Below are 1,068,061 nucleotides of genomic sequence, written 5' to 3'. Positions count from 1 at the left end.
AGGGGCCAAGCCTGCTCAGCCTGGCAGACATGGTCACCTTCCAGGGGGGCTGGTGAGTGCAGCCTGGGGGCAGGGCGTGGAGGAGTGGGTCTGTGGGGGACACTGGGGGATTGGGGAGATCTGTGTGGGTGGGGGTGTTGGGCAGCGGGTGTCTGTGGGTAGGGGCGCTGGGCAGTGGAGGGGTATGTGGGTTGGGGGCACAGGGCGGGGGATGATGGTGTGCAGGGCACTGTGCAGTTGTGGTGGAGGGTCTGTGTGTAGGGTCTCTGGCAGGGATGCGCTGGGCATAGCAGGTCTGAGGGGTGCTGGGCATAAGTGTCTGTGGGGGGTCTCAGCAGGGATGCACTGTGCAGTTGTGTTGGGGGCTTGTGAGGAGGGTCCCTGGGTGGGAAGGGTGCTGGGCATAGGGGTTGTGGGTGCACTGGATGGTGTGGTGCAGCACGGTCTACCCATGAGGGGAAAGGGCATGCTGGCAGTGCAGGGCCAGATGGGCCAGTGTGCGTCTGGCAGCTGCCGGTTTGTAAACAGTGTCCTTGCACTGGGCTGGGCAGAGCGGGGCCACTATGCCATGCCCCATTGCCTCCGGCTGCCCCCGGCTCTGGGGACTAACCCCCCACCTGCGCCATGCCCCATAGCCCTCCTGGGGTCCCACAAATATGTTTCGTGCTGGGTCCACAAAAGGTTAATCTGGCCCTGCCTGCCAGATGGGACAGTGTGAGAAGAAGTGTTCAGGGAGGAATGCATGGGAGGGTTCACTCTGCTGTTCCTTAAAAAAGAATAAGTGACAAGACCACACTCCAGGCCAATAGATTTAGAAGTTGTGATGCATTGGTGGGTGTGGTAGCAGGGCCCCCTCCTAGCACTCTCTTGAGATCCTGATTGCTCTGTTGTTGCACAGGTGCCCAAAAATCAACACACTTACCTCTTAGTGCACTCACATAACCCAGGCACTGACCCTTCATATAGCTGTCTATTTTATTTTCATATTGACATATCTGGATTTCTTTTGCTGTGTTGGAAAACTCAAGAATAAAACCAGAGACATCTGGTTAAAATGTCCCTTGTATAACCAACACCCAAAATGGGGACACAACTTGCATCAAACTCTTGACAAATAACACCTACTGTAGTTAATGTACAAGGGTATATTTGACTTTAAAATTACTGCATGCTGTAGAAAATACAATCAAAATCTTAATTTTAAAGATATATTTTGTATCACACTCATGCTTCTACTACTGACAGTTATAGGCTTGCTACGGAAAAGACTTGCTAGGGCATGCAGCCCATCCCCCTACCAATGCAGGATCATACCCTACACAATATATTTGCTAATGCTTGGTCTGGTCTGTTTTAAATGTCCCAAGCGATGGATCTTCCAGCACTTCCCTTGAGAGATTTTTCCAGAGACTAACACATTTCATGGATATTCCAAAGGCTAATAGATCTTGCTATACTGCCTCAATTTCCTTTCTTAATTTCATCCTATTACTCCCAATTGCACCCATTTATATCACTAAATAGTTCCTTTCCCTCTTTGTTTTTGCACCTTTCAAATGTTTGTGGGTTTATCTTATTTTAAGGCCTAATTTAAATCTTATTGAAGTCAGTGGAAAGACTCCCATTGACCTTAATGGGTTTTGGATCAGACCTTAAATTGTTATTATGCCACCTTAGGTTTCAATTAGCCAACCTCTACAAATTTAACTATTTTATCTTTGCTTTCCTCTATTCTGCATCGGTTTCTTTCAGTATTATTGATTTTCAGGTTTTCTTCTCCCATCAATTGGGCCCAAGCTCAAACAGGTGGTTAATACATCTCTAACCTGATATAATGTGACCTGATATAACACGAATTCGGATATAATGCGGTAAAGCAGTGGTCTGGGGTGTGTGTGCGCACTCCGGTGGATCAAAGCAAGTTTGATATAACGCGGTTTCACCTATAACGCGGTAAGATTTTTTGGCTCCTGAGGACAGCGTTATATCGAGGTAGAGGTGTACTTGACAGCTTTCTAGGATAGGGGTTAGAGGTCTTGGTCAATAAAAAGACTGCAATGTGTATGGAAATGAAGTCAGAGAAATGGTGAGAGTTGAGTTTATCTGAACTCAAAGAACTGTTGATTAGTGGTTCCTAGCCTGATGAGGTTATAGAATTGCCTTGATTTTGATGGAACAACTTGCTGTCCTCCTTGGGCACTTCTTTTCTGAGGAGCAATTGGTGACTTGCTAAACACAGCAGGGAGATTGGAACAGCAGCAGTACCACAATACTGTCCATCATCATCACGTGTAGGCACTCATGGATTTACCAGTAGACCATATAAATCCATCACCATCTCCATGGTCATGTTCTGAGCAGCTTTTGAGATGTGATCCTGTGATTTCTGCAATCTTTTCCCTCCTTTGGTGTCGAACAGGATCTTGTAGCCACCCCACATATGGAACATGAATGACATTAAAGCCCGAGGATCAGCCCATTCCTTGTGTTGCTGTCTTAATTCGGAAGTATAGTTTTTCCAACACACTTACTTGTACATGTTTGTAGCGATGCGAGGACTCACCCTGTAGCACCTCCTGCTGGTTGTCCAGGGAATTAGCTTGTCCAGCCTTTGGAGTGCCCTCTACAGGCCGATGTCCCACTTGTTGCTGGCCCCCGTGTCCCTCCCGGACCCCGGTGCCCCTTTAGCTTGGGTGCTGCCTCCTGGCAGTACCCCCACTCTCTGGGCTCCCCTCCAGGGGAATCCCCACCCCCTATCCCCACCTTGCCTCAGTGTTCACTGCCAGTCCTCATCTAGCCCCCACAAACTGGGGAAGACTGCAGTCTGTATCACTCCTCAACAGCAAGCGGGGTTTGAACCTGCTGCCTCCGCCTACCCCCGGGCTGCACCCCTGCAATCCCAGTACCTATTCGGCCTTAGACAAGGCCTGCAGCCTGGGGGGTTTCCAGTCAAGAGCTCCCCGGCTCCCTTACCCTATTCCCCAGCACTGCTCTACTCCAGTACCTTTCAGTTCCCAGGCAGCCAGGTCCTCCCCTCTCTACCGCTAGAGTGGGACTGCCTGAGCTCCTGGATTGCAATCCTTTTATAGGGCCAGCTGCGGCCTGATTGGGGCATGGCCCCAGCTGTGGCTGTTTCCCCAATCAGCCGAGGCTTGCTGCTTTGCTCTGCCACAGCCCTCTCCCAGGGCTGTTTTAAGCCCTTCAGGGTAGGAGTGGGTGACCACCCTGCTACAATGTTCCTCTTAGGTTAAATTTGATTTTGAGCCTATTAGCCTTGACAGTGTCCCCTTAATGTTGGGCACAATGGAAAGGTGTATGCAATGCACAGTGCAGGAAACTATTAAAAAAGTAATAACATCTCTTGCTTCAGGGCATAAACTGATCACCAAAAGGGTTGGGAAAGAAATGTTACTCTCACGGGTAGCATTGACTAATTGTTTAGATGCATTACTGGGTTTTTCACCTACCTTCCATGTACAGTAGAGACAGAACCCCAGACTTGATGAGCCAATGGTCTGATCCAATATAACAACTTTTACGATCTTAGACATGTAATCTATCAGCTTTTATAATTAAGAGTTAAAGAGTAGAATTATTGTTGAGTACTTAGAAGATAAGGCAGATGGGAAGTAATTTCCAAAGGAACAGTAGTCAGTTGTAAATATACAGTGAACCACTGGGGAAACTTGAGACACTACATAGGAACAATTCACCTGTGTCTTGGATAAACTCAGTCTTTATAGCAAAAGGATTATGAGAATACTGTAAGAGTTCATTCCAGAGTTGCAGGAATGGAAGTTTGACTTGAAACTGAACATGATAAAATACTGAAGGGTCATTCTATTATGGCCTGAGTGATTGCCATTTAGAATAGGAATTAAGAAGCTAAAGTCTGGTTTGACAGTGGACTAATTTTTTTAATTAAACAGCAGAGTTTTGTTATAATCCAGCAAAGATGGGGGTGCTGTTTTAGTGGAGCAAGCTTCTGCTGAGAGAAATTGTTTGGGGTTGAATTAATTCACAGAGACAATTGCAGTTATGAGATATGGTAATAATGTTTCTGTGAAACTAGGAGCATTGCTCAAATCATAGAATCAAGGAAAGTTGATTTGCAGCATCTTAACAATACAGGTAAAGCACTCTCTTCCTGAGGGTCCCTGCATGTGACCTTGACATTGTGGGTCAAGTCCTGCAGACCTGGGGTATATTTCCCTGCATAAGGAGTGAATAAGGATTACAGTATTTGTCTGTATATTTGTATAAGAAAGTGTTTTTGAAGGGTTCACTTCAATTCCCATTGACCGTAAGGTCACTTGCTTACAGAAGGAAATTCTTTGGGGGGAAAGAATCCAGCACCAACATTTAAAAACAAACAAACAAACAAACAAACAAACAACTGAATAGGGAACTGTAGCAAACCAGCACCAGATCCTACATTCCTTAAAGCATCAAAACTCCTGCTGTCTGCATGATTTGGCTCCAAACACCAAGCACGACGTAGCCAGCATGAGTCTTTAAGAGTGATATTTGAAAAGTGATATTAAAATGTTGGCTAAAGTTCATTATGAAATTTGTAGTATGCAATTATTATGATGACAAGTGTATGTAGCTTGTCATCTCTGTCAGGTGGAGACTGTCTTAGTAATACCATACTCATTCAAAAAGTAGTATGTGTGTGAAGCATCTAGCACAATGGGGTGTCAATCCTTGATAACTTGAAAATAACTACCTCAAAAGCATATAATACATTTTTAAAGAATGGGAAGAAAAATCTCTTCAAGGACATAAGGAAATATTTGAGAACTGAGTTCCTTCTTTCAATTACTAGGACTCTTGAATAGTCAACCTGGTTACAGGGCACTGTCTGTTATTCACTTTGCAAATATTCACCATGTTTTAAAACTTCTATTGCTGCAGTTTGCCACAAGCGTGTGAAGGAGACATTTCCTGTCTGATGTGACAGCTTGTTATTTCCTTTTACATTTTAGCTGACTCGCTCATGACTTCATGTCAAATTGCTCATGCTACACCGTGACATGTTGTCCAATCACATGAGCTCAGACGTCTTCCTGAGGGCAGCATAAGATCACCTGTTTTGGGGAAGAATATATATGAAAATCCTGTTGAAAAGTAGGATTTGATTTGAACTTGTTCTGGCAGATATTTGGCTTCAATAAGAAAAAAAATAATCTGAAGCTTTCATCTGTGCATTATGGAATATGATAATATTGAAGCTAGATGTAAATGTGTTCAGAACAATCATAAATGAGGCAGCTTTTACAATATTTATTTGAAAATGAATGGTATGGCATGTTTTAAATAGATTAGATATGTAAAAAATATATCACACTATATCACCAATGTATCATATAATCTGGTGTGATTTGTATTATTCTTTCTAGTACTTTTATTTCTTCATCACTTTTGTTTTCACAAAAAGATTCATCTGTACACAATTAGATATTGTTTATGATTTTTATTAATTTTTACCAGTTCACACCAATAAAAATATACTTTTTCTTACATAGCACCACAAATATTCATGATGCATTATTGTATGGATTCGTGACACCAGGAATGATCATTTGGGGCTAAATTCTGGAAAAGAGGGACTGTGATTAAGGCATTGGCTTGGGTCTTAGAAGACTTGGGGTGGGGTCAATTTCTGGTTCTGCCATAGACTTCCGGTGTGGTGTTGGGCAAGTCACTTAACTCCTGATTCAGCAAGGTACTTAAGTAGATGAGTAACATTTAAGCTAATGGGACTGCTTGTAGTGAGGCTGAGTGGCCTCCCTCCATACGGGAGAGCGAGGGTTTACTACACTCCCCTTGGTGGGTGGAGCCTAGCCTGCTCTGATCCCTCACCAGAAGTGCTGGGGTGGGGCTGGAAGTATAAGAGGAAGGCCCTGCAGCCCAGTTGGGGTGGAATCCCTGGAAGAGAAGGATGCTCCTGCCGTGCCCAATGGGGAACCTACCCGTAGCTGTGCGATAGCCACAGAAGTGGGAGACCCCAATGAGGGGTGGCCTGGACTGCTGGCCGTGGTGTACCCCGAGGAGCCTGACAAGCCCTGGAAGCTAGAGGTATCAAACTCCGGGGAGGCATGAAGTGCCCAGGGGCAGCCACGGAGCAGCTGGCTGCGGAGCCAGGGGTGGCTCAGTAGGTGTGTTGCAGCTGGATCCCCGCTGACGCGGGGGCAGCCAATCCTACATCTGCCAGGGCTCTGGGCTGGGATGCTGGGGAGTAGGGTGGGCCCGCGTCCTCCTGCCACCCCACCCTGGTGTGTCAGACTCCCTACACTGTGCAGGGGAGCTCCCACCCTGAAGAAGGAGTCTCCCTTACCAGGTCCCTTATAGACTGTTGTTTGCTGGCTGCCCGAGCCCCGCCTTAAGACTGTTTGCTTGCTGGCTGCCTGCGCCTTGAAGCCCGAACCAGCTACATAGACTGTGATTGTCTTGCTGGCAGCCGGAGCCCCACCCCAGCTGAAGCCAGCCCCCTGTAGCCGGTGTTTAATTGCTGGCAGCATGAGCCTCCCCAAGCCTAAATGGCTAAAGCCTGGCCATGACTGTCTGGTGCCCAGCCCTATTGTGGGGCTGGGAACTAGAGGACCTGGGGGGCCTTGCTCCACCTTGGGTGGAGACAATGGCCCTAGACTGTTCTGCAGCTTCATGCCTTGGCCAGACAAGCCCAAAGGCAACCTGAGTGAGTGGCATCTTTCCGAGCGGGAGAGCTAGGGTTTACTACACTGCTCATGTGCTTACACTTATGCATATGCTTACATACCCTCCTGAGTCAGGGTTTTATTCATGCAGTGCCTCAGTTTTCCCTTTCTTTCACCCTTTGAGCATACCTTTCTGTGTGTTTGAACAGCTCCTAGCACAATGGAGCCTTGGTCTCAGATGATCACTGTAAAGTGCTACTGTAATACTAATAAAAACAAATCCTCCTGACCTTACTCAGATTAATGGCAATCGGACCACTTCCCCACAAGTGACCTTTGTAATGCTTATGGTAGTGTTCTAGGAAACATGGCCTGGAAACATGGTAATGAGAAAGACATAGGTTTGTTCCTGAGTGTGGTTTCTTGTTCCCTGGCTTCAACATGAAAGGATGTCCATTTTTTCAAATGCCTCATGCCTTCACTACAAATGAGAGAAAGTAAAATAAAGAGATTCAGAGCAGTATTAGACACTGCAGAAACAATTCACAGAGATGTCCATTGCTTTAAACAACTGTATAAGTAGAGTAATTTGCCACAAGGCCTCTAATGACTTCCTTTAAAAGTAAAATCAGTTACAGTAGTGATGTCTTTTGTTTGTTTTTGCTGCCTCCTTATCTGAACCACTAAAGTGTCCACCGAGCGGGAGGAGAGTATTTTAGTGCATTTTGTATTATTGATGTATGTGCACTATAGAGCACCACAGGGCTTGCAAAATCAAAGCATCATCAGCTAATGAGTGAATGTGCCGCCTTTTGCACATGTACTATAGAGCACATGTACATGTTAAGTCGTAATAGTATTAATGCAAAAGAAGAAGAAAAATCAGGAGTTACAGAGCAATTTCAGGCTCGATTAAAATTAGAATTGAATTCTAAATGTTAAGATGTGTTTGAAATCTGAGCCCAAACACAGATCTGAATTCTATTAATGGTCTCTATCTTTCTTATCATCCAGCCTGAAACTCCATATCAGAACACCCTCCTAATATTGGAGAGATCAGCACCTGTAGCCTGAACCCATCTTGATTAAAAGCACCCATCAGTAGAAACTCTTTGCACATCTATCTGTCTAATCTAATCTATCTAATCGATAAATATTGGTTGTTCCTTTGGAACTAATAGTGGATGGAACCTAACAAAATTCCCTTTATTTTCTCTATGGTTAGGAGAAAGGCACCCATCCTTCCTATTCAGCAGGTAATTTGTCTTTGTCTAGTGACACTTCACCTCTGCCTTTTTCTCCTTCCTTGGTCCCCTTTTTAAAACAGTTCTGTAACTGGCTGGGGTATTTGACTGAACCACACCACTCTGCTATCTGGTGTGGATTCTGCTGGGAAAGGTTAAATGGGCTCTTCTGACTCACTGAGGCAGGTCATTCATTGTTCCAACTGGATGTGGATATGGGAGGTATGAATGGTTCTCTAGGATGGGGAAAGAATATTTGGGGGACTGGAGGGGCAGTCAAGACTGGGGAGAAGATCTGAGGTGATAAAGCCAAGCACCAGAAAAAGGGGTCGAGTATAGACTTTACATATTGTGTTTGTAAAGCAGTGTGGGACATGTGTCTGCTTGTAGATTCTTCATAGAAATATAACCAGCTTTATTGCCTTTAATATATTCTTGCCTTTAAAGAAAACAAAAGTACAATAAGTCCTGATTCTGCAAGACCTATGTGCACTAAATGTTAATTCAATTCGGTAAAGTTGTGTGTCAAGGACTTGCAGGATTGTGACCATACATAAAAAACCAAAAAACCAAAAACATAACAGTACAAAAGAGAGAGACACCAGGCAGAAGCCCTTGCTTCAAAGCTTACAGAATATTTTTACTTTGCAAACAGAAAATTCTTGCCACTCTTTTTGTGGGTTGTTAATATATTAAGCAACCTTGAAAGATCAGACTCTTCAGACTTCAGTACAAAAACATTTCTAACTGGAATATTTCATTCATCAAGAGTACTATAGTTTAACCTTGTGACAATGTATTTGTTGTTATAAGTGTCTGAACTGCACAGTAGATAAAAGGAAGGGATGCAATTAAGACTTAGAAACACAGAGGAGTTGAAAAAAAATTAGACAAGTTTTCTGGCATTCTCCTGACACTGTAGCAATGTATACAGTACATTTTTGCTACTATTACGACTGACCAAGGTAACATCATTCTGTGTGTCCTTACAGACCTGTATATAATCATATGCATACCAAGGACGTCATCAACCATGCCATTTTATCTAGGAATTTTAATCCATTAACATTAGGAGTTCTTTCTGCTAGTGGATCATCTGTACTCATCCATACCAGGGATGGAGACTAATATTTCAATCTTGTTTGGTGGATCAGACCCTTAACTCCCTTTATTTTTCTCTATAGTTCTTCTCCCATCCCCTGCCTCAACACAGGAGTCAGGTACAATCTCAGTCTTTGTGCGTCCTTGAATACAAGGAATGCTCCCAGGTAGTACCATTTTCAGCATGAGCTTCTCTATAGGGGACAGGGCCATAACCCAGGTCCCCTTCACGCCACCTAGCTCCACGAAGGAATGGATCCAGCACCCTGTGAAAGGGTGTCAGAGCAGTTGCACTCCCCTGGGCTCCTGGGGCCAAAATGCCTCTAGGAGGTCCTACTGGAGTGGGACAGCTCAGCACTGACCCTACTGCAGACTGCAGTTTTAAGACAGAACCAAGCCCTCAGCCTGTTGTGCCATAAATGCAGCCCTAAATGAAGCACTATTTCTTTCAAATACGAAGATAAATTCTACTTGGCCAGCCACAGCTCTTTTTCCTTCCCATGTTATGCTGGTGCTGCTAATCCTAATCATTGTGAATCTTTCAAAATGCAGTCTTGGTTGATACAGATCCCTTAATTAATTAAACTCTGACAAACTTTAATTCTCTCCTTCACACGCTGGCAGCATTGATATAGAGAAGTCATCCTGCTGTCCTTGAAAGCATCATGAACAACATATAAATGAGAACCTTCTCATCTCTGAAAAGCCTGTAGTTAGGTGACTCAATGTGGATTTGTGTGCCTGGTTGTTTGAAAATTTTGGTTATTGCTTCTAGAAAATAAAAAGGGAGGGGGGAATGCCTTACTCCAAGAGTCTAGCTTCTGCCTGGCATATGGCCACTTTTATTTTAAGTTTCATTTATAGAGTGGAGTTCTACACAGGATATCGAATCAGATAACTTACTGTAGGAAAGGTTCAGGCAATTCTGACTGAAGCACTGAGTATTGACAAAAAGGGCTTTATTATGTCATGTGGCAGACCTTCAAGGTTTATGGGGCGGGAGCTTTATGGACCAGTCTTCCCCCATTCCTGGAAAAAACAAAAACGGTGGGTCAGAATATGCGGTCATTGAGTGAGGGGGAGGTAATCTCCAGGAATCAATCTGGTGGATGCAAAGTACTGTTGATTCTGGTTTTAGGGCCCAAGGCTGGAGCTTCATGAGCAGGATGGGCTGCTTCTTTCGCCTCAATATTGAGGGAAAACTCCTGGCTCAGGTTGGTTCATAGCCATTCTTTTTTAGACCCAGGAGAGCAGCGCTGCTGGGAATCATCATCTCTCTCTGCAACCATTTGTGCAGTCCTGGGTTCCGGCAAAGCCTACTGGAAAATAGGGGAAGATATATATTTATACGTTACCCTTTTCCCTCTCCACCCCAGCCTGCTTGTTCATCTCATCCACTGTTTATATTTTGTCTGTCCCTCTTTGGGGCAGGGAATGTCATTCATTGTATAGTAGCCAGCACAATGTTGCCCTGGCTTACTGTGGCCTTTAGACGCTACAGTAATACAAATGTTAAATAGTAATAAAAATGTAAGAACGACACCCTCCCCAAAGACCAGGGAGAGGCCTGATAAAAAGCAGATATTGATTGATTTCTCCTGGATGTCATAGGCAGATAAGCATACTGGCTTAGCAGCATGGCAACAGTTAAATCTCTCACAGAGAGCTGTCCTACTGCCAGTGTTACCCAGATGATACAGCTCAGCACAGTAGCAGGCTTAAAAATGACAACTGTAATTTTAAACTTTGTCAGAAGGCAATTCTGAATTTGTCCCTGGTGGGAAGCATCTTCGGAGTTTTCAAAATTTTGGCCTGCCCATTTCTTCTGGCAGCCTGAGAAATAGCCCTGTTGCCGGCACAGAGTGCCCGAGGACAGCAACAGCGGGTTCGTTGCCCGGTGTGCTTCGCGTCAATAAACACACCAGGTGGAGAAGCAAACAAAGTTTATCTGAGATCTCAAAGCGGTGCAAGGAGACTGGCAAGTCTCAAATCAAGCACACTAACAGAAACCGTTTTTCTTCTTTTATACATTTTGCAGTTAAGCCTCACCCCCCCTTCCCCCTCTAGCCCTTCCTTTCTCCCCTCCATTTCTCCCTCTACGCCTCCCGTCCCTGGTAATAGTTACTAAGCAAATAACGATTACATTTAAGCAATTAAGTCATTCTTGGCAGCTATAAGCCTAGCTTGTTAGTAACTTCTTTAAACCGTTATCTTGTCTTTTTTCCCTTCAGCCAGAAACATGCAGGCCTCATTATTACCGCTTGATACCGGTGTGAGCAGGGGGTTGCACACAGATAACTGGTTGCTTACATATTCCAATTGCACCTGGCTTTTGAGGTTGATTAGAGTTTAAACATGGAAGGATGGAGTTTGGTTCACTTAGGCCTAGTGAAGGAAGGCTTCATTGACACTTGTGGTCGTCTACCCTCCCGAGTTACCTAGGGTGATGGGGATGCCTAGTGACGTCAACAGCCCCAATGAAGACATTTTTCCTTGCCTTCTGTGGCTCATCAGAGGACATGCAGTGTATATATACGAGATAATAGAGGCAGCTTTTTCTTGCAACTTTCTATTCAGGTTTCTTTTATTTCCCACATATCTTGGATAGGTGCAACCCCTCCCAGGAAATACAAAATAGGTTCCAAATGTGGGAAGAACCTGACTTTAATGTCTGTCTCTGCTGTAGCAGAGTTCTTCATAACATCAGATACTCTGTGCCTAGTACCACTGTCATCGGAACACTACAGCAATGGGTATTAATAAATTAAAAAAATATCTAAGAGCTAAGATGGATAGACAGACCAATGCTTATTTGATACTATGCTATATCTATATCTACATACTGTGCTAGGTCACTTCTGTTGAGTGCCTTGTAGAAAATAGCCTATTAGGGACATCTTTAATCTGAAAGAGTGAACTCCAGAACAGGCAGCGCAGCTGGTGATAAATTCTAAGGTCAAGTGGGAACGTGGAGTGTCTTTAAATATTGTTGTCTGTTATGTTCATAGATCTGGGAGGGGTATCTGTGTTATCAGTGGATGAAACACATGCACCATCATCACTCACAAGAGGAAGAGTGGCAGCTGCATATGTCGTTGGGAGGCCACATCTCAAATTATTTATTATTGTATTGTAATAGAGCTTTGAGATCCCAGTCAGAGATTAGGACCCATTCAGAGACTACAAACCCAGGATGGACCATGATCATCTACAGGGCTGGTGCTACCATTAAGGCAAACTAGGCGGTTGCCTAGGGCGCCAAGATTTGGGGGTGCCCCCAATTTTTTTTACAGCGTTCCAGGGCTGGGCTGCAGGCAGCGCGCTGACACGTCCGGCTCAGACTCCCTCTCCCAGTGCAGCGGCCACTCCACTTCTCCCGCCTCCCAGGTTTGCGGCGCCAATCAGCTGTTTGGCGCCGCAAGCCTGGGAGGGGAGGAGAATTAGAGCGGGGGTGGCATGCTCGGGGAGGAGGCGGAGCAGAGGTGAGCTGGAGTGGGGAGCTGCCGCACGGCTCCCTGGGCTTCAGGGGTGTGGAGCTGCCACGGGGGTGTGTGTGTGTGCCTCAGGGCGGGGGTGGGGGGGAGCTGCCGCAGGGCTCCCCACCCCAGCTCACCTCTGCTACGCCCCCTCCCCAAGCACGCTGTCGCTGCTCCACTTCTCACGCCTCCCAGGCTTGTGGCACCAATCAGCTGTTTGGTGGGGGAGCCGGGGTGGGGGAGCTGCCACGGGGGGGGGGCCTCAGCATGGGGGGGGCAGGGAGCTGCCGCAGGGCTGGGGGGCAGGCGCAAGGTGGAAGTTTCACCTAGGGCGCGAAACTTCCTTGCACCGGCCCTGATCATCTAGTCTGACCTCCTGTATAACACAGGCTATAGAACTTTCCCAAAATAATTCCTAGGGCAGAGCTTTTAGAAAAACATCCAATCTTGATTTAAAAATTGCCAGTAAAAGAGAATCCACCATGATGCATGGTAAGTTGTTCCAGTGGTTAATTACTCTCACTGTTAAAGATTTACACCTTGTTTCTAGTTTGAATTTGTCTCGCTTCAACTTCCAGCTTTTGGATCATGTTATGCCTTTCGCTGCTAGATTGAAGAGCCCATTATTATGTACTTATTATTCATGTAGGCCCTTATAGTCTGCAGTCAAGTCATCCCTTAACCTTCTCTTTGTTAAGCTAAATAGATTGAGTTCTGAGAGTCCATCACTATAAGGCACGTTTTCTAATCCGAGAAGCATTCTCATGGCTGTTTGGTGTTGGTGCTCAAGTGGCTCAAAGTTAGATTTCCAGGTCAGGTCTGGAGTGAGGGTCAGACTCCAAGTCAGAGCCAAAGTCAATGCCAGGAGTTCAGGAGTAGCAAGCAGAATCAGTCATGGTAGCTGACTGGGGATCTACATAATTGCCTGAAAGCTGCCTGGTATGCCTCTTAGGCTTATATGAGGTCAAGGGGCCAACTGGGAACCTACAGAGTAGCTGCCAATTGCATCTTTTGAGTGGAACATCCCATAGTGTATGTCTGCTGTGTTTTGCAGGGAGCAGCCCACTTATAGATGATGCTAAGTGGTGGTGTGGTGATGTCTGTGGCCTGGTGGTTCTTTTGACCCAGGTTCAAGTTCTGCTGACCCTTACCGTGGCTCTTCTCCAAACCCTCTCCAATTTTTCAACATCCTTCTTGAACTGTGGACACAGAACTGGTCCCACTATTCCAGCAATGGTCACACCAATGCCAAATATAGTGGCAAAGTAACCACTCTCTTTCTACTTGAGATTCCCTTGTTTATGCATCCAAGGATTGCATTAACCCTTTTGTCACACCGGGAGCTCATGTTCAGCTGATTATCCACCATACTCAAACCTTCTTGAGAGTCCCTGCTTCCCAGGACAGAGTCCCCCATCCTGTAAGTATGGTGAACATTCTAGTTCCTAGATGTATACATTTACATTTAGCCTTATTAAACCACATATTGGTTGCTTGCAGTCATCTTACCAAGCAATCCAGAGTGCTCTGAATCAGTGACCTGTCCTCTTCATTATTTACCACTTCCCCAATCTTTGTGTTATCTGTAAACTTCTTAGTAGTAATTTTATGTTCTCCTCTAGGTCACTGATAAAAATGTTAAATAGTTGATGGCCAAGACCTGATCTCTGCAGGACCCCGCTAGAAACACACCCACTCAGTGATGACTTACTTCTCATTTACAATTACATTTTGAGACCTATCAGGTAGCCAGCTTTTACTACATTTAATATAATATATATGGAGATATACCTATCTCATAGAACTGGAAGGGACCCTGAAAGGTTATTGAGTCCAGCCCCCTGCCTTCACTAGCAGGACCAAGTACTGATTTTTGCCCTAGATCCTTAGGTGGCCCCCTCAAGGATTGAGCTTATAACCCCTGGGTTTAGCAGGCCAAGCTCAAACCACTGAGCTATCCCTCCCCCTTAATTTAATGTGTGCTGTGTTAATTTTATATCATTCTAGTTTTTTAATCAAAATGTTGTGTGGTACCAAGTCAAATGCCTTACAGAAGTCTAAGTTTATTACACCAACACTATTATCTTTATTAACTAAACTCAAAAATGTCATCAAAAGAGACATCAGGTTAGTTTGACAGGATCTATTTTGATTAGCATTTATTGTATTACCCTCCTTTAATTCTTTGAGTCCCTGCCAACTGCTCTTGGTGCAGTTTCTCTAGGTATTGCAGCTTTTGCCTAACTGGTCCCCTTCAATTCACCTACATTTAGACCAGTCCATAAATTCTTAACCTAAATTGAGTTTCAACCCTTAATCTCCAGGCTTGCAGTCTTCTTTTGTCTCCTTGTCAGTTTCTTAAGAGAGAAGCCTAGCACAGGACTGTTGCACTTCTGCTACCCCCAGGGCCATCTGCCTCCCTTTTCCTCTCTGCTTTCCCTCCTTTATAGCTGGGCTTATTTTCTTTAATGTTCACAGCTGTGGGTGCATGCCTACATGATTGGCAGTTCTAGCAGTTGTGCAGGCATGTGATCAGCCTGTTTGCCTGTGAGCAAGGAAGTCTCTCCTCTCCCTTCTATCTAAGTTCAGTATAGGGTCTGCAAACACATTACAGTCGCGTATCAGCTGCTCCATTATCATGGCTGGGATTGATGTCAGACTGACAGGCCTATGATTACCCAGGTCATCCCATTTACCCTTTTTAAATATTGGCACAACTTTAACTTTCTTCCGGTCTTCTGGAATTTGCCCAGTGTTCCTAGACTGTTGAAAATCAACATTAATGGTCCAGTGAGTTCCTCAGCCAGCTCTTTTAAAACTCTTTGATGCAAGTTATCTGGGCCTCCCCCATTTAAAAATGTACTAGGCACTGTACAAAAAAAATGGGGCCTTCCTCAACAGCTTGCAATCTAAATATAAGATGAGAGACAACAAATGAATATAACAGAGACAAAGGGAGCACAAGGTAACAGTGAGAGCCTCAAGTTTATAGATTTAGACTTTTAAAGACAAAATTGTTCAGCTTAGAACATTTTACAGTTCCAGAACCTTAAAAGTCCACTTGTCCTGATGGTGGAATGTGTCTTTGCTTTACAGGAATTCAATGTGATTCAATGGAATATATCCTGAAGGACAAGTTGTCTCATGCAAGATGGGAGAAGTTTTAAAATGCAGGCATCCATAGAACTTTTGTTGGTTTTTTTAGGTCTGATTTATTAAATGATAAAACTTCATGTCTATCTGCTTCATTTATCTGAAATTTAGCATGTTTACGAGGGTCCTTGTGTCCTGATCTCTTACTAAGTTGCATGGATGTTCTCTTAAGAATTGCCACTGAGGTCTGGCAGCCAAAGAGATCAATTCTTATAGTTCATTTTGTGGCTTTTTGGATGTTGAAAGGACAGGGGAAAATAGACGTGAAAGCTCTGTTTGTTTTTTATTCCTTTCAGCTGCTGTTGTAAATACCTGGATATCTAGTCTACAGAGCTTCAACATGGATTCAGAAATCTCTCCTTTTCAGCAGACATACAAGGTGGATGGAAAGACTGAGAATGCAAATAATAAATGTAGTGCATCACCTAATCTTGTCACGTAATCATTCATCACAGGAGAAATACAAAGAACTTAAGTCTGTTGCTCTGTTTGGCCCTGGATTTTTCACATCCTAGACAAGACAAAAACATAATCTCTCAACTCATCGTTTCCTTCTAGAATGGACTTTAATAGATTTCAAATCATGCTCAAGTTGCTATGATTAAAACAAATAAAGCACAGAAACAATGCTATCTCCTTCACCAGGCACCATCTGCGCAAGCAGTTCAGGTGGGAGACCGAAGTGAGGCTTGCATTGCTATAGATTAATGGGATATACTTGAATAGGTAAAAAGATTAAGAACGGAAATACTCTCCCTCCTTTGTGAAAGAAAATATACAGTGCACAGTACAATGTGGCATTAATGTTCCTGCCATTGAATGGCTCTGAGTGCATGGATTACCTAGATAGGAAAACAAAATCCTCCATGTATTGGTGCACTTAGTGTCTCTCGTGGGCCTTTATAAAACTAGAAAATATTAATCAGAATCCTGGAAATATACAGACATAAGGAAATCCCTAAAGACTTATTTATGTTGTTGCGGTGGATGGTACTATCCTCAGTAAATGGAGGGTGAGGAGGGAAAGAGACTGAGTGAAATACTGGATGGCTATTCAGTATGCCTGTCTGCAGGGCCGGCTCCAGGCACCAGCCGACCAAGCAGGTGCTTGGGGCGGTACCTGGAGGGGGGCGGCGCTCTGGCCGGCTGGGGAGAGCGGGGCCCCGGCCGGGCTCACTGCCCCCCCTCCAGCGCTTCGGCCACTGGGGAGAGTGGAGCCGTGGCGGGCTCACCACCCTCCCCCCGGCGCTCCGGTCGCCAGGGAGAGCGGGGCCCCGGCCGGGCTCACCGCCCTCCCCTGCCGCGCTCCCCGACGGGGTTTGGGGGCAGCGGGAGGCTTTTTTGCCTGGGGTGGCAAAAAAGCCAGAGCCGGCCCTGCCTGTCTGTTCCTTATCTATGCCAAGAAGACAACTGTTAGGAATTACTGTGCATGGCTGAATTGGTAACTGTCAGTAAGATGTGGCTATTCAGGCATGTGACCGGTGTAGGAAGCAGTGTTTAACACTGATCACTTAAGTATCAGCTAGCCTGTTTGTTGGTGTTGGTTATGCATGGAGCTTGGGAAAACAAAGACAAAGTTAGTTTTTCAGCACAGAGCTGAAGGATAATTAACACACATGTTCAAGATTCACTGTCTAAACCCCAAAATATTTACTGCATTAGAACTATGCACATTTGTATAGAAGACCTCTGAGTAATCCTGATCCCACCTAAATTCAAACTGGTTAGCAGATCACTTACATTGGTACCATGCTGTGTTCTGATGCAGGATCCTAACAACTAACACTTGGCTCCCTTGCCATTATACCATTTCCAGGCTGTAGCATTATTAGGCTATACTGGAATGGTCTAGACCAGTAGTTTTCAATATTTTTTCATTTGTGGACCCCTATAAAACTTCAGATGGAGTTGGAAATCTTAGACATAGTCTGTGGACCCCCAGAGGTCTGCAGACCACAGGTTAAAAACCACTGGTTTAGACCAGTGGTCCAGGTATCTTGGTAATCTGCCTCTGGGAGTGACCAATGCTAGGTACTTTAGAAGAAGACCTGAAAACCCTTTAATGAATCTCATTATGCTATACTAAATATATCATGGAGGGAAATGTCTTCCTGTCCTCACTTGGTGTTCATAATGTCATGCCCTGATGCATGAGGACTAATAATCCTAGTAACTTTATCCTAGCACAACTGAAGATACTAATCTTGTATTAACAGTGTTTAATCTTACTATGCTTCAGTTCAGACATGGGATGACCCATGGTATCCAGCATATGAACCTGTGTTTTCCTCCAAACTCTCTAAAACATGCTTTGCTTTCAGCTATTCTGAGCCCTTGGGACTTTTGCACACATTCTAGATTATGTCTCAGTTCCTTACTAAAACAGTCTAATTTACAGTGATCAGGATAGAATGTTTTGTATTGCCTGCAGATATATATTAGCACACTTCACAAGCTTTAGCTTTAGATGTCTAAACAATTATAATAGTTTTCACTGGTACAAAGGGCAAATCCTGACCTACCACAGTATAAAAATATTGAACACATTACCAAGCAGTTATACCATAAATGTCCATGCTAATTTGTAAATATAGAGCCCTGCCTTGAGGCATATATGATTTCACAATGCTGACAAGACAAATTACAGGATTAGGGACCGGTAAGGAAGGGAATACAAAGACCATAAAGGAAGAGCTTAATTTAGGAAAGAGCCTTGACAAAAGTGAGTTTGAAGGAGTATCTTAAATGGATATTAAGGAGGAGAAAGAGATCCTATGGCAGAAAAGTGTGAGATTGTTCTAACTGTGGGGTAAAAGAGTGACATGAAAGAAAGCACAAAAGCAAGTGTAAGAGAAAGACTGGGGATTAAATGAGCTGTAAGAAGAGAGGACTGAGGGGAGCACAGTGTGTGAGAAGGGGAGCGCAAGGAAATGAGAACAGAGCTGTAGATAAAGAAAATATTTCATAGGGCCTTGAATGGGAGGGCAGAGGGCATGACATAAAAAAACAGTGAAGGGATTATAGAAAGTAGTTGAAGTGGTTTGAAGGGAAGCAAAAACGGAGGTAGTATTTTCTGTAGTAGTATTTTCCATAGACTGTATTAGAAAGAAATGAGGGATCCTGAGAAAAGGATATTAGGTAAACTTTTCAAACACTCCTAAGTACTTTAATCACGTAGGCACGTTTGAAAAGTATGCCCTGTATGCATATGTTGATTGAAATAGTTTACTAAATGTATTTAGTTTATAAGCATATTGCACAATCAAGTTGGCAATTTCTCCTGTAGGCACCTTCCAAAATCCAAGCCTAAATTCTTAGTATGCTCATACTTATTGCAGCATACTGTGCAGAAATGCATTTTTATGTCAAATGACATATGAAATCAGTCTTCACATTGTTTGTTTGTACTGTGCACTACAAACTTTTTTTTCCAATTGCATCATGAAACACAGTTTAATATTTTTGTGTGGCACAGGACAGGTCATGTTTTTTCCCCTCAGTCTTAGCAGCAGACGTAGGCACATGTCTCCAAGCAGCCTGGTTCATAATACCAGTGGCTCAAACAATGCTGTGAATTGTTTGACTTAACAAAGAATCTCTGGCCTGTGTGTGTGCTGGCAGCTATATCTGATTGGCTAGGTGAAAGGTAGTGAATGGATAGGCTCAGATGTTCTCTGATTATTTCTCATCTGGAAACAGACCTTGCTTATGCCTGCATACGTCTGCAGAAGTTGTTTTCGGCTGTATAAGAGAATCAGGCGCTTTGAACCCAATCTTTATAAAAATGAATTCCAATTAAAACAAAAACAAAAACAAAATACCCTGAAAACTTTCCAGGTTTTGTGCTGTAACTATAGTGAAGCCATCTGTTGCTTTCAGAAATGCACTTAATGTTAGTATATGCTGAGCTATTACCAGTTCCTACTGGGATAGGAGGGAAGTTTAATTTTTTTTTTTATTTTTGGCATTTGAAGAGGGTTATAATACCTGTCTTTTGGCTTTAAGCATATGTGATGAGTCACTGCTGGTGGTCATTTTAGTTGCATCTAGAAAAGGACATAGGCATGAGACAGATTAAAAGAAAAGCAATATTACGTAGTAGCTACTCTGGTCTCTAAGTCTCCAGTCAATGGATATTTCTTGCCTATTATACTCAGTAAATGTCACTTTACAAATACTCTGTCCTTTGAAAGCACAGTAGTTTATTTTGAGTTAATGGGTTGGTGGAAGTGTAAGTCGAAATTGTGCAACATGATTAGAGAAGACATTCTTCAGAGAAGCATCAATTATTCACAGCATACTCACGCCTGGGAAATGAAGAAAATGGAGCAATTCGATAGGAAGCTAGTGTACATTGTCAACAGGAACAAGGAGGGGAAGGAAAAAACACACAACCTATATCTGTAAAAATGCATGTGCTTGAGCCTACTGTGCTAGAATGACTATAGCACTACACAGAAATCATTTGCAACATACACTTGACAGAGAAGGCTTTGAGAACATTTATAAATATATGGAGATATCCTATCTCCTAGAACTGGAAGGGACCTTGAAAGGTCATGAAGTCCAGCCCCCTGACTTCACGAGCAGGACCAAGTACTGATTTTGCCCCAGATGGCCCCCTCAAAGATTGAACTCACAACACTGGGTTTAGCAGGCCAATGCTCAAACCACTGAGCTATCCCTCCCTGAATTAATTATAAATTCTATGGGCTAGATGTCAGACAATATTGCTAAGAGACCTGAAACAATTTATATAATTCTGTAGACTAAAAAGCAGCAATGAGAACGTTGATAATATTACAGTACAATAACTTACGGTGCAGTGGGGGAAAGAAAAATTCTTCCATTCAAAACCCATAGGATATATCACTGTAAAGATGCATGACATGCATTTTCAGAACACTGAACAGAAAAGGAATCAAAGAAAGAGTTTTCTGCCTCCTTCAGTAACTTGCTACCAGTCTTTTTAGATCTTTGAACTAGGGCTGTTGATTAATCACAGTTAACTCACGCAATTAACTCAAAAATATTAATTGTGATTTAAAAAAGTAATCGTGATTAATCGCAGTTTTAATCACACTGTTAAACAATAGAATACCAATTGAAATGTATTAAATATTTTGGATGTTTTTCTATATTTTCATATATATTGTCTTCTGTGTTGTAATTGAAATCAAAGTGTATATTATTTTTATTACAAATATTTGCACTGTAAAAATGAAAAATAGTATTTTTCAATTCACCTCATACAAGTACTGTAGTGCAATCTCTTTCGTTAAAGTGCACCTTACAAATGTAGATTTTTTGTGTTTGTTACATAACTGCACTCAGAACCAAAACAATGTAAAACATCAGAGCCTACAAGTCCACTCAGTCCTACTTCTTGTTCAGCCCGTTGCTAAGACAAACAAGTTTGTTTACATTTACAGGAGATAATGCTGTCCTCTTCATATTTACAATGTCACCAGAAAGTGAGAACAGGTATTTGCATGGCACTTTTGTAGCTGGCATTGCAAGATATTTACGTGCCAGATATGCTAAACATTCATATGCCCCTTCATGCTTTGACCACCATTCCAGAGGACATGCTTCCATGCTGATGACGCTTGTTAAAAAAATAATGTGTTAATTAAATTTGTGACTGAACTCCCTGGGGGAGAATTATATGTCCCCATCCCTGTTTTACTTGCATTCTGCCATGCATTTCATGTTATAGCAGTCTTTAATGATGACCCACACATGTTCATTTTAAGAACACTTTCACTGCAGATTTGATAAAACGCAAAGAAGGTACCAATGTGAGATTTCTAAAGATAGCTACAGCACTTGACCCAAGGTTTAAGAGTCTGAAGTGCCTTCCAAAATCTGATTGGGATGAGGTGTGGAGCATGGTTTCAGAAGTCTTAAAAGAGAAACTACAGAACCCGAACCGCCAAAAAAGAAAAATCAACCTTCTGCGGGTGGCATCTGACTCAGATAATGAAAATGAACATGCGTTGGTCTGCACTGCTTTGGATTGTTATTGGGTAGAAACCATCATCAGCATGGACGCACGTCCCCTGGATGGTGGTTGAAGCATGAAGGGACATATGACTCTTTAGCACATTTGGCATGTAAATGTCTTGCAACGCCAGCTACAAGAGTGCCATGCCAACACCTGTTCTCACTTTCAGGTGACATTGTAAACAAAAAGCAGGCAGCATTAGCTCCTGCAAATGTAACCAAACTTGTTTGTCTGAGCGATTGGCTGAATAAGAAATAGGACAGAATGGACTTGTAGGTTCTAAAATTTTACATTGTTTTATTTTTAATGCGTGTTTTTTTGTACATTATTCTACATTTGTAAGTTCAACTTTCATGATAAAGAGATTGCACTACAGTACTTGTATTAGGTGAATTAAAAATACTATTTCTTTTGTTTTTTTACAGTGCAAATACTTGTAATCAAATATAAATATAAAGTGAGCACTGTACATGTTGTATTCTGTGTTGTTATTGAAATCAATATATTCAAAAATGTAGACAACATCCAAAAATATTTAAATAAATGGTATTCTATTATTGTTTAACAGTGCAATTAATCGCACAATTAATCGCGATTATTTTTTTTTAATTGCTTGACAGCCTTACTTTGAACAGATTTATGCACTCTTCAAAGACAGTCAGTGGCAGTACAGTATGTCAGAGCAACACTGTAAGTTAGCAAGCCTATACAACTAATTACTAGAAAGCTACAGTCCAAAACACTTTATCAATCAGTTTTTCAACTCTTGCATACAAGGACTGATCCTGAAAATGGGTGAGCGTCCTCACCGTCTATCGAAGTCAATGCAACTTGAGAGTGCTTAGCACCTGCCATGGTTTTATATTGCTATCCAATCATGACAGTATCTGAATGCCTTGTGTGAAAATTAGATAGCAATCCTGAAGTCCTAGTGGACTTCATGGAGTCACGGGAACGTCTCCTTTTTCAGGGTCAAAACTCTGCTTGGGTTAGGGTTTGTGTTTTTGATTGTATGTTTTTGTTTATTTACTTTTGTTTGAGGTTAATTTGTTTCAAGGTTTTGCTTGTTTCTTCTTGGCTGGGATTTGTCGTGTAGAACAGTTGTCAGAATTGGGGCTAAGAGGTAGCAGGGTGTCACTGTTGTGAGTATCATTCTTCTGATGGAAAGGCATTTTTGTTGTTGTTGAAAACGAAGGTTTTGCCATGTTTCTAAAGATGGCAAGATTTTACATTCACCTGATCTGCTTTAAAAGTTTGTTCCATAGTTGGCACCCCTTAACTGAGAATGCTTTATCTCCAGTTCTCATTTGCTTTTTCTTGACTTTGTGATATGCATTGTCCCAGAGAAGCACAGGTGTCTTAGCGGTTCATGTAATAAAATCTGGTCTTTAATGTAGCCAGGGCTTGACCCCTTGATTATGTTGAAGATTATAGTTAGGCTAAGATTTGAAAAACTGGGGTGTTTATTGAAATGTAGTAGGCCTTTTCTTATGTCTTTCTTCTTTCTCTTCTCCACCTGCACTGCCATCCTTCCTCTTTCCCACTCAGCCAGGTTCCACTCTGTTACTCTTCCTCTGTCTACCCATTCTTCTGCTATCACCAGTGCCAATCTGAGGGGGGGCCAGGCAGGCCATTTGGCCTGGGCCTCAAGCTCAAAGGAGGCCTCAAATGTAGACACTTGTTAATTTTTTGGCATTTGATAAGTTTTGCAACTTGGTTTTGTGCGTATCCGTATCGGACTAAAATATGATACACTCTCTCAGCTTAGAGTTGCAAATTTAAGCAAATAAGAGATATGATTTGGTAAAAGAAAAATTTTTTGTTACTTTGTTTTCATGTATCATCATTTTTTATTTTTATTATGGCTGGGGCCTCAAAAGCTGGAAGTGGCCTGGGCCTCTCTGGACCTCTGAGAGGATCTGGCTATCACCAACTTCTTTTCTCTGACCCACCTCCTTTCCCCTAGCCACAGAAAGTTTATTTGATGGAGAACACTGAACAAGAGCCCTTCATTCCAGTGGCCACTCCTTGTTAAAGATTACAAAAGTACCAATCTGGTCCTGGAAATTATGAGCCAAACACTGTGGCTGTGGTCTTGAATAGGACCCATACCCTTCTCGGTGATGAAAAAGCAATCAAGGAAGTACTGCGCCCATTGTTTGAGTGTAATAAAGACTCCCAAAGGGAGGGCAAGGGCCAGTTTCCTTCAAACAAGAAGCCGATAATCTCTTGTTTGATAAAAATAATTTCCTAAACTAGCCAACTCCCTCCCTTTTGTCTGCAACTGTACTTTTCTACAGCAGGAAAACAAACAATTGCGTTTGCTGAAGCCAATTAAGTTGTCAGCAGTGTCAGGTTAGCACAGGACTGCAGGAGACAGGTTGATTAGCTGCAGCAGGAGACATGGAGGAGCTAAGGATGTTTGAGGGAAGATGGCATATTGCTACACCAGGCCTGGAGCCTTTGGGCCAGATTTTGTCCTCATGAACGTTTCCAGCTCCCATTAACTTCAGTAGAAGCAATGCATGTGTCTGACAGACTTTGGACTGAAGAATGTAGGTACAATGATGAGGCCAACTACTAATGAAGAGCTTACATTTCACCATTGTGTTGCCTTGCTTTGTGTTTGTGGCTATGCAATTCACTGTACTAATGGTGTGTGTAGATGACCCCGAATAGCTGACAATCACGGTCTTCTGGAGAGACTAGAATATTGACTATTAGAATGGTACATCTTAATAATTTCAAATTTATAATAATTTGTTTTCTGTGGCACCTGCCATTCAGTGATGTCAATGTGCCTTTAAAGCATTAGTGAATTAAGCCAAGGACAGTAAGTGTATAAGACTTTCATATAAGAAAAGATTGAAAAGCATAGGATGGTTCAATTTAGAAAGGAAACGAGAATGATAAATAACGAATGGTATAGAGATGGTAAATCAAGAGCTCATATATCCTGTCTCACAATACAGGAACAAAGGGATAACCAATGAATTTGAAAGGCAATAAATTTGAAACCAACAAAAAGAAAAAAATATTTAACCATTGCATAATTAACCAGTGGAAATCAGAGCCACAAATATTAACAAGGTCCATTATTTCCAAGAAGGAATTAGGTATGTGTCATGGCGCAAGTTCACCCAGTCATCCTTTGGGATGGGGGGGGGCGGAAAGAGGGTATAGCCCTACAGTTGAGACCAAATGACCACCCTTAGCCTCAGGGTAGTATGGCCTAATGGCCAGAGTCAATAAAGCAGCTCTCCCTCGCAGGGCCGCGCTGCCTAATGGCAGGAATCAATATGGAAGCCCTCCCTGGCAGGGCCACGTGGCCTAGTGGCTGGAGTCAATACAGTGGCCCACCCTCGCAGGAAGTGGATTTGCCACTAGGTCAGTGGGGATCTGTCCAAAACATGATGCCTTTATCTTGGTTCCACAACCGGACCAATGTCTAGCTCCCCTGTCTTATTTCCTACCCTGATTTCCAGCGTCGATGTCCACAAGTCTTTTGGGCCTCTAGGGTCGTCGGCCTGCGAAGCTCCTGACAGCTTCATCCCCTTTTGTGCTTCCACGGGTGGCTGGGTATCCACCTGGGTCTCAGCGTGTTTGGGCTCCATGCACTGCGGCTCCAGCAGCTCCTGGGTGGGAGCCTGCAATGTGTGTCCTTTCTCCTCAGCGCTCAGCCCTGACTGAGCCGGGCTGCTCCCTTTTATACTGAGGCTCCAGTTTAAGCATGCCCAGCAGTGGCAAGGGGGCATGGCTTCATCTGTCCTCAATATGGGGTTAACCATTTCTTCTCCACTGTGGGGCAAGTAAACCTTGTTACAGTATGTCACACTGTCTAGAATGGCTGACAACCATGAGTGCCTACCTCAGGGCAGAAAGTCAAACAAGGCAGACACCCCAAACTGGTGATGTGTCCTATAATTAGATTTCATCAATTCAGTAATAAATGTCAACTCCTGGATCACTATAACAGTCTTACCCTGGAGTCACAAATAGTCCCTTTAGACCTTCCAATCTATCTTGCCACTGAGACAAACTGGACTTAATGATAAATGGTCACTTACATCAAAAATCACACCACATTCAGGTTGCTTCCAGTCGCAAGAGACCAGTCACTTACCCCAATCAATTGGTACCCTAGATCTTACACCAAAGACAATGCTTTTAGCCAATCCTGTAATAAACTATCTAAAGGTTTATTAACTAGGAAAAAGATCCAGTGGCTGGAAGTTGAAGCTAGACAAATTCAGACTGGAAATAAGGTGTAAATTTATAACAATGAGAGTAATTAACGAATGGAACAATTTATTAAGGGTTGTGGTGGGTTCTCCATCACAGGCAATTTTAAAATCAAGGTAGGATGTTTTTCTAAAAGATCTGCTCTAGGAATTTTTTCAGGGAAATTCTATGGCCTGTTTATATAGAGGATCAGACTAGATGATCACAATGGTCCCTTCTGGCCTTGGAATCTATGGAAAAAGTGTTTATCTATAATGATACTCCTGGGGGAATTCTGCGCCACTGCACAAGTGCAGAATTCATGTGCCGCACAGAATTTTCCCCCCCATTCTCATCCAGCACTAACTTCCAAAGAAACAGGCAAGCCTTCTTAAATGCCTGCTGGCTCTTGATTGGTCAGTAAGTCCTCCTGGCCCATTTTAGGCCAGCGGTGAACTGTTTTGTTGGTAACCTGGTCTAAATGGGTTTTCCTTAACTAGGGGTGTCAGGGCCCTGAATCCTCCATCAAGTGGCAGAGATAGACCCCATCACAGTGATACATACCATCCTTCCATACTAAACCACTAGGATCTGAGCTACAGCTTCCTTTACATATCTTCTCCCTGGAACCAGCACTGGGGTCAGTGACAATTGCAGCGGGGACTGTTCCCTCAGAACACTTCTGTGGCTGCAAATTGTGCTGGTCATGGTCCCTCTTCCTGGCCTTGAAAGGCCCCTAGCACTGACTGAACACCCTTGGGAGTGTCTGAAGAGATGGTGCAGTGTGTGCACTTGGGGGAAGGACAGTGCCTCCTAGCTCACAAAACTGGGATTTTTGCAACAAGGTACCATTTATTTCCTCTCTCCCATTTTTTTTTATGCTACTTCCTTACAGCACATGAGGATTCTGTGGAGGTGTCACATTCAACTACTAACCAGGCCCAACCCTGCTTAGCTTTTGTGCTCTTGAAATCACAGCTCAAGGAGAAAGGCTTGAATTAACTTAAATTTCATTTCATGGGGTTTACTCTGAGAGTAGGGTGAGGACAGGCATCAGAATCTGTCCTTATGTAACTAACCCGTGTGACATCAATGGGAGTGAGTAAGGCGAGTAGGATTTGCCCCACATGATCAGCTTCACATGCCAATTTGGCTTATTTATCCTGGATGCACTGGTAGGATTGTTTGCTGAGAGAGCATGTGTGAGGGAGAGTCCACAATAATCATGAGGTTTTCTCTATTTTTATTGCCTCTCTATGCCTTTGGGATTCTTTTACTATTTTCCATTCTGCTCCTGCTGCAGTTGCTGAATGCTAGGCTATTACTGCAGCTAGAGGCATTTATGCTGAGGAAAAAGACTGACTATTCATTGTGAGTTTCCTAAGAGACTATGGGGGAAGCCACTCACCAGTCCTGAGTCTATGGATTAAGGTAAATAATGTAGCATCATATTTTTAGCAAATGTCATTACAAACCAATATCAATAGAGGAGGAGAACATACATTCCCTGGCTGGGAAATTAAAAGTTACTGAACAGGATATTTCTTTGGTTATCCCTTTATACCTAAATCAGTACCAAACAACTAACACTCTTTTTTGCTAGACATTTACCCATCAGCTATGTCAGTCCCTCTACCTGTCTGATCAAAATACATTATGAGTAGGGCTCTACCAAATTCAGGGTCCATTTTCATAAATTTCACAGTGATAGTTTTTTAAAAATCTTTAATTTTACGGTTTTACATATTTAAATCTTAAATTTCACAGTGTTGTAACAAACCAAGACTATGTATTTAAAAACAGCAAAATATAAACATGTAAAGCCCTCAAGACTCAGCATTTCTCAAACTGGGGTCTTGACCCAAAAAGAGGTTGCAAAGCTATTGTAGGGGGGCTGTGGTATTGCCACCCTTACTTTTGCGCTGGTGCTGGTGGGGGCACTGCCTTTAGAGCTGGGTGCCTAGCCAGCAGCCACTGCTCTCCAGCCTTCCAGCTCTGAAGGATATGGTAAAATTAGACAAAAGACCAGATTTCATGGTCTGTGAAGCACTTTTCACCGCCATGAATTTGGTAGGGTCCTAATTATGACATAGGGCTACACCCAAAGCTGGGCATCTGAACACTTGCAAGTTCTGGGTGTGGTCAGACCAAGAGCTGCAAAGTTTAGAGTAGACCACATCTACACAGACAATTCTACTCCCACTGGTATCAATGGCTAGTTTATTGGCTTCAATACTGTGTATCAAGTCAAGTCTGTTGACTTTAATCAGAGCAGGATTGAACCCACAGTGCTGTGCTGTGCTACTTAGTAACTGTGCTATGTTTTTATGGAGTATTATCTATTGCATTTTTAAAGATCTGAGAGGATTGATCTTTTGAGCAACAAGACTGGGAATTAAAATAATCTATTCAGTATTCCCCCCTTTTCCTCCTCCTCCCTACCACTCAAGATTCAAATCCATAATGGAGTTCAAATATCAGTACTCTTTGCCCTCAGATCTCCCTGCTTTAGAAATTAGAACAACATGAACCCATAAAAGCCAGGAACAAAGTACCCGAGTCTGGAAAAACAAAGCTATAAATTAATGATCAGTTATAGTGATAAAGCTTAAGGGAAATAAAAATGAAAGTGATTTTTTCTGCACATTTTAAAATAGTATACAAAGCACATCAAAGTTCTTAGGTGTAATTAAAACTATTGTTTTAGAGCTTAATGTTTTAGTCTTTCTTCTCCTCCCCCCACTGAAGACAATGGGACTTGGCAAAACTTTGGCTCTTTTGCTTTGTACTTTTTGTGTGTCTAAACTGAAACTGCTAGGGAGGCTTGATTATTTCATGATCATTTTTACACAGCAGAATTTTTCTCATCTTCCTGAGGACTCAATCCTGTCATCCATTGGCTCCACTAAAAAGGCTGAGTAAGAACTACCTTTTTAAAATATTTTTAATACAGTAATACATTGCACTCTTGAGTTTAATGTAATTTAACAATAATTTCTTTTAACTTTATGAACAAAACAGCAGCAACTGGCTTTTGCTTATAGCAACCCCCTTCAAAATTGCTACTGGGAGGAGTATTTCTTAAAAGCTTATCTGTGTTGTGCATTTAGAACAAGAAAATGATCACCAGTAACTTGGGTCTTTTACTCAGAACTAATCTCTTCATGCCACAGCACTAAAAGCTTTTTCCTAACATTTCCCAAGAATCCTTATATAATAGCAATAAGATTTTAAAGAGATAGTACTTCTTTTAAGAGGAGACCAATTGCATGAATTTTGCATCAAAAATCAGTATTGGGTGTGTTGAGGGATATGTTGATTCCTCCCACACTGAAGATATGCTAGAGCATGTCATGTTATTTTTGAGTTGAAAGATACTCAGAGGCCTTTGTCCATGTGTGCAAAAGAAAATTCATAATTATTATTTAAAAATTACAATAAATAATATTGTTCTGCATTCACACTCTAGATCAGCTAAGTCTATGCATGAGATCAGTCCCACTGACTTCAACATGCTTAAAATTACCCGCACACTTAAATAACTTGCTGAACTGGAATCTATTGGTTTTATAGCATTTATTATCTTATGCACTAATACTGTTGATTAATTGGGTGAAACCTTGTTATGGGTTGAGTTAAAACCTCCTTAAACACTGATGTGTGAACACATCCTTCATTTAAGAGAGTTTTAGAAACATTTAAAAGGCCACATGCAAACCAAGGCCTAACAGAATCTGCCAAGAAACTAGCACCATGTGTACAGGGGATGCCAGTGAGTATTGTGACCAGGTGTGTGTGCGGGAAGCTGCACACATAGTAACTACAAACAGTCAAGAACAGAGAGATGTGAGAGAGGATGAGGCAAAAAGCAAGGAAGCCAAGTAGTAGCTGGTGAGCACAGTATGATCCTGTAAAAAGCTAAAGACAAAGTTTTTGGATCTGTTGGCTAAAGAGACTTGGAAGAAACTGCTCCTTTTGTTCCTGCTTCCTCCTATGCTCAGAGAAGCGGGGCTTCGTACATTCCTTGTAAATAAACAAAACTGCATCAGAGAAATACCTGACCATCATCAATTTCTGCTCCAGTCTGGAACATCCCCAGAGCCCCAAACTTTCACTGGCTGCTCAGGTCAAAAAGGGACAGTGATACTATATATAACATATAGTTTAGTTCTTCAGTATTGTCACTTATCTGTTCCTTCTAGCTCGATTTGGAGAGGAAACTACTGCACTACTACTTAAATCTCTCTAATCTTTTGGCACTAAAACGATTATATATCTGACATGGCATGGATTTCTTCCCTCTGACTTTTATATAAAGACCTTAGTGCACTTTTCAACGAGTAGAAGATAGAATGCCTATATTTAGGCAACGTGTCTAATCTATAATGTTAAACTCATAACAGTAACCCTGTGAAAGTGGCATTGTGTGGTTTCATGTTTATCCTTCAGTAATTTCATATTTGGTTTGCTCAGTATACAAGTTGTCATGGATCCACAGGATCAGTTCCTCCAGCTTTGGAACCCTTTTAGTGTGCCAGACCTCCAACGGGTCTGATTCTTCCTGCACCAGCTAGGCCATCTGGCCTCACCGCCTCCTTAAACTGAACCTCTGGGCTCCAGCACTCCTGTTTCACACCATGAGCTCTGTTCACTGAGTCCAACTGACACAGACTCCTAATAGAGACCTGTATACGCCTCAGGGATTAATGCACCTCATCAAGCATTTGCAGTGACATTCAAAAAGCATTGCCCAAACACTAGAGTTTATTAGTCAACTGGAACACGGCATAGGAAGTCCTTAGGTTAGCATAGCGATAGGAAGGTTAAAGCATAGAACATTCTGGTAAGTCCAGAGCCCAGCCAAGCTGTGGTAAACCCCATTGTTCAAGCTCTGTCTATATTTCAGTCTGATCTTCGTCAGATCCCAGGTGAGAGCCCTGAATCCTTCCAGCAGCCAACTCTTATCCCCCCACCTCACGCCTTCCCAGTCCTCTGTTCTTGAGCTGGGAAATATTGCTCAGCTTCCCTTCTGAGAGGTGGGGAAATCCATCTCCCTCTGAGTGGTTGGTTGCTAGGTGTCAGTGTCCTGTTGATTGGATTTGCCATTATCTTCTTGGATTCTCCACTGATATGGGATTGACCTCAGCCAGTCTTTTTCCAATGACCCATGCAGGTTCAGACAGCTAGATGACATTCATGTTTCTTAGCCTGCCCTGAGAGCAAACAATCCTTCCCCTACCCCACTGTGTAACTATGCAAAACATAGGAAACTGAGGCACACATAGGGTCATAAAAATATTACAGAAAATTCCCACTTTGTCCCACAAGTAAAAAGATTTTTCTTATACTAAAAGTCCTGCAAACTCACCCTAGGATCTGATGTGTCAAGCTGGCTTTTTTATGACTCATACATCATAAATATTCTGCAACTGGTACTTGGTTAACAATTCCACTAACAATATGTGAACCAGAAGAGAACCTCTCTCTCTATTCCAGAGCTGTATTGGATGGGATGGGGTGTTCACCCCACACTTGCAGTGAAAGGGTTAATTAACCAGACAGGCCACAGCTGAGAGGAATCAGGTGGTGAAACAATTTCCTGATTGAGGGAGGGAGCCCAGCTGGGAGTAAGGAGCTGGGCTGGACTTACAAAGACTGGAAATTGGAAGCAGAAAGGGGCTGCAGGGAAAGTCTATAGTCACTCCCTGAGAGAAGGAGTGTCTGGAAACTACAGGGACAGGTAACCCCCAGTTACTCCCTAGGAGGGGGGAGGATACCAAACCCAGAGAGGGGGAAATGCTATATAGCAGGGGTTCTTAAACTTCATTGCACCGTGACCTACTTCTGACAACAAAAATTAATACATGACCCCAAGAGGGGGGGACCGAAGCCTGAGCCCGCCCAAGCCCTGCTGCCCTGAGGGGCTAAAGCCAAAGCCTGAGCCCTGCTGCCCCGGGGGGAGGGGAATAAAGCCAAAGCCTAAGGGCTTCAGCACCAGGCGGGGGGCTTGTAACCTGAGCCCTGATACCCAGGGCTGAAGCTTGGGATTTGGCTTTGGCCCTGAGCCCCAGCCAGGCTAACACCAGCTCTTGTGACCCATTTTGGGGTCCCGACCCACAGTTTGAGAACCACTCCTAAAATGGTAAGGAAAGGGCTCAGGGAAAGGCAGTAAGGGTCCAGAAAGGAACAACCTTGACTGCTGACTAGACGGTCCCTGAGCTGGAATCTGGAGTAGAGGGTGGGCCCAGGTTCCTCTGTTAGCTACTGAGGGAGGCGGTGAGTGGGAAGACTGCCAGGATTACTGGGGAAACCCTTTGGTACCTTGGAAGGGTAAAATGTGTGTCGTGACCTGGCTAGAGGACTGAGTCATGAAGAGGCAGCAGCCCTACTCATGGAGCAAGAGAGGGGCTGCAGACCCAGACAGAGAGGTGAGGAGATGGCGTGCAATTATGGGAAGGAATGTTGACCTCACGAGCTATTCCCTAGAGTGACCAGGAGAAGGCACCATTCTAGTGATGAGTGGAGCACCCCATCATAGGCCCTGAAGGGTGGATAGAAGTGAAAGAAATACAAAGATAGGGCCTTTTCCTAGGGTTACCATACGTCTGGATTTTCCCGGACATGTCCGGCTTTTTGGTCCTCAAATCCCCGTCCGGGGGGAATTGCCAAAAAGCCGAACATGTCCGGGAAAATGCTTTGCCAGCATCCCTGTCCCCTGCTTACCTTAGAGCGGCTCCGGCGGCTGCTGCTGCTCCCCCCAGACACCTCAGCTCTGTGTAGCTGAAGAGCCGAGCTGCCCGAGCGCTACCGGCTTCACGGGGGTGCAGGGTCTGGAGGTCTGGGGGCTGCCCGGCAAACCGGGAAGCCGGTAGCACTCGGGCAGCTGTTTCGCGTGGCTGGGAGGGAGGAGGAGGGGGAATGTGGGGCGCTCAGGGGAGGGGGCAGAGTTGGGGCGGGGACTTTGGGGAAGGGAGTGGAATGGGGGCGGGGTTGGGGAGGGGGCGGAGTTGGGGCGGGGAAGGAGCGGGGCCGGGGCCCCGTGGAGTGTCCTCTTTTTAAAATATTTTAATATGGTAACCCTACCTTTTCCTGAAAGCTAGATGTTCACAGGCTTTCTGTGGGAGTTCTGCACATAGTAGGGCTGAATGATTTGGTCCTTTATTTGTCACTAAAGAAGCAGATGTATCCTGGAATAAGCACAGATCTGCTGATTAAGAATACACCTTCTTAACTTTTAGTTAGTCAAAACTTATAGCTGCTCTATGGGTCTGATCCAAAGCCCAGCGAAGTCAGTGGGAGTTTTCCCATTGACTTCAATAGGTTTTGGATCAGGCCTTCTAGTATTCATATTTTTAAGTAAAATAAAACGTTTAGGGCCAGATAGTGGCTTTTAGGCACAGACCCATGTTGGGAGCACTGCAGGAGCATCCAGGGCCGGCTCCAGGCACCAGCTGAGCAAGCTGGTGCTTGGGGCGGCAGATTGTTGGACGCGGCCACTTTTTTTTGTTTTTTTTTTGTTCTTTGTTCCGCTCCGGACGCCCTGTTGGGGACGGCGGTGCAGAGAACCAGGGCGGTTCTCTTCCTTCCCTCCCCGCCGACCGGAGTGGAGCCCTCGCGGCAGGCGGCAAGAGGCGGCGCAGCGGGAGGAGCCGTGTGGCAGCGCCTCTGCTGTAGCCCTGGCCACCCTCTTCTCTCTCTCTCCCGCCCCCTCCTCCTCCCCACCCCCCCAGCCGGTCCCCCTGCAGCCGCGCTCCGGCTGCGCCGCAGGTTTTTTTTTTTTTTTTTCCTTTGATGTTCTGGCCGCCCCGTTTTTTTTTTTTTTTTTTTTGCTTGGGGCGGCCAAAAAGCCAGAGCCGGCCCTGCGAGCATCCCACCCCAGCTGGAGATCCAGCAATCATCATAACTAACTTGAGCACGATGCTTCCAAAAAGGTCGGGGAATACGTCCTCTGCATTCACCCTTTCAGAGGCTGAAGTGGGATGGGACTGGTGTAGGGAACATAATCTTTTCCCCTCTGGAGAGCACAATGCTGCTGCAGGTGCTAGCCTGGCATAGTCCCTGTGCTTAGGGGAATATAAGGTCAGAAGCTGTGCACAGCCCTTTCTGGGCCCTTTCCTTCTCTCTTGTGCATCTGTATATCAGCAGGCACAATCTGATCTGTCTTTTGTAGGTCCTCTATACAATATTTAAGTTGTTCTCCAATGATAGGCACAAGACCATCCTTCCTAAAACCGTGGCCTCAGACTCAGCAGAAATATTCCCAGTGACACTCTGTGAGATCTTGGGTAAATCACTTAGGCCTAATTTTTTTAAAGGTGTTTAAGCATTGCTGCACTCAGTCTTGCAATGCTCAAAGAATTTAGGATCCTATCAACAGGATTTAGGCTCCTAAGTGCCCAAATCCCATTTGAAAATGAAATTTAGGCTGTAAATCAGTTAAGCATTGTGACACTGAGCACAGCAGTGCCTAAATACCTTAAAAATCTGGGCCTTCATCTCTGTGCCTCAGTTGCCCATCCCTGAAATAGGGCTTAATACATTTCTGTACCTCATATGCATATTATGAAAATATATTCATTTAAGGTTTGTGATCTGCTCCGATACCATAGTAATGAATGCCACAGAGAAGTCTATACATGAGAAACTGTTTTATGCAGGATGCCCTTTTTAATGGGAAATTGGAACCCATGGAAACTTAAGGTTTTTGCAGTTATTTCTTATTGTGGGTCTAATCCCAAAGCCCTTACAGCAAAACTCACATCAGCTTCTAACGGGCTCAAGCATTGTCAGTGCTATTCGAATTTGCCATGCCTATAAGGGTGCACCATATCATTTTAAGCCCATGGTTTTCAGAGGGAAAGTGCAAAGAAGGAGGCATTCATGCTTGGTGCTGACTGCAAGCCTGTGGGAGCTTAACGACACTTTGAAGTGATTGTTCAAGGAAAGATTAGAAAAAAAGGAATGTAAAAAATGCCTGGAGAGATTGATGTTTTCCCATAATTGGAATAAATAGAGCCAGTGTGGTTTGTGTGACCTTGGTGAGACCTGTCAGAAGTGCTAATAAAGGATTTCAGTGAGAAGGAAAATGTAGCTGGAATCACAAGACTACTTGTTAAATCCAGTATGAATCAATAGATAAATCATAACTGATTGATCTAAATTGTTCCAATGGACACTATTAAATAGTTGGGCTCCTAATCTTTCCTACCTTAAAATTCTTCTAGTCTAGAGTAAGGTGAACGACACCTAGAAATTGAGGATCCGCTTTTCTTGCCATGCCAGTAAAATGCCGGTGGGTAAAATCCTAGCCTTGTTGAAGTCAATGGAAATTTTGCTGTTTATTTCAATGGGGCTAGGATTTCACACATTGACTCTAATGCATTAACTCTGATTTACACCATGGTGAGAGCAACATCAGGCCCTGAGGGTCCTGAAGGATGGTTGGTATCAGTCACAAGAGTGAAATGCCTGCAAGCTGCATGGAAACTTTTAAAGAAAAAACACCATTAATAGAGACTCAAATTAAATGTTTACCTCCAAATTTAAAAAAATAGTAAGAGGATGGGGGAAAAAAATGCCACCATGGCTAAACAGAGTATAAGAGGTGGTTAGAGGCAAAAAGGCATCCTTTAAAAATTGGAAGTCAAATCCCACTGAGGAAAATAGAAAGGACTATAAACTCTGGCAAGTCAAGTATAATTAAGCAGGCCAAAAAAGAATTTGAAGAACAGCTAGCCAAAGACTCAAAAAGTAATAGCAATTTTTTTTAAGTACATCAGAAGCAGGAAACCTGCTAAACAACCAGTGGGGGGTGGGGGGCGCACCGGACGATCGAAATGGTAAAGGAGCACTCAAGGAAGATAAGGCCATTGTGGAGAAACTAAATGAATTCTTTGCATCAGTCTTCACGGCTGAAGATATGAGGGAGATTCCCAAACCTGAGCCATTCTTTTTAGGTGACAAATCTGAGGAACTGTCCCAGATTGAGGTGTCGATAGGAGGCTTTGTAACAAATTAATAAATTAAACAGTAATAAGTCACCAGGACCATGGTATTCATCCGAGAGTCCTGAAAGAACTCAAACATGAAATTACAGAACTATTAACTGTGGTATGTAACCTATCACTTAAATCCGGTTCTGTACTAGGTGACTGGAGGATAGCTAATATGACACCAATTTTTTAAAAACAGCTCCAGAGGTGATCCTGGCAATTACAGGCCAGTAAGCCTAACTTCAGTACCAGGCAAAGTGGTTAAAACTATAGTAAAGAACAGAATTATTGAACACACAGATAAATATGATTAGTTGGGGAATGTAGTGAGGCGGCCTGGCTCTCAGCTGCCCCTGAGAGGGACGAGCCCCTCTGGATGACAAAGTGGGCGGAGCCACTGGAGCCTGTGCCTGCCCCCCAAAGGTCAGAGCGCAGGACCGGAAGTATAAAAGCCGCATCCCAGGGCTCAGAAGCTGCCTGGCCGCTGGAGATGCCAGATGCTGGGGGCCTAGCTCCCGCTGGGGAGACTCCTGCAGCCTGTGACCGACCTGAGGACTGGCCATACCAGTCAAGGCCTGATGACGACCAGACCCCGGAGATGCTGTCAACCCTACCGGAGAGAAGCGACCCAGAGGAGCTGCCAAGCCTACCGCTTGCCGAGTACCCTGAGGACCCCATGGTCCTTGATTCCCTGGAGGACACCGACCAGATGCAGGTACTGCTAGAGGGGGAGGTAGGAAGTAGCCAGGGGGCAGCCGACCCTAGTCTGGCTCCAGCACACCCAAAGCTGATGTCAGTGTGTTGCGGCCAGGATCCCCACTGACACAGCAGCAGGCTGCCTGCCTCTGTTAGGGCCCCTGGCTGGGACGCAGTGGAGTGGATGGGCCTGCGTCCCCCCCCTGCCACCCCACTTACGAGTGGCAGTCTCCCCATCGCCCCAGATGCTCAGAACAAAGAGACTGGGTTTTTGTTCCTGAACTATTTGCTCAGCCCCTGCCTGAGGGCCTGAGCTCCCATTTGTTTGCTGTCCCACCCTGACCTAGGGCCTGGGCTTATTACTGAACTATTTGGCTCAGCCCCTGCGTGAGGGCCTGAGCTCCAGACTGTGTGTTGCCCTGCCCTGACCCAGGGCCTGGACCTGATCCTGAACTATTTGCTCAGCCCCTGCCTGGGGACCTGAGCCCTTGACTGTTTCCCGCCTCACCCAACTAATTCCCTGACTCAGTGGACCTCAGTAGTGAGGCGGCCTGTCTCCCAGCCACCCAGGAAGGGGTGACCCCTACCGAACCCTTCTACAGGGAAGAATCAACGTAGTTTTTATGAAGGGAAATCATGCCTCGCCAATCTATTAGAATGGTGAGGCGGTCAACAAACATGTGGACAAGGATGATCTAGTGAATATATTGTACTTGGATTTACAGAAGGCCTTTGAAAAGGTCCTTCACCAAAGGCTCTTAAAGCAAAGTAAGCAATCATGGGATAACAGGGAAGGTCCTCTCATGGATGATTAACTGGTTAAAAACCAGGAAACAGAGGGTAGGAATAAATGGTCAGTTTTCACAATGGAGAGGGGTAAACAGCAGTGTCCCCCAGGGATCTATAGTAGGACCAGTGTTTTGAATATATTCATAAATGATCTGGAAAAAGAAAGAAACTGACATTTGCAGATGATACAAAACTACATAAGATTGCAGTCTGCTTTGGACTTGGCTAAGAGCTACAAAGGGATCTCACAAAACTAGGTGACTGGGCAAGAAAATGGCAGATGAAATTCATTGTTGATAAATGCAAATCAATGCACATTAGAAAATGTAATCCCAACTATACAAACAAAATGATGGGGTCTAAATTAGCTGTTCTCTCTCAAGAAAGATTGTGGAGTCATTGTGGATATTTCTCTGAAAACATCTGCTTAATGTGCAGTGGCACTCAAAAAAGCTAACAGAATATTAGGAATCACTAGGAAAGGGGTAGATAATAAGACAGAAAATATACTACTACTACTATATAAATCCAAGGTATGCCCAGACCTTGAATACTCTGTGCAGTTTGGGACAGTATGTCCCACATCTGCTCTATGATGTGCACTCTGTAAGCCCAAGGGGTTGGCATGTCTTTTAAATAAACCCAATATAGGTGCCTTCCCTTTAACTATCACAAAGTTGATCAATTTTATTTGATCTTTTACCTCTCTTCCACCAGTATAATTAAACCACCCCAGTGAGCGGTGGTAGCTATGTTGGCAGAAGACACTCTCTCCACATCACCGCTTTTGTCGGTGAAAATTATATTGGTCAGGGGTGTGTGTTTTCACACTCCTGACTGACAAAAGTTTTGCTGACAAAAGTGCTAGTATAGACAAAGCCTTAGTTGCTATTAAAGGCATCAACTGCCTCAAATCCTGCAATGTTTGAGGCATGGTCTACACTAGACAATTAAATTGGTTTAACTACATTATTCAGGGTTGTGAAGAATCCATACTCCTGAATGGCATAGTTAAGCTGACCTATCCCCCAGTGTAGACAGCGCTAGTTCTTCCATTGACCTAGCTACCACCTCTCATGGAGGTGGATTATCTACATGGGTGGGAGAATCCCTCCCATCGCCATTGGTAGTGTCTACACTGACGCAGTACAGGTGTGGTGCTGTAACATTTTAAGTGTAGACACACCCCATGATTGCTATTTTCTGCTGGTCTTCTTTCTCCCCAAAGCCAGCTGCTTGCTTAGATAAATTTAAACTGTGTTTGAATTTCTTCCAGGAGTCTGTGGCATTACTTGAGAATTTCAGCTTCTTGGTAGCTTTCAGATGCTTCATCTCCAAGATGACTCGTTTACTGCTTCACCACAGTCCTCTTTTCTGTCCTCATTTCTACCTCACTCTGGTACCGTGTGTGGTCTTGTGGATTCATAGGAAGGAGGCATCGTCTGGACTCTTAGAAGTTAGGCTTCATTTGAACTAAAAGTTACATAAGATAAAGGAGAGCCATGTTCTCCTAGCTGTGTATCTGGTAAAGCCGACTTTAGACTGCTTCCAGACAATTCTTCCTAGCATATACTTTGCTCTTAAAGTAAACCCGGTTATGTTAGGTGTATGTACTGTGCCTTTATTTAGGTCCCCATAAGCTCAAAAATAAAGTCTCTTCCTTCTCACTGCTCAGCTTCTGGCTGTTACTCAAACTCCTCACCACCCTTGCCCCTGAGTTAGGAGTCCTCAGCTCTCCCTCCCAGAGCTGGGGCTCAGTTTAGTCTTTACTTGTATTCCCTGCAACCACTTTCTCCAGCCACCTGCAGTTCCGCAGGCTTCTGTCATTTCTTGGAGTTCCACTCTCTTAGGGGAGTTCTTCTCTCCTAGAACATACCTTCCAGGCTCCTTGTTCTAATGAGCTTCCTGGCTTTAGCCTCTCCTCCTGCCCCTCCCCATGTGAGCGCTGGTAACCCTTTATCAGGCTCTTTAGCTAATTACCTGCCACCAGCCACCTAGGAATTTAATTACTTCCAGGTGGGTCTGAGTTGGCTCATTCTTCCTTACAGATAGGCTGGATCCTCACTGCCCTTAAAGGGCCAGTCACTGTGATAGCATGAAAATTGGCATCTGGAGAGAGAAGTAGGGTTCTTTCTTGCTTCTGTGTGATGTATAAAGAAGGCCTTATGGATTTTTTTTCTCATATGGTTTTTCCTCATCTTTGTTTTTACCTTTGATTTATCCAGAATATCTAGCTTTGGGTTCTTTACTTGTGCTGGCGGTCTTAAAAATTAAAGTGGGAGCTTTTTGGGCCCTCAATTTAAGAGGCAGGTGTGTGTATAAACTCTTACGAAGGAAGCTTTTATCCCAAGTGTGTAGTGGGAGTGTGAGCTGCATAGGTGTTTAAAACAACAGCCCTGGAGTTTTAGACAGTGACTAAAAATCCAGTTTCCAGCACATGCTGGAAAGACTCTCATTGACTTGAATGGATAAAAGAACAGGCCCTCAGTACCTCACATTTCTGTCGCTTATGATGCCTTAGTCACACCTGTCTGCCAAGGAATCTTCCAGCAAAAACATAGAAGCTAAGGCCTTTTATTTCTAATGTGCAAATGAATAAATTGAAAAAACAGGAAAAAAAATGATTTGCTTAAAACAAAACACCAAGTCTTATTTTCTTTTGCCAATAACCTTCAAGTTCAGTACAAAGTGTGTGTCAGGGCAATTAAAAAAATAATCAGATGTTTGCTAGATGGGCAATGGAAATATTGAGGGAGAGGGGAACTGTATTTTTCAGCTTCTCAGAAGAGGTTAATCATAAATGTTAAACCGGTAAAAATACTTCCCTCTTCTAACCATGATAAAACATTCTCTCACATCCTGATATCTCAGGCATCCTCTATATAAACTGTTTGAAGGTATTTTTCACTCACAGCAAAACAAAAACATTTTTGTCCCATGAGATGAAAATTATTTTTCATTTAATAACTCCATTATATGCATATTATGATAATTGCAGTACATTTACAGATGAAACCACATGCCCTTGCTAAGAGGCAGGTTAATCATTTAAAAACTCCCAGTTTCAACAAAGGCTTTTATGGTGTTTATAATCAGATGAAATACACCTAGGAAGAAAAGGGCTCTCTGCTGTTGGCAATAAATCTGTGATCAATATCTCTGTCGGTCACTGGCAGCAATATTACAGCAGCTCTTGTACATTTTAGCCTTGATGTCTGGCATGCACACTTTTAAAACACTGGCTAGTTTGCTATTTGTAGTCAACATGAAGGAGAATTGCTAATCAAACTATCTAAGAGATGGTTTTTTTTTTTTTTTTTTTTAGTTTATCCCACTGTATAAGACTTGAAATTTCTCAATGCTTAGTACACTGAAAGTATTATAGCTTATAGTTTGGAGCTCCTGAATGGTTGTCTCCATATTTGTTGGCAAATAAATGCTCTTTTCTCTTTTTTTATCACACATTTTACAGTGACATCTAGTGATTAGTTGGGTTAATCACAAACATGTATTGGAAATATATTCCCTTCTGCTCAAACCTCAATTTCTGTCACTCATTTGGACTTAAATTACCTCTGTCACACACAGAACAGATGAGTTGTTTTTAGTTATTGTTATAAATTCTATACCTCACATATATAGACTCAGGAAACAAGAAACCAAAGTCAACACTTTCAAAATTGGGTCCATATCTAGAGTAGGGTTGCCAGGCGTCCATTTTTTGACTGGAATGGCCAGTTGAAAAGGGACCCTGGTGGCTCCCCATTAAAAGTCCAGTCAGTGGTGCAGCGGGCACCCAGGGCTGAGGCAGGCTTCCTGCCTACCTTAGCTCCATGCAGCTCTCAGAAATGATCGCCAGGTCCCTGCAGCCCCTAGACGCATGGGCAGTCTGGAAGGCTCTGTACGCTGCCCTGCCCCGAGGACTGGCTCCGCAACTCCCATTTGCCAGGAGCCGCGACCAATGGGAGCTGCAGGGACAGCGCCTGTGGGCGCAAGGGCAGTGCACAGAGCCTCCCTGGCTGCCCATGCATCTAGGGGCTGCAGGGACATGGCAGCTGCTACCCGGGAGCCACGGTAAGCACTGCCGGGACCCTGAACCCTCTCCTGCAGCCCTGCCCGAGCCCCGAGTCCCCTCCTGCACCCAAACTCCCTCCCAGAGCCCCCCCCAAAAGCCCAACACTAGAACAGAGGGCAGTCGGTCACCAGAGCTACCAGTCAGTAGCCAATAGGGAGGGGTCAGAGGCTGCATTCCTCACAGCAGTATGCCCATGGGGCCAGGTGAGGAGGAATGGGATATGGAGGGAGACAGACAAAACTGGGCACATGGGGCTGCTGGGGGTCACATAGACTGGGGGACAGATTGGGGTGGGGGCTGAATGGGAGTGGGGATGCAGAGGGGCAGGAGGGTGCAAGGCCACATGGGGGTTGGGGTGGCTGAGAGGGGGTCCAGGGCCAGATGGGGATGGAGGAAGGGGTGCAGGGATCCATGGGGACAGGGGGGGAAGGGGTGCAGGGCCTATGGGGATGGAGGAGAAGGGGGATACAGTAACACATGGGGATAGGCATAGGTGCAGACTCTGTGGGTGCTCCGGTGCTGAGAACCCACCGGCAGCCCCCATGTCATCTCCCTCCCCCCCCCGGCACCTCCTGCCCACTGGTCGGCCCCACTGATCAGCACCTCCCCCTCCCTCCCTCCCTGCGCCTACCGCGAACAGCTGTTTTGCAGCATGCAGGAGGAAGGGGGGAGAAGCAAGGATGCAGCGCACTCAGGGAAGGGGACAGGGATGGAGTGTAACTGGGTGGGAAGAGGTAGTGAGGGGCCTTGGGAGAAGGCATGGAGTGGGGGCAGAGCGGGGGGTCAAGCACTCCCTGACACTTTGGAAAGTTGTTGTCTGTGGGGACAGGGGCAGATGTGCCTGACTGAATGGGAGAGGCTAGAGGTCAGCCAGGGTCTGCATGGAGGAGTCTTCCCAACTGCCTAACAATTCCTTTCCCCTTCAAAAAACCTGTTGTATACTTCTCTCACAACCCTCCAGGTTTGCTCCTGACATTTATTTTGAAATAAATTACCAAAATAATTGAAACTGGTGTGACTATATTGTGTGATTTTGACAAATAAAATAGGAAGAATTTTGTAGAATTTTAAAATATTGTGCTCAGAATTTTTAATTTTTTTGGAGCAGAATTCCCCCAGGACTACATTTGGCAGCAGGTTACAGATAATGTTAACCCTCTAATAAGGAAACTAATTACAGGAAGGGAAAATTGGGAGGGAAAAATACTTCTAATGTTTTAACCAAATAGTTTTAGATAAATTGTCTCAACTAGTATGATTCATCAACTTTTCTTTTATTTAAATATGCCAATGGGGGGAAAAGTCATTTATTTTGCTATTTTTAGTTTTGTATTTTTCGTAACTGAGTGGTTGGTTAATTGGTTAGCTGGCTAGCTAACTGAGTGATTTCAGCTGGAATCCATGCAATCCATGCATCCATGGAATCCTCTTCTGCTGAAAATTTCTACAATCAAGTGGAGGGAAGATGTTGCTTTTGACTCAGCAGACTGTATAGATTTGGTGATCAGAGACTAACTGAGACTCAGGTGAACTCAATCTAAGCTTTTGGAAACTGAGTGTTTTCTCACTGTATTTCTGTGGGGACTGACCTGTTTAGATTTAATTTGTTTTCTTTATTTGTTTATGTAGAACTGTGAAGATAATGTATGTGGATTACAAAGTAGCTAGGTTATGTTTCAAAACATGAAGTTGTTGTGACTTGTTTCTTTATCATAACATTTTATAAAGTTGGTACTTAAGAATTAACTTCATTCCTTTTGTTCTTTTAGACTTGAATGTAGGGAGACTGACCCTGTACAATCCTTATTGACAATCCTTGGTGATTGAATTCTGGGTTTCCCTTTCCAGGTGCTTTTCTATGGGAGTTGGGCTTTTTTAGGCACTGGAGAAGGGCAATGAAGTAAACTCTAGCCCATCCAAAGGTTATACGCAGAACCCTGTAAATGGTAAATCTGCCAACCAGCTACCTTTTTTGGTCTTATTTAAGATATACTGTATATTCATTTATTTATTAGAATATGTTTTAAAAATGACTATCCAGTCCTATCTGTTGTACCATTGAGGGGCTCATCCATTTGTACAATAGGCAGCATGTTCAATCGTGTCTCTGTGGACCGAGATATATGTGAAATTCTGTAGAAACATAAAGCAAATGTAGAAAAAATAGCAGGAAATATTCTAGACAACTATTCAAGCTTCATCAAAATGCTTCATCAAATTTGCTTCACTGAAAACCTTCAGGCCTAATGCAAATTAGTGTAATGCACTGCAGGTTTTGCCAAATGATGGCATTTGAAAATCACTAAGGCCTTGGCTACACTTGCAAGTTACAGCGCTGTAAAGCCTCCCCCAGCGCTGTAACTCACTCCCCGTCCACACTGGCAGGGCACTTACAGCGCTGTATCTCCCTGGGTACACCGCTGCAGGTACTCCACATCTCCGAGAGGAATGGCTACGACTCACAGGTGTGAGTATAAACGCTTGCAGCGCTGTACTAATCACCTTGTCAACTGGCCAATCCTCTCCATATTTGTGACCTCCTGTAGGAATGCGGAAGTGCTGGTTTCAAAGCTCGTACCACAGAGAAAAGCGAACAGATTGCAGCTTGCTTTGAGTGAGTGAGTGAATGAATGAATGAGAGGGGGCTGGGAGTTTGGAACTTGCAAAATAGAGAGCTGACATGCTCCAAAAAGCACTCTTTCTCCCCACACACTCCCTGTCACAATCCACCCCCCTCCCCCCCCATTTTGAAAAGCACGTTGCAGCCACAGGAATGCTGGGATAGCTGCCCATAATACACCGCTCCCAACACAGTTGCAAATGTTACAAGTGTGGCCACACCACTGCGCTGGCAGCTGTCAGTGTGGACAGACTGCAGCGCTTTTCCCTACTCAGATGCACAAAGACCGTTTTACCTCACAGCACTGTACAGCTGCAAGTATAGCCAAGGCCTAAAAATGGAGGCAACTGATCAGAGACTTTTTGCAATACTGTATCAGCTTATGAATCTTCTGCCCATTGGTTATAGAACTAGTGACTTTAAAGACTAGCTGTGGGATATTTACTAAAGAACATGAAAAGAAAAATGCTATCTATCAGAATAGAATGGAATGCACTCCTAGTAGGGGGTTAATGTCTATTTCTTTATGTAGGTGAAGGTGTAGCTTATTTTTGCAATATGCAGAATTTGAAAGGCATAAAATAGTTCTGGTCTAAAAGAGCCTAAAAATAATTCACAGTTAAATTTCATATTTTATTTTTCATTTTTTAATAATATTTCTCCACACTACAGCACTTTTCCCTGGCAATTTTGGTTGTAATTTAGCAAACACTATTTTCTTTCTTTTTCCTTGACTTTTCAATGACATTGATTCTTTAACTTTATATATAGCTCGAGGAGACTGTAATGAAACCATGTGTTGTAGAAAACCAACACAGTTACTAGATAAATCACATCTGTACCTGCAGAGGCGCATACCTAAAAGAGAAAACACAAAGTAAAAGGGTAGATTATTAGCACTTAGGCCCCCATTTCTGCAGAGACATGCTTAAATCAATGGGACTATTCAAAATTTAAGCATGTGTGTTAGTCTGGTTGGGGCTTTAGTAGAACGACGGGTGCTCTAGAAGTACAGTAGAGACATCAGACTGATGATCTTCCCTTGAATCTTTCTGATGTATTATAAATCACATCTCTCAAATTCCATGTAGGAGGGTGGAAATTTTTGCTGATCCAAATGGTCAGTTGGAACAATCTCCTTTTTATATACTCTGTTATGCTAACCTACCGGTTACACTGTGCAAAGCTGGATTTTTTGTGAGTATGAAATCCTGCTCAATTTCGCTTGCACTGTTTGTTTGAAATGTAGAGGTTTTTTTGTTTTTGATTTATAAAATTTAATGAGAATAGTAGTTTGGCTACAGAATCATGTAAAATGTCTGTCACAGTGAAAACAATTAGTCCAGCTTCATACTTCTCTTACATTAACAAAGTTAGAGCTGATTCTAATTAATTTCTATCCCAAAAGAATGGGTTGCCATAAAATAAAAGTAGTTTTGGCTCAAGCTATTCTTAGAGCTGCTAGAAAAAAATCTGATGAAACAGTCTTCCCACAGGAAATACTATTTTGTTGAAATTGAAATGTTTCACAGGAGTGTGTCGATGTCAATAAAATATTCTATGGGGAAATTTTGACATGATTAGAAATTGAAATAGAGTATTTCATTTTGAGTTTCTTGTTTTGTTCCAACTTTGATTAAGATATTTATATTACGCACTGATATTTAATATTCTATGTTTTGACATTATAGAAGCAAAACATTTCCATGATGTCAAAACTGAACATTTTCAAAAAGGTTGTTTTGACATGTCTGAATTAAAATTTTTCAAAATTTCTGTTCTGTGTACATTTTTTGAAATTACTTTATCTCCTGGTAGAGCATGAGAATAAATTTCAAAACATCAGAATTTCTCATGGCTTGGAAATTCCATTTTTCTGCCCAAATCTAGCTTGTGGTGCCAAAATCCATCAGATTCAGAGCCAAGATAAAGCCCTATCCAGATGCCTAAGTGGAGTAGCCTACTATATATGTACAATGATCCTTTTAACAGAGGTTTAATCAGAGCCCACAGTACCTTTTTATAGCAAAACTTTTTTGTTACATTTCTGGTTACTTAATTACATTTGTGTCAGACCAAGTCCTGTTAATGAATCAGGATTCTTTGTATGATCTTAATTAGAATCTAATGTACTGTGTCAAGTTTCAAAAAATATCTAATAGCAATCTGAAAAAAACAAAATAATGTATTTCTACCATAATACTTTAGCTACTTTCCACTGTGACATACCTGCTGTTGCTGCCCTCTCCTGGCTGACTTAGTGGAACTCCATCTTTAGCTTATTGGGTACAGAACTGCATTTTTTAGACACTAGTATTGACTCTACTCATTATGTATGTGATTAGCAGACAGCTGTGGTGTCTGTGAGTGTATGACTATGTAACATTATATTACTGTTTCATAAAATATATTTGCTGATAGCAGTGTACTGGATTGGACATATGGCCAGTTATAGTATGGCATTTGCAATGTTTCTGCAGATCTTTATTGTATCATGAAAAAATGTAGGATTCAAGGCTGCATGCAAAAGAAATGGCTGACTTTACAAGATCCCTATTGTTAGGGCAGGAAGAATCCTCAGGGATCCATATTAAAAATAAGAATCTACTGATGAAATTTCAGGCAGGACTTTAATGTGCGTCCCTGTCTAGACAGTGCAGCACATCTAGGAGCAGGACAGAGGTTCAGCCAGAACTTTAAGTGTGGTAATGTTTTGTCTTTCAATTAACTTTTTTTTTTTATATTGGCGTTTTTATTTTTGTTGTTTTAGAGTAGGTGTTTTCTAGTGACTGGGAAGTAGGACTCCTGGGTTCTGTATCAGGTCTCTAGTTAATTTATTGTTTGACCTTCAAAATCATTTAACCACTCTGTATATGAGTATTCCCATCTGTACATTAGGCATTATATGTACAGTATCTTGTAGAGGTATTGAGATACTTAGTGATCCATCAATGAAAAGTTCTGTACAAATGCGAAGTATTATCTTTTTGAAGTGTCTTCCACTGAGTTCTGAATTGAAGTGTATGGGGAAAGCCCTGTTTTTAGAGTCAGTCTAATGGAGACCTTTTTCATAAAGTTATGAATTCTTTAGTGAGAGGTTTCTAATGGAGGGAGAGAGAAGGCCTGGAGGACTCATAACTGTAGCAATACTACCAAGTGCCTCTTCATCGCCAAAACGGAAGAGATTCTTATTCCTCCTCCTCTCTGCTTTTAGAAGCTAACAGCAGTGTTTCACAGGGGGGGTTGTAGGAAGGAGTTTGGGTGTGTGTGTGTGTGTGTGTTGTCTGTCTCTTGAAGCATTGTCATTTCTTTTGAAGGATAGGCCGGTCCTCTGAGATGCCACCAAACATTATATCCCCCATGTGCTTGGATGCCTGGTTCTTGCTCACATGCTCAGGATCTAACTGATCACCATTTGTGGGGTTGGGAGTAGGGTGACCAGATGTTCCGATTTTTATAGGGACAGTCCCGATTTTTTGGGTCTTTTTCTTATATAGGCTCCTATTACCCCCCACCCCTGGCCTGATTTTACACATTTGCTGTCTGGTCACCCTAGTTGGGAGGGAATTTCCCCCCAGGCCAGATTAGCAGTGACATTTTGTTGTGTCTTCCTCTGCAGTGTGTGGTGCAGGTCACTTGTCAGGATTATCTGGGTATATCTCACTTAATATTTCCTTGCCATTGCAGGGGCCTCTGGCATTGGTGCACCTCAGTTCTACCTATTGTCTCCCTATGACACACAGTCTAGTCTCTTGTGGTTGCTGGGTTTAGTGTGCAGGTGCTGGGTGGCGTTAGCAGCCTGTGATATAAAGGAGATCAGACTAGCTAATCTTGTGGTCCTTTCTAGCCTTAAATACACTGATTCTATGAATGTACCACCCTTCTGGTAATTGAAAGTACTGCCTGCTTGAACCAGACTTCAGATGATCCACCAATAGCTCTGTAATTGGGTAGTCTGCCCCTTAAGGTTAGGAGGGCCTAGGGGTCAATCCCCCTGCCATATGGTGTGACCCTTTAAGATTTTGAAAGGTCTGATATATACAAGAAGCTAGGAAATATTGGTGAGAGGAAGTGGTTCCAGGAACACTGGGAGGAAATCCCATCATTGATTCTTTATGGGCCCTGGGACCAGAAGCCTTGCAGAATGGGTGGGGCAAGGATCCCTTCTCACCCAACCAATTGTGGTGAGCTTTGGGAAGGGGATCAGCATGTATGCTGCCTTCTCCTTCAGAGCAAAAAACCACTAGTAGGAAAAGGACTAACTGCTGCACCCTCCTAGCTGGAGGGTGAAAGAACTAATTGCGGGAAAGGCACTGTTGGATGGTAAATTGGCTGAGGCTCTGCTTTGGGCTTAAATCACAACTCCAGCTCCAAGGAGGACAGCTGGAGACTCCTGTTGTAAGGAGAGACAAAGGCGAGGAGGGAAGCAGAGAGAGAGGTGAGAGAAGATGGGGTGTGTCTGGAGCTCCAGACAGAAGGGCTGCAGTAAGCAGGTCCTCAAAGAGGGAAGCAGCCAAGAACCTGCCCAAAGCCTGGGAAAGACAGAGTGGCTGCATGGGGACACCCCAGGACAGGAGCCAGGAGGTAGGGTGACCAGATGTTCCAATTTTATAGGGACAGTCCTGATATTCAGGGCTTTTTCTTATATAGGTGCCAATTATCCCAGTCCCAATTTTTCATACTTGCTATTTGGTCACCCTACCAGGAGGAGCACTGGCCGAGGAGGAATCACCCGAGAAACTGGAGCTGGGCCCAGTATCACTGCTGCCCATAGCTGCACAGGGCTGTGAGTACTAGGGCTTGTGACTTTGTATTGGGAATAAGGAGGGAGGCTGCAGCTATTTAAGTGGGGAGGTTGTCGCTGTGTGTGGCTTTGCAGAGAGCGTCAGAAGAGGGAACCGGAGGGGTTTGCTGGGGAAAGTTTACTGGCGCCGAAGATGACCCAGTAGCGCACAAGAATCACCATTGGACTGGAACTGTGCCCAGGACTCCTGAACTGTGTGTGCAGAGACACTGCTCAGTGTCTGACCTTTTAGACTGGTACCACTAGGCCTGTGGTGAGGCCTTCTGTTGAATGTAACCCTGTTTTACTGCTCCCCGTATCTTCCCCCATGTTGTTTTTCTCCATTCATCCCTCTGTGAATAAATATTTCCCTTTCCTATATTCATAGTATTCTTCCTGTGTGTTCATTCACTCTAGGGGGCTTGGAACAGGTGCCCCTGGGGTGGAAGAGACTTTCCCTGCTGTGTTCCTGTGCATGCCTTCTCTTGGCCAGAGCTGCCTGCAGAGCAAACTCCATCTTGTAACTTTAGCACCCTCATGGACATTTTGAACTAATATAGTCTGGGTAGTTGAATGAAAGAACCGGAGTGGGTGCTGTGAGCAATGTAACTGCAGGGCCACAAGGGGGTGTGCTCAATGACAACACCCCATTACGATCTCCAATAACTAATGCATTAGGTAATGCTGAAACAGGAGGACTCTCGAGGACACAAGTATTCTGCCCCAAATCTGGCTACTTGGTAACAATAGCTTTCATCATGATAATCAGCATGTCACATCCAGTATGCAAAGTTAGTGTTGGAGTAGTGTCCTGTGTTGTGACAGATGCCTTCTTCTAAAGAATTGCTATAATCCTAACATGAGTGGAACCTCATACCAATGGGAAATCCAGCCAGAGAGAGTTGTTCCAGCATTCCATCACTTACAGTTTAGTAGTGTTGCTCCGAAGTGACTGGAGGTGATGTATGTATATAGATAATTGGGTAGGCTAATGTCAAACAGGAATTGTATGAAGCATGCTTGAATGAGGCTAGTGCTAACACATGCCACACGGAGAGAAGGCACTGGTTATAAGAAGGCCAAACGGTCTCTTTAGTTTATTTTCTAGCTTTATGACAACAATGATCAGATGACAACGCATGGCTGCGTTCTATTTGTGAAATGCACTCTTCCCTATTACGTTGCTAAACCACATTATAGTAACACCGTTCACAAGTAGGCCAAGACAATAGTTTTAGTCTGAAACATATTATACTTGCCACAGTGAGAAACAATCAGGACAGCAATGTGCTGACTTCCGCACTGACAATTATACAAGCTAGAAAGGTATATGAGCTGCTTACTGTATTCAGTACAGGGTCATAATCTTAGAATAGGATATAGTGACATGAACAATACTAGAGGTATTTAAAGATTAAAAATACAAATTAATGGCTTTATTGACGGTAAAATCTCTTAGAAAATAGCAGGAGGATATGTAGGGAAGTGTGACGGGTTGGATCACAGAAACCCCCGTGGGAGCTGCCACCTGATGTGCCAAGACTACTTCTATTCCTGTTTTCCCTGCCAGCTCAGGCCTCCAGCACCCTATTTTGCTGAGCCAGACACTCCCATCTGCTCCAACACAGACCCAGGGTCTGAATTACTTGCCCCAAAGCTGCAAGTTTACCTGAAAACAGCTCACAGAAGTGTGCTTGTCTTTAGCACTTAGATGCCCAACTCCCAATGGGGTCTAAACCCAAATAAATCCGTTTTACTCTGTATAAAGCTTATACAAGGTAAACTCATAAATAGTTCACCCTCTATAACACAGATAGAGAGATATGCAGAGTTGTTTGCTCCCCCAGGTATTAATACACACTCTGAGTTAATTACTAAGTAAAAAGTGATTTTATTAAATACAGAAAGTAGGATTTAAGTGGTTTCAAGTAGTAACAGACAGAACAAAGTAAGTCACCAAGCAAAATAAAATGTGCAAATCTATGTCTAATCAAACTAAATACAGATAAGATCCCCACCAGTTCCAGAATGTTCCCTTTTACAGGCTAATCTCCTTTTAGCCTGGGTCCAGCAATCACTCACATGCCCTGTAGTTACTATCCTTTGTTCCAGTTTCCTTCAAGTATCCTGGGGGGGGGGGTGGAGAGGTTCCTTCTTTAGCCAGCTGAAGACCAAATGGAGGGGTGTCCCACGGGTTTAAATAGACTTTCTCTTGTGGGTGGAGACCCCCCTCCTCACTCCTATGCAAAGACCAGCTTCAAGATGGAGTTCTGGAGTCACCTGGGCAAGTCACATGTCCATGCATGACTCAGTCTTTACAGGCAGAAGCCATTGTCCACATGGTATCTTGTATGTCTCCAGGAAGACTTCTTATGTGGATCGGAGCATTCCAGGATGCATTGTTCCCCAAATGCTTCCTGATCGGGTACTTATCCTTGCAAATTCCTTCCTAAAGAAGCTGACCCAAATGCCTCACAAAGCTTACTTAGAAATCAAGCAAGTATACATAACTTTGAACACATGAATGGTGCCTGCATACAACTAGGATGAACATAACCAGTAGATCAGAACCCTTACATAGATATGTTACATGGCATATGTAGCAAAACCCTATTCCAGTTATATCATACATACATTTATAAGCACACTCTCCCCATAAAGCCTTATGGGGTACACTGTCACAGGAAGTATGCTTATTTATCTCTTCAAATTTATAAATTATGACTAGAGATGCCCAGCCTGGGCCTTGGATGCCATTCTCATCAATGAAAAATCACAACTTCTATGGTACATCTATGGATCCCATTGCAATAGTAGCAGAGTATCACACAATCTTTAATACCCCTCTGAAGCAGGATTGTCTCTATGTGAAGGAACTCTGCATGTTGCAGAATAGCTCACAGTGAAAACTGCATGTAGATGTAATTGCAGCTAATCTCATACGCACTGTACTCTTCAGCCTTTGTTATTGGGGAAAAGGAGAGATGGGCATATCTGTAGATACCACAGGAAAGATCAGCAGCTAGATATTGTAACCTCTGTAGAGTGGAGGGAAGTCAATTTATTTTCCAATTCTGTGCTACATAATTCCTCTATCTGACTTAAAGTATTTGCACAAACCCTGAATTCCTATCCTTGCAAAAGACTACAGCTGGATTTTCTATAGGAACCCTCTAAATACTAAAAATGGAAATGATAATAAGATTCACTTTCTTCTTCTCCTTAAGAATCTAGTACCAGTGTTTAACCTAAGACAGTTACGTCTACACACAGTGAATAATTTCAAATTCCTTTTTATGAATAACACCCAAAAATACCCCACTCTTACAGCACAGCAGTTACAATGGACCCTAACTAGACTAACATCACTAACTAGAAATGTATTTCCCTTTAAAATGAAGAATATAACACAGGGCCTAGACCCATATATATATATATATATAAAATCTCTTACCAAACAGATACAGGGATTGGGGCTTCTGACACTGGGAGATCTGTTTTCACATAGGCTCCCTCTGCATATTACATTGACAATTAAATAAAATACTTAGTTGTACAACATACCCCATTGTTTCAGCATCCACACTCTTGAGCACCTACCCAACTTCAAATAAAATTTAAAAAAATAAAACATCTACATGGAGATATAGTTATCTCATAGAGCTCAATGGGACCCTGCAAGGTTATCAAGTCTATCCCCCTGTCTTCACTAGCAGGACCAAGTACTGATTTTGCCCTAGATCCCTAAGTGGGCCCTTCAAGGATTGAACTCATAACTCTGGGTGTAAGAGGCCAATGCTCAAACTACTGAGCTATCCCTCCATCCACTTGATAGTGATGGTAGCTGTTTGGCTCACACAATATCTTTGGGTCAATGGTGTAATACACCCCCCCGAAGGCATTTGACCTCCAGTCTGTGATTCTTTGTTTTATGGTGTTTTCCCAGTTTCAATCCCAATGATTTCTTTGTCTTCTCCCTTCAGGGTTGGGCTGGATCTGACTAGTGCTAAACATGGCTGTTAGTTTTGTACCCCGACAGATCTCACTACTGGTTGGCCAGGAGCTTGCAGCTTCTAACTAAGGGGCAGGGACGGGGGAGTCTTCCCATGCAGGAATGTCTTCCCTTAATGAAGCCTTTCTCACAGCTTCAAAACAGCTACTGAGCATGGCTAACAACTTCCCACACACTACAGAGAGTGCAGGATTAGTAACTACTTTGCAGTCCCTCAAGGTTCTATACTGCCAGCTTGTCTGGAAATGTTTCCATATCAACCCCCAGAGCAAGTAGAAACAGCAGCTGTAATTATAGCAAAATGTGTTTGTGGCTAAACTAGAGTGACCATGTTTTCCAAAGGGAAAATGGGACACCACATGGGGCTAGCCCGAGCTCTCCCACAACCCCCATGGGGCTGGAGCCGGCATCATTGCTTGCCTGAGGCCTGCCTGTCCCCCATGTGAGACTCAGCTGCGGTCACTGCTTGTTCAAGCCCTACCACCTTCCCCACCCTGCGCAGGGATGGCATTGCAGCTCACCCCCTAGATGTTCCTTTGCACCCCACTTTTTTTTTTACAAAAGTGGCATTTCTCCCGTTTGCTCTTGCGAACTGATCAAGTCGGGACAGCCAGGATAGGGCTTAAAAAAGGGACTGTCCTGGCCAAAATGGGACATATGGTCACCCTAGGCTAAACACCACAAAATAAGAAAAAGTAAATGGGGTTACACAGGAATGGGTAATGTTCCTATTTCATCAAAGTAAATGGAAAGTATAAAGTTTGCATGTGTACAATCTGGGTGTGCTCTCTTAAATTGCTGTAGGATGATACCAGTTAGGGGCATAAAAGTAGTAATCTCTCCCACTATATTCACTGGAAGTAGGGATTTCATCATCAGTCATCCTCACTTTGCATCAGCCGTAATTGCTAAGAGCTACGTGGCTACTACTAGAGCTGGTAGAAAAATTTCTGATGGAACATTGTTCTGCTGGAGAATCCTGATTTGATTAAATCAAAATATTTCAATGAGGTTTGAAGCACGATAATGTCTAATGTAATTATAAAAGTGGAAATTATAAAGTTGTAACAATGTTTTGACCTCGTTGAAACAAAATGTATCAATAAGGCCAAAATGAAATTTTATCCTGATTCAGATGACACTGAATTTGGAAGTCTCAGAATTTCCTATGGGATGGAAATTCCACTTTTCAACCTGCTCTATCTATTGCTGTTATCTGTGTGATGAAACAATTGGTCAGCTGGGATTGCTACCACAGAAAATCTTGGCTTCATCCTCTCCTCCACAGCTATATCTCTGATCTCTGTAGAGATCAATCCCTGTAAAGCTGCTGTGGTACCAGAATGCTGAGACATTTTTGTGACATCTCTAATTTTGAAAAATGTAGGTTGTCATGTTTGTTTGGCAACAAAATACTCAATTTTCACCTTTTTAACACCAAATGGAATATTTAGTGACTTGCTAAATTCAGGTCAAGTTCTTCATGTAAATGTCCCAGGGTAGGCTGACATTGTTCCAGTTAAGTAACTAAAAATACTGTATCGATCCTGTCATTCCCTCCATCCCCTAACCAAGAGATTTCAACTTTGACACTAGTTTAGATCCAGCTCCTTTTCATACCACACTTCACAAATTATTTCAGAAGGAAACTTCAGCTTCACTATTACTTTTAAGACGTGACCATGGAATCCAATCTTTCTGAGTTAATGTCTTTGCTGATATTGTCATTCTCTGAGATGTATCAGTCTATTTAATTATCTGTCTACTCCTATGTCAATGTCTAGCTAGCTGTCTGGGTGTCAGGACACAGCAGAAGAGCACAATCAGTCACCTGTCAGTTCTGCTGGCTGATGCCATAACAAGCATTTTGTATATATCAGGCTACATTGTGCCTGCTCCTTTTGTGGGAGGGCTTGTAAATGTGTGTGATGTCAAAGGCAAGGCACAGTCAGTCCCTTTGCTTAGGAGAGCACAGGGACTACTCCCTCCTACTGACCTCAGAGGCACAATCTATTTGAAAGGGAGCAGGAAAGTGGGACAGCTCTGGTTCCCGTACATCCAACTAGCACTTTGGCTGGGTGTGGAGAACAGAGCATGTAGGATAGTGCCTACTGGTCTGGGAGTTGTGCTGCCCCAACAGCAGGGACATGTAGCAAGTGCACAGCCTAGCAATCTACTCTAAAAATATTCATGAATTTGCTGGTGAATATTACAAACCAAGAACCCTTGTTAGAGCCAGACATGGTAAAAGCAGGTACAGTGCAAACACCCTCACAGCAGTTTCTCAGCATGTAGGCTCTAGGTGTTTTCCAGTGAGTTTCCTAATTGTTTTATAGTGAGAGCTGACGTCTCTAATGCATTGAAGTAGCTCCCCACACAACTCCACAAAGCCACTATGTTATCCTTCTTAAAACATACCTCTGTCATCAAATGTCTACAAAGCACTTGACCATGTCTAGGCAGCTGGTATACTGTAACTACTCTTTGTTACACTGATGGTAATTAGGGTTGTCTGGAAACAAGAATTCCAGTTTGCAAAATAACTTGATGTTTTGGAATTTGTTTTTGTGCTGCATCAGAATGAAACTGAGACCTTTCAGTGGTTTTTTTTGTTTGTTTGTTTGTAGGAAAGAAAATAAGGCACCCCTCCCCCACCCAAAAAAGCCCATTGACTGCTAGTTAGGGCACTCAGCACGGATGTGGGAGACCCAGATTCATGTCCCTGCCTGCCTGTTTTTCCCCCTCTCTCTCTTCCCGGTGAATATTTAATTACTTATACAAAGCCAAACAGTTCAAACTGACTCAGGTAGAGCAGGGACTTAAACCTGGGTCACCTACATCCCAGGCGAATGCCATGGCATTATGACATCAGTCTTTTTCCTGCATCTGTTTGTACCCACCTGATGTCTCTCATCATATACTTACTGTATGAATATTCTGAGGCATTTTTCATTGTGTTGAGAGCCTTGTCCCATGGGGACCCAATCCCTGACAGGGCCCCTAGATATGGCTGCTGTACAAATAATAACTGAGGTCAAATTAATCCCTAGTGTAACTCTATCAATGACAAGGGATATATTTTGCCCCAGATGACTGCTTTGGGTGTTGTGGCCTGTATTTCCCTAGTCTTGGGAAACCTCAGCACAGATTAACCAAGGCTGTTGGAGAGGTTTGAACTTCTTTCCACCAGTTTTTTAGCAGGCTGGAAAGAGGTCAAAGGGTAAGTGGCTCCCTATCTTTCAAGCATAGCTTTGGGCTAGATGGAACCAAGGCTCTTCTTGGCTTGGACTTTAGCCCAACAAACATGGATGGCCCTGGTCTGGCCTGAACTGAGTTATGTGAGGTACCACCAAATGAATTTCTGGGTTTATTTTTTTCATCCCAACATGTTCCTTTCTCCATCTTGTCTGGTTTTCTTTTCTTCCAGCTTCATGGAAATGTTCTTTCTTGGCAAGAGAAATCCACTTTCTAAAATGACTGGCTGTTCCACCCCCCCCCCCCCTGTCATTAAATAGGTGCTAGGATAATATTGCTGTCAATAACCCAGTGCCCAAAGAAATACAACATGTAATAAATCCATTGCACGCTACATTGCATGGAGACATCTCTTAAACCACACCCCAGTGGCTTTTGGATATGGAACTCATGTTTTGCTCCAAGTATACATATGTTTCTGTTGCTCTCACTAAATGAGAATCCCAACTAGCTGTCATAGCAAGGCTCTCATCCTCTTTGCATGTCACCCACTTAAGCAGGCATGATCGCACACAACTAGGCAAGTCTCAGGCCACCCAGCAGAGAGTGCTGATACTAATACTCAGTAGCCAGATGTTGCAACAGGTGCAGTCAGCCCCATTGATCTGCTGGCAATTGTTCCAAACAGGAAGGGCCACCATTCTTTGATATCAGTACCAGAAGCAGCACCTCCCAAAGATGGCAGCAGCAGCAGTTAATTGACATCTTCAGCTGTAGGGTGTAGACTGATGAAAAACCGTTAATTTGTTATTTATGTAATACTGACAGTTTTCTCAAACAAAGAGTAAGTAAAAGACTACAGCCCTGGCCCCAAGGAGTTTTACATCTATTATTATTATTTATTTATTTATTAACTAGTTAAATAGGTCCATAGATGTACATGGTTCTTGCGTCGTTACAAACATGAAAAGACAAAAGGCGATACTCTGGCCCCATTGAAGTCAATGGCAAAACTCCTACTGAATTCCATGGGCCCAGAATTTCATCCAAGATCTCTACCCCAAGGAGTTTACAATGTAAGGATTGGAGTGTGATTGGCCCTTACGCAGGTCATCAGGGGACAGGGCATAAAGCCAAGTTCCTCCCTCTTTGCAAACCCCATGCAAGGGCTAGTCACATCACACATACGCTTTATGTGCACTATAGACAATGCATGTTGCCTCCTAAGGGGGCAGAGAGGATGGCCTTGCACTCTCCATACTAGCTCCAATTCTAATGGATGTTACAGCCTGTACAGTCCCGTGGTCCTGTGCCCCAGGAAGCTTCCTAACCACTCCTGGCATGGCGCAGTTCTATAACTCTCTCCTCAGAGCTGTGCCTTAAAGGCACAGTCTAGTACTAAATTAGACCAATTGTAGAGATGCAGGAACCACAGAATGGCAAAAATAGGAGGAGAGACAGGGGATACCCTGAGATACCCAGGGTTGTGAAACACCTCACCACTACCTGCCCTTACTGAGAAGCAGTGTTGTCTGTGATGTTACTGAAAGGTTGGCTGGAAAGACCAAATATCTTACTGGAAGGCAATTGCTTCAGCCTCCAAACGGGCTTTCCTCACGTTGAAGGTGCTCAGAACGGCTGAGACAGTCACTGATGAGGTAATACATGCGCTAGAGGCATTCATACGCTAATTTTACCACTTGAAGATTAACATTATGACACTTGCACAACTGTGTTTGTGGATCTTTTCCAAGAAGCAGACAAATGGAGAAAAATTGCCACCAATGAGGGGTGCATTTATCCCTGCTATCAAGGGGGCAAATGATCAAGCAATGGAACAGTTTCAGGATGACTGAGCACATCCAAAACTACCCTCTCCTGTCAGGCATGATGGGTCTTGGAGAATGGACTGATCAAACCAGTTATGTGTGAAATACTAGGCACTCCCTAATCAATCCTTCAGCTAATCAAATACTTGTGTGCAAAGTGAAGATGGTCACAACCCTGCAAATGTTTTGCCAGCATTCTGCCTTGTACGGAGATGTGCGAGTGCGACTTGAACAAGGATCAGTGTGACAATGTGTCTAGCAGTGGTGCCCTAGACTGAGATGACACTGATGAGGACTTTGATGGATACATGTTTTCAGGCCTACGTGTCAAGGCTAACTTTCCCAGGATTTCAAAGACCAATGACTTTTTTAAATGTAAGCAATGCATTCATGTGTTAAAGTATAATTCAAAAAAATTGTTTTTTTAAAAACTTTCTCTACATATATCTACATAATTGTTCTGGGTTTGCTATGCTCGATACCTTTGTAGTTGTGGGAGAAGGGGCGTTTGAGTGATACCCAACTTGACCCATTTTGGATGACGTATTATCAACATTTCTACCAACCGGAGGGCCTGGAGCTGGGTGCTTGGGGATGGGGAGACAGTCAGCAAGTCGCCCATTGCATGCTGTAGAGGGTGACACCACGGAAATTACGATTCTGTAATCAGATGACACCTCCCTTACCTTTCTATCACTAACTTGTCCACGGAATGAGATTTTACTACATTGGGCTCCCAGACTAGCAACTCAGATCCTTGAAACCAACAGCCTCTGGTCACGCAAGTACTTCCAGGTGTCTGCAGACCTTGCTGTCTCTCTGCAGGCTAGTGATATGCACACATTAACCTCTGGATCCTCGGGTGCTCCCTGAGTATCTAGCTCTTAATTACTGGGCACACACAGAAATGACCAGGTAAGCTGCTCCCAAAGGAACAGTGCACACACCAGCTTGATTGATTTAACCTAGGATCAGCTCCAACATAACATCACAGCACTGAGATATATTTATAGGTTTATTATCCAAGGTTAAGATTTAAGAGATTGCAACTAAGAATAATGATGGAAATAGAAATGGTTACATATAAAACAAGAAATATAACACACTTCTCAGAATCTAAACTTAACTTTAACAGGTTAAAACCCTTTGTCTAAAGCAGCTTATCTCAGCTAAAGCAATCTCCTAGCATTTCCAATCAACATGGCTGGGATCCTCCTTTCATTAATACAAAGAGCGCTGTCCTTTTTGCTTCTTCAGTGCAGGATAAAACGGTGCACTTTTTGCTTTATTATACCCCCAAAGTTCATTGTTTTGTCCTCAGAGTCAGGATTACCCCCGGGTGATTTATAATCTGGTGTTTTCTTTCCTGCTGACTTCCCAACCATCTGTTGACTCAGTGTTTAATTTGTGCTGGGGCTTGCCAGGGCTGAACCCTGGCACCTCTGGGCTTAGCAGTTCATAGCCCTGGCACTTCTGGGCTTGCCGCATCAGTTATGAAAGTATTGTATGAGCCCCCACACCTCTTTCATTACAAATTAAGCACTGTGTTGAATCATAAGCAAATAGGGAGAGATAGGTGAATCAACGTCTTCTGTCTGCCCCATGAGATGTTTGTCAGCTCTTTCTGAGACACAGATTTTAAAACGTATTTTCAGTACGTATATACAACTTCTTAAATATCATCCATACATACAGCTTGCAATGATTATGAGAATCAGTATGACATAACCTTTTATTAGCTACGTCACTTGACCCTCTTTGGATCGCCATATGTGATGCACATGAGAGAGAGGCCCTCTTTGGATAAATACTATGAAAGCAATGCGTTGGGTGTTGTGAATTTGTCCGGCATGTCAGGAGTTACTGATACAGAACAGTGAATCATTTGCCAATTGCCATTGAGAGGTTCTTAGGGTCACAGACATCCTTTGACTTTATTTCTCTTTATCACTAAATGCTTGTCATTGAATTATTGCCTTGTGCTGAATTTGCCATCCTCCCCCTACCTGTAAATATAGGTCTGTTGATCATGGACAAGCATGGGAGTGTCATTAGAAGTACTCAGACAGTGGGAATCCAGCCAGAAGAAGCAAGTTTTGAGAATGGATATAAAGAGGGAGAGGAAGAATGCATAACTATAAAAGGAAAGGTACTACAGGGGCAGGGAGCTGCATAGAATCATGAATTGGGGAAAGAAGACAAATGGAAAATGTAGGTGAATGATGCACAGGCATAAACAAAATAGTTCAGGCACATATAGTACAAAACCTTCTGCTGTATGAGTTTGAGGAATCTGTGGTGGTAGATATGGAAAGACTTTTTTGGTGGAAGAAACCTAGGAAAATAGAGAAAACAATTCTGAAGAGCGATCTGAATAAGGAGATGGAATTTGTTTGGCTCATAAGAAGGAAACAGTATTTCCAGTTGTAAAGGGCAATGTGGAAGGTGGCATCAAAATGAGAGTAGAAGCGGGGAAAACAAGAAAGAAAAAGAGTGCTCCTTCTATTTAGAGAGGATAGAAATATACATGACCAACTGGTAGGTTCTAGCTACCCCACCTCTTATTCTGACATAACTGGTTTCTGTCGACATGGCTTGGCTTAAATCTAATTGTTCCTCTTATTTTGTGTTTAGAAATTACCTTTTAGTAGTTTACTCTGACGTACCTATTGGAAATTGAACTATTCCATTTTTTGTGCTGCATTCACAGTGAGAGTTACATACTCTGGCATGAAAGCTGGCAGAAAGCAGAAGTGAAACAGCATTCAGCTGCTGCCAAGACACAAATGTGTAATACAGACCCAAAAGGAAGATCACAAAATTTTAATGCAGGAAACTTAAAATGCTGTGGGACGTAGCCTCTTGCTGTAACTCAGTCTTTCTGGCACCTCCATTTCTTGACTTTATTTTTGATGTAAATAATCTTCAACAGTAAAAAGGAGGGGAGGGCAACAAATCCAGCATAGGTAACTTTGGGCTTAAAAAGAAAGGCACGACCAGCTTAACTAGCTATATGTATTTGTCTGGACTTTAAAAACACATAGAGAGCCAGAGCAAACACAGACTTTTACAATGGGGCTCTCTCTACCACCCTCACTTTTCCCTTTCACTCCTTTGGCTAAAGCCGTAGAAGCTCAGGAAAAGACAGCAGTTTAGACCTCTTAGCTGGGAATCTCAGTGAAGGCATATCTGTAGTCTTTTGCCCATCAGGTGCAATGATACAGTGCCAGCTTCCCAGTTGGTTGGATATTTACCCTAGAGCAGAAGTGCCAAGAAGTAATGGGTTTAGACAGGATACTTGTATAACATGGTAGGTGCCATTTCTTCTACAGTGAGTCCTGACTTTGTTCCAACATTCCCATGTTGTAGCGACCTGCAGCCATGCACTTGATGATTTCTAAATGTATTCATCAGGAACAACTGAAGGTAGAGCTTGTCAAACATGTTCAGTCAAAACCTTTTTTAGTGGAAAATGGCCTTTTCAAAATAAAAATTTCAATGGAAATTTTTTGTTTAATGTGAAATGCTCTTGTTTTTTAGGGGGGAAAAAGAAACACTAGTTTTTTTTAAAAACTAAAATTCTTCAAAATTTCTTGCAAAAGAAACAGGTGGCATTTTTTGACTAGCTTTCCATTAAGTATTTTGGTTAAGGAGGTTGTTTAACAAAACAAGTTGTCCTGCAGCAGATGCCTTAGAAAATCATGGTTAACCAGAGACTACAGGGTACAGGAAACCACAGGGCTGATTCTGGCTCCAGATGACAAACCATACCACAGAGTGAATGAAGCAGATCTTAAAATACAAGTTGAACATTTGGGGACTGAATGGCTTAGGGGACTGGCAGTTAGATGTGCAACCTTTCACTTCTGGATAACTGGGCTATTTCTGGCAGAAAGAAGTCATAAGTCCATTAAAGTGCTACAGTATTTGGTACCAATATAAAATGGGTTTTGTGGTTTCAGTCCAGTTCCTACTGGACAGATGACCACAGATGACCACATTACAAAATCACTTTCGTAAATGGCACCATCATCAGCAGTCTCAAAAAGTGAGAACAAAAAATGGTATGATCTGGATTGAGAAATGCCTCTCACCGTTAATTCTTTAATAGCCTATACACCAATGCTAGGAGACTGGGTAAAAACGAAGGGGAACTGGAATTGTTCACTTATGAGAATAAATTCAATCTAGTTGGTATTCCTGGAGCCTGGTGGGATAATTTGCACAACTGGAATGTTAAAATCAACCTATTTAGGAAGGATTGAATGGACAAAAAGGGAGGGGGAGTGGCCGTCTATGTCAAAAATGGCATAATGTGTTTGAGTCACTGAGAACTTGGAAAAAATTATCTTGAATGTTTACGGATCAATGTTCTAACAGATATAGCACAAGATGGGGCATTAGTTGGTATCTGCTACAGACCACCAAATCCCGCTAGGGTACGGGATGACTGGTTCCTTACGCCTCTATCGATAAAGTGTAAGAGAAAAAGCTGTGTGATCATGGGGGACTTCAATTTGAGTGATATATGCCGGAGATCTCATACTGCCAGTATTAAAACATCCTTGGAATTTCTAAATGTTATAGATGACAATTTCCTAACTCAAAATGTGTATTAAGTGACCAGGGAGGAAGTCTATGTTAGAACTAGTCCTCTCAAAAGAGAGGAACTGATCACAGACCTAAAAGTTAATGGTAGCTTAGGTACAAGTGATCATGACTTTGGCCTGGTCCCCACTAAGCCCCCACTTCGGACTAAGGTACGCAAATTCAGCTACGTTAATAACGTAGCTGAATTCGAAGTACCTTAGTCCGAACTTACCGCGGGTCCAGACGCAGCAGGGAGGCTCCCCCGTCGATGCCGCGTACTCCTCTCGGCGAGCTGGAGTACCGGCGTCGACGGCGAGCACTTCCGGGATCGATCCCAGAACATCGATTGCCTGCCGCCGGACCCTCCGGTAAGTGAAGACGTACCCTCTATCACATTTATAATGTGCAAATGAAACAAAGTCCAAACCAGTAATATGTATACTTGGTGCCTTAAAAGGAACAATTTCACAAACCTGAAAACAGTTATGAGCCAAATCAGTTGGGAGGAAGAGTTTAATGAGAAAACTGTGAATGATAATTGGGAATTGTTTAGAACACTTTACTAGATTCCCAAAAAGCCACAAATCAAGAAGACCATATGGGTTAAAAAAACTTACCTTATTTAGAGGAAAGAGGAAAGAAAGAGGAAGCTGATGATGATGAACATAAATTAGATGTTAGGAACTGTAGAAAATTGTTAAGGGATGCAAGGAGAAATCTTTGGACAGCAGAATTAAGGAAAATAAGGAGTTTTTTTTAAGTATATAGGAAAAAAATATCCTGACAAAGGTATTGGTTCATTACTAGATGGAAATGGTAGAATTATTAATAATTAAGAAAAGGCAGAAGGTTTCAATAAATATTTCTGATCTGTATTTGGGGGGAAAAACAGATAATATAGTCTCATTTGATGGTTGATGATAACATTCTTTCCATTCCACTAGTATCTGTGTAGGATGTTAAATAGCAGTTACTGACGTCAGATGTTTTAAAATCAGCAGGTCCAAATATTTTGCATCCATGAGTTTTAAAAGAGCTGGCTGAAGAGCTGACTGCAACATTAATGTTGATTTTCAATAAGTCTTGGAGCACTGGGGAAGTTCCAGAAGACTGGAAGAAAGCTAATGTGTCAATATTTAAAAAAGGATAAATGGGGTAATCTAGGTAATTGTAGACCTGTCAGTCTGATGCTGATCCCAGGCAAGATAATGGAGCCACTGATATGGGACTTGATTAATAAAGAATTAAAGGATGGTAATATAATTAATACCAACCAACATAAGTTTATGGGAAATAGTTTGACAGGATCTAACTTGATATCTTTTTTGATGATATTGCAAGTGGTTTAATAAAGATAATAGTATTGATCTAATATACTTAGATGTCTGTAAGGCATTTGACATAGTACAACATGACATTTTGATTAAGAAACGAGAAAGATCTAAATGAACCTGGCACACATTAAATGGATTAAAAGCTGGTTAACGGATTGGTCTCAAAAATTGTAAATGGGGAGTCATCATTGAACAGGTGTGTTTCTAGTGGAATCTTGCAGGGATCGGTTCTTGGTCCTATGCTATTTTACACTTTATCAATGATCTGGAAGAAAACATAAAATCATCACTGATAAAGTTTGCAGATGACCTGAAATTGGGGAGTGGTAAATAATGAAGAGTGATATGTTACTGATATACAGAGTGATCTGGATTGCTTGGTAAGCTAGGTTTAAGAAAACAATTGGCATTTTAATACTACATCTAGGAACAGGATTGGGGACTATATTTGAGGAGGCAGTGACTCTGACAAAGATTTGAGAGTTATGGTGCATAGGCACCGACTTCTGCTCATGCTGGTGGGTGCTCGATCCCCTTCTGCCCCCGGCCCCGCCCTGACTCCACCCCTGTCCTGCCTCCTCCAGCCCCTGCCCCACCCCCATTCCAACCCCTTCCCCAAAGTCCCCATCCCAACTCCGCCCCGTCCCTGGCCCTATTCCGACTCCTTCCCCAAATCCCTGTCCCAGCCCCGTCACTTCCCTGCCTCCTCCCCTGAGCGCGCCATGTTCTCGCTCCTCCCCCCTTCCTCCCAGAGCTTGCTACGCTGCCAAACAGCGGCAAGCGCTGGGAGATAGGCAGAGGAGTGGGGACGTGGCGTGCTCAGGGGAGGAGGTGAGGGGAAGGAAAGGGAGCTTGGCTGCCGGTGGGTGCAGAGCATCCAGTAATTTTTCCCCATGGGTGCTCCAGCCCCAGAGCACCCACGTAGTCGGCGCCTTTGTTATGGTGGATAATCAAATGAACATGAGCTCCCAGTGAGAGACTGTGCCCAAAAGGACTAATGCAAATAATCCATGGATGCATAAATAAGGGAGTCTCAAGGAGGAGGAGAGAGCTTATGGTACCTCTGTATTGGGCACTGGTGCAACCACTGCTGGAATACTGTGCCCTGGTTGGATGTCCACAGTTTAAAAAGGAGGTTGATACATTAGAGAGGGTTCAGAGAAAAAGCCACGAGAATGATTAAGGGATTAGAAAACCTGCCTTATAGTGATAGACTCAAGTTGCTCAGTCTGTTTATCTTAAAAAAGGGAAGGTTTAGGAGTGATTTGATTACAGCCTAAAAGTAACTACAGGGGGAATAAATATTTAATATTGGGCTTTTCAATCTAGCAGAAAAAGGTGTAACACCATTAAATGGCTGGAAGTTGAAGCTAGACAAATTCAGACTGCAAATAAGTTATTAATTTTTAACTGTGAGAGTAATTAACCATTGGAAGAACTTACCAAGGGTCATGATGGAGTCTCTATTTCAGACAATTTTTAAATCAAGATGAGATGTTTTTGTAAAAGCTCTGCTCTAGGAATTTTTTTAGGGAAGTTCTGTGGCCTGTGCTATACAGGAGGTTAGACTATATGTTCACAATGGTCCCTTCTGGCCTTGGAATCTATGAACCTGTAAAGGAGGTTGAGCCTGCAAGATACAGAGCACTCTTGGCCCTGATCCAGCAAAGTACTCAAGCAGGTGTTTAACTTCAGGCGTCTGAGTAGTCCCACTGATTTCAATGAGGCTACTCGTGCGTAGAGCTGAGCAAAATTTGCAATATTTGTCCCATAGGAAATTCCAACATTTTAACATTTGTTTTTGCCCTGAAAGGGGATGAAAAGTTGATATTACAAAATACCATTGAATGGAAATTCTAAAAAAAAAAAAATAAAAAAAAATCCCATTTGGAAATGTCAAAACATTTTGTTTCAACTCTTTCAAAGACTGAGACATTCTTGAAACAAACAATTCGTTCCAAGTCATTTCTACATGAAATTGCATTTTTCTATCGTCATTGCCATATGGACGCTGAAATTAGGGAGCCTGATGCCCCCAGTTTCCACTATGGGCCAGGTTTATTGGCTAGACTTCATCTCCCATAATGCACCCAGAGTCATGTAATTTCCATGATACACCACACAACTCAGTCAGAAGGTAATCAGCACATTGCCTTATGAGTCATGTAGTACTTCAGGGAGCCTGGCTCATAGGAGAGAATTGGGGTCAGAACTACAACTCCCATAAGACAATGTCATAGGAAAGTGCAATTTAATGTTTTGTTGTTCTGATTCAAAACTAAATATTTCAGGTCAGTTCAAAAATCAAAATAGTCCAATTGGGTCAGACCGACCCAAAATGAAATTTGGGGAAATCAGTTTTTTTTGGCAAAATAAAAAGTTTTCAAAGAAAGTTTTGAATTTTGTGGAAATTGGATTTTCCATTGGATAATCACACCAATAGAAAATTCGTGATCAGCTGAACTCAGAATCTGTTTAAGTGTTTTGCTGAAATGGGGCCCAGATTTATTCGTCACCTTTCATTTGAACAAAATTTACTCAAAAATTAACACTTCTAGATTACCTAAAATAGATATATTTAAAATTATTTTGCCCATTTTTCGGTGCTTAGGGAAGCACCCGGATTGTGTTATGTGCGGTATAGTCAAAGGGAACAGTAGAAACAGAACACAGAGCCCCTGATCATCATTCTGCTCTCACTTACTAGTTTAATTCCCTCTACTTTGTCAGCGCTACTCCTGATTTACCCAGGGTTAATGAGAGCACAGTCTAACCCTCTGAGAGCAAGTTAGTCAGATGGTAGTTAGTAACTCACTTGGCCAATTTATTCCTATGTGAAGCAATTATGGTGAACATGTAAAAGCCTCTTAGCAAACTCCTGGCATTTTTCATTCAGGATCAGAAAAGAGAGTGAAAGTAAAAGTAAAATTAGTTAGCTACATGGTATGTACCATACATACAAGAAAAGAAAATTTAAAACAGAGAGCTCCATACTATATACAGGTGAAGTGTGAGGGAAATGGTGCGATGAATGTAGAAATTGCTATTGCTGCCTTGAAACGAAAAAAGGGGTAGAATTCTATTCTTGCCAGTTTGCATATATGAAAAGAAGGATTTGTTAGTGGAAAATAGCTAATAGTTACTGTCCATTGTGTAATTCAACAGATACAAAGAACCATAAGATTTAATCAAAGACTGAGCTAAATTCATCCCTAATGTAACTCCACTGGAATGACTTGGGATACATTAAGCCCCGTCTTCTCTTGCTTCCAAGCTCTTCAGATGTGGTGGTGATGCCAGACTGCCTCTGACAGCCTACAATTTGATAGCACTTTCTTTTCAGTAAAGTATCTGATATCACCAAGATGCACCACACAACTGTGGTGTGGCTTTGCACTAGTTGGGTTGGGGGTTTCCCAGCCTTGCACTTAGAGTTACATAGGAGCAGTCCACAAACAATGAACAAACAATCAAGACTAGACTTAATGGCAGCTGCATGTATAAAAATCCTGTGTGAATCTTGCTTGCTCAAACTGTGGCAGTCTAATTACTCTATATCACAATAGACCCTGTGTCAAGTATCAGGGGGTAGTCGTGTTAGTCTGTAACCACAAAAACAATAAGGAATCCGGTGGCACCTTAAAGACTAACAGATTTATTTTGTGGGAAAGCTTATGCCCAAATAAATCTGTTAGTCTTTAAGGTGCCACCGGACTCCTGTTATTTTAATAGACCCTGTATTTACTAAGGAGCCTCATTAACATGCGGGTATTTCTAACATTATATTATAAATTATTTAGTTAGCGTTCCAATGTATTCTCTTCTCCCTGCACATGTGTATCTTCTATTGATGGAAGTAAAACATACTTATCAAGAGGGGAACAGGCCCTCCTGAACAGCTGAATATTTAGTGTTTAAAGAAATATCAAAATTGTGTCATGATCATTATTTTCCAGCAGATGGCAGTACATGGCCTCTGAACAGCAGCAGGAAGCGGTAAACAGATTCACTGTAAGACACAGAACAACATAAATGCGATGGAGATGATACCAGTCTTATTAAAACACAGATTCTAAAGTATTTATCATATACTTCCCCTTTTAAAATACATGAATATCTATCTCTACATTTTTTAAATGATATTTTTATTTCTGCTTTAAATGCAAGTGGAGTATAATAAGATATGTGGGTGTTGGGAACAAAGAAAATAGGTTGTTCAGTGTGGTAGCCTTATGTTTTACATTATAAGTTTAAGTTATATAAATTTTCTATACAGGTACTATTCCATAGTAATCCAAACAGGTTCTTGCTGCTTGAAAAGGAGAGGAAGGAGCTGGATCAACTGGTACTGAATAATTGCAATGGAATAAAGTACATTTAATAACCTACCAATGCAGCTGTAATGAGTTAAACCTATGGAATGACTTCACAATTACTTTAGGGCTCCTCTGTTCAAGTCGTAAAAGAGAAGCCACATAGTGATCTTTAAAATCTGCCTAGTATCCTTCCTAATGCTATTTCAAATACTGGAAGCTCTTACTTAAAAGGTTACAAGGCGGCTGTTTAATCCCCCCCCCCATCATATTTAATGAAATGCAGGTCCCTTCTCTCAATACTAAAATAACATTGAGGTTTGTTGTGACCCGAAGCAAGAAAAGGTAGACTGGCAAATGCTCGGCTTGTGCCAATAACTCACTTGGTTGTAAAACTCAAGGTACAACTGTGCAAAGGAGGGTCATGACATCATCTTTGCTATGAGATTCTTGGCTATTGTCAGCCTCTGTCCAAAGCTTAATGGTAGTATATTTATATGTAGTTTATATATGTAATTTCCACATTAAAGAGGAAATCCATTCATGGAAAATTAGAAACTGCTCACTATTTATCCCTGGGAGCAAACCTGCTTTCCCACAGCTGTTCCAGTCCATATGCAAATTTATACTTAACCTTTTTTAAAATTACATAGCTAGCTAGCAACACATTCAGTCAAATTGATAGGTGCTTCTCCAGTTCCTCTGGAGCCATGCTGAGTATACTTGTGTTTTCAAGTTAGAATGCAATTGAGAAATGGCCTTGTAAGAGCTGTTCTAGCCTACAGGGTGAGCATGTATTTGCAAATGTTGTTAAAATATGCAATTTTTTAACCAAATGGCCATAGTGACTTTCAAAAATAAGTAATACAAATAATCAAAACGTTACTCTGCAGCTAGCATCCTAGAAGTTTTCCCAGCATTCACAGCAAATAGTCAATTAGTGGACATGAGAGATAACCAATATACAGTGCATATACACTTATGTATGGTATCAACTTTCATTCAAGGATGTCAAAGCACTTTAAAAACATACATTAATTAAGAATCACACTCCTATGAAGTTCTATCCATTTTACAGAGGGTAAGGAGAGAGAAATGCTAGTGAAAGAGCTGGTAATAGAATACAGGAATCCCAACTCTGCTTTAGACACGAGGATCTAGACACTAATCCTGTCCCTGTTGACATAAATGGTAGTTACTTCAACTTCATTACATTTTTCTAAAAAGGTGGAAAAAAAAAAACCAAAAAAACCCCAGCCTCAACAGAAACATTTTATTTTACCCGAAATGAACTTTTTTTCAATTTTTTCGGTTTGCCAAAAATTTGTTTTAAAAATTGTTTTGGGTTGACCTGAAACGATTAAAAAAATATTTTAAAGTTCATCCACGTAACCAAAAAATTAGTTATTGAGACAGCTCTACTTGAGACTATAGAATGCCCTGGTCTGGAGATAGATGTATGAATCAAGCACTGTGTTAATGCCCTGCAGTCCAATTCTGCTCCTTTCATGTTGTGCACAATTGTCTTACTTAATGAGTGACTTTCTGGATGGGGAAACTTTCAAGAGTAATAATAAGATCTGGTTCTGATCTAGTGATTTTTCTTCCATAAATCTCTAAGTGCTTTAATAAAGGAAGATCAATGTCACCCCCACTTTACAGATGAGGGTGGGGACAGAGCACAGAGAGGGAAGTGAGTTGCCCAAGGTCACGAGCCGAGATTGGAATAGAACCCAAATCTCAAGTCCTATTCCAGTTGTTTAGCCACTAGATTTCAGGCATAAGCCCATTTACCTCACTCATATTTTTCAGGATTTTTATCAAGTTTACTAATTACTGGAGATATTTGTATTTAAACAGGAATTTCATGCTTCATTGGATCCTGCAACTGATCTTTTCCAAAAGAGATTTTTGACAATAAACAAGAATTAACGGAGTCACAACTTAAATTTTTTCTTTGGTTTCAATTTTAAATCTCTAATAACTTTAAGAGGCCCTGGGGAGAAGGCTGATTGTAACAGGGTTGTAGGAGTCATGCCCCATGTTACAGCATTAGTTTAAATTTAATCTGCATAATACATGATAGTCATGTTGGTCTCTTGACTTGTATGTTGAATAGGGATATTATGCAGATGGGCAAGTTCTTCCTATGTTCCCCATAATCTCTCTTCCTCTTGTTTCTATTTTTTCCCTTTGCATTGACCTCATGAAGATTCCCATGTGCAAGCTTCTGTCTAATGGCAGAATTCATTCCAGTTACAATGTAAGTGAGAGGGCCAGTTCAAGAGGTTCCCTTGCTTAAGGCACTTATCTTAACTCTTAACTCTGTCTTGTGGTATTGGGAGCCCAGGCAGGCACACGTAGCTTCTGCAGGGGTAAGTACTTTATTAGGGCTCAATTGTAAGGGCAAACACCTCCTTACCTCTCTTTATTATTTATTTGTATTACCATAGCTCCTCTGAGCTCTGGCCATGGACCAGGACCCCATTGTGCTAGGCACTGTACAAACACAGACCGAAAAGATGGTCCCTGCCCCAAAGAGCTTACAATTTATAATCCTTTGTGAATCGTCCACATCAGTCTATGTGAGGGACACCACTGGACAGGGCTGTCTCCAGCATTTCTGCCGCCCCAAGCAAAAAAAAAAACAAAAAAGCCGCGATTGGCGGCAGTTCAGCGGCAGGTCCTCCGCTCCTAGAGGGAGTGAGGGGGGACCTGCTGCCCCTGAATTGCCGCAGGTGCTGCCCCTCTCGCTTGGCCGCCCCAAGCACCTGCTTGTTAAGCTGGTGCCTGGAGCCGGCCCTGCCACTGGATTGCTACTCCTCTTCCTGTGCAGATGAGTGGGGAGTGGGTGGAGTCTTGGCTGTGTCATGACAGAGGGGCAACCAAGTCAAGCCTGGGTGATAGGCACTGTTACCTGGAGCTTGCCACTTCCCCTGCTTTTACCATAACCACCAAACTATCAGAAGGCTCTCCACAACCTTCCAGAAAGTCTGACATTCCCCTCTCCACCCCGGGTTGAGAACTTCTGTTCTAGATGTGGGAGGGGACACACTGAAGTTTTGCCTCTGGTGATAATTTTCTTGTATATCACGTGCTCTGTCTAGTTCAAGGAAGGTGGGGGTCTCCACAATTTCTATATTGCACAGGGCACCAGAATTCTTTAATCTGGGACTGTGCAACACTGATGCCAAGTAGAGGTTTAGGGCACCCAACATTTCACAAGATTGGCTCTATAATCATCCAGAGACAGATTTGTTCTGGTACATTCATCTGAGGAATAAGATAAATTCTAGCTGCCCATCTCTGATAAGGAGGATCAGTGGAAAATTGTATACAGAATTGCTGTGGTCATGTCATAATGTTGAAATTTGTGGGAAATTGCAGGGGACTCTTTGTAGGCTATTTCATTTTACAAATTTGCAATTTACTGTAATGGTCACTAATTACTAAATCTGTCACTGTTGCTTTACAGTGATATTAAATTGTATTCTCAGGCAAATAAGGGCTAGGCGAAGTAGCAGCTAGGGGTCTCTGTGTAGCTATAGCTGGCAGCAAAATAGAAGGCCTAGATGTATATCAGGTTCTGCATTTTACTCTGAAAGTTTGTAGGCACTCTACTTTGCAAAGGTATTTGCTGCTAATCCAGGCTTTGTGATTCCACAGCACCTCCTGCTCTCCTGCTGCTATTCTCCCATTGACTCCTTTCCTTTTGTGTTTCCCACTCACACATCTCCTAGAAAATGCACAGCAATGATCGGAATATGATACCTTTTACTTTTTTCCTTGGGGGTTAAAATGCTGCTGCATAGATTGCTTGGCAAAATGGGTCAGGTTCCTGATATATACTTGTCTCCTATTTTGCTGTCTGCTACAGCTACTCAGAGACCCTAGATCCGTTTTACTTGAGAATACTATTTAATACTCCATGAGGACTCAAAATTTGGCTCAGTATTAATGGTTTGCAGTACTCCAGCCCCTTCTGGTGCTTTCAGATCATTCCAGCACCCTGAGAGATAGGTAAACATTGTTAATCCCATTTCACAGGTGGGGAACTGAAGCCTTGTGATGAGGTGTCCACCCCACACAGGACTGACAGGGGTTAAGATGGCCAGGTAGGCCAACTCCACAGGCTGTACCTGGAGGAGGAGCCCTGGTAGCAGGGAGCTAATTGAAATCAGGCTCAGCTGGGCAGAAAGCGGGTGGGGGAGTGCCTATAAAACCAGGCAACAGAAAGGGCTGCTGCTGGGAAAGGCTGCAGTCACTCCCTGGGAAGAGGGAGGAGTGTTTGAAGGCTGCAGAGACAAGTTGCCTAAAGTTACTCCCTGAAAGAAAGAAAGAAAGGAAGGAAGGAGGGAGGGAGGAGCCTTGCAAACTTAGAGGAGTGAGGAAGGCCAGGAGGTATGGAAGCAGCTCAGGGAAAAGCAGCAAAGTGCAGGGAATGCCTCTTGGCTGTTGTGTAAAGGGCCCCTGCAGCAGTGACACAGTGAAGCAGAAGATGGCCTGAGGCTGCTGGAGAACAGGAATATTGATGCACTCCCTCCCCCTTCCTCTTCCCCCCCCCCCCCCAAAGGGGAAACCACAATGGAGACCTGGCTGGAGGGCTGAGTCATGAAAAGGACAGCTGAGGCTCCTGAGAGTGAGAAAAGATGGCTTTCTTATTCCATGGAGCAGCGCTGTAGTCCAGGAGTAGCTATTTGTGGAGTAAAGTACAACTCCTTGTGTATAGTGGTCGAACAGTCTGGCCTTATGTAACTTGAACATGTTCACACAGTATTTCTGTGGCAGAGCCACAAACAGAACCCAGTTCTCTGAAGCCCCAGTTCTGAGCTTTAAACAACAGACAATGGTTTCTTTCCTCTAATAGACTCTACATCAGGGGTGGGCAAACTTTTTGGCCCTAGGGCCACATCAGGTACAGAAATTGTATGGAAGGCTGGGGGAGGCTATGCCTCCCCAAACAGTGAGGCGTGGCCTGGTCCCTGGTCCCTACCCCTGACTGCCCCTGGGACTCCCGCATCCTATCCAAACACCTCTGCTCTCTGCCCTTGACCATCCCCCCCAGGACGCCTGTCCTCTATCCAATCCCCCTTGATCACCCCTGGGACCCTGTCTCTATCCAACCCCCCCTCCTCCTCACCCCCTGACTGCCCCCCTATCCAACCCTCCCTGCTCTCCCTGCCCCATGTTACCTGTGGGGTGGGGGAAAGAAGGACTCAGCCCTTTCCCTGTGCATTTCCCCTGCTCGTTTGGCTGCTCTCCCTGGCAGTCGGGCAGGGCTGCTGGGGACAGGAGCCAAGCATGGTGTGTGTGTGTGGGGAGCTGGCTTGCTCTGCCCCCGTCCCCCGGCAGCAGGGCCCAGGCCCCTTGACCACTCCCTGCCCCCTGACAGCGCCGCCCTGGAGCACCAGGTCCAGCGGTGCTATAGCCGTGCCGCCCGGCCGGAGCTGCAGCCACGCTGCCCAGGCGCTGGGGGAACTGTGACTGCAAGGGAGAGGAGCAGAAGGGGAGGGGCCAGGGCTAGCCTCCGCCCCGCTCACCATGCTGGGGAGTTGGGCTGGCTCCTCTGCAAGCTTGTCTTGACCTTGCTCCCTGGCAGGAGCTCGGGGGCCAGAGGGAAGGGTCCTGCGGGCTGGATGTGGCCATGGGCTGTAGTTTGTCCCTCTCTGCTCTACATAATAATTAGTTACATTTTCCTAATTTTAATTTTAAATAAATAAATTGCACAAGAAACTGACATTAATCAACTGTCAGAAGACAGAGGAATTATGCCCAGAGTGGGTAATGGGGCTATAGAAGTCTGATGGACTGGTTCAGTTCCCTATGGCCAGAAATTTTCAGCTCAAGGAAGTGGACAAAGTTATACAAGTAGAAACATGACACATCTCCAAAATGCAAGTCCTCTGATTTTATTCATTTACAGGGGTAGCTGACTCACAAGGGAGTGAATGATGTGGGGGTTTCTTTATTATTAGATCTGAAGATCACCAAAGGATCTCTTTGAAGAATTTGCTTTAGTTTAGGTTATTGATAAGCAGCAGGTGACTTGTGGATGATGATGTGATAATATATAATTCTTTAGGGTACTTTTTGCCCACTAAGAGTGTGGGGTGGTAGTTTATAAATCTGCTTAGTTGATTAAAGCACAATTTTACCCACTTGGGCGATGGCTACACGAGAGAGCTCACAGCGGCGCAGCTGCACTGATGCAGCTGTGAGCTCTCTAGTGTAGTGGCTCTAAGCAGACAGGAGAGAGCCGTCCCGTCAAATTAATTAATCCACCCCCAATAAGCGGTGGCAGCTATGCCACTTCTCCTGCCAATGTAGCGCTGTCCACTCCATGCTTAGGTCTGTGTAACTTATGTCGCTCAAGAGGGTGACTTATTCACACCCCCGGGCAATGTAAGTTATACTGATATAAGTGGTAGTGTAGACATAACCACTGACTTATCATCAATAAGGCCAGAAGGGACCACCATGACCATCTAGTCTGACTTCCTGCACATTACAGGCCACAGAACCACACCCACCCACTCACATAATACTTTAATACTCTAGTTTAGAAATTAACTTTCTCAGGCTGTATCAAAACTCGTGATAATATGAAGAAGCAGCCCACTTGCATGCTGTGTACTCATAGTCTACTGTATATGAACTACATGACACAGCAGAAATGGCAGTCTATCATTCTAAAATTAACTACTTTGGGCTTTGTCTACAAAGACAAAAATATGTTTTCAGAGTTATGTATGGTAGAACTGATGATCTGTACAGAAGTTATATGTAAAATGATCATTTTGTTAAGGAATTTTAGCCTCTGGTTGCCAGAAGCTGGGAATGGGCAACAGGGGATGGACAACTTGATGATTACCTGTTCTGTTCATTCCCTCTGAAGCACCTGGCATAGGCCACTGTCAGAAGACAGGATACTGGGCTAGATGGTCTGACCCAATAGGGCCATTCTTATGAATTGTCATCTTGGCATCCATTATGCACCGGGGAAAACTATGTAACGGTCAATGAAAACATGCCCGTTGTAACAGGACAATCTAGATAAGGGTCAAAGCCTTTAAGGAGTTGAGCAACTCCTACAAAGTTTCAAGTACTCCTCACTCAGTCAGTGGAGTCAATGGGATTTTAAGACACACCACGAGGAATTTAACATGCTTAATCAAATCTATTTTTAATGCATCCATTGCTCTGCAGGTTCATGTTGTATAGGGAAACAGAGCAGTGATGTGATGTTATTACTGACATTTTACATGCAAAGATACAGTTTCCATAGCAATGTAGGCTTTGAGCATCATGACGTGTTCACTCCCTTATGGCTCTTGATAGGAAATGAAATAAGTCAGAGAAGTGGGCAAATGTTGCTCTTCCACATACAGAAAATCATAGAACATATAATATTAACCCTTAATATTGGTAAGCAGCCTACCAGAGTGGGAGGATCCAGAGGTCTAGAACTTAAGTCTACTGGTCCTTGAGTGAGTGCCATATCCACCCTGCTCTTTAACCAATCTAGTAGAACAGCGATTGACAGGCTGTGAGCTTTGTGGGCCTGAGCACTGCAGGTTGTGCTGCTCACAGAGGGCCTGATGTCAGTGCTTCCAGATCCCTGATTGGTCCAGGTGCACTACTTAAACCTGGAAGGAACACCTGGGAGTTGTCTGTGTAATGAAGTCGCTGCTATGATGGATCTTGCTTCTTTTCCTTGCTCTGATCCCTGACTTCTGAGTTCAGCTCTGACCCTGAGCTTTTGGCCTCTGGCTCTGGCTCCACACGTAGGCCTCGCTCTGGCCTCCCCTACTAGGCCCGACTACCCATGCCCAGGCTGTGACACAGTTCGCTGTGGAGCTCCCAATAACATTTTTTGTAGTTCTAATTAGACAGTAGGCCTTACCACCTTTCCCACCAAAGTCAACAGAAGTTTTGTTTTTGCCTTTGGTGGGATTGAGCCCAGTATCTGATATTTTATGAGAGATTCAGCGTGGGACACAGATTTTAAGTCTAGACAGGACCTCTCTGATTATCAAGTCTGCCCTCCTGCATAACATAGGCCAAAGGTGTACAAGTACATTTGTGGTACTATCTCTGATCAGTAGCCAAACAGGGATATCAGAGTTTATCTACACCAGTGGGACCTGTGTATGTGGCTCAAGGACATTGTGCATCTCTGAATGCTCTTATTAACTGAGGTCCAAAAGCTTCTCCCCCTCTCCCCTGCACCTGTGTTGTGTTGCCAGGGAGAAGCAGGAGAATGGCAACCTGGGTGCCAATATCCACCCTCCCCCTTCCTTCTCCTTTAGTACTCAGGGCCCCACCCAGAAGCCAACTGGTGTAAATCTGTCTTCCCCATCCTTTGTCCATTGGAGGAGTGGGGCTCTCCCTGTGTTAGCAGCTGTGATTGTGATCCTTCCCTGACACACAAGTTGACTTCACAGAGAAGACACAGGAGACATTTTCCTTTCTCATGTGGTCCCAGGACACAGTATGCTGGGACATTTCTTCTAGCCCAGACCATCAAAATCACAACTGCAGCTTCCACATTCACCCAGAAATAATAGCAAGGCACATCAAAGTAAATATGATTTTATTACTCTGTAATTATCAATATAGCGGCTGTAGCACGTGTTTAGAACACATAGGGCCAGATTAAATTCACTGACTGCGGGGTGGTATTACATCAGGGATGAATTTGGCTCACGGTATCATTCCTTTTTGATACACCAGGTAAAACTCTATCAACTCCATGTTCATCTCAATATAATTACAAAAGTGAACAATACAGCGTGCACTGAATTCTCCTTGCTCGGGATTCACATTGGGTACAAAGAATATTTCACCGTATCCAAGGAGCACAGAATGCCATGGCTGCTCGTAACATAGCAAAATGAAGCAGCCTAGGTGCCCTGTTTAAAAAAAAAAAAAAAAAAAGGCTCATTGATCATAACAAAAATCACCCATCACATTCTTAAGGTTAAATTGGAGAATATATTGTGAATGTTGAATATATAGCAGTTTACATGTGCGTAGGATCCAGCACTAATCCTTCTAGAATAAATACCCAATGAATTCTGAGGGTTTAGAAGCAAGAGATTAGAAAAGTCACATGCAGAGAGTGACAGGGAAACAGACCATCTATACAGTGTCTGAGAGGAAGTAGCATTTATTAATAAAAAGAGACATGCATACAGCGCTAACTGCTAGCAAGTGAGGCACTCCCATGGAGTGGGTGAAAGTTTCCCATGGAATTAATTAAATTATGTTTAATCCCATTTATTATTAAACTAAATGGCAGAGTAGTGGGAAACCTGCATCATCTCCATAGGGGCCCTTCACTTTTTAGTGTCCGGCACTATATCATGGGGTGTGAGTTAGGCAGAAAGAATCCGCACAAATACTATCCTGTGTTTTATGGCACAATTGCACCACTGTACATTCCTTGTAAGAAAGCACACTATTGCCTATTGTTGCTTGATTAGTTCTGCTCAAGAGAGGAAAGGAGAGAAGGCAGACAAAGGACTTTTAGATGAGATGGACAGACAATACTACCAATAATTCCATCAGTATTGGAGGGCCACTTTCAAAGATTTCTCATCTCAGAGATGGAGGGTAATAACCTACAAGCTTTCCTTTTCTAGACTTACACAAAGGTAGGAACTAAGCACTGGTACAGATTTGGCTCCCTCTGTGGCACGCTTTAGATCTTCTCAGAGTGTGTTAAATGATGTGATAAAGACTACATTAGGGGCTTGTAATAGGGTGTCTACCCCACACAAGTCCTGAAGGGGTGAATTAGGCTGCACTTGGAGGAAAACCAGGGCATGCCAAGGCCTAATTTGGTGATGAAGTCCAGCTGGGAGAGGAGCTGTGTTGGGCTTTTCAAGCCAGGAAGCTGGCAGCAGAGAGGAGCTTCAGGGAAGTAGGCTTGTCCCTGTGAGTTGGGTTTGAGGCTGTTGGATTCAGTAGTCTTCAGTTATCCCCTGTGAGGAGGGAGTTTGAGCTAATATATGCAGGGATGGAATGGGGAGCTGTAGGAAGGAATCCAGAGAAAGAGCAATGGGGTCTGAGCAAAAGCCACAATTACCAAGTACCGGGTCCCTAAACTAGAAGCTTGAGTAGTGGGTGGGCCCAGGTTCCCCTACTGGCCGCTGGGGATGTGGCACCATCAGGGCAGTGCCAGAGAAGACTGCCTGAGACCAGTCATGTGGAAGGTCTTTGGTACCCTGGCAGGGGGATACATGGTGAATGACCTGGCTGGAGGGCTGAGTCACAAAGAGAAGGCTGCAGCTTGTGGAGAAAGAGAGAGAAGTGGAAAAATGGCTTGTAACTGTGGGAAGGGGTGTTGGGCTATTTCCCCAGAGTGACTAGGAGGAGGCACTATCTTAGCGGTGAGTGGCACAGGACTAATGTCAGCTCTGGGTGACAATTATGTAAATTCAAAGTAATTCTTTTTGACTTGAATGAAGTTATTAAGGTTTATAATGATGTGACTGAGAGTGGAAACTGGACCTAGATCCTTTCACTAGTGATAAAAGTACAGAATATAAATATTGCACTATGTAAAGATAAGGAGACATCATGCTTATATTTATTCTTACTATTTCCCTCCATCCACAATCCACAAGGGACAAAAATAAGAAGTGTCTATATTCTGAAATAAGGTTTCATAAGAAATCAGGGGTCCTAACAAGGTCTAGTGAATAGAACCAATATACAGGGCCTGAGTATGCAGGCTGTCGGTAAAGTTCACACCACCACCATAAACAACTTAGTACAGCAATCTTTGAATTAGTTTTGCAGGTGTTTCAACATAGGCAGTTGCCAGAATATTCCCTTCTGTTCCCCCCTTCTCTTTAATGTGTAGGCCAGCTGTTTGGGACAGCGACCAACTTTCACTGGGGTGAGGGTATGGTGTAAAGTGCCCAGCAGAATGGAGCTTTTAGGTGGTATTGTAATGCAAATAGCAATAACAGGCCATCGGAGATAGTGAAATGCCTGGGCTGCACTGCCATGTACATGTAGGGGACACTCAGCTCTACCATTCCTTTTGCAATGTCTTTGCTTTCTCGGTTCTTGGTAAATTGTCTGGCAACATTTAGGTGATGCTCGCAGTGGTGCTGGAACACTTTTTAGAGTGGGATGCTGTGCCTCCTCCCTTGCCCCTGTCTGTGCCCCCTAGAGCTGGAGCTGGTGGCTGGGGACTTCTGTAAAACCCTATCGATGCTGGTGGGTCAGAAATTAGTATCTGAATGAAGAGGTGGCTGTGATATCTGTTCTCTCTCTTGAGGAAGTGTTTTACCCTCTGTTAGTGAGGTTTACAAGCTAGGGCAGAGGTCCCCAATCTGTCGGGGGGGGGGGGTGCCACCCTAGGAGGATGCGGAGAAATGTTCGCGGGGGACATTGCTGGGCCCTGGGCCAGCTCCTGGCGTGGGGTGTGGAGGGAGAGCCACCCAGCTCCGCTCCTAGCCCCGATCCCGGCTACTGGCCCCAGCCAAGGCTCTGTTACACCCTGAGCTATGGCCCCGGCCTCAGCCCCCTTTCCGCATCCTCCCCTCCCAGAGCCATGGCCCCACTCCTGGCTCTGGCTCTGTGAGGGGAGGGCATGGACAGAGGTAAGGGGTTTGTGAGGTATAAAGTTGGGGGACCATTGATCTAGGGGGATCTTTATGTCCTTGATTCTTCCTGGCTTCCCAGGTAGCAGGAGTAGTTAGGAGTGCTGTTTTTTGTCTGTTAGGAAGTTGCAAACTTTTCTCTTTAATGTATATCATGCCACAGTTATCCTTGATTTTTTTTACCTCAAAATTGGAGGTAATCCTGAAAACTTTTGCATGGTACATTCTGTGCTCTGTGTATTGCACTAGCTTTCTTTCTGTTTCCAAGTACAATTTTAAGCACAAATTTGTAAAGCCTATGGCATTAGGATTCTGACTACCTTAGATGATGTCTCTCTCCTCTTACTTACCATCTCAACAGAACATCTGTGACTTCTCTGCTAACAGACCTTTGATTTGAACTCAGGAAGGAGGGGAGGTAGGTCCAGGCACAGGGAGCAGGATGTTCTCAATGAAGTAATCCTAACTCCCTGCTGGCCTGATCAACCAAAACCCATGTTTGTTGACCTTTGTTTTCAAGAGGTCAACAAATATGAGGGCAAGGGATATGGTATACTTAGATTTTTCAGAAAGCCTTTAACAAGGTCCCTCACTAAGGCTGTTAAGCAAAGTAAGCAGTCATGGGATAACAAAGGTCAGCTTGACTCGTGGATCAGTAACTGGTTAAAAGATAAGAAATAAATGGCAGGAATAAATGGTCCGTTCTCAAAATGGAGAGAGGTAAATAGTGGTGGCTTCAGGGGTCTGTTCAATATATTCTTGCGTGGCCTTAACAAAGGGGCAAACAGTGAGGAAGCAAAATTTTGCAGATGATACAAAATTACTCAAGATAGTTAAGTCCAAAGTAGACTTGGAATGGATGACAGAGAATGGATCTCTCAACAACTGCCTTTTCTGTTCATTCCCTCTGAAGCAGCTGGCATTGGCCACTGCCAGAAGACAGGATACTGGGTTAGATGGACCATTCGTTTGACCCGGTATGGCCATTTTTATGTTCTTAAGGCTTATCTGTTTGTTCATTATTTTTACTGTAGTCAGGAGAGGGAAGAGATTGTGGTCATCCATGTTTGCACTGGAAAATGTTCATGCTTTTGTTCACTCAAATGGTGAGGAAGTTTATGCTTGTCTTCTTACATGGACAGTACAAGAACAAATTGCCTGTATTTCCATAGCTGCTGCTGCATTGCCATGGAAACAGATATGGTGTGTTGCATCAGTTAAGTGACTTAATGGATAAATGGCACCTCTAGTCCATTTAAACAACACTCTTGGCATATCTGTAAGTCTATTCATACTCCTTTACAGTTGGTACTCAGTTGCTATTTTCCAATGTAAATATCACACTATGCTTTTTGTTCGTTTTGAGGCTGGTCTCTGGGCATAGAATGGTAAATCAGACTTTACTGTAATGCTACACTTCAACTGTAATTCTTTTACTAGCAATAACTATTTCTTATTCACAGAACAATTAGTGCTGTACAAGGCACAAAAAGAAGACAGTCTTTGCCCTGAAGAACTTAAAATCTAAATGCTCAGTCTTCACTGTGTAGTTCTTAATTTGTCAGAGTTGAATAAATATATATTAGGATAAGAATAATCAAAACTCCCAGTGCATTGAGCCAGTTTTGCATTATATTGTTTTGTTCTTTTAAAATCTGTTCACCTTTAAAGAGCGAGAAATAGGGCATTCTTGATATCTTTTGGCAATGGCGTCTGTATAGAAGGAACTAGATTCGGTAGCTGAAGCACTGACCTTCTAGTGGAGCATGTTAAGGTTCCATCAGACTTGTAGGCTGCTGCCAAATGTCAGGTGGGGGCTAGTTTGCCAAAAGGTATGGCAGAGATCTAATTTGGAGCATGATTCTGAAAGTCTATAGGTCAAAATGAGCATCTTGGTCATCAAGTCATATGCTCTCAGAATCCTTGAAGCATCATGTTCTCTCTCTCTCTTACCTCTGATCTTGTCTTACCTTCCTTTTCCTACTGCTCTTCTCCTGTCTAGTTCCTATCTTTTCTACCTTTTAGCTTCTTTCTAGCATCCCCTTCTTCCCCCCATTCCTTTTTTTTTGGTCTGGATTCTGCCCGTTGGACCATTCATTTTCCTGCAATGTGCAGAATTTCTGCTACCAAGCCAATTTCTTGCACTGCCATTGCAGTGTGGTGGGGCCAGGAGCTGTTCTTTCAGTAGTAGTAGAAAAAATAACTGGTTAGTCTTGTAAGTCAATATTAGGTAATAAAACAGAATGCAAAATGCTATCCTTACTGTCTGCATTGGTAAGATTGCTAGGTACTCTTTTTAAATGATCACACAAAGTCTGAGTAACTTAAAGAGGAAATATATAGCAATTCCTTGCAGGTTTTTTCCATGTAACCATACTAGTTACTTCTCAAACAGTGCTCTGAATAGGTCTCCACAGTGTAAGTTAGATGTGCTTTTATTTTATGAATTGGACTTATGATTCATAATATCTATAATATTCAGGCACTACCTAATTTAAATTTATGTACTTAAAGTGAAAAAGGTCCTTGAAAGTGTTTAGTTTATGCATATATTTTAGTCTCATTTACCTCTACCTCTAGGCTAGGTAGACTATTACTGTTATCTGAAATGTTACCATGGCAACAGTTTTATACTGTCCTTCCTCTTCCTCATTATTTCTCCTAGACAGCATCTGTCTTTTTAAAATCTTGGCATTGCTGAAATAGGAGTAAAACCTTAATTATTAAAACTGATGGCTTTATCCTGTAAAGTGGAGTAGTTCTGAAGTCAAGGGAGCTTATGCTGGTTCGCAGCAGGAGATGATCTAGCCCTGAATTTTCATCTTTTTTCCTCCCCCAAAATTAAATATAAAACTGCTTCAGGTTCAAAACTGCATTTGTGATGCACAGGTTTCCCAAGCAATGGACTCTTTTCAGCCACGACAGATGCATCTTTTTCACCTTATTATTGTCCCCGGATAATGTTATTGGTTTGTGCAAACGAAGAACTGACGGGAGGTATTAATGATTTAATTTACCAAGAGTCTTTTTTTCCTTTGACAATTTCATCCAAAGTTCTAGCTCGTGCGGTAATGAAGTGCCTGCATGTATACACCCTCTCCATCATAGCACTGAAGTATGAAGGTCACTCACTGAATTGAAAATATATCAGAAACATGGGTATATAATTTGAAGACATCAAAGCAATAACAGATGACAAAACTCATTGAAGGGGAAGCGTCCTGCTGCATTATTACAGCTCAGATTTCAATGAGGAAATAGGCTGGAGCTAAAATGAAAGACTCAAGAAAGATTGCCTTCATATGATCTTTTATCTTGCAGGTGAACTTTCATCGATGTCTGAGAGCTGTACAGTGACACATCAGGAAAAGGTAGGGATTATGTGTCAGCAAAGTGAACTGCTAACTTTTAAGACTATTTGACAGAAAGGAGCTGTAGTCAAGGTAACAGAACAGAAAATGACTGCTATCAGTTCAATATTCGATCCTCTCAGAAGGAGCAATATCCTTCTCTTGTATTGACTGATCAGGCAACAGTCGTGGTAGATAGTCCAACCATGGTATTCTAAAAGCTATTTGTTTTATATTGATCCAGTACTGCTGAATTGCTATATCAACATAATTTTCAAATAATTCTCCACACACTAAAAGCATGACTTGAGGATATATATATTATGTCATCACTCTTCTTGACTGAATTTAATCCAGTTTCATGCTTACAGAGGTCTGATCAACCAAAGTGATGTGGTCCAGTCCAATGCTCCAAACACTGGGAGTCAGGAGACTTGAATTCTAATATTAGCTTTGCTACTAACTTAGTGTGCAAGTTGCTTAACCACTCGGTCTACTTTCATCATCTGTAAAATGGGGATAATACCAACTTCCCTATTAAAAAATCCACCCTTTTAAAAGCACTTTCCAAGTGCTAGACACATTTTATTAAAGTTTTAAACCCTGTAGGATAGATTCATCCTTCTTGTTGGGAAGGGCCTAGGCCCCTTGCTGATGAAAACTGTTATCCTGCAAATGGAATGCATTGAGTTGGTGACCTATAAAAGCATGCTTAAGACTTGGAACTCCCCAGAGTACATAACCCACCATGTTTGAAGGGGGGAAAATATTTTTTAATTATGCAAATGGCACCCATCTTGCTTCTGTACTTTATAAATGCATAGAATAGCTACAAAATGAATAATTGCATCCTATGGGAAACTGAATAGGATGCTTGATGTGACTAGCATATTTGCCCCATTTCATGGCTGACTGGGAAGGCCCCTGGCATTTGAAGGACCACAGCTCCCTAATTTCTTATTTGTGTATGAGAAAGGACTTTGGGCCTCCTTTTCTTTTCATTTTCAAATATTTATGAGTATCAATTTTTTTTTTAAGCAAACACATCTCACACTGCCTCATGTGTGGGCCAAATCCTGTGGCCCTTCCTCAGGTAAGTCAATGGGGATCAAATGACAGCCACATTTGGCCCATGTTCTTCAAGGTTCTCTCATAAAGCTTCCTAGGCATGTGTGTTTCAAGAAACTAAATAGGGTCCAATTCTGCCTTCAGTTATGTATTTATTAGTTTTATTTTCTTTACTAACACTAATAATTTCTGCAAAAAGTATGGGCTGCATTGTACATCTGAGGGTCCAGTTGGGACTGAAATCTACAGTTTATTTAGCCTTATAGCAACAGCTGACACATAATGTTTACAAAAAATATTTCACTACCACACCACGTCTATAGTGGGTTTGCAAAAAAGTTAGCGTTTACCATTATTCTCTTCCCCACACATCTGTTAGATTTGTGCCAGAATTTAATGGAAATATTATAAATACTGTTTCGGTGGTGCCAATTTTAAGACAATGCTTTGATTATTTTTTTAAAGAGAATTAATCATGAGCAGTGCAATTAAAGTTAGCCAAAATAATTAAAATATAGACAACAGTATGGGACTATATCCACTCATGCACAATATTAAATGACAAGAATATGTAAGAAATCAGCAAATTCAAGGATTAAGAAAATAATACTTTAAAAATTCAGCAAATCAGTCATTAAGGAAGGTTTCTTTCATCTTTTTCTGACTATGCCTATTCATTTAAGCCCCTATCATATAATACAAACTTCTTTGTATGTTTCAGTGTGCCTCAATTAAGGTTTTACTGGCCCATCATAAAGCTTATCACAGACTAAGTTTTCTTTTATTCTTCTTTCTGTGATGTATGCCAGGTTCTGTACCAGCTGTCAGTCGGTGCATTACACTTAGTGCCTGAATAGACACTTGTTCACAATGAATTTGTTCCCAAATTTCCCAGAGTTTTCAGAACGTTTACAACCTCTGCTATCTTTTAAAATCCCAACGTAGAGCTTTTCAGTCAGAACCCGATATTGCCACTGTGCACTGAAACGTCATCTGACGATGGACAGCCAAAGAAAGGGGAAGTACGTCTGACTATGGTGCTTAGAGCATGGTATTTCTGATACCTATCATTTAATAAGTATACTAGTCCAGTTTTTTTATACCATTAACAGCTTGAATGCACAGACAATTGTTATCATCCCTCCCACAGCACAGCTCAAGTTTTTACTTTTAAAATACACACGTTATTAAAAACTGGATGGATAGGGCCTGATTCACCATTGCCAGCCATATGTATAACAAAAGTGTGACACACAGGCATACCAGTTAAGTGTGGCTGAACTCTCTATTTCTTGACCCCAGTGACCTGAATGTGTCAGTTACAAAAGGTCACGTGACGCTAGTCAGCATCAGATGTGTGAGACTGACCCAAAATAAAGGACACACAAGTAGTCTAGCAGGAAACTTAAAATGATGCAGGATTTTTTCCTTTAGAGTAAATAACTGTCTGTTACCCGAGTTGCATAATTCTTTATTTCAGATGCAAATAATTCTCAACAATAAAGGAGAAGGAACACAAATTTTTGAGGCTCATAGATTCCTTTGCAACTTGACTGTGTGATGCCCCTGAACAAGGGGGACAGTTGAGAGATGTGCATGGAGAGTTTGCAGGATCAAGCACCTTAATTTTTGGAAATGTCTGCTACATCTGCACATGGAGCTAGTGGTGAGACTAGCAGCTCATGTAGACCTACCCATGCTAGCGCTCATTGAGCTAGTGTGGAAAAATAGTGTCGCCATGATAGCATGGGCAGCAGCAGTGATGGCACAGGCTAGACACCCTGAATATGTACCCAACTGGTCCAAAAGACTCTTCTCAGGGAGGCTTAACTGTATCATCACTCATCATTGCCCTTTCTACTGTGGCTACTCTACTATATTTAGTACACTAGCTTGATAAGAGCTAGCACTTGAGCTGGGAATCACACGCCTGTCTCCAAGCATAGAAGTAGCCTAAGATTAGAGGGGAGGCTTTCAAAAGCCCAAAGGACAGTGAGATGCCTAAATCCCATTCCTGCATTTGGAAATCTCTGCCTGAAAGATTTTTTTTTTAACCCCAATAACAGGGTTTAGGTTAAAATATTGTGTTGTACTCAAGAACCATTCAGCATTCTGGGAGAAATGATTTGTGAAGGCAGAATTCAAACCTCTTCTGTACTGTCCAAGAATTAGAAAATGAGGAGTAAAATGATTCAGTTCCTTAGGTGGAAGAATGGGTCTGTATTAATTCTTCTGATGAAGCGACTATAATTTTCTCAACCTTTTCTCCCAAAATATGATCTTGCTACATGAACAAACAATGTCTCTGAACCCAATTTGTGTGTGGGTGCTAGTGGATACTACCAGCCAATTGACATGGGCTTAATTTAATACCTATGCAGTTGAAATAAATTAAGCAATTTTAAAATACTTCTCTTCATTATTTCTCTTTTGTCTGCTGTAAGTCTAGTCAGACAGAATACTTGGTTCTGGAATACATTTCATCTTGGTTACAAAAGAAGGAATTTCAATTTGAAAAATGTTTTTCTTGTAATTGAGGTGACAAATTGGGCTTAAGAAGGTTAAGCAGTGAGACAGGAAAGAAAGGACACTTCACTGTGAATTGTTCACACTCTCTGAAGCCTTCATGGTATCAGTGTCTTGCCTGGATTGAATATTTTGTGTCTTGTGTCTGATACACTCCAGGTGAAAATCACCTTAATTTTAAATACTGTAGATCAACAAAAAATTATAGATAACTAAAACTTGCTTGGCAGTAGGTCACCATCTCAACGGGAGATTCATGATGGCTCTTTTGAAGTCAAATGGGAGTTTTTGCCACTGACTTCAGTGGGCAAGGATTTCACCCTAGTGTTTTACAACTTTTTACTAGTCTTGTCAGTTAAACAAATTCAGATGTGGGCTAAGAAGGTGCACACTATATGTATACAATTGTGTATGTACACAAATAATCTACCTGTTTTATAGATTGTTCTTGGGGTGCCCAGGGACCACAATTCTACCTTGCCCTGTATGGGAGCATAAAAGATAAGGCTCCTTGTGCCATGCCCTTCTTGTGCACCTGCATGAGGATCTGTCTGAACGTGCTTACCAAGTGCCAGAGGAAACAACTGATACTCATGTGACAATGACAAGAAATATGAAATAATCATTACAAAATTTCTCCAAGTCACCCTATAAGGCTGTGATCCCTGCTCTCACTAACATTCCACACTCAGATAAAGGGAAGGAAAGTCCACCAAAATTCGTAGAATGGGTTTCATATCTCATGATCGCATTGAACAAATATTCTTAACATAAGTGTCCCATTTAAAAAGGAAAGCAGCCAATGGTAACATTCTCACCCTCTTCCAAAACAAAACCATTTCCCCACTAAACCGCATCTCCAAGTTTCAAATTCTTCATTCTCTTCTGGCTCTCTAGCAGAGGAATTTTAGACAATTTATCATTCTTATGTTATTTCCCTCATGAAAAATCAAAGGATTGATCAGGGCCATAAGACATCCATGCCTTATTATGAAAAACAACTTGACATTTACATGGGGACAGGAGTTTGAAATCACCCTGAGAGAGAATTCTACTCAGCTATAGGCACCTCCTAAACCCTGTTCTGAGTTGTGTGGGGAGATTATAGCAGGGCATGCTGGGAACCCTCCACGGTTCATGTGAAACAATGAGGGGATGTCCCCATAAAGACCAAGGAAAAGGTGGTAATTTTGATGGGTGGCTGGGCTGAAGGTGATCCAGGAAAAGAACCAAAGGATTTAGGATTATGTGTATCCATATTCCAGCACTTTGAGCAAGTGACGTGGAGGGCCAATGGCTGGTATTCTCAGTCATAAACTGGAATAGTAGCTGCTGATGAGTTGCATGGCCACAGATTGGGTTGCATTCTACTCTCCTGACTCCTACATCCTTCCAATTACTAGGGCTATATATTGATGCAGTGAATCCCAGCCTTAATAAAGTTAAGCCACAGGACTAAGGAGAGAGCTTTACCCTTCTTTTTCTTAACCTCTTACACTTTTGTTTTAAATCATGAGTCGTATTAAAATATCTTGCATAAAGTTGCAATGCAGTTCCATTCAGTCGCTGGTAACTAGAGTTGGTTTAAATTTTTCAAATGGAAAAAAATGTTTTCACTGAAAACACTTTTCAAAAACAAATGTTTTGGTGAAAAATTGCTGACATTTTCATTTTGCACTTGTTTATTTTTCAAAAGCACCAAAATATTATTGAAAATGTTATAGAAATATTTCATTTATTTAAAATGTTCTTGATTTTGATAGTTTTTTTTTGTCTTTTCAATAAAATATTGGGGGGGCGGGGAATCTGCCTTAACTATGGTTTTGAAAAAACTTGCATTTCATTCTGAAAACTTCAAAATGAAAGCAGCTTTGAAATTTCAAGATTTTTCATAAAAATGTTTCTCTTTTTTTACCAGCTTTCATACTAACAAATTGGATTTTATTAGACTTGACCATATCCTAATATAACTCAGTGGTAAACGGGGATGGATTTATCTTATACATTTACAGACTTGAGTTACAAATCCAAATGCAGTTCTAAAACTGTTTACATCTCTATAATATCAACAATAGATCATCCTAGCAGTTTGGAACATGTAATGGACGATGAAGAATTTGTGGTGCTGGTATGAGACGAATATCCTTGAGTGGACAATTTCTGTCTAAATTTTTTTGAATCCTAATGCATGAAAAGGAGTAAAGTTTGCATCTGACTGTTTGAGGCATGCTTTATTTTTATATTTAATATAAATTAGCAGAGGATTTTAGATGCAGGCTCTGAAGATTAATGTGAATAGGTTTTTAATGTATTGTGCTATATTTTAAAAACTTTGGGATGTGAAAGTAGATGTATCTTAAATGGTTTAGAGAACATCTTGTGCAGTTAGAAAGGCTGTGTGATGAGTGTGCATAAATCTTATATTTCCTTTTGCCAATAATTTTTATATATTGGCTGATTCACACTGTAAAACAGATGCCAAGACATTAGAAACATAAATCATGAAAATGGAATAGCTGCATATGTGATAAGTAGTTACAAAATTTATATTTAACTGTGGAAGTATATAAGTGAATAACAAAGTGCAGACATTCAGAAGGTGATAGAATGAGTTAATCCACTAGTCTTGTGCATCTAGAGACTTCTATTTAATAAAATAGGTTTAATTAATAACTTAAGTGAAAGACAGTTTGATCACATTTCTGTTAGTGGATAGTTTACACATCAGAGATAATGCTGTCTGTACGAACAATAATCATTGGATTCAATCTCAATAGAACCTTGCAGCTACACTAGCTTGTTTGATATGGGTAAGAACTAAACTAAGGCAGAGCTGTATAGGGAAGTTCGCATAACACTTGTCTGGACTACAGATAAAATCTAGCCACTTTTAACAGGACCTAACCTTGAGTTTCCTTCTTATTGCACACCAATGAGCAGAAACAGGACCACCCTTATGAAGAAGGAAAATATGCAGCAAAGGGTCTGGCTGGATTATGTGTTGGGTGAGAAGAAGGGAAAAGGGAGAGGGAATATTATGATCATGAAGGAGGGAGAAGGTATGAGGAATATCATGTAGGAGGAGCTTGCATCAAATCTTGATTTCAGCTAAGGTGCCAGTACACCATGCCCATGGTTCTGGGGGGTTCTCTCTCACACACATTGTATCTATCAGCAACAAACTGATCTTTGACTAGTTGGGCAAAGAACCTGAGTGCTAATGAGACTCTGGATTACTCTTGCCTTCATTACCATAAAGTCACAGATATGACTATAGAATGCTAATCATACTTCACAAACTGTACACATAGCACTTTGCATCTGATGCCTGTCACATAAAGGATTGGGTTAATTACTGACCCTATTGTTGGAGTTGACTGTGATTATGTAGCTTTAAGATGGAATTTCCTCCTTTTAAGCAAACATTCCTGTCATGGTGACCTTTATCTGCTTTGTTTAATATTGTATATTGATGAACCAAAGACCAGAAACCATCTCTCATTTTAAAAATGTTTTGCAAACATTTATAGGATCACATTTTGGCTTGAGCTTATTATTTCAAGAATGGTTTGAATTAGCCAAGACCACTTGTTGCATATATCAGCTGTGACTCAATGGGGGTGGGGTGGGGGAACTGTTTTAATTCACCTGTTGTAAAGTTTAATGAGTGAATAATCACAAAATTGTAAGTAACAAAATAAATCAGAACATTTGCCACCATTAGAAATAAATGTGTTACTACCATATAATATAAATGTTAGTAAAACAAGTAAGAACTAGACAATTTCAAACTGGAAAGAAGGTGCAGACTTTTAACAGAGAGGGTAATTAACCACTGGAACAGTTTACCAAGGGATGTGGGGTATTCTCTATCACATGAAGTCTTTAAATCAAGATTGGATGTCCTGCTAAAAGATGTACTTGACCACAAGCAATTGGGCTTGATGTGGGAGTTACTGAGTGAAATTAAATGGTCTTTGTTATGCAGGACACCAAACTAGATGATAATAACGGTCCCTTGTGACCTTTCTATCTATGGGTAAAGTCCTAGCTCCACTGATGTTAATGGAAATTTTGCCAATGACTTCAATGGATCTAGGATTTCACATTAGATCACACTCCCTCTCAGTAAACTCAGTGTTTTGGCTGATTTTTCTTTTTGGGGCTTAATCTAATGAATCTATGAATAAGACCCAAGAATTCAGTCTATTTAACTTGTTCATGTAAGTAGTTCCATTAAAGTCAATAACAGGATGGATTCTGATCTCACTTACAGCAGTGTAATTCCAGAGTAACTCCCTTACTTCAATGTAGCTACTCTGGATTTAAATTGATATAACTGAGATCACAGTCTGGTCCAATTGAGCTACTTGTAGGAGTAAGGCAAAAAGTATTTGGGCCTAACATTTGTGAGAAAAATTGATGATATGATAAGCCACATTTTATAAATAACTAGAAGCTAATAGGGCCTCCAGCCACTCTGCCTTTCTTTGTTTTTGGAGACCTAGAGAAAGAACATGTTAGTATTGAATAGGGGGTTGTGATATTTATTCCTTGTTCCTGCTACTCTTTCCTAGCTGGTATGTTGGCATTTTCTTTTTGGGTGGAAAGGGAACCCTCCTTATCAGGTTGCAGATGTCCTGGCTCAGTCTCTCTCTCTATTCATACCTCAGTTTTCTTTCCCTCAAGGACATCAACTCTGAGTGTGGCTCCTATAAACACATTTAAAACGCTCTGAGTTGCTAGTAAAATTTCAAAGTATGCAGCAGAAGAAAAACAGAACTATTAAACCCTGACTCTCCCACGTACACTCCCTGTACAGTGCACAGGAATCTGACTGAAAGAACTGTTATTAAAAGAATGATTGCATGTGTTGTGCAAAGTTAAAAATACATACATCATAGAAGGTGTATGCATAACACCTGTTATGGTCTCATCTGACCATTTATTAGCTTCAGACATTAGCTGGTAAGTATTGGAGATGGGTAATTGTATCCATAAGTGCATATTGCAAAACTTTCACAAATCATGTAAGTTCTACAGTGTATTTGAGAATCTTGGCCTCTCCTAGGTGAACATTTTTTTTTTCAAGTAGTTTGTTGTGATGAATAGCAAGGACCTTTATACTCCCCTTCTCCCAGAGGTTCCTACTGATACATTTCCTGTTCTCTGAGACCATTGGGGCAAACACAGAGATGATGTGTCAGTGCCCTGAGTTATGTGCTGTTAGGCAGGTGTAGCAAGGCATAAAGGAGTATTGTATAAGTTAGTGTAGTTTGCATGCTGAGGGGCTGCAAGAAGATATATATTAAGCCAACTTAGTCTCCCTTAAACTCACCTCTGCATATGTCTTATTGAGTCTCAGTGAAATGCCAAAAAACTAATATTGACAGATATGGCAAATTATTAAATTTAATAGTGCACAATATACTCCTATATCCACCCCACTTGGCATATGTAATACATTAAAGCTCAGTGCCATTTATCAGAGGGTGTCTCTCAGGATGTGCTCTGATACTAGTAATGGGAGCTATACAATATCTAGGTGTATTCATCATGCTCAATGAGTTCTCTCTGTGGGTTTCCCAAACTACCTGACAGCAGCTGGGCTATGGGCCTTGGCATATTTAGGCTTGCCTGATTAGAGAGGTACTTTAAATCTAAAGGAGAATGGATACATATTCAAAAGTGCCTAGGTGCCTGACTATCATTTAAAATTATGTCTCATCTGCCATTGGTTTCAATTGGAGTTAGGCACTGAAATATCTTTAAAAATCAGTTGAAGGCCCATTAAAATTCCCACTGAAGCACCTTAGTGATTTTTGGCTCCTAAATCACTTCCATGCTTTTGAAAATTTTAATCAATTTCTGTTTCTTTAAATAAAGTAGGTTTCCAGCCCTTTTCTTGTGCAAATGGCCTTGCACATGTAAATTTATGCAAATGGATCTCTGGAATTGAAAGGAACAAGCTATCACCAAACCTTTTGGCTTTCCTTTTGTGTAGTGGTGGTGCCATGGTAGACAGAAACTGTCTATACGTGGAAGGAGGAGGATAACAAAAATGGTTTTTCTAGACCTGCCCAAAACAGTTGAGCTGTGACAGACAGGTCCCTTCTGTGGACTGAATGGGGACTTGCTTTCATTCATTGTCTGATCCAAGATGTTTAAAAAGGAGCATGTGTTTGGTAATAACAGCAGAGCTAGTTAGTCTAAAAACTCCTGCTGTATCTGGTTTCAGGAATATGTTTTTATAAGGGGATAATTTACCCTCAATCTTTCTCCTATTGCCATATATATAATGTACATTTACATGACATCTTTCAGTCCAAAAGGATATAAAAGCTGAACAAACTATGCATAATTGCCATCACTGAAATGCAGCCATCTCCCATGGAGCAAAAGATGGTATGCCAAGGATACTGCTATTATGAAAAGGGATACGAGATCTTTAACAGCCACACATCTCTGACAGGACTTGAATGTTTAAGATCTGTGTCCGGAAGCCCCAATAGATTATACTTGCATCAAGGCTGTACCAATTCTATAACGGGCAAATTGTACCTTTTGGAGTGCTACCAGCTCTCTTGTCACATCTTACTCTTTCCAGAATTTCATTGCATTGAGAGAGAGCAGGGCATAACCAGAAAACTAATTGCAACTCAAATGACACTGGACGTGAAAGTGCATTTGTGAGAGAGAAGAAATATTTCCTCCATGATGAGATCTCAAAGGGTAGTGTGGGAAAGGTTTACCATTCTATTTTGTAAATAATCATTATAGGAGCTCCTTTCCAACTGTACTTCACAATTAACTCTGTGGAACTTGTCCAATAGAACACTTTTATTTGATATAAACGGTTTCAAATATCTTTGATACTAAATGAATCAAACAGCACTGAATATTACTTGTGAGCAACTAGAGGCATGTTTGCTGTGTGTGTGTGTGTGTGTGTGTGTGTGTTCTCTTTGGCTGACCTTGCTGATAGGGGCCTATTCGTCAGCTGGGGAGCCATTCAGAGGGGCAAGAGACAAAAATTATAGACCAGTGAGCCTAACCTTTATAGTAGGCAAGGTTCTAGACATTAATAATGGATGAGATCACAAAACATCTGGAGAAATATGAGCTTACAAAAACTAGCCATCTTGGATTTATAAAGGGTAATTCTAGTATGACAAAGCTGACAGTTTTTTTTTTAAGGAGATAATGCAGAGAGGAATGAGGCAGTGAATAAATCTAATGCTCTCCAAAAGGCATTTGACCTAGTATTGTAAAGGAAACTTATGCATAAGGTTAACAAACACAACAGTAGAAACAACTTCACAGTCCTGTTCAAAGAGAACTAGACAGGTACTTGAACTAGTGGTTTATTTAATGTGCACAGTCATTAGTTAGCTGCTGTAGCTGCTTTGGACCTACTGGGCTCCTAAGCCACCTTTGAATCAATAATATTCCTCTGTCCTACAGTAATTTCCTAGGATGCCAATATAGAAGAAAATAAATATTGAGATAGCATGAGAACAACAAGCCCTTGATTTCTCAGTTGAATGGAGGAAAAATTGTCCTGATAGGGAACTTTCTGTGGTGGTGGTTTCATTTTTTTTTATTTAGGCCAGTTTCCCCATGTATGGCATTATCTTAAGATTGAGTAACTCTCTGGGCCCCAAACTACAAACAAACAAAACCTTTTGTACATGGCCACATCACAGAGGAAAATAAAATTCTGAGACACAAAAGCACCAGTCTTCAGAGGAGAGCATTTCTCCTCCCTGACAATGAAATGCAAGACCCTGTTGGTTGCCAGTGCCATCCTGGCAATATCAAACCTGTCCTCTTCTCTCTATCCTGGCTTCCCATCAAATTTCAAAGTCTCAGTTCTTATCTTCAAAGCTCTCCATGGCCTGGGCCCAGGATATCTAAAAGATTGTCTGACGCTCTGGGATGAAGACTATGATTGACAACTTTGCTCCTCTGGCACAGTGGCACTCTCTACAGTAAGAGTAAAACTTGTCTGTGAAGGAAATGGAACTTTCTCCAGGGGGCTGGTCTGAGAGTCTGGAATGAACTAAGGACTATCACAAATCTCACCACGTTCTGCTCCAAGTGCCAGGCATGTTTTTTTGACCTGGACATCGACACATAGAAAGTGAACCTGCGCCATACTCTTCCCCACAGTAGTTCCTCAGCTCCTATCCCGCAGGACTGTACCCAGATCTCTGCTCCAGGCATTATGACCTGGCATGTGGGGTCACAGTGCCACTCAGGTATAGCCCAGCTGCCCCTCTGTCATGACAGAACTGCCGGGCCAAATTTAAGTTAATGGGTCACCGCACCACGTGGTTTGGGGGACCCTCTCAAAAGGGGATCTGGGGCAAACTGCCTCCATCTGCCCCAGGCAGCCTTGAATTTAGAACTAGATTTACTAGGCCCAGAAGGACCTGAATAGGGTCCGCCAGCTGTGTAGTTTCCTGATCCTTGAGAGTGGATTGGCCCCCAGATAGAGCAGCCTCATGCCATAGGAATTCTCAGCGATTCAGTAAAGCTCTTAAGTGTGTTTTCATTCCCTTCTACATAGCTTTTCTGAACCAGGGCCTTAGGAGAGTTTAATGGGCCTTTAGACTGAGGTTCTGGCCCACTGTATTCACTTGAAATTACTGGAAGAGATTGGACTCTCTTCTTACTGGAGATATGTAGACATGCACCTTCATTATCTAAAATCTGAAGGGTACTTCTCAATGGGATTGTGCCTGAAAACAGTTGCAGATTTTTTCCTAATTATGCAGTAGTGTGTGTCCAACGAAAACAGAACCACTTCTAGAAGAGAAAGTAAATTAAAAAAAATCATTTTAGTTAAAAAACAGCCGATTGCAGTGGGCCTTGCAGAGCCTTCTGCACCAAAAGGAAGTCCATGGTGATGCTGTACAGAGGGATAGGGGAGCTCCTGGATACTGTTGAAAATCTGCTTTCTCCCTCCTCACAAAAGTCTGCATATAGCAATGATGGACAAACAATCTTTGTATATCCCTTACCTACCTCAGAAGGGTGTTTTGAGCCTGAATTTATTTGCTCATGTTATTAAGAGTCAATGTTTGCAAAGCGTTTTGATATTCTTGGGTGAACAGTGCAATAGAAGGTCAAAATACTGATAATTTTTGTTTAATATGGAATTTTTAGAATTAACTATGTACACAGGCAACGTAATATCACCATGTGTCACCCCCTATTCTTCAGGCAATGATGCAACTTCAGGAAGATTTATTCTGGTGTTCTTGTACTTTTTCTGGCACGAACAATTACAGTAGATACAAGACAATATTACATAACACATGTACATAATTTCAACATATGAGAGCACTTAAGGGCCCGATCCTGCAAACACTTACTACAAAGCATAGTGTGACTTCTGTGAATACTAATCCCAATTGATAGGAAGTGTTTGCAGGATCAGGCCCTCAGTACTGTTGGACACAACCGAAAAGGGTTGGATTGTGCTCCATTGAAGTCAATGGCAAAACTCTCACTGAGGCTGTTGGGACAGGATCAGGCCATAACTAAGCACTGACTTTAATTTTAAGACTAATTGGCAGCAGTTAGAAAATGGGACCAAATATAAACACCACGTCCCTGAACAGTGGAGGAGTTTGGATCTGGATCCAAAGCTTCATGGCGTAAGCCCATCTCTGATTAACTTGTTGCTTATCTTGTTTGCTTTGGCTGAATCCATTTTTCACTAAATATGGCAGTGGGTGTAATTCCTTGTCATTATTAAACTTTTTCCTCAGAGAGGCAAAAGCTTGAGCATTCTAAATTGTCCTCTTATTTATACTACAGGAAACCAACATAGTTATGCAAACCCATAGCCAAAATAATCATGTGCTGATGTATAGAGATCTAAACTACCTCATGGACAAACAACTCCAATCTGGAATTCTTCCCAAAAGTGGGATTCTTAATGCTCCAGCAACTGAGGATAGACAAAAATCATGTCATAAGATATACACGTGAACTGCTGGTAAACCCTTTGGACATGTGATATCATGTAAAATATGTAAGACATTAACATAAATGCTCTTTTAAAATATTATGCCTTTGTCACAGCTATAGAGTAGATATTATCAATTCTCATTTTAATTTACATTTAAAATGTTTTATAGTTTGATAAATAAAATACAGCCAAAATGTTTTCTTAACCTTGTTCTCCCTTGCATTTTAAAACATTTTTCTGAGTATTTTAGAATGATCATACTCAAGAAAGATGCCATGAATGTTGTATACACCAAAATCCATTGTGCATAAATTCTGCACAGATTGACATATTAATAGCCTAGGATGGGAATCAAGATCCAAATACTTAACTGAAATCATGTCAATTGATAATTTGATGTGAAACAACATAGCTCATTGAAGGAGGATCTGGGCCCTGAATTCATATGTTAGGGTGTGTGATATGGACACTCTTTTGTGGTTCACTGCTCTGTGCCAGCAACTCTTGTCGGGCCTGATATTCTCCTAACACACGGTTGTCATGATATATACTCAAAAGGTGGCATGTAATACATCACTGGAAAACTAATAGCTCACCGATCATTAATATTATTGCATGATGTATGTATAGGACAAGTACATAGAGCTATGGATATGTGCTAGAATTATGTTGTTAAAATGTATTTGACAAGCAATGCATAAGCCCAGTCTGCCTTAGACAGGTTTTCCCCCAGAAAGGATGGAAGGGAGCGATCTTCCTTTCTCCAATGATCTTAAGCAAAGTGTGAACAAAAACAATGGAAGCTCCATTTACATATGAATGAGCAGGGGGATGGGAAGTCCACAAGAAGGAAAGAACAGCATGAGGTCATCCTGAGACTGGGGACAAAACAGTGAGTTTGGGAAGATATAAGGGTAGAGAAGAAGCCATCTTACCATCTATCACTGGACAGACACAAGGGGCCAGAGATTTTGCAAGCTGAGAAAGATGGGCCCTTTAGGCAAAGTGGTTGAAGTCTTTGAGAAGTGAATATAAGTGAAAAATCTGCTTAGGCAAAGATCTTTTACCTAGGAAGACAAGGGAAACCAGCATTTAATTTCAGAAAGGGGAACTATGCAAAAATGAGGAGGTTAAACAGAAATTAAAGGCCCCATAATAGAAGCCCAACTTAAAAGTATACCCCAAATTAAAAAACACAGTAAAAAAACTGAAAAAGAGTGACCGTGGCTTAACAACCATGTAAAAGAAGCAGTGAGAGATAAAAACAATCTTTTAAAAAGTGGAAGTCAAATCTTAGTGAGGTGTAAATAGAAAGGAGCATAAACACTGCCAAATTAAGTGTAACAATGTAATAAGAAAAGCCAAAGAGGAGTTGGAAGAACAGCTAGCCAAAAACTCAAAAGGTAATAACAAAATGTTTAAGTATATCAGAAGCAGGAAGCTTGCTAAACAACCAGTGATGCCCCTGGAGAATCAAGATACAAAAGGAGCACTTAAAGACGATAAAGTCATTGCAGAGAAACTAAATGAATTCTTTGCTTCAGTCTTCACGGCTGAGGATGTTAGGGAGATTCCCAAACCTGAGCCGTCCTTTGTAGGTGACAAATCTGAGGAATTGTCACAGATTGAAGTGTCACTAGAGGAGGTTTTGGAATTAATTGATAAACTTAACAGTAACAAGTCACCGGGACGAGATGGCATTCATCCAAGAGTTCTGAAAGAACTCAAATGTCAAGTTGCGGAACTATTAACTATGGTTTGTAACCTGTCCTTTAAATCAGTTACATTTGCTATCTCCCAATGACTGGAAGATAGCAAATGTAACACCAATATTTAAAAAGGGCTCTAGAGGTGGTCCCGGCAATTACAGACCGGTAAGTCTAATGTCAGTACCAGGTAAATTAGTTGAAATGATAGTAAAGAATAAAATTGTCAGACACATAGAAGAAAATAAATTGTTGGGCAAAAGTCAACATGGTTTCTGTAGAGGGAAATCATGTCTTACTAATCTATTAGAGTTCTTTGAAGGGGTCAACAAACATGTTGACAAGGGGGATCCAGTGGACATAGTGTACTTAGATTTCCAGAAAGCCTTTGACAAGGTCCCTCACCAAAGGCTCTTAGGTAAATTAAGTTGTCAGGGGATAAGAGGGAAGATCCTTTCATGGACTGAGAACTGGTTAAAAGACAGGGAACAAAGGGTAGGAATAAATGGTAAATTTTCAGAATGGAGAGGGATAACCAGTGGTGTTCCACAAGGGTCAGTCCTAGGACCAATCCTATTCAACTTATTCATAAATCATCCGGAGAAAGGGGTAAACAGTGAGGTGGCAAAGTTTGCAGATGATACTAAACTGCTCAAGTTAGTTAAGATCAAAGCAGACTGTGATGAACTTCAAAAAGATCTCACAAAACTAAGTGATTGGGCAACAAAATGGCAAATGAAATTTAATGTGGATAAATGTAAAGTAATGCACATTGGAAAAAATAACCCCAACTATACATATCATATGATGGGGGGCTAATTTAGCTACAACTAATCAGGAAAGAGATCTTGGAGTCATCATGGATAGTTCTCTGAAGACGTCTACGCAGTGTGCAGTGGCAGTTAAAAAAGCAAACAGGATGTTAGGAATCATTAAAAAAGGGATAGAGAATAAGATGGAGAATATCTTATTGCCCTTATATAAATCCATGGTATGCCCACATCTTGAATACTGCGTACAGATGTGGTCTCCTCATCTCAAAAAAGATATACTGGCATTAGAAAAGGGTCAGAGAAGGGCAACTAAAATGATTAGGGATTTGGAATGGGTCCCATATGAGGAGAGATTAAAGAGGCTAGGACTTTTCAGCTTGGAAAAGAGGAGACTAAGGGGGGGGGGATATGATAGAGGTATATAAAATCATGAGTGGTGTGGAGAAAGTGAATAAGGACAAGTTATTTACTTGTTCCCATAATATAAGAACTAGGGACCACCAAATGAAATTAATGGGCTGCAGATTTAAAACAAATAAAAGGAAGTTCTTCTTCACACAGTGCACAGTCAACCTGTGGAACTCCTTGCCTGAAGAGGTTGTGAAGGCTAGAGCTATAACAGGGTTTAAAAGAGAACTAGATAAATTCATGGAGGTTAAGTCCATTAATGGCTATTAGCCGCGATGGGTAAGGAATGGTGTCCCTAGCCTCTGTTTGTCAGAAGGTGGTGATGGATGGCAGGAGAGAGATCACTTGATCATTACCTGTTAGGTTCACTCCCTCTGGGACACCTGGCATTGCTCACTGTTGGTAGACAGGATACTAGGCTGGATGGACCTTTGGTCTGACCCAGTATGGCCGTTCTTATGTCCTGACTACGAGAAAGTTGGCCATGGCTGGAAAGAAAAAGATTGGTAAGAAATCCATCTTAAACCAAGGCTGTAGCTTGTTGAGTTAAGTCTTAGCCACTAGAAAGTGTATTTTACTTTTATTTGGTTGTCGCCATTTGGTCTTTATCCCTTGTACTTGAACTCACCTAAAACTGATTTATTTTGGTTAAAAATGTATTACTTTCAATCTAAAACAACTCAGTGCTGAGTCTGAATTGAAGTGATTAACTCCAGTTAAAGCAACTCGCTGTTGTCTCTTTAAAGGAGCAATGGACTTTATTGCACCTTTGAATGTTCCAGGAGAGGACTGGATATTTCAGGGCAGACAGTTTTGGGGAAATTCAGGACTGGGAGTTTGTTGGGGTTACTTGGCTAGTAGTAACCAAGGCTGGTGGAGATCAGAGTGTGACTATGGTATAACAAGCAGGCTGCTGGTATCAGAGTTGTTGAAACAGGGCTGCTCAACACATAAAACACTCAGCATATGCTTGAATGCTATCTGGGAGCATTTTAAGGTACCCAGTGTTACCGGATAAGCAGTGACGCAAGCGCTCACTAGTCTGAATTGCATCCCAAAATATAACAGGGTGACACTGAGCCTAATTACAAATTCAACTCAGTATGGGCATCTGGGATCAGATACTCGGCTGTATACTGTGGAGCTATTACAATTTATACCAGCTGAGGATCTTCCCCCTAAGTTTAAAAATATACCCTGCATAATGAACACCACTATTGGCACCTACATTGCAAACACATCCTACTTATGGCAAACAGTCCCAAGTTAGGAAGAGGTGTTGTGACAGTACACAAAGACACGCTTATTAGCACCAGAATATGGATTGGTCTTTTCAGAGTAGTGTTTCTTGTGCTCTACAGCCTAATCATTCTAGTCAGCTAAAAGAGAAGGGCTGGGTGGTAGAACACTGTTAAGGGAAGCAATACATTCTCCATCTCTTGATGTCTTCAAATCAAGACCAAATGCCTTTCTGGACGATATGTTTTAGTCAAACACAAGTTACTGAGCTCAGTGCAGCGGTAAGTGGGTGAAAGCCTGTTGTTAGTTGAACCGTCTTTTAAAATTTTGTTACTGGTACCTACGCCAATGTATGGCAACTTCTTTGTATAGTTTGTATGTTATATGTGAAATAAAATAGTTATTTTTTCACAGCAGGGGAAGTGGGAATGCTTGTATTACTGCACTGCTGAGGTAACCTTTGACTTTGCATGTCTTATGAAAAGATACTAGGGAGATGGGACTAACATCTGTCTTATGTCACCTTTCTTGGAATCAATAGTTTCCAGCTAGTTTGAATTCATCCACTTTGTCAGCAAAACTTTCACATATGGAGGAAGTCAAAGTTGCACTTTTGATATCTCTGGTTCATATGGGAGGATTGTCGACTGTTCACTTTTGGAGATCATCACCCTTATTAAGAACAGGCCTAGAAACAGTTATAAAAGTAGCACAGCATAATGGTGTGATTTGTAACCATGGATAAGTCATCAAATATATGCTTGCCAGATAACAAGTATTACACAGTACATTGTATATGCTTGGCAAAAGAGCCAGCTGGCGTTGTATCTGCTAAGCAATCTGGAAAATGTAGGATAGCTTGTGGGTAACAACGCTGACATTCGAAAGGTTTGCAAACCTCCTACTCAGTTTTAACCATTTATTATTTATAGTTGATAATAGCTTTCTGGAAAATACTTTGCTTATGAGCTGGTCCACTAATTATGATACATCAGCTCTGCATGAGACAGTACAATGTGGCATGCTGTGTCATGCAATCTGTCACTGCGCTGTATGAATAGTCTGCTTTTTGTCCTTCGTACAACAAATAGGATCGGGTCTCCAGTGTATAGGTGCTGCTGAGCGAGATTGGCCTTCTTAGAGACAGATGCCATTAAAGAATGATATACAGCATGTGCTATGGCTTGTTGGGATTACAACTGCGGTAACATTCAAAAGCTATGTATAGTGATCTCATTAGTCTCTAGATTGCCTCGTCCACAGTCTGTTGGAAATCTTTACAAGGGCAAGCTCAAAAGGAAAAGTAACATGGCATGGTTTGATATTACTCCAGTCTTGAAAAACAAGCAGAAGATCTGCTGTCTGGGGAAGCTACCAATTTAAAAGAATAGGGAATGTCTCAAAGTGCAGGTGTACTAAATAGCTTATCCTCACACTGTACACTTGGTATAATCTTCTCAAGGTCCTGCGCGTCCAGATAGGGACTGAAGACATCTGGACTCCTCTGGATTTTTTCAACTTGAGATGTTTATCTCCTTGCTTCATAATCAGCCCCCAACAGATGTTCATCTTCTGTCAGGAATCCAAATGGGACATCTGCAGAGTTCTTAGGACTTTCAGTTCAGGATGTAGCTGTGAAGGAAAACATATGACATTCAGTTGTATTCTTTTCAGCTTTATATCCCCTTTTTCGGTTGAGGTTTGCAAATATTATTAGCACAGTGACATTCTGAGTGAACCAGGGGAATTTTCTAATGAGGATCAGTTTTGGGGAAACCTACTTTTAATCACTGCATCCAAGTGACCACTACATTGAGCTCCCTAAGAAAGCAAATTTCTCTGGTCCAGACACCTGCATGGAAGCAACATCCTCATTTTCACCAGGACAGAATGAGTTGTGTTTGACAGTTTTTGAATCCTTAGTAGAGTTTGAAGCCTGGAGTTTTAATTGTCCGGGCCTAGTATGCATTACAAAGTTAGGGCAATGCAATGTGAGTGTAGACACTGCATTACTTATGTCAACCCTAATTCTCCTTCAGCAGCTGTCCCACAATGCCCCATATTCATCACTCTGGTCATCATTGTGAACTACACTGCCCAGGTCACTGAGACTGGAAGCCCCTCTCCCCTTTAAAGCCCTCTGAATTTTTGAAATTCCTTCTTCCTTTGCCAAGCTTGGTATTGAGTGCAACTGCCCAGCAGACCATGCCAGATGTGCTCCTGCTAGGAGTAGACAAGAGATACTGGATCTCCTGGGACCGTATCTCCACAACAGCTTTAGAAACATTGACATCTATGAGCAGATTGCTCAGGAGATGCAGGAAAAGGGCCCCGACAGGGACCAGCATGACCAGTGAGGAGGAGGAGTATGGGGGACTGGCAATCGCGGGATCCAGCAGTGCAATGAGCCAGGACCTATTTTTGACTCTACCGCAGTTCAGCCAGTTGAGCATGGATGAGCCTGATGCAGGGAAAAAACCTCGGGTGAGGGTGTGGATAGATTTTCAGTTACAGGGATGGCACCCCCAAAGTAGCAGGACATATCTTTTGACTTTTCATTACTTTACTCACACTAGAAAAGGTAATGTTACAACCAGAAGAGAGAGTGTTTCTATCTGCTTTTCATTCCCCTCTAGAGCTAGGCAGGGAGGTAGGGGGCCTGTGGAGCACTTTGTTTATGTACACAGGGATGTCTTATTTCTTCTTCCGCAGTAGGTCACTTTCCCATGCCACTCAGCGATAACTTTAGCAGGCACCATTGCAGTATACAAGCTAGCAGCATATGGGCCCAGCTGTGCTTTCTGCCTCTGTTACCGTCAGGAGTGAGACCAGCTGAAATCACCACCACCTGTGGAAAATGGTGCCAGTATTCAGTCCCATTGCTCTATACTACTAGAATCATGCAACCAAGCAATTCCCTCCTCATTTCCCCTGTGGGTCATACTCCCCTTGGCTAGTGCTGTGAAGGCCATGCTAAAGCAACCCCAAGCAGAATGAGGATGTAGTGCTTAAAACTTTAGGGGAGCAAGGGAAGTGAGTTCAGCATCTTGCTTTGCTTTCTGTAGTGAATGCGCTGACAGTGTTACCACTGTGTATTTTATCTTCAGATGCTGCCTTTGTAGACTCAGGGTCTCCTCTTCCACATCTGTGGAATGCCTGAGCCAGATAAGGAGGAGAAAGAAGAGGGCTTGGAATGGCATGTTCAATGAGATCCTGCAAGCCAGTGCTGCATTAAACTGTGAGCACAGGGCCTGGAGGGTGAACATTGCAGACAGCCTGGAGAAGGAAAGAGTGGAGAAGAGAAAAGTCCCAGCAGGCACAGGAAAGGAAGATGCATCAGGACATAATGGGGCTTCTCAGGCAGCGTAAACAGATGCTGCAGGTTCTGGTGGACCTACAAGTTCAACAATCCCAGGCTCCCTGCCCTCTGCAGCCACTGAGAACTCAATATGGGGACCTGCCTATACTTCCCCCCGCAACATTCCACAGGGCATCAGGAGTCCTTGCACTATCCCTGCCACTCCACCCCAGGGAACATTAAAGACAATCACAGATTCATATACACCAACTGTGGCTTTCACAGGTCAGCGTGTGTGTATCAGAAATGGACACAAATGTTCTTTCGCATAAGTTCTACTGTTTTAATCAATTAAGTTTTTAATGTATTTGTTTTTAAATGGCAAGGATTTTTTTTGTACACTGATTTTGTTACAGAACAAAATTCTATTAGGTGGAACGTAATTCATCTTTATTAGTTCACAACATATGCTGCTGAGTACTCAGCAGTTCTGAAAGCAACCAATTACTGCACAATGTCATATAACTCATAGGATCGTTCACTAACAAAATTAGCAGATGCATTGACAATGTTATATTCCTACATGTACCGCAACCACCACATGATTCCTACCAGGCCACTAAAAAGCAAGGCCAGGTAGAGCAACAACACATACAATACTCTGGCTCACTGTTAAAATGGTCTTTCAAAGCCACCCTTAGCCATATAGCTCTACAATGAGCTCTTCTACTAGCCCTTGTATCTGGCTAGTCAAATTCAGCAGACAGCCTCTGCACCTCCACCCCCGTGGAAACTTTTCCCCAGTTGTTTCACAGATATTATACATGACACAGCAGGCAGCTATAACCATTGGGATATTTTTCTCACTGAGGTCTAATCTTGAGTAAACAAAGCAAGCAACCCTTCCGATCACCAAACACACATTCAACTGTCATTCTGCACCTATGAGCTGGTAGTTGAATCATTCGTTCGTGCTGTTGAGGTGGCTGATGTACAGCTTCATGAGCCAAGGGAGCAAGGGATATCCTGGAGGACCCAGCCAACTAGTGGCATTTCAACATTCCCAATGGTAATCGGCAGTCTGGAAATAAAGTCCCTCCTTGTAGCTCTCGGAACAGTCCTGTGTTCTTAAAGATGTGAGTGTCATGCCCTTCCTTGCCTAGCCCATGTTGATGACAGTGAAGTGTCCCCGGTAATCCACCAGTGCTTGCATAACCATAGAAGAGTAGCCCTTTCTGTTCATGTATGCAGTGGTAAGGGGGTCTGGTGCCAAAATAGGGATATGCATGCTGTCTGTCACTCCACTGCTGTTCGGGAACTCCATTGCTGCAAATCGATCCACTGTGTCCTGCACATTGCTCAGAGTCACAATCCTGCATAGCAGGAGGCGATTAATGTCCCTGCATACTTACATGACAGTGGCCTCCATGGTGGATTTCCTGACTCCAGATTGCTACCAGTGGGAAAGAGAATCAATCTGGTGTTGCAAGTTTCCACAGTACGATCGCCACTTGCTTCCCCAATGTCAATGCAGCTCTCATTTGGGCGTCCCTGTGCCGGAGACCTAGGGTGAGCTGAGCGCACAGATCCAGGAACATGGCCTTGCACATCTGAAAGTTCTGCAGCCACTGCTAATCATCCCAAACCAGCATTATGACGTGATCCCACCAGTCAGGGCTTGTTTCTCAGGCCCAGAAATAGAACTCCATCATCTGAAGCTGCTCTGTGAATGCCACTAACATCCTTGCATTAATTCTCATTATTTCCCACAGCAATCTGTCCTCCAAGGGATCATTATGCTTCCCACTCATTAGGTGTTTCTTGTGGCTCTGCAAATACTCCAGGATCATGTGCCCTGTGCTTGCAATTCTCATAACAATAGTGCAGAGTTGTGCAGACTCCATGCTTCTGTGAAGATGGCAGACAGCGAGAAGGACTGTGTTGTTTGTGGGGAAAAAAGGCATGAAGATTATGGGATACAGATAACATTATGGATGGGGAGAGTTGCGAACTGGCAAGCTGACCCCATGCTCCCAGTCACCCCTGTGTGCCTTGTTTTGGCCCCATCATACATTGCCAAAACTTCCCAAAAGACAGTGCACCTGATGGCGGTGAGTTGCACAATGGGATACCTATTATTGGTGCACCACACGCTGGATCGATACAAGCACTCTCGGAGCGTATGCACATTGCTGACACAAGGAGCCAAGTATGTGTGCACACAAGCAATATACTAACTGCGGCGGCTATATGATGACAGAACTTGAGTTAACATAAGTCTGTAGTGTAGACATGGCCTAACACGACAATAAGCTGTTACTGCTTACATGCAGCTGGGTAGCACTCAAATTATACAAAGCAAAATTGTCCCCGCTTTTGAAAAACAAAAGCAGCAATAAACTCACTTCTGATTGCTGCAGAATAAGTTACGAGCAAACATTTGGGCACAAATGAAAACTGGTGTAGGAAAGTAAGAATAGATACACATTGTCCACTGATAACTACAGACAATAATCAGTAGAACCAAACACCACTATGTAGGAAATCTATCCTGTTTATCTCAACTATCCTGCTATGTCTTTTCCTGACATGAGATGGTGACTTTCCCACCTGCTCTATGACTCTGTCTGCAAACCCTGTGAAGGGCTGAAAACTCACCCCCTTCCAGGGCCGGCTCCAGGCACCAGCCCACCAAGCATCTGCTTGGGGCGGCACCTGGAGGGGTGGGCACGGCGGGGCGCTCCGGCCCGAGAGCTGGGCCGCAACTGGGCTCGCCGCCCTCCCCGCGGCGTTCCCGCCACCGGGGAGAGTGGAGCCACAGCGGGCTCGCCGCCCTCCCCCCGGCGCTCTGGACGGTCGAGGAGAGCGGGGCCCCAGCCAGGCTCGCCGCCCTCCCCCCGGCGCTCCGGCTGGTCAGGGAGAGCAGGGCCCCGGCCCTCCCCCCGGCGCTCTGGCCGCCGGGGGCTCTCCGCCCTCCCCCCCGGCGCTCTGGCCGCCGGGGAAAGCAGAGAGCCCCGGCTGGGCTCGCCGCCCTGCTCCCGCACTCTCACCGCCGGGGAGAGCGGAGAGCCCCAGCCGGGCTCTCCGCCCTGCTCCCGGTGCTCTGGCCGCCGGGGAGAGCGGAGAGCCCCGGCCGGGCTCGCCGCCCTCCCCCCGGCGCTCCGGCCGGTCGGGGATTGCGGGCCCGCGGCTGGGCTCGGCGCCCTCCCCTGCCGCGCTGGGGTGGGAGGAGGCGGTGGGTGGCTTTTTTACCTAGGGCGGCAAAAAAGCCAGAGCCGGCCCTGCCCCCTTCCTTGGGGTTTGAATTTATTAATGAACAAATAAGACAACATATGGTTCTCCTTCAGTTTGGCTGCTCCCCAGGTTTCTAGTTCAACCCTCCATGCAAGGTCTTCTCTACTTCTGACATAAGATCTGTCTATCAGGGCAGCATAGCTGGGAAGCCTGCTTCTCCTTTTTCACTTTCTCCAGCACGAGGGCCTTCTCTCCAAGCCTCTTATTGCTTGTGAATGCACATTTAGCCCATCACCAGGGCAGATCATTAATACCTTCAACCCTTGTTTCAGGGCACTGTCCCTATTCCTTAACTCAGGGGTTCTCCAACTGGGGGTCACGAGGTTATTATGTAGGAGGTTGCGAGCTGTCAGCCTCCATCTACAAACCCCACTTTGCCTCCAGCATTTATAATAGTGTTAAATATAAAAAAAGTTTTTTTAATTTAGAAGCGGGGTCACACTCAGAGGCTTGCTGTGTGAAAGGGGTCACCAATACAAAAGTTTGAGAACCACTGCTAAATTAAAACTTCTCAGTAGACTGAACGTAAGCACTCAGTACAGGAAAAGGGCATGGCTATGCCCCCAAAAGTGTTAGTGCCACCCACATGAGTGCAGCACTAATGTGGATATAGTAATTAGAGTTCATTTGCAGTGTGGCCGCTCTCACTCAAGCTAGGCTAACCCAGAGAAGTAACTAGAATGTAGATAACTCAGGTTAATTCTGCAGTGAAGACATAGCCTTACACAATGCAGCCTGCCAGTTTCCCTGGCTTACCTCCTCTGGCCTGCGCATAACCACAGCCTTGCCCTTCCCATTCCTGAAGGCTAGAATAACTGCATATTCTAGCCTCCAGCAATTGTTAGTAATTTATATTACCTCGGTATTTCTTTATTAGGACAGAGAATACCATAAATTCCATTGTAATAAGGAAATAGGCAAAAATTGTAAAAATTGCCATGGTGACTACATGCTAGTTTTTAATCAGTCTGAAAAACATTTTGGCTGGGGAAGAACTAGATAGATATCTGATCCTGCTTCCATTGAAAGTCAATGGAAAGACTCCCATTGAAGGAGAATGAAAGTGGAATGGGGCACTGAAAGACTTAAAGGTGAGCAAGATCTACCATTAATTACTATAACTTTCAGTATATTCAGTGTAAATATTTAAAAACAAACAAAAAATGTATGAAATGTAGACTGATTTTTGTTTCCTCTTTTAAAATTATTTGTATGGGCTTGGTATTCATGAGAAGTGCCATTTATGGTAAGCGATTGTGGTACCTTCCCCCCAGCTCCCATGATTATAAATAAGCTATATACTGAGATTTAAACAACTACAATATTTCTATAACCAAATGAATATGATACACACTGTAATGGTTTCATCTTTCAGGTCTCTTAAATCACCACTGCATCTTTTTATGAGGCCTAGGGGAAAGTCAAAGGTTGTGTTCTTTGCTTTCTTTTGTAAATATGTTACAGTCCATTTCATCCAGAGTCTGGCTCTTTTCACAGCTGGTTGTAGAGTCAGATCTATAGCCTTTATTATGGTTTAAATCACTTAACATCATACTTTGTTTTGTTTTCTGAAACGTGAAGAACTCTGGCCTGTAATATATATACACAAGTACTGTTTGTTGACTGGACACGTAAATCACTGTTGTTTTTCCTTTTTGTAACTCACATATGTAAAGGGAAAATGTTTAAAAGTTTTTAATAATGGTTAAATGAAATAATTCCATGATTATTTATTTTGTATCAACATATATTTCTTAGTTGCATAGGCTCTCTTTTTACTAGATGGATACTGGATGCAGTATTATGAGAAGTCAAGTATGACAAGCTATGCTGGTTTCAGAGGAATAAATGTCAGAGACCACTTTTCCTGTCCTATGGTATTCATACTATTATTAGATTATTCATGCTATGTCGTGTCCCTCAGTGGACTCTAAGAGACCTGGACAATCACTTTGTAATTAGACCACCTTGTAGAGACCCACAAAATGACAGCCAAGAGTGACCTTGACAACATCTTCTGTATTGGTGCTAATTTTATTATTTAAGCTGGTTGGGAATTTTATGTCAACATATTTTTAATGGAAAATGTGTTTCCATGGGAAAACTTTAAGTTTTGCAAAAAGTTTTTGCTTTTCTGTTGGGAAAATCAAAATGAAATATTTTGTTTTAGGTCAGATCAACTTGAATTGAAACATTTTGGTTTGCTGAACTGCATTAAATGTGTTTTTGTTTCAGGTCCTGCTGACACTAATCAGTGTCTGCCTGAGCTGCCCCAGTGTCTCAGGGGAATTCTAGTTCAGATGCCTCCAGGGGTGTATGCAGAAATTTAATGTTGACCCTTTTGGGGCGGGGGAGGGGGAAGCATGTTCTGTGTCCGCCCTGGCCCTAGGAGGAGCTCGCTCTTCCCTCCTCCCCGTCCCCCAGTAGGAATTCTCTCTTCCCTCATTCTCACCCCAACCCTGGCTTCAGCAGGAGCTCACTCCCTTCCCTGTGGCCCCAGGGCTGGGAGGAGCTTGCGTTCCTCCTGCCTCCACTGCTGGAGGAGTTCTATGCCCTGATGATTATTGGGGGTGCCCCTACTTGCATGCCCTTCTCCCTGCCCCTGGATGCCTCATTCCCCCATTCTTCCCAATGTCTAGACTCCCTGCTTAGAAGATTTAGTCTATGTATTGCAGTCTCTTTGGTTGCTGATCCACTGTGGTGCATGATGGGAGTTCTATAATTACAGTGCTGTCAAGCTGTCCTACACCAACCTCAGGGCACACTGTTAAGAAGCAGAGCACAGACTTCACATTGGTTGTGGGTTCTATACTTAGAGTGTCTGAGAAGTTGATGGTTGGTGAAATCTAACAGCCTTAACATGGAGTCACAGACAGTCCTCATTGGTACTGCGATCTATCTTGACACCCAGATAAGATAAGATGTCACACCAAAGACATTGCTACTAGCCTATCCTATAATAAATCTATCTAAAGATTTATTAATGAGGAAATGGAAATAAGAGTATTATTTACAAGCTTAAGGCAGGTAAACACATACACACACACACACGTTCCAATCTTAAGTTTCAAAAAGTAATACATTTTTATAATAGGCAAGATCTATGTCCTTTAGGCCTAACCCAAGCCAAGCACTATGAAGCTTTTGCTTATGCTTAGTAATCCTTGCGCCTCAGAGTTCAAGCAGCATACAAGATACAGTTCCATCTTGTTAGGGGTTTTTATTCCTTCCCTCCTCTAGCTTTCAGTTGCAAATTCAGCTGTGTGGAGGAATTCACTTGTCTCCTCTTCATAACCAGTGCAGGGGTGGGAGGGCAGAGTAATCTACAGTCTTGTGTCCCCTGATATTCCACAATATTTTGTCTGGTGTTGAGAGCCTTCTTTGTCAGGCATGAGATAACACCTGTTGGAAATTAGTATTTCAAACTTGCTAATGCTTCCCTGTGTAGTGATTTACAGAGCAAACACTTAAATATTACTTTATAATATGGGATACAGATATTTTAAATGAGATAAATGCATGCAGCAACTTTCAAGCATTTCATAAACGCTAAACACATTCTTATAATTCTAATACCTATTTTAAGAATACCAACACATAGGTGAGCCCGACTGGTTCCTGCTATGTATTTGTCAGTGTTCAGTTGAGATCTAGGGGTCTCTGCATAAGTTGTCACTTGATTTGCTGGCCTCACAAGTGCATCGTAGGAAAACGGTGGATGTGAGGCAACCAAACTACAACTGTCATGAGGCAATATGGTGGCTCAAGCAGAAGAAGAGATTAATATTGAACTGAGCTGAAACTAAGTATTTTGATTTGGTATGACAAACAAATGAAACATTTCTATTTGGAATGTCAAAAACACATCATTTAAATAACAATAGCTGAAAATAAATATTTAGACATTTCTGAACTAAATGTTTGGACATTTTCATTTGATGAAAAATGCTGATATTCTGACTTTGTCCCAATTCAGGATGCAAATAAATGTCTAAATATTGGAATTTCCCATAAGATGGAAATTCTAATTTTTGATCATTTCTATTCACAATGCAATATCATGACATTCTGCTATGCTTATTTTGTCTCAGTGGTGCTATTTAATAATTATCTCTTCTCCCTTTCCTTTCTTCCTCCTTCCTCTAAGCTATCACTGTGTCTGTCTCTCTTACCTTCTCCACTTTCAGGCACTTGAAGGGGTGGAAAAAGTTTCCAATAGCACCATTCCATTTATTTGGATTTCCTTTACATGTGTCAAGCTGGCATGGAAGCATTCTTAGTAATTTTCAGTCCCACTACACCTGCAGCAAGGTATTTGAGTCTTGGACTAGATTCTGATCTCATTCACACCAGAGTAACTCCATTGTTCACTAGTGAAAGTTCTTTTTTTCCTTACTTTTTTTGTTAGGTCAGGTTCCCCAAACTTTGATACGCGTCTCCAAAAACAAGTGACAACAAAATCCTTGCTGTGAAGAGGATAGTCTAATTTTGACACAAGACAACCAGAAGGTAGAGGGGAAGAGGAAAGGAGGTACAAGGGTGGCATAATGAACTCACCTAGTAAGTCACAGACATTTTGAACTTTCTGTTTTCTTTTAAGCCAGCTTTCTTCCTCTTTGCTTTTCACAGACTTCATGGCAAAAGTGAGTTTTCAGGAAGGGATTTGAATGAGGTGAGGAAGGTGTCTTGACAAATGTGTCTGGGGAAAATGTTCCAACCCTAGGAGGATCATAGAAAGGGCATGGAGACACCTGTAGGAGGAAACTTACATAGTATCAAGGCTGCATCATTTACAGAGTGGAGAAGATGAGAGGAAATATGAAAGGAAAATAGTTTAGTGAAGTAGACATTGAAATAGTATGATGTATTGGCTTGAAGGCAAAGATAAGATTAAATTCGATCCACAGCACAATGGGGAGCCAGTGAAGTGACTCAGAGAAGATCGGACTGTTGCAGCAATAACACTTATTCTGGAGGGACTGGAGGAGAGTTAGGTAGTATAAAGAAGAGGATATTGCACTAGTCAAGAAAGATGATACAGGGGATTCATACAAGGAAGTCCTATGGCCTGTGTTATGCAAGAGGTCAGAGCAGGGCCGGCTCCAGGCACCAGCCTAGCAAGCAGGTGCCTGGGGCGGCCAATAAAGAGGGGGGCGGCATGTCCAGCCCTTTCAGCGGCAATTTGGCGGTGGGGCCATCACTCCCTCTGGGAGCAAAGGACCTGCCGCTGAATTGCCACCGTAGAATGAAGTGGCGGTAGAGCTGCCGCCGCCATCGCATTTTTTTTTTTTTTTTTGCGCGCTGCTTGGGGCGGCAAAAATGCTAGAGCCAGCCCTGGGTCAGAGTAGACAATCACAAGGGTCTTTCTGGGCTTAAAAATCTATCACCCCATGATGAAGGATTTAGTCATTGGGACACAGATTTTATAAGTGTTTTGTAGGTAGAAGTGACCACCCTTGGTCATAGGTTGCATGTGGGAGTAGAAGAAGAGGGAGGAGTCAAAGACTACCCCCAGGTTATAGGCCGAGGTGACATGGATGAAGAGGTCTTAGCCGACTATAACAGAGACTGGAGATTAAGAAGAAGGTTTGGGAGGTAAGATTTTTAGTTCAGCTTTGGCCATGTGGAGTCTGAGGTGACAACTTGCTATTTAACAAGGGGGAGGGATAGCTTAGTGGTTCGAGCATTGGCCTGTAAAAGCCAGGATTGTGAGTTCAATCCTTGAGGGGGGCCACTTAGGGGTCTGGGGCAAAAATCAGTACTTGGTCCTGCTAGTGAAGGCAGGGGGCTGGACTCAATGACCTTTCAAGGTCCCTTCCAGTTCTAGGAGATAGGTATATCTCCATATATTAAAAACACGAGACAGGGAAAATGGAATGTCCCAAAAATAAGGTTGCCCCTATAAAGTGAAGTTTCTGCCCTTTTATGAAACATGGCAACCACCACCACCCACACCAAAAAACATCCTGGCTTTACTTGTGTGATTTCACACAAGTTTTGGAAATGAGCCCAACTCGAGATTCTGTGGGTTTTGCAAAGCAGGGCCCTATTTTATCCAAACACCAAAACTGCTGATGTTTAGAAGGGAGGAGAGAAGATAAAAGCTTGCGGTTTTGGCCCCCCCTCAGTGGTTTTCAGTGCCTGAGCCTAAATATGCAGCATGTGCCCTTCCCCTCTAATGGTGCAAGTTCATTCTTGATTTCTTACTTCTTTCATTTTCTTGCCTGTGGGGTAGGTGGATCTGCTACATTGAGGAAAGATGAGTAAACTTGACCTGAAACTTAACAGATGGTAAACATACTGGTTGCAATTGCATACTTAGACATCAGATTTAATTATTAAACCACATCTCTCAACAAAGCTGCAGTGACCTAGACAAACTTCATGGCCTGCCTTGGGAAGTGAGTGGAAATGGACCAGAATATGGAGACAAGTATCAGGGGGTAGCTGTGTTAGTCTGTATCTACAAAAACAACAAGGAGTCTGGTGGCACCTATATGGAGACAGTCACTTCATCATGAAGCCATTTTTAAAGAGCTTATGTTCCTTCCCAACCCATCTATCACTGGCTAGTTTCTTCTGAGACCACAGCTTACTCCATTTTGTTGGTGGGTGTCACATTCACCTCTGATAGCACCTCCTCCTGGTCACTTTGGGGATAAGCTCTAGCCAGCTAGGCTCTCCTCTGGCAGTTTCTCTCCCATTGTCCTCTTGGCCTGCAGACCCCTTTCGCTCTAGGAACTGCAGCCTCCTCTTTGTGGCTCAGCCCTCTGACGAGGTCACTGCATTGTTCCCCCTTCTGGGGATGGAGAAGGGGACCAAGGTCCCTGTGGAACAAAAAGTCCCAGGCAATCCACTATCCTTTACCTGGTCTATGCCATGTCCTCAGTGACTGGTAGGGGAACCTAGGTCCACTCCTTACTCCAGGTTCCAGCTCAGGTGCCCTCCAATCAGCAGCCAAGGCCTGCAGTGTCTTACCTTGCTGCTTTCCCCTGAGCCTTTTCTACATTCCTGACTCCCACACTTCTATGGGTCCACTAGCCTTCCAATTCCCTCAGGGAATAACTGTGGACTAACCTGTATAGTCCCATAAACAACTCCTTTCTTCCAGATAGCAACTGAAGCCTACAGCCCCTTCTGTGGCCAGCTACCTGGCTTTATCCGGGCTCCTCCTGTTCCTGTCCAGCTGAGCTTCATTTAATCAACCACTGGTTCCTCCTCCAGGTGCAGCCTGGGGAGTTAATTGGTTCACCTGCCACCTTAATGCTTTGAAGCCTTGTGTGGGAGTGATACCCCGTCACAGTGGAACACTGCTCAGATGAGAAAGGTCATTGAAGTGCAGAGTCCAGGAAACCAAGATACTGAAGCTAATAGTGATAGAATGGGTAAGTTGGAGTCAATACAGTTTCTGATTTTTGGGAATAGCCTGCATTTTACTAGTATGTTAATAGTATATCTGAATGGAGAGCCAGTAGACTGAAGTTTTGCCACTATCACCATATTTATTGTATGAATCTTGCTTTTTTAAAGCTCACATTTCTGATTTCTAAATCCTGAACAGATTTTCTGCATTTTGTTCTTCTATAAAATCATAATTTAATGAGTTTCATGACATGAATAAACACTTTGGGTGAAATTCACCTCCTTTTCTTCCATTCTGCACAGTCTGAATAAACAGATATCATGTAGGAAACTACATGGTGGATGGAATCCATCTCCGCCCCCACCCCATCCCCCAACATGTGAGAAGCATGAAGGTAGTCCATAGATCCTCCCTGTCCAATATTCCAGCTCCTGCACTAGAGTTGCAAGATCCGTGCTCTGTACTTGGTGGTTTGTAGCCCCTAGATCTCCATAAGCATGGACCCAGTGGCAAGATCCCACTTCCAAACCCTCTCTGTCTTATATAGAGCTGATGTGGAGCATGGCTTCTCTATGCACAAGGGTTGCTGAATCCTTCTGCATTCACACTGTGCAGCTGCTCAGAGCTCTGCTATACTGAGGGCCCTCTGTAGCCCCTTCTCAACTGCAGGAGAAACCTCCTTTGCCTTCTACAGTCTGATTTACTGACATTACGAAGGTGGATTCCCTCTACATTTTAGTATAGTTTACCCTGTGGAGTTCAGAGGGTTGTATCAGGACTTCCTCTCAGTGCCCATGTGGAGATTTTTAACTGGGGAAAAGTCTTTCTTATTATTTCATTGACAAGTCACAGTATGGCATTAAAATCACAATAGGAAACCAAATATTTCAAACCTGCTAGGAGTCTTCGGACTGGTAGCCAAGAGCTTTGTTTTTAATCATTCTCTATGTGACGAAATGTGATAGGTTTTTGTTGTTTTGTCTTTTGCTATTCTTTGCAAAAATAGCATCAGAGCATTAACCCAATGTTTGGAAGTTCAGAAATTAAGCACCCAATTTTTAGGAAATTAAGCATCCAACTTTCAGCAACATCTTCAATACCATCCACTCTACATGCAGGTGTACATGGTCTACAGGTTAAAAGAAAAGCGGCAGCAGCAAAAGAACAATGATGCCCCCCATGTGCTTCTGTGGCATTAGATGAGTCAATCCATCAAGAAAATCAGTCTAACACCAGGGAGACCGAGAGGGATCACGTTGTAGTTTTCCTGTATCAGCAGTAGTGTCTCTATTGTTGCTTTTTAAAAGTTACCTTCAAGTGAGGCTTAGGGCATGATTGAAATGCTAGTTATTGCAATTGCTGTGGAACAATCAGTCGTCATGAGTGATTCAAGGAAAGCCTGATTCTGGGCTCTTTTGACATTTTCCTTTGACTGATAGTGATTGTTAAGACTACTCAGTGTTTTAAGAGCTAACAGGATGATTGTTTGCTATTTCTTTATGAGAACCATGTACTGAATGGTAGAGAGAGAATTTTCATTGTGATTATAATTGCTCAGTGTGGAAATATTTGTTCTTAACCAACTAATTCCCAGGCATTCCTTTATCTTACTTAGATTGTGGTTGATCCCTTTCCAAATATAAATTCTTATGGATTGTTTTTCAAGGGCATCATTGGGTGTGTTGAGCATTCAAGCATCCATGCAAAGTTACTGCACACGTATCGCCATAATTGTGATGAATCATCATTCCTGTTGTTAAAGTTTTACAGCAAGACTTTAGGCCAAACAAGAGTGGGAGAGGTTTATTTAGAGATCAGAAAAACAACACCCTGGATGTGTTACACGGGTAGGTTCTTTGCCTCAAATATGCAGTTCATTTCATTTTAATAAGACTTAGTAGGACATTTCAAATGCTAAATGATAGTGATGGTACAGCAGTCTATCAAAATATATAGGGTGATATTCACTGCGAGTTTGTGCCAGCATAAGGCTCCTGCACTAGAAAGTCTGCTGAAGCAATAGTTTGCAGCAGTACACAGCACTCTCAAACTCTGTTGCAATGGGGGAAGTGATTTAAATAACCAGCCCTGTCCACAAAACGGTTGGTACTGACTGGGAAGGGGTCCTGGCCAGGGTAAGTGGAGGACGCACTTGTTCAGAGCATCCCCACACCATTCTCTGCTAGTGGGACTCCTTTGGAAACCCACGCTATAAATTAAAGCCCTACCCCTCCCTGCAGAAACCCAGCTGCTCTTTCTCATTGTGCATCCCGGAGCTAGCCCTAGGTAACTGGCCTATAACTGTTAATTCATGAGTTTGCTTAAAATTGTTTAGTCCTCAAGAGATGTTTTAAATAATCCACTGGGATGTTTAGAATTTAGATGAAACCCATATATGAGATTTTATCTGTGGGCTGGTCCCTTGAGCGTCACAAGAAGACGTTGCCTTCTGATCCATTAGCAAACATCAATGCAAAAATTCACCCGAGCTCGCAAGCTCCTATTACCATTGTGGAAATACAGAATTCTGGGGCTGTGTTTTATGCTCTGTTGTATCAGTTAAGGGGCCAAAAAAACACAGAAAGGTGCTAAGAAATAAAAAATTCCTCTGAACCTGTGGATTACCAGACTTTGATCATGCCACTTGAGTCTGTAATGCTGAAACACAAACCATTCTACCTCTCCCCCAAACCCAAACTTTTTCAAACTTTCCTTCTTACTTGTAACGTTTTTCTCCCCGACCCTCTCCCTTGTTCAGTTCTAAGGTGACCAAAATTCCCTTATTCTGGGTGGCTTGCCCTACTTTCCCCAAACCCTAATCCATACACGTGTTCATTATCACTCGCTTGGGTAACTGTAACTACCTCTTTTCTGCTGCATCCTAGCTATGCTCTCAGCTTGTACAAAATTCAGCCACATAATTACTCACTTGATGCAGGATAATTGACCATATCACTGTCTTCTGTACTGAAAGAGCTTTACAGGCTTCTGGTAAAAGAGCGGATCAATTGGAAGATCCTGCAGCTTATGTCTGGCTGTGCCCTGCTTTATCTTCATGACCTTAGAGCAACTCTAACTTGCTTTGCCATTAACACTGTAATCCTTTGTCCATTTCATATCACCACATACATTACAAACAAAGACAATACTGTTGAAACATTACTTAAGTTCAAGAAAATGTAGCATATTTCGTGTCCTTAGTACAGGTTTTCATAATGACATTTAATATAGTAATGAAGTTGTGTCATCCATCACTGGCATCTCAAAGCTCATTATTAATATTAATTAAACTTCACTACTATGTACTGTAACCCTGTAAGGTAGGTGGCTTGATATCCATTTTACAGACTGTGAAACTAATGCATAAGTGAGAGTAAGCGATTTTCCCTACTCCTGGAGAACCATTAGAACTAGCCATGATCTGATTCTTGGAAATTTAACCCTTAAAAATAGAGCTTTCCAGGACAAGCAGCTCATTCTTCACCTCTGGTGGCCTGAACCGGTCCTTGTGTCTCTGCCTGGGGTAGCAGAGATCTTTGCTGTGGTAAAACTGGGACAGGGAGTGTTGTGGCCAACAGGGGGACCTTTCTAACTGCAGCAGCTGTTCAGCTCCTCATGGTAAGTTTGAGATTCTGAATAGCATAGGTTGTACATTTTCTCTAGACTGTTTGATTAGGTGTCTATTATTGACTTATTACCAGTGCTGAAAACACTAGTTGGTAGCTCCTCTCCCTGAATTCTTTATTTTTAGTTGACATATGAAAAAAATTAAGTACAGGGTTGTTTCCCCCCACCCACCCTGTAAATTTGCTTATCAGTGTACGAAACAGAGTCCGACACAGTCTCTGACTCAAAGAGCCCACGTTCTAAATCATACAGATATTAGGCAGTGGGTATTATTATACCCCTTTTACAAGTAAGCAGACTGTGACTGAGAGAAGTTGGCCAAGGTCACATGATCCTGCTGGTGGTGTTGTGCAGATGGACCGCTGTGCCTACGCAAAACCGCATTACAGTCAACATAGATCTGCATGGGCTTACGGATCTATCCATGCTAATCTAATTGTAGGATTAGGGCTGATGTTTCTGGAGAAAAACGTGATTCTTGACTCCCAGTTCTCGGATCTAACCAACAGGCCAAAATTTGCTCTTGGTTACACCAGAGTAAATCCTGACTAACTCAGCTTAAATGAATGCAGATAGCTGGATTGATAATGGTGTAAATGCAGAATTTGACCCCAAATGTGCTAATTGAAATGTACCCTTTCTAGTTACAGTAATAATAGACATTAATCTTTCGAAAGACCTTACTAAAAGTATTTCCCTTTCTCTCTTCTGCTGTACAGTGATATTAATTTTTGTAATCTTGAAGTAAAGACAATTTTAGACTCCTTTGTACTCAGGTTTAAGTGTACAGTAAGTTATATTTTACCTGTCTGTCTCTGTGGAAGAAAAGCTTTAATTTACATCTCAATTTAATTATGTCCCATGCACACTGTACCTCAAAATGCACGATGAGATGATAACATTTCTTACTTATCATGCTTACCTGCTTTATGGGAGGAGTTAGAGGCTAGATCCGGTAATGTCTGCATAGCATTTTGAGTACCATTATTAAAAAAATATGTGAAACAAAATTTTTAATAAATACCTTGTAATAATAATTGCTGAGCAATTATAGTTAAAAGAAGGACACAAGCAGAATTGAAGCCCCATCCTGCAAATTGAACCCCCGTGTCCATATAAAATTCCACTGACACGAGTGGGGCTCTGTGGCGGGATCTGGCCACATGTATCGTTATACCATTGTTAGCAAAAATCAATCTTTAATCTGCATTGTCTCATGGGTAATGTTGTTATATGTCACAGCACAGTGAAGATCTAATAGATTACTGAAAACTAAGTGTGTGAGAGCTGTCATGAGTTTCACTAAACTAATGGAGATTTCACGGTTATACATTATAATTGGTAATGCTGTCCTTGCAGTGACTTCCCAGGAGGGCTTTCTTACAGGCTGTGACTGCCCAATAGATTGAATGGAATCTGAGTAAACAAAATTCTCAGCTTTACCACAGGCCCCAAGGCTCTGGCTCCATTGGTATCCTTGCTTTGTTTGCTTGGTCCAATCCTTGTTACCCATGCATGCACAGCCGAAACCTTAGCAGCTACAGTAGGATAGGAAAACAAAGCTATAGAATCTACAGAGCTCACACTGAGTTCCCTTAACAGATTATTTATTTACTTCCACGCTCTCCTGGGTGAGCAAGACTGTATGAGTGGTATGAAATATTTTAAAATTGTTACATAAAGATACCACGCCTTAGCTATATGTTCTGGAAAAGACTAGCACAACATCACCTTTTTATCTCTTTTTTTTTTTTTTCCAGAATGCATGCTTTAAAGTTGTTATCGCATGACACACAAATCATGTTCTGTCTAGTTATATGTCATCTCATCAGGCTGGCCATAAGTATGTAGAACTGAAAATGACATATTTGTCATGGTGCATCCAAGTGCTCATTTGAAGCTGAAAACATGACCTCAGGGTAGCAAGTTCTGAGTCACACGAGAGGTGATGTTTATCCTGTGCAGGTAGATGATTTTAGACTATTTTGATTCCCCCTGTGATTTCTTGTTTTTATGTTGTCTGGATGGGTTCCCTAGTGGATTTCATTTTCCTGTAATCTTCAGTGCCCTCTGCATGCTTACTAATCCTTCATCTTCTGCCCTGAAAACTTGATCTCTCATTTATGTAAATTCCTACACTCCTCATTTGTTAGCTAAGCAAAGCAAAACAATTGGTAAGCTATTTTCTTCCATCTTGGTGGACACTGTTAGCCTGATGCAGTTATTCCAGCAGAGCGTGACTGAAGTGAGACTCCCTGTGCAAATTATACACCCACCAGAGTGGAAAAGCATGAATGGTATGCATCAGGGTCTTCAGTGTAAAAATCCAGGGGTAGTACTAGTGCCTTCATGGATGTGTGGAGCCTGATTGGTACTTCTAAGAAGGTACTTCTAAGGACCATTCCTCGGGCTTGGCCAGGAGTTACTATGCAGCTGTGGAAGGATAATGTTGCTGATAATAGGGACATATGGCATGTTTCCTGGCCATTTCACTTCTCAGGCAGATTAATATTGACCCTGACAAAAATAATTGGCATAGGAGAGAGTACTTGGGGTTGCAGCCAATCTGAATACAGATCCATATTTAAAACTGCTTTTCCCCTTTTTGATCTGATTTGAGGAAAAGGAAAAGCAATGCCAGTGCAAATTTATGGATAGGATATCTGATGAGAGAAATTGCAAACTGATGTTAATAAGTCCGAGGGCATTATACTCCAGTGAACTTGCAAATTGATGTTAATGCAGATTAATGTGCTCTCATGCCTGAGGTAAATCTGCTCAGGGCATGAATTTGGTCTTAAACTCAGACTATGTTCATTCATTTTTTGAAAAGGTTTCTCCTCCATAAAGATGTTCGTGTTGTGCGGCCTACTCATAAAGAATCATATGTCACTGCAAATATCAGAAGAACAGGAAGGTATGTGATAGATAATGGTACAACAGGTCAAAGAACGTCTATCAGCTTTGGTATTTCAGTAATGTGCCCTATGTGGCAGCCCTGTATTCAGAGACATTGCTCCAGGAAAGTAGGTCCAGGAAAGTGACACTTAAGGGGGTGATATTTGAACTCTCAATGGAATTGACCTACATGGAGACATATTTCTTAGAATGCTGTTTTTTGTCAGAGGGTTTGGTGCTTCTAGAAGGGAGCAACATGAGATACTAGATAAAATGGGGTATTTGGGAAATACTTCTCAAGTCCAGCTCCAGTGTCTAAGGAAGGCTAGTGTCTTCCTTGGCAATCCCACCATTGTTCAGTGTAACTGTAAATTATGAATCATTATATTAGATTCAGACATCTTGTTTCTGCATATTATTGCCTACAAGCCCCGGTGCTTCCCACCAATGAGTGTTTATTAAATGATAGCTCTCATGCTTGGCAACCTTGCTTAGGGCTAGATTGCTGTGTGTAGCCACAGCCCTGAGTGGGGAAGGGGGTGCAGAGTAGTAGGTAGGGCCCTACCAAATTCACGGACCCTGAAATCTGGCAGATTTCATGGGGGATACTAGGGTTTCTCAAATTGGGGGCCCTGACCCAAAAGGGAGTTGCGGTGGTATTGCCACCCTTACTTCTGCACTGCCTTCAGAGCTGCTGGCCGGAGAGCAGCAGCTGTTGGCCGGGTGCCCCGCTCTGAAGGCAGCGCCCTGTCAGCAGCTGCACAGAAGTAAGGGTGGTAATACCATGCCATGCCACCCTTACTTTTGTACTGCTGTCTTCGGAGCTGGGCGGCCGGAGAGTGGCGATTGCTCACTGAGGGCCCAGCTCTGCAGGCAGCAGCGCAGAAGTAAGGGTGGCAATACCATACCATGCCATCCTTACTTCTACACTGCTGCTGGCGGTGGCTCTGCCTTCAGAGCTGGGCTGAAGGCAGCCCTGCCACCACCAGCAGCGCAGAAGTAAGGGTAGCAGTACCACAACCCCACCCCCCTACAATAATCTTGCGACCCCACCCCCACAACTCCTTTTTGTGTCAGGTCCCCTACAATTACACCACCATGAAATTTCAGATTAAAATAACTGAAATCATGAAATTTACTATTTTAAAAATCCTATGACTGTGAAATTGACTAAAATGGATCGTGAATTTGGTAGGGCCTGATCTATAAGGAATCTGGAGGAGGGATTGCACCTCCATAAAGCACAACCCTACCCCAAACTCCCCAGTATGCAGGGATAATGTATGTGCTATACCATCCCTTAGGATGCTTCCCCGGTGCGCTCAGCCAGCTCCTAGGCCCACTATGGAAGGGGGACCTTGGCTCTGCTGCATCCTACTTTCCTCTACCTACCTCTGGAGGGTTCTTGCTTTGGGGGAAGTAGGCCCTATATTCCCCTGAGCACTCCTCTCTCGTCTGTGGGAGGATAAGGAAGGGAAATCTCCTTGTGTCCTCCCTGCCCCTGAACACCTGAACTGTGGTCAGGGACCTTCTGGCTATTGAATGACCTGCGTTTATAGTACCTAGCATGCTGTTGGCACTGGGACTAGCTGAAATCTTTTAACAACACTTTTTTGGGGTGGGGGTGAAACATCTGTTTTGATGATTATTTTGTTGGGAAGTTTGAGAGAGACCAACTCATCCACCCCAGACTAGTAGAGTGAGGACTTGAACCCAACTTTCCCATCTGCCATATGAGTGCTTTAGCTACTGGGCTATTGTCTATCTGTGTGTCTGTCTGTCTCCTGCCAACAGCAGGAAGGCAGTGAAGAATTCCCATTAGGGACGGGGGAAGTATTCTTTGCTTGTTGATGTTGTTGCTTCCGAAAGATTGATTATCTTTTCTTTGATAATGCCAATATTTCTTTCTCTCTGTTTTTGAAGTAATGCTTTTCCTTCTCACTGTGCTCAGGGTTATTAACTGGCGTAATAGGAAGTGTTTCAAATGCTTACATTTTGTCAGTGCAAAGGTTCTTCTTGTGTAACAGCTACCAGAAAATCAGTTAGCATAGAGCTTTTTGAGGCTTATTGTGGCTGTGACTTGAATCTCCCATAAGGCTTGTGAATAAGCCAGACCCTTCTGTGAAAGTTTGGTCTTATAGTTCCTTTGGAAATTTTAGCCAGTGCCTTAAATTTAATTCATTTTAAAGGCAGATATTGAATGTAAAGAAAGGCTGATTGTCCTCAGTGTCCTGTAACAAATCAGAGGTTACGTAGGACTTCAGGCTATCATTCATGACACTGCACACCGTGATCTCAGCAGCAGCAGGAATTAGAACTCTGGTCTTCCTTCTGCTAAAGCACAGGTCTTGACCACTTGAGATAAAGGCAGGGCTGAACTGGGGTGCTGTGCAACCTGCCTTTAGCTAGCTTCACAGCCCCCCCCAAGCCTCCTCACCCAGCCACCCAGTTCATATATTGCTGATGAGATTAGTTTTCCCCCAGTAGAAGGTTACAGTGCAACAGTTCCACCAGGGAGTTTTCCCATTTTACAAAAATAATCCCACAAACAAAACTACAAAGCTTGGTGTGAATAATGATATTCACAAAGCATCTAGGGTACTTGTGATAGTCTAGGAATATCCTCTCACAAAAAGCTATGCTGCTCTCTCTTACCTCTACCACTCATGAGATGACCCATTAAAGGCCTTGGGAGTTTTGTCATGCATTTCTGTAGGAGACTGGATGACATTGAAGGCCTCTGGAATTTTGTCATGCATTTCAATAGGATGTGGTGTAGGGACAGCGCCCAAGACAAATATTGCTTTAAGTCGTCTTTTCTGATACCTGTGTTTTCAGGATGTTGAATGATCTTGCCTAGCCCTTGCCAGCCATAAGTGAGACAAGTCTCAGCACTGCTCTAAGTGATGTTCTGGTAGCAACAGTGGCTTAGTGTGATGGATAGAGTAATGTGCTGGTTTAACACCGAGAGACCCCGGTTGTCGTTGGGCAGGATTGAACCTGGGGTCTCTGGAATTTAGTGCATGAGCCTCTACTGCATGAGCTAAAAACCAAGTGGCTGTTAGTGAAGGCTGTAGAGGTGTATGGGTTACATATTTCTCCTAGCTGAGGAAGCGCATCCGGAGCTTCAGAGACTTCCCAGTTAAAATCCTCAATGAGCCCCCACTTGTAACGCCAACCGACCCCAGTTGTCTGTGGGCAGGATGGAACCTGGGACCGCTGGAACTAAGTGCATGAGCTGACTGGCTCTTAGTTAAGGGTGTAGAGCAGATTCATTAATCTCTCTCTAAGTGGTCTCAGTGCCACTAGTTGGGACAGAACACCACACCCAGGAGGTCTGTGGGTTATACTGCGACTTAGGAAGGTCTGGTTCCAAGTCCCAGCTTGGTCACAGACACCCTCTTTAACCTCAAGCAAGTCACTTAATCTACCTTGTGGCTCAGCTGCCTTTTGGTTTTATGAAAACAAAGCAAACAAAAAACTATTTCCCTCTTCACAGACAGGCTGTGAGGGTAAAATACGTCAGTGATAGTGATGCACTCAGATATTATGAAGATGAGCGCTGTATAAGCACCTAGATAGGGGTTGTCAACCAGCCCAGGATAGATGGGCTGCAGCTTACTTGGCTAAGCCTCCCTAACGTAAACCTCTTTTTGTGTGGACTAGGAGGGGGCGAGGGTAGAGCTGTGTTGGCAGCTCTTTGTTATTCAGGGAAGGTCCTTTGTCAGGAGTAATCCTCAGGGGCAGTTTCTATCCCTTTTGGATCCATCTACGCCACTGGAGGACATAAGAGGCTGAGGTGCAACAAAAAATTGGCCACAATATTTGTACGATCATTAAGGGCTCAGTTCTACATGCCCTCTGAATATGGTACTTTCGTTGAATTCCATAAAAGTTCAGGGCATTGAGGGCTGGCAGGCCAAAGCCCTCTGTCCTTACAGATTTAGAGTATATAGGTGCACATTTCCAAAATGTTGCATGGAGTCAAATTATGAAACCATGTAACTCATGGTTAGTATAATTAGTCCTTCTCCTATAAATGATAGTGCTCTTGAAATGCTGTTTTTTCTCTGCAGGTGGCAAGTACACCTCTACCACGATATAACGTGACCCGATATAACACGAATTTGGATATAACACGGTAAAGCAGTGCTCCGGGGGGGGGGGGGGGGGGGGGGAGGGCTGCACACTCCAGTGGATCAAAGAAAGTTTAATATAACGCGGTTTCACCTATAACGTGGTAAGATTTTTTTGGCTCCCGAGGACAGCGTTATATCGGGGTAGAGGTGTATTGTCATCATTCCTCTGAGAACTGTTCACCTTTTAAACAGCCTTCATTGTACTCCTGCTCGAGAATAATCCCCTTTTCTTTTGCTCCTTCATCCTTACTGATACATCAATGATAAGCCAACTCTTTAGCAGTTACAATTTCATAGGAGCTTTCCTAGATTGCAGAACACTGGGTTTCTCAGATGCCATGCGTTCAGTCAGACACAGCTTGGAAGCGTCTCAGTGCTTTTAAACCTGATTTGTTAATGTTTCTACATTAATTCTAAATATTGTATTTTACAGTGTGAATTCTTGTAGGTTTTTAATGTCTTCCCATTTTTCCATGCTGCTGTGAGCCCTTAAATCTCTATATTACAGAATTAGAAAATACACGATGCACAATTAGATATGGGATGAACTTACTAATTTAAATAAAACTGTGAAGTCCACTTATTATGTGCACACTTACCTCTTAGGTAACAAAACAAAAGAAAAGGAGAAAAATGAGCAAATGTTAACACTAATGTAGACTGAAACTTTTGTTTTTTACTATAGACTTGTATTCTATAGTATCTCACACACTAGGTACTGGAGTATTTCATACCAAAATTCAAATTGATAAGTCTTGTTTGACCATAAATATGCACAAAATTGCACAAGTGACTCACAAAAGATCTTAAAAATGAGGGGACAGTCAGTTTCTAAACATCTAATCATAGCACCTCTTGAAATCTCCAAAAATCGAATTGTCTTTGAAAAGAAGAAGTGTAAAGCCCTTTTAAGTACATTTGTTTCCAGACCAGGATTTCATTTTATTTTTTTGTTGCTTCCAGATTAATTAAGACCTTTAACAGAAAATTATTAATTACATCATCACATCTATATAATAGAGTTCACTGTAGTTATGTAGGAGTCACTGGTATTCAAACGACATCTTTTGATGAAGTAATCGGACTGCTTCTGGGGCCTGTTTCAGCTGCTATGGGCGTGCTTCAAATGCAAATTACTGCCAAATGGATTCTTTCTAAATTCCAGCCAATTAAAATACATTTAAAGTGCAGCTGGTGGAAAGCAAAAGACCTACAATTGTGCAAGAAACTTTAGGGCAATGAGATAAAATCCCCAAGTTTGGCTAACTAGATTATTAAATAATGCATTTTTGTAGAAGTGGAGAAACCAAACAAAGAGCTCTCCTAAGCTCCAGTCAAAAGCAAAGATGACACTTTTAGCACTACCTTAAAAGAGACAAAGCAGGGAGTGTGTTTGTTAGGGTGTCAGTTTTCTAGTCCTGGCTCTTTAAACCATGTAAGTTTGGCAGCTTGCCCTATGTGGTGCTGCATACAAATATTGACAGAACACAGTGGTATTTGTTAAACCCGTTCTTGAGAAGCGAGTGATTAAAACTCTGAAGGAAGATCTGAGAACCTCAGACATTTTTTGTCCTCAATAACGTTATAACATTTACAGAATGAAAGAGAAAATACTGAGTTTGGTAAAATGAAAACATTGACCTTCCATTTCTGCTTTGCCTTGTAGGTAAGGACAGATTTTTGTTTGTTTTAAATCTTATGATAAAAAAGAGCTTACATTTAGCAGACTGAAAAGTGCTGTTAGCACTTTTGATTTAATCCTGTGATTTGGGAGGAAGCTGTGTGACAGTATATGTAAATAGACAGAAGATGTTACCCAGTAACTATGTACCATCAGCGTTAATGTTACGTACTGTACCTTTTTCTCAGTACTGTTCCAGTGTCCGATAGGTGCTTACAGATATCTTTAATATTCATTCATAATTTAATGTCTGGTATTTTCCTGACAAGTTCCCAGCTGTATTCTGTCTAGTTGTATCAATAGGGGGATTTCAGAATTTGCTGCATGTACCGTACTTTTGAAAAGTTATTCTCTCCGCTATCTAATTGATCGTTGTCATTCTAGTATTCAAATGCAAACCAAGGACTTCTAAAAATGTGTCGCCTGCTCTTTCTTTCAACTTGAATTAGTTGTTTTATCTGAGAATATCGTCTTCGTCTTTTCTGGTATTTTAAAAGAAACCGCTGAAGTTGCATTAATAAAAAGTGTATATTACACTATTTAAAATGTGTAAATCATTATAAATCATATCTGATTTCATTTATTACATTCTGGTGTCCTGTAAATATGAATGTCTGCAGGGACTTGAAGACAGTATTGGTTTATACCAGGGGTTCTCAAACTGGGAGTTGGGACCCTTCAGGGGGTTGTGAGATTATTACATGGGGGGTCGCGAGCTGTCAACCTCCACCCCAAACCCCGCTTTGCCTCCAGCATTTATAATGGTGTTACATATATAAACAAGTGTTTTTAATTTATACAGGGGAGGGGTCAAACTCAGAGGCTTGCTATATGAAAGGGGTCACCAGTACAATAGTTTGAGATCCACTGGTTTATACTCATCATTTCATCTCGGCACTTTAAATCATCTGAAATTCCAGATTGATGATTGCTATTTCAACACATTATGGTCCGTACTCTTTGGCTTCACTTTTGCTAACTGTGAGCAAAGAATCTTGCACATTTCATGGTATGGGATCACATTTCAGCAATAGGGATTCATTAAATGTGCCTTGGTAATCGTTAATGTGCAGGTAGCACTGAGCATATGGCAAGCTGAGACTTTAAGAAAAGCTTCGTGTTCCTACTGACAAAATAAATGCTGGTTAGTCTATGGAATAATAGTTTAAATGTATTTTGCAACAAACTTCAATGTAGGAGTTCAGCTATCGTATGACAATAAGTCTGGTGAAGTAAAAAATTAGTAAATTCAAGAAATACATATTAAAATTCCCTACATTAAGGGCCTTGATTTTGCAAGCTTTACTCATTAAACTAATCCCATTGAAGTGGATGGAACTATTTATTTGGCCAGGTACAACACATCATTAATAACTACTACAGAATTGGGGTTCAAAGAATGTATGTAAATAATATTTATTATGGGCTATGGTGAGATACAGAAATATATACATATAAAAAAAACCCACACGCCCCAAATCCTGCAAAGACTAGTGCACCCATTTAACTTTAGACAAGTCTTTGCAGGATTGAGTGAAAGTCTTTTTGAAGATAAAATGCAATTGAAAAGCCTTGAGAAAGATGGAAGGATAGGTGGGGAAATGGGTCAGCAACTCATTGAAAAAGCAACAACAACCTGCCTCTGGTAGCACCAACATACCCAGATCTCTAATCCCACAGCAAAAGCTACTTTCATGTTGCCATCTTCTATATTTACCCACCTTCCTAGAATCCACTGAGATGCTAAATATGATTATGATTATTGTTAAAGGACAAATTGAAAAAGCTACTTTTTTAGGGGGGTTATGAAGGATAGTAGGAAAAGGTGCCGAGAAGCTAGTACATGGATGTCTGAAAAATGGGTTAATTCCTCTGACACTTGGATTGTCATTATTCTCTTTACCAGGAGTCTCAGAAAAGACTTGTTTCAAACTGAGACTTTGTCCCAAATGAAGAGGCTTGATCCAGTTAGTGCAAACCAAGAACTGAATTTAGCCCTTTCTATACAAATGTTCTTCTTGTCCTGGACTTTTCTGTAAACTTCCCTTACACACATGGAGTGATTGGTGTCTCTGGCTTTGATTCTGTATATACTATATCTGTTCCTTCAAGGGGGAAAAAAGAAAGAGTTGGTTAGACAGTGTTGAGACAAACAGGCAAGAGAGATCTATTGCTACTTCTACATTCCCTGCTCTATCTTCATATCATATTAGCCATTGGCCATGGTATTAGTATCAGAGATCAGAGCCCCATTGTACTATGTACTGTACAAATACAAAGTGCGAGCCAGTCCCTGCCCTGAAGAGCTTACAGTCTAAACTCATTTTGAACTCAGAGTTATAAGTTTGAGGGGGATGCAGTTGTATCTTTGTGCATAACTAAGGAGCTGAATCCCTGCTTTACATGAAAAACACAGCTCATCCTTAACTATGGAGTCATGACTGGCACCATCTTAAGACACAGAGCAGGAGGAGAAGCAGAGGTTGGTAGATGCTAGTATTGATCCTGCACCTCAAACTTGGTCTGACTCCAATAGGAGTTTGGAAAGTGGAATCAGGTCTTATGTTTATAATAGCAAGCAAATGTGATCTTACTCTTTTCTGGAGCTTATGCTCCCTTCCTTGTGCAGTATTATATCGATTACTCTGCTGCTGCTGCAGCCACTACTTCTTCATGTCTTTGACAGACCAAACATGAAAGCCCTCATGTGTGAACATATCCTCCTTTCCTTTATCAAAAGACTAGAGCTATGAAAAAATGGTCACTCTGCAGCAGGACAGATGCACTGCTTTTCATAATAATGAAAAGGAAAATATTATTCAGAATCAAGAGTTATTATTTTATTTGATCATCTGTTTAGTATTTCAGTGCTGACAATGTTTTTGGTACTGTACAGCACACAGATAAACAGACCCTGCACCAAAGACCTTATGTAAAACAATGCACTATGGGTGTCATATCCCCTTCTAATGGCTGGTCCATGTTAGAGGATAAGGGTGAAAGCATGACCCATCTGAAGTCAATGGCAAAACACCCATTAACTTTGGTGAGGGAGGATTTCACCTTAACTGCTAGCAGTTAATAGAGTTGCTTCTTTTGCTCTAGTGATCAAGGCATATGCTTTTAGTGTTGAATGTCCCAAGTTCAAAACCCTTCAGATGACTCATGCAGAAGGGCCATACACTTATAGGCTCAAAGCCAGAAACAAATAAACTGAGATGAAATGGGAGACCCAGAAGATGGTATTAACTTAGAATAAATTTGGGGAGTTTTTTAATGGACTTTTGTTTACTTTCTTTAGTTGCTTAGGATTCTGTTATTTACCAGGAAAGAGGATGGTGTTCAGAGCAGAAAAGCTATTAGAGTAAAATTTCTCACCATAATTTGCCAGGTTTTACTATATTTTTTTCTAAATCAAAGGTGTGAAAATCTGTGATGTTTGGCGAAAGATGGCAAAATTCTACTTTGTAACAAAGGCTTACTCCATGAGAATTCGATACTTCTGGAAACTCAGAATTGAAACAAAAAGTGCAACTGCTGAATTGTACATTCTAGAGTGATAGATCGCTAGAAAAACTTTTGGATGTGAATTTCACTTACAGCATGGCTAAGATATATCATCTCATAAAGACAGATTATGTGCATAGATCGCCTTAGTTATGCACCAGTACTAACATACAATAGACACATTGATGTATCCAACATGTTTCTTGTAAGCTGAGCATTTTAGATTTGAGTACCTCTTGGTTTCATGGAGAAGAGACCCCTGACAATCCTGCTTTCTAATGAATTTTTGGTAGCTGCTTCAGATCCTCCCATATTTTTCAAATTGTTCTGTTAGGACACTGTGGCTAATAGCAGCGTTGTAGATGTTACTGAATCACTGAAACTTAGGAACTCACTCAGTGTTTCCTCTAAAAGTCAGGGAGTTGAGGTGGGTCAGCAGATTGGATGACTACCTATCCTATGATATTTCTTCTAAGAATGACCTCACTGTGGTGGACAGTGCTGATTGGCCAAACCATAACTTCACTCAATCATGGGCCTTCTAAGCTTACTTCAGCCTTATGTATAATAATTAAAAACAGACAGTTCTTAAACACTACCCAATAGAACAAAGAGATGAACCAAGAACTCCAAAGCTTAACATGGAGGTTGTGGTAGAAGTTATAAAGGCAAGGCACTCTCCATTTCAAATTCAGGGAACCAATGAGCGGATGGCTTGCTATGGAAATACAAAAATTTGAAATGCAGTTCTACTCCAAAAAATGGCTAGATGATATGTTGCCTCCTTTGTCTAGGCCCATTCCCCGTGTGGTACTGAGTCAGAAATTCAGACTCTAGTAACACGTATATTCTCACTAAGGAACCAACATAACTATGTGAGATAAAATTATGTTCCTGTTCACACATAATCAATTACATTTCCCTGCATGCCAAAATGTGCCCTCATTTACTCCTGTGCAATCCTATTGAGGACAGGGGTAGCAGAACCTAGGTGTGAATGGCAGCATAATTTGACCTATAGAACCTTTACTAATGGTAGATCTGAGGAACAAGGAAAGAACCCGGCTTGCTTTTCATATCCAGGATGTTTTTTCCAGAAGTTCGGAAAAATATATTTTTACTTTTAAATGGAGAAAATTGTGTATGGAATCACAGTGAGATACAAAGGGCTTGTCTACACAAGAAAATATTGTGGTTTAAACAATACAGGTGTACTGGAATTTCAGTATTTTCCGGTAGCAGTAACGGACACTGATATATGAGAGGGCCTATCAATGAAAGGAATGTGAAAGACTTTGGCAATCAGTGCACATTACTGCGTTTTGCTAAACGATACTCATGCTTTAATGGAATTACTGTTTTTATTATGTGTGCCCTGCCCACACTACCATCGTTATTTTCCTACCCAAAGCCAAAAAGCTTTTCCTTTCTCTGTGGTGGGAACCACAAAATAGGGATACAGAATCATTTTAAAATTACTACTTCTGCGGTAACCCACATTAATGTTGTGTTTGTCACTTTATCCCAAGTGAATCCACACTAGATCTTGCAACTGTGAGCTTTGCTTCCCTCAGGCTTTAGCCCCGGGCCCCAGCAGGCACCGCCCCACAGGGCAGGTTGTGTGTGTCTTGTCAGTAAGTTTGGCCACCCCTGATCTAAGTCATGGCTGTAGCTGCATTGCCCCAGAAGGAACCCCAGCAAAGAACCGTTACCCCCTGCCCCATGTTCTCAATGGGGAAGTAATCTGGTACTGGCCCTTACCAGATTATTTTCTCTCCATCCTCTCACCCATGCTGGCCCAGCTATGCTAGCCAGTTTGTTAAGGGGGAAGAGGCAAAGATCCACCTGTTTGTTGCTCATTACATTCCCACCTCCATGGGAGGGGATACGAGCTATGCCACCCCTGCTCATTTCCCCCCACATATCCGTAGCTGAGGTATCGGAACACAATACAGGGAAATGTGTGTAGGTGGAGCCTTACCACTCTTGTACGGCTGCGTAAGGCCAGGTCACAAGTTGACCCATTGCAAATAGCAATACTTGGTTGTTGGAACAAGGAACAAAATGTGTTGTCAACATTGTGTGCTCTTCCAATAACAATGCTCTTAACCCGTGTGACCACTTTATATGATAGCAAAGTGTAAGGAGCAGCAGCTGTTAGCCTTGGGCTGCATCTGCACTTGGAGCTGAGGGTGTGATTCCCAGCTTGATGAGGTGTGCTTGAGCTAGCATGCTAAAATAGTAGTGTAGCCACAGTAGCATAGGTAACGGCAAGCGGCGGCATAGGCTAATTGCTCTGAGAACATACCCACAGGGCCTGGGCAGGTGGTTAGGCCACGACACTGCTTGCCACTGCCTGTGCTACTGTGGCTATGCTACTATTTTATTAGCCTTTCAGCTCAAAGAGAGCTAATGTTATGTCTACTCAAGCTGGGAATCACATCGCTAGCTCCAAGAATAGATGTAGCCTTGGTTTATACAGACTAGCTTTTAAGAGTTACTCACATGTTACTGCTATGGTGAAATGCGCCAGCACTGTTTAGTCTCTTCTGTATTCTGCTAATTTTATCATTTGTATATAGAAAACAATGTACAATGGCTTTTAAATAAAGGCTAGGTTCTAGTTTTTGAATGTGTATCTACATCACAGGTATTTTTAAGTCCAGTGCATGGGATTTCATATGTTTAAAAAAAGCTTGTAGCAATATTGTTTTGTGTTGTAATCATACCTAATCTCACAAGCTAAATTGTGAGGGGGGAGGGATAGCTCAGTGGTTTGAGCATTGGCCTGCTAAGCCCAGCATTGTGAGTTCAATCCTTGAGGGGGCCACTTAAGGAACCTGGGGCAAAATCAGAACTTGGTCCTGCTAGTGAAGGCAGGGGGCTGGACTAAATGACCTTTCAGGATCCCTTCCAGTTCTATGAGATAGGTATATCTCCATATAATAAATTGGGGTTGGCATGGTCTGTAATGGGAGGTTCCTAGGATGCTAAGAGTAATAGTGTTTGATTCAGGGTGAGACACGCTTCCCTCCAACTCAGTGTGGTATATGGGGTCATGTGTATATATAGCTGTATATAAAGCATGTGTTTTAAAGTGCTTTGTGATCTTCTGGCAAGAAATGTGCAGTGCAGACATAAGGTATCACAATTAATAGTAACAATTGAGTGGATATTTTATTGGCTGTAGCTCTGAACCATAGAACTATAAGAGAGCAGAAAGCAGCAAATCACCCTGCACCCTACTTGGCCGCTCAGGAAAGCATGAACAAGAGCCATATGTGAGTAATTTTGAAACTAAGTGTCTGTAAATGAGTTCTTTGTTTATTAAAAGGAGACAGAGAGGAAAAATCTGTAGGCTAGATCTGACATGTCATGGCTTTGTGTAACACAAGGACTCATGTAGTAGAAAAGGATCTTGGTAGAAGTACCCACCATTACAGGTCTCCACTAGAAGTTCTCCAAGAACACACCAAACTGAGGGGCTATACTTTCCTTGCAGCCTCATTCTTCAACATACCATTTCCGTCCACCTATGGGAAATGGTGAACGAGAGGCAACCCTTTCCTCTACCTCCTGAGAGTTTTACCTAGTTGTACCTTGATTGAAGGAACAGTTTCTTTATTGGTAAAACTGGGGCCTACTGTGAGTGATGCTGGCCCTACCCTTCAGCAGTAGAACAGTCTGTTTAACATGACATTCCACTAGCGATTGTACAAAACAGCTTCCTTATGCACTAAATTAAAAAAAATCACAGAACAAATGTGACCCTCCCACAATATTTGCCATTTTTATACTTTTAATTTAGAGCTCACCTTACTCACTTTGTGTAGTGCTTTTTTCTTCAAATAGACTCACGAGGGCAGATCCTCGGGGTGTGTAAATTGTCATCACTCTATTAAAAATCAATTATTGAACTTCAGTGGAACTATGACAATTTTCATAATCTGAGGATCTACCCCACTGGTTTTAATGGGACTATCTGAGAAATAAGGTACTACTCAGTTAATATTAGTGTCTGACTCAAGCCACAGAGATTGTTGTTCCTTTTGGCGGGGGGCCCATTCAGTAGGCCCTGTACAGACACATAGGACCACATTCTGATATTCTCCCTCAACTAGTACCTCACTCCTTAAATAGTCCTGTTCATTCCAATAGCACCACTACACCTGGTGGAAGGGAATTGGAATCTGATTCTTAGTTATAGATAGTTCCTGTCCCAGAGAACTTACAGTTGAAATAGACAAAATGGGCAAAGGGTGCTCAGAAAAGGAGCATTTTTGCAATGGACAGATGGTGAACAGAAATGCAGACAAGTGATTTGCCCAAGGTGTCACAGGGAAGCAGTGGCAGAACCAGATACCAAACTCAGATCTTCTGAGCTCTAGTCCAGTGTCTTAATAACCACAGAACACAATCCTTCCTCTGGTTGTGAAGGCTCTTAACTAATCTTTTCCATCAAGGTGACAGATGTTGTCCTGGATCTTTTTAAAAACATGAGTGTGATCTTGTCTTTTGACACTTGAGCAGATTTTTTTTCTTTTAGATAAGATTCATGGAAATTGCTCTGTAAAGACCTTTGCTTTCCAAAATAAGAATTTCAAGAAGGCAATGCTAGTTGCATGCTGCGTATAGTTGTATGCCTCTGTTTAAACCAGTTAAGCTAAAAGTGGTGGACCATGAAACCCTAAATAACCAGGGCCGTTAATGTGTTCTGTCAAGCACTTGTTTAAAGAAAAAAAATGTTCATTCAGGCTGGCATTTGCCACAGTGCAAACAGCCTAAATAACTTATTTTGCACCATGAAATTCCTATTTACGCCCCTGGTAAGTGATTAAGTAATGCAAAAGGCCCCCTTTATTGGGGTTAATTTCACCGTTGAGAAGAGATTTATGCTTTCAATTTTGGAGGAAAACTATCAGAACTTTCAGGACCGGGCGTGTTATTCCCATTGACTTCAGTGAGGCCAGGATTTCACCACAGATGCAAAACTAACGCCAATCTGAGTGGATACTTACTGAAGAAACAAAATACCCCATAGCACTTGGCTGAAGATCACTCTGTCAACAAAATGAGTTTTGAGAAACAAACTCTGTGAGATCTATTGCTGAGAACGCATGGTTGTTGTACTACTGTACTACTATCATCTAATATCTTTTTGCAAAGCAAAGGTGCTAAGATATTATGGTGATGAGGCCAGAGAATTACCTGCATAGATCAATAGACAGTGCCATTTTGGTATCCTTTATTATGAAGAAAAGTGTATGAAGCCCAAACTCTTCTGTAAATATAGAGTTGTATAAACACAGGCCCTACAGTTGTACTGCTACCAGTATAGAAAAATTGACAGAAAAAATATTAATATTATTACAACTGAATATTTGGATAAGGTTTAAAAGTAAGGGCTACATCCTCAGTTGTGTAACTTGCCATCACGCCATCAGCAGTGCTGATTTTTCATAACATTCTTTATTATAAAAAGGAAACCTATATTGTAAAGAAATGAACCACTCTTCCGGATTAGATGTGTAATATTATGTGACTTTTTTAAGCAAGTCTTTTCATTGAAAAATACTGGAGGAATCTTCTGTGATAATATTTCTGACTGATTTTAAAATCAAATTTCTTTTAGCTTGGTTGTCCTGTCAGAGAATTATGTATGGCGTATATTAGAACTGCTTGATCTGTAAAATATAATGCTTTTGAAGCAATTTGTTTGGTACAAAGAGGTCTTGCAGGATTGGGTCCTTACCCATACAAGTAGTCCCAGTGAAGTGAATGGATCTACCCACATGAGCAAGAGTTTTTAGGAGTGGGCCCAAATCATCACTTTTCTGATCCATGTCACTATATGGTATCTTACTGACAATGTGACGTCAGTTTGTATTAGCTCACCAGCTTCATAATGTGGTTTTGTTCCTGTTCCCCCTGAAGTTAATGGCAAAACTTCCTGGAAGGCCACTTTTGATTCACTTAGATTAATTAAGAAAATGCTATATTGACAAACCACGATACACAAAATCCAGATTGTGGCATGACGTTTTAGCTGCATAAATTCCATTGGTATTAGTAAGAGTCGAATATAAATTCTTGTTACGGAGTGAAGAGTATTTTTCTAAATATTTGGCATAGCTTCAGTGTCCCACTGAGCAGGTATATTCCCCAGAACTTCTACCAGTGCAGTCCAAAGTTCCAAGTTTAATAACTTGGAAGATGAGAACCAAAGGAGTCTCCTACAGGATCAAATATAGAATATTCCATCTTTGTCCAAGCATATTGGCTTTTTGGATCAGGGATTCTATACACTTTGTATTCTGCAAACCACTTCATTAGACAGATTCTCATAGATGATTCTCATCCTCCAATGCCCCAATACTTGTTATTTAAAAAAGACAGTTCTGTTGGCCACCAAGAAGGGCTCTTTGGACCGTTGTTGGACTACAGTCTGGGAACTGCTGAGACAGAATATTACATATTTTGACTTGTCTCCACAAGCTGTTTTATGTGTTGTTTAGGTGCAGCCTTCAAATCCTTTCAAATGCTAACAACAACGCTTAGTTCGATAGTTTGCGTGCCCTACTTTAGAGAGACAACAGTTCAATAATTATTCAGAAAAAATATTTGAGATTTTTGAGACACTCTTTCATATATATTTTTAAATATAGCTACCAGTCATACAACTTGCCAGATGATAAACAATGGGAAAGTTTGTCTCCATAACCAAACTAACCAGAGTGGAAAAAGATGGAATTCTTTCAATAAAATAAATTCTGTTCTTCTTAGATGTCATGAAAATTGATGTCACTTCTAATTCTTCTGCAAAAATCACTACATTTTGCCGCCGGTCAATGCAGTCCTTTTCTCCCTGACCAATCTATAAAAAGACATTGTGTACAAACTTCTATTTTCTGTGCCAGAAATGCATTCCTGGAATATAATGGAGCCTTTTTGTTTTGTTTTTTGTTTAGAAATGTAGATAATACTTTCTCCATGAACTTTGATAACATTTATTTACTACTATAAACGATTAAACTGAGTTCTTTTGGCAATCCAAAGTGGAATCCCCCAGCAGTAAACTTCTCATTATTTATTTTGTAAATATTATGCTGAAAATAGTCTTGCATGACAGCTTTACATGAATAGCATAAAGCTTCATATCTATGAATTCTAAGGGCTCTGTCTATAAAGTGAGGGAGACTTTTAATGGACTGAACAAGAAGAACCTTTTCTAGGTTCAGATGGCGACCCAACCTTTACAGGTGTGTATTATTCAGACTGACTTGATTGCAGTGGTTTGGACCATAAGCTCTTCTTTGCCGATGAGATCAGCTTTACTGCTGTGGTGTCCAGTGAGTGTTTGCTTCTGTGGAGCTTACACCCAAGATTCTGGAAATCCCCAAGCAAAAAGCCATAACTCACTGAGATGACTGTGAATGAACAGTGGTGCACACTGTGAGTGTTAAGCTTACCTGATAAAATTAAAAGATTAGAAATGTTGGCATGTGAATGACCGCTCTGAGTCAGATGGACTCTACTCTTGCACAGCCATTCAACTTTCCAGCTAAACACATTCATTTTTGGTTTGTGTGTCTGCTCTCCTAATTGCCATTGATAGACCTATTTGCAGTCAGCTGTGCCAGTCCTTGTTTGTTAACCCAATGACTGGCTTGGTGAGTAATGCTCTACTCTCTTGTCTTCAACCATACCTACATGCAATCAGAGGCACCACAGGCAGATTGATCACAATGCAATGCATCTACTAAGCTGGCCATCTCTCTCTCTCTCTCTCTCTCTCAAAAAAAAGTGCACGGATGTGTCTTTGCTCAGCTGGATATTTTTTCTTTCCTTTTTTTGATTTATTTTGTTCCGCTGATGTCTTGCCTTTACTCCACGGCTGCGGATTGTACTCTTCTTGTTATTGACAGCATGTAATAAATGCTGAAGGTGATCAATGCAGTTCAAGCGGCATGGTTCATTTTTAATTATCTTCTCTACCATATAATGTAGACGTATGGCATTGTGTTAAAATCAATGTGGGGGGTGGAGGAGGAAGAGAAAGAAGACAATGTTCAGTTGCTCTGAAAAATCAAACCACTTCTGTTTAGTTGTCTAAGTATGGATTTAGTAGCTTAACTTTTTTTATTTTTTTGCGGCAGTGCGGTGCACATACAACTCCCATTGAAGCCAATGGCAGGGTGGGAGTGTTCAGCACCTCTGAATCTGGCCACTCAGCTCAACTTTAGGTATCCAGCTTTGGAAATCTTGGCCTTTGATATTGGAGAAGGACAGCAGAAATAGTCTATGTAGGTACAGTATGGTTGATAGTAATGTGTATCTAGAAATGGAAATGACCGCATCTGAGGTGGAAGAAAAACATAAAGGGCTTAATGCGCTCAAATCAGGGGGATCAGATCACTTCCACCCCAGAATACTGAAAGACCTGGCCCCTGAGACTTCTAGTCTGGTAGCAAGGATTTTTAATAAATCTATCTATTTGGGGGTAGTATGATATGAATGGAGAATAGCTAATGCCGTACCTATATTTAAGAAAGGGGAAAATTATAGACCCATTAGTCTGATCTCACTAGTATGCAAGGTTTTAGAACAGATTGTGAAGGAAAGAACAATTACATTCAGAGAGGTAAATAGTAAAGGGGGATGCAATGCAATATTGGTTTGCAAAAATTATATCACGCCAGACTAACCTGATTTCCTTCTTTGAGAACAGATTTTTTTAGACAAGAGAAGTGCAGTAGATCTAATATTCTTGGATTTGACATAGTGCCAAATGGGAAATTATTAGGGAAGATGGGGATCAATACAAGCATCGTAAGGTGGATAAGGAATTGGCTAAAGGGGAGAAGGCAACAGGTTGTGCTGATAGGTGAATTATCAGAATGGAGGGAGCTTATTAGTGAAGTTTCTTAGGAATCAGTCCTAGGCCCAGTCATAGTCAATATTTTCATGAATGACCTTGGCACAAAAAGTAGGAGTGTGCTAATGAAATTTGCTGATGATACTAGGTTGGGAGGCATTGTCAATATAGAGGAAGATCAGTACATTATACAGGAAGATCTGGATAACCTTGAAGACTGGAGTGACAGAAACTGGGATGAAACATCAATAGTACAAAGTGGAAAGTTATGCTGTTAGGGTCTAGTAATAAGAATGCCTACTACATGCTGGGGGCTCATCAGTTGCAAGTGACAGAAGAGGAGAGAGTCCTGGGTGTGTGGGTCAATCACAGATGACTATGAACCACCAATGTGGTGTGACTGTGAAGAAGGCAAATGTGAACCTAAGATGTTTTAGGTGAGGTATTTCTAGTAGGGATAGAGCTGTATTAATGCTATTGTACAAGGCACTGGTAAAACCTTATTTGGAGTATTTTGTACAATTCTGGTCACCCATGTTCAGGAAAGATGAATTTAAACTGGAACAGGTGCAGAGAAGAGCTATTAGGATGATGAGGGGAAAGGAGGGCCTATCTTATGGGATGACGCTAGAAGAGCTTGGCTTGCTTAGTCTAGCAAAAAGGCGGCGGAGAGAGGATATGATTGCTCTCTATAAATATATCCACGGGTTAAATGCCTGGGACAGTGAAGAGCTATTTAACCTAAAGGACAGTGTTGGCACAAGAACAAATGGATATAAACTGGCCATGAACAAATTTGGGCTGGAAATTAGAAGAAGGTTTCTAACAACTGGAAGTGTGACGTTCTGGAACAGCCTCACAGTAGGAATCATGGGGGACAAATAACTTAATTGGTTTTAAGAGAGCTGGACAAATGTTATGAGTGCAAGTGTACGATAGGATTGTTTGTGATGCTAGGCAGCAGGCCTCAACAGCCCTGGGGCTTACTTCAGGTTTATGTCCTATGTTTCTAAAGTGCATGCTTCAAGGTTTCAGCTGGCCACTGGCAGGGGTGAGGGTGGGATTTCCTGCCTCTGAAGTATCAGGAGATGGCCATGGCTGGAGATGGTACATTCTGAGGGTTGACCAGTGCTCTTTGGCGGCACAGACGATTCTCTCTCTCTCTCTCTCTCAGGTGCTTGGCTGGCTGGTTCTTGCTCACATGCTCAGGGTCTAATTGATCGCTAGGGGTCAGGAAGGAATTTTCTCCCAGGTAAGATTGGCAGTGACCTGGGTGGGTGGGTGGGACTTGCCTTCCTGTGCAGCCTGTGGGTGTGAGTCATTTGCCAGGATCATCTGGGTATATCTCACTTAATTATTTCACAGCCATTGAGGGAGCCTCAAGCACTGATGCATCTCGGCCGCTTCTATTCTCTGTCTGTGGCACATAAGAGTCTAATCTCCGGTGGGCTGTAATACTTTGTTTTCATTTTGGTTGTTGGGTTTAGTGTGTGGGCGCTGGGAGGGGTTGTTTGCCTGTGCTATACAGGAGGTCAGACTAAGTTCAAGTCTACACTTAAAATACTGAATCAGCGCTACTGCAGCACTTTAATGAAGACACTCTATGCCGACAGGAGAGCGCTCTCCCGTTGGTGTAGTAAATCCAGCTCCTCGAGAGGTGGTAGCTATGTTGGCAGTAGAAGCGCTGTCTACACAGGGGGTTAGGTCGGTATAACTAAGATGCTCAGGGGTCTGTATTTTTTTGCACCTCTGAGAGATGTAGTTAAACTGTTAGAGGTCTGTAGTGTAGACCAGACATAAATGATCCAGTGGTTCCTTTTGACCTTACCGTTTATGACATTAAGTGATCAGCAAGCACCGAGAGCACAGAGAGTTGCACATATTAAGGTGATGATTTTTAAAAGGTATTGTATACTTGCCAAGGACATCCAGTGTAAGAGCAGGGGAAGAAGTTAAGAGTAAGGAAAAAAATGTAAAAGCCTCTTTTACTGATAAGAACCATGTGAGGCTTCAAGTATGATTAAAATATTGATTCAAGGATCTCAAGACTTGTAACTTCATTGCCATCCTACAATTGCTTTGTAATTAAAGTTCAAATAGACAAGAGTAAACCAGATTTCTGAGTTAGTTTAATTCTTATTTTTCCAAATGCCTCATACAATCTTTAGCTAGAAGTACCATGAGTATTATCACCTATCTCTTATGCTTACAGCACTTTTGGCTGGAAACATGACTGATTTTGATATTACCAGAGGATGAAAGCATTATTTCAAGTGTTCTGAATGAGATTCTTGGTTTATCATCAAATGCAATTTATAGCTGCCTTCGCTTTTGCTTTATGTGCTAGTTCCGAAGCTCTGTAATATGGTCCCCCAAATAACTTGCCTTTTCTCTTTTAGGCTCAAAGCTTGATTTAATTGAATTGAAGTTTTCCATTTACTTCAACAGGACATGTAGTCCTTAGAGTCTGATCCAAAGCCCATTGAAATCAATGGGAGTCTTTCCACTGACATCAGTAAGGCCCTTCAAGCAAAATTCTCTCCCTCTGCCTTGAAAGTACATTACATTAGGTTGGGATTTTCAAATGTGCCTAAGGGAATAAAATGTTCAGATCCCAATGAATTCCCATTTCAGTACATAACCCCTTTAGAATCTAGTGGAAGCAAAACAGAGGGTAGGTAATTCCAGTAAATGTCAGAATGTCAGATCGAGCCCTTGCTAGAAGTAGAAGATGTTCAATAATACTCCTATGGACATCTAATTCTTCTCACTTTACCACTCTCAGACTATTAGGAAATCAACAAGAAAGGTTATTGTCCACAGAGGAAATCACAACTGTACCAGCTAGGAGCCCACTCTAATATCCTGAGTGGAAAACATCACATACTGTAACTTCTCATGACATTGAGGGGGAGAAGAATGACCTACAATACTTCTCGCAACATGGGAACAGGCATGAGTTTGCCCTGCTAAAGTCAATGCAGCTTATTAGCGCCTAGTGGTGGAAGAGCTTAGAAAAACAGCAAAGTCCATTGTTTTCATTCGGTGGTATTGTATGTAATGAGAGATGTGACTTTTCAGATTAAAAGAGGCAACTGTCTTCAGAGAAAAGAGTGCCAGAATAAAAATGGCTAAGAAATTACTCAGCATATTTGAGGATTTAGATTCAGTTAGGGCACTGATCACAATCCGACTGAAAGCAATGGAAGGATCCCCATTGATTTCATTCGGCTTTGTATCGGCTCCTTACTACCCGAGTTAAAAATACGTAGGCCCAAATCTTCAAAGGTATTTAGAAACCTAACTCCCATTGAAATCTTTGGGGATCCTAGGCCATAGCTCATTTCTTCCTCTAATCAATTTGTATTTAAGGACATGAGAAAACGTTAACCCCTCGTTCACCATAGTTCCTTGCCTTTCAGAGGGAGGTGTACGATTTTAACCATTGAAACTGAACTTTGGGGATTGTTTTGGTGCACATCCCATTCTGATGTTCTTATTGCATCCAATGAACCATGGGGCTAGCTGTATAGCTGTCAACTTACCTGTGCTCTTTTTATCTCTGAGATTTATCTTGTCAATCCAGGATCTCTCTCTACTGATTTATAATAGTCTTGCAGCATTGAGAGCCCTGGAGAAGTGCTATTCTACACTTAAATACACACAGCTATATGTGTTGTACATTACTTTGTACTGCACGGCTAAAATGATGCTATGAATCTTTCTTTTTTTTATTACAGGTTATATTAGGGTGACCAGACATCCTGATAAAATTGGGACTATCTCGATTTTTAGGCGTTTGTCCCGTGTCCCGACCGATGTTTGGTCGGGACACAATTTGTCCCGATATTTCACACTCCTGTTTTTTGTTTGTTTGTTTTGTTTTGTTCCGCCAGTGGGACTCCGCTTTTTTTTTTTCTTTGCTCTGCCGGCGGGGGACCCCTCCCCATGTGTCCCGATATTTTCTTCATCCCGTCTGGTCACCCTAGGTTATATAAAATACATGTATATATATTTATTTTTAGGGAGATTGGTCACTAGGGCTTGGGGGAAAAAAATCTGCCACCTCCTGAGGATCCAAGCTACTAGCCAGGGCAATACCTTCGGCCTATTGTTCCTCACAAAGGCTGGACCCTGTTTCCTCTGAGGCCATGGCTCCTGCATTTCAAAGAATGATAGTTGCGTGCTGTATATAATTGACAATACATTACAATCTGTTTCTTGTAAGGTAATTTACTACTAGGGCCAGTAAACTAGCAGAAAAAATAGTCATTTCATGTAATTGATGAATTCCACCAGTAGTAATTTAATAATATATGTGCTGAATAATAGCTGTAGAATTGGGTGACTATAAAAATAACTGTTACTATGCTATGTTCTCTTGACTGGTTCAGGGGTGTGAGTAACAACTTCAGGGAAGACTGTTAAGAAACAGGGCAAACACCCTAACTTGGTTGTGAATTCTATAGTTAGATTTCACCTCCCAAGTATCAAGTCTGAACTCCTCAGGCACTAAAACAGCCATAACATGGAGTCACAGAGAATCCCCTTGGGTACTGTGGTCTACTTTGCAACCCAGACAAGTTTGGCTTTGTGATAGATCATCTGTTACACCAAAAATCACAATTACTTCCAGTCCCAAAAGACCAGTCACTTAGCCATTGTACCTTAGATCCTACACCAAAGACAACGCTTCTAGCCAATCCTGTAGTAAGTGAACTAAAGATTTATTAACTAAGAAAAAGGAATAAAAATTATTTAGAAGAGTAAAGCAGGTAAACATACACACACAAATGAGTCACAGTCTTAGGTCCCAAAAGGTAATAGAAGTTTCTATAATAAGCAAGCTCTATATGTCCTTTAGGGTTAACCCAGGCCAAGCAAGGGGATCTTCTGCTTATGCTTAATAATCCTTGCCCCTCAGAGTCCAAGCAGCATAAAGATGCTGTTTCTTCCTGTCAGGGAATTTTATTTCCTTCCTCCAGAGTTCAAACTGATGAGACAAGTCTCCATGAATGTCTCCTCTTCATGGGTGTGTGGGCGCAATCAACAAAATCTTTTGTCCTCTGATGTTCCACAATGGTTTGTCTGATGTCTCTGGGCCTTCTTTTGCTGGGCAGGAGAGAACGCCTCCTGTGGTAAACTAGTATTTAACACTTGCTTAATACTTCTCTCCTGACTGGGTGGCGGAGGGTTACAGTTTCAAAGCAAGCACTTTTATAGTGCAAAAACTTAAATATTACCTTTATAACATGGGACACAGATATAGTAAAATTACTGCATGTAGCAACTTAAAAGCATTTAATAAAATCTAAACACATTTTCATAAACCTAATATCTATTTTAACAATACCAACACACAGGTGAGCCAGACTGGTTTCCAGCTATGTATTTGTCAGTGTTCAGTTGAAGCATACAGGCCTTGGTATGAGCCGCCCCCTGGTCCACTAGCATCTGACTAGCTATAGAACTGGTTGCCTATTCAATAAGTGTTAATACACAACAATCTCTAATGAATACTGGAGACATGGGATTCAGTTTGCTGAGTATCATCTAACCAAAAGGTTTGTCAGGCTGTTCTCGATAGGAGCTGCTGAGAGATGAGATTTTTTTGAAAAATCTGGCCCTTCATGTCCCATCTAGTTTCTTGTGTGTCCTAAGTGCAAGGTAACATGAATGTTCTTTGGTCCCTTTATAACTGGATGTCACAGCAGCTGGGAAAGTTAAATGGCAGCTTAATTTTCATATCTAGAGGCTTCTCATTAGCACAGCTTCCCATAACATCAGTTTAATCTGTATATTGTTCTATTGCATTATGGAAAATCATAGAAATACATATCTGCTAAAGCTAGGTATACACATTTTTGTAATCAGTCCCTGACAGCATCTGTCAAAACAATGCAGGAAAATTCTTGGGCTTGGTTTGTTATTAGAGAATGGGTCTGTTTGTTTATTCAATAGAAGGAATAAAACACATTGAGAAGACGCCAACAGAGAGACATTGACTCAGTTATAAAGACTTCCAACTTGCAGTTACAGGATATTTCAGTTCCAGCATTTCACATCAATAATAAACAATCTTTATGGGAATCATGAAATGAGAAAATGAATTAAGGGCTAGGATCTATATATTTTTTAATTTGGTGCTTGCTGTAGTTACATTAGGTTCGATTTGGAGATTGTAAAGAAGCATGTTCCGTATCACAAGAGCCTGAATTTCAAATAAATGTTTCCCAGATACGTGAGGCATTATCAATAATTCATCATCCTAATTCTTCTGAGATGATCTGTTGATGCAAACCATTGGAGCACATGGTACTAATATGAGCATTTATGTGATTTACAGAGCTACAAAATAGCAAATAACTAGACATTTTTTCAAGTGACAGCCTGGATAGGCTCTTGAACATCAGAAATGGTGTGTGTGACTGCCACAGTGCAGTATAAATCATGCTTGTCTTTTCTAAGTGGCCTCTAGTGGTCTCAGGGTATAAGTAAATGCACTTAGACTGGCATCTTCATAGTCCATTTCCAATACCTGATTGACAGGTTATATTTTATATTATTATGCTTTTTTTTTTTTTTTTAGATCTTTAATAACTCCTTAGTCCCCTGGATGTTTGGTGCTCACAGCAGGACATCTTGGAAAGGGGTGTTTATGTGGGCTCTATAATGTGTGTCTTGACACTCACTGTGTATTGGGCCTGTTTTTTCTTAGAAAGGTGTGCCTCTGGCAGCATGCAGCCAGTTGTGTTACAGAAGGGGATAATGTAAAATCTTTCTCAACCCTCTGTTGGATAGTAAACCTAGAATAAACATACCAAATCCCACAGCTGCAGCTGTGATTTGCCCTCATGTTTTGCAAATTCAGGTGACAGCCATTCTTTGTTAAACATAGGTTTATTTTAACTCCTTGTCCAGTATCTATGACAGCGCTTCTGTATGTATGACATATGCACGCATGCTCACCCACACATCCATACAACATGTACCCATTTTAAAGGTATTTTTGAAGATTTATTTACCTCCAAAATTGATGTGATTTGTAGATTTTTAGACATCCTATCAGTTATGCACCTTCATGCGTAGTCGGAGAGTCAAGCTTGGTTCAGTGCCATTAGAAGCTGGGAGTGCTGACAGCTCATCCTTAACCCTGGTGAGCTGGGTGTGTTTCATGTAATTATCTAGCAGCCCCTCTGTTAAAGGAGCAATCTTGCTGTCTGCTAGAAGTCCCTTCCAACCTTCCTCTGTTGGAGGGATGTTTGCCGTGATGTATCGCTTTGCAGGGGATGAAAGAAAGAAGAAAAATAAGGGGTTAATCATCAGAATTTGGTTGATCTGGGAGAAGCATAGATGGGATTAAATAGTGTTTCCTGGATGTATCTGCAGTCCTTTCTGTAAATCAATGAATGCACTCAGGGACCTTTTGAGTGATTTAAGAACACTGGAGTGTTGTAAAGGAAGGCTGGGTGGATTTGTGACCGTAGATGTAAGAAGTGTCCAAGGTTATAAGCCAGAATGTGCAAAATACATGCCTCGTGTAACTTTCTTGACTTCAGTGGAGTTAAACCAGGGATGAATTTGATTCAGTGTATAAAATATAAGTGCATACAATTATTTTGGAGGCAAAAAGAAGATAATTATATTTTTCTTTTAGCTTACAGTGTGGAAGAGGAATTAAAACTTGATAGTTCCTATTCAGAAACGTATCACTGTCCCTTCTAAGAGAATGATGTAGACTGGAACTTCATTTTGCATCATTTTATGGGCAACAGTTGGCATCCCCTAGCTGAAACTCAGTCAGCTCCGTGAGTGAGGATTTGAATAAGCACTGCCATAGTTCATTGTTGTTGTGGTTTTGTCCTGAGACAAAATGGGGTTTGTGTGCATTCTGCAATGGGCCATGACTAAAATGTTTGTCTGCTTTTCCGCGGAGGCTGAGAGGCTTGCTGGCTGAGACACAGCTGCGTGCAATGGATCAGCCTCAAGCCGGGAAGAACTGGTCCCTGTGGTTTTTGGTCTTGGTTTTAGATACTTGATGTAGGAACTCTCTCTTGCAAACTTTCAGCACAATGGATCCCACTTCTGGCCTTATCCAAAGTCTACTGAAGTCATTAGAAAGATTCTCATTGATGTTAATGATCTTTAGATTAGGCCCTGAATCTGGACTTGGAATATATGGACAAATGCTAGTTTCTGAATAATTATAATGTCACACATTGATAAACAAGTCTCTGTGTACTTCTCTGAAGCTTGATTTCAGTTCTGTAGCAAGGCGCTTGCATTTTGTGGTATTCCAATGCAGCAGTTTGGCTATTCTGTGGCAACTTCAGATTATTGAAAAGCTTAATTTTTTAAAATTTATTTAGATATTCTTAATGGCATTTATTTTTATGATAAAGTAAGAAAGCTGTTTCATGTACTAGGTAATAATAATAATAAAAAAAGAACTCCAGGCTTGTAAATTTAAACTGGCTCTTTATTAAGAGAACAATTTACAGAGATGCTGCAACTGCAGCCAGCATTCTAGCCACGTGAACACAGATCGACTTCCTGATGCCTCCTCCAAACTCTTCCCTCCTGCAACCTGTGCTGCTCTCTCCCATTTCCATGATTTCTGCAAAACGCATCCTATAAATTGATATTAAATTGCATTTATTTTATGTTGTCACTACATCTTAAATGTTTAAAATGTCTCAGAATTTTGTATTGAAAATACATACATTCATTTTCAGAGTTTCTGGCCAGCAGTAGTAATAGGAATGTTGGCATTCCAAAATATAATTATTAAATTTCAGAGTTAACATCCCATTGAGAAGAATCCCACAGAGCTTTCTCTCAGAGCTATTTTCTTCAGTTTTGTGCAGATTCAAGAAGAAAACATTTCATTGGCTTACACTCTCTGTTCATGTTAGGCAAATTTTCTTCTCAAGCATAACAGCTAGAAATGTATTTTTTGTTTTTTGTTTTTTAATGTAAGCTTAAATTGTGGAGCACAGCTCTGTGGCAAGGGGTGGACATTCAATGGTTGTGCAATTCCAGAGTATAGCAGCCTAGTTTATGAAGTGACCATCAAATTAATGTGCATGTGAATATGTGAATGGCCCATTAGGCTTCTCTGTGGCTTATGCTATCATTTCATTAGGGTAGAAAATCCATATTAGACTCACATTTATTCCCTGATAGCCTCTCTGACCTTCTCTGATTCCTTAAACCTGCTTTGCTCTGCCCACACAAAGACTTCCCAGCCAATTCCCTACAAGACAGATTCTTAAATTTTTGCTCACATAGAACAGATACAGAGTGACTTGAACAAATTGGGCTGATGGCCTATTTGCGCTATTGCTGATGGAAAGTGAGTGACCTTCACACCTGTGGCTGGGTTCATTTGTATAAGCATCCCCATAATGCCTGGGTTTTCCTAAAGGAGAAGAAACCTTTGAGGAACACGAGAATGTCACTGGAAATACACTCATGTATGTGCATGATGCATGACTTTTATTTTTTGTAATTTTAAAACTGTACTGACTGGAATAGCTAATAACTAGTCATATTCAGTTCAATTTTGAGCATTTCTTAAAACCAAACCAAGAATGTAGGTGCCTGCTTCAGTGGAACAGGCAACTTGTCCCAGGTCTTTGGAGTGGTAATTTTAAAAAGTTGCCTGCCTTTCATAAGGTCTGATCCTACTCTTCTGACTTTAGTGAGAGTTTAGTCTGAGTCAGGACTGTAGGGAAGGGCCTGTGGGCATAAGGTTGCTGTCACTGCAGAGGAAATATTGGAGGAATGAGAATATTTTCACTAAGTGTAGATTAGAGAGGCCTTTTTGGCAGGAAGAAAGAGCAGTTTGCCTATAACACCTAGTCAGGGGTGCCATTTGAGGGGGGGGCAGGGAGTCAGGAACCCCCCTCCCCACCCCTCACCCCCCCGATTTTTGTACAGGAGGAGTGCAAGCTCCCAGGTGGAGCTCTTAACTACAGCACAGCATTAGTATGAAATGTAAGTTCTACAGAGAAGAGGTGCCCCTGGGGTGGGGAATCAGTATTTTGTTTACAAACAGAGGCAGGGTGATTAAGATAAAGGGCTGGTGATTAAATTAAGTATCTGGAAGTCTAACCTGTAAAACAGGAATCCCTGAGGGGTAGGGTTGGGGGGGGGGGGGGAGTTATTTTAGAGAGAACACTGGGGACTCAAAAAATACAGCCAAGCCCTCTGAACCAAGGTTACATTCAGAAAAGGGGAAGGTTTGTGGGTGTAAGTGAAAAGAAGGGGCCAAAACCAAGAGCAGGGCTAGCAGTGGTACAGAGAAGTTCCCGCTCTACCTGTGGTACTTATGTGGCCCCATCACCGTAGTATCTGGGCACCTCACAAGGTCTAAACTGTTTCTCCTCACAGCCCCTCGGTGAGGTAGAGCAGTGCTGTTATCCCCATTGTACAGATGGGGCACTGAGGCACACACAGACTAAAGGCCAGATTTTCAAAGGTATTTAGGCATCTAGTGGGATTTTCAAAAGTGCCTAGAAAGTTAGATGATTTGTAAATCCCATTAGCCTAGCTGCATCTTTGGGCGCCTAAAAGATTTTGAAATTCTGTCCGTAAGGGAGGGGGAAGAGTGGAACCCAGGTCTCTCATGGCTAGCTCCCTATCCAGCAGACCAGCTTCTCTCCCTGCTGCATGCTGGGGGAAAAAAAAGAGGAATCTGATAGATGGGAGCAAAACCAAAGTGGCCAGTTCTCTGAGACTCCAGCAAACAGTCCCAGGAAGTTGGAATGGATGGCCATGGTTGACTGTATGAAAAGCAGCACAAAGGTCAGGAAGGATGGAGAATGAGAGTCAGATGAGAGGAGAGCACTTAACTCCCCACGGGTGGCAGGTTCTGCCCCATGCTGGGTTTTAGAGCAATAGCTGCTGTGCAATTTTACATTTTAACTGAAAACCATTTGTCATGGTTGTCATCTTTGTTCTGAGTTCGAGAAAAGGAAGGAATGAGAAAGTGTCGTATGAGTATCAGATGTGGTTATACCTCAAATTCTTAGGGTTTCAGCTGTATCCAGGCCAGTTCCAGAACAAAGAACAGAAATTGCATCCACAGAGTCCATAAAGTCGATGATTATTTGTATTATTCACTTGGCATCATCTGTGTGCTCAGCACTGTTCAGAATATGGCAGAAAATGTAGTCCCTGGGCCAATGTGTATAAAATGTGCAGCCCTGGATAAGATGTCTCAGATATCTAAGTATGAAGTGTATAGTTATTGACCACATATGTTATCACATGTTCACTGTGATGTTAATATCTATCATTGATGGCGAAAGAAGTTTTACTTGATTAAAGACTAGAAGATTTGACCCTCCAACTCTCTTTCAAGAGGAGGAACTGCCCAGAGCTCCTGTGCCTGTTTATTTTCCTTTCCTGTCTGCAGTGGCCCTGAAATACCTCAGAAGTCTCCATTTTTTTCTCAACTTTAAAATGTGGAATTTTCTTGATGTTTGGTTTTAAATATTCTCCTGTGAGAACTGCAGCTTGATCGCTGTAGTGCTGTGTTTAAGAGCCTTCTGGCCAGTAACTAGCCTTTAAACAGAAGTGAAAGCAGTGTTGCCAACTATCAAGATTTTGTCATGTGTCTCATGAAGATAATTGTTTTCCTTAAAGCCCCAGCTCCTGGAGTCAAGGGGATATGAGATGATTTCAGCCTTCATTCTTAAAGAAAAATTAAGTTTCTAGCCCTCGTGGCTACGGAGAAAGCTTCAAAATGTGACTCTAGTATACCCTACAGCAGGGATTGGCAACCTTTGGCACGCAGCCTGCCCGGGTAAGCACCCTGGCGGGCCGGGCCGGTTTGTTTACCTGCCGCGTCTGCAGGTTCGGCCGATCGCGGCTCCCACTGGCCTCGATTCACCGTTCCAGGCCAATGGGGGCTGCGGGAAGCGGCAGCCAGCACATACCTCAGCCCAAGCCGCTTCCCGCAGCCCCCATTGGCCTGGAACGGTGAATCGAGGCCAGTGGGAGCCGCGATCGGCCGAACCTGCAGACGCGGCAGGTAAACAAACCGACCCGGCCCGCCAGGGTGCTTACCCTGGTGGGCCGCGGGCCAAAGGTTGCCGATCCCTGCCCTAAAGGCTCAAAAAGCAGAATGCAAATAAAAAGATCACCAAATCAATTATTTTTACATAATCTCATGAGTTTAAAGGCAATCTCATGGTTTTTGGTGAGCTTGGTTCATGGTTTTTGAATATTTGGGATTGGCAATACTGTGAAAGTGACTTAAAAGTGTCACTTTCATTCCTGTTTAAGTTCAGTTTCTAGTCTATTATTTATAGGGAAGTAACACCCCTATAGCCCCAGGCAGGTGCAGTATAAACTTACAGGGCCTTGCCCTAGTAGGATGTTTCCAAAGTTAAATGATCTAGTCAGGACCACCGAGAGCAGGTTCGGGCCCCGGTGAAAAATGTTTTTCGGGCCCCCCAGCAAGGGCAGACCAGCTAAACAGGGCCGATGGGGGTGGGGTGGGGGGGAGAAGCCCCTTCCGGACCGCCGGGCCCCGGTAATTTGTACCGGCTTCCCCCCCCCCCCCCACTCGTCGGCCCTGGATCTAGTCCACGATCGGTGAACTGCAAAAATGTGATAGAAAGTAATCTAGATTTTTCTACAAGTATTTTAATTGTTGTATTCAAGAGTTAGTAACAAAGTAAGAACAGAACATATATTAAAATCTTAAATCTAACCCAGTATCTAACCAGTATCCCTTAAGTGACTTGACACAAGATGTGAGAACATGTTAGTATTAGAGCTGAGTGGATCTAACATTTATTTAATTCTCTTTTCTAATATAGGAATTAGATACAATGCTCCTATCAGGTAATTTCTGAGTTATCTGCAAAAAACCCTGGAGTTTTCAGGTGCCTAAGTATCCCCTGGAATCACGGTTAAAGTTGCCTCCCCCCCAACCAAAATCTGAAATGGTGCCCCTGCTAGGTGTACTTGCATGCAATTGCATTTAATTTTGATTTTCTAGTATTTACAGCCTTTGGTGTCTATTCTGCCCTTGCTACGTTTGTACAACTCCCATTAATGCAAGTTCTTTATGTCTGTGCTAAGGGAAGTGCAGACCCTAATGCAAACAGTTGCTAGTGAATACATTCTTGGAGTTATCTGTCATTCAAAAAAAAAAAAATTCAACTTCCCACCCTCTCTTTTATTTAATTACTTTTGTCAGAAATTGCATTATCTTTAAAAAAAAAAGTTATAATATTTAACTGTAAACTAACATCTGGCACGATGTGGACCACTTCTGCTTTCTGTGTAGATAATCCACGTCAAATTACAGTCAAAATTACTGTTTATCTTGCCAGCTACTGTGAACCATTGAATCTTTTTAAAGAAAGCAAATAAGGAGTTTGCTTGCTTACAGTTCACCAGTGTTGTCTTTACCATACTTTAATAGCTACTGACTCAGCTTATTCCTGTTTGGAAAATATTTCTATTCTGTTATCTGTGTTTGGACAGATCCTTATAAGAACGACTACAAGTGAAATTTGGGGCCTGATTCTGAACTCAGTTACACCAGGGTAGAATCAAATATTTAATCATGATGTTAAATGTTGTAGATTGGTCTCCAAGTCTTTACAGCTATAAGCAGAGTATTCAGGTCCTGGTCCCTAATTACCATTGTTCCATGCACAAATCTCATATCTTTTATTTCTTTAAAGATTTAAAAAAACAAGTGTTAAAGAAACCTGTATAACCTTCCCCATATTGCCAGTGTCAATAAATCCTTAATTGAATACATCTGTAGCCTTAATATGAATATATTTTCAAGTAAATTAAAATATATTTTTTAAGCCTGCAGAGATCTGATTTTTCTCTTGTGGTTCGTAGGTGCTCCCATAATAAAATCAAGGATTGGGTCCCATTGTGCCGGCACTGTACAGAAAAATCACAGAGGATGGTCCCTGCTCCAGAGAGTGCAACAGTCAGGTTGCAATAGAGGGACTAAACAGATAAACGTGGTGGGGCTCTTTTGGAGGAAGTCTCAGGTCACCACCTGCCCACTCAAAATCACTTGGATTTAAAATATCAAATATTCTCTACAAACAATTCATGAACAAGTCACAGCCCAAGAATGATCACAGACACCTAAAGTACTTAATGGAGTGGACCTGCTTTCGCTGTTTGAGATGTTATCTTTCTTCCATATTCACATGAGTAGCCGTATTGAATTAATGGGATCTCTGAGGTTGAGCTTGACTGCTTCATAAAAAAATAAATAAATGTTACTCTAAAATAAAAGCCATCTTCAAAAAATGAGGCTGCTAAAGCCACAGACACCTAGTGCAGGAACGTTATTCTGGTTTGAAAAACATGGGGGTCTTGGTGTTGTCACTGAATGTGTAAGGTGAGACAAGTTATAGGAATACATGAGATTTTAATACACTACACAAAACAGAGAACCTTATTCAATACACCAGAATGGCTCATTAATGTATTTTTGGATAGATTATGTTACATTCAGTATACAGTTATATTCAGATTAGGTTGTAAATGAGCAAATCAGCACCATGTTTCTGGATCCAGTCCTGATATTCTGAAACCCTTTCAGTGGCAGAAAATCTCTGCTATTAATTGGATGTCTTTGCAGAAGAAACAAGAGCTCTTGAGTTATTTAGATACCCTAAGGCAGTAAAACAGTAAATTGCATTTGTTTTATTACACATGCCAAAGTCAGGGACACTGGAGAAATAAACTACTTTCAAATTGTTGGGAGGGTTGGAAGAGGTGGTAGAGACTTAATACCTTGCACGTCTAGAGACATGGATTCATATAGTACTACTCTAAGCAACAAACAAAATGTGTTTGGCCTCATTCAGATCCCCAGAGGGCATTCATACACCTATGGCCCCATATAAATATAACATGAATTAATAATTCACATCATACACAATACAAAACATTTCAGCATGATGGAAATTCTCTTCTCTGAAGAATCCTAGTGCTAGCAAAGCAGAAAAGGTGAGGTGCAGAGGTAAGGGACATTTGCAGAGGCATGTTGGAAAGATTGCAGCATGCTTGGGTTATTTTAGTCAACCAGGGATTAAGCCCAGTTAGTTCCAGAGCTAAAAGCATCAGCTCTACAGCTTGAATTAAAGAACCAGGCTCACTCTGAATCTGGGACCTGTAATAGATTCACATTCTCTGTGGATCAGGATGTTTTTTAAAAACACTGACCAGTGGGTTATACTTGGTTCTAGCCAATGATATCCAATCCCTACTTTCATGAGCATCTACATATAATACAAAGGGGAGAATGTGTGTGTGTGTGTGTGTGTGTGTGTGTGTGTGTTTAACGAGTGCGAAGAAGAAAAAAAATCCCATTGGTTGAACTAAGGTGGAAGTAGCACAGTGAGCAGTCATGTGACTTTTTAAGATCAAAGGAAGGTGGGGTGGGTGGCATTGCTCAGTATGTACTTAAAGGTTTTTGGTACACCTCTACCCCGATATAACACTGTCCTCGGGAGCCAAAAAATCTTACCACGTTGTAGGTGAAACCGCGTTATATCGAACTTGCTTTGATCCAGCAGAGTGCGCAGCCCCCCCCCCCCCCCCCCCGGAGCACTGCTTTACCGCATTATATCCAAATTTGTGTTATATTGGGTCACGTTATATCGGGGTAAAGGTGTATTTAGCAGATGTAACAACAGTCAGTTAACTAGCCTGAGATTTAAATCTTCAGTTGTTCGAAAAACATATTATCATTGAATGTTTCAAACACATTCAGTGATCATAGAATCAAAGAACTGGAAGGGACCTCGAGAGGTCATCTAGTCCAGTACCCTGCACTCATGGCAGGACTAATTATCTAGACCATCCCTGACAGGTATTTGTCTAACCTGCTCTTAAAAGTCTCCAATGATGAAGATTCCATAACCTCCCTAGGCAATTTATTCCAGTGCTTAACCACCCTGACAGTTAGGAAGTTTTTCCTAATGTCCAACCTAATCCTCTCTTGCTGCAATTTAAGCCCATCGCTTCTTGTCCTATCCTCAGAGGTTAAGAAAAAACAATTTTTCTTCCTCCTCCTTGTAACAACCTTTTACATACTTGAAAACTGTTATCATGTCCCCTCTCAGTCTTCTCTTTTCCAGACTAAACAAACCCAGTTTTTTCAATCTTCCCTCATAGGTCATGTTTTCTAGACCTTTAATAATTTTTGTTCCTCTTCTCTGGACTCTCTCCAATTTGTCCACATCCTTCCTGAAATGTGGCACTCCGAACTGGACACAATACTCCAGTTGAGGCCTAATCAGTGCGGAGTAGAACAGAAGAATTACTTCTTGTGTCTTGCTTACAACACTCCTGCTAATACATCCCAGAATGATGTTTGCTTTTTTTGCAACAGCGTAAAGCATTACACTGTTGACTCATATTTAGCTTGTGGTCCACTATGACTCCCAGATCGCTTTCTGCAGTATTCCTTCCTAGGCTGTCATTTCCCATTTTATATGTGTACAACTGATAGATTCATAGATTCTAGGGCTGGAAGGGACCTCGAGAGGTCATCGAGTCCAGTTCCCTGCCCTCAAGGCAGGACCAAATACTGTCTAGACCATCCCTGATATACATTTATTCTAACCTGCTCTTACTGATTGTTCCTTCCTAAATGAAGTACTTTGCATTTGTCCTTATTTAATTTCATCCTATTTACTTCAGACCATTTTTCCAGTTTGTCCAGATCATTTTGAATTTTAAACCTATCCTCCAAAGCACTTGCAACCCCTCCCAGCTTGGTATCATTTGCAAACTGTATAAGTATATTCTGTATGCCATTATCTGATGACAGAACCGGACCCAGAACTGATCCCTGTGGTACCCCACTCATTATGCCCTTCCTGAACCACTGATAACTACTTTCTGGGAATGGTTTTCCAATCAGTTTTGCACCCACCTTATAGTAGCTCTATCTAGGTTGCATTTCCCTAGTTTATTTATGAGAAGGTCATGTGAGACAGTATCAAAAGCTTTACTAAAGTCAAGATATACCACGTCTACTGCTTCCCCTCTATCCACAAAGCTTGTTACCCTGTCAAAGAAAGCTATCAGGTTGGTTTGATATGATTTGTTTTTGAAAAATCCATGTGGCTGTTACTTATCACCCACCTTATTATCTTCTAGATGTTAGCAAATTGATTGTTTAATTATTTGCTCCATTATCTTTCCGGATACAGAAGTTAAGCTGTCTGGTCTGTAATTCCCTGGGTTGTCCTTATTTTCGTTTTTATAGATGGGCACTCTATTTGCCCTTTTCCAGTCTTCTGGGTTCTCTCCCATCTTCCATGACTTCTTATAATTGGAGATGCTGGGTAATATAACTTCTTTTTATTCATAATGTGTGTTAAGGATTTTGTTTAGCTTGAATTGAGTGAGTTATATTAGGCTTTCACCCATATGATTTTGCAAGCTTTTTCTGGTTTTCCCTTACAATATGAAGATTAAGTATTCTCTTCCTTCCTCTCTCTCCAAGCAATGCCTTGCACTCTGAGTAATCAATTAAACCCATGTTAAGTGGGTGTAAAATGTTACCATTCTGATTTGGTAGCGGTTTATATCCATTTTACACACATGTAAGTGCAGGGCAGTGCAGAATCAGGTCCACAGGATATTATTCTGGTCTCTGTTACACTGATGTACATCTAATATAATGTCTTTGATGTCAGTTACCGGTAAGTTATATTATATTTGCACTAGAATAACCAAGCAAAATTTGGACTGTGGACTCAAAGAGTAGGTCTTCACTACCGGCTGGATCGACGGGCAGCGATCGATCCCCGAGCGCTCTCCCGTCGACTTCTGTACTCCAGCTCGGCGAGAAGCGCAGGCAGAGCAACGGGGGAGCGGCAGCAGTCGACTCACCGTAGTGAAGACATCGCGGTAAGTAGATCTAAGTACGTCGACTTCAGCTACGTTATTCATGTAGCTGAAATTGCGTAACTTAGATCGATTTCCCCCCCCCCCTCCCCCTCCAGTGTAGACCAAAGTGTTCTCTGAAAGACATGCACACAACTGCCATTGGCTGCAGTGGAAGAATTTCAGGGGAGGACTTTGGTGGAAAATATGTGCATACATGAGAGCAAACATTTGGCCAGTAATTTAATTTTAATCTAATAAATTATTGTGGAGCCAGCTACATCTAAATATATTTTTCTCTTTTGCTTTTTGTTTAATGCCTATTCATGGATTAAAGAAACAAAACAAAACAAAAAAACAAGAAGATTCTGGCAGCAGAATTGTTCAGTGGTGTTTTTTAATGTACGGCTTTATGTAAGCGAGGTGGCAAATTGTCCTCTCAAGCAGATTTACTCATTTTACCTGTGGGGAAGAGACAGCTGAACAGCCAGGAGGGAAATCTGCCAATTCAGAAAAAGTATTGTAATAAATCTACACTGAGACTGCGTTGTTTGTTTTGAATGTTAGTTTGTGTGTGATGGTTCTGATCTAACTGAAGTCTTTATCATACTGTTTGAAATTGTACCTCAGGGCTGAGATTATCACAGAATCTTGCAAAGGCATTTGATGTTTATTCCATGTTGCTCAGTGCATTTATATCGCTGCACAAGGAGTTTCTCTCTCTTTATAGTGTTCAGTAAAATCTTCAAGAAATATAGCAGAGAACAGTGTGATAAGCCAGAACAGACCATCTCTTCACTGGGTACACCTGCCTTTTTCTGCCTAGATGAGAGGAGGGGAGATTCTTTGAACCTTTTGAAGTAGGATGACTAGGGAAGTTTTCTCTTCACAAAAATAATAATTTCAGAGCTGTTTCAACATTGTTTCAAAGGTACAGGTCAATTTTCCCTCTTCGATGAGGAGTCTCTAACCAGCTGCTCTGAGGAGTTTATATATAAATCAGATACAAAATAATTAGTCCATATGGTTGAAATTCTGTTGTGTGTGCAGAGGCACTGACTCTGTGGGTGCTCCGGGGCTGGAGCACCCATGGGGAAAAAATGGTGGATGCTCAGCACCCACTGGCAGCCCTACTGATCAGCTCCTCCCCTTTCCTCCCACCCACTGTGACCAGCTGTTCAGCGGCATGCAGGATATGCTGGGGGGCGGGTAAGGTGGAGAGTGAGAGCAGGGCATGCTATGGGGAGGTGGCAGAATGGGGGCGGGAAGAGGCAGGGTGGGGGTGGGGCCTTGGGGAAATGGGTGGAGTGGGAGCAGGGCCTGGGGTAGAATAGGGGTCAAGCCCCCCCTCTCTCCCCCCCCCGAGAAGTGGAATGTCGGCGTATATGGTTGTGTGCACAATTTATCACTGCATTCCCATGACACTGTGACACTTTCCAAGAGGACAGCAGGGTGGGTACCTGGAGACTCGCTCTGAAGTGCCTAGTTTTTTTAAGCATTTGAGAAAATGGTGTTCCCCGGTTGTTGAGACTGGAAGTAGGAATGGATTTTAATCTACCACTAACTCCTTCTCTGGCCTTGGGCTGGTAACTTAACCTCTATGCATCTTAGATTTGTAGCATGGAGCAAAGTCGTCCCTATATTTTAGGGCTTTTATGAGAATAACATATTCATGTCTGTGAAGTACCTTGAGAGGCTTTCAGGGGTGTTACAGGGTGCTTTATAAGTGGGCATGAAGTAAAATGGGAAGCTTTGACTGCCACAAGAATACATTACGGAAGAGTGGTTCTGGATATTCCTAAAATGATGAATATTATTATTGATCACTTAAATAGTGTCAGTAGCGTGGTAGATGCTTCACAGGTATTGGCTCTTCACTAATCTTGGTGAAGATAGGAGAAAGCTGGGAGATACGAGGAGGAACATGAGTGACTTTAACCTCTATGAATGGCTCTAGGGCTGTTCAATGTGCTCTATTTGTAGAGCCTTGGGAAAGGATGGGTCTGATTTTTGATTGCTGATGTAATCATTTACTTTTGCTGGTGTATAGTGATCTGAATCAGACCCGGTGCTTCTTGACTGCTGCAGGAATGAGCAGCTGTAGTGACAATTTCCAGTGGATGCAGTGGTTCTTCTCTGGGACTACTGCAGTCAGCAACCACAGTGCTGCAAAATGTCATAGCTGCTGCTGGATCTTGATTGACTCTGTGTATGTGTGTGTGTGTGTGCGCGGGTGCACATTAATGAGACTGCCTGTGTAGTGCGACTGATCAAACAGTTACCTGATCGTACAAACACCGAAGCACGGTGAACAGGTACCATGGCAGGTTGTCCTTGGTCAGGATCATGGTGGAGTGATTGTGTTAGGCACTCCACATTGTGGCTGGAACAAGAGTGGGCAGAACAGGGAGCACTGAACAAATGGGCCTGGAGGTGTGAAAGTCACTGGCTCCTTTCCTAGGGAAGGTGCCACATGGTGAAACAGGCGGGCTATGAGGTTTGTGAAGGAGCCAAATAGAGTATGAGCCCAGCAAGAGGGAAATTAAATGTGTATAGTTGGCAACAACGGTTTTCCCCTCCTGGACAGAGAGAGAGACACTTCCTCCCCTTATGATGGATGAGAAAAGAGGGAGGGAGGAAGAGGGTAGAAACCTTTCTTCCTCCCAGCAGGGAAGGGAAGAATAGATGAAGAGAGGGGCTCACATATGGATGGAGATGGGAGGTTAGTAACACTGATGGCTTTATCTTTTCTTTAGTCTTTTATGAGAGGCTCATTCTTCCACTGTGCTACACCAGTGTATGTATGTGGATGGTTTTGGGAAGGAATCAGTGCTTTTAAATATTATGTAAATACATACATAAAATAAACCAATCTAAGCAAAATTAATTCTTATTAGCATAATCCACTTTCCTCTGAAGAAATATTTTTTAATGAGTTGATATGGAATTATGTCCCTGAAACACATTATAAGGCTGCATTTTCCACCCTGATGCTTATCTCCATCTGGTGTGTGCACGTGGGAAGACACTGTGCATAAAGCTTTCTGAATAAAATAAATTCCTTGTTTTCTGTGAGTGGCTCTAATCACTGCCTCTTGTAATAATGAAGGAGCAGTGAGGTTTACAACGGACGGATGCTGAAAGATGTTATAGCAAATGTTCCCAGTTTGGGTGGATGGTCCTTCCCACCACTACAGGTGATTGTCGGGGTCTGTGAGCTTTGCCTATGTAAGGGTGTCAGGATTGGGCTGAGCATGTTAAACAATGAGTTTGATGCGTAGGGATGTGGGGTGGGAGGACCATGTGTAAAAATCTGCTCTCAGGCACATAGAGAAATGCAATTGATTAACTCCATTCCAATGTCCAGTTCATTGAGTAAAAAGGTAAATGGGCTCTCTGTGACATTGCACTCCATATGATTTTATGAAAATATGCTAATGAGTGTGAATATAATGTAACTGGAATATATTTCATGCAAAAGGTCTCTTGTAAGGTATCATTACAAAGTTTATAATCTACTGAGTGTGGACATCCTGTTTATATAAATGTATCATTCTTGTATCTGAAACTAAAAATATGAAATATAACTCTGAGGTCCTATTGTAAATATGCAAAGTGCGGGCCATTAATGGTGGTTTGGAATCTTGATGGCTCCCATTAACCAGGACAATTGACTGTAGATGGCTCTGTTTACTTGAAAGCCTTCCTGTGAGTTGGGCCGGGAAGAATGAGTCTCACAGTACATGTGACCATGTCACCCGGTAATGAAATCCATCTTAAACCTGGGGCTTTTCCATTTAGAAGGAGAGGTGGAGACCCAGAGAGACAAAAGATTCCTGCCTTGTGCCAAAGCTATATAAGGGGTGGAACAGAACAAAGGAGGCTGCAGTCATGAGAAATCCCCTAGCTACCACCTGAGATGGAACAAGGACTGTACCAGGGGAAATGATTGGGCCCAGACTAGGAAGGAGTCCAGTCTGTGAAAGAAGCTTATTGGAACATCTCTGAGGGTGAGAGTTTATCTGTAATCAATTTCTTAATGTATTAGGCTTAGACATGCATGTTTTGCTTTATTTTGCGTGGTAACTTACTTCGTTCTGTCTGTTATTACTTGGAACACTTAAATCCTACTTTTTATATTTAATAAAATTACTTTTTCTTATAAATTAACCCAGAGTAAGTAAGTAATTCCTGGGGGAGCAAACAGCTGTGCATATCTCTCTATCAGTGTTATAGAGGGCGGACAATTTATGAGTTTACCCAGTATAAACTTTATACAGAGTAAAACTGATTTATTTGGGGTTTGGACCCCATTGGGAACTGGGTGTCTGGGTGCTAGAGAACTTTGTAAGCTGTTTTCAGTTAAGTCTGCAGCTTTTGGAGGACATGGTTCAGACCTGGGTCTGGTTTGCAGCAGGGTTGTGTTTCTGGCTCAACAAGATAGGGTTCTGAAGTCCGAAGCTGGCAGGGAAAATGGGCTCAGAGGTAGTCTCAGCCCATCAGGTGACAGTCCCAAGGGGATCTCTGTGACCCAACTCGTCACACTCTCATCCAGGAATACAAGGTAGTCCAGACAACAAGACCATTTAATCACCTGAAAGACCAGAGAGCCATCACAGCTGCTGTGGAACTTGTCACAACCAGGTTGCCAAGAAGCCAGATGCCTGCATCTAGAGGAATGTGTGTTTCGCACAGTAACACCTATGCTTTTGGACAGAGAGTGATATGTCCAGAACGGAGGAGTGTGAGCTCAAATCAGTCAATGTTCTCATTAAGGCCTCAATCGTGCTGTCACTTAGACACATGCTGAGCTGTAGGCATCTCAGCACTCCCAATGGAATCAGACTGTGGGGGTTGAGACATTCTAAGTCTCATCGCTTACTAGAGACCGCTTACAACAGCCCCACTGGGACTGCTCCTATGTGTAACGGATGTCAAGCTTTGCCTAACTCATTTCAGGCCTGGAGCCAGGGCCCTGAACCTTCAAAGACTTACACATGTGCTTAACTTTGAGCATGTGCCTAAACCTTTGCAGGATTTGGGCCTTGGGGTGTTCTTTCTTTGGGCCTGACCCAAAGCCCAATAAAGTCATTGCCATTGACTTCAATGAACTGTGGATCAGGCCCTTAGTGTTTGAATAATTGTAATAGTTCCAGGGACAAAAGGGGGCGGGAGGAGGAGAGACGGAAAAGAAGAGTGGTTTAAACCTTTAAATTACCCCGAACCAGTTTTGTATGTTACCTGCATTTAATTAAACATTAAAATGGGGGGGAAAAATCTTGATTGCTGTTGGGTGTGGAGGGGGGAATTTAAAGTTCCATTCACTGCGACTGTCACGAACTGTGACACAAATAGAACTCTCAAGCCTGGCTTAAAACGTGTGTATTCTTGTTGTGAGTTTACGAGGCAGCTTCACAAAATGTTTTCTTGTGAAAGCAAATGTTCTTTAAGGGTAATGGTCATGATATTCTGAACCCAGATGATCCCTGGCACAATAGAAAGGCTCTCAGCACCAGGGCCGGCTCCAGGCACCAGCTGAGCAAGCAGGTGCTTGGGGCAGCCAAGGGGAAGGGGCGGCATGTCGGGCTCTTTGGTGGCAATTTGGCGGAGGGTCCCTCGGTCCCTCTTGGAAGGAAGGACCTGCTGCCAAATTGCCGCTGCCAAAGAAAGCGGCACGGTGGAGCTGCCGCGGATCGCAATCACGGCTCCCGCCCCCCCTTCCCCCCCCGCTGCTTGGGGCAGCAAAAACCCTGGAGCCGGCCCTGCTCAGCACAATACTTTTGTAGGAGTGGTGAGGGAGCCTCACAGAAGCATTAGAAATTGGTTGCATATCACTGTTGTAGCTGGCAGAACTGATAGGTTCATTTTAGGTTCCCTAACAGCTAAAAATGTTGGAGGAAATCTTTCATATTAGTCCTTTATGTTTCATGTCAGTATCTGCTATCAAGGCTTCATCTTTGTAATTAAGGATAAGATTTTGGATGGTGCAGGAATTGAGTTGGAGGAGATATTCTTGCACAAATGCACCTTTGCATGATGCACTATATGCTGAATCACCTCCTAAGGTACTAGAAAGGTTAATAAAGATCTGGGGAATGCACAGGTCATCCCATAAAGCTATCAATCAAGTATTGGAAAGACTTTGGAGATGCCATTCTAAGTGCATGTACTTATCCCCCGAGTTCACTTTGAGACCACTTACCACAGACAAGCTAGATTTATACTGCACTATTACTCCATTAGATTGTGGAATAGCCAATCAGAGGGCAGTTTACTGTTATTAAATATTGTTAGCGGCTTTCTCTGCAGTCTGAGGAGAAATCTATTGTTTGTTACAGCAAGAAAGCCTTGCCTTGCTAAAGACTTCTCTTACCTCTTCACTTTCCTTGGCATGCAGGGGAGGTAGAGTGAACTTTGAGAAATCACCTAGCAGGGAAAACAACAAAACTGCCCTGGTGATCAAAAGCTTCCAAGGCTGATCAAACGGTTTCAAGTGAAGATCGGGTGTTGACAATGAGAATCTAAGAAGATGCGTATCCTACTCCCACACACCCTTTTCACATATTTTCACTCAGCTCCCTTGTTTGTCCTGTCTGCTTGCTACACCCCAGCTAGTAGGCTCTGAAAATGTTTACTAAGTGAATGTGCTAGGACCCAAGGTATGTTTAGGCGTTTGTATTGTCATGCTGTTCAGGACTTATTTATGTTGGCTAAAGTGAGTGTTCAAAAGGTTTTAAAAGTGTAGGACCAAATTCTGGTCTCAAATGCCACCGTGTAAATCTGGGGAAAGTTCTTTGATTTCCAGGAGGCACTCCAGGTTTCCACCGGTGTATGAGAGAGCTGAATTTGACATATTCAGGAGAATCCGTTTGTCAATTAAGAAAGAAGCACCACCTGTTCAGTGGTCTGGGTGAATGTACATTTTGTATAGAAATACAGCCAGTTAGGAATAATGTCCAGCAGAGTAGCCCTCTAAAATGTAACTGCTGCTACTGCATCCACCGATCGGCTTGTCCTGCCTCACCCCCAGGAATAGCCTGGGAGAACAAATAAGGGCTTGTCTTCACTACCACACTAAATCAGCACCGCTGCATCGATGCAATGGAGCTGATTTAGCGGGTCTGGTGAAGATGTGCTATGTTGATGGGAGAGTGTCTCCCACCAACATAGCGCGGTGTAGACACTGCTTTTAGTTGATGTAAGTTACGTCACTCAGGGATTGTTTTTTTCACACCCCTGAGTGATGTAACTTACTTGGACTTAGGTGGTAGTGTAGACAATCCCTAAGATTCACAGTGTGTCCTAAAGGTCAACAAATTCAGACTTTAATGAACCAAAGCAGGATACATGTGCTACAGTTGAGGATACCTCACTGAAAATGCTCTCCTTCCAGCCTTCTCACTGGTGGCTTGACCACCAGGGAATCTCAGCTGCTAGGGTGCTGCACTGGCAGAAAAGATGGACACCTAACTAATCAGGATCCGCCCCATTTGGGGTGATGTGTTGGTAGGAAATGGGTGTATGTATGGAATCTAGTACTGAGGTGTTGGGTATTTGGGCCTTTTATATGTATATGTGATTACATGAACCTTTCATAATGCCTCCAGAGCCTTTTGTGGTGCTAAAATAACTTGATCTGGTCTTCTCATGGTATTCCAGTCCCTGAATGGTGGAAATACAATGTGAAGACCAGATTTTGTTTTATTTTGGCTTCATTAAGGGCTTCCTGAATTTAAAACTAACACATTCAGTGAGATATAAGGGCTTATTAGAACACAGTTGGGTTCTAACAGAAGCTGAGTATACTGTGATAGGGAAACGTAATTGATGAAAAGTGCCTAATACCTGTGTGAATTGAGTAATTTTGTTGTCTCACCAGTTCTTTATACATAAATCCCTCATTTCCACTGCCTCCATACAAAGCAAGCTATAATAAATTTGCTGCTTAGATGTGTGGATAGAGTCTGCCTACAGTGTATTGGTTCCAGTAGGGACCACTATGTTTTATGACCTTAAGTATTTCATCTTCTGGTAGCCAATGTTTAGTCAGTGATTGAATTTTAATCTGTGAATCTTGCTCTCTAACAAATCCTGTCACCTTTGCACCAAAACAAGCTTAGGTGGCTGTGTCTTGTGGTGTCATAGAACAGAAATTAAATTGATAAATGCTCTGACAGTGCAAAATGATGTATAATGGTCACTCCCCTAGAAAGAGGTCTAGCCTGTCTCCCTTGACATGGAAAATCTCTTCCTAGTCTATTTAGAAAGGATAGTCTGGTAGCTGAGCACAGGAATAAAGAAATCTATATTCAGGTCTCACCTGCAGATTTTTATCTTGGGCAAGTCACATAGGATCCAGTTGTAAAAGAAGTTGAGGTGGAGGGTGTGACAAAGTGGGACTGTTCTTAATGTTTCCTCTGAATACTGTGTGGGTGCCTCAGTTTCCCCTATGCATTTCTTAAGTCTTTAGGTGGTGGGGAAAGGCCAGTGTACATAAATCACTGACACTCTGTCTCCCTGACAACAAATGGCCAGGGCCCCTTCCCCCCCCCTGCAAGGAAATAGCTAACGGTGAGCAAAGAGATCAGGTGACCTCCTGGCCCAGGAAAGAGACAAAGCCAAGAGAAGGAGGGGCTGGAGGGGGTTTCAGAGTTGGAGCTACCTGGGGACTAAGAGTGAGGGCAGACGTGGGTGTCTGGCTCTCTGAACCCCAGAATAGACCCGGCCGAGGGGTCTCGTTCGCCACTGTACCTATAAGCTCTGTTTTAGACGTGTTCCTGTCATCTAATAAACCTCTGTTTTACTGGCTGGCTGAGAGTCATGTCTGACTGCAAAGTGGGGGTGCGTGCAGGACCTCTGGCTTCCCCAGGACCCCGCCTGGGCGGACTCGCTGTGGGAAGCGCACGGAGAGGCATATGCTGAATGCTCCCAGGAGAGACCCAGGAGGTGAAGCCGTGTGAGCTTCTTGCCCTGAAGACAATCTGCTCCAAGGGAGAGGAGGCTCCCCAAAGTCCTGACTGGCTTTGTGGGGAGCAGTTCCAGAGCATCGCCTGGGGACTCCGTGACAGAGGGTCTAAAAGATTTGGGGTCCTGTTCTACCAGGGCCAACCTATTCCTGTGCAACAGGGGGGATCTGACCAATAGATCCTCTGCACTGCTCTAGTTGGGGAAGTGATCTGGTCATGTGTGCCAGTATCCAACTTAGAAATGCCCTAAAGTTTCCTAGTGATTTGTAAGTACCCATACTGTAAAATGTACCAGAACTAGGATGAGCAACACAAATATTTATTGGGAACAGAATCTTGTTCTGTAAGTGCTGTCTTTGTGTGTGTGTGTGTTTGTGTGTGGTTTTTTGTTCATGAGACAATAATTGTCTCGTGAAAATATAAATTTTGATCATTTCATTTAGATGAATAAGCATTTGAAAACTAGTAGTCTTAATTTATGAAATGCCAATTCACTCTTTTTTCTGTGGGTTCCCCTTCGTGTCAGGTTACAAACTGATTTTGTTTTCAAATGTGTAGGAATTTAACCTGTGTTTTGCAATTTTATTAATGCATATAAATCTTTGCAATGGAAGCGCCAAGTAACTCTGAGAAAATCACATTGTAAATTAGCATCAGATTTACACTAAATTTAACCACTCCGGATTACGGATGGGTTTGTTCCTGTTAGAACAATCTAAGGCTTGATTAACAGACCAGTGCAGCTGTACAGAGTCCTATTAACATTTGCTTAAGTGGAATTCTCTGCTATACCACTTGCCTGCAGGGCTGGGGTGTAAAGTAGTCTTAGGAGTTGAAATCCACATTCTTTACTTATGTTGTGTTGTAACACTTCTCACTGAAGCATATTCATCTTCAAAGTGCTTTGCAAATGTTATGAGTCAGATTGTGGGCTTCGCACTGGTGAGCATTTGCAAATTGTCCCATTGGTTTCAGTGGGACTACTCGTGTAACTCCCTGCCCATTATTTCAAATTAGGACCCACCTTCCTTCCATTAAAGTCAATGGGAATTTTGCTCCCTGACTTTAACGGAAGCAGGCTTGCAACGACACCATTGTGAGGTAGGCAGTAAGTAATACTATAGTAGTAGAACTACTAGTGCCTTATATGGGTTAGGAGCTATACAGACACACATGGAGAAATTCTAGGGAGACTTTACATCAATCACCTCCATTTTCAGGAGGAGACCACCCTGTCTTCTTGTTCCAGATCTTCTGTCCTAGGTAAAACAGTGCATTAGAAAAGACAACAGAGCTTACCTGGTGTAGTCCTTACTGCTGTGAGCAGCCCCTTTGACTTCTACTCAAGATAGCAAGATACACTGCTGTTGTGCAATCACTAAACCCAGGGGTAAATATTGGCAAAAGAGAGCCCTTTCATCATTAAGGCAGGCTAGGGGCCAGATCTTTAGCTGGTGTAAATTGGCATAGCTTGTCTTAGCCAGTGTATATTGATATAGCTATACTGACTGCCACCAGCTGAGAATCTGACCCAAGTTTTAGTCTCTGAAGAGATGCAGGAGTGTAGGATGATGGCTTAGAAAGTGGCTGAGAAATTTGCAAACAAAAATACAACTTTATTTTGGCTCTAAACTGTTCTTCAATCTTTCAGTCTGTGGTTGAATCTGCATTTTTGTTTTCTAAAGATGAATCAAGGTATATTTCCCAATATTGAAGTTCCTCCCTGTTGAAATATAAACAGATTGCAGATATAGTGCAGGCAGTTGCAATTCTTACACAGTGCCCTTCCTGTGTTCCAAGTTCTGACTTGAAAGGATCAACTTCTGAGAAACAGGAGTCAAGATCCAGACTTCATGCCAGTCCTGCTCTAGACTTCTCCTTTAGCAGAAATTCCCAAGACAAGGCATTTGGCCAAATTAGTGGCAGTGCTAGTTTTGTGATGTGTGTTCTACAGATTGGTGGGGACTGAATAGAATCTGTCATAATCATTTCACTTTTAAAACACCATTTTGTTTCAACCACAGTCCCCAAGAGAGAAAGGTCAGTACTTTATGTCCTTACCACCTAGTTTTGACGGACTGTCTGCCTTTGCCATTTATCTCCCTTGCTCTTTATATTTTCACCTTTTAAAAGTGAGGGATTAAATAGGATTTTATTAAGTCTTTAAAAATGTCGATGAAATTAAATATGAAACGATCTTGTAAGTCATGGTGTGATAAAAATAAGTGCTAAATAAAGCAAAACATCAGAGCTGACTCTGAAAGTTATTTTTCTACAATGAGAACTTAGCTGAATATTCAATTTCAGCACATACTGACATCGACTCTAGGTTTCCTTTTATATATGTTCCTGTATGTAATTCTATATGCACACACATACTAGAAGTATTCAGGAATAAATCCTGATAAAGCTACTGCTGTCATTTAAATCTCCCTCTTTCCATTTTATAAGTTGATTAGGCTGTACTTAATTTTCTGTTTTTCATGCACACACTGACTATTGGTCATCAGAAATCATAATTTGGGTAACTAGAAATATTTACTTATGTAGAACTGAGGCTCCTACTAAGATGCAAATTGTGCTGCAGGGAAGATAGTTGTGCTTTTTCCCCCCTCCCCTTCTCTTTTCTTTTTTGACAGTCAGTTAATAAAGACTCAACAATAAGCAGCTGCCAGTGATGTCATTTGGGACTTTGTCCACAGAGCTTGTATTTACAAGTACCGAGCAACTACATAACAGCAGAAAAGCCAACTACCAACAAACTTCATGTCTGCAGTTACTGTAGGACTTTGTGGATGGTCTAGAAAGCTAACCCTGTTCTTCTGACCACAGAGTTTTAAAGCTTGGTAAATAACTACTGGATACATTCAAGAGAATTTCTGGACTGCAAAGACTTCTTATGGTTCTGATTTCTCTAGGACTGTGGCATGTTTTAATTGAACAACTGCAAGTAAGGCTTTTGCTGTTTTATCATATTTGCAAAGCTTCTTTTCTTTTAAAAACATTGCATTATGTTTCAGTATTACTACTTGTGGTTTAGGTTTAATTATAATGGCAGCAAGTATGCAGTTACTAGCAATAATTACAGTCAGACATCTGAATCTGTTTCAAGTGTGGCTAATAGTCCCATATAGCAAGGGTAATAGAAAAATCACAACTTTGATTCTAAATTTTATGTTTGCATGTGATGGTTATGCTAACCTGACTTTTTTTCAATGTAACTGTAAAATTACACTCTGATTATAAAACAAAGAAGAATCATAAATATTTTTCATCAGTTGACTGACGAAGTTTTTATGGTGGTTCCTAAGTTAGTGTCATTTTAGGACAATCAAAATTCATTCAAATAGTTAACATAGTTTCCTTATGAAGTTGTACTTCCTACTCATCTATACTTAGATTTAGGGAAAAATTAATATGGTTTTACTTTTAATCTCTGTACTGGCTCTGGAAGCATAGAAAGTTTAAAAGTTTGTAAATCATCCATTGTAACCATTTAGGTAAAATGAGATGTATTCTACTACAACAGGAACAGTAGCATTTTTATTTTACTTATTTTTGGAAGCTGTAAACAGTGAATGATAAGTAACAATGTTGAACCACTACTGAAAGGGGCTGCCCTAATAAGTGCTATTAATAGTACTTTGTATTTCTTTAGTGCCTTCCATCCAAGGATCATAATGTGCTTTGCAATCACTACTGAACTCAGCTTCGTGAGTTGCAATTGTAGTATCCCCATTTTACGGAGGAGGGACTGATGCACAGAGGTGACCTACCAAAGACTGCACAGGCACTCTGTTGAAAGGCTTAGAACAAATTCTGGATCTTCCAGTTCCCTGTCCCATGCCTTAACCAGAAGACCACCCTATTGAGTGTAATTTCAGATATACCGTCTATTCCCCCAAAAAGCCACCTAATCACAATACTGGCCATAGAAAGCTCTAGACATCTTTTTTTTATTACTACTTTCCTCTACTTACTGATATATCTGTTGGGAAAACAAAGCACTCTTCCTGAGGTAGGAGGTGGAAGGAAGCTCCCGTTGTCAAACATCTGAGGGTGAGTCAGCATATACTACATCTGACCCCAGTTGAAATTCAGTATAAATAGGCAAGATCCCTTCTTCATTCTAAGTACTACCAAATGTCTCCTTTTGCTCCCTCCTTGCCACTCATTTTGGCCTCATTACTAAGGCCCCACAATCTGTAAGGGTCTGTCTAGATGGATCCATGCTCAGGATAGGTGTCCTAGGGCTAGATTTAAAAGAGGCTGTAGGCATTGCAACACTAAGCATGGCAGCACCTAATTTTTGTGGTGCTTTGCCCCCTACTGGAATGTATAGCCCTAAGTTAGACATCCAGGCTCCCTATACAATGCATAGGGACAGTTAGACAGCTAAGAATGGGATCCACAAAAGCCAGCACACTTAGAGGGAAGCTGCCTAAACTAGCCACTAGGAAATATGGAGGAGAGGGGTGTAGGTTACACCGCAACCCTCAAAAAGAGTTAGGCATCTACATCTGATTTGGAGGGAGGCACCTATCTGCACTCATTCACTGCCATGGAACCTCTCCTGCAGAGAAGCACCTAAGCACTTCCTCATGTTTATTATAAACAAACAAACAAACAAACAAACCCCATGAAGAATCAAGTGGTAACTTCCCCTACCCTTATAACAGTTAGCCCAGTGGTTACAGCACTCACTGAGGGTGTGGGAGAACCCGTTTAAATTCCTTCCTCTGCCTGATGTGGAGAAGAGATTTGAATTTGGGTGCCCCCCTCACTGAAGAGTGCCCTAACTGCTCAGTTTGGGAGTATTTTGGGACAGGTCTCTCACTGTCCCCTGTTGGAGCTGTGTATAAACAATTAAATATGCATTGGAACCAGGGGGGTTGGAACCTGGCTTTCCCCCCTCCCATGTGAGTGCCCAAGCCACTGAGTCATTCTCACTTACTCTGGTCGAATGCACATGTAAGTATTTATGCACAGTGGAACTGCTTCGATAGCAGACACTGAGAGAGCCCTGTCCCAGAATACCTCATAGTCAAGTGGTTAGGGCCCCCCCCCATGGGGAAATAGAGACCTAAATTCAAATCTATTGTCCATTTCAGGCAGAGGAGAGGAATTAAACCCAGGTCTTCCACACCCTGGGTGAGTGCTCTAACCCATTCTTTCTCAATGGGGTCACTGAGATCTCCCAGACACAGTTTAGGAAGTCAGCAAGCTGGCCCCTGGTATCAAAAAGGTTGAGAAATGCTGCTCTCTAACCACTGGGCTAAAAGCTACAAGGGGGTACCAACAGCCCCCTCTTCCTCTGGCTCTTTTGAGTGGGTTTATGCATAAGTGCACATGAAAAGCTCCATTGATTTCTATGGGGCTACTCACCCACATAAAATCACTCATATGTGCAAGTGTTTAGAGGATTGGGGTTTAAATGAGCAGAGACTGAGATTCAGCAGCACTTATGTGAGGCACAAAGTCCAGTCCTACTTCCATTGTAGTCAATTGCAGAACTCTAACTGATTTCAATAGGAGCGGGATCAGACCCTAAACGCCTGGAGAATTTGGGGGCATTTTTCTTTTATTTTCCTTACCTTATGTTGGCAACATAATATACAGTCCTATTTTGTATTTCATTCAACCAAATTAGGGTACACAAGAGAATCCCAGTCCTGTAGATACAACTTTAGTTGGACTTTTGCCTTGGTAAGGACTACAGGGTTGGCCCCTGAAAATGTGCCCAAGGATGCCATATGCATAATCGTCTATCATTTTAGTATGGTGTTAAAGTGGACAATTGCCAGCAACATTTCTATTCTTCAGGCTCTTTTGCAATTTGAAAAGAAATGGAATAAGTGCAGACTTCAGCCAGTCAACCTGACATGTGGGACTAAATTTTGGACCAAAACACTGTACAGTTGTGCAAAGGGAGCAGCAGAATTAGCTAAAGACTTAAGCACCCTCGTTACAGGGACTGGTGCTGCAAGATGCTCAACTCCCACTGATTTCAGTGAGAGTTCAGGGAGTTCTGCACCTTGCTAGATTAGGACCATGGTAAAACAAAAATGCTAATCTGGCTGTGGAAGTGTGGAGCTTCTAAAATGCAGTTTTATTGTAAGCTCTGCTTATATTATTATATACAATAAAATACAGGTACAATAGAAATAGGACATTAGCCATAAATGCCTACAATGCCCTGATCCACATGTGTCTAATGATGTGTGGTATGCAGAAACCTTGATTACTTTAGATATTTCCTGATAGTTGTGTAAATTAATCAAGGTATTTTCAGGGTGAGGAATGGCTTGCTATAATCTGAAAATTACCTAGAAATCTCGCTGCGATTTCTTTGACTTGCATTCAGGTGATTCATGCTAATATGGTTTGTATTGCAGCAGAAGGTGCTAAAAGTTGTCAGTAAAATTGTCTATAGGCTATGGATGATGTGAACTCTGTGAAAAGCAGCTTGGATACTTAAACAGTGGATAAACATTATGTTGCTGAAAGATGGGCTATTAGCATTGAGACGCCGAGAGAACAAATGCTGTTGTTGAACTGCATGTTTGATAGGCTTGCCACGAAATGATACTGTTTGTTTTTCCAGAGCCAGCCTAGGTTTGGATGGTGTGCACATACAATAGGTCTGTGCAGCACCAAATTCATCACACATTATTTTCTTTGATTGCGCTAATTGATTATAATAATTCATCCTTATCTACATTGTTAAATCCAACAGTTCACCATGTCCTTTTGTTTCTTTGTCACTCATACATAATACAAATAGGAAGAGTTAATTACTGCATGCAACAATAGAGGCAAATTTCATTGCTTGCCTTTAATTGCAGCAGCACTGAACTGAGAGGGTGGATATTTGGGAAAGGAGAGAGGCAGAAACAGCTCTACTTAGCTGGTTGTTATTAGTAATTAGCATTCATACTTTGCCCTTCTCACACTTAGGGACAGATTATGATAACCCTACCCATACTATACTCCACAAATAGTCTCACTGAAATCAATGGGGTACTTATGGAGTAAGGTACTTCTCAAAATGAATAAGGGTCTCACAATCTGGCCCTCGATGAATTGTTCTATTCAGTTAGTCTTTATCTTCAGTGTAGAACTGATATCCAGAGTTGCATTTACAGAGTAAAGGAAGTAGTATTCCTGGCAAAGCAACTTTTGGATGGGATAAAATAATGACCCAATTGCTTCTCCTTCAATATTTTCCTTTTGCTCATTTCCAGAGCTCCCAGGTGTATCTTCTTAAGATATGAAATAACTTGGCTATAACATGTGCTTATAATAAATACTCAGTTCCAGGAATTTTACAAAATGGTTCACACTGATAAATTTTGGGGGGTTGTTTTTGCCAGTAGAGGGCCATGTTAAACTGAATAAAATATTTCCTTGCTAGACTGACATTTTCACTGAGTAATGTTGTTTAAAACATATGGACATTTTCAAGGGCAAAATTTGGGGTTTATTTTGGAAGCTACTGAATGATTAGTTTTTTAAAATAAGAATCACTTCACTCTAACAGCACAATGCTGTTATGTATGGGACTAATTAGACTGAAATTCTTCCCTGGTTTTTAAAATAAACATGTGGATAAAATGTATTTGAAACTGTTCTAAGTTTATAGATACAGCTCCAATAAGTCATTAAGTGGCTGTGATATACAGCAATAGCATGTGCTTTCAAGACAATGATACAAATGAGAAAAATATTGTTTTTCAGAGGTACAATCATGCTTGCATTTGATTTGGGGTCCAAAACTTGCAGTCATTATATAGGCAAACCTCCAGGATGCCCCAGTGGGAATATTGCCTGAATAAGTCCGGCAGGAATTGACTCTTGGCAAAATACTTTGTCCTCAATCTTTTATATGCAGCTTGTGTGAACTCTGCACAGCTCATGTTTTGCTGATTGCATTTAGAGGGTCATTTATTGTGCGGTGTTGTTTGTCCTTACAGCAGATGTTAAAGGATACCCCTTTAAAGGCTACTCCTCCATAGCATCTAATTATAACCTACACAAAAGCTTAACAGATGTTATAATTGTCTTTACTCTTTGATTAAATAGTTTCTGCATGATTTGCTTTCTCCTCCCCCTTCCCTCCCCAATTTCTAAGTCTTTCTGGACAATTCACGTGTGTCTTCGGTTTGTTGGCAGTGGTTGGCTTTTTTTGTTTTTGTTTTTACACATTTGTGATTTTTGTTTTTATTGTTAATATTTAACAGGTTTATATGTACTGTTGGGCCAAGAAAAAGTAACACAAAGACTGTGATTAGAAAATGTACGCTTGAATGAATTTTCCTCTTGCACTTAGAATCTACTGCTTCTAATGCACAATAATTGAGGTTATTCAACAGAATATCATATGCCATGAGTGCAAAAGAAATTACCCGTTGAGAAAAACAGTTAAGTTAAAGTCCCATCTGATTTTATCTGTGTGATTTTTGTCCTCTGTCTTGCAAATTTTCCTGGCTTCTTTAGGAGGATTGAATAATTTTGGTTGTATTGTTAGGGCCACATTGGGCCCAATAGACACAGGTCCACACTGATAGTGGTGTAATGTCAGGGGGAGCGCCAGGCATGGCCAGCTCCAGCATTTCTGCCGCCCCAAGCAAAAAAAAAAAAAAAAAAGAAAAGCCGCGATCGCGATCGGTGGTGGCAATTGGGGGGAAAAAAAAGAAAAAGAGCTGCGATCGGCAGCGGCAGTTCAGCAGCAGGTCCTTCACTGCTAGAGGGAGTGACGGACCTGCCGCCCCCGAATTGCCGCAGGTGCCGCCCCTCTCCCTTGGCCGCCCCAAGCACCTGCTTGTTAAGCTGGTGCCTGGAGCCAGCCCTGGCTCCAGGAAGGATTATGTCTTGGAAAGGACACATTTTCACCCAGATCCCTTGCCTGCAGAAAGCACCCTTGATAAACCATGAGATGCTGGGACCTGTCCTTCCTTCATGGCATGCCCAGTCAGCATTATGGACTAATGTGCAGGGGGAAGTGGCCATGATCCCATCTTTTCTCACCCCTTCTGGAGAAATTTGCACTCATGGGGGCACTGAATGAGTTTCTCATCCTGCTTTACTGGATTAAATATGATAGAGCTCTGGAATGACCAAAAGGAATTATCATCTATGGCTCATGATGATCACGAAATAAATTTGCGCTCATGATTCATTTTATGCTCATGTATTTCACAGTGGATATGGACGAGGTGGAATTTATTCACTAGCCAGCAGCTGTAGTGGCATCTGCAGTGGGGGATTGGGTCAGTAGATGCTGTAATTGCAAACCCTCTGGTCTCTCCTCCTGACCCTTCCTTCTTGTTGCTGGCACAGAGGGGGTGCCCAGCCTTTCTTGCTCCCTCACTCTGTGAGGTGTCTCTCTAGCCTCTACCCCTCCTATGTGGTAGACCCATGTATCCAGCCCACATGTGGACTTCTTGGAGGGGTTTTTGGCCAACATACATTTTGAAAACAGGTAATGAGAAAAAAAAGGGTTGCTCCCCACTCACCCCCATTTATGAAACCAATGTACAACCCCAAATAGGGCCTGATGGAGTCCACAAGTAGTATGAAGGAAGCCAAGACAATGGAAATCTGTGTTGTCACCTTGTCTTGAGTACCAGAAATTGAGACTGAAAGGGTGAAATCCAACGAGGTTTTATTTAGACAACCAGCAGGCAGCTCCAGAAGCAGCTGCAATAGTAGTCCCTGACTCCAGCCATGACACACACTCACACACTTACACTCCTTGCTTCCTGTTAAGAAAAAATTAACTCAAAGACCACAACTCCCAGCATGCAATACTGGATCTATCAATACCACATTTCCCCCATCTTAAGAACTAACCCTATCTTACAACAACAGTAATAATACAGTAGCTTGTTACTATATTAATAAACACCAATTAAGTAATTAGCAAATAAATAAACAATAACTAAGAATAAATGGTTAGGTAACTATAATTAAACTTCTAATTATAACTGAGTACTAATCTCCTTTTTCGTTAGTAATTACATAACATAGTCTCTAGTCCATGCAGGTAGCTGTCTGACTCTGATAGCGCGTCTGTCAGGCCCAATGTTCTGTCAGTTACCCTGTACTGTCAGTGGCAAAGTAAAATCATCGGCCCCAGTTAGATGGTCTGAAACATCTTTGCTTTGCTCTTGGTGCAGGTGCAAGATGAATAAACAGCATTTCATACCTGACCATCTGACAGCTTGTAAGTATAAAGTCCTTTCCTCCCCCCACCCCCGCAACAATTTTTAATGGAAGCGTGAACCCGGGTTCTCCTTTTCATAAGATTCCAGGTTTTCATACTCTTACAAATGAACCAAATTCAATTTTCAGTTCCTCAGCCCCACAATGTTTCTGTATATATTTATATTTTTGCTGTTTCTGTTGAACTGTTTATCTCCTATCCAGCTACACAGATATATCAGATGTGGGTCTCTGTAATCGATGCAATAATTCAGTAGATGACCTTTGCGTTGTGGCATGGTGTACAGCCCTATAGACTTGTAAGAAATCTGTAGTGAAGGTCATCCGTGCTTTTCTTGCCAACATGTTGTTGTTTTGCAGACTGTCTTTCAAATATCTGTTGAATTGTTCAGTTTCTCCATTTGCTTGAGGGTAATACATGGATGATCTTCTGTGTCTAATATTCCTCTCTACCAGAAAAGTTTGACATTCCAGTGAGGCAAATTGCATTCTGTGGTCCAGTACTAATTCTTTCAGGTTCCCTTACTTGCTAAAGGGAAGAACTTGACAAGAACTTGATCACTGTAGCAGAGGTAACTTGTAATATAAATGCCACTTCTGGCCATTTACTGAAGGAGTTGATATAGGTGATATAGCGACAGTCATTTGGCGCATTGTCTGATGGCAACCTTTTCCTTCACTGCGTCTGGAAGAGAAACAGATTGTAATGGGGGCACATGCATGACCACCATCTTGTCATGTAATTGGCAAGTAATGCACATTTTTATAGGTGCTTCAGCTTGAGCATCCATTCCCAGCCAGTAATACGTAGGTGCTGTTTCATTTTTACAATCCTTTGATGTGTCATGTGCCAGGTGTATGAATTCTGGCTGCAGTTCATCTGGCACAACCAGCTGGTAAGTACCTTGTATCATGCATCCATCTTGTAGAGAAAGTTTGTTGCATGTTCTAAAGCAAGAGAGAAAAGCTGGGTCAAGGCATTTGGGATTTTGTGACCATTTTGTCATCAGCAGTTCCTGCAATTTTTGTTGAATTGGGCAGGCTAAGCAAGTAGATTTGAATTGTTATGGCGGTGAGAGTCAAGCCAGGCCATCATTCAGATTCTAAAGAACCAGCCCGTACTAATTTTTTAAGCTCTTGTGATACAACATCCCTGGCTGAGAATGGTAGATGTGATACCTGTGCAACAGAAGTTGTACCATTAGGTCGAAGTGTAATTTTGTGAACAAATCCAAATGTACAACAAATGGCTTCCTCTGCACTATCCTTGTTAAGAGCAGAGACTGGAGTTTGTGTTTTAGTGGTGTCAGGTGGGGCAGAAGCAATGCACATTGACTACCCATGCATGTTTAGTGTGGCAAACAAATCTGCCTACAATAGGAGTACCCCCATGGATGATATCGAATTCCACTGGTACAGAGTATGTATCAAAAGAGCACAGGAATGTGGTTTATCAAGTTCCACACTCAGCATAAGCTTGGTTCAGCATGTGGCACACGTCCGATTGCAAATAAATCGATTCAGGTAGTATTGAAACTGTTAAGCTAGTGTCCAACATTAATTCCACCACCTGCAGCTTCCCTCATGCTATAGCAGAAACATGAACAGTACATACTATTTTATATCCGCAATGTGTGTGGATCTGCTTTCATCCACACTCAAAACAGTAACACCAAGCCCAGTGCTGCATGTACCTGTTGATTAGGCTGCTTGCTCCAGCATAGCTTAGCAAACTGGTCTTTTGGCAGTGATTGCACTGAGCTCCATTTGCAGGACATCCTGTGTAGTTCACAGTGTGTTCTGTAGATCCACAGTGGTGAGTTACTTTTCCTTGTGTGTTTTGAAGTTGCTGGGTCTGTGACCTCCCATTTGCATAGTAATTTTTTGACTTCCTTGTTGTAGTCCATGTCTGTAGTGGTTGCATGGCTTGGGTCATACCTGCTGGGCCTGGACTCAACATTTTCTCCTCCACTATAGCTGACTCAATGTGATTAGCAATACTTATGGTTTTCTGTAAGGTCAGGTCCCATTCAAGTAGTAAGCACAACTTATATGAGGCACAACTGTTTTTCTCCCCAAGCTGATTTCAAATCATTTTGTCTGCCGTGTTGCCAAAATCACATTCAATTCCCTTAAAGCAGCAATATACTGATCTGTCAATTTCCCCTAGTTTCTTTTCATGCTGGGAGAATTTGTAGCGTTCAGCTACCATATTTACTTTAGTCACAAAAAATTCTTTAATGCAGCAAGTGTAGTCTAATATTTATCATCCAGAAAGGGAAGGTTGTAAAATATATGCTGCCCTTCTGCTCCAAGGCAGTGAATAAGCAGAGCATGTTTTTTTTGTTTCAGAAAGTTCTGTCAAAGACATAGTTCTCAAACACTCTAATCCAAGCATTAAAAGCAACTGGCTAGTCACTTGGGCTTTGAAAAAACGGTGCAGATAGATTCAGGGGCGGGAGAGTCACTCTTCTCCAAACTAAATAAGCCCAGTTCCCTCAGGCCTCTCCTCATAAGTCATGTGTCCCAGACGCATAATCATTTTCGTTGCCCTCCGCTGGACTCTCTCCAATTTGCCCACATCCTTTCTGTAGTGGGGGGCCCCAAACTGGACTCAATACTCCAGATGTGGCCTCCCCAGTGCCAAATAGAGGGGAATAATCACTTCCCTTGATCTGCTGGCAACATTCCTACTAATGCAGCCCAATATGCCGTTAGCCTTCTTGGCAACAAGGGCACTGTTGATTCATATCCAGCTGCTCATCCACTGTAATCCCCAGGTCCTTTTCTGCAGAACTGCTGCTTAGCCAGTTGATCCCCAGCCTGTAGTGGTGCATGGGATTCTTCCTTCCTAAGTGCAGGACTCTGCACTTGTCCTTGTTGAACCTCATCAGATTTCTTTTGGCCCAATCCTCCAACTTGTCTAGGTCACTCTGGACCCTATCCCTGCCCTCCAGCGTATCTACCTCTCCCCCTAGTTTAGTGTCATCCGTGAACTTGCTGAGGGGGCAATCCATCCCATCATCCAGATCATTCATGAAGATGTTGAACAAAACCGGCTCCAGGACTGATCTCTGGGGCACTCTGCTTGATACCGGCTTCCAGCTAGACATTGAGTCGTTGATCCACTACCCGTTGAGCCTGACAATCTAGACAGCTTTCTATCCACCTTATAGTCCATTCATCCAATCCATACTTCTTTAACTTGCTGGCAAAAATACTGTGGGAAACCATATCAAAAGCTTTGCTAAAGTCAAGGTATATCATGTCTATTGCTTTCCCCATATCCACAGAGCCAGTTATCTCATCATAGAAGGCAATCAGGTTGGTCAGGCATGACTTGCCCTTGTTGAATCCATGTTGACTGTTCCTGAACACTTTCCTCTCCTCCAAGTGCTTCAAAATGGTTTCCTTGAGGACCTACTTCATGATTTTTCCAGGGACTGAGGTGAGGCTTATCAGTCTGTAGTTCCTCAGATTCTTCTTCTTCCCTTTTAAAAGATGGGTACTATATATGCCTTTTTCCAGTCATCTGGGACCTCCCCTGATCGCCACAAGTTTTCAAAGATAATGGCCAATGACTCTACAATCACATCAGCCAACTCCCTCAGCACCCTCTGATGTATTGCATGTGTATGTCCAGCTTTTCTAAATAGTCCTTAACCTGTTCTTTCACCACTGAGGGCTGCTCACCTCCTCCCCATATTGTGCTGCCCAGTGCAGCAGTCTGAGAGCTGAACTTGTCTGTGAAGACCGAGGCAAAAAAAGCATTGAGTACTTCAGCTTTTTTCACATCATCTGTCACTAGGTTACCTCCCCCATTCATGGTCACTACTCCTAGCCCATCTGGACATTTAGACTTTATGATGCCAGTTTTGTACTGTTCCTGCAACTTTACTTCAGTGAGATGCCTCCTATGTTTCTGGAATATCTTACGGTATCTATGGAGTCTAGTTCATAACATTTGCTGCAATGTTGACAATGAACTCTCCTAATATGGCCCACATTAGTGTAGGTTTTATCAAATAGTACTCTAGACATATTTGTATTGGTCTGCAGTATAATACTTTGCCTTGGCAATGTACAACACCATTTGTCTGGGGATCTCAAAGTGCTTTACAAACTGGGGTACGTTGTTTATGGATTTACAAAAAGTACTGTATCCTTCCAGTTCTTACATCTGAAATCTCATTACTTCTGAATACTTTCCATTTATAAACTGGAGGGATAGATGAGTTAAGAAAAAAATTGTAGAGTGCCAACTGTGCTTGTGCAGAGTATTTTAATTATCAGACACCGGTCCACTACCAATTTATAGTGTTTCATATAGGTCACTGAACAGCCAGATGATGGTAATGACTTTCATTCACTATCATCTTGGTGTGAATTTGAAACCATGATCCAGAAATGAAAGGCTAAAATTTCAATTACCAATACTCCGAGCCTTCCAATTCCCCATATTACACTGGTGCTAGAAGTCCTAAATTTCACATCTGTGGAACATTTATAAATTATGACATATTAAAAGATCAGCTTAAATCACTAAGAATTTTAGCATCTGTTAATAATTGCTACTGAAGGAAACTATTAAAGGGTAAACTGGCTAAGAGTGTCTTGAATAAACACATTTCTCCCTTATGTCATCTGTTCCAAGATGTTCCATAACTATGTCTTAAAACTGTACAAGCAAAGGAAAATGCAAAATGAACTGGACAAGGAAAAACAACAATAGAACACCATGGAAAGACTCAGGCTGGCCATTCTCCTTGTCTCTCCACTCAAGAATCCTTACATTTCTCTTCTATTAAACTAATACAAGACTAATTAGTTTCCCCAAAGCTCAAATTCTGTCATGTTTTTATTGGTTGTGTATCTAACATCATGATGTTTATGGGAAACAATTTCCTCAGTTCCATTTACCAGTCTTTAATCAAGTGAATTGTGTTTCTTCTCCATCATCACAAGAAAAAAAAACAGCTTTAACCAGCCAGTACTGAAAATTTAGGGGCTAGAGTCTCACTTTAGGCACAGCCCTCGGCAAGATATAGTGCATAAGCTGCACCGCTCAGGGGTACCCATGGGAAGCATTGTGACTCAGACACACCTTTGGGTCACAATTCCTCCCTGGCTTCTTCCTTGCTCTCTTGGGTGTGTGTGGGGGAGAGGGGAGGAAAAGGAATTTTACAGCTAGTCCGTACTACCTGTAAGTTACTACAGTCTCTCTGTCCCCTACTGGCTCAGCTACTCTGGCCAGTGAATAGTGTGGAGCCAAGGTGCTGCCCCACGCTCCACCCACCTGCTCTGGGAAGGGAGTAAGCAGGCAAGTGACTCTGCTTATTCTCGTATGTTCAGATTCAAGTCTGAATTGCCTACATATGGGACACGGGACGATTCTTGCTCCCTTGCATGGCTATGTTGTCAAAGTTGCAATCTAACCCTTGGTTGTAGCTTTTGTTACTGAGAGATCCTACAACCAACCATTTTAAATAATGATAAGCAAGTGCTCTTTATTCTGCCATATTGTTTGTGTATGAAATTTTCCTTGAGTGGAAAATCTAGAAGAATCTTTACATACACAATGTATTGGGGCAAATTCTGTTCCCAGTTACATCCATGTAACTTCATTTACTTCAGTGGAATGGCATAGGTATAAATTAGGGTTGAGTTTGGCCTTCTGTCTACTTTGTATGAAATCTGGAGGCAGAATCATACCTATAGCTGGGAAAAAAGACAGTGGGGAAGCCAGATGGTGGCTAGATAAGAATAACAATACCTTATTTTGGGGGAGTTCTATGGTCTGTGTTATGCAGGAGGTCAGAATAGATGATCAGAAAAAGTCCATTCTGGCCTTGGAATCTATGATGTAGCAACAGCATTTGCAGAGCATATTTCATCAAAGACACTGACAAAAATGAACTAATCCTTAAACTACCCTATATGAGATGTATTATTATCATCACATTACAGGAGAGGAAACTGAGGCAGGGAAAATTAGTGATTTGTCCTAGGTAACACACTTAGTTTGACAGAGCTGGTTAAGAACTTGGGGTCTTGATCATCTGGTCAGTTACAGGCGAGTGACTTCAACAGATAGTGTGAACAAGTCCAAGGAGTTTTTGACTTTCATGCTGGTACCACACTTTTCCCTTTCCACCTTCCTAAGAAACAGGAGACTGCCATTATGCTTAGTGTAAATATGTGTATGTTGTTGTTTTCCTAATCGTGTGTTGTAGGGTGTAGTTTTTACCCCTGAAAAAGCACCTTGGAAAACAGTCACATCAGATAAGAGTAACTGGCAGCCATTGCTTCCACAAGAAAGAGAGATTGCATTATCTCATGCTAATGTGACCACCACCACAAGGCATACAAATGTCCCTCAAACAACAGTGGGTGAGTGACCTTTGAAATTTAAAATAAATAAAAACTTAACCTCTGTTTCCCTCCATCCCCTCCTTGTACTCTCTCTCCATTACCTTAGTGTTATTGTTAATGGTAGTCTGCCATATCGTCTACATTTCTGTTTTGTGTCATTTGAAATAACTGAGTGCAGAGTCGTTAAAGAGATCAGTAGGATGACATAAAAACAGAAGAGTTATCAACCTCTAACTAGGAGTTTCATGAGCGTTTTAAAATTTACATTTTTATTAAGTTTCTGGCAGATGGCAAGAATGGAAGTTAGTCTGTGACAGCCAGGGCTCTTACAGAGAAGTTGAAGTAAGGCACTGCAGCAGCTGACTGCTGGGGGGAAAGGGAGAGGCTGTTATTTATATTTTTCCAAAGCTAAGCTCTCGCCCTAATATAGATCAGCCACTACAACGCAGTAAAAGAGAATTGTAGAAGAAAGAGATGGAAAAATCCTATTAGGGTCTGTCATCCACCCTGTCAGTGTAACACTGTTCCCTATAGTATATTTTATTGTCCATTATCCTGTCTCATTTTTAATATCACAAGTATTTGACCAATTCCCTTGGAAGATGATACCAGAGTCTATATTGGATTTCACTATACATAGTTTTCTCCAACTACTCACTGTCTTTTTCCCCCCCTTTTTTTTCTGTTTAACCTCATTGTACGAACCCTAATCAATTCCTCATTGTCTTTGATGTTTGTATACATCTCTCAAATACGTGTAGATAGTTATGCTCTCCCATCCCTTCCTCCTCTTGTAATTGTTTAAAACAACAATGTACAGCTTTGTTAACCTTTCTCCACATAAGCCAGTGCCTTAATCATTTTTATTGCTGTACAAAAGCCCAATGAACACAATCAGCAGTATGTTGGTTTCTAAGGGTAACATCCTGGCCCTGTTGAAGTTAATGGGGGTTTTGATGTTGATATTAATTGGGCCAGGATTCCATCCTAAATTCAGAGGAATTATTGCATTATGCAAAACATGATGATTCCCTTCTTCCTCTACTCCAGCTTCTCAAACCTTTTAATTTTGATTAATAGATAAATGTTATAAATACATCGGAGTGCACATTTGCTTTTGAAACTATTGTGTGTTTCAGATTTGTATCAAAACTAAGTGGGTCTGAGTCACTTCATAGGTTCCCTGGGCTAGTGCCCACATGTCTCACCTAAAAGATTGATTGGTAATGTGGCAGGGTGGCTGGCCCTTTAAGGAGAGCTGGGGCTCAGTTTCACAGCCAGCCAACCCTCCTCCCCAGGTGGGGAAAATTAGGGTCATGTTACTCTGAGATAGATAAAGGAGAGGCCTGGCTAGTGAAATTGAGACTTCACCTGGCAGTGGATGGGGGGCTGCTGAAAGAGATGTGGGAGCTCCTGCAGGAAACAGTGGAACTCAGGGGAGAAAAGACTCCAACTAGGTAGAGCTACGAGTGGCCTGCTAAAGCAGCGAATGGCTCTGGGCAGGAGGACGTGGGAGAGTCTTGAAAGACTTTCAAGTGAGTCTGGGCAGGGCTTGATGAAGGATGAATACCTGAATTTTGAACTTGAAGGACTTTATTTTGGAACTGTTTATGATAATAAACCAGCCCAAGTAGGGGCGTTGTTCGCTGCCAGAAAACCTTTGTGAAATTACTGAGAAGCCCTAAAGAGAAGGAAACTGAGGCAGGGATACTGCAAGGTATCTCCAGGCCATGAGGTGGTGCTCTGGAGGCAGTGACCCTGATACCGTTGGGTTTCTGTTTTTGTTTTAATGTTGCAGACTTCAAGTAGTTACAAAGGAAAAATAATTGGTACAAACTATATTGAAGAGGTATGATTTTTTTTTTTAAATAAAAGCTGATACAGGATCAGAAACTTAACAATTCTTATTAATTCAATATATTGCCTGAAGAGTGGCTAAACATATCAATATTTTATAATGAAATAAAACTTCTTTATATTCCAGATGTCTGTTTCTTTTCTTATCTTTTTCATATTCTAGAACTGATATCTAGACTTGTAAGACTACCATATAGAGACCAAATCCCCATCTCAGATCATTCGTGAACTTTTCCATCATAAGATTATCCCATCCTCTCCTGAACCACAAAGATGAACAACTCTGTTTTCTAAACTTCCTGTATTTACTCCTAAGATATTGTCATTTTTTCCTGTTATTTTGTGTGTGTTTATGCAAACACATTTTTTTTTCTGGTGGTGGTGAGTTTGTTGCAAAACTTAGGACGAACTTTAAACACAGACTAAAACAGGCATCTTCCTAAAAAATAGGTCCAAGAGAAAATGTGACTCAAAGAGACACCTGAGATACAAGTCTTCCCCTGCTTAATCTGGGTTGGTAGTGATGCCAGCAGTAAATTATTACCATTCCCAACCTGCATTTGATCAGCTTTATGCTTTGGGCCACTGAGTAAGTGGGTAGAGTTAGCTCCTTACTCCTCCCTGCCCAGTCCTGCCTCAGCTGCTCTGGGGAGGGAGAATGCAGGTGAATGGCCACATTTACTCCTGTGAGGGAGTGCGGTGTTCTTCCTGGCTCCTTTCCCTCGCCTGTCTGTCTGTACATAGTCCAAGACACAATCTACCCCTTAATTTCTTCACTGCAGTTTTCTTGACCATAAGCGAAATTGAAGTTGGACGAATGTGAAAAGAATTTTCCCCTATTTTCATTGATTGTCCCTGTCATTCTATCATCTAAGCATATATTACAAAAATTGATACAAACAACTGTGTTCAACATGTCTCCAAAAGCACACTCCTCAATTTTTAACATTTTTTCATTTTTAATAAGGAGGAACCAGGTTGTGCCACTCTTGTTCTCACTGGGCCAGATTTTCTAGACAACTAAATTCAATTTACACTGCATAAGAAGCACAAAGTACATTTTTAAAGCAGCAGAAGAATGTCCCTGGAGAATTTTTCCTGCTTAGGGGGAATCCCTGCTGGTTTACAGTTGGAGAAGATCGCCTAGCTGCCTCCTATGCTAGCTATCTTCCTACCACCAATGAGTGTCAGAGGTGTGGGTGGTGGAGACAGGTTCTACTATGACTGATCCCTTGGTGGTGTAAGCTTAGCAAAAGCAAGATTAGACCTCTTCTGCTGACTCCCTGTGGCTGCCACTGTTGGCTATGACTGAGCACATCTTGGAAATAATGGAGAATGGGGCAACGGAGTGATAATTTACTCCTCAGGTGGTCCCACTGAAATGAATGAAGGTACTTGTGGAGTAAGGATGGCAGAATCTGGCCTGTAATAAAGTGTCTAGTGCTGTCTAGGGGTTGGAATGAGAACTATTCAACTGTGTTACGAGCCGTAGGGTGTAGCAGCCCACAAGTGGTAGGGGCTTGTCCTTTGAAGCTGGAGAAGCCGAGTTCTTTCTCTGGGGCCACTGGATGAGATTACCAAGACCTTTCTCCCCTTCCCAGCCCTGCTCAATTTATGACTTTAGCTATGGGGTTTCAATAGGGGCTGTGACGGGTTGGATCACAGAAACCCCCTTGGGAGCTGCCACCCGATGTGCAAAGACTACCCCTGCTTCTGTTTTCCCTGCCAGCTCAGGACTCCAGCACCCTGTCTTGCTGAGCCAGACACTCCCGTCTGCTCCAACACAGACCCAGGGTCTGAATCACTTGTCCCAAAGCTGCAAGTTTACCTGAAAACAGCTCACAGTAGAGTGCTTGTCTTTAGCACTCAGATGCCCAACTCCCAGTGGGGTCTAAACCCAGATAAATCCGTTTTACCCTGCATAAAGCTTATGCAGGGCAAACTCATAAATTGTTCGCCCTCTATAACACTGATAGAGAGATATGCACAGTTGTTTGCTCCCTCAGGTATTAATACATACTCCGAGTAAATTACTAAATAAAAAGTGATTTTATTAAATACAGACAGTAAGATTTAAGTGGTTCAAAGTAGTAACAGACAGAACAAAGTAAGTCACCAAGCAAAATAAAATAAAATGCGCAAATCTATGCCTAATCAAACTAAATACAGATAATCTCACCCTCAGAGATGTTTCAGTAAGTTTTTCTCAGACTGGACACTTTCCAGGCCTGGGCACAATTCTTTCCCCTGGTACAGCTCTTGTTGCAGCTCAGGTGGTAGCTAGGGGATTCTTCATGATGGCTTCTCCTCTTCTCTGTTCTCTTCCCCCCCTTTATATATCTTTTGCATAAGGCGGGAACTCTTTGTCTCTCTGGGTTTCCACCCCCCCTCACTGGAAAAGCACCAGGTTAAAGATGGATTCCAGTTCAGGTGACATGATCACATGTCACTGCAAGACTTCATTACTCACTTGCCAGCACACACATATACAGGAAGACTCACAGGTAAATACAGCCATCTGCAGACAATGGGAGTCATCAAGATTCCAAACCATCATTAATGGTCCACACTTTACACAATTACAATAGGCCCTCAGAGTTACATTTTATATTTCTAGTTTTAGATACAAGAGTGGTACATTTATATAAATCAGATGATCACACTCAGTAGATTATAAGCTTTGTAATGATACCTTACAAGAGACCTTTTGCGTGAGGCATATCCCAGTTACTTACATTCACTTATTACCGTATTTTCTCTAAAACTATCTCAGTTACATTATATTGACTTATTATCAAGTTTTTATAAAACCATATAGACTGCATAACGTCACAGGGGCTATTCACTAAACCCTCTGCACTGTGAGCAAATAGGTGGGAAGTGGGCAGGAAGTGGGAGAAGCCCTTGCTCTGCCTCTTCTTACTTGTGGTACACAGTGGAGAACAAGCTTCTCCACAAAAAGGGACAAAGCAGCTAACATCTTCCTCAGAGTCCATGGATTATGACTCAGAATCACAGTTTGTTAGATGTGTGTGTGACGTTGCACTCCATATGATTTTATGAAAATATGCTAATGAGTGTGAATATAGTGTAACTGGAATATGCTTCATGCAAAAGGTCTCTTGTAAGGTATCATTACAAAGCTTGTAATTTACTGAGTGTGGTCATCCTATTTGTATCATTCTTGTATCTGAAACTAGAAATGTGAAATATAACTCTGAGGTCCTATTGTAATTATGCAAAGTATGGGCCATTAATGGCGGTTTGGAATCTTGATGGCTCCCATCAACTAGGACAATTGGTTGCAAATGGTTCTGTTTACTTGCAAGCCCTCCTGTGAGTCAGGCAAAGAAGAATGAAGGCTTGGGGTATCACAGGACATGTGACCATGTCACCTGGTACTGGAATCCATCTTAAGCCTGGTGCTTTTCCATTTAGAAAGAGGGGTGGGGACCCAGAGAGACAAAAGATTCCTGCCTTGTGCCAAAGCTATATAAGGGGGTGGAACAGAACAAAGGAGGTTCCCGTCATGAGAAATCCCCTAGTTACCACCTGAGCTGGAGCTAACAAGAACTGTACCAGGGGAAAGGATTGGGCCCAGACTAGGAAGGAGTCCAGTCTGTGAAAGAAGCTTATTGGAACATATCTGAGGGTGAGATTTTATCTGTAATCAGTTTCTTAATGTATTAGGCTTAGACTTGCATGCTTTGTTTTATTTTGCTTGGTAACTTACTTTGTTTTGTCTGTTATTACTTGGAACCACTTAAATCCTACTTTTTATACTTAATAAAATCACTTTTGCTTATAAATTAACCCAGAGTAAGTAATTAATACCTGGGGGAGAAAATACCTGTGCATATCTCTCTATCAGTGTTATACAGAGGGTTGACCATTTATGGATTTACCCCATATAAGCTTTATACAGAGTAAAATGGATTTATTTGGTGTTTGGAGTTGGGTGTCTGGATGCTGGAGACGGGAGCATTTCTTAAGCTGTTTTCAGTTAATTCTGCAGCTTTGGGGTGCGTGGTTCAGACCCTGGGTCTGTGTTGGAGCAGACTGGCATGTCTGGCTCAACAAGGCAGGTTTCTGGAGGCCCAAATTGGCAGAGAAAATGGGCTCAGAGGTAGTCTCAGCACATCAGGTGACAGTCCCAGGGGGTGTCTGGGACTGAACCCATCACAGAATGCTCCATGGGTGGAACAATTTCCTGAGGCCGTGGGTGGAACAATTTACTGTAAAGTTCCAGTCAAATCTATTGCAAGGGTCTAAATGACAAAGTAGCAGCTGTGCAAAATGCAGGTGACCCTGATATCCTCCGTAGCCATAGAATTGTTAGAGTAATTTAGAAACAAATTGTGCTGTCCTTACTCAGGAAAATTGTCACTGAAGTCAGTGGATTGTTACTTTGTCTAAGCAGGCAATGTGAGGCTTGTCCCTTAAAGTGTTATTAGTTAAAGCTTTTTCAATATATGACTTTTATCTTGAAAATTTTCCTTTAGGCCACATAATGTTTTATAACATCCTAGCACGCTTCATAGAATGAAATCAGATGTTCAAAAACTATGAATAAATTAAGACTGGGTTATAATTTCTTATGTCCATGAGTTAGAATTCACCAGTAAATAATCATTCACTCTCCTGGGCTCTGCTATGGATAAAACCAAATCAAGTTGTGATCTTACAGGTCATGAAGATGGCACTTCATCTAGCAAAACCTTGCTTGGATTCACTAAATTTTTGTCATAAAAAATGTGCATAGCAACATGATTCTTTTTGTGCCTCTAGTAAGAAGTGGGCAAAAAGCGTGCCTTTAAAATGGCCAATTTTTGCCAAATTGGTGTCAAGATAAAATTTGTCAGAAGACTGAATTGCTCAGAGGTTTGGCAATGAGATATTTATGTCTGGGTGATGGTGACCTAAAATTGTTATAGGACCATCAGGAACTAGACTGAGACCAGATTGCAAAGCCAACATGATAACAAACACTACCCATTATTTTTGTTGGCTGCCGCAGCAGAGCTAGGAAAGGTTGAAGATTCATGGAGAATTAATGCCTTTTGGTGATCTCTCTGGAATAGGATTGGCAGAGAGGGGGAAAACACAGGTCTTCTGTCATCAGGATTGTCTATCTGGTATCTTTCACAAACACTAAATTTAGTCTGTAAAATTTTAATTGGTACAGCCCATTGACCAATCACATTTTGCTTACTATGGAGAGTCAAGACCTGTCTCTTATCTTTCACTGGTTTCATCATTGACTTTCATAAATATACTCCTGATTTATGCTGGTGCAAGAGAGATGAGAATCGGGCCGAAAGAGCCAGACTTGGTGGTTATGAAGAACTCTTGATTAGTTTATTGTACACTTCTTCCTTTTGCCAAAACAAGTTTCACCAATTCGTACTCTTTCAGACCTACTCACATCCACTTATCTGTGAATTGCAACACATTACACAGCTCATTTGGATTTGGCCCACTGTCTTCAGCGGCTTCCTAAGAAAGATGTCTCTTTCTGATAAAGCCTTTGAATTAGGCCAAGTAGAGACTTGATCTCTGGGTCTGCCACATGCAGGTCTGTTTCTGTAATCACTAGGCTACTGGATATTCTGGGGTGGGTCTCTCTAATTTTGACCAAAAATTCCATCTTGGACCTGAGACACTTTCCCAACAGAAACCCATGTTTAAACCCAGGCGTTCCTGAGAAAAGTTTCAGGTTTGAGAAATTGGCATGTTCCAGAGAGAAAATACTTCATCAAAAAAATCCTGACAAGCTCTAATACTGTCTTCAAATCCCTTTTGATTTCTGTGGAGGAGCTAAGGATGCTTATGCAACATCATCTTGCAGGCTCAGTCTTCTGAGGATCAGAAAACGGCAACATATCCCTCTTACTACCCTCATCAGTCATTGTCTCAACAACCCATTCATGCTTTGCTATTTTTTATCTATCATCTTTGTCCAAATAATTTAGTTTCACAGTTTAAATGCCTCATATATTCCATAAAAGCAAACAACAAAGTGTAATCCTTTGACCTTTTCAGTATTCTTTGGTGTAATTTACTGACTGTTCACTTTCTCCCTACAGCATGGCCCTTATAACCATGATAAAAATGGACAGACAATGCAAATATGAAATGCTGGAAAGGTTACAACCTTTGGATTGGTTATAAGTCTATTGACTGATCAAAGTATTTTTACAAGGAAAGATTTGAACAAGAACAGAAAATGGCATTAGATGAATCGCAGTTATTATGGAATAGGGAAATGATATAAACATAACCCATTCTCCTTAACACTTTAACACTGTAATCTTGTGGCTTCTCATTTTATGTCATTGCAACCCATCCTTTTCTCCTTAAATGCATCCAGTTATCCATTTAATTAACCTGATAAGATATTGAGATACAAATCTTTTGAACTTTTCTCACATATTTAATCTTTAATGCCATATTCCATATTTTATGGTTTATTGAAATTCCTTGTATTATTTTGAGCACATTAGTAGGTTTGCTTGCTTTTATCTCCCAACAATTACTTGCTTGGCTCCTAGAAGGTGGGTTTCTAGATGTTTTGTTTGACAAGCAGGGGAAGAATGCCTTGTGTGAAGAAAGCTTAAAGGTAGATGGCAAAATTGTTAAGCGGACAGGGTGAAAGTTCAGTAGCTGTGCAGATTTGTTTCATTCTGTCTCTGGGATACATTGCGTAGGAGTCTGTCTCCCTGGACTAAATTCTTCAATGCTGCTGGGATATTTTCTCCAAGGCAGGCACTACATAGGGCTGTTCTAGACTCTAAATTGGTCACCTCACAAGCCTGAGGACTTGCTGGGACAGATTAGGAATGTAGATGGGGATGCTCCAGACTGCAGAGCAACTCATAGGCACCCCTTGGGGCCGCTCCACACCCATTACTCCTATATGCCCCGGGAGCAGCAGTAGGGGGTTGGAAGCCAGGTCAGAATCTGGCAGAACAAGTTATGCTGATGGAAGGCTGGTGTAAGGGAGATCGGACTCAGGATCCTTTTTTGTAGGTAGTTCCTGACTAACTTTTTCGAAATTGGTTTTTTTGTTTTGATGTAACTTTCCAGAGCCAGTCAGAAAAAAATTAGCTGTAGGGGCAGCATGCATGGAGTAGTGCTGTGGTTTGCTTCCTTTTAATTCCCATAGCATTCTACTTAGCTAAGTGTTTTAGTGTCTGGCACTAGAATTTCTCTAATTTAATTAACTCACTAATATTAGCATGTGACACAGGCTAAGATTCTCCTCTTTCTCTCTGCAAAAATGCAGCTTGCTTATCTAAATAGCATTCCTAATCCAATGGGTATGAGTGCACAACGTGTACTCTAGTGCTAGCAAACTACTGACCAGTCTGATCAAATACCTGGGTGTATTGAGCTTTAGCTGGCTGATCTGTGCTCATGGAGTTGCTGTGGAGCATACTGTAGGTGAAACAGAAAATGTTTAATTTCATGATGCATAAACACAGATGCCAATGCAGTTTCTGTTTCCCTAATCACTAGTATTGAAGACAGCCGTCTGATATGTCCACTCAGAAGAGAATTCCAGAATGATTTTTCCTTGTCAACATTTAAATCCTCAACATCAGCCTGCTTAATACCATGGGAGGGAGGGAGGATGGTGTGTTAATGAAACCATTTTAATGACCTGCTTTTAATCATAATGGGAAAAAATGTTCATGCTTTGCAGAGGTGAGGTTTTGTGGTGATCCCAGTCTACAGTGTTTGGAAGGACAGAAAACAGTCACAGAATCAATGTAAGCTTTTTGACTGATGCTGACTTAGAAATATAACAGCACTGTTTGGTGTATAATGAATATTCTTCATTATATTGAATATTTGTAATAATAAGCTCTACAATTTCAAATGCTTTCTTTTTTTCCTCATGTCTATTTTGCAAAGGCTCATACAATTCTTCATACTTAAGTTTGAAATGCTTCTGTGTTCATTTTTCTTAGAGAAACCACATGCAAACCCAACCCATAAACCTCAGTGTTACCAGCACGGTCCACATAAGCAATCCTACTGTACAATAGCATACTAGTGCTTATGATAATTTGGAGGATAAAATTTCAGTTAGAAAACCGATTCTAGGGGGATTGAATAACTCAAGGGATTCACAATGAGATAGAGATACTTTCAGCTCTAGGTCACCTGTTTAATTCTAGTCAACGTCTGCACTGACTGAAAGTTTTTACTATCTGATGGCTGTTTGGTGTTCTATACTAGTGACAGCACTGGTTCCCCCCCCCCATTATCAGAGATATTACCAATTCCATCTGTGTTCTCCATTTCAGGTATAAAGGACAGCTCTCCAACTGGCTGATTTTTTTCTAGATGGAAGAAACTTTTAAAATGTGACTAATGTATAATTTTTGGCGATTTTATTCTAGTCTCTAGTAGGGTCATGATCACAAAAAACATCCTCATAATTAGCACTCTTGTTGACAATCTCAGTAGAGAAGGCCAAAGACTGAATGGGCTATGGAGACTGAACTATCTACTGCCCCAGGGATGTTTGCCCTGTCGGTACTGAGATATATGGAGGGGTGGGAATGTTTGAATTGTACCTGTTCTGAGGATAAACAGGAAGACTTCAGTCTCTACACTTGTCAGTCTTACCCCACTCTTGCCCTGAAGGGCTTAAAACAGCCCTGGGGGAAGGTTGCTAAGCTGGGCTGATTGGGAAGCAGCCACAGCTGGGCCACACCCCAATCAGGCCTCAGCTTGGCCCTATATAAAAAGCCTGTGAGCCAGCAGCCAAGAGTCTCTCTCTGCCTTCAGAGGGAGAAGGGCCTGGCTGCAGCAAGCTTGAGACAGAGTACCTGAGTGGAGCAGGGCTGGGGAAAGGCTGGGGAGCTCCAGCCTGGAAAGCCCCAGGCTGTGGCCTAGTAGAAGGCCAAGGGGTACTGGGGTTGCAGAGGGCAGCTCAGGGCTAGGCCAAGGCAGCAGGTCCAAACCCTCCTTGCCTGTGATGGGTGGCCTATACTGCAGTCTACCTCAGGGAGCGGGGGCTAGTTGGTGACTGGCAGTGGCCTTATTCTGAGGCGAGGTAAGGATAGTGGGTGGGGCTTCCCCAGGGAGGGGAGACCCTAGTAGTGAGGGGTGTACTGCCAGGGGGCAGCACCCCAGATACAAGGGCACTGGGGTCCGGGTGGGACACGGGACCAGAGGACAGGTGGATCACCAGCCTGCAGGGGGTGCTCCAGGATGCTGGAAGAGCTAATTCCCAGAAGTCACCAGCAGGAGGTGTCGCAGGAGTGAGTCCGCTCCTCTACACGGACACTTATCACAATTGCTATGTTTATATACATTTTTTTTAAAAAGACAACTATCAGTTTCATGTTTCCGAAAGATATGATTATGGGCCAAATCCTTGGTTAGCATAAATTGGCTCTATTGAAATCTGACCCTGTGCTCTTAAACTGTATGAAGACATCTTGGATGTTAATCTTCATATGATGATGATACACTTTTCCAGCAGCCATGATATATACATCAAAGTATAACATTCCCTCTGAAGGAGACAGTATGAACCAGGAAATGTCATATGTAGATTACAGATGTTAATAACAATACCTTGGTTCTCCTGGTTGCAGATTATTAGGTCCATCTCCCAGTGTACTGAACAATTCTTACACTAATTTTATAATGGAATTTTCAAGGTGTGTAATACTGAAGATTGTTGTTACCCTGAAAGTTCCTAAATCCAAAGGTATGGCTTCATTGCTGAGTTAACCCATGTTGCACCATACCCATCTCTAGCCACACACACAACCCTCTCACCCAAGTTAAGTGCTACTTTCAGCCAAAGCTAACTGGCCTGCTTTGGACTTCCAGCTAAAATACAGGTTCCGTAGTTACTCAGGCTGGTAACCTACTGACTTTGCAGTGAGGATAGGGGCTAAACCACTCAAGTGCTAATAGTCCTACAGTGCTTTCCCACAATTCCCCTGTTGTGCCCAGAAAAACAAACACAAACTCCCACAATTCATTGGTAAGGCTATGGTTTTGTCACGGAGGTCGCAGAAGTCACTGTATCCATGACTTCCAAAGACCTCTGTGACCCCAGCCCTGGTGGCTGGGATCTGCAGGGTCCGGCTGCCTCCTGCAGTGGCTTGGAGCTGTAATGTAACCTCTCCACCTGAGTCAGTGGGTCCCCAAGCTCTCAGCTGTCATGAGAAGTGGAGGTCCCTGCAGCTCCCAGCCACTGCAGGCAGGGGGGGTACCCCCCTTCCTTCCCACCACCATGGGAGGGCAGGGGGACCCCAGCAACTCCCCGCAGCCACTGCGGGGCAAGGGGATCCCTGCAGTGCTTCCTACTGCTGGGGATGGGGCAGGGGGACCCTGCAGCTCCCCACCAGCCATGGCTGGCGGGGGACCCTGGAGCTCTGAACCCCCATGGGTGGTGGGGGCCCCAGAGCTCCCAGCCACCCCACAGCTGCCCAGTCCCTTCCCATTTTATCATGGATATTTTTAGTAAAAGTCATGGACAGGTCACGGGCTTCCATGAAATTTTCTTTATTGCCCGTGACCTGTCTGTGATTTTTACTAAAAATATCCCTGACAAAATCTTAGCCTTATTCATTGGTAAGGAATCATAGAGCAGCTCAGCTTACTGCAGCACAAAGAATCCTGGGCCATTCCCCAAAAGTCCTAGTGTGTCCGATGGGTGACTGCCGCACCCATGAGGACACGTGTAGTTGGGTATGGTTTTGCAATGTGGCTGCAGGCCTAGGCTAATCTGGGTGCTGATCACCTGAGTTAATTCTGAAATGAAGAAATCCCCTCAGGAGCATCAGGCAGCTGATGATAAACTGAAAAGAGAAGGCTGGTAAATTGTTTTATCCTGATATGTAGGTGCAGTATTCCTTGTGATTTGGGCAAACCGTTAGTGAGTGTACAACACTTCAGGTCTATTCCTGCTAGACAGCCATTCTCCCAGAAGGCTCTCAGGAGGTGCATTTCTTCCCGTTTGAATTACTGTAGGTCTCTTAGCTGGCCTATAGGTTGATCACTAGGAGATAGAGCCTTATCTGGTAGGCTTCTTTCTTTAGGACGGGAAATATGTTGCACAGAAATACCTGTTCCAAGATAAGAGCTTGTTTTTCAGCATTTTAGCCAATGATTTTATCTTTAGTTTGAAGAGAGTCTGGTTTTGAGGCCCAAACTGGCCTTTGGCTTGTCTGAATTAGGATATTTTTGTTAAGATGCATGGGCAAGATTTTCAAAAATGACTAGTACTTGTAGGTGCCTTGTTTAAGGGTGCCCAGCTGGAGGCAAGATAAAGGGAAGTGATATTCAGAATGTGGGTACTTGCTTTCTGGAAATCAGGCTTCTTTCAGGTGTCATGAGTTGGACACCCAAAAGCTGAGGCACCCACAATCACTAGTCACTTTTGAAAACTTTAGCCCATGTGTCATGGGCTATTATTTCCTAGTTGGAAAAGGGTAGGGCTAGACCTAGATTTGTAACTCTTGATAAATCTAGACTATAAACTCTACACATAAATGTGAAGATAAGGCTCCAGAAAAGTATCCAGTGTTGGTACTGTACAAATAATTGATAGCTAGTCCTACATCCACTATTTGTGTGACAGATTTGGGAATGGTTTCTGCTAAGTATCTGCAGACAGGATAATCAAGACACTTACTCAAATCAAATGCTTGTCCTTCCTCTGGGATGGTTGCCTCCAAAGTATGACTACCTCTAGCTCACTCCAAGGTGAGCCTATTGGTCAACAGAAATGTACCTTAGGGAAGGTTATGCTTGGCTGGTATGATGATGAATGGATAGAGATACTGTGCAAAGATGACAAGTTAACCCTTTCTTTCTCATGTCTGGTGTTTTATAAAGAGGAAAACAGCATTGTATTGAGTTGCCATTGTGTCTTTAATAATATCCATTGTGGTATTTCATGTGAACCATGGTAATACATCTGGAAACAATGGTAACTACTTAGTAACTCACCATTGTGCTCCCTCGTTATCTCAAGTGAATAACACATTTAACATTTTAATTGGTAGCAATGCAAGCAAGCAGAGGTTTACTGTAACCAGCACTGCACAAAATGGAAAAAGAAAGTGATTGGAGTAGTAATTGAGATTTCTTCACTGATTAATTGCCATACACATTTAAATATTCTCTCACTGAGCTCATTTATGGTGATTAATCTCTGTACAGACTAATTTACAGGTATTATATAAAAACTGGCTGAATTTTGATCTCACACCAGTACAAAACCAGTATAAGTGAGGTCAGACAAGTCTGAAGTTGGGTAGAATGGGAAACCTGACACTGGATATATTGCTATAAAGACTGATTCTGATTCCCCTTTGTCACCTCAAATAGCTCCTTACAATAGTATTCCCACTGAAGTCATAGGGCTACTTGTAGTTCAAGGTACTATTCAAAATAAGTAAAAGGAGTTAGAAACTGGTTCTTAAACATGTAGGGTCAGATTCTGCTCTATTTTAGTCTGGGTTTCCACTAAATACAATGGATTTGGCACTGAGTGAAACTAGGAGGATTGCAGGCTCGCTGAAACTATTTTTTTTTCAATTATTATTCTCTTTCTACAACTGGTCTTGACTAAAGATTTTGGATCAAATCCTCCAGCCTTTGTTCAGGGAAAACTCCCTCTGGCCTTGCTGGAAGTTAACCCAGAGTAAGAGCTGTAGACATTGCCCTTTGACATTTACAGATGCACTCAATGTTGGTTGCAGTAGAAGTTTCTTATACTTGGCTCTACGTTCATGTGCATATCTATTTGCCTCTATTTGGGTCAGATTTCGATCACAGTTACATTGTTATAAATCCAGAATATCCTCATTAACATCAAAGACGTTATTTCAGATTTACACAAGTGCAGCTGAGAGAAAAATCTGACCTACATTCCCAAAGCACACTAGACAAACCATTGAATGCACAATATACCTCTCTGAGAAGTTTTAATCTTTTAAGATACTTTCTGTTATCCTGGACACTATTTTTGTTACGTGATGCAAGTTATGTCTTAGACTTAATAAAAAGTGTCGCCAGCAATGACACCACTAATTTCCTCCACTGCAGAAGTACCAGAATTTCACAGGATGAAATTCTATGGCCTGTATTATGCAGGAGGTCGGACTCACTAGATGATCATAGTGGTACTATTTGGCCTTAAAAATCAATGAAAGATGCTCAGGGCTTTCAACTCCCAGAACCTTGTAGGATTGGGCTCAATATTGTGCCTCATAAATATAACATAGGGAGTTATGCCAGTAAACACGATTTACTGGGGAGTGTGAGAAACGTGAACTGTTTGTTTTTTCAGACAGCTTACTAGCTCTGCAAACCCATTTCCCTGCTCTGTTAGTAGAAGACTATACAAACCCAGGGGGCCCTGATAAAGCCAATCAAGGACAATATCAACAGCCGGGTGTTCAGTTTTGTTGTTGTGGGGTTTTTTATTTTTATTTTTTAAATATCACCCCAATATGTTCAGTTCACATTTCTCTCTGGACAGATCAACTTTTTTGGCACAGATAACTTGTTTTTGGAACACAGCCAACTAGATTCGCAAAGTCATTAACTGCTGGATTATTAGAAAGTTAATGAAGAAAGACAGAAACTGTTAACTCGAATATTGAAATGTGCATTTAATTTTTTCAGTGACACTGGAAACAGCCTGGCACTTCTAGTAGATTGAAAGGAAAACAAACCACCAAAGCCATGGAGAGAAAAAAAACGACGACAGAAACGGGAATTTGGGAAAAGACTTTCTCTGGACAGCAGTCTTGTGGTAAGGACTAAAATATTCATTTACTGTTGTATGTTTTGGCATTAAAAGTATTGCTCTTTAATTTCTATGTCCCCATAATGTTGTACCTTGTTTTAAATCAGATGTTCAAGACATCACAATGGCAAATCCTCTTGTGATTATAACTCCAGATCTACAGGACTAAAAGACTTTTGCAGAAACCTAATAGGAGCCTATTATCATATGGAAACATGTCACTGGGTTTGAGTGAATTACACTAGGGATCAATCTGGCCAGGTACACAAGGATGGCATTTAAAAAATTACCAGTGTTATATAAGATAAAGAGATATGGTTACCTCAGGCCCTGCAGCACTCTGCTGTATTTCCTTATACTTCATATAGGAAATACTTTGACTGAAGTAAATACTGACCTTCTCTGACTGCAAATTCTTGTTTAGTTACACTAACTGTGGTGCCTGTAGGTATGTTACAAGTTCATGTAATATCATCTGAAGGAAGCATCAGCTGGCACATGCTCTGGATGAATTATTATTGATATACCAAGGACCTGATCCTGATTTTAATGAGAGCATGATCTTGGCCCCCAAATCTGCCTTCAAAAAGTAATGTTTTAGCTGCTGAGTGGAATAAACAAAAAATTCTTGAACAGACATATCATGAATGCCCAGATTGGAAAATACTTGGAATATGTGTTTACAACTAGCATGCTGAAACTGAATAAACGGAGAGGTCTCACGCTGCCCACATTTGTCTCTGTGACTTTTGCAGTGGCTACTCCTTATTCTGAGAAGGGAACTTTTTTCTTGGAGGTGATCTCAGATCTGCTGCCTTCTCAGAGTAATGAGACTCCTGAGAATGATGCTTGGGGAAGTGGCTGACGTGCTTAGTGAATCTTCTCCATTGTATAAATGCAGGAGAGGATGGGTCTTGCTTGACTGTTAATGTCAGCTGGCCAGGGAAACAAATGTAAAAAGGGGACATGACTGTGGGAGCAGCTACCACTTTCCTGGGCTCTGAAATGGAGCTGTCAGGGAGATGAGATGATTCTGTAAATCACCCCTTGTGCCTTATAAAATAAATCAGGGAGTGAACACTCCTTCCCCTAGCCTTAACAGAATGCCAGTGGCTCCAATGAAAGGTGATTGTAGGGAGTTACGTATGATGTGAGGTGTGGAGCTCATCTTCCCATTGTGAGCAGCTCCAAAACGCCCTGATGATGAGTGCGCTTCTGCAGTGGATCATCTTTTCCTTCAGGTAGGTTCTGCAAAATCCAGCCTGCTGCAAAGCCTGCATCCTCCCAGGACTTGCACAGTCCAGAAATGTACAGGTATTTTCAGCTAGATCAAGCCCAAAGTTACAACGTTATTAAAACTACTTCAGTTACCTTACAGCTCGTGTACTCAGAAGTGGATGCACAGTTTCATCATCTAATAGACTCTCATATATGATCAAAACAAAAATAAGCATTTATTGTACATGGACTGTGTTCCTATACAGGATCAAGTTCTGCTATTATTTCTAGGCATGTAACTCCATGGAGGCAGATTCTAGTCTAATTTCTCTAATTAAAGTTCATTGCTGTGTTCCAAAGATTTTAGCCACAGAAGAACAGAAACGGTATACTGAGAGTTTAGGGCAATGCCAGCAGTTTTGAACATTGCTGCATGGACTGCTAGAAAAGGCGTTGAACAGTATGGAAAATAAGTGCTGTTTTTTTTTTACTATTGTTTCACTTATCCAAAGAATTCTCCATAGAATAGTTTTGGAGCTTACTGATGTTTTATCAACCAATTAAAATGTAAATTTTGTTTTACTCAGGAGACAGTTGTGGTCTGATGCATAGGCTCCTGGTTTCCTGCCTCCAATCTATGCACTATCTCCCCAGTAAACCAAAATGTTGCGAGTCTTCTGCAAAGTCTTGCATCTTCGACTGCCTGTTAGTATATCATACTGGCTGTCCTGTGACTAGACCAAATTCAACCAGGCAAAACTAAACACTTTATCTTTCTCTCCCTTCCAAAACACCTCTCCTCTCCATCACTGTCAATAACAAAAAATTTCTTTCTGTCATCTGGGTATCATACTCCACTCTTCTCATTACTTCCCCTACGTCCATTCTGTTGTCAAATTCCATCAGAACACTACATTTCCAAAATCTATCCACTCATCTTCATTCTACCTTCTGAAGTTCCTACATCTCCTCTGTTTCTTCTCTTCACATAAACCCTCCTGCCTAACCACTCCCTTGAAGTCTTCTTGCACTCTCATATTCCAGTATTCTCCAGGCTGGACATTATGCTTGGAATGGTCAACCCTGATTTGATGCTAAAAACATGGTCTCTACTTTCTGTGGGATAGCAATAATCCACCTAGAAAATAATCTCATTCATATGCATTCAAAAGCAACATGTTCAATTTTTGACCTTGGGCCACAAAACACCTGTATAAACAGGAGATAATGTTAACACACATAATAGTGTGTTATGTCATCAATCTGTTCTGCTTACTATGCTTACTATGCTTTACTATGCCATCTCCTTGTGAAAACGAACACTTCTTCCATGAAGTTATGCTGTAGCGCTCTCTTTCAGTAGGTATTAAAATTTACTAAACCTAAGTATTGCTTAGTGATTTTTAATAGCAATGGATTATCTCTGTCTGTATCTTCCTCTTGGAGTCAGAATGTGTTGGCTCAGAGGAAGAGAGAGAGAGAGTGAGAAAAAGAGAAAGAAAGCAATTTCTAAAACTAGAGATGGGTTCAAGCCATTCTGGGTATAAATTTGGGCTTTCCAAAACTGAATCTGATCTTTACCAAAGTTTGGTGTGTTTGGATTTAGCCCATTACAGAGAGCGGTGCAAACTCCAAACCTGGAACAATGTTTCAGCTTCCATCTGGGGTTTTGACTCAGGCCAATTTTTGTCTAAATTTGGAACCTTCAAACAATGAAGCAGTGAGAAATGACACATCCACATAACACTCTTCCTCACAGCACAGTACAAAATCGTTTCTTCTTGGATCCCCTAAATGAAGGGGAAAATCAAATGTATTTAAGCTCTGCTAGAGCTGGGCAAAATTTTTCAGACAAATAGTTGAGTTGACAAAAAAAGCAGTTTCAGGTCAACCTGAAACCATGTATGGATTTGACACCAATAGTTTTGGCCAGTCACAAAATGGCTGGAGGAGGAGGAGGAGGTGGGGATAGTGGTACTGCCTGCCTTCCGCCCCTATGCCATAACCACAGCTGGAAAACCTTGGGGAAAGAGCTTGAAAATGAGGCCAGATAAGCTTTTCTCAAAGGAAAAATTTAGACACAAATATAAGGATGATTCATACTGTGAAGCATCATGAGATTTTCTACTAATTAAAAAGTTTGAATGGATATTTCTCTGAATACTTTACCAAAAGCTAATATATTTTAATCCTTTTATTTCTGGGGAGACTAAGAATCCTCTTGCCCTTAGTAACCGCAAAATATCCACTGAGGGCCCTGTTCAACTCTTGTTAGATCAAGGGAAGTCTTACCATTGACCTCAAGGGAACTGGATCCATTTGAGGTTAAATGGTCATATGATTACCGCTATTATTGTAACCACTAGAGGTCTCCACTATTGCCAGCAACTGAGAATTTCAATGCACAGGCAATTAATTAATATTTATAGACAAAGCAGTCAAACCTTTAGAGCAATGACAACGATATTTATAGTTCTATGTTCAAGTGAAAGGAATGACAAAATATTTAACTCAGTGTGACAACCCTTATAGAAAATCCCTATATGGCTTCAGAATAATACCACCCTTTAGTGTTCTGTCTGATGGTTGACCTTCCCTGCCCAACTGAAATAAGGATATAGTTTTTGGATGGGAATTAAGAATAATTTCTATAACTCATATTGGTTTCATCCCTATTAAGCTCTATGGAAGCTTTCTATTAGGAAAATCTGTTTGTGTATGTTACAGACAAGACATGATTATTATTTAAATCAGAGACGTGTGGGGAGCTAGGATTAGAACTCTTGTTTTTCATCTTAAAAAAAACAACAGGCCTCTGTCACTTCAGATAAAGAAAAGCTCCTTTAGATGACCTTATTAATAGGGGTCCTCTGTCCTGTCTGTGGGCCAGCCAATAGATGGAAACAACACAAACTCTCTCAGACATCAGTCCATCCACCTACTTGGAACTAGAGCCCTATATTTTTCATAAATTCATGATGATGGAGGGGCAGATGGGCCAAAGCTAAATAGTATTGAAACCCCGGGTGCCTGGAATGGAGAGCTGGACTCAGTCTCACAGGTCAGAAACCACTGCTGCATGGTGAGTGAGGGGCAGGCTCACTCTGCCAACCCCATCACCCAGAGAGTTTTTTCACACATTGGGGGCAGGATGCAACCCTTGTGGATAAAACAGATAAAATAAAATATGAAATTCACAAAAAATTAGAACAAAAATACATTTACTGGGCTCTTACATCACTGTGAATTGCTTTGTATGATGGGGGCCACAGTCACATCAGGTTTATGCTGTGATTACTGAAGGTACTTCAATTTAGAACTAAAATAAAATGCAAAAGAAATAATCTCAATGGAATAAGGTTATTTGCAATATATTATTCAGCCATTTGGTATTTCTTTCTGTTGTACAGTTTTCCAGGTAGGATGTGATCCCTGGTAAACAAAGGAGACAAAACTGGGACTCAAGCTTTGTAGAAGCCTGTTTATTTGGTCTGCAGTTTGTAGTTTTCCACAGTACACTTTTTTAAAGATTGGTTCAATATAAAATGAAAGTCAAGTAGCTTAGGCCTTAAATTTAAGTTCTGTTAAGTTTTACAAATGTAATATTAGAAATCTAATTAGAGGGATAGCTCAGTGGCCTGCTAAACCTAGGGTTGTAAGTTCAATTCTTGAGGGAACCATTTAGGGATTTGGGGCAAAAATCTGTCTGGGGATTGGTTCTTCTTTGAGCAGGGGGTTGGACTAGATGACCTCCTGAGGTCCCTTCCAATTCTAAGTTTCTGCTCCTTCTGGCATTTGCAACAAGACATTGTATTGGTGAATGACAACATGCAAGGAGAAAAAAATAAAAGGAAAACTTGCTGTTCTGTGTATTTTCCAATCTGAGTTAGAATGCAAAATGGAAATAAAGAGCAGATGGTGAAAAATACATTAGATTTTAAATAATTATTTCAGTTTTGAATAAGGGAAATATATTATTAGCATCAGTGTACTTTTAACAGGGTATTTTTAACCTGGCAAGGTCCCTTTTGTCCAATAATAATCACCAACTTATTTTATAGGTGCTGGAACTGAGGGTACTGCCGCAACCCCTGGCTTGAAGTGGTTTCCATCACATACAGGGTTTATAATTTTGGTTCAATGGCTCTCAGCACCTCCACCATACAACTTGTTCCATCACCCCTGACTTATTTGGTTTGTGGTGAAGGATGTTGGGCCTGGGGATGCTATTAAAACAGCTAATGAAAGGATTGATTGTATTTCAAGTTGTACTAAAATAAGTTCTTCCTAAAGTAAGTAAGTAAATAAAACTTTTTCAAGACGCATCTGTGGGATAGAGAGACTATTAGAATGTGTCATTATCACTCTGAGTACATCCAGCTTTGTATTCACGAAGTCTAATACTCTGTGAAAATGATAAAAGGCCCACCAGAAGTCTAGCCTTTGCCTGATCCAAACTGTTCAGTTGTCCCCAGGACACTTTTTGATCAAAAAAAGTCAATGTTACAAGCTGTGCTCTTTATTTATGTGAATAATTCCCAAGCAGACTACGCACTTGGTTGGCATTTGCAGCTGTGATGGCATTTAGCTGAGCAGGAAGTTTGAGAATAGTTTCTTTTCAAGCAAGCCAGCATTTACAAAATAAGTTTTTCACTTAATTTAAAATGAGGCTTTTACTTTTAAGAGCAAACTGCAGTAAATGGTTTCTTTGGTGGCTCATGAACTGTGCTCTGATACTTTCAGCTTAGTCATACACTGCTGTGATTCTCAATTGGATTAACTTCAATAATACCACTACACTGTAATGAAGGTAGCACTATAATGTAATAAATTGCACTTTACAATGGGAGTAATGGCTATATCCACCCTTCCTCAGGTTGTATTACAGTCAAACACTAGGTAGAGACAGGTCTATTCAGTAGTTGGTTAGGCGACCTACTGGGAAGGAATGTTGTGTTTTCTAACGATTAGAGCAAAGGATTCAGATGTTCTGAGTTCAAATCCTGACTCTGTGATCTTGGTCAAATCTCTCTCAAACTTGATTCCTGAATTTTCTCACAGTAAAATGAAGATAATACTTTCCTACCTCACTAAACGTTGTGAGCCTTGAGTTTCTAATGTGTGCTTGTAAAGTGCTTTGAGATCTTTAGATGAAAGGTGTCATATACAAAGTATTATAAAAAACTCACAGAAAGCAGTGTCTGGAAGGGGATTCTTCCTTCTGTGTGAGAATTCAACCAATGTCCCAAGCTGTTAGCATTGTAATGTTCAAAGTGTTATCTTTTACCTGATATGTACAACCAGTTGAAAGCTTGTGAACTTTAAGGATCATGTCACTTTTCATAAGAATTGAGCAGATACAGGGAGATGTAATCCAGTTTGGGTTGCTACATTGTGTCGCTATGAATCCCATACTGCAAGTTCAGTTGAATATAGTATTCTTTCAAATTTCCTGTCCTGATATGTTGGATACTGTTGCATCACAGACCAGTGTATATTTCAGTGGTGGATACAGATTCTATTTTGAGTGTGTGTTTGTGCACACACACAAATGAGAAAATACCTGTGGAAAGGTTCTAAATAGGCACAACCAGAAAGATTCATTTCACAAACAGCTGGGGTTGAAACTCCTTTAGAGTTTTTGACTTTATTTATTCCAACTTGGGACTCAAAATGAAAGTAGCATCTGGTGTTACAAACTGTATTTTATAGCTGGTTAAAAATAGAATTTCCATCCTGTGAGAAATTCTGAGATTTAAAAATTGGAAAACTTTCAACCAACTCTGCTGTAATCTGCCTTATGCTGTAACAGCCCTGGTCAAAATTATACAGCTTACATGGAACATACTTATTGACCAGGACTCATGTGAGCCAGGGGTCTTTGGGGATAGATCATCTGATACCAGACAGGTTACTTTTGTAGGTTTCCTTAAAATGCTTGTCAAGGCTCATCTACCCTGAATAACTGACCCCTTTCGTCTTTAGTTGTCTTTTCTCTCTGACCCTCACAAGCTGGTCATCCAAGCCGCTCCTAGGGGTCCATTTGACCCATATAAGAAATGAATCAAGATAATTGTGAAGCATTCGGATTCCCCAGGGCAACAGCAACTGGCTTTCTGGGCAACTGTCTGTATAAATTCAGGCAATTTTTATGACACCAATGAATGTTTTCCCTGGTGTAGAAATAGAGCAGGATAATTTTGGCCTGAGACAGTTTCCAAGTTGTTTTCCAAAGAGCTTGTTTTCACTATCATAATACCTTACAAGTGAAAATCTTTGGTAGGTCTGAGGGAAAACTACCTCTTACTGTTTCTGAGCATGCAGTATATTTTTCCTAATTTGAAACTCCAGTTTGGCAAAGATAACTGACAATGTGATCACGTTTCAGGGTTAATGGCTTCTCTGACTGAATCCAAAACTAACACATAACTGTTCATTGCACTCCTATGTGTCTTCAGTGACATATATGTATGGTATGTGTATATACCAACAGAAATCCTTCCACTCTGTCCCCCCCGGCAGTGATAATACAATGTAATAGTTTATATTTAAATAATAAGACAGTCCCAATTTTTTGCAAAGGCTTGCATCATGCAAACTGCAGTTCCAGTTGTAATGATTCTCCTCTTATTAGGACAAATCTTGCCAGTTTTACTCATTGTTGATTTAATTCAGTGGGATGACTTGTGTAAGTAAGTTGACCAAGATTTGGCCCTTAGCGAAGTTGTTCTGTGAACAAATTGTTTTGCATTATTAGAAGGCTGAAATGTCCATGTTAATTAAAGCATTCTAATGAATAACAGACCATGATGCCTCTGTGGCTCCATTTAGGTGTTTTGTGGAGTTCCTTGGAGATTTAAACCCTAATTAATTTCTTTTAATTTGTTGGGATGAAATGACAAAAATTTTAATGCAACTGATAGTTGAATAATAAAATTCAGTTTAGAAATGTTGAGACATTTCATTTTGTTGAAGTGAATTGAGTCTTTTTGGTTTGAATTGGTTCCTTTGAGTTGCTGTGATCCCCATGGGAGTTGTAGTTTGAGTACCTCATGCCTCCATTTTCCTCAATGGTCTCTGGTGGGACTACATCTCACATGATCCACCAAGGTGGCTCAACCAAGGAAACTGTGGGACATCCAGGGAAATATCCAGCCAGGGAGCCTGGCCGACAGATGAGAATGGGGGCACCCAGACAATAACTCCCACTGAGACATCATGGCAACTCAGCAGGACAGATTAATGTCAAACTGACCCAAAACAAAACATTTCAATTTGTTTTGACAACCTGAAACATTGCTATATAGGGAAACTTGACCTGAAATGAAATATTTTGTTTAAACTTTCCCAGGGAAATATTGATTATTATTATTATTATTATTATTTTGCAAAACTGAATTTTTCCTATGGAAAACTTTGATTTTTGCAGAAACTGCATTTTCCATAGACCACCTATTCAGATAGCAAACTCTACTAAAGATAGGGGGCTAGAATTTTCCATCTTTACTCATGCTTTGTAGTACCTTACTCCATGAGTAGTCCCAATAACTTCAATGAGACTGATTATGCAGAAAGGTACTTCTCCACATAAGTAAAGGTGGCAGAATCTGACCACTGTGATGGCTTGAATCTGATCTCATTTGCTTGTTTTGCACCAGTTAAACTCCGTTGACTTTAATGGAGTAGTTCCTGATTTACCCCAGTGTAACTTGTATCAGAAACAGATACTACACTTGGACCACAGCTCAAAGAGCCGAGGTGTATGCCCATTCTGTAGGTACTTTGTCACATATGCATTCAGTTACCAGCTAATACCTGTGCTTCCTACTGTTGTTCTACACGCTCAGGGTTGAGTATAATTCTTCCCACATGTTTTGTTCTGTAAGTTGGGTTGCACTGTGATACTGACTCTTTGGCTGAATTTTGAATTATAGTTGGCTCCCATCACTGGCTGAGTAGCATTTTTTTTCATTTATGGTTCCATTTGATGAGACTGTTATTTACTTTCTAACCAACTTGTAATCTTGGTTTCATCTGTGGCTTGACGCTTTCCTTTGAGTGCCACATCAACCACGTTGTCAAGACTTTATTATCAGCATAGGAATTCAGCAAAGCTCAGGCCACTGCTGCCTCAGCAGGCTGCAGAGGTTTTGATTTATGCCCGGATAACAGCACGGTTGAATTATTGCTCTATCTGGTTCACAGACCTCCCAAATTGGCTGTTTCTTCTCCAGCTTGTGTGAAATTCAGCAGCTAGAGGACATACAGCTCAATGTTTCCAGCAATCAACATACAACACATGTACTAGGAATTATGTGCTGAATTCCTTTAAAATATGATATTCATTTTATCGCACTTAAACCTTATAAAGCTCTGAATTTGCTTGCTTCTCCACATCTTCATGAAGTATCCGTTTTTCATGTTCTAGGACTGTCCCACTGCTTGTATGCTTACAACATATATTGTTGAAGAGTGGGTGTCTTTGTTAGGTTGTGATCTGTATTCACCGCTTGCTGTTGAAAGGTAGGGAATCTGACACCATAGGAGTTCCTTGGTCTCCTCTTCCTTCAGTAATAGAAAATTTATATTTATATATAATTTCAAGTTAACTTATATCAAATGATCTGAAAAATTGCTTTATTAAGGACACTATGTAACCAAAAGCTGATGAAGTGATTAATATACTTTACATTAATTGTTTTATGCCTAGGCTTGGCAGAGTTCATTTTTTAAAATAATTTTGATGGATTATATCAATGTTTATTTAAGCACATTTTCCAATTTTTATCAATTTAAATGTTCACAGTTATGGGAAATTATACGGGGACCCGTTTAATGAGAGTGGACTTTGAGATTCGAAATCTTAAAGCTTTGTAACCATTAAAGCACAAATTGTCAACATCACATGTCAACATATACAAAGTAAATATCCTTAAATCAAACTCTAAGTTCTCAGCAGCATTTTTCTTATGTTGCCTAACTGTACATTTTGATTATTATCACTGGAAATGTTTTGATTGACTTGTGTGTGTAGAGTATAATCAGTGTTTAGATTTTTATCTGTAAATATCAGTAATCCTTACAAACCTATTTATATCCCATCTTTAAAACCCACAAGCCAAGATTTTCAAGTGATCGGGGATTCTGAGTGGCTCATTTTTAGGGTGCCCAACTTTGGGCATCCAAGTAGGACCTCATTTCCAAACGTGTTGAAAGTCCTTCTGAAAGCCAAGCCCCTTTAAGGAGTATTAAATTGAGCATTCAAAGATTGAAACATCATCCCTGGTGTCATTCCATTCATTTCAAGGGTGCATTCAAAACTGTGAATTGAACACTGCAGAAAGACAAGCCATACTTACCATGCCATTGTTGCATTTCATATCTATATTTTGATCAAGAAAAACAAATATTAAGGTAGTGCTACTTGTGGTTCCATAGTTAGGGGTTAGCTGAGTTTTCGCATTGACAGCAGAGATTCACCCATTGGATTATGTATGAAGAATACAGTGCATCTTCCCCCAAAACTACAGAACTTACTCTTTGAGAACAAAATGAATTTCTGCAAATTTGCAAGTATATTAGTTAATTAATTTGAGTTAAAATTAATTATAAAATTAGTTTTTTAAGAAATTTAGCACCATCTGTGCAGCTATTTCTTTGTCCTGAATTATCTTAATACTGGAATAATGCAAACTCTTCAAACTTCCCTTATACTTAAACTAACTAAAATATCATGCATTGAGTACTTAAATTTTTTGTGTAGGATTAATGGTATTTTTTGCCATTTTTCTACATAGTGGAAAGTTTCTTCTTCAGCAGAGACTGATTATAGAAGAACATTATTACAGAAGTCTACAAAGGACCTCCCCCTTTTAAAATCTCTGCCATTTCCAATTGTTTTTAATAGGACTGAGACCACAGGTGCCTTTGGTTAAGATGCCCTCTTTCAAAATGGCCACTGCATTCTATTGGGAATAATAGGAATGAAGCAAAGCTGCTTTCAAAGAAGATGGTGGCCCCTGACAGCACAATGTCCTGACCTATAGGGACATGATGAGGGGGAAAAATGGGGGGGGGGGAATCAAATGTGGCTTTTTAACCTGGGGCTACAGATGGTATTATTGCTAACCATAAACATGATTTATAGATGGTGTCATTGCAAGGCAGAGTTAAGGTGGTTTTTGTGCCTAGGAATTTTATACATCTCTTTGTATGACTATTAGTAGCCATGCTGCCATGTCAGTTGTGGTATGAGAGATCTCTAAGCAACATGTAAGTTTTGCAGGAAGTGTTTTGACGATAAGGTAAATGGTCAGCTTCTCTCTAAAGCAATACTGAACCAATGCACCAGCTTCAATGGGATTGGAGCTCTTAACTCACAGAGGTGCTTTTGAAATTCCCACCAGAGCCCTCAATTTCGCTTGCAGAGCTGCAAGTACTAGGCACAATAAAATTTACAAAGCCAGCCCCCATAAATTATCTCAAAGTTCTTCTGCAGTCCTGATGCAGTAGGTATAATCAGTTGAAGTTAATGGCACTACTCACAACTTTAAGCATGTGTTTTAGTGTTATGAAAACAAAATGGGTAGACAGTTGTTGAAGCTAAAGAACTAATAAGAACTAATAAGAAATAGAGACAGGCCAACCCAGAACCATGGATCCAAACATCCCTCAATGTTTTGGCTTGGAGCCCATCATTAATAAGAGGCAATAATGAAGACACAGTGTATTGTCAGCCTGTGAAAATCAGGACTGCACAAGGTCATTGTGATAAATACTGTGGCTGGATTTGTAAAAGGGCTGGGTAATTTTATGACCTCTAATGTTTGTAGCTTTGCAAGCTAAATTAATGATGAGTGTAATCTGATCTCTTGCTTCAGGGGGTAAAATAATCACCTGTAGAGCAAGGACAGGCTTCATACCCACCCCAGATGCATTACACAGTTGGTTGGGCAGGACAGGAAAGTGCCTGCCTTTCTCTGATGAGGTGCTGTCCATTACCAGGAAGAGTATTGCCAGCTGACTAAAAGGACCAGTAGTCTGATCTGGTTTGGCAAATCATACGGTATGTTGGTATGGAATAAATACTGATGCAAGGGTTCGAGAAGAGTTTGAGGATGTCTGGGTTTAGTATTTAAAATAGAATTACTTTGAATTTATAATACTACTTTAATCTATCCCTTAGTTGCTATTTTCAATGTTAAGGATAACAACCATACAGCTCTGTCTTGAGAGGAGATTATTATTATTATTATTATTATTATTATTTTTTGACTGAAGCCTTGATTGATTATTCAAACACCAAAACAGCAGAAGAAACTGAATCTGCATTGAAAATGGAGAGGAAAATATCTTCTAACTCCTGTTTACCTTGTTTTGAGTGTTTAGGGTTGAGATTTCTGCCCCTTTATTCTACTGGAAATGTTGACTGATAAAGCCACCTATCATTGTTTGTCACACTAGTTAAAATAGAAAGTCCAATGTATATAGTAGCACAGTCAGCTCAGCTTTGAACTCTGTCTTATGTTCTTTCATATATAATAATATGTAACATTTCTGGAAAGTAGAAATCCCTAGAGGCAAGATTATTTCTTTTAACGTTTAAACCATTTTAATGTGATTATTGAGCACCCAGAAGCAACTGTAAGAGGGAAATATGCTGTCTGAACCAGTTCTTGTTTATTTAGAGTAGGTTAAATTATATGGTGGATTAAGACAAATCGAAGGAATGGGATCCAGTTAGTCCAGTTGTCTGCTATTTACTGCTCACTTTCTGCCTCACTAAAACTGTATATTACAGTGGCACTTTTCTGTTACCACTTCCTTTAGAATGCCTTAATATTGCAATGTATAGTATATACCTCATGATGGGAAAAATTACCTCAGCTTGCATTTCGGCATAGAGAAGAGACAAGGCCTGACTCTGCTCTCACTTGCACCAGCGTAAATCAGGAATAACTGAAGTCGATGGGATAAATTGAAATTACCATGATGCAAAAGTCAGGTAAGATTAGAATCAGGTCCACAGACTAGAAGCACAAAAACATGGTGCTTAACCTGTCTTTAAACTGCATGTTAACTCCAGTGAAGTTACTCCAGGTTTACACTGATGTAAATCAGAGGAGAGTCTTGGCCTTGTAGCCCCAATAATGCCACTTTCTTCTTGAGGTGAAATCTTGGCAGTGTTGCTCTGTCTGTGGTTATTTTATTCTTATTAGATAAATAAATAGAGGCTTGAGCTGTTAATACTAGCTTTTGAAAACTGGTTACTGTGCTTGTTAAGTACGGTATCTTTTTTTTTTTTTAATGTCTTCAGCTTATATATGCCTCTACTTACCATAGGGATTCAAAGTACACATGCAGGTTATAGTATTTGTTATGGGAAATTATTCCGCTCACGTAGAAAAATCCTAATGGATTTACTGTTGCAGTGTCTTGGAGGAAAAGGGTTTTTTGTCTTGTGCAGTATTCAAACCCCACAGTGCTTGAAGTTCCATAATGAAAATGGATTCCAACCTTCTGTAACTCCTGTCTGTTGGGAGCAGAAGGTGCAGAGATGGAGACAGCACTTACTAAAATGGGTTACAGCTTGAAATCTGGAGAGGCATGTACCATACAGCATGCCACCTTCCCCTTCAGGCTGGAACTGACAGAGCCCTAGTGAGCAGGAAAGGAAGCCGTGGTGCTGCCTCCCTGACTTTCCACTGGATTGTGTGTGTTGTGGAAGAGGGTTCTGCCTCCATATTCCTGTTCCATGCAGAGAGGAGACTCTGGCTCAAATGTTCACAGGACCTAAACAGACATTATGACCTGTTTTTTTGTAAAATATAGATTTCATCCCCTGTTTACATGGAAGAGGAGCTGCTTTATAGTTCTCAGAGGAGTAATGTGTCTTTGCACTTCCCACAATGTTGCTTTTTGAGAGAGAGAGAGAGAGAGAGAGAGAGAGAGAGAGAGAGAGAGAAATAACACTAATGACAGGACCAAATTCAGCAGTGACATAAATGATGGTTCAATTCACTTGATGGGTATAAGTATTAAAGTAGTGTAACTAGCACAGATCTGTTGTTCAGTGGGTATTAAACATGCAGATTGGTTTGCAAAATGTCCATGTCAAAGGCAAGTAATGGGAAAAATCCTGAATGGGATTAACAGCAAGCTGCACTTATTTTGTATACTCAAGAAATGGCAAGGTGGTGCAAGTTACACTACTTAGCCACTTACAGTATTTTTTAAACCCAGTCATGCCTGACATGTAGCTTACATCACCATTGAATTTGGTCCAGAGATTTTCTTGGGAAGTGCACTTACTTACACGAGGCCTACATTTGACTCATTATGTTGAAATAATGTTCGGCATGTGATAGAAACAACAAAGAGCAGGGTCCACCAGACACAAATCTGCTATAATAGACAGAGCATCGTAAGCATATGCTACACATTATACAATGTAAAATGTGCTAAATAAAAAGCTAACCACTGCCCTAAAGAGCTTACAGACATAAGAGCCTGCATATGATACAGTGAATAAACAGAGTGATGGGTGGCCTTTCTAGCTGGAATGCTTTGTGGAACAGGTGGGCCTTCAGAAGTTAGTTTTGTGTCAAGGAGAAGAAGGTGTGTAGGTGGGAGCTACGTGCATGCAATTACTGAGAGAAGAACAAATGCCTCCAGCTTCACCTTGCACCATTGTTGGCAAAGAAAACCACACTGACACTTGATTAAGGTTGGAGATGTGAATGTTAATTTGAATTTCCTAGCTGCAGCTGGCTTATTTCATGGTCTCGGCATTATTTAAATGTGCATTTTTACACTAAATTCACTTTGCATTTTACATCTTTAAGAAATGTCAGGTTGCTACAAGTTCCGAAAAGCATTTCCTTACAAGTCAGGTACTGTTATTGCTCGATATGACTTTGAACTAAGTTTATTAACTTTTCCCACCTGAGACCTTCCCCCTCAATATCTGTGTATTGCCTTTAGCTGCTCCTGTGGAACTTTTTGCCTGCTATAGGCTCCTCATGCTGGGCCTGATTCTGTAGCTGTTTCATGTATACAACTCCCAGTGACTTCACTGGAAGCTGCAGAATCGGTCAAACTGTAAGGCCACATTCTGTGCCATTGAAATCCTACTAGGTTGCCTGGGTGTACCTCTGGGCAGGAGAAGAACCTAATGGTCATACTGGATCAGGTCCATCTAGCCCAGTATCCTCTCTCCCAATAGTGGCCAATGCCAGATGCTTCAAAGGGAATAAATAGAACAGGGCAATCATCAAGTAATCCATCCCCTGTCCCCCAGTCCCAGCATATGGCAGTCAGAGGCTTAGGGACACCCAAAGCATGGGGTGGCATCCCTGACCATATTGGCTAATAGCCATTGGTGGACCTGTCCTCCATAAACTTATCTAGTTCTCTTTTTAATCCATTTATAGATTTGGCCTTCACAGCGTCCCCTGGCAATGAGTTCCACATGTTGACTGTGCATTGTGTGAAGTACTTCCTTTTGTTCGTTTTAAACCCACTGCCTATTAATTTCATTGGGTGACCCCTGATTCTTCTGTTCTGTGAAGGGATAAATAACGGTTCCTTATTCACTTTTTCCACTCCATTCATGATTTTATAGACCTCTATCATATCTCCCTTTAGTCATCTCCTTTCTAAGATGAACAGTCCCAGTCTTTTTAATCTCTCCTCAGATGGAAGCTGTTCCATGGCCTTAATCATTTTGGTTGCCCTTTTCTCTCCCTTTTCCATTTCTGATATATCTTTTTTGGGATGGGGCTACCAAAACTGCACACAGTATTCAAAGTGTGGGCATATCATAGGTTTATATAATGGCATTGTAATATTTACTGTCTTATTACCTATCCCTTTCCTAATGATTTCTAACATTTTGTTAGCCTTTTTGACTGCCACTGCACATTGAGTGGACGTTTTCAGAGAACTATTCACGACTCCAAGATCTTTCTTCAGTGGTAACAGCTAATTTAGACACCATCATTTTGTACGTATAGTTGGGATTACATTTTCCAATGTCTCTTACTTTCCATTTATCAACATTGAATTTCATCTGCATTTTCTTGCCCATTCACCCAGTTTTGTGAGATCTTTTTGTAACTCTTCACAGTCTGCTTTGGCCTTGACTATCCTGAATAATTTTGTTTTATCTGCAAACTTTGCAATCTCACTGTTTTACCCCTTTTTCCAGATCACTTATGAGTATGCTGAACAACATTGGTCCCGGTAAAGATCCCTGTGGGACACTGCTGTTTACCTCTCTGCATTCTCAAAAATGAGCATTTATTCCTACCCCTTTTCTGCTATCTTTTAACCAGTTACTGATCCATGAGAGGACCTTCCCTGTTATCCTATGACTGCATACTTTGCTTAAGAGTCTTTGGTGAGGTACCTTGTCAAAGGCATCCTGAAAGTTCAAGTACACTATATCCACTGGATCACCCTTGTTCACATGTTTCTTGACATCCTGAATGAATTCTAATAGATTGAGGCATGATTTCCCTTTACAAAAGCCATGTTGACTCTTCCCCAACAAATTGTATTAATCTATGTATCTGATCATTTTATTCTTTACTATAGTTTCAACCAGTTTTCCTGGTACTGAATTGGTGTCACATTAGCTATCCTCCAGTCTTCTGGTACAGAGGCTGCTTTATGTGTTAGGATACATACCACAGTTAGTAGTTCTGCTGTTTCATAGGAGTTCCTTCAGAACACTTGGGTGAATACCATCTAGTCCTGATAAATTAAACAGTAATAAGTCATCAATTTGCTCCCAAATCACCTCTATTGATACCTCTAATCTGGGACAGTTCCTCACATCTTGCACCTAAAAAGAATGACTCAGTTGTGGAAATCACTCTCACATCCTGTGCTGTGAAGACCAATGCAAAGAAGTCATTCAGCTTCTCCACAAAGGCTATGTCTTCCTTGAATGCTCCTTTAGCATCTCGATTGTCTATTGGCCCCAGTGATTGTTTGGCAGGCTTCCTGCTTCTGATTGTACTTAAACATTTTTTTGCTATTAGCGTTTGTCTTTTACTAATGATCTTCAAGTCCTTTTTTGCCTGCCTAATTATACTTTTACACTTAACTTACCAGAGTTTATACTCCTGTCTATTTTCCTCAGTAGGATTTGACTTCCAATTTTTAAAGGATCCCTTTTTTGCCTCTAACTGCTTTTTTGTACTTTATTTAGCCGTGGCAGGATTTTTTTGGTCCCCTTACTGTTCTTTTTAATTTGCAGGTATACATTTAATTTGAGCCTCTTTTATGGTGTTTTTAAAATGTTTCCATGCAGCTTACAGGCATTTCACTCCTGTGACTGTTCCTTTCAATTTCCTTTTAACTAGCCTTCTTATTTTTGTGTAGCTCCCCTTTCTGAAGTTAAATGCTACTGTGGTGGGATTCTTTGGTATCTTTCCCCCTTCTCCCCCCCCCGACAAGGATCTTATATTTAATTATATATGGTCTGTATTACCAAGCTGTTCAGCTGTAATCATCTCTTGGGCAAGATCCTGTGCTCCACTTAGGACTAAATCAAGAATTGCGTCTCTCCTTCTGGGTTCTAGGACTAGCTGCTTCAAAAAGCAGATATTAATGATGTCTAGTGTTTTCAGTGCTTCACCACCCTCCTAGTGAAATAGGGGTTTTTTAATATTAGGAAAAAAGTTATTAGGAGGGTGATGAAACACTGGAATGGGTTACCTAGGGAGGTGGTGGAATCTCCCATCCTTAGACAAAGGGCTTGACAAAGCCCTGGCTGAGATGATTTAGTTGGGGTTGGTCCTGCTTTGAGCAGGGGGTTGGACTAGATGACCTTCTGAGGTCTCTTCCAACTCTAATCTTCTATGATTGTATGTCTAGAAACTTTATTTCTGTATCATGTCCTGAGGTGATATGGATCCAGTCAATTTGAGGATAGTTGAAATCCCCCATTATTATTAAGTTGTCTATTTTTATAGTCTCTCTAATTTCCCTGAGCATTTCACAATCACTATCCTGGTCAGGTGGTTGGTAGTATATTCCTACTGCTATCCTTTTATTAATCAAGCATGGAATTTTTGTTCATAGAGAGGCTATGGTACAGTTTGGTCAGTTGTAAATAACAAATAAATACAGCTGATTGTGTAGGGAGTTTAGAATGTTTGTTGTTGTAGCAAGGATGACTGTCCATTGAGGCTCATCCTAGACAGGAGTTTAGAGGTCAAGGAAGGAGGGATCAAGGAGAGGAGTCGAATATTTAATTTTCAATCAGAAGCTTCAACTCTGTTCTAGTTAGCTCTGTTGGGAACCCGTAGCACTGATCCTGCTCCCATGGAGGTCAGTGTGTGTTTTGGGAAGTTATCATTCATCAATAAATAAGTGAATTAAATTACAAGAACAATTCATTCAAGTTTAATTTGGATGCTTCTGGGCCTCTTCTCTGTTCTCCTCCAGAGTCAGGCAAGGAAATTCAGTTTCTAATAGAGAATTAACTTCTCTGCATCCATGTAGAATCTTCTGGCTGTTTAAATTTTCTGTTTTTTCTTCCCTACTTTAGTGGGGGCAAGAGATGGCAGAAAGAGCAGATATTTTCATACTGCATAGTGCATACAGTATTTGGGTAAAGGCCAGCGATTAGCTTTTAGCTCTTTGAATATGCAGAGTCTAAAGGTTAATATCTTGCCACGTACCATACATAATATTTCCCATTAAATTCATTTTCCTCTCTGAATTGGTCTTATCTTTTCACCATAACAGTTCATCAGAATGTTGAATGATAGTGAATATAATAAGTCTCGCAGCTGCTTTCCCCTAAACGAATCTGAACAACTTGACTATGGATGTCAGCAGCTTGACCTTGTTCCCTAATCTGCTGTTTTGAGAGAGCACTTTGAGGGATATGTCTGAACGCAGCATTTCTTTATCCTTCAATATTGTCAAATTTACAATGCAATCCTTGCTTCTGTAAACTTTCAATAACAATATTGACTGTCAAAGGAAAGAGTATTGTTGAGTTCTGTGCAGTTGTTCGGTTACAATGAAATGATGGAGTCAAGAACATTCAAACCTTTCTTTAGCCAGCCTAAAATATGGCAGAAAATAGATAAGATTCAGCGTTTGTTAGTGAACTGAAGCATTCTTCTGGGGAGCCTGACTTCAGTAGGTTGTTTTTATCAAATGCTCACTCCAGATGTAGCATTCCATATAAAGCAATCAAAAACATATTGAATGTTCTGGTTCCCTTACAATTTTCTATGGTGCAGTCTTGTCCATTCTAGCAATTTCTAAGACAAACAAGTAACAAAGCTGTCATTGCCTGAATTCTGGCCTTTCAAAAATGTAATCATATATGATGCAAAAGCTATAGCTCAAACGTCACAAAAGATGAAATAGCAAAAGGAAGAATCACACCAAACCTATGACTCTGTGAGCAGCTGTCTTTGAAATGTATGTTTTTGGCAAAATGTAGTTAAGAAAAATACCATTTATTTTTAAAATCGTTTTTTGCCTCTGAAGATCAAACCAATGCCCAAGTTAAAAAGAAAAATTCTTCACAAATGCACAATGACTCAAACTTCCAGTTAAAACAATTTAATTCTGTATGGAAAATAGAATTTGTGAACTTCAGATTTAAAAGGCTTATAACTAAAGCCTATAACACTTAATTTAAAGGGGCTCTTCTTGTGTTGTCAGTAATGGGACTTGTAGTCTCTATGCACCACAGCCAGAGGGCAAGAGAAGAATAATAATGATAATAATAATTAATAATAATAAACCTTGTATGTCTACATCCATCCAGTAGAGGGCAGTGATGCACATTGATATAAGATTCCATTAAAATTTGCAAATTTCACAAGGAAAAATGTCTTGCCTTGCAATATTTGCCCATTTTCTTGATATTTTATGAAACTTGAGTTCCAAGTTAAGTAGTTTGCCTGATTCTGAAAGGGAAATTATGTGAATGAAGATTTGGCACTTTAAAACATGCACTATTTTGCATTGCGCACTAGAGGAAATAACAGAGATGAAAGAGGTGCAAGCAATAGTACCCAAAGCAACCAATTATGTGAACTCATCAGTGGGGTGGCTAGACAGGAACTTTGGTATGTCTCATCTTCATTTTATCATTCAACATGTCCCTGCCAGCTTTGTGGTCCCATATTGTAAACTGTCAGGGAAAAAATATCGCAAGTTATTTTAAAAAACAAACATGACTAAATGGATCATTGAATCTGATTGAACAGTACCAAATGGACACCACCATCACCAGATGTATTATATCCCTGCTCTTCAGTCTACACCACCTTCCAGGTGCATCCAAAGTAAAGTCATTGCTCAGTGGTATTTATGATATCACATCAGTTCCCTACACTAGGATCAGGGAATAACTGTAGTATCTCATTGTTGTAATTTTTGGGACATGTAGATTTCAGGGTAACAGCTCTGCTGCATAGTCAATGAATGACTGGGCACATGTAACTGTACAATGAAAGGTAGCAATATATCTGTCAGATCAGGAGGTCTGAAAAGTGGAGGTGAGCATGACTAATGACCAGCCATCATGGAGGCCTTTCTTTGGGGTCAGGGATCTGCAACTGTGGGAGGGGAAAACAAACATGGAGCAGCTACTTTCTGTGGCATATTCCTTCAGACATGTATGGATTTCCAGTTGAAAACACCTCCAGATATCAGATGTGCAGTAACTTCCCTTGTATGGTACTTTGAGAAGATGGGTGGTGGTGGAGAGGTTTGATGTAGTCAATGGAAGGTGGTGCTGCAAGAAAGCATAGCTTCTATGGGAGTCTTTATACTGTGAGGGGAAGAGGAACCAAGGGTGCTGTGTGGAGGTATTTGGCTTCCAATAGGATGCTTTGCTAAATGCGGGGGCTCTAAGATCTATGTAGATGTTGGCTCTCCACAGGTTAGGAAACGGAATCCCCTTCCACTCCAATAAAAGCAAATCCTACTAGCCCTTCCCACCAGGAAGTGATTCAGAGGAAATTCCACAAGTGGAAATTAGCAGAATTTTCCTGCCTGATATGGAAGCTTTCTCTCACGTATGGTCTAATGTGGCAGGGCGCTGAGCTTTATTTACGGGAGCAAGAGATGAGTATGATCAGTCATTAGGACTGGTCAGGTTTTGGAATGTATAGTGTGTGTGCTTCTGCATACACACTTGCCTAATGAAAGGAAATGAAACTGTGGCATTTTAAGAGTGAGAGTAATTAACCACTGGAACAGTGTAACATGCCTTGCGGTGGATTCTTCATCATTGGTAATTTTTAAATTAATATTGGATGTTCTAAAAAACATGTAGTTCAATCAGGAATTATTTCAGGAAATTCTATGGCCTGTGTTATTCAGGAGGTCAAACTAAGTAATCACAGTGATCCCTTCAGCTTTGGAATCTATTAATCTTTCTCTGTGACTTCTGCTTCTTGCCTCTTGTAAATTTGATGCCAGTAGTATTATCTTATTTTCTTATTCTGCCATTACACTGTTGAACGATCCTTTATAAAGCAGGGCTAAAAGTAATCACTAGAGCAGGTGCAGTAGGGTTGATAGGATACATGCTTTCCTCCAGCAGTTAGAGAGGGAGATGCCACTGTGAACTTGATTTCAAACATTGCCTCCTTCCATTTTGAATGCTCCTCCTGTTAGCCATTTATGCAGTGCTAAGTTGGTGAATAATAGTGAGATAAGACAGCACACAACACAAGCTGAACCTACATGTTGGCTTTCTCTTTAACTGTGAGCCACAGTGTTTGGGTTTAACTGCTTTCTCACACACAGCCCCGTCTTTTGCTTTTTTTGTGTTTTTGTTCATGGCAAATTTGGTAGAAGCATGGCACAGCAGAAAAGAAACTGGCAGTAACTCTACTCTAGGAACTTTGGCCTAGCCTAACACAAAATTCTGCCCTTGAATTTTTGTTTGCATTTTTAATTAAAATACACAAGGGTTAAAAATAAATGCAACTTCCAGGAATTGTTTTACATCTTTACATTAGAGATGGGACTCTTCCGTACCCAGAATTTCAAATGCTTCAGAATGGTCCTCATCCGTATGCAAGGCTAAATCAAAACCTTGACACTGAACATCATCAAACTGTGGAGGAATGCAGGATCTGAACCCTGCTCCAGATTGTGGATAGCTCCTTGCCTATTTAGAAGGCTGAACCAAACACTTACATCAAAATAATTCTCTCCACTGCAACAACTACTGGGTGAAATACTAAGGCGTTTGTTTTGCAGGTCCAACTAAGTGATGACAGTGGTGGTATTACCACCTATGAAATCCAAACACATCCTATGCTTCCAGGGGAATGAGAATCAGGATCCAAATTAGAATTTTGTGCTTCGGGACTCTCTCTCTGTTAGTTATGCAGTTCACTAATACTTAGTCCTTCCATGAGGCAGGGGATTGGACGAGATGACCTCTCAAGGTCCCTTCCAGTCTTATGATTCTATAATGCTAATGCAATGAAGCCAGTACATCACTATCATGGTCCTTCACCACCTTGTTGGGACCATACGTTTTTCAGCATAAATTTGATTTTTTTCACTTGTAACTCGAGAAATAGGGAAGGGTAGAGGAGTCGGGGATCTAAAGGGATTTTGTTTCGGAAGATCAAGAGCAACATTATCTTAGTGGCTAGGACAGAGGAGTGTGAAGAATTCTACCCTGGATCCAGCTTTTGACTATCACTGGGTTAGTGTACAAATTTGGACAAGCAGCTTCATCTCCGTCTCTCAGAATATGTCTACATTGCAGCTGGAAGGACACTTGTGGGGGTAGACAGACAAATGCTAGCTCTGCTCCCGCCAGCGTGCTAAAAATAGCAGTGGTGGAGAGTGGGGAGGATAGCATGGACAGCAACTTGGGGTAGCCATCTGAGTACAAATCCACCTGGACCCCCAGGAATGTAATTGGGCAGCTAGCCCGAGTGGCTGCCCATGCTATCTGAGCTAGACTACTATTTTGAGTGTCCTGACTCAAGCAGAGCTTGTGTGTGTTGGTCTACCCGTGCTGGGAAGCACACACTCAGCTGCAGCATAGACGTACCCTCAGTTTCACCATTTTCCTAAAACGCTTTGTAATCAGGAGTGAGATAATCAGGGCTTTCTAAAGACAAAGTATTATGTTATCTCACATCTATCTTCTGGGCAGACCTGACTAGCAGTCAGATAATTTGATACCGGGGTAACCTCTCATCAGCTCCATTGGGAGAAGCATGTGAAGAAGAACAGCAAGGTTAGAGACATGGCAATGTCAGAGGTGATTTGCCATCTTCTAATGCTCAATGCTTCCAGCAGCCAATTGCCTTGTGCTTTTCTTCTGTCACTGACATTCTGAGAACAGCAGATGAGAGAGCGCCTCTGCTTTAAATAGGAACATGCTAGATTTAGAATTCTTCTGACCCTTTGGCTCGAGGAAATGACTCAATTTTATAAACTAATTAAAAACCAAGAATTTATCTACGAAAGTATAAATAGCAGCCAGCTAGTGAAATACTTTTTGAGTAAGGAGGCCTTTTCAGAAAATGAAGCTGTGTTAGACTGGTTTTGCAGAAAGATGTCTCTTCCTATTTTCTCTGTGCCGACACATCAGGTTGTGACTTGTCTTGTCTGCTTGCATTAATAGTATTGGCTTATGCTGAATGAGGTAACTTAATGTGACTTGTCTTGCTTCTCTCATGCCATTAGTGTAGGACTGACATAATGGAATGTGTGTCTTTCTGTTCACCACTTGAGCACGACTATGCTGATCCAGTAGCGTTTGGTAGAGCCATGTTATTAACTTTGGTTTTGCTATTTGATGTGTGTCTAGGCCAGTGGCAGATTAATAATTTTACCGCCCCTAGGCCGGGAAATAATTGCTGCCCTGGCCCCGCCTCAACTCCGCCCTTTCCCCGCCACCATTCCAACCCCCTCTCCAAAGTCTCCGCCCCCTCCCTTCCCCTATTGGATCCCTTCCCCAAATCCCCGGCCCTGCCTCTTCCCCCTCCTCCCCCCTCCCTCCCTGTCCCGCGAAACAGCTGTTTCGCGGTGCAAGCGCTGGGAGGGGAGAGAAACAGGACGTGGAGGTGCGCTTGCAGAGGAGGCGGAGGTGAGCTTCCGCCCCTGCAAATTTGCCGGTCTAGGCAATAATACGGCGCTGATCTAGGCCTGGATCTCCCTTACTCTATTGATTTTTATTTTTTTTATTCGCTTTTCCAGTATACAGTCCCGTCAAAGAACTTAGTAGTAGGGACCAGTATGTCATCCTCTAAAGTAGCCAAGAGCATAAATTCCAATGGAAACAATAGCTGGCAATTAGAGCTAGTTGGGAATTTTTTGCTGAAATGTTTTTTGTAGAAACATGCCAATTTGTCAAAACCTAAACTTTTTGCAGCGAGGTTTATCAGGAAGGTTTCTCATGTTAAGGATGGAATTTCTTGTCAAAATGAGAGGGAGAAAGAGAACACATATCATCCCCAGAGTATTCAAAAGCCCAGCAGTTATGGTGCTTTCCTAGGTTTTGGGGACCCAGGTTCAAGTCTCTGCTCTGAGTAAAGCAAAGTAAGGATTTTAAACCCAGGTCTCCCATATCCCAGGTGAGTTCACTAACCATTGGGCTATTGCCTATTCTGGAGTGATGTGTATTCTCTCTGGTTTATATTAAATTTTTTTAAAAGTGTTGGTTTAGTCCTAATGCATTATGGGAAAAGTCATTGAAATCTTGAAAATTTCCTCCCAGCTGTACAGTCAACACCTGCATCCGTTGTAAGATTTTAACTGGTCTCACTGATGTGAGATGGGATGGAAAAGAGTTTTTAACTTGAATGAAGCTGTTGTATGATGACAAAATATGGATATGAATCATCTGATTGCATTCTGAATTGGGAGATTTATACAAATATAGATTATAGCACTGTGTTCTAGTGAGCTCAGAAATGGGAGGCAGGCCTAACCCCAGTCTGACAGTACTTTACTTTCAGTAAAATGGGAATAATGCTACTTACTCCATGTCACGGACTCACAGATCATGCCCACTTGTGGCCCTGTGGGGGGTGCCCCTTCCAGTGAGACAGCCTTTCTCGGGGGTCCACTCTCTCTTGGGGTTGGCCCCTCCACCTCCTGTAGCCGCACCTCTCTGAGCCTTAGCACACCTGTTTCTCGCCATGGGCCCCCTCAGGGAGTCCACTCGCCCTGAAGGGGTTGATACAACCCTGTTCTCTAGACCGGAGTGACTCTCAGCCAGCGTAAAACAGGAGGGTGTATTGAGAGTTGAACACAGTACTGGAAACTCTCAGGGCCTTGGGCTTGACCTCCCTCAGCACAGCAAATCCAAGTCTCCCCTGCATCCAGGTGGCCTCTGCCTGCTCCCCCTCTCCAGCCCAGAGCCCCCCTGCTTCCCAGCTGGGCATCTGATGTCACCGGCCCCAAGCTCCACCTCTGTCCATTGTCTTCTCTCCAGGTAAACAGGGTCGTAAACAGGGTGGCCTGGGCCGCCTCTCCTCTCCGCCCTCCTCTGGCCCCCTCTGGCTGGAACCGTCTGGTTAGGTCACTGGGGTCCTCTCTTCGCAGCCCATTGTCCTCCCACTGGCCAGAACCGGCTGTGACTCCTGTGCTGGGTCTCCGGGTCACCAGTCGCTGGGGTATCCGTCCTCCAGGCCATCGGCTGGGGTCCCAAGTTCCCTCTCCGGTCCTCTGTAACAACAAACTCCGTCTCCCCTCACCTCGTTAAACCAGTAACACCCGGGGACACAGAGTCCCACTCCCTCTGCATGCAACCCACTGGAAAACACGAAAAAAACCAAGAAAACCCCCCATTCCGTCACACTCCGCCAGGATTTGTAAATCATTTTGGAATGAAAATTTGCTTTGCAAAATGATTGTTTTATTATCGTGCTAGGTTTCTTTTAGCATTTTTGAAGTGATAAATTATCTGTGATCTGAAATGAGCTAAAAATGGGTCCAAATCTCCTTGCTGACTACTTTATTTATTTATTTATTTTTTTGGCAACTAGAGCTGGTTGACACAAAAAATGTATAAAAACATTTTTGAGGGGGAAAAAAGAACAAAATGTTCACCAAAAAATTGTTCTCTTTTTCTTTGTTGACAACACTTATTGTAACATTTAAAAACGTACACACTCACACACACACTTTTTAATACTCAAGGACTAAATTATCCCTTCAGTTACACCCACATAATTATAGATGACACACCATTATCTGAGGGCAGAATTTGGCTGCGAGTTAGGTACAGTATGTCTGTGAAACTAATGGCTGTAACATTTTGTAAACACTGTATTTTCCCCCCCTCTGGCAGAACATAGACATTTACATTCTTACATCCTTAAATGAGATGTAACTGAACTGACTATCAAGTTAGGAAAGCTGAAGGCTTAGAAATTTAAAATCGTTATTTAGATTATCCTTCACTCACCAGTCAAAGTGCACGCTGTTGACAAAGCAAAAGGCATTGACAAACCAGAAGCTAAAGGAAGATGTATGTATTTTGGTTCAGCAGCTTGAATATGACATTTATATACAACAATGTGTATTAAAAGGTTTTACTTTAATGCACAAAAGCAAGGAAATTCTGCCACCTAATCCTTAACTCGGGCCTGTGTGACAAGAGATTGTTGCTCACATAGTTTACCTAACAGACAGTTCTATAACACTGGGCAGTGTTGAACAAGGGATGGCACATAGTGCAAACCTACCTATCTGGTTAGATAAATATAAATATATACAACTACAGGTATATTTAAAGATATAGTCATCTATATATTGCATATTGGGAAATTACCATACAGATTCTCCCTAGTGTTACTGAAAATTGTCCAGCATCCCTTATGCAGTACGGTCTAAAACAATGTTTCTCAAACTTTTGTATCGGTGTCCCCTTTCACACAGCAAACCCCCAGTTTGAGAACCCCTCGTCTAAAATGTATAGATAAAAGGAGGTTTCAAAATGATGATAGCAGTTTTAACTGAGAATTCTCTTGCTTTTTATGTCCTCTACATTCTCTTTCAGGATAAGAATGTGCAGAGGGCGACACACTGATACCAAACCCATGTGGGTTTTGATGTGTGGTTCCCTACCTCTCCCTGTGCAAGGAACTGTTGGGAATATGGTGATAGAGTGAAGCATTGCCTTGGGAATGTCAGGGCTCTGTATAAAATCCTGGGTCCAGTCTCACAGATCCTTGGTCAGGAACATAGAGGAAACCCCTTCTGTGTTACTTCTTGCTCAGACCTGATAGTGCAGTTGATGAAGAACGCAGGTAAAGGGAGTTTATCCACTTCTCATTTAGGAAATATGGAGTTTAGTTTAGTTCACCCATTTCTATTTCTACCACTATACCACTGATCTCACCCCTATCCAAACTCGGGCAGCATGCCTATCTCTAGCTGTGCTGCCTTTCGGTTGCAGGGCTTCAGGCCGAGAGTCTGAGATGGCAGCGATAGGAGTCAGAGTGCTGCTTCGGCATTAACTAATCCTGTTTTCTAGGTGAGATTCAGTCCACACGGAGTTCAGAGCCGTTTAGAGCTGCTCTCCCCTGCTCTTCTCTGGATTACATATCTTTTCCCCAGACATTTGTGGAGGGGACAAAATGGAGGACCGTAGTACATACCGCTGCTTTAATGTCCTCCCCACCAGGGTCCAGCAAGGGAGCATAGGATCCCATGTGTTTATCTGTACCCTTAGCATTGCTGTAATATCACTTTTATTTTTATCATTATCTTATTGTAATCTTTGTGCTTCAGTTACAATCATGTCTAAAGTGCTAAGGACCTGGTCCTAAGTCCATTAAAGTCAGTGACTGTGGGCTTTGGATCAAGCCTAAATCCATATACCATATTTGTTATGCATGCTTTATTATATACAGAGCATAGGGCACCACTCAGAGTTCTCTATGGCCATCTGATGATCTTTAATCTAGTGAGGATCCAGCAGCCACTGCATGGAAAGTAAAGGGTGTCAAATGGCACTGAAGAGGCACAAGTGTTTAGACTACTTTCCTCAGGCTGCACAGGTGACATGTGGTGCTCTGTACTGCCAGCTGCCTGAGTGTCTAAAACTGGGTCAGACACTTAGAGGCCATGAGAAGACTTGGGAGGATATTATTATTATAATAATTGATGTTTGCTATCTGAGTTTATAATGACTCCCTCCATGACTATACCTTATATCAGGCTGTTCATCGTCAAAGCTTAAGTGATGCAGAAGGCCTGGCATGTATAACCCATACATGGGTGTTGTGTTCTGTACCATCTAGTGGCACCAAGACCACTTAGAGAGAAATTAATGAGTCTGCTCTACAGCCTTAGATAAGGGTCATATAGTTTTTAACTCATGCAGTAGAGGCTCATGCACTAAGCCACAAGTTCGATCCTGTCCACCACCGACTGGGGTCTGTCAGTGTTACACATGGACATTTTATACTTGGGTAAATCTAGCCCTCAGGCACCCTACACCCCACAGTTGGTGTCATGTCTTCTGAGTGGTTAAGAAAGACTGGACTCCAGGAGTGGGTGATTTGCTTGCTGGGAATGAAATGAGTGGACACACTGTATCTTACCCTATGATGACATAGCCTATGTTCGCTCCTTTCCCATGGGATTTCAGATCCTAAGACACAGACCATTTTGAAAATTTTACTCTAAGTCTACATATGTTTACATTCTGCACACTGTACAGCACAACTCCTACTGACTTCAACAAGACAAAACTCCCCTCCACTAGTCAGGTGGTCAACAGATCAATCAGCCACCTCTGATTTTCTGCCAGTGTTTCTAGGTTTTCCTTGTTAGGGGAAATGGAGCAAACTTTTCTATATCAGATACACATTATTTTTTAAAATGTGCTGTCTTTGGCCTCTCTACTCTTGCCACCATGGTGTAAGTTAACTGCAATAAATGTACCATTTTAATTTCCAACGCAAAATGCAGGTGGATAAAGTCAGTTATTGCGCTAACATTCCATGAGCCTCTGAAATAAGTCTTTTTGATTAGAAAGATGTTCCTAGTTTGCAGACGAGTTAACATACCCTTGGCAAATTTCTCTGATTTGTTTGTTTGCTTCAAACTATAGAGACAAATTCTGAGATCCTTACTCCATTCTCACTCAGTCCTTACTCAGGAAATCTCTCATGGATATCAGAACTCGGCCTCTGTATTATACAGATTTCTCAATGGCATTGATAAGCAAAACCATGAGAGGACAAGGTTTTGTTTTCTAAATGGATTTTTATATCTCAGAGGAAAGGCTTTCCAGTCAAGCTTGATATTTCCTAAATGTATTGAATAAACAAAGCATCTCCTAATTATGTTCTTTTCTTGTACATTGTTACATAACTCACTTCCTGTGAAATTAATTATGAATCTGTTAGTGATTCCTGGAGTACACATATGATTTCATTTTTACAGAAGAATATAAGATTAAATTCATTAATCCTCTGAAAACTGCTAGCATATACAGTGAAACATACATTCTGGTCTGCTATCCAGGAAGCAACTCTTTTTTTTTTTAAGCAACACATTTGTCCCAAAGTTTCCCAGTACTATTTTTTTACAACCATATTTAATGTCTAGACCAAAAAATTTTGTTGATCCCTTGAGTTGTCACATAAGAGAGATTTCACTGGACATTCTCCTAAGCACTGATTTTGGCTACAGGCCTAAAAAGTGACAGTGGTTTATAGGTTATGAGGACAGACAAGTTTCTGCACTCAAGCGTAGTGATATTGGGTATAGTAATTTCTTCATGAGTGTGCTAGTTCAAGGCAGAGTTATGGCTGCAAGTCTCCATGTGGTGTGCAGCATTGGTTTGGTCTGCCACTAAGAGTAGAGGATCTCTCTAAAAAGCCATGTTTCTGCAGATGATGTGCCTCTCAGATAGGACTTTGTCTTTTCCACCCCTTCTTTTATCATGAGATTCAGGATGGGAATCTGGCCCTCTGTAACTATGAAATATAGGTAATTTTCTTTCAAAGGAATTAGTGCAATATCTTTCCTTAACATTCATGAATGCTTCTATTCATTGTGGCAAAGAGCTCTTTTAGGTCTTTATAAATGACCGTTGGTCTAATTGAATGTAACAGTGACTAGGCAAACACAAAGTCTCAGATCGGTGATTTCTGAACCTGGTTGCAAGAAATGAAACTGAAAAATATTCACTGCATATTTCTTATTCAAGAAACCTAGAATTATAGATGTTAGATACCAAAAGGCCTATTTGGATCATCCACTTCATTGGCCTGCCATTGCAGGATTGTTCCCCATGGTGTGTTTCCTAAAGGTCCCCACCAATAGGGTTTGTTTCTGGTGCCCCATTTTCTCAATGTAGGGATTGTAAGTTCAGTATTTCTATAAAGCATCTCTGGATGCTCCCTTAGTTAACATCCCTGTGTTCTGTCTGTTTTATACTGTAATGTCTCCAGTTCTGGTTCTACAAGTGTATGTGTGCTCAGCTGCTACTATACTTTAAAGCAGGTGTCCAGTACAGAACTACCACATGCATTATTTTATTTATAAATATATACAGCATGCCCCAGGAAGAGGGAAGATTTGATGTGCAACTTGAAAAATTAATTTGGAAAATTCATGCTACAACTGGAATTTGAGACTGTAACTTCTCTAAGACCAAGAAACAGCTCTGCTACAACAGGCCATAAGAACATAAGAACAGCCATACCGGGTCAGACCAAAAGTCCATCTAGCCCAGTATCCTGTCTTCCGACGGTGGCCAATGCCAGGTGCCACAGAAAGAATGAACAGAACAGGTAATCATCAAGTGATCCATGCCCTGTCGCCCATTCCCAGCTTCTGCCAAACAGTGGCTAGGAACACCATCCCTGCCCATGCTGGCTAATAGCCATTGATGGACCTATCCTCAATGTATTTATCTTTTTTGAACCCTGTTATAGTCTTGGCCTTCACAACATCTTCTGGCAAGGAGTTCCACAGGTTCACTGTGTGTTGTGTGAAAAAATACTTCCTTTGGTTGTTTGTTTTAAACCTGCTGCCTATTAATTTCATTTGGTGACCCCTAGTTCTTGTGTTATAAGAAGGAGTAAATAACACTTCCTTATTTACTTTCTCCACACCAGCCATGATTTTATAGACTTCTATCAGATCCCCCCTTAGTTATCTCTTTTGCAAGCTGAAAAGTCCCAGTCCTATTAATCTCTCCTCATATGGAAGCCGTTCCATACTCGTAATCATTTGTGTTGCCCTTTTCTGAACCTTTTCCAATTCCAGTATAGATTTTTTGAGATGGGGTGACCACATCTGCACACAGTATTCAAGATGTGGGTGTACCATGGATTTATATAGCGGCAATATGATATTTTCAGTCTTCTTATCTATCCCTTTCTTAATGATGCCCAACATTCTGTTTGCTTTTTTGTCTGCCGCTGCACATTGAGTGGATGTTTTCAGAGAACTATCCACAATGACTCCAAGATCTTTTTCTTGAATGGTAACCGCTAATTTAGACCCTGTCATTTTATATGTATATTGGGACTATGTTTTCCAATGAGTATAACTTTGCATTTAGCAACATTGAATTTCATCTGCCATTTTGTTGCCCAGTCACCTAGTTTTGTGAGATTTTTTTTGTAGCTCTTTGCAGTCTGCTTGGGACTTAACCATCTTGAGTAGACCAGAAGATTTGACATGTTATTCTCCAAAGGATCCTTTGTTAAATCATGATGGCTTGTCTCAGGATTATTCCCCAGACGCTGATAAGCTAAGATCACAAGCTGAGTGCTAAATATGACATTTTCTATGCGAATGTAAACACATGTAAGTTGTTAGCAAGATTTTTTTTTTAATTGAAAAAACATGCACAGTTAAATAAGGAGATCAGCAGCACTGCAGCGAATCACTTTGTTTAACGAGTGTTAGCACTTTGCCCTCGATCAGATATATCAGTTAGAGCTGGATTGCGATGCCCTTACTCATGAAAAGTAGTACTCTACTTCTCAAGTGTTCTCAGTGAAATCAGCAGGAGTAGTTGAGGAGTAATGTACATTCCAACATGATTAAGGGGAACCACAATCTAGCCCTTAGAATCTAGAAATATTGATTTTAATGGGACTTATTGTGGCATAAGGTGCCACTCAAGGTTATCAGAATATGTCTCCAAGTGAGCACGTCTACCAACCATTAACACAAATGCACTTATTTTAAAACTTCAACTTTCAACTGACAAATAGAGATTTTTAGATTCTCCGTAGCCCTTCAAACTTTTTTGAATGCTTCAAAGAATATTAGATCACCTCTGAGAACTCTTAAGACTTCAGTGGGTGTTACAACTGCAGGAACACAATCTTAGAACTGATTGCGGCAAAACCCAGGGAAATACTCTCCTGTCATTTACCACATTTTGAAATCAAAGCCTTTAAAAAGCATTGTGTTTTATAGTTTAATAGATAACAAAACAGATGGATAATATTATCCTTGGACTCACTGCAATTTCCTCCTCCCTTTAGACATTAGAAAAATATTTTGTCTGACTACATCATGCAGTAAAGTGTATAATTCCAAAGCATAGATATTGACAATTAATATAACGGGAACTGAGCACGAATAATTAAAATCTAATTTTAAGTTTACATCAAAAGTGCAAGTCAGAGCACATAGTAACCTTACCCTATTTTGCTCTCAAGTCCCTGATATTTTGTTTTCAGTGCTAGTTTATTCAGTTATCACGTAATTTCTAAGAACCAACTGAGGATGAGAAAATTTCAAGCAAATAGTTATTTTGTGTTTATTTCCTATTTAAAATGTATGTTAACTTGACAGGAAGAAGTTAAGCACTAGAGTAGGACTCGAGATCTGCATTCTATTTCTGACTGCCATATAGTACTGAGCCTTGAGCTGCTCATTTAATGTCTCAGGCAGTGCCTCAGTTCCCCACCTGTAAAATGGGGATAATACTACTTTTTCCCCTTCTTTTTCTCTCTTATCTATTTAGCTTGTAAGATCTTCAAGACAGGGATTGTTCTCAGTAGTTGTGTGTACAAGGCTCAGTACTATAGGGCCTGATCATGGATGGGAACATCTGGCTCTACTGTAATGCAAATACTTAATCATGATACTATGCAAATCAGTTGTTGCACCTAGGACTTCTGGCAAGTTACCAGAGTGGATCTTATCATTGCTGTTTGGACATCATGGTTTACAAGGAGCAAATCATCCATGAACTATACTTGGAAATATATATTCCAGCAAATATTGAGAACCTGCTTGAGTTGAACGATACTCCCTGTAGGTCCCGATCCGGAAAATACGTATGTATATACATAATGTTACTACTGTGTGTAGTCCCATTACATTGTCTTTGCAAGATTAAGGCTTTACTGACTTCAGTGCAGTTGTACAGGTGTAACTGAGAGCAGGATTTGGCCCTGGGTCAAAGAACTTTATGAATCACTTCCTAACCTAAGAGGGGGAAAAAATGACTCTACAGCTTCTTTTTTCCCTCCATTTATCTACCAAATAGGCCTTAAATAATCCAAACCGAGACTTTCAGTCTGGGTTTGACCATCCTTTAACAATTAATTGTTGAAAAAATTATATGCAATTATATATTTGTTATATATATTAAAAATAGGGCTACATCCTACCATCCTTATTCCAACACAGACTCGCACTGATGGCACGTGGGGACTGAGTAAGGACAGCAGGATTTGGCTCTGAATTAATATTTACTTTTACTAAAACTGAGAATAATTTGCAACAATGCTCTATCTGATTAATTTTGCCTCTTTTCTGCTTATGGAATGTCTGCAAGCAAATTGAGCGTTCCTCAAAGGTATTTCTTATTCAGATATACTCAGTTAATTTTTTCACATTATTTTTGTGATGCGGATTGCCAATTTGACGTGGATATTCGACGGGCAGTGTTTATTTGGAAATCTAGTTGTCTTTCCTAATTAACTTTTGGACAGTAATCAAGTGTTCTAAATTGTTCTAATCACATGTACTAAGATTTGCTCCTGCAACTCATTTAATCAGTTTAATCATTTAAATGCTAGCACCCAACCCACTAAAATGTCTAAGCCCTGTTGAAAAATTTACTCCTCAGGATACTATGGCAATTTTAGAAAGAGTAGGGATAGCACCTGGTATCTTCAGCAAAAATTTCCCTTTCCTTCCACTGTTGAGCAGTGGGTCATGTGTTTGTTTCCCTTCACACCAGACATAGGTGCATGAGTCTTCGGATCCAGTGGGAGTTTTGCAGGAATGAGGACTTTTGAATGGGTTTCCAAGCCCCCTCACCCCCAGTTCTGCAAACACTTAGACATGTGAACACTTTACTCACATGGGTATACCTTTTGAAGTCAATAAGACAATTCCTGTGCATAAAGTTAGGCACATGCTTAAGTGTTTGAATGATCTTGGCCAGAGTTTGTAAAATGCTTTGTGACTGTTCTGGGAAAAGGTGCTATACCTGTACGACATGTACTATTTCATTTTATTTTATTTGTGCTTATAAAGTGGAGAGTAGATAAATGAATTAATCATGCTGGATTTCCTGTACTACAGGGTGAAATCTTTAGCAGGCATATTATCAATTTAATACTTTGGAATTTCTTCAGTGAGAAGGATCCTCTGAGCAAATTATTGAACTAGTATCATTGAGTCTCCACCTATACACAACCTATCTATCCATATGGTAGAGTAATAAGGAATGTGTTTTGAGGGGTCAGACAAATTACCCTTGAAGATTAAAATCTTAATTATTAAAAGGCTTGATTAAAGAGGATTATTAAGTCTCCTAGGAGTAGTGTATGTATTATTCACTATGATAATATACCACATGTGACTGTGAACTTCCTGGTCTAGCCAAAAAGCTTAAAGAATGAGTATGTATTTGAAAATTAATTTCTCCAGTAAAGCCAGTTAAAGCATTAATGCGATATTACTGAATCTGAGAAATCAGTGTGATACCAAATTAGTATCTAACATTGACAAATGTTCTTGTAACTTAAGAAATCTGTCAGCAAAATTGGCAACTTCAATTATATTGGCTTGCCTAGCTGGAGTATTTGAGTGCCAAATGATTATAATGGATGAATCTTTGTTAAAGAAAAGCCCCACAGGTTAGTAAGTTGTATTATATAATTGAAGAGAATCTCAATTAACTGATAAAAGGTTTCTTACATTTTATTTTATTACTCAGTTAAAGATCAAAGTGCAGTATCAATTTGCATTCCATCCAGTGAAGAGGGGTTTTTTAGACAATCAGTGAAGTAAGGGGCAAATCTGAAAGCATTTCACTTCTTCAACCACTCATTATAATAAGCAGAATTATGCCCTCATTCACATCCCATATCATCTCATTGATTTCAGTGGGGTTACATAACTGTAAATAAATAAGGAATTTGACTGTAATAAATAGCTTTGTACACCATCATTAGTTTATGGATAGATGAATACCAAAGCATTCAGGTCGACAGGCAAGTGTTTAAATTTCATTGAGTCAATTCCAGTAGCAGATAGGGCCAAATATGAATACAACAGTCGATGGGTCTGGATTCAAAGTATTTTGCAAAATGTATTTGTCTATTTAATCAAAACATATACAAGGCGGTGTTATCTCTGAATGCTAAACATGGTGATTAATTACATTGACATAAAAGAAAACAAGATTACCTGGAATTTGTGATAAGAAAATGCTAACTCTCGTAGTCACAATAATGAATCGCTATGTCTCTCCTTTCCTTCCCTGTTCTCAGATGTATCAATATAATACAAATTATATTGGAGTAAACCAAGAATATTTCTGAACAAATGTATAGACTCCAAAGCATTGCTATTTACACTGCTTCTGAAAGTGGGAATTTGGGGCTGTAAACCCAGATGCATCAAGTCAAAGAATAAGAAGGTGTGATAGCCCTGCTTCATTTGGCTATAGTAAGACTGCTCCTGGAATACTGTATTCAGGTCTGGAAACTTCAATATGAGAAAAAAAGGAATGCACTGGAGGGAGCCCAGAGAAGAGCAAGCCAGTCAAGTAAACACACATGACTTAAGTATCCCAAGAGTTGGTCCTGAAAAACTTGGGTACATAGAATTGCATCTGCAATTTTAGAAGCCCATAAGGCCTCATTGGGCTTGTTTTAGCTAAACAAAAACTTTACTGTGTTTGGATTAATCCTGTGGGGAAAAATCACTCACCATGAGTTGTACAGTGCTAAATGGGCACACAGATGGCCAAATGGCTGGCATGAGGATTAATGACGAATTTATCTTGCATGGATAGGTCAGGGGCCAGGTTGAATTTTAACGTGGTCCCAGGAAAGTGTTATTTTATATCTTAGTTCTTTGTTGTTTTACAGGATGACTGCTAAAGTCCAGGTTGAAATCTGGGTCCCACTGAAGTCCAAGGCAGAACTCCCATTGATTTCACAAGGCGAGGGTTTGGCCTTAGTTCTCCTGCTCTTGCGCACTTTCTCACATGGAGGAAGGAGAGAGGATTTAAATTAGTCTTAAACCCAGTCCTTGTGACATGATGTATTTTGGGTAAAAGAATTCAAACCAAAGAAAACAGCAAGATATGCCAGAAAACAATAGCATTGCAAGCAACATGAGCGTATGGTGGAAGGGGACTGTCTTGGTTTGCATAAAGTCATAGAGAGGCTGATACAAGACAAGAGCCTAAAAGGGGAATTATAGATGGTGGTTTGGGTGCTAGATGTGTAATTAGCATGTTCAAGTTCATACACTGACTATGTTGTGCAGTGGGGCTGGTCTTTGGTGAGAATGTACTTAAAGCTGTTCTGCAGTACATTCATGTGTTCCTTGCAAGATACATTAGTCCATTTCCTAGGGGACAGCCAGTATTTGGTTTATTCATTAGTTGCCCATCAACCAGTGAGGGCTGATGTTTCTTTAGTAAATGGACATTTTAGATTGTATTTGAATATTTAGAGGCAACTGTTTCCAGGTATCATTCAGATCTGTTTGAAAGCAACTTTAAATCAGCATTTATCTCTTTATTGAGAAAATATATCTAGCAAGTTAGGAAAAAACCAGAACCATACTGTAAGATGCAAACACGCTGTAGTGGTGTCTATGTAACATGAAGATGTTTTGCAGTCTATTGAATGCATACATTACAGCCTGACTTTTTGGAAAATAATTGTTCTTAAAGGGAAAATATGTAAATGAAGTGTATTAGAGAGGTGAATAGTTATCTCATGCACATTTTTTTTTATTTACCATAATATACATGCATTTACAATAACAAATAAAGTGGCCTGGAAGATGACTGGAAAAAGAACAATATGATTAGGGGAGTTAAAACCTGATTTGCATCTAAAAAATGTAGTGTATGCTCATTTATGTGCAAATGTAATGGAAAAAGGCTGCAGGTAAAGTGGCTAAAGCCTAAACAAAATAAACACTTAATTTTCTTTTATTGTACTCTGTGACTATTAATAATATTATTGTAGTAAGGCAGGAACATTAAACTAAGCAGGGGAGCAATAAATGTTCCTAGACTGTGCAATGCTGTTGATATTAGTGGCTAATAGCTCCAGAGTTCACATAAAATGCAGATTGAAGTACAAAGAAGATGTTTAGTGGAGTCAGCAGTGGCAGTGAACTGTTTACAGGTGAAACCAATAACCAGAGGGCAAACACAGCAGGCGCAGTTTCTGTAAAAAATATCAAGAAAGGAACTTTGTGAAGCACTTAATCAGAATGTCGCTATCCTCAGGGAAGAGATTTGATAATCCCAGTTTATTTCTCTTCAAAACTAACTTTTGAAATGATTCACTATAATATGCTGTATTTCCATTTACAAATGCCAGGGAATAAGTATACATGTGTATGCCTACATAAAAAATAGGATTTAGGAAAATCATTCAAGGGTTATGACAGTCGACTTAATATAAGCCCATTGGGTATAGGGGATGAGAAATTGAGTTTGGGGTTAATGAACCATAACTAAACTTACATTCTTCTGTAAGTCACCAGTGAGTAACACTTAACAGCCAAAGATAGAATACTGGGTTGGATGTATTTCTCAGAACTGGACCCTTGCTGTTTGCCTCAGGTTTATATGAGACAGAGAAAATATTGATTTACAAGAAAACTAAATAGTGATTTACCCAATTAAAGAGAGAACCTTGGTATCCCACCAAATAAAGTGTGAAAATTGCATTTCTTTTAAACATTTACCCAAAAAAGTAACAAACATTAAAATCTACATTTAAAGGTTGGTGAAAAAGAGTAATGTAATATGTCAGAAAAGACTGAACTGTCTAGCCAGCCATTTTAAATCATGTTGTTTTTTTTAAGAATTATACATTTACTATAATATATGCCACTTAATTGAGAGGACCTCTTTACTGAGAGATTTCCCATGAACAAATTTATAATTGTGCAGCACCTACCACAATGGGAACCCAGTTTGGTTGTCCTCTAGATGTTTGTTATGTGTTGTTAATAATAATTATCATCACCGCTTAGCCTAGTGGTAGTGGATGAACAACATTGCTGAACAGGGACACAGTCAGCAAAAGTTCTTCCTAATAGTGATGCATTTCACCAGTGCCAAGTAGATAACTGGTGCTTGGCTAAGTATAAAATAGGTATGAAATTAAGATCATTTAATGCAGAAATTATCAAACTTGGATTAAAAGACCAAATAACAATACAGGCATGGATGCACAAAAGGGTTAGGTATTGTGATTTTGATAGTCACAGTGCCTAACTTTTAGGTGCCTAGAAAATCACTGCGATTGATTGAGTGAATGAATGGGGAAAGAGACTGGGATTCACAAAAGCCAGCGTGTTAGGCAGTGAGTTGCCTAAACAGTGGGTAATGCCAATGAAAAAGATGTGTACTAAATCCTAACCCTCTCATGGAGATAGGCATCCCCGGGCAGCCTGGATTTAGGAGCCTATCTCTGCTAGCAATTCATAGCCAGAAGCCCTCTTTGGAGTTGGACACCTATGCCATTTTTGCAAGAAGCTGCAGGAAGGGAGGGTGGAGCAGCAACTACTCCCGCATCACTACTTTTAGCTCGGTGGTTAAGGTGCTTGCCTGTGAAGTGGGAGAACCCCCAGTTCAAATCCTCCCCACTGTCGCAGAGGGAGAATGGATTTGAACAGAGATCTGCCACTGCCCAGGTGAGAGACCTGACCATTAGACTATGGGATATTCTGATGTGGGGGCTCCCTCCATCTCTCCTGTTAAAGCTGTTCCAAAGAGAATAAATAATGAAAGTAATTCATGAGGCAGAGGCGGACCTTGAACCGGGGATCTCCCACATCCCAGGTGAGTGCCTTAACCACAAGGTTAAAAGTTATGAAGAAGCACCTCCTCGGCTGTTTTGTGTGAACTTGCCTGAGGGGCCTAATCCAGTAGACAGCCTCTGAGCACACCTACCGAATCGGGCCCTGCATGAAGCCAAAGGAGTGTCTTCCCCAGTCTGTGAATCGCTCTGGGGCTTAGGCAGGAAATAGGCTCCTGGAGCGAGGTAGCATTGTGCATGCCCAGAGGCAGAAACTTAGATGCCTGCAGCCTACAGTGTTCAGCAGGAGTTATGTGAATTGCATTGGAGCCTAAAACTGGGATTTAGGTACCTAAATTAGGTGTCTAAATCTGGAGTTTAGGTGCCTAAGTACTTTTGTGAATGTAGCGCGTAGTGAAGGTTATGTTACTCTTGTATTTTATTCAGTGTGCTATTTCATTTTATGCCTTTTCAGACATTTGAATAAACAATAGAATTTTCACCTAATTTGGCCAATAGACTGTTAATTAGGATACTTCTGCTTTACTAATATCGTTGCTCCACATAGCTACATTTTTAGGGTGGTTTTTTTTGTGTGTGTTTGCCGTAGGAGTGGTATTGTAAGTAACCCCTGTCATTAAAATGCTGTGTCTGTGAGCAGAATCTCACAGTAGGTGTTCACAGATTGGTGCATCTCTCTTGAAACATACATTTCTGCAAGATAAAGAGGAAAAGACTTTAGAGCAAATGGAGCCCTAGACTATTGAAGATAATTAAGAACAGAATGCAGCAACATAAAATGTACAGCTTACATGTGCCTGTGTCCAAGTGTGGGATGAGCTCCTCTGTCTCTTTCTCTGGGCAAAGAGGAAGAACAGGCTCAAACATGACAATTCTTCTGAGAACATATAGATACCGATGGTACTGTTATCCTTTAAAGCACCTTTGCCAGCCTTCATGTATACATCAGGGCAGAGCGGGGAGAGAGGGAGCTGCTAGTACTAAATGTATGATTTAAATCAAAGGTTAATTGATGCCAGAATGTTTAGAAATGGATAGAATCCTGCTAATAAATAATATGGTTAATTTAATCATTCAATTCAATAATTTGGGATTTAATACATTGCTGCAAGTTTGCTAAAGCATTTCAAACTATTTACATTATGTGCTCTAATGCTTAGGCTTGTGCTGAAATGCCATACAATTTACCCCCAGAAGATATTCTCAGCATGCTAATTTGTTAGCAATCTGTGAATTGACTTTTAAACAGTAGTAGTCTCATTTGGAAGTCATAAGGGTTTTTATTGGTCCACAAGGATCAGATATCATGGTAGACTGTTACCAATTGTCTACAATCCTGAACAAGAAAGAGTAAAGTATATAAACTTGACTGGGACAACTTTTTTTTTTTTTCTTTAAGTTTACTGAAGGGTACAGTCCAAGTCAACAGGGGTCAGTGCCATACTTTTCTCTTCTTTGGTAATTTATTAGCCATCCATTAGAGTTGAAAGAATTATTTTAGGCTTGAGCATATGAACAAGAGACTGTAGGGGGATTTTACTGAAGGCAGTGGCAGTTTTCACAGTGCAAAAATATCTGAGGTTTGAATAAAAATACTTGCATTTTTTCATAGGATTCAAGATCTGGCCTATAACTTCTTGAAATTAGGGGGGGAATCTTGGAAATATGGGGTTTTGCTTTTGGTGTGTATAGGTATTCCCACCCTTCACAGACCTAGTGTTTTAATGTGGTTATTATTTATGTGTATAACAGGGCCTAGAAATCTCATAGTGCTAAGCTCGCTACAGTCACATAGTAAGTCCCTACCCCCAAAGAGATTACACCCTAAATAGTCAAAGGATGTATTATTATGTTCAGATTATGGTGAAGTACTGAGAAATTTAAGTGATTTAGACAATGTCATCAATGAAGTCTGGGGCAAAGCAGAAAATTGAACCAAAATCTACTGAGTCCGTTAACCACAAGAACCATTCTTCCACTCTAGCCAGCTGATTTCTTCCCTGTATGCTAGCAGGTTTCAGCAAAGCTGCAGGATGTGACCAAATACTACTGTACTCTTATGAAACTGAGCTCAGATAGTAAGGTCACATAGGATGAAACCTATGGGATTGCTCCAAATACTTTAAATGTTGGTGTCATTTAATCTATTCAGAAACTTCATGGAAGTTGTGATGCTCATGTTAGAATAGCAAGTGTTGCTAGTATGACACATGACATAATGTGTAAAACATTCAATTTGCAAATACCTGGAGGATGAAGGGGTGATCACTAGCAGTCAACATGGATTTACTAAGACAAAATCATGCCAAACCAGCTTGAGTTCCTTCTTTGATACGGTAACTAGTTTGGTGGAAAGGAGAACATAATATACCTGGACTTCAGCAAGGCTTTTGACATAGTCCCACTTGACATTTTCATAAGTAAACTGGAGAAATGTGGGCTTGGTAGAACTACCATTAAGTGGATACATAATTGGTCAAACAACCACAAACACAGAGTAACTATTAATGGAATGATATCAGATTAGATGGAGGTCTCAAGTAGGGTTCCACAGGGATCTGTTTTGGATCAGGTGGTGTTTAACACCTTTATTAATGACCTGGATATAGGAATAGAGAGCATATTGATCAAATTTGCAGATGACACAAAGCTGGGGGGGGGGATTGCAAACACTTTGGAGGATAGAGTTAAAATTAAAAGGAATCTTGACAAATTGGAGAAGTGGGCTATAGACAACAGAATTAAATTCAACCAAGAGAAATGTAAGGTGCTACACTTAAGGAAGAAAATCCAAATGCACGAATACAGAATGGGGGACAACTGGCTTGGCAGCAGCACTGCAAAGAAGGATCTGGGAGTTGTAGTGAATCACGACTTCAACATGAATCAACAATGTGATGCTGTTGCAAACAAAGCATCCTTTCTATACAGTGATGATAGTACTGATCTACTTGGCGCTGGTTCGGCCTCAGCTGGAGTACTATGTCCAGTTTTGGTCACCACTGTATAGAAAGGATGTAGAGAAAGTGATCATCTACACTCCTCTGGATCCTTTCCAAAGGGATGGAATGCAAGCCAGATGAGCAAAGGCTGGTGGAACTGGGTGTTTTTAGTTTGGAAAAGAGGAGATTCAGGGGGGACATGATAATGGTCTTCAAATACTTGAAAGGCTGCCATAAAAAAAAAACTGGAGAAAAGTTGTTCTCTCTTGCCACAGAGGGCAGTACAACAGCATAGTAGATTTGGATTGAATCTCGGGAAAATCTTGCTAACTGGAAGAATAGTAGGACTGAGGAACAGACTGCCTCGGGAAGTCATGGAAGCTCCTTCACTTTTCAAGGAGAGACTGGATAGCCATCTGTCTTGGATGGTTTAGACCCAACAAGTCCTGCCTCTTGGCAGGGAGTTAAGCTAGATGACTCTTGTGGTGCTTTCTAACCCCATGGTTCTATGATTTGATGACACAAAGATATACAAAAACAACAAGGAGTCCGGTGGCACCTTAGAGACTAACAGATTTATTTGGGCATAAGCTTTCATGGGTAAAAAACCTCACTTCAGATGCCTGGAGTGAAAGTTACAGTTGCAGGCATGAAATTGGTGTTCAGTGAGACCATGGACAATGGATTACTCTTAACCTTTTAGGCTTTGATTTCACTGACCCATTTTTTTTTTAATTGGGAAACTAATGCCAATTGCTATCCCACTGTGAAATCCCAAGTGGAGACAAGTCACTTCTAGTGTTAGCCATGATGTAGGTAGGCAAGGTCATCACTATACTCCCCCACTCATGGTAGACCTTGCCTCGTTTATTTCATGGAAAAACTACAGTGCCTTGTTGCCACTGTATTTTTGTCAGCAGAATTGCTAAAACGTGGGGTGGAAAGGATAGCTCAGTGGTTTGAGCATTGGCCTGCTAAACCCAGGGTTGTGAGCTCAATCCTTGAGGGAGCCATTTAGGGATCTGGGAAAAAAATTGGGGATTGGTCCTGCTTTGAGCAGGGGGTTGGACTAGATGACCTCCTGAGGTCCTTTCCAACCCTGATATTCTCTGGTAAAACACATGGTTAAAAACATACTTATTTTTTTGTCAGTGAAGGCATAGACTTAAGAATCCTGTAAATGTAAAGGCTTAATAAAGGAATAACTCATTTAGATGTGTCCATCTGCAATAACATTTAAACACTGGAAAAAGTAATGATACCATAATATTTGACACTCCTCCAACTCCTTTCATCTGAAGCTCTCAAAGTGCTTTAATTAATTTTCACAACACACTGTGGAATTAAGCAAACATTGTTAGGAGATTCATTTTACAGATTGGTAAAGTGAAGAGAGGTTAAGTGTCCTTCAGAGTTGCACGTCAAGTAGGTTGCAGTGCTGAGAATACAACTCAGGTGTTCTGATGTTGAGTTCTTTGCTCTCATTAAACATCTTTGTAATCAAACATATGCATGTGTATTTAGTACCAAAATAAAAATGTTTTCCAAACAAAGGTAAAGACAAAAACCAAATTCTAGCAGAGGTGTAATGTTGAATAAATATTCTAAAAATCTGCATAACACTATATAATGCCCCACTAGCAATTAATAACATATTTTAGGCATGGTCAACGTTGTACAGAAACATTCCCCAATAAGACTCAATGCACAGGTTCAGATCCCAAAATATGATTTATTTGAATAATCTGAACCCTAATTTTTACAACATAGTGTAGTTTGGAACTGGGATTTCCATCCATGCAAATCTATGGATGCTTCAGAGCTTTGGAAAATTATTATTCCCCCCTCTCCCACCTATGCACATTCTAAATGCAATCTTCCTCTTTGTCTAATGGGCACATTCAGAAAATTGCGGTTGTAGACATTTTTCTTTCTAAGCTCTCAGTTTTCTGGTGTGCTGTATTTCACTGCTTTGTTTTTCAAATGTCATATTGTACTGGAAACATGAGAACACTTGAATTGCAGGTTGTATTTATGAAAACAGGAAGCATTTCAAGACGAATAGCTGGCATTTAATAGGTTGCAGGTTTCAGACCTTGATGTCAAGCCAAACTCTTGTTATTTTTGGCGAACACATTTTCCTCTGAAGCTGATGCAGTTTAATATTAATGCTGTGGAGTTAAGTAAGTCACTCCAGCTCAAGAGACTATATTGTCTGATCACCTGCTTTCAAGAGAACTAAATGGGGGTCTTTTCTTTGCAGTTAAGTTTTCTACTTCATTAATGATGATGGGAGTTTTATCCACTCATCAAGAGATGACTTTATCCACCTTGTGCTACATTTTGCTCTCAAATGAATGCTTGGAATTCCTATGGACTTTAATGGAAGCTACATAGCTGAATGTAGAATTTGGTACGCTATGTTTATGGGAAAGTTGCTGATCCAATTAGTTGGGTTCTGACCATAATACTTCGGTGCTTGCTAGAGCTTGTAGTACATTACACTCAGAAAAGCAATCTGTAAAAATGTCAGGTTCCATATTTATTCTGTCACTGATTCCTTTTTTCGTTTGATTCTTCTAATGACTAGCAATGAAAAATCCATCAGACTAGTTAAAAATCAAAAACGTGATCATCTTTCTATTCCTTGCATCACCACCAGGAGTTTGTAATTAGAATTTAGCTGACACATTAGTTAATAATGTGCAGGGCACTGTAGGAAGCAGCTTGCTCTGCCATAGTGTTCTTGGTTCCACAGAATTAACTGTATTTTAAAAAAATAATTGTTGTCGTGAAGAAAGCAGACTTGACCTTAAAATACTGGAGTAGATAAACTGAATAAGAAGGTGGCATCTTTGTAGTATCCTGTTTCTGATTATAACCACACATCTAGTTATAAACTGGTATCTTGGGCAACTTGCTAGTGATTCAGCAGTTGGGATTATTTAAATTATTTTTGTAGTTATTGAATTTCTGGCTAACTTTGATAAGTTACAGAAAACTATTTATATATATATATATATATATTTTTTTTTTCTGTATTACCACTGCACATATTATAATTGAGCAGGTACTCTACTGTATATTTTTCTTTTTTTCTTTTGCTAATGTCCATTTTTGAGTGTTCATTACATGATGGTACATATTAGGAATACTTAGCATCATGTCATTTACTATGATACAGTACCTATTATTTATGAGTTACGGAGCTGTGTTTGAGAATTTGCAGAAATATATTGTGGTGCGTCTAAAAGCGCTTCAGCCTACATAATGTAGATTAGCCGACTAGAGTATATGATGTTCTGCACCAGCTAAAACTTGTCCCGTGGAGAAGGCCAATGCAAAGCCGGCGAACCACTTAAATTCCACTAATACCCAGTTTTGATGGATTAAGTGGAATTTAAGTAATGCACAGGTCTCCAACTGGCTTTCTGCATAGAGGTGAATTTCACCCTCCTGCGATCTCTAATCTGACCATTTTCAGAGCCCAGTTTTCTGCAGAAGCCTTCCCAGAATAACAGGAGCCAGAGAATACAACTGGAGGGGTTGGATGGCAAAGGGAAAAAAGAGAAGAAGCAGGAAGGAAGGGAAGAAATAGCTGCAAGGATAAATGGCTGAACCCATGGATGGCGAGAGACTGCCTACATCGATGGAATTCTGAGCTAGAGCAGGTTGGAAAGAAAATGTACAGTGTAGCATTTCTAGTGATGTGAATATTTTAGAGACTATCACTGCTATGGGGGACAGAATCTAGCCCTTTACTACTAGAGCATAGGATTAACTTTCTCTCAGAGTGAATGAATTCTATTTGTTAGGGCAGGGGGCTGGTTGTCAGGCTTCCGTAGGTTCTTGTCTTGCTCCTCCACTGCCTTATGAACCACATGTCATTTATGACCCTCACTTTACAGGTCTGGGAAAAAGGGGCTAACAGCATTTACTTGCCTCATGGGGAAAGGCTTAATGTTTGTGAAGCACTGACAGAGTCTCTGATAAGAAGCACAGAGTGCTGCACTGTAACTTCCCCATAGTGACACCGGGGCAGCAAACTAAAGAGTTCCTAGTTTGTGTTAATGTAGTCCCCTTCAAACAGGACTACATTAACCAGCACAAGGAATCTTTTAGTTGGCACCCGCGGTATCCACATGGGGGAGTTGCAGCACATCACTTTGGTGCGCGCTGCTCTTCAAACCCCCGTAGTCCAAACTGTGGGACTGCGTGGACAACGCTATGACGAAACGCTCCTTGAAATCAGAGGGCCAGTCTCACTAAAGTTGGTGCAAGGAAGTGTAAATCACATCTCTGTGCACCACTGAGGCACCTTGTGCCCAGTGGATTCAAATGGAGGGAAGGCAGGGGCTAGCTACTGTGTTCTCTCCTGGAGCCTTGGAAGAAGTTTCTAACTCATGCTGGAGCTCCGCAGCAGTTCTGCAGGTAGGAACTACTGCAGGGAGATATTAAATTAATGCACTTCTCAGCCACCCTGACTGCACCCCTTCTGTTCACATTTAGCGGCATGATTGTCCCTTATGAATTCCCACCCACTAGGGAGATGCCAGCCTCTCTCTGGTGCTTCACCTTCCTCCTATGGTGGACTTGATGCCATCGCGGGTTGTTACTGGAAGCATTTAAATCCCTGATAAACAACTAGTAGCTCTGCTTTGCACAGTTCCATTAGAAGATACAAAAAGAATAAATATTATGTCTATTGCTCATTGTACAACAATAATCCGAAGAAATCACATGGGCACAGTTATGTTCCAAGTAATCCTGTTTACTAACTATACACTAACATGCAAGGCTTGGCTTTATAGATTCTGCTGCTCTGTCTGGTTTCTGGCAGCGCAACAATATAGAACACAATGAGCCACACTGGAGGGCTTACACACTATTTAAAGGGATATTCATCTATTCCTATACACTACAGTAAAAAATCCAGGATGTACTCCAGGTTAATATTTTTCTGAGAGAAAACTTGTGGTGCGAGGTGGGAGAGGGAATACCTGGACAGTGTATGATGTGACAATTTTCTTTGTCCCAGTATTTCCTGGGTATCATGGGAAGGCTGTCCCATTTTAGAGTAATATGGACAAGGTCAGGCAACCCCTGCTCTAGCTCATGTCCCTATAGACTCATAGACTTTAAAATCAGAAGGAACCATCATGATCATCTAGTCTGATCTCCTGCATGTCACAGGCCACAGAACTTTGCCTACCTACTACTGTAATAGGCCCATAATCTCTGGCTTTAAGGCTCCTGAACTTCAGGAGTGGACACACACCTAGGGAACAGCAGAGGCAGGTACTGGAAGAGAGGAAGTGGGTCCCAGGGCATAGTCAATGTGTGAGGGAAAACCAAGGCTACTGTCTTTTTAAGAGCCCAAGAATAGGAGTCATGTAGTGTAGAGTGGGTCAAGGCTTCCTTCTCTTCCAGCCAAGCAGAACAACTTCTGGGAAAGAAGGCAGTGTATATTCTGCCTCTTCCCTCATAACAGAGGAGACACCAGCAGGGCTGGATTGCTGTCCTCCCTCCTCCTAGGAAGGAAAAGGTCTATGTAAAAAGGGGCCACCTTGAAGAAACCAATTTTGGGCTGCAGCTAGCCTTAATCAACACAGCCCCACAAAGGATGCTATGGAATTCTGGGTTGAGAAGAGGACACCTGTTTTGAACTGCCACACAGCTCCCTGAAGGAGGGCTTGGAGACTCCTGAACTAAGGAGAAGAAGGGTTGGGTCTGAGGTACCAAAAGACTCTGACAGGGCAGAGAAGCACCATACCAGCAAAGGAGGGGTTAAGGAGAGCCTTTGGGCCCAGTGAGTCCCGGCCCACTATACCTGCAGCCAATGCCAAGCCTGGAGGGGGAATAAAAGGAGATAGCCTGGCTCAGTTCAGGTCTTACTGGCTGGGAAGGAGAATGGGGCTCTGGCTCTCTGCCTGAAGAGAGTGTCCCTTGTAGAGTTGCAGAGACAGGACTGCTAGCTGGAACAGCCAGTGGGGGGAACAATTAAACCCCAAGGAATGAGCAGTGCTATAGTCGGAGACTATTTGGGAACCAAGCCCAAAGGAAAGGACAGGAAAGTCCCACCTCAGAAGACTGGGGATGGACTAATATTGAGTTATGTTTGCTTTTTGTTGTAGAACATTTGGGGAAGAGCCCCTCTAACCCACACAGAAGGAGATAAAACTGATGGGGAAATTAATCAGTAGGTGAGAGTCCTGCCTCAGTGGACCCTGGAAAAAGAGACTCTTTCCCTCCCCCACCTGACACACCTTGGCTAACTCAGGGTGCCAGAAGGTGCGCAAGGAGGTGCTGTTCCAGCCACACCACTACAGACTCATATTTGGGAGAGGACTAAATAAGACCACACAAATGGGGGCAGGGGGGAGACTTATCTTAAGTATTCTGGTCTGAGTATAAATGACAGTAAAGAACTAAGAGGGCAGGGTGCTGGCAGGGCTACCTCAGGCCACGAAGGGCTCTTTGAAATGGCACTTCTGCATACTGGGATATAGCAGAATAGTGGCTGTCATTCAAATGAAGACCCAACATGGGTAAATTCCACCTGCAAACACTAGAACAGAGAACATTGCTACAGAGAAGAGCAACAACTGTAAATAGCGTTATAATTGCCCAAAATGGTAATTCCAGGAGTTTTGAGATATTCAGAAGCAATACATTTATTGTCCTTTGTCAAAATCTTCGAGAGACTTTCAAAACAGATGAAAGACCACAAGAAAGATGTAGACAGGAGGTGACACTTGGATGGGATATGCTGCAGCATCAAAGCCTTTTAGTAGAGGAGTGAGAGATCCTTTATAAGAACAGAGTCCAACATAGAAAAGTATCTTATATAAATCAAGGGCCAATCAAAATGGCATTGGAGAAGGGCACACAATCACATGAGTACTGCAGTTCAGGACAGTATTACAATGCTTCATTCATTAAGGGCTGAATTCTGCATCCTTTCAGTATCCAAAACTCCCACCGCAATCAGTGTGCCAGGAATGTAGGCTCCGGCCCAAAGTGAAGACATGCAAAGAAGGTAACCCACATTTCCAGCAGCTGTTCAAATGAACACTAAATTCAGTGATCCAGGTCTCTCTCACACTAAGTTCTCTCTACACCACCGTTCAGTGTAAAGAGACCAGGCCTTAATGTAAATCAGAATCTGATACAGTGAGCTAAAGTCTGCAGCCAGTTCTATAGAAAGCAGAATTTGGCCTTTTCTGCCTGGATTACAAACAGGAATTTAACAATTTTCAAGTGCAAACCTTGTGAGCTTTTTGTGTCTACTTGGGAAAATTTGAGTCTTGTAATGCTTGTAATCTGTAGACAGCTTTTAGCTGGGCTGAAAAACCCTACCAAATGTTCCTAATCAAGGATAGGGCAGCAGATAATGAAATTCTGGTGTGACGTAGCAAGATGTTTGCCCTTATTCGGCTGAAAGGGCAATCCTCAGCTGCCACTTTCCACGGGTGAGGGCTGATTTTCAAGATTGAAAAACCCACCTTTCCTTTTCCTGAATACTTTCAGAAAATCACCCATCAAAGTGTAACATTTTCCCCCCTCCCAAAATCATGAAACATTTGTTTTGAGCATCCTTAGACTCTGACATCCATAGGGCAAGGACCGTTCCTTCTGGAATGCATGGAAAGCACCTAGTGTATTGTTGATGCAACCACAAACAAATACATTAATTAAAATTTCTTTTACACTGTGTTGAAGGCCTGAGTCAATCTAATAAATCTTTCAGGTTTCTGTGTCATGAGAGCCCAAGCACAGCCATGAGTCGCAAACCATTCAAACTCAATTGGGTAGAGGACCTCACTGCCAGAATGTGTTCAGTGCAGAAGACAGGTTTCTTTCAAACCACTCCTGACCAATATTTAGAGTGAGGGCCAGATCCTCAGCTAGTGTAAGTCAGTGTAGCTCCTTTGATATTGGGAGACATCACAATACAGAGGAGGATTGGAATATTATACAGAATGATTTAGGTGACCTCAAAGACCGATGTGAGAAAAATGGGATGAAATTCAGTAGTACAAAGTGCAAGATCATGGAGATCTGGGTGTATGGGTCAATCACAGGATGACTGAGCCACCGGTGTGATGCAGCTGTGAAAAAGGCAAATGCAATTCTAGGATGTATTAGGCGAGGCATTCCCAGTAGAGAGAGAGAGAAGTATTAATGCCATTGTACAAGACACTGGTAACACTGCATTTGGAATACTGTCTACAATTCTGTCACCTGCGTTAAAGAAAGATATCAATTGAAACAGGTGCAGAGAAGAGCTACTAGGATAATCAGAGGGCCTATCTTATGAGTAGAGACGGAAAGAGCTTGGCTTGTTTAGCCTAGCAAAAAAGGCAGGGAGGGGATATGATTGCTCTGGATAAATACATCAGGGAGGTAAATACCAGAGAGAGTGAAGAGCTATTTAAGCTAAATGGCAGTGTTGGCACAAGAACAAATAGGTATAAAGTGGGCATGTACAAATTCAGACTGGAAATTAGAAGAACATTTCTAAAAATCAGAGGAGTGAGCTTCTGGAACAGCCTCCCCTCAGGAGTTAAGGGGGCAAACAACTTAATTAGTTTTTAAGAAAGAGTTGGACAATTTTTGAGTATGATTGTATGACAGGGTTGCTTGTGGTAGTAGGGGACAGGACTGACTTTTGGTTTATGTCTTATGTTCCTAAAATGAACCTCATGCTTCAAGGTTTCAGCAAGGCACATGCAGGGGTCAGGAAGGGATTCCACCCCCAATCCCTCCCAACCCCTCACCATACAATGTATTCTGGGGGTTGGGATTTTTTTTTATCTCCTTCCTCCGAAGTATCAGGGATGGGCGTGACTGGAGATAGGACATTAGACAGGGTGGGCCATGGCTTCAAGGTGACACTGAGGTTTGTCTCTCTCTGGTGGTTGTCTAGATGGTTCTTGCTCACATGCTCAGGGTCTAAATGATAGCCATATGTGGGGTTGGAAAAGAATTTTCCCCAGGTCAGATTGGCAATGGCTGTGGGGGGTTTTCACCTTTGTCTGCAATGTGTGAGTGCAGGTCATTTGCCAGGATTATTCGGGTATATCACATTTAATCATTTCCTTGCCATTGCATGGTCCTCAGGTATTGGTGCACCTTAGTCCCTCCTATTGTCTGCCCGTGGCACATAAGAATGGTCATAGTGGGTCTGACCAATGGTCCATCTAGCACAGTATCCTGTCTTCCAACGGTGGCCGATGCCAGATACTTCAGAGAGAATAAACAGAACAGGGCAATTGTCAAGTGATACATCTTCTGTCATCCAGTCCCAACTTCCAGCAGCTGGAGGATCAGGGACACCCAGAGCATGGGGTTGTGTCCTTGACAATCTTGGCTAACAGCCATTGATGGACCTATCCTCCATGAACTTATCTAATTCTTTTTTGAACAACTTATACTTTTTGGCCTTCACAACATCTCCTGGCAACAAGTTCCACAGGTTGATTATTCATTGTGTGAAGAAGTACTTCCTTTTGTTTGTTTTAAACCTGCTGCCTATTAAGTTCATTGGGTGCCCCCTGGTTCTTGTGTTATATAAAGGGGTAAATAACACTTTCTTATTCATTGTCTCCACACCATTCATGATTTTATAGACCTCTATCATATCCCCTCTAAATCACCTCTTTTTTTTTTTTAAGTTGAACAGTCCCAGTCTTTTTAATCTCTCCTCTTATGGAAGATGTTCCATACCTGTACTCATTTTTGTTGCCCTCCTGTATACTTTTTCCTGTTCTAATATATCTTTTTTGAGATGCAATGACTAGAACTGCATGCAATGTTCAAGGTGCAGGCAAACCATGGATTTATATAGTGGCATTATTATATATTATGTCTTCTTATCTATTCCTTTCTACTGCTTCCTAATGTTCTGTTAGCTTTTTTGACTGCTACTGCACACTGAACAGTTGTTTTCAGAAAATTATCCACAATGACTCCAAGATCTTTCTTGAGTGAGAACAGCTAATTAGACTGCACCATTTTGTATGTATAGTTGGGATTATGTTTGGATTTATCAACATTGTATTTCATCTGTCATTTTGTTGCCTAGTCATCCAATTTTGTGAGCTCCCTTTATAACCCCTTGCAGTCAGCTTTGGATTTAACTACCTTGAGTAAATTAGTACCATCTGCAAACTTTACTACTTCATTGTTTACCCCCTTTTCAAGATCATTTTTGAATGTTTTGAATAGCACTGGTCCCAGTACAGATCCTTGGGGCGCACCATTATTAACCTCTCTCCTTTGTGAAAACTGACCATTTAGTCTTACTTTTTGTTTCCTATATTTAACCAGTTACTGTTCCATGAGAGGAACTTCCTATCAATGACTGCTTACTGTGCTTAAGAGCTTTTGGTTTGGGACTTTGTCAAAGGCTCTCTAAAAGTCCAAGTTCATACTGTCAACAGGATCATCCTTCTCCACATGTTTGTTGACCTCCTCAATTAATTCTAATAGATTGGTGAGGCATGATTTCCCTTTACAAAACCCGTGTTGACTCTTCTTCAACATACTATGTAGAAGTTCCTCTATGTGTCCGATAATTCTGTTCTTTCCTATAGTTTCAGCCAGTTTGCCTGGTGCTGAAGTTAGGCTTACCAGCCTGTAATTGTTAGGACTGCCTCTGGAGCTTTTTAAAAATCAATGTTACATTAGCTATCCTCCAGGCATCTGTTACAGAGGCTGATTCAAGTGATAGGTTACATATCACAGTTAGTAGTTCCACAATTTCATATCTGAGTTCCTACAGAACTCTTGGAAGAATACCATCTGGTCATGGTGACCTTTTGCTGTTTAATTTATCAATTTGTTCCAAAACCTCTTTTATTGACTACTCAGTTTGGGATAGTTGCTCAGATTTGTCACCAGATTTGTCTTTCATGAGTTCTCTTTTAGCATCTTGATCATCCAGTGGTCCCACCGATTGATTGGCAGGCTTCCTGCTTCTGCTGTACCTAAACACTTTTTTCCTGTTAATTTCTGTGTCTTTTGCTAGTTGCTCTTCAAATTCTTTTTTGGTCTGCCTCAATATACTTTTACACTTGACTTGCCAGAGTTTATGCTCCTTTCTCTTTTCCTCAGTAGGTTTTGACGTTTAATTTTTAAAGGATGTCTTTTTTTGCCTCTAACTGCCTCTTTTTCTCTACTGTTTAGTTAGGTGGCAGTGTTTTGGTCCTCATACTGTTTTTCGGGGGGGGTAGGGGGGGCTGTTGTCAATTAGATAGTCTAGTCTACTATGGGCTGTAATACTTTAGTCTAATTTTGGTTGTTGGGTTTAGTGTGTGGGTGCTGGGTGGTGTTGGAGGCCTGTGATATACAGGTCAAACTAGATGGTCTGGTGAGCCCTTCTGGCCTTAAACTCTATGACTTTGTCAGTTGGAGCTAATTTGATTTTTACCAGCGGAAACTCTGACTTGGAATATTAGTCAGAGGGAGTGAAATAAACTCTGTTTACTTAAGACATACAGTAGCTCCCTTTTTGAGCTGTCTGTTTCTGTGGGGATTGACAATCTCTGGTGCATGCTCCTCTTATTTTCTTTCTGTCTCAGATGACTGTTTTCCAGTTTGGTTCTACAGGACACTCAGTTAACAGATCATGACTCACTACACACAGACTTGCTTTGAGTAAAAAATGCCCCATTGCCCATTTATTTTGGAGCAAGTTTTGGCAATTGAAGCTGCCAAGAGGCAGTTTTCATGTACCTTGGAGCAGCTGCAGTACTGGGAGGAGAATAAATATTTTCTTTTACTCACAAACAAAACACATTCTCCTATTTGAACCCTTGTGCCAATGCCTTGACTATATGGAAGTCTATCAAAATGATCAGCCTTAACCCAATGGCAGCTCTTGAGGCTGTGATTTGTACAACTCAGGTCTCTGAGGTGGCCAAGTCAGTGCATCTTTGTTCATCTTGCTCTTGAAATTTGTTACTAAACTCGTTACCCTTCCACTCCATTTCATAGATGTTGGAGGTCTGAAGCTGTGCTGAGAAACACAGGTGCAAATTCTATTAAGAAACGGTACATTTAAAGAGTACAGACATGCTGCACCGTCCATGCCACTACCATGTTGGCTGGCGTAAAAGCCTTCAACATGTAGCACAACTCCATTAAATATCTGCCTGAAAACAGGGTACCACAACAAACAACAACTAGGCATTGTGTCCTGATTTATATGTTCTCCTTAGTTAGATGGATGCCCAGGGAAATATATAGTATCACCTCAGGTAGACTGACTTTTGAAATTTTCTTCTGTTTAAATTGTGGGATGCATGTGACACTCTCCCCAATTTAAACATATTTTGGGGATGAGACTGTGGTTTCTGATTAAACCAGCATAGGCTGAAACAAATGAATAGCAGCAGATACAAATCTATATAAGGATGATCACGAACATGGTAAAATAGATTTACCTGCATAAGACCACTACATTCCCCAATTTAAATCTACTCAAGGCACCCAGATGCCATGGTATGTAGTAAGTAATTGTCAATATAATAATAATAAAGAACTGATTTTCAGTGTAAGGTGTTTGTCTTCTGTGCCAGGCTCTCTATGCAGAACCAAAGGGCTCATGCGAATACAGACCAACTTTCAACAGTGACCCGAGGAGAAAAATTGCGCCCGAGGCACTGGCTTTAATATATGGAGCTATACCTATCTCATAGAACTGGAAGGGACCCCAAAAGGTCATCGAGTCTAGCCCCCTGCCTTCACTAGCAGGACTAAGTACTGATTTTTTGCCCCAGATCCCTAAGTGTTCCCCTAAGGATTGAACTCACAACCCTGGGTTTAGCAGGCCAACGCTCAAACCACTGAGCTATCCCTCCAGTTGGCATAGCTATAAAACCCTTCTGTGACATAATGGTAATGGGGCACTGAAAGAATAATGACTCTTTCCTTTATCATTGAACAAGGAACTTTATTAGAATAAGGCAAAAATTAATAGCCCCAAAGCTTCTCTGTCTCTCTCGCCCTGGAACCAGCCTTCATCTCCCTCACTTTAGCCCGTCTTCCTTCTACAGATTTACAGAAACAGTATACCTATCCTAATAACTCTTTACCAAGTAGTCACGGGAAAGCTGAGAAACGTCACCCAAGCTGTTGGAATGAATCAAAAGTCAGAAGTTTACCTCATGTGAAAGGGAGTGTGTGTGGAAGTTGGGGAGGGGGTGGTATTAAAAGGCTGAAGAGAAGCAGCACTGAAGTTTGGGAGAGTCAGATGGGTTGCTATGAGGGGGCTGCAAGGCCCACCCAGAGATCTCAGCTTTGCATCTGTCCCTGCTTCTGATACAAGGAATCTAAACTGTTGTATGCCAGTTATGTGGTCTTCAGAAACAAAGAGAAGAGAGACTCCTGTCAGGCCAGACAAAGGCTTGATCATATCCTCCTCAGATATGCCAGGATCCTGAGCTTAGCTAGGAGAGTAGAAACCATGAATGGCTCTGGGTAGCCACCTGCCATGATTTAGCGTAGGCTTCACAACCTCATCCTAGCACAGAGGCTCAGTGTGTCCTAAATTTGCTCTATCTGCTTGCAATTCTGTGCTGTCTGTCTCCTACCCCATTCAAAGAAGCCCTTTACCCACAATGGATTGCCAGCATTTATGCGCTTCAGAGTGACATTTTGTGTAGGTGTTTGGTAGCCCTAACTAGCGCGCAGGCAATAGGCTTTCGTACAGAACTGGCACGATTGAGGCAGAATTCCTTGTGCAGATTTATCCTCATCCCTTCAAGATTAACTTCTAACCTCCAGCTTCAATCCACTCCTGTGGAGAGAGTAGAAGTGTGAAGCCATGGACTGAGGAACCAGTGTTGTAAGGCCACTGAGAAGGGTCTGCAGCCACCAAGCGGGCCAGCCAAGGACAATATCTGGGATAGCTATGCATGCTTGTCCCAAGTTCCAATATATCAGGGGTGTATTCCCCGAAATTTCCTCAAACCCTGTGAAACTAGAAGGATGTGTTCCCTGCCCCTTCTATGTCACCTTGACACCTCTTTCCTAGAGGAGTAAAGCATTGATTTTTCTATAGTCAAAAGTTAGTTTTCCTCCCTTTATGTGGCTCAGTGTTACACAGAATCAGCTAAAGCAGTATTCCCAGCTCCAAATGTTCAAGCATCATGAGTCAGGCCCAGAAAATGAGATTGGTTTAAAAATTGAGATTAAAAGATACATTTGCAGTTTTGTGTTTGCCTTCTGATTTTAGATCTTTTATAGGTCTCGCTTGGGTGACATTCTCAAGTTTTTCTACTCAATCCTGAGATCTAGAAACTTACTTTTTTTTAAAAAAATTGGAAGCTGAGAGTCTCACCTAATCCCAATAACCCAGGAGGTGAGGCTTTAAGGAAAACACCAAATACTGTGAGACGCTCAATGCAACAGTGAGAGTTGGCAGCAATGTGAAGAGAAAGATTTACCATCATAGTGAATATGCTGTAGCACCGTGATTGCAGGAATGGAGTATGCATCAATAGTGGAGACTGTTGTAGGGCTATCAAACCTTTCTTTTTTAATGAATTTTTCCTATCTATCTTGTCTCCTCCGCATCAATCTATTGTGTGGACAGGCTGGCAGGCAGCGTGCTTACCTCAGTTAATTCACTTTCAGACTAAGAATAATACCGTATCTGTACTGTGTGCTTAGCATTCTTTGGAAAATGCCTTGGATTCAAAGCCTGTTAAGTCTTCCAAGTGGGCTTGCACTACATTGTGCTAGCCTGTCAGCTAGAATTGTTTTTATTTTTAGATACAGAATACCCTAACTTGGAGACTCTTCAAAAACTCTATGTAATGTAAGGCTACCGAGTCCTGACTCCAAGTCCCCAGAAGCACATTTCATAGAGTTGTTTACACAGCCTCTTAATTCTCTCCCTCCCAAGGGCAGTCTAATGGGGAATCTGAAGTGTATCATAATGGATATTTTCCCTCAAATCCTTTAACTTTAAATCCTTCCTTCTAATTCTAGTGCTAGTTAATCTCACGGCTTCTTTTTGTGTGTTATCTGCTGTCTGAAGAGACTTGGATTTGATATAATAAGAAATGGGTGTGTGTGACGCAACACATACTTTATACCTGCAGAAGATTTCTATTTGATAATAAATGGATAAATATTGGCAACATCTGAAAAACAAAAGTGGAAGCAGAATGTGATTTTTAGCCCCATTTGATAAGAAACCAAAGAGGGGTAATTTAATCATAATTTCTTTTCATTATGAAGTACCCTAAGCAAGTTTTAAAAAAATACTTTTTATGTGAATGTACTGAATTTTAGAATTTTAGTGTAAGGTTTCAGTTCTACTTGATCTCTTCCGTATGTTTTGCAGTAATATGCATGGATCAGCAGTGAAACAGCCTCTCAGCAGCTAGTTCTGAATTCCTATTGATACTACCTGTTGTTGCTTTTGAGTAAATGGGTCCTCTAACTTTGCAAAAATCAAAGTATTCAAATGGCAAATAGTCATAAGATCAGACACCATCCAAACAAGTTAGCTTGCCTTCCAGCTATTTGAATATTCATCAGAGTTTCATTTCCCATAGCCATTTTGTCGATCATGCAACTCTGATTACAAATTTACCATGCTGAAACCAATTTAAATAAGTTTGCATTTCTTAAATGTACTGGTTGGTTAAAACATCCATTTAGTTTACGATGTTGTGAAATTATTTGGTATAGGCACAGAAGACACGGCTGCATTAGCATTTCTGTCCAAGATTAAGAGTCAGATTCTTCAACTGGTGTAAATCCAGAGTAACTCCACTGGATTCAATAAAACAATAGAGATGAGATGAAAAAATCTAGCCTTATGCCTGTGAATGACATTGACACTGTTTAAAAAAAAAAAATCTGTTAGTCTTTAAAGTGCCACCGGACTCCTCGTTGTTTTTGAGGATACAGGCTGACATGGTTACCCCTCTGATGCTTGATAATTGACACTGTTGGCAACTACAGTAGAAATGTGGTCAAGAATCTGAAAATACGGTGCAATCTAAAGCTATTTTGCATAATAGTGGCATGATGTATTGCAGAGTTTATTGTAAAACCATTTAGCTATGCCAAGCCCTTTAATGCTGCTTTGAGGAGTTTTGCTTTACAGTATCATTCAAACAGCAGCACTCGAATCCCCTGTTATTGCTGGTAAAAAGTAAATATTTGCAGTGAATAGACTGCCTTACAGTGCACACATTTGACAGTACGCACATTTACTTTTTTTTTCTAACCATACTTGTAAGAGTTAGCAAACCATCCACAGCAATGACAGAAAGTGGAGGCTTTTGTAACATTTATGTTTTTAGTGTTCCTTTAAAGGTGTGAAGTCATAGGTATTAATAACCTTTATTTAAGATTAACAAAGGTTTATTTGTTTAGTTGGTTGGTGATTTTGCCTGGAAATTTATGATTTTTTACTGCTTTGCCTGTACAAGCTACACACAACATAGAATTTTGGACTTACTTTCTCTTATCTTAGTTTTGCAATAATACGTTCTTTCCTAGTCTCTGTGACCTCCAATGATTAATATTTGGTCTTTGTGTACTGGATAATAGAGAACAGTTGGGGCGAATGACCTTTAACTATCCCCAAAGTTTGGTTTCAGTTTTATGGGCATAACATTGTTGATCCCACATCCATCAACATTTATAGCCTGCAGCTATACTTCCTTGGGCTGTGATCTCATTTGCTCCCATATACAAAGCAAAATTTGGGTTTGGCCAGTATTTGAATGGGAAGTCTCCAAGGAAATCCTCAATGCTGTAAGAATTGTTGTTTGTAATTCATTAGGTGGCACTTTTCCTTTTGATCAGTACTGAACCAACTCCCCAGAATAGTGCAGGAGGGCCCTGTGCCATTTTATGTGCCATCTCTCAGAGGAGATAAGAATTAGCCCTTTAAGGAAAGTGTGGAATGTGTAGGGGTAAAACAGTACTGAGTTAAGGGTGCCTGAAGCTGTCCTCGGCCATAAAGATCTTCGTGTCGCCTGTCTCCTTCTCCAGCCCCATGGAGGCTCCACTAGTGTGCTGCCTCTGGGGCGCCTGGATCCCGGCTGCCGCCCCGTGCCCAGGGCTGTGTGGGCTTTGCTGCTGCTCCACTAGAGACCCATGTGGGCTGAACACCCACCTGAAGGTGAGGGGGGACACGGCTCCATCGGCGGCCACCTGAGCACCCCGCTGCCTCCACTAACTGATCTCTGCTCGCCTCCCCGGGGAGCGGGGTCCTTGCAAAGCAGGCAGCTGCGATTCCCCTTAGCTGCGGCAGCTGCGCTGCAGCCCCCATGGCTGGACTCGGGTACCTCCCCGTCTCCCCGGGAACCCGGGCGGTTCTCTGCTCCTAATAATATGTTTAATCATAAGTGACGTGGGACAGCAGCGGAGCCCTGCATAAAACGTGGGGGTGCTGCAGCGCCCCCCCACACCCAGGGCCTCTGACAGGCAGGAGCAAAAGGGGCAGCTGCACTGGGGCCCAGACATTTAAAAGGGCCCAGGGCTCCTGGCCGCCACTGCTACCGCAGCAATGGCTGGAGCCCCAGGCCCTTTAAATCACTACCAGAGCCACGGATACTGCAGTCTGGGCAGCACTGAAAGGCTGGCTAGGGGAGGCTAACCCCCAGCCCCGCCCCTTCCACCCAAGGCCCTGCCCCTTCTGGGGGCCCAGAGCCGCCCCCCCCCCACCTTTCCCAGGGGCCCGGCAATTCTGTCGGCAGCCTTGCCCGCACCCCTAGTCCCTGCATCTATGGTCCTGGCTGCTGCCCCGTGGCCAATGCCCAGGTCTGGACCTGCGCCTGGGGTGGACAGGGGTCTGGCTTTCTTTTTCTTGGCTGGGTCCTGAGGGGGGGTCCCTGAAAATGAAGTTGCGCACACGGCCCCACTAACTCTCAATCCGCCACTGCGTAGAGTCAGTGTCGATGTAGTTAGGTCAAGGCAGTGTCAGTGTGGACACTTTTTTGCCTATGTCAACTGTTACTGGCCTTCAGAAGCCATCCCACAATGCCCGACACTGACAGTATAATCGGTACAAGTGCTCCTGATAAGGCTGCACACCGCCCACACAAGGAGCAAAGTATAGACACATACTAGCGATATAAATACTGCGGCAGCTGAATGCTGCCGTAAGTTAAGTCAACTTAATTTTGAAGTGTAGACATGCCCTGAGTACCTTTCCCAGGCCTGAAGAAGAGCTCTGTGTAGCTCGAAAGCATGTGTCTCTCACCAACAGAAGTTGGTCCAATAAAAGATATTCCCTCACCCACCATGTCTTTGGAAAGGAGGAATGATGCACTGTCCTAATTTCTGTGAGGGGATGAATGATAGAGGAGGAATTTCCTCTTTATTCCTAGAGATGCTAAGCACTGTTCTAGTTTCTTAAGCCTGTGAAGTGGACTTAATTACATGTCTGATAGCAAATGTAGTAGGAAAAGGGCCTGAAACATAAGCCCATGTATCAGAGGCCTGGTATGAGGCCTGAGGCCTGGGCTAAAGTCGTTAAAACCTTGCTGATATGAAGCAAAGTCAAGTTGTAAGCAAAAGGCAGGCCCTGCTCACAGAATTTGGCAAGCATAGGGTTGATATTGCAAAAACACATATTCCTAAGAAGTGCTAGGTCGTCTTCATGCAAGCACATTCCAGAAGGGTGGTACCAGCACACCCCACTAAACACATTCCCCGAAGATAACAGGAACATTCTGACCCATCTTAAGGATAAGGTCAGGATGAGAGCATGATGAATAGAGATGTTTTGATCACACCTACTGGTACAATGGGTGGTGCCCTAATGCGTTAGAGGGTGGCACCCTGATACATCAAGGATGATACATAACTGTTTGTATTGCTGTATAAAGATGTATCTCAGAGGGAGTGTCTTTGTCTGGCCTAGGGGATAGTGGAAAGTCCCGCCACTAACTGAGCCGGTCCATTGTCACGAGCAGACATGTGTTAGTGTACCTGTAACCATTGAGCCAGGGCATTAGCTTATTAGTTTATTGCTTCATCGGCAATAAACCTGACCAAGTGCCTTCACTACGAGCCAAGTCTGTGGATTTATTGGGTGGTTCATTCGAGGTCTGTTGTGCCAGCTGTCTGCGCAGAGCTGGGACAGCACACAGTAGAACACACAGAACACGCACGCAGCCAAACATCTGACGACAGCAATGTGTGTTCTTAATATTCTGAACAATGTGCCTAAACAAAGTAAAACATGGATACCTATTAATCAGTGCATTAAACAATACATCATATTAGTATAGCTGGGTCTATTGTAAGAAATTATTTAGTATGTATGTAAGTGAGGCATTTCCTTTTCATGTATACATTTTTTCAGCCTTATATGCTGAAAAGGGAACTTTAATAATTGATTAACATTTTTTATTGTTTCTCATGAAAAAGTAATGCTGTTCAGTTTGTTGCATGATGTAAATAATGTGGGGATGCTAATCTTGCAATTATACTGGATATTGTGTGATGTACAGTATTCATCTTAGTGTGTGCTCATTAAACTTTGAAGGACAACTTTGTGAGTGTAACACAAATTGGCTTTCCCTACTTAGCCCATGGCATTGAAGGGAATTATTAAAAGCAAGTACCAAAAACAATGACATATATTCAGCATCTTTTGACATCCACTTACTACTGCACAGGAACTTAGTGCGATAGATTTGTCATTCAAAATGGCGCAAGGGACGGTTTGTACTTTGTATTCTAACAAATCAAGACTGTGCAACCTGTTTTAGGGATTTGAATCTAAGGATTGTATTTTGTCTTAGGGATTGTATTTTTCAAAGTGCTGAACACTAGCTTAACTTTGATCCCTCTGAGAACAATCAAAGTTTTATCTCTGATTGACTTCAGTGGGAGTAGAGTGAGGCCAATTCTGAGTGTTTTTGAAAATCCCACCCAATGTTTTCTGGCTCACAAATGTACCACTAGCACCATTCATTTTCCTTCCTGCACTGTGACACAAGACCTGATCCAGGCCTTTCTTATTCTTTCAGGCCAAGCTCCCATTGATAACAATAAGAATTTGACCTGTGTAAGGAAGTCAGGATTAGGCCCATTATATCTAACAAATAGCTCAGCAGAGAAAATTGAAGTCAGTGAGATCAACAAGTGCAGCTGAGGGTAAAATTTGGGAGTGTTATGTACCGAAAGACTCTCAGCCATTATGTGCATGTGAAAGAATGGTTATGTCTGTGTAAGAAAAAGGTCAAAATTCTTGTCTCAGATTGACTGGATTGTACTCAATTGTGGTGTTATGTTTTTTCTACATATGTGGAACTCCAGCTGACACAAAAAACAGCCTTTATGGTTCACCTTTCAGTTAAATATATAACATACATTTTTTTAAAAAGGGATTTATAATTGGAGTGCTGAAAACTGTTAACTATACCCCCTTGGCCTGGATGCTGTAATATACTTGTGATCTGTTATTGAGGTTCTCCATATTTCAGGAAGGTTTAGAAACAATGCAGACTTTGGAAACTAACCCCACAAAGCCATACAACTGTTTTTTTTTGTTGTTTTTTTTTTAAGAAGACTGAAATCAGTCTGCACACTTAGTTGAAGAGCTACTTCTCACTATCTGAAACTTTGGTAATCAGTTCCGATCACCATCAGGGGATACATTAATGGGCAGCAGCTGTGGAAAGCTATTCAAGTTAGCTTCCCCAACCAAGCTGTTTGGGTTACGTATTGGGGGAGGAGGGAAAGAGAGAGAGAGAGAGAGAATTACATTAAGGGCACACAGGTTTTTTGGACCAGACCTTGCAGTATGTCATTCTAAAGCTCATGGTATTTTGCATAGGTTAAAATATTAGGCAATGTTCCTGTGAGTGAGAGACTTGTCTTGTATTTTTTTCCCTATGTGTGCAAATTGTGAATCAAATTCTGTACTATAAAAAAACAAAATTTTAAATAACTTACCATGAAGCATTCTCCTGGCTTTGGGGCATCCTTTTTGAAAATTTTCAGAGTAGCAGCCGTGTTAGTCTGTATCCGCAAAAAGAAGAACAGGAGGACTTGTGGCACCTTAGAGACTAACAAATTTATTAGAGCATAAGCTTTCGTGGACTACAGCCCACTTCTTCGGATGCATATAGAATGGAACATATATTGAGGAGATATATATACACACATACAGAGAGCATAAATAGGTGGGAGTTGTCTTACCACCTCTGAGAGGCCAATTAATTAAGAGAAAAAAAAACTTTTGAAGTGATAATCAAGCTAGCCGAGTACAGACAGACAGTTAGATAACAAGTGTGAGAGATTCAATGTTTGTAATGGCTCAACCATTCCCAGTCCTTATTTAAACCGGAGTTGATTGTGTCTAGTTTGCATATCAATTCTAGCTCAGCAGTTTCTCGTTGGAGTCTGTTTTTGAAGTTTTTCTGTTGTAATATAGCCACCCGCAGGTCTGTCACTGAATGAATACTCAAAAACCAGTGGGAGAACACTTTAACCTGTCTGGTCATTCAGTGACAGACCTGCGGGTGGCTATATTACAACAGAAAAACTTCAAAAACAGACTCCAACGAGAAACTGCTGAGCTAGAATTGATATGCAAACTAGACACAATCAACTCCGGTTTAAATAAGGACTGGGAATGGTTGAGCCATTACAAACATTGAATCTCTCACACTTGTTATCTAACTGTCTGTCTGTACTCGGCTAGCTTGATTATCACTTCAAAAGTTTTTTTTTCTCTTAATTAATTGGCCTCTCAGAGGTGGTAAGACAACTCCCACCTATTTATGCTCTCTGTATGTGTGTATATATATCTCCTCAATATATGTTCCATTCTATATGCATCCGAAGAAGTGGGCTGTAGTCCACGAAAGCTTATGCTCTAATAAATTTGTTAGTCTCTAAGGTGCCACAAGTCCTCCTGTTCTTCTTTTTGAAAATGTGCACTCTAGGCTCAGATCTGTTGTTCCTTCTAAGGATTTATTAATGTTTTGTTTATGTTCTTTGTTTAGCATTTGCATTATTGTCTAGCACAAGTCTTGTTTTTGTGTCATTGCTTGCCTATGAACTTCCCCCTGCCCCCATCAATAATAATGGTTACAGTCCTTATCTGTGGATTGTTAGGAATCGGATCTTAGATTATCACCAGTGTTACTTTCAAATTCCATCAGTGAATATATCAACTGAAATTCACTAAAAAAAATGCCTGGTTGACAAAGTGACATGTGGTATCTTGTAATCCTAATGGATAGGTTATATCAACAACACAATATCCTTCATAATTAGACAAAAAAATCCTCTGCCATTTTGTGATTAATAGTAACAGTTCTATATTGTTAGTGATGAGACCACTCATTTACCCCAATCAAAAATGTTATTAAATAGGTCATTAGTGGGAATTCCTGTCTCTTTAACAAAGAATAATAATAAAAAATACTCCTGCCACCTGTTCTCTGTTCCATTTCATTGTATTCATTCCACATGTAGTAAACCTGTATCCAACAATCAGAAATCAAGCCTTGCTTAGGGATCTGGCTTATAGCAACTAAGTGTTCTGGTTTTTGTGACAGTGTCAAAGAAACCTCCCTTGTTTCAGACCTTCAATAGTTTTGAAATATGGGTCAGCTATTTTTACTATGGCATGTCAGTTAACATTTATCAAAGACAAAGATATCTTGTTGTAAAAGACTAATATTTGTCCACTGGTCTCAGCTAGAGAAACATTCTGTGAAGCATGTTACCAAATAGCCATTAAATAGTCAAAAGCTAACATTTATTTCTGCAGAGTGTCAGAACCTCAGAAAGCAGCAAAAATGCAGGTGGAGGGGACTGGATGGCTCAAAGGATTGCAAGTCGGCTGTAAAGCCCTTTATATCTGGAATAACCATTTGTATCCCACCCAGATTTTCATTGACCTGACAACCTTGACAGTGAACTGATGGTAGTGGCCATTTGTTGGCATATACAAGATAAGTTTGGTGATATCAGGTTAGTTCATGATGGATAAAAGAGCCCACACCTGGAAAACCACCATGACAATGTTCACCACAAATCTGAGGTTGGTCCGGTGAGGTCAAAGGTATGGTAAGTTAGCACTGCAACCGGGTTTGTATGGAGAAGGCCCTCTTTCACCAGAACATAAAGTTCAATACAGTCAATAGAAAAATTTGCAGGGACCACATAGAGCCCATATAGAGGTCTCCAGTGTTTTCAGTTGAGCTCCTAAGTGTGTGTATACACACACACACACACACACACACACAAAGAGAGAGAGAGAGAGTTATGTTAAGAGCTAAATACTCCTGGTCTCTTACACATGGGAAGTCCTGATGAAGTGAAAGGCAGGCAGGATTTGGTCCTAAATATTCTAACTTCAAAGTTATCTAAAAATGTATATATAGTCCCTTTTATATGCCCGGACATGAAGCTTGCCCAATGGTCATAAATTCAAAGAAATTAGAAATGGGAAATACTACTAGGTCATTCAGTCTGTCTCCTTGCCTTCAATACTTTGTGGGGTTTAGTTTTAAATGTCCCTAAGCAATGAGGCTTCCATCACTTCCAACATGTGGTCTGACTGATATAACTGACTTTAAGCATCGTCCTCTATGGAAATGCCCAGCAGCCCAGACAGACACTGGGCTGAGAAGGTACTTGCAGAGTTTTCCCCAAAGCATTCTGGATTTCCCCTCCCCATATACATCCCATCCTCCATGGGAACACGCAGTGCTTATTATTAACAGGTCAACTTTTAATGAGGGTTCCCTCCAGGTGGTATCTGAGACGCTATTATACTTCCATAAAAATGTTATCTATTGTTAGGAAATATTTCAGTCTCTCAGATACAGCTGGTTGGTAACAGTTGACTTTTTAATGGTAACGGCTGACCTTTGAAATACTGTATGGGTTTAGCATAATAATTTTTGCTAGCTGAAATCATTTGTCCCTTTAAATCTGTAGTTGAAAACTTTGCACCTTTGAGGGATGCATTGGCAAATTGCCTGGAGCCTGAGGGACACACATACTTTGCATATAAATGTACATAAAATGTATCAAAAGATAAATTCACACAAGCTTAATAGTAGCTTGCACTTGCATCTTCATTGAGGGTCAAATGGAAATTGCTTGTTTGCAATCCCCAGAAATAAAGGCCAGCAGTTGATCAGCTTTGTCATTGCCATGTATTTACAGGGAGAGGGCACCCAAAGGCCATATTCTAAGACTTTTTGATGGCTATGGTTGGCTCTTAAGCTGTGTTTTCTTTAACCTTCTTTAAACCCAAACTATGTAAAGCCTTGTTATAATGTTACTTTAAACATAATCTGTAGAAGAGCATGCTCGTTTTTAAATTTCTAGTTATTGGTGCTATTTTCATCCTTTTGATGGTATCTTTAAATTTATTAAATGCTATAATAAGTAATCATCAAGGGGCATCAGAAAGCCATCTAATTACAGATTCTACTAGCATGTTGCAGTGGACCATAGATGAGCATTGTGGTTAATTTACACTCTCTTTGCTTTTCTCCCCTCTGTAATGGTTCACAAAATATAAGATATATTCTGCACGTGATAGTGTGCACAGGAAGAAATCTCTGTTCCTTTTAGGTCAAACAAATCTTATGAGTGCTGGTAATGTTTTGATAGGATTTTAATATTTGCCTAAGATGCAATACTAGAAGCACACCCACTTAGCAGGAGCTACCAGAGTAAGATTTAGAACAGGTGATATAATCTAACTTGACAAACTAGTTAAATATTGACAAGAAGCGGAAGAGCAGCAGCACTCAGGCTGAAGGAGAAAAGTAAGGTCTGGCATTTGTGATTCAACATATCCAGGATTTTTCAGACCAAAATGAACAGCTGGAGTGGTCCTAATGATTCACCTGGGTATAGTCTTCTGCATAGTTTACCTTTTCTTCAGTTGTTAAAGGTAGGTCTGTTTGCTCAGAAGAAATTATTCTTGTTGGTACAGCACATTAGCAGTGAATTGTGCAGATGCCTCGAAGCTGGTTTAACTTCAGGGAGATATTTTTATTGTTGATTGCGCAGTTACATACAGGCTTATGCTGTTCAAAATTTAATGAATGAAAAATAAGCAAAGTCCTTTAGTGACACAAAAAATTGCATGTTTTATAGCCTGTAAATTGACCTTTTGCAATGATGATTTTGTGTATTCATTTAAAAACATTAATCTTGTTGATAGCATTTACCATAAGACTGCATCTAAAAAGGGCTATTTACTAATGGAGAGACATGTATGTCAAGAGTATTATGAGATTATTATTTCATTTAAAATAATGCACAGAGGTAGTCAAAGGATATAGTGTGTTGCTTTTTTTAAAAAATGGTGTGGTATTCTATTATTGCACCAAATCCTTTTATCAGCTGGCAGGCTAGGTAGAGAAGCTGTCCCAAAAGGATAACTGAAGAGCTACATAAATAAAAACTGACATATTAACTGCTTTTGGTTTTGGTAGTTCCACATTTGGAAATTATGAAACAGAAGAGACACAGGAAACTACCATGTTTGCTTTCCAGAAAAGGTGATTAAATAATGAGCAGCTGGAAAGGTACACACTACCTTTTAAAACTAAATAACAATGGCCAGTCCCCTTCCGTCTTATTCCCACAATAGTACTAAAATGGTGGTCTACAGAAAACATTCAGTCTGCTGGGTTATTCTTCATAAATCGTTTTTTAAAAGAAAAAGGAGAAATAAAAAAGAATAGTACCAAGAAAATAGAGTGAGCAATAAAACCCTCATAGTTATTTTAACAGGAGTATAGCCTGGGAAGCATCCTTTTAAAATACGATGTTCATATAATGCATTGTTGGTTATGTGTTCCTTTACAGAAAGCACTGTGTTGTGTAATTCCAATGTGTCATATGGCCTATACATACTATGCACTTCTCGGAAAATATTCTTTGATGTATGAAGCCTTATTGAAATATGGAAACATGAATGTAAAGCTCATGGACAGTAGCTTGTTGGCTCATTTGCGAAAGCTTTATAGAGAATTGTGAAATGCATATTAAATTTGATGTCTCTGTTTTAAAGCCAGCAGACTCCCTGAGTCCTTTTTGGCTAACAATCCTCCTTTATAGAATGTGATACTCTTAGTTGTTTAGAGGTAACGTTTTTTTTAATCACTTGTAGGGTTACCATATCTATTAAATAAAAAAAGAGGACCCTCCACGGGCCCTGGCCCCGCCCGTTTCCCCACCCCAGCCCCGCCCCGGCCCCGCCCATTTCCCCACCCCCCAGCCCCGCCCCAACTCCGCCCCTTCCCCGCCCTAACTCCGCCCCCTTCTCCCTCCCACTCCCAGCCACGGGGAAAGGGCTGCCCGAGTGCTACCGGCTTCACGGTTTGCCGGGCAGCCCCCAGACCCTGCACCCCCGGCCAGCGCTTCCCTAGCGCAGCTGGAGCCCGGGAGGGGAAGCGCCCAGCCGGGGGCGCAGGGTCTAGAGGCTGCCTGGCAAACCGTGAAGCCGGTAGCGCTCGGGCTTCGGGCAGCCCCTATACCTCTGGACCCTGCGCCCCCGGCCCGGCACTTCGCCTCCTGGGCTCTGGCGGCGCAGGGTCCGGAGGCATGGGGGCTGCCCGAAGCCGGTAGCGCTCGGGCAGCCCGGCTCTTAAAAAGAGCCGAAGAGTCAGGGGAGGAGCAGAGCAGCCACGGCTGGAGGTTCTGCTCCTCCCCTGACTCTTCGGCTCTGTTTAAGAGCCGAGCTGCCCCAGCGCTACTGGCTTCGGGCAGCCCCCTTGCCTCCAGACCCCAGCCGCCGGAGCCCGGGAGGGGAAGTGCCCGGCCGGTGGCTGGGGTCCGGAGGCAAGGGGGCTGGCCGAAGCCGGTAGTGCTGGGGCAGCTCGGCTCTTAAACAGAGCCAAAGAATCAGGGGTGGAGCAGAGCCGCCATTTTCCCGGACATGTTCGGCTTTTTGGCAATTCCCCCCGGACAGGGGTTTGAGTGCCGAGAAGCCGGACATGTCCGGGAAAAAGAGGACGTATGGTAACCCTAATCACTTGGAACATTGTTCATTCTGGCTGAGATCTGGGGACGTTTTATGCAGGGCCAACCCTAAAGTTCTTAGTTCTTGCTCAGGCAATTTTCTCATCAAAATCACTTGTGTTTTTTCAGTAAGGACTGAATAAGACTCAGGATTTTGCCCACAATAATTCCCCTAAGGTGTGCAATGTATGATAGTAAAACCATATATGGTATATACTGCTTTGGTAGTGATTTGCTGTACCTTCATTTGATACAGAAGCAGCTGATAATTACCAAACCTATATTCTTGGGAAAAAATAGGTAATTTATGTGGTGTATGATATGCAAGATTCATTGGCGAATAAATAAACCAACTAGCAGAATTAAAGGGATTATTTACGAAGCTGGCTAAATATTTTTAGTTGATAATGGCATGAAGCTAGCTATGTTCCCAAATTACAGTCTTGCTGTAGGCTAGCTTGATTACCTTACTCTTATGATGAGTTTTAGGTCTTGGAAATGTACATCACTAAGAACACAACATAGTGAGTTTTTTGTTTGTTTTGGGAAGATGTTTGTAAATTCCTTTAAAAGTGTTCTTGGTGTTATGAAACGTGTTCTAATTAAACCAGTATCACTTGGTGAATAATGAAAAATTGACACTAATTATTGTTTGGACCCTTCCTGGAATTTATCCACATGCCGAATTTGGTGGGTATGATTCATCACTGTCACTCCAGTTTCATGCTGATGAAACTCCATTTATATCAGTGGAGTTACACCAGCTTAAAAGAAAGTTACATACAGTTGAATCAGGGCCTCTTGGTCCTGTGGGAATTCTGCACAAGGAAAGGCTGCAAGATTGGACATACAATTTAGGAAAGGAAATATGAGGGCAGGGATCCAGTGCAATAAAAGGAAATTAGGTTAGCTAGCACGCACATCATCGTATATGGTAGGGAAGGGAATTGTATCTGTTACACTGAAAAATCTGTGATGCAATTCACGCTCGCCATACAAAACCCACTGCAAAGAACTACTAAGTATATAAAATCATATTTACAAAGTGGGAATCATCTCAAGGTATCTTATAATGAGAAAAAGCAAAGTTGTAAACTTAGCCCAAGCTACATTAGAGAGAGGATTTTAATTTTACTGGTGAGAAGATCTGTAGTTTTCTGCTGTGCCTAAAGAAAAGATTTCGAGAAGACAGTATGAAAATCTTAGCCAAACCATTGCATATCAAGGGGAGTCTAAAGACAATTTCATGCTAATTGAGTTGTAAAAATTCTGTTCAAAATTAAGACTCAGATTGAATTTGATCCCTCTGGGCCAAATGTCCACTGGGTCCTGTCCACACTTTAGATGAAGTTAATGATAATGGCCCATATGCTCCCACTTTGTGTGATGCTGATGCAGAGGGCAATAAAACTATGGAGATCACACTTAAGAACGTTAATAAGGGCAATGACTTTGTGGAACAACACACAGGCTATATCTGCTCTCCCAGTTTTTCGTTTGGATGTCACTTTCCCTTGTGCAGAAGCTTCCTGTGGGTCAAGCCAGGGAAAGAAATTTTGAAATATCCTCAGGTTCCCACCTCTAAACTTCTGGAGGGAGGGGCGTTCCGCAGAAAATCTGCAGGTGCAGGCTGAAGTGCTCTGAGACTCCCTATTGCTAGGGTCCCAGGGCAGAGTGAGACATTTAATGGTCGTACAGCTGCTAAACTCTTCTACTAGTGCTGAGGAGTGAGGTACTGGTAAAATACTGACCTAGAGAGATAGGGCCTCTAGTGTGTATTCTTGTGCAACTAAGCCCTATCCACATTTTTGAGTCCTTGAGGCCCACTTGCACTGCAGTTTCCCCAGCCCAGCCTATGAGCAGAAGTTGTGATGAATCTGTGGGAGAGATTGTTTCTCTTCCCAGTAGAACCCAACCCAGGGATGTAACATATCCAGCATAACACAGGAGCACCACACAACAGCTGAAATATACTGTGATCAGATGAAAATGCAGGGGGAATTGTACATAGACCTTGGCCTATAATAATGACTTAGGTTGGAATTTGGCCAGGAGACCAGATTTAACCAAATGCTTACATATTTTTATTCATCACAGTGGATGATTTGTGGTGTCAGCTTTACTTCTCATCTAAAGACAGCATCTTCTTATTTAAAGACAGCATGATGCCCCTTAACACCACAGTAGCTCCTTATTTCATGACTAACTCAGAAGGAAAGACTGTATCTACTGATTCACAAATACCACTTTCTATGGCACCTATTTTCCCTGGAGTTCTCCCACACAAATACTGTCCAATCCTATTAGATACAAGACGAAAATAGAACATCAAATCCAAACTCCCTTGGAAAATGCAGGATTAGGATTTGAATCCCTGAATCTAAAACTAGAAAGAGTCAAAAATCTCACAAGAACACTGCTAGCATGACATTGGCCAAAACCAAGCAGAGACATCAAGAGACATGTATCCTTTGGGGCTGAAAACTTGCAGTAGCAGCCTTGTAAGATTTTGGTGCCACCTGTATCTGAAAGCTATCCCTAGTTTGGCTTTGAACCTGAACACTATCCTAAATCTAATCCAGATCCCAAGATTGCCTCCTTCATCCCATCTTCATTCTTAGTCCTCTTTCGCTACTAAATTCTAAGCGGATCACTATCCTTTTGACACCTTTATGGACATATCTGTTTGAAGTGTCGCCCTGCTGTGCAGGGTCATGGTAAGCAGGAGTTTAAAGGAAATTACCATTTGTTGTTCACAAATCATTTGGTGCTAAATTATATAAAACCTCTGTCTATCCAGTGTAACCTTGTATAGGCTACTGTGGAACACAATCGTCCAGCGCTTTTATTGCATTTGGCCCTGAAGTTGTAAAACAAAATAAATTAAACGGAATTGAATCAGTCCTTCTGTTTGCTTCACTCTAGTCACAGAAAATATTTGCTTACATAGGCACATTAAATATTTTGAACAAACAAAGAAATATATTTAATATACATCTCTGAAACTGGTAAGGAAGCATTGTGGTTCAGTGGGAAAAATAACTTTAAATAATCAAATTTAAAATAATTTATTTTCTAGTCACTTGTCACTGAGTATCATATTCCTGTTCCTTTCTGTAGTCCTGAAAACCCTGGAGCTATTCCATCTGATTTATCTAAACCAAATGTTTGTCAGAGAAGTAGAGTTTTTCAAAATTAAAAGATGTTCCTTTTTGAGTCTGGTTTTGTTTAACTTTGGAAACGGAAGCTTGTGTTGAACAGTGTTTTACTTCATGATTAAATGGATGAAAAGTACAGTTTGCAATATAAAGCAGAGCTGGTAACTTTTGGCTTTTGGGGCACGGGTTTGATAAAAGCACACAAAAGCATCCCTGGTGATTATTTTCAAGTTTTTGTCATAAACACCAGGCCAAATTAGAACACTTAAAATGTTATAAAAACTGATTTTGGGGCCAAATCCACAAAGATGACTTGAAAAATGATTGACTGTTAACCATTCAGCAAACCAGGCAAAATAACAGAATTAAATTTTGCCCAAGTGCAAGAAGTTTCACCCATCTCACATCAGTGTGTTACAGAAAAGTAGTGTTGGCAATTTTGGATCAAATTGTGTGTTTCTTAATCCAGTAAAATTCCCATAAAAATCAATGAGAATTTTGCTGAATAAAGAACCACAGAATTTGGCCCTTTTGTCATTAATAGTGTGCTATTCTCATACAGATTAGAACTAGTTTCCTCTCAATGCACACATATTAATGTTCTGCATTCTGTCATTGGAATACAATATTGACCTGTTTTTCAGGGGTACTGACTACCTGGAGCTCCATGTATCTAAATATGAATCTTGATATTCCAGTAACATTGTAGAATTTTCTTTATGTAATCAGAATGTTCATTGGTTATATAACATTTCAAACTAACACTATGAATTTTTGCAAAATTAAAGTGCACAATTAGACCTGAATCAAATCCCAATTTTACTTGCAAATCCTTTAGGCTTATTTGGATTGGAACCAGATTTGGATCTGAAATACACCCCTTGGACCTATCTTAAGGCCAAACTATTATCCCAGATACAATTTTCCCCAAAGGTTGGGGGTTCTAATTCCGATTTGGGGATTTTAATTTTGAAATGAGCACTGATCCTTTTTAAAAATTCAAGCAGTTTATTATGTCCATGTCAGCTAATCTCACTCTTCCATCTTGCACACAGAAATATAACTTTAAAAGTTTTGTTTTTTTAAAGAATATATTAGATAGAAAATGCTGAATGTTTTGACAAGAAAAAATAAGCCCTGGAAAGTGTCTTTGTTCTTTGAGAGCAAGAGGTTAGTAAAGGAAATTTACTGCGCAACAATAAAGAAGAATGGAAGATTTGAACAAATGATTTTGGTGGTGAATAAATCAAATTTATTGTTTGAGGGTTCTGCTCTTTTATGTTCAACAAAAAGGTAAACAATAGATCTGTAAATTATTTGCATGTTTTATTGCAAACAATCAAAGAGCCCCCTGTAGGTAAAATTCTCTTGTTGTAAATAGTAGCCAAAGCCCCTTTGACCTTTCAATGTATCATCCAAGATAGTAATGGTCATTTGGCTATCATAGTTTGCTGTGACTCCATCTGGTCTACCAGCTGGCTGCCAGACATATGGGAGAGAAATACTGAAAATCAGGCACACAATGACAAGGCAGCTAGAGTCATCAGATACACTGCTGTGGTGTCCAGTTGGTTCAAAAGGGCTGAAAGCTGTTTCACTGTTCTTTGCATCAAGTTTGCTTTTGACAATCAGCACATTCATCAATATAGGAATTTACTATCCTTATCTCTTAATACTGCACATCTACTACTTTGCATACAAAAGCATTCAAAAACAGAAATGGTTTACAAGGTGCAGAATTCAAGCACAGAAATCATCATATTTTCATATAATTATAAACTAGATAAACATCTGTTTGGCTAAATATTTATTAGGCAGTGCCAATACTGAAAACTGATGAATTAATTAACAGAAAAGTATGCTTAAGCAAAGCGCTTAAGTAATGTGGGCAACTGCAAGCATGTGGGGTTTTCCATTAACTTCAGCTGGACTGTTCAAATGGTTAAGTGAATTGTTGGATTGAGGCCTAACACCAGTGAGAATCAAGAGTATCTCCGAGGAAGTCTAATGGAATTATACTAGTGTAAGTGAGATCAGAACTGGGCCTAGTGTGTATACATAAGCGCATCTATATTTGAGCTCTGTGTCATCCTTTACTCAAAACTGAAAGCTCTCAAAATTTGCTTTTGTGTTCGTGTAGCATTTCCAAATCACTTTTTGAATTAGTGAAAAATTAGACAAATTTGGGTAAGGCATGATTTTTATTTTCTGGATATCTGTACAAAAGTCACTGTAGTTTTGTTAATCTATTTTTCAGTTTCAGTCTGAGTAGTTGGGTTTTATCACGTGGTATCATGTAACAGAGAGGAATATAGGTATCACATGGTATCATGTAACAGAGGAATAAAGATCTATATACAGGAAAACTGACAATTCAGAGAACAAAATGACCTTTAACCTAAGAATTAAAAGGTACAAAAAGAATAGATTGAATTAAAAATGAAAGTGCTGCATTTCTCTCACTTTCCTTTTGCTTGTTGTTTGTCTGTTGTCTAGAAAAGTGAGAGTCACTTGAGGAAGGGACCTGTCTTCTCACATGTCTGTAAAATGCTTAGCACACTTTTAGGCCTATGAATAATAAGTAATAGTGATTTAGATTTTGTTAGTAGGTCAGATCCGAGGCTGGAAGGGTTCTATTTTTCAGGTCCAGCTTCAGTGTGGTCAAAATGTTATGAGATCAGGATTTTTTGAGAGATTACGGATCAAACTGGTAAAAATCTCGCGGGAACAGCTGCTGATTTTCCTTCATAAGGCCCTGCCTGTGGGTAGAAGCAGTTCAGGAAATATTTTGAGTAACCTAGAAAACACAGAGGACCAAATGTTGTGGGTAACACCAGTGGAAGAATTGCTTGACTAAGGATCACAGAATTTGGACCCAAGTAATTTGCAAGTCAAAGGGGTGTGATGAGAAACAAATCCCCTGTACAGAGGTCCTAGAAATTGCTTTGGAAACACCTGTCACTTGATGCAAGCTGCTGTATCCCAAAATATCCCTGTGGCGGCCTTCTACCTCGTCAACCCCTTAAGTCAAGAGGGTGAGAGGTAACCCCGCCTCTCTATGCCTACGTCCATTTTCTAAATCCCCCCCCAGTAGTCAGCACAATGTGGCCCAATGGCCAGGGTCCATCTATTGCCTCTTCCCGAGTAGGGTAATGCTTCCTAGTGGCCAGAGTCCCAGTCAATGTGCCCCTAGGGCAGTGTGGCCTAATGACCAGAGACCATAAGAACATAAGAACAACCGTACTGGGTCAGACCAAAGGTCCATCTAGCCCAGTTTCCTGTCTACCAACAGTGGCCAATGCCAGGTGCCCCAGGGGGAGTGAACCTAACAGGTAATGATCAAGTGATCTCTCTCCTGCCATCCATCTCCACCCTCTGACAAACAGAGTCTAGGGACACCATTCCTTACCCATCGAGGCTAATAGCCATTAATGGACTTAACCTCCATGAATTTATTCAGTTCTCTTTTAAATGCTGTTATAGTCCTAGCCTTCACAACCTCCTCAGGTAAGGAGTTCCACAAGTTGACTGTGTGCTGTGTGAAGAAGAACTTCCTTTTATTTGTTTCAAACCTGCTGCCTATTAATTTCATTTGGTGACACCTAGTTCTTGTATTAAGGAAAAGTTATCTATTTATTCCCATATCTGCTTTCTCCACATCACTCATAATTTTATATACCTCTATCATATCCCCCCTTAGTCTCCTCTTTTCCAAGCTGAAAAGTCCGAGCCTCTTTAATCTCTCCTCATATGGGACCCTCTCCAAACCCATAATCATTTTAGTTGCCCTTCTCTGAACCTTTTCTAGTGCCAGTATATCTTTTTTGAGATGAGGAGACCACATCTGTACGCAGTATTCAAGATGTGGGCATACCATTGATTTATATAAGGGCAATAATATATTCTCCGTCTTATTCTCTATCCCCTTTTTAATGATTCCTAACATCCTGTTTGCTTTTTTGACCACCTCTGCACACTGCGTGGACATCTTCAGAGAACTATCCACAATGACTCCAAGGTCTTTTCCCTGACTTGTTGTAGCTAAATTAGCCTCCATCATATTGTATGTATAGTTGGGGTTTCCAATATATTTTTTCCAATGTGCATTACTTTACATTTATCCACATTAAATTTCATTTGCCATTTTGTCCACCTAATTCTCCTCCTTTAGTGGGATAGCGCGGCCTAGTGGCCAGTCAATATAGCCACCTTTGGAGGCAAAACAGGGGCCTAGTGGCTGGTACCTGGGGACCATCACAAGGGGGCAGTGGGTGGCCGTGCCTGCGAATGGTCAATGTAAACACTGTCTCGCAGCCCACCAACAGATTACCCTGACGGGCTGTAGGTTGCCCACTACTGCTCTGTCTGTTGAGTTAGTGTGAAGGGATGGAAAGATACAAGCTCCTTTTTGCTTAAAGTGTCACCAGATTCAGTCATCACTGGGCCTTGAGAGAACCCGATGGAATGTGGGAGTCCACAGGTTCTGGGGAGATTGGAATATGACAGTTTATCAGAGAAGTGGAAGTAATGGCTATGGGGGCTAACAAAAGTGGTTGTGCCTCCAATCAAGGGACAACTGTGTGCACAAATTTTGGGGAACAAATACAAAAAGGAGCAGTTCTCACTTCAGAATGACATGTGGAAACGAGCTCCCATTTTCAGCTTTTTTATTCAGATGACTTTACAAATTATGCCCACGCGACGACACTGGCTTTCTGCTACTTCTACTGTATAATAATATAGGGTTCAATTATAGCTTGAAGTCAGCTTCCATTTAGAAGTCACCAAAATGTTCGTGCACTACTTGTCTCGCTGCATGTCTGGTTCTAGTAATTGCACATCATTTCCGTCTCCAAAAAGGAATTGCAAAACCTAGTAAATCTGGTAAGGTCTGCCCACTGTATTGTCTGTCTGAATGATGAATTTATGCAATAGCATTTTAGATGTAATGACCATCTATACTCTTTCAGCTGACTGTAAAGTAAATAGACAATTAATTACATTGCTGTTTATGCTTCATTGTGTGATTTTTATATTGAGAGATTCCTAGTGATAGATGCAGACTTCAGATTAATTAATACTTGTAATTATTTCTTTTTAATCAAGTGTCCTAATTAGAATTTGATTAACTTGAGAAAATCTACTTGGTAATTGAATTAGGATATTTTTGGGAGGGTTGGGGGGAAGGGAGAGTAAACTCTCAGTTCTCCGAACTCTCAAGCCTATAACACATAGTCCAAGGAGAAACAGGTTAAGCACCGTGCCTCCCAATGCTTGTGCTGGGGCAATACTAATTTACACCCTTACTTAGAGCTGTGCCTTTATAACGCAACCGCCATTCAGTGTGTGTTACACAGCCTCTTTTGTACCTTGTCCTCAAAGGATATGGCTCTGCTATAGCTCCTAGTAAGGGATTTAGGTCAAGCAATAGAGAATTGTGCTTTTTAGTTGTGGATCTCTGGTTTGATCCCTGGTGGTACCTGCGATGATGATTGCTATGAAAGTGGTGGCTTCTTTAGGATTAGAATTGTTGTGGGTCTGACATGTGGGGTGAGCGTCCCAGGGGAAGTATGTAACTCACGCTTATGATTCTTTTACAACTTGTAGCTAGGGAATTTAGATCAAATTTGAAAAGTTTTGGAACACCTTGTGGGATATTCAGAAGTGTGCAGGTGCCCAGCGCCTTCTGATTTCAACCTCATCAACTTCAATAGGTGTTAGGCATCTAGCTGCTTTTGGAAAATCCCACTAGGCACCTATCTACAGATGTAGGTGCCTAAATAGCTTTAAAAATTTGGCCCTGCATCCTTTAGCTCAGACTATAGAGGCTTATGCTTTAGCTGGGAAGGTCTGGAATTCAGTTTAAGCCATCTTGTGTCCCCCTATTCCTGGACTGACTATGTGTCAAGCTACACCCATGGCATAGGTTAGGGCAGCCTGAAAGACCAGATTGGCATTTGCCTAAGAGGTCTCCTCCCCATAACCTTAAGGAGCCCGTATAACCAGGGCCGGTGCAACCATTTAGGCAAACTAGGCAGCCGCCTAGGGGGCCTAGTGGTTGTGGGCGCCTAAAAGCTCGCTCAGGCGAGGAGGTGGAGTGGAGGTGAGCTGGGGCGGGGGGGAGCGCGGGGAGGGCCGCCCACAGTAACAGGGGAGGGGTGCACAGGGGAACTGCTCTCCGCCCCAGATAACCTCCACTCTGCCTCCTCTGCTGAGCACACAGCCCCTGCTCTAAGTCTCCTCAAATCGGCGCTGCAAGCCTGGGAGGGGAGGAGAATTAGAGCGGCGCCGGCGTGCTCAGTGGAGGAGGCAGAGCCGAGGTGAGCTGGGGCGGGCTCCCCAGGCGGGGTTAGCTGCCATGGGGGGTCTCCCCGGGTGGGGTTAGCTGCAGGGGGGGGTAGCTGCTGCGGGCAGGGGGGCTGGGTTAGCTGCCGCGGGGGGGCGGGCTTAGCTTGGGGGGGAGGGGCGAAAGGTGGAAGTTTCGCCTAGGGCGTGAAACTTCCTTGCACCAGCCCTGAGTATAACCCATTGTATTGTGATACTAAATTTAACCACTTTCAAGATGTTTCTGCAGTATGGTGTTCAGCAATACAACCCGATCATGCAGCAAGTCTTTGCCACAAGAGGAATCATTTCTACCTTAGTTGCCAACTGAATTGAACAATTTCTTGTAACAACTAGCTAAAGATTTAGATTTAGAGTTCTAGATCTAGTTGCTGCATAAATGGACAAAAATAATTAATGGATTCATTTTGCCAGCAGCCTTGCTTCATTAAGCTACAATGCACTGGCAGATTAATGAGTGGCATCACCTAGAATGCAGTGAATGGAGACATGCATTATGCACTACATTCTTGTCCCAGTTATACAGATGCAGCTCCCACTACAGTCTGTGCCTCTATCCTGTGGTTTCTATGAAGGCAAATTGCCCATTGACTTCAGTGTGAGAGCAGCTTGTGTAAGACAGAGTTGGGTGCCTTATAATAGGAATCGTTGCGGAGTAGAAAGAAAGGAGATTTCAAAAAAGGATAAGGGAGCACAGAACTAAAATGAATATAAAGCATTTATTGAACTATGCATCATAAAATCATGCTTTATAGGACAGATGTGACTGTTGTGAGAAGGAAAAGTGAAGAGATTTTAAGTGGAAATCTTTTGTTTGGCAAAACTGTGCATTTGTAGATGTGTTGTATAATGGTGTCATATTTTTGTATGAAGATTTAATAGGAACAGAAATTCTGGTTAATATCACTGGGACTTTTCCGTTCTTGGCTGGCATTGATTTACACTTTCCATAGGTTTGTTGTTGTTAGTTTCTCAATTATTTTTGTGTGCTTGAATTTTGAGATCAAATGAGACAAATCTTGTATATTTAAGAAGCAGAATGCAGACTGGTTATGGAACATCTTGCTGGCAAAATGAATCCATACATTGATTTTGAACCATTTATATAGTAGCTCCATATCTCAATATCTACAAGTGCTGTGGAGTGTGGAAGATATTGCCTGTTTTAACACAAGGAGTAATGTATTGTTATTAATAATACATGTGTTTTAAAAATTATTAATAGTTTCCTCAGTTCCTCTTTAATTATTTAAAATAGTCACAGAGCTTCAACTTTTCTTCCCCCCCCCCCCCTTTCTCCAAGAATGTAATTTAGGCCTTTACAAGTATATACACTTTCAGAATAAACTCTGAAGTGTGGGTAAATAAATTTGGTGGCAAACCTTATTAAGATTTTGGAGAGGGTTTCCAGCAGGTAGAATCTCTGTTTATCCAGGATTCAGCATGCACAGAAATTATTTTCATGATAGAACTCCAGTAAAGCTATCCACTAAAAGGTTTCTCTTTGAGATTCCATTCATTAGCTCTGAAATTTTTGTCTCTTGTACACTGGCTTCAGGCAGAACAGGGAAAGCACCTCTAATGAAGGACTCTGGATTTTTCATCTTGATCCATTTAAGTCAGAGTTTGATATTTTGTGGATAGCTAACAAATATAGTTTAAAATAGAGCTGCCCTCAATTGTTTGCCCCTCTGGTCAGTAAGTCCCTCAAAGCTTTCCATTGTACTGCTGTTCACCCAGTAGAATTACGCTTCAGTGCAAATTTACATGTGTCCAGTAAATTGTAATGAAGAGAAAGTTAAAACATAAACAAAATGGTAAAAACAGTATAACCAGCACAGCAAGCTAAGAGGAAATGACAACATTAGCAAGGAAGGTGCAAAAAGGAGATCAATGGACCAGTCCAAAATAGCATGTTAAAGGACACATGGTCTCATGCAAAAAGGGTGATGGGGTGAGGGTTGGGTGGGAATTCTCCCTCTAAAGCAATGCTTCCTCCTTCCCCACACATTCTCACTCCGAGTTTCTGGGTGCTGTGCAATTTTGGAAATTTTGTGTCATTGAATAGTTCTTTATGGTGTCAGCCCAGGAGTGGCATTGGTGGACTTGAGAAATAACCGCATGTAGGCCGTAGTGGCCAGAAGGAAGGATCAGCTGAATGGGGGAATGTTTGAAATCCTTCCTGATCTGGTCCAAGAATTGATGTTTCCTAACTGCCTTTGAGCACTTGTGGATTCTTTGGTCAAAAAAAGTTATCTAATACAATTAATAATAGGAGAGAACATGGTCAATATACAAGATTATTTCTATCTCTTTACCTTTATGTGCAATCTTCCAAACATACGTAAATGACTGTAATCTGAGTCAGCCATTGTAGATTATCTCTAGAATAAATAGATTAGATTAAGCTGCTCTGTAACTGAATTGTCATTCTGAGGCTATACTGGTACAGTCTAAGCCAAATGCTATAATGAATAGCTCCAGAAGTCTGACATAACCTACATTAGAGTTTGTGACAATCAGATGCACATTGCATTAGATTTACAAAGTTAGTTAAATTGGGTATTTAGTGAATAGATTTAAACTCCTGTTTATATATTCTGCTCACAGTCATACTACATTACTAACTCAGAAAAGATGTAATATGCCTTATAAACAAAGATATTTTGTTATATTTTAATCACTGAAATTTGCTCTCAGAAAGGCAAGGTCCTAAGTCTTCGGTACAACTTTGTTAAATGTGGTGGATTTGATTAGCAGAGATTCTTGTGAACTTTTCCCTTGTTTCTTAAGTGTTTCACTTTGCTTTTTGGGTTTGGACAAATCCAATAACATTGGAGAGCTCATCCAAGCCCACAAAGTTTTGCCTGGTGTAGGATTGGCTGAAATTATTTGAAGCCACCAAAATTCACATGGGTTCCATCCATAACCATACTGTAACTCAGTCCAGATTTCTTTGGAATCCAACATAGATTTTAATGAAGCTTAGGCTGTGTTCGCAAAAAATGTTTGTGAACTTCAGTGAGCCTGGCCCAAGTTTCAGGTTTATAATGAAGTGGAAAATCTCCTGCATTGAGTCTGGTTTTGAGTTTTTGATTATATAAATTTCAAGCAATCATAATCTACAATGCACTTGCACTGAGATAAGCTACATATTTCTTCAGAGTTAAGGAAGAAAGTAATAAAATGTGGACTGGCTGCCAAAACTCTTAAGAGGTCTATATTCACCAGATGAAGGGCAAAGAGAATGTTGGCTCTCTCTTCCTACTGAAATTGCAAAAAAATAATGGGATCAATCCTAGAATCACCTCACTCTTTCTGACTGTTTCCAAGATCTGTGCCACTAAATACTCCACACACTATGTGCTAGATGCTCACACAGAAAACATATAAACTGTGTACCGGTGTAAGCACATTTTTGGTGGCTGGAGCTCCCTGGGTTTTCAACTGAAGGTCAAATAATTCTAACAAGCAGTCAGTAGCTGGTCCTAGAAATCCTGCTGAAAACCAAGATTTAACATCCTTCAGACACTGTGTGATTGAATGTATTACAAAAGAGCTCCACAGTAATCATCAAATCTCTCTGAACTAAAGAAAATGAAGTTTTTCTAGTTCTTCATCTTCTGATAAAATATGTCTATTCTCAGGGATTCTGAGTATAGTGCTAGGCTGCATTCTTTAGCCCCTTTCTGTTTGTTAAAAGATTCCAGGGTTTGTGTGTGTTGTGCCTAGAGGCCCTGGTAATGGGTGCACTATAAATTATTAAAATAAACTAATAAATATACACAGTTTTCCCTTCAGTGCCAGTGGTTACTTCCTGATTCTAACTACTGAAGCTGACATCTACTGCAATGATTCTTGCACCTTTTTAATATTGTGGACCACTTTTTAATGCCAGTCTTTTCATGGACACCTCACCCAATATCCCAATTCCACACTTTTGCTGCAGCAACTCTAGTGCTTGGCTATGTAAAAATAGATAATATTTGGACAATATAACAAAGACAGGGTACAGCTAAACTCATTGTCATGCAGTAGATTATGATTCCTTTGTTACATTCCCCCCCCCCAATTTTGTATCTGTTAATTTACTCTCCTGAGTATAAGGCTCTACATTTATTAATAGGAAAGCTCCTGCATTGTCTGATGTCCTCAGTGCTCTAATCACTGCCTGTAACATTGCAGTTTTCTTCCCTTCTCCTGTGTGTTTACAAACCCTTCAACTTTGATGTTCTCGGCAAATTTGATCGTAGTTGAACTTATACACCTGACAAAGAAATACTTGTTAGCAGACTTAAGTTTCATGTGGCAATCCAAATAGGCAGAAGTATACAAGGAAGCTCTGGCAGGGTTCTACTTGAAGACTGATGAATGCATAATTGATACTTTCTAGGACAGTATGACTGCTTCTTACTTCTTCACATGCTTCTTCTCTGTAATGGAAGCAAGTCTGTGCATCATCTGGAAGTGCCCCATAACAGCAAAAAACTTCAACTGCAACTGGCTAGAACATTGCACCCCAGATTTCTGGATATGGAGTTGGCCTTAGCGAGCAACACATTCAGGATGCCCAGCCTTGATTATTACTGCTCATTATATCTAGGAATGAAGCCACATGCCTAATAAGCTCCAATTGATAGCTTCGGTCTGTCTGGTAACACAGATCACTGTAAACACATCATCCTTGTGCTCTGACCCCTGCATTGGCTCCCCATTGAATACAGAGTTTAGTTCAAGATCTCTGTTCTTGTAATCAAAGTCCTTGCTACCTGGGAGATCGCCTCTCCTTCTATAATAATCCTGGTCTTCTGCAACAGCTACATTGCAACAAAGCAATGAAACTGCCTATGAATATAGGAGGTTCTTGAGTGCAGGATACAGAATTATTACAGGAGCCAAATTTAGACTCTGGAGCTCACTCCTAAAAGATATAAGGATGACCCCAAAACTCTCTTCTCAGAATGAAAAGCAAAACTCATTTATTTTATTATAGTTTTCTCTTAGTAATTTCTTTACATACATCACCCCCACTCATGCACACACACAAACATAAGCAAATCAGAAAAATATAAACTAATGAGGCTGTTTTTTCTATGGGCTGGGAAGAAAAGAAAGAGAGAGATGTATTGCTTCTATTTTTAAAAACTTGGGAAATGCTCAGTTACTACAATGGAGGGAGGGTCATATAAGTACCTGGAATTACAGCTAGGAAGGTAATTTGAAAACTTCTACTCTAAAGTATTATGGTTTGGCGAGCCCTTCCACCTCCCCCATTGTTCATTTGTCAAAGTGTGTCCATGTAGGTACATGTACATGAATAGGAAGTGTGGATCATTGCTAATGACGCTCAACTGTGCAGTCATTTTCTTTTTCATTTTAACCTACCTTGGTTGCATCACTGAGTCAAAGACAGAAACACTAAGCTTTACAGATGAATGAGAGACTCCCTTAATAGATATAGTTACTGAATATTATTACTTGTTATGACAGACAGAAATAAGGAATGACAGTATTTTATATCCTGGTGGCATTCAGCTTAGAATACTCAATAAACAGACACTCCATGGGGCTGAGCAGCAAAAAAACCCAAACCCCTCACCGTCATTTAGAGCATGTTTAATATAGATATCCTCAATGAGATATTATAGGTTTCAGTATCCTGGATACTTCTGGTCTAGGAATCTATAAAACAGGGAGCAGGTCTGTTATTTCCTGGATGATGGTGCCAGATATTATGAATGAAAAATGGATCAAGGCACTTACTACTGCACATGAACCTCCACTCCATCATGGACCTGGGCTTTGGAGAAGTCTGCCTGCTAGCCCTCATGTTGGGAGGGGCAACGGGAGGGGGGGGAAGAGAAGAGATTGGAGAGGGGAGAGTTAAGTGTTAAATGGAGCAAGAGAGCTTTCCATAGAATGGAGATATCCGGATAAGTGAGAGAGATGCAAGAATCAAAATTTGGGGATGCATATCAAGCACTGCAAACTTCAGAGGTGTTCAGAACTGGGTTGTAAGGAGAGGAGCCATTTGTAGAATTCAGACGTGAGTTCAGATTTTGAACACCCCTCAGGTTTGAGGGGAAGGTGTTTGTGTGACCCAGGTTGTCCCCATTTCTGCACATATACTGAACCTTTTTTGTGCCCACTTTCGTCCATTGAGAGAGATTGAAGTGCAGACACTGGGGGAAGAAGTTGCATCCCAAAGTGATTTCCCTTCTCTACTGTAATCTAAGTAATTCAAAAGTTGCATAGGATGATTCAGACAATGTATTACTTACCAGTGCAATATGAATGCACAGTTGAAATGACAGTAAAGCCCGCAAGTTCATCCTTTCTTGTGCAAAACTCTTGTGAAATAATGCTTAAAGGCTGATCACAGATGAATAACACAATCTAGCTAAAGTGACAAAAGTACTTTTCAGAATAAGATACAATACGCATAGAATGCAATTAGCAACTGTATGATGGATGTACATTATAAATTGCATAATAAAATAAATGCTCATTATTACTCAAGTGCTCTGTGTTATTCACAAGGTACCATAGGTCTTAATAGCATAATTACAGTATCTGAAACTGGAGAATACTAGAACTTTTTTTTTTTCCATTTTGGCATAAGTTGCTTGATTATCGGAATTTCCTGTAAAGCTCATTTATTGAAATAATTAGAAACAAATTGCTCAGATCCACTTTGCCAAACTAATCTCCTTTACAAATTGCCACTCTAATGTCATTCCAGCTCTCTATCCTGAAAAACTTTATCATGAAGAAGAAATGCAATATAAGGTTTTTAAAATTAATACATGATAATCTTCTGATGAATGTTGGACAGCACATAATGAGCTTAACTACCATAGCTTTCAGAGGCAACTGACAGAGAAAATATGTCTGAAATGAAGGTTTTCTTTGCATATTGGCATGATACTGAATGATTGACATTTTCATTCTTTGAATTAACTTCCATAGTATAGGATGTTTGGGCCACTGTAATATCGAATTCACAACTGAACAAAGCAACAATTTAGCCTGTGCTCCGATATTCAGCAAGTCTCTTGTAAGCTGTGTTAGCAGAGACTGACAGAAACAAAATTTGTTACAAAGACCTAAAAAAAATACTTAGTAGAGAAAACATTGCTAGATACTGTGGGCCCAGACATGCAAGGAGTTGAGTGTCTCAGGAAAGTTGCTGACCTCTCTCATGGCCTAGGGATTAACTAGTTGCAGCGCAGCGTCTTTGCAAGCCATGTTACTGTCTCTAGGAATAGGGATGCAGCAAAACACATTGTAATAGTGGGATCATCCCTGGTAATTCCTGTGGATGTCCAGCCATTTCAATTATTGGTGACCACCCTCTTACTTTTTCTTCAGGGGTCAGAGCTCCACTTCTGAAGGTGGAGAGCTACAGGGACTAAAGTGGACAGTCCGTAAGATTGGGTTCTTTTTTAGCAAAGATATGCATAATGATCTAATATGCTTGGTGCAAATCCACACAGGAATATTTTAATTAGAAAAGTTTCTGTTCCACATAGATAGAGTTCACCTATGCTAACTGGTCATTTAAATATGCAGTAAAGACTCTCTGACCTAGACTTGTGGGGTTACACACTTTGCAGTGTCCATAGGCCAAGTTCATTGCACACACCAGAGCTCTTTGCATCCTTCCAGTCCCCCTCAATGAGCTCCCTGTATGCCACTATCCCGTCATTCTCTATTTCAGGGACTCTCTGAAATCCCCCTCCCCCCATCCTCCCTTATGCCCATTCACCCTTCCCCCACATGCCAGGACCTCTGTGTGTCTCCTCATTCACCGTTTCCCACCCGCCCCTCATGCCAGGGGCTCTATGTTTGTCCCATGTCCGCCTCCCCCATACCATCATCCCCCATTTTCTCCCCCATGGCAGGGACTTTCAGTGTCCCCATAATCCCCCCTCCATTACATGCTGGATGCGCTGTGTCCCCCATGCCATCTCTTCCCATGCCAGGGATTTTTATGTCCCCGATTCCCTCCTTTCTCCCCCACACCAGGCTCCCCCATTTCCCCCCCCCACCAGGAGTTGTGTGTTCCCCCAATCTCCCTTTTTCCATACCAGGGTTTCCCACTCTTTCCCCTACCATTCCAGGGGCTCTGTGTGTCCTCCATCCCCAAGCATTTCCCTATTTCTCTCCACCGCGAACAGAGAAATGCCATCAAGTTGAGAGCAGGACCTTGCTTTCTTGACCAATTATTATACTGTCTTAGACCAATGTTACATTTTAAGGCTTTCTCCTGATTGACCTAACAGCTGGTCATGATTTTTCAGCCAAAATGTTATTGGAAGTGTGTTTTCTTTGAAATAAATATGTTTTATTACAGAATTTTCAATTTTTAATGAAAAAATTCAAAATGAAAATGTTTAGTTTGAAATTTTGTTTGGGTTTTCAAAACAAAATAAAATGAAAATTTATATTTTAAATGGAATGAAAATGTTTGTTTGATGGTTGGTTAAAAAAATTGAAAATGTCTCCCCAAATTTTTGAACAAAATTGTTTTAATTGAAAATTTTCATGGAAATAAAACTGTATTTTTCAAGAATCTCTCCCTGGCAGGTTTAACCAAAGAACCTGTCAAATTTATAACTGAAGTGAATGGGAAATGAGCATCCTTAAATTCCATTCCCATCTTCTCATCCACCTAGGAGTGTCAAGGGCAGTAGACATCAGAGAAAAATGAAGCCCTGACCCTCTTTTCCAAGACGTTCTTCTATTTGCTCCCAAAAGTCCACCAACAGATCAAAAAATCATCTCAGCCAGTCTTATCAAGAGTCCGTGTACAAGAGCAACTGTAGAGTTCGGTTTTTTTCCTCCCCTTTCCTATCCATTCATACAAACAACATTCTCAATATTTTCCATTATGTACAGGAGAGCTTACTTTTTGCCATTACTGTCCATCCCTGCTCCTCACACGTACAGGAAAGCAAAGGAATCTAAATACTTTAAGAATGTTTTTAGATACAAGTTTCCAATGAAAATTAATTGAGCATTTCATAGAATCATAGAAATGTAGGGCTGGAAGGGACCTCGAGAAGTCATCAAGTCCAGTTCCCTGCACTGTGGCAGGATCAAGTAAACTTAGACCATTTCAGACACATGCGTGTCCAACTTGTTTTTAAAATTTTCTAGTGATGGTGAGTCCACGACCTCCCTTGGAAGCCTATTCCAGAGATTTACTAGCCTTTATAGTTAGGAAGTTTTTCCTACTATCTAACTTAAATCTCCCTTGCTGCAGATTAAGCCTGTTACTACTTGTCCTACCTTCAGTGGACACGAGAACAATTGATCACTGTCCTCTTTATAACGGCCCTTCACATATTTGAAGACTATAACCTGGTCCCCCCTCAGTCTTCTTTTCTCAAGACTAAACGTGCCCATTTTTTTAACCTTTCCTCAGATATCGGGTTTCTAAACCTTTTATCATTTTTGTTGCTGTCCTCTGAACTCTTTCAAATTTGTCCACATCTTCCCTAAATTGTGGTGCCCTGAATTGGACACAGTACTCCACCTGATGCCTCACCAGGGCCGAGTAGAGAGGGACAATTACCTCCCGTGTCTTACATACACTTCTGTTAAAACACCCCAGAATCATATTAGCCTCATTTGCAGCTGCATCACATGGATGATTCATATTCAGATTGTGGTCCAATATAATCCCCAGATGCTTTTCAGCCGTGCTACCATCTAGACAGTTATTCTCCATTTTGTAGTTGTGCATTTGAATTTTCCTTCCTAAGTAAAGTATTTTGCACTTCTCTTTACTGAATTTCATCTTGTTGAATTCAGACTAATTCTCCAATTTGTCAAGGTCATTTTGAATTTTAAACCTGTCCTCCAAAATGCTTGCAACCCATTCCAGCTTGATGTCGTCTGCAGATTTTATAACCATATTATCTACTCCATAATCCTAGTCATTTAATGAAAATGTTGAATAGTACCAGACCCAGGACTAACCCCTGCAGTACCCCACTAGATACGCCCTCCCAATTTGACAGCCAACAATTAATAGCTACTCTTTCAGCCAACTGAGTATGGTCTTTCAACCAGTTGTGCACCCACCTTATAGTAATTTCATATAGACCACATTTCCCTAGTTTGCTTAAGAACATAAGAACAGCCATACTGGATCAGACCAAAGCTCCATCTAGCCTAGTATCCTGCCTTCCAACAGTGGCCAATGTTAGGTGCCCCAAGGGGAATGAACAGAACAGGCGATCACCAAATCCTACCAAAAAGGAAATAAAGTTTGTTTGACATAATTTGTTCTTGACAAATCCATGCTGGCTATTCCTTATAACCCTATTATCCTCCAGGTGCTTACACATTCATTGTTTAATAATTGCATCAGTGTCTTTCCAGGTATTGAAATTAGGCTGACTGGTCTATAATAACTGGTCAACAAGCATGTGGACCAAGGGGATCCAGTAGATATAGCGTACTTAGATTTTCAGAAAGCCTTTGACAAGGTCCCTCACCAAAGGCTCTTATGCAAAGTAATCTGCCACGGGATAAGAGGGAAGGTCCTCTCATGGATTGGTAACTGGTTAAAAGATAAGAAACAAAGGGTAGGAATAAATGGTCAGTTTTCAGAATGGAGAGAGGTAAATAGTGGTGTCCCCCAGGGGTCTGTTCTGGGACCAGTCCTATTCAACATATTCATAAATGATCTTGGAAAGGGGGTAAAAGGTTAGGTGGCAAAATTTGAAGATGATACAACATTACTAAAGATAGTTAAGGCCCAGGCAGATTGCGAAGAACTACAAAAGGATCTCTCAAAATTGGGTAACTGGGCAACAAAATGACAGATGAAATTCAATGTTGATAAATGCAAATTAATGCACATTGGAAAGCATAATCCCAACTATACATATAAAATAATGGGGTCTAAATTAGCTGTTACCACTCAAGAGATCCTGGAGTCGTGGGTAGTTCTCTGAAAACATCCACTCAATGTGCAGCGGCAGTCAAAAAAGTGAACAGAATGCTGGGAATAATTAAGAAAGGGATAGATAATAGGACAGAAAATATCATGTTGCCTCTATATAAATCCATGGTATGCCCATAGTATCTTGAATACTGTGTGCAGATGTGGTTGCCCCATCTCAAAAAAGATATGTTGGAATTGGAAAAGGTTCAGAAACGGACAACAAAAATTATAAGGGATATGGAATGGCTTCCGTCTGAAGAGAGATTAATAAGAGTGGGACTTTTCAGCTTGGAAAAGAGACAGCTAAGGGGAGATATGATTGAGGTCTATAAAATCATGACTGGTGTAGAGAAAGTAGCTAAGGAAGTGTTGTTTACTACTTCTTATAACACAAGAACTAGGGGTCACCAAATGAAATTAATAGGCAGCAGGTTTAAAACAAATAAAAGGAAGCATTTTTTCACACAATGCACAGTCAACCTGTGGAACTCCTTGCCAGAGGATGTTATGAAGGCCAAGACCATAACAGGATTCAAAAAAGAACTAGATAAATTCATGGAGGATAGGTCCATCAATGGCTATTAGCCAGGATGGGCAGGAATGGTGTCCCTAGCCTCTGTTTGCCAGAAGCTGGGAATGAGCGATAGGGGATGGATCATTTGATGATTACCTGTTCTGTTCATTCCCTCCGGGGCACCTGACATTGGCCACTGTCGGAAGACAGGATACTGGGCTAGATGGTCCTTTGGTCTGACCCAGTAGGGCCATTCTTATGTTCTCATAATTCTTGGGTCCTCCTTGTTAAAGAGAGGTACTATGTTTGCCCTTCTCCAGTCTTCTAGGACCTCCCTCATCCTCCAGGAGTTTTCAAAGATAATTGCTAATGGCTCTGAAATTGCTTCAGCTAATTCCTTTAGAACCCTAACATGAATTTCATCAGGCCCTGCTGACTTGAATACAATTAACTTATCTAACTATTCTTTAATTTTTCTTTCCCTATGATGGCTTGCATTCCTTCCCCCTCGTTGTCAGTGTTAATTGTGTTGACTATCTGGTCATCATTAACCTTTTCAGTGAAGACTGAAGCAAAATCAGCATTAAGCACCTCAATTTCCTTTGTCATCAGTTATTAGCTCCCTTCCCCTTTAAATAAAGGACCTATACTTCATCTTTTTCTTGTTTCTAATATATTAAAATAACTGCTTCTTATTTTCTTTATGTCCCTTGCTAGGTGTAACTCATTTTGTGCCTTAGCCTTTCTGATTTTGCCCCTACAAACTTGTGCTGTTCTTTTGTACTCCTCCTTATCAATTTGACTGTGTTTCCACTCTTTGTAGGATTCCTTTTTTATTTTCAGGTCATTAAAGAACTCTTGATGGAATCACATTAGCATCTTACTATTCTTTGAATCTTTCCTTTGCATTGGAATAGTTTGCAATGATACCTTTAATCTTGTCTCCTTAAGGAACTGCCAGCTCTCATGAACTCCTTTTTCCCTTATGTTTTCTTCCCAAGAGATCTTACCTACCAGTTCTGAGTTTGTTAAAGTCCGCTTTTTTGAAGTCCATTATCCTTAATCTGCAGCTCTCATTCCTTTCTTCCCTTAGAATCATGAAATCTATCAATTCATGATCACTTTCACGCAAATCACCTTTCACCTTTGGATTCCCTACCAATTTCGCCCTGTTGGTCAGAATCAAGTCTAAAATGGCTGTCCCCCAGGTTACTTTCTGGAACAAAAAGTTGTCCCGGATACATTCCAAGACCTTACTGAAGATTTATATTGCTCTACAACTTGGCTAAACAACCCCACCCTTCCAACACTTTCCATTCCATTTTAGCACACTATATTTCCAAATAATATGATTCTACATTGTTTCTAGGTGTTTGGACAATGTGCTCTGGAAAGTCAGATTCTCACACAGTATGTGCAAAGCATTTTCTACCTCATTTTTAATTAATTGTTTCTATAGTATTATTTTTGCTGAAATTGTAAATGTAAGTTTACAAACCCCCCCCCCCCCCCCAATAGATGGCCTACTCTAATCAGCAGATGCTCGTACTATTCTGTTTTTATTTTAATTGTCCTTTATGAGATGGTCTTTATTAGCCAAATGGAAAGGATCTGATACATTGCTGAAGTGGAACATAAGCATTTCCAAGTACTAGTTAGTACTGCCACTTGGAAAAAAAAAATCAGGTCTACAGTTCCATTCGTGTACAGTTTCAAGAGGAGCTGTATCTGTGAATCCTTCAGCCATTAGAATTTAAATGTATGATTGATATCAGCTGTTAACATCACTGCCAACTGTGCTGTAACTCTTAAAGTAAACAGACTTCATTAGCAGCTTTCAAATGTCTTTTTTTTTTTTTTTTTTACTGCTGTCATTTCATGGAGCCTAGTGAATCACAGAATAACAGGCTGCTTTCTTCATTCACCACAGGCACTTTTCCAGTGTAGCTCTTGGATATCTTAGGCAGTTCAAATCCGACTTCCTTATTCAAACCATAAACACTTATAGAATGGTAAATAAAAGATATACATGTCACACACAATAAATTACTTAGGCACAAGTACCCAAAATTACTTTGCTTAAAAAAAAAATCCTTTGTTGAATTTAGCGCTCTTGAAAGTTGCCAGAGGGACTGCTCTGAGGATTGAACTTCCTTGTTCAGAGAAGAGGTAAACACTGAGCTTATGAGCATGATCTAAATACCTAGATGATAGTGCAGGAATCTTCCCAACACTGGGTATCTTCAATCTTGCTTTGGAGGGATCTGGCAAAGATAAGGACTATTGTCTGGTCAGAGCCAGGGCCAGATTTAGGGCCAGGTGGCCCAGGCAACTGCCTGGGGTTCCAGGCTTGGGAAGCACCAGGCTCTGGGGTTTGTTTTTGTTGTTAACAACAAAAGGGAAATTGAATGTTTGTTTCAGGTATTCCGTATGTGGATTCATTTTTCACTAACTCCTAGAATGTTCCAGACCTTCGTAGAATCTCATAGAACCTTCGAGACTTTCTAAAAACTACATTTTTCCTTGAACCACGTAGAATGTTGTCAGCCATGCCTTCATGTGTATATAAGGGGCAGGTGTCGCCAATCAGTCAGTGAGATATAAGAACGAAGTAACAGCCCAGCTGCGATATTGTGAACCTTGTTTTATTGTATAATTATGAAAGTGTACTTGTGTTTTAAGATTTGAAGAATGTAAGTAGCAACTAATAAAGGACATATTTAATGAGATGCCAAAGATCTATTGAACCCCTATCTACACAACAATATAAAAAAAATACTGTTACTTCTTTTGACTCGCAAAGAATAATTTGGCTTTCTGGGGCTTGTCAGATAAATTGTTCACTGAACATAATGGTAATTTCCTCAGCTTTGGTACAGCTCTGTGGGAAATAAGACAATGTCATGCGTGAGCACCTATGTCAGATAGTTCGTAAAGAAGCTATGGACCATTATTGCAGCAAAACAACTTCAAACAAATTGATTGAGCTTATGGCAAGGAAGGTGCCATAACATATTGATATGCCTCGGCAAAGTGAAGTACTACGCCATCATAATGACCTGCACTCCCAACATTAGTCACAGCATGAAAAGATATCATTTACAGTAAGATTTTTTGTTAATGAGGATAGTTCCATCCAAGTAAAAGAACACTTTATCTCTTTCTGGTCTGTGGACGACTCTACTGGAAAAGGCCTAACAGACCTGTTTATGAACATTTTGAATTAAAATAAAATAAAGCTTCAGGGCTGCCATGGCCAAGGCTACATCAACAGTGTGAACGTGAAGGGAAGAAACAGTGGCATCCAGGCAAAGATCCTTGCACTGAATCCAAGAGCTTTCTTCACGCCTTGTGGCTGCCATTCCCTCAACCTCTTTGTCAGATGCAATGTCATCTGCTTTAGATTCAATATCTCTCTTTGCAATATTGCAGTGGTTCCCAAACTTTAACCACCTGTGAACCCCTTTCACTAAAATGTCAAGTCTCGTGAACCCCCTCCTAAAAATGAATATTTCCAGGGATTTTCTCCTTTACCTGAGTATAAACTGTAAAAGCAGTGATCTTGGAAATATGAAATTTGTTTTTATGACATACATATTACACACTATTGATTATTAATTATAATTTATCATTACAGTATTTTTATTACATTATGAAAACGGCAACACTCTTCCAAGATCTCACTTTCGTAGATTGTATTACTTTGAATAAGCCTGTTATTCAATAAGGCTCCTATGTTTCATCAAGGAGTATCAGATGTGAAACAGCATGAAGGTATTTAAGAAGCCAACTCAAAGAGTTCCTCCTATACGAGCAGTCCAGGCAAACAATGCACATTAAAACAAAGCTTAAACTCGTTCTTCATAATAATTTTAAAAACAATACTAACTGCCTATTTAATTTTTAAAATAGCAAAAAATATCCAGCCCCCCTTTCCATTTCTTATAAGGAGTCTTGAAGTTTAAATCTCAGTGTGCTAGATATGCTTGCTTTGATCTGCTTAGCTCTTGGAAGTCCAGGGGCTCTGGGCTGCTGGCCCAGTGCTGCCTGGGGTCCCTAGGGACAGCTTTGTCTGTCATTAGGAAATTTTCCCTCAAAACACCCTGTAAACATTTTGCGAACCCCCGGGGGTTCATGAACCCCAGTTTGGGAACCACTGGAGTATTGCAAACATCCTGTTTTCAGCATCAGCTATCAGATGGAAGATCCTCACGGGCAATGTTACAAATCTGACCATGAAGCCACTAAGTGACACTCGCTGGGAGAGTTGAATTGAGTGCTTGAGGCCAGTGAGGTACCAAGTGACTGAGGTTTACAATGCCCAGATGAAACTGGCACAGCCATGTAAAACCAAGGCTAGAATCTGACAGGAGGCGCAAAGCAGATCACTGACTTCAAATTTCTGGTCTCAGTTGTGGTTTGGCATGATATCGTGTTCCAAGTAAACATGGTAAGCGATGCATTACAAACTCAGTCAATGGACATTGCAACTGCTACTACTTTGATGAGGAACTGCCTTGATTTCATTGTGGCCTACAGAAACCATGGATTTGAAGATGCCATCACTGCTGCCAAAGAAATGGCAGAAAACTTAGTTCAAGAAAACTCATATTCGTTGTACGAAGAGACAGTTTGGTTGTGAGGGCAGAGATGAAGTGATGGGAAGCTTGGAAGAAAAAATTCAAGAGGGAGTTTTTTTGTTTGCTCATTGACACTGCTCGAGTGTCCATCAAAGAAAGGTGTGAACAAATGTACCACAAAAAGATCTGGGTGGAGGGAGTTGTATGACCTGGCGGACAGGCAAACACTCTTGAACAACTGTACAGACCTTCACTGGATGCTGACACATGGGGAATGTTCAAACATCAATGATAAAGACCTCTATGTCAAATTGGACAACATCTGTTACATTTTGCAACACGGAAAGCACTCTCCAATCCAAGTTCTCCAACTCATTCACGGTGCAGAGCTGAAGGACACTTTTCCTAATGTGTGGATAGCTTTGAGGATTGTGCTTACGCTGCTGGTCACAGTCGCAAGTGGTGAGCGCAGCTTTTCGAAGCTCAGGCTCATTAAAACATATCGACAAGATACTGACACTGCTTGCTATTTTATTGCTTGAGAATGCCATTGGCCGCTCTTTGGCTCTCTCTGACGTTGTGCTTCAGTTTGCAAGAGCAAAGTCAAGAAAAGTGACCTTTTGAACCAAAGGACTAGAATTAACATTCTAAGACTGCCACCTACTGTAACACTATTTAATACTGGTCCACCAGTGTTGGTGCAGTTTAATTTCGTGATGTTTTTGTTTCAGTTTTTCTTAAAATTAAGTTTCTATAAACTTAGAGGAAACAATTTTTATTTGCTTATATATGGCATGAATAAATACAGATTTACAGATCCTAGCATGCAGATTTATCGTGTTACATGACAGGGATAAATCATGCATGCATATTGTGCATCAAAGTCCTGAAATGGGCTACAAATGCAATACAAAATAAGGTATTCAAAAATTTAACAAATGTAGGGAGGGCACCAGAGATGGTCTTCACCTGGGGCTCCATGCCCTTAGCTCTGCAAGCTTGATTTGGTGAGGATATACAATAAAATATAACATATGCACACTCTCATCAGAAGTGTAGCTGTTTGCTGTGATCACACCCCTGCAGTATACCTAATCTGCTGGGTGCTCTATTGAATGAAAGTGACATTATAAAAAGAGGCATAGGAATGGTCAGCAAGTTGAGCAACCTGATTGGCATCGACCCTTAAAATGTTGGAGTGAAATCCTGGTCTCATTTGGGCATGTCTACACTGCAGCTAGCCCTGTGCCTCCCAACCTGGGCAGACAGACTCACATTAGTTCCGCTTAAGCTAGTGTGCTAAGGATAGCAGTGTGGACATTGTGGCATAGGCAGCAGCTCGGGCTTAGCCACCCACATCTTCTGGGTCCGTCCTCAGGTGGCCAGCCCCAGCCATTGCCTGTGCCGCAACATCCACACTGCTGTTTTTGTGCGCTAGTTTGAGTCTGTCTACCTGGGCTGGGAGGCATGGTGCCAACTGTGGTGTAGTCATATCCATTGAAATTAATGGAAGTTTTGTCACTGATTTCACTGGGGTCGGGATTTCACCCTGAGATATGTCCTTTGCTTTTGAACAGTAGGGTGGCTCTCAATAGTTCATAATGATCATGGAACTACAAGTGGTGACTACTTGGTACTCTTTGGAATTTGGACAAACATACCTTTTCCACAACCAGTGTATGGAAAGTAATTTAGTTTGTTTTTAATAAATTACTAATAGTATGTTCTGCCGAAAGATTGATTGAATACAGCAGATTTTTCTCATTAGTGTACAATAGATTTAGTCAAGGGGATCTGAACATCTTTGCTTCCAAAAATTTGTACGTTTCAGAGTAGCAGCCGTGTTAGTCTGTATCCACAAAAAGAAGAACAGGAGTACTTGTGGCACCTTAGAGACTAACAAATTTATTAGAGCATAAGCTTTCGTGGACTACAGCCCACTTCTTCGGATGCATATAGAATGGAACATATATTGAGGAGATATATATACACACATACAGAGAGCATAAACAGGTGGGAGTTGTCTTACCAACTCTGAGAGGCCAATTAATTAAGAGAAAAAAAAACTTTTGAAGTGATAATCAAGATAGCCCAGTACAGACAGTTTGATAAGAAGTGTGAGCATACTTACAAGGGGAGATAGAATCAATGTTTGTAATGGCTCAGCCATTTCCAGTCCTTATTCAAACCGGAGTTGATTGTGTCTAGTTTGCATATCAATTCTAGCTCAGCAGTCTCTCGTTGGAGTCTGTTTTTGAAGTTTTTGGCTATATTACAACAGAAAAACTTCAAAAACAGACTCCAACGAGAGACTGCTGAGCTAGAATTGATATGCAAACTAGACACAATCAACTCCGGTTTGAATAAGGACTGGGAATGGATGAGCCATTACAAACATTGATTCTATCTCCCCTTGTAAGTATGCTCACACTTCTTATCAAACTGTCTGTACTGGGCTATCCTGATTATCACTTCAAAAGTTTTTTTTCTCTTAATTAATTGGCCTCTCAGAGTTGGTAAGACAACTCCCACCTGTTTATGCTCTCTGTATGTGTGTATATATATTTCCTCAATATTTATTCCACTCTATATGCATCCGAAGAAGTGGGCTGTAGTCCACGAAAGCTTATGCTCTAATAAATTTGTTAGTCTCTAAGGTGCCACAAGTACTCCTGTTCTTCTTTTTAAAAATTTGTAGCTGTTTCTTAGTCATGTCTTTAATTCCTTGGTCACTTCTTATTGTTAAAATCCAGAAGACTCATGATTTTAACCATAACATGGCTGAAGACTGGCTGTCTCTCATGGCCTCACAATTAGTATTCACTTTTACAGGGATGCAATAGAATTTAATTTACAATCTCATTTGTTCATTTTGGGTCAACAAAGATCTGATTTTATACATTCAGCTATTAATTTATAACAGTTTTCTCTTTGGAATATAGATTATGATGTCCAAATTTGATCCTTTATGTACATACTTGACAAAATATGACAATTTTCCTCATGTATACAAACTTAATAAAATTTTATTGAAATTACTCTCAGATCTTACAGAATGTAATAAAGAATTACATCCCTTTAATAGGGTATTTATGGAATTCTATAGCAAAATAGAATTCATATTAAACTCTATAAGATTAGAAAGAATATCACCGTCCATTACATTCTATAGAATTTTTTATAGTAGTTTCATTCTTTAAATGGGGGGCAGGGAATGGAGAGGGGAAAGGAACATTAAGATCTGTTTAAGACATCAGGGGTTTGGGTTGTTTTTTTTTACCACTAAGTATACATTAGTAAAACTTAAAATTGATTTCATTAACTTCTCTAAATTATGTAGACATTAATAGCATACTTATTATTAATTCCTTCAATTTGTTTATATGAGTATTTGATAGGATACTTATTATATCTTTTTGCTATTCTAGCTATGTATTAATGAGACTCATTAAACATAATAGAATTTGACAATTTATCACACAGATTAAAAGCCCTTTTCACATCACCCCCACTCACCCTTTATGTTTGGAGAACGTCTTTGGCATAAATCAGGGACAGAGTGCAATTTCCCAGGTTTTCTTAGACAGAAAATCACAGAAGCTCTGTGCATGAGTTCCCTTGACTCCCCTATGTACCTCAGTGTTTGGCAACCATTTTTCCCCTTCACTTATTAAAACAAAGAGCTAGTCCAGACTTTTACAAGTGCTTAATTTGTATTGCAAAAAAGTTTTAAAAATTCATAATGTAATACAATAATCCTGTTGAGGGCAATAGTTGGCTTCATCTGACCATATTTCATCAACTATCTCCAGAAGGACCATAGAGGTGCTTTACAAACACTGTACAGCTCCATTTCTCAGTAAAAATGTAATATTAGCAATATAAAGAATAATGCATCCCCAACTGTGCATAATGGGATTGTAAATTCCATCAAGGGTTCTGGCAATATTATAAACCATGAGAGCAAACTCAAGTGGTTTTTGATGTCTCTAAAGCCACACAATCAAATTATACAGCCTTAGGGGCAGATCATCCTTCCCAGTGTGTAGCGGGGGTGGGGTGGGGGCGAGGAGGAAGAGAGTCAAAGCAATGCACATGTCAGCGAACCTGGATGGTAATTGCTTAGTATGGTGGAAATGGAAGCTATGGAAGCATAGTTCAGAGTCTACAGACACTATGATTGGTGCTCTCTCTGTTATTTTTAGTGGAGTGGCTGAATAGAAAGGGATGGAGCTGAGGGTCTGTGTATGGTAACATCTCCCATCAGCTATCAAGGAGTCTCCCATTAATTCAACCAAATGTACTGTTTAAAGGACACAGATCTATATCAAGAATATTTACCAGTAGGTGAACTTATGACTCTGTGTGTTGTGATGACAGATCTCTATCTATATTATTCACCCCAAAGTGCACCTGTCCATCTGTTACACTGTATGATTCTTTTACTTTTAATGGTGGTTTCAGGGATATTTAAGCAAAGCAAGGATCCCTAAAAATATAAATGGTAAAAGTGCTCTGAAGTAGCATAATAAAGGTGATGAGGCATGCTTACATGAGGCATAAAAGAGGTGATGTAAGATACAGAAATGGAGCTGGAATCTTTAAAGATGATCTCATTGTTCTTCTGAATCTGCACTTCTTTCCTGCCCTTTCCCACCAGTAATATCTGGATGCTAAGGATAGCACCTCTGCATTATCTTTGAGAGCAGCCACATGATCCATGAACCACACTACAGATTTTATCTTTCCAGATAAAACTTTGTAGTTGACTTTGGAGCTATCACATAGGCTTCTGAAAACTGAACTTTCTGAGCTATATTAACCTTATGGACACACCTTTCCTCCTAGCTAATTTTTTCATTCCCAGGAATTCTCACACTTTCACCTTATCTCCTCCACTTGACATGACCAGTGGGTTCCCCCCGCACACAAAAATCACTGTTGAATTCTTTAGTCAGATCTTCCATGGTGGAAGTTTGATTCTGTGTTCTCATGGCCGCTTTCTGTGTAAATATGCATGCTCCCTTGGATTGTCCTGAGTCCGAGGAAGGCAGGAAGTTGTTAGGTGGGGTGAAGAAGGAATAAACCCATGACCTTGCTGGGAGCTAAAGCTAGACCTCCAGCTATTGTACAGCCAGAACTGGATAGCCTGAATTGCTTGTGACTGACATGCAGTAATCAATCGCATGCTTTTCCTGCTATAAAAAGATACACAAGTAGCAAAGAAGACAAGTAAGTTGTTTCAAAGCACTGCTGATTAGATATTTTTCAAGTGCTCTTCAATAAAGTGTGTCTAGTTTGATCTATCCCTTCATCATAAATATTTTTTTAAAAAAGTAGATAATGTCAGATCATGGGCATTATTTGAAGACATTTCAGTCAGGGAAAATAATGAATTGTGTAGACACTTGTTATGGTTACAATAAGATACTGGAGTCTAAATTTTGCATAATCATTACCTAGTACAATCATTACCTTGTACAAGTTCACATCCCATCTGTTTAAAATGAAGGGAAGTTCTTGGCCTCTGAGCTGAAGACAATAACATGAACTTTGCTGTTTATAAAATTTATTTTGTTGCTAGCGAGCAGTCTATGCAGGTAGTTTCTTCTAATCCCTGAGGGAGAAAGAAAAAAGATTCTAAGGTCATTAGTGTGCAGAATTATCTCAAACACAATAGATTTTCCTCATGACAAATCACACATAATCTCCATAGCAACCTCACATAATTATGCATAAGATTTCAATGTAGTAACAAAAATATGCATGGCAGGAATTGTAAAGAATAGCTATATAGGGTGAGACAGATGTGGGGGTAGATGGTGTATAGAAAGATTGAAAAGCGGCTGTTCTAAGATTTAAAATGAACAAAAGACAAAAAAGATCGCCTGCTTTGTGTTTTGGAGAGTGGTGTCATTAAGTCAGTACATTATCTGGGAATTGGATACCAAGGGCTGAAATACCTACTAGTAATACAGAGGTTCCTGCTAGTGCCTCAATAGTTAGTGCAATGTCACCAGCCTTTTATTATAAATCCTACTTTATGATGTTCTAAAATTTTTCTACGGGTTGTAACTTGGCATGCAAAATCTAAACACGGCAGCAGTTTTATATTTTCAAATCTTGTTTCGATCTGTTTGGACATCTTTGACTAGTGGGAGTGCAAAAATAATATGTATAATTTTGTTGTCTTTTTTTTAAAGACTTAGAATTCAAAGACTGTTTGTAACTAAAACATGTACATTGTGCAGAGTGGTAGCTCAAAGGTTCTAGTCTTCTTTTTCACTCTCCTCCAAACCCAGCATGCACAAAAAAGTTACATATCTAAATATTAAAAGTAACTACTCTTCATTCACAAAATGTACAGTAATACTTCAAAGCATGCAAGTGGGATTTCATTGCCCAGTGCCGTGTATTAGTATCCAGTCCTCATGTGGGGGGTAGTTAGTGTAGGGTGACCAGATGTCCCGATTTTATAGGGACAGTCCCGATTTTTGGGTCTTTTTTTTATATAGGCTCCTATTACCCCCCAACCCCATCCCGATTTTTCACACTTGCTGTCTGGTCACCCTAAGTTAGTGTGTGTAGGTGGTGTGCATTAGCAATACAAATAAAAACATAGATTACACAGCATATGCTTGCAGATTCCAATACTTGTGACACAATGAGCTCAATATAGGAACCAATCCTTCAAGGTACTAAATGTCTCTTGTGAGGTGCTAAGCACTCTCAACTTTCATTGACTTCTATAGCAGTTGAGAATTTTCAGTAGTTTTGAGGATCAAACTGGCACTCAAAAGGCTAATGCTCCTATAAGAATGCATTGCTATGATTTAAAAATTATCTTTCATCTCAAAGATTTAATCATGATGGGCTGATCCAAAATTCAGTGTCTAATCTGGCAATCTGGTACAGTTCTAAACTGAAGTCAGTGCAAGGTTTGATGATGTAGAAATGTAGAGCTGGAAGGGACCTGTCGAAGTCATTTAATCCCGCTCCTGCACTGAGGCAGGACTGAGAATACAATCATCCCTGATAGGTATTTGTCTAACCTGTCCTTAAAAATTTGAAATGATGGGGTTCCACAATCTTTTAGTAATTTATTCCAGTGTTTAAGTATCCTTATAGTTAGAAAATGTTCCTAATATCTAACCTAAATCTCCCTTCTTGCAGATTAAACCCATTACTTCTTGTCCTACCTTCAGTGGCCATGGAGAACAACTATCAGGGGGTAGCCGTGTTAGTCTGTATCTACAAAAACAACAAGGAGTCTGGTGGCACCTTAAAGACTAACAGATTTATTTGGGCATGAGCTTTCGTGAGTAAAAACCTCACTTGCATCCGAAGAAGTGAGGTTTTTACTCACGAAAGCTCATGCCCAAATAAATCTGTTAGTCTTTAAGGTGCCACCAGACTCCTTGTTGTTTTTATGGAGAACAACTGATCACTGTCCTCTTTATTACAGCCCTTAACATATTGGAAGACCGTTATCAGAACCCCTCTCAGTCTTCTTTTCTCAAAACCAAACATTCCTCCTAGGTAACCTCATAGGTCAGGTTTTCTAAATCTTGTAGCACTTTTGTTGTTGTCTTCTGGTCCAATCTGTCCACATCTTTCCTAAAGTGTGGCACCCAAAACTGGACACAGTTCGGCTGAGGCCTCACCAGTGCTGAGTAAAGTGGGACACTTACCTTCTGTGTCTTACACGATACTCCTATTAATATACTCCAGATTGATGTTAGCCTTTTTTGCAACTGCATTACATGATTAGCTCATATTCAATTTGTGATCCATTATAACTCCCAGATCTTTTTCAGCAATAATACTGCCTAGTCAGTTATTCCTTGTTTTGTATTTGTGAATTCTATTTTTCCTTCCTAAGTGTAGTACTTTGCACCTGCCTTAATTGAATTTCATCTTGTTGATTTCAGACTAATTCGCCAATGGGGCTTCAGTGGCCTCTGGCTCAAACCTTATCAGAATGTTGCATTCACTTCAATTAACATTTTGGCGTTGTTGTTTTTTTAAAGTTAAAAAGACAAAATAAACTAATGCATAAAAACTACTTTCAGCTAATGCTACATACTTGATTTAAACTAAAGAATGCAAGAAAATTCAGAGATAAAGAATCCAGCAAAATTTAAGCCCTTGTGGAAGTGGCTAAAACTGCATAAATTCCAGTTTAGATACAGACATTTACACCATGTTTAAGTGTCCTCTCCATCTATAATTTCATTCATTGTGACCATGTGTTAAGGTGGGGGTGTGGGAGAGATAAGTGTGCTGTTCTCACATTGTGGGCTCTGTTTTTGTGTGTGAGACGTCCCTTGACAAAAAGGGACATTAAGCTGGGTTATCGAAGCACATCCATTTTGGTCCACAGGTGAAAAAAAACTATAAGTTTATCAGCATTCTCAGCTGTTTTGTTTTTCTTTGAGTTACTTGTTCATACACTACGAACACAAAGAATCGATGTGAAACTTCAAGCAAACTTGATGAGAATCACCAGTTTCATCAACAAACTGGCAAGTTACTCCATCCTCCCCATCTCTAAGCCTACCTGGAACCTAAACCTACCTTTTTCCCTCCAGATTCTCTGGTTCCTCCCTTTCTCCAACAGGCCTTAGAACTCTCCCCGTTCTTTACCTCTTACTGTTTCAGGGGGCTTGTAAACCTGAAAACTCCTCTCTCGTCTCTCCCTACATCTGATGGCAGACAGTTGGCCTATTCCTACATCAGCTGCAGTGTGGTCAACAGAAAGGAGGATCACTACACTGCAAACACCACAGCATATTCTTAGGGACTGGCAACCTGCCCAGCACTCCATCCTTTTTGAGTAGGAATGGGGCAGGAAAGAGGATGCCTTAGGAGACTGATTTCAGTAAGACTGCTTGTAGTCCCCTGGAAAATAGCAAAAAGAAGTTTCTGGGACCCTATCTCTTACCTCCTTTCATTAGCTTTACACCAGTGTAATTCCATTGACTTCTTTGGGGTCATTCCTGATTAACATGGGTAAAGTGAGTCAGGTCCATAGTAGTCTTGTTTCCAGATGAGTCAGAAAGAATCCACTTTCTCCTTGTATTTCAGTTACTTTTGCTACCAGTCCCTGCCAAAATCAGAGAGGGGTGAATTGTGTGAAAACAAAACAAACAATTCAACAAACTTTCTAGTCTGTCATAAAAGGGGTTGATAGAGTTCATATTCAGTTCTGAGTGAAGGATTAGGTGGTTTCTTATTTCATTTGAACTGTTTCAAATATCCTTAGTTTATTACCTTGTGGCTATCATCAGAGCCATTATGTCACACGTTAGCCAATGCTTAGGCACAATAAGTAATATTGAGAACAAAGCTTAAGCCTGGATTTTGTACTTCCTTCATAAATTTAAATACAGTGATGACCAATGTGTATTGTACTAAATAATGTGGGATATCCTCTGACATCATATAATGAATTATGTTAACCACAATCCAATTTTCTCCTGAGATATAATGGCTTTTGGTTCTGAGAACTTCTCCTAAAATGCACTAATGGTTTTGAATTATCTTTCACAAAAGTCTCAGCATTATTTTAGTATACTCTTATTTTTTTGTTCAGATAATGATCATCATTCAAAATGTTTACAAATATCAGACATAATTAATACATGGTTGCGAAATCTACATATTTGCATGTATGAAATGTAATAGATTGAACTACATTATTAAAATTCCCTTCCAAATAAAACAAATGTAGTTGAGGAAAATAAAAGAACTGAAGCTATAACTAAGATTTCATAGAACCAAGGAAGCAAGTATTGCATCCTGTTGAACTCTATTAACATTTCATACCACAAGATGTTCTCTCTGCTAATATAGAACATAATAAGATGATTTGTCAGTAGATATATGCTGAACTTCTTATTCAACTCTCAGTATATTTTATTTGCATATAAAGTGCACATTTACACTCCACAATAACTAGCCCTGAAGGAGCAATGTTTAATAGGAGAATATAATTATTCTACTCAGCTTATAAACATTTTCTTTGGGGTAGTGGGCAACCATTTAGAACATGCTTCGTAATCATTCACGTAAATTATCTTAATATTACAAAACTGAGCCAGGAAATATTTAAGTTGCAAAAATGTTGTGATTTTATTTTAATGAAAGATCTATATTTTCCTTGTATGACAAAATGGATGAGGTAATATCTTTTATTGGACCAACTTCTGTTGGTGAGAGAGACAAGCTTTTGAGGTTACACAGAGCTCTTCTTCAGGTCTGGGAAATGTACTCAGAGGCCTTGGCTACACTGGCGCTGTACAGCGCTGCAACTTGCTGCGCTCAGGGGTGTGAAAAAACACCCACTTGAGTGCAGCAAGTACAGCGCTGTAAAGCGCCAGTGTAATCAGTGCCTGCAGCACTGCATGCTCGCTCGCTGCACTACAAGCTACTCCCCTCAGAGAGATGGAGTACTACACTCGCGCTTCACAGCGCTGCGCTGTGAAGTCCTGAGTGTAGGCAAGGCCAGAGTGTCACAGCTAAATACGAGGTGGAACAGATTGTTTAGCGTATGTAGTTAACACATATTTCAAGGGACCACTTAAGGTGAAATGACCAGTTAACACATTTCTAGCCACGGGATGAGGGGAGGAAGAGGGGGAAAAAGCTGGAGGAAGAGGGGTAGTGGGTTATAGATTGTTGTAATAGGCCATAAATCCAGTGTCTTTATTCAGTCCATGATTTTTACTGTTTAGCAAAGTTATGAATATAAACTCCCATGCTCATCTTTTCTGTATCAACCATTTTAGAAGTCATGTTAATAAAGGTCAGTGTGCTCTCTACCTTTTTAGGCCTGACTATGCATCAAGGTTCTGTGTTTTAAGGATACATATATTATGTTCATAGGCGCCGACTCCATGGGTGCTCCGGGGCTGGCGCACCCATGGGGAAAAATAAGTGGGTGCTCTGCACCCCCAAGCAGCCAAGCTCCCCTCATCCCCCACCCCACCTCCTCCCCTGAGTGCGCTGCATCCCCACTCTTCTGCCTACCTCCCAGTGCTTCCCACCCGGCCGCCACCAAACAGCTGTTTGGTGGCATTAGCAGGGTCCGGGAGGGAGGGGAGGAGTGGTAACGTGGCACACTCAGGGGAGGAGGAGGAGGGGAAGAGGCGGGGCTGGGGCGGGGATTTGGAGAAGGGGTTGGAATGGGGGCGGGGCAGGGGTGGAAAGAGGTGGGATGGGGCAGGGCCTCATGGATGGAGTGGAGTGGGGGCAGGGCCAGAGGCAGAAGGGGGGTCAAGCACCCATGGGAAAGTGGGGAAGTCGGCACCTATGATTAGGTTTGTGATAATATTATGTCATATACTGCATTATACAGAAACTGATTATAATAAAGCTAATTAATTATTCTAATGTTTCTAAAGGGCTTTTAGTAGGTCTGACTGAATACAGAGCATGTTTCTAAGGTATTTTCATGATGTTTTATTTTTTTATTACACTGTTTCTTGTAAAGTTTTACTGTCTCAATATTTTTCAGAATTTTAATATGTGACCTCAGGGTGAAGGAGGGAGAAGAAACAATAACGTTAATTGGATTGGGCAATGTGTAATTAAGGATAGAATTTAGCCCTTTGTAATGTCTTAACCTCTTGTGTGGTGTGGGATTTTCCTTTCTTCCTTAGCAGATACATCATAACATGTGGTGCTTGTGGGCTGGATACTGATTGCATTTACACAATCTGGATGAACGCCATTGATTTTTAGATGAATTGCTCCAGATATATACCAGCATAAATGAGATCTGAATCTGATTGATTGTCTCAATATCACATTTTCCACGTTTGCTAAGAGGAAGGGTGATTTATAATGAGCTCTGATTTTAACTTCTGACCCTTTACCTAAACCCCAGCACCCTGGTCTACAGCCAGTAATTTAACTTCTGGTAGGAAAGAGAGGAAGAGTGAAAGCTCTGAGGGTCATCCAGTTCTCTGAAGGTCAGCCAGCTTGCTCTTTGATCCACAAGGCTGCAATGTCTCCAAATGGTGATAGAGCACATCCTGCCTGTTCTGCTTTCACTTTCTACCAATCATAAGAAGAAGAATCCAATGCATGTGTCTTGAACTCAGGTCTCCCACAATGTATGACTACTGCAACAAAATGTATGATCTTTGGAAAGACTACATTAGACTGCCCTGAGTTGACCTTTATTAATTATTTCTTTGTGGTGGTGATGGTGTTATTAAGCACTCAAATTTGTACCAGACACTTCCCAGAAGACATGGTCCCTGGGCTGAAGAGTTTACAACTTGATGACCATGGAAGGCAGGGGACAGGCTAAGTAAAGACAAATATTATAGCAGGGCAATCATATGCAACTCAATTTATGCATACACATATCTTGGGAATTCTGTAATATTTTGAAGTGGAAGATAATAAAGATAGTACTATTGACTCACAAAGGCCCCAGTAGAGCAAAGTACTTAAGCAAAGGCTTAAAGTAGTTTGTTGAATAGGGAGGGATTTAAGCATGTGCTTAATGTTGATATTAATGACAATAATGTCATTTTATCCCTTGTTTAGCTTTAGAATTCTGTTTTCACTTAAAAACTAGGGGGCAAACTACCCCTCACTCAACTCCCATTAAATTCAATGAGTGATATTTATGATGGCACAATCTGGCCATAGGTAATTGTTAGTTTCGTAAATGTTATATTTAAAAAGTACTATATAAATATTTCTATTTTTATTCTTAATTCCACAGTACTTTAAATGAAAGTAGTCAAGGGGAAAATGGCAATTTAAGAAATGTCAGAGCTCCAGCAAGTAGAATGACTTTGAACATGTTTTTGTACTATGATATGACATATTGTATATCGAAAAAGACATAGACAAATAATGATCACAAAGGTAACATTTAAAAAACAATGGGAAATCACCAGTCTGCATTACTATGCTAATCTTTCATAGTAAGACAAACGGAAGAGAGGAAGACAAAAAGAGTATCATACTTTTTAATTAATGTTTATTTCTGTAAGTAACTGAAGAAAATAAATACATATATTTAGCTTATTCTCAATTTTCCATTCAAAAATGAAAATCATGCAGATGTTTCAGCTACAGAAAGCTGTTCATCAGAGTTTCAAACTCAAATATCTCAACTTAGGATCAAAGTGGTTTTAATCTCATGCTGCCTAAATATTCAAACAGTTCCAAGTGCAGGAGTCAAAGGACTTGCTGAAGAAGAAGATCAATTTGTCACACTCTCATTAGCAATGCACTTCGGCTTTGAGGGAAGGAGGGCTCAGTTAAAGCTGGAGAGAGAGAGGAAGGAATGGTTGTGCACCTATGGGGGTGTGTAGAGGGGCTGGTGTCAGAGTACGTGATGGGAGCATGTATTTACCATATACAAATAACCTTTCTTGGTGATTTCTTACGTAATCGTCAGGCTTATAATCAGTGAAAGAGGGGATTTCACAAAGAGAGAGGAGAAGAGTTAGGGGAGCGAAAGATTGGAATGAAACTGCACTTTTAAAATCCATGTGGCTGATGGGTGGATTGGTTGTCTTTGAAAAAGTGTTTTATTTTATCAGACTTAACAGCAGCAGGGAAAGAACTTTTGAGCCTAAACCAAAAAGAAAGGAGCACCTTGATTGTGTATTTACATTGGATATTGGTCTCAAGTTATAAGAGTTTTTTTTTTTTTTTACATATAATTTTGTTCTCCCTGTGAGATTTTTCAGGCTCTTGTGGCTCTAAAGAACTTTGACCTAGGACTGTATGTATACCTCAAAAGATGGTGGAGTGATAAATACTCATCATGCATGGTTGAACAACAGGTATGCAGCCATGATATAGCTCTTGAGTCTACTATTCTGGTATGAAGATTAAAGCTCATTACAGCCTCTTTAGTGCTCTATTCTGGCGGAGCAAAGTTTTACCTGCCTATTCCACAGGTCCTGGACATAGTTGGGACATAGCTGGAATGCAGTGGTGAAAGCTATTAGAAGACCACAGGGTGGAAAGTAACTGAGTTTTCTGTTATCCCCATCCAGGGCCAGCTCCAGGGTTTTTGCTGCCCCAAGCAGCGCAAAAAAAAAAAAAGAAAGAAAGAAAAAGCCGCGATCGGGATCAGCTCTACCGCCGCTGCTTCAGTCTTCGGCAGCAATTCGGCGGCAGGTCCTTTGCTCCGACAGAGACCGAGGGACCTGCCGCCGAATTGCCGCCGAAGAGCCGGACGTGCCGCCCCTCTCCGTTGGCCGCCCCAAGCACCTGCTTGCTGGGCTGGTGCCTGGAGCCGGCCCTGTCCCCATCTCCATCCCAGTGGAAATTCACTAAGTGGAAGTTCCAGCAAAAGTCAAATTTGTGGTACTGATGATGCTGTCTCAGAAGGAGGCTTTATGTCTGCAGTATGACAGGAGCAGCCGTGGCCTATCGGTCACTGAGAAAATCAATGACTTGGCAATTGTGACCAGAAAGCTGCTTCTGTTAAGTTCAAACTTATCGATATCCCAGGCAGATAATAAGAACTGCTCCATTCAAATGGCAGAAAACTCTTTCAAGATAGCAGTAGAGCTGTAATAATGGACTTTGTTTCTGGAACTAACCACATTATTTATGTGATCTTCAGGGAAGAGAAAGATTTGAAGGTAGCAAACGCTGTTCCATGGACTTCTACTTTTTTTTTTTTTTATTCCTTACAAAAGGTCCTACGGTCTCAAGGGTGACCAGACAGCAAGTATGAAAAATTGGGATGGGGGTGGGGGGTAATAGGAGCCTATATAAGTAAAAGACCCAAACATCAGGACTGTCCCTATAAAATTGGGACATCTGGTCACCCTAACGGTCTCTGAAATATATGAAGGCTTCTCAGTCACACAGCCACAACAAGCAACGTATGCCAGTGATTCAACTACCTGTTCACAAACAAGAAAAAGGAATGGAAGAAAATCAAAGGAAGAAAAAATCCAAAGCAACTCCACTCCATGATCAAAAACTGCCTGTGGCATAGGCAGCTCATTTAAATGAACCTTCTGCTCATTGCCGGTCCCAGTTCTCCGTCCCACAGCTGTGTAACCAATGGTAGATACTACAGCCCTAAGGAAGAAGAGACATGCCCACTTGTGGGCTGGTTTGGGTTCCTTATTAAAAAAATTAATACATAATAACATGATTTTATGATTCTGTCTCGGAATGTCCCTATCCTGACTCCTGCCAGATTACAGGATAGGGCATTTTGAGGGTCTTATCCCTGGTGATGATCCACCCCATTACTTTGTGCATATGAGTGACTCATCATGAATAAGTCAGTATGAAGTATTTGGCTAGGTTCCTGAAGCCAGCTGTAATCAGGGTGGGTTCAGATTCCATGCAACCTGTAAAAAATCAGATCCGAATTTTGTCCAATACAGCTGGCTCAGATCTAGGCCCCCACTCCCGTCCCTTGCCAAAAATGCCCTCTCCAGGATCCTCCCAAACTTTCCTTAGTTGTTTTCTTGTGAGGTGAGACTATGGCCTGATCCCGAACCATTCCCTCCTGAAACTAACTGTCCCCATCAGGCAGAACTTGGGCTGCTATCCATGTCCTTTAGCTTCTTGGGGCTCCAGGAAACTAAGGGCCAATGACTCTGAAATCCACATAGGAATTTGGCGAGAGAAAACAGTCTGACCTCTTCCCCCATAAAGCAGCAGGAACTGAGAATAATTCCTTGTAATGTAGTTGCTACATTGCCTGTAGGGATTTGATGCTCCATAAGACTTGTTGAAGTAGCTAGGAAACTTTGCGGGGTTCTTAGCAGTTGTGTTAGGAATTACATGCCATACCTGCTAGTGTGTGGTTGCTAAAGGACCCTAGGGGTTTCCCTAGCTACATTACTAAGGCTTATGAGTCTCTCTCTGTGCCCTACAGTTAGTGTAACCATGCTGATCGGAAAGGTTGTCAGGTTACTCCCCAAAAAGAAAATAAATTAAAATGTTGGGGCACCCGTCATTAAGGGCTGTGCAGAGAAACAAAGCCTGAGGGGGCATCCACCTCTCCTGGATAATCATTAAAAGTTTCCCCTGAGATCTGGCTGATCTGCTTTCCGTGTTTTTACCAAGTGCTTGCCCTTTATCACCTTCCTATGATGCTCCCAAGGCTCACAGTGAAATTTGTTCAACTGTTTGCAATCACACCAACCCGGCCATCCATCTCCATCCAGTCACGCAGAAAAATTCCAAAATGTCAAAAGTCATGGACATTTTTCATTAGCTTCAGAATCCAGAACTCTTATGCTAGCCCTGGTCTTATTTATAACTTACAAGGAGAGCAGTATATTCATTTTTTTTATTACTCGAAAGCTTGTTAGATCAGTTTTAAAACAAAACCTACAAAATGCACAGGAGCCAAAATATCTGTCATTTCTGTAATGTTAGACGACTCTCCCAGTAGTCATAATACAATTGGCATGCTGCACTATTGATGGTACGTGCTAAACATGTCAAGCAGGTTAAAGGTGGCCTGTTAATTCACTTTTATCCAACCTTCTCTCATCAGTGATCTAATACACTCTCTTGAACTATAATAATGATGAATTGTGTGGTTACTTTTAAAAAAAATTGAAACTACTTTTCATTAATCAAGGGCTTTCTCTTTGCAAAGTAGATTTTTGAAATATTTATGGCACAGATGGATACTGCAACTGTTGCTACTGTGCTTGCTACTTCAGCCACGGTGTGGAACGACTCTTGGAGTATTGGAAGTTAATGACCAGATTTTCTATCAACAAAATGCAAAACATAGACCCTTGATTTCTTATTATTAATTATGGCATTACTACTTTTCTATGTAGTTTTGCTTAAAACGTTTGTGCTGAGTCTATATTTAACATAGCACAAGAAACCACCATGATAAAATGAATTTTGTTTTCCTTCAGCTTTTGGTTGATAGGCTTTATAACTCACATTACCACTTTCATATATTTAATGTTTGTTGTCATAAAATGTGTTTAAAATAGAGGGAGATCAGCAGTATATCCAAATTGTTTGAAAGCATTTAAGTCTTCAGGAAAATTTTCCAATAGGCCTCTAAATTTGCACCCATCCTACAATTGGATGCCCATGGGTTGACCCCTGTATCTGTGCAGACCCCACTGACTTTAGTGGGACTTCACACAAGTATCCATCTGCATGGATTCATTTTGAGGATCGGGGTTAAATTTGTGAATATACCCTATTATTGTAACCCTCCACTTCTTCCCTATCTCCTCCATCCTCTACCTTTCTGGCTGTATGAATTGATGTTGTGAGTTCCTCAGGGCAGTGACCAGGGCCAAGAATCTAAAAAGTGACTAGTCATTTTGGATGCCCAATCTGAGACACCTTTATGATTTTCCTAAAGTGCTGAGAACCCATCATCTAAAAATTAGATGTATTTAAGATGTGCTAAGCTGAGCACCCAAAAATTGAGACATCAAAATCCCCAGTCACTTCTGAAAATCATTACCCATGGTTTTGTTTTTTTTCTGCAACTTGCTTAAACAAAAACCTGCATTTTCACAAGCAGATTTACACAATTGCACATACAAATCCCCCATTAATGGATTAAAATATGTTTACTTATTCAAGTGCAAGGACTCTCTGCCAAGAGTTGGGTACATAGGCAAATTTTGCTGGCTTGGTTTAAAAATGTGACATTTGGTCGGTTGCAGATGTTTGCATAGTAAAATGATCTTATGGACACTTGCAGAATACAATAGAAAGAAAATCTACAGAAAATACAAATCTTCCCACAAAACACTTTGTTTTTGTATTTGTGCACAGCACTCGTCAATGGATTTCAAAGCAAACCAGGTTCTAAACAGACTAAAAAGAAACACTCTCTGAAGGATGTCAATATAAGGAAGGATCTTTTGTGTTTATTCCTCCAATTTGCCTTTTAACCTTTAGTAATAACAGATTATCCCTATACTTGTCACAGTAGGTGAAAACCATGGTATGCTGACACTATGGCATCTGCATTTAATTCAAACTTTAGCCAGATTGAGTGGCTCCAAAGGATAAATAAAGTCCTTCAACTGCAGCCATGTGCAGTAATAGATCTTTGAAGAGATTTAGTTACACTTACTAGCATAAGGTTACATTTTTCCTTATTTCACTGAAAGCTTCTTCCAAACCCATAATGAAAACGACAGAAATTATACTCTTGTGACAATGTCATATACAGTCTAGCAACATGTGTTGAATAACACACAACATTAAACAAAGAATTTGAAGTTGAGCATCCCATTTATTTTTTTTAATAGATTTCTATCCTGCTTTTCACAGCCCCCAGGAGCCATTATTATTATTGAACTGGAAATATTTCTTATAATTACTAAACTTAGTAAAGAAGGTCTTAGAGTTTTCAATCATTTTCATGACTGGTAAAATATTGGTTACATAAATAATATAAATAAGCAAAATATTATTTATATCAATTTAGATTTCAGCCTGGCAAATGTTTAGGCACCTGAATAACTTTATTAATGTGAGTTCAATCAAAGTCATATTTAAACAATCAGGTTTTTTGGCATATAGACTTATAAGAGGGCTGCAGTCTGAACCAGCACATGACTATTACCAAGGTGTACTTCTGCTATTGTGCTTCATCAAAATAGGGCATGGTCCTTATGGCTGTGTAACTGAGCAAGCTCAGGGATAGAGCCAGGTGGGAAATTAATTTCAAATTTTTGCCCCATTCTGCAGAGGGACAAAGCTGAGACCTTTCAAACATTTTCATGAAAACTATGTGTGACAGGCCGGCCCACCCACCCACTAGTGTGGTAGTCAGTGCACTTACCTGTGTTATGGGAGAGTGAAGTTGAAGTCCCTGCTCTGAACAGAACTTGAACCTAGATCTAGGTGTCTCATGTTCCAGGGGAATGCCCTAACCCCCAGGCTACTGGCTGTTCTGGGGTAGGGCCCCCTCTCTCTCAGAAATTCCATCCAGGACCCTGAGAAATTGTGTAGCTGAAATTGATGCTTTCCTGTGAAAAGTTTGTTTTGACGAATGAGGATTTTCTGACCAAAAAACACACCCCATTTTGTCAAAAAACTCCTCACCAGGTCTCCTCGGGGAGCTTTCGTGGGCTAGTAACCCTGGAAGGCATTGGTCCCTCTCGCTGTGCTTTTGGCATGAGACATGTTTAGTTCCCTATGGAAAGGACTGTCTGTTATATAGGTTACATATTTCTGTGGACTGCTATATATAAAAGGGCCACTTCCATAGTAGTTCTGTTTGGAATGTTTATTATACAAGTCCAATATATGACATATGCCATTCAGAATATACAGAATTGACAGTTGCCATATAGTCTTGTTCTGCATGGAGTGGAGCAAGTTGCCTCATATAGAAGGCTTGTTCAGCAGGCTGTAACTGTTTTGGACAAATTCCATGTTTTCCACTTCCTGTGAAATGTATTGCAGTCTAGAGATTTCATGTCAGTGACTTTCCCTCTCTCTTCCAATGCCTGATCCAGGAGTGGCAAAAACTATCCCTCAGCACCAGCACGACACAGTTTTATCAGCTGAAAGTTAATCCATCTCTAAATCCATTCCCCACAGATGCAGATTGCCAGCTGGATGCCTGAATCCAGCTGGTAACATTCGCATTGCATTACAGTATTATATGGACTTTAGTGCTTCTTTTCTTGATCAAAGCCTGTACTAGTATGTCTCTGATTAGACTTTCACATTCAGTTGACATGGGTGAATTTATCTGAGCATGCTCAGTTGAGTTAATCTGGCATCATTACTCATGGCCATTGTCTGTATTAGGTGAGTCTAGAAGTCCTGCACAGAGGGGTCACAGAGAAAGCTAACAAACTGAGCTGTGTAGCCTAAGGAAGGGAACGTTTTCTGTTTGTACAGTTATAGATGTAATTTAACCCTGAGTTCTGTTAGCGTAAGCCAGCAAATGCCAGGCTGCAGATCCCTGGCAGCAGTAAGTCTGTATGTAGAGAGGGTGCAGTGGTCAAAGTTGCCCATGCTCCATTCCTATTGGAGGTCTTTGGTTGATGCAACTCCCAAAAGTATATGGAGCCATCCTTATAGGGGGCCAGGTCAGGCTAGTGCAAGATGCACTAATTCAGTGCCTCTGCTGGGCAACCTGCACTAGAGGGTCTTGGAGTCCCTGGCCAGGAGGCGCTCTAGTGGAATCCTGAGAGGAGGGCAGCAGTGATATCTGCTCAGTGGTAACTCCCACCTATGGCCCAGCTGCTCTTCCCTTCCCCCCCCCGCCCCCGACACACACACACACACACAAGGCAGGGAGGGTACAAATTACACACCTCACTGTCCAAAGGAGTGAATCTGAATTTATGGAGCTGAAATTCGGAAAACTGCAATAGGTGATGTACATCCTATGTAAATCCTGATTTTTGCTTCTTGATGGTGTCATTAGGGAGAGGCATGCGCTATACTTAAACATATTAGATTGAGAACCAGAAACTCAGATTCTTGCCCTGGTTCTGACACCGACTTTCTTTGGGACATTGGGCAAATCACTTAACTGTTCTCTGTCTTAGTTTCCTCACCTATAAAATGGGGATAATAATACTTATGAGGATTAATTAGTTGTTGAGACATATTATGCCAGTGATTTTTTATTTTTTTAAAGCAGACGTTGTTTCCAATGGGGGAGTTCTGCTTAGAAATCAATGGCTTGATGGCGGCGTGAGGTTTATAAAGCAATTTAAAAATGTGAAGAGCTGTATAAGTACTTAGCATTATTATTCATAAGTAATCAACTGTTCAATTGACAAGTATAATAGGATTCCTCTTACTTACACTTTTGATTTTAAATTAATAGAGCCAAAATTACATGTCTACAGAATTTCTGCATTTTTCTGGGAGCAAATATATGAGAAAAGCAGCCGCCCAAGGTTAGACTAATGGTATCAGTACAGAAAGGGTTAGTGGCCTGATGCCATTTGTCATCCACTGCTAGGAAAAGAAGCAAAATACAATAATTCCTTTCTATAGTCTCCCAATACACAACTTCTGTGGGTATTATAGTGATATCTGTTCTGATTTGTTATGAGGTATGCCTCTAAGAGATTACAAAGCAGAGGGGACAGTGGTATTTGTAAGAGTTATAGTGAAAATCGTGAACTTTTCAATCCATTTACCAAAGTGCTTAGAATTCTCATTCCAGAGCAGGTAAAGCTATAATGAACATTGGATGAAAAACTTATCTATCCAGAGCATTTTAATGAAAGAAAAAGCAAAACAATAAATAAATAAATAAAATCCATGTATATGCAGTGGATTTTGGCTACTCTTGTTACAAAATGAACGGGGTGGGGGGGAAGGTGGGAGAAGTGCCCAAACTGGTCATGTTTGTATTATCACTGAACCTTTTGGTATGTCTCAACTAAGACCATATGTTCTACTTATTTTCAAAGTCATGGTTTAAGAAAGAAAAAGATTTTCTGGATCAAGCTGCAGAATGGTGCTTTATTTCATAGACTGCAGTCTTGAACTGCTACCAGTGCACATGCCAGAATGGTTGAAATTGGCAGAATGCTAAAAGCCCTTGTCTCTAGCAGATCATGTGAAAAAATGATCTGTGGTATGTAGTCCTCTGTTTCTACTGATCTGTTTCTGGCCTTCTGAGCAGTAATTTTTTAGGAAACTAGATAATGATCACTGAAACAGAAGAGAGGAGATGTATTGAAGAACATGAGGTTGCTCTTCAGCATGGCAATTTTCCAACCTTCTGTCCTAATAGCTCCACAGAAAATAAAATGCATTGCAGCACAGATACTTGTTTTTTCCAGGGAGAATTTCTCTTTATGCAAGGATGTATCTCAGAAAGTTGCTAAATTATTAAAATGTTTAAGAAATATTTTCTAATGATAAGCATCGCTGATTCATTTGAATTAACTCTGATTCTGAGAAAAAAAGAAATTGGCATCATTGTGGAGAGTTTAATGAAAATCTTTGCTTACTGTGTAATGATGGTCAAAAAAATAGAGAAAAAAATTGGGATTAAAGCTCGTTGGGAAAAAATTGTGGAAAATTTAGACTTTTTGTCAAAAAACCATAGAAAACTCAATTATCCATTGAAAAATAGTTTTGATAGACATTTTTCAACCAGTCCTAGTTAGGCGTTATAAAGAATGGGGTAGAAAATAATTCTGAAAATGTTATAATGCTTTCTTACAACACGTTGAATTAATTGCCACAAAATATCACTGAATCCAGGAACTTTATATGATTTAGATATTTATATGGATAGTAAGTACATGTACAATTACATTAGGTAGGATGAAAAAAATTTGAAATCTAAACATAAACTCTCATTCTTTAGGTATAAGCCAAAAGAAAACTTCTCTGTGAGCAAATCATTCTATAGTTATCCAATTTTGGGGTTCTTGTACCTTCCTCTGAAGAGCTGGTTCTGGCTACTGTCAGAGACAGGATATAGGATTAAATAGACCACTGGTTTGATCCAGTATGGCAGTTCCTATATTCCTCTGATGCTGATTTTTAAATAACTTATTTACTGAAGACAATGAAAATATCAATATAATGGATACATTCTACATATAGAATTTTGCAGTCCACCCAACATTGGTACATAGATACCACAGGGAAATACTTTAGAAATGCCACCGAATAGATAGGTTTCAGAGTGGTAGGCATGTTAGTCTGTATCTTCTGATGAAGTGGGTTTTAGCCCATGAAAGCTTATGCCCAAGGTGCCACAGAGACTCCTCGTTTTTCCAAATAGATAGTCCTCTATAAATACACTCCTCGTATTTAACATTATTTTATATATTACAAATGAGCTGCTGGAACTAGGGGTGCTGGTGGTGCTGCCGCACCCCCTGGTTGAAATGGTTTCCATCATATACAGGGTTTACAGTTTGGTTCAATGTCTCTCAGCACCCCTACTATAAAAAGTGTTCCAGCAGCACTGCAAAAGAACAGCATTTATCTATTCTATCTATTCACATTCTTATTGTTGGTATTGTCCCTGGTACTGTTTTGGGAGTGTGTGGATGGGGGACGGGGGTAGGGGGTGTAAGTAGAGAGTGTTTATTTGCAATGTCCTATCGTGTCTCCAGCAGATCATTCTAGGTACATTTGTAGGTTATCATTTGTAATAGATTATACTGTTTTAAACTTTTAAATCTTTTTAGTTGTGTTTGGGACAAGTACCTCTTTTCTGTCAATAGGGGTATTTTAGGTCATTTTATAGAATCATAGAATATTAGGGTTGGAAGAGACCTCAGGAGGTCATCTAGTCCAATCCCCTGCTCAAAGCAGGACCAACACCAACTAAATCATCCCAGACAGGGCTTTGTCAAGCTGGGCCTTAAATACCTCTAAGGATGCAGATTCCACCACCTCCCTAGGTAACCCATTCCAGTGCTTCACCATCCTCCTAGTGAAAGTGTTTCCTAATATTCAACCTAGACCTTCCCCGCTGCAACTTGAGACCATTGCTCCTTGAGACCATTGTTCTGTCATCTTCCTCCACTGAGAACAGCCGAGCTCCATCCTCTTTGGAACCCCCCTTCAGGTAGTTGAAGACTGCTATCAAATCCCCCCTCACACTTCTCTTCTGCAAACTAAATAACTCCAGTTCCCTCAGCCTCTTCTCAGAAGTCATGTGCCCCAGCCCCCTAATCATTTTCGTTGCCCTCTGCTGGACTCTCTCCAATTTGTCAACATCCCTTCTGTAGTGGGGGAACCAAACTGGATGCAATATCCCAGGTGTGGCCTCACCAGTGCCGAATAATGGGGAACAATCACTTCCCTCGATCTGCTGGCAATGCTCCTACTTATACAGCCCAATATGCCATTGGCCTTCTTGGCAACGAGGGCACACTGCTGACTCATATCCAGCCTCTCATCCACTGTAATCCCCAGGTCCTTTTCTGCAGAAAGGGTAGGTATTTTTTCTCCTGATCTACAAAAGGCCTTTCGAAGATGAATGCTGTTTAATATTATAAATGTCCTTTAATGGATAGCCTAGAGGCAGGGCTGGCTCCCCAGGCACCAGCTTAACAAGCAGGTGCTTGGGGCGGCCAAGGGAGAGGGGCGTCACCTGCGGCAATTCTGGGGCAGCAGGTCCCTCACTCCCTCTAGTAGCGAAGGACCTGCCGCTGAACTGCCGCCGCCGATCGCAGCTCTTTTTTTTTTTTTGCTTGGGCCGGTAGAAATGCTGGAGCCGGCCCTGCCTAGAGGTGATCTTTCTCATATTCAGACAATCTAGCTTTTTTTCTTTCCCTGTCCTGTATTCAGGTGTGTCCTCTTGTGTGCATAAATATGTACAATTAATACTTTTATTTACATACTACTCTGCTGTCAAAGTGCATTGTGACATATGTATGTACTGAAATCTGACTTCCTTTATACATATAGCCATATACATTTTCATTTGTGTGCATGCCAATCCACACATTTAAATATGCCTTTGGTTCTTTTATTGCTTCTTGCTGCCTGAGGGATCTTGCCACCACCAGCAAATGTAAACTTTCATGTTGTTTTAAGTCCCACTTTGATTATCAGAATTGTTTCGTTTGACAATAGTAGCTTCTATTGAGAAATAATATCTGACAATATGTAAATAAAATACCGGTTCTTCTCTCAGCCAGGTTTACAGTCATAGAAAAAACACATAAAAGCAAGAAACAAACAAACAAACAAAAAAAAACCAGGGCAGACACAAAAGAGTAAGAGTAAAAAATATAATCTGATTGGTGGAGAAAGAGGAGAAATCTAATTTTTTTTAGAGCACGAAGTCACATATGCAGAAGCTGAGTGCATATCATTCACGTTTACTTTTGATTGATTAGTCATAGTTACTGGAAGGGCGTGCAAGTTTGGCATCTTTCCCTACTCTTAATAGGCACCTAAGGTGACATCCACTGGTATCCCAGCTGGTGTCTCCACCTGTTTAACCTCTTAAAACTGGCACAGAGCATGATGTTTATATATTTAAGTGGTAAAGCGTACAGAAATAGGCCCAAGATTTAGTGAGAACACAATAATTGCTTTCCTTTTAACAGCAGGTGATTCATTTCCCACTGAGGAAAATATAATCCTGCTGCTTTAAGTGATAGTAGGAGCAACAGGGGAAAAATGCATGAGGAAACAGGAAATGTCACAGAGCTAGGTATTGGGAATTCCATTTGCAGATACCATGAAGCTCTGTCAGTATATAACATGACACTGTTAATTGATGGATTTAGTCAAACTGCCAAGAAAGTCATCAGATGATGTTTAATCACTAATTCAAAATTTTCAAAGTACAGAAAGTGGTAACAACTGTTCACTATTCTGTCTTCTCACTTCTGTTGCCCTGGCAGCTCTACCTACAGTTGTCAGTGAAAAGTTGAAAGTATGAATACTCATAACAGCTTCAAGGACTAATCTAAACAGCATAAATGCGTCAGTTACAGTGTTAACATCAATTACATTCTGCAAGGAAAACTAGCATATGTGCTATTCTGTCATTTTAATACAGTTAAATAATGTCTCCTAATTAACGTATGCACATGTGCATACACTGTTAATAGTAATGACAGAAAATTGCAAATGTATATAGAACATTTGTACGACCCTCAACTCTTGCTGTCTAAGGCCTGATCTTGTAATCAGACTCTTGAACTCATATGGGGCTTCAATGACGTTAATGGGGCTTTTCATGGATGCAAGTGATCTGACTGCAGTATTGGGGCCTTGTAAGCTCATCAGAGCAAGGACTGTGCCCTCATACTATATGTGTTTGTACAGTGCCTAGCACAATGGGACCCCAAATCTAATCGGGCTTCTGGAAACTAGTATAACATAAATATTTAATAATAATAATGTATATTGTTTATTGTTACATTCTGGAAACTAGTATAACATAAATATTTAATAATAATAATGTATATTGATGGTACAAACAGGTTAATTCTCGATGAAGTCTGATCTTCTGAGACTATTACATGAGTAAGAATGATGCATCACAACGTTACCGTTCCACTGGAATTACAGTGTTACCTTTTGGAAGATTATGTATTTTATGAACTTTCCAAAAACGTTGCCAGAATGCAAATAATCAGATATTATCACGGCACTAGTTAGTCCTTCTCTAAAGATTACATGTCCGTAAATTCCCCTGGGTTTGTAAGACTGTGAGTGCCAAGAGGATTTCCTTTAGGTGATTATTGGAATATGTACTGAAACACTGGTGCATGTAACCAAGGGCTACTTTTCACATAAAGCCGTTATGAGGTGTCAATACTGGCAACAAATTCTCACAACTCTCAACAAAATAGTACATCTCAGCATTACTCCAACTTCCAAATTAAGTTTAGGATGTACTGTATCAGTTCAGGTCTGAATGCTGATTTTCTTAAACTGTGCTTCCACCATCTAGCACTGATCATAGTTAAGAGACTAATTACATTACTGTGAAAAGCAGAAATCTCAGCCTTGATTAATAACTTGGCACAGATCTGAAAGAAATAGCTTCAGTCAAAAAAGCCGGATAGGGAACAATCTGGAGAATCTAGGCACTCATATGTAAAAGGTACAGAAGTCACAAAATGAGTTTAGATCCATCAATAAATTAACAATCGGCAGAAAACTCATTAGTATCTGAAACCTGTGTAAACTAAGCAGGCTGTGTAACTCTGTGTTAGAGATTCTGGCTCCTCTGAATATAATGTTTCTACTAAGGTGAACATTAAAGATAAACAAGTGCTCTCTGAATGATTTTAATTGGTTTATCTTCTCTATAATATTACACAAATATATCTGTTTTTTGGATACCTGTTTAAGGTGAAGAATGTTGCTTTAGTTAAGGCACCGGACCGAGTTTCAGGAGATCTGGGGTTCTAGTGTTCAAGTCTTCCTGGGTGATCTCGGGCATGTTACTTAGTCACTCTGTGCCTCGGTTTCCCATTTGTACGGATAAAATAATTTGTCTTTCTGAGGTGCTCGGAAACTATGGTGTCACATACGATGTTATCAGTAAGCATTCGTGACGTTTTGTAAAGCTAGAGTGTGCAATCTTCACTGATAGTTTGAGGATTCTATTTGTCTTCTTTTTTATCCTCTTCTTCCTCCATATTTTCTTTGTGGCTAGACAGACACCTGCATATTCAGCATGCCTTTCTGGCCCCAGATGTCTGATGCTGAGCACATGCTAACATGGGGGTGGAATTCAGTCATCCACATAAATGATCATGATTTTCAAATATGTGCTTAGGATGTTTTGTTTTACCATACAAGGTACGAATGTAAATATCAAAGAAAAAGAATTTGCATGTTGCCCTCTTCTATTCCCCTCCAACCCTTGAAATCAAAGAAACAGTGTCTGACACATAAGAAGTAACAATGAGCCAGATTTTTAAAGGTATTTAGGTGCCTAAAGATGCAAATAGGCACCTAAATACTTTTTAAAATCTGGCCCGTGTTCATTTGGTTCCTCCTTGATGTAGGGATGCCTAGCAAGGGAACCTGTGTTAATAGTCTCAGTCCATGCTGACCTCTTTGGGAGACTTACCTGAGTAAGAAGTGCAGGGTCAAGCATAGTAGGAGCAAAAACTGTCAGAGAGCTCATTGTTTCAGAGACTTAGGGCCTGATTCTCATTTAGACTAAGGCCATTTTAGCACTACTTTGGCAGCATAAAGTGGCCTTAATGTGTGCGTCAGTTATTTTTGCACCCTCCTTAAGGTCCCTTTCCACAACTAGAGCTGTGTAAAACGTTCTTAGGATAAGTGAGAGATGGGGCCATGATGTTTTGAAGAAAGTACAGAGAGACAAAGACAAGTGACTGCTCAACTGCAACACTTCTTTATGGCCCAGGCCCTAGAGAATATTGTGGCCTATTTCCTTTCTAAGGCAATATATTTTGACCTCATAGTTGACTGCTGACTTCATTTTAAGGGCCAAATCTTGCTCCCAGTGACGCCAATGGCAAAAATCCCTTTGATTCCAATAAGAGCAGGAGTTGGCACTATGGGTAATGAGCATATTACATCCTGAAACTGATGCATTGTTTTGGTGGGGAGTTATTGAGGTATGCATGACATGCATTTATATAGAAATATGAAATAATTAGAAAGTCTTTATATTGACTAGCTTGGATTTTCTCTTAAGTTTCTGCATGTAATTTATGAAAAAGTGTTATTTTCTTTACTCAGACATATATACAAAGGAAGCAAATTATCTTATTACATTCTGTGGACAATCAAAGGAAGAGTTAAGTGGACCATACCCAGTTCTCTTAAAACATTAATTTCCTGTGTTGTCTTTAATTTCCATGATAATGAAATGTTGAAACTAGCCACTGGGTATTATTGTATGAAAGATAAATTAGATCATTCCAGTTAGATAGAAGTCCTCTCTTAAGGTTGTCATCAGGACATGATTACTGTAAATTTTTCTCTACATGAGAAATGCCAATCTTCTAAAGCATTTCCTGCTTGAAAACAAGCAGTGATTTTTCAGGATCTTTTCATTTAAATACTGTCAAGCTGATGACAATGGAAGTGCTTTTTAAATGAATGATTAAGTACTGTATTTAATGTTTAAAAATGGCTTTTTTTCCCCAACTGGGCTTAATTGTAAGAGTTCAGTGGAACTTGCAGATCGATGTTTAGCACTTTGCAGAATCAAGCCATATAAGATTCCATGGGCATGCCTGGGTGAGTGCAATGGCTTCACTTATATAGTTACCCACAGGTCTGTAACACTTTACATTTCATACTTTCTTGGGCAGTAGGCTTTTGCTTTATAGCAGGAGTAGGCAACCTATGGCACGCGTGCCGAAGGCGGCACGCAAGCTGATTTTCAGTGGCACTCACACTGCCTGGGTCCTGGCCACCGGTCCGGGGGGCTCTGCATTTTAATGTAATTTTAAATGAAGCTTCTTAAACATTTTAAAAACCTTATTTACTTTACATACAACAATAGTTTAGTTATACATTATAGACTGATAGAAAGAGACCTTCTAAAAACATTAAAATGTATTACTGGCACGTGAAACCTTAAATTAGAGTGAATAAATGAAGACTCGGCACACCACTTCTGAAAGGTTGCTGACCCCTGCTTTATAGGGAAGAGGTGAGACTTTGATAAAGGCCTAACCTTGGCTTTTAGTGGGAATTGGATAAAGAACTCCCTTTGGTGGGAGTAGAATCCTATCCATGGTGCGCAGTGTATATTGTGGAGGGAAAGGGCAAAAGGATTCTTCTGTCTCCTCTTATCTCTGCCCTGTTTTCATCTACCTGAGTGCAAGAACTATACACAGTTTGTGGTGTGGGCCATGCCAAAAGGGATCTGAAGAGGGGACCATACACCCTATGGCCTGGCACAGACCACATTCTCCTTGTGTGCCAGGGAACGCCATTATACACAATGGGTCCTGGAGCACCTGATAGGGCACCGAGGTGCTCTTCCAGCCACAATACAGGGCGGAGCCTGTAAGATACAAGCCAGCCCTTTCTATAGAAATATATACAAGTTTTTTGAGGATTTTTTGAGGGTAGGGGGAGGTTTAAATCTTCACCAGTTTCTAGGATGGACTCTCTTTGAAAATTTTTGAAATATTTGGAAAAAAGTATGTTTCACTTTGGAGTTTCTCACTAAAGCTAATTTAAGCCTCAGAAGGTTCATGAAATTTGGATATGCATCTGACCTTCAAACCTTTTGAGGACCATATGGTATATTGGCCATCCATGATCCATGCACGAGATACATGTGTGGATCAAATACATTGCATTGACCTCACATATGCAACTTGTTAGTTACCATGATTTTTGAGCACTCCAAAGCACAAGAGTAGCTTTACAAGTGCTAGCTGCTTCTAATGGACCACAATCCAAAGAATGGTTATGTACAATAAATAGTACGGTAAAAATCATTTTAAAACAATGTTTACTGTAAAATTACAGAAGAAAATTGGCAATTTCAGATACACCAGAAGTCTTTCTTCATGTTGGAGTGATATCATCTGAGTAATTTGGTCAAGAGTAAAAGGACTTCAAGGTAAAGCTGAGTAGTAATACTCTTGCCCACACTCAGCATCTGGCATTATTCTGATGTGGAAAACGAGGCTTTGGGGCACATGGTTAATATATTCTAAAACAGTTTCAGGGTTGTGGTTTTTTAAATGTCCCTTTTTCCCCCTCTCTGTCTCTGAACAGTGAGAACCACGGCTTCTGCAGAAAACTCTGACGGTATTCCCCCACTAGAACAATTCAAGTGGCTAAAACTTCTCAAAGTCTACAATAAACTTCTCAAAGTCTACAATAGAGCCTCCAGTTCAGTAACATGACTCATAACCCATAGCCCTAGATTTTTTAGTTGATCATGATAAAGATCTTTAAAATGTTTGTGCTGTAATTCAGGTAAATATTATACAAGCATTTTTTCCAGTGAGTCAGATCCAGTGATGAGAACAAGTCTAGTGGAAGCCTAAAGGCTAATGCTTGCTCGCTCACTGTTTAAATACATCACATTAAGTCAGAATTAAATCTCCTGCAGACTGAAAGGATCATATTTAAGAAAAATGGACAGTAAGTATTATACTGATGTATTTTAGACATAATGTAGAAGGGATGCTTATTGTAAAGATATATTTTTGGAATGTTCACTTGCAATATGTATTATAAAATGAAAAACTAGCCTGTAAGGATAAGCTGAATTGTCACCATATATCCTGAGTTGCAGTCAGTTCACAAATATTCATCTAAGCCTACATTTGTGAATATTTTGAGCCTTCTTTTCTACAGCTTTGTGAATGGTTTAGTCTTATTAGAATAAATAAATCAATAGAATATTTTGCAATAACTTCTTAAAGAATATTTCTAGGCATGTCGCTTTTAGGGGTATGTTTTCAACTGAGTATGCGGGGATTTAACTACACAATTGTCATTAGTATTACTAAGAGAGGAACAGCTAGAATTTCATGATTTCAGCTGAGAAGGTATCCTCTTACTGTGTACTAGTCCTATACCTTACTGCATCTGTGGATGCAAAAAATGCGGTGCTAAATTAAAGTTTTCAGTTTAAGATTTTTCATAGAGGAAACAAAATTAATTTAACTTGTGTAACATTATTAATTTTTATAACTTGTTCAGTATCCACAATATGTGTAATGAAAACCACCTGTAGAAGTTGCAAGGCTGCACTGGAGATAAGTAATGCATTGGTCCTTTTATGTATAAAATTACATTATGTGTAAGCAGCGAGGGGGAAACTGTGTGATTAATTTAACTATAAACCAGAGAGAAAAATTACTCATTTCCACATTTTCTATGACATGTAAAACCTGATTAAACTGGCTTTTTGCAAGTATGCTAGGGGAGATCTATCAAAATTCATCTTTACCCCATCCTACGAGAGGGGAGGATGTGGAGCTGCAGTGTAGCTCTTCTTCAGCCATTACTTTTGACTATAGGCTGATAATAGTGTCTGTTGCCCCTGTGCACCTCTTCTATGTTCCAAGCCACTGTATCTATTGTCGTTGTAAGCATGGATCCAACTGTCCCTCTCCTGGCTTACCAAAGCAACCCTTCACAATTGCCTATCATGAAGTGGTGCATAGTAACCCCACCAGCACACAGAAATCTGTCCCTGCATGGCTCCCAACACATCTATCCCTTATTCAGGGCTGCTGGAGTGTTGTAGCAACGCAGTGTGTCTTGTGTAAAGCCCATGCAATGGGGTGAATTGTATCCCAGTGACATATCTCAGTACCTGCTGTTTATACCCATTGACTTCAGTGGGACTGAATCGGTGTAACAAAGAGCACAGTTTGACCCAAAGTGTTTAATGGGCACAAATATTTCAGTTTTAATTTCAGACCCATCCGGGACTTTGTTGAATTTTCTTATTATGGCTTGACATTAAAATTTGGCATATTCCTTTTGCTAAATCTGTATCGGTATCTTCAACTAATCTGGTATCTTCAGCTAATGCCACATGATGCTGTCTAGCCTATATAGACTTCAGATGATTAATCCCATGAATAGAGAGGGTTAGATTACACTGGTGCAGTCTATTGTCTCATGCTGGAAATGTAAATCTCTCTTTATAAAGTGGAGTCCAGGGTTAGTTTATTGGCTATACTGCAGCTATTAGAGCTGGTTATCAGCTATGTGATTTGCAAACCTGTTCTGCAACAAGTATTAACGTTTGTTTCCTCACCGAGATTCATAATTTAGTTGCCATCTATAAGAGAGAGCATTACAGGTTGCAGTGTTTTTTTTCCATTTGTGGGAAACAAACAAACAAACAAACAAAAAACAGGGACCAATCCTGTAATCTTTACTGGGTTTTATTCACTTAAAACTATCACTGAAATTAATGGGAATTCTGAATTAATAGGGAGAGTGTGTTTTGGCCCACATTTTAGCACTGATCTTTTCTTTAGGCTCAGTCATATCCCATAGTCACTAGCCTGTGTTGAGTGCATTAGAAATCCAGCACTCCTGGGTGGCATCTGGGAGTAAGGTCTACACTAAAAACTTAGGTCAATTTACAGCCACTGCATTGTTTCATGTCCACACTACCCTCCTTCTGTCAGTGGTGCATATCCTCACTAGGACTGCTGCTTCCACGTACTTTAGAGGGGCAGTGTTGGGGGTCTGAGAGCCCGGGCTGTCAGTTCCATGCAGCTCTCCATCAGGAGCTTGGCTTCCACCCCCGCTTTCACCTCCCCGCTCCCCACCAGGAACCTGGCAGCCCCCCCCCAAGGTTCCTGGCTCCCTGTGGGAGCACAGCAGCTGCCCAGGTTCCCAGTTTCACGCTCCCTGCCGGGAGCATGGCTGCTGCCCAGGCTCTCAACAGGGAGCTCCGTGCCCACAGCCCAGGTGGCTCCCAGCTGGGAGCGGGGAGCCTGGAGGGCATCCCAGCTGGGTATGGGGAGCTGGGATCCTGGAGGGCAGCCCGGCTGGGAGCGGGGAGCTGGAAACCAGGCACAGTAGCCCGACTGGCAGTGGGGAGTCAGGACCCTGAGGGCAGCTTGTCTCTGAGTGGGAAGACTGGGCATCTGCCCGGTTGGGAGTCGGGAGACGGGAGCCTAGGGGACAGCCTGGCTCCAAGCAGGGAGCGGGGAGCCTAGGCAGCATGAAGCAGCCCAGTGGGGAGCCAGGAGTCGGGGGAGAAGGGGCAGCTGACACCAATGACAGCCAATAGCCGATGTAAGTAACCTGCAGTGTCTGTGTAGTCGCCTTAACTATACCGACATAAGCCTTATGCCTCTTGTGGAAGTGCCGTTATTAAGTCGGTGTAGTAGGGCACTTACATGGGCAGGAGCAAGGCTGTAGTGGTACACTAACATAATTAGGTCAATGTAAAGTGCCTTATGTTGACCTAACTCTGTAGGGTAGACCAGGGCTTAATCTTCCTGTGGAAGAAAGAATACCTCTCAGAGCTCCTTGAAGGCAGGGTAAATACACATTACTGCATTCCTTTGTGTCTCCAGCCAGCTTAGGAGCAGAACCAAAGTCATGGTGTGTTTGTGTGTGCATGTGTGTATAAATAAATAAAATAAATTCCAGGAGAAATTTGACTTTTTTTTATTTATTTATTAGGATTTGATTGTTCTATTTTCAATAGACTGTAATGTGTAAAGAAAATGGTTTCTTAGGACACTCCCTTCAGATTTTACTGCTTTTTTACTTTTCGTTTCTGGGTGTGTGTGTGTATTCTGCATATAATATATGTACAGTGGAATATATAATAGGTTACATGAGGGGCGGGGGGGGCGGGGGGGCAAATTTTCTGCTGATGCAAATTGATGTAGCTGTGCTGAAGTCAATATTTATAAAATAAACGGAGTGCTATTATGCATGTGTAAGCCATTCCAGCCGAGCTGGCCACAGTTAAGCAGATGTTACTTCAAAAACCTGCCTTAACAAGTTCAGTTCTCCAATCAAAAGTTTGTGGCTAGAGCAGAGCGTCCTGTCAGACAGGCGAAAGAAAGACAGAGTGACAGCAAGAAACAATGAAAGCAAGATTCCTTTCAGCAGTCTCAGCAAAAGGGAGGCGAGGGGGGAGGATGTCTGGAGTCAAGGAAACCTCACCACTGCACTCATATTGCCCTCTCATTGCTAATCTTCCACTTCTCTGTTTTTATGACAGGCCAAAACATCCAGTAGCTACTGAATATGGCTTTGCAGCTGTTTTTTATCAGTATTGCTTTTTCTAGATAACAGACTAACCTGGTGATTAGAGCTGAGATGCTGAAAGCTGGGAATTCTGGCTGTTTCTTTCATGTTTTGCCACTCTGGCAACCTGGGTATTACACTTAAAATCTTGGTGCCTCAATTATTATGGATAACATAATGGTACTTACCTCCTTCACAGGGCTGTTGTGATGATGCATATGTAGCATTTCTAAAGCATTTTGTAAGCTTCACATTGAAGGCACTATAAAGTATTTTTTAATATATTTCTATAATGTAGCACTCTGACAGGAATTGCCAATGTGTATGTGAGGACAGTCATGGTAGCGAGAGGAAGGAAAGGGGACAAAAATGTCCAGTTTGGGATTTACCTGTTGCTCACATGAATGACAATTTTAAGCTATACGCTGCAGTTATTTTGAGTGAATGCATAGGTTAAGTAGCCCTCTATATGTATGCACCCAGAGTATTCTTCGCAAATGAACACTCCACATCTGTGACAGCCACAGAAACTCTTCCCCAAACCTTCAAATGGATTCTATGAATGCTTTTCCATCCATGTTATAGCCCCCTGTCTCCTTCAATCCATCACTTCCATGAGTCACATGCAAGTACCATATGTATAAACAAGTCAGATGCTTCCAACCAACACCTACTTTCAGTGTGTTCTGGTTGATTTATACTCATAAAAACAGTGAGAAATTACTCAGAAATTGTAATTACCTGAGAAAGTCAGAAGTTGATTATAATTAAAAGCTTCAATTTTTATGTTGCATTTCTCTGATTGTTAACATTTCTGGACATATGGCATCAGTACTGATACTGTGTGATTTTTGTTAATGTAAATTGGATTTGACATAAACAAGATTATAGCTAATTATTTAATTTAAAATGTATATATTGTGTAAGATAAGTTCATAAACATGTTGCACAGTATTTATTTTACAGCTTTATTTACTTGACTGTCTGCTTTTGCTATCTAGTAAACTTCTCTCAGGTTCAGTGACTACCTTTTCACCCATGACATCGTTAAGATACAAAGGTTTCTGCCAGATAGTTTCTCCCCTTCTAAAATTACACTTAGGCATTAACAGTTTAGAAATATCTGAATGTTTACTTAGCTCCTAAAACCTAGATCATTCAACAAAAATAAATGTTGCCAGATTCAGGTGGACTGTACTGAGAAAGGACCAGGTTCTCTCCTATGTCTAACCACTTTACACCATATTCTCGGGCACAAAAGAGCCAACCTAACATGACTGAACCATCTTGCTGTAAGGGAATCCTCTGGTGATGTAGAGACAGCATAATAGTTCCTAAGCCACCACCTATCGCCATTCCTTCGGCTGGCACTAAGAGCATGTCCAGAACTTCCTTCCCCCAGCTATCTGTGGCTGCTGTAATGGCTTCTGGGATCATTGACAGTTGGTGCCGGTTACAAGAGCCTAGAACTACCGCTTTTACTTATATCAGGGATCAGCCCGAGTAAGGGAAAATGCTTAAAGCTGCCTTTGCAAACCTCCTTCCCCACCTATGTTGCATTTTATACTCCTTGGCTACCACAGAGGATCAGGGCAAAAAAACTCCACTTAAACGTAATTCATAACAGGCCACATCCTGATTTACTTATTATTCTGTTCTTATTCAGGGAAATCTCATATTAGTATCAGTGGGAGTTTCATCTGAATAAGGACTGAATACAAAGTGAGAGAGGATGTCCAGATTTGACCTCTAATAATAATGAAAAATGGATATCCACTTCTATAAAGGAGACATAATTATGATGCTATCAATACTATTTATTTTCATATGGTCTAGTTTTGATAATCACATTGACAGCATATATATCTGATACACTGTTCTTCTAAATTGGGCTACTACTACTCAGCAGCTAACTCAATTAGAATTCAAAATTCAAACTTTCTGGTATTATATCGATCATTCTTTCCCATCTCAGGTTAATTCCAGTAAAGGCTTAAAGTACTCTACTATTCTTATTAGCCATACTCTCCCTGATTTATTTCATCCACAAGAAAAGCATGTTCTGTGTCTTGAATGAAATACAGTTGGTATGTCATCTCAGGACAGAACGCATTTACTTCATTTTTTTATTCATGCAGCCAAACAGAATTGCTTGCTCAAGATTTAAGAGGAAGAAATACCACTCCCCCAAGCAACCACCACCCGGGAGATTTGTGGCCCAGAAGGAGTGCTGACTGCTAACTTTTTTAGATGCTTGTGCCAGCAAGAATACGAAGTTCTAGACACATTCATTTAGCTTTGTCATTCCTGTTTTCCTCCCCACCCTTTGTTATCCCTTCCATTTGGAATTGACCCCCCCTTCTCCTTTCATTCATATCCCCTCTATATATCCACTTCTGCAAAACCTTCCACCAATAATCCATCAGATAAACAGATTAGAATAGTTATGTGCATTTTTAAATGGACCACTGGTGTATTGCCCCCCACCACCACCACCACTGTGTCTTGTTTCTAATATTGTGCTGTCTGTCCAACTCAGTCATTTTGGGATTTTATACTGCTACCCATCACGATAGCATAAGAACATAAGAACGGCCGTACCGGGTCAGACCAAAGGTCCATCTAGCCCAGTATCCTGTCTACCGACAGTGGCCAATGCCAGGTGCTCCAGAGGGAGTGGACCCACAAGCAATGATCAAGTGATCTTTCTCCTGCCATCCATCTCCATCCTCTGACAAACAGAGGCTAGGGACACCATTCCTTACCCATCCTGGTTAATAGCCATTAATGGACTTAACCACCATGAATTTATCCAGTTCTCTTTTAAATGCTGTTATAGTCCTAGCCTTCACAACCTCCTCAGGTAAGGAGTTCCACAAGTTGACTGTGCACTGCGTGAAGAAGAACTTTCTTGTATTTGTTTTAAACCTGCTGCCTATTAATTTCATTTGGTGACCCCTAGTTCTTGTATTACGGGAATAAGTAAATAACTTTTCCTTATCCACTTTCTCCACATCACTCATGATTTTATATACCTCTATCATAACCCCCCTTAGTCTCCTCTTTTCCAAGCTGAAGAGTCCTAGCCTCTTTAATCTCTCCTCATATGGGACCCGTTCCAAACTCCTAATCATTTTAGTTGCCCTTTTCTGAACCTTTTCTAGTGCCAGTTTATCCTTTTTTAGATGAGGAGACCACATCTGTACGCAGTATTCGAGATGTGGGCGTATCATCGATTTATATAAGGGCAATAATATATTCTCAGTCTTATTCTCTATCCCCTTTTTAATGATTCCTAACATCCTGTTTGCTTTTTTGACCACCTCTGCACACTGCGCGGACATCTTCAGAGAACTATCCACGATGACTCCAAGATCTTTTTCCTGACTTGTTGTAGCTAAATTAGCCCCCATTGTACTGTAAGTATAGTTGGGGTTATTTTTTCCAATGTGCATTACTTTACATTTATCCACATTAAATTTCATTTGCCATTTTGTTGCCCAATCACTTAGTTTTGTGAGATCTTTTTGAAGTTCATCACACTCTGCTTTGGTCTTAACTATCTTGAGCAGTTTAGTATCATCTGCAAACTTTGCCACCTCACTGTTTACCCCTTTCTCCAGATCACCTCCAGGTATCAGCGCACCTTCCACCTAAATCAATAGCAAGAGCAAAGTCCCAAGTGGACTCCATGGAGTCTGTTTCCTGCTTGGGGTCAAAACTCTGCTCTTTGTTTGTTTTTTGAGGAGGGGGCAGTTGGTAATGGTTTGGGAATAGAAGAGATGTTGCATTGTGAGCATCACTTATGAAGGAAAGACTTTCTCAAAGAGGAAGGTTTTGCAACATTTCCTAAAGACGGACAGACTGAATTCACCTTATCTCCTATGTGAAATGGTTCTACAGTCCTTGACCAAGGATGCTTTGTCCCAAGCTCTCAGGTGCTTCATCGTGAGCTTTGTGATCTGTATTGTTCCAGAGGAGTGCAACTGTCACAATGGTTCATAGATTGAAATTTGGTCTTTGATGTAGTGGGGAGTTGATCCATTAGTTGCTTTGAAATTTAGGATCAAGGCATTATAATGGCATCAAATGCTGACTAGGAGCCAGTGGAGGGATTTGATGCTCACAACAGCTTAAGCCAGTAGTACCAGCCGGAGCCAGTGCATTGTCTTCACATTCAGCTTCAGATACCATGAGCTGCAGCAATCCAGCGTGGAGATGACACATGCAGGGATCAGTGTGGCCACTACCTGGTCCTCCAGATTTAGCAAGGAGTAAAAAACAGAACTTTGAATAGGGCTGTAAGTCTTCAGTGGAAGGCATAAACAATGTCTTGATCAGCTCTTACGGGGAAGTTCTTAGCGGCAATATATTCATTTTATTATTTTATGTCTGTGCAGCACCATGCAAACTTATAGCACTCAATAAATAACAATTAAAATAGTTACGTCTTGAAGTCAAGGGCGATATGCTTATTTAGTGCAGCTGAAGAGCTGGCCCTCTGTTTTTCATCTGGATAACCCATGGCAACAGGATTCCTCTGGGGATGCTGAAATGTTTCTATTTCTGCCTCTTTAGCTTCTCCCTTTCACACTGTAGCACCAGTAGGGAAACTCTAGTCTGTGTCCTACGTAAATGCTTTTTATGTGTTTTTTTTTTCTAATCACACTTTTTGATGATTAGGATGAGGGCAAGAAGGGATTTGTAGGGTAAATCATCAAGTTAAAATTAATTTGGTGAATGTAAGCAGAATAAATTGGTAAATTACGTTACCTTTTTGACTACTTTCTCCTCCTCCATTTTCAGATCATCTTACTCCTACACTAGTGCTGTCCAGCTACCTCCTATGGTTTTTATCTCAAGTCAAGGCCCATCTCAGAGACATAATATCTAGAGGTGAAGCCTGTGAGGGAGAGAAAAAAGCCAAAACTGTCAGTGTCCCTTAACAAAAAAAGCATGTTTATTCTCCAACAACTTTCCTCCAGGTGAGAGAGCTGGATAGAATTTGTCATGATCACTCCTAGATTAGCCAGTGCATAGCCATATGCTGCTCACCTTCCTCATTACTTCTGCACATGAGGACAAAGTGCCTCTAGAAAATGCCCACTCTCCACCAGACCTGGAAGCAAAGAGTCCAGGCTTGAAGCTTCCTGCCTTGCTAGATGCCCAATTTGTTACCCTTAGCTGATGTAGAGTGGCATAAATCCATTGAACTGTTTTACCCCAGCTGAGAATCTGGCCCCTGTCCTGCAACCCTAACTCATGTTGAGTTGTAGTTCCATGAGTAGTTCCACTGAGTTCCCTATGTCTACTCATCAAGATTGGGGGTTGCAGGATCAGTCCCTTTAACTATCTTGTGCTGTTTCAGACTTTATTAAACTCTGCTGTCATATATGTGGTTAGTGACATCTCAATGGGTGCAAAGCCAAAACTAGGCAGCAGCAGAACTGAGACCCAGCTGATTTTTATGAAAATAACTGGCTTCAGAAGAGTTGGTAAATCAGTTTTAATCACTTCAGCTGAGATTTAATATGAAATGTTCACTCAGGCTTAAGTAATTTTGAACAATTAAGAAATCTGCTCAACATATTTGTTAAAGCCATCATTACTGTTTTCACCAGAATGTTCATAATGCACGCAGCATGCGAAGAGGGCTCTTGCCAGTTTCTTGCTCCGTTGAAAGAGTTTTAAAATGTGCAGTTTGGTTTTAATTGCTAATAAAATTAACAATGAAACTACCATGTTGAAATCACGTAGGAAAATAGTAAATTGGTGACAAGAGCCGTTTTAAAAGACCTTCCTTTCATTGGCTTGCACTGTTTAGCGATAGCAGTTATTTAACACTAACGGTGGGCAGTTTGGCACCAGTTGCAGTGCTGAAGGAAGTGACCGAAATACCTAATACGAGGAGCTTTTATATTTTTTCCATGTGATTTATTTTAGTGCACTGCTGAATAATATTGTATAACAGATAGCTCACTTAAATCCCCTATTCTCCTACACTTGGACACATGTAAAATACGCAATTCAGACAGGGCTATGTACTATATATAATCTCCTCAGGGGCTGTTGGAAAAAGCCTATTCCATCAGAAGTTTATGTAGCAGGATGATAATGAAAAATAAATATTTTTTAAACATTATAATATTCTCCAGAGGAGCTCTCCCCAGAACTAAAGCTTAATCCTAGAGCAGCTTTCCAAAGTCCTTCAAAGATGAACTAGTGCCTCCCCACATGGGATCATAGCTTATGTCTTCATCTCTCAGGTCAGCATCACTACCTAATTCTGGTTTCTGCTACTGTAGGTTGCTAGTTTCAACAGAGTCTACTGACTAACTTCATTATTATTATTATTTTTTAAATATTTCCCTAGGAAAATAGGACTTTTAGGACTTGCAATGTTGGAATAGGCAACTAGTGTGTCTAGTGTAGACCATGTCTTTTGATAATGGACAGTCGCCTGACAGTTCAGAGGAAAATGAAGCCACCAGGCTTCTGGACAATTGTTGCTTATGTAACTTTCCCACACCCAGGTGACAGAAGTCTTATACCCTGAAGCATGAAGGTCTGGATCGACTGTGAAGTTATCCTAGTTGGTTTAAAAGGCAATGTTACTGGGTGAAATTCACCATGCTGCAGAGTACCACCACAAGGCCCTCTGCACTACTTATGCTCCAGGTGGAGTTATTGGTGGAGCAGCTGTGTTGGAGGGGCTGCGCTGGAGGGCAGTGATGGGGCCATGCCTGAAACCCTCACGGGGACAATCACAGTTTTGAGTCCTTATGCTCAAGTGGGTGCATAGGGAAATAACTGGCATGAGATTAGCCACAACACGTGGATTAGGAAGCGGTGGAGGGGATGGAGTTATATCCTTGTCCCCTCTTTCACTGGTGAGCAAAGCTGTGGCTTGCCACAGCTGACAGTACACACTGCACTACCTTAAAGAGTGTAGCTGAGCCAGATTGCCTCTGGACGGCAGAGTTCCTGATGGAGTGGAATGGCTCAACTCCAACTGCCACATTGGTCAGAGCCCACTGGCCCTACTCTAGCAAAGCACTTAACCAGGTGCTTAACTTTTAGCACATGAGTATTTCCATTTGTAAGGCAAACTCACAACCAAACCAGGGCTGCTCACTCAGCTGCTGCGGTGACCCTAGGTTCAGGTACTTCCACAACCTCACCAGAGCTGTCGATCTGTTTGAGGCCTGGTCTACACTGGGGGCGGGGATTGATCTAAGTTACGTAACTTCAGCTACATGAATAACATAGCTGAAGTTGAAGTACTTAGACCTACTCACTGCGGTGTCTTCACTGTGGTGAGTCGACTGCTGCCACTCCCCCATCGACTCTGCCCGCGCCTCTCGCAGGAGTTGATGGAAGAGCGCTTGGGGGGGGGGGAGGCGGTCAATTTATCGCGTCTAGACTAGACGCGAAAATCAATCCCCGCTGGATCGATCGCTGCCCACCGATCCGGCGGGTAGTGTAGACATACCCTGAGTAACAGCACTATCTGGCCAGGAACGGTCCTGGTGCCTTGCCACACACCAGACTCCAGAGACTCTCAGCCTGCCCCTACCCTTGTCCCAGCCCCAGTCCCAGTATTGCCCTACTCCAACCTCATCACTGACCCGCTCCAGCCTCATCTCTGCTTCCTGATCCTTCCCAAAACCTTGGACTCTGACTACCCAGCTTTGACCTTTGGCCTGTATCTGGACTCCAGCTTGAATATCGACTTGGCTTGTCTTTGGACTGTGACCACCCAGCTTTAACCTCTGGCCACAGTTCTGATTCTGGTTTGTCTATAGATTCTGACTTTGGTTTTGACCCAAACCTGTCCTTGGTCTTGATTCCAGCACCACCTGGGGCCCAGGCCCAACCCTATGCCTAGTTGTGACTTACACTCCAACCACTAGGTCTGATTTTTGACACCATTAACTTAAAGCTAAGCATGTAATTAGTGATTTGCTGGATCAGGGCCTATAATCTTAATCCTTTTCTCAGTTTTGCAAAGATCATTAATATATTTGAATGTGACTTCTACAAAATTATTAAATGATCCATAGAATATATTTCATTTTGCCAATTTTAATTTCTTACCTCCAGCTTTCACTCCTTGTATGCTGGGACCAGGATGTCTACGTTTGCTCCATTACAATAGATGGAAAAGTGTTCACAGTGTCCTGTGTTCCTGATTTGTTTGTTTGTTTATGTCCTAGCTAGCACATGCCCTAGCTATGTCCTAGCTAACAGCATGGCTATGTTTATGTCCTAGCTAACAGCATGGCTATGCCAGAGCAAATACACATCTAGTGTATCAGAATACTGGATGGTGGATCCGAGTTTGCATTTGAGATACTAATTTCTATTTTTTTTTTAAATGAATGTTTTTGATGGCTTTGCTCTCTAACAACCATTTAACTATCATTTTTACGGGAAAACAGCTGCACAGTGGGAATTTTCATATTTTGTTCTGTGAACAAACATGCTTAGACACATGTATAGGCTTACGCTGCAACATAACAAAATTACAGGCTTCTATAGAACTGTACATTAGTGCCCATATGGGTTTGGTATACTTCCCTTTGATGGGGTTTACAAAAACCACACTGAGACCAAGGGGTTAAGGAACAGCTCTGGGCCCAGACAGCCCCACCCAGCCACACTGCAGGGCTTTAAAAAGGAGAGGAAAGGGAGCTCAGAGGGGGACAGCAAATGGGAGGCAACAGCTGCCCTGAGCTCTGAGGGGATGTACTGCCCAGGAGCTCCCTGCCTGAGGCATGACTTCACAGACCAGTGAACACCTACAAAGGACAGAGAAGTCAAGTGAATGAGCATGCAGGTCAGAGAGTTGGTAGAAGTGGCTTAGCCTCTGAAACTAAAGGAGATGGGTAGGAAGTGATGCAGGGAGGATGCCAGCTTAGCACCCTAATGTGTCCAGTTCAGCTGCCCACCATTGGTCCCTGGACCGGAGCCTGGTGGAGAGGGCAGGCCTGGGGCTCCCCTATCCTCTCCCAGAGGACATTACAATACTAGGGGCTTTCACCTAAAATGAGAGGCCTGCTGGAATAGACCTTGACTGCTCTAGGACCCAGCCCCCGCACTCCCTGTGGTGCTGTGGTGCTGAAGGGCAGGATACAGTTTCCAATGTGGAGATGACCTGCTGATCCCTGCCTGACCACAAGGCATCACTGTGGGTGGTTGTGCACTTTCTACACACACGCTCCTTCTCCCAATTACCAACATAATCTAGACTAGGTAATGGAAAGTTTTATTAGGATTTTCTATTACTTTTACACAATTAGTGAAGGCGTTACCTTAAAATAAAGTGGTTTTGTGCCATCATATGAGACTTTACGCAATGGGTGAAATCCTGGCTCTATCATGTTTCAAATAAGCAAAAATTTCCTTCCAACAAAGTTGTGATATAACACTACTAGATTTTAAAAAGTAGACTCTAATTATGGGTCCTGAGCTTCAGACAGCTAAAAACTGAATTTCAGAAGTATTGAGCAGCTACTGATCCCATTGACTCAGTTTAAAGTTGAGGTGCTTAGCATCTCTGAAATGCAGTTGGGCACCCAAAATTATAGCCCACTTTTGAAAAAATAAATCAGTGCTACAGGCCCTTCTCTACTATCTATTCCACTTTTCTAAAATGATTATCGATAGTATTTGTATCAGTAATATTAATCTAAATGGTTCTTGTCACTACTCAGTAACTGGACGTTCCTTCTCTAGTGTTTATGGGAAGAATATTTTTCGCAGGGTCTGAGCCTTATTGCTTTGCAATGTAGACGCAGCCTCACTTGACTCAGGTCCTGGGAGTCATCTGGAAGTATCACACAATTCCATGGAATAACTTCCGTACTAGTCCTCTCTATCCCAACCATCTGCTATCCACTCTATTGAAAATGGAAGCCACGTCCTCTTTGCAAACGGCAGCAGCTCAGGTCAGCATTAACCCATTCTGTTCTGAGCACCGATCTGCAAGCACACTGTCAGAGACCCTCTTGCAATGTTTCAGAGTAGCAGCCGTGTTAGTCTGTATCCGCAAAAAGAACAGGAGTACTTGTGGCACCTTAGAGACTAACAAATTTATTAGAGCATAAGCTTTCGTGGACTACAGCCCACTTCTTCGGATGCATACAGAGTGGAATAAATATTGAGGAGATATATATACACACATACAGAGAGCATAAACAGGTGGGAGTTGTCTTACCAACTCTGAGACGCCAATTAAGTAAGAGAAAAAAAACTTTTGAAGTGATAATCAAGATAGCCCAGTACAGACAGTTTGATAAGAAGTGTGAGAATACTTAGTATATATATATCTCCTCAATATTTATTCCACTCTGTATGCATCCAAAGAAGTGGGCTGTAGTCCACGAAAGCTTATGCTCTAATAAATTTGTTAGTCTCTAAGGTGCCACAAGTACTCCTGTTCTTTTTGCGGATACAGACTAACACGGCTGCTACTCTGAAACCTGAAATTAGTCTCTAAGGTGCCACAAGTACTCCTGTTCCTCTTGCAATGGAGAGTGAGCTGATCAAGCCTTTTGCAAAGCAAGCTGATTCCTGGTAATGTGCAGGGTGGGCAGTAAAGTTTTCTCACAGTGCACAGGATATAGTCTATGATCCTAGGGCTAGAGTGACCACATTTTGGGAGTGAGGCGCTAGGGACTCTGGAATATGGTTACTTTGACTTGGGTTTATGCAGTGTGGTGTGGATGCCAGAGCCCTAGGTTAGAGTATGAGTTAGAAAATTCTAGGGTTAAAATACAATGTAGACGCTCAAGCCCAGGGTTCCGTAAGGCTGACTCAAATCCCACTAACCCTGGGCTTCTATTACAGTGTAGACATATCCTCAGAGTTCAAACAACCAAAAAGATGGGAAATTTTCCTGTGACTTTGTTTTATTTCCTTCATTCAGCCTCCAAGCCCATATGACTGAGCTTTCTTGCACATAGCACTTTGCAGGTGCAGATTGGTCCATTAACCAATCCTTTGTATTGCGATGTTCCTTGATGGTCCATCTGATTTTGATAGTCCTGCATTGGTCAGTGGGAACTATTCCCATGCCTGATTTCACAAGTTCGGAGCAAACCTTTTCAAAGTTGTAAAGCAAAACATATATTTTCTTATACCATGGAATACAGACATTGCAAGTGAGCTTAATGCATTCAGCCACCTGCAAGCATTTCATAAAGTCTAAACACTAAATACATTCTTATAAAATGACAGGTTTCAGAGTAGTAGCCGTGTTAGTCTGTATCCGCAAAAAGAAGAACTGTAGTCCACGAAAGCTTATGCTCTAATAAATTTGTTAGTCTCTAAGGTGCCACAAGTACTCCTGTTCTTCTTATAAAATGAATACCTATTTGAGCATAGGATGACCAGGTATCCCGATTTTATAGGGACAATTCCAATTTTTGGGTCTTTTTCTTATATAACCTCCTATTACCCCCCACCCCGTCCCGATTTTTCACGCTTGCTATCTGGTCAACCTATTTGAGCAAAACTAACATGGAGGTGAATTGGTCTGCTCGCCAGTTACAAGTTTGTTAGTTCTTAGCTAATGCCTGCAACTGAGCTGGCCTGCCAGGATCACGCCTGATCCAAAACTCACTGAAATCAATGGACATCTTTCCATTGAATTCAATGGGCTTTGGATCAGGCATTCATGAATTAGGCTGTTCATTATCTGAAAAATCAGATACCTCAAGCTTCTCTTGTTCAAGGTCTCTTATTAGAAGGCAGGTACTGTATTAATTTCTCAAAGACTCAGTAAATATTATTGGTCTCTTTCTGGTTGATCAGGTTTTGTTCTTCCCACAATCGTCTTACCTTGTCTATTTGTACTTTTATTACTGAAACCATGTCCTGTTACATAGTTCTCTCTCCGGCAAAATTTCCACTTAAGTTCATATGGGCTTTTTCTTGACTGCAGAATTTGATCTATTATGATCACAATTAAATAGTTGTTGGGCAGGTCATTAGAGAGACAAGGTGGGTGGGATAATACCTTTCATTGGACCAACTTCTGTTTGTGAAAGAGACAAGCCTTCAAGCTACACAGAGCTCTTCTTCAGCTCTGGGAAAAGTACTTCAAGCTGCACTGCTAAATGCAAAGATGGAACAGTTGTTTAGCATAAATAGTTAACACACATATACTAAGGGACTGTTCAAGGCAGAGTGGCCCGTTAACACGTCTGCAGTCATAGGACAACAAAGAAGGGGTTAGTGGGTTACATATTGTAATAAACCATAGATTCAGTGTCTCTGTTCAATCCATGATTTTTAGTGTCTAGCAGAGTTATGAATTTAAGCTTCCAGGCTTATCTTTTGTTTTGAAGGTGTTAGGCACACCATTATTGATTCCTGTGTGCTGACTACTTATGCTAAACAATTTGTTCCACCTTGCATTTCACTGTGATGTTTGGAGTACCTTTCCCAGACCTGAAGAAGAGCTCTTTCTGGCTGGAAAGCTTGTCTCTCTCACCAACAGAAGTTTGTCTAATAAAAGATATTATCTCACCGACTTTGTCTCTCTAATGTCCTGGGTCCGAAATTGCTACAACTACACTGCATAAATATGACATTTGGAAATGATTCCATTTCAAGTGAAACTTTTTTAAAGGCTGACTCCTACTGCTATCCCAGAGCAGTTCAGAGGGGTTAGATCAGGGATGGGCAAACTTTTTGGCCCGAGGGCCGCATCGGGTTTCATAAATTGTATGGAGGGCCGGTTAGGGGAGGGGGTCATGGCCCTGCTCCCACCTCCTATCTGTCCCCCCCAGGACTCCTGCCCCATCCAACCCCCCCGTTCCCTGACGGCCCCCCCAGGACCCCTTCTTCATCCAACCACTCCTTCTCTCTGTCCCCTGACTTCCCCCGGAACCCCTGACCCTGACTGCCCCCCTGCTGCCCCATCCAACCCCCCCTTTCCTGACTGCCCCCCCAGGACCCCTGCCCCCTTTAGCCACCTGTTCCCTCCCGACTGCCCCACCCCCTATCCACACCCCCACCCCCTGACCACCACCCCGAACGCCCCTGCCCTCTATCCAAACCCCGCTGCCCCCTTACTGCACTGCCTGGAGCACCGGTGGCTGGTGACGCTACAGCCACGCCGCCCGGCTGGAGTCGGACCACGCTGCCGCCACTGCCACAATGCAGCTCAGAGCACCGGGTCAGGCCAGGCTCTGCAGCTGCGCTGCCCCAGGAGCTCACAGCCCCGCCGCCCAGAGCATTGCACCGGTGGCGGAGCTAGTGAGCTCAGGCTGTGGGAGAGGGGGGACAGGAGGAGAGGGGCCGGAGGCTAGCCTCCTAGGCCAGGAGCTCGGGGGCAAGGCAGGACGGTCCCGCGGGCCGGATGTGGCCTGTGGGCTGTAGTTTGCCCTCCTTTGGGTTAGATGGATTAGTACTAGATAGGGACCAAATCCAATTGCTGTGACAAGTGCAGGTAGGAAAGTGGGCAAACCTAGGTTTGGAAGTACAGTACTTGAGCTTTTGAAACAGCAAATCATTTTATTGTACCTTTTAGTCACAGCACAGATGAGATGTTTTTGCTAACCACAAAATTAATATTTGAGTTGTGCTTGATCTTCACGCCATACTGACAAATCATCTGCTGCTGGCTTGCAGAGCTCTAAGTAGAAATTGAATCGTTTTTCAGGTTTGCCATGGGAAGAACTTGACATTAAGGCAGAAAATATACAAAATAAATATATATTTTCTTTTTCCCAATTGACTTTGTGCACTTGACCATATTTTTCACAAAAATAGCTACAAAATTAACTTTTCACATTATTGCAGTAGAATTGTGTGTAATAAAACTATTGATTCTCTTGGCTGCAGGGCAAAGTGCACTCAAGTATAAACCAGGAGTGATTCATATTACAGTAAAATAAGATATAAAGGGGTTATTAATACTAATTTCTGCTATATGTGATATAGTAAAAGCTATTTATTACAACAAAGTTTGTTTCAAACAACTTGGTACCACGAGTAATCATCATTATGCAATTGCATATTGTAGCTTTTCTAAGCCATAACATACACATTCTACGCAATGATTTTTCTCCGTTTAGCTTCAGAAAAGCTCACTATCTAATTTACACGATGACTGTACTTCATGTAAAATTTAACTCTGTCTATTAAAACAGACACTGTATGGACCCAGATAAAGCCAATGGGTCAGATTCTCATTTCCGTTGCAGTGATGTAAAACCCGGATTAATGCCACTGAAGTTGATGGAGTTTCTCCAGTTTTATATTATTGTAACAAAGCACAAAATCTGGTTCAAGGGAAGTTTGGTTAAGTAAAGACTGCAGAATCTGTCCTTATATTTGGAATCTACTATTGGGGGTAGAATTTTGGGTTTTGGGAAAGATAAGGAAACTAGTGGAAAACTTCATAATATTCAGTTCCTTACAAACAATGCCAAATTTCAACAAAATATTACTCAGATTTATTTCTATTTGCATGGAACAAGTGTCTACTACTACCTACTTCAGAGAATTTCTATAAGAGGAATGTTTGTTGTTTCATCAACCAATGTAACCTCTGAAGAGCGAATGTAGCTTTTTATTAGAACAACAAAATAATTATCATGGGCAGAAACATATGCTAGAACATTTCATCATATCCTCATTGTAGAAATCCTGCCAATAATACTATCCCAATTGCCGTAACCATCAGGCCCTGTCTATGTTGTAGTGTTGCCGGAGGTGCAATTGAAGAAGCCTCCTTTACTGAGACATAATTGCAGTTAAAAATGTATGGTAGTGTGTGCACAATTTATTTTGGTAATCACATGATTATCTTTTTGTTTGTATATTACTCAGTTTTTCACAAGCAGAAATAGGTGTTTGTGGATAACTATTGCTATATTTACATATCTGTAATTGTATATTGAGTTGTTACTATTGAATAGTTTCTAGCTTAATTTATTTCTTTTGTTCTTATTTAAAACAAAAAATTATTAAGAGTTTAGCTCCATTCCTGAGAACTGTCTATTCTCACCCAACACTAATCCCTATAATGTTACACAATTGCTTAGAACAATTTCAGTCCTGGAAAATAAAAACTATATTTTATACATAAAATATGATGGTTGAGTTCTTGTGACATTTATCGTCACCTTGCGGATAGTGGGATAATGTACTGTCCCCATTGTAATACCACCTTCCATTCCTGAATTATTAAGATAAATGGCTGAACAAAGACCAGCCATTAGGCAACAGGCACACAAAGTAAATAATACTAGACAAGCAACCATAGTACACAAGGATAGGGATGGGGCTTGCCAGTGAGTCCATAAAAAGAAGAACCCTTGTCTCCAGAAATCCAAGTTGGAATTTTCATTAGCTGTTGCCAGAGTATCATATTGTTGATAGTCTGTCAGATTAAAAGTACTATGGCTGTACTGAAGCTACTGCCATAGTAACACAGCATATTATGCTATATGTTATTCTGTGGGATCTTTCTGAAATATTTTATAGAAATATCACTCTAGAGTTACTTTCATCCTGGAAAGTTATTTTTCTATTGCTGAAGTAAGTGTTTCTTTAGAGAAATAAATTGTTTAAAGAACAGACAACAGTATTTCAGCAACAGAAAAATAATTGATCAGTGATTTTTGTTCTGTATCTGAAATTCCACTTGACGAAAAGTACTGTAGCTTTCATGTGGCTGATAATATCATACTGTTATCGCACCTGAAAAAGTTGAACTGAAAAAGGATCCTGGAGCTGAATTGGCTTGATATTCAAATTCAGCTTTTGAGATTGCCAAACTGTAATGCAAGCAACAAAATAAATATTTGGGTCAAATTATGGTTGCCCAGCAGACACAGATTTATGCCAGAAGCCCCAAGACCTGAAGAGAAAACATTATCCACCCCAACTCTGACCAAACACCTACCACCAAGAGACTTGGAGGAGAATTCTGGATATAATGTGCAGGTGCATGCAAATACATACTGTGGCCTATCATGACACCTATGCATCTTCCCCAATAATTTCTGCATATAACAATTGGCTTCATAAAGGGTTCTTCCAGCCTGAATATAAGCCTCCATTAATGTTGCTTTTTTATGTCAATGGAAGTTTTATGTGTTGTAGGAGTCCATTCCTTCACCCTCACAGAATATCTCTGTTAGTTAGTCAACATTTTACAAATGTTATAATATATATATATGAAAAACAAATATTTTGGTCCTTTTCTTTTTAGGAATATATGGACTCAAATAAATACATAGAGCATTTAGTAACTCAGCTAGAAGAGCAACGGTGGAACCTATGGAGGCAAGTACAATTTATATGCATATATTTGTTTTGGAAAGAGATACAATATTCCATAGTTTTTGCTGCTGACTTTAGATAAGATGGACAGGTGTTGAACTTCCAAATCTGCACTTCTGTTAAATACCCACCCACAAACATTAAACTCTCACCTGAGTTTTAACCACAGATGAAATAACTCAACAGTGCACCACACAGTCACTCTAGGAGTGGAATCATATCCAGATTGTTAAATATGTCTGCAGGTATCCCTGTGTGTGGAAATATTCTGTTTTCCAAGCATTTGCTATGCTTATCCCTGCTTAGCATTATTGTCAGTTTCACTGGAGTGGGTTTACCAGGCAGTTTGGTCTCCTTGAATATAGGAGTCTCTTTCAAATGGAATGTGAAAGGAGTAACATAAGTTACCATGAAGTGGTGATAACATGGCAACATAAGATATTTGGAGTTTTAAAACCCAAACTAGCAATGGTTAACGAGCCTGCTGCAATGAAAGCTTGTCTCTCTCACCAATAGAAGTTGGTCCTATAAAAGATATTACCTCACCCACTTGTTTCTTCAATGAAAAAGAGGCAGTCTTGATGCTCTAGTAAGTATTTTCCATATCTCCTGCTTTCACATCGATTACCACTGGATGTCCAGACACAATTTGCATATCTATAAAGTGATGATTTACATATGCTAATATATACCTAGTGGGGATTTCTGCTCCATCTTGATCAACTGAGAAATGTGCATGAGCACTTGAAAATCCCATCGAATTCTGTGTGCTTAGGCAAGTTGGATGCAAGAGAACTTTGAAAATTCCCCTGCATGCGTTTGCCTTAGAAAACGTAATCTACTCATAAGTTATCAGTTTATCTAGTTCTGCTACAATAAAGTAGCTATTCAATTCTAAATACATTTTCCCTGCGTGTGCCTGAAACTTGATTGGATAGCTTTACTTGGATGGTTTTACTGAAGTGTTCCCAATGATGCCAGATACCATGGCCCATCCCCATTATGTAAACCATACTACTGTAAATTTTTTGCAACTCTCTAAAGTTATTGAAATGTCATTCATAAAAGTGACAACTTGCAACATGAATGGTTTTGGTGCTGTATTGTTGTTTCTGAAGAATTGTACTCTGCAGGTTGTCCCAGGGCTGTCCTGGTAAGAAATGCTACAAACATCCCAAAAGTCTTTTTCTCTGATTTTTTTTCTTTTGTCTCAACAAATCCTATTTAACTTTAGATGACTCATTCCCTCTATAAGTGGATAACTTATTTGATCAGATTTTTATTAGTTTGTGAAATTGCACCAGTTTTTTATTTATGTAGATTTGTAGTTGTTACACATGACATGTGATAACTAAGTAGCTATAGGGAAACACTTTGCAGGCTGTATTTGCTGTATATTTTTTGAGCATCCATTATCTCTGTGATAAATGAAAGGGGCAGGGGTAGCTCCCTTTTATGGACACCCAGCTAGCTATAAAATCCCTCTCAGTAGTTGTTCTCTACTTGCTTTACCTGTAAAGGGTTAAAAAGTCTCCCTGCATAGGTAAAAGGAAGGGAGTGGGCACCTGACCAAAAGAGATAATGGGAAGGCTAGAACTTTTTAAAAATTGGGGGGAAAATTCCCCTTTGTTTGTGTTGTTCTCAGGGAGAGAGGGAACAGGGCATAACTATGCTGTAAAAAGCTTGGGCCAGTATGAAAAATCATTAGATCATACCTAGAAGCTACTCATTTGAAACCCCAGATATGTAAGTAGATCAGGAAATGTCTAGGAAGACATGATTAGGTTTATTTCTTTTATCTCTTTATGGCTTATGGATTCCTCTGGGCTAACCCCAAATGCTTTTCATAGAATCATAGAAGATTATGTATGGAAGAGACCTCAGGAGGTCATCTAGTCCAACCCCCTGCTCAAGGCAGGAACAACACCAACTAAATCATCCCAGCCAGGTCTTTGTCAAGGGCCTTAAAAACCTCTAAGGATGGAAATTCCACCACCTCCCTAGGTAACCCATTCCAGTGCTTCACCACCCTCCTTGTGAAATAGTGTTTCCTAATATCCAACCTAGACCTTCCCCACTGCAACTTGAGATAATTGCTCCTTGTTCTGTCATCTGAGAACAGCCTAGCTCCATCCTCTTTGGAACCCCCCATCAGGTAGTTGAAGGCAGCTATCAACCCCCCTCACTCTTCTCTTCTGCAGACTAAACAAGCCCAGTTCCCTCAGCCTCTCCTCATAAGTCATGTGCCCCAGCCCCCTGATCATTTTCGTTGCCCTCCACTGGACTCTTTCCAATTTTTCTACGTCCTTTCTGTAGTTGGGGGCCCAAAACTGGACGCAATACTCCAGATGTGTCACCAGTGCCGAATAGAGGGGAATAATCACTTCTCTCGATCTGCTGGCAATGCTCCTACTAATGCAGCCCAATATGCCATTAACCTTCTTGGCAACAAGGGCACACAGGTGACTCATATCCAGCTTGTCATCCACTGTAATCTCCAGGTCCTTTTCTGCAGAACTGCTGCTTAGCCAGTCGGTCCCCAGCCTGTTGCGGTGCATGGGATTCTTCCTTCCTAAGTGCAGGACTCTGCACTTGTCCTTGTTGAACCTCATCAGATTTCTTTTGGCCCAATCCTCCAATTTGTCTAGGTCACTCTGGACCCTATCCCTACCCTCCAGCATATTTACCTCTCCCCACACCTTAGTGTCATCTGCAAACTTGCTGAGAGTGCAATCCATCCCGTCATCCAGATCATTAATAAAGATGTTGAACCGCTTGATACCGGCTGCCAACTTTTGTTTTGCTTGTAACCTTTAAGCTGGACCTCAAGAAAGTTGTTTTGATGCTTAATCCTTATAAATGGTTCTTTTTAAAATCTAGCAATAGTCTGAGTTTTTGGACATATTTTCTTTCTTTTTGTTTTAATAAAAATTTACCTTTTTTAAGAACAGGATTGGATTTTTGTGTCCTAAGAGGTTTATGCACATGTTTAATTAGTTGGTGGCAACAGCTGATTTCCTTTGTTTTTCTTTCTCAGCTCTTCCCCGGAGGTGGGGGGTGAAAGGGCTTGAGGGTACCCCCACAGGAAAGAATTCCTAAGTGTGCCTTCCTGGGTTCTCAAAGTGGGTTTTGCACTTGGGTGGTGGCAGCATCTACCCATCCAAGGTCAGAGAAAAGCTGTAACCTTGGGAATTTAATACAAACCTGGAGTGGCCACTATTAAGTTTTAGAATCCTTGCGGGCCCCCACCTTCTGCACTCAAAGTGCCAGAATGGGGAATCAGCCTTGACAATCTCACATTTTTATAGGTATAGGGGCCAAATTTATATCTGAAATAACTCTACTGTGAAGCCACTGGAATTATACCAGGGATGAAACTGATGTAATATTTACCATCCATATATTTTTGTGTGCAATATTTGATTATTTTTTCTTTCTGCATATAGAAGGTTCATGAATATGAGAAGTCCTCCATTAAGTTTGCAGACAAGTATAATTTAATTTTCTCAAATAGGTTAAACCAATGCACCTCAGATCTGATCTCGGGAGAGGAATAATTAAGTTCTGATGATTTTTCAGCCTGTATGCTCTAAAAAGGTGGATTTTCACATTGCTTGATATAGCTCTGATGAACATTCCTGTCCTCTGGGATATAAAATTGGATTAAAATAACATTTCTGACATGGGTTTAGCTTCATTGAAAGCTAGACTACAAAAGTTTGTGGACATTCAGTTCCCATTTTCTTTCAAAATTGAATTGTTATACCAGAAGAAACAAGGGTTTTCATGTAAAATTACAATATTCAGTAAAATGCATTTGATTAAGAATGAAGGTTAATAGTAGCATTATAGCTGAATAACAATATTATGAATAAATGGAAATGAATAGTAGAATAAAGAAAATGGAAAAACTCGTTGAAAACCAGAATATATATAAGGACTTTATTGAATTGTGAACTGACATTCAGCTAGTCCTGAAAACTGAATGTTCTTTGCAGTTAAAGTCAGCACTTTCTTTTTATTATTATTTACAGAGTAACATTGAGATAAAAAACTTTAGAATGACAATGAATACTATAAAAAAAATCCTCTCTGGTTTCGATAGACTATCTTGAATGCTTTATTATAGATTTAAAAGAGAGAAATCTGTAATATGTTAACGATCATGGGAATAGCTCATGCTATACAAGAGCAGTACTAGATTGTCTAGAGTCAGACAGATGCCTTAATAAATCAGCATAGACCACTTCTCAGACTTCATTATGCCCTTGATTTGTGGCTGCCACAATTTTAACCTGTTGGGTCATTGGGCATTGAACCTGACATTGAACGATAGCCCCCAGTTTACTCTAGGCTAGCTAATAAAAAAGACAGATACAAATTCTGAACATTTAGCTCCTTCAACATTGCTTACAGCCTGGGCTGATTTATAGCAACCAGTCTGAGACAGAAGAGACTAAAACTGATGTCACGGCACTCATATAGAATGTTTACGGTACCACATGTACAACAGCAAACTAAAAGGCACTTAATTAGATGTGGGAGCAGAAATTTCTTTTTCTTCTCATTTTACAGAGCTTGATATATTTTACTTTCTTCATGTGGCATAGCCATCTGTTGTGGAACATAGAAATTTATTGCTGTAATCATACTCCCAAGAGGACTGGTTATGTTTAGGTCATGTTTCATAGCATGCTACTAAAATAGACCTCCAGATTTTCAGTTTCTAAAGAACTTCAGAGGCATAAGCATTGCTACCTCAGCAGTGTCTGAAAGTACAGCTGTTTTTGCCCCACACCCTTTTCTTACACTAAGAACCTTAGACAGCTTATTGTTGTATGAAGAATTAAGACAGCAATAAAGGTAGAAATTCACTATCTGAAACAAGATACATACACACACTCACACACTAGTAGCTGAAAGCCTGCGCTGTCACACAGGTGTAATTTGTAAAGTCACGTGTGTAAAAAAAAGACAAAAATAGCTTGGAACTTAAAAATTAGACAGTAACAGACCATGAATCCAAGTGATGATTGAACCTGGTGATAATCTAGACAAAGCTATCATCCTAGTAGCTGTTTCCAGCTCTTTACACTGACTCAGACATTCTAGTGTGATACTCAAGGTTATTGTGTGTGCTGATTGTGTTGTTGTGCTGGGAGAGTAGTATTGATTAGTGCAAGTGCTGAATGAGTGGTATATACTGTGGAGAGGAGCTATGTATGTATGGGGTTATAGTGTGTGCTGCTTGCAGTGGTAGCGGGTGAACTTTGGGGCAAGTGGGCCATACCAGGGGAAAAAAATAGAAAAAGCCTGGTCGTCTGAGTAACCTACCTGGGCCCTGGAGTTAGGGGCAGTTGCTCTGGGACATGTGAAAACTGGTCCCTGCACTCTGAGCCTGGACTGAAAGGGTAGGACTAGTAGAGTCCTCTAAAGAGCTGTGCACTGACTGTCCCTTGTAAACCCTGTTGGTGTGCTCTAAAAGGTACCTAGAGTTTGTAAATGCAGTCCTGTTTGAAACGGGACTACATCAACATCAACTGCATAGGTGTAATTCATAAGTCAGAAGGACTGAGAACTTAAAAATTGGATGTAACAGATTGCAGAACCCAGTGACTATTCAATCTGGTGGTACGCTGAACAAAAAGAGCCCTCCACCATGCTTATCGCTGTTTCCATGGCTTCACAGTGACACTACAGACGTCATAGTCTTCAGAGTGACATGCAGAGTGACAACCCTGGAATCTTATTTTTTGAGGTGGGGTTTCTTTTTTTTTTTTAATCTGTATGGCTTTTTGTTTTGTTTTTTGCTTTTCTCTGGCTTATTTGGAAAAAAACAGACAGTAGAGCAAATTCAATGCTGATGTAACTCCATTGAAGCTATTTTAGTGGTTACACAGTAATGAATTTGTCTCAGTAGATCAACATGCATTGGAACATTTGGGATTATTTTAGGGTTTATTCCCTCCTCCCACTCCATCATGGGCCTATAAATAGTATCAAAAGTTTGGACAGAAAAGATTTTTTTCTCTGCACTGGTATTTTCTCACGTAGTCAACCAGTGCTGTTTCATATTTGGCTAAATTTTATTTACTACATATAATTTTAAGGGCAGAATAATATGAAGAAATAATTGGAAAAGTAAGGGTTTGCTCCTGCAGTCTTTGCTCAGTGACCCCAGTGGGGAGCTTTGCCTCAGTAACATCAACGTAACGATTGAAACAGTAGATCTTAATTTTAAATTATTAATATTTGGGCCCCTTATTGTAATTCACTTTTTCCCTAACAGAAAAAAGAATTGGTATTGAAGCATAGTATGCTTTTCCAGGTATAAAAGAGTCTGCTTTTGTTCCTGCTAACGTCCATGAGAATTTTATTACTGACTTGAATGGAACCAGGATTGGACCTTGGTCCCAGAATTTTTGGTCGTGTTGGGATGTTCTAGACTTCAAAGAGTACAATCAGGAAACAAAACAAAACAAAAGCCAAACATATATACTACAGTGATGTAAAACCCTGAGATGGAGAGAGAGACAGCATTTGAACTCCATGGCATTTTTCTAAGTACAAGTTTTAAAAAAGAGGCTTTCTTGAATAACTTTGCTATACTTTCATCTAAAGTATTAGCATATCTCTATGCTCATGGGTTTAATGCTCGTAAACTAAGGAGGTGCCAAGTATTCATCAGGTTGCTTTTGCTGTAATCATAAACTTCCACTGGGAGATCTTAATTGGTAACAAGTAAAATTGCTCTGCAAGAATTCTTAATGGTGAACACAGATTAAAATAACAACCGTGATTTGTTTTAAACTGCTTGACTAGAAAAGGACTAATCTTTTGGGAATATGATGCATGGCAAACAAATGGAAAACCCTGTGTACTGTATGATGTTAAGGCAGGGCAGGCTTTGACAAAAATATCTAACGCTGTACCAATGGAACAAAGGCATACTCCGCACAGATTTCTTTTCCTGTAGGGTCTCTCTATAGCTTGGCTGAGTAGAACTAACATTAAAGCAGACAGAATCTTGGGGACCTTCATCATTTTAATCCCACTTTAACTCTTCCTGTAAGATTTCCAAATGATAGCTATATCTTCCAGCCATTGATGTTGAATGGGATTTCCTTTGGAATCCATCATTGTTGCCCCTTGGTCATCTGGCAGAGATCTTTGCAAAGAAATGCAAAGCTCTCCTCTCCACTGCCTCCATATGAGGAGAGATTAAAAAGACTGGGACTGTTCGTCTTAGTGAAAAGATGACTATGGTGGGATATGATAGAGGTCTAGAAAATCATGAATGATAAGGAGAAAATGAATAAGGAAGTGTTATTTACCTCTTCATGTAACACAAGAATTAGGGGTCACCAGGGCCGGATTAATGCAGGGGCTTTAGGCGCTGCAGCCCAGGGCCTTGGGCTAAGGGGGCTGGAGGATGTGACCTGCTGCTTCTTTTCATCAGGTCAGTGGCAAGTCTCCGCACCACAGGCCAGACACCAGTCTCCGAGCCTCAGTGCCCCGCCATGCCACTCCCCCGGGGCTGGAGCCATGAGTGCCGGCTCGCCAATGTGCTTCTGAGACCCCTAGGCAAGGGGCATTTAGGGAATCTCTGCGCACTGCTCCCGCCCTCAGCGCCTGGCCCCTCTGCCTTGGGGCCGGACGTGCCGGCCACATGGGGAGCAGAACAGCGCAGAGCCGCCCGCGGTAAGCGCCTTTCAGCCGGAGCCTGCACCCGTCCCCTCCTGCACCCCTACCCTAGCCCGTAGCTCCCTCCTGCACCCAGACTCCACACCCCCACCTGCACCCCAACCCCCTGTCCCAGCCCTGAGCCCCTCCTGCACCCAAACTGCCACCCAAAGCCCACACCCTGAACCTCCTGCTGCACCCCAACCCCCTGTCCCATCCCTGTCCCCACCCAGAGCCCCCCCCCGCCCCCCCAGCTGGAGCTGCACCCCAATCCCCTGCCCCAGCCCTGCGCCCACTCCCCCACTCCAAACCCCTAGGGGCCCCACAAAATCTAATAGCCCACTGGAGAGTTAATCTGACCCTGGGGATCACCCAATGAAATTAGTAGGCAGCATCTTTAAGACAAACATAAGTAAGTACTTCTTCACAAAACACACAGTCAACCTGTGAAACTCATTACCAGGGGATGTTGAGAAGGCCAAAAGTATAACTGGGTTCAAAAAGAATTAGATACGTTCATGGAAGATAGGTCCATCAATGGCTATTAGTCAAGATGAACAGGGACACCACACCATGCTTGGTGTGTTCCTAAACCTGTGACTGCCAGAGCTGGGACTGGATGACAGGGGATGGATCATTCGATAAATAGCTCTGTTCTGTTCATTCCCTATGAAGCACCTGGCATTGGCCATTGTTGGAAGACAGGATACTGGGCTAGATGGACTATTGGTCTGTCCCATTATGGCCATTTTTGTTCTTATGTTTTTGTGGCACAGTATTCTACCTACTCATACTTCCAACACCTGCCAGTGGATAAAGACAGAATAAAATGGCATTTTAAGAGGCCAAGCACATATACCTAAGCTGCTTATTTTATCAAATTATTTAATAGCCATGTTCCCTCGAGTCCAGGACAGTGCTAAATCTGAGAACGGGTTACATTTGTAAATCTGAAGAATGTGGTACAAACACTGACACATTCCCGTTTTTAAGGGAAACCCTTACAATCCTGCAGTGATGTGTGAGACTGTAACTGAGGGCAGAATTTGGCTCTTGATGTTCGTTTGCATTATCTGGGTAGCTGCCAATTAAAATAAGTAAATAACATTTTTTTCTATTACATTTTGTGTGGTTTCTGTTATTCATTATAGTAATGAACTAACAGAATTTGCTTGAATGAAACTTACAGAGCAGACAAATCTTGCACTGTTTTTTCCAGCACAGCTGACAATGCCTCAGTCCTAAAATACATCATATGCTTTATTTATTATGTGAACTCATTTCTTCTATGAACCAGCATTTGAAATGTGGGATCGAAAGGGAAAGTCTATTAAGAACATTTCTAATATTTGACCAAATGTATATTTCGCTAGATGAGTGTAAATTTGGATGGTTCAATGAACAGAATCTGTAGCCACTAGGTCATTAAAAAGCACTATTATTGTATTATCTGTGAATTAAACAGGCTTTCTTCCTTTCAATCTCTGGTACAATGCCCTGTGTCACATCACAATTGAAAAAAGGGTCTTTTCCATGATTTTAAACTGGCTAGGTCAGTATTGTGGATATCTGGCAGACAGAAAAAGGAGGCATTTTATTGTTTGCATCTTATTGTATGAACTAAGAGATCACAGAATGCAATGAGATAATCCATTCTTCTACAGAGATATACATTAAAGGGAAAATCTCCCTGAAAAGCAAGACACACAACAGGAGACTGTAAAAATAAATTCAGTGACTGCACTAAATAGGTAATGGGTTAAAGATGACAAATGTACCAAACTACACAGATCCTATATAGTACATAAACATGAACTCTTTAAACAACATTAGTCTGATGGAGAAGACTAGAATGCTTACATATTGGCTAAAGGGGGAAGGGAAAAACAGTTCAGTGCTTGTTTAAGATCACATTTAAACTAATAACATTACAGTGGATACCTTTTGAAAAGTTAGCACCTATTCAAAAGATGTTACTATTCTCTCAGTCTTCCTTCTTGTATATAGAGGAAATATCTCAAACTGATAAAAAATTTCTACCAGTTAGTCATTTATTTAACTGCAACTACGGTATCAGATTAAGAAATTAATATATCTCTTTAAACCAAAAAAAAATTGTCACAGTAAATTACACTTGTTTTGATGGAGTATTTTCTAAATTAATTTGACTTATTTTAACAAAGCGCAGCTTGATATTCTGTAGTATATAAGAAATATGAAGCAATGTGTATGACACAATACACGCAAAGCAAATATTAATTTCTAAAAGACTGTAGATCTTGCCCAGCACTCCTCACTCAGGGAAAGCTGATGGCAGTGTCAATTGGAGTTTTGCCTGAGTAAGGAGTGGAGTATTTAAGTCATTAGGAAAAGAATTTTGAGCTTTCTCTATACAAAATATTTTCCATATAATCAAATTGCTCTGTATGTATACTATACAATCCCAGTTTAAAATTTTAGATTTGACAGAAAGATCTTAAGAACACTATGTAATAGTTCCATATGTTCACAGTTATAAAACTAAAGAAATTAGCCAGTGCTTAATCTAAAAATATTTTAATAAAATTGTGTAATGAATTAGGTTGGGGTTTTTTTTGCACAGATGTACGGCCATCTTAATAACAAGACTGCCTGAACCATGAATTGATTCATTTCTCTGAAATTAAAAAATAGAGGCCTTGAGCAAAATATATTCCTTAGATTTATTTGGTGGAATAAAGATCATAAATGTTCCCTACTAAGTTGAAAGAAGAAAACTCCAGCAGGGAAGAGTGTGGAAGGTCTACTTGACATATGGATGTTTGTTAAATGTAAAATGTATGAACAGCCCAGAGTGAATGCTCCTCATTTATATGCTGAGAAATGAAATGTATAATCTTGGAATGGTTCACTATTTGTTTTACATTTTTATAAAAATCATCTTTTTGTGTATTCAGATGTGCTTCTTTCTTTAGTTGGTATTTAGGGTTAGAAGAATTTGGGAATTCATTTTACCTGATCCCATCTGTTTAAGGCAGATGGTTATTGTCTGGGTCTCCTGAACTATGCACTGTGGTTCAGTTGGAGGGCACTAGGCACAGCATGTATATATATATAACTGTATCACTGCATGGGTGAAATGTAGATCTACAAAGAGGAATGTCCCCTTTGGAAAAATATTGGAGCACATGCTAATCTGAAAATCTGTCTCAGCTTTGGGTTTGGGTACTGAATCAGGTCATTAATGATAATTTACAGCACTTGAACATGCAAATATATGTAGATGCTGCATTACATGTTGAGCTTGTGAAACTTCTGTCAGGTTAGCAAGTTCTTTTAAAAAAAATAAATGATCTCCAAACTTATTTCAAGGCAAGAAGAAATGAAATACAAAATAGCACATAGAAATGTTTACTTCTCGATTCTCACTAATAGCTATATTCTGCCATACTTTTTTTATACTTAATTGTACTTTACTCCTCAAATAGTCCCATTGATCAAGGAGCAAGGAACAGTGAGTGACAGGACCTGACCTTAGATCTTTAATAATTATGTAGTCTGAGTCTCAGATAAAACAAGTATACTTTAAATTTACATACTCTCTCTTTCATATAAAGCATGTGGGATGGGTTCTAGTCTCAGTTACACTGGTGTAAATCTGAATAATTCTATTAAACCCAGTGGAGTTACCCTGGATTTGTAAGTGTAAAAGAATCAGAATCTGGACCTAAATAAACAGCCTATTATATTGTAGTATAGTATAGATATATGTGTGGCAAATAGGGTATGTCTGTGGAAACTTCAGTGACAGGTTTATCTCCAGTGTTTTTTGTTTTTTTACTTGTTGTGCACGGAAAGAATACATAAAAGTGAGAATAGGATTACAGAAAAGCATGTCTATTGTCTATCATGAACTTAGATATGTTGTTTTCTTTGGAATTCTTTGAGGAAATATCCTAAATGAGTCATTTTACTCAAGAAACTTATGAAATAAGTTGGAAAGCCCAGTGCAGCCCAGTTTTCCCTCTGCAAGCTATAAGTATTTAACACTAATTCAGTAGGATCTACAAGGTCACCTTTCTGGTCACCATCAAATTTTGCACCACTTCATGGCATCCTTTTTCGTAGTTGCAGAAGGAGGCCAATGACTTAACAAGCATGGAGATTGAATTATTCTCCCATCTCTAGGAGGAAAAGGAGCCAGAAAACCCTAAAAGCCTATATTGAATCACACTCTCTAGCTATGTGAGAAAGCTAGCACTGCTGCTACCAGGCCATCGGGTAAATAGGACTTTGATCTACCCATCTTTCCCTGCAAACTGGCTTCATTTATAGAAGATAAATTCAATAACCTAGCTTAGCATATCTGTTTGATTTTATATTGCACCAGCATTGATAAAGTTTGATTATCATTTACATTAAAGTAGCACCTAGAGGCCACAGCTGAGATCAGGGGCCCATTGTGCTAGGTCATGTACACACTTACAGTGAGAGACAGTGTATGTCCCCTGACCCCAAAGAGCTCACAAGCTAGATAGGCAAAGGGCAGGAGGAAGGGAGTAGTAGTATGCCTATTTTTCAGATGAGCAACTAAGTCATATAAAGAGAATAGGTGACCAAAATAATACAGGAACTCTGTGGCTAAATCAAGAATTGAACGCAGAACTCCTGAGTTTCAGTCCAATGCTTAACCTCAAGAACTTCCCTTCCATCAATACACAGTCCTGTGCCCTGTCTGCCTCATCTTAGAAGATGTGATTAGTTATCAACTTCACTGATAATATGTAGCATTTTTAAATGTTCTAGGCCTAAGGGTATGTTTATACTGCATTTTACAACTCACAGCAGCGAGTCTCAGAGCCCAGATCTACAGACTAGGGCTCACACTACAGTGCTAAAAAAAAGGGTGTATGTAGACATTGCACCTTGAGCTAGATCGTGGGTTCTGAAGACTACCCTGTCCTCAGGCTTCAGAGCCTGAGCTCCAGCTCAGGCCTGAACAGCTACACTGCTATTTTTAGTGCTGTAGTTCTAGCCTACAAGGATTTCCCAACACCCTCCACCCCCAGTAATCAACCAGTTACATACAGTAGTGCCAATTTAGTCATTGGTTGGAAATTTGAATTGAAATTGAAACATTAATACACACTTTGAAAGCAGATACAGCAGTGGCGGGCAACCTGCGGCCCACCAGGGTAATCTGCTGGTGGGCCACAAAACAGTTTGTTTACATTGACTGTCCACAGGCGTGGCCGCCAACAGCTCCCAGTGTCCACGGTTCGCCATTCCCAGCCAATGGGAGCTGTGGGAAGCGGCGCGGGCTGGCCACCACTTCCTGCAGCTCCCATTGGGCCAGGAATGGCGAACCGCGGACACTGGGAGCTGTGGGCGGCTGTGCCTGCAGACAGTCAATGTAAACAAACTGTCTCATGGCCCACCAGCGGATTACCCTGACGGGCCCTGTCCACCACTGATATTCAGTATATGATAAAATACTTGTACCTGAGAAAGCATAATGGGTTTGAAAAGCGTGAACAAAGACTAGCTTCCTCATACAGCTGTTGTTTATGACAATGTCCGTGCATTTGTTTCAGCTATATTGGCCAACCTAATAATTTCAAATTATGATTTGTAAACAAGGTCTGAATGAGCTCTCCCCTGACAGCTAGTGATGAGCCAGGGGTAGGGCGAAAGGCTTCAGGACCTGACTGTATTTACATGAACACACCTACTTTACCTAGGTATCCAGCAGACAGAGCTGTGTTGTCCAAGTGATCCATTTTGGCTGGTGCTAGGTTACAAATCACTTTAGTATTGAATGCTGGGGTAATCAAATGTTATCCTTATTGCAGAACTGTGCTTAGCCTGCCTGAATGAGGGGGGTCTCCCTCAGTGCTTAATTTGTGCTAGGGCTTGCAAGGGCTGAGCCCTGGCACCTCTAGGCCTGGCAGATCATATCCCTGGGACCTCTGGACTTGTCACATCAGCTATGAAAGTAACAAACTTGACTGAGTTCCGGCACCTCTTTCATTACAAATTAAGCAATGGTTACCCTCAACTGAACTGACCTCTTTTTTGAACCCTGTTATAATTTTGGCCTGCACAACATTCCTGGCAAAATGTTCAACAGGTTGACTGTACGTTGTATGAAGAAGTACTTCATTTTTTTTGTTTTAAACCTGCTGCCTATTAATGTCATTGGGTGACCCCTGGTTCTTGTGTTAAGTGAAGGGGAAAATAACACTTCCTTATTCACTTTCTCCACATCAGTCAAGATTTTATAGGCCTCTATCATATGCCCCCTTAGTCATCTCTTTTCCAAGCTGAAAAGTCCAAGTCTTTTTAATCCCTACCCCTAATCATTTTTGTTGCCCTTCTCTGTACCTTTTCCAATTCCAATATATATATTTTTGAGATGGAGTGACCAGAACTGCACACACTATTCAAGATGTGGGTGTATCATGGATTTATATAGTAAAAGTGGAGGAGCTTGATTTGCCAAACTGATCAGCCAAGCCAATAGTGATAACCTACATGAAAAGGCTGCAAAACGCCATGCCTCTGGACTGCATCAACATGCAGAGTCTTATAAGCCAGTCACTGTCAAAGCCAATTTTAGAAGTACTTAATGAGGCTGTTAAGAATGCTGGAGACACAACTCAATTTATGTGAACCAACATGGCTGTTGCATCATACTTTCTATTTAAGCAAGAGATACCACACAGTACAAACTGGAAGCCAATGTTAAGTGCATTTTCACATATTAATCCTGAAGTTGGATACTGGTTTCAAACATTATTCGCAAATGCTCGCCATCTTTTTGCAAAAAACTCAACTAACTGGCTAGAACCATGCAGTGCAACAGTGAAAGAAGCAGCAGTCGAAAAAGCAAAGAACTCTCTCATCGCATTCAAAAAATGTGCATACATGGCTGATGAATGTACCAATGCAAATAGACATCAAGTGTTAAGTAATTGAGTACATTATTTTGATGTCTGTGGTAGGCCAGTAGATGCATTCTAGATGTTCAGGTTATAGAAGATATATCAGCTGCATCTGTGACATCTTAGAAGAGTTAAATGCTTGTAAATTGAACCCCAAACAGATGGCCACTTGTGCATTTGATGGAGCTGCAAACTTCTCTGGAAGACGTAGTGGAATACAAGCTTTCCTCAGAGAAAAGTGTAACCCTAATCTCTCCTATACACACTGCAGAGACCATCTACTCCAACTAGCACTAATATGAGCTGCAGAATTTTCAAAAGACATTAAAAAAGCCAGCAATTTAATGGCTTTGTTATACTCTTTTTTCCAGCAAGGGTCCAAAAGAACTGAACATCTTGGAAACAAATAGACGATACACTGGGACTGGGACTCATGGCTTTCTCATGAGTGATCCTTGGCTGTTGTCTTTAAATTACTGCAACCATTATTACTAGCTTTAGAAAGTATCTACCGAGATAGGACAGATCTAAGTAGTGCAGCTGGTTGACTACTTTTGCTACTAAGTTCAGAGAAGATTATTGCCATTCTCTCTCTCGTAAGTCTACTATTAAAACCACTTGGGTCATTAAACAATGCCATCCAAAAATCTGCTATAACAGTAGTAGATCTTTGTCCAGCAATAGAAGCTACCCTTGGATCAATCAAAGAGATATCTATTGAAAACGTCTGGAAGAAGCAAAGACTTCATCCCAGAAGTTGGAAAAGAAGGCACTTATATTGAATCCTTAAGTGAAGAGGACAAGAAGTGTTTGTTAAGCCAGCTGAAAAAGAACACAGACTTGATTCTTACAAAGCTACAATAGCGATTTCTGGCTTCTTCTCAACCACTATGTCTTTTAAAACACTTACAGCTGAGTAGAGTGAGGCACTACCAGCAATGGAGCTGCTATGTGATCAGGATAGAATAGAGAATTTTGAACACAGAGTGGAATATCGTATCATGAATGAATGAAGATTTAACTTCAACTTCTTCCTTATCATCACTAGTGGTTCGACCCAATCTTTGTTCTGTGTTTCCTAGGATGAAAGAAATAGGAGTTCATCTGTTGCTACTCCCAGTCACAGAAGCTACAGTTGAGTGTTCTTTTTCTTCATTGAATAGAATTTTGTGTTCTGAATGAAGTCACCTTCTGCCTGATTATGAGCATACCATGAAGGACTGGAAGCAACAGACACACAAAAAGCCACCAAATTTGAATACACTGCATTCGAGAAGTTCATTAACAGAGTTGTGCAAAATTACAACAAGAAACCACAAAGGATGTAGATGTAGTACTTCATAGTAGGCTTGAATAGCCAACTTTAATTTGTGTGATGATTTAAAAACATGAGTTAAATCTAATAAAATGGTCATAAAACATTTTTCAGTTTTTACTGTGGAGCCATACAGCCTACCTTCGCCCACACAGTCTCACCCGTTGGCCCTCACCCACTCTGTAAATTCGAACAGCCCGGTTCCTGGGGGAAACACCGCTAGCCATAACGTAGACTCTGAGATTCTCTGCAACAGGTTTTAAAATTGAACACCTGCGGCTGGCCCGTGTCAGCTGAGTCAGGTTTGTGGTGCTGAGGCTGTGAGGTTGTAAAATTGTGATTTAGATGTTTGGGCTCGGCCTGGAGCCCGGGCTCTGGGACTCTGAGAGGGGGCAGAATCCCAGAGCCCAGACTGAGCCTGAACGTCTACATTGCAATTTGACAGCTCTGTAGCCCAAGCCAGCTGACAAGGGCCAGCTGTGAGTGTTTAATTAATGTGTAGACATACCCTCTGATCTGTTGCTAGCTTCATCCAGGTCATTCATCTGGTCTCTTGTTTAGCTCCACTGCAGGGTGTAATGGGGGATAGTAGAACCTGGCTAAGGATGATTTAAGATCATTATCCTATTCTGGATACAAGTTTCCTTTAATTCTGAAGAATTTGGCTGACTTCCTGCCTCCACATGCAGGGCTGGCTCTGGCTTTTTGGCCGTCCCAAGTAAAAAAAAAAAAAAAAAAAAAAAACGGGGCGGCCAGAATGGCAAAGCAAAAAAAAACCAACAACCTGCAGCGCAGCTGGAGTGCGGGTGCAGGGGGACTGGCTCGGGGGGGGGGAGGGGGGGGGAGGAGGTGGAGGGAGCGGGCGGGAGAGAGAGAGAAGGGGGCGGCCAGGGCTACAGCAGGGGCACTCCCACAAGGCCCCTCCCGCTGCGCCGCCTCCTGCCGCCTGCCGCGAGGGCCCCGCTCCGGTCGGCAGGGAGGGAAGGAAGAGGACTGCCCTGCAGGGTGCTCTGGTTCTCCGCGCTGCCTAGGATTGGGCAGAATGCCGCCTCGAACAATCTGCCGCCCTAAGTACCAGCTTGCTCAGCTGGTGCCTGGAGCCGGCCCTGTCCACATATATATACATTCTTGAAATTGATCCCACTAGGGGCCAGGTTTCAATTATAAAGCAGTATTCATCAGAGTGTTAACAACATGAGCCATTTCTTTTTCTGTTTGATTCACCTTGGACCTGAATTTACAAACCTTTGCTCATGTGAACAGGAGTGCTGGAACAATTTTTATAGTGGGGGTGCTGAGAGCCATTGAACCAAACTGTAAACCCTGTATATCATGGAAACCACAGACTCATGCTAGCTCAGCTCCTGCTAGTGTGCTAAAAATAGCAGTGTGGACAGCAGTACTTGAGTCCAAGCCCACCCAGCCACTTGGGTCCAAGCTCAGGTGGCTAGCCTGAGTCGTTGCCAGTGCCATAATGTTCACATTGCTATTTTTAGCATGTTAGCTCAAGCTGAGTCAGCACAAGTCTATCTACCAGTGCTAGGAATCACACCTCCCAGCTGCAGTGTAGACATAAGCTAATATGTCCCTACTCATGCAATGCAAGATTGTTCTAAGTGCTTCTAAGGTAAATTAAATCTGTGTAGTGAGGTCCCGCATAGACTTGATGGATTCCACTCTGGGTGGCTAGGGAGGGGAGATTGCATGCTAAGGTAGTGCAGATCTCCCAACACGGGTCCTCTGAAGCTATATCTACACTGCAAATGGGGATGTAATTTGCAGCTTGTATGGACATACCCACCATGCCTGCTCACTAAAAATAGCAGCGAGGATGTGGAGGCATGCGGTACATCCCAGGCAATGCAAATATATACCATGCATGCTTGTAAAGTTTGTGCCAAAGCCAGTGTTGTTGAGTCCTCCGTGCTATTTTTAGCAATCTAGCTAGATTAAAGAGAGCATGGGTATGTTTACATGAACTGCAAATTGCTCCCCAGGTTCAGATGTAGTCTGAGAACCAGATCCATTAACGAAGTTTCAAGCACTTTGAAACTGTCCTCCCCTTTCCGCAAAGAATACTTTGTTAAAATATCTGAGCTATTGGCCAAATGCTTCTATTCTAGTAGACATGGGCATGCAGAATTTCCCTTCACTTATGTTCTCTGATTGTGGATCTTGGTAGGATTTGGGCCATTATTGAGACATTTTTTGAAAACACAATTGGAACCCACTTGTAGGGTCTGCTCCAACTCCCAATAAAATCAATAGCAAAACTTCCATTGACTTAAGTAGGAGCAGGATAGTGCCTATTGGCTTGATCCAATGTCCACTGAAGTCAATAGGAAGATTTCAAATCATTGCAATTCTAGTTATAGGCCTTGTCTACACTGGGAAATTGACCTCCATAGTTATAGCAGAATAAAATATTCCACAGTATCTATTCTAGCCTAGCTCCCCCTGTGGACACTTTATAAAAGTGACTTTTATTCCAGAACAGTCTCCACAGTGGGACCTATTCCAAAATAGCTATTATAGAATAACTCATTCTGCAGTAGGTATACTGGTCAATTTCCCTGTGTAGACAAGCCCATAGTGAACCTGTGCATATGAGGTCTGAACCAACAGAGTGCTCTGTTCTCCAAGTTCCCACTGAATGAGTGTTAAGGACTTCCTACATATTTCAGGCTCAGAGTGAAAATAATTTATTTCCCCAATGACTTCACTATATGAGATTTCTAATCTACTCCTATATAATCTATTTTTGGAGTTCTGGGAATTAACTGTTAGTAACCTGTGGGCATAATACCTGAAAGTCCAGTATTACATCACCCAAATTCTGTTTCACTCCTGTGTAAATAGAGTATATAAATCATTGTTAAAAAGGATAAGGAGTGTGTTAAATATAGTAACTGTTTGTTAGTTTTTTCAGATTTTTATTAAAAGTATCATGTTTCAGATCTGCCCCTCCTTTCCATCCCTCTCCCACCCCGCCCCCCATGTAGCCTTTCTTTATGATTAAATGGTCATAGTGATATTATTTACTACAACTGAACTACATCATTCCTGATCTGGCTGCCTATTGGGTTTGTTTTCAAAGTATTTCTACTTTGAAAAGGTATGGCATGAGTTGTGGATGGTAGTTAGTGAATTTAAAAACACCAGGCCTGATTCAAGTCTCACTGACACAATTTCACACTGGGGAAATTTAGGAACATAGTGGTGGGCCCCACTGGAACTGACCCGTGGTCCATCTAAATCCAGTGTCCTGTCTTCAACGGTGACCTGGTGCTTCAGAGGAAGGAACAAAAATCCCAAACTGGACAATTATTGACTATATCCCTACCAACAGCTGGGTCTTTACATGTGAAATTTTTCTTATTCCTTATCCATTAAACTAGAGTTATTTGGTTTTACATTTAGTCTAGAGGGTTCTGAAATATGAGCTTTGCACTTTGGCACTGGTAAAAACCATGCATGTTTTTAAAAATGTGCTCTCTGATCTATTAAACATTTATGTTTGATAAAACCTGATTCAGGGGCAAGAACCAATTCAGGATGTGGTATATACACCTATACATCCTACAGTCACCAACTCATATACACATGAAACTCAGATAAACTATTAGTCTTGCAAATAGAAGAGGCAGACAAGGAAGAACAGCAGCTTAGTGGTCAGGCAAAGTAGTTTAATTTGCAGAAAAATATTTTTGAGTTATTGTTGTAAATTGTTGAAAAATAAAGTAGTCTATTTTTAGTTATGAAATGTTGTGGTCATAGATTAACAGCCCATTCCTCCTCTGTTGACTTCAGTGGATGCAGGATTGGGCTCTAAATAGTTAAACATTTAGCAAAGATTTATTTAGATTGGGTAGTATTGACTAACCACATTTTTATTGTGTATGGCAATACTGTAAGATTATCCAAATACTGGTATGAACTATATAGAAGCTTCATTGGAATTTTGGGAAAGCAGGATTGGGCAAATGTGGGCAGAGCTTGGATAGAAATGCAAACTATGAAAGTTCCATGCTCTATGACACTGTATTTAACAATCCATAATTTGGAGATAAAGTCAATGGACTAGTACAGCAGTTCTCTCACACACATCTAGCACATCTATCACCTCTAAACCTCAAAAGTAAATGGGCTTTGTAATTTTAATCAATGCAGTTATACAGGAATCTTTTGCTGATACTATAGTTTAAATGCAACAGAGGGTCCTGTGGCACCTTTGAGACTAACAGAAGTATTGGGAGCATAAGCTTTCGTGGGTAAGAACCTCACTTCTTCAGATGCAAGTAATGGAAATCTCCAGAGGCAGGTATAAATCAGTGTGGAGATAACGAGGTTAGTTCAATCAGGGAGGGTGAGGTGCTCTGCTAGCAGTTGAGGTGTGAACACCAAGGGAGGAGAAACTGCTTCTGTAGTTGGATAGCCATTCACAGTCTTTGTTTAATCCTGATCTGATGGTGTCAAATTTGCAAATGAACTGGAGCTCAGCAGTTTCTCTTTGGAGTCTGGTCCTGAAGTTTTTTTGCTGTAAGATGGCTACCTTTACATCTGCTATTGTGTGGCCAGGGAGGTTGAAGTGTTCTCCTACAGGTTTTTGTATATTGCCATTCCTGATATCTGACTTGTGTTCATTTATCCTCTTGCGTAGTGACTGTCCAGTTTGGCCAACGTACATCGCAGAGGGGCATTGCTGGCATATGATGGCATATATAACATTGGTGGACGTGCAGGTGAATGAGCCAGCTACAACATGTACCTCTGCGTTGTACATTAAATAAATATTAAAAATGTTTAAAAATAATCATTGATCTTATTTGCTAATAGTATATATAAAAATGTAAAAACTGAATGCTGCCAAGTTGAGTATATGGTCTTCCGCTGTCACTTACATGCTGAGATGAAACATGCTGAGATGTGGCACGCAAGGTTAAACTGAAATGCTTATTTTCAAGCAAGGGACATTGATAACTGTGATAACATTTTATTGCAGTGATGTTATTTCTAGTACACCTCTACCTCGATATAACGCTGTCCTCGGGAGCCAAAAAATCTTACCGCGTTATAGGTGAAACCGCGTTATAGCGAACTTGCTTTGATCCACCGGAATGCGCAGCCCCCCCGGCCATGAGCACTGCTTTACCGCGTTATATCCGAATTCATGTTATCTCGGATCGCATTATATCGGGGTAGAGGTGTATATCAAAAGCTTAAGTACTTCATGTTCAGTCATTAAAACTGATGACTTAATACAGGGAAAGTTGTTCTCTGTGATTCCACTAGCAATTAAGCAACTGCATGACTTCAGTGTGGGTACCTAGGTCTTGACTTCAGTGGGACTACTCGTGCTTACAGTTATGTATATGCTTACATGTTCTGCTAGATAGTGGCTGTCTGGGACATTACAGACTAAATGGTTTAGAGACATACCTATTGTATATGTTTGCTAATCAGAACTTGCTTCCTTATCTTTCTAATGGTCCTTTGCCATTTCCTTTCTGACTTCAAATTTGGGATTGTTTCTGTTCAGTTTATACCTACATTTCTGTCCCCTTCATTTTGGTAGCCCTTTTCCTCACATTAGTGCTTCATTAACTTTTGCTTGCATCATAGCTTTCTTCATCTTAGTATATCCAAAAAAGGATATCCTTCTAATTTATAAGGAAAGCAGGCTTTACCAAAATGCCACCACTGTAAATTCCATTATGATGATATATCAGATACTCACCACTAATCTCACCAAACCAGGGGTGTGGCTAGACCAGTTTCCCTGTCTCATTATGTTTGACTGCCTCTCTAGTTGTTTTCAGATTATATCTTGAACTCCATCAGTTCTCCTTCTTTTGTGACACTTAACACTTTCTCTAATTAAACTGTAGAAAATCTACCCCACTTCCACTGCTTTCCCTACACTCAGTATTTCTCCCTGAAATTTGACCATTGTGCCTTTTGTACCATGATATACCACATCTTCAGATGAGGCCTATACGATCTGTTGTAACCGTCATAGTTCACTTGTACTTGCATTTATTGACTCCAATTTGACAAAATTTTCTCTCATACTTTTGTATGAATTCTTCATATACTAAAATAATTTCAGAATTTATTCATAAAGGTTGGAGTTTTAAACATAGACTGTAGTTGTCTGCATATTACAATAGTCTAAAGTTTTTTTTTTAATCTAAATTTTGTAAGGGAGTAACTCATCCATCCAGCAGTCTGACTGGCACAGATCCCATTTGGCATAATTGTAATCACTTATCACTTTTCTGATAAATAATTCCAGCAGAATGGGCCAAGAACTTTCTATCTTGGTGAGTGTTTGCCAACTTTTTAGGATACTTTGAAAGGTATCTATTTATTCATTATATATTTCTGAATATTTAAGACTACATTTTTTATTCTTTGCACTTGTATAGTCACAAAGTAGTTTAACAAAATAACCAAACTGACAAACCGTTTAGCTCTCTTGTTTAAGAAATACAGACGCACAATAGTTTGTACCATCGATTTCCCCCCCTTTAGCTGAAGATACTGAACTTGTTTTATATTCTTTATTAAGAAAATATTGGCTTTGCAAGTGTATTTTGAGTGTAGTAGTGTAATATACTAAAGTGCTTCTTCAGAGAAATTACATCTTCCCCAACTTTATTAACACTGTAGCCAAAGTCACCTATTAAAGCACTGACCACCCAAACAAAACACATTGATTTTAAAAAGTGCACTGACTTGAAGCTAGCTCTGAGTGTCATAGATGTGTTGATCGTTTTAATGTGTAACTTGCCACTTACAGCACTTTTTGTTTTCCTCGAGGGGAGGGAATGGCACATCGCCCCCTGGTCTGCTTGTTCAGGGCTAACTGATAACCAGATTAAGGTGACTGTGTGTTTAGTTCATTAGCAGCAAGTGTTTGGCCAGAGGGACCTGGGGCCGGGGTGGGCTCCCTTGCCGTACGCTGGGGGATGGGCAGGGCTCTAAGCTTTCCTGGAGCCTGCCTGCCCAAGTGCCTTGCCTTTCAGGCACCCAGTTCACAGCAGACAATAGAAGCCCGCACTCTTCCCTGCCTCCCTCCCCTACCCGGGCTCGCCTAACCCCTGCTGCAGGCGCGGATTTGTCAGAGCCATTCAGTTGAGACTGATTATGATTGCAGCAGATGGGCTGGATTTGACAGCCCCGATCCTAAGCAGTTTCGCAGGGGCCGGGGGAATTAGCAGGCCCCGGCAGCGCCGCGGGATCGCACACAGCGCCCCGGCCGCGCGCGCTGCCCTCCCCGAGGAGCCTCGAGCCCCCCGGCCCGCCCCGGGCACATGCGGCGCGTCCCGCCGCCCCGCCGGGAAGGAGCCGCTGGAGCGCAACCGAGCGGGAGAGGCGCGGGGCTCCCCGGCTGCGGCGGGGGAGAGCGGCTCGGGGCCGCGCGGGCGGGCCATGGAAAGTTTATCAGCTCGGGGGACCCCGGCCGGCTCCTCGCCCCTGTAGGGGGGTAGCGTCCCCTCCCCGCGCCCTGCTTCAGCATGTCCCGCCGCAGGCCAGGTAAGGAGCCGAGTCCTTCCCCCCCCTGCCGCCGTCCTGGCTCCTCACCTGCCCCGGCCCCGGCTCCCTGGCCCCGCACCCTGCTCGCTAGGGGGCTGCCCGTGCTAGCTCCGGGGGCCGCGCGCAGGGACGGGAGCAACAGCGGCGCGCGGCGGAGCAGCCCCGGTCCCCGCGCTGGTGCCGCAGCGGGGCAGGGGAGGGCGGGCAGCCAGCTGCTGCCTCGCGGGCAGGGGAGGGAGGCTCAAGAGGCCTGCGGTGGGCTTGGGTCCGGCTGGGGAGGCGTGTTTGTGCCGTGCAGGGGACACCTGCTCCTCTCTTGTCTCCGCTGCTGCTACTGTTACAGGTCTTGCTTCCGCCTCTGCTGCCCCGCTTCCCCTGTATCTCTTGCGGCCAATTCCCTGCTGCCTCGCCAGCCCCAGGCTCCCTGTCCCTTCTGATGCTGCCGCTGCCTCCTTCCCCTGCTGCTGTCATTGCCCCGGCACTTGGCTCCTTCGCCCGTCTTGGCCCTGCCCCTGCTCCGCTGTCCCATCTGCTTCTGCTCCGGCCCCCGCTCCTCCCAGCTCCCTCTCCTGCCGCCGCTCCTCCCTCGGCTGCTGCTGTTGCTCCTGTGTGAGGGAGGAAAGCTGCACAATTGTGTGCCCTGTTGCTACTGGCAACTACATGTACCGAATTGCTACGCATCCATAAGCAGCTTAATTCTGATTGATGGCCCAGAAATATGATCTTTTTAAGATGACCAGTGAGACTGAGAAACCAAAGCTTTCTATGCACCCCTGTACGTGTGTATCCACAGATATGTGTGTGTGTATTTTAGAATGATTAGAGTTTTTAATCTTTAAAATTAATCCTGGTGCCTTCCCTCGTGTGATCTGGCTGGTTTATCTAGGCTTCCTGTGTGACTGCTGCAGAGCTTTCATTTCTACCCTTCATTATGTATGCTTCTGTTGATTCAGATAAACGAAGCTTTTCATGTAATTTTACTTCTGTGCCTGATCATTGAAACAGACCTATCCTATTGACCCAGAATGATTCTTGAAAGCTCTCCGGAAACCATTTGTTAAAGAAATCAATTCGGTGCAGATAATAGAAATATCTATTTTCCCTTCTTCCACCCTCACCCCCCTTCCCTTGTATGAAAGCTGGTCACTCTCTCACGTCTTCCTAAGCAGAGGAGTACAGTACAGGTAACAAACTAAAAGGGAAGAATGCTCTGTATTTTCTGTGTGTGGCTGTGTGCTTAATGTGAACAAAAACTGTTTTACCTAATGATCCAAAAATTGTCTGGTTGGCTGAGATTGGAATCACTTCCAATACTCTGGGTGAGAAACCTGGACTAATCAAATATTTAGTTAATGTTTATGCTAATTTGTGCTGAGCAGTTCTTTCCTTCCTTGTGAAGTGTTTAAGAATGTTTTACATTAAATCTATAAACGTGTTTCCTTAGGAAAAAATCCTCTGAATTTTGATTATATGAATTGTCTAAGAGGCTGTGCATTTTTAGGGGTGGGGGTGGGAAGTCTAATGAACTTAATATGCTTATTTTTTTGTCTTGAGCAGCAATATGATAAACAATATGATGTTTGCTTTTTATGCTGCATGCTTCTAATCTCTAATGCTTCATTAGAGTAAACATTTCAACCCTGTTGCTTCAGGGGAGCCAAGTTTTCTCTCTCTTTTTATATTATGATTCATTAAGAAGCACCCTAATAAGTGTTTGTTCCTGTTGAAGTGAAGAGTTTAAAAAACAAACACACACAAAACTTGGCCTAAGTAATCATATCATATATTGATGGAAAGAAACAAATTCTGAAGGAAATGAAATATAGCTACACTTAGTTCACATTCAAATACACAAGGACAGGAGAATGTAAAATAAACTGAAAAATAAAGTGTGAAATGATGAATTGCTGTTCATAGTATTCCAAAAAACCTTTCATTTGTATTAGACCCATCATCCAATATATGAGTTGCTCCTGAAGCGAAAGTTTTCCTGAAAACTTAAAGTACATAAAGTAAGAAATTGACCTTGCAGCTTGCTTTAAGAATCATCCACTTGAATCAAACATAGTTTATAATAACTTTCTGAAGGAGACCTCACAGTTGACACATTGTTGCTAACTTCATATTCTATTTTCAGCATGTATTTTAGGTAATCCTTTTGTTCTCATAACTGTATGTAATACTTATGGCCTAATTGTTGAAATGGTTTACAGCCTAGTTATTGTAGATTTGTGCTTTAAAAAATTGATATTCAAGATGAAACTATTGTTTATCATTGGAAAGTTTGCTAAGTTTTTAACAAGCGAGGTAACATTTCATAGGCAAGTGATTTACATCTGAGGGATTGACTGTATACATTTCTGGATTGCAGATAAGCTATGTAAGTAAACAAAAGTGCAGTGGTCTGTTATTCTGCATGACTGTGGAGATATCATGGGACCTTTTCACAAGTTAATATAACAAGGCATCGTGGGAACTGTTTGATCTGCAGGACTTTTGCTTGGCAGTAGTTTACTTAAGGTTATTACACTTTGTTTGGAGACTTGTATTTGCTAGCCATTATTGCATTTTTAGTTCCAGGCTTCCCAGAGTTGCAGGTTAGTAGGTCAATAAAATTTACTTTGAGATGTCAGAGCTGACAAGTTCTGTTTTTAAATGTAGTTGGGAATATATCATCTAATATTCAAAACTTGTAGGATTATTTTCCTAGAAATTTTGATGCAGGTGATAATTATGTAACAATGAAATCAAAACATTTTGTCTGACCTGAGTATCTAGAATGCTGTCCTCCTTCTTTTCCTTGGTTAATTGAGGAAACAAATTACAGAAATTAAATAAATTTCCTACTATTAACTTTTGATGAAAGTGCACAGAATTTCTAATCTAGTCATTGAGATCTGGAGCTAGAATCTCATCTCAGTTCTATCAATGTAAATCTGGAGTAACTCTACTGGAGATTTACTTCTTTTGCCTCCATTGAGGTTTCTCTGAATTGTCTCTGGTGGAACTGAGGTCATCATCTGTCCCAGAGGTAGACATTTCTTTTAAAAAGTGACTATTTTGCATGCACTACAGAGCGTAAGGGCATGAAAACCATCGTCCAGCATACCCAGCACTTTATGAAATGTCCCATGAACGTGGAAGCCTCAAGATTTTAAAGCAGTTCCAGAATTTGTTTGTGGGCTATTGGATTTTCAGAAGTGCCTTAGGAAAGTGATGCACTTTGCTTGCTGTGGGACTGGCTCTGCAGCCCCTACTGAAATACAGTAGTACTCATTCACTTGAGTAGACTCATGAATTCAAAGATCCTGATTCAGCAAAGCACTTAAGTGTGTGCTCAGCTGAAGCATATGAGTAGTCCTATTGAAGTAAGATTAAGTTAAGCACATACTCTCACCTGATCTCAGTGATGTGCTGAAGGGGACATGGCTAAGGAGTAGCAGGAAGCTCCAAGGAGACCCTTGTTAACATATTGATACCAAACTAAAGAAAAACTTTGGGATGATTTCTCTGATGTAGTTCACCCTTGCTCTGGGTATTGTTGAGCCATCCTTACAGGAATGACTTATCTTTTGGCTCAAAAATATTATTGCAGTTTTGTTTCTTTGATGTGTATTGTGGGGATTTTTTTTTTGGCAATACATCATTTTGCACATATTATACAAGTTTATGTATGTTTCCAGAATGAGTGTAAAAATTCTAGTGCACTTATCTATATTAGTTTGCAAAGGACTATATTCACCGCTACCTTGACCTCCACTTTGCAAGGTTACACATCCCTGTTACACATGGTTTATTACAGCCAAAGGCAAAAGGGTTTGTGAGCCTTACTAAAGCATTAGAGTAGCACAGGGGTTGGCAACCTTTCAGAAGTGGTGTGCCGAGTCTTCATTTATTCACTCTAATTTAAGGTTTCGCGTGCCCGTAATACATTTTAACGTTTTTAGAAGGTCTCTTTCTATAAGTCTATAATATATCACTAAACTATTGTTGTATGTAAAGTAAATAAGGTTTTTAAAATATTTAAGAAGCTTCATTTAAAATTAAATTAAAATGCAGAGCCCCCCGGACCGGTGGCCAGGACCCGGGCAGTGTGAGTGCCACTGAAAATCAGCTCGTGTGTCACCTTTGGCATGCGTGCCATAGGTTGCCTACCCCTGGAGTAGCACGTAGCTGCTTGATCCTAATGGAAGATCTCTTCTCAGTGCTCTACAAGCTCAATTTCTATGCCAAAATGGGCCAGGCATTAAGTTCTTTCTGGCCCCAAATTTGCCCATCAGCTTAATCCTGTGCCTGTAAGTAATAATACCCATATTTTTTATCTGTGCTACAGTAGAAGCTACAGTGTGCTATGTTCTGTTCACATGTCTAGGAAGACACACTCCCTTTCCTCATGAGTTTACAGTTTAAGGCTCTGATCCTGGTACCTTTTACACATGCAACTTTACCACTGTCAGTCACTCCATGGACATCAAGGAACTACTCAGTATCATTATGATGATGATTATTTATTTTATTATTTAATTGTATTACTGTAGTGCCTAGGAGCCCTAATCATGGACCAGGACCCCGTTATGCGAGGTGATGTGCAGCAATAAAATTAAGTATGTTTGTACGTGTTTGCAGGATTGGGGCTTGAGAAGAAGAGCTCTAAAGGTGGAGGATAAAATAGTCACTCCCTCTACCTAGCTATCATTCATTTTGGCCATGGTCTTCCGACTCCTAATCCACACAGTTGCATGGATTTAACATGGGCCTGAGAGTCAGGAGATGGGTGTTCTATTTCACCAGGGAGATCTGAAGATCACACCAGTGCTTAAACTCCACAGGCGTTGATTTAAGATACTTGCCCAATATGCTTGATGCCCCCTTCTTTTTCCTGACATGCTACTGCTGCTCAGTAGCCACAGCAGGAAGAGGTGATTGGAAAAGTGGTTTGCAAAGGAAAACATGGCTTTGTGCCTTTCTTATGTATCTATTTTTTCTTATAAATAATGGATTTTAAAGAGAGAGAGAGAGTATGCCTGTTTTAACATTGGAAATCCGGGTCTTATCTCCACGGTTTTACTGGTAGAAGTATGAAGTGAGAGATTGATTGACTGACTGAGAAGGGAAGTGACTTTTAAAATATTCAGACAACTTAAAACCTTTTTGTTAACACATTTAATTCAGATGTTTGAACAAATATTTGGGAGAAGAGCTGTGATGTTGCCAGCAAGTCTCATGATACTTGGTGTTTTTCTGAAAGCTCCAGCTCCTGGAGTCACCTGATTAGATGAGAGTCACTTTAAAAAAAATGAAAATGAAATGTTTCTGTCCTTCATTGTTGCAGTGAAACACTTAAAAACATGAATGCTAGTGTCTCAAAAAACAGAGATGAAGTATTATTATAATTTTTTAATTCTGTATTGTTTTTAAACCAGTCTCATGATCATAGGGGCTGAACTCATGATTTTTGAATACATGGTTTAGCAACATTGAAATTGCTTTTGTGGTTCCAACAAGGTTCCAACACTTCCACTTCTTCTTTTATGGACTGAATGCTCTCAGTTCACATCTGAGAACACAAACAGTTCCTCCAACAAAATCAGACAATGCCAGACTCGAAATCTCAGCGGAAAAAAAGTAGGAGGGGAAAAAATTGTGTTTCTCCCACTTAAAAAATACAAAGTAAAACAAACTTCCAGGACTTCTTTATACATCATAAAGAAGCAAAAAAGGGCATAAACTCTTCTTCTTCCTCTCTGTTCTAGGTCACCTTTTAAATCTGTGTACTACCTGACTATTCCAACCAAATTAAATGCCTGCCATTTGGTTTCCCTACTTGTCTTTGTTCAATCTTATAATATTTTTTCTTGTATTGTTTATAATATTCCTTTTGATAGATTCTCAGATCCTGCTGACCTTTCTTGTTCTAATTGGACAGTGCCTTCATCTCTTAATATGCAAACTTGAATCCCTAAAACCCTTTCAGTGGCAGTGCATTCCAGGATTTTATTGAGTAATGTATATTGTTGTTCTAGGCTATTGAAACACACATGATAAACAAATAAACTATACATTTGCTAAGGTGAAATTCTACCAACTATTACATATGCCACTTCTGTAGTGTCCTTAATTTTTTTTTAAGATGAGCTATGTCACTTAAGGCTTGAATAACAATTCTAGCTTTGTTGTCATCAGCAAATATAGTAAATGTAGGCACAGCTCTGCTCCAGGTCATAATCATCAAACAAATTGAAAAGCAGCATCCACTGATCTTTCCCACTATTTGCTTCTCTGTATTTTCAGCTGCTGCCATATACAATGACCTTTTGCTTATGCACAGTGTATATGCTTATGTGTTAGCCAGCCTCGTAATTAAAGGCCAAATTGTGCTTTGTTAAACAAGTGAGGGACACACTGACTTCAATAGGGTTCCATGCATGTATGTTTTCTTTTCCCCTTGGTACATCTTGATTCACTGAAGGCATCCTGGAATGTGACATTTCAAATACCAGAAGTCTCGTTATAATTCAGGGTGTTTGTGTCATGTAGAGCTGTATGAATTTTTTTTAATTAATAAATTTGTTCATAGAAAAATTCAGTTTGACACCAATTCGCTGAATAGTTTTGGCCATTTTTTTTTTCAAGAATTAGGCACCACTCACAATTCAGTGATGGTGACAGTAATCTTTAAATTCTTTGCCCGGTGGTTTGGGTAATCCCCCATGATGGGGAGACCTGGATTCAATTACCACCTCTGCTGGATGTGAAAAAGAAATTAGAATTTGAGTCTCCCACATTGTAACAGAGATCCCTAGACATGGGACCATGGGATATTCTGGTGTGATTGCAGCGCTGTAAATTGCCAGGGTAGACAAGCCTTAAGGATCTATTAACTAAGGGTACGTCTTCACTACCCGCTGTATCGGCGGGTAGCAATCGATTTATCTGAGATCGATATATCGTGTCTCGTTAAGACACGATATATCGATCCCCGAATGCGCTCACCGTTGACTCCAGAACTCCACCAGAGGGAGCGGCGGTAACGCAGTTGAGGGGGGAGCAGCGGCTGTCGATCCCGCGCCATGTGGACCCCAGGTAATTCGATCCAAGATACTTCGACTTCAGAGTTGCGTATCTTAGATCGATTTCCCCCCCCCCCCCGTGTAGACCAGCCCTCAGAAAAAAAATGAGAGAGTTATTACACAGTTAAAGCAGGCAAGCATATATACACAAAGAATTTAAAGTCTATGGTTTTAAAAGGTGACAGGGTTGTAGTAATCTGTCAGCTCTGAATGTCTTTTAGGGCTAACCCAGGTTGATCCTGGGGATCTCTGCTTCCGTTTCATAGTTCTGGCCCTGTGAGAGTCCACAGAGCAAAAGAGATTAAAAGTTTTCTTTCAGAATCTTCCTGTATTCAAATTGATAGGAGGAGCCCTTTTGCTGGTAGATTCTTCATGGGTGTGAAGAAGCAATTAGCAAAGTCTTTGTATTGTGATGTCCCACAATGGCCCATTTAATTTTGATAGGCCTTCCTGATGGGCAGGGGAGGATATTATAAGTGAGATTATGAAATGCTTGTAAATTGCTTCATGCATTAAAGTCTAAACACATCATTATAAGTCCAGCACCCATCTTAACCATACTAACACACAGGTCAAACTGACTGGTTTCCAGTAATGAATTTGTCACTGCTCGGCTGAGGCCTGAAGTCTCGGCATGAGCTGGCACCTGCTCTTCCAGCATCATACTAACCACCAGGCCATAGTGGCATTTCTCTTTTGTACTTTCTCTCTCTATTAAAGTATTGTATAGAATGCAGGGTTGCCAGTTTTGATTGGGACGTATTCCTGGAGGTTTCATCACATGACGTAATCTTTAATTAAAGATTAATCTTCTGGAGACTCCAGGACAATCCTGGAGGGCTAGCAACCCTGACGGCAGGTCTACACGACAGCCGGGTTTGATGCTCTGAGATCGATCCACCATTGGTTGATTTAGCAGGTCTAGTAAAGACCCATCAAATCAACAGCAGATTGCTCTCCAGTCAACCCCTGTACTCTACCCCTGACAAGAAGAGTAAGGTAAGTCGATGGGAGATTTTCTCCCATTGACCCCCCGCAGTGTAGACCCTGCGGTAAGTTGACCTAAAGTACATGGACTCCAGCTACGTTATTAACATAGCTGGAATTGCATAGCATAGGTCGACTTACCGGGGTAATGTAGACATAGCCTAAGAGAAAGTGGAACAGCTTCAACAGGAGAGACTGAGAAAGCCCAGCCTCTGACTACCTTCTAGCCTGGTGGCAAGAGTGCTGTCCTGCACTCTGGGAGATCCAAGTACTACTCCTAAGGGCATTCTGTGCCAAAAAAATTAAGATTCTGTGCACAATATTTAAAAATTCTGCAAATTTAATTTGTCAAATAAATGTGGAGGTTCCAGCATGGCAGTGGGGAGTACAAGCCACTGGCTGTACAGAGGTGGGAGATCACTGTGCAGCTTTCTCCCCCGCCCCGAGACACACTCAGTGGTGAGGCTGCACCCAACCCTGACACAGTGCAAGGACAAGGCCTGCCTCAGAAACACCCCAGGCCCTACCTCTCCATGCCAGGTGCATCAGGTGTGGGTAGGCAGGCTCAGCAAGATAGGATCCAAGTGCATGTGGGGGATATGTGGGGGTGGGGGATCCAGATTGGGCTGAGAGAGTTCTGTGTAGGGCAATCTGGGTACGGGCAGCTCAGTGGGGGATCCGGGGGCAGGGGGATCTGGATGCACAGGGGCTTGTTGGGTGGTTCTGGGTGCAATGGTAATTGCAGGGGGGTCAAGGAGGTTGAGACTCAGCGGAGGGGTGTGGGGGGATAGAGCTCAGCAGAGAGATCTGGGGGAGTGGGGCTCAGTGGGGTGGGGATCCAGGTGCAGCTGGTTGGGGCTCGGTAGGGTGGGGATCCATTTTTGTGTGGCTTGTTGGGGTAGTCCAGGTGCAGGGGGAGTGGGGATCATGGTGGGGGGGAGTTCTGAGTGTGTCGGGGTGAGGCTCAGCAGAGGGGTCTGGGTATGAGGGGGTCTGGATGCACGGGAGTTGGACAGATTGAGGAACAGCTCCCTGTACAGGGATCCCTCCCCATGTAGCTGAAGACCAATGGGTGCAGGAGGTGGGGAAGAGAGTTTGTAGAGATCCCTACAGTCAGGAGAGAAATCTGGGGGGTGGGTCTGGCACGGTCCCAGATGTCATGCAGGGAAAGAGGAATTCCCATCCTCCCCAGCCCAGTTGCTAGCTGAGTATTCCCCAGTCCCGCCCACTGCCCCACAGTGATTTACCTCTCTGCCAGCTGCCCTGGGCACCTGAAACATACTACTGGGGTGGGGGTGGGGGGGGCGGGTCGCATAATTGCTATTGTGGCTTCTCTTTGCTTCCCCATCAGAAAGTTATTTTTCTGTGGGGAAGCAAAGAAATCTGTGGGGGACATAAATTCTGTGCATGCGCAGTGGTGCATAATTCTCCCAGGAGTAAAGTACAAAACCTTTCTCCACATCAAGCAGAGGAGGGAATTACAGTGGCTGGGTGCCATGACCACTAAGCTAAAAGCTTATAAAATGAGTATCATCACCTCCTCCTTCTCCTTCTTTCTCTCTCCCTATTTTGTGAATCTAGCCCTTCATTTCTTTTGCTTTTATGTTCCTGGAAACAATTGAAATGAAACAGTTCATTCAACCATTCAAAGAACTTTTTGTCAACTTTTTCAATTTACTGAATTTTTTCTGAATTTTCAGATTCAGATTGAACCAATTTTTTTTCCAGAATGGCCAGCAAACTGAAAAAAAAAAGTTATTAGTCCAGTTCTAGTTTCATGCGTAAGTATATAACAATACATACAACTTCATATGTGTAGGACTGGCTCAAAGCCCTGAGGAGTAAGTGACTCTTTCCCATTGACATTTTATCAAAGCCACACCTATCAACTGAGCCAGAGTCAAAACACACTGCCTGACTTTTATGTCACACCATTAGAACTCCACTGCAGCAATTCCTGATTTCTATTGAATGTGAGATCAGAATCATGCCCATTGATGATAATGGGATTTTGCATGCCAGCATACACACAGATGAATGTATATAAAAAGATTGCACACTTAAAAAAATATAAATGGCATGTGTACATGGGCATGTTAGGATTGCCTCTGATCTTGGCTGCTTAAATGCAGCATATGTAGCTCATGAAGCAGAGCTCTTAGTTTCATTTCATGGTGTACGCTTGACTAGCCAGTTCTCTTTCATGTGATATTGGCTTTGCTAGTGTTGCCATGGATAGTCTTTTGTAGAGGGTTACAGAGTGAGATGTAACAATTTAATACCCAGTGGTTATTGATGAGTAAAGTAATAGCTGCCAAAAGAAACTGAATTTTTATCATACCACACACTACTTATATATGTCAAGCTTTACACTTGTCAAAACAAATTCTCATTTTTATTGGTAAACCTCTGAAATTACTATATATTATGTACTTCCTAATATTTAATGAGGAAAAACGAGCTCTTCTTGACTTGCATTATATTCTTGATACATATTGCATACAATGGGTGTCCAGAAACTTTTTTCCAAGGATTATTTATGTGAGTGAAGTCAAATATGTTAAACCAAATGGTCAAACTCTTCATCATTTTCGTATTCAGAATTTTTAAAATTTACTATCTATCATACTGCTATCCATCACTGTAGTATATGAGCTCTCTGCACATAAAATCAATAGCAAGAGTGAGGTCCCACATGGACTTCATTGTGCTCTTCTCCCTTTGTGGGGTAAAAAATCTGCTTGGGGTATTATTCAGTGTGTTTTCTCTTTTTGGTTGATGACTTGTTAGACATTTTTATTTTTATTTTTTGAGGGTGGGAATGTTATTTGGGTAGATGGATGCCATCGTTGTGATTGTCATTATTACCATGGTGGAAAGACTTTTTCTAAGAGAGACGCTTCACAACGTTCCCTAAAGGTGCTCAGACATTGGGTTTGCTTGATCTCTTCTGGAAGGTCATTCCATAACCACATCCCCTTGATGAAGAACCCTTTGTCCCGAGCTCTCATGTCCTTCATCTGGGCTTTGTGATCTGCATTGTCTCAGAGGCAGTGTGGATGTTGCCTTCCGATTCAATGGATGCACTATACTGTGGTGTCAAGGGGGCACCTGTATTGCAACCCTAATCCTGGCCTGGCGAGGGGAGGTTGACACTGCTGCATTCCCAGAATACTGGACATTCTGGTACTTCCGGGAACTGCGTGACCCTGCCTCTGCTGGCATGACCTCACATGCACCGTGAGTGCGAGGTCATGCCGCATGGAGGATACCTTTTTGAACAGTGTGTTGCACTGCTCCCAGCAGCATGACTTGCATGACAGTGGATGCCATTTTGAAGAACATCCCACTCCCACTGATGTGACTTTCAAATTATACTATGAAATATATTAACTGGGAAGAGATATGAGCTTTTGATATATAAGCTATATAATGAAACTGATATGTCAGTTTTAATGTCCTTAAAAGACTTGTCACATCCACAGTTATTCCAGGATAGATATAATGTACATCACCCTTGGAGTCAGATCCTACTGTCCTGCTCATATAAATAGTAGCCGGACTGTTCATGCAAGCCAGGTGAGCTGGATTTGGCCCACTAGTTTTGATCATTAACACATTTTATAGGTCAGTGGGACTAGGAAACCTGTGAAACATTTCTGATTTTAAAAAGAAAATTATTTAAGATCTTAAATCATTCATCAGTTTTAATATGTACTGCAACTAAGAACATGTTTCTGAGAAATTGCATCAAATATTTTGATAGAGAAAGCTACTTGACTCAAAGTTCTAATTTATAAATAAGTAGAGGACATTTATTCAGTATTAGAACCGTTAGTAAATGTAGCTCTAAGCTCTCCCTTTTGTATTGAGAAGGAGGCTTCACAGGGACATTTTAGTTGGGGGAAATGATTTATTATGGGAAGTCCACCTGGAAGTTCATTGAAGGTCACAGATAAGAGTGTGAAAAGGCAGGCTGGTGTGGTTGGACAATGCTACAGGACTTTTATCATGGTCTCAATAGCTGCAATCTGACAGCAGCTGGGAATCAATACAGAGGCACTCCAATCAACAAGTTTCCTAGCAGCTGTCCCTATTCATAGGAAGGGGATGGGTTTAACTTCCAGGCCTGGAACATGCAAAAGTAGTAATTTGTTCATTTGCTTCTGACGCAAAAGAAAACACGTAGCAGGCTAAGGGCCTGATCCTACACCCATTTAAGTTAATGGCAAAATTCCTATAGACTTAATGGAATAAATATGACACACTGTTTAAAATGAGGCCATATTCTCAAGTGTGTGCAAATCAGCATAACTGCATTGATCAAAATGGAGCTGCACCAATTTATGACAGCTGAGAAACTGGCCCATATGCTTTTACTACAGCTTATCTTGAAGTAACAGAAGGATATGATTTGTAGTTTTCTATGAAACCAGCATGTTGGAGTTAAGGACACACACTGTGATCCCAATCCCTGGGCTAGAGTCAGCTTTAGTGGTTCATATGCACCAAACCTAAGTGTAGGGTTGCCAATTTTGGTTGGATGTATTCCTGGAGATGTAATCACATGACATGATCTTTAATTAAAGATTAATTTTAATTCCTGGAGACTCCAGGCCAATCCTGGAGGGTTGGTAACCCTGTGTAAGTGTTGTGTTTCGGGCACACAGCTTACTTGTCAGTTTTGGTTTGCCAAATAGATATATGTTTTTTGGACATAAATCCTCAACTGTGCTTGGGTATCTTAACAGAAATATAATTAATCAGTTATTTACAGTTATTGACATGCAGCCTCATTGGCACACATAATTAACATACCTATAAATCTTTATCAACTCTCAGCCTTCATGCTGTGTTTTTAGTCACGTTAAGAAGTGCTAATGATTGAGGGTCCAATCTTGTAAAGTGCTGAATGCCACTGAGCTCACTGGGTGTTGATTGCACTCAACGCCTAGCATGGGTCATTTAGCAGCTGGTAGGACTGGGAGCTTAATTTATGTAGACTTGATCATGCAAGTCTGTCTTGGATGAGTAGTCCCAGTGAAGCCACTTAGGATGGTTTAGGCCTTGCAATGTTCAGTATCACAGTGCATAGAAAGTCACAAGGATAGGTCTGCAATCAAAGCTAAGTTAGGGGCCTTGGCTCCCTATACGATGAGTGGGGGGAGAGAGAGGTGCCTAAGAACATGATCTACAAAAGCCAGGATATTTGGCAGGGAGCCATGTAAACTAGCCAATGGAAGATGCTCAGGAGAAGGATATGTGTTAAGCTGCCCCTCTCCCAGAGATAGGTGTCTAAATCTGGGGGAATTAGTTATAAGGTTAGAGCACTCACCTGGGATGTGAGAGACCCAGGTTCAATTCCCCCATCTCTGCCAGAGGTGGTGAGAGGATTTGAACAGATGTCTTCTTTAATCACTGAGCTATGGAATATTCTGATATGGGGCTCCCTCAGTCTCTCCTGTTGAAGTTGCTCCTCTTGAGATAAGTGGCTAGTTACAATTATAATAAATCCAAAGAGGATGGAGGTAGGCTGTTCTGAGTGGTGACAGATGACGGAACAAGAAGCAATGGTCTCAAATGGGGAAGGTCTTGGTTGGATATTAGGAACCACTATTTCACTAGGACGGTGGTGAAGCACTGGAATGGGTTACCTAGGGAGGTGGTTGAATCTCCATCCTTGGAGGTTTCAAAAGCCTGGCTTGACAAATCCCGGCTTGACAAAGCCCTGGCTGGGATGATTTAGTTGATGTTGGTCCTGCTTTGATCAGGGGATTGGACTAGATGACCTCCTGAGGTCTCTTCCAACCCTAATATTCTATGATTCTGTAGCTGAATGCAGGGCCGGCTCCAGGCACAAGCCTACCAAGCATGTGCTTGGGATGGCACCTGGAGGGGGGCGGCACTCACCCGGGGAGAGCGGGGCCGCGGCTGGGCTTGCCGCCCTCCCCCCGGCGCTCCGGCTGGTCGGGGAGAGCGAGGCCCCGGCCGGGCTCGACGCCGGGGAGAGCGGAGCCGCAGCGGGCTCACCGCTCTCCCTCCAGCGCTCCGGCCGGCCGGGAAGAGCGGGGCCGCCCTCCCCTGGTGCTCCATCCGTCCGGGGAGAGCGGGGCTGCGGCCGGGCTCGCCTCCCTCCCCCCGGCGCTCCGGCTGGTCAGGGAGAGCGGGGCCGCCTTCCCCTGGCACTCTGGCCATCCGGGGAGAGCAAGGCCCGCGGCTGGGCTCGCCGCCCTCCCCCGGCGCTCCGGCCGTCCGGGGAGAGCAGGGCTGCGGCCGGGCTCGCCGCCTTCCCCCGGCGCTCTGGCCGGTCGGGGAGAGCGGGGCCGCGGCCGGGCTCTCCACTCTCCTCCCGGCCGGGAAGAGCGGGTCCGCTCTCCCCCTGGTGCTCCAGCCGGCTGGGAAAATCGGGGCCGCCCTCCTCCCGGCGCTCTGGCCGGTCGGGGAGAGCGGGGCCCCGGCCGGGCTCGCCGCCCTCCTCCCGGCGTGCCGGCCGGCCGGGGAGAGCAAGGCCCGCGGCTGGGCTTGCCGCCCTCCTCCCGGCACTCTGGCCGGTCGGGGAGAGCGGGGCTCCGGTCGGGCTCGTCACCCTCCCCTGCCACGCTCTCCAGCGGGGGGGCGGTGGGAGGCTTTTTTGCCTGGGGCAGCAAAAAAGCCAGAGCCGGCCCTGGCTGAATGCCTATCTTTCTCCAGTTTGTGATTTTGTTTTGGGGCTCAAGCAGGATATAGGCATTGGGACACATAGAGGGAAGTAGCATAACATATGCTTAGGCAGAAACTTGGGCACCTAAAGGGTTTTGTGGTCGTTTTGTAGATTGCAGTGGAGGCAAAGCAAGGTTTGCAGGATTGGGCCAAAACATTAAAAAACAAACAAACAAGTGTTTAGCAAGTGTTTCACAGAGTGTCTGAGATGGAAAATAGTATTTGAATACCACAATATCAGAAGACAGTACAGTTTAGTGAAATACTAACCTATGTAAAGGAGGAAACGTATGTATACTTGAAGCATTCCACTCCTGCCTACTTCCAGGTTGCTAGGCTTCTTAATGAATGAAATCTTTCACTACTTTCAGAATACCGTTCTACAAGGAAAACATCTTTCTTCAAAAGTTTAAGTGGATCATTAATCGTTTACGATTACTGTCCTACAATAACTGTTTTGTGTGGCAGATTGGGATTCCCATTTGCCTCTATAGATCTCTGGTACGGATTATCTGTGTCTTATTTGACGTCTAGTTTTCCAAAGGTAGGCCATCACCATTTGGAAAAGCTATGGTTCTGTCAGACTAGTAATTGATATTATAGCATTTGTGCAGCAGGTTGGGTTCTGATGGGATTATAGCAGAAAAACTATTCTTAGAGGATCAGTGGAAGTATATTCATTTATAAAACAAATGTGACAAGTAGAGAATTGAGTGAGATTGGATTTTTCATTTTCATTGGTTGAAAGTATCAGCACTCAGGATCAGATGAAAACATTTAGATTATTTAGTGATTAGTAAAATACATTTTCAGTTAAGAATCTAAAGAATCTATATACTGATTATTTTTTAGATTGTATCTGATGGTTTTACAATCTCTTATGTACTCCCTGATATCAGGTTATTATAATAAATAGAAGCATGAAAGCATCTTCATGTATGTTTTATATTGTTTAAATATATAAGATATCTACTATGGCAGATTATAATTCTAATTAAATCATTGAAGATTTAGTTTCAACTAATGTTTAGCAAGGCTGGAATGGTTGAAAATTAAGGCTGCTGCCATTGACTCTGAGTGTAGGTAACATTTTTATTTTATATGTTGTGCTGGGATGAAGGCCAGTTGGCCTCTAAAGATAGTTTCCATAGCTACTGTCCTGCTCAGACAGAAAATGCTGCCACAGCATTTTTCCTTTGTACCTTTACAATTTTTATGGTAGCTGTCAAGACAATTAATTTTCATCCGATTTATTAGTTATTAGGTTGTTGAAAGCAGGCAGCCTGGGTGGGCACAAAACTGAGAAATGCTTTAAATTGATTTTTTTTAATTAAATGTAAAATAGAAAATGTCTCTTTGCTCAAAACATATCAATGTATTTCAAATGTATTAATTTTCCCCCCGTGGCCATCTATACTGAACCAGACTACAATCTGTGCTAAAAAGATAAGTTTCTAAAATTTGAGGTTTCCTTTCACTTTTCCCCAGAGAATAACCAAATCTGACAATGGATTTCAGTATTGGTACATGTTGAATTCTATAGCTTAGGTTTTAAGATTATTTAAAAAAAAAAAAACTTGCTTTCACTAGTTCAAAACTTTCCAAAAACTTCTTTTCGTGCTTCTCAAAGCATGGAACTTGAAACTTGTTTCTAGGAGTAAATAAATAAATAAATGACAATACTGCAGTATATTGTTAACTTAAAAAAGTTTTCAGTACAGCGTGCAGTATGCGACTCTTCATTCAGGGGGAAATGAGCAGGTGTTGCATCAACTACTGAGGCAATAATGTGAAGGTCTTCACACTGTTGAATTTACCCTTGAATACGGCACATAACATGCAGTATGAATCGTATCAGGCGAACAGTAAAACCATAACTAGCCCAAACTCCCAAACTGCTTGATGTCTTGTGAGAGAAAAATAGAGACATACTTGATTGTGTCATAATTTTGGGAGCGACTCAGAATGTGAAAGGAGTGCCGTATAGGAATCTAGTTAGATAAAGTAATAGAACGGCGATATCAAATATGTGGAATTTTTAAATAATTTTATAGCATCCTATGTCTTTCCACATTCTTTTTACAATACAGAGCTACCAATTCCATCCTTCTGGCCTCTACCTGTGTACATGTTTTCACATGTTATAGCTGGGTGTATTAACACAATACTTTTCCAAGTCCATAACTGCAAGAGAACCCTTCTTGATAATTAATATAAAACCTGTTACCGTAAGCTTGAAATTTGAAACTTCTTCAAGCATTGCTTCTGTGAATAACCATCATGGAGTGAAATCCTGCAGCCATATCTCAGGCTAAATTCCCATTTATGACAGGAAAGGTGTTGCCTGAGATAGGACTATGCAATTTTGGCATATGATAAATAGGGAAATGCAGGATTTATTTTGCAGCAGGTGTGGAATTGCTATGTAATAATCTAAAAATACTGAGGTGTAATAATTTTTTGAATGTTCAGTGAGGGGAAGTTACTCTATATCAGGGGTCGGCAACGTTCGGCATGTGGCTCGCCACGGTAAGCACTCTAGCGGGCCGGGCCAGTTTATTTACCTGCTGACGCGGCAGGTTCGGCCCCTGATTGCGGCCCCCACTGGCCACGGTTTGCCGTCCCGGGCCAATGGGGGCGGCGGGAAGCCACGGCCAGCACATCCCTCGGCCCGCGCCGCTTCCCGCCGCCCCCATTGGCCCGGGACGGCGAACCGCGGTGAGTGGGGGCCGCGATCGGCCGAACCTGCTGCATCAGCTTGCTCAGGAAGGATAGACAGGGGAAAAAGGGAGGAGGTGTTGCCTTATATATTAAAAATGTACACACTTGGACTGAGGTAGAGATGGACATAGGAGACGGAAGTGTTGAGAGTCTCTGGGTTAGGCTTAAAGGGGCAAAAAACAAGGGAGATGTCACGCTAGGAGTCTACTACAGGCCACCTAACCAGGTGGAAGAGGTGGATGAGGCTTTTTTCAAGCAACTAACAAAATCATCCAAAGCCCAAGATTTGGTGGTGATGGGGGACTTCAACTATCCGGATATATGTTGGGAAAATAACACAGCGGGGCACAGACTATCCAACAAATTCTTGGACTGCATTGGAGACAACTTTTTATTTCAGAAGGTTGAAAAAGCTACTAGGGGGGAAGCTGTTCTAGACTTGATTTTAACAAATAGGGAGGAACTCGTTGAGAATGTGAAAGTAGAAGGCAGCCTGGGTGAAAGTGATCATGAATCATAGAGTTTGCAATTCTAACGAAGGGTAGAAGGGAGAACAGCAAAATAGAGACAATGGATTTCAGGAAGGCAGATTTTGGGAAGCTCAGAGAGCTGATAGGTAAGGTCCCATGGGAATCAAGACTGAGGGGAAAAACAACTGAGGAGAGTTGGCAGTTTTTCAAAGGGACACTATTAAGGGCCCAAAAGCAAGCTATTCCGCTGGTTAGGAAAGATAGAAAATGTGGCAAAAGACCACCTTGGCTTAACCATGAGATCTTGCACGATCTAAAAAATAAAAAGGAGTCATATAAAAAATGGAAACTAGGACAGATTACAAAGGATGAATATAGGCAAACAACACAGGAATGCAGGGGCAAGATTAGAAAGGCAAAGGCACAAAATGAGCTCAAACTAGCTACGGGAATAAAAGGAAACAAGAAGACTTTTTATCAATACATTAGAAGCAAGAGGAAGACCAAAGACAGGGTAGGCCCACTGCTTAGTGAAGAGGGAGAAACAGTAACAGGAAACTTGGAAATGGCAGAGATGCTTAATGACTTCTTTGTTTCGGTCTTCACCGAGAAGTCTGAAGCAATGCCTAACATAGTGAATGCTAATGGGAAGGGGGTAGGTTTAGTGGATAAAATAAAAAAAGAACAAGTTAAAAATCACTTAGAAAAGTTAGATGCCTGCAAGTCACCCGGGCCTGATGAAATGCATCCTAGAATACTCAAGGAGCTAATAGAGGAGGTATCTGAGCCTCTAGCTATTATCTTTGGAAAGTCATGGGAGACGGGAGAGATTCCAGAAGACTGGAAAAGGGCAAATATAGTGCCCATCTATAAAAAGGGAAATAAAAACAACCCAGGTAACTACAGACCAGTTAGTTTAACTTCTGTGCCAGGGAAGATAATGGAGCAAGTAATTAAGGAAATCATCTGCAAACACTTGGAAGGTGGTAAGGTGATAGGGAACAGCCAGCATGGATTTGTGAAGAACAAATCATGTCAAACCAATCTGATAGCTTTCTTTGATAGAATAACGAGCCTTGTGGATAAGGGTGAAGCAGTGGATGTGGTATACCTAGACTTTAGTAAGGCATTTGATACGGTCTCACATGATATTCTTATCGATAAACTAGGCAAATACAAATTAGATGGGGCTACTATAAGGTGGGTGCATAACTGGCTGGATAACCGTACTCAGAGAGTTGTTATTAATGGTTCCCAATCCTGCTGGAAAGGCGTAACGAGTGGGGTTCCGCAGGGGTCTGTTTTGGGACTGGCTCTGTTCAATATCTTCATCAACGACTTAGATATTGGCATAGAAAGTATGCTTATTAAGTTTGCGGATGATACCAAACTGGGAGGGATTGCAACTACTTTGGAGGACAGGGTCATAATTCAAAATGATCTGGACAAATTGGAGAAATGGTCTGAGTTAAACAGGATGAAGTTTAACAAAGACAAATGCAAAGTGCTCCACTTAGAAGGAAAAATCAATTTCACACATACAGAATGGGAAAAGACTGTCTAGGAAGGAGTACGGCAGAAAGGGATCTAGGGGTTATAGTGGACCACAAGCTAAATATGAGTCAACAGTGTGATGCTGTTGCAAAAAAAGCAAACATGATTCTGGGATGCATTAACAGGTGTGTTGTGAGCAAGACACGAGAAGTCATTCTTCCGCTCTACTCTGCTCTGGTTAGGCCTCAGCTGGAGTATTGTGTCCAGTTCTGGGCGCCGCATTTTAAAAAAGATGTGGAGAAATTGGAAAGGGTCCAAAGAAGACCAACAAGAATGATTAAAGGTCTTGAGAACATGACCTATGAAGGAAGGCTGAAAGAACTGGGTTTGTTTAGTTTGGAGAAGAGAAGACTGAGAGGGGACATGATAGCAGTTTTCAGGTATCTAAAAGGGTGTCATAAGGAGGAGGGAGAGAACTTGTTCACCTTAGCCTCTAAGGATAGAACCAGAAACAATGGGTTTAAACTGCAGCAAGGGAGGTCTAGGTTGGACATTAGGAAAAAGTTCCTAACTGTCAGGGTGGTTAAACACTGGAACAAATTGCCTAGGGAGGTTGTGGAATCTCCGTCTCTGGAGATATTTAAGAGTAGGTTAGATAAATGTCTATCAGGGATGGTCTAGACAGTATTTGGTCCTGCCATGCGGGCAGGGGACTGGACTCGATGACCTCTCGAGGTCCCTTCCAGTCCTATAATCTATGAATCTATGAATCAGCAGGTAAATAAACTGGCCCGGCCCGTCAGGGTGCTTACCCTGGCGAGCCGCGTGCCAAACGTTGCCGACCCCTGCTCTATATTATTAGAATTTCTTGAATGCCTGAATAGCTCTAATGTAATCAGGGGCTGTGGAAAGAGCAAATAGGAAAGCAACACAATAGATCTAGATAAGGTCATTCCCAGGCACACTTGAAAGACAATGGGGCAAGCTGTTAGCTTCAAGGATCTTGCAAGCCTTGTTTTGCCAGAAGTCTGGAAAGCAAAAGAACACTAAATTGTTTGAAAGTGCTTCTCAGGGAGAGAAGGGGATTTGCTTGTCAGAAGCTGTCTAGGGAGACAGAGACTGCAGAGGGAATCTAAAAAAGTTATGCCTTCTCAGATCCAGGGAATGGTAAGCCTTAGGAAAAAGCTAGATGTGCATGTAGTCTATTCTATTGTTTTTAAGGTACGGATTTCTCAGAAATGCTTTTGTTCTGAATAAATAATATTTTGCTTTAAGGAGGCTTTCTGGTAACTGATTTTACCATTGTCATTGCCCTCAGAGGGAACAGAACTTCAGGGTCTGAGATTAAATTAGACATCCTGAGGTAATTGTGACTGTAACCCAGGCCTGGCCTGAGAGTGGGAGAATTGTGTGATTCCACCCAGAGCCAGATGATGGCTAAGGGTATGTCAACACTGGGTCGAGCTGTGGGGCTGTTTCATTGCTGTGTAGACTTCTGGGTTTGGGCTGGAGCTCGGGGCTAGAGGACCTTGTGGGGTGGGAGGGTCCCAGAGCTCGGACATATCATTAAAAGGCCTGAAACCTGGGAGGGCATGCACTTGATGAGACCAGGAAAGGCTAGAGGTGCAGTTTGTCTCATAACTGTGACAGAGTTTCCTTTCCTTTCCTTTCCTTTCCTTTCCTTTCCTTCACCTTCTAGTGAAAATTCTAGTTGCAAATGTTCAGCTGGTTGCAGAACAAAGTCTTAGGCCAAATGTTGGTGATTGATAATGTTAAGTAATTTCCGAAGTCATTGATCTCCAATGATGTAATTAATTTTGTGAAACTTTCCCTTTTAAGATTTTGGGCTAGATATTTGGCTGGTGTAAATCGATTGATTAGATTGATTTCAATGGACTATGTTGACTTATACCAGCTGAACATCTGGCCCTCTATTAAAATGCTAGATGTCTTTGACAGTGTTTTCAAGCATTTCTTTTTTCCCATCTTACTGTTTATTCTTCCTGCATGACATGCCCTGGGATACTTGCGTACAATTGTAATTCTTAGAGATGTATAAAGTAGAAATCACTGCTTATAAACAACTATGGGAGGAGAGGAAGCTGATCAGGAACAGTCAAGATGGATTCACCAAGGGCAAGTCATGCCTGATCAACCTGATTGCCTTCTATGATGAGATAACTGGCTCTGTGGATATGGGGAAAGTAATGGATGTGATATATCTTGAATTTAGCAAAGCTTTTGATAGTGTCTCCCACAGTATTCTTGCCAGCAAGGTAAAGTAGTATGGATTAGATTAATGGACTGTAAAGTGGATAGATCGTAGGGCTCAATGGGTAGTGATCAACGGCTCGATGTCTAGTTGGCAGCCGGTATCAAGCGGAGTGTCCCAGGAGTCGGTCCTGGGGCTGGTTTTGTTCAACATCTTCATTAATTATCTGGACGATGGGATGAATTGCACCCTTAACAAGTTCGCAGACAACACTAAGATGGGGGGGGAAGAGGTAGATACACTGGAGGGTAGGGATAGAGTCCAAAGAAATCTGATGAGATTCAACAAGGACTAGTGCAGAGTCCTGCACTTAGACCGAAGAATCCCATCCACTGCTACAAGCTGGGGACCGACTGGCTAAGTGGCAGTTCTGCAGAAAAGGACCTGGGGATTACAGTGGATGAGAAGCTGGATATGAGTCAACGGTGTGCCCTTGTTGCCAAGAAGGCGAACGACATATTGGACTGCATTAGTAGAAGCATTGCCAGCAGATCAAGGGAAGTGATTATTCCCCTCTATTCGGCACTGTTGAGGCCACATCTGGAGTATTGTGTCCAGTTTTGGGCCCCCCACTACAGAAAGGATGTGGACAAATTGGAGAGAGGCCAGTGGAGGGCAACAAAAATGGTTAGGGGGCTGGGGCACATGACTTATGAGGAGAGGCTGAGGGAACTGGGCTTGTTTAGTCTGCAGAAGAGAAGAGTGAGGAGGGATTTGATAGCAGTCTTCAACTCGAGTCATCCAAAGAGGATCGAGCTAGGCTTTTCTCAGTGGTGGCAGATGACAGAACAAGGAGCAATGGTTGCAGTGGGGGAGGTCTAGGTTGGATATTAGGAAAAACTATTTCACTAGGAGGGTGGTGAAGCACTGGAATGGTGGCATGGCCTACTGAGGTGGTGGAATCTCCATCCTTGGAGGTTTTTAAGGCCCGGCTTGACAGAGCCCTGGCTGGGATGATTTAGTTGGGGTTGGTCCTGCTTTGAGCAGGGGGTTGGACTAGATGACCTCCTGAGGTCTCTTTCAACCCTAATATTCTATGATTCTATGATAAAGAATGAAAAATGCTATATTTCCAGGGTGATATTTTGGGGAACGGAAAAGAGCAAAACAATCTGAAAATGGTCAAAATGGAACTGTAATTTCAAGAACATAATGGAAACTCTGTGTTCTGTGAGTTTCCTTTTTAATTTTCCTGCATCCAAAAATGAATTAGAACACAAGATATGTTAACTAGAAATACAGCTAAAAGTTGTTGAAATGAAATAATTATAAAAGTTAATGTATAGTCCACAGTAATGAGAACTAGTTTATAAAGCCCTAGGTTAACAATATGCTTGTTAGCCAATAGTGCAGAAAAAGAATTTTTGCATTCTGGTCATGCATTCACCTACCATATTCATGAAGGGCATATTTTGTACTTCTGAGTGGATAAAAACATCTCATTTCCACATGAAATTAGATAATAATAGCTTTCATTCTGAACTGTGAAGACTTGTTTTATAGTATGTGCTGTAATGAAAGGGGCAATATGCAATCTGAAAGCATTTTTTTTTATTTTACAATCAAATTTTAGTCTTTAATAGAAGTCTTTTAGGTTTGTTGTTTATTGCAAGGTAATCTATCTTACTCTGTTGGCAAGGGGGATTTAGAAAAACGTGTCAACATCCATATATTTCAGTGTATCAAAATATAGATTGTTTTTGCAGCATAATTAAAGCTATTGAGCACAGATCAACACCCCCTTCCTCCCATCTCCCACGGAAAAAAAAAGAAAGAAAGAAAGAAAAAGAAATCTGCCATCAGGCTTTTCAAAAGGGAAACCAGATGTGAACATCCCTTAGGTATTTTTCTTTCTCAGTTTGGAAGAGTTCCAAGACACTATATAATGACTTCATGACATTTAAAGCCAGAATTAATACATGTTACTAAATTAATACCAAAGTACTGAATAGTTTCTTTTGCATTCCTTTAAAACAGTATGTCACCTACTGATGCAGCTTTTGTTGGTAATGGACTCTGGATGTACAGTACATTACACTTATGTCCAGTTTCCTTTTAGGAAATTGTTATTTATTGGTGGTGTTTGGCTTAAAGATAGTTTGGTTGGTAATTTATTAAAGTTGGTGATTATTAAAGGCCTTATTCAGATCCTTTGAATCTAGGCAGCAGTTCTCAAACTGTGAGTTGGGACCCCAAAGTGGGTCGCGACCCCATTTTAATGGGGTCGCCAGGGTTGGCGTTAGACTTGCTGGGGCCCAGGGTCAAAGCCCGAGCTGAGGGCTTCAGCCCTGGGTGGCTGGGCTCAGGTTACAGGCCCTGCCACCTGGGACTGAAGCCCTTGGGCTTGGGCTTTGGATCCCCCAGCCCAGGGCAGTGGGGCTTGGGCTTTGGCCCCCCCAACCCAGGATGGTGGGGCTCAGGTGAGCTCAGGTTTTGGTCTCCCTTCCTCGGGTCATGTAGTAATTTTTGTTGTCAGAAGGGGATCATGGAAGTTTGAGAATCCCTGCAAGAGTAAACATGAGTATTTTGGATTAAACAGCAAATCTCCGAAACGGCTTGAAGTGTGTGTTTTCTGGCTGCAATTTTTACCTCAGTGAATTTAAAGGCATGGCTGTGTAACAGATCTGGTTCAGTGCTCCCTGCTCAAAGCTTAGCAGATTGCTGTGAGGGGACCCAGCTGCTGGATCTTGTGTGTTTTATGTCTCCATAGCCTGAACAGAGTTAGGCTACATCTACACTACGGGGGGGGGGGGTCGATTTAAGTTACGCAAATTCAGCTACGCAAATAGCGTAGCTGAATTCGACGTATCGCAGCCGACTTACCTCCGCTGGTGGAGTAAGAGCGTCAATTCGGGGATCGATTGTCGCGTCACGACGGGACACGATAAATCAATCCCCGAGAGGTCGATTTCTACCCGCCGATTCAGGCGGGTAGTGTAGACCTAGTGTTAGTCTCAGCCCTAACAGAGCCCAGACGTTGTCCCTGTCTTTAAGTCTGTAAGCACACTGTTGGGTTACAGATCTTCTAGAACCTTGTCTGGAGAGCTTAGACCAGGGGTGGGCAAACTTTTTGGCCCAAGGGCCACATCGGGGTGGGGAAATTGCATGCAGGACCATGAATGTAGGGCTTGGGCAGGGGGTTGGGGTGCGGGAGAGAGTGCGGAGTGTGGGAGGGGGTACAGTGTGCAGGAAGGGGCTCAGGGCAAGGGGTTGGGGCTCAGGAGGGGTGTGGGTGTACAAGGGGGCTCAGGGCAGGGGGTTGGGATGCAGGAGGGTGCGGGGTATGGGGGGGGCTCAGGGCAAGGGGTTGGGGAGCGGGAGGGGTGCGGGGTGCAGGAGGGGTTCGGGGTGCGGGTTCTGGCCTAGTGCTACTTACCTGGAGCGGCTCCGGGGTGGCAGCGGGGCTAAGACAGGCTCCCTGCCTGCCCTGGCCCTGCTCTGCGCCGCTCCCGGAAGCGGCTGGCACTACGTCCCTGCGGCTCCTGGGAGAGGGAAGGCAGAGGGCTCCGTGCGCTGCCCCTCCCCCGAAGCTCCCATTGGCTGCGGTTCCCCATTCTCGGCCAATGGGAGCTGCGGGGGGCGGTGCCTGGAGGTGAGGGCAGCGCACGGAGTCCTCTGCCCCCCCCACCCGCAGGGGCCACAGGGACGTGGTGCTGGCCGCTTCCAGCAGTGGCGCGGGGCCCACGGTGCCATAGGGGTGGCAATCCCGTGGGTCAGATCCAAAGCCCTAACAGACCGGATCTGACCCGTGGGCCATAGTTTGCCCACCCCTACCATGTGGTCTGTCAGCTCAGCCCCTGGAACCAGTGTTCAGTCCTCAAGCTCCCCTGTAGCTTTAGCACACCCTCTCACAAAACTCCACCCAAAAGTGTGAGGCTTTTGTTTTCCTCTTCAAAGGTCCGTGTGGTAGATGTAGCATAATACACAGATACTTTGCATAGAATTCTAACACATTATTGCTCTTTTTTTAACCATATGAGAAATATATAGACCCGTACAAGAACAATAAACCCCTACAAGCATCTACATGTGTAATGTTTCATTTTTAGAAAAGGACAGATCCCCCAACTTTAGTGGCATGGAGAAATAAAGTATGGGAAATCCTTTTAATGAAAAATATCGACAGATCCTTATGTCAGTATCAAGTAGATTTTATAATGTATGGTTGACATTTTTGGAATATGAACAAAATGAATGCACATAAATTACAAGCGGTTGATCAAACACAAATGGTTCATTTAAAGTGACATATAGGTTATTAATAAAATATGTTAATAGTATGAAAAGTTCATGTATGCTAATAATAAGAAAAGAAATTATTTTAAAATGTTAACTTACCAAAACATTGAGTAGATTTTTTTCAAAGGCATAAACAACTAGGCACTTAACTCTCATTGACTTGGGTGCTTACCTGCCAGTTGTACCTTTGAAAATCTTCCCCTAAATCAACAAAACAAAGCTCCCAACTATTTATATGATAATAATTAAACAGTGTCCTTCACAGAGTTATCTGATTCTACAGGTATCAGGGCAGTTAAATGGTGGGAGATAGTTGACTGAAACTGTAAATCTCCATCTCATGAATGTTTTTGCTTGAGTGATTACAGTATGTTCAACTTTCTATTTTAGTAATTCCAATTGAAATTTGTACTCACACGTAAGATAACCAGAGAAGCCAGTGGAGGCACAATACTGCCTTGTTATAACCTTAATGATATGTCGTGTAGTTCTGATTTAAATTGTGTAAAACTTGAGCTATACACTAGTCGAGAGGGCAGACTATGTCTATAGTTTGCCTCCATAGAGTTATAATGTGTAAATCAGCTATTTTTTTTTTTCTGTACCACTGAGGATTTTGTGATTCTGTTCTGGGCCAAATCCTGCTCACTTTACACAACTTATCATGTTGACACATGGGTAAGGCAGTAACATTTGATCCTGTGTTATATCAGTTGATACTGTATTCACTGCTTTCTTTTTATCCCTCAGCTGCTTTGATTTGAATTGTCTATTAATTTAAACCTTCTCATAAGCATATAAAAACAGAACTTTGCTACTGCACTAATATTCTTGATGTGCTCTTTGCTTTCATTTTAGCATTGGTTAAATGTTAGACTGGCTTAGTTAGCGAGTTATATATTCTTTGAAAAAGCTGTAGCTGACATTCTAGTTTATATTGCTCTCTCTTTAATTGGATATGTTTGAAACAAATTGTGTGTAGCACCTTGTGATGTGCCGGTTTTTAGAAGTGGCAGCATATTTTGTATTAAAATAAGTCTGTTTATATGCCAGCCACTGCTTGATTCAATACAAATAATGCTCTTTATGTAGCTAACGTCCTTCAGTTCCTTTGAGACAGGGCCCCCTCTGGACATATGTCCATTTAAAAGCAATCCTTTCCCTCTCCTCTGTCTTAGGTCTGTAGAGACATAGTGGGCTTGAGCTTGATGGTTCTAGTAATCATCTAATTTGTCAAAACATATAATCAGCCAGGGGCCACTGGCTTTGACTTCAGCTAGTCTGCCTTTATAGCTAGAGTGATGGGAGAAACAATTATGTCATTAAAATGTAATTGATTTTAATGCTTTAAGGCTGTATGAATATGAATTTGCCGGCTAGGTGACAGAGGGACACTTCAGAGTGATCCTCAGCAGTCAGTATTTCATTTTTTTCCCTTTCAAATCCCTTCTGTAGTTTTAGACAATGATATTTTGTTTGAGGCATCATGTAGCATGGTCTCAAGCCCATGGAGGAAAATTCTAACTGCTGATGACTTTTCCTAAAGCTCAGTTAAATGTCTCTTTTCAGAACTCTGACTTGTGTTCACTGCCTTTTAAACTTGGCGTCTTATATGATATAATATGTACACTAGTGATTTATAGAAAGTATAGAAATAGCCTCTTTCAATTACTCCCATTGAAGTAATAAATGCAGGATCAGACCCTTTTTGTTTAATAATAAATAACATAGGCATACAGGGCTTGATCATGCTCCCATTCATGTCATTGAAAAAACTCCTATTATTTTGAATGGTGCAGAATCGAGCCCATAGAAAATGACTTTTATTTTGTGATTTAGCGGTTACACAGCTCTCCTCCTTGAAAACTGCGGTCTCTAGGAGCTCCTCTCTGTTAAGCGAGCTTTTCTTTCTGTGAGCACCACCCTGCAACTGAGCCCTGTTGTCCTTTAATCAGGCCTAGGTGCTCATTATTCAATTATGTGCCTAGATGAGCTAGTTAAATTAGCTTGTCACTGGTAGCCTGGGCCCAAACACACCTTAATGGGGCCAGCTATCCCATGACAGCAGTGTTCTGTCTTTCCCATTGATTATTTCTTTGATATGTATTTGAAAAAGAGTTCTGTTTGTCTTAACCCAGTGGTTCCCAAACTGGGGTTCGTGAGCCCCTGGGGGTTCACAAAATGTTACAGGGGGTTCTCGGGGAAAAAAATTCCCTAATGGTGGACGGAGCTGTCCTTAGGGACCCCGGGCAGCACGGGACCAGCAGCACGGGACCAGCAGCCACCAGTGCCCCTGGACTTCTAAGAGCTAAGCAGATCAAAGCAAGCATATCTATCACACTGAGGAGATATAAACTTCAAGACTCCTTATAAGAAATGGAAAGGGAGGTGGATATTTTTTGCTGTTTTTAAAATTAAATAGGCAGCTAGTATTGTTTTTAAAATTATTATGAAGAACAAGTTTAAGCTTTGTTGTAACGTGCGTTGTTTGCCTGGACTGCTCAAGACCTGAATGCTTGTGTAGGAAGAACTCTTTGAGTTGGCTTTTTAAATACCTTCATGCTGTTTCACGTCTGATACTCCTTGATGAAACATAGGAGCCTTGTCTTATAACAGGCTGATTCAAAGTGATACAAGCTACAAAAGTGAGATCTTGGAAGAGTGTTGCCCTTTTCATAATGTAATAAAAATACTGTAATGATAAATAGTAATTAATAATAAATAGTGTATAATAATCATGTCATAAAAACAAATTTTGTATTTCCAAGATCACTGCTTTTATAATGTATACTCAGGTAAAGGAGAAAATCCCTGGAAATATTCATATTTAGGAGGGGGTTTGCAAGACTTGACATTTTAGTGAAAGGGGTTCACAGGTGGTTAAAGTTTGGGAACCACTGTCTTAACCTGTTACGCACCCATCTACTTAGTTCTAAGTCCTGTTCTCTCACTTGTGCATGCGCTCTCTCAGCACTCAGAATTTCCATTGTGTCATCTTAATACCACATAATTAAGTCTTGATATATGTAGGGAAATCCAACTGAAGTCAATGGAGTTATGCTATTACTATTTTACAATGCTCAAAAGTGTGCTCAGTACAGATAGATTACACCTGATCTCTGCCACAGTTTATTTTTTAATTTCACACATGATACAACAAAGGGGCAAAAAAGGAAAGCCTCAGCTGAACAAATTTGGGATTAAAAAGACCGGGGTCATGGCAATAAGATAGGGTTGCCAGGCATCCAGTTTTTGACCGGAATGCCCGGTCGAAAAGGGACCCTGGCAGCTCTGGTCAGCACTGCTGACCAAGCAGTTAAAACTCTGTGTGGCTCCTGAGATGTGACCGGCATGTCCGTCCGGCTTCTAGGCATAGAGGTGGCCGGGGGGCTCTGTGCACTGCCCCCGCCCGCAGGCGCCACCCCAAGCATTGGCTCTACAACTTCCATTGGCCAGGAACTGTGGCCAATGGAGCTGCAGGGGCGGTGCCTGCGGGTGGGGGCAGCGCGCGGAGCCCCCTGGCTACCCCTCCACCTAGGAGCTGGAGGGACATGTTGCCGCTTCCTGGGAGCCACCTAAGGTTGGCGCCACCCAGAGCCCACACCCTGAACCCCTCCCCACGCCCAACCCCCTACCCCAGCTCAGATCCCTTTCCCGCACTCAAATTCCTTCCCAGAGTCTGCACGCCCTCCTGCACTCCAACCCCCTGCCCTAGCTTTGAGCCCACTCCCGCACTCTGAACCCCTCATTTCCGGTCCCATCCCAGAGCCTGCACCCCCCAGACCAGAGCTCGTACTCCTCCCGCACACCAAGCCCCTGCCCCAGCCTGGAGCCCCCTCCCACAGTCCAAATCCCTCTTCCCCACCCCCCCAAGCCAGAACCCCCTCCTGCACTTCAAACCCCTCATCCCTGGCCCCACCGCAGAGCCTGCACCCCCAGCCAGAGCTCTCACTCTCTCCCGCACCCCAACTCCCTGCCCCAGCCCAGTGAAAATGAGGGAGTGAGGGTGGGGGACGGTGAGTGATGGAGGGAGGGAGGATGAAGGGAGTGGGGAATGGAGCCTTAGAGAAGGGGCGGGGCAGGGGCATGGCCTCGGGGAAGGGGTGGGAAAGAGGGCAGGGCAAGGGTGTTCGGTTTTCTGCAATTAGAAAGTTGGCAACCCTACAATAAGATAACACTCCTAAAGCCTAGTCCAAATCCAATTGGAAAGACTCCCATTGACTTCAGTGGGCTTTCAGTTCAGGCCCGTGCTCAGCAATAGTATGCACACAGCATGGTTGAATGTTATTTTCATATTTATAAATTTTATTAAAAGTGCATCTAAAATAAATACATTTCTTAAATAAAAATGTTTTGGATGTCTCATTTCTCGTGGGAGTCACAGTAGAAGTCACAGGCGCCGACCTTCCTTGTTCCGGATGGGTGCTCCTCTCCCACCCTGAGGCTGTGCCCCCACTCCGTCCCTTCTGCCAAGGCCCCATCCTTGCTCCACCTGTTCCCGCTGCTGCTCTGCTCCCTCCCCCCAGCACCTCCTGCTGTCGCCGAACCGCTGATTGGCAGGTGGCTGGTAGGTGCTGAGCACTCACTATTTTTTTTCCATGGGTGTTCCCCTGAGCACCCACAGAATCTGCGCCTATGGTAGAAGTAGTTTGTTCAACAATGGCTAGGTTTGGTCCTTGGGTTTCTTTGCACTGGATATTTCTTAGTTTGCACATTTTCTTTCTTGCCATTGAACAAGTTTTCATCTTCTAGCAACCCCAGCCTTTAATATTAGTGCGTGTGTGTTGCTAGATGTCACTCAGCTATAAGCAGCTAAATATCTCTCAACACTTTTCATTTCTCTTCTATATCCTTTCTTGTCACTGATTGCTAGCATAGTGTATAAGGCATGAACACTTTGTACAAGAAAAAATAGTTTAGAAAATGGACACGGAAGTCAAAAGAGTGAACGAAGAGTGAAACCATCTATTCACTCTGCCCCCTGTCCACCTCTACAAAGAAAAAAAAATGAATATTTTTGAAGGCATTGTAGTGTTCAATTAGAACAGTGGCTCTCAAACTTTTTTACTGGTGACCCCTTTCACATAGCAAGCCTTTGAGTGCGACCCCCCCTTATAAATTAAAAACACCTTTTTATATATTTAACACCTTTATAAATGCTGGAGGCAAAGCGGGATTTGGGGTGGAGGTTGACAGCTCACGACCCCCCATGTAATAACCTCGTGACCCCCTGAGAGGTCCCGACCCCCAGTTTTAGAACCCCTGAATTAGAACAAGACATGAATGACAGCCAGAAGGCAACAAAGCACACAATATCTGAAACTTCAGAAGGAGAAGGGCGTGATGTTTGGCAACAAGACTCGATAAGAAAGAGAAAGTTCTTGATGTTGGACAGTTTATAGGTGAATGAAAACCCATTACACTGTGTGAGATGCTGAAAATAAAGATTGCAAAGAGTATCAAAAACATGTTGTAATGATCCAGGATACTCTCAAGGAAAATAGGAGTTTAAGGAAATGAAAAGGTCAATTGGTAATGAAATGAGCAGCTATTTTCTTTAGACACTAACAACACAGCAGATGTAGTATATAGAGTTGGCAAAAATCTGCAGTAGTATGTCCAGTCCTGAAAACACTAGTTGGCTTCAGGGGTATTAGAAACAGAAAACAAACTGGGAGATGAATATACCTTTTGTAAACTCAAAATGGAAGCAAAATAAGATGCAAAGAGCCCTTGGTCCATGAAGGCAGGATATAACAGTTTGGCTAAGATTGAGCTCTCCCTCCAAAGCACCTAATTTATTCTGCTTTTTAAACCCTACTTTCCTTTCTTTCCCTACCCTCCTAGAAAATTGGGGTCTTCTTTCCAAAGAGGCCTAAAAATTTGGCCACTCCATTCCCTTAGAAATATGGGAGTGGATTTAAGGCCTTGTGTTTCCAAAAAGACCTCCAAATTTTGCTAAGTCTTGACCTCCCATTTTGCCCTCCCCCATATATCCTGGAAATACACAAATGGGTTTATCAACCAACATTTTTGGTAGCTTCAGATGATCTTTAAGCTCAATGACTCTCTGCAAATATTATGAGGAGAACAAAAGTTTTAAAACCTGATGACATATTGGAAACATATGGAATTACACACTGACCAGCATCAAACCTGAATTTTACCTGAGGAGCTAAAGAACTGACTGATCTAAAAAATGGATTATAACTAAGCAAAAGATCAGATATTGATCAGAGGTTACCATAAGAGAGAATGAATGCTACAGGCAGCCTGTCATTGCCTTTCACCGGTAGCTTATATCTGACTGATTTCAACTGTGACAAAGTCATAGCCCACAGATCTCCGAAAATAGTGGTCTGATTCTATTTTGTAGTGGACAATATTACAAATTTTAATTAGCACCCGTGCAGGCAGCCTCAGTAGAGAGTAGGAGGTTTGGCGAGTCTGTATTGTCTTTTGACCTTGGATTGAAACACACTAGTTGGGAAAGTTACACGGCTGCTAACCATGCGGCACATTATATAAATAGAGGACTGGAGATTCCAGTGCTGTCAATCTTGAATCTTTCATGAGCGCTGAAATCTCATTAATAATCCTTTAGGGAAATGCAAAAGAGTTTTTCAAAAGAGTTTTCATAAAACATCTTGTCCATGTGACAAATCTCCAGAGAAAATACATATAAACTATCGTTAGTCAAGGGATTTATTAACTGAACTTTCAACTTCAGCTGTTTTTTGCAAAGAGAAATTCTCGACATTTCTTCACAGCTTGTCTCAAAATTGTCTTCCAGTGACTAGACTGGGAAGAAAAAGAATTCACTATTTCTGGCTAATGGCTGAACTATCCCAGATTTACAGCTTGTACTATCTTGATCAGAATCATCAAAAGGCCTCATGTGTTTTCTGTGATCTTTTGGCTTTCAAACTTTTCTCATCTTTAAATCTAAGGGAAGAAATAGGAATCAGTAGGGGGGGAAAAAGTTAGGATAAACCTGTACACAACACAGATGTGATACTCTAAAGCTTCACAAAAGAAACAGATCATCAGAGATAGGCACATCATTAAAGAAGTTGAATCCATTTTATATGGAGAACTGCTCAGTCAAGCTTAGAAATAAACACACACACCAGATAAAAGAGGTCAGAAGCTGAATTACACTCATTAGATGAAAGAGACTGTTAAGAGCAATCTCTATCAGACCAAGGAGAAACATCTACAATCTCCCATGTAATGATAGTAATACTCAGCCTGCAAATGTGGCCTCTTGTGCTAAGTATAGAGTAAAGTAGAATTGCTGAATGTGACAACATGATGAAATAACACCATATGAAAAATATAAATACTTCCACTGCAAATTACAGTAGCAAACAGTAACTAGAAGGAAAGTTCCTAAGAACTGAGTATAAAAAGTTAATCAGAAAAGAAGAGATTTTGATTTTTTATGGTGATTATCAATCCAGAGTAGCTCTATTCACTTCACTTGAGTTACTTTGGATTTGGACAGGAATAGGTGAGATCAGAACCTTACTCTGTGTGCCTAAAACTGACTTGAGGGCTTTAGCAATGTCACAATCATGTATCAACTCCCTCTGGTGCATAGTTGGGACCTCATCCGTATCCCCATTACACTCAGTGAGTGAGAGTGGCAAAATGGTTGATGTGCTGCAATGAGATGCAATCGCGTATGGTGAGCAGGGCCAGCTCCAGCATTTCTGCCGCCCCAAGCGCAAAAAAAAAAGAAGTCGCGATCGGCGGCGGCAGTTCAGCAGCAGGTCCTTCGCTCCTAGAGGGAGTGAGGGACCTGCCACCCCCGAATTGCCGCAGGTGCCGCCCCTCTCCCTTGGCCGCCCCAAGCACCTGCTTGTTAAGCTGGTGCCTGGAGCTGGCCCTGATGGTGAGGAATGAGGGTTGGAGATAAAAAGTGACAACTTAAAATGTCCCCTCCCTGTAAGGGCCACATTGCCCCTTTAGCAGCTGTTTGTGTCCCTTTCCTCCACTTTTAACCTGCTTTCTGTGTAAAAGCTAAATAGGGACTTTAATAGCCCAAATGATATTTCATAAAAGAGATCAAGTTGTTGGACCATGAACTGCTGCTGAAAGAGCAGATGGGTTTCTGGGGACTGGAAGAGAAAGGTAATGGTCTGGAAAGCAAATTTTATATTGGCACTCAGTGGGGAAGATACAGAACACAGGGAAGGTCATGAGATTGATACATGGGCTCTGGGCCTTTTGTTGGTCAAAAAGTTTAGAGAACCTAGGATTTGTTTTTTTTTTTTTTTAATTAAGGGGCTTATACTGCAAGGTGTTGTGAACTTTCAACTCCTATTGATTTTAATGGATCTTGAGGGTGCTCAGCTCCTTGCAGCATTATGGGTGATGGTCCCAATCTTGTAAAGGTTTATGAATCTGATTAATTTTAAAGTACAGTGAGTAGTTTCACTGAGGGGGGTGTGTGTGTTTGCAGGTTCGGATCTTACGGGCAAGATCCTGCAAATAGATCTGTGCCTATTCAGAGACCATTGAAGTCAATGAGGCCTCTCACAGGTGCAGGGGTGTGGTCAGGTGGATCCATTCATAGGATCTGGTCCTCATTGAGGACCTTAGTGTAATATAAGAAAACTCAAAGTCCTAATGAAGCCAGATGTTGTCGAACATTTTGAGTTAGTATCCAATAAGTGATAAAAGGAAGAGCGAACAACCATTCATTAAGAGAAGGTACTGGATTTACATGGACCTCCTGCCTCATTGTTATCTAAAACTTCCTGTTCTTAATTAGTATTCCAAAATGACTTCTCTTAGTCCTTCAATTCTTTTTTCTTGTCCATTTTAACATTGAGGTTTCCCATGGTGGTGGTGGTGGTGATGATGATGATACAGTCTTTGAACATTGGCAGCTTGCCTCATCATATAAATTCCTCCCAGATGCTTTTTGGATTGCAACTTATTGGCAAATATTATACAATATTAAATCCAAATATTAATGTTAAAGTATCATCAAGAATGATAAATCAATCACCTAAGTCAGGAATTCTGAAAGTTCCTGCTGCAATGCCAAATTGCTCTTCCTGTATATTTTATGGTATACATTGCACAACAGAAGTATTAAGGTTTACATTTAACAAGGGCACAGGAACTGAAAATACAACATATGTGTAATATAGATGTCTTAATATTGCAGTAAAACCCATGGCCTAAATTCCATTCTGATTTATACTCGCTGTGCTTCAGTACTGTGGGGGCTAAGCAGGGTGTACATTAACTAAGAATTTGGCCCAAGATTTCTACTAAAATGTTAACCATATTGAGTCCTCATTAAATGTAGAGCTTACTTAATGTTCGTAACATTTCATCTGTAGTCACGATTTGTCAGAGTTTGGTACTACTGTAGAACACTTGATATTTCCTGACATTTAAGTACTTGAATTCTCACACTTGACGTATTAATGTGAGTACTTGGATGTGATTTCCCATTGAGGAGTGGTGCTTTGTTGTGTTTATTTTTTAAACTAAGCCTCCTTATAGATGCTGCGGTGCCACATAATGTACTTTAGAAATGATTCAGTATTGGTAAAGTTTTTAGATCTACCATAGTGCTCATATGTCACTTCAGTAACACAGCTTTAACTGAGGTGATCTTAATCAATATTCTAAACTACTCCAATGCCCTGATTCAGGAAGGTACTCAAGACATGCTTAACTTTAAGCACGAGTTGTCCATTGAAGTCCATGAGAGTACTCATGTTAAAAGTTAGACACATGTACTTTCATCAATCAGGACCTACAATAAAAAACACTGGAACTTATGTTGTAAATTGCATGTGAGAGAACAGGGACCTAAAAATTGACGTGGCATATTCTGGTTTTGAAGTCAATAGCAAAACACCTTAAGTGACTTAAGTGGGATCAAGATTTGGCACTCAACGCTTTAAAAATACTGATACAGTTTTCTTTAGACTTGATTGTTTATCCTTCCTCGATTACAACTATCAAACCAGCCAAGCTGGAAATGTCTAGGTTTGCTGTTTGTTGTGTAGACACAAACACTTATGTAGAATTTATAGATGGGGTGTGGGTGTGTGTACGCATGCACATGGAGGACCAGGAAGGGGAAGATGAGAATGGGTGTGGTTTATGTTTCTAACACTTTTATAACTCAAAAAACTGCTCATTTGATTTTGCCTTTGCTGAACAATTCCTCTTATCTTTCCCCCATTCTCCATGTATTAATTTTGATCCAAAAATAAGCACCAAAGGCATGTATTTGAGAGAATTACGAGCAACTGAAAATAGCATGGAGGAGAGAACATAAGAATGGCCATATGGATCAGACCAAAGGTCCATCCAGCCCAGTATCCTGTCTACTGACAGTGACCAATGCCAGGTGTCCCAGAGGGAGTGAACCTAACAGGTAATGATCAAGTGATCTCTCTCCTGCCATCCATCTCCACCCTCTGACAAACAGAGACTAGGGACACCATTCCTTACCCATCCTGGCTAATAGCCATTAATGGCCTTAACCTCCATGAAATTATCTAGTTCTCTTTTAAATGCTGTTATAGCCCTAACCTTCCCAACCTCCTCAGGCAAGGAGTTCCACAGGTTGACTGTGTGCTGTGCGAAGAAGAACTTCCTTTTATTTGTTTTAAACCTGCTGCCTATTAATTTCATTTGGTGGCCCCTAGTTCTTATATTATGGGAACAAATAAATAACTTTTCCTTATTCACTTTCTCTACACCAGTCATGATTTTATATACCTCTATCATATCCCCCTTTAGTCTCCTCTTTTCCAAGCCGAAAAGTCCTAGCCTCTTTAATCTCTCCTCATATGGGACCCGTTCCAAACCCCTAATGATTTTAGTTGCCCTTCTCTGAAACTTTTCTAATGCCAGTATATCTTTTTTGAGACGAGGAAACCACATCTGTACGCAGTATTCAAGATGTGGGCATACCATGGATTTATATAAGGGCAATAAGATATTCTCCGTCTTATTCTCTATCCCTTTTTGAATGATTCCTAACATCCTGTTTGCTCTTTTGACTGCTGTTGCACACTCTGTGGACGTCTTCAGAGAACTATCCATGATGACTCCAAGATCTCTTTCCTGATTAGTTGTAGCTAAATTAGCCCCCATCATATTGTATGTATAGTTGGGGTTGTTTTTTTCCAATGTGCATTACTTTACATTTATCCACATTAAATTTCATTTGCCATTCTGCTGCCCAATCACTTAGTTTTGTGAGATCTTTTTGAAGTTCTTCACAGTCTGCTTTGGTCTTAACTATCTTGAGCAGTTTAGTATCATCTGCAAACTTTGCCACCTCATTTTTACCCCTTTCTCCAGAGCATTTATGAATAAGTTGAAATGGATTGGTCCTAGGACTGACCCTTGGGGAATACCACTAGTTACCCCTCTCCATTCTGAAAATTTACCATTCATTCCTACCCTTTGTTCCCTGTCTTTTAACCAGTTCTCAATCCATGAAAGGATTTTCCCTCTTATCCCATGACAGCTTAATTTACTTAATTTGGTGAGGGATCTTGTCAAAGGCTTTCTGGAAATCTAAGTACACTCTGTCCACTGGATCCCCCTTGTCCACATGCTTGTTGACCCCATCAAAGAACTCTAATAGATTAGTAAGACATGATTTCCCTTTACAGAAACCATGTAGACTTTTGCCCAACAATTTATGTTCTTCTATGTGTCTGACAATTTTATTCTTTACTATTGTTTCAACTAATTTGCCCGGTACTGACGTTAGACTTACCGGTTTGTAATTGCCAGGATCGCTTGTAGAGCCCTTTTTAAATATTGGGGTTACATTAGCTATCTTTCAGTCATTGGGCACAGAATCTGATTTAAAGGACAGGTTACAAACCATAGTTAATAGAGGAGGAAAGTAGAATGGAAACTGCATCTCAGTCTTAACTTCAGTATTTACTTATGTTGAATGCTAAAAATACATTTGCATATTGAGCAAAATGAAAGTAGATCATGCTGAGTAAACTTTGATTTTAGACAGACATCCATTCACTCCATAGATGTCAAACCTTATTGTTTGTTACGCTGGTTTTTGGTTTGACTCTTGTCTTAGACTAATATAGTAAGAACACTTTGCATTGTATTAACCAAACTTTTCATGATCATGAACTAAACTTTTTTCTAGTCTTAGAGTTTTCCAGATTTTTCAACTGTAGAAAAAATAATCACTGTAATTATGTGACCTTATACTGCTCCCACTTGATTTAACTTTTCACCCTACCTGATCTGCTAGATCTATTAGTTCTAATAAAAGTGTTAATACCTGTACCAAAACAGTCATTTTGTTAAGATAGCTGGTCAGAGCCTACTTGTTACTATTCCAAATTCTTTTTCCCCCATCATATTTGGTTTAAAGAACCACTGGCAACCGAAGACCATTGCTCTTAAGTGGCCATAATAGAGAAGTTGTCACAGGTTTGTAAATCTTTGCTCAATATAATTCAGAATTATCCTGATGATTCAGCATTATGCCATACAAGATTTTCCTTATGTTACAATTGAAGGCAAGCTTGGTGATGAAGAGTCAGTATCTTCTTTTCTGATAGAGAGACAGCACTAACTGTGAAAAGTTGATGGCACAACGTCACTAACTTTCTTGAAAAAAGCAGCCTCATCAATAATTTTATGTATTCTGGAACATGATGCTCTTACAGCATGCTGCTTGCTAGTCCCTTTTTCTCTACTTAATCAGTGGAATAAAAAGTACAAGTACACTTCATGAGAGCAGCAGGCTGAATATGCCATCCTTTTTGGTATCCTCCTGACTATTGGCTATTGCTGATGAAAATTGTTTAAAGGTCAACAGTTTAAAAAGCACTGACTCTTGACCTAGCTCTCCTAAAAGCATGTGATAAAATCAGTGCTCAAAATTGTAAACTTTGTGATTAACTTTCAGTAGGTTATGATTTGGGATAAAGATGCTGTTTTTCTTAGTGCTGTGGAATCAACCCAAGTTTAAAGCAGTGTTTTTCCTAAATGACAAAAGATGTAAAAGTTGTGTGTAAACTAAAACAACAGCAGGTCATTAAGGTCTGAATCCTGCATTAAGAATTGCTCAGAGGATCTGTACAAACCCTATTGGACTCATAGAGATAATGAATTTGAGTCAAGAGACCGCATCTCAAAATACACTGCTACCAGCTCCCAGATATTTAAATCAGGGGGCTTTTAGATGAATTCCCCCAGCTGGTCTCAGCTACCATGACAGCAACTCAGGTGAATAATTGTCTCTCATAAAAATTATCCTCTCATAATCTGTTCTATAGTCCTTACCATGCCACCCTTTCTCTTTCAATCTTTTTACGGGCTCTTCCTCCTTCTCTGCATTAGAATCAACCTTTTTGTCCTCACCTTTGAGACCCTTCATGATTCTGCCTCACCATACATATCTGTTCCTGAATCTTTTTGGGGGTGTTCCCTGTCTCCTCCACTACACCAATGATGCTTGCCTCAAACACTCATTTGTCATTCACAATGACCTTTGAAGCTTTCTCCCCTTTGCCCCCTCCACCATTCCTTCTGTATCTTGTCTGAACTATTCTGTAGAGCAGTTACCCTGTCCTGTTTCAAATTTTTCCTAAGGACTTTCATATTTGATGTCTGTGGGTAATTGCCAACTGATTGCTAGGTAGAGAGTCAGTGGGGACTGCTGATATCCATCCTTTCTTCAACCCTTTTGTTTGTCTTGTCTGTTTAGATTGTGAACTCTTCAGGGCACTTTTGGTGTGTCTGGGGAGTGCCTAACACAGTAGGGCCCTGATCTCAGTCATACTTACTTCTGTTATGTAAATTCAATTAAATTATAATATAAACAAATATTCACAATTACAAATAAGTAGAAAACTATGCATTATTGGTGCTGTTTTCTATATAGGAATTATTCTGATGGTGTTTTAACAGGGTTAATACACCAAAAATGACTGCAGACAATGTAAATTAAAGTATTCCTTTAAATAAAACTTCTTCTACTGTGTCTTGCCATCATATTTATATTTTCATTTAGTTTTTCCATGCAAGTAAAATTTCTCCATTGCCAGATCCAATTAAAATGGTCATAATTCCAAAATAACGATTCAAGAGTTACATTTGGAACTGCCATTTTGATAGTATCAAATCCAGTATACATAATTTCCTACAGTAAAAAGTAAGTATTTTGCACTGCTAACCTCAGTGATCACACCAGCAGTTAAAACTGAGTTAAATTAATTCACTACAGCCAGATCACCTTGGGCCTGTGCTCTTGTCAGATCACATAAACTAAATGGGGTCAAGCCTGGTTAGTACTTGGATGGGAAACTTCCATGGAAAACTAGGGTGTTGAAGGAAGTGGTGTTTGTAGTTCTGTGCATAGTACGCTTCACCATAAGTCAGAATTGGCACCATGCTGGAGCATTGGTTTAGTGGATTTTAGAGACTATGATTTTCTGGATCATTAGAAGAACAAGGTCCTGGCTACTAATGATTATTTAACATCCCACAGCATTTTTTTGGTAAGTGTTTTGAAAGAGTTAATGTTACATGTGTGCTTTCAAAATTCAGATTTCATATCCTGCCTGCTTAAATGTTTACTGCCTTTTCAATTGGGTACTCTTCACTTCCTGTCTTTCTACTGTGTAATGTTGCTGTCAAGATGTTTTTATTTTCCTGTGGCAAAGGAATCTGCATTTGTATGGATTGATATACCCATATGATAATAAAACAGTGCTTGCTAACATACAATTTGGCTAGTGTGGTATGGTGTAACTATTTGAAATAATTTTTTACAAAGCATGGTTTTCAATCTCCCAAGTCATCTCTTGTATTTTTACAGGAAGACAAGCGCTCAGGGTTACAAATGGTTCACTACATGAAGGAAAATACTAGACTTTTAAATAATGCTTCTTTTGTGCAGAACTGTGCAAGTTCAACACAGTGTGAAAGTTACAAAGCTAAGTGTGAAACATAAACGAAAAAGGTGTCTCTCTTTTTTGTTGTTCTCAGGTTAAGATTGGTATATAGAAAAACTAGTGTCTGGATAACATGAGCACAGACCCGAAGAGGAATTAAATAAAGACGAGGTACAGCTGTATCAGAAAATGATCATTTACAGTATGAAAGGGAAACTCTGGAAGCTGCTTAAGTGTTAAGAATGCAAGAGACACGTTCTGCACACACATGGTGGCTGTACTGGTGTGTGATTAAGACTGGAAAAAAGGGCTTTGTCAGGTTTTTATTTGGGTATTGTGTTCTCTATGGAACCTGGGCAACTGGATTCAGTGAAGCATTACATCAGGTTTTAGGTGCAGTACCCAGAAAAATGTCAAATCTCCTTGACTTTTGATTGATGCCAAAGTACTTTTTTATTACAAAACTTAAAAAAAAATAAAATTATTTCTTAGCACAGAAACTGTGTCCTAATCTAATTGTGCATGCCCAAACCTTCTTTGAAAATTAGGATGAGATTCCATTTGCCAATTTTGATAGAACGTATTCCTGGAGTTTCATTACATGATACAATCTTTAATGAAAGATTAATCTTTAATTCCTGGAGACTCCAGGACAATCCAGGAGGGTTGGCAACCCTAGCCTGAACTGCTACGCTGGAAAGATATAATATCATTTTACCTATGTAGGAGGCTGAACCCAAATTCTTTATCTAAAAGCTCCAAAATTTGAGATTTCAAAATATGGATCAGAATCTTAACATAAAGTTTGGGAAGTTCAGTTTGTGTTAGGGTTTGGCCCATTATAGAGAGAGTTTGGAGCTATGACTGTTTAGATTAGGACATAGGATTATAAAATATATACTTGGATTTTTAAGTGAATAATTTACACAACGAATGTAGCATCTTTTTTGTGTGTCTGGAACGTCTCTGAGTGGCACACTAACCATGACACACACTAACAGTTTTGTTCAAAGTTGTGGTGTTTTTATTAAAAAAAAAATGAATCCAGTTATTTTTGACTCTCTGAATTTTGAAAAGTTAGTGTTTGGTATTGAAAATCTGAGCTCTGTCAGTTAGCTGTGACTGGTAACATGGCATAGTTTCTTTTGGGTCTAACTCATAAGGAAGATGGCTTGAAGGAGAAGTAGTAGTTAGGGAGACATTAGAATTTAGGCAGGATTATTTAGAACATAATAAACTTTTTCCTTTGTGGGCCAAATATGCCTTACTTGTCCAATCCCATCATTACACAGAAAGGTAAGCTATTGTGAGAGATATTAGTGGTGGGAAGAATTTTAAATGTATTTTCCTCTCATTGTATTCACACAAAGCAATTGCACGTGTATGTTTGGTCCTGTCTGCCAAGGGTATGATCAGATCTTTGTCTGGCTCCCCCAGTTACCTCTATGAAAGGTCTCTGGCTAGGCATTTTGGGAACACTGTCCTCTGTTGTATTGACGGCCTGTGACCCAACTTCTACAACATATGCCACTTACAATGCAAATCAAGTTCAAAAGCACAAAATATGTTTTCTAATGGCATTTAATAAACCTCTTATCATCTGATGTTTTTTCTAAAAGTGGCAACAAGTACATCTGAAATGAATTTATTTTAATATTTTGTCCAGTCTTTGCTGAATTTCTTTTTTGTCTGGTTCAGGTCTGCTGTAGTAACTATAGGGATAAAATATACTTGATTTAAAAATTAGTAAAACCGTGTAACTTCACAGCAAAGCTAAGCATATTTCTATTTAAAAATATTAAAAAAAATTAAATTAACTTTGAAGGCTCATTACAATATTCTTATACATTCAAAACATCTGAAAGGCTAAAGCAGCTGAAAACCTATTATAGTTTTCAGCTCAGTCATAGTAAAAATGCTTATCCAACTGACATTGTGTTGATTTAAAAAAAAATCTGGGCTGAGAACTGTTACAGGTTCTATCTTAATCAGACTTGTGAATGATTAACTTCTTCAGACAGTGGCTTTTAATGGATACTCTTACTTGGTCACAGTTAACACAATGGACCTCATTCTCCCTTGCCATGCAGCTTGTATAATAATTTACAATAATTCAAACTGCGTGCAAAATGCTCCCAAGTCAGAATGGTAGCACTTTGCAAAGTGCATACAATCATTTTGCTGGTGTATATGATGTATTACCATGCCCAATGGGTCAAGTTAATCCCTGATGGAATGTCATGAATTACACCATGGACTAATTTGGTCCAGGGGGACTACTGTGCCTCAGTGATGTGTCCTAGTAAGTGAAGGTAACAATCTGCTTAGAGTGAAGTACACAATTTCTTCATTTCTAGGATGGGGGCCTATTTAAAACAGAAACAAAAACTTGAAAAACAAAACAAAACAAAAACTCAAAAACTCCAGATAAACTTTGTTTTAGACACCCATGCAACAAATGGCTGTGCAGTGCCCTTAACCTTTTTTTGTCATACATAACAAGCTATTTTTTGTTTTTGTGTTTTGTTTTAAATTGAAAAAATAGTATTTTGTTCTTCATTGCAGAATTTTTCAAATATTCACATATTTTATCTTGCATCATGCTAAGATACTCTTAGGGTGACCATCCTGGCTTTGTTTCATTAGGAAATCCCTCAAGGAAGCTCTCTTCCTAATATTTCTCCAAGACACTTGCTGGTAATACTCAGAAGATTCATGTACCAGAAAGAGAAATCTTTTTATTAGTGAAAGCATAGATTTTTGGGTTCTCAAGGTCTCCAGGAATTTATAGCTTGTTCTGCATTCAGATATAAGATTGAATGGGGAGAGAAAATAATTTCTTTCTATCCTTCTGATTTGCAGACGGCTGAAGTAGATACAAGGGGGCCCCATATTGTTTCATTGTGTGTATTTTAATGTTGATTTTTCTACCAGACTGTAATTACGGATAAACAGCTCTTATGTGCTTTGCTCATGAAATATCCTTAGGCATTTGTTTTGCAATTAAAAAGTCAAACCCCCTCAAAGCATATGCTAGTTTTTCCACTAAAGCATATTAAAGCAGTGAAGCAATGCAAAAAAGCAACTGACTATTTCCACTGGATGAGCTAAATCCTTAAAACAGGATTAACCAATTTTGTAATTTGCGTATGGTGGGATCCCTCGCGCCAACAACCGGGGTCTGTCAGTGTTACAGTAGCATCCATGCAAAATGCCTTAAAAAAAGGGTTGTGTTTAAAAGCTACATATTTGCATGAAAGGTGCTATTAGTGTATTTGTTCTACCTGTGCATTTTCTATAGATGTTTAGAGCTCTGATATTCAAGCTGGAAAACAAAAACAAATAAAACAAACAAAAACTTGATTAGATTAAATGCAAGATCCAGATTGTTTTGATATACTTTACTTAGGTTTTGCTAATATTAGCTGCATGAAAGTACTCTAAAATATGATTGCTTGATTAGAAATACCATAAGTTATTTGATAGGTAGGTACCATGATGAATGGAAATTGTTCCAATGATTAAATTTGTGAATGGTAAATAGTTTAGGAAAATGGCAAAAATGCCTATGATCATAAATGCTTATGTAAAAGCTGGATTGCAATAGGTTAGAGGTAAAAATGTAACTTCTCTGGTAGGAGTCGTCTTACTGCAGAGTTCTTGAAAATTAGTGCCATGTAAAGAATGGAAATTCTGTTTCACACAGGATTTCAAGATTTAGAAACTTTTTATTCCAATCTAGAATAAAACCTGAAAATTTTGAAATTTTCTGGAAAAAAAAATCCTACAAAATTATTGGGATTGTTTGAAATATTTCATTTCAATTTTGACTTTAAAAATATTAATTATATTATAACACAAAATAAAATGATAAAACAAAAAGTTGTTTTGGGGGAAAAGTCAAAACATTATCTGAAAATGTAGAAACAGAATGTTTTGAAACAGGTTTTTTTTCAGAGTTTCAATTTTAATGGAACTGCACTTTCCAATGAAAAACTGTTCTGCTGAGGTTTTTTCTGATCTGCTCTACTCCAAACCTAGATTTGCCCTGATTCCCCTTTGTGTTTTGCTTCTCTGACTCCACAACAACTTACCCATGAAAAGAGAAGAGTCCCTCAGTCAAGTTGAAGGGCCCATTCATATCTGTACTCTCTTGCTTAGTCCTTTTTATTTTATTTCTTTCTGGGCCAGCTTTTCCTGTCTCATATTCTGTACTTCCCAAAGTGGTGGCATTGGTCTGCTAGATGAGAGTCACAATGAGCTACCTTAGTGGCCCAATTTGGAAGTATACCTCCCATTTTAACTTTTCCTTTGAACAAATCCTATTTATCTAAGTACTTATATCACCCTGCTCACTGTAGTATCTGAGCATCTCACAAGCATTAGTGGATTTTATCCACAATACATGTGACACTGGAAGGTATCATCCCCATTTTACAGGTTGCGAACTGAGGCACATGGTAGACCAAGAGACTTGGTCAGCATTACATAGGAAGTCTGTGACTGATCCAGGAACCAAATGCAGGTCTCTTGACTCCCAGTCCAGCATCCTATCTTTTAGCCCAGGTGGGGGCAAACTTTTTGGCCTGAGGGCCGCATTGGGTTTTGGAAATTGTATGGAGGGCTGGTTAGGGGCAGCTGTGCCTCCCCAAACAGCCAGGCATGGCCCGGCCCTCGCCCCCTATCCACTTCTCACTCCCTGACACGCCCCCACCCCCCCGGACCCTTGCCCCATCCAACCACCCCTTCTCCCTGTCCCCTGACTGCCCCCGGAACCCCTGCCCCTGACTGCTCCCTGCCGCCCCATCCAACACCCCCTCCTTCCTGACTGCCCCCCTGTGACTCCTGCCCCCATTTAACCCCCCGGTTCCTCATCCTCTGACTGCCCTGACCCCATCCACGCTCCTGCCCCCTGACCACCACCCCGAACTTCCCTCTATCCAACCCCCCAGGACGCACCGGTGGCGGCTGCCCGGCTGGAGACAGCCACGCACCGCACAGCACAGAGCACCAGGTCAGGCCCTGGCTCTACAGCTGCGCTGCCCCAGAAGCTCACAGCCACGCCGCCCAGAGCATTGCACCTGCAGCGCAATGAACTGAAGCTGCGGAGGAGGGGGAACAGCAAGGGAGGGGCCGGGGGATAGCCTCCCAGGCCAGGAGCTCAGGGTCCGGGCTGGAGGGTCCTGCGGGCCGGATATGGCCTGCGGGCCGTAGTTTGTTCACCTCTGTTTTAGACCATTCTTCTGTTTCACATTGGTTTAAATGTACTTCTCGGATATGACTTTCAGTATGCATCAGCAGATGCCAGTACAGAAAATATGACCTCATTGTTCCGTGGGCCTACACTAATATAAAGCATTTGCAGCATATTAACCTTTAAGATATAACCCATTTTTGAACAGTACAAAGTAACTTGAGATGGGACATAACACAATATGATATGAAAGTGGCTTCTGTCTACAGACGCGCACACACACACAAACACACGGGGATATAAGAACAGACAATTTGCAACTTTCATATCATAGTAGGGATTTTAAAAGATGTATAGGTCAGGTTATGCTTTGCCATTGCAATATCCGTGCCTGGGCAGATTTAAGCAGAGAACTCAGTTTCAACTTAAGTTTCCTGACTAATTATCCCATCATTGAGAGGGGAGGGGGCTAGTTTTCTGGCCCAAGATATGTGTGTGGTTTGGGGCCATCCAACCCAGTGCCACCAACCCTTGTGGAATCCTGCAGATACTCACACATCTATGGTGGGCCACTCTGAAGCATCTCCTGGACCTGGCAGAATTGTTCCTAAAATAACTTTGCTGACACAATCTTCTCATTTGTGCCTGGGCCAGCCCTTCTCAATGGCACGGAGTAGGCTCTCCAGGGAGCTGATGCTGACTGTCAGCATTATTTTCTGAGGAAAGAATTCCCCAGGGCTAGACAGAGCATTTCTCTCTCCCTTCTCTCTGTGGGAGCCTTGAAAGGACAGAGATTCCACAGGTTTAGGGAAATAGAGCATACTTCCTCTTAGATTTCTCTCATCTCCTTTGTCACCTGCCCTCACCCTCATGCCTTTACCAGTCAATCTTGTCTTCCCTATTAGGGTGGTGATTGATTAGGTGAAATGATGCAGTCTAAGTTTTAGCCTTTGTTCTTTTAGTTGTAAAAATGTTTTTCAGTGTAGCCAGTTGTTGGTGGGTTATGGAGAGTTGAGTATCTGGCTGCTTCCGGCTTCTTCCATGAGTCTTGGTCTATGCACTTGCACCGCTTACTGTTTTAATGAATCCTCCATTGCTTCTTAAATTAGTAGGATATTGGGACTTTACTGTGACTGGCTCATGGGTACTGAATTCTTTCACTCTCCCCCTTTTCTAAATTTATCTTGATTTTATTTGCCCATGCTGAAACTCAACCTCTAAAAAAAGTTTTGTTTCGTAGGACATGTATATTCACATATATATGTATATTTGTGTACACACACATATATCAATTGAGCATTATTAGTTTCATATTTGCCTACTCTTGCCGTTTTTACCCCTTCTTTTTCACCCCTTGACTGGTTTAATTAGTTAAATTTTTAACAAGTAAACTTTTATTTTAGTGATATTTAAAAAGCATATTTTAAACAGTTTGTATTTTGCTGTACAACATAGTGCTTCAGGTGTGCAAAGGTGGGAGAGGTGTTGGAGTTGAATCATTGATAAATGTTTTTTACTTAAGCAAAGGAAGCGAGGCATCTTTCAGCAAGTTAGTTATCCATCATGATGGCTTTAGTTGCAAAAAACTGCTCATGTATTGTAAGCAGATCAAGAAAGGGGGACAGGTGATATCTACTTTGGAATTAATATGGGGATGGGGTGTCTATTGTCCGTGCCATTTATTTAATTGAAGATAAAGTTCTTGGACTGAAGTGTGAACTGAAACTGTGGTCAGGGAATTACATTAACTACTACTCCCTCCTCAGGATTACCACTGTATGTATTTTTAGATCTAGATCAGGGGTCTCAAACTCAGATGATCTCGAGGGCCGCATGAGGACTAGTGCATTGGCCCGAGGACTGCATCACTGACACACCCCCGCTTGCTGCCCCTGGCCCCGCCCCCACTCCACCCCTTCCATGAGGCCCCACCCCTGCCCCCATTTCAACCCCTTCCCTGAAGTCCTCACTCCAACTCTGCCCCCTCCCTGCCTCCAGGGGAGGCAGGAGGGGTGTGCAGTGTGGGGGGGCTCAGGGCAGGGAGTTGAGGTGCAGGAGGTGTGCAGGGTACAGCAGGGAATTGGGGGTATGGGTGCAGGAGGGGTGCAGGGTGCTGCGGGGGCTCAGCGCAGGGAGTGTAGGAGGTGTGCAAGGTGCAGCGGGGGCTCAAGGCAGAGAGTTGGGGTGTGAGAGGGGTGAGGGGTGCAGCAGGGGGTTGGGGTGCAGGGTGTGGCAGGGGGCTCTGGGCAGGTGGTTGGAGTGCAGAAGGAGTGCGGGGTACGGGCTCCAGCCCGGTGCTACTTACCTAGAGCGGATCCAGGGTGGCAGTGCCGCGCACCGCAGCCAGGGCAGGCTCCCTGCTTGCCTGCCCTGTCCCTGTCCCTGCTCTGCTCCGCTCTGCTCTGCTCCGCTCTAGGAAGCAGCCGGAGTCCCTTGGGGGGGGGGGGGGGGGGGGGGGGGAAATGGCACCAGGTGCTGCTCTTGCTGCTCCTCCAGGTACCTCCCCCAAAGCTCCCATTGGCCGCGGTTCCCGGCCAATGAGAGCTGCAAGAGCACGGAGCCCTCTCCTGCCCGGGGCTGCAGGGACATACAGTAGTTCAGCCGCTTCAGGGAGCGGTGTGGGGCTTGTGGCGGCACGGGGTAGGTGGGGGGGAGGGGGCGTGGGGAGCTTGGCGGGCCGCACAAAAGAACCCCACGGGCCGCATGCGGTCCGCGTGTTTGAGACCCCTGGTCTAGATCGTGTTTGCTGAATGGAAGTGAATTAATGAAGTGAATAGAACTCTCTAAGTGAGAGTGTTGTTATGGGGTGTATGATGTGTGTTATTGTTCACTCACCAAAGAATTATAATGCACCATTTGCATGGAATTTTGTATGACAATCTAGGCTTCTTGAAATTCTGTTCCTCATAGGTTTAAGCATTGGGTGCAAGGGGGTCATATTCTTCCCCTCGCCCAAAGTTTTACTATCCTCACCCTCAGGGTGGCTATAAGAATAGTGTGTTCTCTCTACACATTTTTTTGTTTTAATGTGGTTGCATCACTAATATTCCCCAATAATGGACCGAATTGAAAAATGCCCATCTTGCCTTTCTTAAAACAATTTAAAAAGGTTATTTCCTGTCTCTTTATTCCTCTCCCTGCTCACTCTACTTAACTAGCACTGGTGTCTTTTGTTTCCCTTTACACTATTGGAGTTAAGAGCCTTCTCTTTTGTACCTCCTGCATACTATGTCTCTCCACTCCAGGATCTTTTAGGACAACATCCTCAGATGGTGTAAACTGGCATTGCTCCAATTGAAGTCAGTGGCACTACACCAGAGTACACCAACTGACAATCTGCTCCCCAATTTCTCTTCAAATCCACTAAAACCATATATTTTATTCCTTGCGTATAACTCTGAGAGAAATTCTCTGTTGTTTACTGTACACAATAAGAGCTTGATTTATACAGCCCCCCTCTTAATAAAACAAATAGGCTTACATGAAGTCAAACTAAGGATCTGAATGAGGATTTCATATCACTAAGGGTTTCAGGATTGGGGTCTAAAATTGTAAGTAATACTGAATTACAAAATGCTACAGAATGTGTTTATGAATAGGGTAGGTAATGAGTTCTTGGCTTCTTCTGTTGTTAGTTTATTAATAAAGTAAAAATATAGTAACAAATATGTTTTTAAATATTTCTAACCAGAGCTGCCATGGAGTGGAATAAAGTTGATGTGCAAGGTTACAGAAAAATGATGAACAATGTAATTTAGGTGAAGTTTTCCCATAAAGCCAAAATCATTGGCTACATTGCTACTTGTTTCAATGGGACAGTTGATGCATAGGTTGATTTGATTCACTGACATGGTGTCAGGCTGTCATGAAACGCAACAATAAAGCTCAATGCCTTTAAACATTTTTAGGAAATATGGCAGAGAGAGAGCTCTGCCAAGACGGTTACCACGGCAATGTCGAAGAATGCTGCAGTGACATGCGAGCAGAGCATTCTCCCAACTAGTGAAAAATGATCTGCTTTTCATGTGCTTCTCTTTCCATAGGGAGAAGTTGTCTGTGGCTCAGCTGCAGCGGGAAGTTGCGCGAAGTAAGAGTGAAGGGACAATGGTAAGTGTTGGCTAATATCTGTTTTGCAATTCCAGTTGTTCCCTTTCTATTCAGGCCTCAGACACATTTCACCTTCCTGAGGGTGGCCACTGAAATATTAGTCTTGCATTAGGCTTAATGATGTTTTTGCCAGTGATGATTTTGGAAAAAAATCAAAGCTATTCCAGAAACACCCTTGCCTTGGAAATACTTATATTAGGCTGAGAAATAGTCTCCTTTGCCTTGGTGATGGGCTCTGCTGGAAATTCACACTGAGACTTAGGCAAGCACCACTGTGAACCTAAATAGGCAATATCAGATTGAGAGATTAGGTTTGTTTAGTCATCAGTTGCCCCTCCCAAGCTGTGAAAAATGGAAAAATTAAAGTAAGGAAGATTAAAGAAAGAAAAGAAGACCAGTTTGATAACTTTATAAATTTTAAGCTTTTAATTTATTTTTTGCTTTTCATTGGTTGTCTGTTTTCCATGTATTAAGCTTGTGGGATGAAGATTGTGAGTTAAAAACGGGCATGGCTGGTTTTAGTTAACTATAACGTCAATTGATAGCATGCCTTATTGTAACCCACACACCTCCTGGGTGTGGTGTTCTGTCCCATCTAGTGGCACTGAGACCACTTAGAGAGCGAGGGAGATTAACGAGTCTGCTCTACAGCCTTGACAAAGAGCCATGTGGCTTTTAGCTCATGTGGTAGAGGCTCATGCACTAAGTTCCAGAGGTCCCAGGTTCAATCCCACTTGCCGACAACCAGAGTTTGTCGGCGTTACGTTATCATACTAAAACAACATCAATTTTGCCCCAACCATTTATTGACACTGCCTAATTTATTTGAAATCCAGAGAACCTTTCCTATCTGAGAAGGATTCTATTTATCCCTGTCTTCACCTGAAAAGTCTGAGGGACCCACGGGATAAAGCAGACATGTTCAGGATTCCTAAAACAAAACCCATTTCCCTTGGACATGTGCATGAGGCTGCCACTGACTAAAATGGAATCATTTAGTTGGATCTGAAGACAGAAATTGGCCCATAGTTTGTTAAACTAAGTGGAGAGAGTCTGAAATAGAGACCCATATGAGGAGTGCATGTGGGCATGTAAAAACTCCATTAGTCCTGTGATGCAAAGTCTTGAAAACCTTAACATTTCAACAGTTCCCTTTTAAATATCTATATCTATCTATCTAAGCCATATTTAATGACCGGTATAATAAAATGAGAGAGATTTGGAAGGCATAATTGGCAGCATGCAGATAAAGATGAGTTTGATTCTGAAGCTATGGTTTTAATAGAAGCTGAAGCTAGACAAATTCTAACTGGAAACAAGGAGCAAATTTTTAATAGTGTAACTGACACTGCAATTAACCATTGTAAAAAACTTACCAAATTGTTATGGTGGATTCTACATCACTGCCAATTCGTAGATCAAGATTGGGTTAGAGCATATCGTTTAGAAAAAAATATCCAAACAGGAATTAATTCATGGAATTCCAGTGTCCTGTGTTATGCAGACAGTCAGACTAGATGGTCACAATGGTCCCTTCTGGCCTTATAAATTATGACTCTACTGTATGTATTGGAGCAGAGCTCATATACAAGCTGAGGAAACCAAATACTTTCCAGTGTTAAATCATAATCTAGGAGTCTGTAACTCAGACAAAACTCCCACTGACTTCAGAGAGAGTTTTGCCTCATGAAAGATGGCAAAGATCAGGCCTCAGGTTTGCCACTGTGTATTAGTTTTCAGTATAAATAATTTTACATAAGTACAAAGTACTGTTAACTTGATTGAAATGTTTCCTTTAATTTTATAAACTAGTTTTCCTTGTAGGCATAGAACTAATGCAGTATCTTAAATGTTAAGTACTTCTTGTGGGATAATTCTAGGCTCTTTAAATAAGTAATATTAACCTTCTAGACATACATACTTTTTGAGTACATGTGATTCCAGAGCATGCTTATCATACGTCAGGTAGAAAAATCTACGCTATTTGGATTTGCTTCCCTACACAGGGGGATGCTAGTTAATTTCAGCCATAACTTATGACCAGCTGTTGTCTCCTATGTACAGCCCAAGGAATTATAGACAGGAAAGACCTGTTGCACTATCTCGTCCACCCACCATTACAGGAATCGCTGCAGTGGGGATTATTCAGAAAGAGCAATAATTAAAAGTAAACATTAAGCATGTGTTTTAGATCCTATTTAAGCTGTGATATCTTTGCTCTAAATATGAGTTATACACATCTGTATAAATAACACATGTGGTAAGCAATAATGAAATGCATCTTTACGAGGAGAGACTGTTGAGTGCCACTCATGGTGAGGTATCCCATCTTTTTGCGAGAGAAGAGATCAGGAGGAAACAATATATGATACCAAGCTATCAGACTCACATAGGAAATGCATTTTTGTAAGTCCTTGGCTCCCAGAGTTACATTATCTCAGTGTTCAATTTATTCCTGGCAGTAGATATACCAGGAAATGCTGAGGTGAAAGGATTAAAATGAAGATTTTTTTTCCCTTCAAGCTAAATCGTCTCTTCCAAAAAATACATTTTACTGATATAATAAATACATTTTTACACAAGAATTTTATAAAAACTGGTGTGTCACAACTAGAGTTCGGTGAATGTAGGGAATACATTATTTGATACATATGAAATGGAAAAATAGGCTAAACTTATCTGTGAAGAGTTTGATTTGCTTAGATTTATTTATTGTTCACAGTTTTTTTACTGGACCATCTTCACAAATAATTTTTGATTTGTAGAACTGTCAAATTGCACAGAGACTTTATTATTATGTATGTTTATTACAATAATGCCTCAGGGACAACCAAGAAAGGAGGCCCCATTGTGCTAAGCACTGTACAAACAGTATAGTGGATGGTCCCAGCCTAGAAGAGCCTACAATCTAAACAGACAAGACAGACGCAGGTTAGGGTAGGGGAAAGGGTGGAACACAGAAGTAGAGTGAACTACTTGATGGTAGCAAACATTAATTCCATATGTTCGTTTGTTTGAGTTGGGTGGGTTTACGTAAGAGGGGATAAACTAAAAGGAAGGGAAGGGAGCGAGGAGGACTGGGCAAGGAAGAAGTGGGGAAGGTGTCGTGTGAAGCTAAGGTGAAAAGACTAAGGGACGGGGAGCAAGAGAGTTGAAACAAACAGTCAGTCAGCACAGCGCAGAGAATTCCAGGCAGAGCTCTGGAAAGTTGTCCGAATGTCCAGAGATCCTCTAGAAAAGGCCCTAAAAATTTATCTAGAAACTGAAACCATGACTAGATCTCCAGGCTTCATTTACTGCCCTTACTACATAATTCTTAACCATGCACATTTAAAGTCTTGAGTTAAAAAAAAAATTAAGATGTCAAAGGCATTTTCCTTCACAAAAGACTAAAAGCTACATTATACCCTCAAATATGTGCATCTCTCATTGAAGCCAATGAGAAATGTGTAAATATCTGTGATGGCAGAATTTTTATTTTCAAATTTAGGAGCTTTAAAAATAATCCAAGTAAGAGTTTATTCCAGAACACAGAAGTATATGGAAACATCTGAAATAATCAAAGAAGTTGTTTCCTCGGACTCATGTAACTTAAAAATAACCAAATAATATTTTACCGATCTTTCATCAAACACCAAAAATAAGAAAACATCTCTTCGGGTTCAGCACAAGACTAAATTTCTTGAACATTGAGTGCCTGAATCAGGAACTTGCAATGAAAATGCCTTCTCAGCTGTGTGTCACTGCAGCAATGTTCTAATTATAAAACAGTTGTTTTGGAATTGAAAACCTAGAGTGTACTAAAACTATACAAAGTGCACCACAGTCTGACTCACGTTCATATTCAAAGACAAGTAAAACTTCAAACACTTTTGTGTCTGTTTGTATATATGTGCACTATAATATATTTGTTTACTAGTCATTTTTATTAGTTTCCTGCATCTAAGTATTATAATTCTAACCAACTTTTCTTTAGTTCATTGACCAGTAACCCACACAGAATAAATCCTAGTACTCAATCAATTTATGAAAGTTAAAGTGGTACGATATTGTCTTTTATGTCTACATGGGTCTCACTTAGGGTGGGCCTTAGGCTCTGATTTACCATGTTTCCTGCTGTGGATTTAAGTAATGCAAAGTGATTATCATGGCTTCTTCCTTGTATCCATCTATTTCACACCTGCACCCTTTTGTTAGAAACACACCATATTAACTGAATATAAGGTCCCCACTGAATAGGTTTCCACCCTTCTGTAATCCTCCTGCATTAGATTGATTTATGAATGTATCAGATTCTTTGTTAGCATGTAAACCACTAATTAATTTAAAGCCCTCTGTGGAAAAATTAAAGCCCTGGTTAAGACTTTCAACAGGCTCAGATGGTGCTAATAATGGGAAAACAAGTTATATTAATGAGTTTTTAAGTGAGCCACGCTATTATTGCTTTACAATGAATTTTTAGCATAAACTAGTAGACTGTAAGTTTAAAAAAAGGGGAGAAGGGTGAACTACCAGAAAACAATTTGATTGTTATCATAAACTGAGTTGTATTTTATCATTCTTATTACAACTTCCTTGCATTAGTTCTTTGTGTATACACAAGAGTCATGGATGAGAGAACAAGGATAAAATATGAAACAAACTGGATCTTTACCTAAAACTCAAACCAAATCTTTTATTTATTTATTCAGGTTTGAAAAAGTTTGACTAACTCTTTTTGTGAAATCTTTGTCATCTTCATGTGACTCTGAACTTGTCTGTTCCATCTGGAGGCAGAAGTGCTGAAGTACAGAGAGCGGTTATGTCTCCATGGTTTGAACTTCCTCAAATTTCAGGGAGAGGGTGTGGTTGGTTGCGTCCCCCTCGCTCAGATCTGTGTTCAAACTTGGTGTTCATTTGAAAATTCAAAACAAAACAGATAATGCTGTATACTTTTTTTAGGTTCATTCAGGACCAGTAACAGTAGCAGGGAATAAAACTGGAAATTAAAGTAAATTCCAGAAAAGGTCCCTTGTAAATATTTTTTAAAATTCAGCATTTCTTGCTCCCTATCTATAGAGAGAGATTTATCGCTCCAAGACATTCCAGTGTGGACTAAACTGACTCCATCATTATGGAGGCTCTTGTTTTTACTCCTTCTCCTTCCTCTCCTGGCTGCCTGTACCTCTCTCCAGCTGTTATCACTGTTCTGGCACTCTGTCTCCAGCTAGGGAACTGAATATGTAGCCTTCACCAAGGCTGATATTAATGCTGCTCCATTAATCAACTAGCAGGTAATGCTTCTAAAACCTGCATGGTCAGCATTTCCAGATAGCCAGCATGTGACATCTGCAATGTGCCTGGTCCTTACCAAGGAGTGGGAGTCCTGGGTTTGCTCTTGAACTTGGGTCTTACACATGGCAGCATAATGTGCTGCCTGCAGCTTGGAAACACTTTTCTATCAAAGAAGTGATAAATCTGTGCAATAGCCTTGAGCAACTGGAAAGTCTGTTGATGCAGAAGCATTGAGGTCATTCAAAAATAGATGTTGTTTAGCAGTAAATGAAGTGTTAAAATATGAGCTAAAAGAGGCTAAATTATCTTTTTGCAATTGCAACATTTATGTCCTTCCAGTAACTCAGCTTTCTGTGCTTTAATTAAAAAGTAGCACATAATGAGGCAGACTCACTATTTCCGTTGAAGTTCCCTGACTTGAAATTGAGTTATATTCACTTTTTGTTTAAATATTACATTCTTTCAGGTTTCAGCATGTTGTATTTTGTCATGGAATAGCTGCATATTTAAATGTATCCCTTTGAACATTAAACACCCTAAAAACAAGATGAAGCCTGCTCATCCATCCATCTTGCTCTTTTTTCTCTGTTAGATAGTCTATTTACACTACTTCCTACCTCCTCATTAGAGCTACATCACATAGTCCTCATGCATGTAGAAACTCAGTGACTTTAATGATAGTTATTATCACTGATAATGACTGACCAATTTCTTTAGAAGTTTAGCTTAATGCACCTGGACCTCATTAATTTCTATCCTTCAGTGGGCCAAATGTCCTTATTTACAACTTTGCAACCTTATACTCGTTCATGGGGTTTCAAATATGTTTACTGAGATAAGGATTTGGCCCCTTAATTCTTCATGTTAAATATGTTCCTTTTTATTTGCTCCAAATATACAGATGTACAGACAGTTTGTTTTTACTGGTAGTTTCTTAAGAAGAATATTCTTCATAATTTAAAAACAGAATGTTTCTGGCATTTCAGCGCTCATTTAACAACAGCAACAACATAAAATAAAATAGCCACAGTATACTGAGTTTTCCTGACACTAACCTATTGAACGCTTGATAATTGTGTAGTCTCTGAGTTCTTCTGCTCTTCAAAGCCAATTTTAGTTTTTCCTAGTTAATTAATTTCAGAATTTGGTTTACTCATAAAATTTTTCTATAAGAATGTGAGGAACATGCTGATTATAAATTAATTTACTTTCATTCTATTATTGTTTTAAGTGTAATAGGAATTATGTGAGCACATACGGGAAGGAAAATATCCCTGTTGTTTTTTTCAGTTCCTACAGTTACTGATTCTGGCTTTCAACCAGAAGAGGGAGCTATATTCATTTAAAATAACATCCATAACCAAAGCTCAGTTAAACTACAAACCTTCTTCAGCATATTCAAGGTGGAGTATTGGTGACATTGTAGTTCAAAACACCGTGGGACAAATCCTAGTCCCATTTGATTTCAATGGGAGTTTGATTTGGTCTTGTATTGTTAGTAGATCAAAACCCCAATATTTAAAGATCTGTTTTCAGCATTCACAATTGTAAAGCATAATACACTATCCTCATTTTCAGTCTTGGTTAGGGAAACAGAGGTGGTAGGCAATAGGATTATTCAAAATATAGTACTGAAAAAGGAAAAACAAGCTTTGATATAAAAGGTCATGTTGTATAAGGCCTGAATGGAAAACAGTCAATTTGTAAAAGTACAGTGTGTAAAGTAAATTGCCCTTGGGTGGAAACTGGCATTTACACATTAGATAACCCATGCAGGAGCCAATCCAGGCAGTGCAGCAAAAGTGCAGGAAGTCTCACACTATCCATTGGGTATGTTTAATATCCGAGTAGAAGTTGCCTTTAGCATGCAGCAAATCCCATTTTATGGCTAGGAACAGATGTATGCTGCTCTAGGCAATACCTCACTTGCTAATACACACTAATAACAGTGAACTGTGGCCACTTTAATATTTTAAAGGTTAAGCTCTGCAATCCTGAGCACCCTCAGGCAACGGGATGGATTGGCAATGGGCACTTCAGCATTATTGGGTTAATATTTTTACAAAGGATGACCTGAAAATAGCCACTATTTTGAAATCTAAGGAATAAGTAAATGTATAAGCATGTTTTGATAGAATACTAGGTTATTGTGCTGCTAATGGAACTTGATTAATCAGAAGATTTCTTTAAATTCTTTAAAAAAAAAAGTATAAGTTGCATAACCATTTGAATTTGATGCAAAATATAAAGAGAAATCTACTGATAAATAGTGAAATTGCTATGGCATATTTGGAATAAAATTTTTTTTTAGATCTTCTAGGAAGATTCTTATACTTTTAGTATGATAAATTAACCAGTTTGTTCTCTTGATTAATTGCCAGAATATTTCTGTGGCATTTATATTAATACAGAAGCAATGCTTTATTCAAAATAATGTGTTCACCGTTTTAACGCTGAGAACACAGAAAATCAGTTACATTTATATTTTTAGCTAAGGGTTCATTCATTTTATTTATTTTAAAACAAACCTTTTTACGGGTACTGTTAATTTCTTGGTTTTTAGCCTTCACACACCCTTCGAGCTAAATAGACGCTGGTGTAAGTCTGCGTAGCTCTGTTGAATTAAAGTTCTATAAATCTGTGAAGATACCCTGATTTACATCAGCTGAAGATCTGGCCCTTAATGTCCTGGTAGCCTTCTATCTCAGTGAATGCAAGACCTTTTGATTATCACAATAATATATGTACTAACACTTGTCATAGTTTGTGGTTTCTTATCAGTACCACTTCATAGTGAGTTGAATTGGTTACTGATTCATCATGTAACGCATGAACAACACATAGGAGGGGACAATGGGATAAATCCCACTCTACTAACTCAAGCAATAGGTCCCATTGAAGTCAAGTTAGGTGAGCAGGATTTGCTCCAGTATAGGGAACAAGATCTTTCAATGCCTGTCAGCTAAAGGTGAACTGAACTTGTTTTTCTGACTATTTATTTAATATGCGCTTTGCAAACCTAAGAGGTAACCTTTAGTCTTATAAATGTGACGCAAAAGGAGAAGATATTGAACAGTACGGAGGGAGTGGGGTGTGGAAGAACAAAGGTTAGAGCAAGAAGATTATTTAGTCTTGGCATTGGCACGCCTTGTTGGTTCAATTAAATGTACAAATGCAAATCTATATCTTTAAATGAATGAAGCACTGTTGAAAGGTGCCAGATTAACTGAAAGTCTGTGTTTACCCAAGAACAAGTGAAACACAAACAGTGGAAATAAAAGCTTTATCACACTGCCCTGTCCAGGGCTCAGCTCTGAGCTCTCTATACTGTGAGAGGGTAGTTCATGCTCCATGGCCCATTAAATCTTGGCCTCTCCAGTAATTGTGATAGTGCACCCTTTGGTATTCCACTGAATATGTTACAATGAAGATTTCGTCACATAGTTTCCAAGTCTGGAATTGAGACAGAGGCATTCTGGTGTGCCCTGTGGGCTGAGATTGACTATGTCTAGACTGTGGGAATGTCTCTCTGATGTTTGAATTGTATTATTTCCATATCGCTTGGCGTGATGCACTGTGCTTTTGTAATTCTTCTGAACTTTAATAAAAAGTAAAGTACCATCTTACATGATACATACGTCTAATTCCCAGTGCCTTACCCGGCTGTAATCTGCCACCACAGTGACTTCCTCCCTCATTCCAAACCATAGCGACAAGCAATGCTTTGTGTGTACAATATAATGGTATATGTCTTAACATGTTTAGATATCTACCAAAAATGTTTTTTTAAATAGTGGTTTTTTTAGTACTCTTGTTATCAAAAAGTCACAATGGGGTATATTCTCACCACCCCTTTGGGGCGCAGAGGGCTTGGGAACACCACTCGGTGAGAGCACACATCCTGCATGACTGTCCCTTTGCATGCTGTCACGTGAGGTGGGGATGCTGAGCATTTGGCAGGGTTGGGAACAAAGTCTGCAGCCTGAGGACAAGATTCCTCCCACTCCCTTCTTCCCAGTTTGTTGCTTGTTCACACCTCATTCAGGAGTTCTGGGTTCAACTTTCAGCTCTGCCACAGATTTCCTGAGGGATCTTGGCAAGTCATTTAATCTTCATGCCTCAGCTGCCCCCTTTGTAAACTGGGGATAATGATACTCCCTTTCTCCCACCATTTGTATGTCTTGTCTGTTTAGACTATAAGCTTTCTGGGGCAGGGACTGTCTCTTACTAGATTTTCATACAGTGCCTAGAACAACTGAGATAAATCTCATTTGGGTTCATTAAGTGCTACTGTAATTTAGATGGTTGTAGCCCAGTTACAGGTTGGGCGTTGGAAAGTGGATATGACTCAATATACATAGCCTTCATAAGAACAGGTTTGTAATAGCTCTTTATACCCTGAGTTTGAGAGTAGGATTCCAGTGTGATCCTACCTATTTAGAAGCTATTCCTGAAGGTAAGAGAGAAGTTATCCCCCTTTGGGAGCATTCTAAGTTTGGCACCTATTAACCTCAGCCCTGGACCAATGACTGGCCTAGTTTCCCATTTAAGCAACTTTGTTCTTGACTTCACAATGAGAGCGGAACCTGATTGTGTGATTGTCTCCGGAAATGTAGTGTTATGTAAGGTTGCCTTATGCTGTTGATGATAAACCACTGCAAAAAGGAAAATATGTGCAATTTACTGCCAGAGATTCCATAGAGGGGAAAAATACATGTCTTAACTCAAAAGCTGAAGAATCTCTGATACTAAAACTAGATCTTGAATCTTGCAGGTATTTTAAATTAATTTCTTTCACGTACTGGATGTAATATATTAGACTACAAGAAAAAGAAGTGTTCACATTAAGTAATTTGTAGGAACGGGAATAAAGCTCTTGCTGTAGGTCAATTTTTTTGGATAATACCTACCATTTGGGTGCAGTCTGGCTCTTCAAAAGGTACAGAAAAAAATTAGCAAAAGTGAGCCTCCAGAAAAAAACATGACTCTATCATAGTCTCCCGAGATAGGGGAGGAAGTGCAGTCCAGAGGCCAATACAGCAAGAAAGCAGAGTTTTCTTAGCACCAGTGCACATATTAGAAAACTGGAAATGAGCATACTCTTTGGTCCTTGATTTTTCAAAGATTTAAAGAAATGAGCTAAATGCTTCCTTGACACATATCTAATATTTCCCTGTTGACTTGCCTTTGCTAGGATTGATACAGGGAAGAATTTGACAAAATTTCTGTTAAGTTATTGTCTTAAGAAAAATCTATTTAATATTTCAGGTATCTTCTCACTATAGGGATTTGATATCAGACTTGAGATCTGGGTTGATTGATAACACATTCTTGTTATGTATTACAGTAACTGAGTTCAAACCCCCATTATGCTAGCCACTATACAGACACACAGTAAGAGATATTTTCTGCCCCAGAGAGCTTACAATCCAAATAAGGACAGATGCAGTATTGGGCGTATTATTATTCCACTCTTTGTTGGATGGAGGACTGAGGCCCAGAGAAGTGACTTACCCCAGGTTATACAGGAAATCTGTGGCAGAGCCAGTAATTAAACCCAGATCTCCTGAAACCCATTCCTGTGTTTTTAATCACTAGGCTATCCACGTTGAAGATACTACTATGCAAGAATTATGAGGCCGGTAAAGTTAATTGGTAATTCAGTGGTGATCTCATTTATTTTGCAGCAACAGTAATAAACGGTTCAAGCAAGTAGCTGTAGTACCATTTCTAAATGACAAAGCTGTAAAACCTGCTGCAGGTGTGTAAGACAACACCTCTGAAAAGTGATGCAGTTGGGACACTGTACAAAGCAATTTCACACTTAAAAATTTGTGCATGGTTAAAATGCTCTTAACTGACTCTTAAGCTGAAATAAATGTCAAAATAGTTATCTTGCTTTGCATCAAGTCAATGTCTACAGATTTGTGTAAGACTAAGTAATGGGTCAGAATAAATGGTCATTTGATATGATTAAACAAAATGCATAATATATGGCAATCAATAGAGATGGAAATGGCAAAACAAGGACTAAGGGATAGAAGTCTCCTATCTGTGTAGGAATTTTATCACAACAGTGAATCTAGCTCAGCTCCTCCAACAAAGAAAAGGGACTGTTTGAAAAAAAGTTTTTAGTTTAACTCCTGCTGCTATTTCATCTCCCAAGGAAACAGGAGGTGGGCCTGGAGGAGTAGAGAACTGTGGGCTAATGAGATAGCAAAAGAATAACTTAGAACATAATTTGGCCCAGAAATGCTGAAAGTATGGGTGGAACTTCAAGTGTAATTATGTTCTGAAAAGTAATTCTGCAAAATGCCATCATGTGACTGCAGTTATATTGTCTCTTAATTACTGTATCCAATTTGCCCGGATTACAAATAAAAAGATGTTCTTTTCTTCCACATACCAGACCTGCGAACTCAGCCTGCTATCTGAAAGTCAAGCTCTATTCTTTCTGATGCATTCATCTTCAGCAATAGTAAAGATTCTGCAATAGGAACTCTTTTAAAAAAATCCTGTTGAAGATGCAACAAGAAAATAATCTTTCACATTTCCCCATTGTCCATAGCTGTGATGGCTCTGCAGTGCTCATAGGAGTGAAAAAACTGTAAAAAAGTGTTTTTTTTTTCCAGAAAATTAAGTATATAGGAGTGTTGAATCCATAAATAGAGCAGTTGAGTAAATATGGTGCCATTTTTTACAATTACTTTTCTAAGTATAAAAGGACTCTACAAATGAACACAGGAAAAATTTAATAAACTGACATGTTCATGAGCAGTACCATAAAGAACCTGGTAAAAGGCTATGTGGAGAGGTGGCTGGTAACAAGCTATTGTTTGATATATCAGCTGAGTATGATGCATAGAAATGTAAATGCTAAATCTGTGACATTAGACTACCTCAAATCCTTTAGGCTCTTATAACATTGCTAATCATTCTAGGTTTTTTCTTGCGATTGGCACAATAACCTCAGAACCGCTTGATGCTTGCATAGCGTTATAGCTCAGTTATCTGCTTGGTAGTGTCTCTATTGGCAGGATTCGCATGTGTTTATATTAAAAGGAAAAAACTCCAAAAATTGCATTACATTTATTTCTGTGTGGCATCAGGGCAGCAAACATATGCTGCTTTTACTGTAAGAATCTCTATTCATCAATCTCCCTGTCAGAATGACGCAAAGTTCTACAGGTCCACCCTATTAAATCAACTATAATCCTTATAATATTCCTGATGTCATTCCCATTGTGTGCATGCCACACACAATGTCTTGCCAGCTCCTATCTCACCTGTACAGATCCCAAGAATAAAGGATCTGTACCCACAACAACCTCATTTATGTAATCCTCATATAAGGGTTACTTGTGTTTGTACTGAGTGCAAATGGAATGAGGAAATAATCATAGGATTGTCTAGGACATGGAACTATTTTGGTTTATCTAAAGTATCTTGTACCTGCAGCCAGGCATACCTGCAGTATTGTTCTATATATGACCTGTAAGCTGCAGCTGAGACAAGGTAGTGAAGCAATTTGAAGGGAGTGCTCCTTTTGGAGATCTCTTGCATTTTACCCTGCAACGGTTCAGCCCAAATACAGTTATTTGATCTAAGAGATATGCCAACTGATTATGGCAAAATCATTCACTTTATGCCATCATGGTAGGAGAACATGTTTGTTCATAGCATACGTCAGGGAACATGAGGTGAAAATACTGTGTGCATACTTAGAGGGGGATACACTGTCTTGCATGATGCACCTTGAGGAGGCTCATGTGTACTGTTTATTCCAGGTGGTGTCTGTAATAGAGTGGTTTGCCCCTTTAAGGGTCAGAGGACCTGGTGCCAGCCAGCCCTAATGGATTATCAGACCTAGCTGGGAGAGGGATCAGGTGATTCCTATAAAGGGCTGGGAAAGCTCAGTTGGAGGGGGAACAGTGGAAGGAAAACTGGCTCCTGTGACTGGCCCTGAGGGAGGCCAAGGCTTCTGGGTCTCCTCAGCCTATGTTGGTCGGGGGAATAGGTTTGTTTTGTCTTGTCTTATTTGGTGTGTTTTTGAATTAATAAATGGTGGCCTGAGGGAGGGACCTGAAAAAGACTTGGGCATAGTGGTAGTCCTTCCTGGGCTGGAGGGGACAGGCCAGCAGCCTACTCTGTATTTACTATTCATGTTGTGATAGCTCCCAGAGGCTCAGTCAAGCTAAATGTATCTTCTTGTTTGAGTGCTTACTCATGTCCATTCCACGTTAGGTGTGAATATGCTGTATGCACCGTCGCCGGAGATTTTTCCCTCAGTGGTGTCCATTGGGCCATCTCTAGCACCCTCTTGTGCTGCATGCTTATGCGCTGGTATAAGGGGCACTGCCACCCTCCACCCTCTCAGTTCTTTTTTACCGCTTGACAGGCGCTCAAGGCATTATTCAGTGGTTTTCTATTCAGCTTAGTTTTATTCGTCATAGTTAGCAGTAGTGTAAATCGTTAGTCAGTCCCCCTCTCTTAGCGTAGTGGGGCTCCCTTCACCCCTGGGTCTGAGCATGCCCTGGTCCCTGGGCTTCAAATCAAAGCCAGTGAGTGACCCACACTCCAGTTGTCTGAAATGTCTGGGAGAGGCTCACGTGGCACCAGAGTGCGCTAGAGCTAGCCTGATGAATACCACTGAGGAAAAATCTCCAGAGACAGTGCACGTGGTGCACGCACACCTAATGTGGAATGGACATGAGCAGCACATCTCAAAGAACAACTGTTATGGAACAGTTTGTAATTGTTTTTTCTTCTTCTTCCCTTCCCCACTCCACTCTTTTTTCCAAACCATCCTCCTTCTTCTAGTGCCTTGTGAGAATAGGTGCACTGGACAGACATATCTGTCCTAATGGACATTTTGGAAGGTGGTATTATCCCATTGCAGAAGTTAGATGAAATTCCACTTTGGGGTGATAGGCATCAAAGGATCAGAAATCAGAATCAAGCCCTAAATATCTACAAAAAATGTGGTTTCTTCCTTCACATTTCATGCCTGTACTGCAAGCACACTAAGAAATATTGTTTTGCTGTAACGAGTATATGGAAGGTACCAATGTGAAGACAGTCAGCCTACCTAAAATCAATCTGAATAATTTCCACACTTCAGAATTGTGCTGCCATGGCTAGTGCGCTTATTTTTGAATTGTATGATTCAATGCTAGGAGAATAACTCTCAAGACAATGCTGTGAAGTTCTGGAAACCCTCTGCCTCTTAAATTCACATTTTGAAAATATATCTTGCATGAGAGAAGAATACTGGCTGTGATATTGAATCATTGTACAGCAGCTTGAGGAATCTTTTTCCCCCTGTCTTTCCTTCTGATAACATTTTTACGCCAGATGGGCCGCTCTGAGCTTAGTCTTACAGGTTTAGTTTATCCAAGCAGCATGAATGTAAACACCATTGGATTTAGTGCTCATACATTACGTTTTAAATAAAAATATTTTTCAGTCAGAGTTGGATACAGTTTGCATTCTGAGCTGTGGGCTGAGATAATTATATAGTAAGTTCAGGTCAGAATTGTACTAGTGAAGACTGCATGTAAATGCTGTGTAACTGAGGTGATATAAACAGTTGAGTAACCACACTGAGTACTGTTCTCCCTTCCCAGGCAAATATCTTGCTATACTAGAGTAGCAAGGCCTAACACAGTGGGGCCTCAGTTTTGATGAAGGCCTTGAGGCTTTACTATAATATGAAAAGTAAGAGCTATTTATATATAACCTGGAACAAGCAATAATCTGGTCCACTACTTGCAGGAATTCCCCTGATATCAGATGATCTGTAAAATTTGCTGCCAAATGCATATCTAATGAAACTAAATATATCATGCGCATGAAATAAATTAGCATTTTAAAAGTTTTTTCTTTTGCTCTTCACTGCAACTCTTCGCTTGACCATGTTTATTTCCTTTTCTTATATTGACTAAAGTTCTACACAGACTTGCAGCAGATATTTATTCCTCTCATGCTCCGTTAAGGGCAAAGTCAGGGGTGGGCAAACTTTTTGGCCCGAGGGCCACATCTGGGTATAGAAATTGTATGGTGGGCCATGAATGCTCACAAAATTGAGGCTGGGGTATGGGAAAGGGGTGAAGGCTCTGGCTGGGGGGTGCAGGCTCTGGGGTGGGGCTGGTAAGGAGGGGTTTAGGGTGTAGGAGGGTACTCCAGGCTGGGACCGAGGGGTTCAGAGGGCGGCAGGGGGTTGGAGTGTGTGTGGGCGGTAGCTCAGGGGTGCAGGCTCTAGGTGGCACTTACCTCAAGCAGCTATCGGAAGCAGCAGCACATCTGCCCCTCCAGCTCCTACGCGGAGGTGCGGCCAGGCAGCTCTGCTGTGCTCCGCCCTGTCCGCAGGTGCCGCCCCATCCACAGGCTCTGCCACTGCAGCTCCCATTGGCTGCAGTTCCCAGCCAATGGGAACTGTGGGGGAGGCACTTTGGGCGGGGGCGGTGTGCAGAGCAGAGACCCCGACCCTGCTCCCCGGCTGGAGCGCCCGAGCAGGGTAAGCCCCAGACCCCGCTCCCCAGCGGGAGCTCAAGGGCCGGATTATAGTTTGCCCATCCCTGGGCTAAATTCTATTATGTGGTTCTCTGTGCAGAAGTGAGATATGTGAAATCAATTTGAATCCTTCTGTGCCTATCACATGGATCTCATTGTGAAGATACACCAATTAGAGAATTTCAGGGCCAACCCTCCACTCATGCTTGGATAGTGTCCAAACAATATCTAGCTCCATGTCTGGCCTTTATTGCTGTTTGCAAGGAGAGCCCACCCCTCTTGCCCTCCATCCTATATTGGGTGCTGGAAAAAGAGCAGGTGAGGCTACATTACTCCCTGGATCTCATCATCCCTTTGTTCTGTACGCTGCTTCCCTCTTCAGAAGCAGAGTGAAACTAAAAAATCAGATCACTTGAATTGCTGGCATCTACTGCTCTGAGTAGCAATGACACCAGCTTTACTGGGCTTCTCAGGGGCACTGTGTGCAGCAATAGGGGTAGCGGACGTGGCTGGGATCTCTCCATCTCCAGAAGGGAAGACTGAGTTTCTGCTGCTGCAGCTGCTACGTAATAGTGTTCCTGAACAGCACAGTGAAACTCTCAAAAATTGAGTGAGAAAAGGAGGCATCAGCAAAGAAACATCTTAAGTTTGATTCATTCCTTTGCCACCAGCATTGTCTCACTTGCCAAAGAATGTATTGCAACATTCATGGATAGAAGAGTCCTTTTACTTTTCAATCCTTGTTCATGGTGGATTATTCCAGACAACTTATGTTCCAAATGGTTCACCTATCTCAAAAAGTCCAGAGATCATGTAATTCTTCAGCTGACCCCTTTGCCACATCAGATTTGCTATGAACAAGAGGTTAGGTTTGCTGTACTTGGATGCTAACTATGTTGTTGAGCATGGCATAAATGTCTAGACTGAGAGGAATACAGTAGACGTTACAGAGTTTTGTGGATTGCTTCATTACTGTCAGTGAAGGGAAAAGTATGTCTGCCACAATTACTTTTTTTGTGGGCATCAGCGTGGTACCAGAGACGTTCCAGTGTTAGCAGAAACTAGAAGGACTCCCAGGCATGTAGCTGATGACACTAGAAACATGAAGTCCTTTTATGTTATTACCCAGCAAGCGGTAAACGAAACACATCAATGCTCCATCTTGGTCAAACCATCCCTTTTGGGAAATCTTAGTGTTTGAGTTGCAGATCTGGTATAAAACATTCCTTGAGGTGTGGAAGAATTGTGTGTGTCACTCAATAAAATTTGTCAGCCCAAGGAGTGGTTTAGTCACCAACTTATTGGCGCTGTGCTGGTACACCACAGTTTGGCTCTTAAAATAGTGATTTGCTGGGCTGTACTGAGTCATGAGTTGTTGATTAAATGCCAGTATGTCGCAATCCCTTTGTTCTCATTGTAAATTCTCTACAATCAGACAAATGGGAAATAAAAACTTTTTGACACTGAATGGATTTTTGCACATCAATTCAGAATTCATAAACCTGCCATTGAAACAGTTTGTTAGTTAAATGAAAACTCACTTTTTTAAATTGAAAAGGGGTAAGTGATTAGTTTTAAGGAATTGTTGTGCTTGCTTAGCTGTCTTAATGTGAAACAAGTCACCTCCCGATCACGATGTGTGGTGAAGCGATTAGAGTAATCATCAGCAAATAAAAGCTAACATGGTGCAGGGAAAAAGGGTTTACGCATTACTTATTACAGTTACTCATTTCGCTATTGATTTAGCCTTATTCTGAACAATTTTTGAATACTAGATTTTCATACAAATTGGCTCTGCCCTATTATCATTCCTAAGTTTTTATTTGAACTTGAAAAACATTTCATTATGTTTAATTTAAGGAAATGAGATTTCTTTAATTACTGTCTGTAGAAGCTATTAGAAGCTCAATTACATTTTCAAATTCATTTTTGAAAAGCTTTATGGTTTTCAGATAAAAATCCCACGATCTGACTATATGGGACTTTCTTGTTCACTAAGAACTCCCCCCGCCCTCCACTAATGGTGTTCACACATCAAGGAAAGAATGTACTGCTCAGAATGCAAAATTAATTATGCTAGAAACTGAAGATCAATTCAAGACTTAAAACTTGGCTCTGAGCTACACTGAACAGTAAATATTTCCATAAAGAGAAAGGGCTGACAAATATATTTGTTTCTCTCCATTCAGTGTTGAAAATACAATATTTAGACAGATTTTGGAAAGTTCAGTAAGTGAAAATGAGAGGATGGCTACCCAGGGATTCAGATGTTTTGTTTTGTTTACATATTGCCTACCTGTAAATGGTTTATATTTCTGTAGTGGATGATATATTACCACTAGTATGTCTAGAGCAGTGTCTCTAACAAAGATTGTAAAAGAAGTCCACATAATAACTTCCAGTTTATTAGTCTTTGGAAGACCGAGTGGTTTCAGTGGTGACTCCAATTTTATGTGACCTGCGTTGCCTGTTTCACATAATTAAATGGCTATTTGGCAGTAAGAGCTATCCCCTTATTCCCCCCCCCCCTCTGCCACTGACCTGAGTGTTGGCTGTATACCACAGTTGCAGAGAGAGACAGGAAGACAACAGTGTTAACTGCCTAGCTCTTCCCTGAAAGATTATTTTTAATTATTTAAAATAATTTTCACTTTTAAAACAAATGCCACCACAAGCCCAACTGTATATACAGTACTGCATATGTAACAGCCTTCTAAATTTCTAAATACAGATTAATTGTACAATTATAATGAAAAAGGAGCTTCAGAACAGCAGTTATTTTGTTGCAGAGATACAATTAAAATCATACCAGTGCTGTATAAATACAGCTAAATTAAGTCGCTGTCCTGCCACTTGGTGGCAATTTTGAGCTACTGCCTAGTGAGAGCTAGTATGCTATTTTATACAGAAATAGTAACTGTAGCAAGAAAACCCTTTAAATTTACTTGAATTGGTTTGAAATAATGCCATCTTGTAAGTATATAAACCATGCAATGTACGGTCTAATGTCACTAAAATATCAACCAGTAATAATAAAAGTTCTACACTCCTCCCTTACTATTCATTGTAGAAGCAAGCAAAACTTAGAGTTTGTAACGACTAGTCACTGAAGAAATGTATTTGGTGTTTGCTAATAAGCAGAAGATGGGGATATGTTTTAGCTTATCCAAATTTAAAACAAAAAATTGAAACCATTTGTTCTGATTTATTAATCATTTGTAAGTGTGACACTCCTGGGGATACCCAATGTTGTAAAGCTACCATCTGCTCTTAGCATGAGGGAGCCTTATCTGTGCCTGCCAGGGATCAGCTCCCTGATTCTCCCAGTCAAAGGCAATGCAAGCCCTCCCCCCTCAGTCTGTGCAGGGTTCACTGGCCCTCATGCAGGCTAGCAATAGGCACAATCTAACTCCTGAGTGCTCTGATCATCCACCGCTCTGTGGGGTCCAGCCCCTATCTACTGGACACTCACAGAATTGCCAGATCCTCTGTTCCCAAAGGAACAGTACACCACACCTCACTGGGTACACCTCAGAACACAGCTCCGCTTAACACCCAGCACTTACACTTGCTTTCTCTATAAACAAATCTATGTTTAGTTAACAAAGAGCAGAAATTCAAATGATAGCAAACAGAACTATTGGAAATAAAGGCTTACATATACAATAAAATCATAACACATTCTAGAGCCTAAACTTAACTCACAATATGCCCTCTTGTCTAATAAGGTACTGAGTACCCCAAAGTTCTTCTCACAGTATTGTTCAGCTAAGACTGTAGAGACCCTCTTTTCATGAGATCAAGACTGCTGGCAATTTGTCTCCCCAGTTGAAGAAAGGCATGGTGTCTTTCTTCACCCTTAGATACACTAAACCAGTTGTTTGTTTTTCATCTCTAAAAAAGTCTCTCCTCAACCCCCACTTTGTTTACTTCTTCCTGTTAATTTCTGAAGGTCCCGCAATCCCTTCATTAGTATTTAACTCAGTGTGCAAATAGATTTCCATTGTAAGACACACAATACACAATGGGCAGCCAGGGAGATAAATGTCTCCCATATCCTGTCTGGTGGAACCTGACTTAAGGCATGTCTGGGTGACCTGCCTTTAGTGTAAGCAGGGGAATGGTTCCACTTGTGACGGGTTGGATCACAGAAACCCCCTTGGGAGCTGCCACCTAATGTACCAAGACTACTTCTATTCCTGTTTTCCCTGCCAGCTCAGGACTTCAGCACCCTGTCTTGCTGAGCCAGACACTCCTGTCTGCTCCAACACAGACCCAAGGTCTGAATAACTTGCCCCAAAGCTGCAAGTTTACCTGAAAACAGCTTGCAGAAGTGTGCTTGTCTTTAGTACTCAGATGCCCAACTCCCAATGGGGTCTAAACCCAAATAAATCCGTTTTACCCTGTATAAAGCTTATGCAGAGTAAACTCATAAATTGTTTGCCCTCTATAACACTGATAGAGAGATATGCACAGCTGTTTGCTCCCCCAGGTATTAATACATACTCTGAGTTAATTACTAAGTAGAAAGTGATTTTGTTAAATACAGAAAGTAGGATTTAAGTGGTTCCAAGTAGTAACAGACAGAACAAAGTAAGTCACCAAGCAAAATAAAATAAAATGCGCAAATCTATGTCTAATCAAACTAAATACAGATAAGTTCCTCACCAGTTCCAGAATTCTCCCTTTTACAGGCTAATCTCCTTTTAGCCTGGGTCCAGCAATCACTCACACCCCCTGTAGTTACTGTCCTTTATTCCAGTTTCCTTCAAGTATCCTGGGGGGGTGGAGAGGCTCCTTCTTTAGCCAGCTGAAGACCCAATGGAGGGGTCTCCCACAAGTTTAAATAAACTCTCTCTTGTGGGTGGAGACCCCCCTCCTAAGCAAAATCCAGCACCAAGATGGAGTTCTGGAGTCACCTGGGCAAGTCACATGTCCCTGCATGACTTAGTCTTTACCGGCTGAAGCCATTGTCCACATGGTATCTTGTATGTCTCCAGGAAGACTTCTTATGTGGATTGGAGCATTCCAAGATGCATTGTTCCCCAAGTGCTTCCTGATCAGGTACTTGCAAATTCCTTCCTAAAGAAACTGATCAAATGCCTCACAAAGCTTACTTAGAAACCAAGCAAGTATACAGCCCATATTCTTAACCTCAAGTAGAAAATGATATATGTGTTGTGACAATGCGGTTCTGGCGGAACCCAACTGAGAGTGCCAACTCAGGACAAATTGCTCAAATAGGGCAGTTACAGCCCAAGGCTGGGGTTTTTCCACCTCTAAGGCAAACCAAACCAGCCAGACTAAGACTTCTGTCTCACCCCACTGGCTAACCGCAAGTCTCACAAGCAATCTCCTTAGACACTCCAGTTTCCCAGTATTACCACCAGTGCCACACGTTATGGGGACAAATGGTTATAAAAACCAATACCCCAGTAAAAGAAAAAGGTTCTCCTGATCCCAAAGGACCAAGCCCCAGATCCAGGTCAATGTACAAGTCAGACCTTACCCACAAATCACGCTACTGCCAATCCTTTAGAATCTAAAACCTAAAGGTTTATTCATAAAAGGAAAAAGATAGAGATGAGAGTTAGAATTGGTTAAATGGAATCAATTACATACAGTAATGGCAAAGTTCTTGGTTCAGGCTTGCAGCAGCGATGGAATAAACTGCAGGTTCAAATCAAGTCTCTGGAATACATCCCCCGCTGGGATGGGTCATTCAGTCCTTTGTTCAGAGCTTCAGTTTGTAGCAAAGTCCCTCCAGAGGTAAGAAGCAGGATTGAAGACAAGATGGAGCTCAGGCATCAGCCTTATATAGTCTTTTCCAGGTGTAAGATCACCTCTTTGTTCTTACTGTGGAAAATTGCAGCAAAATGGAGTCTGGAGTCACATGGGCCAGTCCCTGCATACTTTGCTGAGGTACAAGGCGTATCTGCCTTCTCTCAATGGGTCCATTGTATAGCTGATGGTCCTTAATGGGCCATCAAGCAGGCTAGGCAGAGCTAATCTCAGCTTGTCTGGGATGTCACCCAGAAGCATAGCATAAGTTTGCCATACAGACAGTATAGAGCCAATATTCATAACTTCGACTACAAAACTGATACATACATATAGACAGCATAATCATAACCAGTAAACCATAACCTTGTCCTAGACACCCCATTTGACCCCCTTTATACAAGATTTGGGTGCCACTACAGGACCTTGGTTGCAACAATGATCTATATGGTCCCAGTTTATGTCAATAACGTCACATGTGTACAGATAGGATGAATAGATAACCTTTATGGAGATTTGTTACATGGCACAGGCAGCACAAAACATATTCCAGTTATGTCATACATACATTTATAAGCACCCCTCCCCCATAAAGCCTTATGGGGTACACTGTCACACCACTATTGTGGAGAATTTTCCTGGCTTCTATACTACCCTGCTGGAATGGGATTGTGAAAGGATCCGAGTCCCTGTCCAAACTCTCTTTACCTGGATGCCTTCCTGACCTCAAGGACTCCTTTTTCTCTCTTCCATGCAGCAGAGTCCTCATAACTCTGATAAGGCTGGGTGCAGGATCTCTGGGGAGATCAGCCCCAACTCTCATTATGAGCCACTCAGGATGGGGGCTAGGGTGTCCCCATTCCATGGTACTCTCTCTCATCACTGGCCACTTCCCTGACCCAGTGATCACTACATTGATTTTAAACTGCATACTATTTATTAAACAGTAACTGTAAACAAATAAGGGAAAAACTGAAAAGATTTAAAGATCATGGAACCCGGCATTGTGGGCACAGGGAACACCATAAACAGTGGTCTCTGGAACTCAGACTATTCCTCTCATGTCCCAGGCCTCCTTCCCAGGAGCTGTATGTGCAGTGGTGATGCCATGGGTAAGATACCTATTCTGGTGGTGGCTACACACCCTCAGACTGAATATGGAGGGTCCCTTCTCGCCCGTATTGGTCCTCTCGTTGGGTTTGCATGTCTCCCTCTGAGTCTAGACTTGTCTGGTGATGTCTCCCTCTGTTGGGCCCCCTTTGACAAGGATCCCCACCTTGTTCTCTCTAGCTGCTTACAGCTCTCAGCACCAGTTTACTTGAGGCCTGGTAGACCTTCCACTATCCCGGTTCTGGTTCTGCAGCTCCCCACTGAAGCTCAGTCCTGGCTCACCGTCAGCATGGCTGCTCTCCACTGCTCAGCTCCCTGGCTCTGGACTGCTGCTCCGGCTTCGCTGCCTCTGGGCTGCTGCACTCTTCCTGGCACAGCTCTGTTGTCCCAGGATCCTCTTAAATGCTTCCTCTTTCTCCTGGAATTGGGAGAGGGCCAACCAAAAAAACCACTGTTTCAGTAAGGGGCCAAGAGCCGCCTTACATTATGAACACAATGTCCAATATATATATGTATACATATCTCCTTACATATTATCCACACATACATTTTGCAAAGATTATGATGATCAGTGTGAAACAGGCTTTCAGCAGAAACTTTACAGGACACTTTTTGTTGAGCTAGAATGTAAATACCAGATCCAGGGGATCCCTGTGACAATTATGCACTCTATGTACTCTGTCAGTTAGCATCAAGAAGTCCTCAGGTCATAATAAGGCAATACTGGAAAATACTTTTTGACCATTCAAATGGTTTAGGACGTTCTAGATTTTCCCGGTGTATATTGAGGAGCCAGAAGATTGTTCTTTAGAAATTTTTCCTTTTGGAATAAAGGGATTAGGGTGAGATAGAAGGCATCAGCCACTGGTAATTTTGTTTATATTCTCACATTCTGCTGTCTATGCTGTAGTTATAGATCCTGCTGTTCTGGAGTTCTAAAGGGAATAGATTTTGGGAGAGATGATCACATTAAGAAATAATGTTAAAAGTTAAGAAAAAAGCTAGAATGAAGGAGGGAACTCTCTCCTTGAGCCTCAGTAGCATACATCTGTATCCGATAAAGGCCTACTTCACTTTGATTTTGTAAAGCAACCACACAAAATTAAAAAGTCTAATTTTTAAAGATATATAGCACTATATAACATGTTACTCCCCCGATTTCCAAGATTCAATTCCTGAATAACTTGGTTGTTACTGTCTCTATCCTACAGCTTCACACTGATATAAATATATCGATAACTTCGTCACTGGAAAAGCTTAAAAAATACTACCAACATTAGTAGTACAGTTTAAAACAGTAATAAAGAACAAAGGTATATTAATCACTATTGTCGGTAAGTTCAAGATTCAACAGTTGCCTAATTTAATAGTCTTGTTACAGGAAAATTACTCAGATGTAAGCAACTTGTGAAAATTGCAATAAACACAAAACCCAATGCATATCTTTTTTTAATTCATTGGGGGTAGTAGTTTTTTATACTGTCAAAATCCACTACCAGGAAAGCTGCAATATGCTGCATAGCTGTTTGTCAGTGCCTGGGTTTATTTTTGTAAAGAAGTATTGATTACAGAATGAGAAACATTTAGTTTAACAGCAATCGATGAGGAACAGACAAAGGACATTCTGAAGTCTGAATCATTTTAAATTTAAACTAAAACACACAACCCAGAGTAATTATGATTAAATAATAAAATGATATATATTTTTGTAAGGTCACAATGTTCCCCCCCATTATTTATGGGAATATACACATAACAGTATGCTTAATACAGACACAATATATACAATTACTATTATTATTCAAGCTGTGTAAATAATTGATTTTTTTTTTTGGTTCATTGGGCTGAAACTAATGAACCCAAAATAAATGTGTTGTTGTCTGGGCAGAAATACAAAACAAAACACTCCTCCCATCCACACACAAAAAAAAAAATAAGGTCAAACATAATATTTCATTCAACCTGAAAATAAACATTTCATTTAGTTTTCGAGCATGTTTAACTGATTTTTTTCTTTTATTACAAGCCAAGGACATTTGGAAACACCATTGCCAAACTAGTGTAGTGGTGGCAGCAGTGGCTGTTGCCTCTTTATTAGCTATTGCTCTGTTGTTGAAGCACTCAACTGGGATATGGGAAACTCATCTTCAAGTTCTCACTCTGCCTGATTTGGGTCTATCACATTGTGGGTGATTGCCCTAGCCACTATTCTGGGGTAAAACTCTCAATCTCTCCTGTGGAAGCTGTTCCACTTTGTGTAAAATACTTGAATAGTCATTGGAGCAGGGACTGAAACCACGGGTGGGGAGGGCTCTCCTTCCAGGTGAATCCCATAACTATTATGCTCTATAGAATGTGTAGGACAGGTGTAGATAAAGATCTCCTGTTCAATCATTCCTGGCTGCCTTCATAACTAATAAATATCTAATCTAATTTTTAATGTACCTCTTGCATTTTCTCTCATATAAACAAACCTCCTTACAACCCCCTTCCCATACATTCTATGGTCTAAATGATCTAAACAAAATCAACATTTGTACATACACAAATTTATTTGCAAATTCCTTGCTATGTATTTGTGTAACTCTACCACTTTTGCATATAAATCATTGAATTTACACATGCAAACGTTCCCCATGCAAATCTAGCACAGTTGACTGCAAGCTGTTTTTGTGCATGTGCATTTTATCATTTGGGTGCACAAGTGATTTCTAATATTCACTCTTCAGTGTGAATCTTCTGGTTGGTAGGCTCTTATGCTCCTAATCACTACATCAGGCAATATTTTTATTATGGCATGGTTATTATGGAGAATTGTTAAATGCATAACTTCAGAAGTTCTTTAACATATGTACACACTGAATATACACTACTATAAACAACTCTTCATTTAGAGTAGCAATGACTTAAAAAAACGTTTTTATATATAGACAAATAGTTTTGAGAGAGAATTATCTTCTTGTCTTAGTTTAAAACCTCTAGAAAACCATTTGCTAGCAATCAGTATTAATTGCAAAGAAATTGTGTCCTTGTTTTCAAAATGCTTAAAAATATGTCTACAATTAATATTAATTTCTTAGCGTTAGTAGCCTTATCAAACAACCTTAACTTGTGTTTTAATACTTTGCAGGCTATTGCTGACATAATTATTCTTGTATTTTAGGAGAATTAATAGTTACCATAGCAAATCCATTGTCTAATTCAGGGGTCGGCAACATTTGGCACGCGGCTCGCCAGGGTAAGCACCCTAGCGGGCCGGGCCAGTTTATTTACCTGCTGACGCGGCAGGTTCGGCTGATCGCGGCCCCCACTCGCTGTGGTTCGCCATCCCGGTCTAATGGGGGCGGCGGGAAGTGGCGCGGGCCAAGGGATGTGCTGGCCGCGGCTTCCTGCCGCCCCCATTGGCCTGGGACGGCGAACCGCGGCCAGTGGGGGCCGACCCCTGGTCTAATTTCTCCTTCAGGTTACACATATTTAGAAAAGAAATAAACACAGGAACACAAAGGACTGAATTCCCATATATACCGAGGCCCTTTTTCCCTACTCTAGCAGTGTAAATTACATTTATGCCCACTTTAAAGCCACTTTGTATTTAAATAGAGATGTCCAACAGAGCCTTAGTGTACATGGGCCAAAAGATTAAGATAATAGATTTAGACAAGTTGTGGTAGTGGTCGAAGCTATGTGATAGGTAAGGAAACCATAGAGAACAATTTATTGTCTTAACTCCCATTGAGCTCAGTGGGATTTGAGAAGTTGAGCACTTTTTGGGGGAGACACCATCACCTCACTGGATTGGTCTTCGGTCATTAATAAAGCTGAGAATGTAATAATCAGCCAATAATTTACAGAACAAATTTAGCCTGTTTTGCTCTTTGTGGGATATCAAAGAGGAGGTCAGAATTTCTGCAAATGTATTCACCATTTGAATGTAGTCAATAAACATTTTTCTCAAATTTTGTATTGATCGTAAATATTCCAGATTGGAATTGTGTTGCTTATATAATTGTGTCGCTTAAGATGTAATTGGTCACATAGGATTGTTTCTGTTCCTGGACTGGAAGAGAACAGAAGCACTTTTGGCAAGAATGTTTACACATGCAAATTTAAAAAAGGATTTTTTTAAATATTCATGCATGTAACTCTTCAGTTTTGTTCACAACATCTAACCAGTAAAACTGGATCACTCAAACAGTCACAGAGAGCGAATACAAACAGTGCCGAGATCATGTGCAAAATAAATTCACTTTAAAATTCTAACTAATGGTTGTTGGGAAATAGTTGTGGTATTTGATCAACCCGTCTCTAAACACATGAAAAAGAGCAAATTCTTTTTGGGTCAAAAACCAGACTGAAAACCATGGCGGAGATTTTGCAAGAAGAAGTGATCAAAGATGAGTCAGAACACTTTCTTCAGAAGCTTGCTGACGACAGGTTTCAGAGGGGTAGCCGTGTTAGTCTGTATCAGCAAAAACAACGAGGAGTCCTTGCGGCACCTTAGTAAATTTGTTAGTCTCTAAGGTGCCACAAGGATTCCTCGTTGTTTTTGCTGATGACAAGGAAGCTGGAGATGGAGTAGCAATTAGCAAGCAAGTAGGTGAAGTGAGAGTTATTTTTAAAAGGGGCCTGATAGCAGCATTCCTGAGTGCAGGGAAGAGGAACCCCTGATGATGGGGAAAATAGTAAGAAGAGAAAGAAAGAAAGCTACAACTAGAGAAAATTGTGGCAAGAGTTTGTGCAGATAACTCCATTGACAAGATAACCATGGTTTCCTGGTGTGTTTTTTTTTAAAATACGACTTTTGTTTCTATTTTCATTTTTCTTAACTTCCCATCAAACCTGTTGCACTCATGTATCCCCCTTCATTACGTTTATACTCACTATGGAACCTTAAACATGGAACTGGCTAATGCTTTTCTGTTCACACCCAATCAATCACTTTGCTCAGTAGTAAACTTTAACAAGAGAGCTACAAACACACAGAATTTAGTAGGTGATTCAGGAATGCTGAATCTATTTCCATCACAAACAAACCTCTTTATCTTGTCCTAGCCTTTCTGTGGGCTGGGTTTGCTTCTTCTGTCTCACCATTTTGTTGTCTTTTTAGTTAGAATGAAAATATCCTTATTTTTGTAGGTGAGATTAGAATTGCTGAGGGACACTTCCAGTGTATAGTGCACATAAGTAATTTATATCCTGAATTTTGCTGACTCCTTAGCTGTGGGAGTTTCACATTCGTACTCTTATTTTTATCTCCAGAGTCCTTTGCGTCTCTAATTTTGGATAAACTAGACACGCGCGTGCACACACACACACACACACACACACACACACACACGCAAAACACCAATAAAATAACACTAAGATTGCAAAGTCAAGCACTCATAATTTAGTAAATGCAGGAATTAAGGTTGGTAGTGCAACCTTAGTTCAGCCCACTTGCATATATGCATTTATAAAGTCTTGTCCAACATCCCATAGGATCTGTGGTAAAGTCAGGAAAAGAACTCAGCTGTTTTGGATCCCAGTCCAGTGCTTTGCATACAAAAGAACATCCTTTCCGTCCTTGTATCCCTCTGCCTCATTCGCTGTCCATCTTGTGCACTGAAGGAAGTATACGAGAGTCCTGTGGCACCTTTAAGACTAACAGATGTATTGCAGCATAAGCTTTCGTGGGTGAATGCCCACTTCGTCGGTTGTATGTCAATACATCTGTTAGTCTTAAAGGTGCCACAGGAGACTCTGTTGCTTTTTACAGATCCAGACTAACACGGCTACCCCTCTGATACTTGAAGGAAGTATGTGTCCTGCACAACTAATAGTATGTAATCATGTAATTAAAAACTATATCATAATGCATACTCACAATGGAGCTGAATTAAGTTTGCTCTAGAAATCTTCAGTATAATAGTTCCTAACTTTGCGCATTTGCATTGCAACCTTATTGTTCTTTTAATGTAATTTTAAAGGTACTTTTATAGGTTTTTTTTTTTTTTTTTTTTTAAGCAAGCTGACAAAACAGAAATTCTATCATGCCGACCCATACTGATCCTCCTGTATTGGTCATCAGCAGGATATGAACCTTTAGTTCCATAATACATACTTCTACTACATGAGTTAAAAGAGTAACCAGTAGCAGTAATAGGCTGTTATCCTGTATGAGTCCCAGGCATTTGTGACATACATGTTGCCAGTGGCTTACAGAACTCTTCGTTGGACAGTAGAGGAATACTTGTAATCAGGAATCTTGGGCACTATTCTTTGCTGTGGAAGGGGGAGTGTGGTTTGGTGATTACTGGAAGTATGGCCACATATATGGATCTGACACAATCATTCTGTAAGGCAGAGTGGCTGAGTAGCCGAAATCTGGGTTATATTCTTTGCTTTGCCTGAAGTGACCTTGTAGAACCTATCAATTATCAGATCTATAAAATGGAGGGAATGATACTTACTCGTCTACTACCTAATTAAGGGGTATGAGGCTTTTCTCAATAATAAGAGCTTTAAAGTACACAGAATTATTGATATTGATCAGGAGGGAGTGGCTCAGACCAACAGGAAAGCTGGATTTCCAGACAGAAAACCTTGCACAAACATGGAAGCCAGAATTGAGTCTATATACAGAGCTTAATATGGGGAATAAAGATGAGAAGATGAAGGTAAAGCTTTTTTACTGTCTCATTGGGGAGGGGGGAGTTGGGAAAAGGATGAGACTTAGCCAACAAAACACTGGAACAGCTGTTGAGTGTTTTGATGAGTACTGTGTCCCCAGATGGAATGAGACAGTAGAGAGATACTGGATTTTTTTTTAACCCACTGCCAAGAAGTAGAAGTAAGACTATACTAACTTTACAGACCTGGGAATTCTGCCATCCACATGCAACTTTGGAGACATTAAAGATTCCTTAATTAAAGACAGGAGCCTTTGTGGGAAATGTGATTTCAGCTTACAAGAGAGATTGTTGAGAGTAAAAGATCTGACTGCAGAGAAAGGACTCCAAATAGCGAAGGCAGCTAAACCATCCAAGCAAAGGATCGAAACAATAACAGCCACTGGTGGAGAACAAGTTTAGAGGCTCAAGCTAAATGAACCCAGGAATCAGGAGAGAGACTGACCGATCATGAATGCAGATGACGTGTATATACTGTTGAAAGCAACACTGATGCAAAGCCAGCAGCCCATATGTGTGCTCAGATAGAAAAGGAGCTGCTGGCTGTTGTCTTTGGAATGGAACAATTCTATCAGTTCACCCTTAGGCACAAGATAGATGTGCTAGAAAGCAGCATGAACCACTCCTGAGTGCACCGAAGTGACACCAATGCATATTACTTGGTCAGTGCTATGAAGTGAGGATAAGGTACTGCCCAGGAAAGTCATGACTGGTGGCAGATACGGTGATCAGGGCATACCTTCCAAAGTACAACAGAGATGGATCTGTGGAGCAGGAGATATTGTAGCATGTTCATAGATTACTGTCATATCTCTGAGGGGAGGGTCCAGGCAATCCAAAAACAGCACCAACCAGGCTGGGATGCTACAGGCAGCAAAACTTTCATACTCAAGAGCTGGGCAGATCTCAAGGAGAAAGTCCCACAGGAGGTTGTCCTGTGCTACCAGATCAGAGATGAGCTGTGTGTGCAAAATGGGGATTTTGTTTAAAAGGAACTGAGCAGTACTCCGACCAGATTTAAGAATTGATATCATTAGATGGGTACACACCTCACACCTACGGATAGAGGTATGCATGATATGAACCAGAGAGTGTACCTGTATATAGCCCCCCTTTCCTCCCTGGGTTACTCAGGAGCAGACAAAACTCATCTGTGTGCCTGGGTGCCTGATGTTGTTCAGAGGACCTTCTAGTAAAGGGTGCTTACATGTAGGACAGGCATAAATGCCCAATTGAGAGCGACATGGAACAGTGCAAGGGGAGAAAAGAGTATAGGGACCAGCCACAGAAGGAGACTCTAGAGCCTCAGGAAATCTGAATCTGACCCTGGGAAAAGGCTGGATTACAGATCTATTCACTCTCAGTAGCAGGAAGTACATGGTTACAGTAAGTTACTACTCCATTTTCTGGGAGAAGGACTGTATGGAGGACACTCAGGCAAGACCTGTGATCTGGAAACTGATGGTAATTTTGTAAGGTACAACATGCCCAACATGTTATACTCAAACAATGGGCCACAGTACTCTGTATCTGAATTTGAACGATTCAGCATCAAATTGGAATTTTAACACAAGATATCTTCCCCTGGGTAACCAAAAAGCAATGGGAAGGCAGAGCCAGTAGTAAAGTTGGCCAAGAGACTGAACAGACTGATTTAACAGACAGAAAGGGGTCCATTGCTGACAACGTTGGACCATCGCAATACACCCTACAATACCTAGGGACTAGGTATTAGCCTAGCACAGGGACTGATGCGTATGGGGCCAGAGAACCAAGACTCTGCTTCCCACGAGGGGTAGTCTGTTGCAGCAGACTGTGGAGACATACAAAGGAATAATGAACAAGACACAGAAGCAGTTAAGAGAATGCCAAACTAAGCTTATAACTTGCACCTACAGTGTAGCCAAGACCCGAGTCCACTGTATAGAGGTGATCAGGTCTGGCTCCAACCTTCAAATAGCCACACAAAGCAATTGCAAAAGCAGCAGTGCAAATAGCAGTGGGTCACAGGTCACATGATGTGGTTATGTACTCAGGACAGCAGGGGAGACCAAACTGAAGACCATTGCAGAGTAGCCGCAGACGGCTGGTACACCCAGACAAACAGGGCAAGGTCAAGACCAGGAAGACTCAGAAACACCCTCAGCTGTTCTGATGTAGAAGTCAGAAGAAACAAGATATATGGACAGCACAGATGGACAACAGGATGCCACTCACCAGAATGAAAACAGCAACAGATGGAAGCAAGTCCCGCATGAACAGTGATAACACAAACAAGAAGTGGGAGACTTGTTAGAGGAATAGCACCCCAGGACTGTGGGTAGTGGCAAAGGCCATGTCTCTGTGGTGAGCTATGTACTAGTCACCTCTGGCCCCACCAAGTCAGCAAATGATGCACAATAAAATTGTTACAAGATGAAGCATGCTGCATGGAACTTGGAGGGAGGAGCATAGATTTCAGGAAGGAAGAATTTGGAGGAGGGACCAGATAGTCAGGAGGTGTGCACATGGCTAGAATTCTAGCTGCACCATTTCTGTAAATAATTTTCTTAATAAAGAACCAGTTTAGTTTTAGAAACATGGAATCCTTTTATGTTACAGTATTACCTTGGATGCAATACACGAAAGGCACATCAACCTGCTGGAGTCAAGTCCCTTAACTTTTCCTGAACCATGTGCTTGCTTGGGTTGAATGTGCTTGTGGGCAGTCCCTGGCTTATTGCAGGCAATTCTTGCTTGGTACAGGCATGACAGTTCAGCTCTTCACCCAGTAATTTCTCCTTTTCTCTGGATCAGCCCCCACTGGGTCTTAAGCGTACAGATTAAGCAGCCAGACATTTCTTTTTCATTTCATTTTCATTTTCACAGCTGCCTTTTGGCTCTAGGAGTTCCTTTCTTAAGCCCCCCATATGGCAAGGAAGATGCATCTATAATTCAGGCTATCATCAAAAGCATTCAGCATTGGCCAAGCGCTGCTCCTATTGGAATCATTGGGCATTTCCCCATTGACTTCAACAAGAACAGTTAGGCAAATACTGAGCACTTTTGAAAATCCCACTCAGTATTTTTAAGCATGAATTACTCCTCCATGCTCTCATGTATTCAGGATTCTTGTAGTGTGAGGTGCTGAGCACCTTCTGCCAGATGTTGAGCACTCTCAACTCCCAATGAAGTCAGATGAGTCTGATACTATTGAGCATCTTGGAGAATCGGGGTCTGTGGCAGAACATTAATTGGATAATTTAATTAAAACAATCATTTATTTTCCAATAATTTATTTCCTGTTTTGAAAATTTCCATCTTTGAGATACTAGGTATGGCTAGCTAGACAGAAGCTCTGTATTCTCTTCACAATTCCCCATATTTTTCCACAAGTATATAGATATTTCATTTAATTCCTTGCCAGCCTTCCTTTGTGGCATCTGCTTATTTATCACTGTCTTTAAGATCCCTTATCCACTTGGTAATGCTCATATTTTTGGTCCCTTGGTTACTGCTATTATAAATTATTATCCAGCAAGATTTATAGCTGTGAGACTTGTATAAATAATCTCCTCTGTTTAATGGCTTAACAGTAAGAACCCTTTGTTATTTTGTAATGAAACCATATGTATAATTTCTTGATACGTTTTTTGTGGGTATGTCACAAAAATTTAGGTCAGTAACAGACCTACATCAAAATCTTTGACAGGCCACAAATTGTACCACATCATGTTTACAGTGATTCTCAAAGTATATAAATGGTGTACGTAATGTAATTTTATGATGCTTTAGCCTTTTCATAGTCAACTGATGCCTGAGCTCTTTCTCTAGTAGAACATTGATCAATTGATGAGTTTCTTATTGACCTATTTGATGCTGTCTCATTTAGATGCTTGTGGAATAATCAAATACAATTAGAATTTAATTTCTGTGTTGTAGGATCTCATGGATAGTGTATGTATTTTTTTATGGTTCCAACAGTGGGTTTTGAAGCTGCTGCTGCTTTTTTTTTTTTTTTTTTTTTTTTTTGGCAAGTCATGTGTAACCTTTTGTTCAAAATAGGCTTTTGAATTCACTAGTTTTTGGAGCTGAAGTTAAGGGGCTAATAAGAATTAGCAGGTCATAAAAAGAACAGGAGTACTTGTGGCACCTTAGAGACTAACAAATTTATTAGAGCATAAGCTTTCATGGGCTACAGTCCACTTCTTCGGATGCATATAGAGTGGAACATATGTTGAGGAGATACATATACACACATACAGAGAGCATGAACAAGTGGGAGTTGTCTTACCAACTCTGAGGCCAATTAAGTAAGAGAAAAAAACTTTTGAAGTGAAAATCAAGATAGCCCAGTACAGTTTGATAAGAAGTGTGAGAATACCTGCAAGGGGAGATAGATTCAATGTTTGTAATGGCTCAGCCATTCCCAGTCCTTATTCAATCCTGAGTTGATTGTGTCTAGTTTGCATATCAATTCCAGCTCAGCAGTCTCTCGTTGGAGTCTGTTTTTGAAGTTTTTCTGTTGTAAGATAGCCACCCACAGATCTGTCATTGAAAGGCCAGACAGGTTAAAGTGTTCTCCCACTGGTTTTTGAGTATTATGATTCCTGATGTCAGATTTGTATCCATTAATTCTTTTGCGTAGAGACTGTCCGGTTTGGCAAATGTACATGGCAGAGGGGCATTGCTGGCACATGATGGCATATATCACATTGGTAGATGTTCACCTGCACATCTACCAATGTGATATATGCCATCATGTGCCAGCACATCTACCAATGTGTGTGTATGTGCATTCAGTGTAGGATATTGGATGTGGAACAGTGGAAAAGTAAAAGTCCTTATTGCTTGAGAAGTTTAACACACAAGTAGAAACTTAGAAATCATATTGTAGAAAATATCCCTTTACTAGAAGGGGAATGGACTAGATAGCTTACTGTGTTAGGTCTTTTTTCCATCTCTAATTTATATTATTCTAATTGTAGCATTGATTTGATTAAATATCAGAATCAAACACACGTGACCTTTTTCTCATGACATTTCATAAGTTTTACTATCTTTATCTTCAAAAGGAAGCTCCTTTATTTTTTAAACGTGGACACATACAACTAATATATAACCTCTGGTGATATATTTTTCAGCGCGAGAAGCTGATACATGAGTTGGAGGAAGAAAGACATTTGAGACTTGAGAGTGAAAAAAGATTACGGGAGGTGACATTGGAGTCGGAGCGTAGCAGAGCTCAAATGCGTGGATTGCAGGAGCAGTTTTCGAGGTACGTTGTGATGGTAAACATTATTCACAATATAGAAAGAACGTTTTGATACAAAAGTGTCTGAAACCCTCTAACAGTGTTCTCAGCATGAAAGGAGGCAAAACCTCTCATATAATTAATTGGGAAAATCCATTATGCTTCTGGGTAAATGATTTATATGGCCTATAGAATTTAAGAGGATTATACCTTGTTGTAGAATTCCATAGGATGGTATAAACAAAATCCGTGGAAATGCAATTACTATCTATTATATTTCCCTGTGTGTGTGTGTGTGTGTGTGTGTGTGTGTGTGTGTATATACTCCCAGTATTTTTCTGGAAGATCACAGGGCTTCACATTTCTCAAGAAATGCATGCTGTGGCCAAATCAAAGTTACATTTTCTTTATTATTCGATATGATGAAAAAACACTGTGCCTTGATCACCAATTGAAAATAATGCTTTTTTAAATAATTTATTAAAGTGTGATAATTTCTTATGATCCATTGTCAAATATATAATATCCTAAAGGGTGCAGGCTATTTCCCTGTTTCACATACTTTAGGCCTGTTTCTGCATTGACTTTAATGGAATACTTTGCTTTGGTAGGCGTCCACCCATATGGATGTCATTACAGGATTGGGTCCTTAAGTTATTTCCATAGTCAAACACTTAATTGAAATGGCTGAGACATGGAATAGAGTGCTGTATGGTTTTTATAATACACAATGAGGTCTTTTACTGCAATTCTGAGTGGCTTCTGTTCACATGGAGAAGAGCAAGCAGAATCAGAACTGAAAATGGAGTTTCACTTTGTATGGTGTCCAATGAGACAGTGTTTGAGTATCAACTATTTCTCTCACAAAGTTCCATTTTGATCATACAATGAAAGTGAGCTATCTTTTTGTACAGCACCTAGCAGAATGGAGTCTTGGTCCAAGACTGGGGCAATACAAATAAATAATACAATTATAGATGGCCAATATTTTGGAAAATATATTTCTGTTTGATGAGAACTTTCCATGAAAAATATTGAAAACACATCACACCTTTTTTGAGGTTCCAGCATGGTGTTCTGTTTAGATGAGTCCCATTGAATAATTCACAATAATTTAAATCCATCTACTGAACGTAGTTGGTTGGGATTTTTTTTTTCCTGTTGCATTTGAATCTTAGTTTCTGGAAAAAGTGCTTAAGCTCCTGATTATAAAACAATAATTTTGTTGAATTTAAAACTTCCTGAAATATTTAAGCTGATGCAGTACTGTTAGCATGTATTGCGTCTTTTTGCCATAAATTTGTAACTGGAGTTGTGACTGAAATTTTCCAGCGTTTCGTGCACAAATCTCTTTACCATTCCTGTAAAAACGTTTGACTAAATCTCCAATAGCTCAACAAAATGACTACCTTTGCTTTTAATGAAAATCCCTGTTTGTATGGCAAATTAATCCATTTCTTTCCTTCCCATTTCTTTTTACAATGTCCTCTTCATCACACTGTAGCTGTTTTAAAACAGATTTAGTTAAATTGGTGCAAACCTTTGTGCGGACACATTTATATTGGTTTAAAAATGGTTAAATTTGCTTTGCACCTATTCATTTTCCAGTGCAAGCTAAACCAATATAAACCTGTATTAAACTGTTTTAAGAGCATTCATCACATAGTTTTGTACCAGTTTAACAAAACCCACCTATTGTTAAACTAGTGTGAATTTGGGTGAAATCCCTTGCCCCATTTGAGTCATCAGCAAAACTCCCACTGATTTCAGTAGGCCAGGATTTTATCACTTGTATGTAGACCAGGTATTTGGAAGACAGCACTACATTGTTTTAAACTCCATTTCCATTTGGAGTGTCACCTTTGTAACCATGAGGCTAAAAACTTCCCTCTTTTTTAGTGAAAGTTTTCATGCTGCAGAGGATTATGGCGCACACATCATATTGATTTATCTCTGGACAAGTGAATTTTTCCAGCCCCATGTTAGTAGGGGGCTGATGCTGGTGAAGACCTGTGCCCCAGGGCAGTAGTGTAGTTGAGGGGAAGCTCAGGTAAATGGAGATTATCTACTTCTCATTTGGAGAATATGAAGTTTAGTTTAGCTTAGTTTACCCATTTCTTTTTTTCCTAACTACACCACTGTTCCAGAGTGATGTGATATGTCAGTTGAAGAATTGAAGGAAAGGAAAAAAATTACACTGGACCAAAAAAAAGTGTGTAGTGAGGAGACAGAAAGTTAAGGGGAAAATGAAAGCACTTTAAACAGTAAATACGTGATATCTGGGAAAGGATTTTCTGCACCCAAATCTTCTGGTTTTCAAAAGAGAACAGAAAATCGGAGAGAAAAGCGGGTAGCACATCATAGCTTTGCAAGTCTGCATATCTCTGTTACTGAGTCAGTGTATATATTCATGCCTATGCACTCCATGCAATACAGTAATTTAAACAGAGATTTGGAGCAGGTGCTCAATCTGTCTTTCTCCCTCTCATAAAAATATTTTCTCCACATCTTTAGAAGAATGAAACATGATACTGTAAACTGACCCTTTTGTAATCAGCGTCAGAAAGCTCTGTTCATATCTTAAATTACGTGAAAACTTTAACGTACCTTATAAGCATTCAATTTTGAGTGCACAGTCCTCTGTGCGAGACTCCAGAAGCAGACTTTCTTTTGTATTGATTAAGTCCCAACATCTACTCAGTCAGCAATATTTCTGGCTGAGATTGCCCCCAAAATCAAAGTCCTCCTTTTTAACATCTGTAAAAATCTAGACCCTTAAAATTACACCGTGGCTACAGTTTTAATGTAAATGTTTGACAGTTACTGTGGAAGAAGGAAAATATTTTTCACAAACCAAACGTTCTACACCTGGATTATATAGTGTACTGTGCAGATAGGAGCAATTTTACTATTAGATGTAGTATGTGTTTAAAATATTCAGAATGCCACAGAAAAACACTTTAACCTTAAATCCAAAATCTTTACATTGGAGTTGTGTACAATGATTCTTGTGTTGTCTTACAAAGCATAACATGGGCATGGTCTGCTGTACTCTCACCTGTTGAAGTCTGTTGCTTGTTCGTAACAACTAAATTCCATGAGACTTTATTGGCATGACTAACCATACAAGTGTTACTAGAGTGCATGAAAGAAACCGAGCCTTCAGGTATCTATCAGAGTTGGGTAAGATCCATCCAGGATAGGGGTAAACATTGTGTTTAGGATTTGATTTCCTGTTTCCATTTTTCAGCAATGGCCATTCCTGATCCACTGGCACAGGGGTGGCCAACCTGTGGCTACGGAGCCACATGCGGCTCTTCAGAGTTAATATTCAGCTCCTTGTATAGGCACCGACTCCGGGGCTGGAACTACAGGGGCCAACTTTCCAATGTGCCAGGGGGTGCTCACTGCTCAACGCTGGCTCTGCCACAGGCCTGGCCCCCACTCCAGCCCTTCCCGCCCCTCCCCTGAGCCTGCCATGCCCTCGCTTCTCCCCCTCTCATGCAGAGCCTCCTGCACGCCACGAAACAGCTGATCGGCAGGGCTGCCGGTGGGCAGGAGGCGCTGGGAGTGGGTGGGGAGCTGATGGGGGGCTGCTGACGTATTACTGTGGCTCTTTGGCAATGTACATTGGTAAATTCTGGCTCCTTCTCAGGCTCAGTTTGGCCACCCCTGCACTGTCAGATTGCTACATAGTGTGATCCAATCTCTGCTGTCTTTCCTTTCTTCCAGGGTTAGATACAGTTTTTCGTTACTCCTTTTTGCTTAAATGATTTTTATGATTGCTTACCATTCGAGGAGATTTCTTTCATGTATTTCCTTGTATTTTGGACATTGGAGTAGAAAGTGCCTCTCAGTCTCTTCTTGGCTGCTCTGGGCTTGGATTGTGCTTTATGTCTGATAGTTTCATCAACTTCTTGTAGCAATATGTGCAGTGACTCCCAAGAAGAACCAAAACAGTAAGTGTGATTTATAGTATCATTCCAGAAGGTACATTAAGTAGTATACAGAATATAAATTGATCGCATTGTCTTCTATACATCATCATATTGTACCAAATGGTGCTTGAGTGCATGCAGTACATAGGAATCCATGCTGGGATTAAATGTTAAAGCAGTAGTAGAAGTAGATCTGTCTTAAATTATTTTGATTACTATTTAAGTCTACAGAAAGCAAGTTTAATAAAATGCATAATTGTATAGTGAATCTGTTAAGAGTAATTGAAGCTGCAAAGGTGAGTTCTACTTTGTTTACATTGCACAAAATTTTTCACCTTAAGATGGCCTTTGTTATAGATGTCTACATCTGTTGCTGAAAAACTGCAGCTGACTTTTAAGAACACATGCTGCTGGAAAAGAAGGAAATTTATCCAGGTTTTGGCTGTAGGAATCTGACAAATTAGATATCTTAGAATTCTCATTGCATTGTTTCAGTATTCCCCTCACACTAATATTGACCATAGGATTATATCTGTCACTTCTAACAGGTGGAACATGACCATTAAAAATCCAATAACACTTTGCATAAGATGACAGTATGTCTCTCTAGTGGGTGCAAACATGTATTCTTTAGCTTGCTCCTGGTGTTTTTGATTTCTCCTGCTGTATTCTATTTGGTGATGTTGGTGATGCCTTGTCAGAAGATCAGACCAGAATTGATAACTAATTCCCTACCACTGGGGATGAAGGGATATTTTGCACTTCTGTTAGAATTTAATCACATCAAACTGACCTAGAGATTGCAACCTGCTTACTCCCCAGAGAAGCTTTATTGCAGTGCACAACAATCCATCTATGGCACAGACTGAATCTTGGGTAGAATGGCTTGGAGATTTATAAGCCTTGGTACACCTGTATAGCCTAAAGTGGTAGGGTCATTTTGTCTAACGTCCATTTAACACCAGTCAGACTATTAATCTTATTTCAAAATCATCTTTGGATGTTAAAATGTAGATACATTCTCCTGCTCATGGAGAAGAGGTTGTAAATTTGCTTCCCCTTCTCCATTTATCATTAATCTGAGGTTAGAATCTCTTGATCAACAGATTACCAAATAGCTAAAAGTGTTCTAAATATACGTCTCTGATGGAGTCATATGAACATAATAACAATAAGGGGAAGGACTTTTCCTCTGAGTTTAAGCCATCAGATTTATGAGTTAGTGCAATCTCCTCTCCTTCTGTATGTTTGAACGGAATCTCCATGGCTTCCTTGCATCTTTAGGAAGGAGCAGTACTATCTATAGTACTATTAGGAAGGAGTACTTGTAAAGGTCTTACCTTTTTAAAAACTAACATGATTAATCTGATCAAGTCAGACAGTCTTTGAACCTTTTCTAGGATCAGGCACTCTTTGGCCTGGTCTACACGGGGGGAAAACGGGGGAATCAATCTAAGTTACGCAACTTCAGCTACGTGAATAACATAGCTGAAGTCGACATACTTAGACCTACTTACGCGGTGTCTTCACTACGGTGAGTCAACTGCTGCTGCTCCCCTGTCGACTGCACCTCTTGCGGTGGTGGAGTACAGGAGTTGACGGGAGAGCGCTCGGAGGTCGATTTAGATGCAATAAATCGACCCCCGCTGGATCGATTGCTGCCCGCCGATCCGGCGTGTAGTGTAGATATACCCTTTGTGTCAGAACCACTTTTAGATTTAAGTTGCAAGCCTGCGAAGATGTTTTCAGTGTACTCAGCAATTCCTTCTCTTGAATTACTTATGCAAAAATAAGATGTTTAGTATAGTTCAAACATGCATGAAGTAAAACGAGCATCATGAAAAATCAGTAGCTATTTCATTAGCAATGGTCAAAGCCTAAAAGGTGTTTTTCACACTGCTGTAAATATCTTTCTAGGATATATAAACAGTCCAGAGATTCTGTAGGACCCTGCATTATAGTTCCATTACCATTTTAGTTCTCTGGCATAACAATTCCAATAGATTTTTCTCTCTTCAACCACTGTGGAGACAAATGGCACTTCCCCTATTTAAGGGACTAGCCAGATAATAAATATGACTCCTGCAAAGCTCAGACAATTTTTCCCCTTTGGAGAGGATGTGGAAGTTCTTGTTTTCAGCGGGTCCTAGCCTTTCTAGGCCTAATGGATCTGCAGGTTAATCCCATGGAACAGCAAGATACTTTGGCTTGGTACCTAGAGACAGTTTGATGAACATTCCTAAGCCTCCAAATCCACAAAAAGGAAACAGAGGCAGGGAGAGTCCACATTGACCAAACTGTCCTTTTGGGGCAGGATTATTCAGAAGGTGAATTAATTACTTGGTGTAAGCCACAGATCTGGTGCAGAATGCAACAGCCTGTTTACGGTACTTAGAAGTGCTGACTGAAGGGTGCACATGGTGCCTGTCTGCTAAAGACTGCAGTGGCTTCTTCTTTGCTTCCAGTTACAATCTGAAATGTTGATTTTGATCTTGAAAACCCTAAATGGTTCGGGTCCTAACTACCTGAGACACATTGGGGCCCAGCTGATGGGCAAAAGCTCATAGCGCCTAATTTGGCTATTTGGGTTGTGGGGTAGAGTGTTTTCAGTGAAAGGTTGCCGAACCCACTTTCCCCATTGGTCTGAGAGGACTCAAGTTTCTGAGCTTCAGGGCACAGTATGAAGCCCATCTGCTTATTGAGGCTTTGGCCTGAATGGGGGTGGGTGTCTGTTTGTTTGCTTAGAGCTGACAGTGGAGAGATGAAGTTTGTTTTAATTTTAGTTTACAGTGGTCAGTTGAACATATTATTGTTCTTATTTATTTACATACACGTGCACATGGACAATGTGATGGGCATATTTAAATAACAGTGGTCCATCTAACCCAGTATCCTGTCTTCCAACAGTGGCCAGTGTCAGATGCTTTAAAGAAAATGAACAGAATAGGACAATTATTGAGTGATCCATCCCCTGTCATCCAGTCCCAGCTTCTAGAAGGCAGAGGTTTAGGGGCACCCAGAGCATGGGGTTGCTTCTCTGTCCATCTTGTCTAATAGCCATTAATGGATCTATCCTCCATGAACTTACATAATTTTTTGTTTCAGTTATACTTTTGATCTTCACAATATCCACTGGTGATGAGTTCCACAGGTTGGCTGTGCATTGTGTGAAGAAGTACTTCCTTATATTTGTTTAAATATTGTTGCTGCTTATTAAATAAATAGATAGATAGATAGATAGATAGATAGATGAAAGTCAGGAGGAGGTCGTGCAAAATGATTGGACACCACCACTAGTGTGACTTATCTAAATAAACAAAGGTAAAACTGAAATGGCAGATAGTATGTTAAAGAAGACCAAACAGGTTCTATTTTGAACAGCTCCCTACTTTACCTCTTGGAGTCTTATCTGGCAGGACAGAAGAATTTTTTCTTAAGCAACTGTGTTCCAGATTCCTAGAGGGAAGTTCCACAAGGTGGAATTTTGATTTGACAGTATCATTTCTCTCAATTCATGTGCTAATCTGGACCAGCCTTCTAGGCTCTAAGCTATATTTTAATAAGGAAAAAATAGAGAAAGATGGTCTCTCTATATCCGGCTTAAATCTATCAGTTTTTCCATTCCAGATGTGAATGTGGTTAGCATAAATTGTTTCTCTTTTGTAGTTTAGAAATAATTTCTTTGGATTAGAGAGTACTCATGCCTAAGTACCTTAAATGTGGTTTTTCTTAAAAAAACAACAAACAAACAAACAAAACAGACTTTCTCACCATGGTCCTTTTTCTGTTATGGTGTAGGGGATTCATCTGCATTGGTGAAAAGAGATATCAAATATTGTCATTATCAAAATATACCTCACTGTTGTCGCTGCTGAAAATGACTATAGAATCAGTGTACACTAAAACAGTGTCAGAAGTTATTCAGTGAAGAGAAGTTATAATTGGCTACATTCATATGACACCGGTAGGTTTATGTAACACTTGTAGAGAACACTGAATTGCCTAGCCCCAGGCATTATTAAGGATGCATATATTTCCTGAACACCTGTAGGCTGTTGAGGCACTAAAGCTGCAGTAATAGTCAAACCTGTCTCAATATCCTGACATACTCGTGAATAATGTGGATTGCTGTTCTCTTGAATCTCTTATTTGCTGTGAATACTTCTTTTAAGGGGTCCAGGAAATGAGTAATTTGTGCTGCCATGGCAAAACCAGACTAATTTATTTATTCTGATGCCCACAGTTTTACTTTGTGTGTCTGTATTGGCTATTTTGTAATTCTATATATGCCTCGACTACATATGTGCATTTCTGGCAGGCTCTATCTATAACATGCCCATCATCTTTGTATCAGAACACTAACCAGCACAGAGTTCTCTCAGGTCTCTTGGCTAACATTACAATTTGATGGTTCTTTTCCTTTGTATAATATCATTCAATAACCTTAGAGTTAGTCTATGCTCATTTTGGCTACCCTTTCTTTGAGCACATACAAAATGCTGCTTAAGTTACTTACAGGTTCTGAGTACATCAAAAATACAGACAAATTCAAACTTAGGTTCCCACACTGCTCTTTGGGTATATGCCCAGAGCATACTCCTGTTTAGGGGGCATGGTGTTGAGAAGTTATCTCTTTCAGAAAGGCTCCACAGTGTTTGGCTTCTGTGAGTCAGGAGACGGTGGGGATGGGAAGGTAGTTCTGACTGGTCTACACTGAATCCTACACACACATAACAGATCTTGGGAGCAAACTGTTTCAATTTACAGTAGACAGTGTGTAGTAACTTATGCTTCTCCTCCATCTATAGTTTGGTGCATTTCCTTCCCCAAATGGGGATCCAGATGATGCCAGGGAAACTCCAGACAGTATGTCTCCTGCAGGAGTTCTGCAGTGCTGGGAGGCAAGCAATAGGGGCTGCTGACCAGAGGTCAGGTGGCATTATGGACACAAGTTCTCCAGGCATAAGTAGTGGAGAGGGTGGAATTCTTCACCACTGCCACAGAACAGTGAAAAGCGACAAAGAGTCCTGTGGCACCTTATAGACTAACAGAAGTATTGGAGCATGAGCTTTTGTGGGTGCATCTGACGAAGTGGGTATTCACCCACAAAAGCTCATGCTCCAATACTTCTGTTAGTCTATAAAGTGCCACAGGACTCTTTGTCACTTTTTACAGGTCCAGACTAACACGGCTACCCCTCTGATACAGAACAGTGAAAAAACTCCATGAGCTGAAATTTGCAGTCCCTCCACAGCTCTGTCTGTGTTATTCCTAGCAAAGGAGACGGGGGGGCCTTGTACTGAATATGACAGTACACAGTACTATGACATGCTACACCAATCAAAATCCAAGGCATTTTGCAATTTATTTTGCACTCTACAATAGGCACATTGTCAGAGCTAATATCCTTTACTTTCCCTAACCACAAATCAACTTTTCTTAACGCTTCTTTGTAAAGTACCTTGAAAATCAGGGACAGAAAAGTGCTAACAGAAGAACTAAGTATTATGGGTCCCTATGAAAAAACACACAACTGCCTTGACACTTTACAATCCTTCATTTTGAGATACTTTTACAGGAAGTATGTCCTTCAGTCATAAGGATACATTTTTGTTACTTATTATTGGTATATAGTTCTCATAGATATTTTAAAAAAAAGTGGTATTTTTAATGTGGAAAATATAAGAATATAATGACAATATTTCTTTCCTGTGGAATTTGTCATAGTTTGGTTTCTTTGGTTTCTCCACTTTACAGATAGAAAAAGTGAGGGTCTGAAGTTGACAGGATCAGAGAAGTCCGGGGGTGGTGGGAGCGAGCAGCAATGCCAGCTGCTCTGTCTGCATCCAGGTCAGTTTTCCCATGTGGGTGCAGGAGGGGGATGCAGACGTTAGGGGCACAGAAGGTGGGTAGGGGCTGGGGTGAAGAGGGCACAGTGCAGGGGTTAGGGGCGCAGGAGGGAGGTGCAGAGTATAGGAGTGAAGGGGGTGCAGGGATTAGTTGAAGAGGGCACAGTGCAGGGGTTAGGGGTGTAGGAGGGGAGTTCAGGGGTTAGGGGCACAGGGGTCGGGGCACAGGAGGGGGAAGGGGTTAGAATGAAGGGGGCACAGTGCAGGGGACAGGGGTGCAGGAAGGAGGTGCAAGGTGTAGGAGTGAAGGGGGTGCAGGGATTAGGTGAAGAGGGCACAGTGCAGGGGTTAGGGGTGTAGGAGGGGAGTGCAGGGGTTAGGGGTGCAGGGGTTGGGGCATAGGAGGGGGCAGGGGTTGGGGTAAAGAGGGCACAGTGCAGGGGTTAGGGGCGCAGGAGGGAGGTGCAGAGTATAGGAGTGAAGGGGTGCAGGGATTAGTTGAAGAGGGCACAGTGCAGGAGTTAGGGATGTAGGAGGGGAGTTCAGGGGTTAGGGGCACAGGGGTCGGGGCACAGGAGGGGGAAGGGGTTAGAATGAAGGGGGCACAGTGCAGGGGACAGGGGTGCAGGAAAGAGGTGCAAGGTGTAGGAGTGAAGGGGGTGCAGGGATTAGGTGAAGAGGGCACAGTGCAGGGGTTAGGGGTGTCGGAGGGGAGTGCAGGGATTAGGGGTGCAGGGGTTGGGGCATAGGAGGGGGCAGGGATTGGGGTAAAGAGGGCACAGTGCAGCGGTTAGGAGCGCAGGAGGGAGGTGCAGGAGGTAGGAGTGAAGGGAGTGCAAGGATTAGGGGCACAGGAGGGGAGTGCAGGGATTAGGGGCAAAGGGGGCACAGTGCAGGGGTTAGGAGTCAAGGGAGGGTGGGGAGCCCATGGATGGCAGGCGCTATGGGGGGCATACCATGCCCATGGAGGCCAGGGGCACCAAAATGCAAGTTCGCCCAGGGTGCCATTTACCCTAAGGCTGGCCCTGTGCCCAAGGACTATGCTGAATTGAAGTCTGGTTACATCACAGGATTGAAGTCATATTAACATGAAAAAAAGAAAAAACATGAAAAACTGAGTGGATAATAGTAATAAATTGATGATACTAATAAGAATGTTGTAGCCATGTGAGTCCCAGAAAGAAGAGCTCTGTGTAGCTTGAAAGCTTGTCTCTCCCTCACTAACAGAAGTTGGTTCAGTAAAAGATATTACTTCGCTCACCTTTTCCCTCGATAGTAATAAGAATAAAACATGGGGATGGGGCAAAGGCAGAAATGCAAAGGCACAAATAGATGTTCTGCTGCAAGAGAAGCAATGTGGCCTAGGGTTAGAGCGCTGGACTGTGACTCAGGAGACCTGGATTCTGTTCCTGGATCTGCCACTGACCTGCTGGGTAACTGGGCAAATCACTTCACTGCCATCTGTCTCCGTTTCCCCATCTATAAAACCTGGGTTCTGACCTCGTTTGTAAAGTGCTTTGAGATCTACTGATGAAAAATGTTATATAAGAGCTGTGTAATGATTACTAGCAAAGGGTGTAAAATGCAATAAAGGAAAATAATCTTTAAGCAGGTAAAAAAGAAGAGAAAGACAATGACAATGTGACAAGGACAATGTAGGTCTGCGACTTATCAGGACAAGGGAACACACAACAGATTAGAAGGCTGAAATGCTTAATGGCTACTTTGCTTCAATCTTCCCTAAAAGGATGATTGTAATAGGATGCTTAATGTAATAATAATTAACAAGGAAAGGATGAGGTCATAAGGCAGAATCTGGAAGGAATAGGTTAACAAATACTGAGAATGAGATTCAGATCACCAAGGCTGAAGTGCTCAGAACGGCTAGCTGAAGTTGTAGCAGAACCACTGGCAATTTTATGTGCAGGCTATATGGAGGATGAGTGAGGTCCCAGAGGAGTGAAAAATGGCAAACATGGTACCTGTTTTTACAAGGCTGAGAAATAAGACCCAGAAGATTTACAGACCAGTAAGTCTAATTTCAGTACATGGTAAATTGTTAAAAATTGATAAAACAGTTGATCTGCAATTACCTAGAGGAAAATAAAATGAATAGTAAGAGGCAATATGGATTTGTCAAAAACAAATCATGCCAAACCAACTTAATCGCTTTGATAGGATAACAAGCTTAATGGATAAAGGAAATGTGATGGGCTTAGGATATCTTGCTTTATTAATGAATTTGATACAGTTCCACTTTACATTCTCATGGGGAAACTGGGGAAATGTGAATATGTTGAAACTACTGCAAAAATAGATACACTGTAGAAACTTGCAGCCATTTCTGTAGAGTACATTTCATAAAGGCAGGTGGAAGGAGGGTGAAGAATAATCCTATCAAATCTGCAGGTGATGCAAATCTGGAAGGGAATGCAAACACTCCGGAGTTTTGGAGGATGTTCTTCAGAAATGGGCTGAAATTAATCATATATGTTGCCATGAAAGCCAGTGTCAAGTGGTTCACATAGGAAATAATATTTTTGCTCTGCTTAGCTCTGGGTAGGTTTCAGACCCTTGAGCATTACAGATTAGAAAAGACACACAAATCCAAACTGTTCCCTCCACTTCTGTGGATCCTCAGTCAGGAGGCATTGAAATGTGGAGTGTGCTGCCGAAGGCCCCTTGCTTTGAGAGCATTGTGAGTGGGCCAGAATCAGGGTTACTTGCTTGCATCCATCATCTCCCCCACTGAGTGAATAGTAACTGTTTGTAACAAGGCAGGGCTTCACCCCAGCTTGCTAAAGACTCACTGCCACACACACAATCTCTTTTCCAGGCAGTGTATCTGTCCACACGTAAGGCAGATCAGCAAAAGCACAGTGCCTCAACTCACTCTGGGCTATAACTCCCAGGAGGTTTTAACCCCTTTATTTCTCAGGGTCCCACTGCCTCCCCTCCCAGGGGACTTTGGCAGTCCTAGCTCTACAGGGCTCCCTGTTCCTGTGTCCACTCTCTCTCCCCCTCTAATGAATGGCCCTCAGCCTGACTCACCCTGGCACCCCCTTACCAAGTCTCTCTCTGTGTAAGCCCAGGTGCCCTCTTTTAAAGCTCAACTGAGATCAGCTGACAAGTCACAGATGGACTAGCCCTGCTCCCTTTTAAAGTGTACTTCTGTGACACTATCATTGTATGTTTTCCCTTGTGCACTGTGAGGAAAAACCCCTTGCATGGGGTGATGTAGGGAAAGTGGCATGATTTGTCCATAGTAGGGTTACCATATTTTAATTTAAAAAAAGGAGGACGCTCCACGGGGCCCCAGACCTGCCCCGCCCCTTCCCCAAAGTCCCCGCCCCAACTCTGCCCCCTCCCCTGAATGCTCCGCCCCCCTGCTCCTTCCCCCCCCCCCTTCCCGCGAATCAAATGTTCGCGGGAAGCCTGAAACAGGGAGGCAGCAGGTAAGCTGGGCCTGCAGCAGGGCGCGGCGCGGCCCAATCCGGCCCCCCAGGCTGAGCGGCTCCCTCCAGTGACCGGCCGGCCCAGGCCAAGAGGCTCTGGCCCCGGCGTCTCCCGCCCGGCTCGGCTCGGGCCCTGGGGCGCCGGCCTTGGTTCTGGCCGAGCAGCTCCGGCCCGCCCTGGCCCCGGCGTCCCCAGTGGCTCCTGGCCAAGCACCGCCGGCCCCAGCGGCTCCGGCCCCTGGCCGAGCACCGCCGGCCCCAGCGGCTCCGGCCCCTGGCCGAGCACCGCCGGTCCCAGCGGCTCCGGCCCCCGGCCGAGCACTGCCAGCCCCAGCGGCTCTGGCCTGGACCCAAGCCCCACAACCCCACCCTCCCTATTTTCCCAGACATGTCCGGCTTTTTGGGATTTCCTCCCAGACGGGGATTTGAGGCCCAAAAAGCCAGACATGTCTGGGGAAATCTGGACGTATGGTAACCCTAGTCCATAGAGTGGGGTTCCAGGGAAGCTCACGAGCAATGTGGAGGTACATTACATCTGCCCAGATGGCCCTGGCCTCCAACAGATCTCAGGTATCAGCATAGATCTTTGGGAAACCCTTCTAGTTTCAGGGCTCTAACCTCTGGCCTACTCTGACTCCTCATAGAGAAAATTCCAGAAGAAACATGAAAGGGTTTTCCTGTATAAGAGATGATTGATTGGAGAGGGCCATAGACTGGGGAGAGTTCAGAGACCAGAAGCAAAAATAATTCAAGTTTTGAAAAATATGATTTAGGACGAAAAGTTAAGAGGATGGGGAACGTTTAGTCTGTATTGAAGATGACTGAGGAAAGCCATACTTACATACAGAAATGTACAGGAAGGGAAGTTATAGATGGGACAGTGATTATCAGGGACAGAGCAAGAGACATTATTATAACCTGGTTGATTAATCTGACACTCAGTAACTGCTAACAGAATAAGTAATGGACATAAACTGCAGCAGGGTGAATTTAGGTTTAGTACAAAGATGAAATGTAAAAGGACTGTTAAACAAATGAGAGAATAATTACAAGGGAGACTGTACAATTACCGTCCACGGAGGTCTTATAATAAATTGACTATGTAACACCTTCAATCTGAGGGTCTCAAAGAGACATGCAGAGACGTGGGGTAAAATTCATCCCAATGCAGGGAGGTAGTTCTAGACTTTTGAACTACTTAGTTATCAGTTGGGCTCTGTTTTGACAACCTAAGTATAACATAAGAATGTCCATTCAGGGTCAGACCAGTGGTCCATCTATCCCAGTATCCTGTCTTCCAACAGTGGTTAGTGCCAGATACTTCAAAGGGAATGAAAAGAACAGGGTAATTATCAAGTGATCCATCCCCTGTCATCCAGTCACAGGCGGTCACAGGCTTAGGGACACCCAGAGCATGGGGTTGCATCCCTGACTATCTTGGCTAATAGTCATTGATGGACCTGTCCTCCATGAACTCATCTAATTTTATACTTTTGGCCATCACAGCATCCCCTGGCAATGAGTTCCACAGACTGTGCATTGTGTGAAGAAGTATTTCCTTTTGTTTGTTTTAAACTTGCTGCCTTTAATTTCATTGGATGACCCCTAGTTCTTGTATTATGAGAAGGGATAAATAACTTTTCCTTATTCATTTTCTCCTCACCATTCATGATTTTGTAGACCTCTATCATATCTCCCTTTAGTTGTCTCTTTTTCCAACTGAACAGTCGCATTCTTTTTAATCTCTCCACGGATGGAAGCTGTTCCATACCCTTAATAATTTTTGTTGCCCTTCTCTGTACCTTTTCCATTTCTAATATATCTTTTTTGAGACTGTGCAAGCAGCACTGCATCCAATATATGTATGTGTATATATATATATATATATATATATACACACACACTGCACACAATTATATATAAGTAGGATTTAAATGGTGCTTAGGCTTTGGGCTGGAGCTGCAGAGGAGTGAATTTTATTCTTACTGAATTAGCCTCAGGACACCTCTCTGAGGAAGTATTATTACCATCATTTTACAGATGGGAGGGGTGGGGAATGAAGCATGAAGAGATTAAAGGGCTTGTCTACATGAATAACTTACATTATTGTTTTGCATCAATATAAGTAAACTGGTGTAAAAGGCTGTGTGAACAATCTTATTTGGTTTGAGTGGGTTATTTTGGTTTAGTTTAATACTGTTCCTATTCAACTGAAACAAAACCCCATGCAGTTAGTGGCTTGTTTATGCCCTGAGGCTTGAAGGAGCTTATGCCTTATTTGACCCACTAGTGGCTCCTTCCAACACAGTTTATTATAAGAATTTTACAGTAAATGTCTTGCAGAAATTAAGACAATTTATTTAAATGTAACATTCTTGTGTTTAGACTGCAATTGTACTATTTTAAAACCAATTTAAGATATACAAGCACATGTTAAATATTCACAGACTTTTAAAAAGACTCTTAAAACTGGAAGTTTAATTTATAAGATTTGATAGCTCTTTTCCAACTATTTTTGCCATCTGTTGTCTCACTAACGGCCTTTGACTCTCACATAAGTCAGGGAATCTTTATATTTAACTGTTACCCTATCATTCTGAAAATTCTTGGCTTCCAGAAAAGATTGTTACTCTTCATGTCATTGCCTATTTTTGAAAAATGTCAAAAACTACTCCCTCATTCAAGCCTTTGTTCAACATCGAAAATAAAATGGTGGAAATAGTCTCCTTTTCCTTTAAATTTCTTTAGGGTCCACAGTGGTGTGGATTTTTTGGAAAGCGTACTCTATTTATCACTTCAAAGCCAGATTCATTCCTCTACCAGAGCTTGTGAATGCGGTACCAGTCTCTTCAGATTTAAATATGTACCTCTGTTATTTTAAAAGATTGTCTTTGTTATATAATAGCCACAAAACAAAAGACCCTCCCCCCCCAAAAAAAAGTGTGTGTGTGCGGGGGAGAAACCTGGAAAGAATACTTAGGAGACGAAGACAATGTGGTGATAAAGGTCTTGAATCTTTACAGTAAAACACATTACGGAGAATCACCTTTTAGACAGCCTTGTCAACTATATCTCTGAATTCAAAAATACAAAGGGATCTGTCTAAATGGAAATGATGTCACAATAAAATGATTAGAGAAACAGAAATAAGATTAGGAGAACAGGAAAGAAGAAGATATGAGAAAACAGAAGTGACTTAAAGATCTGCCCACAGACCACTGAGATAAGTTTAATGCTCCCACTTCCCCCCCCCCCCCCAAAAATGTCCAATTGGTTTAAGATACAATTGTGGTTGTTTCCCAAACCTTTAAGGTGACCAGATAACTTTCTTTTAAGTCTTCCATCCCACTAATAATCCTGCACAGTGGTCACCTTTAAAATTTTGTTCCAATTTGAAAGACTCTATCTTTCCAATGGAATTCCCTCTTATATAGAGGAGGAATATTACTGAAAATGGCAGAAAAAACGAGATACCCCGGACTGTGTATAAACCTTTCAAAGATGGCTATGCTACATGCCAGTCCTTCTAGTTCAGCAGTGCTTTGTTTTCCTACTATTACATATTGAGATACACTACAAACAAATAAAATACAAAATCCAACACTATGTAGTAATCTGTTAATACTGGACTTATAATTGTACAAAAGTTGTGAATGCAATTCCCTTTGCAAGATGCTTTGTGGTTTTGCCTCCCTGTTTACTTTTTGGATTATGCTATTCTTGTGACTTCTTTTGTCAGGAGTGAGTAAATGTTGAAGACCAGCTGTAGCTGACAGCAAAGGCTTCTGTGAAACCCTCCGATGTATAGATTTATTCCACATTTCTATGTAGTGTGAATATGAATATCTGAGTTTAGGATCAGGAATTTTTCTGTTTGTAAAGACACAATTTTTCTGTAAAGTGGTTGTACTAGTGTGCTGAAGTTCATATTATTAATTCCCATATGCTGTATACTTTGTACTACATCTGTAAAGGTATTATTAAAAACACTACTATATATTCAGATTGACTGTAATAGGTATAGATTAAATTAAATCAGAAGCAAATATTATGATTAAAGAGGAGACATTACAAAACTAAACCTGTTTAGTTTGGGACACAAACATGCTTTTCTTTTATGAGCTGTGATCGTAATCTTAAGTGGATATTAACAAGATTGACAGGTCCTAAATTTTGCATACTTTTAAAATACTACTTTAAAAAAGCACTTTTAATTGCAAGGGGATATAAACATGATCCACCGAAGTGCTGAGCCCCTTCTGGTGTGAATGAGTGCCCTCTCCTCCCATTAAAATCAGTGGGATTTGAGGGTCCTCAGCACCTTGCAAGACTGAGCCCATAAAGAGTACAGATACATCTCACAGGGAATAAAAACATGTAATCCTGAGTGCTGGCTGCCACAGGCTGAATGTAGGTGTGCACAGTGCTTTATCTAGCTCTTTGCAGCTTTTCTCCCAGGTCTTTTTCCCCATAGAATTTAACATTAAACAAATGCAAAAGTGAGGGAAAAGGATAGTATGACAATAAACTGCTTATGCATGAACATAGAATTACTGTACTTATTACTGTAGCAATGCTCTCATTTCCTGATAAGGAGCTCTGTTATTCTCTCCAAAAGGAAGAGGAATATGAAGTGTGTGGCTTGTTTATCCATCACCTTTTAAACTCCCAGCTGATAGAGCACTGCCTCCCATTTATCCAACTATTTGCCTGGACTGGTTTCAGGGACCATGTAGGAATGAGATAATACTGTATAAGGTATTGGAGGCATAATTTAGGACTGGGGACACATGCTTTTATCCTGTGAAATTATATCATCCGACAAACATCTATAATAAAATAAAGGCAGCAAATTTAAGAGAAATATGATTTTTCTCCGTTAGGTGTCATTTCTACAACAAACCCAGAGAATGTAATTTCATTCACACTTGCCTGTGTTGCTGATCCTCCTCTCTGTGTAACTAATAAATTTGTTAGTCTCTAAGGTGCCACAAGTACTCCTGTTCTTTCTGTGTACTTCGTTCTTTCAAGAGCAAATTCTCAGAAGTCAGGATTCTCATATCCTGTTTCCACTTGCTCACCTGTTAGAGAAAGCATAGGGGAAAGTATAGTGTGCCAAATGCATACAGCTAGCACTTGGGCCAGACTTGCTGATGTCTTTTATTTATATATATATAAATATATATTTAAAAAAAACATTCTGGGTTGGACCAAGAAATATTCATTTTGGATTCAATGAAACATTTTGTTTTGACAAAACTGAAGCATTCCTTTTTCATTTTGATCACTTTTTAAACATTTTTGAATTTTCAAAAAGAAAATTAAAGGACACTTTGAAACAAAATCGTTGCAAATCAAAATATCAAAATGTTTCATTTGAAAACTGTTGAAATGAAATGTTTCCTTTTTTCAGAAATTTCAGTAATAATCCATTAATTAAAATGAATAAGTGACATGCATGTGAAAAGTTTGTCTGAATCTGCTTTTTTTTTTCCTCTTGAAAAATTTCAGCTGAAAAATTTTGTTTAGCTCTGGCGATGGCAGATGCCTAAATAACAAGTGGACCTTGGGATTTGGCCCAATAGAAGTGACTGATGCAAGGTTCAACAATGAAAGGAGTGTTTTCTAACGAATGGAGGATGAGACTGGAAGTCAGAACTCCTGAGTTATATTCCCACTTGCGTTACTGCCTTGTATGACCCGGGGCAAACCACTTAGGAGCTCATGGGTGTGTAGGGTCACTAGAGAGCCAAGAAGGCCCTCCATGCTCTGTGCTTGCTGCACAAAAGCCAGTCAGAACTGAAAACCCAGGGTCCTCAGGTTAAGAGCTGCTACCGGCTCATGCCCCCTGGAGTGTCGCTGTCCCATAGGGGATTGTGGCAGTGGAACTTTCCCCAGCCCACAGTACCCTCCTTTGGATGTATTTTTCTTTTAAAAATCAGTTAGAAGCTATTATAAAAGTTGGTCTTTAGTCACATTTTTGCCTTGTTTGCTTTCTGATACCAAAGTGCAAATAAAAGAGCTGGTCCCTAAATGTAACAATACATAAGTTGTAAATATAATTTGTTTATCATTTTAGTCTGCATAACCTCTTAAATAGTTACAATAACTAATGGAAATTGAATAATATTTCTGCTTAACCTGAGGTAGTAATATATATTTTTTCAACCTAGTAGCAATTTGTAGACTGCATAGATCGGATTGTTTCACAGAATAATTATTATGGTAATTTTAATTTTATCTAGGAACTTGCAATTATTCCATACTATTGTTTTAATGTAATGGACTATACAGCAGTTCATTTGTTGTCTCTGCTCAAAATTGGACAGTGCAATTTAGAAAATGTAGTTTAACCTTTTTTCTCATAGCAAAATGTTTTGGATTTTTTTTCCTTACAGGAATATTTTAAATATATTTTAATTAAAAGTTGCAATGCATATATATAAAGTTTGGAGGCCATCAGCAGGGAGACTCATTCAAAGTTTTGCTTATAGAGTAATTGTGAAACAGATTAATGCAAAATGATGGAACCTTCCCTACTTACTCAGGCAGCGCTACACTTGGGCCAACTTCTTCTTCTTTCTCATTTATATTGTGGTAGAACCCAGAGGCCTCAGTGAAGTTGAGGTCCCATTATACTAGGGACTGTTCAGACCTATAAAACATGAATCCCTGCTCCAAAGTGAGAAGACAAGACAGAACAGATACAAACAAATGGATGGGGGAGCAGGGAGCATGGGGAAACAAAAATAATGGGATGATGGTGCACAATTTGTAGCCAATCCATAGCAGTAATGACAACGCCCAACGTTCTTATTCAGTTTTTACACAGTCCTAGCTCAGAGAAGTTCCCACTAAAGCCAATGGGAGTTTCTCTCCATAAGGGTGGAGTAAAAAAAAGTAAGGGTCCCATCCTGTTTACAGTTTAAATAAGCTGATGTGAATGGAACTACTTGTATGTGTAAGGACTAATCCTGGTCCAGATCCTGCGAGGTTCTAAGCATCCCCTGAAAAATGGTGAATATTCTCAATGACCAGTTAAGTTAATGAGTATTGAGCATTCTTGGCACCCTTCAGGGATTCCTCTGAGTGAGGTATTGCGGGATCAGGCCCTGAATAAGTACCATAGGCTTTGACCAATGGACTTCAATGAGAATATTAGCCAAATAAAGACTACAACATCTAGCCCTAAGTGGCTAATCATTTAAATGCCCTTGATATTTGTTGCAGTGTCATTAACCATGCTGAAGTTACTTGATCCTAATATGGATGTAATATCTAATTCCATAGAGATTCTGCTGCAATTTAGCAACAGTTACTGTCTACTTATTGTAAAGTTTTGCCAATGTGATTATTTTTGGTCACACTATACACACTATACAGTGTATTCCAGTTTGCAGATGTTGCAAAAAATGTAGATTGATGTGAGTGATTAAAACCATATTACACGGGAAATAATTTCATTTGTACCATTTGTGGTACTCTCTCTCTGTAGTCACAAACAATACAAATGAGGGCATGTTATTCGTTATTATAATGTTGCATTAAATAGCATTAATTAAATATTAAATTGTTTAGTAAAACTTAGGTTATCCATCAAGCATGCAGTATAGTAACTATTGGGTACTGCAAACATATCCTTCAAGATGTCAGGAGTATGTTGCTTTGCCCAAACTCTTGGAGCTTGTCCTGGGAGAATATGATACCAAAGTCTGTGCTGCAAATGGATGTAAAAGAAACTACATTTAACCCACAGAGCGTGTTGGTTATATGAGTTGCCAGATAAATACTTAGTTTGCATGTGCCTCTAAAGAGATTTTCTGTGGTTTATTTTCATTTCATGATAAACAAATACCTGAATTGTAATGGAATCATTTTAAAGATAAGGGATACGAATTGCATCAAATAATGGAATGTGATGTATTTGGCCCTTTGATCTCTGCTTCTGAGTAACCCAGCAAAGTCCTTGATCCATTGCTTGCATCAGCAGTTGGTTTACAGTGTTGAGCAGCAAGTTGCCATATTTGTAACCATTTATTTTTGAGTAGGAAAGGGGGAAGTAAGTGAAGAACCCTTCACTTCAGACATAGGGTATTGAGCCTCATAGCTAGGCATCATGTTGAATATTCTCTAAACCATCAGAAGAACGGTGACTTCATTAGGGTGTGTGGCAGCAAGTCAGTCAGAACTGCTAATCTTGAGAATGGAAAAAAATAAATCTTGCATGGTTAGAGATTGCGTAGAATTGCAGGGCACGGTGCGACATAAAGTACAGGGTGCCAATACAACTTAGAAAGGCAGATAAACAAGCAAAGAAGTTATTGGGTCCCTCTGCACTTGAATGATCTCTCTAGACTCCCACTGAAGGGAAAACCAGCTAAGAGAAGTAGCGGTGTCTCTCCATTCCATCACCAGAACACAACACAGCAATTAGCACAGAGTAGAGTCTAATGGTAGGTAAGTTGGTTGGGTGGAGGCAGAAGATGTTAAGCCTGGTGGATACAAGGCAACAAATATTTCTGCTGCATCTCATTTACCTTCCTGAGAAAGTGTTTTCAATCATCTTCTGTTAATGCAGTTCTTTTTAATTTAGACACCAGTAGAATTCATTTATGTTTGCGTTGTACTTCTTAGTGGTACTGCATGTTACATTTAGCAGCAGAGGTCTTCATCTTGCCATTCTAGCAAAATAAACTATTGAAACATTCTGAAGCATCATCGTCTGGGAAATCCAAGTGAGCTATTTGTGTGTAGCTCAGTCTGCATTCTCTGAGACTGCAGATTAGATCATTAAGGAGTAGCACATTTTGCCCACTTATCAGTGTTTGCATACAGCAGAGTCTATTAATTGAATGAGGATGGTGAACGCTGATATACCATCTCACTCTGTCAGAGGGTTACTTTTCTGTCTCTATCAGAGGGTTTCATCCTTAATCATGAAGACTGAAAAGGTAGAAAAGGCTGGTTTTGTGCATGTGTGTGTGCGTGCGCCTTTTATCTTCAGTTTACTTGTCAGCTAATTTGCAGACTCTTTCAGCAGTCTTTTGGTTTACACCTGTAAAATGTACAAGTGCTAATCACAGCAGTGTGGTAGACAAACTAAGTAACAATAACACCAAGCCCTTGTGCACGATCCTTTCTATGGGACTAGCTAAAAATTAGCATAAAACTGGCAAGCTTTGAGCACTCGCACTCTCTCCGCAGACCAGCCAAAACAGAGTGAGGTAAAGCAACAGATATGGAAGCAGAGTATCGATTCAGACTTAATAATTAAAATCAGAGTTACAATAGATCAAAGTGGAGCTGTGTTAAATAATGGTATGGATTAGAGTTCTCCTGCCTGGCTTGCTTGTCAGTCACATTATTATGTAGTTCAAAAATAAACACTTTCTTCTTAAGACGAGCAAAATTTTTCGTAGTGAATATATTGCACAGGAACTCTTGAGATATACTCATATTCACAGGTAAGAAACTAACAATCAAGTTCCTTTTTTGCTATTAAAGATCTCTAAGCTTTTTTCATAACAGTTAGGGTTTGCCCCTGTATTCTGGCTGGTATATCTCCTTTCTGTTTTGTTATCTGATATGCTGGCAGTTTACTTAGCAGCAGCACTCTACCTTTATACCTGTGGTGGAGTATGTAGGAGGTGCATTCTTTAAGTGCCCAGTATTCTATGAATCACCAGGTCTTTCAATGCAATGTGTTGTAACATGTGTTTTGTGATGTATGCTATTCACGGCAGACTGTTAGAAAATTATCCAGTGAATGAAATCAATTCCAAGAAATTGTTAAGCATTGCAGAGTTAAGGGTGAAAATCTAAGATGGGGTTGCTGTTATGGATTTTCAACCTCATGGGCATGATTCTTCTCTTTTTACTTGGGCAAAACACCTACTGACATCAGTTTGGGTTTTGCCTGAATAAAGACAGTAGAATCAGAAACATAATCTGAATTTCATCCTGTTTTGTGAAATGTAAGAAACTCTTCATGTTATTTTAAATTAGATGAATGACTTGATATAAAGTACACTTCTACCCCGATATAACGCGACCTGATATAACACGAATTCGCATATAACGAGGTAAAGCAGCGCTCCGGGGGAGCGGGGCTGCGCACTCCGGCGGATCAAAGCGAGTTCGATATAACGCGGTTTCACCTATAACGCGGTAAGATTTTTTGGCTCCCGAGGAAAGCATTCTATCGAGGTAGAGGTGTATAAGATCACCTACTGTTCAAAGACTACTTGATAAAGGACCATATATAGTAATGCAATATCCACGTATAAGGGTGCCTCACAATATTTGAAGTGGTTGTAGAAGTCTTAGTTCGCTGTCCTGATGATTTATTTCTAAATAACCTTAAAGTGTTATCTGGGATATGCTAGTGATAAGATTGCTTTTCAATTAGCTCTAGCGAGCTTTTTTCAATTAAGACTTTTTCCTAACAAAATACTATATTAGCCTTAAGGAACTTTTGGAATGAACTGGTCATCTGATAAATAATCTCCTCTAATCCCATCTGTTGCTCCTAAAAATGTTAACAATTGATTTAACAATATTACTCCTGGATGTTTTTTTGCTCATCAAAATTTTATAGACAGTAGAGACTAATGCCAGCATTTGATTCTCTATTGGAAAACAGTGGGCATCAACTAGCAGAATGGCATATGGTACTGTGACACTGCCGTTTCTTACTAGTGCCACCAGATTCAATGATTATATCTTGATCTCAGTTCCTCAGGAAAAAAAAAAAGCTACATTTGCCTAAGGCCAATTTAATACTCAGTGAGTACTGACCATATGGACTACATTATAGTGCTTGGTTTGAATGGCCCCATCACCCATAATATTTCCTAAAAATTACTTGATAGATACTATGTCTACTTAAAATGTGTATATTTGATTGCAACTCTTTTGTTTAAATTTCAGAAATATTTCTTTGAGGTAATGCTAAAGGATACAAAAAAGGAAAATCTTTTTGTTTGATATTTTAACTAGAGAGCATTCTTATTAAAAATTACATGAAATATTCAGCCTTTTGTTCAGCTTTGAATTGCTGCAATTTATGGTACAGTAAAATAATGAGCCATATTTTCTAATTCCAGACCTGCCCACTGTTCATTATGAACATCAAGTTGCACATTTCATGACATATTTAGTGTTTATTTCAATATTTCTCAATCAGTGAGCTTGTAATGGGACAATTATACTGGCAACTAGTATGTAGAACACACACATCGTGATCCCTTGCAGCATTGGCAGAATGAGAAATGTCAATTGAGGTTGTTTTAAGAGGTTTCCTAATCCTGCTGAACTAAGGAAAGAGATTCTTTTTGAACCATTGCCATCTGGAGAACATAAAGATGTGGAACAACCTTTCATCATTAGGTTGGCACGTTACTGGAACAATGTTGGCATTGGCAAAATTCTGAGGAAGAGAAATATTATGCACAGGAATAGAAAAACTCAATACTTTAGTTTTTTTTAATCTATCTGAAGGCGTTTAGAAAAAATAACAATGAAAGATACTGAAAAGTTAACCATTTTTATATCTAAAATATGTAGTTTTTAAATTTGAAATAATTATAATGATCTGACACTAAAATATATATGATAAGAGTGTTTGCAATACACAGATTCATATATATGTGTATTGGGCAAACAGTTTGTAATGCATCCTACTGTCAATGATTTTAGCTCCTTTATTTTGGTCTGCTATTTGTATTTGTTTGACAGCTGTGTTGTGCTCAAAAAATTTGAAATTGTGAATTGCTTGCAAACAGCTCCCCATGTGTATTCATTTTGAGTTTTCTGTATTCATGATTCACTCCTTGAACTGTGTGACCGGTTGCTTAAGTCACATGGCATTCTCTCTGTTCTCTAATTAAATGGAAGCAGGTATTACTATGTTTTTACTCTAGCACTCTAGTATGTACTCAGTGATATTAACTGTGGGAAAGATGCTACTGGGCTGGGTGAGACAAGGTGAGAGAAGGTGCAAAGAAGGACATAGGCTCAGGGAAGACCCAACTCCCACAGCCACCTATAAAAGGCTCCATGTGACTTCCATTTTCATCTGCACTGCCAGGATCGACCTCTCTTCCATGCTTCTGGGTTCTCCTCTCCACCATCACAGTCCAGGTGTGGGTGGATCAACAGTTCTGGAAGCCTTAAAGAAGGAAAAGCAGTATGTTCTACTCCACAGACATAGAATTCTGCAGTGGAGTACTACAGGCTACTCTCCATCCTGCTGCCACTTCCTCTGGGGTAGATACTGCTTCCTCAGCTTGTACAATTACCCACTGCTGACAACAGGATATGGAGCTGGACTCTGCGGTGGGCCTTCAGGTGAGCCCATGGAGCTAAAATGCATCTGTTCTTAGATGCACTTTAGCTTACCTGATGCTCTCATTGGTTGCTGGTGGCAGAGGTCATGTTCCCAGAAACCTCAGTGAAGTGGATCCCCATTGATGAAGAGTTGCCTCAGCACTGTCCCCTGTCTCCCTTTCTTCTCCCTCTTTCTCATCCTTCTTGCACCTCATCCTTCTGCTCTCTTGATCCTTCTCTATCTGTCTTTTCTTGTTCATCCTCTCCTCCACCTTATGCCTACCCTGATCTTCTCTTTCACTCACAAACACCAGAGTGAATTTCTAGGCTGTCCAATATGGCACTTCTGTTTCCAGCTGAAACAAATGTAGTTCTGTAAGAAAAGAGCTTTCAGATATGATCCTGAATTCATTTCCTACTAACACCCACATGAACAAAACTTCATTTGTACAAGTGTTTGTGCAACAAAGTAAATAAACAGTTTTGTTAGTTAAAATAATGCAGGGAGTCAGATGTGGGGTCCTAATTGCTTTGAATCTTCAACCTGCATCTTACTTTTTCATGTTGCAAGAGTTAGTTATCATGGAGTTGAGAGAACTGGATGACAGTTCCGTTTAGTCTTCAGATTAAACAATGTACTGCATCAAAGGTAGAGTTGGATTTAGAAGATGAAGGATTAGGACTGTTTTTAACTAATTCCTTTGAGAATGCAAATTCATCTCATCTTGTTTAAATTCCGTTGTCCAATGTTTTTGTGATCCTATAAATATAGTAGATAAGAGTGTTTTTTTTAATTTTTATCATCTAGCCTTGCCTCCAGATTTATTCCCATTTTCCAGTCAATAGCATAAATTTATCTCTGCCATATTGAGCTTAATTAGATATTTGAAAAGTGCTAGCTACATATTATTGTTGTTATGGTAATGGCTAATGATTCTTATTTCTGCTATAGAAGCATGGGGGAATTTATGTCAAGGTATACATGACATACAAAAATATATATGTTTCTTGCTAGTTCTAGGAGTCTAATCTCTCATTGCTGTACATGCAAACACCTGGTAAAGTGAATGGGGTCAGGCATGCATAACTCTCATTAACCTGAATGTGGGTTACATACAAGTGCCAATGGGAAAAAAAATAGATGCTCTGACTACATTCTTACTATGTAAGAACTTCTGAATTACTAGGATCCAGTTTGGCCTTCTGATTTGCAGAACCATCTTCCAGGTAGGGTGGATGGGAGCAGGAACAGTTGTATTTTTGCAATTGTGTTTTGTGGTGCTACATATTTCACAGCAATATTGGTTTAGTAAATCAATTAGTAAGGGACAATCTTCACTCATTGTTATATTTGCTTTCCACAACCAACTTTCTGTATAACTTTTCATGAGTGATGTACCCAAATACTTGGATGCTAATATCTAAACTGTATTCTTAAATTTATTCACCTAAATTTGGGTTATTGATGATTATGCACTATATGTATCTTATGACTTTAAACACAAACTTTGTAATTGTGAATAATCGAAGTACTATACCAGGGATTCTCAAACTGGGGGTCGGGACCCCTTAGGGGGTTGTGAGATTATTACAGGGGGGGTCGCAAGCTGTCAGCCTCCACTCCAAACCCTGCTTTGCCACCAGCATTTATAATGGTGTTAAATATATAAAAAAGTGTTTTTAATTGCAAGGGGGGTCACACTCAGAGGCTTGCTGTGTGAAAGGGGCCACCAGTACAAAATGAGAACCACTGTACTATACCCAGATGTACAGGTGCTCTTTTCTTAACCCGTGTACTATATAATTTTTTAACATTAGCTTTAATAATTTTTGTCTCTCTGCTCACTTTCCTGTACATCATCATAATTAACATTTCGTAGCCAACACAGTAAGCAGAGAACAGTGTAAATAAGAGTATCCTATTTTGTAAATCATGATTTTAAAACTTCAAATTTAGATTGTGTGGTTCACTCCCAGATTCTTATTTATTTGTCCTTTCAGTTTAATTTGCTGAATGTTACTTTTGACAGATACTAACCTGTTAAACACCTTTGTGGAGGTCTGTTTGGTATATGTATATAGCTCTCATTAATGCTGTTAAGAGTTACTCACAGACACTGAAGAGATCAAAGTCCCCATAGCAAACCACAAAATAGCAGGTAAATCTTGCTGTGTTATAATACAATATACTTATAATACAATACTATAATACAAAATTCCTTGGGTACACATATGTGTATAACTTGCACTGCCACTAGTGGGATTAATGTGTACACATAGCACATAATGTTGATGACAGAGGCATTCAGATGCTGTTGTGATGGGAACCAGTACAAACCCTAAGAAACATACATAGATTAAAAAAATAGGTTGATGTTATCACTGAAATATATTATAATGTGTATATTATTTGTACACTGAACCGTGCTGTACTTTTTGGGAGGGAAGGGGAGAAAGAGAGAGAGATGCCTTTTTGATTTAATTCAAGGAAATTTGTGAACTTTAAAAGAATATAGAGAGAATAACAGACTTCAAAGTGAAAAAGAAGACGAAGAAACAACAACAAAAATTCATTATAGTCATAGGAATAGAGATGAAAATTTTACATAAAGGTAGTGGTGGGGAAGAGAGCAATATTTCTAAATATCAAGGAATTGTTGACTTTACTCTGTATTTCCAAGCTATTTGGTCTAACCATCAATATGTTGCCTCTAGTAAAATAATTAGAAATCCTTTTTTACAGAAAGAAAAATATATATGCCTTAACTGATAAATATTTAATGCATCTTTCTAAAGAATGTGAATCTCAATTGTAGTCAAACATTGTTCTCCCACTACTTCAGTACATGAAAACCCTGGCTACCTGTTGTTTAACAGTCTGTGGATTCCCAAATCAGCTTAACATTAAAATGTTGGTAGAAGAAAAAAAATCCATTCTTCAATAGTGTTTTTTATCCATTGAAATTGTGTAAATTTAACTAATATATTGTTAAAGAATAACACAAATTGTATGTACAGTATAATACATTATTCATTATAAGTTCCTTATAATTGCGCTTTATCAAAGCTGATTATAAAGGTTTTGTGTGTGTGTGTGTATGTGTATATATATATATATATATATATATATATATATATATATATATATATATATATATATATATATATATATATATATATATATATGCATATATATAAGACAGTATCTTTCATCAAACTATATTCCAGAGATGAACATGTGTTTTAAATTTGTAAATTATGCATCTGTTGGATTATTATAAATTCAAAGAATTCTTTCACATTGTGAAATAACTTTACAGGGAGAACAATTAACATTAAAAAAAGAAAAGAAAAATGATGCTTGTCATGTGACTGGCTTTCCTGTTTGGGGTTTTAAGAGTTGAAAGTCTGGCTATTAGGGTGTGGATTAGTAGGAGATTCAGTCATCTTCGTGATGTAGGTCAGACACCAGCAACATGTGGCGAGAAAGAAAGGTCACTCTTCCCAGTAGTATGTGGAAAGTGTAACTGTAAGGACTTGAAAATAGAAGACTGAACAAAATGATTAGATTTGATATCCCATGTACTGTGCAACAGATTTGAAACATATGAGTAATGAAGGCATCATGCAGAAGAGCCTTTGATGGCACGGTGTGGGGCCAAGCTAATGCTTTTTTAAGAAGCAGTCCAGTTCCTGAGTAGCCTTTTGTGAGAAGTCATTTATCCTAGTCAGAAAGAGGAACTATAACTGACAATGTCTCGGAACACACACAAGAGGAGTATCACTCTGAGATCGTATTCAGAAGACCCTGAATTTAATCTGATGCTAAGAAAGGCTGTTTGCAGGTACTAAGTCCTTTTGGAAAAAGTTTTCCTATTGCCTAACTTATGTCTGGAAGAATTAAATATGAACGATAGGTATATAGTCTTCTTCAAATATGTTATACTAATAGTTTATTAGCTTTAGCTTTGTGAGGATCAATTTGAAGATATCTGAAGCAGTAGCACGCAGTCCTTCTAAAGCTATTTAAATTTTGATCTGAGGAATTGTGTTCTTTCTTTCAATGCTTTATGTAAAATCGAATTGTTCCTTATACCACATTAAATACGTGCACTGCAACAATGAACTATGCAAGCCGCAATTGTAAGTGTCCTTATTTACCAGTTGTTGAGAAGTTTTTGTTGTTTGCAGCAGTTTTGTGTGTTCATCAGGTATTTGAGCTAGTTCTCCTGCAGTAAAAGTGTTTAATAGTCTTTCTTAATCTATTTTTACAGTTGTGAAAATGGCATTATCATTTTAGAAATTAATTTCAGTTCTGCAGACTCATTTTCTTTCACTCCATAATTTTTTTTCACTTTTTGCATAACTGTCCTGCACGTGACCACTGAGAAGAACTGTCTATAAATAAAAGGCATTCAGTTTCTCTTGCATCTTTGACTGCCTGTAGCTCTTTTATTTTTTTAAGTGTTGCTTTTCACAGGCAAAATTAGCCAGGCATTAAAGCATTTCTAAAGTTTCAACTTCTTGTACTCGCATGGTTAATGTTTACATTGCACATATTTGTTTCTTGATAGCATTTTTTTTCTTTTGGGGACTAGCAGGTAGAACTATGATAAAAGAAAATGTGAGTTGTATACAGTTAGAAAAAGTAGGCATCTTTTCTTTAATTCCTCCCCTTTACTGTCTGAAGTTGCTCAGTTTCGTAAGTCGTTAAAAGCTATGGAAAAATGGAAGAATAATTCTTTGCTATTAAGCTTTTATATTTAGAAAGTGCCTTGTTGGCAAAGAACAGACATTACAAAGGTTTGTAAAGCACGTGGAAGAGTTTCCCAGAGTATAAGTTTGTATATACTGCACTGTACAGTGTACAGTGTATCCAGAAGGCAGAAAAGAACTGCTGAAAATTTGTCAAATTGTAGATCTTGAAGATTTTTTCTTTATACTAAAGTGTCAGCAGCTTAAAAAATATCAACAACCTCTAATATCCCCTCATGTTAAAGGCCTTGAGTTTCATGAAAAATTGAAACCATAACCAGGGCCAGAGACTCAGAAGATGGCAAGCATTTTGCTCATCTTTTTTTTCTGTGGGGATGGTTGCATGACCAAATCAGTGGCTGAATTTCTGAAGGGTCTAAGAGATCTGAAGTGAGTGATGAAAATGTGTATTAGTTAATTGCACAGCCAGTTGCATTAGTAGTCATGTTATTATTGTGCAAGTAGTTTTAGGAATCTTGAAAGACTTAGTTTTAGTTATACATCATTGTGACTTTTAGATGCAGCTTTACAGCGTGCTCATTTGCAGATAATAAAAATCCTTTGCTAAGTCTTTTGGTGTTTTGAGGCACTTTGTATGGTATATAATTTCTACTATTCCCTAGAGACATTTTAGCAACTAATCTGGACGAATCAAGTCATTCTGGTTGAGTGTAATTAATTTTGAGGCCAATCTAATATTTCTTAGTAGACTGCTTGCTTGGTGTAGATTTGCCTGATCATAGTGGCCCTTGCATAGATGAAAATTCTTTGAGGATTAGATTTACGTTCTTAAGGCTAAATTCTGCTTTGGATGGATGCATCTCTTTTCCCACTGAGTTGACTTCATTGGGAATCACACATGTGCAGACTGGTGCAGAATGTGGCTCCTTGTTGATATCTCCTCTGATGGGAACAAAAAGATTTGAGCTCTGCACCTAGCTGTTGCCTTTGAAGCATGCCGTTACCATGCATTGGTTTTGTTTTATTTTTATTTTTATATAGTTATGACGGTTTTCTTTATGAATAAAAGTTGTTAATAGAACAAATTCAACCATGTGTAATGAAAGTGTGGTTAGGGATACAGTACATTTCATGCCAAGTGTTCTGAAGTACTCTCCAGTGTTCTGTTGTTGTATAATGCTGCCAGCCATCTTGTCTCATATAAATTTAATAGCGATCATTTGATCATAGATGTATTTAGATTGTAAGTTCTTTGGGGCACTGTGTTTGTACTGTGCCTGGCACAATGGGGTCCTGAGCCCTGTCTGGGGCTCTTAGGTGCTACTATGATACAAAAAATAACGATAATAGAGTCTGTTTCTCAAATGGGAGTTCCTCTTCATCAATACTTTTGGGTCCTGATCCTGTAGCTGGACCCCTGCAGCAGATACCTAGTCATGCAGAGGGCCATTGGCTCCAATAGTGCTTCCTCTCTCAGGCATAAACAGCCCCCCATGGGGATGGATACAGTTGCAAGATTGGAGCCTTCATTTGTAAGCACACAGTTCTGACCTGGCTGCTTTCTACATATCTCAGCTTTGCAGGAAAGCCTTGCAGAAAAATCCCATAAGTGTGTAACCCTTCCTTCGTACCGGTGAATTACATTCTGTGAGACTATTTCAGCTACAACAGTGGGTTGTTTTTTTCTGTGTGAAATTAATGCTTCCTGACAGGATTTGCCATGTAGGCTTGTTTTCTTCAGACTGAACCTTCATGTACTAAGCCTTTGTATGCAGGAATTGCAGATCTGAAGGAAAATAACTTATCCTTATTTACAACTCAAAGAATCATAAATAATACAGCCTTTTGATCTCCCCCCATATTCTAAAATACCACATGAATTTCCTGTGCTTGAGTTGTTGAGTTTAAATTTCACAGCTTGCAAGTGTTCTCTGAATCAGAAATTAACATTTCAGTCAAAGGCACTCATTTGTGTGACTGAACCTTCTCTGAATTCTGTAGAATTCCCCAGCACTTATGGAGTTACTAATTTTGAAGTGCAGTTGATGAATTTCATTCTTAAAGGCACAGTTGCCTGAGTATATTCTGGCCTACAAAGATTTTACACTACAACTATAAATGTAGGAGATTGGCTGTTGACTTTACACCTAATTCTAAACAGTTGGTCTTCCAACCCATTGATACAAGGGGAGTTCTGTGCAGGTAATCTCCATTACTGCTAATCAAAGTTACTTGTATAAATACTTTGCTGACTGACTTAAGAATCTGCCTCTAAGTGTGCAAATAGTATATGTAACCAAGTGTTGGAGACATTTCGGGAGGTATGTTAATTGTATGGGAAAACATGCACCAGAAAAGGAAGTCCTCACATCTTTTATCCATGTCAGAGGGCTATTCAGTGTAGCAAAACCTCGCTAATTTGCCCCAATGATCTAGAGACCTGTTGCAATTTGAATTATGCAAATTAAAAAATAAGAAAAAGGCATTATAGACTATCTTTTGTTTATATAACTGACAATTTGGGTTCAGTTATTTATGCTAAGTGATAATGCATAATACTAATAAATGTTTTGTAACATATTTGTAAATGTAATGAAGTCTCAATATTAAGACCTCACACAGCACTCTGCAATTAAATCTTTGCTCAGAACTGCACATACACCATTTCTATATGTGTGCAAATTATGGATTATTAGGATTAGCACAATGTGAATTAGCAAGGTTCTAAGGAATTTGGATTTCATGTACGATTATAATCTCATCCAAAGACAGATAGATGTCTGGACTCATAAATCTCCAGGAAGGGGAAATAATGGAACTTATGAGAACAAAAAAGTACACTCAATAAATGTGCAAAAAAGTCAGATGCGGGAAAATATTTATCTGAAAGACGGTTTAGGAATTGCTATGGAAGTCTTGGTTATATTGCATCAAGGCAGTTAAGCAGGAAACAGAAATAATACTACTTCACATTTATATAGCAACTTTAATATTTGGTGTTTGATTTTCAGAGTGCATTATAAACATTAATTAATTACATTTCACAGCCCCTACCAGGAGACAGGGTAATGATATTACATCTGCTCTAACCATGGGTATATGGAGTCCAGAGACTATGGTTTCCTACAGTCAGAAAGTAAGCCAGAGCTGGGACCCAGGAGTTCTGACTCTAAGCCCCTGACCACGAGATTACACTGTTGGAAAACAAATGCAGACACAAATATGTACATGGATAGGCAGTCAATACAGTATGGTATGTTTATGGATATGCATTAGGGGCTTTCCTGAGAGCTTACAGAATGTTTAGAAGTGCATCCAAAATCATTCCCATTAAATAAAGTCCATACTTCAGAATCCTGTCTGTATACTTAAAAAAAAAAAAAAAAAAAAAAAGCATGAGTATGGATTGTAATAATCCGTGGTGCTGTGACTAAGGGAAGGAAACTGTAGGCGGGGAAAATACACATCCATCCTACTCGGGGCTAGTGAGTAGGTTAGGGTCGGAGAAGGTGGTGCTATATAAACAGCTGGCATTTAATTTGCCATCTGGTGTCCGCCCAGTTGATGTCCCTACACAAAAGCTTTACAATATGCAAGAAAAAATCATTTCTGAAGAATCATTTCTATATTCTTACAATAGTCCAGATTCTGTTAGCCTCACTCAGTTTCTACTCCATTCTTACTCTACCCAGGAAAACCTCCTTTTGACTTGAATGGGGTTGTTTTTTTCCTGAGTAATAGTTTCAGGTTTCTTTGATGTACTTTTATTTCTTTGGCTTATCTTAATTTTAGTGTTTATGACACTGCAGTTAGAGCTGCTTAAATTTATTTTACCCAAACCACCTTTACTTGATTGATCAAATAAATATTTTCCAACACCTCATTGATCTAATGCATCACTGAGGATTTCCAAAGTGTTAGTGTCTAAATAAAAGCTCTTTTCCAGTCAGCCAGATTTGTTCAGTGATGCCTTGCTCCAGTGTTTGTGTTATACAGTCATTTTCAAGCAGGGAATGTAAAACCCTGGGTTGAAGGAAATAAGTGAGAGGAACAAGCTAATGTATTGGCAAAGGCCCCAATCCAGCAAACACTTATGCGCAGATGTTGCTTTACTCCCATTAATAATCTCATTGATCTGCAAGCAGTGGCACCAATACTACAGAAATCAGTAGCAATGATTCTTTAAGGATCGTTTAGTTTTTCCATTAAATCCCACAGTTTTCAAGGATTGCTAATTCAACTGCTTTAAATTACATCTGGCTTCAACTTTGCATGCATATGGTCAACCTACATGTGCCTTTATTTTGAATAATAAATACTTAAAAGGATACTGCTGAAATTATTATCTATAATTTTAAAACTCATTATTTTACTTGCTGTTGTATTACAATAACTCCTGGAAAGCATAAGGCAGAATTCTGCTTCTTTACTAAAAAGCAACAAAGAGTCCTGTGGCACCTTATAGACTAGCAGACGTATTGGAGCATCAGCTTTCATGCGTCTGACGAAGTGGGTATTCACCCACGAAAGCTTATGCTGCAATATAGTGACTCTTTGTTGCTTTTTACAGATCCAGACTAACAGGGCTACCCCTCTGATACTACTTTACTAAATTATCCTCCATTGTGCATGTTCACTACTTTACTAAATTATCCTCCGTTGTGCTTTGTTATAGGCTGCCCATGTGCACAGGGCAACTGATAGCTTTGAAAAAAAACAACACCTTTAGAATCCAGATTCTTGGCTGGTGTCAATCCACTTGAGGATATGGATTAATACATGTATTTTTGGGCCTAACAGATAGGCCCAAAATGTGGCCCTATATTTTTCTTCCTAAAAATCTTGATTGTGTCCATGGTTTTCATTTATAGATCAGTCCCATAGGTAGGGTTTTTTAGTTTCAGACACTTCCTTTCATTCTAACAAAGACAAGCCAGTTTCAAAAGGTTCTGTCTACGCCTAGTATCTCTTTAGCAAATAGTGGTTTAAGCATGGTTCACTGAATAAAAGCAATCAGAACAAATGTCTCTATTATCTACTTTTTTTTTTGCCCTATAAAAGAGGTATCTCCACCAATCCTCTTTGTTCTATACAAGGAATAGGTTGGTTGAGTGAGAAACTTTCTGGAAATTATCCTCAGGAAATATTATGTATATAATTCAGGGCATTCAATCATGTTATATATTTCTCTTGTTAATGTATTTGTTAATAATTTTATATAGGGAAGAATTTCTTCTGGAGAGTGAGTTGAGAGGTGAGGTTTTGTTCCTTGATTGGCCCTGTTTGACCGCTCTAGCTACCTCTGAAACAGCAGTGGAAGGGAGTTGACTGATCATTAAGTGTCAGGAGATATGCCTTTCTTTGGAAGGAAAAACTAACAGCTAAGACAGATTTTATACTCGCGTCTGAAAAGTGTTTGTTTGGATTCTCTAGTAACTACTTGTATTAATATGTTTATTGCCATAATTGACATTAATAACGTGATGTAATTGGACTGCTTTATTCAGCTGCATTCTTTCTAAAGTTTTGCTAGAAGTTTCTCATGCATTTGATATATGGTGACTTTTAATGGCACCATACAAACTTGGTATAAGGTCTGAAGGAGCGTCAGCCTTGATACAATGTCACTGTCAAAGTCTTGTACTGATTTCATTTCAATTAGTATTTCACAAACAGTAAAAGGTGACATTAGCAAGGAACAAAATTTATTTTCTAGTTTATCATAGTTGAGGGAGAATAATGAAATTACCATCTATTACCAGAACAGTTTGATAATATTAATGCCCGTGTCTGGTTGCTACTGTATAAACAAAAGATAAGGGCAGTATGTAAGTGTTCATTGACTTACTTTAAAGAGCATTTGGACCTAGTTTCACCTTTTCTGAGCTATGCCTATCTGATGCACCGTATGGAATATAGTGTGGATAACTGGAAAAAGTGTTGTTCTTAATGTGAATATAATGCCAGTTCATTTTTTTAATGTTATTTTATTGTAGAAATGAGTATCATTATTTCAAATTCCACACAAGTAGATCTGATTGCAAGTTTATATAAAGTGTTGTAAATATCCAAAAACGCAAATAGAAAGTCTTGTTTCCATGCCATTGAATTATGATAATGGGAAAATTCATTCCTGACATACTCCCACTACTGTCCCCATGAGTCAAAAGTTATGTCTGACATAAATATTTCACCTTTCTTTATCTCTCCATATTATACATGGAAACCCCTTGTAACTTAATTTCTGATGGGAAGGCATGCAAATTGCTAAGTTTATGTTATGCAGTTATTCATTCAGTTGTCACTTAGGTACTTAGAGAACATGTCTCATATTGTTTGCTTTTGTAGTTTAAATGGATTATTTAAGAATTAGGAGAAAGGGAATTAAAAGCTTATACTGAGCAATGAAAAAACGTGTTTCCCTAGTAACAAAAACCAAAGCATAAGTGAGGGAACCTGAAACTGGAACTTTACTTTGAAATCTTACCCTGTAGGCAGCTTATACAGCAAAAATGAAATACAGTTCAGCCAAGGAGAGTTTAAATAATAAGGGAAACTGAGATAAGATTTACCAGTCAAATGAGGGTCATGCATGATGCCATGTGATCCTGACAAAATGTACAATTAACCTTTTGTGTTATCAGACCTTTTTCCAATGCCTTTCAGGTTGTAATATTCCTCTATGAAAAGAAATTTAAACAAGCTAGAGCTAAGTGATAATGGGAATAGTAACAGGTGAAGATTGGTGGAGTGAAAAGATGAGTCTTGCTTAACCATTGAACCTGATTGACTGTGAATGTTACAGTCTATTTAGTTCAAGTCATGGTTAACATTTATTTATTTTCCAGTAATGATTGACTTGGAGTAAAATACTGTTTGAACATGCTTAGATACTATGGAACAAAAGTAAAGTTGTTCTGCTCTTGTATTATATTATTAACAATACATTGTTTTCTAAACCTACTAAAAATCTTCAGATTTAACAGTTAGTATGTATACAGACATGGGAATATTTTCTACATCCTATTTTGGCTTATCTGGCTAAGGTGCAGTATTTCATATTTTAATACATAATGTATTGCATTTGGAAAGCTTCAAGTAAATATGATGACTTTCTAGAAAAGTTTATTGCAGTATTATAATACAGGCAGCACAGAGGTAACCTCATATTGCTTTTTTCCCTCCTCTTCTTACAGTATTGCCAGAAACTTGTTTGAATAAATATATATGCCAATGAACATTTCTTTTTTGCCCAATCCTTTCCCACAGAGCTCAGTCATATACTGTACATTTTCTTCAGCTGATATCAGCAGTATCAGTTTTGCTTTCTGGACAGCTATTTTCACAGACACTAAATAAACTTCCTGACATATAGCTTAGGATGAGTGGCAAAAATGGACTTCAGAAATTACTCCTAGACAATGAATCTATTAATAAGAGATTAATATTGAGAATATTGAAAGTGAGCTGGAGTGTTTCCAAGGAGACACTTGCCAAAATGATATCCAGGGGTTGGATTTCACTATTTCTGGCTCATTAAGTTTTTGTATGCTTATGCAGCTAATGATTGGAAGATGACAGTGGTAAGCGGTAGAACCAAAATCCATATCAATAGTTTCACTTTAGTGCTCCATAACATATAGTTTGAGATTTAAATAACAAATGTCTTCTTACAGTACAATTTCATTAAAATTAAAGAAATATGTTTTAAATAATGTTTTAGGAAGTGAGTATGGCCAATAATCAGATGTTCCGAATTATATTTTAATATAAATAACAAAGGGTCTTATTGCAGACTTGCTGTATGAAGGTGGGTTTATTCTACAGTGGGGTGAGTTAAATGTGTGGTTTTAAGGTGAATGAACCCCTTGGCAATAACTGAGTTCACATTAACATATTTAGGTTTGGCTGGGTCAACCACACATTTAAATAAGGATTTTAAACAAAAGTCAATCTGTCTGTCAGTCTTTCTGTCTGTCTTTCTTTCTTCATATGGACTGGAAAGGACTGTATACTGACCTGCCAACTCAGAATTTGGCATGGGTTGGCTTCACATAAGAACTTCAGTATAATATGCTCCTGCTGATGCTCCAGTTGTTAGCACTCCTGTTGCTTTAAATCCCACTGACTCTAATATGCTGATGATTTGGGGTCCATTGCATATTCTTAGGTACTTTTTGCCTCCCCAGATGACAAGATTAGAAAACCGATTTTACTGCTCAAACTAAGTCACCGCAATTGCAGAAAGTTACTAAAACCTGCCATTTATTCTGTGGAAACATGTTTACAACAGGATGTTGGAGTTCACTTCTCTCTTGCAATATTGTAAGAGTGACCTAGTGAAACCTGTTATAAATAGGAATAAAAAGAGGAGAAGGAGAAAGCTGAAGAGGGGAGAAATGGAAAGAGAACAAAAAAAGAAACAATTCAGAAGAGCTTTATAAAATGTTGCAGTAGGATGAAGTCAGACAAGAATGGACATTGCATGTGGTATTTTACCATTTTGTTGAGCTTTTTAAAACTTGTTTTAAATTTAGTTTAAAATTGCTCTGTCCAAACTCAGTGACCTCATATAGGGACCTCAGATTTAGGAGGACTTCTTAGGAAAACTCTAATAGAAAACTACTATGTTATTGATTATTCACATGTTTATACAATACAGTGTGCGCTAGATTATGATCTTTAAATCTGTGCATTCGTGGCCTGTTGGGTGGTGTAGAGTATCCATGATGTACTGGGAGCCTGTAGATAGAATTTTTGTTTAGTGAGTAATATTTCTTTTTGGGATTGACTCATAGAAGTGTAGGACTGGAAGGGACCTTGATACATCATCGAGTCTAGTGCTCTGCACTCAAGGCAGTACTAAGTAATAACTAGATCATACCTGACAGGTGTTTGTCTATCCTCTTCTTAAAAACCTCCAATGATGGAGATTCAACAACCTCCCTAGGCAGTTTGTTCCAGTGTTTAACTACCCTGTCAGTTAGGAAGTTTTTCCTAATGTCCAACCTAAATCTGCCTTGCTGCAATTTGAGCCCACTGCTTCTTGTCCTATCCCCAGAGGTTAAGGAGAACAGTTTTTCACCCTCCTCTTTGTCACAACCTTTTATGTACTTGAAAACTTTTCTCATATCTCCCCTCCTGACCCCCCAGTCTTCTCTTTTTCAGACTAAATAAACCCAATTTTTTCAATCTTTTTTCATAGGTCATGTTGTTTAGATCTTTAATCATTTTTGTTGCTCCCCTCTGGACTTTTTCCAATTTGTCCACATCTTTCCTGAAATATGGTATACAGAACTGGACACAATACTGCAGTTGAGGCCTTATCAGTGCAGAGTTAAGTGGAAAAATTACTTTTCGTGTCTTGGGACTGATCCACACTACAGTTAGGTCAACATAAGGCAGCTTACGTTGACCTAATTATGTCAGTGTCTACACTACAGCCTTTCTCCGGCCAGTGTAAGGGCCCTACTACACTGACGTAATAACTCCACTTCCATGAGAGGTGTAAGGCTTATGTCAGTGTAGTTGTATAGACACTGCCTTACTTACATCACCTCTTGGCTGTCTTGTCAATTTCACAGCACACCGAGAAATTAACAAGAAAGCCGGGCAGCTAGAGCTCAGCTGCACCTTGCTTCCCTGGACAGCTGGGTGCCGGAATGAGAATGGACCCTGCTCCAGGCTTGGAGCTGGGGCGAGAAACCTGGGTGGTTGCACCCTATGGTTCTGAGCTGTGAAATTGATAAGGCTGCCCAGCTCCTGGTGGGGAGGGCCAAGAAGCCCCTTGCAGCTTCTTTTCCTCTCTCCCAGTGCAGAACAGGGAGGCAAGAAGTCCCAGGCGGCTTCCACCCCCTGTTCACGGTGGGGAACAGGGAGGTGAGAAGCCCTGGGTGACCTCCCCCCAGCTTACGGTGGGGTTTGGGAGGTGAGATGCCCCGGGCAGCTTCCCCTCTGCTCCCAGCAGGGAATGGAGAGGTGAGAAGTCCTGGACAGCTTCCCCACCCAGCTCCTGATGGGGAATGAGGAGCAGGGTCGGGGGCAGCCCTCCAGGAGCCTGTGAGGCAGTCGGTGTCCCGGTAGGGAGCTGCCAGCGGAGTTGAGAGACCAGGCTCTCATCTTCCCACACTGCCCCTCATAGGTCGGTGGAAGCGCTCCTGCTGAGGACGTGCACCACTGACCCAAGAAGGGTAGTGTGGAAATGAAGCACCTCAATAATTACTGCAGTGGCTGTAAGTCAACCTAATATAGGTCAGTTTAAGTTTCTAGTGTAGATATACCCTTGCTTACACCGCTCCTGCTGATATATCCCAGTATGATGTTCACTTTTTTTGCAAGTGTTACACTATTGACTTGTATTTAGCTTGTGATCCACTATGACCCCCAGATCCCTTTCTGTAGTGCTCCTTTCTAGGCAGTCATTTACCATTTTGTATGTGTGCAACTGATTGTTCCTTCCTAAGTGGAGTACTTTGCATTTGTCCTTATTGAAGTTCATCCTATTTACGTCAGACCATTTCTCCAGTTTGTGCAGATCATTTTGAATTTTAACCCTATCCTCCAAAGCACTTGCAACCCCTCCCAGCTTGGTATCATCAGGAAACTTTATAAGTATACTCTCTATGCCGTTATTTAAATCATTGTTGAAGATATTGAACAGAATTGGCCTAGGATCAATCCCTGTGGGACCCCACTCAATATGCCTTCAGCTTCACTGTGAACCACAGATAACTACTCTATGGGAACGGTTTTCCAACCAATTATACACCCACCTTATAGTAGCTCCATCTAGGCTATATTTCCCTAGTTTGTTTATGAGACGATCATTTAAAACAGTATTGAAAGCCTTGCTAAAGTCAAGATGTACCATATCTACCGCTTCCCCCCTATCCACAAGGCATGTTACCCTGTCAAAGAAAGCTATTAGGTTGGTTTGACATGATTTGTTCTGGTTTTGGTTTTGACAAATCCATGTTCACTATTACTTATCACCTTATTATCTTCTAGGTGTTTGCAAATTGATTGCTTGATTATTTGCTCCATTATCTTTCTGGGTAATGAAGTTAAGATGACTGATCTGTAACTTCCCAGTTTATCCTTATTCCCCTCTTTGTAGATTGACACTATATTTGTCCTGTTCCTGTCCTCTGGAATCTCTCCCATCTTCCATGATTTTTCAATGATAATCGCAAATGGCTCAGATATCTCCTCGGTCATCTCTTTGAGTACTCTAGGATGTATTTTCTCAGGCCCTGCTGACTTGAAGACATCAAACTTGTCTAAGTAATTTTTAACTGGTTCTTTTCCTATTTTAGCCTCATATCCCACCTCATTTTCACTGGTGTTCACTATGTAAAACATCCAATCACTACTAACCTTTTTGGTGAAAACTGAAACAAAAAGGGCACTTAGCACTTCCACCTTTCCACATTTTCTGTTATTGTCTTCCCCCCTCCCCTCCCATTGAGTAATGGGCCTACCCTGTCCTTGGTCTTCCTCTTGCTTCTTATGTGTTTGTAGAATGTTTTCTTGTTACCCTTCATGTCTCTAGCTGGTTTAATCTCATTTTGTAATTTGACCTAGTTTCCACATTTTTTTAGGACCTTTTTTATTTTCAGTTCATTGAAGATCTCCTGGTAAAGCCAGGGTGGTCTTTTGCCATAATTCCTATCTTTCCTATGCAGTGGCCTTAATAATGTCTGTTTGAAAAACTTGAACTGTCTTGAACTATTTTTCCTCTTAGATTTGATTCCCATGGTATCTTATCTACCAACTCCCTGAGTTTGCTAAAGTCTGCCTTCTTGAAATCCGTTATCTTTATTCTACTTTTTTCCCTCATACTGTTCCTTAGAATCATGAAGTCTGTCATTTCATGATCACTTTCACCTAACCTGCCGTTCACTTTCAAATTCTTAACCAATTCATCCATATTTGCCAAAATCAAATCTACAAAGCCTCTCCCCTGAAATAAAAAAATGTTTCCAATGCATTCCAAGAATTTATTGGGTAATCTGTGTTCTGCTGTATTATTTTCCCAACAGATATCTGAGTGCTTGAAATCCCCCATCACCACCAAGTCCTGTGCTTTGGATGATTTTGTTAGTTGTTTAAAAAAAACCTCATCCACCTCTTCTTCCTGGTTAGGTGATCTATAGTAGACCCCTACCATGATGTCACCCTTGTTTTTACTCCTTTTATCTTTCCCTAGATACTTCCGACAAGTCTGTCTCCTATTTACATCACAACCTCAGTGCAAGTGTCTACATCTTTGATATAAAAGGCAAGACCTCCTCCCTTTTAGTCTGTCCTTCCTGAACAAGCTGTACCCTTCTATACCAATACTCCAGTCGTGTGTATTAGTGGTGGTTATTCACTAGTATTTCTAGTTCTTCCGGTTTATTCCCCATACTTCTTGCATTACTTTACAGACCTCTAAGATACTGATTCGGCTTTCCCCTCTGTGTTCCCTCTTGTCTCCCCTTTGTCTCCTGCTATAATTGCCCATCCTCCCTCTGGATTCCAACCCTTCACCCAGGTCTCCATGTTTTTGACTTATCTGTGGACTTTCGTCTCCTGTCTCCCTTGAGCCTAGTTTGAATCTTGCCTCGCTAGGTTAGCCAGTCTGTATCCAAAGATCCTCTTCCCCTTGCTTGATAAGTGGACTCAATCTTTGCTTAGCAGTCCTTCTTCCCAGAACAGCATCCTGTGGTCAAGGAAGCCAAAGCCCTTCTGGAGACACCATCCATACAGCCTTCCAGGATGCATCTATCTCTGCCTGGACCCCTACCCTTGATGGGAAGGATTGAAGAGAACATATCCTGTGCTCCCAGCTCCTTCACCCTTACTCCCAGAACCCATTCCTCACTTCTGATCTGTTCAGCGTCATAGCTTGCAGTATCATTAGTGCCCACATCGATGAGAAGCATTGGGTAGTAGTCAGAGGGCTGGATGACAATTCCCTCTGTAATGTCTCGGATACGGTCCCCCCCGACAGGCAGCATGCCTCCTGGGATGCCATGTCAGGCTGACAGATGGGTGCTTCCGTCCCCTTCAGAAGGGAGTCATCAACCACCACTACCCTACGTTTCCTCTTGGGAGTGGTGGCTGCGATCCTCCCAGCCTTTGAGGCTCAGCGCTTCTCCTCCTCCACCTTTGGGGGAGATTCCTCATCCCTTGTTGCCAAGGCAGCACAATAGTTCTTCATCACTATCACCGGTGGGTTAGGACCAGAGATGGAGCACTGCCTACCACCCTGTGACAGAGCTATATCCTCCTCTCCTGGTGGTGTGACAGCTGTCCTCTCTAGCTAGATAGCTTCCTCAGCCTTGGGGTTACCATATGAATACTCTAGATGAATTCCTCATGTGCATAGATGCTCCTCAGCCTAGCCATCTCCTCCTTGTAGCTCTCCTACCGGCTTCCTGAGAGATTCTGTTAGCAAATCCCTGGACAGTCTCCCCAGTGTGGCTTTCTGTGAAAGGGAAATGCAGGCCAGAGACTCTGAAAATCCACACCAGGATGCATCCATGGTCAGGCTCTCTGTCTGGACACAGGCGCGGGTGGCGAAGACAGGAGCAGCACTGGCAGTGGCAATACAGCCTTTCCTAACCATATTGATTATATTACATTTCCTTCCCATAAATTCCATCTCAAACTCCGTTGTTTGCTGTCCCCTGTTTGCTAGCTCGCCTTGGTTGTTTAGCCTCTGGCTTTTAAACCTTTCTCTCCTAAATCAGCTCTACCCCCTTGTTAATGAAACAGGGAATGGTGATCTCAAGGCTGATTGAGGATGATCAAAGATGATCAAGGGAACAAAGGCTCAAACAGTCCCCAAATGCACAATCCCAACTGATTCTGTAACTTCAAGTAACCTGAAAGAAAGAGGAAAAAAGACCAAACATCCAAACAAGCTCACTCATCCTATGATTAAAACTCGCACCTTGTTCAACATGGTCAGTACATATTACAGAAGAAACCTTTCTGAAAATTTAGTGGATACTACCCTCTGTGCATTCCTTTTTTGGGTAGATAGATCCCAGAAGCAGTGTGTGGGATCCTTAATGAAATTGTGCTTGGTCTTTGCACGTGGACTCTAAAGAGTGGGGATGTTCTTATATGAAGGCCAGGCACAACTGATTCTTACACGAAGAAAACTATTGAACTGCATTTGCTGGTATATTTGCTTTGGGTTCAGTTAGGTAAGAGTATCACCATTGCCTGATGTGCAATGTGCTAAGATAGATTTATTGTCATTAAAATTAATTTAACAGCATCCTGTTACTTCTTTATTGCATTGCTGTACTTTTGATAGTGGTCCAAAGTACTTATGATCTGTGTTGTTTCAGTAAACCAATGAGTGATCATTCTTTATATTGAGAGGACTGCTTGTTGTAAATTGAAAGTTTGTTCTAATAGAATAAAGAAAGGGCAGCTGTGTTTATGTACCAACAGTCTGAAGTTTTCAGTTATTTGAATCACATCTTCCGTGTACAACTATAAAATGATTTTATCCACCATTACTTACTTGCTTGAATTGAACGTAATCACTGATTAATCAGAACCATTAGAGTGGATGAATGAATATTGTAATGGATGATTGTAAATGTTGACTCATAGGTCCCACTTGAAAACAAACTGGCTGATCCAGCTTAATGAGGTTTTTCTGGAGTGTGTACAAATTTTAAATAATTAAAATTAAATTCAATCAGAGTCTGCTGTAATTATAACTGAAACTACATGGTTATCGTCCTTGCGGGGGGGGGGAGGAGGAGGGAGGAAGTTCAGTTATTTTAAATATTGGTGGGGTTTTTAATCTCAGACTGTACGTCTCTATGAATGGTCTCTTTGCAAGAGTTCATGACATGAGAGGTACCATCCAGAGTGTTGACATTCACTTCTATTACAGTGTTCGCCAATACCTGGTTAACTCCAGCTTAGCTTTACCCTCTCCTTGTACAGATGTTCACAGTAAGGGCCCTAAAGATTGGCTGGTTGGGAGAGAGAAGTAGGATATTTTGGGGAATGTTGGATTTCACACAATGTGATAGGACTGGGATGGATCTATATCTGTGGAATTTTATTGCTTCCTGTTTCCTTGTTTAATAACACAATGCACTCTGCTAAATTTATATAGATGTGTTCATGCAAGTTATCAGTATTTTATATGCAGTCACAAAGAGCTTTGACGATCCAGCATCATTTAAGCTTAAAGCCAGTGGGAAAAGAGAGTTTTTATTTTATTAAATTCAGCAAATCTGTGTTTCTGATGGATGTGAAAGTTGTGTGTGTGACAATCCTTATCTTATTTATTTATTTATGTATAGTCATTTTGGTGGTGCTCATCACCATACGACTTGAATGCATCTATCCATAATGGAACTTATGGGGGTGAAAAAGTCAGCAATATCAGGAAAATGGTGCTAAGAATGCCCTAAAATGTAGTAAATTATTGTTAAAATCAATTGGTCTGAGCATGCTGCTATTGGATAGCCAATGGAATTTTGCTTGAAGGATTGGGTCTGTCATGATGCACTACTCAACACACTAGTAATCAAAATAAATCTCTAGGATAGTGCAGAATAGGCTGACTTGACATAGCTGGGAGAATTTTGTGTTAAGTGAATCTTACAAAGAGACTTTTATTAGGTGTGCTTAAATAGAATGAATTTCTATTATCTAGCCTAAAAGTTACAACAGTACACATTTAAGTCCTCAAATTTATTCTTTAAAGACACACTTCAGAAATGTTCCTTAGATAAGACAAAGAACAGTTACATGTTCCTAATTCCAGGATGATGTACATTTTCTTAACTAAAGAAATAGAAGCAAACAAAATATTTAAAGGAAATTGCCCATCAAAATATATACAATGTTTCCATTTCTGGTGGAACATAAAACATTTCTTCTTTGTCACTTATTCCTTCAGCTAAACATTCTGTTCATTTTCAAATTCAAGGCATTAAGGTTATGAGTAAAATAAATCTGAGTATCCTGCCCATAACAACAGCAACAAAAAACATAGCAGTCAAATATTGGGATTAAGTTTTCAGCTAAACTGAAAACGATAGTACTAAGAAGAGAGCTCCAGAGCAAACTCCATAAAACACAAGTGTATTGATATAAATAATTTTCAGTCAAAATGGCAGTGAAACTCTAAGTAAAATATGGATGGATAAAATGGCTGCTATTTAATGTGTCAGCATCTGCCAATAGTCACCAAACCGCAGTATTTGAACCACAACAGTTTTTCTCCATATTCAAAATAGAGGAGGTATCCGACGTATAACTGAGACTGTGTTTTGATAACTATTGGTGAATGCTGCCTTTACAGTGACAACCCCTGTATTATTTATTTCTTTGTCAGATGATCCTGTCACTAACACTAACAAATATAGTGATGGTCCCTTTTTAGAAAGTTTGGATCCACATTTGAACACCTCCAAAGATTAGATGTATAAAAGACAAGGTTACTTGTCCTATCTAATTTGGGACAAGAGAATAAGTAATCTCTCTACCATTATAGTATGTTCTGGAGTACAAAGAGATGCACATTTAAAAAAACATTAAAATATATTAATGCTCAGCTCTTTCTATTTATGTTGAATATAAGAAACATGTTTAATTTTCAGAATATCACAGCTCTATCATTTTAATATTTAACTACAGTACACAGCAAACAGCATTATTTGATGGTTAAGGAAAATAATGCCTTTCCGTGGCGTTATGCACACCTGCTCTTAGTTAAAATTGTGGTCTTCATCAGATTAATTTTTCAAAGAGATCATATGAAAAAGTGTCTGTTTACAGTAAATGATAAAAACAAAAAACAACTCTCCCTACCCCTTTGTGCCAAACAGTGGCTTTGTGACTATTTTGAGTACTGGAGTGTTACTCTAGTGCTCCAGTAATAGAAGAGAGAAGCATTAGGCCTCTATAAGACATAATGCCTCCAGGGGCCCTTGAGGAAGTCCAGATAGGAGCAAATTGCTAGGCTTTTAACAATATGTAGCTTGGATTCTCCAGCTGATGCTTGCTAGTTAGTGGCAATTTGCAACACTTCCCAAGTTGTGAGTTTATTTTTATATAAGTAAAACACTGCTGACCTTGTTTTTGTTGTTCACATTTCTATAGCTATCATTACATTGCATACACAGCATAAAAAGAGTTCATTGTAAATTTATGCAAAGTGTAGTCCCAAATATGTACGTTTTGTACAATACGCCTTTTCCTTACTGTGTGGTGTACATTTGATTTGTTTAAATGAAGTATTAGTGTTGTAATTCAATTCCATTGCTGTAGTTTATAGAGTATGTGATTCAAATGAAGATCTCAAGAAAATGTGGATATCCAAAAGTTAACAATAAAATTAAGAAAAATAAAAATATCTATAAGATTTCTCCCATACTGTAATAAAAATAATGAATAGCTGGCACACTGTATTCTTCTGCAAGGCTTCAGTTCAAACTGATTAACCTCAGATGATTGAAAAGATTTTCAAATCAGTTTCAGCAAAATTAGTGTTTTATTAGCATTTGATACTGGATTTTCATTGTTGTCATGGCTAATTATGAAACTTCTATATTTTGCCATGTATGTGTAATGTACTAACTATATCAGTGTACCTGATTTTAAGTTAAATTTTAATGCAACTGATTTTAATTTGGATCAGCTTGATTTCTGCATTTCAAATGTTTGATGTGTGTATATATATACGTTAACTGCAAGGGTAACTTGCCATTTAACCTGTCCTTAATCTGTCTTTCCATTAACTTCATTGGCTTTTGGATTAGGCCCCTAGTAATTAATTTATGTTCAAAAGCTTGAAAGTTGATTTCCCTTATAAAGTTTTTGAGATGAGGTAACAAAAACTGAACTCGGTATTCAACTTGAGGTCCTACCATTGATTTCTGTAATGGAATTATAATATTTTCTGTATTTTTCTCTAGTCCTTTCTTAATATAGCCTAATACCTCGTTTGCTTCTTTTATCACCACAGACTTTTGATCAGATGTTTTCAATGAGCTGTTTACAAGGACACCTTTTTTCTGAGAGGCTATGGTTGATAATTATAAATTAATATGTAGATTTGATTTATATGTATGAGCAGTTCACATTGTTCTGTTCTTTTGTGCATTGCAGCACAATATATTGACTTTTATGTGGCAGTGGGTGACCTGTTAGCTTTGTTTGTGAGTTCCTTCTGAAGGTCCTCAAAATCCTCTTTAGACTTGATTAATTGTAACAATGGTGTATCATTTCCAAAGAGGGGGTGTGTGCCTTTTAAGGTAGGGAGTGCTGTGGAATCAAGTTGGAACTCAGGTGAGACTTTTATTCAAGCTGGTTAGTATCAAAGCAAGTGATCCCAGGTCAACTACTGGTACTGTTTGTTTATGAAGCAGTATAGCAATCTAAAGTTGGGGCCAATGACAAAGTTAAGGAACTGCTTTAAACACCATTGCAGTGAAACAGATTTATAACATGCTTTCACCAGCCATTGAAGGCATGGCCAAATTATATTAGAACTGTGTTTTAAAGCCATGAATGAATATTTCATAATAAATGAGAAAATGATGTTTACATTTGATTCCCATGAAAATAAATTATAATGTAGCTGACTGTCTTCTCCCATCAAACAAGTATGTTTTCAATTTGAAACTATGGTACTGCAACCCTGAGCAGCACCAACTTGACACTCCATGGCTTTTCTGCAGCATAGACAGGGTGTAGACAGACCACTGTATGATGACAGGCCATTGGCAGCACAACATAAAAATGGTGTTCTCATTCTCATGGCAAAACTAAGCCCTGGTCTACACTACACAGGTCGATGTAAGGCAGCTAATGTCAGTGTATACTGCAGCCTTGTCCCGCCAATGTAAAGGCATGGGGTTTATGTTGGTGTAGTTAGGATCAGGCAGTGTCTGTGTAACCGGGTGTTACTTACATCTGCTGTTGGCTGTCTTGTCAATTTCAGGGCTCCATGCTGGAGCCGTGAAATTGACACGAAAACTGGGCAGCTACAGCCATCTGGCCGGGCTCCCCACTCCCAGCTGGGCTGTGCCTGGCCAGCTCCCCACTGCCTGCTCAGGAAGCTGAGTAGCCCAGGTGGCTGCCCCCTTCCTGGCGGGGAACAGGGAGGCGAGAAGCCCAGATGGCTAGCAGCTCAGCTCTTGGCGTGGAGATGAGAGCCTGGGCTCTCAGGCCCCCACTTGGGTTGCCAACATTCTAATCGCAGAAAACCGAACGCCCTTGCCCTACCCCCTGCCTCACCCCTGCCCCCGCCCCCCATTCACTCCATTCTCCCTCCCTCTGTCGCTTGCTCCGGGTTGGGGCCGAGGGGTTCAGAGTTCAGGAGGGGGCTCAGGGCTGGGGTAGGGGGTTGGGGTGCGGGAGCCTGCCTTAGCCCCACTGCACTGCCGACTGGACTTTTAACGGCCTGGTCAGCGGTGCTTACCGGAGCTGCCAGAGTCCCTTTTCAACTGGGCTTTCTGGTCAAAAAATAGATACCTGGCAACCCTAACGCACACACTATTCCTCTTTAGTCAGTGGAAACGTTCCTGGTGAGTACACGCACCACTGACAGAAGGAGGGTAGTGTGGACATGTAATTACTGCAGTGACTATAAGTTGATTTAACATAGGTTGACTTAAGTCTGTAGTGTAGACATGCTTCGTATGCAGGCACAGACTAGGATCCTTTGGACAGGCATGTTTTATTTCCAGAGATTTTGGCCTGCCTACAAGAAAAGGCAGCCCCCATCACTCGCAAAGAGAGAAGCTGAATGCAGGTTAAGTTGAACAAGTGGAACTTCATTAAACCTTGTGTACTGCTTTGGCTGAGTTTTTTCTAGTCTAATTTCCCTGTTTCCAGGGTATTCGCTCAATAACAGTCCCTCCAGGGAATATGGGCCCTCTGACTTCACTTCCACTGATCATGATGCACTCTGCAGCCTGGTCCATTTCTAGAAGAGTCTGATGCATGTAAGTGTCTGTGACCTAGAAACTGCATATCTATCTTTCCTGCTATCCTTTTAACACACAAAGGGGATGATATGCACTACAATTGGGAAGTAACTTCATAGAACTCCTTTGTTAGCTCTTTTTTTCCTCTACAGATTTGGTATGTTGTTCCATTTATTTAACTCATCGTGAATACACTGTGTGTACAAACTCCAGATCTGAAAACCTTAGAAATAAACAGGAAGAAAATCCAGTATATTTTCTAATTAATTCTGAAGAGTCAGAAGAAATATAGAAAAATTTCATTCAACCAGTACTTTCATTCTTGTTTGGCATTTAGTAGATGTACTGTGTATTCCCAAAGTGTTAGAATAGCCCAGGGGACAGTTGGCAAGAGTGACAATGAAGATGAAGACAATTCTTGCTGCCACCCACTGTAAAGGGATCTAAATAATTATAAATTCACTATATTTCTTTAAATCACTTTACGAAGCAGCTATGCTTAGCACTTTTTGGAGGAGACATTCCTGCTTCACTTGCAGAAGATGCTAATCATTCCTACAAAAGTTAGAATGTTAACGATTCAGATATACTTTTTTTTAATATTCATCTGCATTGTGTTTTTTTAATGAGAGGATATACTGAGTCTCTGTCAATGATCCATCCTTATGTCATATAACTCTTTCCAAGTGGATTAGTGTTTTAAGAATAAGGAAATGTACAAATGATTTAGTAAGAATTTATGGAATGAAAAGTACATCTGATTTTCTGATTTGTGTTCAAAGTTTTCTTATTATGAATTTTTAATGTCCCTTGAATTGTACCTTTGATCTTATTCTTAAAATAATTCCATAGTGAACAATAATGGTAAACACCTTCTCTTTTGTTTTGTGCAGTAGCATGTCCTCTAAAATAGACCCTGCACTAAATCTCTTCTCTTTCTCTTTTTTCCCCTCATAAATCACTAAAAAAACCCAAAGTTCTTGTGCTATCAGTAATCTCATGACTCTGGAAATTACAATGTCTTGATCTTTTAGTATCTCATCCAGATGGGGGTCATCCAATAAAACTTTCCATACAATTACTGGCTCAATACTTCTGCAGTTTTCTATATGTTACACAGACAGGCCCCATTTTCAGTGGGTTTAAGAATTCCTATCCATTAATATTTTTTTCTGTGTGCCACTAGTTAAAAATTTCAGTCAGGTTTATAAGGCCCATTTATGAACAAAGCCATTTCACAGAATATAGTTCTCAAATTTTGGGCCTCCACTCTTTTTCTAATGCTTTATTTACAATAATACAATTACCCTGTGCTAGTTTGTGCTAATGACTGGGGAGACCCATAGCCTATTACCGCACATTGTGAATTTATAGGTGAGAAAATAGAATGAGAATGCATCACAAAATAATTTTTTTCATTTAAATTATTTATGAGAATGGATTAATTAGTATATTATGAAGCAATCTAAAATATATTGTAAAAATAATGAATTTTTGAGAATATTAGACCTCACTGCTGAAATCTTAGCTGAGAAGAAAGGCCACTATTTTTGTGTGCATATTACTTGGCATGGGAAATTAGTGAATCACATTTTAGTGAAGTTATACATTTGTTGCAGTTTAATGTGGTTATACATTTTATATAATAATTTTCAGTCTAGGGGACACCAAATCAATTTACAGACATCAACTGGTCATTCTATTCATACACAGGGATCATTCCATTCACCAAACAAATGCAGCAACGCCTGAGTAAAATACAGAAGCTGTTTAACAGCTCCTAGCAACATTCAACAAGTTAAATTGGGCAGTGAAAAATATCACAAATTGAAACAGAAAATAGAAAATAATTACCCAGTAACAGATTATATGGAAGCCTTTATAATTGTAATAACATGTAGTGAAAACCTTCTTTTATGTCTTACCAAAAATGGTGCCTCCTAATGTCATGCTGGGTATTGGTTCAGAATAAGCGTAAGGGGAGGGTTTTGGAAGGAACTGACTAAGAAAGAAGGGAATTGACATTGTGAATCTCCAGCACCAATCTCTGCAGTAGGTAAGTGTCCCTACATCTGCCATTCATGTGGTGCAAGACCCACTTCCTTCTCTGGGGTGTGCTGGGGTAACACACTTAAGCATCTCCCTTTAATCAGGGCGAAAGTTAAAAGGACAATCTAGCCATAGTGTATGTGTTTAGTGGAGCCCAGGATCTGGCTCCAGAGATTTAATGACCTTCACCTAGTTACTGGCAGCTAGGCTGTGAACTCCTTACTCTCATTGGTAAGCAGACACTGGCTGGTAAGAAGTCAATCTGGCCCTATATGATTTAAATGATTTTTTTTTTTTTAAATTTCACCTGATTTTTACCACTACAAAGGTAAACTGTGAAACAATATTATTACATACAAAGAAAAAAAGGGTATTTATCATTAGGTGATATAGAAACTGAAAAACTCCCAGATAGATATGCATTAAAGAAAACTAGACAAAAACAAGACTTAGCTGTTTTTCAGACCCCATAATCATTTTTTATGGGAAGTGTAGTCAAATAATGTTATCACTTTAAGAAGATATATGCTTGATCTGTCTTGTATTATGATACATGGATCCACGAACAATACTAAACATCTGTACGGAATTATATCAGAAAACAGGGGAAATGATCATAAAGTTATCTTTATAAATTATGAGGATTCGTATTCATAAAAAGTTGATCATGAAGAGAGAAAAATAGGCAGCTTGAGACAAAAAAGAATCCTTAATGTGTTCAAGTCAGAAACAGACACACACACTCGATTACATATTGCAGAACCAGTTAGTTGTAGTAAATCATGTTAATTACTCTTGCACATTTGTTTTCAGTGCCCAGAAAACTATAACTATTTAAAATAAAGATGAATACAAGTTTATTACATACCAGTTACTGCATATAAAATTTTTTTTTTACTTGTAAAGGATGTTTCTGTAGTAATTTTTTTTATTTGAGGAGAGAGGTGTACGTTTTATACATTGGAAATTATATCCAATACTACACTTTTACATAATTTTCAAGCAAAAATTGTCAATGTGATTCCAATTCTGTTATGTTACATTGAAGAATACATATTGAATACTGAATATAGACACATAAATAATTCACTTTCATACCATTCCTCCAAAAATATTGTAAATAATATCAAGTCATTCTACAAGGATTAGTTAAAAGTAAATAATACCTTGTAATTTGTTGCCTTTCTCAAATTGCATTAGTAGAAATCCTGCTTCCTTTGTGTAGCCATTCTGTACACTATTGATTCAAAAGTAAATATTTTTATAGTTTAAAAAATTTCTTTAAAATCGATTTTCCCCCTTAAAACTATGAAAATCTATAAATTATGGAGTGAACCGTGAGAATATGCATGCTTCATATTTCAGTCATTTTTCACATTTTGCTTGTGTAATCTGTGTTATGGGCTATACTCTGTGACCAATCCGCAGAGGATGCCTCAAAGTGCCTGTGACAATTCTTAGCTTGAGAGTCTGGCTCTTTAGCACAAACTCTAAAGACTCATTCTTTTAGTGCTAGAGGTCATTGATGTTGGCCAAGGTGGTGGCCTTCACACTTGCAGGTGTCTCACATTGGCATGGAACAGTATGGTTCATAATGGCAGAAAAGGAGGAGCAGTAGGCAAATCTACTTGTGTAATGCACGCACACCTTGCTACTGCAGCTGCTTGCGGCTGCATCCAGTTTCTGGAAGCTCATGAGAGACTATAGAGAGTTGTGGATTCCTTCTGAGAGGTTCTCTCTAGTTGACAGGTCACCACTGGTAAACATGGAGGGTTTGCTGTTGCAGTAGTTCTCAAAACTATTGTACGGGTGACCCCTTTCACATAGCAAGCCTCTTAGTGCGACCCCTCTTATAAACTAAAAACACTTGTTTATATATTTATCACCATTATAAATGCTGGAGGCAAAGCAAGGTTTGGGGTGGAGGCTGACAGCTCGCAACCCCCCAAGTAATAACCTCGCGACCCCCTGAGAGGTCCCGACCCTCAGTTTGAGAACCCCTGCTGTACTTACTGAAAGTACGTTTTAATTAGGGATAAAATGTTACATGAAGCACATCCTGTTTACAGAAGCACGTCACAGCTTCTCTCACTTTTCAGCAGGGTTGACATATTCAGGAGCAGCTTCCACAACCCAGTTGCTCTGTCAGATTCCCAGGCAGGTGCAGATTCTTGTCTCCCTGACTCTGGGGTGCAATATAGTGAAGAACATAAAAGCTATGTAACCCCCCTAGGAAATTAGTACTGTAATGTGAAACCTTATCACTGACTTCAGCAGTGTGAAGGCAAAATAACTTCTTAACTGCATAGAAGCTCTTGTGTTCTGATCTGCTGATTTAAAAGCATATATGTGTCCTGTGTTAAGGTTTCGTATTAGAGTGCAGGTGTGATGCAATCAGGGTATGTTTATCTGTTTGAGATGGAACTGAAAGCCTTCTGGATAGAGCTGATCAGAAATTTTCCGACTGAACAGGTTCCCATAGGAAAATGCTGACTTGACAGAATTGAAATGTTCCACAAGAATGTGTCTATTTCATTGAAATTCTGATGGAAGCCAGGTAGGCTCCCATTGAAAACCTGCAAACCTGCCTGTTATCCTGTCACACCCCCTCCTAGGGCTCCCCGGATCCTGGCTCCTTGGCTTCTGTGGTAGGGCTTCTTTGACAGCCTGCGTGGCGGGCTGCTGGGGAGCTGGGGCTATCAGGGATTCAAGGCTCCCGAATCCTTCCCAGCCTGATAACAGTTCCATTGGAAAAATTTCAACCATTTCTATCTGCTACTGTCTTTGGAGGGCTTCAGTATACTCCCTTTCCTCTTCCTCTGCCCCATACCAGTGAATTGGTTCAGTGTGGAAGGAAGACTGGGCTCATGATCCTAGCTCTTGCCTTACCCTAGCTGTGTTTCTAGGAGTGGCACCAGATTCATTCAGGAGCACAAGGACTGGCATGGAATCCTGCCTCTTTCATTCTGGCCGCTGGGGTGATGTCTGGCACTGTGTGATACAGTTGTATATTTTGGCTTATCTCTATCGGTTTTATACTGCCACCCATCATTGCCTTCCACATAAAATCATTAGTGAAGTTGCTAGGTTTACTGTTCTGGATATATTTTTAATGCAAAATATAACAGAGATACCAGGTTTGCAAATAAATCAGGCAGTTAAAGCTGCAGCCAAACCTCACATCAAACTGTAGTTTCTCTTCCTCTGTGTAATAGGGATTCTACAGTACTATGCAAAGACAAGTAGAGGTAGGATTTGAGCTGCATACTCACACTGAGGCAAGCTTTGGTTGACTGGGTAACTAACCTGAGTCATGCGTGTAAAAAGGCTATTAATATTTCAGCTGGATTATCACACTTGTTTGTGCATATAATTGGAAAAATGAATCTTTAGAAGTAGAATATTTTTGTGTTAACTGGTTCCTATGTTGTTTTAATTTACATGATGATTTTTTTTCTTTCTATTGTGGTTGTATATTTAGCTTAGTACCAAGGCATATCAGAAAGGAGCCAAAAAGACACACACGTCTTTTGGTTATTCTTTCTGACCTTTGCCAGAGCACAAAAATATGCTGTTCAGATATTTAGAAAAGCTATAGGAGAAACATTTAACATTTATCCCAAAATGTATAAAATAATAGTTTTGTATTGTTCCTTCAATATTAAACAGTAAATAGTAAAACAGCAATTAAAAACTGTCAGTATTTAGGTCTAAATTCTTAAGCCAACATTTTAAGTCAACACGTGGGGGCAATAGAGTGCTAAATGTTGCACAAAAATGACAGAAGTAGTTGGTGTGATGTTGTGGTTAGAGCAGGTGAATAAGCCAAGACAGCTGGGTTTTGTCTGTGGCTTTATCAGTTCCTGCTCCCATTGAAATAATTGGAGCAGTTGTGGGTTTTCACTGTGTGATCCTGGATAAGTCATTTATCTTTTCCAGCCTCCGTTTACCTATTTTTAAAATGGGTGTGGTAACCTGTCAGATGGCCACTAAACTCAAAACACCCCCAAGATTTCTCAAAATGACTAGTGATTGTGGTTGCCTCCATTTTTGAGAGTCTAATATGAGATACGTTGAAGCAAGCTATGTTCAGAAGGTGGGAGTACGTCACTTTGTGAAAACCAGGTTCTTTTGAAGTGTCTCATCGTAGATGCTCAAAAATTAAGGCACCTAAAATTACTAGTCACTTCTGACCATTTTGGCTAATGTGTGTAAGTTAAAGTGGGTGGAAGGTGCTATATAAATACAAACTCTTGTCACTATGGATTGGCTCCTAGAGCAACAGAAAATAGGGGGTTTGGCTTTCTAACTGCACACTTAAGTTAGAGATTTCATTTGTGCGCATTAAGGATCTTTAGATTTTTTTCAAAAGATACAAATCAGTAAGTGTGTTTTTGTATTCAGGATTGCAGGCACAATGACTTGCTCATTAACATACATACCCCTCCACTTTGTACTCACCTTTTCATTACGTCTAAAGAAGGTACTTAACACAGCTCATTCATCCCGTTGATCAAACAGCAATGGCGTCTTAAACCTAACAAAAAATTAGTAGTAGACAATTGCTTATATTTTAAGTTAACAATAAGCTTTTTTCTCCAAATCCTCTGTAATTCCTCATTAGTTGCGGTTTGTAATACTTGCCCCTGAGGGAGTTAAAAAAAAAAACTAAATTCAGGAGCATTCCACTTGCCCAAAGCTGTACGGATTTATCCTACAAGATTAAACCAACAGATATTTGTTCAAATTAAAAAGATTCAGATTATTGGCAAATAGTTTTAAGAGTCACAATTGAAAATGAACATACAGATATCTCTCCTGCTAATGGATTCATTTCCAATTGGACACCTCTTGATTAGTAAATGATACTCGTGTTTCATCTTACAAGGGTACATAGCCTTAATTGAAAAATGAGTTACCCACAAACCTCCAGCAATCTCAGATTGCACAGTGGTATATTTTAAAATGCAAAAATCTTACATTTCCAAAACAATGACAGTTTATTTTGTTGAGCAGGATTAGAAACTCAGTCTACATGCCAAGGGATTTCTCCAAGCACATGATATGCTAGAGGAATGCAGAGAGGAATGTATAAAAAGGTTTAGGATAGCAAGGATTAAGAAAATGTATGACAGTTACACTGAGTAAACTGATAGGAGGGAAGAAATTGCTTTTGAAATGAGACACTAACAGACAGCTTAACATAGGTACAAGCGTATTATGCTAGTACTTTGTTAATAAAAATACTGCCAACAGCTTCATTTTATGTTGGTCTTGAAATGTTATCATAAGTACAAAAATATGCTTGCTATACGGAAGAAAGCTAATAAAGCAGTGGTGATAATTTAGAGATAATATGAACTTTAAATTTGAATGATAAAATAATGCATTTTCCTGTATTTTTCTTTTGATATTACAATTAGTCACAATATCAGACTTTATTCGCAAGATGGCACAATTCATATGTGTATCCAGAGTGTTTTTAATTGTCTTGAAGTCCACAAACATTCTGGTCAGGTCTAAACTAGGAGTGCTTTGCTGGTCGAGCTATACTTGTATATGGATGCATAACTGGCAAAAGCACAATTTTGCTGGTATAACTACATCCACACTGGGGGCTTTTGGTGGTACTGCTATGTCAGTCACAAATGGCACCTCCTCACACCCCTAACTGACCACAATTCTGCCAAAAGTTTGTAGTCTTTTGTATACTCTTAGAGCATAAGCTTTCGTGAACTACAGCCCACTTCTTCGGATGCATACGAAGAAGTGGTCTGTAGTCCACGAAAGCTTATGTTCTAATAAATTTGTTAGTCTCTAAGGTGCTACAAGTACTCCTGTTCTTTTTGCGGATACAGACTAACACGGCTGCTACTCTGAAACCTGTCATACTGGTCTAGTTACAGATGTAAACACCCCCTAATGTGGACGTAATTATACTGGTATAAAGGTGCTTGTATAACTTACTCCCATATGGGAAGGATAATAAGCTACACTGGTATAGGGCACCTTTATAGCCAGTACACCAGTATAATCACATCCACACTAGGGGTATACCAGTATATCAGTTAAAATTCAACCCCCTAATCAACATAGATGTATCAATACAAAACTGGTGTGCAGACCAGGCCTTAGAACTCCATCTGCCCTGCATGGGTTCACCTGTCCTGCAAGCTAATTCCAGCGTATAACACAGAGTTCCTGTTGAAGACAAAGCATACTGCCTTCCTTTAGACCAGGTAGAATTTTTAATGTTCCAGAACTGTGGGTTACTGCTGTTCAGTGGTTATTCTTACATACAAAGGCATCTGTCATACACAGCTACTCTTTTGGGGAGTTTTTTTCTTGTTGCCATTCAACCTTGCTGGACATTGATATCTAAATTGGGTTCTTCAGAAATCGGGGCTTTGCATTGTAATGAAGAAGTATCTTTTAATGATAGCTTCTTTTCAGCTTTTGTAATATTTAATTAAGGTTTTAAAAGGATCCATTTCTTTGTGTTGATACTTGCTTACAGAACAACAAACTGAGTTCCTCAGGAAAGCTGCTAAATTATTTCTTAGGTTAGGATGCTCCTGTGAGGCTTTGTTTCCACCAGATCTGGGTAAAATACATGCTATCTGTTCACTATGTAACTTACCAAGGCCCTGATTCTGCACACATTTTAAGATGTGGATAGTCCTATTGAAGTCAGTGGGACTACTTTGCACTAAGTTACTCATATGAAAGAGTTTGCATGGTTGGGGCCCAAAGCAGGTAGACATGTAGCTTTTTTAGTCTTTTTAGTTCCCATTTGCCTAGTGTGATGGGTTGGATCACAGAAACCCCCTTGGGAACTGCCAACTGATGTGCCAGGGTTACTTCTGCCCCTGCTTTCCCTGCCAGCTCAAGACTCCAAAAACCCTGTCTTGCTGAGCCAGACATGCCAGTCTGCTCCAACACAGACCCAGGATCTGAACCACGTGCCCCAAAACTGCAGACTTAACTGGAAGCAGCCCACAGAAGTGTTCCTGTCTTTAACACTCAGATACCCAACTCCCAATGGGGTCTAAACCCCAAATAAATCCGTTTTACTCTGTATAAAGCTTATATAGGTATACAGAGCTGTTTGCCCTCCCCCCCAGGTATTAATACATACTCTGAGTTAATTAACAAGTAAAAAGTGATTTTATTAAATACAGAAAGTAGGATTTAAGTGGTTCCAAGTAGTAACAGACAGAACAAAGTGAATTATCAAGTAAAATAAAATAAAATAAAACATGCAAATCTAAGCCAAATACAGTAATACAACTGAGTACAGATAAAATCTCACCCTGAGAGATGTTTCAATAAGTCTCTTTCACAGACTGGATGCCTTCCTAGTCTGGGCACAGTCCTCTCCCCTGGCACAGCCCTTGTTCCAGCTCAGGTGGTAGCTAGGGGATTCCTCATGATGGCTCCTCTTTTGTTCTGTTTGACCCATTTATTTATCTTTTGCATAAGGCGGGAATCCTTTGTCCCTCTCTGGGTTCCCACCCCCCTCCTTCTCAATGGAAAAGCACCAGGTTAAAGATGGATTCCAGTTCAAGTGACATGATCACATCACTGTAAGACTTCATTACCCACTTGCCAGCACACACTTATACAGGGAGACTTACAAGTAAAATAGAGCCATATGCAGATGCTCCAATGTAAGCCAATTTCCTTCCACCCTCCCCTCCTGTCCCCCCCCCCCCCCGAGATTCATGGGCTGGATTCTTAGCTGGTGTAAATTGGCATAGCTACATTGCCTGCAATAGAGGATCTGGCCCCACAAGTTTAGATGTGTTGTTATGCGTGCCATTTCACCCATTTTCTTCATTAGAATACTAATTGAGGGCCACCCTCTAATAATGCTTACTGATGTTATTACTTACAATAGTACCTTAATTCACAAGTAATGGAGTAAAGTTGCTACTCAACATGAATAAGAGTATCAGAATATGATCATCAAATACTTGGACATGTAAACATCAGATAAAATTGTACCTGCTTAGATTTATTTTGAATAATCTTCTAGTGTTCCTGAAAGATGACCGTATTAGAGACTGAATTCTGTTTGTAGGACAGGAAAAACATGGGCAGTGGTGGTTTAAACATTCCAGGACTAGCACACATGTGTTTTTCAGTCCCAAGCATGAGGAAGACCCCATCCTCTAGAGGGAAGAAAATGAAAGCATTGTGATTGGGAAGTGAACGCCCCTGTATTCTTGCCATATCTGAATAAATTTACCTCAGGTACATCTATGGCCTTCATTACCTTAGTATCTGAGTACCTCAAATATTAAATTTATTTATCCACACAATACGCCTGCGAGGTAGGGAACTATGACATTTTACAGATGGGAAACTGAGGCAAAGGGAGGCTAAATAACTTCCCAAGGTCACAGAGCAAGTATGTGGCAGAGTAGAGACTTTAGCAGAGGTCTCCCAAGTCCTAGACTAGTGCCTTAACCACTGGACCATCTTTCCTCTGTGGGAAAAATGCTGCATGGGTTGATTTATGTTCTCCATTTAAAAACACATATGAGTAATTTTATTTTAATCATTATGAAAACTAAATCCAAGAGGTGGATAAGTTTGTGTTAAATATTTTAACTAAACCCTGGTGAGCTTCCCAATACATATTGCAAAACAGAATGATATAGCTTTAAAAATCCTTCTGTCCTTGTTTTACTTCACTCCTGCCATATGAAAAGTTAATGTTCAAATAGTACGTTATTTAGACATTTTGGAGTACAATTTGAAAGCTTCAAATGAGGGTTCATCCACAGGACTCCCATTAAACTCAATGGGAGCTGCATGGCTAAAAACCCACACAGCAGTTTGAAAATGTACCTCGTGCTGTGCTGAAGATAGATGCTTAAAGAGTAAGTGCTTGAAAAGGGGGAGTAAGTGATGGAATGGCTTTCACTCTTCAATCAGGCCAAAAATCCTCCTCCACTCTCACAGCTCATCTAAATGATTTTCCATTGGAGTGGAGTCCCCGGCCTTATGACTCTCCCTTTCCCGCAAAGAAAGTAAAATAAAACATGCTGAAAATAAATAAAATAACCCTTTTCAACCGTAAAGGTGTCTGAATGGTCTCATGTTTTCTCTCTCTTCATGTCTTACTTCCTTGTTTTTCTTCTTTTCCATTTGTTTTCTTTCCTTGCATCTCATTGGTACCATCATACTCTTTCCTTCCAGTTCTTCCATCTCTTTTCCACTTTCCTTCTCTTCTCTCTCCCTTTTCTGTTTTCTTCCCTGGTCCCCAAGTCTTTTTCTTGCCTCCTCTTTTCAGTATTCCCACCTTCCCCTTCTTTCTCTCTCTCTTTCAATCCCCTTCGCATCAGTATACCTCTTCCTTTGTCTTCCCCTTTTATCGCCCACCCAATGTCTGTCTCTTCCCCCACCCTGCTATATCTTGGTCTGCCTTGCTGCTGTGCTTCTGGGTGGGCCTGATCCATGGAGTGAGGTTCTTCAGGGCCTCTCACCTTTCCCTCTCCATGTCTTTCTCTTGCATTTTGGCCACTATTTACCTCTGACAAAGCTTCCTTTCCCCGTCCCCATCTGCTTATTGGCCTCATGCTAATGGCCCTGGTAATCAGTGGGTGGGCGTGGGCTAGAGCTGAGGACTGTGAGAGGGGAAGTGTTCTGCACAGCTTCAGCAACAAAGGAGAGAGCTGGAATAGTTGGTACAGGAGACAGAAATAAAGTGCCAGCATCCTTTCTATAGCAGCTCAATTCAAGCCTTGTGAAGAACACCACATAGTCTGGTTTCCCCTCTTTCTGTGTTTTAACCATTATAAACCCTGTAATATATAGGGCTACTCCCAGAGTAAGGCACTACTCACTGTAAGAACAGTAGCATCTCGCCCACCATTACTAGATATTTTTCATTATTTTTTCAATTATCTCAATCAAATACACTGCACACTTGGAGAGAAGATAATGTTTTCACCCCTCAGCTCATAGAGAGCCAAGAAGCGATGGCTTTTTAATTATAATGGTAAATATTTTAAAAGCACTGAGTCCAATTCTTCCCCAAGGAAATGTCATAGAAGCCAATGGGGTTACCACATGGATGGATTTGGCCCTTGAAGCCTAATGTGGGTTTTCTTTTTTCCATTGTTGCCTGATAAAATAGGATAATGGCTGTGGTACAGCAGCACAATTAGGAAGATATGAGCAACAATGTATAACAAGATTTTTCCTGGTCTGGGTGCTTGGAATGTGCAGCATTAAAACTGTTAATGACAAAATATTGACTACAAAATTCTTTTGTAAAGTCAATTTCACAAATGGTTAAATTCTGCACCTACTTTACATCAACATCCAGACCTGTATGATGTATTTAAGGCTTTTCAGCCATCTTCAGGGCATATTCAGTCATGATGTATAGAAGCTGTATTTTTACTGCCTCATTATCAATGGTTTGGTTGTAGAAGAGCTGTCAATATCATTTTTAGGGAGACTATTGCTGCCTAACATGATACAAATAATTAAGCCCTTGGAGACCATTATTCTAACTACTTATTACTTGCTCAACCATTTTGCTACATTGCTCAAATTTGGTGAAGACTAAGAGCATTAAATTAAAATTAAGCCCTCTCCTTCTTATAAGTCTCTGGAACAACTTGTTTGTTTTTAACTACCTGAAATTTAATACCTGAAATGTAGATTTCTTTGCTACTGTTATGTAGAGAAATTATTAAATACATCATCCATATTAGTAAAACTTTTTAGAATAAGGAAGGTACTTTTTAGAACAGGAGAACTGCTATTTATTTCACTAGTTATTCCTCACCTCTAGTCTCAATTGTATTTTAAGGCAGAGCTCTACATTAAGGGGCATCATCCTGGAGTATGTGTGAGATCAGAAAGTACTGTCCCTCATGGACTTTCCATGCACATAAGAGGACTTAACTTGATGCAGCATACTCCTCTCTCTGTCCCCATCCAGCTTTGCTGTCAGTGGAGATTGGAAGAGCAAATATATTCCCCTCCTCACTGTGGTTTCTTGTTCATGGGGTATTACAAGTCAGCAGTCCTTGTGCTCTGCTGAGTCTGGGCCCTGCTGAAGCAAAGAGAGGGCAAGGAGAGGAAGGCTTCTTACTCACATCACAGCAACCAGGCAAAACCTAACCCTCTCTGTTTAGGTTTAGCTACTTGAAAATCCCCAATCAGATTATGTTAGAGGGGAGAAAACAAAAGCCAAATTCTGGCCCCACATATAAATCCAGACTGTACCTGCCAGGAGTCTGAATTCTATACATGTAATATGTGGATAGGGATTATCGTCAGGCTGTAAGATCATGTGGTTTGCACCTTCGCTACTGTAGAACTCACTTGTACTATTCATTTGTTATTCATGCAGTGTTGCTGACTCATGAGACTTTGTGTGTCTCGTGATATTTGATGTTTTTCTGAAAGTCCCCAGCTCCTGGAGTCATGTGATTACACGAGAATCTGTTTTCATTTAAAAAAAAATTCTTAACCCTCATATTTTCAGAGAAAAGCTGGAAAAGGTGAACCTTAAAGGATTAAAAATCATAAAATACAAATCCCCCAATGTATTATTTTAAAACTTATTTTAAGCCAGACTCATGATATCCTGCAATGTTTTGGGTCCTGAATCATGATTTTTGGACTCCCAAATTTGTCCATGTTACAGAGGGCCTGTAGAGTGCCCTTTTCTTGGGTTTTGTGGGGAGCCAAGATCAGTGGGGGAAACTTCCACCCCACACTCCTATTTGTTGAGACTTTATGACAGGCCATATGTGCAGTGCACTGCAGAGGTTTAGCCTTAAGGATATGCCTACAGTACATGGCTCTGGGGTACCAAGACACCAGCTCTCTGTTGAGAATTACAAAGAACTTGTTTTATGGGACCAAATCCTGAGGTCCTTATTCACTAAATAGCTAGTTTAGCACAATTAGCACCTTACTTTCATGGACATTAAAGTCACAAGTAAAAATTAAAGGAAAAAACAATGCATCAGCTCAGTGAAATGTAACACTTTTAGTTCTGCAGGAGTTTGGGTATTTTATGTAGACTTTAATATAATAAAACTCCCATTAAATATTAATAATACGCATAGCAGCCAGTTAATAAAATAATTCTATATTTTAACTATTACCTTTGTATTGCAAAATAACTATAAAATGTGGAAATATTTTTATTTCTTTTTAGCCCCACACACATCTGTCAGGTACCTTTTTAAACTCTAAGTCCATAGTATGAGTACAAAACCTTCCAAACTAGTAAAAAGACAGAACTAAGATCTTCAATAACATTCTTCATTCCAGATCAAATTGGAATTTGTTTAAAATTATGTGAGCAGGAACATATGCTATTGATATGAAATGTACATCATAGTATCATAATATAGAAACAGCATAGCTGCCAATACATTTGCAGTTATTTCTATATGTATTACTGCATGCAACTTAGTCAGATAACTCATGGAAACAGCATTAGTCTGCTCAGTCACCGTAATGAATCAATGTAAAATAAAAACTGAGAATATGTCTTGTCATGTATTGCTTTGACCAAGGATTTGTGACTGCTAGGTTCTATGCCTTTGGCAAGTCACTTACTTCTTTGAGCCTCAGTTTTCAAATGTAAAACGAGTATACAGTAGAATTATACTAACCTTCCCAACCACGCACCAATTGACATGCACAGAACCCCATCATTCTCTGATCACTTCTTAGCAAAAGCTTTAATACGTGCTTGCTTACATACATATCTCTTGCTGATGTTTACAAAGTATACATCGTATTTCCTAGTATACAATGAATTATTCTAGTTATTGATACGCTGCATTTGAATGAACAGAGTATATTTTGTGCTGCATCATCTTCATCTCTGCTTCTTTGTTTATTCACATACTAATTTGCAAAATTCAGTAATTTGCAGTGGGTCTCACAGTCATTTGTGTGAATTACAAAAGTCTGGTATAATAGTACTCAAAGGGATGTTGTGATGATTAATTGAGGGCGAATCTGTCATCAGATACTCAGGCAACTCCTACCGTCCTCTGTTACATGAGTATAACCATGGGAAAATGTAGTCTTTAATGACTGTAAAGCACTTTGAAATCCCTGGATGCAAGGCACTGTAGAAAAGTACTATTAGTAATAGGATTAATTATTGGCCAGTTCCTGAAGTCTGTCCTACTGAAGCAAAACCATATATATCCAACTTCAAAGGGCTATAAGGGGTTTCTAAAGCCCTTAAAAGTACCTCAAAAATCACAGGACTTTTGGAAGTGTTGATGCCATGATAAGAGGAAGTTATTACTGGAATAGAGATGGTCCCTGATAAAGAATAATTCTTGAGTACATAATCATCAGGACTCAAACAAATGTAGGTGATGTAATGTCTGTTATGAGATGAGAAACCTTTTGATAGACTCAGAAAACTCTGCAGGATACTTGTAGACTGAAAACAAATAATGGTAATTCCTCATGGAATAAAATCCCTTCCTCTTCTTTGCTTGCCTCCACCTGCCATCAGTTCTGTGGATAGCACTCTTGTGTGTCTACTAGAAAACTATATAGTATGGTCTGGTCTACACTACAGGGTTAGGTCGAATTTAGCTGCCTTTGGTCGATTTAAAAATGAATGTGTCCACACAACCAACCCTGTTCCGTCAACCTAAAGGGCTCCTAAAATCGACTTCTGTACTCCTCCCTGGCGAGGGGAGTAATGCTAAAATTGACTTTGCTGGGTTGAATTTGGGGTAGTGCGGACGGAAATCGATGGAGTACTCCATTGTGACCGCTCCGAACAGCACTTTGAACTCCGATGCACTAGCCAGGTACACAGGAAAAGCCCTGGGAACTTTTTAATTTCATTTCTTGTTTGGTCAGCGTGGCGAACTCAGCAGCACAGGTGACTATGGAGTCCCCCCAGAATCGTAGAGCGTAGAATGTTTCTAGGCACCCCCTATCATCTCTGTCCCTGAGGTTATCACAGATTAAAAGGTGAAAAAAAATGCACTTGTGATGACATGTTTTTCAAGCTCATGCAGTCCTCCCGCACTGATAGGGCACAGCTTAATGCATGAAGGCATTCAGTGGCAGAGGCAAGGAAAGAATTAAGTGAGCTGGAAGAGCGGAGGCTAATGGGGGAGCAAACAGACATAATGAAGCATCTGTTGGAGCTGCAGGAAAGCCAACAAGAGCACAGACCCCCACTGCATCCACGGTAAAACTGCCTACCCTCCTCCCCATGTTCCATAGCCTCCTTACCCAGATGCCCAAGAATGCGGGGGTGGGGGAGGGAGGCTCCGGGCACCTACCCACTCCACTGCAGAGGATGGCCCATGCAACAGAAGGCTGTCATTCAAACAGTTTGATTTTTAGTGTGGCTGCAATAAGCAATGTGGCCTTGTCCTTCCCTCCACTCCACCCCACCTGGGCTACCTTGTCCGTTATCTCATTTTTTTTAATAAAGAAAGAATGCATGGTTTCAAAACAATAGTTACTTTATTTCGAAGGGGGGAGGGTGGTTGGCTTACAGGGAATTAAAATCAACAAAGGGGGCGGGTTTGTATCAAGGAGAAACACACGCACCTGTCACACCGAAGCCTGGCCAGTCATGAAACTGGTTTTCAAAGCCTCTCTGATGCGCAGCGTGCCTTGCTGTGCTCTTCTAATCACCCTGGTGTCTGGCATGAAACGATTGTCTGCTGTTATTTTCACAGAGGGAGGGGTGACTGACGACATGTACCCCAAATCACCCGCAACAATGTTTTTGCCCCATCAGGCATTGGGAGCTCAACCCAGAATTCCAATGGGTGGCGGAGACTGCGGGAACTGTGGGATAGCTACCCACAGTGCACAGCTCCGTAGGTCGATGCTAGCCACAATAGTGAGGACGCACTCTGCCGACTTAATGCGCTTAGTGTGGACATACGCAATCGGCTGTATAAAATTGATTTCTAAAAATCGACTTCTATAAAATCGACCTAATTTTGTAGTGTAGACACCCTATGAGCCTGAAAATGTCATGATGCATGCCGTGTGGTGTGAAAACACATGAGAACAGTTTGTTAACATTCAGAGAATTTCCACAAATAGTCATCGATGACAGACCTAGTTTTCACCTTGCACTTCTCTGTATCCACTTCATCCTTTCAAAAGTTGCTGTGTTCCACACAGCACCATCACTACTACTAATAAACACACAGATATTTCTCTGTTCACACATACAGATGTTCTTGGAATGGCTATGAAACTGCATTCAAAATGAGACTAACACTTTTGGTTGGTTTTAATGGCATAACATACCCATGAGTGAATCCAAGCCTGCAGTCTCTCTCTGTGCCAAAATGGTTTTTTAATTTTTTTAAAGTAGTTTTACCAAATTAAAGACTATGTAATATATTGTTGTGTGTGTGTGTATATATAAATATATATATATAGAGAGAGATAAGCGCACACACGCACATAATCTCTATTTAAAGATTCGAAATCTACTTTTACAGCAAGGATGTCTAGTTTGTTTCAGTGTTATTGATGTTTTGAGATCTCTGACCTACTGTGTAATTTTATGTGGTGCATGGGGTAGGAGTACAGATCAAACTTAAGAGCATAAACTAAATCTGATTTGACACAAGCTTTCTTTGCACATGTATTTGTATTTATTTATAAAAAATGAGAACGTGTACATTTTTCTAAAATCCAAAACACATTAATGGGGGGAAAATAGCTTCCTCCAATATACAGGGCATTAGACTGGAGCTCAGTCAGTAGAATTTTGCCATTAACTTCAGTGGGGCCAGAATTTCACCCCTGAGTTCTACTCCCAGCATTACCTGTGATCTTGGGCAAGTTACTTTACATTACTGTGCCTCTGCTTCCTCTCCCATCCTTTGCTGTTTTGTCTACTTCATTGCACTATATATAAAATAGTGCAATGCCTAGCATGATAGGACCCTCATCTCAGTTGGGACATCTAGTTATTACTATAATACAAATAGTAAATGAATGTATCCTCCTATTACTTCTTTGGAGGGGGACGGGAGGTATTGGTTGGGGTGATGCAAAAGAAGTTTTAAGTGCTAGACCAGAGTGGATACTAAGGTCTATTTTATTGTTTGGGGAATGCTGCAGGGCTGAATTATCTGCTCAGAGCCTGATCTGGAATGTTCCGATGCAGCAGTCTCTGACCTGGCATTTCCCAGTTGGCAAGCATTAGTACTGATGAACCGAATGGAAGACAAATTGTATCTGTGCATGCTCTCTCTCTCTGTCTTTATGAGATTTATTTCCTGAAATGTTGAATGGGTTTTGTGTATATGTGGACTTCGTCCCGTATGGTGCTGTAATGCACATATTTTTAGCAGCACAGTGCCCTGAAAAGAAAATGAAACTTACAGGAAAATACAAGGGTAGGGAAGGTTAATGCTTTTATCAGAAAAATGAAAATCTTTGGCGTAAGTGTACTTGGACTGAGTGACTAACATAAACAATTCAAAGACATCCTTAAGCAGAATCTCAACTCAAGCAGCATAAATATCAATAACTTAGAAGACACAGCCACAGGCAGACCTGAATGGAGAGAAACTATCAATAAAGTTTGTGAACACTTTGAGAAAAACATCTGTGAAAAACTGGTTGAAAAAAGGGCCAAGCATCATGCCATGTTTTCAATGGGAGACATTTTTGTGTGACACCTACCGTGACCTTGCTCCTTGCAGATCGGATTGTACAGCCACAAGAGCACACACAAGATGCTGTGATGTCATCATCAGACATGACTGACAACTATATAGTTCATCAATGTCACTGTGGTTCAAAATTTATATGCTATCCCCAGATAAAGTCGGCCATGGGAAGGCCTCACTAGAGAACTAATTCCTGGGGGCAAGAGGCTCTTTCTCAAACTGGATTGCGGGGAGGGCCTGGCCAAACTTTAAAATAGTGTATTAAATTTTACTGGCATATACTTTAATTGTGCAGACTAATGTAGATTATAATATAACAATTAACTTTTATTAATGCTCTCATAAATTAGAAGCACTGAATGCTGATTTAATGAGGAAGCAGATTAAATTATTGTGGTACAGCATGTTTGGTTAAGCAGTTCCTCCTAAAATGGAAGACTGGGATTCAAATAAAAAAGGAATGCTAGCAATAGCAGTCGGTAAACCACAATGGCAGTGCCTGACAAACTTTGCTAAAGCTGAATCTAAGGGCATTTGACTTGCCTTTTTGGCAGATGTCTATTTATTCTTTCTCCTCGTACTCTTCCACTGATACCTGATTAAAGGGAAATCAGGACCTTTGGAAATCTAAAGTAAATTTCATTGTACAGGCTGAATCAGCATTACAGATAATCAAGCTTGTCTTTATACATTTCTTTAATATCAACAAACAAACAAAAAAACTATATTTAACCTCCAGTTAGAACAAATCTGCCTGTCGTCTGGGTGAGTTTGTATTTTGTTCTGCCAGTGTAAATTGGAGTTTTGCTAAGAGTATCTGATCACTATACTCCAAATAGAACAGTGTACAGCCAATCCCTACAAAGTTCTTAGAGAAAATAAGTTTCTGCTTTATACACACACACAGAGAAGCAATCCAGGACAGTCAACCTAATTGTCTGTGCCCAGAAAATAGGCTAAGAGAAGCTATCATGCAACAAATGACTTCTATTATAGTGCTTTTCACAATTCTTTTTCATAGGTGGTTTGATTTTTTGCACCTACATTGTTTTTCATTCATATTATTGTCCTTGATCCTGCTAATACAGAATTCAATGACAAAACTCCCATTAACTTTAGTGAGAGGTGGATCTGTTCCTCGTTTTCTTTTCTGATTTAAGTCTCTTTATTCATTTGCATGGGCTTTTCATAATATTATAAATATATATCAGTAGAAAGAGACCCTGCTATATTAATAACTTTAAAAATTAGGGGTTCACATTTTAGGAATTAAAATATTTGTCGTCTTTTATGGATTATATTCTGAAGCAAAAGGATTTGGCCTCCTGAGTAAAAAGGCTCTGATTAAGGTCAGCCGATGAGCAGAAATGGTTCCAGTCTGCCACTGAAAAACTATGTACCACTGTCTGCACTGGAGATTAGAGCTGGCTTATTCTTATTCACATTTGGTCAACAGATGGTCCAACTGTTCCGTGTGCATTCTGGCAATGCAAAAACATTCACATCAACTAAAAAAATATAATAAAAATAAGGGAAATGTCACTGGGCATCTGACTAGGATGAATGCCTCACAGTGCCTGCTTCTCAGGAAGTAGGATGTTGCTGGCTGACTATAAAAGAGAGAACTAAGCAAGCAGGAATGTTGTCATTAGATTAGTAACTACTGATTCTGATCAGACTGAAAGACTCGAATGACAAGCAGGTGCACAAAGATTATGTAAGGATGGCACTGTTGCCCCTTGTCCGGGTAGCTAACATTTGGGGCCTTACTGGGTTGTTTCCATTAGAGAGTCAGGTATTTCTTTGGTGCAGTCCTCTTTAATTACAAAGAAGGTTCACAAAGTCCTGTTTCTGTGAACTTAGTAGGAACAAACAGAAGCAGGTTGTTTCCTTACTCACAATCTCTAAGCCTGCTTTTCCAGTCAGTCTTGTAATCCAGTGAGCTCTGTCTACTCCCTGCAAGGTCACACTCATGACAGCTTCTCTGGCTCTCTGGTTGTTTCTGCTTCTGATATACTTGGACAAACACATCTGCAACCAATCAAAGCCCTAGCCCCTGCACTAGCAATCAGTCCCTGTGGAACCCCTTTACCCACCTGGCTTGATTTTTGATTAGCCCTGCATGTGGCCTAGTGCCTTGGACAGTGGCTTCCATTATCTAAAGCTATCTTACTCAATAAAGGAGCCCAATTGCTTCTTCCATTCAGCCTGAAATAAGAGTAGCTAGCATGCCCATCAGCTTTAACAAGCTCTGTGATTGCAGATCGATCAAAGGCATGCTTGATGGAAGCCATTAATACCTACCAGCATAATAGCACAAACATTCTTTCTTTTTTAATGTCTGAGCTGAGATTGACTAAACTCTCATGATGTTATAATGGCAGATTGTGGCCAGCCCTACATGGGATGTAAGTGGGGAAAAGGTTACCAAGCAGTGCACTTGTGCCTCTATTGCAGAACGAGCCGTGATCCCAGTCTTCGCACTCCTCCTCCCTCCACACTAGCTAGCATTGCTGTGCTAAGAGGGAGAACATACTGCACCCATTCATAGAACTGTGTCTGAATTAGTCTTCTTCAGGCACTCCTTCTGCAGTGCAGGCCATCCTCGACCCTCAGTGCCAGGAGGAAATCAAGTTGGCTTTTACTTCATTCCAAAACACCTCAAAAGCCTTCAAGGTCAACTAGTTTGCTCCCCACTCCTACACCTGGATCTCTTCACTGGGTTGGTGGTATATTATGAGTGACAGCCCACCTCAACCCCTTTTTGCAGCAGGACCATAAAGGATCCTGCTACCACTACTACTGCTTTAACATTAAACTTTTAATTTGGGGGCCACAGATTGTAGTGGACTGAAGTGAAGAGGGGAAAAAACAGAGCAGTAAGGTATGCCCACTTTCTCAATCCTTCAGAAGGCGAGTCATCAACACACTTGTAAATGTTACTGACACATTTTCACAGAGTTCTAGTTGTGAGGTTTACTTGAATGTAAACCAAACATACATGGAGTGGGAAAATTATAAGAAATTTTATTTCAGTTATCCTGGAACATACCATAGACAGAGACAAGCACCTACAAGATCTCTATCAAGTATTCTTAAAACTACAGTACCCCCCTGCTGAAGTGAAAAAACAGATTGACAGAGCCAGACGAGTACCCAGAAGTCACCTCCTACAAGACAGGCCCAACAAAGAAAATAACAGAACACCACTAGCTGTCACCTTCAGCCCCCAACTAAAACCTCTCCAGCGCATCATCAAAGATCTACAACCTATCCTGAAAGATGATCCCTCACTCTCACAAATCTTGGGAGACAGACCTGTTCTCGCTTACAGACAACCCCCGAACCTGAAGCAAATACTCACCAGCAACCACACATCACTAAACAAAAACACTGACCCAGGAACCTATCCTTGCAACAAAGCCCGATGCCAACTCTGTCCACATATCTATTCAAATGACATCATCATAGAACCTGATCACATCAGCCATACTATCAAGGGCTCGTTCACCTGCACATCTACCAATGTGATATATGCCATCATGTGCCAGCAATGCCCCTCTGCCATGTACATTGGCCAAACCGGACAGTCTCTACGCAAAAGAATTAATGGACACAAATCTGACATCAGGAATCATAACACTCAAAAACCAGTAGGAGGACACTTTAACCTGTCTGGTCATTCAATGACAGACCTGCGGGTGGCAATTTTGCAACAGAAAAGCTTCAAAAACAGACTCCAGGGAGAAACTGCTGACCTGGAATTGATATGCAGACTAGATACAATCAACTTAGGCTTGAATAGGGCCTGGGAATGGCTGAGCCATTACAAACATTGAATCTATCTCCCCTTGTAAGTATTCTCACACTTCTTATCAAACTGTCTGTACTGGGCTATTTTGATTATCACTTCAAAAGTTTTTTTCTCTTACTTAATTGGCCTCTCAGAGTTGGTAAGACAACTCCCACCTTTTCATGCTCTCTGTATGTGTATATATATCTCCTCAATATATGTTCCATTCTATGCATCCGAAGAAGTGGGCTGTAGCCCACGAAAGCTTATGCTCCAATAAATTTGTTAGTCTCTAAGGTGCCACAAGAACTCCTGTACTTTTCTGGAAAATTATGAATGATTTTTTTAGATGGCATTAATTTTATCATTCTGCTGCTGCTACAACACTGACATCAAGAAGATGCCTGCTAGCTGCATATGTTGTCTGATGTTTATTAAACTCCCTTTGTAGCTCACATAAAAAGGAAGCTCTCACTACCCTACACATGTAAAAGGTAAAGAAGCCCTTTAAATGTGTTAATCATAGGCTCCAGTATAGAAGTGAAGAAAGTTCCAAGACCAGGATATCCTATGAATATTAATTTGCTAGTAGACAGTAGAATGATGTATTTTGTCCTTTAAATGACCCTAACACTACATGTCTTATCCACATACAGAGATTTCTGACCTTTAAAATGTTTTTGTATTTTCATTCTCCAGGATGGAGGAGACGGTGAGAAATCTACTGCAGAATCAAGGATCTCCAGATCAGAATGGAGAGGGCACAGTTAATATCATGAAGGTGTATCAGGTATTGGTAGCTTTTCTGTTGTTTACATATTTAAAAAATCTAACAAGTGCTCTATATTTCCGACATCCATGTCCAAGTATTTTTGTTCTATCTTTGAGTTATGAATGCTGCTAATCCATTATTATTAAATAATTCAGCATACCTCGTTCCTCCTTACTTTCTCTATGTATTCTTCCCCCACTGCTTAAGATTTTCCATTTCCATAATTACATTTTTATCTTCTTGCTCCTTCCCAAGAAACTCTTTGCTTTATTATTTTGATTGTTGCATCTACCTTACAGAAGGGAAACACGAACCAAATGTTAAGCCTTATTAAAAACATGAAATTTATGGTAAAATATTCCAAAGCTCCTAAATCACAAGATTTTACCAGAAAACTGTCACAGCAATGTTCTGTCAACCCATATTTTCAGAGGTAGTAGAACCCTGTATAAAGCTGCAAAAATTCATCTGACTTGCGTAGTAGGTGTGCTTTGTCACTTGAAGAGGGGATATAGGGAAGGTGAGCGTCCCTCTGAACAGAGAGTCCTAAGGGGCTAGAACAGAGTTGTTTCTGGAGAGAAAAACTGAGGGAGAACCAAGTTGAGGGAGGAAGCTTATATTGTGGTTTATGATTTATTAGAATTTTACTTTACCCAAGAAGAGCATGAGATTTGAGCTAACTGAGGGTCTTTACATTCTGTTGAGGATGTTGAGATATATTCTGCCCATTTACACTGACATTCTGAAAATTCACTTACTTAAATATTTAATAAAGACAGTCCCAATTATTCTAAAAGTTGCATTTCCTTGGTCAGACAGAGAAGGCCTCAGTGCGTATTCATACCTTTACTAACAATCCTACAAGAAATAAAATATTGAAACATGACCTACTTTGCAGTTCTCCAGATAATGAGGCACTTGTGAAAAACAGTGTATAGTTACTTTCATGTCCCCTCTTACAACCAGAGCATGAGGACAGACTAAAATGCAAAGCCAAATAACAGTCACACTTGATCAGAGGCTTCAGAATCGTAGGCAGTTAAGACTTAATCTAAGGTTATGTATATGTTCAAGTAACTGACATGGAAATCAAGTATCGGGGTAGCCATGTTAGTCTGTATCTACAAAAACAACAAGGAGTCTGGTGGCACCTTAAAGGCTAACAGATTTATTTGGGCATAAGCTTTCGTGGGTAAAAACCTCACTTCTTCAGATGCATAGAGTGAAAGTTACAGATGCAGGCATTATATACTGACACATGGAGAGCAGGGAGTTACTTCGCAAGTGGAGAACCAGTGTTGACAGGGCCAATTCAATCAGGGTGGATGTAGTCCACTCCCAATAATAGATGAGGAGGTGTCAATGCCAGGAGAGGAAAAGCTGCTTCTGTAATGAGCCAGCCACTCCCAGTCCCTATTCAAGCCCAGATTAATGGTGTTACATTTGCAAATGAATTTTAGTTCTGCTGTTTCTCTTTGAATTCTGTTTCTGAAGTTTTTTTGTTCAATGATAGTGACTTTTAAATCTGTAATAGAATGACCAGGGAGATTAACATACAAACTTTTGTATGTTACCAATCCTGATGTCCGATTTGTGTCCATTTATTCTTTTGCGTAGGGACTGTCCAGTTTGGCCAATGTACATGGCAGAGGGGCATTGCTGGCACATGATGGCATATATAACATTAGTAGATGTGCAGGTGAATGAGCCCTTGATGGTGTGGCTGATGTGGTTGGGTCTTCTGATGGTGTCGCTAGAGTAGATATGGGGACAGAGTAAGCAGCGAGGTTTGCTACAGGGATTGGTTCCTGGGTTGGTGTTTCTCTGGTGTGGTGTGTAGTTGCTGCTGAGTATTTGCTTCAGGTTGGGGGGTTGTCTGTAAGCGAGGACTGGCCTGCCTCCCAAGGTCTCTGAGAGTGAGGGATCATTTTCCAGGATAGGTTGTAGATCGTGGATAAAGCGCTGGTGAGGTTTTAGCTGGGGGCTGTATGTGATGGCCAGTGGTGTTCTTGGCCAGTGGTTATTGTCCTTGTTGGGCCTGTCCTGTAGTAGGTGATTTCTGGGTACCCGTCTTGCTCTGTCAATCTGTTTCCTCGCTTCCCCAGGTGGGTATTGTAGTTTTAAGAATGCTTGATAAAGATCTTGTAGGTGTTAGTCTCTGTCTGAGGGGTTGGAGCAAATTCGGTTGTATCTTAGGGCTTGGCTGTAGACAATGGATCGTGTGATGTGTCTTGGATGGAAGCTGGAGGCATGTAGGTACGTATAGCGGTCAGTAGGTTTTCAGTATAGGGTGGTGTTTATGTGAGCATTACTTATTTGCACTGTAGTGTCCAGGAAGTGGATCTCTTGTGTGGACTGGTCCAGGCTGAGGTTGATGGTGGGGTGGAAATTGTTGTTGAAGTCCAGGTGGAATTCATAATAATCAGTTCTGCATCTTGCCTTAGTTTCCTCAGAAGCCTTGGTATCATGGGGATCAGCGGAAAGGCATGCATCATGTTTGAGGCAGAGGAAGGCATCTGTCAGGAAGCTTGGGCTGGAGCCCCACTGGAATAGAATGTCTGGCAGTTGTTGTTCTAGTCAAACAGGTTGAATCTGGGAATCCCCACTTGCACAAGATATTCTGTAGGACTGAGTCTTTGATAGCCCACTCATGATTGTCTGGGAACTGTCTACTGAGCTGATACACACGGCATGATTTAATTCAGAATGCACCAATTTCGGAGCCACAAGGCCTCCTGGCAGAGCAGAGATGATCTTGCTCGCCCTGGTCTGTTGACATAATGCTTGGCTGTGGTGTTGTCTGACTGTGGATCCCTGGAATAGTGGTAGAAATTCCTTGCATGCCAGGTGGATGGCTATGAGCTCTAGAACATTTATGTGGAGACAGACTTCCTGAGAGAACCATAACCCCTGAAATGGACGGTGATGTAGATGAGCCTGCCATCCCTGAGAGGATGTGTCTGTCACTAGTGTCTTGGTAGGTAGAAGTGCAGAGATGGATACGCCATTGCACACCTGCAGAATGCCTTTCCACCAGTTTAATGAGGAGAAGACTACTTGTGGGACTGTGACGATTATGCCCATGTGGTGTCTGGTGGGTAAATACACTGATTTCAACCACTCTTGTGGTGTAGGTGTGGGTGTAGGTGAAGTCTGGCAAAGTGCATCACATAGGTGCATGAGACCATGTGTCTCAAGAGTCTATGAGGTGTATTTTAACTGATTTCCTTGGTTGGGCTTGAAGTTGGTTGAGAAGGTTCAATATAATTTGTAACCCTTCTTGTGGAAGGTAAACATTCACTCGTCTGGAATCTCACACTGTTCCTATGAACTCAGTGCTCTGAGACAGAATCAGTGTGGATTTTTCTCTGTTGATTTTGAGGCTCAGAGTGACAAAGAGTTTTAAGATTATATGAATTGAGATGGTCACCTGTTGGGGTGATCCTCCCTGGATCAGCCAGTAATCAAGTTATGGGTAGACCTGGATTCTCTATGTCATTAGATGAGCTGCCACAAATACCAAGCACTTGGTGTATACCTTCATTGTTGTGGGAAGACCAAATGCTGTTCCCACTAGGAATCTTGTGGGTTGGATTAATAAATGCATGGAATTACGTATCATGCAGGTCAAGAGCTGTGAACCAGTCTTTAGGCACAAATGAGGGAGTTATGAAAGCCAGAGTCACCAGCCTGGACTTGAAATGATAGAGGAATTTTTTGAGATATCAAAGATCCATAATGGGACATCAACACCCTTTCTTCTTTGGGATGAGAACATAATGGGAATAAGCCTCACTTCCCCTGAACTCTAAAGGGACATCCTCTACTGCTGTGAGTTATAAGAGGAAGTGAACCTCTTATTTCAACAGTATCTTATGAGAAGATTCCCTAAAAAGCATGGGCAATGGGGGGAAATGTAGGAAGGAACTGGATAGAAGTGCTTATAATCCTAGGATGGTTCTACTGGGCTCTTGATACTGGAGTCAAACCTACTGCCTAGCAGAAGACCTGGACCCTGGAGAAGCAGAGGAAGAGGTGGAGGGTCGTTGTCTTTGACTTGGGTGAAAGCAGCTGTTGAAATAGATTATAGTGTTGAAAAAAGGCTTTTAAATTTAAAAGTCTAAACCTGCCCCGGAATGAAACAGGATTTTTTTTAATGCAGTATCTTTGGTCTGAGCTGCCTCTGATTCAAAGGTATTCACCCCAGCTAGGGGTCAGGTCATCCAATTGATCAAAAAATAAACGTGTCTCCATCCTTTTTTGTATAGTGTCATATCTATATAAAATTATGGCATGACATCAAATTATTATGTTTCAGTAACAGAACTCCTGAAATGCTTTGGTTTCAAAGGGAAGCTATGATTAGAAATGGATTGCTGGTAGGGCAATGCAGATACTGAGGGCTTTAAAGGCAATGAAGAAAGCACCTGGTTTTGACTTCTTCTTGGAAACACACCCGAGACAATGGTACAGCATTATAACTTTCATATTTTAAAGGAATATGCACATATTTAAACTGGTTTCATTTATAAGGTCAAGATAGCATGAGGTGTCAGAGACTTCTTTTTATTTCATCCTGACTCTTCACATGTTTGGACTGGGGTCAGGAATGCCATAGGGCCTATATCAGATGATAGAGAAAGATAAAGTCCCAGAATTACTCCTGATGCAGTGACGAGCTGCACCAACCTGGCCGGCTGTGCCACAGAGCAGATTCAAAGTGCCACCTCCTTCCTGAGGAGGATGGGGAGAAAAACTTTGCATTCTGCTGGCAGCTCCACAGGAGATCCCTGGTTTCCCTGGCTAGCTCTGCCCACTTTTGGAGCTACCCTGGCTCCACTAAGCATTTATAGTATTTATATAATATTTTAACAAGTTTATAAAACTGTGCTATACATTTCTTGTTTAGCAAAATAGCAGGAAGCGATATATACATCAATTTTTTTTATTTGGCATATTATCATTTTACAGGCTGAACATCCTTATACTGATATTGTCTGTTCTGAAAATAGTTTGTTGCCACTTGCATTACAGATCTATTGTTCAAGACAAGGGAATTTGCAGGATTTTATTTTAAAGGTTGTAATATGAACTAGAACCACTGCCACAAAATTAATCCACATATTTCTTAAAGACCAGTCTCAAGGCTAACAATGGTCATCATTCTGACTTTCATCTACAGTTCTCAACCATATTTCTGAAGAAGCCAAATTAGATTTAGATTTCCCCCCTTTCTTAGTTACTGCTTCTGAGATTAAAACAGCAGCCAAGAGATAAGGGAAGAACAAAGATTTATTAACAAGTGAGACAATATTGTGAGTCAGATATCTACAATACAGCCATAAAAATATAACCACGCTTTCTAAGGCAATTACCAACATCCCAGATTAGAATCAAGGATTTGGATCTGAATTCTCAGCTCATACTTATCACTCTAATTGGACAGGTTCCAATCAGGATACTGAACTTCCAAATCTGAGAATGTTCAAATTTAGGTTAGGCCCTTTATAGAGCTGAGATCCAGAGTTTGTTTCAGGCCCATCTCTAACCAAAATTATGACACACAACATTTCTATATGCAGGAAAAGTAAATAACTTGTAGTTAGTAAAAGTAAGTAACTAAATGCAGGAAATGTAAAAAATTCTATCCTCTTATCACTCATAAACAAATACTTATTGTGTTAGCTAGATTTCTATGTATGAGAGATTTTGATCACAACCACTTTCTCCTAATAGCCATCTACCCCTGTAGCCTACCAAAGCCAACAAAGCATCCTTTAGCTCCTGCATCTCTTGGTTAAGACAAATGGAACGCTTAGATCTAGCTAGTGTAGCAAATCTTTGAAGCCATATCACTGATAGATTCCCTCCACGGAATGGTGTTGACAGTTGAGAATCCCATCCAAAAAATACATTCCATGCTTGCATCTCTGGTTGGTTCTACAGCCAACTAAATATTTCCTGGCACCTGCTAAAGAGAACCTCAGTTACAGTACTATACTTGCTTTGTATCTAAATTCTACAAGAGGCATAGTTGGCTCTGGTCTCTGTACCTGCACTGACATTGTCTCCCATGAAAGCTAATATGCTGGCATTCCAAAATACTAGTTAGTGCCTTTCTTGAGCTATGTTCGTTGTAGCTTCTTTGTGGTAATCCCTAGAAAGGGAAGAACAGGCAGAATAAATTGACTAGCATAGCTCTGTGAAGCTTGAGTAAGGATCTTTAACACATTGGTGTTTCTGAACACAAACAATGAGATTCATGGCAGGGAAACTTTTTACCTTAAAGTTCTTTAATTGATCAAAATAAGCATTTTGACCTCCTTTATCTGGGCAGTGAGAATACAATCTTTATTTGTTTTAAATAGGGCCAAATTCTACCAAAGTAAATCTGGAGTAATTGCATTGACTTCATGGCAGTTTCTTCAAATTTACCCCAAATTTAAATCAGAGCAGAATTTGGCTCATCTTGCTTCAGTTAACTGTAGATATTTTGATACTCACAAATTCCTACAGCCACTTTAAATGCTGTGTTCCTTTTTAGCTTTAAGATAGGTTTCCTTGTGAGAAAAGAAAATTGCTTTAGTTTTGCAATACTGTAATGAACCATTTTATAACAGATTACAAATGTATATCAGAAAATGCAGTGGATATTATGCACATATACATGCATGCAACATCAGTAGGAGCCACAGAATGCAATTTGTCCCTTAGTATAATTTTACTGTGCAAATTCCATAGCCATAGAATGAATTTGAAATTTTCCATTTTATCACACACTACGCACGTCACTGTAACACCAGGTGCCTGTGATCGGCGTTGGCCCACCTACCCGCTAGGGGGCGGTGGGGAGCTATGAGGTCACTGGCCGGCCTGGGTCACGCCTCCGTCAGCGGGGAATTAGCGGCGGGGCGGCCGCCAGCCAGAGTCTGTAGCGCGCCCCTCAGGCAGGGGAGCGCCGGCAAAGGTCAGTAGCGCGCCCCTCAGGCAGGGGAGCGCCGGCAAAGGTCAGTAGCGCGCCCCTCAGGCAGGGGAGCGCCGGCAAAGGTCAGTAGCGCGCCCCTCAGGCAGGGGAGCGCCGGCAAAGGTCTGTAGCGCGCCCCTCAGGCAGGGGAGCGCCGGCAAAGGTCTGTAGCGCGCCCCTCAGGCAGGGGAGCGCCGGCAAAGGTCTGTAGCGCGCCCCTCAGGCAGGGGAGCGCCGGCAAAGGTCAGTAGCGCGCCCCTCAGGCAGGGGAGCGCCGGCAAAGGTCTGTAGCGCGCCCCTCAGGCAGGGGAGCGCCGGCAAAGGTCTGTAGCGCGCCCCTCAGGCAGGAGAGCGCCGGCAAAGGTCAGTAGCGCGCCCCTCAGGCAGGGGAGCGCCGGCAAAGGTCCCGGCGTGGCTCTGCCGGGTAGGGGAGCGCAGGCCCACCCTACACCACTGCGCTCCAGCCCAGGGCCCTGACAGTGGCAGAACGAGGGTCCCACCACTGGGTCAGCGGGGTCGTCCCGCTACGTAGACTCACCACTGTGCAGCTCTGTCCCTGGGCTACTTCCTACCCGATTGCTCGCCCGAATCCCTCTGGTCCCGTGAGTGCGTCGGGGTAGTCCGCTGCTGGCAGCTCCGGCCCCCCCTCAGGCTCAGGCTCCTCCAGCTCCTCTGGGTACTCGGCTGCTGGCAGCTCCCGCTCCCCCTCCGACTCCTCCAGTTCCTCTGGGTACTCTGCAGCGGGCAGTCCTGGCAGCCCCAGTCCGTCCTCCAGGTGAGGTTTCCATGGGTCCAGGGCCTCCCCTGGTGTGGCGGCAGGCTCTGAAGGGAGCAGCCCACAGTCTGTGTCTGCCTCCCTCCCTGGTGCTGCCCCAACTGAGCTAAGGGCCCCGCCCTTTATACTTCCTGTTCCACCCCTCCCCTTCCGGGGGGTGGAGCAAGCTTGGGCTGGCCCCGCCCACTCAGGCTGAGGGAAAGGCCCTTTACCCTCAGGTTCAGAGGGCAGCCACCCTGGCCCCCTACATACCCCACCCCTCAAATCCAGCTCCCGAACCGCGGAGCTGGTGTCCCCCGCCTCCCCCAGACGGGAGAAAAAGTCCGCATTGGCGTTGTCCCGTCCCGCCCGATGGCGGATCGTGAAGGCGTAGGTTTGTAGTGTGAGATACCACCGCTGCAGGCGGGCATTCGCGTCCTTCATCCGGTTGAGCCACTTCAGGGGTGCATGATCTGTGACCAGTGTAAAGGGGGCCCCGAGGAGGTAGTAGCGGAGAGCATCAACCGCCCACTTAACAGCTAGGGCCTCCTTCTCCAGGACGGAGTAGTTCCGCTCCCGGGGAAACAGTTTCCGACTGACGTAAACAATAGGATGCTCCTCCCCGTCCACCTCCTGCGAGAGGACAGCCCCAAGCCCCACGCCGGAGGCATCGGTCTGGACAATGAAGTCACGATCGAAGTCCGGGCTGAAAAGTACGGGCTCACTACACAAGCGGTCTTTGACAGTTTGAAAGGCCCTCTCGCAGTCCTCAGACCAGCACACTCTGCGGGGGCTATCTTTGGTCAGGAGTTCTGTCAGAGGGGCCGTAATGGTCGCAAAGTGGGGTACGAACCGCCGGTAATAGCCGGCTAGGCCCAAGAATTGACGCACCTGCCTCTTCGTGGTTGGCGCCTGATATTCCTGGAGTGCTTGAACCTTTCCGATGAGGGGGCGTACCTGTCCCCGCCCCAGGGTGTACCCCAGATAAGTGGTTTCTTCCCGCCCGATTCGGCATTTCTTGGGATTGGCTGTGAGGCCGGCGGCGCGGAGGTCCCTGAGGACAGCTGCCACTTGGTTGAGATGTTCCTCCCAGTTACTGCCATAGATGACCACATCATCCAGGTAGGCGGCGGCGTACTTGGTGTGAGGTTGCAAAAGCCGGTCCATCAAGCGCTGGAAGGTTGCTGGGGCCCCATGGAGGCCGAAAGGCATCCGAGTAAACTGGTACAGGCCTGAAGGGGTGGCAAACGCGGTCTTCTCCTTGGATCGGGGTTCCAAGGGGATCTGCCAGTACCCCTTGGTGAGATCTAAGGTGGTGATATAGCAGGCTTCTCCCAGCCGGTCAAGGAGCTCATCGACGCGGGGCATTGGATACGCATCAAACTTTGAAATGGCGTTGACTCTCCGAAAGTCAATACAAAACCGCCGGCTCCCATCTGGCTTCGGGACGAGGACGACGGGGCTCCGCCATTCGCTCTGGGAATGCTCTATAACCCCCAGTTCCAACATGGCCTGGACTTCCTCCTCCACAGCCTCTCGCATTCGCCTAGGCAATGGCCGGGTCGTCTCTCGGACCACCACCCCGGGGTCGGTCTGGATTGCATGGTATGCGAGCGTAGTCTGTCCGGGCTTCGTGGTGAAGGTCCTGGGGAATGCCTTCACTAAGCAGAGGGCCTGTTCCCGCTGCTCAGCAGTGAGCGTCTCGGCCAGCTGGGGTTCCCCATTATCAGAGTCTTCGGGGGGTTGTGGCCCAAGGTCTGGTTCAGGTGGGTATGGGGCAATTAGTAGTCCTTCCCGTTCCCGCCAGGGTTTTAAAAGATTTACATGATAAATCTGCTTTCCCTTTCGGTGATCAGGCTGCCGGATTTCGTAATTGACAGGCCCCACTTGGCGAAGGACTTCATACGGACCCTGCCAGCGGGCCAACAGCTTTGATTCCTCCGAGGGGAGCAAGAGGAGAACTCGGTCCCCGGGGGCAAATAATCGGATCTGGGTGTCCCGATTATATTGCTGCTCCTGGCCCCTTTGGGCCGTTTTTAAGTTTTCCCTTGCGAGTTCACCTGCCCGGGCCAGCCGCTCCTGCAGCTGCAGGACGTATTGTAAAAGGCCCTGCGTTGAGGATGGTGTATGTTCCCAGGTTTCTCTCAGGAGGTCCATCACTCCGCGGGGCCGTCGCCCATAGAGGAGCTCAAATGGAGAGAACTTCGTGGAAGCCTGTGGAACTTCCCGGACCGCCAGTAGTAAAGGGGGAAGTAGTTGATCCCACTGACGGAGGTCCTGGGTGGGGAAACGTCGCAACATTCCCTTCAGGGTTCGGTTAAAACGTTCGACTAACCCATCTGTCTGGGGATGGTAAACTGAGGCCTGCAGTTTCTTAATCCCCAGCAGGGCACATACTTGACGGAACAACTTAGAGGTGAAGTTGGTCCCTTGGTCAGTAAGTAACTCTCGAGGGAGGCCTACCCTGGCGAAGATCTTCACGAGCTCTGCCGCGATAGTGCGGGCAGTGATACTCCTTAAGGGGATAGCCTCAGGGAAGCGGGTGGCGTAGTCCATCAAGACAAGGATATACTGGTAGCCTGCCTGACTTTTCGGGAAGGGTCCGACCAGGTCCATCGCTACTCGTTCAAACGGAACGCCCACTGTTGGCAACGGAACCAGGGGGGCCTTCCGGACCCCGGCCGGGGCGGCGCGTTGGCAGTCCGGGCATGACCCACAATAATCCTTCACCTCGCGGTGGATGCCGGGCCAGAAGAACTTAGCCAGGACCCTAGCCGCGGTTTTCTCCGGTCCTAAATGGCCTACGGCTGGGATGTCATGGGCTAGTTTTAGGACCGCCCGTCGATGAATGCGGGGAACCACGAGTTGGGTCCGGACCTCTTGAGTTTGCGGGTCCCGCTCTACGCGGTAGAGACGATCCCGATCAAGTTCAAATCTAGGCCATTGGGTCGCCCGCTGGGCCTCCACGACCTTCCCCTCTACCCGTGCCAGCTGTTCATAGGCAAACCGGAGTGTAGGGTCCTCCCTTTGGTCTCGGCTAAAGTCCCTAATGTCCACCGGGGGGCCCCCTGTTTCCTGGTCATCCTGCCTGGGTGAAAGGGATGGGTCAACGCCGGGGTCGGGGCTCCGGCCGGGGCCTGGGTCCGTCGCAGAGGGGGCTCCCTCAAAAGCCTCTTCTGGAGATAGGGACCGGAGCACCTCGACGAATTCTGGCCAGTCCCGGCCCAGGATGATTGGGTAGGCAAGGGATGGGGCCACAGCCACGTTCATTAACTGAGTTGCCCCGTCTACCGTGAGAGGGACCTGCACCGTGGGGTACGGTTTCACATCTCCATGTATGCACTGTATCCGTACCTCCCCGATGATCTGCTCGGTGTCCGGGAGGAGGGACTGGCGGACAAGAGTCTGTCCACAGCCCGAATCAACTAGACCCACAACAGGTGTCCCGGCGATGCTCATGGGGGCCGTCAGTTTGGCCGTGGATGGTGGGCGGGCCCGGCGCTCCCCGGTGTACACCTGGCCAAAATCGCATTCCATCGCCGTACAGTCTCGTTGCAGGTGGCCGTACTCACCACACTGAAAGCAAGGTCCTACCTCTGTGCGCCCCGGCCGTGCAGGGTCACCCGGGTGGCCGCAGGGTTGGCCGGGGCCCGATGGACGGGCCAGACGTCCGGACGGTGCGGGTTGTGGGGCCTCGGGCCGTCGGGGAAAAGTAGTGCCGCTGCCGTTTGGTCGTCTAGCTCGAGCGGGCACATTGACTTTGGGGGTGGACCCCCTTTCCGGCTTCTGAGCGCCGGGTCCCGAGCTTGGGGGTCGGGTGGTCGGTGCTATCGGGGCCTCAGCCTCTAGAAAGTTCTCCATCAGTGTGACCGCTGCACTTAGAGTTTGAGGTCGGTGCCGCAACACCCATGCCCTCCCTGGAGTGGGAAGGATGTGCACGAATTGCTCGAGGATGATCTGTTCTGTCACCTCAGCCACAGTTCGATGCTCAGGTTGTAGCCATCGGCACGCTGCATCCTTTAATTCCTGTGCCACAGCCCGGGGCCGGGCACCCGGGGGGTAAAGCTTTCCCCGAAACCGTCGCCGAAAAGTTTCCGGGGTGACGTCGAAGGCATCCAGGATAGCCGCTTTTACTCTGGCGTAAACACGGGCTTCATCATCTGGTAGCCTCCGGTAAGCCTTCTGGGCCGGCCCCGTTAGATAGGGGGCAAGCAGGGTGGCCCATTGGTCCGGCGCCCAACCAGCTACTGCAGCAACCCGCTCGAAGGTCACCAGGTAAGCCTCTGGGTCATCCTCAGGCCCCATCTTGGCCAGACGGATTGGTGGAGCAGGCGGGTTGGGGGTGGTCACCCCACCCGGCTGGGCTCCACCGGGGCTCGGCCATAGGGCGGCAAGTTGCTGGAAACATTGGGTCTGTTGTTCGCGGTGCTGGGCCCCCAAGGTTTGGAGCAACTGCTGCTGTTGGGTACCCAGCTGCTGTATGAGTTGTTGCTGCTGCTGCTGCTGAGTCTCGGCCAGTACCTTGATGAGCCTTTCCATCTCCATCTTCTGTTTAGGGGCTATCGCTGCCTCCTTGCTCTAATCCCTTCCGGCAGGGATAGGGGGCGCTACCTGCATTCTCCACCACTTGTGATCGGCGTTGGCCCACCTACCCGCTAGGGGGCGGTGGGGAGCTATGAGGTCACTGGCCGGCCTGGGTCACGCCTCCGTCAGCGGGGAATTAGCGGCGGGGCGGCCGCCAGCCAGAGTCTGTAGCGCGCCCCTCAGGCAGGGGAGCGCCGGCAAAGGTCAGTAGCGCGCCCCTCAGGCAGGGGAGCGCCGGCAAAGGTCAGTAGCGCGCCCCTCAGGCAGGGGAGCGCCGGCAAAGGTCAGTAGCGCGCCCCTCAGGCAGGGGAGCGCCGGCAAAGGTCTGTAGCGCGCCCCTCAGGCAGGGGAGCGCCGGCAAAGGTCTGTAGCGCGCCCCTCAGGCAGGGGAGCGCCGGCAAAGGTCTGTAGCGCGCCCCTCAGGCAGGGGAGCGCCGGCAAAGGTCAGTAGCGCGCCCCTCAGGCAGGGGAGCGCCGGCAAAGGTCTGTAGCGCGCCCCTCAGGCAGGGGAGCGCCGGCAAAGGTCTGTAGCGCGCCCCTCAGGCAGGGGAGCGCCGGCAAAGGTCTGTAGCGCGCCCCTCAGGCAGGAGAGCGCCGGCAAAGGTCAGTAGCGCGCCCCTCAGGCAGGGGAGCGCCGGCAAAGGTCCCGGCGTGGCTCTGCCGGGTAGGGGAGCGCAGGCCCACCCTACACCACTGCGCTCCAGCCCAGGGCCCTGACAGTGGCAGAACGAGGGTCCCACCACTGGGTCAGCGGGGTCGTCCCGCTACGTAGACTCACCACTGTGCAGCTCTGTCCCTGGGCTACTTCCTACCCGATTGCTCGCCCGAATCCCTCTGGTCCCGTGAGTGCGTCGGGGTAGTCCGCTGCTGGCAGCTCCGGCCCCCCCTCAGGCTCAGGCTCCTCCAGCTCCTCTGGGTACTCGGCTGCTGGCAGCTCCCGCTCCCCCTCCGACTCCTCCAGTTCCTCTGGGTACTCTGCAGCGGGCAGTCCTGGCAGCCCCAGTCCGTCCTCCAGGTGAGGTTTCCATGGGTCCAGGGCCTCCCCTGGTGTGGCGGCAGGCTCTGAAGGGAGCAGCCCACAGTCTGTGTCTGCCTCCCTCCCTGGTGCTGCCCCAACTGAGCTAAGGGCCCCGCCCTTTATACTTCCTGTTCCACCCCTCCCCTTCCGGGGGGTGGAGCAAGCTTGGGCTGGCCCCGCCCACTCAGGCTGAGGGAAAGGCCCTTTACCCTCAGGTTCAGAGGGCAGCCACCCTGGCCCCCTACAGTGCCACATGACACTCCCTTAGTGCTCTGCCAGCTTGTCTCAGTCCTGAATTGAAAGGGTCACCAAAGCTGAAAGTGTCATTCCATTCCCTTGTCTATGCAGTCCTTGATATCAATGCAGACAACAAAAGTCCTAGATACAATGGAGGTGTTTGCAATGTAGATATCTGTTTACTATGGACTGGATGAGACCAACGGCAACTCATTTCTTATGGGTCACCGGACAGCTATTCTACTTGTTGGTCATTACAGATTACATTTCAACTGCTGACCTAGTGGCAAAAGACTCTATATTCCATTATCCATCTAATAAGCTATTTGCTCTGCTTTAGCCATTTAATTAGGATTAGTCTTAAGTTTTTCTCCATTTTTTCATTTCACTATGCAGTTTCCCTTTACTTTACGTGCCTTCTAAATCTGAACTTTTTCAAAAGAAATAAATGTTTGCTGATAGATGGAACAGGCAATAAAAGCATCATCAGAAAATTTATTAATGTAACTCTGCAGAACTGTTCAATAAGGATGATAGCCTGCAACATTTAGGAGTATTTTGAGTGAAGAATAATGTGTAGTAGATTTAGATTGATATGCGAGTGGTCGTGGGTTCATATTAGAGACATAAAGAAAACACTTTGTTCTCTTATCCATCATACACATTTAATCTAGGGGATTTTACTGCTCACTCTGTTCACTTTGTAAGTCAAATCCAGAGATGAAAAAGAGGAATTTTATATGTTTTGCCTGACAGCAGTAATGTTAAACTATGAACAATTTGGGATGTTTCTGCTTCTGATTTATGTGAATCCTTTTTTTTTTCGTTCAAATTCGGTCAGCTCGTACTGAACAAAAGATGTTAGCTATACAAGAAAACATTATTATTGCATTTGTTAATGTGCTGTCTAAAGCAATGATTTATTCTACTACACCCCACTGCCACCAGAAAATAAAACAAGTGAATAAATGTATTTCAAATCAAGAAAAAACTATAGGAGTCCTTGTGGCACCTTAGAGACTAACAAATTTATTTGGGCATAAGATTTCATGGGCTAAAACCCACTTCATCAGATGCATGGAGTGGAAAATACAGTAGGCAGGTATAAATACACAGCACATGAAAAGATGGGAGTTGCCTTACCAAGTGGAGGGGTCAGTGCTAACGAGCCAATTCAATTAAGGTGGAAGTGGCCTATTCTCAACAGTTGACAAGAAGGGGTGAATACGAAGGGGAAAATCACTTTTGTAGTGCTAATGAGGCCAATGCAATCAAGGTGGCCCATTTCAAACAGTTGATAAGAAGGTGTGAGTATTAGCAGAGGGAAATTAGTTTTTTAGTGACCCATTCACCCCCAGTCTTTATTCAGGCCTAATTTGATGGTGTCCAGTTTGCAAATTAATTATATCTGTCAATCTGTCAAACTACAATACCCACCTGGTGAAGTGAAGAAACAGATTGACAGAGCCATAAGGGTACCCAGAAGTCACCTACCACAGGACAGGCCCAACAAAGAAAGTAACAGAACGCCACTAGCCGTCACCTACAGCCCCCAACTAAAACCTCTCCAGAGCATCATCAAAGATCAAGGATCTACAACCTATCCTGAAGGACGATCCCTCACTCTCACAGACCTTGGGAGCAGGCCGGTCCTTGCTTAGACAGCCCCCCAATCTGAAGCAAATACTCACCAGCAACTACACACCACAGAACAAAAACACTAACCCAGGAACCAATCCCTGCAACAAACCCCGTTGCCAACTCTGTCCGCATATCTATTCAAGGGACACCATCATAGGACCTAACCACATCAGCCACACCATCAGGGGCTCGTTCACCTGCACATCTACCAATGTGATATATGCCATCATGTGCCAGCAATGCCCCTCTGCCATGTACATTGGCCAAACCAGACAGTCTCTACACAAGAGACTAAACTGACAAAAATCAGACATCAAGAATTATAACATTCAAAAACCAGTAGGTGAACACTTCAGTCTCCCTGGACACTCAATAACGGAGTTAACAGTGTCAATTCTTCAAAAAAAAAAAAAACTTCAAAAACAGACTCCAATGAGAAACTGCAAAACTGGAGTAAGTTCTGCACTTGGTAAAGCAACTCCCATCTTTTCATGTGTTGTGTATTTATACCTGCCTATTGTATTTTCCGCTCCATGTATCTGATGATGTGGGTTTTAGCCCACGAAAGCTTATGCCCAAATAAATTTGTTAGTCTCTAAGGTGCCACAAGGACTTCTCGTTGTTTTTGCTGATAGAGACTAACATGGCTACCACTCTGAAACCTATAGGAGGCATGTGTTGGTTTCAAAGCTGATAGCTAATTTATACTGGACCTCTCGTTTTCTCTTGTTATACTTATTTTGCATTCTAAATTGATTGCTTAGTTACTTTTGCTTAGTACAGTAAGCTGTCCAGACCTGGATCACAGACCTTAATAGCCTGAAAGGATTCCCATTAACAAATAAAGAGAGTCTAAAAAAATTCCACTTAGAGAGCAGAAAAGTTAATGTCACTAGGACCTCATCATCTGCCCCTCTAAAAAGCCATCTCAATGGAGGTACTGCTTTAATTCACCAGACCCTCACTGTCATGAGGGTTGGACTTAGTATATAAATGCCTTGATTCACTTCAGGTCCTGTTGGGTGTAATAGATAACAAAAAATACATGAGGTTGCTATTAAAATTCAAAAGGCAGATTTAAGAGTGACTGAGCTAGAAAGTGTTGTAGCAAGCTAGGATGAAATAATCTCATCTTATGATTAGGACAATAAGGTCCTGGGGAAAAATTGGATGCCACTGAGAATGAGATGAGATTGTTGAATCCTCAAGCTTGTTGTAATTTCTAAGCAAATATCATTGGGAGCATTTGCTGCCTTTTTTCAACTTGTCTAGTCAAATTACTTGAGTGAGTTGTGCACAGCCCTGGATTGTCTGTCTTATGGCAGCATGAAGACTTCCTGTGAAGAAACTCCATGTACATTCACTATCCATATCTGCAGCCTGAACATTCTTCTTCCATGTCACGCACTCATGATGAGGGATAGTGCTGAACACTTGGAGGTCTGCAGACAAAATAGCATTTAATGTACTTTGTATAGGAATGTATCAAGACTGTATAGCGACATTGCAAGAAACAACTTTCAGAATTTATTATTCCATCAGTTATCATGTATATTGTTTTGTAAATTGAAATGTAGAGAGTACTGAGGTCAAGTTTATGCATTTAGAATAGCAGAGAAGGCTCAAGGAGAGTTGAACCTATGGAAGCCTCAGAGGCATCTCCATGCATTTTGATAGCTTCCAGAGAAGAAGTTTGCAGTTTAACTAATTGGGGGCAGATACCCACTAGGAGCTAGTATTAATGTTACTTTACAATATATACACTTTTGCTAACTATGCATTGATAAATATGGGATGGAGGTTTGTTCGTTTGTTTGTTTTTTAATTGGAGCTATGTGTATGAATGATTATAATATAGCAGAGGTACTTTTCTGCCTCACAAATAACATTAAAGTTATCCCATGCCATGTGCTTTTTGTCTGTTTCATTCCTGGGTTAGATGCATTTCTAAAGCAGTATTCCCACATCAGATCTCTGCTTAGTATGAGTTTACATCAGTGATCAATCTATTTTTAACAAAGTCCAGTGACTTAAAAATTAAAGAAACTATAACCAAAAAAGTAGAAGCTGACATTTCATAGTCCAACATCTGAAGCTGATATAAGGACATGGTCTGCATCTGCAGGAGCCTCACTATGTCTGAAAATGGAACTGCTCTGGTTTTCCACATAAGTGCATTTTAAGCACAATCTGGCTGTGATAAACATGGAAGTAAGCTCCAACTTCTGTGAGTGAGAGTGTAATTTTTCTAATGATTCCTTAGTAGTAGCCAGAACAATAAGTACCAGGAATGGAGTATTGTTTTTTCTTTGTTATGTGTTTCTTAATTTTGCCTGTTGGGAGGAGGTGAGACATCTATCTAGTAAGCTGGTTTTCCTCAGCATGTATGCTAGCAAAATTAGTATCTGTAGTACCTGCAGCAGCCAACAATGGTGCAGCAAGTATAGACAGGGCTCTGGCATTTTTGCCACTTAAGCAGATTTACATGATTGAGTGTTTAAAACACCCGAGGCTGTCTGTCCTAGCACTTACAGCATTGCTAGTACTGGGGTAGCTATAAAACAGGTACTTTTTTAGTGCAGTCGGGGCCAAAAGTGGGTCACATCATCATCAACTGCTAATAAAGAAATCAGCCACTCCAGTTACACAAACAGCCTTGACCCCCTTTAAGTCACCTTTTTGTTTCAGACAGGTCTCTGTCACAAGACACTCTGATAGCATGTAGGTTACTGCTAACACCTCTTATTCTGGAATGTACTCTGATGTTAATGGTTCTTCATATGTTTCAGGCGGCTTAATGTTAAGACAGGCAAGTGCTCTATTTATTAATGCCTGACAGCTGATCAATGACACTAATGGATTGTGTTCTGTTAACAGACAAAAAGATTCCCAGTCAATGCAAGTGACTCTTAGGTTGTAAACTGCCAAATTAGGTCATAAGATCCCAAATTGGATTTTAAGCTCCATGGAGTAGGGACCATTTCATGGCATATTTGTAGGGTGACCAGATAGCAAATATGAAAAATCGGGACAAGGTGGGGAGTAATAGGCACCTATATAAGACAAAGCTCCAAATATCGGGGCTGTCCCTATAAAATTGAGACATCTGGTCACCCTATATGTTTGTACACCACCTGGTACAGTGGAGCCCCAGTTCTATTAGGCATTATTGTAATATAAATAACAGCAGAAAAATCAAGCATTTGTTTCCTTGCCAGGCATTCTTTTTCAACCTGAGCATATTTCTTCTCAGGCTTCATAGGAGCTGAAAACTACTGTCACCTGTGGATACTTCAGAGCCTCTTGAGGCTGTTCTTAACTGAATTTGCTACTGTGTGTCTTCTAACCATTCACTCTTTTTGTTTAATGTTTTGAAATGTCTTTGTAATTAAATGAAATATTTTAATAGTAACTTGATTTTTTTCCAAATGTTTTTCATGAAATTGTATAATTCCTAGATGTGGTCAGATTTCTTTTCCAGTGCCATACCAAAAAGGAAGTGTGGCCTTTTGAAAATGTCCCTCATGTTTCCCTCGATAGATATTGTTACTGTACTGTTGTTTTATTTATAATTATGATTGTGAATGCCTCCTTGTTAATGAGAATATTCTCATAGAACTGGGGGGTGGGGATGCTAGAGAGGACAGTGGCTTTTCACCATAATGAAAATAATGGAATTTCAGCAAGATTTCATCCAATGTCAGTTTGTTGTTTTCATCTCAATGTATTGGTGGAGAGGGGAAATTGAATTGCTCCCTCTTAGTTCATCTTTTTGAAATTCAGCTTTCTGACAAATCTCATTGAGGTTGTTGCATTGTGAAGTTTCATAGATCAGTGTCTTCAGTGATTTATATCTTCACATTAATTTGAGAACTCTTACCATTTTGAGGCTGCGCTGGGTCTATCTGCAACTGTTGGCTCTATTGGCAATAGGAATTGAGGTATTAGACCAAAAGATGCATCATCAGTGTACTACTTATGTCTTTTATAGAACATTTTGTATATGTAGAGATAATAGGCCAGATCATTAACTATTTTAAATCTGTATAGCCTCATTGACTTCAATGGAGCTACATAGATTTACACCCGCTTGAAAATCTGATCCAGTGGGCCAATCCTCTCATTGAACTCAATGGCTAAATTCCCATTGACTTCAGTGGGAGCAGGAGACCCAGTTTCTTTATAATGGGATTTGATCTTTGACTATATTCTGTTTAGCATGTATATATTGTTATAGGGTAACATTATTAAGCATCTTTGTTTGAAGTATCATTTTTGAGCAAACAATGCTCAAATATGTATTTCTATTTTAGTTGACAGTGTGAATTTTCGGTAATGCAACCTTGTCTCCCAAGGACATCAAATTTTGTAATTCAAAGAAGAGCGAGAAGTAATTTCTTTGTTCTAAGCATTGTATTAGATAAAGTCATTGATTTCTGCAATTTACTTTGATAGGAATCACATTGTTCCCACCTCTGTGGTGAAGTGTCTGGGGTCATGCTTTCCTACACACTCTCCTTTAACAAGCTTATGAAGTTGGCAGTTAGGATGCCCTTGTATGGGTGTTAAGATGTCCTTCCATTACTAGACTTCATTCATTTGTGTTGTATTTTTGTCTTTAAAAGAGTCATTCATGCTGGCATTGCATCAAAGATGAGTCATTATAACAAACTGTTCTCTGAATTGGTTGATAAAGTTTTACATGGATTTCCTGATTCAGGACAACTTGAAAAGGGAAAATGGTTTGAATGTATTGTTCAAGCCATTAAATCATTACAGAGCATGTGCTATATATTAGAAATAAGAAAGCACCTCTCAAAGTATAGGCTGATACACAATACCTGTAAGTCAGGTATCAGAGGGGTAGCCATGTTAGTCTGAATCTGTAAAAAGCAACAGGGGGTCCTGTGGCACCTTTAAGACTAACAGAAGTATTGGAGCATAAGCTTTCGTGGGTGAATGCCCACTTCATCAGACGCAATGGACATTTCCAGAGGCAGGTATAAATCAATATGGAGATAACGAGGTTAGTTCAATCAGGGAGGGTGAGGTGCTCTGCTAGCAGTTGAGGTGTGAACACCAAGGGAGGAGAAACTGTTTCTGTAGTTGGATAGCCATTCACAGTCTTTGTTTAATCCTGATCTGATGGTGTCAAATTTGCAAATGAACTGGAGCTCAGCAGTTTCTCTTTGGAGTCTGGTCCTGAAGTTTTTTTGCTGTAAGATGGCTACCTTTACATCTGCTATTGTGTGGCCAGGGAGATTGAAGTGTTCTCCTACAGGTTTTTGTGTATTGCCATTCCTGATATCTGACTTGTGTCCATTTATCCTCTTGCGTAGTGACTGTCCAGTTTGGCCAATGTACATAGCAGAGGGGCATTGCTGGCATATGATGGCATATATAACATTGGTGGACGTGCAGGTGAATGAGCCGGTGATGTTGTATACCTTAAGTGTTGTGATAAACTCAGGACAGACAGCTGCGGGGGGGGGGGTGTTGAAAACAGTCCCAGAAGGGTAAAAGGCCCTCCTCCCAATCAGGATCAGCTGAGAGAGAGTTACCTGAGGACAATTAGGATCAGCTGATTCCAACTAAGGGCTGCCTGAGACCTTTTTAAACCTTCCCCTGTTGAGGGGGGGGGGGGGGAGTCAAGCTGCCAGTAGGCGAGGAGCAGCAAGATGGCAAGCCTCACCAGGAGTAGAGGCTGCATTCCCTTCCATAAGGGAGGAAAACAAGCCTAAAAGACTGACTGAGAGAAGGAGTGGACTGCCCCTGTGCAGCCAAGAGGGACTGTTTTACCCCAAGCCCGTCTCGCCAAGGCTAAAAACAGCTGAGGCTGGTGAGACCGAAAAGGTGCCTTGCCACAGTGTGCACATATATGCAGATGTATATCAGAACAATCCTGAAGTGCACATTACATATCCAAGTGATTTAATATATCTATCTAGATTTTTGTAAGGTCACCCATCCCCATGTTACCTTTTCATAGTTGTCCTTCTTTTCTTCCCATTTCCCATTCCTATCCCCATCATTGTTACTTCCACTCTTCGCTTCATATACACAATTAAATCGTAAGCTCTTCAGGGTAGGGACAATGTATATTTTATTGTCTGTGTTCAGGGTGGAATCTACAAAGCAACTTAGGTGTCTAGATAGAAGTTAGGACCTTAACTTCCATTGATTTCAGTGACTGATTTCAGTAGAAGTAGAAGGAGGCTACATTGATTTGTGGAGTCCACCATAAATGTCTTATGAATAGTAACATTGTGTGTGTGTCTGTTTTTCCTTATTCCTTTGCTCCTTTTGCACAATATCTCACATTCAGTATAATTTTCCTTTGGATTTGTTTCTCTCAGTTCATTTTTGCCATCCTCTTGTCTCTAATTGTAGAATGAGATCCATAACTTACTGAGTTAGTACAGTTCAACATTCAAACTCGTGTTTTCTACAGGTCTCTTGTGAAACTCATCAACCTTAATCATTTAACAAAAACAACATTTAAACACAATAACATTTCTGAGTCACCCACTGATACTTCCACTCTCAGTAAAATGTATGGTTTCAGAGTAGCAGCCGTGTTAGTCTGTATCCGCAAAAAGAACAGGAGTACTTGTGGCACGTTAGAGACTAACAAATTTATTAGAGCATGAGCTTTCGTGGACTACGGCCCACTTCTTCGGATGCATATAGAAGTGGGCTGTAGTCCACGAAAGCTTATGCTCTAATAAATTTGTTAGTCTCTAAGGTGCACAAGTACTCCTGTTCTTTTTTTAGTAAAAATGTATGTGTGCCTCATTTTATTCATCTGGTTAGGTGCTAATCCTCAAAATGCTTCTGCATATGCATATGTAACCCACATACCTCCTGGGCATGGTGGGCACTGAGACCACTTAGAAAGAGAGATTAATGAGTCTGCGCTACAGCCTTAGCTAATAGTCATATATATGGCTTTTAGATCATGCAGTAGAGGCTCATGCATTAAGATCCAGAGGTCCCAGGTTTGATCCCACCCGCCAACGACCAGGGTCTGTTGGTGTTACATATACATTTAACACATGTGAACAATCCCAGTAATCTCAATTTGTGTGTAAAGTTATACATGTGGAGAAGTCTTAGGGGGCCTTAGATTTTAAATTTCTTGAGGTGATAGTCCTTGTCCTCTGTTTCTTCTTTACATCATAGAGTACACTATTTACTCTCAACAAGCAATTAGTGCCAATTGTGGTCTTGCCTACATGGCTGCAGAGGGGCCCGATGGGGAGAAAAGTCCCCCCCCCATCCCTGCATACTCCTCCATGGCTTGTCCACATTTCTGCTACATATATTTGGAGAAGCAGGGCCACATTCCTAGTATTCTCTTACATCTGCCTTCCTCCACCATGCAGTTGGGCAGATTAAGTTGATAGGGTCATGGAATCTGCTAGTGGTAAAGATCGATATCCAATTCCTTCTCCCCGGGAACCGAGTGGAAGAGCAGGAGAGGAACTGAAGCACAGTTCCTTCCCTACGTTGCTCCTAGAGCTGCTCAGCTACATGCAAACCCTTTCTCTAGGCTAGAAGTAATCGGCAATCTAGCCCTAAATAATGATGATGCTGTTCAGCGGGGCTTGAAATTAAGCAAAAATGAGTCCGCCTATCGCAAACTATAACCCCAAAACACACATATCAAGTAAAGTTAATTGAATGCAAAATTTCTGGATTATGAGCAAACTTTTTAAAAGTGCCTATGTTACTTCGGAGCCTAAGTCTCATTTATTTTCAAAAGACACACTTGAAAACTTCCTGTTACTTTGGTTATCTCGAGTTATACATTAGTTTATATCCTGTGCTGAAATCAATATCCAAGTGGTAGTCAAGTAATAGATTCTGAGCCCACTAAATGATAGTTCATGAATAAGCGCTAGATGAAGAAGGATACCATATATTAAGTTGGTTGTCCCTAGGTAAACTGTCTTTGTATGTCAGTGGCAGAGCACTTGTATTGGAGCAATTGTATAAAGTTCTTGTTGCAACAACTTTTAAAGAAAATGCAAAAGTTGTTTTTTGTTAATGATAATCTAGGTCTCTAATCTGCAAAAAGACAGACTCTTACACCTGCACAGAGTCCCATTAAATTCACTGGGAATTCAGGTAGGGTATAAAGGTTCACCCAGGCACACCCTTTTGCAGGACTGAGGCCATAATGCGTTCAGCAGAATCTTCATGAGTACTGTGATCACAAACAAGGTACAAGTTCTTTTTTTGCATGTGCAAAGGAAATTCCTATGTTGTTTGCAATGCTGTTGTAGCTGTGTTGGTCCCAGAATATTAGAGTGACAAGGTGGGTGAGCTAATATCTTTTATTGGACCAACTTCTTTTGGTGAAAGATACAAGCTTTTGAGCTACATAGAGCTCTTCTTCAGGTCTTCTGTGAAAAGGTAGCTTTTGAGAAGACCTGAAGACGAGCTCTCTGTAGGTCGCAAGCCTGTCTCTTTCACCAACAGAAGTTGGTCCAATAAAAGATACTACTTCACCCACATTGTCTCTCAAAGGAGATTCCTAGGCATTTACTCTTACATAATTAATTTCATCTACTCTTGTGTGTAATGAAAAAAATTCTTAATCTTTTTAGGAAAAACTGTCAGAAGAGGACAGAAAATGCAAAGAAACTATGGAACACATTCATATTGCAGTAGATGAAGATTCAAGAAGTGAAAGTAGCAGTACTGAAGAAGAGAAAGAAAAGACAAAATTGCTATTAGAACGATTGAAAGCTCTGGAGGTAAGAAATAAAATAACTTTACACATAAAATATACCACTTCTTATAGTGGTACTGAATCAATGTGGTATAAATCCAGTCTTTCTCAGTTCACTTAGACTCATGTAACAGTATTTTTTTATCATGATTCATTTATCAAGGATGAGCAAAAAGTTCCATCTTGGAACTACTGTCTCTAATGTCAAGGATCATATATCCTTAAAAAGTACTTCATAAATAATTTTAATTCAGTTCAAGCTATAGGCTCAATCAAACCCGTTGACACTATCCAATAAGAAAACTTGTGTCATTCTGACTTTGTTTCAAGTGTTAATTTTTTTAATCGTGTGTCGCATACATAATTTAATAACCATCATAAAAATGGCATTCCTTCACTCTGGTGTTTGCTGCTGAAGTTGCAATATTTGGAGTACTTATTGTTGAAAACCTCACAGTCCTTACCAACCCCCCCAAGGAGAATGTACCTGAGTAAGTGCACTGAGTTCAATGTGCATGTACTTAAGCATGATGTAATAACCTCAAGGTTCGGAACCAAGGTCTGGACCAACATAGAATCAAATTCTGAAGTTCTTATTCAGTGCTCAATTCATTGTAGTCTGTTCAGGTTCTTATACAGTGGTTCAGCAGTACAGTATACAAATGCTTTCTAGTGATCTCAGCAGGAGTTTTGCCTGAGATTGAGAAAAACAAGGACTAAAGAATCAGTCACTGGGGCTATAGATTTCTGGTTTAAGCAAACAGGAAAATTCTCCTTCTGCTTCATAATCCACATAACATTCTCACTTGATTTATACTCCAATTCAATTAAAAATCAAGTTCAATATTAGTGTCCTGGAAGATTTTGTAAAACAAAAATAAAACAAAAAGTGGTAGGTGTGTTCAGATCTAAGTACAAAGCACAGGCCTCACCTAAAATTATACAAGGTCTTTATAATTATGTCTGTAAATATATTTTCCCTTTAAAGACCCACACAAATATCACTGAAATGAACATATTAAATGTTAATTCTCACTAATCCTACATAGAACAATTGCTTCATAATATGTATGCATTTTACCTAGGTCTATAGAACTTGAAATAAACAAAAGCACTTATTTAGTCTTAATTGTATCATTGATGTTGAGTGACTTGAGGTTCCTTGTAAATTTCTTTTTCCAAATATGCATAATTTGAGTTCCCTTGGCCTTGTTTTCAGTCAATCTGCATGACTGTGCAGTCCTTTATGTCCTTTCAGCTGATAAGAAATCATTCAATAAAGTCATAACCTTTTATCAATTATGGCAAACTGCCTAGAAGGAAAAAAAACATAACATTAAGGACAGACAGGATCTGTCTCTGGGAGGTCAGTTAATAGGTTTCCTCACTGATGTCAGCTTTGTGCAGTAGCTTGTAAAAAACCATGTATTAGCAAATGCCAATACTTCAAGAATTAATCTACATAAATAGTCTAATGAGCAGTCAAAGAAGAAAAATGAACTGCAGGGCCAACATTAATTGTGCCCAAAGATAATTAAAACAAAGTGTTGTTAATTGTGTGTTGGTTTAATGTTATATATCCTTGCCCTTGTTTTTTCTTGGAGGGTATAAATTTTTATGTCAAAGGCTGAAAGCTCTTTGGTTTATTAATCAAGAGATACATTTTCTCGGTTATTTGCAATTAGCAGTTCTCATCCTTTAGTATTCTGAGAGTAATTAATCTTAGTATTTCATTAATGTATTAAAAAAAAAACAGAAAATGGGTATTTGACATTACATTCACAGTAAAGTAATTAGCAGGTTCCTTCATCTTGAGTATTCAAATTATTACAATTATCAGACATGATTCATAAAATTAACAAGTCTAATAAAGCACATAGTAAAGTTAGTCCATCATCTGTGCAGTGTTATGCATTAAGATTATGCCTATAAACAAAACTCATGAATATTACCTTTCTCAGGACCACATTGTGCTATCACTAATATTTGCATGGAGGTAACTAACAGCAGGATTCGGCCCACCGTATGGTGACTGATGCAGATCTGATCGGAATTTTTTTCCCCTGTGGATAGATTTGGAAAAACTGGAACCGGAAAATTTTCAGCCAAAACCCAAATGTTTTTGGCTGAAAAGTTTGCAATTTTGGCCAAAGTGTATAAGATGAAAATGCAAAATTTTCTGCGGAAAGCAGACTCTTTTAATGAAAAATATTATTTCATTGGAAACTCAATTTTTCACTGAGACAGTTTTGTTGGAAATTTTTTGACCAGCCTTTGATCAATGGAAGACCATTTGGAGGAGCTGATTCCTTTTTAAAAATTATTTGTTGGCCCAGTGCATAATTTTACCAGTAGTATTTTTTGTGGGGGGGGGGAAATGTTACAAGAAAATATTTTCATTATATATTTCTCTCTACAAGCAGTGGATTGCTGGCATTAGCATACATTAATATCAGAAGAAGACATAGCTTATCATGCAATGGACACATGTCACATTCAGTCAGTGATTTAAAAACCACGGTAAACCCGTATATGTAAACACTGCCATGAGTAATAAGCACACTGCTTATATGCTAGAGAGTATTTCCATTCACCAACTATCCAAAACACTTAATTTTTTTCTCTGATATTTCTCTTTCTAAGTCTTAATACTTACTTTGGTTAAATGAATCACATGTATAACATTTCTGTTAATAAAGTGTATAAGTTGGGTTGTGTGGAAGTAACATCTCCTGCTTCCTTTGTGAGCAGGATACATTGTTCTAAACAAAACTGCTTGTTACTTATAGTGGAAAATTAGGACTAAGGCGTCAATTCAGGAAAGCACTTGCTTAAGTGGTTAAGCAACATTGGGTTTGCTCAAGGACTCTCCTGAATAGGGATGCATTCCCAAATATAAGGAACATAAAGGACCTCAACACTCATCTCAAATACAATTGGTACTTTAAAATAGCATTATGGCTTAATACAATAGATAGAGATTATAAGTATATGTACACCAGGCAGTAAAATAAGAGTAGATAATTTTGGACACAGTTTGAGATGGGAATTTGCAAGATGCGCCTAGTCTCATCAAACTAATAAAAGCTAAAATAAAGCATCTGATTATAAATAATTTTGTATCACAGACTTGTAATGTCTTTTCAAGCCTTGTGTATCTTCCTAGCTCTATTAGCTCTGGTCTACACTGTTACGCAACTTCAGCTTCATGAATAACGTAGCTGAAGTTGACGTACTTAAATCTACTCGCCGTGATGTCTTCACTCCCCCTTCAACTCTGCCTGCGCCTCTTGCTCCGGTGGAGTACCAGAGTTGACGGGAGAGTGCTCGGCGATTGATTTATCGCGTCTGATGCGATAAATCGACCCCCACTGGATCGATCGCTGCCCGTTGATCCAACGGGTAATGTAGACAAGCCCTTACTTCCTTTGGAAATCACCCTAATAATAACACCACCTCCTAAAAATCCCATTCAAAATTGTTGGCCCAAAGTGGAAATTTTATTTAAAAAGTTGGCAGAAATATAGCATATGTGTGTGATTTAAAAATATTTTCAATATATCAATATTTTCAGAAATATGCTATTTGTGTCTGTGTATATATATGTATGTATGTAGTGCCGGGAGCTGGGCTTACCTGCTCTTACCATCACTTAGTAGTTAAGTCATTGGGACCTCAATTTCCCCCTCCCAGTCTCTGGTGCTTCCTGTCAGCAACTCCTCCTCCTTCCTTTTGGTTGTGTATCTACTCAGTCCTCCAGCAGGGTCACCAATTTAACTCATCCCCCCTTTCGGGGCAGCAGCATTCAACAAATTGTAGAGGGTCCCACATCCTTCTGACAAGAGAGGATCCTCAGTTTATCTCCTGGCCCCTGCAGATGGCTGGTCCTTCCCATGAGGCTTTCAGCATCTCTATCTTCTCCTTACTTCTGGGAGGGGTGGAAGTGACGGTTATATCCCTGTATGACGAGGGCATTTGAGAAAGGAGCCTGGACCCTTCCACTACACTGAGCTCTTATTCTGGGCCCTATGCGAGGCAAACGAAGTCAGGCACCAGGGTGTGCCTCAAGACTTCCTCCTTGGACCGCTTCCTACTATCCACCCCCTTCCACAGTCTCAAAGTCCAACTTAATATAGCAAAGGGGAGTGGGGGAAAGGGTAACTGAACCTTCAGCCTGGCTAGAGTCATCTGGTAGTCCCTTCCTCCCCAGCAGAGGCTTTTGTGGCAGCTTTGGTCTGGAGAACTCAGGGTAGATCTGACCTGTTCCCCCATCTGAGTTGTCTGGCTCCCTTTAAAGTCCTTCCTCCAGCTGAAGCATGCTCTGCGGGTTTGGGGAAAGGAGGGGGTGCAGAGTTACAGGGGCCCAGAACTGCTCCTGAACGCTTTCCGTTCTAATGTGGGATTTATACTCCTCATCACTGTCTCTCCCCCACCCCCACATGTTCTTGTAACGAATATTTGACACTGACTTATGAATTCAGCACATATTTTAAGAAGAGATCATTTGCATCAAGAAAGTTTTCACCTATTTAGCCAAATATACAATTTCAACACCTAAGAGATTCCCAGGGTACACAGAGTCCTTCCTTTCTCTTCCCAGCCCTTCCTCATCATCCTATTGCTGGAGTGTGCTCTCCCTGCACTAAAGACGGTAATATATTTATAATTAATCTAGGGAAGAATTTGAACTAGTAGCAAAAAAAAGGTTTTGCTATATACTAACATCTTTGAGGAACAACATACTAAAGCAGAGGAGTTACCATCTATCAACACCCTAGCCCCAAAGAAGCACACCAATGGGTTATTCAGCCTTTATTTTTATGCTACCCATATAGGAAAAAATAATCTTATGTTCTAATTACATAACAGGAAGAGAATTCTTTGTATGCTAATAGTATTTGGAATACTGAACATCACCACAATAGCTGGGAGGCAAGTAATGGGTTTCTGCACGAATGGTCTGCTGCCAAAATGGCAAATATGATGAAGCTAGTACAAACTGATGCTGAACTGAATGTTGCAGAGTATCCATTTTAGAGTAAAAACAGTTATACATTTTATTCTCAAGTAATATGTTGCTAAAAGGGAGAAAATGACTTTAAGAGTGCAGTTGTTTTTAGCACTATTTTTCTCATTAACTGTTGAGTACTTTGCCGAATAAACCACCACACTGCATCTTAGCATAGATGGTTTCTCAGTGAACAATACACAGCAATTTAGTAAAGTGTTTTTACTGTCAGCCTACTCAAATTTTTTTTTCCCCAGATGAGGTGTTATGATCCCTTTGACAAAGTTTAGTATTCCCTCATTTGCCCTTTTAATGATGATCTTTTTACATCTTTTATCAGTCATAGCAATTCTTTTTCCAGCCTACTGACTAATAAATACTCTTATGCATGGCGGAATTTGATGTTTATTATTTTCTAATTGTGATGGATAATATGAATTTTAAGCACATTTTTATTTTTAATTATTTTAATTTTCTCAGTTGCATGAAGGGGGCAGGCAATAATTATTTAATGGCAGTAGATGTTAAGATTCAAAAAGTTAAAGTTTTATTTATTTGTAACAAGCCTAATTTACAGAATTTTACCCATAAAGTCTCCACAGGTAGGAGGTTGAAGCTAAAACAAACAAACAAAAATCTCAGGCCTTTTTGTGGGCGGGAGGCTGCATTCCAGGTCGAGTGGAGCAAAACCCCCCGATAAGGCACATGACAAGGACAGGGGAAGCCACCTCACTGCTGAACAGCTCCAGCCCATGGTAAGCAGACACCCCTCATTCTCGGCCAGTGAATGAGTGAGCAGGGCCATGACAGCAGGGCAACAGGGTCCTGTGATACCAGATCCTTGAAGGCGATAGGTGTCGGGGAGGCTGCGCTCACTGATTACTTTCGGTGGACATTTTCCCCCTCGCTTTATGTGTCAGGTGAAATTGACATTTACTGACGACTAATGATTTTAATTGAATCCTTCCAACCCTATAAATACCATACATTTTTAATCAAATGAAACAGATGACAAATAACAAATGGTTCAAAATCCATTATACCCCACTCTGTGTCATTGGAATTCATATCAAATTGTGATCTCTTGGATATCAAAACTCCCTTGTGGCATTAGCATTCTTAGTTAGCTGCTCATGAAATCCGCTTAATTTACTCCAGCAGTTATGATCAAACACCTTATAACTCTTACGAAGCAAAAGTAATTCCACTGGTAAATTCATTGTGTATGTGGACTTCTGAAAAAGATAAAAGATTAATGATGTAAGGAGAGTAGTGCAACTCTTTGGTTGGTTTTCATTTTCTTGTCTGATTTCAGCACAAGAGTAATTGGAGATATATTTTTTTAAAGGCAGTCAGGAAAACCTGCGCAACATAGTATATTTTGAACGTGGATCAACCCCCAGTATAGCTACATATTACACACACTATGTGAAAAAGGTTGAAAAGTCAAACACTCAGAAATTAGGAAATGCCAGAATTAATGTGCCCTTTGCAACCTTAATTTGACTCCCTTGTGTGTATTAAGATACAGTCTCTAATTACATGATCACATACTATTTATTCAACAGAACCCCTGACTTCTTCTCCACTGCCTCACTGATTCTAAGGCCTGGTCTACATTGATGGGGAGAGGGAAGAATCGATCTAAGTTACGCAACTTCAGCTACGTTCACGTAGCTGAAGTCGATGTACTTAGATCGACTTACCGTGGTGTCTTCCGCTGCCGCTCCCCCGTTGACTCTGCCTGTGCATCTCGCCGAGCTGGACTACAGGAGTCGATGGGAGAGTGCTTGTAGATCGATCGCTGCCCACCGATCTGGCCGGTAGTGAAGACATAACCTTAGTTGGAATTCCTTTACTTAGGCAGTCCCAGTCGTGCACCCTGTTACCTTCCCTAACTCCCAGTCCCAGTCTCCTTGCCCAGCCAGTCCCAGTCTCCCCCACTCTAACTCTAACTCCCAGTCCCAGTTTCCTCTCCCCACCACAGCCTCCAGTCCCCTACCCTCCCTGGCTCACTGATTCTACTTGCCCCACTCTCCTCACGTCCAGCTATTGCCCTCTCCACATTCAAATAAAGCAGCTTCCTTCTCCATGCTTCCTGGGCCTTACTGAAAGCACCGGGGAGAGAGGCTTCCTGCTGTCGGTTCTGGGGCCTGGCCCTGGCTCACAGCATCCCTAAATTGCAATTGCAGGGAAAGTCCTGCTTAGCCCCAAGCTGGACTGTGCCCAGTGTAGATGGAATTTTGGGGGAATTTAGCTGCAAAGTACTCTCAAGTCTTTCCTGAGCATGTACAAACTGTGATTTTCCAAGGACTTCTAACTTGGCCAGATTTGGGTGAAATTTTACAGGGATGACAAAAAGCACATTTCAGCCCAAAAAGTTAAAGTTTGGCAAAGTGAAGAGCAACTGAAAACTAGGTCTTGTCATTGGAAGTCTCAGGCAACCTTAATAATAGACAGTGCTAACAACCCCACATAAAATGCTAAAGATCAGCAAAGGATTCTCATTATGTATTACTACTGAATCACTTGAATTACTTGTGAATTTCACTTCTGTGTTCCGTTTAAGTCCTTTGAGGCTTTATTTAGCAAGTATGTCCTCCCTGGCCATGCAGGAATACCAAAAAGCTTGGCCTTCCCATCAAGCAAGAAGTTTCTGTTCTAACTATGCAGCAAGGAAAGGCTTCCCACAGTAGCAGTTCCTGTGCTGTGGGGAAACCTAGGGCTTCTTGCTTCTCACAACCTCCCCTGACCAAAGAGCAAGTCCCCCAAAAAGGAGCAGGGGACAGTCTAGTTCATAGCTCTGTCCCCTCTATACCAGCCTGTGGAGTGGAGTGGGGAGAGGTGGGGTGGGGTGATATGTGAATAGAGCAGTTTTCACTCTTCCTGTGCATACAGGGATCACCTGGGAGGGCGCGTTCCAATCTGTCCTCCTGGAATGGTGCAGCCCTTCACTACGCTACACAGGACTCTGGCCCCAATCTAGCCCTAAAAGCAATAGTCATTTTAATTTAAAAAAAATAAATTAACAAATCAATGATAAATACTGTGTCAGCTTTTGAAGGCTTATTAAAATCTGTCTGATACACAGACATTTATGCATTGTGGAGAATTCAGCATGAAATAATTAGGTCTGACTATATTAAGTGTTCTAGCCTTTTTTTTTTTTTAAGTTCTCTCATTGCAACTCTCTAAAAACCATTTGCTTTTGATTGAGCAGTCAGAAAGAAAGCAACCTTTCTGTCAAATGGTGTTAGCCTGAGGGAATAAACCAAAGGATGCTGAATGAAAGCACTTTCAAAAAGACAATTTTTTTTTAAAACAGTAAACATAGACTTTATGAAAAGGTTTCTGCAAAATACACAAATCTTTCTGTCTGATGGCCTTCTTTCATGCACTAGGCCAGGGGTCTCAAACTCAAATGACCACGAGGGCCACATGAGGACTAGTACATTGGCCCGAGGGCTGCATTTACTGACACCTCCCCCACGCCGCCCTTGGCCCCGCCCCCACTCCACCCCTTCCATGAGGCAGCATCCCTGCCCAGCCTCTTCCTGCCCCCATTCCAACCCCTTCCCTGAAATCCCCACCCCAACTCTGTCCCCTTCCTGCCCCCAGGGGTGTGGCGGGGGCTCAGGGCAGGGAGTTGGGGTGTGGGGTTCAGGAGAGATGCAGGGTATGGCAGGGGGTCAGGGTGAAGGCAGGGGGCTCAGGGCAGGGGGTTTGGCTGCAGGAGGGATTTGGGGGGTGGGCTCCGGCCTGATACGCACCGGGGGCAGGGCAGGTTGCCTGCCTGCCTGCCTGCCCTGCCCCCGCGCCGCTCCGAGAAGCAGATGGAACCTGGGGAAGGAGGGGTGCAGGGGTGTGTGTGGCTGTTGCTTCAGGCACCACCCCCAGCAGCTCCCATTGGCGGTGGTTCCCCATTCGTGGCCATGCGCCCCTCCTTCCCCAGGTTCCATCCGCTTCCCAGAGCGGTGCGGGGGCAGGGTAGGCAGGCAGGTAGCCTGCCCTGCCCCCAGTGCGCGTCAGGCCGCAGCCGCTCTAGGTAAATGCTGGGGGAGGGCGGGGGAGCTCGCGGGTTGCAGAAAATAACCCTATGGGCCGCATGCGACCCCCGGGCCGCGTGTTTGAGACCCCTGCACTAGGCCCTGGGTCCTTTTCCTTGAAGAGGAACGAGGTTGTGGTTAAGGGTTGGACTGAGACTCAGGAAATCTGGGTCCAGTTCCAGCTCAACTACAGACCTTCTGTATCTTGTACAAGTAATTTAATTGCTCGGTGCTTCAATTCCTTATCTGTAAAGAATGGGGATGTGAGAGGGCAATCAAGTACCTTGGGGAGAGGGTGCCTGAGTTTGGCTTGCTGGCTTTCTTTCCTCAGGGGTCATTTTACAGATATGGACCCAGAAACACAAATCAAAGAACCACTGGGACACAAGGGTCACAATTGGGAAAATGGAGACTTACAGTTCAGTGGGTTATCCCATTAAGGTAACAGAAAATGGTGCATATTGGCTAAGAGGAGAACAAAGGTCAGAAAGGAGATGGGGGACTAGTTAGTAAGTACTGTCTTAGACTTGGCTATTCTAGCTATTAATATTGATAGCCCTTTTATGTGTTTTGTTTGTCTGTTGTCCTGGCCCTTCATCTCCAAAATGGGCAAGGAAAGAATAAATAAAATGGGACTTTGAGTTTTATCTAACCATCTGGAGTACTGGTGTGATACTTACAAACTAATTTGCCTGTTGAGGCTCTCTGACAGATGATAATACATCCTGTTTCTGTCTTGTCTACTTAGACTGTAAGTTGTTTAGGGCGGGAGCTGCCTCTTTCTGTGTCTGTAGAGTGCCTAGAATGTTGGAAGCTGGAGCTTCAAGGGGCTACTGTAATACAAATAATACAAATTTTATTAAAGTGAATGTTTAAAATTAAATTTACACAAGTTGAGAGGGAAGGTGCTGTACATCTGGGGTCAGGCTTGGGTTATGGGGGATTGCAAGTATCGGTTACAAGGTTCACGAGGTACATACATATCACATAACCAACATAGATCCAGACTGGGGTGTGGGAGTTTTTAAAGCATCAGTGGATAAGTGGGCTCGGGTACGCCACCCATGGAATGTATTAAGAGTCCAAGTCAGTATTGGTGTAGAGAATAAGTACATGGGTGGGGTGCATCCCTCGGTTCATCAGGGAAGGAAGCGGATTATTTCCCTGGTCGGCGGTCTCAGTTACTCGACCTGGTACTGGCGGTGTCCCATGATGTGTTCCTGGTAGATGTCTCTGGATCTCCTGATGGTGACCTCCTGAGCTGTTTCATGAGCTGGACTTAGCATTGACTGACTCCGCACGCTCTCAGTACCGGCTCATTGTGGGGGTCCCATGTGCCCAGGGCTCCCACGATCAGGGCTTGTAACTCTGGGCTCTCAAGGTGTTGGCCAGCAGGGTGTACTTCAATGCCTTCTGTGCTCGGGGCTCGTGGAAGGCCGGTGACCTGTTTTCAAATGGCACCATGACGTCTACCATGAGGACCTTCTTCTTTTCTGCGTCAGTTACGATGATGTCGGATTGCAGTTGGCTGTCTGTCCCGGGGATGGCGGAGTCGAAAGTGATCTTCCCCAGGGACAGCAGGATGGCTTTCACCAGCCAATTCTGGATGGCGTCATGGCGGTGCCGCCAGGCTCCGTAGTGGTGTTTGCATCCACACAGGACGTGGGACAGGGTCACGTTGGCATATGCACTTCCTACAGTGCTTGTCCCAGTTGCCGTGGCGGACAACTCCATTGAGGGGAACGCAATTGAGTCGGGCCCGGTGGATGAACTGCCAGTCGGTGAACCTGATGAAGTTGCCCCCAGGGAGGAAGTGGTTGCTGGCGTCCCACTTACTGGATATCTCAAACACCTTGCCCTGGTCCGGCTTCCGCTTGAGGTTCTCACGTAGTGGCAGTGGATGGCATCTTTCAGGGTCCTTTCCAGCATCATTTTGGCGGTTGGGTGACGATGGTGTGGTCCGGGGTCTTTATGTGCAGCACCAATATTCCCAGCTCCCAGCGCTCCTCGCAACACTTCCAGCGGCAGCCAATCCTCTTTTCTAGGCATCTCGAGGCATTGCGGACACGGGACCAGAGAGAGGACAGGTCTCCCCCCGCTCTCACAAACTCAGCCTCCAGGGAGCCGCTGAGGTAAGTGGCGACGTCCTGCTCGGAGGGGGCCCTGACAATTCGTTTCCTGACCATGTCCCGCATGGCTTCATCTGCAATGCTCCTCATCGTTGGGTCCAGGCATGTCAGGAGGCGGAAGGCGTGGGTGATCACTGCCATGTCGCCCAGGTCGCCCATCCGAGGTATGTTGGAGCCGCCCTGCCTGTGGGAAATGTAGATGATGTCGATGCTAGCCCTCTGGGGAAGATAGAGCCATTAAATAATAAATACTATTACTTGGCCCTGTCCCTGAATGAAAGTCAGTTCATTCCCAAAGCTACCATTTTGTTTTTTTCTACCTCTAACCCACATTCTTTATTAAAAGTACAACATAACTTCCAGTTAAGACAGATATTGGTAACCAATCAGTGACTCTTACAGGTTGTTACATACCTAGGTAGCAAGCAACCAGCCCTCCTGCCTCAAGCACCTAAATTCTGCAATTTGCATCAGTTCCACAAGCTGAGAAAATTAGTGACCGTAGGCTGCTGTCAGCCTTGCTTTCTTGCACCAAAATAGCAAGCCACTGAGGTAGCATAAAATTGTGATCTTGAAGTTTTCCAATGAAAGGCCTAATTCATGTGTGAAAATCTCATTGCTCGCGGGTGAGTGAAAGTCAATGAAAGTTTCAGTAAACTGAACTATAGTAGACCTAGTTTCTTCTTGAGAAGAGTCTCAAAAAGCCTTCCCCTTGATTCTAATTATACTGTTTTTCCCTCTCACTCTTTGCAATTTATCATGGGAAAATGTGTTTTGTTTTAATAAATTGAGCTTTTGGGAGAAGGTTCACTTAGGATCATAAGCTAAATGTTTCAGTGTATTAAAAGGGTAATTTCCCCCATATCATCACCATTAAACAAATGAGGAAGTATGTCAAATACTTCCCATATTATGCTTTTATTACTCTATGGAGAGAGACTATTTGATAACCAAATAGCTGAGAGAGACAGTGTTTATAAAGACACTTATTTCCTTTGGGTGAACTGAAATTTCAAAGAGAAAGCAACTTCATTTTAATCTTTAATGTTGCAGTTTATAGATTCTGGGCTTCCTTGTTTTTTTTTAAACAGATATTCCCATATGGATTATGATGTGTATTAAATAAATAATTTGTTCGTTATTTAGTTTGTTAGAAGATAGACTTTTTTTCACCTAAGAAAGTATACAGTTTCCAGCATCAAGGAGTCTAAAATCCCTTTGGTAACAAGGAGAAGAAACTTGTTATTTACTGGAAGTGAACTGCTTCATCTGCACTTGTTGCCTACAAGAAAGTTTAATCCCATTACTTAGAATTGCAACATAATCACTGAATTGCCTAAAAATAATCTACAGCAAATAGTCCTTCAGTCACCACATTTAATTTGATTAATCCAAACAGCCTCTCTCCCCAGTTTCCTGGACACTCACATGTGTGTGTAGTCCATCGGTTCGATGACGACGTTTTCATGCTCTCTCTTTTTGTGGATTCTGGAGTGACTCTGAAGTCCAAAGTGTGACATGCATGCTTGTGAGCGGATCCAGCAGACAAAGTCATTGGTGAGCGTCTTGGTAGCTATAGCGGTAGTATGACGCTTTTCTCTTGCAGCTAACCATTGATTATTGCTGTCCTCTTCAAAGGGTTGGAAAACTCTGAGTGTTGTGTGTTGCCAGGCTGATCTATTTAATCCAGCCTTCTCAAGATCATCCGGTTTTATTGCACCAAAGTGTGTGCTGTCCTTGATGCTGTCCTTGTAGCCCTTTCTGGGGTGGCCTTGGTTCCGGTGGCCTTGCGCCAATTCTCCATAGAATTTTTTTCTGGGGAGTCGCTGTTCAAGCATCCCAGTGATGTGTCCAACCCAGCATAGTTGGGCTTTTATCAGCATGGCCTCGATGCTTATGGCATTTGACTTTTGGAGAACCTCCAGGTTGGTAATTTTGTCCTGCCAGCGGATTCCCATAATGGTGCACAGAGACTGCATATGGAAGACCTCTAGCTGCTTGATATGCCATTTGTATGGTGTCCAGGTCTCACAGCCGTAGAGGAGAGATGTGAGCACAAGAGCATTATAAAGTTTTATTTTTGTTGAGAGGATTGTTGTTGTGGGATTTCAGGACTTTGTTACGCAACTTTCCTAATGACTGAGAAGCTTTCAGTATACTGTTTGTGATCTCTTTGTAAAGAGATCCATCATGGGAGATATTGCTGCTGAGATAGGTAAAACTGTCAACTTGCTTTAGTTGGTTTCCACTAATGGATATGCTACGGGGTATGGCACAGAGCGGTGAAGATGATTGGTGCAAACTCACCATTTTGTTGCACTTAGATTGAAGATGGCATGCTCTCTCCAAACTACAATGCTGTTTGCTTGTAATAATAATGATAAACTTTTAATTCCCAGTATTTAAGCAATTTTTCAAATAAAAAATCTACTGTAATTATACCATTATGGCTAATCCATTTAAAAATCTATCCCTCCCCCACCACGCACACACACACACACCACATTAATTAATGGATAAAACTGCTAGATTACATAACCATTACAAAAACTACATGTCAGATATTTTAGTTACTGAAATCTAAATATTAAAAGTATTATTATTTTATTACTAAAAATATGAAAATGTAAATAAAAATGTGAATAGAGGTGTTATATTCACTTGAAAGAACCCGGACTACTGAAAATATCTGTTGGACTGTGATGAGGTATACCAAGGTTTACTGCCCCATACTGGAGGTCCCACCACCTTGGTGCACCTGGCCCAAGGAAGGTTTCCTTTTGAAGAAAAAAGCAGTGAGTTTAGATCTCCAAGAGCTGCATAGAGAGGTCACCCAGGGTCAGCTGCAGGCAGTACCAATGATAATAGGTTCTTTGGTGGCTAGAAAGGCTAGGAGCAGACAAAAAGACAATGAGAGCCCAACAGGTGAGGTAAAAAGGGTTGGATGCTTCCTCCCAGGGGCAGTTCTAGGTGAAGTTAGGACAGGAGAGGAAGGATCTACACCTCTCTTAACCCAAAGCCCAGTCCGGCCATTGGCTAACTCTGCACATTTCTGATTGAGTCAATGAAAGATTGTTTTATGTTGTGGAATGTAAAACTGAGGTCTCCACCTTGAGCTGGGCATCAGTTGACTGCTGTAAAATTATAGGGTTCTTCCTTGTGAGTCCATTGCTTCTGGTGAACCTGTGATATGAAGACATTGGCTACATTCAAAGTTAATAAAGTATACTTCAGTATATAAGGCTAGAAAATGACATGAAGAAGGTATAAGATCTTTTCTATCCAGCACCTTCCCTTTTTGTAGTCTTGCCAGGACTCTTGGCACGCAAAGACAAAGAATGTCTAGTGTGGACACTAGTCTCCCTAAAGGTGATGAAGATAGCCCTGCCCCTCCCCTCTGGATACAGCAGGAACTACTTCGGTTTGCACTCCCCTATCACTGCTGAAACCATTGTGCTTGTCTTTGGGACTGGCTGGTGGTGCACAGTCCACCACACAATCCTTCCCCCCAAATGGAACAGTCTCTTAATATAAATATGCATAAATAGCCATCACCTGGAGGAAGGTGACATGGGGACATACATCTACCTATGGCTTTTTTTTTGCTTCAGATTTTTAAATTAAACAAACCCCTTTCCTGTTACAAGAGCTTTTTAAAATGTATTAAATATTAAAAAGTGGGGGGAATAAGAAATGAGTGATGGATGGCATTGAAAATGTACTTAACAATACAAAGCTATTATAAAACCATATTTAAGGGTAATATATTTTCCAAGCGCTGTTAAAATGAAACTGCACACCACCAAATATGGACACCATTGAAAACACTTCCTTTCTCCCAGAAGAGTCCTTATAATGAGTTTGAACTAAACATACATCTGTGTCCTAAATATTTACAACTTAAAATTGTTTTAGAAAGAACTGACATTTTAATCAGATTAAAGTTATTTTGCTCCCCTGAGGAGCGTAAGGAATTTAATGAAAACCATGCCTATACTTAGTGGCATTTTCATGATCTCCAGATTTCTTGATGTCTGGAAAAAATAACGCTGTATACAGTATCTCAATTTATTTTTCTTATAGTTTTAAATTGAGTGCAATTATTTTCAGTTGGGATGTTGGGAGTTTGGGGGATATAATAGGTTAATAATAGTAATAGGTAAATCCCTTCACCTCTAGGTCACTGCTGAATGCAATCTGTGTGGGATAGCTGAATGTTATCGATTGACTGTTGAACAATCAGTTAAGTGTATCAGTCTGGCTTCTGGTAAAGAAACGTTCATATTCACAAATGGCTTTATCAAGCACAATTAGTACTAAATAGCTCCTTTATTGCTACACTCAGAAAAGAGGTCAAGGATTGAATTGACATGGAACACATACTACTGCCTTAGGTATGCTCTTGAGGGCTGGTAGAAAATTTTTGCTGGAACTGTTTTTGATGAAAAATTGGAGGGGTTTTGACTAAATGAAAATGTTGATAGATAAATTGAATGCCAAATTTTAAAATTTGAAAATATCTAAATTCCAAAATGCTGCCATAGTTTCTTAGGGTAGTTGTAGTTCAGGTGACTCATGTGGCCATGTCACTGCATTCTCTTCCCTCACCAAGCTTGGAGATCATTTTGGCATAAGCCAGAATTTTCCTTGTTCAGCCTACTCATGCAATTAATATAGTTTTTAACAGAAGTTTTTGTTCACTTTCTGGTTTGGTTTCAGATACTTAAATGCTCTTACCACAAACATAACACTGTCCAGGTCAGGTTAAGGTTAATTGATAAGGCAGATAACCTATGGTATTACCTATTTATATTTACTCAAGGTAGATTGACTTGGGGCTTGATTTTTCAGTGCTGTCAATTCAGCTCCTTTCATATGCACTAAATTTTCTTTTAAAAATATTATTTTTACTTTTCTACTAATGTTTTAGCCTATTATAATGTAGACAAGCAATGGAAACTGTATTTAAACTTGAGGCTCTTCGAAACAATGTGTTGAGTTACTGAATTTACAGAAAAACCTGGAGAACAGAGATTTACATTTTCTGTATTGTCTGCAACACAGCTAAATATAATTGTTTACAACTAAATATAAAGGCTTCCATTTTGCAGACCTTCCATAACAACTATTTCATATTCCGCCCCATTCTGTAGTGAATCCTTGCTGGGTTGTAATTAATCTCATATTTTGAAGCTCAAGTACTTTTGCTTAAGTGTTTAAAAGACTTTTATAATTCCACTGTTAATCACTTTAAGTATTGTTGGATCACTCTGTGTAGAGAACCTCACTGCGTATCATCAGTAAGTAATGTAACTTAGCTTCTTAACAATCAAAAATGCAAAAAAAAAAAAAGGAAAATGCAGCATCCTATTCAAATGAGAGAAAATTTTGCCAAACAAAGCTTTCTGTGCTTTCACTTAGTTTACCACTCTCTTATTTGTAATTTTAAAATAGTAAGTCATAATAATTTATTTTTATGTATATATAATTTCTATTGGATAAATTCTGAGATTGATCCTGCAAACCATTGATTAAGTGAGTCTGCAAGAGGCTTCTCATGGAGCAAGGGCTTTTTAACTGAGAGAGGTTTTGTAGGATCAGGCCCTACATTTCTAATTTACATACTAATGCAATGCGTTTTGTGATCCAATGAAGCAAGTCTTCAATAATAAATAGTTCATAGACTTAAAATAATAAGTAGCTGGAATTCATGTCAAATTGATCTAAATAGGAAAATCCCATATGCCATCAGCATTCTTTGTTGACTGCAGAGGAAATCCCATTAATTTACTTCAGCAGTTAGAATTGCAAGGTATTTAATTCTCACATAGCAAAAAAGAATTTCTCTCAATTCATTTTCTTCTATGGGCTTTGGAAGATGATGAAACATGAATGAGGTTAGGAGAGTAACACAACTTTAAAAAATGATAATGATTTTATTTTTGTTAAACTTGCATAACACCACAAATTAGACACCCACATCCCAGACCTGAACCCAGCTGGCCCAGATCCTTAGCTGACTTAGGTCAACTGAGGTTCTTGATCCCGTTTTTTGGGGGGGGTTTTTGGCGCATACACACACACACACATACATACATATATATATATACACACACACACACACCTTTGACATATATGCATAATCAGAACATCATTGTTTCAGTATTCTTGTTTTTTAAAGTCCTTTGTTGGTCCACAGCAGTTAAAACCTAAATATTTATCCTGATTTTTAAAAGTCAGTTTAACCTGTCAGTGTGGTACATGCAGACTTTAAGATTAGTTATAATTTCAATAATTTATGTAAAATTAAAATAGAATGAATAAATCAAGCATGTACTATGCAACAAATATCTGCTTTCAATTGAGCAGTAAAACCAAAAAAAGCTACATCAAATATATGTATATTTTATGTCAGTATATATTTGCCTGATTAAGATTTGCAATGGTATTAAACAGCACGTAGAAGGAAGAGTTTGATTTTACAGAAAGACACAACCATTTTTGCCGTCATTTTCCCCCATTTTTTCTAATGCCTGAGATTTGTTATATTTGTGTTTGTTTTCATGCTTTGATATCTCAGCCGTCCTTGGCACACTATCAAGTGTGGTTACCCTTAATGAATCTGCCCAGATGGTGTCTTAGAGATCCTCAGTCCTTTTTGTCCTGAGATTTCTGAGCATCCTTTCTTCACCTCATTGCACCTGGAGTACTAACCAAATGGCCAGGAAAGTGGCTTTCTCCCAGGACAGCAACCTTTTTGCATTTTAACAGTGAGCAGCTGTCTCCATCCCACAGAGACCAAAAGCAGCCATCTGATCTTTTTGACTTACATGCACAAATTTCCTACATAGGTGGAAGGGTGAATAGTTTGCCTGACATTCTGACCCATTAAAATCTGAAATATGCAGGTTCATAATGCCATCTAGAGGGCATAGTCCTTTCCTTTTCTGCATAAGGACATGAGATAACACTCCCTTTCCATTATATATGGTGATGGTGCTTATACGCCTTTGCAATTCAATATCTCCATATTCCTGTCCTGATTAACACACACTGCATGCAAGGCCCAAACTGGAAAACCATTTCAGAAAAGAAGATGGAAATGCCCTTTTATTGAGAATGACAACTCTCCCTATTTAATTAATATGTAAACTCCTTGTTATCCCCAGTCAAGCCCTCAGCCAGTGCTTCCAAAATAGTCTTTGCTGACTTTAACACTCATACACTTCATCTGAAATTTTAATGTGAGACAAGATTCTTTTCCAGAAAGAGTAACGATAAGAGCTTTTAGTTTTTTTCACTCCAGTTTGCTGCAATCTGCTGAAAAAGAAGGGGTCTTACAAGTTAGTCATTTTGCTATGTAAAATTCTCTGATGAGGTTATTCCAACAGCAGTTGAGGCTCAGCTGAAAAACTGAGTCTGAAATTCTTGAGGAATTTCACCATGATTTCAATAATTTCCATCCCACCATCAACCTCAGCCTAGATCAATCCACACAAGCGGTCCATTTCCTGGACACTACTGTGCTAATAAGCGATGGTCACATAAATACCACCCTATACCAGAAACCTACTGACCGCTACACTTACCTACATGCCTCCAGCTTCCATCCAGGACACACCACACAATCCATTGTCTACATCCAAGCTCTAAGATATAACCGCATTTGCTCCAATCCCTCGGATAGAGACAAGCACCTACAAGATCTCTATCAAGCATTCTTAAAACTACAATACCCACCTGCTGAAGTGAAAAAACAGATTGACAGAGCCAGACGAGTACCCAGAAGTCACCTCCTACAAGACAGGCCCAACAAAGAAAATAACAGAACACCACTAGCTGTCACCTTCAGCCCCCAACTAAAACCCCTCCAGCGCATCATCAGAGATCTACAACTTATCCTGAAAGATGATCCTTTACTCTCACAGATCTTGGGAGACAGACCTGTCCTCGCTTACAGACAACCCCCCAACCTAAAGCAAATACTCACCAGCAACCACACATCACTGAACAAAACCACTAACCCAGGAACCTATCCTTGTAACAAACCCCGATGCCAACTCTGTCCACATATCTATTCAAGTGACATCATCATAGGACCTAATCACATCAGCCATACCATCAGGGGCTCGTTCACCTGCACATCTACCAATGTGATATATGCCATCATGTGCCAGCAATGCCCCTCTGACATGTACATTGGCCAAACCGGAGAGTCTCTACGCAAAAGAATTAATGGACACAAATCTGACATCAGGAATCAAAATACTCAAAAACCAGTGGGAGAACACTTTAACCTGTCTGGTCATTCAGTGACAGACCTGCGGGTGGCTATATTACAACAGAAAAACTTCAAAAACAGACTCCAACGAGAGACTGCTGAGCTATAATTGATATGCAAACTAGACACAATCAACTCCGGTTTGAATAAGGACTGGGAATGGCTGAGCCATTACAAACATTGAATCTATCTCCCCTTGTAAGTATTCTCACACTTCTTATCAAACTGTCTGTACTGGGCTAGCTTGATTATCACTTCAAAAGTTTTTTTTCTCTTAATTAATTGGCCTCTCAGAGTTGGTAAGACAACTCCCACCTGTTTATGCTCTCTGTATGTGTGTATATATATCTCCTCAATATATGTTCCATTCTATATGCATCCGAAGAAGTGGGCTGTAGTCCACGAAAGCTTATGCTCTAATAAATTTGTTAGTCTCTAAGGTGCCACAAGTACTCCTGTTCTTCTTTTTGAGTCTGACAGTTGAGCATCATGTCCAAAAATTAAAGAGCACACCAAATGTAATGCCATCATGCTTCTTAATCAGGCAAAATACATGAGTCCCCCTGTCTTCTCAGTCAAGCCTGCCTCTCTCATTTACAAGTGCTCAATGACAGTCGTCCTCACAGTTTCTCTCCAAGCACCTTTGTACCTCTAGAATCCCCCACTTAATCTAACTCTACTCTCATATCCTTGCAATTGTTGTCTTCTTCATGCCTAGGTTAAACCTCTGAGGACTCTGCCTGCACTTTATACTCTCTCAGTCTTTTCAACAGTCACATCTAATCTTTCATCCTGGCCTTATATTGAACTCATCCCTGAAATTCCACTCCCAAAACACCTCTTGTCACCCTAATACCTCCTTAAGCACTAGAGTCTTGCTCATTTGTGGCACTTCTATTTGAAATGTGCAGTTAGCATTTCTCTTAACAGTCTGTGGCAATCTGGAAATCGGTTGGAAGAGGTTTTCCCTGAAAAAATGGCCTAGTTAAAGTGCAAAAAATTTCTCCCTGCCTTTTCTCTAGAGTAGCATCACTCAACTAGAGGTACATGGTCTCCTGAGGGGCCATGAGCAGGTTTCGGGAGAACCACCAAAATAATCCAGAGAGCAGGGCCAGCGTTCGACTCTCTGGGGCCCAGAGCAGAAAGCTGAAGCCAGAGCCCTGCTGCCTGGGGATGAAGCTAAAGCCTGAGCCCCGCCACCCAGGGCTGAAGCCAAAGACCAAGCAACTTAGTTTTGTGGGGCCCCAGGCAATTGCCCTGCCTGTTACCCTCAAATGACAGCCCTGGCTTTTACTGGATGTACAGAAAAACAGTTGTGGCACAGGTGGGCCATGGAAATTTTATAGCATGTTGGGGGTGTGGGGAGAGGCCTCAGAAAGAAAAAGGTTGAGAACCCCTGCTCTAGAGAAAAAGAAGAACAGGAGTACTTGTGGCACCTTAGAGACTAACAAATTTATTAGAGCATAAGCTTTCGTGGACTACAGCCCACTTCTTTGGATGCATCCGAAGAAGTGGGCTGTAGTCCACGAAAGCTTATGCTCTAATAAATTTGTTAGTCTCTAAGGCGCCACAAGTACTCCTGTTCTTCTTTTTGCGGATACAGACTAACACGGCTGCTACTCTGAAACCTGCTCTAGAGGTTCATCAATGGCTGTTTTCATTCTTATGGAATTTTTCTGTTCTGGAGTTCAAACATGGCTACATTTTTGCTCTCCATTCTGCTACATGCAGTGCTCCCCAGCAATATCCAGACCTCTTTCGACTTTTGTTTACATGTTCAGTAAACCCCTCCTCTCAGCAAAAGTCCATTGCCTATTGCTTAGCACTCTCCCGAAGAGTTTTGTCATTGCGTTTTATTTCACTCCATTTTAATCACTACCATCTCTGATAGGAACAATGGAAGTTATGTTCTTCATTTTCTTAAATAGACAATGCCAATTCTTCCTTAAATCCAACCTACATCATCACAATAGTAATTATTTTGCTAGGTCTCTAAATTTCCATAAAATAAATCCAAGCTCTAGGGACACTACCATGTTCTTTAATCAACCTTGTTTTCATTTTTAAAAAGTAATTGCCTGTTTATTTTAAGACAAACCAATACATTTATCAGACAGACATTCAAATCATGCTGAATATTTTGCCAAAATAATACTTCTGTTTTGAGATAGACTTCCCTGATTTCAATAACTTGACTTAAATACCCACTGACTCTGTAGTGTGATGAGTGGAACTGGAGAAAGAAGGTCAGGTTTCAGAAAGGACATACTTTGCTGTTACACAAGGGTCTTGAGAATTCAGTCCAGGGCCATGTTCCTACCAGACAGACAGTCCAGTGTAACGTAGCCTCCATGCATGATCATTAAATCATGTCTTTCCTACAACATAGCCTCTTTGCTGAATCACTTATTGCTTGTGAAACAGATTCTCTCTTCCTCTCAGTTCCCCTTTGTTTATCAAAACTATTTCTCTTTTCATTTTAGTGATTCTTTCTGTTCCTTGCCCATCTCCTTTGCCCTCCACAGGAGAAATAGGGTATGCATAAAATGATGAAAATTTCTTTTCAACCAATTTGCCCTGCTGGTGACCTCTTGTGAGCAGGGCTATTTCCCAGTTGCAGGCCTATCTGAGTGAGCAGTAATATGATCGATCCCAGGTATATATTACATTGCATAATATTTCACACATTGATTTATTTGTGTTCTCTTGTACACATTTCCCCCCAGGCCAATTGATTAATCATTGATATTGCTCTTGAGTAGCAGTTGGGATTAAGATAACAGCAACATTTCCTCATGGTCAATAGTAATGTTTGTATATTTGACTTCCCTGGGATAAATTCGGACCTGGTATAAGTGGGTGTAATTCCGCTGACTGCAGTGGAGTTGACCATACCACTAGTCTGAATTTTGCCCATTTTTTGTGGTTAGTTATATAAATCAGATAACAGACTGCATTCTGCCCTCCTTCTCATAGGCGTATCTCATGTGAAATCAATGTAAATAGCACTGAGGTATCTCACAGAATTTAGCCTAACATATGTGATTAGAGCTAGGCACATAATTCAAAACACTCCATTTTCTTTATTCTGTTTTTGAATTAGTCACAGACAGTTTGAGAAATCCGTGAACGTTCTCATTCTTTGAAATTAGTCATAAAATCCTTCAGCAATTATTGTTTGCCTAAGCTTTGTTGCTGATTTTTACAATGTGGAATCTCACTATGTTGGTTAGTTACAAGATATCAAGTGTCATCATTTTTGTTCCATAGTTGCATCCCTGACATGTGTACCTAACAATCTCAGCACGAACTGTGGATGTTTCTGTCACATGTGCAATCCAAAATTTATATTGTGACCTTCAACATGGGGCATGCTAAATGAATAAAGATACTTATTGTGGTACTATACTGATTCCAAAAAAATGAGTATGTCAAATAAAAATATACTTTTCACACACACCTGGTTTTCTTTTATGCACTTTTTGTGATAGTGTTGCATATTGTCTGTTTTCCATTAAATGTAAATTCACAACATTTACCCTGTAAAAGCTTTCGAAAATTCTCTTTTTAATAATTTGTCACAGAGGCCTCTGGATTGGCTCTAAGCTATACAGAAGAATGCCATTCTATGTTTTAAACAAGGCTTTCTATCCCATTTGTCCTATCTTTCAGTTTGGGTTTATGGGAAGTTTCCTTGATGTAGGTGATGACTCCATAGGGGCAAGCCCCTGGTAATAAGAACTCTTAGACTACTGGTTGCAGCTGCATCCAGCATCCCCCAGGGATGGTTTAGAATAACCATGGTGTGCTGCCATGATAGACCACTTCTAAGGCCACCACCGCCCAGCAAAATGCATCCATCCCTTCTGAAGGTAGCACAACCTGGGAAAAGGCAGGTTGTAAAAGATACTAAATTCCAGATGCTTTTGTTCTGTTATAGGTGAAGTAAAATTGCACTGAAAAAGCAACTTCATTTTTAATTTAACCTATTGTGTATCATGATGTAAACAGAGTGACTTACAGGATGTTATTTGCTGCGTGTTGTGCCTGTAAGAAGAAAAATAGATGAAATTCAAAGCTTTCAGGGAAAGAAAGATGTTTATGACTGGAGTTTTATTTCATTTGGCAGCAAGTAAACAATACTTTGCTGGTTCACTTATGAGAAGTTAGCTATTGGCTATTAAAAAACTTCATCGCATTATGTGGCATTGTGTCATATCTATTGCACAATGGACCAAATACCTGCCATGCTTGGTTGTGAGTTGTGGTGGTGTTTTTTTAACTTCTCACCTGGAGGGGAGAGGGAAGCAAATGAAATCCTTGAGAAGAAGGTCATTTTGAAATCCCTGGGGACAGTTGACTTATGGATGCACTTCTATGGAATTGAATAAAATGAAATTGCAGCTAACCCTGCCTTTCAGGAACCTCTGTATGGCTAAATATAGAAAAACACATGTTATAAGTTTCTTTTAGGAATTGTGAAACAGTTGACATTAATAGCTTAAATTGTGATGAAAGTCAATAATTTTAAAGTGTGGAATAAAACAAAGTTTATACACTGTGGGGGAAGGATGGTAAATGGCTTTTAGCTTTCATGAAAAAATTAATATATCATTTTGTGATACAGTTAAAGTATAATATTATGGCACCATACTATACTTTAGATGTTTCTGTTATACAACATAGCAAAGCAAAAGAGATGATTCCCTTTTCACATATACACACACACAAAAGGACAATAAACTAAAAAGGAAACTTGCAAATTTAAAAAAAGAGTGTGTGTGGGGAGGGGGGAGGGAAGATGTGTCCTATTTGTTTCTTTAAGATGTTTAAAAAAGACCTGAACATTTGTGGGTGGTGGTGGTGAAAAGTTTCTGCTTATTTTTACCTATACATTCCGGTGTAATGTATCACCTTCCACCATGAAAACTCCATGAATGGCTGGAAAACTCAGAGGATTGTTACATCAGACATACCAAGGATGAGAAATTTGAACAATTAAGAAAAGAAGGAATATTTGGTCAGGCTGTTTGTATGCTAAAGACTTTTTATTTTTTGTTGGTTTTTAAAACACCTATTTATTCCAAACACTGGATAAATGGTTGGGGGGGAAAATTGCTGTTAAAGATTCAACACCCTGCCTCTTCAATTAAGGATGGAGAAAGCATCTATTCCAGTTCTCTGGCCTTCCAGTGACACAGCCAGCAAAACCAGGGAGGGGAAGACTTGACAATAGTCATATTTCTAATCTAAAAGACAGACAGGGAAAAATAAATTTGGGAGGGACAAGGTGAAATATTAAGCTTTATATCATAAACAAAAATATAATGTGTTTTTGTTTGGTTTTGTGCTTTGGGGAGTTGTGGGAGGCAAGGGTCCCTACAAGTCCCCTCTAGACCCCACTGCAGGTCCTTGTACTCTCCCCCCCTCCAGCAGATGCCCAAGAGGTTCTTGGAGCAAACAAAAGAAAAGTCCTCTCCCCCTCTTTCCTTCTCTGTGGGAGAGGGGAGCATGTGGGAAATCAAACAGACGCAAGGCAAAACAATTCAGGCAGTCTTCCTGAGTCAGCCCTTTGGGCTTAATCTACACAAGGTCCACTTTCAGCCCCTCCTCATGAGGCGTGTTGCTCTGAGGCTGGGTTGTGCAGCTTTGGGAGCAGCATGGCTTGTTGCTGTCTCCTTCTCAGCGGGCCTGTCTCACGTCTGAGGCAGGGCAGCCTTCTCCCTGTTCACTGCCCCTTCCTGTGATTAGGTTTTCCCTTTTAAGCTCCCCACTCTCCAGGCAAGACAAACCTTGCAGGTGTACCTTGTTAGTGCTGGACAGGCCCATAGGCGCTCGATACTCTCCTCTATGTCAGTGTGAGGCTGTGCCTCTTTACGTACCTCACCTCTCAATCTGGAGAAGCCATACTGGGGCCATTAGTTGCCATCCCTGATCTCCCATGAAAAGAAATCGGTGTTATGGTCCCTTTCCGCCTAGTGCTGTACACTGAAACTGTAGAGTTGTAGCACAAGGTAACATCTCATTATATGTAGGTTTGTGTCTTTCATGGTGTGAATCCAGCGTAGGGGAGTGTGATCTGTGACCAGAGAGAGGTCAGATAATTCCCAAAGGAAAACATGGCCCACTTAATCGCCAGTGCCTCCTTTTCAATAATTGAGTAAGTCTTTCTCTGGGAAAGAGCTTCCTACTCAGGTATAGGACTGGGTGTTCTTCTCCTTCAACATTTTGCAAGAGTATAGTGCTGAGCTCAATGATAAGGTTTCTATGTGCAGCATGAACTCCCAGGAGAAATCAAGGCTGAAGAGCATGAGTGCCTGGCACAGTCGTGTTTTCAGCTCATTAAAACTGACTTCGCATTTCTCATCCCATTGGATCTTTTTACTGTTGTTGCCTTTTATGAGGTCTGTAAGGGTCGCCACAATTGAGGCAAAACCTCCAGTAATAGCTGACCAGACCGAGAAAACATCTTACTTGCCTACTTGTCTTGGGAATGGAACACACTGTTAGAGCCTGTATCTTGTTGCCCACTAATTTCATCAGATCACCTCCTATGCAGTATCCAAGTAGGCTACATCATTTACGGCTAACTTACATTTTACTGGATTGGCTGTAAATCCTGCATCCTATAAGGCTTTTAGCATCGCCTTTGAGTGCAGTAGGTGGTCTTCCCAGGTAGGACTATAGACAACGATGCCGTCTATGTAGCCCACGGCATACTGATGGTGGGGTCTGAGGATCCTATTCATAAGCCTTTGGAAAGTCATGGCAGCTCCAAGGACTTCAAAAGGCATAGTCTTGAACTGGAAGTGTCCAAAAGTGGTGTAGAAAGATGTTTTCTCATGCAAAGAAGGGGATAAAGGAATCTGCCAGTACCTTTTTGTTAAGTCAGTAGTGCTCAGGTGTTTCACTGGTCTCAGCTGCTCCAGTAGCTCATCTACACTTGGCATTGGGTAAGTGTTGAATTTTGAGATGGCATTAACCTTTCTAAAGTCAATGCAGAACTGAACTGTCCAGTTTGGGAATGAGAATTATGGGGCTTGTCCATTCACTTTTGGATGGGACGATTACCCCCATTTCCACATCACTCGTACTTCCCCTCAGACTATATCCCATATCATCCATGGCAATGGCTTAGCATTCTTCCTGACCAGCTGGTCCAGGTTGGTCTCCAGATGGTGTTGAACCAACTGCATTCTCCCTGGGTGGATGGAGAATACAGTTGCGAAATTCTGTTGCAAAGTTCTGAATACAGTTGCAGAGCTGCTTTCTTTGCACAGGGGAGAGCCCCTTCCCTTGCTGTACTCTTGTCATTCTTGGCTGCTGAGTCCTTGGGGTCCTAATTCAGGTTCCAGAAGACAGGGAGTTATTATCAGGGCCTCCCATGTCTTCCAAGGTTTGAGAAGATTCATGTGATAGATCTTGATTTTCTTCTCCTCCATGGCAGTTTCATCTCACAGTCCATTAGCCCAACCTGCCTAACCACTGCAAAGTCCCAGTCTTATTAATCTCTCCTCATACGGAAGCCGTTCCATTATTTTGTTGCCCTTTTCTGAACCTTTTCCAATTCCAGTATATCTTTTTTGAGATGGGGCGACCACATCTGAATGCAGTATTCAAGATGTGGGCATACCATGGATTTATATAGAGGCAATATGATATTTTCTGTCATCTTATCTATCCCTTTCTTAATGATTCCCAACATTCTGTTCGCCTTTTTGACTGCCGCTGCACATTGAGTGGATGTTTTCAGAGAACTATCCATAATGACACCAAGATCTTTTTCTTGAGTGGTAACAGCTAATTTAGACCCCATCATTTGATATTTATAGTTGGGATTATGTTTTCCAGTGTGCATTACTTTGCATTTATCAACATTGAATTTCATCTGCCATTTAGTTGCCAGTTTTGTGAGATCCTTTTGTAGCTCTTCACAGTATGCCTGGGACTTAACTATCTTGAGTACTTTTGTATCATCTGCAAATTTTGCCACCTCACTGTTTACCCCTTTTTCCAGATCATTTATGGATATGTTGAATAGGACTGGTCCCAGTACAGACCCCTGGGGGATATTTACCTCTCTCCATTCTGAAAATTGACCATTTATTCCTACCCTTTGTTTCCTATCTTTTAACCAGTTACCAGTCCATGAGAGGACCTTCCCTCTTATCCCACGGCAGCTTACTTTGCTTAAGAGCCTTTGGTGAGGGACCTTGTCAAAGGCTTTCTGAAAATCTAAGTGCACTATAGGCCCTGGATTCCCCTTGTCCACATGCTTGTTTAACCCTCTCAAAGAATTCTAGTAGATTAGTGAGGCATGATTTCCCTTTACAAAAAACATGTTGACTCTTCCCCAACAAATTATGTTCATTTATGTGTCTGACAATTTTGTTTTTTACTATAGTTTCAATCAGTTTGCCTGGTACTGGAGTCAGGTTTACCAGCCTGTAATTGCCAGGATCACCTCTGGAGCCCTTTTTAAAAATTGGCATCACATTAGCTATCCTCCAGTCATTTGGTATAGAAGCTGATTTAAATGATAGGTTACAGACTACAGTAGGACGCGGTCACCTGGTGGAAAGTCTGTAATTGCGCCCCTCTATTATAATTTTTTCCTCTATGTGTTGGGCCTTTCTCAAATTTTCTCTGACAAACATCCCCATGCTTCTGAGTTGTTCCCTGAGTTGCAAGACATATTGGGTCATGCTTAAGGCACCATTTATGTCTTGTTCCTCCCACCTTTCACAGAGCAAGTACAAAATTCCTTGTGGTTGATGACTATAAAGCAATTCAAATGGAGAGAACTCCAAGAGTCTTGCAATACCTCTCATAGCAAACAGGAATGATGGGTGTAGCTGGTCCCACTGTTTGGGGCTGTCACTGGCAAAGCATTTCAACATTCCTTTCAGAATCTTATTAAATCACTCTATTAGGCCGTTGGTGTATGGGTGGTCCACCAAGGTTTTTAGGAACATAACCTTCAGAAGGTAGAATAGTTTACTCATCAGCTGGGAGGTGAAGTTAGTTCCTTGATTTGTTAATATTTCCTGGGGGAAATCCCATGCTTGAGAAGAGCTTCAAGAGCTCTGGAGCTATTGCCCTAGCTTTCGTGGAGCAGCTTCCAGGTACCTGGTTGCATAGTCAACTATCCCTAATATGCACTGATGCCCTGAGGTAGTTTTCTCTAGGGGCCCGACCATATCCACACCAATTCTCTTGAAGGCCATCTTGATCAAAGGCAGAAAGACCCAGGGTGCCTTAGGGGCCCCTTTGCTGCTGGCTAGCTGATATTTTGGGCAGGAGGAACACTATTCTCTTACCTTATGATGCACACCTGGCCAGTAGAACCGGGCTAATATTCAAGATAAAGTCTTCGCCCTCCCCCAGGTGCTCATCACTACAAAAGTTTGAGGGAAAGGCTGTTAAACTTGATTCCAACTTGAGGTCCCTCCCACCTTACAACCACTTGCACGCATGCTTAACTTTAAGCACATGAGTAGTTTCTTTCACGTTATGAAAACAAACAAAATTTTCAAAAAAACAAAATTGCTGATTTGGCACAAACATCATTTTCAAAAAGCTCTTAAGTGCCAGATCCCAAGCCCACTGAAGTCATAGGAGCACTTCCAGCTGACCTCAGTGGACTTCACATCAGATTCTAAATCATAATGGGATGGCTAGAGTTCATTAGAAAATGGAATTTCCATCCTGAGGAAATTCAGACATTTCAAAATTTCTTTTAATCCTGATTGGGATGAAAAGGCAAAAATTTGAAATTTAAAATTGGCTGAAAATTCCAAATTACTTAGTTTCTGAAACATCAAAATGACCTTATCAAAACATTGTGTTTAGATGTCAAAATGTTTTATTTTGATAAAGTTGAAACATTAAAATATATTCAATAACATGTATATAAATATTAAATATATATAATAAGAAAATACACATTTAAAAATTGTCAAATTTAAACAAGGAAGTCAGAATGAAATACTCCATTTTGATTAGAACCATTTTGAAATTTTTCCACCAAAATTTTCATCTAAATTTACACGTTCCTATGAATGTTTTGATTTTGACAAAACTGCATTTTCTGACAGAAAAGTGTTCCACAGGAAAATTTTCAACCACAGTGTATGCTATCACTGTACATATTGGTACAAAGCTGCCAAACAGTTATAGTGAATACTTTATTGAATTCCAAAAATATTGGTCTCAGGGATTTTCTCTGAAGATTTTGTTGCTTGAAGCAGAGAAAGAGAGTTAAAGCAAATCATAGAATATCAGGGTTGGAAGGGATCTCAGGAGGTCATCCAGTCCAACCCCCTGCTCAAAGCAGGACCAATCCCCAACTAAATCATCCCAGCCAGGGCTTTGTCAAGCCTGACCTTAAAAACCTCTAAGGAAATGCAACTAGCCAAAGAAATAAACACGCCTGTAAACCAAAATGACAAAAAAATCCATTTCAGTGGTAAGTGAATCCTCTGTGTGTTTATAAGTGAGTGTGTTTATGTATATTGAATATAATATGCAAGTGTGTGCGGGGGCGGGGAGGAAGGGAGAGAGAAAATGTTCTTAAAGATGTGTCATGTTGGCATTAGGGTTGTATTTCTTATTTATGGCCTTTCATTAGTTCATAATAATTACAATTTCAGTACTGCTGAACTGATTAATTTTTATTTCTTTGAGAAAGATGCAAATATTTGTTAATACTAGGTAGGAGAAGCAAAATAAATACACCAAGATGAGGTGCTCTGTTGGATACCAATTGGAGAGAGAGTCATTATGGCATCAGCTCATTTACAGGATTGGACAAGGAGATGAAACACAGCAGAGATTGAGGAGGTGCTTCACAATTTGCAAAGAGTCAGATTGCCAAACCCAAGAGTTTGAATATAAGAAAACAAAGATACACCAGTAATTACGATTGCCTTTTTGGGGTGACATGCACAAATGTTCCCTTGCAGGACCATTCAGACTTCTGCCCTGCATTTGTGTTTTGGCACTACTGCCTCTAGCATCATGTCTGGAATAGAACAAGAAGCATATGCGGTAATACCGTGTGGTGGTGGCGCTGAAGTCAGTGGGAAAACATTCTCTCGGATTTGGCTACATCACTTCCCCTCACTAGCAGTGGCTCCTCTCTTAGGCAATGTCAGAGCTTTGAGATTTTGTTAGATCTGTGAGCCCCAGAGACAACACACATGATTTACAGCACTGTCGGTTTGTCCAATATATTGTCACTGTTCTCCAACAGTATACTGTCTGACCATGTCAAAAATTATGGAATAGTGGCATCCTTTACATCGGTCACATAGAGATGTCTAATTGTTTCCTACATATGTTTGTATGCATGATTATATTGTAAATACATTATACACTGTGTGTGTATTTACAAACAGTATATATCAAAGATGCTGAAATTTTCCGTTCACCAGAATTTGCTAAAAAATGACTCTATCTACTGATGCTGATATATCAGTTTATAGCCTGGGTATTTATTTGCTGAAAGCTACGTCTTGAGTTATCGTGCATTCTGTTTTGCTAGAGCCTGCTCCTAAGCTTCTTTTAAAATGTCAGCTCCAGACATTTCTATGGTATCAGGAGGGAAAACGTTGAAGGTTTTAAAGGCTTGTTGTTCTTAACTACCATATAGTCAACAGAAATAAGAACGAGGAATATTATGATGCTTGAGCCAGTTAAAAATATCAGGCCATAGCTTCTCTTGAAAAATCCTAAGAAAGCTCAGCAAAGATAGTTTGCAAAGCCCCGGAAAAATTGGATTTATATTTTATATTTAAAAAAGCAGCCTCATCTCTAGTAAAATGTGTGAACCTCAGATAGTTGGGGTTTGTTTGGCTTAGCCTTGTGAAGGTCAATTGTTTATCCAACATAAGTAGATTTGAACATTAAAAATCAAGTTATCCCACTCATTCACCAGTTCGCAAAAAGAAATGAATAATGACAAAACAAGGCAGAACTCCGATTTTAACCAGAAAATAAAAAATATATCTAATTTTCCTGGGGCATTTTGAGAAGCCCAGTTGAAGTCTGAGTTCTGCTTGATTTTGTTCTTGTTTGCTAACAGGTGAATGAGTGGGATAACTTGACTTCATCATTTAAGTCAAACATCATTTGTTATTCTCGGTAGCAATCAGAGACTGAGACTCAGCAGAGAGAGTTAGAACTACATGAACCATGAAACTATGCTACCTTTGTTGGCGCCTAGGGGCAGTCCACTATATCTCAGTGGAGGCATATTGGCAGGGCAATGCATGAGGGTAACAACTTCCCCTGTTCTCTTGCTGGATTGTGGATAAATGGGTAACTTCCTTACTCCAGTCTTTCTCCAGCACTAAATCCACACAATTTTTGAAAGCTAAAGTTTAGGTTCATATACAAATAATGTACACATATGCAATTTAGCTAGTTTATTAGTTTGCATATCACATCACATGCAGCTGCATGCTACTTGTCCACTCTACTCTAAGATACGGTAACTGGATGCTGTGGGAAGCGGTTAACTTTCTTTTATTAAGCCAGTTTTATTTCCTGACTTTTAGCACACATCAAAAACAGAGCTGTAACACTGTCGTATTGCTGTCGTTGACAAGGAAAGAGAGGAGAGCCCCAGTTTGCCTTGTAGAGTAGCACTCAACCTATGAGGAAAAAAGTATATGTGAAAACCAACGTTCCCTCTAGTTTTTTTCATCCATGTGCGGAATGAATTTTGTTATGTGCACCAGTATCGAGGTATGTGCAGATGGGCGGCACCAGAAGAAACAAAAAACCTAGCTATAGTAAATATTTTTAAAAGTTACTGTAGGGATAATTACTCCAGCCAGGACAGGTTAGGCATTTTAGAACTCACTAAAAGAATTAAATTTAAGCATAAGCAAGAAATAAAAATTATAAAATGTGTAGACCAGTCAAAAAACTAAAATAATAGCACTTTGAAAGAATAAAATTACAGAGAATATATGAAAACAACAAGGAGTCTGGTGGCACCTTAAAGACTAACAGCTTTCGTGGGTAAAAACCTCACTATATGTGCATTGCAGGAAGTATCAAGAAGAAACAACAACAACAATAAAAGTATGTGTTGGGAGGTGAGTGTGAAAGTGTGTGTGTGTGAGACAGAGATACAGTGTGTGTGTGAGTGTGTGTGTATGTGAGAGAGAGACACTGTGTGTGTGAGAGACAGAGAGAGACACACGTGCTGCCCCTGAAGTATGCTACCTCTTTAAGTAGATTGGCACTCACCAGTTTGAAGCCTGTTTGTTCAGACATAGTAGCAGCCGCCAGTAAGCTCCATCCCACGTCCCATTCCTGAGCTCTGTCGTGTCCATCCTCCCCTGTGGAGATGGGGTACATGGGTGTGGGGAGGTGGACACCCTGATATCAGAGCCCTCTCCCCACACTCTGAACAGCAAGAAGGAGGCTCCTGGGAGCTGCTGGCCAGGGGCTCTAAGGCGGAGGGCAGGAGCGATGCAGCAGTGGGGGGAGGGGCACCTGAAGTGCATGGCACTTGATAGACTGCTGGGCAGCCACGCATCTTAGAGAGAACTTAGAACATAAGAATGGCCATACTGGGTCAGACCAAAGGTCCATCTAGCCCAGTATCTTGTCCTCTGACAGTGCCCAGTGGCAGGTGCCCCAAAGGGAATGAAAGACAGGTTATCATCAAGTGATCCATGCCCTGTCAAACAGAGGCTAGGGACACCATTCCTGCCCATCCTGGATAATAGCCATTGATGGACCTATCTTCCATGAATCTATATAGCTTCCTTTTGAATCCCGTTATAGTATTGGTCTTCACAACACCCTCTGGCAAGGAGTTCCAGAGGTTGATAGTGCGTTGCGTGAAAAAATACTTTCTTATGTTTGTTTTAAACCTGCTACCTATTAATTTCATTTGGTGGCCCTTGTTCTCGTATTATGAGAAGGAGTAAATAACACTTCCTTATTTACTTTCTCTGTACCACTCATGATTTTATAGACCTCTATCATACCCCCCCTTAGTCACCTCTTTTCCAAGCTGAAAAGTCCCAGTCTTATTACTCTCTCCTTATACAGAAGCTGTTCTATACCCCTAACCATTTTGTTGCCCTTTTCTGAACCTTTTTCAGTTCCAGTACATATTTTTTGAGATTCCACATCTGCATGCAGTATTCAAGGTGTGGGCGTACCATGGATTTGTATAGAGGCAATATGATATTTTCTGTCTTCTTATCTATCCCTCTCTTGATGATTCCCAACATTCTGTTCGCTTTTTTGACTGCCGCTGCACATTGAGTGGATGTTTTCAGAGAACTTACGTGAAAACTGTTGGTTGCTTATTCTAGCACCGCTTTATTTTATATCATTGTATTTTGTAAGATTTAAAAACTAGTAATGCTGACTATTAGTGTGGAAGTTCAGAAAATGTAAGGATAATAGAGAGAATCCCACATATACTGAGGTCTAATAAGTTCTTCGATTATAGGCTGAGCTGGTAGCAATACTTACAATTAAGGCTATACCTGCCTCTTCCCATTATAAAATCCTATTTTCAATTGTTTATAATTTCACCAAATTTTAGACACTTTAGCTCAGAAGTTCTAGTACCTCCATGCTTTGGAACAGGGACTTGAAATATGGAAGGAAGGATGCACATTTTGCTGTTTGCGGGCAAACAAATGTGGGCAAAAACAAATTTGGCCAAGTTATGAGCCATTGAAAAGTCATGTATTCACACAGTAAAATCTCTTGTTAGAGTTCAGCAGCTAAATTCTCTGAAGATTCTGTTTGTACTGAGCATGCTCCATTCCCTCACAGCTCCTGTATGTGACTGGACTGTAGATGTGCCTTCTACACATTGTGACTGATCATGCTGTGTCGCAGTGTGACATACCCAAGGTAAAATCTGGACTGATGAACAGCTGTGTCCCCTCACGTCTCTAACCTGAGGTGCCTTTTAAACTGCTTCATGGTGAGAGATACCATTCCTGGTCTGCTCACACACAGCTTCCAGCATGTAGTATTATATTACTGTATTCATAGTTATATTGTATGAGTGCTGTAGCCAGCCACTCTTGAGTTACACTACAGAGCAACACCAAAAACACTCCCAGTCTCAGAGTTTCCCCAGAAATGTATGTCTTGTACTGCCCAGCCCTCTCCTGGACAATACAAGCTCATATAAAGTCTGTCATTTTATTAATAGAGAATGATATGCACATGTCCTGATATCCCAAATGGAGTTTTCTAAACACTTCAATGTCAACATACTGGTTTAGATAAAACAATAGAACAAGTTTAATAACTACAAAGAGATATTAAGTGACTATAAGTAATGAGACATAAAAGTCAGAATTGGTTATAAGGAAAATAGAAGTAAAATGCAAACTAGAGTGAATTCAAAGCAAGGTCTCTTTTATCACGGTTCAGCAGTCCTACTGGCTGAACTTCCTTCAGTCAGGATCCCTCGTCCAGTTGAATGCTGCTTCCTTTGTTCTTCAGGTGTTGTGGATGACATAGGTAGAGAGAAAGGAAGGAATGATTTGGGGCATCTAACCTCCCCTATTACAGTTCTTTCCCTTCTTTGAGAAGCATTTCCAGTTGAGGTTCAGGAGACAAAAAGTCTGTGTGGATGGGAACCCCAAGCTGTTTCTTTTTAAGATGTAGATTTTTTCGCCCATGTCCCTTTTCCTGCCAATGACTAGCCACTTAAGCAGGTGATGGCCCATTTGTCTTGTTGACACTAGATATGTCAGCTAGTCTTTCATCTCTGAGGAACTGGTTTGGCCTCTCCCCAGACTTGGAATATGTCTTAGTAACACCATACAATGGAATCTTATAACTTTACGTTACACAATGTTGCCCCACGTGTTTTATCAGGACAACATTGACCAGCAAGTTATAAGTTTTCAAATGATACCTCACAAGGCATACTTGTACAAAGATTATTATACTAGTTTTTAAGGGGTGAATACAAGGGTACAGACTGTCACACCCAGAGATGTAAGGGCAGAGCAGAACTTTCCCAAGGGCTATTATGACACCAAGCAAATGAAGTGCAGGAGACTGTCTCTGCTGTCATCTCAATGTTCCTGTTGCTGGCACCCAGACAGTGTGGCAGGGAAGGAGGAAGTAGCCTGACTTGAATGCAGAGGGGGATGATAGAGCCGGGGGGCAGGAAGGGGGAAATCAGCCCATGGGAGGGGGAATTGATGTAGGCAGAGAGAGGTTGTGGTATGGTGCTGATGGGGGGCAGAGGCAGGCAGTGGGGAGCCAATAGATATAGAGCTGAGCCCAGACGGGTTGTGGGGGGAAGGGTAAGAGACAGTAAAAGAACGTTAAGTTTGCATAGTCAAGCACTCAAAAGTAAGGAAATACCAGTGTTAATATTGTCTTTGCAACCTCAGTTTGATCTCCTTGTGCATATGTATTATAGTAGTATTTAATTACATGGATGCATACTGTTGTTTCTGCCGGATTCCTGCCTCATTCAAATTGTAGGATGAACAGTGCTTATGTAATGAATCAAGGCTGTGTTGTGAATGAAGATGCTGAATGTAGGACCCCTGCCTCATTTGTTGCAGAAGTTGGAAGCTGTGTGGTGAATGAGGCTGGGACTGAAGGAAGAGAAAGAATTGTATTGGTTGAACGACACTCTGGAGATGCAGTTATAGCAGTATCACTCCTACTATTGAAGCAGTTATATCAATATAAAAGGAAACACGGAACCAGCAAAAGTTATACCAGTATAAACAGTTTTATAGTGGTGTAACTACATCTACAATAGGGCTTTTACTAGAATAGTTTTATCATTACAAATATCACACCCCTAACCAACATAACTATGTCTACAAACTTCTTCCTATGTTCAAACCAGCCATTTCTGGATAGCTATAAATGGTGGAATCTATACAGCTCTGAGCACAAAATGTATGAAATCATAGATTAAAAACATGAAAAAAATTGCTGAGTTCATTTGAAGTACTTGGGCAGCTCTTAATGTACTATACAGGGTATGACAAATGAGTGTCTGTGTAAATCAATAAACCTTTCTATAAAGGGACTACTGGTTTAGTATGAATAACAAGGAAATGCACAGAGTAACCAGTGTTCTAGCATTCTGTCAGTGTTTTTAAAGTTCACTGTCATAACTCTGTTCCCCTTGACCTTTATCAATGATACCTTCAAAAAATTTTGAGTTGCTAACTCGACATCCGACCTTTAAACCCTCATTTCCTTTCCCCTCAGTGCCAAACACATGTCTGCTATCCTGCCCTCCATATCCCTTGTTTCATATCTTGACTCCACAATAATTGGTTCTTGAAAGAAAATCAGTCTTTTGGGGGGAAATTCAGTGGGTTTTTTTCTTCCATCGTATTTATAAAAGTGTTCAAGATTTTCTCCAATCGGTATACTATGTCACACTTTTCTTCTGCAGATCTCAAAGTACGTATCATGAACTAATTCATTATGTTTCATAAGACCCTTGCCGGGGTGGGGATGGGAAATATTGTTATTCCAGCTCTGACATGTCCTGAAAATATTTATAGCTTTGCTGGAGATACAATCTGCCTTTTCCACCCTGAAAAGTGGATCAAATTAAGAAACAAATAAGTCTCTAGTAATGATTGTATCTCGGCGATGGCGTTAATGCCAGAAAACCCCTATTTTATACAAAGTAATCTTAAGTTTTCACTTTCTAATTGATTTTCCATAAATTCAGTCATATGGTTTAGAACAAAGTTGTCTCTAATTAAGGCAGCTGAAAGCTGCTTACCATTATCCAGTTACTGATTTAAAACCTTATATTTCCCACTAACTGTTTGGAGAGTCTCTTCTACAGTAGAAACCTTTTATTCTAATTTGAAGATATGAAGCACATAAGCCTCTATCTTGGCATCAGCAGGATCTTATAGTGCCTTAATAGCATGCAAAGCAGTATGTAATGACTCATCTAATGGCAAGCTTTCTGTTGCAACATGTCTTCAGCTGACTGAATGATACTGTCACAGTACTATATGATGAGGGCTGAGACCCTAGCAGAGAAATGCTTACCCAAAATCTGAGCTGCTGAAACACTAGTGACAGACCATACATATCCCTGGTCCCTGGGACTATTTACCATGCTTAGACTGCTTTGGTTTTTAGGCTGTTTTGTTTAGTTTTTTATGTTCCGTGTGTGTAATGGGACGTAAGAAAACACTGAAGAAAAAAGATGTGCACGGATCCATTAGAATAAAAGTACAACTGTATCTAAAACCAGAATGACTGCAGAAACCAGACAATTGATACTTAAGACAGTGTCGTCATCAGTAATCTTCCAGCTTTCTTCCTTTTGATTTATGGACTCATCTCCTAGGTTATGTCAGGTGTAGAACTTCTATTTCTCTATTATGCCTCTGAGGGTTAGTAAACATGACTTAGTTTTCATTCTATAGAGGTCATCAGCTTGCTATAGCAACTTAGCTTGGTATAGATATAGCTTGGAGTATACTGTCCTCCCACTTCCCACCCCCCACAAAAAATGTGTCATAGAGGCACAATATACAGAGTTTCTCAGTGTACTTCTTTTGCTTAACAGCCACCTTTTCAAATAATTATAAGGAGTGTTGCTTTTTAACTCCACATGAATCCCACAAGCCTTTTCTAATCAGAAGATGTCTGGAATCTGAATTCTTGGGAGTAGAGGAAACAAGGATCATTAGGATTCCCAACAGAGAACACCATGAGGTAAAAAGTCTGGGTGATAAGAGTGCTGAAAGACTTCCACAATTCTTTACCATTCTGTTCTTCCAAAGAGAAAAAGCACATTGGTTTTAAAGAAAGATGTTTTTTTTTAAGACTACAAACTCTATTCCCAAATTTATATATATGTAAATATTATGGAGGCGATTGTGATTTACTGTAAGTGTTCTGTTGCAATATGGGTGTGACGTTGCAGTCTATATGATTTTATAAAAATATGCTAATGGGTGAATATAATGTAACTGGAATATGCTTCATCTATATGATTTTATAAAAATTTGATAATGAGTGAATATAATGTAACTGGAATATGCTTTGTGCAAAAGGTCTCTTGTAAGGTATCATTACAAAGCTTATTGTCTACTGAGTGTGGTCATCCTATTTGTATAAAGGTATCACTCTTGTATCTGAAACTAGAAATATGAAATATAACTCTGAGGGCCTATTGTAATTATGCAAAGTGTGGGCCATTAATGGTAGGTTGGAATCTTAATAGCTCCCATCAACCAGGACAATTGACTGGATGGCTCTGTTTGCAGGCAAGCCTTCCTGTGAGTCAGGCTGGGAGGAATGAAGGCTTGGGGTCTTACAGTGACATGTGATCATGTCACATGAACTGGAATACATCTTTAACCTGGTGCTTTTCCAGTGGGGGGGGGGGGTGGAAACCCAGAGAGACAAAGAGTTCCCGCCTTATGCAAAAGATATATAAAGGGGTGGAACAGAACAAAGGGAGGAGAGGAGTCATCATGAAGAATCCCCTAGCTACCACCTGAGCTGGAACAAGAGCTGTACCAGGGGAAAGAATTGTGCCCAGGACTGGAAGGTGTCCAGTCTGAGGAAAAAACTTACTGAAGCATCTCTGAGGGTGAGATTATCTGTATTCAGTTTGATTAGACATAGATTTGTGCATTTTATTTTATTTTGCTTGGTGACTTATGTTGTTCTGTCTGTTACTACTTGGAACCACTTAAATCCTACTTTCTGTATTTAATAAAATCACCTTTTACTTATTAATTAACTCAGAGTATGTATTAATGCCTGGGGGAGCAAACAACTGTGCATATCTCTCTATCAGTGTTATAGAGGGCGAACAATGTATGAGTTTACCCTGTATAAGCTTAATACATGGTAAAACGGATTTATTTGGGTTTAGACCCCATTGGGAATTAGGCATCTGAGTGTTAGAGACAAGCACACTTCTGTTAGCTGCTTTCAGATAAACCTGCAGCTTTGGGGCAAGTAATTCCAACCCTGAGTCTGTGTTGGAGCAGACAGGCATGTCTGGCTCAGCAAGACAGGGTGCTGGAGTCCTGAGCTGGCAAGGAAGGCAGAGGTAGCAGTAGTCTTAGCACATCGGGTGGCAGCTCTCAAGGGGGTTTCTGTGATCCAACCCATCACAATGGGGTGACATACTGTATAAAGTATAGATCTGTCAACCTTACAGGGATTGGCACCAGGGTCTTAAATGAAGTCTGTGAAATGTCCCCTTCCTTGCTCAGTCCTCATTACAAAAATACCAAATAAATGGGCATGATTTGCTCAGCAATCAAGAAGCAAGCTAGCATAAACTGGATTACATCCTTTCTGTACACATTCAAAGCCACTGGTGTGAAAAAGTTTGTATTATACAGATATTTCCACTGTGGCAGGCAAAGAGGAAAAATGTACTATTTATTATTAATGCTGTCACGCTCAGATTTCCTAATTTTGGCAGTGTATTCATTGAGGAATAGCTTGCTGAAGTCATATATTAGGCAATAAAACACAAGCAGTTTTAGATTCAGCTTCCATTTTATTACTACATCACAGCAGTCAAAATAAGACCAACTGAAAGAAAGTAGGGCTCAGTTTTGATATTTTGTAGTTGTATGTTTACTATAAGACCATATATTGTTAGCAGATCTTTTAGGCATCTGGACATGGGAGCAATCTGTATCATATTTTTTTTTCAAGATTATTATTTTAGGGCTAGATTGTACAATACCTATTCACATTGGTGAGTACTGACTCAAAAATAAAACTATAATTGCAAATTCACACAAACGGATTCAACACTGCTCAATACATTCAAATATATCACATCTATCCTCTCCCTGAAATCAAATGGGCCCAAAACCTTCAGAAGTATTTGTGGGGGAACAACCAAAGGTTCAGTTACAAGTCAAATCTTTTAGGTGGTTTGTATTTTCTCTGTGGTTAGCATCTGCCAACATTTTGAACATTTCCCTGAGGAAGTGGTGTGTCCACAGTAATGTCTGAATTGGATGTTCCCTCAGATGATGCTGATGGTTCAATGCAGCTGTTTTCTGGTATAATGTTATTGCTTCAGGTTGGGGCACCAGTGTTAAAGTGCATTAGCGCACTGTCTGATATGACCAATTGTTTTGCTTCCAGGAAAGCTTTTTGACACTCACATGACTATACACACTTTTGACCAGTCTGCAGCAAACAGTTGAGCAGATGCAATACAGTTGCTAGGTGTGGTGTAAATCGGCTATAGTAGTTAATAAATCCTAGAAATGATCTAAGTTATGACACATTCTTTGGCAGCGGAGCTTCCAGCACTGCTTTAATCTTCTTCTGAGATTTATGTAGGCCTTGTGCATCAGTAACATGCACACAATAAGCTACTGAGTCCTTGAAAAGTTCACATTTTATGCAATTGGCTTGTAACCCATATTCTTTTAGACACTCTAATATCCTCTTCAGGGATTCCAGGTCTTCCTCGTCACTTCTACTGCTCACAGTCATGTCATCCAGATACCACTGTATTCTCGGAATACCTTGCAAAACTTGGTCCATTGCCCATTGCCATTTAGCAGGAGCTGACGCAATACTACACACTAGTATAGTACACACTAGCCTGCTGTACTGGTAGAGAGCTTTTTGTGTGTTGATTGTGAGGTTTGCCTTAGACTTTTCCTGAACTTCCATGTGTAGGTATTTTCAGTACAAGGTTTATGGTGACCTTAAAATATCCACAAGCCCTTATTGCACCACATTTTTTTACAATTGGAATGATAGGAGTTCCCCACGTGCTCCAGGCCACTTTTGAAATTTTCCAGACGTTCCAATTCAGCATTTACCTTTGAGCGAATACTGTAAGGTACAGGCTGGGTTTTGTGAAACTTGGGTTGTGCCTTCTCGGCTAGGATTATTTTAGCCTTCATGTGTTTTAGTGTTCCTGTGCCCTCCTAGATTATTCCCAATGCCTGACATAGTATCCCTTCCAGCTGTTTTAGTGGGGTATACTGAAAGTGACTTTATAGATCTTTCCAGTCCAGAAGAACATATTCATAAATGATCTGGGAAAAGGGGTAAACAGTGAGGTGGCAAAATTTGCAGATGATACAAAACTACTTAAGATAGGTAAGTCCCAGGCAGACTGTGAAGAGCTACAAAAGGATCTCTCAAAACTGGGTGACTGGGCAACAAAATGGCAGATGAAATTTAATGTTGATAAATGCAAAGTAATGCACACTGGAAAACATAATCCTAACGATACATATACAATGATGGGGTCTAAATTAGCTGTTGCCACTCAGGAAAGAGATCTTGGTGTCATTGTGGATAGTTCTCTGAAATCATCCACTCAATGTGCAGCGGCAGTCAAAAAAGCAAACAGAATGTTGGGAATCATCAAGTAAGGGATAGATAAGAAGACAGAAAATATCATATTGCCTCTATATAAATCCATGGTATGCCCACACCTTGAATACTGCATGCAGATGTGGTCGTCCCATCTCAAAAAAGATATATTGGAATTGGAAACGGGCAACAAAAATGATTAGGAGTATAGAATGGTTTCCATATAAGGAGAGATTATTAAGACTGAGACTTTTCAGCTTGGAAAAGAGGCGACTAAGGGGGGATATGATAGAGGTCTATAAAATCATGAGTGGTATAGAGAAAGTAAATAAGGAAGTGTTATTTACTCCCTTTCATAATACAAGAACAAGGGGCCACCAAATGAAATTAATAGGTAGCAGGTTTAAAACAAATATAAGAAAGTATTTTTTCACGCAACGCACTGTCAACCTCTGGAACTCCTTGCCAGAGGGTGTTACGAAGGCCAATATTATTGGGGTTCAAAAGGGAGCTAGATAGATTCATGGAAGATAGGTCCATCAATGGCTATTAACCAGGATGTGCAGGAATGGCATCCCTAGCCTCTGTTTGCTAGAAGCTGGGAATGGGTGACAGTGCATGGATCACTTGATGATAACCTGTCTGTTCATTCCCTTTGGGGCACCTGCCATTGGCCGTGTCAGAGGACAGTTATACTGGGCTTGATGGACCTTTGGTCTGACCCAGTATGGCCGTTCTTATGTTCTTAACCATTCATGGCCCCACAGGGCCCCCCTTCTCAATGATATGGGAGTCTAATAAACGTTGCTTATTGTTATACTCCACATTCACTTGCTTTACTCCAGTTGGTACTATCTTTTCTCCCATATATGTTTTAGTAACATCAGTGTCTCCCTCAGTTAGTTATTTTTAAAGTTTTCATGTATTCCGAACATGAGACTATGGAGCCAGTGTCCAATTCCATTTCGAGCATTTTTCCCACCACCCAGGGTGTCAACCCGATTGCTGACTTGTGATTTTTTCTCACACTATATCCACAACTGGCTACACCACTCAGTCTGTGTCACCACTGCTTCTGTCTACAGAGTGTACATTGATACACATTGATCCTTTTTCTATATCCCAATTTGGTCTCTTCTTTATTTCTTATAGCGTGACGTACTGTTTGGATATGACCTTTTTTATTACAGTTTCTGCACTGTGCATCTTTAAATAAGCAATCACAAGGAGCATGGAACACTTTTCCAAACTGATAACAAGTGTCTGTTTCCTGAGTGGACTGGCACTTTCCTTGGGTTTCAGATAGTTTGTGTGTTCCTACTTCTGTTTTAGGTCCAGTATGCATGTATGATGTCCTCTTGGATATTTGAGATTCCAGCTCCCAAACTCTTACCGCTGCTTTTGTTATTCTGACTTCTGCTTCCACCTTTGCTTCTGCTTTGAATTTACTACTGCACCTTTACCTTTTGCTGCATCATGTTCCACCATTTTGCTGGGACACTTAGAAACTCCCTTGTAACCAAATGTTGAATCTATGGGTGTGCTGTATGGTGCAGATATGATGCAGAGAAATTCATAACATTTGCTGATAGATGTCTCTGGAGTGTATTGCTGACTTTATAAAACTGTTTAGAAATGTAAGTAATCTCCATATGTTGCTCTCTCTTCTCACCCTTTGGCTTTTCTCTATGCTTCTTAAATACTGGCTAATTATGGGTATTTCCCTTTCTCCTCCCAACACATTATTTTTAGGTTAAACTTGAATTTGAAATAAAAGTCGGTGAATTAACTAATTGCAGTTTTGCTCAGGTTTTTATTTTTTTATTTTTATTATAAAGAGATAACTGTTGACTCTCCAGGCAAAATCTTCCCTTAGGATGTGTTTGATTACAACAAAGGGTCCTGTGGCACCTTTGAGACTAACAGAAGTATTGGGAGCATAAGCTTAAGAATTGAGGTTCTTACCCACGAAAGCTTATGCTCCCAATACTTCTGTTAGTCTCAAAGGTGCCACAGGACCCTCTGTTCCTTTTTACAGATTCAGACTAACACGACTACCCCTCTGATACTTGATTACAACAATAAACTTTTTGGTCTGGAATTGCAAACATTAACCATACATGTGACCATTGTCTCTTAACCACAATTATTTTTTGGAACCTCATTTATTAAACTTTTATGGATTGTCAGTGTAGTAAAAGGGAGGTGAGTAATGTAAACTTTTTAATGGTTGTAATTATCCGAATGTATTGATTGTGATGTTATGGTTGCGTGATGTGAAGGGTATGAGTGGGGAGCAGGGACAACATATAGATTCCCAAGGCCAGCTTTAATTTGCACATTTTTATATTTTGTTTTATTTTTCAGTCTTTGAGAGGAATATAGTTAAAACTTGCTCTTATTTTAAACTGATGTATATGTTTCTGTTATATTTTGGGGAATTTCTGCGACACAGGAGCTTCCCAAGGCGAAGGCAAAATTATACAGAAGAATACAGTGATTTAACGCAATTTAAATTTTAATACCAGCTTGTGCTATTTTTTTTCATGTGCATTATGCAAAAATCTCAAGAACAGTGGATAATTAAGGACAGATTAAAGTCGTTAGTATACAGGAAACTTTTGACTTTAAGATTTTATTTAGATGTTATAAAATATAATTCCTTTTCACTCTTGAAATGATAGATTTTGGCATGTGTTTTTTAATGTGGTGGATTAAGAAAATTACTTTTTATGATTAGAGATGTAATTTACCCATCAATTATTGTGTGGCCACTATATCCTCAGTTACTCAATTCCAGTGCCCTGGAATGGCTTATTGTGGCTTTTAGCTTGGGGTAGATTCCGTTTCCACCAAATACTTTCTCCATGCAGGTTGGGTGTCAGTTTCAATGTACAGTACCAGAAAAAAAAATTGACGTGCAAACTATCATTTGCAGTGTTTTACTAAAGACTATCTTTGCATCTGACAAGCAGGGCCGGCTCCAGGGTTTTGGCCGCCCCAAGCAGCCAAAAAAAAAAAAAAGCCGCGATCGCGATCTGTGGCGGCGATTCGGCGGGAGGTCCTTTGCTCCCAGCGGGAGTGAGGGACCGTCCACCGAATTGCCACTGAATACCTGGACATGCCGCCCCTCTCCGGAGCAGCCGCCCCAAGCACCTGCTTGCCAGGCTGATGCCTGGAGCCGGCCCTGCTGACAAGACTAGATTATAGATATACTTAAAATGTCCATACTTGTATTTCTCTAAATTGTAATGTATTTTTTGGATAACTTCATAAAACTAATGACATTTCAGTTTTATTTATAACAGTAACTTAAAGCAAATATGTTTTGTGTATTTTTAAGAGATTATTTTGGATCGTGAGGAGGAATGTGCAGTAAATTCATTGAATAAGTTGTCATGTAGCACAAAATACCCAATGATTCATTTGCATTATATTTTTGCATCTTACTGCAGGCAGAGAATTCAGCATTGGCTCTGGAAAATGAAAATCAAAGAGAACAGTATGAAAAGTGCCTCGATGAGGTAATGTAGATTTAAGAAAGATTTTATGACTGAGTTTCTCTGACTGTAATGAACAACAAACAGGCAGTTTCCCCAAGCCTGCCTTTCCAGTAGGTTCCCAGCCCTAGAAGCTCTGTTCTGCTCTCAGGGCCACCCTCATGACTGTGTCTCTCACTGTCTGCTAACTTTCTCTCCTCTAACACACACAGCTTGCCAAACAATCCTTTAGCACTTTGTTTACAATCAGGGAGCCCTCAGCTCACATGGGTAGTTTAGCATCTGCTCAGGCCTCGCCATGCAGCCCATTGCCTTGGGTGATGGCTTCTGTTGTTTTCAGCTATTTCATTACATAAAGGGACTTAACTGCTCCTTCCATTTAGCCTGAAAGAAGGGTGCTTAGCACGAGGCCCAGCTTAACCAATGTGCACTCTGTGCCCTTGCACAGTGCCCCCATCTTGGGGGGGGGAGGGAGAGGGGAGAAGGGCTGGCGACCACTGCAGGAGGAGGGGAGCAATGGGTAACTGGTCTGTCAGAGCGTTTTATTTTGCCCACTACATTAATTCCTGATCTCACTGCAGTGCTGTGACCTGCTGCTGGCCATAGAAGGCAGGCTGCTGCTGCTGCCACTGCTGCTCTGTTCTCCTGCAGTGGATGGCACTGGCTAGCGGCGCTGGGATTTTTTTACTTGGAAGCAAAGCATGGTCAGGCTATTGCGGCTGCCTAACTCGTGTAAGAGCTGGTGTTACTGGTTGTTGCTCTATGGAAGGATATGTAGCCTCTTTAAAACAAACACAAACAAACAAACAAATAAAATATGGCCCACCAAAAGGTTTTAATGGATTTTGTGGCTGTCTGCTCCCACCATCACATGCTCTGTCTAGTTTGGCTTTAACCAGATCTGTGATTGTCTATAACTCAGATAGACAGCAGCCTTTACACCTTGAATCACAGCAACACATAGCAGCCTGTGCATTTAAAAAAGCAAACCACTACACTACACACACAATTCTCCCCTTGGAGAAAGGACGAGAGAGAGAGAACAAATCACATATGACAGATACTAGCCACATCACTAATCCACTGGTGGAAGGTGCTCAGATATGGTGGTGTAAGAACCTAATTAGGATGGAATATAAGAATTTAATACGTTTAATATGAAATTGTGAAGCTTTGTTTTTTATTATCTTCTTGTCTTGGATATGATGTGGCTACAGAAGTCATTTCAGCACTGGGTTAAGTGAGACATTTACCCATCATTGAGAAAATAAAAGGGGTCCACACACACCTCTACCTTGATATAACGCTGGCCTCGGGAGCCAAAAATTTTTACCGCGTTATAGGTGAAACCGCTTTATATCCAACTTGCTTTGATCCGCCGGAGTGTGCAGCCTTGCCCGCCCGGAGCGCCACTTTACCGCGTTATATCCGAATTCATTTTATATCGGGTTGCGTTATATCGGGGTAGAGGTGTATTTAGACTGTAAGCATTTTGGGGCAGGAGCCCTCTTTTTGGTGTGTATTTGTACAGTGCCTAGCACAAAGGGGTCCTAGACTATGATTGTGGCTCCTACGTGCTACTGCAATACAAATAATATTCATTTTGAAACTGTGCTCCAGATTTTATTTTCTCAGTGCTTAAGTCAGGTGATTCAGGTCTTCCGCTGGCATATCTGTCCCTTCTCACTCTGTGAACGCTGTCCTGGAGGCAGTGTTTCTTGTCTGTAAGTGACAAGGGCTGCTGTTTCCAGTAAGGTACATTTTCTTGTGTCTTGCCTCTAGTCTTTTCTGTGTTCCCTTATTTTTTTCCTATGCCTCTGTTATTTCTAAGCTCCTCTCTTCTTCTTCGCCTCACTTGTTACCCACTCTATTTCTCATCTCTTTCCCCACCTCCAATCCTTTGACCTCTCTCTTCCTAGTGATATTGTAACCTGCTCTATCTCAGCCAAGATAGGCCTGGACCTATGTGAGCAATGATGCACATAAATTCGTTTCAGCAGCCATGACAACCTCACCACAAACCTGGAGACAAACACTGTGAGTTCCAACTATGACAGCCACATGGGCATCTAACACTGAGTGGGCTCACGCAGGAATGGCACTCACAGGAAGGTTCACAAAATAAACAGGGACCTTTCCGTCTACTCTTCTGAGATAATCTCAGTGAATTCAGTAAAGAAACAATAAACAGAATTAATGATCTGACGTAAACACAATTAAGAAATAATCCATTAATGCCCATGGAACCCTGTGGCTCCAATTGCCTTGGATCCCATGGACCCCTCTGGAGCAAGCATACCCTGATACAAAGTTATTCCTAACCAGGGATTTTCAGCAGAGCTGGTCAAAAAATAAAAACATTTTAAAAAATTGTGAAAAATTGTCCATTTTTTGGTTGGAAAACTTCTGTTCTTTATGGCTCTAGGCCCAAAGCAAAGCTCCACTTCTCACAGGCAAGAGCTCCTTCCCTGGTCCTTTTCTTGTTTGGGCCAGATTCTAGGAGCTTCCTCTGCAATCCTTAGGACCAGAGATCAGCTGCCTCATTCTCTTTCCTTCCAGGATGTCTCACATGTTCACTTCTGCCACCAAAATGACCTGGTTGGCTGAGGGGAAGGGGCTCAGTTGTCCCTCAAAACAGCAGGCTCTGATCAGTCCCAGAGTTGCAGTAGATCAGCCCTCTGAAAGAGACAACAAGGAGTCTGGTGGCACCTTAAAGACTAACAGATTTATTTGGGCATAAGCTTTCGTGAGTTAAAACCTCACTTCTTCGGATGCATCCGAAGAAGTGAGGTTTTAACTCACGAAAGCTTATGCCCAAATAAATCTGTTAGTCTTTAAGGTGCCACCAGACTCCTTGTTGTTTTTGTAGATACAGACTAACACGGCTACCCCCTGATACTTGACACCTCTGAAAGAGAGTTTCAGAGTCCATTACAATAATTATTTTTAATTTCCTACCAGCAATCAAATCGATCATGAATCATGATCTTTGGATCCCACAAAAAACGTGGGTGTCCCATCCTTGTCAGACTGCAGAGGAAGCCATACATGGCCACAGCATCAGCCAGAGATGATTCCTATTATGCATGGTCATGTCATGTTCTGATCTCTGTCAGTTAAGGGGAATGCTAGGAATCAAGGGTGTATTTCATCCTCTTCATGTCTTGCACACTCAAGAGCTGGATTCAGGGCAGTTCATAAATCCTGAGGCCCTGTGCTCCTGTGACGTCGCCCTGCCTCTAGTTGGGGTAGTGATGGTTGTAGGGCTGGACTGGTCAAGGTCCTGTGGGCCTCCTTCCCAAACCACTGCTCCCTGTCCAGGTAGGCCAGGGTCTGTCCCAAGCAGAGGGTAAACCTGCCACCCAGTCAGTGGACTCTGTGCTTGGCCATACATGCCACCTCAGCAAAAATTTTGTGGTGGGTGGGGCTCCGACCTGGGCAAGAAGTTCCAGCATCATCCCAGCCTAGCCATGATGGGGTGGCAACAACAAAGCTTCCCCACTATGCACACACAATCCTCTGCAGAAGTGTCAGTGGCCCTGCCCCTCTCCCATGCAAGAGCTAAAGAGGTGAAGGTATCAAAGTTCCCTCTTATTTCCTTTCTTTGAGGAGCAAATAGCTGCTTGAGCTCACGTTTAACACCTATGAGTGCAGCCTCTCTCACTCCCATTTCCTCCTCCTCTCTTTGTCTCCTTCATTCCATCATTCCTTGTACTTCCTTCTTCCTCATTCATGCCATGCCCATCGGTCACTATTCAAGGGAGAATACTGTATCTCTGACTTAAAATTTCACGTTCTCCAATCATTTTCACCAGTAAAACTCAATCAAACTCAAATATTCATAGACAAAAAACACACAAGGGTTATGAACATGACTGAAGCAAAATCCTTTATGAACTCTATTAATATATTCACAGATTTTTAAAATTAATTGCCCATCTCTATTATTTTATCAGAAGTTGACATATGAACATTTCTGGAATAATATTTGGAAGTAAAACACAATGCAAGAAACAGAATTATCTTTCTGTACCTTATGGGTTTGAGGTTACATGCTTAATCCTAGTTTCCTATTCAGGAATTTGACTGTCAGTTTATTGGCAAGAAGTAGTATAATGGTTATTCACGTTATTGTGCCAGCTAAGATTTCTGTCAAGCTTGACTGTACTGATATAGAGGAAAACGTACAAATGACTGCTTCAGTGGTAGATGAAATCTTAAAATGATTTCATCTTAATATTACTATAATACATTTCCAATTAGCACCCCCAACATATAAAGGCTTCTTCAATATGCATTTTACTTAAAAAAAAAAAAAAAAAAAAAAAATCTCTCTCAGAGCATCTGTTTAATTAATTAGAAAATCCTAAATGTTACACAAAGCCATATATATAAGATACAGTTCTGTAAAAAAAAATACACACACATATATATATATATATGCTTGGCATGTATGGCCAAGCACAGAGTCCATATATATATATATATATATATATATATATACACTTCACAGGCAGAAACCAAGATGTGCTAAGAGTAGCCAGGCTAGATTTGAGTGAGAAGTGTTGCAGCCTGGTGCAGGAGGTCCAGCACCACTCAAGTTTGGCACCCCATCTTCCACCCCCATTAATAGTGCGGGGAGTGATTCAGATTCCAGTGCTGCTGCTGGCATCATTGTGCTGGGCCCAAGGTGACCCACCAGGCTGAGAACCTGGAGTTAGGAGCAGAATCAGGGAAAATTCTCCCACCAGTAGCGTCCCTGAACCAGAGCCGGCTCCAGGGTTTTGGCCGCCCCAAGCAGCCAAACAAAACAAAACAAAACAAAAAGCCGCAATCGCGATCTGCGGTGGCAATTCAGAGGGAGGTCCTTCGCTCTGAGCAGGAGTGAGGGACCGTCCACCGAATTGCGGCCGAACAGCTGGACGTGCCGCCCCTCTCCAAAGTGGCCACCCCAAGCACCTGCTTGGTAAGCTGGTGCCTGGAGCCGGCCCTGGCCTGAACTCAGGGAGAGGCAGGACCAGGAATGGCCTTCCAGCTGCATGCGGAGAAGAGCTTCCCTTGCCCCGCAGGGAAGGCAGTGACTCCATAGACCTGGGCCCTCTCTGGCTTCCCCATCCCCTCCCTAATCCCCCAGGCAGCACAAGGAGGGCTGCTACCCCAAAGGCCTGGCCCTCTCTGACCTCCTCCAATCCTTCTCCTCTTCTTAAACTCTTTTGTCTCAATGATAATTTTTTAGAAGGGTGGTGAGGGACCTCACCTTCAGATTTTTCTCTGGGCCCCCAAAATAACATCTATGTGATCCTTGTCCTCTAGCCTGCAAGCAGAACCAGGAAACCGCTTACAATGTAAAGTGTTCAGCTTGCAATTTTAACAGTTTTCAGTACACCACAGACAATGCCTACCTCACAGGAGTGTTGTGTGGCTAAATGTCAGAAAGCCTTTTGACATCCTCAGATGAGTGGCATGGTATAGGTGTAAAGTAGTCTAAGGCTAGGTCTACACTACCCGCCTGAATCGGCAGGTAGAAATCGATCTCTTGGGGATCGAATTATCGCGTCTCGTCGGGACGCGACAATCGATCCCTGAATCGACGCTCTTACTCCACCAGCAAAGGTGGGAGTAAGCGCCGTCGATGGGGAGCCGTGGAGGTCGATTTTGCCGCCATCCTCACAGCGGGGTAAGTTGGCTCCAATAGGTCGAATTCAGCTACGCGTAGCTGAATTTGCATATCTTAAATCACCCCCCCCGTAGTGAAGATCTACCCTTAGTTATCAATTACTTCACTTTCCCACAAACAGGAACATGAATGTTAACTAAACCACTTCAAATTCACACCTTTAAATAATTCAGATTAATTTTCCTGGATGTCCCTGTGTAGACAAACCTTTAGATACCTATCTTCATGCACCCAAGTTAGAAAAATTTGTCCAATGTGCATCAGCAAGTTCTTTTTCCCCCCCTCAATTGGCAGATTATTCCATTTACACTTCTTTGTACAGTCTATAAAGCTGTAAGAATAATTTTATAGGTAATGCTGTTGCAAGTGCTTTGTACACATTGCAAAGAACCCTTTAGTCCTTCTTGGTAAAGTAACCCTATGTCAGGAAGTAAAGGAATAATGTATTAGATGTGATTGTTCAATTTTCAGGTAGAGCAAACAGACGTTAAAAGTACATGCCAGAAGGAACACTGTCAGATGTAGATTATAAAAGCCTGTAGGGCAACACATGGATTTCAAAAATATAACATATTTACTCCTGTGGGTTATTACAGTTCCAGTATTAGTCTGTCTTCTGTTAAATCATGTATTGAGCTATTTTATGTGACCATTGTTTCACAGGCTGCCTTAAATTAGGGACCAGTTTTGGGGGGAAAATAGATACTAGGTAATTTTATGAGAATATGAATCAAATCAAAGTTCTGGGTTTTAGAGAATTGAATTATTTACCGAAATGAATTAGCTCCAGCTCTTTGCTCATGACTCAGTTCACTTGAATAGTCTATTTTATTTATTCTATTTTTTTTAAATTCACTAACAGTAAAGGCAGCAAGGCAGATTTGTACTTCCAAATGACAGCCTCATGTATTGTTTAACTTTTAGAAAGCTAAAATGGACTAGAACTCATAACTAGACTCTGTGCACAGAGAGTTAAGCCTTAAGATTATGTTACTTAGACAGAATGGAATCAGGACAAACACATTGAAAATGTGACAGTTCATGTATAGTTTCAAAAATGACATTTGATTATGGTTATACATTTTTTAATGAAACATTTATCAAAAACATTCAAAAGTATCACCAGCAGAAAATACTTATTTTTCCCCCATGTCAAAAACGTAAATAATGAGAGGACACTTGTATAAAATAAATTTAAAAATTCCCTCCTGCATATACAATTCCACTAATCAATGGTGTGTAATGTGATTCAAGGTAATTACACATTATGGTGTGAATGCTTCCAACCATATTTTGATGACTGTAGGTATTTTAATTTGCTGTGGCACTTTATTGTTGCCTGCCTGTCATGATAGATGTACCATTTACCAATGCTGAATCAAGAAACAATTAAGCTTCATCAAAACATTCAGGATCACGTCCTCAGCAGGTGCAAATCAGTGTAGCGGTATTGAAGTCAGTTCAACTACAGAGACCTGACCCTTACATTATATTCTGTTTGACTGTATTAGACTAGAAGACCAAAATAAAGATTTGTAATGTCAGACTAAAGTTATTAGGGTGTATATGTTTTGTATGAAATGGGGAACGAGGCAAAAGTTGGAACCTAGATTTTATATACGCTCGCAATGTCACTATCTGATTTAGGGAGTGGGTTCAGGAGGTTACTCTGGGGGGGAATAGCTTACAGTGGGATCCCTCAGGAAAGGGTCTCCTCCACCAAAAAAATCAATATAATACACTGCTAAGTTATATTATTTTATTATTTATTTCTTACAGGTAGCCAACCAGGTTGTGCAAGCTCTACTTACTCAAAAGGTAGATCGTTTCTCTGATTTTTGGCATGTTTTTAAGGCTGTAAATGCAAACCATTAAATTAGAAAATGTATGTTTTTATGCAGGATACATTTTTCAAACGCTGTGCACACATTTCAGTAATGCAACCGCAAAATGTGAAATATGACAAGTGTTCTACCAATAACAAAAATGAATATTAATTTCTGGGACTGGGCACCTCGGAGGATTGGTAATGGAATATATAGCCTCACATCCCATTTGATATGTAGGGTAGGCCTGGCTAAAGTCAATAATGCCGGACAGTCCATCCCATCTCCTGGCTTTTTTGTGTCCTATACAAAATGATTTGGTTCTATCTCCCAATCTGATTCCTGTTGGACATCAGAAAAAGACAGTCACACTTGGCACTCTTGTTGGCTCTGAGCAGAATATAAGGGTTGTAAGTGAAATCCTGTGCCTCCCTGAGTGGCAGTGGAAGGCTCCCATATACACAGCGGAGGAATGGATATTCTAAGACTGGGTAGTGAAGAAGATGTACAGGGGATGCTTCAGCCCCATGCTATGGAAACTGTGCTCTTTAGCAGGTCTCTGCCATATGACAGCTGTGTAGAGAGGGATTTGTAGGTAGGCCATGCAGGAATATCCTGGAGTGTAGCCACCATGTTCGCAAACTGTGATGCCCCATGGAGGGAGTATATAGAGGGGGCAATTAATGTTTCCTAAAGCCCTACACTCAGTAATTGTGACTACAAAATGGCTCCATAGATGCCACTGTCAGTTCCATTCCTCACCTCCACGTCTTCAGAACAATATCTTTGTCTCTGTACCCACAGTTCCACCCTGCATAGGTTTGGAAATGATACTGCACACTCAAGCCTAGTGGTGGTCCACGCAGGTCAGATATGAGGCAAGGCAGTGTGGGGAAGATTGCACTTTTGCTGTTCTTGCTATATCTATTCTTACATATAAGCAGAGGACTGATCCTTGAGTACATAAAGCAAAATCACATCTTATAATGGTGACATATTTGCTAGAGTTTCAGTCTCCATATTTTAGTCTGTAATTTGGGAAATGTTGTGATGGTTTTCCAAAAGCAGAGAGAAGCTCTCTGAATTCTTTTACACTGAGAGTCAGATTTTTTTATGACAATGTACTTTCCCAATAATGGACCCACCCAAACTCGTAGGAACCATGGAGTTTGTACAGATATAATAAAAATCGACTTAAATACATTTAATAAAATAATTTGCTGAGTATTGATGGGATTTAACAGCTGCTTACCTACTGCTGAGTAATACCAGCTAATTTAACGTCCATGGAATGGAGAGGGTACTCTTCTAAATACTAATGAATGTTAACTGTTACAGTACTCCTACCTCTGTTCATAATGAGATCATTTATAAGAAAGGAGAGGAAAACAATAGTGTAAGAAATTGGACTCTTCAGGTCAATCACAAAAGGTAGTAGCTATACAAATCCAGGTAATAACTAGTAAACAGATAAATCTACCATAGTGCCGCTAAGCAGTAAGACACATCAAGTCATGCCACAGTGAGATAACACACCTCTGGGGCATAGTGAGGCATGAAGACAAGCTGAGAGCTTTCAAAGATTCAAGAAGAGTAATATTGCACAGTAACATATATTGGGTATGTTTTATTGTGAATTTGAAATTGCTCCGCAAGGGCTAATTTTTGTTTAAATTAAGTACATACTGTAATGTAAGGGATAAAGTACTGTACACCCCGCAGTATATGAGAAGCCTGATTCCACTGAGGGATTCTGATGAGAGAAACGGAGAGAGCAAAGCTTGAGTGATTTATCAATGTCACTGAAACCTTGAGATGGAATTACAGTCTTAAATGTGCACTTTTGGAGTATATCATTTGTTATAATACATATGGAATTCCTCTGATATGGCTGGCTTTTTACCAGGCGCATGCAGAAAATGGGTGAAATTGGGAATTTTCCTGAATTAGCCCCAGGGCAAAATTTCACCTTTTGTATGCAGAAAATTTGTTTGTGTTTTTCTCCCCACTTATAAATAGCAGGTTTTACCTCTGGGGAATCTGAGAAGTCAGATAATCAGCAAATGATTTTGAGACAAACCCACAAAATACATTTTGTGTGTTTGCTAGTGGGTGGGTTGCACAGCCCCATTGATTTCTGTGCAGATCATCAACCATCATTCTTCATGTATCCACGGGTGGCTTAACTCTACGTGGCAGAATTAAACCCGGGTATTTCCCCTGGGCAAAGAGGGATGCAGTATTTTGAAGCCCCACACAGGAGGTGACATCCCCTGCACAGTTTGTAACCTGTCTCTGCTGGGGTTTCCTATGTGGCAACACATGGGAAGGGGCCTCGGAAAAGGTAGGCAGTGGGGAACTGCTGCTAGAGAGCGTTGGTCGGGCTAACACTCTAGAAGCAGGTTCCAGGCAGTAGGCTGGAGTAAACTGCATGGAATATCTCTGCAGCCAGTGTGAGGTTTCCATCCCCTCTCCAGAGATCCCTAGTGCCCAGTTGAAAAAGTGCGGCTGGGTGCTTGGGTCTAAGTTTTCCTTAAGATCTGGATCAACATTGTGACATTGGAGTTATAGTGCACAATGGAATTGCTGATTGATCCATAGATCTGACCTTTGCTTGTCACCCTGCTACACTTGAGTCCTTTCAGGCAAGTGCTGACCCACATTCCATGCTCCAGGATCTGCATGATCATTTAATTTTTCCCTTTCTGATCTTTAAAATCTTGCCACCTGTTATCTGGTGCTACAGGTGACCTTCAGTGCTGTGTATGGTGAATATGTGGACAGGAACTGAGCATTACAACAGAGGAAATGGATTCAAAGGAAAGGCAGTGGGTTTCCAGAATTTGAAGGAAAAGCATCATTTCCCAGCTGAGGGAAGAATAGTTCTGGTATCGAGGAATAGTGCAGTGGGTGTTGTAAGCATAAACACCTTAAAGATTGTGAGACACTCGAGTACTACAGTACTGAGATAGATATTTGTAGTATCACTTTTTTAATACCCATTGGTTCTACCATTAGGAATGTGCATAATGATATACTTCAGGTTTTGTTAATTATGACACAACATGCCTACTGATCATTTTACTATTTTGATTTAATATAACCAGGAATTGCTACTTTACATAAATTTTCTTACGTTAATTTCCTGTTAATACTTTTTTTCACCTTTCTGTGAATGGCATTAGTGTTGGAAGAGTTTAGTGCATCTTGGTTGGTAATGTGCCAAAATTTTACTCTTGCTCTTGAGCAAAAAGTCCAGAGTTAGAGGCATATAAACTTCCAAGGTTTAGCTCTTAAAAGGAAAAGTTTGAGAGGCAACATTGCTATGTTTGCAATGTTGTTTTAAATTGTCAGTTCCCATGAAGCATTTTTCCTCTTCAGTGAACTCAGTATTTAAACTTCATTATAGCAGCTAGTACTCAGTTTTAATTTCTTTGATTATTTGTGAAAGCCATGTAAAGAGGGGCTTTGGTGTTTGTGCTTCCCCAGACGAGAAATACTGTCCCATATAAGTTAATAGATGAGAGTTTTTAGCAGGGGTGTTCACTCAGAGAATTAAAGCTTTAGGATTTCACTACACCTCAAATAGATATCATTGCCTCATCATTTTAGAAGGCACCAAATATATAACTTGGACAGCTTTAGAACCACTTAAAATAAGCACCATCGTGGTAATGTATCCAGGGAAAATAACTTCATAATTCATCCAGTGATACCTCTGTAACTAAAGATATTTCAGCATGTTTCCAGTGGTCTCAGGGCAAGGTTTTCTCATTGTGTGGTGACCTCTTTTGTATTCTCTGTGCTGGCTACAGTACACTCTAGATAAGAACTGGCACTGCTGGAGACAGGTACTTGGTTACTTCTGACTAGAATTTCCCACTCTGAGCTGCTACCTCATCAGGTTCATGCACCTTTGCGGGTCAATACGTTGTTAACGCTATTAATGGACAAGCATATTGGAGGCAAGAGGCCTGTTTCTCCACCATGTGATGAAAAATAAAGGCAGTTAGGCAATGCCAGTGGGTAGCAGCTGTTCTAAATTAAAAAAAAAAATGAGAAGAGTGGCTACACTTTTTCTGAGAATAAATGTGCCTGCAGTTTATTTGTTCACACAAGTGCCACTAGAGTTGCAAGCCTTTCTTATTTTTGAAGTTCATATTGACTATAACACAGAGATGTCATGTCCTTCAAAGAAGACTGCCACCTGTATTGTATAACTTGTGTAGAGATTTTGAGTCAAAGTCTGCCTGAACCCTACTGAAGTCCACTTTGTGGCAGAATCCCATGTTCCCTTAAATGGCCACAAAAGGAAGTCCTATGCCAATATCTGAAATTGGTATTCAAATATACTTTCAGCCAAGCTGTACCATCAGGCCAGTTTACGGCCTTATGTTTGGAAGATGCTTTGTCCAAAATACTATGTAATCAACAAACACTTCAGTCCTACTACTGGAGGGAGATCAGTACAAAAAATGGATTCAATATGTTATATTCAGCATACTTGTATGCTGCTAAATGTACCAATTGCTAGGTATACTCATGTGGTTCAGAATATGTGCCAGGTTTTGTTCCATGTACCAAATACTTTAAGGTTCGAAGTTCCATTGGAATATCAACAGTGTAAAGAAAAGTCACCACATTCTGCTACAGCACAGAAATTGTAGAAGAGTTGAGCAATGAAAGGGTTACAGACACTGATGAAAGCCATTCCTTAACATATAATTTCTTTTGTTTGTTTTTTTCATTTGCTATTGTTTGCAATTGTTATTAAAATGTATTTGCATATTACTTTTTTCATTTTTAATTGGGCAAGCACTGATTCTCCCTGCCCCTTGTAATTGTGGTGGAATATCCACCAAGATGGCTAATGTTTATTTCATGTATTGTGCACCACCAGCGTCAAAGATGCCACTGCAGCTCTGAGAATAAAGCGTTCGTTAGGTTATGTTCCTTCAGCTATCTGGGTAGCAGGCTCTGCTGCAGCAGTAGAGCATAAAACAGTTCTTACATAAACAGTGGGTCTAGTAAAGTGCTTTATTTTGATTAATATTTTGCTAGCAGAATGGGGACTGCAAAGAGAACAAACTTTTAGGATCTGCACTTAGGCCTGAGTCCAGCAAAGCACTTAAGCACATGCTTAATTTCAAGCAATGCTTGAAGTGCTTTGCTGGTGTCTTAGATGCTGAGGTGACAGACACATTCTAAAAATCTTAGAGTATAACAATTCCCATTAGACTATAACAGTTTTAAAGTAGATAAAATTATTGGGCTAAATTACTCAGCTTCTCTTTAAAAAGTTATCATAGGTCCCTTCAGTTACAAAACTGCTTCATCAAAATTAGACAGCTGAAATACTGTATGGTATGGAATCATGCTGGGTATATAAAAAACCCACATACTTGGTTTCATAGTTTATCAGACCTCTGTTCACTCTGTTCTGAACTGTGATTTGGGCTTTGTGGCCACCTAAGGGAGTAAAGTAGGGTGACCAGATGTCCTGATATTTCGGGGTATTTCAGGGTGTGTCCTAAGATCGGTCAGGAAGCAAATTGTCCCAATATCTGCCGGCAGAGACTGACTCAGCGTTTTCCCCCCACTCCAGCGGCAGGGACTGACTCAGCTTTTTTTCTCTCTCTCTACTCCTTCCCCCCCACCCCACCCCATGTGTCCCGATTTTTTCTTTCCCTCATCTGGTCACCCTAGAGTAAAGGGGAGTGAGAATCATTTTTACAACCCTGTGTAAGCCCTTGGAAGTGGGTGTAGGTGGGCTACAAGTGGCGCTCTGTCCGCTTCTACAGGTATCTGGGCAAAAGGTAAAGGTTGATGAACCTGCAACCTTTGGCTAATTGACTTGACCTTTCAGCTCAGGCACAAGGGCTTCATGCTTTAAGAACCAGAGATCCCAAGTACAATCTCAGCTGCAGACAACCCATCCAGGGTCATCAGGTTTCCAGTGGTAGCCTTTATTGTCAATGGAACTGGGTAAACCTGTAAAACTTGGGATGAGCTTCCTCAGCCAAGGCTGTAGCAGGCTCATCAACATCTGTCTATGGCCAAGCCACCTCTAGAGTGGCTAGTCCAGAGCTGGTGGACAGGAAGAGGAATGGAAAGTGAAGAGCCTTGGTGCCCCCCATTTCCCGATGCAAAAGCCAGTACAGCTGAGCCAGCATGGGCGGTGGTATACTTTGCTCTTCGTACTACTCCAGAGCAAACAGAAGCAGGGAGGGGAGTGGATTTTGGAGGACTATCTCCAAGGCATAATGCCTCCTTGGTCTACTCCTATAATGGTGTAGCTTACAAAGCACCCCATGGTATATTAGGGCTTTGCTTAAAGACACAGTCCAGTTCTATGAAAACATAATTATTTTAATGTTTTCTGATTCAGTTTATGACCACATCAATACAATAAAACACATTGCTGCTAAGGTCTAACTGACATTGCACTCCAAAAGTATATGTACTGTAACTAATATGTCTGATTTCATGCATTTAAATATTATCTTTTGATGATCAAATAATCAGGGAAATGGTGTAGTATCTTTTTTTCTGATTTATTTGTGCTATTTTGAAAATTTTACTCATTTGTCTCTTCTGAAGCCTCCTATTCCATAAAGCATTTTCAAGAGTTTCACTGCATTTTCCCTCAATCCTCCTATTTTCTCCTGTGCTGTAGGATCTGAGGGAAGAATGTGTAAAGCTGAAAACAAGAGTTTTTGATTTGGAACAACAGAATCGAATGCTAAGTGTGCTTTTTCAACAAAGGGTCAAACCAGCTTCCGACCTCCTTCTCCAGGTAGGAAGAAACCTTTGCCTCTGGAATCTGCTAAATTTAGATTCAATACATTTAAATAATATTAATCTTCTTAAGATAATGTTAGCACGCAAGAAGTGACAACTGATAGACATAATATATTAGAAGAAAATTGGTTATCTATCATCTGATAGCATTGAAATTGAAAGTGTACACCACCAAACTTTGGCTGCACATTATGTGCAGATGTGGAGAGAGAAGTGTATCTGAGGAATAAGTTACTTTTTGAAGTGCCTCCTCAGGATGATAAATGGGATGACATATGGGTTCATTATTCCTTTTGGGGGGCAAAAATTGTGGTCACATAATTCCATAATATTCCATTTGATAGTAAACAAAGCATAATTTTCTATGAGAAAGAAATCAGTCTGTTTAGCTTTCTCCATGTTTGTTGTAGTGATTCAATATATTACATAGACCCAGAACAATATTTTATTTACCTTTTCTGGGACAAGACAGTCAAGAACTCAGATGTAGAGTAACCTGTCTCCAACTCTTCCTTGTTATCCTGGAAAAATCAGGAAGGCTGCAGATTTTCTTTTGATGTGGCATTTCCCTTAATATGAAATTACATTTATTTTCCCTATTATTCTTTGTTCCCCTTCCCATTAGAAGTGTCTAGCAGCACCTCTGCGTTAGCCAGAAAATCTGACCATGAGCTGGGTTGAAATTAAATGAAGGTAACTTTAGGTTGAGATTGAGAAGCTTCTTAAAGAAGATCCAAATTCTGCCCTTTATGTGTATACAGTTCTCACTGAGATCAAAGAAAGATACATGAGAGTGCAGAATTTGGCCTATGTAAGAGCATGAATGAAACTCTTATGGAAATCACCAGGTGTTCCACACATGTATATGATGGTGAAATTTGGCCCTTAGGTTGTCATATATCTTCTCAAAAGAACTGGTGTCAGTCCTATGACTAAAGTTATTTGAAACTGGACTGTATCAAGTGCTATGGAATATACTGAAGAGAATGAACCTGCCTTGGTAGCAGGAAGGAGTAGATGATCTAGTAAGTCTTTTTATTTCTAGCTTGTATGAATTTGTAACATTTATCATTGTTGCCTCTCCATGGTTTAGCAGGCAGACTCTTCATATCTGCAGAATTTTTCTGACTTCACTTGCTTAGTCTTTATTGGCCAAGTGAGAAGGGGTACCACTGTTATTCCTAAACTCCATGTCTCCCATCTGACAGCAAAATGTACTGCTGATGTTCAACTGAACTAGGTCATCAACATATTTTGAGACCTTGGGAAAAATCAGAGGAAGAGTGTCACTGTATTTCAGACAATGAAGGACTTCTGATAAAGATGATCAGTGTCAAATATTATTTTTTTGCAGAAAAACAAAACAGTAAATTTGTGAATTACCAAAATTTAACTCATCTTCTAAATTAATTTGCCCAATGGAATCTAATTCATCATCTGAGCCTTTAAGATTTTCAAAAAGATATTTCCAAATGATATTACTGTTAGATTAGGCAACTAATAATATGTCTGCCATAGGGGTTGCCACATTAGTGGACACTTTGGATTATACTCTTAAACCCAGATTCAGAAAAGCTTTTAAGCACTTGCTTAAGTTACCCCATTCAGGAATGTACTCAAGTGTGTACTTAAATACATGCCTGAATCACAAAGTTTTCTTGAGTTGGAGCCAAACACCATAATTATTTGAAAGGGCGGTTGCTTAAATGTTCTGATGGTCCCTTCTACATACACAGGCAACCAGGAGACCACAACTCTCTCAAAACCTGTGGAGTTGACACTTTGCAGCTTCCATGTGGAATCTCTGCACATTTAGCTGCACATGGATGTTCTAAGGCGGTGGTTCCCGTTGATAAATTGTATAATCAATTCCTTGACCACATTTTGGTTCATTATGAAATATATTCAATAGACCAAATAGCCAATGTCAGTCAGGTTTATTGCTATAAGCCAATAATAATATAGTACAGGAAATAGTTTTTATACGATACCAGTCTCTGGAAAGCTGTCTTGTGCAGCGTTGTCACATTCACCTTACATGGACAAAGTTACACATTTCAGCTGGTAGTATTTATCGGATGATTTTACAAGTTAACATTTCTTTACATGTCACTAAACTTCAACCCATCAGTTTGTCCCAGTTCATTAACTTATAGACTCATCTTATCTTTGTTTTGGATACTAGCATTCCAGGTACTGGTGTTTGAAGGTACCTTCTAGGTTTGTACCAGGTTAGAACAATCATATCTTGTCATCTTTCTTTGGACTATTCCAGTACTGGCCTGTGGGAATAACTGTATCTCTTGCTAGGGTAAAATACACACATGTCCTTATCCTGACAACTTTGCTATCTGCTTAAGCCAAAGCTTACTTCAACTAATGCACGGTGTTATGGGATATCAGCATAAGTGAATAGGCAGGATTATAGTAAAGATACAGGCCAGTTTAGGCTGTATAACTGCTATAATATTTGTGCTTAATGATATTTCTGCTTAATGCATAGTAATATATATATATATATATGGTGTGAATAATATACATATGACTAATATGATATATGTACAGGCTAGCCAGCATATATTGGTCAACATTCCGAAACATTTTATTGAGGCAACCTACCCAACTGCATTTTGTGTTTTTTTTGTGACCCACCATAATGTACATGCACCCTCCACCCAACCGCAACCCAAATCCTTGCCCAATGCAGAGGGGAGACATTGGAAAGATAGGTAGGGGATGGTGGAGAGTGATCTGCTGCCTATGACCCATTTGGAACCTTCGCATGACCCACTGTTAGGTCGAGAACCACCCTTTGGGACACACTGTCCTAAGGCAGGGTGTGTGATCCATGTGTTTTAGAATGGAGTCCCAAATCCACCTTCATTTACTAAGCACTATTCCTCAGTTGAATTATTCTTATTCTCTAAAGATATAGTTGAGTTTAGAGAAATTATATAATCAATAACTGTCTTCACTTTACACATTGTGTACACATTTATACATTCTGAAAAGCATCTAAATGACTTAGGAACATGAGTCCGATAACTTAGGGATGGGATTTTCAAAGGAGACTAACTCTGAGAGTTTTGAAAATCCCAGCCTAGGCTCACAAGCCCTATTCAAAGTCAGTTGTACTTGTGCTACTCATTTACTTACACATGTGTGAACATATCATCATTTGTTTATTGTTGCTTTATACAATGCAGTACAATGTTATTTTCATACAAATCTCATCCTAAAATTATTTGTACAATTAAATAGTTACAAATTTGAAATAAGTGAGTGCAGGGGAAGAACAAAATTGAGTTAATCTTAGTTGTTTTCTTCTGTAGTTATCATGTATACCATTATCACCAGTGACTTGATTGCATGTTACCAGCAGATTATTCTGCAACCAGACATTAGTAAATTCTTTTACTTAAATTTAAATGTACTTTAAAAACTATATATGAATTTCTTGGCATACCAAATGCGAATTAAAGTATGGATTTCTTCCATTTCAGTGGTGTTGAAATCTTGCATCACTGAGCTTAAATGCTTTTCAAAATAATGAATCACCAGTATCGTAGGTTATTTTAGTGCATTTGACTTTAAACAAAGCCTTCACAATCTGTTTGGTTTTTGCTTATAAACAAGAGGAGAACATAACTCACTATGATCATTTAAGGATGTGATACAAGTGATTTAAATTTGAGTGCAGAACATGTTCCTTATATAATACCAAATGCACTTTGCTGTTTTTCCTCATGTTTCATAGGCAGATCAAAAAGAAAAACTGATTACTCCAGATTTAGTAAATTTCATGCAAGGGAGGTTTAAAAGACAACTTTAAGAAGGCTTCATTGTAAAACAGTTATTAAGTATTACATTTTCATGAATTTTGGATAAATATAAGTATCCATTAAATCCTAGGGACTGATAGTACTGAGCAAGAAATTACTGTGTTTATCTGGGGGATTTGATTATGCAGATTGCTACATTAATTCTTTGACACTAGAAATTTCGGTGCGTCCATTGCTGGCAGTATATGTCACACGGGGGAAATCTCATTCCCATCTTGAAAAGATTAAGGAACCCAAACACTGACATAAAAGACCAGAGTTTCCAGGAGCCGGAGGTAATTCAGTCTCTGCTCCATCACCTCTTTATGTTGGAGGTGAGTTTGTTTTGAGACTCTCTGGAGACACGAAGTCTCTTGTTGCTGGAAGTCATGTATATAGTTGGCATTAGATGTAGGCTAAATAAGCAAGTGCCTAGGGCACGTAATTTTTGCTGTTATCTAACCATCCTTCTCCTTGACCCATTGGGACAGATTTGTGGACGAGATCTCCCCTTTTAAAGATGCCGTCACCTCAATGCCACCGGAAAAGCAGTAACAGCCAAGGCCAGGATCCGTGGCACTAATGGAGCTCCTGACCAGTTGACCCCCACTCCTTTACCTGCGGGAGGGTGGGGGTTGAGGGGAAATAATGTACCTGCCCCTTTGGGAAGTGTATAGAAAGAAAGATCAGGAGCTCAGTTTTAGCTAGCCATGTTACATATAAACTGTCAGTGAGCCACACACCAGGAGGGAATGTTAGAGAGGCTGAGATTTGAGCTTGGATGAAAAGGAGCAATCAAGGAAGACAAGGCCAGTGCAGAGAAACTAAATGAGGTGAGAGGCAGATATGTGAGTGTTTGGTATAAAGATGGTAGCTGAAGACACGTGAATGTATGAGATAGAGTGCAGAGGGTGAAGACCTAGAAGGAAGCCCATGCCTGCTGAATTGATGACACAGGATATCTGTAATATAGGAACAACATTTTAATTCTTGGTGTTACAGTATTTCTCTCTGCCTCATTATTTGTCTTTCTAAATTAATATACATTCTGTTGTGAAAGGAAACATTTTATTTCTAAAATTGCCTAAAAATGAACTTCGTTTCTCCATCCTTCAGCTGCTGCTCCCCAACACACACCTTTGACTTTGTCCGTTCAGATCGTTTATTTTTTTCTCTTGAAACAGAGAAATGAGTTCAGTGCTTTCTCTTCCCATCATTGCCCTCCCCCGCCCTTACAGGTGAAAATGGAATTACAGACACTGGGCTTGATTCTGATCTCATGTTGTACACGTCTTTTACCTCAGAGTAACTCCACTAATTTCATTGGAGTTATTCCTGATATAACCCACGTACAGAGAGAAAAAGCCAGTCTATTGAAAAATTCTTTATAGAAGAGGTAGTGCCAAATTCTGCCCTCAGTTACACTCATACAATTGCACAAATGTAACTGAGGGCAGGATTTGGCCTGCCATATATACCAAAGCCATTCTATAATAGCTTGTATACTACCATGAAAATCAAGTAAAGGTCTAAATAAATAACAATTTTACATTAGAAGGTGCATATATATAAATTTGTTAGCTGAATTCTCTCAGGAATGTTGTTTTATCTCTTCGTAAACAGAGTTACTATCATTGATGTTATTAAAGCACTTTGAGATCCTTGGGTGAAAGGTGTTAAATAAGTGCAAAGTGGTAGTAGTCGTGTTTATTGATTTGATTTATTTCATTAAATAAATAGTGATATTTGCATAGAGTATGGGAAGTATAAAATAATATTACTAATCATAAGACTGAGGGCATCTCTGCTCCCAGACTCTCTTTTAATTGTCATTTTATTACTCTCGCTCCAAATATCACTTTAGCAACTCTAGAAAAAAGCAGGAAGACTTCTGAAACATCCACTTATGCCTTATGTACATCTGTCTGGATTAGTATAATTCATTTTCCATGGATCTCCCGTATTGCTTAATTGTGTACCTAAAACTTGTCCATACTGCTATGGCCAGATTGCTAAATTCTCAGCTTAATGTAGGTAATAACTATTTTTGTATTGACTTCTATAACAATTCAAAGAGTGTGCTCTAAAATATGTATTTGAAGGGAAATACACTTACTTAGATGGAAATAGTTATCAACTTAGCAGAAAGGGGTAAATTGCTCCAACAACATTATTATATATGTGAAGAAAGATAGGACAATTAATTGTTTAAGACCTGACAGAAGTGTATAAAATGAATGGCCCAGAATCTGACCTTACATTCAGATATCTTGAGATATCATGATGTTCTGAATACAGATGGTTAAAAGAGACGTTACGTTGGCTTCTACCAGTTGAATATGCAGAATCTGTAGGTATTTCTAAAAGTAAGCAGTTGAGGAGGAGAAAACAAACCCAAAGATCATCTTATATTGCTAGTAAGGGATGCCAACAGTTAACCATTCATTTAAATAACTGTACCAATATGTGCTGAAAGCTGCATAATTCAGACTGGCTAGCATGCCAACTATCTAGACCCCACCTCATGCATATCTGCACTCTAAAGGCATATTTAGGAACAAGATCCATAACTAAGTTTCAACCATTTCAAGGCTCTGAACTTCCTGCAGTATAACCCCGCAGTTCACCTCTCTCTGCTGTGAAAACCAACTATTTATTCCTTCCCTTTGTTTCCTATCTTTCAACTATTCACTGATCCATGAGAAGAACTTCCCTTTTATCCATGACTGCTTACTTTGCTTAAGAGTCTTTGGTGTGGGACTTAGTCAAAGGCTTTCTAAAAGTCCAAATACACTACGTCCACTGGATTACCCATGTCCACGTGTTTGTTGACCTCCTCAAAGAATTCTAATAGATTGGTAAGGCCTCTTTTCTCATGGCTACTTGGTTTTCTTGGAAGCCTTTGCTAAGGGACCTTGTTAAGGCTTTCTGAAAATCCAAGTACACTTTATCAACTTGATCATCTGGTCCTGGTGACTTATTACGGTTTAGTTTATAATTTTTTTTCCCTAAAACCTCTTCTATTGACACATCAGTTTGGGCGAGTACTTCAGCTTTGTCACCCAAAAAGAATCTCTCTGATGTTGGTATCTCCCCGACATCACCTGCAGTGAAGACTGATGCAAAGAATTCATTTAGCTTCTCTGTATTGGCCATGTCTTTCTTGAGTGCACCTTTAACACGTTTGTAGTCTAGTGGCCCCAATGCCTGTTTGGCAGACTTCCTGCTTCTGATGTACTTAACAAGAATTACTCTTAGTTTTTGAATCTTTGGCAAGTTGCTTCTTAAATTCATTTTTTACTTTCTTTATTGTACTTTTACATTTTACTTGCCAGAGTTTGTGCTCCATCCTATTTTCCTCATTTGGATTTGACTTGCCAATTTTAAAGGATGCCTTTTTGCCACTAGCAGCCTCCATTATTTTGCTGTTTAACCATGGTGGCATTTTGTAGTCCTATTGTCTTTTTTGATTTGGGGTATACATTTAGTCTGAGTCCCTATTATGGTGTTTTTCAGTGCTCTCCATGCTGCTTGCAGCATTTTACCTTTGTGACTGATCTTTTTAATTTCTGTCTACGTAGCATCTTCATTTTTGTACAGTTACCCTTTTTAAAGTTCAATGTTACTGTGGTGGGTTTAGCTGGTATTTTCCCTTCTACAAGGATGCTAAATTTAATTACATTATGGTCACTATTACCAAGTGGTTCAACTATAGTTACCTCTTAGACCAGATCCTGTGCTCTACTTAGGACTAAATTAAGAATTTCTCTTCTCTTGTGGGTTCCAGGACAAACTTCTCCAAGAATAAATCATTCATGGTATCTGTAAATTTTATCTCTGCATCATGCCCTTAGATGACATTTACCCAGTAAATATAAGAATAGTTGAAATCACCCTTTATTATTGTGTTTTCTGGTTCTGTAGCCTCTCTCACTTCCCTTAGTATTTTACCTGTACTTTACCTACTTATTTCCTATCTTCTCTACTATATTGTGTTCCCCACTTTAATAAATTCATCCCCAAGGGATGTCTGTGCCCAAAGCAGGTGGTCCTCCTCACCTGTCAATTTTCCCCTAGTCCCCGTAATCTCTAATCCTCTGTAAACTTTTTTATTTTATGTGCAAGCAGTCTGATGGACTAACTGACCTAACAGACTGCTAACAGTTAACACCTTTCACCCAAGGATCTCAAAGTGCTTTAATAACACCAAAGCAAGAGGATATCATGACTTCATCTGGAAGGTGAGTCCCAACTATAGGATTGTTTCCCTCTGCTCCAGCTTGATGGTCTCCTGCCTTGAGACTTTCAACCTCCTTAGCAGTACAGCCCACTGATCAGATGAACAGCTGACCAATTCAATCCTAAAAGATCACTCAGATAAAAAGGAACAGATTAGAGAGTCAATGACCAATTTCTCCTTTGGCGGTATCCTGGAAATTTGAACCCAGTGAATCTTCTTCACAGGCTTAAAATTAAGTACTTGGTTAAGTGCTTTGCTGGATCAGAGTCATATTCATGTTGATATGGGCATATTCTCAGTATTAGGAAAATCTTCCTGATAATGAGTTGTGTTATACTGTGGAATAGTTTCCCCCGGGAAGAGATGGAAGCCTCGTCACTTGGGACATTGAAAACTAAACTAGATACAGCACTGATAAATGTACAATGGTGAACAATCTTTCATCAGAAGTGTGATGGACTAACTGACCTAACAGATCAATTCCATCTCTAATGTATGTGTTTCTATGATCTCCTTCTTGTCATGCCTGGCTTCTCCTATTTCAGCATCTGGAGTCTTTCTGATCTCTCCCTCCTCCCCTCCCCCAAATAAACAAAGTTCAGTAAGCATATAATCCTGGTGAACATGACAAATGTTTTAAGTGAAACAGCCAGCACTTTTCAAGTCCTTGTAGCACAGATTATTAGCCTTTAGGACTGCCAAATAAAAGCATTAAAAGGCTTTTCCATGTCTATACAATCATAAGGTTTTGTGATATTTTATGGAGCCACTTTTCAGTTCCAACCTCTGAAAGCAAGATTTGTCCACTGCCCAGCTGACAATAAATTGCCAGGGAAAGATTACCAACAGTAAATTGCGTAAATGGTTTTGAGGCAAAATATAAATGGTCTTTAGTGTAATATTTATAAATAATTTTGAAATAGGAATACAATCTATTATAACAGTTGAAAGATATATGTGGGCATAGTCCTGATGAATGAAGATGGATGTTACTCAGGGGAAGTGTGCATCAAGAGAACAGTAGGACTGCACTTACGCCAAGCTCTTAGTGACAAAAATATTTTTTTACTGCTTTTTGATCCTGTTAGTGCAGCAAAACCAATACATACAGCTGAGACTGAGTGAGCTGTAGGTTCCGTTCCATCTTGCGCATCATCATCATCAGAATTGTTTACTAAGTTCCATGGGGGCAAATTGTTGTCAGTGAGGATATACTGAGGACATACCATGTAGACAATGGGGTTGCCTGGGTGTAAGGATTTTATTACTGATGGTGATGTGCACAATGGAGAAAATCCAATTTTGCTTTTGTAGACCAAAGTGCGTATGCAGAGATAATCATTGGAAAAAAAGATATCATTATTCTTGTAAACTGAACACTTTAAATGTAGGAATCAGTGAAAGGTAAGAAACAAGAAAGCCTATGCTTTTTACAGTTTCTTTTCAAAGGAGCCCTCCACTTTAAACTTTTTATAAAAGCATTAAAAAGATACACTTTTCTTTGTTCTCTACTGTTGTATTTTGTTCCTCATAATCACACCTTCCTTAAAGAGAAGCAACCACTTGACTCAGGGGCACCTTGGTTTTTCAACCTGCTGTGTTTACTGAACATAAATGCAAGATGTCAACTTGTCATGTAAATCCCTGGGTAAATGGTCAAAGTATAAGTGAAAGCTGTTTATAGGCAGCCTTTATTCTAGGCTCTGAAGTGTGTGAAAATTCTGTGAGCTCTGTTTGTTTTTGTATTTTTTATGACCAGCTCCAGACCATTTCTTTACTCTTTGGGGATGTGGTACTGAATTCGCTCTTTGTTTGGAGTGGGGTAGGTTTTAATTAAATAGAAAGCAGTAGAATGTACTTATTTACTTTTTTTTAAGTTTACAGAAAGTGCACATGAACAGTGTGGGGAATTTTCTTAATGAATGCAGCCTAGATGGTACACAGATTTATCACCATCAGTTTTATGACAGGGACAGTATCAAAGATTCAATAGATGTTGTAAATATATTGCAGTTGATGCATTTCTGTGTTCAGTGTATATTATCCTGTTTCACTTTTTGTTCTATAACTTGTATATTTAGGCCAAGACTCCTATTTCCCATTAAAACTGAGAAATCTTTCTCATTGGAGTGCAGACTGGAAAATTAGTTTGGCTTGGAAAACAATCATCATTTTAGTGTTATCACAGTGGGCAAAGCACTAGCCATGTGTTACATATAAAAGTGTAATTTCATGTCATCAGATCAACTTTTAAAGCCCCCTCATTGAAATTATGCAGTGGAATAAAATAATAGCCATTGCAGGACTGTCTTAAACACAATGTGCATAAGCAACAGGTGTGCTAGATAATTGTTTTCTCATCATGGTGCATATTTCACACTCCATAACACCCAAATGAAATTCCAACAAAATGCATAAAATTAAATGATTCAAAGATTTAGAGGGTTTCTGTTCTTTATGGTAAAAGAGAAATCTACTGAAATTCTAAAACGGTATGGAAGTATAATCATTATTATTAATGTTGCTAAATATGAAGTATTTATTTTGGTTATCTTAAAATACTTTCAAGTATTAGAGGGGTAGCCGTGTTAGTCTGGATCTGTAAAAAGCGATGAAGAGTCCTGTGGCACCTTATAGACTAACACACGTATTGGAACATAAGCTTTCGTGGGTGAACACCCACTTCTCAGACGCATGTAATGGAAATGTCGAGAGGCAGGTATAAATATGCAGGCAAGAATCAGTCTAGAGATAACGAGGTTAGTTCAATCAGGGAGGATGTATGAACACCAAGGGAGGAGAAACTGCTTTTGTAGTTGGCTAGCCATTCACAGTCTTTGTTTAATCTTGTCAAATGCTAGCCAACTACAAAAGCAATTTCTACTCCCTTGGTGTTCACACCTTAACTGCTAGAAGAGGGCCTCATCCTCCCTGATTGAACTAACCTTGTTATCTCTAGACTGATTCTTACCTGCATATTTATACCCGCCTCTGGAAATTTCCACCACATGCGTCTGACGAAGTGTGTATTCACCCACGAAAGCTTATGCTGCAATACATCTGTTAGTCTATAAGGTGCCACAGGACTCTTTGTCGCTTAAAATACTTTGAAATTTAAACAAAGGCCTAGTGCTCAAAAAATAGTATGTAATATGTGTGTATATGTATATATATGAAATTAATGGCTGACGTAATAAAAATAGAGGATTAATTTACCTGTAGCATCACTGAAATGAATATGTGAAACTTTCCCTGAAAATTTCACTTATTTTATTATCTTTTTTTTCCATTACTACTTTATATAACATGGTGATAGAACTTTGGGTTGTGAAACAAAATCAAACCCATGGCTCTATTACACTGGTCTACAATTTTTGAGAAGTCGTCTGTTTCAGAGATAAAATGTGCTATTTATTATGTATTTTGATGTGCTGAATTCAAATATGACAATTAAAACAACTGATTGGCTACTGTTTCTAAGATATTTAAGTTTTTACATTTTATGTATATGTATATTGTGTAGATAGTAGAGTTTTAATCATAAATTGTAAACCTACGTCTTTTCATGTGTTTATGGTTGCTTTACATGATAATATTTCACCTGTCCTGTTTATGTAACACTTTAAAAATCAGCAAAAGGGTTATATAAATAAAATTTATTATGAAACAAAAGGCAAAAAACTACTATGTACATAGTTTAGTCCTATTCAGCATCTACTCGGTGCTTCTTGGCTTGTCTCTTGTATTCATTAAATGGAGCATCTCTTGTCACTGTCCAGCAATAGTCTGCAAGCATTGATGGGCTCCATTTGCCCTGATAGCGTTTCTCCATTGTTGCAATGTCCTGGTGAAATGGCTCGCCGTGCTCGTCGCTCACTGCTCCGCAGTTAGGTGGAAAAAAATCTAGATGAGAGTGCAAAAAAGGTTGACATGTTGCAACCAAGGCTTTTGTATGCCTTGAGGAGGTTTTCCACCAACAACCTGTAGTTGTCTGCCTTGTTGTTTCCGAGAAAATGTATTGCCACTAACTGGAAGGCTTTCCATGCCGTCTTTTCCTTGCCACGCAGTGCATGGTCAAATGCATCATCTCGAAGAAGTTCACGAATCTGAGGACCAACAAAGACACCTTCCTTTATCTTAGCTTCACTTAACCTTGGAAATTTTCCACGGAGGTACTTGAAAGCTGCTTGTGTTTTGTCAATGGCCTTGACAAAGTTCTTCATCAGACCCAGCTTGATGTGTAAGGGTGGTAACAAAATCTTCCTTGATTCAACAAGTGGTGGATGCTGAACACTTTTCCTCCCAGGCTCCAATGACTGTCGGAGTGGCCAATCTTTCTTGATGTGGTGGGAATCTCTTGCACAACTATACCATTCACAGAGAAAACAGCAGTACTTTGTATATCCAGTCTGCAGACCAAGCAAGAGAGCAACAACCTTCAAATCGCCACAAAGCTGCCACTGATGTTGGTCATAGTTTATGCACCTCAAAAGTTGTTTCATGTTGTCATAGGTTTCCTTCATATGGACTGCATGACCAACTGGAATTGTTGGCAAAACATTGCCATTATGCAGTAAAACAGCTTTAAGACTCGTCTTCGATGAATCAATGAACAGTCTCCACTCATCTGGATCGTGAACGATGTTGAGGGCTGCCATCACACCATGGATGTTGTTGCAGGCTACAAGTTCACCTTCCATGAAGAAGAATGGGACAAGATCCTTTTGACGGTCACGGAACATGGAAACCCTAACATCACCTGCCAGGAGATTCCACTGCTGTAGTCTGGAGCCCAACAGCTCTGCCTTACTCTTGGGTAGTTCCAAATCCCTGACAAGGTCATTCAGTTCACCTTGTGTTATAAGGTGTGGTTCAGAGGAGGAGGATGGGAGAAAATGTGGGTCCTGTGACATTGATGGTTCAGGACCAGAAGTTTCATCCTCTTCCTCTTCCTCGTCTGACTCAAGTGAGAAGGATTCTGGTGCATCAGGAACTGACAGTCCTTCTCCGTGGGGTACTGGGCGTATAGCTGATGGAATGTTTGGATAATGCACAGTCCACTTTTTCTTCTTTGACACACCTTTCCCAACTGGAGGCACCATGCAGAAGTAACAATTGCTGGTATGATCTGTTGGCTATCTCCAAATCATTGGCACTGCAAAAGGCATAGATTTCCTTTTCCTGTTCAACCATTGGCGAAGATTTGTTGCACAAGTGTTGCAGCATATGTGTGGGGCCCACCTCTTGTCCTGATCTCCAATTCTGCAGCCAAAATAAAGGTGATAGGCTTTCTTAACCATAGTGGTTCTACTGCGCTTTTGTGATGCAAAAGTCACTTCACCACAAACATAGCAGAAGTTATCTGCACTGTTCACACAAGTATGAGGCATCTCTGCTCACTTTGGCTAAACAGAAATGTGTCCCTTTGCAAAATCAAACACTGACAAATAAGAAAGCACGACACTGTATGATTTCTAGAGCTGATATAGGGCAATTTGTTCAGCAGAGTGATGTAAGCTTCGTTATGATTGCATCATCCATGACTTCTAGGAATAACATGATGCAATTCATATAATGTATGACGCAATACCAGCTTCAGATTGCATCATTCATTGTTTTGCCTAAAAAGCAAGTACTGTCCAAACCCAGTCATAGATTTATTCATAGATCCAGTCAAAGATGTATTTTAGTCATTTCTAGTTTAAATTGAGATCCCTTCCCTTTATAACTCACTTATCCTCCGCCATTCCCAAGTCAAGGGTCGTATACACTGACCCAATAGCATATCTTGAAAATTAGAGCCAATCAACAATTTTAAGCATCATTTTCGTTCTCAGTGACCCAGAATTAGTAAAGTTTGACTACATTTATTTCAGAAGCATTTTGGCTGTAGAGCAGTGTTATCGAAAAATGTCTATGCCAGTAAAGGTTATTCTTGATTACATTTTAAGATTTTTAAACTTTTATCAAGTCAGAGTGATTTGCTAGGGATTTTAAATTAAACTTCGTGTATTCTTACCAGATGAATCCAACTAAAGTTAAGTTAAGTGATTTTAACACACAAGATTATTCTATAAGATTTTGTGCTCCCATCTATTACAAAACAAATCATTTCCCTGGCATATATTCTGTATTCTTAGTATACTATTATATATATTGCACAGTAGTAAGAAGAGATGGGGTAGTAGTTTAAAGTGAAACGTGATCCATAATGAGTCATGAAACAGCTAGTCAAACAACCCAATCTTTTTGTATTGAATTTTACTAATGTGCTCCTTTCTTTCCCATATGACCTATCCTCTGTAATGATGGTTTGATACTGGTAAAATTCAGATCCTCATCCAAAGGCTGTGACACTATTGACTAAATCTCTATTGACTTTGCTGAGGATGTGAAATACTGTATTGCAAGATAAAATCAGCACATAGATGCTCAATGAAACTGAAGAGTCCATTAGTGCTTTAACTCTTAAATTACCACATGTCTTCTTTCTTGATAAGAGCAGGGTGAAGGGAAAAGTTACCTTTGTTATTAAACATTTTGCAGCATATTGCTAGACTTAACTCACTTTTTTGCATTTTTAGATGGTATTAAAATTAATTTCTGTCTCTAAACATGAGCAAGCCATGTTTCATTAGTCACTCACCTTTGTCAGGTTACTGGGAGGAGTGGTGATTTGTCTGTGTCCTGTGTGGAATACAAGGGCATCTTGAACATTATGAATTAAACTCTCGCTGACTGCATTTGAAGTATGGAAACCAGCATATCAGGATAATGACATCTTGAATTAATAACAGCACTTTAGAAATCTTAGAGAGATGCCCACTCTTTAGTCTTTCTCAACTACAAAGTCATTGATGTGTATTGTTTTTATTCTACACCCATTTTGTAGGGCTTGGATTTTAAACTTTAGTATTCTATTGTTTTAAAAACTGATGTGTATCCTTTTAAAGTTTCCTTTTATTTTCTGTTGACTAAAATTCTTCCTTATATGTCCACCTCCAGTGTACATAAAACTTGTGCATACTGTACATTTGTCTATGGACTTCAGATATTGTACATGTACCTGAGGAAGAATATAACCTTGTTTTTTAAAGGACACCTTAAATGCTATTCTGTAAACCAGTCCTTGGGAGTTACTTGACAGTAACCTGACATATGGCCTTCCTTAAGGGACAGAGAGTTGCCTATACAATGTTACCAGTCGTTCCCAGCCCATCAGGGAATAACTAATAGAATTAACCTTTAATTTTGGTCTTCCATATAATAGCACGTAGGACCGGATTTTCAAAAGAGCTCAGGGCCAGATTTTCAAGTGCTCAGTCAATATGCTGAGCACCTTTGAAATTCTGGACACTTATTTGGTCCCAAAATGGGAGCTGATCTTTTCTGAAAATCTAATCCACATAATATTATTTCATGGACCAAATTTTGGCCCTGCTTTTCTCTACAGAGAAGAGCTAGCTAGAGGTACAAGGCCATAGAATCCTTAGCAAAACCTGGCACTCTCTCCTCCTGTTCAGGTATAGATTCATAAGGCTCCACAACCAGATGCAGGTTTGTGACTCCATTAAACCCTAAGGGGGCGATGGAGGGACACTGCTTCTCTGCTGCCCCAGCTGTCAAAAAGCTGTGGAATTGAATAGGCCACATAGCTGGAGATGGTTATCTTACAACAGCTCCAAAATGGGATCAGTCATCTAGAAGCAGAGTGTGAGGGGGAAAGGGAAAACACCTGACTCCTGTAACACTATCCTCTTTCTGTGCCAAGGTATCAGTTTTGGGAATTAATCCTGGTCCTTCTGTCTACTCCCAAGCCAAGTCCATGGCAGATCTGCAACTTTAGCACTGCATTGACTTCTGCAAGCCCAGCACAAAGAGACAGGGGAGTCAGGAACAGCACAATACTCCTCATTGTAGGTGGTGAGCACTGGTCCAAACCACCATGTAGGCACAGAGGCTCTCTTCCCCTTTCCCTTACACACCTAACCTGGCTGTTCTCAGGAATGAGCAGGTCCATGTCTGTGCAGCTGATTGCCATGCTACTGCAGGATCACAGTTTGACTCAATAATAGTGCTTAACACTTGTCATCTTCAAATCACCGTAAAAAACCATGTAGTTAATCCTCCCAATAGATCTGGTCACACTATTATGATCAATTCATTGTCTGATTTGGTGCCTTTTCCTCTCCAGGAGTTGTCAGGGAACAGGTTTTGATTCGTACTGTTCATAATTCATAATTGTTTTGTAAATAGTTTTTAAGGAACCTATTTTGCCCTGTGGGTTTTTGTGAACTCTTCCTAGTCAATGGTCCCTTGAGTATTTGATATATGGGGGTTTGTGTTCAGTCTGTGTGATTGGCCAGCTATGGTATGCCGTCTGTTCTCTGATTGAATGACCGAGTCATCCATAAACAAGAATCTGGACAAATAACTTGAGGGTGCTGAGTCTCTCAGGGAGGGTGTGGAGTTTTTTAGAGAGAAAAGCATAGCAGAAAATAAACATATCTTGTTTAAATAGTTTTCTTTTTTCTTTACAAAAGATAGATGATTATTTCTGTCTGCTTACATGGACCCAGATTTAAAAATATGTAGAGTCTTTCCTGAGTGAAGATGGGAAAGACAAGTCAGATGTATTGGCTGTTCAGCAGATTTTAGATTCAGTATTTTCTTGTCACAATCATACCGAATAATTGCTGTGGCTGATCTTTGGCTTTCCCTTCTACACCAAGTGACACCCCTGCTTTCTGGTCCCCCATTCCCTCCTCAGAGCAGGAGTGTGGCTGGATAGCCCTTTCTTGGTCAACAGACCCACCCAATCATGCCAAAGAGCTTCCATATGACTCCAGTAAAATACACAACATCTTATGCTATGTACAGTTGTAGTTCCATAGAGTAATTGTTCCATCTCAGTAGCTAGTCACATCACACAATCTCTGTTCCAGAGTCTGAAACATGTTCAGAATCTCCAGGCAAGTTTAAAGAGAGCAGCAGAGCAGGAAATAAGACTTCAGAAAACAAAAAAACAAACCTGCTGTTTAGCTTATGCCCCTTTATGCTTTTCTGCTTACTTCTCCTTTTGCTGGGTTATCACACCCTTGATTGAAAATGATTGGTTTGGCTTTCTCATTCTCTCAGGCCTGGTCTAAACTAGTAACGTGTATCGCTATATCTCTCAGGGGTGTGAAAAATCCACACCCCTGAGGGATGTAGCTATACCAAACTAGCCCTTGGTGTAGACAGTACTAGGTCAATGGAAGAATTCTTCCATCAACCTCACTACCATCTCTCGGGCAGGTACACTGACTGGAGAAGCCCTCCTGTCGGCATAGCTAGCGTCTCCACTGAAGCACTACAGCTGCGCTGCTGCAGCTTTCTAAGTGTAGACATACCCCCAGTCTCTTCCTTCTAATATCCTCATTCCCAAAACCTCAACGCCAGTTTTTAAACATGAGGTTAAGCAAAGACTTCTGGTGTGAATGTGCATATCTGCATCTGAATACACTTGTGCACATGAACAGAAGCTCCATTGTTACGCTGAGAAAAAAACCCAGCTATTTGAATGTTCATGGAAAAGGGAATTTTAAAAAGGCACCTTGCTTGGTTGAATCAAATAGTGAATCAGATTTAGGGAACAAGTTAGAGAATCGATTTTTCCACTATTTTCCCAGTTCTACTCACAGCACTCCTTTGTGATAAGTATCACTATATTTGTTTTCCAGATGGGGAAGCAGAGAGTTAAGTGACATACTCAAGTCCATACAGGAGTCAGAAACGAGTGTAGGCTAAATATCATGAATTCCTGAGTCCCACTTCTTTGCTTAATCCAGTAGTCTTAATCCTGTAATCTATAGAATAAACCTCTCATTAGAACCACTGGAACAGGACAATTAAACCTTAAAGATGCTGAATTTGGGTCTGGTTCAGATAAACAGCCAAAGTTGGGATGCTTATTCAAGGCTTTGGGTTTGCAAAGTTGGGGTCCAATCCTGCAAATGTTTACTGTCCTGTAATTTTGGGAAAGTGCATAAGTGTTTCATGAGGTCATTAGCCTTGGGCTGGAAATTCCACAAGATTAGATTTTCTCACTCTATGTTGGGACTTCGAGGACCTTAACAAAAAGTTGGGGAAAAAAGAGTTAATTGAACACTTCAGAATTTTCATTTGTAGAAACAGACAAAAAAAGATTCACGGAGCCCTTGGAGCAGTAAAGCTGACAATTTATACCAACTGGGTGACTGCCCTTGATTATTTCCAAACCAGTTTGTCCATCCTCCAAAAGATACTTTAAAGAAAAAGTGTTCAATAAAACACCTTCAGTCCACACCTCTAAGGCTTTTTAACAGAACCTTTATACAAGTTCAAAATTTGGAATTGCTTTTCGAGAGCAGAAAACATTACATTTTGATCAGTGTTGGAAAGAGAACTTTTATTAAAAAGTTATGAAACCCTTGAAAGTAGGAATGAGGCCATTTTGTGGAAATCCTGTTACTCCTTTGCCTTCCCCCAGCAACCTGCCCCACCATTTGTGACATTTCTATAAGATACACAAAAACATTTTTCAAAATGCAGAACGTTTTGGGAAAGGAAAAGATGGCTTGTTCAACATTAACGTTGACAAATTCATGTTCTTGTCATGTAAATAAATGAATCTTTTCAGTGTCTAACATGCTGGACTTTGAGAAACTGCAGTGAGGGAAGGTTATAGAAAATGATGCTTATCTCTTCTGATTTTTTTTATAGAATAAATCAATGATTTCAGCTAAAACTATGCAAGAAGGAATCTATTGAGAATACATAATATAACACTTATTTGGGACACCAGCTTGCTGCCTCTGAGATTCCTAGCAAAGCAGTGCTTACCTTCCTCGGTTGCCATGTATTGATCTAAAATATCTTCCCTGAGCCTTGTCTTTCCTTTTCCTCCTACAGGCAAAAGGTTAGAGTTAGATAATAGTATTAATTTTCCAGACATCTGCACATGTTTTAATAGCCTTTGGAAGGCTTGAAATAGTTTCTGTTTGCCCACCACAGGGCTAAAATACCATTAAGGCCTGGATTGAAGTAATACATAACAATCATAGTCTCATAGTTCAACCTGACAATAAAAAAGCTAATTTATTTTATCAGAGATTTAAATTAATGTGAGGAACTCCTCTCTTAACAGGAGCTAGAATGCCATTCCTGCAGAGGCACATGTGCATTTTATATCATTATCCATACACATTTTAAAGATGTAAAACTGCAACAAACCTTGTATATACATTTTGTCCTGTGCCCTGTTTGTGTGTGTGAGAAAGAAAGAGAATTATGTGCTTCTTTTCATTCCAGACATCAGTGTTTTTGTTCCTGACATTATCTCTTCTGAAAATCCCTTCATTCCTAGGCTCGCTTACTGCCCTGACTCAACATACAGAAGAAGAGTGAGCGAGATTCATGCCAGTCTCTGGCCCTTAATAATTAACTTTTTCCCCTGGAAATAAGTTGGAATTTTAGCATGGGAAATAATTTTGTGGGGGTTATGTGAATTTAGTTTAAATTCACTTTTAAAATATACATAATGATTAGGATATTTCTGAATACTTGAGGAAATGGTCTTGAGATTCAAAACAGTTTTCATTTCTAACTCTATGCTGGAGGAAAGCTTTAGCTTATCCCATTATAAAGTGATAAAACAGCATTTGATAGCAGCAGCTTGTGTGATAAAATGATCATGGCAGCAGTGAGAAAGAATCTAATAAGGGAATTGATCTGCAGATTCCAATTCTGTAAGAGCCAACATCGATCAACATAAATGTCAATAACAAGATCGTATTGAGGTCTGCCTAATTCCTTTAGATGATTTTTGGTTCTAGTGACAGAGTCAGGAAGTGAATGGGAAAAGAAGCTTAAAACTATAAGAATCACAAAGACAAAGGCCAACACGACATTATACTATAAATAATATATCACTGGCTATCCTGATATAAGCTACCTATTCACATTATGAAATTAGTTAATCGTATATAATCAAATAACTTCTATTTTATACAGTGCATATTTTATAGATGGAACTTAAACAATAGTGAAGCAGTTCACATTCATATGTTAAAGTACTGCACTTGGGCACCCTGGCAGAATAAAAGGCAGGCCTGCCTTTTTGTGTTAAAGTACAGATATCTTCTGTAAGGCAGGTCATAAAAGATAAATGGTATAGTTCTTCCTTGTCATAAAAGTTAGAAGTATAAAATGGTATTCTGGAGTGATTCTGACCACCCTGAAATGTAAATGAAAAGTCTCTGAAACTGTGACTAATCAAAAAAGATAAGATGTCATAACTTGCAGAATTCTATGTTACAATTTTTCATATACACATAACTTGCTACATCTGTGTGATTTGGCCATCACACAATAAAGTGGGAGGAAAATTTACTTCATTCATTTTAGATCAATGGAAAAGTATTTATGAAAAGTATTTACTGCTTTTTATGTGAAACAAATGAGCACAGAAAGTGAAGATTGATATTTCATAGGAGGGTTGAACACCTCAGAATGCATTTTTCAGGAAAGATGCTGTCATGAAATACTCAAGGAGTCTTCAATGAACTCAATGAAATAATTAATTGCAGTAATCATTTACCTTTTGGCTAGCTGATTACCAGGTTATTGGTGTAAAATGTTGACTCAACAATAATTATAAACCATAGGGAACTTTATACATATTTTTCCCAAGAAAACAAATTAGTTGATTTTATCGTTGCTGCTGTATTTACATACTCCTAACTTAATGCTATTAAAATGAGAACTAATATTTTGGAGTTCTCAAGACTTGAAAACGCTGATATAGTTATAAAATGAAAGCAAGGATCAGAGAGGATTACATTAAATCTTTCAGTGTAGCTTTTATTTAAAGCAGTTTATAAAAATTAATAAAACTAGGGGGATTTGGAAGAGGAATAATTTTAGGCTTATAGTAACACAGGCAACTGAAGAATACAGAGAGATTATGCTATTTATGTTTATGCATCAAATATGTGCTTAATACCTCACAATTTACACTCTAGGACATTTAGGAATTTTTGCTTTCAACTTTCTCAGTACTTTGGAATCTAATTCACTGCTTTTGCCTATCTTTGAAAGGCTTGATTACAACAAAGTGTAACAAGCCTGTAGAATCTGAAGCAAACACAAAACTATTGTTTTATATTTTGTGGTGGATTTGCCTTGTTAACAAGATTTTCTGACGTAGCTGTAACTCCCTAATCTTCCATACAAATGTTTGTAATATCGCATCCTTGTACTTTGTCTTGAATGTTGTCAGTTAAGTCTCAGTAAACTCGCCTGAAGGATTTGCCAGCAAAACTGACAAGCCCCTATTAAGGGTGGGTTTGAATTTAAAGTCTGGCATCTTTTGTGTCTCCAGACTTAGTTTTTAACAACTTCATCTTGACAGGAGGGAGGGGGAAATCAGAAATAAACAAATTAAAACTTGAACAGGGAAATACTTTTGCTAGATTAATAGAAAATCAAAATAAAATCCACTTGACTTGATGAATTCTCTGTAATAGCTAGAAGCTCTTTTTTATACTAAGAAATTATTTGGCTTACTGAACTGTATTTTACAGTTAATCCTTTAATATTTATTTTGTGTATAACTTTCCCCACTGTTAATGCTGAGCAATATTGTAAGCTTGTAATTTTGTTCCTTACATTTCAAACAGCTATTTGTAAGACCAATAAATAACAATCTCCAACTGCTTGCTTATATCACTATGAGGCATTTCATATCCTGGGGTTCACTTACTGTAGGTTAGAAAACAAAACAAACAAAAGAGCAACTATAAGGATGAAGCTACAGGAAAATAATGATGCAACTCTGCAGATACAAACTGTAAGGCAAGCTAATTTTATTAAATCTACCAGTTAGGCTATAGAGAAGAATAAAGTAATAAACCTGAATCACTGATAAGGTGGATGTTGGTATTAAATATCATGGGAGGTAAGACGACAGGCATTCATTGCATTTTCAAGACAACAGATTCCATGTAATAGACCTTTACAAGTATCACCAAATATCGTCATTAGCTGCTTGTCCTGTTAGAACCAATACTCAGAGCAGTAGAAAGAACAAAAGGTTGTACATTATGGAGCTAATTTTCATCAATTTTTTCTTGCATTTTGCATTCCCCTTTATGATCAGTTTTATGGTGCCTTAGAGTCATACAAGATTACAAATATTTGCATGTCCAAAAATGTGGAGTCAGAGTAAAGGTTTATTAATGACTTTTAATGATCTAAAGGTTTATTCAGCCATACAAATACTGTAAGGTCACAAGCAAATATTAGAATTGTTTTAAGATAGCGTAAGCTTCCTACTCTGGTTTTTACTGTACCTTGCTTAAACCTGGGCCTGCTATGCAGGTGTGAGCTGAAGAAGTTATTCACTTGAGCCCCTGGTGGATCTATTCCCTATCATATGTTCTGTCAGCTGCCCCAGGTGAGTAACTTGTCATTCTTTTTCAGCCCCTCGGTTGTTCTGCATCCAAATAATGGGGCCAGGATAGGGTTTAGGTCAGCACATCTCTGGCCATGCACACTCTCCACAAGCACCCCACTTTTTTTTTCCCTGGCAATTGATGGTGCAAGATGGGGAAATGTCAGGGATGGGGATGGACAGGGAGACTTCTGCAGATACAGATTGACTGGTTGGCATCTGGCTCTGTCTTATGTGTCCTCAGGACTGAGGAGCTGTGTGTGTCCAAATGTTTGTTTCAAAGTACTCTATGCCATTTGAAGGGTATCTGTAGACAATATTCACCCACCCAGCCAACATTTAAAAGCAAAGATCTAACTCCAATTATGCAGAATGCAGAAGTGCATGGTTTACTTCCAGTAAACATGGGCTGGAAACTATCCTAAATGTGGACACTTACTCAGAATGCTACAGGCACCTAACAGAGAAGATCAGGAGAAAAGTTAGTTTCCAATCCTCATGTTCATTCTCCAGAAAATGCTTTTTTTTTTTTAACTGAACTTTTTTTCTGCTACTGAGAGTCATGCGGTTATTTCCTCATCCTCCACTGATGGTCTCTTTGCACAGAAATTAGTGAGATATACCTTTGGACCTTTTCTGTGCAACCTACAAGATAGGACCACATTTTATTTCCCAGAAACTGGAACTACTGGTGTGGAAAGTCGCATTACTTCAGTCTCCACTTTGGAGCAAAAGCAGATGAGGTATCTTATGAAATAGACATGTGCCATTAATACTCTTTGGGGAACTTCAACTCTTGTAGAAAGATCTCTGAAAAGTGGTAAAGAGGACAGTGGACACTGGCATTTGGGAAAGGGCCTCTACAAAGCTGGACCCTGCACAGATCCAAATCATTAAGAGGAATGGCATATGTTGGAGGTGAGGGTAGATTGTCAGGATAAATAATAAGGATGTTGTTAGAGAATTGGGAAGATAAGAACTTTGAAAATTTGGACCAAGCAGTGCCCTTGAAATGACATTAGGTAATATCAGTAGTCAGTATGAAAAGAATTGTGAAAAAGCATATGCAAACAGAACAGCATTACTGTGGCACTGCATTTCCTGGTAATTCATAAACAGTGAGAGGAGGTGAATGCAAGTCCTTAACCCACCTGGTTAACTAGGGGGAAATGACCAGCATGGAAGTCAGTATTGCCATTATAAACTATGAAAATAGAAAATAAATAAACATTCTTGTTTATGTACTGAAAAAGTTAGATTAAACAGTATTTTGCAATGGATATTAAGTTCTGTTTATAGTACAGTAATTAAGTAGTAGAAAAGCGGGACTTAATTCTCAATGTTCCATTAGATTTATAACTTCCAAGATCTGAAATAAGTAAGTATGTATAGCTAACAATTATGCATAATAATAAATTCATACATTTTTTAGATCAAAAAGAGTAGTTCTTAGACATTTTCCAACATTTTATAATATTATAATTAAAAACAGTGAGATCTGCAGTAAGAACCATTTCCAATAGCATCACTTTGTAAGAAAACACTTTAAAGCATCTTTGAGGTTTTCAGTGCACTTTCTTTGCTCTTTAGTTAAAGCCCACTTCCAATACATGACCAATTTTGCTGGTCTCTTTGGAAGGCAATCTTCACCATATGCCAGTGTTTGTAAACACTAATTTGTGTAAAACTGAAATCCATTAATGCTTTCTGAGGCTGAAATCCATTTTACATTTTTTATTGTCAGTGTTTCCTTACACATAATTTGCCCCTTCTTTCTGAGTATTAAGCATATGAAGAATACATGCTGAATATTTTGGTTGAGTAGTATTTGATGAGAGTTCTAAATCAAGCTAATCTTGCAAGGAACAGATATGAGATGTCCCCTGTCTCCCTGAAAACCTTTCTGTGCATTCTGTGAAATGCCCAGAAAGACAGCAGGATCCAGTTCCATAATGGAGACATTATCTTTAGGAACTCCTATTAAATAAACTATGTACCAAATCATAGTGTTTATTATGGGTTTTTTGGGGGTGGGGTTGTCACATTATCTGGTATGGGGAAATAGAACTGTTTCACAGTGTTTTCTCTTTTTGGTTCCAAAGATCCCATAGAAATAAAAACTTGCTTTAATAAAAGTTTTTATTTCTATAGGGTCTTTGGAACCAAAAAAGAGAAAAACTTCTGAAAAAATTGATACAGCGTGTGCTGTATTAACGTTCCTTAGTGTTCTGCATAGGAGCTGGTGAGAGGATAACATGTATTTCCCCAGCTCAGGACTGCCCCATTCCCATGCATGTATGCCTCACTCCTCAGCAGTTCAAGGACAATAAGGGTGATGCCATGGGGGGAGGGATAGCTCAGTGGCTAGAGCAGGGGTCGGCAATCTTTCAGAAGTGGCGTGCCGAGTCTTCATTTATTCACTCTAATTTAAGGTTTCGCGTGCTGGTAATACATTTTAACGTTTTTAGAAGGTCTCTTTCTATAAGTCTATATTATATAACTAAACTATTGTATGTAAAGTAAACAAGGTTTTCAAAATGTTTAAGAAGCGTCATTTAAAATTAAATTAAAATGCTGATCTTATGCCACCAGCCTGCTCGGCTCGCTGCCAGCCTGGTGTTCTGTTCACCTAGACTGGCAGTGGGCTGAGCAGGGCCTGCGGCCAGGACCCCAGACCTGGGGGGGGTGGGTTCAGGGGTCAGGGCAGAGGGACTGGGGGAGGATGTTCAGGGCAGAAGGCTGAGTGTGTGTTGGGATGTGGGGGGTACAGGGCGGGGGTGTGGGGGGGTGCAGGGCAGAAGGCTGGGGGTGTGTTGGGGTGGGGGGGGTTCAGGGCGGAGGGCTGTGGGGTGTGGGGGGTTCAGGGCGGAGGGCTGGGGGTGTGGGGGTGCAGGGCAGAAGGGTGGGTGTATGGGGGCGGTTTAAGGGTCAGGGCAGAGGGCTGAGGGTGTGGGGGGTGCAGGGCAGAAGGCTGTGTGTGTGTTGGGGGGGTTCAGGGCTGAGGGGTGTGGGGGGTGCAGGGCAGAAGGCTGGGATGCTCGGCTCGTGGGGGTGCTCCCAGCCCCCTACCCTGAGCGGCTCATGGCAGCCCCTGGAAGGGATATGCCCTGTTCCACCCCCTTCCCCCAGGCTCCATCCCTACCTCTCTCTGCATCCTCTACGGAGCTGTGTGCACACTGCCGCTCTTCCCCCTCCCCCTCGCTAGAGCCATCAGCTGATTGGCGCAGGGAAGGAGAGGAGGAGGGGCAGGAAAGCACCACTCTGGAGGAAAAAGCGGGGGAGGGGGGAAGCTTGGCTGTCGCAGAACCAAGCTTCTGCCTCCTGCCCCCGCAGGGGAGAGCGGTGGGCGGGGGGGGGCTGAGTGGGGCGGGGGCCGGGACCACGGCAGGGAGCTGCGTGCCACTCAAAATCGGCTCGCGTGCCATAGGTTGCCGATCCCTGGGCTAGAGCATTGGCCTGCTAAACCCAGAGTTGTGAGTTCAAGCTTTGAGGGGGGCACTTAAGGATCTGGGGCAAAATCAGTACTTGGTCCTGCTAGTGAAGGCAGGGGGCTGGACTTGATGACCTTTCAGGGTCCCTTCCAGCTCTATGAGATAGGTATATCTCCATATATGTATATATGCACCTGATTGCCTCTCCTGTTTAGGCAAGGGAAGTTCATGCATGGAAGTTCTCCATATTACACAGAGTCCAAGAAGAATAATCTCCTCTTGTACTCTATTTTGTTCTGCTGCACCCAAGGGCATCAACAATATTTTAAAAATCAAATTATTTTCAGCACAGAGGTATCATTACACAGATGCTGTAATGTAAACAAGTGTATCATGTGAGAAGGTCCATGATCAATACAGTATAGTTTACATCATGTCACTGGAGCTTAGGTGAGATGAAGTCATCAGTGGGGGGGGGGGAGGGAGTCACATTTTGTACAATATTTTTTCATTTTGTAAATGTATTGACATTTTTAATACGCAACGTTATACTTCTTCGTTTTTTTTTATACTTTATCACTTAGAGAAAAGAAATGAATGTAGGGGGAAATTATTTTCCTGACATTTTTACTTTATAATTACTGTTTCATTGCTGTGTGGCTATATTTCCTTAATTATCTTAATACAAACTTTGTTCTGCTTCTTTAAACTTTGTTAATGTAGGTCGTTCTGCTGGCTATGTATCTGTTACAGCTGATTTCATAGAATCCTACAAATGTAGGACTGGAGGGGATCTCAAGAGGTCATCTAGTCCAGCTTCCTGCACTGAGGCAGGGCTATGTATACTAGACCATCCCAGACAGGCATTTGTCAAATCTGTTTTTCAAAACCTCCAATAACAGGGATTCCACAACTCCCTTGGATGCCTACTCCGGTGCTTAACTAGCCTGATACTTAGAAAGCTTTTCCTAATATCTAACCTATAACTCCCTTGCTGCAGATTAAGCCCATTACTTCTTGTCCTACCTTCAGTGGATATGGAGAACAATCGATCACCAGCCTATTTATAACAGTTCTTAACATATATGAAGACTGTTACCCTCTCAGTCATCTTTTCTCAAAACTAAACGTACCCAGTTTTTTTAACCTTCCTTCACAGGTCAGGTTTTGTAAACCTTGCATCATTTTTGTTGCTCTCCTCTGACTCTCTCAATTTGTCTACATCTGTCTTAAAGTGTGGCACCCAGAACTGGAAACATACTCCAGCTGAGAAGAGTGAGACAATTATCCACTGTATCTTACATATGACATTCCTGTTAATACACTCCAGTATGATATTAGCCTTTCTCACTACTGAATCACATTGTTGACTCATATTCAATTTGTGATCCATTATAACCCCCAGATTCTTTTGTGATTTGTGTGATGGTGAACGTTTCCAGTATGATAATTACTTAATTTGTCTATTTGATACAGATATGTAGTGGTATTATAGATCTTGAGAACCCACTTTCCTTTCTTTCTTCTCTATTATTTTGCTGATTTACTTTTATTATTTAAAGGCTCATAGAGTTTAAGGCCAGAAGGGTTCATTAGCTCATCTAGTCTGACCTCCTGTATATCATAAGCCATTAAATGCCACCCATTTACCCCTGTATTAAGCCCAATAATTTATAACTTTTAACAATTTACTTTTTAAAATTAATTTTAGGTTGTTATTTGAGCGATTATTTCTTTTTCTTTCTTGATTTTATTTTCTTCTTGCTGAGTGAGCTGGCATTATGTTTCACAAGAATGATATAGCGATGTACTTAGTTTCATGTGATAGTTATTGTCATAACAAATTATATTGTTCACTTCTTTATTTACCGCCATCTGTATTGCTAACTCATGTACAATAAAATATTTATTTTCAAAATACTTTTAGGGACTGACAAACCCTGAAGCAAGTCTTCAGGATGTAAAACTCCTGAAGTCGTATTTCCAGTATGTTTTCTTGGGAAATAAACGTTAGTGTCCATTCCCCTCACACATCCCCAATTTTCCAGACTAATGCATGACTTAAAGTACAGAAACTTGCACTAAAAATCCTCTGCAAGGAGAGACCAGAAAATTGGTCTCTTTGGAGGAAAGACATCCCTTTTCAAAGGGCCCTACCTAACAACACCTTTGCATAGCATCAAAGATTCCTGTGTCTGAACCAATTTGAATTTTCTGGTGGCTCAACTATACAGTTGGGAGACTTTCAGTTAAAGGCTAACTTTGAGTTCATTGTAAACCTGTGAGCTTGGAAAGGTGTAATTAGTCAGTATTTAAATTTTGGGCAAACATCAGCCTGCAATTACAATAACAATATTTTAAATGGTTCACATTCAATAACTGGAGAATAGATATAACTGACACTGTGTTAAAAGACATGTACACTGGGTGTAGTAAAGATTTATAATGAAAAATATACTGAATGCAAAGTGTTTGTGGCATCTATTCAACATTTTCCCATAATCTTACTGAAACAGGATAGCACCAGTTAAAACAACACACTGAATGAAAATGAAATGACTATGTAACTCCTGCAAAATTACTCCCAAATTAATAATTAGTGGTTAAAAGTACTAAATTGCCTGGAATAGAAGTCAGTTTGCAATAGTGGCTGTGAACAACAAAGGCTTAAAGCAGAGATGTCTATTTCTGGATGATTCATTCTCCAGAGGAAGAAATTGTAGAGGTGAGTGCCTGATAAGCAGGCTGAGCACTGCGTGTGGTGCTGAGCTGAAGCCTCAGTCCCAGCTTGCAGAAGCCTGTGTAGAGCTGCTCTGCCACTGCTCCACCTGGATATAGGTAGGATTAGCGGCTGCAAGCTATTGCTTCCCCCTCATACTAATATTTGTGGACCCATGGATAAACAGTTTCTGGGTCCACTGCCTTGCCCCACTGCACCATCTCCACATTCCCATAGGGTGTGTCCTACACAGCGTAACCTAGGGTACCAAGTTTCCTTGGCAGGTTTTCTGCAGCCTCTCCTTCACCCCTTTCCAACACCCACAGCCATGCACGACATGAACTTAGCAGTTCCAATCTCTTGATTCTTCCGTGGTTGCAGCGAGGATGGGCAGGATCTTACCAGAGGGCCTGATCCAAAGCTCATTGAAGTCAATAGGAACCTTTTCATATATTTCAGTGAACTATGGATCAGATCCCAAGTATCTATAATCAAAAACAGGGTCGGCTTCAGGCACCAGCTGAGCAAGCTGGTGCTTGGGACGGCAGATTGTTGGAGGCGGCATTCTGCCCAATCCTAGGGCGGCACGGCCACTTTTTTTTTTGTTCTTGTTCCGCTCCGGCCGCCCTGTAGGGGGTGGCGGGGTGGAGAACCAGAGTGCCCTGCAGGGCAGTCCTCTTCCTTCCCTCCCCGCCGACCGGAGCGGAGCCCTCCCGGCAGGTGGCAGGAGGTGGCGCAGCGGGAGGGGCCGCGTGGCAGCGCCCCTGCTGTAGCCCTGGCCGCCCCCTTCTCTCTCTCTCCCGCCCGCTCCCTCTCCCAACCCCCCCGCCAGTCCCCCTACGCCCGCGCTCCGGCCGCGCCGCAGGGTTGGTTTTTTTTTTTTTTTTTGCTTTGCCGTTCTGGCCTCCCCGTTTATTTATTTGTTTATTTATTTATTTGCTTGGGGCGGCCAAAAAGCCAGAGCCAGCCCTGATCAAAAAGTTTGGTTCGCATGAGCAGCTGGACAGCAGATATTGCTGTTTTTTCTTTTGAAGTCATTGGTCAAGAAACAACATTCAGATAAATCATACATTTGCAATTAAAACAGGTCAGACTTATTCTATACAGAAAGCCTTGGTAATTAGTGTACAGATTAATATGGGGGAAATGGCACCAGGTTAGCAGGCCTTCCAAGCAAAACTGAAATAAAGGACTGCATATGTAATTGAACAGCATGTGAATATTAATGCGCAAAATCCTCTGAGTCCCTTGCTCCCTGATGCAATTATTTTCTATTCATATTAATTGTTCCTAACAGATGACATTAATGACTTTGAGTTAAAATGTGTGCAAGGCAGGGCTTCACAAGATCAATGCCGTTTAGAAATAGGGTCACTTTTATAATCATTCACTCAGGCTGTAGCAACTGCTAAATAAAACAAGGTTAATGTGTTGATTGCTTTATAAATGTTAATTTCATCATTCATTTTTATACTTTTTTAATTCAAACTTGCCAGACTCTATGGATACATATGATTGTGGTCCTATTACTTTGTCATTGTTGCATGTGAAATCATGATAAGTTGTGAAACAGTCTCAGGGAGAAAAAGTTCAGGGTTTTTTGGATGAAAAATCTTGGTGCGTCAGGTCCTGGACTCAGTAAGCAGTAAAACGGAAAACTTTCAAATTAGGACAAATGCTCTTTTACCACAGGGTTTTATTCTCCTTTGAAATTTAACTGCACGGTTTGGAATTTTTAAAATGCTGATCTGTTGCATATTTGTCAAATGTTTATGCTTTGGTCATTCTCTTCTGCCAGAAACTGCATTCACGCATCTTAGATCTCTCGTCTGGGGATTTGCTTTCAGATGTAGAAAGGAACAGAAGTTTGATACAATCACGAACTACTGGTGTTCAGATTCATGTGAGTCTTTGTGCTGTCTTTGAGTGCCTCATTTGGAGCACTCATTTCTGTCTGTGAAGTGCGATGTCATGGGTGAGCCATTGTTGAGACAGATAACAATACTTTCCTTTCTTCTGTTCTCTGAAATTCAATATCATGTCTCAGGTTGATATAGTACACAGAAAGTGTCACTCTGTGCAAAAAAAGCATAAATCTTGACAATGTCCCCAAGATACCTTTTTGGGTATTGATTACATCTCAAAATCTCTGAGAAATGGTCAAGGAGCTTTTTATTAAAGCCCATGCACCATATTATTCATCCTACTTTTATGATATATTATGTATGAACTTTTAAAAATTCATGGTCTCTGCAGTTTTTTTTTTTAAAAGATGGGGTTAGCTTTGTGCTTATTTGGCAAAACTTTAGCCAGTAGGGCTTTCATGTTTCATTGACGGAGAGAAAAGTAGCTTTAAAAACAAAAGTCACATAAAGAGAGAGAAATAAAGCGGATGAGAACAGAAAACTGAGCCTTTCTGTGCCTTTCATCTTAAAGTATAAAAGTGTCATCAGAAATGTAATCTGCTTTATAATAATACATATTTTAGTGGAAAGCCATTGTTTCAAAGGTTCACAAAGATGTTAATGACCCTCTATACAATCTGTAATTTAGCCTTCAGGTTAGATTTTTCTAAGTATGCAGTTTTCTCTCTGCAATTGTTTGATTCATTCAGTTGTCTTTCCTTTCTAACAACAATTACATGTTTAAATTATACTCATACAGAGAGCTTTTGTACTCTAATTTCATTAAAGGTGATGGTTTAGACGTCATGATTAGGGGGAAAAAGTCAGATTATGCAATTCAAATTAATTAACCAATGTGCAAGTTAACTATATGTAATTAATGCATCATAAATATAATCTTTAAAGGTTTTTTAAACAGAATTTTTAAAAAAATTAGACAGCTCATAGAAGGAAAACCCAACCTCCTTTTAAAATTTAGAAAGTTTGGAGAACATTCTATTTAGAGAGAATTCTAGTGATGTACACTATATTTTTCATGTTTTCTTACTTGCTGTAAATATTAACGGTATTTACATGAAAATATTTTTTGCTTAGATGTCCATCTGCTTCTTAGTCTGAAATCATAGGACCTGATGTCCCTCTCCTCCTTAAGGCACAAAGGGGAAAAGAGGATGGGATGGGAAGGCTCCCAAAGCAGCAGAAGGTGGTGGGAGGGGAGTGAGGGTTCTGCAGCATGCTATGTGCTTCCCTTTCCCAGAATCTACAGCAGCCCTTCCATGCAGGCACTAGGCACTTTGGATATGTCTGGCCTGTTATATGGGGTGGAACTCAGAGTGCAGTCACCGAACATTTTATGTTTATCTAGCACCACAGCTGAAATGCCATAATAAGCAGAAATCAATGCTACTGTTGGCCTCCATGCCTTCTACCTGTAGGGGAGCATGCAGGCATAGCAGGGGGAACTAGTGACAGCAGAGGGAGTGAATGATGCCAATGGTGAAGAGAGAGAGATGTATCAACAAAGCCAAAGGACTCTATTGCAGAAATGCAGAAGCCTGTGCTCTGTGTATTACCTGGCACTCTGGAGAGTTTGAAGGCTAGTCCTTCTGCACCCCTTTCACTGCTTAGAACACGTGTCGATAACTCCCTGAGGTGAAACTCGCTGCTGCTACTGCTGACTGATTTTTCCCATCCAGGGGTTTTGTCCATGACAGGGAGCGATGATTTGCCATGTAGTTAGGTTTGTCACAGACAGAGCATTATGATGTCACTTGAAGAATGAGCAGCAGTAGCTGACGAACTCCTCAGCAATAAAAATCGTGTTCTCAGCCAAACGGCCTTTGTAGTAATAAATGGGGGGAAATCACACACACAAAAAGCAACCCAGCATGGAACAGAGTATATGGAGAACGGTCTCTAAATTGAATATTTTCCAAAGATTTCCATGAGGCATTTTATACATCCATTGAATCTATTTGACAGTTTTGCCAGCTGCTCATGTATTATATAACCTTAGATTTGTTTGTATCCTATTGGGATATAAATGTGAAAACACCCATCTAAGCAAAACTACATCAGGCTATAAACAAGAATGGAAATCAATAAATATTGCTTAAGGCTTGGTTGTGAGGTTATTTTATAGTTTTAATGAAATTCTAAGCCAACTTTCAGAAAAAATGGAGTAGTGTTGCTCTTTGGTATTCCTGGTAATTAAAAAAGTTTCTGATTCTATATGGCATTAGAGGATCTCATCATAACAACATAACAGTGCAGGCACTTAATGTTAAAGAAAGTCTAGCATTGTTAGGCACAAGAGTACTAGTTTGAATACAAATTAATCACATCCTAGATACTCCTACAAAGGTTTAATATTTTACCTAACGTGCTATCTGCTCTTCATTACTCTCTTCCTCAAAGCTGGCATTTAGTCACAGTCAGCTGAAATTGCATTTGGAGAGGGGCGATAACTACCCAAGTACTAAAGGCAGCCATAAAGTGTCAATAAATTGCATAAGCAAGAGGCTTCAGCTGTCTGAAAGTGACACAAAGATGGATTGTCTACATCAGAGAGTTTCTTAGACAAAGCTTTGGACTAGATAGGAAACCAGAATTAGACTGTAATGGAGAGATTCCATTCTCGGTGGACATTCTGTTTGGGACACTAAATTAATTTACCTTGTCCAGTTGGTAGAGCCTCATCTGTTACATTGTGGGGCTATAATGCAGTTGTCAAGATGTACTTGTACTCTTATAACTTAGTTTGTGATATCTTACTGGAGCATGCTGCTAATATCTACAGCAGAATTCAAACAGACTCAAAATACTCTTGCAAAAAGACCAGCAGAATACTGAAGCCACAGTAAATAAATAAAAAGAATTGGAGGGATTGAGAACTTTTTCTGTTCTAATAAAGCTAAACGTTAAATTGTTTCTTTTTATTTTACATCTATTCATTATTTTTTACCAGATCCTAAAGGAATACAATGCAAGTATAAATGGCACACTTGCATTTTGCCCTATTAACTAAATCAATCAGGTAGAAGAGAAAATGATCTGTTTTTACCCATAAGATTGTTGCATTTCTTCTTGTATTTTAGGAATGCCAGCAGAATGTGAAATCCAGTATACCTGCCTTGAAATGCCAGAGTCAATTAAATACGACAGGGCCCAGTCGCCTATATCCCCGGAGCAGTTGCAGTAGCAGTGAACTCTCTCTATCAAGTGCTTGCAGTGAATATTCCAGTGGCTCCTCCTACACTTGGAATGATGGAAAGACGTGGAGTAAAAGGGTAAAGCAAATTGATTTGTTTCATTTATTAACCCAATTCATCTGAAACAAGATTCATAGATTCAAGGGCTGGAAGAGACCTCGAGAGATCATCGAGTCCAGTCCCCTGCCCTCATGGCAGGACCAAATACTGTCTAGACCATCCCTGATAGACATTTATCTAACCTACTCTTAAATATCTCCGGAGATGGAGATTCCACAACCTCCCTAGGCAGTTTATTCCAGTGTGTAACCACCCTGACAGTTAGGAACTTTTTCCTAATGTCCAACCTAAACCTCCTTTGCTGCAGTTTAAGCCCATTGCTTCTTGTTCTATCCTTAGAGGCTAAGATGAACAAGTTTTCTCCCTCCTCCTTATGACACCCTTTTAGATACCTGAAAACTGCTATCATGTCCCCTCTCAGTCTTCTCTTTTCCAAGCTAAACAAATCCAATTCTTTCAGCCATCCTTCATAGGTCATGTTCTCTAGACCTTTAATCATTCTTGTTGCTCTTCTCTGGACCCTCTCCAATTTCTCCACATCTTTTTTGAAATGCGGTGCCCAGAACTGGACACAATATTCCAGTTGAGGCCTAACCAGCACAGAGTAGGAATGACTTCTTGTGTCTTGCTCACAACACACCTGTTAATGCATCCCAGAATCACGTTTGCTTTTTTTGCAACAGCATCACACTGTTGACTCATATTTAGCTTGTGGTCCACTGTAACCCCTAGATCCCTTTACACAGTACTCCTTCCTAGACAGTCTCTTCCCATTCTGTATGTTTGGAACTGATTGTTCCTTCCTAAGTGGAGCACTTTCCATTTGTCTTTATTAAACTTCATCCTGTTTACGTCAGACCATTTCTCCAATTTGTCCAAATCATTTTGAATTATGACCCTATCCTCCAAAGCAGTTGCAATCCCTCCCAGTTTGGTATTATCTGCAAACTTAATAAGCGTACTTTCTATGCCAATATCTAAGTCGTTGATGAAGATATTGAACAGAGCCGGTCCCAAAACAGACCCCTGCGGAACCCCACTTGTTATACCTTTCCAGCAGGATTGGGAACCATTAATAACTACTCTCTGAGTACGGTTATCCAGACAGTTATGCACCCACCTTATAGTAGCCCCATCTAAATTGTATTTGCCTAGTTTATCGATAAGAATATCATGCGAGACCGTATCAAATGCCTTACTAAAGTTTAGGTATACCACATCCACAGCTTCTCCCTTATTCACAAGACTCGTTATCCTATCAAAGAAAGCTATCAGATTGGTTTGACATGATTTGTTCTTTACAAATCCATGCTGGCTATTCCCTATCACCTTACCACCTTCCAAGTGTTTGCAGATGATTTCCTTAACCACTTGCTCCATTATCTTCCCTGGCACAGAAGTTAAACTAACTGGTCTGTAGTTTCCTGGGTTGTTTTTATTTCCCTTTTTATAGATGGGCACTATATTTGCCCTTTTCCAGTCTTCTGGAATCTCTCCCGTCTCCCATGATTTTCCAAAGATAATAGCTAGAGGCTCAGATACCTCCTCTATTAGCTCCTTGAGTATTCTAGGATGCATTTCATCAGGCCCTGATGACTTGCAGGCATCTAACTTTTCTAAGTGATTTTTAACTTGTTCTTTTTTTATTTTATCTTCCAAACCTACCCCCTTCCCATTAGCATTCACTATGTTAGGCATTCCTTCAGACTTCTCGGTGAAGACCGAAACAAAGAAGTCATTGAGCATCTCTGCCATTTCCAAGTTTCCTGTTACTGTTTCTCCCTCCTCACTGAGCAGTGGGCCTATCCTGTCCTTGGTCTTCCTCTTGCTTCTAATGGATTGATAAAAAGTCGTCTTGTTTCCCTTTATTCCTGTAGCTAGTTTGAGCTCATTTTGTGCCTTTGCCTTTCTAATCTTGCCTCTTCATTCCTGTGTTGTTTGCCTATATTCATCCTTTATACAGTAATTTGTCCTAGTTTCCATTTTTAATATGACTCCTTTTTATTTTTTAGATCATGCAAGATCTCGTGGTTAAGCCAAGCTGGTCTTTTGCCACATTTTCTATCTTTCCTACCCAGCAGAATGGAGCGGTCGGAAATTTCTGAACTATTTGCCTTTCTTCTTCTTCTTCTCCCCCCATCCCTTTAAATGATTATCAAACTTGTTAGAGTTTGGTGGGGGCAAATGTGAGGATGTGAGAGGAGCTGTCCGAACAAACTTCAGGCCTCCTTAACTCTTTAAGCTATCTGGCACAAGGGCCTACAGCACGGGTGGACAAACTTTTTGGTCCGAGGGCCACATCTGGGTGGGGAAATGTCATTCAGGGCCGGGGCAGGGGGTTGGGGTGTGGGAGGGAGTGCGCAGTGTGGGAGGGGGTGCGGTTTGCAGAAAGGGGCTCAGGGCAAGGGGTTGGGGCAGAGGAGGGGGCCAGAGTGTATGAGGGGGCTCAGGGAAGGGGGTTGGGGTGCAGGAGGGGTGTGGAGTGCAGGAGGGGGCTCAGTGCAGGGGTGCAGGGAGGGGTGCGGAGTGTGGGAGGGGGCTCAGGGCAGGGAGTTGGGGTCCAGGAGGGGTGCAGCAGCGTATTGGGGTGCAGGCAGGGGGCTCAGGGCAGGGATTTGGGGTGCAGGATGCAGGAGGGGTGCGGGCTCCAGCGTGGCAGCGGCGGGGTGGCAGCGGCGCGCACTGGTGCCAAGGCAGGCTCTCTGTCTGCCTGCCTGCCCTGGCCCCGCACCGCGCTGCACCGAGCCGCTCCCATAGTTTGCCCACCCCTGTCCTACAGAGTACAACATGCAAAAACAGTCTATGCATTTACACACGAGGCCAAGTTGTGCTACACTGGCTTCATTTGAGTTCCTGCATTTAATCAAGGGTAGAATTTGGTATATTTAGCAGCTTTAAAAAAAAATGTTGTTATGGTTTAGGAGGCAAGAAACATATGAACTGAAAGTGTTTGCTTCCACAATGCATAGGAAAAAAATAGATCAGAAAGGAGGTCTTGTGATCTAATGGCCTTAAATAGAAGAATTGGAGAGATTTCAGCTTGAATCATATAGGGAAGCTTAGCCCCTTGACCCTAATTGTTGAGTTACCTCAATGCAAAGTGCTAATGCATGATGAATTAGCACACAACACTGGGAGCATCACCATCACCAGTGCCAAAGAGTTAAGCAAGTTGAGCTCATATTGTTTTTAATCATTTTCTATTCTCCCTGTCTCTGCATTAACTGAGCATATTGAATGGTAGGCTTCTCTGAACAGCAACTTCTTGGCAGTTTTGGAATTTCTCCGGGTTTCTTGTCAGAAAGAATGTTTCATTTAGTTTCCTTTTCTAAGCATGCTAACTTCAAAGTAGGCTTTTTGAGAGGGGCTAGACTAGGGAGGTAAAGGGGTGAAGGATTTGGGAAATGGAAACTTTCAGCTCTTAGGTTCAGATATAACTAGGGCCCTACCAAATTCACAGCCATGAAAAACACAGCACGGACACTGAAATCTAGTCTCTCCCCCCATGAAATCTGGTCTTTTGTGTGCTTTTACACTATATTATACAGATTTCATGGGGGGAGACCAGCATTTCTCAAATTGGGGGTCCTGACCCAAAAGAGAGTTGTGCGGGGGTGGGGAGGGTCACAGTATTGCCACCCTTACTTCTGCGCTGCCTTTAGAGCTCTCCCGGAGAGGTGTGGCCGTTGGCCAGGTGCCCAGCCAGCAGCAGTGCAGAAGTAAGTACCATACCATGCCACCCTTACTTCTGTGCTGCTGCCTTCACAGCTGGGTGGCCAGAGAGTGGCAGCTGCCGACCAAAGGCCAGGGGTGAAAGTAACTTAAATGACTTACTGATATGCAGGGAGGCAGGGGTCCTGGGACAGGTGGGGGGGGGGCCTCTGGGCCCCCTGAGAGGCGGGGCCTTGGGTGGAAGGGGCAGGGCTGGGGCCAAAATCCCCCAGCCAGCCCTTCAGCGCTGCCCCGCCCCCACTGCCTGGGACTTCAGCGTTGATTTAAAGGTCCAGGGGCTCCAGCCGCAGGTACGGTGGTGGCAGTGGCAGCCAGGAGCCCCAGGCCCTTTAAATCGCTGCCAGGGCCCCAGGGTAGCAGTGGCATTGGCTGGGAGCCCTGGGGCTCCGGCAGAAACTTAAAAGGCCCCACTCCAGCCACAGAAATTTTCCCAATGTTGTTTTAGAAATGTGGCTTTGACCATATCCTGAAGGGAGCCCAGTCTATGCAGTCAGAAGGGTTGGAAATTTCTGTAATATTTAAGGTAAAGATACATTTGCTATAATTTAGTAAAGTACCACAGTCACACTCTGTCTCACTGTTAGAAAATTGCCTTTTCTTTTCTAGCTATGCCCATGTCTAGCTCTTCTTTTCAAATCACATTTTGCTCAATTTGCATTTTTGTTTGCTGTTCATACTCAAGCGTTTTCTGTTGTATAGTGCTTCCTACCTTTTCAAAAAGGTAAGTTGAAAAAGGCAAAAAGAGAGGCGCTTTCCATGTAGAAAATGATTGGGGACTTTATGGGAGCTCAGGGGTTTCTTTCAGTAATAGACACCAAACTCTCTGGTTAATAAAAATAACATCTCTTCCTCTTTCTGGGTTGCTATACTTATTTTTGGTTGCTAGCATATCAAACCAAACAATAAACATAAGACCTACTACAGACTTCTCCTATCTCAAGTACAAGCATCAGTTATAAGAAAAGACCCATAAATGGTCCATAGTGCAGAAGAATCACCTTTCCTAGCTGTCTTCTGGGCTGCTTGGTTGGTCTCTAAGCTGCCTGAGTCACATCCAGGCAAGAGCAGCTGCTAATACTGTTCTTAACTGCAGGTTACAAACCCCACTTGCCAAACAACCCCACTTCTTCACTAACTAATAATAACAATAGTAACAAACCCCTATCTTAGGTACTTATAGGGCCCCATTACCTCACAGAAGTAGAAGTAGGGTTTGTGAGGTTTCCTCCCAGCGCCCAGCATGTCAGAATGGTCTGGAGTTCATGTAAATGCTATATATGCTGTGTAGTCTTCCCTTATTTTTTTTCCTCATATGTGAAATGGTAGATCGCCTGACCATAAGTCTGCATGCATGAGTGCAGCCCCTTCACTATCCTCTGTTCTCACTTTTTATTCACTCACCTCATTGATTCCCATTTCCTCTTTCCCCTAAATTCAAGCCAACTATCCTCATTCTCTCCCTCTGCTTTCCCAATCTCTCTCTCATTCAGACATTCTCTTTCTCTTTCACACTCAAATTTCTTCTGCTCTCTTTCTGTCTTACCCCTCTCATCCACATTCTCTCTCTTACACACACCAATCACCCTCCCCATTTCACACTACTATGAAATACTGTGTTAAGAGAGAATATTGGCATCAATTCCAAAGATAGCAGTTTGTCTAGATGAGACTTAATACCAAATGCAATTTATAACCAATTAAATAAAAGGTGTTACTTTTTTTCCTTACCAGCATATTCTTATTTTTTAACAGTCATCTATAAGCTGGGATAAAAGAATAAGCATTGGTTCTTCACTCCCGAGCAACCTCTCTAGTCCTACAGACGATCTACCTCCAACTCGTATCAAGGAAAACCACATTTTGGAAGGGCTGAAGAAGTTACAGAAACGAAAAATGTTATTTGAACCATCTTCAGTAATATCAAAATGGGGTTACAAAGATTGCATGGACTCCAATGAAGGAATATATTCCCCTGGAATTAAATGTGGCAGCCATGAAGAACAAACTCATTGTAAGCCAATGGAAATAGGGAGTGTTTGCATCGAGCACAACAAAACTTTCACTTATGATTCAGATTCACATGATGATGCAGATGATGAATCTTCATCTTTAGTGTTGCTGCATGAAGTACCAAGCAAAGGTTGCAGGCTCTATTGTAATAAATTAACCCACAGTATTTCTGACAGTCTATTTGGTTGGGAGCCTAATGGGAAACATTTACCAGAAAAAGGTTCATATTTTAATTCAAGGGAAAGACCTGAAAAACTAACTAGTTTTGTCAATGATTTTCAGTCAGAGGTAAAATCATGCACAAATGTTAAGCTGCCTGTACTACAGCTAGATCAAAGCACTGCTAATCTAGGTTGGAAGGACCTTAATTTACAGTTTTCAGATACTGATGACAATGAAGTCATGGATGAATTACATATAGAAAGCAGTGATGAAAAAAGTCCATCGGAGTTGTTATTAACTCCCTTTACTGACAAGCATACAGAGAGCTCTGACGTGCTTGCAGGGATGGAGAATTCTCAGTTTGTATCTACTGACGGAGAGGAAAAACAAGTATCCACTCAGTCAGATATTGGGCCAAAGACATGTAATTTCATTAAACAACAAAAGGTTATAAAAAAGACTTCTTCTGAAGAATGCACTACTGTAATATTTGATGCTGAGGATGGCGAGCCTATTGAATTCAGTTCACATCAAACTGGAGTAGTCACTGTGACTAGAAATGAAATTTCCATCAAGCGACCACAAAGTGGGCCCAATGCAGAATACACTGAATTTATACCTCAGGGAATAACTAATTCACAGACAGGAACTAATGCTAGAAACTACACTGTTTTAGAAACACCTGAAGATGAAATCGAGAAAAGGACTCTTCAGAATAATGTAGGGAATGAAAATACTATTGTCCCCAGGACATGCAGTGAATCTTTACACTTTGGAAGAGCATTGTTGCAAAATACTCTACAACAAAAGCTAGTGAAGCCAGTGTACAATGTATCATATAAGGCCAATTCCATCTCCACTGTTCATGCAGGTATCAATCAAAAACAAAACTTGACTAAAATACCCAGCAGAAGTAAGTTTTCACCACAGAAAATTAAGATGACAGATAGTGAGGAGTCCGCTGCAGCCTTATCATCTGGCCCAACAACCCTAGAAAAATCACCAGCTTTGCTGCCTATGAAACTGTCAAGATTCAAAAAGGCACAAAGTCCAACTCATAATCTGGATTTGAAAATAGACATAGAGATTCCAAAGCACCCTGCCCATCTTCCTCAAAATTCTAAAATTCCAGGCAGAAGTGATTGGACAAAGAATCCAAAGAGTCAAGTTCCAGAATCGCCATTATTGCCTCGGCACCTTATAGAACCCAGTGACTATGGAGAGCCCCCAACCAGAGATATTCATTGTGATTTAGCAATTGTAGAAACCCGATCCCCATCACCCCCCGCTCCTCCGGGCCGGTCAACTTCACTATTGATTAAACCAAATTATGAACATTCTCCACCTTTATCCATAAAGCCAGGCACAACTGTTCCCAATGAAACAGCAAAAAATATTCTTAAATTGTCACCCTTAAAAAGAACTGCAAACCCTATTGCTTTTCATAATCAATCTAATCGTGAAATGCTAACAAAAAATACACCTCTCGTGGCCAAAATTGAATTAGTTCACCTTGAAGAGAATGGAGAAATGAGCACACAAAACATGCTTCAGCAGTCCCACAGCTCCCCTGGAACCTCTAAAGGGCCTTCCAAAGTTTTCACAAAAAGAGCTTGCCCAAAACCCTCTAATCAGTCAGTATTCTGCAGCAATCAGGAGCTTTCTAACCCAGGATTACGGACCGCTAAGACCTTCTCTCTAGCTTGTGTGTCACTGGAAACGGTTTCCTCACAAAGCACATATTCAGGCAAAAAAGGACTATCCGATGGCAGTGGAGTGCCTCAGCCACAAAAGATGCCAAACAGTCTGCCCACATCTCCACAATGTCAAACAGCAAATAGTAGCGAGCCTCTTCCATCTCATGTTAACCGTTCCTCATTGCCACTATCGTTTCATGGCAGTGACACAACAAATGCTGTCCAAATCTCTCATGAGAAAGAACTGAAAACCCGCCTCCCTGTAGGACTGAAACTACTTGTAAAATCTCCCCAACTCCTCAGGAAGAGTTCTACTGTACCAGGGAAACAAGAAAAAGACAGCATAAATGCAGCTTCCAAAAGCAATGTGAGTTCATGTAAGTACAAGCAGGATGAATCCATGTGTCTAACCACCATGGAAACAATGGGTACAGAATTAAGAGTCACTAAGGCCAATACTGAAATAAAAGATCAATTTTCCATGGGACTTACTATTGATACAGCATCACCTCACTCACCTGAAAACTGCAGCATGATGGTAGACAGAAGAGATGGATTAGAAAACAAATTAGTTAAGAGATCTGTTTCTTCTAGTAACAAAACATACTTAAAACCGGCTCTGGGAATGAATGGAGCAAAAGCCCGTAGTCAAAGTTTCAGCATTCATACAGGGGAAAAGCCAGCTACCCCTGTGACAGACGGGCTAGGAAAAGTACGGACTCAGATTATTACTAACACTTCTGAAAGAGGAAATTCTTTAACAAGGCAGAACTCTACCATGGAAGGATTCCAAATCAAGGCCATTCCTGGGTTAGCAATGGCATCAGAGACCCTTTCAGATACTTCAAAAGTTCCAGAAAAATTCTATTCTAGACAAGGTTCTGATGGAAGCATGAGTAGTTCCAATAGTCAGCATGGTAGCCCAAGCAGACTACCATTCAGAACATCTCCAAAAGTGGACTTGTTTCACAGCATTTCAAAATGTGAGGAAAACAAATCACCTTCTCAGAAAGATACACCAAATATATTTGTCCACAATGAAAAAAGCAGTGAGAATTCTAAACAGCATCCACTAAACACAAAAAGTATCATGCAAGCAGAATTGGAGTTGGAGTCATCACCTACTATTCCAACAGAACAAATTTCATCATTTCAAAACTTGGATGGAATACAATATCCTCGTAAACTTGAAGCAAGCAAGTCACAAAGACAAGAAACCTCTTTAAAGATACCAGAAAACTCTGAGGTTACCAGTGCTTTGAGTTCATCTGTTGTACAACCTACAATAGAAGAAAAAGTCATGTTGTGTATCCAGGAAAATGTGCAGAAGGGTCAAGGGCAAAACAAGTCTCCCACCACCGAGATGAAACAAAAGACTGGGCCCTCTATAGCTAGCTGGTTTGGTTTTCGTAAGAGTAAACTCCCAGCCCTGAATGGTAGAAAAACTGATGTTCCGAAAACAAAGGTAGAAAAGAAAGAAGCAAAAGGTTCAGGTTTTGGAAATAAGCAGGCAAAGTCAGAGAAAAAAAAAGATAAAAAGAAAACTGACCAACACTGTGAAGCAGAAAATGAATTTAATAAGAAAACTGAAAATGGTGACATTTTAGATGATGTTTTGAAAGGCAAAAAGAATACAAAAGCTTCACAAGACATCCCTGGCCAGATTAGGTGTTATCAAAAGAGTGGTTCCTCCACCATCACATATTCAGCAAAAGACAGTTTTATGAAAGAACTTTTAAACAGGTAATTACTTTATGAAACAATTTGGGATGTGCATTTTTTTTCCTCTGCAGCTATATGTGCATCCTCGATGTTAAACAGAATGCAAGAATGTTTCTTCTAGACTAGGAATGCATAGTGTAACCCACACACCTGCTGGGTGTGGTGTTCTCCCCCATGCAGTGGCCCTGAGACCACATAGAGAGAGAGAGATTATTAGTTTGGTCTACAGCCTTTCAGCTCATGCGGTACAAGCTCATGCACTAAGCTTCAGAGGCTGCAGGTTCAATCCCGCCTGCGACGATTGGGGTCTGTCGGTGTTACAATAGCAGCATTTGTTTTGTACATATCAAGATTTTAATCTCTGGGGGAAAATGTTAGCAATAAAATGATAATCTGGTTCATGTTAGTTTGTTAACCAAACCAATGGTCTTTGAAATTAAAGAATGGTAAATTTGATCAAAGATTATAGGAATTCAAACTATACCAGAAACTAGGCATGTAGGCATATGGTTTGAAACAGAGGAAAATTATGTACATGTTTTTTTATTTCTCCCATTCTCAGTGATTGTAACCAGCAAATGTGTATTTGGTAACTAGCCAGAATTAATTACATTTACAGCTACCATAACCTTAAGCCACAAAGACACTCAACAATCATTGTACAGTGATTCCTAGTTTGCCCCACAGCAATTCCAAATATAAAATAAATCATTGTATGTGAAAGACTAAATTGATACACTACCTGAAATTGCAAGTGACAGATTTGATCAAGACTAGTTAGAAACATTTATCACTCAAAGGTCTAGAGACAGAAAGATAAAGAGAGGTTACTTTAAACATTAAAGGGATGGGAAAAGTAGAGCGCTTGAAGAAGGGCAATGTAATTTATCAGAGGAATCACTTTCTACCTGCAGAGTTGATAAGAAAGCAGCTCAGCAGACAGAAAGTGGATCAAATAATGTTTCCTACAGGAGTGTGTCGAAGGGCAGCTCCCAGGGCTCCTCTCTTCCCAGCAACTCTATCAGCGCTCAAGGAAGCCACAAGAAAAACAGCAAAACAAAAGCTGATATGGAAATGCAGCATGAGACACTGGTAAGTTCTTTAGTGCACAAAAACATTATTTCCCTTTTATTAATTTCTGGATGTGCTTTGTTCCTTATTGTCAGTACAGGCAAAAAATACAATAATTGTTTATATATAGTAGAAAGAATTTTGTAACTAGAGAACTATGAATTAATGTCAAATCTGACAGTTTGATTATGGGCCAGATTGTACGACTATTCATGAAGATCATACTGCTTTTACCAGCAACTCAATTTCTGTAAGTATATTTGCAACAATGATGCCATAATCACAGTGGAGCACAATGAAATAAGGGGACCATTTTCTTTTCTTTTTTACTTTCCCCTGAAAATTACACACTTGCGTCAAACATTCTTCTGATATGATCGAAACCATTAAAAATAAAAAGTGTAAAACAATGGGGGGAAAAGGGAAAGTACTGAATCACATTTAGGGATGTTTGTCACTATCAAACACACAAGTGAGAATTGGATACTTGACTTTCCATGGGAATTAAGCCCCTTAGCTACCCTTTGTACCTTTGAAAATATCCCCCTTGAAATGAATTTTGTGCTTCTCTACAGTTTTAACTGGATCTGATACTTTCATTTATCCAGAGAGCAGAAGCGTTACAATTCCTAAGGAAAATTGTTTTAAGCACTGTCAGCTCTTGGGCCCTGATTGTGCAAAGGTTATGCATGTATTTGCTTAGCTTTACACATTGTGAGTAGTGCTTGCTGTGCATCAAATGAATAAAGCTAAGAATGTGTAAATCTTTGCAGAATTGTGACCTAAGATCTTACTCTAAAGATACCCCTAATTGTGAAGTTTTTAATAATTAATCTTAGAACTTAGCTGAGAGTGATTTCTCCTTTAAAGTGGGCTTCTCCCATGATGTTATAAAGTTTCAAATACCGGTGGCATACAGATATTTTAACTCTAACCGCATTTAATTTTGTATCATAAAAACTTTCTTCACTCTTCATAGTTGTGTTAACCATATTATTTTCCCTTTTTGCAAAATAATTTGAATGTTTGTGCCAAATGTGTTCAGTGTACAGCATTAATTTAAGCATATCATTTTTGTTCTGACAAAATGGGTTATTAAAATACAGCACATGCTACCATTTTGTATGAGAACATTTGAAATATGAAGTAATTAAATATTTCTCTGGGTCATATTTGAAGGGTAAAGCAAGTTTCAAAAAGCTTCATAAGGGGAATTGGAAATCCTCTTAGTTTACTATTGATGTTAGAGGGCTTAAGGTTATAGTATCACAGACACACTTTCAAGTCCAGGCAAATGTGTATTTTTATTTTCATGCAAATAATGTCTGTACTAAAAGGATATACAAGGTCATTTTTAAAAACTCTCTCAGAAAGCATTGGCAGAATGAATGCTTTGGAAAACTTTTTGCTCCTGGCTTCTGTGGTATCATCTCTTCTTTGAAAATGTAGATGTCCCCTGCATTATAAAACCACAAATTATAAGCATATCTAAGGCTGCCCTTGTAATGTCACTGAAAGGAAAGAGAGAGAATGAAAGTCTGGAAATGTGCAATATGCAGGAAATTCAATCCAACTGATCTAGAACTTTGATAGCAAAGCGGAGCCCCTTATCAGAGCCACTCAATTTAACTATGCCCCATTTAATATGGTCCTGACAGCTTAGGGTATATCGTCACTGTACAGAAGTACAAAAAGCTCTGAACCATTGCTTCTACAATTTCTTTTTTGCTTTCTTATTATTTTCTAATGCTGCAATAATTTGCTATGCTTTTTGTCTCTCATTTTGTAAAGTCTTTCTAAATGTAACAATAACAGTCATTTAGGACTTTAAGTATATCTTCAAGAAACACACTTCATTTTATCAGTGAAGTACAAAGATTGTCCTTAATATACATAAATAATGGAGAAATGCTAATTATCCTATTTAGCTTCTAAGGACAAATTAGTCATGGTGAAAAGGCATTACCTATTTTATACCATACATCCCTTTGTTAAGCTGGAAATCAAAGTATTGTAACTATATCGTTTTTGAAGATTCAAGTTGCTTCAGTTGTGAATTCCTTATTATGAATTTTGTTGAGTTTAATTCCTAAATGAAATAACTAGTGCCAACATGTTGAGAGGACATTTAGAATAAAGAGAATGAAAAGACATACTTAGTGCTCTTAAATCTAATTTTTGAAAGAAATATGCTGTTAAATAGGATTTATAAATTAAGAGGAATTTCAGCTTGTCCTCCAAACTCATACTAGAGAAACAACTGAAACTCTTTAAATTCAGAGTTCATGCATTTTATTTCTAGCTCTTTTCATTATTCTTTGGTGTCTGCTTTCTTTGAAGAAGATTGCAAAGGATTCTGTTTAGAGAGATATCTATGATTGAAAACACTAGCATGTGATAGCATAGACCATTGTGTATTTTTTATAAAAAGGAAAAATAAATGCTTTTTGAGAAAACAGCATAAATCTTTTAAAAAAACCTTAAACTAAGAGGATTATTCTTCTCTTAACAATGTAAAGTACATTCAGTAATGAGGGTCAACACTGAAACTGACACTTGTACTTCAAATCTCATATCGTATGTACTGCTTTTTAAAAACCTGACAATAACATGAGACTCTTTTAAACATTAACATTCTAGAAAGTGTTTTTTCAAGTGTTTTTTCTTATACTTCATAGAATTAAATCTTTTCTCTTTCCAAGTGCTAATTAAAGGCACGGGGGCCTATTATGCCATCCTTTATGCAGCACTTATCCCTGATTTTTGTGCAACTTATACTAGAGAGCACCATTACTTGGCTCTCATTAACAGCAAGCTTGGGTATACACCTTTGGGAGGGATACACAGCCACCAAATGCGTTATGATTAAGTTAATCAAAAAAGGTTCCTTTTGGACCAAATGCTGCTCACTCACACATGTAGTCCCATAGACACAAAACAGTAACACCCCAAATATTCTCTTCTGACATAGGCCTCAACATGTTCAGACCATTGGCCATTACTTCAGGTGAGATGCAACAGCTTTGAATGGCACTGCCAGCATATTTTGGCTGCAAGACCTCTGTAAGTGGTCTATGGTGGCTCATTCCACAGGAAAAGTGATCATGAAGTGACATACAGTCAGCCTAGGGGTAAATAATACCATACCCTCCCTTCTGCTGGCATAGTATGGAAATGGGGGCATGGTCAGGATAATTCTACGCTAGTCCTGAGCTAAGTTTTCATCAGCTATGAGACTACTGTAACACAATGTGGGGGGAGAAGTGGACAAAGTAGCACCAGAATCAGGGCCATTCAAGTGAGAAATTTGAGCCACCTTTGCATACAGCTCCCTGAATTGCACTCTGGGAATTTTGGAATAACAAAGGACATAGACTTCTATCATGAAGTTTAATAAAATTAGCAGGACACATACAATCTGTCATGACCTATGGGTCTTGAACCCAGCTTGTTGACAAGGACCTACTTGGGACCCATGAAAACCAGCCACAGTGTCAGGCTCTGCCCCTGAGGTCCAATTGTTGGAGCCCCAGGGTGGCTGATTGATCCACTGGCCCTACTTAAGCCAGTAGCAGGAACCGGAAACTGTTGAAACAGCTGTGCTCCACTCCTGTCCCCTCTCTGCTCCTCTGCTCCTTTATTTCCTGCCATCCAAGTTGTGGGTCCAGACCTCCAGTTTGTTTCCTGCCTCTGACCTCCTGGTATTCTGACCCAGCCTGATTCTGGTTCCTGATTTGTGGTGCTGATCTCCAGTTTGTCTTCTGCTTCCCATCTCCTAATATCCTGCCTTAGCTTACTTCTGTGTCATGACTGTGGAATCTGGCTCAGACTACTGGGTCAGGCTGCCTATGTCCTGGCTGTGACACAATCCCTAAATGGCCCACAGGTTACAACTGGAGTATTCCATGTACTATGGCCTGGTCTTGTAGTAGTTGTTCATGCAAAACTGCCATTGCTTTTTGTAAGAGTTCAACCAATGTATAATCTGTAACTAGATACTCTGCCTTGAATAAGGCTGTATCACCTCAGGAGCAGAGCAAGGATCCAGTTATGACTCAGAGTCACAGTTCCTCATCTACTCCTCCCTTGCTCTGAGCCGGAGCCAGATTCCACAGTCATACTCTGCCTATGTCCTGGCTGTGACCATGCACATATTCTTCTCTTATTCCACATGCCCTGAAGAGTTCTGTTCCCCAAGAAAAAAGTTCTTATAAAATCTTTCCACTTAAAAGAATATGTGACTTTTGCAAATTTATAGAGCCAAATCCTTGACTTACTAATGCTAGTTATGAGAAGTAAATGGAACAACCTGTGTGAGTAAGACAAGCAGAATCTGGCCTATGATACATTTTTTTAAAAATTAATTGTTTTGCAAATAATAATAAATCCTAAGATTTTAGATTGGGAAGCATATTTAATACTTCTTTGAATGTATATAAAGTGCAATAGATCCTGGAAGTGGCTTAGGGCAATGGAGGGCAGTTAACAAGTATTAATAAGAGCACCAAGGAGTGAAAGAGTGAATTTTTCTTCAGGGCTTGTTCTCTTTCAGGACAGCCTTAGCAAGTATTTTCCTTTCTGTTTGACTTATACATATTGGCATGGTGTAAGAAAAAACATACGCCCTTGGATCTGAATTATAGCCACACGTGGTGCACATTGAAGAGGTTTTTCTCTGTACATGTAAGAAGCAAGTTGACAAAATGCATTCTAGGAAGAAGCTTAACTATTTGTGCACCCATTTTTGGGAATAGGAGAGAAGAAAAAGTGTGAATTATGCAGTCCTCTCAAGCATCACCTAGAAAATCCATGAGGCTAGAATCACACATTTTAACTACAGTGCAATAGAAAAGATCAGTATAGGGATCTTGGTTCATGATTCATTTTTTTAAATTATGATTGGCTTTCTAGCTAGCCTTTTAACAGGTGGAAAAGAAGACACCAGAGTTAAATGATTGCAAACCGAATGAGGAGATACCATGTCACACATTAAGTTCACCTCATATTTTCCTTAGCATAAAGAATGACACATGATATTCCTGGAGAGAAACAAATACGGGGTCATGAAACCTGAGTGTATGTCTGTATTCTTATTAAAACGGATTGTAGCAGAAGTAATTTCTTCTTGAGGAATTACATCTCCCCAAGTCTTAATTTTTCTTGACAGCCACATATCATGGCTTTTATTAGAGGATTTAGAATCAAAGCTGTTATCTTTAGACCTCTTTCATGGAATGAGACATACTATATATTCCTACTTTTAATACTTGAGCAGCTAAACATTTCTGAAAGGATATTAGGATAATTAAGGTAAATAATCAACTAAAACAATAAAACAAAAGTGCTATGGCTTCACACCATTTTTGGTCTATGCAACCAAAAGCAGACAGGTGAAGGATGTTTTGTTTACTTTGATTTTTGTTGTATTATGTGCAGACTAAATTGGTCACAGAAAGCCAGCAGGAAGATGAAGAGGACACCATCACAAGCACTACATGTCAGAGTCACGTAATAGGTACAAAACTATATTTTATATAGGTATTAATGATGCTTTTTTTCCCTGGTAAAACAATGTTTAATCGCAGTAGCTAACCTAGCTACTAAATTGTCCTTTTTAAAAAAGGACTTTCTTTGCATTCGTTTGCCAGTCCAGAGGTACAGATACTGACACCAATTGTGGAGCAAGGTGCTATTCGATGAGTAAGGGTGTTGCAACCTGGCCCAGAGGTTACAACTGGAGTATTCCATGTACTATGGCCTGGTCTTGTAGTAGTTGTTCATGCAAAACTGCCATTGCTTTTTGTAAGAGTTCAACCAATGTATAATCTGTAACTAGATACTCTGCCTTGAATAAGGCTGTATCACCTCAGGAGCAGAGCATGGATCCAGTTCTGACTCAGTCACATCTACTCCTCTACTCATTTACTCCTCCCTTGCTCTGGTAGAGAAAATTACTTCACCTCTTTCTGTGGAGCAGCTCACTCCCATCTCAGCACCCAGCTATCTCCAGTAGGTAGAAGTAGCAAATCCATGGCTCCCCACTCTGCACTTCGTTGCTTCCTCCCTAGCCATTTGCTCACAGCAGGGATTATCAGATGAGTAGACCCTGCTCTTCTCACCACAGCCAGAGTAGCAGAGTCATACTCTGTGCGGCGGAGTAAGAGCTGTGACAATCTAGCACAGACTGAGTGCCAGATACAGCCCCTGTTTAAGCAAGGGTAACTAAAAGGTTTAAATAAATAAGAAAAGAATTACCTCCACTATGTGTTCTTCAGTGGACTAGTACAATTCCTCCTGCTTGCTATTTGATTAGCATGTGCTACCTTTTAATTAGAAATACACAGTCAACATTTCTTAAACTATTTGTTCCCATAAGCTCTGATGCAATAAGTGACATCCCCTTTCACAAGGCCATATTTTGTCCAAGAGCCATTATGTCCGCTTTATGTGGGACACGAGGATTCTGCAATGGCCATTTCAACTCCCTGTGCTGCCGGAGACCACAGCATAGGGTAGAATCTGACTTAGTCTTTCCAGGGTACTGTTAGGGATTATGCCAGGAAGAAGCACTTTTCAAGTTGGCCTGTCAAGCTGTCTTGCAGTGTCTCAAGAGCATGAGGACCAGCCTCAAGGCAGACTGTGAAGAAGCAGGGCACAAACCCCAATTCGTCTGTGAGTTCTATAGTTAGATTTCACCAACCAAGGATCATGTGCAGACTCCCCAAGCACTACAACAGCCTTAACATGCAGTCACAGACAGTCCCCTGGGGCACTCCAATCAATCTTGTCACCTAGGTAAGCCTGCCTTTGTGATAGATGGCCCCTTACACCAAAAATCACAACAATATTCAAGTTAATCCCAGTCCCAAAGGACCAATCACTTACTGCGGGTTAATTGCACTTGAGATCTCACACCAAAGACAACGCTTGTATCCAATCCTGTAATAAACTATCTAAAAATTGATTAACTAGGAAAAGGAAATAAGAACATTATTTACAAGGTTAAAGCAGGTAAACATATAGACACAAAAATGAGTTCCAGTCTTAACTTTCAAAACGTAATAGAAGCTTCTATAATAAGCAGGCGCTATATGTCCTTTAGGACTAACCCAGGCCAACCACTGGGGAGCTTTTGCTTATGCTTAGTAATCCTTGCCTCTCAGAGGGGGAGTGGGGGAGATAGCTCAGTGGTTTGAGCATTGGCCTGCTAAACCCAGGATTGTGAGTTCAATCCTTGAGGGGGCCACTTAGGGATCTGGGGCAAAATCAGTACTTGGTCCTGCTAGTGAAGGCAGGGGGCTGGACTCAATGACCTTTCAAGGTCCCTTCCAGTTCTAGGAGATGGGATATCTCCATTAAATTTAATTTAAATTTAGAGTCCAAGCAGCATAAAAGATACAGTTTCTCCTTCTTAGGGCTTTTTATTCCTTCCCCTGTTCTGCTTCAAGTTGCAAGTTCAGCTGCTGGGAGGAATTCAGTTGCACATCTCCTCTTCGTGGGGGCGGAGGGGGGAGCAATCAATAAAGTCTTTTGTCCTCTGATGTTCCACAACGATTTGTCTGGTGTTGGTGGACCTTCTTTGGTTGGGCAGGAGATAACACCTCCTATGGCAAACTAGTATTTCACACTTGCCTAATACTTCTCTCCTGTTGGGTGATTTACAGTTACAGACCAAACACTTAAATATTACTTTATAACATGAGACACTGTAAGTGAGATTAATGCATGCAGCAATTGACAAGCATTTCATGAACTCTGAACACTAAACACATTTGTATAACTCTAATACTTGTTGTAACAACACTAACACACAGGTGAGCCAGATTGGTTCCAGTTATGTATTAGTCAGTGTTCAGCTGACACCTAGGGGCCTTGGCATGACCTGGCACCTAGTCCGCCAGTGTTACAACTCCCATTCCCCACAAGGTTTATAGCCTGAGGGGAGACAAAGTCATCAGATCATGCCATGCTGTAACACTAATTCTAAATTATGTCTGTCTTCTCTGCAGTTGTGCTGGGGTGGGCAGAAGGGGCTCTTTAAACTTTCACCTCTGTAATTCATGCCTGCAGGGCCAGCCATAATTTGGCCCTGATTGTAACAGTCACAGTTTGACCCTGTGACTAATACTTAAGAGACGCCCAGGCTCCCGGGTGCAGGTGTAGATTACAACCATTAATGGCTGAGGACCCATTGGTTGTGGTTTCTTTAAAAATGTTTTGTTTTATCATCACTATGGTAAGTGGATTCTAATGATAATTCATGCTGCTAGGTTTTGGAGATTAAATATTGTGACTCTCGACTTGTTTGCAAGGCTATGAGCTTGGTGGTTACTAAACAAAATTCTAATAACTCTTGAGATCAAACTTTAATCAACTACATTTTGCCCATTGGCAGGAACAGATGAAGACAACCTGGGGTCTTAAGCACGCCACAACCTGTCCCCTATGACTTCACCCGTCAGGCCCCAGCTCCCCCTGCTCGGTGGTTCTCATCTCCCCCTCCTCCATGGAGTGATAGCGTCGGGGAGGGAGGGGGGAGCTCCTTTCCACACAAGGCTGGCAGCAGTGGTCCCTCAGCATCCTAGAAGAGGCAGGTGTGGCAGCAGGAGGAACCCCTGTGTTTACTTCAGCCACAGGTTGCCCTAGTTATATTCCCTTTTATCTCTTATATGTATTGGCTGGGCCTGCTGCTCAACCTCCTGCCATATGCACAACTCTCTGCTAAGGTGGTGTTGGTGGAGCTCCCAGAGAAGTGAGTTAACACCTTATTGAGATGCAAGGGGATGTTCATACCTCTATGCTATTTTTTCAGCCTACCTGCAGACTTCAGCAGGTGTCCTTGCATCAGTTACATTAGGGTCACATTTTCAAGCTTTTTCTCACAACTATGTGGGCTAGAAATCTGTTTCTATTTGTTAATGAAAGGTGATCATGCATTCATCAGGTTACTCCAGGGCCTAGGTGTGGGCCTATAGTGCCTCTGCCTTGGCTAGTCCCCAGTCTTGGACATTCATCTGTGGGAATCCTATAAAGTAGGCTTTATCTCTTTCTGCGTGTTTTATTATATTACTATAAGGTGGGTGCACTACAGGTTGAACGATTGTATTCAAAGTATAGTTATGAATGGTTCACTGTCAAACTGGGAGGGCATAGCTACTGGAGTGTGCAGGGGGTCTGTCTTGGGTCCAGTACTATTCAATGACTTGCATAATCAAGTAGAGGGTTGAAATTTCCAGATGACTCCAAGCTGGGTGGGGTTCCATGCACTGTGGAGAACAAAATTAGAATTCAAAATGAGCTTGAAAAATTACAGAATTGGATCCGAAATCAATACAATTAAATTCCAATAAAGACAAGTGTAAACTACTACAATCTGGGAAGGAAAAATCAAATGCACAACTACAAAATGGGGAATAACTGGCTAGACAGTAGGACTGCTGAAAAGGCTCTGGGGGGTTATAGTGAATCACAAATTGATTATGCGTCAACAGTGTGATGCAGTTGTGAAAAAAGGCTATTGTCATTCTTGGTTGTATTAACAGGAGCATCATATGTAAGACGAAGGGAAAGTGTAGGACCCTTACTGAATGGGGGAGGCAATCTAGCGACAGATGATGTGGAAAAAGCTGAAGTACTGAATGCTTTTTTTTGCCTCGGTCTTCACAGACAAAGTCAGCTTCCAGACTGCTGCACTGGGAAACGCAGTTTGGGGAGGAGGTGGGCAGCCCTCAATGGTGAAAGAACAGGTTAAGGACTATTTAGAAAAGCTGGACATGCACAAGTCCATGGGTCCAGATCTAATGCATCCAAGGGTGCTGAGGGAGTTGGCTGATGTGATTGCAGAGCCATTGGGCACTATCTTTGAAAATTTGTGGCGATCAGGGGAGGTCCCGGATGATTGGAAAAAGGCAAATATAGTGCCCATATTTAAAAAAGGGAAGAAAGAGAAACCGGGGAACTACAGACTGGTGAGCCTCACTTCAGTCCCTGGCAAAATCTTGGAGAAGGTCCTCAAGGAATCCAATTTGAAGCACTTGGAGGAGAGGAAGGTCATCAGGAACAGTTAGCATGGATTCACCAAGGGCAAGTCATTCCTGACCAACCTGATTGCCTTCTATGATGTAATAACTGGCACTGTGGATATGGGGAAAGCAGTGGATGTGATCTATCTTGACTTTAGCAAAGCTTTTGATATGGTCACCCACAGTATTCTTGCCAGCAAGTTACAAAAGTATGGATTGGATGAATGGACTATAAGGTGGATATAAAGCTGGCTAGATAGTTGGGCTCAATGGGTAGTGATCAACGGCTCAATGGGTAGTTGGCAGCCAGTATCAAATGGAGTGCCCCAGAGGTCGGTCTTGGGGCCAGTTTTGTCAACATTTTTATTAATGATCTGGATGATGGGATTAATTGCACCCTCAGCAAGTTCGCAGATGACACTAAGGTGCGGGGAGAGGTAGATACGCTGGAAGGTAGGGATAGGGTCCAGAGTGACCTAGACAAATTGGAGGATTGGTCCAAAAAAAATCTAATGAGTCCTGCACTTAGGAAGGAAGGATCCCATGCACCACTACAGGCTGGGGACTGACTGGCTATACAGCAGTTCTGCAGAAAAGGACCTGGGGATTACAGTGGACGAGATGCTGATTATGAGTCAGCAGTGTGCCCTCATTGCCAAGAAGGCCAACGGCATATTGGGCTGTATTAGTAGTAGCATTGCCAGCAGATCGAGGGAAGTGATTATTCCCCTCTATTCAGCACTGGTGAGGCCCCACCTGGAGTATTGCATCCAGTGTTGGTCCCCCCACTACAGAAGGGATGTGAACAAATTGGAGGGAGTCCAGCGGAGAGCAACGAAAATGATTAGGGGGTTGAGGTACATGACTTATGCGGAGAGGCTAAGGGAATGGGGTTATTTAGTCTGCAGAAAAGAAGAGTGAGGGGGGATTTGATAGAAGCCTTCAACTACTTGAAGGGTGTTTCCAAAGAGGACAGAGCTCGGCTGTTCTCAGTGGTGGCAGATGACAGAACAAGAAGCAATGGTCTCAAGTTGCAGTGGAGGAGGTTCGATATTAGGAAAAACTATTTCACTAGGAGGGTGGTGAAGCACTGGCATGGGTTACCTAGGGAGGTTGTCGAATCTCCATCCTTAAAGGTTTTTAAGGCCCAGCTTGACAAAGCCCTGGCTGGGATGAGTTAGTGGGTGTTGGTCCTGCTTTGAGCAGGGCATTGGACTAGATGACCTCCTGAGGTCTCTTCCAACCCTGATATTCTATGATTCTAAGACCTGGAGGTAATTGTCCTGCTCTACTTGGCACTGGTGAGGCTTTAGCTGGAGTACTGTGTCCAGTTCTAGGTGCCAAACTTTAGAAAGCATATGGACAAATTGAGAATCTCAGAGGGAAGCAACAAAAGTGATAAAGGGTTTTAAAAGCCTTGCTTCTGAGGAAAGGTTAAAAAAACTAGTCATGTTTAGTCTTAAGAAAAGACTGACCTACAGTTCTCAAATGGTTCATGGGAGTGCCCACGCTCCAACCCTCCACCTGTAAGTCTGCTGACAACTGCTTACCCTGACCCATGGAGCCTCCAGTGTGAGGCTTTGCCCCTTAAGGTCAAATTGGCAGAGTCCCAGAGCCTGCTGGCTATACATAAGCCACCAGCAGGAACAGGAAACTGTCCAAACAACAGGGATGCACCCTGCTGTGGACTGTGTCCCTTCCTGTGCCTGCCCTCCCCCACCCCAGCTAGATTTCCTGGCATCCCAACCTGGCAAGACTCCAAGTACCTGACTCAGAGTGTTGATCTCGTTTGTCTCCTGCTTCTGACCTCTCAGTATCCCAACCCAGCCAACTCTTGACTCCTGTCTAACGACTGCAGACCCTGGCTCTGACTGCTAAGTCTGGCTGCCCACAACCTGGCTGTGACAGCTTGTTTGGACCATAGTAATCCTGCAGGACTGAGCCTGATGTGAGAAGGATGGACCCAGCAACACTACTGTGGCCACCAGTAGCATCGAACTCACACAAATGAGCCCTCTGCCTCCAGGTGGATAGTCAAGTCCTGCAGGCCCAAGTTGTGCAGCTGACCTTGGACAATCAATGGCTGTAGGAGCAAGTAAGGCAACTCATAGCTGAGAACACCATGCTGTGAAGATGGCCTGCAGTGTCTTGCCCTGAACATGGACCTGGAATACCCTTGCCTGAATGGTTCAATGGGAATCACCAGTGGTTCTGGGGTTTCATGAGCCAAAGCTGCCTTCTGTTTCTGATGTGTCCCCAAACCTATGTGTTCTGGGGTGGTTGCCCCACACCAGGAAGAGGAAGGGTTAAAGCAGGCCAGAGGGAGCCTGAGCAGAACCCTCTAATTAGAGGAGGGCTCACTAAGCGAGCCAATTGGGAGGTGGCTTGTTGCAGTGGCCAATCAAGGCCAGCAGGGGCCATATATAAAGGACTGCTCAGCAGAGCAGAGGGCAGTCTCTCCCTGGCCTGCTAGGGAGAAGGACTGGCTGCTTAGGAGCATCAGGGCTAGAGAAGTGCTGGACCGGCTAGCAGAGCAGAAGGAACTTCTGGCTGACTGCTGCCAGACTGAGGCCCTGGAGGAAGGGCAGACTAGACTGGTGACTGCAGTAGTCCACTGAGGCGAGTGACTGGACCCTTGACCTACATATTCTCAAGACCCATGATTTCCTTAATGCAGTTAGCCACCAGGACCTGCTTGAGGTCATCCACTCTGCCTCTGTCTATGGAATTCCACCCAACAAGCTGGCCATTATCAACTGAGAACCACATGACACCCGGGAGGGAATTGTGTTTATGAGGGACCCCATCTATGTTTCCTCAAGGATCAGCAAGAGTGGCAGTTCTTCAACTGTGCCATAATTCCACCTTCGCAGGACACTTAGGGCAATACAAAATCCAATGATTAATGTCCCATTTCTTCTGTTGGCTCCAAATACGCCCCACAATAAAGACCTTTGTAGGTGTTTGCCCACACCAGCATCCCTCACCAGAAACCCTACAGTCTCCTCCAATGTCTGGACACCCCATCTCAGCCCTGGGAGGCCATTTCTTTGGATTACCAGAATCCATTGGTTTCACAAGCATCCTGACAGTGGTATATCGCATTTCTAAGATGGCTCACTTCATTCCCTGCACAGGTTTACCCTCAGCAGAGGAAACCACCCACCTCTGGATAAACAATATAGTCCATCTTCATGGCCTCCCAGATCATGTCATCTCCAGCTGGGGGGCCACAGTTTACTGCCTGCTTCTGGCATGAGGCCCTGTGTTATTAGGAGTTCACGTGCAGCTGTCCTTTGCCTACCATCCTCAGTCAAACAATACTTAAGATGCTTCATCAGCCATCACTAGGGTCACTGGTCTCCACTGCTACCCTATGCAGAGTTCTTGTGCAATAGTGAAGACCATGCATCTACAGGCCATAGCCCTTTCTTCATCAACCATGGGTACCACCCACAACTACCCACATCCTCACCCAACCCATCTGCCTCAGACCTAATACAATGTATCCATCACATCCAAGAGGACATGAAAGGATACCTCAGAAGACAAAGGAGGACTACAAAAGAAATGCAGAGAAGCATCAACAACAGGGTCCTTCCATAGATGAAAAGGTTTTGCTTTCAATAGACAGACAGACCATGCCAGAAACTAAACTATCATCTCCTTGGCCAGTACTAGGTTTGGCAACTAATCAACCTGATCACTTTCGAGCTGCAGCTCCCTCAGTCTCTTAGAGTCCACCCGGTATTCCATGTCTCACTTCTAAAACCATACATCAAGAACACATTTCCCCATACAGACCATGCAATGCCCCCACTGGGTCACAAGAGAAATCCATTGTTCATGAAGTCAAGTGGGAAAATTATGGTACCTGATTGACAGGAAAGGTTATAGTCAAGAGGAACACACTTGGGAGCCAGCTGAAAACATTCATGCTCCCGCCCTGTTTCGGGCCTTCCATAGGATGGGGTGGGCAAACTTTTTGGCTCGAGGGCCACATCTGGGTATGGAAACTGCAGGCCATGAATGCTCATGAAATTGGGGTTGGAGTGTAGGAGGGGGTGAGGGCTCCGGCTGGAGGTGCGGGCTCTGGGGTGGAGCTGGGGATGAGGGATTTGGGGTGTAGGAGGGTACTCTAGGCTGGGACCGAGAGGTTTCAGAAGGCAGGAGGGGGATCAGGGCTGGGGCAGGGGGTTGGAGCATGGGGGGTGAGGGATCTGGCTGGGGGTGTGGACTCTGGGGTGGGACCAGAAATGAGGAGTTCAGGGTGTGGGAGGGGGCTCCGGGCTGGGGCAGGGGGTTGGGGTGTGTGTGTGAGGGGCTGAGGGCTCTGGCTGGAGGCACAAGCTCTGGTGTGGGGCTGGAGCTGGGGGGGGTTGGGGTGAAGGAGGGTGCTCTGGGCTGGGATCAAGGGATTCTGAGGGCGGGAGGGGGATCAGGGCTGGGGCAGGGGGTGGGAGCGTGAGCGGGGCTTAGGGGTGCAGGCTCTGGGCAGCGCTTACCTCAAGCAGCTCCCAGAAGCAATGGCATGTCCCCCATGGCTCCTACACAGAGGCACGGCCAGGTAGCTCTGCGTGCTGCGCTGTCCACAGGCACCACCCGTGCAGCTCCCATTTGCCGCAGTTCCCAGCCAATGGGAGATGCGGGGGCAGTGCTTAGGCAGGGGCAGTGTACAGAGCCCCCTGACTGCCCCTAAACATAGGAGCCAGAGGAGGAATATGCCGCTGCTTTCGGGAGCTGTGCAGTGCCGCAGCACGTGCATGGGAAGCGGCCCCCGACCTGGAACGCAAGAGCGGTGCAAGCCCCAGATCTCGCTCCCCAGCAGGAGCTCGAGGGCCAGATTAAATTGGCTGGTGGGCTGGCTGTGGCCCGCGGGCCGTAGTTTGCCCATCCCTGCCATAGGAGATACCCTGAGAAACCTGGACCAAACCTCAAGGGAAGTGGGGTATGTTATAACCCATAGGTCTCAAACTTGGGGCAATAAGGCTTATGGGAGTAGTCATGCTCCAACCCTCCACCAGGCAGACTGTTGACAATTGCTTACCTGGGTCCAATGACACCCAGACCCAGTGTGAGGCTTCACCCAGGAGGTCCAACTGGCAGAGTCCCAGAGCAGCAGATTGGCCCGCTGGCCCTACTTAAGCCAGCAGCAAGAACAGGAAGGTGTTTGAACCACTGGCCTCTGTGCTGCTCTGGACTGTGTGTGCCTTGTGCTTCCTGCTGCTGCTCCCCTGGCTTGGTTTCCTGGCATCCCAACTCAGTGTGACTCCTGGCATCTGACTTGTGGTCTTGATCTCCAGTTGTCTCCTGCCTCTGACCTCCTGGTATACTGACCCAGCTGACACTTGACCCTGTCTCATGACTGTGGACTCTGGCTCAGACTACTAGGGTTGGCTGCTCACGAGAGGGCAATGACAAGGGAGACCTATTAAGTCTTCCAATATGCTAATGGACGTTATAAAGAGGATGGTGATCAATTGTTCACTGTGCCCATAGAAGGTAAGAACAAGAAGTAATGGGCTTAATCTGCAGCAGGAGAGATTTAGGTGTAATATAGGTAGAAAGTTTTTCCTGACAAGGGTAGTTAAGTTCTGGACGAGGCTTCCCAGGGAGTTTGTGGAATTCCTGTCATTGGAGGTTTATAAGAACAGATTGAACAAACACCTGTCAGGGATGCCCTATGTTTACTTGGCACAGAGGGCTTAGGGGTGCAGGCTCTGGGCAGCGCTTACCTCAAACACTTGATGACCTCTTGAGATCCCTTCTGGCCCTACATTTCTGTGAGTCTGAGAATTTGTTTTATTTTTTTCCATATAAACTAAAGGTTATGTTTGCACTGCAACTGGGAAGTGCTATTTCCAGTGCGGAGAGACAGATACACACTAGCTCTATTTGAGCAAGTGAGCTAAAACTAGCAGTGCGGCTGCAGCTGCTCAGGCTAACCACCCAAGTCTGTATTGTAGAGGCTGCCACTGTGCCACTACGGCTCCACGGCTATTTTTAACAAGCGAGCTTGAGCAGATCTAGCATGTATCCGTCTACCCAGGCTGGAAATCAAACCTCCCAGTTGCAGCGTAGAGTCACCTTATATGTAAATAAGCTGCTGATGGTATATAGGCGGCTTGGGACTCAGTCTCGGGCACTCCTGAATGGGAAGCCTGGCTCTGTCTCAGTTTCATGGTATAGCCATGAATAAGTCACTTAAATTATCTGGGTAACATCGTCACTCCTGCTCTGGCCCTTCAATGCTGGGTAAAAGCACCAGAGCAGCACAAAGGGGCTCTAAAAAACCCAGATCTGCCCCAGGGGAGGATTTTCCCAGTACAGGCACTGTGATGGTCAACGGTAAGGCAGCCGTCTGAGGACCTCTTCATAGGCTCTGGTATAGGGGGTATGCCAAGAGTGACAGAGGGCTTGTCTGTATGTGATGCTGTGGAGATTCCAGGCAGCACTGCAGTGATTCCAAGCCAGTCCTGCGTTTCATAGAGCACCCCCAGGAATCGGTCGTAAACTAGGCTCCCGACACAGCTGAGGATCCAGGAATGCAAAGGTGGCTTAAAGCCACTTTAGCCACCTCCTCCCCTTGGGCTGGCACAGAAACCACCCTCTGTCTGTTCCCTGTTGTTAAAATGTACAGACCTGTCTTTCAGGGTTTGTTGTGAGGATTCATCAGTTAATGTCATAGAGGTCTTAGAAGATGCAAGGCAGTGCACTCTATAGGTGTCATTGTTACATAAAAGATGGAGTACATAGAAGGGCCCTAAGCAATGGTTTTGTTTTTTAGTGTTAGCAAGCTGGCCCCAATTCAGGAAAGAACGTAAACATGCTACTTTTCATTTACTTCGTAGCCCAACTGAAAGATATGCTCAACCATCCTTCCTGCATAGAGATGCTTACCTGAATCAAGGCTTTGCTGTGTTTTATGCTCCTCTTATGCTAGTCTGTTCCCATGTTGGTATTTTTGCTGCCAGCTCTCAGCATGATTCTCTATGGATACCAGACTCCAGCAGGTCTGCGTTACATACATTCTGTTTCTGACTTTCTCAGCAGTCATTTCAAAACCATAATTTAAAGTTTATTATGGTGAGTTGTTGTGTAGCTACATTGTAATGAACCTGGCATACTGTCATTTTTCTTCTATGCTCTAACTGAAGGAACTAAAATCTTACAAAACGGAACTGAATGAGTTGAAGAAAAAAGACATTCTTTACTATAGTTGTAAATGTAAAATGCTTAAATTGGTATCAGTTCTGCACAATTAGCTAATATGCAAGATAGATAATATTTTACAGCCTTCAAACTTGGCAGTATGTAAGACAACTCTGATTCATCATTTTCTAATAATTAGATCCTCCTGAACCTGTCAAACAAATAACATGTAAACTATCAGTTGCTAATCTTTTATTATTAGGCATTTGATCTAAATAGATTTAAAGATATAGACGCTTTGGGTTAGCCAAAAAAGAGGAGAATGTGGAATGTGTATTAATAATAATTAGAACATTTTCTCTTTATATTGCACCCGCATCCAAGGACCATTCAGTGCTTTACATACATTAATTAAGACTCTTAACCCTTCTTTTGGGCAGATAAGTATTATTATACCTATTTTATTGATAGGGTAATTTGTGAGATAGGTATATGATATAATAAAGCTATGGTCAGTCTGCTAGTGATTAACAGAGCACAGAACAGAATCCAGAACACTTTACCGCTCAATCCCCTTCTCTAACTAGGAGTTCTTGCTCCTTCTCTTAATCTAACTAAAACACAGCATCTCACAAGCCTGCATAGTGTAATTGTTTCTGTGTTTTATTTCCAGTATGCCATTGGTTGGGCTAAATCATTGTGGGACAAAGGCTGTAAAGTAATAGTTACAGCTCTTGGGGAAGCATTATCCTACTACAGCAGTGGCCCTTGTTGTTTATGTTGAGTATTTGATCTGAAGTGCAGAACCATGCAAAAATTAATGAGAAAAAAGTTTTGGGCAAAGGCTCAGGTCAGTTTCTCTAGCTAAATTAATCCAACATTAATTGGCAGACTCTAGAGATGTTGATATGTCAATAATGCAGAGGGTGGGAAGCTAACAAATGGTTGAAAGGGGCTTAAGGAAGTCTCAAGCTAGACAGAGGGTTGGACATCCAAACTATTAAGTAGCATTAAAAATGCATTATAGACTTAGGTTTTTTGTGACAGAATAAAAATATACTCAGGTCAAGGTTTCATTTATAGTTCTGCTGTACTATGGTGCTCAATTCCATTAAAGTTCTCGATAATCATCTCTACCTTATAGGAGGCACTTTCCTATACCATCATTTTTTGCTTTCCAAGAACAACCTTGCAGAAAGGTTCTGCGGTTTAATTTAAAGGTAATCTGATCAAAAAAAGGAAGGTCTGTTTTTCACATGGCTTTTTTTGTAGATTTCCTTATTTTAAAAGAATGTTTGGTTGAATTCAGTGGCATTTTTAATGCTCCTGAAATTATGGGTTATTGGTCTTTTGCAGCAAGGATTGTATTTTTAGGTGTACACCTTTAAGTTTTACACAAAAGAAACAAGACAAGTGATCAAAATTAAATTTCAGTAGGAAACAGGAATGCTCTAGATAGCAAGTTTAATGGATAAATGGATAGCAAGTTGGTCAGATGTAAAATGCTGTTGACTGTTAATAGGGTTGACTTATAAAGTGAAGTGTCAGCATTAAAAGTTTTTGTTGCGGTATCAAAAATCTATGCATAATATCCTTATCCAAAACTGCATCCAAATATTGTCTGATTCAGTACTTACAGTAATTTAATCCCAATAGCTTTATACACTATATAAAATGAGGGGTAGATGAGTTTTTCTACCTACAATATCCATCTATCTAGGGTATTTATAAGTCACCAGTCACCTTGGTATTTAAGTGTTGTATCTCACAGACTTACTTTCTGCTCTAGGACAAAGCTTTGGCTTATTTCTTTGAGCAAATTTCTCTGGTCTCAAGATTTCTCCTGGTAAATGTGCATTCACATCACCTAAACAGAAGGCCACTTTGGTAAAAATGGCAATCACTATAAGCTTCACTGAGGTGCAAGGACAAAGTGGTGTGGGGAGACAGTGCTATAACTCCTAACCAGGGTCATCTTAAAATGCTTAGGTTATCAGACAACCTGTGGAACTCTTTGCCAGAGGATGTTGTGAAGGCCAAGACTATAACAGGGTTCAAAAAAGAACTAGATTCGTTCATGGAGGATAGATCCATCAGTGGCTATTAGCCAGGATGGGCAGGGATGGTGTCCCTAGCCTCTGTTTGCCAGAAGCTGGGACTGGGTGACAGGAGATGGATCACTTGATGATTCTCTCTTCTGTTCATTCCTTCTGACGCACCTGGCATTGGCCACTGTCGGAAGACAGGATACTGGGCTAGATGGACCTTTGGTCTGACCCAGTATAGCCATTATGTTTTTATGTAATAACCAGATGTGGGTGGTAGGAGGGATATATTTTCTCCCTCCCTATTCCTCCCATCATCTTCCTTGCCCCAAATTGTCTGTCAAACGCCACCTTCACTCTCATTAAAAGAACCCCAAACCTGCTCTTAAATCTAGATCAGACCATGGTTTGAGCTTACGTTTTATGCGTCTCCATAGATACTGTTTCTGCTGCTTCTTATCAATGTGCCTTTGCTCCAGATGCTAGGTTTCCTTCTGGAATCTAGGCCTTTAAAAACAGTCTTACTCTCCGATTCAGTCTCTTGACATTCCAACTGCATCGCTGTAAGGCCCCTATTTAGAACTGCTCCTTCCATAGATCCTTCTTATCCAGCTAGAGAAGCATGAGTTCTCAGGTCATTTCTCATCAGCTGCCTGCATCAGTGAACCTAGTTGGTTTCCTGCTCATGTTGCCCTGAAACCAAAAATATACTGAGCAGGTTCCCAAGAATAGCTCCTGCTCAGTCCATTTTCCCAACTGAGCCCTTTAAGTTACTGGAGGCTGCTTTTCCATAGCTTGTAGGTCTTTAAGGCCTTGGCTACACTTACCCGCTAGTTCGGCGGCTGGCAATCGAACTTCTGGGTTCGACTTATCGCGTCTAGTCTGGACGCGCTAAGTCGAACCCGGATGTGCTCGCCGTCGACTGCAGTACTCCAGCTCGGCGAGAGGAGTACCGCGGAGTCGACGGGGGAGCCTGCCTGCCGAGTCTGGACCAAGGTAAGTTCGAACTAAGGTACTTCGACTTCAGCTACGTTATTCACGTAGCTGAAGTTGCGTACCTTAGTTCGAATTAGGGGGGTTAGTGTAGACCAAGCCTTAAGTGCCTTCAGCAGTTCAGCAAATTCCCAGAACCAAGTATGGATCATTTTGGAGGTAGGCTACTGGGAGATACGCTTTTCTTTCTAGTGTTATTCCATCCGCATACCTAATGGTGCTATCCAGGTCTCACTGTCATAATTAGTAAATATGCATGAAATTATCCCACTATCCTCTTTTCCCACCAAGCAAATGATTAATTAACATTACAACACTCACTATTTTTATAAAATGCTACAGCTGGGTAGTTTGTTATGTTGATATTAAGTAAGTTGTAACTGTCTGGTTTCATGTTTTTCCATTCTGAGAATATGAAAATAGACATGATGGAAACAAGCTCGATTAATGTGGTTTATGCATTAAGTCTGACACATGTCATCCTGTAATATACCCATTAAGCCTGACATATTTGAGTAAATACATTTACTTTAGAGAGTCCTGGAAAACTGTGGGCAGATTAGGTGAGGGCAATAATGAATTATCAAGATAAAATGAAATCACAAAACAAATGACAGTGAACAAATTGATCTGTTGTAGGATGTCCATTTAGTAAAGAAAGGTGTTTGAAATTAAAATGTGGTTAGGAATAGGTACAGTCATTCAGAAGTTGTTCAAATTTGGGGAAGTTTCTGGGACCCCTCTGATAAGGTGTGTGTTGGAGTCTAAAGAAATCCTTTCTTGTCATGAAACCTCCATTCCTGAGAAAGTAACTTATCAATGTCAGTCTTAATTTTTTTCGTCAGTCCATCGATAGAAGTTGAGAAGAATCATTTAGCAATCATCTTATCACAGATAATGGTTGGTTGATTCATTTTACACATGATCAGATAAAGGAATGATATTTGCTTTATCTTCCCCTTCAGCACCCAATAAAGCGATAGAATACCTAAAAGTCTCTACAGATGAAAGCGCTAGGTTATTGGCTGTAACAACACTGGTAGCATTGAATCAATTTCCAATCTGTTTCTGATGTGTTTGGAATCTGTACTCTAAAGATGTTATGTTTGATGTGAGAAATGGTAAGGGGTCACATGTTCCATGAGTCACTTATATGTGAACAGTGGTACCTGTAGTCATGTACTTATTTGCACGCCCAGAATGAAACCTGTTTTCAAAAGCCCTAAGGGCACACACAGATTGACAATTAAGCCTTACAAGAACCCAACCATTGTGAGTGCATACACAGATTTTAATATGAGTGCTGGCTGAATTGAAACTTTGTAATGGGGCTACAGCTTATCAGCCACATTTACAGCCTACTCAGCCTCTGTACCTCAGCAGTTTGAATATTAATAAATGTTAAAAATAAACTATTTACCTATTGCAACATCAAAGCCTACCAGGCCTATATAGGTTCTAGATGATGTGGCAGGGTGCCTCATGCTCTCACAGTCATTTGGCATAGTACGAAAGGATAGCCCCTGTGGACTCATGCACAGATTTGCAGACAGGACAGAACTAATTACAGGAAGAAGCCATTCAGACTAGTACCTTCACGTGCTACTATCCTACAAAAGCACCCACTGCTCCTGCCAATTTCTTTGCATTGTAGCTCTGTGTAGCTCATGAGAGGGCACTTTTCAAAATCTCTGCACCACTCAGTCTACAGGCACAGGACTGTTTGGCCATGCAGACAGGTGGGGAGCTGTCATGTTCCATATGCTAATGATAACATATGCAAATTATGTGCCCAGCAGCAGTACAAAATATGCCACGTAAAAGAAATGGGTGTGCAGACAATTGGTAGATTCCAGTGATCTCTCTGTAGTTCTTTTCCTGCCTGTCAGATCCATCCCAGAACAGGTTTAATATTATCTCAGTGCCTGTTGCTCTTCATGCCCTCACCCCATTCTCCCCTCCCCCCCAAAGTGTCTTATATTCTGACCCAGGCAGCATCCCTTGTATTTCCCCTTTCTTCCTGTCTCCAAAATCTCCTTTATCTCTCTCTCTCTGTCATGCATGTGACCAGTTTATGTGGGTTCACTTCCTCTTTTGTATGGGAGTAGCTGACCCCAAAGGACAAAGAAAGGCAGAATGGAGACCTTCTTTACCTGCACCTCTTGGTTTGCACATTGGAGAGCCTCACCTACCATGCATGAACTGATTATGCTGTAAAGTGGTCTTGCTCAGCTCCACATACAAGGATCTCTGCCTATCCTTGACTCCCCTGCCCATGTGAGTGTTCCCATCCTTGGGATCCGCATGTACTTTGCAGAGCCTTTAGAAATCATATGTGCCGATACTATGTGTTGCCTAGTCCATTGACTATTGTTTAGTTATTGAGTGTCTTCTGAAAAATATTTATGAAGTGATAGTATGAAGGAGTCTGCAATAATGGAATGCAATTGTATGTGTATATTTGAAGATGGTAGAGAATCTTTTATTGTGAATAAGGAACTAGCATGCATTTGTATCTCCTAATTTATGTCAATTTACCTTCTTCACAGTCTGGCAAAGACAAATAATTTATTCCTACTTCAAACAGATAATACACATAGCAGTTGATAATTGCCAAGTCTCCTGCAGCAATGCTATGGTATACTGTTTAGTTCTCCTTTCTGTGGAGAATATTAATATCTTGGATCAACATTTCCTTGTTAGTCACAATGATTTGCTGTTCATTTTATTTTTTGTCATTACATTTATCCACCTGGAAGTACTAAATTATGTAATTGGAATTATAGAAAACCTGATGCTTCCTACAGTTATAGACAGGTAATATTCTGATTAGTATTCTGGATACTTAAAATCTACTATTCTTCAGGATTTAAAATACCATTTAAACTGTGGCTCAAAGCCACAGTTCAGAAGTCACTGGAGCTATATTGATATACCCCAGTTTAAGATCTTGCCCAATTTATCCTAGTTTATGTCATGTATACACAGAATACACCTAATTATCCCAATTATTTGGGGTAGTATAAGCCATTATTCTCCGTATAAATATGATTTCCTTATATTTTAGACTTTTATATTTTACAGATTATTGCTTTTGGTTAAAAGAAGAACAGGAGGACTTGTGGCACCTTAGAGACTAACAAATTTATTAGAGCATAAGCTTTCGTGGACTACAGCCCACTTCTTCGGATGCATATAGAATGGAACATATATTGAGGAGATATATATACATACACAGACAGAGAGCATAAACAGGTGGGAGTTGTCTTACCACCTCTGAGAGGCCAATTAATTAAGAGAAAACAAACTTTTGAAGTGATAATCAAGCTAGCTCAGTACAGACAGTTAGATAACAAGTGTGAGAATACTTACAAGGCGAGATAGATTCAATGTTTGTAATGGCTCAGCCATTCCCAGTCTTTATTCAAACCGGAGTTGATTGTGTCTAGTTTGCATATCAATTCTAGCTCAGCAGTTTCTCGTTGGAGTCTGTTTTTGAAGTTTTTCTGTTGTAATATAGCCACCCGCAGGTCTGTCACTGAATGACCAGACAGGTTAAAGTGTTCTCCCACTGGTTTTTGAGTATTTTGATTCCTGATGTCAGATTTGTGTCCATTAATTCTTTTGCGTAGAGACTGTCCGGTTTGGCCAATGTACATGGCAGAGGGGCATTGCTGGCACATGATGGCATATATCACATTGGTAGATGTGCAGGTGAACGAGCCCCTGATGGTATGGCTGATGTGATTAGGTCCTATGATGATGTCACTGGAATAGATATGTGGACAGAGTTGGCATCGGGGTTTGTTACAAGGATAGGTTCCTGGGTTAGTGGTTTTGTTCAGTGATGTGTGGTTGCTGGTGAGTATTTGCTTTAGGTTCGGGGGTTGTCTGTAAGCGAGGACAGGTCTGTCTCCCAAGATCTGTGAGAGTAAAGGATCATCTTTCAGGATAGGTTGTAGATCTCTGATGATGCGCTGGAGAGGTTTTAGTTGGGGGCTGAAGGTGACAGCTAGTGGTGTTCTGTTATTTTCTTTGTTGGGCCTGTCTTGTAGGAGGTGACTTCTGGGTACTCGTCTGGCTCTGTCAATCTGTTTTTTCACTTCAGCAGGTGGGTATTGTAGTTTTAAGAATGCTTGATAGAGATCTTGTAGGTGCTTGTCTCTATCCAAGGGATTGGAGCAAATGCGGTTATATCTTAGGGCTTGGCTGTAGACAATGGATCGTGTGGTGTGTCCTGGATGGAAGCTGGAGGCATGTAGGTAAGTGTAGCGGTCAGTAGGTTTCCGATATAGGGTGGTATTTATGTGACCATCGCTTATTAGCACAGTAGTGTCCAGGAAATGGACCGCTTGTGTGGATTGATCTAGGCTGAGGTTGATGGTGGGATGGAAATTATTGAAATCATGGTGAAATTCCTCAAGGGCTTCTTTTCCATGGGTCCAGATGATGAAGATGTCATCAATGTAGCGCAAGTAGAGTAGGGGCGTTAGGGGACGAGAGCTAAGGAAGCGTTGTTCTAAGTCAGCCATAAAAATGTTGGCATATTGTGGGGCCATGCGGGTACCCATAGCAGTGCCGCTGACTTGAAGGTACTGCTTTTGGTTAGTACATATTTTGGTTACAACCATTTATGGACACATCTTCATCTCTCTGTGTGGAGCTTTGGTCATGCATTTCCCATTAACACTACTTCACATGTCTGTAGTAGAGCTGAGGAAATATTACAAAACATTTTCTATGAATGTTCGGGTTTTTTCCAATTCACTTCACTTGTGCACACACTGATTTTCTCTTCTGTTTTCACAAATGGTGGAATCGGTTTTAGGAGCATGAATTTTCATGAAAAACAAATTTTAATCTTGAATGCGGACATATGCTTTAAGTGCAAAAAATGAATTCCATATTTTTATTTTAATATGTAATTCAAAATTCACATTCTTACCAGTTAGTTACATAACTCATTCAAGCCTGTCCAAAGCCTATGGAAATCAATAGCGGTCTTTTCATTGATTTTAAGCAGCATAGCACAATTTCAACTATTCATAATGTAATCTCCACAAGCATGAAATATTCACTGAATAAATTCATGCGTCACTTTGAATATTGAATATATCTGAGAATTTCACAATCTGAGGGCCATTCATAAACAGAAAAAAAATCAAATTTATTTTATTTTGTCTATCTCCAGCCTCTAGCAGGCAGAGAGGTACAGTATGCTGATCCCAACTGCTCATGCTAATGATGTTTTTGAAACACCACCTAGCATTTATATTACAGACATTTGTTATGGGGAAAACACTTTCTGAAAGAAATCAGTATTCATTGTTCTGGCTTTAGATCATGACCATTTGTCACCAACTGCTGCTTCCTGTTTACACACAGTTAGCTTTCAGATACAGTGATTAGAATATCATCTGCTCTGGAGGAGCTGAACTTGTGTGCTGAAATAAGAAAGATGATAGTTCAACTGAAAGTCACTCAGAAAAGTCTGTTAACAAGTTTTCACTACATTAATTGGGAAATAAAGCCATTTAGTTGCACGTGTGTGTGTATATATAACTAGTTATTACCATTACGATTAAGTAAAATCACCCTCTGGGCATAACTAATACATTATTTAAAGCCTCATTTAATATTTATACAGCTTTTATTTTAGCATTGTTTTGTGCTATTAAAAAAAATCCGTGACGTTTCTAAAATAAATATCGTACATTCTCTTTTGCATTTGCAATATGCAGATCTTCTTGTACACATCTTTTATAAATGACTTCACAGTGCCTGAGACAACATTTACGGACTCAGAGTTCTGCCACTGCTCTTGTCTATTAACTAGCAGAAAAGCGAAGGAGGCACCCCTAATGTGAATGAGACCACACACCAGTTACACGAGGTTCCTGTAAGAGCATGTAATCAGTGGCCCCTAACCTTTTCAGTCAAGTTTCCTGGTTAATCCTAGATTAAGACTGTATAGTCAAAAAGGAGGAGTCTGATCCCTTCCAAAAAAACCCCCATTTCTCACCTGGCCCTGTTCACATCTGGTAAGTGCAGTTCAATTTTGTTAAAAATTCACAATGACTCTTACACATAGAGCTAGAATTTTTACCTTACATCAATTAAAGGTCCCACCATTCCTGTTAAGGCATATCACACTTGTTATCCTAACATCTAATTTTCTTGGATAAAATCTAAATCTTTTCCCAGTAAATAATTATATAAAATTGAGGAACAACTGATGTTTTGGGAAAGATAAGGAACAAGTGAAAGTGTTCATAAATAATTTTGTTCTTACAACTTTTGTTCTTAAAAATAATTGGCATTGCCCAAAAAATCCCTAGGTAAATCACAAATGAGAATACATGGGATGAAATCCTAGCAAAACTTCTGTTGATTTGAATAGGGACAAGGATTTCACCCATGATCCCTGCCCCCAAAAGCTTACAATCTGTCTTGTCATAATGCAAGAACAAGGATAACAAAATGGCAGAGAGAAGATGGACAGGAATAACAGAATATGATAAAAGTCAGCATACAACATGGTAGAGCAGAAGATTATTATTACTACTTACTATCAATATTACAAATAAATGTGTCTGACTCATTCTTGTAGGCAGAAGTGTGTCTCTGGAGAGGTGGGTGAATGAAGAGAGGGTAGTGATCTGGTATTTCCAGTCAGACAGTTCCATGGATAGGGGTGTCATGGAAAAGAGCATGCAGATATTTGTGGGACAATCAGGGTATTGAAGCAGAAAGACAGGAGAAGGGGTGAGACAATAAGAGACATGGTTGGATAAGTGGGGAAGGACAAATAAGGTCCACAACACAGTTTTATAGAAAAAAATTAATTAGAAATGGGCCTGAACTGCAACCCAGATTTGAGCAACCCTGAGTTTGGGCAAAGCTCATATTTACATTAATCAGTTTGAAGATATAGGGCCTGATTCTTCTCTCATGTTCCCCAGTATTAATTAGGAATAACTCCATTGCAATTAATAGGTTTACATCAGTGTAAAACTACTGTAAGTGAGAAGAGAATAATGTTCATATAAATTTTTACTTCTAATTCACCTGAGATTTTTACCTACGGTAGGCTTAACTTCTTCAGGTGTGCATATTGGTTATACTTCTAATCCAGACAGTAAACAACTGATGCATTCATCTTTGACTAATTATATCAAATGGTAGTATAAGCCCAAAAGGAATAATCTGCTTTAAAACTGACATCAATTTGGCAGAAGTATGTACATTTTTTTGTAGTTACGTTAGCACTGCAGATGAAGAGAAGGATGTGCAAATAAAGAGATCTGTTCTGCCATCTGTAGTTTAAATTCTTCTTGCCAATGCCACATGTAGTTTAAAGATGTTTATTAACTGGTAAAGCAGTTTTGCAGAGATCTATTTACACTGGAGATATTATTATGAAAGAAGAAAGAGTGATAATTAATAATCTGGCATGTTTCAAAATACCGAAAAAATTAGCTGTGCTCCATATCTGGCTCAAAAACCACATCATATCATCTGCTGCATATGCCAGTGTAACTTTTAGAGACAGGATGAGTTTCTAATTCAAAGAAAGAGCACTTGTCAGAATATTTTGGGGGGCTTCATTTTAGTGGTTCGAATATGTCGCCTTCATTTTCAGTGCAGTCATTCATCCCGTGCAGACAACCCACACAAGAGTTATGTGTCACTTTAAACACTATTTTGAAGGCTAAGTGGTGAGCAGGATGGTCAAGTATTTTCCGTAAACTGTTTTTCAGTGGAAATTTAGGTTTTTGACCAAATGAATTTGATTGTGAAAAGTGTCTGCTTTCTGTGAAAAATGTCAGGTTTCTTGTCAAAACATTTCAGCCAAAAACCAAAGGATTTCCACCAAACACTTTTGGGTTTTTGGCCAAAAATTAAAAAATGCCTGTACGATTTTTTCCCCACTGGTTCTAATGATATGTGCCCTCTGCTCAAGGGTAAATGTAACCTTTTTTACATAAAGTGAGCCATTAATAGGAAAGAAATTAAGACCCTGTGGGCTATGGTAGTTGTAGTTACACTACCCAGGAAGCCATGTTTAATGAGAGCTACCTATATACAGTTTGAACACAGATGCTCTATCTCCCTAAAAACATTTTGTTATTTTTTAAGTTTAGATAGCCAATGTGATAATCTACAGGACTTGCCATTAAAATTGGTTCTGGTAGCCAATGTTGTATACACCTTTCCTAGTTCTACAGCAGTTATAACTGTGAAAGTATTTCAGTGCTTTGAAGTAGAAGTAATGTTGTTTGTTTACATTAAGGTAACCAGCAAAAATGTTTGTGTTAACCTTGTAATGTTGTCTGATTCAGAGCTGTTGTGATTAGCGACGTTTCTAGAAATCCTGACACCCTTAGCCAAGGGAGGATTGACTTTTGACCATCCTCTGTCAATCGTAGCACAGATCAATACAGGACAATGCTTTGATTAGGGCATGCTGAAATCTAAAACTAGAGAGATATAGAGAGGTATAAATCCTTGTCTGCACACATGTCCAGAAACATATATTTTGTTTATCCAACAAGCACACAGACATACACCTACCCTCAAGCACATAAATAGTCCCATTATTTTGATTGAGACTATTTATGTACTTAATTGCTTTGCTGATCAGGGGCTTATTCATTTTCTTTCAAATGTAAGGGACTCCAAGGATTATTTAATCATCAGTTTATATGCATGCATGTAAATGCATTCCCAAACTTGGTAATACTTAGAATTTACACTGCTTTATATTTTAAAAACCCTACAAATATTTTTAATTAATTGGAATTAGACTCCTATTTAAGGAATAATTGAGATCTGTTCAGATTATTGCCTAATTCCTGAATAAACCAAACACCTGGTAAGAATTTATGAGTGGAATCCAACATTTTCACAGATCAAATGTTTTGGAAAGCTCTCCGAATATCCAGAAGAAGAGAATACATTGCAAATGCCTTTTTTTTTCTGAATAAGAATATTTTTGTAAATTATTGGAGCAGTGCATCTAAGAAGCTGTACTGAAAGGCTATGTCATCACTTCCATTATAAAATCCTATTTTCAGAAATTCAGGCTCTTGCTAAAAATTTCTCCAGGTTGAACCTTGGTTTGTGGAAGCTCAACCCAAGAGTGCTTCTTTGTACCAAAGGTGAAAGTTTTGTAGGCCCTGATTTTGCCTCATGATTCACCTTGAATAGTACTTTATTTTGCAGGCAGCCTCCTTGAAATCAGTACTTGCAGAGTAAGGTACTATTCAGTATGGATAAGGGTGACAAAGCCAAGCCTTGTGAAGAGGCTTCTCCATGTACATGCTTTTTTTTTTTTTTTTTTCATTTAGCAGTCCTTGTTTGAGCTAAACTCCCCTATTTACATCACTGTGGAATTTTAATCTGAGAAAGGACAGAAGCATCAGGCCCTCGGGGTTTCTTGTTGTGCTGTTCACCTTATCTTCTTTTTTTCAAATAACTATTTCCCAAATTGCATATAACATGAAACCGGAAACAAGAGGTGTCTTATGTAAGAATGCTTCTTTTATGTAACGTGACTGTTTTAAAACAACCCAGGAATTTGGCCAGTGATGAGTTCTGTGAATGTGTTGCTGGTATTTTAAAGAAAAAAAATCTAATTGTTTTAATGTATCGTACACCAGGCCTCATTTCTATACCAGGATGAGGCGTCCTAACGAGATGAAATATTTGTCCGTGGTTGCCAACCTACCCTGACTAATCCTTACTTAGGGAGATGCATGGATTCTACCGTCTGATTTTTAAGTAAGCAGTGTAAGGGCATACCATAGGAACACAGGACTTGTCAGACTGGCTCCAACCCGACTTCAGTAACTTGTCTCTGGCAGTGGCCAGCACCAGATGCTTCAGAGGAAGGTGAAAGACTCCATAGAAGGCAGATATGGGATAATTTGCCCCCATGAAGGTCTCATTTTAATAGCTAGCGATTAGTGTAAATCCTGAAGCATGTTTTATATCCCTTCCAAAATTCTTCTATTAACATTACAGTTCTGGATATTCTTGTTTATCCATATAGTCACCCCGTCCCTCTTTAAATCTCGCTAAGTTTTCAGAGACCTATTTCAGACTATAAAATATGCAGTTGCTTTTCGTCTGGAGAGGTCTCAATGCTGTCACCATAGGACACTAAATTCCAAGGTTTGTCAAACTACAGAACCATGGTGTCTACCTTACCAGACTAGGGGAATCCAGATCAGAATGGATGATCATCTTATGTATGAAAATGTGGAAGTTAGGGCACATCTTCACTGTGGCAGCGTTTTAATGTGGCTTGTGTAGTCGCAGCACAAAAAACAACCTCCACAAGGGGAATAGATCCCAGCGCTGGTGCACTGTCTATACTGGCACTTTGCAGCGCTGAAACTTGCAGCACTCGGGGGGATGTTTTTTCACACCCCTGAGTGAGAAAGTTGCAGCGCTGTAAAGTGCCAGTGTGGACAAGCCCTTAGACTGAAATTTCTACACATGCATAACTGTTCAGTCAATTCTTAGATCAGAGAGCATAATGGCCAATGCCTTCTGTAGAAGTAACAGCTTGTGGGAGGAAGCTTCGCTAAACCCAGAGGTATTCCTCAAGCTGTGCCATCCATAGGGAAATATGGAGATAGCATTGTTTGCTGCCTGTCACAAGGATTCAGGAGGTCCCCATGGAGTGAAGAGGTTTGTGATCCCCTGGAAATGTCCCAAAGTCCTGGGCCTATTTCTGCTTTCAGTCTGGAAGAATGCATCCTCCCCACAGGAGTTATAGGGACTTCGTTTTGTAGGCAGAACCAACTCCAGGCAGAGGAAAAATTCTTTCTGTATTTCAGAGACTGATTCTGGACTGTTTGGTCAGTAGTATGGCAGATGGTAAGTCTGTGACCACTATAACAAAGCAATGCCTGTGAAATAGTGCCTCTCTTCCCTGAGGCAAAAAATACAAACAAACAACTCCCCCCCCCCCCCGCCCCCATACTTGCCAGGGAAGACTCCCTAACCATAGCAATTAAGTTCAAATATGACTCCTTTGGGGACATTAACGTTCTGCTGAGTCATTTTATAACCTTGAGTTTGATTATGCAACCTTACGCATACTGATCAGCACTTAGTAATGCAAGTATTCCAACTGAAACCCCAGGGCAGGGCTAAGAGAACCTAAAGGAGTCCTATTCGGGCTTAAGCAGTTTGGCTTGGGAGCCATCCCTGATGAGTGTTCCACATACCTTGATTTGGCAGTTGCCTCATGGAACTTAAAATCCAACACACAGGAATACTTAATACTCATTCACTTAATAATGCAAATCGTTCTTCGGGACAAAACCCACACATCGATGAACAATAGTTTATTTGTATTCATAAAATAAGCTTTAAGGTGTAAAGCAGTAATACACATTGAAAAGTTAACGTACTACACAGAAAGTTGTGATGTCCTTTGTGTTTAGATCTAGGGCCAGATTTTAGCTTGTTGGGTTCACATCTTTTTGGGTGTCACGGTGGGAGCTGCTGAATACTGAGCCCTTTTGAAAACCAAGCTCCTGTGGTGGGTGCTCTACACTAAAAACCTGGCACTGAGCTCTTTCGAAAATCTGTTTTACAACATGGCGTCTTTTCCTTTTACAGAGCTGGTTAGCCAGGTACAGCATTCTACAGAAGATCTTATTTCTGGTTAAAAGTATTTGTTTTTATTAAGTGAGACTTACTTTGTGCTCCTAGGTCGCTCTCTCGTCTAATCAATTGTTTTAGGAACAGCTGGGGACTTCCACTTTTCAAGAATCATTTTTTGGCAATCAGCACAGTCCTTACTAGTCATTTCTCTTGATTATGAGCTCCATCTTTCATGGACGTTAGGTTTCTTAGGATTTGTAAAGATGAGTCATGAGAAAGAGAGATTCTCTGGCACGAGATGTGTTCTTTCTTGAAGCTGTTCCAAAAAGAGTTGATAGTCTTTCACTTCCAATTTGCCTGTATTGAAGGCCACTGCTACTTTCTTGCATGATCAGCATCTGTTATTTGATTTGAGTCCAGTACCAGACATCGGTGTGCTGTAATTAGGAAGGACTGACTGTTGTTTCTAATATAGGATATTTTTAAAACAATGTGATGGAAAAGACGTTACAAGATGTGTGCTTGTTCTTACAAGCACTCCTTTTGCAGAATTCCCAATGAAATTGGAATGCAGGATAAGGCCCTATATTAACACTGCAGACCATAAAAGGCATGCTGTTAAGATATTTAGGGTCCAAAATCTGGTCTTCTCTTTATCCCACCGAGTTTATCCCATGTCTTTGCTGAAGCCCTGGAATTATTTCCATTATTATCTGATCTATACCTCTCCAAACTAAGATTCCCACATCAGTCACCATCCTTCCAGCTAAGTAGAAATTAATGGAAATCTCTTCTTCACTCCTGTTTTTCTTTCAGTTGGTAGGGTGTTGTCAGTAAATGATGTCTGCTTATTATCCAGGGTGTTTCTAACCCCAGCTAGTCCATGTAGCATGTGACCAGGACTGACCCATTGAATGTAACCTACCGTAACGCTGTTACAATCTGATAGGAACCGTCCACAGAATTCTAAGTAGCTATGTTATTGTGGCTTAAAAAAAAAAAAAACTAGAGAGATTAAAACTAAAAAGGAGGAAGAACAGTTCAATAGTTAAGGCACTTGCCTGCCTTGCCACAGGTTTCCTGTTTGATCTTGGGCAAGTCACTAAGGCCTGGTCTGCACTAGGAAACGAGGTCAGTATAACTACGTCGCAGAGGGGTGTGAAAGATCAACACCCCTGAACAATGAAGTTAAAACAACCTAACCCCAGTGTTGACAGTGTTCAGTCGACAGAATAATTCTTCTTTCACTAGCACCTACACCAATGGGAGAACCCCTTCAGTCTGCATAGATAGCATCTTCACTGAAGCACTACAGAGGTGCAGCTGCTCTGCTGCAGCATTTTAAGTGTAGACAAGTCCTAAGTCTCTCTCTCTGCCTCATATCCCCATCTGTAAAGTGAGGATAATGATACTTCCCTTCTTCACAGTGGTGTTATATGGCTAAATGCATTAAAGACTGTGAGGCACTCATATACTACAGTAATTAGGGGCCACATAGATAGATAGATAGATAGATAGATAGATAGATAGATAGATAGATAGATAGATAGATACTACTACTCCTCTGACAAAAAACTGAAAACATAAATAGCCACCTAACAAATTGGGGGGGGGGTAGATAAGTTCTTATGCCAATATCAAGTTAAGATTAAAATATTAAGTGAAAACAGCCATTATTTCAGAAGCAGACAGGCAAAATGCATAAGGGAGAAATATTTTCAAACCTCTAAGAATATTAGAAATGCTGCAGAGGAAAAATAACAGAACATGACTTGACAGAGTACTGTTAACTATGATGGTGTTAAATGGCAAATAGGAATATCATCAAAAGATCAGTACATAGAAGCATAGAAAATAAAGATGGAAAAGATCTATTACAGTCGTGAGCAAACAATGGTCTGTGGGACTGTCCTGCCCGGCCTCTGAGTTCCCAATCTGGAAGCGTAGTCCCCGGCCTCTCCCTCTCAGTCTCCCCTCCCACGCAGCCGCATGGGCCACACTCTGGTCTGCCGCTCCCTCTGGGCAGTGTGGGGAGCACAGCTGGCTCTGGCCGGGTGTCACTGCTGCAAGCTCCTGGTGCTGGTAAGGGCGCGGAGAGCAGGGGGTTGGGTAAGGGAGCGGGAGTCCTGGGGGTCAGTCAGGGAGGAGGGGACAGTTGGATGGGGCAGAGGTTCTGGGGGGGGGGCGGTCAGGGGATGGGGAACAGGGAGGGTTGGGAGTGGGATTCCTGGGGGGCCTGTCAGGGGGCAGGGATGTGGATAGGGGTCGGGAGGGCAGTCAGGGGACAGGGAGCAGGGGGTGTTGGATAAGGGGATGGGATCCCAGGGGGAGCTGTCGGGGGCGGGGGGTGTGGATAGTCATTGGGGCAGTCAGGGGACAGGGAACAGGAGGGTTGGATAGAGGGTGGGGGTCCCGGGAGAGGGCAGTCAGGGGACAAGGAGCCGGGGGGGGGGGGGTTGGATGGGTTGGGGGTTTTGAGGGGTGCAGTCAGTGGGCAGGAAGTGGGAGGGGGCGGATAGGGGGCGGGGGGCAGGCTATTTGGGGAGGCACAACCTTCCCTACCCGGCCCTCAGTACAGTTGTGCAACTCCGATGTGGCCCTCGGGCCAAAAAGTTTGTCCACCCCAGGTCATATTGTCCATGTCCTACCAGGGCACAATTGCTTGCTACCATATACTCTCAAGTCCCGTTTCCAGTCTGGTTTTAAATTGCTCAAGCAATGGGACTTCCACCACTTCTTTTGGGAGTATCTGCAACAGCCTGATAGATCTTCCTGTCAGGATATGTTTCCAGATATTTAACCTAAATTTTGCTTAGTTTCAAGCCATTAGTCCTCCAAGCTTTCAAGCCAAGCTTCCTCCTTGGTATTTACACTCTTAAAATATAGGTAGATTACCATAATGCCCGCTCTGGGTTGTTTGGCCAGGCTAGCTATGTCAGAGGGGAAGTCTATGTGAGTGACTAGAGAGGGAGGGGATAGGATTACGCAGCTGCATCCCATCCACCACGTAGGGGAGCCACAGTTGCATCCCTCTCTTTATTCCGTGGCTGCTATGGTGGAGCCAAACACCACCCAGTTGAGAAAACCAAGGGAGAGGGATTTAGTGAGAGGCTTTGAGTCATGTCCCCCGTCAGGAATTTACCAACTAAAACACTTGTTTCCCTGATCAGCAGTAACTGCTCCTCTGCAATTTGAATAGACAGTGCATAGTGCATGTGTGACTAGATGACATCAGCTGAGCCGAAGTGTAAGAAGGCAGGGATGTGAGCTTTCTTGCCATGTGCTATGGGAGGCCTGTTGGGGAACCCTCAGAGGCTGATATCTACAGGTAATCCTTTAGCTCTTGGTCATCTGCAAGAATTGATGGTATGACTTCTGGCAGTGGCACATTGGCACCCCTTTCCTTCCTAGAGGGGGAATGAATTCCTATTGTACATGTTGCACACAGGAAGGAGAGCACTTCACTCTTAATTCTTTTACTTTTTCCTGTAAGCCTACCTCCAGCCCTTAATCATGTTAATGGTCGTCTCTGAATTCTCTCCAAACTGTTAAAGAAATTCATACCAACTGTTAAGAGCAGTAATTAGTTTCTAGTACATGCCTTTTTAGCCATTGTCATAACAAGAGTTTAAGTCATGCCACTTAGAATGTCTTGCCTTTTATCTTTTTGTTGTGGTTTAATTGTATTTTAATGTGATGTTTTGTTGTGTTTAATTAAAAAGATGTTTCACGTGAAATACTAAAAGTTACAATTACAATTGACACTTGCTAAATGTGAAATGTTTTTCTTTCCTTAAAACCTTCCTTTCAAGATACCCTCTTTTCCCATAGCCCCTTTCACTGTCTTTAAATACTAGTGATTCCTTTAGCTCCACTCCCATCACACAATCTTCCTGTATCTTAGAGTCTTGCTGCCAGATGAGAACATTGGACAGTGGGATAGGAACCTTCCCTCTCCCAGACTCAGGAAACCGGTCAACTGGACGATATGTTTCTAAGCAAGAATCAACTTTAGAAACTGAAGTCTTCATGCCTCCTGAGCAAGCCCTTCCTTCAGCTCCTTCAATAAAAGCCAAAACTCTTGAGCGAGAAGTGCCTTCAACAGCTAAGAGCCCAGAATCTGTGGAAAACATGATTAGTCATTCAACATCTGATCCTACCATGACTGCCAAAGTTGTACGACCTTTTCAAAGTCGCCTTCCAAAACCAGTCTCCTCAGGTAAAATGCCAATTACACTGGAAATTAGATTATTTCTGCCCTAATGTCTGTTTCCATTAACAGAAGCCCTGTAATAGTGACGTTAGATAATGGGAATGCTAAGCCTGTAGCAGAAAAGATTCCTTATGTGAATATATAAGGTTATCAAGTTGGTGACCTGAGTCCAATGGAAATTTGGTTGCTCATAATGCATATCTGTACCTCAAAGAAAATTGTGCAAAATGTTAAATCCCTTCCTCAAGAAACTATATTTGAGAGAAAAGTAGGGCCAGCCCTCAGAAATGCTGAACACTGGTGATTCCCATTGATTTGAATAAGAATTTCATGTGCTCAGCAACTTTCAGGATCAGGCTCTCAATTTGCTGTCAGTGGCCATATTGTGATATTAAATGTTAAAATGACACATTCATAAACACTTGCTTTCAAAACTGAACTTGGAATACAAAGTAATTTGGAATCAGTGCATAAATTCTATACCAATGAATATTTTGCCTCAATTATAAACATAAGTCTCTTGACATGTTCCTGCACTGTACAAATGTATTTATAGACAGTAGTAAAAAACACTTATTTTGATGGTTCAGCAGGATGTGCATTAAATATAACATATAAAACAATAGCTCCCAAAGAATGAAAGACGCCTGCTAAGGCCCCAATCCAGCAAACACACACATGAGTATCTTTATATATACAAACTGAATTGAATATAGTCCCACTGAGTTCAATGGGACTGCCAATGTGTAAAGGTACATGTGTGTATGTGTGTTTGCAGGCTTGTGGCCTAAAAGTACAAGTAGCAGTAAAAAAAATGGATGTTTATTACACCGCAGTATTTATCTTTATCATGGAGTAATTTCTGTATTTAAAATGGGAAATATTGCAAATAACAGAGTAAATTAAACTGCTTTGGGTGGTGTACACATTTTAATTCTTCCTACTTCAGTATTATGTATTCTTTGTATTATGGGAATGCGCAAAAGCCCCTATTAGGATTGGTGGTCTTTGCTGTTAAAAACTGTGTACTTAGACCAAAAAGGGCAGATAGACATCTAATGTTTAGGCTCCTTGCTGCACAGTGGAATCCACAGCCCTGAGTTAGACACCCAGGCTTCCTGTTCAGTGCATGAGGAAAGTTAGGTGCCTAAGAATGGGAATCACTGAGCAGGGAGCTGTTTAAGCTAGTGTTGAGGAGAGAGGTTCGGCCTGAGCTCCATCTCTCAAACGGAGTCAGGCATCTCCCTCCACTTGGGATTCACAGCCATGAAACCTCTTCTGACACCTAAATCAGCTCAGCCCTTTCTCTCAAAAAAAATGGGGGGCAGCTATTCCACCCCTTATATAGCCTATAGCCCAATGGGAGGTGCAGCTTCAAATCCATCCTGCCTGATTTGGAAAAAGGACTTGATCCCGGTCTCCCACTTCCTGTGTGAATATCCTAACCACTGGGCTACAAGGTATTCTGGATGTAGCTTTAAATCTCTCCCGTTGAAGCTGTTCCACTTTGTATGCAATATTTAAATATTCATTGGGCCAGAGAGAATGAAATGTGAGAGAGTGACTCTATAGCCCAATGGTCAGTGCACTCACCTGGGATGTGGAAGAGTCCGCTCCAAGCCCCTACTCCAATGACCACATCCCAGGTAAGTGCTTTAGCCACTGGGCTACACTACCACCTCCTTCTGTGTTAGTAGGTATCCTCTGAGAATGCCCACTTGATCGGGCTCTCCAGGTGAGCTAGGTGGGGGAACATTTAGTTTGAGGATCCCACTGCGGTTTAGGTAGGAGCTAGGTGCTGGGAGTCAGGACTTAGGGAGCTTTGTGCATGCTCACCAGCAGAAGTGTAGGTGCCATGGGAACTTTCCAATGGAAATGTGGGCTTCTACAGGGGTAGGTAGCATTTGAGCAGGAGCATTGAGGATCTACATTTTGGGTTTCGGTGCCCAAAGTAACCATTAAATGTTTAAATCCCTTTGTGGATCTAGCCTTAGATTAACACATATAAACACACACTAAGAGACAGTCCCTGCCCCAAAGAGTTTACATTCTAAAAAGAAAACTATTTAAAAAACAGCAAAAAATATACAGGCTGAAACTTTTTTGCTAACACTTTGTCAAGGTAGAGTATTTATTGCAACTAAAAAAATGACACTGATTTATTTAACTTGCATGACTCTGTGCCACATTGCCCTCATACAAGAAATCCCATGTAATGATCATGTAAGGCTAGACATCAGGTTTAAATTTAGGGTAAGGCCACCAAAGTATGTTTTGGTAAATTGCTGTTATTTAAATTGAACCTAAGACTAAATAGTCTTTCATCAGAATGTATATGAGAAGGTTTTTAATTAAACATATTGGAATGTAGTTGATTTAACCATATTCCAATTGCAGTATATTAGAGTGCAAATACATATTGTGGTCTTTATTGCAAACTCCCCTGCAGGTTTTGCATCAAAGCTAAATAAAATATATTTTGATACATATTATTTTAGAAAGAAATGTATTGTTAATTAATGGCACAGCTAAGAGAGATTCAGAAGAGAAATCTTAGTTATAGATTATATGCTACATGCTTGAATAGTCACATGTGTGACCTCAATTCAGCAGTGTGCTATAGAGTAGACTCCATGATTAAACACTGTCATTATAACAAATTGAATAGAAACTGCAAGCATTGAATTGCTTCATAAGAAGTTAGTAGCAGTAAGATTGCACTGATTTTAATGCTAATATTCACTGCACCAACCTTGTAAGGTTTGTATCTTAATTAAATTGTCGTGAAGAGATGCAAAAAAAAGTAGAATACATCAGATTGTGAGGTCAACTCATTCTTTCCTGGAATATTTTCATCTGACCCTTCTTCTTTACCCTACTTCACCAAAAACACAACTATCATTTTATTCTACAAAGCACTGTTTATTTTCTTAGATTTTGGTTCTACATAATATACATGTCGTAAATAAAAAGAACTATTTGATCTAAAAAAATTCTGGAGTAAGGTATAATTTCCTATTTGTGTCTGTCAACAAACTGAGTTTGCTAAGTTTCTCTCCATCAGAATATAAAATAACAGTACAGCTCTTCTAACGACTTCCTAAAAATCATTGTAACATTTTGTTTCTCATTTGCAAAGAGTTTATATTTTAAAAGTCAAAGACTGACTTTAAATTGTGTCTTCTCTTCTCTCCTCCTGATAACTGGGAAGTGCTTTGGGCAAGATTCTGCCACCCTTATGTTGAACAGCACCTTACTATACAAGTAGTTCCATTGAAGAATGGGATTATTTGACATGAATAGAAGTATCAGACTCTGACCCATAATTGAACACTGGATTACTCCTAAACACAATCAAATGCTGTTGTTAGTGTAATGATGATGAGATCCATAAATTGCCTAATCTCTTTCTGAATTCAGGAATAATTAACCCTCCAAAGCAAAGTGGACAGGAACAAATTCTGGTGACTTCTGTTTCATTAGAGCATACTGAAAAAAATGTGGAAAACAAGAAGATTCTTCCAGACTGGAGCAGCAAGAAAGCCACTAAAAAAACAAAGGTATAAATTGAAAGAAAAATGCCAGTGGTGTAACTAGCATATATATTTAATCTAAAGACCATATTTAACTGTAAAGAGTCAAATTGCTAAATGTCCTAACTTTAATGAAAAGAATAATTAACAATCCAATACATAATTATTTGTGATTACTTGATAACATTCATTGACAAAAGGTACCTTATTATTTATTAATAACAATACAGTGCCCACAGGTATGCTTGGTACTTTGTCTCATGCTTTACAGACATTAATTACTTAAATATTATTATCTCCAGGCATTTTATAGATGAGGGAATTGAGTTGCTGTTACATGGTGGTCTTTCTTTACAAGAGATTTTGGATTTTCGTTGTTTTTTCCCTTTGGAGATACAGTTCTTTCCTGATTTTGGTTTTGCTGTTGGTGTGGTATGAGTGAGTGGATGTAATATCATTGTAGTGTAAATGGTAAAATAATCTTCTTTTGGTTTCTGTCATTTTGTTAATCCCTACAATGATCTGTCTCTCTTTCAATCCTTCCTTGTAAACGATGAAAAGGACAAATAGGCAAATGCATACCCTTGTGTAAAAGCTACTGTTGATAGGTGCAGGGCTATGAATGATTAGAAGTGCCAAATGAGTCAAGCCCTTTTGGAAGAACAGGTGCAGCAGGTTAGCAAGTGGGAACCCTTGAGATATAGGATACATAGGATGATTTAAAAAAAACCTCCTTAAGAAAGGGTATGGTTAAACTGCTCCACAGCTAGCATGTAAACCTCACACTATTATGAGCTAACATCTTTATGTTGGTTATGTTGTGATTTATTCTAATCTTTTTGTCTTATGCTGTTTTTTAACTGGTGCCCCTGTTCCTTTATAAAGCTGGCCCAGATTCTTGCTCTCCATGGTACACACAGATAAGTTAAGTGGCTTGCCTAATGTCACATTGGCAAGTCTGTGGCAGATCCTGATTAGAGTACTGCTGCCTCTCACTCCCATACTCCTGTTGTTAGAGTATGCCTCTTATCCAATAAGTAGCTGCCATTTTAAATCTCTGATGAATTGAGGAATGCATGGGAAAAACCAGCATCTTCAAAACTGCCATAAGAAGTGCTCGTATTAAAAAAAGTTTAAAAGTGGGTCCAGGTGATAATTGTACTTGTGGACCCTGCTATCTGGTTGATAATCAGAACACCAGGTACAAATACCACCCTATTCTGAATATCAGATGTAACTTCCTCCCCCGTCCTTTCTGCTGCCACTGAACTCCTAAATCTTCAGCACTTCCATGGAGCGGGGTATCAGGACCAGGGCTTCTCTTTACTAGGGATCTTCACTTCCAGAGGAAGCAATGTATTTGTCTGTGCCCCTCCCCGTGGAGTCCAGAGGAGAAGGAGCCAACTGTGGAGTTTATTGCTTTCCCTCCACTTTGCCAAAAGATAGGAAGGGGGGCATGACTTAAAATGGCTGAATTGCTCACAGGTGGTAAAGCCATGAGTGTTTTATGCTAGTTATTCCAAACAAGTGTTGATAAAACCTTTACACAGCCCTACAGACCTTTTGTTGTGTGAATGCCGTACATGCTATCTTAGAAATACTTGAGAGGTTTTAAAATTGTATATGATGGGTACTTTATAAATGCAAATAAATAAATAAATATTACCTGAGGAAAGTGTGCAACCTTAAAGCAGTTTTACAGAGGGAAAGAGGCTGGATTCTCCCACTCTTACTCATGTTAAGCTGTTACTCACTCAAGGAGTCCTGTTTAAACCAATGGGACTAAGTGAGGAGTATCTGAGGAGAATCTGACCCAGTATAAGCAGGACTAACTTTTGGGATATATCTGGATAATAATAGTGGCTATTTCCCATACTGTCAAATTTATGCTTACATGCTGAATGATACTTGCCGTAGTTCAGTTAGTAAATCCGAGGTTTTCTTTGATGAATGCAAAATGTTTTATATCCTAATAAAACATCCTGCCATAGTATACGAGTCATTCTCATTGTGCTATTATTACTGGCGCAGGACAAGGCACTGCGAGTGTGCACTTATTCTGCTAGCAGCAGTAGTGACACTGAAACGGAACCAGAGTATGAAACAAATGACTTTGGAACGGCAGCGGAAAAGTTAGCAGATTTAATGAAGAACAAACGAGGTAACTGGAAATGTATACATGGTAATGTATCGTTCCGATCTCCATCCTGACAGCAGCTGATCATGTCTTTCATTGTGTGGTTATTTTCACTTTTCAACTCTGTCTTTCTTCAGATATAATTTTCCATTATGTATTTTTTATTATATATCCGCATCATTTTTTTCTGTTACACCATTCTTGCCACCATGGGCATAATTCTAAGGCTTTTATTCAGAAATCCCTGTGGTGAACTAAAAAGGCTTTAGCTGCATTATTGCAGCAATAAAAAGGTGATTATAAAGATAACTTTTTTTTAATTACATAGTTTAGTAGTAGGTTAAAATAACCCAATGAGCCATGGCCATAGCTTTCTAACTGTCTTATGACAGTGGTACTGTTCACACGGCTATAGTTAAGGCTCTGTCAGCCTTCCCAGTGCATATTGCCACTTTTCTGAGGATCAAATTCAGTCACAAGAATCGACTCTGAATTTAAATCTAGCATGAAAGCTCACCAGTGAATTCCTTGGGGTAATTTTTCTAAATTTTGAGGTAACTGAGTGCTGGATTGGTGGCCCAGGAGATTGCTGTCTGCATTCGAACACCAGAATAGGTAATTCATGAGCAGCAGCAACAGTGGATGCCATCCTGCAATGTATGTTAGCCGTGTTATGGAGAAGACTCTCTGCAGTGGGAAAGTCCGGGCCCATTCCATCCTTGGCTTCCCTGCTACAAATGATTCAAGGGAGTGTATAGGGCCAATACAAGAGCTGTGCACCAATGAACCCACTCAAGCCCTGAGGGCTTGTGCATTTCCTGAGGATTTAAGGGAGACTTCAGTGATGCATAGACTTTGTGTTGGCCTTTGCACAGGGGGTGAACTTGACCCAGCACATACAGTAGATACTGCAGTAATAAGTGCATTAAAAATGCCACAGGCAGCTAGATATTGCAGACACCCAAGTGCCATTACTTTCTACCAGGAGCTGGACTGAGTGTTTGACATTTGCAAGGATAATCCATTTGGGTGTTTTTCAGCACCAAGAGTAAGGTTGCCAATTTTGATTGGATGTATTCCTGGAGGTTTCATCACATGACATAATCTTTAATTAAAGATTAGTCTTTAATTCCTGGAGACTCCAGGACAATGCCAGAGAGTTGGGAACCCGAAGCGAGAGTGTAGGAGGTTGATTATTTTATTTATGGCATGCTCCTATTTTTTAATCTTTGATTATATATGAAATGTTGCAAGTGATTAAATCAAAGAGACACTGTTGATATTTTTCTAAAATGATATTGTAACATGAGAGAATCGTATTTTCTTAAATAGGTGTTGCCATATGTGCAATGATTTCTTTATCCATAACATGTGTTTTAAAGGATTTTATCATGTGTAAGCACCTGAATTAAATGACAGCAGCATTCAAATTTTTTGACATCTACCGTGAATTAAAACCACCACTTTACTTAGTGAGCCATTAATTTACATAGCTGGCTCATTGGGGTCGGGACAGATAGAACCAAAATGGATGCAAAAATTCTGATCTGTGATTGAGGCAAAGCAAACAAACAAACAAAAATCCTAAAATGTTGGTATACCAGGTGGTTGTTTTTTCTCCTATGGACCAACATTTTTGCCTTGGTCACTTTAAATACAATTGCCCAGATCAGGTAAGTAATAATAACACTATGCTTCTATTGCAACTTGCATCCAAAGAGCTCAACACACTTCACTGACATTAATTGATTTAGCCTCACAACACCCGTGTGCGGGTGAGGTATTATCCCCATTTTACAAATGAGCAATCTGAGGCACAGAGATGATCTAGATACTTATATAGCCCCACTACTGTATTGTCTCAGAGCCTCACAAACATTAATGAACTTATCCTCACTACACTCCATGAGGTAGGGGAGTATTTTAATTCCCATTGTACAGGCAAGGAACTGAAGCACAAGAGACTAAAGGCCTGGTACAAAGCCCATTGAAGTCAATGGAATGGCTCATTGATTCAGTGGGCTTTGGATCAGGCTATTAATGAGTTGTCCAGTCACATAGGAAGTCTGGGGTACACTAGGAATTAAACCCAGGTATTCTGAGCCCTCGCCCCATGCCTCAACTATCAGACCATGCTAATTTTGATCTCAACTGGATTTTACATCAGTGTAACTCTGTTGAAGGCAGTGGAGACAGTGTTTTTCAAAAGGTACTGGATATACAGTACTTCCGTCAGGTAGTGTTCAAATGTGTGTAACAGCAACAGCCAGTAGAGAAACAAATGCCCCATCTAGAACATCCTTCCCTTGTGCTGTCTCACATTGTTGCAGAGGGTTTTTTTGCTTTTATTTTTTTTTAACATGGGTTTCAGGCCTAGGAGTAGGGAGACCTGGGTTCTATTCCTAGCACTGCCACTTCCTGTATGAACTTTAACAAGTTAATAGAGCCTGATTCTGATCTCACAAACATAGGTTCTACACCACTGTCTTCATTGCCAGCCAGTCAGTTAAGGATTTAAGATTTATAAAACAAATGAAAAAGTAGATAAAAGAAACAATATGTTCAAAAGCAAGCCAACCAAAAGATATGCATGTGCCCAAGGAAGTTAGGGCTTGAAGCCTATTAACAGCTGAAGATAAAAACTTAAAACAAAAGTATTTAAATAAAAAAAATTCTACACTGAAGTCGAATTAACAATCTCATCTAAAGTCACAAAAGAAAGGAAATTTAAAATCTCAGATTTGCCCCTCTGCTTATCTCAGACCATTGGTATCTTTTTTAAGGATAGAAAATCATCCTGAATTTTAAGTAGTAACTTTGAATGTCCTTTTTCAGTTGTTTTAAATCATACCCTTAACTTTTACATAGTTTTGTTATGCTTTTATTACCAACCACTGACCTTTCCAGTTGTCTTAAAGTATTTGTATTGCTATTAAAAATTACACTGTGATCCATTTAAGCTGTACGTGAACTTTCTCTCAAATAAATGTGCAATGTTTTTTAAAATCTTTCCATAGCTGAGCAAGAAGAAAATACTGTGAGAAAGTCCTTTGTGGGGAGCCCTATGTCAATCTTGGATTTATATCAACACAGTCTCTATGGCCATTATGGAGAGGATGGGCCTGAACAATTAACACATTACAGTTTTATTGAGCAGCTGAGTGGAGCTTCCAGTAAAGAAGGCAAGAGCAAAGAGATCTCTAGTGTGAGTTATCTTGCTTTTTATGATATTACCTCTTACTTAATCCAGGAATATATCTGTCTTATTTATAGTCGTTTTCTGCATTCCTCATTAGTATTTACAGAAACCAAAAAGACACCTGAAAATATGGCATGAGTTGTTGGGGGAGTAAAGCAAACCAAGCACCTTTTTAATTGAGGTTGTGTAAGTGTGGTGATCTTGTAGTCAGCTGTAGCTTACAACAGACTTCCAGAACTTAACATTAGAGACATTCTGGAGCCCTAAGATATATGGCAAACTTCAGTGTTAGGATAGCAGTAAAACCCATTATTTCTCTTTGGAAATCCCTACGCTGCACCTGGGAGTGTCTCCCAGCCCAGGCAGACAGACGCATGCCAGCACTGCTCGAGCCAGTGCTCTAAAAATAGCAGTGTGGACATTGCGGCACAAGCAATGGCTCGGGCAAGTCACCCAAGCTCAGACCCAGAGCGTCAGGCGGGCTTAGATTTGGACATCGAGCCCAAGTTGCCCTCCCTGCGGCGACATCCACACTGCTATTTTTAGCATGCTAGCTTGAGCAGAGACAAGTCTGTCTACCCATGCGCCTAGTTGCAGTGTAGACATAACATTTGTGGCTGCTGCTCCACGCTGAGTCAGTTTACAAGAGGTTGCATTGCATTTAGTGCAGCATAGACCTATTAAATGATATTTAAAAAAAAATTCAAGTGGAAGTCTGCTGTGGTTACCAACTGTTTTGTGGGCTCCCCAAAATACCATCATATAGTCAGACGTAGCTCTGTTAGGACTAGGTCTTTCTTACCACCAATTTCTGTGCAAACTTCATTTGACTTAATCAAGAGCTCCACAAAGAGATTAGTAGCAGAGTATGAGCCTTACTAAAGCAGTCTCTAACACCTTGAACATACAATACCTCTGAAATAATGTATTCTACCACATTTTCTCGCTTTCTCTCCCTCCCGCATACACATTCTTGTTTTCTGTCCATTCCTACCCCTCCCCACCCACACATACACAAACCAATATTCTCTCTCTCTCTCTTTCTTAGTGAGGTATTCAATTCCAAGTATTAAAAGGGAAAATACTTTCTATGGCAAACAGTGACAGGTGCAATACATTTTTAATGCCTGTTTTATAGAGAATCTTTTCTTATGTGTAAACATTAAAAATATCTGTTTCTGTAAGTATAAATTTTATTAAAAGAACCTAGAATTAGATTTAAGGAAGAAACTGAGTGGTGACTTATATCCAAGGCTGCTGGAGTGTATGTCATTTCTGCTCTGGAAATGCAGCAAATGATGGCTTCAAACATACTGATCAAGGTCCCACACAACTCTCATCTCTGAACCTCAGTGCTTTATGGACAGAAAATTGCATTTTCCCCATAGTAGATGTAAACCTGCTTGCTAATTTATATCATCCATAAATGGTGGACTTCTGCACCACTTAATACCTAAGATACCGAGGGTCCTGTGGCACCTTTAAGACTAACAGAAGTATTGGGAGCATAAGCTTTTGTGGGTAAGAACCTCACTTCTTCAGATGCAAGAAGTGAGGTTCTTACCCACAAAAGCTTATGCTCCCAATACTTCTGTTAGTCTTAAAGGTGCCACAGGACCCTCTGTTGCTTTTTACAGATTCAGACTAACATGGCTACCCCCCTGATACTTGACACCTAAGATACCATATCTCTGAGAAGTGAAGACAGAGCATTTAGGAGGGTCCACACTAGCCCTGAAGTAGGTGGCATAGAGAGGCCATTGGTGGCTACTTAATGGATGGACTACTGGATCCATGATTACATGGATCTAGTTCCTCCAAATCTCTGCCTATGGGTGCACAGATAAACTGGCAGATATTTCAGACTATAGTCTTGGAATAGTAGCTGTAGTGGACCTACAGTGCTAACCACAGCCCGTTTCATACCACCTCCCCCACCAACCCTGTAAAGTTCCCTGCAGAAAGGTGGATTACTTGGACTTTGTGTGTGAAGAGGTGAAGTATTTTTTGCTAAACCCTGCCCATTGCCCCTTAAAATACTACTGGTGAGCATGTACCTTCATTCTCCCAACTCTTCCCCAACTGGGGCTTTTTTACCTCAATTTCAAAAGTGCAGTGAAACATAAATAAAAGTAGGTTGTTAACAGAGTGTTAACAGAGTTAACAGTGGCTAGAACCTGGAGCTAATGATCCCAAAGCAGACAGCACCAGCTGTCAAGTCAGGGACTTCCAGCCTTGCTTCCACCCTGCCTACCAGACGCACAGCAACCAGGCCCAGAAATTCCACTTGAGCAGTAGCAGCCTCAAGGAGTTTGGAGGGGACATGCTTACGAAAATTTCTCGACTTTCAGGGCTCCCCCACCAGCTACAGCTGAGGAAACAGGGTGCAAATCAGGGTCCTTCAGGCCCAGTGCCCCTTAATCGCAACCAGACCCTCCTGGGACACTGGTCCTAGTGGCCTTCAAATGAGGAGCAGAAACAGCCAAGAAGCACTTGCAGGGGTCAGACTTTGGAAAGCATCCAGGTTCAGCTTTAGCTGGTCCTGCAGAAGATAAGCCTCTGGCTTGCATGCCTCCTCTTTGCTGTCCATCCATTTGTTTCCCTCCACGGGGCTCAGAGCCACTTGACATCATTGTGTTCAGTCAGCTCTGCGATCTGGACTTCGATATATTATTTTCTCATTAGTTGAATTGTCATTGGTTGTTGGTCCATCTTCTTCCCCCATTGCCCTTATCTCTGCAACCCTTCATCTGCCAAATCCCTCATTCACATCCCATTGTGCTTCTCTCCCCATACTCTCCCACTCCTCCTCTTCTCAGTCCTACAATCTCTTCTCACCATTCCTCTCCCTCTTTTCAACCCTGACTGCCCCATTGAAAAAACAGCTAAAACTAAATGATTATAGCAGAAATTAAGCGAACATATTAATTTTTTTAAAAACGCAGCTAACAAAGCCTGTGCCATGTCATCGCTCTCTTCACTTCGCATATTGAATCTCTTTCCCGCAGCCTTTCTCTTTTTGATGGTAAGCTCTTCTCAGCAGGGGCTGCATTCTACTCTGTAGCAGTGCAGCACCTCGCACATTTTGAGCACTTTTGTAAATATACTGGAGGACGATAATAGAAAACAATGCAAGGGCTCTTGTATGTGGCACAGTGGGTTAGATCACAAGAGAAAAAAATGCATTTTTCATCCTTGACCCCCATTTGTGCGCTTAAGAAAATCACTGTACAATTCCATAGAGCTGGCAGTGTCTGTTAAATAGCAGAGAGCATTGGAGGTTAGGCCCAAAGTGCACAGTCAGAATGACATGGAGGAAGATTTCACAGCTCTTACTTACACTGTGCCTTCAAGGCAGTGCTCTGAAACCTGCACTTTACTGAACACTAAATTCACTCACAAACTTAGAAAGAAAAATCCTGACATGTACCTACTTTGTTTCACCATCTACCAACATTTATCTAATGACTAGACTATGCTCTGACTTTACAATTAGAAAAACACGAAGAAAAGAAAACAAAAGAACTATACTAAAAAGGATAAATGAGGGGAAACAACCATTTAATTCCTCACCTTAAACATTTAGAGATTCACAGCTTAATTATGTAGACATAATGAATTGTCTCAAAACAAATATTGCAATTCTGCCTTTGCAAGGCCAAGGTCTTTTGCTATTAATAGAGCGATCAGATTTGGTTATATTATATCAAATGGGCTAAAAAAGGTTGCATTTGCACTTAATTCAATTTTACTGGTATATTATAGTTTTTCATATTTAAATAATGTGCAAAATCAGCATTAGGTTAAAATTAAACAAAACTCATTGAAATGGCCTTCAGGACCTTGTAAAAATGCATCATTAAATTAGAAAACAGCAGGTATAGTTCAGCACCAGCATTTATCATGCATTAAGTTGGGGGGCTTTTAAGATTACTTTTTGAATATTTGAAACAGTGCTCAAAAACAGTGTTGCCTCTTGGTGAACAGTGAAAGCTCGATAAAACACAAGGGATTTGCCTATTAGTATTAAACTTTTCAGAATGACAAATGAGGAGCAGTGACCATGAAAAGCAGGTTGCCCCTGAACTCCTTGTTTGAACCAGCACAGCAATTTTTTTCTCAGCTGTAATTTGTCCGCCACAAGAAGATCCATAGTCTGTTTAAATTAGACTTGTGTGGCTTGGAACATTACTCACAAAAAAATGGGGAATACTGGCAACAAGGACCTAAGTCAACGATTCTGAAAAATCAGGCAAATTTCGGAAAGGAACTGTGATCTATAATGTGGCCTTCTAAAAAGAAGATGGTACGTGCCTTGAATTTAATTCTTGAATGATATATGTGAAGGTTTTTTTTTTTTTAAGTGTCATGATGGACGGAATGAGTTTACCCTGCTTGTCAAAAGAGCAGTGTGCCGTGGCCGTACCTTAAATTAAATTGGACTGTAAGGCACCACTAGTAAGATCGTGGTTACAGGCTCAGTGCTGTAATGAGACATTTTGGAAGGAAGCTCAGCTAACCTGGCACTACTGTAGTCTGATTTGTCTCTCCTCCCCCAGTACACATTCACCAGTGCTACCCCCAAATACACACACACACAAATACATTCAATCACCAAAAGGGTATTTACATAGCAAGGCTTCAGAATATAAAGCAATCAATAGACAAAATACCTTTCTTAGGGAGGGGGAACTAAACAGAATGTTTGAGAAATTACACATTGTTTCTAAGGATGTAAAATAAATATGTAATGTTGCTCAATCCAGTCTTTGATCTGAGATACCCTAAACTTTCTGTTTTGGAAACTATTTTTAATATCTGCAAATTTCAGCTCACCAGTAAGAGATCGTTTTAAATCAACTAGGAAAATGTAGGCATGCCAGGAAATTCTGAAATACACAGATTTTTTAGTAAGTTACCATTTTTATAGGGAAAAAAACATAATTTCAAAAAGAAGATTAAAGTAAACTGAAGGATGTGGCTAAAACCATCATCTAAATTAAAAGGATTAATATATTTTTCTAACATGATTTTTGCTAATTGCAGTATTTCAAAAGTGGGAGCACAATTATTTTTTATATGCAGCAATTAAATTTGATTTTAATTAAACAATAACTGATCTAATTGAATGAACTCCTATAAGACCTGTACCAAAGACTGTCAAAGTCAATAGAAAAACACCCATTGATTTCGGCGAGCTTTAGATCAGGCCCATAGTATACAGAATATTGCTTCTATTGCCTGTGGCAATAACTGATAATGTCCTAAACCACTTGCTGACATCATGATCTCTGCTCCAGTTAAACTGAAATCCTGAATCATGACAAGTCAGAGATGGAAATATTATTTCACAATTTGCATTAGCTCAGTGGGTTTTTTATAAAAATTAATAAATCACAGCACATTTTAAAGAACTCAGAAAACAAGACGTCTGTTCGTCACTTTCCCCTGTTGTTTGTACAGCACCTAACACAAGGTGGTCCAGGTCCATAACTAGGGCTCAGGTGCTGTGGCAATACATCTAATAATTCATTATTTTTACTGCCTTCTTTCTGGCTGCAGAAAAGCATGCCAGTTAGTTTATCATCCTTATGACTTCATGAAAAATATATGCTCCTCTCTGTCTCTATCTAATGGAGTGACATGTTTTTATTTAATATAGTCATTCTTCTTTCCTTTCCTCCCTATATGTAGTTCAGTTAAAATCTTTTTTCTTGCTTATATTTCAAGGTATGACTTGGTGAGGGCAGAAAGGATAGGTTCCTTTGTAGAAGAAGAGTGATGAAATGTTTGTATCCATTGCAAGTTTGGAAATCCGTTTTTCCTCACTTACAATGATTTACATGTAAACACTGACTTTTCACCTCACATTACAGTGTTTACTACATCAATGATTTAATTATAGACCCAATTAACTAAAGAGGCTTATTTGTGCATAAGTGAAGTTATACTCTTTTTTTCTATGCAGCAGAGTGCCTGTGTATTGTACAGCTGATTCATGAAGGAGATTTGATGCTCAAATCACCGTGTCTTGCAATTCAAGTAGGTTTTAGAGCTAGCTGGCAAATATGGGCAGAGGAAAAACAAATCAACAGAGAAACCAATGCTGCTTTGACTATGTTTATGAATGGAATCAACATGGTGACATTCCCAGATAAACTCAAGAATTTTTACAAGTGAGTGAGTTGATTGGGAATTAACGTATGTCTCATTGTACTTGCGAGTCTTCTAAAGTATCACATTGGCACGATGGAGTATCCAAACAAGGACTTACAAAATGATGATAATTAGTAATTATGCAATGTCTGCCATTCTCAAAGAGCCATAAGCATTTTACGAGCAATGCATAAGCCAATCCAGCACCACTTAATTGCAGCCGTACCTGGTGGCATGTAGGTAGGAAACCACTGCAAAGCATACTGTGTACGAGTAGAGGGAGAGGAAAGTTTGGTCAAATGCCTCCTCTTATTAAAAGTGCCATTAGATCTTTCACATCCACTTGGAGCTGACATGACTTCAGTTTTTAAGATCCAAAAGAGACAAACACAGTAAACTTCATTAAACTCAATTTCTCCGACTCACAAGGACACAAGGTTGAGCTGATCCTGATGGGATTGGAAACTGTGGTTCTAGAGAGCGTAGCTATTTCACATCAGACATTTAGATCAATACACTATCCCTTCTGACAGCCTTGATAATGAGATATCAACTTCATCTTTTTTTTTAAATGAATGTATTTATTTTAAAATAGTCAGGGCTTGTGAAAGGAACTGTGTTGACTCTGGAGGTTCATTATCTATCCACAGAATGGTACAGCATGGGCAGTGGTAGTACCAACTTCCCCCCACCCTGTCCCATCCCAGTCTGGTCATTTCTAGGAAAGAGAGCATAATTCATTGTCCATGCCCATTCAATCCCTCTCCTGTCTCCTGAGACTGGCAATCATGGTGGTGGTGTTCTCTCACAGATACATAGGAACTGACTCTCACCCCCAGTTCAAGTAGTCCTCTAAACAGCCCTGGGACAACAGCATCCACTGCTCATTACTGACTTGAACTGGATTTGAACCAGCAACATAGTAGTTGTATCCTCTTAACAATCCCCTGAACCATCCAGCCCCTCTACCCTCCTTTTCTCATTGTTTTATATTAGTGTCTTTTAAAGGTAGGTTTAGTTAGGAAATACTTCATAATGTCTGTGGAAGTAGAAAGTGCTTGCTGTACAACTCGGTGTGCAGCAATTTGCTGTTCCTTAATATGGTAAATTTTTCAAGATAGGGCTCAGTTCAGCCCTGCAGGCAATTTGGACTCCTGCAAACATGAGTGATAGCTGTGCCACTAGAGACATTCATTACTAAGGAAGTGGGGGGAGGGAGATGGCATACCGTGCAGGGCCGGCTCCAGGCACCAGACGAGAAAGCACGTGCCTGGGACGGCACATGTAAGGGACGGCATTCCAGCCAATCTTGGGGCGGCCAGCCCAGCCCTGCAGGGGCACAGACCCCGACTCAGGGGGGGCCACGAACTAGCGATCCCTGCCGCTCATCATGCCGCCAGGCTCCCCAGGACGTGCCACTCCCCGTCGCCTGCACCGGCCTCTGCCTCCCGTGCCATTCTGAGCCCGGCCCAGCCGAGTTGCCTTTAAAGGAGCGGCTGAGCCAGCACCTCCTGCAGCCCTGGGCACTGGAAGGAGGGAGAGTTCTGCGGCGGCCCGGCGGGCAGCGGAGGCAGGGAGGGAGGGTTCTGCGGCAGCCCGGCGGGCAGCGGTAGCAGGGATGGTTCTGTGGTGGCCCGGCAGGCACCAGAGGGAGGGAGGGTTCTGGGGCAGCACGGAGGGGCGGGCCCCACTAATCCCGGCGCCGTTTGCACTGTGCCAAGCCCCGCTACAATGCTGGCCCCGTGTGGAGGTCACAGACCCCAGCCAGCGCTGCCTGTGTCGGCCCCCTCGGAGTCTGCCAGGCCGGGAGAGGAACCCCAAGGCTGGAGGGGGGAGCCTCTCTCGCCCAGCTGCGAGCCATGGGCGGAGGGAACGGATGGGTGCTGCCTTTCATCCCCCTGCGAGCCGCCTTGACCGCCCTCCACGCGCTCCCTGTGGCTGCCATTTTTTTGTTTTGTTTTGTTTTGCCTGTGGTGGCAAAAAAGCTAGAGCCAGCCCTGGTACCATGGTTCCCTGCCCTAGCAGCCCTCCAGGGATAGTAGCTTTAAGTTCTAGCCAGGGATCCATTGGAGTCTAATTGGTGGAGACTGCATTTAATCATCACATTTCCCAGGTACCCTGGCTCTTTCCATCTAGGCCTGTTCACTTTCTTAGCAGCCCCAACTGCCTCAAGATGCACCTTTGAAGCTGTATTTGCAAGCAGCTTGTGCAGCTAGTGCTGGCCCTGCCCAGGCAGACTTTACTTCTCTGGCCATTTGCAGCCCAAGCTCCTCCTCTGGAACCCAATGAGAACGTCGGGCCTGTAATGTCTTATAATGGTAGTTTGGTTCATCACAGCCAAAAGTAGGCTTACAAAAATGTAGCTTAATTTCAATCTTGGCGCTTATCTGATGATTTTATCATTGTCTTTGCCATGGTCACACATATGTCATCTTAGTCAGGTCACTTAATCTATATGTGCTTCTACTTAATAAAATGGGTATAATTTCAGTTACTTACCTCACTGGATAGTCTGAGGCCTGGTCTACACTAACCCCCCAATTCGAACTAAGGTACGCAACTTCAGCTACGTGAATAACGTAGCTGAAGTCGACATACCTTAGTTCGAACTTACCGCGGTCCAGACGCGGCAGGCAGGCTCCCCCGTCGACTCCGCGTACTCCTCGCGCCAAGCAGGATTACCGGAGTCGACGGGGAGCACTTCTGGGTTCGATTTATCGCGTCCAGACAAGATGCGATAAATTGAACCCAGAAGTTCGATTGCCTGCCGCCGAACCAGCGCGTAAGTATAGACAAGCCCTGAGGTGTAATTTATGTTTAATGAGTGGGTTGAGAATCTCGGATGAATAATGCAATATTTGTTCCATCAAAGAACAATAGAGTCTGGATAATTACATAATTTAATGTAGAAATCTACTGTCCTGGGAGTCTCATAAGAGTGACAATTTCAATGAAAAAACCACAGGAGCATGATCCAATAAAATAATGGACTTTATTGTACCACCCATTGAAGTACTGCAGAATTAAAAAATATATCATCTAGCCTCAAGTTTGATTTGTTTGAGAATGAAGAAACATTAAATTAGAAATAAATTAGGAGCTCTCTAGACATCAACAAATTCCACATCTCACATGTTTCATGGGGTGAGTTCCCATTTCAATATCCCTCCTATGCTACTGAGTCTTTTATCCCTAATCAGATCCAGAAACCACTTAAGATATGTTTAAGAACATTTGTGTGTTCCTCAAAGGCCACAATTGAGGAAGAAAGACATATTGGTTTAAAAAAATGTGGTTTAGAGGGGAAGTGAAGACCGCTATAAAACAATAATATAAAATAAATAGAAGAAAGGGGAAGTTGATTGTAATGAGTATAAGTCAGAAGGTAGGAATTGTAGAAAAGTGATAAGGGAAGCAAAGGGACAGAAGGAGAAATTATGGTCAGCAGAATTAAGAACTATAGGAAAGAGGCTTTTTAAGTGAATTAACAATTACACTGGTCCATTACTAGCTTGAAATTGTAGAATTATCTATAATAATGCAGAAAAAGCAGACGTTTTGAATAAATGTTTATACTATATTTGGGAAAAACAGATAATGTAATCATATCATTTGATAACACTCTTTCCATTCCAGTAGTATTTCAGGGGAATGTTAAACAGCAGCTACTAAAGTTAAACATTTTGAAATCAGCAGCTCTAGATAATCTTACATCCAAGATGTCAGAGCTGACTGAGAGCTCACTTAATGTTGATTTTCAATAAGTCTTGGAGCATTGGGGAAGTTGCAGAAGGCTGGAAGAAAGCAAATGTTGTGCCAATATTTTAAAAGGGTAACTTCAATGACCTGGGTACTTATAAGCCTGTCAGCCTGTCCGTTTGATTTGTTTGAGAATGAAGAAACATTAAATTAGAAATAAATTAGGAGCTCTCTAGACATCAACAAATTCCACATCTCACATGTTTCATGGGGTGAGTTCCCATTTCAATATCCCTCCTATGCTACTGAGTCTTTTATCCCTAATCAGATCCAGAAACCACTTAAGATATGTTTAAGAACATTTGTGTGTTCCTCAAAGGCCACAATTGAGGAAGAAAGACATATTGGTTTAAAAAAATGTGGTTTAGAGGGGAAGTGAAGGTTTAGAGGGGAAGTGAAGATCATGGATAAAATAATGGAGCACCTGATATGGTACTTGATTTATAAATAATTAAAGGAAGATAATATAATTAAGAAAAATCAACATGTTTATGGAAAAAGATCCTATCAAGCTAACATAATATCTTTTTTTTATGAGATTACAAATTAGGTTGATAAAGATAATAGTTTTGGTAAGGCGTTTGATTTGCTACTATGTGACATTTTGATTAAAAACTAGAAAGATATAAATTAACTTTGCACACATGAAATGGAGTAAAAACTGGCTTACTGATAGGTCTCAACATTTAATTGTAAATGGGGAATCATCACTAAATGGGTGTATTTCTAGTGTGGGCTCTCATTGATCAGTTCTTGGCCATATGCCATTTAACATTTTTATTAATGAGCTGGAAGAAAACATAAAATGATAAAGATGACAGATGACCCAAAAATTGGCGGAGTGGTAAATAATTAAGAGGACAGGTCATTGATACAGAGCAATATGGACCTCTTGGTAAACAGGGCATAAGCAAAACAATATGTGTTTTAATATAGGAAAATGTAAATGTAGTCAAAGAATGTAGTCCATAATTATAGGATGGGGGACTCTGTCCTGGAAGCAGTGACTCTGAAAAAGATTTGGGAGTTATGCTGTATAATCAGCTGAACGTGAGCTCACAGTGAGACGCTGTGGCCAAAAGGGCTAATGTGATCCTTCGATGCATAAATGGGAATCTTAAATAGAGTGAAGGAGTTATTTTACCTTTGTATTTGACACTGGTATGACTGCTGCTGGAATACTGTGTCCAGTTCTGGTGTCAACAATTTGAAGAGGATGTTGACAAATTGGAGAGGGTTCAGAGAAGAGCCATAAGAATGATTAAAGGATTATAAAACATGCCTTATAGTAATAGACTCGAGGAGCTCAATCTGTTTAGTTTAACAAAGAAAAGTAAAGAGGTGACTTGATTACAGTTTTGCATATACCTAAATGGGTAATAACTATTTAAAAATAGGCTCTTCTGCCTAGCCGAAAAAGGTGTACTATGATCCAATGGCTGGAAGTTGAAATCAGATAAAATCAGACTGTAAATTAGGTGTGAATTTTTAACCATGAGGGTAATTAACCATTGGAATAATTTGCCATCATCTATCCAATAGATAGAAAGGTACAGCAACAAAAACAAAAATCCATCACCAAACAAGCTTTTTCTCCAAGGCTTAATTAAGATCTTAGAGGGGACCAGTTATAATAGAAAGAAACAAAAGATTTTTTACAAGCATAGGGTCCAACAGAAAAAAAACTGTTGCTGCAACCTAGTTCTCTAGCAGCTAGTGTAGAGCTCTGTGTCCAGAGACTTTCAGAGGTAATCCTGTAATCCTCCACAGCAGTGGCAGCCATGATGGAGGCCATAGTGTAGACAGAACTCTGGCGTTTTCATTAGAGTGTCACTGCTTTGACTGGCCCTCCATGCTGTATAAATGTCCTCTTTATTTTATATTTGCTCCAATGTACCTGTCCCCATATAAGGTTGGAGTGGTAGGTGGCGTTTTACTTTGAGCAAACCAAATGTTTTTCATCCAAGGATTGCTAGATTGCTCTGAAACAGTTGAGGAGTTGGTGAGGGGTAAGAGGAGGTTTGGATTATCTGAAGCGGGTGTGACCAGCAGGCAGACAGGTGTCTCCCTGCTTAGTTGTGGAGAGTGAAATAACAGAGCAAGGTTGGACAACTGAGAACTTAATTTCTTTGTTAACTGAGAGAAGAGGCAGAGGAAATGAAAGGCTCTGTCTAAATTAGGAAAACTGGAACCTGTGGTTTTCCACAGGTGGAGACCGTGGTATAGATGGGACTCAGGCATTTTTGCCAGGGTACCATCTAATCCTACTCAGAGCAAATCTCCAGACAATTCACACCACCACAGCTGGAATGTGCTTTAACCATTAGAGTGAGATTGTTTGCTGTGCCTGTGCTGTGTGTGGCCCTGCCTAAACAGTGGCCATTTCTTTGGGCTGCCCTGAGCTTCAGCACTGAATGCTGCGGCCCTGCCCAGGGCACAGTCTTTCTGTCGGGGCTTGCAAGAGGATCCTTGGGGGAAGCCTTAGAGCTGTCTCCTCAACTCCTGCACTTGGGGAATTTTACCCAGTCCAGATAAGAGGCTTTTAGAGTCCTTTACACCACTCCAGCCCTTGTAGATGGCATAAAAGGACTGGAGTGGGGCTGAGGATGTCACCCTTCTTTTTTCTACTCCCTTTGATATTTCTTCATATATATGTTCCTAAATAAGAATTGTCTTTGTTGCCATGTTGACGGAAGGGTAAAGGACAGGAAATGGGAGTGTAGAGGGGTGGGAGGGAGGCCTAACAAAAGAATGCAGGTGGCGGGTGTTTATGGGAAGGCTGAAGACAAGTGGGATGTAGGTGTGTGTAAGAGGGCCTAGAATTTGACAGGGCTGGCTGAACAGTTGAAAAATATCCTGGGCCGGATTCTCCTCTCATTTTACATCCATTTTACACTGCTGTAGTCCATGGATTTCAGCAGTTACTCCTGTCCTATGCTGGTGTAATGGAGAGGAGATTCAGGCCCTCTCTTTCCTGTAAGCCACATTCTGCCACCCTTACTCACACTTGCTCCATAAGATGTCCTGTTGATTTCAATGGAACTACTCACTGAGCTCTTAGCCTTTCCTCTCTGTAAGGGTGAGAGAATCTAGCCCTTTTTGACTAAGGAAAACTTACCCACTGGATCAGAGGCATTCCCTATTTTGTCTATTGCAGCCCAGACCCCCACTGGTCTTAATTTACATTCTTTGCCCACCTGAAGAGCATTTTTAAAAACTATTTGAATCACACAACCATGGTACTTTTGGTGTATACAAGTTATATAACTGTATCTTGCATCGGTCCAAATATAAAATGTTTTGGCGCTCATATCATTTTGGAGTCCTTAGAGATGCAGCACATGTCTGTTAGTGATAGTAAATGTTTATTTCCCTATATAACTGAAGAATATTTAAGAATTAAATAGATTCCATGATGAGTAGGCATAAGCAGATAGATCCTTCAGTCAACAGATAGCTAGAACCAAGAGCATACACTGAATAAAAATATAATTTGCTAGCTGATTCCCTTAATTGGAGAACATTCTAAGCCATTTGTCAAAAAACTTGACAGATGTAGCTATTGCGATTTGCACCATGGCTCAAAGTGCAATAATGTTTCTGCCATTTGTCATCTTACACTCTTCAATCTTGCAACTTTGGAAATGAAGCTTTGGGTTTTATTTCCCTTTGCTTTCATATTGTTGCCATGAATTGGAATATTATAATTTAATACAATAATCCAACATGGAATTCAGTAGACATTAACAGCAACAAATGACAAATATTATTAGGAGGTTTGTAAGAGTGTAATTGTTATAATGGTGGAAATGTTATTAGTAATAAAAGAAACAGATAAAAAATAAATTGAATACAATAAACACTGAGTTGACTCAATTCATGATAAGAGGAGTAGGGGCAGAGAGATGTTCAAAAGAGCTCTTTGTTATGTGAGTCTGGAAAATATTTTGACTCAAAAGGAGCATCTGATTAGCAAAGTTAAATGAGATGAATAATAGGACAGCATTTTTGTGAATTGTTTTTCCAGCTGAAATTTGCCTCCACCATCTATAACAGTGATATGCTTTGCATAAAAGCAATTGAATATCATGGAGGGAGGGGCAGGAAATGACTGATATTTTAATATCAGAGTTATGTTCTCAGCACGATGCATGAGAAATAAGTTTCGTAGCTCACATTAATAGGAGCTATGCACTGCATACAAAATGTACTGCCAAGCCGTTTCTTTTTTTAGTAGGGCCCTGTAGCCTGCTTCTTTCTTTTCCTTTTTATATGTAGACAGGAAAAAATGTTCCATCACTTTTTTTTTTTTAAAGAGGACAGAAAGTCCTTGCTAATATCTTTTTAAAATTACATGTTAAAATCTTTTTGAAGCCTGTTTTTTATCTTATAGTCTGCTCCAGTCCAGCCATTTACTAAGTGTGCTGTGTTTCATCTCCCAAAAGTTTCAACTTTTATTTAAATGAAAAGTCATCTGCTAAGTTGTATACAACCTGACAAAAAGACTGATTATGTCCTGCGGGTGGAGGTAGGAGAAAATGCCACTATAAGTACACTGGTTTTAATTAGGGAATTGGAAGTAAGGATTTTTTTGTGAACCCATCCTCTTAATTTTTGATTGGCCCAGGCCCCAAAATAAAATATTTGTCTTCTAACAAATTTTTTAAGACCTTGGCATTTGGATTTCAGTCCACCATGCTGTACTCATGAAAAGCAATATTCGTATCTAGTATGATAAACCAACAGGGGACTCAGCAGACTTAATAGCAAGGAGTGACAAAGATTATATGGGAAGTTTGTAAGATACATCTGAGTAATTTAAATGTATTTAATAACCTTTCACAAAAGCTCAGAAGAGTGATGTAAACTGTAGTGGCACATATCTGAGTCCTCCCAGCCTGAACTGCCCTCCATTCATCACTGAGAGGCATCCTGACATCTCAGTTCCAAGTGCTGCCTTCTTCTGTGGATTACTCCATTCTTTGCTTGATCATTAATAGAGGTTGCTAAAACTTCTCGACATTATAAAATGCCTATAGCCTCAAGGATTTTTTTAACTACTCTAATGTTATTCTTAGTAAACAAGAAACCAGGTAGTTATTTGAAGAATTATTTGAATAACTGTTATGCATTTAAAAGTGATCCCTCTGATATCCTGTTAAACATGAACTCATCTTGTCTGTAAAATTAAATACACTATTAGGCACACTGTAAAACAAGGCCTCAAATGATTTCACTGGATGTCGAATAAAAGACAAGTGGGTGGCAATGAGGAAATTAAATATGAATAAATTATATTGCAAAGTATTTTAAAATTAAAATGTTAACCATGCATTAATAGTACATGACTTTTTATGGCAGAAGTGTTTAAACTTCACTGAGACACTGTATCTACAGCAAAGTTAGCAGGTGTGGCGGTCGGAGAGGGGGAGGTTACACATACACAAAACTACAAAATGGATATGAAATGCAAGACACTGATGAGTAGAACCAAATAAGCATAACGTACTTTGTTCATGGTCATTTTTGCAAGAGTTATTTTACACTGCGAAGCCTAACTGTAGTGTCCTGTTCATGGGCCCTCATCAGTAAAAACGTAGGCCAGTTTTTTCAAGCTTGGGTTCTTAATGTTAGGCACCTAAGCTCATGTTTAGGCATTTAAACAAGTGACTTGATTTTCAGAAGTGCTGAAAGCTTGCAGCTTTTAGTGACATCCGAGAGAGTTCTACATATTCAGCTCCTCTGAAAATCAGGTCTCTTGTTTACGTGCCCAAATATGGATTTAAGTATTTATTTAACCTATAATTTAACCTATAATGTCTAACTCTTGTACTGGGGTAGTGTGAGTGACATCACAGAAGCCTCAAAAGGCAATTTTCTATGATTTCTCCAAAAGGAGGGCTAAATACTGCGTTTTTGAATGAGAACCTATGATTCTACACAAAAGGTTGTGTCATAATAAAACTCCTGTTAATTTGAAGCTAATTTTTATTGCATTTTCCATTACCGTTATAACACTGGCAACCAGCAAAGGCCAGAACCAGATCTGTCATTTACAGGCTTTTTTTATATTAAATGTCCTCTCTTTTTTTTTTTTTCGGGACACTGAAAACCTGCCACACCAAATAGTAGCACTAAAGACTCCAATGTTACCAATCGAGTACTCCTATAAATGTTAGGTACAAAACGGGAATCTGTAGTGTGCCAGCATATGCTGGGTTTTAGTAGTACAATAGTGAAATAGAAGCAATACTGGGGCAGGGTAGTAAGTCAAAGAGCAGTAGTAACCATCCAAAATAGCTGAGTAACATGGAGTATGATGGTCTGTTCCAGCTATCTCATAAGGACAGAAACGCTGTTAGTTAATGATTACTTCTATCATTTGGGGCAGGGCTGGTGGTGGTGTCTAGTTAGGGAGAAACTTAAAATATGAAGGCATAACTTATAGTCTGCTCTATTGCTCCATGGTGAAAATTATGCTGCTTCTTCTGTGGGGCAGAAAGGGGGCAGAATTGGTGCTTTGGTGGAGCCATGCAATGGTGCAGGCAACTTGGGTGGCTCACACCTCAGCTCTGTAGGGCTTTTGTGCCCCTGTGCAAGTTGTGTGGGGAGCAGATCCACATGTCTTCCAACACTGTCTTCAGACTGGGGTGCCTTAAGGCAGGCTGGGGAAAATGCTGCAGACTCAGGCAGGGCTACAGTAGTGATCCTGGAATGGCTTCCCAGCCTGTGGGGAAAAGGGGAAAGGAATCTGAGTTGTTTGCCAAATTGGAGGACTTGGATCAGTTACTGGATAACCAACAGCCGTATATGCTCAGGGACAGTAATTGGCCCCACAGACCCCGGTACCTAGCGTGTGTGTAGAAAATGTCCAAACCTTTACACAGGGCAGACCAATAAGATTAAAATGTGGACAGCTCCAAATGATATATCAGAGTCTGGCTTATGGTTGCTGGTGACACCAGCGTTTGCTAACCTGAGTTACGTCAACTTTTGTGAAGCAGTCGGGAGTGTAACAAAAACCATTTCAAACTTTATTTTGAAAGAATCTCAAGCATTGGGAACTGGTCATGTTCTGTTCATTGCAGCAGATGGCATCCCATTTGGTGTTTTTTAGCTTTTGTTTGCAGCTCAAAATTTTGTTTCTAGGGGAGTTGGGTAAATTAACCTATTTATATCTCTAAGCCACCAAGGGCCTGATCCAAAGTTCACCAAAGTCAATGGAAACTATGCAATTAGCTTCAATAGATTTTGGATCAGATTGTAGGTCTGCTGTTCTGACATAGCATTTCAGGATCTCTTCTAGTGAGGAGTACAATCCAGTCCTTAACGTCTGTATAGGGAATTTCCTGGCTGAAGGAGAAAAATTCTCTAATATTTTCTACATGGGCTAATAGTTAAAGCACAGCACTGTGGAATCAGGAGAGTAGGGTTTTACTCCCAGTTCTGCTGCTGGCTTTTTGGGTGACATATTGGACAAATCACTTAATCTCTTGTTGCCTCATTTTCCCCATCAGTAAAGCTAAGGATAAAAATAATACCTCCCTGGTGTAACTGGGGTTGAATTCATGAATGTTTATAGAGTGCTTTGAGGTGCTCAGAGAAAAGTTGCTATAGCAGTGCTAAGTATATAATCATTATTATTATTAGTTAATTTTATGGTAGCATCCACAGAGCCCTACATATTTCAGTGGGGCTTCATGCCCGCTCGGGAGTCCTGCTGCGCTGATCTCATTGCAGTGTCTGCGCACTGGGGCAATTTTAATTAAATCCGCGTAACTGTTTGATTGGTTCAAAACATGGAACATGTTAATATTTTAAAGATTTACTTAGGCTCCAATATATATTAAACATAGATTTGTTTTGTTTTTCAACAAAACTTTTCAAACTGTTAATAATCCTAATGTAACTTAGTTACTGCTTTTTATTATTTCCCAATGGGTTTGTTGTTGTGCATCATCTGGCACAGTATCTGATCACTCAAAAAAATTGATGCATAGGCTACAGTATGTGTGCACATATTCCAGTTGTATTTTAGTCCTCCTAGTGGCCTTTTATAATAACAATAATGTAATCTTTATTTTATATACAGGAATATGAGGCATATAACACCTTTCAGAACAGTTTACAGAATTAATAATGTGGTAACATTTCTATAATACATAAGACAAGACAAAAAATCTTTAACATATTTCACCTACACGTTCACTGCAATGTCAGGCCACCCCACCAATTACGCATCACTAAATACACACACTATGAGTTGCATCATTCTGTCACTGGAGAAAACCCACAGAGAGGATAAGAAACTTCACAAGGTTCCCCTCAGTGAGTGTGTCACATGCAACATCTAACAGCTATTTTAGCTATGGTAGCTTTCTAGCTATGTAACCTGCAGTCCACTTCTCGGTGCCAAAATGCTCTGCTTATTCCTACTGATGTTTCTCTGTGATGATTCTCGACAGCAGGGGGTGAAGGGTGTCTTCTACCATTTGGTTTTGTGTCTGACATGACTCACCTATTTCCTGCATGTCTCTTCTTGTCTCTGTCATTTCCCTGTGGAGTAAGCCAGATGAGTCACACATCCCAAGACTGGATCCTTGAGTTGCATGGCAAATATTAGATTACTCTATGATCTATATTTGTGTCCGCCCAGATGTATTTTAGGCCACAGACTACACTACTCAGTTACTAGCCTAACCAGCGCCACCACAAATACATGGCATTTTTCTACTGGACTGCTATGTGCGAGGAGTCCAGAAACACATTGCTTCTCTTCTGCACCATGCATAAAGTACGCCTTATCATCCAGAGATGTGCTAGATACTGTATAGGTTAAATAAAGAGACATGCTCCCTGACCCAAGCATTTTACATTCTAATATTGGAGATGATACTGTGAGTGAGAGCAGCTAATGAGAATAGGGATTGGGGAAGGAACCACAAGAGTTATGGTGACGTGGTTACAATGCATGCACACCTGAACGGTTCCTCTCAAGTAAAACTTGGTTTTGTCTGTTTAGATCAAATCACACTGTTGTAGAGGGCCTGGAAGAAATGATTGTTTAGGGGAGATTGGAATGAGTAGAAGGTAATGACTTGGTGGACCAGGTTTGGAAAGGGGTTTTGTTGCGTGAGAAAAGGCATGGAGATGATACCGAGAAAAGGAAATCAAGGGGACATCAAGACAGGCATTACTGACATTCCATTGATTTCAGCAGCGTATCAGTGGGACATAACACAGGAGAAACAGCAGTGGGAGTCCAGGACATGTCAAAGTTGTAACAGAAAATCATTAAAGCAACAATGATTTATAGATAAGGCTGAAATGTGGCTCCTGCCAGGAACTCTCCTTGACTGGTCTCTGCTGTTTCCAGTGCGCCTAGGAAAACATATCAGAATGGTTCCCTGTCCACCTTTTTTGGAGCTCCCCTCTTTGCCAGTTTGTGACAGATCGGTGGGTTGTTACCCTCCTCTTTCGTAACCTCTTGTGCCATACCCGACCACAGTGGCAAGGTTTGTTGCTCTTTACTCTCTCTCCCCAACACATTCTTTACCCTCTCCCCCCCCCCAATTATTTCTCTCTTTTTTTTTTTATTTCAAAGGGGTTTTTTTTCCTTTTTTTCATTCCTCTCACCTGATTGATCCCTATGCTCCTTTCCTCATTCTTCATCAAGTTACATGGTTCTCATTCTGCTTCTGGTGGGAGGTGTCCAGAATGAGGCTGGACCACATGCTTTTGCAGCTGAACTCTCTGGTGTTGTGAGTGCAAAACCAAACCTTGGGTAAGTGAGCTACTTCTTGAGCCAGTTCCACTATACACTTAAGCTGCTTCTGTGGCAATGTCATTCAGGGTTCCTGCAGGTGCGGGGAGGGAAGATGGGTTCCAAGGAGCTCCCCACAGCATGTTTACAGTGCCAGGTCAGAGTGGGTGCAGTTTCCCACACCCTCCCAGACTTGTCTGGCACCACTAATGGAACCCAGGCCCAAGATGAGAAACACACGCTTATGGCAAATTTCAATCTTAACCATGAATTTCTTGGCATTTAAATTATGAATTTTCTTGGCTTGATTGTTTTTCATCAGTGTCATAATCCTTAGTGTAAATTTTGGTGAGTGACTTAATAATACATTGTTTTACTTACCTAATTCAGATAGAGATTTATATGATTATTGCCTGAGTATGAAGTCTTTTTCAATAGGAGGGTTGTGGGTTTTTTGTTTGCTTCCAGTAGAATAACAAGTTATTTTATTATTCAAACCGGACTTACTTCATGCTGTTTTCAATAAGATATTTAATAAATATGTAAATTTAAAAATTAATTTACTGCATACGTTTGGCAGTGTGACTTTTGAACTGACAAAAGTTTGATGGATTGTAAAATTATCCCCCTAAAAATCATCAGACATAGTAAACAGAATTTATCAACCTGTGGTAATTTTACAGCTTTTTCTTCATCTTATCTTCTGTTAAGATCTCACTTAAAATTGATTATAATGCAGTGTATTTCTAGAGCCATAATTCATTCATAGATTAATTAGATTTTAGGTTAATATCCTATCATAGTATGGGACACGAGCCAGCAGAGTGTTTTCCAGTTGTTACGGAGCTGCAGTAGAGAAACCTTGATTATTGTTCCCATGTGGCTTAAACCACCAAGACTAATCACTAATCAAATTCAAACCACATAAAATGGAACATCCTTCATAACATTTATTTTCTAGCTGGTTTATACTATGAGCTCTTTATTGACACAACCAGCTAGACTGAAATATACTTTAAAAAGTGAAAGAGTAATTTCTCCCCTTACTTAAATCTGGTGGAGTTTTTTCCAGCCTTGACTGTTCTGGTTTTTGTGTGTGCCTCTGTGGCTTCTGCCCCTCCCTTCCCACAAATTTTCTGGGCTATAGGACAAGTAAATTGGTTGCAGGGAATTAAAAAAAGTGTATGTGAAATATACTTATGTACAGGGTTTGACTGCTGATGAAGCATAGGTTTCAATATGGACAGTGTGATTCCTGTTTTTGTTTGGTTCCAGTCATCTGAAGAAGTGGGTTTTTTACCCAGGAAAGCTTATGCCCAAATAAATCTGGTAGTCTTTAAGGTGCCACCGGACTCCTTGTTGTTTTTGTGGATACAGACTAACATGGCTACCCCCTGATACTTGACTTCCTCATTTACTTTCTACTCACCAGTCATGATTTTATAGACCTCTAACATATCCCCCCTTAGTTTTCTCTTTTCAAGGCTGAAAAGTCCCAGTCTTATTAATCTCTCCTCAATGTTGCCTTTCCATTGCACAGGTCAGAACAAGTTATAAATAGAGTGCATATGCTGGGGGGGGGGGATACACCTCCATTGAGGTTTTGCGCGGGGGGGGGGGGGGGAAGACAGGTGTAGCCAGTTTGGGGAGATATGGGAGCCTGGCCAATGGAACCATGAATATGCAAATTCTCCATATAATCACTTTACCTGCACATTGTAACTTTAAGACCTGAGATGGAGGGGAAGTGAGGAGATTCTTGCTCCTATGAACAACCCCCACAAAAAGCCTCTTAATTTTGACTTGGTAGTGTTTACTGGCAAATCCTGCTTCCACAAGTGCAGGTGTGAAGGGCCTGCTGGCAGTGAAACCAGTGTAATTCTGTTGCCCAAGGAAGGTAGTATTTTTTAGGGGAGCCATGCTGTATATGCATGCTGCCTGTATGACATGGAGTCTCATTATGCAGAGGCTTCCTGTGCAGCAGTACACAAGAGGGTGTTTGGAAATGAAGTAGGGTGAACTGGTGGATATGGGCAGATCCTGTGTTCCCTCCCCCAGTCCCCTTACACAGAGAGCATGCAAGGGCCTTAGAGGCTGTCCCTAGGGTTGCCAGGTGTCTGGTTTTCGGCCGGAACACCCAGTCAAAAAGGGACCCTGGCAGCTCTGGTCAGCACTGCTGACTGGGCCGTTAAAAGCCGTGTTGGCAGCACTGGCAGGCTCTGTCCCAAGTTCCTGGGAAGTGGCCGGCATGTCGCTCTGGCTCCTGAGTGGAGGCGCGACCAGGGGGGCTCCGTGTGCTGCCCCCACCCCAAGCGCTGGCTCCACAGTTCCCACTGGCCAGGAACTGCAGACAGTGGGAGCTGCGGGGTCAGTGCCTGTAGGCATGCAGAGCCCCCGGGCCACGCCTCCGCCAAGGAGCCAGAGAGACATGTGGCCACTTCCTGGGAGCCGCCTGAGGTAAGTGCCACCCAGAGCCTTAACCCCCTCCCACACCCCAACCTCCTATCCTGGCCCTGAGCCCCCTTCTGCACCCAAACTCTCTCCCAGAGCACACACCCCACACCCCTTCCACACCCTGAACCCTTCATTTCTGGTCTCACCCAGGAGCCTGCACCCCCCATCCCAGAGCCTGTACCCCCTCGCACACCCCAAACCCCTGCCCCAGCCCTGAGCCCCTTCCCACACTCTGAACCCCTCACCCCAGCTGGGAGCCTCCTCCTGCACCCCAAGCCCCTCATCCTCAGCCCCACCCCAGACACCGCACCCCCAGCCGGAGACCTCACCCCTCCCGCACTCCAACCCCTGCCCCAGCCCGGTTAAAGTGAGCGAGGGTGGGGAAGAGCGAGCGAGGGAGGGAGGGAGGATGGAGTGAGCATGGGCAGGGCCGGTTGTGGGGCAATGGTGTTCAGTTTTCTGCAGTTAGAAAGTTGGCAACCCTAAGATATTCCGGCAATTTAAAAGGAGTATCTCCTACAAATCATTTCTACAGCCATGTGAAGAAGGTTGCTCTCTTTCTTCCCTCTACACATCTCCCAACATAGTCAAGCTACTTGTGCTAGGCACTGGGGTGGGGACGTCCCCCTGAGTGTATAAACACCTGCTGCTTTTCATAGCAAGGAGAGGAGGACTTTATCTGCACAGTCTCTTCATTGTGCTGACTGCTACTGATGCTGCCACTTGAAAACTGCTATTTCTACTTCTGCTGCTTCTGCCTCTTTCCCATTGGGTCAGGTGGTGCACTCTGGATGTTCACAGGCTAACATGAAGAGAATCTAGTTCAGATGCCCAAAAGAGAGGGTTACTAGAGCAGAAAATCATTACCTACCACCAGTTACTCTCCACTACTGAGTCTTGAAGGAGACATTGTACAGTAGAATCCCATTTTCCATCAGTACACTGGGTTACTAACACTGAGACAATAAAGGACTCAGACATAACTGGAGAGTGAGGGGAGAAATTTCTTTGTAATTACCAAAATAAATAGAAAGCCAAAGGTGGAACATGAAGACAGGCAAGTGTGTGACTAATGCTTATGAAAAATCATTTGAGAACAGTTCAGCCTTATGAAAAGATGACTCCTCTCATGGTGAGAGTCATTAAAGATTATATGTCGTATGTGCCTGATCCTGCTACCATTGGATTCCATGGGAGTTTTGCCATTGGTATCTATGTGGCAGGATCAGGCCTCCTAAGAGCCATATTGTGAATTATCTTGTTAAAATAACTTGGTTGTTTGAACTAGTTTTTACAGTTTCATTCCTCATTCAGTTCTAACCAAAGTCCTAGTTTTAAAAAGAAATCAATTTTAACAAACGCTAATTTTGGATTAAATAGCCAGGATATCCCCATTTTATCCCTTCCCTGTTTAAAATACCAAACAAACAGGCTTTCATGGCATATGCACTTCTACAGAACAGAACCCCGGATATTTAAATACTGTACACTGAATACAAAAACTGATTAAGAAGGTAAAGGGTAAAAGCATTTAGCTTAAGTGTGCAGGGTTTTCACTAAAATGGTGTTCAATGGGTTATCATTGGCAATGTAAGGCTAACGCTAATTCTGTTCAGAGGCAGTATTGAACTTTATATGGTTTTGTAGATTAAGATAACTGTAAGCAACTTAGTTTGGCCTTTCAGTCTGAAATATTTTACTGTAATTTTTCCCTTTACTGGAAAATCAGAATCATTTTATTACTTAACTCTCTCCATGAGTAATAGTAAATTGATTTCTGAAATGCAAAGTTTATCCTGTGTGTCTTGTATTAATTGTCACTCTCTCAAATGCTACAATCTGAAGATTCAGCCTCCTTTTCCACCATAAATATTTGTTCTTTAATTCTAGTGATGAGTCTGTGATTGAAGTTAGCATCGCAATTATCTACTGGATTTCCTCCATGAGAAGCAGAATTGGTGATTCCATGTCTGCTGACAGTTTGTGGCCTTGCTTACTCTCTGGAGAAAGCAGCAGTGTTTTGCTTTTTTAACTTCTCTGGTCACAGTTATCTGAGTACCTGGTTGTTTTTATGTTGTTGCTGCCATCTTTTTCTACTAAATTCCACTCAAATTATGCTCTCCTCGACCACTGTCAAACACACTTTGTTCATGTACAGTTCATGCATCCAATAGCCATCATAGAATTGGAAGGGACCTCAAGAGGTCATCTAGTCCAGTCCCGTGCACTCATGGCAGGACTAAGTATTATCTAAACCATTCCTGACAGGTGTTTGTCTAACTTGCTCTTAAAAATCTCCAATGATGGAGATTTCGCAACCTCCCTAGGCAATTTATTCCAGTGCTTAACTATCCTGACAGTTAGGAAGTTTTTCTTAATATCCAACCTAAACCGCCGTGGCTGCAATTTAATACCATTGCTTATTGTACTATCTTCAGAGGTTAAGGAGAACACTATTTCTTCCTCCTCCCTGTAACAACCTTTCATGAACTTGAAAACTATTATCACGTCCCCTCTCAGTCTTCATATGGTGCCATGGGAAAACAACCATCCTCGTAATACTTTGGCACACCCAGTTTCTTACCTGATCAGGAACATTTCAGAATTTGAAAATCTTGGGTACTAAAAATAGGCAAAACTTTGAGGAGAGAACGAAGGGTTGGGAATATCTAATCTAGTTTATATGTAAACAGTCTGTTGTATCACCAAAGAGATAATATTGCTTGCTAAACTGTCAGGGTAATACTGGTATGTAATTATTGCTGTTGTAATGCCTACATTTCTAGGTGCAACATCATACTGGGCACAGTATTCATTTTGAGTAACTGAATCTACTTAATCCCTTCTTAAAAGCAGATATATATCTAGCCGTATTATGAAAATTGTGTTTTTAGACACATAAAGCTCTATTCACTAGGCAGTGTCTTTTACCTTCCACATCATACAAGAATTCAAACCACCGATAATACAGCTCTCAGCTCCACAGCAAGCTATTTATTCATCAATAGCCATTTTGTCCAGGTCTGCAGGTGTGAGCCATGCAGAGCTCATGCTAATAAGCTTTATTTCCCCTTAGGTAATATATTTACAATTTAGAAGGGCCAAAAATATTCTCCTTGTCACGAAAAATTAAATATTTATGTAGAACGTTACTTCCTTATCCTAGAAATGGCATGTAAGTTTCTGGTTCTGTTGACAGTATCATCAAGCTACACATAATACCATATGTAGATTACTTTCACCTAAGTGTATATTGTTTTCTCATAAAATGATGAACAGATCAATAATTTCACAAATACTCCATATCAATGCAATTTTTCCTTGAGTCAGGAAATAGAGGGCTTCTTTATTATTTATCTTGAAAGTCTGATGGGGTTCCTTTGAGAAGGTCATTGTCTGCTACAGCAAAATAATCATGGGATTTCTGTTCAAGCAGGAAAAAGAAAAATGATTCATTATTTCAAAAATTATTTTACCGTCAGTCTAGAAAATAGATGAAAGCTTCTGACAATATATAAGGGAGAACAAGGCTTAACTTATTATTTAAGGTTACGCTTTAAAGAGAAAAAAGTTCAAACATTACATTTTTAGCTCTGCTGTAATATAACAGAGGTCATGCAGTTACAACTTTCACCTTTGTAGTTTCCTGGATGTGATTGTACCACTATTTTCACTGTAGAGCTTTACCTGTCCACCTAATGTTCTCATCCATTTGGCTAAATGAGATCTGGAGACTGTTCACTTTCTATTGAGAAACTACCACTGCATTCTGTCCCTGTCTGTCTGTCTAATGGAAAACTACTGTACCTCAGCTCAATGCAAAACTGAACCTTTTCATACCACACCTGGCTTTGCAACACAAAATGCTATGGCCCTGAACCTGATCTCACTTACAATGGTGTTACAGTAGTGTGAGTCCATTGATGTCACTGGAGTTACTCCTGATTTACACCAGTGTAACTTTGATCTGAAACCAGCCCTGTGTCCTCAAAACACCTTTTTATAAGAGGACACTGCATAGATATTAAAGGTGTCCTTCGGAGCATGCAATATGGTAGTTTGTAATAAATACAGTAGTGCATCTGTGTCTTTTACTGCTTAATCCTATTGTAACTATAATAAATGCAAAGCAGTTATTGTAACAACTACGGGACATCTAGATTGATAAAACTCTGAATTTAAAATGATAAATAGTTACAGACTGTGAGATCAATATGACCTTGGATACACACAGGCGAAGTAACTTATGGAATTAAAAAATGTAAAAAGCTAGAAAATTGTTTTGCCTTGTGGTGTAGTTTTAAATAATAATTTTAAAAAATCAAAAGCAAGCATACTTGATATCTCCTATTAGGGATTAGATCTGAAATGAAAGACCTTGAGTTATACAATTAAGTATTGATTTTGTTGATCTATATTTAATTCTCATCGCAATTTAGTTGTTTTTACACAGGAGTGTTTTGCAGCTATACTTCACTTGGAGCAATGTTCCTTTTACTTTTGTGATAATCTAAAAACTAAATTGCTCAGGGCATGCGAGACAAAAGTAAGGTTTATTTTATTCTAGTGTGTAACTGACTCTGAGCCCCTTAAACTACTGTTTAACTAAACTTAGAAGGATGCAAAATGCATTTACACTACAGTATTTTCCTTGCTAATTTGGGTCTTAGATGTACCTTACAGGCTCAGTCTGGCTAGGAAGCAGTGCCTCGCTACATTACACAATGGTAGCTCCACCAGTATATGGTAGGAGTGGGCATGCGGCCATATTCCTTAAGGGGGTGCAGCATGACTTCTCAGCAGCCATAGCTTTGCCGTCACCCCACCCTTCCCTGTCCCAGTTTGCTAGCCCTAGTCCTGGTGCTGTTCAGGTTAGCACTAGGACTGCAATTGTGGCTTGTCCCTGAGCATATCGGGTACAAGGAGAAGAGGCTCCTTGCACCACTGCCCAGCCATAATCTGACCCTATGACCTTTTTAATTAGGAAGTGCATCATAAATTCTTTGTTAGTAAAATAGAAGTATTCAGTGTATATGTCCAATACTTAAATGTGCATGTAGGTTAGCTTTGTTTTCTTAATTTGTTGCACTAAGGTATTTTATTACATTAGTTTTGGGTCTTAGCTAAACCCATTAGAATGTAACCAAAATGAAAAAGTATTCTGATTCATGACTGCAGTGTATCTCCATGTACACTCATAGACTTTAAGGTCAGAAGGGAGCATCATGGTCATCTAATCAGACCTCCTGCACATTGCAGGCCTCAGAACCTTACCTACCCACTCCTGTAATAGACCCCTAACCTCCGGCTGAGTTACTGAAGTCCTCAATCGTGATTTATAGGCTTCTAGTTCCAGAAAATCCACCATTTACACTAGTTAAAATCCGCAAGTGACCCATCCCCCATGCTGCAGAGGAGCAATGTAAGTTGCAATCAATGTAAATTGATTCCTAATTAATGTGTGTAGTATCTGGACTAGGTTCTCTCCTCCTCCTCTGGCAACTGTATACCATTCTCAGGTGGTGACCGGCTGAGGATTCCTGTGGACATGGGGAGCTCTCAGCTGATGTAAAGTGGAAAAGCCAGCTTCTGTGGCAGTTGCCCCCCCTACACACATACACACACTAATATGGGGTGTCCTGGGGAGAGGCACAGCATGCCTGCACAACACCAATTCACAATTGTAGTATGGTCCCATTGCGCTCATAGCCAGTTGGCATTAATTAGAGGAGCCTTGAGCCTTGATGCTGCAAAGGTACCATAAGAATCAAGAAGGCTTAAGTTGCTCCCTGATGACACCGTCTGTACTGTCTGTATCTTGGCTCAGGACACAGTCTGTGCCTGTATCTATTGAATTTTCATCTGGGTGAATGTAATGCTTGTGAAAAGGTGCTGGGTTGATCACCTTGGAGGATAGACCAGTCCATCTACCTCAGAACAGGTACGGTGTGGTCAGCAGCAGTTCTCCTCACTGAACCTGCCTTGTGCCTTGGCCCTCAACAGGGAACCAGGTTTTAAGTAAGAATGCAGTTCAGTTTCCATTTCCGTTCCTCTACTCATATCGCCAACTGTGGTGATAGGAATGCTTGTTCCCTGACAGTTAGGTTGACCACTGACTAATTTCACATAGTCCATTAGACATGTTTCTGATAGTACTGACTTTCAGTCACTACTGACCTGGACCAGATTTGATTTGAACTAATGAGCTACAGGTTCTAAAGGCTGTATATATCATTACCAAATCCCTGAGCCATCCAATTTCCCAAGATACGATATATATATCTGATATCCCACTGAAGGGCCCTTATCATCAGGAGAAGATACTGATTCTTTCATGTGAGAACTGACACTAAAAATGCATTAGTAAATTAATGACTTAAACATGAGCAAAGCTAACATCTTTGAGCCAAAGTCTGTTCCTTGTTACACCTGTTCTACTCCACTGAAGTCAGTAATAGATCTAAATGCATGTAACTGAGAACAGAATTTGACTGTCTATAATTTATCAACATATCCTAATATTTATTATTTTGTGATTTCCTTTTGTTTCATACAGCAGCTTTTGTAAGCTGCCATGAAAACTAAGAAATATAATGTTTTCTGTAGCCAAATAGTCTATATTTTGTATCCTACTGGTATTCACCTTCCGTAACTACTGAATAGGTTATTAAAGAACAAAGGGGATTCTTTCTTGATAATAAAATAATGCATGTTAGCCTTTACAAAGTGGATATGTAAGTTATTTCATTATCATAAGACAGGAACAGTTCATTGTCTGCAAAGATCCTCACAGAAATTATTGTGCTTAAATCTTTTCTGTGTGGGGGAGTTTTATATGTAATTGAGTTTACTTCCAGAATTATAATTAAGGAAATATCATATTGTAACTTTTTGCCCACGTGTATTAAGAATTATATTACATGACTTCTTATTCCAAGGTCAGCATAACGTATTAATATGATATGCAAACACAGTTCTCTTGCAAATTAAACTGTGGGGGGAAGTTCTTCTTAATGAATTTGTCTAATACATTAGTATGATTCCCTTAATTGTTCCTACTCCCACACCCAAACCTCCCAATTTACATTTCCTTTATATACTTGCTGTTATCTGAAGATTGTCTTAGGAGACTAGCGATATCTGGTGTTGTTCCTTAAAGCTCCAGCTTCTGGAGTAATGTTATTACATGAGAGTCTCCACTCTCTCTTTTCTAAAAATGTTTCTGGTCCTCATGGTTACAGAATGAGGCTTGTAAACATGAACCATAATAGCACAAAACCCAGTGGCAAATAAAAATAACACAAAATGTATTATTGTAACAAAACAAAACAAAAAACAAAAAAAGAGGGGGGTGGGGTGGTTTAATCCAGTCTCATGATTTTGGGAGCCAGACTCATGATGGCTGACTGCTTGGGGTTGGCAATACTGAACACTGTTCAAAGGAGAAGGAAACCCAGAAAAGGGAGGCATTATGTATTCTATAAAGTGGAAACAGTACATCAGCATAAGCTGAAAGGAAAGGTAAAAAAATACTTTGCATATCATTCCAACTCTATCAGTAATTCCCACATCTTTGCTCATACAGTATTGTAGTAATGTGTTAGAGAAAAGAAAACCCAGCCCATCTTCTGTCTTTTAGCAGATGAAACCATTGACCTTGGCATTAATACATATATAAAAAGGCAATCATCTATCATAAAATATCTTTAACTTATTCCTGAAAACAAATGTCTTTGCCTCAGTTTCAGTAATAAACATTAAGTGAGAGAATGATGACTTTCCATTCCTTTTGATCACATGTGTTCCAACTGTCAGGAACACATGAAACATCTTTTCCACCCTTCCTAGTTCCCTTTGTATAAAGGTAGGAACTATATCCACATAAGACTTATGTGTAGCAAATTTAAAATTATGAGCATCCATTGCAGTATGTTCAGTTTTCAATGCTGGGAACTTCAGTTTTATTTGGTTCAATGATTTTAGTTAAAATTTGGTGTGGATACCTTTCTTCCCAATAATGTATTTAGTATAGTTTATTTGCTGTGACCCCCCCCCCCATATTAAATACCTTAACAAGGTGTGATTATATTGATGTACTATTTTATATTGTACTTGCATAAGGTTATAAGCTATTGAGGTTCCAGGTACATAGAATATACTAGTCAGCTAACTGCGTGTCTACCACTGTGACTTACACTATCTTTCAGCCCAGCCAGAGTTTTTGTTGTTATTTTAACAGTGTACAATACAGTATCAGAAATAGCCCTGTGCAGTCAGTCCATACATCCATTCTAGCTCTTGACAGCAAATAAAGGATGAAATCCCCCATTAAAACTAATGGGAGTTTTGCCATTTATGTAATAGATCCAGGATTTCACCCAAAACCTCATGTTTATCCCTCCATGTCTCTGTCCAAACATCCCCATTTAATTTATCCAAAGCAAAGCTGAAAGTTGGAAACAAAAAAAAAAAGGCCATTCTCAAATTTAGAAATCAATAGTTCATTTAATAAAATATTTAAGATTTAGCTAGTCTGTGGGACAAAAGGCACTATGTAAGTGTTTTAAAGGTGGTATGCATACGGATCACTTCATTCAGCCTACACTGGAATATGGTATCTGTTCTGTGTCAGTAACAGTATACAGCATTGTTTAAGGGAAGGGAAGAACTTTTAAAACTGAAATTACAGGGAATTTTAAGTGAGTGGACTGTCCACGGTAACTTCCAACATTTGAGTTTGTCTGGAATACTGGGGATTACATCCCTCCTCTTTCAGAAAGTACTATGAGATCAGTGGTAAGGACCACAGTTTTGTGTGTCATCCAAAAAAATGGTACTAGCAGTAATACAATTCCCCCTTAAACTATGTCAGGGCATGCGTTCACTATTGGACCAAAGAGAAGAGTCCCTGACCTACTATGTCACCAAAATTACTGTTAGTGTCATTTAAAGTTTTCTGAAAGGTCTCATCCAAGTTCTAACCTGGGCATCCACATTAAGCCTGTAAGATATGACAAGTTCACAATCTAAGCTGGCATGGCTTCGTGCCCCCCCCCCCCTTTACATATTTAGCCATGAAAAATAAGCACTCTCCTCTATCTAATCTGTCTTCCCATTGCCCAAGATCTCTAGGGTTAAATAAAAATGGCAGGAAGAAAGCCAGATGTATTTTTAACCTTCATATTTTCCATAAACCCTGATGACTAGTTAAAATTGTGTGTTTAATCACCCAGGATCTCCTGGTTCTAGTCGCGCTGTACTCTTGGGTGAGCCTAAACTATCCATCTAAACCAAGTAACACTGTTTGTTCTTGGATTGCCAATAGTATATTGATCCAGTCATTGCTGCCTAATACTATTACTGAAAATGAGGAATGACCCTAACTGGGAGAGCACACCTCATTTAACAATGGATATTTAAAAAACTTGGCCCCCTAGGTCTCCAAGAGTCCCATTAAATGTGGAATGTTATTTTTTGATATTATCTGTAACATGAGTTGGTAACATAAGATAAAAAAGACTGTATGTGAAAGACAGGTCATTTTTATTGAACTTCTCCCTAAACAGCTGATAAACTAGTCTTGAAAAGATCTTTGAAAGTACCTGTAGCCAACAAAGAGATGCAATTACACTTGTATAATACTACTGTGATTTTTTTAATATAATGTGCTAATACATTGTCCAGTGTTTCATTTGGTGCAATTTCACCAGAATTACAACACTTTCCAAAGTAGATCTAGCCAATATCTGATTGATTCTGGTCTGTGGGGATTGGATCAGTTCAGAGTAATTTCCTCTCTTGTTGCTTTCATTTCTATTAGGGAGGCTTTTGGTTCATGGAAATCGATAGCCTTACACATGCAAAATGTTAGGTTATTTTTTAGTAAGTTTCATTTGTGCCTGTATCATACAGAAAATATATTTTCCCCCTCGGAAGATGTGCACTGCATGTTAGTTATTTGGCAGACTCCAAACTCAACTCATAGACAAATATTCATTTACCCTTACAATAAATAAATAAATAAAGTGTGACGAGGGAAAATGTAAATTACTATGAAAAGGCTGAAGATATTTTACACATACAAATTCCAGAATCTGCCACTTAAAATGTAAATTGGACTTAACTGTTTTGCAAATTGAGTCCTATTTGTCTCAGTAGAATCATTAAAGCTATGATTTAACCCCAAAATGGACTTTATTATTCCATTTAATTATACTGGAGGATTTAGGTACAAGCCTCTAACAATCTATTCCTTTAACACTGTGAATGTTGGACAAACAAATAATTGACTGTGTACATAGGATAGCTTTATTTTTGTAAGAAATATGTTTCTAATATTTTCCTTACTTATTACAGAAATTGAAACAAGCTGAAAAAACAAGGGAAGATTCTGAGACTAGATTATCTAAAATTTCCCTGGAGTCTCTCAATAAATTTAACAGCAATAATGTCATTTTATTAGAAAAAGAGAAGAATTGTCTGAACAAGGTTGAAGGACAAAAGGAAGAAAATGGAAAGAATGAAGAAGCTTCTTTAAATAGCTCTGATAGGCATGGTGTAGACAATTTAGAATCTTTGAGTGATTCTTTATATGATAGCTTCTCATCCTGTGCCAGCCAAGGCTCTAATGATGTATAAAGACACTTTCCAGTGGGCTGAGAATGGAGCACTTAAGGAACTGAGGGGAAAAAAAGAAAGGGACAACTGTTGACAAACTTTATCCTAAATTGTTGGATTCACAGAAGGGTATTTCCTGACTTATTTTCATGACACAGCAATAAGGAAAGATAAGACTGCATTTATTGTGATGCATGAGACTGAAAATTGAACACAAAAGCTGTTATACAAAATGTCTTAATTTTGCACTTTTATGAATACTTGTACAGAAGTTGTAAATTTTTTTGAAAAAATATATTTGTAGGGAAAAAAAGCAATAAATATTAAATGGTGCCATGCTCCTGAAATGACAGATTACTAACTTTTAAAAGTTGATGTTAATATTAACAAGCAAAGTTAGTGGATTTTTTTAAAGAAAGATTTATAATTGTTCTAGTCTTAAAACTGTATGTAGAAACACTGCTTTAAAATAAACTTGAGCTTGCCAAATTGTCTGTAATAAACCTTCTTGGACCACATTTTACAAAATACACTTTGTAATTTTTTTTTTATTTTAGTGCAATTTCACATAAGATTCTCTAGGGATATGTGCATTTTAGTTGGTGTAATTCCTTAACATGTATCTATTGATACTTCAAGAGGGTTTTGATGTTTGAGACAGTACAAGAATGGTTGGAATCAAATACCCAGATCCTACTACTACTTGTGCATCTGAGCAGCCCACTGAGTTCATAAAGAATGAAGTTACTTGTGTGCATAGTGTTTGGAAGATCGGGGTAAAAGTGATTTGCCATTTGACTTCAATGGGAGTTTTGCCTGAGTAAAGGATTGCAGGATCTGGACTTTATTTCTAACTGCAGTATTTACTTTTATAGTATACCTATTTCTCTTTCCGCTGTAACCATTTAATACGAATTTCTGAATGTGGTATGTTGATTTTTCACCCTCAGACCACCTTGATTTTAACTCCATCTAGGAATCCTGGAAAACTGAAATAAAATTCCTATTTGTGATAGAAACTTTTGTAAAACTAAAAAAAATGTTTTTGGTGCTAACAACTCTTAATTCAACATATCTTTTTCCTATAAAGACTTTATATGTAAGGGGAAGTCTATTTCAAAGGTTATGTGTATTTTTTCTAGTTGTGAAGTATTTATAACTGCTTTTGTACAGCAATCTCTCTGTAAACTAGGTATATTTGGGATATTTCTAGACTTTACTGTTTCTTTAGCAAATACCTGTTAATCTTTATGATATTGTATGATCAGTGTTATTTTGTTAAAATACTTTGTGCAATTTGTTACATTTTAATTTTGTTATTTTAAGTAATAATGTCAGACTTAAACTTGCATTGTCCTTTTGAAACTTATTTCTAAATAAAGTTCATATCACAGTTACAGGAATGGTTAAAGATATATATTTTCCCAGGGACAAGTAGTCCATGTTGGGGTTAATTTGTTTAATGAGATGGATTCACGAATTAATCGTCCAAGAAAATATCATTGCTTCAAGCAAAGCCAAAGAAGCAATGAGAAGCAAATAAAATAACTTAGAAATATTTTGAATAAAATAACCAATTCTATGATACCCTCTGCATGCAAAACATTGTGCAAACCATTTCCCTTCTCCAATCAACTAGCCCTCGCTGCTCCAGAAATAATAAATGTGCAGCTGGAATTCAATCATTCAAATGAATTCTCGACATGGCAACTAAAAAGTAATTTAAGCTTAATTCAAACCTCTCTGCTTGCAGACAAGATTGTGACTGATCAAAGGGAAGCATGTGGGTTGCCGAAGGAGGCTGGGGAACGAGGCATGATGCAAGGCGCAAGTTGTAATGGGCTGTACAATGAAAACCATCATTTTACTTCAGCTAGTTCTTCATCTCACAAATGAAGTTCGCAGCGGATTGTAGGCATGAAAGGCACCGCCACGGGGGATGGCCCCAGTAGCCTCCACTCGCTTCCACGTTATGCCAGACGAGAGCTTGGAAGGGACAGTCACTGAAACGCTCCTCGGTGCGGCCCGTGTGGCGGCACCTTTGGGGGGTAGGGTCCTGCCCTGCCCCGGCTCCAGATCCGCCGGGCGGGCGGCTCAGCTGGGAAGGCGCTTTATGGCTGCAGGCAGCGCTTTCCAGGGAGTCAACATGCACCCACCATGGCACAGGACCGCGGGCTCCTCAGCAGACAGGGCTAGGGGCACGAGGCGCGCTCAGCCGGCGGGGGCGGGCATGCTCCGGAGCGCTGCGAACTACTGCACGCGGGCACCGCCCCGGGGGGGAGCGAGCCGCGCTGGGTCACAGCTCCGCTAGCCAGCAATGAGCGTGCCCCCGCCTCCCCTCGAGCCCGCTCGCCCCCCACCCGGCCGAGGCCTCCCGCACGTTCTCGACGGGCACGCGGCTGTGTCCCCCCCCCCCCCCATTAGAGAGGGGTGTGAGGGCGAGAGTAACCCGGACCAAAGCCTTTCGAGGGGGAGTTACCCTGCAAGACAGAGCAGAGAGGCGCCTTCCTACCAAACACACGTGGCTGGGGTATGGTCAGTTCCCCCCAACACACACACATCGGTGGTTGGGTTAGAGCCCCTCCCCCCCCCCCCGCACCTCCGCTGAAACACAGGTGGAGAGGTTAAGGGCAGCGCCTCCCCAACACACACTGGGGGGTTAGGGTCAAACACCCCCCCCAACACACACAGAACTAGGTAACTTAGGGACCGAGGCCCCCTACACTGGTAACCTCCCCCATGCCAGGGGAGGCGTTGGGGGTGAGAAGCTGGAGGTTCGTGACCGCCCGTCTGTCCCCACGGGTCCCTGCGGTGTGGGTGGCGGGCAGCCGAGCCCCTGCCGCCTGGGAGGTGTGTGCTGGTTAATGGCAGAGCCCTCCCTGCAGACACACACGGGGGGGGGGGAGAATGCAGAGCGGGGGACCCAGCACCCCCTGCAAGGAACCCCCCCTCCAACCGCCGGGGGGGGGGGCTCCCTACCCTTCCCAGACCGCGTGGGGCTGCAGCCCAGGGACAAAGCCCCGCAGCCCAGGATGGGGCAGGGGCAGAGCCCGACCCACCGGCCAGTGTGTATCAGTAGCTCAGCGCCTGAGCCCCCACCGCCTTGGGGAGGGGCTCGGCTAGGTAGTGACCCCCCCCCCCCCCCCACACACACACACTCATTAGGGGCAGGAGCGGGAGCCCGTTCCAAGGGGGGGGGGTCTTTCGATCAGCGCCGGCGGGGGGGTGGGAAGGCTCCCTCCCCTCCTCCCCCAAGAACTTTCTCCCTCCCCCTTTCCCGAGTGTGCCGGGAGGCCCCCTCTCCCCTCCCCTGTCACATGGTGCGGGGGGAGGGGGGCAGAGGGAGACTTTTCTCTCTCCGACTCCCCCCCAGCTCCGGCCAGTCTCCGCTCCCAACTCCTGGAGGCAGCGCGGAGCCGGGCGGGCGATGCGGGCTCCCGGAGCTGCTCTCCGCAGCGGCGCGGGGAAGAGGCTCGGCGGCACCGCGCCCCGGCTGCCCGACTGCTTCTGATGCGCCGCGGCGGGGGCCGCGCAGCCCGGGGTCCCGGCTCCACGAGGATGTGGCTCCTCTTCGGCGCGGCAACTTTCTGGGGATTGGTCCTGGCTCCAGGTAGGAGGCGCGGGGCAGCGCGCCCCTGGGGGCCGGGGCAGGGCGTGGCGTGGGCAGCGCCCGGCTCTCCCAGCCGCCCGGCGCCCGCAGCAGCAGCTCCCCGCCGGTCTCGGCGCTGCCACCCGCTCCCCGCCACGCTGCGAAGTTCGCGCTGCCATTCAACAGCTGCTGGCAGCAACTCCGCTGGGAGGGGCGGCCCCTTCCCCCGGCACTGCGCCCCGCGGGGAGCCTCTGCCCAGCCCGTGCCCCGCTGGCCGCCCGCCCTCCCCTGGGCAATGCACCAGCCCCGCTGGTGCGCGAGGCTCTGCTCAGCTGTGGGGCATCGCTCGCGGATCGCAGTCTCCAGCACTGAGGCCAGCTCCCTGCGCAGCGCTCGCCCCCCGTCCCCGCGCTCCTAGCACTGACTGAGGCCAGCTCCTGTGGGCGATTGCGTGGAGAACAGCATCGCTCCGGCGCTCTTCCAGCAGCCCCTAGCACTGAGCCCAGCACGCCTGTCTGGTGCCTGGGAACAGCTCGGTTCTGGGTCCCTTCTACCAGCCTCCGCCCTGGGAGCAGCGGCGGTGTGAACTGAATCGGCATCGTCAGCCAGGCTCGGGGTCCCCTGTGGCATTTTGCTGCCCCCTGTGCGATGCACGAGGGACCAGCTCTGCCAGGGGTCCCCAGCGAGATGCAGAGGGAACAGCGGGGCTCTCTTCGTGCAGCGCCCATTTCCCTGACATGCCCGGGGACAGCTCCTCTGGGTGACGATGTAGTGGAGAAGCGGCTCACCTCGAGCAGTCCCTCCCCGCAGCATGGAGGGCCTGTGACTGACAGTTTCCTGCACTTCGTGTTGGAAAAGGACCTAGTTTACATGATAAAAGAGGGAAGCGAAGACTGCTTTGCAGCTGTAATTGTGCATGGCAAAATAGTAATTAAATCATTTGTAATTAATTAGTAGTTAAGTAAACCCGACGGCACAGATAAGAGCTGAAGCGCATCTGTTAGCCCGGTTACTGTCCCCCGAAGCACGGATAGTTCTTATCCCACTGCTTTAAGGGGACTCCAGCGGGGTAGAGTGGGAGCTGAGAGTGCGGGTCGGTGGATAAGTGGTATCAATTTCATTTCAATCCTGTTCTTTGTACTCTGCCCCCTGCTGGCTGCAGCGTTTACTGTTGCTCCCCAGGGAGTTTGGATAATTCAAAAAAGTGAGTGGTTGGCTAGGGCTTGCTTCGCTCATGTAGACTCCCCGTTTGTGCATAGTTAACTGATTATAAGAAAATGGGTAATTATAAGGCATAGCCTCAGCTAAATGGGCCAGGTTTGGAGACGAATCTTTTGGCCAAACCCATATTTTTGCTTTGCTGCTAAATAGATAGGAACAGCAGAGTGAAGAAAAAATAAGTAGCATTTTTTTTTTGGCATATGCAGATCTACTCTGAGCAAAACTCTGTCTATTCCAGGATTTGGTCTGCAAATACAGTGTTACCAGTGTGAAGAATTCCAGCTAAATAATGACTGCTCTGCTCCAGAGTTCATTGTGAACTGCACAGTGAATGTTCAAGACATGTGCCAGAAAGAAGTAATGGAAAAAAGTTCTGGTAAGAACTTAATAATTACACTCTTCCTGGTTTATTTGGTATTGTTTGGTGCTCTTAGCTGCATTTGTTCATTTTTCTCTAGTACGAAGTTTTAGCTTAAGGTATATTATGTTATTACTAAAAGGACTTTGTCTCAAATTTATTGTATTTCTCTGATACTTTAGGATAATTTTCTTTTAAAATTAAAAGTATTGAAACTTACAAGACAACCGTTAATAAAGATGTTAAAATATGGCCTTATGGTCAGATTTAGTTTCACAGCATTGGAAAATTAATAACAAATTAGTTTAATCTCATTATAGTTAATTACATGGGCCTTTCCCAAGTGATGGAGGAAAAGTGCATTACATTAGTAATTCCTTCTTTATTTATTCCAGCAATTCACATAGAGTAAAGGTTGATCGTATGGGATAGAAAGCTGAGCTATGGGCTTTCATCCAGAAGACAGTGAGGCAGAGAAAGATAGGCCAATGATAGATAAGAACATATTGGAATTCAAGTGGGCATTGCTGAAAGAATGAATTGGGCATATGGATGTTATCTCTGAAAATTCTTTAGGGGCTCTGTCACAGTTCTAATTAATTTTAGAATACAGTGCACTGCTTTTAGTTTTTATTCAAAGATCAGTAATATTTTCAAGAGAAAGACAACCATGTTTGTTCTTCTCTCCCTAAATCATCTCTGGACTGGGCTGTAAATCAATCCATCACATCAAATACTTCAAGATATTTTTAGAGATTTTGGGGGGCAGGTGTTTTGTTTGTTAAACTTCAGGACCCATCATAGTCATCTAACTGGGTAAAAAGTTCCAGCTTTATAAGAGACTTTTGGGTTGGGCACTGTGATAGAGAAAAGTGGTTGGCTGGTTGCTATTTCATATAGCTTCCTGCTGCTATCATAGCCTCTAGCTGTGATGTTTGTAGGGGCAGAAAGAGCTAGGATAGTACTGGCTCTCAGGAGTTCCTCAAATTCGATACGACGTGCACATTGATGAGCAGCGGTTCAGGTTGAGAAACCCATCTACAAGAGGCAGGAATCCAGAAGATCTAAATAGATGGGAGTATGTAGTACCACTGATTTGGAGGGAAAAGATCTCGGATGGATATAGTGGCTCACAGCTGAGGGCAACAATTTATACATGCCTGTTGATTAAGGACATTATATAGGACACTTTGGTGTTTATGTAAATAAAGCTGCAGCCTGTCTCCTTCCAACAATACCAGATTCCCTCTGTTAATAGGAAAAGTAAGTATAGCTACAAGTCTTGAAATGTAAAATAGTTTCCACCTAAACCAAAGTGATTAATACTATTAAAATCTTCTACAGAAGTAAGTGATATTTACCAAGGTATTTATCAACAACTCTGATCTTACAGCTAGCCATAGATTAATGCCCTGCAAATCATGAGAAAGTGGTAAAATTGCCTCGTTAGTAAATAGAGAATGCATTGTTGGCATTCTTCTCAGTGCAGGTAACACCATACACATAGTACTACACCTCTAGCTACTTTGTAAAGTATTTGGAATTTGTTCTGAACAGAAAGAAAAAGATATATACTTAAGGGAATATTAGTCGCCATTCAGTAAGAGAACTCAACTTTAAAATGTGAACATATTTTGGGGAAAAACACGTTTTTCTCTTTACTTCAAACATGAGTATCTTCTTTCAAGAAAGGAGTATTTATTCAGAGAAGGCGGTAGAGGTTTGAGACAGTTATGGGTTGTGAGGTGCTTTGAACCTATGCATAATTTTAGACAAATATTTGAAATGCAGTTTGAAGGCTTTGCCACATGCACCCCAAATATTCTATAAGCTTTTAAATAGGTTTGAATGGATGATGTGGAGTTTGAAGTGCTATACAAATCCTATGTAGTCAAATACAGATCCCTCCCAGTAAAACACGTAAACTATCCTCATTTAACTCTTGCCATTTTCTTTCCTCTTATCCCCTTCCCTTACCACAACATTTTTATTCCAATTAAGCTGACCAGACAGCAAGTGTGAAAAATCGGGACGGGGGTGGGGGTAATAGGAGCCTATATAAGAAAAAGCCCCAAATATCGAGACTGTCCCTATAAAATCAGGACATCTGGTCAGCCTGATTCTAATGTACAATTTCAAACTATAACCACCTCCAAACAAACATCTGTAATCTTGTCTTCGGCTGAATGTTAGACAAAGAAGTGTTTGCAGTCAGACCTCCTTACGCAAGGAATGGTTTACTTGAGTGTATAGGTATCCAAAAGATTTAAGTGGAAGCCACTCACATAGCAGGTATGTACAACAGAGTTGTTCAGATTAAAAAAATCAGATTAACAACTGAGTTTGCAAACTGTCTGATTAAGCTCGTGTGACTATGTTAAATTGAAAATATGAATGATTGTGATTGGGTATTAAAAATATATGGCTGCATAATCTTGTCTTCACCACTACAAAGAAACTGGCTTGCAATAGATTAAATAAAGGTAGAGAAACATTTTTAATGAAATGTTTTTTCTATTCTTTTACCTGGGCAATATTACGTTGCCCATAATGAAAGTCTCTGGACTGACGTTTGAATTTTCCCATAGATTCCTGTCATGCAGTGCATAGCAGACTTCATTCTTATTTGGCTTAGTTCTGTAAATGCAGCTCCTACTCATTTTAAGTTAGAGAGTTATAAGTTCCTGTAAAGAAGTAAATTTATTTTTTAACTTAACTATTTAAATTGAGTGAGATTTGCAGTACAGGTTAAGCTCCTCAGTCAGTTCTAGAAAAGATTGGGAGTAAAGCAAGGAGGATTCAGTTAATCATCTCTTATTGGGTTTTCTTCTTGTTGATATTTAAATGTGTGTAAAATAAAATGTCTCCTCACAAATTTCATTTAATAATTCAACATTTATTTTATCAGGCCATTTTAAAACTCAGTTTTATGTGCTTATCATTGAAAGCTGAAAAGTATTTCAAATATTGATTTTCATTTTATAATAATATTTGAGTTTGAATAATTAACCCAGTATATAAAGAATGTGCATTTGCATTTACTTGTCAGTATGATCTTGTAATTAGTTTTTTCCTCTTGACTAGATACAGTAAAAGGAGTATAATTTATTTTTTATAGACAAGCCAATTTCTGCCTTTAGTAAAATATAGCTGTTAGTAAGCAAAATGTTGCATGTTCTCCTAAACCTTATTTAAAAGTTAAATGCAGTATATTGAGATAAAGTTCATGGTCTGAATCAGTAACCTAATAGACCTAGTTGCCCATCCTTTGCAACATACATTAATCTAGTTGTCTATTTTGCTATCAAGGAGGTCACCGATTTACATGCTTGTATACATTTTAGTCATAAGCATGTAGGCAATGGTTATTTTCTTACATATTTGTTAATGCTCATTAAGTTTAACAATGACAGTTCAGTGGTTCAATTTTATTTCTATACTAAGCTCTCATCTATAATACAAAGGGGAACTGCAATTCTAAGAAGCTTTGTTCATTTATATTGTAAATACTTGCTTAAGCCTTACTTTAGTTAAGACAACCCACTCCTGTTTAATTAAGGTAAAATGAGGCTTAAGCTATGTATAAAACCTTACTCTACTCAATCAAAGCATTCTCAGAATTTGATTATAGAGCCAGTTTTATGAAATGTATTTCATCCCTAGACAAGACATTCTAACAATCCTATGTAAAATATGAAATTTTACAAAAATCCAAGTTAAAAAAGCACAGTTATGAATATCTTGGATTTTCAAAATACTAATGAATACCAGATATTGCAATCATTCATATTTAAATCAGATCAACATAAGCAGTACCAATCAGATGTTTCCACTAATGTTACAAATTAGCTCTATTTCCTAATTAAAACAATAATAATAAAAGTAGGAAGTATTTGGGTGCGGGAAGCAGTTAAGCATGTACCTAGATGGGTGTCTATACTGAACGAATATACCCTCTTCTCCCTTCCACCCCCCAACACACATGTACTTTTATCAGTTTGTATTGCAATAGAACCTAGAGAACCCATCCAAAATGTACAGAATTGGAGACTTCGTGAAGTAAATGACAAAAATGTTCCAAGTTTCAGTACCGTTATTTATGCATTTTGCAAAACTAAGTTTTAGGTGGTAATGGGAGATGGCTTCCTGTGGGAGATGCAAAAGAGCCATATTTCACTACAGGGAATGCACTTTGCCAGCTAATTAGTTAACCTAGTCTTTAAAAAGCATCAATACTTCTCTTCTTTATAGGGAAGAACTGTGAGCTCTGGAGGAGGCACGGAAGCCCATATCAAATACTTTTGGTGCCATAGAAACTAACATAAGGGATAGGTTTTTAAGGTTAGCCTTCCAGCTGAAGAAGTAGCTGATGTTTGCAAGCAGAATACATAGATGAAAAGTTTGATGAATGAGAAGCATTCTTCATGATATTAATTCCATTTGCAACTATTTCAGGAAAACATTGGTAACTGATTTTTTTTTTAACTGATTTTGAGCACTGAATCTACAAAGCCGCTGCTTTTCAAAGTGAAAGTGAATACAAAAACAAAGAAACCTAATGCACACTTCTCTCCTTTGGACAGAATGAAATGTTTCAGCTATTCATGTGTTTATTATATATAAATAAAATAAATTCTAAGAAATACAACTTTTCTTCTGTTGGTGATGAGTGACCTGACCACATGGGGCTTGATGCAAAACCCACTGAATCCAAGGGGAGTTGGTCTTGCCACTGACTTTGATGGACTTTTATCAGGCCCATAGTCTGCAAAGAGATACAGAAATGCAGCAAATACAGAACCCAATCAATCTCCAAATGGAGAAAACAGTACAACCAGCATCAAGATGTGGTACAAGGCAATTTCTTATCACTATAAATAATGATGTTTTTAAAAATAGAATAAACCCAGAAAATGAACAGAGTAGAAGGAAACCAAGTGTGAGGGGAGAAAAATCAAAGGAAAGGGTTGGAAAATGTAAAATTCTTAGACCATCTCAATGCTCAGTACAGTAACTCCTTACTTAAAGTCGTCCCGGTTAACATTGTTTCGTTGCTGATCAATTAGGGAACATACTCGTTTAAAGTTGTCCCTGGGAAATATCCCTCCCTCTTCCACTCTCTAACTTAGGGTGACCAGACAGCAAATGTGAAAAATCGGGACAGGGGGTGGGGGGTAATAGGAGCCTATATAAGAAAAAGACCCAAAAATCGGGACCGTCCCTATAAAAATCGGAACATCTGGTCACCCTACTCTAACTTCACCACCTCAACCAAGCTTCACAATCATCATAGCTGTGAACAGTATTAAATTGTTTGTTTAAAACATATACTGTGTGTGTGTCTAGTTTTTTGTCTGGTGAAAAATATTTCCCTGGAACCTAACCCCCCCATTTAAATTAATTCTTATGGGAAATTGGATTCGCTTAACATTGTTTCGCTTAAAGTCGCATTTTTCAGGAACATAACTACAACCTTAAGCGAGGAGTTACTGAGTTACTGTAGCTATAACAGGCTATTGAATTTTTAAAACAAGGCTTCATGCTCTTGCTACCTCTCTGTTATGTAGCTTTTAAATCTATTTTTCACTGTTTCTGTTACACCATTCACCTAGTATCTGCATTAGAAATGCCACTTGAAAAAAGGCAAAAAGAGTTTTGCAATAGGCCTTACAAAAAAAGTTTCTAAAATCCCATCTTGCTATCTAGAGAAATTTAGGTTAGTTATAAAGTTTCCCTGTAAATGAAGTCACTTACAACCTCATCAATTCAATACACCTGCAATAAAAGGTTCTCTTCTTTCTTTTTTTTTTTTTAATTTACAGTGGCATTTCCCATGCATGCACTTGTATAGAGTCACTGCAGTATAATTAAAGCAATTACTGTAATTGTACACTTAAAGTAGTGCCTAGGAACATGACAATCATTTCACTGGTGAATTTTAATTGATGTTTCTAAGGCTCTTCATGATACTGATTTCCAAGTCCCTCCTTTTATCAAGCAGAGGGAAGCGGACGTTAAAGTTCTACCACAACTAGTCCTACATTAACACCTTCACCTCTGATTTCTTTGCTGCCACATTCAAGTTGCACCATATATGTGGTTCTTAAGGGCTACACAAGTATATACTCCTCTCCTGCACATGCATAACTCCCATTGACTCAAGGAGCAGTTACACATTGGCATCAAGGGGAGAGTGTGCCCTGTGTACATTTATTGACAAAAGATTATAATAGCCAACAAAGTTTAACATCTTCTGAATCTCTCTAAGCATTAGGGTTTTATAGGTAATAGCTATTATCTTCTTTAACTTCATCTTTATCACTTAAAAATTTACAGAAAGGAATATGTACCAATTCGTACAGTGGTTTCAGGGTGTGTGGTTTTTGTTTGTTTGTTTGTTGTTTTTTTAAAGAACAAAGTCAAAAGTGATTAAAGTCTTTTGTCTTAATAACTCAGTGGCGTTGGAAATAAGGAGGGGAATGAAGAGATCATTTTCAAAACTAATCTAACACTTAGCACAATATATTTTATTAGTATTTTTCAAATGTATAAAGTAACTTAGTGCATGACATTGTTAGCAAATAGCATCTTGTTCTGCACTGTTAGATGCTCAACAGAATCAAAACATAGTAACCAATATCCACGGCACCTAGATCCTTTTTGTTGGGGGGTGTGAATAAAAGCTTGCATATGAATAAAAGGATTATAGTATATGTCATTAACTTTCACTATATGCTGTAAACTTTGAGGTCTGGATATATTACCATGCAGAAACTGTTTTCAGATGCAAAAGCTGTAGGGCATGTTCTCTTATTAATAAATTGCTTTCTATCTTTCGGTTGCCTACAACACTACAAAGCAAGCAGGAGATAAACTGAATTAAGTGCATTAGATAAGGTGAAACCATGGAGAGTTTATAATAAATTGCTTTTTGTGTGTGTTTTAGCTAGTTGTGGACTTCAAGTAGTTTATGACTTGAAAACCATGAAAAGGATCCAAATGCAAAAGTGATGAAGTGTTGTATTATTTTAAGGAAGTTGTGATATCTGGTACAGTGCATTTCATTTCTCACAGGTCACGGACAATAGCTTTTTATGTTTTTCTATTTCTGGGCTTGTCTGAAAAATATGTACAATGATAGGATATGGTGCCCATAGGCTGGTATCTCTGAATTCTGTCTCTTCAGAGTACCATATTGTGCTCCACATTTCACATATAAATGAATCTGAATTTCAAAAACCATTTCCAGTGACCTGCCCAGATTTTTCTCTAACTCCCAGGGAGCTAAACACAAGCAAGTATATTTAATGACAACAATGTAGTTATTTTCATTTTATAGCAGGGGCATCCACTGGCAAAACTGAGAGTAATCACAAATGCGGCATCCATAGTACGTAGCGTTCTAATGGTGGTGGTAACAGTGACACTCTCAATGTGAACTAAAAATCATTTTAAACCCCCCAACCCAATGGCCTCATCCTGCTCACATTGAAGTCCAGGATAGCAGGATCGGGTCCTTAAGTGTTAAATATCCAAAATCAATAGCAAAATATATATTTAGATTTAAACCATAAATACATACTTTAAACAACAAAATACTCACAAATTAGGTCCTTCTTTATTTACCCATCAACGCCTGAATGTAGGTTTCTGGGTTAAACTTGCAAGAGCTGATGACATTAGCCCCAGTCCTGCAAATATGTATATTGGCAAATAGCTGTACACATGCAAATAGATGCACCGAACTCAATAAGGCTCTTGAAAAATATGTGGACTATTCACATGCATAAAGTTATTTATGTATGTAAATGTTTGCAGGATTGGGACCATTTAACATTCAAAATAGTATAAGGACTATGGCTCCCTAATTCATTTCAGGGGATTAGTACTATAATCAACACTTGCAAGTAAAATACTAAATTCTGATCCTGAAAGGTAAGAAGCCTGAGTTAATCTCTAATACTGGAAACTAAAATACATTTTGATCTCAATATCCATGATGCTTCCCTACCACGTAGAAAGAAAGGACAGTTGACAACTGCACAAGCCAACTGTACTTGAAAAGTTGTACAATTTACCCTACTTGGCTGCCAGTGCACAGTAAATTGTAAAGAAGAAATAAATACAACAGCAGAAAATAAAAGGTTAAGACTGGAAAATGAAAGCTGAGGTTTGACTAGAATGCAATTGTTTGTAATCCATACTTGGCATTTACTAAAAAAGTCTGTTTGGTAATACAGAAAAAACAGGTGCTGCTCTTAGACTTTGCTAATCAATGCATATTTTTTAGTAGTTTAATGCCTCACTTGTGCTTTGTGAAGCTGGAAGCAATAGGATGGATTTTCCTGGGTCATTATTTAAAACAATATTAACAAGCTGGTTTTGCTTTAGACTTCCAGTGCCATAATTGGAAGGCATGATTTGATGCCATGTTCCTCAATATTGTAAAATAAATCACGGTAATCCAGTCCCTTATTCACTGTATCCAGCAATTATCCTGTTTTCATCTAAGAACATTTTCAGTTCTACAAGACATGGTCATGGCAGAGAGGTCAGAAAGCAGGTAGTCAAGCATCTTTTTTAAAAAAAATGTGTTTCTCAAAACCACCTGTTATTACTGTATTTGCACAAAGGATTTAAAAATCAAGGCCCTGAATAAAACAATTTTTTAAAATAGTTGCTGCAATCATTCTAAGCATAAATTGAAATTGTATATGAAAAACTATTTAGTGCTTGTCTACACAAGGAGTCATTCAGGACGCAGTCAAGAATAAGTCTGAAATGAGTGTCCACACTTGGAGTTATTCAAAAATAGCTATTGCACTTTAAATTCATAGCCTGCCTTAATCCAAATTAACATTCAAGTCATACAAGCCCTTAGGAAGAAAACACTAAAATAATGGATGTAGTTTTCATAACTACACTACCTAAGAATCTAATTGTAATGGATATACTTGCTCCTTAATACATTCATAGGGTCCAATTCTGGAATTCTTACTAGCGTAATGAAAGAGGGGATGCAGGGCCTTGGTTCTAAAGCATAGGTCTTGGAGACAGAAGAGCCGAGTTCTGTCTCTGGTTGTGCTGCAGACTTCAGATCATTTAACCTCATGCCTCAGGTGCCTCATCTATAAATTGAGGATCACAATTAAATATAGTGAAGATTAATTAGATGTTTATTAAATCACTTTGAGATTCTCTCATGGAAGGTAGTACATAAGTACAATTGTTATTAAAACCTAATTAACTTCGGTGTGAGTTTTGAGAGAGTAGGGACAGCAAAATTAGTCTAAAATGAAACTGCACTATTGAGAGAGTGAGTGTGTGTGTGTGTGTGTGTGTGTGTGTGTGTGTGTGTGTGTGTGTGTGTGTGTGTGTGTGTAAAAAATTAAAAGCATGCCCAGTCTTCATCTCTTCCAAGCAGGTTATTCTTTATTAGAAACAAAACAAGAGCACAGGTTTGAGTCTTGTACATGAAGTTATTGTAACTTCAGCTTCTTGAATATTAGTCTAGTTGCACATAAGCACGTTTTGAATACATTATTTCTTTTCAAAGCATAATGCAGGGAAACACTCCTTTTCCACCTGCAAGAGGTGTCAATTCTAATATGGGTGGGACCTTAGTGGATCAAATATTCATAAAGACTTTTTCTATAAATCGGAGAGAAAGACTTGTGCCATCAAATTACTGCATAATGAATCCTGTGAACAAATACTAGATAAACAGGGATGCTTGTGTGACTGGTGCCTGCTGGGTGTGGTGTTCTGTCCCCATCTAGTGGCACTTAAACCACCTAGAGGGTAATGAGTCTGCTACAGCCTTGACTAAGCGGCATGTGTCTTTTAGCTCATGCAGCAGAGACTCACGCACTAAGCTTCAGAGATCCCAGGTTTGATTGCTCCCACTGATGACCAGGGTTTGTCGATGTTACACTTAGTTTTACAAACTAGTGAATGGAGAAAAAGGCGCATGTCAAAGCCACCTAGTCTGTTACAAAGGCTGTCCTAGTTAATCTATACCAGAACCTCCACTAAAGCAGGATAATCCTATACCCTAAGCCTTTTGTGGCTTTGCAGTCTGTTTTTGACCATCTATGGGTGTATTAAAAAATCTGAATTCTAAATAATCAAGTCCCACATTTCATATAAATCAAAAGTCATATTTAATTAGATGATATACATCAAAGGTTATATTTAATTGTTCTGGCATTACAATAGGGTGGGATTCACAAGGACGGGGTGCATAGGCTGAGTGTTGCTATGCCTATCCTTTAGGTTCCCTGCCACCAAGTGGAATTCACAACCCTGACTTAAGTGCCCAGGGTCCCTATACAATGCATGTGGAGAGTAAGGTGTCTAAAAGAAGAGATTCACAGAAGTCAGCACACTGAGCAGGGAGCTGCCTAAACTAGCTAATAGGAAATATTGAGGTGAAGGGTGTGGCCTAAACCCAGCCCTCAAAGGAACTTGGATGCTTAACTCCCTGACTCAGAATTCACAGTCATGGACTGTCTCCTGGCATTCAGGGCCTAAGCCAGGTCAGCCCTTTTTCAAGAAACACTGAGGTCATGGGGCCCTCTTATACCCATTAGACCTGCAGGTAGAGCACTTGCTTAGGATATGGTGGTGGGCTCCCCTAGTGCAAATCTGCATTCTACTTGAGCAGAGCAGGGACTTGAAGACAGGTCTCCTACATCCCAAGTGAGTGCTATGGCTAGTGTGGGCATGACCATGCAGATTTCCCAAGACCCAAAAATTAAAAAATTCAGAGGAATAAGAGGTGAGGCCATTTAGGAGGCTGGTATAACAAAGGTGACATAAGAATGCTTTGTCAGCTTATATACCCTGTATTAAATCTTGTCTTTATGAACAAATGCAATAAAAGCCAAGACAGATTTCATTAATCATGAACGTGTATCATTAAAGGGAGGCTAATTAGTATTACCTGTTTCACATGCTGTATGCACGTGCAGCTGATTCAGATGAGCTTGACTGAGGCAACAGCTAATTTGCAGCCTTTTTGGTAAGAAGCAAATGCAAGAATATGGCAGCAACTTTCCATGCGTTGCTTCCCTGTGTCTCCCCTTCTTTACAAAAGCCTATTGGAGGAATAGTTAGCTAGGACCGTGGGGAAGTTCTTATACTATTCTATTTGATAACCCAGCATTCAGAAACATTATGATGCAAAACATGAATTGGAATTACAGAAATGTCTATTTTAGAACATATTTAATTTCATCTAAGGCCATTTCATCTTTAATTTTGTTTTTAGGCCAGATTCCCAAAGGGACTTAAGGCCACAAACTCCCATTTCAGGTGCTTAAGCCCAGTGTTTAGTCACCGCTGGCATTTACAACCCTCTTGTTCAACTGCCTGGATGTATCAGTTTCTGCCTAAATTCACTATGTACCAAAAATGTTTACTGTAAAAGTCCCTTAGGTGCCTAGATTCCAGCCGCTGGGCGTGCACACTGCATCTCAGGCACCGTGCAGGGCCTGATCAGGTAGGTGTGTTCAGAGCCTGCCTAACTCTGCATAGACCAGCCTCCTTGCCGGGGAAGAGCAGCTACTGCATACCCATCAGCCCAGTGGTTACAGCATTCATCTGAAGACCCCAGTTTAAGTCCTTCTTCTGCCTAATGAGAAGGGATTTAAACATGGGTGCGCTAAGCATTGGCCTATAGCCATGTCACGCTTGCTCTCTCTGGCCCAATGGATATTTAATTATTTATAACCATGGAACAGCTTCAGCAGGAGAGCGCCACATCAGATTATCCCGTAGTCCAACGGTTAGGGCACTCACCTGAGTGATGGAAGCTCCTTGTCATCAGGCAGAAGGGGAAATTGAATCAGCGTCTCTTACATCCCATATGAGTGTCCTAATCACTTGGCTAATGAGCTTTCAACCCAGATTTAGGCATCTAATTCCCTTTGAGGGGCAGGGCTCATGACACACCACGCTCCTTGGCATTTGCTACTGACAGTGGGCTCTTATCACTCTATTGGCTAGTTTAAGCAACTCCCAGCTCAGCATGCTGTGTTTTGTGGACCCCATTTTGAGGTGTCCAATTCTCCCCACACAGTGTAGAGGGCACATGGGCCCCTAACTCAGGGTTTGTGAATTCCACTGGTATCGGCACACCTGAAAGTTAGGACTTGCTTTGCTTAATCCCCTTTGTGAAGCTAAAACTTTGTTTCTTGAAACCGTTCTCAATAATTGCTATTCAGTAGACTAAAATGAACACATGTTTGGGCCCAGTGGTGCTCTCAGACTGCTGTGCATTGGTGGAATGCTGGATTGTTTAAAATTCAATGTTATAACTGATCTTCTTCTATATTGGAATGGTTCCCAATTTTTGGTTGCCCTGTTGCTATTTTCTGTTATTGTGTATGAGCTTTTCTTTATGCTATGGCTGATCTGTTCTGCCATAAGCTCTTTAGGCAGGGGCCTTGCCTTCTATTATGTATCGAAAGCACTAGCATATTCTGGGCAGTGCCAGACAAATAAATATAAGAAAGGTACATTAAAGGCCCACAGAAACTAGTGATACAGCAAAGAGCAAGACATAGAAAGCTTCCTTCTGTGCTCCTGCAGATGCTAAGTACCTTTTGTTTTGCTGGCTTGTGTTTGACATTTTGTTTTTAATAGAATAGAGGTACTAAAAGAATGCCTGCACAGAGCTGGAATATACCGTATTTTTTGCTCTATGTTGCTCGTTGTGTGCTTCATCTGCAGCATATGCAGTAAAGAAGTCCTTAGGGTAGACATGCTTTGCTTACCTTATTTTGAGGCAAGAATAGTAGAATCTTTACTCATAGTCATAAAATGTGATCGTGTAGCTACTATGGTACAATAGACTTTCATTTATTTCAGAGATAGGGGAGACAAGCCAATTTTTGCAATGTAGTTGTACAGGCTAAAATGTGTATGGGGCATGAAATAGCCTCCCTGTGGAAATTCCCATTGCTATATGAAAGGACAGGAACACCATGCGCTAGAGACCATAAGAAGATTGCATTACCACACGGGGCACTCCATGATTGCCAAAACTCCCAACTAGTTCATATATGAATGAATGGTACATGCAACATTGGTGTATGCAAAGGTTTGTTTGAATGGGTTTTCCCCTCCACGGTTTATTGTGTTGTTGGACCTGGAAAACGCTAAATGACTTATCTACTGGCTAAGTCTACACTACAACCGCTGCACTGCTGTAGTGCTTGAGTGTAAATGCTACCTACGCTGATGAGGGGGATGCTCCTGTTGATGTAGGTAATCCACCTCCCTGAGAGGTAGTAGCTGGGTTGACGGAAGAGTTCATCCATGAACCTAGCACAGTCTGCACCGATGGGTAGGTTGGCATACCAATGTAAGTTCCTAGTGTAGACCAGCCCTTAGCTGTATGCAGTATTGTATAGTGCAGAACAAATAAGATTTCCTGTCTGAAAGAGCTTATAATTTAAGGGCCCAACTATAATCCTAAAGCAAAGCCAGAGACATGCAATGCTACCCACACTAAACAGTTTTGAACCCAGGTCTCCTGACACTGTTTTAGACATAAAGACAGATCCTGAGGGCCAGCACCATGAAAGGCCCTTGAATCTCACTCCCTGTAGAGATGCTGGCTGGGGCTCAACCCTCTCCGGGGTAGCAGAGAGCCACACCGGCTCACTACACACCGCTGAGGTTTGGGGAATTAGTCCGGCCGCGGGAGTCTTTCCTGGCGGCCCTTGCGGAGGCAGAAATAAGTAGGACCCTAGGTCGGGGTGGCAGTAATAAGTCAGGAGCTCAGGCCCTCAGGCAGGGCTGAGCAACAACAATACAAATAGTAGCAAGCCCAGGCCCTAGGTAAGGGCAGGGCAATAAGGAGTCAGGAGCTCAGGCCCTCAGGCAGGGCGGAGCAACAATAGTAGGCCCAAGCCTCAAAAGGGCCTGGGAGAGGGGGAGACTGCCACCCAACTCGTGGGTGGCAGGGGGGACGCAGGCCCTCCCACTCCACTGCGCCGCAGCCCGGGGCCCTAGCAGCGGCAGAAGACCCGCTGCTGTGTCAGTGGGGATCCTGGCCACAACACACTGACATGGGCTCTGGCAGTGTTGCAGCCAGACTAGGGTCGGCTGCCCCCGGGCTACTTCTGAACTCCCCCTCTTGTGGTACCTGAGTCACGGTGGTTTCCTCCGGGGGGTCCAGCACCATGGGTTCCTTGGAGTAGTGGTCCAGCGGCCGGCCCGGCAGCTCCTCCGGGTAGCGAGTGCAGGGCAGGTCCGGGGCAGCGGGGAGCCACACCGCCTCACTACACTCCCATTTTTAGGCACCAGTGCTCTCCATATTCAACTGCCACCTAACCCTGTAGGAATCTACATTTTTTGTAAAAATCCCCATAGCTCCTAAATTCCTGTGTCTGCACATGCACAGTACTGCCTCAGACAGGCAGCTGGATGCATATGTCATGCTTATTCCCCAGCACGATCCCGCTGCCTAGCTTTCCTGCAGGGCTTAGTGCATGCCTCCCTCCACGCAAAATGTGGGGGTGGGAGGAAGAGGCAGAGGCAGCAGGCATCTCCCTTATAACCTTTAGCCCAGCGGTTAGAGTACTGGACGATGGGATATTCTGATGGGGCTCTCTCTCTCTCAAGCTTCCTTATTGTAGCAATTCCACTTTACTTAAATACTAATTGGATGTAGAATGAGAATGTAGGAGAATGACTCTACAGTGCAGTGGTGAGGGCACTCATCTGAGATGTGGGGAAACCCTGTTCAAAGCCCTTCTTCTCATCAGGCATAGAGGGGAATTGAACTATAGTCTACTGCAGGAGTCGGCAACCTTTGGCACACGGCCCATCAGGGTAATCCACTGGTGGGCCACGAGACATTTTGTTTACGTTGACCCTCCCCACGCCCCATTCTCCCCCACCCCCAGCTCCTGTCCAATGGGAGCTGCAGGAAGCAGCGGCCAGCATGTCTCTGCGGCCCACACCGCAGCTCCCATTGGCTAGGAATGGCGAACCGCAGCCTGGGAGCTGCGGGGGACCGTGCTTGTGGATGGTCAATGTAAATAGAATGTCTCACAGCCCGCCAGCGGATTACCCTGGCCAAGCCAGGCCCTGGTCTACTGCATCCCAGCTAAGTCCCCTAACTCTTATAACCTTTATCCCAGTAGAGTCCACCTCCTCTCCTTTCTGTTTTATGTGGTGTCAGGCACCTACTCTTTTTTTTGAGCACTAGACTTAGACACCTGCCTCAGTCTTCTGGTTCCAGGAGAGAGTTCCCAGCTTTGGCTTGCAAGCAGAGATAGGCGTGTACGTCTGGGAGATGTCTAGTGCTGTGAGAGAATGGCCGCTTAGGCCACACTTTCTCATTTGCATTTAATATTGGCTACCTTAAGCAGCTTTCCACCTAGCATGCTGGCTTTTGTGGATCCCATTTTCAGGTGCCCATCTCTCCCTATGCCCTGAATTGGGCATCTAGGCACCTAACACAGGCTTCATGGATCACGTGGTTTTCAAATGCTACGCGTTGCAATGGCTAAATACCTATATAGCTCTGGGCCTAAGAGATGGGTAATATACAAGAATGCACAAAGGGGCAGGTGCTCCTTCCACATCTACCTTTGCAGAAAGCAGGTGAGTATTTGAAAGTGGGTTTTTTTAGGGCAAGAGTGAGGGCACGAGTGAGGGCACTTACTGAAAATGTATTAGGAATTTGTTCCAACCAAATATAAATGTGACTGGGCCTGTTATACATGGTCTATTGATTAGGATCTTGGGAAATCACTTATACACATTATTAAACTTCAGTAATGCTGCATTCCTTGAAGTCTAGGTTTGATATATTCATAGGATACAAGATGTACAGAAGTAGACACTCCACTCTTCCAACCCTGGTTGTTCAACCTAATGTACACCAATGCAGTACACTTGTCAGCCTGGATCTGCTACTCTAAGTTTTGTTTATTAAAAAGCTTACCAGGAGTTGTATGGTTTTGTAAATCAGGGGGCAGAATTTACCTTCCTCTATTTTTGGTAAAAACTCGCAGCAAATCCAGATGTGATAAGCGATGCAATAGGTAGGATTGACTTTGTATATATGTTATTGATATACAGAGGCAGATACTGGAACTGAGCTCATTAAGTGAACCCTGTTTATTCTGTAAAAAGCAACAGAGGGTCCTGTGGCACCTTTGAGATTAACGGAAGTATTGGGAGCATAAGCTTTCGTGGGTAAGAACCTCACTTCTTCAGATGCAAGTACTGCATCTGAAGAAGTGAGGTTCTTACCCACGAAAGCTTATGCTCCCAGTACTTCTGTTAATCTCAAAGGTGCCACAGGACCCTCTGTTGCTTTTTACAGATTCAGACTAACACGGCTACCCCTCTGATACCTGTTTATTCTGTGCACCGAAAGAAGCAGGTATCCTGTGGGGAAAAAATAGTATGTGATCATGTACTTAGAGACTGTATCATAACGCATAGGCACAAGGAGAATGAATCAAGGTTGCACAGGCAGCCTTAAATTTGTCATTTCCCAGTTTGAGTGCTTGACTTGGCAACCTTCATAAAGTTCTTTTAATATTTTTTGTATGATATATAGTAGAGTCTTAGAGAAAGGCATGTATGTGGGTAGGGTATATATCTTCTCAATGAGTGGTGGGGTGGGTATTGTTTTGGACCATCTGGCATGGTCTAAATTTCTATCAAAATGTTGTTTACATTGTAAAAATATTAGTTGACCACCAGAATTGTCTGAGACCTCTAAACTCAAGTAGCTTACATGACATCTCTTTCTCAAGGAAAAAAAAATCATGGGGTAGCCATCTGCTTACCCACTGTCATAATTTAAAAGGAGCCACACGGAGAGATGTGGCAACTCCATTTATAGGTGGTGCATTAAATTGATGATTTATTTGTATCTGAACCAATGGTATCCATTACTGAGCAGTGAAATCTGTGATGGTAGAAGACAGCATTGTCTTCAACTCCATTAACAGGGGAGAAATTGTTCAGGAAGATGTTTCCAATAGTAATTTCAGAAGGGGTGAAGGAGGACAAAAGAGCATTTCCCATCTGCAATCTTCACCACCTAAAAAGTGAAGTCGGAAGAAAAACTGCTTTGAGGTATACAAGCAATAAGGCTTCTAGAGATGGAAAATCCAGAAAGGATGACAGTTATCTAGCCTCTAATCCACAACAGCTACTTTTTAGAAACAGAGAACAGCTAGAATGCAAACTAACCTTTCCGGAGGAGGGTTATAATTTTTCCTTGAATCAAAGTTTGGAGGCAATCATTTGTTCTGCATTCATTCTACTAACTCGAGAAACAGGAGCACCGCCAGCATTTCTGCCGCCCTAGGCGGCGGAAGGTCCTGCCTCCCACAAAGGCGGCGAAAGGTCCCGCTGCCGAAATAGTGCCGCAGTCGCCGCCCCCCAAATTGTAGTGCCCTAAGCGACCTAGGTCGCCTAATGGGCTGCGCCGGCCCAGTCGAGAAACCAGGACCAAAGAGCTATGAGCTAGTCTTCTATAATAACCATCTCTAAGATTTCTGTGATTCAGGGCTTCATATCTTTTGCCCCAACTTGTACCAAAAAGGTATGAGGAAATAAGAGTTGTATTTGATTAAAAGTTGAGCAAGAAGAAAATAAACTGCCTTGATTGGCAGCAGTTTTTCCTATTTTTCAGCCTACTTGCTTATCTTTATTGTACTGTGTGAAGAAGGATTACAGCATGCCAAGCACAGCAAAAACCTTTTTCCATGTAAGTTGAGTTGCTACCTGACAGCTCCTAGAATCATCTTGAAAATGCAGATACTTTCTATGTAACAGCTCCTTTGAACGCACATCCATCTGTACTTTTTTATTTATAAAAAGATATCTTGGACGTGGAGAGTTCTAAGGAAGCCAAAGAGCTGCCACAGACCCAACTATAAGAATGCTGCACAGTTTTAATTATCTAAAGAAGAATCTGAGTCTAATTCAGATTACTGCTACTGCAGCTGGAAATGGGAATAAACACTCATTGGGGAATGGAATTTCCTATTGGAAGAAACAATCACGAAGACACCACAAGAGATGAATGTTACAATGAGGTTTTATTGCCAGTCAGATCATTCGTTCTACTTAAGCATGAATGTGTTCCATCTGTGCATGAAACTACAGTGCTAGAGTTTTAAAATTCCACCTGCAGGAATTTAGTGTTTCTTTTTACGTGAACTCTATTATTCAATTGAATTCATGCTGGAGATAGAAAGCTCTTAATGGCAGTTGAAGTTAAGGCTGTAGGCATATATGATCTTCCTGACTGAGGTCTTCAGAGTTCCCTGGTGAAAATAAGGATGCTTACATTTGAGGGCATGAACAAACTGTTCACAGCAATGAACATAGTCTTTCAGTCAAAGGAACATGACTTGGAGGCTCCATCGTGTCAGATACCTAAACCATAACTCACTGTGGATGCAAATCACGTGGAATGGGGAGAATCATCTCTGTCAAAGAAAAATGCTCAGCAGCAGAAGAAAAACTACATATAAACAGAAAAAATCATGCACCTCTGTTACTAACATTCTAGAAGCTTAATAGTTAGGCAGGGGAAAAAAATCAAGATTCAATGTTCTTGACATGGAAGACCTTTTAAATATAGATGATTGGATGAGCCAGAAGCCTGCAGATGAGGGAAAGGACTCATCACCAAGGTCTGATCTTCTAAAAGAGAAATGGGAAACACTCAGCATGCCTTTTCTCATTTAATGCTGACACAAAAGCAGTGATTTCTCAAGAAATAGAGAAAATTAGCTCTAGCAATGGCCATGCAAGTAGCAAGGCTGGGACAGGGCTTGTGCCCTTCAAATGCTGGAGAATAAACGTGGACAAAGCACCAGACATTTAAAAAAAAAAGAGAGAAAGAGAAATTGGGATGCTAACATAATGAACCTACCAGGAGTAACCCTGTTGGAGCTCCTGGACAGGAATAATCTATTTCCAGGGTCACACCCACATGCAAAATTGACATCCGTATATGAAAGGAAAAAAGGCCCTTATAAACAAAGTTTACCCAAAATAAGGAAGATGCACTTCTGTCCTTAAGGTGAGATACCATGGCAGCATCAATATTCAAAGATGAATCCAACATAGTGGGTGAAATCTTGGCTCCAAGCAGGTCATTGATTTAATTAAGATCAGGATAAAAATAAGAAGAATTTTCTTTAGATAACTTTATATTGGCGTCGATTTTGAAAGTTCCACTACACTGGAACAGTACCAGTTTTGGGGCAACATGCAGGGAATTGATTAAATTAAGACCAATAGCTGCTTTTCCTCTCCAAGCAATATTGCTGAGCATCGGAAATAATTTCCCCTGGGGCATAAACCAAATCGACTGTGCACTGGAGAGGTTCACAGCAATTGGTGAGGAAGATGGCTTTGTTCTGCGGTAGCTATTACTGCTTAAGGCCTCTACTAGACCGTAAAACTAGTGCACTGCTCTCTCTTCCCCATTCACATGGGATTTAGCCAGTGGACCTACATATCATAGCTGGCTATCCACACGCCCACCTCCTTGGCCTCCTCCCCAAACTCGGCCTCAAGGAGCCCTTGTTGGGCTGTGATTCATGGTGTACATGGGCACATAATTCTTCTAGTGACTCCTCATATCCTTATGTCAATCCACCTAAGAAGGAACTTGCCCATAACTATTAGTGACCTACCCCCAGGGGGCGGGATTTAGAGAGGGTTAGAGATGTATGTAATTTTAAAACTATACTTAATTCCTTTCAAGTCAGTGGTAGTTAAGTATGTACTTAACTTTAAGTATCACTTAAGTTCTTTCCTGTCAGCTAATTAGGTTACACATAAAGGTTTATGCTTCAGAACTGTACATTATGGTTAGCACAAAAGCTTAATATTGAGCATTCTGTCATTATAGTATTACTGAGGGAGCATTGGGTGGGCAAGGCTAAACAACAACCCAGAGATACAGCTTTGAAATCTTCAGTTTCTGTGCTGGGAAGCAGCATGGTCAACTGCATAGGACCAAAAGCTCGAGTTCGGAAACCAGAATTCTAACCCCGACAGTCATTGACCTGCTCTGTGAACCTTAGCATGTCGCTTCATCTCGCTGTGCATCATCTGGAAAGTGGGGATGTGGATACTTACTTGCCTTTATAAAGTGCTTTGAGTTGTACTGATTAATGCATAATATAAAAAAAATTGTTAGAAGTAGGGCTGTCAAGCGATTAAAAAATTAATTGCGATTAATCGCACCATTAAACAATTTATATAAATATTTTTTAATGTTTTCTACATTTTCAAATACATTGATTTCAATTACAACACAGAATACAAAGTGTACAGTGCTCACTTTATTTTTGATTACAAGTATTTGCACTGTAAAAAAAAATACTATTTTTCAGTTCACCTAATACAAGTACTGTAGTGCAATCTCTATCATGAAAGTTGAACTTACAGATGTAGAATTATGTACAAAAAACTGCATTCAAAAATAAAACAATGTAAAATTTTAGAGCCCACAAGTCCACTCAGTCCTACTTCTTGTTCAGCCAATCGCTAAGACAAACAAGTTTGTTTACATTTGCAAGAAATAATGCTGCCCACTTCTTGTTTACAGCATCACCTGAAAGGGAGAACACGCATTTGCATGGCACTGTTGTAGCCAGTGTCGCATGATATTTACATGCCAGATGCACTAAAGATTCATATGTCCCTTCATGTTTCAACCACCATTCCAGGGGACATGCATCCATGCTGATGACAGGTTCTGCTCGATAACAATCCAAAGCAGTACAGACCGACGCATGTTCATTTTCATTATCTGAGTCAGATTCCACCAGCAGAAAGTTGATTTTCTTTTTCGGTGGTTCGGGTTCTGCAGTTTCTGCATCAGAGTATTGCTCTTTTAAGACTTCTGAAAGCATGTTCTACACCTTGTCTCTCTCAGATTTTGGAAGGCACTTCAGATTCTTAAATCTTGGGTTGAGTACTGTAGCTATCTTTAGAAATCTCACATTGGTACCTTCTTTGCATTTTGTGAAATCTGCAGTGAAAGTGTTCTTAAAATGAACAACAGGTGGTGGGTCATCATCCGAGACTGCGAGAACATGAAATATATGGCAGAATGTGGGTAAAACTGAGCAGGGGGACACTCCCGCAAGGAGTTCAGTCACAAATTTAATTAACACATTTTTATTTAACGAGTGTTATCAGCATGGAAGTAGGTCTTCTGGAATGGTGGCCGAAGCATGAAGGGACATATGGATGTTTATCATATCTGGCAGGTAAAGACCTTGCAATGCCGGCCACAGACGTGTCATGCAAATGTCTTTTCTCACTTTCTGGTGCCATTGTAAATAAGAAGTGGGCAGCATTATCTCCTGTAAATATAAACAAACTAGTTTGTCTTAGCGATTGGCTGAACAATAAGTAGGACTGAGTGGACTTGTAGACTCTGAAGATTTACATTGTTTTGTTTTTGAGTGCAGTTATGTACGACAAAGATTGCACTACAGTACTTGTATGAGGTGAATTGAAAAATACTGTCTCTTTCGTTTATCATTTTTACAGTGCAAATATTTGTAATAAAAAATAATGTACACTTTGATTTCAATTACAACACAGAATACAATATATATGAAAATGTTGAAAAAATCCAAAATATTTAATAAATTTCAGTTGGTATTTTATTGTTTAACAGTGCAATTAAAACGGCGATTAATTGCGATTAATTTTTTTATCGTGTTTACTTTTTTTTTTTTTTTTTTTTGAGTTAATCATGTGAGTTAACAGTGATTAATCAACAGCCCTACTTAGAAGCCAACACACTATACTGGTTGGCATGTTATTTAAGAGTAAAGAAACTAAGAAGTGAGCAGCTGAATGTGCGTTCCGGGCATTTTTTTCTTTGGCTAGGGCATCCCCTTTCCTCTCAGACTGACCGTCTTGGCCTATCAGCTTGAACATAAAAATCAAAAGGGTCTGGGTGGGATTTTAAAAAGCACCCATCGGTGGCCTCACTTTGCTCCTACTGACATGAGCACTTTTTAAAATCCTACTTAAGATATCTATAGAGGAATGAGATTGTTATTAATCTTGAATTCATGTAACACTTACTAAGCATTTACTACACTTCCACCCCTTCCTCTCCCTAACCTTCCCCCAGGTAAATTGGGAAAAAAAAACCCAAGGATTCATGGCTGTATTATGTGCCCTATCCAAATCCAAATTTCTGTCATATCACATAAAGGAAAGACCCTTGAAGTATTGAGTGGTAATAACTGTTTATTTTACAAACTAATAAAATTTTTTAAATACAGGATTGTGTGCATCAGAATGTAGAGTGTACTGCTTTTTATTCAGTTAAAAACAGTTTGAGATATTAGCTTTTAAAGGAACGCCTTCAACTTTAAAAAAGATAATTTCTCTTCAAATTGTTTTTACCCTCTCCTGAAATAACTAGAACTGAACAAAATTAGAGAAATCTGTTTGTTGGTTTTCCTTGTGCATTGAACTTTGTGTTTAGTCATTTTCCCCTCCCAAAGTCAGCGAGTTACCCATCTTCGTATATTTTTCCCCACAAGGCAACAAGCAAGAGCAACATTTTTAAAACATTGAAAAAAATGTAATTCTAAAGCTACAAAAATTGTGCCAGGGGACTCAGGCCGGTAAAGTATCTGAAACTCAAGTGCCTTTTGAAATTGACTAGATTTCTGCTTCAAAAGCTTTTAACAGGCATTCCAAGGGATTACATTTTTGGTTGTGAAATGTATGGTTTTAAAATGCATATTGTACAACATTAAAAAAAATCTAAAACAATGGCTTTATTTTCATAGCAATGCAGGGATTTTAGTCACACATCTGTTATTCTAATTTATGGAAGTGATAAGTCTAAATCCCCATATTGATTTGACAATTTTAACCAGTATTCCCAACTAGCTGTCAGAATCTTCACACAGGATTCTAACATACAGCAAAAGCATGTTCATATCAAGCTAAGTAACTTTTGTTCTGTGTCACAGGAATCCTCTATCGCAAGTCCTGCGCATCCTCTGCAGCCTGTCTAATAGCCTCTGCCGGATACCAGTCTTTCTGTTCCCCAGGAAAAATGAACTCTGTTTGTATCAGCTGCTGTAATACTCCACTCTGCAATGGACCCCGGCCCAAGAAGAGGGGGAATTCTGGCACAGTGCCCAAGGCAGGCATATTAACTACTATTTTGCTCTTAAAATTGGCTCTTTTATCGTCAGTGCATTGCTAAACTTAAAGGATTTTTTTTGTCTTGGCATTATTTGTTCCATGTCCCACATTCTTCAAAGACCCTGCTGTTCTTTTGTTGCCATCCTGCTAAAGAAGAGTTTGGTCCAAGAATCGCCGTCCTCACCCTGTTTTTTTTCTTTTGGTCAGCAACTAATAAATTCAGTTGTCTGATTGAATTTCTAGTGTGCACTTTAAAAAACAAATGGCACACAAAAACTCATGCTCCATTTGTGTAATTGGAAACAAGTCTATCAGAAACAGCACTTAAAGAAGATATAGTTGATTGTTCAGTTTCTAGATCCTCAGTTATTTTAATTTCCATGTTATGTTTATTGCTAGTCATCTAACTTTGCCTTACACGGAGTCACAATTCGTGTTCATGAAGGCCATTCTGTGCAGCTGGACTGGACTCTAAATTAGTCTCTAGTGGCATTATTTCCAAGTTGCTCTCCGGTGATTCAAGATTCAATTTCTGTGAACCGCAGTCAGGTTTGGTCTCATTCTGAAAAGTACTTAAGAAAACAGGGCTCTTTCTAGAAGAATTGCGCTTAGTTGAAATGAAGATCAATGGACGCATAAAACGGCTACTGCTGGTTCGAGAATTTAAATTGGCTCTCAGAAGCTTCTGTTTGTTGGCATGTTCTATCGTCAGTCGGCAACGGAGGACCTGTAGAAATACGGTTCGGAACTGCTGAGAAGAGATGTTGTACAGGAGTGGGTTTAACACAGAACTGAAGTAAAAGAAGGTGTCTGCAATGGGAAGAAGGGTGATATACGCTCTGAAGTAGGGCACAGTCCAGTCCTGCTTAGGTTTAGCGGCAGCCATGATCCTTCGAATCTGATTTGGCATCCAACATATTGCCAGAGTGGCAACAATCAGTCCTGTGAGCAAAGGGGGAGAGAGAGAGAAAACATGTGAAACAAATCAAAGTATTTAGTCTCTCAGTTTAGTCTCTCTGCACTTACTGGGTAGGAAATGGTACAGATTTTTCAGTGTTTTGCTTGACAGCTTTTTCTGCCAGTAGCAACTATTTTAACAAGTTCAAGGTCATTGAAGTATATGATTGGATAAAGATCGTGTAAGATTGTATTTATTTCTACCTGTTGGCACTTGTTAATTTTCAGGTGTTCTCTCACGGATATTTATATCTTTGGAAAGAATGGGAATTTTTTTGTTCCTACATTTGTGTTTTCCCTTTTCTTCCTTTTAAAAAAAATATAGCCATATTAGTGCAGGCAATACCCAGAAGAGATCAGACTGTTTGTATTTTACAAAAAAAAAAAAAAAGTATGCATAATGTATATTAGGCATTATTTTTGGTAACTTTCCTCTTACAGAAGATATTTTTAAGTAAAGTATGTATGGATCTTTTTAGGGTAATTAAGAAGATATATGTTGGGAATTAAATTCATGAATGTAAATGGCACAGGAAAGACGGAAATGTAAGCAGTTTGAGATAATACAAAATGTGTTCCAAAATGTGGCATCTGATCTTTCTATATTTACATATAATATGTCACTGCATCACTGTACGTTATCTACATTTTTAAAAAAGGGAAACGTTACCTAAATAGACATCTAAGGATTCGGTCTTTATGGAGAAGCTTTCAGCAGAGAAACAGCAATAATGCAGTCTCTCTTGTGACAGTAGCATTTGAACAAATCTATCAGAGTACTTTTCACACAGTGTTAGCGCAAGGGTATTGAGGCAGAGAAGGGAATGCAGTCTGAGTTTTGAAACTACTAACCTCTAGCTAATATGGAAACAAATGCTGGGAATCCTAACTTCTCATTTGACGATGAAACAAATTCAAATATAAATACTCCAAGAAAATGTACCAAAAATTCAAAACTTTACAGTTTCCACTATACGTTTCCCTTTTCATTGAAAGTGCCTTGTATAAAACACTTAATGGTAGCAGCAGAGTCTGCCTCCCCTACAGTTAGAATAGTCCTGTAGAGCTCTGTAGTGCAAGGCAGCACATTTCACCAGATTTTTTCTACCTTTAAACTTTATAGTTCTGAAATCCAACCTGCTTCTCAACAGAAACAAGCATTCTGCTGATTCCTTTCAGTAAATTTGGCTTCATAGCTACACCCCACCTCTTGTTAATGCTAAAACATAGAAGGCAAAAGAGAATAATTGAATGGAAAGGATGAGATCACTTTCGGGAGACATGGAATTCTAAAACAGTGCATTAGATAACATTTGTTGGCTTGAAAACCAGTATTTTACTGGAGTCAAAATTATGAATGTAAAGAAAAAGATACGAGGTTTTTACCACCTTGAAAGTGCCAGGACTCAAAAACAAGCAGTGTCTGTATTCAATGTTCTAAGAACTGCAGTTTTCACATTTTAATTTTATTTTTTCCAGATTCTTTAATAAAAAGAGATTCATTTTCTTAACGGGAGACCAGTTTCCCTTCTGTTGTAAAAGGACGGCCACAAATTTCTTCTCTCATTGATCCACACTGATCAATTGAAAACTCTCTTTTCTGAAAATTTTTTCCCCCAGAACATTTTAATGACATTTAATTTTAGAGGACACTGCTGCCCTGAAGGATTGGGGGTGGAGGGTTGGTATCTCAGACATCAACATTACTGTATTTATAGAGGCTAGGAAAAGGAGAAGTAGGAATCTGCTTGATCAGGTAAGTGACCAGAGGAGACCGCGTGGCCTCATCTTTTGCTTCTCTGCACATCACCTTTCATTCTGTTCTCTACTATCTCAGTACCCCGCCCCTCCATCATCATTCTCTCTGTAGCTGTCCTGTAACATTTTTGTACTGCGTGTCCCTCACCTCACATTTTTGTTTCACTATGTATGATGCATTTCTTTGCCATAACATGAGCTTTGTGCAGAGTTCCAGACTTTAATGTTTTTCTTTGCTGCCAGCACTATAAAGATCAGTCAAAGAGGCATGGCAGAGAGAAGCAAAACAAACGTCCTGGTTAAGAACTTTTCTGATGGATCATTTACTTAATTAGCACCCTTTATAGAATAGCAAAGGTAGGTAATTGGGCTGATTTTTGCACTCTGCAATCTAGGTACTTATATGGCCCTCATCACCATAGTATCTGCAACCAAATTCTTATCACACTACAAAAGCTTGTTTACTGTAGAGTAAATCAATTTGTGTTTTTGATTTAATTACAAGTTATTTTATCTTGCTCGATTATATAAAGACCAAGGAAGGAGAGTCTACTGTGAAGATCTAATCTTTTGAAACCCGTATTTTAGTTCCATTTTTAAAGCTCTAACATAATGCCCTGAGTCTTCAAATGTTTATCTTGCATCCTTTGACATTGACCTTTATTTTGAGTCTAAACTGCCAAGTGTGTAAGATTCCTCCCTATATTCTTCAGACATGTCTGTTCTGGGGGAATTGACTATTTGGGCATGTGTACAGCCAGTGAAAAATGAGCTGTTTGTGCCCTTCTGCAGTGCCACGGAGGTTAGTCTTTTTGGGGGGAGGGGAGTAATTTCTCTGTAAACTTTGTCATTTTTAGAAGGACAAGTAATTATTCATTTTTACACTTGGAAAAAAAAAGGTCATTGTTTTAGCAGAGAAGCACCATGCGAATAAACATGCTGACAAAAAAATCATGGTTTATTCTAGCTGTTCGCATTTGGTTCAGATACACTTAGAGTTACTTCATACCTCCAAGGAAAAGCTTTACATTCTCATTCAGGCCTTAATATAATGTATTAAATATTTTGACTGAGTTACTGCTGCAATCATTCTGAACTTGTATACAAGCTTGGGGTGAAGGAGGGAAGCAGAATGTACTTACACATTTGTGTATGAACTTTAATGAAGATCAGTGAAATGAACTCACATGTAAAACAAACTGTATTTTATACCAGAATTGATACATCTTTTCCCTATGACTTCTACCCGCACAGATCAGTCACCTGCTGTGTATTATAACCCTACATGTTTCACCTGATCTGCGACCTCCCCCAAAAGTTTCATTTTTCCTCTAGATTACTGTACTAAAATGACAAAAGGCATTAGCTCAGGACACAGATTTATCCTCTGATTATTGTTTAAAAACAAAGTAACGCAGATGTCCAACAAACTGTAGCACTTGATGCTTGAAATTTCCAACAACATTAGAATCATTATGCATGGTTTAATCTTAAAAGTGCATTAAGCCATGCGATCAGAGGCTTGGAGGCCTTGGAGTAGCTGGTTGAACGCATACTAGTGAATACATGCCAGCTTTTAAGTAAGAGTAACTGTCTGCACTTATAATTCATTTAACATTGGACTCAGTTATTTCAGCAACTTAACAAAACTCATGCAACTCAAGTGCTTTGAGATCCTTGGATGAAAAGCAAATAAATTTAAACATTAAGCAAACTACACAACGGCCCATTCGGCTAGTAATTTAGTTTTAAAATGTAACCCTCCTTTTTAAAAATTGTGCATTTCATTGTACGAATCTTGACAAATGGTCGCAAGTTTAAATTAAAATAATTGTTAGTATTAAAGCTTCTTTCGGGAAGCTACAGTATCTAATCTTCATAAGTGATAAAGGATGGTCTTTGTAGTAAAGCAAACCTAATGCCTAAGAGCTAATGACATAAATATGCATCATTGGCACAGAATAGAATGAGTTTGGCAGTCATTTCTCTTAACTATACTTTTTATGATTCAAAACATTCCCCTGAGCTATAGAATGCTAAATTAAATTCATTACTATCTTTACTGGGTGATTTTAAATACATTCCAGCTAGCAGGATCCAACATCTGGGGGAAGCACACAGGGATTTTCTACAGGTTTTGCTTGTTCCAGTGTTGAACAGACCAGAACGTGCCTGATGGCTCTTTCCCCCTCTTCTTTGTTGTCAAAGTATGTTATTTCCACACTACAACTAGGCACTGCCAGCCAATCCACAGAACCTGGAGTCATCTCATGAAATTATAAACAACAGTCACTAGGATGCTCCAATGCATATTTTTATTTTGATGCCATATTCTATTAACCACTTCCATAGTCATTGTCACATCATGTACATTCTCCTTGTCCATTCCAATTATCCTACTTGCCCTGATGATTAATATGGTATAGGAATCTGCTCCTAGGCTGACTCACCGTTGGCAGCAGCGGGGTTAAATCCTAAACTTTATTTTTCTGTGATTAAATTAATGGTACAAAAGAGGGTTCTCAACATCTGCTTGTAAACTGACATTTAAATGGCAATTGTCAGTAGACTATAAGCATATGGTTAGCTGAGTTATGAGTCAAGTGCAGACAGAAATGCACTTGGTTCGATAGGACATTTTTATCTTCCTATATTTTATATTTTCATACTAGGCCTGGTTTTATACTCCAATTCAGGGTATAATGTGACATTAGTGTCCTACTCTGTACTGAGATGCAGATGCTCCCGACAACCGACCAGATTTAAATCACCTTTTGTAAAGCTAGCTATATCAGATCCTAGAAGAGGAAAATATTCAGTAAAACTTGTATCTTACAAAATGTTAAATTCACTGCCATGGGCCCACAGTCTTGTAGATCACACTTAGAGTTTGGCATTAGACTATATCTTTGCCACTTTTGTTCCCACTGGTCCTACTCTTTTGGTAGTGGAGTCAAGTTAACTGCCCAAGTTAATGCTAACTGGTCGTGAAACCTTTCACAGTTAACCCTTGTGAAAAAAATCTCACATTTTTAAAACCACATACCTAGCAGTAACTTAATCCAATGCCACCTTCAGTTTTTGTTTTTAAATTGATTTAATATGGGCTTGAAAATCTACTTATTTTCCACTACAAATAGGGAATCTAAGCCATCAGTTTTTGCAGAGTTTAAGGTTTCATTAAGAAAAATAAAATACTGCTTTCTTGCCCTTATGATTGCCAAGATGATCAATGTTTGGAAGGTTAATGTAGTGCTGTCTCCCAGAATGTACAGGTAGCTCTTGGGTCACCTCTGCTGCCCATTACTTTCAAAGCAACCAACAGAGTGAAAATAATTAGACTATGGTCATTTTCATTGCTGTTATTCAGAGTCTTGTCCGGAGAAGTGAAATTAACAAGAATGTCTCTGCTTGGAAAAGCTACAAGCATCAGAATAGGCAGACAATGCAGCTATTTATGGGGAGGAGACAACCTCCTCCCAAAGGAGGCTGGAAGAAGGGTAGAATAGCACAGTCCCCACCTTGCGGAAGGCAGGAAACTAAGGGAGGGATAGTGTTATAATGTTGAGGGAGACCCTTTTTCCCTTGTGGGACCCAGGAGACTTTGGAGAAGAAGCAGAAAGTTCCTCTGTTCCAGTAGCTATAGGTCGTGGCGTTTCAACTACGAACAACACCTAACTAACCAGAGACTCATGCAGAAAGATGGCAGCCCCAAGCAGAATCCAAAGACATCATGCTAGTCAAAATTCCAACACTCTTCCTTTGTCAGCAGCATCCAGTGGGAGAATGGATGGCTGCATTGCCTGTTACTCCCTTTCTCTGGCCCCTAATCTTTCATACCTCCTTCTGGACAGTAGATGTAGAGGTTTAGCCTTCTGGCTAGCAAGTGTCTAATACATTTTCCAAGACCTGGGTTTAAGCAAAAAGTCAGAAGTTTCAGGCTTTTCTTTAAAAGCTACTAAGTGTCTACCACAAACACAGCTATTAGTTGTAGCGAACCTAGCTGGCCAACTATGACAATATCTTTTTAGATCCAGCACATCATGCTCCACTGAGCAGAGAACCAGTCCCTTGCTCCAGTCATGCTTTAGGGAAAGAAGCATCATGGGGGTATCCTAAAGAATGTTCCTTTGCTCACTAGTTCACCAAGTGGCAATGTTCCCCTCCCAAATAACTTTTTCTCTAAGAGGAATGTAGCTAAAAATGGTGTGTGTGTGTGTGTGTGTGTGTAAATAAGGGAGGGGTGATGAACATGCATGATGGGGCTTCGTAGTTAAGTCTGGACACAGCAAAAACCAATGTTGAGATGTTCCACAGCACAATTTTGCTTCCATGCAAATGGTAAGAACATCTCTTTCCCTGAGGCACAGGGCGGGGCAGTGATTAGCATGTAGGGTGGCATAGAGCTAGGTAATTACATTTAATTTTGCATAGTCTTTCCCCATCCTTTGGGGTGGGGGAAGAATTGTAGTCTCTTGGCCTTAGAGACAGACTAAATGTCTCAAATCAGTGCACCATGTTAATGGCTGATCAATGCTCCTCTTTAAGTAGTGGAATGTCCGCCACTTTGTGAGACAACATGGAGACACTGAGCAAACAAACAGTGCAGGAGCTGCCAGATTCTGCCTGAGGAAAAAGAAGAAGGATCCTCTACTCTTATCACAATAGTGAGCTGCAGTATTTAGGACCATTGCCATAGAAACATTGTAATTCCAGGCAATGACAGGAATCAGAATAAGTCAGAGAGAGAGACAGAGCGCGCCCGTGTGTGCAACTGGAGGAGGCAGGCAGGAAGGAGACCGAGTAAAAGAGAGACTTACACATGAGGCAACAACATCAGGGTTCTGACAAGTGGGCAAACATGACTCCGTTGGACATGAAGAGTAACCATTCCATGGTCATGAGTCCCAGCCTGATCGGAGAATCAAATTCCTCTCTGAATTTGCAGTCTGTAGTCAGCTCTGTGTCTAAGTTTCAGTGTACTGTCAAACACACACCTCTTACCACAAATCATAAGGCAACTGTAGTCTGCACATGGAAAAGATGGATACTGTGGCCCTTTCTGCTAGTGGTAATTAACTTTATATTTCCCAATAATCAATTGCCCAACCCTGAACTACTTAATACAGAAAGTATCATAGACATCAATAAGAATTTTGTTGAATAAGGACTATAGGATTACACTCCAGGTATACAGTATCTATTGAAATCAAAGCATGGGGAAGCATACGGATCATCTCTCCCATTTCCTCCCCCACATGTAAGCTTTCTTTGCAGAAGGACAAACACCATAATATATAATAATAAACAGATATTGATGTCTGTTGAGGTGCAAAGAAAAGCTTGCTAATCCAAGAGATAATATATTGACCTCTGCCTTGTCTGTGTCAGTATTTTGTTCAGAGGACAATATATTTTGATGTTCACTGAAACATGTAAATATATGCATTGCTACATACATAGAGCCCTGCATGGATACAAAATTTATATCTGCGAACATAAAATGGATATCCGCGGATTTGCAGGCTCTAGCGACAAGGAGCAAGACCAGCAGGGCCCTGGCCAGTGACCATCTCCTGTCGGGGAGCACGCAAGCTGCTTGCACACACTAGTGTGACCAGGGACAGCTGCTGGCGAGCCTGCTGCCCACCGCAGTGGGCAGGGCTGGAGGTGGTACAGCCATGCTGGAGGAGCTGCCCGGGATGAGCGCTGGCTCCTGCAAGTGGCGGCCAGACATGCTGATGCTTTCGCCACTGCCGTTCCTGGCCTGCTGGCTGTGGCCCTGCTGGTCTCGCTCGTCGTTACTAGAGCCCTGCAAATCCGCAGGTATCCACTTTATATCCATGGATATTCGAATCCGTAGATATAAATTCTGTATACATACAATTTGAATGAGCTCATCAAGTTTATAGGCAAATCTCTTCCAAGCCCCAAGTTCCATAAGCACTTTCCCCCCTTAAAACAGCAGCAACAACAAAATAACCCTAATGTTCTAGAAGAGGCAGAAACTAGTATAATCTGGGCACTGACTGTGAAAGTGACGTTGTAGGGGTGGGGTGATGGTGCTAATGATTTCCATATCAAAACGTACTCCATTCACACCAGCCAGCTCTGCAAACTCAACATGGGAACTGAAAATCAGGTTAGGCTGGCTGCTAACTGTGCACCATCTCCAGTAAACAAAAGATTCTGCAAACCAGATCCTCCCCATCTCCGCACCCTAGTTATTTGTCACCATTGCCATCAGTGGGTTTGCACACACGTAACATTATAATTGGAATGGAACAAACAAGTCTGCTGATTACACGCAAGGGCGAATAGAATCCAGCTCTGTGGGGCTAATAGGAATAAAAAGGTAGCAAAAGCATATTTTGGCACTAATGCAGGCAGGCATGTCTGAATACACACAGGGGGCTGCCCTGCTGAACAAGAAGCTGTCCTTTTTTACACAGCCGTTCAGAGCGGAACTGAAGTCAATCCGTTATTTTCATATGCAGTCTAATTTGGTTAACATTTTTTCAGGCCATATGGTTAATTCTTGGGTAAACAATTACTATTGTTGGTGGGATCAGGCACATGTGAGCCAGCCACCTGTGACGTCCTGAGCAGCGTTAACTCCCATAGCTGTCTCTGGGAGTTGAGTACATTTAGCACTTTGTAGGCTAGTGTCCCATATGACTGTCTTGAGCTAATCATGAAATAAGATCTCTCATATGTATGTAGCAATAGAATGTAGCCATTTGACATTTCACTGTTTGATGTTCAAAGCAAAATAAATATGGCCTCAGCAAAGGGATCACAGTCCCGGTCAAGGAGTGCATAATTACATATCTATCTAGTACAAGTGATTCTACTTTGAAGTCAGATTCACTACCACTGACTGCAAACTTATTCATGATTCTCATCATTGGACCATATTCATTTTAATCATGCACATATCTATTGATTTTTTTCCATATGAAGTATGCATGAATACTCTGTGAACCAGGCCATAACTACGGGGTCTTGAGAAGAACAAAATGACTGCTTAATCCTTGATGTTTTATTTTCACTACTGTGATGGGATCCCGGGGTTGCAACCTGGAACTAGGGTATGGCTGTACCCCTTTAACTCTCCAGCCTGGGCCATCTCTCACAATGCTTTGTTAGTGACAAGTAGCAAGCACCTTCCATGTGCTGTTATCACTCAGTACAACAGCATGTGGAGCCCCACACCCAGATAGATTGCATGAATGATCCCTGTGCCACTCACGAATCACTCAGAGAAAGGCACCAGCAAATCTCCCAACCCCCTAGCTTTGCACCCCCAGACTATGCTGTCTTGCCCTGGTCAGAATCCTGACCAGTGTAAGTTCTTCACCCATACCCCGCTTCTACGATTTGGAGAGGACACATAGTAGCCTTTGCAACCTGAGGTGAGATTTCCCAAGCACATCAACCAAAACACACTGTTTTAGGTAAAATATAAAACAGATTTACTAACTACAGGAATATAGATTTTAAGTGATTATAAGTGGTAGGCATAATAGGTCAGAAATAGTTACCAAAAAAAAAAAGGTAAGTCCATAGTCTAAATCCTAAACTCTATTACATTAGGCAGTATTTGGATCAAGCAGTTTCTCACCCCACTGGATGTTGCAGGTAGGTTATAGTTCTTAATACGCAGGCTTCCCCTTTAAGCCTGGGACCAGTCTCCTCAGTTCAAGTCTTTGTCTTCCCAGCATTCTTGTTACTTCCAGTGTATGTTGTGGAGGAGAAAGGCAAAGGCATGATGCCAAAGTCCCTTACTTTATGCCCTCAGTCCATGTGCTTGGAAAATACTAGCCCAGACACATCCTGGTGGGCTTTGTTGAGTCTCAGAGTTGAGCAATTCCCCACTGTATGATGCTTATGCAGCCCTCTTACAGCATTGTAAATCCCTTGTTTACAACTCCCTTGCTGTTTAATGGTCACTTGACACCCTCCTGGGAGTGGACCTCCACTTTTGTTGTCACTGGGGAACTAGCAGTAGAGATTCTCAAACTTACAACATATTTCAGTAGCAACCATACAGCAAAATCTCATAACTTCATACACATTAAAGATATACGTATTTGGACAGAATAATGGGTTTCAGCAGATCATGATCTTTCATATGATATCTTACATGGCATGCTTTGTATGAAATATATCATAATTCTATGATGGGGTGAAAATGGGTTCCAGGGTGCTGCTTTGAGGTACAGAGTGCCACAACTACATAATTCTCTTTCACAATCTAGAATCAGGCTAGTAGCACTGGGCTGATGTCTTGTTTTCCATACAACATGCAGCAATTCAGCCTTCCCAAAAATGATATGCCAACCTGCCTCAACACCTCTCTGGAAGGGATCACACCTCTCTGGATGAGATGGTAGTTCATTCTCCATGACCATTCCACCCTCGGCAGTCTCAGCAAAATTGTTAGGAAGGGTGAGAATTAATGGGGCATTTAATATGTATGCTTGTCCAGTCTGATTCTGGGCGTACATCTGTCTCACTTCACATAGGCTAGTAAACAGTCATTGTCTGGCTATGCCGGACGAAGGACAGGAGACACTGGATGTGGTTTAATTAGGCTGCAGCTTTATTCCTAGGTGTCAGAGTCCTGTTGGGATCCAGGAAGTGAGTGGGCTTCTGCCCACCCACTGCTAAAGGACCTCCCCCAAGCCTAAGGGGAGGATCCACAGGTTCGGGATTCCAAATGATTGCAGGGGATAACTAAAGATATAACAGGAACGGGAGTGAGGTCACAGGGCTAAATGAAGGAAACCTGATGGTGTCGGAGTAATAGGCGGATAAAAGTTTACAATACAAGTAATTCCCTAATCATTTACATATACCACGGCGGGGGGTGGGGGAGCTGCTGTCAGCCCTGCCCCTTTACCCAGCCTGGTTCCCAGACAACCTACTGTTGGGATTCACCATCCCCTCTCCCCCACTTTCCAATGAGAGTTAAGGGGGAAGCTGTAAAAAAAAAAATATGGAGGGTTGGCTTCCAGGCATACAAGGCATAGAAGCCCCAACCCTCCCATTTCTGCTTCTTTAAAAAATACCTCCTTTAAATGCTTTCCCAATCCATTTTATCTGATCACTGTATCCCTTCCCTATGGCATTTCCATGCTCACTTGATCTGAACCTGCTACAGCAAGTCACTCTGGCTCTCTAGCCCTTATAAGAGTCTTTTCCTTTTCCTACAAGCCAGAGAATGATCCCCACACCACTTACTGTGCGGTGAGGTCATTATTAGATAGTAATGACGTATAATACTGACCTGAATCTCATTTGAACCAGGGATTGACAGTTCTTTTTAGGTTCACATACTACTTAGCTTAGAGATGAAAAGCTATAAATCTCATCAGTTTTCAGAGGTGTCCATTCCCCACCAGTATAAAACAGGCTAATAATATATGCTAATCAAATTGTAATTCAATACTACTTAAAAAACAACAACATTGCACTTCCATATTCAGCTAATATGAAAGAGGAATGGTCTAAAATTTATTAATTACATTTTCCAGTCATCTGATTTCAGATTTATTTTATTATCACAGATGTCAAATAATATAGGCTTTTATAATGTACATATCACCAAAAAAAATTTGTTCATTTAAAAAGTAGTTTAAATGCTGGAGTGTAAACAAACTTGGGAGGAGGGGTAGAAAAAATGGGGAAAAAACTAATCTTAACTAATGTTACTCCCTTTCAGAACAATTTCTTCTCTGGAATGGTTGCCTTTGATTTCCTTTTACAAAGAATGAAGACTGTTTTCTTTGTGTGTTAGAAAGCCACTGAAAAATGCATTTTCCATAGAACTCTCATTTAAATTCAATGTTGCAACCACCAAACACAATTTGGAATTTAGTTTTTTCAAAAAATTACAAAATTAGCCATTGCAGCTTTAGACACCTATACCAGGAGTCTCATCTAGCACAAACCAGCTGCGGAATTCATTGAACAGTTAACAGCCGAATATAAATCCAGGGAGGCAAAATATTAGATCAGTAGATATGAGCGATACTGAAGAGCTCTGCCAAAAAGACAAGCCTGGGCTATATTTTATACAGAACCAATTGTCATAGTGGGAATCAGCAAAGCTCTTCCAAACTGGAGAGATATTATCAGGCTCCTAAGATGGCTTTTGCATTCAAAACCATCAGATGAAGAAAAACTATTGCTCTGTAGCTAACAAGCTGAAAATAAAATTATAGCAAAAAACATGACTGCCAGCCGATTTTCAAAGAGGCAAGTGGAGTTTATGTACAACAGACTCAGCGCGAAGAGAAACCAGAGCAAGCTCCATTAAAAAAGTGGTGTGCAGCCATTTAAATCTTGCATCAAAGTGCACAGATGTAAAAATGTCCAAACGAAGAGGCGAAAAGAACAGAAATTCAACATGCCATTCACAAATTTGGTGGGAAAAAAGTGGCTAATTTGGTTGCTTGTGTGTGGGACTAGAAGTCTGACCTTAGTTCTAGTCCCAGCTCCATCACTGACCCACTGTGAGTTTAGGAAAGTCATTCAAAGTGACAACAACAAGGAATACTATGAGGGTTAATTCAGTAGTGTGTGTAAAGTGCTTTGAGATTTAATGAAAATGAGATTAAATACCAAGTGCAAAATTCAAAACTATTTAGCTGAAGGAAGAAATAATTCACACACAGTTGCTAAGAGATCTCCTTATTGCAAAGTTTATGAGAAGACATACAATACTATAGCAGCAAGTTAAGGGAGAAATGAACTCTGTCTTGTTTTCATACATTAATACTGCAAACACAAAAATCATGTGCCTGCTCCTCCTGTGTCCACATTTTTTAGAGTGATAATATGTTTGAAGCAAGACAGAAGGATTAATAACCCCTCTAGTGAGAAAAGAACCAGGGCATTCTGTGGCTGTCTCTTGATAGGAGATGAAGTCCAATATACCTCAGCAGTTAGGCTGATGCAGAAGAGACTCATCCTTCCCAACACCTTAATGCAGGAATGGGCTTCTCCCCACCTAGTTAACCAAGTTGGTCGACTGCAGAAAAATTTTAAAAGAGGGTCCACGCAGCCCAAATATTGCTTTTCACCCACTGAGAACCTGAAGGGAAGGGAAGGAAAGAATCAATAGAGATGGGTAAATTCAACTCATCTCCATTGAGTTCTTCTCCTCTGTACAGTCTAGAAATGCTCCCACGTGGGTCAGGTGGAAGAGTTCCTGTGAGTTCTTGCAGCCGGAGAGCTACAATAACTCACCAAATGTGAGCCCCATATGGAAAGGGAACTTGTCCAGAGAATATACAGGAGCAAGAATTCTCCACCTCTGACAGAAGGAGATATAGAGCTGCATGGAAGTGAGGGGTTTGGGTATTTTGGATTCCACAAAGTAACCAAGTTCTCCTCAAGATGTTAGCCTGATGCTGAGCCAGCTACGTTAAGACTTTGGCCTAAAGAGAGTGGATATTCTTCTGTTAGATTAGTCGCTTTGAGGGGAAGGGAAACAATGTGGTCAAAAAAGTGTGAAAAAATTTACAAAGACGGATGTTTCAGATTTTTCCTCCAGGACTAATTTTTAAGATCCAAAAGTTTATAACCTGTGTGGGAGTTTTCAGAAGAAAGAGTGCTTGCTTGGAAATACCATAATTAATCATAATCAGTCAAGAGACAGAAAGTGAAATATTTTACATCGCAGTTGCCTCTTTCCAGAAAGAAGGGTAGAATCTTCATTTCAGTGACCTCTAATAGAGTTTGATAGTTAAAGTAATGAACCCAGAAAATTACAGGAGAATACAGACTCAAATCAACCCTCAAACCTCCTTGAAAAGGATTACTTTAAAGTGTGTTTGTGGAGGGGAAGGTAGAAGAGATGCAGAATACCCAAACTGTCTCATTAAAAATGGACCATTGATCCAATTTTCTTCTTCTGGCAGTGGCCAATACCCAGTGCTTCAGAAGAAGGTGAAGAGACATTTTAACACACCTAGCTAGTTTACGAGATATATGCATGCCATACATGTATACATGGAATTAAATTTCCTGTGCAACCACTGCAAGTGATGTACTGAAGCATGAGGTTTGAATACCCTTGTGCCATAACTTTGATTTTCACTTCAATTACAGTTTTACCTAATTAATGTTACCACAGTATTCAGTGGGTAAAATTTTCAAAATCACTTAGACTCCAAAGTGCCTAAATCATTTTTGAAAGTGGGACTTCGGTGTTTTTGAAAATGTAATCCCATAATCCTTAATATATATTTAACCAGGAATAGCATGGTAACATTGCCTGCTTGCACACAGCAGCTGTAGACTTTATTGGCACTTACACAGAGGCAGATGTGTCTTCATTATTTCCTGAGGAATTCACCAAAATCAGAGTGGGACATGCTGAGACACACAGAACTACCCCAGAATCAGGAACGGACACCATCCTGCCTGAAGACTGGCTGCCTACCACCTGTAACAATGTCCCCTGCCCTGCACACCTGATGTGTTCCGGTAAAGATGTGCTGACCCCTGTGATAACTCAGATGAATGTCTTCTTCAAAGTAGTCAAGCTACCATACGCACATTTAAACAAGAACCATCTGGCTAACCACTCCCAGTTTCCAGCTTCCCTTTCCTGGGCAAGGTCACTGAGAAAGTGGTGACATCTGAACTCCAACACAGCCCATCCTCTCTTAACATCCTGTATCCCTCATAATCAATGTTTCAGAGCTGGACTTGCCACAGAAGTGGCCCAGAAGTGGTGCGAATGAATGTCTCTTTTTTCAAGCCTTTCCTAAGGAATCATGCAAATAAGGATGGGCACTGGTCTAACTCTGTTCCCATTGATGTTAATAGGAGTTTGATCATAGACAAAAGTGTGACCATTAGGCCAATGCTTTGGAAGAACAGTACCCTAAAAAGAGACTTTACTATGGATGCACACTCCCTTCTAATACACGAGAGAAGAGAGAGAGTAAACACCATTTGCTCTAAAGTCTTTTGCTTCTTCATAATACGCACATTCAGCAATGAGATAAAGTATTAGGTCCCTTATAAATATCTCAGCTAGCCTGTGTGCAGCAATATCTACAGATCAAATATACATCTCATAAATGAGCATTTTCTCTTGCCATCGAGTATCAACCTCATACCATCGGATTAGGATCTAAAGGAAAGAGTCTCATCAATTTGACAATTTCCTTCATAATTTGTTTTAAAAAGAGTCAATCAAATCACTTTTACTGTTTTACAAACTAAACAACTGAAGCAATTTCATTCCTTTCTATGCAAGTCTCACCAGGTTCAAACATGTGTTAGCCTTCTGATTCTCAGTTATACCCTTGAGTAGAGACCAAAACTAACTACAGTATTCCAGGTGGAGCTGGGCCATGCAGTTTTCTCTATCTTTTGTAGCACCTTTCTGATGAATACTAAGTGCAATGAGATGATAATGGAGACTTGAGAAAAGTAATTAAACCAGAGTCCCCGCTATCTGCCACGTTTCTCCACTCATGCACACAGTGTAACTAATTCCAGGCTAAGAAAGACAGGAACCAGACAGTGATGTTCAGAACAAAATTATATTAATGAGCAAGAGAAGATCAGGATTGATTCTAATTATATGATAGTGCATCTGATCTAATTATGCTAACATATTACAATTGTTAAGTGGAAAATCAGGAATCCAGTGTCAGGCAGGATTTTTGGGTGGGAGGAGTGAGGAGCACAGTGAGGTCATGCATGACTTCTGACATCTAAATGAGTTCACCTACCTTCTCCAGAATCTCTTCATTCTGAATCACTGTAAATGCTGCTACTTTCCTAAACATGTCTTCTCTTATAGGTGGGTGCAGCCCCCCCCCCTCAACTTGGTGCACAAGATACTGCAAATTAGAGAGCGGGAAGACCACCACCACATCTTCTCCCCCAAATCACCATCATAATAGTAATCCTAGCCAAGCATAAGAAACACAGTTTATATCTAACCTAATAGGATGGCTTGTTGAATTTTTTTGGTTATGGATCTATGTTCTACAACATAGATAACCAGCAACTTAAAATTAAACAGGTAAAAAGATGGGAGAGGGAACTGGACAAAGAAATTGACCTGGATGAGTGGGTCTCCATATGGGAAAGGGTATATACATCTTCAATTTGTGTAGCTCAAATACCTTTTTTTAATCAATTATTGCATTTGACTCCAGTTAAGATCCATCATGTTTTTGCTACTAGATAGGCATTCTGTTGGAGGGATTGCAGGGAAAGGGGAACATACTTCCACATATGGTGGCTTTGGGAGGAAATGATTAAAGGGATTCATCTTATGACAAAACTCTGGCTTCCTAGAGAACCTCTGACCTCTTTACTTATCGCTTCAGTAAAGGATCTGCATTTTAAACAGAACAACAAATTATTATTTTTTTATTGTTAGCAGCTAGAGTGTGTATTGCACATTATTGGGAAAATGAGATGACGACTCCTATGGAATTGTGATATAGTAAAATATGGACTGTTCTTGTAATGGAAAAACTTTCACAGCAAGTACGTACATAAGAGAAGCTCCACAACAAGGATGCACTATGAAACCAATATTACACCTGCGACACATCACTGATATTTTCATCCTCTGGACAGATGACCGAAAACTCCATCATAGATTTGCACCACAAGTTCAACCACCATCCATCCATGAAACTCTCTCTAGAACACTCCCACACCAGCATGAGCTTCCTGGACCCCACGGTCAGCTTCAGCAATCAAACTCTACAAACAACTCCTGGATCACCACACATGTGCCTTCACAGATCCAGGAACCACACAACAAATCCGTTATCCACAGCCAAGCACTCAGATACCACAGAATATGCTGCAAGAAAAAAGTCCGGGATACACACCACCTTAAGCACACTTAAAGCTGCCTCCACCAAGCAAGGACTCTCTATCAGAGAAGTAGGTCGCATCATGGAACCAAATACCCCAGGAAAACCTGCATCAATACAGGGGAAAAAAACGAACAAACCAGAAGTCTGACCACATACCCCTATTTGTCACCTACTACCCTACACTAGAACTCAAATGGGATATCATTAAACAATTACAATCAATAATGAATACACATCCTAAAAGAAAACTTTCTGGCCTTCAAACCACCTCCAACCTTGCAATCAGAGCAAGCTCCCCACAGACCAGGAGAGCAGCACCAAACCCTGCTATAACAGATGCAGACATAGCTCCATTCCTACAATGAACAATACCCCAACTACACATCTTTCAAGATTCACGGGTGCTCCACATGTCTATCACAACATGCGGTGTACCTCATCCAGTACACTAAATGCCCCAACAACAACTATGTGAGTGAAACCAGACAATCACTACGCTCTCAAATGAACTCACACGGATAAATGAGAACATAAAAATACCATATCTCCTGTGGGTGAATACTTGTTGCAAAATGATCACTCAATAGCTAACCTCTCAGTCCTGCACTCAAAGGAAACAGGCTCAGCTTTGGAAGGCATTGGGCAAGAGAGCTTAAATTCATAACTTTGTTAGACACTAAAAATGACAGACTTAATAAAGACACTGGATTTGTGGCTCATTACAATCTATAACCTGCTAACCCTCCTTTGTCCTCAGACTGCAGAGGTGTTTAACTGCCCACTTCACCTTGAATGGTCTCTTATAGGTTAGCTCCTTATGCTAAACAATCTGTTCCACCTTGAATTGAATGCACCGAGTACATTTCCCAGACCTGAAAAAGAGCTCTGTGTAAGCTCACAAGCTTGTCTCTTTCACCAATAGAAGTTGTTTTAGAGAGACAAGGTCAGTGAGGTACTATCCTTTATTGGACCAAGGATAGGTATTTAGAAATTGGGTCACCCTACCTAGCATACTCAGAGGAGGAGAGCTCACCAGTCAGCAAGCCAGACTCTTTAGCCAGGTTCTTTGAACATTAAGCTGATGCTGAATAAGTAATGTAACAAAGCAGTATGCTCACATTTAATTGTAACTTTATCTTAATAAAAAGCTTTTAAAAACTAGAGACAGCTGAAGAACACTGCTCCCCTTTGTTCAAAACTCACATTTTTGTGTATTCCTTTTCTCTCTTTGATTATCAAATTTCTTAGGCAGAAACTGTGCCTCCATTGTGTTTGTACAGCTCCTAGCACAATGGGGCCCTTGTACTGATTTGGGCACTGCTGCAACAGAAATAATGCAATTATAGATGGTAAATTAATATATTATTTATGCAATTACCTGCTCTTTTGCTCAAGGCTCGCTTTCGCTTCTAATCAACAGGTAGCTATCGACACTAGAATTTCACGCCTGGTCCCCTTTTCCTAAGTGCTTTCCTGCTTCTGCCTGCTGATTTTTTTAATTCCCCCCACCCCCACAATTGTGCCACACACAGATTAGACAGGAATTAAGACACCTCTCAACTTTCCAAGGAGGAGTTCAAAGACTGCTGGGTTCCTCCATTTTAAACCTTTTTTAGCGGTTCTTTGATCACTTATATCGGAAAGAAGAACCATCATTCCTATTTTCAAAATTAAAAAGGAAGATCTTTCATTTGAAAAGACTAGGGGTCTTTTTCCTGCATCACCCAGTGACTCCAGCCAATAAGGAATATAATAAAAAGCAAGGACCTATGCGCCAATTTTTCATTTTAGCCTCCACATGCCCTGTTGTAGTTTTTACAGTCCCTAATCCCACACACACTCCCATCTACTGAACAGGGTGAAATGCCTCATGGTCCCCAAGTAAGCTCTTCAAATAGGGATATTTTTTCTTTCCAGCAGTGACAATACAAGGAACTCCCACCTCCTTGTTCAGAGGAATTTGAAGTCTACAGGAGCATGTGCAAGGAGGGGCAAGCAGAGGCATGGGCCTCCCCAATAATCAGAGAGAGAGACAGTACTCCCCCAGCCCTGAGGCTACGGCGGGTAGAGAGCTGCAGCCCCAGAGCTAGGGGAGTTCTCTCTCCCCAGGAGCTGGGCGGGGAGGGAGGGCAGCGAGCCCCTCCCATGAGTGGGGAGGGGGAGCAGCGAGCTACCCCAGCCCGGGAGTGGGAAGAGGGGGGAAGTGAGCTTCTGTGCCCCACCAGAAGGGATCAAAATTTAAATTCCTGCGCATGCCCCTGGAAGTATCCATAGCCAATAGCCAATACCATAGCCAATCTCTGGACACTGGAAGTTATATGGCAGATACATTTCTTCAGAAGGATAAACACAAGAGCAATATTAAGCCAGCCATTTATCAGCATGCAGAATTGTTCTGTTCTTGGTAAGTGGGCTGCAAGAGACCTCTTAGTTCATAATTAAATCTAGCCTCCAAAGAAGGTGCATCGTGAGAGTCAGTAGAGTCTCCTCTTCAGCAATTGCAGCACTGCAGTCCTGCTCCAGCCCCAGAAGGAAAGTGATCCCTTCTTAAGGGGTCACAAATCTTGCATTGGGAAGCCAAATGGAAGCCCTGGGTCCATAATTTGGCTGTTATGTACTAGGCAAATATCTTCCTCCCATTTGCCACAATGGTCCCCGGGGTTGGGTTGTTTTTTTCCCTTCAGAATATCTTACAAGTTCAGAGACCACGTATATGGAAAGCTTAGACTGTTTTTCCCCTACTGTCTTACATTTATCCAAGTTAACTTTATATGACAGAAAACTTGTAAGTGGAACATATAAGGCAGTAATCCACCTAAAGTGGAAAACATCATGTACAACGGGCAGTAACAAATCAAAGGAACTTTTTTTTAAAAAATGCTGATTAGTGTAATATTAAAATAGCTGCTTTCTGGTTTTATCTCATTCCCTTAGTCAATATAATAATCTCATAATAAATTAATTTAGAACATTATACCAGAGTCAGATTTTGTATGCTACTAAAAAAGATTTACTTAATTAGTGGCTGATCAACAAGACCAGACATGTTTCTGATTACATCTCTTGTTGGTATGAAATCTAGTTTAATTCCTCACTAACACCTGTATTTCTACAATATGTTCCATTATTCTAAATGAAGTAAATCCTATTACTACACACCATAGGATGTTCTTTACCAAAGGACTTTCTCTTTTAAATCCATGCAGTATACAGAGGCATCACAACATATTACTGAGTGTCACAGTTAATTTTACATTTTTTTATATTTAGTCAAAATAGCAGTGGTTCTGCACTCAAACTCATATTTGTGATAAGACACACACTCGCTCCTAAAATAAAGAAGAAATTCATGACTGAATAATGTATCAATTCAAAAGCAATCTCTTAGCTACAAGAAGCCTCTTGAGTTGCTAGTCTGAACAAAAGCAGAGCTTCAACAGAATGAACCACCTTGAAACTAAATGAAAATTGAGCAAGTTGAACTAAAACAGGAAAACGTTATGTACAATGTAATATTTTAGTCACAATGGAGAACCTTGTTACAGATCAATTCAATAAAAAAAATCTCACCAATAAAACAAAAAGGTGGACTTAATTTTGTTTGTTCTTTTAAGGCAGAATACTTCATTTTTGTTATACTAAATACATATACATATACACCTCTACCCCGATATAATGCGACCCGATATAACATGATTTCGGATATAACGCGGTAAAGCAGCGCTCCAGGGGGGGCATGGCTGCGCACTCCGGTGGATCAAAGCAAGTTCGATATAACGCAGTTTCACCTATAACGCAGTAAGATTTTTTTAGCCGCACTCCAGCGGATCAAAGCAAGTTCGATATAACGCGGTTTCACCTATAACGCAGTAAGATTTTTTTAGCCCCGAGGACAGCTTTATATCGGGGTAGTGGTGTACATATCTGGATATGAGTCAACAGTGTGCCCTTGTTGCCAAGAAGACTAACAGCATTTTGGGCTGTATAAATAGGGGCATTGCCAGCAGATCGAGGGACATGATCATTCCCCTCTATTCGACATTGGTGAGGCCTCATCTGGAGTACTGTGTCCAGTTTTGGGCCCCACACTACAAGAAGGATGTGGAAAAATTGGAAAGAGTCCAGCGGAGGGCAACAAAAATGATTAGGGGGCTGGAGCACATGACTTATGAGGAGAGGCAGAGGGAACTAGGATTGTTTAGTCTGCAGAAGAGAAGAATGAGGGGGGATTTGATAGCTGCTTTCAACTACCTGAAAGGGGGTTTCAAAGAGGATGGATCTAGACTATTCTCAGTGGTACCAGATGACAGAACAAGGAGTAATGGTCTCAAGTTGCAGTGAGGAAGGTTTAGGTTGGCTGTTAGGAAAAAGATTTTCACTAGGAGGGTGGTGAAGAACTGGAATGGGTTACCTAAGGAGGTGGTGGAATTGCCTTCCTTAGAGGTTTTTAAGGTCAGGCTTGACAAAGCCCTGGCTGAGATGATTTAGTTGTGAATTGGTCCTGCTTTGAGCAGGGGGTTGGACTAGATGACTGACAATTTTTAAACCAAGATTGGATGTGTTTTTAAAAGATATGATCTAATAATTATTTTGGGGGAGTTTCTGGCCTGTGTTACACAGGAGGTCAGACTAGATGATCACAACGGTCCCTTCTGGTCTTGGAATCTATGGATGAACAACTGATAAAAATGCAGATTTTTCATTATTATTATTATTATTATTATTATTTTGGAAAAAAAAACCCAAGAAAATAATATTCCTTTAAAAAGAATGTAATTACCATTCATTTTCTACTGAACACTTCCATTTCACGCCTTGGGATAAGTGGCAACGTAGGAAGCACAGTGTGCTCCAAAGATGCTAGAGGGCCAGAACTTGAGTGGATGTTGCCTATATTATTGCTCTGGAGCAAGTTTAATTACCTTGATATGCTAATGTAGCAAAAAAGATTTCAATTCAAAATTATGAAACTATGGGAGAACTTTAGGCCACCATGAGGGAGAGGGAGACTAAGACAGAGAATAGGGTTCCAAAGGGTGCCAGAGGAGCAGCAGTTAATGCAAAATGATGAAGGTGCAGTCAGCTAGACAGGAGAACCAGGAGCAGAAGTGGAAGAGTAAGAATGAACAGCAGTGTTTAAGGTAGCAGATGCTTCAACCTGAATTCTTTTCTATTTAATTAGGAGAAGGCCATTAGTGAAGTTGGGCCAGACAGTTTCAGTGGACTGGAGAGGGTAGATACCAGATTGGAGGGGGGTAAAGTAGAGTGGTATTGACATATATAAAGTGTGCACTCTTCTCCTATTACTTGAGTTAGTGATTTACAATGACAGTTTACATTTAGTTCCACACATCGAAATAGGAGATAAATCAAGTGATAAGTGATCAAGTGATTACACAAGAGTTAATTTCAGCTTGCTGAGCTGGCATTAAATTATAGCAGATCTGGCAAGATTATGAATTAATGACAGTGGCGAAAGCTGGGCAAGACATTTTGCCAAATTTTGTTGGCATAAGCTCCAAGTCTATTCAAAACTTTTAAAGAAGAAAAAAACAATGGCTTTGGTTGGTAACACTAACAGCTTAACAGGGGCATCAAGTTTTGCCAAGGCACTGAGCACATCTTGCTCCTTTAGCAATGGAGAGCCACATGGCTATGGTAAATGCCAAAAGAATTCACAACAGGACAACAACCTTGCTCTTAACAGCTTAACTAAAACTGGAAAATGAACATAGCACATTGTCATAGAATAGAATATCATAGAATATCAGGGTTGGATGGGACCTCAGGAGGCCATCTAGTCCAACCCCCTGCTCAAAGCAGGACCAATCCCCAACTAAATCATCCCAGCCAGAGTTTTATCAAGCCTGACCTTAAAATCCTTTAAGGAAGGAGATTCCACCACATCCCTAGGTAACCCATTCCAGTGCTTCACCACCCTCCTAGTGGAAAAGTTTTTCGTAATATCCAACCTAAACCTCTCCCACTGCAACTTGAGACCATTGCTCCTTGTTCTGACATCTGGTACCACTGAGAACAGTCTAGATCCATCCTCTTTGGAACCCCCTTTCAGGTAGTTGAAAGCAGCTATCAAATCCCCCCTCATTCGTCTCTTCTGGAGACTAAATAATCCCAGTTCCCTAAACCTCTCCTCATAAATCGTGCTCCAGCCCCCTAATCATTTTTGTTGCCCTCCGCTAGATTCTTTCCAATTTTTCCACATCCTTCTTGTAGTGTGGGGCCCAACACTGGACACAGTACTCCAGATGAGGCCTCACCAATGCCAAATAGAGGGGAATGACCACATCCCTCTATCTGCTGGCAATGCTCCTACTTATACAGCCCAAAATGCCGTTGTCCTTGCCACTGAAGCCAGCTGAGAAGGTTTGAGCTTCGTATGCCACTAACCACCAGAGAGAAGACTCGAGAAATACTTTGAATGCCAACTTCTAAGGACATGCAATGGAAAGGACAGCTGTGAAAAACTGAAAAAAGACAACTAACGATTTAGATCCACAGTCAATCGTTCACTTTAGTGCATCTTAAAGGCAAGACACAAAGCTGAGGAACCGCAGAGATCATAGAAATGTAGGACTGGAAGGTTCTTTGATAGGTCATCTAGTCTGGTCCCCAGCACTGAGGCAGGACTGAGTATTATCTAGACCATCCCTGTCAGGGGTTTGTCTAATCTGCTCTTAAAAATCTCCAGTGACTGAGATTCCACAACCTCCCTAGATAATTTGTTCCAGTGCTTAACTACCCTGATAGTTAGAAAGTTTTTCCTTACTGCAATTTAAGCCCATACTACTACTTATCCAGTCCTCAGTGGTTAAGGAGAACAATTTATCACCCTCCTCTTTATAACAGCCTTTTATGTACTTGAGAACTGTTATGTCCCCCTCAGTCTTCTCTTCTCCAGACTAACAAATCCAATCTGTCCTTGAAGGTCACATTTCCTCTAATTATGTTTTGTTGCTCTTCACTGGACTTTCTCCAATTTGTCCAGATCTTTTCTGAAGTGTGGTGCCCAGAACTGGAAACAGATCATCCTCAGCAACCAGAGACATGTACAGAATAGACCACTCTGAATACAGAACTAACAAACCACAAGTCTGCATGCAACATTTCTCCTTTTTATTGCTTCTGGGGCAGTGTTTTAACATGGATAGCCCCAGCCCTGAACCATGTACTCCTGGAAATAGGGTGAGGAAGGAAGTGTTAGGAAAGGACTCTGCATTTTCCCCCTGCAGCTTATTGCCCCTCTCACTTTTGTCAGAGACAGTACAAGACAGGTTTGCCAGCATGGTGGGTACATATTATCGGGCTTGGCATCGCACACTTCACCTTCCATACAGGTTCTAAAACAAAGCTCCAAGTTCAAGCATCTTTTTTAATAAAAGGCATCTAAAGCTGCTTCAAATACAATTCATGTAAGTCACCAAAATATCATGTCAGACATTCCTGTGGTAAGAGCCATGGGCTGGGGTGGGGAAGAGAGGGAGAGGACTGAAGATACTTACGGTGAACTTTGTATATTTTCTGTTGCATGTTCTCTGGGACTGAGGGATGCAGGGGGGAGGGGAAGGGGAAAAGGGAGCTTGTGTCCTAATGGAGGAGGTGAGATCTCCAAATTGATTAATACACTCCATGTCACTGTCTCCTCCTCTTCCCTAGCATGATGGCTCCTCTACCCACCTATGCACGCGACCTTGCACTAGAAGTTAGTGCTGCTTGTGGCAATATTAGCTTCTGCCCAAAAGCCCAGCAGAAACGCCACCGGTTTCACAGGAGAACATGCTATTCAGAAGAGCAGCTCCCCAGCTGAAGCCTATCTAGCCTACGCTGCATGGGGTTTATGGGTACGGCGGGGTGCCGGGAGATTGCAGATGCAAGAAGGGAATGGTGATTGTATGGGTCTGCTGGCCTTTTCCTTAAGCATGAAATTGCTTTAAACCCTTTCCCTTGCTCTGTACAGCAGAAGGGAATCAGAGCCAGAGGCTGTGGAAGACAGTCAAAATTTGAAAACCATCACAGGGAAAGCAGTCAAAGTAGCAAAGATTGAATTCTATCTCCTGGTAACAATTCCAGGAAAATGCCACAACTAGTGTATGTCAATTTAATCTCCTTTCCCCCCCCCCAGTCAAGTGTTTTCACTATGTGCCATTGTTTTTCAAAGTAATGTGACTCAGAAATCTAATTTTTTTTAAAAGGCTTTCCAGCTTCTGAAGTCCTTCCGAGCTGCAGTGCTCCGTAGCAATCAAAATGTCTAAAAAATAAATATATATTAAAGGTCTTTTCCAGCTAGAAAGCTTTCCATGACACCAGACTATTTTCTCCATTTAGCAAAGTTCAAAGTATACACTTAACACTTTTTTAAATAAGCCTGAACTCACTTAGATTTGAAACAGAATGATGTGAAGTTGTGTACTTGAGTGGTATGTGAATTGCCAAAACTAAACTAAACAAACAAAAATCAATTTTCTTTAGATTGGAAAAGAAACCTCAAAGTGAGGTGGGAATCAGCATGGAAGGTATGACTAACTGGGATTTAGAATGAAAACTGTTATATAACCTGAAATAGCGAAGTCACTGCAACGCATGACAAATTTAAAGGTCTTCTCAGTGAACACTATATGATGAGATATGTAATTCTCTTTCACCATAAACTGGTCCTAGATCCATAAAGGAATGTGAGTTATGCCAGGGATAACGTGGTTTATTGTACAAAGTTTGTTAAAAATGTAATTCAAATATTTCAAGGTACAGCATTGGAGGCCTTGGTCAGTTTCTCCAGTTCTAGGTTGCTAGTTCAAACGCAGTCCCTGTTAGTCTTTGGAAGTGGCACCACATAGATGACTGTTTATATGCCCTGTGCAAAATGAGTTTGGTTGCGTCTGTCCAGTCCCACATTACAAAAAACACTGTCACAATTGGAACCTTTGGCAGAGGCACCAAAGGCAAATTATCATTAGTTATATTGTGCCTAAGTACATCAACTGAGATCAGACAACATGCGCGCATGCATGCATGCACAAACGCGCACACACACACACACACAGCCTGAAGAGCTTACCATGTAATTAGACAAAACAGAAAAGGGGAGCATTATGGTCTCCATTTTACAGATAGGGAACTGAAGCACTAGGTATATTAAAGTGACTAGCCCAAGGTCACACAGGAAGTGTGTGGCAGAGCAGAGAAATGAACCCAGGTCTCCTTACTTACCCTTTTCCCCACCTAGAAGTTGTCCTTCAGCTCAGAGTCCAAGCACATTGGCGGGTCGGTGTGGGGAAGATTGGGCCATCATTGCCCAAGCTGTGCCTCCTCTGTAGTTAAAAAAAAAAAAAAGTTACCTACCTGTACTGTAATTGTTGTTCTTTGAAATGTGGGTGCTGATGTGCATGCCACTCAGGTGTGTGCACTCCCAGAGCATCAAAGCTGGAGAACTTTGCCTAGCAGTACCGGTGGGGCAGCACTCGCACCTTGTGGCCCTTAGCCTCTCTCCTGGCTATTTAAGGGTAGCACCCTCAGTTCCTTTGCATCAAATGTTAAGAGTAGAGACTGATGCAGAGGGGACAGAGGGTGGGTCATGGAATACACATCTGGATGCACATCTCAAAAAACAACAGTTACAGTACAGGTATGTTACTATTTTTTCTTCTTTGAGTGGTTGCAGATGAGTATTCCTCTCAGGTGGCTCTCAAGCAGTCCTCAGAGGAGATGGGACTCAGAGCCTACTTAGACTACAAAACTGCCTTCCTAAAGTTTACATCTGACCTAGATGCAGCATCGTGGTAGCAGCATAGTGCTTGGTAAAAGTATGTACAGAAGACCAGGTAGCAGCCCTGCAAATGTCCAGTATCAAAACATCAGCATCGCGTGGGCCCTTGTCAAATGAGCCTGTAATCTCTGCAGAGGCGAGGGCTGAGCTTCTTCATATGCTGTCATAATGCAGGAAGTTATCCACCTGGAAATCATGCATGCAGAGACTGCCTGACCCATCATTCAGTTTGCACAGGAGACAAAGGCTAAGCGATGAACAGAAAGGCTTAGTCCTCCCCAGTTAAAACACCGAGCATCATCTCACATCCAATGAATGAAGTGGCTGTTCATCTGCATTTGACTGCAGTTTAGGAAAGAACACTGGTACGTATATTACTTGGTTCAGGTGCAATTGGGAAATCACTTTCAACAAGAGTTTTGAATGAGGTTGTAGGGCCACTTTGTCTTTGGAAAAACTGCATATACGGGGGCTCGGCCATTAAGGCCTACAGCACTTGCTCTCCTTGCAGATGTTACAGAAACAAGGGGAGGGACAGAACAGGTTGCCAGGGGCTCAAACACAGGCCCCCATAAGGGAAGCTAATAGTATTAAGGTCATGCAAGGGAACCAGCTCTTTCACAGGTCGGTGGAGGTGAGTAATCCTGTTAGAAATCTTGCTATAATAGAGTTTGAGAAAAATTTACTTCCTTTGGATTAGAGCAGTGGTTCCCAAACTGGGGTTCGTGAACCCCTGGGGGTTCGCGAAATGTTACAGGGGGTTCTCGGGAAAAAATTCCCTAATGGCAGAAAGAGCTGTTCCTAGGGATCCCGGGCAGCCAGGGGTCAGCAGCCCGGAGCCCCTGGACTTCCAAGAGCTAAGCAGATCAAAGCAAGCATATCTGTCACACTGAGGAGATTTAAACTTCAAGAGTCCTTATAAGAAATGGAAAGGGGGGGGTGGATATTTTTTGCTGTTTTTAAAATTAAATAGGCAGCTAGTATTGTTTTTAAAATTATTATGAAGAACAAGTTTAAGCTTTGTTGTAACGTGCATTGTTTGCCTGGACTGCTCAAGACCTCAGTGCTTGTGTAGGAGGAACTCTTTGAGTTGGCTTCTTAAATACCTTCATTCTTTCACATCTGATACTCCTTGATGAAACATAGGAGCCTTGTCTTATAACAGGCTTATTCAAAGTGATACAAGCTACGAAAGTGAGATCTTGCCGTTTTCATAATGTAATAAAAATACTGTAATGATAAATAATAATTAATAATAAATAGTGTGTAATAAACATGTCATAAAACAAATTTTATATTTCCAAGATCACTGCTTTTATAATTTATACTCAGGTAAAGGAGAAAATCCCTGGAAATGTTCATTTTTAGGAGGGGGTACGTGAGACTTAACATTTTAGTGAAAAGGGTTCACAGGTTATTGAAGTTTGGGAACCACTGGATTAGAGGATGAAACTCTAATATCATCGCTAAGTGGCCCCTCAAGGAGCTGAGAGACTGACAAGAGGATTGAAACTGTAGCAGGTACTCCAAAGTTTCTTGAATGCAGGCTAGCCTGGGTTGAAACCCCCAGACTAGTGACCAAATCAAAAGCCGCTTCCCCTTGGCTGCATAGGTAGCTCTGTTATTGAGTGGTATATGCCTAACAGCTTCCAAATAGCATTCCTCCTCCTCAGCTAGCCATGCAGCATCCATGCCATGAGGTAGAGTGCTGAGCACTGAATGTAAGTCAGCCATTATGCTGAGTCAGTACATCAAGATAGAGCGGAAGAGATATGGGTGTTCAAACTGATAGACTGAGTAGGTCAGAGAACAAACATTGTGTTGGCCACACTGGAGCAACAAGAATCAGTTTGGCATGATCCAACTTCAACTTGAGGATGACCTGTGGGCTGATTGGGATCAGAGGGAAGCTGTATATCATCACCAATCCCTAATTCAGATGGAAGGTGTTGGTTCAGGAGCCTGGACTGAGACCTACTTGAGAGCAAAACTGATGGAACTTCTTGCCATCTCTCATTCCAAAACAAGTCTGTCATCAGGATGCCCCATTGTGGAAGATGGACCTTAGGACTTTGGTCTTGAAAGACTGACTTTGGTCTTGAGAGACTACCTGTGGTCCTAGGAGATGATTGGTCAAGTGATTTTGGACCCCAGGTAAATGAGCAGCTGTGGGAACCATGCTCTCCTTAATGGAGAACTGCCAAAATTTTGTTGCCTCTTGACAAAGCTGATTGGAGCAGGCACCTCCCTGCTTATTCACAATACATGGAGGTGGTATTGTCAGTAAGTCTATGAACTGCTGCACCAATCATGATCCCAAAAGGCTTGTCAAGCCTTGAAAGAGGCTCAAAGCTCCAGAACATTGATATGAAAGGAAGCTGCCTGTTCTGACCACAAGCCCTAAATTTTCAGTGTCCCTAGATGTGTTCCCCAACCTATTGAGGCGGCATTAACGACTATAGTTGTGATCAGAGAAGGATGAGCAAAAGGAACACCCTGGTATATATAACTGCCCGCCACTATAGGGAGTCCAGTATCGCTAGAGACACTCAGACAAACCTGCCTAATGATTGACAACTCAGGTGATTGACCAACTTCAACCCCATGCTTCAAGAGGATGAAGGCACAATCTCGCATGCTGGACTACGTAAGTGCATGTAGCCATATGGCCTAATACCTTCAGGCATACAAGGACCACAGCTGAAAGTTGAGATTGTAATGCCAGACAGAGGTGACGAATTGTGTGAAATTTTTTTTTAAATCAGAAACAATCTTGACCATGATTTTTTGAGTTGGTATTAATGTCAACTTTCCTTTTTTCAAAATCAGGCCCAGATGATTGAAGAGACATAATGTGAATTGGACATAACAGAGGACTTGTTTCTCACTAACCAATTGTCCAGATATTGGAAGACATTAATTCCTCTTTTTCTGAGATATGCTGCTATTAGTCATGTTTGGTAAATACCCATGGAACGCAGGACAGGCCAAAGGGAAGCACAGTGTACTGATAATGCTGATCTGCCACTACAAATTTCAGAAACTTCCTAGGACTTGGGAGAAATCACCACATGAAAGTAAGCATCCTGAAGATTGAGGGCAGCAAACCAGTCATTGTGATTCAAAGCAGGGAGAATAGTCACTAGTGTAAGCATGTGGAATCTCAGGTATTTGATGCACTTGTTGAGAATGTAGAGATTAAGGATAGGTTTCATCTTTCCCTTGGGCTTGATAATCAGGAAGTACCACGAATGGAATCTCTTTCCCAAAGTCTGAAGAGGAACCTCCTCTATCACCCCAGAAGCCCAGAGAATCTGCACCTACTGAAGGAGCATAGACTCATCAGAGGGTCCTTGGAAAGGGACAGAGTAGGAGGTTGGGAAGGGGGAAATGGACAATAATTGAATGGCATAACCCCATCCCATAGTGCTTAGGACCCACTTGTCTGTAGTTATTGACTCCCAAGACCTGTAGAAGTGGGATAGCCTGTCCCTGAATGGAGGAGAAATGGCTTGAAGTATGACAACTGGAATGCCAGACTCTGAGAGAGTGTCAGATTGGATGCTTGCCCAAAGCTGATGGGCTGACTGGTTGAAATTGGGACCAGAAGACTTCTCTTATGAGACTTATACCCCTTTCTAGAGAAGTCCTGCTGTCTAGCGGGATAATTCAACCTAAAGAAGTGCTGAGGGCAATATTGCTGCTCTTGTCACCCCGCAAAGTGAAGCCTCTTTATTACCAGTGTAAAAGTCTCCAAATCCAACGTAGTGCAAGTCTTTAAAGGCATGTAACGTTTTGGCAGTTTTCTCTGAAAACAAAAACTGACTGTCAAAGGGTAGGTCCTCAATTGTCTGTTGGACCTCAGGAGCTATACCAGAGTTCTGCAACCATGAAGCCCTCTCATTGTTACGGCAGCAGCCGTAACACTAGAGGAAGTGTCAGCCACGTCCTAATTTGACTGCAGTGACTTTTTGCTACTAGGCCTGTGTGTCTCTCAAATGCGGCCACCATGACTGCATATGGCCATCACCTTTTCTTGAGGCCACAGCCTCCTGGGTGGTGTTTTGTTTTTGTCTGTAATAGTGATTCAACTCCTTGTTCAGGCATGAGAGTTAGAAAGAAAGTATTTTGGGGGTTTTTTTGCGTCTGTCTGGTGGTGGGCTCTGTCCGCAGGCTCACACTCCCTCCCCATTACTCCTGGCCCCCACTGCCTCCTCCGGCCCTGGGCTTCAGCCCCAGGATCCATCTCCCATCGCCTATGGCCCCCGCTGCCTCCCCCAGCTCCCTGTCAATTCTCCTCATCTGCCCTGGTCCCCACTGCCTTTCTATCCACCTCCCCATCCAGGGCTTAATTTGTCCCCAGGCTTGCAGGGGCTAAGTCTGCTGTGAAAAGTGATATTTGTATGTTTGTTAATGTTACTTTTCACAGTAAACTTAGTAGCTAGTCTGGAGGCGGTGATAAGTGATATTAACAAACAAGTATGGCTTTTCACAGCAGCAGACTTACTAGCTAGCAAGTCTAAAAAAACAACAACCAAAAAAGCAAAAGAAACAACAACATAAAAGACAAAAACATGCAAAGCACCTTATTCGTGTTTGTATTCTATTTAGATCCAGTAAAGAATAGAGACAATTGTATGGTTTTTTTTTCTATTGAGTCTGCAAAAAAACCCTAATTAATAAATTACAATGATTTGGACCTATATATGTACATATTTAACTTTAGGAAAAAACAAATAAATAAGGAATTTTAGGAAAATCTGTCAGAGCGGCCACCAGCAAGAGTTGATGGCCGCACTCAGGCCACCAAAAAAATTGTTGAGAGAGCCCCTGCACTAGGTGGCCTTCCACAATGAAAGTCTTAAACTCTTTTCTGGAGGATTCTGGCAACCTATCTGTAAATTTTACTATTGCTTCCCAATTATAAAGTCATACGTTGATAAGAACACCTGCTCACTGGCAATGTGCATTTGTAAGGATGAGGTAGAATAAATTTTCTTCCTGAACAAGTGAGCCTCATGGCCTGTTCCAGAAGTTGCTGCTTCAAATGCAAAGTCTCTCGCCACCCGAGTTCTTTTCCTGAATGATTTGCAGTGAGAGCACCTTTCTCCCAGGCACACCACTGTGTGTGTGGGGAGGGGGTCAATTCTGGGGATTGCCCCTTCCCCCCAAGGTTTAAACCCTGGATAGGGCATCACCCAGGATAACTACATATCTTAACTAACTACTATAAACTAAACCTCTGGGTAATACTAAACTATACTAATTATTATATAGTAAAATCCCAGAAAAAGACTGAGACAGAAAACTATGAGGTCACAATACCACATAGAATGCTCTGACTCTTGCTACAGGAGGCCAGGAGGAACTGAGGGGGGGGTCAGGGCAGCACTGCCCTTAAACAGCCAGGGGACGGACCCGAGGGCTCAAAAGCTGACACACCTGGGTACTGCTAGCCAAAGCTCTCTGACTTTGGTGCGCTGGGCACCTGCACACCTAATGGAAAACACTTGAAGAAGGTGGCGGCTTACAGTCTCGAGGGCTTCCAGACACACTTACCTAAATTCACACCAATATTTTTAAAAATAGTTCAACAATTCAAAATATTGAAGAATATCGCTTTGCTAGTTAAATAGGTTAAATGCTTCACCATGACAATTAAGTGAGTTAAAATAAAACTATGTGACAGTTTCCCCCCCACCCCCAAGATCTGTTATCTTTCAACTGGGAGAAGGGGGGGCAGATTTAATTCCATGAAGCTGCAGATCATATTTCTCTTCTCTTGAGATTTCATTATGGGCTTGAAACCAGAGAATTGCATTGCCACCTCATGCCTGTTCTTCCAGTTATTGCTGGTTTTTTAATAATCATTCATTAATTGCACACTATGATAAGATCCTCACTGTTTTGAAACATTTTCCCTCTGGCCCCCACACTATTAAAGACCCTGATTGCCTGCCAAAAGCGTAAAATTAAAAATCAAAGCGCTACCTCTGAAAGGTTTAATATGTGCCACATTAAAAATGTTTCTATAGCTCACAGCCATGTAATTGCATCACCGGCTAACAGCACCATCTCTCTCAGCATTTGAAATGCTTTGCTTTGAAACACAAGCCAGCGGAGCGTAGGATTTACACTCCATGCGTGCCAATGCTTTGCATGTCTTCTGTGTCCTTCCCCCTTTAATCTCTGCTTCTTTCCAGCAGGTGAGAGCCCTGGTCATCTTGCTGTAGATTCTCTCATCCCACCCACTTGAGGATGCAGCAGAGAGAGGAAGAGTTGCCAGTTGAAGCAGGAGGTTTTATAAATGCCTTTTCATTCCATTTAATTCTTCCCCCCCTTCTTCCCCCAATGTCATCTCATTTATCCCTACATCCCTTCCAATATTACAGCTTTACCTGTTCTACCCAAAGAGGTGCACTTGCCCTACAACTGGAAAGCCAAACAAACAATCTCTTCCAGGCAGCCACTCACTAAATGGTATGAAGAGTCCCATGCATCTTGCACTTTGCTTCTATAGACTGTCACAGACCTTCTAGCCAAGGGTTTTTCTGATCCATTAACCGGTTGCATTCTATAGTACACATCCAGAGCCTCAACTTTCTCCTCTACCCCCTAACCTCCCAATGCACAGCCTTCTTCATTCTGTTCTTTTATTGTTTAATTTTGGAAACTGGATGAAGTTTTAGTATGGTCAGTTCTTGTGTAAGAGAGTAAGGTTCTGACAGCACTGGTTAGAGTCTTTGCTGTTGATCCTGACCTGCTGCTTCCACCCACACATTATTATGCTGCAGTTTCATGGTGAAGTCTCCCCCAAGAGGGATCAAATGTCCACTGGTGTGGGGAAGGGGATTAGATCTCAGTGCTTCAAATCTTCCCACTATGAGGAGGGTTAAAGAAATGCTGCAATCCAGTTGGTCCAAAACAGTTTAGAGAAAGAAATATAGTGACAACACAAATGTCTTGGGTTTATAAAGGTGAGCTACAAAACTTTATTTCCCTTTCTAGCTCACGTTTAAAATTAGATCCGTCCCCCATTTTCCCTCTTTAATCACGTTTTAAGGATGCCCAGGTTCAACACCTCTCCTTCCCAAAAGATGGTTATTTTCCATCTTGGTTTTTTTTTTAAACTTTGCTAATATCAGCAATGTCGTGTCAAACTGGGCTTCTTTTTTGTTGGGCCCAGGCATGGGGGCTGGGAGCTCTGTCAGCCCTGAACTGAAGAGGCAGGGATGATTCATCTTTCCAGACAGATACAAAACAAAACAAAAATGCTTTTGTTCTAACTCAAATGCCTGAACAAGGAGTTGAATCACTATTACAGACAAAAACAAAAAAATTTTAAACTGCCATAATAAGGATCACTTCCCTTCCCAGCATGGTTTCCCTGAACTTAATTTTTTCAGCCATCCATATTCTCTCCCTGGAAAACTGTGCAAAATACTTGAGTTTCAAAGTCTTTAAAAAAGCTTAAAAACCTCACACTCGTGCTCCTCTGACATTTTCTATTACTCCCATTTTATTACTGAAGTTAAAAATTTAAAGTCCAGTAAGTACATCCCCTTGTAAGGACTGCAGGGAGTCTTTAAAAATAATCAGGCCTCCACTTGGGTTTCTAAAATAGATATTTAAGAGTCATAATATAATAGACGCACTCCATTTAAGACCTCGCAGGCCCCAGAGCCTTGTTGCCTAGATTTAAAATGGGAATAATACTAGCACCGGTGATCTCCTAGAACCTGTAAGCATGCCCACTACAAGTGGCCTGACTTTCAAGATTAACAAGCACCCATCCACTGTTATTAAAGTCAATGGGAGCTGAAAACATGAAAATATTTAGGATTCTAAATAAGGATTTAGGAGCCTAACTTTAGGCATCCATATTTTAAAACTCTTGGCCTGATACTGCTCTTGAGTTTAAGGGAGAAAAGTAAATCCTGCTATTGGTAGGTGTCTTTGGAAAGAAACAAAAATCTTCCAGCTGCTGACTCTCCCAAAGGGGTATGATGCCACAGTATGTTTCTAGCTAATACTTAGAGGGTCTCTGTGCAAACAGGTCCTCCATAAAGAGTTGTAACAACCAAGTTGAAGATGATGAAGCAAAACTGAGTAGTTCCATGCCAATAGCAAATTATAAATGAGAAATCCTCTAACAGATACAGAAGAGTCCAAGACCATCTTGCATTTGTAATAAATGCAACTATGTACAATATAAATTTAAACTTTTAGAAAAAATATCCCCAGTGCAAAAACCTGGCTTTCACACAACTCACTGCAATGCACCAGAACACTTTTTGATTAAAACGTGAGTATGGATAAAAAAAAAAAATCTCATGCAAAGTTGTAAGGAAATGTTTGAGGTCCATTCCTGGAGTACATCACTTGGGGTCTTTTGCTAGAGTACACCAATGGCCAATTCTTCTCTTAATGCCTCCATTTTGCTTCACTCCCCTCATTATCTGTCAAATTATATACTCACATTTTGCACCATTAGCACTCTTGGAATGAAGCGATAGACTGCTTACCCCCTACCTGCAGGCTGAAAAGCTTCCCTGATCCTGTATGCCATGCAGCACCCATCCAAGCTCTCCTCAGAACATATTTCTGGACCACTAACCCATGTCAACCTAGTATATTTAGAAAGAAATCCACTTCTAAGACTACATATACAATGCAAACAAGTTGCTTTATGCTATATAAGCCTCCTTCTAGTTCCCACCCCAACCCATTCTCTCTCCGTGTCCTCACATCATACATAACCTAGATCCTCAAACCTGCAACTGGATCCACACAAGTGCACATCTGCATTCATGTGATTCTCCGTGAAGTCCTGGGGCTTTGCATGGTCAGAAGAATTCATACCCACAGCCATCCAGCTGTAGGACAAGGGTCCTATATTGGAAGCTTCTCAGGGAAAGGGGCCGTGTTCATCCATGGTGCTGTATAAATACAATATATATATTGAACATGGACAAGTATGAATTGTCAAGGAGCAGCAATTTTTGTATTTCCTCCTGGAGCCTTTTATATCTTTATTTGGAAAGATTAACAAACAGGATTTTGCCATTCACAGGGCTCTAGCACTTCAACCACCACAAAAAAGTTCCCCTGGTCCTCTCTGGCCTGGGTTATGCACAGCAACCTTCTTTGTTTGGAATTTAGTGTGGCTAACTGTTACAGAAATGTTCTCAAATCTCTGAGTCACATTTCATTCATTCACTGCTGTCAGTGCTGGTTTGAGAAGCTAAGCAGCCATTTTTGCAGCCAGGAAAGCTGTGTCTTACCTCCGCCCACTGCCTGCATTGGTGACCCAGCTTCCTTTCCTTGGGCTCAAGTCTCCATTGCCCTGTACTTTGTGTAGTTCATCCAACTTGCACCACAATTCATCCAACAACAACTCTGTCATGCTGCTCAATTGAAAATCCTACTAGTTGGGTAGTTGAGAATAAAGTGCTGCTTAAAGTTTCTAGCTTACATTATGCTTATTTCACAGCAAGATATTCAGAATGCATTAACCACATTTCCCTCTTCCCTCCCCCCCTAAAAAAAACCACGATCATGGTAACAGCCAAATTTTCTTCCAAGGAATTCTGGGAATCAAAGAAGCTTTGAGCTGTTGGACAACCAAATTTATCCTGATCATGTCAAAGGGAGCAGAGCACTCCAATGCCTTTCACCATCTTGTTATTGGAATTCCAGAAGTGAAAAGGGTTTTCACCTCAGCCCTCATAGTTTTTGAGTTTACATCACCGGAGTTCCAAGTTCTTGGAAGTCCTTAGATGATCTTTTGACTCTGGGGGTATCACTGGAACCCAAGCAAGGTGCTTTCCTTCCCATTTACAAACACACCCTTTATGTCACAAAGGGGAATGACGCCTTAGTCCAATTTGTAAAGTTGACTTTTCTTTACTGCAGCCTAGAGTTATGCGCACAGAGAAACTGGAGTTACAGCAACAAAGCCAAGGAGAGAACACCGAAGCTCCCAGGAGGTGTCTGAGTTCAGGTTAAACTGTAAAGGCATATTGTACCTGCAGGACAGGCTTAAGAAATACCCAGGAATCCTATACTTTCCACTTTCAAGAAGGGTAATTGATTTTGGGGGCTATTTTAAAATAAGAACATGGGCCATTGTTAGGCTTCCTACACAAGAACTCTCTTTTAAAGTCAATTGTGAAGAATGTCTACCAACGTTTTAGTGCTATGGCAATGGGGAGGCCTCTCACCTTCCCATTAGCCAGCAGTCGCGGGAAGTTTGGGCTACCTTTCAAATTTTACAGAAGTTATATATTGAGGAACAGAGAGACTTCAGTTCTAAAGCATGGCATTCAAGTGAGTGCTTTTCTGAACAGAATGGTTCTCATTTATAGAACGTCAATGCCTCTGAATGATTTATTTGGATTTCTACAGTAATAAAAAGGGGCACCTGTCCAAAAGTTTTTAAGTGTCTCCAGCACCAGTTACACAGATCAAACTAAAACCAGCAGCTTTCACATCAACAGCACTGGACCCCCTACAAAGCTTCACACACACACCTCCTCCTCACCCCCACCCTCTGCAGCACCCTGTGCAAATAAATGTCTTTCAGAATTCCAGCGCGGGGAACTAGTTCAGGTTAAACTTTTTTCGCTCACACAGAAAAAAACCACTGTTTTGCCAGCTGCCTCTCTTTTATATTGCGAGCTACCCAACTTGAGTGCCTCTGCTGACCACAGTGTGGCACTATGGCACGAAGAGGGCGGTGGTCTCTCAAGTGACTTGGGACCTTCCTGCTGAGGGCATTATATCAAAAGCCAACACCTTAGATTTAATCCAGAAACCAATAAGCAGCCAGTCTCATGCATGGAGAACAGATGTGGTGGGCTACCATAAAAAAGAACTGATCGATAAACAGGCTGCCACATTCAGTACCATCTTAAATTTCTGGATTGACTTAAGGCATAGCCTCACCTAGAGATACTATAATGGACGCTAAGGCCATGTCTTACTACTGGATAAATTGGCACTGCTGCGATCAATGCAGTGGTCTCAATTTAGCAGGTCAGGCGAAGACACGCTAAGTTGATGGGACAGCGCTCTTCCATCAACATCTGTACTCTATCTACCCGAGAGGCAGAAGCTATGTTGACGGGAGAATGTCTCCTGTTGACATAGCACGGTGTAGACACCCCTATAAATCAACCTAAGTTACGTCGACTTGAGTTACATAACTTATGTAACTGAACTAGCGTAACTTAGATCAACTTACACTGTTAGTGCAGACCAGGCCTAATGCAATAACTCATTTGCTTAAAAATAAGCATGTGAGTAAGCAGTTGCAGGATCAGGGACTAAGAGACTATGCAAACAAAGGGGGAGGGAAGAAAGAGCAGAGTAGTTGTTGCCCCAGTAAACAGAGAACTTCATGCATAGCACAGGAACAGAGCTCATTCAATATACTGTGTGTTATCTGACTAGTGGTTTATAAAAGCTCTAATATAGTGTGGCAACTTCAAAGTGGATACAACATTTTACATTAAACAAAACTGTCCCCTTCTTATACTGAACAAAGCAAAAGTGCTCTTCTTTTGCCAAAAATCCTTCTTTCCTCTTTATAAGTTGAAGGGCTATTTATTCTTCTCTGACCATATCTCCAATTAGTGCTAATGAGATTTTGATGAACCCACAAAATACAAGCTATTGTAACAGTTTTGGTCACATGCAAAACCCAGGTTGCGTTTTGTTTTGGTTTTTTACTCCTGGAAGAGAGGAGTATCTCGGTGGAAAAGATCTAATGGGATGCATATGCTCAGGGACTTGACTAGCATAGTTATAATAAACATTTCATTGTAATTTTCATTAGAAACTGGTTTCTAAGGGGTTTGACTCAACAGTAAATTTTGGCTCTGCACTAACATTTTCCATGCAATAACTCCGTAGGTGTCAAAAATAGCTTTGACTTCAACCAAAGCCAGGCAATTCATAAAGCTGTACAATTGCTGTTGGTTTTATTAACAACGCAAGCAAAAGTATACACGTATTAAGAACTTGATTCAGAAAAAAATAAATGCATTTGGCATCTAGAATACTTAGTAGTGGGTATTGTATAATGTTAAGATTCTAACAGGAACCGGAACTATTGTTCCCAGTTCTTGTAGTTTTGACACGATCTACAGGTCCAGGACCCCTAAATAGTACGGGTCAATGTACACTGTACAAACCACCATGTCATGAACGTGGTTACAATGCTGGTGTCTCCAACATGGTTAATCTAGCATGCAAAGAGTGGATGGGCCTGAACCATCTTTTGACTTAGAGCCAGAGAAAGGAAATTAAATCAATGGTTCATAAGAGAAAGAACTGATGCAGTGATTTTATATCCAGCCAAATGTGAACATCTATAAAAAGGGCAGACCATCTAGTCTGGCATGTAAATACTATTTCCAAGCTTCCAATTAAGGCACAGTGGGAAGATGTCAGAATAAGTCTGAGGAGGAAGAATGTCACTTACAGATACTGGGTAGCAGGGATTATATCACAGTATTGCCTGCAATAGCAGGGGACTGGACTCAATGACCCAGGAAGTCCCTTCCAGTCCCATGTTCTAAGTCACAGTGGGGCTTCATTTGGGACTTGGGAGTCATAGTCACTTTTGAAAGTTGTACCAAGTAGCCTTACATGTTGATACAGACATTTAGAATTGCTTGATTTGTACTACTTCAGGTTGCAGTTATTAATTATCCACGTTACCACTGAATGGAAATTGTTTATCATCTAGGAGTAACCTATTAATCACTAGATTCTATTACATTCAAAACAATAGGAGCTTTGCCATTGACTTAATTGGAGAAGACACTGTCCTAATTTCTCCATAAAGATTAAAACCAGAATATATCCATACTGTAAAATATTTACAGCATACAGAATGGGTTTATTATCTTTCCTCATAGTAAACACCTGTTATCCTGTGGCAGGAAAGTGGTGGAGAGAAACCTCAAAACAATTATTCTCCCCCCATTACAGCCAAGTTTTGCTCCTTTTGTTGGCTCTCGTTATGGCTTTTACTTGTATATTACTGTCTGCAGACAATGATCTCCTTTATAGCCTTTCCTCTTGTGACATATGCAAAATCCTTCTGAAAAGGTTAATGTTATTTGAAGAAGTAACTCCAAATATCTTAGTATGTAAAATGTTGACACTAAACAGAATGGGGTTTTTGTTAATTATATTTTCTACTTTTCCCAATAATTAAAAATATCAGTTGTACTACAAAAATTTTAGTCTTTAACACTCCGCCTGCCTCTCTCCTGTAGAGGCAGAATAAATTAGTTATCAAAGGCTCAAGTTTGACTATTGTTTAAGTATTTGGAGTAACTTCAGAACAGACTTTACAAGAGCTTTTTTTTAAATGTATAAATCAATAGAGTCAAGTTGCCAAAATAGCTGGGATGAAGGTAAGAAGAGAGTAAGTGAATGTGTTAAGGAAACCTGGAATGGGACATACTTGTCCGGTCTTTTTACATGGCACTATTTTCCCAGCATAAAGATCCTCCTATTTAAGTGAATGCTACAAAATGTGACATCCACAGCAATGTTATTTTTAAAGTAATAAAGGAATGCTCTTCTTGCCTGGAACCAAACTTTATATACAGAGCTGCAATCTTGTCCAGATTCCGATCACACTAATTCACATCCTGGATTTTTATGGTCTATCTTTATTTCTCATTTTTATCATGATGTGTGTGTGGGATGGGGGTGTCTGAGAAGTAATGTATGGTCCATGTGATTTTTGTTCAGATAAAGGGCAAGCTTTTCTTACCTTGATTAGTTTATTCTGTCTAAAAAATAAGACTAAATCAAGTGCTTAGGGCTGAGTATGAGAAAACACCTTAAGATACACAGGCAATATCTATGAAATTAAAATATAAAGATATTGCCAGAAAAAGAACCACTCAGTGTTAGGCCAATTTTTTTTTAAATTTGCAAACATGAGTTGCTATAGCATGTTCTGCACTAGTTCAATGTGCAGAACTTCTATTGGTGTGCAGAATAGAGAGTGCCCAATGAAGATGTGGACTCCAGATAAAAGTTCTGAAATACAGTTTAGAGGGACTGTTCACTTATTAGCTCAAGTGAAATTAGCTGCAACCTGTATCAGATTTTTAAAAAAGTAATTGAAATTGCATCACCACTTAGCAGATGTTATGTCCAGGAAAACAAAAGTCAGATATAAAATGTGACAATTTCACAAATCTAATGAGATACCAAGGGCAGGATTTGCCATCCTTATTCACATCAAATGGAAATGAACTCAATGAGACTACTTACCTAGGAAGGCATTTACGAAGGTCTACACTTACCTCCGGGCCCGGCAGTAAGCAATCGATCTTCTGGGATCGATTTATCGCGTCTTGTCTAGACGGGATAAATTGATCCCGGAAGTGCTCGCCGTCGACGCCGGTACTCCAGCTTGGCGAGAGGAGTACGCGGCATCGACGGGGGAGCCTGCCTGCCGCGTCTGGACCCGCGGTAAGTTCGAACTAAGGTACTTCGAATTCAGCTACGTTATTAACCTTAGTTCGAAATGGGGGGCTAGTGTGGACCTTTTCTGTGTGAAAAGGAGGAGAGAATTGGGCTCCTGGGTGTCACCAGGATCAGAAGGGGAACCCGATGGCAGAGGTGGGGGGGACCTGACTAGAGTATGGCACCGGTTGGCATTTGAAACAGGTTAGGAGTGGTGAAAAACCTTTACTTTGACTTTAAGTAGCCCATGAGGAATTATTTTGTGGTCTCAGTTCCTCTTTGGGAAGTTTCACATTAATAAGGTTTCGGCTGTGGTGGATTTTGCAAAGAGATCACACACTGAGGCTGCCTTATCACTAGAGATAGCTCTTCCGCGTCAGGACTGAGGTACATTAGTGGGACAGTGTATGGTAGATGCCTGGACTGTATCTATGATTAAGTACAAAAATAGGACTTTTACTTTTCCATCCCTGTTGATCCAGTACCTTTCGTAAGAAGTCCCTATCAGCATCTGCATCACTGTCGACAGTCCTCTTTAATACTGTACAATTGCATACATAGTACTCTAACATAGTATCGATGTCTTTTAGCTAGCTAATGTTTTACTAAGAGAAAGGAAAAAATGAAGATACCAGCAGCAGTCCCTGACACCAAAAATGTAGACTCTTCTATGACATTTTCAAGAGCACAGACAAGGGATGCAAATCAAAATGCATGGCACAGGAATGCTATCAGAGAATACAGTCACCTTTGCTTTTGCTTTCAGTTTGACCCTTTCAGCATCACTCATGCTAGAAATACTGAAGTTCATGGCACACAGGAGTTAAATAGGCACAAATTAGATACCTGAAATTAGTTATCTTGAACAGTCTAATTAGTCGCTTGAGGAGTACTGCAGTGCTGCTGAAATATGGACCAGGTTGCTCATTTTACCTAATTCAACTATTCCTTGTGTAGAGCAAACTGACTAATGTCTATCCTTGAAGCAACGAACTGAAGTTGCTAATTTGTTTAATTATACTCAAGACTTCCACTGAAACCCCGAAGTGTAACTTGAGACAGGGGAGCATTCTGTGTGCCACTAAAAATGATGAACATAAAACAGATGGAGTACTAAGTTTATGCTGGCAGAGGTCTATCGACTATGCAGAGCTGGAGGGTCATAGGTGGCAGACTCATTTCAACTTCCTGAAACATTAGTTTGTTTTCCTTGTCAGTAGACCAGTTTACAATAGATCTTGCTGAATAATTCATTGCATGGGTCTTCATGTGGGTATTTTACTGTCGGAATATCTAACATACTGCACTAATCTATAAATACTGACTATAAATGTTCCTAGTGGATAGCTTTATTTTATGCTGCACCGGTCTTTTTTTTTTTTTTTTTTCCTTTTCTTTTTTAAGTGTAGGGGACAGCATAGATATTTTACTGTCTCTCTTTTAGCAACACCAAATGCTACAACATTAGTGTTATTAACATATGCATTAGCTCAAGCTGATTTGCTTTTCCAGCTGCTGTTCCAAACTCCCAAGGAGAGGCTACAGCAGTGAATCAGATAACACTAATGAGTGTGTTAATGAAGTTCCTGCAGCGGAATGTGTAGCTTGGAGACCGGCATTAAAAGCATATTCCTCTACCCTTGAAAACTAAGATGGTTCATAGCTGTTGTTTGTTTATTTATTTACTCGCTCACTGCTCAGCGTAAATTCCTACTCAGGAGGAGGATTCAGCAAGAGGAATGCCCAGGACGGAGAAATGACAACACAGCAATCTATTCTGAATCCAAAAGCAGAGAATTAGAGTTAATTAGGAAACATATTCCAGCTGGACTTTTGCCAGCTCCACTCTGCCCTGTAAAGCGCTGCCAAGCCCTTGCTCGCCTTTCATTAACTGTCTGTCTGCTCTTGCTTTCCTGAGTTTGTCCTCAATAGATTGTTTCTTTCCCTTTTATTACTTTAATAATGTAGTCTCTCCCTGTTAGTACCAGAGCCGAGATTCTGTTTCTGCAATTTAATTAAACTAAATTTCATAAATCAAATGCTGTCTCTTTTGGTGCGGGGAGAATATATATATAAAAGCAAACTGACTGGGGATGAAGAGGGAAAGTCATTTAAAAAATTCCTCTGGTTGCAGCAGGAAACACAAACTCATCAAACACAAACTCGAAATATGAACCCACATGGAGTCCTGGAAACCAAGCTAGTTACTGCTTCATTTGTGTTTTGAAAATATATGTAATAAGTGGTATCACACATACATGCACCAAAAAAATCAATCAAAATATCATAAATAAATATGATAGCTAGCATCACTATAGAAGCCCACTAATAGAAAAACCCTGCAGGCTTTCAGCACTACAGCCCTCGGGTTAATAAACACAGGTTTCCCCCCATTCCTTGATGCAGTGTCTTCCAACAGAGAAGTCTTTGCTTTTCACAGTTATTTCTCCCGTCTCTCCCTGGGAAACCAAATGGTGTGGAGTTAGTTTGGCAGCACTTAGTCAGTACTGCACTTCAGTCTGATTATATGGGATCATATACTGAATGAAACTGTGGCAGTGGCAAGGGAGACCGACCTCTGGAGGGACCAGCGCCTTGCAGCCAATCCAAAAGAGCATGCTAGAATAAAAGAATAGAGGCAGAAGGAGAACCTTAACCAATATTTTATTTCCTGTTGATTTTCTCTGGCAGGATGATTTGCATGCACACATCTGAGTTTCTAGGACTTGTTCGCTTCTAAGAAATAGCTCTGAAAAGGTTGTTACAAGGAGGAGGGAGAAAAATTGTTCTTCTTAACCTCTGAGGATAGGACAAGAAGCAATGGGCTTAACTTGCAGCAAGGACAGTTTAGGTTAGACATTAGGAAAAACTTCCTAACTGTCAGGGTGGTTAAGCACTGGAATAAATCGCCTAGGGAGGTGGTGAAATCTCCATCATTGGGGATTTTTAAGAGCAAGTTGGACAAACACCTGTCAGGGGCTAGATAATACTTAGTCCTGTCATGAGGCAGGGGACTGGACTAGATGACCTCTCGAGGTGCCTTCTAGTCCTATGATTCTATGTATCTCAGCTTGTAACAGATAAACTGCTTAGAGTTGGGGGGGATGGATCGATCCAAGATACGCAACTTCAGCTACGCAAATAGCGTAGCTGAAATCGAAGTATCTTGGATCGAATTACCTGGGGTCCAGACAGCGCAGGATTGAAGGCCGTGGCTCCCCCGTCGACTGCGCTACCGCCGCTTGCTCTGGTGGAGTTCCGGAGTCGACAGTGAGCGTGTTCGGGGATCGATATATCGTGTCTTGTTATATTGATCCCGGATAAATCGATTGCTACCTGCCGATACGGCGGGTAGTGAAGACGTACCCTCAGTCTCCAATACTCAACATTTAGTCTGTAGCAGCGAGTGACACCATGCAGTCTCAATGAAAGACAAAGGAAAATATCTTATCATCATATCCATTCAACTCCGTTTTTTCCCCGCCCCCATGATCATAAATGGTTTGGGGTCTACACCAATATTTAAGCCCTAAAGCAGCTATCCTTGCTGCAGAAAGACAAAAAGAAGAGAGTGATTTAGCCAGCACCCATTATGCCCTTAAGATTTCAGGCTTGTCACATCTATAATACACCTGTCACTTAATCACCACTGGCTCAGGGAGCACCATCATCAAGGCCAGACCCATGCGTTCTGCAAAGCAAAGCACCCAACTGCCTTCTGGCCAGCAGGCCATCTGCATTAATCATTTTTGAGTAATTTATCACAGCTGTATAACAGTAAAAAAAAAAAAGGTGTGGAGTAAATGAAGTTTGCACAGTGCAGGCTATCACTGGCCTTTGGGACACTTCATGTGAACAAAATGAAATCCTCTCTCACCGGGGAAACCCAGCCACCAGTCAGTCCCATTTCTTGGGGATTTTCTGCCTAGCAACAGGGCAGTGAATATTTCTTTAAATTCCTACTCGAGCCATCCTATGAATTGGGGCATTGTGACTCTCACTACAGGAAGGGTTCTCAGACCCACAGAATTAAAAAAACAAACACCCATGATCAGTATCCACTCAATATGAAGGCACAGACTTGAGAACATATTGTTGGTTCACGTACTTTGTTCCACCCATCAAACAGATTAGGCCGCTTAGATATTTGCCTATTGAATTGACACAGAATTGCAGCAGCTGAATATTACACAAAATGTGAATGCTGCATGGCTACCTTGTCCTCTCCCAATTTGTCTGCCTCCTATCATTATAAAAAGTTCCTTCCCAATTTTATTTGTGTAGAGAGTCCAGCATGGCATCACTGAGTCCTGATTTGGCCTTCTGGGGCTACCAAGGGTATGTCTACAATGCAGTAAAAAAACCAAACAAACCATGACACCAAGTCTCAGAGCCTAGGTCAGCTGACTGAGGTTCAGAGGACTTTGGCTGGGGGCTGAGGGTATAAAATTGCAGTATAGACTTTAGAGCCAGGGCTCCACCCTGAACCCGACACTGCTATTATATAACCCTGCAGCCAGAGCCCACACCAGCTGACTTGGGCCAACCACGGCCCTACCACGGGTCTTTTATCGGAGTGTAGACATACCCTAAAAAACAATTAAATGATAATCTTATCCTGACTGGGACTAACCAGATATGAAGCATATTTATGCTGGAAGGTCAATGTTACATTAGTTAATACTATAGCAACAAGATTATCTGAATGAACAAGGCACTCTCCCAATTCTCATGTACCTCAGGATATTTGGTGCATTTTTTTTAAAGACCTGTCTCCTGGAAGCATGTGACTAGGTGGGAATCTCAGCTTCCCTTCCATAAAGGGAGAAAGTTTCTAGCCCTCGTGGTTGTGGGGAAAATCTTGAGAACATGAATTGAATGAACAGTAAAGTGTCAGAAACCAGGAGGCCAATAAAACCCCCAAATTATTTTTTTTTTTAATCTCATGATTTTGGGGGCCCTGACTCATGATTTTTGAGCACTCGGGTGGCAATATTAACAAGGTAAGACCACAACACGCTTTTCCTGCAGTCAAAGCCACCCCCACCAGTACCTTTTTCCCCTAGAACTGACTACGCCAGCTGCACCACATGCCAGAACACTTTCAAATCCCCCGTCTCTCTCTAATTGTACCTTCCCACAATCTGGATTGTAGGTAAGGGGAAATCCAATACAACGGAAAAGACTGTTTTTGGAGATCATCATCCACCATGGAGCATTTTCTTGCATCAGAATTCCTTTGCTGGATCCTTTTACAATGCCAGTTCACTATCATCAAGCAGTGACTGTGAGGCTTCAAAGAGCACAAAGTCGATATTAAAGAATGGAGAGCCCACTACCAGCATTGCCAACCCAAATAAAAAATCATGAGTTGGGCTCCAAAAAAAAGTGATGAGATTGGCTTAAAAATCATGAGATTTAAGAGAAAGATGCATTTTGAGGATTTATTTGCCTTCTGCATTCAAAACTTTTCGCGTACACTGGGATCAGAATTCCATTTTTTTCTTCACGGCCAGGAGAACTAGAAATATTTTTCCCTAGTCCTCCTGATGATGGATAAAAGAAAATGAAACCACATAAATAACAATAGATAACAAAAAGTACTTGGAGATCATCAGATGGAAGGCAGTTTACACAAGTGCAAAGTACTGTACAAACATTAATGAATTAAACCTCTACAGACTTAACCACATGATTAGTGTGTTTTCTTCAGTTCAGATGTGGAAACAGATAAAGGTTAAGTGACTTGCCCAATGTCACCTGAGTTAAGGGTGAGCAGTCAGGAATACCACACAGATATCCTGACTCCCAGTCCTCTCCTCTAGCCACTAGACCCGGCTTCCTTCCTATATGCTAATTTGAGTAATTCAAAATACAGAATCTAGTGCTCAAGATACAGAAACAAACAGATCACATTCAGTCTTGTGAAATATATCATTAATGTGAACCTGCACCATGTTAAAACACATTTCATTTCTGCAGACAACACTTTCAAAGTTCTGCTTTATTTATTTATTCAACGTTTCCCTCTCCTCCCTCCCTCCACTCCACTCAATATGCTTTTTCATTCAATATGCCCTTTTGATTAAAACACCTTGGAAATAAAATAAAATAGTATTGAGGCCAAGCATGCACAGATCAGATTCTGTCCTCTTTTACATTAATGCAACTTCGTTTACTGCTGTTGCTTTATTTAAATTGAATGAAGGAAGAATCTGGCTCAGTGTTTGCATCGTGTACGGCTACACTGCAACTATTGACCCACGGCTGGCCCGTGCCAGCTGACTCAGCCCAAGCCCTGCAAGCCTAAGGGGCTGTTTAATTGTGGTGTAGATGTTTGGGCTGGGGCTTTAGCCCAGGCTCTGGGACCCTGTAAGGTGGAAGCATCACAGAGCTCAGGCTGCATTCCGAACCCAAACGCCTACCCCACAGTTAAACAGCTCCTTAGCCCGACCCCCACGAGTGAGAGTCAGCTGGCATCTACCAGCCAGGGGGTTTTAATTGCAGTGTAGACAAACCTAGAGTGATCACTAGGAAGTCTCGGTTTCATTAGGTTTATAACGGATTTAATTTCCTGAGCGCGCTCTACTTGGAAAGAACGGGTTGTTTATGTGCTTTTTAGATTTTCAAATGGCCAAGAGAGAATCAGACCTTGTTTTCCATTATCTGACTATTGTTGTGCACTCTAAAAGATGATGAATGAAGGAGAAAGGAGTAGCTTTTTACCAGATATTGGTTTTCTCTAAGCATCTGATATCCACCAGTCCAGAATGTCGGTCTTTTCCTCTTTTCACTGTATCAGTGGCAGATGCCAATCGTGTTCAATTAGTCTCTCAGAATTCCTTTCTCACATTCTCGGGTATAAAACTAGAGTGTTTCTTTAGCAGTCAACTGCTTTTTCCATTGAAACTGTCAATCAATCAATAAGAAAGGAGGGACCTTAGACTGATGGGTCTAGCTGTTCAAAGGAAAAGAGAAAAAACAATTTATAGGTAAGAAATTGCTTTCTCTGCTGCTTCAAGCGTCTACCACTATGGGAAGTGGGAAACAGCAATGATTAGCTTCTTGTCACTTTGTGGGGAAGGGTATGCTAGCCAGCATACCCGCTATGTGTAATGTGCTGTCTTTAATCATGCAGCTGTCTTGAATATTCCAACACCCTCAAACATTTCAAATTGTGTCTAGAAACAAAAGATTAAAAGGGGCGGGGGATGAGTGATGTGTTAGTACAAGTCCTCTTGGAGAATAAAAAAAAAAAAAAAAACTTAGCCCTAAAATGAGTTAAGTATGTTAAAATAAAAGGATGCCTAGCACTAAACTGGCCTCATTGAAGTCTGCCTAAGACCTGACACGCTGTTTGAAATATGACTTAAAAATTGGTATCTCTCTGTCCTCCTAGTACTTCAAAGAGTTAATCAATGATAAATAGAACACATTGAAAACCAAACTAAATATCCCAAATGGAACAGATTGCAGGCTTCCTAAAAAAAAGATTCAGTGAACTCTAAAAGGGTTCTCTCCTTTTTCCTAGTTCTTATTCAGAAAGTCCAAAAATTGTAACTCTCACATGTCCTTCTACAAAAGGATGAGGACAATAAAACTTTTAAGAAATTCAACTTTGTACTTTTATTGCCCAATTGCTTCAAAGCAGAGATAAAATAGGAAGAAAACTGACCCTCAGTACTGCAACAGATCTACAAAACCTTTAGCGTCTTGTCAGTTTCCCACTTTTCGAATCCCTTAACCTTTATATTCAGAAACAGCAGAGCAAGACACAGGTCAAATAAGCCCAATCAAGACAAAAGATAATACACAGTTTAGAATCACTCTTATCCTCCTCCAGACAGTGATAGTTTAGGAGCCCGGCAGTGGACTTAACAAAAACCCTGACTACAGTCTCACTACCAGATACTGTAACAAAAGAGACTGACTGACAAGCTTTATGGGTTCTGGGTTCAAGAAGTCAACTTTGCACACTGGGAACTATTGGCTAAACTCTACTTAGACTGACCGTAGCATGTATTGCTGACCACTGGGGTGCTTGGTGACAAAGGGTCATCTACACAACTCTATATCTAGATAGCAGAGCCACCTGCTGGCACAAAGAATTCCTTAGTACCCTCAACTCTCATTCTTTCTCGCCTCTGTTGGTTACTTATATTATTAGTTATACAGCTCCATAAAACGTGCCTGGCACAAGGAGTCCTATTTTTCCCAGCTCTGCGGACTATGTTTCCTTTCCTTCATCTTTCCTGCATTTAAGCTTCTCCTCCTTTTATCTGTCAGGAAAACTTAAATCACCCCATGACAGGGCACTATTAGCAAAACCTCCAGTTACTGAGGGCATCTACACTGCAATTAGGCAGTAGGGTTGCCAACTTTCTAACTGCACAAAACTGAACACACTTGCCCGTCATCTTCCCCTGCCCGCTCACTTCATCACCCCCTTCCTCCGTTGCTCATTCTCCCACACCCTCACTCATTTCAACAGGCTGGGGCAGGGGATTGGGGTGCAGGATGGGGTAAGGGCTACAGCTGGGGGTGCGGGCTTTGGGGTGGGGGCAGAAATGAGTGGTTCGGGGTGCAGGAGGAGGCTCCAAGCTGGGGCAGGGTGTTGGGGTGCAAGACGGAGTGAGGGCTCCAGCTGGGGATGCAGGCTCCAGGGTGGGGCCGGGTATGAGAGATTTGGGGTGGCAGAGGGGGCTCTGGGCTGGGGCAGGAGGTTGGGCTGTGGGAGGAGGTGAGGGCTCCGGCTGGGGGTGCGGGCTATGGGGTGCAAAAGGGGGCTCCGGGCTGGGGCCGAGGGGTTTGAGGTGCGGGAGGGGGCTCAGAGCTGGGGCAGGGGATTGAGGTGCAGGCTCTGGCTAGGGGGTGCGGGCTCTGGGGTAGGAGCAGGGATGAAGGGTTTGCGGTACAGGAGGGGGCTCAGGGCTGGGGTACAGGGCTTGGGGTCTAGGAGGGGGCTCAGGGTGCATGCTCCGGCCAGGTGGCGTTTACCTCACGCGGTTCCCGCAAGCGGCCAGCATGCCCAACTCCTAGGCACAGGGGCGGTCAGGCAGTTCTGCGCACTGCCCGTGCCCACAGATACCGCCCTCGCAGCTGCAGCCAATGGGAGCTGTGGAGCCAGCGCTCAGGACAGGGCAGCACATGGAGCCCTGTAGCCACCCCTGTGCATAGGAGCCAGACATGCCGGACACTTCTGGGAGCTGCAGGGAGCCAGGGCAGGCAGGGAGCCTGCCTTAGCCCCACCGGGCTGCCGACCAGACTTTTAGCAGGCCACCCAGGTCACTTTTCAACCAAGCCTTCTGGCCGAAAACCAGACAGAAAACCAAACAGGCAACCCTATTAGACAGCCACATCTGGCCTGTGCCAGTTGACTTGGGCTCATGATGTTGGGCTAGGGGATGTTTATTTGCAGTGTAGAGGTTTGTGGTTGGGCTGCAGCTCGAGCTCTAGGACCCTGCGACGTGGGAGAGTCCCAGAGCTTAGGCTGCAGCCGAAGCCCAGAACAAATATGCTGCAATAAAACAGCTGCTTAACTCAAGCCCTGTGAGCCCATGTCAGCCCACACGGGCCAACTGTGGGATTTTAATTGGAGTGCAGATGTATCCCCGGTTTGTCGCAGCACTGGGAAAAGTGCAAGGTTAACTGAAGTCAATTTATCAGCCGCTGCTGAGGACTACTGACAAAGGTGGTAATTGCTGGGCTAATGAGACAATTGGGAGAATGCAAGTGGGGCGAACAGGAAGCAGGGGAGAAGCTCAGAAGGTGAATCTGGGCTGAGGATAGAGGCTGCATGGAAGCCATCTGCTGCTGTAAGACTGCATTTCATTCTACTTTGCATATACTTCTAAAATAGTGGATTCCTCATATACTTGTTCCTTTAATCAAAAAAAAAAAAAAAAAAGACAGTGGTATTTCAGAGATTTATAATTGGGCGAACACAGCACTGATCTGATCGCTAAAAAAAGCAACACAACAGTTGGTGGCAGAGTCCGTTTGTCCACTTTTTTGAGACACGACTCAGGGTGTCTCAATGGGATCAGAGCCCAAGAAATTCTTACATTGTGAATTGTTCTCCCGGCCAAATCTGTCTTGTAATGAAGATTCTCCTTAGCATTGCATAATTTTCTGCTCTTTAGATCTTTCATTTTCTGAGCTACGAGAACATTTGCTGGATTTAAAATAAAGCATGTGTAAGCTGGTCTTGTCTGTGCTAATCAGGTATCACTCACTACACTTTTATTGACATCAGATATATCATGCTGCCACGCAGCAAGCTAGATCTGTCTGCAGAGGTCTTCTACTTGGAATGATCATCTTTCTCTTCCTGAGGTTAGCTGTTGCTTCTGAATACTAATAACCTAACTATAGAATTCTCTTTGCTTTTGAATAAAGTAATGTACAGCCCTTGCATTCTGTTTTTGCCCTCCACTTCACTGAAACCTCTTGTATCATTTGCAGAGATGGGAGAACCTTAGCATCTAATTCATACCCTGATTTTTAGAATATTTTTGTTTTATGGGCAACAAATGTCACTTTTAAAGTATTTTGTTTCAAAGGCTCAATTCTGGCATTAATTTCATGTGTCCCCCACCCCAAGCTATGCAGATTCTCCATTCAGTCAGCTTGCACTTTGCAATGCAAGGGAGGCAGGTTAAGCACCAGAACTGCAGCTGGGGCAAGTTTCTGGGGCAAACCCTTAGACATGTCCATATTGTGGTCATTAAGACAGAGAGAAATATTTTCATGAATCAGTGTTGTTTCTAGGTATTTAGGAAATCATTCTAAACATCTCCAGATTAAAGCCAACAAGCCATCCATTTTCACAACAGCAGAAGTTGTTAAACTGGGTCTGAACTTAAATCAGAATGTTGGCCTTATCAACTGAAATGCTCTTCTGAAGAGTTTAAAGCTGTTGAAGAATCCACATTAGCAGCAATTCCACATGTAGATTTTAATACTAGATACACATTAAAAAACACAGTTGAAAGCTGGCTCCTTTTCTTACATTATTACTTGTCTTCCCCTAGAGGTGGCTCAATCAATTCCTCACAGAGGCCTTGATCAGCAAAGCACTTAAGTTACATACATAGCTTTGCACGTTGTAATAATGGAACTACTCTCATGCTTAATTGTACATGTTGATGTGTTTGGGAGATTGGAGCAAGGGTGGGGAACCTTGCAAGGTCACTAGCTTTGCTACCCCTAGCACAAATGAGATACATGATTACTTTGTGCTCCATTCTCTTCAAGGCTTGGTCTACTAAGTTCTTCACTATATGTCTATAGTTTCAGCAACTCATGCTCAGATTCCACCCCCCAACTAAGTTCTGAAACCAGAACAGAAAGTATTTCACAGGCTGACCTAGGGTTGCCAGGTGTCCAGTTTTCAACTGGAATGCCTGATCGAAAAGGGAACCTGGCAGCTCCGGTCAGCACTTGACTGGGGCGTTAAAAGTCCGGTCAGTGGCGCAACGGGGCTAAGGCAGGCTCCCTGCCTGCCGTGGCTCCACGTGCTTCCCAGAAGCAACGGCATATCCCCCCTCCAGCTCCTACATGTAGGGGAAGCCAGGGGGCTTTGCATGCTGCCCCAACTCCAAGCACCGGCTCTGCAGCTCCTATTGGCCAGGAACCACAGCCAATGGAAGCTGCAGGGGCGGCACCTGTGAACTGGGCAGCGTGCAGAGCCGCCTGGCCACAGCTCCGCGTAGGAGCTGGAGGAGGGACATGCTGCTGCTTCCAGGAGCTGCTTGAGGTAAGCTTTGCCCGGAGCCTGCCCCCCAGCTTTCCTCCCGGGCCCCAACCCCCTGCCCCAGCCCTGATCCCCCTCCTGCCCTCCGAACCCCTTGGTCCCAGCCCAGAGCACCCTCCTGCACCCCAAACTCCTCATCCCCAGCTCCACACCAGAGCCCACACCCCTAGCCAGAGCCGTCACCTTCCTGCACCCCAACCTCCTGCCCCAGCCCACTCCCGCACCCTGGCCCCCTCATTTCTGGCCCCACCACAGAACCCACACCCAGAGCCCATAGTCCCTTCCACACCCCAACCCCCTGCCTCAGCCCAGAGCCCCCTCCCATATTCTGAACCCCTTGGCTCTACCCCCTAGCTCAAAGCCGCCTCCTGCACCCCAAACCCTTCATCTCTGGCCCCACCCCATAGCCCACACCCCCAGCCGGAACCCTCACCCACTCCCTCACCCCAAACCCCCTGCCCAGTGAAAGTGAACGAGTGAGTGAGGGTAAAAGGATGGAATGAGCAGGGGCAGGGCCTCGGAGAAGAGGAGGGGTGGGGGTGTTTGGTTTTGTGCAAGCTGACCCTGCCCAATATATACACAAAGCCCCCCACCCATATGTTTAAGATCATAGTCTTTCTTCATGTATCTGCATCTGAAATTCAAATCTCAACCCCACCGTGCTTATTTAGGGCCTTCAAGACAGGCAGCTTCAGTTTTCGTACTTCCAAATCAGCACCTTTCACAAAGTACTACATTAAATTAAAAACTAAAAAAATAAAAGCCACCACCACAAAACAAAAACATTAGCCACAGACAAAAGCCCTAATGTGCAAGCATTTTTTTTAAATACCCCTAATTGGCCTAAAATGCCTTTAATGGCTCAACAAAAACAATTGCAACTCTTGCTAGATCTACATTGTCAGCACTATTGTACAAATGAACCCATTGATATAAATGGTCCGATTTGGAGGTTTTGTTTTTTGGGTTTTTTTGCATTTTTAAATCCTAACTCCCTCCATCAAGCAATTAAAGCCATTTGTAAATGTGAAAAGTTAATTTAGAAATTATAAAATTAAGGCTAATGGACTCAATTATAATAAATGTATGGGTCAGTGCCTGTGGCAATTTCTCTACCCCTTCTTTATTTCAAGGATCAACATAATAATGAACTCCATTTCACGTTACTATTAGCAATGTAAATCCTGAGTTTATATTTCCTGCTCCTTTATGAACTGCTATTGGGAGGAGGGGCTGTTCCCTTCATCCAGTGGGAGTAATACATTTCTGTTTCAAGTTTCACACCGAAATACAGGGGCAGCTCCAGGCACCAGCGCAGCAAGCGCATGCCTAGGGCAGCAAGCCGCGGGGGATGGCGTGCTGGTCACCATGAGGGCGGCAGTCAGGCGACCTTCGGTGGCATTCCTGCGGGAGGTCCACCAGTCCCGCGGTTTCGGCAGTAATTTGGTGGTGGGACCGGCAGATCACCCGCAGAAACGCCGCCGAATCCACGTGACCAGCGGACTGCCCGCAGGCATGCCTCTGAAGGCCGCCTGACTGCCATGCTTGGGGTGGCAAAAAACATAGACCCGCCCTTGCTGAAATAGGTTCCTTTACATAGTCCATAACATAAGGTGTCCCTTACCCAAAACACCCCACCCTGTTAGCAGGTTGTGTTTTGGCCGAGAAAGGATTAGGTGCATTCTCCTCAATGAGGCAGGTGGCTCACTATCCCACTCATGTATGACACACTTGGGAGTGGCTTACACAAAATAATCTAGAGTTTTGACAGAGGAACCCTAGGAGCACCCAAGTCTGAAAAAAAGATTTGAGCCAAATTTTGTTGTTGTTAGTTTGTGTGCTAAACCCAAATCCCTGTACAAGTGAGATAGGTGGATAGGATTTTTGTTTGTTTCCCCTCTTGTTACCTGGGGTGTAAGCGATACTTTTTACAGTCCAAAAGAACAAACTTTAAGAAGCTGCTCATGCCTGATAAAGGCTTTGAAAACCTATTGACTTGTCTACATGGACTCCAAGGTCTGTATCGAACAGATCATCAGAAAATAAGCATACAATGCCCACAATTGAAAAAACAGCCATTCTTCACCTAAAAACATAAACTCAGGTGGTCTTCATGGAAGGAGAACAAGGAAGAGGAAGAGAGACTGGATTACCCATTCCCCCCCCTCCCCCAGATCCCAGCCAAGTAGCTTTCCATAAATCATAGAATTCGAAGGGATCTTGAGAGGTCATCTAATCCAGTCCTCTGCACTCGTGGCAGGACTAATTATCTAGACCATTCCTGACAGGTGTTTGTCTAACCTGCTCTTAAAAATCTCCAACTATGGAGATTCCACAACCTCCCTCGGCTATTTATTCCAGTGCTTAACCACCCTGACAGTTAAGAAGTTTTTCCTAATGTCTAACCTAAACTGCCCTTGCTGCAATTTAAGCCCATTGCTTCTTGTCCTATCCTCAGAGGTTAAGAAAAACAATTTTTCTTCCTCCTCCTTGTAAAAACCTTTTACATTCTTGAAAACTGTTATGTCCCCTCTCAGCCTTCTCTTTTCTAGACTAAGCAAACCCAATTTTTTCAATCTTCCCTCACCGCTCATGTTTTCTAGACCTTTAATTATTTTTGTTGCTCTTCTCTGGACTCTTCTCCAATTTATCCACATCCTTCCTGAAATGTGGTGCCCAGAACTGGCCACAATATTCCAGTTGAGGTCTAATCAGAGTGGAGTAGAGCGAAAGAATTACTTCTCATGAATATCGAGGTAAATCAAAACCAGTAGGTTAAATACTGGCTCCATTGAAGCCAGATTTCACCCACTATTTCAAGCCTTGTACCCGAGTCTCTGTTCCCTAGGGAATTTAGAGAGCTACCAATGTCTCACCATTGAGCATAGTACAAGCAGTGCAGCATATTTTAGATGCAAAGATCTTCCGTCCCCAACCACCCCCTTGGCATTGCTCAATACGGGAATTCCAACACCCAACTCCCCACCCCATCCCTTGATTAGACAAAGACAAAGACATCCAGTGGACCAGCTGCAGGACCACTCTTGGGCTGAACACTAGTAGGGCAGTCCCTCTCTCTTTTGGTAAGTGATTAAATATTTTAATTGAGATCCAACACTGCTGCATTTTGGCCTTATTTGAATGTAGTTGTTCACTCTTACACCATCTCTTTGATTAAATCAGCAACACTTTGAATAGTAGCAATCACACCAGCTTCTTAAATGATAGCTATTAAGTCACCTTGAATGGACACCTGTCAACTAGCCAGTCCCTGTGCAGAAGCATTATTTCAATGTTTATCTAGTTCCTCACCCTTCCAATCCACATGTAACCCCCTTTTCTTTTTCTTATTTCACTGGGTTCAGCCAAAAACACTTAAATTACACAGGCACTTCCTTAAGAGACAGTCAGATGACCCAATTATCTCTAAAAAGCAACAAAGAATCCTGTGGCACCTTATTGACTAACAGACGTATAGGAGCAGAAGCTTACCCACTTCATCTGGTATTCACCCACAAAAGCTTATGCTCCAATATGCCTGTTAGACTATAAAGGTGCCACAGGACTCTTTGTTGCTTTTTTACAGATCCAGACTAACACGACTACCCCTCTGATACTTGACACCAATTATCTCTGTATGCAAAAGGCTCACTCCTATCAACTGCAGAGTTATCAGTGTCAGCAGCAATATCAGCAAACTAGTCTGTTGTGTCCTCAATAAGAGTACTGCAATAGCTGACCGACTGTAATATAATCCAACTACATGAAATTTATCACATTTTACCCTGGAAAGAAAAACCTAAGAGCGGCCATATTGGGTCAGACCAAAGGTCCATCTAGCCCAGTATCCTGTCTTCCAACAGTGGCCAATGCCAGGTGCCCCAGAGGGAATGAACAGAACAGGTAATCATCATGTGATCCATTCCCTGGTCACTCATTCCCAGTTTCTGCCAAACAGAGGCTAGGGACACCATCCCTGCCTATCCTGGCTAATAGCCATTGATGGACCTATCCTCCATGAATTTATCTTTTTTTTTTAAAACCTTCACAACATTCTCTGACAAAGAGTGCCACAGGTTGACCGTGCATTGTGTTAAGAAATACTTCCTTTTGTTTCTTTAAACCTGCTACCTATTAATTTCATTTGGTGACCTCTAGTTCTTGTATTATGAGAAGGAGTAAATAGCATTTCCTTATTTACTTTCTCCACGCCAGTCATGATTTTATAGACCTCAATCATATTCCCCCTTAACTGTCTCTTTTCCAAGCTGAAGAGTCCCAGTCTTATTAATCTCTCCTCATAAGGAAGCTGTTCCATACACTTAATCGTTTTTGTTGCCCTTTTCTGAACCTTTTCCAATTCCAATATATCTTTTTTGAGATGGGGCAACCACATCTGCACGCAGTATTCAAGATGTGGGCATACCATGGATTTATACAGAGGCAATATGATATTTTCTGTCTTATTATCTATCCCTTTCTTCATGATTCCCAATATTCTGTTCACTTTTTTGACTGCCGCTGCACATTGCATGGTTGTTTTCAGAGAACTATCCACTATGACACCAAGATCTCTTTCTTGAGTGGTAACAGCTAATTTATGTTGGGATTATGTTTTCCAATGTGCATTACTTTGCATTTATCAACATTGAATTTTATCTGCCATTTTGTTGCCCAGTCACCCAGTTTTGAGAGATCCTTTTGTAGCTCTTCGCAGTCTGTCTGGGACTTAACTATCTTGAGTAGTTTTGTATTATCTGCAAATTTTGCCACCTTACTGTGTACCCCTTTTTCCAGATCATTTATGAACATGTTGAATAGGACTGGTCCCAGTACAGACCCTGGGGGACACCACTATTTACCTCTCTCCATTCTGAAAACTGACCATTTATCCCTAACCTTTGTTTCTTATCTCTTAACCAGTTACCAATCCATGAGAGGATGTTGTCGGGGGGAAGGAGGGTAAATAAGAAATATTTGCCTGGTTCATTATTAGAGAATTTGACTCAATCACCACCCTGGAATCAAACAAGTTGCTACAGGTGAAATTGGTATAAAGAAACATAGAAAAGAGGACATTATTAAATGCTTGTGCCAATCATTGAAATAGAGGACCAAAACTCAAAACCTGGAAAGCATCCTTTCAACAAGAAAAAAGAGTACAAGAGGGGTCTAACCTCAGACTGATGCTAGGATCCCAGATTACCCATGGACAACTCAGACAAGATACCTATATATATGCTGATGGTCTGGGCATAAGACAATACATCCTATGCAAGAGGGACTCCAAAGAAACTGATACCTCCTAGAAATCTAGTGCTATAAAGATCAGCCTGGAGCCAAATTAAAAATGATATCTCAGAAAGGCAAAACCCAGCACAGATTAACACTGTAGTATGTTAATATGGAAACTGAGCACACAAATATCCTTGGGTTCACAAGATGACAATCTGGGCGCTTCAGGATAGCTATTAAAGAACTACAAGAAAAAGCTAAGAATCTTCTACCCCATATAAAGCCACTAGGATAGATTCACCCATCTAGTTCAAAGTAGTGAAGCATGCAAGATTAAGTGAGACTCTCACCAAAGAGACAGAATCAATGACCATAGAGTAAAAGTAGAATGTGAGAGATAAAAGCAAGGTCTAATCCAGAGAGAAGTGACTGTGTAACCAATATGATCTAGAAGAGAAGGCAAGATGGAGATAGATATGCACTTCCTACTCCAAAAATGTCCAAAAATCCATGAAAGGCCAAGAAATATTTTCCCAAATTATCAGGAATGAGAAAATGCTTTTTTTATTAATTATTATTAATTATTATTATTAAAAGAAAGAGAGAGTGAGGAAAAACTATGCCTAATCCTATGAGAAAGGTCAGATGTGGGATCATATTATTTAGTAGCCAGCAATTGGCTCAGGAATGGAAGACAATGATGTACGGGCATACTGGGTAAAACTTCACACACGCTAAAACCCCATCCTGGGTAGACTGTCCCTACCTCTGACAAAGAGCTGAAGTATTTGTTACATCTACACTTTGGCAACATCTATACAGTTTCACATGTCAAACTATCATTAAACTCAAACTCTTAACCCCTTTTTTCACCAGCTATCCAGTCTTTTCTGCAGCACAAGAATGTACTTGCCTATCCCCAAGTAGCTTAATTTGTCCAGGTCAAGATTGATGGTCATTAGCTGGCAGATTTTAAATTAATTTCAAACTTTTCATTATGAAGCTTGCTTAGCCTTAAGAATACCCAGCACAATAGTACAAATAGCAGAGCTTTCCTCCCCACGTCTAAATATTCTTTAGACTGTAGTACAGACACTGCCAGATAAACGAGACTGCTATAGCTTTTGAAAAGGAAAGAAGCATGTACAATTCCTAATAAGGCTCTTCAGGATCTCGGCTGAGTAGGTATCTATCATGCCAAAAAACCTGCCATGTCAGTCCCAGGACATTAGAGAGACAAGGTGGGTGAGGGAATATCTTTCATTGGACCAGCTTCTTTTGGTGAGAGAGACAAGCTTTCAAGCTTACACACAACTCTGTCTCTCTCACCAACAGAAGCTGGCCCAGTAAAAGATATTACCTCACCCACCTTGTCTCACAGAACCATTTTTGTTTCTCCTTCTCCATAACTCAAATACTCCAATACTTTATATAATAATCACAGCTAAACACCTTCACAAGGTAACTCTCGAGCGCAGACTCCCAGGACATTCTGCTCTTCTACGAGGCATCACAACAGGGACAAGGAACCAAGCAGCTGCTGCTGTACAGCTCCCTTTTTTATTGTTCAATTGTAAACATATATTTAGTATTGAAATAACATTTTTTGGAACCCTCCAAGCTTAATGATCAAGAAACAACCCTTGGAATCTTCCAGGAAGCATTCAGGGCACCCACCTGGAAGCATGTATCATTAACTTCTATTTAAAATAATGCCTAGCGCTCAAATGTGAATGCGATGGGGGTAGGGGCTTAACAATTATTTATAGTATGGAACGTAAGTGACATACAACATAACAGATACATGCTCATTGTAAATCATAGCAAAACAAACTATTCCTATCTTTTCAACTGTATCAATTGTTTAGTTATTCCTGTACAGCTATATCATGGATCTGTTATCCAGGGGAAAAATCAAGGTTAAGATGATTAAGTGTAAGTAATTTAGTTAATGATGATTAATGTGCAATGGAGAGGGACTTCGGATACATTTGCATAGAAGCAGGGTATGCTAACGGACTAATACACCCTGCATTAATAAAACTATAGAACTTAAAAGAATTCTAGAGCTCCTGGTCTTGCATGCTATATTGATACAACACAATCTAGTGTAAAAGGCAAAATTTATAGAGATCACATCACTAACCACTAAAATGCAGCAACCTGCAGGGCAGAACAGTGCAACAGTTTCACAGTGCACAGAAGTTTTGGGATGACAAGTGAAGAATTCTATAGCCAATTGATACTACAGCAGGAACGTATGGACTTCGCATACATTGTAGTCAAACAAAGGCATGCACATAGCATACAAAAAAATTAAACGTGGTCCTCCAAGAAATGCTATGCGTGTTGGAGGGTTTTATTTGCTTTCTTCCCCTCACTCTCCTTATTTCCCCTCCCCTAGCTCTAAAAATAAAAAACTCTAACAAGCAGTTTTGGTAAACCCAAGCATTGAAAAAAATCATGATTTAAGCCCATATCATCATGATTGGGTTAAAAAAAATCCATTATATTAAAAATAAATTTGGGTTCTTTTCCTTCTGAACCACTAGGGTGCACTTATGTCATGTTTTCAAGCTTTCTGCTGCATTCATGAGTGCTAGAAACATACTTTTTAAAAATGAAAGCAGAGATTCTTACTTAATCACATGCATCCTGGAGCTGGGTCTTTAAGACTCATGAGAGTCTGGTTAAAATACTGAGCATTGGCAACACTAGGTAAATTGAGTACAAAATCATACTGACAGAATGTTAATGTTGCACAATTCAAGTTAAAAAACAGAACACACAAACAAACAAAAGAAATCCAGAAATTAAGGTTTCTGGATCAACTTGGCCATGCTGCAGCTATTCTGTATTTTCTGATACGTGGTAAAGGAATTCATGCATTAAAAAGATTGGTATTTTATAAGGATACTGGAGTAGAAAATAGTATATATGCAGCTGAATTGCCATAATGTGTTAGGAATCTAAGAGCTATAATTCTAAAAATTAAGTATTTGATTTCTCAATCTTAACATTGCATTAAATACTAGTCTTGCATTATTTAAGATTCCCTGCTTTATTTTGGTTCGTGTGTTTGTTTAAAAGAAATAAAGGGAAAAATGCTGTTTCATACTTAAGATTCATCTGTGTATGATGAAAGTACTTTAGCAGAGCAACCTTAACTGAAAGAAAGGCTCCTCAGTCAATGCATCCTTAAATCCCCTAAGCTGATCTAGGTTAAAAGCACTGGGGAAAAAAATTCTAACGTGCATGCATGAAAATGCTGACTTTCTAAACATTCAGAACTTAAAACACTGAACCTATTTTTTCCAAACTTGTAACTCCCCAGTGAGGACTATAAACAAGCTAATTTGACATAGCTAGCTTCAGCCAGCTTTGAGTTATGTGTGTGCAAATTTTGACTCTGAAGATATGGGAGAAGTGTATTTTCCCCTTGCTTGCATAAATCAAAAACAGCTGAACCAATTTTGTTTAAATGAGAGAGAGAGAGAGAGAGAGAGACACACACACACACAGACAGACCGACCGACCGACCGACCAGGCATGGGGAACTACCGCCCACAAAGAATGAGAAATACTTAAGCCACTAGGAAAAAATTAGAACGGCAACCCTCTCTCAGCCTTAACCAGAGCCTCCACTACCAGTGAATATTATCCATATACACTATTTTAACATGGTCTTAATCTAAGACTCAAAGTCAATGTAAAGGTTCCCAATGACTCCAATGGGAATTGAAGTGGTGCCTTAAACTGATGGGGCACGTTCTGTAGCAATTAGTTAGTTGGAATACAGAAGGAAATGGGAACACTTTCTCGTTCTATTTATTTCTTTTTCTCCTTTGTGCTCTCCTCCTCCTTCACCTATGTTCTTCCAATCTTGCTTCCCTTTCCCTCTAGACCTCTTCATCTTCATAAATTCCTCCCTCCTTTCTTCTCTCTCCCCATCCCCAATTCCCTTCCTACTTGCCTAGCACTCAGCCCTCAGCCTTCTATTCTCCTAGCAACCAGGAAATGGCTATGAGGAAAATTTAACCAACAAAGATGAGGCAGAGAAAAAGCAACCAGAAAGGGTTTTAAGCAGGGAGTTAGGCAGAAGCTCCCCCCCACCCCCTTATTTATTTATTTAAGTCTGGGCTGAACAAAATGACGAAAATAGACTACAAGGAATTTGGGGCAAGGGCCCAAATAAGCTTAGATGGTATATACAGCAGTTGACCCCTGGGCAGTGAACGGAAACTTGACAGTGCCAACACACTTTCTCTTTTCCCAACTCCTACTTATTAGAGGAGCTCTCCATGAGAGTCTGCAAGACCAGTCCATTACCCTCCTGCTAACCTTACCGTAAAATCTCTCCCCAGTGATTCGAAGTCACATGACAATGGGTAGGCTGATGGTATTCTGTGACCATTGTTTATGACACTTACAATCGCCTTATTTTTATAATCTGGCACTCCTGCTGCTGTTTGTCCTGTCCACCTATAGTGTCTCACCTTATATAGTGACCATAATTTGTGGAGCAAGGATGTGTACATGTACAGTGTCTAGTACAGAGTCTAGATGGCCCAGCCCCAATAGCAATACAAACAACAGATGACCTAGTAGGTTTTTCATGATCTCTCATTAATATGGTTATGTCTATACATGTATTTCTTGGTATTTGTTTTGTGGATGAACTTGCAAATGAATTCAAAATGTCTAAGAAGTTACAATATCTGGCTAGATTTCAAGCACTAAAAAGCCCAACTAATTTTATTAAAACTTAAGTGAAAGGAAAACTAACCAAATGACAATTAAAAATAGTCTACGTCAAAAGCCAGTTTTCATAATGAGGAGCATAATTCTAGGTTTTTTATAATTTTCTGCAGGGCTGTGTAATTTACAAGTTACACAAAGCAACAGAGAGATTAAAGAACTCAGCATACCTCAACAGTAATCATTCATTATATCCATGGTAGCATTTAGGATGCTGAAGAAAGGATGCATGCAGGGAACAGTAAGTGGCATTTCCAATATATTTCCTTTGAGAAGTCCCAGGTAAAGATTATAAAACCTTCCCAGCCTACCCTGGATATTTGTTTGCCACCTCTAAATTTGTGTTTCACAAGAACCTTGCTCCTTTTGTACATTGCTGCCCCCTTCTGTTTGAAGGGATTTCTAACCTTCAAAGATTCTAGAAATAAACTTCAGTCCCTCTCATTCTAAATTATATCCCACCCAGCCTCAGTTATAGTCCATCCTATCTTAGGAGAGGAGCCGACTAAGTATCCCTTGGAGTACATGTATTTTATCATCCTTTCTAATAACTCTCAAGCTAGTAAACACACCAAAATGTGGCATACTGAAAACAGCTATATAAATAAAACAAAGTCATGGCCATTAAGTGAAAGCATAAAAAATATGCACCAGAGGCCCAATTTAATAACCTACTCCTACCATAGACCACTAAATCTTCAGGGAAAGCTGCTCTCGAAAAATGAAGCATCTGCCAAAACACTAGCACGCTACGGACTTTTGCAGTTCACAAAACTATCCCTCTTGCATGCATATTACCTGCACACACAGCTCGGCTTTAAAGATGCTAAACAAATCTATGAGTCAACTAGAAAGAGTCACGCTCTCATTGCTAATATTAATACAGTATTTTCTGATACTGGAAAGGCGAGTAAAAGGCATTCACTCAGGCTTATACAATTTCTATGGGATGGCGACTCTTAATTTGATTAATACTTCACACACACACACACCGAACAGCAAACATAAATAATAAAGTGACACAGACAGCAAACAAAACCACAAACAAACAAGTGACAACACTGAAAATAGGAAGGGAAGTAAAACATCAAGTGGCTGATAACAGGTATTTTAAATGAGTGTTTAGGACCCACGCTGTGCAAGTGCAACAGAGCCCTGTACAAACAGGCAGTTCTCCTCGTTTCACATTGTGTCACCAACTCAAAAACTCAGAGTAGCTTCATTAAGTTTTTACAAGCCCCTTAAGTAAACGGAGCACATCAACAGATGGCTTCGGAGCTTGCAGACACATCCCTGTTTCAAAGAGCTTGCAAATAGGGTCTTCATGCTACAAAATGCCTAGCACCAAATCTAGTGCTTGGTACATGAGAGTCAACGGGAGTACTCTGAGGAGCCAGAGCTATACCAGATGGCAAAGATCTGGCCTTAATGGTTTCCAATAGGAATCCAGACAAGTGATTTCCATTACTTTTAGAATTTGTTCTAACCAAAGACCCAAAAAATACAGGGATTTGGGGGTGAAGAGGCACAAACTCACCAACCAAAATCAACTCAGGGAAGCCATTGAATTTTGTACAGTCCCACTTAGGAATCATCTTTTAGTGCTTTTAAATAGGTTTTCCGGTTCTTGTTGCCACAAGACTGTACAAGACATACTACTGGAACCAGAGGTATGCCACTAGGAATGGATGTTCTATACTCAATACATTTTAAATGCCAGACGGGACCAGTGTAACCATCTACTTTGATATCCTGCAGAAATACAGACCATAAGGTTTCCCTGTATTGATCCCTGCTTCAGGTTAATAGCGGTACTTGAACTAGGGCATATCTTTCAGAAAAACAGCCAATTTTAAAGTTTCCAGTGGTGGAGAATCTATCACAACCCTTGGTAAATTGTTCCAATGGTTAATTAACCTCAATGTTCAAAAATGCCTTATTTCTAGTCTAAAATTTGCATAGCTTCAGCTTCCAGCCACTGGTTCCTGTTTTATACATGCCGTACATTCCCACACAAGTATAAGGTTGAATATATATAAGCCATTTTATTCTTCCATTATTATATGTTTTGCCAGGAGTAATTTGCATAGGAACCTGTGCAACAAATGGTCGTTAGGCTGCTCCTTATCGTCTTAGGTGACAAAAGTCAGTTTTTTTCCTATTTTAAATTGTAAAGAACTTTCCATTACAATACACACACGCATTCAATATTTAATAACATTGCCACTTAATCAAAAAGCTATTTACTTTTACAGCAACATTTTCTCTAAAATTTAGCATGTTTTGGGGGCGGTCTAATAAAACAGAAGTCTATACACCACCCTCCCTTACAACATGGGTGTTATTAGACGGGCATGGAAAATTGCATTTAAATATGGTGTGAGCTGACAATCAGACAGCTCTCTGCAGACATTTTTCTACCTTGAGAGCACAGCAAAACTTTGATGATGGCTTAATGCACAGTGGGTAGTGAAATAATGTGCAGGTGCATTATGTTGACTACACAAACTAGTCCTAACACATGTAATGGTAAGGTTTCCCTGGTGCTTTTTTTAAATCTAGTTTGAACTGTACAGCTGTGCATTCCTGTGCTGGGGTGTGTACCCCGGCCACTGGCTCTGAATCAGTTAATGTGGCAGGAGAGGCCAATTAACATACCAGGCCGCACCTGGAGGAAGAGCCAGGCTAGCCCAGTTGGACTGGAGCGGTAAGTTAGTGTAAAGTCTGTGGCAGAAAGGTGCTGCCAAAATAGAGGACAAGGTGCTAGCCCAAATTTATGGACGGATCAGTGAAGTGGATCATATTTGGATTGTTAACTGGCCACTGTGGTTTGAAAATAATAATTTATATTTAGTGACTAGACAAAGCTGGGTTATGTAACACACGCGAGGTTAAAGAGACCGTTGAGCATCTGATACGGGGATGCAGGGAGTGCTCTTTGGAAAAACAGATTTTTATGAAGAATTTAGACACTCTAAGGTGACAGAATGGGAGGGTTAGTGCCTTACAATTCCACTCTGCCCTACGCCAGGTTTGACTAAATGTTTGGAGTCCAGGGACAGAACAAAGTTATCAGAGGTCTGCACGTCAGTCATGCTATTTGAAGTTTGCATTACATTAGCCTGACTGATTGAACATTAGTCATTATAGCACTTCAAATAAAAGTGGATGATCTCCCTGAATGTAACATACCAGTAGTAACAAGAAGAATTGCCAATTTTGAGGCAAGCCTACGTTCCTTCTCTCTTACTCACCTACCTGTACACACCTCTCTAGTCACCTTCCAACTCCCCTTCCGATCAGTCTTGCATTCAGGGCTTCCTGCTCTGACTGTATAAACAGATCAGATATAATTATGCAAGGGGTTGGGGTTGGTTCGTATCCCAGGGCAGTTTTTCACTGCTTGCAGTCCCTTCCTAATACACTTTAGCCCAAGTCATACTGTCTCCGTAAGCTTCTTAAAATCAGTTCTCATAGGTGATTAGGCATTTGCCATGCATCCGGTGGATCAAGGCCCAGCAAGTGTAATGCCAACAAACTCCAGTCAGCAGCAGCTGAGATCAAACCTGGGACCTCTGAAGCTTAATGCAGGAGCCTCTACTGCATGAGCTAAAATGCATGTCTCTTAGCCAAGGCTGTAGCACAGGGGTCGGCAACCTTTCAGAAGTGGTGTGCCGAGTCTTCATTTATTCACTCTAATTTAAGGTTTCGTGTGCCCATAATACATTTTAACATTTTTAGAAAGTCTCTTTCTATCAGACTATAATATAGAACTAAACTATTGTTGTATGTAAAGTAAATAAGGTTTAGAAAATGTTTAAGAAGCTTCATTTAAAATTAAATTAAAATGCAGAGCCCCCCGGACCTGTGGCCAGGACCCGGACAGTGTGAGTGCCACTGAAAATCAGCTCATGTGCCGCCTTTGGCACGCGTACCATAGGTTGCCTACCCCTGCTGTAGCAGGTTCATCAATCGCTGGCTAGTCTAGCCGCCACAAGAGGGGGACAGAGTGTCACACCAAGCAGGCCTGGCTTACACAAGCACAACACCCTGTGGGAGAGGACTCCTTAGTAAAGAAACAAAAAGGGATTCCACTCTAGAGAGCACTTTCTATTTCCCCCAGCTTGTCCCTTTAGTCTCTCTGCTCCTTTGGCAACACGTTAGAGCAGTCGTGGGCAACTTGCGGCCCGCACGTGGCCCGTCAGGGTAATGCGCTGGCAGGTCGTGAGACAGTTTGTTTACATTGACCATCTGCAGGCACGGCCGCCCACAGCTCCCAGTGGCCAAGGTTCTCTGTTCCCGGCCAATGGGAGCTGCGGAAAGTGGTGTGGCCACTGGGAGCTGCGGGCAGCCATGCCTGCGGACGGTCAATGTAAACAAACCGTCTCATGCCCTGCCAGCGGATCACCCTAACAGGCCACATGCAGCCCGCAGGCTGCCCACCACTGCATTAGAGACACAGCCTCGAGTTTCTTGGGTAGGTGTCCTCCCACTTCCCCAGAGTACCCGGAGATATATTTTCCATGTTACTTTGATCTACCCCTCCAGTCTCACCCACGAGAGGGTCTACCCAGCAGCGCTCTCAAGGAGAAGTTGACAATTTTCTGAAATGGCCATTGCATGTCCAAAAATCAATTCAGTGTTGCATTTCTTGCTTTGAACAAACAATTTGCTTTCCATTTATCCCCAACACAGTTTAACCCGACCTACTGAAAGCGTGTGCATGTGCACACTCATATTTCCCAGCTAATTTTGCATCCTACCTTCAATAACATGGTCCACAACACTAGCAGCTCTTACTGGGTGCCCCAAGTCTCCTACAGTATTAGTGCATGCTCTTGTCCCTGAGAGTCTCAAGTGGGACAGGCTCCACCCACCCTTCCCTCACAACCTTATCTCCTGCATAATTTCAGTGATTACTGAGGAAGTGTCTAGCCAAACCCAGTACTGTTGCTGCGGCAGTCTGACCTAGCCTATTCCATTGTCTCAGTGTCTACAACTCAGGAACCAGGATGCTAACTAATACTCTGCACTGCAGGATGCATGGCAACTTTAAACTTCCTCCTAAAGCTAAAACTGTATAGAATACTTCTGCTGCTGCATTCCATGAAATCTGACCCCACTTCTGTTCAGAAAAAAGAACTGACATGCCCAGGACATGCAATAGTCCATAAAACTTATTTTTCTATATTTTATACTGGTTCCTTGTAGCATCTGGCATACAAGTTTGTGTACTTATTAAAGTTAATTTACCACATTTCTCTGTTATTAGTCCATAAAGTGTAATTAATTTACTATCAGTACAATTGCCATTTCACTACTGCAGAGCTGAATGTCACCCTAGAAAAACAACAAATACTATTTTTAATGGAAGAGCGTGCTACAATTTAATTCTGCCTATTGCAGGTCACAGCTGCTTCTTCCTTTGGAAACCTTCTCCCCCTCCCCCTCCCCCTCGCTCAGCATGCAGCTGTAGGCTGACCCAAATGCAGCACTTCATGTGATGAATGTCTACTTGAAGTAGCTGGTTACTTCAGGAATTGCCTTGAAGCATGATTTCCACGACCTGCTGGTCTCTCTCTAGCTCTGCACAGATATTGCTGGTACCTTCTTCAGCACCTCAGAGGCTTGATGATTAGTTTCAGGAATGCCCATAGAAAGGGTCTGAGCAAAGAGTAAACTCCAACCAATACGTCTGGTCTCAATTTTGCAAGTATGTCTAGGAAGCAGCTGAGCTTCGCAGTGAGGTATAGGAGTTTGACCCCCTTCAGGATCCGAGAAGCCCTTTCCAAATCTCCCACAGGCCACTATTCAAGGAGTGGTTATGAAGGTTTGTGAGATAGGCACACAGAGCATAGTTCAATTGTAACACTTAGACTGGAGTACCAGGGTGCCATGTACAGATGCAGAATGGAAATATACTCAAAGTAGGATAGCTGCTGCAGACAAACTGCACCGTTGGGGTCTACTCCAGTGAAGTCCCACCAGTTCCTATCTCTAGTGCTGATGGAGCCAGAGATCTGGTTATAAAAAAGTTTGACTGGGCACAATCATTTTAAAACGTGGATTGGTCACAGCATTGTTAATCTTCTATTTTCTTAGCATTGACATTTTTCATGGTTTAAAAAAAAACATTGAGACATGTTTCAGGAAGGCTGGTTCTCAGGTTTCTATCATTTAGCTATACAATGGCGAAAAAATGTATAATAATGGAAAATGAACAGATTTTCTTGTGGTAACCAAAACTCTTGGGGTGTTTAAAAATAAACAGATTATTTTAAAAAAACCTTTTGGTAAATACATAATAGCAGGAAACCTATCCTAAGAAAAAAACCATCAGAGACATTCCTTGGTTTAAAAACACACACACACACATACACACACACACACCCCTTAGTATTCATAATTTTTAGGGGAAAAAATCCATTCTATTATACATGTACACAGAGGAGTAAAACCTGTAATGTGAATGAGGATACAGGACATTAAAAATGTAAATTAAGAATTAAATAGCAAAACAATGGAATTCTGCCAATATTTTTATAACCATACAAATTGCTAATCAGTATCCAGTGTCATGTTGGCAGATTTGTTCAACAGGGAGTACAAAGCGGGAGACAAGATGACAGACTACCCTTTCCAAAGGATGTAAGCTCAGCTCTACATGCCGGCGGTTGCACATTTATATCCTTTTGAATAGAGAAGCTCACATGCATTCAACACTTCAGTAATGTTACCAAAAGAAGTTTTAGAAATTTGTGAGTTGTGCATAACCAGAGACCAATTTTTCATATTAATCTGTAAGCTTTTTATCATCAAAAAAAGACAGCAGTCCCTCCCTGCTATGAACAGCCTCAGAAAGCACTACAGAGGCAAAAATTTACTACAGGTTCAGTCCTTGTTTATTTCAGACAGTATGGAAATTAATGGAGATAATATTTCTATTGTATCACCACAGGATAGATGAATCAAGGATCCTACATCAAAAGATAAGTTAGCCAGCACCACACACATGTAAAGCCTGTGTACTTCCAGGTCTCTCCGAGAAGTCCATCTAGCCTAAGACTCTGGCACATGAAACGTTCTCAAAAATTTCCACCCTGACTGTGACCTGAACAGGACTAAAAATTACTCTATTTAAGTCTATGTGGAAAGCAAGTCAACGGTCCAATTATATCTGCTTAGACTTCTCACTGACAAATGACAAATGACAAAGTTTATCCAAAACTAAGATATAAAGTCTTTGAAACTGGCACCTTCAAAGAAACAGAGGAAAAGATTTAAAGATTCCTATAATTGATCTCTCCCCCTGAAATCATGTTTCCTGCATTGAGGATATGAAAATCCAATCTCTGGGACAAGAGAGTATAAAATACTGAGCTCTATGAATGTTTTCCTTCTGCATATACGTATCCTTCTTCCTTCCCCAACATTATATCTTCAAAGGACAATTATATTACATCAACTTTGTGCCTCACTTTCCTGATCTGTTAGAACAGGAATAATAGTACTTACCTTACTTTAAACTTACTTACAGGTTTAACACAAATAAAAGGAAGTTCTTCTTTACACAGCGCACAGTCAACCTGTGGAACTCCTTGCCTGAGGAGGTTGGGAAGGCTAGAACTATAACAGCGTTTAAAAGAGAACTAGATAAATTCATGGAGGTTAAGTCCATTAATGGCTATTAGCCAGGATAGGTAAGGAATGATGTCCCTAGCCTCCATTTGTCAGAGGGTGGAGCTGGATGGCAGGAGAGAGATCACTTGATCATTACCTGTTAGGTTCACTCCCTCTGGGGCACCTGGCATTAGCCACTGTCGGTAGACAGGATACTGGGCTGGATGGACCTTTGATCTGACCCAGTATGGCCATTCTTATGTTCTCCTTCACAGGGTGAGGCAAGGCAATTTGTGAAGTTCCTCAAGAGCCTTGCCACAAAAGCGTAAAAGTATTATGATTATACTATTAAGCTCAAATATTTTAATAAATATAAATATGACCCCCTGGTCTCCAAAAACCACAGAGCTGAAGGATTAGCAGATAGTTGCATTTTAACAATTTGTTGTCTTAGTTTAATCCTTCCAGTTGTTCACAGCAGCCTTCAGAAATTCCATGTTTTTTAACACACTGTCTTTCCACCATCTCACTGAGCCGTGTTCAATTGTTCCACCACATGAGTGCACAAACACTTCTCTCTCTCTCTCTCCAGTCTTTTCACTAGGTTTCAGTTCCTGTTATTTATTTTTAAAATAATATATCTAACAGTTTTCTACAAGCTTCCATACATCAGTTAGCAAGTCATCACTCCTTTATCTACACTAGAAGCCTCTACTAGTCACTTGTTTCCTCTTTCATGCCAAGGAAGTACTCTGGAAGTATATTCAGCCCCGGGCTTCTTTTTAGTACAGCTGTACTTGGAATGAAGGGACTGTACTTCATTCAGCACATGGACAAATGCAGACCTCAAGGCGGGAGGGGTACATTTACCACTTCTTCCCACTGATTGCCTCTTCCCTTGAGAACTTTTGATTGTTATAATGTTGGTCACAGAGTGACAGAAGGGAGTGTCTTTGCTGTAGAGATCTTCATAAAGAAGATGACACTAGCAGAGACAGCCAACCAAATGTCCACTCAGTCTGCCATAGTGTTTCATGCCCTCCTACCTACCCCCAACCCAACCCTCCTTCAACTCACACCGCACCTAATGAGGAGCATTCATTGTGGTCAGTATATTCACATGTCGGCATCTATAGGGAAAGAGCAAAGATCTATCCAAATACTTATTACGGCGATGAGGGCCATATATCTAAGTGCCTCACTCGTGAGTAGATTTTATCTAGGATAAGGACACCCTTGTGAAGCAGAGAAGTACTAATATGTCCAATTTACTGATGGGGAATGGAGGCACAAAGGAGCTTAAGTAGCCTGCCCAAAGTCACATAGGAGATCTGTAGCTGAGCTATGAATTGAACCCAGGTCTCTGAAGTCCCAGTCTAGTGCCCTAACTACCCTGTTTCCCCGAAAATAAGACATCCTCCGAAAATAAGGCCTACTTACAGTTTTGCCTCTCGTTGTAATATAAGGCATCCCCCCGATAATAAGACCTCCCCGATAATAAGGCATCCACCGATGTGTACCGTATTCTTCTTCATTGAAAAATAAGACATCCCCTGAAAATAAGACCTAGCGCATCTTTGGGAGCAAAAATTAATATAAGATACTGTCTTATTTTCGGGGAAACAGGGTAGCAGGTGATTCTTTCTACCCTAGTGGAACTATAGACCCCATAGCCTCTGATTTTAATAATCTTGTGTGCAAAATAAACAGTGGTAGCCTTATCTAAGCTTATCGTATGTACCATGAGAGTTATGGAGCAAAATACCAATTGCTGCCTGCAAGTGTCTTGTGGATACAAGCACAAAGGCAAGCATAAAGCCAAACAACCCAGATTCATAGATTCGAAGGACTGGAGGGACCATTGCGATCATCTAGTCTGACCTGTATAGAACATACCATAGAATTTCCCCCAAATAATTCCTAGAGCAGCGTTTCTCAAACTGGGATCTGCTGGCCCCTGGGGGTCCCTGAGGGTACTTTGGGGGGGTCCGTGGGCCCCACTGATCAACTCCTCCCGCTCCAGAGGTGCAGCAGGGCTAAGGCAGGCTTCCTCCCTGCCTTGGCTCTGTGCTGTTCCCGGAAGCAGGCGGCATGTCCCTGCGGCCCCTGGGGGGGGACTGCCCCCCCCCCCCAGAACACTGACTTTGCAGTTCCCATTGTCCGGGCTGAGGCAGGAAGTTGGGGTGCAGAAGAGGGTGAGGGCTCCGCTGGGGGTGTGGGCTCTGGGGTGGGAAGCCAAGGGATTTGGAGTGCGGGATGGGCCTGTGGGTTGAGGCAGAAGGTTGGGGTGTGGGGGAGGTCAGGGCTCTGGGCTGGGGGTGCAGGCTCTAGAGTAGGGTCAGGGTGAGGGTTTTGGGGTGCAGGAGGTGGCTCCAGGTTTGGGGGGGCTTAGGGTTGGGGGCGTGGGCTTACCTTGGGTGGCTCCTGGTCAGTGGCGCAGCGGGGCTAAGGCAGGCTCCCTGCCTGTCCTGGCTCCGCGCTGTGTCCTAGAAGCGGCCAGCAGGTCCGGCTCCTAGGTGGGGGGGCCAGGAGGCTCCACGTGCTGCTTTCGCCCACACGCGCTGCTTTCGCCCACACACACTGCCCCTCCAGCTCCCATTGGCCGCAGTTGCCGACCAATGAGAGTACAGAGCCAATGATAGGGGTGGGGGCAGTGCGTGAAGCCCTGTGGCTCCCCCTGCCTAGGAGCTGGACCTGCTGTGCACTTCCGTTGCGCAGCGCGGTGCTAGGACAGGTAGGGACTAGCCTGCCTTAGACTTGCAGCACCACCGACCAGACTTTTAACGGCTCGGTCGGCGGTGCTGACCAGAGCCCCTAGGATCCCTTTTCAACTGGGCATTCCGGTCGAAAACCGGACACCTGGCAACCCTAGGTTAACTAGATAGACTCAAGGAGCTCAGTCATGATAAGGCATATTTTTCTGATCCTTTAATCATTCTCATGGCTCTTTTTAGCCCTATCCAGTTTATCAGCATCCTTCTTAAATTGTTGACTCTGGAACTGGACACAGTAATCCCAAAGTGGTCATACCAGGAACAAATACAAAGGTAAAATAACTTCTCTTCGCCTACTCGAGATTCTTCTGTTTATGCACCCAAGTATTGCATTAGCTTTTTTGTCAATGGCATTGAACTGGGAGCTCTTGTTCACCTGATTATCCATCATGACCCCCAAATCTTCTTCAGAGACACTGCTTCCCAGGATAGAGCTCCCTAGCCTGAAAGTATGGCCTACATTCTTTGTTCATAAATGTATACATCTGCATATTGTTTGCTTGAGCCTAGCTTACCAAGTGATCCAGATTGCTCTGTATCTGCAACTTGTTCTCTTCATTATTTACCACCCCCAGTTTATGTCACTAGCAAACTTCATCAGTGAGGATTTTATGTTTTCTTCTAGATTATTAATAAAAATGTTAAATAGCACGAGGCCAAGAACAGATTCCTGTGGGAACCCACTAAAACACACCTGCTCGATGATTCCCCATTTACAATTACTTTTTGAGATTATCAGTTAATATGTGCCATGTTAATAATATATCATTCTAGTTTTTTAATCAAAGTGTAATGCAGTACTAAATCAAATGCCTTACAGAAGTCTAAGTATATTTTATCAAAACTATTACCGTTATCAACCAAATTTTTAATCTCATAAAAACAAGCAAGTTGGTTTGACAGAGTCTGTATTCCACATTGATTGGCATTAGTTACCCTCCTTTAATTCTTTATTAATTGAGTCCTGTATCAGCCACTCCATAATCAGGGCTGGCTCCAGGGTTTTGGCCGCCCCAAGCAGACAAAAAAAAAAAAAAACAGACGCGATCGCGATCTGCGGCGGCAATTCGGTGGGAGGTCCTTCGCTCCGAGCTGGAGTGAGGGACCGTCCGCCGAATTGCCACCAAATAGCTGGACGTGCCGCCCCTCTCTGGCGTGGCCACCCCAAGCACCTGCCTGGAGCCAGTCCTGTCCATAATCTTGCCCAGGATCAATGTCAAACTGATAGGCCTATTATTTCTCAGGTCATCCCATTTACCCTTTTTAACTGCTGGCACGTTTTCTTCCAGTCTTCCTAAACTTGTCTGTTCTGAAACTTATTGAGAATCAATTTTAACAGTCTAGCAAGCTCCTCAGCCAGCTCTTTTAAAACTCTTGGATGCAATTTATCTGGATTTATCTGCCGATTTAAAAATGTTTAACTTGGGTAGCAAGGGAGGAGACTGGGGAAATCACCACATGGGGTTGGTCCTCCAGACCCCTCTGTGTGCCAGAGAGAAGAAGAAAAAAAAATCTATGCAGGCTTCATGCAAATGAGAAGAGTCACCATCCTCCAACAGCAGCTTCTGTCCCCCATAACATTCTTCTTACCCATGGGTTGGAGTAGCAGCTGTGGAGAAATAGAGCCTAGTTGCTTGCATAGGAGATGGGGCAGAATTCCATTTTATGGCCCCTCTCTTGAATTCCTTGCACAAATCTCAGTCAACAATTAAACAGGACCATACCTAAAAAATAGATTTGTACAACCACCATCCATGATATGTGTCCCTCGCCAAAACAGCCAGCTGATCTCATCCTACAGACTCACTTTTTATCTTTTCTTTAACGAGCCATTCACAGTTATCGCACCATTGGTTGAGGCAATAGAGTGGGGTGCAGCAAAGGTGGGTTCAATTCCCAGCCCTGCTCCAAACTCTTGTATCACATTGGATTGACTCTTAATGTGAATTTCTAGGATACCTATCTCAGCAAGTTCCCACTACTGACTGAGCCACCTAAACACTACCACAATACCCATAAAATCCCCCTCCCTCCTCCAAAAAAAACAACAACAAAAAACAACTGGAGCTTTGTGTGCACAACCTCGGAGTGATTTTCACTTTTTAAGGAATATTCTAATGAACTGAAAACATTTGCTGTTGAATACAGAAATGAGCCAATGAGGTGCTGTTCACAGTCACATCCGATTTAATGTTTTGGCTCATATTAGAAGACACTGAAATATTGCAAGATTCCCTCTCCAGGTTTGAATTCAACCCAGAACCAGAACTCTATGCTCAAGATTAGAGGAAGAGGATTCAAATCGTAACACCCCACAAATTCAAAGAGGTTTGGATCCCAGGTTCTGACCTATCTTAGGTTAGAATGATTTGTTGTTAAAAGAAATGGAAGTCTGCAATGCAAGATTGCCAAACAATTCTTAGAAATAGACAGCAATGACATTTTAAACTCCATAATTTATGCTATTCACTACATCTAAGCACATTGGAAAATGGATGTGTTGCATTTCTCTCGAGAACTCAGATTTCTATATTATTAAAACAGTTTGGGAGCAGAAATCTGATAGATTTAAGGTTTATACTTTTCTCCAAGTACACTGCCAGCAAGATAAAATATTTAGTGGCTTCATATTCCCTAACCATATGCTTCATGCACTATTTGCCACAAAAGTTGTGACACTGCAGTCAGCCTTCAATGAATGAAGCATGCATTTTTCATGGCAAAAGATTTTTTTAAGTCTTATTTTATTACACTGCCATTGGTTAAGTCAAGCTCTGATAATTAGGATATTGGATATTTATGAGGCACTATTCTGCCTTTATTTTTGCTTTAGGTGCCTGTTGACAGATGCAGCAAGATAATTTATATAGACGTGTGAAGTAGAAATTATTGCTGAAATACTGGCAAAGTCTATTGGGCGGGGGGAGGAGGTACATTCTCACGGTTGGAATTTCTTCTGCTTTGTAGCATTCCCTCCTGGCATATTAGAACTCAGAGTGTTCAACACTTCATCTGCACCCAGATCAAAGACTTGTTCAATGGAAGTTTCAGAGGTAAATTTATTGCTCTTCCTGGAAGCAGTGGTTAAGGGTTCTGCAAATTGCCATGAATCCGCTCCATCCTTCCTAACAGGAGGAAGAACAAAAAACTGCCTTCAAAGCAGTCTCCATAGACTGACCAGTGGGAGGCACTCCCATAGCATGCAGATCTCACTGCTCTCCCCTGCCTAGAACCTAGGCTGCATTAATCATTGTAATACAACTAGGGGTGATGGGAATTTTTCAACAAAACCAACACTTTTCACTGAACCGTATCAGTCTCAATTAAACTTTTGTTGGGCAGGTGTCTCAGATACAAGACGGAATCTCTGTGCAAACGACCCTCCCCCACCCACCAAAATAGCCAGTAGCCTGGTGGTTAGGGCACTTGCCTGGAATGTGAGAAATCAAGTTTCAAGGCCCTGTCCTGCAAAAAAAAAAAAAATTGAAAAAGTCTCATTTTTGTTCTGATGTTTAATTCTTTTTGATTTTTAAACACAAAATCCGGAAATCTTGTGCTTAGGGCTGGCTGGAAAACAACTGATGCCCTCAATGGTCAGAGAAGTTATAGGTTGATTCCTAGGGAAGTCTTTTACAGGTAATAGGGATAGCTGGAATATCCAAACTATTGAATCAATTTTATAAATGCTACATGGGTCTGAATGGGCAAGGGATTGTATTCTGGCTCTGTGGAGGAGAGTTAACCAAGTTTCCCACAGGAACTAACGTCAGTGGGAAAGATGATTAATACAAATCCCTCGGCCTGTAACTAGCCTGGAGAACAACCCCCGTCTTTCCTTCTGCATTCAGTTCTTCACAAACTTTCAATAAAAGGTATGAGCCAGGTTTAAGCAAGACAGAAACATGGATTTCCATTGAGGACATTTCCACACAGGATCGGAAACCTACCTCCCAAGAACTTCTCTTACATTGCCCAATTTTTAACCATTTTAACACCACCTTCCCTCCACCCCAGAAATCCTTCCATCTTTCAATTGATGGCATGTAGTAAAAGTGCACTGGTCCATCCCCTGTTAATCTGTACCTATCCTACAAGTAAATGGCTCAATACTTCCTCTTATGATTCATACATGTTGATTTATTTATGGCTGAATACGCTGCAGCAGAGTTTACATGTGCAGAACCATAAAACTGAGCATAGAGCAATATATAACTGCAGTACACTTGAACCACAGATTTAAGCAGAGCCAACTAAAAGCTGAATACCTTCAATTACAGCACACTTGAAGTGTCCGGGCTATCTCAAATATTTGCTTCCAAGGAGAGAGGAAGGGACAAGACAAAGAAACCCAGGATTATCATACCTTAGAATCTAGGCCAAAGCACCATGCAGCACTCATTTTCCACTCATTGCCAACAACAGGTCAATGACTTCTGGTAGTGCTATTTGCAGGATGACCGAAAGCAGGTTGGAGTGTCATGATAGTGGTGATGCACAGGCCCATGCACTGTACAAACCAGGCTCTCTGTTAGACTGGGAAATCACTACAGGTGGTTTCTCAGCGCTAAGATATTTATGAAGCCACAGAAGCAAGTTGTATAGTGCTAGTACTCCTGGCTTTTAATGTAGACAGCTCAGTACAGTTCATCTGAGCAACAGTTTCCATTGCCACTTCTCGGCTCCACAATGCCACACACTGAATGCCTGGCATTCTCAGAGGTGAAAGTAAGCCGGTACACCGTACCGGGCCGGCTTCCCCAGGGGGCAATTTAAAGGGCCTGGGGCTCCAGCAGTGGCTGGAACCCCAGGCCCTTTAAATTGCCACCAGGCCCCACTGCTGGAGCCCTGGGGTAGTGGCAGCGGGGCTCCCGGGGTTATTTAAAGGGCCGGGGCTCCCGCTGCCTCTACTGCCCTGGGCCCTTTAAATAGCTGCCGGAGCCCCGTCACTGCTAACCCAAGGCTCCGGGGGCTATTTAATGGGCCGGGGCAGTAGAAGCAGGGGGGTCCTGGGCCCTTTAAATAGCCCCCAGAGTCCTGGAGTACCGGCGGGGCTCCAGGGTCTATTTAAAGGGCCCAGGATGGTAGAGGCAGGGGAGCCTTGGGCCCTTTAAAATAGCCCCCCTTTAAATAGCCCCCAGAGTTCTGGGGTAGCAGCGGCAACCGGGGGCTCCGGCAGTGGTTTAAAGGGCCGGGGCCATAGCAGCGGCCGAGCCCTGGGCCCTTTAAACTGCTGCCGGAGCCCCAAGCTGCCGCTGTTACCCCGGCAGGGGAGGGGGAGGGCACTTACCGGTACAGGGCAGGCTGGGGCTGGCTCTGACCCCCCCCCATCCCTGCCCCTTCCGGGGGCCAGAGCCGGCCCCAACCCAGCCCCTTACTGGTAAGTCCCTATTTCTACTTTCACCCCTGGGCATTCTAAAGTCTTTCTGGCATCCCCCTTTCATTCTCGGTCATGCTATGCCTATCCATAAACATAGGAGACACAATAGAAGTAGTATAAATAGTTTTCACATATAGTTTTGTTGTAACAAGTGCTTTTATAGACACACTGCATGCAGCAAGATAAGACAGCAAGCCCCTATTTTAACCATTGTGATTTTTCTAGCACAAGAAAAGTCTGCACAATGTACATTTTGAGTAAGTTAAATTAGCCTGTTCCTTCTTACACCAGAAAAGCTGTATTTCAAAGGCAGCTTTACTGCCTTCCGTCATCTCCAGCTGTTTACATGTGCCATCTATGTCAAGCAGAGGTGTAAATTGAAAAACTAAAGACAAAACTAATTAAAAGAAGACTCACTTTGTGAATCCTAACAATAATAACCAACCAATGGAGAGGAACTTCCATAAAAACACAGTAAGAAGAGGGAGTGTGCACTCTATGATCTTGCTATGCCTGGGTAGAGCAAACTTCTACAGGAAGACAGGGGTAATCCCCAGTGTGAATCAAGCCAAAATCACCACTTTCAAAACGGATTTCAGCCAGCCATCAGATGTACTGTAAGTGTAACCTACTGGTCAGTGTGTGTTATGTGTTACCGATCCACAGAGGACAAGAGTCTGTTGAACCTCTCTAGCCTCCAATTCTCTCTCTGTAGCTCAAGCTGTACACACTTATGTATTTAGGTGTGGAGATCCCAGGTGTTGGCCAATATGGCGACTGTCACATAAGCACACCAGTAGGTTGTATTACAGGTGGTTAGAAGCAGCCTGCTGACTCGTTAGACTAAAGCTTAACCATTTATAAAAGTCCTGTATAAGCTGATCATAGGTGTACCCTTAATAAAATCATAGAATCATAAACCTGGAAGGGACCTTGAGAGGTCATCTAGTCCAGTCTCCTGCACTCAAGGCAGGACTAAGTATTATCTAGACCATCCCTGACAGGTGTTTGTCCAACCTGCTCTTAAAAATTCCCAATGATGGAGATTCCACAACCTTCCTAGACAATTTATTCCAGTGCTTAACCACTTTGACAGTTAGGAAGTTTTTCCTAATGTCCAACCTAAACCGCTCTTTCTGCAATTTAAGCCCATTGCTTCTTGTCCTATCCTCAGGGGTTAAGAACAATTTTTCTCCCTCCTCCTTGTAACAGCTTTTTATGTACTTGAAAACTGTTATGTCCCCTTCTCAGTCTTCTCTTCTCCAGACTAAACAAACCCAATTTTTTCAATCTTCCCTCATAGGTCATGTTTTCTAGACCTTTCATCATTTTTGTTGCTCTTCTCTGGACTTTCTCCAATTGGTCCACATCTTTCCTGAAATGTGGCGCCCAGAACTGGATTTACAATACTCCAGTCAAGCCCTAATCAGCGTGTAGTAGAGCAGAGGAATTACTTCTCGTGTCTTGCTTACAATACTCCTGCATCATCCCAAAATGATGTTTGCGTTTTTTTGCAACAGCGTTACACTGTTAACTCATATTTAGCTTGAGAACCACTATGACCCCCAGATCCCTTTCTGCAGTACTCCTACCTAGGCAGTCATGTCCCATTTTGTATGTGTGCAACTGATTGTTCCTCCCTAAGTGGAGTACTTTGCATTTGTCCTTATTGAATTTCATCCTATTTACTACAGACCATTTCTCCAGTTTGTCCAGATCATTTTGAATTTTAATCCTATCCTCCAAAGCCCTCCGAGCTTGGTGTTGCCCGCAAACTTTATAAGTGTACTCTTTATACCATAAAAAAATGTGGCCTTTGTCTCTAGCCCTTTCAATTGCAAAGATAACCTTCATAATCTGAATTAAACATCTGAGTCTGCAAAGATTCTGAACCAATAGCTCAGTGTGACCTGCCCCAATTCATATTGAGGGGTGTCGGCTCTGAAACCTAACACCAAACAACTTAAATGCCACCAGTAGCCATTTAACTGCTGATCAAAGCATTCAAGAAAGGCAACCGTTATATGATGATGATCTGAATTTTGGTCTCCCTAGTGGGCCTGGCTTGGGGGGGACAGTAACCACCACTTACTGTTTACTCCCCCTTCTGACCATTATGTAAAATGGAGATGCCTGGAAGCAAACCAGAAAGAACAGAAATGAAACAGCTCAAAGCATGCTGCTCAACATGAGAGGACTTCAGAAAAACTTTCATTAAAGAAGCTACCAACTACAGTCAGCTCAGTCTATTTGATGTTTGAATTGGAGGCTAAGCGTGGGGGTGAATTTCACTGCCTGTGATGAAACTCATCATCCTCCCCGTCTGGATACCACTAAGCCAACTCTGGCAGGGATGGACTTCTATCCCTAGATCCAACTTCTGAAGAGCAAATCTTTTTTGCATTTGAATGCAGCAGATGCCATGTGTCTTACAAAACTGTTCCCTCAGGAGGATACCTCTGAACCCCCATGCAAGGGCTTTGTCCCCCTCTCTTCGCAAATTACTCAGATCAAACACTGTTTAACACAGAAGAGAAGCATATGCCTTTCCTTTGGCAAATGCATTGGGTTATGCCGTTAAGAAACATGCCAGATCTGGCTTCTCCTTCCGTTCAGTATATTGTACTAGTATTGGATTGATGTATACCTCAGACAAAATAGTTCTGCATGGCCTAGGCTTGGGTAATTGGATTACACTGATGCGAAACCCAAAATACTACACATTCTCAGGGGAGAGTCTCTTTCTTTTTCAGACTGCCATTAGAGTCCCATGGAAATGAAGGACAACAAAACCTACACTAATCTCACTTTAAGCAGGATATTTTTCATCAAACTGTCGAGGGGCTGATTTTCAATAGGCATTTTGCAGCTAAAAATCTTACACACCACTTTGAAAAATTTACTCCTAAGGGTACGACTTCAAAGAGAAGCAAGGAAATCCATGCTAATGCCCGTGTGTGCGCTCAAGTGCGCCCTGCTGTATTGCCACACTTGTAGTTTGCAATAAGTCACTCCAGTGTATCAAATACATGCTTAGCACTTTACAAAGGAGACAGAAATCCCCTCTCTGCAGGTGTGGAAGCAGAGGCACAGTGAGACAAAGTGACTTACCCAAGGTCTCACAGCAGACCAGTGGCAGAGCTAGGGACAGAACCCTGGTCTCCTCAGTCCCAGTCTAGTGACCTATCCACTGGGCCACACTACCTCAGGATGATAAGCCGGCAAAGGCAGAAAAAATTATGGTCTTATCTACACATAAAATGTCATAGTTCAAGTGGCAAAAAGTAGACACAGTTATATCAGCCTCAGAGTACTTATACTGGAACCAACCTGTGTCGGTAAAAGAGATTCACACTTGTTGCCATAACAATGCCTGTAAAACTTAAGTGTAGCGCAAGCCTAATTCTGTCACTTAACAGCCATAATTAAAAAGTCTTCATAGAGCAAAGCACCAAGATGCTATTGTGATGGTCCTCACAGAAAGATGATTTGATGGTGTGTAATTAAGGCAGAGTGGGGGTCAGATTATCTTTGTTCCATTCTGTCTGCCTCGATGATGGCCTTGAAACAAAGGTAACCGGCACAGTGCAGGATTTGCTGCACTTGTGAAAAATTGTGTCTGAAATAAGATGGATACAATGGTGGCTAACAACAATGTAGATAAGACGTCGGTGTGACCAGGGGCAAGCCATTTAGCCTCTTGCAATTCAGTTTACATGTCAAATGGCTCTAGTACTAAATAATAAAGCTGGTCAAGAATTATTCAGAGGGTACATCTACACAGCAAAGAAAAACCCGCAGCTGGGCCATGCCAGCCGACTTGGGCTGCAGGGCTGTTTCATTGCGGTGTAGACTTCTGGGCTCAGGGCTCTAGGACCCTCCCACCTCAGAGCAGCCTAGAGCTCAGGCTCCAGCCCGAGCCTGGAAGTCTACACAGCAATGAAACAACCCCTCAGCTCGAGCCCCTTGAGCCCGAGTCAGTTGGTACAGGCCAGCCGTGGGTTTTTCTTTGCTGTGTAGACATCCCAGAGTGTTCCCCCCCCCCCATTGGATAATTTGGATTTGTCACAACTGAAGCTTTCATGGAAATATACTTTTGGTCCAGGAAGGAATTGGGGGAAGAAGGGGAGGGCGAGGAAGACTGAAAGAGAAGGAGTGTAAACAATGCTTTGTTACATGGTTCCCTAGTTGTATTAACAGATATCTCATCATTAAACATATCATTTGCTGGTTCCCCATCCACATGGGCTTTGGGCTGTGTTAATAAATAGAGAGATAGCATGGCAGCCCCCATCCTGGTCAGACCTCTCTGGAGTGGTTCACAACCAGAGTGTCAACCTCAGGGCAGACTGTCAAAAAGCAGGGCAGACCCCCCAAACTGCTGGTATGTTCTAGATTTCACCAACCCAGTAGCAGATGCAAACTTCTGAAGCACTATAATGGTCATACCAGGGAAGTCACAGAGTGTCTCTCAGGCACTACAGTTTATCTTGCCACCCAGGCAAGCTAGACTTAGTGATAAATGATCACTTACACCAAAGATCACAAAAAATTTAGGTTGCTTCCAGGCCCAAAGGGCCAGTCACTCACCCTTGTCAATTTGTACCTCAGATCTCCCATCGAAGGCAACACTTGTAGCCAAGTCATGTAATGAACTAACAAAGGATTTATTAACTAGGGGGAAAAATGAGACACCTATTTGCAGGTTAAAGCAGGCAGCATGTGTGCACAAATGAGTTACAGTCTATGATTCCAAATGGTGACTGATGTGGTAATCTGTCAGCACTGACTGTCTTTTAGTGCTAACCCAGTTTATCCTGAGGATCTCTGCTTTTGTTTCATAGCTCCAGCCCTGCAAGAGGCCCAACAGCAAAGCGATGAAGAATTTTCATGTCAGTTATCTTTATTGCCTTCTCCCAGGATTCAAGCTGAGGGGATGAGCTTCCTTGCATGTAGCATCTTCATGGGTGTCCGAGGCCCATTAACTCAGTCTTTGTATTGTGATGTTTCACAATGGCCTGCTTTATTTTGCTAGACCTTCTTGATGGGCAGGGGAACCACTCCTCCTGCCTGGGTTCACAAGTTCAGAGCAGGTATTTTTACAGTTATAAAGCAGGCCTAGCTTGAGCAGCAGGACAAGAGCCTGGCAAACTCCAGCTGAGCTGGACGGGTAGAGGAGTGTACCCGATGATGCCCTGCTCACCCTCCACTGCTCTAGGCAGTCTCCACAGATGGGACTGGGAGGCGCTCGTTAGATAAGGAACCAGTGTATCGATAGGATATCTGGGCCAAAGCAGGGTGGCTCCAGAGCTGGGTGTGGCTTTTTGGAGAAAGAGAGAGGGACACCCAGCCCCTGAACAGCCAGTAGCATGTCACACTATCTGTAAAAGTCCAAACAGTCCAGAGATACAGTGGCTTTCCCTGAATCCATACTTAGAGCTTCTCACAGAAAACAGGCTGATACGGTCACCACCCATTGGGCTCTTTTTGTGATTGGTGGATAGAGAGGAGCGCATTTAGAGACTTGGATCTCTGATAATCACACACAATGACCACTTGCCTTCCAAGCCACATGAATTAGCACTTCCCTGCTAAAGATCTTCATTTGCTACTCCTGGGGGAATTCTGCACCACTGCGCACATGCAGAATTCATGTGCCATGCAAATTTTTTTTCTCCTCAGCAGAAAATACATTCCACCGAGAAGTGCTGCAGTTACACCTTTCAACCACTAAGGGTCACTATGGCACCAGAACAGAACAGCCCCAGCTGCGGATAGGGAAGAGCAGGCTGCATTCCTCTCAGTGCCCTGCCTGTGGGGCCAGGTCAGGAGGCACGGGATATGGGGGTGCAGGAGGGAAGACAGACAGTGTGGGGCACATGAGGCTGTTGGGTGGGATCACAGACTTGGGTTCAGAAGGGCTAGTGGGGGGCAGACTGGGGTGGGGGCTGAATAGGAGTGGGGGTGCAGGGACACATTGGATCAGCAGGATAGCTGAGTGGGAGTGCAAGGCCACATGGGGATGGGTGCAGGGGTACATGGGAATGTCTCCCTGACTGAGAGAAAGGGAGGCTAGGGGTCAGCATGTGGAAGGCTCTCTAACAATCCCTCTCCCCTCCCCCCAAAAATCCCTCTTCCATACTTCTCCCACCCACACCTAAACAACTCTCCAAGTTCACTCCCAATATCCTTCCCAGCAATTACTTCCCTCTCCCTCAGCTGCTCCATCCCGACTCCCTGCAAAGCCTTTGCATTGCTTCTGAAGGGTGCAGGAAATATGTATCTGTATTGTCATTTAAATGAATTATTACTCAAAGATCTGTATTAATATGTCTAGTGAGGAATCTATTTATCAAAAAACATTTCCTGAATCTTTCTGTTGTCTGTATTGTTACAGACATACTTGCTGACAGGTATTTTGAAATAAAAGTACTAAAATAATTGAAACTGGCATGATTATGCAGAATTTTGCAGATTTTAAAAATATTTTGCACATAATTTTTAATTATTTAGCGCATAATTCTCCCAGGAGTAATTTGCATTACACAAGGCTTCTCTCTCATTTGATGGGTCATTTAGTTATAGGGGCATGTATAATGTAAATGTTTGCTACTATGTTATAATGGGATACAGGTAAGTGAAAACAATGCATGTAACATCCCATTAGTTTTCATGATTGTGCACTCAGCTGGGATGTGGGAGACAAGAATCAGGCAGAGCAGGGAGTTCAAACTGGGTCTCTGCATTAATCAGCTATTCTGGGCGGGCTGGATGTCTCTCTTCCAAAAGCTCTGATGTAGAACAAAACCTAAAAGTGATTTTTTTGGGAGCACAGTTCATTTTTGAACTTTCTGATTTTTGAGGGAAAATGGAAAGTGTTTCAGTTTTGAAACCACAAATGAAAAAATAAATAAATTGTTTTTTCAGTTTATTTGTCCACCGCTCCCATCCCTCCTGATGCCCCAAAATGGAAAAGAAAGAGAAAAGGGGGGGAAATATTCAAGATTTTGTACTTTTAATAAAAAAATTGAAGATTTTGATTTTTCTTCCCCACAAAAAAAATAGCTATTTTTCAAACAAGCTCTAGAGCTGAGCATCCCCACTCTCATTTTTGTGCTTATGAATGCCAAATATCATTTCCCATTGACTTCATTCCAGGATGAGGCCCATAAAACCAGACAACATGTCATAGAGAATAACCTTGCATCAGAAGGGAGATGCCCTGCATGATTCAGTAAGTCTTTTCCATGCCTTTTTAGCAAAGGGAATATAGAAAGTGACTAGCCCAGTAAATTGCTTTAGGTTTAAGTGCTGTCTTTCCAAGTTTGCTCCAAAATGAAAGAACCTCTTAAATAACATATCCTCCTTTCAATGGAGCAATAAAATGAACTCAGACCTAATGTATTAAAGATAGTCGACTTGATAGCGATCACTAACTAAGAATATTTTCCATGAGAAATGTTGCTTTACAGAAGTGTCATTGCTTTTTAATGCATTTACCTATAGATTTCTATTACTCAAGCATACAAATCAATCTGTGCAGCAGCACGGATAGATAGGCCTTGCTCACACAAATTTGTCTGTTAAAACCTATTATAAAAAGAAGTCAAAGAAACATTTTATAGTAATTTTGAAATGTACATCTTAAAGTATGTTGTTGTTTTAATAGTATCTGTACTGTTGCTGCTTTGAAAAACTAATGCTTCTGAAAGAACCTTCCTGCACATCAGCATAAGAATGGCCCTACTGGGTCAGACCAAAGGTCCATCTAGCCCAGTATCCTGTCTTCTGACAACAGCCAGTGCCAGGTGCCCCAGAGGGAATGAACAGAACAGGTAATCATCAAGTGATCCATCCCCTATCACTCATTCCCAGCTTCTGGCAAACAGAGGCTAGGGCAGGGGTCGGCAACCTTTCAGAAGTGGTGTGCCAAGTCTTCATTTATTCACTCTAATTGAAGGTTTCGCATGCCAGTAATACATTTTAACGTTTTTAGAAGGTCTCTTTCTATACGTCTATAATATATAACTAAACTATTGTTGCATGTAAAGTAAATAAGGTTTTTAAAATGTTTAGGAAGCTTCATTAAAATTAAATTAAAATGCAGAGCCCCCCGGACTGGTGGCCAGGACCCGGGCAGTATGAGTGCCACTGAAAATCAGCTCGTGTGCTACCTTTGGCACGTGTGCCATAGGTTGCCTACCCCTGGGCTAGGGACACCATTCCTGCCCATCATGGCTAATAGCCATTGATGGACCTATCCTCCATGAATTTATCGAGTTCCTTTTTGAACCCTGTTATGGTCTTGGCCTTCACTACATCCTCCTGCAAGGAGTTCCACAGGTTGACTGTGAATTGTGTGAAGAAATACTTCTTTTTATTGGTTTTAAACCAGCTGTCTACTAATTTCATTTGGTGACCCCCTAGTTCTTGTGTTATGAGAAGTAGTAAACACTTCCTTATTTACTTTCTCTACACCAGTCATGATTTTATAGACCTTAATCATATCTCCCCTTAGTCATCTCTTTTCCAAGCTGAGAAGTCCCAGTTTTACTAATCTCTCCTCATATGGAAGCCGTTCCATACCCCTAATAATTTTTGTTGCCCTTTTCTGAATCTTTTCCAATTCCAATATATCTTTTTTGAGATTCAGTACATCTTGAATACTGTGTGCAGATGTGGGCGTACCAGGGATTTATACAGGGGCAACGTATTTTCTGTCTTATTATCTATCTCTTTCTTAATTATTCCCAGCATTCTGTTTGCTTTTTTGACTGCCACTGCACATTGATTGGATGTTTTCAGAGAACTATCCACAATAGATTAATAGATTCATAGATTCTAGGACTGGAAGGGACCTCGAGAGGTCATCGAGTCCAGTCCCCTGCCCGCATGGCAGGACCAAATACTGTCTAGACCATCCCTGATAGACATTTATCTAACCTACTCTGAAATATCTCCAGAGATGGAGATTCCACAACCTCCCTAGGCAATTTATTCCAGTGTTTAACCACCCTGACAGTTAGGAACTTTTTCCTAATGTCCAACCTAGACCTCCCTTGCTGCAGTTTAAACCCATTGCTTCTTGTTCTATCCTTAGAGGCTAAGGTGAACAAGCTTTCTCCCTCCTCCTTATGACACCCTTTTAAATACCTGAAAACTGCTATCATGTCCCCTCTCAGTCTTCTCTTTTCCAAACTAAACAAACCCAATTCTCCATGACTCCATGATCTCGTTCTTGAGTGGTAACAGCTAATTTAGAGCCCATCATTTTATATGTATAGTTGGGATTATGCTTTCCAATGTGCATTACTTTGCATTTATCAATATTAAATTTCAACTGTCAACAATATCAGTTGAACTTGTAATTTATTTTTTAAATTATTTTATATTTTGATAGCACCTATGAGCCCTTATCATGGAGTAGGACCCATTGTGTTAAGGGCTGTCACTGTTGTCTCCTGTGATTGCTTTTCCCCTCCAACCTGAAGTCTGTGTATTTTTTATTGCATCAACAGAGGAAAAATTCTTTTAGCTACTCACAAAGTAGGTGGCAGCTTTGCCACGACTAACAAACATTTCAAGAGATACAAGGAATCGTCCTTGTTAAACACAGCCACTATAATTATGCCGTTGAACTTCAGGCAAACTGAAGCCAAAATTTTCAAAAAAGCAGGTGGCCAGTTTTCACAAAATGTTGAGCTATTGGCAGGCTCAGGAGCTCAGTACTTTTGAAACCACACGCAGACGCAAGCCCACCCACCTGTTCATTTATTTAGGAATCTAGCTGCAGGCTATTTTTTGAAAATCTTAATGTGTGTGTAAAAAGCTGTGTGTGTTTAATCTAAAGCGCAGAAAAAAAATTAAATAACTGAAAGCATAACTGGCTGACCACAAAAGAAACTTGGTTGGACTGCTAGACAGGAAATTAAGCAGAATTTAAACCACGGTATATAATTTGGGTGCGTCATAGCCAGTAAATACAAGACAGCTACCAAAAAAAGAACCCACCGCTAATCACGAACTAATTCTGAAAGGGCTACTTCCTACATAAGTCTGCCTCACTGTTCTCCCTTCTCTCCCCCATGTCTTTTTGGCATTAATAGTTATTTTGCTGCTCATGTTCATACACAACATTAGTCAAGTAATGCAGCTTTCTGATGCTGCCAGCTCCTTCCAGAGCTGGGAAGCTTAAAGTTCTCTCACTAGGCCAATCTCCTAAGCAGTAGATAGCATGAGATGGTCCTTAATCACCCTATTCAAGTGCTTCCTGACAAATTTGCTGCTGGCCTACAAGACAATTGTCCTCCCTAACTGAGCCCATTATGGCTAGGGTACAAGGGAGTGATGCAGCTTATATGAGCATCAGACAAACAAGCGCTTCAGGCTTATCGATTTAAATAAGTTATGAAAGAGCACATAACTGTAGTGGTCTTAAAAGGGTAAAACAATGAGGATACTCACAATTCCCTCTGGACTAAGTAAGGTCTTGAGGACATGCAAAGGGGAAAAAAAACAATCCATGTTAAAAACCCTCTGCCTGCCCTTTGAAATTAACACTCATGCATAGTAAGACTTTTGGAATTTTAGACCTTATTTATCAGATGGATCCAAACCAGAGCCCCAGATTGGAGTGGCCCTGAAACTTGGATCTGGATTTAACTTTGCAGCATGTTCTCTCAAGCCAGACACAAAACAGAGGACTTCAGGCTGCATAGACTGAAAGGGTTGAGTAATTTATTTAAAAAAATAAATAAATAAAAGCACAACTTCACTTCCTCATTCATAGTTTCCTCCCTGATGCAAGCAATAAAAATCTATCTTGATACCAGTGACTTCAGAAAAGTCTGCAAAATTGTATCCCATTATCAGCATTAGCTATTGGTCTTTGAAAATGTCCAAAATGTTTGCTTGTTTATGTGTTCAGCGGGCATTAAAAATGACACTTCTGTCACTCAGATGGATGATTATTCTTGTGGACTGAGCTGTGTCTGAATTAAATTGTACAGCTTCATTGCTCTCTCTTTTTCCATACTCCATATAATTCTTTTGCCGATGATATTGCAGATTTATTAGAAATTATAAACCTTCACCATACATATCACCAGAAACCTGCCATCCTGAATGCACGGATGCACCAGCTGTGTCTGAATGCTCAGGGCTACAAAGAAATCACTACAGGTTCTTGTTCCAATGCACTAAAATAAATCAAGTCACAAGCAAAGAACTCCATGAACCCCTCTTCCCCATAGGGAAGTTTTATTCAGTCTATTTGGAGATACAGCTACACATGAATGACAAAAGAAAACATTGCATCAAAGCAGACCAGTTAGACTACCAGTAGCAACAGTCCCCCAAGACGAAAAATTCTCTGTGTTTAAATGAAGCCATGGAAAGGGAAGAAAGTTGGAAGGGAAGAGAGAATGGAAAGCAGCATAGAACTTTAACCGAAGAGCAACTGAAAGAACTAAATATAAAAAGAATTCAACAAGGTTTCAAAAGACAGACCAGGGAGTTACGATATTTAAATGCTGTCAAGGGGAAAATAAATACTCAAAAGCTCCCTAAGTTGCATTTCTGTCAAATTTAAGTTAAACAGCTTTCCACAGCCTGATCCTACTTTATTTTACAAGTAGGAAGAGGTACATTTCCCTCTGAGTAGCTACTAACACATTTAAATATCCACTTCAGTTTCTATTATTAACATAATGTGTGTCTGACAATTCGAGTCTGCAAGCAACATTTCGACTTAGATGAGAAAGAGGGAGGGAAGCCACCAATTGAATGCACTTCATTTTCTTCCACTAATCTGCACTGAAAATCTGAAAAAAATTAAACAGCTGAAGGAGCTCTTGCTAGGAAACAGGGATAGATGAACTCTCAAAGAAAATTAAACCATTTAAAAGAAAAATGTGAAAATATGCATTTTAAAAAGAGATACACAATATTTTATATTCTGTTAGGTAAAATGTTCTGTAGTTCTCAGATGAAGTTAACCCACTATTCTTCAATGAACAAGGACATTTCTTACATAGACAATTATTTTAATACTTTTGTTTTTAAGATGCAATAGCTATCTTATTAAAGCTAAGAGAAGATCAGTTTCCCCCATCTGAAAAATGGTAATAATTCTTCATTGTTCCCAATCTTTTCTTGTCTTGTTAATTTAGATGGTAAGTTCTTTAGGGCACGGACTGTCTCTTATCCTCTTTGAAACAGGACTAGATCAAAGCGCACTAATGAATAATCTGTGTCAGCAGGGTTCAGACGGACAGTTAGAGCATGGGAGGCTAGTGTGAGGTTGAGTCACAGCCCAGCTTACTGAAAACCAGTAGTTTGTGTAAACAACCCATGTATGTCTATATAGTGCATAACACAACAAGGTCCTGATTTCAGGATTCAAGGCTCTACTGGAATACAATAATATTTTGGGCTGTGAATTCATAGTCCAGCATCTGGCATGTCCAATCGCCAATGGTCTTTTTAATTGTGAGACCCTCACTAGAAGTTAGTAATCCTAACTGAGCAGTATCCATATGTTTTGGATATTTTTCTATCCAATAAGTTACTCACAGAATCAAGTTTTGAGTCATGAATTGTCGCAGGACTTTCAGAATGCAGGGGATTTTTTTTAAAGTGTCTTTCTATAGCTGCACTGATTGTGAAAAGTAACTTTGCCATAAAGTTCATTAGATGCATAACTTTTTTTCTGGCCCATAATAAGTTAAATTGCCTTGAAGGGGGAACTTTCAAGTGCAACAGCTTTTTGATTTTCCCCAACTTGTTTTTAAATAGCATATGTTCGCCCATTACCGTGCACACAGAACTCAAACTATTAATGAAAGTTATACATATGCTCCAATGGAAGGGCAGCCTTAATACAGAAACTCTCTGGTCTGCTTGAAATCATGTTGATAGTTTCATTTATATTGGCTAGAGAGGCATATCACTTATCATTTTGTCCTTAAAATTTTTGGTATGCAATTGGGAGTTAATTTAGACGTAAAGAGACAGTTTTATATTAAGTGTTTAAGAATTTTGGTATTACTAAAAATCTGACATCATATACAGTTTCACATGGCCTGGTGAGGCAACAACAGGCAAAGGGAGTTAAAGCATTCCAAATACATAAACAGACTCCAGTGAGTAATGCTTTAATACTCTAACCACTAATAAGGATCTCTTAAATCATGAAGATCTGTGGGCAAAATTGTAGATAAGTTTAAAAAGCAATTCTATATACATTCCCCTAGACCTAATAATGGGACAAATTTTAACTTTTAGGCAGGTGGAGGGGGGAAACCATTCATGGTGCAGTAGAGGGCAATTCAGATCAATGTCTGCTAAACATCTCCTGATACACAAGCATAAATTTAAGAAGGGCAGCAGAACTCTGATAGTAGCACACGTTAGAAAAACAATTGAGGTGGGAGACAAAAAACATCTGATGGCTCCCACGAGAGGCCAATTTTCATTCACCAGCTAACACACACCTACATCACTGGGGAGAAAGTTAGATATTTCAAATCCAGGGAATTCCTTTAAGCAGATCATAACTGTTTATACAGCAGCGGTTCTCAAACTTTTGTAGTGGTGATCCCTTTCACACAGCAAGCCTCTGAGTGTGACCCCCCCCCTTATAAATTAAAAACACATTTTTTTATATTTAGCACTATTAAAAATGCTGGAGGTGAAGCAGGGTTTGGGGTGAAGGCTGACAGCTCACGACGCCCCATATAATAACCTCGTGACCCCCAGTTATACAGCATCAAGTTTGGAGCCTTGATCCTCACCATTTAAAAACTCTTGCAGCAAGTAGTACCTTAATCCAGAGGTAGTCTCACTGAAGTCAATCTGGCCCTAAATCAGAAAGAATCAATACAAATGTAGCAAGTTAACTTATTTTAAATATTCTAATGGAAGGGTTATTGTTCTGTTGTGATGAAACTATACCAGTTTTTCTAACTTAATGTGTCCTGGATATAGAATTCCATTTATGTTAAGCAAGATTGTAGATATTCTAATTCACTTAAGAGCAGTTCTAATTCTTACCTCAAAGCCAAACAATTCACCACAATTTCTTTAATTTGTACAGTGTTACTCATGTTTGCCTCTCTGCTTCTGTGATAAAGCCACTTCTGTTAAAACTCTGACAAAGACAAACCCATGGACTCAGTGTGATTTCAAGGACATTTAAAAATCAGAGTAATAAATAAATTGCATGTTCTCGGGATAGGAATCAGAACAATTATTCAACTTCTTTAAATAAATTTGTGGTACCTAACATTAATCAGCTTTAGTAACCTCATAAAAATGGAAGTGAATGTAAATTCATTTATATTCATTAACTAGGGAGCTTTTCTATTTTAAGCTACCATAGGGGTTATCATGAGATTATTGTTTCAACTATTCCTGTAGAACATCAGCTCTCAGATCAAAAACCATCAACTTTCACTTGAAAACAAAAAAATTTTCCTCCCGGCTCTTCTTAATTTTAATCAAAAATAGATTGGACAAAAGTGATCTGAAAGTACTTTATTAAAAATAAGAAAACCAAGCCAAGTAGTTAAGAAAGAGCATTTGCAGCTCAGGGAGACTGGATTTCTCAGGGATGGATAAAAAGATATGGAGCCTATCACATCTAAGTCACCATTTTCAATTATTTCTGACCCGGGATGGCTTGAGAGTCATTACGGTTTAATTGCTGTTCAAATGCGCTGAAGAACTAATTCCACTTCCTAGTGGGCATTATAATAAGATATCCACTATAAGTGCCACCTTTGCACTTTGATTCACTCTCCAGATCTGTTTAATTCTTGGTACCTTCACTGAATGAAGCTGCCATTGCTAGAGGGTCAGAGCTGAGTTGCCTTTGCTGAACCTGCTTGAGGATTTAAACACAAATTTCACTGCTCTACAGCCAAAATGCTTCTGAAATAAATGCAGTCAAACTTTACTAATTCTGGGTCACTGAGAACGAAAATGATGCTTAAAATTGTTGATTGGCTCTAGTTTTCAAGAGATGCTATTGGGTCATTATATACGACTCTTGACTTGGGAATGGCGGAGGATAAGTGAGTTATAAAGGGAAGGGATCTCAATTTAAACCAGAAATGACTAAAATACATCTTTGACTGGATCTATGAATAAATCTATGACTGGGTTTGGACAGTACTTGCTTTTTAGACAAAACAATGAATGATGCAATCTGAAGCTGGTATTACGTCATACATGATATGAATTGCATCATGTTATTCCTAGACGTCATGGATGATGCAATCATAACAAAGCTTACATCACTCTGCTGAACAAATTGCCCTATATCAGCTCTAGAAACCATACAGTGTCGTGCTCTCTTATTTGTCAGTGTTTGATTTTGCAAAGGGACACATTTCTGTTTAGCCAAAGTGAGCAGAGATGCCTCGTACTTGTGTGAACAGTGCAGATAACTTCTGCTATGTTTGTGGTGAAGTGACTTTTGCATCGCAAAAGCGCAGTATAACCACTATGGTTAAGAAAGCCTATCACCTTTATTTTGGCTGCAAAATTGGAGATCAGGACAAGAGGTGGGCCCCACACATATGCTGCAACACTTGTGCAACAAATCTTCGCCAGTGGTTGAACAGGAAAAGGAAATCTATGCCTTTTGCAGTGCCAATGATTTGGAGAGAGCCAACAAATCATACCAGCAAATGTTACTTCTGCATGGTGCCTCCAGTTGGGAAAGTGTGTCAAAGAAGAAAAAGCGGACTGTGCATTATCCAAACATTCCATCAGCTATACGCCCAGTACCCCACGGAGAAGGACTGGCGGTTCCTGATGCACCAGAATCATTCTCACTTGAGTCAGACGAGGAAGAGGAAGAGGATGAAACTTCTGGTCCTGAACCATCAATGTCACAGGACCCACATTTTCTCCCATCCTCCTCCTGGCGATTTCACCAGGACATTGCAACAATGGAGAAACGCTATCAGGGCAAATGGAGCCCATCAATGCTTGCAGACTATTGCTGGACAGTGACAAGAGATGCTCCATTTAATGAATACAAGAGACAAGCCAAGAAGCACCGAGTAGACACTGAATAGGACTAAACTATGTACATAATAGATTTTTGCCTTTTGTTTCATAATAAATTTTATTTATATAACCCTTTTGCTGATTTTTAAAGTGTTACATAAACAGGACAGGTGAAATATTATCATGTAAAGCAACCATAAACACATGAAAAGACCTAGGTTTATAATTTATGATTAAAACGCTACTATCTACACAATATATATAGACATAAAATGTAAAAATTTAAATATCTTAGAAACAATAGCCAATCAGTTGTTTTAATTGACTTATTTGAATTCAGCACATCCAAATACATAATAAATAGCACATTTTATCTCTGAAGAAGACGACTTCTCAAAAATTGTAGACCAGTGTTTTTAGGAACATGAAGACGTGGTGGTCTCCTTGTAACAGATAGGGCAATTTCCTACAATATCCTGGACAAACTTTATTGAATTAAGTTTATGCAATTCTGTGGGAGAAGGGGGACAACAGCCTTCCTGGACCTAAACAACAGTGCATGGGAGGGACAGCGGGTATTTAGGCTAATTCACTCTGGCTGTAACACCTCTGGAGAGTACCACCATCTGGAGAGAGACTTGCACATATTGATTCAAGCTGGATTCTCTACCACCACCAAACAGACTTTTTGTTAAATAGCTTGAACTAAAACTGACTCGGGGTCTTTGTTCTGATCCAACGAGAGCCAGGACATTATTCCAAAGGGAGAGGCCCAATACTTAGGGAAGAGTTAGAAGGACTGACACCAACCAGAGGCTTTACAGAATAGGTGGAAGGGTTGATCTCTGATAAGCTTATTAGTAGGCATTCATTCTTTCATTGTTCAAAATTCATTTTCTCTGTAGTGCTTTGCCCTTAAAATTAATTGTGCTTGCTTATAAAAATTACCACACAGCTCTTTATAACCATAGGCAGTTACGCTATTTATAGCCTTTAAGTTGAAAGGCAGAGCAGGACCATTTAGGCACTCTGATTTTGCTGGAGACTTCAGAGTTCAGGCAGGGAGCTGGGCAGCCTGTAAACACCCAGTCAGGAGGGAGACACATGTGTCTCCACCCAAGAGGAGTGATGGCTGGGGAGCCAGAAATCTAAAGCAGGTACCCTTGCTGGACCATAGAGGGGGAAATTCAGGTGCAGTTGTCCTTAACTGAGACATTTTTGGATAAATGAACTGGTATTCATGAGGCAAAATGCAACATGTTGCCTTCTTGTAGGGTTCTGTGCTGCCACCTGACTCTCAGTTCCTAAAGCAATAGGAATTGGAGTGCAGCATAAAGCGCTCACCCTCCCACGGGTGGGTTAGGAGTGGTTACATTAATCAGCAAAGCTGTTACTGCTAACTAGCCACTACAATTAAGGAAATTTCATCTCTTCCTCTTTTGATTCAAGGATGATGGAGTTGATACCTAAGAAGAGAAAGAAGAAGAATGAGGAAAAATGGCCCCAATTCAGGAAAGTGTCACTTTACATGCTTTTCTGAATTTCAGCATTGGAACAATGCTCAGGACAGAAGTTAGAATGATAGAAGACTTGCCCCTTGCCTCTAGATTAATCTTTACACACACATCTCCTCCTCATCCCAAAGCATCTTAACAGACATTTATTGTAAGTCTAAGTTGACTACACCAATTTTTCAAGGTAGCAAAGAGTATCATAATTAATTCAAATATGTCTATGATGTAGCTTATTTATATCTACAGGTCAAATTCTACATCCCTAGTCAGATGATCTCTGCAAGGAGATAGAATCCTGCATCAAGGGACAAGGTACCAAGCAGCTGCTGTTTGATCTCCTGTCCATAAATGGGCATTAGTATCAGCATGTCTGCCTCTGTGAACAATGTTTCCCACACTCACAACCACCTCCAAAATCTTCCTGTATAGTGCCTTCAGAGCCTGGTCTGAGACTTACCTACTGAATGTAGATACTTCCATATCTACAGGGAGTAGATGACTCAAGAGTGAGATGGGGAAGTACAGGATTTAACCTTAAGTGAGTAAGTTGTTTCTTAGAACTGCTTCATTGACAGCAATTGAGAGCCATATTGCTGAACTAGCAGCCTTCTTTGAGCAGGTAAGTAAGAGGTAGCGGATATTGAACTGGGGACAGAAAGGCAAGTGTAATGTCTTGCAGGACAAATGCCAAGAAATGTATGCTTTTTTTTTTTAAAGTCACTTAAATATATGCAATCAATAACAGAGACACCTTCATTTCCAGAGGTCAGACTCCAACATTCTGGGTACCCTTGAGAGTTCTCTTCAGTTTATACTTCAGACAAAGTTGTGACTTTCTTTTTGAGGGGAAGCTGGCAGGAAATAGAGGCAGAGAGCACTTCTTAAATTCATTAGTGACCCGAAGAAAGAAACCCTCACCATGAATGCTTTGTGTTCTAAAAGGGAGGCAGAAAAGTGAAATAAATGTTTCGACTCAACTCTAGAAAAATATAGATATTAAAAAAAAGAGAGGATCAGCTCTCCATTAGAATGTAGCAGAGTGCTCTGGTTTTGATAAAGCTCAGGGGAATGTTTCTGAGAAGCAGGAATGGGTAAGAGGTCAGGTTATCCTGATATAAGAAAATGGAAATGAAAACTGATATTTGAAGGGGAGAGAATGAAATCCAAAGCTCTGATACAGAGACAGCACGTTTGGGAATAAAACAAAAAAACACTACCACACATTCGCACGCACACATGAGGATTTGTCTGACAATAGGGAGAAAGCAGGGAGGATTCACCCCAGCACCAGAGCTCTGCTCAGTGCAGGGAATGAGGACAAGACCAGGCACCTGGCCGTGGTTCCCTGATTCTGAAGTCCAGCCACACTGCCACTTAGAGCTGCCACCAGATACCTCTAACTTGCCTCTCTGACACAGGAACCTCAATGGACCTTATGCCGGTGGAGGACTGGCATGGTGGAGCTCTGCCATGCCCCGACACATCCCTACCCTAGAAGGGCAGCGGCATGGATGCACAAACAGGGAGGACCCCTACTCTGTGGAATTTTTGTGCTAGAGAGTTGAGGGTGGAATATTGCCCCTTTACGCTACTTGTGTTGTACAGAGAGGATGTAGCCAGGCTTGAGAATCTGGCCCAGTAGCTCCCTTCCCCGCCCCCAGGGATGCAACATTGAGAAAACAGCTAGGGGAAATTATAATTGCTTACTTTGGAGATACTCTTCAGTAGAAAATCTGTGTGTCACAAGTTACAGTGCTCTACTAAAGGGAGATTTAAAAAAAAAATTTAGGGCCAAATCATCAGTGGATGTCAGTGAGCATAGCTCCAATGAATTCAGTGTATAACTAGGCAGAGCAACTGAGGATCTAGCGTCTCCTGTTTGCAAACCATACACATTGCACAGGTTTTCAAAGGGTTGTAGCAGAATGCATTAACTTCCCCCCTGCCACCCTCCTCCAGCTAATTTGTAACACAAAGAAGGGTTGCCCTTACATGTAACCCAAAAGGTGTCTGTACTATTCAGTCTGAGGAAAAGATAAGTCAATTTCAGGTTCCCTTGGGTAAGATTTTGTTGCTTGATTAAAGAAAGAAGTGAATCTTTAAGTATACTTACAGTAAAGGTATTTGCCATCTGCCTGAGACTGGGAATGGCAGTGCCCTGAGTTAATTAAATCAAGTCTTCTGTGGTTGTTAGAGGATTTCATGTTTGAATTATGCAAATATCAAAATCTCTTCATTGTATAAAATTTCAAAATGAGAATGCTCTGCATAAGGCCAACGCGGCCCAAGCACTACCTTACTGCCAAAGCTTAATGTGGTTTGACTGAAGCCTAACAAAGGATTATGATTTGGTTTTACAGCACTTTGTTCACACTGTGACAGTCTAGAGGACATCATCTGCCTGTCAGCAAACAAACATCCAGTCATTTTAAAACTTCACTTCAGTCTGATAAGGTTAAACCAATTCTCTCTTGGAAGAAAGAATTCACAACACAGGCTTTTAAGTATCAGACATTGGGCACAAGGAGACTCACAACTGAATAGGTTGTGGATTAGTACATCCAAGGCATAGATCGGGCTGGGACACTAGGGAAGCAGAAAATAAATGAATGCTTTAAGGTGGGTCTTGGATCAGGGATGCAGACAAACTGAGTAGCGTGCACATCCAAGGGCAAACAGGGATTGCAGCGCATCAACCTGGGTGTACCCTTGGTCTTTTGGTGGCTGTTTCCTACTCTTCTCAGGACACAAAGCTACTCGTATGGGAAGCGGCTCATAGGCAGGGAACCATTTGTTTGTGTATTTCAGGTGGAAATAGATCTCATGGGTTTCCTATTCCGACTTCTGAAAACTTGAGCTATTTGCCAGCCAGGAAGTGTCACTTGAGAGAGTCTGCTGCACTTTCACTGGCTCCAGCACTCTCCTGCCACAGGGGTTCATGTAGTCAAATAGTGCTCATCAAATGACTTATACAAGCCAGTTCACCTTAATAGTCAACTGCTTCTGCTAGTATAAAAAACACGCACATTGCACACGCCCTCCCCAGTCAGAGGAAACAACCTCATTGCTGGGTCAGCCATAAAGAACTCACTAAATCCCATAATCAAAGAGCAATAAACTCCAATCCTTCCTAGAGAAGGCTTCTAAGTTTTCATATCATACTCATCATAATGGTATCTGGGTGGAAAAATGTTGTTTTGGTCCTGCAAAAATATTTGATGAAAGTGAATTTTGTTTTCTCTAACTTTTTCTTCAAAAAGTTTATGGTTTTATGTTGAAAACAGAAACAGAATTTTTTTGGATGTTGGCCCAAATTTTTCTGGTTTTGGTGGGAGGAGTTAGGGGGAGAAAACTCTAGAATTAATTGAGAAAAAACACATTTCCCATGAAAAATTAAATTGTGACAAAAAACATGCCTTTTAAAAAATACTATTTCAAATTACAAATAAATAATAATTGAAAAGTGCCAATCAGCTTTTCACTTCTGAAAATGTTGACCTGTGTTTCTACACCATCCAATGTCTTTGGCTGTACTACGGTTTAGAATTTCACCAACACCACAATGCTAATAACATAGGAATTATATCCACCATCTAATATAGGTGAGTGGAAAGGCTGTGTATTGAGGATTGAAAATAGGATACAAGTATTTACCTTTTGTGGATGATAATTTAAAACCCTCAGAAAAAGTTAGTTGGACTCTTGTTGCATTTACAATTTACACACACACACACACGCACACGCACACAGAGTACTTGCTTGAGATTAGATGGTTTACATTTTTGTGGCATTGTTTAGGCTTTCCACACTATAATTTAAAGCTGAAATAAGCAGAATCCCGTGTAATTTGTTCCCTGTTGTACAGCAAGCAGTTTACCAACTGTTGCAGATACTGTCACTTTTAATTGGCCTCTCAAGTGATGGAAGGTTTTACTTTTAGCATAATTAGACTGCTTTTCCTACATTGGGGATGGCAAAGTGGTGCCCAGAAAACAAGAAGGTTAGATTAGAGTCTAAAGGAAGCCAAAGGTCACTGAAGTGTTAAAGGGGTTATTATTTTTTCATTAAAACATGCAAAATGTAATTACACTGCAATAGAGTGCTTAAAATTGTTTCAAGTGAAAAGTTCAGATTAAAAGTAATGTAACCCCAAAAATATTTAGTCAGAAAACTAGATTCATCACTAATTTACATCCTCTGCCATACCAATGAAGTGGCATCAGCTCAAAATGTGATGATTGTGAAGCTATTTTTGTCTTTTTAGGGCTCATAAGAATTTGGATGTTGTTCTAAAACAGTATGATCTAGAAATTATTTGGGGGGGCAATTCTCTGACCTGCGTTACACAGGAGGTCAGACTAGATAATCACAATGGTCCCTTCTGGCCTTGGAATCTATGAATATCTAAAGAACTGTTTATCCTCCATTCATTTCTCCTGTCCTCTGTTTAGCGAAAATCCAGACCCAATTGCCCTCCAACTGATACACAAAAGGAAACAGCAGTTACATCAGATGAAAGAGTACATGTTGAGGACACCTGTATCAGCCTGACCCTTTCTCCCACCCAGACAAACCGCTCTAGCATATGCCCACCTCTTCCCCTCCATGCTCTAGCACTAACATCACGAAGAAGCCCTCAGTTGGATTAGAGAGATTTCTTTAGTACTCTGGCCCTCTCCCCATCCAAAGCTCCTCAGAGTGCCAGCAGCATTAAGAATACTGACAGGTTTCAGAGTAGCAGCCGTGTTAGTCTGTATCCGCAAAAAAGAAGAACAGGAGTACTTGTGGCACCTTAGAGACTAACAAATTTATTAGAGCATAAGGCCTTCAATCCTGCTTCATACCTCTGGAGGAACTTTGCTACAAGCTGAAGCTTTGAACAAAGGACTGAGGACCCATCCCAGCGGGGGATGTATTCCAGAGACTTGATTTGAACCTGCAGTTTATTCCATCGCTGCTGCAAGCCTGAACCAAGAACTTTGCCATTACTGTATGTAATTGATTCCATTTAACCAATCCTAACTCTCATCTCTATCTTTTTCCTTTTATGAATAAACCTTTAGATTTTAGATTCTAAAGGATTGGCAACAGCGTGATTTGTGGGTAAGATCTGATTTGTATACTGTTAGCACTGACCTTAAAACCTTAACCTCTTATTCCCCACTCTTACATGGGAGAAAAAAATAGCAACAAGACTGTCCCATTACCCTCCTCTCAATCTCCCTTTATCTGAGAGATCAGTGCGCCTGCTGGTACGCAGAACTTTTCCCTCAGAATGTTCTTTAACAGAGGAGCAGAGAAAGAGCCCACCCAACATCCTTCTCTGAAGCTTACCCCTGCTAGAGTGTTGTGAGTAGACAGACAAGGTAGGAAGATTTTTCTTTTTCTCTCTCTCTCTCTCTCTCTCTCTCTCTCTCGATAGCTCCTGAGAGCAGGAAAGAAAGGTCTCAAGGACTTCTTCCAACAAGCTGGAAACCTAGGGACAATATGAGTGTGTGTGTGGAGCTGAGGAGGGTTAGTAATAAAATAGAGACAGTAATAACCTGGCGCACTCAGGTTAAATAAGACAACAATTTTGGAATACCATTTTCTTCCTCTGGACAATATACCATGATCCCAGGCATTAGTATTCCCTTCTGGCAATGTTTTCTCACTGTCACCCTCTGAGCCAGGCACCACGTCATGCATAGACTGCTCACACACCTCTCCCAATTTTAATAGATAAGACTCATTTGTGGCAAGTTCACAGATGATTTATTAAAGTCTTCACCTGTGAAAATTAAATGCATTATCTATTCTTCTATTGTTTTGAATTCCGATTATACCACATTTCACAAAATTAAATCTTTTGTTTTCTAGCTGATGTTAAGACCATTATCTTTAAACAATAATTGCTAGTCTGTGAATTTTAATGAAAGAGCTTTAATATCGGAGAAGCTATTAGTCATTTGGAGCTTTCAATTTGATCGTACATAACTCCTTGACTTCCTAAAGGCAGCTATTAGAATCTCAGCACTAACTGCACAGCAACAACCAGCAGGCTAAAGCTTATTATTTTCTTCTTCTTCCATTATGACAAGTGGATTCCTAGACTTGCAGTTTTACTGGGTAGCTAATACAATTGCAGAACTAGTCAGGAGAAATTTCAAAACAATATTCTCTACTGCAGATCACCAGTTAAGATTTCAATTTGTAACTGTGCCACAGCTATGTCCTTCTAGGCAAAAACAGTTCTAACATGTCCCTTCAGACTTTCCTCCAGGGTAACCCAAGTAATTTACACTGGTAGACTTTATCTGTATGGTTACCAAGAGGGAAAGAGAGAATCTTTCAAATCAGATGCAAGAGTAACATATCATCAAGATCAACTGACTATTAGACTAGACCTGCCTGCTGATAATCTCTTACTTGTATGAATAACCATTTACAAGGGAAGGAGGAACTGAGAAAAATAATAGGTTTAGCATTATTTCTGAACATGAAATCTATGGGCCAACTTTTTCGCTCCCCCCAAAGTTGGATTTTAGAATGATCTCTCTGGCCCCATGTTTGACACTCTTCCCTCGCCCCTTTTTTATTATTATAACCATTCTCTTCATGTTGTCCATATGAATTTTTAAAGGAGGCGAGTTTTAATTTTTTTTTTTTTTATATTATGCAGTACTTATTTGGGCTCACACACACAAGCTAAAGAAAAACAGTATTCTTTCTCCCACACAAAATGTGCACTTGTTAGTTATAAAAGGAAAGATTAATTTATAATATATATATTTTGAGTAATGAAAAATTAAATATACCCCAAAACCAAGCTGTGTAGCATGAAACAGTTTACAGGTTGCCACATGAACACTGAGACATCTCAGACAAGATACATTTCTGAACATCCCAACAATTATCTCCCAGGCACATCTGTTTAGCTCCATGTTGCGAATAAAATTCCCTTCTGGTGCGGTCCTAGGACACGTTATTCTCCCTTTTCTAGACTTTTAAGAGGCATTTTCTGCACAGATCTTTCCGTTGCCCTCCCCACTCTAATCTCCAACTGAAAATTGTCATAGTGGTTCTCATCATTGCACTGCAACCCCCTTCTGACAACAAAAATTACTGCATAATCTCACACCACAGGGGGCCCCATGAAGCTAAATTGCTTGAGCTTGGGCTTCAGCCCTGCATGGCGGGGCTCAGGCTTTGGCAAGGCCGGCATTAGACTCGCTGGGGCCCAGGACAGAAAGCCCAAGCCCGAGCCCCGTGGGGACGAAGCCCTCGGGCTTCGGCTTCAGCCCCTCATCGTGGGGCTCAGGCTTCAGGCCATGGTCCTCCCACTTTTTGAAAGTGGACGGGACTGGCCTGTCCACTTTTTGCCAAGGCAGACCCCTGGCGGACCCCCTCCCAAAGCCCCATCCAGGCCAGCCTGGAGCCTGGCCGGGAAGCCGCACAGACCCTTCACCTGCCTGCGGTGTGGGGGGCAGAGAGCAGTGCCCGGCCCATATCCTCACCTGGCCCAGGGCAGGTAGAGTTCAAGGGTCCATGACTCTACACCAGCTCCCCACAGCTGCCCACGTGGCTCTGTCCCCAACCCGGCTCCTGGAATCCCGGCCCCTTCCTCCCCCTGCCTCACAGGGTGGGGGAAGGGGAGGGCCCTCACAGCCACAGCCCAGCTATGATAAGAGCCAAGCAGGCAGCTGTGGGGAGCCAAGGACCCTCCATCTGCCCTGGGCAGGGAGTCCGGGAGGCGGGAACAGGAGCAGAGGGGTGATCTCACCCCACCCCACCCCAGGAGGTGGGGGGGTGGGATCCAGACCCCGCTCTGGCTTGGTTTGGGACAGGACCTCAGAGGGGTAGGGGTCCCCAGCCCCCCTCTCCCTCCCCCCCACCCTTTTGGGAAGGCTCTGGAACCCTTGCCCCAGCAAGTCTAACGCCGGCCCTGGCGACCCCATTAAAAATGAACTTGCGACCCATTTGGGGTCCTGACCAACAGTAAGAGGTATTCAGTGTGTTGCTGTGGGTGACTATATTTTCCCCAACGTATGGTTAAGATTCCAAAGTTTGTTCCCATTTGTGTGTTATTACCACAGATCTACCTTTTTCTCTCCTAAACATTATATTATTAAATCCCTATTTGTTAAGGTTTGTGCAATAAAATTATTACATCTAGAACCATGATGAAAGGAGGTTCATATAAAAAGGTGTAATCGTCCCTTTTGGCTAGTGCTGTGCCCAGCACTGCGCTGCCGGAAATGCTCTTTTGTTTTTTGTTGATGATGTTTTTTTGTTTTTGTTTTTTAAAATAGGCTTTGATCACTCATGGCCAGTAAACATACCTAGGTCAGTATATTTAGCAGCAGTGTGAATACGTTAACCCTGATTCTCCCCCCTGCCCTCCAAACCCAAATTCAACCCTGGGAAACTTGCTGGATAGAATGTAGAGTTCATGCGGTAGTTTTGTTTGGAGATGTTAAATCACTTCCCATCATTAATGTGGAGCTCTGATGATACAGAATGGATGACATGTTCCAACCCAGAGGTAACTGTATTTCAGTGGAGGGTGATTGATGGTTCCTTTAATATTTTATCTAAAGACTTTCACCTAAAATGACCACAGTGTCCCTCAGGAACTGTTTAGTAGGAGTCGATCATCCTCCAATGAAATGCAGCTACCTCTGGGGTGAAATCCAATATCTGTGTGACAGAACACGGCAGTGCTACGGAACCATTTGGGACAGAAGTAAAGGAACTGTTTCCATCTGAACACATGGGGGAGTTTTCAATAATCAGAAAGCAATTACCCAGATTTGGGCAAGACACCAGGGTTAACACCCCCTATTCTTGTGGAATGAATGAAGGCATTTTTAGGGACAACAAGCAGGCAAGACCTTTGTTTTTATGTCTTATTCAAAAGACAGCACCAATACAACGCTGGGGCATTGACTCAATACTGACTCCGAGTGGATGCCACCAGCACAACTTCCTGGATTATCCAGGTGTTCCCTTAAATTCTCCAGCCAAACACTAATCCAACTGCCCCTGCTAAATTTATGAGATCTGACAATATCTAAGCACCAGGTGATATTGATACATATAGTTTATTGACTTGTGTAACAGAGTCCCTCTCCAAAGGCGTCCCCATCAGGAAATATATGGTTAAGGGAAACTGTATAACATGCACAGATGAAAATAATAACCAGCCTACAACATATGCATCTTCAGGCACATGTCCAATAAAGTCTATGGGGAACTTGAGTGGAATGATTAAAGAAATGTACCAAAGGGAGTCAGTGGAACTGGATTTAAGTACATGGGGTGGAGTTATAGTCTGGAAACTAATCAACCAAGTTGTTCTTTCAATTTTTGTTCAGTCTCCAAGCTGTACCTTTTTCTGTAAGGAAAAGAAGCAGACAGACAATTTCCAGCCTATGAGGAAATGTCTAATTTTCCTGTAACAGGAGTCCTACCATTGTCAAGTTTTGCAGCACCTGAGTCATCTCTAGATGACAACCACATATTTTTAGCAGAGTACTTGAAGTAATCTGTTCTCCTGAAAATCCATTTGCCAAGTGCCTTACAAAATATATTTCCTTGGTGATCTTTTGAAAGGCTATTTCTATACACAATATCTTTATTTTGAGCTACACATTAATCTGCCAGCACTAGATTGTTCATAATGGGGGCGGGGTGGGATCAGGTGCCCTTCTTCAATTTTCTGGGACTTTTTTTTTTAAATTTCTGATTTAAAGAAAAGTGCTAGCATTGGTCACTCTAGTTATATTTAGCCTTAAGTGACTGTTTGGGTCAGATCGCATGCCTGTTCATTTAAAACTGGCATTGTGTAGATTTAAAAGATTAACCACTGCCAAGCTAATGAGTAGTGAACGTGGGCAGCAGTCTGTTTTGTGATCATTCTAAATAGCACAGTGGGGTTAGGCACCTATTGTAAAAGTCAATGCTAAGTGGTGACACAATAGGTATCAAAGAGGCAGTGTTTTCCAGTGGATAGGACACTGGTGTGACAGTCAGGAGACTTGTGTTCAATTAATTCCTGGCTCTGCCACTGATTTGGGTGACGTTTGGTAAGTTGCCTCAGCTCTCAGTGCCTGTTTCTTCTCCCACCCCTTTCCCTGTCTGGTGTATATGGACTGTAAGCTCTTTGGGGAAGAGATTGTCATGTCCTATGCAGTATATTGCACAATCTCAGTGCTACTGGAATACAAATAAGATCAAAATGAACCCTATCTTTTGGCGGAACACTAAATCTGGTACATTGTAAACTCCTTGGTGGAGAGATCTCTCCACATTTGTCTAATGCACTTAACGTCAGCACTATGCCAAATTAACCCTAAAAACACCACCCAAGTGTAACAGCTTCTAATGAAGAAGCTGCACAAAGCTTGTATGAAAAGGTCCTATTCCTGCTTGTTAAAGACCCCGGGGGATATTTGACACTATGGTTCTTCTGCAGTAGCAGGGAGACGGCTGAGCTGTTGGCATGCCAGGGGCCCTGTATCCTGTGCGTACAGCAGAACTGGCTCTGTTGGGTTGGGAAAGGGTCAGGGTCAGTAGATCTGTGTTTGCACAGATCCTTTTCCAGTCGGGGGGTGGGGGAGGGGCGAAGAGAGAGAGAGCGCGAGCTGCAGCCCCTACTCCAGCCAAACCCTCAGTAGCTGCTGCTCCCAGTTGTATGTCCACACTGCAATTATACACCTGCTGCTCAACTATGCCAGCTGACTTGGGCTCACGGGGGTTCAGTCTGCAGGGCTGTTTAAATGCAGTGTAAATGAAACGTCCAGGTGTGGGCTGAAGTCAGGGCTCTGTGACCCTCTTACCTCATAGGATCCTAGAGCTCAGGTTCCAGGTGGAGCCTGAATATCTACACTGCAATTAAACAGCCCCTTAGCCCGAGCCCGGCCTGCCTGAGTCAGACACCTGCTGCTGGCCCATGCCAGCTAACTGCCGTATAGACATACCCCGAAAAGCTGCATAGCTGCTTCATGCTTCAAGCAGGGGATACAGATTTCCCATCAGCTGGCCCATCACTTTGATACTCCTTTCCACAGCAGAAAAGAGCTTATGATGACCACAGATCTCAACATTTTCAGGACCGAGAAAGATAGAGTCTATACTGACAAGTGTACAATAAATGCCCAGACAAGTCCACGCAGTGCAAAACCACCCTTGGCATCTAGCTGGGTCTTTGATCGTCATTTTAGCTTTTGGCAGAAAGGCCAGGAGCTGAACAAGCTACATCCCCACCTTTAGGGTCAATCCCACCTGATCACAGATGGACTGAGTGTTGTGGGGAAGCTTGCACTGCTGTTGCCTAGGCTTATCCTCCATTTATTCAAGTTGTCATAACTATAAAGGGAAGGGTAACAGCTGTCCTGTGTACAGTACTATAAAATCCCTCCTGGCCAGAGACTCCAAAATCCTTTTCCCTGTAAAGGGTTAAGAAGCTCAGGTAACCTGGCTGGCATCTGACCTAAAGGACCAATAAGGGGACAAGATACTTTCAAATCTTGGGGGGGGGGGGAAGGTTTTGTTTGTGTTCTTTGTTTGGGAGTGTGTTCGTTCTCGGGACTGAGAGGGACCAGACATCAATCCAGGTTCTCCACATCTTTCTAAACAAGTCTCTCCTATTTCAAACTTGTAAGTAAATAGCCAGGCAAGGCGTGTTAGTTTTCCTTTGTTTTCTCAACTTGTAAATGTACCTTTTACTAGAGTGTTTATCTTTGTTTGCTGTACTTTGAACCTGAGACTAGAGGGGAGTCCTCTGAGCTCTTTAAGTTTGATTACCCTGTAAGGTTAATTTCCATACTGATTTTACAGAGATGATTTTTACCTTTTTCTTTAATTAAAAGCTTTCTTTTTAGAACCTGATTGATTTTTCCTTGTTTTAAGATCCAAGGGGTTTGGATCTTGATTCACCAGGAGTTGGTGGGAGGAAGGAGGGGAATGGTTAATTTCTCCTTGTTTTAAGATCCAAGGGGTTTGGATCTTGATTCACCAGGAGTTGGTGGGAGGAAGGAGGGGAATGGTTAATTTCTCCTTGTTTTAGATCCAAGGGGGTTGGATCTGTATTCATCAGGAGTTGGTGGGAGGAAGGAGGGGAATGGTTAATTTCTCCTTGTTTTAAGATCCAAGGGCTTTGGATCTGTATTCACCAGGGAATTGGTGAAGGTTTTTCAAGGCTTCCCAGGGAGGGAAAATTGATGGTGGCAGCGGAACCAGAGCTAAGCTGGTAGTTAAGCTTAGAAGTTTTCATGCAGGCCCCTACATTTGTACCCTAAAGTTCAAAGTGGGGATCCAGCCTTGACACAAGTTCTACCAGTCCAGCACTTTTCCTGGGCACAGGTCTGAAAAGGTAACTAACTAACTAACTTCTGCTGCTATAGATGAAGCAAGTTTAAACATAAAATACTGCACAAGCATGAATCATACAAAATGACATTGACAGGCAATAGATAGATTTCCTCACTGCTCATAACACCAGGACCAAGATAACCGTCCAATAGAGATACACTTTATAGTGATGTTTGTAGGGTTACCATTCGTCCGGATTCCCCTGGACATGTCTGGCTTTTTTCAGTTAAAAATAGCGTCCGGGGGGAATTTGTCAATGTCCGGACTTCCCCCCCATGCAGAGTGTGCGGGGCTTACAGGGCAGCCGGCCGGATCGTGCCACTCACACGGGGCTCCGGCAGCCTGAGCCCTTCCTCCACTTCCCCCTCCTCTCCCCTGCAACTTGACACCACTCCCCTCCTCTCTCTCCCTCCCTCCCCCTCCCCCCTGCATTCGCAGATCGCCGGCCGGCCGTTCGCCTCGGCCTCCGGCAGTCTGGAGCTCCGACCCTGCTCCCCTCCCCCGCTGTCGAGCGCGCCGCTCTGCAACACAGTAAGGGGGCCAGGGGGTCAGAGAAGCGTCAGGGAGGTTCTGGGGGGACGGGGGGTAGTCAAGAGACAGGGAGCAGGGTTGGATGGGTCAGGAGTTCGGGGGGGGCTGTCTGGGGGTTGGGGGTGTAAGGTTTTGGGCAGTCAGAGTACAGGTGGGGGGGTCTCAGGAGGGGGCAGTTAGGGGACGAGGCACAGGGAGGCTTAGGTAGGGGGGTGGGGTTCTGGAGGGCAGTTAGGAGCAGGGGTCCCAGGAGGGGGCAGTCAGGGGACAGGGAGCAGAGGGGTTTAGATGGGTCGGGAGTTTTGGGGGGGGCTGTCAGGGGTTGGGGAGTGGTTGGATGGGGCATGGGAGTTCCAGGGGTCTGTCTGGGGGTGGGGGTGTGGATAAGGGTTTGGGCAGTCAGGGGACAGGTAGGGGGTAGAGTCCTAGGGGGCCAGTTAGGATGTGGGGAAGGTCTCAGGAGGGGGCAGTCAGGGGACAAGGAGCAGGGAGGCTTAGGTAGGGGGTGGAGTCCTGGGGGGCAGTTAGGGGCAGGGGTCCCAGGAGGAGGCAGTCAGGGGACAAGGCGTGGGGGGGGGAGGGTCGGGGGTTCTGAGGGGGCAGGAAGTGGGAGGGAGTGGAAGGGGCAGGGGCGGGGCTAGGGCAGGGCAGGGGCGGGGCTAGGGCGGGGCTCCTCCCGTCCTCTTTTTTGATTGTTGAAATATGGTAACCCTAGATGTTTGCAATGAACAAGGAAGCACGGTCAATTATGAGTCATTTAAGCAAAGCCCACACAATATCAAATCAAATTCTTCTTGCTTTACTCACACAAGTAGTCTCATTGGAGGAAATGGAGTTTCTCATATGACTAAGAAGAGAAGATTTAGTTTCCAAGTGATTACCACACAGACAGGCAAGGACAAGAAAAGCTGCTTGCAAAAAAAACCTAAAGTGTGCCTATCTGAAGTGCAAGACACTTAATTTGAGCTGTGTAAGCAGTGAGGTACTACAGCGCTTATATCCACTGTGACATCTGAACAGGGCCCGAAGGAACAGCACTGTGCCACTTAACAGTTTCAAGTCAATACCCCGACACACCGGGGCCACTTCGCACAGCTCCACTGGTGTAAAGCTACCGTAAATCCAGCTTGCCCAGATATGAATGAATTCCACCAGGACTATGTGCCCAACATTGCTGTTGTGGTTCCCACACCTCTCCCCTCCAGACTGCCAGCCTAGTTCTTGGGTCTGGAGGAAGAGGAGTGTGGCTAGATATCCTGGCACCCCAGAAATTTCCAAATGCCTGAGCAGCCCCTTTAGATCTTGGGAGTAAATTAAAGCAGTCTGTAGGCCTGGGGTTCAGACTAACTCAGCTAGGGACTAGACCAGCACCACAAGAACTGGGGAAGGCAAAAGTGGTTTAAATCCACCTTTATACCATCTACCACCAGAGCTGTATCAAGTGTTCCTCAGTCACAGTCCAGAATCTGAACCATTACATGAGTATATTATAGACCAGGGGTGGGCAAACTTTTGGGCCCAAAGGCCACATCTGGGTGGGGATATTGTATGCAGGGCCATGAATGTAGGACTGGGGTAGGGGGTTGGGGTGCAGGGGGGAGTGTGGGGTGTGGGAAGGGGTGCGGGAAGGGGTGCACTGTGCAGGAAGTGGCTCAGGGCAAGGGGTTGGGGTATGGGGAAGGTGCGGTGTGCAGGAGGGGGCTCAGGGCAGGGGGTTGGGGGCTCACGGCAGGGGGTTGGGGTGCAGGTTCCAGCCCCTGCTTACCTCGAGTGGTTCTGGGGTGGCAGTGGCATGCAGCGGGGCTAAGGCAGGCTCCCTGCCTTCCTGGTCCCGTGCCGCTCCTGGAAGCGGCCAGCAAGTCCAGCAGTGGCTCCTATGGGTGGGGTGGGGCAGGTGGCTCTGCTGTGTGCTGCCCTCGCCTGTGGTACAACCCCCGATGCTCCCATTGGGCGTGGTTCTCCATTCCTAGCCAATGGGAGCTGCGGGGGGGGGCAGTGCCTGCAGGCCAGGGTAGCACAAGGAGCACTCTGCCCCCCGCCACCTCCCCCAGGGGCCGCAGGGACATGGTGCCAGCCATTTCTGGGAGCGGCGTGGGGCCAGGGCTATGGCTGTCCATTCCCATCTGCATCTTGATTCCTTCCTGCAAACTATCTACTAGATTCTGAAGTGATACAGGAAATATTTTCTCACTCTCAACATTCCCAATTTGTTTTCATTATTCCCAAACATGGCACAATAATATGGCACTAAAAAAAAAAGCATCCGTTTCTACTTCTGTGTTTTTCTACTTAACTTCTACAAAACAGAAATTCATAAATCTACCAAAGATGAGAAGAAAGTATCACTTTTAACAACTAGAGGAAGAAAATGCTAGATTGTTTTTATTGCTGTTAGATGCTCAAAGACATCTTGCTATACGCTGTCATTTACATTTCACATTTAATGTGAAATATGTTGGAAATGAGCAAATATTTGTTTTAATTTGACCCATCTGTTAAATGAAATACAAAGAGGGCTGCTAAATCAACATATTTAAATTCAGCAACTTGTAAACAATTTATATGTTTGTTTCTTCTTGGTTAAAATTGCCTTCAAGCATAATTCTTATGAAAGCCGCATATTAAATTGCCTTGTATTATTCTCATGGATCCAGGCCATGATTTTTTCCTCTTCAGTTCATTAATTTATTTCCTAACCCAAGTTAATTAGTGAGACTCATATTTTTAAGAGCCATTTGAAATACATTGTAGAAATCGTTTGAGGAAATTCATGAAAGCATTTTCCGACACCGTCAGCAAGCTGGTTGCATACAGAAAATGTTAGATATCAGTGGCAAATTCCTTTAGTATTAAGCACCAGCCAATTGCCTTCATTTAGCTTTTAGCATTGGTCCTGACCCATTTCCAACTGGACAGTCAAAGGAAAAATTAAGAAGTGGAGGTAGGGACTGTGAGGCTGGCAAACCACATGCCAGCGCTAACCAAGGCTTTAGGCCTCGGCCAATCACTGACAGATTCATTGCTGGAATACTGTCTGTTTCACCTGTGTATCAGCATGGTTAAGATGGGTATTGAACTTATAACCATGGGTTTAGTGTTTAGACTTTATGAAATTGTAAATTGCTGCATGCATTAATCTCACTTAGAATATCTGTTAAAAAAAAAAAAAAGTGTTTGCTATGAAACCGTGAGCCCTGTCAGCAGGGATTGTCTTCTGTTCATCAAGGCTACCAGAACTAAATGGGCCATTGTGGGACATTACAATACAAAGATTTTGTTAATTGCCCCTTCACAACCATGAAGAGGCTACGTACAAAAGAGCTCATCCCAGCAGTTTGAATTCTGAAAGAAGGAAATAAAAATAGCTGACGAGAAAATTTGTCCATCTTTTGCTGTTGAGACTCTCAGAGGGCTAGAGCTACGAAACAGAAGCAGAGATCCCCAGGGTCGACCTGGGTTAGCCCTAAAAGACATTCAGTGCTGATAGATTACTACACCTCTGTCATCTTTTGGCACTACAGACTAACTCATTTGTGTATATAGGTTTGCCTGCTTTAACCTGTAATAAAGTTCTCATTTCTTTTCTTAATCCTTAGGATTAAGGATTGGCTACATGTGTTGTCTTTGGTGTGAGATCAGAGGTACAATTTGACATGGGGATGAGTGACTGGTCTCTTAGGACTGGCAGCAACCTGAATAGTGTGTGATCTTTGGTGTATACCAACCAACCATTGCTAAATCCAGCTTGCCTGGATGGCAAGATAGACTGGAGTGTCCAATGGGACTGTCTGTGACTCCATGGTAAAGCTGTTGTGTCCTCCTAAAGCGCCATACTTGTTACTGAGTTGGTGAAATCTAATAATAGAACATACCACCTGTTTGGGGTGTCTGCCCTGAGGTTGGCACTCAGGTAGGGTTACCATACGTCCGTTTTTTCCCGGACATGTCCGGCTTTTCGACACTCAAACCCCCGTCTGGAGGGAATTGCCAAAAAGCCGAACATGTCCGGGAAAATGCCGGCCAGGCACTTCACCTCCCGCGGCGGCTCTGCTCCTCCCCTGATTCTTCGGCTCTGTTTAAGAGCCGGGCTGCCCAAGCGCTACTGGCTTCAGGCAGCCCCCATGCCTCTGGGCCCTGCGCCGCCGAAGTGCCTGGCTGGGGGCGCAGGGTCCGGAGGCAAGGGGCTGCCCGAAGCCCAAGCGCTACCGGCTTCATGGTTTGCCGGGCAGCCTCCAGACCCTGCGCCCCCAGCTGGGCGCTTCCCCTTCCAAGCTCCAGCTGCGCTGGGGAAGCGCCGGCCGGGGGCGCAGGGTCTGGGGGCTGCCCGGCAAACCGTGAAGCTGGTAGCGCTCGGGCAGCCCTTTCCACGTGGCTGGAAGGGGGAGGGATTGGGAGGGGGAGGGGCGGAGTTGGGGTAGGGCTGGGGGTGGGAAATGGGTGGGGCCAGGACCCCGTGGAGGGTCCTCTTTTTTTATTTGTTAAGTATGGTAACCCTACACTCAGGGGATAAATGGGAAGAAAAGCCACAGTAATTTAGTTTCCCCTCTGCACCCACATAGAGCTTATTGCAGGATTGGGGCCTTAAGATGGACTTAAATGTAAATGTGGACCGTTTGTGAGGGGAGCAAGTTCCACAGATAGCTGAAAGGTCCCACTGTAGCAAAGACTTTAAATAGCAATACCTTCTCTCTCCCTTGCTCTGTGCAATGTGCATTAGTCATTGCCTTCCATCCCAGAAGGCAGTTCAGATACAGCACCACTGAAATGTAAGTTGCTTTATCATGTTTATACAGTGCCTTTCATTCCAAATGATCCCAAAATAGTTTGCAGTATCATTTGAGAACCACAGTAACCAGAGTGTTTCTTCTCAAAAAATGCACTTTAGACACAAGGACCAGACAAGTGTTTTGACAAAATAAAGCATGTGGCCTGAAGCTTCATTTCTCACATATGACTCCTGCAGAACACTTCATGCATGTATTTGGCCACATCTGTTATCCAATACTTTTAATCTGGTTACTGAGATGTAATTACAGGAGTAAGGATAGATCTTGTCTACATGGTATCTTTTAATTGCGTCTGCAGTTCTGATCCAGACATAATGCAGAAGGGGCCAGAGAGAGACCGGGTCTCCTTTCACTATAGCTAGAATTCCTGGTTATCCATTTCTTTCCCCGCATTCCATAGACCTCTAGAAAAGGCTTGGTGGGCTGCGGATAATAGCGAGAATATGGCTAGCTAGGAGAATATGGGACAGTCAGTGTTAATCTCTGCAAGGTTTTCTAAGTGGAAGAACCCATTTGCGTCAACCCCCTCCCTGAGATATCAGAGTGCCAAAAAGCTGCACTGAAATCCTGCTTTGTCTGTGCATTCATCCACTAGCTTGTCCATTTACCTTAGCCACTATTGTATTAAGCAAGCTAGCAAAACAAGGATTTGCTGTAATTCAAGCAGGACATGATTAAGAGCACCTCTAAGACCCTCAACTGGAGGTGGAGGCTACATGGATCACAGCCTGGAAAGATTCCAAGTTGGTGAAATGACAACTTGATTAGTTTTAGTCTGACAAATGTGGCGAGAGAGATCAGAATCAGACATAATTCCAAGGTTATGGGCCTTCAAATAAGACCAGAGGAATAAAAGCAAACAAACAAGGGCAACAGCAACCTGTGAGACCAAATGAACTCTCCAGCCCAGTTTCAATCAATCAACATTCAACTTAAATATAGCAACAATTGACAAAGTTCAGCACAGGACACTTGCTAGGTAGCATTCTGAATAGAAGGACATGCATCAGAATTGGCTGAAATTTAGATCTTGTGAGACAACAAATTTTGCAACAAGCACATATTCAGGGATTTAAGAAAAAAAAATGCCAGCAGGAACAGTTTGACACCAAGTCATGATCCCTCTGCCCTGCCTACCACACTAACACTGCATGCCACAGTGAGGCCAGCTTCATCTGTCCACAGGGAAAGAAACACAGAGTGTAACCAGGCAACATAAATAACAAAAAGTAAATTGGATTTTAGTTAGTGACCTCCCTCCCTCCCCATTGCTTTAACGTAGTAGAATGTTAATAAGACACAGCCCAGGGAATCAGGTTTATTAAAATATATTGTTTAAAATGTAAAGGGTCCCTTAAAAAAAAAACACACACACACACACACCAAGCCTTGGACTTTGTGTAGAAAGCCAAGGGTTGCAGATGGTATGAGAACTGTTCCTCGGGGCATGACTCTCAGCTGTGCCATTTGAGAGACACTATTCATTTTCAGTCCCACATTCTATACCAGGTTGGGGTCCCATCACTTTAATTGTTAAAGTTATTTTCATCAAGAATGAAAAACCACAAAAGTGAGGAAATAGAATGATTTATTTAGCTGTATGAATACTTTTCTTAAATTCTGGGGCCTCCATCATTTTGGACCTGCATCCCATACTTCAATACACATTTGGGCCTTGGCAGGGTGAGAGAGATACCTCTAAGTTTCTTCCTGACCCCTACAAATAAAACATGCCCTTACCTAGGAAGAGGATGGTCTGTTTCCTGGAGTTCTTACCCTCGATGCTTTCATTTTTCCTTAGATACTGCTCCTGGTGTCTCTGTACCCCCTGAACCATCACAGTCCCATTCTTGAGAATCATCAGAGTTTTCATCATGCTGCGGCACATGAAGGCCACCGATATCAGCACCACAATGTACACAATGAAGGCGCTGAAGATGCTGGACTGGAAGACAGTCCATTTGGAAGAAAGATTTGTACATATAGTGACATTGCGCATCAGGTTAGGCCAGTTGTGTCTGGAGGTAGGCGTATTACAGGCAGTCACCCTTCGGTGACCCTGGACAACTTCTAGGGGGTATTCAGTGCCCATTGCAAAGAGAAGGGGCAGGGCCACCAGGATGGAAATGACCCAGACAAAGGCAATGAGTATCTTGGCCTTATGGGGTCCAGAGGCAGCCTTGAACTTGAAAGGGTGGCAGATGGCAACGTACCTCTCGAAGCTGAGGGTGGCCACGTGCAGTATGGTGGCATAGCTGCAGGCCTCAAAGAGGAAGCAGTACAGCTTGCAGGCCACGTTGCCATTTGGGGTGGAGAAGGGACTCCAGATAACACTGAAGAACTCCACAGGCATCCCCAGCAGGATGACCAGCAAGTCGGAACAGGCCAAGCTCACCATATGGTCAGTGACCTCTTTCAGCAGATAGCCTTTCCTCTGCAGCACTTTGGTGGTCTGGATGGTGATACTGTTGCCCAGGATCCCCGCGACAAAGATAAAGATGTAGATGAAGGCAAGAGTGATCTTGATCCACAGCGCAACCTCGAACTCTGGGACATGACTGTCATCAATCACATGAGAGCAATTTGCCTGGCCACTTTGCTGAGCCATGACCAAGTCCAGGAAAATACAAGGGAAAAAAGCAGGGGGAGGGGAACTCTGCTTACCAACTCCCTCCAATGTTCAAAGTAAAGCAGTAAATCAATCCCTATTCCTCCCTTCACATTCACAAGCTGGTACAAGCAGGCTGCAGTGAAAGGGACTCTAGAAGCCACACCTGACCTGAATCAAAGCTGGTTTGTTAGTTACAGAGACTGTGTCAATAATCCAGCACAGGCGTGGTGGGGAGGAGATAGGGTAGTTCTCAGCATGCATTCCCCTTTTCTTATGATGGATGAAACAAATTTCTTTTCGTTGTTCCTTCTCTCTTCTCTGCTGAAATCAGTTCTGTTTTCTCAAACACTCCAGACAATGAACTGCAGAGCTGTACCTCTTCCATTCACTGCTGTTATCTGCTGCCTTGCAGAGCACACCTTGCACCCAGGCTTCTACTACTGAAAACTTGGGGATAACATAAGAGTTTGTGCGGCTGCTCTCGTTTAACATTAACCTGTGGCTAAGGCAGAGACAGCCTTTTAAAACAAGCAGCCTCCACTTCCTGAAATCCGATACCTGCTGTTGTAAGAGGACTTTACCCTGAACCTACCAGCCAGGAGACAAACAAAGGTGGGGTTGCTGTGGGAGGTGTACGCTGGAGAGAGCAGATTCATTCACTAGCTTCCCTCTGAGCAGGATTCAGGCTTTTGCTCTATGCTGATTTTAACCTCCTTTGTTGCTCTGTGCTGATTAAAGGGAATATAAAAACATTCTTTGTGGGTGGTTGTGATGCAGCAGAGCAAAATAAAGTGGGCCTAAGCCTCGCTTCAGGTATAATTTGATTGACTTCAATGGGGCTGGCTTGATTTATGCTAGCTGAGGAGCCAGTCCAATATTTTGCCCTATATAAACAAATAGTTTTCTTAATGTAAATAAATAAATTACTGGTGATGAGCTGATGAATTTAGAAAATACCTATTTAGAATGTAAAGGGTGTTCTACAAGTTTTAAAGTAAGTCAAACTCTGGGCATAAACAGATTAATAGTATCTCTTTACATTGCCATTTTTTTCCCCCTGCTAGATAAAAATAATACAGATAGCAATCCTAATCACGCTCATTCCTTCCAATAATCATGACTGGCAGGGATTAGACAGTATTTCCCTCTTCCCTGCCTCGTCCCAGAGGGACTGAATTTAATACACTCTTTAGTTTTAGTTTCACACCAGGACACTAAAGGCTCCTGAAGTAATCCCTGGACCCATTGATTTAGGAGGGCTGTATGGGTTAGGAGAACTTCACAGTACAATGCAAGTTGTTTTTTCCCAAAATTACAGAATAACTTTAGCAGTTGTAATCATGTAAGGTCCTGTATGATGAGCTGTTCTAATGCTAAATCCAAGAAAAGTGGGTTCAAACAGTAATTTTTATTAACTAGTCAAGTTCAGATCACATTTTATCTCAAGATAAAATAGGAGCATTAGAAAAATATTATTAAGCAGCCTCCTCATATTCAGTGGTTATCTCTACACCTAGGCAGCCCAAGTACATAATGAACAAAGGATGCCAATAACTGGATAATCAGCACCTGTTTCAATGGATTATTTATGCAGTCCTGTTTCAGAGAAACCACCTCAAATCTTGCAGAACTTCAAGCCCTGTAGCCCCAGTCATCTTTCCTTATGTTTGATAATTCAAATTTGTTCTGCTCAGACAAGCTTTCTATTATTACCCAATTTCTTTCACTTAATTTTACTTTATAAAAGTGTGAACAAAGATTACATATGCATGACTGAATCATGGAAATGAAGCTAATTAAAATTTGCTGCTTACCATCAAAGGGAGTAAAAAGAGAGAGGGGGGGTCCAATAGGATTAGATCTCCCCCTTTTTCCACACCAATTATAAAATGCATATGCAATTTTGCAGTTTTCAATATTATCTTTAGAATATACACAATGTTTATTAACTCCCTTTATTAGAGTTGTAGTACCACAGAGGGAATAGGAGTGGAAAGAGAATATTTCAGGGCCCATAAAGTGAGACCATAAAAAAGATGGTGTACAGGAACTGCCATATTAGATCAGAACAATTGTCCATCTAGTTCAGGATCCTCTCATGAAGGTCTGAAATACCCAACATGGATAATTATACAATAATATATCTATAGGGGAAGATTCTTCCTAACCACAGACAGTTAATGGTTGACTGCAGTATGAAGGTTGATAGCTCTCATATATTTTATCCTAATTAGTGTAGCAATAGATATTATTATTATTCATATGAATGTCTAATCTTTTGGGGATCTTATTAAGCTCTTTGCCTTACAAATATCTTGTGGCAATGAGTTCCACCAGTCAATTTTGTATTGTATTCCAAACTTTCTTTTATTATTTTTCAATTAATTTACATGGATGGACCCTTGTTCTTGTATAAGAAGAAATGGTTTTTACAGCAGTTGATCTATGTGCTGCTCATTGGGTTTTGCCCAACATTGCCTAACATGCCCAACAGTATTGCCAACTCTTGCAATTTTATTACAACTCTTATGCTTTTGGGGCATGGGAATTGGGTTTTTTTTTTCCACCTGTCTAATGAAAACATGATGAAAGGCTGAAACTCATGAATCTTCCTTTACCCAAAATGGCCACAATCCCCTATTACTATCAATGGGACTGAAGCCAGCAAGAGGGTCACCATTTCCTTACAGTCTCTCTGCAAGGGGAAGTGAGGCTGTCCTTAATAAAGAAATTGGCTGCCACCTCCCCCAATATGATTATTTTTTAGGGTCTTATTCGTGATTTTTGATGTCTTGAGGTTGACAATACTGGTCGTCAGTCATCAGTCTTGTGCAGAAGCCCCCATGTGTAAGATAGCATTTATTTCCACCGTTAGTACACAGCAGTGCTAGAAGGCTGCAGTCAGCACTTTATCAACCAGAGAACGAGGGTAATGTGGGAAGCTCCAAAAAAATGATTATGTGCGTGCAATGTAGATGCAGATCTGACATTCTACCTGCAGCCTGCTCTCTCCATAGGCCAGGTAATATTAACTCCTGCAATGTTCAGAGGTGATGCGTGGGCAGAGGGGGTCAAGTGCCCCCCATCGACTTGCCTGCCAGGGGCATGGAGGAAGAGGGGCTCTGTCCTTCTCTCCTTGCACTCCCTCCTTCCCCCTTCGGCCACTCTCTCTGGCAGCTGGGCGGGGAATTGGATGGAGCCACTTCTTCCTGAGAGAGCCTGGCTAGGAGGCAGTGGCAGCCCACTCCCTGCCTGGGCTTGGCTGCTAGGATAGGGGCTCTCTGGCTCATTCCGTCCATGTCCCAGAGGCAGGGCCCAGGAGGGGGGCATCCTGCTGCTGGCCCAGCTGCTGGGGACAGGGGCCAAGAAAGCCAAAAACATGGCAGGAACTGAGGCAGCAGCAGGCTGCCCCCTACCTGGGCCCTGCTGCAGGAATAGGGACCGAGTGAGCCAGAGCCGCCCTCCTCCCACTGGCAGCCAAGCCCAGGCAGAGAGTGGGCCACCGCTGTCTCCCAGTCTGGGAGGCAGAAGTGGCTCCATCCCGCTCACTGCCTGGCTGCCAGGGAGAGTGGCTGAATGTGCCAGGGGGTGGGGGAGGGGCAGGGAGAGAAGGACAGAGTACCCCCTGCCCCTGCAGGCAACGTGGGGTAGGGACAGCATGGTAGCCCTGGGCTGGGAGCAGGAGATGGGGTGTCATTGGGTAGGGGAGACACATGGGGTGGTCACATGTCCTCCCCTTTTAGATTGTGCCTCCCCCCACTATGGAGAGACACCAGTCATCTATTGTGGATTTGTTTGATAAGATACTACCAGTAATGTGGGGGGAGGGCATACAAATACATAGATAGGTAATACAGATTATTGTGGCTGGAGTAATGCTTATGTAAATAATTCTTCTATAGTTAGCTTTCTGCTTTAATCCCTGTGTGACTTTCGGGCAAGTCTACACTACATAATTAAGTCGACCTAGGTTACATCAATGTACTACCACCACAGTAACTACATCGCTTTTGCATATCCACACTATGCTCCTTGTATTGGTGGCGTGCATCTTCACCAGGAGTGCTTGCACCAATTTAACTGTCAGTGTGGGGCATTGTGGGATGGCTTCTAAAAGGCAATGTAAACAACTCAATGTTTACGCTGACACTGCATCGACCTAAGTACTACACCTCTTGCGGAGATGAAATTATCAAGTTGGTGTAGTGGGTGTTATGGGTTTCCCCCGGGGTGCCACCTGGAACTGGGGTACCACTGAGCCTGCCTGACCCACCAGCCTGGGCTCCCTTTACACTGTACTACTGTGACCAGCCTGCCAAGCCCTCTCATAGGCTCCAGTCTGCACCTTCTCCAGCACACATACAGGTAGGGACACACCCAGCTGCAGCTGTATACAGACGCTGAGATCAGCTCTGCATGGAAAGGCTTCAGCTAAGGAACTTCCCAACCACTTAGGCACTCACCCCCCTCTGGAGTGTAAACCCAAAATTACACCCTCTTGCACTGCACAGGGAATTGTACAGCATAAGCTTATGACATTTGCCCCCTCCCTCAATGTGAAGAGAAATATACAACAGCTTTCTGCCCCAAGTTATAACTCCCACACACTGGGTTGTGATAAAGCAAAAACAAATTTATTAGCTACAAAAGATAGATTACGTGATTATAAGAAATCGCAAACAGATGAAAGCAGATTACCTAGCAAATAAAACGCAATCTAAGCTTAATATACCAAAGAGATTGGATATGAGTAGCATCTTCTCATCCTAAATGATGATTTAAGCAGGTTGCAGAGATTTTAAAGGGTCCAGCTGCCCTTGCTTGAAGCTTAAAAACCCCAGGTATTCCTCTCACAGGCTAGAAACCCCTCTAGCCTGGGTCCAGCACTTTCCTCCAGTTCAGTCCTTGTTCCTCATGTGTTTCCAAGAGTCTCCTTTGGGCGGGGAGTCAGTGAAGAACCTCAGTGATGTCACTCCCCTGCCTTAAATAACTTTTGCATATGGCGGGAACCCTTTGTCTCCAACTTGGTTCCCACACCTTTCAGTGGAAAAAACAGGGGTGGAAGTAAGCCGGTACGGTCTGGTACAGCGTACTGGCAAGACCCAGCACGCTGTGCTGGATCAGACCAGCTTCCCCAGGCTGGTGATTTAAAGGGCCCAAGGCTCCAGCCGCTGCAGGGAGCCCCGGGCCTTTTAAATCACCGCCAGAGCCCTGGGGCTCCGGCACCGGGGCTCGGGAGATGATTTAAAGGGCCCGGGGCTCTGGCCACCGCTACTGCAGCAGAGCCCCTGGCCCTTTAAATCACTGCCGGAACCCTGCTGCCACTACCCCGGGGCTCGGGCAGAGACTTAAAGGACCTGAGGCTCCGGCCACTGCAGGGAGCCCCAGACCCTTTAAATCGCCCCTGAGCTCCCAGCTGCCTCTGCAGCTGGGAGCTCCGGGGGTGATTTAAAGGCCCCAGGGCCTTTACATCTTGATTTAAAGGGCCCGGCTCTTCTGGTTGAGACCACACACCCTGCTCAGAACTCCAGTAAGTACTTTAAGTTACTTCCTCCCCTAGGAAAAAAACACTGGTGTTCCAAGATGGAATCCAGTACCAGGAGATCTGGTCACATGCCCTGTGGTATCATAGCAGCCATGACTCAGAGGCTGTTTGTAGCATCCTCAGAAAGGCTCCTCGGTGGGAGATAAACTTCTTCGAAGGCCTATTGTTTTCTCTAATGGCCCTTCCCAGCCAGCCATCTAGACTTATTGAATTCTGCCTAGTGGGCATTCCCCAGGTGTAAGCATATTTGTAATAGATGCACAGACAATATTCCTAACTCCGGATACCAAAATGCTAAATGCATACAAATAGGATAATTATATTCAGTAGATCATAACCTTTTTAATGATCTCACATGACGTGTCACAGTGGGTGAGGTACATCAGTGGGAGCTACATTTTAGTGTAGACGCTTAATGAGTTAGGTCAACATAAACTGCTTTAAGTCAACCTAACTCTGTCGTGTAGAGCAGCGCTTAGTTCTGGAGAAAGTTGCTTGATTGATAGCTCGGGTAAGCAAAGTCTTCTCTCCCACATAATAGGTATTGCACAGGTAGTTGCAGTGCAACCTTTCCCCCAGGCTGCCTTGGCAACCCATCTAGGAAGTGAAAGGACAGAGCATTTTCCATGCCATTCAGTTCTTGGCCAATCTGCTCTCTTATTAATGGGCCAGTCCTGCAAAGTGTTCACAGGGTCAGACCTCTGAGTGTGGTAGTTGGTAAAAATTGTAAATGGGAACTGATCTAGGAACAACAAACTCATCTGACAGATGCCATCACATTTTATGTAAATTATTTGTAGATTAACATCTTTCAGTGTGCAGGGATATGATATAGTTACTGGCTCATAAGTACATTTTTTCCCAGCTGTGTAATTCCAGGCACACTGATTGGTTATGGGTGCCCAATTTGCATAATAATTATATGGTTATTTCTCAATTACCATACACTATGCTAATTACTGTGTTCTGAATGGCTGACAGCCATTATTATATTTGCAATCTCTCTGTAGAGTTTCTCAATAGCCATGTTGTGAATATGCAAATCTACCCTAATTGACTCTAATAACTCTGCTGTGATTGGCTCCCATGTTCAAGGTGCTTGACAGAAACACCTCATCTCCTCACTTCATCTGGCTGAAAAACTCCAAAACTTGAATGAAATCTCAAAAGCAAAGAAAGCAAGGATGTGAAAGGCTTTTTGATGACTTAAGTTCGAAATATTTCTGACCCATGTCCCTCTCCCACCACACGTTTTCTCTCCACATCACAGCAGGCCTCTTATCTTCCAGTATAGTTGTCATGCATTGGTCTCATTTGTTTGCAGAGGCAGAATCTCAGCCTTCCCCCATTCACCTCTGCAACAAAAGGTGAACAAATTGATACTACAATTAATCTGAAGGCAAGAGTCATAGGCCATGTCTACATTAGGAGGACTATAGCAGCATACCTAGAGCCGGCCCTGGTAGAACATCACTTCCCTGAGCAATGATATCTAGGTTGACAGAATCATTCTTCCATTGAACTTGCTGCATCTACACTGTGGGGGTTAGACTGTCTTTCCTTACCGACAGCACTCAAGTACGTGGATTTTTTTATACCCACGAGCACTATGTTAACCTAAGTTTTAAGTGTAGACAAAGTCTTAGTGGTTTGTCTAGGCAGGAAAGGGGGTGTGGTATTGGGACCTGTGCCTTTAAGGGCTAAGGTTCCCAGAGAGAGTGTGGACGGGGTGCTATAAAGCTCTTGTTGTTATGCACAGCCAGTTGGAGCCAGACACAGAATAAACTAAAATCTCTCTTGCAAATACCTTGAGCGTGGAGTAATTACTACCTACATGGTACTAGAAGTAAAAAAAATTAAGAAAATAGTCTGAGTGAAAAAATTGAGCAGTTAAAAGCTCCAACAGAGCTCAGGATATACAGAAGACAATTGGAGAAAGTTCAAACAGCGCTTCACTTTGTATCTGCAAACCACGGGTGTCAGAAAAAGGAAGACATTCAGAAGGGAATCTTATTATTGACAGTGACTGGTTCTGAAGCATTTGTTGTGTTTAAATGGTTATTAGTTAATTCAGGCAGAGGATGGACCTGTAGTACAGAAATGTGAGGTGTATTGAAAAATGAGACGTGAAAGATAATTTTTAATCACAGGGTACCACAGGAAGGTGAAACTATAGTACGGCATGTGACTGATCTGGGGGTGAAAAAAAAAATCTTGTAGTGGGGGGGGGGGGGAGGGTTAACTGAGTCGCTGATAAGAGACTAGCTCATGACTAGATTCTAGAACAAAAACAAAAATTAGAGGGAGACTACTGGAAGACCCAAAATTAACCCTTAGCAAAGCATTTATAATTTGCCAATAAAACCCATCCATTCCAAAATAAAGCTTCTGGATGATGGACAGTGCTCTGACACAGTAGCCATGTTTGAGAACCCAGAATACTACAAGAAAAGAGATGTGAGGCAGAAAGGTATGCAGAGCTCAAAGTCAGAGTCCAGCAAAAACAGTACATGGAGCTGTGCCCACTGTGGCAACCCACACAAGCCACAATAGTGCCCAGCATAATGAGAAAAAACTGCAAGAAAAGAAGGGCTGTCAAGCAATTAAAAAAATTAATCGCAATTAATTGCACTGTTAAACAACAGAATGCCATTTATTTAAATTTCGTGGATGTTTTCCACATTTTCAAATATATTGATTTCAATTACAACACAGAGTACAAAGTTTACAGTGCTCACTTTATATTTATTTTTTATTACAAGTATTTGCACTGTAAAAAACAAAAAAATAGTATTTTTCAATTCACCTAATATAAGTACTGTAGTGCTCTCTTTATCATGAAAGTTGAACTTACAAATGTAGAATTATATAAAAAACTGCATTAAAAATAAAATGTAAAATTTTAGAGCCTACAAGTCCACTCAGTCCTACTTCTTGTTCAGCGAATCGCTCAGACAAACAGGTTTGTTTACATTTGCAGGAGATAATGCTGCCTGCTTCTTGTTTATAATGTCACCTGAAAGTGAGAACAGGCATTCGCATAGCACTGTATGTGCCAGATGCGCTAAAGATTCACATGTCCTTTCATGCTTCAAACACCATTCCAGGGGACATGCGTCCATGCTGACCATGGGTTCTGCTCGATAACAATCCAAAGCAGTACAGACTGATGCATGTTCATTTTCATTATCTGAATCAAATGCCACTAGCAGAAGATTGATTTTCTTTTTTGGTGGTTCGGGTTCTGTAGTTTCCGCATCAGAGTGTTGCTCTCTCTCTTTTAAGACTTCTAAAAGCATGCTCCACACCTCGTCCCTCTCAGATTTTGGAAGGCACTTCAGATTCTTAAACCTTGGGTCGAGTGCTGTAGTGATCTTTAGAAATCCCACACTGGTACCTTCTTTGCGTTTTGTGAAACCTGCAGTGAAAGTGTTCTTAAAATGAACAACATGTGCTGGGTCATCATCCGAGACTGCTATAACATGAAATATATGGTAGAATGCGGGTAAAACAGAGCAGGGGACATACCATTCTCCCCCACGGAGTTCAGTCACAAATTTAATTAATGCATTTTTTTTTTTTTTAAACGAGCATCATCAGCATGGACGCATGTCCTCTGGAATGCTGGCTAAACCATGAAGGGGCATACGAATGTTTAGCATATCTGGCATGTAAATACCTTGAAATGCCGGCTACAAAAGTACCATGTGAATGCCTGTTCTCATTTTCAGATGACATTGTAAATAAACAGGCAGCATTATCTCCCAGAAATGTAAACAAACTTGTTTCTCTTAGCAATTGGCTGAACAAGAAGTAGGACTGAGTGGACTTGTAGGCTCTGAAGTTTTACATTGTTTTGTTTTTGAATGCAGTTATGTAACAAAAATTAAAAAACCTACATTTGCAAGCTGCACTTTCAGACAAAGAGATTGCACTACAGTACTTGTATGAGGTGAATTGAAAAATACTATTTCTTTTGTTTATCATTTTTACAGTGCAAACATTTATAATAAAAAATATACATTTTGATTTCAATTACAACACAGAATATATATACGAAAATGTAGAAAAACATCCAAAATATTTCATAATTTTCAACTGGTATTCTATTGTTTAACAGTGTGATTAAAACTGCGATTCATTTTTTTTAATCGTGATTCATTTGAGTTAATCACGTAAGTTAACTTTGACTAATCAACAGCCCTAAAGAAAAGCAATAGATTACATCACTCCGCAAGAGTTTGCGCATACCAGCGGAGTTTGCACAGCATGGACAAAGAGGAACACAACAGCACCACTACCCCAGAAGAATTCTTCTTAGGAGCAATGGACAACATGGCAATAGAGGATAATTGGACTATCAATCTGAAAGCAAATGGGACATTTATTGATTTTAGATTGTACGCCAGTGCACAAGCCAATCGCTGCCAGAAACGCTGTTAGTAACACGAAAAGAAAAGCCATGGGTAGAAGAAGGTAAATGGATAAAACTCAGGGCTTATAGAGTTGAGTTTATCCTCACTAAAGGAGTATGGGAACAGAATTTATAGGTAATAAATTGGAAAAGATACAATTTGTAATCGTACCAGGGGAACAAACAACCAATATTGAGTTAAAAGTGTATCAAGCCCTTGATTTTATCCAGGTGGTGCACTCATTGGATGGACTGGGGAATCAAATCAGTTGAGGAAGAGTTTCAGGATGTCTTCCAGGGAATAGGGAAACTCTCCGAGTACAGAATAGAGGTGAAAGAGAAACCACACCACTATTCATGCCTCTAGGAAAGTTTCTCTGTGCCCTAAGGCAGAGGTTAAAAGATTGAGCTGGATAGGCCCACTACTGTGGGAATCATAGGGCAAGTTGAAGGACCAACAGAGTGGGTATCCTTGTTGGTCATCATTGTGTGGGGGGGAAATAGAACTCTTTGTTTATTTAATTCTTTTTTTTTTTTGGTATACGCATATGTAAAAAGGGAACATTTCCCACAATCTATAAAGGGAGAAATTTGGGGGGAAATGACTAATGCATCATCGGAGGTCTGGCAGGTGCCCTTAGGAAAATAGAGCACACATCTGCGTATATTCAAAATACCACAAATTTTTGCTGGCACAGGGAGCACTAAGATTTTACATACATGATGTTTTGATTTAGTGGAAAAACAGAAGAGCACAATCAGAGGCTCTGTGAATCTTTGGAAAGAAGCAGAGCTGCTGGGCTAAAGTGGAAAAAAAATGTAAATGCTGTGTAATGGAAATAACATACCTGGGAGAGAAGTTAACACTGCAATGCGTACAGGTAGATCGCAGTAAGATTGAGGCCACCGGCAACATTCCTGCCCCAGCAGACAAGGAATGGATACAAAGATTCCTTGGAATGGTGAATTACGTAAGGAAATTTCTACCCAGTCTAGCTTCCCAAACCAGCAATGTGAGTGCTACTGTGCAGAGATGTCTAATGGTCATGGGATGGAAATCTTAATCAGGAGCTTGAGAAACTGAAGCAGTTAATTAAAGAGCCCAAGTACCATGGCAATAAGTGCAAAACTAAGTAGTTCATGGTGCATTCCAGGAATGTATTGGCACAGTCCTCTTAAAGCAATATGGTCAAAACTGGAGACCAGCAGCTTATGCATCATGGATGCTAACAAAAACCAAGTGCTAATACACTCAGAAAGAGGCTTTTGTCTTAGTCCAGAGATGTCAAAAGTGTCATGTCTTCATTTATGAGATTCGTGTGTTAACTGCCACTGACCATAAACCACTTATTGCCATTGCCATAAGGAAGCTCCCCCACTCACCTGCCCCCTAACAACACAGAGGATATTTTCTTCCAGTTACAAATGTATGACCTGAAAATTGAACACGACCTGGGAGAGATTTGGTGGTCAGGGCTGCTGGAACAATTATTACAGTGGGGGTGCTGAGAGCTATTGAACCAAACTATAAACCCTGTATATGATGGAAACCACTTCAAACTAGGGGGTGCAGTAGCACCCCCAGTTCCAGCACCTACGTTGGTGGTTGTAGATACACAGTCTAGAGCAGGGGTCAGCAATGTTTGGCACGCGGCTCGCCAAGGTAAGCACCCTAGCATGCCGGGCCAGTTTATTTACCTGCTGACGCGGCAGGTTCGGCCGAATGCGGCCCCCACTCGCCGCGGTTCGCCGTCCCGGGCCAATGGGGGCAGCGGGAAGCGGCGCAGGCCAACGGATGTGCTGGTCGCGGCTTCCTGCTGCCTCCATTGGCCCAGAATGGTGAACCACGGCCAGTGGGGTCCGTGATCGGCTGAACCTGCCGTGTCAGCAGGTAAATAAACTGGCCTGGCCCCCGCTAGGGTGCTTACCCTGGCGAGCCTCGTGCCGAACGTTGCCGACCCCTGGTTTAGAGCATTTGACCAAAGTGCAGTGGAGCAAAGTCCAGAAATAGATGTTGTACATATCAATCTGATTTAAAAAACAAAAAAACGGAGACCTCTCTGGTCTCCGAGAAAATGTGGACAGTGATTGCTAGAGGTACTGCTCAAGAGGAGACCCTGTAGAGAGTAATTACAACTTAGCACTGTGTCGCTCAGACGGCATATTCCCAGTTTACAGTATAATGAATAGAAGAGGGAGTTCTCAGTCCTTGCTGAAAGGCACCAAGATGGTGTTTCCTAAGATGCTACACAAAAATATGTAACAAAGAATACAGGAAGATGCTTAGGGATTGAAAAATCTAAGAGCTGGACCAGCAATGCTTTACTCTAGTCTAAAATGAACAGTGCCGTTGAAGAAGCTGTTAATGCTTGTTGCAAATGACAAACATACAGGCCAAAACAAGTGAAAGAGCCCTGTTGGTGACACAGAAAAAAATTGTTCCCCTGGAGCAAAATAGGCATAGATAGGTTTTTTTCCAGCCATCATAAACACATGTACTTGTCCTTGAGTATTATTCTATTTGCGTCTGTTATATTAATGTTGGTTTGGGTTTTCTTAAGTGTTGTTGTTGTTAAGTCTTGGCTTGGGAAGGGAAGGCCTGTGCATTTAAGAGTGAGCTTCCTAGCCAGAGAGTCTGGGTGGAATGCCGTGAAGCTCTTGATGTTATGCACAGCCATCTGGAATCAGACATAGTATAAAGCAGAGCTTTTGCAAGAACATAAAGCACTGAGTGATCACTGAACACCACAGAGGGTTCAGGGGAATAAAGAAATACACCTCTATCCCAATACAACGCGACCCGATATAACACGAATTCAGATATAACGCGGTAAAGCAGTGCTGAGGGGGTGCGGGAGTGCACGCTCCGGCAAATCAAAGCAAGTTAAATATAACACGGTTTCACCTATAACATGGTAAGATTTTTTTGGCTCCTGAGGACAGCGCTATATCGGGGTAGAGGTGTAATTGCAAAGAAAATGGGGGAAGACCAAAATGCTTTTAAACATTTTTAAAAATCAATTTGATTTCAACAGTTCATGTTGGCTTTTTAGTTATTTTTCATTAAAAATTCAAATATCTAATACAAATTTTACTCAGTAACTGGAAGGGGCTTCCAGTTTTCTCAGATCTAATAACCTCAGTCCTTACTGTTTTTGATCTCCATTTATTTAGTCCTCCTTAATTGTGTCAATTAAAAAAAGGTATAGTAAAATAATATAAAATAGATATTTAATAAATCAATAAGATTCCTCCCCCCCCCCCCAAATTAAAACTGTATGTTTGCTTTTACAATACCCTTTTGGCTAGGTCTTCCAGAATATATTACAACTGCTCTGCCATTGACTACTAGATGATTTTCTTTCTGGAAATAGGCTAGACATGGGATGCACAATATAACCAAATTACTCAGTGTTTTCTAGCGTGGTGCCTTCAGGTCAGAGTATCACATGCAATAATATCAATCTCGTGAATGCCTTATTATTTTATGTTTTTCTTATCAGGAGACCCCATTCAAGATTGTATGTTGCATAATAAAAGACAACACCTGCCCCAAATTACTTAGTCTAAATAGACAAGACAGACAAGGGAATAACAATACTTCTTTTCTCCCAACCAATTTTATAGATTGGGCAGTAATAGATTTACACAAGGTCACACAGGAAATCTATGGAAGACCTGAGAACTGAACACAGATCTTCTGAGTTCCAGCCACCTGCCTTGCCTATAAGTTTATTCTTTCTCCTATGCTCACATTAGTAACAGAATAACCTATAGCTTTACAAACTCAAGAGCAACAAGCTCACCCCTCCACAGAAGCTGTCTTGACGGTTATATTTCTTATTAATTAATAATAGTTAAAATACAATTATGGCTGCAAAACACATTCACATTTTACTCTGGCTCATATCTGTCTGGAATTATGTTTTTAAAAAAGCAAATCCTGTTCTGTGACCACATGCAATAACATTAAATATGCTTGTTCTATACACAGCCTTCTTTTTCATAGCCAGTGTTGCCTGGGGCACACCCAGTGTGTTTATCTCTGACATGAGGAGTGAGTTAGGCATCATTGTGACAGGTTGAGTGTGCCTTCCCCTCAGTGTGTAAAAGGGTTAAGCTCCTTCACTGGAGCAAGGAAAGAGAATTGCTTCATCTCGCAGAAACTGCAGTAGCTGTTATGTATGGAAGGAAGGGCATTCAGCTATGACTTATTAAAGAGAAAACCTGAAACAAGATGGCTTGGGTTTGGTGGTTGAGACAGGCAAGAAGCGGTCTCTCTATTGGACTAGAGAGGACTTTTTACCCTCTAAAATCAAGGGACCAATTTTGTTTATATCCTTCCTCGGGATAAAGGAAATATTTATAACTGAAAAACAATGCTATCCCCACCCCCACTAATCCCATATAACTGTGAGCTGGCCGCCCAGAAAGTGTTTGTTCTGAAATCATCTGTATGGAATCCCAAGTGTCTTTAAACACAGCGTCATAAGAGCACGGAAAATTACCACTTTTAGCCTTTGAACACAAGCTTAGGCACACCCATGCAGGACACATTTATCACTTGCCTGTTTTCTGAACTGTTTGTCAAGATGAATATTTAATGACTTTCAAATACACGTCAAACCAACCTGCTCAAGCCAAGGCTTTTTGTCATTTTTTTAACCCATCAGTTAGCTGTGCCTGTAACATCCCCTATCTGAGCATAGGGAAGGTCTTGCATTAAAATACTGGTTTGGGCCAGTATTTATAACAGAGTTTCATCCTTTTGCATGTAGCACTATAGCTCTATGCAGGACTTCAGAATTTTTTTCCCCTTGACTGGCTTCAGCTTACAAGACATAATAGAACCATTGCAGGACCTAGCATCTCCACAGCTTGGATTTATGAAACTACAGGATTAATGTTCCAATTCCTTGGAAGATCCATGGCTACAAGCATCCCAGCCATGCTGCCAAAATGCTGCAATTCATACAATTGCCATTGGTTCTAGTTTTTAGTGAAATGACTGCGGAACTTCTGGAAATGTCCACTTTGAACTCTGCTTTTTTTGGGGGGAAATAATTGCTGCAGTGGTAAATTGGCTTCCTGCCAGAGGAAGAAATGAAATCCTTGCTAATGCCCATCTCGTAGTTGTCCTCTTGTCATCTTCAGTAATTGAATTCATGTGCCCATCTGAGTAGTTATACAGCCATTTTGCATACATTTCAATACTCAGCTGATAAGGTTTATGCTGGAAGATGCTCTTTAGCCCACTTGAGAGCAAACCATGTCAGCGGTGTCACTTTAATGGGGACATTTCCTCTTACCTGTTTCTCATTTACAATAAATATCAGATCTCTACACTCAAAATACTCTGCCACTCATTTACATGAAATGAGTTACAGTTTTATAGCACCTTTCCTTTCAAGAGGTTTAACAACCATTAACTAATTCAAACATTAAATTCGCCTATGAAATAAGAAAGGGATGTATAGGGACTGCTTCACCTGCTGCAGAAATAGTGTAGCCACCTTTGGAGTATAGTACAGCAGCTGTTTAACTCAGCAATTCTACACATGTAGAGGATACCATATCCAACCTAACTGCAGGGGAAATCTAAGAAGAAGAATGTAAATACCGGAGTATAAATTTGGCCAGAACAAACAAGGTTCAACCCTTCTTTTAAAAAGCACAATGGGATTATTGATGATGTCTTGGTCTGTCAACAGTATACTATATGAAGACTTAATCCTGGTGCTCAGCACCCAGGTCTGAGCACTCAGGTTAGCGTAGTCTGTGTATTAACAACCACATTGCAAAGCCTTGCCCTACTTATTGTATCTTTACTGATGCTATACTCACCCACATATGTTGCTAGAACTTCTGAATACATAACCCATAGCTCATTGGGCTGCAATAAGTTGAGCCACACCATGATTCTTTCCCAGTGAGTTGTGGGGGAACTTGTCTCTCCTTTTGGGAACACAGGGGGAATTGTGGGAAGACACTGGAGGACTATCAGCGCTCAAATGGTTTAGCCTGTGTCCTCTGTGCAAAGTGGGGCAGGGAGGGTGCCAGCCTGAGTGAAAGCCGCACCCAAGCTTTAGTCTACAACATAAGAACGGCCATACTGGGTCAGACCCAAGGTCCCTCAGTATCCTGTCTTCTGACAATGGCCAATGCCACGTGCCCTAGAGGGAATGAACAGAACAGATAATCATCAAGTGATCCATCCCCTGTTGCCCATTCCCAGCTTCTGGCAAGCAGAGGCTAGGGATACCATCCCTACCCATTCTGGCTAATAGCCATTGATGGATCTATCCTCCATGAACTTATTTAGTTCTTTTTTTTAAATCCAATTGTAGTCTTGGCCTTCACAACATCCTCTGGCAAGGAGTTGCACAGGTTGACTGTGTGTTGTGTGAAAAAAAATACTTCCTTTTGTTTGTTTTAAACTTCCTGCCTATTAGACACACAGTCCCAGACAAGCCAGATAGCCTGGTCTGAAAGCATCACTAAACTTGTGTGAAAGATTTTTTGTGTGTGGATGGGAGGGGAGTTAGGGATAACACCTGAGTAAGAACTTGAGTTAACTCCGCATTGAAGATGTCATACTGGAACACTGGTTCAGTTCTGGTGAAACAGGAGTAGGGCCCTTTACTTCCTTGCAACACCTAAGTGGTGCATGGAGATTTCTCAGAGAAGCCCGACTAGCTTGTTAGAATCATAGTACAAAAAGGGGAATGGTCACAGGCCTCATCATAAGCAGCTTTTTTTAAAAAAATCCCACTATTTGTGTGTGTTGTAAAACTATAGTTATAGGAAGGTCCACAGTTAAGACGGCAGTTGAATACATAGCCTATATTTAAGGTTATTCAGGTAAATGATGCAAACATTAACATGGACTATACATGTAGTTGTAGAGGCAAATGTTATTAATGGAAAGTGACAGGGGTTGACTCCTAATTACCAATTACACTGGTAACTGGGAGTCAAGTCAGTACTGGTAAATTAATAGCAGGCAGACATGTAAGTAAGCCAGTCTATACTCAGAGCACTGTGTGCCTTCATTATCTAGGAGCTGGCACTTAAGATGTTTGGTGTAGTTATGCCATATATCCCTGGAAAGCCTCTGCTTCTGACTTGTGGCTAATCACACTCTCTCTGCCTGCAGAGACCTTAGGTGCTTAACAGGCATTTATGCCTTTGAAAATCTCCCCCTAAATGTTGTTTCAGTAAGTGGTTTACTGTACTAGACTACTAAACTGACCCTTGAATAAGCTGAAGCCCCACACAAACAGTGAATGGGTATGTAACCCTACATTACTTTATGTTGTGACAAAGTTCCTCCTCTATCTTCATGGGCCCTGCGCTTATTGGCAGATTTTCTTGCCTCAGAGATTCACCATGTGGGTTGGGGAACAGCCCAGGGACCTTCCCCTCTGGAAGAACCCACAGTCCAGGTCAATTGGGAGGTTTTGGGGGGGGGGGGATCCTGGGCCCACCCTCTACTCCAGGTTTCAGCCCAGGGCCCTGTGGACTGCCTCCTTAGGGTGACCAGATCACCCAAGTCAAATATCGGGATGCGGGGGGAGGGCAGGAGGGTGACGCGGGGGTAGGGTTACCATATTTTGTGCCTCCAAATGGAGGACACTCCACGGCCCCCGGCCCCGCCCCCAGCCCCGCCCAACCCCGCCCCCTCCCAAAGTCTCCGCCCCCTCCCCTGCTTCCCACGAATATTTGATTCGCGGGAAGCCTGAAGCAGGTAAGAGGGGTGTGGGGGGAGGAGGCGCGGCCCAGGCTGGCCCCCCGGCGTTTCCAGCCTGGGTCGGCTCGGGCCCTGGGGTGCCGGCCCCGGCCGACCACCCCCGGCCCGCCCAGCACTGCCGGCCCCCGGCGGCCCGGCGCACCCCCCGGCTCCCGGCCCGGCGCACCCCCCGGCTCCCGGCCCGGCCCGGCTGACCCGGCTCCCGGCCCGGCCCGGCTGACCTCCCGATTTTCCCGGACATGCCCGGCTTTTGGGGATTTCCCCCCGGACGGGGATTTGAGCCCCCAAAAGCCGGACATGTCCGGGAAAATCTGGACGTATGGTAACCCTAAGTTCATTGTGCCAGCTGAAAAGGCTTTGCCCATTAATCACTGGGCAAAATCCCCTCTTTTTAATGGCAAATTGGGCAGGCATTTCCTTTGCAAATGTGTGGCCATAGGAAGCGCAGTATTGTGGGCCTCAGACGGAAAGGGGCTGCCACCACCTGCCCCTCTCGAGGAAGAGCCATCTCTGCCTCTCACCTGCAAAATCTGTCTTACCTTCACTGTGCATCATGCATCCAGGGCACAGAATGAGGGATAGGTGCCACAATGCTACAAACACAGACACAATGCTCTGGGTGGGTACATTGCACTGCTCTACCGAAGCCAGGCTAGCTAGCATGGGGAAACTGAACCACTGCAGGGAACCTTTCACAGCAGCCCTTATCCCTGACACTGCACTCCGCTCTGGGGTAGACAGATCCCGGACAGGAACTGCCCCAATACCTCACATCTACATTCTGCCCAACCAAAAATCCTCCTGCAGTCTGCACTGGACACACTAGTGTTTCCTACATGTCACAGATTAAGTCCAGAAGGGACCACTATGATCATCTAGTCTGGCCTCCTGCAGAAGACAGCCCTGAGACCCTGCCGAGTACTATGGTGCTGAGAGGGGAGACTACATTGCATCATGGAAGATGTAGTCCAGCCAGAGAGCCTGGCCCATTGGGGAGAGTGGAGGCCTAAACTACACCTCTCATGGAGCAATGCATCACACTAGAGAAATGCAGGTTAATGTTGAACTGACCCAGAATGAAAATATTTTAATTTTGATTTTCCTGATGGAAAAATTGAAAGATTTTTGGTAACATTGAAATGTACTCACCATCTTTGCAGAAATGGCATTTTCTGTCACAAAGTCACTTGGATGGAAAATTGCCAGCTAGCTCTAGTCAGGGTTTGGCGTGACACTCTCAATAAGGCAACATCCCAGGGAAGGTTTGGGGAGGCAATGCCGGCTGGGTCCCAAACTTCTGCCATGAGAGAGGCTGGGGGATTAATAGTCAGTGGGACACTCACCAGCGATCCCCTAGCAAGTAGCACCAAAGCTGAGCGGACGGGAAGAGCCACTAAAAAGCTTCTCCGTGGGGGTAAGAGATTTTGGCAGGAGTCGCACCCCCCCCCGCTACCCCGGACCGGCTCCCCGCCCGGCCCCGCGGCCCGGCGCACCCCCCCCACTACCCCGGACCGGCCCGCGGCCCCGCGCACCCCCGGCTCCCCGCCCGGCCCCGCGGCCCGGCGCACCCCCCCGCTACCCCGGCCCGGCTCCCGGCCCCGCGCCGCGCCCCCGGCTCCCCGCCCGGCCCCGCGCCCGGCCCGGCACCATGCCCGCGACCCCGGCCCCGGCCAAAGAGGCCCCGGCCAAGCCCTCCATCCCTCCCTCCCGATTTTCCCGGACATGCCCGGCTTTTGGGGATTTCCCCCCGGACGGGGATTTGAACCCCCAAAAGCCGGACATGTCCGGGAAAATCCGGACGTATGGTAACCCTACGCGGGGGGGCGTGGCAGGGGGCGGGGCCAAAAAAAAAACCACCCTTCCTCCACAAGCGCTGGAGGGAGGCCTGGGAGACGCAGGGGAAGCGCGGGGCCAGGGTGAGTAAGTCCGGCCTGGCCCCGAGCAGGCAGGACTCGGTGGGGAGAGGAGGGGGGCGGCCCGCGGGGCCAGGCAGCAGCTGTTCTCCCCCCCCCAGGCAGCAGGACTCGGGAGCAGCCGCTGCTGCAGCTCCTACTGCCGCGGGGGGAGGAAGTGGCCGATGGCCAAGCTCAGCAGCTGTGGCTCTGGCGCCCGCGAACCCCCCCGAGCCTGGGCCTGCTGCGGGGACCCAGTCGCGTCTGGGCTGCTGCCCAGCTGGTACTATCCCGCGGTGGCCCCGGCGTGGGGGCAGCAGGCCCCAGCCCCCCCGTCCCGCTTAGGTCCCACAGGGGAATGAACGGGGCTGGGCTGCCGATGCCTCCGCCCCGGGGCCGCTGCGGGATTGCGCCACCTGGGCAGCAGCCCAGATGCGACTGGCCAGGGCGCAGTGTGTGCGCTGCTGGGTCCCCGCAGCAGGCCCAGGGGGTTCGGGGGCGCCAGAGCTGCAGCCACCGAGCTCCATGGCCACTTCCTCCCCCCGCGGCAGTGGGAGCTGCAACAGCGGCTGCTCCCGAGTCCCGCTGCCCGGGGGGGAGAACAGCCGCCGCCTGGCCCCGCAGGCCACCCCCCTCCTCTCCCTACCGCCCAACTGAGTCCTGCCTGCTCGGGGCCAAGCCGGACTCTCACTTACCCCGGCCCCACGCTTCCTCTGAGTCTCCTGGGCCTCCCTCCAGCGCTTGCGGAGGGAGGAGGAATGGTGAGCCCGGGGAAGAGGCGGGGATTCGGGGATGGAGCCAATCAGGGGAGGAGTCAGGGCGGGGGGGGGGGGTGCGAGCACTTCCAGGTTCCGGCGCATTTCCTTGTTTGTCCAGTGTCCTGACCGCACGTCGGTCAGGACACGGGACAAACAAGGAAATATCGGGACAGTCCCGATAAAATCAGGACATCTGGTCACCCTATGCCTCCTGTAACAGCTGCATGACAGCTACAGCTCCCTAGGCTACTTTCTCATAGACTCCTCCAAACACCTTCCTTATTCTCACCACAGGACCTTCCTCCTGGTGTCTGATAACGCTTGTGCTCCTCAGTCCTCCAGCAGCACACCCTCAGCTTCTTGCTCCCAGCTCCTCATACTCACACCACAAACTGAAGTGAGCTCCTTTTAAAACCCAGGTGCCCTGATTAGCCTGCCTTAATTGATTCTAGCAGTTTCTTCTAAATTGGCTCCAGGTGTCCTAATTAGCCTGCCTGCCTGCCTGCCTTAACTGGTTCTAGCAGGTTCCTGATTACTCTAGTGCAGCCCCTCCTCTGGTCACTCAGGTAACAGAAAACTACTCATCCAGTGACCAGTATATTTTCCCTCTACCAGACTCCTGCACCCCACTGGTCTGGGTCTGCCACAACATGCTTATATTTGATATCATTTCCAGTCCTGGTAGGGTTATTGTAATAAAATAGCACTCTCTTGCTGTTGGGGCAGATTCTGTGATTGGCAGGGTGTAGTAACGATACGGAAACGGTCACCAGCTGTAGTGAAACCATTAGTACTGTATAACTTCTGTAGGATAAATTGCACAAGGTTCATGTGGAAATGCTCTACGTTATCTCTGTCCTCGCTTTCTGCTCCTCTTGCTTTCTCTCAATTGTTTCTGTCTTTGTTATTTATTGTTTGTAGTGACAATCCAACAGTATACTACATGCTTTAGACAGCTGTAAGGACAAGGTCACTGCTCCCAGGAACTTACGGTGAGATTTACAAAGGCATTTACATGCCTAAAGATGCAGATAAGTGCTGAAGGGGATTTCCACAAGCACTTAAGTAGGTTAAGGCTTTGGGGCAGGGACTGTCTTTTTGTTCTATGTTTGTACAGCACTCAGCACAAAGGAGTCCTGGTTCATGACTGGGGCTTCTAGGTGCTGCAATAATAAGAGATTAAAAAATCATGAGTCAGATCCTAAAAATCATGAGATATTTTAAAAAGATTATAGGGGAAGCACATTGCTTGTCTTTTTGATGGTTGACCTCCCCCAGGCCATCCTGTGTGTGTGTGATGGGGGGGGGGGGGGATGAAAGAGAGAGAATTCATGTTGTCCACTCTCCCAAATGTATTGGGTGTGGTGATTTTGGCCCCTGTTGATGGAGCTCTCACCTCCACATCTGCCCATCCCCTGTCCGGCAATGAATTCCACCCCCCAAACTCCAAATCTATCCTGTCCCTTCAGTTCCTGCATCAATTTGACCCCCACCCCAGTTCAATCTCAGCTCCAGCCTCACCTCTGCTTCTCCTTGGGTTCTTCACCACACCCAAGCCTGGAGAGGGGCTGGGGCCCCTCTCCCACTTCCCAAGTTAAGTGCTGCAGGAAGGGAAGGAGAGGAGCTGTCCCCATTGCTCCTAGGTGGGGAGGGGAAATGGAGCCTCCCGGAGCTGCTGGGTTCTTCCCGCCATGGGCGGCAGGTGAAACTTCCCCTAGGGGAGGCTAGCATCCTGTCCTGCCCCTTCTGCCCGTGGCCCTGCCCACACTCCACTCTTGCTCCGCCCCTGGTCCCACCCCTACTCCGGTTTGGCCCCCTCCCCACTCACCCCCCTGCCGCCGCTCCCCGCATCCCTCCTCTACTCCTCCCTTCCCCCCCCCCGAGGCACCCACTGCCCACCGCTCCCCACGTCCCTCCTTTCCACCACACACCCCTTCCCCTGAGGCCCCGGCCGCTTCTGCTCTCTGCGTCCCTTCTCTCCTCCAGCCCCCCCCCCCCACCATGACACCCCCACCGCCCGTAGGGACATAGTGAGCAGTGGGCGGGAGGGGCCTCGTGGGGGAGGAGGTGGAGGAGAGGAGATGTGCGGTGAGCAGCGAGGACCTCCAAAAATGGGGATGGAGAGGAGGGACTCAGCCAGGCAGCGGCAGGCAGTGGAGGTTCAGGGAAGGGGCAGAACAGGGACAGGAAGAGGCAGAGTGCAGGCAGGGCCACCACGGCCCAGGTTTCTGGCGGTGGTGGCTGCTCCGGGGGAGGCTTAGTCTCCCCTGGCCTATTATACCCGCCACCTATGCTGCTCCCTCCTCTCCTCTCCCGTCCTGTAAGAATGGCTTCAGGTTGCTGAGGGGAGAGGAAAAGGGAGAGAGCTCTTCATACAGCAGCTCTGATTGGTTGCTCAGCCCTGGGTGGTAGGCTTGTGGGGCAAGCAGCCAAACAGAGGGAGTTCTTCCCCTGACAGGGCTCAGGTTCCTATGAGGGGAGAGCTTCTTGCATCATTATAAGACTGGCTCCAGCCCAGCCAAAATTCTGTTACTCACAAGAAAATCGTGAGACGTGACAACACTAATAATCATAATAATTCTGTTGAAAGTCAACATCATCTAAATATGCACGAGCTAAAAACACTGGGAGGATGAACTGAAGAGCTGTGCATTTGACCAGTGAGACTTACCACATGTCTCGTAAGCACCATGTTTTGTTTGTAACACGTTTTATTGCTTGGAAAGTGGTCTCTGACATCTTGTCATTTCCACTGATGAGTTAAAAAGCAAGGGAGGAATCAGAGGTATTTGGGAAAAGATGCATGTGATGGAGTAGTGTATGCCTGTAAATTGATAGCAGTCTACATATTCCAGGGTGTTTTGTGTACACCATTTTGATTGTAAAAATGTACTGTGCCTTCTCACTGGCACTGTAGTCTCCATTTTGAGCTGTAACACCCAAGAGGTATTAGGAGGAATCCTTGCACATAGCAAGGAACTAAAAATGGGAACAATCAAGTGTGATTAACCTGGATGGACTTTCATTCAAATGAAAGCACCCTAGAACTATTAGCTGGCTGCAACTAAGGAGAACCAGTATTTCCAGGTTAGATGTCAGGAAGGCTCTAACCGAGCAATGAATCACCTGACCAGGGATCTGAAGCCACTCAGGAGGGTCACCTGACAGATGGGAGTGGAACTTTATAAAAGGACAAGGTCTGCTCTTAGCAGGGGTTCTCTCACTGACCAGACCAATAAGGCAAGACTGAGTAGGAGAAGAAAGAAGAGAGGAGGGACTTGGGACCTTGCAAGGACTCACCAAAACCAAAGGGCTCTTGGGTTGGTGAGAACTCTGGAGGAAGGGTTTCACATGCAGCTGCTTATAATTTTTCATAAAATTGTATATTTTTTGTGTTTTGTCAGTGAGTAATGTGTTTAGAAATTCCTTTGCAAAGTCTCTGTTACTTGCTTTAACTGTCACAAGGTCCATGAAGGGGGAAATAGTACCCAGAGGGTCCACAACTTTGGTGGAACCCTGGGAAGCATGCAGTAGCTATTGGGGAGGCTTGGGAGAGCTGGCACTAGTTTCAGGGCCTAGGCAGTGTGCGTAAAGTCCCAAAACCAGAGACATCGCATGGACTCTAACTAAACCCAGCAAACCTAAGAGCACATGGAATCTGGCAGTTGAATCTAAATGCAGCAACATGATGATCATCCAAAAGGGGAAGCACAGCCAAGGCTGAAAGTGTGTTTTAAGAAGGGACATGGAAGCTTCAGTCAGGCATAGGTGCTACAATGGAGAAGTGGGAGAAGGACACTAACATGGGGGCAGTGACTCATGCAGCTTGGGCAAAGCAAAATAAGTAGAAGGGGAAGTGGAATGTAAGAAGAGGCAGGAATGAGGTTGGGTAGGTCCTGGGATATGGCTGCTAAGACCAACAGTCATCCTCCAATTTAGCAAGGAGGGGGCTCAAGACAGCAGGGAGCTACAGGCTGCAGTTAACATCAAGCTTTGGTTGCTGTGTCAGCGTTATGCAACGTTTAAGTAAAAATAAATTTTAAGTGTTAAACATAAGCTCTTTGTGCCTTGCGGAGAAGAACACCACAGTAAAAAGCCAGTGGAAGATTGTGAACAGTGATTGAATGTGGTCAGAGCAGCCAATTCCTCTTGCAAAGTGAAATTATGAAGGTTTCACTTGCTCACGTTGCGGTGACTGAGGTAACATGCCTCCCACGTGGAAACGTTTCAGAATACGGTATTGTGACTCTACCCTTCTCCATTACCACAGCGTGCAAAGCAGCATTGTTTCATTTCTCTTTTGATTGCTGCAGTGCTCATAAGCTTACCATCCTCCACAACCTTTGAGCCTTTTGTTCTAAGCTGTAAAACCAGAGTGACTGAGCTGCAACTGATGAGCAGTCACCTTCCCAGTGGCTGCTTTAGATAGCATACTCCTGCCCCCATTGAAGTCAATGGGAGCTTTGCCAAGGACTTCCATCAGAGCAGGATTGTACCTCAAAGGAGTCCCTGTGCAAGAAGGGCCCCACGTGCTTGTGCTTTTTGTTAGCTAACATTGTCTCTCTTTAAAAAAAAAAAAAAACTCAAGGGTCATTTACTGTGGAAAACATTCAAACGTTGGAAATTACTGCTCACTTCTACAAATGGGATTCTTCTCACAAATTTGCCCTTCTCTTGTTTAAATCAAAAACTTTTGTAGCACCAGTTCTGTCTTCAGTGTTTACTATTTTTATACTCTAATAAAGATTTAATGTTGCAGGTGACACTCCGGTGAGGAGAGAAAAACTTCTTCCCTGCATACAGTGAGTGCTGAATAGCTCAACGATTCTCAAAAATTGTCCCTACTAGAATCCCCTGTGGAACATAAATGGATGAAACCAATACACCAGGATTAGAAATGGCATGCATTTCCATGGAAATTACTCTAAAAACCTATTGCAGAAAATAGAGATTGAAATCCTTTTGTAGAATTTTAAACCGATGGAATTTAACAGAGACCTATACACCTGTCACAGAATTCCACATGGTGTTTTGACGTTCTATAGCATGAATGTAATTGCCTATTAAATTCTATAAGATTCTTCCCATAATTCTTTCTAATTATCTCTCTTTTTCTCCCATATTGTGGTTTGATAATGTGAAATACTGCACTAATAAGGATTAAATAGCTTGAGAATTATATGATGCATGTACACAGCAACACCTGAGGGCAGGATTTGTATCAGAAAGCAAGAACAATGTATATCCTGTTACATACACAGGGCCAAATGCTGCAGATCTCACTCAAGCAGTCCCTAAACCATCTTTAAAGGGCATTTTACTTTTTCATTCATAGATTTGTTGTGGAAAATTGACCACACAGTTGATTTTGGATCACACAGCCTGAGGCTCCGTTATTGATCAATCAAACAGGAGCCTTAGGTTGTCTGATCCAAAATCAACCATGTGGTCAATTTTCCACAACAGATTCATAGGATTTAAGGCTAGAAGGGACTGTTACAGCTAAAACAGTCTTGATTTGAAAACATTAAAAAATGAAGAATCCACAACTTCCCTTGGTAGTTTGTCCTAATGGTTAATCACCCTCACTGTTCATGTTAGATATTAGGCATACACTTTTAATTTGTCTGCCTTCAGTTTTCAACATCTGATTCTTCTTATACCTTTCTCCACTAGATTAAAGTACCTGGTACTTGGTATTTTTTCTTCATGAAGGTACTTATACATTGTAATCAACTAACCTTCTGATCTTCTTTTCAATAAAATAAACAAATTGAGCTCCTTAAGCCTCTCACTGTAAGGCATGTCCTCCAGTCATTTTTTGTAGCTCTTCAGGAATGCTCCCAATTTTTCAACAGCCTTTTTGAAAATGTTGACACCAGAAAGAGGTGCCGCATTCTAGTACTGGTATCTCACCAATGCCGTACACAGAGGTTAAAATCTGCTTCTTACTCCTACTCCTTTGTTTATACGTTCAGGAATCACTTTGGCCCTTTTTGACACAGCATCAAGTTCAACTGGAAGTTCAGTTGCTTGTCCCCAAAAATCCTTTGATATTGTATAGTACTGGTTTTTTTTAATTAAAATATCGTGTGATACTAAATCAAACATCTCATAAAAATTAAGAATGTTACATGTATGCAGTTACCTTCATCAGCCACACATCTAATCTCATCAAAGAATGAAATCAGGTGTTTCTGACAAGAGCTATTTTCCATAAAACCATGCGGACTGGCATCAATTATATCCCTATCCTTATCAGCTGAATTCCATGTCAGCTTTTCCATTATTTTGCCTGGGACAGATGTCAGGCTAACCAGCCAGTAGCTACCTGCGTGAATACACATACCTTTTTTGAATATTGGCACAACATTAACAGGCCATGGAGCTCCTCAACACTTTTAGGAATCTTTTTGTTAGCTAACATTGTCCTACTTAAAAAAAACTTCACTTTAAAAAAAAAAAACGTCAAGGGTATTTCCTATGGAACGGTCAGACCAGCTGATTTAAAAATATTTATCCCTAGTAGATGTTGTCTAACATCCTCCTCAGGTGCAAGTGGGACTGGAAAGTACTTCATCATGTTCATGTGATATGAGTACAGCATCCTGCTTCTTTCCAAATACAAAACAGAAGTATTTATCAAACACTTTTAACTTTTCTGCATTATTATTAAGAATTTTACCATCTCCCTAGTAATGGGGCTAATGCTTGAATAAGTTCTGTAAGCTTTAGTCCATGCTTTGACTGGAAAATTAATTGCTATCAAATAGATCAGTGTTACATTTCTATGTTCCTTTTTCTTCATCTCTATAGCAATTGTGTATAGTATGAATTTGATCGACAATCATTGAAGTTAATGAGAATCTTTCCATAGTCTTCACTGGGCTTTGGATCTGACACTCCGTTGAATTACGGATTACCCTGAGGCACTTTTTCAGCTGCTCCTACCTTCACCACTCTTCTAAAGTCATTAATTAAGGAGGACAAATCACGCCAATAAATAGGCATCTGATCCATATTTTTGCAGGTTTCAGAGTAGCCGTGATAGTCTGTATCCGCAAAAAGAACAGGAGCACTTGTGGCACCTTAGAGACTAACAAATTTATTAGAGCATAAGCTTTCGTGGACTACAGCCCACTTCATCCAAAGAAGTGGGCTGTAGTCCGCGAAAGCTTATGCTCTAATAAATTTGTTAGTCTCTAAGGTGCCACAAGTACTCCTGTTCTTTTTGCATATTTTTGAAGGTAATTCCAAGTATGGAGCTGTTACCTCCAAGAACTGAATCACTACAATTTGCCATCCTATCAAGCTTTTACTATAAGCATTAATGTTGTCTTGGTGGTATGCAAGACCTTGTGTATTCCGTATCAATTTTGATCTTGAACCACTGGAACTGGAATGCTCAAAGCATGACAAACAAGAGTCTCTCATACTGATGCTAATGAAGTTGCTAATGCAAATTCCAAGGCAATAACAAAATGGGATTTCAAATTGTGTAGCAGAATTCCAGACAGTATACTTTGTACTATGGTCATCTTTCGGTGCAGGGTTGTAGATAAGACTTTTCCTATAGATACTGTTGCAAACAGTCAGATTACTGTGAACTCTAGACATTGATATTGACCTTTTTATCAAGGTGTTATTGAGTATAACACAGTGCTAAGGTGATGTGACAAAACTCTGGAAACAAAGCTGATTGTGTTTGAGCATTTTGGCTAGAAAAGGCAAATAATGATGCTGGAAAAGTCATGGCAGCAAAAATATTGTTCAATTGAAAAGAACATTTAAAACTATGATTGTGGTAGGAAAGGTCTGAAATAAAAATACAAGCCTAGTCCAGTAGAGATTGAAAGTTGCTCCCAGTGAGGATTGCTGTGGAGGCTCTATGAAGTAAATCATTGGTCTGAGCCCAGCCCCTAGTTGGCAGGGCTCTGCTTTGCAATGGACACTCTAGTTCGTAAATGGCAGGAGGGGCCAAGAATTGAATGGACAAGGAGACTGAGCTACTATCGCTCCCTTAGATTGGTCCCTGTGAGTCAAGATTAAAGGCACACCAACAGACCTAGCAGTTTGCCCTGACCCTGCCCAAACTGTCCCTGTCCTGTGATTAGAGAACTTACGACCAAGAACTCCAGACTTGTTGATCAAACATCTTAGGAGCAGTAATCTTCAACCAGATCCTTTGTCCTGGGTCAGCCCCCCTAGCACCACTGCAGCAGCAAAATGTGGACTGAAAATGGTAGTCTTGGAGGATTCAGCCACCCCACATCAGTCTAGGCGGTGTTTCGGGGTAAGCTTGGTTTGTGGAGCAGCTCGTTGGGAGCTTCTATCCACCAGTGCAAGTCAAAGCAGCCTTGAGCCTGTTCTAAATGGTATCATGGGCTAGTTCAGTCTTTGTCAGCCCCCAGAATCTTGGGTCAGACAGGTGACATCTGTGCTGGTCCATTTCTCTAAGTGTGCCAAGCGCTGCTCTGGCTCCTTGGGGAATCTGCACCTTAGTTCTTGTCCTCATCATCTGAAAGCATGGGTATAACATTACATTTAGTTTATTATTTCCATTACAGTAACCCCTAGAGGCCCTTGTCATTGACCAGGACCCCATTGTGCTAGTTTCTGTGTTGTCTGGCTGGGAAAATACTCTACCTGATTCAGAACAGGGATTTGGACTTGGGGTGCCTACATCCTAAGTGAGTGTGCAAACCACCGAGCTATTTGTGTTTAATAGGGGCACCTCCATCATTATCAGTTCCTCCTCAATTGTCTTCCATGCAGAGTTGGCATAATCTGAGCACACCTACTGGATCAAGCCCTGCAGGCAGGCAGGAGACAGCAGGGGGGAGGATACCTACTTTGTGAATCCTCCTGATTCTCTATATATAAGTGAGAAGAGAATCAGGCACTATAAAAACAGATTTCAGAGTGGTAGCCATGTTCGTCTATATCGGCAGAAAGAACAAGAAGTGCTTGGGGCATCTTAGAGACTAACACATTTATTTGAGCATAAGCTTTCGTGGGCTAAAACCCACTTCATCCGAGCATCCAATGAGGTGGGTTTTAGCCCACGAAAGCTTATGCTCAAATAAATGTGTTAGTCTCTAAGGCCTTGTCTACACTACGAGAGTAGTTCGATTTTACTTGCATCGAATTTTTGTAATCGATATTGCAAAGTCGAACGTGTGTGTCCACACTAAGGACAGTAATTCGACTTTGTGCGTCCACACTAACGGAGAAAGCGTCGACATTCGAAGCGGTGCACTGTGGTCAGCTATCCCACAGTTCCCGCAGTCCCCTCTGCCCATTGGAATTCTGGGTGTAGCCGGCAATGCCTTCTGGGTAACAAAATGAGTCAAGGGTGCTTTTGGGAAACTGTCGTCATCCGTCCATCACTCCCGCCCTCCCTCCCTGAAAGCGCCGGCGGGAAAACAGTTCGCGCGCTTTTCCAGTCATTGACAGCGCGGACGCCACTGTACTCCGAGCATGGAGCCCGCTGCGACCATCGCTGCAGTTGTGGCCGCTCTCAACGTCTCGCAGCTTATCATAAAGGTTTCCCTGAGGCAGATGCAGAAAAGTCAGGCGAGGAGGCTACGGCACCGCGGTGATGTCCTGAAGTCTGAGAGTAGCACAGACCTGTCAGAAAGCAGGCGACCCAGCGCCGAGGACATCACAGTGGCAATGGGTCATGTTGATGCCGTGGAACGGCGATTCTGGGCACGGGAGACAAGCACTGAGTGGTGGGACCGCATAGTGCTGCAGGTCTGGGATGAATCCCAGTGGCTGCGAAACTTTCGCATGCGGAAGGGAACTTTCCTGGAACTTTGTGAGTTGCTGTCCCCTGCCCTGAAGCGCAGTGACACCCGGTTGCGAGCTGCACTGAGTGTACAGAAGCGAGTGGCCATAGCCCTCTGGAAGCTTGCAACACCAGACAGCTACCGGTCAGTCGCGAACCAGTTTGGGGTGGGCAAATCTACCGTGGGGGTTGTTGTGATGCAAGTAGCGAAGGCAATCGTTGATGTACTGCTGCCAAAGGTAGTGACCCTGGGAAACGTGGAGGCGATCATAGATGGTTTCGCAGCGATGGGATTCCCAAACTGCGGTGGGGCCATAGATGGAACTCACATCCCTATCCTGGCACCGGACCACCAGGCCACCCAGTACATTAACCGAAAGGGCTACTTTTCCATGGTGCTGCAAGCACTGGTGGACCACAGGGGACGTTTTACCAACATCTACGTGGGATGGCCAGGCAAGGTTCATGACGCTCGTGTTTTCAGGAACTCTGGTCTGTTTAGACGGCTGCAACAAGGTATTTACTTCCCGGACCACAAAATAACTGTTGGGGATGTGGAGATGCCTATAGTCATCCTCGGGGACCCAGCCTACCCGCTAATGCCCTGGCTCATGAAGCCCTATACTGGCGCCCTGGACACTGAAAAAGAACTCTTCAACTACCGGCTGAGCAAGTGCAGAATGGTGGTGGAGTGTGCTTTTGGCCGTCTCAAGGGGAGATGGAGAAGCTTACTGACTCGCTGTGATCTCAGCGAAACCAATATCCCCATTGTTATAGCAGCTTGCTGTGTGCTCCACAATCTCTGTGAGAGCAAGGGGGAGACCTTTATGGCGGGGTGGGAGGTTGAGGAAAATAGCCTGGCTGGTGATTACTCACAGCCAGACAGCCGGGCGATTAGAAGAGACCAGCGGGAAGCGCTGTGCATCCGGGAGGCTTTGAAAGCAAAGTTCCTGAGTGAGCAGGGTAACCTGTGACTTTATAGTTTGTGTACTGAGAAGCTAAACCTGCCCCCGTTTCTTTACCCAGGTAATGTTGACTATCCTATCCAGTTACATACCCCCTTCACCCCCCCTCCAACACACGTGTCGAAATAAAAATAGTTCTACTTTGTTAAAGCACACCGTTTTCTTTAATACTGTTTTCGCGGGAATTTTTTAAAACTGGGACGCAGACTGTGGTGCGGAGCGGGTGTAGTGTTGTGACGCGAATGCAGCTTCTAAACTCAAGGATTGACAGGCTCCGCTGCGGTGGGATGCTTGTTTCAACGGAGCCTGTCACCCCTCCTGATCGGGACTGTGTGTATGGGGGGTCTATTTGACTTTGTGGCAGGGGGAGGACGGTTACAGATCCCCTGCTGTGTGGCTCTGTGATCCTGCCTAAGGACCGGCGCTCAAGATCTGTAACTGCCCTCCCCCGCCACAAAGTCACAGAGCAACCCCCCCCCCCAACATAACATGAAAACAACCTCCCAGACTAACCGGGGTAACTAGTCACTGCATCACTGCACTGTGTATGTGCCCTGCTGCTGTGCCTGCCCCCGACTATGTACCCTGCCAAAGGAGACTGTCCTGTCCAATTACCAACCCCCTTTCCCCTCCTCCTCCAAAAGAACATGATTGAAACAGTAGTTAACAGAAACGAATTTTTTATTATCAACTACACATGGCATTGGGAGGTGAAACTTGGACGTGGGCTTGTGTCAGGCGGGAAGGAAAGAACTTTTCAAATTTTGGGAAATGAGAGCCTTCTGCTACTAGAGCTCTCTGCAGGGGTGGAGTGAGAGTTAGCAGGGACTCTGCCGCCTCTCCTTCTTTGCACTTTGGGTGAGGTGGGTATGGGACTTGGTGGCGGGGGATGGCGGTTACAGATGGACTGCAGCGGGGCTCTGTCCTCCTGCCTCCGTTCCTGCAGAACATCCACAAGGCGCCGGAGTGTGTCCGTTTGCTCCCTCAGTAGTCCAAGCAGCGTTTGAGTCGCCTGCTGGTCTTCCTGCCGCCACCTCTCCTCCCGATCCATGTTGGCTTGGTGCATTCGGGTCAAGTTCTCCCGCCACTGGGTCTGCTGTGCTGCCTGGGCTTGGGAACAGGCCATAAGCTCAGAGAACATGTCCTCCCGTGTCCTCTTCTTCCTACGCCTAATCCGCGCTAGCCTCTGGGAGTGTGATTCCAGGCTAGGTTGTGAGACAGTCGCAGACGGGGCTGTGGAAATGGGAAAAAGGGAGTGAATTCCTAAGAAAGATAAATGTAGTTGTGAACAAAGAACATAGTCTTTCTCTGTGAACAAGACCATGCACAGCACCTTTCACATGCGCACTCAGCACAAGGTCGAATTCTCGGCCTTCGCATTCAGTGCCTGGGGTCTTGAACAGCACATTTGAGAAGCGAGGCAGCACAACGGAATTTCTGTTGCAGGCAGACATGGTAAGCCGTACACTTGTGGCAGTTTAAAACTTTTATATTACCACTGGCCTCATTTCACATTTAAATCAATGTCAGTCCCTGCTGCCAGCAATCCGGCAAGCGGGAACTCTGCCCCTGTCCCACCCCCTCGCGGCTGTCCCCGGGAACGATCCCTTTCGGCTGCCCCTCTCCCGCCTCCACCGCGTGGCTGCAAACCAGCGGTTACAGTTCTGTAAAGGAATGGGAAAGCAGTCCCAACACTAACATTCCCCTACCTAATTAAAAGCAGGTCACCATGGCCGACATCACCCTGATGAGGATCTCCGAGAGCGACAAAGAGAGAATGCTCCGGGAAAGCCTCCAAAGACCAGGGCCGTATGCCGCCCTGCTGTGCAGAGCAATGATCCCGGAGTACTTGATAATCTCGTGGCGCGGCAACGTGTCGTACTTCGGAGGACCCAATAAGGCCGCTCTCCCCAAGAACCTCATGCAACGGCTTTCAAGTTACCTCCAGGAGAGCTTCATCGAGATGTCCCAGGAGGATTACTGCTCTATCCCCGGACACATAGACCGCATTTTACTGTAGCTGCAGTAGCAGGGAATAAACAGTAGAGCGGCTTGTGCAGGACAATCACTGAAAACCGGACATTGCTAGATTTCTTTTCAAAACTTGCACTGCCCCTTACTAAACCGTTAAGCGCCTAGGGCACACTAATCATGAACAACCCATTCTTTTAATTGTTAATATTCCTGTTTTGTTTAAAATAAATGTTTAGATGTTTACAACACTTACTGGCTGATCCTTCACCAGATTCTGTGTCCGGGGTAACGGCTCGGGACGCTTCGTAGGGGATCTCTGTAAGGGTGATGAAGAGATCCTGGCTGTCGGGGAAATCAGCGTTGTGAGAGCTGCCGACTGCCTCGCCCTCCTCATCTCCTTCCTCATCTTCCCCGTCCCCTAACATGTCCGAGGAACCGGCCGTGGACAGTATCCCATCCTCAGAGTCCACGGTCACTGGTGGGGTAGTGGTGGCGGCCGCACCGAGGATGGAATGCAGTGCCTCGTAGAAACGGGATGTCTGGGGATGGGATCCGGAGCGTCCGTTTGCCTCTTTGGTCTTCTGGTAGCCTTGTCTCAGCTCCTTGATTTTCACGCGGCACTGCGTTGCATCCCGGCTGTATCCTCTCTCTGCCATGTCTTTAGAGATCTTCTCGTAGATCTTTGCATTCCTTCTTTTGGATCGCAGCTCAGAAAGCACGGACTCATCGCCCCACACAGCGATGAGATCCAAGACTTCACGATCAGTCCATGCTGGGGCTCTCTTTCTATTCACAGACTGCACGGCCATCACTGCTGGAGAGCTCTGCATCGTTGCCAGTGCTGCTGTGCTCGCCACGATGTCCAGACAGGAAATGAGATTCAAACTGGCCAGACAGGAAAAGGAATTCCAATTCAAATTTTCCAGGGGCTTTTCCTGTGTGGCTGGTCAGAGCATCCGAGCTCGCACTGCTGTCCAGAGCGTCAACAGAGTGGTGCACTGTGGGATAGCTCCCGGAGCTATTAGCGTCGATTTCCATCCACACCTAGCCTAATTCGACATGGCCATGTCGAATTTAGCGCTACTCCCCTCGTCGGGGAGGAGTACAGAAGTCGAATTAAAGAGACCTCTATGTCGAACTAAATAGCATCGCAGTGTGGACGGGTGCAGGGTTAATTCGATGTAACGGCGCTAACTTCGACATAAACGCCTAGTGTAGACCAGGCCTAAGGTGCCACAAGTACTCCTGTAGGGATATTAAAGAAGATACTAACAGTGATGTCCCCCAAGTGACAGTGACCCCCTCATAATTTGTCCCCCACACTTTAAAATCCAACAGTTTCACTGTTAAAACTTGTAAGCTACTGTCTGTAGAAACCATTGATTGTATCTATCCTGTGAAAGATACTTTATTACTATGTAAAACTTACAAACAAGTTAATTGATACAATGTAAACAAACACTATAAGCCGTTAAGTGACTTTCACTTCATTGTAACAGCAATGGGTCCTAGGAACAGACCCCCCACGCTCTGTGATTAAAGGGCCGGGAGTCTCAAATGAATTAGCACACACCCCGAAAGTGGTGGAGACAGTAAATTAAAATATGGCTAAGATATGGAATGTATGTTGATGAATGTTTGATGTACATGAATGGTTAGGGAGGTGCCAGCCTAAAAAGGGAGTATCCATCAGCCGAAGAATGTGTCAAGTGTATGACCAGGCAACCCCCGGAGGGTAAACTGGATCCACCCCATCACCTGGAAGGATGAGAAACATAAACTTTGGACAGTTTGGAGCCACCAGGAACGTGCCCAGGAATGTGCCATCTGCTGATTGAGTCAGCAACAGCAGAATGAAACAGCTTCCATAGACTAACATAGGAATTAATTCCTATAAGAATGGAGTCTCAAGACTAAGGATTTTGAGTCTCTGGTTCTGCTGCCAACCTCCAGGAGCATCAGGTGCACCTGACACAGACTTGGCTCCATCCTCATGACCAAGATACCTGGCCAGTAACTTGGCATGAGCAACTTCTAGGCTGGTAACTATAACACCTATACAGAACTTGAATGAATGATTGTGTGAATGAATATATATATGTGTGTGTGTGTGTGTGTATAAGGAATAAGTAGTGATAGGAATAAGTATTCAAACAACATTGTTTACTTTTATCTTTTGCTTTATCATTATATTTACAATAAATGTGGCATCTTTGCCTTACCCCTCTTAATAAGATCCTGCTGGTTTTTATTCTATTGGTATAACACTCTTCATTCTTTTTATAAAAACAGAGCATCCCCCAGCCCGCAAAAGTTGCACCACTTAAGGAAATACCCTGGCTCAATGACACTTTCCCACCTTTGAATATTAAAGGGACAGTTCATGCAGCAGAGTTAATTATTAACCCAGAAAGAGAAGATTCAGCAGCAGATAATAGTTTGACAACAGTCCTATTTACAGGTTTCCTTTTCAGAGCTTCCTTTGTACACTTGTTTTTCCTGAAGCAGCTCAAGAGTATGATTTACTTTTTGAGCAGCAGAGTGACCTTGAGTGAGAATATGCAGATTCAATTTAATAATCTGCTACCAAAATACTTCCTGTGTGTATCTGAAATTGGGTTCATATGGCCAGTGAAGATTTTATCAAATCACTTCTTTCACTTTTGTGGAGGAGCGTACTGATGATCAACTCAGCGGGCATTTGGCAAGACTGCTGTTCATTTTAGATAGCTCCTGCCATTTCCGCTCCTGAGAGATCTGGTTTTTTGTATCCCAATGAAGTAATTATTTAAAGTCAAAGACTTCTGGTTACCTGGCAACCTATAAATGAACTGTTTTGGAAAAGGATGAACCTATTGAATGTCTTCCACAGTGTTCTCTTTCCATTGTAAAAGAGATTATTTGTTGAATGATCTGTTGAATATAAATGGCTTTCCCCCTCTGGAATTTTTCTGTAGTCAGAAAAGTTAGTAAAATCCATATATAATTAAAATGGTTACAAACATTCTGTCAATCCTGCCAACTCTCACTAATTGCTAGGGAGCTTCGCTTCTCTTTAACGGGACTAACAATATTTTCTCTCTTCCTTCGGTGAATTCAGTGCTTATTAAAAGGAGTACAAGAGCTAACCTGACAATTCTGGGAAAATGAAGACAGAATAGGCAGCGGCAGTGCAAGCTTCTCCATTTCATACCTCACCTACGTGACTCAAGCCTGCTCTGGAGTGATCACAGAGGTTGGCATTGCAGGACTTGGTCCCAAAATCATGGTCCCTGATGGCCTCACACCAGAGACCTGTCAGAACTTTGGTGTCAGCCTCAGGCCAGTGTGCTGAGATCTCTTTTCCTGGTCTCCCTTCTTAAACAGAATCAGACAGAGCTCTGTGGCAGAGTTGGAGAATGTTGTCGCTGGTCTCGGAAGTTGAGTGTAAACATTAGGTTCAAATGCCAAACTGGCCTATATGAATTGCTAGAGGACTTCCAGTCCAGCAAGCAGGGAACTGGGAGATGACAAGATGAGACAGCCTAGGGGGAATTGTGGATGGCACTGGAAACCTAGCAGCACTCAAACGTTACTAGTCTTTGTCCACCCTACAGCATGGTCATGTTAGCAGCTGATGACTGATGTTCCCACAGGCCTTCACCTATAGCCCTGGTTGTGCCAGCCAACTTGTGTTACTACTACACTTGCACTTGAGTGAGGGGTGTGTGTGCAGACAGGGGCAAGTCAACAGGATCAACTGAGCTATACCATGAGTTATCTGTGCAGTGAAGACCAGCCATAGCAGTTCAATGACCATAGTAGTTCAGGCCTCCTATCTGACTTTTCCTGCAGTAGTACAGAGGGCGCTAATTGTGGTGATGTTATGTACTCAGCCCATAACAATGGGCTTTAGACCACCAAATAATTTTCTCAAGATCACTAAACAGCCACAGGATTTTGACAGCTGTACCACAGGAACAGGTCCGACCCTACCCATACGTAAAGTACACAGCTGGGTGCTGCTCCAGCCTCTGCTCCACCTCTTCCCCATGGCTCCCACCCCTGCTCTGCCCCAGCTGCTCCCCCACTCCATCCCTTCCCCAAAGCCCCTGCCCCCACCCCAGCCCTTCCCTTGAGGACTGCAGCAGGGGTCGGGCGCCCTGCACTCACTGGGTGGCAATAGGTGGAGGAGCAACCTGGCCCCAATCCCCTCCATGCCGGCGGCTCCCAGCCACACCTCCGGTGAGTGCTGGGGGATGGTTTCCCCCTGCCCCCTGAGCCAGGGGAGCAGAACAGAGCGGGCTGGGGCCAGGTCACTCCACTTCCCGCCATCCCGTGAGTGTGGGGTCGGGCCTGCCCTGCACTCACTGGGTGGCAGGAAGTGGAGCAACTCGGCCCCAACCTGCTGTGCTCCACCGCCTCATGCTGGGGGGCGGCTGCCCCACAAGGCTGCTCCTGCACCCCTGTGGAGGCCTGGGGCCAGCCCCCCACCCTGCAGAGGCCAGGGAGGCTGCATAGGGCACCAAAATGGCTAGGGACAGCCCTGCACAGGAAGTAAGGCTTTAGGTAGGACTTTGTGTTTGAGTGGTTACTTCCCATTGCTCGAGCCCAGGTCAAGCTGGGACCCAGGGTTCAAGCCCTATTGCTTTGCAGTGTAGACGCAGCCCCACCCAGACTTGGGTCCTGGGATTTCACCAAAACTATCCCATGATCCCATGGCTTAACTTCTTTTGTCCTCTCTATCCCATGAATCACTAATCAACTCCAGGAAAATGGAAGTAACTTCCCTTGTAGCCCAGCAACGCGGCGAGTGAGAGTTTAACCCTTCCACCGTTTTCTGACCAGCTAGCTGCAAACACGCCTTTGGAGAACCTTCGGCATTTCTAGTGGAGACGTACCAGAAGAAGTCCTTTACAAAGGCCAGCAAAACTGTGGATTTTAGCCCACAAAAGCTTATGCTCAAATAAATGTGTTAGTCTCGAAGGTGCCACAAGTACTCTCTTGCATCTGAAGAAGTGAGGTTCTTACCCACGAAAGCTTATGCTCGCTATACTTCTGTTAGTCTCAAAGGTGCCACAGGACCCTCTGTTGCTTTTTACAGATTCAGACTAACACGGCTACCCCTCTGATACCAAGTACTCTTTGTTCTTTTTATAAAAACAGAGCATCCCCCAGCCCGCAAAAGTTGCACCACTTAAGGAAATACCCTGGCTCAATGACACTTTCCCACCTTTGAATATTAAAGGGACAGTTCATGCAGCAGAGTTAATTATTAACCCAGAAAGAGAAGATTCAGCAGCAGATAATAGTTTGACAATAGTCCTATTTACAGGTTTCCTTTTCAGAGCTTCCTTTGTATACTTGTTTTTCCTGAAGCAGCTCAAGAGTATGATTTACTTTTTGAGTAGCAGAGTGACCTTGAGTAAGAATATGCAGATTCAATTTAATAATCTGCTACCAAAATACTTCCTGTGTGTATCTGAAATTGGGTTCATCTGTCCAATGAAGATTTTATCAAATCAAAGAATCAGGAATGACCATGCATTCCAGCAAATAATGAAGAAGATGGTAGCCCTCAAAATTTACCAGACTGGTGACCAATGTAGGAAATGGCTTAAGCAGTTTAAGACTGAGTACAGGAAAACCAGGGACCAGAACCTCACCTCAGACAACTCACCAGCATCGTGCCCATTTTATGAGGAGTTTGACCGAGTGGTGGGTACTGCACTGAGCGTGGAGCCAACAATGGTGCATGATGATCTGGTCAGCTGAAATAGCACCTGCTGGCCCCAGAGTCCAGCATGAGATCTGACAGAAGACACTGGTCCCAGAGGCGGCTTTGGAGCCAGAGCAGCACATTGTGGGGCGTACTTGGAGGAGTTTTTTGATACCCCTCTGGAACAGCCCACCACGGAATTGGCAGCAGAAATGGAAGTCACACAAGTGCCCCAGAGATTGGTGAGTTTCTGGATCCATTTTAATGTTCATTAATATAGGAATGGGAGTGATTTCCATTCTATGAACCAATGCAAAAGTTATTAGAAGCCCTGGCTAGCAGTATGCATCCACTAATGGCGGATTATATGCCAGCACCATGATGTCCTGCTCCTCCCCGCCCCATGCACGTGGAGTGAGGTTCAAAATGGCAACTGAGAAATGCAGACAGTAAAAAAGCTCTTTGGAAAGCAACTATTTATGGGAAAGGTGCTGATTTTTTTAGGGCATTCCTGTTTCTTAAAAACAACAACCTTACATAGCCATCGCTGTAAGTACGCTGCCATGTAACCACTCAGCGGTGTAATGAGCCACCTGGAAACAGTGAACTGGGGAGTGAGCAAGCAGGAGGAAATACGCTCCATTTACACATGTAGTCCATTACAGTCACTCGTAGTTAAGGCTACGTTTTAGTCATGGGTATTTTTAGTTAAAAAAAAAAAAAAAAAAAAGTCATGGACAAGTCACAGGCAGTAAACAAAAATTCACAGCCTGGTAACTTGTCCATGACTTTTACTATATACCCCTAACTAAAACTTGGGCAGGGGGCAGTGGGTGCTCTGTGGGGGAGGGTGCTCCAGGGGCACCGCCGGTGCTGGCAGGGTGACTCGGGACCCTGCTGGTGCTGAGGGGGAGGCGGGTGGCACGTGGCCTGGGACCCCCCTTGGTGTTGGGGTGGGGAAGGTTGGCAGGCTCCCTACCCAGCTCCGCATGTCCCTGCAGCTCCTAGGAGGAGGGGTGGCCAGGAGGGCCACAAGTGCCAGCTCTGCAGCTCCCATTGGCTGGGAACTACAGCCAATGGGATCTACAGTGGTGGGGCCTGCGGGCACGGGCAATGCATGGAATCCCTGGGCCCTCCGCCTAGGACTGCAGGGACATGCCGGTGGGAGCTGGGGAGTCCTCCACCCCAAGGTAAGCGCTACCCCGCACCCCAACCCCCTGCTCTAGTTCTGAGCCCACACACCCAAACTGCTGCTGCTAGCCGCTGCAGAAGTCACGGAATCCGTGACTTACATGACACACACACACAGGCTTACTCGTAGTCCCAAATATGACAGGGATTTGAAATTTTGTCCCGCAATGTGCTTGGGACCATATAAGGAGGATAGCAATTGTATTCTGGGTGTTTGCAGAGAGTCATAACAGGCTAAACGGTAGGAATGCTAGAGCAGCATTCTGTTACTTCCCTTGTGAATTCTAACCCAACCATGGGTGCTGATAGTTTCAAATTTTCCTCATAGCAGGAACTCCAGATAGGAGTCAGATTTCAGGGATGGGCGTATTTTCCAAGGCCACCATGGTAGCTGACCAGCTCACTCCACTCACAGATGTGCTGTTCAGTCACTATATGTTTGAATACTTCAGTTGCATACACTGCAGGTTTCCCATGAGCAGCTTGGAATAACATTTCCCCTTGCCAATCAGTCACCCCAAGAACCAGGGCCGGCTCCAGAGTTTTGGCCACCCCAAGCAGCCAAAAAAAAAAAAAAAGCCGCGATCACGATCTGTGGCGGCAGGAGGTCCTTCGCTCCGAGCGGGAGTGAGGGACCGTCCGCCGAATAGCTGGATGTACCGCCCCCCTCTGGAGCGGCCACCCCAAGCACCTGCTTGCCAGGCTGGTGCTTGGAACCGGCCCTGCCAAGAATGGTTATGTCCACGATGTGGAAGGCCTGAAATGACAGAGAAAGCTTTTTGTAGCATAGCTACCTATTGCTCCTCCACGCCCAACTTCTGCAAATTTTAGGGGTGAGGGAGGAAAAGCAGTTGTGATTTTTTTTTTTAAACTTACCATTGTCTTTGCACTTCTTTTACTGCAGTTAATCCTGCTGCGTCCAGCAAGCTTCTGGGATCTGAAACATTCTTTTCAAAATAAGTTCAGTTTGGAAAAGTAAAATTTGATGTCCTTGAAATTCTACAAAGATTTTTTCTGTACTCCTGCACTAAGCTATTTGAGAGACTAACCCTCTGTCTTGTCCTGTTCCAGGCCTCTTGTCCTCTAAAGGTTGCAGTACCTTTCACAGCTCACCCACACTGTAGTAGAATCCTGGGCCAACGGACCATTCCAAGAGGAAGCGTTTCCATAATGAACTTATGGTTGAAGTTCTGGACAGAGCCAACCAGCTGGTCCAGTACCAAAGACAGATGGATTTATGGCTAGAGGAAAGAAAGAGGCAAGGCTCCAACTGGCTGCACAACATGAGGACAGGGTTTCAGCGCTGGAGCAGGCACTTGAGTCGCAGTTCCTGGAACAGGAACAGCAGCTAAGAGAGGAGCACAGAGCTCAGCAGAAAGAACTGTTTAAGCACCTGCTATTTCTAATGTCCACAAGAGTACTGGCTCCTGCTGAACCCGCATCACGGCCTGACTCTATGGCTGGGTGGCCCATGCAATCAGGCCCATGAGCGGCTGGGTAAGGCAACTTTGCCCCCATGCAGTCTTCCGTATTGTCTCCGTCCCTGTGCCCCAGTGCCAAGTGCTCAGCAAACGTGGAAAAAAGGGAAAGGAGAATGGGAAGGCAGGGGACATGCAAAAGTAGGGGGTGTCTGTCTTGTACATGGTTTCCCTGTTTGTACTTCTTCTTGCACTTTTTTTTTTTTTTTTTTAAGGTTCTCTTGTGGTAATGGCTGCTGGCTTGTCTGGCAATGGGTTAATGGTGTAGTTTTCTAATAAATGTCAGCAATCAACTTTCTGGATAAAAGAGATTATTTATAATCACTGATTCCCATCATACAGTGTGTATTTCAAATAGTAAAGGTAAACACATGATCAGGGACAATGGGGAATTTGTATGCAAACACTATTCCTCATTACAGTTAGCTACATCAATCACTTCCTTACATCAATCCATATTGTGAATCAACTCCTCTCCCCCCATTTGTTAAGCGGTCAGGTCATTCATACCCCATCCCTCCCCCAAATTCCCCACAAGTAATCAGCTCCCCCCACCCACCCACAAGTATATTCAGAAAGGTATTATTCCTCCCTCTTCCATTGGGCCATGCAAGTCCAAAGTGTGGGAGCACAAAGCATTCCTGACTCGTGTTGCCCAGACGTATCCAGCTCCAGCAGTGGTAGGCAGACTCTCTGGCTGAGTGTACCAATTCAGTGGCCACTCGCTGTCATAGGTCCATTCAGGGGGAAATGGTGCACCTCTGGCTTCACAAAGATTGTGAAGAGCACAGCAAGCCACAATAGTGCAGACAGCCTTGATAACATAAGAACGGCCATACTAGGTCAGACCAAAGGTCCATCTAGCCCAGTATCCGGTCTTCCGACAGTGGCCAATGCCAGGTGCCCCAGAGGGAATGAACATAACAGAGAAGCATTAAGTGATCCATCCCCTTGTCATTTCCATTCCCAGCTTCTGGCAAACAGAGGCTAGGGACACCATCCCTGCCCATCCTGGCTAATAGCCATTGATAACACTGCAATCCAAATTGATCTGTAGACTTTCCAACAGGATTTCAATCTGCCAAAAGCACATTCAACCACCATTCTACACCTGCTGAGAGTGTAATTAAACTGACTTTTGCTAGGGCTTCTGAAATCAGAATATGGTTTCATAAACCAATATAAAAGGGGATACCTGAGCCCCTCAGAACAACAGTGGGAACGGTAACTCCATTTATAACAACGGCATTTGGTGGGAATAGTGTCCAAGCCTGTCCATGAATGTAGACTTCTGATTGGTGAAAAACCCTGACATGAACTTTTCCAGGGCAGCCCACGTTGACATTCATAGATCGGTCTCTGCAGTTCACGAGGGCCTGCATAACAATGGGGGTACTACCCTTTGCAGTACCTATGTGCTCCTTGAGGAGGGCCAACTATGGACACATGAGTTCCATCAATGACCCCGGCACAGTTTGGGAACTCCATTCTCTCAAAGCCAGCATTTACTTCAGGAATACCTTTTAAGTCTGCCGCCTTAGGGTAAACCACATGCCTGATTGCCTTAGAAAACTCTGCCTCCACTTTAGCAACAGTCAACTTTCTAACACCAAACTGGTTGGCAGTGGACCTGTAGCAGTCAAGGGTAGCCAGCTTCCAGATGACTATAGCAACTGCTTCTGTACCAGGATGGCCACCTTCATGCACGCATCTTTGCACTGGAGTTTGGGTGCAAGCTGCTCACAAAGCTCCAGAAATGTAGCTTTCTTCATGCAAAAGTTTTGGACCCACTGCTGGCCATCCCAGGCCTGCATGATCCCACCAGTCTGTGCTTTTGGCCCTGCTCCTGAAGTGCTACTCTATGTAGGGGGTATCAGCAGCTATACCGAGTGAAATGAGCAGCCAGTTCAGGTTGGCCATGTCTGTGTTCTCCTCCTGGTCCTGTCAGTAGCTCTGTCAGGTGCCTTCGGTGGGTCAGAAAACACCACTAAAATGTCCACCAGCATCTCACAGCAGCTCTGCCCATTTCCTGATACAGGAGTGAAAGCACAAGCAAGAGAAGTTCTTAAAAAATCACCTCCTCTATGTTGCTGGGAGCACACAGACCAAAATGAGTGCTTGGCAGGCTGTATTGGTGGGCTGTTCAAACTGCCTGTAACATGTAGGGTGGACAGTCAAGATTTTCCACACTGCCCCACAGTCAAAGGGTAAGAGAGCAACCACATTTGGGGAGGGTACTAGGAAGTCTGAGATCGAGTTGGTTGGTCTGTGTGCTGCAGTGTGGACACTGGAGCCCTGGGTTCAAGCCTGGGCTAGAAAATTCTCAGCCTAGGGATTACAATCAGTGTAGAAGCTCAAGCCCTGGGTCCTCTATCCCAGGGTCTGCTGACTCGAGTCCCACTAACCCTGGGCTTACCCTGCAGTGTAGACATACTTCTCAAGGTGAACGATGCCGCGTCCTCTTAAGAATCTACTTGGCCAGAGACTCAGTTTTATGAAAGAAATGTCACACCAGAGCATTTCTGCATTACCTCTATTCAAATCAACTCAGCTCCTTACCACTATCTTAAAAGAAACACTAAAAGGGAGAAAAATAAATGGTTAAGAAGAGGTGTCCGGAATGGATATTAGCCAGTATTAATTTGCTACCCACATAGTACCAAATTATAACTTGACTGGTTGCGACATACATGAATTACTTTTCACCATTGCTGCTACAATGTGAATGAGAAAAAATTAAAGCCAGGAACTAGAGAAGTTAAAAATCTCAAGAAAGGAAAAAGCACATGCTTCCTTAATTATGCTTGGAGCCTGTTCTTTCTAATAGGTGTCCCTTGCCAAGCTAAGTAGAGAAGCAAGTTCATGCTGGTTTCTGCAAATACATCAGCAGAAGTAGCACACATGCATGCCGCTGTAAATATCTGGCACACAGCTGTCCTATTTGGTATTTACATTATTTCAGACAGAAATTCAGGGGCAGATGTATAATCTGGGAACATATCCAGATTCTAAAAAAGTGAGGCACTCAATGGAGGGTTTTTTTGTGTTTTTTTTTCTTCTGATTGTGCTGGTAGCAGTGATCTATTAAAAACATAAAGCAAGAAGAAATATGTAATTTATTCTTCACATTTTTATACAGAAAAAATTCACGGTTGATTTAATTCTGTAGCATACAATGAAATGGTCTGATTCTCACTTACAGTAAGACCCCTTCACAACACGCTAGAAGTGCAAGAAAGTAGATAAGCTTCTTCACAACCCTGTGTAAAGGGGCCTTAATTTAAGTCAGAACCAGCCCCAAATTGTTCAGTCAAATGCCAGTCAACAAGAGCATCTACATAGTGTTTAATTTTTTCCCTTTACATTTCCTGTTTTTAAGTTTACAATGTAGTTATTTCCCCCTCCAAGGATTCTCCTATTCTGTCTGCACTATCCTCTGAAAGCATGACAGAAAGTGAGGCTTTAGATAAGACTTTGTGTCTCTACAGTTACTTCCCATAGCTATAAGTAGCAGAGCAGAAATCACCATAGCTAAAGAGACTGGTTTTCTTAGTGGCAGAATACAGTGGTTCAGACTGGGGTGGGATGAGTGGCAGTAGGTTCCCACAGTATTGTTTGTGCCTGTTCAAATGTCCATGGGAAAAACTGCAAAGTAATCACAGAATTATTACCTGCTCCCTCTGAATAAAAGTGTTGCTGGTTCTGTACTGGGTGAAGAGATAAAAACATCCTGCCTGGGCTAACTTCAGCTACATCTCCTCCGGCAATCATTTTCTGAGCATTTTGGAACAATACAGACTTTCTCTCTTTCTGCTTATTCTTCCTGCTGCTGTATGGTTACAATAACACACACACAAAAACCCCTTGCTCTGGAGTAATCAAAACTCATTCTTCCTTTGGTGTGTGCTTTGAGGTTACATACAGACGCTTACACGCTGGAAGATGTTGAGGAAAAAGGAAAGAAGAGGAGAATTGTAAGGTTTGCTGTCTACATTATAATGATGGCAAGGTCATCAAAACAAACAGGAAAAAGCTTTGCTCGAGCTCTTGTTCGTTACACCGTACTCTTATCTCTGGGAGAGTGAAAGGACTACAGAATGTTGTGGAAAAAGTAATGACAATAATTTCAGCCTCAATTAATTCATCCCCCCCAAAATACTCCAAACCCAAAGCTGTTCTGCTATGGAAGTGTCACATCCCACAATCATCATAATTGGGCTTCATGATGAATGAGCGCTGTGATACTGAACAGGAGATCAATAGGAAGCTGGCATTGGCTCCCTTACTGGTGAAAAGACGGGAAACAATCAGATCATTCTTGAAGATTTGAAAGCATAGCGGTAGGCTTTGTCTGAAGAAGGAAAGGAAAAAAGAAAGAACTGAACACACCAAACAAACACCAGAACACTGGGGTGGCTTCAAATGCTAAGGCTACAATGATGTACATTCTTTACATAATTACAGCAGAGGAAGTCAAGTTCTCTTAGTCTTGGATCAGAAGCTGGGTGTTTCTACAGTATTGACTGCAAGATAAAGTGATTGAATCAGCAGGAATGAATCATGCAGCAAGTTGGAAATGGCTGTAAATCAATCAAGTGAGAAGGTTGTGGAAGACCACTAAAGAGCATTTTGTCACCAAGCTTCAGAGACGCACTCCACCACTTTAAGCTGAAATTTATAGTAGAGAACATCTTTATTATATATTCAAATAATTGTAAACATTGTTTAGGTCTCTGGTCTAATTATTAATATTTGGGTGACTGGGAGTCTGCGAACCAAGGGTCTAGTACCAGTTCTCCAACTTACCCATTCTGTGACCTTGGATGAGCCATTTGTCAAATTTTCAAACCTGGGAACTTAAAGTTACACACCTAAACCAGCTCCTAGCCATGTAAGAATTATATTATAATGTGTCTGCTTGTGCTCTGGCTGAAGTCAGAAGCAAAACGCAAGTTAATTTCAGGAGGATAAAGTGGCAGCCCATGGAGGCTATTTATCATATAGAGATTGGAGAAATGGAAAAAAACCTCCTACATTTATTTTCTTTTTTCTAAGACAAGGAAGGACCAGCAGATTAAACAAGTGTATTCCAACCCTGTCAGGTATACATCTTTCTGGGGTTCAAATACTTAATGGAATTCAGTTGAATATATTACTGTGCACCATGCAGTGCAATAATTATGCACAATTAAAGCCTACTGGGCAATTTTGCTACCATAAAAACTCATTGACTCACACCAATTTAAAAAAACGAAAAGGCCCTGTTACAGAATCCCTTTCCATGATTAAATGCCAATTCACAATTTCATCTCCATGGTTCCTGTACATTTTCTAATTGTGTTCCTTCTTTCTTTTCATGGTTGTGATGCTTAAAGCCTAAGAACTAAAGAAGGGGACCAGAATTGACATTAAAACAGCTTAGGAGGACGTTTCCATGCTCAGTGTTTAGCAAATGTGCTTCTGATTCCACCCTTCTGGGGTTCTTTTGTTTAAATGGTACATAGTGAGGGACTGAATAATTACAAACACAATTATGGCACTTAGTAAAGGTCTTATAAATAAGGAAAGCTGTGCTCATGCTGTATGATAATGAAATGTGCATGCTCATTGCTTTATATGAAAACCACAGCAACTGCTAAGTATAAGGTGGTTAATCACTGCCAGAACAACTAGTGTAAAAAAGACTAACCTACACATTAGGCTGGGCTAACCTAACTATAATATATCGTTTTAAAAGGTCAGCTAAACATGGGTCCCTTTACAAAACTGTACAGAATTTCTAAAGAATATGATGTTTAATTCCACTCCAAAACCATGTAACAGGCACTTACTGTAAGTTGGAAAGGGGAAGTCCTCCAAGGAACTAGCAGAAATTGAATTCAATTGCATGTTTTTCAGTTGTCAAGGAGATGAACAACCACAGAGACTTATGGACTCGTTCTTACTTACGGATGTTCAGAAATTCCTTCTTTCATCTCCAGTTTGTCAGGAAACTTGATGTGAACTCCTGGCCCGTTTATAGTTAATGGGAGTTTTGCCTTTGATTTCAGTGGGTCTGGGATTTTACCCTTAGCCTCTCTCTCTCTCTCTCTGATGCTAACTGACCACCTGCTTTGCTCGCCTCAGGGCTAGACTGCTGCGACATACTGAGTGACCCAGAAGTAGAGCTGGTTGAAGGTTTTTGCATTTTCTATTATGTTTCCTTCTGTTTTCCCTCCAAATTACAAAGTAAAATTTTCAGATTTTGACATTAACAAAAATTTGCAAAAATAAGTAAATAAACAAACAACTCCCCCCTCCCCCCCAATCCTATTTTTTTTAATCCAGTCATCTGGCAACTACAAATGATTCAGCAAGTAGCCACCTGCCTACTAGGCAGAGTAAACAGAGGACACCCTAACAATCCAATTGCAGTTGTGTCTACCTCAGCTATCTACCTCAGGGACTGCCTTTTCCTATGCCACTATAGAAGCTTCATTTAATAGCTATGCTCTGACCAACTAAGCCCAGATTCAGACTCATAGGGCTTGGGGATGAGGCATTCTCAGTAGCTGAATGCTCTCTCTGATCAGGCTGAGGCTTAAAACCTTTGGAGCACACTGCCAGACTCATCTCCTTCAGCAGCTCCTAGCCTAATAACATTTAAATAATTAAACAAATTGCACAATGGTCAAGAAGTGATGTGCCAGAGACACTCTGAGGATAGGTGCTAAAGAGCCCACTGACAGCTAGGTCTTGAAAGTTCTTGGCAAGGCATGGACAGTCTACACATTCCCCACTGTAACAAAACCATTCACTGCCAAGTGTGTGGATGGAGTATAGCTCCTTACCTATAAAGAGAGATGCACAGTAAATGGAACAAATCATTTTATAATACTTTTCCAACCAGGCTGATTCCCATTTGTTTGCATGGGACTATGGATTATCAAAAATGATTTTCTGATGCCTGTTGTATGTTGCTGGCACTACACTCAAGTTAATGGTAAAATAATTTCATTAAGGGCCTATATTACAACATCCAAATGAGGGCAATACAATGTCAAAGCAAGTCTGTGGAGACCACAAAGTGGATCAAAATAAAACAGTGTCATTATGCACTTATGTTAATAAGATTATGATAGAAAGGTCAAGGGAAACTGATGTCTTGGCAAGTCATTGGGAACCATTTTAGGATGTCAAGGTGATAGGCAAACATGTCACAATGCATGTTGCGGCTACACAGCTGTGATTGCAGGGTCATAGGACAACATGGCTGTTGAAAGGGATATAATAGGAGTGTGTTCCTGGAAGGAAGATGTATACATACACTAACAATAGGAAAGATATTTTTGAACTTGCTATAGCACATTTAACACAGCACAATCACATGTGTTATACCTAAGTTTAACGGTGCGGGACTCACCCCTGCGGCGCCTCCTGCTGGTCGTCTCGGGAATTAGCTTTCCAGCCTCCAGAGCACCCTCTACAGGCCGGTGTCCCACTGACGCTTGGCCCCCGTGTCCCTCCCTGGACTCCGGTGTCCCTTTATCTGGGGTGCTGCCCTCTGGCAGTACACCCCCCAGTCTCAGGGTCTCCCCTCCCCGGGAAACCTCCACCCCCTATCCCTACCTTGCCTCAGTCGTAGGCTACTGCCAGTCACCAACTAGCCCCCACGCCCTGGGGCAGACTGCAGTGTCAACCACTGATCATAGGCAAGGTTGGGTCTGGACTTGCTGCCTCTCGCTGCAACCCAGTGCCTCTAGAGGCCTTGGACAAGGCCCTGCAGCCTGGGGAGTTGCCAGCCTGGAGCTCCCCAGCCCCTCTGGCCTTTCCCCAGCCCTGCCTCACTCTAGGCATCCTGAGCTTCCCAGCAGCCAGGCCCCTCTCTCTGAAGGCAGAGAGAGACTGTCTCTGCCTCTGGCTTCCCTGGCCTTTATAGGGCCAGCTGGGTCTGTTTGGGGCACGGCCACAGCTGAGGCTGTTTCCCCAACCAGCCCAGCATTTCCCCTGCCCCAGCCCTCTCCAGGGCTGTCTTAAGCCCTTCCAGGCAGGAGCGGGTGACCACCCCGTACACTAAGGCTACGATTTAGTCACACGTATTTTTAGTAAAAGTCATGGACAGGTCACGGGCAATAAACACAAATTCATGGCCTGTGACCTGTCCATGATTTATCCTATACCCTTGACTAAATCTTCCACGGGGGGAGAGGGGAGGCAGCACTGCTGGAGGGGGGCCACTTCTGAGCGGGGGACAGTGGTTCCAGCTGTCAGGGGCCGCCCATCCCGGAACTGCTGCCGGGGGCTGCTAACAGTGGCTGCTCCAGGGGACCGCTGCTGGGGGCTGCTGACAGTGGTTGCTCTGGCTGTCCCTGGGACCCTTCTCAGGCACACCAGCTGCTGCTCAGGCAGTCCCCAGGCTGGTGCAGCTGGCTGTGGGGCCGCCCGAGCATCTGGCTGCAGAGCCGCTCCAGCAGTGGCTGGCGTGGCTGCTCCCGGGGCCACTTGAGCAGCTGGCCCCAGAGCCATCTGCTTGGGAGCCCTTGGGTCAGCCACACTGGCCACAACAGAAATCATGGAGCCCTAGTTATACCTTAAACCATTTAATCCTACAGCACTGACCAATATCACATGCCATTAGGAAAATATTTATTTTGCTAATATACCATTACATAAATATCTATAAACAGTTTATTTATCAACTGCACTTCAGTATGACAGATTATGTTCACATAATGTATGCAACGTCTCTCTGTTGTAAGAGAGGCTCATATTCTCTATTGTAAAAAGTCCAGAAGGACAATGGAGCTGGATTCTAGCTTTAAATTCAAACTTTGTTGCTTTTGTGTGGTTATCAAACATTTTAATATTAGTGTATACGGCACATACTAATTTCTGTTTAAATATATCGGCCCCAAATAGTGTATGCTTGATCGTATAATCTGTGGCTGAAACCTAGACACTAAACCTGAAATATCAGGCTGTGGAAGAGTCAAACTAAAATGTAATTTAATACCCAATACATCAGAATCCTTAATCTTGTGGCATAGTTTCTTACAAGGTGATGCCTTCATCTTTCCTGTATTTAAGACTAACAGTAAATGAGTTGATTGAATCTAAATATTGGACAAGGCTATTAGCAGCAGAAAATCCTATACTGCTGTGTTTGAGTAAGATAGAAAATTTATAGGTCACTGACTAGAGCCATGGGGATCAATTAGTTATATACCTTTGTCTCAAATAACCACAGGCAAAGAAATCCTGCCAACCTTGGATTTGAATTTAAAGAGTAGACTATCAAGAAAGGGATCATTAGTAATAGCCCTGACTAAGTTAGCACATTTAATTAAGAGTAAACACTGTTTCAAATAGAACTTTCTGATTCTGAGTAAATCTTCCTGAAAGAAGGTTGTGCTGATAGGAAAGTCAAAAATAGCAGCACATGTCCACTTATTTTACAAAAGGATCAAGAGGATGGCTTTTAAGTCTAAGCCCCTACAGGAAAAACTGACAATGATACTAATAGAGGTGAAGTGTAATCTGCCCTTCTGTTCTCCCGGTACATTTTACAATTTATAACAAGTATATAGACTACAATATTCCTAAGAACAAGGAGCAGTATAATTTAGTTACTAAATTATTAAAGAAAATGGTTGACAAAACAAATAATTTTCTTACATAAATATTGAAAGAGAAGATTCCAAATACAAACCACAACAGAGTTGAGGCACTAATTTAAATATACAGATATTCAAAAGGTATAATTTTCAATATGAATGTCTTTTTCATGGATAAAGAAGCTAAACCGGATTTAAAAATTGTTGATACACCAGAAACCACAGTCCATATGCCCCTTGCTGATTTACTTAACTTTTGGACTGATCAGAATGCCCAAACACCTTCCGATGTTCTGAGCAAAAACCCAATAAATTGTTAAGAGATGAAGTTGATAGGAAATAAAAAAGGCAATACTAGAGGAAATTACTTACCCGTAATTGCGTTTAACTGAAGATTACCCATAGGGCCAGATTCTCATCTGATGAAAGTTGTCATAGCTCCATTACAGCGAACAGAACCATGCCTATTTACATCAGATGACAATCTGGCCTGTACCATTCTGGGAAGGAGAAGGGATTTGTGCACCTGAAAACAGTTTCAATGGGACCTCTCTCATCTCAAAGTTGTAAGCCATTGTTCATAGCAAGAGTCGTTTAATGCCACTCCTGCTGAGAAGCTTCAGCTGTCCTCTACTCTCCAAGCATCCATTCCTTTTGTAGTGGAAGATGAAAATCCTCCCTATATCACAGCAAATTAAAAGGAGAAAACCATTAAAAAAACCACACACACACGATTTACAAAAATCTCAGCTCCATAGGGAGGTGAGGGGGTGGGCAAGAGGTAATCCTTTGAGATGCCTATCTTCAGAGAACAGCAATTACAAGAAAGTAATTATCTCTTCTCAGGAGACATGCATCCCAGCAGACTCAACTCTTGGAGACCAGAAAAAGAAAGCCCCAGGGATCTCTCTCTAAGGGGGTGGGTGGGTGGGTATGTATATGTATGTATGTGTGGGGGAAGGGGGGAGGAGTGGAAAGAGATTGCAACAGGCACCATGTGATTTAAATAATACAAAACAGGGTGACATTTACTGAGAGAGACTCTGTTGGACCAATCCCTGAGTTTGATTACTTCTAGGGCGATGCTACAAGGCCTTTTGAGAAGCAGATGGATGTGTTTAGGAGGGTATAGGTGGCTAAGTGGGAGGAGAATTGCTGGCCTTGGTAGATTGGGAGGGTGATGCAATGTTATAATTGTTGTGGGTTGGTTCTGTACCTATCTGGTTTTTACAGTGTGTGCACCAAGGATTTAGGATGAGTGTATTTTATAAGTCAGAAAAATACATAGGCAAAACTTGAGTGTGCTGATGCAGCAGATGAGGATGCCACTGAAGTTTAAAAAAAAAAAGACTTAAAAAGAAATGGTTCATTTTTAGAAGGAATGGATGATTTAAGCATCTTGTGTGAGTGCTGGGTCCAGTTCATTTGTATGTACAGCTTTGCATTGCTACCCTGAGGTTGGCAGATCCAGACATTTAAGGGTTCCCCATGCAGTCTCACTGTCATAGAACTGCCATTACAGGTTCTAGGTCATTGGCATTAGGGACATGACTGGAGAAAAAGATTTGTGGCTAATATTTCTTTGCAGGTTAACATCCCCAGGTGCTTGAATGGCTTCTTAGGGCAATAGGCAAGTGCTGTATATTAGATCATGGTCAAATGGGCAGTGCCTTGCTTAAGGACTGTCTTTGTACACAGACCGTGAGCTGCAAAGTGGTCCTCAGGCTGTAGATCAGGCTCTGTGCTGCTGTATTTTAAATTGAACAGCTGTACGTTCAAAGCAAGTAGACATTTGTTCATCTTTTCCTAAATTCCAGGACTGCTGTGCTGTGCTGCTACTGCCTTTCCCTGAGAAGCAAGACCAGGGTGGAGGATGGATGGGGCCTGCATTAACTTTTTAATTGTGTCCACGGTCAGCCCTGACCACCTCCTGCTCATCACTATACTCTCTCTGCCTTTGCTATTGCACTTTCCACTCCTTGTTCTGGTCTCCTCCACCTGCATTTTTTGGGCAAACAGCCCAATTCCCCAAGCACTTTGAGACCTAGCCCTAAACACATCTCTGCTGCTGGGCCAGGCCCTTTGATACTGACATGGTTCTGTGGTGGCACCAATGAAGATAAACTGCCCATTTGTTATATTAAAAAAAATAAGTCATTTAGCTATTTGGAACAATGCCACTCTGACTCTCCGTCGCTAGAAGACTTACTTTTTAACAGCAACAACTGGCAGTTTATCTTCATTGTTGCCACCAGAGAGACATCAATATTAAAGGGTCTGGCTGAGCAGTGAGAGCAGCTACAGCAAAGATGTAATACTGTTGGCCTTTCCAATAGGGACTCATTAAAAACTTTGGGAACTGGGCTCATTGCCCAAGAAATGCGGGGTGGGATTGGAGAAGAGGAATAGCAGGGTGCAGGAGAAAAATCCAGGGAGCAAGACAACCAGAGATCAGCACGGGTTACGGCAGTGTAGGCTGAAAACTGACCCAAATGCTTCATTAACAGTGGTCCTTCTAATAGTAAGTAGCAGTAATTAGTTTTTCTATAGTATTTTTCCTCTTCAGAGCTGAAAGCACTTTACAAAGGAATGTGATCATTATCCTCATTGTACAGCTAGAGAAACTGAGGCACACAAAGGTGAAGTGACTTGCCCATTGACACTGTGCAGGTAAGGGGCATCAGCAACGTCAGTGTAAAAATGTTTCCGTATCTGGCCTTTGGTCTGTGTCCTTTTCACTGGCAATACCAGAATATTTGCTCTAAGACTCTACTTCTGCCCCAGAGTCCTTTTTCTCTTCCAAGCAGCCACATAGCAGCCCAAGTCTGGAACTAGAGCTAGGCAATCAAGACTAGTATAGGTTTCAGAGTAGCAGCCGTGTTAGTCTGTATCCGCAAAAAGAACAGGAGTACTTGTGGCACCTTAGAGACTAACAAATTTATTAGAGCATAAGCTTTCGTGGACTACAGCCCACTTCTTCGGATGCATATAGAATGGAACATATATTGAGGAGATATATATACACACATACAGAGAGCATAAACAGGTGGGAGTTGTCTTACCAACTCTGAGAGGCCAATTAATTAAGAGAAAAAAAACTTTTGAAGTGATAATCAAGATAGCCCAGTACAGACAGTTTGATAAGAAGGGGAGATAGATTCAATGTTTGTAATGGCTCAGCCATTCCCAGTCCTTATTCAAACCGGAGTTGATTGTGTCTAGTTTGCATATCAATTCCAGCTCAGCAGTCTCTCATTGGAGTCTGTTTTTGAAGTTTTTCTGTTGTAATATAGCCACCCGCAGGTCTGTCACTGAATGACCAGACAGGTTAAAGTGTTCTCCCACTGGTTTTTGAGTATTTTGATTCCTGATGTCAGATTTGTGTCCATTAATTCTTTTGTGTAGAGACTGTCCGGTTTGGCCAATGTACATGGCAGAGGGGCATTGCTGGCACATGATGGCATATATCACATTGGTAGATGTGCAGGGTGAACGAGCCCCTGATGGTATGGCTGATGTGATTAGGTCCTATGATGATGTCACTTGAATAGATATGTGGACAGAGTTGGCATCGGGGTTTGTTACAAGGATAGGTTCCTGGGTTAGTGGTTTTGTTCAGTGATGTGTGGTTGCTGGTGAGTATTTGCTTTAGGTTGGGGACAATATATACCTTCAAGTCAGCGGCACTGCTATGGGTACCCGCATGGCCCCACAATATGCCAACATTTTTATGGCTGACTTAGAACAACGCTTTCTTAGCTCTCGTCCCCTAACGCCCCTACTCTACTTGCGCTACATTGATGACATCTTCATCATCTGGACCCATGGAAAAGAAGCCCTTGAGGAATTTCACCATGATTTCAATAATTTCCATCCCACCATCAACCTCAGCCTAGATCAATCCACACAAGCGGTGCATTTCCTGGACACTACTGTGCTAATAAGCGATGGTCACATAAATACCACCCTATACCGGAAACCTACTGACCGCTACACTTACCTACATGCCTCCAGCTTCCATCCAGGACACACCACACGATCCATTGTCTACAGCCAAGCTCTAAGATATAACCGCATTTGCTCCAATCCCTCGGATAGAGACAAGCACCTACAAGATCTCTATCAAGCATTCTTAAAACTACAATACCCACCTGCTGAAGTGAAAAAACAGATTGACAGAGCCAGACGAGTACCCAGAAGTCACCTCCTACAAGACAGGCCCAACACAGGCGGTCTGTGAACTTGTACAGTGCTTAGCATTAGCACATAATCAGAACTGAAACAATATTATTTACACGGAGCAGAAAAAACAAAAATAAACGTTTATAAAAGGAAACATGAGACATTTTTATAAAGCACCTGCAAGACACGAAGAAGGAAATATTGAAGGCATCAAGTTACCATCTCTAGCGGTTACCCTAGCAGAGAGACATGCCACTGCTGACACTGCTTCACGCAGAAAGAATCTCAGGAGCACTAACCCAAAACATTCAAAATACTGAGCCAGTCCCCTGTCTAACCGCTCTCCCTTCTCCCCAAGTTCCATAGCCTCCTCACCCAGATGCCCAAGAACACAAGGGGGGAGGCTATGGGGACCCACACACTCAACCCCAGAGGATGGCTCGAGCAACAGAAAGTTGGCATATGTAAACTTTTGATTTGGTTTCTGGACTTCCCTCCTCCTCCACCCCCCTAACCCAATACTGTCCCCCCCTCCCCCGGTCTACCTTCTGATTCCTTTCATATATATAGGGGGTGGGTAACTTCAAGAGAAACAAACACAATTGTCACACCATAGCCTGGCCAGTCATGAAACTGGCTTTCAAAGCTTCTCTGATGCTCAGCGCGCCCTGCTGCGCTCTTCTAATCGCCCTGTTGTCTGGCTGTGTGAACTTGGCCGCCAGGCGAGTTGCCTCAACCGCCCACCCCACCACAAACGTCTCCCCCTTACTCTCACAGATATTGTGGAGCACACAACAAGCAGCAATTACAATTGGAATATTGGTTGTGCTGAGATCTAACAGAGTCAGTAAATTGTGCCAGAGAGCTTTCAAACGTCCAAAAGCACATTCTACCACCATTCTGCACTTGCTCAGCTTATAGTTGAACTGCTCCTTACTACTGTCCAGGGTGCCTGTATACGGCTTCATGAGCCATGGCATTAAGGGGTAGGCTGAGTCCCCCCTAGGATAACTATAGGCATTTCAACATCCCCAACAGTAATTTTCTGGTCTGGAAAGTAAGTCCCTTCCTGCAGCTGTTCAAACAGACCAGAGATCCTGAAGATTCTAGTGTCATGCACCTTTCCCGGCCATCCCACATTGATGTCTGTGAAACGTCCCTTGTGATCCACCAGTGCTTGCAGCACCATGGAAAAATACCCCTTGCGGTTTACGTACTGGCTGCCCCGGTGTGCCGTGGCCAAGATAGGGATATGCATTTTGTCTATCGCCCTACCGCAGTTAGGGAACCCCAGCGCATTAAAGCCATCCACAATGGTGTGCACATTTCCCAAAGTCACTACCCTTGACAGCAGCTGGTCAATGATTGCATTGGCTACTTGCAGCACAGCAGCCCCCACAGTAGATTAGCCCATTCCAAACTAATTCCCGACTGACCGGTAGTTGCCGGGTGTTGCAAGCTTCCACAGTGCTATGGCCACTTGCTTCTCAACTGTGAGGGCTGCTCTCATCTTGGTGTCTTTGTGCTTCAGGGCAGGGGACAGCAAGTCACAAAGTTCCATGGAAGTGGCCCTACGCATATGAAAGTTTCGCAGCCACTGGGAATCAGCCCAGATCTGCAACACTATGTGGTCTCACCAGTCTGTGCTTGATTCCCGGGCCTAGAATCGGCGTTCCACAGCATGAACCTGGCCCAATGCCACCATGATCTCCCAATCGCCATATGCCGTGCTTCTAGGAACATCTGTCCATGTCCTCATCAGTATAGTAATCGCACTGTCGTCGCTTCCTCGCCCGGTTTTGCAGGTAATGCACATACTGCTGGATAATGCAAGGAGGGACCTCTGAGGGTAAGGGTGGGCATGCGGGGGGGGGGGGGGGGGGGGGAAGGGGAGGATGACTCAAGCTGTTGGGGGGAGGGGCAAACCTTTAAATTGTGTCCCCCCCACTCTCACCAGTCATCTCTGGCAGACTTGTACCTGAGTTCTGGTAAGCCTTCTGGGTCAGAACGCTGAATGTTACAGGGAGGAAGAGTACACATTAGCATATTATGAAGTAAACATGCAATGCTCCTCTTGCATTGTGTAAACAAACACATTACACTTGCACAGTTTAATAATGGAGTTTACTCATCACTGTTAACAGTATAATTCTAGTAATTAAGCCAAATAATCCCAGCAAATGATGCAGCACATTTCCCACAAAGTATAGCCAATTTAAGTAATTAACTAGTCTTTATGGTATAACCATCTTCATGTCACAGCAAAATTGTAATGTACTAGATAAAATTACAAAAAAGAAATTCTAAATTAATGTTAAAGAGAGCTCTAGATTTTTTACTCTAAGTAGAAGCTTCTAATAAGAAAAAATCAGCTTATTCTGAGGCAATAAACCAGTTATTTTAGAAATGTTAAGAGTTGCCAAGTTTTTTAATCAATATAATGTGATATTATTGGGTTATAAATATAGCTAAAATTGACAAGAATGTCTTCTATACATATTCTCTCTTCTAGAATCCCTATATATTTTTAAAGGTTTGAATGTTTCTGAGAAAACTTCACCTATGAACAAAGACCATTTGACTCCTGCAGATGAAGTAGTGTCAGAGATGAAAGGTGGTTCACAGAGGTGGAGGATAAGTGAAAAGATGAGAGAACCCTCATCATTCCAACAGAGAGATAGAAGATACCTCAGAGAAACAGACGCAGGCCTGGGTAACCAGTTGCTAGTCTTTATGCACATCTTGTAAGAGTCAACAGGATGGAGATAAACTTTTAAAATGTGTCTAAACATGTAGGTTGAAAGTTTGTGTCTTTCACCAACAGAAGTTGGCTCAATAAAAGTTATTACCTCACCCACCTTGTCTCTTTAAACATATATGTTTACTATGGTAAATACTAGGGTGCCGACAACTACAAGTGATTTCACAAGAGGACACTGGAAACACATTTTAGGTCCCATAGGCCTCCAAAGTAGGGTGCGCAAGAGGATCCTTCGGGGTGTACGGAGGAGCAGCGCCGGGAGGGTTTTTTTTTTTTCCTGGTTTTTTTTTCCCCCCCTTCGGCAGTTTGGCCGGGAGTCCGAGCGGCTTTTTTTTCCCCCCTCCTTCGGCAGTTCGTCCGGGCATCCGAGCGGCTTTTTTTTATTTTATTTTGTTTTTTTGCTTTGACAGTCCGGCCGGGAGCAGAGGGTGCGTGCTCAAAAATTTTTTACTGATGGCGTGTGCTATCAAAAAAGTTTGGAGACCACTGCCATAGGCTACTGAGAACTGACTTGCAAAGGCATCAATGGCAGAGGCAAGATTATAGCTCAGGAGTTTCTCACTTCCACACTAACAGTCTAGCCCAAGAAATGCCAAGTGTTAAATTACCCTTGGTTAATAATAGTTTGGTTTACTATTTATTAGACCCTTTGTATTACAGGAAGAGAATCAACCAATGACTGGAAGAGGATTTTCAACTATCTGAAGGGGGGTTCCAAAGAGGATGGAGCTCGGCTGTTCTCAGTGGTGGCAGATGACAGAACAAGGAGTAATGGTCTCAAGTTGCATTGGGGGAGGTCCAGGTTGGATGTTAGGAAACACTATTTCACTAGAAGGGTGGTGAAGCACTGGAATGCATTACCTAGGGAGGTGGTGGAGTCTCCTTCTTTGGAGGTTTTTAAGGCCCGGCTTGACAAAGCCCTAGCTGGGATGATTTAGTTGGGAATTAGTCCTGCTTTGAGCAGGGGGTTGGACTAGATGACCTCTTGAGGTCCCTTCCAACCCTGATATTCTATGATTCTATGATTTCTGATATTTGGGAAACTTGCAAATGGAAGGTACATGTGAAACAAAAGGGGTTCCCTAATCATTACAGAGCAAAGCAGGAATGACCAGATAAATTACCGCTGAGCTTTCTCTGGAAGCACATAGGGCCTTTTTGAGAAGAATTACTTTAATCCAAGTATGAATGCATTAGAGAAGATTCCCTTTCCGGTAGTTAGTTTGCCCAGAAATAATGAGAAATTACCTATAATCATTAATTTGACTCTGCAGTAGCATTCAAATTATTTATAAACACTGAAATGTGGTTCAGTGTTGGATCAGATTGTCATATTTTGAAGTTATCACATCACCAACTCTTCCCCAAATGTTGAAAAAGTATATCAGGGCCACATCATAATACAGAAACTGTATTAAATGGTTATTCACCCTGTGCAATAACAGTGGTTCTTTGAGATGTGTAGTCCTATGCATGCTCCACTTCAGGTTTGCTTGCACCCTTTGTACCTTTGATCAGAGATTTCTCATAACAGTGTCCATTTGGCCTGCACATGTGTGCTACTAAGTCTCATGCTCCATGCTGTTCTTATATAGCACAGAGGGGGCAAACTGTACTCATTTCCTTTTCTGTTGTGAAGCTCCATAGCAGAGGGGAAGGAAGCACAAGTAGTGGAACACTCATAGGGACACATCTTGAAGAAGCACAGTTACTGCACAAGGTGAGTAACCATTTATTCTTCTTCAAGGAGTATCCCTATAGATGCTCCCATCTAGGTGACTACTGAGCAGTTCCCCTTAAGTAGGAGGGGGCTTCGGAGTTGAGTCCAATATCAAGAAAAGCATAGCCAAATGGAGCGTCGGAACAGGAGTCTGAGTTATTGCATAGTGCTCAGCAAATGTACGTATAGAGTGTAGTGGTGAAAATAGACCTCACAGAATGAGTTTGTATGTCCAAGGGTGCTTGGAGTTACAAGATCACATTAGTTGTTGCTACCAGTCGGCTATCCACTTGGAAAGTCTTTGTTAGAGAGTGTAGACCCTTTTGATCTGCCTGCGATTGAGACAAATAATTTGGGAGTCTTTCTAAAAGGTTTAGTCCTGTCAAGATAGAAGGGGGGGCTCTCTTAAGGTGAGGTTTAGGGTGAAAGATTGGGAGGTGAACGGGTCGGTTACAGTAACTCCTCGCTTAAGGTTGTAGTTATGTTCCTGAAAAATGCGACTAAGCAAAACGATGTTAAGCGAATCCAATTTCCCCATAAGAATTAATGTAAATAGGAGGAGTTAGGTTCCAGGGAAATTTTTTTCACCAGACAAAAAACTATATATTATGTAGATATACACACAGTACACGTTTTAACAAACAATTTAATACTGTTCACAGCTATGATGATTGTGAAGCTTGGTTGAGGTGGTGAAGTTAGAGGGTGGAAGAGGAAGGGATGTTTCCCAGGGAATGCCTTGCTGCTAAATGATGAACTAGCACTCGGCTGAGCCCTCAAGGGTTAACACGTTGTTAATGTAGCCTCTCATCAAGGCAGCACAAACAGGAGGGAGGGGAGACAGCATAGCAGACAGAGACAGACACACACCTTGTGTGTGGGAGAGAGAGAGAGATGCACACTGCCCCTTTAAGTAAGCTGACCCACTTTTAAGTGCATTGTCTTTTTAAGTGGATCAGGAAGTTCAGACAGCAGCTGCTGCCCCTGGCTCTCTCTCTGTCCATGTCCCCTCCCTGCTCTATATGGAGAAGGGGTAAGTGGGGTGCAGGAGCAGGGGGAAAGAGGACACCCTGACATTACCCTTCCCCCATCCCTCCCTGTACAGCAAGCAGGAGTCTCTGGGAGCAGCTCCAAGGCAGAGGGCAGGAGCAGCACATGGCAGTGGGGGAAGGGACAGCTGAACAGTCGGCAATTGCTAGCCTGCTGGGTGGCTGCAGCACAGGGAACTTAGGGGAGCAGGGAACTGATAGGGGGGCTGCCGGTCCACCCTGGTTACAATTCAGGACCTCAACCACCCTGTCAAAATTAGTGCTTAAAGGTGGAAGGCTGCAAGGTTGAAGATTAAGTAGTGGATGGTTTTCTTCTCTGTCTCTTGCTTTGAGATTTGTACGATCTCTGGGAGCTGAAGAACTGGGCAGGACAGGATCTCTACACCATCCAGGATTTACTAAGCTTTCTCCTGTGGGCAGATATACAGATCCTGAGAGAATGCAAAGTAAACCCAGAGTCTTTCAGTGTGTTCAGAGATTTGTCCATCTTGTCAGGGACCAGTTTAATATAAATCAAAAGGGCGGTCTTCGACCGTATTTTGGACCTCCTTTGGAAATGCTGAGAGCTGGAGCCAGGAGGCCATCTTCATAATTACCGCTGTAGAAATCAGTATCAGCAGTGTCTGGGAGGCCTGAAGAGATTTTCAGGCAAACAGTTGGCCTTCTGCAATAATTGCCTTGAATTGCTCTCTCTTTCTGCTGGTAGATGCTCAATAAATGAGTTCAGCTTAGTCTAATTTGTATGATTGTAGTTTGCCATTAATGCCTGGTAGTTGGCAATTCTGAATTGTAAAGTAGCTGACAAATATGATTTTCTACCAAACAGGCCAAGATGCTTATGATCCTTGTGATAGGGCATGGATTTAGCTTGGTGATGCCTCCCATATTCGTTACACCAAAGAGTTAGGAGAGAGGAGAGTATAAAAAATTCTAATAGAACATAATATTTATTAGCCATTCTCTTGCGCATAGGCCAAATTGTGGCCAGAGTGTGCCACATAACAAGGCCCTAGTGAACTCTGCAAATGTTAACAGGCAGGGTAATGCAGGAAGATGAAGCTGTATGCAGAATGTCAAGCAGCTTATGATGTGATTCTTTAACCTCAAGAGGGATCTGCAAAAAATCTGCAATTCTCTTGATAAGGTCCTGAAACTGCTTGAAATCATCCAACAGGGATGGAGGAGGATGCATAACTGCTTCATCCAGGGATAAAGAAGAGATATTGGCTGATGGAGAAGTGTCTCCACCAACCCTAGCTTCCTGTTACTCAAAGGTATCTTCCTGAGGTTTTGGTCTTCCTGAGAGGGAAGGTGATGAAGGCTGTCTATCATCTGTGTGATGCATGGTGCTCAAGGCCCTAGAAAATTGCAGACCATAGGCTGCCACTAGGTCCCAGTATGGCGAAGGAGGTGACTCATATGGCATGGGTGGAGTCATCCATGGGTGTTCATACCAGGGAGATGGTGGTTCTGGCAGTCTCTCATGAGTGATACCAATCTCCTCAGACACATCTGGAAAAAAGCTTCTATAGGAATGGAGAGGAGAGCCTAGCACAAATATCTGGGAGATTGAGGCGAGATCTTCATCAGAATCCTTCTCTTCCAAATCACTCTGTAGCACCAAAAGAAACATGAGATGAAACCATCGGTACCGGACAAACACCCGGAGACCTGGAAGTCCTCAGTACCAGGAATATATCAGAGCTGAACAATGGTGAGTTGGGAGTCTTGGACACAGCAAGGTCTCGAGGAAAGCAAAACTCCTGCAGTGCCAAGTGTGTTGTCAGTACCATTTCCATGGCCTGCACCAAAGTGATAGTGGCTGAGGGAGTTAACAGAATCTCAACCGCTCCAAGGGGAGTGTAGATGGAACCAGAATGGGCTTCTTCAGTACTGAGTGAGACGAGAGAGTGCTCTTCTTGATGCCTCGCTCTGTTGATGGTACGGATGACCTCTTGGAACCTGGGACTTTACAATCTTTAGGTTTGACAGTGCCCTCAGACAGTGCCTCTCTGACTTGGTACCCATGAGGAACCAGCAGCCTCATGGGTACGAAGTCAGAGAGCAGTGGGTGCCAAAGTGCCTGGAGTCATCGGAGACTGACTTCTTTGAGGTGGATTCCTTCACCTGGAGAACTCCAGATACGGTCTTTGGGAGTCTTATGAGAGGAATCTTGGGTCTTTCTCTTAGTTGCCCTTGAAGAATGAAGTTTGGAGACAAATGCTGCAGCAGACTTATTCGGTATATGGTGGGAGAGGTTCCCTAGCCAGGGTCAGAGGCTAGGCACAGTAAGCTGTCCTTCATAAGAAGTCAAAGTTTGATCTCCCTGTTTTTTCTGGCTCTAGACTTTAATCCCAGACAGAAGTTGCACTTTTGGGAAATGAGATTCCCTGAGGCAACGGATGCACAGGAGAGTTCGTCACTCCCTGGATTTGCCTGCTGGCTAGGTTTGAAACCAGAAGAACTGGGCATGCCCTCCCAGTAGAGTAAAACTCCCAGAAGAGAAGAAACGATCTAAAAGGTATTAAGAAAGCTTGCACTTGCTTGTACTGATTTTTTTTAAGCTACTACAGCTGAAACTAGTATTTAGAACAACTATAATTAAGCACTAAAAGAGTTAAGGGGACATAGCTAAGATAAAACTCAGTAATGACAACTGCCAAGGCTCTGTCTCGGGCTGAGGTGGTTGAGAAGGAACAGAGGGCAGTTCACCCACACAGTGCTATATCACAACAGCACAGAGCACAAGACTTATAACATACATGCACAGGCTGAACAGATACTGCTATGAGAAATCTTCGATCAAAGGCACAGAAAGGGCAAGCACACCTAGAGCAGAGTATTCATAGGGACACCACTTGAAGAATTGCTAATTTCAGCTCTTTGGCAACAAATTTAACTTGTGGAAAGGTGACAATTTAAGCAGTCTCATACCTCTTTAAAGAATTGTATAGTGTTACAAGACAGTTTTTAGATAAGAAAGCAGCTTTCTCACCACAATTGATTAGTCTCTTATAGTTTATGGTATTTGCCTCTTATTCTCTAATTTTAATAGTTGACCCAGCTCCCAGCCACATATGACAGGAAAGTTTAGTGACGATAATGGATGTCATTATGAAACATTTCTAGTTTGGCTGCATTAGCTTTCTCACCACACAATAGGTAGATGTAGGTTTCTGCTACAGATATTGGTATACAGCAGTAGCAGGCATATTAAAGGCATTTTAGTTACTTAAGGTCATGATGCTGCAACTGGCTCCATGTGAGTGCCAGCTTGCTCCTGCACAAAGCCACTTTCAGAACAGGGGCCTAAGTCTTTAGCCAATTTACCCTTCAAGACTAAGTGTGAAATACACACCTTTTCACCCTAAGGCTCCAGTAACAAACACCCGGTTTGGAAAATTTCAGCCTGAACCATTTAAGTTTTGTAGAGAGATAAACAATTGACAGTAGGGTCTTATAATGGAAGATGTCAGGCCCTTACTATTGGCATTGCTATCTGTGCCATCTATATTGAATTTTGGCAATGCATACTTACGCACTTATGGCACAGCAAGTATAGTTTAATCCAGGGGTGACTGATTCTTCCTCAAAGTGGGGGAACCATGAGGTCCCACCCCCTCTGTGCCCCCACCCTTGCCCCTCCTCTTCCCCCTGAGGCCCCACCCTCCTGCCAAGCTGGAAGCGCGAGCTGGGCCAGAGAGCTTGGACCCCTCCACCTGCCTGGGGTGGGGGGCCCTCAAGAGCAGTGTTACATTACACTCCATATGTTTTATGGAAATATGTTTGTAAGTGTGAATATGATGCAACTGGAACATGCTTCATACAAAAGTTCTCTTGTACGGTATCATTACAAAGCTTATGATCTATCGAGTGTGTTCATCCTATTTGCATGTATTATTTCTATGTCTGGAGTTTGGAGAAGATATAAACTTGTGTTACTGATGTAAACATGTTAAGTGAAAGCTATTAAAGGTGCTTCAGAATCAATGAACTGTGAATGGGTTTGTTTACCTGCAAGCCTTCCTGTGTACGTGTCTTCCAGCTATTAGGTACTGAAGAAGGTCTTACAGTGACATGTGACCATGTCACCTGGTACTGGAATCCATCTTAAACCTGGTGCTTTTCCATTTAGAAGGAGGGGTGGGGATCCAGCGAGATAAAAGATTCCCGCCATGTGCCAAAGCTATAAAAGGGGGTAAAACAGAACAAAAGGGGCTGTCAGTCATGAGAAATCCCCTAGTTACCACCTGAGCTGTAACAAACAAGAATTGTACTGGGGAAAGGATTGGGCCCAGACTAGGAAGGAGTCTAGTCTGTAAAAGCTTATTTGGAACATCTGAGATTTACCTGTATTCAGTTTCTTAATGTTTTAGGCTTAGACTTGCATGTTTTGTTTTATTTTGCTTGGTAACTTACTTTGTTCTGTCTGTTATTACTTGAAGTCACTTAAATCCTACTCTTTATACTTAATAAAAGTATAAAGAGTGTTTATTGATTAACCCAGTCTGATTAATACGTGGGGGAGCAAATAGCTGTGCATATCTATCAATGTTATAGAGGGTGGTGTAGTGAGTCGGTGTGGCTCCCCTCCTGCCCAGAAGAGGGAGCCCACGTGCAGGCACCAGAGTGGGCGGGACCACCACCGCCTGTCCCCGCCCCCCGGAAGTCAAGGGGCGGGACAGGAAGTATAAAGGCCGGCCGCCAGAGCTCAGTCTGCGGCCAGCCACCACAGGGAGCAGACGTGCGGCCGGGAGCTCCCGGCCAGGAGACCGTAGAAGACCAAGGCCTAGACCCTAGCTGGCCTGAGCTACCGCGGGCCCGCTACGAGGAGGAGCCGCCGGAGCCCGTTCACGCCCGCTACTGGGAGAATCCCTGGGAACCGCACCCCACTAACCCTGAGGGTGAGACTGGACCCGAACCCCTTCGCCCCTGCTGTTATCCAGAGGAGCCGCCTGAGGACCACTGGCCGGACTTCCCAGCAGAGCTACCAGACTTGCCGCCGAGCCCGGGCAGAGAGGAGCCCATGCAGGTGGACTGGCCCGATCCCGGCGCTACGAACGAGGTAGGCTGTGAGGGGGATCACGGAAGTAGCCCGGGGGTAGCCGACCCCGGTCCGGCTGCAACTGAGTGTGAGCCTATGTCAGTGTGTTGCGGTCTGGATACCCCACTGACCAGCAGCGGCAGCAACCGCTGTTAGGGCCCTGGGCTGGAACGCAGTGGAGTGGGTGGGCCTGCGTTCCCCCCTGCCACCCTCCGCTCACGGGTGGCAGGCTTCCCCCTCACCCAACGCTCGGCTACAGAAGGCCGAGGCGTACCTTATCTGAACTATTTGCTCGCTCAGCCCCTGCAACAAGGGCCTGAGCCTACTGTGTTTGCCCCGCCCTGATCCAGGGCCTGGGCTTTGAACTATTTGCTTGCTCAGCCCCTGTAACAAGGGCCTGAGCCTACTGTGTTTGCCCCGCCCTGATCCAGGGCCTGGGCTTTGAACTAGTTGCTCGCTCAGCCCCTGCAAACAAGGGCCTGAGCCTACTGTGTTTGCCCCGCCCTGATCCAGGGCCTGGGCTCTGAACTATTTGCTCGCTCAGCCCTGCAACAAGGGCCTGAGCCTACTGTTTGCCCCGCCCTGATCCAGGGCCTGGGCTTTGAACTATTTGCTCGCTCAGCCCCTGCAACAAGGGCCTGAGCCTACTGTGTTTGCCCCGCCCTGATCCAGGGCCTGGGCTTTGAACTATTTGCCTGCTCAGCTCCCTGCAACCAAGGGCCTGAGCTACCTGTGTTTGCCCCGCCCTGATCCAGGGCCTGGGCTTTAAACTGCTTGCGGACTCCGCTCCCTGCAAACAAGGGCCTGAGCTAACTTTGTCTGCCCCGCCCTGACCCAGGGCCTGGGCTCTGAACTGTCTGCTTGCTCAGCCCCTGCAACCAAGGGCCTGAGCTAACTGTGTTTGCCCCGCCCTGACCCAGGGCCTGGGTTCTGAACTGCTTGCTCGCTCAGCCCCTGCAGTCAAGGGCCTGAGCTTTAACTGTGGTTGCTCCGACTCTGCACCAAAAGAGCCGGAGTTTCAGGACTAACTGACTGCTTGTTCCCATAGTAGGGAGTCGGTGTGGCTCCCCTCCTGAAGCAGAAAAGTCATTAAGTGGACATATGTAGTTCGCCTCCCAACTTTTCACTACTACATTATTCCTCCAAAGAAGACTCATTAAAACTCATAATGGACTCTGGAATCTTATTATTTTACTGCTGGTAAATACTGTCAATTGTTGTTTGAAAGGTCATATTGAGTTCTAGAGACAAGGGTGTTATCAAGCTTGAGAAATCATTTATATTGGAACCCAGACTATGGTATATAGATAATTAAGATGGGTGCCAATTTTCCATATTATAAAACTTTAACCAAGATGTGTCAAATTCAGCCCTGGTCTAAGGAACAACTGCCAAAAAAGGGTCTAATTCAGCAATGTAAATTTCATCCAGAGATTAAGCTTATTCTTATCTCCATGACAGTTTGGGAACCCTGGATTTAAAGACAAATTACAACCAAATGCTTATTTCTGTTAAGAAAACAAGACAATTTATTTGTTTTTACGGACATACAATAAATATGAAATATACAAGACAAAAATTTCACACCAATTGATTGTATTACACAAGCAATTCATTAGAATACATGATGTTTTCTTTTTTATTAGCCCTTTTATAAGGTTTGGTACTGGATATTAAAAAGAATCCAAATGTAAATCTCTATCAATACAATTTTCTGCCATTTTCATCATAATATATATTTCAAATAATCATACATGTACTGATTTTTTTAAAAAAATATATAAGCAGTGTCTAAAATTCCAAATATATGCCTATAATTTCCGTGTTTTAGGCCTGTACAAGTTCTAAAATATTTCATTTGTTTAATCTGTTTTTAATTCTTGTGGATTAAAAAATACTATGCTATACTTTTTACTTCACCAAACCCCCTAAGAAAATTAATAAAGTGTCAGATGATGGAATTCCATGTTAAAGCTAATATTTGCTTGCAATGAACTAATGACTGAGTTCTGGTCTTTGCTTCTCCAGATTTATACTAGTGAAATGGAAAGCACAAGTTGGTGCTAAAGTAGGGGACTACCTTCCAGTTCCTAAGGAGGCATGCGTCTTCATTTCAGAATTACTACAGCCATCCTGCCGTTTTCTTGGGTTTATAATCACTCAGGAAACCATGATTACATGTTCTTGTTTGCATGCATATTTTTGTTATTAAATGGAAATCAGATAAAATGCTACACTTCTATTTATCAAAAATAGATCAAGATTTAAAACCCCTTGAAACCAGGATTTATTTAGGTGCAAATGCAATATGCATCAGTGATCAGCAATTGAGGCTCTGGTCTCATCAAAGGAAAATAGGTTAAAAATTTTTGCAGCACATATATATTTCATACAAGATGTATACCTGGAACTTGCTGTGGTTTGAATTATTAGAAAGAGTCTGGAAGCTTTAAGCACTTTTGTACAAGCAAACACTATTTTCATCAGTTACACTGAGTGGTTTCACTATAGTTTTGCAGGGCTGTCTGCCTTAGAATCCTGGTTTCTGAATTCATTTCATGAGGAAGAGTGTTGAAATTTAGTACAAAATGTTAATGCTCTAAATGAGCATTAACATTATATGTTACAGTTAATTTCATGCGTTTTCCTCATCTTTAAATGCTAAATGGCTAAACTTCTAAAACCTACCAACCTCTATAGACAAAATAATGATTTCCACAAAAATATATTTTTGTTTAAAGACCACCTTATAAACCTCCACCCCAAAAGCCTCAGGTATCAAAGTATCTCTTCCAAGACTCATTATGATTTTAAAATTCACACATTATAGCGCAACTCCCCACTGAACTCAATATATGCTACTTTGAAGTCAACGAAACGCTGTGACCAAAAAATGGCTACTTTTAATATAGCTTTGTCTAGATTGCATCACAACTAGCAATTAACTTCTAAATTTAATATGCATGGCATTTACTAGCAACTAGATCACAGTTTTATATCCTAGTCATTTCATATTCAATCAGATAAAAACAAAAAACGTCCCTTGTACATTTTCTAGTTAAATGAAATTTCCAGCCCTAACTCTCCAGCTGCTCAACAAGGTTTTTTGCTCCTTCCAATGAATCTGCTGTTTTTACATTATTTTAAATTATGATCTTCCTTCCTCCTCTCCCATTTTGCAACTTCCTGGAAGATACTTTTCACTAGCACAGCTGTTTCTCAAGCTGAAGGAAAGGAAGCTTTTAAACCTCATTTAATATTTTTATTCAATTACTTATTGTGCAAGGGTGTCAAGCCTGTCTCCAAAGCAATAGGCAGCGGGTTAGGGTTATAATGAATAGAGTAGCAGTGTGTAGGATAAAAGAATGGAGGGGATTGGAAAAGGAAGTGGCCATGGTGGTTGGCTAAAGCTGTAAAATGTCAATGAGAACACAAGGATTGCATAGTGTACATGTAACACTATGGTGACTGGCTAATTCCCCTCAGGCTGAGAATAGGTATTTGTATAATTGAGAAATAACTGTAGGATTGTGGATCGGTAACTGTACAAACATCCCTGAATTCTAGTATCAGAGACCATTCTATTATAATGGACAACCATATTTACTCTATAGAATATTCAGCAATGACTTCATACCACACTCCTTGCCAATAGGCTTAAGGCACTAAAAGAATATACTGAGTAATTTTAAAAAGGGAAATAAAAGGATTGGTAAGGAAAGTAATAAATGTAGGACTAACATTTGCCATTCTGTAAGAACCTTTCCATCACAAGAAAAACATGGTGCCGGACCAACGTCAGATGCAAAGATGGGACCCTTAAACTGCAGGTAGTGCAAGTGCAGATGTTCATCTAGCCAAGGCCGAATGCAACCAGGGTCACACTATTAAAATCTAAAAGAACCCCAGTAGGGTCAGTCACATGGCTATAGGCAGTCAATGTAAAGAAAACAGTTGCAGGCACAATACAATCTCAGTAGCATAAACCAATGAGCAAATTTCCTGCTGCATACTGAACCAAGTGCAAACAGAGCAGCCATACTGAGAAATCTGTGAAGAGGGACTTGAGGCTCAAGTCCATGAGCGCACGCATATTGATGTTGATACTGATGATAAATCCTACTGAAATGGATAGGATCCCTTACACCACTGATTTAGAGCCCAACATTATAACAATTGGAGCCAAAGACACCTAAGACTCTAATAAAGTTGCTATTGTCTTGGGTATAAGAGAATAATGGCTTGAGTGAACTGTTAGAATGCTAGGGTCACTACATTTATTATTGCATCAAGTCCCATTGGCTGATACTATGCAAAATCCTATCAAAGTAAGAATATTCCAGAGGTATATTACACATGGAAATACTGTGTAAGAAGAAAGATCAAGCTGCTTGTGGGAGCCTTATTTCAATAAAATTCTGACTCAAAACCCACTGGAAAACAATGGAAAGACTGCCATTTACTTCAGAGGGCTTAAATTAGTTGGGGAAGCAACTTCGCTAAGGAAAAAATTTGAAGGACAACCTGACTGTACTTTACTTTCATAGAATATCAAGGTTGGAAGGGACCTCAGGAGATCATCTAGTCCAACCCCCAAAACCCCACTGAATGTAGGGAACATATTCATGGTAACACTGTTATACTATGTGCTGAAATCAGAGTACAAACCTCAACTAGATATGTGATAGAACAGAGCTGTTTAACCCTGAATGCCTAGCATAGGCATCACCATACTACCATGGATAGAGGACCAGCTTTGAAATCAACAGAGCAAGAGTCCTATTAACTTCAATGCAATTTCATACAGTAAAGATGATGCACAGTACAACTATGTAGGAAAAACTGGGCAAGTTTAACAGAATTATATTTCTGAAAAATCAGAGCAATGGGAAAGTATACTTTTAATATCATCCTTATCCAAAGAACCAGGATGAGGGAGCTAAGTCAGAGGAAACAAAATATTAAAACTATATTCAATGTTCAAATAAAACCTACAAAGGGCTGCTGCTTCATTTTCAAATGACCTCCTTGGATACAAGCTGTTTAAGATCATCATATTTCCCTGAGAAATCATGCTAGGATATTATATAAAGTGCAAAGAACTAGTGTTATTGCAACACAATGTTGGAAAAAACAAACCAAAACCAACAACAAAATACAACAAACAGGCAAAAAACCTCCCAAAGAAATATCAAAAGGTAAGGTTTTCACTGCATCAATAACTCTTATCAAGTTGCACAGACTATATATACAGTTATGCAGTACTTAACAGAACTGATAATATAGTAAGAAATTACACTGGAAAGGAGATAAAAAGTAATAGGACCACAATATGGTCATATAACTCAGTTGTGCAAAAGAAACCTTAACTTCGGCTATTTTCTGATTTTTGTGTAGCTTATTTCTCAGTACTAGCATTGCGTTAATGATGAGGGGGTGAAACTGCACTGCATTTGCCTGTCTTCTTCGTGTTAAATTCAGAAAACAGAAAAGTTTCCAGATCACTAGTTAAGAGACACTAGTCGGTCTGTGACCAGCAATGCTTGTTAATGAAAACTGTACAGTTATCAGATGTGCACAGATGCATGCCATGCACTTACAGCCATGGGTGCCAGGTTTGCATAATTTTTGGTGGTGCCCAGAACGGGTCCAAGCAGAGGCGGGGACAGAGCAGGGGCGGGAAGAGGCATGGTAGGAGCTTGGGGGAAGGGGTGGGGTGGAGTGGAGCAGGGGTGGGAAGAGGCGGGGCAGAGCGCAGCAGGACAGGCTGGGGCCTGGTCACTCACTGCTGCCAGCTCCAGGCTCCCTGCTAATCTCTCAGGCTGCCCTGGACTCCATGTCCCTCCGAAGCACGGGGCCCCTGTCCATCCTATGGACAGGACGGTTCTGAAAATATAAGCCCAAACATTGGTGGAGCTGGGCCCATGTTCCTGAATATTGGTGGAGCGGAGCATAGGCAACACAGGCCCATATAAACTTGCCACCTATGCTTACAGCCTGCTCAGGTGTGTAGCTACATAAGATCCAGGATGTTTTTTTCCCCCTACTGTGCATTTTTTAAAGGGCATTTTCAAATAGTCACTACTTCATTACATCTAAATGAAACTTTAAGAGCCTAACAAAAATAATTATTCACTGAGGCCATTTGTCTGCATAAACTCACAACAGAAACCAATCACAACAGTAAACAGCAGTACCTAGGCACAGTGGGGATAATTAAACAGGAAGAATGGCAATTGCATAAGGCAAGGAAACTCAGTTTTCAGGCTCTTACTATTTTAAACTTCTCGTCTGCTGTGTAATAGGTATGTGATGCACATAACAGCACACACAGTATGTCATGTACCATATGCAATACCCTGGTTTTAACTGTCCTTTGAAGGGCATTTAGTATTTCAAAGGAAAATACTGCTGAAGGCCCCAGTTCAGTAAAGCACCTAAATCTGTGTGTAACTATCATGGGTTTGCTCAAGTGCTAGCGGTTACGTAAGTGCTTAAGTGCTTTTCTGGAGTTAGGCTAAAGTTTGCAGCAGCCACTAGCAGTAAAAGGGTTAATGCAGTTTTGTGTAATTAACAGATCCAGCTGAATGTAGCCAGGAGAACTAAACCCTTATTTACCCTCTACTGGACTGCACAGTATAGTGCAGACTAATTGTTACTCTCATTCAACTCTTGAGTTCCAAGACTTATTTTGGGGCAGTCAGAAAAATCACTTAACTTTGCTCTGTATCAGTTTCTCCATATGTAAAAATGAAGATAATTATTTAGCTGCCTCATAAGGATGCTGCGATAAATGAGTTAATTTTTGGACAGCACTATATATATGGCATTGTTTTTCAATAATGTAGGCATATGTGGGAAATCACTGCTCTTTAAATATGCAACAACATTCAAAGTATGATTAATTTAAAATATGAGAAGATTTTTTTAAGTGTATACACTTCCTACAGGAAATAAATCAAAATCAAGACATTCCAATTAAACAGTAAAAAAACAAGTTATGGTAGTCCATATTGGTAAAGAGAATTCTACCAGGAGAGATAGCTTCTTCACATTACTGTAACAAGAAACGGATTCCAGTTGCATGCCATGTCATGTTAAAAAAAACAAAAACAAACCAAGAGTATTATATTCAACATGTCGCCACTATTGCACAGATACCTGAGATTCTAAAGCTAAATCTCTTGTGCCTTTACCAAGCAACCATTATAGAAAGCTCCATGAATCACTTATCTAACAAAAAAGACAGTTACTTATAAAAGATGTTCTTATACTAAAAATCACAAGTTGGTATAGAAAATCTCATTACCTCCTATTAAATTCAGGCACAATGTAACACAATATATAACTTTAGTAATTAATACTGTAATACATACATCTCTTGTAATACTGGGGCACAATTGTTTAAAAATCTAAGGCCTTTCAGGGAGATAATTTGGTTTGTATTTTACATTCCACTCCCCAGAATGCTACACTTTAATAAAAAGACTGCTGAAGTCATTTATGGTATGTAACACTTTATATCATGATACTAAACAAATCTGATTTCTCAAAACATTTTTTTTTTCTTTTCTTGGAAAAATTAGTGAGGAAGTCCCAGCATCTGAATTGTTTAAACATATATTTAGTTATTTGAATGTTCTTAGGAGGCAGAGAGAGAAGATTTTCTCTTATGTATTACTGTTCATTTTTTCCAGCACAATGTATTTCTCTACACAATTTAAAACTGCTATGTAAAACTCTATAAACTAACCAAGGATTTGATGATAGATTCCACATCTTTGTCATGTTTTGTTATGTTAAATAAGGATTCTGGTTCACAGTTATACGTCACAGCCCAGAACAACTATGGGTCATGGGCAATTGATTTCAAAAGTGAACCGTAGTTTTCTTCTGAAAACAGAGCAACACACCTGTTGGAAAGCAAAATTAGCCTTGCCTGGCTTATCTCTGCAGATGCCACAATCCTTATCCTTCTCGCTGCTATAGAGGACATGATTTAGTGTTGAGCATTAACTAGGAAAACTTGACAGAAGCCAAATATTAACTGAAGATGTAATCATTATTTAAGGGAACAACTATTTGAATTCCATTGCCACTATACCTTAATTAATGGCTTTTCTTAGTAAGGATTCCGCTTAAATTCTCTGGAGTTATCTTGCTTCCATTTTTAACCTTATCAGGAAAATTCTCCTCTTGCCAAACAGCCAAAATTCTAACCAAGATCAAATATAAAAATAGTTCAACTGCGGCATTTAAAGTTCCTGTCTTCTCATGGGTACTTGAGTAACTGACAGACAGAGACATTCACTTTTAGGTGCACTGTTTAAAACTAATCCAGTTCAGTAGAACTGAAGGTTATTTTTTATTCAGTTTGATGTACATCATCAGTATTTCTTTCCAATTTTTATTGACCTCCATTTCTGCAAGAGATCAGGAACTCTGGCTTAAGTGTTCAAAAGTAGGAGTATAAAGGATAGGTGACTAAATATTGGGACCAAAAAATGGAATTTTTGAAAGTATCTAAGGCTAGGTCTACACTACCCGCCTGAATCGGCGGGTAGAAATCGACCTCTCGGGGATCGATTTATCGCGTCCCATCGGGACGCGACAATCGATCCCCGAATCGACGCTCTTACTCCACCAGCGGAGGTGGGAGTAAGCGCCGTCGACAGAAAGCCGCAGAAGTCTATTTTGCCGCCGTCCTCACAGCGGGGTAAGTCGGCTGCGATACGTCGAATTCAGCTACGCTATTCACGTAGCTGAATTTGCGTATCTTAAATCGACTCCCCCCTGTAGTGTAGATGTAGCCTAAGTGACTTCAAATGGGACTGTGCTTGTAAATCTTTTGAAAATCCAAACCTCAGGTCCTATCTTCATGTTCCTACTTTGAAAAAGGTTGGCCTCAGATAAGTTTTGTTCATAGTTTAGTGACCAACCGTTGATATAAAATTCAGAAAAATATTTGTATTTGATAAAAATGAACAAAGAAATAAATATCTGCCTGCAAGTGTAATAGCCTATGTTTTAACTTACCCTATACATTTCAATTAACAATGGTCTTCTCCCTACAGCTATTGATTTTGGGGTTGAATAAATTAAAAACTAATCCTTCTAAACATTTTTCCAAGTCTATGGTCTTAATGCAGTCCAGTTAGACTAGTTTTTTTCTTTACATCACCAAATCACCACCACCATTTCCACAATTAGTATCCTTCTTGGTGGGAGTAATATAGAGATCAAAGACTGAATGGACTTTTATCCCTAGAAAAACCTCAGTTCCTCCAGAACAGGGTTGAGACAAAATGGCAGAGCAGCATGAGAAAGCTTGCACTGTCAGTGTAGGTTTTGTAGTTATCTGGAGGATTTAGTCACCTTGACTGAAAGTCCATCTGTACTCTTTATAAGCATGACAATTCACTAAAAGACAAAATAAATTAGTAAATACCCCTTGGCCAAAGTTACCAAATTTTACTTTTTGAAGAGGGCAATGACTGTCTTCAGGATTCTTGTGAATATATTTATTAATTCGTTACCTTTCAGCACCAAACAGAACAGCAGCATTGCAGTAGGGAAGAAAACTCAGGTCACAGTGAAAGTTAGCCATTACACAATAATTTCATTAGGAAAACGAAGTCAACATGATTATCTCTAGCTTTAAAATTGCTTGGAAGATTTGAGTTGAGATTAAGAGAGTAACTACAAAATTTAGAAGTCTACTTGATGTTTTTTCCCTTCAAATAAGCAGCTATGCACATGGCATTTTGGAATTATTTACAATTTTACATATTAAATAATTTTGACTATTAAGTTTTCAAAAAGAGACTGATTCTGAATTATGAACTTTTACATCAAGTGCTTGTCCAGCCAAATTTATGGTAACTACCACCTTTAAAAATACATAACCTTTTTATACTAACACGTCTTTAAAAGTTTCAGATTGTTAGGTCATAGCAGATTTTTAAACACAAAGCACCCTTTCCTATTACAAGGATTTTTAAAATGGGATAAAGCAATATACGTAATGTTCCAGAAACTTGCATACATCCTGCTCTAACAGTTGCAAAAATGTACTTATTTAATAAATTAAGATATTTTTTCTAATTTCATGTGTTAATATTCAAATAGACTTTATACAAAAATGTTAATCCGTACCTATTACAAGTAAGCTACATATTTAGCTTTTTTCATCTGAGCCTGTAAGAAATGACGACCTGCAGACTTATTAACGTATTCATTTTTAAAGTAATTTTTGAACAACTTGTTGTCCAGCATTTATCAAAAATGTGAAAACAAAAAATAAATCACCAGACCAGCATTTGCTTTCTTGATTATATCAAGTAATTTCAAGTTGAGTTCTATAAGGCAGGTTGGTTGTTTAGATGGACTGGGATTTCCTATAGTTGTAGTGATATGCACATAGTGAAGTTGTTCGTTGATAGAGTTAGATGAAGACAGGCAATTATAGGAAAATAAAAGTTTAGTTTCAAAAGAATTGAAACTTTTTTCCCCAAATGTAGAATAGGCACTGAAATATGGTTCCTTATGGACTTCCCAGGAGATTGTCTCTTCGCTGAGTATGAAACCATCTTGAAACTGAAAAAAATGAAAACAGAATTATTAATGCTTTGCATTAGGGATGAATTGTATTGATTTTGATCCTATAGTTCCCATTTTCTATACCTTTTCCAGTCATAGTATTAAACGTATTTGAAATTGTGCTTGCGGAATGGTGAAAAATAGATTGCAAATATATTGTACAGCTGGGATACATTTTATTTTGAGGCCAAACAGGAATTATTAGAATATGGAAAAAAAAATGACCACATTTTTCTAAATCTTGCATTTCTAGTTATATTAGAAATTTGCAAAATTCTACATACTCACTTGTCAGGGAGAGCAGCTTTATTTATTTATTTCAAGGAAGAGTATCAATCATGATAAAGAGCGAGTGAGTAAATTTTGTGCCTGCACAGGTTAATTTCCATGACTGTTTGACAGACTGGTAACATACATGAGCTCCTTCTTTAATTCATGCAAATGAGAGTTAATAAAACAGGTAAAACTACTGAAGCTAATGGAATAATTAGCAAGTCCATTGTAAGGTGCTAACAACCTCAAGAGGAAAAAAATTGACTTAAGAGTTTGAACATATTCACTATACCTTTTGAAGTTTACTTGTTAAACATACCTATTGCCTATGAACAGCAGTTTTCTCCTTCTTGAGAAACACTATGCATAGGGATGAGGCTTTCACACTGCTCACTTTCCTCTGGCATTCTTAAAGAGATATCAAATTCATTTTGTAATTATAGAAAAATCTTAAACTGGTTATATTGTGACAGGGAGACATGAATAGTAAGGATGGTAATACTATAGAAGAGTTACGTATTATCTTGAGTTGTGGTCATTAAAAAAACTAAATACTTCGGTGGATTACATATACTGTACTAGAGTGGTCATAATTAAGATCTATAGATAGCCATTTGGTGCCTCAGAAATATAGCAAATACTATGGTAACAATAATTAGGCAAAAGCAAAACTGTAAAGAATATTCACTGCAGAAAAATTTCTTTTAGTACAATGGGATTTTAAGATGGTGGCTTGTCCCCAGCCCATGAAAACTCCACTGCCATACCCAAGGTACAGGTACAGTTTTATTTTCCAAACATAGATAAAAAAACAGAACACAAAACAAACAAACAAACAACAGTTCTTCCAGCCCCACTGGGCTACAAGTACTAGGGGATTTTCCCCTTTGCCTCTCTCGTTCCATCCTGTTTCAAGGCCTGTTGCAGGATTCCTCCTTGTTCCTCTTCCCAGGGCTTCTCCCAGGAAGCTCTTTTTCCCCACTGCCACCCCTTTAATGGACTTCCTGCAGCCTCTGCCGATCTTGACAGACCAGCTCTTTATACGGAACACACGTCCGCCCTTCAGCTGCACCTGATTAATGAATAGGGTTGGCAGGACCCAAACCTCTGGTCCTTAAAGGACAGACAACCGTGTCACAGGGATTTTTATAATTTTGTCTCTGCCCTCACTGGATATTAGGGCAAAGAACGGAGATAAAGAATTACACTGGTAACTAATCAAACAGTCAACGAGGTCCTCTTAAAGGAGGCGAAGAAGGGGAGGGGGCAAAAAACCCAGGGTGAGAGTTCTGAGGCTTCTGAAAGAGGTAGGATACATAGGGAAAGTGGAATGAAAAGTTAGGGAAGTTACAATAGGTGATCATACCTCTGAATTCGATGCTTTCTGCAGATAAAGGCAAAAATTCTTCTGATTCCTACCATCACTGGATCCCAGTTGTTATAATGGCATAAGAAAGTTGCAATGAAAAATGAGAAAAATACAGGGATTGCCCCTGCAAAAAATAACCAGGAAAACTGCACCTGGAATTAGAGCATGAATATAATTTATCCAACAAAGCACAATAGTAGTTTCTTTTAACATTTGATTTTTTTCATTTGTGACAACTGCCATAAAATTGAGAAGTGTCTACTATTGTTATTGTTAAAAGTGTCTAACTTGCATCGAGATTGTAAAGACAACTACATTAGTAATTTATTAGCTCCTATGTTGCTACAATAGTGTCAGCATATGTGTAAGACATTTCCACTTGGAGAAAAAAAATAAAATCTATTTGTAAACCATGTTGGGTCTCAGTTCCTTTGAATGCTGACCAATGTTACAATTTTTGCATTTTAACATTTTCTATAAGATCTCTTGGTTCATGTCCTCAGTCACCCACTGTGTTCAATTCCCTTTTTTCCTTACCTCCTTACATTGGGTTCTCCACCTACATTTTTCCTCCCCTTCTCCTCCTGGTAACATGGTTCTCTTTTCTAGTTTCTCAAATGATCTCACCCTTACTCATTCACTCATGGACCTTAGAAACTCTACTAGGTACAGAATATCAAGAGAACTACATCTTCTAGCTAAAAGCTGATATGGATCCACATTCAGGTGAGAAGCCAACACTCCTCGCAGGCATGGAAAGAAATGTGCTGGGATTCATACTAGGGTACTGCCCTCTTTTGGGGAATCCATCTTCCATATCAGTCTCTGGAAAATAGGTGTGCATCTCCCCTCTCCTAAATTACGTCTGGATGCTGAAAAAATGGAAGCACTCTCTTTGTTTCTCCACCAACCTGTACAAGATTGATGGCACTAATTCGTGAAAGTTTAATTGCCAAAGATGAGCGGGCAACTGAATTTTCCAAGCCCTGAAACAACTGTATGGACAACCCAAGTGAAACGTCACAAAACAACATACACCCTTACCCTGACATAACGCGACCTGATAGACCACGAATTCGGATATAGCACGGTACAGCAGTGCTCCGGGGAGGGGGGGAAGGGGAAGGGCTGCGCACTCTGGAGGATCAAACCAAGTTCGATATAACGCGGTTTCACCTATAACGCAGTAAGATTTTTTGGCTCCCGAGGACAGCATTATATCGAGGTAGAGGTGTACCTACTCCACCTAGATTTGAATTTCTGACCAACAGTTTAGCTGGAAAAAAAAACAAATATTTCAGGGCAATTTGTGCCCCCAAATGCCCATTTAAAGAGACAGAGATGTGTGCATTAAAGAAATAACAAACAAACAACAACAACTGAAGAGAAAAATCCTTGGAAGTGGTCCTAGCAAAGAAATTCTGATTTTTGTCTGCCAGATAAAGCATATGAGAAACTAATAATTTTGGAAGTAACAAGAATTTGTTCTTCCTGAGTGTGTGTGGGGGGGAAATACAGCACGTTTTATTAAGTTATTTGCTCACCTGTTTTGAAAGTGAGCCATAAATTAGATGAACAAGGTTTTACCTGACTCCAGGGTAGTAATAGTTAGCCTGAGCATCTGGAATGTCTATTACATATGTAAAGCTTCAAAACAGAAATTACAAGGTCTGTTCCTTTTAAGAAAAATAAAATAAAAAGCAGAACTACTCCCTTTAAAGCTTCTTTTTAGCTGGAAAAAGCTGATTAACTATAGACGAGGCTCCCCCTTGTGGAAAAAAATAAAGTCTTATACAGTGATAAGAAATCTTGGGGTTTTAATGACAGAGTATGGACACCACCTCATTCTTAGGAATCTATATCTGCAGTTATTAGAATTGATTAGTGTCCACATTAATTTCTAACTGAGACTAGCTTCAAACAATTGAAATAAACGAGCTTAAAAGGTACATTAAAAACATGGGGGACAGCGTGACCTCGTGAATAGGCCACTGGACTAGGACTAAGAGGACCTGGGTTCAATTTCTGGCACTGCCACTAATTTGCTGGTTGACCTTGTGCAAGTCAATTCACTCTCCATGCCTCAGTTTCTCCATCTGTTAAATGGGGATTATGATACCAACTTCCTTTGTAAAGCATGTTGAGCTCTATGGATGAAAAGTGCTTTATAATAACTAGTATTATTAATAGCTGCAACAAGTTTGACTTGTAATGTCTAAAGCATGCAAGTGTTTTATATGTTAGTACTTTCCCCCTTTTTTTCCCTTTTCCTCAGAGTTTCTGTGTTTAGGAGAGAGGCAAATCTTATGCCTCCCGGGGAACACAGCCAACCTGAAGACCCAGTTTCAGAGGGAATGCTCCCTTGAGCTAGTTCTATCCAGAACAGCTCAATTATAGAAGGCACTGAAGGGTAAGGAAGAGAAGAATTCAGCACTCATCTAGCCACAAGTTAAAACCAAAGACAGACATAGCCTGCCTAGGTCAAATCAGGATGATGTTAATTAGGTGTGAGAAAGAGACAGGCAGACAAGGTCAGACAGGCAGACAGAAACCTGGATGGTAGATGGACAGCCACGTGAGGAGAAAATGAACTAGAAAGTGTGCAATTTGAAGCTGAAAAGGAAGTAAGACAGAAGAGGGAAAGACCCGTACACCATTACCACCTTTCTTGGTGGCAATGTCTATGGGGAGGTGAAGGAGGCAACAGATTGCTAATAAAAGGGTATCCAAAGGCAGACTCCAGAGGCAGCAGCAGTTTTCAGTGAGGGTGAAGAGAGAATAGTCAGAAATAAAAGCAACAGGAAAATCCACAAGGAGCAGGAAAAGAAGAGCAAGAAAAAGGTCAGAGGGTGTTGTGCCTGAAGGATGGAAAGGGTTAGGGAAGGTAGGGAGGAAAGGAGTGGATATGTGCAAAGGACTAGGATTAAGACAGATGTTGCCAGCAGATAGACGGAGAAAGCAGAGGTAGAAAAAGATTTATTAAGATAAGGAAAAGAAGAAAGAGCAAGTGAGCTGAGAGTAAAAGAAATGAGATTTGTTATTAAATGTTTTGGGCTTATTAATATTATAAATGCCAAACAGATTCAGTTCAAGTGTTCAGATTAAGTGATGAGTGCCATAAAAATAATTAGAAAGTTAAAAGAAACTATCTGTTGCTACTGCATTAGTGTGCCTCGCATCTGTCATGCAACATTGCTTTAATGCTGTCTCTTCCATTTCAGATGCTGCAGTGGTTTTGCGTATTTTGTGCTTATACAGAATAAATTCTATTTATTTAAATGACTGGGCTGAGAATCTATTTGAGTTTATACTTCAGAGAAGAAACTGTTCCAGTTTTCTGGGAATTACGAAAGAGGATTCCTGTTCATTCAACCATTGCCGCGACTAAATTTAAACAAATTGCCTCAGAATATGAAAAATAATAATAAAAAGCTTGTGAGCCTTTTACACTTCAAAGATATCAATATAGCTGCCTACATGCACTGAACTGAAATTCTTCTTGTTTTTGTGGAGAAGAGTTACTTTGATTTACTGAAGAACTTTTCATTTACTTTTATATTCTTGGTACAATGTTTGTTTGTGTCCTTCATATGAATTGCTTAAGTTTCAAGACCAAGACAATTAGGCTTGTTTTGCCTAGGCTTTAGCTTATTCACATGAAATAATTTATTTTAGTTGGAGTTTCTGTACACTTAAAGTTGAAAACATCCTAAAGCTGCACCCTAAAGTTGAAAACACTTTCACTTTCTTCCAAATAGAAAGGATTTACTTCATGTCTGCTTCCACTACTATTATTCAGGTTTTAATTCAGACATTTTAATGCTTGTCATTCTCTTTCTTGTGGCAACTGGCATTTCACATGAAGAAAGGCCTTTTTAAAATAACCTACCACAAAAACATTGGCCCACCTAAAATGTCACTACAACAGACTTCACAACACATACAGATGTTGCTGAACCCAATGTCCAAAAAATAAGATTTGGGAAAAGTCAGCCTAATATAACGGAAAACAACAAAATAAAAACTGATTCCAGTCTTCAGAGTGCTCAGCAGCTTCCAGAAGATACTGTATTTTGGGAAATAGCCATTAAAAATGTCATGTAATTGCATAAAAATAAGGCAATAAACAAAGCTAGAGGAAGACCTGCATTTTAACGAGACACATGACCGTAGAAATGTTTCCTCTAAATTTTCTTTGTACTGAGCAAACAACAAACTTCACTGAGAAGTTCATTGTTGTCCTTGGGCAAGATTATTCTCATGCTTTCAGGCACAGGAGGGAGTGCTCTGCCTGTGGAGTGGAAGGAAGTCAGCATGTTGGGGGCGGGGGCGGGGGGGGGGGGCAGGGTGAGTGCTCTGTATGAAGACCAGGGAAATGAGGGAGTCAGAGATAGGGGGAGTGAGGGTGTCCGAGGCAGTGAGGCACAGGAGAGATGTGGGGCAGTGGGACAGAGTGGGGGGTTAGAGTGCCAGGGATAGGAGGGGGAGAGAAGTGAGTGCTCTCCCTGGGGAGCGAGAGGAGCTAAGGAGACTCAGAACAGCGGTAGAGGCAGCTGGCTCCAGACAGGGAAGAGGGGGTTTGCATCTCTCTTGCCTAGGGTAACTGCTCCCAGCCCTGGTCCATTCCTGGGTACCATGGCAGCTGCTCCAGCCCCTTTGGGTCCCACTGTCACCTCCACCCCCTACAGCTGGGGAGCCCTTAGTCACCACTTCAGCTCTCACAATGCCCACCCCAGGAACAGAGGAATTTGTGAGTGGCATCACTTGTGACACACACAGCCTCATGTGCATTCAGTTTACAAGGAACGTTGGTCAGAGGTACACGTCACTGAAACAACAGACTATATTTTCAAGTTTTATTATGCAAATCATGTTGTCCACACATTGTGAGGAACGCATTGATATCCTTGTGCATCTGAATGGTTTTCCAAGACTATAGTGACATTTCAGATGGGGATGGTCTTAGCGACAAGTGTAAATGCTCCTTTTCTAAATCAGGGCTTTTATCTGGCTGCATGATCGTGGTGAGTTTAACGTTGCCCTTATAACGTCCACTCTTGTTGAGGAGGAGATTCTTCTCTATGTCACTAAATGAATGTATATCATGTGACATGCAGCTCTTGGGAAGGGGAACATCTTCCAGACTTTTGACACTTGGGCCTCTAAGTGCCAAAGAGCTTAGAAAGAGCAGAGTTGAGAGTCACCCCCCTTCACACAGAGCAATGGCTGTGGCAGGATTAGGAGGAAAGAGTTCTAAAGTCTCAGCAGGAAAAGACACCTGCTTCTCACCACAACTCCACTTGGTTTTCCAATTGGAAAGAGTGGGAAAAGTGTTCAAACACAGACAGGTAAAGTTGGGTCACGCTCCACCAACACACTCCTACCCCTTTTTTCCAGTAGAGGGGAAAAGTGAGAAGATGGTGGGGAAAACCTTAAAGTTCAAAAAAAAGAAACACAAAGCTTTTCAGTTTATTAAAAAATCCCAAAGAGACATTAAGTCAACATGAAACAAAAATATGGACAAAAAATACACACAGAAAAAGATCAAAATTGTTCATCCCTGTGAAAATTTTGTGATCAGCTTTATTCTCCCCACATTTAAGTATCAGAATGGGGACAGACCCTCTGCAAGCAAATAAAAGAATATCTCAAAAGGAATGTAAAAAACTGCAATTTAATGAGCTATTGTAATAAGTTATCTAATGAGCTAATGCATTACTTTTTAAAATAATGCCTGGGCTAAAAAAGTGGTGTAAACTGAACAACCACAAGTAACACCTGAAACCTGTTTCAGAATAGCACCCGTGTTAGTCTGTATCCACAAAAAGAACAGGAATACTTGTGGCACCTTAGGCCTTGGCTAGACTGGCGGTGTACAGCGCTGCAACTTGCTGCGCTCAGGGGTGTGAAAAACACCCCCCTGAGCGCAGCGAGTGCAGCGCTGTAAAGCACCAGGGTAATCACAGCCTGCAGCGCTGCACACTCGCTTGCAGCGCTGCAAGCTATTCCCCTCGGAGAGGTGCAGTACATACAGTGCTGCGAGAGCTCTCTTGCAGCGCTGGTGGCGCGACTACACTCACGGCAGCGCTGTGAAGTCCCGAGTGTAGCCAAGGCCTAAGAGACTAAGTTAATCTCTAAGGTGCCACAAGTACTCCTGTTATTTTTACCTGAAACCTGTGTGTTCACTCAAGACATTGATTAAAGTAATTTTTCTTGTGGGGTACATAAGGAATTGTTAGTGTACTTTTATTATCATGTTTGTGGTTGAGCTTTGACCTTTTGAGATTTTACAAACTACCCCACTTCAGAAGAAAATACATTCCACTGAGAGTGGTGGGAGTGATCAGCAATTGGCAAACTGAGTTAATACAGGACATTTGGAATATTAAAATCCACAGGTTTCCGGAACTAAATATATTGTGACATCATATTGAGTACACCCTCAAAGAGCTGCCCAATGTACAATTTGGGTGACTGTGCCTACCTATATTCCTTGTGCAGTTTCAACTGAATAGAGGGGGGGGGGGGGGGGGAATTACGGTCTGGGGCCCGCATCCGGCCCTCCAGACGTTTCAATCTGGTCCTCGAGTGGGGTCCAGGGCTTGCCCAGCTGGGGAGTGGGGTCAGGGTCTCTCAGAAGCAGTGGCATGTCTGCCCTCCGGCTCCTATGCATAGGGGCAGCCAAGGGGCTCCGTACGCTGCGCCCGCACCTCCCATTGTCCAGGAACCGTGGCCTGGCTGCCCCTCCGCGTAGGAGCCGGAGGGGTGACATGCCACTGCCTCTGGGAACTGCTTGAGGTAAGCTCACCCTCACCCCCTCCTGCACCCTAACCCCCTTCCCCAGCCCTGATCCCCCTCTTGCCCTCCGAGCCCCTTGGTCCCAGCCCGGAGCACTCTCCTGTGCCCCCAACCCCTCATCCTCAGCCCCACCCCAAAACCCGCACCCCCAGCTAGAGCCAGTTTATATGAAAATCAGGACAAAAATGATTTAATTGTAATAGGATATTCAACAAAAATTTAGACAATTTAGTTTGAGGGGAAATATAAATGAAAAATTGTGGCTCATTTCTGTTCTAAACACACTATTTTTGGATATTTATTTTAATCACATGAAGTGTTCTCTCACAGTTAACTTATATGACACAATACCCATGGAAATAAGGTGTTTGTTTTTTTAATTGGGACCTCTTCATTTACAAATTTAATTTAATGTTTACCGTATTCATAAAATCTAGGATTAAGCTTTAAATTGTCCATCTTCTGCAGACATTAACCTACAGGTTTTTTACATCACTAACTGAATATTTTCAAGATATACAGGGCACAGAAAGGATTTTACACTATTAAGTTGCTGTTTAAGGATGTTGTTACATGCTGATCTACAGGTTTAGTTAAATGATTAGACCAGGTAAGGGAACTGAAGTGAGAGAGTTTGGTGATTTAAATTACTTTTCATTGAAGTTGTATTTCAGCAAGGCAAATTAAGTATGCAGTAACAAACAAGATTAAGATACATACAGCAAGGATGACAGACAATTCAATCTTGATAATTAACAGTAATAGGAAAATACTGTACATTGTGTACATTCAGCTTTAACACTGGCATTGCATTAAAAGACACCTACTTAGACCTGTTAATAATGCCCAAATCTTATCAGTAATCAAGTGTACATTACCTTCTGCATGCACATGTCAGCTATTATGGACAGAGGTATTGTAAGGCTTAGCGCAAGTGTGCCTATCAGTGATGAGGTAAGAAAGCAGCCCCTAAAAAAATATAAAAGTCTTATTTAAAAATTAAGACAAATACTTTAAAGTGCAGAAGAGATTTAATCAAGGTTATCTGTTGGTTAAGGTTTGTTTTAAGTGTAAAGCCATAAGGTTTGTTTTCAAAAGTCCTTTGCAGGATACCTTCAATGTGAAAGTGACTGAGCCATAGAATATGAATGAATGTTTTATATATATATATATATTTTTTTTTTAAATAAGACATTTCATGGAATTACTGTGAATTTGAAGTATTCTTTCGCGAATTATTGGCCCAACAAAAGATCTAGAGTAAGGCTTGCCTAGTTTGAACCATTTTGGTATCAAGTTAACAGCACCCAAGATATTAAGAAAGGCTGTAAGTTAGACACTATGATCCATCAAGTCAATGATCCCAAATGTAAAACCAAGCTTGACAACAGATATCTTCATAAGAGGTATTCTGCTTTGTCATGTAAAGAATCACTGATTTAATAACTCTGTAAATGCTTATTTTCCCACTTCAGTCAATACTGTTCATTAAACTTAAACTACCTACTTAGTCATTAGTCTAATGGTATTGGATGCTTGTGGACTATCAAAATCAGTAATTAGGAAGTTTTATGGGTAATCTGGAAAAAAAAAGAACTTCTACCCTTTTTTGTTTCTTTATCTCCATCATCAAGAAACAAAGAAGGCACCAGATATATTTTTTCTATTTTAATTTAACTTCCTAATTACTAGGGCTGGTCAAAATTTTCCATCAAAACTGTTTCAACAGAAAATTGATCTTTCTACTAAAAATCAAACAAAAAACCCACAATAACTTTCGACAGACTGACCTCCTGTTAAAAACCAAAAACCCTACCCTCCTACCCACCCCAAATAAAACCTCACTACCAAACAATCCCCACACCAATAAAGTTTCTGGTTGAAAAATGCCAGGATTTTATTCAGAAATGCCACCACATTGCCTCAACGGAGATGTACTCCAGGTGCCTCAACACCCCACTCCCTGTGGGCCAAATTACCAGACAGACTACATCTCTTATGATGTACCGTAGTGACATTACCAAATCAAAATTTTCTGTTTTCCACTGAAGGTTTTCAGTTTTTTGGCCAAAATGTTGAAGTTTTCCACAGAAAACAACCCCCTCTCCCCTGGTTATCTGACCAGCACTAATTACCAACTTTAAACAAGACCTTAACTTTAAGAATATCAATCTAATTTATTTTTAAAAATTCAACTAAGTCTTTCCCGTGTAATTATATGGATAACTAGAGAATGAGCAGGAGTCAGGGGCAGCTCCAGGGTTTTGGCTGTCCCAAGCAGCCAAACAAACAAAAAAAAAAAGCTGTGATCGCGATCTGCCGCGGCAATTAGGCGGGAGGTCCTTCGCTCTGAGCAGGAGTGAGGGACCGTCCACCGAATTGCCGCCAAAAAGCTGGACGTGACGCCCCTCTCCGAAGTGGCCGCCCCAAGCACCTGCTTGGTAGGCTGGTAAGCTGGCCCTAGCAGGAGTGACATCACAGAAGCTATGCACATGAAACCTAGTTAATTGAAAGAGGATGTGATTTTTATTCACATCACAAAATTGTTTTATTTTTGTTAACACCTATTAAACTCAAACAGTTTGATCAAACAGTTGGAAAAGTCTTTTGGGTAAAGATTTAATGCACATGGCTCTTCAATTAAGGAATGAGAGAACCCCCATTCCAAGCCACTGGGTCCTTTTCAGAGCGACTTCCAGCAAAACAAAGACCAACAGACTGGACATGATATTTGTAAAGTTAAAAAAAAAAAAAAAAGGGCAGAAAAAATACTTGAGAGTTGTGACGGGGGGAGTGAGGGGAAGCAAACAAATTTTAGGCCTTGTTTATAGAGCATAAAGCAGCAAAAAGCACTCTCCACTCCCCCAGAATTAAATGCACAAATCTAAATTTCCAGTTCCCGTTCACAACACTTAACTGGTAGGTACTTTCTATGACCCAACTTTAAGTTATTCCAAATACAGAAGTAATTCAACCACACAGAAATTAAGTCGTACGAAGTTTAATTCAAACCTACAAATGTGAAGAAACAAATAATTAAGACTCAAAATCTGCCACTTGGCTCTTCAGCTTATGCATTTATGCCGTTGTACGTACAGAAAAGTGTAATTAAACAAGCAAAAACAAAAAACTGGTCTTGTTGGGACTATTTGCATGAGTAAAAGGACGTTTGATGTTAACTCAAATGGATTTAGAAATATTTTAGAGAGTTTGGGGACAAAATGAGATTTCTCATTCACTGCAATGCCACAAAATCACTAGCTTAAATGTAGGAGCTGGGATCTCAACATTTAAATGGTTTCAGCTCAAACAAAAGAATATTTTTCTAATCTGCACTTTGGCAATTATTTTTTTCCAATTTAGCAACCTTGCATCATTTCTCAGCAATGATTTAATACCATCACTAGAGAGATGTCTCTTATTAGCAAGATGGTGTATAATATATTTCAAAATATCCTGTCAAATAATTAAAATAAAACTTATCAAAATACTAAGAGCCTATACTCTGTGGTGCATGTGTAACCTTCGCAGTGTGGCTCAGTCACCCCCCAGTGACTAGGCCACTCAATTCAGAATCCTTACACAAAAAACGGTTATTCACCTTCTCGTAACTGTTCTTCGAGATGCGTTGTTCATGACCATTCCAATCAGATGGGTTCGCACTGCGTGCACAACAGCAGGAAGATTTTTCCCCTAGCAGCATCCGTAGGGTCGGCTTGGGCACCCCCTGGAGTTGCGACTTCATGGTTCCCAATATAGGGCCCTGCCGACCTCAGTTCCTTCTTGCCAGCTACTCCGACAGAGGGGTAGGAGGATGGGTATTGGAATAGACATGAACACATCTCGAAGAACAACAGTTACAAGAAGGTGAGTAACCGTTCTTTCTTCTTCAAGTGCTTGTTCATGTCAATTCCAATCAGATGACTCACAAGCCCAAGTTGAGGAGGTGGAGCAGAGTCGTCCGCTCATTGGAACACTGCTCTTCCAAAGGCTGCATTGTCTGTGGCCTGCTGGGTGATTGTGTAGCACGTGGTGAAAGTGTATATGGAGGACCATGTCACTGCTCTGCACATTTCCTGGGTGGGGACCTGTGCCAGGAATGCCGTTGAAGAGGCCTGAGCCCTGGTGGAGTGCGCAGTGATCGAAGGAGCAGGCTCCCCTGCCAGGTTGTAGCACTCACGGATGCAGGATGTGATCCACAACAAAATCCATTGAGAAAAGACAGGAAGACCTTTCATTCTGTACACCACTGCCACGAATGACTGGATAGACTTTTGGAATGGTTTAGTTCTCTCGATGTAGAAAGCTAGCGCTCTGCGGACATCCAATGAGTGAAGCCTTTGCTCCCTGCCACTCAAGTGCAGCTTAGGATAGAACACCAGGAGGAAGATGTCCCAGTTGATGTGGAACTGGGAGACAACCTTTGGGAGAAAAGCCGGGTGAGGTCTGAGCTGAACCTTGTCCTTATGGAATACCATGTAAGGAGGCTTTGATGTTAGGATTCTGAGCTCAGACACCCGCCTAGCTGAGGTTATTGCTACCAGAAATGCCACCTTGTACATGAGAGAGAGCGTGCGCGCAGGGAGCACATTGCCAAAGTCTCAAATGGCGGCTCCAAAGGTCTGGATAAGACCAAATTGAGGTCCCAAGCTGGAACAGGCTGTCAGACCTGTGGATATAGCCTGTCAAGACCTTTAAGGAAACGGCTGGCCAATGGGTTGGCAAAGACTGAGCATCCTTCTGCGTGTGGATGGAAGGCAGAGATGGCAGCCAAGTGAACCCTAATTGACAACACAGTCAGTCCCTGCTGCTTGAGGTGGAGAAGATAGTCCAGTATAAGTATCATCAAGGCGAGCGTTGGAGACTAATGGTGCTGCGCCGACCAGATTGAAAATTTCTTCCACTTGGCAAGGTAGGTAGCTCTCATGGCGGGTTTCCTGCTGCCAAGGAGAACTTGTCTGACTTGATCAGAGCAAGAAAGCTCCATTGGGTTCAGCCATGGTGCTTCCATGCTGTGAGGTGGACTTACTTGAGGTTCGGATGTTGGAGACGGCCATGATCTTGAGTTAGTATGTCCGGAAAGAGCAGCAAGGTAACTGGAGCTTCCACGGACATTTCCAGGAGTGATGTGTACCAGTGCTGGTGGGACCAAGCTGGAGCTATCAATATCACTGAAGCTTCTTCCCCCTGTATCTCGAGGAGCACCTTGTGAACAAGAGGGACGGGCGGGAACGCATATAGGAGATGGCCTCCCCAGGGGAGGAGGAATGCATCTGTGATGGAGCCTGGGCTGTGATTCAGGAAGGGCAAAACTGCTGACACTTCCTGTTGCATTGCGTGGCGAACAGGTCTATCTGGGGAAAGCCCCACTGATGGAAGATTGAGTTCACGACGTCTGGGCGAAGGAACCACTCGTGGCCGTGGAATGACCTGCTAAGATGGTCCGCCAACTCGTTCTGTACTCCAGGGAGGTACGATGCTTGCAGCTGTATCAAGTGCTCTACACAGAATCCCACAGCATGAGGGCTTCCTGGCAAAGGGGAGAGGAGCATGCCCCCTCATTTGTTGATATAAAACATCGCCGTGGTGTTGTCTGTCATGACTGATACACATCTACCTGTTAGGTGGGCTCGGAAAGTCTGGCATGCCAGGCATACCACTCTCAGCTCTCTGAGGTCTACCACACCTGATTGGAATGGACATGAACAAGTACTCAAAGAAGAACCTCTGATCCTAGTTCTTCTGCTCATGCTGTAGAGGACTATGGTCTTAAAACCAGAAGTCTCAGGTTCAATTCCTACTGTTACTGACCCGTCCGCATTACACATTATCCTAGATTTCCTTTGTTTACTGACTTGCTGATTCACAATTCATCTCCTAGTGATTAATGCAAGCTAATAAGATACCAGTAGAATCAGTTTTCAAAGATCTAATTTAGTTAAACTTTTAAACTATGAAAGTACTTAATTTACTGGATATGATTCTTGCATTACCAGTATATTGCAAGAGCCTGGAATTTAAAGAATAGTTATAACGTAAACTCAGATAATCCAAGATGATTAATGCCCACCTTTTTTTCCGTAAGTGTATTGTTTCAGCAGAAATCAGCACAAGAACACTACAATTTCAGTATCAACAGGATCCTCAAAATTTCTTCATCTTTCCTCATAACATTTTTATATTGTTTGCCAATTATAAAACTAGTAAACTACTGGGTTTATTCTTCTTAGTTCTAAATAATATGTACACTAGTTTCTTTCTATAATCTCAAGCCATTTTCTCTTTACAATTATCAGGCTAACGGCTCTTAAACCGTACTTTATGATGTATCAGATGACTTCCTCTAAGTCAGACTGCCTTTACCGTTCACTGGAAAACAAAAACACAGCCTAATCATTCTGACACCGCAGCAGCTCACAGTTTTTAAGTAACGTATCAGAGGACAACTTACATGAAGTAAACAGTACATACCACAGCCAGAGGAATTCTGACAGAACTGTTCCAATAAGGCCATTAATGACAATGCACATCAATACCAATTTATTGGGAAACTCAAAGGCCTCGAATCCAGTATAATGAAGTAGGAAGAAACCTGGCCATAGCAGCAGCAGATTGAAGAGGCCTACAAAACCTGAAAATAAAAATCAAATTAATGTTAGTTTCCTTTCAGTTTCATCATAATTAATTATTTACCTCCTTCTCCCCTTACTTGGCTTCCCTTACAGTCCAAATGTCTGGCAAGAGCTGCAGAAAAACTATCTTAATAGGTTATTCCTATTCCTGGGAAAAGGAATACAGGAATCTTTAACTGAAAATGGTAAGCAATATTTAAATATTTACAATATGCGATACTTTTAGTAGTTTCCCAAGTTCAGAATGCGTATTTGGCTTTCCACAAGTAAAGCAATCTTCCATTTTAAAGATTCCAACAAGAAAGAATTTACACTAGCAACAGGGATGATCTAGAGCATGGGGAATCTAGGGTGTCACGACCACCATCATTTTTTAATGGCTAAATGGGAGATGGTCCCATAACTATTGAGAAGGACTCCTGAAGCTTTTTTTCAATTCCAACACAGGGTCACAGTATGACAGCTGGTCTAGTAACAAGGCATAAAACAGTTTAAAAAAACAACAACAACAAAGCTCTACCATGGACTTTTAAAAAGTGGTGCTGGTCAGTAAGCGCTCCTGACTGAATCCAACTGTTCATTTGAAACAGGGGTGCTTTGGACAGTTACACAAGGGTCATAAGAATAAAATATGGTCTGAGAAAATAGGTTGTCAGTGCCTACATGTGAAAAGAGAACTAAAAGATCAAACTTTGGAAAAAAAGGTTGGGAATTTAATTCCAGGTTAATGACTACTACTTTGGGTTTCAAAGCTTGGTGCATGAACCACTGGTGGTCAATGAACAACTTACTCATAGGTCTGGAAAAACTAGCTGACTACATGGTGCTGGTTTTACTTGTTTCCAACTGTTAAAATTACTTTAAACAGGACAACTAAAATATATATTCAATACCTTAACTTTTTGATAAAAGTAACTGCAGGAGTTGCCACAGGAATGCTAATAGTATTGCCAATGAAAAAGGTGATGGTATAAAAGATATGGTCTACCTCACGAGGATCAGCAAATCCTTTATCTATTGGGACAACAGTTCTGTTTCTCAAGTGAAATAACAGAATCATAGACATGTAATGCTGGAAGGTACCTCAAAAGCTCATCAAATCCAGCCCCCTGTGCTACAGCAGGACCAACTAAACCTAGACCATCCCAGACAGGTGTTTGTCCAAAACCTCTAATGGAGATTTCACCTCCCTTGGAAGTCTACTTCAGAGTTTAACTACCCATATAAATAGAAAGTTTTTCTCTATTACCTATCCAGATCTCCCTTGCTGCAGATTAAGCCCATTACTTCTTGTCCTATCTTCAGTGGACATGGAGAACAATTGATCACTGTCCTCTTTATAATAGTCCTTGACATATTTGAAGACCGTTATCAGGCCCCCATCTCAATCTTCTTTTCTCAAGCCTAAACATGACCAATTTTTTAAACCTTTCCTCATAGGTCACATTTTCTAAAGCTTTTGTCAACTTTTTTGCTCTCCTCTGGACTCTCCAATTTATCCACAACTTCCAAAAGTGTGGCACCCAGAAATGGACACAATGCTCCAACTGAAGTCTTGCGAGTGTTGAACACAATAATATAATTACCTCCCATGTCTTACATATGACACTGCTATATATACACTCTAGAATGATACAAGTCTTTTTAACAAATGCAACACATTGCTTACTCATTCAATTTGTGATTCACTATAAACTTTAGATCCCTTTCAGCAGTACCACCTTTTAGCCAGCTATTCCTCTTCCATAGTTGTGCATTTGAGTTTTCCTTCCAAAGTGAAGTACTTCGCACTTGTCTTTATTGAATTTCATACAAATTCTCCAATTTGTCAAGGTAGTTTTGAATTCTAAGCCTGGCCTCGAAAGTGCTTGCAACCCCTCCCAGTTTGGTGTCATCCACAAATTTTATTAACATACTTTCCACTCCATTATCCAAGTAATTAATGCAAATATTAAACAGTAGCAGACTCAGAACTGTAGCAGAGTAGCAGACTCTGGAACCCCACTAAATGTACTCACCTTACAGTAATTTCATCTAAAATGCTTTTCCCTTGTTTGCTTATGAGAAAGTCATGTGGGATTATTTCAAAAGCTTTACTAAAAATCCTGATATATCACATCTACTGCTTCCCCTTATCCACTGTGCCAGTAACACTATCAAAAAAGGGAAATCAGGTTGGCTTGGGATGATTTGTTCTTGATATATTCATACTGGCTATTCCTTATAACCCTCTTATTCTCTAGGTCAAGAGTAGCCTATATTCTGTCAAGGTCCAAATGTCTTGACTACCCTTGCTCTAGGTGCTTACAAACTGATTGTTTAATAATTTGTTCTACTATCTTTCCAGGTATCAAAGTTAGACTGACTGGTCTGTAATTTCCCAGAGATCCTTAAGTACCCTATCATAAATTTCATCAGGGCCTGCCAATTTATCTAAATATTCTTTAATCTGTTCTTTCCCTATTTTGGCTTGCATTCCTTCCCCCTTGTTGTTAATATTGATTGTATTGAGTATCTGGTCACAATTAACCATTTTAATGAAGACTGAGCAAAAGAGGCATAAAACACTTCAGCCTTGTTGATGGCATTAGTTAGCTCTCCTTCCTCTCTAAGTAGTGGACCTACACTCTCCATCTTTCTCTTGAGCCTAACATACTGAAAGAACCTCCTCTTATTGCCACATGTCCTTTGCTAGGTGTAACTCATTTTGTGCCTTACCTTTTCTAATTTTGTCCCTACATGCTTATAACATTCTTTTGTACGCCTCCTTAGCAATTCATCCATGTTTCCACTTTTTGTAGATATTTTTGCAGATTACTAATTTTGCAGATAGTTCCTTAAAGCCTCACTAATTAGCACAAAGACTGGGAGACTCATTGCAAATTACTGATTTCTGTGAATTAGCAAGCAACTGAACACAAATGTACTATGGTCATTTATTTCATCATTTAGTTTTTATTTATATTTCATGATATACTAGTACATTTGAAATTTTACTAATATGAAAACTCACAATAGCATTTTGCTATTAAGTCTGCTCAGAGGCAGGGACAGAACACTACATTTTTGCAGGTTAGTAAGACTCTATGGCACCATATATGACTTCTGGTTTGCAATTTGGACTTCAGAAATTATGGCATTGCAAACTGAAGTGACCATATTGAACTGCTCACTACAAAACCTGCACTACAACGATATGTTCAGCATACCAATCCAGTTTTTATTCAATATAAAAATACATCACAGGAATTAGCAACAGAGGCATACTCACTTTATCACTGATGGCCTTACACAGAGATGTGTCAAGCACCTGAGATTCCCATTGACTACAGTGAGAGCTGCTGCTCAACACTCCTCAGGTTCAGGCCCTAAGAACTGACTAGTACTGAGAATACTCAAAGATTAAGGCCCTAAACCTGTAAACACATATATGCTTAACTTTACATGCATGTTTAAGTGTTTATAAGATTGGGGACTGAAGAGCAAGGGACTCAGTTATTCTATAAACAAAAGTTTTGTTTTCAATATTGTCATTGCTATATTAAAATATTGCTGTTCTTACCAAAGAACATTGGTATATCAAGCTTATCTTCTCGGTCTACTTTTCTTTTTATCATAACTATATAGACAGCATACAGCATTGCTCCTACGAGAGACCATAGGGAACCTGTAAAAGTTGAAAAATATTATTTTAAGACAAATGGGTTAGGCATAGTGTTATGAATCTGACTATCATACTTAAATCCCTCTACTGGGCAATTTTCTAATTGTAATAGTTTATTATAGAATCCATTACTATATAAAATGAATTAAACTTATGAAGATATGACCCTCTACATGCATATATTGAAAGGGTATTTAATAAAAAAACATTCCTTAAAACAAGCCACTTTCAGCAGTCAATCTTCCAGAGTCTAATACATGATAGATTTACACTGCATTTCCTTCTCCCACCCTGTAGTTCTGAGCAGTTTAAAAAAAACTGTTACATTTATCTTGGTATTACAATTTACAGTATAAAATTTAAAAAATATTTAATATACCTATTGTACCTCTTCCTGGAGATTTCTCAGACCCAGAGAAATTAACAAGTACTACACCGCCAATGCTAGGAAAAAACATCATCAACTATTAGGCATACCACAGTTTTGTTTTTTTTTTTTTTTTAAATCTGTCTCACACACGCACAGCAACAAATAAAGACACCAGTTTTTAGATATCTGTAATTAGATTGAACCCAGCTTTTGGTGAACCTGTGCTTTAAGGCCTACTCCAGAGCTCAATTAAATCAATATGATTCTTTGCACTGACTTCCCTGAACTATGGATCAGGCCTTTGAGAACAACGCTGACACGTCACAAATGATGTGCATTAATTAAAAACATCTGCATTTTATTTAGGGTATTTACTATCTATTCCAGTATTTTCTCACTTTCTCTTCACAAACATCATTATCTCAAGGCGAGGTCACACTGACTATTCTGCTGTTTTCCACGCGCTTCTGACGTGAGCCCTGCTTCTACAGGTCTCGCGATATCAGGCTAAGACTTGACAGAACAGTTGCTCTGTCTCTGACACTTAAATGGCTGCACTTAAACCCTCTTTCTTTTACTGCTTCCACACGATATTAAGTTTCATTAAACATCTAATGCTTTCCATCTGCATTAAAACAAAATCTAAAATTAACTATCAGACAAATGTGTTAGCATTTATTATATAATAATTTTATAACCAAATCCTATGGTTATATCTTAAATTAGGTTAAATGACCACTAAAACGTAATTGCTTAAAGATGTCCTGCCCATTACAGTTGAGCAGTACATTCACTTTAACTGACTAATAAAACAAAAGAATCTGAAGCATATCACCATTTTCGTATACACACTATATACTTGGCCAAAACTCCACTGACACAGAGTGGAGAAGAAAAAAAAAAAAAATAGTTCAGAGCAGATCTGTAAAATCTGACAGCTGAGAGTTTTGAATGATAGCGGAACAAAACTGTGAAACTATCCAGATTACCCATATATCACAGCATCATTTCTCCTAACCCATCTAAACATTTAGAAATTACTTAAGTATCATGCACACAACTTTCAGACACAAACATTAAAAAAGTCAAAATTAGGTGAACTTCAAATTAGCTCCCTAATGCTGCACACCAAAGTCATCTGACCCAAAAAATGGGTTCAAGTGAAAATATATAGCAAAACAAGTCATTCCAGAGCAGACAAGTAACACCACAAGGTTCCAGCAGTGTCTAGTCTTCAGCACCTAGCATATAGGGAATTCTATTAAAGAAAGGTTTATATTTAGAGGGAGGAGATTCCTGGTCAGAGCAGTTGTCAAAAGAAGTGAAATTTTAAACAGCCACTCTTCGACATTTTATTTTCTTTAAAAAACTTGCCAAGATCTGCTACTCTTGAAATAACATTCTTCACCAAATAAATTGAACTATCTCAAACAGCTTAAAACAGTACCAGCTTGTTTAGGGGTAGAGTCAGAGAAGGGGTGTTGGAGATTAAGAGTTCATATTCCTACCTTAAAACGACAGCTAACAGTTTGGAAAGGGTAAACCGATCTCCACTGTTACTTGGAAACACTGCAGCTAAGATTAAGGTAAAAAGTCCTGTAAGAGAAAATAAAAAGGTGTAACATCTTTTCAAGCTTTATTACTAACCTGTTCAATAAACTGTACTACCACTATCTCAAATTTATTTTAAATGTGGTCTAATCACTTCAGATTAGTTTCCATACTTTTAATCTGAATTTTTGCAACAGAATTAGTATGTCAGTTTGTCTCTAATTTTCTTGTAATGCTACATGTTTACAGTGTCTAAATTGAAACTCAAAATCTATGCCCCAGATAAGTAAAAATACATTTAACAAAAATGAAGATTGCAATTTAAACATGCAAAGGAAATAAACTCAGTTAAGTCTTTAAAAAAAAAAATCAGCCCATGTCAAAACCAGTGTATATTGGAATTACACTTTTTAAATAGCAATAACTAAAGCAGTGCACTATTCTTGGGTTGTGATAAATGTAAGTATCAGCTTTGAAAGACAGTCTAATTACACGTTAAAGCAAAACTGTGGAGCAATTAGTGTCTGTCATACTATGATAAAATTAGACAGTCTCACTGAACATGTAAAAAAAACACCTATTTAGAGAACTTGTTGATGTCCATAGTAGGAACAGATTATGGTTTCTGGGTCAACAGAAATTGGAAAGATACAAAAAAAGAGCTCATATAGTTTTAAATTAAGACACTTCAGTGGCAGGAGTAACCATTTCCTAAAAACACTGTAGCCTGGTACTACTTCTCAACCCTCCAAACAGTGGAATTGACTGGTTCTAATTATGAATCCCCTGCAAATTTACCACTGTAAAATAAACCTTTGTTTTTATGTTGCAAACTTGAAAGGGTGCTAGATTTTTGTTTTGTTTTCAGTTCAAAAGCAGATTTTTTTTCCTTAAAGGAGATCTGCAAGTGTAAAATTCACAAAACTAAAATTAGAATTATGTCCTTAATGCCTCCAGTGACCAGCGTCAGGGTATACAGCAGAGCCTCCATTGAAATTACTCTCATTCCCACCCTTCTTTGGGTTATTGTAGCCCAGACCTGTCATATTATCACCAGCTCTTTGCAGCACAGCAGCTGTGCCATTTGGTTCAGATCACATACACAATACTCACTTTGGCCTTGGCTACACTTGCAAGTTACAGCGCTGTAAAGCCTCCCCCAGCGCTGTAACTCACTCCCTGTCCACACTGGCAGGGCACTTACAGTGCTGTATCTCCCTGGGTACACCGCTGCAGGTACTCCACATCTCCGAGAGGAATAACAGCTGCAGCGGAGTGGCTACGACTCACGGGTGTGAGTGTAAACGCTTGCAGCGCTGTACTAATCACCTTGTCAAGTGGCCAATCCTCTCCATTGTTGTGACCGACTGCAGGAATGCGGAAGTGCCGGTTTCAAAGCTCAGAAAAGCAAAGAGTTTGCAGCTTGCTTTGAGTAAATAAATGAATGAGCAGGGGGCCAGGAGTTCGGAACTTGCAAAATAGACAGCTGACACGCTCCAAAAAGCACTCTCTCTCCCCCCACACTCCCTGTCACAATTCACCCCACCCTCCCTGTTTTGAAAAGCACGTTGCAGCCACATGAGTGCTGGGATAGCTGCCCATAATGTAGGGTTACCATACGTCCAGATTTTCCCGGACATGTCTGGCTTTTTGGGCCTCAAATCCCCGTCCGGGAGGAAATCCCCAAAAGCTGGACATGTCCGGGAAAATAGGGAGGGAGGGCCCGGCGGTGCTCGGCCAGGGCCGGGGCTGCTCGGCTGGGGGTGCTCGGCGGCGCTGGGCCGGGGCCCCAGGGCCCGAGCCGCGCAGGAGACACCGGGGCCAGAGCCTCTTGGCCTGGGCCGGCTGGCCGGCCAACTGCCAGGAGCCGCTCGGCCAGGGGGGCCAGACTGGGCTGTGCCCCGCCCCAGCCCCAGCTTACCTGCTGCCTCCCTGTTTCAGGCTTCCCGCGAACATTTGATTCGCGGGAAGCAGGGGAGGGGGAGGAGCAGGGGGTGGAACGTTCAGGGGAGGGGGCAGGGCTGGGGGCGGGGACTTTGGGGAAGGGGCGGAGTTGGGGCAGGGCTGGGAAGGGGCAGAGTTGGGGCGGGGCCGGGGCCCCGTGGAGTGTCCTTTTTTAAAACTAAAATATGGTAACCCTACATACTGCACTGCTCCCAACACAGCTGCAAATGGTGCAAGTGTGGCCACACCACTGCGCTGGCAGCTGGCAGTGTGGACAGACTGCAGCGCTTTTCCCTACGCAGCTGTACGAAGACAGGTTTACCTCACAGCGCTGTACAGCTGCAAGGGTAGCCAAGGCCTACATATAGTCTACGGGAGTATACTGCTTTCCCCCTCCCCATTTAAAAAAAAATTACATTGTAAATTTTATTATTGTTCTCATACCAATTAAAACTTAAAAGTGTATAGAAACTGCAATAGTGATCAGCTTAAAGACAAAAAACCAAGGAAATTTTGCACATCGATTTCAGGTGTGGCTCCGTGTCCAAGAAAAGTAGCTCAGTTTTAAAACTGAAATTTCTTCTGTACATGAAGGATTTTCTTTTCTTTCTTTTTTTTTTTTTTTTTAAAAAGAATAAGTTGCAGCCACCTAAAAGGTCAGCTTTCCGTGCAACTATTACAGTCCAAATAGTATCCTAACTATAAAAATGTAATGTACTTGCAGAGCTATATAAAGACAAAAGAATGCAAGTTGCAAAGTGGTAAGACATAAAGATAGTAAAATAATTTGCAACAATATACGGAATGCTTCTAAGCTATCATGTTTGTTTTTTTAATCTTTACGCTTCTCAAAGATACACATAATAGTCAATTTAATGAAATAGTGCTGGCATAACAAAAAGAGCTCTAATTTATAAACAGCTATTTCAGTAGCTCTTATAATGCACATTTGGTATCTTACCAGAGGTTGAAGATACGATATTAACTATGGCAACTTGTGCATGTAAGAGTGCTTCTTGATAAGAGAAGTTTGCCAAAAACCACTGCAGAACAAGGAAAGTAGTTTAATGAATAAATGGATAATCACAAAAGGTATTAAAACAGTCTGTTTTGCCTGTGTATTAACTCCTGCAATTTTTAGATTTTTTTATATTTACCAGAGTTATCACTTGAACCAGTTTACACAAAAATCAATCAGAACAAGACTTTCACACAAGTCCTTTTGTCTTATAAATAACAATATCAATTTCTAATTGTTATTAAGAAGAGGCAGAGGCATTAAGTAGCAGAGGTGAAAACAGGCAACATGAACAGTTTCAGTGGCATCTACAAGAAAGTAATTATTGCAGACTTTAAAAAAAATAGACGCTGGAGATAATCAGTGAAAATAGCAACTGCAAGTCAGCAACAACCAAAAAACAAACAACTTAGTCTGAAGTCATCATTTTCAAACTGTTTGCAATAACGGAGAGAAACTACTTATTTCCATAAATCTCAAAAGGTTAAATTAACTATCATCCCATTTAAATGGATTCATATACTGGGGTCCTAGAACATCTTAAGTACACAAACGAACAAGCATCTCCAAAATAGAGATAATACAGTGTACAGATCAATTATTTAACAGGTATTCTGTGAGGATTAAATGTTTGTAAAATACTTTGTAAAACAGTAAATATTAGATCATGTAGCGGGCAAGAGCTCATTAATAATGTTATACCAAAGATGTTCTTAGTTCTCCCAAAAATTATTTCAAAAAGATTTTACTTTTTGAATGATGACCAAGAAAAATACAGCAGTAGATACAGCCGAGGTACCTTTTAGAAGCAACTGCAAAAGCAAGAGCAGTATCATTTAATTTGTTTGTAAACAAAAAAGAATGATTTTATTCCAGACAGTTTTTAAATATATATACATAAATAGAAAATAAATCTTTAAAAGATAGTTAACTTTATAATCTCCTTCGTATACATGAAATATGAAACTAGTTTTCCTTTAAATTCTATGGACATCCTCTCAATATATGCATCCATCTCAAGAAATTCCAGTTGTCATATCACTGTCCTCTGGTCAGTACACCAGTTAAAGCCACCTCCTGAACTGATATACCGTGAAGTATCTCCTGCTGTCCAAAAAGCTATGTGTGGCTTGCTCTTAACCATATTTTAAATAAAATGTCTCTAGCAGCACAGTGGGGCCACTGTTAGAAGGGCCACCACTGCTTTGTCACCCTCCTCTTCAGTGTTGACTCTTAGGAAACATGCCACTCTCACCTCTGTGTTTCCATGACACTGAGAACTGCTGCAGAAGTACACCTCTACCCAGATACAATGCGACCCAATATAACACAAATTTTGATATAACATGGTAAAGCAGTGCTCCGGGGGGGCAGGGCTGTGCACTCCAGCGGATCAAAGCAAGTTCAATATACCACGGTTTCACCTATAATGCGGTAAGATTTTTTGGCTCCCGAGGACAGCTTTATATCGAGATAGAGGTGTATGTGAAGCTGACCAGTCTGCTGATGAGGATAAAGACATCTTGCAGCCCTACCTATTCTCATTGGGGAGAGTTGAGGATATCCTCTGCCCCAAGCCAAACATCTTCACATCACTGCATGGTGGTGTATAATGCCACAGGATGAGACAGACAATGTAGTGGCAGCTTTCAAGAGGTTCCACAGAAAGAGAGCAGGGCAACAGCTGTATTTATAGGTCCTTTCTCCTTCTCCACCCCCAAACTGAAAGGCAGTTCTACATGCTATATCCATGAAGTTGTGGGTACAGTCAGGGCTCGGCCCCACTCCCCTATACAAGGAAGAAACAACAGCTGGTGTTTAAGTAACCCTGGATTTCTGCCCGGGCCAGACTAGTGAGTGACTTGCCACACCCATTCCGAAGAGTGGAGTAAGACATAATTTACAATGGTCCTGCCAGCAGTAGAACCTGTGCTACAATTAAATGAGAGCCTGAAAACCCACTGTACTGTTCAGAATTGCATTTTAGGGAAGTGCAAATAAGAGAGGTTATGCTGCATTTAGCATATATATATAAAATAAGAAAAACACTGAAAAAAAATAGACCACAATCCAACGTTAAATACAAGTTCATTTTCATTACTATGTAAAACAGTTTGATATTTGTAGCTATACTTAATAATTTTCTTAAAGAACAAAGGACATACCACAAAGCAAAAGAAAAAGCTGATTTTTGCTACTTGAGTTGCAGTGAGTTTCCCTACAGTTTTTAATATTGATTCCTGCTCCTTAACAGTTGGATATGACATGCGAGACAACTTTGCTTCCAATGCATGGCTCGATGGGAGTTGTCGAATCTCCATAACATTACTGAACCTTACACGAGGCTTTTTGGGAGCTTAAGGAAAAAACAAAGTGGCACATGATCATTCAACTTTTCACTCTATTACACAGAAAAGAAAAAAGTGATGTTTGATCCCATTGATTACAGCAGTTCACAAATCATGACATGAAGCTTCTCCCTCCAACAAAAGATTTGTTTTAATTCTTTTTTTAACAAAATAGTATTTATACCACTTGATAGGGTACTAATGAAAAAGGATCTCATAATTGTTTTAAATAATTATTATGGTCTGTTCAGAGTAACTCCTTTGAAACACGACAATGAAGCCTGTTATTTACTTTATTTTTCCCTCTACTTTGTATGCACATTGTATTTTTAAAAATGCACAATAGTTTAAGTTCTAATAATTTTGTTTTAAAGAAATTAACATCAGATGTTAAAAGCTGCATGAATTTGCATGCATGGGAAAATTAAAGTTATGTTTTTGATCTTACAATGTTGCCTGTACCAAATTAAACTGATAAAAAGATTCCATGACACAAGTAGTGGTTAAGTTAACAATAAAAGAATTAGCTCAGTGACAGAGTGATAATGATTTGAACTTCCATTTTCTAGTCCTGTGATGGTGCCCTGGCCCCTCTGAAGTCAATAACTTTACCCTGGGGCCAGGATTTCACCTGATTTCTTGTTCTTTAGACAAGCAGGGCTACAGAGGCAACAAAACCAGGCCCTAGGCAAGAGACACTCTCTTGTGTATCAAGAGTCTGGCTAGTGTCTCTCAGGAAAAAAGTACCGCATACAGTTATGCTAAACTGTAAGAAAAGGATGGTTGCAATATAGCATTCTGAGGGTAGGAGCGTTACACAGATCCTTGAAGTTTCAGTAGGAATCTGGAGGACTTTTCAGGTTTGGAGAATGGGTCAAAGAATCTAATAGTTACATCAGACAGGTAACTTTTATATACCAACAAGAGTTATTGTTTTTGTTTTCATTTAATAAACAATACTAATTACAACAGTGTCTCAGGTTTTTCTATAGCACCTATTACTGTTGTAGCTGACAATATGCACAGCTATCCATTAAAAAAAATTTTTTTTAAACCCTGACCAACGTAGCTGTTAACCTAACTTAAGTTTAGACCAACTCTAAAAGCGTGTGTGTGGGGGGAGGAGAATCCCAAAATTCCACCCCAGGAAAGGCAAAGGAATGAGGCCGGACACCTAAGGGGATTTGCTCACAGAGACCAGGAACAGGATAGTGGTGGAGCTAGCTCTGCAACCACAACAGGGGCAATACAGACACAAAAATAGGCCCTGTACCAGAGAGCATTTTGAAATTCTGAAGTCTTTACTCACTTTTTTCAGTATCACTATTAGCACTGCCACTCTTTTCACTTGGTAAGTCATGAAACTTTACAGGAACATACAAAGGTTCACTCTGAAATGCAGCAGGACAAGTAGCATATGCAGTTAAACAGACATTGAAACTGTTAGCCAAACTTATCTTAGGATACCTGGAAACAAAATACTAAAGGAAAAACAAGTTCCATAAAATAGCAAGACAGTCAGAATTTTTAAGCAGTATCACCATCTCTCTACCAAGTCTCTTCACTACTACTAAGATATTTCACCTTCTAGTACATATATAAAAATACATGACCAATCTATTTTAGAATATATTTTAAATCCACTAAGTAAACTTTTTTTTTTTAAGTTAATATTTTAGACCAGTCCAAATATAGCAGCTAGCAGGCAGGTCCCAACAAGATTTAAAAATGAAGACTGACAAAAATCACCTATATAGTAAACCTGGCTGTAGTTTATTTCAGAGGATAAAAGATGACAGTCCATTTCTCTTTCAAGTTGTAAGATGGGATCATGAAATGTTAATGTGTTCACCTCCAGCTGAATCACTGTTGCACGGCTTTGGATTTGAAAGCTGTTTGGATTTATCACTGGCTCTCCACATTTTGCTTTGCAAAAATTGAGCTGAACCTGGGAATGTATCCCTTGTATGACACACTGATATTTCTTTCATAGTCCAATCTAAATTCAATTAATGTTTTATTTCAGAGAGATCCCACGTCTCCCACTATGAGTAGCACTATTTCTTGCATGACACATTACTGCCATTTTAACTAAATGCTTTTCAGTCATTTTGATTAAAGAAATGTAACTAATCTTATTTCCTGAATGCCTGCAAATTTAAGTGTACAATTTTTAAAATAGGATGGAAATAATGGACAAACACAGTGGTGTCTTAATCATACAAAAAAATTAAGGGACTTACCAAAGAACTGTTTACAGTGTTATCTGTTGTACAAGCAGCAAAATAACCTTCAGCATCTGCAAACTAATTAGAGATTTTACATTTAAAATTCTAAGAAGTCGTAAAATTTTAATATAAAATGCTAAGTAAAAAAATGTTTACATTGTAGTCTACCATAGTTTAGTCACAAAATACTGAAAAGGAAAAAACTATAAAGTTGATTAATATTTTACAAGCCAACAGAGAAGATCGGCAACAGCAAAAGTAGGTCTTGTTCTGCAAAGAACTCTATAAAAGCAATTCCCTACTGGCTTAACACATAATCTATATATAACTGTTTCGTATCAGAAATGCTGAAGGAATTATTGAATTTAATGTCTATAAATATATTAGGTTGGTTAAGGTTGGTGCACAAAGCATTGTTTTAAAACAGTCAAATGTCTAATAGTACAACTTTCAGTAACAAGCAGGGTAGATAAAAATCAATGATTTTTAAAAAAATAAAAAGTGTTGGATTTTTATTTAAATCAGATTTTTTTGATAAAATGCTTTTTGAGAGAAAAACCTATCTAAAGATAGTTTTAACTAAGATACGTTATAGCTCAAAGATATCTCATCATGGAATAGGGGTTATAAATTCTAATTCTATAGTATGAGACAATATATTAATATAATGTTTAAGAAAAATTTTGTAAATTAGTTCCAATAGTTCATGGATTAGGAACCCAATTTTATGGGGTTCCAGGGGCTTCTATATAGATTATTTAGGTTAATCTTTCTATCTACCCAATGGGACTCAGTGCTCAGTCTAGATTCAAGATACCATCAGAGATGCTTAGATTTGCAGTTCTCAAACTGGATTTGTGTCTCCAGAGAGAACATGCTTGTTAACAACAAAAATGTTTTTAAAAAAATAAATAATATATGGAGGTGAGAAATAACAGACCTCAACCCTATTGTCCCTCTGCAAATTTATGTACACAGATTCAATCCCTTACCTCTCTCTAAAAGTGCAAAGTTTCAAAAAGTTCAATGAATAGAAGATTGTTGGGAGCAAAATAGATCTGGACAAGGAGAAGCAGTCTGGAGATAAATGTGAGAAGGGAGGGACAGGCAGTAGAAACAAAAGTGAAACTGTTTGAGCAGCATATTCCAGAAGTCTTGAGGTCTTTCTCAGTGTAGCCTTCATTGATTTGAGATCTGCCATACCATTCTCTCACTAGAAGGGAAAACCTAAAATGGCAGCAGGCCATAAAAGAGACCCAGTTTGGGAATATTTTAATGAAGTTCCTCTACCTGTGGGTAAGACAGGCATGAGTGCAAAATGCAAACAGTGCAACAAAGAAATGCAAGGTCTGGTTGCCCGAATGAAACGACATCATGAGAAGCGTCCCTTCTCAGTGTTGAAGATGATGAAAGAAACATGTCTGAACATGCAGGATCTTCAGGTTAGTAAACTTTATTTCATACTTCTTTCTTAAAGACTGCCTGTTTTCCTTCTGGACTATTCTTGAATTCTCATGTTTGAGCAAAATATATAGTGGTTACTCTATAGTACTATCATTTTAGATGCAGTTATGATAAAAAATAAATAGCTGAAATAGGCAGATCTTCCTTTTACAATTTCACCTTTAAAGTAGTACTGTGTCAGTGAATGCAATGAATAATACTAAATGAGCAGTGTGGTAATAGTAATTAAATAACTACACTGACTTATTTTGTTTAGGAGAATCCCTCCTCAACATACAGAATTCTGAAGACTATCCACCTTCAACTTTCAAAAGTTTCAGAGTTATCTGCCAATGATAGTGTTTCAGCTACATCATCTATATCACATAGCCACAGTATATCACCTGTAGCAAAAAGGAAAAAAAAAAAAATAATAATAATAATAATAATAATCTCCATAATCCAGAAACAACCATAGATAAGTTTGTGATAAGAACCAGCAGATTACAAAAAGAGGTAATTGATGAAAAAATTGGCCAGTTTATTTATGGAACAAACTCTCCTTTCCGCATGATTGAGAACCAACACTTCATTAACATGGTTCAGTCATTAAGACCAAGATACAGTCCACCCAACAGAGCAGATGTCATAGGCAAATTGCTGGATAAAGTGTATGAAAGAGAAATTGAGCAGTGTGCAAAAGGTCTAGAGGGTGAAATTGTTAACCTGAGTCTTGATGGGTGGAGCAATGTCCACAATGATCCTGTTGTATGTGCTTGTGTGACAACAGAAGAAGGGAATGTCTTCTTTACAGAAACAACTGATACATCAGGAAATGCACACACAGCAGAATACTTACAAGAAGTAGCAGTAAAAGTTATAACAAACTGAAAAAAAAAAAATCAAATGTCTAGTACGCATCTTGGACACAGACAATGCTGCAAATGTATCCAAGATGAGAAGAAATTATTTAGAAGAGAGTCCCGAACTAATAACATGCGGTTGCAGTGCTCATTTGATGCACCTCCTAGCCAAAGACTTCAGTGTTCCAGAAACAAAAGCTAATGTTGTTGAAATTGCAAAATGCTTCCATAACAACCACTTTGCAGCAGCTGCTCTGAAAAAAGTGGGAGGAACCAAGCTAATGCTCCCACAAGACGTGTGACAGAATTCAGTAGCAGACTGTTTTGAGCACTATATCAAGAACTGACCTAATCTGATGACTGTTGATGAACAAAATCATGAAAAAATAGATGGCACCGTCACAGCCAAAGTTCTCAACATTGGGCTTAAGAGAAATGTTGAACACATGCTGAGTACCCTGAAGCCTGTTTCTGTAGCCTTGAACAAAATTCTGGGGAAATAGTTGTTTTATTGCTGACGCTGTTGGAATTTGGAAGGAACTGAGTGAGATCTTAAAAAGAGAAATATGCAATGACAGAGTTAAATTACAAGCATTAAAAAAACAAATGGGACAAGCACTATCTCCAGTTCATTTTCTTGCAAATATTCTCAATACTCGGTACCAGGTTCAAACCTTAACTGCTGAAGAAGAGGAGTTGGCTATGACATGGACAAACAGCAATCATCCCTCCATAACGCCAACTATAATAAAATTCAGAGCTAAGGGTGAACCATTCAAGAAATCACAGGTTTCAGAGTAGCAGCGTGTTAGTCTGTATCCGCAAAAAGAACAGGAGTAGTTGTGGCACCTTAGAGACTAACAAATTTATTAGAGCATAAGCTTTCGTGGGCTACAGCCCACTTCTTCGGATCCATATAGAATGGAACATATATTGAGGAGATATATATACACACACATAGAGAGAGCATGAACATATTCAAGAAATGTGTGTTTGCTGATGACGTTTTAAAGAAAGTCACACCAGTGAACTGGTGGAAGTCACTTAAGCACTTGAATTCAGAGACTGTTGAAGTGATAATATCACTTTTAGCAGCAGTAGCTTCTTCTGCTGGTGTAGAAAGAATATTTTCTTCCTTTGGACTAATCCATTCCAAATTGAGAAATCGTTTGGGACCTGAAAAAGCAGGAAAGCTTGTTTTTCTTTTCCAGATTATGAACAAACAGGAAAATGAAGGTGAAGATGACTGAATTAGCTGCAGAAGCCAATATTTTAAATTTCTCGTGTTAACCTCACTGACATAGTCGATTCAATTTGTTTTTTCTTTTAATTTTTTCATTTAACTGTTTTATTTAAAAACAATTTTAACAAAAAAAGCCTGATTTTAAAAAACTTAAATGTTTAACTAAATTCATATGCTTATTTTGTTAAAATATTGTATGTTTGCTGTTGAAGAAAAAAAAAATCCAAAATACATAACAGTTGTTTTTGTTAAACAAAACAATTTAAATGTCTTTCTAGTGATGTTCTCCTTCTAATACAGGATGGCAAGAAAATCCTCCAAACATTAATGATTAACCTATTGAATTGGAGATAGTTCACCTTCCAACTGTGCCGGGTTGCAGACCCCTGATCTACACTATTACACCAAATCCTACTCTTCAAGTTTACATCATCTGAGAGAGACTTATGCACTATTTTTACTTCATTCATAGATTATAAGGCCAGAAAGAATCATTAAATCATCTGGTCAGATGTCCTGTGTATCAAAGGTCAGTTACCGCTGCACTAAGTCCACTAACTTGTAGTGAACTAAAGTGTATCTTCAACAAAGGCATCCAGTCATGATATGAAAAACATCAAGAGATGGACAATTCACAACATCCCCTGGTAGTTTGTTCCAATAGTCAATCACACTCATTGTTAAAAATGGATTTGTCTGGCTTCAACCATTGGTTCTTATTATGCCTTTCTCCACTAGACTAAAGAGCCTTTTCATACCCAGTATTTTCTCCCCAAGAAAGTACTTAGACACCATAGATTCATAGATAGATTCATAGATTCTAGGACAGGAAGGGACCTCGAGAGGTCATCGAGTCCAGTCCCCTGCCCTCAAGGCAAGACCAAATATTGTCTAGACCATCCCTGATAGACATTTATCTAACCTACTCTGAAATATCTCCAGAGATGGAGATTCCACAACCTCCCTAGGCAATTTATTCCAGTGCTTAACCACCCTGACAGTTAGGAACTTTTTCCTAATGTCCAACCTAAACCTCCCTTGCTGCAGTTTAAGCCCATTGCTTCTTGTTCTATCCTTAGAGGCTAAGATGAACAACTTTTCTCCCTCCTCCTTATGACATCCTTTTAGATACCTGAAAACTGCTATCATGTTCCCTCTCAGTCTTCTCTTTTCCAAACTAAACAAACCCAATTCTTTCAGCATTCCTTCATAGATCATGTTCTCAAGACCTTTAACCATAGTCAAGTTACCTCTCAATCTTCCTCTCAATAAACTAAATAGATTGAGATTTTTAAGGAAGGCACTTCTTCTAGCTCTCATTGCACTTTTGTGGCTCGTTTCTGAGCATTCTCTAGTTTTTCAACATGTTAAAATGTTGACACAAGAATGGTATGCAGTATTCCTGTTTAGGAGTCACCAACACTGTATACAGAGGTAAAGTCACTTCACTGTTCCTACAGCCACAGATCTGGCAAAAAGATCTAATGTGAATGGTGTATGGAGCACACGTTCAGTTGCTTGTCCACTATGTCCCCTAAATCCTTTTCAGAATCACTGTTTTCCAAGACACCATTCCCCATTGTGTAGGTTATGGACTGTGTTCCTTGCATAATTTTGCCTCTGGCCATATTAAAATACATTTGTTTGGAACAGGCCCAGGTTACCAACCCATCCAGATCAATAGGTATGACTGCTTTGTCCTCCTCATTATCTACCACTCTGACAATCTTTGTGTCATCCACAAATTTTATTACCAGTGATTTTATATTTACTTCCAGATCATTGAAAACAATGTTGAATAATATCACACCTAGTACCAAATCTTGCAGCACCCCACTAAAAGCAACCCCATTCAAAGATGATTCTCCACTGACAACTTTTTAAGAGATCAGTTCGTAGTTCTTAATCTCTTTAATGTGTGATCTCTTGCTACTGTACAATTGTTTTTAATCAGAATGTTGCACGATAATAAGTCAAACACCTTGCAAAAGTTAAGTACATTACATCTATGCTGTTACCTTTATCAACCACATCTGTCATCTCAAAGAATCAAATCAGGGTTGACAAGACCTATTTTCCACAAAACCATATTAACTAGCACTAATTATATTCCTATCTGTTAATTCTTTATCCATTGAATCCTGTATTACTTTTGCATTGTTTTGCCTGGGATTGATGTCAGGCTGATGGACATATAGTTACCCAGGTGATTCTGCCTACTGTTTTTGAATACTGGCACAATATTAGCACTTTCCTAGTTTCTGGAATTTCTCCTGGAATTGCTTCTATGCCTCTACATATGATGTTAGTTCCAGGTAGGGTTACCATATTTAAGGTTTTAAAAAAGGGGGACATTCCACGGGGCCCTAGCCCTGCCCCTTCACCACCCCAACTCCGCCCCCTCCCCTGAGCACCCCGCATTCCCCCTCCTCTCTCCCAGCCACGCGAAACAGCTGCCCGAGCACTACTGGCTTCACGGTTTGCCAGGCAGCCCTCAGACCTCCAGTCCCTGCGCCCCTGGCCGGGCGCTTCCCCTCCCGGGCTCTGGCTACACTGTGGAAGCGCCTGGCCGGGGGCGCAGGGTCTGGAGGTCTGGGGGCTGCCCGGCAAACCGTGAAGCCGGTAGCGCTCCGGCAGCTCGGCTCTTCAGCTACACAGAGCTGAGGTGTCTGGGGGGGAGCAGCAGCAGCCACCGCCGTGGGGGAATCCGCCTGCAGCTTGCAGCCTGCCGGAACTGCTCAGGTAAGCAGGGGACTGGGGCAGGGATGCCGGCATTTTCCCGGACATGTTCGGCTTTTTGGCAATTCCCCCCGGACATGAATTTGAGGACCAAAATGCCGGACATGTCCGGGAAAATCCGGACGTATGGTAACCATAGTACCAGGCCTCTCATGACAGTTTAGAGTCTTTAGACACTGAATTTAATACCAAACACCAAATTTGAGTGTAGAATATGCCCACCATAATGTGAGCAGAGTCTTTGTCTACAAAGTTGTTTAACAACATAAACCCCTACCCATACTTCTACCAAGTTCCTGAACGTGATCTCAAAAAAAAAGGTGTCTGATTTTAGTCTCTCTAAACATGCTATTCAGAATTAATCTTAAGAAACTGGATATAAAAAGTGACAAATCATAATGTTAGAGTACTAATTCCAGGTATAGACTCAATTGTACAACCTGCAATTACCATTTCTGTCTGTTCAGTTTGTAATGGTACTTTAATGAAATCAGTATTTGATTCACTTGACATCTGAAGTTTAGCTTATGTTATTGTAAGGCCAGGTCTACAGACAAAGTTTTGCCAACATAGCTATATTGGCAGGGAAGACACGGAGGAGAGGGAAAAACAAACAAACCAAAACTTTAACTGACACAGATATGACAGAAAAAAACAAAAAAACAAAAAAATCCTTCTGTAGATGAAGCTTATAATGTCAAAATTATTTTTGCCAGTAGAACCAATGTTCAGGGTGGTGGCTTAACTATGCTGCGTAAAGAATTTTTGCTGGCATAATGGGCATCTTCAATAGGGGGCCTTGCCAACAGATCTATCAGCAAAGTAATATACGCTAACCCTCAATTTCCCCCCCCCGTTAAAACTTCGAATTATTGCGTATCTTTAGGTTATTAAATTGAAAAATACTTACAAAAGCTGCATGCCTTCCACGAAACCCACGTGTACACTGTTGCCTCCATGGTTTCCAAACAATAAATCCCAAGAGGTATAGAACAAACATGGACGTTTTTGCAAAGGTACTGAAAAAAGGCTTCTCGTACTTCGAAAAAACATACTGCGGAATGAAAATAAAATAGTTATAGTCTTCATAATTACTGAGGAGTCATGTGACTTCTCAATTAATCAGTGCTTTTCAAGTCCAAATCAGCCCAGCAGGTTTTCTTGAAGTCAAAACACATACAATAGAATCTCAGAATTACGAAAACCAGAGCTACAAACTGACTAGTCAACCACACACCTCATTTGGAACTGGAAATACACAATCAGGCAGCAGCAGAGGAAACAAAAACAAACAAACAAACAACCCCACAAATACAGCACATTACTGTGTTAAACAAACTACTAAAACATTAAAGGAAAAGTTAAAAAAAAGATTTTACAAGGTAAGGAAACTGTTTCTGTGATTGTTTCATTTAAATTAAGATGGTTAAAAGCAGCATTTCTCTTCCTCATAGTAAAGTTTCAAAGCTGTATTAAGTCAATGTTCATTTGTAAACAAGCTGGAATTGTTTAAAAACTACAGTTAAGCAACAGTGATCTTTAAGTTTAGTCTATTAACAGCAACATTGCTTATTTTTCAGTATGGGAACCAATATAGCCATAATAATTTTCCCTAACAGGCTACTGGCAGTAGTTTCATAAAATCTGAAATGTAAAGCTAGAATGACAGGTTCATTATACAGACTAATTTTTAAGGATATAATTAGATTACCTGTTCCCTGTGGCAATAGTGGCATTTTTTAAACAGATATAATAATAAGTAAATCAGGTTTTGACTCCCTAACTAAAAAATAAAAATACTTGTTGGTTCAAGATACTGACAATTTCTAGATTAAACAATACCCTCCATAGTTAAAACAATAGCTCTTACATTGTGCTGGCTCATAGCACTGTTTAGCTACCTGGAGGATTCTGATTTTTTTTCACCCTTTTTTAAGATTAAAAAAAAATGTGTCAAGTAAAACTCTGTAAAAATGTGATCAGAGCTTCAAAAATGTCTATGTAACAGTATTCTCCCCCCTTATTTAAAAATAAGAAGCATGAAAAAATGCTTACTGAAGTGAGTTCTGAGGAGGCAACCCATATCACATCAACAAGTAGAAGAATGACAATTCCAAGAGCCATTCGCTTACGCTGAGTGGAGGAACTGCACTGGGAGCTCATTCGGTTCATGATAAAAACCCACACCATTTGTAACCTATTGAACATCAATACAGAACAAAATACAGATTTATAGATAGTGACTATAAATATAGTATATATAAATATAAAGGAAAGTAAGAAAAAAGCCATCAGTAGCATTTAACAGACATTACGTCTGTGTAATATGCTATTGAGAGACCCAGGTTACAGTCACTGTTCCGAAGCAGGGACTTGACACAGGTTTCCCAGATCCCAGGTTAGTGTCCTAGGCTATAAAGGTATAAGAGGGACCCCACAATCTCAATGGTTTTGTGAATCTAGACCCTTTGTTTTTAAATATCCTTTGCTTTTAATAAGACAAAAAGTTGAAAATGCCCCAAATCTAAACAAAATGTTTCAATTGACCCAAAATGTATTTTTTTTCCCCCAGCTTTTCAATTCAGCAAAAATTCCAGTTTGGGTTGACCTGAAATTAATTTTTTTCCCCAGAATCAAACAAATAAAATAAAAAAATCAGTTATTCATACTGCATGAATACTGAGTACCTAGCTATCAAAACAACCACTGTAGACTAGGGGCAGGTCTACACTAGAAGTACTACATTGGCGCAGCTGCATGTTTGGTGAAGATGCTCCATACCAACATAGCACTGGTATGGGCAGCGCTTAGGTCACTGTAATTTGCATTGCTCAGAAGGGTGTCTTTTTCACATCCAAGTGACATAAGTTAGATAACTTCAGTGGTAGTATAAACCTGTCCTAGCTTTCAACTAGATGTGTAATATAAAAGGACATTAAGAAGACTTATGTACAGATGTATTTAAAACAAAATAAAAATCAACAGGAGAGCAAGCAGACATGTCTACTACAAATTTCAAGACAAACAAGTTTAGGTTAACACACAGAGGACCTTTGGCAATTTTAAAAAGTCCCTACCCAAGTTGCTACTGACAAGATCTACTTTATCAGGACTAAGGATAAGGAAGAGATGAGCAAATTACTAGAATACCAAGAGTATAAAAGGGTTTAAATGTTTAACTATGGCAATACTTGCTCATATGCACAGGAAGGAGCATGCTGATCAAATAAGGGCATTAAAAACATTGTCTAGGCTGCAAAATCAAGTCAGAAAATGCTAGATATACAGCTGTCCACACAAATTTATTTCTGCTGCCCTGGGCATATGCATCATCGTAACATCTTTAATTATATGATCACATACTATTTTTTCCCCACAGTACCCCTGCCTCATTCAGTGCACAGGATGGATATACATGGCAACAGAGTAAATACTGCATGGCCAGCCCCAGGCTGTCACTGCAAATTCTTAACTTTAGCTTTCACAGTCAAGCGCTTGAAACATTCTTTTAAGTTTTTCTGAAGTTGAAGAAGGTATATTGTAAAATATCATACAGGTCTTTTAAAGTGCAGGGAGAGTGAAATCAACCCATCTTTTCTATATCTTGCTACAGATGCCTTTGAAATCACAAGCTGCATTAGCCTTACTCCAAACAAAGTCTTATCTTGACCATGCCAGCAATACACATACATTTGTACATTCACCAAGGTGAGAGAAGGGGACTCAAGTTTATTATACAACTAAATCTACAGTTTTATGAGGCACTAAGACTGCCCATCAGTAGACCTGAAATTCGGCAAGACCTTAAGTTTTATGATTTTAAAAAAGTATTAGTTTAGAATGACAAAATATTTTCTTTAAACTCTGAACAGGAAGTTAGAAGTCTCATACCTGAGACTATTATTGCCAGAAAGAAGTTAAGTACTCGCCAGTGGACCTTGGTAAGAGATATTGATTTAGCAAGCTTTATGCTTCTAACTGCACTTCTACATAAATAAACTTATTCTCAGAATATGTGTAAGAGATTTAGTCATGGAAAATTTCTTTCTATTTATTAGAATAAAAAGCTATACTAGTAAGGATTCCTTAATGAGCTGAACTACTAACTCATCAACTTTTACGTAGCAAATCCTGACTCTGGAATAAACCAAGACAACCTTTGCTGAAAGAAATAGTGTAACAAGATAGCTGGCCCGTCTCCAGTTTCAGTCCAGTTGTGTGCCCTAATTTGGTGTGATGTGGAGGGCAGGGTTGCCCCGGGAAGCTTTAAAAAAGTGACAGCCAAAGAGAAGAGTTCAGAATCCAAATTCTAGAGAGAGCATTCAGGAGAAAAGCAAAGCTAAACTGAATGAGGGAGGGAATATCCCTGAAAGAGGGATTAGAGAGAGTTCCCAAGTTATGCAGTGGACCCAGATAAGGCTGTTGATAGTAGAAAGCAGGAAGGCAGTTGGGTGTTCACCTACAAAACTTCCGCAGGCCAGAGAGCCATGACCAGAGAGGGCTGAAGGTTGACACTAGCCAAGGGAGATGTCTCCTGCTCTTTGAGCTGAAGAGCCAAAGAGGGCTGAAGACTGGGGAGTGATGGAGTTGTGACCCTGTTGATGTCTCCAGGTGAGGGCTAGCTGAGAATGAAGCAGGGCAAAAAGACCCCAGCTAGAGAGGCTGGGGGCTCAGGTGTGGGGAGAGACACTAAAGCTATACTGAGTCTCCGCTCCTCAGGTTTCTGATATTAATTGCCTTGCCCAGTAAATCTAGTCCCACCTCTTCTAACTCCTGGTCTCCTTGTCAAGGCATTTCCAATCTCCCCCCACCCCAATTCCTTGTTACCAGTCTTCTTGCCCAGCCAGGCCAGTTTCATCCCCCACTCCCTGATCTGGCTCTCTCCCTTGCCTCTGACCTCCCATCACCTGCCCACATTCCCCAAACCCGCTGGCTCCCTCTCTCCAGGCTTCTCACCCAGCCTCAGTGTCCTCAACTCCCTTGATTACTTATGCAAGTCCCTTTGCTTAGTCAGTTCCAGTTCTCCCATGCACCTCAGCTCCTTGCCACATCTGTCTTCCCTCACCTCCATATATTGCCTCCACCCCACTGGTTCCCAGTTCCACTCTTGTCCTGCCAGTCTCGGTCTCCCCCATCCCAATCCTCATCCAATCTCAGTTCTCCAAATCCCCTGTTTTCGCACCCTGTTCTTCCTCCGCCGGCTCCTAGACCTAGCAACTGAAACCAGGGTCTAATAATGGGAAGTGCTGGGTAACTTAAACAACAAGCAGTGCTACCTGCCCCACTTATACTGTTGCCAGCACATGTTGTATACCTTTCCCCTACCCTCTGTTTGTATGTCTGTCTTTAGATTATGAGCAAGACATGGATCATTCCTTCACCTGTTTGGAAAGCAAATTGTTAGTGCTACCAGAAATAATTAACATGCATTTGTATTACAATAATGCCTAGAAGCTCCTGTCAGGATCGGGAGCCTCATCACACTAGGTGCTGAAGAGAATAAAGGGCTCTCCCAGCCTCTAAGAGCTTAAAATCTAATTAATATGCAAAAAATGGGTGTAACAAATAAGAAGAATAAGGAAGTGCAGTAAAACAACATGCTTTTAAATAGGCCCGATATGTGCACAGCCAGACAGTTATGTTTTTGTTGATTTAAACAGACAATTAATTAAGATAAATATCAGAAGTCCCTGATGGCAATCCATGCAGCCATTATTCATTGGCAATTTCCCCATAAATAGTGAGCCTTGAAGAAGAATCCAAAAAATATGCAATGAATTTCCAGGGAAGATCAGGATAGGTGTTCTCTACAAAAAGGAAGGTTGGAAAAAGCATGCAGTTGTTTGTGATGGAAGCAGACTGGAAGACAATAAAGACTGGAATGGTTGATGGAAGGGAGGGCTTGACATAAAAGAGAAAATGTGGATAAAGCAGATAGGAATCCACTTACAAAGGACCTGATGAGGGCCAGAAATTTTTATGTAACGTGGTGGTGAAGGAAAAAATAATTGAGGAATCTGAAGAGGTGAAGACAATACATGTTGAAAACATTGGGCCAGGAAGATGATCTTAAATAATATTCTAGGGCCAAGCCCTTTGCACAATGCATAGGCCAAACAGGACTTGTGTGTGGAGGAATTCAAGGAAGCCAGAGGGAAGGAATTTTCTCCCACACCCAGGCTGTTGACAGGTAAAAAAGAGTGGCTCTCAAGCTTGTATTGCAGCCTGAAGGCTACTGTAGCCTAAGGCTCCTGCATGCCTGCTTTGCTTAGGTTAGGAACAACCAGTAAATCCACTAAATGGTGGAGCCACTGACCCTCAGCCATCACACGGCCTAGTCACATCCCAGATCCCCCTGCTGCTCCAAAGCACACAGCTGGTACAGATCATCCGAGTCTCTTGACCTACTCTTCTGTATCAGACCTACCCCACTTCTGTTCTGAAATCTGCTGGAGAGAATAGTGGAGGGCAGGATTTCCCCCTAAAGTTACTCTTTTAATATTTCAGAGGAGATCACAAGTTCTCTCGATTGGTTTATATTTTATAGATACACTTTAATACATATTATACTGCTTTCTACTCATGGTTAGTCATTTTAAGTGACACCAACTACAAAACCACTTTTGTCTGAAGGGTTTTTTCAATACTTATTAAAAGTAACAGCCAAGATCACCATAACTCTAAGAAATTAGAGAAAAAATATTTATCTTTTCAGTTTTCTTTTGCATTTGACTGCAATGTGTGTATTTAGCATCTCCACTTCCCCTATATAGCCAGTTTCTTGTTTTCTGTGTTTCACACTGCAACAAGAAAAAAAAAAAAAAAGCTTAATAGGAAAATGTGATTGAGAAATCTCAGTTTGCACTCAAGACAGGTGTAGTACTGACTAGACTGAAAGTTGACAGAGTCCTGTGTATCTATTCTGATTCTCAATATCAAACCCATGATGCTTCTCTAAAGCTTCGATACAAGACATCTTATAGCACTATGTATTTAAGCATTATTAAAGTTTGTAAAATTTAATATCGAATGCAAAGTGTGTGAAGAGAAGATATTTTGGCTATCTTAAACTGTTGTACTATTTCAATTCTTTCACAATATGCAAATAGATTTTAAACCATGACTATTTGTAAAAAGGAAGTGAAAATATGCAGTATTTTGTTTCCCCGCATTGAGAAAAACATGCTGAAATAAAAAAGAACGTTGAGAAAATAATTACTGATATTTATATTTTACATACCTGCACAATAATTTTTAAAAACAAAATAAATGCTTGGACTTTAATAGACTTCAAGCTGCCATTGTCAAGATGAAAGCTGTCTCCTAAAATAAAAAAATAAAATTTGAAATACTTTTTAACATATACATGTTCATTCAATAATAAGTTTTCTAAACAGAAAACAATAAATTAAATTGCAATATCAAAACTCCCAAGCCCTAAATCTTACAGATACAAATATAAACAATCTTAACAATTCAGTCCATATTTGAAGGTTTGAAAATCATTAGTAATATAGAGCATGAAGGTGAAAGAACAGTGTCAGGTGTGGGAGAACAACCCTTCTCATTTAAATCCCTCTTAATAATCCACAAATGGAAACAGTTTTCTCAAAAAGTTTAATTACACTGGCTCCTTCCTCTAGTTCTCCCAGTGGAGTTTGTTTTATGGGTCTTACATTTGGTGCAAAGACTGTATTGATATCAGTGTCTTGTGCTTGGGCTTAATAGTAATATTTAAACTACATAATAGAAAGATATGTAATTGCATGAATGAAGGGGAAGACCTTCATTCTCAAGTATAACTGAAATGTCCTTACTAAAAAATGTTTCAGATTCAAACACGATTTGGAAGAGCATGTAAACATTTTTAAAGTTTATTATTTTAAGGCTAAACTGTAGCAAAAACAAAGTTTTTCCTCTTTATAGCTCCTTTTTGATGAAAGACAATCACTCTCTCTCCACATCATGGTTCAGGTTCTCCAAAAATATTCAACAAAAAAACAGTTTATTGTATTTGGGGAGTCTTTTCACATCATAGATGATAGGAATTGCTACACTAGATCAATCACCGGTCCATCTAATCCGGCATCCTATCTCAGACAGTGGCAGACAGAAGATGCTTTCAAAGGTGAAAAATCCTGTAATTGAGGAGTCTGAGTAAACAGTCCATAGAGAAAGTTTCATTTTAACTTCAGACATCTTATACTTTAAAAGATAGAGAATTCTCTCTCCATTTTTTTTTCTATCCTACCTAATGCTCTCCTTATCCACGTAAGTGCATAATCCTTTTTAGAATCCGATTAAGTTCTTGGCTTTAATGATACCTTGTGTCAATGAGTGTCACAGATTGTGTGTTAAAAAGAGGGAGCAGTGAAGAGCAAACTTTTTTTTCCCCCAACTCTACATTTCATCTTTAATACCTGCCAAAGGTGTACCCTCTAGCTAGCAAGGCCTACTAGCTTTTGTTCTTTCTTGTTCACAGTTTAACTGATGCTCTCCAACTACTCTAAGTTACATTGAAAAAGTGAATAAAAGAAGAATCAACACAAATGCAGGGCTCAATCCTGCAAGCAACACCCTTAATTCCCACTAAACTCCATCAAAGTTGACTGCCCAGCACCGTGCAAGTTCAGACTCTCAGACCTGCAGGGTTTCTTTTCCCCCACAGAAAATACGTTCTGTTGGAGAGGCACTGCCTTTTGCCCACCAGGGACTATTGTGGCACTACAGCAGACCGGCAACTGGCTCACTATAGCAGCCGACAGAGAGGAGAGGCTGCGTTCCCTACAGTGCCATGACTGCGAATCCAGGTGAGGAGGCACAGAAGATGGGGGGGGGGGGGGACAACAAAGGGGCTGAATGGGAGTCACATGGGGGGGGTCGACTGGGGTTCAGAAGGGCTAGTGGGAGGATTGGGGTGGGGGCTGAATGGGAGTGGGTCACATGATGACAGAGGATGGCTGAGAGAGGATACAGGGACACATGGGGTCAGGGGGAAGAAGAGTGGTTGAGTGGAAATGCAGGGACACACAGGGACTGAATGGGAGAGGCTAGGGATCAGCATGGGGGAGGGTCCCCAACTCCCTAACAATCCCTCCCCTACCCCCCATGCTGATTTTGCTCATTAAAAAAATATGTTAATTAAATTGTTGACTGAACTCTGTGGGGGAGAATGGTATGTCCCCTGCAATGTTTTACCCGAATTCTGCCATATATTTCATGTTTTAGCAGTCTCGGATGATGACCCAGCACATGTTGTTCATTTTAAGAACAGTCACTGCAGATTTGACAAAACACAAAGTAGGTACTGATGTGACATTTCTAAAGATAGCTACAGCACTCGACCCAAGGTTTAAGAATCTGAAGTGCCTTCCAAAATCTAAGAGGGACGGATGTGGAGCATGCTTTCAGAAGTCTGAAAAGAGCAACACTCCAATGCAGAAACTACAGAACCTGAACCACCAAAAAAGAAAATCAACCCTCTGCTGGTGGCATCTGACTCAGATAATGAAAATGAACACACGTCAGTCCGCACTTCTTTGGATTTTTATTGAGCAGAACCTGTCATCAGAATGGACGCATGTCCTCTGGAATGGTGGTTGAAGCACAAAGGGACATATGAATCTTTAGAGCATCTGTAGCGTAAATATCTTGTGACGCCGGCTACAACTTTCAAATGACATTGTAAACAAGAAGGGGGCAGCATTATCTCCTGCAAATGTGAATCACAGAACTGGAAGGGACCTCAAGAGGTCATCTAATCCAGTCCCTTGCAGTCGTGGCAGGATTAAGAATTATCTAGACCATTCCTGACATTCCAATGATGGAGATTCCACAACCTCCTTAGGCGATTTATTCCAGTGCTTAGCCACCCTGACAGTTAGGAAGTTTTTCCTAATGTCCAACCTAAACCTTCTTTGCTGCAATTTAAGCCTGTTGCTTCTTGTTCTATCCTCAGAGATTAAGAAAAACAATTTCTTCTCCCTCTCCTTGTAACAACCTTTTACATACTTGAAAACTGTTATGTCCCCTCTCAGTCTTCTCTTTTCCAGACTAAACAAACCCAATTTTTTCAATCTTTCCTCATAGGTCATGTTTTCTAGACCTTTCATCATTTTTGTCACTCTTCTCTGGACTCTCTCCAATTTGTCCACATCTGTCCTGAAATGTGGCGCCCAGAACTGGACATAATACTCCAGCTGAGGCCTAATCAGAGCCGAGTAGAATTACTTCTTGTGTCTTGCTTACAACACTCCTGCTAATACATCTGAGAATGATGTTCGCTTTTTTTTGCAACAGCATTACTCTGTTGACTCATATTTAGCTTGTGGTCCACTAAGACCCCAGATCCCTTTCCACAGTACTCCTTCCTGGGCAGTCATTTCCCATTTTGTATGTGTGCAACTGATTGTTCCTTCCTAAATGGAGTACTTTGCATTTGTCTTTATTAAATTTCATCCTATTTACTTCAAAATGATCTGGACAAACTGGAGAAATGGTCTGAATTTTAATCCTATCCTTCAAAGCACTTGCAACCCCTCCCAGCTTCATATCGTCCGCAAACTTTATAAGTGTACTCTCTATGCCATTATCTAAATCATTGATGAAGATACTGAACAGAAACAGACCCAGAACTGATCCCTGCGGGACACCACTCATTATGCCCTTACAGCCGGACTCTGAACCACTGATAACTACTCTCTGGGAACGGTTTTCCAACCAGTTTTGCACCCACCTTATAGTAGCTCCATCTAGATGACCTTCTCATAAATAAACTAGGGAAATGCAATGTGGGACAGTATCAAAAGCTTTACTAAAAATCAAGATATACCACGTCTACTGCTTCCCCGCTATCCACAAGGCTTGTTACTCTGTCAAAGAAAGCTATCAGGTTGGTCTGACACAATTTGTTTCTTACAAATCCATGCTGACTGTTACTTATCACCTTATTATCTTCTAGATGTTTGCAAATTGATTGCTTAATTATTTTCTCCATTATCTTTCCCAGTACAGAAATTAAGCTGACTGGTCTGTAAATTCCCTGGGTTGTCCTTATTTCCCTTTTTACAGATGGTCACTATATTTGCCCTTTTCCAGTCTTCTGGAATCTTTTCTGTCTTCCATGACTTCTCAAAGATAATCACTCAGTCAGCTCCTTGAAATAAACTTGTTTGTCTTAGTGATTGGCTGAACAAGAAGTAAGACTGAGTGGACTTGTACGCTCTGAAATTTTACATTGTTTTGTTTTTGAGTGTAGGGGTTTTTTTGTACATAATTCTACATTTGTAAGTTCAACTTTGATGATAAAGAGATTGCACTACAGTACTTGTATTAGGTGGATTGAAAAATACTATTTCTTTTTCCAGTGTAAATTCTTGTAATAAAAATAAGTATAAAATGAGCACTGTACACTTTGTATTCTCTGTTGTAAATGAAATCAATATATTTGAAAACATCCAAAAATATTTAAATAAATGGTATTCCATTACTTTTTTTAATCGCACGATTAATCGCAATTACTTTTTTTAATGGCTTGACAGCCCTAATTATTACTCAAAGTTCTGTATTAATATGTCCAGTAAGAAATCTATTTGTCAGAAACATTTCCTGAATCTTTGTTGTTGTGTGTATTGTTACAGACACACTTGCTGACAGGTATTTTGAAAGAAAATACCAAAATAATTGAAACTGTTGTGATTATATTGTGTAATTTTGATAAATAAAATATGCAGAATTTTAAAATATTGTGCACAGAATAATTTTTTGGCACAGAATTCCCCCAGGAATAAGATATGGAACATATGCTGAATGACTCTAATAAGCCAGGCTCAGAGGCACTTTCAGCATACTTTGAAGATGGAAAGCTTATCATTTGTTTATCCATTCTGGAGGTCAGAGAGTCCAGATCCCCTGTAGGCTGCTACCCACAGTGACCTAGCATGGACACTATACCCAATGGTCACTTTACATTTACTATGCAACCCTGTTGCAGACGGGCTAGCACTTCAGAAAGCAAAATCTTTTTAAAAGGTTAAAAAAAATTATACACATACACAGGAACTACCTTAACCTATGCTAGTGGTATCAAACATCTTGCCCACCTTAAGTATTTTTTCAGATGCATAACAAAATCAGATTCTGCAGAACATGACTTGACATACTGTCTAAGTCTATGTCTACACTGCAGCTGGGAGGTATAATTCCCAGTTCAGGCAGATGTAAACACCCCAGCTCTGCTTGAGCTGGCATGCTAAAAATAGCAGTGAGGCCATAATGGCAGAGGTGGTAGTTCTAGCTAGCCAACCAAGCAGCTATCCCGAGTCACCACACATGCCATCTCTGCAACATTAGTGCATGTACGTCTACCCAAGATGAGAATTCACCTCTGAGCTGCACGGTAGATGGACCCCTTAAATAAATTTGAGAGGTGCGAACTGCCTCATTTATACAGCTAGGATGATAACTCTACTACTTTAAAGCTAAATAATTTAGGTGCAGTTTTATGCTTATCTGATTTACGCACACAATAGCAGTAACTGTAACTGACCACACCAGCGACCAAATAGAGGGGGAGAACAGACACTGGTCCCAAAACAGCCCTCCATCATTTCCATCCACAACCCACTGAACTTGAATGCAACAGTTTACATTTCTAAGAATAGATTCTGTTCACAGTTATACAGCTTTAGCTCTCATTTAAGTGCATAGGAGTTGTACCCCATGTAATACAGTGCAGAATTTGGGCTAACAATTTAGTTACTGCATAAGGACCATATTCTATCCTCTATCACTGCGCAAACCTGCCTTTGGGCTGGATTCCTACAAGGTTCTGAGCACTTACAACTCCATTCAGTGCCTATTATCATCAGTGAGAAACCCACTGAGGATTGAGGACAATTTAGCATCCTACCTTTTGACATCAGGGCCAAGAACAAAGATTAAATATGTAGTGCAGCGCTCTCACAGAATGTGTCAAACTCCTGCCCTACTATGTGCAGGCTCCTGCGGTGTATGCATGTTGTGACATGGAGGGGGCAGCATGCAACAGATCATACAGTTTTTGTTTGTGTTTGTTTGTTTTTTTAAACCTGAAAGCAATTAAACAAAAGATATACTTCAAAATTGTGCTGAATGTCCCTCTTGTCTTAGTTATTTGGGGCAAAACGTACTGCTTGTCTAAGACATATTTATAGATTCCAAGGCCAGAAGTGACCACTGTGATCATCTACGTATAACAGCTGTGTATAACACAGGCCACTGAGCTTCCCCAAAATAATTCCTGGAGCATATCTTTTGGAAAAACATCCAATCTCAATTTTAAAATTTCCAGTGACAGAGAATACACCATGACTCTTGGTAAGTAGTTCAATTATTCTCACTGTTAAAAATGTACGCCTTATTTCCAGTGTGAATTTGTCTAGCTTCAACTTCCAGACATTGGATCATTTATATCTTTCTCTGCAACAGCAACAACAATAATCAGAATTCCTTTATATGTCATCTTTACGGTAAGAGTTAAATATGCTTCAGAACCACCTTTGTTAATAAACACTTTTCAACAGAGGCTGATAGTAGCCTAGACACAAAATAGTTTTCCTTACCATTTAGACCATATTAGGGCTGAGATTGTCATCTTGTGGAGCCATTTTTTTCAGCCAGTTACGTGCAGGTCTTCTACAGAGAGCCAAAAAGGAATGAAACTTAAAAACACCCCTTTCCAATACTTTGCGAAGAGTGAAAATCCCAACTCAATGGTCCCTCCCCCCCCCCACCCCCTCCACCCCCCCACACTAAACTATTCTATATTCTAGATCACTTAATTTTAGGTAGAGACACTCCGCATAAACAGTTGATATTCCCAGACATAAATGCCCTTATTGTATGCAGTATTGTTGTAGCCACATCAGTCCCAGGATATTAGGCCGTGGCTACACTCGAAACTTCAAAGCGCTGCCGTGGGAGTGCTCCCATGGCAGTGCTTTGAAGTGCAAGCGTGGTCGTGCGCCAGCGCTGGAAGAGGTCTCCCAGAGCTGCAGATACTCCACCTCCACGAGGGGATTAGCTTACAGTGCTGGGGCACTGTTTACCCTGGTGCTTTACAGTGCTGTAACTTGCTGCGCTCAGGGGAGTGTTTTTTCACACCGAGCAAGAAAGTTGCAGCGCTGTAAAGCGCTAGTGTAGCCAAGCCCTTAGAGAGAAAAGGTGGGTGAAGTATCTTTTATTGGACCATCTTCTGTTGGTGAGAGAAACAAACTTTCAAGCAGAAGTTGGTCCAATAAAAGATACTACCCCATCCCCTGGACATTTAAAATTGTCTCAAATGTATTTTCACTTGGCTACCTACATTTGCATCATTGGGCTGGAATGGCCTTCCGCTAATTCACAAAAGAACACTGTTTTTACTAAGATACATACGCCAAAAGTGTATTTAGAAGGGTAGTAAGTATGTGTAATCCTGCAAGTGTCATTTCATTTGCAAGAAGTCCCATCATCTCTGACAGCAAAGCTGCATTAGCACCATGTTTCTCTACAGATTATCACCATTCTAAATTTATAATACAATTTAATAGTGAAGACAGAACAATATGAGATCTGTGAGAATATGAAATGATCAGCAAGCTATTTGATTACAAGAGAAGCCTCTTTATGAACACAAAAATTGGTAAACCAGTGTATATACTGCAGGCATTCTATGTAAAAGCTAGTCTAGCAGCTCAATCACAACAGTCTTCACAGTTTTGCACCAACACCACAATGTGGGCCAACATGAAAACAAAAAAAAAAATGTACCTACTAATTGAACACTGCCTGTTCTCATAAGGCCAAGTGCCAAAAGAGACTTGAAATATATTGGCCTCAGTGGATTCTTATTTCACTCACACCTGTGAAGTATGTGGGTCATATGGTAGGATGAAGACACAGAAATTATGTTTTAGCTACAATCGGACAATGAATAGAAGTGGACTGACTAATCATTTTACTGCCATCCTTCCAATTCTAGAAATACCTATTAGACAGCCAGGACAGACGTATAAGAAAATATGAGGGTACCAACCTCAGGAAGGTTATATAGAAATGGTCAGTCTTTGTATTGACTAACTCAATGGCACAAAGTCAAAAGCAAAACAAACCGGTGCATTTTGTGCAAATAATTTTAAAAACATACAGGCTCTCTTTGTTGTTCTCTCTTTGTTTCTATTACTCTAAAAATTCACTTCCATAACAGTTGATCACCATATACAGAGGAATAGTGGGTGGGGAGGACTTCCTTCAAAGCAAGACGATGGCAATCTTTAAATCAGATGGGTGGGACAGTTTCTGAGAGATACTGCAATCACTAAAGGCCTAATCCCACAGTCCTTACTCAAAGAAAACTCCATAAAAAGAGTAGACTCCTCTGCAAAAATCCCCATATCATGAAGTAAAGCACAGGTAACTGAACCCAAGTCTCATGTGCTGGTGCTGAGTATTGCCACTAGTCTACCACACCTGCCCAAATAAAAATTAATTAAAAAAATAGAAGACCAAAATACACACAGGAAACACTTAGTTTTGAATTAGTTAAAATAAACTCAATTATTTTATCTCATGAAACACCTGGAGTCCACCAACAGGTCATACTCACTTGAAAACAGTACCTCCATGACATCAAAATGTTCTGTATATAAATAATAGTAGAGCTGGTTCCCAGTATCTAAAGAATAAGAGGAATACTAAATTCTCATACAAGTGTCAGAAACATAAATTTTCAGCTATATTGTAATTTGCAAGTGTAAACAGAAATGGTATATTACATAGTTAAACACACCATTAACTGACAATTACCATGAACTCCACAAGTTTAAGCATTAGAAAGAGATCACACAGAAAACTTGTGTCTAGGTAGCATCTTCCATCTGGAAGAATCCTAAAACTTTACTGTCTTTAACTAACAAACCTCACACACATTTAACTTCACCCACCACTGAAGGGCAGACACCTTTGTGGCAAAATAGACAACTGGTAACATTACACAACAATTTTGGATATGATATGTACAATATAAAATTAATACAAAGGAATTTTAGTTAGGAAGAACATAAATTACCCAAATGGAATTTGGCCCAAACATCAGGCGCTCTCACCCATACTTGTGAAAAGTACTAGGGAATCTTTAATAACTGCTCAGGACCTCACTTTTACCTCTCATCTGAGCAATGTTGTCCCCTAATAACATGCTGGATCATGTATTTAATACACACACATAAGGAAGAATATCAACTACTGAATTATCAGAAGTATGTAATCATTTCTTGGATATCACCTGTCCAATCCTGCTTAATAAGAGATCAAAAGAAATCAGCTTGAAGTGGGGTAGACAACTATAGAGCAATGGTGAGATCAAGTCCAGCACACTCTCCAGAAGTACTCCTCACCCCCATAACTGGGGAAGCCTTACAGTACATTCGGGAACAGGCACAATGCTGCATTTCTAGAGAGAGGCTTCGAGAGTAGGGGTTGGGTTCTGTCCCCTTCCCTCTCCACCCACTCACTCTAGGGATGGGGGGAAACAAGCAGGAGACCCTTCCCCCCCCACACACACACACACAACCCCCCACTCCACAGTCGGGAGGCAACGGAAGAGACAGCCCCCCCCCCAACACACACCTCGCTACTCTGGGGATGGAGGGAGGGGAGATGGCCTCCCTTCCCCCCGAAATAGAAAGAGACGGGGCCGCATTTCCCACCCCACCCTGGTGATGAGGGAGAGGAGACAGCCCCCCCCCCCCCGAAAAGTGGATGTGCAGGGGAAGCTAAGCCCCCACCCAGTGGATCCCGGGGCAGAAGGAAGGGGTCCCCCCTCCCACGCAGGTGACAGTGGGGGGAGGCGGCGGCGAGTCTCCCCCCGGAAAGGGAGGCCGGTCAGGGGAAGGCGGCGAACTCTCCATACAACCACGGGGCATGCTGGGCACCGCCCCCACTCACTCATGGACGGGGGGGCGAGAGGACGGCGAGGCTGGTCCCTTCCCCACTGACACTCCAGACCAGGGTTTAGTGGGGGCGCCCCGGAGACGGGGCATCGGTTCCCCGTTGGGTTCAGGGCCGGAAGCCCTTGGTCGGTCTCGCCGGTACCTGTCTGCGGCAGGGCCCGACCCCAAAGCCCCTCCGTCCCACTGCACAGCCCGCTCCTCTCCTCTAAGATGGTGGCTGGTCCGGAGTCCAGGCTAGGCCGCGGAAAATCCATCCCAGAGCCAGCGAGCGAGAGCCAGCGCCCCCCACCGGCCAGCCGCGCCGGGCCTCCATCGATCTGCTCGGAGAGCCACTCGCCGTCCTGCTGCCGCTCCCAGAGACGCAGACGCGGCGGCGAAAGCAGGGGTTGGTGACTGGTGGGGTGGAAGCGGAAGTGGGGGGAGGAGAAGGCGGAAGGGGCGTGGGTGTGAGGGGGAGGGAGCTGGGAAGGGTTATGCGCCAGGGGCGCTCCGAGAGAGGGAGCGGCGTGGTTGGGCGGGAGCAGGTGGGGGTGGGGAGGAGTGGGAGGGGAAAAGGGGGCGGAGGAGGATGTGGGAGGGGTGGGAGGGACTCGGTGGGGATGGAGGCCCTGCCCCATGGAGAGCACCGCCGAGGTTTGCGCTTAGTTGGCTGTAAAGTATATAAGGCATTGGGCCGGGAGTCCTCCAGTTTTGTGTGCTGGTTTCAAGGTTAGGCACTGTTGCAAAAGTCGGCGCCAGTCTTGAAAATCTCCTGCTCCCCATAAAAAGTTCTGGACAGCCCCTGAGAGCTGAAAGAAAAAATCCCTTTGAAAAAAAGACTTTAATCATCATTTTTTAATGTTAACAATTGTTTAATTTTTTGCCAACTAAATCCAATCCTTTTTCATTCAGCTGCTTGTTTGGCACATATTATTTACAAAAACAACAAGGCGTCCTTGTGGTATCTTCGAGACTAACACATTTATTTGGGCATAAGCTTTTGTGGGCTAAAATAGGGTTACCATACGTCCGGATTTTCCCGGACATGTCTGGCTTTTTGGTCCTCAAATCCCTGTCGGGGGGGAATTGCCAATAAGCCGAACATGTCCGGGAAAATACTCCCAGCTTTGTTTTGCCGGCATCCCTGCCCTAGTCCCCTGCTTATCTTAGAACGGCTCCGGCAGGCTGCGAGCAGCAGGCGGATTCCCCCGTGGCAGCGGCAGCTGCTGCGGCTGTGGCGGCAGCAGCTGCTGTGGCTGCTGCTGCTCCCCCCAGACACCTCAGCTTTGTGTAGCTTAAGAGCCGAGGTGCCCAAGCGCTACTGGCTTCACGGTTTGCTGGGGAGCCCCCAAACCTCTAGACCCTGCACCCCCGGCCGGGCGCTTCCCCAGCGCAGCTGGAGCCCAGGAGAGGAAACGCCCGGCCGGAGGCGCAAGGTCTGGGGGCTGCCCGGCAAACTATGAAGCTGATAGTGCTCGGGCAGCTGTTTCGCGTGGCTGGGAGAGAGGAGGGGGGAATGTGGGGAGGGGGCGGAGTTGGGGCGGGGACTTTGGAGAAGGGGCGGGGCGAAGGCCCGTGAAGTGTCCTCTTTTTTTAATGTTTAAATATGGTAACCCTAGCTAAAACCCACTTCAGAGCTTATGCCCAAATAAATTTGTTAGTCTCTAAGGTGCCACAAGGACTCTTCGTTGTTTTTGCTGATACGGACTAACACGGCTACCCCTCTAAAAGATAGTATTTACAGCAGGGGTGTCAAACTCAATTGCACAGGGGGCCAAAACTCAAAACTCGCGGGCCGAACAGTATAACCATTTATTTAACAGACTAAATATTTATGTTTTTTAACCATTAATATGAACCAAAATACAGGATATCATTCCAAAATAAATACATTTCAACTTAAAATATTTTGCTCTTCATAAAAAAATATCCTGTCAATACAATACATTCAAAATCTGTACATGCTGGAATATTAAAAAATCTGAAAATATAAATAAAAAATTGAATTTAAAGCAAAAGTATAATCATAACAAATCATAACATTCCATTTTCTTGTCCTATTTAGTCAGAGCCTGATACTTGGAGTCTTTTCTTTGCAACAAGTTCGTTTATGTTTGGGGTTAGGTTCTGTGTTGTGAAGATTCTCAGGATCGATTGCAGGTGTTCATCAGTGAGGCGACTCCTGTGTGACGTTTTGTTAATTTTCATCACAGAGAACAGCTGCTCGCACAGATATGTGCTGCCAAACATGGACAGGATTCGAGCCGCATGTTGGCGGAGCTGCGGCATCGCTTCAGGAATGAAGCGAGTGAACTGTGCTGGCCCCGCAGTGTCGTACTTTGCCTTCAGTGTCCCGTTACATTGCAGTTCTATCAGCTCCATCTGCATTTCTACAGGTGCGGTTTCCACATCGACTGCAAATGGGTTGCGAAGCAGCTCGAAGTTACTTTTCTGTGCCTCAAAGTCACTGAAGCGCTGTGCGAACTCAGTGCGCAGCGCGCTGAGTTTTTCAGCAAAGGTGGCATTTGGGAAAACTGTGGCACTTTCTTGGTTCCGTATTACTTGGCAACAGGGAAAGTGAGACAAGTTGCATTGGTGCATTTGTGTCTCCCATAAGCGCAGCTTCACTTGAAATGCCTTCACTGCATCATGCATATCGGTTATTATGTGCTCCCGTCCCTGGAGTTGAAGGTTTAAAGCGCTAAGATGCGACGTTATGTCAGCCAGGAACGCCAACTCACATTTCCACTTTTCATCCCGCAGAACTGTGCTGTCTTTCCCCTTACTGTCCATGAACTGGCAGATTTCCTCTCGCAGCTCAAAGTGTCTTTTGAGAACTTTTCCCCGACTTAGCCACCGGACCTCCGTATGATATGGCATATCGCCAAACTCGCTATCTATTTCTCTCAGAAAAGACTGGAATTGGCGGTGATTTAAACCGTGGGCTCTGATAAAGTTGACGGTTTGTGTTACAGTGTTCATCACATGATCCATTTTTAGGACTTTAGCACTCAGCGATTCCTGGTGTATGATGCAGTGATACACTGTCAACTCACCGGCACAGTTCTCCTCCCGCATCTTTGAGCGCATCCTTCCCACCAGTCCATTTTTTTCACCACACATAGCAGGTGCGCCATCTGTTGTAAGTCCAACGAGTTTTTCCCACGGCAGTTTCATGTCGGTTACACTTTGAAATACATTTCCAAAGATGTCTTCTCCTTTCGTTGTCCCGTGCATCGATTTAATGTCCAGTATTTCCTCTGTTACGCACAAATTGGAATCCACACCACGGATAAATATCGCCAGCTGTGCAGTGTCAGTCGCGTCAGTAGTTTCATCCACGGCAAGGGAGTATGCAACAAAATCTTTTGCTCTTTCAATCAACTGTGTTTTCAAATCAGTCGCCATCTCACAAACCCGATTAGCAACAGTGTTTCTGCTGAGGCTTACATTTGCAAACGCTCGCGTTTTATCTGGACAAAGGACGTCGCACACTTTCATCATACAATTCTTTACGAATTCCCCCTCGGTAAACGGCCGTCCTGATTTGGCGATCTCTTCGGCCACAATGAAACTTGCTTTCACAGCAGCTTCACTTTGTGATTTTGCTTTGGTGAAAAACGTCTGCTGGGATGTCAAATTCTTCTTCAACTCCTCTACCTTTTGTAGCTTCTGTCCTGCGCTCAGGTTTTTGAATTTGTTCTCATGTTTCGTCTCGTAGTGCCGTCTTAGGTTATACTCCTTCATTACAGCGATATTACTCCCGCAAAGGAGACACACTGGTTTACCTGCAATTTCAGTAAACATATACTCATTCTCCCACCGGCTTTGAAAGCCTCGGTTTTCAGAATCAATTTTTCTCTTGGCCATTGTTGGGGTCTAGCTTTGATTTGAGATTAGCGTTGTATACATCAACAGACCGCGAACTTGAACCGCGGCTTGCCGTTGGCGGCAATTGCACTGCATCATGGGATTTGTAGTGTGTGTTATTGGGGCGTCATATCACAGGGCCATTAAAAACAGATATATAAAACGATTTCGCGGGCCGGATATAATTGTATGGCGGGCCGGATGTGGCCCGCGGGCCTTGAGTTTGACACATGTGATTTACAGTTTACCTTGCTGTGTGATCATGCCATTACCTTTTTCTTGTGAAGATGACTACACCGAGAGATATTTTGGTCATCTGCAGTAGGCTTTTTCCTGATAGTTCTTCACCGTTGTTACCATCGTTGGTGTTGCACTGATGCTAGCAATGGCATGTCTGATCACCTGCATTAAAGTCACCATGTCATCTGTCAGCTCAGAAATGGTCTGAGCTGCTATTGTGTGCTGCTTTGCAATAAAAGCTAGTTCTCCCACTGTTGCTAACTCCAGGAAAGTTGAACATATGGTGACAATGGTGGGAAATTTTAAGAAAATATGTCCACTGTAGACAGAAAGTTTGTTGCGACGGGTAGTGTATGTTACAAAGACTAGCTATAACAGGGTCAAACTGATATACTACAAACAACTATACTGATATTTTGCAATTTGATGTCAGAGATTTCATTTATAGCCTGATATATAGAAGAACTGTATTTTATTGTTTAAAACTTGCCCATTTCTTTGTGCATTTTGTAGTTTTATAATCCAATTGGCATTGTTCATTGCTTTTGAGGTGGAGTAGCTTAACAAATAATACATAAATGTAAAAATAATTAAAGTATAACCCAAAGTCTAATAAAAATAAAATTGAGATACAGTACAACTTCAGTTCGTATGCTTTTATACACTTCCTTCCCATATGTGGGAGATAGACTAGATGACCTAATAATTTTTTTTCAATCTCTACATTCCATTATTATTATTATTATTAATTTTGTTGCTGTAGTCCCATTATTCTAGATGTGGTACAAACACAAATTCAGTCCTTACCCTGAAAAGCTTACAGTCTATGATTTATGCTAAAAGAAATGGAAGACTTTACAATCTTAGCTGAAAACAAAGGTTCAGCAATATAACTTTATTAGATTTATAAAATAGGTGCTTTATAAAGTTAAATAAATAAAAGTTTTGCCTTTAAAACATTTACTGAGTCAGTATTCCTGATACCATAAAATAATGTGCTTTACAAACTTGCTGAAAATACTTATCAGGGATAGTGTTTGCGACTGAGTGGTCCTGATGATTTCAATGTACTTAAGACCTAATTGGTATTAAGAGTTTGCAGACCTGGGCCATTAGCACATCGAAAGAGAATCCCCTAATAAAAAATGTTCCAGTTAAACTAGCGAATGGTGAACAATGCTTGGTCAGAGGACTTCTAAGTACAAGGAAGCAAATAGAGTATTAACAGAGATGTAGGGAGAGCAGAAACAATAGCATAATGTAATAAAGAGAGATTTAAAACTGAATTCTGTTTTTCTGACACACTGATATAGCACTTTTTGTAATCAAGATATTTCAATGCTTTAAATATTAGAACTGCAACAGCTAAGTGGAGCAGTCTTCATGTACTCAGCAATAGCTCATGCAAGCAAGGAACATTAGAACCTTTCTTATTGTGAGATGGAAAGTTGGCCAGGACATTAGTCTTATCTCCTACTCAAGTTTCATATGATCCATGATTTCTACTTGGATACCAACTAAGATAGGCAAAAGGAACAATGCCTTAATATCTTCTCTGAAAGCTGTCATGTCAACAAGCAGTTCTACGCCCTGTTTCAGTACTATACTAAAATGTTAGCAATGAGAATGAGCCTAAATTCTAGACCATCCTGAAAGAATGGGAAGTAGACAGTAGCAAACAGCAGTTTTATCCATCAGAAGAATAGTTCCAAGAGTTCAGACACTAGAGGATGTAGCCTCTTCTTTCCTCTCCAAACTCCAGACAGAATTGAATGGGAGGGCCATAGAGGAACAGTTGTAGTTCCCTGATTCAGAGCTGCCTGGCATAAGTGGACTTCACAGAATCAGCCCTGACATGCTGGATTAGGTATAGTGGAGTTCTAATCCACCATGCCTCATCCCCTAGTACCAGTCTTGTCAACACTTTCCCTCTGACACAATTTTTAAGCCAGCTAGGGGGATGGCGAGCAAAGTTCCCATTCCCAACAGGTGCCAAACAAGATAGAGCCCAATTGCAGTAGGTACTATATAGACACATAGTAAGAGACAGTCCCTGATCTGATTACAATCTGAATAATACAGATGAATGCAACAAATTATGTTCTCAGTTACATCCACAGTAATTATAATCTAAGTAGTTAAAATGTGTGGCTGAATGATTTGTGTGTTGCTCCATCCTCCATTGTGTTCTTCCTTCAAGACAAAATTACAAAAAATGACTGGGATGGTACTTTTCACATGAAATTTTGACTGCTCAAAATTTTGAATGCACACTGTGAGTTAGAAGTGAATTTCCCAAGGCAATCTGGAAAAAATTTGGACTCCTGAAAAGGTGCTTTTTGTGAAACTGTGAGAACATGAAAACAATGTAAAATGATCTGACAAAAAATGTGCATCTACTTTAATAAAGCATTTTTCCCAGTTTTGCATAGATCCTTACTACATTTTTTTACAGAAGGAAAAACTCAGGTTCAGGAAGCATGTGTGACTCACCTAAGGTCAATAAGTAGCATAGCCAGGAATAGAGCCTAGGAGTTAAGATTCATAGTCCCTGATCTAATCACTAGACATACTGTCTGTTGATAGTGATGCCTAATATCATCTTTACTATTTCATACTATAGATCATTTGAAATTTATTACTGATAATATATATTAAAACAATAGATGAATATTCCAACGATATCACAATCAAGCTGCATACACTCTAAGGAAAAAGAGTAGGGGACCAAATAGCTGCACTGTAGTAGCTTTGTACCACTGTTTTGAAGCTCCCATAGCTGACCAGTAGTGGTGGAAGGCCCCTAGTGTCCTTGACCTTGGTGGTGGAAAGGTAGGGCATAAGATACCCACAGGTCCTGTTCTGCTAGGTGCCCTGTAGCTGGTGAATACAGTGGCTAAAGTGAGTGGCATTGGCAAGTATGAGGGCATAGCCAGGCATCTGGAGATAACGTTGCTCTAGCGTATTCTCAGCATCTTCTGAGTAGCCACCTTACAGAACCTCAGCCATAAATTAAAGCTGCCCTTCTCATGACAGAAACCCCAGCGGAGGCATCAATGATGAGAACACCTGTCCTTCCACAGATGTGTGTTCCCTTGTCAGGGTTTCACAAGCGTATGCAATTTGCACCACCCTGCAGTAGCAGGAACAGGGGTAAAACAAACCTGTGAATGTTTTGTTTTAAAAAATTCTGTCTGAAGCATGCAAAGAGTAGAAAACTACAGTTTTCGAGTTGCAGTGCCAAACTTTTCCCCTTCACAGGATGAGACACTTAAGTTGTGGTTCTTCAGGGGTCTGAAAAAAATAGATCAATGTGGTAAGAAGCCTATAAATTTTTTAAAGGGTTATTGTATTTTTTTGCAACTTAGAGATGTCACAGGACTTTGACTGCATTTTTAGCTGGTAGTGAACTTATTTGCTTCCCATCATAAAATCTCACATGATGATCTTATGTCTAAACTGCATTAAAATTTGTTTGAATGCTTCATTTCTTCTTTAGAAAATTATTTCAGTTTTAGCTGAGTATGAATTAAAGAGTGGGAAATATCATTCTTTGTAGTGGTGAAATTGCCTTCTTTTCATGTACATTCCAAGTATTTTCTGTACTGCATTTTTGTGTACTTCATATTTAATTGTGAATAACATTTAATTACATTTTAGAGATATAAACATATAAAAACAAAAACAGTACTCCATATCAAGCCAAGGTAAAAGTATTTCTATATCACAACACTAAAATCCTTATTATTGCATGGAATAGCAATATCCACATAGCGCAGTGGGGAGTCTGTGTTGCACAGAGCAATGGTTGGGATGTTAACGTAAGATGCCTCAGTCAATGGCTGATGATCAGCCCGGGGATCTGTAACCACCAAAAGGCGCGGCTCACGGAAGGCAGCCTGGATCTGATTTGTGAAGGTACCAGGGGTGAAACGTCCAGCAATTGGTGTAGAGCCGGTGGCAGCAGCAAACTTCAGAACAGCACGCTGTCCAGTATTTCTGGAAGAGATGACGCTCACATCAGCTGGGTTTTCAATGGCAGCGATGGCACGGGCTGCTAATAGGAGCTTCTCCCAAGTCCTCTTCAGATTGATGATGTAAATACCATCACTTTTCCTTTTGTAGATGTACTGTTCCATCTGAAAGTCTAGATTGGTGCCTCCCAAGTGGGTTCCTGCAGCGAGGAATTTGAGGACATCCTCCTCCTTCATCTGCAGGACATCGAGACCTCCGGACATTGTGAAAGTTCCCCTTTTAAAGTAACGGCAGGGAACCCGGTGACAACGCCGTATGGAGACCACGTTAGGCTCAAAGAGAGAAAAATCCTTGTATGAATGGAAACACCTTTATCAATAGTGAGTTTTAGAAACTGGAATGACAAAAAATTTATCTTAATAATAATAAAAAACGATGGGTTTTATTCCTGTAGATTCTATTCATGAGAGTTCTGCAGTTGTCTTCAGTGGGAGTTGGATCAGGCCAATAGGGTATATCTTCACTGCACAGTTAATCTGGGTGATTGGCAGTCAGGTCTGAGCACCCAGATTAGCGTAGCCCAGATGTAAGAATCCCCACAGCAAAGCCGTTCCTGTGTCCTCACTGTTTCTGCACTTGTCCATGTATGTCTGGGGACATATCCCATGATTCTTTCTGCTGATGCACTCCAGGATTCTTTCCCTGTCAATTTTCTGTCCTTTGCAGGAAATTGTGGAAAAGGCATTGGATGGTCCTCACTGCAAAGTGGACAGGTTCCAGCCAGAGTTCTAGCCCCAGCCAGGTAAGCTAGCCCAGACTTACAGCACCTCCAGCCCTGGGTCAGGGTTTTCTGTGTGAATGGAAGGGGGATTTGGGCTAAAACATGGGTAAGAGCCCAGGTTAACTTGCAATGAAGCCATATCCTGTGAGTGAAATTTACCCCTGTACATAGGCCTCCTACTTGTCCTCTGAATTTCATCCATGTAGAAAAATACTCCCATTCTTTTCAATAGGCTGTGGATCTAGTCCTTAAAGAATAAGAAGGGAGAAATGACAGGGGAAGGAGAATACTGATGACAATACTACTGTCTAAGATTAAGTTTTGATCATCTAACTTCTTCCCTGGCTGGAAGAAGGAAGGAGGTGTGGTCAGCATGTTCAGCAATAGTATAGGCCACAATGCTATAGGCCACAATACAGCAAAGCACTAAGCATGTGAATAATTCCATCTGTGTTCAGTAAAGCACTTAAATATGTGCTTAACAACCACTGCTCACCATGAAATGCAACCAAGAAAAATGTTACAATACAGACAAGAAGTAGACAACACAAACAGTTTTGGCTATGTAGCTTTCTCCGAGGCATAAAGCACGGGTATTAGTAAACAAAATTAGCTTTCTTGATATTCAATCTTCAAAGCTGTAGAAACTGAAACTAAGATTGAGAGTTTGCTGTGTATGCTATGGAACACAGTTAACAAACATTAGCCAATAGTATTATTACAAAGTGACATCACACTTGTCGCCTGAGTCTCCTTACTCTCTTGATTTACGGTATGTAAGAAAAACAAGTATCCTAACTGGTAATAGATTTTCCACGACTGAAAATATAGTGAAATTGCTGCCATCCAATTATTTTCAATATATAAAGAATGATAATAAAAAGAACTTTAAAAACCAACCAAAAGCTTAACCATGCAAAACTAAAAATGAATCAGACATTCACAATACTTCGAATCCAAAATTTACCAAGCTATCTATAAAAACCACAGTTTGTGGGAATGAGCATAAAATGGGGCTACCTGCAGTCTGTGGGCCAGATTTCCTTTCATTTTTGTGTTTATTTTTGGTACAAGTGGGGATGCAAACCCTTTCTGTTGTGGGTATTTTACCATATTTAACGTTATTTTTACTATGCAGCATGTAAGAATATGATTTAGAATATCTAATTTTTAAAAGGCCTCAACGATATGGCTGAGTCTACAATAGAAAATACTGCTGTGTTTCACAACTAGTATCAAATATGGGTTTCTACCCACTCAGACAGTGGTGAAAACAGTTTTCCAGTTGATGTAGACAGGATAAACTGAGTTCAACTCCTGTTTTGACAAAACATTTCTATCAGGGGTTAACCATGATTTCTTACAATGGATGTTGAACTTGATTGACCCTTTTCGCAGTACAATTACAGTACTGTCAACATTAATTGAAGGGGATTAGGGTGTGGCTAATGGGGAGCCGTGTTTGACACCCATTGCCAAATATGGTTAGATTTTGTAGTGCAGACACAGCCTTGAAATGTATCTTCCTTTCTTTTCTCATCATCATACCAAAATAAAAAAGGAACTTCTAAGATCTTGTTAAGATTGGGAGCAACACTATTCTAGCCTCAACCATATGTAAATACAATTATTGCTAGGAGGGTATTAGCACAATTTCCCTGAAAAAAAAAATTCCACCAGAAATTTTGTTCTGAGAACTGTCCTAGCCCAACTATGACATAGGCTACCTCCTTCTAAGTACTCTGTAGCATGATTTCATGAAATATTCTTACACAGTTAATCATCAAAATAGCTTTGGGAACACTGTTCAAAGAAATCACCTAGAATCCTTCAGGAACATGTGTGCTAACGCTGACATTATTTCTTAAAATTGACACTAAAAATACCATCAAAAGCAGGGCCGGATTTCCAATTAGGCACAGTAGGCACGTGCCTAGGGGCACTGGCGTTCTAGGGGCGCCTAAAAGTTAAAAGTCGGTTAAAAGTTAAAAAGTTAATACATATGCAGTTAAAAGTGACTTTCCCTAGGAAAGAGATACTCCTTCATCCTGCTATGTCCCTTCATCCTGCCTTACAGTGGGTGGCCAGGGTCCTGATATGGGTTGGTGGCTGCCCAGCGTGTGGGGCTGGAGCAGGGTAAGCATCCGAGTCAGCCCGCCTGGGGGCACTGTGAGTCGCAGCTGGGTGGAGTAGTTGCTGAAGGTGCTAGGAGCGTCCCAGCCCCTTCCCAATCTCGGCCGCCCCACTGTCTCTGCCCCATGCTGGGGAGGTAGAGGGAGGGACGTAGCCAATGCCCCATTCACTTGCAGAGGCAGAACCGGAGCGCAGCTGCCGTGCCGGGCTGCAGGAGGGACGGAAGACACCCATGGACTGCTTGCCGTGGGGAGAGGTAGTCTCCCCCTTGCGCCTTGCCTGAGGCAGGTAGGTTGCACTCGGGCTGGGAGCACCGTATGTGGCAGAGGGTCTTGTGCCTTCCTGGGGAGGCTGTGCTCTGGCCACCCCGGCTGCTCCGCCCATGGAGAGGGGGGCTAGGGGTGGGCATCCCTGCGTTGAGGGGCTACGGCGGGGAGGAACAGAGCAAGTTCTGGGGCTGTGGGGGCAGAGACAGGGGAGAGTTTAATTTTTTATGGAAAACACAAAGATTGCTGTAGGCCGGTTGGGTGCTGAAGATGCTGTGCCTAGAGCACGTAAGGTGTAAATCTGGCCGTGATCATAAGGTTGTATATTACTAGTCCTTTAATGAGCCTATGTCAGTTTTGCTCACTTTACAAGCCAAATCACGTTTTTTCTGACTGCCAGATCTGGAAGCTCTACCTGGAAACTTGAAAGTATCTTGAAAGTCAAGATGGAGTCTTGCTTGCTTGTGCATCATAACTACGGTAGTAATAAAGATTCTGCAATTCTGTTGATACATGGGTGGCAATAGTATCTAGCTCAGACTTTCGTAGCTGTTTAGGCTCTGCAAGACTAACCGAGCAAGTAGTAGTGCAAGCTTATTTTTGCCAGTGAAATAGGAAGACATAATTCAGAATACTCACAAGGAGCCATTCTGCTGCATAAGAAGATGTTGATTGTCTGATCCTAGCCAAACTGGAAACATGGTTGTTACTAATATGAGTCTGCTCCCAGTATGGACAGAGTGGGGTTTATTTTTTATAAATAGGAGACAGCCAAAAGCAAAGAATCATGCACCCTTCTGCTGTGCTGGGAGCATTCCAGCAGCATCTCTGTTTATTCACTGACAGTAACTTTATACATGAGCAACAAACAGAATATTTGCTATGAGCAATCACATGGTGGCAGCATAAAAGTAAAAGCACTACATTTAATGAATTTGAATGAAAATTTGAGGTCTTAAGTGCTACATAGCGTTTGTGCTGGCTTTCTGCATAGGGGTGAATTTTACCCTTTGTAAGAACACGACAGAGAGGATTCTAGTTATCTTTGTGTTCATTATTTGTTGCACTGTTGCTCTAAACGTGAGCACTTTGAACATGACCATACTGAATGAGGTCCTGAGGATCCCCCGCTGTTTTACCACCCACAACTCCTTTAAACCATATACCTCCTCTGTGACTGCTGCTATAGCTATTCCCAGATCAACCAGTAGCATTTCAGAATTTCGCATGTGCATTCTTCTTGAAAAAATCAGCAAATGTCACATAAATATCAGCTATGACAGTCAAAGCTGACCCAATGCAGCTCTGACTTACGCAATTTTCAAATTCGCACCATAACAGTAGCGATAGATACTCCTTTCTTTTTCACAGTAAAACAAGTTTGTGGAGGAACCTTACGCTGGGGTTATATCGTATTAGTATTTTTTTTCCGTTATCAATAAAGGCCAATCTCAGGAAAGGGGCATGCTTGGACACTAATTCAGAGTCTCTGTTCTTTGTTGCGGATGGGATAGAGCAGGGTCGCAACCTTCAGCACACAGCCCATCAGGGTGATCTGCTGGCGGGCCGTGAGACGTTTTGTTTATATTGGCTGTCCGCAGGCATGGCCTCAACAGCTCCCAGTGGCCATGATTCGCTGTTCCCGGCCAATGGGAGCTGCGGGAAGAGGTGCGGGCTGCAGGACATGCTGACTGCCGCTTCCCACAATCAGAAATTGATATTCTGATTACACAGGTCGCTGTAAGTTACAGCTCCTGAACGTGTTCAGTTATCTGTAATTATGTTTACTATTGTACTTCTATGTACATACAGCCTTATTAATTCGTACTTGTGATTGTGGAATTCTATGAATTAGACATATTTGTGAACAATCAAGTGACAGGGTAGGAATTGCAGGCCAAGGAGATAAGAGAGTAGCATTAGGTCTGTGCAGCTGAGGAGGTGATCAGGGAAGACAGAACTTCTGTCTTCTCCCTTGCAAGTCTGAGCAGCTGACACATAAGGAACTCCATGTACAGAACAAAGAGCTCCACATAGGGTCCATAAAGATACCACACGACAGCCTGCAAAATTGCAGAGATAGGGAGAAGAACTAATAGCCATTTTGGGACATCCCAATTGGCCAGGCTTATCTGTTACCTGACAACATTGCTAAAGGAATAACGATATAATGGCATGCAGATTCCTTCTGTCTCAACAAACACACAGGTGAATTCTGAGCACAGTGTCATTAAAACTTTGCTATTTAAATATTATGTAAAATGTACTGGAGAGAAGATTGCATGAGGAATAAAGTGAAAAGAAAATTCTCTTCACATGTAGTTTTTCTCAGTTTGCATGATTAAGTGTGTCATCAACTTCTTCTTCTTCTTCGCCACTTCCCTATTTGGGGTCTGGGACTTTTATAGCCTTCTTCCAAAACTCACAATTGGATGTCTAGCTGTCCTGCATGTAGCATATGCAGCAAAATGTAACATAAACCTTGCATATTATTTTTTAGGCTCTTGCCACCTAAGGAAGCAATCACATTTGAAATTCCAGGCTGCACATAATTGATCGTCTGTTTAAAGCAGTGGTCCCCAACTTTTTCATCCAGTGGGTGCCAGACGATGAGCCACGGGGACCGTGGCGGCGGACGAGCATCTGCCGAAATGTCGCCGACAAGCGGCAACGTCAATAGGTGTTGCTGCTGAAATGCCGCCTAGAAGCAACAGCATCCAGAGGCGGTGCTGCCACAATGCTGCCAAAAAATCGGCAGCATTTTGGCGATGACGCTGCTTCTCGGCGGCATTTCGGCAGATGCTCGTCCACCGGCCAGTACGTGGGCGCACTTAGACGCCCCGCGGGCACCGTGTTGGGGACCCCTGGTTTAAACTATACAATTTTTGATACAATAGCAATGATAATGTCCAATGCACTAGATTCTCCTTTCCCAGCAGTTCTGACAAGGTCCTGGGCCCTTTTCTCACCTTCCTCTAGCTGCTAACATTCCTATGTTGGCTGGCTTGAAACTTTAGCTGTTGTTGCTGCTTTTTTTTCTGCTTCTTCATGATATTACAGATTGCCTAATTACCAATAAGCTTTGTTAATAAAGTGTTTTTACTCACAGATTAGAGAGTGCAGAATAAGAAAGAGAAAATAATTGTGATATCAGGACAAATTTAGGACTTTATTGTAAATGTAGGTGAAATTATCTTTTGAGTGATATATGGCATGATTTACCACTCATGGGCTAGAAGCAGTTATGTTCCTATATTCAGAATGTCCAGATTATATGCCGTTATATACACATACATACACAAAACTATGTTAAAAGAACATTATTAAGGCTGCAAAGTCAAGTACTCAAAAATTAAGAAATGCCAGAGTTAAGGTTGCCTGTGCAACCTTAATTTCCCCCTCCCTTGCACACGTGTATTATAATACAGTCTTTAATTACATGATCACATATTTTTTTCCCTACAAACCTCTACCTCATTCAGTGTGAAGAGTGGACAGTGCTCACTTAATGATCAGCAATCCAATATTTTGTTTTCTCCTAATTGGGCAATGTGTGGCCCAGTGCCTTATTTACTGTTCAAACGCTGCTCTGAAGACACAATTATTAATTTACTTTATGGGCTTTTCTGTGATGCTCAGTACTATAGTATATGATTGCTTTACAAATACAGTATTAATGTATTCATTTTCACAATGCCCCTGCAGGATTAGGGGAACTGAGATAGAGAAAGATTAAGGTCAAAAGTATCCACCTAATATTGGGTGCTCAATCTGAGATGTATAGGACCTGATTTTTCATAGGACTTAGCATTAGTCCTTTTATATGTTCAAACCACAGCTTCTGTTTACTTCACTTACAGTTGTGAACACTCAGCACTCCTGCCAGTCGGACTCCAGTGTATCTTAGTCACGCACCCAGGAAAATCAGGAATACTCAGTTAATGACCACCTGTAAAAAGTTTGGATTAAGTGACTTTGCTTGCATCATATAGGAAATCTGCCCCAGATTCTCTATTTAGGCGTTTAACTTCCATTGATTTCAATTGGAGTCAGATGCCTGTATACTTTTGAGGATCTGGGCATTTGGAATTTTAGTTCAAAGTGGGTTATGATCAGAAAACTAATGGGGATTTCTAAAGAGTCCAATCACAGTCACTAAAGACAAACAACTATGGAAATAAACATATTAAGATAAGATTCAATTTTTTTTTAAATAGTCTGAATTTCAGTAAAATTTGATCAGACACCCTCTCTGCTTTCCAATGTATGCACACACATTAAGCATTTCTAATTTTAAATATTTTGGAAGAATTATTCTATTGGCTTCATCAAATTTTGTTTTAGAAAGACAGAATGCAAATGGCACCGTGTAAATATTTAGCTGTATACACACGTTTTCTTGTAAACTAATAATAAAAAGGAAGGTGTTTTATTTTCAAAAGTTCCAGCAAAAGAACATCTGCTTTGCTGGTATTGTGAAATATTCCTGGCTTTAGGACTGCATTTGAATCCATTTCCATTGTTCCTTTGATTTCAGTGATCACAAACTACACATTCTGTCTGGAGATCTCAGGCACATACAGAATCAAACAGATCCCCAGGATTTTTCCCTATTGCAAATAATTGAGATTGCAGAAGAATAATACAAACAGAAAAGCTGTAGATTAGCAAGGGAATTTATTCTTTTGGGAACATATCCCTGCACCAAGGTTAATTTGTGAGTGGTAAAAATTTTGTATGTACACTTCTACCCCTATATAACGTGACCCGAAATAACATGAATTTGGATATAACGCGGTAAAGCAGTGCTCCGGCGGGGTGGGGCTGCGCACTCCGGCAGATCAAAGCAAAAAAATCTGGTCTGGAACACATCCGGTATACAAAATCTCTAATTTGGCACCAATACCTTCTGAATCTATATAATTTTTGTATATATACCATCCATTTTTACCATCTAAAGTTAGTATATATGTAACTTCTCCCTGTCCACCAAAATAGTCTAGATACCACTGTATCATGGTGCAACAGTACCACAAAAACACAGCAACTATGTCCAGCTTGGTCCATCTGGGTTTTGGCACTGAACACCAAAATCATGCTGTTACTATACAATCATATGGGACTTAAAGTTGAAAAGGTGGGCACATGCTTATATTCTTTGCTGTATTGGGGCAAGAGTGCTCAAAACTTTGAAGAATTGATTAAAGAAAAAATGAGAACTCAACTCACAGCTGAAGGGGCTAATTCTGCAGCCTTTTCCCCAGAAAAACTCTCATTGGCTTTAATGGAGGTTTTGCCTGAGCAAGAGCTGCAGGATTCCAACCCTTACTTTGCAGTGTATTCCAAAAAGAGGAACCTACAGTATATCACAGGGTACTAAGGAAAATGCTGCAAATTACACATATTCTATTTGTAAACATCTCAGTATAAAGATAAAATCTGTGCGTTTGGCTTTTTGCATGTAAATCCCATTGTAATTTAGTAAATCAGAAAATGCAATATCATTGCTCTTCTGCAATGTCCTTTTTAATATAGGCTCAGACCAGAGAAACAACACATAAACAGCAATGGAATTATTTGCTACATTTGTATCACTTTCCACATAAGCTACTCTACTTTTTCCAAGTCTTTGTGCTGTCAACCCACAGAGAATGCTTAGACCAACAGAAGAAAACTACTGGACATTTTCCATAGACTGCATTAAAGTAAGTGCTTATGGGTTTGATTTTACATTTACTAGTAAATGGCACTACTATTGAAAATAAATAATCAATATACTCTTATAGCAGCGTTTTGATTATTTCTTCTCCCTTTCAGCTAAAATGGCTTATGTAGACTAATCAGAGGCATTATGTTAGGATATTGGATGCTATAGAGCTATTAGTCAGTTATCATGCTTTCACTGTTTTTCCTGGACAAAAATCCCTACAGCAAAATGTGATCAAGTAAGTACTGCAAGGGATTCTGTTTTGCTCCCTGAGTCACAGTCTTCTTTGATATTTGAAAGGAGGCCAGCCCTCAGGCTATAGAAGTGTCTTTTCTTTGTCCCATGAAATTCCATTCTGCTTTTGCTGAGATATTAACCATTAAAAACTTCAATTTTACCTTCCCTTTACTTGCCTTCTTCCGGAAAATGTTGGCAGCACCCAAATGTTCTAAGGCCGAACTCACAATGCTGCTAAAGAAGCAGCAGCAGACACTGTCCTGAGAACACATGGGAACTACAAAAGCAGCTGTAGCAGTGAGGTAGGAAAGACACTTGGCATAGGTTCCCCATCCCCAAGCCATTGCACATGGTCCCATTGAACCATACTTTCAGGAGGCCCTGAATGAGACAGAAACCAGGCCAGGCTCCCAACTCCAAATCCTCCCTAGAACTGTTATCTGAACCCAGTAACCATTCCTCCCCCATGGGGATGTCATGATATCAAGCTTGCTATGAAGCTGTAGATGTGTAGAACCATAGTTGCACCAACTCTAATGTACAAAAGTAAAATGTGGGCACAGAGGAGGTCTGAGGAACATCAGATGGATGATTCTTGTCATTTTCATCGGCTGCTCCATATCAAGTGGCAGGACAGGATTAGAAATTAGGATATTCAAAACCGAACCCAGCAACTGCCTTCATCAGCACTGGTTTGGTTTTAGGGGTTTTCTTGGGATGGACATATTATTAGAATAACAGATCAATTAATTTCAAAGCATGTGTACCGAGAAATGTGCCTGCATGGCTGGCAATCATGTGGGTGTCAAAAGCTTTGGTGGTGTGAGAAAATTGCCAGTGATGGATATAAACTGAATATACAACTAGGCCACCTTAGCACTTTGCCAGAGATCAATCAAGGTGGTGCTCAATTTGCAAGGAGGCCACAACACTTTGAGATTTGCGGATGATGGTGATAAAACACGGGGCTTATGGCAAAGCTGCCATAATTGACCCCCTGACCTCTTAGATTGTACAGTTTTTTTGGGTGTAGGGGGTAGGGAAATTGTCTTTCTATGTCTAATGTGAAGCATATGGCACATTTCTCAGTGCTATAAATAATTAATAAAAGGACACTGCCAAACTTTTTAAAACAGGTCTTATTGTTATTATTTTCCTACTTATTTTATTGTAAGAAGAGCTACTTGCTTTTTACCAGTGGAAAAAATGCATATACTTAGCTACCACAATGAGTACATGATTCACAAAATGTACTGCTATGAGACAGCTACTTCTGTCTGCTCTTGCATTTGGACACTTCAAAAACAGAACCAAGCAGTATCCACTTCTGCATTTAATGCTTAATCCATATTTATATGGAAACTGATCCTGCCATTTAAAAAGATCCTAATTACTGGGACTTGAGTCTGGTGGTGCCTGCAGCCCTCCTCCCCAATCCCACTATTTCAACAGGGCCAATTTACAGGAACTTGGTTGATTGTGGTTTAATCTTTGCAACTCTTCCTCCCTCCAGCTGACAATCAATTGTCTCTGTGTCTTTTCCCAAGTAACAGAAGGCGAATAATTCTTTCTGCCTGTTTATTCAAATAACTGGCAGATCTCTTTTGTTTTTTATTGATCCTCCTTCAAAAGGACCTTGAAGAATCAGATGGTGAAACCAAGGCTCTTTAAAGAAAAATAAGTGGGCGGAGAGGCGCCCGCCCGCTTTACTTCACACCCGCTCGTAGGGACGAGGACGAGAAATTGGACGTCAGTGAATGGTTCGGTTGTTGCGCCCGCCCACCTCGCCGTGCTGCGTTGGGAGGGACGAGGGAGTCGGCCATCTTGGGTTCGCCCGGGCTGTGAGCTACGAGCGAGCGGGGGAGGGACTGGCTGGGTTGCGGAAGTGGCCGCGTTCGCTCCCCCGTAGTGGAGAGAGAGAGGCGAGAAGGAGAGTCCAGGGGCCCCCACCTTTCCCCGGCCAGCACCATCTCTAGCGAGGAGGATGGCAGGGCGGCTACCGGCTTGCGTGGTGGACTGCGGCACGGGGTGAGCGCGGGGGCGGCGAGCCGGCGATGAATGGGCAGCAGGGAGGCTGCTGACAGTTTGGTACCAGGCACCGGGGACTGGGGGGGGGTTCTCCCGTGTGGGTGCCTCAGGCCGGTGGGGGTGGGGTATCTCCTCCAGCCCCGGTGGGGAGGCTGCAGGGACGTGTCTTGCCCCACAATAGCCCCCCTGGGGCGGTGGTGTCAGCGGGGAGAGGAGGCTAGAAAGCGGGGGAAGGGGTTGAAGTGAGCACCCCTCCCCCCCCGTTTCTCCCCACCATCCCCTTCCAGCGCAGCATACGGCTTTGTGGGGGTGGGCTCCCCCCAAGAACACCCTCTCCCCCACATCTGGGTGGGCGCGGGCTCCCACCCTGACTTCAGCACCCACCCCCCGACTCCCTGGGGGAGTGGGCCTCTCCCCAAGTAGCACCATCCCCCGCCCCCAGTTCATTTTTGGCTGACTGTGCAGGGTCACACCCTAAGGGTGACTCAGGGGCAGGGTCACACCCTAAGGTGAGCATTCTTCCCTCGTCCTCTTGGGGTGTCTTTGGAGGGTCTCCTCTCCACCCTAATTTCATTCATTCCCTTTGCTGCTCTAGAAATCTTCCTGGCTCGGTCATTCAGGAAGCAGTGTTCCCCCCACCCTTGCCTGAGAATCTCCAAGACCAATCTTGCTGCCTGTGTCTTGCCGGAAGCAGGCTCCTGTTCAGGGGCTGCTGAGGTTAGGGTGGACCCTACTCATAATCCAGCTAGGATAGCAAAATGATAAAAATATTATTTATATCGTTCAGTCACTTAATTGTGTGCATTAAATATTCTGAGCTCACGGGTTATTGCTAAATACCATGTTTGTTTGTTTTTTTTAATATATGGATCAAATCATTTATTCAGTATTACTTCTCTATAGGGGAAACCCTTCCCCCTCTTCTAGTGAGCAAGCGCAGCGGAACTTCCTTAGTTTTGTCAAAGCCTCTTCCTGCTTTCAGGCTTTTATACCTTATAAGGCAGTTTTCAGTGTCAAACCTGAACCAAATCCTTTTTAGAAACTATTTTGTATTTAGCAACTAGCTGATGACGAGTAGAGAGAAAGTACCAGTGATAGTTAATGCAAATAGATGGAAGGGACAGAGGTTCAGAATTCCTTTCAGTTGTTGCCTGTGTTTGCTGCTCCTAGTCTTCCTACTGTGTGCAGAGACCCTGTAGGTAACAGTAGGAAGTAAAGACTGAGTTTGAACTTGGAAGGATTACATTGTATCCTTCATGGTAGTGTACTGAGGAAATGCAGGATTTTTTTTTCCTCCTGTGAGTTACTGATTAGTGTGTGATTTTTACAGATGGAATGATTTATTTTTAAACATTCCAGAAGGCTTTATTGTAGAATCTATCCAGATTTTTTTTGTTGTGGTTCTAGCTCCTCCCTCTTTTCTAGGGAAAGTGAATGTGTTAAGTGACTGCTAGCTAAGGTTTCAAATAAGCTGCTCTTATTTGTTTCACTTCCCATCCATTTTTTTGATGTTTATAGAAAGTTTTGTTTTAGATTATGAAAAATTCAATTTTAGTTTATTTGGCATATTGCAAACTCAGAGTAGATGCATATTTAACTTTTGGGGGGACTTGATCTTTCAGAATTGTGAAAATTGGTTTACAGTAGTAATGTGAACCCATCATCCTCTTTAAATTTAAAAGTGCCAATTTGGACTAACAGATCATCAATAAACGTTTTTTTTATAAACTGCACACGTGTATATGTATATAATGGTGCAGTAATGATAACTTAGGTAAGGTTGCATTTAGAGTTACAGCAGGAATAAAGACCTTGAATTTATATGAAGTCTGAATGTACTCTTTCCTTTTGTATTATCACATTTTATGTATTAGATAGGGAGTGCTTTGTCATATTCATTATTTTTGATCATGAAGTATTTCAGTAAAGCATCTACTACAAGTGAGTACATGGCCCCTGCCCTGAAGAGTTTACAAGTCCAGAACGTGTAAAGAGAATTACTTATACTTGCAATGAATTTCCATTGTTTACAATGGGTCTTTGTACAGGAGTAAAGGATCCCTTTTTATTATTGGGGCCTACATTCAAATAGGGGAGTAAGAGAATATATAGAACAAGGATTACAGTAATGTGGTTACTCAGCAAAGACATGTACAGGTTTTGAGGGTTCTGTTTCTTTTTTTTTTTTTTTGATACTTTGGTGTTTGTAGGCCCCACTAAAATGTACTTTAAAGAGTCTTGTACTAACATTCTAATTATGGGACTTTTCCCACCAGTTTTCATGTATACCCACTAAACCAGTGGATCTCAACTTTTCCAGACTACTATATCCCTTTCAGGAGTGTGATTTGTCTTGCGTGCCCCAAGTTTCACCTCACTTAAAAACTACATGCCTACAAAATCGGACATAAAAATACCAAAGTGTCTCAGCACAGTATTACTGAAAAATTGCTTACTTTCTGATTTTTACCATATAACTATAAAATAAATCATTTGAAATATAAATAGTTTACTGACATTTCAGTGTATAGTATATAGAGCAGTATAAACAAGTCATTGTCTGTATGGGATTTTAGTTTGTACTGACTTCGCTAGTGCTTTTTATGGAGCCTGTTGTAAAACTAGACAAATATCTAAATGACTAAATGTACTCCCTGGAAGACCTCTGCATACCCCCACGGGTACTTGTACCCCTGGTTGAGAACTACTGCACTAAACTATCATCATCATTATTTAGAATAACTTAGTTAATTATAGTATCTTTTTAAATAGTTGATTACAATGAGACTTTCTTTATAACCCCAATTTTCATATGCTTTGATATTAAAAATTCTCCTTTTGGGCCTAAATTTTCCATGTTTAGAAGTGATCTTTTGTGTGGGGAACCATGAGCAAAATCTCTTCAGCCACTCATTAATGGAAAAGGGAAAAATACCATTTCAGGATTTTAAGGGCTTTTTTGCTTGCCAGTAATTCTGATGGGGGCAGAGGGGTGCCCTCTATGCTTCACGTGTGAATAGGCTCTTTGCTAGATTTGGAGGTGGAGTTGAAAATTTTAAAATTAAAAAGTTATAAGATTGAAAATAACTTTTGAGCATGCACAGTTAGTAGCTGCATGGACTTGTAGAAGAGCCTAGTGAATCCTAGCCCACTTTGTGACATTAAAATGTACATCTGGAGGAGCTCTTGACACAACTTACAAAAATGTCTCATTGAAATACACCTCACAGTTCATCAAAAATAATATAATTTATATTTCTATCTGTTGCTGCTGCCATCTCAGTTGCTTTTTCAGATCTGCTACTGTCATTTAAACCACGTGTTGAAGAAAAGTAATTGGAGAATCAAACTAATTCTAAAAAGAAGGCCAGATGACTTTTATATTGTCCATTGACCAGACGGGAAGCTTGCAAAAGATCAAGGGAGAATATGGCCCTGATAGTAGTAACTCAACATTTAGTTGAGAAATATTAATGCAACAAGGGAAAAACTATGCAGGGTACTTCTCAGCTTCTTTTATGTTTTTTTGGCCATTTGCCCATGCTAGTACCTGAGTTGCCCACATCACACAGGTAATGTGGGAAATGTGCAGATGAAATGCATATTTGGGTGCCAAAATTAGTTGAAAATTTGGCTTTTAGGAACACAGAACCAGTGGTCTGTCTAGTGCAATATTATGTGGGCAATAGCCGGATGATTTAGAAGAAGATGCAAGAAACCCAGCAATTGGCAGTTATGGACTTTTAACTCATGGGCTTATTTACAGCACCTCATCAATGCATTGAGATGGATGGGGTAGTGGCGTGCTGTCAATTCAGAAAGACAGTGCTACCTCAGTTCCAAACATGATCTGAATGCAAGTTTTCTTTTCAGAACCATAAGGGCTAGAAACTAACTTCTTAACAAAATGAAAGCTTGAGAATCTAATCTGTCATGCGGGCTGGATAAATAGTTAGGTGGGACTGTGGGTCACCTGTTTGACACCACTGACTTAGTGTATGAGCAGTTTCCTTTTTATCAAAAGTAAAGAAAAGGGGGAAAAAATAAAATGTAAAATTACCAGAATATATGAATGCCATGCTAAGGCTACTTATGTAATCAAAAAAGGTCTGGGAATGCAGAAGTTATCCTTGGACAAGCTACCTTTTAAAAACATTCCTAGCCTGAAAGTAGGCCTTAGCATGTAGCTGGTTCAGGAATCTTTATGTAAGTTACCAGGTGAAGCAAGTACTACTAGAATTTTAGGTGATACACATCTTGCCTAGATTTATTGTGTGTGTTTTTTGAGAAATAATTCAATAAGTCAAAGAAGATGATACCTCTAAATTGAGAATGTTGTTGAACCAATTTCTATTTTTCTCTCTCATCTGAACATAGGTTCTCCATTTTGTTTGATTCTAAACTAGTGTTCAGGTGTGGGAAGTGTCTTATTCTGATGCCTTTCTTGTGAGGCTTCTTTTTCCCCACTTGTGGTCATTGCATGGTCATAGAACTTTACAGCTGTGTAATGTGGACTAACTTAGAATGTGAGGAGTAAGACACAGTGCATGCTGTCGCTGGACTGATTCGAGTTTTAATTCTTTGGATGATGCAATATCTCGATTTTTTTTTTTTTTTTTTTTTTCCCTGACAATGTTGCATACTTATTAGCATTGGGTTTTTTTGTCATAAGTTGCCTTAGATTTATCTCCATGTTATTCAGCATCTGCAAGAGATTTCAGAAATCACTGCTCTTGTATATTTATTGTCAGATTTGAGCCTATGTGGTTTAAAAAAAATCTTAAATGAGACTAGCTTTTATTAAGACAAGGTTTAATGGCATGTTTTTGTCTACAGTTCAGTAGGATACTTTTTCAGAAGACAACTGCTTCTAATTTAAACATTGTCCTGAAGTAGAAACATGTTGCAACATAACTATGTAAACTGGTATTTTAATGCAAGTCTGCTCTTGACAGACAAAACACCACTTGTTTACCTCCTTAAATTAATATGTTAAGCGGTTAAACTAGTACAAGTGTATATGATGCTCTGGACACTTTTTTATTCACTGTGCAGAATGTCTGCATCATGTCTATATGGAAGAAATGCAGTTAAACAACTGTATATTTTAGATACTTCCCCAAAAGATTGGGGAAAATGTTTAGCAAGTCATGATTGATGTGGGAAAAGTTTCTTAATTTCCCTTTGTGTACTGTCATGAAAGCAGAAGTCAGTGGGGGTGGTCTTGTGTGTTGGGGGGCCAATAGCAGGGTTTTCTTCAAGTAGAAGACTTGACTTTGGAATTTGCTGATTCTATCAGCCCAGCAGACTCCTAGCTAGTTGACTTCAGAGCTTAATAGATGATAAATCTTTTCTCTCAGGCTTCTTCTGATGGATGTTTGAAAGCTATTGGCCTATTCTAAGGGGTGGGCCTGATTTCTTGACTTTGTGTAGTGGTATGTTTGTGTTTTTTTTCATAATGATAGGAAATTTTATACATACCTGTATACTAAAATCTCTTCCAAAATTCTAGGGCATTTTGTTTTACCCTTTAGTTGGACACACTTTCACATGTATTAGCTATAATATAAAGTGCAGTTTAATGTTTTTCTTTAGGGTAAGTAGATTGTGGATGAATTTGAAAGTAATGACCAATTAGCAGTGCAGCATATGTCCAGCTCTGTCTTGTGTGTTGAAATACAGAGGCATACTGTTAGGACACTCAAAAATGAATGTGCAGGTCCCAGAGGATGTGGTAGGAGAAAGGCAGCATTCTGCCAATGCCAACACAAATTACATTTGTAATACAAACATAACATTCAAAGCCAGGTACCATTTCCTATTTTTGAGAACTGCATTCAAATAAAATATACTTTTTTTTTTTGGCATTTTTAAAATTACTTAAAATGAGTTTCACAAGTAGAAAGCAAATAACTTGTATTTCTGAATCTATCAGGGAGGTATGGTAATATATAAGTGCTTGTATTAATGCTTGTATTTGGCTTTGTTAATCTGCTATGGTATAACATTTACAGATATAATCTTCTTTATATAGCGTACACTTCATAGATGGCTAAACCAGTGATTCTCAAACTTCTGTACTGGTGACCCCTTTCACACAGCAAGCCTCTGAGTGCGACCTCCCCCCCTTATAAATTAAAAATACTTTTTTATATATTTAACACCATTATAAATGCTGAAGGCAAAGTGGAGTTTGGGGGGGGAGGCTGACAGCTCGTGACTCCCCCGCCACGTAATAACCTCATGACCCCCTTGAGGGGTCCCAACCCCCAGTTTGAGAACCCCTGGGCTAAACTATAAATTGAGGAGATTCTGAGTAAGTTCCCATTTTGAGCAATGGTATATTTTTAAATGGCATGTTATCATCAGATCTAACTTTGAAATATAAAGGTACAATTTCTAAAGAGTCAAGTCACTAGTGCAGTTATTTTATAAACCTTGAATACCTGTGAATTTAACTTAGTAGCAAATTATATTTTGGTACCCAAGTAAGTTTGAACAGTTAGAGGAGACACCTTTCTCTATGCTTTCTAGTAGCTGCCATAGTGCTGATGGCTGGTTGACGTGATCTTAAGGTAGGTGCTGAAATGACATAGCATGGAAAACTTGATTTTAATTGGGCTTTCATTTTTATATCTTTATCCCAAATCTGAGTAAAAACTAACTGATACAGCAGTTGTGATCCTTTCATTGTTTGTGTGGTTTCTTCTTCTTCTGGACACACATTAAAATCTGTATTAGCAGCCATTACAACAGCAATATAACATAACATTCTTCTCAAATGGAACAACATTAGAAACTGTAAGCACATGGCTTCCTCCAATATTTCTACTGAACTTCTTTAAGCTCCAGAGAATTAAAACGCCACATCTAGTTTGCTTTATCAAAATTGGCGGTTTTGTTGCATATCTTAATATTTGAAATATAAAATTAAGGAAATAACTAATTTTACCCAAACTGGATAAAAATGATTATTTTCCCCAAAAGCATATCCTGATTGTCAGACACACCCAAAGAATTGGATAGGTACAGTTTGTATGCACACAAATATCTGCTTCAAAAAAATAGGTATCTTAATATGGAGCTCTATCTCCTCTCCCCCCCCTCCCCCCTCCCTGGCTGCTATAAACTACTTTTCCAACTCCAAAGCCTCCTGGTTGCTTCAGGAGGAACAGGTCTCTCTTCTAGCCTCCATTTTTGTGTTGTCATCACCCATGAATAACTCCAGTGTGTAGCTCCTGCTGCTCTGGTTTCTGTGCTGCATCATGAAATTGACATGATTCTTGAAAATTTTTTTGCAACCTAGAAGGTTCTGAATGTCAGTAGTGAAACTGACCAGAATGTTGTTAATGTCACTCTGCTGCTGCTTGACAAAGCCATAAGTAGTACCACACATAAAACCTGTCTGTGCTGACTCAAAGATAAGTCTGATTGTTTTTTCCCACTAGGAAACTTGTTTTACCAACCATAACAGCCTGACATATTTGATATGTTTTAATTTACTGAAAACTTAAGTATAGTAGACACTGATTAGCATTACTTTCCCCAAGAAAAACTTCCCTCTGGCCACTGGATTCCCAAAGTATTGTATTTATAGAATATCAGGGTTGGCAGGGACCTCAGGAGATCATCTAGTCCAGCCCCCTGCACAAAGCAGGACCAATCCCCAGACAGATTTTTGCCCCCGATCCCTAAATGGCCCCTTCAAGGATTGAACTCACAACCCTTTTTAGCAGGCCAGTGCTCAAATCACTAAGCTATCCCTCCCAAATATTCCACCCACCTGCAGTGTTCTGGTAAGTTTTTAGACATGTGTAGTGCTGCTAAATATGGTATATTCAACAAGAAGAAAAGGTCAAACAATGAATCACCATGACAACGAGGATTCCAATGGCACAGAGCAGGGGTGGCCAGACTTATTGACTGTCTGAACCACATATGACAATCTTCAGAAGTTTGAGAGCTGGGGTGCGCCTGCCAGGGCTCCAGTGTAATAGCTGAAGCCCTGAGACACCCCCTCCACACTGGGCAGAAGCCCCTAGCCCCAACACCCTGGTGCAAGGCAGAAGCCCCAAGCTCTTCTCTCCCCCCCCTCCTCCCCACCCTCCCAGTCTGGTAGGCAGAGAATGCAGGGGGGCCCTCTGAGCTGCACTTCAACTGTAAAAGAGCCACATGCAGTTTGTGAGCCATGGTTTGGCGACCCTTGGCATAGACTGTGTTAGAAATCCTTGTTTTGTCTTTTGGGAGAGTGCTATACCACCAACACCAGTGTCAAATGAGAAAAAACATTGGTACCCTAATTTTGTCCAGAAACTGTTCAGATCCTGTGGGCTGGATTTGTATTTGTTTGGAATTCATAGTGCCATAATGCATCCTCCACAGACTCCAGTCTCAAAACTCCCACCCTCTTCTGATATCTTAGAGCCCCACAATTGTGGTCAAGACATTTTTATAATAAATTCAGATATTGAACAAGGTTGGTCCTGGACGGGTTTATCAAGCTGTTGTGGATGCCAAGCAGCCTAAGTAGTAACTATTCATAAGCTAGCTACCAAAGGAGGACTATCAAACATAACTTGGAAGCAATAGACTCATTAGCTATGATTACACTAGGAAAACTTGACCCAAAACTCCCACAGGTTCTGCTGAATGTTTAAACTGGGAGCTGCAGTAAAGACAAGGTTCTGGTGGTCTGTGCCATTTTTAAAAAAAAAATTGCCATCTTAATTGAAACTGTGATAAGATGGATTTGGTCACAAGAGATTTGCTTTCACTGCTGCTTCTAATGATTTTAACAGTGGTTCAGTTGGTTCCCCTGGTTCAACTGGTAGTGGTAGAATGAATGGGAATATTTTGGTGAACTTCCCCATATAGCAAATTCCTTAGAGTAGTTAAGAAGTTTCTGAATTTTGGATTTGTTTTGTGTTAAGAACCTATTTCATTTTTTTACAGGTTTACTCAGATTCAGGAAAGAGAGACACAGATAACTGTAGAATTTGGATAAATCATAGTTCTGTTTATTAAATACAAGAAAAACAATAATACTTTGAAATGTAAATCAGCGTTTTAGAAGTTTTTCTCTTTCTTTTCCAAGATACTTAGACAATTATTGTCAAAATAAATGGTAGCTTCCTTTCTCTTTACACAGCTGTAACTCTCTGGTTTCACTTTACATTTTATCATGATCTTATTTAATATTAATGGCTTAAGGTGGGTAAGTATGTATTGTCACAGTGAAAATATTCACCGAAGTGAATTTACAGTAGTCTCTCTTTAGGGGAAGAATGTTTTGTTTTTTAAATTCCTACATCCGTTGACTAGCCTCGGTTCAACAACATCCTCTCAAATATCCAGTGTTGCAGTAGTTGCCTGGTCCAGTTGTCTGGTTTGCACATCCCCTGTGTCTAGAAACACTTTTAGACTCCCATCTCTGTTTTTCTAGTCGGCATCCTCAGAGTATTTTGTCTGGGATAATTTGAAATTGTGTGCATCTCCTTCAATCACAATGTTAAGTTTCCTTTTTTGACTAGTTGTAATTCAGTCCTGTTAATTTAAAGTTATTTAAAACCCAACATTTATGATTGAAGTAGTTGCGAACAAAAAAAAAATCAAAATTCCTAAGATAAAGACCAGTCCCATACTAGCTAATAATTAGAACTTCACTAGTACAGAAGTTTGGGGCACTGGATTGAAGAAACAGTGCTCACTGAAAGTTTTCTTGTCAGCAAATTGTGAATTTTAGTTTGCTGATCTCAGTTCTTGCCTAGATTTGTCATCCCATGTCTGATTCTTAAGAGCATTTGAGAAGATATATTAGAGCTGCGCATAGAAGAAATTAATTAGCCTTTCTTCCCTTGTCGTTTCCCAGTAATTCAAGTATTGAAGGGATTCCAGAGGCTTCACTGCTTCCTGACCAACTTTTATCTGTCCAGCTGTAGCACAAAATCTATTCTATAGGAGAGGATTTTCAATTTCTTTTCCTTTTTCTCCAGGAGAAATGAAAAATACACTCTTCTTGGGCTCCCCAACTGTCCTGATCCTCCATATTGATTCAAATACAGCAACAACATAAAAGACTGAAATTAGTCCTCAACAGTCCCACAGCTTTGTCCACACTTCTTGCGGTCACTTCAACATACATATGTAAAGACTAAATATGTTCCCATTTTTATCAGTGATGCGCCACAGTAGTTTTTGTGATGCTTTAAAAACAGCTGATCCCTGTCCACATAGTGCTTGCACTGTTGTAAATGTCCTCCTTAACTGTGGAAAGAAATCTGATACTGCTTTGAGTGCAGTATGAAAACCCTAATTAGAATACCACCAGGCACAACTGATGAAAAATTAGTACAAAATTTTCTAGTGTAGATAAGACATTACTGGACTGCAGATTTTCCAAGGTCTCCTTGCTGGAAAGGACCAGTTGTGGGCCATTTTTTTTGCATGACTTAATCCATCAAATCTTGTTGGTCATTGAACATCTTTGTAAACATTGAAACAAATGAAATGGTACATTAGCATATGTATTTTGTGCTGTTTAGTGTTGTAAAAGTTGCTACTGAGAATGTGCTTGAAAGGAAGTAAAAAGAAGCAGCATTAATCTGTGTGGACTAGATGTAATTTATTTGAGCATAATTGTTTCAGTTGTCAAATGAATGTTGAAGGCTCTTGTGTCATCCAGGGTGTGGTTATTCTGCCGTTTAATGATGAAAGATTGTAGAAATGTGTAGTAGATTTTATTCACTGATAAATTTTGCACCACATACTTTTTGCACATTGTTAATATTTTGCATATTTGCTATGTAGAGTAATAAGGGAGTTAGTCTATAAATTTCCAGTTGGCTTGAATGTCCTTACTAATTTTATCTATTTTATGTTGTGTACCCAGTCGTTAAGGACATCTACGTAATCACTCTTGTCTTAACATTTTGTACCTACCATCATTCTATGTAACACTTAAGTTTTCATTAACTAAAAGATTACAGGGGGGGAAAAAATTCTCTCCATTTTGTTTTGTGTATTTGACAGCACTGTGTGAATAGTCAGTTTCGTTATTTCCTCTGCTAAAGGTAATTGTTTGTGTGGGTGTGTCAAACAGCAGCAAGGGAAACGTACATAAATAAAGTACAATTTGGAAGAGGCATTCAGGTAGAGTAGTACTTTAAATTACTTTCACCTCATTTTTAAAAATGATCTGTAGATAAAAATATATATATTTTTTAATTCTAGATATTATGGAAGAAGTGAGTTTTGAAAAGGGATTTTAAATAGTGGGGGTAATGGTCTGCAGAATGTAATATTGACTCAAGACCTACAATTTATAAAAAAAAAAAATAAAACAAAACAAAAAAACCCAAAACCTGTAATGAGAGAGCAGCAATCCAAATGAACTATGAAATATCTGAGTACTGCAGCATCACAAAAGGTGTTACCCACAGTTACATCCTACTCCACAGCTATTTAAAAATATATATATAAATAAATAAAATAAGAGGGAAAGGTTAGAAGACAGCAGACAGGGCATATCAGTCAATGGCATATACATCAACAACATAAGATATGCCAGTGACCTAGTTTACCCATCTCTTTCACAAGGGAAGAACTTGAGAACATGCTTATTACTGTGAACAGTGCCAGCAAGAAAAAAGGAATGATGATCAACATTAGAAAGACAAAATGTATGCTAAGTAAACAATAACACACATGGTAGGCAACACCAATACCTCAATGCTCAAGTTAAGAACATAACATAAAAATGGCTCTACTGGATCAGACCAATGGTAAATCTAGCACAGTATCTTTTCTTCTGACTGTGTCTGGTGCCAGATGCTTCTGAAGGAATAAACAGAACAGAGCAATTATGAAGTGATCCATCCTGTCACCCAGTCCCAGTTTCTGGCAGTCACAGGCTTAGGGACACCCAGAGCATGAGGTTGCATCCCTGACCATCTTGGCTAAAAGCTATTGATGGACCTGTCCTCCATGAAGTTATCTAATGCTTTTTTGAATGCAGTTATACTTCTGGCCATCACATCATTGCCTGGCAACAAATTCCACGGGTTGACTGTACGAAGAAGTACTTCCTCATGTCTGTTTTAAACCTGCTGCCTATTCACTTCATTGGGTGATCCCTGGTTTTTGGGAATAAATAAAACTTCCTTACTTGCTTTCTTCATGCTATTCATGATTTTATAGACCTCTCTCGTATTACCTCCCTCCCCCCCCCCCCCCCCCAGTTGTCTCTTGTCTAAGATGAACAGTCCCATTCTTCTTAATATCTCGAATGGAAGCTGTTCCATACCCCCAATCAGTTTTGTTGCCTTTCTCTGTACCTTTTCCAATTAGAGTATATCTTTTTTTTGAGATGGAGCGACCAGAACTGTGTGTACACACACCCCTACCTTGAATACTATTATGCCTTTATATAGTGGCATTATGATATTATCCCTTTACTAATGGTTTCTAACATTGTTAGTGTTTTTTTTTTTTCTTTTTTTTTTTTTTTCCCTGCTGTTGCTGCACATTGAGTAAATGTTTTCAGAGGACTCCAAGATTATTCTTGAGTGGTAACAACTAACTAGATCGCATCATTTAGTATGTATAATTGGGATTATGTTTTCAAGCCTGTGATTCTTTGCATTTATTAACATGGAATTTCATCTGTAATTTTGTTGCCCAGTCACCCAGTTTTGTGAGATCTTTTGTAATCGTCACAGTCAACTTTGGACTTAACTATCTTAAGTAATTTTGTATCATGTGCAAACTTTGCCACCTCACTGTTTACCCCTTTTTCTAGATTGTTTATGACTACGTTGAACAGTACTGGTCCGAATACAGAACCTTGGGGGATCCCGCCTAATTACCTCTCTCCACAGTGAAAACTGACTGTTTATTCCTAGCCTTCATTTCCTGTCTTTTAATCAGTTACTGATCCATAAGAAGACCTTCCCTCTTAAGCAAAGTAAGCAGTCACAGGATAAGAGCCTTTAGTGAGGGGCCTTGTCAGAGACTTTCTGAAAATCCAAGTACATGGTATTAACTGGAACACTCTTGTCCACACGTTTGTTGACACCCTCAAAGAATTTTAATAGATTGGTTAAGCATGATTTTCCTTTACAAAAGCCATGTTGACTCTTCCCCAATGTATTGTTTCATGTGTGTGTCTGATAATTGTTTCAATCAGTTTGCCTGGTACTGAAGATAGGCTTTTTGGCCTGCAATTGGATTGTCTCTAGAGCCTTTTTAAAAATTCAGGGTCATATTAGGTATCTGCCGGTCATCTGGTACAGAGACTGATTTAAGTCATAGGTTATATACCAGAGTTAGTACTTCTGTAATTTCAAATATGAGTTCCTTCAGAACTCTTGGGTGAATACCATCTGATCCCGGTGACTTATTACTGTTAAATGTTAGTTTGTTCCAAAACCACCTCTGTTGACATCTCAATCCAGAACAGTTCCTCAGATTTGTTATCTAAAAAGAATGGCTCAAGTGTGGGAATCTCCCTTACATCCTGTCCAGTGAAGACCAATGCTAAGAATTCATTTAGCTTGTCTGCAATGGCCTTGTCTTCCTTGAGTGCTCCTTTAGCACCACTATCATCCATTAGCCCCTCTGATTGTTTGGCAGGCTTCGTGCTTCTGATATACTTAAAAAAAAAAAAATCTGCAGTTAGTGTCTTGCTAGTTGCTCTTCAGATTCTTTTTTGGCCTGCCTAATGACTTTTTTGCACCTTTCTATTTTCCTCAGTAGGATATGACTTCTAAAGGATGCCTTTAGCCTCTAACTGCCTCTTTTTACTGTGCTGTTTAGCCATGGTGGCATATTTTTGGTCCTCTTACTCTTTTGGGGTATACATTTAGTTTGAGCCTCTATTATATGGTAGTTTTCAAATCGTTTCCATGCAGTGTGAAGGCATTTCACTCTTGTGATAGTTAAATGGAAGTTAAAAGGAACGAACTTCATCTTTTTTTTTTTTTTTTGTAGTTCCCCTTTTTGAAGTTAAATGCTAGTGTGGTGGGTTTCTTTGGTATTTTCCCCACTTACAAGGATGTTAAATTTAATTATATTATGGCTGCTGTTACTGAGTGTTTCAGCTATATTCACCTCTTGGACCAGATCCTGCGCTCCACTTAGGACTAAATCAAGAATTGCCTCTCCCCTTTTGAGTTCCAGGACAAGCTGCTCCAAGAAGCAGTCATTAATGGTATCTAGAAATTCTCTGCATCCCATCCTGAAGTGACATGTACCCAGCCAATATTGGATCGTTGAAATCCTTCATTAGTATTTGCTCTTCTGTTTTTGTAGCCTCTTCAGTCGCCCTGAGCATTTCATAATCACTGTCTTCATCATGGTCAGCTGGTTGGTAGTATATTCCTACTACCTATAACCTTATTCGAACATGGAATTTTTATTCATTGAGATTCTCTGATACAGTTTAAGATTGTTACTATATTTGACTTTCTGCTTTCTTTCACATATATGCCACTTTTCCACCAGCATGAGCTACTTTGTCATTCCTATATATTTTGATCCTCTGGTATTATCGTGTCCCATTGATTATCAACATCATCATCATCATTCCATCAAGTCTCTGTGATGCCTGTTATATCAATATCCTTATTTAATACCACCCACTCAAGTTCACAAGCACTTATAAAATTTGTCAATATTTACTTGTCTGCTTTCATATGATGTAATTGAATGGCACTCTTTTTCATTTTACTGTTTCTCTTCAGTTCCTACTTTGTTGTGGAACAAGTGAATAGTTTCCCCTACTTGGGGAGTCTAATAACATCAGACAGAAGATACGATTAAAAAAAGTATTCAGTAACATACAAAGACTTCTGTGTAGTCAAAAGTTAAAACTGCATATCCACACTAGATTGCTGATGTGCTACATATGGTCACCCCTGCTGTACGGATGTGGAAGCTGGGCTCTTAAAAAGGACACCGACAAAACTCGGAGGTTTTGAGTTGTGGTGTTACAGAAGAACGTTAAAAATTAGCTAGGTCACCAAAATGACGAATGATGAGGTGATAAGGATGAATTTAAAAAGAGCACAATTATTAGAGACCCCGTGTAAAAGAATAATATCTTTTTGGATGTATTGCTTGCTTATCACAGAATGACTCAATTTCAATACTCATACTATCAGACAAGATTGCAGGCAAACCAGGAAGAAAGAGAACCACCTACATTGGAGATGTTGCTAATGGACTGGTATCCAAAGGAGAGTGGAAGCTGTACAGCTGTGTCCTGACTGAGGAAAAATGGAAGGTGGAAATTGACAACCTCTGTATCAGAGACATCACTTGAAGGGAAGAGAGACTGTTCTGCAGACCACAGTAATGAAGACAATTCATGTGTAGGAGGCAGCAAGTTACACAGTATTATTCACTATTCAGTGTTTCATGCAATTATGAGGCATTGCTTCAGTTTTATTCTCTGTTCCTTTCCCTCCTGCGCTTAATCCAAAATATGCAGCTTTAATTTTAATGATTCACTTACTGTATCTCTATGAACAATTGGCCATGTTGTGGTAAAACCTTGTTGTGATTGCTAAGAGAAGTAAGTGAAGAAAATTTTCAAACTGAGGTCTGTTTTGTTACCCCTTTGCAGATGTCCTATTTGCATATGTCATGGTTACATGGCTGATTGGACATGTGTCCTGATTTTGGCCTCTGAGTCCACCCCTGAGGTGTTAGGTCTAGTGCTGTGTTGTATTAATTCAGATGGAATATATGGGGCCCAAAGAGTTAAAGATGTTTAACATGACCCTGAAACTGCCCAACATTGAACAGTTTTAAACAAGGTTTGGGGTTTGTAATGCAGAGACCTCTAGCATGCTTAATACCATGGCATTAATACCATTGAAAATCTTAATATTTTAATAAAGATACAGACAAGAAGGAAAAACAGTTAAACATTTGAAATGTTAAGTAAGGTTGTCATTTAAACCATCATTTTGTTCGCTTTTGCTCTAGCTGGAGAGAATTTTTAGAAAGAACCCCCTTAGATGATAACTGTCCTTTTTGGAGAAAAAGTTAGGTGAGATGGGCTGGAGCAGTTATTGCTGCCGTTTTAAAGTCCGATCCCATTTCCTGGATGACACATAAATAAGGGGAGAGAGTAGGGTGACCAGATGTCCCGATTTTTATAGGGACAGTCCAGATTTTTGTGTCTTTTTCTTATATAAGCTCCTATTGCCCCCTCACCCCCGTCCTGATTTTTCACATTTGCTGTCTGGTCACCCTAGGGGAGGAAGAACTACACAGATTAAAAAATGCACTTCTAACTCTGGAGTTGACTTTCACTTGCAACCTCACTGTTTAAGAAATGCAGACATGGCACATGGTCATATCTGCCACCCTGAGACCTGGCAAACTTTGGCTGTTAGGAGTTTTTCTTTTAGATGATTCTTTGGTCACAGGCTTACAGCAGTGTTGCAGAATATACAGTCTTGGCTGGCTAAGCCAGACTCTTTTTTTTTAAAAAAAAGAAGGGGAAGGTGGCGGGGGGGGAGAGGGAGAAGAAATAAGATGGGAAGGAAAAGACCCTGGATGGGGAAAACCGGACAAGACAACGAAGACTCACTGCCCAGATGGAGTTCAGGATTTAGCTAGAGCCAGTGGAGGTTGCAATGTCTCTGGAACCCTCTTCTTGGACCAGTCTGATCAGAATGACAAAGGCATAGTGGTGTCACAGTTGATCGCAGCGTCCCCTGAGATGGTGGAGGTGGCAGCCATTTTGTTGAAGCTCAATCCTTCTCCTTCTTTTGCTCAGGCAGCATTGTGGTTTTCAGCTTCTTGTTCCTGATTCCCCCAAATTCTTGTTCTTTTAAGGACTGTTTACCAGGCATGTCCTTAGCAGTCCTTGAGTTATATCAGCACGCCTTTTTTGGTTTAGACTAATTCAGTCTTTTTCTGTTTTCCTATTGCACAATTTCCCACCAACATTTATCATTATATGGAATTGGAACATTTCATAAACGTATCTACTTTCTCACAGCTTGAGTTGCTAGTGAGGAGGCTTGCCAGGCCTCAGTTATCACTACCACCTGTACCTGTCTTTGGGTGGAATTTCTCAGTACTCTCACTCTTCTATTTTGTCTGTAGAAGAGAAGAACAAGGGGGATTGATAGCTGCTTTCAACTACCTGAAAGGAGGTTCCAAAGAGGATGGATCTAGACTGTTCTCAGTGGTACCAGATGACAGAGCAAGGAATAATGGTCTCAAGTTGCAGTGGGGGAGGTCTAGGTTGGATATTAGGAAAAACTTTTTCACTAGGAAGGTGGTGAAGCACTGAAATGGGTTACCTAGGGAGGTGATGGAATCTCCTTCCTTAGAGGTTTTTAAGGTTAGGCTTGACAAAGCCCTGGCTGGGATGATTTAGTTGTGGATTGGTCCGGCTTTGAGCAGGGGGTTGGACTAGATGACCTCCTGAGGTTCCTTCCAACCCTGATATTCTATGAGTTTTCTCTCTTGAGTTAAAGGGAAAGAACAGACCCAACTTGTATTATTTTCAGAAACTCAGGTGGCTCTTGGGAGGGACCCAGTCTGGTCTTGGTTTTCCTTCCAGAGTGTCTCCCCTCATCCATTCCCTCCTCTGATTGAAACGCCTTTTCTCAAAGCCTCCCTGGTTATGTCTTCACTGCAGAGTTAGGTCAGGCTTTAGCCGAACCCTGCTTCCATCCATGCAGGAAAAACCTCTAGCTGGGGCTTGAGGGAGTCTCAAGTCCAGGCTAGCAAGCACAGTTAAGGGCGTTGACTTGAGCTCAGTTTTTGCTTCAATCCAGGCTGGCAGCCCACCTATTTTGCAGTGAGAATGAAGAGGTAGGCTTATTAAACCCAGGTGCTGTTAGTCCTGCAATCCTAGTCTACAGTTCCACCTGAGCTGCACTTTGTCTACCTCCCTTATTCTACACTGGAAATCATCTATGCTGCCTCAGCATTTAACCCAAGATTTGACTGCTCCATTTCTGCTGTGCATCCACAGCATTTGAACAGAGATGTCATAAATTCTCTCCTTGTGCTGCCTGGAAGCTGACACCAGTCATCTGCTGGTGTGATATCAGTAAGGCCTATATTTGGGGGGAATACACCTAAAAGAACATTTTTATGATTAGTGGACAGGAAAGAAACTGAGAGGTAGAGAAGTCAGTCGGGTGTGCCATAAATCACTTGGCTTGCAGACTGAAATCCTTAATGACATTTGCATTAAAAGTTCTTGTTGCCAAATGCTGTTTACGTTTATCTTTAGAATTGTCTGCATTAATAATGAGTAACTCCATTTGGAAGTTATGTACATGAAGTATTGTTCTCATGTCACTGCCACAGACGACAGCGCCATGCTAGATGTGAGAGAGCACCCTGCAAATGAATTCATAGAGCAGCCAGTTTCTTGCACCACTAAGAACTATGGGATATCTCATCAGAAATCCATCCCCGCATACAGACTAGTACAGCACCATACAATGCAGTTATGTAGGTCTGGCACAGGCAGGGGTTTTGCAGTGGGGATATTTCACCCAGACTATATTAGCTTGAGTTAACTGCAGTGGAGACAACACTCCCTATTAGCGCAATAAAACACCTGCGGCTGACCTGTGTCTGCTGGTTCAGGCTTGCAGAGCTATAAAATTGCAGCATAGACATTTGGGCTCAGGCTGGAGAACAGGCTCTGAATGTCTGCATTACAATTTTTAGCCCCACAAGCTCGAGTCAGCTGTGGGTGTTTTATTGCATCGTAGACATACCCCCAGTGTGCCTGAGCCCAATTACCATTTGCTCAATGGCTTCTGTTACATGGCCTAGGTGTGAAGTCTTCCTTTTGTCTCACGGGTTTTTTCCACTTGGCTAGTCAGGCCAGTTGAGAGACTGTTGCTGTGCTGTTTGCTTCCTTATTTAGTAGTTAGACCCATTCAGCCTTCATGGTTTGCAATTACAAGTCTTGTGACTGAGGGGACGTGCTGAAATTTTGTGCTCTCCCTGACATTCCCATAATATCAGAAATCCTACACATAAAACATTTGGGGGGGACAGATCAATATTTATTACTAAGCACTACCACTATGGTCATGGCATATAATAATGTTAATTGTTAATGATTTTAAGTGTTGGTTCAGTAGTTCATAGACTAAAAGGAGGATGCTGTCTTCCATTTACTTTCAATTCCAGTTTGGAATTGGGTAATACTTTGGAGTGAAATCTATATTAATGGCATTAGGATTTATTTCTGATAATACCTGAGAAGATCAAATATTTGATCTGTAGTTACTCATGTTAGTATCTACACCCTGTGGCTTTGCTTAATATTTGTATATAGTATGCCAAGAACATTTTTACTCCACTTGCCTGGCCAGATTTACATAATCATAGCCAGGAGTAGTGATGGCTGAATTATTATTTTGTAAATAGTAGCTCCCTACTGAATTTGGGTAATGTTAGCTGTTTTAAGTAGATGTTAAAATTCTGATTACCTTACAGGAACAATTGTTGTATGCAGTGTTGTTGTAGCCATGTTGGTCCCAGGATATTGGAGAGACAAGATGAGTGAGGTATCTTTTACTGGGCCAACTTCTCTTGGTGAAAAAGACAAGCTTGCAAGCACCCCACAGACCAGCATACACCAACTCAAAGTGGCACAAGACTCCACCAGAACAATACATGAAAAATCTACAGACAAATCTCCACTGCTACAATGATCAACCCCCCGCATAACACGCCTTTCAAAATCCATGGGTCTACACATGCCTGTTACAACATGTAGCGTTCCTCATCCAGTGCACTAAATGCCCCAATAGTAACTGGGTGAAACCAGACAATCGCTACGCTCTCGAATGAACTCTCACCATGTTTTTTTCTTTTATCGTTTTCCTATATCACCTGTGGGTGAACACTTTTCACAAAGCAATCACTCTATACCTGACCCCTTCATCCTCAAAGGAAATGTGCACAACACTTTCAAAAGATGACCCTGGGAGCTTGAGCTTAAGCTTAAGCTCATAATTTTGCTAGACACTAAAAATCACAGACTGAATAGAGATACTGGATTTAGGGCTTGTTACAATAATCTAACCCACTAACAACCCCCCCACCCTCTTTCCTTCCTATGATTGGCGGGTTGTTAGTTGGCCACTTCACCTTGAATGGTCCCTTGAAATGTGTTAACTACTTATGGTAAACAAGTGTGTCAAATCTTATGTTTAGCAGTGACAGTTTGAGTTATGGGGGGAGGGATAGCCCAGTGGTTTGAGCATTGGCCTGCTAAACCCAGGGTTGTGAGTTCAATCCTTGAGGGGGCCACTTAGGGATCTGGGGCACAAATCACTACTTGGTCCTGCTAGTGAAGGCAGGGGGCTGGACTCGATGACCTTTCGGGGTCCCTTCCAGTTCTATGAGATAGGTACACCAGAAGTGCTACAGGGGTGTAGCTTCACCAATGCAGATGCGCCACTGTAGCACTTCTGGTGAATGCATTCTAAGCTGATGGGAGAGAGCTCTCCCACTGGCTTAACTCCACCTCCCACAAGAGGCAGTTCTCCCGTTGACATAGTACTGTCTGCACTGGCGCTTAGGTCAGTATAATTTATGTAACTCGGGTGTGGATTATTCACACCCTAAGTGGTGAAATTTATTCCGAAGTAAATTCTAGTGTAGACAAGGTCTTCGTTTCCCAGACCTGAAGAAGACTTCTGTGTAAGCTTGGAAACTTGTCTCTCACCAACAGAAGTTGGTCCAATGAAAGATACTACCGCACTCATCTTGTCTTTCACAGGAACAATCTTAGGTTTTTCCCTCTCTTCTAATGAAGAAAAATAAGTAGCTCAACAAGAACATTGAATAGGTAGCTGAATTTGGAGAAAATTCTCTTTGGTCAGGCTGTCATTAAGATGATCATATTATTATTTTACCTTTCTAGAAACTTGAAAACCATTGATAAGTGTTCTGTAGTTCAGGTCCTACAAGGTGATCTACCTCCCTATTATGTTTTACATTCATTTGTGTGGATTTGGTACTGTGGCATCCTAGAAGAATGTTATAGAGCAATATAACTTGATTGGAGCAATGTATAATATGCTATTAGTACAGAGTTCTGTTTGGGAAAGTTAGGGGAAGAGAACTCAACTCAAAGTGCCCACCTTCCTCTCTGTAAGTCAGACCTGACTCAGAGAGATCCCCAAATCTAATAAGGTTTTTCAAATTTATAGAAAATACTTTAGGGTGTAATCTGTAAACAGTGATGCTATATCAGTAGTCCCTTCCGCAATCTTTCTTATATTGGGATTCTTTCAGTAATGGAGAAAGGGACTCAATTACTACTGCAAATAGGATTAAGACAGGGTGTGTCGCATACTTCATTGATTCAAACATTAGTCAGACACATCTTGGTTTACATGAGCAGCACTAGGGAACTTACTTTAGTCTTGTAAAATTCACTTTGCTTAAGGCGTCACTTTCAGTGAGTAAAATCTTTCCATTTTAACATCAGCATTGGATGAGTAGATCTGGTAAATTTGAAAAATAGTTATGCAAAGCTAGAGGGTGCTATTGGTTATATAAAAAGTAATCATTAAAAAATTATTCATTATGACTTTTCCCCCTGTTTTTTCACTTTTCTACCTCACTTCTATCCCCTCCCCTCCGATGTCTCAATTTTTGACCACCCCATGTTAACTTACAGAATAGTATGTGGAAGTCTAGTCTAGTTTGTTAAAGGTGAATCCTCACTTTGAGAGACTACATTGGTAGTACAGCTGATAACATGCTGTCTCAGTATTCAGGCCTGGTTTACACTTTTGAGTGCAATAGTCAGGTCAACCTAACCCCAAAGTAGATGTGAGTAGGTCAACAGAAACGTTTTTCCATAGACCTACCTACTGACTCCTGGAGAAATGGATTTACTAAATCAATGGGAAAACCCTTTCCATAGATGTAGGAAGCATCTACACTACTGTGCTACAGCAGCACAACTGCAGCTCTGTAGATGTAGCAGCTGTAGTGTAGACATGCCCTTGGAGACCAAAGTTGAATGAATGTTTCTATTCTAACAATTAAAAAAAAAAAAGCCCCACTTTATTTTTATTTTCAGAAGTCAGGCTGCTGTGTTCTTGCTGAATAAGCAGTATGTATTTTTAGATCTGCTGATCTCTGCTTTTGAGTGCAGCGTTTTTATTGAAAATACATCTTTCATCTGGCTATATTTTTCTTTCAGTTTTCAGTGTGTGTGTGTACTGGACTTTTTCCTACACCACAAAACTACTAAGCAGCATGTTGCTATCTGCAACAACCTAGTTTTTATTAGAATCCGCTGAGTTTGATACAAAAAGAGTGAAGTAGTTTTATATGCTAGGACATTTCTTGGATTTTTTCAGTGTTGGATGTTGCACTCGACGAGGGTTTAGGTTTTCAAGACAGAGTATACTTTTCCAGAACTTACTGACACTGTTCCCAGAATAGAAGGCGGATTATCATGAATAATACTTAGCAGACCTTCCAAAAAACAAACAAACATTAAAATTTAAGAAATTGTAATTTCTCTCTCTTAATGTTCATAGGAGGGTGGGGTTTAATATTACACATTCCTTTCATGCACACAGCTATGCCTTTGTAAATATTTCTGTTATTTTCATGAAGATGTTTTTCTCTGAAGTATACAAATAAGGTTAGGGTTGTGCTTTAAACGTTTAGAAAAATGTTCAGTTTCAGGCTTGATTTAATTGATTCAGCTCCAGTGGAAGTTTGTGCCTTTGACTACTATTAAGAAATGTATTTAACCAATATTTCTGTGGCATTAATCATCACATAGTATCTTAGACTCAATATGGATAGGAATATTAGTAGCATAATCTGTTTGCCTTTTGTTTTGCAGGTATACAAAACTGGGATATGCTGGAAATACAGAACCACAGTTCATCATTCCTTCATGTAAGCATTTGTTTACACATGCACTAAAGTTCATGGTCTATTTATTTTTAAAATTAGAAAGATAGCCAGGAACACATGGCAGAATCACAGTGCACAGGGCTGGAAGTGGAATGTAAGCATTTGTCCCTGGGCATTAGGTAATTTTCCTGAAGATGTAGCCTCAATTTATGCAGAACGTAAGCTTCATTTAAAAAAAAAAAAAAACCTTTGAGGTTGAAAGGCTGGTAAAGGAGGCTAGCTTTAAAGTAATGGTAGCATAGGTATGGTTCACCTTTTCTAGTAGGCTTAGTTCTTAAGTAGTAAGAGACCATGTAAATATTTCAAGTTGTAACCATATATAACTGGAGAAAACGCTCTAATTTACAACTTTTGGGTATGTTTTCATATCTTCAGTTCTTTTGACCTGATGTATTTTCCCCAGACCTTTTCAGTGTTTCCATTAACAGTTTCCCAACTTAAGTTTTGCAGATGGTACTTGTAGAAACTGATTTTTTTAACTTTTTTTTTTTTTTTCTTCATGTAAAACTTGCATATTTATTCTATCCTCTTCATGAAGGGGTTCCCGGTGATTGGTGCCAAACTGGAGTAGAATGTAGAATTCAATTAATTTCCTTTTGGAAATCCTTCTTTTAACTTTCTGGATGATTTGGCACCAAGTCATTGACCACCTGGGCCAAACCAATCAAGTATCAATTCTTGGTAGAAAAAACTAATCAGCACAAATGAATTTCACTGAATGAGTATCAAATGGAAATAGAATAAGAAGCAGTAGTGCTTAAAAACTGTTGTTGCAAAGTAAATATTGTGGATAGTTGGGGCTGTCTTGCTTTTTTGGCAACAATACTTTGTATGGGAAACTAAGGTTGGTGCATTTAATATTTCTTATTGTTCCCCTTTCTTTTCTATGTGGGTTTTTAATTTGGAACTATCCACCTTTTTTGTTGTTGTTTTGGATCATTTTTTGCCTTTTTTATGTTTACTTGATATATCGTCTCCAGTGTGCTATCCTCAGTTTTGCTTTTCCCCTTAAACCTGCACTTTCGATGTTGCCTTGTCAGCACTGCATATTTCACCAAAAAACTGGTAACTACTAGCCCATTACTTCACTTTAGAATTTTAATTTTAAACGTGTTGTGGAAATTGCTATTTCTCGACAGGACGTTGAGAACAGTATTTAGGAGCTATTGTTGGATTTACAGAAAATGTTGCCGAACAAATGCCTTTAACTGAATAATCCATTTGTCATTCTTTTTGCATTATAATATTAAAGCTGGACTTTTTATGTCCATATTTTAAGTGAATCTACTTACATGGATTAGAATATTTAAAACTTGTATTTGTACACTCCTGGATATTCAGATGTTTCTTCTATTTATTCTTCCTACATCTCTTCTTCCTTGCTAGTAATTCTAACTTGATCATAGTGATCTGCTTTAGACATTAAATATTGGAGTGGGAATTACTTAATTTCCCTGCTTATCTCTTATGTAACAGGCCATCAAGAAAAGAGGATAGTGGCACATATATATGTTAAATCTTTGAGGAAATAAATGGATTTTAAATATCCATGAGTAAATTCAGTTACTTGTATATAAAACACAAAGAAATTGCTATATTATGGAAATAGCTGCAATCTAAATGGGACTGCAACACTGTCATTTAATGAAACTAAATATTTCCTCATCTGTCCTTTAGGCCAGATTATATAATAATTACATTAATTGCATGAGTTTAAACTGAGGTCCACCACCCAAAATGGGGTAAAATAGAATTGGTAATCCACATTAGATAAATTGCAGCAGTACTTATACATAAAATCGTACTGAAATAAGTGAGGCTCTCTTTTAAAAGCTTCTATATTTTTAGTTTCTTTCACTTCACCTTTGCTATTTTTTTTCTTTTGACTTTAAATATTGGCTATTGCACTCTATTTGATTCTTTAGGGGGGGAAATGCTTATTATGTAACCAGTTTGAGCAGCATTCCTTCCCTCTTGATCAGTTGCTTTTCTTTCCTGATCTCCCACTCTCAAATAATTTTTCTCTCCCACTGTTCCTTTATATAGATTTCCTGCTTAATTCTGAATATGCATCTGTACTGCACAAGGAAACTTGCTAGAAAAATAAAGTAAAAGTGAAATATTGCATTGGCCAGGAAGCCTGTTTTTGAACCCGATTGGAGTTCACTGGTTCATTTTCTTTCTTTGCTGTCTCCCAGCTATTTGTTAATGTCCAGCAAACCATTCCGCTTTCTTCCCTTTGATTTTTACTGTGTGATCTATGTTCAAAGTATCAACTAATTGATATCCCTCCAGCGCTAGCACTCCTATTTTCTTGTGTCCATATCAAAATATTTTTTGTGTGAACACAAATTTTAAATACTCATTCTCTTCTTTTTCCAGTTGTTACATTTAAAACAAATGGCCCCATTAGTTTTTGAGCACAAAAGTCAGTCTGATACAAATACCTCCTCTTTCTTTAAAAGCTTTTTCAATCTTGTGCTGAACAAACCAAAGCCAACTGCTCTCTGATATTAGTGGAGAAGTTCCCATCTTCAAACACCATGGGAGCCTGGTACTTTCACTACCCAGATTTAATTTCCAGTTTGTATCGTCATAATGTACTGCTTTTTCTAAATTGCTTCTTTTTTATTTTTAAATATAGCCCAAAATGTAGGCTAGTTTCACATTCAACAATAAATATGGACTCATCCTATTTTAGGTTAGAGCAGGGGCAGGCAAACTTTTTGGCCTGAGGGCCACATCAGGTTTCTGAAATTGTATGAAGGGCCGGTTTGGGGAGGCTGTGCTTCCCCAAACAGCCAGGCGTGGCCCAGCCCCTGACCCCACCCCCCGCTGACCACCCCTGCCCCGAATGCCCCCTGCTGCCCCATCTAACCCCTCCTCTCAATCCTGACTGCCTCCCCCCACCCCCAGGACCCCTGCCCCATCCAACGCCCCTTCCTCCTTCTTGACTGCCTCCCCCAGGACTCCTGCTCCCATTCAACCCCCCTGTCCCATGCCCTCTGACCGCCCCTATCCACACCCCTGCCCCCTGACCACCACCCTGAATTCTCCTGCCCCCTCTCCAACCTCCCCTGCTCCCTGCCCCCTTACCGTGCTGCCTGGAGCACCAGTGGTTGGCAGTGCTACTGCCACACCGCCCAGAGCATCAAGATAGGCAGCCGTGCTGCCCGTCTGGAGCCAGCCGCACCACAGAGCACCAATAATTGAACACCTTTTGACTTGCATACAGAAGTTTGAGACACCTGACTTCAGGAGAGGGTTTAATTTTAAAGGTGATCTGCAGGGTTGAAAAATTTACCAGACACTTGCTAACCCAACTAGCCAAATGAAGCTGCAAAAGATTGGAGGGGAAGGTCAGGTGCATCATACCTTTACTGGATCAGGCCAATGATCTATCTACCGAGTATCCTGTTTTTGATATTGGCCAGTATCTCAAACTTCGGTGTGCAAAACCCCCATAATAAATAAAGAAGGTGTCTATAAGGGGAAGTGTCTTCCCAACTTTCTTTCTTCTGTCATGATAGAAGGTAAATAAGAATACTTGACTTATCTTTTCAGTAGTATTCATTATTTTGTATATCTCCCTCAGGTCCCCTCTCTCTAAAAACTAAATAATCTTAATATTCCTATCTGTCTCTTTATGGAAATCTTTTCCCCCCTGACTTTAATTCCTTTTTTGAATCCCTTCTTGGTCTGTTAATCTCTTTATGATGAGGTGTCTAGAACTAAACTCAGAGTTCAATCAGAGTGAAACATCCATTTATATAATGGCATGGTATTGAAAATATCTTTATCCCATTCTTTATACATTTTAGTATCTTGTCTGCTTTTTTTGAATGTGGGTGCACATTGAGCAGCTGTTTCCTTTGTTCTCCTGTCTTTCTGGCTGCTGAGTGGTTGTTAGTTGATTGTGGAGGTAAAGTAGTCCATTGCCGGTTGAGGCAAGTCTTCAACAGGTGGAATGAACAGCCAGTTTATTGACTGTGCTAAAATATTAACTTCTTCTTTGAGTAGTATCCCTATGGGTGCTCCACTTCAGGTGCTCATGCATCTCTTGAGCTCTTGATCAGAGATTTTTCAGTTAGCAGTTGACCTGCGCATGCACCCTTTGCCTCCTCATGCCAGACTCCGAAGCCTGAGACTGAGCCCTAGTATGTCCATCTTGAGCATGCCTTGGCTTTCTATATTTCTAATATTTTGTATAATAAGAACCCACGATCAGCTTCAGCAACCATGGCCTTAGCTACTGCTTCAGTCCCGATCTCCTATTTGGTACCGCAGGAGTTCAGATATACTAAGGACCTCTTGATAACAGATTAACCAGAGTCTCCGCTCCTCATGGGTACTGAGCGTCTCTCGGTACCAAGACTCTGATCTCTGGACTACGATCCTCCAGTAGCACAAGACTCTCCACTGAGGGTGCTCCTCGTTTGGATGAGATTGCAGGAGGATGAAGACCACTTCAGTCAATCTTCTTTATCTTTGTCCAGGCTTCTCCAATATATCCATTCAGGAACCCATTCTCTGAAAGTCATAGGGAAAATTGGGCTTATCAATGGTGATGGAACCAACCCTGGATGCCACCTTTACTTCCTTATGCTCCCCGCCACCCCCGGCTGCCAATTGACAATTTACAAGACCACTGGTACCGTCTGATAGGGGGGCCAGAGTTGTACAGCCCTCTCCTCCCCAGTCAGCCCCCCTGACAGGAGGAAACCTTTCAAATTCCTACTTCATCCTCATCTCTGGATGAGGTGGTTATGGTTCCGCCACCATCCATGGCCGATGACTTTTTTCAGTAATTTCATGATCACAGTGACTGGCGCTTTTCAAATTCCTCTCGGAGGCATCAAGAATTCACAGCACAAATTTTTGGATACCCTGCAGTCAGTAACACCCCCAGAATAGTTACCCATCAATGAGGTGCTCCTGGATCCAGCTATACTGCTGTGGCAGACACCTGACATTATTCTGCCCACATGTAAACAGGGAGATAAAAAGTATTATTTTCTTTTTGTTTTCCCACCTCCCCCACCTAATTCTCCGATGGTGGATGTGGTAAATGAGTAGGGTAGACAGTATTTCAGTAAGTCTACCCCATATAAGGATCAGAAAAGGCTGGATACCTTTGGGCCAAGGGCCTATTCTTCAGCATCCCTGCAGTTCAGGATTGTGATTATCCGGCAGTCATGCCCACATATAGTTTTGCAAATTAGAACAGGTTCACAGCATTTATTGAGCATCTCCCACAAGAACATAGGGAGCAATTCCAGTTCATCATCTCAGAAGGGCAGTTCGTGGCCAGAACCATGCTTCAAACATCCTTTGATGCTTCACACACTGCTACAAGTTGCATCTCTATGGCGGAGGTTATGCACAAGGCATCATGGTCATTTCTTGGGGTTTCTAAGAGAAGTACAGAACACCATGGAGGACCTCCTCTTCAACAGTTGCCAGCTGTTCTTGTATACCACAGATGAGTTCTTGAACACTCTAACAAACTCAAGGGCTACTTTACAATCCTATGGCACATATACACCTACAAATAAGGAAAGGTTTAGTAGGTCACAGACTACCCAGAGACTGCATCCTGCTCAGTTTTCCAGGCCATACATCCATCAAACACCCCAGAAAGAGACATAAGTTTCAAAGAGAGAGGGCTGCCCAACTGCCTTCCATGACCACCTAGCCATCTTCAAAACAACCATTTTGATGGATTGGTCAAGGGCTTGAATCTTCCCGCAGCTCTGTATTCACAGCTGCTCCTACTAGCCCACCTCCCTGCACTTTGGAGACTGCCCTGCCCACTTCCAACATGCCTAGAGGTGGATCACTACAGATAAATAGGTCAGAACATTAGGTTATACCATACATTTTATATCAGACCCTCCCTTCTCCGTCCCTCAGAAGTCACCTCAAGTGAAGCATCCACAGGGACGCTACTCGATGAAAGTTACTCATTCTGCACAGTAATTGTGCTTCTTTGAGATGTCCCCCTATGCATCCTCCACTACCCACCCTCCTTCCCCTCTGCTTCGGACTGTTCCTTAGGAGTGTTTGGGTAGAGAAGGAACTGAGGTCAGCTCACCCACACACCCCTATATAGCATGAGAGGCATAGGGCACGTGCATGGGCCGAATGGATGCTAACTGAAAATCTTCAATCAAGGGCTCAAGAGGTGCATGTGTTTCTGAAGTAGAGCACCCACAGGGATATACATCTTGAAGAACCACAGTTACTGCACAAAGTAATTAACCGCTTTTTCTGCATTGTATGCTTAGCATTGCAACATGTTCACATTTTGTTTTCATGACTGTTGTATTATTCAATCCTAATAGTGTTTCATTATAGGTGGCCTTTCCAATGAGATTTTTAAGTGTTGTAGCTGACTCATTGTACCTGTACTGAAGCTAGGAATGGTAAACTATTTCCAGGTGGCAATGTTTTAATCTTTTAATTCAGAATATAAAGCTTTGTGTATCCTGAAACTTCTGTCATACTTCAATCTATAATGTCATTTTATATATCTGTTGCTTATTAAAGGTATTGCAATCAAGGAATCGGCAAAAGTTGTTGATCAAGCACAAAGGAGGGTTACGAAAGGTGTGGATGATTTAGACTTCTTTATTGGGGATGAAGCAATAGAAAAACCAACTTATGCAACAAAGGTATTAAAGGATAGTTCTTTTCTATGAATTTAATAAGTCTTAAAAATCCACTGTAAAATGGTTTCTCATTGATGCTTAACTGTAAAGAACTCTTTATTTTTCCATTTTTAACATGTACTTTTAAAAATAATGATATTCAAATGTTGTTTAATATTCAACCAGTTTCTGGTAACTTTCAAGACATTTTGTCTTCATTTGGAAAAAAAGTACATTAATTTATTTTCTTTGAAATAACATTGGAGAGTGAAGCACAGTTGTTTACTGTTCATTTTCCAGCATAGATGAGTGCTTATAAAGACTTCAAAATTTCAAATTAATAATCATTCTGGGGTAGGAAGAACTTATAGCACAATATTCTTACTGTGTAGTTTGCTTCCATTTTTAGTGACTTTTTTTCCTGCAGTTAGAAACAATCAATCAAACTTCTTATTTTAAACTTTCCAAATACATACTGATGTATCTGTTTTAACAGTGGCCTATCCGCCATGGTATAGTTGAAGACTGGGACTTGATGGAGAGGTTTATGGAGCAAGTTATCTTTAAATATCTAAGAGCAGAACCGGAAGATCATTACTTTCTTTTGGTGAGTACAAATTACTTCCTGTTTATGAAAATATCTAAGAATTTTGTGTTTGTAACACACACAACCTTTTATGTAAATACACCTTTAAGCTGCACCACCTATGTAGAAAGTTAAAGGTCATGTGCATTGGTTGAAGCCAGGCTGGTCTGGCTACTTCTCTATAAGTTGCTTCTTTATTTTTTATGAGCTTTAAAAGCAAAGGAGTGTCTGATCTACAAACTCCTGTTCTTCCTTTATTTCTATTGCCCCAAACTTTCTCTGTTGCAACAGCTCTCCATTGAAGTGAATAGTGATGTCATGGAAACTACATTTTAGGTAAGTATTTCTCCAATGATGCAGTAGCAGTCTGTGCGCTGTGTGTTAATAGCAGTTGTATTAAAACAGAACAATTCCTGTATCATTTGGATGCAGTTGCTAAAGTGTCATTTCAGTTGCCGTACTTTTTACAGAGCCTGTGGATACACGGAGTGTAAATCTATTCAGTGGGATTTGTTTTGCAGCTTTGAGTAGTTCTAGACATTTTATGATTGGATTTGGGGCAAGGTCTGAGCCTTCTTAATTCCTCACAACTGTTGCTCTAAGCTTTTTCTTGGATTTTGATCATTGAATTTGCTACACAATTTAGCTACAATTAACTTGTCAAGTTGCCCACAACTTCAGTCTTTTTTTACAAGACTCTTTAAAAAAAAATATATATATACATATAGAAGTTTAAAAACATAGGACTGGAATGAACTTTTTCAATCATTAAGATCAGTTCACTGCTGTCACAGGCCGCCTTTGTTGTTTAATCCTGTTCATGAATTCATCAAGCTCCATCTTAAACCTAGCTAAGCAATTGTTCCCACTCCTCCTGTTGGGAGGCAGTTCCAGAATCTCATTCCTCTGATGGTTAGAAACTCTTCCAATTTCCAGCCTAAATTTATTCATGACCAATTTATAACTCTTCTTGAAAATTTCCCTACTTTCATATATAAAAAAGGTAAATGCAGAAAATGGCTCTAGTATCACAACCATAGTTTGTTCCATGAATAGAGAGTGTGAATCTGCATCCACTAACCAGCCACATTGAATCTCATTGAAATCAGTGGAACTTCAATGAGGGTTGCAGGTTGAAATCCATATTCTTCCTCCTACTGGAACTGTAGCATATGCCTACACGAAAGCAACTGGTAGCAACAAATATTATGTTTATTTCTTTAAATATTCCTCACTCATATAACATTCAGAATGCATACTTTCAAAGAACAGTTTGCGATAAGTCCAAGTTTACGATAGTAGCACATCATATGTATTCTGTCCCAGTCTCCCTTTAATATAATTTATTCAGATGGTAGCGACTATCTTCTTCTGATATTGCCTTTGAGAAGAGAATAGAACATAATATTCATGTTCAGTTCGGTGAATGGCTGAGAAAAAATAGGCTCTTTGTAATTGGAGCTATCAAAATACTTGGAATATACAACAGTCCTTTTTTTGGATGATAGTACTATTCTGTCAATGGATCCAATGTTGCAGTGAAATAACTGCCCATGATAAGAGGACGCCAATATATCTTGGTAAATTGCGGCAAGAATTGAGTTTCACATCACTTTTGTGTTCCTGCATGACGACACACACTGTGATATCCCTATGGTGCAGTTTGGATTAGTTTTCTAGCCTTCATGGGAATTGACAGGTTTACTAAATTAAACAGTTTGCTGATAGCTTTTTAAAGCACAGTGTGAATTCCTGCTATTTGTACCCTGGGTAAATTATTAAGCTCACAACCTGAAAACTTTTCTTGGTGTTTATAAAATCTGAATAAATGCAAGTATTGGATTTGAATTGATTTTAAAAATCACTTCTGTCACACAGACTGAACCTCCACTAAATACTCCGGAAAATAGGGAATATACTGCTGAGATAATGTTTGAGTCCTTCAACGTTCCAGGACTGTACATTGCTGTTCAGGTGAGAATGCAACTGTTAAGTGGAGGGAAGGAAAGATGATTTTTCTCAACTTTAATTTAAATGATCTTTAAACACAATGAGAAAATTGTGCATAATTCTACTGGTTTGGAGATTGGTATTTGGGTTAGAGGTTTTCATTGGGTGACTGGTTCAAATCCAGCATAGTGGTCAAAAATACTTACTCCAGCTAGCAGCCAAATGATATTATGTAAAATGAACTGGTGGTTTCAACTCAGTTCGTGAAGGACAGGTTTCCCATGAGAAAACACACCATAATAAGTGGTAATAGGCCAAGAACAGAATAGGCCATGAACAGGAATTTGTCTTTCATGTCTACAGGCAGCCCTTTGGATGGGAGTACCTCTGTTTTGCAGAACTTGCACTGCGGTATTTCTGTGCTGTGCCTGTTCTGTGGCTAGAAAACATTAGGGACAGGAACTATCAATATGCCTTTTTTTTTTTTTTTTTGCAAGCTGTTTTTTATAGATATTCCGCCACTCCATTTTTGTTTTCCAATCCATAAATGGTACTAATGCACACAAATTAGTGAATTACAAATCTCTTTCTGAATAACCTTTTAGTATAACTTGAGCTTTAGTGAAAATTTTTATTTTTAGAAAGCATTGATCTGTTTCCTTAGGAGTTTTTGTTTTAGGAGCATGATATAGTTTATATTTGTTTGAGATGGAACACAATAGCACTTAAGCAGATTCCCTTTAGAAATCTGTTTCAATTTTGTGATTATGCTTTTTACTACTTGATCCTGGTGTATAATCAAATATGCAAATAACAAATATATAGGTACTAATTTGCCATTGGAGAACATCATACTGGCTCACATATAGGTTCATCTAGATTCCTTCACATTTTCTATCAGTTGTTCATCCACAGGTCTAGACCATCCCATTTCTCCAAAATATAAACTATGTTCCACTTCTTTCATTCACACTTCCTTGAACAGATGTTTGTCTTAGTACTGTGTCAGGCAGCAATCTTGATATTCAAACATGCATTCACCATTCATTTATATAATTGTGTAGACCTCTCCAAGTGGCACCTATCATTATATAGTTATTTCTGCCAGTAGTGTCCTGCTCTCCAATTTGAATGTTTTTTTTTTTAACAGTGTGTGAGGAATAGAGAGGATGATGTATTTTGTCTCCTAACAGTTTGAAGTTCATTTCCTCCAGCACTTCAGACAGTAGAAATGCAACCTGATGTTCCTTGCTTGTGTAAATCACTTCAGGGAGGTTCGAACATGAATTGATGCTTAAACTTACATGCTTCAATTAAATCAGTGGAACCATACCAGTTTACAACAACAGAGGATCTAGCCCAGTAGTTTTCAACCTGGGGTCCGCAGACTATGTCTAAGAGGTCTGTGAAAGATGGTTGTTACCATAGAACAGTGGTTTTCAATCTGAGGTCCGCGGACCCCTAGGGACCACCTCCATTTGAAATTTTTTAGGGGTCCACAAATGAAAAAAGGTTGAAAACCACTGATCTATCCCTTAGTTTATAAGTGTATTTGCCTACAAAAAGAAACTAACTAAATGCCAAACTCTAATTCTAGTGCTTTTGTTTAGAACACAATACATCTTCAATTCCCTTTTCAGTACATGGTAATTTATGCTACAATAGTGTCAAAATCAGATGTACTTGTTACAAAGTCATATTTTTTTCTCATTTTTATACTGAAACTTACTGACAAATTTTGTAAGTTTCATTCTTTGATTCTATATAAAGGAAAAATGAAAAGTATTCAAATATTGAGGGCTTAGGTTATTTTGATTCAGTTGTGCTTAAATAGACTTTGTTCACTTTGGCTTTTTTTTTTGTACCTTCATTCAAAGGGTATAAAACATCAGCTGTAGAGGAACTTCAGTATAGGCTTTATGCATCAATGTAAAACTAAAGGTTCAAATTCTGCTTTCTCTTTTGCAAGGCTGTCCTTGCCTTAGCTGCATCTTGGACATCGAGACAGGTAGGAGAACGGACATTGACTGGCACAGTTATAGACAGTGGAGATGGTGTTACTCATGTTATTCCTGTGGTAAGTATACTTCAAAATATCAAAGCCGCATAATGTAATGCTATATCACGCATTGTAACCTTGCTGAAGAGAACATTGATATAGGAGATGGCTTTTGTTGTAGTTAAAACATGTAAGTAGATGAAAAGGAATTGATAGATGAAAATGTAATCTCCACAATGGGACATGTGACTATTCATTTTGATCGTTTTTCGTTAAAAATTCAAATTTTGAGTGTGGGTTTGCTACTTACAAAATGTTTTAGCTCATTATTAAATTTCAGAGATGATGCAGAACTTGGAATAATTAAGACATTTCAAATAATCTTTTATTACTGTAAAAAGTGCTGCATATGCTGTACAAACAGTATATCAGATAATAGAATAATTAAGTCTTCTGGTTTGAGCTTCCTTTTTAAAGGTCAGGGAATCTAATCTACTGTTAAAACATAGGCAAATTAAAAAATGAATCCTCATGAACACAAATATCCTATCACTTTTATGATAGAATTCAACACCTGCCTCCTCTTTCCTTCTCTATGACATGTGGGGATAAGGGAGGGTGGAATGAAAAATTATAAAAATGGTAGACCAATGTGATGTGCTAAATGTCATTTTGATCACTTTGCTGGACTGTTATGTCTCCTCACGATCTTCAAAACTCCCATCTCTTTGGCCTATGTAAATTGTAAACTCTTGCATACTTATGCCTACAACTCTTGAGTGCTATTGAACAGTAATGGGTGAGGGAATGTCTCCCATCACTCAGTGGTACTCACTTTATCTGACTTAAGGAGCAAATATAGAGAGTAAGAAGTTGTTACTTTAAGTGCTGACAGAATGAATGTGTCTGGTCTCTGTTGTCTGTAAGAATGGTAACCAAATGCAGGGCCTCAGAAATGGAGAATAAAGAACTATGAATAATGGGAGTGTCCTCTGGGCTCCATCAAGGGTACAAGATTATGAGAGGGATTGTGTGTGTAAATGTAACTCTGATAAATCTGAATTGTGGTAATGAAGGACCCAATCCTGTAAGGATATGAATAAGCATTTTCAGAATCGCACTCTATATGCTTCAATAAATAACTCTTTTTTTGGAAGCTGATGGAAAGCATTTCTTTCTCCTTCTCCAAATTAATGTTACTTCCAGGCTGAAGGCTATGTGATTGGCAGCTGTATCAAACATATTCCAATTGCAGGACGAGATATAACATACTTCATTCAGCAACTGCTGAGAGAGCGAGAAGTAGGAATTCCTCCTGAGCAATCCTTGGAAACTGCTAAAGCAGTGAAGGTAAAATGAAAATTAATGAATGGCAAAGTTATACCACAGTATGAATTTATTTTAAAAAATCATATTAAAAATGACTCCCTTCTTAATTATCTTTTTCTAAATGAGAATATAAATGTTGATATTTAACTACCTAAAATATAACGTGATATTAATAAACCAGTGTCAGTCTAGAACCATCTTTTCCCCTGAAACGTAACTATTGTAATACTTAACTGGAAACTCTCCTGGTGCTAACTGTAAATGAAAAGCCATAATGACTTATCTTTTTTTAATTCACACAATGTACAGTCAACCTGTGAAACTTGCTGCCAGGGGATGTTGTGAAGACCAACACTATAACTGGGTTCAAAAAAGAATGATTTAATTTCTTGGAGGATAGGTCCATCAATGGTTATTAGCCAAGATGGTCAGGGATGCAACCCTGTGCTCTGACTGACCCTAAGCCTCTGAAGATGGCACTGGACGACAGGGAATGGATCACTCAATAATTTCCCTCTGACGCATCTGGCATTGGCCAATGTCAGAAGACAAGATACTAATCCAGAATGGTCATTCTTATGTCCTTATGATTTCTTCTGCATAGGTAGCTGTCTCCCCTTCCTCCCCCCCCCCCCCCCCCCGGCAGTACAAATCTGTTATAACTGATCCACTGAAGGATGTTCATCTATTAAGTACATTATACATTTAGTACTCATTTTTCATTACCATCAAAATTTGAGGAAAAATGGAATCAAAACCAACTTAGCCGGTCAAAGCATGCTACTTGCTCCCAGTGATACATAGAAATGATTACAATTATTTAATTGTACATAGTGTCGCTTGAACCTTTTTTTTTTTGTACTCTGTGTAGCTACTTACTAGCTTCCAACTCTTTCCAAGAGCCTGAACCATTTTTAAAAAGGAGCCTTATTTGTACTATATTTAATTGAGTTCAAACAGCTCCATATTGTAAGTACATACCATTTTTTTTTTCTACTGTGTTGGGGAAGATTTCTACAAATGTGTATATTTAATTTTCAGGAGCGCTTTAGTTATGTCTGCCCTGATTTAGTAAAAGAATTCAACAAGTATGACACTGATGGTACAAAATGGATTAAACAGTATACCGGAATCAATGCAATCTCAAAGAAAGAATTCACCATTGATGTTGGTTATGAGAGATTCCTGGGGCCGGAGATCTTCTTTCATCCTGAGGTAAGTTGGTGTGAATTATAGTGGTCTTCAGATTTTTTCAGTTCAAGCTGTAGAACAGCGGTTTAAAATTGGTACACTAAAATCTAAATGCATTTGAAAGATGTGAAAACTTGCCTATCTCAGTTTACATTTTAAAGTAGATAATTGCTGTTGTAAAAAGCGAGTGAGTTTTACTTCTTGATATTGGGTAACCTTTCAGTATATAAATTACAGCACTTGAGCAGTCAAACACAGTATAACCCTAGAACATTTTAAATAATTGGATTGCTAATATGGGTTATTGTTCCTCTCCTTCTTGCTAAGCATTTATCTTTTAAAATTAAATTTCTTATTACCCATCGTGCATGGTTCTGTCTAGTCATTTAAAATACCAATTTTCATTTCATTAAAAATTTTCCCTCCCATTTCCAATTCTGTGCCACTCACCCTGTTTTCAGGGTCATTTTAGAAAAAGCAGATAGGAATAACTCTACCTATTTCTTCCTCAGTCCCTTCTCTTTCTTTATTCTGTTATCATGGCCACTTCCTCATTCTGAGTTAAACTGTGCGCTTCAGTACTGAGCCTCTGAGAAGTGTGGGAGGTCTTTGAACTGTTGCAAAAGAATTGTTAAATTTACGAAAGCAGTACAAGAGAACAATTGGCAAAATGGAAAAAAAAATCTAATCACTTCTTTCTTTTCTTTTTAACCTTTTACTAAATGGCCATTAAAATAAATACTCAGGTTTCTGTTTCCTGTATTAGTTAACGGTTACACATGTAGTGCAATAAGATGGCTTGCTTCATTTATTTCCCCCCTTCTTCTGTTTGGTATAAACGGTGCAGCATTTGACTTGACCGTTTTTTCCATTTGTGAATGTGCAGGAGAAGGGGAAGGGGGGAAACAACTCAGAATATCCTTCCTGTTACTCCTGCGTGTACTAACACTGCTTTTTCAATTAAGGACGTGTCTGGGATTAATCCCAGCCTTTTTCTGTTTCTCTCTTTCTATTACATGTTGCTCTCAAGTACTCTGACTCCCTACTACTAATGAGCTTTTTTTCCTCTTTCAAGTTTAATTGAGTGCTTTCTTTTCTCACTTTCCTGGGATCCCCTGGGTAACCTGCATACACATAGTAGGTCAAGAAAAAGTGTATTGCTTCTAAAAGCCAGAAAATAATTACTGCTGTTTCAAATTGCACTTTGATTCTTGTTCTTCGAATTAAAACGGCAAGATTTTTAAAGTATATTGGTTTAAAATTGTGGTGTTAGCTACCTCATTACAGCTGTTTTTATATTCAATTTGACTTCTGATTTTAGTTTGCTAATCCTGACTTCACACAACCCATTTCAGAAGTAGTAGATGAAGTTATTCAGAATTGTCCTATTGATGTTAGACGTCCTCTGTATAAGGTCAGTAAAAGTGAAGTTATTTTAAAATAGTTTTGTTTCAGTGGGGTCCAAACATGCATGTCCTTTACTAGATATAGATGTCATCTTTTTATACTGAAATAGTTGTTATAGACTTGGTGGTAGTTTTTGATTAAAAGCAAACTGCACGGTCATTGGCTCTAACATACAGAAGACCACTCAAAGTGAAGACATTTTCACTAACCGCTTAATTTTAACCAGAATTGCAGTTTGAACATTTTAATCTATTTTTATGTTTCAGGACTGTAATACTGTTTAAAAAAAGGAGGAGGAAAAGGACTAAAATGGGGGGGGAGGGGAAAGAAAAGATGATGGTAGGGATCAAAGGGATTTTTAGACTTTTTTTTATACAATTTACCTTTCTTCAGAGTAATAGCCCAATTTGTGTGTGGTATTTTATCTAACGTTTTGAAATTTGAATAATTTAAAACATTCTGTAATAACTTTAAAAAGCCATGTAAAATTGGTGACCATAGGTTGAATATCCATGTCCAGGGCTGAATAAATATCGAGGAGCTAACTTTTAGAAGTGACTAGTAATTCTAGATGCCACAATATTGGGTGTCCACATCGACACCCTAAAGAGGTCTAATATTCAGAAATGCTAAGTATCCAACTTCTGAAAATCAATCAGTCCCAGTAACTGCTCTCCAATAGAGTACCCAAAAATGGAGGCACCTGAAATCACTAATCAGTCAAATATTTAGGTCCGAGTCCTTGTAAACAGGAAGCACCCTTAATATAATTATAATAATCAGCGTCTGTCTTCACTCTTATGTCCAAGACTAATAACTAACTTTTGATAGTCTTAAAATTACATAATGACCTATTTCTAATGTATATGCATATTCATTATAGAATATCGTCCTCTCTGGAGGTTCGACCATGTTCAGGGACTTTGGTCGCCGTTTACAACGAGATTTGAAAAGAACTGTTGATGCCCGGCTGAAACTCAGTGAGGAACTGAGTGGTGGCAGACTGAAGGTTTGTTTCCTTAGCCAATACATTAAACTTAATGTTCATGACTCACGTCTATCTCTTTTTATTATGCTTTTTTTTTTTTTACTGGAAATTCTAGGTCTTAAGTAACAAATTATTGCAATGACACTCTTCTGTTTGTGTTGTCATTTTGAACTAAAGTTGATTCTTCTTTTATATAAAGATCTTCTGGGTTATTTTAACAAGGATTAATGTACTGTAATGGACTCCTGAGAATAGTCCCCACACAATACTTGTGTGTTGGAGACCTATGGTGCTCCTTCCCTTGCTTCACAGCTGGGCTGCCCATCCCTTGCTGTAGTCATGAGCTGTAGAAATCTCAGGGTATGTCTACACTGCAATTAGACACCCCTTGGGCTCGGGGGTGGGGAGAGCTGTTTAATTGCAGAGTAGATGTTAGGACTCGGGCTGCAGACCAGGCTCTGGGACCCTCCCACCTCGCAGGGCCCTACAGCCCAGGCTCCAGCCTGAGCCCAAAGATGTACACTGCAATTAATAGCCACTTAGCCAGAGCCCCCTGAGCCCGAGTCAGCTGACATGGGCCAGTAGCAGGTTTTTAATTGAAGTGTAGAGACACCCTCCATCTCCCATAGGGGATAGGGCTTACTCCTGTTATGGGGGGAGGGCACTCTACCCTATGATGAGATGCTGACCTTGACCTTGCTTTTTGTAAACCAAAACAAACCCCCAAAACAACAACAAACAACTGTCTGGGAAAATGTGAGGTAAAATGAATGTCTATTCTTTCTGTTTTTTTCTAAATTAGGCCCTAAATCTAACTTCAGTGCAGCGTTTGTTGGATATGTTTTATATTTCTTTGGGTTACTCTAGCTATATTACTGTCCTTACAAACACTAAGCATCTCTCACACATTCTAATAATGTTTTCAGTATTGTTGTAGCTGTGTTGGGTCCATGATATTAGAGAGACATTATGTGAGGTAGTATCTTTTATTGGACCAACTTCAGTTGGTGAAGGAGACAAGCTTATGAACTTACATAGAGCTCTTCTTCAGGACCTATTACTGAAATTTCAAAATTACACACACACACGTATTCCCCTGATTGAAAATAACCTAACTGAGTTTTCGCTAAGACTAGCTGACAGAACTGCTTGAATTAGTCAACTGCTTTCTGTTTCTGACATTGCATGCCTGAGTCATCTGTAGTGATCTTTATATATCTATGGGGAGGCAGGGAGGTAGACTAAGGGCATGTCAACACTTACCCTCGGAGCGATCGATCCAGCAGCAATCGATTTATCTCGTCTAATGAAGGCACAATAAATCAAGCACTCTCTCATCGACTCTAGTACTCCACCGGAGCGAGAAGCATAGGTGGAGTCGACTGGGGAGTGTCAGAAGTCAACCTACTGCAGTGAAGACACTGCAGTAAGTAGCTCTAAGTATGTCGACTTCAGCTACACTATTTTCGTAGCTGAAGTTGCGTAACTTAGACCGACTTAGCTTGCCCTCCCCCCTCACCAGTGTAGACCAGGCCTAAGTAGCAAAGGGCATGAAGGACATAAGCAATGAGAGCCATGGGGACATGATTGAAGGGTTTGTAAAGACTGGAGTTTAGCAAGTGTGGTAATCTGAGGAAATAAGGTGGGTCTGTGCGAGAGAGGGAGGGAGACGTGGGCGGCTAGTGACCCGGCCGTTGAGGAAGGCTAGTCCCCAGCCCCTCCCCTTGTGCCTCTTCCTTCCCCGCAGGAGTCCAGAGCACCCCCAGCGTGGCCCCAGCCATAGCCTCCCTGTCTTCCTGCAGGAGGCGGGCCAGTCAGGCAGAGCACTCTAGACTGGGAACTGCAGGAGGGGGCCTGGCCTGGCGGCGGAGTGTGGGTGGGGCCACACTAGGCTTTTTAGGAAGGCACAGCCTACCGTTGCCTATGATACCCACTGCCCATGGAGAGAGAGAGAGATTGGAGGGAAGTGAGGGAGGTGCTATGGTTCCGGGAGTGTTTCAAGCAATAACTACATAACTGCAGAGACACTTGGCTTTTCCAGCACTGCTGCCTTGACTCTGACACACCATCAGCACTGTTGGAGCCACACATCCTGTGCCAAAGCCCTGCTACAGCTAGGGCTTCCCCATGGCACTGTTGCTTTAATGTCCTAGTGCATCCTTTCAATCATGGATGCCTCAGCACAGAGATATTGGACTCCATCCCAGACCACCTCCTAGGCCTTTGTTTTCCCCAACAGTAAATCAATTATTGAAAAATCAAAACATAGACTTCCTTATTGCATCATTTTAAATAATACTATTAGTAGTTGCAAACAACTTTTCAAAGTGATTGCTTGAAACACTCGCAGAACCACAGCACCTCGCTTCCCTCCAATAAATCTCTTTTCCACACACACACCTTATTTCCACAGGTTACCTACCACACTTGCTAAATTTCAATCATCTTCACGCACTCACACCAACACACCCAAATATACCCATCATTTATCAAACTACATCATACACACTATTTCCTGCAACACCAATATTCCAGACAGTGAGGAAACATCCGTTTCCAACCAGTCGAAAGTTTGGCGTTAAAATTTGTACGTTTTGTGTGAATGTAAAGAAGATGCTGCTGCTTTGTGGGTGATCTAATTTAGAAAAGGAAAATCTGTGGCTGTAGACTAGGAAGTGATGTCACACATCTCAGCTAGGAATTTCCTGGTCTTTATTATGATTATGTTTAGGTGGAATCGCCATATGAAATTTAAAATAACTTTTAAAATAGTTTTTATTTGGGGGAATAGTAGGTGTGTGATAGTTGTGTAAGGGTAGCATCGTGCACATATACATGCTGTTTAAGAAACGATTTAATTAAGAGAACTAAACTTAGATCTGTAAAGAAAAATGTACACTCTATTTAGTATTGCTAGTAATAGCACGTTTTAATTGTTTTCCTTTGTAGCCCAAACCTATTGATGTACAAGTCATTACGCATCATATGCAAAGATATGCAGTTTGGTTTGGAGGATCAATGCTGGCTTCCACAGTAAGTTGGTTATAAAACTTAACATGGTTCAGTCATTCTAGGTACATTTTGGAATCCTATTTTATCCTTGATGCACATTCATTACACCTACTGATGTATTTGGGGCAGCAAATATAAACCCCTTTGAGTCTAATGAAGACTTTAAAGATTTTAAAGGAGCAAATGACAACCAAGTGTCATGAAATGTATTTGTTTATAATAGTTACACTATTATAAATGAGCATTCTTATTGAAAACTGTATTTGGCTTTATGGCAAAATGTGATGTCTGTTGTATGGATTTGTTTAGCAGTAATTCAAAACCAAGTATAGAGTTTCCAAATTCAATATACACCTCTACCCCAATATAACGCGACCCGATATAACATGAATTTGGATATAACGCGGTAAAGCAGTGCTCGGGGGGGTGGGGTGGGGCTGCGCACTCCGGTGGATCAAAACAAGTTCGATATAACGCGATTTCACCTATAACACAGTAAAAAAAATTTTGGCTCCCAAGGACAGCATTATATCGAGGTAAAGGTGTACCTTTGTTTTCCCAGTTATTATTGAGATTTACATATAGTTGAAATGCAAGCAGAGCATCTGACTTTTTGTTTCCTCTTTTCCAGCCTGAGTTCTACCAAGTATGCCACACCAAAAAAGATTATGAAGAGATTGGTCCTAGCATCTGTCGTCACAACCCAGTGTTTGGAGTCATGTCTTAAAACTGACCTGAGAGGGGTCAGGGCTAGGGAATGGGGGAAAAGGAGGGTCTTGCTGATTACTTGTTTGTCTGGATGGCGGGTATTAAAATAACAAACATGACTTGACAATAAGAAAAAGACCAAACACAATTAAACAGGAATATTTTAATAAGTGTCTCAATATGCGGATATAGTGGAAAGCCAAAATAATTAAGTGTTTTTCTTTAGATTGAATATTTGAACCTGTGCGTAACAAAACAAAGAAGTGGGTTTTAGTTCTTTCTGTGCCCTGATATTTTGTATATTGATGAATTATCCAAGATTTGATGGGATTTGACGGTGTGTAGATAGTCAGCTCTCTAATGCTTCAATTGTACTCTTACATGTGTACAATGCAAGAACTTGTTTATATTTCATACTTTTTTATACTTTGAGGAAAAATATCAATTAAAGAAAAACTGTAATATTTGAGGGAAAAATACCAGTGACCAACTTAATGGTAAATTAAAAAATATATATATTGGGCACATGAAGCTTACTCATGTGACTCTAGTTATTGCAAACTATGACCAATCTAAATCCTCGGTCCCAACTTTGCAAGTGCTTTTGGAACAAAGAAGCTAGTATCTTGGGTTAACCGATGCCTGCTAGTGCTTTCTGATTACTCGGTGCATTTTCATTCTATTTCTTGCTTAAAAAAACAAAAGTAAAGACAAGACTGTTGGACCAGTATTGCAGTTCCGTAGTGTCATTTCTAATTAAAAAAACAAATAATCCCATTATCGAAAGTGGTGTATTTTAAAGCCTACCACCATTCCAATAAAGGCACAACATTTCTTTTTATATTTGTGTGAGGCTTTGTTGATCACATTGCATGAAATCTTCATACACACCTCAGCTGGTTTGCAAGATAGAGATCACTATGTGTATTGTTCAAACTAAAACGAAATTTTTAGAACTGAAATTTGTGTGGCATCTAAATTAATCCATCTATACATCTCCATATTCGGTCTTATTCATCTCCATAGCTTATTGCTACAATTTCCCCCCTGGCCCCCCCATTTCATTTCAGTTTCTGTGGTGGTTTGCAGGAGACAGCATTGCCTTTTTTCAATTTTCATAGCTTATGTGCAAAAGTAAAATGAAGCTCAAGGTTTTTTTATAGTTTCTAGAAAGAAGTTGAGTGTATTTAATGTTATCTGCAATTTTTGTTAATGTTTGAACACAGAAAATACAGGGAAATCTTTCTAAAGAATGTGTAGCAGGAGGATTTTCTGCTGGACTCTCAAACTTAGTTAAACCAGTTTACACAGAAGACCACAAGAGGGAGATCTTTTACTTGATTTTTTTCTCCACTGAAATGAAAAATGGAGACATCGAAATCAAGGGTAGAGGAAAGAGATGAACGTTTATTGTGATATCTTTCAGTCACTTGAAAGAGAAGAGAGAGCATGACAAATGAGATCATTCTTTCCAGAAAATG

The 1,068,061-nt window shown here is 41.4% G+C and overlaps 7 protein-coding genes and 3 long non-coding RNA genes across 26 annotated transcripts; 5 read left to right on the top strand and 5 right to left on the bottom strand.

The window, feature by feature from the left end:
- Window positions 1-108,635: 108,635 nt before the first annotated feature.
- On the bottom strand, window positions 108,636-114,517 carry LOC135974240 (uncharacterized). 2 transcript variants are annotated; one of them, XR_010591464.1, is made up of 4 exons: window positions 114,429-114,514; window positions 113,559-113,631; window positions 111,909-112,070; window positions 108,636-110,753 (listed from the first exon to the last, which is right to left on the bottom strand). It is a non-coding gene; the product is annotated as an uncharacterized LOC135974240 (long non-coding RNA). The 2 variants fall into 2 exon arrangements; XR_010591463.1 differs by lacking the exon at window positions 113,559-113,631 and having other exon boundaries at window positions 114,429-114,517.
- Window positions 114,518-126,880: 12,363 nt separating this feature from the next.
- Window positions 126,881-732,575, top strand: NCKAP5 (NCK associated protein 5). Of its 7 annotated transcripts, XM_065560497.1 has the most exons (22): window positions 198,430-198,559; window positions 229,314-229,551; window positions 231,899-232,065; window positions 263,876-265,902; window positions 343,891-343,964; window positions 417,541-417,604; window positions 452,076-452,209; window positions 525,652-525,742; window positions 549,535-549,684; window positions 594,911-594,979; window positions 602,412-602,450; window positions 609,135-609,254; window positions 639,742-639,846; window positions 642,946-643,137; window positions 648,604-652,463; window positions 653,357-653,534; window positions 658,950-659,028; window positions 689,252-689,566; window positions 692,981-693,120; window positions 695,125-695,254; window positions 698,248-698,435; window positions 730,918-732,575. In XM_065560497.1, the coding sequence occupies exons 4-22, from the start codon at window positions 265,825-265,827 to the stop codon at window positions 731,197-731,199; spliced, it is 6,288 nt and encodes a 2,095-aa protein (XP_065416569.1). In that variant the 5' UTR covers window positions 198,430-198,559; window positions 229,314-229,551; window positions 231,899-232,065; window positions 263,876-265,824; the 3' UTR covers window positions 731,200-732,575. The 7 variants fall into 7 exon arrangements, with proteins under 7 accessions (XP_042711443.2, XP_065416569.1, XP_065416572.1 ...); XM_042855509.2 differs by lacking the exons at window positions 229,314-229,551; window positions 231,899-232,065; window positions 263,876-265,902 and adding an exon at window positions 126,881-127,044 and having other exon boundaries at window positions 695,125-695,275; XM_065560498.1 differs by lacking the exons at window positions 198,430-198,559; window positions 229,314-229,551; window positions 231,899-232,065; window positions 263,876-265,902; window positions 343,891-343,964 and adding an exon at window positions 367,349-367,421 and having other exon boundaries at window positions 695,125-695,275.
- Window positions 732,576-734,432: 1,857 nt separating this feature from the next.
- LYPD1 (LY6/PLAUR domain containing 1) lies at window positions 734,433-762,011 on the top strand. The gene is made up of 3 exons (XM_005286779.5): window positions 734,433-734,788; window positions 736,228-736,365; window positions 759,366-762,011. Exons 1-3 carry the CDS (start codon window positions 734,689-734,691, stop codon window positions 759,602-759,604), a joined length of 477 nt encoding a protein of 158 aa, XP_005286836.1. The 5' UTR covers window positions 734,433-734,688; the 3' UTR covers window positions 759,605-762,011.
- GPR39 (G protein-coupled receptor 39) lies at window positions 758,611-877,269 on the bottom strand. 2 transcript variants are annotated; one of them, XM_005286783.4, is made up of 2 exons: window positions 875,871-877,269; window positions 758,611-760,485 (listed from the first exon to the last, which is right to left on the bottom strand). In XM_005286783.4, the coding sequence occupies exons 1-2, from the start codon at window positions 876,736-876,738 to the stop codon at window positions 759,968-759,970; spliced, it is 1,386 nt and encodes a 461-aa protein (XP_005286840.2). In that variant the 5' UTR covers window positions 876,739-877,269; the 3' UTR covers window positions 758,611-759,967. The 2 variants fall into 2 exon arrangements, with proteins under 2 accessions (XP_005286840.2, XP_065416573.1); XM_065560501.1 differs by lacking the exon at window positions 758,611-760,485 and adding an exon at window positions 855,044-856,410 and having other exon boundaries at window positions 875,871-877,014.
- Window positions 877,270-908,339: 31,070 nt separating this feature from the next.
- LOC135974319 (uncharacterized) lies at window positions 908,340-914,975 on the bottom strand. Its single transcript, XM_065561603.1, has 2 exons — window positions 910,083-914,975; window positions 908,340-909,088 (listed from the first exon to the last, which is right to left on the bottom strand). The coding sequence occupies exons 1-2, from the start codon at window positions 910,657-910,659 to the stop codon at window positions 908,613-908,615; spliced, it is 1,053 nt and encodes a 350-aa protein (XP_065417675.1). The 5' UTR covers window positions 910,660-914,975; the 3' UTR covers window positions 908,340-908,612.
- Window positions 914,976-950,934: 35,959 nt separating this feature from the next.
- On the top strand, window positions 950,935-951,427 carry LOC135974317 (uncharacterized). The gene is made up of 2 exons (XR_010591548.1): window positions 950,935-951,073; window positions 951,362-951,427. It is a non-coding gene; the product is annotated as an uncharacterized LOC135974317 (long non-coding RNA).
- A 627-nt stretch (window positions 951,428-952,054) lies between these two features.
- On the bottom strand, window positions 952,055-1,005,015 carry SLC35F5 (solute carrier family 35 member F5). 8 transcript variants are annotated; one of them, XM_005286774.5, is made up of 19 exons: window positions 1,004,740-1,004,878; window positions 1,003,253-1,003,321; window positions 1,001,229-1,001,301; window positions 994,868-994,950; window positions 994,335-994,427; window positions 989,683-989,827; window positions 988,538-988,681; window positions 981,355-981,417; window positions 980,421-980,502; window positions 978,929-979,119; window positions 976,707-976,788; window positions 973,759-973,846; window positions 972,260-972,324; window positions 971,779-971,883; window positions 968,056-968,215; window positions 962,463-962,553; window positions 954,784-954,938; window positions 953,737-953,825; window positions 952,055-953,141 (listed from the first exon to the last, which is right to left on the bottom strand). In XM_005286774.5, the coding sequence occupies exons 5-18, from the start codon at window positions 994,379-994,381 to the stop codon at window positions 953,744-953,746; spliced, it is 1,500 nt and encodes a 499-aa protein (XP_005286831.2). In that variant the 5' UTR covers window positions 994,382-994,427; window positions 994,868-994,950; window positions 1,001,229-1,001,301; window positions 1,003,253-1,003,321; window positions 1,004,740-1,004,878; the 3' UTR covers window positions 952,055-953,141; window positions 953,737-953,743. The 8 variants fall into 8 exon arrangements, with proteins under 8 accessions (XP_005286831.2, XP_008176841.2, XP_005286832.2 ...); XM_008178619.4 differs by lacking the exon at window positions 1,004,740-1,004,878 and adding an exon at window positions 1,004,593-1,004,733; XM_005286775.5 differs by lacking the exon at window positions 1,004,740-1,004,878 and adding an exon at window positions 1,003,931-1,004,058.
- On the top strand, window positions 1,004,849-1,021,508 carry LOC135974318 (uncharacterized). 2 transcript variants are annotated; one of them, XR_010591549.1, is made up of 3 exons: window positions 1,004,849-1,004,982; window positions 1,013,388-1,013,463; window positions 1,021,377-1,021,508. It is a non-coding gene; the product is annotated as an uncharacterized LOC135974318 (long non-coding RNA). The 2 variants fall into 2 exon arrangements; XR_010591550.1 differs by lacking the exon at window positions 1,021,377-1,021,508 and adding an exon at window positions 1,015,752-1,015,854.
- On the bottom strand, window positions 1,012,406-1,013,012 carry LOC101942170 (small ribosomal subunit protein uS2-like). The gene has a single exon (XM_005286910.4). It carries the CDS (start codon window positions 1,012,922-1,012,924, stop codon window positions 1,012,406-1,012,408), a length of 519 nt encoding a protein of 172 aa, XP_005286967.2. The 5' UTR covers window positions 1,012,925-1,013,012.
- Window positions 1,021,509-1,023,417: 1,909 nt separating the features above from the next.
- Window positions 1,023,418-1,067,421, top strand: ACTR3 (actin related protein 3). The gene is made up of 12 exons (XM_005286772.5): window positions 1,023,418-1,023,813; window positions 1,046,687-1,046,742; window positions 1,053,310-1,053,434; window positions 1,053,907-1,054,017; window positions 1,055,875-1,055,970; window positions 1,057,916-1,058,023; window positions 1,059,152-1,059,295; window positions 1,060,316-1,060,489; window positions 1,061,787-1,061,879; window positions 1,062,756-1,062,881; window positions 1,065,810-1,065,893; window positions 1,066,504-1,067,421. The coding sequence occupies exons 1-12, from the start codon at window positions 1,023,770-1,023,772 to the stop codon at window positions 1,066,597-1,066,599; spliced, it is 1,257 nt and encodes a 418-aa protein (XP_005286829.1). The 5' UTR covers window positions 1,023,418-1,023,769; the 3' UTR covers window positions 1,066,600-1,067,421.
- The last annotated feature ends 640 nt before the right edge of the window (window positions 1,067,422-1,068,061 follow it).

This window comes from Chrysemys picta, chromosome 11 (assembly GCF_011386835.1).
Source record: "Chrysemys picta bellii isolate R12L10 chromosome 11, ASM1138683v2, whole genome shotgun sequence".
NCBI classification, from domain to species: domain Eukaryota; kingdom Metazoa; phylum Chordata; order Testudines; family Emydidae; genus Chrysemys; species Chrysemys picta.
Note: the sequence above shows the minus strand (reverse complement) of the source record. Positions and strands in the feature narration are given on the sequence as shown.

Bases quoted from the DNA above. Each gene is read 5' to 3' on its own strand.
- LOC135974319 (XM_065561603.1), bottom strand. From the start codon at position 910,659: ATGCAGAGCTCTCCAGCAGTGATGGCCGTGCAGTCTGTGAATAGAAAG. The intron at 909,089-910,082 runs GTAAGTGTTGTA...CCATTTCCACAG, and splicing joins ATCTGGTGAAGGATCAGCCA to CCCCGTCTGCGACTGTCTCA.
- ACTR3 (XM_005286772.5), top strand. From the start codon at position 1,023,770: ATGGCAGGGCGGCTACCGGCTTGCGTGGTGGACTGCGGCACGGG. The intron at 1,046,743-1,053,309 runs GTAAGCATTTGT...TGCTTATTAAAG, and splicing joins ACAGTTCATCATTCCTTCAT to GTATTGCAATCAAGGAATCG. The intron at 1,054,018-1,055,874 runs GTGAGTACAAAT...TCTGTCACACAG, and splicing joins AAGATCATTACTTTCTTTTG to ACTGAACCTCCACTAAATAC.
- LYPD1 (XM_005286779.5), top strand. From the start codon at position 734,689: ATGCGCCGCGGCGGGGGCCGCGCAGCCCGGGGTCCCGGCTCCACGAGG. The intron at 734,789-736,227 runs GTAGGAGGCGCG...TGTCTATTCCAG, and splicing joins GGGATTGGTCCTGGCTCCAG to GATTTGGTCTGCAAATACAG. The intron at 736,366-759,365 runs GTAAGAACTTAA...TCTGTGTCACAG, and splicing joins AGTAATGGAAAAAAGTTCTG to GAATCCTCTATCGCAAGTCC.
- GPR39 (XM_005286783.4), bottom strand. From the start codon at position 876,738: ATGGCTCAGCAAAGTGGCCAGGCAAATTGCTCTCATGTGATTGATGAC. The intron at 760,486-875,870 runs GTAAGGGCATGT...CTTTGCTCACAG, and splicing joins ACAGACCATCCTCTTCCTAG to GACTGATTGTTGCCACTCTG.
- SLC35F5 (XM_065561602.1), bottom strand. From the start codon at position 1,004,851: ATGGATTTTCCGCGGCCTAGCCTGGACTCCGGACCAGCCACCATCTTA. The intron at 994,951-1,004,739 runs GTACCGGCGAGA...TTTTTATTTTAG, and splicing joins TCGGGCCCTGCCGCAGACAG to GAGACAGCTTTCATCTTGAC. The intron at 976,789-978,928 runs GTATGTCCTTTG...CTTGTTCTGCAG, and splicing joins GCTTTTTCTTTTGCTTTGTG to TGGTTTTTGGCAAACTTCTC.
- LOC101942170 (XM_005286910.4), bottom strand. From the start codon at position 1,012,924: ATGTCCGGAGGTCTCGATGTCCTGCAGATGAAGGAGGAGGATGTCCTC.
- NCKAP5 (XM_065560497.1), top strand. From the start codon at position 265,825: ATGAACAGCTGGAGTGGTCCTAATGATTCACCTGGGTATAGTCTTCTG. The intron at 689,567-692,980 runs GTAAAATGCCAA...TTCTGAATTCAG, and splicing joins TCCAAAACCAGTCTCCTCAG to GAATAATTAACCCTCCAAAG. The intron at 698,436-730,917 runs GTGAGTTATCTT...TACTTATTACAG, and splicing joins AGAGCAAAGAGATCTCTAGT to AAATTGAAACAAGCTGAAAA.